Source organism: Agelaius phoeniceus, chromosome 9 (assembly GCF_051311805.1).
Source record: "Agelaius phoeniceus isolate bAgePho1 chromosome 9, bAgePho1.hap1, whole genome shotgun sequence".
Lineage (NCBI taxonomy): Eukaryota > Metazoa > Chordata > Aves > Passeriformes > Icteridae > Agelaius > Agelaius phoeniceus.
The window spans coordinates 34,732,321-35,885,753 of NC_135273.1; the positions used below are offsets into that span (position 1 = coordinate 34,732,321).

Here is a 1,153,433-nt window from a genome sequence, read left to right on the forward strand (position 1 = left end):
AAGCCTTGGCACGACTCCTAGGGCTTTGAAATTGTTCCTCCTTCGAATTACAAAGGGGTCATTTTGATATGAAAACACAGCCAGGGTATGATCCCTGTGAAATACAAAGCTGTGTTTGGTGTCAGGTACATGCAGGCAATGTGTGTATTTGTGATTGTAATATGTGTGGAAACCACCATGGGACACTTATAAAGATGAATTCTAATAATAACTGAGGAAAGTAAAGCATGGAAGAAGGCCTTTGAACCTATCTTTTGTTTGCAATTAACCTTAGTTGATTTAGAAGCATTTGAATTAAAGTGTTAAGGATGTTGCTCTTTGCTTGTAGTTAAGCCTTAGAGAGTTTTGCAATAATAACCTTTTGAAGTATAATTTTATAATATTGCTTGTATCCTTGAAACTATAGCTTTGGAATATATATAAAGGAAACATGCTTATCTCACGCCTTAACAAAACAGTGAAAAGCAGCTTGAGAAAGGAAGGTGAACATCAACTCAAGGTCTGAGAGGTTCCACCAGGGGAAGCTGGACATCACTGTTATGAGATTTATAGTCTCTGCAATTAAAAGTTGGACCCACATCTGGAAACTGGACTCCACCAGATGGGATTCATCTTTTTTCTTTTGGAAACCGGAGCACCACCATCTGGGGATACTCCTTTTGGGATGTACATCCTGAGAAAAACTAAATCACAACAGTGTATAGAATTGTGACATAAAAATTGGGAATAGAAACTGCTGATGAGTAAAAATTGGGAATAGAAACTGCTGAGAAAGCTGATGAGTACCCCTATAAATATCTCTAAGCCCCAACTATGGGTGTGCAGTTGGAGGGAAAACTTCCCCCACTGTACCCAGCGCTGTATTGCTCATACTTTACCATATGAATTAATAAATTGATTGCTGCTTGACTATTGGCCCAGTCAAGCTTCTTATTTATACCATCCCCACAGTGACTCCCGTTACATGGCTGGAGCTGCAGTGTTCCCAGCGCTCCAGTGTCACCTTTCTGTGCTCGCTCCAGATCGGTTCCCGGCCCCTCCCGGTGGCTCTGGCTCTGTCCCCGGCGCGGCCTCATCTGTCTGGAACGCCTTCCCTCGGGCCACTGAGTCACCTCCCCACTTTAAATGCCGCATTGTAACACTAAACTGACTCGCATTATAACGTAAACTGTAAAAATGTGGATGACGATGCGCTGCAAAATGTTATCTATAGATACCGATGAAGCTTCAGAACACCAGGGGGGTTTAGGGATATAACTCTACTGACAGATTTGATAGATTTCATTTTAAAAAAATGAAATGTCTTTCATGTCAAAACACATGCAAACTTTCAGAAGCAACAGAGAGGAGAATTAAAGAAAATTCTTATTACCAGCTTAGGAAGCACCATCAGTATCAGAATCATTCTGTTTAGCTGAAGAACAAATGGCATTCAGGTAAGGTAAGCTCTCTTACACCATCATGACCCAGAAAATTCCCTCAGAGCAGCAATAGTGTGAGGTACTGGCCATGCCAACTAGCCAAGCTTTGGCTGGCTGTGCCAAAGGTGACTTTCACAAATACAGAAGACAGAGAAAGAGTGAGGATAAGTAAAAGAAAGGAGGCTATGCCTTTTCTTTTAGGAGCTTAAATAAGATCTCTAATTTATTTCAAATAAGTCACCTTGCAATCAGAAATATCACTGACTACTTTCCCAGGCCAGTGGTTCTGCTTACTTAGCTGACAGTCTCCAGAACCATCTAATTTCATACCAATCAAAACATTATTTACTCAACAGAAGGAGTCAAAAGATCTATCACAGGACTTAAAATACATTGTGATCTGATAAACCATGCATATAACAAGCCAAGTTTAGATCAACTGGTACATCAGTGATATATATTAATGCCTTGTGCTATGCCACCAGTTATAGAAAGGAATTCTCTTTCTGGCTAGGGTGCCTTTAGAAATCCTTTTTTAAGTGTCTCACTTTTTTCTTTTGCTTTAGTAAAGGAAGAATATTGGAAGACTTCAAACTGTGATACTTAAAAAGAAAATGAAGATATGGTAAGTGCTTTTCATTTAATCTGATTAGCAAACGCTTTTTAAAGCACAACAAAACCTTTCTGCCATGCTTAATTGGTGATTGGGGCTGTGGAAATTCAACACTTGAACTAAAGTTTAGATGTAATGCTCTTAATGTTAAATCAGGACAACATGGTAAATCACGAAAACCTCTATTTTATGAAGAAATATTTACTAGTTTGGAAAGTCAAAGTATGAAGACCAAGACTATGTTTTCTTTAAATAGTTAAAAAGATAGGCTTTAAATTTTATTATATTTTTGTTGAAAATCTAAGGACTTGCCTGTGTAGTTCTACTTGTATATTCCCATTTGAGGTGTTGACCTTCATACTGGCCAAGAGTTTGATGTTAAAATGACCAGAGGCAGTCACCTAAATCTTTAGTCACCATGTTTTCAAAATGACAATACCCATTTTGAAGGCACAGAGCTCAGAAAGTCTCAATCACAATGTTTATAACCTGTGGGTATGAAAGCTATTCCTCCTGTGTGGAGTGGATTTGTTTTGGCACTGAATAGGATTTAAAGTGTTGGAGGGAATGGGGAAGTGTCAGTGGGGCTGGAGTGGAGGGGAGCAGAACTGCTGCTCTCCTGCAGTGCTGCACAGAGTTCATGTGAAATGCAAGGAGGATAAACCTGGGGTTTCACTGACACACTCAGCTGTGGGGCTCTGAGCTGTCATATAAAACCATCCAGACTCAGCTACTTTAACCATTGACTTCCACAGAGAAATAACAAACCTGTCTCAGGGTTTGACTTGGAGGAAAGAGAAGCAGGGAAAATGAAATGATGGCTTTGAGTGGCTGGGGCAGGTGAAGAGAAGGGACTCAGCAGGGAGAACTTCCAGAGTTTTCCCAGCTGTAATCAAGATAATGAAGTTGAAAATCCAAGATCCAATGGATAATCTGTTCCCAAAAGAGCACTCTGAGAGCAGATGTAGTGACTTTGTGTGCTCTCACAGGCTCCTTGCAGCTGTGGCATGGAAGTACTAAGGAGGAAATAGGAAACAGGATTGTTTCCTGGGCTTGGAACACCAAGGAAAGAAACTGCACACATACTGAATGCTTCCTGATCCTGAGATACTTGGTGTCTCTTTCTGAGGCACAAGAGAAAACCTTTGGATCTTTTGCAGAGACATGAAGATCTCTCTGGTCTAGATCCTAAGATGCAGGATTTGAGGAAGCCAAAGGTTTACATCAGAAAATATTTGATGAGGAATATATTACTAGTGTCTAACTTTATTCTCTTTATATTGATCAATATATGTCCAAAGGAGTTACAGCAGAGTCAAGCATGCTATTTGAATCTTTAATTTGTCAAAAATTAATTTTAAAAATTTTTAAGTTTCTTGAAATACAGCTGAAAACATAAATTTATTTGATAATCCTTGAGCTTTTAAATTTAACTTCAAAATATGAATACTTAAATTATATTTTAAAATCCATTTAATTCCAGTTTTCAAATGGTATTTCTTTTAAAACCACCTGCTGTGTTTTTTTTAAGAAAACATCAGAAATCATTATAATAACAGTATCTGTTTTGTTGTTACTTGGGCAAATAGTTCTGTGTCCAGTCAAAATTAGCTGTAAAACTACTGGTGTGGGAAGTTTCAAAAATGAAGATTTTATAACTTCATTGCTGTATGTGCTGTTATTAACTATCCTAAACTAAAACTTTGCCAAAAGATAACAGTGTTCATAAATTTGATTTGAAAATGTCCAGACACTTTAATCCCAAATACTGGATTCTTGAGGGGTCATTTCTGATACAACACACTGGAAATTACAAGTGTTTGTAATGGCTATAAATGGAACATTTCTAGGTTCCTGCCTATTATAATTCTGCAGGACTATTATAGTTATGAACAGACTATTTTAATGCTTGTGGTTATTATAAACACAGAAGACAACACAAACAGGTTTATAATGGTGAGGAACTATTTAGAAACTCAAACTTGAACAAGAGGTCAGGGAAAATTATAAAGACCACATCATTTGCCTCTCAGAAAAGTGATTTTTAATCCTAGTGCTACTTGCTACAAAGCAACCACTTGTTCATGAGACAAATAAGCATTCCTTTCCTTCATTTTATTAAAAAAAAAAAAAAAGAAATGAAGCTATAATCAAAGGAATTTAATTTGTAATATTGATACTGTCTGTTAAAAAGCCAGTTTGCCTGGCTGAGTTTGCTACAAGCTAGAAGCACCTTATAGTGTTTGTATTGAATTTTTGGTATTTGCAGAAGTTATATCACATTTGGACACAATCTTTTTTGACAAGTCTATTGGCTAAAATAGGATGTGTAGCTGTTTTCTGAGGAGATTGGTGTTTCAGGCTGGCTCTCCTGCAATCTGTCTGGTTTTGGAGGTCCCCACTGGGCCATGGGGTGAACAGAAACTGCTGTGCCAGCTGGATGCTCTTGAAATGCTCTGCCTTTTCCTGAGACAGTCTCAGGAACAATCTCACTTACACCTCCAGGGTCCTGAGCTCTAGGACTCCTCTCAAATTCATTCTGGGTATTCTAGGAGTAATTTTGCTGCTCTAGAACCTTGACCAGGAGCTGAAAAGATCTCTGTACTATTTTCTATGCAAGTAAGTTTGTATATGTAAAGTGGGGAGTGTCCAGTGCCCTGAAATGATAATTTCTGACTGGGACCAGTGATCATATTTAGTGGTGTGCTGGTGACTTGCTGACATGAATGACAAGAAAGCCTTCATCAGGCAGACAGAGGTGATGAATCACTGCTACCTCCTTCCCTGTCCAAGAAAAAGGCACAGCTAAATGCAATGGAGGCTTGGCACAAGTGGCTGCTCTACTGTTTCTGCTTCCAAAAGATATTCAGTTGCTTTGGCTTCCCCTTGCAAGCTTGAAGTTCTAAATGGAAGCAGTTTGTTCTGTGCTGGTAGACCAAATAAACAAAGAAACATTATCCCCAAAACACTGACCCAAAGTCTTCTGCAGTGAAATAGGAGCATCCAAATCACTCATACTAAAAAATCAACCACAAAATTGGCAGCACTTTGCACCACTCCAGTGTCAGTAAACAGAAACAAAAGATTACTAATTGTGGCAATTTTTCTTTCCTAAATAAAGTAAATATTGACTTAGGAGATCTCTGGGAACACAAGGAGTCACTGGGTTTCTCTACATAGGAATTGTGTGTAGGGAGCAGCAGTGATTCCATTTTTCAGACAGTTATAAGAATTTGATTGCTCAGCTCATACAGCTCACCTTCTATCTCCAGAATTGTTTTTATTCTAATGCCAAGATTGAGGCTTACATTATAGCAAATTAAGAGTTACAGTCCTCCAAGGACTCCAAACTCTGCTCATATACAATTTCTGTGGAACTCCTTAAGAACATCTGCAAGAGAAATTTAGTTTTCAATCTGTCCTAGGCTCTTTGACCACTGTGAATATTTAATCCCCTTTATGAACAGAGAAGTCCTGTACTGTAGTTGATACAAATGTCATAGATTCACTCCCACTTTGACACATTTCAGTCCTTGCTTCACCAAATATTTGTTGGTTGCTAACAGCACAAAAAAGATCTTATAGAATCATGCTTCTCTGGGTTTTGGTAATACATGTGAAATCATAAATATTGTCCTGAATTAAATTATAAAAGCTCCAGAGTACTGTCCAATCATCTTTACTGAACAAAAATACCTGTGTTGCAAAACAGTCCCATATTTCTGAGCCATAACTAATAGCAGAAACAGCTGTATGTAGTTTGGATGTACCAGGCACAGTTTATGCCCCAGTGTTATTTTCTTCCCAGCTATTCTTGCAGAGTGCTAGCACAGGAATAGAGAAAACAGCATGCACTGACAATTGTTGAGGCACAGGGCCACAGGATGTCCCACCCAGCTGCTGGGGAGTGCTCTGCTTCCCAGAGAGGTGTGGGGTGCCCCTTCCCTCCCACAGCCAGTGCTCACATCCCTGCCATGGCAGGCTGCTCGTGCCCTCTGAAATAGTCAAATGTTTCCTCTCCTCAAATGTTTCTTTTCTCTCCCCATCAGCAAGCGTTACTCTGGTCTGGGATCTTTTCCTCCACTGTTTCTGTTCCTGTACACTAACACATCTATCTTCCTACTTCCCTTCCTTCCAACACCCCTATCTTCCTCCTGCCTGAAAGGTGGATTTTTTTTTTTTTTGCTCTCAAGTCCCACTCCTTGTAAAGCAAAGGACTTCAACATGCAGTAAGTGGGGTAGAGATAGAACAGAATATTAGGACAAAATCAGTCTGGCTCAATAGAAAGGGACTTTATCATTCTGTTTCTGATTTTCATATCAGCCCATTTTTTTCTTCCAGTCACAGTTGTATTCCAGTAACAACAAACTTAGTACTGTGAATTTAATGCCAGCTCCCACCACACCCCTAGAAGAGACCATCCATGTAATTTTCACAGTTAGTTTTCCCTTCTGCTGAATCCAAATCCCCCTGAGAGAACAGGTCCCTCCTCCCCACCTCTGTTTACACGAGCACCTTTCTTTCCTCACAATCAGGTCAGCCTGTGCTTGGGATAAGACATTACCCTAAACAATCCCACATGGAAATTTGCAAAGAAGCCAAGAGTGCTCACCATGAAGTGTTGTGACCAGGCTGGGTGTGAGCCTCAGTTCTGGTCCTCTCCTGTGCTCTTTGTTCTCCTCAGTGCAGGCTGCTACCTTTCTGCCTGCTCTTTACGAAATAGTAAGAAGGCTAATTTTAGGGTGCTTCATCATGCTGCCTTGCAAAGACACAGTGTCATGTCAGAACCAGCAGCATGTGGCACCACTTGCAGCTATTTTATAAGCTGAGGTTCAGCCTGTTACCAAATCGGTCTCTGCAGGGCACAGCCCGCTCAATTATTGATATTGTGTTCCTGAAGGATTGCATCTCAAAAATCAAAGGTCACTTTTGGCCTGACCAAAACCCAGTTCCCAATGACATGGGAACTGGTGTCTCAGCATCCACCTCTTAAACCAAAAAAGCTCCAAAGATTACATGGGAATTTTTGTGCTCAGTTAGCACCTGGCCTGCTGATCTATTTATAACAGAAAAATACATGTAATAATGTGAAACATCACTGCAATAGGAAGAAAATATGCCACATGTGGGAAGGGGCTGCACTCCCAACACTCTGTGTAGGATGCTCAAAAATGTTCAGCATCTTCAGCCCCAAGCTGCAGGTGCCTCAGCACTTGTGTGGCTGCTGCCATACTGCCAGGGCACAGGGGAGGCACTCAGTGCCAGCTTGTGTGGGCTTGGGGACACTGGATCCACACAAGGGTTTGTGAATGCAGGAGCTTCATCCCTAACACAAAGGTCAGCTTGTTTCCTTCATTATAGACTTCATGTCCAGGGCTCATCCTCACCCTTCACTGCTTTTTCATTTTCTTTGCATTCATCATCCTATGAATAGCTTGCCTTTGGCTCTATAGTTTGTGGCCTGAGAGGATGAGGGGAGTGGGGGGCTTGCAGGTTTTTGGTTTTGCTTATCTTAATTTGAAGGTGTCTCCTCAGTTTTCCTTTAACCAGCTCCCTTTATCAGATGCCTTGAGTTAACCACAGAAATTGCAATGTTGTCAGTTTAGTGTTTTTATAGTAATTATGTTCACAAACAGGTAAAAAATTCAGTTTGTTTCAGCATGTTGCCATCAATTAATAAATGATTGGTCTTACTGGTTAGCACATTTGCATTTGAGCTAACCAGAACTGTTTGTGAGCAGGGTGGGCAGAGAGAGAACTACAACACACTGAGCTATGAAGTGGCAGAGCATATAAAACACATCCTCTGTGTATGTGAGCTCTCTACATGGATACTGTGAAGAATCTAAGGATGAAATGTAAAACTGAAATGCCATTAAAGGGTCTGGCCATCCATTGTTTGTAAGCCTATTTGCATTTTAAAGCCTTTTCTTTGTCTTCATCAAGAATATTCTACACAAAGGCTTCACACAAAGGTGGGTAATTTCTCACAGCAAAATGCTGACATCTCGAATTTCATGTTATCAGCTGTTCTGGACACCCATTTCTATTTTCTGTAGTCTGTGACACATCAAAGTATAAAGCAAAGGGGTTTGAAATCTGGAATTGAAGTTTATAAAGTATGTCCTGGCTGTTGCCAGGAGAAATGGAGGCAGAGAGCAGAGTCTGTCTCTGTTACTAACTACACAGAAAGTTTTATGCCATAATACTGTAGCCTTCAAACTTTATATTAACTGAAAGATGTTTTCTAGTAATTGAGCATGAAGGACATATTAGTTAACCCTAGATATGATTCTTTTCCCATTTTTATATTATCTCAGTGGGGGATTAACTGGGGTACAATTTAAAAGCCACAATTGTGCTGACAGCAATCACCAGGCAGTAGCCAAGCATTGCTATTTTAATAATGGCAGGGGAACTGAAAATAGTTTCCTGCTTGTTGTGACCATCAATAAGAAGACTGTGCAATGGTAATAGGAAACTCTCAGGGCTAAGGCACTTACAAGGAAATAAATTCCTTCCCTGAAGTTAAGCAGATTTACATTTCTTGTTTTCACTGGACTTTGCATCTCTGAGGGTTTTTTGCAGGTACTAGAAGGGACAATGGGAATTCTGAGGTGCAAGCACCCCACAGCTCCCCTGAGCACTGCAAGTGCAGAACCCCACTGAGGCAGGTTCAGTGCTGGTGGTGCAGGGTGGGTTGTACTGAGTGCCAGGGAGCCCAGGCAGGGCTGTGGCACCACAGCACACATCCTCTGCCCCCCACTGCCTGTGTGCCTTCAGCCCCAAGGAGGGCATCCCATAAGGTACTAAGGCATGGTAGGGAGGATATGGCTTCTCGGGCACAAAAAAGCAAATTTGCTAAGATAAATGGTATGTGGAATAAAAATATGGCTCGTACTTTATTTGAAGACACACTTGAATTATTCAATTTACAGTAATCTGATGTTAGGATGAATATAATTCTTTAAAATAAAATAGCTATGTCTGTTGCAGAAGGAAGTTGAGATTTGTGCAACACTGTATGTTGTTTCATGCTTTTATATTTTTTATTTAATCTGTTAAGCCAGTTATACCAAGTGACTTTTCCTTGTATAAAATTGTAGTGGGCATATAATGTTCTCTTCAAGTACTTGGGCATATCCCCACATGCTGGTCAGAGGACACATTGCACAATGAATGCCAATATTTAAAATCCATTTCACCGTGTAGTTATTCACAGTTACTACTCCATTGGGCTCACAAATAAAGGAAAAAGGAAGTTTAGAAGACAAGAAATGAAATGTTTTCCTCCATTTGCTCTGTGTCACAGCTCCTGCTAACCTTTCAGTCTTAGATGCAGGATGGCAAAAGGAAAATCATTCTCATTTCTCCTTTAAATAGCAAAACCAGGCATTTGTTGCCCTGAAAAGTGCTGCATCATTTAGCTTGTGTCAGCTATGCAGCAATCTCATTTTCCCTAGGTATGAATTTCATATTTCTGGTTTGGATCTTTCCTGATGAATCTACAACCACAAATCCTGAGAAGTCCCGTACAATTTTACCTATTTACATATACAAGAGTGTTTAACGGCTGGACCAAGACATCCCATTTACTGGGATTTTGTGAAATGACTTCCGTCTTACAAAACGGCAGAAGGACACCAAACACAGAACTTTCCTCACACACAGTTTGCAAAATCGCTTGCTGTGACGTGTGCCTGGTCCTGGCCTTTTTTCACTTCCCGACCTACATAAAGGTGGATCCTTCTGTAAAGAGGCTGCTAAATAAGGAAATCTCATTTGGATTACCAACCCGGTCCAATTACATAAATTGCAATGGATTTTCCTCTCAGTACCAATCATAATACCAGGGGAAAAAAAAGTTAAGAAATGTATCTGGCGTGTAAACTTCTCCTTTAGCGGCTCCACTAGAGATACGTGTTCAGTGAAAAGAAACGTTTGACTGTGCCCATCTTGGGCATGGACACTGAGAGAAGCTTGTGAGCAGACTGGCACGTTCCGAAAGCTGCATTTCTTTGTGCGGGAGGGGCAGGGCAGAGCCCCAGAGCCAGGCCCCAGAGCCAGGCCGTTCCCGGAGCAGGAGGCCGGGCAGGGCCGGTGCTCACGGCGCTGCAGCGGCGGCACCGATCACCCGCGGGAACCGCTGCGTGCTCCCGCAAGCTAATGACGCGTAATTGGAGTGTGGAGAACAGCGTGTTCCTGCATCCCCCCGGCGGATCCAGTTCCTTCCCACTCACTGATCTCATTCTTCTCGTGCCCTCAGAGATCAAGCAGAGGCTGCCGCAGATCAGGAAAAAGGAACAGCAACACGCGCCCAAGTGTCTGGAGAACTCTGCAAGGCAGACGAAACTCGCCATACGAAGACCTCTCCTGAGGGAGCTATCTGCCCCAGAACCCACTCCAGTTTTTGAATTCTCAGTTTAAAACCTGCGATGTAACACAACGGCGGCTCTGTATTTTCGCGCTCACACGTGTTCCCATGCCAAGAACGCGCACAGCTTCGGTCACGGCCGGAGGGAACAGCCGAGCTCCGCGTCAGCCCCGCGCTCCCCGAGCACACGGGCAGGAGGAGAGCGTCCCTGCGGGGCTGCGCGCCTCACTCCTGCTGTCAGCTCCTCGCCCCGCCTCCTCACAGCCCAACGGCGGGAACCGAGCCACGCGGTGCCTCCGAGCGCACCGTCCCTGTCGGAGCCCGGCCGAGCCCCGGTGACGGCTCCGCGCAGCGTCCCCGCCCCCGACCACGCGGCCGGGCCGGCGGGAGGCGGGCGGTGGAGCGGGCGCTGCGGTCCCGCCCGCCGAGCCGGCGCCTGCGCGGCAGCGGCGGCCGGGCCCTGTCACCGCGCCCGGGGCTGCTCACGCTGCTCACGCCCCGGCCGTGGCCGGCGAGCGCCTGCGGTGGGCGGGCTGCGGAGGGGAGGGGAGCGCTTCGCTACCACCGGTGAGTCCCGCCGGGCCTTGGCGGAGCCGGGCGCTGCCGCCCTCGGGCCCCGCGGGGCGGACGGGAAAGTGGCCGGGGCCGCGCTCGGGCCGTGGGGCCCCAGGGCGGGACGCGGGAGCGGGGCGGGCCGGGCGGCGGCGCCGCGGGGCAGGTGCGGCCCGGGGCGGTTGGGACCGGGCCGGGCGGTGCCGCCGAGCGGCCGCGAGGCACGGAGGGGTCCGGCCGCCGCCCCTCTCCGCCGCCGGGCCGCGCCCGCCGCTCCCTCCACGGCTCAGCGCGGCGGGCCCGTGAAGCCGAGCCCCGCCGAGGGAACGCGGGGCCGCGGCGAGCGCTGGGCCGGGCGGGGTCCCCTCACGGGCACGGCCTGAGCGGCCGCCAGCGGCTCCGGCAGCCGCCGCAGCCCGCGCGAAGCGTCCAGGCGCTTCCCGGCGGCCCGGGGCGAGTGCGGGGCTGCCCCCGGCCGGGCCGGTGCCGACACCGGGCAGCGCCGGCACGAGCGGGGGTACCCAGCCGCTGACCGCGCCAGTTGGCTCTGATGACCAGCACAGGGGTGGAAGAGTGCCGTGATTTGAGATCAAAGTACACAACTTTGGCTACTGGCTCTTAAATGATGCAAAACAAAACAACCCCGCCTTCCGTGGACATACATATATAGTTCAACAGAAAGAAGAACTTTTTTTTTTTTCTCTGCTGGAGATGGAGATAAATCTTGACTATAGAAATATCGAAGAACTATAGTGATACATCTTTTCTGATTTCTTGTGTTGCAGGTTGAAGCAAGTCACCGCTCCAGATGTGTGACGTGTGCTGTTGCGTAGCTATGGCTTAACTGAAGACGTCTTCATTTCGATGTCCCCTTCTGAATGTGGTAGGATATAGCTAGGGAAATATTTGATCATGCCTCACCTCCTGAGATAGGTAAACAGAATGCAATACATTTTAAGCTGTTTGGCTGTTTTGATTTGGTGTTGCCTTTGGGGTTTTTATGCGGTCACAAAAATAAGTGTCTTGTTTATTGCATTTTGTCTTTTGCAGAGAAAAATAGTTTATCCTGTTGTGCTGGCAAGAATTCTGCCCTTTGGTGTATGATGCAACGCTTAGATGTTAAGTGTTGGCTTGCTTCTCCAAGCAGCTTGGAATTTAGGTAGTTTATACATGTTATGACCCTGCAGAATGTCTTCTGAATAGTGGTCACAGATGAAAATTTATAGTAATTTCTCATTAGATTACATTGACTTTTAAATTGCTCTGAAAATGCAGGGAAACTTGCTATTGTGGAAATGGGGTATAAGTAGTAGTGAAAACATTGTCACCGATTTTTTGTTGTATGCACTACTGCAAATGAAAGAGAAGGGCAGCTTTGAATCCTTTCCAAAAAGGTACTGAGTCTGTCAGCACAAATACTGATAATTGTAATTTAGGGATTAGGGGTGTGGACTTGCTTGAGGGAGTTGGTGTACGTGGCCTCCTGCTACTGCAGAGTAACTGAAGCTGTAGCTGGTGTTGATTGCAGTGCAAGACTGGGGACTTGAGTTTCTGCTCTTTATTTTCTTTGATATTGTGAGTTCAGTTGACTCCTAGTTGTTTAAATGCAATGACTGACACAGCATATTGTACTTTGTGTTGCATAACTGGATTGATCAGAGCTGACCACTTTTTTCCAAGCCATGAGTCAAGTGTTGTTTTTGGTGATGATCTTGAGGCCATACACAGTCCCTGCTGGAGTCATGCAACTCCTCAAGTAAAGAAAGTAGCCTGGACTGTCCCCTTGGAAGATAGTTGGAGTCATTTCCACAGGCTGGAATTGGTTGCAACTGCAAGTTTGTATAAATTTGGATTAGGAATTAAAAAAGTTTTACGAAGAATGGTATTTTAAGTTTTTGAAACAAAGTTATGCAAAACCAGTGACCTGCACATCTTAAAAGTTGTATCTGAAATGGGAAAGAAAGCATTTTATTGCAGAGCTAATGGAAATCCTGTCCAAGAAAGCAAATCACACTCTTAAAAATTGTTCAGGGTTTGAATACATTGGTATAGAGAAAGTGAGCTCATGGATTACATGCTGTGTAGAAAGTAATGCAAATGTTGGGGACAATACTCAAAAATGTACATTTTCCTTTTGTCTCAACAGCTACGCAGAAGGAATATTCTAGAAAAGTAAAGCTGGAAGATCTCTGATAAAAAGAAGTGTAAACATGTTGTGCTGGGGCAATGCATCTTTTGGACAGCTTGGATTGGGTGGAATTGATGAAGAGATTGTTTTAGAACCCAGAAAAAGTGACTTTTTCCTAAATAAAAGGGTCAGAGATGTAGGATGTGGACTGAGACACACTGTTTTTGTCCTGGATGATGGGACAGTTTATACATGTGGATGCAATGATCTGGGACAACTAGGGCATGACAAAGCCAGGAAAAGACCTGGTAAGTTTAGAAGTGATGAATTGTGGGGATTCTGTGGGGTAGTGGGTGTGGCTTTCGTTTTGTTGTGCTTCATCAAAGCCAAGATTGCCAGTGTCTTCATGGGGCAAACTCATGCACAGCAGTTCTTCCAAGAATGGACATCTTTTTGACTGGAAAAGCATTGCTGTGCTGGGATGGGTTCTTGTGAAGCTGGAAACAAACAGCTATGAAACATGGCAGTCCCCCCATATTTTTGCATGCTGTGCAGGTGGACACTGCCACTAGTTTTTATTTCAAGCATGGCTGTGGGAGACTCAGTGACTGTTTTTCCTCTCAAGGGGAGCTGACCTGCTGCAATCCATGGGTTGGTATTGTACTTCATGTGTGGGTTTGGCTGTTGGAATAAGGTGGAAATGAGTATTTGGCACATCACTGCAGGGAAACATGCAGTTTTTAATTGTCTAATATGTGGTGTACAGCAGGTCTGATTGAAGCAATGTTCTCTTTTTGTAAGAACTAAAAATAAAACTTTTGATAAAAGACTTATCAGCATAAGCAGCACTACGGGGAGAGGATTTGGAAAAGCCTAAAGGATGCTGTGTAACACTTCTTTGGGCTTTTTTTCTTCCCACCTATGTTTGGTGTGTGTTTCTGCTCCCTCCTAGTGCAGTTCTGGAGCAGAACTGGGTAAACATCTTGCAGGGACTGCAGAGGAGTGTGCACATGGGCTCCCTTCAGAGCTTGCATGTGAGTCATAGCTGGTGCTGAGAGCCAGGAACAGTGCTGCTCACTCACTCACTCACTCAACACAGCAGACTGGAAAGGCTTACTGAGACTTGGTTCTAATCACTCCTAGAGCACTTTCACAACTTGCTTGGCTCAATATTTGCCACAAAATTTTCAAATGGAAATGAGGTGTCATGGGGTATTTTAGTAGTTCTCCTTTACACAGTTTCAGTTTTTGTGCCAATTAAAGATTTTCTTGATTTTTTTTTTAACTAATGTGGACTTCTATTGGGAAACAGTATGTGGATATTAAAACTGATAAACTTTAATCCTGTGCAAACATCTGCTTCACGAACATGAAGAGAAACTCAGCATATCAAACTTACTCTGACTGCTTGTTGCCCACTTCAGAAATTTTGCTGAATTGTTTTTTAGTCTAAAGGTTACAATGAAAATATCTGACATGTAATTTGCATGACTTTTCATATGTAATGGACCTACTCTAATTTTTTAACATGCTCAGACACATGAGGATTGTAATGTCCTCCCTAATCCTCCTTTCACCCAGAGGTTACTGATAATACTGCTGAGTGTTGTATGAAGTCAGAGCATTGGGATGACTTCAGTTGCACAGCCCAAAGAGACTTGGTATCTTTATAGATGGGTGGATGCTCTCTTTTAAATGTGTTCCTGCTAACTGAAGATAATTTTGTTGCTGACTGTGTGTCTTTGCTACCTCCTTGTCCCACTGCCTTTCTTCTTTCCTCCTTGTAGAGCTCTACTTGCCGTGGGCACTGCATGGCTGTTCCTTAATCCATTTTAGGCAGTCAGGCTGGCTGGTTCAGCAGCTGGGGGAGATTGCCTGAGCTAATCTGTGTGCTGGTGCCCGAGCTGGAGAGTGCTTCCATGACCTCTCCCACTGGCAGGGCTGTGGGAGGCTCTGATGGGTGAATTGGGGTGGCAACCTCTTTAGTCAGACCAGCTGGATGTAATAAAAAGAACTTATATCTGCTGCCTGTGTTAGTTTATTTTGGAAGCTGAGTGCCTGTCATGCTGCAGATAATGTGAGCTACTGTTGTGAAGCTGACTTGGGCTGGGCTGTGTTTAGAGTGCCCATAACATTGACAATACACAGGCTTTTCCAGTGCTGTGCCATTCTTAGGCTGGAATAGAATTTGTGTTTGAAAACTGGGAGTAAAAAGTCCAAGCAGTCCCTTATTTAAGGGAACTATTAAAAATTCCAGCCTTAATGACAGGCCCTGATGATATTTCTCTGCTTATTGCTGGAATTGAAATGTTATTCTGATCACAAATCATAAGCCCAAAACCAAGCTTTGAGTGTTTCCAAATGCATTGGTGCGGGCTACTGGAAAAAAATCAGAGATATTTTAATGTGTGCTTTTCAGAGGTGTCACTGTATGTCTAGAAAAATTAGTCTTTAGGATCTGTTTCTACAGTATTTTGCATTATAAAGAAGACATTGTGTAGCTCATTGCAAAATCAGTAGCTTTAGTCTGTAATTTGCCCTGCCTTGTTTTGCAGGCTCTTTCTTAATAATGAATAGGTGAATTTAATTTGCTGTGGTGGAATGTTTTCCTCTTACATAATGTCTACACGTGTAGTCATTTGACAATAATCTATTTGACCTTTCTGTTAATTGAGTTTCTGCACTCATTTTCAGATGGCAAGATTAGAAGGACCCGTTAGGATCGAGGTGCAGGTTTTGTGCACTTTGTGCATTGCTCCAGAAACAGTCATTACTTGGTTACTTCAGGCTGTCAAATTTAACTCATTTCTCCTAGAATTGCATGTTTATAATTTTAAATAAAGGGTGTTGCAGTAGAACTTACGGCTTTGTTGATGTCTTAGTACTGTGTAAACTCTTTGGAACAAGCCTAGCTTGTTAGTAGCTTTTTTTTTTTTTAACCAACTAATTTTATTTATTCCTTTTTTTAGAGCATGTTGGTGCATTGGATGCCCAAAATATTGTAGCTGTGTCATGTGGAGAAGCCCACACTCTTGCATTAAATGACAAAGGTCAGGTATATGCTTGGGGTCTGGCTACTGATGGACAGCTTGGCTTGCCAGGAACAGAGGAATGCGTCAGAGTGCCCAGGTTAAAAATAATACATAATAAGTTGCCTTTTTTTAAAATGATGTGCTTAAATCACATTGGTTAAGCTATTCTGTTGTTACAGGTAAAGCCATATAAATATAGAAAATGTATATTAGCTATGAGACTTGAAAGCTGTGTGTGGACAGTTTCCTTACTCAGAAAGTCTTGTGAGAAATATATTCAGGTGTGCTTGGTTTGGTTTGTTGCTTTTTGGGGTGTTTTGTTTGTTGGTTTTTTTAATAGTCCTCCCCTAACAATGAGATATTGGAAAAGTAGGATGGGTATTTTAAGAGTATGAATGCCATTTAAGAGAAGTTAAAAGAGAAGCAGAGTGTTAAACTTTCAATTTGAAGAAGGTACATTTGCTGTCCTATCTTTGTACTTCAGTTTTCACCCCAAAGCTTTTCAGCTGTGATTGAATAATACAACTTCTAGTTAAAAAAATTCATGTTGGCCAGGGCTGTTTTCAGAATGCCATAAGCATTCCAGCCACCTGAAGTCCACATACAAAAGTAACAATTCCTTGGAACCTTAGTAATTCATATTAAAAATGTTCTATCTGCATCTAATTTAAAAGCCCACAGGCCCTTTAGAAACTTTTTTCTCATCCCAAGTTGAAAGCATTCTTAGTTTTAGTGCACATGTGCATGTATTTGCAACTTCTTTAGAATATTGTGCAATATGTATTAGGTCTGTAAAGTGAAGTTTTGGAAACTGGAAAGTAAGAATGAGGTTCTTCTTGTATTCTGTATTCATTCCTCCATTCAGCTTGTGAGATCACCTTCCCAGCACATGAACCTCCCTAATTCTTCATTATGGATTTTTACAGACTTGATCTGTTTAAAAATAAGACAGAACCTGACCTTAGAAGGTTTAGAAAAGCAGTTTTGTCTTCAGATTTTACTAAATAGTGTCTAATTAAAGTTGGGATGTTTAATATATTTCAGTAAAAAGGATTCACATTTTGTATATTACCCTTTATTTCATACCATGATCTGGTAGCTTAATTCTTTCTCTGTTTTCTTACTCCAATAGAAATATTAAAAGCTTATCAGAGATCCAGATTGTCCAGGTTGCTTGTGGTTATTATCACTCACTAGCACTCTCAAAAGGTAAGCCAAATCCTCCTGAAGTTTTGTGTAATTTCGTACCAGGGAGTTCAAAAGTTTTCAAGATACATTTTATCTTTTTTTTTTTATTAAACATGCTACCACTTAGCACAGATGGGATTTCAGGTTGGTAGGGGCTGTGTAATTGAATGAGGGAAGCTTGAATTTGAAAAACAAATGTACAACCGGATGTTGAGATGTGCTTTTCTTTCTTCAGGGGGTGTGTTTCTGTGGTTTTTTCTCATTATCTGGCTTTCACATGACTTCCTTTTTATTTTTTTTTTCTTTTCTTGGTCCCAAATCTTTCTCATCCTGCTGGCACACTGCTCTGTTTTAACCTGTTACCTCAAGTTACTGAGGCTGGCAGGAGTGGCTGCCTTGTGTGCTTCATTATGGCAAAGCCTCTGGTTTTTGGTGCTTCCATAGTTAAAGTGCCATGTCACATACAAGCCACCTTTTGAAAGTTTAAATACCTGCCTTCAAATTCCTGCTGGGGCTGTGAGCACATACTTGGTTGGCCTCACTTGTACTGCATGTGTGGTTAGTGCAGCTCTCCAGGAACAAAAATGAATTTAAATCTGCTTCTTGCTTGTCTCATTACGAGACAGGAGAGTTGTGGCCAAAACTTCCACTTGGAAGAAGTGGCTGCTGAAAAGGGTTAATGGGAACTTCCCAGCTCAGAACAAAATTCCAGTAGTTTGTCAATGTTTCTGAACAATGTGTGTTTAAAATATGAACCAAATAACTGTGGGGAGGCAGGTGTTCATTGTACACTGAATAGTTTTTTTCCTTTAAATCCAGTAGTTTATACTGAATGTATGTGCCAGGGTTCTGTATGTGACTCTTCATGGGCTCATATTGAGCATTTCCTGTGCCCTTATATATTCCCAGGTGTAATTATCATTATAACCCAAGGGAATGCCTTTGTTTCAGGGCAGGCAGAGCTTTAGGAGTAACCCTTTGCCTGAGTTAAGATCTGCAGCAGAGTTGTGTTCTCAAGTGTTCTGTTGGTCAAAGGTGCAAGAATGTCACAGGAATTTGTGATTTGAAATTCACTCAGTGTTTTAAATAGTTACAGGCTTCAAGTACAGCATCACTGTTTTATAGCCAGCTCATGGACTTGCAGCTCTGTTTCTGTTCTTGACATGCACTGTAGGGCGTTTTGGGTTTAGTTGTTAATATCAATAAATAAAATCTGAGACCAGTGGTTTCCCCATCTTGATAAAACTGTTACTGGAAAGATGAAGCATTTTGAAGGTAACATTGCTCTTGAAAACATGTCACGTCAGCAAAAGTGAATTATTTTGTGTTTGGGTGTTGATCTTTAGAATCTTTACAGCAAAACATTGGTTGTTCAAGAGAATATTTTATTTTAGAAGCAGTCTTAACATCAATAGGTCTTTGATTGTCATTCTTTAAAATGTCTTTTTTCTTTGTAAATTATCAAATGACATTATAAACTTTGTGCTTCAGTGATCATGTAATGAAGACAGTACTTAAAAATATACATCTCTTAAATTGTCTGTCAAAATTTAAGTATCTTACCTTAGAAAACCTTAAATGAGGCTTTTGATTGGAAGTAGGAAAATTTTCCATGTCCAGGGTGCAGCTTCAGCAGATGTCTACATAAACATCTGTGCAGTAGAGGAACTTGCCGTGGAGCAGTGCCTTGCTTTGTAATAACCAAGCTCAGTAGATCCAGCACTGTGGAAACAGGAATGTTAAGAGCAGTTTGGAAGGGTTTGAATGTGATTTAAATACTTCCAGTCTGATTAAGTGCTTGAGTTGAATGCCTGCAAATTACACAAGAATGCTTAGCTTCAGAAGTCAGTAATTTGTATGCATTTTCAAACTCAAAAGTTTTTGAAGAGTGACAGTCTAACTTTTAGCTTTTCTTACAGTGGATAAACATGGTATTATTAAACTGTATTAATTGTATTTCTTGGTTGTTTATTTTTTCCTTCAAACAGGAAGTGAAGTGTTTTCCTGGGGACAAAACAAATATGGCCAGCTGGGCTTAGGTTATGAGTATAAAAAACAAACCTCACCACAAATGATTAAATCTCTGCTGGGAATCCCTTTTGCACAGATTGCAGCAGGAGGAGCTCACAGTTTTGTACTGACTCTTTCTGGAGCCATCTTCGGATGGGGACGCAACAAATTTGGGCAGCTGGGTCTTAATGATGATACTGGTAAGGAAGCATTGCCTCAGGAGGGTTTGGGTGGTGAATCTGAGGTGAGCAGTGTTCCTGGAAGGGAGCAGACCCAGCAAACCTGGGTCAGTGCTGCTGGGGTGTGCCAGTGCCACGTGGGATGGCAGGGAGCAGGCACGGAGGTGTTTCCTCAGTGCTGGGTAGTGGCAATGCTGACAGTGTTATGTTGAAGCTCTTGCCTGCTTCACTTGCATTCTTTGCCTGTTCCTTAATGGGATTGAATTGTAATACTGTGCAGTAGTCACAGTTTGAACTGAATTTTATGTGGATGAAATTGCTTGGCAAAAGCAGTAATCTGTCACAACTAATTGGTTGTCCTTAGTAGTCACATTTAGGCCATCTTCATATTTTACTGCCATTTACTTTTGCATTCCTTTCTCAGGCCACTTTTGATAATCATTCACAATTTTGGCTAACCATTTCCAAAATTTCCTCTGCTAAGTGGATGACCCTCAATCATTTTTAGCAAGTGGTTAGATTAGACAAAAAATTCTTTCTTTTTTGGTTGTATTGTGTTACATGCACAGTATGTGCTCATAGGGCTCCAGGATGGCAGTGTTTGCTGTCAGAGTCCTTTAATACACAGTTTAGTAGTGGATAATCTATAGATGGTTTCATCAAAGAGTTCAGATTTTCTTACTGATTCATTGTTGTCAACACCATTTAAAATGGGGAGAATGGGTTGTAAATAAAATACTCATCTGAATGCCTTAAAAATTGTCACATTCATATAATAAGAAAATTACAATTATTTTTCAGAAATCATGGGAGACTTCAGTTGCTCCTACATATTCTTTGGAATGTGTGTAACCCTATGTTTTTATGTAGCATCACTTCTCAATGAAATCCCTTTTAAGTGTGTTCATAGGGTTTCTTGCAGACATGTTAGCATGCCTGACAGGTTTTAAGACATTAGCACTGACATTTTAAAGAATTGCCTTTGTGCAAAGCTGACAAAGTTGACTTGTCCTAGTGATGGAGGGAAGTTATGTTTGCTTCCAGTTTGTTCAGAGCTCCATTCTGTCATGCAGTCAGTAACATTAAACTGTGTATAAATGTACTTTCCAAAGAAGCCAAACCGACACTGATGCCAAGATGATTTTTTGCCTTTTTTTTAATATACCTTCTATGTATCCTCAGTGTTCTTAGCATTCTTTAAGCCTGATAACTTGGCATGGTGCTGCTGTTCTGTCAGGCCAGGAGGCTGGAGAACCCTACCCTATCTTGGGAAATCAAGGTCCCCTCTGGAACACACCCTGTGAAATAGAGATTTGGGCCATCCAGGGTAGAATTCCACAGATGGGGGAATATCACAGTATTCATCCAGGCCTCCCATTGGGGCATCCTTGTTAGGTATGCTCATTTGTAAGGTCTGTAAATGCCATAGGGGGTCTGTCATGTGTGAGCATTGCAGCACGTTCTACCTTGGCCAGGTGGAGCACCAGTAAGGATCCTAATTAAACACTGAGGTAAAAACCCCTTATCCCTTAGCTGTGTCTGCCTCTCCACTTTTAGGACCAAGGAAAAGGTATCAATACCAACTTACAGGAACATTTTAAAAGCATGAAAATACATAAACAATTCATTTAAAACACAGAAATAATGATAATTTATTTTCTTTTCTAATGCCAGTGCCAGGTCTAAGGTAATGTTCCATATTTAGTTGTCTATGTATTGACACATGATCCCGTGCTAGTGAAAATGAGGGCATGGGCTACAAACTTTTTCAGTGTCATAGTCCCTGTTTTATTCTGTAGTAACACTTCCATCTCCAAGATCCATAAACTCAGTCCTGGTGATTGTGTTATGCTAACAAATTTAAGCTGCTTGCTTGGCTAGAACCAAATTAGAATAAACAAGCAAAACTACTTGGGTTTTGATTTTTATTGTTGAAATAAGTGACCTTTCTCTATTAAACCTTTCAGACAGGTATGTTCCTACACTGCTGAAGTCCCTGAGAAGTCAGAAGGTTGTTCATATATGTTGTGGAGAGGATCATACTGCTGCCCTTACAAAGGTACAGAACTTAAGGATATGTTTATGCTCCAATTTTTTTAATGTTTCCAGGAGAAGATGCTACCTGAACAGGAAAAAATAAACTAAATTTTAAATAAAATTTCTTGTAAATTTATGGGATTAATTTGAGGGAAGATTAGAGGAATGGTTAAATATTTGAAAAAAATTACCAAATACAAAAGATCTTGGATTCTAAATGCTCATTTTCCTTTTTCATGCATAGAAGTTAACTCCAAACTTACTTTAAAGCTGATAGGCTCAGTTGAGGTACTGAATGTACTGTGAATGTTTGTAGAGATTGCCACCCATGTGCATGGCTCCCCTGTCCCTGCAGAGCCAGGGGCTCACACACCTTTTGTAGGCAGTACTGTGTGTGTGTGTGAGCATTCTCCAAATCCTCCTGAAGCTCAGAAGAACCTGGCACTGTTTGCTATCCTGACTCAGTGACTGAGGCTGTTGGGTTTTCTCTGTGGATGCTGCAATTCTGGTGATGGGTTCCAGCTGAGGGCCTGGCTGATGCAGAGTAGAGTTGAAAGAAACAGAGTCACAATTTCAAAGCATCTGAAAATGGCAAGTTTCAAAGTTGTTGTGAGGTAAGGTGTATAACTTCCGAAAATATTTTTGGTTTAAACATTAAGGGTGTTAGTTAATTTGTTGATTAATCAAAAACTCCTAAAAAATGACTTGCCTTACAACAATGTTGAAATTTCTGGTTTCTTATGCTTTCAAATATTGAGGCTGTTTCAGCCATAGTGTGTATCATCTGCTGAGCAGGGCAGCTTCCTGTTTGCTAATCGCTTCAACATCTGTATTTAGTGTTTCAAAGATGAAGTATAGTTTTAATAGTGGGAGTTTGTACACGGGTGAAGTTCATCAAGAAAACTGGAAAAGAGGGAAACTGAGGATTAGGATCTTTGTGTAAATGACACAAGTTAATGGCAGGACTGTTGTATGATAATAAGTTAATTAGATGAGTCTGATTTAACACAAGTGAGGTAATATTTCATAGCTGTGCCACGTTTTCATAACTCCAGTTAACTTGTGATTCCTCTGTATCTCAGGACCCTGTTGTGCCCTGTATATTTTCTGTCCTTTCCCTGCAATGCCAAAATCACCAGAAAAGATTTATTAAACCCCTATTTCTGTGGAGTTTCTTGTTCTGAGATACGCAATCATCTTAATGTAAAAAATCTATTTGTTTAGGAAGGTGGGGTTTTTACATTTGGAGCTGGAGGCTATGGTCAGCTGGGTCATAATTCCACCAGCCATGAGATAAATCCCAGGAAAGTTTTTGAGCTTATGGGAAGCGTTGTCACACAAATCACCTGTGGCAGGTAAGGTCTATTCTGTGCTAACCCTGTGACTCTTACACATAACTTGTTTTGTATAAAACTTTATATCTGTTGCAATATGAAGTGGGGGTTTTCTTAGCATTTGTGGTCAGGGAAGACAAAATGACCCCTAACAAAAGATATTTGGTGATGTTTTGGGGATTCTAAAACCATTCATGGAAGAGCTAAAGGAAGGTGTGTATTTAAGAGGCTGTGATTTTCTAAACTGGCAGTGTGAACAATAGTGTGAGGTGTGAGAGTTTGTTGCTGTCACTTCATTTCCTGTAGAAGAAAAGTGTATTTGGGAAAGTACAAAATAATTTACACAAATTCCCAGCTGGTTCTTTACAGGCCTGTGATAGGAGAGGGGGAATCTGGAGCTGAGCAGGATGGGAAGGGAAAGGAGGTGCAGGCAGTCTCTAGACATTCATTTCTGATATGCTCTAAAGGTCAGACAGGGGCTAGGCACTGGCAGCTTCATTCTGGGAACCTTTCCATAAAAAAGGAGGGTTGCCTGTTGGAGTGTAAATGGAATATTGCCAGTGGCAGGGCATTGCAGGAGAGCAGTGAGTGTTGGGCGGGACAGGACCTTTCACACACTGCTTAGCACAAGTGCTGGCCAGGCCTGCACAAAGCTTGTTCCAGTGCTTAGGTTTGTGTTACTGAATTCTCTTTGCCCTAGGCAGCACACCACTGCATTTGTCCCTTCTTCTGGAAGAATTTACTCTTTTGGACTGGGAGGCAATGGGCAGCTGGGTACAGGGACCACCAGTAACAGGAAAAGTCCCTTCACAGTGAAAGGAAGCTGGATTCCCTTTAGTACTCAGTGCCCAATGAGCACAGGTAAGCACCAGCTGATGCATTTACTGCTTGGTTGCCTGTTCCTTTGTAGTGGCTTAAAATTCTTGAGATTTGAACTGATTATGGATTGTAATCATTTTTCCCAAACAGTTTGATTGTGCTCTGTGTTCCTGCTGTAGGAATTGCATGCCTGTGGCTGGTGGGTAAGGGCCACTAGACCTAGAACTTACCTCAGAGAAAGATGGTCTTTGATGGTCTTTACCTTTGTATCAGTAACTGGTGTATCAGTGTGTTGTATCAAGGTTCTGCCACAAGGGAACCTTTCTGTAACCCAGTGTTGGTTGCAGTATCTTAATCATTTTCAATTTCACATTTTCACAGTGGCCTGTTTTTTATTCCTATTGCAGACAGTGAGGAGCGCTACTGTGTAAAAAGAATTTTCTCTGGTGGGGACCAAAGTTTTGCACACTACTTTTATCCACAGGTAACAAATTAAGTGTAATTTGGCCAAAGCTTGTGAAAGTTGGGTTGTAGTTTTTTGGATGCATTTTAAACTATTTTGATGTTGAAGGTGCATGTGACTGTATTGTAGAGTTTGTTGGAGCAGTGTGGAAGCAAAGGCACTAAGTCATGGTAGCAGCTGGAGGACTTGGATCCAGTTAGTGTGTGTTAGCTGTCAGAAATCATGTGAGATTGAGACTTTTTTGGCATAAGCTTTTTTCTTGATGGATGAATGCACTTCTTTTCATGTCATAAGGGAAGAATTGATTGAATATTTGAGCTCTTTGCTCCTTGCCCAGTCTTCCTCATACCTCTTCCACAGCAGCAGCTTTGGTGTTTTCTGCTCTGTAGCCATTTTAAAGTACCACAGTGGTAAGGAAACAAATGGAGCTTTTTGCTAAAAATTACTGCTGGTGACATGGTTTGTTTTGTCAGTTTTATCACAGTCTTAAAGCTTACATTTTAAATTAATAAGAATTGATCTGTTTAAATTCTGCTATCTAAAAGAGTCTAGAAGGACTTTACAGTAAAAGTGGCAATGTGGAAGTGTGATGGAAGGAAAATGCTATTGGGGGATGAGTTGGGAGATGAAATAAAAACAAAATGAAGATTCATGGGACTGTTTCCAGTACAGCTCAGCAGATATTAGACCATGGGGATTAATGAAGCATCAAGAGTTGAGTATGTAGGGTGAAAACTAATTTGGACACAAGGGAAAATGGGGTTTAGTGGGGAAGCATGTTTATGAAGAAAAACTGAGTACAGGTCAGACTTGCAGCAGTGCTTTGTGCTCACAGCCCGTTCTGGTTGTACAGAATGAGCAGTTTTTCTAGGATTGACTTGTTGGATTCTCTGTCTAAATTCTGATAGAGTTTAACCATTGCTATATTTGAGAGAAACTTGCTTAGCAGGTGTAAACTGGAAAATTGCTTATAATAGAGATTCAAAACTTGTCTATTAAAGCTTCCTTAATAACTTTATGTGCAATTTTCATAATTACTGGAGTAGTTTCTGACTCACTAATTGAGGTGAACTGGAGACTATGAATGGAGTTATTGTGGCTTGTTCTGTACAAAATATATCAGCAATGGATGAACTTTGATGCTGCAGAAGTATCCCTTTTAGTACTCTTTGGTTTGGTAATTTGTGTTGAATTCTTCCTTAGTTCTGTGTGTACTGTACCCCTGGGGGTTGTGTGTCCCTGCCATTTAAGGGGCCCGGCCAAAATCCATTTTGGGCTGCTCAGTTCCCTGAGTTATTTCCTTTGGCTGGACAGAAGGGAAATGGCAAAAGTGTTCCTCAAGCTGATGCTGTGGGGTGGAATCAGAAGTGCTGATTTTTGGCAGCAGATAGTCATTGTCACACTGAGTCAGCTCAGTGTTGTCAGATGGCACCCTCAGGAGGAATGTTTTCTCTTGGTAGTTTTATCTTGGTTTTGGTGCTATTTGCCATCTCTTTTTGAACCAGTGCTCCTACTGAAAACAATGATCTTGCTTCTCCTTCTCTTTACTATTGCAGCTCTTGGTGGAATTCATTTTATATGAGCAGCATTTCCAAATGCAGCTCCTCTGATGAGGCAGGGCATGTTCACAGAAGCATGATCATTCTCAGAGGAGCCTGGTGGCAGTGGGGTGGAAGAACATCTGTCTGGAAAATGGAATGGCTCCTTTCCTGTGGGCTCACAGCTTGGCAGGGAGCTAAGTGGCTCCTGGTGGCTGGAGGGGAGATGTTTGCTGCTCACATCTGAAGCTCAGTTAGTGTTCATCACTGGGACAGGTGATGTGTAGGGAGTTGCCATTTAGCAAGGTGTGTGAATTAACACCTAATGGAGATGGTTTTAGTGTATGCTCTGCTTTCACAGGGAGTGCAGAACTGTTAAACACAGAGTATTTCACTGCAATAGTCTGGGTAGGCAAATTGTCAGCTAAGACAGCGCAACCTTGGCTGATTTTTCTGGAAATCAATTTTGTGTGCCTGATTTTTTATGTTTTCTTTACAATTTATTTAGAACATGGTGCCACCAGATGATTTTAGGAATCCTGACCTTTTGAAGCAGATCTGGACTGTGAATGAAACGTTTATTCAAAGATTGCTGAGTTTCCCATCTGGAAGACTTCCTTTAGAGATAGCTAAGTAAGTGATGGGACAGGAGTGGTCTTTGGTGATTCTGCTTCTGAATTGAGCATTAGTGGGGCTGTGCATACAGAGCAGAGCTATTTGTAATTACTGATTTTGGGACATGCAGAGCTCTCGCTGTGCTTTCGTTGTCGTGCTTGTTGAGTAGTTTAGATCCTTGAGACTGTGGCATCTCTGCTCCAGTTTGGATGATTATACAAGATGAAATTAAGTATCTAATTGCACATTGAAAAATAGCAATACATCTAAAGGAATATGAGAACAACTCAAAGATTATTGCTTCTATTTTAATAAAAGAGTATGCAAAGCAATTGAGTGCAAGACTGGCTGTGATTTGAGCTGTCCTAAGTGTTGAGTCTTGAATGGGAGTTTAATCTAGAATTGTTTAGTCACATTGGAGTCAGAGTGCCATCCTTTGCACAGTGGAATTCATTAGGGATTGAATACAGGGGGTTTTATTTATTGCAAATGCTAATTTTTAAAAGGCAAACCAAATGTAACATTTCATGTGGCCAATTTCAGTGAAATTGATGGAACGTTCTCCTCTGCTGGGTGCCTGAATGGGAGCTTTTTGGCATTGAGGTAAGAGGTGGGTTTTTAACAGGTGTTCCTGTGGACAGCATTAGTGGTGGCTGCCTTCCTGGTGTCCCTTGTGTCCCTGGGACACCTTCCCAGGGTCTCCTGTCTCATTCCTGTCTCATTCCTCCGTTGAAACTCCTGCTTCTTTCCTGCCCTGTGTTTTGTCAGCTGCCCCAGTGGGAATGGCTCCAGGCTGGCTTGGCTGCTGCCATGTAAGCCAGCAGAGCTCATCACATTTGTCACCCCTGGGTTGTTGGTAACTCCAGGTGATTCCTTGCGTGGGCTGGTTCACATCCAAGGCTTTTTGTGTGATTTTCATGTGGTTAGAGGAGATTTTTTCTGGTTGTTTCTTAGTTGTTTCTAAGGCCATATAAAACATGGAGGTCTGATATATTTTAAATCCTTAGTCAGTAGGTCTAAAAGTCAAGGGGTTAAAGTCTTGAGTTGCTGAGAACACAGGATTGAGTCTTTCTGGTTTTTTCCTTCCTGCAGCAATGATGATCATTACAAAACCAGTGCTAGATTCTCAGGGGTTGACATGAATGCTGCTAGACTGCTCTTCCACAAACTCATACAGCCTGAGCACACTCAGATATCACAACAGGTTTGTGCTGTGTTTTCTTTACATTTGGGATTATCTTTCTGGGTTACAGCTCTCCAGAAATACTACTGTTATGCTTGGTCCAGCTCTGTAAATAGATTTATTTACTCAATAATGTATTGACTGCAAATGTGTGAAACCTTGTTTTGTTGTGACAATTAGGTGATGCATCAGCATATTCTATTTTAATATTTACTGTCATTGTCTAAATGTATGATAGTTTTCACTGAAGCTCTTAATTATTGTTTTCTAGATTAGTTTTCATATACATGGACATTTTGTTTAACATCTCAATTGTATTAAAATAAACAGAATTTTCTGATGTGCTGTAGGTGGCAGCTAGTTTGGAAAAGAACCTTATTCCCAAATTGACCAGCTCCTTACCAGATGTTGAAGCTTTGAGGCTGTATCTCACTCTTCCAGAGTGCCCACTGATGAGTGATGAAAACAATTTCACAACGTTAGCTATTCCTTTTGGAGCAGCTATTCTGAACCTAGAAAAAGCTCCTCTGAAAGTTCTTGGTAAGAAACTGAATTTTTGTTCTTAAAACTAAGGATCTGCAGATGAAAATGTACAGGAATTCCATCAGTGAAGACCTGGCCTTGGCAGCACCTGCTGTGTATTTACAGTTCCCTGCAATTCCCCAGTGAGAAAGTTAAGGCTTAACATTGCTTGGTGTAAGAAAACACTTATTCTCTTGCTTCAGGGTGAGTTAACAGGCCATCCCTGTGAATTCATCTGCTATTGTGGTTTTTGGACTGATGCCATTTGGGAGGAATTAAACTATGTAGTTCAGTGTAATTGATATGTGTCTTTGCTCTTTAAAGTGAAAATTATGTGGTCAGACAGCTAACAAGCTCTAAGCAATTTACAGAAGTGTTGCAGAGCAGATGTTAAATTGTCTTGGTTGTGACTACAGCACCTGTTCTGAGCTTCTGAGGCAGTTGATCTTTTCTTGCTGGTGCCAAGATGTGGTCTTCAAATATGCAGCTCAAACAGAGAATAGCTCTGTTTTTTTAACTCTACTTCTTTGCACTTTCTTGTTGTGACTCGGCTTAAAGAAATTCAGCTTAATGAATTGTTTTCAGAATATTTTGCTATTAATTGATTTATTTTGAGAGGGTTATTTCATTTTCCTCAGTTATGCTTTGCTGTGTAATCTCACTTTGATTTTTTCAGTAGTTTTTGGTGAGAGTAAAGAAAAGCAAACTGACAGTTTTTTGAGCTCTAGATCCTTTTCCATCATTTTCTGTTGCTCTCACTACTGTTCCCTTAAGATTTCAGGTTTTGAGCCATCTTTTCTTATCAAATGTTACATTGTGACACTGTCTGGATGAACAGACTTCAGGGCACTTAGATTTGATGTGTAACAATAGCACATTTGTTGTGCTGCAATTTTTTTTCAGAGTCTGCAGTAACTGATGCTTATGCTTTCTAGCCAAACATGTTTCTTAGTTAAGAGGATAACATAACATAGTATGGCAGTGACAAGTACTAAATTTACATGTTCACCATGTGTTGACAGAAAATTGGTGGTCTGTACTTGAACCTCCCTTGTTCCTGAAGATAGTGGAGCTCTACAAGGATGTTGTAGTGCACCTTTTGAAGGTGTGCAAGATGGGCCTTCCCCCTTCTGACAGAAGAATACTCACCAATTTCCTCCACACAGCCTTCAGAGTTCTGGAAATACTGCACAGAGTACGTTTGTGGTGTTTCTGAACAGTTCCTTGGCTGCTTGGCTTTGTCAGCATCTCTGTGCTGGGCAGTTGGTAGAAGCTAAGTTACTGATCAGTGTGAAAGATCAGAATTGCAGCTACAGAAATATCTGTAGTTGTTCCATCTGGACCTATGAATCACTGGGATTCTGGATTCCAGTCTGACATGATGATGGAATTAACTGTTTTTTGGGAACACAGAGTTACCCAGTCATTTGCTTCTGTATGGATTAAAGTGAGAGGGGGGAAAGGGGATGACAGCTCTGGGATATTTTGCAGATTGAGTATCTGGTGGTTTGGAGGGGGATGTGGGAGGTATTTGTGAAAAGTAGGCTTAGATTATCTGATTATAAAGGCAGGATCTTTATAACTATCTTGCTGCTTTGCCAGTTAGCAGTGCTTGGGACAAGAAGTGTGTATGAGGAAAATGGGGATGCTTCTGGATTAAAATTGTGCTCTAGAGACAAGCCTCTGTATAAAGTTACTTTTCCCACATCTCTCTTTTTTTAAGCTTATTGTTTTTAGATGGAAATTGTCCCTCTGCTCACAGGTAATAGTGTTCATACTATAACTAAGACTAGAGTTATTGAATCATAGTTCTTAAACCTGTGTGAATGCAGGAACAGGTATTTATTCCCTTGTGCACATGAATATGTGTATTATCACTGTTCCTCTGAGGTCACATGATATTTCAGAGTGGCAGCCCAGTTATGCAATAAGTGTAGTGCAGCTAATTGTATTTTCCTTCTCTCTTTGGTGGAATTTTGAATAGTCCATGTATCCATGTTTTTAACATTGTTTTTTGCTTTCTTGTAGGCACTGTTGTTTTTCTAGAATTTTTTTGGTAGCTGGGTATCTGTGGCTGACGTAGGAAATGCTTGAAAAACATGGAAAAATATCCCTTTGAAAGCTAATAAAAAATAAATTGCACTTCCATAGGTAAATGAAAGAGGACAAGTTATACAGTATGACAGATTTTACATTCATGAGATACAAGATTTGATAGATATCAGAAATGACTATGCCAACTGGTTCCAGCAGCAGGTATTGGGAATGGTAAGTTGTAATGATTTTATTTGGGTTTTTGTGGGTGTTTTCCTCCCATGTTTTGTGTTTGTTTTATCCCTGTAAGGAAATCCATAGATTCTCTAAGCCTGGGGATTTTTTTTCATAAAAATTTTCTTTTAATTTTTTTTTTCATACAAATACCTTCAGAGATGAGCAGGGCTGAGCAGACTCATATCAGGTACTGGCTAAGGAGGAATTGTCAAGAAGGTGTTTTTCTCCTAGGGTGTCATTCTTAGGACTGACACTGCTCACTATTTGAATCTGTCAGTTAAAAAGTGATTCAGAATGCTGTCACTGAAGACTTGCTCTGTCAAAAATGTTAGGAATGTAAGAATCCACAGTAGGAAAACATCCAGAATAATCTGAATTTGCCATATGAGACAGGTCCAGTCAGTGAGCAAGCTGTAGCTGTCTTGGGTAATGAGTGCAGCAGGAGCTGCAGGGGCAGATAATTGATGGAATTTTCTACTTTGAGTTTAGCAGCTACAACTGAGATAATTAATTCCTGCAGCTGTAAACAGAAGAGTGATAAGTGGGAGCAAATTAATGACTGTGCAGAGAATTAGTGATAGTTGGATAGGTTTTTGCACAGTTCCTTGACTTTAGCTTTGAAAGAATATTTTAAGTAATTTAATAAGTTTTCTCTAGACACCCATATTTTATTATTTTGCAACAGCACCAGCAGATGTCATTAATTAATGTGTGGAAGTAAACATTTTAAGTGTGTAATTTTGTGCATCCAAGCAAACATGGTATTTTAACAGCCCTGTTTTTAAAGACTGGTAAACAGGGTGTTGAAAGACAAGCTTGTATTTAATAAATGAATTAGAATGTTTATGGTCAATGTTTATTTCTCAGTAAACCTTCTCTTGGGGGGAAGCAGTAAATAAATATTTTTTGAATTCTACATCAGAGATGAATAATTAATGCAGACACTAATGCTGCTTTTTCATCTTAATTGTTGCTACCTTTGTGCAAATGCTGTCATAGGATGTCAACCATGGATTAACTGAGGTAAGATTGGATGCAATCTGATTTCTTTTGAAGAATGTAAGGAAATCAGAAATGTTAAGGATTGTCTGCTGTGTTCTGTTGGGAGTAAAGCTTCAAATTAGCCATGGGTGTAATCTGAAAAAAATCTTTGTGGTGCAAAAATATGTAATTGTCTGTATTGCAAATTTGGAACAGCAGTTGGAAACAAGGGCTACTTCTATACCCACTAGCTGCAATAACAGTTCTGAAATGAAAATGTGCTAAGTGAGAGTGTTGTTTGTGCCTGGCTTGATTGAGTTTTGTTGGGGTTTTTTTGTGTTTGTTTTTGGCTGAAGTACTAAACAATTAAAAATCTACTTAATGTTCCTAAGGTGCTTTGGTTCTGCATTGATAATAAGTCAGGGTTGAGTTCTCTTTCCAGAAAAATAGATCTATTAAATGAGTGCTACTGTAAAGATTTTTTTAACCAGGATTGTGCCTTTTGAATAAGCTGAGCTATGACATGGTTCTTCTCATTGCAGTTAACAGAGATTCCTGTTATAATTTGCACATACCCATTTGTATTTGATGCCCAGGCAAAGACAACTCTCTTGCAAACAGATGCAATCATACAGATGCAGGTAAGTGGCTCCATTTTTAATGCTACAGATTCATTATTTTTTCCCTAAGTTGGGGACCTTGGGGGTTCCTGTTGGTTTTTTTTTTGGTTTGACTGGTTGGTGGTGTTGTTTTGTGGGGTTTTTTTGTTGTTTGTTTGGTTGGGTTTTTTGTTTGTTTGTGGGTTTTTGTTGGGTTTTGTTTGTGTTTTTTTGTTAATTACACAGAGTTAATTTTGAAATGAACTCTGTATAATTTCTCCCCTATAAAAATCAAGGATCTAGTTTTTGTCTCAGGGTATGCACACAATAGAGGGTAGTGGTTTGGGATCACATTGAAATTAGACTGTTTTGTACTTGCCATACATTTCCAAGGAAATTCTTTTCCTTTCAGTAGTGAGATGGTTTTTTATGTGTTATCAACCCATAGTATAGGTACAAAACCCCCAAACAGCAATGAAAAACCCAAACCCACAACCCAAACAAACAAACAAACAAACATAAAACCCCAAGCACCTCCCACAACCAGGGAACCACCCCACCTCCCACATGAGCAGACTTGGAATATTGCCTGGCTCATTGATCTGAGTCTGAAAATAACCAGATGATGTAAGTCATGCTCAGGTAATGGGCTCGTGCAGGAAAATACTACCTTGCTCTTATTTAATAATAAATGTCCTTTATGTGCCTTTAAAAATGAATATGCACAGTTAGTAACCAACATTTGATGGATTCAGGGAAATGTTCACATTAAATGTTTCTATTAACAATATTAAATAGTATTAAAACACACAAACTCTTCAGAGTTCTCTGTCATATTCAGAACATTTGCAACAGCATTTTCTTTTTCAAACAATTTTAATGCAAAAATCATCATGCAAGTTAAATGAATTGCTTTTCATGCATTAGTTTTTAATTTATGTTTGGTTTCATGCCAGATTTATATTAAACAGCTTACTCTTCTTTAGATGAAATGCAAGATCTTTTTGCTTCCTTTTGTTACCCAAGGTATATTGACTGTGAATGTTAAAACCTGAATTCTTACACTTTCCTGAGAGCAATGAGTAAAGGAAAAGTATTTCCTGACATCAAATACTTCCTGAGATAAAAGGAATGCAAAGAAAACTTGTGCAAATTCAGTAGTTATTCCCATCTGCACTTCTGCTGGCCTGGTGATACTGACAGGAGTTTTTCACTTTGTTTTTCTGCAGATGGCTGTGGATCAGGCCCACAGGCAGAATTTGTCTTCTCTCTTCCTGCCAGTGTTTGAGTCTGTCAACCCCTGCCTGATAGTGATGGTGCGGAGGGACAACATTGTGGGGGATGCTGTGGAGGTGCTCAGGAAAACAAAGAACGTGGACTACAAGAAGCCGCTCAAGGTATCACAGGACGCTGCTCAGGGTGCTGCAGGATGGGTTTGGACATCTTTGGACAGTCTCTTTGCAGTTCAGTGCTCACTGAGTTGTGTGTTTCAGGTGATTTTTGTAGGGGAGGAAGCCGTCGATGCTGGAGGTGTTCGCAAAGAATTTTTTTTGCTCATCATGAGGGAGTTGCTAGATCCCAAATACGGAATGTTCAGGTATTACGAGGAGTCCAGGCTGATCTGGTTCTCTGATAAGGTAGGCTGTGGTCTATATTCAGTCATTTTAACTTACAGGATTTAAATTAATAATATATGAACATTATAATTTGTGGTAGTTTTATTTCAAGAGGAGGAGCTGAAGCAAGTATTCTCAAAAAAAATTGGGTTTTTTTGGCCATTGCTAGATCAAAACTTCCCCCATTCTTTGTTTACTCCTTGCTGGTTGTCCCCAAGCCCACCAGGTTTTTTAGGAAGAAGTAGCCAGAACAAACTGATTCCAAGGGCAGAATCAGGAAATCAAGGTGCAGAGACAAATTCTGGAGGTGGCCTGTTGAACAGGGCTCCCTGTGTGCAGTTGCATTTATGGGTGATGGGTGCTCATGGAGTTGCACTTTCTTGGAAGGTTTGATCCCTGACTTTTGAGTCATCTTTCAAAGAACACTGACTGGGGTGGCTGGATCCCAAATACCTGAATATTTACATTTCCACAGGTGTGTTTAAAGCCTTGGTAATTAATTCTGGGGGTTTCAATAGTGAACTCTTCCCTCTTTCTCCCCAAAATAATTTTTTTTTTAAATTGACATCTTAAATCACTGAGTAGTGCCATAGGAAGTCAGTGACAAAACCAGAACCTTAGTGCAGTATGGGTCCCCTGTAACACAGGATATGTTGCAGCTCAGCCTTTTTAATTTTAAGTAGAAAGGATTCTATTCCCTTGGATTTCAGTCTCAGCTGGTTAAACTTTATTCTGTTTTCCTTGGTACTTACAGATACATACATATTTAAAGAAAATATTAATTAAATTCACTCAGATTATACTGTACTGTACATTTCTTCCTGCACTCTGCAAGGTTAAAATAACTTCTTTATTTTAAACCATTTTGTCTGTTTTCTGTTCTTAGACCTTTGAAGACAGTGACTTGTTTCATTTGATTGGTGTTGTCTGTGGGCTAGCAATATATAATTTTACTATTGTAGACCTTCATTTTCCTCTGGCTTTGTACAAAAAGCTATTGAATAAGAAACCATCCCTGGATGACTTAAAAGAATTGATGCCAGATGTTGGCAGGTAAGCAAGAAAGAAAAACGGGTGTTGGTAGAAATTAATTTTGAAATCAACATTTTCCTCTAAGAGCATTACATTTGTAAAAACCTGTGTCTCAGTGCTTGGTGTTAGTGATTGTCTCTTCTATTTTATGATCCTACAAGAATTTTAGGGGGAAAAGACCCTTGAAATTCAAACCCTCCGAGCTTTAGCCACTAATTTTATAAGGCTAAGTGTGAACATAGTTTCAGTCCTAAATTAAATCCATCAAGAAAATATTTTTGCTTATTTCAGGAACAAATACATGCTAAATATTTCCTTTTGACCAGGGATTTGAATAGGACTGACTAGCAGGTAGGAGGTTCACATGAACAGAAAAGGATGCTTGGTTGCCTCAGTGTTGGGGATGCCAAAGTTTTCATAGATTCAAGGAGAAATCAAAGGTGTTAGTGGAAGAGCCATTCAGTGGTTTTTAAGTACCAACTGCCTCTGCTTTGGGAACCCCTTAGCTGAGGTCTTAAGACAGGAGTGTTCTCTCTTCACCCCATGGGATAACCAAAAGGAAATGATTGCTTGGAATTTCCCAGCACTACACAAGGTGCAAGTCAATAAGATAATGAATGAAATAACAGTAGAAAGATACTTCTTAAATTTGAATTATCAAAGCATAAAGAACACTTCAGCAAAATTCATTTTTCTTTCCCCTGGTGTAAGTATTTTGTAACTTATTTTGCAGGGGAATGCAACAGCTACTGGACTATCCAGAGGATGACATAGAAGAAGCATTTTGTCTTAATTTTACTGTAAGTTTTATGTAGTGTTTGAAGTATGTCTTGCCAAGCTCACACCATCTGTTTTAATTGCCTCTGATGGAGTGTTTGAACAAAAGCATCAGCAGCTGATTCCATGAGGTTTAGCCCCTATGTCTGCCATTCATGTTGCTGTTCACTAAGTGGTGGGAAGAAGTATTTATGCAATAAATAAGATTTGCACTATTTTTGTTTGTTTCAAATAGATCACTGTGGAAAATTTTGGTACAACAGAAATTAAGGAGCTTGTTCCTAAAGGTGCTGACATTCCTGTAGTCAAACAGAATAGGTGAGTTCTGTGGGTTAGTGTTGCTGGCTGCCTTGGGAGGGTTTCTGGGCTGCTGTAAATTCCCTTTGCTGGGCTCTGACACTGCTGTTGGAGGCAAAACTGCTTTGGCTGTTTTCCCAAGCTCTTCTCTCCTGTGCTGCTGTTCTGTATTGACACAGACAGGCTGTGCCCCATCCCTGGGAGTGCTCTGGGCTGGGCTGGACAGGGCTTGGACCAGCCTGGTCTGCTTGAAGAGGTCCCTGCCCATGGCAGGAGGTTGGACTGGATCTTCAGAGGTCCCTTTCAAGCCCAGTCATAAGCATTTTACAAGATTAAAAATGTTTGAGGTGCTGCTGATGCCTTGGAGTGCCTGCCTAGGACAGAGGCTAGAGAGAGTTAATAATGTGGGTATTTATTCAGGGCCTTCAGTAGTTACACTCTGGGCAGCCAGAAGCCTTCCAGAGGCTCCTCCCAAGCTGGACAGTGGTCACCAGTTTTTGAGACAGATATCAGTTTGGTTTGTTTGCATATCAGGGCTTAATCCTCCAATTCCAGCCTCAGGTAATGAGGTCATGTTCCCCCAGTTTGCTGCCCCCCAGTTCACTGTTGTTTATACTTTTTGGGGCCTGAGGCTGTCTTTGGGGTCACAGGCCCAGAGGGATTGTTTTGTCTGAATAAATGTGGAGTTAACTAATACTTTGTATGGAGTTCAGTTGTGCAGTAATGCAGTATGGGATGTGAAAAAATAAAAGCTGAAGTCTTAAGGCATCACTGCAGGAAGCTGCAGTCATTGCAATTCAGTGAGTAATGATGAGAACTCTGACTTAAGGGCCATTATTACAACTCCTCATTCATACATGAATAAGATTTCAGTGAAGTCTTCCCTTTGCAGAGTAGATAACATTAAATAAGTTAATCCAGTGTTGTTGTCAGAGGAATGACAGGAGGGTTTTTTCCTCAGTCAAGGATTCTGTTACTTTTATTTATAAAAACAGTCTTTCCTCCCCTTTGTTCCCTTTCTGCTCCTGGAAGATAGGCAGAACATACCTGCTGGTGCTTTTGTCCCCTTTTTGCAGAATTTTCCAGTCTGTTCTTTAATCTTTATGAATTCTCTGTGCTTGTACTTCTCCAGGGTAAAGGGAGAATTGAATGGAAAGAGCACACTCCATGAGAACTGAATGCATATGGAAAACACTCTAGCTTTGCAGTTCTCTTGATGTTCTGTCACTAAGTGACTGTAAAATTGGAGTTGAATTATGGGAAAAGTTTCAAGGAGTCTATGGAATGCCTGCTGCATTGTTACCACACATTGTCTTGCAGTAATGAAGAATTCCTCTTTCTCAAGCTCTGAATATTCCATGATGCTTCAGTTAATTTTACAGTATAAATCAGTTTATCACTGTGACTTTTCCCTGGAGCAGCCTTGCACTGTCAGTGTTACACAAGTTACCTGCCCTCCATGGATAAGGAGGAGATCTCATGGAGTGCTGAAGGGGAGGGGTGTGGATTACCACTTTGGTCATCTCCAGCATTTTCAGTGCAGCAGCTTGAATAAACACATCATCTAAATGTGTTTATATGATTCTGTAAACTGCTGGTGATATTACTCAAGGACTGGGGGTGGTGTTGAAATGCATTCTCTCTCTGCACAGTGAACATGTGTTGGTGGGGTAGCTGTAATGTGCAGCTGAGGTCACTGCCAGTGCAGAAACTAAACAGTGTGCACTGGCATTGATTTCAGAAATTATCATAAATGCTGTATCACATCGAGAAGTTTTAGATCTTCCTTCAGTGCTGCTGGAGATGTTTCCAGCAGGATCTGAGAACTCCTTGTACCAAGCACAGATAACAGGCCATCTGTTCCTCAGTATCCCAGCTCCTTGGCACTGGTCTTTTTACTGTGCAAGACTCAAATGTCCTTTTGAAGTTGATTTGCATTTTTAGTGCAAATATGGTAATCTTTTTAATTTAAAAAAATGGAGCAGTGAGTTTGATTAGTGGCTTTCAGGACACTCCCTGGAATTCAGACCTTTCAGCTTGTTGCCAGTGAGTCCAGTTCACTGCAATGCACACAAATAAGGGAGGTGTTTGTATTCCCTGAAGTATATAACATTAATGTTCCTGCTTTTCTGTTGCAGGCTGCCTTTGGGGGTGTGCTGGGGAAATACATTCATGTGCCATTTTATCTTCACTGTGTTTGTAACATAAAGCAGACAATACAATGTATTAGGCTCCTTGTTGCTTCATTGTCTATGCTCTGTTCTGTACAGAAATGGCCACTGGTTTATTGGTGGAAGGATGACCTGTACTACTTCCTCTTTATTTCCTTAACATAATTCTTTCTTTCTCTTTGTACAGGCAAGATTTTGTAGATGCATATGTGGATTACATCTTCAATAGATCTGTGGCTTCCCTATACAGTGCATTCCATGAAGGCTTCCACAAAGTGTGTGGAGGTAAAGTTCTTCAGCTCTTCCAGCCCAGTGAGCTGCAGGCAATGGTGATTGGGAACACAAATTATGACTGGAAGGAGCTGGAGAAGGTAAGAACCATAGTTAGCTTTTGCTTTTGTATAATTCTAATTTCAGGGTGCAAAAGCAGCTAGGTGTCCTCTTGAGCTCTGTTTTAATTAATGTGATTCCTGTTATTTATTGACACCTTAAAACATCAGTGAATGGAGATCCTAAAATATTATTTACCTTCCTGCTTTAACTTTTTCCATCTAATTTCTGAAGGAAGTCAGACTTAGAGAAGAGGCCGAAAAATCCACAGACCCCTGAGGCAGCCATACAATCTTTCATACTAGACATGAGAAAGTGAAGTGATTGCACACAGTTATTAAAAGTAAATATTCTCGATTGTCAGAGCTCAGTGAGACTTGGTCTCTGGGATTGAAAATGCTTTGCAGTACAGGCATCTGTCCCTATATTGAATTCAGACTGAGCAGCTGAAGGAAATGGAGTGAGGAATGGAGTAGTAGTGTGTCACTTGCTGTGTGCCTGTACACAAACTGCATTCATTCTGCTGCACTGTCAGCTTATCCAACTGTTCTGTGAGCAAGCAATAACCCCATTTCCTGCTCATTTTAGAATACAGAATACAAAGGAGAATACTGGGAAAACCATCCTACAATTAAAATATTCTGGGAGGTTTTTCACGAGTTGTCTTTGGAGAAGAAAAAACAGTTTTTGTGTAAGTATTTGAAATTATTTTACATAAGTTTCTAACTGAACAGGATCACTGGGATTTCAGGCTCTTGCTATAAGTGTGCAGGTGTAAGTATTTGTCTGTAATGATGTGATTAACTATTTGGGAAAAAAAAAGCAGAATAGAAAAAATTGATTGTAAGCTTTTCTCTGATTTTCTTGGGGGTGTCCTGAGTCATTCTGGGTGATGGGTAGTTACAGATCACAGTAGCTCAGAGCAGCATTAAAGAAAAGAAAAGCCAACCCCCCCCCAAACACCAACAACCTAATCTGCTGGTGACATTTATTTGGTAACTAGGATATCTTTTCCTGTGCTTTGACATATAGTCCACATCCTCCAGGTTTTTCACTGCACAGAGATGGAAATTTGGAGTAGTAACTGATTGTAAATCTGTGATAAAGTAATTAAAGCTTGCTGTGAGTGAGGATTTGCTTGGAATAGATCACAGATTAGTTTCCAATTCAGATAAATTACTTACTGAATAAACTAATTCTGTGTTTACAAGATTCTTGGAAATGCTCAGTAAAGATTCAGCCAGTGGATTTTAAGTTAGAAGGTTCTGTGGCATGAAAAACTTTATAGTATTTTAAGGACTGTTTGGTTTCATATGCTAAAATGAAATACTTTTCTTTATGGATCACTTGCTGTATTACAGTTATGAGCTCAGATGTAGAAGGTAGAGACAGGGTGGAGTCATTATTCCCTGTTTTCCAGACTTCACAGGACTTTGGTGTGAAAAGCTGGCCATGGCTGGAATGATTACAAAAGGCCAGCAATGATTAGAGCAGCACATGTGACACAGTCCTTCAGCTAGCTCCAATTTCAAGCCTTTGTTTTTTCTTGGCAGTGTTTCTGACAGGCAGCGACCGGATTCCAATCCTTGGGATGAAGTGTCTCAAACTGGTCATCCAGCCAACAGGAGGGGGAGAAGATTACCTGCCCGTAGCTCACACGTGCTTTAATCTTCTTGATCTTCCAAAATACACTGATAAAGAAACCCTGAAATCTAAGTTGATCCAGGCTATAGACCACTATGAAGGTTTCAGTTTAGTATAACTTGAGAAATGAAAGTTCCGTGTACCGTGGGATCATTGAGTTTTCGTGTCTTTCTTGTGGTGGTAAATTCAGTGGATTAAGTGATGCAGTTGATAATATAACTGATTATTTGCAAAAAATGTTCAGTGGTATGGATATTCATGAGAGCCAAAAAAATCATTTCCAAAACTAAGGAGCTGTCTTAATACATACCTTCCTGTACAGAGCCATGTGGATTTTGCCATCTTACAATAAAAATGAGAGTATTGTGAATGGGAGTCAAGTTTCACTAACAAGAATTAACATTTCACCTTATGCAAACAATTTGGCGTGTGAGTGCATGAGAGACTTGCTTCAGTTTTTCAAATCATTTAGAATATTTAACTTCTTCCCTGATAAATTCACTTGGTAACTTTTCATTTTGTAAATAATAAATTTTTGTGATAAAATAGTTCTGTTCCAATACCAGTATGGTTTCTATTGCTTGTAATTGAATATGAGCTTATTTTATGGCTTTTAACAAAAAAAAAAGTGATTACTCTGATTTCTGAAGATATCTATTTTTCTGGTTTGTTTTAAGAACCTTAATAATGAAAGTGATTGTTCAAGAGACATTCATCTTCACAATGTACAATCCATGAAGCAGTCACTTAGTGCCGATACAAAACCGCAGCCAATGGCATTTTTAATATGTGGATGGACAAGCTGACTTAAGACACTGTTTTCTTTTTAAGGACTGATTCTGTAATTAAGTGGACACAGTTATAAAAGAGGTTAATTTATGATTTGAAACCTCTGCAGTCATGTGTCAAGAATACAGCTGAAAAGAAAAAGGTGCACCAGCCAATTGTTGCTGTCAAGAGGTTAAAACGTTTATTTTTAAATGCTGAAAGCGTAGTTTATGGTTTCTAATAGAATTTTCACTTTTTTCCAGATAAATGCATTTGAAATAACCTTTAACACCCCTCTCCCTTTTTTCTTAAGATTTTATTTTTAGTATAATTGCCCTGAGACGATTGTGCTTAGCTGGACACTTTTGGATTTGACTTTTCCTTCTCTGGTTAAATTCCAGATTTTGTGGTGTTAATGCATATGTGACTTGCAGCTGTGAAACAAATATTTATTTTTTTTAGATTTTTAAATGCAGTGAAAAAATTCAAGCTATAATAAAAGACTTGAATGAAAACCTTTGTTGGTTGATGTGTACGGATGCTTGCAGCAAGCAGAGTTCTTCAGGTGGAGAGGAACTTCCAGTGCATTAAATTGGAGAGTACAACTAGGAAAAGCAGGGAAATGCAGTCATTGCAATAAAAACTATATAATATCCAGTTTCTGTGCTGGCAGTACATAACATTTGTATTTGATAGAATACAAAAAAAAAGGTCAGTACAGTTAAAATCAGTCTTTTTCCTTAACACTGTTTTTTACAGCTTTCTCACACAGTGTAACCTCTTAGTAATTTCTTTGTATGCAGCCCATATTCCATCTTTTCCAACATTTGTTACCTGGCTTGGAAATCCTCCCTCTTGCAAAAAACAAGAAACCAACAAATACTAAAGCAGCTTAATCTTACTGTACATGGAAGAAAGAAAAGGAGACAAAGAGGAGAGAAAAGGTATTATGCAGGTAATACTAAAACACCATTTTTGATTATGAAACACCAGAATTGCAAAGGTAGATATTCAAAAATTAGGAAGTGGCTAATGTAAAGTTATCTTCTTCCTTTCTCCCCTGTGTATAATTGGAGGTCCAAGTGCTGTTTTTTTTGCAAGGGAGCCTTGTTTCATTTGGTGCACAGAGTTGTTGTTTACTCAATAAGAAGGGCTTTATGTGCAGTTGTGCACATAAAGTGTGATTTGGTCTATATCATGCAAATCCAGTAGTGCAGGTATGTGTTTCATTTCCCTGTGAGATATTCTCTGGTTTTTGCTGTACTGGATTTCTAGTCAATGTCAATGTTAACCTGAAGGGTGACTAAAGAACCTCATTCTGTAGGTGAGGGCTCAGAGGCAGAATCCAAGCTGTAATTCACTTGCCCATTTTTGGTGCCCAGTTTAGGATGCACTGAACATCATAGGTGTCCTTCATTTTTGATGTGCAGCTCTTGCTGACTACACTGCTGTGGCAGGTGCTTCACGTGGCTGCAGCATGAGGCAGACGCATTTCCTACTCTCTAGGAACACGAATGGACATGAGTTTGGGAGGAGGGTGCTGGAATGGTTGGTTTAACATCACCTTGAGAGCCCACTGGCACAGCAGGGCTGGAGCCATTTCCCTCAGGACAGCATTCACCTGAGAATTCTCTGCAGCTCTGGCCTTGGTTTTACTCACTTCTGCAGGAAATGCTGAATGCTCCTGATTATCTTACAGGTGTCAGTTCACTCTGCAGGAAGACAGTGCCCAGTGGAAACAGTTGTCTGGGTAACAAGGTAAAGGACTTTGTGTGATACCAGAACAATTAATAGTGGTGGCATCACTTGTGTCAGGCTGTTCAAGGCTTTCTGCAGTGCTTGTGCTGCCCTCAGTTCCCTTGGAAGTCACAGCAGCCCTGGGAAACACAGCTCTGCTGAAGGTGTGCCCTGAGGCAGCAGGAAGTGCTGGATCAAGTATCATTTTGTATACAATATTTGATGCTGTGCAACATGTAAGAAAGAGGGAAAAACCCCATTTTATGTGTAGCTGAAATAGCCATGATGTTAGTGAAGAAAGCCTAGAACTTTCCTTTCCCTCAAACCTTCAGTTACTCAGGAAACCTTGGGTACCACTGCTTAAAAGGGTAAAGCAAACTGGGGAATGACAGTAGGTTGGGCTTCAGTGGGAGCATTTTACAATAATTAATTTTTAAAGTATTTTTATTTGATGATTAGATTAGCATTTGATAAAGATTCAGAATTCTCACTGGAGAAGACCAGTTGCATGTCAGACTTGTCATCGTCACTGCTGAAGGAGATTTGCTATTGGCAGAGCAGTGCAGCCATGGACTGGATTTATTGCACCTGTCACATGAGTAAGGGATGAAGGTTGAATTTGCATGGCAGAACTACCCAGGCTTTTTGAACTAAAGGTACAGCAGATGTTTGTCCCTCATTTTCCAGGGCAAAGGTAAGAACCCAGTGTAAACTGTTAAAGCATTGAGCCCTGCTTAAGCAGAATGGTTTGTCTCCTTTGGCACTTTATGGGAGTTGCTATTAATGAGGCTGTTACTCATCATAAAGCTTTGAGCCATGGTATTCCCTTTAAGAATGTTTATAAACAACTCTGAAGAGGGTTTTAATTCATTGCACTGCTCTCTGCTGCAATAAACTTGATAATAAATGAAGCTTAATGTAATCAAATGTAAACCACTATAAAGGAGAGCTCCTTAAAGGCACATGAGGTTCTGCAGTTAAGATAAATGTAGATAAAGGTTTCATTTAATAGTACAGTGTTTAGCACTGGTAGAGTTGAACCCCTCAAGAGTGGCTGTGTTGACTTTCTGTGAGCAGCCAGAACTATGCACTTGTATGTACTGTGAGGAGTTGCCTTACTCAGTTTCTGAAGGGGAGAAGATAAAAAAGCAAAAACAAAGTATTTGTTTCCCCTGACAAGAGTCAGGGTCCCATTGCTTACCAGGTGGATATTTCCAACTTGCCAGGTCAGACTGTAGTCTGGGTGCACTGATTATCAGCTTACTGGTTTGGTCCTTCAGTCTACTGTTTGTGTTTGTGTTTGTGTTGGTCAAGTCTGGAACAATGACCTCAGTAACCCTAGCTAGACCCTGAAAGGCACACAGAGCATCTTCTGTCACCTGCTATCACCAGATTAATGCAGCTCCTTAAAGCCCCAGGAAATGCCCCTGAGTGTTTGCCTGCTCTGTGTGCACAGTTAATCCATGCAGGAACTCCACCAGGCATCATTTCTGTGCACTTGAGCTCCCTCACCATGTGACTGAGTCCTCAATTTTTTTATTTTCCTGAGAAAGGGAACCGGTTTGTGCCTATACCCATAATTTTTCTCTGTGCTGCTACCTCTTACACTGAGTGCCTTTCTGTGAGAATGTTCAAACTTGGTAACTGCAAACCTTTTCCTGTCCCTGCTGCAAAGTGTTGAATGAGAAAGATGTGTTACCTTCTAACCATAAGGCAGCTGGGGGTGGGGGAAGCACTGGCCATGGCAGGCACACTGGAACTGTGCTGAAATGCTTTATCTGCAGCCCCGCTGGTCTGAACAGTCTGAGCTCCTGCATATCCCCTGGGTTTGCACATAACTATTGACTCTACAAAACAACAAAATAAGGGGGGCAGGTGCCACAAGTGCCATCAGAGCCCCCTTACATTAGCCAGGACAGCACTGGGCATCATTGTTGTTCTCCAGCCAAAGGCACATCAGTTTCAGATTAGGCAAATGAGGTTTGGGAATCTCATTCCACATAGGAGGTACCAAATTGGTAACTTCAGAGTAGCTGGTGTGTACAGTGCTGGTCTCACCAGTGCTCCAGGCTGGTCTTGGCAGCAGGTGATGAATCCTCACCTGTGCAGTGAATGTCTGCAGGTGCTCACTGCCTCCCTTCATGAGCCTCATTACAGGAGGGAACTAAGGATGAATGTTACACAGAGACTTCACTTTGAGTAAAGTGCACAAGTCAAGGTTCCTTCCCTCTTCTGAGCAGATACAGCAGCGTGGCTGGGAGGAGGAACACACTTGGCAGATTGGAGCTGAGCCAGCTTCCAGTGGGAGTTGTACCTGCCATGTCTTTGAAGAATTTCAAAAGTAATCAGTGTCATTTTTGGTGGCCTGATCCTGCACAGAGGCTCTGTGGGAGCCCTGCCAGCAGCAGTGTTTGAGGTGCAGCATCTCCAGAGTCAGAGGCTGTGCACCCGCAGGGGATCCTGACCAGGTGCCAGTATGATATCAGGAGTAAGCAGAGGGGGAGGCTAATTGAGATAAGGAAGCCCTGCAGTGTTTTTAGAGGAGGAAGTGGCAGGAATAGCCCTGCAGGCTGAGGTGTTAATGCAGAGGTCAGGCCCTGCAGGGATTTCTGCCTGTGCCCAAAAGGGAATGCTCAGTTTTAGTCTGGAGAGTGGTGATGCTCCACGGGGCCTAAGGCCAGTTCTCCATAGCATTCAGCATTCCTGGGTGGTCTCTGTGGAGCCCAGTGTTGGGAGCTTCTCTGAGATCCAGGGCTCCCTGTAGGCTCCCTCCTGCTGGGGGAAGGAGGGTCCCCCTCAGCCAAGGCTTGGACTTGGGAGCAGGGCTCTGCCATTGGAAAAGGTGGTGGATAATAATTGTACAGAGCTAAAAAACCCATGGCCAAACAACCAAATCCCACCCAAAGGTGTTTGTGGTTTGTTTCTAAGGACTTTCAGTTTGTGTTTCTTTGTGACTTTCGAAATAACTGAGTCTGTAGTTGGTTCATGTTTGCTTTGTGCAGGGCTCTGTCCCTGGTGATCCTGGTGCGGGAGCTGCTCCCAGGGAGTCTGGGCTGCCACTCCAGGGCACATGGCAGGGGGCTTTGCAGGGAAACAGTTTCTCTGCTCTGTGAGTCAAAGTAACAGTGCCATGGTCAGAGCCATGGTCAGAGAGCACCTGGGGGTGTGTCCCTTAAGAAACAATCCTTGAAGGACCTGTGGTGGTGTCCCTGCCTCCACCTGCATCCCCCAGGCAGGTCAGGGGAGGCTCTGGGCGTGCCTGGCTGGGGTTTTGTGGGCTGTTGGTTCCAGGGCTGCTGTGAGCAGCTGCAGCTCAGCTCCTGGAGCTGCTGTGACTGTGCTGCTCCTGAGAACTGCTGTGCTGGTTCATCTGAGGCACAGACCCTCTCCACCTGCAGCTACAGGTGCTTCCAGAAGGGTATAAGGAGAGGGAAATGGGCCTCCAGGAGCTCTGGGAGCCCTGTCCCAGCTGAATTTGCCCAGCTCCTTTCCAAGGTCCCAAGGCAGAGAGCTGCACAGTTGGTGAATGGTTCAGACTTTACTGCAGTGCCTCTGCTTTTCTGAGCCCTGGGCTCCTGCTGGGGCAGAACCAGCAGCCCTTTTCCCTCGGTGCACCATTATCAGGATCATTAATACTGTTATTTTCCTACTGAGTCCTAACAGTCTGTGTCTTCTTGAAAGTGCCTAGCAGAGAGTAACTCAGGGTCCAACTCCATGACTTCTTGAGAATTTACAGCTAGCTTGGTGCACCATTGTCACCTAGACATGGCCAGTTGTTTTAGCCTGAAATTCAGCCTTTTGCACTGGGTTTTATTCTCCAGTCACTTTGTAGATAAGTGTATCATGCAAATAAAATGCAGCTGCTTTTCCATTTGGCTGTTCTGGTTCAGTATTTAAGCATAGATTATTAAGCTTGAGGTACTCCCCTGGGTCTTCTTTTCTCACTTTTTTCAGTTTGATTCTGGGTGCTGGTTTCATTAGAATGTTGTGCTCCTGTACTGAATTCAAGCCAGATTCATAGAAAATACATGGCCATTAAGAAGAAATTATGAGAAGATGTTTAAATATGTGCTTCTTTAAATACTTTTGCAAGGTCATTATTGTGTCTAATGTACCAGAATACGCTGGAAGGTGGCTGGGGAATGGCAAACAAATACTTGTCTTTGCTTTTTTTTCAGGGCATCTATTCAATATAAATACTAAGGGCTAAGATGCTTTCATAGGGTAGTTGTGTAAATTATCAGAAAAAATAAGTGATCTCCTCTTCTGAGATTGTACAGAGTACAGCTGGACCTGGACATGCTCTGCCATGCTTCCAGATTTCCTGCAAGGTGCTGACTACTTTGGAACAACAAAAAGTTGTGACAACAAATGTTTTCTCAAGCCCACCATTGGGCTCCTCACCATGTTAAATACAGCACCTTGCTGAGGGGAAAGGGCAGGGTGTGAAATGGAGGAGTGAGAGATAGTTTGGCGTTCCTCTTCTGTTCAAATAATATTATCAAAGACACAAGAAAGAACAAAATGCAGAACTTCATCTAAGTGCAGAAAAAGGTGCAGCTGGTTCTATTCAAGAGGAAAATGTTTTCAAGTCATTCAGAGTAATAAGTAATTGATAGAAAAACATCTTGTGTGTTGAGTCTGTTTTTAATACTTTGTGCCTCAAGTGTGTGAGTTTGTGTGTGAGTTTTATCACCTCTGGGTTTTTTTCTGCCAATACAAATCAATTTCTGTTTGAGAGGTGGTGGTTCAGAAGTGCAGAGGAATCATCCAGCAGTGAGGTGTTACACAGTGGGAAGCTGATTAAACTGGCCCTGAGGGCCACTGGAAGGGATCTGTTGCTGTCTGGGGTGTGCTCAGCACAGCTGCAGCCCCCAGGGAGCCACAGGACAAACCCAGAACAGACCAGGGCAGCTGCATGCAGGCTTTGCCAGGGGCAGGTGGAAAAAAGCCATTCCAAGTGTGATGCCTTCCATTAGCCAGGGTACACCTTGACTTTATAGGGCATCTTTGGTAAGTTTGTAAGGTATAGCTAGAAATTAATGGAAACCAGAAATCAAATGACAATTTTAATAGACTTTAGAACAGAGTGTACGAGTATAAAACACTGGTTTTGTATTTCAAAAGTTGCAGGAAGATAGCCAGTCATTTTAAACAGTCTTCTACAAAACATATGCCAGTAGATTACATAAAAGACACTATATACAATATAAAAGAGCAGAAACCAATCCTCACTGTAAAAATAATTTAAAACAAAGTATTTCAATTTAAAATATCTCCTATAGCACAAACTAATACATTGTGACATGCAAGTGAAAACTAAACATATTGCATTCTTTAATGTAGCCAAATAAGAGCTGTGTTAAATTTGGACAATGAGACGACATGCCAACATTTCCCGATGAATACAGGAGGCTGTTCTTAAATATTTATTAACTGTTGGTTTATGTTCAAAGAACAGCTACTATACATCTTCCAAAATGTAATAAATATTAAAGCAAAATATATGAATAATCTACATCGTTGAGTTCATTTGGGCCAATGTTGAAAAAGTGGTTTATAGAAAAATGCTGTTTCACTGACTACTGCACTGTGCAATTGTACAAAATAGTTCTAAAGGCTTGGAAACAATCTGCACTTGAACATTTGCAACATCCAGTTTTAAGGCAGCCTCGCACTTGAGAGAGCAGAGTGGGAGAAGCCGCTTTGCTGTCGTGTCCAGGGTGGAGCTGGCAGCTGGAGGAGATTTCCCAGCTCAGTCAGGAGCTCAGGCCAGCAGGGATTAATCCACGTGGAGCTCCTTGGCAGCATAAACAGAGACTCCCACCACTGGAGTCAGTCTCTCCTGGGCTTGGTGCATCCGTGAGCAGAGGAAGAGCTTCATTGCTGCGCCTTCTCACACTGGGAGGAACACTCTTCTCAACTCTGTTCCACACTGGAGCCTTGGCAATTCCTCAAATGCTATTTATAAAGCAATCTGCTCTAGATGTGGCCGCTGGGTCCAGCGTGACAGCCTCTGACTGGGGGGATCCTTTCTGTTTAAAATGCTGGATTCTCACTGCTAGGGAGCCAATGTCAACAACGTTTCATGTCCACAGGAAGTCAAACACTCAGCAACCTCAGCATTTTCACAGCACTTCTTGATCAATCAAAAAACCATTGGATTCCTCAAGTGCTGCTGTCTTGTTTCCATCTCGCTATCTGCTTGCAATTAGGTTTGTCTCAAACATACAAAGGAACTGTTAAAGCAAAAAAAAATTAGCTGCCACAGTAGGTCTTAGAAAATGCCAGTGTTTAATGACAGACTAGGCGTGAATGAAAGGTTTAGCAGAAGCGTAAGAAGATTTTAAATAAACCAAAGTGTTACAAAGCAAGAGGTGTGAAAATACCATTCTTTGGTCTAAATTAGCTGTTCCCTTTATATTAGTTTAACATTCCAATGGCTTTTTCAAAACTGTTTAAAAATAATATAAGCTGAAATTTATTAAGCAAAAATATGTATTATATACATGGATGCCTGATCAGACAGATGAACTTAAAAGTGAACATAGTGACAGTTGTTTAGATAATCCTAGTACCTTAAAAAAAAGATGAGTTAGTGTTGAGTGCGCAGTAATAGATTTTTATTGAAAAAGGTAAAAAACTAAGCATGAAAATCTGTTTTAGTTATTTATAAACACTACATCCTTATGGTTTTGTTGCTCTAAATTCAGACGTAAACATTCATTCTGACATGCCAAAGCTCCTATTGCTGGTGGGAAGTTCCTGTAACCAGTCAGCGATCACTTCACAGCGCGTTGCTCGGATGCTCCATCCCTGCAGCTTCGCTGGTCTCAGCTGATTCCTCAGCTGTCAACTCCTCCTGCTCGGCTCCATCCTCCCCGAATCCAGGCTCCTCTTCCCGCTCGGGAGCATCCTCATCCTCTATGCCATTGTAAAACTCCTCCATCTCACTCTCATCCTCCACGTCCAAGCTCTGGCTGCGGCACGAGCCGCTCTCGCTGCTGCTGCCGCAGGAGCTGGAGGAGATGATGTCGTCCTCGGAATCCGAGTACACCTCAGCACCGTGGAAGATGTAGCGGTTGGGTGGCAGGAACAGATACTGGGAACCTGCAACAGAATGTGAACACTCAGGGACATGCTGGATACAAAAGCTTGTGGCTAAAAGGTGCCTGCATAGATCTGTTTTCAACAGTGACAACTGACAAAGCAGATGACATGAAAAGGCATTTATGCCCATGTGTGTGTATTTATTACGAAGGACAGAAGAAATGCTTCACTGGAAACTCAGTGTTCCTCCTCCCCCTCCCTCTGGCACCAAAGAGAATTTATGCTGATTGTACAGCAGCTGTTTTACGGGAACACATTCCCAGCTAGACTTCCTCTACCTACGACAGAACAGGAGCCCCTGCATGGAGTATCAAAGTCTAAACCCAGCCTTTCCTCTAGAAAATTGCACTTTAATTCTTGACTCCTTACATCAGTTACAAGACTGCACACTGGAGGGCTTCCTTGGAAAGTCTAAACTTTCCTTAAAAACGTGCCTCACTCCAGCTGTGAGATTTTTAAGTCCTGTCATTACTTTGTCTTCCAGCTCTACTGCAATACCAAATCATGCTCTACTGTGACCAGCTTCTGAACACCTCAGGACCAAACCAACTTTTCTGAAAATGCATTTGAAAATGTTACGAAGGGATTTATTTTTTGATACCTACCTTCAACCTCCTAAACTTTAATCTTTTAGGTGAGTATGTAATCACTGATTTTTAAACCTATTATGAAATACAAAAAGTATTTCCTACTGGCTTCTCCAAAAGGAATAAATGGTTCAATGAGAGTTATGTAGACCCTTGTCTGAACAAAAATAGCCACCAAACCCACTGTCTCAAGAGTAACTTTTTATCACTTTAAAGTAAGTCTAGCATAAATGTATCAGCCAAAAGGAAGTAAAATACTGAAAAGCATTAACACTTACCATCCAGCCTTTTGCTAATCTGTTCTTTTGCAGACCTGTTTACCCAACACTTCTTCAATATTTCACTCTTTTCTTTATTTTCTCCATCATTAGATCCATTTTCCTTCATTGTTTCAGAGTTCATTAGCTCACTAGCAGGATTTTCAGGGTTTTCTGATGACACCTGTGTGTCCTGAAGTGTCTCCTCTGAGCAGGTCCCTTTAGTTTCAGAGGCAGGCTCACAGTTTTCTAGCTTACATTCAGGTGGGTGTTGTGACACCACGGCAGTATCGGGTGGGCTCATCCTTCCTGGTGAGCTGGAGCCTTCTGAAATGTTCAGAGGGGTTGGTGGGAGCTCAGCCGAGAGCGCTTCCAGCTCCTTGTGCGGCCGTGGAGGCTTCTCTGTGATTTCCGAGAGTTTGACCGAGTTGTAGCAAAGTTTTGTGTATTCACTACCCAACCTCTGACACAATTCATTAATAATAACATCACAGTCTCCGAGAAGCTCCACGTCAAAGTGTAGATGAGGCAAAGGTTCCCTATTAATTAAGATCTGAGGCACTTCATGGGGGATGGAACCTATAGATGGAAAAGAGAATTCAAAGGTAGTCACTGGGGTTTGACTTCCAGCACAGACCGACTGAGAAAGTTCAGGCTTCTCTTCATGCCTTCACTTGAACCAAGACAAAAAAACAGCCAGGTCAGGAAGAAGGCAAGCCAGTCCCAAATTTAACAACGGTAGTTTGAGATGCTGTGCCTACTGTAGCCTGCTTAGATGGGATTTTCCCCCCCATTTTTTCCAGTTAAAAGCATTTCTCAATCACTGAGAAACATATGCACAGAAATACTGGCTACAGTAATATTAAAGACTAAAATTAGTACTATAATATCTTCAAATTATGTTGATTTTGTGCATCTGTTTTATGTACCTAAGTGCACATGAGGAATTACTGCTTTTGAGATGCTTCCTTTCTAAAGCCTTGAAGCGTTTCTCAAGCATTTCGCAAGCACGGAGAGAAATGAATCTTAGAATGGAGTCATTCAGCTTTGAGAGAGCAGTTTTTCAGATAATAATTTAATTACCTTGAGATCTACCTGGAGTGTAGAAAAAGCATTTAGAATTTGTTACCTTCTCAATTTTGCATTTCAGCTTTATATAGGTAAGCTTTCGTCTTACAATTTAGTGGTGCTCACTGAATTGAGCCAAAGATGTTTCTAAGAGCTTGGAGTTGGTTAACTGAGAATCCCACTTCTGATCCAAAATTTGTAAAGAAAATATTACCAGAGACAGTCACTTACTTGGGATCAATGCTACTGGTCTTACTTTGAGTGAAGACCCAATGACAATGAGGAGATCCACTTCATTTTTGTCGTACTTCATGGCACGGTGGAACTGCTCAGGCAGGTTCTCCCCAAAGAACACAATGTCCGGCTTCATGATGGCCAGCGGCTCCTCGGGGGGACAGCGGGGACAGCGGGGCACCACCTGCACACAGCAGCCAGTTACTGCCTGCAGGGCTGCCCTCTGAAACACCCACGTGTGCCACAGCCCCTGTTACTGCCTGCAGGGCTGCCCTCTGAAACACCCACGTGTGCCACAGCCCCTGTTACTGCCTGCAGGGCTGCCCTCTGAAACACTCACATGTGCCACAGCCCCTGTTACTGCCTGCAGGGCTGCCCTCTGAAACACTGACACCTCCCAGCCCCTGTTACTGCCTGCAGGGCTGCCCTCTGAAACACTCACATGTGCCACAACCCCTGTTACTGCAGGGCTGCCCTCTGAAACACTGACACCTCCCAGCCCCTGTACTGCCTGCAGGGCTGCCCTCTGAAACACCCACGTGTGCCACAACCCCTGTTACTGCAGGGCTGCCCTCTGAAACACCACATGTGCCACAGCAGGAGTTTCTCCTCCAAAAGGTTACAGGTGTTGCACCCACAAAGGTACAGGGCACTGTGGCAGGCAGCTGGCTAAGAGAATCCAGGACAAGAACAGAGGCCAGAACTTGCTTGGTCTCCATTTTAAACTTTTCTAATTCCTCAGAAACAGAGGAGAATCCTGCTTCACTAACCAAAGTGGCCACTAGTTAGATTTGTGGAGAAGTAGATTCCCTTTTTTCCTGAGCCAGGGAGTTTTCTGATCTTTGGGACCTCTTTCAATTCTTCCCTATCTAAAGACTTTTTAAGAGAGAAGAAAAGCAAGAAGGTGAGTGAAAGATCTACAGACAATACTGAGCAATTTCCTTCTAATAGTACAAGTTTTTTCAGCTGTAGTGCTAAAATATAAGACTTCACAATAAATCCAAGGAGCTGCAATCATACAGAAACCATCACAAGCTACAAATTAGAGCTAGAAAGGTGAAAAGATATGTACATTACTTATTGGAATAGAAAAATACCTGAAAACTGACATTTAAATGCATAACAAGTCCCTACTAAACAGAGAACAGCTGCAGAAAAAATAATATAGAATGTTGAAAGTTTAAATGAAAGAATTAATTTTATGGATGCCTGCAGTGGGACAGAAGACAATACTCTCCAAATTAGAAAATATCACAAGTAGAAGGTCTTCCTCTAGTGTCAAATGATCTTTCCCAAAAATTCAAGTGTTTGAACAAAAAAAAGCCTTTTGGGATGGATGCCTTGTGGGATAAGAAGAATTTGGCACAAGAGCTAGGAACTGGTGTGGTGGAAACCTTCACCCTGCACCCAAGCAAAAAAGCACTCAATAATCCCACAGTCAAGGGAAACCACCTACAGGACTCCCCAAAAAGGAGCAGATGGCTAAAATGAGTCTTGAACTTTCCCCTCAGATCTTTATATATTAGAAAGAGAAAATCTAACTCCAGCCAGCTGGCTCTGGAGGTAAAGGAGCAAAAAATATCTGTAGGATGTTCTTAAAAATACTATTCTTAATAGCAGAGTAAACCAAATTTCACATTCAGTAATTCAGTGTTACAAGGCTTCAGGCTTATGAGATTCACATTTCTTAAAGCTTTAACTCAAACATCTCTTCTGAAAGGCTTTCAATGAATTCCATTTCAAATGTAATGCCTGAAGGATTTACATCCCTTCCATATTTCTCATCTAAAGTTGCAACTGTGGACTCTGAAGCATTTATCAAAAAAACCAATGAGCCTGTGGAGAGTCCCCTTTCATTTGCATAAACAAGATCATTTTGATCACAGAATCATCTCCTCTGTTCCTTCAAAAGAAGGGGAAGAAGAGCAAAGGCAGAGAGGGTCTCTCCAGGTCAAAGGTTCCTCTGCTCTGACAGAGCAGAACCAACTCCTGCCTTGCTCCCAGGTCACTTGACACCCAGACATGGGGAGTTTGGAACATGGAATAGTTCAGGAGTCCTAGGAACACCAACACCCCATTTGATCCTTGCTCTAGCCTGCTCTGTGGTTAGCAATTTCTCCATGTATCAGCTGCTGTTTGAAACACATTTTTAATAAAGGAAAATGCTCAAAGAGCATCCAGTGTTATAAAAGGCTTTCTCAGTGTGACTATAAGTTCAGATCAACACAAACTAGGTATAAATCCAGCTTTTTGCTTACCATTAAACCTCTACTTTTTATCAGAGGAGCCATTACAAATGGACTCAAGGTTTTGTTCTGATTTTTGCCATTACCGAATTTTTGCAGTAGGGTATTTGAGTATACTTCTAAATACCAGAGGAAATACTAAAATACAGAGAGGCACTTCTTTGAAATACATGCAGAGATATGGAGGCTTTTAAAAGCAGATCTTGTAAGCAATCCCAGTATGATGGTTCAGGGTTTGGTGTGGGGTGTTTTTGAGTTAATTACTTATTAGAAAGCTGCAGTGAGTTAAAGTAGATTTTTTACCTGATTGAAAATATCTCCTCGAACAACTTCACAATCAACTTTGTATTTACAGATCAGGCAGGAAGCTGTTGCAAAGGAACCTGAGGGGAAAAACCCGAATGGTAGCATCAGGATTTTTAGTGATTCAGATTTGGTCTTAAGCCCAAGCTGTTTTGACAAAAAGGCTGTTATGTTGCAGTGCTACAGAAATCAGGCATTAAAAAAGGTAATGTAAAATTAAGAGGAGATCCTTGTAATACTAGAAGTTGTTGCTGTTCTAGGTGTTAGTCAGCAGAAATCTTGTTTTAGGAGTAGCCATGTACCACATGCATGCCAACACAAATGATTCTGTGTCCTCTCTTTCCCCTGAGCTGTGCAAGCACAGACAAGGAGCAGAGAACAGAAATTGCCCTTCTTGTTACACAGCAGTGGTGCTGCACAGCATCAGCAGCACAGGAACCCACAGAGCACAGAATAACTGAGGAAATGCATTAGAAAAGACAATATGCTTTCAGGGTATTGTATCTGGGTAAGACAAAGAGAGTGAAAGCACAGAAAAACCTGGAGCAGATCATTTATGAGCAACTGGCAGCTCAGCTCTGCTGATCACTGCAGGCCTGCAAACAGCACAGCTTCTGAAACCTTGCTCAGCACTGCAGCTCCCCAGAGTGAGGGATTCCAAGGACTATGGGAGGTGTGACAGTTATTGGCTCATTCTAATTAGCTGATTGTAATAATTCAGAGCTTCTTACAGCACGTTAGGGATGTCTGCCAGGCTCACAGACCCAACTCAGAGGCATCTGCTGCACTTCTCTGCAACTCCATAATGTGAATTATTGTTCACCAGCAGAAGTTTGGTGCCATGCATGAGCCATTCCCAGGCCACAGCCTCTGCTCACTCAGCTCCAGCAATGGCAAGGAATACAATCTAATTTCAGATGTATGGGTTGAATGCAAGAGCCATTTTAAATACAGCAGAATGCATCTCAGACACCACAGTTCTCATAGGAGGAACTGTACTGTAGGTGTGCAGTGACAGATGGGGCTGAAGGTTCACATAAGAACTCCCCAAATCACTGCAAGGTTCTTTTTTAACTCCTCATGATTAACTTGCCATTGCCCCAGCCACAGGAAAAAGTAGAATAAGTAGAGCAGTGTGAGCCCCCACAGAAGAGTTTTGGTTTCTCTCCAGCCACCATCATTAGGCAACAACCATTTGTTAAAGAGCAGCAGCTGTAGGTCAGATAAAGCTTGGTGGGCTCAAAACAACCTTTGCTAATTTTCAAAGGCCTCAAAATCTCCAAGTGCAGATGCTTTTAAAGCATCTGTGTCATTCAGAATCACCTTATACAGGACAGACACTAAAGATGGTCTGTGATCCATCCCTGCAGTGTGCAACTGGAAAAATGGGGAGCTTGAGCACAGCAGTGATGTGCAAAAACCCAGCCAGGTAAGGGGTTTGTGATAAATGCCTCAGATGAAATGGCAGCCAAAAGAAAACGTGTGACACACTGAGCACAGATGGAAACCAGCCCTGGGGCTGGGAGCTGACTGGCAGAGTGCTGTGTGCTGCCTGGGCTCTGTTCAGAGCACTGTGCTTGCTCTGCCTGGAGAATCCCACCCCACAGATCTGCACTGAGCTGAGCCTTGTAGGTATGGAAACCACGAGAGTCTGGCCCCTGGCAAAGGTGCAATTAGATGGATGGGCTTTACAAACATGCCAGTGCTGCTTTTAGATGATTTATGTGTCTGAAGTTCACGAAATGATCCAAAGATGCATTTAAGAACTAATTTTCTGAATACTTTTCTTGAAAATTAATCCTTGGACTTTCAGCTTGACATATGCAAGCCCTTGAAAACAGAAAGTGTATCAAGCAATTAAAGCAATTCCACTTAATTAGGCTTCATAATTACAGAATCTGTATGACACTGAAGGTGTAACAAGATGATCTTCAGTTCAACTGAACTGGTGATTAATGCTCAATGTTTTATACATGAGGTGGAGTCACTGAAGTGTCAGGATATTTTCAGATTTCAGTGGAATATAACCTAATTAAAGAATCAGGTAACACTCAGACTCCCATTTCATAGGAGGAATGAAATGGAATGGGCAGTGAGAGGGACCTATGGCAAGACTGGTTTCCATGTCATGTTGTCAGAGAGATCAAGAAGCACCAAATGCATTTTAGAAGTTACAGTCTAAGCTTGTGCCAACAGGGTGTGGATCTTCACTGACACACAGACCCTTCATCAAGCTCAATTCCCGAAAGGAGTTATTTCTACTTGAAACACTTCTGATTTAAATATGTAAGCTGCCTAAAACAAAACTTCAGCATTTAAAAATCAGAATATTTGTTGGCAAGAGACAGGAATTCGAGGAAAGAAAGTTTAATTCCAACAGTGATTACCCTGTCACATGCACCAGTAAGAATTCCCACAGGGAACATAAGTGAAAGTAAACACACTAACCATGGCACTGGATTATCCTTTGGATCCCTGCCACCTGCTCCAGTGTGTCTATGTTCTGAGTGTAGTTGCGAAGGAGTTTTCCTTCTTTATCCATCAAAGCGATGAACTTGTGACAGAGAGATGGCTGGAACTGTCCTGGGTAGATTTCCTGGGGAATTCAGCAGCACATTAGACACTGGATGTGGATACAGAGTTTACCTGAGCTGGGCACTGTCCCAGCCATCCCAGAGCCCTTCCCCTGCTCCCTCCCTGTGCCCTTGGCCACTGCCCTGGATCCAGCTCCTCACCCACTGCTCAGCTCCTCAGCCTGGCAGGAGGAACTGCTCCCTGCAAGCTGGGACTTTGGTTCTACACAGCATAAAATCAATGTTCAGATCTTTTTCTGGTTTTGAGAATTATGAAATAGGAAAGCTTTCTCTCCTTTGTTAAGTGTCGAGTGACCTCAATATTTGTTACTAGAAACATGTATTCTGATAGAAAAGGAAGAGGAGGAGTGGAAAAGCAGAAAAGTAAAAAGTATCAGCTAAGTTAGATTTGGACTTTTCTGGTAAAAGCTGTGTGTAGACAGGTTTCAAGTAAGTTGATTTTTTTGCTTGCTGTGGTGTTTTTTGGTTTGGGGTGGGTTTTTGTTTGTGGGGGTGGTGTTTTTTTTAATATTAAAACCCAAAGGAACCAAGTATACAATGAGCATCAAAATTTGTTAGTATCTGGATAGAAGGCTTTCAGAGAAAGCCAAGCAGAGAAAGAATGCACTGGGTTTTCTTTTCCAATCTTTGTAACAGGACAGACCAGTAGTATGAACTGTTAGCAAATGGAAGAAAGAATGAGCACAACCAGTGGTGATTGATTTTCACAAGTTCTCACTGGTCCTATAGAAATTCTTATGTCTTGGGTTTGATTTCTTTTTGGTCCCAAGGAAAGTAAAGACTAAATGCAATTTGGTTTGGTTTTTTTTTTTTGTTTCTCCATATGTCTACAGTTTCTACAATTCCTTCTTATCTAAGAGACATAATCTCTGCTTTTGATACTGTTTAATATCACTGAGATCTTTTCAACCATCTGAAATGGTTGTTTATATCATGAACTTACAACAGGAACAGTAAAATAAGCTTTAAAAAGAGAGAGAATGTTGCTGAGCAGTTTCTAGTTTTTATCAGAGTTATGCATTTTAATATTGTCATCTGCCTTTACTGACCAAGACAAGAACTGCTGGAAAACCATACCTTTGCAAACTTAAAAAACGGCCTGGGGTCCTTTCTGAAGTATTCTATATCAAACATTGCTTGAGGATCTGGAAGGTCTGGGAAGTCCACAGCAAGGCGTGCATAGATGCCATCTCTGGATCTAAAGTCAGGTATTCCACAAGACACTGACACCTGAAATATATTTTTGCAATCTGAAATAAGTGAAACTACATATTGGACCATAAAGTGTTGTTCTGGGAAACCACATTTCTGTATGCTCAGTGCTCAGAAACATTAAGAACAAAACCAGCCTGGGTTCTCTGTATTTATTTTTCTTTTCTTCTTTTTTTTTTTTTGGTCCAATATAACAATTCCCAAATCACAATCAGGAGAAATGGCACAGAAACAAAATTTGACAAGTGGACAAAAATCCCTTTAGTACAGTCTGCACAGGTAGTAACAGGATACCAGAACTTGCTTTTACCACTGGAAGTTTTGTAAGATGTGAACAAAAATTTAGAGCATTATTGCATTAAATTTAATTATTAATTGTTCACTGATCTGCCAACTCAGGCTTAGATATGGTAGTTGATATTTTAAATTTTTTTTACATGCTAACACAGTAACAGAATAGTCTTGCTTTTAAAAAATATATATTCTTACTTCTGAAGAATAAACCCCTTTTGATAGAAGTTGTTTATTGATAAACATTGCTTATCAAAGCATTGTAATAGTCATTAAGGACTGAAACCAGTCTCAGACTACCCCAAAATAGCATGGGAAGAGGAGGAGAAACAGGTGTATGCAAGTATGGAGAGAGCAGGATGGGGAGTAGCAGCGCTCTTGTAAAAGTTGATTTGAATTACTCATCTGCTGTGAGTCGTGTCACACCATCTGTGCGTGAACAACAGAAGCAAGAAATGATCTGGTGCACAGGTACTGAGCTGCAAATGTGCAGCCGTGCAGAAATGTTCTTTAGTCAGTGAGTAACTTTATCACCATCACAAAGCACCATGTGCTGAAAGTAACATTCAGTCTGCAGAAATCCGATCAAACTGTCCCTATGATTGATCATACTCCTCCTCAGCCCCCCAACTCTTTCCTAATCCTATTCTTCCAGTCCCTCAAGCTCCATCTGGGATTTTAAGAGATCCACTGGGATTTTGTTTACAAAAGCCATCCCCTTTGTCTGAAGACTAGGATAGAAAAAGTTCTGGACAGGTAAAGTGTTCTCATTCTGTAACTGTTTTGCATGGGAGCAGCTGTTTACAAGTTTCTATGTCTAAGAATATTTTGTTCTGAGAAGAGAGATGGAGTTATTTCCAGTGAAGCTGCAGTCCCTGCAGTGGGCTGGACTCTCCCCCCAGCACAGTGACTTGGCTCCCACCCCTGCATGCTGCACTGAACCAACCTGGTTTCACATTTGCACACCAACGCTGCAGCAATACCTACCCCAGCTCCAGTCAAGACCATGATCTTCTTGCACTCCTGCAGAAGTTTCACAGCATCATCAATGGTGTTAATATCTTTCCTCTTCTTCCTCTTTGGTGGCTCTGAAAGGATGTTTATCACAATTTGCCACAGAGTCATGTCGTCCAGTTCAGGTGGAGGGATGGTTTCTGGTAGCAGGTCCTTCAGAATCGTCCGTGGGTCTGTACCCAACATAAGATGCTGCTGAACAAAAGTGTAGGGACCTAAGAAAATTAAAAAACACAGATATTTAAAACAGAGTCAGGTACTGCAGATGATCATGGTTATTGTTCCATTTACTAATGCTTGCTAGTACAGTTTCATTAATCCAATTTAATGCTCCATTCATCAAACCCCCCGTATTTTGGTCAAAACTCTGAAGTGAGAGCTGGGCATTTTATTTATTTTATCATTATTTTATGTTAACCCATGAATGATTTCATAGAAAGTCAAGTAAAAATCCCAGTTTCCAGCAAAGTTAACCTCTTTTAGAGGTGCAACGGGATTTTCACAATGTGTCTCCATCTGTACTTTCCCAACATTTGGTATTTACAGGAATAAGCTGAAAACAAACAAAACCAAACAAACAACAAACATGCATATACTTTCCAGTGGTATTATAAACCATCACTCTAAACAGACACATAGAGCCCAGAAATCCATGGATTTTTGTTGGTTTTTTGGTCATCTAACATGAATTATTTCAGACATTACCTCCTCAAGCCATTAGATCAATCTTTCCAAAAACACTCGAGATGAGGGCTCACTGTCCTAAAATCATACAGGGATCATCTTCTTGTCCCTTAAAGAGTTAACACTAAGTAGGCAGGCTATAGAAATATGCCATAAATTAGTCTAATTTAGTGAACCTGTGTGTATGCTTTTAATAGGGATTGTGGCAGGATTTCTATTCAAGAAAAAAATAAGACATTGACAATTTAAATCAAAATACAGCAAGTTTCAAGGGGTTCATTTTTAAACTCCTTAAATAACATACAGAATACAGCCAACACCTCTAAACTGTTCAGAAGCACTAATTGCCAATATGTTTGCAATAGGAAAAATAATTTGAATACTGGGGAGGATTAAGTGACTGTTCAAAGGCAAAGAGCATCCAAGAACATGCTCCAGGCTTCTACCTATACGTGGTCTTGGGGTCCAGTCACTGGAGCTTGCATGTGAGGCTCTGTCTTCTTCATCACTGTCACAGGAGTGGAAGCCATTGGCTATGATTTCATCGCTGAGGAGGAAGTTATCTGCAAGACAGCACGAGCAGGGGGTTACACTCCAGCCCAAGGGCATGGGGTATCTTCAAACAGATCACAAAAACAAAAATCTCACTCTCAATTGGCAGTTTTGTCACTTAGGCACAGAAAATGTCTATTTTTCTCCACATTTATAGATATACTTCCAAGCTGTTGGTAGATTTACTGCAGGGTTTGCTACCTCAATGCTGGGCTTCAGGGGACTGCATGATGACCTTGTTGAAAGCTCATTCTCTGAAGTGTTGGGCATTATGGATATTTCACCATAGAAAAAATCCAAACCTTTTAAAAGTATAATTAAAAATGTCTTTCCCCTACAATTCTCACTGCAGTCAGCTCATTGAAAAACTGGGTGAAATGAAAACAGGTCGCCATTGCAGACAGATCTTTGACTAGGTTTTAAGAGCATTTTAACAGCATTTTGAAAGAAACCCACAAGTGCTCATTTGCTACAACAAATTCACAGGATTTGGTGAGGGTGTTACCTTGCAGCTCAGCTGTATTTGCTGACCACATACACAATTTGTGGTATTTCACTTGTGACACAGAACATGCTCCCCTGAACCACCTTCACTCAGTTTCTCTCATCCATTTGCCCCTGCAGCTGGGTCTGCTGCCAGTCACCTCAGCTGAGCCCATGGCCTTAAGCCAGAGAAACTCAATCTAACTCCATCTCAGACCTTGATGAACCAGCCCAGGGCAGAACAAGGCACTTGTGTTACTGAGCTCACACTGAAGGGGAAATCTACATTCCAACCTGAGCAGCTTATTAGAACTTAGACAACTCAACCTTTTTTACTGGCTTTAGTAGAAATAGCCTCAGCACCTGTAGATTCAGTTGTTGAAAATCTAAGATATGAACAAAGAACAAATTTCAGTCATGCTCTGTAAAGCAGAGTCCCTAATGTAGTTCTCAGTCTCTTATCTGAAGAACTGAAGAAGCCCCTGCACTATTTTAGCTGTTATTCCACTTGATTCTTAAATAAAGAACATCACAAAACGCCACCATTTTTTATTCAGAGGTTGTGTTCTTCTTCAAGTCCTTCTCCTTGTTGGCATAAATACTTTATTTTTGATTAGACAAGAAAGAGGTCAGTGACAGATATTTGTTGTTGGTTCTGGCTGTCTTGTTCTTCTGAGGCCACAGGAGCTCACAGACACTACTATTATTAATCTATTTATTTACAGCATTTCAGTTCCACCTCGTTATGCATGAAGTCAGTGAAGATATTGAAAATTTTGAAGAAGGAAAAAGTGCATTAGCAGACATCAGTAACTGCGAGGTGAAAGTTTAACTTAAGAAACCTTCATGGCTTCTGTATCAAGCAGCAAAGCTTACATTGTGAAAGGCTCCTCACACACAGGCCACAGAGCCTGGGATTTAGGAAACAGAGACAGATACAAGCAGGATAAAGTAACAGTTTAAACTGTAACACTCCCTGAGTATTTCTCAAAGGACAGCAGGCGTAATGCTGGCCAGGACTAAACCAGGCACAGCAAAACACGCCTGAGGCTCGGGGGGGACCTGAGCAAAAGGCTTCGTGTAAGGAAGGCACTGGTTAGAGATCACTGGCTTAGCTCTGAGCTGCTCCAATGGAGGATTTCAATACTGAGGTTGTTCCAGGTTTATTCTGTACCTGTTCCTTTTGGACTGCTTTTGCACAGACAAAAAGTTTCAGTAGAGTTTTACTATAAAGTCTCTTTAACTACATTCCAAGAGAAAATGTAAAGACTGTACTGGCAGAATGCAGCATCTGATACATTTTAATAAATCTTTCCAAAACACTGCTTTAAAAAAACCCCACAATTACCAAGTCCAACAAAACACAACTCAAACCTGAACAGTTTGTACTGGGAGGTACTTTCACAGTGATGCTGCCCACCAGTACACTTCAAATATGGTCTGAAAGAATTTAGAAAGATTATAGTTTAGTTTTGTGCTGCAGTCACTCAAACCTTAGCCAAGACTGTCACTCGCAGTTCTTTAAAGAACCAGTCAAGGCTGCTGCTCCTGAGCCTGCGTGCAAGTTTCTAAGGATCAAAAATACAATAATTAACACGGCAGAGATTAGGAAAAGGAAACCGGGCTTATCATTTCTCATTTTAATAACTTGTTGCCAGCACCACAGCAGAATAACCGTTTCCAGGGCTGAAGCCGAGCCGCTGTCCCCGTGCGGCACAAGCCGTGCCGTACCGGGCCGGGCCCGGCGCTGCCCCGGCCGGCGGAGCCGCAGGGCCCCGGGGTTCGCTCCGTGTGCGGGGCCGGGCCCGCGGCGCTCCCCGCGCCCGGCCGTGACACCGCGCCCCGTGCGACACCCGGGGCCGGCGCCGTGCGGGGAGGAGGGAGCCGCGGAGGAGCGGAGGGAGGGAGGGGAGAAGGGAGGGGTCGGTCCTCACCGGGATGCGGGGCCGGCACCGCGGCCGCCCCGTTCGAACACTGCGCCCGCCCGCAGCCCGGGGCCGCCTCCGCCGCGTCTTCGCCGGGCGCCGCCTCCGCGCCCTCCCCCTGGTCCCGCCGCGGAGGCGGCTCCGCCCGGGGCAGGCCCCGCAGCCCGGCCCCACCGTCCGCGCCGCTCCGCGGCGCCGCCGCCGCCTCGCCGCCGTCCTCCCGCGGCGCCCGGCCGCCATCGGCCGCCGCGGCCGCCACCTCCCCCGGCGGCTCCGCGGGCACGGCGGCGGCGGCGGCGGGCGCGGGCGGCGGCCCCGCGGCGCGGTCAGGGCGCGGAGCGAGCGCGGCGCTCCCCGATCCGCGGCGGTGCCGTTTGGCCGCAGGCTCGGCGCTGTCGCTGCCGGGGCCGGCGGGGCCGCGCGGGCGGAGCGGCGCAGCGTCCCCGTCCGCCATCTTGGCGCCGCCGCAGCCGCCGCCCCCCTCGCGCCCGGCCCCCCCCGCCCGCCGCGGGCAGCGCCGCCGCACGTGATCGCGGCACGTGACCGGGCAACAGCAAACCAGAGCACGTGACCGGGGGCGCTGCCGGCATCACGTGGCGCTCGTGCCGCCTCACGCCCTCTCCCTCCGCCGGCCCCGCCATGGCGGCGCCAAGAGCCCGAGGAAGCCTGCGGGGGCCTGAGGGGCGCCATCGGCCCGGCCCCGTGCCCTGTCTTCCCTTCCCTTCCGTTCCCGTCTCTGCCTGTGTCCCTCACAGCCCCTCCCTGCCGAGCAATGACAGCGCGCGGTTCCTCTACACTCCCCGGTCGGCGGCTCCCGGCAAATGGCGGCTCCGCTGTTCGCTCCTCGCCAGCGGCGTGAGAAGCCCTCGGGGCTCACTCTCCGTCAGGGTATCGGACAGACCGTGCCCCTTCCCGAGGGCGGGCTCCCCGCTGCAGAGCCCTGTGCTGGGCTGTGCGGTACCTGGCCAGGGGAACCCGCCCGCCGGGGCTGCCCCTGAGCCCGGTGGCGGACGCAGACGCAGAGCGGCGCCGGGGGCTCGGAGCGGCCTCTGAGCGCACGGAGCTGAGGGTGAGGGTGAGCCCTGGGCACGGCCGCTGCCTGCCTGCCTGGGCAGCGCACCGGCACCGCGGGCAGGGCTGCTGTAAGGGATCGCCCCGTGTGCTCCGGGATAACACCTTGGCCCCACCTGGGGTTCTGCATCGCGGTACTTGAGTTCCAGGATGCAGGAGCTTTTTTGGGGGGGTCAGCACCTGTCTAAACCGATGCTGCTTTAGGAATGGAGCCTGCGTGGTGTAGGAGTGACCTGATGGTCAGCGGCGAGAGTTGGGATTTGTTCGAACACGCCCAAACCCATTGTGTTTCCCGAGCTCCGCAGGGCTGCGCACGTTGGTCTCCCTGCTTTCCCAGGGATCTCCCGTTCTGTGGAGGGTAGGAGCAGTCCTTAGTGCCCCAGCTGGGCGCTGCAGCGGGGCCATCCCAGCACAGCAAACAGGAGGTGCCGCGCCTGGGCTTTCCATGGCTTAGTTTCTTTCCACCTGGGAGTTTGGACTGGATAGAACTCGGCCTTTTTCCCAGGACTGCCACCAACCTGGAATTTTGGTCTAAACTTCGTGGATAGAAATTTAAATACTGGTTTGTTGTTACTGTTCAACATCACGAGCTATTTGCAGAATAGTATTAGTGGATTTAATACAATGGAACTCCTGAATTTAGTGGCAAGACCCAGGTTCGACAGGTAGAATTTCCCCCTTGCAGTCCTTGATAACAAACAGCTTTTTTAAAAAAACTTGGGATTAAAAATTTTGATACATATGGCTTCAAAGGGATTACTTTATGGATAATTAACTTTATAGGTGGTCTTTGTAGGGGGAAGGAGGTTAGGAATTTTTTTCTGGTTCTTTCCGGTACTAACAACCCTGAAAAATACATACATACTGATTTTTCTCACTACTTGCTTCTCAAAGCAAGCTGCAGAGTAATCAGATCAGAAAGTCTTTGTTATTCTGTGCAACTTTGTATGGAAGCGTTCTTTTTCCTGCTTGCCTCTGGAAGCTGAGGCAAGATCCATATTTCTTAAAAAACACATGCAAGATGCTTTTGTCAGCATATAAAGGGGAGGTGGGGCTTTAAGATTGTTTTGGTGGTTATTTTTGTGAAGACAGTTCTAAGGAAGAAATAATCCAAGTGCTGCAGATGTAGGATCTGAGGCTTTCCATGGAGGTATTGGAGAGGGGGTGACTCAGGGATCCCAGAGCCTCCTCTGATCCTGCAGACATTTCCCCACATTAGTGATGGCTTTGCAGGAGTTGCCTTCTTGTGGGAGGCAGTTTGGCAGTGCTTGGGTCCTCTCCTGTTTCTGCAGCTCTGAGCTTGTGTGAGGACAAGGATGGGGGCACACCATGCAAAACTCAAACGAGTTGTCTTGTGCCTTGGACTTCTCATAAATGTGTTCTCTGCCCTCAGGAAGCAAAACCCTGAAGTCAATTGAGAACAGGTCCTGTAATATTTGATGTATTTTACAGGAATGAATTCAAATAGAGATTTATTTAAAGGGCTATTTATGATTTTTCCAAGTTGTTGGTAAATGTCCTGTTACATTGAAGTAGAATTTAGATTCACTCTGAGCTCTAAACAAATAGAATTGTCAATATGTGTTAGGACTGAGAGACACCTTTTGTTGGTGGCTGGGTACAGAGAACAAATATGAGATTTCCTCACTTCCAGAACAGTTTGTACATCCTGAGCAACCCAATATGTAGGCAATAGTCTGTGCCATCTCCTGTGCTGCAATTCCCTTTTAAATGAACTTTATGTCCTGGAGCCAATCTCTGTAGTTTTTTTGTGTAACAGGTATGGCTGCCCCTGCTGTCCTTTTTGATGATCCTTTGGGAGCTGTCCCTCAGAAGTCAACAGGAGCAGTGAAAGGCTGAGTTCCCGCTCAGTGCATTTTGTGTTCTCCAGGCTGCAGCTGTGCTGTGGAGCCCCAAGCACCGGAGGGGCAGAGCCCTGCTGAGTGTGGCCTGGCCAGAGGGGCACAGGCGGGGCTGAGGCTCCGGGAGCCCATCCCCTGCCAGCTGCCAGCTCCCACTTTGTCACTGCAGTGCAGCCCTGGGACCTGCAGCTGCCTGGCAGCACAGAAAGAGCCACTGAAAGCTGCCGGGGAAAAGGGTTAAAGGGCTTCCCTTTCACCTTACGCAAATACACAAGGAATACTTGGAAAAGAAAGGGATGTCAGGAATGCTGTTGGGAGGAGGGACAGCTGTTTGTTTTTTGTCCTCCCACAGAGTACAACCTATTTAAATATTTACGTGTTCTGTTATTAAAAGACTTTCTTTTCTGTACTTTTCTGGATATTAAGTTCTGAATGGTGGAGATGGAGAGATTTGTAATTGCTAATTCTTCCACTTGTAGTGACATTGAAAAAAGAATTCTGTTGTTTTATTTACTCAGATAAATATGTTGGTAGAGTTCTCTATCAGATTTAAATGGTTTCACCAAAGATTGTGCTTTTTCTTTTAATATTATTGCTTTTAGTTACTTTGTATATTTTATAATCTTAGTAGGCTATCTGAACATGCAGTAAAAGTAGAAAATTTTAGATGATGCAACCTTGAAGAGAAAATGGTGGAAGATTAATATTAAATGCAGAACATTAACAATACAGATATTAAAGCTCTTGTGGATGCAAAAATTTTGTATTTGTTATTCATAAATAGCTCTGAATGGTCACTGGGCCCTTCATTGTTTCACACATGGCCTGTTCCAGCCTTGGTCACATCCTGGGCATCTGTTCTCCTACAAGGTCACTGCATCTAGAACTGTATAACCACTCAGCATCTATTTGCAGCTGCTAAGGAAACATCAGGAGTTAGTGACATGAAACATCTTGGGTTGCAGAGCTCTTGCCAGGGGTGGGAAATGTAATACCAGAGCTCTGGAGGCTCCAGGGCAAAGACATCAGCATGTGGTTAGGTTAGGAAGTAATCTTTTGAAACCAACAGATCATGGGTGACACCAAATGTGTCCGGAGTCGCTGTTGGGCTGAGACTTTGGTTATTAATCGTAGTTGAAAATTAAGATATTTCACCTCAATGTAAAATGAGTTTCACGAGGAACGTGTTTTGCACACAGAACAGACCTTCAATATGCAGTCTGAAAGTAATTTGGCATGAGAAAGAGTATTTTCATTTGATAGTAGACAGTGAGTGAGCGTTTCATGTCCTCAGGTAGTTTCAATTGGTCAGAGTGAGTGGTGTACCATTGCTGTTTGGTTTTCAGGAGCAGTGTCTGTGTACCAAGGAAACCTTCAGAGAGTGAAGGTTGCTCCCTTTGTGTTGAGCTGACTGGCAGACTTTGGCAAGGTTGGTGCTTTCTTCTCCAAAGTTTGCACCCTGTAATTGTTATTTTGGAAGTAATCCTTACTCTCATCTGTAATTACCCATCTAATGATCTGGTCAAAGATGGTGGCAAAAGTTGTAAATAAAAATTGAACAGGTGATGGCCCAGGTGTGGGGCAGCCTCTCGGTGTGTGCTTGGTTTGCAGTGGCTGCACGGGTGATGGTGAGAGAAATCTCCGGCCCGTTTCAGTGCCCGGAACCCTGCGGTCTGAGCGGGAGCCACGGTTTAACGCTGGAGTGACTGTGGCAACTACAAATCCCAGGGAGCAGTGCCAGAGCAGCTCCGTGCGGGCGGGCTGGCAGCGAGCGGGGCCAATGGCAGCGGGGAACTCCCCGCTCCGTGCGGGTCAGCTGCCAGCGCTCAAAAGCGCCGCACGGAGCGGAGCGGAGCGGAGCTGGCTCCGGACTGCCAGCGCCTGTCGCCCTGGGCTGCTCCAGATCCCCGAGTGAGCTCTGCCTGCACGCTGTGCCCTGCAGCCTCCCTGCCGGCTGCTCCAGATCCCCGAGTGAGCTCTGCCTGCACGCTGTGCCCTGCAGCCTCCCTGCCGGCTGCTCCAGATCCCCGAGTGAGCTCTGCCTGCACGCTGTGCCCTGCAGCCTCCCTGCCGGCTGTCCCTGGGCTGCTCCGGGTTCCTGTGTGAGCTCTGCCTGCGCGCTGTGCCCCGCAGCCTCCCTGCCGGCTGTCCCTGGGCTGCTCCAGGTCCCCGAGTGAGCTCTGCCTGCACGCTGTGTTCTGCAGCCTCACTGCCGGCTGTCCCTGGGCTGCTCCAGGTTCCTGTGCGAGCTCTGCCTGCACGCTGTGCCCTGCAGCCTCACTGCCGGCTGTCCCTGGGCTGCTCCAGGTTCCTGGGTGAGCTCTGCCTGCACGCTGTGCTCTGCAGCCTCCCTGCCGCCTGGGGAAGCCCGCTGGACCTGTGCCGATGGATGCGATCCTGAACTGCAAGCCGGAGGACCTGGAGGATTACTACAACTTGCTGGGATGCGATGAACTATCGACGGTAAGAGCCTCTCCCTCTTCGCCAGCTATTCACAGTTTGAACGTGCTCCTGTGTCTGCAGGGAAACTGCGGGCAGGAATATTTGAAATGCCTTGTGCACCTTCTTTCTTGCAACTGATAGGATCTCCCTTGGAAAGCTCAGTTTTATCTCCTTCGTTTTCTCCGACATTTAGAGCCTGGAGTAAGGCTTAGGTTGAAAATGCCATGCAGAACAGGACTGGATTATGGAGAGAGCCAACTGCATGTGTTTGACAGCATCCAAATAATAGTTTATAATATATATTATTGGTTTTGAAAACTGAAAAAGAGCTATTTATGTACAAGTAATACAGTGAAAGTTCATAGCTTTAGGGCACTGATAACGCTGATGAGTTTCTTGGGCTTTATACATAGTATAATATTTTTTAAAATGTATTCACTTGTTCAGATGAAAACAAAACCAATATCTCTTTATAATTTACCATATTAATATTTTTAAATGCTGTTTTTAATTAAATTCAAATACTAAAGTTACTAACTTGTTTTGATAGCAGATACATGCTTTATAGTGAGATTTAGCTAAGCTATTTTTGAGTGATTTGCAGCTATAACAAGTGTGCATCATGTTAAAGGTGTCCATACAACTTTTTGTCGGCTAATCTAGTAAGCTGATTTTCTCTCTTTTTTTTTTTTTTTTTAATTTAGCTGTTACATTAACTGGAATTGTGTTTCTGATTTGGAAAAGGAGTTTTGATTACTCTGCTGTAATGAGGGATGTAGTCAGTGGAGATAAAAGCTGTCTGTCTTTTGCTCAGTAAATTTAATCAGTAAATTTGCTCTCACCTGTCCTAGTGGTGAAGTATAAAGATCGGGAGTAAACATCTTCAGTGTGTCCCGGAGGGAAATGTAAAGCTTTTCCCGAGGGCACTCCCAGAAGAGATCCCAGCAGAGGGCAGTGCTCAGGGCTCCACGCAGCCTTGTTTCACAGATGCTTTTTCTCACTTTCTACCTCACGCTAATTCCTTAAGGGCTTAGCAATTAATGAACAATTCAAGTGCATGCAATAATAATTTCTCAAGTTGCTTGAAAATGAAATGTAAAAGCTGGAATAAATGCTAATGGGTCCTGAAAAACAAGCTCTCGAGTACTGTTTGTTGGGAGAAGCAGCAGATATTGCTGCACTGCTTTTGACACGGGAGGAAGAACTTGGAGATCCCAGGCTGAGTGAGCTCCAGGATCACCTCCCTTCAGGAGCCTGCACAGCCCTTCGGGGATTTTGCAGTCTCACGACCTTGTCCAGGAGTGGAGCATTTGGCACAGCATGCACAGCACACTCCCAGCTGCAGCACTTTCATCATGAGCTGCTGAATATCCCGCTCTTGGTTGGACCTGGTTAAATTTAAGCAGAAATACTCTCAGTTTCTACAGACTTTTTGCTATATTCAAGTAAACACAGACCAAGTTCATTTGTGGCTTCTGGTAGAATTGAGCTCACAGACACCTAATTCATCCTCAGATGTGACAGGAAGAGGGGAGATTTAATCTCCATCCTTCTTCAAGAGCAATGCTGGTTTTGTATAGTGGGTATTGGATGTCTTTCTGTGTGAAACACCTCACTATATATTTTATATTAATTTGTGTATGTTCTATAAACTTCCTATCAAGTTTTCTTTCTACTGATGTTTTTTTAAGCTGAAAACTTCCATGCTGCCCTTCTGCTAAATTTTAACCTCTGTACACATTTTAACTTTAAAGTTCCCCTTTAAGTAACTAAGTGTTTGAGATGATAGCTGGCTATACAGTAACCAGTCTCACCAAGTTCTCTGTACACTGTGTGTGTTTTAAAGTGTCTTACTGACTGCAGATACACCACATTACATCTGTCCCTCTGGAAGGAGCTTCTGAGCAGAGTGAAAAGTGTAGAATTCTTAAGACACTACCGTAGATCACATTTTTTCCCAGAATATGCCAACAAGATTTGCCCAGCTAGTTGAGCGAACTGTAATTTTATTCTAAATAAAAAATGCTATGAGACTTAATTTTGAAATAAATAATTTAAATTGTATGTGGCTCTTATGGTTGGACAAATGATGAATTTGTATAAACAGCCTTTGTAGTATGGGAAAGAATGGTAATTTTTGATTCCTTAGGGTGAATTGTGAAAGCTTAAGCTGAACTGGAGTGATATAAAGAAGTTTTGGCTTCTGAATTATAAGAACCAGCAAGATACTTGGAAAAGCACTAAATATTTGAAAATCTAAGCTGATGCCCACTCCAGTGGCTTCATGGCTCCACATGTGTTAGTTTTTCCAGTGGTTGTAATACTTTATGGTATAACAAACGGTGGGAATTTGCAATTAACTGATCAACTAATACATGCCAATATTCTCACATTGATTATAAATCTATTCTACTCCAAGCCAACCTTTTTGCAAGGAAAATTAACTTGAAGAAAGAATATGTACTACAGGTTATGGAGTGAATTATCTTGTGGTGTCCAAGATAAAAACCTCATGGGGTGCTGGCTGAATTTCCTGTGAAGAGGATGTGGAGGAAGCCACCCAAATACACAAATTGATCTTCAGCAATGCAGAGAGCCTTTGCTTCCTGCTATGAGACTCTATTGAAAGCTGGAGTTGATTAAACAAAGTAAAGAGCAACTGAAGGGATGCATTTTGCCTCTGTGGTCAAATGTCTTTGCACATTTTTCTCGAGCCATGCTGGCTGACTGAGCCTCACAAAAACAAGACTAAGGATGAGTGCATGGAAATGAGATGAAATTAGCAGTGTCACTGGCAGATGGTTGTTGGTACCTACTTTCCTTGTACTAAAGCTTGTAAAATTGAATGGGACAAAATCTTTCAGCATTCCTTGGTGTTCCTCCCAGCCTCTTTCAAAAAAAATTTGCAAATTTTTTTTGTGTTTACTTATTTTGTCTCAATATTTTGTTTAGGTTGAACAGATTCTTGCTGAATATAAGATTAAAGCCCTTGAATGCCATCCTGACAAGCATCCTGGAAACCCAAAAGCAGGTATGTATTCTTTCCTGTGTAAAAACAATCATTTTTTTTTCTTCTATTATCGTGGCAAGATAGTAAACTCAGCCTTAAAACTTTGTTTCCCCTCAGTATATTTTAATCAGGGTGTGCATTGAGCACATTCTATTAAAATAGCAAGCTTGTGATATTCTTTCTAAGACTTGCACACTCCTTTGTGATAGTGAAGGAAGACACTTGTTGGATTTTTTTTTATTTCTAGGACCTTGAATCTTTTTTCTTTCTACAGTAGATCATCTTTTGATACAGAATTTATTTCTGGAGTCTGTCCCTTCCTAGGCCTGAGGAGCTGGTGTACTTCCATGCTCAGTGGCCCTCAAGTGCCACACTTGCATCAATCAGTTAATTTACTGGCAGGAACAAGCCTGTGAGGAACACATAAATGTGCTTTATTTTCTTTTAATGTAATTTAATGACTGGAAGGGAAGAGAAGGCAGCCCCACGAGGAGCCTCTGCAGAACAGCAGCTGATGTTTGTGTTGATGAGAGGGAGCAGCTCCTCAGAGCTGGGAGGACTGAGCAGCACCTGAGTAATTTGGAGCCAATCTTTACCCATTCAAAGCCACAGAGAGTCCTGGGCAGAGCTCACCAAGGCTGAGGTACAAAAAAGAGCAGCCAAGTGCCAAATATCAGAGCAGCTTTGTTTGGCACAAAGAAATGTTATACTCTCTCTTTACCTGAACATGCCTTATTTACTTAAATACCTTTTCACAGTACTAGTGAGAGTTTACTTTGAGTTTTATTTCATCAGCCTAAGGTTAATAAAGAATAATTAAAGTAGACCTTTTATTTGTTGAAAACTAATGACACTAGAATAAGAAAACCTAGTAATATTAGAATAAGAAAACCTAGCACAATTGTTCCCTCAGCCTGTTGTCTCTTGTTTGATTTATTGTTATCAATTTTGATTAGTGTTTGGGTGTAGTGTATTTCAAAAGAACTCTCTCTAATTTATAAACTGAATAAATGAATAATAGTAATAATAATAGATCACTGTTACATAGGTGAGTCATAGATAAAGTCTAAATCTTTATAACCCTTCCACAAATAGTAACATGCAGCTGCATCCTTAGTAACCATTCCATAAAAAATTACCCTGTAGGGAAAAATGAGAGTTCTTACTCGTTCAGTCTGGATAACATTTTAGCATACGTGGAAAATATACCTAATAAAATGCACAAGTTAATTAATCTGAACTATATTTAGATTATTATTCTTGTCAGTTCCTGTTCACCATTTTTTCTTGCTGCTCATGGTTCTTGTTGCTGTGCTCTGCTCTGACCCCTGTGCTGCTGCAGATCTCAGTGTGTTCCTTCTAAGCAGTGTTGCTCTAATTTCCCTTTTTAAGGTGGTCTGCGGGGGCTGACTTGTGCCTTTTACCTGTGCACTCTGCAAGTTTCTCTCAACTTACGTTTAGGAGCTTTTGAAGCTGGTAGACAAAGGAACATTTCAGTCCTGATTTGCAGGGGTATCAGTCCACCAAAGGGGCTGTGATCCTAAAGCCAGCCAGAGCTGTGCAAGCTGGACCCAGAACCACATCCCTTGGCCACTTGCTTCTCCTTTGGTCTGAGCCATTGCCGGCAGGTTCCCTTTTGCATCTGAATTCATATATTTGCCAAGCAAAGCTTGTCCTTGCTGTGGTTTTTGTGTGTGTCGCAGTGGAGGATTTCCAGCGGCTGCAGCAGGCCAAGGAGACGCTGACCAACGCGGAGCGGCGGGCGCGCTACGATCACTGGCGCCGGAGCAGAGTCCCCGTCCCGTTCCGGCACTGGGAGGCGCTGAGCAGCTCCGTCAGGACGGTCCGTGCTGCGGGGATGAGTTACAGCTCTGCCTTCTGCCGAGTGCCAGGCTCTGGCCGTGGGCATGGTGCAGACACGTTCCTCACTGTGCATGTGTCCTGGTTCAGGGCAAATTTGGGAGAGAATCTCCAAAGGGGCTCCTCTAGGAAAGCAGATTCAATCGGCCCCTCCCCCAGCCGGTCCGGGAGAAAATACCTCCTTGGAGAAAAGTGGAGAAAACCTGTCTATTAAACAATAAAACCTAAACAATATTAAACAATAAACCCCTTGTTGCTCCGAAAGAGATGACAACCTCAGAAAGTCCCTCCCCGGGTTGCAGTTCAGCTCACTCAGTCTCTGATCAGTCCCTCAGTGCTGGAAATGTCGCAGGCCAGGCCCGGCCCGGTGGGGCACAGGTGCAGCTGCCGGTGCTCCCCTGGGTGTTCAGTCCAGAGCAGGTTAAACAGGGCCAAAGAAAAGGAAAAAACCCCACAGTCCAGGGAACTTTGCCTCAGCAAGCTAAAACTAACTAAAAGCAAAGGAGAGCTCTGTCCCACTGTCTGTCCATCCACAGACAACACAGTCCAGGAGCAGGAATGTGGAGGAGTGAGTGCAGTGTCTGAAAACAAACTGCTGCTGCTTCTTCTCTGCCCCCTTCACTCTCTGCAACAAGGCTTAAAGGTGCAAAACTTATTATGCAGCATAAACAGAACAAGACAACTGGGGATAAAAGCATCATATGGTCAACCTAGGACAGGATGTTAAGAAAATTCAGGGAAAATTGGAGCACTTCAGGAGCCCATTCACAGAAGGGCGTTAGGCCAGTAGTTTTAGAGTGAATTTATCAAGTTGCTGCTTTTATAGGAAGTTTAAGTAACTTGAGGGTTGTTTTCAAATGCTTCAGCTCACTTTGTTTTTGTAGGAAATTTTTATTTATTTTTGAATTTAGGTTAAAGCTGGGATCTTTTTATAATATATTCTCCTCTTGGTATATTGCTTATTAGATAGGTTTTCATGTTGTCTGATTAAATAAAGATGTCATTGAAAAAATCCAGGGGGTAATTCCTTGGAACCCTGAGCTTCCCTCCTAGCTTTGGAGAGACTCTGAGGGGCTGGTGGGGTGATCTGGGACAGAGGCTGGAGCTTTTTGGGTGATTTCTTTCCTGAATTTGCTATTGAGAAGATTTGAAGCATGCCCTTAGTAGAGCTCAATTCCATAATATTGGATTGGGCTACATGGTCATATTTTAAGGCAGGTGAATAAAAGTTTCCTATGTGAATTCTGCTCATCTCAATTCTGCTTAGGAGAAAAGATTGACACTTCAACTATGGCATTATGCCTGAGCTTGAATGTTTGGTGGAAATATCCAATTAAGCCTAGTTCAATTCCAAACATGTTATTCCACAGACTTTAATATTAAATATTTTCAAATTGCCTTGCCTTCAAAAGGTACTCTGAAGTCAAAGACAGCTTTGAAAATGAACATTTCTGAAGTCACTCAAGCCTTCTTAATAAAAGTCTGAATTCATGACAGAAGAAACTGGAGAAAAGGGCCTTAAAATTCTGATATACATTTTGTTCTTCACCCCCACCTGCCATAAAGTGTCCTCTCCAATGCTGTTTATGACATGTAACCATACTTTCCCTATCCCATTGACCTGCAGGCTTCTCAATGTGCTTTGTTTAACCATTTATTGCTGCAATATAAAAAAGAAAAAGTCATTTAAAACCCTTAAAGCATAGGGCTTAGTTCTTTGTTCTGTTTGCATTCCTTTAGTCAATGCACTGGGCTGTCCAAAGTAAGAAGGACCAAATGCTGGAAGCTCCTGATGACTTTGGTAATACCAACAACATAACTAACGAGATGTGGGCCCAACAGACGGAAAGCAGTGGAGAGGGATTGTTGGAAGGGAGCAGGGAACAAGAAGATGTTGCAATCCCTGATGTGCAACCACAGTCTTCAAAGAATCCAGACTCCCCAAGTAAGTGAAAACAGCAGTTACAGAAAATTGCAGTATCCAGGGATTGGCCTGAAATGGGGGCTTCAGTCATGAGAAAGTCTTCTCCAGAACAGTGTGTTGAACTTTTAGCTTTTTAAATGTGGTTTTGGGTTGGGATTTTGGTTTGGGTTTTATGCTTTTGATTACTTATTTAATTTTGAAGTTTTCAGATGCTCCTTCCTCCCTATCCCAAGTTTCCTTCTTTGTTTGCTAGTAAAAGCTGCAACTGGAGAAGGAGAAAAAAAAATGATTCAGCTAAATGGAAAGTTTAGTTTTTCTTATGTATAAAAATGCAAAGTAAAAAGAGAAGGCAGTTATTTTCAGTGACTTAAAAATAAATTTTAGAACTGTTAAGTAAAATATTTAAGCTTGGGGTTTTTTTAATCCATTATTCAGTGCTTTTGCACAGTTTTATCTGATGAATTAATGAGGTCTAAAATTTGAGACTTGAAGGCTTCTTTTGTATTCAAACAGTTTTGTTTTTTCTAAGTAGTGATGCACCAGAATAAATGTGTGTTTCAAAAGTGTCCCCTGGCAGTCAGCATTTCCTGGCTGTGGTTGAGGTCATTGTACCTGACCAAAGCCTCCTCAGCACCACAGGCACCCTCTGTGCTGCCTGATCCTTCAGCAGTTTCATAATCCCAGCCCATGGTAGCACAGAGCTATTGTTAAACAAAATCCTGCCATTTCTCCCCAGTTTGATCAAACGGCAAATTAGGGTCAACTGTGAGGGTAGCAAAACCTAATGCAATCCCAAACATTTGTGGAATGCATAAAATTGATAAGAAAATTCTACAAGGAAGTGTATACCAGGCCTAACTGAAAACTTGATTTTGAAAAATTATGCTCTATAACTTCATACTATTTGCACTTTTTTTTTTTGGTAATTAAATCATCACTGTATCCTTTGTAGAACAGGAAAATTCTGAAGTAAACATCATCTTGTTCCTTGTAATGGTGAATTTTCTTTTCAGGCCTCTTCTTTCTCAAGTTTTTTATTTTTTTAAGTTTTAATTTAATTTCCAGATATTTGAATGGAAAAAAATCAAACTCATCAAGTGCCTACTTAATTTATCCAGTAGCATATATTCACATGAATAAATGTTAATGTTATAATATATTTGACAGGGTGTGTATGCACTTCAGTGTTTATACCCCATGTTAGGGTGTTGATAATGTTTTTGGTTTGATCCAGCAAAAATTGCTATATTGGGTTCCACTTTGAATCCATGGCATTGTCTGTTCCTGTTACTTGTGGTATTTTCGGGTCCCCAGACAGAGGAGGAAGGAAATGATTTATCTGACTCCATGTTCTTAGAAGACTAATTTATTATTTTATGGTATTATATTATATTAAAGAATGCTATACTAAAACTATACTAAAGAATAGAGAAAGGATACAGACAGAAGGCTTAACAAGATAATAATGAAAAACTCCTGACTCTCCAGAGTCCAGACACAGCCAGACTGTGATTGGTCATTAAGTCAAAACAATTCACATGAAACCAATCAAACAATGACCAGTGTGTAAACAATGTCCAGACCACATTCCAAAGCAGCCAAACAGAGAGAAACAATCAGATCAATATTGTTTTCATTTTTCTCTGAGGCTTCTCAGCTTCCCAGGAGAAGAAATCCTGGTGAAGGGATTTTTCCAGAAAATATGACAGTGACAGTCACTGGCCTGGATGAATTCTGGACTGCCACCTACATGGCTATTTCAGCTCAAACAACAGATTTGAACACTAATTCTGCTCACAGGATTCAGTTTGCTGTAAAAGGAAGGTCACATTTTGGTATGAAAAGGCCTCAGATCACACTTGCAGATTTATCCCATCACCAACTCCCTCTCCTTCCCTAGATCAGGCCACTGGAATTTGTCAGCTTTGCTTTGTGAGTCCCCTGCAGGACTGCCAGGGTCCTTGCTGTTCTCCTTTGGGACCTTCCCAGCTGAGCTCTGGTGAGGGTTGGTGTTTGATTCTTGTTCCAGCCTGCCAAGAACTCAGTGCTCTGTTTGTCCCTGCTAGTCAAGAGCGCTGGAAGTGACCACTTTTCTGTTTACTTCTTTCTGGGAAGACCATCAAGTACTATTTCAGAAAATTAAATTTTATGCATGCTTATAATAATTTAATTGACTTTCTCTTTTTTCCCCTCAGGATTTTCAGAGGGGAATTACTGGCACTTGTGTTTCCGCTGGTCAGGCGATGCTCCATCAGACCTTCTGAGGAAATTCAGAAACTATGAGATCTAAAATGAGAAACACACAGGAGCATGAGATCATCTGTTCAGCATTCCCTTTGTTTTTTTTAACAGCAGTTATAAGTTATTTGTATTTTGTATTCTTTATTGAAATGTGTTGTTCTGGTCAATGTCGAAATACTGATTTATCACACATGCTGTGAGCATTACAGATGGAGACTTTTCTGTTCCATAACCTTTTCAGTATTAATAGAAAGTGATGTTGTGAAGTTATCTAACATCTTGTACATTGTTTCTTATATTCTCAAATATTGTGTAGTGATTAATATTTCTTTCAATAGTGTGATGTTATAGAAAACATACTCTTAGTAGAACCCTGGGCTCCAGGGTATCCTACTCAGAGAGGATCTTCCGAAAGCTTTATGACAATGAACTATAAACAGAGCTGTGCTTATCTCTGTGCTCTGCTTCACTTCTCCATTGCATTGTACTCGCTGCAGTGATTTATAATGTACTCATTACAAACTTAACTTGTAGGAGAGTTGTGATCTTATGTTATAGATGAAATAAGAAGGTTCTTGTTATCCAAGGTCTCTGTGACAGATCAAGCACTCCTAAAAATCACTTGTCTTCTCTACCTTAACGAGAACACTTTTTGCATCAGCAATATGTTAGTTTTGGAAGGCAGTTTCAGAACTTTACTTCTCCAGATAGCAATTTTTGTCTTAAGAGGTATTAGTGGAAGACTGATTCCCTGTGTATATGTGCCAACATTGTCCTGTGGCTTCAGAGCAATTCCCCTCCCTGCTCAGGTGTGCTAGACTTGGTTTTACCAGGGTTTTGTGCAGTGAGGAATGAAACATCAGACTAGTCAGCACTAATGTGTACAAAATCTCACATGAAAGTTTTTTATACTTTGGGCAACTTTTCAAATTCTGCATTGTTGTTTATTTATTTTGTGTTTGTTTTCTTCTTTGCAAACTTGGCTAATATGTCAGGTATTGACATTGTGGTTTTGTGCAGGCAGATAATTCCATCAGCAGCAAATAAAATTTCATGCATACAGAAAAGGGGTTTCTTTCATCTTTTTAATTAAATCCTTCTCCCACCACAGAGATTCCTTTGGAATTTCTTATTATTTGTCATCTTAGTGGGTAAAAGCTTAAGGAGTCCAGTAAGGAATCCCAGGCAGTGCAATGGAAAGTGCAACCAGGCGAGTGCAGTGTTGTGCCCACATGGGAACAATCTGCTGTCTGTCTGTCTGTCTGTCCCTGGAGGGGTGTGTGTGGCTGGGCCGTGCTGTGCTGCCTGAGTTACTGAGCCCCTCCTGCCTGGGGCCTGTTTGCCACCTGCTGTGCCCCGGGTGCTGTTACTGGAACCCAGGAACGGGGGGATCTCACTGACCCGGTGGGCACCTGTGCCCTGCAGCCAGCGCTCCCCTGGGGCTGCCCCCTGCCGCTGCTGCTGCTGCTGCTGCTGCTGCTCCCAGCTGCTGGAAGCTGAGTGCTGGGGCTCTGCTGCTGCAGCCACGCTGGCCTAGTGGCCTAGAGTGGATGGCATTGGTACCCAGAGCCACTTCTGTAGCACATCATCTTTCATTTTACATGCTTTTCCCTTGCATATTCTGCAGCTGCAAACATTATGAGATTAATAATTCTCTGTAACATGTGTTAAATATATCTGGTTTGGTTTTTTCTGGTGCGTTTGTTGCTTTACTTCATACAAAGGTATTTGCTCAAGAAGGACTTTGGTCCATTTTATATAATGTCTGTCAAACAATTGTAACAGAAGAAACTCTTACTGTATGTGAAGGAAACTAATGGGGAACAATTTTCCCTCCAACAAAAAGATGGGAGTGCAACCATCTGGAGCACTTTGAATCAGATGGCAGCCCAGATTCTCCTCTGCCCATTTCACTTACCACTAAAGGTAAAAAGGGGTAGTTGGATGGATGATTTAGCACCTAATGAGCTGGTTCCTTTGAGAAGTGAACACACAATAGACCTTTGAACAGCAAACTAATAGTTTGTGTCATTAAAACTGATGTCATTATTAGCCAATTATTGCGTGGTTGGTTTTGGCAAAGAACCTTTGGATGTTTGTTCTAGATGAATAACTGCAGACATTTGGAAGGCTCTTAGCCCAGTAAAAGCTCATGGCAAAAGTTGTGTTTTGCAACAACCTGCTCAAGATCAGCCCTGTAATTTGTACTTGTCCTCATGAGGAGGGCAGGTTCTAACTGGTGTTCCAGTATGCCAGTGCCACCAATACAGACTTCTTTTTTTCCATTTCTGTACATGTTAAACTTGAAATGGTCCATTTTCTGTATTTCCTGAGTTGAATGAATCTATTCCTAGCAGAGCAAACTCAGATGGATTGGAAAACAAGAGGAGCCTGTGCACCCTGTTCTGCTTTTCATTCCCCAGAACCAGGTGGGGCCTGGCCTGTTGGCCAGTAACAAGAGTTAACTGGAATGAGTGGGCAGCCCAGTTCTCCCTCATGTTAGAAAGTAAAGAAAGCACCTGACAGCTTAGTCAGTGTTAGATCATTCAGGGTCTACACCCCAAGCAGAAACTGCTTATCTGCTTCTTTAAAGAAACAGCGCTTTTAGAAGCTTTTTGCTAGTGGTGTGAAAAGATCCAGTGAATGTCCCAGCTGACATTCCAGCAGCAGTTCTGGGGTGCTTTGTCCCCTGCACTGGTGAGCACCAAACGTAATTCACACGCTGGAGCTTTAACTGGGGCAGGGGTTGTGGTGGATCTCAGGCTCTGTGAAGGTGTGATTGAGGCAGCAGAGTCAGAGGTTCATGGTTTTCAGGGACCCACTGAGATCTTTAACTCTCTTTGCAAAGTGGAGACAGCAGCAAAGGGGGTGGGGAACAGCAAACCCAGACACTATTAGATTAGGGCCTAGGAGTCTCAAGCTGGAGGAGTGCAGCCCTCTGGAGCCATGGTAAGCTCCTCTTTTCTTCTTGAACTCCCCTTGGAAGTACCTTAGGTGGGCAGTAAAGGGTCCTGATTGTTTGGGGTACGTGAGGGCTCTGATTTACTGTGCTGTGTCACAGCTCTGAATGATTCGGTATGAAAATAAACAGAGTTTTGAGGTGAGCCCAGATCCTCTGGAGTCCAGACAAAAATGTTGATAAAACCCAGCCCTCACTGGACTTGTGAAGGCTGAGGAGTTTTCATCTGGAAGTTACGAGACAGCAGACAGGGTGCAAGTGTATGATGATAAAATACAGAGTATAGGGAACGTCGTTTAATGCTGTGTTGCCAGGCCTTTGAACTATTTTTAAACAGAAATTAAGCAACTACTTAGCCAGTTATTTACAGTGAAACTGAATAGCATGGGGGGATTCTAGAATTATATAAAATGAATTTATCTTTATTTGCTGCTGTTGTGCTTGTGCAAGTGCTCAATATATAAGATTATCAAGAACTAAAGCATCCTCAACCTTTTTGTTTTGCCAATATTTGAGAAGTTGCTTTGCCAACATTTGCCAAGTGACAGTGTAAGAGTTAGTTTGGATGATAAACACAGACAGTACATGACTTAAAATCTCAGGCTGAGTAATGTTGAATGATAGGCAAGGTCGTTTCTTGACTGTTTGTTTTCCTCTTTAAATGAGATTTTTAACAAAGGCAGTTTATATGTTCTATAATAGAAGCAAGTATCCTGATTATTAAAAGAGATACTGTGTATCTTTAATTTCCTGAGCATCAACATTGCTATCTTACCTTTCCAGCAGGCTCATCTCTCATTTCAGGATATGAAAGTGTAAGCAGTGAGGCTGTTGTAAAGCTGATGAAATTACACAGCAGAAGATAAAGCCACTCCGCAGGTCGCTGGGCTGTATCACTGTCAGACGGGCAGATGATGATTATCAGCTCCTTCGTGCGGGGGTTTGGTTGCAGCCCGGTGCAGACGCTCCCCCTGCTGCCGGCAGGGTTTGCAGCCCTTCCTTGGTGCTGGGGCCACACGTGGAGGAGAGTGACACACCTGGGTGGTGAGAGCTCAGTTTAAGCCAATCGTGGATGGTTGGGGAGTGCTGCCTTGGTTTGTTTTCCCTGGTTATTAATGGCATAATAACTTCTGTCGTTTTTTTCCCCATCAACACCATACTGTGTGTGTATGTGCATCATGCATGTGCAGAAGGTCATAAAAAGCAGGAAAAGGGGATTGAGGGCCCCTCTCACTGGAGGTCCAGGAGGAATCAGACCAGCTTCCTTCAGGAAAGGCAAGGTTTGACGGAGCAACTCTATTCCTTATAGAGAAGCCTTCTGCTGGCAAGATTTAATTTATTTTGTATCAGCTGTAGGACGTGGGGGCAGAGCAATAGACCTTTGGGTGAATCAGGACACTGTTTGTGTGTTAGGCATTGGATGAATGCTGAGCTTTGCAGCTGGATGCTGTCTGTCCTGCCTGCAGGGCCTGGAAGCTGAGCTGTTGAAAGAGCACCAACCCCAGGTGCTGTTCTCTCCCCTCCATCCAGGGCTCTCGTCACTGCTTGGAGGTGCAACACCAGCACCTTGCCCTGGGTCCTGCTGCAGCTTTGGCACTGCTGTTCCTTCTGGCAGAGCCAGGGGAGGAGCGGGTGGGCACGGCCTGAAGAGCTGCGGTAGGATAAAGATCACAGGCAGCAAGGATGATGGGGGCACTGGAGCACCTTTCATCAGGAAAGGCTGAGGGAGCTGGGCCTATTCAGCGTCACAAAGAGATGACTGAGAGGGGACCTCCTTACTGTGTACAAATATCCAAAGGGGATATCAGGAATGTGGAGCCAGACTGTACTCGGTGGTGCCCCGCAATGGGACAAGAGGCAGTGACCAGGAACTGCCATCTGAACGCGCTTCTCTCCCCTGCAGCGCCCGAACAGCGGCCCGGCCTGCCCGGGGAAGCTGTGCAGGCCCTCAGGCCGATGTTCCCGAGCCGGCTGATGCGGCCCTCCGGGAGCACCGGCAGCAGCGGATGATGGCTGTGCGGGGCCTGCCCCGCTCTGTGCCCTTATCCCAGCCCATCGCTCTGGGCGCTGCTGGTGCCGGAGAGGAGCCGTGAGCAGTAAAAGTGCAACCGGCAGGGAATAGGAGGAACCAAAAAAGCGAAGCCCCTCCGGGCCGCAGCGAGCAGGGTTCGAACCTGCGCGGGGAGACCCCATTGGATTTCAAGTCCAACGCCTTAACCACTCGGCCATCGCTGCTGATGCTGCTCACGCTCTTGGGCTGAACCCTTATAGGACATTCCGCCCGCCGCAGGCCCCGCCCCCAACCTGCGCAGCCAATGGGCGCTGTCGGCCCCGGCCCCGCCCCCTCAGCAATGGCGGCCGCAGCTCGGCAGGAGCGGCGCAGGAGGAGCAAATGCCAATGAGCACCGGAGAGTCTCGGCCTGAGGGACAGGGGCCGCGCCCGCTCCAGCGAATGGAACCTGAGCCTGGCAGGGAGGCGGCAGCCAGGAGCTCCTGCATAGACAGCAGCCATTAGGCGCTGCATTAGCTTTCTGCGGCGTTAATGTTTTTCCTGGTTGTACTATTTCTTTCAATTATTGCAAAATCTCTATTACAAAATCTCGAAAGGTCTCTGTCATACAACCTTTATATGTAAATTAATTCACTGTAGATAATTTTTTTTTTACTCTAGCAACAGTTAATTATGCCAGCAGTAGTACAATGGAAATTAAATTTCATTTTACTTTCTACCTGTGTTGCAATGGGTAAAAATAATAGTTTTTCCTGATTTTTAATCTATACTTTGAACAATGTGGAAAATGCGTATTTTATGATTGGCTTTTCGCAAATATTCAAATTATTATTATGTGTGTTATGTTAGAATGTTATGCTGTATTCTCTTAAGCAGTGTGTTAAATATAGTTTTATGTTATAACAAAATGTTAAAATAGAAACTATGCTATGTAGGAAACTTTTTTTCTAAAGAAAGGACTCGCACTGAGATAGCAGCCACAGGACACCCAAATCTTTCAGAGAAAGAGAATTCATTGCTCCATTATCAGGAGAAACGAACTTCTTCCCGCCTCGCTTGGGCAGAACGACGCTGTTAGGATTAGGAGGAAGAAGCTGACACTGCCCAGACAGAATCCTGTGTTTGAATGGAATTTATGCATCATGCATGAGGTGGATGAATATGCAACAGGCTGTTGCTTTTAAGGGTTCATCCTTTGATAACGGGTGTCCTTTTTCGGGCTTATTTTGCCCAGAAAAAGGTACCCGGATGTCCGTAACTCTTTGTTTTTATTGTCTTATATTGTCCTAATTCAAATTGTCCAAATTATTATTACTCCAATTGTATTACTATTTTCATAACCGTTTTATTACTATTAAACTTTTACAATTTTAAAAACAAGTGATTGGCGTTTTTCACAAACACCAACTGCTTTGTGTTCACGCACAGGACTGAGATGAGATGCGCAATTTCAGTCAGACAGGATGCATCGGAGGCGGCCGAGCGCTGTTCGGACACGCCGTGAGCTCTTTGAGCAGCTCGCCTGGGTGTTTCGGGAGGATCTCTGGTTCCCAGCAGAGCTGCAGTGACCTCCAGCGCTCCCAGCCACAGCTGCAGCCGCAGAGCAGGGAGCGCCCAGAGCAGCCTTCAGCTCCTCGGGGTGCCCATCCCTGCCCGGCAGCACTGACAGAAGGGTTAGGGACACAAGCAGAGTGCCACTGGAGTAAGCGGACTTTGAACATGAATTTATCTCCCCAAGGAATCTCAGAAGTTTTATTTCTTAATCGCCCAAAGGTAGCAAGGTCTTGACATTAGACCAGGTAACGGAGAAAAGTCTGTTTTGGGTCTGTTATATAAAATAATGGTGCTAGGATAGAATTGCCTATATATTTCTCATGTTTTTAATTTCTTCAAGTAACAAGGACAGATACTGAAAAATCTTCGATAGGACATGGACAGATTAACCAACCACTATCAAAAATGCACAAGTGGATTCTTAAGAAATACAGGGACTGAGCCCCAAGCACTTCAATCCTCCAGGTTTCTCGTCTTAGTTGACCTCAAGTGCAATGTCAGTTTTGTAATGCTCATTCCATCCCTTCTCCATCATCTGCTCCGGGGCCTTTTATTTAATCAATCTCTGTCAGTTTTACAAATTCAATAGTTTGAACATTTCTTCCTGTTAGAAGTCCATGATGCTTGCAACAGAAAAAAATAGATTAGATTCTGCCTAAACTAACAAGTATTTACAGCAATGTTGGCAGAACAACAACTTTGTGCTTATGTGTAACTTTGAATATTCAAGAGTAAATTTTACATCTCCCTTGAAGAATTTGAACAAAATAATGACTCCAATATAAACTGTGTTTTACAACAGATAATGCTTGCACCACAAGACTACAGAATTTTGTGTTTTCTCCCTGAAGAAACACATAACAGTAGGAAAACTAATGCTGCATACTGAAGAGTATTTCTTCTGTATTCCTCCTGTTCTGTCTGTTAGACAGAAATTTGTAGATCATTTGACAAAGCTGAAACCATACAGACCATACATGAAAATAAGAATTTACTCTGGAAAATTCTGTATGGCTAAAATTTCACATTCTGTGAATGCCTAAGAATGGCTCTGGGGACAAGTTTAAGGTAGAGAATCAAAAGTGGCTTCACTTCTTTAGTTAGGACACGTCGAACTTTCCCTTGTTTGTTTGCCAACGATGACAAAATTTGGTGAGATATAATGGCTGCTGGGCAGCTTCCATGGAATTGGTATCCCAATTAATATTGGTATTTTTTATAAACATTATCTAGAAGAATAAGAAGAAATTTATTCTGGTAATTTAGGTAAACCAAAGTGTCTTGGTGCTGGTCCGTTCTGCTCAAGGATTTGAGGCTGCTGGCAAGGGAGTGCCGAGGAGGTGCTGCTGCTCCTGACTGAGTGTTCAGGGGAGGCAAACTGGGCTGCAGCTCCCTGTACCTCTGGCTCTGCTCACAGGGCACTTCCAGCAGCATCAGAAATGAAGGCAGCAGGACATCTGTCACCACAAGTGTGTGAATAGACACGGAGAGTTTGCTAATCCTGCTCACGCAGCTAAATATTAATTAAGGTGTCTGAACATCCATGCATATGCAAAAAGAGCCATACCATTTTATCCCAAAGCTTTCATTTTACTATTGAAAATGTGGCTCTTAAAGCTGACAGACTGTAGAATCTGCTTTTGCCTCTAATCCTCTCAAATGTTCAGTAATAGATAATTTTTGGAAAAATGCTATTAGTTCTACTTAAATTTTAATGAAATTACAGGCTCAGTGTCACAAGATTATCAAATTATATCACTGAATGTTGTTGTAGGTGTCAATACAGCCAAATGTTTTGTTGCATTCTTATTTTTAATAAATCATCTTAGCAAATTTGGGCATGTGTGTGCCACTGGATTGGAACCTTTTTCTTTAATACATCTTTACCAGATTTACTGGGTTTTAAACAAAAAGAATGTTCCTGTTTGCAACTGGTTTATCCACACATGTCCTACATTTTTATGAAAACAGAAATGGATATGCATTCAAAATCCAACTATGCTGAATATCATAGGAAAATGCTACTCTGGGCCAAAACCACCCTCATGGTAGGTTTATTAATGAGATTTGGCTTTTATAATGCATCTGCAGCACTACAAAGAGTAATATTCTTTCCACCTGCCTGAAAGTAAAATAGACTTCTGGCTCCCATTCTGTATTGCTTGGTTTTTGTCCCCATTCTGAGCACAGATGTTGGTATGGAGACCCTGATTTACTCACCTTTTGTATGCTTCAAATCTTAAATTACACGACCTTTTGTTTGATTTATTTTTCATTTAATCATTCTTTTCCAGTTTGTTGGAGGTTTTTCCCTCCATAAAAACAATATCTGCAGTCTGTTTTAAATAGTTGTGATTAAAACCTGTTGTTTTGCTGAGTTTTACAGGCTATTTTTCACATTGTCACTACAGAGAGGAATTATGACATTGGGTAGCATCAGCAGGTGCACCTTGTGTTGGTACCTCCAGATCAGCAGAAGCTTTAGAAATGAAATCAGATCGTGGTCACTTATGAAAAAACCCTTCATCAGAAAATCTACCTCTTGGTTAGTCACATTTGTGCCTAAACTTTAAATCTGTTTGCAGTATTGGCTGGTTGCAACTGTCCTGGGTAAATGACCACTTTAATTGCTATTATGCCTCAGAGACAGATCACAGTAATAAACCTTCCCAATTCTTCAAAATCAAATACTTTGTGCATTTTGAATTGCAAGACCTTGAATGAAGGAAAGCTAAAACTTAGTAACAAATAGAATAAAACCAACTTTAATTATGCTTTAGAGGCAATTCCCCACGGGTCTTTCAGCTCAATGTCCCATTTTTTCAAATCAAGCTGCTACAGGTAGGTTATGTTCCACTATTCCAGATGTGCTAATTACACCCCTCCTGTTAGCATTGTACTTGTGCAGAAATCTGTGGTGTGCACTATTGGCACTCATGGCTGAAAGTCTGATTTTCGTAAGTCTGTATTGCTGCTGGTTTCTGTCACTGATGGTCTTGCAAGTGGAGAAACACAGTGATCATGTGCTTTTGCTGAATTGCCTGAGAACCTTGGGATCTTCAGGAATAATCCTTTTTAGTCTTTGGTTATTCTCACCTGAATAGCCTACATTTCTCACGCAAGAAAAATCTGCCTGGTGAAAATTCCAAAAGATAGTTTGAAGCAAAATCTGGAGCAATGGAGGTCTTGAGATTTGTGTAAATCTCAAGAACTAAGTTTAGGAATTTCAGTCATTGCTATTTCATTTCTGACACTTACGGTGATATGATTAATTTTGCAATTCAAACTCCCAAACTACTAATTTCATACTGCACAGTTTCTCAGTGGAAATGAGAATTAATGCCTTGTAAGCAGGCTGTTTTTAAGAGTCAGCTTTTTAGATAAAATGATTTATCATTTGTATAAAATTATGTCTTAGGGATTCAGTATCATTCTGACAAGGCTGATTAAATAATAATGTACAAATATGAAATACATTATCTCAGTGCTTCCATTAGAAGTAAATAGATGTGTAAACAACTGAAAATAGAAAGAAATTACTAATTACTAGGCTTACTTACAGATAATAACTGAAACCAAATGGAGAGTCAGAATATTGGAATGTGCCCTCCTAAAAAATAGATTTATTTCTGAACTGTTTCAAGTGAGGGCTAACATCAAAAGTTATCGCAGGAGGGTAAAATTTTGTTAAAGAATCTGATTATAAAATTTTCTTTTGCCTAGCTGAATTGAAATAATTTTAGAAAAGATGATGACATCTCTACTGGTGGGCACAGGGTTGTGTCTGAGGTCCTGTGTCTGGTCAGACAGTCTATCCAGGCCCTTCTGCCATTCTGGGGGTACATTTAGCCACTCCCCAGTTGGGAATTTTTCACTTGCCTTCTGGGAATGAAATCCAGGTACATGAGATGCAGGTATGTGAGAAAGGTGAATCGGCCAGGTTCCTTGCCTGGATGATCACTGGCCAAGACTGGGATTGTCTTCACCTGACACAGATACAGATGCTTTGTTTTCATGGGTACCTTATTGATTAATTTTAAATGTGTTTGCCAGAAGTGCAGTGTCTCAATAGGTCTAGCTCTCATTCACAGCTGTGTATCCTACCCAAAGTCCTACAGCAGAAGATAAAGAAGCAGAACCTCGTCTGGTGAATCAAACTGGAGGGGCAATCATGGGAGACCGGAACAACCTAGTACCTAAAAAAACAGTGTACGTCGGGAGTGAGGATACGTGAACACTGACATAAAATGATTTTAAATCAACCCGAACGAATAGGCTTAGTGCACAGGTTCCCTCTGTGAGCTAATTACCCGTCACGGGGCGAAGGAAGAGCGGCGGGACCGCCCCGCGGGGCAGGAGCAGGAGCAGGGACGGGGGGGCCGGGCCGTCGAGTCAGATCCCCCTCGGGCTCCCGCAGGCCAGACCCCCGCTCTGTTCCGCCCCTCAGGTCAGCGCCTCCCGTCGGGTCCCCTCAGGTCAGGTCAGACACATCCCCCGCTCAGGTTCCCGCCCTTTTCCCCTCAGGTCAGACCCCCTCCATCCCCTCAGGTTCCCGCCCTTTCCCCCTCAGGTCAGACCACCTCCACCCCTCAGGTTCCGCCCTTTCCCCCTCAGGTCCGACCCCCTCCATCCCCTCAGGTCAGACCCCCTCCATCCCCTCAGGTTCCGCCTCTTTCCCCTCAGGTCAGCCCTGGCCCGGGTGCGTTGCCATGGCTGGCTCCAGGGACGAGGGAAGAGCGCCTGTCCTGTGGGAGGGGAAGGGGCGAAGGGAAGCGGGGAGCTGGGCGTGTTGGGAAGCAGGTGTGCGTGTGTTCAGGATGCTGACGAGGCAGACGGCCTCTTCATTGTAGAAACTGGGGAGGATTTCGGGCCAAAGAGGGATATGGACGTCCCCCCTTACTGAGGAGAGAATGTGGCTCAGACAGGTGTTTCTGGATACTCTAGTGTACCCTGGACCTGGTCGCCTTTTGCTCAGAACTTTCAGCATCTCAGACTGACTTCTGTGGCATGAATGGTATGAGCATGTAAGTGGGCAAAAATATATTTTATACAGGGGTTTTGGGAGGTCTCTTTTAGTGTAGTGGCTTTTCTGCTTTCGTCCATCTTGCCAGGGAAATGAACACAGTTGCCCGTACTGCCCCATATTTGGTGTATTAGTACAAACACTCCTCTCAGCATTGCCAGCGGCTGCCTCAGCAACATCTGAAAATGCTTTCAGGGTCTTTTGTAAGAAGGTGCTTATTTTTATTGGGATGGCAAGAACCTCGTCCAAACCCTGCTAATTCTGACTGCTGCCATGAAGTTACCACAGCTTTTGAAGTAATCCCTCTTAGTAAGCGCCCAGAATTCGAACCAGTTGCCTCTCCAGTTGTGAGAGGTGTCTGAACATTGGGGTCTAGCACCATTCTAGACACTTTTAGCCTTTTAAAGCATCCCCACATCCAGCCCTTGCATAGGTGGTTGAAGTCTGCAGGAGACCTGGGGTGTCTAAGAGGTTTTTCTGATGGATTCTACAGTATATAAATTAGTTTTAGGTGTTTACCTTAAGCAGCTGAATCCCATTCCTCATTTGATAACTCAAAATGATGGGTCAAAAAACTTCAAATAAAATGAGCATTTTTAACACCTCTTATTAGTGAGTTTGTCAAAACAAAGAGGGTTGCTGCTCGCCTCTAGAGCAATTTGCTTCATAAATAAAACACTGATGCAGTTACAAAGATCTAATGGTTAGAAAAATGCAATAGGGATCATTTACATAAATCCACTTGTCTATATTGATCTTTGCAGTGAAGTGAATTGTGTTTTTGTTCTTAACTTTTAAATAATGTTCATGAAGTAAATGAGAGAACTAAGGAATGCTGAGAAATACTAACTGGTGAGATTTATACTTGCATTGCATGATATAGTTTTAATACAGTACTCAGAAAATTAAATCTTATTCCAGCAGCTTTCTTAACTGTCTCTTGTTGTTCATATCTTCTAAATTCATGAGTTGCAGGTGAGAAAAGAAGGATTTTTTCAGGGTTTAAGCTTCAAATATGATCATGAGAGGAATGAATTATGAATAAAATTGTAAGCTTAATATGGCAATACCACGTACATTTCTCCATAATAAATTATTATATAATCTAGGAAAGTCTGCTTAGTTTATATTAATAATATTTGATGCTTTTGCATCCATAATCCTTTTTGCTGCATTCTTTCTCTGCATCTCTAAGTGCAGAAGACACTTTTGAAATCAGTTGGCCATTGCATGACAGGGCTTAAATGTGATTGATTTTTTTTCCTGTTCCTTGCAACTGATTCAGTACTGTCTATTATGTATGTTCAGGCATTTTTATTTCTTTTTTTCCCTCCTCTCTTCTGTGTAGTCACAATATGTGTTCCTTCCTTAGGTTTGGGTATTTTTCCCCTCATTCCTTGTCGAGTCTCCCCAGTGCTGTTAGGCAGTGCCAGGTTACTCAACCTTGAGGCCGTCTGTGCCCTTTTTACCTCTAAATCAACTACAAACAGCCAAAGTGCTTTGATTGAAATTTTCCAAAATGAAAATTCAGCCCAATGTTGTGCAAATGTTCAGACTGAATGATTTAAGACTTCCAGTCTCCAGCAGAATAGATGCAAATATTGAGCAGCCTCTGCCTTTTGGGAGTTTTAGGAGGATTTTCTTGTTCTATGTGTATTGTAAACTGCACTTCAGGGTACTCTAATTTGCTCTGTTAGCAGATTAGCAAAACTTAACTCATATCCATTTTTTAAATGGCTGCCTTGGTGGAAAATCTTACAAATGGGGGATTATCAATCTGGAAGTGTGTTTTGAGTGTTTTATGAAGGTGAATGGAGGAGAGGTACATTGCATCTATATTTGAGTGTGGATTTAAGATAGTGGCCTTTGCTTTCCTTCTTCCCCTTTCCCTTCTAATGTTCAGCCTAAACCTCATGGATTTCTGAGCAATTGCCTTCCCTGGTGTTGATGTAGGTTCTAGAAGCTCTGTGTCAAACCTGGTTTGCCAGGCTGGCAATGGCCTTGGCTGTCTCCAGGTGTTCCTTTCAGCAGCAGGCGCTGCCATTTTGGGAGGAGCTCCAGGCGAGTGCTGCCCTCCCATTTTGTTTCTTACAACTGGGACTGACAGGCGACCCTGTGCAGCCTCGCTGTCACTGCCCCTGGAGTCCTGCACAGAGGTGGAGTTCTTCACAGAGCTGTTCTAGGAGCTCCTTTCCTTGGACTCGTGATTCAAAAGGTAAGATTGAAGAAGAGTGTAAGCAATTTTCCTCTTAGTGGTGGAAGTACACAAAGCTATAAATGGAACTGTAGCTGCTTGATAAAACAATCTCTCCAAAAGTTAAAAAAAATTAAAAGGCTGGATTTCTTAGCCAGCTTTCCAAAAAAAAACAAAAAACAAAAAACAAAACAAACTTTTAAACATGATTAAAAAAAATTCTGAATATTCTAAATATTTTAATCATTGTGGTCTTATCACTTCAAGCCAGTAGCTGAAGTTGTGCAGCACGTTTGCATATTTTCCAAATATGGGAAGCCATTTTGGAATATTGGAAAAGGAAGAATAAAATCTTGTATGGATGCTATTATTTAAAAAAGTTTAGCTTACTTCCTGGTACTTTGCTGGTTGTTGCACCTAGTAAAGGAAGATTTGTGTAAATGTGTGTTTATCACACCTCAGCGAGAAAATAATGAGTTACTGCACAATTTTATACCATTTTTTAAAAATTTCAAAATATATAAACAAAGTTATTACGAGAGAGGGCTAAAGGAGGGCTGTTATATTCAGTGTAACATTGTGCATATTTCAAAACACTTATGTGCACGCTTTTCGGTAAAATTGAAGACAAGAGCTGTGTTCAGACCTAGTGAAGCCCCAGAGATAACCAACAGCAAAGAATTAGGCCTCGTGACAGGCATTTAGGAGGAAACCATCATGAACTTACTATTTTCTCCTGGTTCAAATCTGTTGATCAGTATTGGGAAATTAATTCACCTTGGAACAAAGTTTGGCTATTTTTTTCTTTATGGCTGCACTTCAGCCAGGTGGTCCTGAGTTGAGCTGTGGGCAGAGGTCAGAAGGGGCTGGAATGTCCTCAGGCTTTATTTCTGAAGCTGTTTCACCAGAAGTGCTCTGCCAGCTCTGCAGGGGTTTCTGCTGAGCCAGGGTGTGATTTGAAACTGGTTGAAAGAGTTGATGAAGGAAGTGGGGCGCTGTGCAGCAATGGGAACCCCATTGGAAGAGTTCATCTGCATCTCGGGGTCTGTCCCTGTTTGCAGGCATGCTGTGGAGGGATTGTGGCTTTGCTTAAGTACTGCTTTCTGTCCCTTCTCATTAGATTGTGCTTTTGTATGTGCTGAGGGTGCTTGCCAGCATCCAGAGTGAGGCAGCTCCTAAGAATCACTTCTCTCTTATTTTCATGCATTTCTCAGAGTCAATATGTTATATATATAAAGTATCAGTCACATTTGCTACCCTTAATTTTGGGGTTGTTTTGGGCATGTCTGTAAGCAGTGGGGAAGAAGAATACTGTTCTAGAATGCTAAAACACTCTTTAGGTCACTGCACAAAACAAATAATGCAAACATTTATATCAATTAGTTACATAAAATGGTGCATGGTGGTGAAGCATCCTGGGGTAGGCCATGAGTAGGAAACAACCACATCTCTTGGCAAAATCAGTAGCAGCTCTAGAAAGAGAAGAAACCCTGGTTTTTTATCTCTTTGCAGCTGAGACACATTTTTTAAGGCAAAACAGCAGAGTGTAGTGTTGTAATAGATGACTGTCAGCAGATAGCAATAAGGGGAAATGGGGAGCTGTATTTAAAAGAAATAAAATTTGAAATCTTTTAGTAGCACCTCATGGAATTTCTGTTATTGTCTATTATTTTAATGAGTTGAACAATACCCTATTTTTAGTGGAAGGTCAACTTGAACTTTATTTGAGCCGGGTCTCTGGTTTGGAACACAGATAGGAACACTTTTAGTGTGATAACAAAAAGGAGGGCTTGGAGCCAGACCTCCTTAACCTATCATTAGGGGCTCAGATAGCCATCCATGTAAGAACTGTGTGCCACTTCAATAGAGAGGAGTCCTTGTTCTGGGCTCAAACTACATGCAGTGAAAATAGCTCTGACACTCATGTGGAAGGATTTTGGGGTGGAAGGATTTTGGGGTTTTATTTAAAAATTTAAAATAGGTTAAAAAATATGAATGATTTTTTTAAAAAATGTAATGCTGCCATCTGATGTCACACCACTTTCTTTTGTGTGTTTTTTTTTTTAAGTAAATGCTTTTTCAGTTTCTTAAATATTAGAACTCTAATTTTCAGACCAATAACTCCAGTACCTGCAAAAATATACTTGGAAGAAATGTTACAAAGATTAGTTTATTAAAGAATTTTTCTGGCCTAAGCAATATTACTTTAATTCTGCTGTCACCCACAATGGTGCATATCCAGTGGAACTCCACTGAAGAGGGAAATGATTTAGGTTACTGGTGGTGAGATGGTGTCAGGTTCCCAGGTTCCATGTCAGGCTCCAGTGGGGAGATGTTTCTTGCAGTGGCTGTAGCTTGAGGGCAGTCACACATTTTCTGGATGCTGCTGGTTGAGGAACAGTCCAGCGTGCCAGTACAAAGCCAAAGGCTGGAGCTGCCCGGGCTGTGGCATTCCCACTGCTGCTGGAATATCTCCTGGAATTTGTTGGTGCTGCCGCTGGCTGAAGTGTGTGCATCCACCAGAGCTGGGATGCTGATAGGACATTGAAGGGAGATGATTTCTGACCTTCCTAGGAATAAGCAATACTAGTGTCAGAGTAACCCTAACACAGGAGTAAGGAATAAAGATGATGTTCTGTAGATTTATAGTGTAAATTGTTTCACTCTCCTCAGCCTGCTTTTTGGCCTCAGTTAAAGAAAGTGAGGGTAAGGTGCTTCAGTTCTGTTATGGTTTTAGTCCAGTGCTCTGCCACTGGCATTCTCTCTGATCTTGAGTAATTAATTTTTCCTCTGGGATTCTGTTTCCTTATGTGATAGTGGAACACCACCTCTGCTTGAAACAGTGCTTTGACAGACAGCACTGTAGGGAAAATAAACATGATTACTAAACAAGGAAAAGAGAGCTTGTTCTGAATGTTATAAACCTGGGAAAAATCTTAAATTTTCATCTCACTAGATATAAGAAAGTATTCATATAAATTTTCATCTCACTAGATATAAGAAAGTTTGTTGAGGTGTGATGCTTTATCCCACCTCAAAAGTTTGGTTTTTTTTTTCATTAACCTTAATTAAATCTTTTAATGCCACTAGGTTAATCAGAAACCATTGCTTGCCATGGGGATTCTCCAATATTCATAAAGAACTAGGCTTATGCTGTTTTCTTCTTTCTTGGTAGATTGCTTGTAAGGTTTGATGTATCACATTATTTATGCTGAGAACTGTGTTGAAGAACTTGTTGGAAATCTTATGTTCTTGTGAATTTTAACTGCTCTTCAGATGTGGATTGAAAAAGTGCTCTAGGGAGATAGTAAACACAGGCAGGATTGAAAGGAAATGCAAAAAGAAGTGCTGTGTTTTTTCTGGTTTCAGTTTTTGGGGCTAAGATTAAAAAAATCTTCCAGTTACTTCATTGCCAACCTTTACCTAAATGCAAAGCCTGTTTAAATAAAGGGGCTTTCAGTGAATAAATGTTATTAATGGATCTGAATCTTGCCACCTTCTCCAGCTCCCCCTTTTTGGTGTCTGTGCATTAATAATGTTTCTTGTTGCTACTGGTAAGAAATGATGAAATCTGAGATGGTTATAGAGTAGCCTAACAGCTTTGTCTGGAAGTTTAAATAATTTAGCAGGTGCTTTATAGACTTTACCTGGTGTTAAATGGGCCAGGTCCCTCCCAGGTGTTGGAGATACTGCTCCATTCCAGAGCATGATCTGGCCTACAGAGTACAAGAGGTCTCTCTGCAGTACAACAGCCTGGCCTTCTCTTTGCCTGAACTAGAAGATTGTCTTATTTTGTGTGTCAGCTGGAGAATGAAAGGAAAATGCAGGAATTGTTTTTTGTGGCTTCTGTGAAGTCTGATTTGCACTTGCTGTACCGACTGTAGCAAAAATGCTGACAAATTTTATTCCCAGAGTGCTGTTGGTAACAGCTAATAAAGCTGTACAGGAAATACTGAAATTAAGAACAAATAGTAAAAAAATTCTGTTACGTATTCTCAGCAATGTTTCATATCTTGGAAATCCTCAGGTGCCCTGTCTATATATATCTTGTTAAAAAATACAAATCCTGATTACTTTGTTTTAACTTTTCTTAATTTTTTAGAAGGCAATAGGTCTTTGCATTTTCTGAAACTGCTAGGATAATAGATTGTGTGTCATTGTAGGGTACCATACAATAGAAAAAAAACAACAGGGAAAACAAATTTGGTGCCAAGTTCCTGGGTGAGAGCTTTATGAATCCCTTTGCTGTCCAGTTCAGAGTCTGAGAGTGAGTCATTGCCTCCAGACTGAAGCTGGCATACAGTCAGAATGCATGGCACAACGGTTGCTGGGAATTCCAAGAATAATCACTGGAAGTGTAAGTAATTTCATGCTTTGTGCCATCTAATTGTTGAAAACCTTTTCAAGCCTAAACTTTCCTGCCAGGCTGGTGCTCTACTATACAGCTTTAAGGATGCCCATCCCCCTGCCAGCCGTCCAGCAGCCGCTGTGTCCTGTCAGTCATCCTGAAATACACTGGGAGCTTGTCAGGCAGTGCCTTGCAGATGCCTCAGGAGCCCCATAGGGAGCCAGGGCACTTGCACTGAAGTTCCTTACACAAGGAAATTACATAGACAGTTGCTTTAGTGCTGCATTTGGACCATATGTTTTCTAGCATAGGTGAGTGATGCACTGTTGACTTTCTAACAATCTAGCAGGAAATGGATTCTAAAGTAAAGATTTCTAATTTATGCAGAATGTCTTTGGCTCTGCTTTCTGACACTTGGTAGTTTATGTCTGTATGCAGTGTACTTATAGATTCTAAAAAAAGCTGCAGGTGCTGTGTTCACGTTGCATTGCAGATGGATATAGACTTTGGTTGTTTTTCCAGTGTCTTTCCTTACTACACCAAAAGACTCAATATCTGATGAAAAGACAGAATTTTCATTATCTGGAGGTGGGTAGCATTTGGTAGGAGTGTGCAGGTGGTTGGTTTTCTGGCTGTTCTGGGACACAACTGTATCTTGTGACACATGCTTAACATCCTAAGTGTTGTAAGAGCTGCTGGTGTACAGGGCTGAGATTGCCTCCTGTAGAGGTTAATCGAACTGAGTGTGAGGTTATACAGCCTTTTACCAAAATATCTCAGTTAGAGGGATGTTGTACTGCAGTAGACAAATGCATAAAAAAAAAAGGAAGGTGGAATGTTGATTTTCACTTTTTTCCTGAGGCAAACATCAGGTTTTGTCATCCTAATGAATATGATCTAGAAGGACAGAGGTTCACTTAGTAAGTGGAAATGCCAGAGAAAATCCCAGGATGATCTTTGCTGGCTGTTTATTTTTCTTTCTATCACCTCTTATCCTTGCCTTAGTTAAATAATTAAAGAACCCAATTTAAATATTTTTTAGCCTATATGGTATATAACAGTAAGGAGAGCCTGGTAAGCTAAAAATATGCAGTCAGATTATCAAAATAATTTAAGATCTTGTGGTTTTCGCTGCATTGGCTTGCAAAACTGTTTATATCTTTTTAGAAACAAAAGGAAGATTCAGGAAGCATTAGAATTTTACCTGAAAAATATTGCTGGAATCAGCAAGTGAGCCCTTAAGTGGGTTATTTATATCTTAGAATAGAATTGAAATTTTCAGAGACAATAGTTTTTGCAATTGACTTTCAGCTGATGATTCGTTAAGGGCCCGACTCAAGGCTAAAAGCTATTATTGGCTTAACTGGCTTTTGAACTCAGGGCTCAAGCAAAGAATAAAAATGCTGATGTTGGACAGTATGCTAAGGGCAAGAAACAAACAAGCAAAACCCACAGAACAACCCAGAATAGGGAAAGTCATGACACATGGATTCACATTTTTTTCTGACCTGCAAAAATGTGGTTGGATTTGTAATACTTTCCAAGTTTGGGAGTGCTCTGTGGTGGGATTCTGGAGCACAGTAGTCCTTTAGTAACAGGAATTGACTTTAATTACCATACATATTTATCTGCCAAAATTTAGAAAAGACCTGATGATTGCAGATAGCGTGTAGCAGAGGAGATAGTGCTGTGAGAATGGAGAGCAAGCAACAAAAAGGTTTAATTTCTCCATTTTGAGTAAAGCAGGTGCTGACACCCTCCTGTCAGGGAATTGTGGGGAAGGCACTGCAAGGTTTCAAGTGAGAGTGTATTTGCAGAAGAATAACCTGAGTCAGCTCGTGGCTCCTTTAGGGCTCAGTAGGAGCACGAAGTGCAGTCCCCATCCAGTTTAATTTACCTGTCCCCTTGTCACTGATGTGTGTCTGACCAGAAAAAAATGCACAGCACTGTCAATACCATCTGTTTGCAACTGTTGTGATGGATTTCAAGAAGTGCCCATATTTTGGGAGACTTGTGAAAATATTGAAGATAAGGGTTGGTAACCAGCGCCATCATAAAGATTTATTATTTTTCCTAATGTGAATAAAAAGCAGATTCGCTGAAATATTGGCCAAAGATTTAGAAAATCAGTGAATTACACATGGCAGAAAAGGATCTGTCTTAGCCAGAGTGTGTAATGGTGTAGTTTGATGCAATCCCAGTGAAGCTGGAGGACAGTATCTTGTTGAACTAAAAGGCTTTTTGGTGAAGGGGTGGGCACAAGGGCAGCGGCTCAGGAGCTTCTGTGCCGCGTGCTCAGAGCTGCGGCTCCGGGCCCCGCAGAGCCGGGGCGGGCAGCGCTGCGGGGCGGGCGGGCGGTTCCACAGCGGCGCTTTGGGGCTGGCAGTGGGGGCCTTCAGACCGAGTTGTTAGTGTTGGACACAAAGACACCGCTGGCAATTCCAGTTTTGGAACTCTCAAAGTTTGTTTCCTTGGTGTTTGTTGAAAGTATCTAAATGTTAAATGTGTAAAATATGGGCAGTTAATTTGCTTTGACATTCCTAGAGTTCTCTTTCCATTCATATCTGTGGAAGGATAAGCGTTTTTTTTCTGGTCAGTCTTATCTCGGGTTTCTTTGTCTTTTGGCTCAGAATTAAAACTGAAAAATCAGTTCATTCTATATGCTATTGCCTGCCTGGATGCAGCTGAATTTGTGGGAACTTAGCTCTGCCACAAGTATAGTTTGTAATTAAAGAAAAACTTGGCACTTGTCTAACCTTAAAAACCCCTAAATTGCTTTATACCTTAATCTTTAATTATTGCTCATATTATCTTTGCTTGTAAGTGAAATGTGGATAACTCTCCAGATCCATTTCTACACCTCTTGCTACAGGAACCCAGAAGTTACTGTGTTTTGTTAAATCACTGCTAAGTTCACTGGAAGGTGACAATATATCTCTTCAGCCTGCAAAATTGCAGTACCTTATTACTTCATTATACAGCAGCAGTGGTTGTAATAAGTCTTGCTTAAAAAGGACAGATATCCATTATTTGTGTATTTGAAGTCTTTATTGGCTGAAAAGGCTTTGCCAAGCTTTGTTTTGTAAGAAGTTAAGTTACTGCAAAATTTAAAGTGTCTTTTATTTTGGGACAATAATCGGTTGCAATCCAGCTAAAGCAGTTATAATTCTTTGTTGACACACACACATTTCAGGCTAATGGCCTGAGCCATGGCCCAGTGAACTTGGTGGAAACTATTAATTCACATCAGTAGATTCTGCATCAAGTTCCTAATGAATGATTTATTCACTTTAAAGAACTTACTTGGCTTTACTTCCATCTTATTGACTTCAGTAATAGGCTTTCTCAACTTAATCTGTCCTGACACTTAAAAAGTATTTGTTCTTGCATGGTATAAAATAACAAAATGTTTCCCTTTTTCTGCTGTTAATTTCCAGAAATTTTAAGGACTGCTGTAAATGCTTTTTGTTCTTAATGTGCTTATTATAGAACCCCTGTAATTTGGCACATGGAATAAGATAACAGATATTGTGCACATAGCATTAATATTTTTGTTTTGTGATAAATTCGGTAATGGAATTTGATGTTTTTGCTTTAAAGATCCTTTCTGGACTAGTAGAGGATTTTATTTAATGGTATTCTATTTGAATTATCCTTGTATTTTTTTAACATGTCAGTGTAGAAATCTGTGCATGAATATAAGGAGTTATATCTACTTTAAGTCTATGGTTTTACAGTTTATGTAAGTATCAGTGTATTTTTTTTAACGGTTTAGAAATGGGGAATTGGAAAAGTTTATTGTATTTCTTGAGATCAGGCTCTGTTATGAAACAAGTTTATCCTCACATAGTTGGTCTCTGTGCTGTGACAGAAGGCAATGAGGCTTGTAGTCATGGTTAATATTGGCTTATTGCACTTCTCTTGTTTTGTACCCAGGTGAAATGTCAACAAAAGTGCCAAACATTAAACTGAAAATTGATCCCCGGAATCTGCAGATCCAGACATTTACAGTGGAGAAATTACTGGAACCACTGATAATTCAGGTATTTTAGAGTTGCAGAAAGTAAGCTGGATAACCATAGAGGGAGGGGAATAAGGCTGAAGAACTTTTGACTAAAGGCATTATTCTGAAAGTCACACCCCCAGCTCCTCTGCACTTGCACTTTACTCTGGCTCAGGAGCTCTCCAGGGATTTGCCTTCCAGGTTTGCTCATTCATTTGGTCACCTCCAACTTTGTCACCCAGTCTGTCCTAGTAAATGCTGCATGTTGTAGCTGGTCTCTTGCACAGTGTTATCCAGGAGATGCTTAAATGTAGAATACACTGCAAATGGATTTCCAATGTGTGAAGCAATTCTTTAAAAATAAAGTTGTATTTTCCCCATTTGAAGCTTTGCCTCTCCCAATTTTTTTTTTTTTTTGGTCTTTTCTTCCTTTACTCATTTTTCCTGTCTGGAAGGTTACTTTCCTCAGAGAGTGACCTTTTCTTTTCTATCATGACTTCATTTCCAGCTACTATTAACTGAACTGCCTCTTTCTTATTTTGTCTGCCTTTCTTTATTTATTTTTGCCTTGATGTGATTGATGGTGTAAAAACCCTCAGTTAACAGGTTAGTGGTTTGTGGTAGTTGTTGAAGATATGTGGATGGGTTATAAAATTAGTTTCAAAGTAGTAAGAATAGATGTCTTGATAGACTGAATTTAAAAATCTCCTATAGACCAGTAGGTCAGACTGTGCTGAGGCAGCTGCAACACTGTGGGTGTTTTTAGAGGAGGTAAAGAAAAGTAAATTTTGGTTTGAGTTTGGCAGGATCAAAGAAACCTGACAAAACAGAGGAAGTGCAGATCCAGAATAAAACAAAGAAACCATCTAAGCTTTGTGGGTTTTTTTCCCTCCCAGCTCTTCTCAACCATTGAAAAGCTTGAGCCTTTTCAATTGGAAATGTTTTGGCTCTAAGAGAGTATTTTGACTGTCTTTTCCCTCTCTTAAGCCTAATGCTTTGCTTGTTTCATACCTGGGTAAGGAAAACTTATGTTTTGAGTGGATCCTTCAAAAGAAAATATTGAAATTATAAGAACAGGGATTAAAGCTCATACTCAAGGGTGATTGAAAGACTGGAAAGATAATCAAATGAGAATTAGTCTGTGATTAGAGAATCAGACCAGTCACAGATAAAAATGATGTTCTTGCCAGATTCACTTTAGCAATGCTGCTTGGAATGCAATTTAACTTTATTTTGAGATTTCTGTTGTAATTTATTTATTTAATAGTCTTGTAATGCTGTGGCTGGAAAGAAACAATGGAAGTGCTTGAGGTTCTCTGAAGTCTGTCCTAGCCAGTTATGCCCAGTGTTAGGGCAGTCCTTAGATTAACAGCATCAATACAGGAAAAAATTGAGGCACAGCCAGCTTGGGAAGCACCTAGGAAGTCGTTGTGGAAATAGCTGCAGATCACTTGCTGAATTGACCCTCTTCCCTGCCATGTGCAATTGGTAGTGGTGATTACTGTGAAACTCTGAAAATAGTGTAGCAGCTGGTTTGTGTAAAACCCTCTCTGAGTTGGCAACTTCTCTCTCCTTGGAATAAAACACTGTCCCTAAATTGCCCTGGGTGTTTCCCTCTGTCTGTGGCCTTTATTGTATTCCAGGTGTTTTGAGGATGTTAGTTGTGAAAGGAAGGCTTCTCAGTCTAGTTCTGAGTCAGTGCATCTGGCACATCAAAAAAGGCAGTTGTCAAAGTTAGCATGGTTCAGCTGAAACAATGTGTAGAAAATTCCCTGCATTTTGGGGTCCCTTGGATCACTGATGAAAAACAGGCAAGTTGAAAGGCTTGTGTTCCCACCTGTCATCCACACCACAGATGTTTGTTCACAGGGAAAGCACACACTGTTGGTTTTAGTTCTACATATGGTGAGTTTACCTTCTGCTCACTGGGTGGGATTAGCCAGTGTTTATTTGTATATAATACAAATTCACTGGATTTGAAACCATGGACAGGGGTTCTGCTGTTGTCATTAGATCAGAGTTCATGTCTCGTTTTTCCTAAATGTCTAGGGATTGACATCAAGTTACATTGTTAACAAAAAAGAATGTTTTATGATTGATGCTTAAAAATACTTTTTATATTACAAAGAAGTGAACCAAATACTATGATACTCAAGGTATCAAGACATTGCTTCCTGAGCTACTGCAGTAGTGAGAGATTGTCTCAAAGTGCTGCCAGTAACTGAGTATAGCATTGGAAGAACTGCTTCAGAGTTTCCTAGAAACTTAGTGTTTGACATAACCAAATACCCACCTCTTCAGCCTAATAACCAATGACAATAACAGGCAGCAGTGGCACAATTCAGCTCTGTAAATGTGGAGGCACATGGCCTGGAAAATGGCTTAGAGACTCCTTGTGCCTTTAGCATAACTGTGCTGTTCCTACCAGAGCTTGGCTGGGGATGTGCTGTGCAGGGTAACAATGGCACACTGTGTTAGTCTGTGCTTCTGTTCTTTCTGGGTAGGATTGTATAAAGTTTTTACATTCCTTGTTGGGGTTCTGTGTTAGAGAATTCAGAGTAGTTTTTCTGTTTTCCATAATCTCCATGAGCAAAGAGCTATCTAACAAATTTTGACTTGTATTTGAGATCAGCTGCCACCTCCAATATTTCCTGAGAGTGATGCTGAAGATGCAGGGTCTTACAGTCAAGAGTTTTCACCTGCAGGAATCGTTGTTTTTTTACACTTTTTCATTTGTTTTATTTCCTTTCCTCCTCAACATATCAATGAACAGGATATAGAATGATATTTAACATTTAAAAAACTGCAGTAAATATCTGCAAAGTAGAATACATTAATTTCTAGTGGAATAGTGATTAAATACTTAAAATTTTAAAAAACCCTTCTATTTGATAGATTTTTTTGGGCTGCTTCTAATTTTTGATGGTGTTTTATGCCTTTCTTATTGGAAGTATTAGCCTATAATCTGTAACTCATTCTTAAAAATATGGACATTGAAACTGTCTTAAATGTTCTAAAACTAACATTGAAGTGTTTGTAACAATAAAAGATAAAGATTTTTATTTCCAGTCCATTCTCTACCAGCTGGCTGATTTATGTGCAATAAATAATTCCATTTTCTTCCTTTGAGCTAGAGTCAGAAAAATACCCAAGCCTTCTTTAACAATCTGAGCCAGAGTTATTTATGTTGCTCTCTCCCTTGTGATATGCCAAAGCAGTTGATGTCAAGTGGATATTCCTTCTCCCCCCCTGAATTGCATGAATGGTGCAGGGGTCAGGGCTTTTGTGTTTGTAGATGTGTTTATAGAAATGTTACCCGCAGGATATTTGTCAGTTATGTTTACAAGTAATGATTCATAAAAAGCACTCAAGTGCATGAATTCGTGGATGAGATCTGGAGGTGAGCTAAGGCACCTGTAGCACTGTACTACCCGTGCTCTGGCACAGGGAACGGGAGCATTAAAAACAGATCAGTGAACTTTATGACAATAAGGTGTGCTTTAAAATATCTGTACAACACTTAAAAAAACAAGTTTTTGGAGTCTTTCCTTAGTGTTGCAGCTCAAGGAATGCCTTAGAGAATAGTCTTTCAGAAACATTCTGTTGGAGTGTGGAGGCTGTATTCAGATGATGAGGAATGTGGAGTGGGATGGTCTATAAAAACAAGTTCTTTATGGGTGTCGAAGTGCATTGGTAAAATAAAATTTGGTCTAAGCTGCAGTAAATATAAATTCTGGGCAAATTGGTGTATAATTTTAATGTTGAGGGCATCCTGAAGAATTTGGAGGTGTTGAGCTCTGGCCACAGAGATAGCCCTTTGGTAAGAAGAGAAAGCATTGTGAAAGGTGTTTGTACTCATTTTGGGTATTTGTTCTGGGATACCTTGCAAGTCTTAGGCTGGAGGTATGGGAAGACCCAGCACTTCTGGGGAGAGAGAACCTGACCACGAAGCAGCGTGTGCCCAGCTGGCCAAGGAGGCCAGTGGGAGCCTGGCTTGTGTCAGAAATGGTGTGGCCAGCAGGACCAGGGCAGTGATTGTGCAATGCTGAGGCCACACCTTGAGTCCTGTGCTCAGTCTTGGGCCCCTCATGACAAGAAGGACATTGATGTCACCATATTTTCTGAAAAATCCCTTTGCCAGGATTTTTCTCCTGAGAAGCCTCAGAAAAGAAATGTAAACAATAATTATCTGATTGCTTGGAATGTGGTTTGGAGGTTGCTTGTCAACAGGTGCATCTTTGACTGGTTCCATGTGAATTGCTTCTACTTAATAACCAATCCCAGCCCAGCTGTGTCGGGACTCTAGTCAGTCATGGGTTTTTATTATTCATTCTTTTCTAGCCTTCTGATGGCTCTTTTCTCTTTCTTTAGTATAGTTTTAGTAAATAATTTTCTTTTAATATAATGTAATATCATAAAATAATAAATCAGCCTTCTGGGAACTTGGAATCAATTTTCATCTCTCACCTCATCCTGGGGACCCTCACAACAGCACTGCAACACATCAAGGTGTTGGAGCCTGTCCAGAGGAAGGCCAAGGTGCTGGGGAAAGGGCTGGAGCACAGGTCCAGCAGCAGCAGCTGAGAGGGCTCAGCCTGGAGAGGAGGAGGCTCAGGGACCCTTCTGGCTCTCCACCACTCCCTGACAGGAGGCTGTGACCGGGTGGTCTCTTCTCCCAGGTAATGAGTGCTAGGAGAGGAGGCAATGGCCTCAGGTTGCCCCAAGGAAAGTTTAGATTGGATGCTAAGAAACATTCTTTCCCTGAAAGGCGTGTCCAGCATTGGAACAGGCTGCCGAGGGACACGGTGGAGTCACCCTCCCTGGAAGCATGCAGAATGCACTGGGTGCAGTGGTTTTGGGACATGGTTTAGTGGTGCACTTGGCAATGTTAGCTTGACAGCTGGACTTGATGCTTTTGGAGGTCTTTTCCTACCTTAATGGTTCCATGATTCCTGCCTTGCTGAACCCTCCTTGGATAGCACTGGTATTTTTTTGTTTATTATGAGTAGGTTTTAAAACAAGCAGTGGCAGAAGTCGGCATCAGGATTAATAGAACGTAATAGCGACATTTCTGTTAACTTTGCTTTGATCCTGCAGAAGGAGGAGCACAAAGATGACGCATACTGAGTAAAATTGCATTAGATTGAATTCAGTACTTTTGCCCATTTTTGGTATTTATGCTGAGCTTTGCCTGTCTGTCTCTAAAGCAGAGGGAATCTCTTTGATTATTCATAATTATATATTTTTTTATTTTAATAACAATATAAATTCACTTGTAGAATTTAAACCATTATTGTCTCTTTTATTTCTTTTAAATGTAGGTTACAACATTAGTGAACTGTCCACAGAATCCTTCTAGTAAGAAAAAGGGCCGTTCCAAAAGAGCTCGTGTCTTGCTTGCTTCTGTGGAGGAAGCCACTTGGAATCTGTTGGACAAGGGAGAAAAGATTGCCAAGGAAGCAGTTGTGTTCAAAGAGGAGCTTCATGCAGCGCTCGCGGATGTGCGGAAGGAGAGTAAGTACATGGCAAACAAGGCACCACGAGGAGCTGGCTTAACCATGCCTGGTGTGACAGTGAAGCCAGGATATCTGTGGGAAACGTGTTGTGATGTGCAAATGTCTGAACTTGGAGTTGTCTAATTATCTATTCTGGGATAACACCTATTAGGAGGTAAAGTGTGCAAGCTGGGCCCCATTGGGAAAAAATACATATATCAGTGGAAGTTTTGTTGTTTAGAATGTAGGTGTTTTTTCTTTTCATGAGGAGAGGATGCCTCTTGATCATTTTAGTGGCTGTTAAGCATGACTAAAAGTTAATGTATATTTTAACTTCTTGAAAAGAACTGTTTACCTGAATCTCAGATTAAGGCCTCTTAAATCTTCCCTCTTTTGTGCACTAGTAAGGATTTCATTTGGGGAGGTACAATAGTCCAGTGTGGAGGTATGTTTTGAGAGTAGGAGGAGGATGGATCCTTTAACCTTCCCTAAGAGTCATCCCCTCGTGATAGAGCAGCTCCTCTCAGGTGAGTTTTGTCATGTTCTGTGTCCTCCTGACTTAATCTCTCAATTTTGAACCTGATTCCCAGAACTAGGCTAGTTTTTGTGATCTGCAGAGAATGTTGTAGCCATTTTCTTCCAGGCTTGTTGTTTTCTTGAGTTTTACTTTTCCCCATGGAAACTGGGAATATTTGGGTGAGCACGAAGGCCATGAGTTGCATGACCAACATCCTGAATGTGTTCCTGCAGAAATCACAAGCTAAAGTTCATTTATGTTTTAATTATATCATCCTGCCCTTACTAAAGATGGAACTTAATCAGGTTTTTCCTTTAAATTTAAATTTATTTTATTTGTTCATCTTGCACATGCAGCTGGGATGGTTTCTGAGTCTCTGCTGCTGTTCAGGGCAGTGATTACTTGCTTTGGCTTCCTCTGAATCTAGAGATGGCTGTGGTTTAGAGTTTGATCTATGCAGATGGTGTCTGAGATACTTTAAGGTCCTTTGTGATTAAAAGCGTTATGACCAGCAAGTATCACTGTTATCTGTCACACTGAGCAGCTGAGGCTCTTGCAAAATCATTCATTTTGGAGTACTCTTAAAATGTTAGCCCATCCATTACTGGCTGATAACACAAGGTAAGAATGAAATATATAGTTTTATATTGATTTTTATACATAGAGAAATTGAAAGTGTGAAATATTTTTTTTATTACTTATTGATTTTCAGCCAAGACCAGAGGTAACTACAAAAATAAATAATACATAAAGTAGATTATATATACCTCATACATTTTAAAAGAAAGTTAACTCCATTTTATCACCTATCATTATGCAATGATGAAGTGAGTGGTTGCAGCCGATCTCCCTTCAAGGATTTGCCAAACTGCTCAGGTTAATTTTAAGAAATTGTTGAAACAATTGTAAAAAAGGTAGCAGTTTCTTAATTTTGCAGATATTTTTAACCTTTGAAGCTGTGTGCTATTTTTAATTTGTGGTATGCCACATCATATGGAACTGAAGTGCCTGTTACTCAGGCCACATTGTGCTGCTGTTAAATGTCTCCTGTTATTTACTTGAAGCTCTTGGAGGGGATGTGGGTCATCAGCCACGGCTGCATGCAGTCACCTGCCATGCATGTCACAGCATACATATTTAATTGTGTGACTGTGCTGACTGGCAGGGACTTTTATTAATGCAGTCTTAAATTAATTAGGAAGTTTTGCACATGGCTACAGCTTGTGTTTCCTGGATAATGGAATTTTGAAGAAATGCCTTAGATAATTTCTCTCACATCAACCAAACTCAGATTTGCACATTGAGATCTGGAAAGAATAAATTCTGTCTCACCTCCTCTTGTGTTTTACCTTATGTCACTGAACTTGTTCAGTTGGGGATGCATCATGAGCATTAAACACTTATTCCTTTGGAGTGTCAATTGCCAGTGTGAAAACTCCTTCATTACTTTTGGAGCTCATTAATTTGGGGCTCCTTTTAAAGGAGTGATTGACTTTTTTCAATCTGCTTCTGATATTCCTATTTACAATAATGCTTTGGAGAATAAAGGAGCAAATGAATGGGATAAAAATGAAGAGTGGGGGTGTATCTAATTCATCTGTGCGTAATTCATGGCCTTCAGAAATCATGATGGCATGGATATGGCTTCACTGACTACAGCTTGCTCTTGGCACTGTCAGTAGATGAGATTTTGGAGTCTCAAATTCAGTTGAATTCTGTAAGTGACCTCTGAAAGGAGGTGTTACTATAATGGATGACAGACATGTTACCTGGATAAATGCAGTGTTTGCTTCCTTTGACATCTGTGAAGTTTTATCAAAGATTTATAGGCTTGGAGCCAGTAATTTAAATAGATGTTCTCTGCATTTTTCTTTGTTTTCTCTCAAGAAAGGACTTTTTAAGGCCTGCCCACATCTTGATAACATCTTCTGGAACTCTGCTAAATGGGTCAGCAGCAAGGTTTATGGGTGGTGGACTGTATGCATCATCCAGAAATCCACTGGCCTAGTAACTGAAGAACTGCCATGATTTTTGTTGATCTGATTTAGTGAAGCTTTGTTAGAGGCTACTTATGTCCACAGTTTTATTCTAAAATAGTGTAATAAACCCCAAAGTGTACTGAAAAACTTTTGCTGAGAGATTTCATGTGCGTGCAGCATTTCAAGATTGTCTTCCAATTCAATGTTCTGTGGAGTACCTGAGCCCTATGCAAAGAGTGTAAGGAACATTGTTCAACCCTGAATGCTTCTGGCACTAAATATCAGTCTCAAATTCATGTCCTGATTCTGAGATTTAATCAATTTGAAGGCAAGCAGTGACGCTGTTCATGTGGTAAAATGTTGCTGTAGAAGTCTGAATTGAAGTCTAATGTTATCCTTAGGATGATGAGTTTCTGCATTTATGTGAAGGTGTGATGCCTTACAGTTCTCAAACAGTTGCATGGGCATAACTGAAATGTTTGGTATTTACTGCCATTGCTGACTGACTATATATAGTCAGAAACACAACAGTTGTTGTCTGCCTTGTTTCTATCTATTGCAGTGTCAGTGTTTCTTGTGTTTAGCTGTTATCATGCTCAAGTGTGTTCCCAGATTAAACTGTCATCACACAGAGCAGTGAATTGAAAGCAAGTTACTTGCTGGAGTTACATTTTGAGCCTTAAGTTACTCTTTAAAAGGAAATTCTAACAAATACTTTGATGTTTTGAATGGCCATATTTAATGTCTTTTGATACTAAACAGGGGAGGCAAGAGTTTGATGGCATGGAAAACATTCCCATTTCCTGGCAAGAAGTGGGTGCTTACTTAGAAGGGCATTTACTAAAGGAAGGGTATAGGGATCTTTTGTATTATACTATGTTCTTCTTTGTTCCTCCTCTCATCTTAAAAGTAAACTTAACTTTCTCATTCTACATGAAGAGGTAAGTGCCTGTATTCTGCATCTATGGGATTTCTGTTCTGGGAGGCAGAACTTAGATGGCTTAAAATGATCTGTGCTGTACACTCCTTTCATCAAACCCAGAACAGATCCTCTGCAAGAATAGCTTTTGACATCAGCATCACTGGATCAGGTGCCCCTGAGTGGGAAAGGGAGAATGAAGAGGTGGGTGTGAGGCATGATGGGGATGTGTGGTGGCTCTCATTACATGATAGGAAGAAATGGATGAGATGTGGAAGTGGAACTTCCTGATACGCAGTGGTGAAATAGTTGCTATGCAACAGAATCCAGCGGTATCTGAGTGGGATAAGAGACTGTGTGGCGGGAGAGAAATGTCCTGTAACAGCTCCAGAAAGCTATTGTGAGAATCTGAGTTATCACAGTGTTGAGCATTAGGAACATGCAGGAGGTATCGATCTGCTGTGCCCTGACACTGATAGTGTCACTTCAGCTGGCTGGCTGGAGCAGAATCCTTTTATTTGCTGTAGCAGATGGGGATGGTATTTGTAGGAACAGAACAGGTGATTGTACTGGTGACTTGTATTGTTTAATCTTTTTAGAAATGATAGGTTGTTCTGTGCTGTGATGTGACCTTGACTCCCAAGCTTCTCTGGTCCTCATTCTGCTTAATGTGTTAGTTCATGCCTGCAGGATTTGAGGCTGCACATACTAGTGTCAGTAAGAGCCGATAAGTGTTCTGTTACTGGTGAGACCAGTGGAATACTGTGTTCAGCTCTGGGGCCCTCAGCATGAGGACATGGAGCTGTGGGAGCCAGTCCAGAGGAGGCTGTGAAGATGCTCAGCAGAATTGAGCACCTCTCCTGTTAAGGCAGGCTGAGAGCTGAGCTTGTTCAGGCTGAGGAGAAGCTCTGGAGAGACATTACTGGAGCCTCTCAGAACCCAGCAGGGACCTACAAGAGGTCTGGAGAGGGACTTCCTACAGTGGGAAAGGCTTTAAATTGACAGAGGGTGTTTTAGATTAGATGCTAGAAAGAAATTCTTCGTCATGAAAATGCTGAGGCACTGGCACAGTGTGCCCAGAGGAGCTGTGGCTGCCCCATCCCTGGAAGTGTCCAAGGCCAGCTTGGATGGGGCTTGCAGCAACCTGGGCTAGTGGAAGGTGTCCCTGCCCATGGCAGGGAGATTGGAACTAGATAATCTTTTAGGTCCCTTCCAGCCCAAAGCACTTTAGGATTCTGTATTATAAACCATTGTGGGTATTTTCTTGTTTGTAGTTCTGTTCTCTCAAGTTTGAGGCTGAAATGTTGGAAATTCTTTCTACTAACTTTGGTATGTCTGTTCCCCCCTTAGTAAATGGGCTCCTATTGTCAGCAGTGTTTCTCTGGAGCTGTAAAGCCATCAGCCTCTAACTGTGCAGTTCAGGAGTGGGTGACAGGACTTTCTTGGCAATAGTACCTCCTTGTGGGAGGACACAAGAATGGCATAAAATTCACTGCATTCCATGTGCATTTCACACTGCTGCAGTTAAAATTAAAAAATGAGATGAGAAAGCCAGTTGTAAATACAAATAGAAGAGAGGAAAATGTGATACTTGGATGGGATTTCAATAGGAGAATGAAAATCTATTCAAATAAATAAAAGAAGAAAGCATAACTTTGTTGATCTCTCCTAAGCCAGTGAAGAGCCCCTGGCTGTTGTCAGAGTGATGCTGAGCAGTGTCTCTGAGGGTGCTCGCTGCCTGCACTTGGTGGCGTTGTTGCAGTGTCTGTACAGACACAGCCTGGCACGAGCTGTCGGCTAATTGCCAACAGGCTCACAGTTCACTTGTTTTTAAAGGAATTTTCATGTCAGTTTTTAGATATTTTTGGTGCTGGAGAAAGTGTGTGAATCCTCTAACTGTTTAAAAAATTACCTGTGGCTGAACAGTGTGTTTTACATTTGCCTGTGCCTGAGCAGATTTTTGCAGGCACGTATAAGTAACAGTCATTTGCCACAGAGGTAGCTGTCAGTAGCTGATCAGCTGATGGTAGAGCAGCATTTACTTTGGGAGTCATCATATCTGGGTGTGTTGAACAGAGTCTTGGAAATATCTGCCTGACAGTAATTGTGCAGTTATGATAGATCCTGGCTTTGGTTCTTTGAGTTGCTTTTGGTTTGGTTGTCTAAAAGAATTGAAATACTTTGAATGCTGCTGTTTGTCTGAATTTCTATTTGTGCCACTAAAAGGACATTTTTTGCGTTTCATTGTTTGTGACAAATGTAATTATGGAAAAATATCCAGTTGATGGGAATTAAAATAAAAATAGATTAAATGGAATCAGATTGTCATGCTGTCTACTGCAATTTAAGGAAGTTTCAACATCATGTTGTTGTTGGAGCTGTCATTTTCTGCTGTTTGTATTTGCAGCTCCTATCTGTCTAGCCTGCATCTCATGGATCTATTTTAGGGTTATGATTTTATGTGTTCATCTGGCCATCCCAGTTTATGCTCATTTCTAAGGGCTTGGTCGTATTCAGACCCTTCTGATTTGTGTTTGCTCACAGAATTGCAGAATGTTGAGGGGTATAAGGGACCTCTGAGGGTCATCTGGTCCAGTGCCCCAGGTCAGGCAGGCCAGCAGTCTGCGCAGGACCATGTCCAGTCAGGTTTTTAACATCTCCCAGGATGGAGTCTTCACAGCCTTCCTGGTTGGCCTGTGTACTGCTGAGTCACTCCTGCAGTGAAAAAATATTTTCTGATGCTTACATGGAATCTCCTGTGTCAGTTTGTGCCCATTGCTTCTCCCCCTGTTGCTGGGCACCACTGTGAGCAGTCTGGCTCCATCTCCTTTTCACCTCCCTTCAGGAATTTATGGTGTTTGTCGCTGTGGTCCGTATTGTTGAATTTCATTTACCAAACTTCTCATTGGAGAGCAGTATATTGTGACTGGCAGTCACTAGCTCCATGGCACAGATTTCCCTTTATGTCAGTCAGATGTTTGAGTGTATGAGGTTTTCATTCCATTAACTTATATTTGTAATGAGAAGAGCAATATTTGATTCCTTTCTGTGACCAGGAATTGTTTAATAGCAAGGACACCAAAGTACACAGTAATATAACAAGTAGTGACTAGGAAAGTTTAACAAAGCTGCTGGCTTTGTTGTGTATGGTTAAAAGTAGTAGTGTGAAGGCCAAGGGAATTATTTTAGAGTTAAATGATGCTGTAGAAGAGAAAGGGAAAGAATGGAAGATGTGGAACATTACCCTGCGTGATCTGTAATCATTGACCTTCATTTCAAGGCATTAGGGCAAGAAAGAGATAGCAGATTTATTGGCAATACTTGTGACTCGCCAGATAACTGAGGGAACTTGAGTGACTTCCTTTCCTCTGGGTGTTGTGATGCAGCCTCAGGCAGTGTGTCTCGTTCTGCAGGTCAGGCCCTGCAGGTGTCAGCAGAGGCGTTCACCAGCGATCCCTGCTCCCTGCCCCGGAGGCAGGCTGTGGTCCCAGCCGCTCGCGCCCTGCTGGCCGCGGTCACCAGGCTCCTCGTTCTGGCCGACATGGTGGACGTGGCCTATCTGCTGCAGCACCTGACTGTGGTGAGTACTGCTCTGCTCTCCTCAGGCTCCTGGGAGCCACAGCTGGGGCTGCTCAGGGCTCTGCGGGCATGGAAAACTCTTCGTGTACTTGAGCCTTGTAGGTCTCATGCATGGAGCACCTGGGCAGCTGGGGCAAGTGTGGATTCTAGATGAGATTTGTGAATGGACCAGAAAAACTCATCTACTTGCAGCTCAGCATATTTCATCTATTTTTGGTTCCTTTTTTTCCACTAATACTTTCAGTAATTTATAAGAGACTGATAAAACCACAAATTTCTGTTGACTTCCTGATATTTCAGGGCAGAGGTGAATAATCAGTGCCACCTGTCATAATGCCTCATGCCACAAGAGACTCAGTGGCTTAGAGGACCATGTTGAAACAAGTTCAGTTTGATGAAGATGAGAGAATGAAAATTGCTCCAAATCAGACTAGGAAAAGTATTTAATAATAAAAAAATGTTGTGTGGGCTTCAATACTGGGCTTGAAAAATCTCCACTGCTGGAGATGCACTCAGGCTAAATTAACACTGACTTGCAGAAGCTTCTGTGTTGTTCTGTATGTTTAAATTTGTCAGCTGTAATAGGAATGGCCTATGTCTTTTGCACTGCTTATGGAAAATGTTCTTAAATTATGATATTTTTCATGGTAGTCTATTACATTTTTAATGTTTATTTTCATTATCCCAGATGCTATCTTCTGAGATGTATTTGAGTATGTTTTACATGAGAGAGCTAAAATTAGATGGTTTTCCTTACTAGAGTTTCAGTATTTCTAAATGGTTGTCTAATTGACTTCATGTTTTCCATCTGAAAATCAAAACAAAAAATAACTGAAAATGGTGAAAGAATGCTGAGTATCATTCAGGAACAACTCCAGCACTGCAGAGGGCCATTAAATTGTCATCTTCTTCCATATTTCCTCTTAATAGGAGGGAGAACTGAATTTGTAAATGAACCCTTAGAATAAATGAGTGTGGTAAAACACTCTCAGTAAAGCCAGTGCAAAAAGATTCACCCTAGTTGTTAGAGGAGAGTGTGTTACATTTTGCATATCTATTTAGTCTCTGCTCTGGCTGTTGAACTTGCCAACAGTGGTATTAGCTGTAATGGTGTCTTTTATGTTGACATCTAATTAGGAAATTGACTTAATGTAATTTCAGCATATGCTATTGAACACCCCTCAGTTTCTAACAACTTTTGGTCACAGCTAACTGAGCCAGATTTAAAGGCAATTAAATATTTTAATGAATTTCAACATGGCTCTATTCTAAGTGTTTAACTGTAATCATTATACTTTAAAACTCCCTTAGGAATTCAGTTTTTCTTCAACATGATCTTGCTCCCACAAAAAGACATTGTATTCACACAGTGTCAAAGTAGACCTTGTCTTTGCTGTATCAGCTGTAATATTCTTGGGTTTTTCAAGTTCATATGCCTTGAAAATCAACACCTTAAAAATCTTCAGATGCTTTTCTTTGCACTTGCTCTAAAGCCTTAATACCTCTACCATATTACCCTGTTCTTCAGACATGGGTGTTACAGCTGTTATCATTTAAGAGATGGGAAATTTCATTGCTCTTTATTTCCATGTCTCTGAGCACTGCAATTTTTATGGGGTAGACAAAATTGATTTGAAAAATTAAAAAAAAAAAGTAATAGTAGAATAAAAGACATAAAAATTCTAATCAAGGCCCTTTTCTTTATTTGCATGTATAAAATGAAAGAAGTTGGTTCAGCATCATGAAAGAACTCCCTACAGTATTAGTGAGATCTTGCTCAGGATGAAAGTTTTTAATGGGGAATTACCTATTCAAGTATCTAATATTTTTCAAACCCATTTATCAAAGAGTGCTGAAAATTTTTAGTCTTGGTCACTCAATAAAATGAGTTAATTCCAACAGTGATGTTTAAAACTATAGCTTTTTCTACTGACAGAATACAGGCTGGATCATTAAACTTTAATTTCCTCAGTAACCTGGGAATAAAAATAGAAGGAAAACAAAGACAATGTGACTGGCTGTCATAGAAAGCCTCATCTGCTTTTACCTGTCACATCTGCCTGTTGATGTATATCTAGGAAAAAAGGATGAACCTCAGCTGTCTCCTTCCAGTTTATGTAGTCTCTAAAAATATTGATTTCTGTACATATGTAACTTTTCAAAACTAGAAATAACAGGTAAGTGAGTTTGAAAGGATTTGATAATCCTGGGAGGAATTTCAAACTGAATGTTCAAAACCACAGCTTTGTGAACAGGAAATTAGCTATTTTAGAAGTTTTGCTAAGAAAGTGGAGCGAATTTTGGCTGTTTAATGAATTCTATCAGATCGGCACCGAGCAAAAAGTGAATAAATGTGCGTGTAAGTAATGCTTACTAAATGCCAGTACAAACCCTCAGTGACTGGTCACATTCTGGCACAGAACACTTCTGGCCACTTGTTGAATTCACAATCCTGTAAGACTCTGAGGGTGCAAGTGCAAACAGGAAGATCCTTTTAGAGTTCACTGAAACAATAAAGTACATCACACCATAAAGAAGGGTTTCCTTCCTCAAATATATTTTTTTTAAACAGGGAGCAGTTTAAATAATTGCCTATCTCTGTCTGAATTTCCATGCTTAAAGAGTTTGGAGTTTCTAAAGTAACAACTGAGTTCTGAAAAATGTGATCAGACAAAGGACTGTCTTCTGTATTGCACTCTGATTCAGAGCTGTGTTAGCAGCTCATCCATTATGGTTAGTAATGCTCGATATTATTTAATTAAGTGAATTAACAGACTAATGGTATTGCTTAAATTTATTGATCAGAAGAGGACAGCAGGAAAGTAACAAGTTTGGAGAATTTCATTCAAAGAGCATTGGCAGTCTGTCTGTCTCTAATCAGTTTAGATCATGCTGAGCCAACATGTTTTAGCTGCCTTTTTCCTCTTCATGTCATGCTTGTAGATTTACTGTGCAAGTCTTTGTATTTTTCATGAATGCCTCAGACAGCATGATCTTTACAAAATGCTTGCTTACAGTTCTTTAAAACTCCTGTTGGGGAAAAAAAAGAGAGAATGGCTACAGATAAGAAGCAACATGTGAAGCTGGGCCCTGTAAGTGTAGTGCTGTCTGTTCCTCCCTTTTCTGAAGAGTATTCAGCAGCATTAAAAATGTTCTGAGCAAGAACTCAGTAGGGTTACATAGAATGAAAGAGGAAAGTGACCTTGGGCTGCCCTGTGCTTCAGGTGTAGGGGCTTGGTTCAGCTCCCAGAACTCTGTTAATTGATCAGATCCCTGTGTGGAGCCTTCCTTCCCTCCAGCAGATCACTTTGGCACGTGGACTGGTGTGAGTGTTAGATGGTGTAGCTGGTCACTAAACATTTCATTTTGGACTGGGGGGATTCATTTTGCTCCCCATCCCTGTGCTCAGCTTCAGGGGCTTGGCTACCTGGAAAACAAGAGGTCCTGCTGCTGAAGACTCAGAGAGAAGTACCTCAGACTTTTCCTCTTTGTCACTCTGTTTCCCCCTGTGTCCAGTGAAGGATGGTGATTGTCCTTAGCCCTCCTTTTGTTCCTGATGTGTTTATAGAAACCTTGTTTTTTACAGCAGTAGCCAGATTAAATTCTAACTTCTTGCCACCTTCCTTAGTTGGGCATGGGTCACTCCTGTGGCAGGGAGACTTCTGGAGCATAAGGAGTATTAAGAAGGTGACAGGAGTCTTTGAGAGAACATTTGGCTTCTCCTTTGGTTCACACTCCTATTTATTTTCTCATCAAACAGACATTCCTGCTACCAATGAGAGGTTTGTCTGTGATGCGTGGGATGCAGTTGTTTGGAATCAGGGCTACAGTGCTAATCATCTCACTCTGCAAATTCTGTGGCACTCTGTATGCGCAGTAAATAACAGAGGAAAAGCAGCTTCCAAAGAATTGCTTTTGGAACTGCTTTTTCAAAGTGAGCATCCTTTTGAGTGAGTAGGAATCTGGATCCACTTCTGTGCTTGGTATATGAGCCTCTTGACTGCTCCTTTGTAACTTGTAAAAATAAATAATAGTCAAGCTGTGGGATGATAAATTCTGACTGGAATGTTAAGTTGTAAACATAAAGCTTGGGGAGATCTGTAACATAAAGGTGGTTTGTAGAGAGGTTAATACAATGCTTGAAGTCATCAGAAGTACAGGTGAGTGTGAGAAGTCCATATTGTGTCTGGTGATGAAGCTGGAAGGTATTAGAAAAGCAGAGGCCTGTTTGGAATAATTGTTTGGACTGTGCAGATGCCTGCATGCTGCGCTCAGTGGCCAGTGCTCCACTGCAGTCGACTCTGTTTGAAGCTGTCAGGGAAAGAAGCTGAAGGCTTCCCTTGGGAGTGTCTGTGACTGTGTTTGGCCTCTGCAGCAGCAGGCATCACCACTGAAGTGCTGTGCTTAGAAGAGAATAATATGGAAGTGATATTCTGAAATTTCCTTCTCTAGAGTGCTAATATGGGAAGGCACATCCTAGGCTGGGAAAATCTTGGGAAGTTATCTTCTCCTGGCAGGTTATTTATTGGTAGTATAGCAACAAAGTTGGTGTAATGTAGAATGGCTTGTCTGATCAACAATTCAAGCATGCAGAGATCATTCTGATCTAGAGAAATGCATTTTATAACTAATTTGTGCTTTGAGAGGCAGAAATGAGGAAATGCATGCAAAACAAACAGTCTCTGCTTTATCATCAGAGTGTATGTCTTCAGACGTTTTTAAAATGACAGCAAAATTATCTGATATTTTCTGAATGGAAAAAGCTGTGAGCTGCTTTCTGTAAACCTCTCCAAAGAAGGCACATTGCCCATTCCATTACAGCAAAATAGGAGAAGTGCAGCTTTTTTCTCATAAGTATGTGTGTTCAGTAATTGGAATTTAAGAGGGGTTGTGAATGGCTTTTTTCCAACCATATCTCTGGGTAATTTAAATAGTACATTTAGTTATAATTTAGTCTTTTAAAGAACCAGTACCTTCTCAAAACAGAAAGGTATATTTTTTCAATGGACAGCTTCCTTATGTCAAAATGGAAGTAAAATTTGCTTCTTGTCCTTAATTCAGTTCTTACTAATCCATATGAAAATAAAGAGAAATGTTTTACCAATGGAGAAAGTAGCTCAGTGCTACTGTGCTGCCCTGTGCAGTGGAGGATGGTAATATTGATACTCTGAAATAGAAATACTCTGATTTGTGCAGCTCTAGATGAACAGAAAAGAGCCATATCTCCTAATAACAGAGTGACTTTGCAGCAGCCCTGGCCCTAAATCCAAACCTGCTGTGTAGAGGGAAACTACGTACAGGAAGTGCAGCAGGCCCTTTGACTGCATCATCTTTGTAAAGGCAGACTCCCAGGGAGTGACATTGCAGGTGTGTGCAGTAGCATCATGCACAGAGTGGACAGGCAGGATGGGCTGCCCCCATCCCTCTTCCTGTTTGTATGGGGATTGTAAGGTGCTTACCAGGAATATGGCTTTGTGCTCTGTATCCAGTGATGTTACTTCCCCCATTTCTGAATTATAAGCAATGAAGCACTTTGCACTGCATGTTTATAATCTCATAATTCTGTGTCCTGGCCTCCTGTTTAGCTGGTAAGCCATTAATTTTCATGGCTCATATTGAAGATGAAACCTAGTAAATTTTGGCTTAAGCAGTATCAAAATTTTAGTATGATTAGTTAATTTAATATGATTTCATTTTGAAATGTGCAGCCACTTTTTTCTTTGATCTCATTGCCTCATTTTTGTTACACATGACAGCAGAGCAAAAGTTCCAAGGCTCCTGAATGTAGGTGGAAGGATAGTGGAGAAAACCCTCAAAAATGCTGTCAGGAGCTCATAAAGACAGCAGAGGATTCTCAGCTGTTAATCTGCTTTACTGCAGGAGAAGCTTCAGCCAGAGCTCACCTCTCATCTTTGACATTGCATTGTGTAAGATGTGAGACCATAGGACTTGCAGTCCTGATGCTTACAGTCACACTTACTAATTGGATGAACCATGTCAGTATCTGAGGGGAGCCTGCAGGACTCTGCCTTACCCTAATCAGGCACATCACACTTCCAAGCAAGGAGGCTGTGTTGTAGCACTCTTCTGGCCCATCCACATCCTCTGAAAGTGTGATCCTCATCACTTGCACAGTTCTGATGGTATTACTTACTTTGTGGTACCTAAAATGGCACGGTGAGATTGCTTCACTTGCGTGGAGCATTCACTGTGTGCTGGTTTCCAGTCAGATGAGTACGGAGCCTTCATTCAGCCATGTGTTGATGGTGCCTGCTCAGGACACTGGGGCTGCTGTGTCATCCACCCTGATTTACAGGGCCAGGGTGCTGGGCTCTGCTTCTGCATTTGGTAGGTTTGGGTTTCCTGTGAAAGGAATGCTGTGATATTAATGAATATAAAGTCATGCTCTTCTCTTTAAGGTACAAAGTTGTGTGTGCACTATCTATCTGTGCTGGGAAATTACCTGTGGTAACTTGACAAACAGAAGCAGCTCTGATAAATCATAGAGATATGATTTTAGCACAGAGGGAAAATGAGTCCAGGTAGCTACCTAGTAGTGCCACTGAGAGCAAAAGTAGTAAAGGAATGCTACTTCTCAGCTTCCAGAAACTGTTCAAAGCACTTTGAAAATGTAACAGGCAGAAAAGAGCTTCTGTGAATCTTTTAGGATTATTTATATGTGGTTATTGGTAAGAGAAAAAAAGTCAGGAAGTCTGATATTTCTTTTCACCTCTAGACAGGGGAGATGAGAGAGGTTTTTTTACCACTCACCCCAAAATGCTGGTTCACACTGATAGAAGTATGATGCAGAAAGATCCACATGTAGTTTTAACATATGTGCTGATAACCTTTGAATGTCCAAGGCACAATTTTCTGATTTCCTGCTGATGACAGTGGAAAGAGCATATCTATGTTTTCTTAAAATTGCTTGGTTGATATTTTATTTACTTTTGAGTTAAATTTTTAAAAAGTGTTTCTCCCTTAGATCTAAAGACAGATGTGGATGTTCTGGCCGTTACCCATCAATTTTATTGAAGCATGTTGCCCTTGTAGTTACACATTTGATTTGTATTTGATCGTGCTCTCATGCTGCTTCTTATATCTCTTTCCAGAGAGCCAAATGTATTATTAATGCTTAGGTTGCTGCAGGACATAAGGAAGTGAGTGATCTTGCTAGCAGAGCTCCTGTTAATGAAGAATTGAAGCTGTGGGATTAAGTACACCCTTAAAAGGATGATGATGATTCTACAACTGTATTGTAGTCTAACATGTTGAAGATTATCTTAAAAAAAAAAACAAAAGATCCCTCAAGAAAAGACTGTACCTTATGTTTATTTAGTGAGTTTGGGAATCATTGAAGACTTTTTCCCTGTATTATTCAATCCCACAACAGGGTGCAACAGCTTTGGGCTAAATTCTGGAGAAATATGTCAAGGTTTGAAGCAGAAGGTGCATGATGAACCTGCCAGAGACATAATGAGCAGTTTCTTACACACTTGAAAAAAAGCAAAGACTGTGGAGTGCTTTTGGTCACCTTAAGCTGAACTCAGGTCACGCTTGCAAATGTTGCAATTAAGTTGCTTCCAGCTAAGGGGTTAGCCAGGAGTGGGAATTGATGAAAGCAAACATTGCAAATGCAAGGCTTTCAGATCAGCTCTGGAGCAGAGATAAAATCTGAAAACAACAAATCGTATAAAAATTGGAAGATAATGAAGTCAAACAGAAAAGAATAGAGAGTATTGCAGTTTTGTCTTAGCATGTGTGCTCTGTCAGCCATGTCAGTACAGAATTCAGGAACATATACTTTGGGTGAGAAAGTCTCCAGTTACTTTACCTCATTCAGCACTGCCAGAGGTTAAGATAAATTAGAAATAGATGGAAACACTGCCTTAACTTGCCTTTTGGTTATGAGAGCAGTGAAACTGAAATAAAGGCTGCAGAGCAGCAAACAGGACATGCTAACTTCCCTGAAGGTTCCAGGCAAGTTGTAAATTGTCAGTGGAAATCCACTGCAGCTGCTTATTATCCCCAAGGAGAAGTACCTGGGGCTGTTCAGCATCAGCTGCAGCTTGGGCTTGAGCTGAGTCACCTGCTCAGGGATGAGGGGCTCTGGAGCACTCCACATCCATGATCAGCATGGGCTGTCAGTTATGTTGTCAGCTTCTTAAAGAGGGACAGAAGATGAGTGAAGGTTTGGCTTTGTTTTCTTTTTTTTTTTTTTCTTCTCCTTCTCCTCTTGTGGTTTATTATTCAAATTCAGTGTCTGTAGTTTAAGCAAAAGTATAGAGCAGTGTGGGCTGTAGGTACTACAGAAGTGCCTGGTTGTCCAGAACTGAGTGGAAAGCAGCCCATTGCCTCATTGCCTGGGCACTGGTACCACGGGTGAGCTTCACCTACAGGCCCTGGAACTGCAGGAGGCTCAGTCAATATTTTGGAGGGATTTACAAGTGTGTAGTTCTTCCTGATTATGTCAGTGTAAATATACGTTTATAGACTTGATGGTAATCACAGTGATAACAAAATATTCCTGAGCTGCCTGCAGCTTTGCATCCATCACATGCTCATGAGGTGAAGAAGGGAATTTACAGCTGGGAAAACAGCAAGAGGAGAAGGCTCATGATTTCCTGAAGGTAGCAAGGAAGCTGGACCTCCAGTTCTCTTCTGATACAAGTCTTAACCTTTCTGTTACAGTTCCTACAGCTGGGCTGGTGTGGTGCATCTCTGAAAAATACCAGTCCTCTTAATAATAGTGTATGCATGAAAGAAGTTTTAAATTTAAAAGTAAGGTCTACAGTGAAGCATAATTGGAGTTGTCACAGTTCTCATGCAGAATGTGGGCACGTTGCCTGAGGTGATTATCCAGTATTAAATTACTCTTAAGTAAATTAACTTGATAAGAAGCACCCTGTGATTTCTAAGTTCTACTGTTATGCTTGATAGAATGAGTTCATGGCCTGTATAAAGTTGCATACACTTTTCTTAGTTGAAAAGAAAGTATTTAAATCTGTGTGAATTTATTACTTCCTGGAACTTGGCATAGAAAAAGAACTCACCTTTAGAGATTGATTGCTTGTGTTTGGTCTGACCTATGAAATGAGAGGATTTCATTTTATTGAGGAGGGCATATGTACAATGCTTTGAATCCTGTGATTGGTTTCAAAACAAAACTGCAGGAATATGTGGAAGGTTAGAGGTGATAAAGCTCAATAGCCTTAGTATTTAGAAGAAAATAATTGTAATACAGAATGAAACACAGCAACTGTATGAATGATAATTTTTTGTTGTCTTTGTTTTTTTATTTTCCCTCACAGTTTCAAAGAACATTTGAATCTTTAAAAAATGTATCCAGTAAATCTGATCTACAGAAAACCTACCAAAAGTTTCAAAAAGATCTGGAAAACCTTGATTACTTGGCATACAAACGTCAGCAGGTAAGACCACGGAGGCTTGTAAGAAGACAGAATGCTGGGCATGAACAGGGTGGGTGGTAAACCTGCTGTGTTTGATGCAGTTACTGCTCTGTCATTGGGTTTTTGCTTTGTGCAGTGCCAGGTAAGGCAGCAGGGGGTGGGAGGGGCAAGCCTACCTAATGCATATGGTGCTGGACTGCTGGGTTTTGGGTTTTCAGCAGAGAGAAGCACAGGTTAAACAAGTCAGTGGGACTTAGCAGACATTAAAAATTGCATAAACATGTAATTTTCTAAATGGAAGTGTATAAAAGTACTATTTGCAATCTTTTACTGGAAAAATTAACCAAATTCACCTAGTCACTGGAATCCAATACTTTCTATACATGCAAACCACTATTTTTTTTCTCCTTTAGAAGTGAATTTGTGAGGTTAGCATGCATCAAACTTTGAAGTGTACATGGTCTTTGATTTGAGTCTGCAAGATCAAAGTTGAATTGTTAACATGTGTTTCATGTTGGATGTTCTGACACTTATACATAGCTGATGTGAAAATATCAGCTCTTGTTATGGGTATTCACTAATTTTCTTCTCTTGATGGTAAGATTTACCTCTGCCGCACGAGGGTAAAAGCTGTGACATTTCTATGTGGGGGTCGTTGTGGTTTGTGTTTTCCTGAATTCTGTCACTTGGTGTCAGTGTTGCTAAACAGTTCATGTGCTTGGGGCAGATCGCTTGCAGCTATTTATGTCAGGTAATTGATTAGATTACCTGTGTCTTAGTTAATTTGCATTGTTTATCTGAGCAGTAGTTACCTGGTTATGGGGAGGAGTGTTTTATCTGCTTGTTGATACCAAGATTTTCATTTCAGTAGAACTTGCTGGAGAACCTGCAGTGAGGGATTTGAAAAGTGGATGTATGTTTGTATTTAGTGTAAAAGATGCTTTGAATTTTGTCCTGCTTTAAAGAGAAAGTAGTCTTTTTGTGAAAAGATTGAGAATTGGTTGGATTACTGTGCAAAAATCAGTGACCTGCTTTGGGACCAAAGCTGTTGCAAATTTGGGACATATTTATGGAGTGTTTAATTGATATTACATTTAATTGATAACAATTTATATACACTTGTATTAGGTTAAGGGTATATTCATAGTCCCTCTGGCAAAATGCTGTCTAACTGCATCTGTTTGGAAACAAATGTTTGTATATGGTGTGAGTGTGAATCTATTGGTGGTAAAATAATGGGTTTATATGCTGAAAACAATGAATGTTGCCTTTGAAAGAAATAATTATCTGCTTCTGTACCTTTTCTTCAGACATGAGCCTTGAAGTGCAACATAGCAAGGTACTTCTTCAGTGGGAAGCTTTATAGGACAGATGGGGAATCAGAGCTGGCCTTTTTAAAGGGTGTTCAAAATGTCCCACTTCGACTCAGATTAATAAATATAGACCAAACTTCTATGAGTGGCAGCAGTATGCAAGTGGCAGACTTGTTTGGGGTGATGGTTGGGCAGCACCCACTAGAGAAATTCCTTTGGGTTGGGAATATCTGTTTATAGCCAGGCTGCCATTTTGAAATGTGCCAGGAGGTGCCTACGTCTGAGAAATCTAGATTTTTGTTTTTGTCCAGGAGATAGTCTGGCAATTCCTTTGAATTAAAGCAACCTTTTAATTTCCTTGATACTTTCTCATTCTGAAATTTGACAAAAAAGAATAGCTACATGCCACAATGAGTACCAGAACTGATTCTCTTGCACTGTGACTTTGTGGAATGTTTCCAGTAAAAGCTAAGTAAAGTTTACATTGGTTTGTATCAACCTAAATATTATTACCTTTGCAATATGTATGTTTTCAGGGGAAGTGAGAGGACAAAATGTTAAAGCACTTGGGGAAAAGATGGGACTTAGTGATATGTCCCAGCTCTGCTCTTGGGATGCTGTGGTAGGTGCACACTTCCTCTTCTCTTCTGTGGGTCTTTGTTGCTCTTGGAGGGAAATTGTCCATATAGCGTTCAGCTGGAATGGCACTGGTTTGAGGTTTATTATAATTACCTTACTGTAAGGTCATTTAAGGAGAGTTGGGCAATAGCTGCAATAAAAATGGACTTACAGTGAAGTTCAGTGGTATTTAGCACCTGTCAAACTGAAAAATTGCCACCGTTGCTGCTGTTCTCAGTGCTAACAGTGCCTTTAGGATGCCTGTAGCAGTGCTGGCTGTAATCCAAAGACATTCAGTTTTTGACTAGAAGCCTCCATCAATGTGTCATCTTATAGCTGACAACAGGACTTCAGTATGTGCACACACACTAAAGCAGTATCCTGTTGTAAAGTGTTCTGATTTAAGGTTTGCTTGTTTGATGTTGATTTTATGCCCTCAAGGAAATTGTTTGTAAAGGACGGAATCTATGGGAAATAATTCTGGTTAATCCATTTTAAAAATCATTTTAGGATTTCTTTCTGATGTTTGTTATATTTATAAATGTTTTAAAAAGTTGTGTTGGAAACTGAAGGAGATAAGGGCTGTATCAGAGACATTTATGGGGCACACAGTGATTTATTCTGCTCATGGGAAATAGTGCTTGCAGAAGGTGCAGCAGAGCCATTCCCTGTTCTGGTTTCACAGTCCCTTGTTGTCAGTACTGCAGCTGCCTTCATGATCATACAGGTCATATTTGCATTTTGAAAGGTTTAGTTTTGAATGAAGGCTTGCTTCTTCAGTCAAATGGTACTTCTTTTTGTTAAAATGGATTAAATGCACTTTTAATCTTCAGCTTTGATTGTTCACTTTGGTGGGAGAGAATCAGAAGAGTGAAAGTGAGAACTTGTGGGTTGATAAAGTCATTTGAACAGATAAAGCAATAGCCATGCACACAAGGAAAGCAGAACAAGGAACTGATTTCCCACTTCCCATGGCTGGGCAGGTGTTTATCCACCCCCAGGAGAGCAGGGCCCCATCACGTGTGACAGTGACTGGGGAGGACAAACTCCATCACCCTGAATGTCCTCCTTCCTTCTTCTCCTCCCCCAGCTCTGTGTGCTGAGCACGGCCCCACATGGGCTGGGACATCCCTTGGGTCACTTGGGCTCAGCTGTCCTGGCTCTGTCCCCTCCCAGCCCCTCACTGGTGGGGCTGGGTGAGGGCCAGAGGAGGCCTTGGCTCTGTGTGAGCTCTGCTCAGCAATGCCCAAAACATCCCTGAGCTACCAACACCCAACAAACACCCTGAGCTACCAATGCCCAAAACATCCCTGTGCTACCAACACCCAACAAACACCCTGAGCTACCAATGCCCAAAACATCCCTGTGCTACCAATGCCCAAAACATCCCTGTGCTACCAACACCCAACAAACACCCTGAGCTACCAATGCCCAAAACATCCCTGTGCTACCAACACCCAACACATCCCTGTGCTGCCAATGCCCAAAACATCCCTGTGCTACCAACACCCAACAAACACCCTGAGCTACCAACACCCAACACATCCCTGTGCTACCAACACCCTGAGCTACCAATGCCCAAAACATCCCTGTGCTACCAACACCCAACACCCTGAGCTACCAATGCCCAAAACATCCCTGTGCTACCAACACCCAACAAACACCCTGAGCTACCAATGTTCAAAACATCCCTGTGCTACCAATGCCCAAAACATCCCTGTGCTACCAACAGCCAACAAACACCCTGAGCTACCAATGCCCAAAACATCCCTGTGCTACCAACACCCAGCACCCTGAGCTACCAATGCCCAAAACATCCCTGTGCTACCAACACCCAACACATCCCTGTGCTACCAACACCCAACAAACACCCTGAGCTACCAATGCCCAAAACATCCCTGTGCTACCAACACCCAGCACCCTGAGCTACCAATGCCCAAAACATCCCTGTGCTACCAACACTGCTTCCAGCACAAATCCAAAGCACAGCTACTGTGGAAAACACCTTAACTGTACCCCAGCAAAAACCAGCACAGTATGAGATGTGTTCACTGAAGTGCTCCACTCCAGCAGCTGGAGACAAGTTTTTGAAAGAGATTATCACTTATCAACTGGCAGGTTTATTTTGTGGCAAACCCTTTGAAAGTATGCTGGAAATTGGAGGGAGTTCAGGGTGAATTATTTATTGTCAAGAAAATAAGCATGATGATAGAAAGCTGACTGAGCTCCTTAAGTTATCTGGAAAAGGTTATGACTTAGAAATGTCAGGAATAGAGGTACTTAACTAAATCTTTATTCTAGTACAGGGAAATATGAGAAGAGCCAATGGATGGAAGTCAGACAAGTTCAAACCAGAAAACAAATGAACTTTTTTGACTATTAGGTACTGAGAGGACTTAGTTAAGAGGTGCAGTACATTAATCACTGCTTGTAGCCTTTCTGTCCATTGTCCATGCCTTTTGAAAAGATGTGAAATAACTGAGATGCAAATTAAAGGGCAAGAATTATGGATCTTTGTGTGGCTTGTGCTCTTGGGGGAATTTGAATGGGAATTTACTGTTTTTCCTCTCCAGACTTAAGAATGACACTACATTTGGTTGCTTGTTGGAGGGTAAGGGCAGAATTATGTCTTCTGAATTGCCATCCTGGATTAACAAATGGATGAATTTGTTCTATTTTGTATTTACCACTCTACCACTGTCTAATCTTTTAGATTTTAGGATTGGATGTGTTGAGATCTTGTTTAGGAATTTTCAAAGAAGCCTTGTACTTTACTCCAGAGTAATCTCCAGAGTAATTTTAAGGACATTATAAGCATTTGATTCCTATTAGATTTCTGAAAATGCCTTCTTTTGTTTTCTCCTTTAATATGTAGTCACACACTATTGATTATAAAATGAGGCTATAGGTTCTATTTCCAGTATTGTAGCTGCTTATCTCCCCTTGACATAGGAACAACATCTATCATGCTGTTGTGTAATTAAAAGAGTTGATTCATGCATTCATTTTTTAAAAAAGCAAACAACAAATTAGTCTCGGTAGCTAAGATAGTGAAAAATTATGACAATTCTGTTCTCAGCCACCTGACTTGTTTTAGTAATTCCATGATTATAGCTCTGTCATTTGGTCCTTGCTTCTGTCTGTCCTGTGTATCTCTGTGGCTTGCTTAACGGGTGAAGAGGTTTTCGTTTTCCCTGCTCACCTGAAAGTGCTCATATTCCCTGTGCTTATATTTTTTTATATGTATTTAGAGTTGTAGGGGGAAGACTTTCATATCAACACTTCCCCAGCCTTTGCCAGGGGAAACTGCTAAAGGGAAACTTCCCCAGCAGCTCCCTTGTTCAGCTGGATTTGTGTCTGTCAGTTCCAGCCTGAATGATTTTCATTTGTGTCTCCATGTGTGCAATTTTTCTCTCTTTGCATGGATGCTGAACCTCTGAGGAAAAAAGTCATGCCTCCCCTCATCTTTCCAAAGCTCAGACTGTTGCTGTTTCTATGAAACTGAATTCGTTTTGGCTGCGCCCAAGATGTCTTCAGTTTGGATAAAAGATTTCAGTCTAGTCTTGTCTCTCATAAATGTAGCTGAAATGTCGTGGGGGCCAAGGATGGATGATGCTTTACGTTCAACCAAGAAGTCACCAGGTAATTTAACAACAAGAAAACAATACAAAATTGAATGTTACAGTGGGAAGGAAATGAGATCTTCAGCTAGAAATTAAATTACAGAGACAACTAAGTAATGTTATAAGGGCATGACTTAAAAAGCTGTAGAGATTTTTGTGTGCATTCCATGGGGGACTTGGATACACCACTGTATTGGCTCATGAACATTTGCTATGGTACCATGAATGTCTCCTGTGAGACATAATGGTACCAATAGGAATATGGTACCATTATGAAATATGAAATTTTGACATGCGAAATTTGATGTGTTGGGTGGTTTATCTCAGTGGGAGGTAGCGGCTAAGATTAAAAATCTATTTTTTCAGTTGACTAGGAATCAATTTATTTTTTTGTCCTAATGAAATAGAATGATACTTCAGGTGATATGTTTATGCTAATGTGTGTACCAGAATTTGGGGGTGTAAATGGGGTCAGAGTCTACGAAGAATGGTTCTTAATGAGGCAGTGATAACTGATTTTATGACAATTGCAGTGTTCTGTTAGGCAGCAGTGTCTCAAGGGGAAAAACAAAACTGCAGTTTTATACAGCAGGAGTGAGGTGAGCTTTTTCACTTTCCTGTGAGGCGTTGCCTGTTTGGTTGTTTCAAATCATACATTGTGCAGCTGACTCTTCCTGCCTACATGTGATGACTTGTGCTCATCCTTAATGTGTCCTGTCTGAGAAAAGCACACCTATTTTTGAACATTGCTGTGAGTTCAGATTCTGCCCTACAGTGACTAATGGTTCCTTGTCTTCCCTCCCCCTCAGGAAATAATTTTCCTTTTCCTTTTCCTTTTCCTTTTCCTTTTCCTTTTCCTTTTCCTTTTCCTTTTCCTTCTTTTTTTCTTATCCAAGTTATGCTCAGTAGTGAGGCAACCAAAGCAGACCCCTGTAGGAAATTATTTAATTAATTTCTGTAGCTGCTGAGACTCACTGGTAAGTGTTCTGAAATCTGCATTGATTCCAGAGAAATTGAATAAATTTTTCCCATTTATTTATGTCAAAATCCTGTGAAGGATGTCAGAATCTAGTTATATAATGAGATACTTGCTACTAATCCTATGACTACAAGCCCAGACTAATTTGGCAAGACTTGATCTGGACAAAACTGTGGTGGCTGTTACTCATTCCTGGATTTATTTCTAGGTGAATAAAACAGTGTCTTTCCTTATTTGCTGTAATTGTTTTTCCTCAGGAATGGAAGTGTAGCTGACTGAATGAACTGCTCAGTTTCTGTCCTTGACAGAGGAGGGGTCAGGTTTGTTTCCTTGCAGTGCCCTGTTGTCGTGCAGATCTGCATTGTCTCACACTGGATGTTGGAGCAAGGAGTGTTCAGAGCGTTGTCATCGGCCCTGATGGTTCATTCAGCCCACTCCATGTGGAACACATGGCTGTTTATTTGGCAGGGTTTTGTCATGCCTCTCCAAGAGAGCCAGCATTAAACTGCAGTGGCTTTCAGAATTTCACATAGTTCCTCCTCCTTTGTCACAATCAAATCTTATAAATGTTATAAAACATAATGCTTTCATAGTTGTGCATGAGAAGCAGTATTTATGTTTGTTCGAGATCTAAGTGCTGACTTCCTCTCTCTGGAAATAATTAAGGAATATTATTTTCAAAGACTGTGCTGAGTTCTTTGGCCTTCTCCTAGATCTACAGCTTTGTATGTTTTTATGGGTCGAAATCATCACCTAGTAAAGTGATATACGATTCTTGGCTATAATTGAAGGAGAAAATGCATTCCCTAATTTTCTGGAAGTAACATATCTGCATATTCTACAGAAAAAGCAAGATTTAGAGAGGATGCTTCCTTTGTTGAACACTATAAAAACGATGTATGTGCTATTTTGATTTGACATTCTTTTCTTTCCTTCTTTAAAATTAAATGGCCTGGAGCAGTAGGGAGTGGTGACTATAAAAAAAATTCTTTACTGAATCGTAAAGGAAAACAGAGAAGTGGGAGATACATATATAGATGTCTTGTAAACATTTTCACATTTGCTTTCTCACAGCTATCTTGTGTGACCTTCAGCAAGCCTCTTAGTACCAGATCTACTGGAGGACATCACTAAATGCCTTCATCCAAGAGTTAAAGATTTATTGCTGTATAAGGACTTGCCAGTAAGGTTCTGTGGATATTTGAAGTTCCTTTTTTCAGGCTTTAACAGATTTATGTCAGTTTAGGTAAAAAGTTCAGTCTGAGGACAACTGACATTTTTACAGGCTCAGAGACAGTATGTACCATATAGTCTGAGCTACTGTTTTTGTTTGTGATGAGAGGTTTTTTTTGTTAGGGGATTGGGTTATTTTTTTTGTGCTTTTTTTCTTAGTATGAGAAAAACTGCTATTTAGATGCTGAAAGGATGCAAGTTAGAAGTGCAATAACAGTTTGGAATGCAGAGCTCTGATTACTAAAGAGTGGCTAATGAGTGATGTTATGTCCTGGTGAAAATGACAGTAATAGTAGTTTGTGAAAGAGTTATCTGAGGGGAATGTTATATTGTATTGATCCCAGCCTGACAGACATACACCAGCTTCTCACAGAAAAATAAATTCCATATAAAATGTTTCGCTACCTTGGCACTTCGTAAAAAACAGATTAGATGAAATGCAAAGCCTTGCAAAATAACTGAGCTGTAAATGGAAAATGGTTTGAGAACATAAAGCTTGGGAATGGTGGACAAATCCTGCAGGAGAACTGCTCCTGATGTGTTTGCTCCAGGAACTCGTGGCAGGCAGCAGCTAAAGCAGACTCTGCCAGGAGCAGTTGGGTCTTGCTGTCTTTATCTGAAGGCTCAGCTTGTGGTGCAGTTACTGTGGCCATAGCACTTGGGTATTCCTCAGTGCTTTAGTAGATAGAACATCAACATAGGAAATAAAAAACTTGAATTTTGTGCAGGGTGTAGGAGTACTTATGTGGTAGCAGGTTATGAGGTAGAGGTGGGGATGTCTGTTCCTGTGAAACTCAAGTTCTGTAACCAGTTAGGATTAAGTACCAGGGGAGCTTCTTAGCTTTTCCCTGGCTCACAACCTTGTTTTGAGGGAAGAATTTGTTAGCATTGTTTATGAGGTTTCTGATCCTTGATAATCACACAGCCTTTGGATTCCAGCTGTTCTGGGTAAGCTGGAACAATGCTACACAGAGCTGAAAAAACAACCTAAAGAGAGAAATGACTGTTACATACCCTGGCAAATTTTTATTACTCTTGTCTCAAGTCCAAGTCAATATTCCCGCTTTGAAGTGTGTGTGACCTTGTCAAGTTGGCCACTTAGTCCTTCTTTCTGTATTGTCTCTCCTGTACACATCCCTGCCCCTTGTCCTGCATGTTCTGCATCAAGTTGCATTCTGTAGTTTGCATTTGCATAATCCCATGTTCAGTTTCCCTCTAAAACTCACTCTTGTCATTAGCACTTAAACTTCTTATCCAGTCACTCTGCATCACTTTTTGCTTGCTTTGTCTCCTTCTTCCTCCAAGCCTTTGTCATCTGTCATCCACACCTCATTTCTGTTGGTGCATTCTAGAGGTATTGACTCATTCATTTTGCTCCCAGCAAGGTGCTTTTCACAATGGGTTCAAGCAAACCTAGCAGTGCCACCCCCAGAGATGCTGTCTGCTGTTTGTCTGTCTGTCCCTGCACAAACAGCACCGTGCTGCTGGGGAGGTGCTTCCACAGGGTCTGGAGGATCACCAGGAGGAGCTGGAGCACATGCGTGTTTGGACAGACACTCACAGGGATATTGGGCATGCAGGAAGGAGGGCAGAGGATGGGTCAGGACAGGGGGCACTGCCCCAACCTAATTTTGCCCTTCCTGACCTTGACTTCCTCATTTCAATCCCTCTGGAATTTCAGGTTGTGTCACAGCCCAGCCAAAATGCATCTGATTGTCTGTGATATATAGGCCTGTCATCACTGGCTCTTTTTCTCATCAGAGTTTGGGAGAGCAGTCTGACCTTGGCCATGCTCGATGGGCCTCATCAAGCTCTAATATTTTCCTTTATTTGCTATCTAGCATTTTTTAGAACATGAGTCTGTATTGTAAGTTCTTCATGGTTTGAGAGTGCTGCAGCTGGTTACTTTTCAGCTATCCGTGGCTATTACTCAGCTGATCTATCTTGAAGTTTGCCTTTATGTGATTTAGTGAAGTTGGGCCTTTATAGATTGTCATTATGGAACAGAAGTTTCTTTGTAGGTAAGATTTTGACACTTGTAACAGTGCTTTTATAGTTCATACCAATAAATTCTGCTGGCAGTGGGACAGTGAAAGCTTTCCTATGTCCAGTTTAAATTTGTTTGTTTCCTTGAGTAAGTACATTTGGGTTTTTTCTGCATTAATTTAACCATGGAGCTAACTTTGTAAGAACAAGAGATAGTATGTAATAAAGTCTTATTTCAGCCAAGATTTATATATAAAACAACAATTATATTAATTTTAGATGTAACTTGGTTGGTTAGCCCTGGAGGAAGGATGATCCTTTTTGATTTGTGGGAGAGAGAAGTATAAACTGTACCACAGGACAATATTATGTCGTTTATTTTAGCTAGATCACAAATGGTTGCAAAAAAAAAAAAAAAGGTGCATTTATCAGCTTATGTGATCTGCAGTTATGAAATTCAGCATTGGATTCACTAAGGTGGAAGAGGTTAAGAGACCACATAGTCAAAGAGTACAGTTATGTATCTTTTGGGTAAAGAGAACTGGAGGCTACGATCTCCCAGTGATGATTCCCTCTTTTGTTTCTGGGAGCTGGGAAGGAGGTGTCTGAGCAGTTCCTGCAGAAGATGTGTCTGAAGTGCAGAGGCTTTTTGGTCATCTTAAGAAAATACTGCAGCTTTTCACCTCTTCTGCTAAGTTAGTAGAGGTCAATAAATTATTTCAGGATCTGGAAAGATTATGCAGCCTTTCTTTAAAGTTTCTTACTGATGATTAATTTGTAGACAAATAACAGATGTGCCTGGTCTCTGGGTAAAATCCCTGGCAAAAGTGACGTTTTCACTAAAAGCCAGCATTCTTAGAGCAGTACTTTGTATGTCAAAGATATGAACCTAAATGGAGAGCTAAATTCCCTGTAACTAAAATTTGATTGCAGACCAAAATCTTGGAGATGCTGATGATATTTTATTGCTAAAATAATAGAGAGGATTGGTACAGAGACAGTACAAGGAAGACTATTACTTCTCTATTTCCTGCCCCCTGCAATTATATGGGTAGGTTATACTTTTTAAACACAAGTAAAATGCTAGCCAAGTGTCCTTCTCCATTTGAGCCTTTCCCCTGTGAAATCACTGGGAGTGTCTGTGGGAGAAGTGAAGTTTCCATCAGGAAGGGTGGGTGTATTCCCTGCTGTGGTGTGAAGAGAGTTGAACCTGGGCGCTCAGGGAAGGGAGTTAGTGAGAACAATAATTGAAGGCATGCTAAAGAGCTCTTGATCCTGGCCTTGGCCGCTTTCTTGACTTAGTGAAAATGAAATAGGAAAGTTTTTATTTGCTTTGGAAAATGGTTCATTAGAATTGCAAAGAGCTAGCTGAGAAGCTGTTAAGAATCTTGAAAAGGTTAGAACAAATGAAGATGAATTTAAAGAAGTGTGTGTACCTGTGCCTGCATGCTATATGAATCTTGCCTCAGTAGTAAGAATAGTCTAAAAAGGCAGTGTGTTCTCATCCTAAGTGTCTGTAATAGTTTAGGGGAGAAATGATAGATACTTCTGACATAGTTACAAAATTAAAGCAGTTATCAAGGGAGGGAGAAAAAACTATTCTGAAAATAAAAGACAGTAATAATGTAAAAAAAGATGTGAACAATACTGAAGTCCTCTAAAGAAGATGCAGAAGTATTTTAAGATAATTCAATGTAACTTGAATAAATTCTCTCTGTATCCTTCATTCACTGCCTTTAGTAGCTCATTTTAATACTGCTTTTAGTAGTGTCAGTAAAACAGCTCCTAAAGTCTTTGTAAGCAGAGATAAGCCTTAACCCATTTTACAGGAGTCTTGCAAGGGTGTTACTAGGAATGAGATTCTAACAAATGTTGTTAGAGTTGGCACTTGGAGCATTTCTGCAGGGAGCTGTCACCTTTCCAGGGAGCGCTGGTACCCTCCCTCCCTGTGTGAGGCACGGAGGGAACAGAGCTGAGCCACCATCCCCACAGAGCTGGGCAGTGCATGCTCTTGGGCAGGGGGTGTGTGTGTGCGCTCCTGGGCAGGCAGGGTGTGTGGGGGTGTGTGTGTGTGTGTGTGTGTGTGTGTGTGTGTGTGTGTGTGCGCTCCTGGGCAGGGTGTGTGTGTGTGTGTGTGTGTGTGCGTGCGCTCCTGGGCAGGGTGTGTGTGTGTGTGTGTGTGTGTGTGCGCTCCTGGGCAGGGTGTGTGTGTGTGTGTGTGTGTGTCTGTGTGTGTGTGTGTGTGTGTGCTCCTGGGCAGGCAGGGAGTGTGGGTGGGTGTGTGTGTGTGTGTGTGTGTGCTCCTGGGCAGGCAGGGTGTGTGTGTGTGTGTGCTCCTGGGCAGGCAGGGAGTGTGTGTGTGTGTGTGTGTGTGTGTGTGTGTGTGTGTGTGTGTGTGCTCCTGGGCAATGTGTGTGTGTGTGCGCTCCTGGGCAGTGTGTGTGTGTGTGTGTGTGTGCTCCTGGGCAGGCAGGGTGTGTGTGTGTGTGTGTGTGCTCCTGGGCAGTGTGTGTGTGTGTGTGTGTGCTCCTGGGCAGGGGGTTGTGTGTGTGTGTGTGTGTGTGTGTGTGTGTGTGTGTGTGTGTGCTCCTGGGCAGGCAGGGAGTGTGTGTGTGTGTGGGTGTGTGTGTGTGCGCTCCTGGGCAGGCAGGGGGTGTGTGTGTGTGCTCCTGGGCAGTGTGTGTGTGTGTGTGTGTGTGTGTGTGTGTGTGTGTGTGTGTTCCTGGGCAGGGTGTGTGTGTGTGTGTGTGTGTGTGTGTGTGTGTGTGTGTGTGTGTGTGTGTGCTCCTGGGCAGGCAGTGTGTGTGTGTGTGTGTGGTGTGTGTGTGTGCTCCTGGGCAGTGTGTGTGTATGTGTGTGTGTGTGTGTGTGTGTGTGTGTGTATGCTCCTGGGCAGGGGGGGTGTGTGTGTGTGTGTGTGCTCCTGGGCAGTGTGTGTGTGTGTGTGTGTGTGTGTGTTCCTGGGCAGGGGGTGTGTGTGTGTGGTGTGTGTGTGTGCTCCTGGGCAGTGTGTGTGTATGTGTGTGTGTGTGTGTGTATGCTCCTGGGCAGGGGGGGGGTGTGTGTGTGTGTGCTCCTGGGCAGTGTGTGTGTGTGTGTGTGTGTGTGTGTGCGCTCCTGGGCAGGCAGGGTGTGTGTGCTCCTGGGCAGGGTGTGTGTGTGTGTGCTCCTGGGCAGGGTGAGTGTGTGTGTGTGTGTGCTCCTGGGCAGTGTGTGTGTGTGTGTGCTCCTGGGCAGGCAGGGTGTGTGCCTGGGTGCCCCTGTGGGAGCTGCAGGGTCACTGCTCACCCACTGCTGCTGCAGGGTCACTGTTCACACACCTGCTCCTCCAGCCTGGATCCTTGAGTGCCCAAGTTCTACAGCAGCAAATCCTCTAAAGCGCCAGGCAGAGAAGGCTGAGCCTGGTGCATTCAGCACTGCTCTTGGAGGCAGCTGTGGCTGGCCTGCTCCTGTTCACGTGTGAGGGGCCATGGAATCACAGAAGGCTCTGGCTCGGAAGGGACCTGTAAAGGCCATCCAGTCCAACTCCCCTGCAGTGAGCAGGGACATCTTCAGCTACATCGAGTTGCTCAGCGCCCTGGCCAGCCTTGCCATGAATGTTTCCAGGGCTTGCCATCTGCTGCCTCTCTGGGCAACCTATGCTGGTGTTTCACCCTCTCTGTACAAAATTTCATCCTTCAATCTACTCTTAAATTGACCTCTTTTAGTTTGAAGGCATTACCCATTGTCTTATTGCAACATGCTCTGCTAAAATGTTGGTCTTTCTTGTTGGGCCTTTAGGAGGTGTTCCATCCTTCAAGGATGCTTTACTAAATATCCATTTAGTCTGATCCATATTGGTTATTCTTTTTTTTTCCTTTATGGCTATTGCATAGTGCACGTGTCCTGTGAAACTGAAGTGCTCTGCCAAGATGGTGTTGTTTCCCGGCTTTCTGGTACAGATTTGCCAGCTGTAGGAAATACATGTGCAAACACAACTGCGTGTTCTCTAAAAGCTGCCTCGGGGATAGATCTGACCATGTTCTGGGTAGTCAGGTATAAAAACACTTAAGGCACATCTCACACCATTTAATAAAACAAAAACAGAATCAAAACAAAGAATCCAAACCACAAAAATCACACAACAAAATATCCCTCTTCTGGTGGGTGAATTGAGGTTAGCTGTAAATTAATCAAGGCTTCAGGTTGTTGCAGCACGTTTGCTGTTCTGGTCGTTAAATTAGAACGATGGACATAGGGAGCAAAATGGAAAGTGCTCCTAGTCAAAGAATGTGGTTTGACATAGAGCTTCCTTTCAGATTGATAATGTGAGTTCTGTAGGGGCAGTGCTAGTGCTAGCACTGGTGGGAATTGTTCTGTAAAATCCTTGGGCATATACAAAATTTATTTAGTTAGAAAATCAAAGTTAAAAGCTGAAGCATGTTCATCACTTAAATAATAAAATGCATAGTTGCCTCTTAGCAAGATGTACTTAATTGTAATACTTAATCATCCTTTTTTGGAAAGAGGTAATGCTAATAAAATGTAACTAGTTAAATTTTATAAAAGTTTTAAATTAGACTTTTTACCATCCACCTAAATTTTACTGTGTTTATGCATACTGTAAGAATGGTTTATGGACCTTCATGTAAAGACTTTATACCCTTGCATAATAATTTTGCAGCAATATTATTTTATATGTCACAAAAATGTCACAATGATTTATTTATGACTGTCAGTTCCTCTGCTTTCTGTTGTAATTAGAGAATTACAGAATAATTTTGTTAGGAAGAGACCTCATGAGGGTCCTGGTACAGCCTCCTGCTCAGCTTGGATCAGCTCAGGGGTCAGGTGAGGTTACTCAGAGCTTTATCCAGGCGTGCCATGAAATTTTATGAGGATCAGACTGTTTAGCCCCTTTGGGCAGCCTGCTCTCCTGCTGGGGCGTCCTTCCAGGGAAAAAGATTTTGCTTTTATCTACGCTGTAGCTTTCTTTTTCATATCATGCCTGTTGTGTCTCATTCTGCTCCTATGCAGTGCTGTGCAGGCCTTGACTCTGCCTTATAGCACATCTCTCCTGTGCAAGATACTTCTAAATAAAGTACAGTGCATAGACTTTATAAATTCTGTTCTCTATATGTGTTTATGGTTCAGGGCTTGTTAAAGGCAGTATCATAAAGCTGCTTTTTCTGTCTTTTTACACCTGAAGAAACTTTCTCCTGCAGCCCTGTACACTGCTTTCTTTTTGTAATGTGCAGCAGTGGCACACCAAGTGACTTAAAATTTAGTAGTTTGGTAGAATCCATTGTCAGTCCAGCATGTTTTGAGTGGAAGGGCTTTAATCCTTTTCCACAATTGTTTTGCAGTTGTCTTGGAAGATGAATTCTTTCCCAGTATGTCTAATCCATAAGTTTTTTGAATATAGAGTAGATTAGTATAGTTTGAAAAAGCTGTAGAACTCACAGCTATGTAGTTGTAGATCTGTTCATGCTGCACTAATAAGTACCTTATGGCAGTCATGGAGTTGTCATAAGACAGAATTTCTGCCACCTCCACGACTAAATTTCTGTAGATGGTGAGTAGAGACTTGGAGAAGTTTTTTAATTGACAGGGTTTTACCTGTATGCTGTAATTCATTTAGACATTGATTCTATGTGGCACAGTAGAAAAGTTATTTTTGTAGTAGAAAATGTAAAATTGTATTTTCATATCATGTCCATTCAGTGCAATGCTGTCATGACAGGAACAGACAAATGCAGCTCCTGCACTGTAATGGAAGAATGAATGGCAGTAATTCCCTGCTACAGAGAATCATTCACTGTTCTTATTTCAGTGCAGTTTCTAAAGAAGAAACCAGAAATTTTAGATGTGGTTCATGAACAGGATTTTAGGATTTTTATGGACATCACACCTGTTTCCTGTAAGCTTTGTACTCCATGAAGTGGACAGTGGCTTAGTGAAATGGTGTTGTTGAGTGCATTTTTACAATTACTTCTTTTTGTGAGAGATGAGTGCTTTATGATATACACATGCTGCTAATTCTGCATTTAAAGACAGAGACAGTGGAAAGAAATGTGTACGTTTTCTGTTTTGTCTTACACTGCCTGTCATGTAAATTCCCTATTAGGTTTGTTTTTGTGGTATTGAATAATTCTGATCCCATAGAAAGGTCTCTTCAAGTGCAAGCTATTAAAAAGGATATGTAACTGTGTAACTATTAAGTAACTGTGTAACCAAGTTAAGACTTCTAATCTAAGGATTCCAGTTCAGCCCCAGTTTGCTTCTATGAGCAGAATGCTCATACTTTGAATCAGGCAGCCTGGGGAAGTAATCCCCCATCTTTGTCATTTTCCTTTTAATGAAATTGTCACTCCTGTGTTTGCCTCTCCTGTCTGATGCTGTTGATGTGAGTATTTGTGATGCTGGGGTGGAGCTGTGTGAGTGGTACCAGGGCCTGCTCTGCTGGTGCTTGGTGGGTGCAAACACCCCTTGTTTCCAGAGGGCCTGAGGAGGCTGCTGGACCAAGCTGGGGATGGTTTAACAAACTTCCCTGGCTGCTTCATTTTAGCAGCCTCGGTTTGCTGTTGTAATGGTGCTGAAGTGCAAGGGCTGGAAGTACAACAGGGAATAGTAAAACTGCTTGAATTTCCTGCAGAGCCTGGTCTTGAAAGCTCCTTGGGTGATATATTGGGTGTCACTGTTGAAAACCAGCATGCACATCCCCTCCCCAACCCTACAAAAGATTCTATTATGTTAACTTGTTGTCAAATACTGTGCATAGTCATGATTAGATTTAATGATATTGCATAAATGCTAAGCCTATGCTGTTCCTTTAATTTTTCATCTATTTGCCTTGTGGCACACAGTATTTTAACTGTTTGCCTGTAAGGCTTTTTCCTTAAGATTAGGGTCTTTCTTCCCTGTGAATGGTTAGAAAATACTTCATTTTCATGGCAAACACCTAAGCCACATGTCAGCTTTATTGAAGATAGAATGCTGTTACAGATGCATTTCTATCTGGAAAGAACTAATTTGTTGTATGGAATAATTTGAATAGGATAAACTTGGTTCAAGTCACCTTTTAATGACTTGTCTCTTTTTGCGATACTGGTAAAACTCAACAGAATTTACTGTAACTATTTAGCATGTTACAAATTCTTGTAATCATATTTTAATGGTTTATATGTTCTTGGGAATTTAATTATATGGACTGTGCTGTTGTAAGAAATTCAGAAAGGAATTAGAAGATACAGGCAGAATAAATCTTAGATGGTAAGTGTTCTGTATTTTCAGATTATGTCCTCTGCTTCTGGGAAATAAGTTGTTTCAGTGGCCCCTAATTGCATTAAACAATATTAATAAACAAAACCCCAGTGTTTCAAGAGGATGATGTGGAGCAGTTTTTCAGGTACTACAAAATCCATAATTGAAAAAAAAGGCATTTTGCTGGGTTTAACAATTTTTCATCATTTGACTCTACAAAGATTTTATTAAGGAGTTGTAGGAGAGATCAAAATGTGAAGAAGCAGTACATTTTGAAGGTAAAATATGAGCAGATGCTCTGGGCAATAGGGGAGCTGCATAAGGCAGGTGTAAAGAGCAGCAGGAGGTTTACACAAGTCAACATTCATCTTCATTTTAAGAAATTCAGTGATGAAAACTGGAAGAACTACACTGTTGTAACAGGGCAGTCATACCAGCACTGAGTTACAGTGCACTGGGGAGGGCTGGTGTAGTAGTGAATTGTGGCCTTTTATAAAGTTGAATATTAGTGGGGATATAAATGATTTAGACTTATTTATGACAGATGTAAGATCACCAGCTTAGAAATATGAACTGTTACTTCCATTCCTCTCTGTCTGTGAAGCCTATGGGCTGTTAATGGTTTGCTAATTTAAGCTTTACTCACACAATTGGGGTCCTGTGTTAATCCACCTCAGCATCATGGAACAGCTGACCTCCAAACTGGGAACTTGAAGCAAGAGGTCCTTTTCATGTCCCTGTCCAGATTTGTTGGTGTTGGTGTTGAGTTGGAGTTTGATGGTCCTTGTGGGTCCCTTCCAACATGGGACATTCTGTGATAAGGAACACAAACCAAACTGGTATAACTACATTGTATATTGATATTGTAAATTATTTCACCATTCTTAACAGTTTTTACTGTTGGACTGAAGTCCAGTGCTTTACTTCAGGAAACTCTTGTGAAAGAACAGACTTTGTGCTTTTAAAAAGCTGCCTTGTGCTTTTGGGCACAAATATTTCCTTAGGGTCATATTCCATGTCTATGTTAATTCACACTTAGTGAGAGAGTAAAAAGACAATATTCTTATGATTCTGTAATCCAAACCAAGAGACCATATGGCTTTGGTTCTGCAGTTTTTAGTGGGTAAATATCCTGTTGAGTCAAATGAGACTTCTGTATACAGAGACTTAAGGCATCACTCTTCATGGCCATAATCCAGTAAAACTGTTTAAATGTCTAAGTAGATTCACATGCATGGAGTGGTGCACGAGCTCTCTAGAAGATTATTAATTGTTTTTACCTTGAAAAGACCTGGAAAATAATTTTGTTTTTAAAATTTTGTTTCCATTGAAAGTAGCTTGCACAACATTATTTTAATTTTGTTAACAGTTTGTCTCTGAGAAACTTGTTAGAAAAAGGAAAAAAAAAAAAAAGGCAGGGGAGGAGAAGGGAAGAGTTTTGACCAGGTGGAATTGCTGCATTTTGATGCTGGTTGTAAAGGTAATGTTAATCAACTGCAGCAAGTTTGAAAGTTCTGTTGGGCACAGCTCACTTACTGAACAAGACCATAGTCAGCTGTTCAAAACAAGATTCCTTCCTAAGTCCTTCCTGATATCCACAGGAGTGCTGTGATCTTAAATGCTCCTGATTTTTTAAATTTTATGCACTGGAAGCAGATATGGACTTGTGTGGACTTAGGGATTCTCTGGGTCACTTCATGATCTGTCTTGATATATCTGCTTTGAAACAAAGGGGAACAGAAAGAATGGAGGTTGTGGTACTTAAATACATGATAAATAATAAAATGACAATAATAAAAAGTAAATACTAGCAACATGTTGACTGATCAAAAAGATAATTAGTCTGTAAGATGAAAACAAGTCTTAACTAACCCTTCCAATGGTAGCAACAATTTGTGGAAGTTAGGTTCACAACAGAGCTTGAGATTCTAGACCTGTTTTATTAGAACACAAGTCAAAGCATTTTGGACCTTCATTTTCAACAGTGTTTTTGTTCAAAGCATCCTAATTCTTTATGTAAAGATTAACAATAAAAGAAAACAGTAAATTTAAGAATTATTTCTAGGGGGTAAGACAAGAAAGAGATTTTTGAAATGCATTGCATAGTAATATTTCTTCCATGATACTTCTGGCAACAAGGACTAGTGACACAGTTGATATTCTTGCATCTCCTACCTTGTATGTGCTGTGCTCAAAGCATTTTCCTCCTCTGGTAATGTCCAGCAAGTGACAAATAAACAAAAGAGTCTGCCTCTTATCCCCAGGTACCTGTCAGCTGACAGTTGAACCCTGCTGCAAAGTCCTTCCAGTGACCCTGCCTCAATAGACCCATCAAAGTATCTCAGTTATATGGTCCTAAAGAACTCCTGTAGGATTAGTAAGTTTAGTAGGAAATTACTACTGTCAGTACACATGCATGCACAGAGTGACAACTGAGAAAATTCTTTTTAACTATTACAATCTTCCATTGTAGGAAAGAGGGAATTACTGTGCACTTCTGTATTTAATCAAACAAAACCCTGACACTTGGTTAGATAGAGTAAAAGAGGTTAAACAGCTGTCAGATTTGCTAGACTTGCTTCTAACAAATTAAAGCATTTAAGGTTGAAGGTGATAGAAATGCAATGATACTGTTAGCATTTTTTATTGTTAAAGCAAATTATTGTAGCAGTAGTTCATAGTGTGTAGTGCTTGTAGGTTTTGTGCATGGTTTTTGTTGGGTGTTTTTTTCTTAAAGTTCATAAACTGTGACAAGTACCTGATGTTCTTTAGTGCATTTGTGGGATTTTATCACAGGATGCCACTTTGATCTGAGCTGTCAAGCTACTCTGGAAAGAAGCTAAATCATACACTGTGGTTCTGTGAAAAATGATTTAATAACAATGAAACAGTACAGGTGTACATTTGTTCTCTGGCTTCTGCATTGAATATTCCTACTGCAGAAGTAGAAAATTCACCAAAATAATCTCCAGTCTTAAAACTGGCATGTGGTTGGAACTTGATCCTTTAGATGTTCACACAGTAATAAATTGCACCACAGTGAAACCAACCAGTTTTAATCTGTAGAAATGACCTATCATTGTAAAGGCAATGAATAATGAGTCAGTAAGCAGAAAAACCAAAACCCTCTAAACTTGTATCTCAAGAATCAGGTTGGTTTTGTTTTAGTACCTGTAACTATACCATGAATACAGTGAGGAGAACAACTTACACAGAGGTGTTGGTTCTTTACAACAAGGAGAACAACTTACACAGAGGTGTTGGTTCTTTACAACAAGGAGAACAACTTGCACAGAGGTGTTGGTTCTTTACAACAAGGAGAACAACTTGCACAGAGGTGTTGGTTCTTTACAACAAGGAGAGCAACTTGCACAGAGGTGTTGGTTCTTTACAACAAGGAGAACAACTTGCACAGAGGTGTTGGTTCTTTACAACAAGGAGAACAACTTGCACAGAGGTGTTGGTTCTTTGTCTTTTTCTTCCTCCTCTGCTGCAAAGGGCTCTGAAAAGCCTTTGGGGCCACTGTTCATTGGGTCCAGAGGAATTCCAGAAGGAGCAGTTCGTGTCCAGCTCTGGAATTGAAGGCTGTCTCTGACAGCTCTTCTTGCAAGAAGACTCTTCAGGGAAAGGTGTTTTTCCCTCCAGCCAGGGCAGGGTGGCTGCAGCAGAGGCTGCACTCAGTGCTGAAGGCTGGCTTGTGTTGAAACTATTCCTGAGGATACAAGGTACAAGGTACAGTAAAGACCTGTGTTTAATAAAATCTATCCACACATTTGATTACATAGGAATTTCTGTAAGGACCATGTGGGTTAGCACTTGTCAGTGCAAGCAGTGGAGCAAATGGGTTATTTAAAATGCACATTGAAATGAAACATATTTCAGCTTTTTTTGATCTTCTCTTCCTGCAGATTGTTCCTGAAAGGGCCTGAGCAGAAAGAGTTTTTACCATGTTTCTGGTTTTGATGTACATATTGTGCTTGTGTTTTATTTACCACCAGCAGTGACACTGAAAAAATATATAAGAAAAATACAGGAAAATGTACTTAGGTTACTGTGTATACTGACTTAGTAGTTGAGAAACTACAGCTTTAATTAGTCTTGGTTGGGAGATTTTGGTTCATTTAATTGCAACATTGGAATGGGAGATAGTAATCCTGAAACTGTATTAAAAGGTTTTAACTAAATAGATAAATTAAAATATACGTGAGTTTTTTCAGTTTATTTCCTCATACAGAGTGAAATTTCAGGCTATAATCTTTAGAATGGAAAGTATGAGAGAAAGATTTCCTGGTCTTTGCTGGGGATCATTAAAAGAAAGTGCAAAACAGACAAGGATATAACTCATTAGAATTCTCTATGGGGGGAAAGAGCTACCTACAGGCTATTAATATTACTTCTATAAACAAATTCAGTAATAAGTGTACATTTTTTCCCCTTTATTGCATGCATTTTATCTATAAGAGGGGAATTAATATGTCCTTGATACAATTATTTAAAATAAAATATTGTATTTTCCAAAATGAATGGCTTTTCAAGAGAATTTATTGTCAGTCACTATTTTTAGTAGGGGAAGAGAAAATTGCAGTAGCAGTAGAAGAAATTTCTCCTTCAAAGCTTGCTGGTTCAAGATGCAGTCCATGGTTTGAGTTGAAGCACTATTTTTCTTTTGGCATTCTATTTTATATGCTCAGAGCTTTCAAAATATTCATCTTTAAGACTCAAATTTTTCATGGATGACCTATTCTCAAAGGTGAACTTATTTTTGAATGCTGAAAAAAACCACTGTCTAGTCCCTTTATTCATAAAGTTATGGGGAAGACAGAAGTTTAATCTACTCTGTGAGATTGTTAAAAGTTAGCTCTGAGTATGCCTGACACTCGGTATAGTCTTGATATGTGCTTTGGTGCTTTTAGGATTAAAGTCTTCTTAAAATGGCAGACAGTACCTACCTTGCAAGTCTGTATTACTCCTTCTGATACTATTTTAACCAATCCCTGAATTCTTAAGGAACCATAACATCCACATTCAGGCATCATTTTAAGGTAACTTTTGAAAAGAATTGCCTGCTCCAGTTTTCGCTCTTGGCTGATAGATGTAATGCTGGTGTTTTTATCTCAGCTGCTGCTGCAGACAGGCAGATACAGCTTCCCTTTTGAGTAAACTTCCCCAAGGCTAAATGAGGTCTCGTTATTTATCTTTCCACCCAGAATTGTGGAGGCTCTTGTTAATGTTCATTTGTTTTTTGAAACTGCTGGAGTCCTGAATGAGCCTGTCATCTGGGTACCTTTTTAACTACAACCAGCCAGGTATTCCAGCTGATTCCTGAATCATGCCCTTCACAGCTTCGCTGTTGCAGGCCATGTCTGCACAGGGCAGGAGGTGCAGAAGGAACAAAAAACTCTTTTTTCCCCCTCCTTTCCACAGAACTGAAAGGATGGGAAAGGATGATGAAGTAATGAGGAAAAATTAGTGGTAAAAGAAGAACATTTGATCAAAACATACTTACAGAACTTAAAGCTGTGCTGTGGAAGGCTGTTTTTTTTTTTTAAAGTGGCTTTTAAAAAGCAGTGCTGAGTTACACCTCCATGGAGATAACTGTGTTGTAAGGAGTTATCCATGATGCTAATTGTAGTGCTTTGCTGCACAGGTTTGCAATAAGATGATTTTTCATCCTTGGGAACCTGTCATGCAGCCCTTTTTTTGTGCAGGGCAGCAATGCTGGGTGCTACATCAACACATTGTGTGGCTGGTCCTCCTACTTTTGATGTGCTGGCCTACTTGCAATTACTGAAAAATTACAGCAAGGAATCTGGATGTTTCAAATAGATGCAAATTTAAAACAGCCTGCGGGCTGTACAAAGCTTTAATTTTCCATGGTTCTTTAGCTTCTGGCTTGTTAGTGAAATCAGAAGAAACTTTATTAGCAATGTTAAAGCTGCACCAAATGTACGAAGTTTGACTGCTGGTTAGACTTGTGAACTGAATTTATATTTTGCATATAAGGGATTGTTACCTTCTGTAGAATAAAACCCACACATTGCTTAACCATTTCTGCTTTAGACAAAAGAACACCATTCAAGTTTCAGCTTTAGCATCATGTCACAATGAAATGATATTATCCTGCAAGTCCATTCCCATGTAGCTGTGCCAGCTTGGGACTAGCAATGTGGAGAAGCAATCAGTTGAGACAGATTTTTTTTTCCCTTACATCCTACTTCTTCTGTTACTTGAACATTTCTGGTCAACGTAGACTTCAGATATTGTAGCAGTTCTCTTTAATACTCCATCACACACTATACCCATCATTGCTGCCTGATCCTGGGCTGCTGCTCAGATAGCTCCTGATGCTTCTCACACCAGAATCACTTGTCACTGTGATCTGGGAGGATGAGACATCCCTGAGGAGTTGTGGCATTGCCCATCTGCCATTCTCTCTTGGGAGTGGTGTGGAGACAAAATGAGTGCTCACGTACAAATGAAAGGGAATTGCTGAATAATCCTCCTGCAGAATATTGAGTGGTGCCTATCTCGAGTCACTTCATGTCTGAAAATAGGTAACAGCAGCTGTGGGAGAGCAAACCAACTGCTGCAGATTCTACTTCATCACTCCCAATTAAAGAATAAACAATCAGGTGAAAATAATGCAGCTCTACTCTGTCAGTACCTACCTTTTGCATCAACAAATCAGATTGAAAGATTCCTTCAGGTGCTGTAACCCAAAGCTTTTGCAACAGCACATGAAATGTAAGTAATCCAGAGATTGTATCTACAGGTATGTTTGAAACATATGAATAAATATTTCCTTTACTTGTTCAGTTTTACTCAGGTAAAACTGAATGTGTTTGGTAACTTCTCTAATTATAGTAATTTATGTTTTCTGGTCGAAGTGATCATTGTCTCTTATCACACACATTCAGCTGTTCTTGTTCTCCTGGTTTTTTGTTTCCTAAAACAGTAGTCAGAAGAGAATATATATGAAATTTCCTGTGATTTTGGTTTGTAGCCCTCCAGGGCCTTGATAAATCAGTACAACTGGAACAAATTTTAGAGCCACTGCGTTGGTGTGATCTTGAGACATCCAGATCTTGTGCTTCCCTGCAGCAATTGAAGCTTTCTGGGTCTGTGCTTCAGGCAGAGTTATTTCAGCCACCCCAGTAACTACAAGAGATCTTTGGCTGAGCTCTCACTGTTGCAGGAATTGGACAGGGTTTTGCTGCAGCTCCACTGTGTTCTCTGTGGGTGAATGTGCCTCTCCTTGAAGCCTTAACTGTCTTCTTTTGTTGGTGATACCCATTGAAAACATGAGGGCAGAAAGCTTGGTTGTCTCTAGATAAAATAGATAGAGGAGTTTAGATAATGCCACTTCCACTTTACTTTTGTACTTGAAGTGTTTTATTTAGGAAAGTAGTTTAGACTGAGAATCAGAGCAGTGTTCTTTCAGTGACATTTAGTGTAAGTATATTTCTACATCTGCATAAATTCTCTTCATTGTTTTTGCAGCATTCCTCCAGGGGTAGGTCCTCAGCTAGTGAGGAGAGAATCTTTGAATCACAGAATAGTTTGGGTTGGAAGGCATCTTTTGCATTTAAAATAGATGTGACAGCTGGGGTCAGATTGAAATAGGATTCTAGATCTAGGAACATGGATTCTGTTCAGTGCTAGCACTAACTGTTTCAATGGTTTGAAAGATGTGCTGGCTTGTGGTAACAATTTTGAAGAAGAAATTGGAACTGTTCTTGCTTATGGAAGTATTTCAGAGCTTCATAGGAGTTTACTCAGGAATTGCAGTGGTGCCCAGTACCCATTAATAAAGCTAAACCTGTTTGGAATCACAGAGTGTAGAAGAAGTGTGGAAGAGGGCAGGCATCTGTGATGAAAAAGTTAAAACCACACTCAGTCTTTTGAAGAACTGATTCTAATGCTTTTGGTGGTCATATGATGATGAAAAATGAAAGCAGTGGCATAACCTGGCAAGAATTCAGTAATCAGTGAAGAGAGAGCTCAGTATGATGCTGTATTGGTTTTGGTTTAGGGCAAATTTTGGGAGTGGTTTTTTTTTTAGAAAGCAAATTCAAGCAGCCCCTCCCCCAAGCAGTTTTTTTAGGAGAAAAGTGGAAAAAACATGTTTATTTTACAAGCAAAGTATTCACAAGCATAAGAATGAATAATATTAAAGAATGGAACTTTGTGTTGTTCTGAAGAGATGGCAGATTTGGAGAGGGTCCTTTTTGTGGAGTGTAGCTGGGCTTGCTCAGTCTGTCATCAGTCACATCCTGGCCCTGGTGGGTCTCAGGTGTGAGCTCCTGATGGTTTTCTGGTTTTCAGTCCAGAGCAGGCTGATCAGTTCCAAGAAGAAGAAGAAGAGTCATAGTTCAGGGAGCTTCTCTGCCTCAGCTAGCTAAAACATGAACTGAAAGTAAAGGAGAGCTCTCTGCTGCTGTGTGTGCTGCAGACAGCACTGTCCATGAGAGAGAGTGAGAGCTGAAGCTTTTATGTTTTTGAGCTGCCTCAGACATTGCAGTGCTTCTCCTTCTCCCCCCCTTTGCTCTCAGACCTAGTTTGAAAAGCACAGAACTCAATGTGCAGCATAAGCAGAACAGACTGGGGATTTGAGCATCATAAAGTCACCCTAGGACAGATGCCAAATGATGTAGTGACATGATTGTCTTCTACAGAAAAGATTTGAGAGATTTATAAACTTTAGGACTTTTGACCTTCCCTGAAAAACCTATTCACTGTTAAATGACTGCATGTGCTTGAAAAATGCAAAAATAAGGGCAGCTATGTACCCATGGGACTAATGCAGAATTTGATGCTCTTAGAGGAGGCTCTGTCTGTTGGGCTTTGGCTCAAACTGGGTTTAGCAGGAAGTTGTCAGCATTCCTGTTTGTTCTGGCCTAAATCCTCATGGGTGGCATTTCAGAAGCTTGTGAGAAGAAGAGCTGGAACAGAACCTGTTCTTTCCAAAGCATTCTCAAAAAGTAAATGAGAGCCATTCAGTCAATACCTGATGTGCAGTGGGTATAAATCTTCCAGGGCTTCAGGTGAAATTCAGGGTGAAAAAATCTGAGAGTTGAGCTACACCATATCTGGTTCTGTGTGAATAGAAGTCTGACTGTTCCTGGGTGCCATTGGATGGGGCTGTCTTCCATTTTGTTAGGGAGAAATTATTTTGGAATTTTCAGTGTTTAATTTTTAAATGAATAAATTTTATCAAAATGAAACTGCTTCAGTATTGTTGCAATAATACAGAAGTCACAAGGTTTCTGTTCATTCTAGGGTGTCAGAGAAATTGTAGGATTTTTGACATTACCCAGCTCCCTGGTGCATGAGAGGTGTTCGTTTCCCTTCTAGCTCGTGACCTATTTAAAACTGAGCAGTATGATGTGCTTTACATATCCCTTCTGGTACAACCACAATTAATCTTCTTTTTTTCCAATTTCAACATTTGCTGCAATAATTTTCACATGGTTGATCACAGCAGCCGTTAGGGAGATAAGGTTATAGGATCTGGGAACAAAAAGCTGGTGAGACAATATTATACCAGGTTGTTTTCAATGACAAACTGAAAATAAAAAGGATGATGAGCAGTGATGTTCTGGGTGTTAACATCTTTGACCTGCAGATTCAGCTGAAGTCTAAACACCAGAAGACTAGAGCATAGTTAAAATTTTTTGCTCCAAATTTATTATGTAGCTTAGTGTTGGTAGTTTTTGGGTGTATTTATAGATCTCTTTTGGGGTCCTGTATTTTTGCAGTTTCAGAAGCATTTCCAATATCATAGATGATTTTATGACTCAAATGGAAACATGGATTTAAATTCTGGTGAATAAGCTCTCACGTTTTTCCTTGGCTTTGTGAAATAACACAGCTCTTTTTAGTGTGTTATTATATACATTTCTATTTCTTTTGTTAAATTAGTATGACCATAAGAGATAATACACATTGATGAAATCTTTTCTGTCCTTTTTGTGTGCATAATTTATTCAGAAAAAGTGGTGCAACCATGCCTTTCCTGGAGTTACTTCTACATAAATAAACTTGGATTTTTTTAATGTAAATAGATAAATATTTGAATCTTAAATGCCTAATTATTTCTTCCACTCAGACAGGAGCACTGGGTGTTTATACAGGCATGCTCCCTGGGTGCTCTGTTCTTTGGGGTGGGCAGGGTTGTGCTGACCCTGCTGCCTCCCTTTGTGCTGGCTGCAGGCTGGGGAGCTGCACACAGGAGATGTGGAAACCTTCCCTTCTTCCTGTGCACCTCTCAGCAGGACTAGAAAAGAAAGTTGGTGTGTGTAGCCTGTAGCCCCCATTGCATTTTTAATCCTGGGTGCAGTAGCTGGCAGACAGTGTTGGACAGGCTCGGTGGCTGTGGAGGGAAAGCTCAGTTAGTGTTTGTGTGTGAGTGTGTGTGTGTTTATTTGCTTGCTGAGGGACTCCTGGTGCCCTCCCAGCTGGGACTGTGTGTGTGTGTGTGTGTGTCTGTGTGTCTGTGTGTGTGTCTGTGTGTCTGTGTGTGTGTCTGTGTGTGTGTGAGTGTGTGTGTCTGTGTGTGTGTGAGTGTGTGTGTGTGTTTATTTGCTTGCTGAGGGACTCCTGGTGCCCTCCCGGCTGGGACTGTGTGTGTGTCTGTGTGTCTGTGTGTCTGTGTCTGTGTGTGTCTGTGTGTGTGTGTGTCTGTGTGTGTGTCTGTGTGTGTCTATGTGTGTGTGTGTGTGTCTGTGTGTGTGTGTGTCTGTGTGTGTGTGTGTCTGTGTGTGTGTCTGTGTGTGTGTGTGTGTGTCTGTGTCTGTGTGTGTGTGTGTTTGAGTGTGTGTGTGTGTTTATTTGCTTGCTGAGGGACTCCTGGTGCCCTCCCAGCTGGGACTGTGTGTGTGTGTGTGTCTGTGTGTGTGTGTCTGTGTGTGTGTGTGTGTCCGTGTGTGTGTGTGTGTCTGTGTCTGTGTCTGTGTGTGTATCTGTGTGTGTGTCTGTGTGCGTCTCTGTGTGTGTGTGTGTTTATTTGCTTGCTGAGGGACTCCTGGTGCCCTCCTAGCTGGGACTGTGTCTGTGTGTGTGTGTGTCTGTGTGTCTGTGTGTCTGTGTGTCTGTGTGTGTCTGTGTCTGTGTGTGTCTGTGTCTGTGTGTGTGTGTGTGTCTGTGTGTGTGTCTGTGTGTGTGTCTGTGTCTGTGTGTGTGTGTGTGTGTGTGTGTTTATTTGCTTGCTGAGGGACTCCTGGTGCCCTCCTAGCTGGGACTGTGTCTGTGTGTGTGTGTCTGTGTGTCTGTGTGTCTGTGTGTGTCTGTGTCTGTGTGTGTGTGTCTGTGTCTGTCTGTGTCTGTCTGTGTCTGTCTGTGTCTGTCTGTGTGTGTGTGTCTGTGTGTTTATTTGCTTGCTGAGGGACCCCTGGTGCCCTCCCAGCTGGGACTGTGTGTGTCTGTGTGTCTGTGTGTGTGTGTGTCTGTGTGTTTATTTGCTTGCTGAGGTACCCCTGCTGCCCTCCCAGCTGGGACTGCCAGCGCTGGTCTTTGGCCCTCCCCATCTCATACTAAAAACCACAGCCACTTCCCTCTTTTTTCCGCTCAGAGTTGCTGAATGGTCCATTGAGGGTAGAGGAGGAGAAACAGGGCTCCAGGAGAAGAAGATTGCACTTACATTGCACCATGAAGAAACTGCTTGGTGTGTAGGAATGGCTTTCAGGTGTGTGGGAGCATGGATCTCCTGGAGAATTCTGGCATGTCTGATTCAAGGTGTTGGTAAATTCCAGAGCTGGAGTTTGGACTCCTTCTTAAACCTTCCAACTGTTTCCTAAAGAACAGCCATACTATCTGCTGACAGGGTGTGTTCCTGACACAGAATCCCTTGTGCAATGGTTATTATCTATCCCTCGCTGGATTTCATAAATACTTGCTTGTCTGGATATTCAGTAAGACATATTTTAACCTTAATAGTTTTATGATGTTCAAAAATTGCTTAGCTTTGCAGCTTATCAAAGAATGTGTACTTACTAAGTTGACTTTTCTGGTTACCTTATTGAACATATATTTTTATCATATTCATGAAGTTTCCAAGGAATTTAACATTCATTAAACTAATTAGGAGGTATATTTTCCATTATTTACTGAAAGATTTCCAAAACAATGTCAAAACCCTTCTATTTCTGTTCCTAACTCTTGATCTTAGCACTCAAGATGGAATGTGGTTTTTATTCTGCTGCTGTAACATACTGATTTAAGCTTGAGGTGTAGTATCAAAGTAAAGCTGTTGGAGGGATTTGAAATTGTGTTGTGTCATAATTGTAGGGGTTGGGCTGAAACTGTGTGTAGGTTAACTGGAATCACTATTTTCTAGAGAGTTTTTTGATTTGTATAATATTTGTAGGAGTAATTTATTAATTGAAATGCCAGCTCAGTAGTGCTGCAGATATTTCTGCTTTTTGTTTGATTGGGCAGGCTTCACACATGCTGGAATTTCTTACAGTCAGGCAGAAGAAAGCAGTCTTGGCCTTTTTCTTTTCTTTTGCAAAATGTCCTTGTGACCAACAAGTATTTTCCTTCATAAATGATATTTAAAGTACATTTTTTTTTTCAGTCAGTGCTGAAGCTCTGGGGCGAGGTAGCCAGCACAAGTATTTTAAATGTGTTCCTTTAAAGCTGTTCCTTACCTCTGTAGGGAGATGTTGAGGAAATTAAGGAAATATTTTTAAAATAATTATAAAAAAAAGAAAAAAGGAAGGAAGACTGCAAGTGACAGACTGCTGAGCAGTGACTGTTGTTTATGAAATGTGTAGAGATGTGTGAAAGCTTGTTCTTTCTCAGCTCAAAATTTGTATCAGAATTTTCACAATTGCAACAATAACTTATTTGAAGCTTTAATGTTAGGATTTTCAGCTCTCAGTCTTTGCAACCAGTCTTGCCTTTTCTGAAGAGTTAATTCCTACTTTCTGGTAGGCTGGGGGTTGTGTGCAAAAGTGAGGATAGCTTCAGGGCCTTTATATGAGCTCTGATTTTGTGTGGAAGGCAGGGCTGGGGTACTGAAGAGTTGGGTGTTCACCCAGGCTGGCTTTGGTGTTTCTCTCTTCACAGGGTGCTCAGCACATTTGGTGAGTGCTGCAGTGAAACCTGGCTGTCCCCCATGGTCAGCCTGCTTCATGTGAGCTCAGCAGGCACCTGCTGTGCTGCCCTGCTCTGGGGAACTGAGAAAACTGAATTCAATGGGCTAGAGAGAGGCTGTGCCATGCAGATGTGGGCCTGGGGACTCCCAAACTGGGAAAAGCTGGTGGAAAATCAGTTCAGGAATCTGAGATGCTCAAATTAGGAACACAGGTTTTCACATTTGGCATAGGATTTACAAAATCAACTGTTATACAACCAAATAAGGAGAAAAAGAGCTTAAGAGCTATTCAGATCTTAGTGCAAACAGTATGTCAGTATTTATGTCAATTTAGTAATCTACCCAGAGTTTCCAAAAAACGAAATGGAAGGCGACTCTTTCATTGTAAACATGAAATAGAAAACAAGATATATTAAATGCTCTGAGCCTTAGCCCTCTATCCTTCCACATGTAATTTTGAAAAAGCAGTCATTTTTATATTCTCATGCTGATTTATTCAGACACATTGTGAAGAAATGCATGTTAAGTGATTTAACTGTCCTCCCCTTTGTCTTCTTTCGAGTTGCTGTGGTGATGGAAAATGGGAGACACATGGATTGATCTGGCTTTATGGATGGGTGTGAAATTGGGGAGCAGGAAGATGCTTGAAAAATGTTGTATTTGAGCATTAGAAGGTGTCATGAATTATGTCTAGGGGTAAGCAAAAATGTGTTTTACAATAGAGCCGGTATAGACTGAGGTGAGTTGTTGTGTAAAACAAAGCATGATTCTCTAGTTCCCTTGTGTGCTGGAGTGTGAATGGAAGGAGTTGATCAGGACATTGCTTTGTGGAGGGGCTCCTTCTCTCCTCAGCCATGAGCACTGACTGCTGGACCTGTCTGGGCTGTGCTGTCCATGCCTCTGGGTGTGCTGCAAGCACAGACCTGAGGTCAGTCACTCCTGCCAGGCAGGCCCTGCTCATCCCTGCTGGGTACCTACAGGGCTTGGGGGTCCTCAGTGTCAGTAAAGCAGCCCCTGAGCCTAAACCCTGTTGAATGACTCCGCAAGACAGTAATTGTGAGAGGTCTCACAATCAATAATGCAAAGCTGCCCTGGCTATGATCCAGGTATGCTGTCAGGGGAGATATTTCAGGGTGATTACTGGTTTGGTGTTGTTAAAAAGGACCCAGAGTGGTCTAAGCATAATAACAAGTTATTGTAAACATTGTGTGTTAGAGGCTTGCAGGGAGAGGGTTGTGAGACCTGTGTTGCCCTTCAAACAGATTAATGCAGTGTCTGTGATTTGCCTGCTCACTCACAAGACCAATAAAGCAAGCAAAGAAAGTGCTCTTAGATGAGGAAATTGGAGAGGAGGGATGATGGCGGATGATGGCAGAGGCTCATCAGAGGCACATCATTTTAATCAGTGAGGGAGAAAAGGCACCACTTGATGGGGATGGATGCCTGTTGAATTCTATGCAACCTTTAACATTTAGCAAAATAATTTCCCTGCTGATGTTTAGCTAGGTCTCTCTGCTGCTTTTCAGTTTGTAGAGCACTAATTACAGCACTCTTGTGATGTGTAAAGATGCTGTGGATTAGTGGTGTGCAAAGCTGTGCCAGGATATGCACCTGATTCGTGGAACTGTTGGAAGCAGTGTTTTCCAAGAGATTTTTCAGTCATAAGTTTTGAGATGTGTTCAGGAATGTTTGAGAAGCTCTTAGGCCTGATAGAGTGTTTGGAGCTAAGCTTGAGAATTGTAATATTACAGATTCCAGAATATGAGTAATAGCTTTTGAACAGGTTATCTGAATGGTTGGAAGATACATCACTAAATTATTACTATTAATAAAAAAATGAATACCACTATGAGTCATTATTTTTCACAGGTTCTGTGAAAAAAATAAATATACCTCTAAGCAAACACTGCTGCATATCTTATATTTTGGTAAAAATTCTGGAATTCATATTTCGGGGACACAAAGTGTATAGAATGGTTTTCACATGTAGGAGGAAATCAAGAGATTTAACCACAACTAAGCAAAGTGGTTGGCACACCTCCCAAGAGTGATGATTCAAACTGTCACATGTGTGTGCACTTGTACAGAGATGGTCAGGAATCCCTGAGCTGTCCAGCTGCATCAGCACAAGGCTGATCCAATTGGATTTCCTGTCCTGCCCTGCTGATGTTGGTGAGACTGCCCAAAGTGTGGATGCTCAGGGTCTGCAGGGGCTGTTCTGGCCAGGCACTGGCACAGCACTGTGCTGGGTGTGCTGCTGGAGTTCACTCTGCAGGGAGATTCTTTCCCTGCCTGTGTCTCTGCTGTGCACTGGATTTCCCCAGGCCATCTCTGCACTGTTGCCCTGCACAGGAGGAGTGTTCAGGCTTTTCAGTAACACCTTCCAGTGCACTCAGAATCATTGCAGGTGCCCTCTGGAATAATTCCAAATTTACCTGGTCAACAGATTTGAGATGTGAACACTGCTGAAATGAGGATGCCTAAAGCCTGGACTCAAACACAGGCACTGCAATCTGTGTTAGTTTGTACTGTAGTTTAGGAGCTTGCTCAGGCACAGTGAATGAAAAGAACATACATGTTTAGTGAGTGATTGTTTTTAATGTCTTCTTTTGAGATTATTGTACTTCACCTGCAGCTTACTCGTGAGATTAGTTTTAATTGCTGTGTTTTGCAGCATTTCATTTAGTGCTGTGTAAGTTGCTGCATTGAGCAAAACTCACGTGCTGGGGTCTTTTTAGCCTCGAAGCTGTCTGTGTGTCTGCACAGCAGAGCAGAAGCACAAAGCACAGACCCTGTGTGCTTCTGGCTTGTTCTGACAACGAGCCTGATATTTTTACACAAGTCTCTACAAGGCTTGCTTTGGTCACAACCAAAATAACTGAGATTGGTTTACTGACCTATAATGAAAACCTCTTTATGCCTTTGTGACTCTCTTCTGTTAGTCAGACACATTTCCTTCTGTACTAGTTGTGAAATCTCTTTTTGCTTAGTCTGGTGGAGAGTTGTGATATTTGTTATGTTTCAAAATGTGTGTTCGTAGAATCAGAAAAGTAGATGTGAAAGGAGCACAGGAAGTGTTCCAGAATCCATGCTTCCCAAACCAGAACTATATATGAGAGAGCAATCCCAGCAGTTGGGTTTTTTTCTGTTGAATGTCTATCCCTATGTGTGCTGCAACTTCTCAGTGCAATCTGAGTATTTCACTAGCCTTCTTGTTAAAAATATTTCCCCTTTATTTGTTTTGCTTCCTTCCATTTAAATATTTGTGGTTTTCTTTTCTCCTGCAGATGATTCAATTCCTTTTTATATACTCAAAAATGATCCACAATTTTTGTAAATTTTTTTCTTTGCAGCCTCAGTTTCTTCATTTCTCTAAATCCAAGTGCTCATTTTTGAGGACTCTCGTGCATGTCCAGTGCTCTCCTCCCCTCTTGTTTTGGAAAGAGTTTTTCACAGCAGCAAAGAGCAGGGTTTGTAGTGCCCACAACTGTTGCACATCACTGCAGCTGTGGATTTATCTTTGTTAAAGATGATGAAAGGTAACCAGATGTTTCTACAGGCTGCAATCTATTAATTCACTTCTCTTCAATGTTTGTTTCAGGCAGAATTGGAGATGGATTTAAAACAGAGCACCACGTTTCCATTAAGATGTGAATTCTCTGTTGTGGTTCTTTTGTAGGACTGCAATATAGCTGGCAGTTTGTTTTTTCCAATTTGAGTATAGACATTTGTGCATGTTGGAATGTTTGTTTTTGATTTGCTTTTAGGTGCAGGTTTGTTTATGCTAGTTATTGAGACTGTTGCAGTTTTCATCTTGCCCTTTGTAATCTTCTTCTCTTTCAGCTTCCTCTCTTTTTCATAACCTTGTTTGAGAATATTTAGGATATTTTCCAGTTGCAGAAAAAAGTTCTGACGAGCCTTAATTTAATACATATTTCTATTTGATTGTGGTCCTTCATTGTCTATTCCAGGATGTTTTCCCTGCTGATGTTTTTGTACAATCCTTACACTAATTTCATTTCGAGCATGTTCTTTGAACCTGCTTCCTGAGCCTCGCTTGTCATGGGGTTAAAAGCCATGCTAGGGCAATGACATACATTATTGCCATCTCCTTGTAGTCACACTCCCTGGTCCTGTTAGAGACAGAAAGGAGATTCCTTGAGCCAGCCCAAATTAGTGAAACTTACTTTCAGTTTCCTTTTTCTGTGATTGCAGTGGATTTTTCTTTTTAGAGTTATAGTTAGACTTCTATTCCATTCCTCTTCCTTGTTTCCCTCTTTTTGTGGAATCTTCACTTTTAGGATAAATTATTTTTCCCTAGTTTTTTAATTACCTATCAGTATTCCAGCAGGTCTCAGGTGAATCACTTGTGTCTCTCAGGCTTGATCAGGGTAAGATGGGATGAAACAAACAGGTTTATGCAATTTGAAACATACCAGATTGTCTTAAGTATTTGTCAATGTGTTCTATTCCAGTATTAATCTCAACTCTTATATTCTTTCTTGTTTTTAAGTTATGATTGCAACTGATCTTTGAAGTAATGGCTGGAAAAAAAAATGCAGTGAACTTCTTATCTTTCAAAGAAGACTCTGACTCTAGAGATTTCCCTTTAGTGCTGCAGCATTTGCTTCAACTTCTTCCTATTCTATCAATGTTTCCAGAACTTTTCTTGCAGTGTTTGGTATCTGTGGTTAATTCAATTTTTAAAAAATGTTTTGCTAGAATTGATTTTTGTTCTTTATGTGTTTGACTTGCTCTTTTATATTTAGTTCTAATATCTGACAGAGTTTCTGTTTTGAGTAGGGTAGCTTCATTCTCCTGAGAAGGGAAGGAAATTTTTGATGATGGATCCATTTGGTCTTTTTCTCTCAATTTCCCCCAGTGTGACTGTTTGTCATAGGTTACTCCATGTTTGCCCAAGTCATCTTTCTCCAGGGACATCCTTTTTATTTTGCTGAAGGACAAAACTAAGCAAACCTGTACCATGGCAGAGTGAAATGCGTGAGTCCAAAGGTATCCTGTGTGCACGGGGTGGTGTAGCCTGAAAAAGCAGCAGCAGCTGTAACCCACAGGCTTTTTTTGCTCCATGGGGGCAGCAGCTAGAGCAGGATGGGGCTGCAGGAGGAGCAGCAGTCCCTGGTGGAGAAGCAGAGCTTGTCCTTTGGAGAGGGCACACGGAGCTGTGGGCCTGATCTGCCCAGGGAAGGCGAGCGGGGCAGCAGCGGGTGAGAGCTGTGCTGAGTTGGTTTGGAGGTGAAAACCTGGGGGTGTCCAACGTGCCACACTGGTGCTGAACTGAGGTGGCCCCGAGGCGTTTCCAGAGGGATTGGTTAGTGCAGATTAAACAGCTCCAAGGTCCAGCACACCCAGCTCTCAGTGTGATTGGTACTGGCTGGTGTGCATCCCCCTGGGAATCACTTTGTGCAGAGCTGCAGCTCCTCCTGAACAACAAGGAGCTTGGGGGGTGGTGAGCAGGGCAGGGCTGGGGCATGTGCTGCTTCTGCTGCTCAGCAGACAACTCCTGCTTTTCAGTACAATCCCATCGTTGTGATTTATGAAAAAATATGGATATTGATCTAGTGCCGATATCCAACTGTGACAGACAAAAACTCTCTGACAGTTTAAAGTTAGAAAGTGGGTGTTTATTGTGGGATAGTTCCCAAATACACACCACAATTTACAGATGATACAGAGTCTTTTTATCTATACAAGTATTGAATATCCAAAATACAAATGCATATTCATCACTTTGGTACATCCCATTCCATGGTAATTAGTTCAAAAGCTATTAACCATGTGCAGTTTGTTCCTTGAAATGGGTTGGTGGTCTCTTTCATGGGGAGGGGTCCCAAAATGAGGAAGTAAATGAAGTCTTCCTTGTTCTGACCTTTCTACCTTTTCAATGCAAACATGACAAATGAACCCTTGGTAGAACTCCCATTCCCCATCTTCAATTGGTTTCAAAACAGAGGTGGCCAACAATTGTCTTATGTTCCTAAAAGCTATTTATCAGTTTCTGTATTTCATTATAAACCCAGCTAACCAAACATTGTGCTGACAAGCAATCAATTATTAGTTAACTACTAACTCTTAACTTCATCAAGGCCTACCCGTTTATTTTAATTAACTCCAATAAGGCTTATTTCTAACTAAAATCTTAGCTCCTCTAAAATCCCTAAAATCCTTAAAGTTTATGTCTCAATTGTACAGCAGCAGCAGTATGGGAGAGTTCTGTATCTTTGTATAACCAAGTGTTGGTGTCTCCTGCATGTAGTAGCTTCATTATTTGTACTTAGCCTGATTTATAATGGCACTCCTCCCCTGTGGACTTCACCTGTTTATTCATTCATATCAGGTTTTGCTTGGCACTGAAGCTGCTGCAACAAATTAGATGTTTTTACTGGCTGTCCTTAGCAAGTATTTTTGATAGTGAAACTGAGAAAATGGAACTGTTCGGAAATTCTCTGACTTAAAATGGAGATGAAATGAGTTATTAAATGTGTGTTGTTCAGCTTGTTACCCACTGGAATATGTCTGAGTATAGTAAGGGTTTTTTTTTCTTTAATGATTTAATATTGTGAGTAATTCATTAAAACATGGCTGTGCATCAGACTTCTTAATGAAGCAGTAGCATAATGTAATTTAGTCAACTGTAGCTTCTCCATTTGACCTTTACTGTGATAGTGAACTGCAAATACTAAAGTATAATATTCTTCAAAGCATACATCCATGTGATTTAGAGAACTGTGGGTGACATAAACAGAGAAGTAGTTATGTATAGCTATTATCCTAACACTCTTCTCCTCCTTTAACTGCAAGCAAAGAGTATCAGAAAGGTTTACAGAGTTAGAGTAGTGAGTCCTACAGAAGTTAATCATACTGGTGCAAGTGTATGCAACCATAATCCTGACAAAAAGGTATCTCTGGCTGTAAGAACTGGAGATCCAGAGCACTCATGTGGAAAGTGGAAAATAAGGCAGTTTAATTTTGACTATTTCTGTTTTTGTTTTTTTTTTTTTTAAATATACAAGACAGGTTGCTTTGAGTTGTTGGCTGTGTTAACTACACCATATTGTGATCATTTGGTTCTTGGCTTTCTCATAACTGGGAATCATGAATTGTGTACTCATGAAAAGCTAATGCCTTCTATTCATTTCAGTTAAATGTCTGTTTCTCTTTATTGACTGAACAGCAGAAAGATGATAAACTTGTTACCTGTGGTATTTCTAATGAGCTGTTTGCTTTGTGGTTTGTGCCAGCTATGAATTTGAAGCCCTGCATTCCTTTAAAAAAATAAATTAACCTTTTCTAAAATAGAAGAATGTGGACATTTCTGAGGAATCCATCTAAGTGATAGAATGACTTTTCTTTTAGGATTCATTACTGACTAGGAAGACTTTATTAGAGTATTTGACTTTTGGCATATGGTATTTGATGAACTGTACAGTCCAAGGGTTTGATGGCAGTGTATGGCTTGTTTGAAGTCCAGAGGTTCAAATCTTCCTTTTTTCTGATGATTAGAGATGACACATAACAGCTGTTCCCTGTACTATGACAGTCTGCCCATTTATTAGTCTGCCAACTCCCACAGCAGAATTCTTTTGAATGAAGCAGCAGGTGTGTCTGTGGTCCCACCGAGGCTGCTGGTGCCACTGATGTTTTCAGAGTGGGCCTGTGCTGAATCAGAGCCTGAGTAAGAGCTGATCTCAGTAGTGAGTAGGCACAAAGTACCTCATGAATCAGGCCCCTTTGTTATCTTAGAGAAGTTATTTCTAAAAAATGCTCCTTGCAGAAAGAAAAGAACGAGTTTTAATGGCTTTGGAAGAGTTTTCCCCAGTCTTAATGGATAGATAGATAGATAGATAGTCTGTGGGAAAATTCTGTACCTTTCCCTGGAGAGGAGCTGCCAAATAAATTATTACTTAACCTAATGGTAAAGTTTGGGTCAGTTCTTTGAAGAGAAATGAATCCTGGTTTGAAGGTCATGCTGTGGCTGGTATTGTTTCCAGCTCAGTGATGAAAAGCTTAGTCACCCTCTTCAGTTTCTCCTGGACTGGTGCCCTGGGTGTGGGAACTGAGTCTGAGCTTGACAGGGACTAATAGGCCAGGACATTGGTCTGTGTATTGATAAGGAGCTCTTACAAAGAGCAAGACAGCAGTCACATTCATCTTTTGGGTTTGTTCTCTTTAAGAGGTGAATTAATGCATTTTTGAAGCAGGTTTTTTTCACATCAAAAGTAGCTAAAACTTATTTTACTGACTTGTCCTCTGAAATGCTCATTTTCTCCCGTTTTATAACAGTGAAGAACATTGAGAAGTGAAAGCCTGGGGAAACATGGAAACGGTAAAGAACATTGAGAAGTGAAAGCCTGGGGAAACAATGTTTCTACCTCCCAGAAGCGTTCTGGGTGGTTCCCTCACTCTAGGACCTCTTCTAATCAGCAGAGAAATGACTTCAGGTGTTGGAGGTCAGAGCTCTCCCTGGTTCTCCAGCATTGACCTCTCCCATGTCCCACTTGAAGCAAGCTGCAGTTTAGGGAGCCATCATTCCAGATGATTTTTTGGTGGGAGAACAACAGGCATATTTTAGACAGAATACAGGGCTTTTTGGAGCTGCTCCTCTGCAAAGCTTTCCAGAACCTTCTAATTAGTCCCTGTAGGTTTCACTGAAGGGCTGATGTTGATAGCAAGGTTTGCACTGTAGCGCTCTCAGGGGAAGGAGGAGGAGATCTGCAGTCCCTGTTGGGGAAGTTAAGCAGCCTCATTTGGGAGTAAGGATCATTGTCCCATTATTTCCAGAGGGCAGCAGGGAGTGTTGCAGTTCTTCCAAGCTGACAGCACGGCTGAGGTCTCTGCACAGCCAGTGTGACCCAGAGGTTTCTCTGCTGGGGCCTCTCTGTCCAGGCACTCTGCAGAGCTCCACACTGGTGCAGCAGCCAGTGAGGGACGGGTGCCTGCACCCACTGCAGGTGGGCAGATAAGGAGCCTTGTTCCCTCTATCATATAGCATGTTGCTAGTTTGCTATGGAGTTTTCCCATGCTGATTGCCTTTTCTCTGGCATGTAGATGCACTTACACCACTGTTCTTGTAACTTACTGAAGCTGCCAGTTTAGCCAGGTCAGATAAAATGTGTATTTTTGTTTTGCTGCTCATTGTGTAATTACTGTAAATGGTCATGAATGATCAGGAAGTTTCTTGCAATGTAGCACCCATTGAATGCAACATCCAAGTGCTATATGGAAATAATTTTGTTATGTTAGGAAAAAATCATCTTATAGAGATTGTAAATTGCTTTTTACTTGATTATCTGAGAAGACTGTAATTACCAAAATTGTTTTCCAGGGCAACTGTTATTATGTGGTTGGCTTTTTGGCAGTTTTCTATTACTGTGGCATTAACAGGCTGAATCAGCAGCAGATGTGAACACACTTCAGTGACTTTCACAAACCTGAGTTTTCAGGGCTAGCTATTTAATACACTGCTCAATAGAATTTCAAATGTTTTGAATTTGGGGCATTTTTCTGTGCTGAAGTGATTGATGAGACTAATTTTAAATCTAGAAGTTGTCATTCTGTGACTGCTTAACAAGGACAAATTATTTTTGTCTAAGTTGGAAGAAGAGTGTCTAAGAAGCAGGAAAAAATAGTTAATAACAGACATGCCACAGCTGCTGTGTGGGTGCTGTAAGAAGAGTAAGTATACAGAATGCAGGTGTATGCACTTGTTAAATTGCTTTTTTGGGTGGTTTTTTCCTCGTTGTTGCTGTTAGTGTATGACTGCCACTTTAACAGGAGAATGTTTTCCATGCTACACTTAACTAATAAAGTTTACAGTTTGGTGATGATTCTGTAGAGAGAATGTATGATGAAGAACATTAAAATGATATTGAAGACTTGGGCAATTTTGAAACAAATTTATTTGGTTTCAGAGGATGATTTCTAAAACACCCAAGCAACCCAAGCTAAAATGACAGAAAAGCCTCAAGTAGAATAAAAAAACTCTCTAAAAAAACCTGAGACCAATGGCAGGAAGTACCTATGGCTTAGAATGAGATAGGAGTAGTGTTACTGGTGTTTGCTTAGGGTGAGAAGTGCTTGGAGGGAAGGGCTGTGCAGCTTGGCAGGGGGGTGGCTGTGGGGTGGCAGGGGGGTGGCTGTGGGGTGGCAGGACAGTGGCTGTGACGTGGCAGGGGGGTGGCTGTGAGGTGGCAGGAGGGTGGCTGGGGGGTGGCAGGAGGGTGGCTGTGCAGCTTGGCAGGAGGGCTGTGGAGTGGCAGGGGGGTGGCTGTGGGGTGGCAGGAGGATGGCTGTGGGGTGGCTGTGGAGTGGCTGTGGGGTGGCAGGAGGATGGCTGTGGGGTGGCAGGAGGGTGGCTGTGGGGTGGCAGGAGGGTGGCTGTGGGGTGGCAGGAGGATGGCTGTGGAGTGGCAGGAGGGTGGCTGTGGGGTGGCAGGACAGTGGCTGTGGGGTGGCAGGAGGGTGGCTGTGGAGTGGCAGGGGGGTGGCAGGGAGGTGGCTGTGGGGTGGCAGGAGGGTGGCTGTGGGGTGGCAGGAGGATGGCTGTGGGGTGGCAGGACAGTGGCTGTGGGGTGGCAGGAGGGTGGCTGTGGGGTGGCAGGAGGATGGCTGTGGGGTGGCAGGAGGATGGCTGCAGGGTGTTGTGGGGGTCCAGGTGCAGCCCTTTCCCCAGTCCTGTCCCAGGCTGGGGGTGAGTGCTCCGTGCCCAGGGGAGGCTCCAGGCAGGCTGGGGGCTGGCAGAGCCTGCCTGGCTGCCCTTCTCTTTGGGTCTTTCCTTCTCTATTGGGTGCTCCTGTGCCAGCTGCTCTTCTTCCATTTCTGTAATGTTGAAAGGAGTGTTACATTTATTTTTGTTACCATCATTGACATGCTGAGAATGTCACATGTGTTTAGCAAGCTTTCTTTAGCAAAGATTGCTGCAGTCCCAGCCACTTCCTGCTCGCTCCTATTCCATTCCTTTCTCCCCCTGGCCTGATGCTGAATGTGTGCCTGGGGTGATGGTTCCCCTGCTGCCATGTTGATGTGCTCCTTGCCCTGTTTCCTTCCCTGGTGAGGACATGAGCTGCTGCAGATCCCTGTGTCCCTTCTGCTGGGTTCCCAGTGCCTGTGTGCTGGGGCTCTGGCTCTGGCTGCTGCTCTGTCCCACAGCTGGAGGAGGGACATCCTTCACCTCTGCTCTCCCTCTGATTCTGCAACATTAGCTCTGAGGGGGCCACAAACTTCAAATCTGCTGTGAGAGGACATCCAAGAAACTTACTTTTAAAATATACAGATACACAGCTCATCTCACATTGCTGCTGAAAGAAATTTATATTAGAAATGATGGAACTTTTTCCCTGAGCAAGAATAATGTCTTCAATATTGTGCAAAAATTGACTATTATAATGAAATACAAAAGATTTGTTCCCTTTCAGGTGGCAGTTATGCTTCTTAGTTTTGAAGATCAGGTCTCTGAAGGATTGCACTTTTTAAAAATTCTGTTCACTTTTCAGAAACGATGTTCTAATAATAATCTAAAAACTAAATTGATTAGGTAGTCATTGAGTGTGATTTATCATTTTAACAGTGAGGTATTGTCTTATGAAAAAAGTTTTAATGCTGCATTAATATGTCACAAGAATGATCTAGAAGAAAGGAAACATTTCAGAAAGGGTATTTTCATGTTAAATAAACTTTGCAAGACAAAAGAACTCTACTGCAGTTTCTATATAAATTGAATTCACAGTCCTAAAACTATAAGATGATATGTCTCAACAAGCCGAGAAGTTACAGCACTTGTCCAGAATTGTAAGTGAAAAGCAGTGTAGATACTTATAAACCTTGGAATTTGTGGGTGTGCTGCTAACTAAAGACTTGATACTGTAATGAGAGGAAAGTAATTACATTTAAACTAATTGAGCAATACTTAGCTAGTCAATGAAAGAAATGTCTAAGTCAACTCTTAAAAGAGCAGATCCAGAAATACAGAAGAAGACTTGTGATGTTTATGTTGTGGTCGTTTATTCACATTTTTTGCAAAGGCTCATATAGTACTTCCCACTTGGCTTGAGAAGCTTTTTGATTTAATCTGTGTTTAACCAGATTGTGACACTGGAAAACGATGGCATCATTGGTAACATGGGATTCATCTCAGAGGAGTGGCTGCCCGTGAGAAGCTCCCAGTAGCACAAAGTCCTGATGCTTGAGCATCCAGCCCTTGCTGGACACATTAAGTTAATTTTTCCCATTATGAAATGGGAAAAAATGAAGTATTTAAGTCCTGCATGTGAGAAATTATTTGTTCTTGGGAAATGTGGTACTGCACAGGCTGATTTTCTTAGGCTTGTTTTGCTAATGGGGCCTTCCTAGGTGAAATCTAAACCACAAGGTTATCCTCTGGGAGTAGTTTCAGTGCTGGGTGCTCACCTCTGTTCCTGTCTGCCAAATGTTGTTTTCTTCTTTGACACACAGCTGGAGAGACAAAGAGAGTCTTGTGCAGAGGGAGTGGGGCACAGAAACTGAGCTCTGTTCTGTGACTTGGGGATGTTGGAATGCCTTTCTCCTCCTGGGCAGGAGAGGGGGGCTGCTGTGCTGCCCATGCCCCAGAGCATCTCGGGCTGCCCAGGACATGGTGACCACGTGTGCTGCTCTGCCATACCTGCTCTTCCTTCTGCTTGGTGCCTTTAAGGGGTCCCCAGCCTCCTTCCTTCATTTAGCATTCCTGCTCTGTAACTTACCTTTCATCCATGTTCTCTTCCTCCTTAGTCTCTTCTCTACAAGTGTTTTTCCCCTCAATTTTTGCTTCCTCTGATATGATTTGGATGCAAGGTCTGATACCAGTCTCTTATTCTCGAGAGCATGTGGAGAATCTGGGAGGACTGGAGGAAATTGGTTTTTTAGGCAGTGTCTGGTGAGAGTGAAGAAGCTGCTGCTGTGTATGTGTGTATGCTGCTGCATCAGTGTGCAGCCTCTCCTCCCCAGGCTCAGCAGGAGGAGCAGCACAGGGGCTCTTTGCAGGCACTCCTCAGCACTGGCCAGCGTTTGCCAGGACTGTAAATCATCAGGTGAGGGGTAAGAAATGTGCCTGCTGGTGGTGAATAGGCTTTGGTGGCATGCAGACAGAAGAAATAGAAGAGCTTGCAGACTGCAAACCATCAGGCCTCCAAAGACTTTAATGTGGCAATTAAAGAGAATTGCTTTAATTCTGTACAATTTTGCTTTAATTCTGTGTAAAATAGCCAAGCTTAGCACTGAGTGAGTAATTGGAAGAATAGTATGTGATTGCTTCAATACCAAGGCTTATAATTAGTAGGGAGGAATAACTTACTTTCTTTAAGAAGAGTTTTAAAAACCAATTTAGAGAAAATTGCTTTTTCACATTGAGTTTCTGACACAGAGTTAAAGTTAAGAAGTATTCTCAGTTGGACAAAACAAACAGGGAAGAGCTGGGGATACTGTTTCTGCTCCTTCACCTTATCCTGTCAGAGCAGTTCCCCAGGGCCACGGATCCTGAGTTTTCTTCTCTCTGACCATTACTCTGTAGTGTTTTGTGCTTTATATTTATTGTTACTATTTCAACTTCACATGATATCAAAGGAAGCAAATCTTAATTCAGTTGTTCCAAAAAGCCTGCAAATAGTGTATTTTCTCCAGAAAATGCTGCTCAGGCTTCATTAACACGGGGAGAACGCTTTGCTTAGCCTTTAACCTGGAAGTGCTTGAACCCGTGTTTTCTCTGAACAAACAACCCATCAAGTAAGGAAGAATCAACAGTCCTCTTCAAAGATCTGATGTGAGAAGTTTTAGCCTAACCTATTAATTTGTCAAAATTAGGAACAGGTGAAAGTAGGGGTTTTGTAATGGAAAATGTTACACAAGTCAGTGCCAAGTAAGCCAGGTTTTTTTTCAGCCTTAATTTCTCACCTGCAATTTTTTCTTTATTAAGTTTCTCCAAACTTTACTGATTTGAAGTTCTGTGTGGAGAGGGGATGGAGGAGAGATCTATGAAAATAATGCCATGTGAGATAATACTTACAAACAGGCTTTGTTTTTAGTGTTGTGTGTCTGACACAGGGGTAAGGCTGAGTTCTGACCAGTTTGAAGGGCTTTCATGAGACTGAACCTCTAATAGGGCATTCAGTTTAGGAAAATGGAAATTATGTATTGAAACTTCTGACTTTCTGCAGAAAAATTGTAATGAAATGCCTTATTTCAGACCAGTATACTTCAGCTGGATTTTTTCATGGGACTTGAACACCTTATTTCTTACCTATTTAGAGATCAAGAAAACAGCCTTTACCAACTTTACTGCTACATAAAAAATGCACTTTGGGGAGACCTGGAAGTCATTGACTCAAACTGTAAAAGTTGGGTCAGTTCAACTATAAAAGTTTAAAGCCGACTTATAATTTAAATTGGAGGTTTAAACCACTGTTAACAGACAGTAGTCTCTTAAGGTAATAAATGTACCAGGCAATGCAGTCCCATACTGATCTCAGTCCTGGAGCTGTTTGCAATGTCTTCAGCAAAACAGAATTGTTGTGGTCCATGGATTTTGAAATTACTTGTGTTAATAAGGATGTTAATTTTGGTGTGTGTGTGTGTTTGTTTTAATAAAAACAACTGTTACAGTGTCTGTTGACTGGAAAATGTCAGAAGTTTTTTCCCTTTGCTGATTTGCATGCACAAGCTGATGGAAGGTACTTCCTTAGTGAAAAATTCAGATCTGGTTCATCCCTTAATCCCTTGTTTGGTGTCCACAAATTAGCAACCATTTATAGCTCTTGAGTGGATATGTGAATTTGGGACCAAGAACTTAGAAGTGTTTCCATAAAACGAACATTGTGCAGTTTGTAGGTGCTGGTTACAGTTGATTCCATTTTATGGCTACTGTTCTGTATTTACAGTACATTGGGTCAAACTCTCAGGCTGGTCACTGTGCTGTGGAGGGGATGCAAAATCCTCTGAAGCATCAGGAGGAATGGGACTGTGGGACATGGTGCCTGTCAGTACTGTTGGTCAGGATGCAGCTTGAGAAGAATCCAGCTGTGCACACCTTTGCCCCTGAGATTTGCTGCTGTGGCTTTGTGTGCACATGCCTGCTGTGCAGTATAAACAGTCTCATCAGAGTGCTGCCCTTTCCTCATCTTCCCAAAGCATTTGCTATGTAAAACACAAGCTAATCCTTAGCTTGTTACCTGTTTATTTTATCAAACTCTTTTGGTGTTTGTTTTTTGAATTGAGTTTAACAGTGGTAAGAATTAAATGGTGTTCTGCATTGATGTGCCACCAGGGAAGATGAATAAAATTTCTAATCTAAATGGAATCTATGTAAGGATAATGTCTAATTTTAATAGGAATGTTAAAAGGAAGAAATCAAGTTCTGTATTTGCAGCATTTCTTGACAGATACTGATGCTGTAAATTATACAGTTGTTCTTCCTCTGTATGGATTTTGTAGTACTCACAGCAATTTATAGGTCTAGAGTGCAGCTGCTGGAAGTCATTTATTCTCAGTTCTGTATTAAATCTATCACATATAATGCATTAACATTCAGTTCAGAGCTCAAGGGCTTAATGGCTGCTTCTTTCTTGCTCTGAGTTTCTGTTCTGGAAGTGTTTGCAAGGTATGCAGAAAACAAAATTAAAAAACTTAAATTGATATACAGAAAAAAAAAAGGGGGGATTGTCCATGATAAATACTTGAAACCAGCTCATTTTGCAGTTTCAGCTGAGCAGTGAAAACAAACCCTGCTGCTAACATTGCTGAAATTGGTAATGCTAATAAGCTTGTTTTGATGGATTAGCACTTCAGTGCTGTTTGCTTGAGTGACGCTCGTTCCCCACGTCAGTCGGACGTGTCTGCGAGTTGGAGACACTTCAAATTCCCTGCTCTTTGGGATGGGTGTGTCACAGACATCGTTTTATGAAAATCCTTTTCTTGGGATTTTTTCTTCCTGGGAAGCTGAGAGGCCTCAGGAACAAAATGTAACCAATGGTTATCTGCTGCTGTGGAATGCAACAGGGGGATCTGGGATTGGCCCATCTTGGATGTTTGCAATTAATGGCCAATCACAGCCCAGTTAGCTTGGACTCTCTGTCCGAGACACAAACCTTTATTATTCATTCCTTTCTATTCTTAGCTTAGCCAGCCTTCTGAGATGAAACTTTTCCTTCTATTCTTTTTAGTGTAGTTTTAATGTAATGTATATCATAAGATAATAAATCAGGCCTTCTGAACATGGAGTCAACATTCTTGTCTCTTCCTCACCTGAAAACCCCTGTGAACACCATCACAGTGGGTGCATCTTGGGCTGCAGGAGGCTGCCACTGAGTCACTTGATTCAGCTTGCTTTAGTTGTGGGGTTTTTTAATTAGAAAAAACAAAAGTACATTATTTTAAATATTTGAGAAGTATTTATAATTAATATTAAAAAGAGTTTACCTGGAGTTTGACAGAAGAACAGGGGCAAAGGCCATGAAGATTTATTGAATATATAATCTGTGAGGAAGGAGCAGGTAGAACAGACTGCCTTATATGAGTCCTGTACCTCTTTATTGTTGATGATTTCCCATCTTTCATAATAAGATAATAAATCTAGGAAAACTGAACTGTGTTCTGCTTGAAATGAAGAGAAACTTGTACCTGAGGAACTTTAGCTGATCCTGGAGAAGAGTTCCTGAACTCTTGTGGCAGATGTAATATGTTCTGGCATGATCACTTATATAAAAAGATGACTCAAACAGGCTAAATGTGAAAGAGTTGTTTGTTGTCTGTTAAACTGTATCAGTGAAATTGGTTGTGGACCCTGTATGAAGTGATCTGCCAGCAGTAATAATTTACTTAGGCTGTTTGTAAGTAGCCTACTACCACTAAGGCAGAGAATGAAACAAGTTTTCAATCCAATAAACATCCCCAAATCCGTTCTAATTTTAAAACCTCAGAAAAGAAGCAAGTAAAATAGTCACATATGGTATTATGACAGTTTAATAAAACCATGGGAAAAAAAATGGTTGTGGATGAAGGCCATTCTGCTGCATTTTTCAGTGAGTCATCTTCCATTGAAAAGAGTCCAGGCCAGAACATTTCCTGAAAGCTTTAACAGCTTAGTTAAAGCTTCCAGATGTGATAGACCTTCTGGAGGTTCCTACCCTCTGAGCCCTCTCCTTGATGAATGCTTCCTGCTCTAGCTCTAGGCAAGCTCACTGGTGACTAATGTGACTGTAGCTGTACTAGTGAAAACCTTTGCGAGCTATATATCAATTCTTACAGGGAAAAAATTGCTTTGCTACCTTCCCAAATCAGCTACTTCATCTAGGAGATAACAGCAGGGTGTTGGAGTGCAGGGCCAGGTCCTGAAGTAGCAGATAGAGAAGTGACAGCAAGGATTGCTCCATCATCAATAAATGGGCTGGGAGTTCCTGGAGCACGGGGGACTCAGAACATTGTGCAATAGTTACAATCTGATGCAACCAAATCATGCAGTTTCAAAAGAAACTGCATCCTTCCCTGTCTGAACAACAAATTCCTGGAAAACATCAGTAAATTGCAAGAGCAGGGGTGTAATCCAGTCATGGCTTTGTATGAGGTAACTTTGCTGCTCTGTGGTATTTATTATATATCACTTCTGTATGATGAATTGCAAAGGTATTTATACAGAGAGTACAAAGGTATTTATACAGAGAGTACAAAGGGATTTATACAGAGAGCAAGTTCTGCTGGGAACCTCAGTTCTGGGAGTCCCTTCCCTGCCTGCTCTCAGCTATGGTTTCATTAAGACTGCTGAGTTGCCTAGAGACAGAGGCTATTACTGAAGGCTTAGGCTTATGGTAACATTGATATGCATTTGTTATGCATGTAACACTTGATATTTTGTGTATTCACCCATGTGATGCAAACTGTCTACAGTTCTGGCCATACAGAGTCTGTATCTTGTATGTGTATCTGGTGTTTCTGTGCCCTGTATGTGGTGTAGTATAGTGATACCATGAGACACTTATGAACTGCTGATGTTTTCTCAGTTCAGAAAAAATGAGTTTAGAGACCAGGTAAGACTTTATTATTAAAAAGTTAGCTTGGAATTCCTCACAGTCAAGCACGTACTACGATCATGCTTGGTAAGGATAGGCTGAGTGGTGTTAACTTGCTGTGAATGCACATAAGGGAGCCTTTGGTCAGTGCAGCACAGCTCTATCATCTAGTGGTGTTTCATTTGTGCTAATGAAGCCTTTATCCTGCCAGGTATTTTTCCCAGTGTTTATTTGTGTCTCCTTTTTGTGCGGTTACAGTCACTTGTATACATCATCAGTTCAGATGTATTGAAAGCCTTGTGTGGAAGAAAGGAGCCACCAGGTCATGCTGTTTGCAACTTGGCAAATTGAGTGTTTTGTAGAGCAGGCAGGGCCAGGTTTATAATGGAGCTGATAGCAGGTGATCCCTGCTGATGGTAAATGCTTATGTGAAAAGGTCCTGTGGGATGCAGCCAGGGCTGGCTGCTCCCTGAGGCAGGGCTTCAGCAGCTGGTCATGGGCAGCAGCTGGGTGTGCCAGCTGGGACAGCCAGGCCCAGCCACAGCCGGCTCCTCAGGGAGGTTTGGGGTGATGAGGCAGCCCCCAGGACAAGCTGGGAGGTCAGGCTGTGGCTCAGGTGAGAGCCCTGGGTGTCTCAGAGGTGCCCTGGGGACGGGGCTGGCTGGAGCTCAGGAGGCCAGACTGGCAGGGGCAGCTGTGCCTGAGCTGGAGCCTGGCACCCCTGTAGCATGGCTTGGAGAGGGACTGGAGGTCCCAGGAGCCTGGCACCCCTGTAGCATGGCTTGGAGAGGCACTGAAGGTCCCAGGAGCCTGGCACCCCTGTGGCATGGCTTGGAGAGTGAATGAAGGTCCCAGGAGCCTGGCACCCCTGTGGCATGGCTTGGAGAGAGGCACTGAAGGTCCCAGGAGCCTGGCACCCCTGTGGCATGACTTGGAGAGAGGGACTGGAGGTCCCAGGAGCCTGGCACCCCTGTGACATGGCTTGGAGAGGCACTGAAGGTCCCAGGAGCCTGGCACCCCTGTGACATGGCTTGGAGAGGCACTGAAGGTCCCAGGAGCCTGGCACCCCTGTGGCATGGCTTGGAGAGTGAATGAAGGTCCCAGGAGCCTGGCACCCCTGTGGCATGGCTTGGAGAGAGGCACTGAAGGTCCCAGGAGCCTGGCACCCCTGTGGCATGACTTGGAGAGGGACTGGAGGTCCCAGGAGCCTGGCACCCCTGTGGCATGGCTTGGAGAGTGAATGAAGGTCCCAGGAGCCTGGCACCCCTGTGGCATGGCTTGGAGAGTGAATGAAGGTCCCAGGAGCCTGGCACCCCTGTGGCATGGCTTGGAGAGTGAATGAAGGTCCCAGGAGCCTGGCACCCCTGTGGCATGGCTTGGAGAGTGAATGAAGGTCCCAGGAGCCTGGCACCCCTGTGGCATGGCTTGGAGAGGCACTGAAGGTCCCAGGAGCCTGGCACCCCTGTGGCATGGCTTGGAGAGGCACTGAAGGTCCCAGGAGCCTGGCACCCCTGTGGCATGGCTTGGAGAGGCACTGAAGGTCCCAGGAGCCTGGCACCCATGTGGCATGGCTTGGAGAGGCACTGAAGGTCCCAGGAGCCTGGCACCCCTGTGACATGGCTTGGAGAGTGAATGAAGGTCCCAGGAGCCTGGCACCCCTGTGACATGGCTTGGAGAGGGACTGGAGGTCCCAGGAGCCTGGCACCCCTGTGGCATGGCTTGGAGAGTGAATGAAGGTCCCAGGAGCCTGGCACCCCTGTAGCATGGCTTGGAGAGGCACTGAAGGTCCCAGGAGCCTGGCACCCCTGTAGCATGGCTTGGAGAGAGGGACTGGAGGTCCCAGGAGCCTGGCACCCCTGTGACATGGCTTGGAGAGAGGCACTGAAGATCCAGGAGCCTGGCACCCCTGTGGCATGGCTTGGAGAGAGGCACTGAAGGTCCCAGGAGCCTGGCACCCCTGTGGCATGGCTTGGAGAGGCACTGAAGGTCCCAGGAGCCTGGCACCCCTGTGGCATGGCTTGGAGAGGCACTGAAGGTCCCAGGAGCCTGGCACCCCTGTGGCATGGTTTGGAGAGTGAATGAAGGTCCCAGGAGCCTGGCACCCCTGTGGCATGGCTTGGAGAGGCACTGAAGGTCCCAGGAGCCTGGCACCCCTGTGGCATGGTTTGGAGAGTGAATGAAGGTCCCAGGAGCCTGGCACCCCTGTGGCATGGCTTGGAGAGGCACTGAAGGTCCCAGGCTGTGTGGAAGTGGGGCTGCAGGGCCCGCGCTGGGTGTGGGTGCAGCTCCCAGCTGAGGCTGGGCAGAGCCCTGAGGGCTGGGAGCTCTCACACTGTGTAAAGCAGCGTTCCCTCGGCAGAACTGACAGAGCTGAGGGACATCTACTGTCAGTGTCACCCCCAGGTGTTTTTCACTTGCTTTTGTTGGTGAGATACTTCCTTCCACTGGAAAGGGCGACACAATACTTATGAAATTTATCATCTGGAGCCTTGCCCAGATGAACAGTGCATTAATGCACTTGGAAGAATTTGAGCTTCATTATGGTCTTTGAATCAGCAGCTATGCACAATTTGGCAGTCACTCTGACTGAAAGCTGAATGCTAAAGCCCAGGTTTAAGCTGTGATGAAAAACGAATGCTTTTGTCCCTTATTTCTATAGTAGCATGAAATTGTGGAGTTTGTATGCCTGTGTTTTTCCTGGCTACAGAACTAGGTTCAGTGACATCTCTCTCTGCAGAGACAGGCTGGGTACTGCAGTGCACAGTGAAGCTGCAGCTGGTGCAGAATCCAGCAGGGTGATTTGTACCCATGGTGATCCCAGTCCCCGTGAGCTGTGCTGATGGGAATGCTCAGTGAGCAGGAGCTGCCTTCCCAGTGTATTGAGCTGTCAAACCTTAGATGTATTATTTGGGATAAAGAACAATTCTTTTTCTCTTTTTTTTTTTTCTCATTATTGAAGTAGTTCAGTCAAAGCTTAATAATGAAGATAGTTTTCAAGTTCTTAAAAGTCTTCTTGTCCATTCACTGGGTTTAGCTGGAGCAATCCACAGCTGGAAATTGCTGATTATCCATTCATTTTCCATTCTTGTCATGGATGACCAGACATAAGGAAGACACAGAAATATGTCCTGGAAGGACTGGGACAGCAGCCTGGGGAAATGTCTATAGTGGGCCTCTTGGATTGGCAGTGCCTGGAAATGGGATTATCTTTAATGTCAGCTGGTCTCACGTGACATAACTGATGTAGTGTGGAAAAATGTATAGTTTATGTCTGTATAGTATAGACATAGTCCACTAGTCTAAAAAGAAGTTGGAATAAGATGAAAGTGCTAAACCATGAAGAAAAAATAAAATAGCCTGAAGTGGAGTAAAGTAGTTGGGTGAACTGCAGATACTGGTAGAGACTAACTTCCTCCTTCAAAGAACTAGTTCATTATTCTGGTAATCCACGTGTGCAGAGCTTTGATAGCAAATTCACTCAATCTTAGGGGGGTTTTTTGGTCCATTTATGCAAAAGCTCAGACTAAGATTATCAGATGTTTCTTCTTTTTATCATGAAAATATCAAGGCATAATTGTTTCCTCAATATGGAAAGGAATAATGGTTCTACAGCTTCTTTGGGGGCTCTCCAAGTTCACAGCTAAACAACAAAGTAGTGATGAATTTCAGGGGTCTGAGCATTTTTTTTTTTTTAATTTAACATGTTACTGAACAAAACTGGGGCTCTTTGTAGGAGAATTTATCAATGCCATGACTCTGAATCTCTCTACAGTATTGTGTGAAACAAAAACATTAATTTACTGAACCTTTCCAGACGTTGTTACTGACTGCTGGCTTTGTGCTACTGGTTTACCAGTTTTGGTTTTCTTATGATCATCTCACTCCTGGTTAGACGGGGCTGTTTTAGAGGGAAAAAGTAATTTTTAAAGGCTTTTGGGTTTGATTGTTTGCATATGATGTGGCAAAGTAAGAAATGGTTAATAATAGAAGCCAGTTAGGCTGAAGTGCTGCATTGACTTTCCAGCATATCTCTGTCTGTGGCTTCCTTGTAGCACAGGAGAAAAGAGGGCAGTCTGCTGTCTTGTAATAATTGCAGGAAAGATAAATTCACTAATTAGAGCCAGAGTCAGTGTTTAAATAACATTTCTTTTCTGAGCAAGTCCAGCGCACTGGACAAATTGCAGCTGCTTTTCTGAGGTTGGAGATGCATTTGGATTTGGATTTGGATTTGAACACAGTGGGCAATAAAATCGTTCTTGCACAGTGGTGATTCATTTATATATTTGCGTATTAAAAATTTAAAAATACACGATGTGTTAATACACTAAAGAAAACACAGTTTTCTGATTCAGATGATCAGTTGGTTAAACTGTTGTCTGCTCCTGCTTAAGACTACATCTCTTTCATTTTGTTTGCTTTTGGTTTGTTTTTTTTTTTTTTTTTTTTTGTTACTTATAACCCTGAGATTTCTAAGTTAGCCTGAGGAAGTAAGATGCAATCCTGTGTCCTATGCATATCTTGGAGTAAATGAGATTTTAAAAATACAGGACTGGTTCATTTAATATCAAATGCTCTACAGCCATAGACTTAAAAACTCCATGCAGTGAAAAGTGGATACTGTGATGCGTTTGTAAATAATGCATATAGAGCCTGATGCAATGCAAAGGAAAATAATTAGACTTCAGATTGCCTGTGGGCAGGCTGTGAGAAGTTTTGTATGCATTTACTTGTTCATTCTTCATTGTGCCTCTTCTCATCATTTGAATCTGGTGCCACAGGCTCAGATGTGCTATTTTCTCTTTTTTATTTTCCCCCTGAATTTAGCTGTCTCCTTCACCAAGCCATTTCACAAATATCTATTAGTTTTCTCTTCAAAGAGACATGATGAAGAAGAAGCAGGGGAAAATGTCTGTAGTAAAACAGGATGAGGCAGGAGGCTCTGTACAGCCCGATGTTGACTCTGTGGTTGTTCCAAAGTCTGTAACTTTCAGCTGTCCAAATAACAGTGCCCATGATTGATTCCTGGAACCAGTTCAGTTGGACTGGGAGCTCTGGGTGTCCCTTGTTTCTGTTGGTGGGAGGCTGTAGGGTTTCAAGGAGGTCTGGGTGGAGAAGGGAGGAACAAGATGGCTGTGGTAAGATCCCAGAGTGCTTTGACAGCAGGGTCAGAGGGGAAGCAGCCCCCTCAGGCACCTCAAGGTGGCTTCTCTCAAGCAGGTTTTTTATTTCCACACCTTCCATGCTTCCCCTTTCTCGGGAGTGCAGGATTGGTATCCCTGACCAATCCTTTCTGCAGTGTGCTCAAGACAGAAGCTGCTGGGGCAGGGAAACAAATACGGGGAATTTGTCCAGATGCAACAATTACAGAGTGCCTTAACTCTGTGTGCACCTCTGTCCTTCTCCATTGCCACTGAGGAAAGACATGGCTAGGAGGAAAGACAGCTAATTTCCAGGGCAGTTTCCTCGGAGGAAAACTGCTTAAAAACAAACAAATCACAGTTCGTGGTGCTGGTTGTAAGACACACTAAAAACGGTGGTTGTTTTACACACACTTTGTTCATTTCTCATGAGGTAATGATGATTCAGTTGTAACTATCGGTACAGTCTGTTTTCACAAACTTTGATGAATTTAACTTGATGTTTCCTTAAGCACAGTAGAGATAGAAATGAAAAAATGTTTATACGTGTCAGTTTTGGAGTGCTTTTGGAAATAAACAGCATGTTCTTCTGCTGGCAGGATTTGAAATCTAGCAATCAGAGAGATGAAATTGCTGCAGCACGTGTATCCCTGAAGGAAAATTCTGCATTCCTACATTCAATATGTTCAGCTTGTTTGGAACATTCAGATGTTGCATCCCTTACAGCCAGCAAGGATTCAATTTGCAATGAAATACAGAATGCTCTCAATGTAATTTCTAATGCTTCCCAAGGAGTTGGAAATAAAGTGGAGCAACCTGCATCTCGCACAGCTACTCTTGGAAGTGCACTTGATGAGCTTGAGGTACGTAAACGTGTGAGATTACAGTATTTTTGGAAAAAGTTTTTAAATTTTTAATAACTATTGGTATCATAAATGATGAGCCTAAAGGCATTAAAGATTGTTGCTCTGCTTAGTCCTAGTCTAAATAGTATCACTTGAAATGATTTCATTGAGATGGTTCATTGAAATGAAATTTTCTTCAGAGGAGTTTGGAATTAAGGCTTCATGTGTGTTCAGTGTTTGGCTCCCTTCGAACAGAGGGCAGAGTCAGCTCCAGTTGTGTCCCTGCTGCTGGAGGCAGACCCATCCTGCAGGAAGTGGGCAGAACCCAGGAGTTCAGTGTGCCCAGAAGGGATTCTCAGCTGACAATGCCCACTGCTGCCTTGGCTGCGTTTGAGCTGCTGCCATGCAAGCTGAGTCCTTGTCTCCAGAATGTGTCAGTGGGATCATTGTGTAATTTGTATAATCAAGCAATTCAGAAACCTCATTATATTTGCTGCTTATCATGAAATAAAGTGACATAGCTAATATGCTTTCACCACCTCTGCATTTCTGCTTCCATTACTGAAGCAAATATCTGGGGGAAGGCAGCACTTTCTCTATTCCTGACCTCATCTGAAGCTTTTCTATGGAATTTTTCCTTTTTCTCATGGCTGCTCTGGCTCTCACCAGTGTGATTTTCCATTGTCCTGCCACAAATGGTGAAAGATCTCCTATAGGTGAGGCTACACTCCATGATCTTCATGGGGTGTAACTGATGTAGGCCCAGATCAACACAAGGAATGTATGTTTCTAAGCACATTTGCAAATATGGGTGCCTTTGATTGTGAATTCTTCGACTTAGCAGATCTCAGCATCCCAGTGCTAAGATTGTGATACATTTTCAGGAAAACTGATGTTAGGACTGATGGTAGTAGATTTTTATCTAAAATTTTCAAAGGAAGATTAAAGAAATACATTGAAATATGACACAGATTTTGTAGTGGCAGTTTATTGATCAAAAAAGGCCTCTCTGACATGCTCAAAGTCAAAGCAGACAGGTTTTTCCCCGCAGAGGAGCAGGCTACAATTGCACATTATGGCTTTTGAAATTACAGTTCCTAATCTATATTCCTAATAAATGGAAGTAAAAAGAAACATGTAAGTGTAATATGTAACATGTTACAGTGTAGCTGTGAATGACAAATGAGATTTCCTATATGAGACCCTGGATTTAACTAGATTGCTTAAAAATTAAAAAAAAAAAAAAGAAATGTCAGAAGGAGTGCATTTTATTACTGCAGATGAATTAATCTTGACTCTGTGTAAGCAGTACTATTTAAAAATCGAGTAACATTTGTTATTGTTCTAAAATTTGAAATTTTTGATAATCACGAAATGGGAAAAAAAGTATTTTGAATTGAATTTGTTTTTACTTGGAAATGTAAGAACATAGAAGTCTGATGGTTGTAAAAAGCTGTTTGTTTATCAAGTTGTAAATATATTTTTACCTGGGTAGCACAAATGGGAATTGAAGCTGTGTGAGTTAGATAAAGCACAATTTATAGAGCATTTAACTTCAGAAATGATTTTATGAGTTAGATGGTTATACTTCTCTCGCTTTACAGAAAGTTCTATTGGCTAAGGACCTGAAATAACCTTTGCTCTATCTTCTTCTTGCAAATACAGTGCCATGAAATAGATTGATGCAGTAAATAGTCTGGTGGGAACAAATCTCATTAAATGTTTATAGTGTGGAAATGTATCTCAGAGCTTACCCAACAATCTAGTATCTAGATGTTTTGCAATATCATTCTTCCTTTGCCAGTGCTGGCACTGTGAAAGTTATTAGAGATTTATAGGTGAGGAAACCACCAGTAAAATTAGAGCAGCTAACTCTTAAATCAGTAGATTCTCAACAATTTCTCTTAAAGGCTCTCTATAACTACTGTGTCATTTGTAAATAAACACAAAATTGTAACTTTAAAATTTAATTGCATATTAAGATCTGTGAAAAGAGCATATTGGGTGCAGGTTATCTAATGTCTTTCCTGGTCTTCCATCTTGGGAGTGCAAAGAGGTTTCTCACAAAATGATGCAGGTCCTGCATGCTGAGTCTCTGTGGGTGTGTTCAGCTGCTCTGTGGTCCTTGGGTGACCGTGGCCATCCAGCTGAGCAGTTACAGTGAGATGCCAAAAGGCTGTAAGTCACTCCAGAGCTTCACCAAACACAACCAAGTTTCTGCATACCCATGGGCCCTCTTTTTTTCCTGGATCACACCAGAGAGGGAGAAAACAGGGATCTAATCACTCCTCTTGAATGCTCCCTTATGCTTGAGCTGCTTCAGAGTAGCTGACCACTGTTCAGCCTGTTAAATCAAACCCACCAGAAACTGCTTCTTGTGTGTCTGGTGTCTTCTCATTGTGTCTTCTCTTTCCTGTGTAGATGTACTGATTATGAATAAGTAATGAAATTATTTGAAGAATTTTATCTGTAGGGCAGAGTCTGAAATCATGTTTTCCTGGCTGTTACTGCCTAGATTATTTTTAATTCAGAGATGAACCATAGTAGCTTTTTGGCCAGTGCTATTTGTCCATGTTGGTGAGAACTTTCTCCTAATTGTCTCCCAAAAGAGGACATTTCTGTTTTGGGTCAGCTGAGATTTGAAGGCAGTAATTTTTCCAGCTGATTGTATAATTGGCTGTGGCCACCACGTGTGTCTTAGTCTTCCCCAGACAATGAAGCTGTTTTTTCTGCAGCAGCACTTCAGTGTTCTGCCTGCCAGGTGTGTTTTGCATTACGATGGACACTGCATGTGCAGCTTGGCATTGAGGGGCTGCTTGAGATACAGGAGCTTGCAGGAAGCTGCTGCTGCAGTGAAGGGTGGCCCTGTGGCACAGCTTGAGCAGATGTGAGGGACCCCAGAGCACCTTGGTGTTAAGGGCTCTAACAGGAATGAGGGAGGCAGAGTTTCGAATCTCTCACACAAGCTTGTGACTCAAGTCTCCTTGCCTCACTGTTTAAGCTTTTATCTTATGGTGTTCTGATATAACACTTTCATTTCTAGCTTAAGCTAGATAGTCCCAGAAATCGTCTTGTTAAATCTAAACTGAAAAAAATAATTCAAATTCTCCAGTTTGCAATTATTCTGGCACTTAGTGGATAAGCGCAGATAAGTTCTGATTTACCTAGATTCCCTGTCATGGTGTCTGGCATAGTTTTCTTGTTTAATATTTCTTCTGAAAGCTTGGAACCACCTATGCATGTGATGTAAGAGGTGAATAGGTGTATGTGGAATCCAGGTTTGGAGATTAGGATTATAATGACATAGTTTCAGATGTTCAGTTATATTAACAATTACTGGTATAAATTTCTTCAAATGCTGAAGCTCAAATATACTTACTTTGCCATTTTATGAAAATCTCATAGTCTCCTTTTGTCTCTCTTTAGAATATTTGCTTGCCACACAAATGTAATTAATTTTATCAAGCCAAAAGAGTTGTCTGCTTTTGTTTACCCTACCTACTGAAAAGCAAAAGGACACTTATATCTATGTCCTTTGAAAAAATAATCGTTAAACGAAAGCTGCAGTTTTTATCTTTGCTCATATTAAGCCTGTTAAAAGTGGCAGCAGTGACTTTCTGCCACAGTGTGGGATTGATTAGACTAAAAATCAGCAGAACTAGACTCCTTGTGTAATCCGACTCAGCTTTCTCAGCTGTGAGCTAGCACTGCTGGCTCTGAGTTCAATCCAGAGGTTCTCTAAAAGACTAAAGTTTAGAGGCATTGAACCCCTCTTTGAAACAAAGCTTAAGCTCTGGTCTGAGACTCTGAATGGCAGAGAGAGCCTGGGTTTATCTGCAAATGACCTCTGTGTGTACCCCACTAGGGAAAAGAGAATCTGCCATGGTCAAAAGTATTTTGGATGCTTCCAGTGGAAAGGGCCAGCTGCACATCTGGGAAGCATAATGTCACTGCAGTTCCTGCAAGTACAAAATAAAGCAGCAGCTTCATTGAGCTGACTTTTCTTACCTGTGCTCCTTGTTTCTTCCAGAATTTAATAGTCCTGGATCCTCTGGTGGTGAACGAGGAGAAGGTGAGGCCGTCCCTGGAGCAGCGGCTGGAGGCGATCATCAGCGGGGCGGCGCTGCTGGCCGATTCCTCGTGCACGCGGGACTCGCACCGCGAGCGCATCATTGCTGAGTGCAGCGCCATCCGCCAGGCCCTGCAGGAGCTGCTGGACGAGTACCTGCGCTCCGTGAGTAACCAACGCGGGGGAATGGAGTAACCAACATGGGGGAGCTGAGCAATGAACATGGGGGAGGCGAGTAACCAACACGGGGGAACTGAGTAATGAACACGGGGGAACTGAGTAATGAACGCAGGGGCACTGAGTAACAGACATGGGGGAGCTGAGTAATGACCACGGGGGAGCCAAGTAACGAACACGGGGGAGCTGAGTAATGACCACGGGGGAGCCGAGTAACGAACATGGGAGAACTGAGTAATGAACATGGGGGAGCGGAGTAATGAACATGGGGGAGCCGAGTAATGAACACAGGGGAACTGAATAACGAACACAGGGGAACTGAGTAACGAACACGGGGGAGCCGAGTAACGAACATAGGGGAGCCGAGTAACGAACATGGGGGAGCTGAGTAACGAACATGGGAGAACTGAGTAATGAACACGGGGGAGCGGAGTAATGAACATAGGGGAGCCGAGTAACGAACATGGGGGAGCCGAGTAATGAACACGGGGGAACTGAGTAACGAACACAGGGGAGCTGAGTAACGAACATGGGGGAGCCGAGTAATGAACATGGGGGAGCCGAGTAATGAACACAGGGGAGCCGAGTAATGAACACGGGGGAACTGAGTAACGAACACAGGGGAACTGAGTAACGAACACGGGGGAGCCGAGTAACGAACATAGGGGAGCCGAGTAACGAACATAGGGGAGCCGAGTAACGAACACGGGGGAGCTGAGTAATGAACACGGGGGAGCCGAGTAATGAACACGGGGGAGCCGAGTAATGAACACGGGGGAGCGGAGTAATGAACACGGGGGAGCGGAGTAATGAACACGGGGGAGCGGAGTAACGAACATGGGGGAACTGAGTAACGAACACGGGGTAACAGAGTAATGAACGCGGGGGCACTGAGTAACAGACATGGGGGAGCTGAGTAATGAACATGGAGGAACTGAGTAACGAACGTGGGGGTACTGAGTAACACACACAGGAGAACTGAGTAACATACGCGAGGGAACTGAGTAACGAATGTGGGGGAACTGAGTAACACACGTGGGGGGGCTGAGTAATGAATGTGGGGGAATTGAGTAATGACCGCGGGGGCACTGAGTAACGAATGCGGGGGAACTGAGTAATGAACACGGGGGAACTGAGTAACAGACATGGGGGAGCCGAGTAATGAACTGGGGCACTGAGTAATGAACACTGGGTACTGAGTAATGAACTGGGGCACTGAGTAATGAACACTGGGTACTGAGTAATGAACTGGGGCACTGAGTAAGGAATGCGGGAGAACTGAGTGACATTAAACACAGGGGACTGAGTAAGAGACACAGGGCAACTGAGTAACAAACATGGGGCCACTGAGTAACAAACATGAGGCCACTGAGTAACACAGGGCCCAGCTCGGGCCTGCCTCAGCGCCTCCTGCTCCGGGAGCTTAGCATTTAATGAAGCATTAAAGTGCAGTTTAACCTGAATTTCACAAAATTATCTTTAAAAGGTTGAAAGGGACATTTTTCTCCAGAAATCTAAGCAAAAACTAAATGCACATCCCCAGCATGAGTATGAATTGTATTAATTGTGTTGTGTATATAAAGTCTGTGGAAAATGCCATACCACAGATGAAATGTACGTTTCAGTTATTTTATGCTTGTTATGAACTGTCACTGATTCAGAACAGACAATCTTTCATATGCCAGAAACAGAATTTTTTTGGTAATACCACTTCCTAGACTAGAGTTTGGAAATGTAATCTCTGCTCCTGTAGAATGCAATAAATTAAATAATAATTTCTTAAGAGGTAAGCAGTCTGTTAGTGTTGTTTTCGAGTAGGATGTTGGATGTTGTCACCAGAAGAGGAGAAGAGCACCAATTTACAAGTGTTAAAATGACTAAATTGCTATATTGGGAAGACAGGAGTGTTGGGTAAATCCAGAAATCTCATTGTCTGACATGCTTGTAGCTGTGAATTAGAAAAGGAACGTAGTTTGCGTTTTAAAAGTGATTTTTCTTTTAGATTTGAAGAATGGGTTTGACACTTGTTACATCTGGCAGGTAAATGTTGAAACAGTGGAGACTCAATACTGTTAATATGGGTACACAATGTTAATCTCATGCTTTTCATCTGTAAACATTATCTGTAGGCATAATGTTCTTTTCTAAATATACCTCAGGATGATTCACTGAGCATATTGAGGGAACAATTGTGTGATACAGATATTTATTCCCTTTTTGGGAACCTGAAATTCCTTTTTGTTCCGTAAGTCATAGCAGTTAACACAATCGAAAGCTGTTCTAATGAGACTGTTTACTTTGTCTTATTCTGTTGCCCTTAGGATAATGTAGTGTAGGGACTAAAATAATTATGCATGTCAGATTTTTTTTTCATCTGACAGATATTGTACTTTTTGATATTTCTCTTTGTTTATTAGAAGTTTACAGATGCTTTATTAAAGTTAAATTGTGTTTCAGGCCTTACACCACTGAAAGGTGCTATGAAAGTTTTAATCAAAATGCTGTGGGATGCAGCCTTAATTCTTGAACCTGTCTAGAAGTGCTTTACACATGGGTTAGATAGTGAGATTTCTTCAGCTCTGGTTAGCTTGGAATGTAAATCTTTGGTACATTGTTGTAGCAGATTTCTCTTGCAATGTCTGTTCTAGGGTGGGTCAGGGTTTGCTGTTAAGTGGCTGAAAGTTTATACAGGAAAGCATCCACCTTTAATGGTTGGACTTAATGATCTTGAAGGGCTTTTCCAACATAAATGACACTCTGATGCTATCCAGAGCACGTGGCAGGATGCAGATGTGGTGAACAGCATCCCATATTAGTCCAAAAGGTTTCTATGGGTTTGTCCCAAGAATGCTTTCCGATGAATCTCTGGTGTGAAACTACAAGATTTTAAGTCAAATGGTCTTAAATTTTTAGACTCTTGAAACAAAATTGTGATGGTCGTTTCTACTTCAGAAATAATCATGGTTTTAGGGGTATATAATGTACAATAGGTGGAAAAGAATAATACATAACCCACCCCACTGACTTGAGAAAGTCAGAAAGCAGCTATTGAAATATGACAGTAAGGGAAAGTGCCATATAATTTGCTGCAGAACACAGTGAATGCACAAGGTGGTGAAGACAAGGAAGCAGAATAGAGAAAATACAAATGATTTAAAGGCATGAGGTTACATAACAGGAGGGAATGACGAGTTTTTAGTTTCTTTTAGAGCTCTTCTTATATGAATAGAAGCACTCTCACTGAGAACAGTTTATGGCTATTACTGAGACTGTGTTAAATAAGTTTTTCAATGAGAGGATTACCAGATGTCAGTTACTTTATTTCATAGCTCTAACTTGCTGAAGAAAAGATGATGGATCCAGGAAACAGTGCCGATTTATCAGTGTCTTTTTGGCTCTTCTATTAGTAGTTTCAACAAGGCAGGTCTGGGAATTGGATGAGCTGTGAAGATGATGACAGCCATTTGTAATCATAGCACAATTTAAGCACAATTTACTTTTCCTCTCCTTGGGAACACTGTTGTACTCCACAGGCAAGTGCTCTGTCTGTGGAATACTTCATGGGTGTTTGTGTGTCTGCCCTTCTGGCTTGTGCCTGTGCTGAGTGGGCTCCAGAGCCTCTGTGCCACAGCTTGTATGTGAGAATGGAAACTTTTCCTTGCCCACAATCCACACAGGGTGTGCTTTGCTCTGGCTTTGTGCTCCTGGTGTGTGGCTCCCAAGCTCGGCCTCCCCGCTGCCATTTCAGCCCTCTGCACTCCCTCACAAGCTGTGCTGCTCAGCTGCTCCAAAGGCTTTGTTTTCCTGGAGATCTCCTGGTTCTTGCTGGCACATTGGCTTGATCACTTGCCTTAAAGCTTCTTCCTGTCTGAGTGTTGCCAGTGGAGCTGCATTGCCCCAGAGACACCTCACCCAGTAAGTGCCCCCTCCACAGATCCTCCTCTGGCAGCTGCTTTGATGATGGCATCCGGCCTCTCTTTGGCTCTGGTGCTGATGGTGGATGTGCCCTGCCTGGTAAATGTTGAGCTTAAACAGGGCCATTGCCAAGGACTGGGTGCCTGAATTCTGTGTAGGTTCTGCATTGTCTGTTCTTTTGAAGCTGGGCCTCAGTGCTTGAACATGAATGAGGGACTTGTCTTTACAAACTGTGGGTCTGCTGGTAGGTAAAACTAGCAGTGAGAGAGAAAAGAAACAAGGGGAGGGATTCCACTGACTGATGAATGGAATGAGAGAGACTTGTCCTTACAAACTCTAGGTCTGTTGATAAATAAAACTGGATACTGAGAGATGAAAGAAACAATGGGAAGAACCATAAATTCCATAGGAATTCCATGGATTGAAACAAAGAAAGCAAAAGGGGAGGATTATACATTAGAAGGGGGTCTCAGGTATGAGACATTTTGGGAAGTCTGTACCTCTGAAGTACCTCAGGCAATGGGGAAGAGAGACAGACATGTGGCCAGGAAATGAGGATAGAAAGGAGGCTGCGTCCTCCAAAATTTTGAGAGACACCAGGGGAAATGCCCCATGGCCTCTCCCTGTATTTGAATAAAGTTACAGGACTCCTCTGTCTCTTTTTTGGACATAAACCTCTGGTGTTTGTGGATTAATTTTCCTGACAAACTGTACAGGCACTTAGGATTTATTAGCACTAACATTTGAAAGAGGATAAGGAGTATAGCTTTTGTGGTTCCTAAATTTGTTTCTTTTATTTTCCTCAATTATTTAAAGTGTCTAATAAGCCTCAAGGGCATCAAAGATTAAGAGCTTCTTGGTGTCAGTGAGATTTTTTTTTTTTTAAAGAGTTTTTAATGCAAGCTTGGAGAAACATCTTTTCAGAAGATACTTGCTTTTACATGAGTGTCTGTTATTCACAGAGGTTTTATCACAGTGAATGGTACAATGCAAAGTGAAGCAAAATGCTCTCCACAAGAACCTAAACGTTTTTCTGTTCACAGAGTAATTCAGACACACAGTAAATTGCCAACACATTTATAATTCTTCTGAAAGGCAGCAGGTTTTTTTCTGAATTGTTCCAAAAATTCTTCAAAATTATTTATGTACTGTTGTTAACCTTTCTGAATTTTACTCATAGACACAGGTTGTTAGGAGATAGATTTGTGTTTTAGAACATCCAGTAACAGGAATTGCTACTGTGGGTTTGGATATCTTATCAATGGCAGAATCACACTGTCCTATGGACAATAATGGAATAATGTATCCACTGGAGCAATCATATTGTTCTGCTAATAGGCACTTGCTTTTTCCTAGTGACAAGCTCTTGTCTCTCCTCCTTTGCAATGAAGAGTTGCTGACCTCAGTGGAGTGCAGCAATACGAGCACCTTGTTCCATGAGTTGTGGTTTTACTCAGTCACAGTGAGGACATTCCCTTCCCTGGGGGGCACAAGGGATGATGGAGCTGTGCTGAGCCTGGGTGGAAGTGGCTGTTGTGAGCAGCACTCAGTGCTTGCAGCTGCTGCTGTGTCTGCCATCATTAAATAGGGAGGTGTGCCTGAACAATTATTTTGCATCCTCCTCTGGCTTTCAGTAAAGATTGCTCCTGGATTGCTAGGGCAGGTCAGAAGCACTGCTATGAGAGCTGCTTTCTGGAACTGAAATCCCCTTACTGTTTGAATGTTCCATGATATTTGAGCTTCATTAGTTTTAGCTGAATGTTTCTCACCTTATTATGGCTATAGGTTGGAGATACATATGTGTGTGTATATATATGTGGGTCAGTGTATTTTTCTGATTTTTCAGTTCTGATTTCACTTCCTTCTTGTGTATTCTAAAAATGTTTGTTTCTTAACTGAGTTTTTGTGTCATGATTCCCTACATGTTTGGGTCAGACTTGGGTAATGTAGTCTGGATGTGCCTGTGGCTCTTGTGCCACAGGTGGTGGCAGCTGCTGTGTCCTGCTGTCCCACAGCTGTGCTGTGTGTGTGGCAGGGAGCAGAGCCAAACCAGCCCTTCTTCTGGCACCAGCCGTGCTTCCATTAAAAAATGTGAGGAGAACAGTGATACATTTTACCTTGAGGCAGATGAGGAAGGGAACTAAAGTTGCCCACCTAGTGCACATTTATATTACTGCTAATCAAGCCCTGGCCGTCCATCCAGCCTGAGCAGGAATGTTGTGTGCTGTGTGGCAGAGCTCAGGAATGGTCAGGTGTGCCCTGTATTGCATGTAGGGCATACCTGAACCTTGCTGGGAATGCAGGTCCTGGAGCTTTATGAAACTGGCTTCCCTCAAGGCTCCCAAGCCTTGTCCTTCACCACCAGAGTGTGTCCACAGCTTCTGGGAATGAGACCTGTTTGGATCTGAGCACATCACTGAAGTGCAGTGAGGGTGAGATGAGGAGCCAGGATCCCTGGAAGCAGAGGGGCAGCTGGGACAGGGAGGGAGCTGAGCTGGACTGGGTGAGCCCCTGAGGGAAAGGTGGGCAGTGCAGAGCCTGGATAGCCATGGGGAAGGTCCATTGTGGGAAGGGGGACACAGTGGGTAGCTGGCACTTGGGCTGCTGTGTCCCTAGGTTTCAGACTCTGATCACTTACTGGAACGTGACCATTGCAAATTCAAACCAGAAAATGGGTAGAAAAACAGGAGGTTTTTTTTATTGGTAGTGTAGTTCTGGGCCTTGCTCTTGGTCTCAGCTCTTAAATTTGGTTGCTGTGGAGCACTAATGCCTTGCTCTACCTCTGTATTGAGTAGTCTTCAAGAACAGCTTAAGGTCTGACCCACTGGATGTGGAGACTGTGATTGATAATGGTTTTTTGTGCTATTTTATCACCATTCTTACTCTTGGAGAGTGGAGGGATGTAGAGATGCCTCAAGCATACTGATATCTCAGCTTGGCCTTACCTGTACTTCATGGTTTCCCCATGAAGAATTTTAACACTTTCCTGGTTGCCAGTGACACCTGAGGAAGTAAAAATAGGGACTGTTTGACTTGTGCTTTATGGTTACTTCCACTTTCTTTGACAAGTGTGCAACTTGCAAAGTTCTGTGTAGCTGCTCTCTGGAGAACTGACCCCAGACTTGGTAGACTCGACTACAGGGAGTTTGAGGAAATTCCTTGTGAAAGTCTTCAAGAACAGAATGGCTTCTGGTTATTCATGGAAGGGGTTGAAATAACTGACTTCTTGAAATCCTTGTTTTTAACTCTGTTTTTATTTCTGAGCAGATAAAAACCACTTTTATTTCTGCCTTTTTACAAAAAGAGTGGATTTGAATGTGCTTACTTTACTGTCCTCTTCATACTTAAACATCTTAAGAAAATTGGAGTTCCAGAGAAGTTTGAAATTGAGGTATGTCAAAATGTAAACTAGAAGAATTTCCATGTGTGGGTGGGAAGTGTCACTCAGTTCTTTTCTTATTCACGGCTGGGTTTTTTTTATGACTTTATTGAGTGTTATGTTTTTCAAAAAAGGATGTATTGCAGTAAAATTGGTATGCCTATAGGGTATATTATGCTGGCATTTATGCAAGAAAATATGTAGTTTTCATTATTTTGTTGTTCACATTGTCTGAGTAGTTGATTGAGTTGACTTTGAACACTCCTACAGAGGATTTTCTTCTGTTTTGTATGCAGTATGTGTAATTGAAAATCATTTTTAAATGTTAACTTTCAGTGAACATTTTGTTTTATGGGGAAATTAGATATGAATTGTTAAGGAGGAGGATCTTAAGTGTACTTAAAAGAGAGAAGTAGTCTAGTGAATTCCCCAAATAGATTTACAGCTGAAAAATAAGCTGCAGTTACATGTACCTGATTATAGATGCTCTTACAGACCCTGCAGTAATCTGGGATCTGTGCACATGAGCTGGAGAAGGATAATGGAAGCTTTTCTGTCCTTCAGCCCTGCTTTTCCTGGAATGGTTCTGAGCTGAGCTGTGTCAGGATTGATCAGCCCTGACTGGAGGCTTGCAGTGGAGTAACAAAGTGTGAGGAGCAGCTCGTGGCTCTGCGGGGGTGACTCACTGCAAGAGTCAGGAGTTTGTATTTAGTATACCTGGCAGCACTGAAAATATATTGGGCTCAAGACTAAATTCTTTTCAAGAAACCTTCAATACAGCAGCATTTGCTCTCCCCAAGATGAAATAAATCCTTGATTATGGTAATAAGCAAGCATTAAAAATAATCAAGTATTTGTTAGCTCAGCATCTGCCTAGCTGTTTAGTTGACGAGAATTTTCCTATTTTTAGAATTTGTTGGAAATGGTTGTTATTACATAAGATTTTTCTCAACCCATTTCCTGTTTTTTAGAGGATGTTAGACTGATCATTTTCTGAAATGTCAGGGTGCCATTTCTAGGAATGCTACTGAAGTCTGCTGTTTCAGATGCATTTGTCATGGTTTTTATCCTCTGGTATAATGAAGCTGATTTTTTTCATCCAGAAATATTTCTAAATTTCATTCTGTTTCAGGTTGAAAGTTACTTTTTGTTTATGTATCAGTTCTAATTAAAAAGATCAATCATAACTGGATAGTTCAGGGAACTCTTCATGGAATGTTGGTGTTGTAGGCCCATGGAAAACCCAAACCAGCCTGGCTGGAGTTGACTCTGCTTTAAGCAGTAGGTTGGACTGGATAATGTCCAGACATTGCTGCTGTCTTCAATCTGTGGAGTCTGATGCCAAACATTTGAATAAATTCCAGTGTTTGTGCAATGTCCTGGATGACCCAGCCAGCTCCTTTTAATATACAGTAAATCCCATTATTTACTAATGGAAGATTGAAAGATATTCAGGTAATGAAGCCAGGACAAGAAATTACATAAAGTAGTAAAAGGAAAGTTTCTTTCATTTCAGTAATCTCTGGTAATTTTGAGATGATGAAAGAAGAGAGTTACTGGGTTAAATTCTGTTGTAATGAATCCTCTCTATAAAACAATACCTTGTAGAAGTCATTTGGGAAGTGGTTGATTAAAAGCCCTCCCAAAGAATTTCATCACGTGAAATTCTGCAGAGATCTATTGCATGGCTGAAACCAAATGCTTTGCCTGTAGTTCCTTGGATCCAGGATATTGTGTGCCAGCAGCCTATGAGATGCTGCATTTCTTGCTTTATAGTACCAGGAGGGACTTCTCTTTGATAGAAGTGGAGACACCTGCAGAGTTGTCAGCTGACTTCTGGACTTAATTTCTTGCCTAGCTTCTCTTGATATTTTTTATGAAGAATGAACAATGGAGCTTTATGTGAAATAGCTTATGGACACTTTTCAGGAAATCAGTACTGTATTATATTGCAGAAAATTGTAATTCTTGGTCTCAATTGTTCAGCCAGGTCTTAAAACAGTGAGTTAAAGGAGATCAGGAACTTGAAGATCTAAATCCCAATTCCACATTTCCATCTTCTTTCTGAAAAGAAAACCAAAACAAGACTTAAAAAACAAAACCACATCTTTGTCTTTGGTCACAAACAGCATTTATTGGCACTTCCCTCCTATTTTAACTTTCCTTTTAGTGAATTCTTTTCCAGTTGTTGCTTGTTGTTCCTGCCTGATATGCTACTCTTCTTCCTTAATTAAGTAAAATAAAAAGGAAGATTATAATTTTGAATAATTGCATTTGTGACTATTGTGTATGATCAGAAGGCTGGCTAAGTAAACAATGGAACCATCCCCCCATCACATTAATAAAAAAGATGTGCTTTAGTCCTTTCAAGATTACCTCTTCTCAAGAACTGCTTTTCATGCTTGTTTTCTAAGCCAGTGTAGCCAATTGGCAAATATTCTTTCTCCTTGAATATGCAAAGAAAATAAATGTCTGAAGTCAGAGAGCTGCAGTGCTTAGTAGAACACATTAAATAAATGATTCTAATTGCTATATTTACTGGAAAATCCTTACTATCTTAGGTTATTCTAATTGTCCTTAACCATTGTTTTATTATCAGGAGAAAAAACAAAGGAAATTTATACAAAGATGGAAAGAAATGATAAGTCAACTACTTGACTAGGAGCTGTACTCAGGAATAATCTAGGATTATCTTTTCTATCAAGGAGTGATGATTCTAATTTTTTCTAAACCCTAATATTGTAGGGGAGGAATTATCAGTCTGTAAAAGAAGATAAGTGGTGAAGGAATCCCTCCCTTCATTTTCTTGAATATATTTAGCTTTTTGCAGGAGAAATGAAGAATAATAATAATTTTTTATTCCATGTAAATAAGAGAAAATAAGAAATAAAATAATTACATACATCCTGGCAGCAGATAATGGAAAAAAAACCTGGAGCCCAAGGTAAATCTCTTCTCTGGGAACTTGGTTAGTGCTTCTTTTCTGCTTAATTCAGCAAAAGATCACTGTACTATTAATGTGCCTTTACTGCCTGTGCTCCTGCACACATGGACAGTGCACACAGGAGAGAGCAGATGCACATGAGCCAGAACCATTTTGGTTTTACAGTGCTATTTCCAGTCTACTGCTTGCAGTAATAAGGAAGTGAAATTGGGGAAAACTTTGCCAAATTCCTGTAGAAAGTGTGAACTGAAGGAGTCCAAACAGTGAGTGGGTGGAGGAAAGGGGGAATGCTGTGTGACTGCTCGTAGCTGTTTGCTAAGGAGGTAAGGTCAGAGTGGTATTTGGGATGTGTCCCACAGCTGGCAAGGAAATGGAGGTTTTATTGCTTAGCTTTCAAGTCATCAGAAAAACTTGTTTCTAATTTGAAAAACAAGAGGCCTGATAATCTTTTGAATTCTGTCAGCCACCTCCTGTGTGACATTAAAGCAGGACTTTGAAATGCAGTGCCCTGGGATGCTGTGGGTGATGCTGGCAGCAGTTTCCACCTGTCCTCTCGTGAGCAGCTGGGAGCAGCTGAGCAGATTGTTGAGGTGAACAATTATCCTGGATCCCAGGGGAAAGCAGAGTGCTGCTGCATGTGAGTGAGCATGCGATATCTGAGCAAAGCCTGGGTAAGGCTGCCAGCTCCTCAGGCTGTTTGGCTCCTGCTTTATTGTGATCCTTGGAACACCTGCCTCTCTCAGCTCTAAGAATGGAGATTTTGTAGAGCAAGACTGCTCAGCCACTGGCACCTCCACGTTCTTCCCAGAAAGACTGGGAACAGCAGATCTGAAACTTTCAGTTTGGTCCCAAGGCTGTCTTACAGAGCTGGCAGGGCATATGCCTGTATTTTGTCAGATCTGTTGTGCTTTCTCTGTTTCCATGGAAGATTCTGCTTTTGATAAATTGGTAAAATTTAATAGAAGAAAGATTCCTCTGGAGAATCTCCAGCTATATTCCTGATTTCTGATGTTGTGCTTCAGTTCTTGCTCTGTTTTTCAGTTTGTCTGTAGCATTGTCAATGCCATTTTAAATGTCTGATAGAATTATAAGCAAATAGTAAGCTTTTTGTTTCTCATTCCATGTCTGGATGAGATGTGATTGGCAAAAGTTAGATATTAAAATTACTTGTTTGGCATTTATTCAGATGCAGATCTGGTAAAGTACTATTGCAGATCTATTACAACAATAGCTATTATAACTTAAGTAAAATAGGGAGGCTGAAAAAATGATCAGGAGGAATGGGTTTAGATTTTTGTTTAGACCACTAATTAAGGAAGGAAAGAAGTTTGGGTTTTTTTTTTTGTCCTCTAGCTTATTCTTGTAGTGAAGAGTCTTTGTATGTCTGTGATACAGATCTGTGGGCCAGTCTGTAAATCTGGAATCATCCATTGCTTGCAAACAGCTGGAATATGACACTGTCCTCATATTCCCTGTTGGTGAGGAGGTGAATGAGGTGGAGTAAATGAGCAGTGTCCTGGGATTGCTCTGTAACACAGAGCTGCTGTGGGACTGCTGGGAATGCCCCTGCTGGGAATGCCCCTGCTGGGAATGCCCCCGGCTGCTGCAGGGCCCCAGATTGCTTTGGGTGGTTTCCAGGCCGGAATGGCTCTTTGCTCCTTTGCCCAAATAACACATTCTGAGGCGAGAGCAATGCAGCAAGGCATGGTCTGATCAGTCTGATCAGCACCAAAGGCTTCTTTGCTCAGTTAGAAGAAGGAAGTAACCTGCACATTTAATAATGAAGAAAAGGGTGGAAATCTGAGCACTGGAAGAATTTAGAAGGAAATAATAGGAGGGAAAGTAAAGACCTTTCTAAATAGGGGAGAGGAAGTCAAAAATACTCTTTCCTGCCTGCTTCAGGCTTCCTGTAAATAGTTAGCTGGAAAAATTAATGCAGTCAATAAGGGAAAGTGAATATATGCCAGGAAAAGTCCAGGAATATTTAAGAAAGGAGTCTGTGAACTATTTGCCTTGATTGTAAAAATCTGTGAGAGATGAGTATTTCCAGGTAACAAAAAAGCCATTTTTTATCTTAACAGATAAATTCATTTATGTAGGGAATTAATAGGTCAGTCCCTCTAACTTGGATGACCGTGAAGAAGCTGCAGGAAATCCTTATGTATTCATTTCCTAAAACTGCTCAGGATATGAAAGTGATGCTGAGCCACAAGCATCTATTTTGAAAGTATGTTTTGTCACATACATGTAGTTCTTTGACAGAATAGCTGGCTGGGGATTAAAAGGGAAATTGGAAGCTGCTGTAATGTTGTACACAGCAATGCACACTGAGAGGATGTTTTCATAGGCAAACTTGAGAAGCACAGTTGTTGTATAATGAGGGAAAATACAGGCCACTGAAAAACAGTGTTCCTAGTGAATTGGTATTTAATCCATTGCAGGTCAACTTGGGATGGCTTAATGAAGGGGGATTCTGCAAGGACTGGCCTGGCACCCATGTGTATGGTGTGCTTTCATTAGTAATGAATGAAACTTCAAAGGATTTTATAGGTCAGTAAAAACATCACCTCTCTTTTCTTCTTTTTTTCTTTTGTTTGGTGAAATGGTCTGAAATCTGCAGATTGAAATGATAAGTGCAAAAAATTACTCTTGGGAAGAAGTTATAGATAGTTCACTGTATAGATAAAAATGCAGGATTTGTGGCTTAACAGTGGTACTGCTCTACAGCTCCCAATGCCATATGAAAATCAGAAATGAAATGAACTGTCAGTAGGGCTCAGTAGGAAATTTTAGGCATCACAGTTTAAGAATAACAAGGACTGATAAAAGGAACAAAATGGAGCAAGGATTTTCGAACTTATAAAAAGTAGGAAGCAGCTGACTTAACTGAGTCTGTGTAACTTAGGAAGAGGTGGAGGAGAAGAGGAACATGCTGATATTTTCAGATATGGAAGAGGCTTTTATAAGGTTTATGCTGTTAAGTTATTCTCTGTATCCATTCAGAGGAAGACAAATGTAACTGGCAAAATGGAAAATCTGCAGTATTGAGTATAAACCCCAGCCATGTAGATGGGTGAGCACTGGAGCAGGTCCCTTGGGAGGCCCTGGGGAGTTGCAGGTGCACTCAGGTGGGACTGGTTGGGAGCTCGAGGAGCACCTGGGCTGTTCCAGAGTGCTCAGGATGCAAAGTGACCCTGAGCTCCCCCTTAGCCCCACTGATCATTGGTTTACAGTTTTAGAAAAGTAATATTCCCAGTCTTCATACTGTGTTTCCTTACTACAAATTGCTTTTTTCCACAGGTTAGTGTAGGTTTGTAACAGTGAATGCTTTTTCTATGCAGTGGTCAAAACTAGAGTGAAATTTGGTGGGGTTTTTAGCTTTCCAGGCCATATACAGATAATAATTTGTCCTTTCTACAATTTTGTGTTCAAGCATCTGGGGAAGGCTGGTTAATAAAAGAAGCTATTAATAGTTGTAGGCATACTAGGAGTTTATTTTCTTAGGAGCTATTTGCATGAAAACAGTACATTTAACAACGATTCAGCTTATCATATCAGCAGGAGTTTTTGTATCCTGACAAATTTATAAGTATATTGGAAAGATTTATCTAAATTTAATATTTCAGGATCTACCTAACCATTTTACATCCTATAATCTGTTCATAAACTGGAACTTAAGTACAAGAAATAGAAAATAGGAATTTTACTCTACAAGATTAAAACTTTAGCAACCAAATTGCATTTTTGTAATGTAATATGTGAGCTGTTCTCTCATACTAACATGTTTTTCTGAGGAGAATTAATATGAACTATAAAACAAAACCCAACCGACCAACTCTTTCTGTGATTAGGGTGTATGGCAGAAATCCCCAGTAATTTCCTGGTGTCAGAATAAATCAGCAGCACATTGTGGCTGGGGGACACCTGGGGGGCAGGAGGCTGCCCCAGGCTGGCTTGTCCCCAGGGACTGCACCTTGCCTAAAACTTGAAGGGAGGAAATTTCCCCAGGGTTCTAGAGGAGGCTCTCCAGGGCTGATGGAAACCTGGGTGCTGCTGCAAGGCCCTGGGCTGGGAGGCAAGGAAAGAGAAACTGCTCATGGCAGGAGAGAGGTGAGGATAGAGGTGACTGCAGTCACTGCAGTCACTTGGCCACCTGAGTTCTCTTTCTCAGAAGGTGCCATGGTCCATAGTCTGCCTGTTCTAATAGGCAGAAAGCTGCAGCACACCCAGGGGTGGAGCTGGAGATGTCTCTGCTGCACACAGCCCAAAGGAGAAGCTGCTCCTGTGCCTCCCCAGGCCCCGCTCATGCTGTGCCTTGTCCTGAGCACAGGAGTGTGGGTGGTGATGGGGTTTGGTGTGGCTGCCTGCAGTGCTGCACTCCTCAGGAGCTCCTGCCAAAAGCAGGGAGAGTTCTGTTTGTCTGCAGAAACCTGCACCAGGCAAACTGAGGAGCTGTGTCTCCTGGAAGGTCCTTTGGCACTCAGGGGTTGGTTTCAATAGCTGGAATTCAAGAACAACCTAGAATGTGTCTGTGTAAATAGAAGACACAAGACAGCTTTGCAGTTCTTCCAGAATTTTTACTGGTACTTTAGGTACAAAATAATGGATTTATTCTGGAATAGATGGTAGTTTGTTTGCCTGATGTAGATGAAGCAGGTTTTTTTTTTTCCAGGTTTTTTTGGGTTTGCTGGTTATAAAGGAGGAATGACTTCATTATGTGTTGAACTGACTTTTTTGCAATAAACTTGAGAATCTAAAAGCATACTGTCAAATGTCACTGTTTTATGTGATGTATTTCACAGTTTAAAACACAGTTTTTTTCCAAAGTTGAAATTAGAATTGTTGACATTAAGGAAATGAAAATGATTGATGGAGTGGTTTTACTTGACCAGCTGCTAATGATTTCTCACTCAATATCTCGTTAGCTTGTGCTGAAGTCATACATATGGCAACCTAGAAAACAGCCTGAAGTTCCTGAAACTACAAAGAAGAAAAATATAAGTTATTGTGGTGCTTTTGATCTATGAACTGTGATATAAAATGTGACTTTTGATGTTCTGGGATGGTGTGATCACTAGCATAATTTTGTTATTAAATTGTTTACTCTTTACTGAATGTTACAGTGCATTATATTGTGGCTCAGAAGCAGGGAGAAAGGTCACTTAATTTCCTTGTTGGGCTGCAGCCCTTGCTCAGGTGGAGCTGTCTGGGAGGAAGGGAGAAGGCATTTGCATAGGGAACAGCTGAAAATGCTCATCTGAGAGAAATGTTTGGAACTTCCTAGGCTGGGGACAGCTCTGTCTTGCAGGAGACTCTAGAGAGAGGGCTTGTTCCTGTGGCTGCTGGGGGAGCTTTACAAAGTTACAGTGTCACAAAAGCCTTGCTGAGAATTCTTAGCCTGAGAACAGGTTTGTAGGAAGGGACGGGTCTGTGATGAGCAAGAGAGGTTGGCTGAGCAGCACTTGGATTTCAGTTTCTCCTGCCCATCAGGACAGCTGTGCTGCTCTCTCAGAGCTGCTGCAGTGAAGCACAGCTCTGACTCGGGGGCTTTTTGTAAAAGTCTCTCAAGGACGAGGTGGAGGAGGCTGTGGTCAAGAGAGGGGCAGTCACTGGGAGGCTCCCAGGAGCCCCTTCTCAGTGACACAACATTTAAATCCCTAAATCACTACATGGATCAGTTGGTTTCTCCAGTGTGAGAAGGCAGGAGAACCCCTCTAAGGGAGTACTCACTGAGTATAGGGAATACCTGGAAAAGCTGCAGGTGAGCATTTAATTATGGGAGCAGCTAATGTTTTGTGGCCATTGCCTGTGTCCTGATGTGCTGCAGAAAACTCTCATTCTTATCTCCAGTGCTGACTCCTGATTATCTCCTGTACAAATGCAAAAAAACCCAATGCTTGAAAGTAGCAAAGCCTCTAAAGCCAGTGGTGGAGCTGCAGCTGGCTTTGATGGAGCCAGAGCATCACCTAGTTTGAAGGAGTTAAGCTCAGCTCTTGGGGCTCTTACTACTTTTTTAAAAGACTGTGGACTGTATTGAATATTTCATGCTGTTCTTTTTGGTTTTGCCTATGGTGCCTGACACTCTGGTTTACTGTAGTGTCTTACAAACTTCATTTGAAAAATATGCTTGGTATTTTTGTTAAAATACAGTCCTGGTTATATATCCCCTGTTTTTCTTTCTTTGAGTGGTGCTGTGGTTTTGATGTTTCTGCTGACATCTATGATGCAAAATGGAAGAATTTCTGCAAAGCAGAAAGGTGACATTATGGTTTGACCTAGTGTTGAAGCTGAGCAAATTAGCAAAAGAAAAACTGTTGATAACCAGTGAGAATTCATCATATTTTCCTCACACATTTTTTACAAGTATTTTGTGTCAGCTGAAATTTCTGACCAGGGCTAGACTCTGTCTCTTTTGGCCTCAGACTTCATGTAATTATTCAGAGTATGCCATTTCTTCTTATAGGAAGCCTTATTACCCACAGGCAGATGTGATATATCATTTTTTCCTTCAACAGTTCCCTTTTCCCTCTACCCTGAAATAAATCAGAAAAGATTTATAATATTCTGCAGCCCATAAAACCTGCTTCATTATCCTTAAATCATATATATCTGATTGCAAAGCTCTTATTTTTGTAAAAATTTGGGGAGCAGAATATTTTATGGAGTTTGCTGTGCTTTTACTGGAGGCAAAAAAATCCATTTTTTAAACCTAATTTTTTTGCAAGTTTTTGCTGCGAATTAAAAGCTCTTTTAGACAGAAGGAAAAGAATGGATCTACCTTGAGAAGTGCAAACAGAAGGAAGTATTCAAGCTGAAGGGATAACACCAATTGGAATGGTGCTGTCTGTCTCTATTGTCACTGTGCTGTCCTGGTGTAACAAACACCTTTTTTACAGCCCTGGCTTCCTTGGATCCAGATGTTGTTTGTTCACTCCCCTGCCCCAGGGGATTCCATTTGACCAACCATGGTGAAGGAGCAGCTGGATTTGTGCCCTCCCATTTTCATTCCTTCCTGTTTCCTTCCTTAATCCATTAGCACGATGAGCAGTTCCAGTTCTGGCAAGTCTTTCTTCACTGCCCGTTGGATCTTCCTTTGTTAGCGTTCAGAAACACATAGTCACATAAGTGATTATATGCAGGTGCTTTTATGAAGAGCTCTGGGTGTCAGGAGTATTCAACTCAAATCTGACTCCGACCATACATTCGAGATGATCGTGGTTTTATATTCTATCGTTATACAACTTTCATGTTAATTATTAAACTTATATTGTTCTATTGTATACCTAGATTTCAGTCAAGCATGGCTTCTCATGGTTCCCCCTTAAATTTCTAACATAGTTTCTCATGATTCTTCTTATGATTATACAATAATTATATTTAGTTACTAAACAATCATCACATCTAACAATTATATCATTTATCATACTGCTTACACAGGTGCAGTGATCTGAGAAAACACAAAGCCTAACATTTTCAAAGTCTATCTTTAACATTTTCCAAGGCTCCACTATCACCTTTTCCATCAGCATCTCTGTAATTTTCCCTCCTTTCGTTCCATTTTACTCATCTATCCCTTCTCCTGTTTAGACAGAAGGAATTTGTTTTCCTTCTTGGGTGTGAGATGTTTTTCAGTGAAAATCTGATTTATTTTTGGACAGCCCTAATGGAGATGCTAGCTTTGGGTGAGAAGTAACTGTAAGGTTGCCAAGGGTTGTTATGGGGAGTTCCCCCATTTCCCCTCATTGCTGATGTATTCAATCCCTTCAGTCAGACACTTCTTACAAAGCAGCTCCTGCTCTTCCAGCTTAGCTAGCCATTGATGCTGCAATATCTGTAATAAAGATTTTGTATTTATAATGCTTTCTTAGTTTTTAAAAGATTTTCCAATGTTGACTTTATTAACTGATAGTCCACAAAGCTGTGATGTTAATGGAAAAAGACACCACTGCAGCAGAGCAATGATCAGCTCTTGATGGGCAGCATTGTATGTCTTTACATCTAATTGAATTAATATTCATATGGGCAGTACTTTGGTGTCTTTACATATATTGTTATTTATTAATAGTTCTGCCTTTGATTTACTTTTCCACTTCCCTTGGTTTCTCTGAAGTCCTTCTAGGTGAAAGAGGCCAGTAGCAATGTTATTTTTAACATAAAAGCACTTGATTGAGGGTCTGGTATAGGTCTGTTAGAGCCTCATTGTATTCATCTGCCTCCCTGAGAAGTTTTGCAGGTCTGGGTCTGTCTTTTTTTTTTTTTTCTGGGGTCATTTACTTTTAGTTCATGTTTGTAAGGCCAACTTTTTAATCCCTGTTACTGATTTGCATTCAGATACTATGCTGCTGATTACTGACATGTACAGGAGATACTTGGTACTAAAGAAAATGGAAATCGTTTTCACATTCAGAAAGGCAGATCCCATTCTCTAATGGTTTGCCTGTGTATATCCAGTCCAGACTTAAATTTAATCCTTCTCATCTTCTGTTTTATGTTGTTCCTTATTAGCCTGTACCTCCTTTTAAAAACCAGCCTTAAATATCTTCTCTTCAATGTCCCTATAAATTTTGAAAATACATTTTTTTTCATTCCTGAAGCATAACTTAGTTGCATTTATAGCTCCTTTCTTTACATCCTCTCTCAGGAGTAATGCTAAATTATTTCTGCATTTAAATCTTCAAATTTTAGGTAGCAGTGTGAGTCTTTTTTTTGGTAACTGTTGTATTTCTGTGGCATTAACAATGCCCCTGCATAAATTCCTCTCCTCCCTCCTTATTTTGTAAAAGAAAAACTTACACACAAACTCTCAAAACAGGTCATTAATGCTTATTTCTGGGAACCAAAAAGCAAACCAAACAACACCAAACAAAAAACCAACAACTTTTTTCAAAGAATAATTTTAGTTTATAGTAAGGTGCTTGCATATTACAGGAAGGAATCTTAGAGTGTAATTTAGCAGTATAAATTATCGGAGTTAATGTCTTTATGTCGGTGGGTATTTTAATTTCTTTGCTAAAGGGCCTCAAGATGCAGGTAGGTAGGGAAGGAAGGAGTGCAGGAGTGCCAGGCCTGTGAATGTGGCAGAGGCAGGCAGCTCCTCACCTCTGAGCCACAAGATGGGCTCTGCAGCGCAGAGCACACGCAGCTCTTCTGCCCCTGTGGGATCCAGGGTCTTCAGTGACGCTGTTTGTGGATTCCAGGAGTCATTCAGAGAAATAAAGAAATGGAAGAAAGTTTCAGGAAGAAGGTAGCATTGAAGTGACTATTTAAGCCAGGCAGGAGACAGGATTCCAAAGCAAATTTTATCAATAATGGTTATTCGCACTCAGGTTCAGGAATTCCATTCCATTGATGTAGATGCTGTGTTCCGCAGAGACTGAAGGGCTTCTATGAAGTTAGAGAAGCACCTTGAGAGGAACCATCTGGTTTTTATTTATGCCTCAATGTATATTACACATCAGCTGGAAGGTTCCTGTACAGAACCTGTACAGACTGTGCTGGCATCCTTGTCCCGGGAGAGGCTTCACGAGGTTGGGCAGGGCAGAGAGAGCTCCAGGGTCGGGCTGTGAGTGCCCCCACATGCAACAGGAGTCACCTCAAGTGAGATTAGATAAAGCTGTTTATGTGTTAAACTTTTTGCGTCCCCTACCTGATTCACAGTTATCTCCAATCTTTTACCATTTTTCTTCTTTGAATTCTAAGCAACCAGATTTCCGTAGAAATGTTAAGGTATGGGTTAAGGATTTGATTACTGGTATATGGTCTGGCCCAGTGGAACTGATAACCTGGGGGAGGGGTTATGCTTGTGTTTTGACAGATAATGGTCCTCGATGGGTTCCTGCTCGCTGTGTTAAACCTTACCTAGATCGTGCAGGAAAGGACAGGATGGATGGTTCCGCAGTTGAAGCAGAACGTGCGGATGACACCAGCTAAGACCATATATCAGTACTCAAAGATGGATGAAGGACAGGAATGATTGTATTAAGAGTGGGAATTTTGTTGATGGTTGTGATTGTGGGTTTTGTATGTCCCCTCTCTGCTGGGATTTTTGCAAAGGGCCCTGCAAAAATCCATAGCAGCTGTATTTACAGTCCAAAAACAAAAAGGGGGAATTGTGGAAGGGGCTAACAGCGGGCCTGTTAGCTAAAGGAGCGAGAAGAAGCTGAGAAGTAAGAAGAAACTGATAAGGAGCTCTCTCCAAGGCTGTAACCAAGGAGACTGAGAGAGGAGGGACAGAAGAACTTTGCAGCTGGATGAAACATTTTTAGAAAGTTAATTAAGTCACCATAACTTTTTCACCAATAGTATTATGTTGATCTATTGTGGCCAATAGTAAAGATAGAAGAAGGATAAACAACTGGAAAGTGTATAAAAATCAGCCATATTCAATAATAAAGTGTTGCCAACTGAGACTGCTTGTGGTCTCTGCTTTATGTCGTGACCGCCTCGACAGCGACACCCACACACACACCCACATGCACACCCGCACAGACACACACACAACCCCACGCGCACACACACCCGCGCACACACACAACCCCACACACCCCCACACACCTGCACACACACAACCCCGCACACCCACACCTGCACACGCACACACACCTGCACACACCCACACACCTGCACACACACAACCCCGCACACACCCACACACCTGCACACACCTGCACACACCCACACACCTGCACACACACAACCCCGCACACCCACACCTGCACACGCACACACACCCACACACCCACATACCTGCACACTTGCACACCCTGCACACCCACACACCTGCACACTCGCACACACACCCACACACCTGCACACACACACCCAAACACCCACACACCTGCACACACACAACCCCACACACCCGCACACACACAACCCCGCACACCCACAAACCTGCGCACACGCACGCCCACACACACACACCCAAACGCACGCACCCGCACACACACCCGCACATGCACACACACACCCGCACATGCACACACACACACACACAGGGCTCACACACACACACACCCGCACACACACACCCACACACACCCGCACACACACCCTCACCCGCACACACACACTGGCTGGTGGGGCGGGTGTCCGGGAGATGTCCCCGGGGAGGAGCCTCAGCGCATGGAACCGGCGAACCGCGGCCCTGCGGATCCTGGGGGGAGCGGGGGCTCATCTGGGGGCTCCGCTCGCCTTTCTTCCCGTGCTCCTGCTCCCTGCCCGCTCCTGCGGGACGGCCTCGTGCTCCGCCACGGCCTCGTGCTCCGCCGTGCCTCCCGGGCACCGCAGCCTGTCCCTGCCTGTCCCTGCCTGTCCCCCTGTGCCTCCCGGGCACTGCCGCCTGTCCCCACTCCGCCTGCTAAGCTGATGCTGACAGAGAGCCGGGGTTCTTGTGGTAATGCTGTCCCTGTCTTCTGTTTCTTTCCCCCCTCTCTGTGCCTTGTCCTTTCCCCCTTTAGTAGAAACACTCACCTTTTTTCAATCAAGAAATGCTTCTCAGATATAATATTGCTGCATTTGCACTTTATTTATGTCCGATAAATCTATCAAAAGAATCCTTCCCAACTCTGGCTTGGTGGAACGGGACACACCTGTACAGTTGTTTTTGCTTTGAGATGGGCAGGGCAACATGTTCATTCTTTCCAGAAACTTGGAAAGTTTCTATTATGATCACTTGATGAAGGTGGGGTTAAGTGCAGTTCATACTGACAGTTGTTAACCATATCTCTTCACAGTTTAGTGTGCAAAGAGGTTGTAAAACCCAAAACCTTTACATCACCTTGTGTAGTGGGAGAAGGAAAAAAGAAAAGGTTGATTTTTATTAGCATATTCTAGCATTATTATATTTATGAATCTATATTTGCAAGAGGTAGTGATGAAGAAAAGGAGTGAGAGAAGCTTCAGCATGTGCTTGGTTGGCAGCAAAGCTGCTCAGCTCTGGAGGTGATACCTGAGAGGCATTTCCCTCCAGGATCTCAGTCTGAATAGTTCTGTTTTACTGCTGGCGCTCTCAGTTGTGACAGGTAGATTTTGGAGAGAGCTAAACTGCAGAAGGCAAAGAGAAGTATGAACTGTCTAGATAATGCTGAAGCAGAAGACAAAAATACATCTTTTTCATGAATCCTATTTGCATATTCAGATGCACCATTGATAGCTGTATTTTTTCCTTTCCTGACAATGAGAATAAGGCTTTTGGGCAGTGGAGGCTGGACTAATTGTGCAAGTTTACAGGTTCTTTAAAAATGAAGTTACCAACAGCAAGACATAAAAGGGAGGTGCATCATTATTACTAGGAAAATAAATAACTTTCATTATTTCTTTTGAAAGCATAAATTACAACAAACTATTCAATATGAATTGTTCAGTTAATGGCTTTCCATGCCTCATTTATGACACACTCTTGTATGAAACTACTGAAATTATTGAAGTGCACAGTGCTGCAGAGACACATCATTTTCTTTTAATGAGTATTCTCAGCAAAAGTTGATGAGGTTTTGTTCTCTAAGAAACACAGAATTAGTGTATAAGAATGTTTAAATTACTGGGCTTTGAAATATGTTTCACTGAAGCACTCACTTTATGATTAGATTGTAGGTAGAACCAATGCTGAAATGCAGTCACCTTAAAAGTCTGTTTCTTAGGGAATACAAGGTGGGAAATACTCTCTATGAAAGCAGGAAAAAACACACTCTTGTATAACTGCACACTGATTTCTTCTGCTGTTTATTAGGAGACCATCCATCCTGTTCATGTCAGCTGACCTAAGGCAATTAATAAGGCAATCGTCACACGTTATGGTTAATCCAAACCAGTGCTGTATTAATGCAGCACTAATTAATGCTCATTTGTATATTCTGAGTGTCACGTCTGTCAGGTGGGACTTTGGAGTGTCCCTGTCAGGGATGTGTGGGAGCTTTGCTGGCAGAGGCCAGGGCTGTGAGCTGTGTCACCGGCTCGTTTGCTGTCCCCAGCAGGAGCTCCTCTGAGGTTGCCACTAACGAGGCAGTTCTCAGAGTGGCTTATTTACATACCAGATTGATGGTGAGCAAGGAGAATGGAAGCTCCGTGCCATGTGGGATTTTTACACTTGCACACACTGCACTTCAGCTTACATAAAAATTCTTGGCAAAGTTCTACTGGTAAAATGTTAATTTCTTGGGGGTTCATTAGAATAACATTAATCATGAACTCTGATTATGTTCACCTTATTCTGAAACTTTATAACTGAAATTAATCAAGTTCTGTAATTAGGTAGAACAATAAAATGGAACCAGGCTTTGTTATTTTATAATAGAGCTGTTAATTCACTCAAATGTTAGACTTTGTTTGAGGAATTTAAGGAACATCTGCTTTTAAGTATGGATCATTATGGTCAAACTTGTACCTATTAGAGCTTCATAAGTGTCTTTCTGTGTTGAAAAGTGTTTGCAGTACTTCTGACAACCAGGTTTATTGTTTGTTTACTGTTGTGATGGACTTGAGAAACCTGGGAAAAGCATTTTTCCTTTCTGGTTAGCTGAATCCTGATTATAAGATACACAGTCCCCCACCCTCCCTAAGAGAAATCTCAGGGTTTTGGATGGAGCCTGCCCTTTGGGTGGCTGAGGGGATGTTACCCTGGCTCCCTGGAAGCTGGCAGTGTGTCACTGGTAATTCTGTAGGGTCGTGTTTCTGTGTTGAACATGGAGATGATTCATTCCTCCCAGCACAAGGAGAACAGGCAGCTTTCCTTGCTGCAGCAGCTGTAAATGTTACCAGGTGCTGTGGCTTCAGAGAAGCTGTGTGCCCACTCAGAGGGGGACTGCTGTGGGGCCACGTTTGCTCAGGAAGTGCCTGATCTACAGAGGCTTGGGATCTGTGGGGCTTTCCAGGGAAAGGCGGCTGTGTGCCTGCCCCAGTCCTTAGTTCTTCTTTGGCTTTCATCTCTCAGCTGCTGTGCCAGGCAGGTTATTGAGGCTGGCTGTATCTCTGATGTGACCAGCTAAAGCCTTTCTTAAACTCAGCCTTTACTGCTTGGATTTGCCTTTAGGAAGCCCAGGCCCCGAGACCTGTACAAAACGTACAGAGCAGAAAGACCTTTCCCTCAAGAGAAGAGGATCAGGCTGCAGGACATGAGTTAAGCTGTTCACTTCTTCACCTGTTCAGCAGACCATTTTTGCTACCCCAGCTGGGAGCTGAATCCAGCTGCTTGTGTATGACACTGTAAATGATCATATCATGAATTAACATTCACCATCTTTGAGGGCTTTCATTGCTAGTGTAGCAACATCAAGAATTAATTACAGTTCAGTGACACTGGAATCCTGGCTTATTTCTTAGGTCATAGTGGTGCCCTTGCACTCCTGTTTTGGTTTTTTCAGCCTTCATGTTACGGTTTTTGCACAATTTCTGTTCTCATGTGCAGTCTGAGGATTGGAAATAATAAGAGATAAAACATGCCTTGAGAGAGAAAGACAGAAATGGAGGGACTCTGAGTAGAGCAAGCCTAGTACACAGCTTCTGAGGCTGGCATGTTCCATTGGTTGTGGGCTGCCAAAAGAGGTCTGATACTTATGATGTATGTCTGAAAATTGTGTATATTTTGGGAATTTTTATGTTAGTGGTAGTTCTCAGATCCCTTCAGAGTAGTTTGTACTGCAAATTTTCATAAATTTTTAATTGAAGCAGTCATTTGCTTTCTTGTATAGATGGTGTTTAGTTTTTTTTTGTTTTTGTGGGGGTTTTTTTTTGGTTGTTGTTTTGGGTTTTTTTTTTTTTTTTTTTTTACTGTCTTGAGATAGATGCAGGAATTTGTGAATTTAGTCATTAATCTTTCCATCCTCCCCCTTCCCTAGGGAGGAGCTCCAGTCAGCTACTTGGGCTTTCTTTGCTGGTGGGTGTTTCGGCCCTGTGCATTGCTGCACCAGCACGATCCACTGATGGATGATGGTGGGAATTGTTGCTTGGAGCTAGGTTTATTTTTAACATTGTCTCGGGTTTTCATTGCTAGAGGTTATATTGTCTCTCAGTCTGTATTTTGCAAGTTTAATGACTTCCCTCAGCCTTTTCTTGGTAAAAGGACCTGCCAGGGTCTGGTGGTGTCACTGAACTGAGGTGGAGACAGAGGTGGGTGCCATTGGCTGCCTCTGTTTCTGGGGTGTGGCTCTTGCTGCAAAGGGAAATGATACATGGGAGTGACCCCCTCTTGTTAAATACTTGAACCCACAGACTCCTTTCTTCTTGCTAACTTAGCTAGGAGGCTGGGGCTTTATTGGGGATACTGTTCTGTTTTATCCATGGAGCAAAAGCATTTCCTGTTGCTGTGCAGCCAGAATCAGAGCCCAGCTGGCAGCAATCTGCTGGCACGCAGCTGTGCACAGGCTGAGGTGAGGATTCAGGAGTGGCTCTTTTTCTGAGCTGGCCTTACTTAGGTTTCTTCATCATGAGGATCTTTTAGAGAAGGTACCTACCTGCCATCTAGCTTTCTTGAAGACATCTGTCTTACTGAGAATAGCAAGTTTCAGGCTGATGTAGTCCATGTTAAACAAGGGTATCCACTGAGTATGTTTTAGCAGTCTGGGATTGGGGTGAGCACACACCCCACACACCCCCTGCTGCTCTGGGCCCTGGGTGCTGGATCCATCTTGCAGAGCACTGGAGGGGCCTGCTGGGGTTGCAGAGAGCCTGGTGTTTCAGATGTCTGGGAAATGACTGGGAGAGTATGAGGGATCTGTCAGGGGCTGATTCTGTAACTCTGCTTCTGCCATTTGTCCTGTGACATCTGGAACTGGCAGTCTTTGGTTCATGATTGAGGAAGAGAAAAGGGAAAATGTTGGTGTGTATGTGAATATCTGCCCAGCTGTGCCTCTTTAAACATTCATCCAAACCTTCTTGTGTCTCTGCATAAGAGAACCTTTTCTCATGTTCCCCAGTCTAAGCTCACCAGTGTCCCGTGCTGGGGCTGGAACCTGGGCATTTGGAGGAGCTCCCTTAGTGCCAGGCCCTTGTTCACACACTGTCAATGCTCCAGGGCAGCAGGTCCAAGCACAGGGGAGGAAGCACAGAGCAGAACAACTGAAAGCACCTTTTGGGAGGGTGGTGTTTGCTCCTTCCAGCTCAGGCCTGCTCCAGTAGCCAGAATGCCAAAACATTGCACCTCAAAACCAGCTGTGGAGTGAGTCAGGTAATTCTTCCTGCAGCCTGAGCAGCTCTGGGCTCCAGAGTGACTCCTGCATGTTTGTTAGCAGTGGGCAATTAGCAAAATGTATTTTCAAACTTACATGTAGGAAAATTCCCGCACTGTGGAAGGTAACAGATTCAAGAACCAGGGTAGTGAAGAAATACAGAACTCAAGTGTGCAGGTGTAAGATGTGTCTTAAAAAGACAATTAATGTTTTGAAGAGGAAATAATTTATGCAAAATATGTTACAAAATCGAAGTGCTAATAAATAAGCAGTATAATGTATTTTCTTTTGACACTTTGTTTCTACTTAACAGGTACTGAATGCAGATTGAATTGTTACCAATTTTTGAAGCTGATTTTCATTCTATTCACCTTGTTTTGTACAAACAGTTGCCCTGTAATTTTAAAATTCAGTCTTCTGCTTTGAAACTACATGAAAATATGGTAGGATAAAGATCCAGAAAAATAGATTTGAGGTTATATAATTTCTCTTTATTATAAAAAAGTTGCTTCACCATATGAAACTTTTTTTCCCCTATATTTTGGAAGGCTTGTGTTCCCATTTTGTTTTTCACAGAGTCAGCATGATATAATGTCTTCCTAGTTTCTGTAATCTTTTATGATTACAGGGTAGTGTGTAGTGGTATAAAAAGTTACTCTCATACAGTGTTGAGAAGACTTGAAGATTTAAAACAAAAGAATGGGGTATAAGAATGCTTCAATCCAGATATTAAATGACAGACAAATAAGCAATGTAGTAATTGTTAAAGACTTAATACTACATTAAGTTTTTTTTTCTTTAAAAGTTTTGGGCTTTTTCTTTGTCTGCTTTATCATAATGTTAAAGGACTGTAAACTTTTAGCATTTTTTCCAAATTACTAGATTTTTCAGCAAGTGGATGTTTCTTTTGAGTGACATTTTACATTCTAGGAGTAGTATAAGGATTTGTTTCTGTTGCCACTTCTGTCAGCAGCTGCCTGTGACAGAAGTAGGTTTTCGACCCCTTTGTCTTTAAGCAGAAATACAAATGCCTGATTTGGCAGACTCACAGCAGATTTTGTAGCTGCCTCTTGAAGTCTCCTGTCCTGTATTGTCTTGCAGAACAGTGAGAGTTAATAAAATATTATCAGCCTTGACTAACAGTTGCATAACCAAGCTTTCTTGTTAAAAACCAGGCTATATTTCAAGGCAACAGGTAAGTTTGAGAAGAATTAATTTTTTTTTTTAGTTTTCATTTCTAGGAAATATATATATATATTTCAGGAATTTCTTAGAAGTTTGAATAGTTAAGCCCTCCCTCTGGAACCAGTAGATAAAATTCTACACATTAAACACAGTAAAAATGGTGCATATTCTGCAAAGGACAGAATTTTAGATTAAAGTTGTCTGGGCACAAAAGCAGTAACAAAATGATCCCTACAAAACAGAGTAACTTAATAACACGAGGAATAACTTTTGTTAATTTGAAGCTTTAGAAACTGAAGCTTGTAAAGTAAGATGAAATTAAATTATGGCACTGTACATACCAGTTGTTCTTGGTAATTGAAACTTTACAATATGAAAAATACATTACATCTGTACAGTTTATACAGGTAGGTAGGATGAGTTTTGAAAAAGATTCACTTCCAAGGGTCATACTCTGAAGTCAAAAAAATACTGCACAACTGAACTAATTACAAAGTGTAGACTGGAAACAATTAATCTTTGTGATTGACTTTTAATTTGCACAGGGTCCTACACTCCACAGAACTGCCTGCTCATTGGTGTCCATAGCTTCCCCCAGGGTTTGGGTGCAACCCCTGTTCCAGGATTCCCTAGGGCAGCTGCTGCCCCTGTTCCAGGATTCCCTAGGGCAGCTGCTGCCCCTGTTCCAGGATTCCCTAGGGCAGCTGCTGCCCGTGCTCTCCCTGTTCCAGGATTCCCTAGGGAAGCTGCTGTCTGTGTCTTTGCTCCAGGATTCCCTAGGGAAGCTGCTGCCCGTGCTCCTTGCTCCAGGATTCCCTAGGGCAGCTGCTGCCCGTGCTCTCCCTGTTCCAGGATTCCATAGGGCAGCTGCTGCCCCTGCTCTCCTTGCTCCAGGATTCCCTAGGGCAGCTGCTGCCCCTGCTCTCCCTGTTCCAGGATTCCCTAGGGCAGCTGCTGCCCCTGCTCTCCCTGTTCCAGGATTCCCTAGGGCAGCTGCTGCCCGTGCTCCTTGCTCCAGGATTCCCTAGGGCAGCTGCTGCCCCTGCTCTCCCTGTTCCAGGATTCCCTAGGGCAGCTGCTGCCCCTGCTCTCCCTGTTCCAGGATTCCCTAGGGCAGCTGCTGCCCCTGCTCTCCCTGCTCCAGGATTCCCTAGGGCAGCTGCTGCCCGTGCTCTCCCTGTTCCAGGATTCCCTAGGGCAGCTGCTGCCCGTGCTCCCTGTTCCAGGATTCCCTAGGGCAGCTGCTGCCCCTGCTCCCTGTTCCAGGATTCCCTAGGGCAGCTGCTGCCCCTGCTCTCCCTGCTCCAGGATTCCCTAGGGCAGCTGCTGCCCCTGCTCTCCCTGCTCCAGGATTCCCTAGGGCAGCTGCTGCCCGTGCTCCAAGATTCTCTAGGGCAGCTGCTGCCCGTGCTCTCCTTGTTCCAGGATTCCCTAGGGCAGCTGCTGCCCGTGCTCCAGGATTCCCTAGGGCAGCTGCTGCCCGTGCTCTCCCTGTTCCAGGATTCCCTAGGGAAGCTGCTGCCCCTGCTCCAGGATTCCCTAGGGCAGCTGCTGCCCGTGCTCTCCCTGTTCCAGGATTCCCTAGGGCAGCTGCTGCCCCTGCTCTCCCTGTTCCAGGATTCCCTAGGGCAGCTGCTGCCCCTGCTCTCCCTGTTCCAGGATTCCCTAGGGCAGCTGCTGCCCCTGCTCTCCCTGCTCCAGGATTCCCTAGGGCAGCTGCTGCCCCTGCTCTCCCTGTTCCAGGATTCCCTAGGGCAGCTGCTGCCCGTGCTCCTTGCTCCAGGATTCCCTAGGGCAGCTGCTGCCCCTGCTCTCCTTGTTCCAGGATTCCCTAGGGCAGCTGCTGCCCGTGCTCCCTGTTCCAGGATTCCCTAGGGCAGCTGCTGCCCGTGCTCCTTGCTCCAGGATTCCCTAGGGCAGCTGCTGCCCGTGCTCTCCCTGTTCCAGGATTCCCTAGGGCAGCTGCTGCCCGTGCTCCTTGCTCCAGGATTCCCTAGGGCAGCTGCTGCCCGTGCTCCTTGCTCCAGGATTCCCTAGGGCAGCTGCTGCCCGTGCTCTCCCTGCTCCAGGATTCCATAGGGCAGCTGCTGCCCATGCTCTCCTTGCTCCAGGATTCCCTAGGGCAGCTGCTGCCCGTGCTCCAGGATTCCCTAGGGCAGCTGCTGCCCCTGCTCTCCCTGTTCCAGGATTCCCTAGGGCAGCTGCTGCCCCTGCTCTCCCTGTTCCAGGATTCCCTAGGGCAGCTGCTGCCCGTGCTCCTTGCTCCAGGATTCCCTAGGGCAGCTGCTGCCCCTGTTCCAGGATTCCCTAGGGCAGCTGCTGCTCCTGCTCCCTGTTCCAGGATTCCCTAGGGCAGCTGCTGCTCCTGCTCCCTGTTCCAGGATTCCCTAGGGCAGCTGCTGCCCCTGCTCTCCCTGCTCCAGGATTCCCTAGGGCAGCTGCTGCACCTGCTCTCCCTGTTCCAGGATTCCCTAGGGCAGCTGCTGCCCGTGCTCCTTGCTCCAGGATTCCCTAGGGTAGCTGCTGCCCATGCTCCTTGCTCCAGGATTCCCTAGGGCAGCTGCTGCCCGTGCTCCTTGCTCCGTGCTGCCGTGGTGATGGTGCTCAGGTCCAGCTCAGCCTCCAGGCCTGTGTCCATGGCCTCCTCCTGCCTGCTGCCCTCGTAGGCCTTGTGGGCCAGCAGCTCGTGGTGCACCCCGCAGTAGCTCAGCGTGGGCTGCTCGTAGGCCAGGAACGTTGACATGTTCATGGACAGTGGGATCTGGGCAAAAACAGAGGGGAAAAACAGCAGTTACCAAATGACATTGCCAAATGGTACTTGCCTGAATTGCATGTTGGAAAACCAGGCTGTCTGCTCTCTGTGTTCCTCTGCCACTCCTCTCCACCCCAACCCTGCTCTTTTCCAGGATGTTTTAACCCTCACTTCCACTACCTTGGATCTCGAGGCCAAGGGCTATGGACATGCTTGAATGTGTTTGAGAAGATTAAGATGTGATTCAAGTTAAATTATCTTTAGAATGTAATTAACCTCAGGTATAATCACTGTGACAGGGAATATTGCACATAAATGTAAATGCTTTTTCAAGTGAGTGGCTTGAATTTGTCAGTGAGTGTGATACCTTTGGTCTGCTTGGAAATACAGGTGAGAGGGTTCCTACTATTGAAGTGCTTGGGGAAGGAGACCTCAGCCCTCCTGGCATTGTAACTAAACAGGGAACATCCCTATTTGTATCTCCTCCTTTGCAGCTTTCCTTCATGTTTTCATTCCTTCTGGGGTGTGCCTCAATTTCTAGTTATGAAGAACCTCCTTTGAAATTCTTTGAAATCAATAAATAATCTAATAATATCACAGCAATTGTAATAATTCTTATCTCTGACAGCGATTCTGGAGTAAAACCCACAACAGTGTTTAATTATCAGTGATATGTGAGCTTCATATTGTCTGGAGTTCAGGTTCAGATGAGCATCAGGATGTCCCAGCTTATCTTAGATTTACTTATCTTAGATTTACAGTTCAGAAGCCTTCCCATTGCAGTTTCTATTCAAGGAGGCATCTGTTCTGCAGGCTGAATTTCATTGCATAGTATTACATTTCTGTGCAGTGAGGGGGAAGTTCTGGCAACCCTCTATCTTTTCAGTCAGGAAGTATAAAACTCTAGACTTACTTTACACAGAAAGTGCAGCTAAAAATTTGTACTTACAAAACTGTATGGCAAACCAGAATATTTTTATAAATAATTCTGTTCAGTTCTGAAAAGAATGTAGTCCAGTTTGGAATGTTGATTTTTTTTTTTCTTCATTTTTCTTTTGATCATCACTGGCAGTTGAAAGGTTACCACAGACTAAAAGGAAAGCTTTTTTTTTTTTTTTTTTTTTTTTTTTAAAAAGGAGGCAAATAATTTGAGTCTGGTCTCTGTAGCAATTACAGGGATCTGCAGGAAATGTTTTTTTTTCTCTAGCCTGCAGAAGTGTATTTACTTCTCAACAGATGTGAACTGGCTGGGGAGGAATGCTTGTAGCTCCAGATGAATATCTCAGCAGTTGGCAGAGGTGGGAAAGGTTCTTGCAAAGGCCTTACAGCATTTATTAAGCTTCTGCTGTTGTGCCTGTATTGCTACCTGATTGTTTGACCTTGACTGCCCTTTCATAAGACACAAAATTGCATTTTTTTCTGAATGTATTGTATTTAGAATTAGTGGCAATATTTTCAGCCTAAGGATTTTGGTATATTGTTAAATTTCATGGACGAGGGGTATTCAAACCTCTCGGGGCGATTTCAAGACTCAGTCATAGAATCCTGAGACTGAAAACTTGGAAAACAAAGGCATAGGGGGACTGCCACAGTTCTGGGTGGCTTGAGAATGTTGTGATGGGAAGTTACAATAGGGCAATGGAATATTTTCCATGAAGATGGCAGAGCTGAAAAACAGATGATCATGAAGAGGAGGGATGAGCATAAACCTCACTGAAACAGGAGAATAAAATGAGCTGAAGGATGGAAGCAATAGAAGTGAGAGCACTGTGATGTGTCATTCTGAAAATGTACAGAATTCCAGTGTAATGAGAGTGTCACAAGAATAGGCATGGGAATGTGGTATATCAGCATATGGTCAATATGTGAGAATTTCATCTGTTTCATATTCAAGTTCTGCTGTTGCCTTCAATTAAAAAAAGGAGCAAGCCCTTAAAATACATACCAGGGAACTATACAGCTTTTATGGACACAATTCAAAATGTAATGCTTTATGTGAGGCCATGGGAAGAGTCTTGTTATTTCAAATTAACTTCAAAACAAACCTAATGCTTCACCATCTGTCAGTTTGTCTCTGTGACTTTTTTTTCCTTAAGGAGTCTCAATGTTTTGTACCTATATTTACAAAATATTTTGTACCTACATTTATGTCTCCTGCCTCTGTACCCCTGCATTTGAGTTCTCCCTGTAACTTAGGCAGCTCTTGCATGTAACAAGTCCCTTAATTTCTCTCTAGAATGCCCTAGAGCTGTCTGATAGCCAGTTATGGAAAGAAAATACCTATCTGATTATCATCCTGTCCCTTTTCTTTCATTGTCTGCTTTTTCAAGCACTTACTTAAAACTGTTCTGCTGTGAAACAAGGGAGATACTGAAACTTCTGTTAAAGGAACAGATAAATGTGTTACAGCCAATTTGTGATGGTTGTGGATTTAGAGTTCAGATCCTTCTGGCTCCCCTACCAAGAATTAATTCAGCTGTGGGGGTAAAGTTACCAGAAGTTACTTATTGTGGTAATTTGCATACACTCTGAGGAGGCCACACTAAGGCAGTGAGTTCTTTGGACTGAATTGTTGTCCCTTGAAAGTGCTGGTAAGAGAGGGCTGCAGGAATCTCTAGTCACTCCTAAGGACTTCTGTTTTCCTTCAAATTTCTCAGTTCTTAGGTAGTGCTTTCATGTTTACACATTTCAGCCTTTCCCAGTCCCAGTTCTGAAGGCCTGGGAAAGGGCAGTGGATTGTTGGATCAGCTGCTGAGAGCTTTGGCACGAGATGTCCCAAGGACATCAGCTCCACCAGTTTTCCTGTCAGTGCCATGGAGGAGTTCAGTGCCATGGAGGAGTTGAATGCAAAAGGAAGGATTTCTTCCCTGCTTCTCTCAAACTCATTTTCTACTCAGTTCAGGCTGTAATTAAAAACCTACCAAAAGTATAAGCAGCAAGAATAGCTTTCACTGACCAGTAAAATTGTTCTTCACACAAATGTTAATGGCCTCTTGGTGAGGGAGAATTGTGATTTTTCTTCAAAGGGCACACCTGTCCAGATGTATGATTTTCAAATACTGAGGAACTCTTGCTTTTTTTTCTGCTACATAGTTGTGGGATGTTTCACGTGTCCTGCTTGGCTTTGGCAATTTTTCTATTCTGACATGTTCATCTGTGGTTAACTTGGGGTCCCACATAGTAAGAAACAATGCAACTGGATCCAAACAAGTGCTTTGTGCCCAGCCTGCACTGCTGTGCCAGACTAAATGGAACATTCCTGGCAGAGGGAGACCAGAGTGAGGAAGCAAAGGGCAGATGAGGAACCTGAAATCCTTTTAAGTCTTTTAAACCATCCCTTGAGTGACTCTCAAGGGGAGGACCCATTGTCTCCATGGCAGTACAAACAGAATCTTTTACTGAAGTAGCTGCTGTGTCTAGACTTCAGTTGTTTCAGTGACTGAATGCCCTGGGCTTATATTGATACTAAAAAAATCTTTACTAAGTGCATGATTAGAATTATAGTCCATCTGTAACAGTAATCTTTCCTGTGCTGTGTTCAATATGACTTTTCAGTAATTTATGATGCAGCACATTCCCTGGGAAAGGGAGGGTGATGTTAAAAAGTAAAAATCACTTTGACAAGCAAAGACCAGAACTTCTGAAACTTTGTTTTGAATGTTGGACACTTGAACAGTAAAGTGGTATTTTCTGAGGATTGGAAGAGAGTGTAGAGAGCATTCAACCAACCACAGATAGGTTCCAAGGGAAAACAAGGCTATTTTTTTTGTTATGTCAGTGTAGACTTAATATCTTAAAATAGAAGGAATTGAAAAAAATTCTCAGCAATTTGCACATACTAATTTTGACAGTCACCTTTACCAGTTTTTGAAATGCTGGAGGGAACAGCTGCCAACAGCTGCTGAACCCTTTCTTCTTAATTTTAAGAAGATGATAATGAAGAGGAGAAATCAGAAGGAAAAGGTTTTGTATTCCACTGATTCAGTTCACTGGGTTCAGGCTAAGACATAATGAGCCATGGTTTCCTAATTGCTGGACATTTTGTCTTCCATGTTGTTAATTTTCCTAAATTTGTACAGGGTGATATTTACTTAAGATCTTTCCTTCCTGCAAAGAATGTGACATTTGTGAGATGAGAACAACTTGTGTCTTGATTAGCTCTGATTGCCTGCTTGACTCTGAAAGGAGTATGTATTACATTTTTTCAGTTAGACACTTATGCTTGCTAATAATGTTAGAAAAATGAACAAGTTATAAATACTCTTCTGCCTGACAAAGTAAATATCTCCTTGCTTCTTTTTTTTTTTAATTTGTCTGTGTGGATTCCTTTGGTTGCATGGATTTTTATTTGTTGGTTTGGTTTTGTTTTGTTTTTAATTTGAACAACCTGTGGTTTTGGATTTTTGTTTCTTTTTAATAGCAGTCCTTCAAGTTCTAATGTAGTGAAGTGAATTAAGGAAGTAGGTGTGAGAGTGTGTGACTAAATAAAGATTAATCCATTCAGTTGCTTAAAATATGGTTCATAATATTTAATAGAGGTGTACATTATCCTAAAGTAGCTCTAAAATGTTATTACAATTAGATCCATATCTAACTGAGCACTAACCTTTTTAGGCTTCTCATTTGTTTTTAATTTGTATGCAAAATTTGATGTTTATCAGATAGGCTCTGCGGGCATAATTACCGAGGTATCATTTAAAACCAACAGCGCTGAACTTTGTGAGACTAAAAGTGAATCAACACAGATAAAGCTTTTACTTTAGGTTCTGGATGAATAATGGACTCAAAGAGAAGTATTGCCTAGCAAGCTTTTGCTGCAGGTAGAAGGGAGCTGTCTTTTGTCCTTGTAAAGCTTGCTGCAGCTTGGAGAACCTGAGCATCGTGCTGTATCTTAGTTATAATTCTCTATTTAGCAATCAGTAGATTATCTTGAAATATGAGGGAATTGTATGAATAAAAGCACATTAAAAAAGACACCTTTGAAAAGTGAATTTGTAGAGATGTCTCAGAGAATGTGTGTTTAAGCCAAATATGTAGGTACTGTGTGCACATTGTACATGCACACATGTGGACAAGCCCTGGGAGAGGTCAGTGCACCACCTTCCCTTCTCCTCTGAAAGTTCTAGAATTCTAAGAAGAAAACCACTGAAATTAATTGGATTTACATTATAGGTATGTTTCATAGTTAGGGGAGGTCTGTCTCCCTTAAATCAAAATCTCTTGTATCACGAAGTAGAACAAACAGTGATTTAAAGTTCCTCAAAAGCTGTCCAAGCCAGGCTTAGTTGGACATCAGGGTGCCTTGTTCAGTTCAGAGCCTTGTTCAGAGCCTGGGGCCTGCTTGTGCAGCAAGGCTTCCCCACACCCAAGGGCACACTTGGTGCTGTGGAGAGCAAGAGCTGTACATGGCAATCAGGGTATTTCTCATAATGAGCAAAACCCACTGCAGACTCCCAGCTGCGATATCCACTCTTTTACAGCACCAACTGCAGTTATCTTCACAGATTTTTATTAATCGTTCCTGTTTTGGTTGATAGTTGAACTTTTTGGGCCATCAGTGGGCTCTAAGAATTTTTTGTGATCCTCAGAGGATGGGTTTGCATACCTTGGGTAAGCTTCTGTAGAGTGCGATTAATATGATCTTATTTCCTTCTCTAATTATTTTAATGTAACAGGCAATTTTCATATCCCCTAAGTACTATAACAGGCAATCTCATTACTTTTCATCAGGCTTGTTTACAGAGAAATAAAACAGCAGCAGAATAAACAACACTGAATGAACCAGAAGCTGAAGTGTTAGCTACTCTGAGTATTCAGAACCACAACTCAGACTCCACAGGTCATGAGTTTACCTTAAGAAGAGGAAAGTATTTTTATTGATACAATCTTTAGCTGGTTCTTTGCTTTTCAGTGTGTGAACAGTTGGGAAATTTGATATAGTTTTTACGTTTAATTATGAAGGCTAAGTTCTAAATTTAGTGAAAGCTGAAGTTATTAAAACCCCAGTAAGAGGGGGTTTAGGAAATACCAAGGAACTTGATAAACTGATGTCAACATTGTCCTTTTTATGCTTTGCCCTTTCTCTTTCTTACCTTCCAAATCTTAACCTTTCTTACATGCTTTGTTTTATGGTTTTCGCCCTATTTCTGTCTTAGGGAGGAAGAATCCTTCTTACTACTGACCATATTAATAATTTGTGTAAGCTGTCCATCTCCCAGTTATATTGATGTTGGCTGCCATTGGTCTATTATCTCATTCACCTTTGCTTTCCTTGCAGTCTGCACTGTCTCTTTGGCTGCTTTACACTGAGGTGCCCTGATGCTCTCTTCCCTTAAGTGCTATATCCCAAAAGAGGCTTTCAGGTACAGGAGAGTCTGGTGGTGCTGAGACAAGCAGGGAAACCACTGTGGGATCCCAGGGAAGCCCACTTTATCCAAGCACATGCAGTGTCATCAGCTCTGAAGGGAAGAGGGACTGAGAGCAAGGAGGAGGCCTTATTTACTCTGCTAGCTTGATTTTCCCAAAATTTAGTGTGTAGAAACTGAGTTGAAGACAAACTATGTATTTCATTTGTATTCTGTATTACAGGTATCTTGAGATTAAAATGGGGTACCAATTAAAAAAACACAAACCCAAGCAAAAGCTGATGTTTTCAATGCTTTTCTCCTGACATTTCTGGAGGACAGATTTTCCTGTCACAGCTGACAGAATCCTGTCCACAGTGTTCTGGTAGCTGAAGCCACAACACTGGCTCAGCAGAGGTGTGCTGGCAAAGCCCTTCCTGCAGATGCAGCCATGCTTCATTTTATTAGCTTGGTGTGTGCCAGGCAGGATGTTCTTCAGCTGGTGCAGTCACATTGTTCTGCTGCTATTGCAGCACTCCCAGCTGGGTGCCAGGGAATTTGGGGCATTCAGTGGTCACTGATACAGCATCAGGGATATTCCCATGAAATCTCAAGTCCCAGAGCCATAGGAAGTGTGTAAAAATACACATAGGAAGGGTTTAAAACCACAAACAGTAACTCCCCCCATCCCTCAGTTCCCCTGCCCTGGTACCTGTGTGTCCTGCTGCATTTGTGGTGCTGTGCTGAGCCCAAGCTCACCTCGAGCTGTCTGCTGTGTGCAGATCATTTAAAGGCAGAACACCCAAGGGCCTCTTTGGGCACAGGAAACTACTCCTGAACAATGAGAGTGTTAATCATGGGGTTTTGATTTCAGTCCCAGGCGTGCTGCAATAGAAATTCCTCTTTACATTTCAAACAATTTGTTTCTGTGGAGTGGTGTTGCTTTGTGCACAGTGTTCTCAAATTATTTAAAAATCTAACAGTCACAGCTTACATCAGCTTAAACTATGAGTAATATTATTCCAGTGACTAATCCAGGCATACCTATCAGAGATGGAAAGCCTGTACTGAGTCTGCTTTAATCCATTTGCTGATTTTTATGGTCTTAAAGTACCTGACTCAAATCCAAATGTGCCCCACATGCTGAGTTTTGCATGCAAATCTTTAAATTAGTTCAAGGATACGGACAGATTCCCTTGGGATTTAATAATTTGCTAAAACTAAAATGGTTTGTTTATTGCAGGAAGTGTTTTCTATTTGAAGTCTATTTTGCACTGTGTGATGCAGCTGTTCTCATTGAAAATATAATGCATGCTGCACAGAATTCCAGATTTTCTTCTCTTATCCTTCCTTTGTTCTGTGGGGTGGGTTTGTGTTGTTCAAAGAGGAGCGGATGAGAATCTTTTCTAAGAATAATTTAAATAGGCAAAAGACCAATTTGTCATATAGCTACCATTGCTCTTCAGTTGAATAACTAGCGTATTGTTATTTTCTAATTGTTGGAACAAGAGCATTTTCATATAACTTAAAAAACCCCTTTGAATGATGCCAAAATGCTACTGCAGTTTTGGCAGAGGCTCTCCTGGAATGAAGTCCTTGTTCATTGTTAGTGGTAGGAGAAATGATATGTTCATACAGAGAGAAGAGACTTCCTAATGGATATTGGGAGAAACAACTCTAAACACAGAAGAATTTAAACAAAAAATTTCTAACTGAAAATTTAAAAAATTAATAGAAGAATATATCTAAAAGAAAAGCAAACTTTACATTTAATGTTTAAATAAAATACTGCTTTGTCAGACTTGGTTCTTGGACTTTACCATGGAATGGGCAGTGTTTGTTTTGTTTATTTCTGCAGAATAGTATAATTTCATAAAACTCGTCTGAGTGAAGTATTTCCGATTACATTACTGAATGGGCTCTGTGTAATTATTTAAGTAAATTAAAAAAAGATGTTGGTTAAAAGATGAATGATATTACAACAGAAGAGTAATACCAGATACAACTTGAAAAGCAAGAGCAGGACTTAATATAATTTATAAATTTCATGGATGGGGAGTGTGGGATATATTGATCATTCAGTTCTCAATAAAGGTTCTTATTAAGGTTACCTGACTGATAAAAAATTGTTATTTTCTGATGTGATGGAAGTAATAATAGATTGTTTCTTTTCCTTAACCATCACATCCTGTACATACATTGTTTGATATTTATACTAATGAAAATGTTTTCTTTTTTTTTAAACCTATTTCCCTCTTAGAGTGGCCTTCATGCTATATTTTATCACTGTGCAGTTCTTGAGGGAAAAAGCTCTGTTACATTCCCAAGCAGTATATCAGTATATGCTAGATTTCTTTATTTCTAAGATATGTTACTATTTGCACTTGTTAAGAAAATATTTCTGTTGTGCATATTAGTTGCACTGCTGCTATGACATTTGTGTGGCACTCAGGCTGGCTGTTCGTGTATTGAATTGTCCAAAACGAAACAATTCCTCCCTTTAGGACGACAAATTTCTCAGGGCTGGAAAGCATTACTTGGTCAATTTAATATTAACTCCTCTAAAATTTAGGCCAGCCATTCCAAATATGAAGTGACAGTTTGTTGATAGCCAGGCTGTCCTTTGCACTCTTAAATGCTGCACTAATGAGTTACTTTGGGGAGTTTCAGGAAAATTGGACTGAACAAGGTCATAGTAAGCAAGGGGGCAGAGGCCATTCCGTGTGTCCGGGGTGTGCGGCAGGGTTCCGGGCAGAGCGGAGCAGTTTGCACAGCCGGGTCCTGGAGGAGTTGTTGGGGAGCCGCTGTGGCTGCTTGGAGGTGAGCTGGGTGCTGGTGGCTGCTGCCCTGCCTGGCCCTGCCCTGCCCCTGCCCCTGCCTGTGCCCGGTCCGGCTCGACCTCTGCCCCTGCCCGGCCCTGCCCCTGCCTCTGCCCGGCCCTGCCCTGCCCTGCCTGGCCCTGCCCTGCCCGGCCCTGCCCCTGCCCCTGCCTCTGCCCGGTCCGGCTCGACCTCTGCCCCTGCCCGGCCCTGCCTCTGCCCGGCCCTGCCTCTGCCCTGCCCTGGCGGCCGTGCCGGGGCTCGGGGCTCGGGGTGTGGGCTCGGCCCGGCGGGCCCTGGGCGCAGCTCCGTCCTGTCCTGCACGGCCCTCGGGGCACCGAGGCACAGGGCTGGCCAGGCTCTCTGGGCTGGCCAGGCTCTCTGGGCTGTCCTCTCTGCCTCTCTGGGCTGGCCAGGCTCTCTGGGCTGTCCTCTCTGCCTCTCTGGGCTGTCCTCTCTGCCTCTCTGGGCTGTCCTGGCTCTCTGGGCTGTCCTCTCTGCCTCTCTGGGCTGCCCTGACTCTTTGTGGCCTTTTTGACAAGGGGTGCTTTAAGCCCCATCCTGCTCACCACTTGGTGCCAGTGGTATTCCTTTCAGATTTGTACAGGTAAAGTTCATTTCCTCTTCAAAGACATCCTGAGCAGTGAGGGAAGGGCAGACTGGTCGGGATATTTCTTTAGAGCCAGCCAGTTGCACCCAGTCCCTTTGATCCTCGCTAGAACCCATACAAATATGTTTATTTTCTTACTTCAGCTGTGGAGAGAGCAATCTATGGCCCTGGCTGTACAGCTCTTCTGGGTCACCATGTGTCCTTCAGGTCAAAATGGGGTCAGCTTGCTGTGTGATAAAAGAAGCAGCTTGCAGTGTTTTTGGTCCTGTGAGTAGGCAGAGGATGGTTCTTTTCATGCAGCCTGAGATGTTAAGCAGTATTAAACCCCCCATGTCTAGCAAGAGCCCCCAGGCTGTGGGGGAACACACCAAATGGGAACAGCACTGGCAGTGCTTCTAGCAGGTCTGGTCCGGAGAAGGAGAATGGAGTCTGAATTGTTCTGAAACAAATGATAATAGTACAGGCAGAGTAGTAAATACATTTGTTTATGTAATTCTGTAGGGAAACTTTCACAGAATTTCCAAGGCAGGATGTGTTTCTGTTCAGAGGTCTCACTTGCTCTGTGAACAAGTGAGGGAATTCTGTGGCAAACAGGACAAGCTTGGAGGGCTCAGGGCTCGGCCCAGCTGGAGCAGGGAAGTGCAGGTGCTCTCAGGGATGCTCCTGGGCTGCATGGCTGGGTTGGTGTTTCCTGCCTGCAGGTGCAAGGTGGGCAAAGCTGCACTGGTAATAAAGGATTTCCCTCTGTGCTTGAGAAGGATGAGATTATGTGTGAGCCACCTGTGTTAATGGGTCTGTGCCTGTTAAAGATAATAAGATAGGGCTGCTTTGCAAAACGAGAAATTTGCACTCTGAGGCCTCATGCTCTACCTTAACTAGCTCTAGGCAGATCCTGGTGATGGAACATGAACTTCCACTTAGATGGAAATTCAAGAATCTAAGAAATGTTGGTGTGAATTTGAATGAAAAAAACAATTAAGGACTTTTGACATTTTTGACATATTTTCATTTTGAATTAGAGTATTTGGTTCTAAGTGGTTTTTGTCACATGCTGTCTTAGTAATTAAACCTTCAACAATATGTATTATCAAAATTGATTTTTGAAATGTTGATTAAATCTGTAAAATGGCAATGGTGTATTAAAATTGTAATGAGAAATTGTAGTCTAATCCAACTGTTCCAGACTTCTTAGTGAGATATTGTGTATATCTTCTTCTTTTTCTTTTTAAAATTAATTTTTTTAATTGCAATTTTCTGTTGCAAAAAATCCATCCATGTCTTTTTGACCAATTCTGAGTACCTTGAGAATAATTTCAAGGATTGGTTCCTTTGCCCAGGCCAAGCCCTGCCATTAGCAGGATGGTAGTCACAAAGTATCATCACATCTCATCTCAGACATTTAGCACAGGCAAAAAAGGTAAACCAGCCACAATAGATGGAGTTAGTAACAGTTCCAGTGGAATACTTGGTGGCTGTTACTAATTAAATGACTTAATTAAGTTGTCAGGACAGAATGTAGATAATCCCTGTGTCAGTTGTTTGTTATCATCTGGCTGCTTGGGCAGATCAGTGTCTGGTGTGTGTCATGCATGGACCCCATTTTTTCCCTTTCAAGTTCCTTAGGCATTTCTGCATTTTCTCTGAACACAGCAATCAAAAACCAGGTGCAGGCTCTGGCTTGTCCCATGTGTAGGGCTCTGATGGCACCTACAGAGTGTCAGGGGTCTGAAGGCAGAAGTGGTTCTGAGCAGTGTGACTGTGCAGTCATAAACTCTGTTTTGGTGTTTGGTATCCACAGAGCACCCAAAGGTGTCACTGGTGAGGAGTGCTGCTCTGTTCAGGCCTGCTGGCAAAGGAGCACTGACAGCCTGCTGACACACGGCTGGGCTGGCGTTCCCAGCTCCAGAGCCTTCTGTTGCTGAGGAGCAGCTGGGTTTCTGCATTTGCTGGGTCACCACGGAGGGCTCCTGTGCTTCTGCAGCTCTGGGCTACGAGAGAGATCCCTGCTGAGCCCCTGCCCTGCAGCCATGGGGCTGAGTCTCTGCCCTGCAGCCATGGGGGCTGAGCCCCTGCCCTGCAGCCATGGGGCTGAGCCTGGCTCTGCAGCCATGGGGCTGAGTCTCTGCCCTGCAGCCATGGGGCTGAGCCCCTGCCCTGCAGCCATGGGGCTGAGTCTCTGCCCTGCAGCCATGGGGCTGAGCCCCTGCTCTGCAGCCAGGGGGGCTGAGCCTGGCTCTGCAGCCATGGGGCTGAGTCCCTGCCCTGCAGCCATGGGGCTGAGCCCCTGCCCTGCAGCCATGGGGCTGAGCCTGGCTCTGCAGCCATGGGGCTGAGTTCCTGCTCTGCAGCCATGGGGCTGAGCCCCTGCCCTGCAGCCATGGGGCTGAGTCTCTGCCCTGCAGCCATGGGGCTGAGCCTGGCTCTGCAGCCATGGGGCTGAGCCTGGCCCTGCAGCCATGGGGCTGAGTCTCTGCCCTGCAGCCATGGGGCTGAGTCTCTGCCCTGCAGCCATGGGGCTGAGCCTGGCCCTGCAGCCATGGGGCTGAGTCTCTGCCCTGCAGCCATGGGGCTGAGTCTCTGCCCTGCAGCCATGGGGCTGAGCCTGGCTCTGCAGCCATGGGGCTGAGTCTCTGCTCTGCAGCCATGGGGCTGAGTCTCTGCCCTGCAGCCATGGGGCTGAGCCTGGCCCTGCAGCCATGGGGCTGAGTCTCTGCCCTGCAGCCATGGGGCTGAGCCTGGCTCTGCAGCCATGGGGCTGAGTCTCTGCCCTGCAGCCATGGGGCTGAGCCTGGCTCTGCAGCCATGGGGCTGAGTCTCTGCCCTGCAGCCATGGGGCTGAGTCCCTGCCCTGCAGCCATGGGGCTGAGTCTCTGCCCTGCAGCCATAGGGCTGATCTCCTGCCCTGCAGCCATGGGGCTGAGCCTGGCTCTGCAGCCATGGGGCTGAGTCTCTGCCCTGCAGCCATGGGGCTGAGTCTCTGCTCTGCAGCCATGGGGGCTGAGCTCCTGCCCTGCAGCCAGGGGGGCTGAGCCTGGCTCTGCAGCCATGGGGCTGAGTCTCTGCCCTGCAGCCATAGGGCTGATCTCCTGCCCTGCAGCCATGGGGCTGAGTCTCTGCCCTGCAGCCATAGGGCTGATCTCCTGCCCTGCAGCCATAGGGCTGAGTCTCTGCCCTGCAGCCATGGGGGCTGAGCTCCTGCCCTTCAGCCAGGGGGCCTGGCAGGCCTTGGGGCTGTTCCTGGGAACTGCTGCAGCTCCAGTGCTCTCACACACTGCAGCCCTGCAGGGGGGGCAGGCAGGGTTTGCCTGCAGCTCTGGTTCTGAGTTCTGGGCAGACCTGTACAAGGCCAGCACAGCTGCTGCATGGGCCGAGGGCTTTGGAGACAGCACAGAGAACTGTCTTAGCTAACTTTACCTCACACAAACCCCTCTCTAAAGCCATTTGCTTTGGAAACCTTTGTCTAAAACTTTGGCTGCGAGAATTTGCATGAGAATGACTAAAGCAAAATTAATTTCTAGTACTGCTTTTTCAAAATCTGGGTTTGTGTTGTTTAATATGCGCAGCAGGTGGGCTGGTAATCTGACCAAATTTCATAATCAGATGTCAAACAGAGGTCACGTCTAATTACAAACCTTCTTTTTAAGTATTTGGGCAGAAGTTCTTTAGGGGAATTTTAGAATAATAGAGAAATATTTGATAGAACTTTATGTGACTGAGATGTTTTCTGCCTTTTTAAAGACTAGTTTGCTATTTATCATTTTGTTCCTTTTGGTAATGTGCTTTGCACATTAAAAATAGATGAACAGAGAACTATTCAGCTGAGCTACCCAAAGATGCAGGTGGCTGGTGCAGAAATCTGCCAGTCTCAAACGTATACTGGAAAATTCCCTATGAAAGACCTCTTAGCCCAGAGCTGGTGAAGCTAACTGGAATGGGTCATGTTTGTTTTCTAGCAATGGATTTTACAGTTGTACAGAAAAAAATTCTCAACCTCATGAACATTAGCAACACATTTTTAAACTCCTATTTGATTTTACAAGCACAAAGATTTATAAAAGGGAAGTTTATGAAGATTTTAGTGCTGCTCACTTCTCCCTGTTATGCACTGAGTCTGTGGCACTGCTCCTGAGTCAGGCAGCTGCCTTTGGTCACCCAGGAGTTTATTAGAAGAGACCGTGCCTCTGCAGGCACTTTGTGTCCCAGCCACACAGGCTGGGCATCACTTGGAATTTGCCTTCCACAAAGTTTTTGCTGGTATCTGCGCTGTGCATCTGGCATTGGCAGGAAATGGGTCTGGGGAAGGCCAAGTGCTGCCCAGAAAATACTGCTTTTTCCTAGGATTATTTGAGGACTTAGTGGAAATGTGGATTTTGGCAGTGTGTTGGAAGAGAAAGGCAATAAAATAATTATTTGAGCATCATGATTTAGGAAAGACAGCCAAATTGCTGATTGTTGAAGCACTTATTTCACTTCTATGAATTTCTGTGGCAAGCGAAGGCTGGCTTGAGAGTGAAGTGACTTTAAAGGAAATTGGTGTGTAGATTGATTAATGCTGCAGTGGTTGCCCCAGAAAATGCTCTTGCTTCAGAGCACAGAGCAGTCCTTTGTAGCTTTCCTGCCTTGCGTTTTCTGTGTTTGTGTTTGTGCCTCCCTGAGGTGTCACAGACGGGTCACCTCTCAAGGTGGTGTGGTGGCCCCAGTGGAGTGCCCAGCTTGGCTCTGGTGTCTGAGGACACTCAGTGGCTCTGTGCAGAAGTCGCTGTCCTGCTGCAGGGCAGGGACGGGGCTGCAGGCAGCTCCTGCTCTGCTGCCTGTGCTGTGCTCTCAGGGGCTGTGTGCCAGGCTGGCACTGCCAGCCCACTGCCTTGGCTCAGGCAGGCCTGCATTTGCTCTCTCTGCTTCTACAGTGCAGATTGGCTGTCAAATCTCAAAATGGGGATGGCTGAAAGTTGGCTTATATAAAAGTAATAACTGAGGGTTTAAAAGAAAGTAAAATTATGGAGAACACCATATTCAGAGATAACCTTTTCTTGATGTTACTGAGAAAAGGGATGAAAAGAATTATCTTAGAAACTACTCCAGAGATAAGGTGGCAACTTGAGAAGAGTGCAGCGAGGAAAGGAGGAATAATTAATTTTAAGCTTGGTTTGTATCTCTAAGACAAACCACTTAGCATCCTAGATAGCCAACTTTTTCAGTACATGCCATCATTCACTTTCTGGAGTAAATGTAAAAATTGCAGTAGAGCTTTCAAAACACTCTAATAAATTCATTTTTCTGAGAAGTAGATATGTAATTTGAATAAATAACATGTTTTGTCTTTTTTTTTAATGTTGTTTAAATGGAAAAGCTTTAAAGAGCAAAAATGAGGAGAATAAAAGTTATTTGCCATTCAGAGAAGCTAATGCAATTGCTTGGGCTGATGATTTGTATTGAATTGTTGATATGTTCATTTCTTCTTCATTAACAGATTATCTTTTATTCTTTAAGAGCAATACATGCAGCCTAATGGATTTTCAGTTTCTGAGATTCTTTATTTTCTGTTTTTTAATCAATTAGTATGTGGTATTTTCACATATGTTGTTTGACTAAAAGCAGGTGAGGCAGACAAACAAACAAACAAATCCTGAAATCATTCTAGGCTCAATCCTTAATCTACCTGTCCTTTCTGTTCCTTTCCACTCCTGAAAAGGATTGAGCAATGTGCTGCTGTTTTGTATCACCTCTTGGCTTCCCTGCAGCAGTCAGTCTCTGCACTGTGCATTTTTATTGCACCTGAGCAGCCAGCTTGTCCTTGGTGCTGCATTTGCTGTGCCTCGTGCACTGGCACTGCTGTGCTGCCCCAGCTCTCAGGGCATTCCTGCTGCCCACAGCCCAGGAGTGAAGCCTGGCTGAGCTGTGCAGAGATCTCAGGGCGAGGGCAAGGCAAGCTTTAGCTCCTGCAGCTTGTTTGGATAAATTGAGGAAGGGAAGGGAATTGCAGCTCAGCCAAAAGATGAGAAGCACGATGGTATTGCTGGGATGGGACCTCCACTGAAAAACAGCACAAGTGCACATGTTGTAAGAAGGTTTTAAAAAGCTCAGCTTGTCTAGGTGTCTGATTGGAAAAAATGAATGCAGTGAGAGAGCAGAGTGTTTGGGAGCCTCAGTGCTGGGTGTCAGAGCTGTGCCAGTCTTTGCCACAGTTTAATTTACTGATGGATCTCTCTGGTGTTGTTCCCCTGGGCCAGGGCTCCTTTTCAGTCTGCCTGCTGTGCTGGGACTGGAAGTCACTGAGTTGTGTGCAGCATCAGGGAGCTGGTGGGACAGCTGCTGGCTCATTTCCTTGTGTCCTTTGGCTGGGTGGCTCAGGCAGCCCTGCTGCTGGCCCTGCTGTGTGTGTTGGTGCTGTCTGGGCGTCCCTCTGGACGTGTGGCTCAGCTCAGCACCGACTCCTGAGAGCTCTGTTGTATGCATGTGGTAGAATGAGGATTGGCAGAGTCTTATCTGCTTTCATTTCATTCTGTAATCAGGAATGTGCCTGCTCAGTGGGTTTTCTAACATCTAAAATACATTCAACAAATGTGGTTTATACTGATTTTATGGAAACTGCTGCTTTGATGGATAGAACTGTATGTCCTTTTAAACTTTTTATTTTTCTTCAGTGTTGGAGAGTTATGAATACTTCTCAGCTTAGTCTCTAAATTTTTTTCTTCCATCAGAGCCAACTCTAACTTGATGGAACAGGTGGTTGCTTAAACAGCAAATTGTTTAACATAAAGCCCTGGCCAGGACATAGCTTCTTTTAATTAAACAACTCACAGTGCCCCTGCCAGCTATCTTTTCCCTTGCTCAGCATTGCAGCACTGCTTTGGACAGAATGTGCAACAGTAAAATCTCCAGTGTGAGCCCTGTTTCATCCATATCACCCAAACTTTTCTTGTGTGTGTTGTGATATTAAGGTGCCCTAAGTCTGTATGGGACCTCCTTTTCCTGGTTTTCCTACGTGTCTTTTCATGATACCAATCTCTTCTTGTTTCAAGGGGAAAAACCCCAAATCAATCATGTGGTTCCACCTTTCCATTGCAAAACACTCTCACTCAGGGTGTTCAAAGCCAGGGCATGAAGGATTGCTTGGCTTGGGTGTTACTGAAACACCAAGTGAAGAGGCAGAGAGGGGCACAGAGAGAGGCTCTTGGTGCTGTCCCCCCTCATGTTCTGACTCCTCAAAGACTGGCCCTGGCTGGCAGGGAAGGGAAATGCTCAGCTGCAGGGGCAAGAGGTCCAGTGTGCACACAAAGTCCATTTTTTCCCTCAGTAATTCAGGATGTATTCAGAACCTCTGGGATACTTCCTCTTGGCAGGTACTTGTCAAACCAGCCAGCCCAGGGGCTCATTTTTAGGAGGTTTTTAACCTGTAAGCCATCACTGAGCTCCTGGATGATAGAGTCAGGATTAGTTTCCAGTGAAACAGGTGGACTCCTCCATCACCTAAGCAGACAGTGCTGATAGCCCTGTTAATCACGAAGATGTCATAACTCTGGGGTATTACAGGCTCTGGAAACCAGTTGGTTTGTAGGTTATGTTAAAATCCCTAGTTTTGACTCTTTCATATTTGCAGAAGTGTCTGCTGCAAGTCTAAGGTACATGTGCCAAGAGGCACAACTGGCAGGATGAGGTCCTAGTTTTCAGGTTTGAGAAATGTAATATAATTCCAAGTATTTATGGTGACCTACTTACAAAAATGCCATGCTACCATTACCATACTGTTTTACAGATGTGACAAATATAAAAGAAGTCTGATACACTTATACTATAAAATACCATCTCTGTTTTTCTGAACTATAAAGTACTTTTCTCATGTACTGGATAATAGGGTATGCAAAGAGATTTTTTTACCAGATGTCAGAAAAGGGATCCCAAAGTGCTTTGTTCCGAGCAAATCTAATGTTGATTGCTACCAAAGGGGGAATTGGGTCCTCCATTAGAGTTCAGCCTTTGTAGCCTCAACTAAGGAGCTGGCAGCTTGTTGACAGAGAAATCTGGACTGAATAACAGGAATTCAATTTAATTTACATTTTTTTAAAAGTGAAAATCTTTTTGCAGAAAGATTTTAGCATAACACTTTTCCTGCTACACTTTTCTTGGTTTTTTGCCTGAAGCTTAAACAGTTGCTTGTGTTTTCTGTTCACACAAGTAGACTTTGGACTGAAAAGAATGTTTAGACTAGAGAATTATATACATATTTATCCCTAATGTTATTGGCTGCTTATTGCCAAATTATCTTGCTGTAAGTATAGGATGGGGATCTTTAAACTAGTCACTGTAAAACATTCCTTTATTCTTTTGATTGCTAGTATTTTACCAGTTTCATAGGTATTCCCCATTTTTGTGGCACCTACTTAAATGTGATGCATTGTTGGATCTCTGTTCAAATCCATGGTAAGAACTGAAGGTTGATGTCTCATCTCAGTATTGGATCTGATCTGTTACAGGCCTTTAAAGCATTATGGATACTTTGATAAAATAATATTTTCAACTGACTCCTGAATTAACAGTGAGAGACTGACAGATATATTCACTCTCATTGACAAAGATACTGTTAGTCCTTGGATAATCCCCCAAATCCAGGCTTTGGATCATCACTCAGTTATTGTAAATCAGGGTGAGAGGATTTACTAGATCAAGATTTCAGAGTACTGGGAAGGTATGTAATTTGGTGTGCTCTCAGGGGTGTCCCAGTTAATTGTGCCATTGGGGCTTAGTACGTGACCGTGGGGTACAGAGCTCACTTGGGTACATGGTGCTGCTGGGCATCTGCTCATTGGCAGGGGACTTTAAAAGCCACAGCCAGCCTGTGCACTGGCTGCCATTCCTAACATCCCATGGGGCTCCTGCACAGCTGCAGTCCCAGCTCCTGAGGAGGAGTATGGTGAGTTACACTGTGGTTTGGGGTGTATAGCAGCCTGTGAAGTGGTTGTTAATCAGCGGTGATGATGTTACAAAAACATCTGCTCCTGTCATAACTGATGCCATGTTTCATCAAGATCAGCACTTTAAGCTGAATAAGACATTAATTAATATAGGAATTGGTCCAGTTGTGAAGAACTTTTCCTCTGGAAAAGTCCATTTGGCCAGGATAGCAGTATTAAAGGAGATTTCAAACTTGTCTAGGTGAAAGGTCCTTACGCTTTTTCTGACTTTCAAGGAAATCCTTTGTGTGTCTGGACCCGTGTCTCAGTTCTTTTGGGGTCTGCTGTTTCTCCAGGTGGGGAGGGAAACAAGTCTCTTTAATGCTGCCCCTGAAGAAGTACTGTGCTGTTACACTCTTCCATGGCAGTTATTTAAGTCTCTCCATTGTGCATATCTATATTTTAATTTTTCACTTCAATACACATGTACAATTTGACAGACTTCTAGTTGCTTTGGGAACTTTGATTTCCAATGTTCTTGCTTATTTTTAAAATCAAAGTGTTTTGTTAATGCCTATTTCTTCTGATAAACTTTCAGAAGATGTATTTCATTCTCAGCCCACAGCTAGGACTGGTTAAAGCAATTTTCACAGCAGCTCTAGACAATTGCATGGTAAGTAAATTAGCTTTTATTATGATCACAGTGGCTTTTCTTGTCTATTTGATTTTTGCATGTTCTTGTGTGGCTTCTCAAACTTCAGTACATCAGAATGAGAGAGAGAGGGTTTGCAAGGTGCCTGTGTGAACGTTTGCTGCAAGGTGCCTCTGTGCTGCTGAGCTGCACCCAGAGCAGCAGAGCACAGCTGTGCAGGGGCTGCAGAGCAGGGCCAGGAGCTGTTGGGAGAGCTCTGGGACATCCCTGAGCTGGGAGCTCTGCCAGGGCAAGTGCCAGGACGCCAGAATGTCCTGCTGCTTCAGGCTGCTTGTGGCACTTGTGGTACACAGGGTCAGCATCATGGTTTTCTTCCTAGGAGCCAGAGAAGCTGCAAACACTATGGAAGAAATCTGAATGCTTGTTTTGTGTATTTTGTAGTGTGTTTAGAAGGCAGGGATCGGATGTGTTTGTAACATTGTCTGTCTTTCTACCTACTGTGTTGACCTAAATTGAAAAACAGTGATAAAATGGGTACTGTACATGGACCTGTTCATGTGTGCTGATTTGACTGAGGTACTAGAGCATAGTGAATGAGAGCATGGTAGGGAATGTGAACTGCATGGTGAACTTATTTACTACATGCTGAAATGAGGGTGAGGGCATGGGGGGAGCTTTGTAACAGCTGAGCTGTGTGGTTTCACTCTCAGGTCAGGAGAACAGCAAATGAAGGCCTGCAGAGACTTCTGGATGTGTCATAGGGGGCAGCACCTTGTGGAGCTGAGGATTGGAACTGCAGGAGGAGACTGCAGGCATGTCGTAGGACAGAACTGGACTTCAGATTGGCAGCTGGGAGAGGAGATTTGCAAAAATGAGGTGCCTGGCTCTGCCCTCATGAGGGACTGGCCAGGTGTGTCCCCATATGGGGAAACAGCTGGAGGAGGGGCAGTTCAGCACAGGCTGTGTGGGCACCACCAGCAGGCTGATACAAAAAAGGAGTGGCACAGGAGCTACTTCAGTGCCAGGGCATGTCTTGAAATTGTTTTACACTGGCCAGCACTGGGGAGGCCTTGGCTGGAGAGGAATAATATCCACTATTGAGATATGTCATTAAAGCTACAAATTAATCAGAGATTTCCTGAAGGACAGCATTGGGAGAAATCGGAATCTAGAAATGACAACTTACAAGAATGATTTGGAGTCTTCAGTCAAGAGAGCATGAAGTAACATGTGATAAACCCCTTCAGATATTATACAGTTCTGATGCAAAGAAGGGAAGATCTGTTCTCCATCATAGTGGTGGGTAAAACAAGAAGCAGGTCTCAAATAGGATTCAATTGGATTAAACTTCTCCTGTTAGGAGCAATTAAGTACTGTAATAGCTGCCAGAGGAAATAGAGAAGTGTACTTCACAGGAAGCAAGCCAGAAACAGATGAGCCAGACTCCTGTCAGGAATGCATTGTGGCCATTGCTGCTGGGGCAATGATGGAAAAGGTGATCTCCTCAACTCCTCTCAGCCCCCCTCTAAAATACCAATTTTCAAAGATACTTTGAATTGGAACCAAACTAATTCTCTTATGTGTTTCTCAAGGCTGATTTGGATTAAACATTTTCTCAGTAGGTTTCTGGATAGAAGGCTTTTTGTTGTTGGAATTTAGCATTGGCATTCCATGCCCTCTGCTCCCCAACCCTCCAAAAAAGAAAAAAAACCCACTTTTTAGTCTTGAAAAGTTCCTAGCTTAGTAAGAGATATTGATTGTTCCCAGAATTAAGAAGGTGTAGATCAAAGAAATACACTTCTGAGTGAGGATAGAACTTGTAAGAGAAATAGAGCAACAAGTAGGTTAAAAGAGAATTTGGAGATAGCTGTGTTTTGTGTGGGATCAGAGACATTCTTGCCAAAGTCCCATCTGTTCAGTCTTTCTTCAGCTCTGTTTTCTTCTCACCTCTCTGTTGTGCTTGCACTCCAGAAGGAGACATCACTGTCTGACTGAAGTGCTGAAGTCCTGCTGGTTGTCTTTCCAAATGCAGGGATCACAAAGAGCAACTGAGTTTTCACTTTCTGAGAGGTTTCACTGGTGGCAAAATCACCAGGAATTATCTGATTCAGGAAAGCCTAAGATACTGTCTTCAGCAAATGGGGATCAAGTAAAGGAACAATCTCTGTTCTGGACAGAGATAACAACCCTGTGTATTCAGGACTCTTGGCAAAATCTCTCTCTTGGTGTGTTTTAATCACACCTGTGATGTTTCTCCTTGAGTTTAACTGTGAAAAATTAGAGTTCCGCATGAGCAGAACTTGGGGGAAAAGGTGTGCCTGAAAACTGAGGGCTGAATCCTCTGTTGCCAGCATGTGGCTTACAGTGCATGGCACAGCTGTGTCAGAAGGAAAGCCTGGCTAGCCTGGAGCCTGGGAATGTCTTCAGAGGCTGAGTGGCTGAGAGGTGGCACATGGAGCAAGCTTCTAACACTGGAAATTCTGCATTTGCATCTGACCCAGCACCCTTGTGCATGGCCCTGAGGAAATTTCTGTGTGTTGGTTGTTGGTGGCTCACTGGAGCAGTGGGAGAATATTGCCTCTTGAGAGAGGCACTCCTGGTGGAAGAAGTTATTTCTCTTTTATCTTGAACTGGTTTGGATGAGTAATATTTTGCTCAGAATACATGTCTGCCATTTCTGTGTGCTCTCTGTAGAAGTTTTAATAGAGTTTCTCTCTTCCCCTATCCTGGAGAAAGAGGATGAAAGTGATAGCAGTAATTGGGAGAGACAGTCACGTAGGATGGACAGCACAGGGGCTTTCATGTTTAAATTACAAAAGATTTGGGCTAGATGGAATCTTTTCCTCCTCATCAAACCACTTAGAATGCTATATATCAGGTTTATTTCTGGGAGAGTGGGTTAATGGATTTAATTATTCTCCTACTTTCAGTATCATAAATCAAAACTGATCTAACTGGGCTTATGCCAATAGCACAGTAAATGTAATAGGAAATCAGGGGGTTAATCTGTTGATATATTTCATTGGGGCTTAAGAAATCCAACACAATTGCCAAAATAACTTTTGGGTAATTTGCAAAACTAAATGTGCACCTCTAGGGCACTGAGTTGTTCCTTGGAAGTGGGCATCTCCTGGCTGGTGCATCTTTCAGAAACCTCAGTTCCTGCACCGTGCTCTCAGCCAGGTCCTGTTTTCTTCTGCAAGTGGCAATGGGCACAATGTGCTGCACCACGGGGCAGAATGAGTGTGGAAGCAGTGTAGAGCTGGCACAGGCTACTTGCTTAAGGACAAATTCAAAAAGGATTAAAAAGTTCTCACTGTCAGATTTATTTGTAAAGAAAATTATTCAGTTGCTGGGGGATATCTGTAATTGCATATAAAGCAGTGGGAGGTGTCTGTAATTGCTGTCTATTCTATGTACTTTCTCCTGACAGCTCAGGTCCATACAATTGTGAAAATTCAGCTTGAAATTCAGGAGCTGTTAATTGGCCTCAAGATTTATCTTCATCTCTCTGTAACAGTTTTGCCCAGGCTTTTAGAGAGCCAAGTTATTGGCAAAGTCAGCGGAGTTTTATTGGGAAAGATTTATTGGTTTTTTGTAATCCAGCTAATGAAATGAAGCAGATTCACAGTTTTGGCCTCAGCAGTGTGACTAAATGGCAGAGCACAGTGTGCAAGGGGATCAGTGTGGAGGTGCAGCCTGTGTGCAGCTCAGCTACCTTGAGCTCCCTTCCCAAGCACAGCATGTAGGGAGTTCCCATCTCTGCTTCTCCTATCAGCACCGCTCTTAACTGAAACTGTAGTAATCTGATAGCAGTCCTGGGGTATACCATGCCAGGGGCTTCAAAGCAGCTTTGGGGGAAGGGGCCTGCTCTCCTGGGCTCAGATTGCTAGGGCAGCTTCATTTGCTTTAATCCTGACAGTAACAACATGTGGGAGCAGTTTGTGTAGGGCAGGTGAGGATTTCTGTCAAGGGGGCACCTTCTGGATGTGCCAGAGGGGTTAGGAACAGTCAGCTGTGTGCTGAGGATGTGGGTACACCAGAGGGGTTAGGAACAGTCAGCTGTGTGCTGAGGCTGTGGGTACACCAGAGGGATTAGGAACAGTCAGCTGTGTGCTGAGGCTGTGGGTGCAGCAGAGGGATTAGGAACAGTCAGCTGTGTGCTGAGGCTGTGGGTGCAGCAGAGGGATTAGGAACAGTCAGCTGTGTGCTGAGGCTGTGCGTACACCAGAGGGATTAGGAACAGTCAGCTGTGTGCTGAGGCTGGGGGTGCAGCAGAGGGATTAGGAACAGTCAGCTGTGTGCTGAGGCTGTGGGTACACCAGAGGGATTAGGAACAGTCAGCTGTGTGCTGAGGCTGGGGGTGCACCAGAGGGATTAGGAACAGTCAGCTGTGTGCTGAGGCCGGGGGTGCAGCAGAGGGATTAGGAACAGTCAGCTGTGTGCTGAGGCCGGGGGTGCAGCAGAGGGATTAGGAACAGTCAGCTGTGTGCTGAGGCCGGGGGTGCAGCAGAGGGATTAGGAACAGTCAGCTGTGTGCTGAGGCTGGGGGTACACCAGAGGGATTAGGAACAGTCAGCTGCGTGCTGAGGCTGTGGGTGCACCAGAGGGATTAGGAACAGTCAGCTGTGTGCTGAGGCTGGGGGTACACCAGAGGGATTAGGAACAGTCAGCTGTGTGCTGAGCTGTGGGTACACCAGAGGGGTTAGGAACAGTCAGCTGTGTGCTGAGGCTGGGGGTGCAGCAGAGGGATTAGGAACAGTCAGCTGTGTGCTGAGGCTGGGGGTACACCAGAGGGATTAGGAACAGTCAGCTGTGTGCTGAGGCTGGGGGTGCACCAGAGGGATTAGGAACAGTCAGCTATGTGCTGAGGCTGGGGGTGCAGCAGAGGGATTAGGAACAGTCAGCTGTGTGCTGAGGCTGGGGGTACACCAGAGGGATTAGGAACAGTCAGCTGCGTGCTGAGGCTGGGGCTGCACCGGGTGGTTTGGCAGCAGCGCTGTGGGTGCAGTAGGAGGGGGTTTTGCCCTCTTGGCCCCCAGCAGAGCAAACTGGGGTTTGTGGTGGGATTGCAGAGGTGTCAGAAGCCAGCCCTGCAGGTGCTGTGCTTGGCACTGCCTCCCCTCCCGGTGCTGTGCTCAGCTGTGCCGTGCCCTGAGGCTGCAGCGGGCTCTCCATGCTGGCTGTGCCCACCAGCGATTAGGGCAGGTGCCACCCCTGCCCTCAGACACAGCTCAGCCATGGACTCTGGCTTTTTTCTCAAGGAGTTTCCTCCCACAATTGGCTGCCCACATACCTCTGGCCTAGAAGGTTACAACAAGGCATTTTATTGCTGAAGGAGGTGATTTTCCTACAAGATTTCAGGGAGAACTAAACTGATCATTGTACAAAACTTGGGAGGTATGTTTTCAGTTTTTCATATATGAAAAGAATGGAGTTATTTTAAATGTTGAAATCATCTTTACTGGAGCAAAGACTACCAGAAAGCTTTGTGGATAAATACTTTGTTAACTCCAGTCTATAACTTTCCTAGGGAAGCTGATCATACCTGACAAGGGAAATAGGATTCCACAGGAGTTTATATGAAATTATGAGATGCTGCAAATGGAAATATACTTTCTTAGGCAGAGGAGAGAGAACAACTTCTCCGTAATTGAGTTGCAGATAAAATTGAATTTAAAGGGTCCAGCAAGCTCGTTTGAAGTTCAAAGAAGCTGGTGCATAAATTTGGCCTGCCTGGAGTTACTGCATCTTTACACATATAGCTTGATCAAAAGAAAAGCAGAAATGGAGTAGTTCCAGAAATCCAGATTGATTAAGTCAATCTTTCTTACCCAGTGATGGAATTCAGAAAAATATCATTTGGTCTTCTCTAAAGTATTATCCTGCTGGATCAAAGGATTTCACTTCCAGCCTTTCTATACTAATGGTACAGTGAAAAAAAATGAACTTGTACAGCAAAAAGATTATGCTCTTTATCATCTATTCAAGTTAGCAGTTCATGGAGGCTGCTGTCCTGCAGAGTAAGCTACAGAAATGCTAAGTCAGTAAAAACATTACTTAATAACTTACATTTACCTTTGTGACTGACTTGGGGAATGAAATAGTGAAATGTAGTGTGATCTGTAAAAGTCTCCCTATTTCATATTATGATTTATTACTTTTTTCTGTGAAATGGAGGGCTATTATTTGTGGAGCCTCTGGAGGATCCTGCCAGCAGGGCTCTGCAGCAGGAGGAGCCCAGGAGCAGCACAGTGTTTGTGGGCTGAGATCTGAGTACCAAGAGTGCACAGGCTGCCAGTTCTTGGGGAGGTACACAGTACAGCTGGCAGGAATAGATGCTTCTAATTAGCTAGTCTGAAAAATCTGCATAGAGGCAAATGCCCTGGTACCACTCTTAGAATATATTGTTTCTGGAGGCCTTAATTCAAGGAATTAAGGCTTGAAAGTATAATTTAGGCCCCAGAGTGGGACAGGGCTGGATGAAGATTGATGAGGACAGACAAAATCTTTGGGACTATGACCTTTAGCATAGCAAATTCTGTTCTGTGATCCTGATAATTTCACAGTCTTTTAAAAATCTAACAGAAGCCAATTGAAGTACAAATGTTTTCCATGTATGTATTTCCATCTATGCCTTATATACTGGAAGTGCAGGCGAGGAAATTAGAAAATGTCCTATTTAATGAATGTTGATCTGCTAGACCCAGAGTCATTTTGGAGCTTAACTGCCTGAGAGAGGTCTCTGCAGGCCTGCTGCTGCAGCAGTGGGAAGCTGATGGCAGTGCTGGAGCCTGCCCTGTTCCACACAGGCCCTTGGGCTGTGCTGCTGCTCAGGGCAGGCAGTGCCTCAGAATACCCTTCCACAGTGCTTAGGGTACATATAGGGAAATGCATTTAGGTGAGGTAGTTTTAGTGCAATGAGTCATTTCTCCTCCTTTCCCAGCAAGGTTTTGTGCAGTCCTAGAGGCCTGGGAGGAAGCTGACTTTTGTGAAATGTGAGAAATGTCGTAATTCATTTTAAGTACGTGTCTAATAGTCCTACATGCCTAGTACCTTAAAATCTGGCCTCTCTTGGAGGTGGCACAACTCTTTAATTCTGTTAGGCTGTTAATACCAATCTGTTCAGTCATTGACAGCAGGTTTTTTATTGTGTGGTGATTTGGGATTATGAGAGTTATGGGGGAAGGTGACCTTGATGCAGGTTTAAGTGCAGCACTTCTTGACACAAGGCAGCAGAGAACAGCACTAGTGTTAACTTAATTATATTGTTAAATCCACTAGGGCTGAATTACTTGAAACAAATTAAACAAGGGACGTTCTTATTTCATAAACTGCATTTAATCTCATGCATGGCTGTGTTTATGATAGAGTCACAGCAATACAGTAAATTAAATGTGAATAGAAGTCACACCAATATCTTCATAAGCAGATGTTTTGTATGTGAGCTAAAGTAGAAATAAGATAAATCTAAAGTCATTCAGGGCAAGAAGATTGAAGTCTCATGCATTTACTAAAAAAAGATAAATTTGTGATTTTGAATAGTTAACATTTGTTCTCTTCTTCAGTCTGAGGCACACAGAAGGCTGGTCATTATGTCATGCAGTAAAATTACACTTATCAGAATTTGCAATGGAATTTTGCAAAGAAATAAGCAGAAGTAATGGTACAATCAACATCAAGGCTGCTGCTACTTATTCAGTATGGATCTTGACATTTTGGGCCACTTGTAGGGGTACAGTTTTTCAGTGGTGGTAATTAGAACACCTGATGTATGAATAAGTTGTAAATGTATTAAATTGCTACCTGTCAGTACAATTTCACTTTGCTTACTGAAATCTCCCCTTAACCTTTTCTCAGCAATTCCAGCTAACTATGGGAATAAGGGAAAAAAGGTTTGAGTTACATTAGTATTGTTAATAACCCCCCCACCCCCCTTTTTTTGTGTTGTGGCCCAAAAAAAGATAGATTCAAGTTTTATTTGTCAAATAATTTTAGGAAATTTTGGTGACTTTTTGTGGTGAATAAACAGTTTGGAAGGAAAAATCATTTAGCTCTGCTCCTTAATAATCCTGGTGCAGAAATATACTCTTATAATACTGTAAAACTTTATGTACCCATTCACATGTGGGTGGAATTTGTAATTCAATAGTTTATCTAATGATTGCATTCCATTTTCTAGTGACAGTTTTCATTAAGACTCCATTTATTCAGAGAATAGCGAATCTAATAACAGTAGCCTTGAGTTAAGGGATTTATCACTCTTTTTTTAATATTTTCCATATTCTGAAATATGTATCATTTAGGCATAACAGAAAGGTTTGTGCTTCTTTAAATTGTGCCACATTTTTCCAGTTGTTTAATGTGTATTACTCGGAGAATGTGCAGTAGGTATTTGAAAAATTGCTTTTTTCAGATACTAAGGTAGTAGTGAAATGACTGTAAAAAAAAGGGGGAGAAAAGGGGGAGAGATAGTCACAACTATGGTCACAAATTTCATTTGAAATTCATATGGACTTCCATAAGTTTACCTTCTGCATGGTGTTTTTAATTTTTTTTGTTTGTTTGTTTCAGTGTTAAAAGGAAGGTTTACATGAGGGGGGAAGGGGGCTTTTCCAAGTTATTGGCTTAAACACACAATGGAAAATATTTGTTTTTATTATAAAGTTAGTATTTAGCATAACTTTTTATTGTATGTCTCATCTAACACAGTAACCGTTCAATAAATTTTGAGGTAAAATCTAATCAACCCACATAAAAGAAATTCTGAGCCAGGAACCATCTGAGTACAGGAGTGACAGGCCCAGCAAATCTCAGTTTCACTGCAGTTTGTATTGCAGCAAGATGGAGAGGGTTGATTTGAGTCCCACAGCTGGGGAATTGCTGGTTTTGAGAGGCACTGGTGGTGCAGGGGCTGTGTGCAGGGGCTGTGGGACAGACGGACAGAGGGATGGACGGAGGGAGCTTTGCCTTGCCCGGCTGCTGCTTTCAGGGCTGCTTCCTCAGGAGGGGCTGCTTCTTTCTTTGCAAAATTCCATTGCAAATTCTGATAAGTGTAATTTTACTGCATGGCATAATGACCAACCTTCTGTGTGCCTCAGACTGAAGAAGAGAACAAATGTTAACTATTCAAAATCACATATTTATCTTTTTTTTAGTAAATGCATGAGACTTCAATCTTCTTGCCCTGAATGACTTTAGATTTATCTTATTTCTACTTTAGCTCAGCCCCTCCTCTGCTCTGCTCTCAATCCTCCTCCCCAGGAGCCTGTGCTGGCTATGCAGGTCTCGGGGCTGCCGGCCTGGCCTCTGCTCGATCCTGGCACTCTGGGCTCGGTCCCGGCACACGGGGCTCGGTCCCGGCACTCTGGGCTCGGTCCCGGCACTCTGGGCTCGGTCCCTGCACACGGGGCTCGGTCCCGGCACTCTGGGCTCGGTCCCGGCACTCTGGGCTCGGTCCCGGCACTCTGGGCTCGGTCCCTGCACACGGGGCTCGGTCCCTGCACTCTGGGCTCGGTCCCGGTACTCTGGGCTCCGTCCCTGCACTCTGGGCTCGGTCCTGGCACACGGGGCTCGATCCCAGCACTCTGGGCTCGGTCCCGGTACTCTGGGCTCGGTCCCTGCACACGGGGCTCGGTCCCTGCATACGGGGCTCGGTCCCTGCACTCTGGGCTCGGTCCCGGCTCTCTGGGCTCGGTCCCGGCACACGGGGCTCGGTCCCTGCACTCTGGGCTCGATCCCGGCACACGGAGCTCGGGGGCAGAGACAGCTGCAATGAGATCAGGGACAGGCACAGCTGCAGTGGGATCAGGGGGATCAGGGACAGGCACAGCTGCAGTGGGATCAGGGGATCAGGGACAGGCACAGCTGCAGTGGGATCGGGGATCAGGGACAGGCACAGCTGCAGTGGGATCAGGGGATCAGGGACAGGCACAGCTGCAGTGGGATCGGGGATCAGGGACAGGCACAGCTGCAGTGGATCAGGGACAGGGCACAGCTGCAGTGGATCAGGGACAGGCACAGCTGCAGTGGATCAGGGACAGGGCACAGCTGCAGTGGATCAGGGACAGGCACAGCTGCAGTGGATCAGGGACAGGGCACAGCTGCAGTGGATCAGGGACAGGCACAGCTGCAGTGGATCAGGGACAGGGCACAGCTGCAGTGGGATCGGGGATCAGGGACAGGCACAGCTGCAGTGGATCAGGGACAGGGCACAGCTGCAGTGGGATCAGGGGATCAGGGACAGGCACAGCTGCAGTGGGATCAGGGGATCAGGGACAGGGCACAGCTGCAGTGGGATCAGGGACAGGGCACAGCTGCCACAGCAGCTCGGGGTCGTGCACAGCACAGCTGCCCTGCCCCTGTAACAATGTCCCAATGGTTCCAGGACCATCATTCTCCTGCCTGAAATCGTTTGGTTTTCCTCTCCTCTACTAAAGCCCTCATTCTTGTCATACATTTCTTATAAAACTAGAGCTGCACACTCGTGGCTGAGCATTTATGTTCTGAGTATGTGCTCATATAAGCACAGAGTCTTAAGGATTTTGCATTTCTGTGTTTTAAAGGAGGGAAGAACCAACCCTGTGAAGTCTCACACGAATAAAGCAACAACAAAATCTAGAAAAAAAGTCTTCAAATAATTACCTAATGAGCTTTTAGGACTGAAACAGACCATGCCTTATGGGGAGAGTGTGAGTTTGAAAGGCTCCAGCAATATGAGTTATCACACATCCCTGGATAGTACATCACACCAAAATCCTGTTTATTTAGGCTGTTGCTGTTGGCAGTGAATCTCAAGCAAGGACATGCAGCATACTGAGAAAGGCGAAATGGCAAAGCAGAAGGGTTGTCCATACCTGGTCTCAGATCTGTAATAGCCTCAGACAGAGATCCAGAGGAGATTTCTCCTCTGCCCACTGTCTCTGTTCATTAAATCCTGTATGGTACTTGCAAAACATCTTGGTGCTGGAGTGTTTTTCCTAGTCTCACAAATACATAAAAATGTACTCTGTACTGCTGTCGCTAGAAGGGTTGGAAAACAAAATTTATGCATTGTCTAAGTAAGAACAAGGTAAATCCTGACTTGAATAGTTTTGTATTAGTTAATAGTATTTTAGAAGGTAAATATTATCTCCACTTTTTTTCATTCTTTCTTTCTTACTTCTCCTGCGCCCCATTAGATGTGTACCTGGATATTTTGCTTTCAGGAAATTTGAAGATTTATTTAATATTAGTAGAAATAGACTTGATTTGAAAAATTTGCATCTAGATCCTAATGTCTTACTTCTCGGAGTTCTGGGAGACATAATTTGTATTGTAGTGCTTGGGATCTGCATATGAGTTTATAATTCAAATGCCACCAAAATAAACCTGTTTTTTGGCTTGTGCCTGTTTGTAATTGTGATGAATGCAGAATCTGTTGGTTAGGGAGGTCTTTCCCAGCAGTTGTGTACAAAGTAATTTGCTCATTACCCTTCCCTTCTTCTCACACCTCATCTTCTTTGAAAGTCGCTGTTTATCATTTTATGGCACTGGTGAGTAAGTGCTGCTGAGTCAATGCTCGATCACTTTCCGGCTGGGCCTGTGTGAGTAATTCCCTGAGATGCCAGGCAATGCAATTAAATGTGCAGAGCATTATGACTTCAGCATGACTGCAGCGTGGTGCTGTGGTCACCGTGCCATCCCCCAGGCTCAGGCTGGCAGGGATACCAGCTGGCCACAGGGCAGTGCTCCCTCTGGGTTCTCATTGCCCCCTGCAGCAGTACCACCAATGGCTCCCACTCTCATCACCTGCAGCTGTTTTGACAAGAAATGTTGCAGAGGAATTTTTTGCTCAAGAGCATATGAAATGTTTTCTTTTACTGGAGAGGCGGTGTTTTACAAAGAAAATGACCAGTGAAATAATTCTTTTTGGAAATTTCTACAGTGGTGGTAGATAGTCTGTGCATCTGTGTATTGATGTATATTTAATTTTTGTTACTAAAAAAAAAATCGATGTGACATGAAGGACAAAGCATTCCTTACTCTATCAGATGAAAGTTTTGGAAATTGCAATTAGCTATTTTTTATGCACCTTTGTTAATCCTATGACTCATTCAATGTGGTTGATTCAAATGTCAAATTTTACTACAAGATTAATGTGGCCTGGTTTTGTAGCCTCTCATACTTTGTAGTCATTGCAGCTGCTCTGGAACAGGTTAAAGAATTGAAAATAGGAATGTTGCTTATATAAGATGGCCTGTAGGGCAGAGGGTAGTCTGAACCTTTAGAGCTGTTTTGTGGGGACAGTGGCTCTGAGTTTCATGATGGTGCTCTGAGAGAAAATGACCTCTTTCTTTCTACTCTTTAATCTTGTTTTAGGGTCTCCTCTGCTGTACAGCCACTTGTGATATGGTACCAGATTAAATTACTATTACTTCTTCCTTTCATTAGGCAGAAAGACACAGGGCTGATTACTGACTTTCCTCAGCTTCCAGTGTTCCAGGCTGTGCCAGAGCTCCTGGGCAAAGCTCTGGGTCTGTGTTGCTGTTGTTGGAGGAGCTCTGGGGGCACACCTGGGCTGGCCAGAGCAGCCACTGAGGGACAGCAGCAGCCTGCCCTGCCTGGCTCACACCTTGGCTGATCTTGTGCAGGGAGTGCTCCCAAGCACTGGAACATTCCTGGAGGACATGCTCTGGCTCAGCTGGCTGCAGAGGGAATGTGGTTTGCCTGGAGACCCTGCGGGAATCCAGCCCAGAAGTGCAAAGCTCCTGGAGCGCCTGGCTGAGTGCTCTGGGACACGTGTGTGGGTTCAGATGGGGAAGGTGGAAATTCCCAACCATTCAAACTATGCTTTGGTCACATGGACTAAAATCATATTTCCTCAGCCAGTGCAGTAGTCCACAGCCACAGTTAATGGCCAGTGCCTCTCAGCAGGTGTAGGTCAGCACAGATGAGAGGTGGTAAGGGACTTTGTTCCTGGTAATGAACTCCCTGATTCCTATGGCTCCTGGATTGCCATTGGTTTTTTCAAATGCAAATACTTCAAGTGCCTTGAGCATTTACTAGGATCTGTCTAAAACTAGAACACCTTCTGTAAACAAGAGAATTTAAAAGTCAGTGAATTCAGGAAAGGCATCAGTTCCCCTGCTTTCAGGTTTTATTATAGCCCTGAAGTTCTCTGGAGAAGTATTAAAGCATTACAGAGTGGGATATTTGGCATCCGCATTGCCTCAGGAATATTTAAAGGCTAAGGCTTGTCATTCATCATCTCGAATCACTGAGAGTAAAACCAGATTTTATACTAGTAAAACTTCTGGAGCAACACAGTCAAGCAAGCACCTAGGGCAAATTTCACCTGTAAGGAGTTTGGTAAATGAATGAAGTAGTACCATAAAAACCTGTTCTGACTCTGCTCATAATTGAGGATTCACTGTAGAAACCATAATGATGTTAAGCATTCTGTGTGCAAAGGGGAATGTATAACACGTGTGTCAAAAGGTCCTGCATCGCTGGAGGATGTTCTCCAGGCTCTATAGTTAGCTGTGCTCCTTTTGCTATAGTAATCTTCATTTGTGTTTAAAGGGGACCTCTTAGGGACTAGAGAAAGGTCTGTGTTGTTGGTACTTGTTGGATAAATCTTGTGATGGCCAAAGAACCCTGCATCTGAAATCCTAGGAGAGATGCCTTAAAACTAGCTCTGTAATCATTCCTTGTGTGATGGAAGCCCAGTTTGGCACAGATCTGTCAGAGCTTGGAGCTCCCCCAGAATGCAGAGCATGGAGCCAGGGATGCTGTTGGGATGAAGTTCCTCAGGAGAACCTAGGGTTAGCCTGAAATCCTGTGTGGTCAATCCAAGTGCAAGATACTGTCACACATAGCCTGGGGGGAAAACTGCTTTATCTGAGGAGGAAGACTCTCAGAATGTCACTTCACTGAATCCAGCTTTTGACTCCCACACAAAGGGCTCTGGAACTGCTTCCTACCAACTCAGGGACTGACACTGACAATTTCTAGGGGTTCCTTCAGCCTAGCAGAGTGTTGGAATGAGTTGGTATTCCTGAGATGTCCTCCTCATCTGCTGCCTGACTCCCCTGTGTTCCCTGCATACCAAAGGTGCAGCAGTTGCTGACAGAGGAGTCTCCATTCCTGCCATAGCTCTGAGCAGGGCGTCCAGCCAGCGTGGGGCTTTGGGATAAACACACCATAATCTGGGGTTCCTCTCTTTTCCTGCTTTACCTTATTCTTGAAACTCCTCTTTCTTACCTTCCCCGTTCTTTTGCTAATTTTGTTGTAGGACCTCATCTTCCTGCTTTAGAAATTCTGCAGTTTCTGATTACATTGTGATAGGGTCAATATAAAGACATTTCACTGGCTTCCAGTTTAAACTAATCTGCCTTTGCTCTGGGGTTTATTTACTGAGATATACCAAATTTTCTCCTTTGTCCTTAATTTTTGTATGATAAATTTCCAAGCTGTTAATTCCCTTTCATCCATCCTAGTGATTGTCATAAAGGTTGTTCTCTCCATCAGAAATTCATTTTGAATCCCTTTCTCGAATACAGCTGAACAGCCTGACGTATTATCCAGGAGAAATTACTTGTATGTCTCATAATAATGTTAACAAATCTCTTTCTTTACTGAAAATTACTCAATTGATGTGTTTAGAATCAGGTTCACCTTTTTCCAAGCCATATTGCATTACTCCTTCATATTGAGGTTGGAATTGATGAATTCATATTTTTCTTTCCCTGCTGTTATCTCCGGTGAATAAGCCCAATGTTTATGGGAAAAAAATTGTTTTTAAATGCATAACTGTATTATTTCCCATCAATTTTAATATTTTTCTTTCTACTGCACTGTTCTGTGTCATGTCCCTCTTTCAGCATAATAGTTCAGTTCCCCTGTGTTGATGATACTGCATAACTTTGTGTATCATCAAATTTCATTAGTATAAATTTACTCTTTTTGTTAAATTATTTTGCTCATTAATGACCTTACAGTCTCTCATCAGGCCCTTGCTTTTTTTATTCAAACGTTGAATTTTTGCTTATTTTTAAACTTTATCTTTAAAGTTTATCCACCATTTATTCTCATTGCTAATTGCCATCTTTTCATCAAAGCTAGCAGGTTTTTTTAGTTTCTTGCTTTATCAAAGTGGTGTGTCTTTGAGGGGAAGAAGTTTCAGAGGTGGAATGTAGAATTGGTGAGTGAGTAGCAGTCCTTCACGGGGATGAGGGTCAGAAATGGGATGTTAATTGTGGCACATGACAAGGCAGCAGGGTTGTCAGAGCGAGCTGATAACGTGGTCAGTTTGATAGACTCAGGTGAGGTTTTAGAAGAAATTATAGATGCATAGGGAATGAGTTTGGGGCAAGGGCAGTAATAGAGTCCCTTGGAAAGGGAATCAGCTGGCACACAGGGAATGTACTTTTCATACAAAACTGATTTCCATTTTCTTTGGTTCAGGAGCCAGCATTGCATCTTTAGACTAACTGATGAAGTTTGGTGATGAATACTGCTTTGGTAATTGTACTTTGCTAAATCCTTCACCCTTAACTGATACCTCCTGTAGGAAATCAAACTAAAAATACATCATTTGTCCTAAAGTGGCAGAATTCAGGAATCAGAGCTGCTTCTTTTCTTGAAAAATGCAATGAGTTTATTGCTGCTGACTGGCACTGCTCTCTGCCTTGGACGTTGTAACGTTAAACCAAGTGCTAGAACTGTATTCACTGGGAAAATGATGACTCTCTTAGACTCTCAGTACTTAGGTAATTAGAAGTAGTTGGATTATAACTATTAACATAGCATCAAGAAGTGATGCATTTTTTATTCCTGAAGCTGCCTCAGTCTGGAAGCTCATGCAGTCCTCAGATCACACCAAGTGGCCATGAGCTTTTTGTCTTCTGCTCTTCCTATTCCTACACAGGTGGTGAGAAACTTCCATATTGGAAGTCTGAGCTTATTCCACAGCATTTATTACAAAAATGAATGGATAGAGTGTAAATCTGATTACTTCTATTAAATAGAGCCAGTGCAGTTTAGATGTGAATAGGATAGTGAGAATCTGAAAGAAAACTACAAATACTGTAATTTGTCCTTTTAGAAGTTCACTTTAAATGAACTTCAGTGGGAACACAGACAAGCTGTATAACACTGTGACATATCAAACCTATCCTTCCTCTGTAACTATTGTGACATTAGTGAGAAATGTATCATAAGGCTGAGCTTTTAACACATTGTCATGTGCTAAATGAATCCTGGCTGGCTTAGCCATTCCCTTGTTCCCCTGGTTTCTGGGTCCCGCACGAAAAGCGTGACTTCCAGCAGCTGGGGGAGAAAGCAACACACTAAGAATTCATGGAGGGGATGAATAAAGTTAATTTTCAAATACTCCTGATGAGTTCCTTGGCTGTCAGCTACTTCCATTAGGCAGAAACCGGGTGAGTTCCAATTTGTGCCTCCAAAAAATGCTGAAAAGTGTCTGCTGATGCATTATTAAATCTGTAGGGCCAAATTTTCTGCCAGTATAAAAATTCCACTGATGACATTTAGAGCATCCAAAGATTTGGCCCATTATTAAAGCGTTCATTAGGATTAATTCCTTGTATTGACACTATAATTTATTTGGGAGAGTAAGACACCCAATTGCAATATTTTATTTTAAGAAAATGCTGGTAGATGCCTATTCAATCACAGAATTATTTAAAAATCACTGAAAACTAGTGATTGCTGTATGAGAGAAGCATTGGGTGAGAAGACAGAGGAGTGAGTGGTAAAATCCAGTCAGGAGCCTGAAGGAGGTGGAACTCACCAATGCTTTCAGTGTCTGATGTTCTCAGGCCATAAAGAAGACAGACCAGTGGGAATGTAGAGTACTAATGGACTACTGCCCTAATCCAGACAGCTTCCTAAACACCTGAAATAGAGCAGTGCTGAAGGTTGTGGCATGCTGGATACAATGGATGACTTTGAAAACGATGCTAATTCTGCTTACCGTATAGCAAGTAAAGTGGTTTACCTGGTATTTTCTTTAGGCAGCAAAGACTTTCTGTCTTTTGAGCTTGTAGCATTTCTGCCTCACATTTTTTGCATTCAGTGGGGTTACACTGCACTTGTTTTGCAGTGGTGAAGGAAAGAATAATTCTAAATGCAAGTAACTGTTTTGGAAAGGAAAAAAAGCCATTACAGAAACTGCATTTTTTAAAAACCATCACTTAATCTTAGAGTTTGCTGCAAGGACTTGCTTGGCTCTAGTCATAGATTATTTACTGGAGAGCTGGGTTGTGGAATTATCTGGTAAAGATAGAGAGCAGCACCTTTTTATCTGTCTCTTGCTGTATTCATAAATCTAACACCTTTTAAACCTGTGATTGTCAGCAAGGCACTGATTGCTTTAACTGCAGGCAGACTGGGCTGAGACCAGTGGGTTCTTCCCTTCATTGAGTCTCCAAGTGTAAAGGTTGCTTCAGCTGTTGAAACATCCTCAATTTCAGGTGCTTTTTGAGAGGGAGAAAAAGCAGTGTTGCCAGATGGTACTTTCTGGACTAAATGAACAGAGAGGTTTAATCAGAGTTAATGCTGCTGACATGCACGTCCTCCTGCTGGCCCTACAATTTACCTGCCCGGGAAAGGTGCTCACCAAAGTCTGGCTGCTCTGCTGGGGCTGAAATGGTTTCCTGTCATTTTCTTGCATTTTAACTTTGCTAGGTCAGCAGCAGTCTTAAGAAACTTCATGAAGAGTAAGAATTTATTAATGAATGGTGAAACCTTTAAGATCCACTGGAGAAGCACTCTTGGAAAGCACATGCCACAACATCAGATGCTGGGGCTCCTGAGTATTCCCAGAGCTTTATGGGGACATGTGAACGAGACCTGCCTGGCCTTGTTCTTTAGTATCAGTGCTTGAGTTTCCTACAGAACATGGTTTATATCCACATTTGCACCAGAGCTGTGCTTGTACTAGAGTTAGGATTCAGTACTGAGGCTTTTAAACTCCACTTCAAAGGTGGCATTATTGCAATAAGCTGGTTTTGTGTTTAATGATTGAGATGACATACTATGCTATACCTGAAATCCTGAAATTTAGCCATAAAATCTCAACTAACTGCTCAAAGAAAGCAGCAGTATGAGGGACTATTTTTAGTCAATTATCCTGAGCAGTGACCAATTTGCTTGAATTGACACATTTCCTTTTTAACACCATTGCCTGGGTTTACAAAGGGTCAGCAAACCTGGGGGTTTCTGAGTTTTGTGCAGTGCAGAGGGTGTGAGGTGCAGGAAGCCTGGCTCCTGTCACCTGCCTCTGCCAATGGCTTGGGCATCTCTGGGACTTCCCTTTCTGGGACTCAGGTCACCCATCTCTGGATTACAGATGTTAACACTGACCTCTGGACAGGGCTGATCCACTGATCAGCTGGGGCTTGGTGCAACTCATTAGTTATTCATGCCCAACCACATCTTTATTAAACTGCTCTGGAGCTTAGTACTGGCAGGGGCTTTTGGGCTGCTGTGTTCTCATGCACTGAGACCCCAGAGCTGATGTGGACAGCACAGGGGGAAGGGCCAGGAACAGAATGGGAACATTGGAAGAGGCACTGCAGAAGGGCAGGACGTGCTGAGCTGGCTCTCCTGCTCCAATAAAACAAAGAGCCAGCTGGAATGAGAGCAACTGGGCACATATCCCAAGTGCAGGTGTGTCCAAGGTGTGATGTAGGACAGTGGTGCTTGGACCCAGCTGTCCGTGGCCTGGGGTGGTGTGGGAGTGTTTGAGTTGAGCTCTTGCAGCACAGGAACAGCCTGGCAGGGCAGGTTCTGTGCATCTCCAGTGTGAGCTGTGCTAGGCTTATGTGACAAACACCAAAATCTCTCTTCTGGCAAGAGAAGCTGCATGGGAAGGAGGGCCTGGCAACTCAAGGCTCCCTCCAAAGGGTTTGGAGGGCTTGCAATGGATACACACTGGATACTGGTGAACATAAAAGGTGAATGGGTACTTTACCATTTCTTCAGCAACATTTTATTTTTTTTTTTTCCTGATAGAAATAAAACTTATGCTTGCCTGTGACAGGTTGAGAATTAAGCTGTTCCTCACCTTTTTTGCAGTCTTTTTATGCTGTGTTGCTGCTTGGTTTAAAATATATTTGCTTTTTCTCGCCTGTGGAAACAAGCACAACTGAAGAAGAAAGCTTGCTAGGAATAAATTGGCACCTCTTCCTATGCAGTGTTAAGATGAATAGAAAGGTTTTCTTAACCTTGTGCTCTTGAGAAGTGTTTTGAGCCTTTAACTTCTTCTGATTCTATCTGTTTCTGCTTTCTTACATTACTTTTCTCATGTCACCCCTAAAATTGTCAAGTGAAAATCAATGTTAAATTGAAGAATTGCATCTGCTGAAGACAGAACTTCACATGTCTTTTGTGCACAGTGAAAATACTTGTGGAAATTGCTTTCTCTGGCCTTAAACCATTTTTCATTTTTAGAGATTGTATGGAAGAACTTAATCCAAATGAGATTTTCAGCTTCAGTTTTTCCAGAGTATTCTTCCCAACATCAATCATGGTGTGTAAAGTGCCCTAGCACACTTCTTAATGGGCCGTGTGTGACAGCGTTCATTTGTCTTTGGAAAAGGAAATGCAAAGTGATGTTAAGAACCAAGTTATAAAATTCATAATAAGGATTGAGTTGCTTATGATTTGCATTACTCCAGTGCTGGGAGAACACCAGCTCAGTAGACATCTTGTTATTCTAAATGCAGCAGAGAAAAGAATTTTCTGGGATGCCTATTGCTTGATTCTTATATGAAGCTCTGGCAATTTTTCAGAAATGGTCAAAAGTCATGAACAGGACTGTCCAAAATCAGAGTATAAGGCTTGGAAAATGGAGATGAGGAATTTTAAAGTAATTAAATGTATTTAAAAGTTATTTTTATTTTTCACCTCAATTTTGGAGTCTTCAGTGTCTGCTCATTTCAAATTTTCAGACTTTTCCTCAGAGCCAAGAGAGCAAGATTTGGGTTTTTTTTTTACGTAGTAACATATAATTCACTTTTCTCACCATTGTGTGCTGGGAGAATACACACACAACAAAATCTCAGGAGATGGGAGGCTCGTATCTGTTTTTACAAAGGTAACAGAGATTGCTGAAAAATTTAGAATAATCCTGCTTAGGACAAGGTCAGTTTGGTTATTCTTTAGTTATGGAAAGGAAATACATTGTGTTGGGCTTGGGCATCACTGTTAGGACGTGAACACACAGGAGAAATAAGAGGCCTGGATGATAATTCATGTGAGGAAGGATTGAAAGGGTTGGGCTTGCTAAGTCTAGAAGCCATAACATGAAAAGTGAAGAAACCAGTTTTGCAGCACTGTTGAACTTGCTCAGTGCCTTCAGAAGAGGATGTATCCTGGCAGTTCAAATTTAACCCTTGAAGTCAAAGTGCCAGACTTAAAGTCTAAAACCAAAATCTGAGGCACTTTGCAGCCTTATGAGGTGAGGTAAGAAAAAACATTCTGGATTTCGTTGTTTCCTTTTTAGTATTCTGTTCTTGAGATGCATATGAGCACATTTTGAGGTTGGGACACACATATATTTTTAACTAAAGGTCCTTGGTCTTTGGGCAAACCCTTGAATGTCTCATGGTGTTTTCCAGAGTAATGAATGAGAGTTTGGGCACACAGGGTGGGTGTCAAGATAGCTCAAGGATGCTGATGTAGTTTTCTAAAGTTAACAAACCTGCTGACACTGCTCTATAGAATGTCACTCAATATTATTTCACTTACACAAGATCAAACCCAAAGGGCTCAAGCATTTCACTGTGGCTGTGACAGAGTTAACAGAGGGAAGCTGCTTCCTGCAAAGACTAACAGATACAGACCCCCAAAAGATGAAGCTATGAAAGAAATTTCAGTGCAGTTTTGTCTACAGATATCTCAGTTGTTGCTTTAGTTATTTCTTAGAGCTTAAATCACTGACCTTCATCCCCTGTTTAGCAGCAGAGCTCCCCTAACATCAAGGAAACGACCTTAATTCAAACTTGCTGAGAATATTTAAACTTGCTGTGAATTGTTGGAAAGAGTCAGAAATAGTTCTTATTCTAAAGTTGCTTTTTGATTAAAATCTCTTTTGTCTGGGCAGTTCCCCACCTGATATGTTACAGTACCTTCAACAGAAGTTGTGTTTCTTGACTGTTTTTTTCCCCACCAGGGCGTGCAGAGGTAATGATGTCCATGGGGAAAAGAGGAGTGGAGAGATGCAGCAGCACAGTGGAACAGATCTGATCTGAGGTCTGGACCCAGCTGTGCTGGTGCTGCAGGTGCTGTAATCAGCACAGCTTCTGTCTGATGTGATCTGGAATACATCTTTTGGGATGGGCACCCTGAAACACAGCCAGCAGCTCTTCCATTGCTGGGAGGTTTGCCCCAGGTGCTTTGTGTACTCCAGGTCATCTGCAGGAGCAGTTTCCCTCACAAACATCCCCAGAATCAGTGTCTGACAATTGGCTTGAGCCGATACAGTCTCACTGAGGGAAGAACTGTAATACCTTGAAGTGACTCATGCACCATAATTTAGAGGGTGGCTGCCTACAATTTCCAGGTGCCATCAATCTCCTTGGTAAGATAATTTCCTGCCTTCATATATACGGAGGAGGAAAGGATACACCATGAATTTCTGATGATGGGGATGATACTTAGCCTTTAGATAGTGTTTTCAGCCTTCAAGCAGTGTACAAGTGGGCCTTAATATTCATCATATCCCTCCAAGTCATTAAATGTTAATATTCCCTTTCTATAGAGGGGGAAGTCGAAGGAGAGGAGTTGGCTAACTTTCTCAGGACTTTGGAAAGAGTCATGGGAGTACATTTCAAGCCTGTGCCTACGTTATGTGTCCCTTCTTTCCCTCCAAGGCTCCTGTGTTTGTGTAAAGGCCTTTACCAGCACTGGACAGGATGCAGTGTCAGCCACAGGGGATGCTGACTTACAATAAGCAATGACTGCTCTGGGACATTATTGAGAAATTTGTCAGCTAAGAGTGAAAACTTAGGAGAAATCTTCCTAAAAGGTGCTTAATGTAAACATGAGCTGTTGAAGTGGCTCTGAGAGATGTCAGGTGGTTCTCTAAGAGACACAAAGTCTTCAAAAAGCTTTCAGCCACAGCATCCAGTGGTGTGACCATGTGGGTGGAATCCTACTTGATTCAATGCTGTTGGTTTTTTCCATTCACTTCAGTGAACTTAAATGAAAATCTTGGAGGTAGCCTTTGTCCATTTTTTATTTTGAAGTACATATTTATTTTATTTCTGTCTGTGTCTGCCATAGCTTCTAGCTTTCATATATCCTGAAACTAAAATACAACTGAAGGCTACAGATGCAGGAGGTTTCTTTTGAAGCAGTGGGGAGTCTGCATGAGGAATCTTCACAGGAGTTGAAAACACTGATATTTGTTTAGAAAACCCTGGTGTCTATCAGAAAGATGTTTTATTCATGGAAGACAACTCATAAAAGGTCAAAAGAATAGGGGAAAGCTTATTTACTCCATTCAGTTAAACAGAGCATTGGCACTGTGGAATGGAAGTGCTGTCTAGTTACACGACCCTTTTTTAATGTGTTGATTTAAAAGTTATATTTTAATCAGCATATTTTCTTAAAAAAAAAGTTCTCATTAACCTCTTTGTTCAATGCAAAAAAGTTAATTATAAGAATGTTTTTAAAATTGGGAAATACTGAATAATATTTTAAGTTTTTTCCCTTTTAGCCTACTTCTAGTCAACTTCTGAAATTTTCAGGGATCTAAAAAAGAGTGAAATTATTTTTGCAACTCAATTTTTTGATCAATTTAGTTTAATTTAATTTCTAAGTGCTTTAATGGCAAGCATTGTAAAAATTCAGTTTTTAAATTTCATGTTCATTTGCTTATCCTGTAGAACTTTCAGTTTTAATGACACAAATTGTGCCACCTTCTATCATTCCAGAATAAAAATCAGATAAAAGATACTGGGCCAGAACAAGCCAAAACAGTTTAAGCAGGTTTTAAACTGGTTAAAAGTGACAGGAAAGGACAGGAAAGGTTAAAAGTGACAAGAGGACATGGAAGGATCACTGCTGAAGTGCGTGTGGGGAAGAAAGCATTACCAGATGTTTGGTGTTTATGGGAATGTTCATAGAGGTGCTCTCTTAAATTCTGTTCACAGAATTCGTAAGAATTTTGTATTTTTAAGAGCTTTGCCTTCCACTAAATTAGGCCAAAATAGGCTAGTTGGCTGAAAACCAATGAGAAAGGAGACAAATGGACACTTGCACACAGGCATGCTTGGCAAAGCATGATTTCCAAAGGAAATGAGGCTGAAGAGATGGATTACAAGTGGCAGTAACCTTCAGAGCCCAAACACAGCTCTGCCCCTCTAAACGATCTCCCCTTCCCCCTCCTGTTTGGAAGCATTACAGGAGATGTGATAAGTAAATACAAGCTTAATATAGCTGTTTACTAAAGCTCTTGGGGAAAGTCTAGCAAAATATGCTTTCATAAATAAGCCAGAGCTAATTAAGAACCACTTGAAAAGCTAGCACAGGGGAAGGATGCAAGAAAATTACCATGTAACGTGTGTGTGGTTAGCAAAGGCATAATTCCAGCTGAGACCAGGCAGAAACCTGACTGGGAGCTGGATTTATCCATTCTTTCTCATCTTGGGCAGCATCCTATTAAACAAATCATGCCATTAAATGTGATTGAATTACCTGACAATAATAATGGCAGCAGAATAAGACCTTTCCTAAGTAACCTGCAGCTAAAAATCTGATAAATGTCTGATAAAGTTAGAAAGAGGGCTGGTGTGTAATTACAAGGAAGATCAATCTTAATGCATGTGTTTATTTTTCAAGTCCAAAGCAATGAATTGTATGCAAAATAGAAGGGGATGGTGGCTCCCTGTAATGTACTGGGAAATGCTGTACCTGTCCTGAGCTGGCCTTCCTGGGGCACGGCTAGGGAAGGAAGGCAAAGCTCTCTGCACAGTCAGTGGGTGGCTGTGCAGTCTGTGCCAAGGGCTGGCCACACACACCTGGCAGCTCTTGCTGCTGCTCCCATCTGCTCTGGGATTGCCTCTGGGAAGGCACTTGGGTGGGAATCAGCCCCTGGGAGGGCACAGCCCTTGGGAAGGGGTGTGAGCACTGGGTGTGAGCCCTGTGTGTGTATGAGAACTGTGTGTGTGTGAGCATTGTGTGTGTGTGCGAGCACTGTGTGTGTGTGAGCCCTGTGTGTGTGTGTGAGCATTGTGTGTGTGTGTGTGAGAGCCCTGTGTGTGTGTGTGAGCACTGTGTGTGTGAGCCCTGTGTGTGTGTGTGTGTGAGAGCCCTGTGTGTGTGTGTGAGCACTGTGTGTGTGTGTGAGCCGTGTGTGTGTGAGCAGTGTGTGTGTGAGCATTGTGTGTGTGTGTGTGTGTGAGCATTGTGTGTCTGTGTGTGTGTGTGTGTGTGTGAGAGCCCTGTGTGTGTGTGTATGTGTGTGAGAGAGCCCTGTGTGTGCGAGCATTGTGTGTGTGTGAGCCCTGTGTGTGTGTGTGTATGTGTGTGAGAGAGCCCTGTGTGTGCGAGCATTGTGTGTGTGTGAGCCCTGTGTGTGTATGTGAGCATTGTGTGTGCAAGCATTGTGTGTGTGTGTGTGTGTGTGAGCCCTGTGTGTGTGTGTGAGCCATGTGTGTGTGAGCACTGTGTGTGTGTGAGCCCTGTGTGTGTGTGTGAGCAGTGTGTATGTGTGAGCCCTGTGTGTGTGTGTGTGTGTGAGCATTGTGTGTGTGTGTGTGAGCCCTGTGTGCTTTGTGTGAGCCCAGCACGTTGAGGCTCAGGGGAGATGCACCTGTCACAAGCAGGGGTGCTTTCAGCATGGTTCTACATTGCATGTGGGGAGAAGGGAACACCTTTGGGGGCTGTGGAGCAGTTTTGTTTGGGGCTCTCAGTGTTTGAAGTCCCAGGGTATGTCAGGCACAGGGAAAAGGCTCTCAGGACATTGTGTCTCTGCTGTTCTCTGTCTGTGTACATTCCATTCACATGGAACACTCCTGGCTGACACTGCTTGCTTTTCTGGCCTGTGAGATCTGTGCCATCACTCTTTGGTTGAGATCTGCTCACAGATTGCCTTAATGTGCAGTTCTGCAAAGACCCATTATCATACCTGTCATATCTGTCTCTCTCACCTGTTGGGAGAAGACCCTGAGAACATCTGGAAACAAATGTAAGGAGCTGCTGCAGACACTTTGTCTCTTGCAGAAAACCTTTGTACCCATGGTGCTGTGCAAACACCTCATTTGTCAGTCCCCTTTGGTACACGGGCACACAGCTATTCCCTCCCCCTGACAAAATCCCTCCTGATGGGGCTGCCTTTGCCTCCCCATGGGATGCATTACTCTGGCCCAGCTTGCATCCTAGCAGCCTTCTAAGCAGAGGGAGATCACAGAGCTTGCAGCATATTTCTTAGGGGAGCTGTCCAGCACTGAGACATTGCAAAGTTCGAGCTGCTGGTCAGGTCTAGGGTTTTGATCCAAGAGCTGCTCTGGCTTGCATTTAGGTGTGCTGCTGCTGCTGCTGCTGCTGCTTTAATGTGCAGTGCTTTATTCAGGCCTAGCCTGGCTGCTCCATGGACTGTGCTCTGGGTGGGAAGCCTGCACAGACACAGTGCCCTTCTGTGGGATGTGAGCTTCCAGTGGCAGCTTCTCCTGGAGACTGGGCAGTCTCAGCAGCAGCTGAGCTGGGATTAGCCAGGCCTACCTTTTTCTCCTGGTTTAGGTACAGGAGAGAGACCTGCAGGACTGACAAAGGTCAGTTCTCTGCTTCAGTTTATTTTCTCTATTACATGAAATGGAGTTTAGTTGTAGCCAGACCTATGGCAGTTGGTGTGTGAAGTGAGAATTTAGGTAAGGACTGAGAAGCAGAACTATTCAGTCATTGTAGATAAGACATTTATAACAGTTTTAGTGCCTCATGATATGGGCAAATGGAGAACTGGAGTTTCTTCTCGATACAGGAGAACCCCAAATTGCCTGATTTGCCTAATCCAGGCAAAGAGCAGCTGTTAGGCATTGTAGGATCTACATACATGCACTACAACAAAGGCTGCTCTTCTCAGAGCATTTCTTACACCTTTGGGCTCTGGAAGAGCAACATGGCATGCTGCTGGAATGACCTAAGAACTGTCCAAGTCCCATGGATGAGATGGGCTGTCCTGTGCTGCAGGGCCATGTTTGATTCAGACAAATCCTGTCTGTTCACATTTCCTTTAATCAGACTTGTCTAAGTCTCCTGTTCTGGAAATCCATCTGTATTTTCTTTCACAGTTTCGATATTTCTAATCATATTTTATATTCATGTTCTGCAGCTTTTGAATTCCAAAGTGCTGTCAAGTTCCATGATTTCACCAGGACTGCCTAGGTGGCATTTCCAACCAGCTGGTAGCAGAAATAGTACATGGCACAGGGGAGGAAAACTAAACTCATATAATCTGTTGCCTTTACACAATCTGCTTGCTGAATTAATTTCACTGGCAGCAGGTGGAAGGAAGGTGAGAACATCAGAAAGGTTTTGTTAAATGGCAATCCTTAACTGCATTTTCATTGGAAGGATCAGGTTTTGGATCTGCCCATTATGTCTGGAGCCTGTGCTGTATGTTGGGGACATGAGATGCAAGTCTGGTTCCAGTTGCTCTTGGGATTTGAGGGGCAGATATGCTAAAAAGGCAAGGTTATTGTAAGTTTTAGTCCCTTCATGCAAAGGTTGTTTTATACCTCAGAACTCCCTGATGGGGTAGCACTTTTTTTTTAACTTTGACACATGAGGTATCAAAGTGGACTCCACAACTCAGTGCCATGCACATCACTTGTTCTAAATGTTATCCTTTTGTAGCCTCTAGAAGCTAAATACCTTCCAACTATGTGTATTTACACATGACAAAAGGTCACAGTCATCTCTAAACAGCTCTGCATGCCTAAAATACTTGGAACTGTGTGTTCACTCACTGCTGCCCAATTCCATGCCACAGCAGCAGCCTCCTAACTGAGCTGCCTTGGAATACAACTGTGCCATTTCTGTAGAGAAGGATGTGCCTTGAAAAGCTGAATTTATTCCCAGTTAAGGGATCTGCCTGGAATTGGGAATCTGTGTTATCCCTTCACCATGTTTCCTTACCCTGCAGTGAGCAGATAGACTTGATTTATCCTGAAAGGTGCTTGAGCCTGGCCTGTTGCAATTAGCCTTAGGTAGATTTTAAATGAGTTCCATGACATCATATCTGGCTACTTCGGTTTTTCCTGTATTTCTGAGGCATCTTTATTACTCATTGTGCTGAATCTGTGATTTGTAGTTTCTATATTTAGTGGTTTAGAATCTCTCTTTACTGGAATGAGTGTTGATTTCACTGTTTGATCCAGGGGAGAGAAACTTCTAGGGCATTTTGTCATTCCTTGGTCCTGGAACCTCATTGTTCACCTCATCTGCTAATCTGTTGGCAATCCTCCACCTTCCTCTGTATGTATCATTTGTACACATGCAAATCTTTTTTTAAAGCCTGGTTTTCTACTTACACTGACAAATTTGTAATCCATTGCATTGCTTTAGCCTGAGACTACTTTTATATTTTATATTTTTGATAGCCTCATGTCAGAAGTAATAAAGTTGCATAGAACCTCAGATAAACTGTGGGGTTTATTTGTGGCTGGTAAGAAGCTTATGTATTCTCTGCCAACATCTGGCAGCTCAGAAGCTGGGGTGGAACTGACTGGGAGCTGCTCTGAGTGCAGACTGTGCTTGCTCCAGTGCCCAGCACTGTGCTTCTCCACAGGGTCTGTTACACACCAGCCTGTCTTGTCTTCCCTGGGGAGGGGAGGCACTGAGGGCTGAAGAGAAAACTGCAGATGGAGTTTGAAAAAGACCTTTTTGTCACCCAGCCTAATCTTGATTGCAAAGAACTGGATTTTTTCCCCTTGTTTGTTCCCCCCCCCACCCCAGTTTGTTAATGATAATGTCAAGTGGGGAAATGCTGTGTAGTTTCTATCAGTCTTTTCTGAATGCAACTGCTTCTACACATCATAGGTAACTTTAAAAGAATATTTATTCTAATTTTCTTTTCTCTAGATTATTTTACCTTTTTCTTTCTTTTCTCTAAAATACAGTATCTGCAGCTGAGTGCAGTGTGTTAGCTCACAACAGTTGGGTGAAATAATTCTGCTAGACCTCCTGTGCTTTACAGAAAATATCCTGGAGCCAATATTAATTGCTTATCCAACTTGAAGGTAACTCTGGTCTCTGTTCTTTCCTCCCCCAATTCCATTTTTAATATAATCATTCCCATCAGCATTATTTTCAGGTTTTCTTGATTTTTTCCCTCCTAAATTTAAGTGTGCCGGGCTAATTAGAATGGTGGGGCAGAATTTTAAAGATGCTCCCATTCATCCACAGTTCTACTGAAATGTAATTAAGTAGCAAAGATTACAATGTCTCATGCACATAAATTTTAATGACCCGTATCCATAATAGTCATGCACCATGGATTAGGTAGTTTTAATATCTCTAACCCTTATTCTGACCTGTTCTCAGATATTTTTTAAATCCTTCAGGGTGAATCTTAGAGGGGATCATAGAATTTCTGAGATATTTGTTATGGGAATCAGCTTCTCAGAGGGTTGTTTTCTTTGTTAATCAGAATCCCTCTCTCCTTTGCCCGCTGCCTTCCCTGGTGCATTAGAAAACACAGGGAGAGGGACTGATGGCCTCTGGCAGTGGAATAGAGCTCAGGCACTGTCCAATTCCCATGGCAGAACACTGGCAAATCTTCTATTAACTTTCATGGAAGTTATTTCAGAGTGAGACCAGTTTTCCCATTTAAATAGCAGGAAGACTATTTCTTTAGGCTTACAGCTTGAGCTATGTCCTGTATTAGATTTTATCCAGCATTCCCACTGAAGGCAGTTCTATTTATGTAGTATGCTGCGGGCTCAGGGATTTTTTCTGGTTGATTTTTTTCTGGTTGATGGTTAATCAGCATATTAGCAATAAATACCTCAACATTATGCTGGCTTGCACTGCTTAAACTTAGTATTCATTTAAAATTAAGAAGTCTTATTTCTTTTTGTATGAACCAAAGGCCTGCTTGCATGGCAAATCCAAACCACTTTGCAAACATGTTTCTGAAGTTACTGTGCTTGCCTTTCCCTTGTGCTGGTGGAAGGATTGTGGATTGTGGATTGTGTGGTCTTTGGGCAGCAGGGTGGGTGTGTGCCTGCCCTCCATGCAGACAGGTGCTGCTGCTCTGCTCTCACCTCTGCATGGGAGATTACACTGTGTGCTCATTTACTTCCTAATTGGGCAGATGTGACAGCAGAGCATTTTTGAGCATGGCAAGTGTGAGTGTGCCCATGCCTGCTCCTGTGTGTGGGTATCCAGCCCCTGGCAGCAGCACAGCCAATTCCAGGCTCCCAGGGGGGCCTTTAGCTGCCAAGAGCTCTGCTGGGAATGCACTGTTTACAGGCACTCCAGGCCTTCTCAGAAGCTCTGGGTTCTGTGAAGCTTAAGATTTGTAAGAATCCTACCTAAGCTGCTTTTTGGCAGAAATTATTGGAATTAACTGTTCTGCTTTATTTTTGTAAATTAGGCCTCTATACATCCTCATTTGCAAAGCTGTTTCCCTGCTTTTCTCTTCATTTCCCACTGAAGAAAACAATGGCTTTGTCCTCAGGGAGAAGGAACAAATGAATTTTTCACTCATCTTAGTCCAATTGTCTCTTTAAACTCAGTGACATTTAAAAAGTTCTCTTTTCTCTAAACGTGCTGCTAGGGTATTCCATGCTGCATGTTAGCCTGGGTAATGAAATGTTGCAGCAAATACATGTTCACTGTGGTTACGTTGCATAAAGAAACAGAAAGAAATTATCTTTTCATTTTTCATCAAGTGTGAAAGACACTCTGGGATAAATTGAGTTTCATACTGAAAAGGCAGAGAGTTCTAACTTTAATTCATGGCTAAGTAATCATGTTAAATGAAGATCAGTCAGCTCAGTGCAAGCTACTTTTGAATAGAACTGGGTTGTTGTAAATCACTTCTGTCTATACTGTCAGGCAGATATTTAAGACTTCACAAGACTTCACTTTCACACCACTAGAAAATTCTACAGTAGTGTAGAAAACTTTTCCACTTACTTCTTCCAACCATGTTTCAAGGATTCAGTGGTACCAGCCATCATTTCAGACCTATGGAGGTCAATAATTTACAGCATTAGTTTTCTTTGCGTCACTAACTTCACCTTTATTTTAATAGGAAATGAAAAGGGGAAGGATATTTCCTGGTGTTTAAGAAATATGGGAAAATACTACTTTTTCTTCTCTTAAGAGTAATCTGATTCCACTTTTCAGTAAAGCAGCTATGTTAGGGACTGTATGTTGACAATCTCAAAAACCACTTTGTTAAATGATCTCCTATAACCTTTTCATTTTTTCTCTGTGAAGCCCAAGAAGCTGGTTTAGATGGGATTAAGACATGTGCTATAATTACTTCTATTATTCATCATCCTACAACAGATTGTACTGGAATGCACAAAGTGAAGAATCATCTTTCATGCAAGCCTTGTTTGTAAGTGTTCTGTGCCTGCAGGATAAAGAACTTTCTCTGCTGCCTAATAAATTGTGAGAGTTCTGAGGAGCCCAGGCTAGACTGGAGTGTACTTGAGTAGTGTGGTGTATTCATGGCAACAATGATCCAAGAAAATGCTGGGTATTTCCAGTTATTTCAGTGTTCTTGGCAAATGCAGGTAAGGTAAGAAGCTGTCAGAATTATGGCTCAGGAAATGACCAGAGAAATTCTGCAAAATTGGACTTCCTAAACCTTTCTCTGCAGGGGTGAGCTCTCAGTATTCAGTGGCACATCCATAGGGACACCTCCCACTGTCCCAGCCTGGCCTTGGACAGGATCCTTGCCCCAGGGATCCAGGGATGCCCAGCTGCTCTGGGCACCCTGGGCCCGGGCCTCAGCTCCCTCCCAGGGAAGGATTTCTTCCCAAAGAAGGAGTGGCTTTTGAGCAGCTGAGCAAGGACAAGGGCCTAGAGAATTGCCAAAAGGCAATTCTTGGAACCATTTACTGTCACTGAGAAACACCAAGGAGAAAATTCAAAGATGGCTTGTCTGAGCAGGTGCTGATAATAAATAAATTGCTTATTTACAAACAAGTGAAGACGGCAATTCTGCTTATAAATATATTCTCACTTAATTTTTTGAATGATTACTAATTGATTTGCAGACCTGGAGCTGCTGCCATTTGATTCCTCTTTTCATTCATCACACAGATTAGTTTCTGACCATTTGTATCTCTGAAGCATGTGGTCTTCCAGCCCAAAACCACAAAGACATCCATTTTAGATCTTAGAAGTATGAAGTCTGTTCTGAACATTTATATGAAACAATGAGAAAAAACCCCTGAAAATAGAAAAGTGATGGATTTCTAGAACTTGAACAGCTTTTTTCAAATTGGCTATTTATGGAATACTGATAGCCAAATGTTCTTTGCTGACATCTTGCTAAGCTGTGTCATGTTTCTGGAAGCCTGAGATCTGTCATCCCTGCACACTGCTATGTTGGAACTGCTTATTTGCAGTTGGTAGCACACAGGGCCTCTCTGCCTTGGAGCCTCCTGTGTGGGAAAGAGCTGAGCAGGATGAAGTGCCTGGAAAGCAGCTTGGAAAGGCTGGGACTCCATCAGAACCAGGGGATTGCTGTGGGGGTGGAGGCCTGCCCAGGACCCAGGGTGTTTCTGTCTCTCTAGGTGGAGCTGAGTTCTCTCCAGATGGGGTTTCATACTTCATTTAATCTAATGTTCCCTTGAGGTGCTTGGGCTGAGCCAAGGGAGGGAGCTGATCCAGCCTAGCAGTAACTTGTTAAGAATTTGAAAATGCTCAACAATTACTTTTCTAGTGAATCACAGCCCTGTGTGAAACCCCAAATCCTGCTCAGTGTGCTCAGTACCAGGTCTAGCAAGGGAGAGAGAAAATCAGACAGTTGTCTTCAACAGTCTGTAATTAGGTCAGTCTGAAGTAACTGTGAAGCTGCAGCCTGGAGTGGAAATGATCAGTAAATTCTCCTCCTTGATAAGAGTTTCCCTCTCATTATCTACTCTGCTAATTTTCCTGAAGGCTTTGGGACAGTACATAAACTTTGGATTGCCTTGTCAGCAGCAGGGCTGCCTGAAGGCTCCGTTCTCTTTCCCTGGAAGTTGCCCTGGTGCCCTGGGCCTCCAGCCCTGCTCCTTCCACCTCTCTGCTCCCTTGCTGACCCCTGCAGCTCCCCTTGTGCTCCTTGGTGCCTGCTCTCAGTGCTGCTGTGGTTTGCAGCCAGAAGGGTTATCAGGAGCCTTGGACAGGAGCTTTGCACTGCAGTTGCTCTGGAAAGCTGACATCGTTAAAAAGGGAACCAAAAGCACAGAGAAATGTGGTTACTTTTTGTTATGTGGTTACTTTTTGTTATGTGGTTATTTTTTGTTAAGCTGAAAATGAAACAACATCAGCTGGATGAAAGGGACCAAGTTATTTGAGAGAGTGGGTAACTGAATAGTTAAGACACTTGGAACACGGTGATAAACTTGAAATCATAGCTCTACCTGCTCTGAAAAGAACAGATTTAATAAAAAACACCACACCAAAGCCACCCAACACACCCCATCTGTCTCTCTCTAGTTGCCTATCACAGGCACAGCCCAGGGCTTAAGAGCTGTTTTTCTAAAAAATGTTTCTGAAACAGTGTCCCAGGGAAAATAGATAAATTATCTGTCTTCATCTTTTCCTGGAACAAAAAGGGCATGGAAACCTCACTGATGCTTTGTCAGACTAAGTACAGATTCCCCCTGGAGAAGGGAATCTTTAGCAGTGCTCACAGGGACATGACAGACCCGAGTGTTACCTGAGGGTGCCCCTTTAAAGTGAGAACTCTGCATCTCCTGGGGGTCTCTGCTGTCCCAGCACAGCTGCTGCTGCTTCCCCTCCCTGAAATGCTCTTCCTTAGCCTGTGTTCTCCAGGCTGGAGGAGACACTCAAATGTGCAGGAGCTCGGTTTCTCCTAAAAGGTCATTTTTTCTATTCTGTTCCCAGCCTGCTGTGTTTTCAGATCAGACAATGGTGTCCTTAGCTCCTGTGGACACAAGTGCTCATAGGAGTTTCAGGAAACACCACTGGTCATCATTAGCCAGTATAAGTAAGGGCATCACAGTCTGGCACTGCAGCTTTTTCTTCTTTATAACAACTTACAGCACGTTGGAAGGAGACATGAGCCCAACTCTGGATGTGGGAAAACTCTTCACAACAAATCATCTGCTCTGTACTGTAATTGCTGATCTTGCAATGTTGGGAGGGTGGATTGTAACGCCAAATAAATAAAATTTTCATTTGTATTATTGTTTTCAGTATTGATGATCAATAAAATAATTGCTCTGTCTTGATGTTTAATTCCAAATATTAAAAAAAAAGGTTATTATAGTAGTATTATCTGGGTGAGTCATGTGGGAGGACTCAAGTTTCCTGACTGCTCAAGAAGATAGCCAGTTTGGCTTGCATACAGATGTAAAACGTTTTAAAAGAATAAGTTTGTGACTCAGGCCAGGAAAGCATTATCACTCATAAATGTATGGGAAGCTGACAGTAGAGGGGTTGGTAATAAGGAATCAGTTTTAAGAGGCTGTTCTGGAAGATGTGCATGATTTGGGCAATCCTAATTGTGACAAGAAAATGCAGGTTGTGTCTGTGTGCAGAGCTCCTGTCCAGCAGGTTTGTTCTGCAAGCAGGATGGATTTCTATTGCACTGCTGACAGGGAACACATTCCTTGAGCTAATCTTCATATTTCATGGATCCTTGAATTTGCATTTGTATAATGAGGCAATACAGATCTTGTAAGCATCTTTCTGAGCAAAACTCTCCCTCGGATTTTTTTTTTAACTTAATGGTTTGGCTTTCTCAGACACTCTGAACATGGGGCCCTTTTGGTAGCTGACTAATATCATGATGTCACTAATGTCATTATTCCTTTCTGCTTTAAAGGAAACACTGCATCATTCCTTTTTACATTCTAAGTAATTCTTAAAGCATAAAAAATAGATGGGTTACAATCATGTCATCCCTGGTTTTGAAAGACTTGTTTTCACATAGAAATTGCTCCATGTTCTACTCTTGCTTCTCTGAACAGTAATGTTGGGTCACTGAATGAATGTTGGAAAGATCATCTGCTTCTGATTAGGAACAAGTGTCATGTGTTCAAGCTCCTCTGAAGCTGCATTTGGAGCTGCCTCTGCTGTATTTCCCTGAAGCTGATGGGACAAACCAGTGACACCAAGGGAATGTTCTCCCCATGAGCCAGCTGAGGCAGCAACTGGAGCTGCACTAGAGTACTTAGTGAAATGAAAGCACTGCTGCCTTATGAGCTGTGCATTAATGCAGATAGATTAAAAGCCTTCTGAAGATGTTGGCAGAATTCTCATATTGCTAAATGAAATACAAATGAAGGTTTAATTGCTAAATCCAGATCTCTTCTGCATTATAAAGCTTTTTCTTTGCTCTCTTGCTGTTGTAAGGGAAGTACTAGCATAGCATATTAAATTAATGTTTCTGCTGGAAGTCACAGTGGTAGTCTGTAAGTAGATCTGCTCAAAAACTGTCTGCTAGAATTTAATAGAAAAATATTCATAAGCTTTGCAGCAGAAGGTTTAACTGTGAGCTGCCCAACATGCCTGGGCAGAAAATGGATCCCTGCCTGCCTTCAGTGTCCTGAGCAGCCTCTCAGCAGTGGAGGGATTTCTTGTCCCAGGGCTGTGTTTAATGCGAAGGGTGGGCAGGCAGGAAGAGCAGGAGTGTTGGGGTGCCCAGCTGCAGCCTGCTGAGGCCATGAAGAGCCTGCTCACAGGGCATGTGCTCACCCAGGGGCAGTGGTACCCATGGACTGAGGTGTTCTCCAAGGCAGGGCACCCAGTACAGCTTTAGGCATTGAGGGTGTAGCTTTAAAAGCAGCCTAAATCAGTTTGTTCCATTTCCCCTAAGGGTCTGGTTAAGGAAATAGTGATTGAAGTGGAGATGGGGCTGTGAAGGGTTGGTTTTGGAAAGAGTGGCTGTATGACTTGTTTTCTACACTCCTGGTTTTTAGCACAGGTTTAAAGATCCGTTTGTAATTTCTTTTTCCTTTGGAGTGTATGCAGGACACACCATGCACTTTTGTTTAGATTTATAAAACTGCAGGGCTTTAGTGAGTCTCTAAGGCTTTTGTGCCTGATCTCGATGAAGGCAGTGCCCTTCCAAAGGAGAAACTGCTGCAAGGAGAGGCAGAGAGCAGCCCCATGCCTGTGTCTCAGTGCAGCACTCAGTGCTGTGTTCACCTGCTCAGCTGCAGTCACCTGCTTCTTCCAGCTCCCTTGTGTCTCCACAAGTGCTTGGATTCCCTCTTCATTGTCCTACTTCTCCACTTAATCCCTGCTCTCTCCCCACACTCTTAACTTCATTCTTCCCTTCCTTTCTGCTCTCAAAGCTCCCAGGGCTGCACAGCTCCCAGGGTTACAGCTCCCAGGGTTACAGCTCTCAGGGTTACAGCTCCCAGGGCTGCACAGCTCCCAGGGTTACAGCTCCCAGGGTTACAGCTCCCAGGGCTACAGCTCCCAGGGTTACAGCTCCCAGGGTTACAGCTCCCAGGGTTACAGCTCCCAGGGCTTACAGCTCTCAGGGTTACAGCTCCCAGGGTTACAGCTCCCAGGGCTGCACAGCTCCCAGGGTAACAGCTCTCAGGGTTACAGCTCCCAGGGTTACAGCTCCCAGGGCTGCACAGCTCCGTGGGTTACAGCTCCCAGGGTTACAGCTCCCAGGGTTACAGCTCTCAGGGTTACAGCTCCCAGGGCTGCACAGCTCCCAGGGTTACAGCTCCCAGGGCTGCACAGCTCCCATGGTTACAGCTCCCAGGGTTACAGCTCTCAGGGTTACAGCTCCCAGGGTTACAGCTCCCAGGGTTACAGCTCCCAGGGTTACAGCTCTCAGGGCTGCACAGCTCCCATGGTTACAGCTCTCAGGGTTACAGCTCCCAGGGTTACAGCTCTCAGGGCTGCACAGCTCCCATGGTTACAGCTCTCAGGGTTACAGCTCCCAGGGTTACAGCTCCCAGGGTTACAGCTCCCAGGGCTGCACAGCTCCCAGGGTTACAGCTCCCAGGGTTACAGCTCCCAGGGCTGCACAGCTCCCAGGGTTACAGCTCCCAGGGTTACAGCTCCCAGGGCTGCACAGCTCTCAGGGTTACAGCTCCCAGGGTTACAGCTCCCAGGGCTGCACAGCTCTCAGGGCTGCACAGCTCCCAGGGTTACAGCTCCCAGGGCTGCAGAGACCAGGGTTACAGCTCTCAGGGTTACAGCTCCCAGGGTTACAGCTCCCAGCGTTACAGCTCCCAGGGTTACAGCTCCCAGGGTTACAGCTCCCAGGGCTGCACAGCTCCCATGGTTACAGCTCTCAGGGTTACAGCTCCCAGGGCTGCACAGCTCTCAGGGTTACAGCTCCCAGGGTTACAGCTCCCAGGGCTGCACAGCTCCCAGGGCTGCACAGCTCCCAGGGTTACAGCTCCCAGGGTTACAGCTCCCATGGTTACAGCTCCCATGGTTACAGCTCCCAGGGTTACAGCTCCCAGGGCTTACAGCTCCCATGGTTACAGCTCTCAGGGTTACAGCTCCCAGGGCTGCACAGCTCTCAGGGTTACAGCTCCCAGGGTTACAGCTCCCAGGGCTGCACAGCTCTCAGGGTTACAGCTCCCAGGGTTACAGCTCCCAGGGCTGCACAGCTCCCAGGGTTACAGCTCCCAGGGTTACAGCTCCCAGGGTTACAGCTCCCAGGGTTACAGCTCCCCGAGCTGCACAGCTCCCATGGTTACAGCTCCCATGGTTACAGCTCCCAGGGCTGCACAGCTCTCAGGGTTACAGCTCCCAGGGCTTACAGCTCCCAGGGTTACAGCTCCCAGGGTTACAGCTCCCTGGGCTTACACCTCCCTGGGCCATGCTGTGCAGGCCTTGTGTGGCTTCATGGGGACACCTTAAGGGGAGAAGGACAAGAGCTGCCCCCTGAATGGGGCACAGGCAGCTTGGCTGTGGAGGAGAGGGGCACTGAGAAGTAGAAGCAGAGCTTCCAAGGGGGCTTTGTAACATGGGGTCCCCCACCTATCTCCTTCTACCTTTGGTGAGCTCCTGCTTCAGCCTCTCTTGGGGTACAGCTCTCATACAGGCTTCCCTTTGCTTGGGGAAAGGGAGAGGTCACAGACCTTCCCTGCCTGGAGACTTTTATCATCCTGTAGACTTTAAAAGGATCTTTGTGTGAGGTGTCTGTCATGGTGTGGAATACCTGGGAATGGGGTAAATCAGGGCTGGAGAGATTTTGAAGGTAGAGAAACAGTGATGGCAAAAGAAAAACAATGTGTCTATTTTAAACATGAATAGCTTGGATTATTAAACTTGGATTTGGGTAATTACAATGTTCAAGCAGAAAAGTGACACCACTCCAGGAATCAATTTACCTTGAAATAGCACTTGGAGGAAGTTGTTAGTGGAATGGCTGGAGCTCACTTTGTCACAGAACAACGTCAGAAAATGTTCAATTCCAATATTTAAAGAACTACCCATTGGTGCCCAGTTCTGTTAACCTCTGAAAATCCCAGGTGAGACAGCTGGGATTGGAAGCTGGATTTTATTCTTTGTGTGTGCCAATTTTGATTTTACATTTTACAAGTCAGTCTCTCCATGGACATAATTTTAATAGGTTTCTAGATCTTTTAATTAAGAACTAGTTGTAAAGCTCTCCCAGCTGTTATTTGAGTCCTACATAAAGTTTCAATAGCTTTGTGAGGTATGAATTTTCTTTTAAAAGCTCTCCCTAACCCTTTGTCCAGTATAATTGACACAGGATTTGTCCATTTGCCTCCTGCTTTGGTCCTTTCTTGTTTCTCCTGCCTACAATCCCTATTGGATGGATGTTATCTGTGCTGGTCCTTGTGGTCAGAGCTTCATAATAAGACACTGTCATTTGTGCTGTCTTGCGTTCTTTTGATGCTGATGAGGTTCTAAAGTACTAGAATGTATATTATAGTGAGTGGGTTATTATTTTATCTGTGAATTGCTTGGTGAATTATGGCTGGTCCTAGTGAGTTCTTACAGTTTACTATTGCAGTTTATTGTGCACTAAAATGTCAGTTCATTTTTGGTCACATTTTCAGCTGCCTCACTCTTTCATCTATGGAAACCTCCCAGCGATTTTCTGTACTAAAAGTGCACAAGGATCCATCTGGTTTTTGTGCAGTCCCTGTGTTTTCTGTGGGCAGCCCAGCTTGATCCCACAGACTCTGGCAGCCATCCTATCCTGCTCCTGACGTAGTGATGGTGTGTTAAAGGTTCTTGTAGTGTTGCAATTCTGTCTACCTAAAGTCTTCTGTGGCCTGTCAGACTGTGTTTTTTACAGCTAACCTGCCATGGTTTATATTCCTTTCTGCTATGTGCATATGCCATGATCTTTTCTGGTGCTGTTGTTGTTACACCCTCTCCTAAGCTGCCTTTCCAGCACGGTGGCTGCTTTGCTGTTAGCCTTTCAGCAGGGCTCTTTGAGGGGACTGGGATAGGCTCACCTCCTAGTAGCTGTGCTTGCATAACCTTCACATACTTGCCAATACTTCACATTTGAAATTTCATTTATTTTAACAAGCTTTCACTTTTAGTTACATTACCTTTTTAAAATCAATTGGAATTTTTTTAAACTTTTGTCTACTTTAGAGATACTGAATCTTACTGTGTCAGGGTCTCTCTTACAGACTGCCTTTTGGTAGTAATAATATTCTTGATGAGGACCTTGACACTGCTGTGGCTGTGTCACAAGGTGGCTGTTTTTAGTGGGTCCCCTGTTTGTCACTCCCTGAAGTACAATCTACAGATCAGAATTGTCACACAGCATGTCTGAAATAACGAAACCCTACCATTACTGCTGTTTTCCTGTGCTAGCAATCATTCCAGTTTCTCTGCACACAACAGGGTTGCTCTTCTCAAATGAAAAAGATTAGATTGTCGAGTGTCCTTAATAATGTATTTTTCCTGTATTTGAGCATGGACATGGAGTTTTGTAGAGATTCTGTGTTTCTTGTTGGTACATTTCACCAAGCTCTGATGTGATTCTAAGATATTTGTGATATGATTTCTTGACATGATTCCTGTACTGACATGAGTTATTGCATTTTAAAAATCCTTTATCTAGATACTAAAGTACCAATAATTATCTCTTTCCTCCAAGTGTTTGATATTATTCAAAACATACTTACAGGTAGGCATTGTAGTCTAGCCATCTCTTTTTTAACCTTCTCAGCATTTGTATAGAAACACATACATATTTGGTTAGGGGTTTTTTGTCTTCTGCCTCTTTTGGGAAACAGCTTCACCTTTGACTTTGGCCAGTGCATTTTCTACCCATGGGCCTGTAGGCAGATGGGAAAAAGGAGACAGAAAGTCTGCCCATGTGTGTCTCTTTCTCTGGGGGTTCTCAGCTTGTTTTGCAAGTGTTGATACTCAGATGAATTTTGCAGTCAGACTGGGGAGTGTCTGTGCTTTATTATGGATTTATGTTATGGGAGTGGGTGACTCCAATGAATTTTGTTTCACTTGGCAGCTTAAATCTGCTCTTGGGTCAGTATTAGTTAATATTTTTTTGTGATGGATTTTGAGCTTAGCTGCAGACACAGAGGCTGAAGACTTGCCCTGAACCTCATAAAAACTTGCCCTGAACCTTGTGAGAAATGCTGTTTGTTGACAGCATTTGATACATTTTTGGTACTGTTTTGGTTTCACTGTAGAAATGCAAGGCAAGTGATACAAGGACAAGTGGGAACTGCAGTGCTTTTTGTGAGGAAAGAGAATGCTTTACTGGCTAGTGAAGGATAAGCCCCAAACAATTAGGATAAAATGTTTCTCCATGCTTCTTTCCTCTGGAGGCTTGTCCAAATCACTTCCCCAAATAATGGTAGCTGTTACTGTCAATAATGTATCATGGAGAGAATAATGCAAGCAAATCTTCAGTCTTGCTTTTGCAGTGGATGCCTAAAGCTGTATAATAAAATGGGATTTTGAGCAACAGCAGATTTTGGACTCCTATGTCAATCACATCCCCTCCTTTCTCTCTCCACCAGATGCTGTTTTACAAGTATGTAACATTTTATGTGCAAGAAGAGAACAGCTGATTTATTACAGAAATGAAAGAATATTAAACCTTCCACAGGGCTGTAAGGACAGCCTTAGCACAAATACACCTGATCTGATAATAGCAGGCAATGAACTCACAATATTCCATATTACGTTAAAATTTCTGTAACCTAGTTGCAAATGGTTTTTCATTTAGATTTTGTTTGCTTAAGTTTATTACAGAAAGTAAAAATAACCCCTTCTGTGATAGCACCTGCAAGATAGATATTGCTCTATTTCTTTGTAAATAAAGGCCTGCATTTTATTACTGTGAAAATTGCTCTACTTCTGCCTTTGCACATCAGGCAATTTTCTGAAGCTTTTCCCAATAGGTATGTTGTAATGGCTTGGTGTGCTGGAAGGGTAGGCCTTTCCCAAGTACACATCTACACATAATGGAGAACATTAAGAATGAAAGTACATGGAACTGTGAAGGGAAAATAAATATGGACAATGTTCAAACCAGAGCTAAACTTCTAAACCCCTGTTTTGGCCACCTAAAGGGAAATTGCCAATGGAAACCTGAATCTTTAAATAAACCCCTAATGAAGTAGTCATCTAAATTTTACTTCAAGAACATCCATCACCTCATTCAGCTTGATGAAGCAGGACTGTTCATGCCACTAGGATGATACTGTGTCTCATTTGTGGATTTGGATGAGTGGATGACAGTGGAACATTCATCATTTAGGGAAGAGTTTGCTCCCATGAAGGTCAGGGTGGCTGCCAGTCCCTCTCCCCCTCAGCCCCTGTGCCAGTACCACACCTCTGGAACAGCAGGGACAGTGCCCAGGGTTTGGTACCCAGCTGCTGTGTGAGCACACAGGCCTGGGTCTCTTTATGTGGAGCAGCATTCCAAAGAAGTTCTGTTTGGATTGTCGTGCCAGGAAAACATCTGGGGATACCATTTAATGGTATTTCATTATTGTGGTTAATAAGCAGTGGCTCCTGGGTTTATATGTCTAGGGTGTCTAAGAATATGTTTACTTAGTGTATGTTGTGTATGTTCATCTGTGGTGTATTTATTTGTGGGATAAAGAGGCCATTTTTCTTTTTAGGGAAAAATAGCTCAGATAAGACAGTATTAGTTTTCATAAGACGGTGTTTTAATAAGATAAACAAAAAATGTGACAGATTTCATATGTGTTTTATAACCAAATATTTTACATGTTATTTTTCTTCTCTTTTGTGTATACTCTGGAGGCAGTCATGCATGGATTGTTAGAATAATAAAAATTACTTGAAGTAACTCTGCCTTTATCTGAGCATTTGCTATGCTTGTAAACTTGCATGCTGTTTGTGTCTAGTATTACATGCACTTCCATTTGCCAGCCACAAACAAATAGATTTTAATTTGTGCAATTTACACACTTCTGCATTGTACAACAGTAAGACCCTAATCAAATTTGATTCTACACCCCTTACTGAAGGGTATTTTTAGCATGATAAATCTCAATTTTCATATTCACCTCAGTGCTTTCTGAGGGCAGGTGAAGGAAGTGCTGCTGCCTGTGCTGTGCCTGCGCAGTGACAGCTCTGGGAGAGCCCCACAGCTCAGTCCGTGCGTGTGGCTGGAGGAGCAGCTGGAGCTTTGCACCCTGCAGAGCCTCAGTGCTGTGCAGTTCCAGAAGCGTGGCCTGTTGTAAACTAGCACTAAGCAGAGTTAAATCAGAAAACACTAAATGGAGGATAACATCACAGGCACCCCCTGAGCTCGGCATAGAGAGGAATTCCCAACTGCTGCTGGAAGCTCAGCTGTGTTCCCTGGGAGATGGTGCAGCAGATCCTGGACCTACTGCACAAAGCTGCAGTTTATCAGTCTGCTAAATGGCATTTAAGGGGCTGGGGTAAATGGGGAGAGGTAATTACTGCTGCCTTAGGTGCTTTCAAGTAGCAGCAGCCCAGAGAATATTTTCTTTCTAGGGCAGCTCTACCCCAACAGCTCATCAGTGCTGTCTGCCAGGTAAAGGAGAGCACATTGACAGAATTTATTGGGCTCAGACAGCCTTTGCTAGCATTCATCATAAGAGGCTGTTTGGGAAGCTAAACATTGCTGAAGTGAAAGGGGAGCTACTCTTCTGTGGTAGGAACTGTCTGGAGACAGAAAACAGAGAAGGAATGAGGTGTCAATTTTCCACATGGCAAAAGGTTAACAGCAGGGAGCCCTCAGGTATTCAGGGTAGATTCATATGCTGCAAGTTGAAGTCTCTGGGAAAGGGAAAATGGCAAAATGTGCAGGTAATATAAATTGTTTGGGTCAGTCAGGTCTAGGAATGCAAGCAGGACCTTCCAGAACTCTGCAAAGCTACGAGAACGAGCAAGAGTTTACCAAGCAGAATCAATTCACAAATGTGAAGTATTCCCTGTTGGCAATGATAGGAATGATTTTGATGCCAGACCTCTGCTGTTAGTATTTAACAAAGCATTACCAGTGAAAAAAGACTATGTTGTGTCCTTCTGGACACAGTTCAAAAGGCTTGTTAAGAGTACATTAATAATGCCTTTGTGTAAATATTTTGCCTTTTATTCTTGAGTTTGTGGTCAATTCTAATTATCTATTACCAAGGAAGATTAGTTGAAAGAGAAATGGTTTGGAGTTTGCTGAGGAAAATGTTTAGGAGCAGTGGATTCAAGGGACAGGGAATTGATTTTAAAATGGCTTATTAAAATATTTTCATTCACAGTCCATAATTCATCTGTAGAACTTGCTGCCAGACCTCAATGATGGTAAGGTTTTAGTGGAAATTTTGTATAAAAAGATTTCATTTCTATGTGTATAATGAGAACACTTACAGGTGTGTTATTTGAAGTATAGTACTTGATCCACATTCCTGCATGGCTGTGTTAAGGGCTAAGACATCATTTTCTAACTATCATAAGCTTTTTTCTTCTGGGTTTTTGTTGTTTTTCTTTTTTTTTTGGTATGTGTTTGTTTGTACTTGTTATACACAGGTTGCACCCAGTCAGAAAGCCTGCTAGGCATGTCTGATATGACATTTCCTACTGTGATTGTGATATCCTTGGTTCAGGAGAGAGCACAAACAGTTCAATGCTCTGTGTATGAATTGCTTCCTTTGTGAGGTGTTGCTGTTGTCTGTGCTGATGCAAATACATCCTCACAGTCAAGGTAGGTTATTGTATTGTGTATCATCACAATCTGAGCTTTTTAAACAGAGGCACAATGGAATGAAAACAGTTTTCCTGTTGGCATCTGTTCTGGTTTGATTCTGAGTTTCTCCAGGGCCACCTCTCATCCTTTGCGATGCAGAAGTTGATCAGAATTTTCAGCCTGTAAAACACAGGGAGGTTTATACCTCCCCATCCTGGGGAAAAGCAGCCTTTGGCAGTTTGGCCCCATGTGGGAATGTAGAACTCTCCTGAGCTGCTGCTGCTCTGGAGGATGTGGGGTAGCACATTCCTAGGTGTGCTCCAGTTTTGGACACATCTTTCATTTCCACACGTGTCATTGGTGGTGATGTGCTCATTACCAGGTGGGCACTGCTTGTTTTCATTTCAGCTGGATTTCAGCACTTTATCATGGACAGGCGTGGCCAGTGCTGCCTCCTGGTGCTGATACAAACACTGGGATAAAAGTGGGCTTTTTTTAAGGCTGGGGTCTTTTTGAATGAATAGCACAGCATCAATATGCTTTTGCTAAGTCATCTTGGGAAGGACAAATATGGTTAAGCAATGGAACAGAATTTTGTCTGGCACTGTGAATACAAAGTTAATATTTCCACTGACATCAATTAAAAAGCTTATTAATAATAGATTGTTAAATGAGAGGTATAAAATCTGATTTTAGTCCCTATCTCAATTTTCAGAAAGTTCTCATCTGAATAGACATTCCCAATAACAATTTCCCAACCTTGTGACCGTACATAAATCTCTGAGCAATCAGATTAGGAGCCACTTTAGAAAAAACAGCCATAATTCACCAAGTGGAATAAGCCTTTTAAAACAAGTAAAATGAAACCCTCTATTTATTCTGGTGGTGATGATTGCTGGTATGAATCTTGTGAGAGTTCTGGCTTGTTTATTTTGTTGGAGGTGATACAGTGCTTTTCCATGCAGTGTTGCTCTGCTGTCAGGCATTATGTTTCCCCTAAGTTCTGTAGGCCACCATCATCTGTTTTATATTTGACACTGGAGGAGGAGAGCCTGCCAAACCACAACAGGCTACAACAGTGGTGATTATCAGCACTGAGTAATTGTATTTTATGGCTTGACAGGCTATAGGTTTCAAGCAACATTTGTGGAAGTGTGCTGTTATGGGATTAAGGTTATGTTTTAGTGTAGGAAATTCTGTACCTTTGTAAATGTGGGTGGAGGTGTCTGGGGTTGCTCCCTTGCTGCTGCACGATGCTGTGCTCTCACTTCACATGACTCATGTCTCCCCCCAGCTTCCACTTTGTGAGTAAGAAAACAATCACTAAAATAATGGCTGTGGGAGGCTGAGCATCTGCTCCCAGTGCTGCCATGGCCTGAAAAGAACCTCATTTCTGTACAAATGGCGTTGATAATGTCTTGCAAAGTGTTTAGAGACTCTCTAATGAAAGGTGCTTCAACATTTTTGATGTTGAAGTACTTCAAGGACTGACATTTATTTCTAATTAGAACTAATTAATTCTATTGTTGAAGCAGTTGAGGAGAAATGTTATAATCTTTAATTTATTAATTGATAGATTACTGACTTGATGAGCTGTTTATTTCCAGTTTGGAATTACTGGAAAATTACTTTTTTCCCCATATTTGATACTAAAACTCCAAATAAGGAAAATATTTTCCAAGTTGATGGGTTTGATTTCTGCATTCACCAAGCAAAGCAATGAAAGAGAAGAGATGTAGAGTTCCTATAGAGGATATAATCTGGAAGAAATCTTTATGTCCCTATGTACTAAGTTCTGAGAACATAAGCAAGTTGAAGGTTAGCAAAGTTCACTACAGATACTCGGCTCACTGGGGGACTGACTTGACTTGGAAAAATGAAAATAATTTGGTGGTTTCTGGCCTGCTTTGGTTTGGGAGGAAGTGGTGAGCAGTGCCCTGCTGAGCAGCAGCACAGGTGGGAACAGTGCATCCTGTGCCAGGCCTTCCCTGGAGCAGGAACAGGGAATGGCAGTGGAGTGCATTCAGAATTCATTACTGGGAGCCAGCAGCCTGCAGCACTCAGGAAAACCCAAGCCTTCTGACACTGTGTGTTGGCTCAAGGCTCTTTTCCCTGAGCAGAATGTGGGACAAGACACAAAGTGTATTATTATCTGGTTTTCACCTGCAGTCAAGATGGCTGAACTCCCTGACCCTGATTTGTAGGAGATGTAAAGAACCAGTGGTGCCACCTTCCTTCCACTGCAGAGTGGCCTGCTGGCTCTGCTGCAGTTTGCTGTGTAATAGGAACTAATGGCTCCTATTTAATCAGTCAGGCCTTTGATAAACAGAATGCAGAAAGGGCTGTTGATGATGAAACCATCCTTCTCTGCACTGCTGCCTTACCTTGCCCCTTGTCCAGTCTTTAAGTTTTATAAATCTTAAATGAAATGATTCTGTAAGCTGAATAAAGGACCCCAGTTTTCACAGAGTAATGCTGCATGCCTGCCTGGTGTGCTGCATGGCAGGGAGGGTGCAGCTGAAGTGCAGCTGCTGGTGTTCCTGCTGTGTCCCCTCCTGCAGCCAGGCCCTGGTGCTGTGGAGGGGCACTCTCAGCTGCCCTGTGCTGCCAAGGCAAGGCTGTGCTGCAAAGGGCTGTGATGCTGGGGGAGTGGATTTGTTGCAGTCACCACAAGTCAAGCTTATTTACTGAGGAAATTCTGAAATGCTAAGGCCTCTTGTCAGCATGACACTACTGTCCTACTTTCATGGCAGTGATTTACAAAGTGCAGCACATGGGAGTCTGTGGAATTCACCTCACCTTTGGGAATGCTCTGCTGTGTGAATGATGTATGAAGGGTAAACGTCCTGAAACAGCCTCATGACTTTATGGTAACCATACCCTCAAAGTCCTCAGGCCAGTGGGTTCTCACTAAGCTTTGTCCTGGGATTTTGTGGCACACTTACCCTTTGGGAGGTGTTTTTGTCTTGAGTTTCAGTGGGCCAGTCTGAGTCAAAGAAAAGGGGAGCATGAAGGTACAAGAGGGATTTCCTGATTTTAATAGCAATAGGGTTTTCAGCTGGGTTCATATGGGTGGTGGAAACAAAGATATGAATGTGCTGTCCTGGCCATCCCTCCAGCCTTGATTCATCTTGTCCATTGACAAGAAATTCAGGATTTGAAAGACAGTCAGGTGTTGCCTACTCAGTGTGACTTCTTGGGGACTTAGTGAACTGGCCACTGTCAATCCAGGAGCTATTTCTTTGTTAAAACGCAGAAAGCATCTCTGGTGCATTTACTTCAATTTGAGAAAAAATTGTTAAATCCCTTGAAACAAAGTTTGCATTAGAGCTGGGAGAAATGACATGGGGACTCAGGAAAAGCTCTTCCTTCTAACTTATGCCAAACATTTGCTGCTTTGCAGTATTTTACTCCAGTCTCAACTTTGCAGCCCTGAAGGCTGCAAGCCTGAAACTAAATTCCTGAAATTATAAAAGCATAAAATAAAGTGAAGGTTAATGGTCACTGGCTTCTTTCCCACAGGCTCTGCAAGCTCTGATGTGTGGAACACTAACAGAAAGGGAAGGCAGAAGGCAGTTATATATTGTTGTTCTTGCAGTCAGTGTTAGTGCTGTCAAGCAAAACAACAATTGCTAAAAAATAACACACCTGCCCTGACAGTTATCCTGGGAAAGCTGCTCTTGGAGACCTTGGGACAAGCCCTGCTTTGTGCATTACACACTCTGTAACAGAGTGAAACTAGCAGAAGGAGCATGTGCCCTGATCTTCCCTGACCTGTGCTGCTTCAGGGGCTTACAGAGAGGGTAAAGGTGTTTGCTGAGGTTGTCAGGCTGCCCAAAACTTCCTTTCAGTAGGATTCTGCCAGTACCCTTTTGCAAGAGGAGATCTAATGAATTTGCCCATTGGATAGAAAAATATGGTTTTAGACAACAGCTTCTTGTCAGTATTTTGGGAGGAGGCTCATTGGAAAGGTAAATGTAAAGCAGATGAGACCTTTTCCAGAAGGATGCAGGAGTTACCAGCTTGCTGGAGACCTCCAATACTACTTGGAAAAGAAGCACAGGCCAGCCTGGTGAAGGTGTTTGACTAGAGCTTTTGAGTTAGGGGTGTGACTCAGAGAACCATAGAATGGCTTGGGTTGGAAAGGCCTAGAAAACCATTTCTTTCACCCCCTGCCATGGGCAGGGACACCTTCCACTGAACCAGGTTGCTCACAGCCCTGTCCAGCCTGGCCTTGAAATGGAGGATCATTTTAGAGTGCTGCCAGAAATTATCTGGGGGAATGACCAACTGCTCCAAAATGGGAAGGAACTGACTCAGACACAGACAGAGCTGAAACTGAACTGAAGGGGATGAAGTTTCAGGTGTCTGTCCACATTTTTTCCATTATTGGCTGAATGAGCTTTGTAATTATCACAGCAGTTTTTATGAGGTGTAACAGAAATAGGGAGGAGCTGTGTTTTCAGGGAATTTTGACTGGTTGACTTGGAGGCATTCCTTTCTTCCAGGCTGTTTTCCAAACAGTTTAATGGCAGTACAGCTTCACAGATTTGCAAACCCCCTCTTTCTCTCACTGGCATTAGCATGCAGCACCACTGCAGTGTGTTAGCAAATGCCACATAGCAGCTGGATTTCCACAGAATTTCAGTCCTGCTTCATCTACTGCCTGGCACAGGTTCCCATCAGCTCCTGCACTTCACTGTTTACTCCTTCCCTTCAAAGCTGTTAATTCATTCAGTAAAATTGGACATACAGATTTATGCTGGAAAGAACATGTGACAGTCTCTGTGTTTTCTTTGTGTTGGGGATGCAGAGAAGTGGAAGAGGAAGCATTAAATTGTATAAAACACGTATTAAATTGTAAGAAGGTGCAGGTAAGGGGCATAGGCTACAGATATTCAGGAAAAATCTCTACAAAAAAAGTGTTTTATTTGAAACCTTTTAAAGAGGGGAAGACTCCTTGTTCCAGGGTGTAGAATGTAAATTTTTGATTAAACCCTGAAACAGCCCTATTAAACAGACACGAAGTGCTCTGTGGTCCCAAGGAAAGGGATCAAGGGTTATCCAGCTGCAGCTCTCCGAGCCTGTTAGAACCATGCATTTTAATGAACCCTCAGCCCAAGGAGTGCAGGCTGCACCCTGCAGCATCCCTGCCTGCCTGCAGAACTGGCCTATCCATACACAGAGCACTTCTATTTGCACAGCCCTTTTCAAGTACATTTAAAAAATCCATTTGGGAGAGATTAATTAATAATTAAGCTAGTGTGGAATTAATCTTAGGCAAATCTGCTTCGTTTTTGCAGTGTAAGGAGGTGTCTTGACTGTCAAATCCATATAGTGACCCAATAAAGCACTGATACCAGAAATTCAATTCTCTGTAGCTAATCAGCATCCTCTGACAGCAGGGAATCATTTGAGATAGCTTTTGTTTTCTCATGCATAATAATTTTTCAACATTATGTTAATTTTCACTAAAAGTTGATGGGACAGGGTTCCTGCAGAGGGTACAAATATTCCAGACTGCTTTACTTCATTTTTTTTTTTCATCATGATTGAGCATGAATCACTTTACTGTACCTCACTTTGTTTACTTGATCAGTGAGTCTTCTCTACTGGGGGAAGCAATTTAAAACTATTGTGAAAATGCCTCTAACATTTCTTTGTTCCTGGAAGCTCACTTGCTGCTGGAGCTGAAGCTGTAAACAAGGCTTTACAGGGGCACAACTCGGTAGAAATTCAAGGGCATCTGGTACATTTAAATGTAGCTCTTGGATTTTCTTTTTCCTTCTGTGAAATAGCTAATCAAGAGAGGAGAGGAGCTCAGATTGAAGGAAAGAAAGGGACTAGACTGGGAGAGAGAAATCTAAGAAAGAAATCAAATAATGATATTTTTCCTTTCAGTGAGAACTAAGCCTGATGTAGGGGTTTTCTGGAATTGGGAATTTCCCTTAATAACCTTCCTTAAGGTTATAGGCAGAGACAGGAAATCCTGCAGTTGGTGAAAAGGATGAAAATTCATAAATCCTGATGTTACTAAATTGAAATTAACTTTGCAAGTTTTGGATAACAGGGATATATTCCTTTAACTCTCATGTTCTCCCCCATCCTGCTGTAGTACATCCATAGTTCTGTAAATCTCTTTCCAGTGCTCTTCTGAGCTAATTCTAATAGGGGATCAATCAAAATTCATTATAAAAATACATAAGCCCAGGCATGCTGTGCAGTCAGCCATTAGTGTTCACACTGTTTGATGAATTTAAATGCCAGGAAGTTAAGCTAAGATGCCATTCTGACAGCAAGCCCTGCTTCAGGATGGAGGAGCTCCTCTGCCTCAGGGAAGGAGGGCACCCATCTCTGGCAGGTGCCTGTCAAGCCCCACTTACATACACGAGCCCATTTGCAAGCAAAGCAGATTATTTTGGTATCTCTCTCTGTTGATACTGGGGTGTTGGCATAAATGTGGGACACTTTCAGAATCTGCACTGGTTGGAAGTAATGAGTCCTTGTAATAAATTCTCACTACAGAGTCTGCAGGAGCATTTTCTTTTCATCATCTCATTAACGACTTAGAGCCATTAACAGCTTAAAGTGCTGAGTAAGGATTTACATTTAATTTAAGTCTTCTGTTCTTAGCTGACAAAATGTATTTTACACACTTGATGGATGTAATTAGTGTGATGAGGCTTTAAAAGAAATTGGCTTGGTTAAATTTAGAATTTGCCATGTCAGTTTATACATGAAGCCAAAGCATACATATCAGTAGTTCCATGGCTTTGGAAAATGCATTCTATTCATATTACTGATACATTCTATTCATATTACTGATGTATAGATGTTTTTAATTTATGATACCAATACAGTCCAAATCCAACATGCTTTCACATTTGACAGTGCAATCCCTTATGTTACAATTTCAAATCCTTTTCTACTGCTCTTGCACATCAGAACTTGCCCTTATGTGCTATGGCTGCAGACCAGCTGTCCTTTGGATAGCAGGGAATTGTGCATGGCTGCCTAAGCTCCTGTGCTTTTCTAAACTTCCATAAAAACAGACCTCCATGGAAACTGCTGGACTTCAGAACCTGCAGACTGAGGCAGCTGCACTGTCCTCCCAGCCCCTTTTCCCTGCACTGCTGCTGCTTTCTGCTCAGCCTGACTCAGTGCTCAGGATTCCCTTGTGGAATGTTTTCCCTCATACCTTCTGTGCTTGTTGCTTGCTCACTAGAAAAATGAAACTCTTGTTTGTGCTGCCAGCAGCAGCAGGGGTGGGTAGAAGGTGTTGTCCAGTGTACTTGGAGTAAATCTGTTCTTTAATGAAGGATGAGTTTCTGTCTGGTAATTGGAGCTTCTGAACTCATGTCATAATATTGCTGGGCTTTGCTGCAGGCCTGCATTTTGTGTCAGTAGTGTAACCTGGGAACTGCTGTTGAAGATAAATCAAAGTAGAGACAAACGTTTAGTCCCCAAAGCAGAGAGGCTGTTGGAGCCAGGTACAAGTAGCCTTAGGAGGAGTTCCAGAGCTGGGTTTCCATCCCTCCTGCAGGGATCCTGTGTTGGAAGGAGGATGGTGAGGGTATCACACTGTGAGTCACAGCTCTGGGAGCACAGGGGATGAGTGTCCTAGTTGGAAATGGCTGGGATGTGCACAGTGGATGTGTCTGGAGCACAGGGGATGAGTGTCCCAGTTGGAAATGGCTGGGATGTGCACAGTGGATGTGTCTGCAGCACAGGGGATGAGTGTCCCAGTTGGAAATGGCTGGGATGTGCACAGTGGTTGTGTCTGCAGCACAGGGGATGAGTGTCCCAGTTGGAAAGGGCTGGGATGTGCACAGTGGATGTGTCTGCAGCACAGGGGATGAGTGTCCCAGTTGGAAATGGCTGGGATGTGCACAGTGGATGTGTCTGGAGCACAGGGGATGAGTGTCCCAGTTGGAAATGGCTGGGATGTGCACAGTGGATGTGTCTGGAGCACAGGGGATGAGTGTCCCAGTTGGAAAGGGCTGGGATGTGCACAGTGGATGTGTCTGCAGCACAGGGGATGAGTGTCCCAGTTGGAAAGGGCTGGGATGTGCACAGTGGATGTGTCTGCAGCACAGGGGATGAGTGTCCCAGTTGGAAAGGGCTGGGATGTGCACACTGGATGTGTCTGCAGCACAGGGGATGAGTGTCCCAGTTGGAAAGGGCTGGGATGTGCACAGTGGATGTGTCTGCAGCACAGGGGATGAGTGTCCCAGTTGGAAAGGGCTGGGATGTGCACAGTGGATGTGTCTGGAGCACAGGGCATGAGTGTCCCAGTTGGAAAGGGCTGGGATGTGCACAGTGGATGTGTCTGCAGCACAGGGGATGAGTGTCCCAGTTGGAAAGGGCTGGGATGTGCACAGTGGATGTGTCTGGCTGGCTCGGGGTGTTCAGAGAAGCTGGCTGCTCTGGGCAGGGCAGGATGAAGCTGACTGCTCTGAGGATGTGACTCATGTCACAGATGGCTGCAAGGCAGTGCTGCCATCTGAGAGTGTCACATTACAAGATACAGTGCACTGCTGACAAAACTCTGATGTGCTGGCATGTTATTTGATGTTACTCTTTTTTTGAAGAGGAAAAGATGACCCTTTTGTCATACTTTGACTGTTTTTGTATAAGATTACTATGATTGTTATTAGTGAGAAATTGAGGAATAAACTCTTCTGGATAAAAGAAGCCAGACTTGAGAATCTGTAGCTGTTTTTTAAGGTGAACCATAATTGATTATTTTCTGAGGTGAGTTCACTGTAACTGTGTGCCAGGAATTAGTGCCAGTCCTTTTTGCAGCAGGTCAGAAGGCAGTTCCCCAGCTAACAACAGCCTTTTTCAACGTGCAGCCCTGCCACTGTTACTGAGGTGGGTCTGCCCCTTCTGCACCTCACTGAGGCACAGCTGCTCCCTTTCCCTTGCAAGAGGATTTGCCACCATCTCTGGGGAAGTAACTTTTCAAAATAGCTTCATGGAGCTGGCCAGAGCACTTTGTTATGAAACATTATCTCCCCTGCATTTCTCTCCAGAACTGGACATTTGAACAAGACTCAAGGGTCACAAAGGTTGAGTGCTCAACTGGTACAACAAATGGGTGAGATTGGGTGTTTAAATTCCCATTTGCAGGTTTGAAAACCTTTGCTGCAGTCTGTTTTAAAATAAACAGGATAATCTATAGGAGACTGAAAAAAAGAGTTACAGCACACTAAGATTGTCTGAAGTGTTTTTCTGTTTGACTCCAGCCTGCTTTTTGTAAACTGTGTTCCCTTTCCCTGCTTTTATCACCTGCAGCTTTTGCACAACTCACCACAGGCTGAATAATGCTTGTGCAGTGCTAAATAATGCATTTTAACAAATTAAAATCAAATGAGACAGCGTGTATGCTAGAATATACATTATGAAGTCTGTATTTTTGGAACAAAGAATCCATTTCTGATGCTTGTGTATTCAGTGGATTTGTATTACTAATGTGCTACTATTGCTCATTATCTCCCCTGGGCTGTTCAGGGTTCCCAGCTCCTCCCTCTGCAGCTCTTTGTGATCCCGAGGGCAGCGCAGGGAGCAGCCACCAGGGCACCTTGGGGTGCCCACCAGGGCCTTGGGATGCCCACCAGGGCCTTGGGGTACCCACCAGGGCTCTTGGGATGCCCACCAGGGCACCTTGGGATGCCCACCAGGACTCCTGGGATGCCCACCAGGGCACCTTGGGGTGCCCACCAGGGCCTTGGGGTACCCACCAGGGCTCTTGGGATGCCCACCAGGGCACTCTTGGGATGCTCACCAGGGCACTCTTGGGATGCCCACCAGGGCTCCTGGGATGCCCACCAGGGCACCTTGGGGTGCCCACCAGGGCCTTGGGATGCCCACCAGGGCTCCTGGGATGCCCACCAGGGCACTCTTGGGATGCCCACCAGGGCACTCTTGGGATGCCCACCAGGGCACCTTGGGGTGCCCATCAGGGCTCCTGGGATGCCCACCAGGGCACTCTTGGGATGCCCAGCTTTCACTGGGATCCTGGCTTGTACCTTTGAATGTTTGGGGCCCCTTTTCTCCCCTGACTCAGAGCTGAACCAGGAAGGGGATGATAATCTCATTACATTAGTTTGGAGTCTATTTGTGAGCTTTGCAGCCTTTAGGGAACTAGAAAATATGAATGCCCAAAAAATCAGAACCATGAGTTCTACAGTGCCAACTGCTGTAGACATTAGGTGAAGAACTGGCCTGCCAACATTCAGTAAGTTGTTCCTGACCATAAAGGGCACATGGAAGAGCCAACAGCACAACCTAGGATTTGCCATGAAGATCAAAATAAAGGCCAGGAGGATGTGCTCAGCTAGAATAATGTACATGAATAAGATACACCTGTGAGCTGTATCTTCTCAGTTCTGCAGCTGTTGGAAATAATCACATCAGAAATAACAACAGTAAGATGGAATATGTTTAGACTTTTTCCAACACCAGCTCAGTCCCACAGCTTTGGAAAGAATGTCTTACATTATAGGAAGGTATTTTCTTCCTGTCACTTAGTAAGGTATGAAAGAAAAGAGAAGTTTTTGTTTGATGTCTAAAGATGCCAAGAACCTGACAGTAGCAACTTTAAAAAGAAAAAAAAAAGTTTAAAATACTTCCAAGAGATGCAGAAATGTTTATTTTATTTGACATTCCATTTTTATCTATCTATCTATCTATCTATCTATCTATCTATCTATCTATCTATCTATCTATGTATCTATCTATCTATCTATCATTCATCTATCTATCTATCTATCTATCTATCTATCATTTTGTATCTTTTACTTCCATTTTTTTAAGTTCTGGAAAAGCTGAGTGACCCTTCTGACTTTTTACTAGTGCTGTAAGCCACATGCAGACCTTTCCCTGAGTTTTCTTCTATCTCTCAGTATAATTATGGACATGAACAGAGGTGCCCATGAGAATGCAGTGTTTTCCTATCAGTACCCCAGCCTAGGGGTAGAGTGCCACTATAGCCCTTGGCAAGTACAGGGGGTACTGCTGGATTTAGTGAGAATAACTCATAAAGGCTGAGTTCATGGTGGCAGCTTCTGCAGGCTGCTGCCACTGTCCCTGCACTTAGGTTTGCTTTCTTCTTAATTCTTGCAAAGGAATCAAGGAATTAGGGTCCTGAGAGACTGACCTAGCTAGGTAGTGGCTGTGTTAGTTTGGGGAGGAAATGGATTTGCACACAGAACTGAGCAGGTGATTTCCCCTCAGTGGTGCAGGGAAGCACTGAACCTTGTAATGCATTTCTGTCCTGGTTTGGGGGTAAGTAGGTGAGTAATTAAAATGTTTTGTTTGTCACATGTCCCTGTGATATATTAGTAGAGTTTGGCTGTCACAAAATGCTGGGAAAATTAGCAAGGTTAAAGTGTAATTATGAATTCATACATGGTGTCAATGCTGGTGTTGGAAAATTCAGCCTTCAGGCAGGAGTGCAAACTGATACACAGGCAGTGTGTTGGTCATGAACACAGGAAGGGAATGGCTTTACTGGTTAAGAGGACATGTGAGGGGTTTTTGGAGGACTTTTTTTCAAGATTACACCTCCAGTCATTCAGTTGCTTTTTGGCAAACAAAAGAGTTTGTGGGAAACATTAACAAACAGCAAGTAAAGAATTAAATATTTTGTTTTGTTAAAGAGTTTGGTTGATTTTAGTGATGAAGAATCTTAAATGTGTGAGTTTTCACATGAATATCTAATACTTCCTGTAATAACATCAGTAGGTCGTTAAGCCCTTTAGGAAGAAGTTAATAAATAGGAATTAACTAGCCTTTTGCCCCTTCTCAGTAAACAATGCTTATTCTTACATTACAGTGCCAGTGCTGTGGTCATTATGGTGTCACAGCCTGAGCAGGACAAGACTTGCAGGGAGATGTAATTTCTGTGATGGACTGGTGGAATAAGAAGACAGTGCCTACTTGCAAATCTTTTTTCATTCTTGCTTTTATGATGTTGTGCTCGTTCCAAATGAGATTTGCAGGTTCTCTGGTAGGTAAAACGTTGGCCATCAGCTCACAGCTAATTGTCCCAGAGGGCCTTGGATAAAACCCTTCTTATTCTGTTATGACCTCCTGTTGAGCTCTGTCATGTTTTACTGCTTGTGTGCCCTGCTGTGCTCTCTGGGTGGTGATGCCAGGGAAGAGTTTGGCTGTAACCCTGAGAAATAACACCACAATCAAAACTTTTATCCTACTGTGATGGTACCCACTCTCAAAGGCCTTGCTAGGGATGAAAAGCAAAGCACTGGAGCATGGACTGATAGGTGACCTCCCAGTGCACCTGAAGCCATCAAAAGTTAGAATTACAACTGTATTTCCTCCAGTGTGGAGGGAAATGAGTGCCTGTGCACCTTCTTAGGGGCAGTGAAATCTGAATCTTATCAACAGAGCTGTAATCCTGAGTTCATTGTCTTCTGTCCCTCACTGTGGTTTAGGATCATAGCAGGAACATTGGCACAGAGTCACTGAGACCCAGTGTAGTTACAGCAAAATGTTCCAGAGGTTTTGCCCAAGCAAATATGCTGCACATTCATGTCATATTTGCCACTGTAGGACTTTGCTATTGTTTGTGAATTTGATCTTGCATCATTTGCTTCTTGTCTCTTTGGACAGTGTGTGTTTTTGAGAAGAAGTTCTTACTTTGGCTTGTTCCCAGGTATTGAATTGTCCTTCTTTTAATGTTTAATAATATCTTTCTCTCATTATTATAAATTTATAGAAAAAAAAATTTAGTCTTATGTTATTAGGAGATTGAATGAGTTGTTTGTGGCCTGAGTTTATTTTCTAGTCTATTAAAGTGGTGTTTTCTAAATAATAAGTTCTAAACCAGAGGCCACAAACTTGTTAGAGTTCCTTGTATACTCCTTGCCTTCTCCTGGCAGTAGTGACTTCCACACTGGATAGACCATTTCCTGCAGCTTTCATCTGCTCTTATTTCCTCCATGTATTCAGTACATGCAGGTTGTGGCTGCTGTTCTCACATCCAGTTGAGTACTCACTATGCTGCAAGGGTTTGATGCTTCTCCTGTGTGACAGAGAAGGATGCAAAGGGAAGAGGCAAACACATCTCAGTGGGAATTGATTTATGCAGGAGATACCTGTGATTAAGCTCCCTACCCACTGGATGTCACTATTGTTCCACAGAAATTCACCCATGGAATATTTATCTAGCACTGAGGGCTGACAGCAAAGACCATTTGCCTGCAGCAAACTGAAAATTTCTAATTGTATTTGCAGGCATATTGTATATTTATGTTCATTTTGCAATTGAATTTTATATGAAGTTTCACCATTTTATACTAATAAGAAAAGAGAGCTTTGCCAAATCTTCAGCTGTGATGACTCTGGAGGTGCAGATAGTGAGTCATGAAACCCATGAAGCAGAGGAGCTTGCAGTCATTATACTCAAGCCACTTGTTCTCATTATTATTCTCTTACTCTGCAGTTGCTGGAGGTGATCTCAACATGGTGAATGAACATTACCAGTCTCCTCAAATTTGTTTCGTGCATTAGTTATTTTCTTTTCCCAAAGATGTGCATTCTGTGTGGTGTGTTACCCTGAAATGGCTCTTGAATATTCCATGAGCTGGGTCTCTGAGAGGCCAAGCAGTGCCTTGGCAAGGAGGAGATCTGGGTGCAAGGGCTGGGTTACACTCCCAGCACTCAGCCCCTGTGTGATCCAGCAAATCACCTCAAATCTCTCATGTCTGCTTGCCATGGTCTCTCTGTGTCTCACAGAAAGTCCTGACTGCCCTTAACGTGTTTGGGGTGTTACAATGAAATGAATCAGTCTGGTGATTCCATCTAACATTCGTCTCAACATTGTCTAAATACACGTAGCTGCCAACCCAGTGACAATGACACTGGGCATGGAAGAGTCCTGCACTTTGTCTGCAGCTTGAAAAGCCCTGGTCTTCAGTGGTAGCCCCAGAACACCATACATGTCCCAGGAAAAGGAATAGTAAATGACTAAAAAATCCCAAAAATGAACAGAAAAAAAAAAGAAAAATACACACATCTTCAAGACCCATTGCTGCTCTCCTAAAATTGGAATATGTAGGTGGTATCAGCTCCATTAAAGAGGAACCAGGTCATTGGAGACATTTGGTCACACCTCCTTCCTCAACTTAGTGCCTAAAATGCTTGTGTGAAAGCTCCCAGGTTTGTGAGAGCCATGGTAGCTGCTGTGGCTCTTTGACATCCTCTGAGGATTGCTTGGCATCACCTCAGTGAGGTTTTGACAGTTTTGTGAGAGACTGGCACCAAACTATCCAAAAACCAAGACAAAGTGGGATCAAGATTTTAGATCCTGGAGAGAAGCAAAGGAGAAATTTCTTTGCTGGAACCTTTGAGGCTTCAGCACTTCATTTGTATTCAGGAGAGGGGCAGCCTTTCATGGGGACTAAAAGTTGCTTAGGCAAGACCAAGTCATTCCCACAAGATTATTAGAATTGGTGACTCTGGTGGCCTTGCCACCCAAACCAAGTCACTTCTGGAGTGTTTCATTTGACAATGGTGAGGCTCAGGTTAGCTGAGTTCATGTGGGTTTTGCCCACATGAGAACATGGAGTTCATAATGTGCTTTAAGGGCTGTGGAGCTGGTTCAAAATGTTTTCTAAGCCATAGGCACTAGAGTGGGATTTAAAACCTTGGCTCACAGGCCTTGGGCTGTGCTCAAGGTTCAGAGAGTTCCACTGGGTGTGTTTTGTGCGTGGTCAGCCAGTGGCTGCATTGCCAATGACCATGGCAGCAATCACACACTGGCCCTGACGTGTTTGGAGACACCTGCAGCTGCAGTTCCCAGGCTGGCAGGGAACTGGTGATCTGAGCATGTGTGTGCATGAATACACGTGCTGGATTTCTGTTACCCATCCATGATTAATGGCAGACCGGCCTAATTTTCTTTTTCATGCCTATAATTGATTATTCAAAGGGAGCTACTGGTGGTTTTACAGGTATCACTTTCTGAAGGAGGCTGTGGATTGGTTCTTTCTGAGTAATGTTTAGAACAAGGTATTAAAGAAACACAAAGCCTAATAAGTCCAATTCAATTATAGACAACTCTCACAATCACAGTCCATTAAGAGGTTTTAGAAGATGCATTGAATATTTCTGAATAACAAAAATTCTTAAGTAATAGTATGAAATTATTTTCTGATTGCAGTTAGCAGTCCTAAAATGAAATATAAAAAATAATTTTATTTTTATGTGTATTTATATTTGTACACACACACACACATGTGTGTGTGTGTATGTATGTATATATGAACATCCATATGTTTTGGGGCAAATCTCTTGTGTTTTGGCAGTGCCTAATGTTAGTCACCACTGCAGAGATGAAAGCCTCTGAAGTACTGGGATGGTTGTTAACATGAAGTTTATAGCAAACTCTAATGCTTCAGTACAGAGGTAACCAGGATGTGCTGGTAGAAAACTGAATCCTGCAGTAGCTTGGATAATTAAATGTGTATTGACTTTTTAATAGCAGCTTCCAAGGTACAATTGAGGTGCAGCTCTGCTGTGCTGCTGAAGTGTCTCAAACACTTGCACTGTTAATGGTGTGGGGTCCTGGTACTCAGGGAAATGGGGTCTCTCTTGCAGGGCTCAGTACAGCTCCAGCTTCCACCCTCAGCTATTTCCTCACTACAGTCCTTGAAAAAGAGAATGGTTTCATTCCATGAAAAAAACCCCAGCCCAAACCCTTTCAAGGGTATTAGTTCTTTTAAGAGATGTTTCTGTCTTTGTTTTCATTGTATTGAGCATGTTTCAAGGTGATTTTCTATAATTGGGTTTTTTCAGTAACAATTCAGGAGAACCTTCTGTTAAGGTTTTGCTTTTTCTAATCTGCTGCAGTGAGACTGCCTTGTAGAAATGTTCCTTCCCAAGTGATTGAAGATGTGCAGTTTACAAAGCCAAATCAAGTTGCAAAATGGAGATAATTAAATTACTGACTTCTATAAAGGTGCTGCTGTATTATTTCATACCCTCCCTTCCTGATAATCAAAATAAGAGGTATGATTTATTTGCAAATATGGGGGATATTCTATTCTTCTGCAGCCAACAAAATACATGCTTTTGGGAGAAGGAAGGCAGGGAATAGCTGGGATACAAATCTGTATTTTGCCCACAAGCACTGGTGTATGACTAGACATTAAAACTGAATATGTGTGAATTCTGTAATGTCATTTGGGTTTTGGTAAGAGAGGAAAATGATTTGTCACTGATTTGTGTAAAAGGATTTTTGAGTGTTCTCCTCTCACATCAGTGAGTAACCAGTTTTCTCTGAAAGGTCTTTGCAGCTGTAGTATGTCTAAAATGCACAGTGTTTAGCATTTTAAGTGATGAAGCTTTATTTAGTTATTAGAGGGACACTGTGCAAAACATAACACACAACCTTAGCAAGCCTAGCCCAGCCAATAAACAGAAACAGAAGAAAATGATGGATTTTAATGGCTTCCTCAGCTACATAAATGCCTTTGACAGTCCTGAAAAGAGAATTCCTAATGAGAGCTGAAACAAATGTGTGCAGGAAGTGGTCTTGCTTTTGCTGCTGCACATTTGAGTTCCTCTAATTGCATCAATAAGGAATTTCTGCTCCTCATCTAATGAATGCCTTTTGACTATTTTCTGAAAGGCAACTGGATGTAGGGATAAACACTGGCACCTTTTGTATGAAGTCACATAAACAGGTTTCAATTGCTAGCTATTGGCCCTAGAAACACTGTGGTATAATGCAGTACAGTAAATACCACTGTACCTTTTTATTTTTAATTTTTTACTAAGCCTAGGTTTCCCTATGCTTTGCCTCTGGTGTGATACTTAAAGGGTGCTTTTTAGTCTCTCTTGTGTTGAGCAGCAATCAGGCATTTTTTCAGAGCTGTTCCTGCACCATCTCTATCCTCAGACAACTCAGAATTCATATGATACTACAGTACCTGGATCTTTACTTCGTTCTGGGCTCAAAAAGTGAGTTTTAGAGCAAGGACTGGGTTTGGGGAGGCAGAGGGGGATACCCTGAGTTTGATTTTTTTTTTTCATTGTTGTCATTTTTCTCCCTAAACAGAGGCACAGTTGGTGCAGGTGCAGTGGATTACTTATGAAAGAAGTTTTCTATTTAAAAACAAGAGAGACTTTAATGAGATCAGTAGAGGGTTTGTACAATAGGTATTGTATTAAACCAGAGCTCAGGCTTCACATTGATTGCGGTATTTAAATTTCAATGAGTTGATTATGTATGAGAGTAAAATGACCCGTATTATGAATGTACAAAAAAGGGACATGGAAGAGCTGTGCCAGAAAAGTGAGAAAAACGTTCCCTTTATAGTCCCTAGAGTTCAATAAAGCACCACTATTTCCCAGCTTTTAAAAGCTCTTTTATCACAATGGTTCATACCTCGCATTCCCTGGAGCCTGATTTGTTATACGTGCAGGGTCCCGTTCCATTCAGCAGCATCTCACTGGTCTCAGTGTTGGTGGGTTTGTAATCTACATAAAATTCCTGTGTGCTTGGAGTCATTTGCTTCAGTGACTGTCTTTTCTTTTTCCTGTGCCTTCGCATGAGAGAGCGCTGCTGCAGCTGCTTCATGCTGGCAGGGTAGCGCTTCCATGACACATAGATCACCAGCAGGATCACCAGCACCGACAGGAAGAGAGCCACGCTGCCTGCTATGATTTTGTGGAAGGAGATGTGCTCTGTGTCGTGCTCGGGCTCAGAGCTGGCTTCGGTGGCTCCCATAGTTGGGGGCACAGGGGGCTTGCTGTCGTGTTTAGGCCTGGTGAGTTTTGGTTTAAATGTTGGCTTTGGGAGAGCTCGTGCTAGTTCGAACCTTTCCGTGGTACTCTTGCCACAGATGCTGTAGTTTTTCACTGCATCAATAACATTCACCCCTTGCAGCTCTTTGGGGCTGGCACAAATAATTGTATTTTCCCTCAGCCCTTTAAAACTTTTAAGCCAGTTTACCAGAGAACAAATGTTTCTGCTGCATTCCCATATATTCCCGGCAAGGCTGATGTCATTGAGAGATATCCAAGAATCCAAAATTTCTTGACCAATAAATGTGAGCTTGTTTGAATCCAGGTTGAGGCGCTGTAAATTGGGCACACACTGAAAAACACTAGGTCCACTGAAAGCTTCTATTTCATTGCCAGATAAATCAAGTCTTTGTAATGAGCTCCAGGTCCAAGACATAGTTTGTCCTATCACACTGATTTTATTCCACTGTAAATAAAGGTTTTGAAGGCTGACTAGCCTTGGAAAAAGTGCCAGGTTGAGCTTAGAAAATTGATTGTGCTCCAGATGAAGCTCTTTCAGTCTGATCATACCTGCAAAGACATTCCTTGCTAAACTCCGGATGCGATTATAACCCAGGTCCAACAGTTCAAGGTTCCTGCAATCTTGAAATATTCGAACAGGGATGGTTCTTAGGGAATTGGAGCGCAAATGTAAACTCAGCAGCTTCCTTAAGCCCCTGAACTGTTCAGATCCCAGAGACTGCAGCTGATTGTATGACAGATCCAAATTCCGGAGATTTGTCACAGGTCTGAAGGTATTATTAAGAAAATAGGAGATTCTGTTGGAACTCAAGATCAACTCTTTTAGTCTGCGTATTCCACTGAAAGCATTTTCGTCAATATTGCTGATGTGGTTATGGTCTAAATAGAGCCAGGTGAGTTGATTAAGACCTTTAAATTGATTGTATTTTAGTTTTTGGAGGCTGTTATATCGAAGGGACAAACCTAAACAACCAGCAGATATACTTGAGGGAATCTCCTGCAATTTCTGAGATTCACAATATACCATTTTGCCTTCACACCTACAGCCCTTAGGGCATCCTCGTTCAGCAGAAGAAAGCATTGTCAGTAATACAGTAGGGGCTATTACCAGAGCTACAGCTGATCCGCTCAGTAGCCTAATTACATTGAAACCTGGAAATAAAAACAACTTAGAAAAGTTATCCCCCCACACATCAGTCATTTTTTTCAATCATGCTAATATCTTTTACTTCAGCAATCATTTACAAAGCCCTAGCTTGACTCGACTACTTTTCACATTGGGTTTTTTTTTTAAACTCAGCTTTTTTTTTTTTTGTTTGTTTTGTTTAAGAATACCTCAATATAACTACTGACAAATAGTTGGGTAAAAGGTGTAATCCCTAAGCTATTTAAGTATAATAACAAATCACATCAAGGTAAGTTTATGGAGTAATTAAAGCACAGGCTATGCAATAACTATGAACTATAAATTAAAAAGGTAACATGAAAAACATACCCATCCTTTGTGTTGTTCAAAGGTCGTCCTTAGGTCTTTTGTTTTTTGCTTAGTGTGCCACAAGCATGGCAGCCCCTGTCAGCTGCACTGTAGTGAGTCAGGGCTCGCTGACACCCAGGAAGAAAAATTGGACCCCTTGGGAGATGGACCGATTTTGGAACATTATTCTTTGCCAGCCGTGCAGAGCACTCCAAGAATAAATCAATCCCAACACAGCATTCGCAGCAAAACGTCAAATTCTTCCTAGGTAATAGGATCTTCACGGATATTACGGTTTTGCATCTTTCTAGTTAGGAACCTGGCTTTTAAAGCGTTGCTTCATAGGAGCGGCCGTCGGTGGGCGCAGCCCGCGGCGCTGCGCTCCGGGCGCTGCCGCCCCCGTGCCCCGGGCCCGCGGCTCGCTGCCGGCCGGGCGCGCCAGCTGCGGGGAGCCCGGCCCGGGACGCGGCTCCGCCGCTGCCGCGCTCGCATGCCGAGAGCTCCGGCCGACTGTGCGGGCTGGCGCCGGGCGCAGCCTTATGTAAAGCTGCCCCCAGCGGCAGCGGCACCGCGGGCATGTGCAGTGCCTGCCTTCCCTTGCAAATGAGCGAGCTCTCCCGGGAGAGCGGGCGCTGCTCGCTGCGCGGTGTGCACGGCTCCGTGTGCGCTGCCCGGGGTGCCGGGCTGCCCCGACCCTCTCTGCGTGCTCCTGAGTGCTGCCCTGCATCCCTGAGCTTAGAGCTCAGCGGCAGCTGCTGAGACTTTCGTCTTAAGGGCTGACGTGACGTTTGTAGGACATAGATACAAATTTTTAGTTGGAAAGATTTTTTTTTTTATTACATTAGATGTGTTCACATAACCTTTTTGTTCCACTCACTATTTTTCAGTGAAGTATCAGACCCCTCAGTGTGTCTCTTATCAAGTGCTTTAGAGTGGACTCTATTTTTTACAATGTGAAAAATGTTTTTGGGGTTGACATTTTCCATTTTTGCTTTTTTCTTCTCTGTTAAAAGGCTCAGTGCCAGGAGGTTAGAAGAGAGTACTGTGCTCATTTATTTCCCAACTTGCTGTCACTTTGTTCCACAACACTAACACTTCAACCACAGGCTTCCAGAGCCTTTACAGCACAGCGACTACGCAGCTTGGTGTAGTACCTTAATGAGGTGAATTGTTTTTACTGTTGTTCAGGACAGGGACAGGGTTTTATGTGAAGGTACAGTAATGCTGAGCTTTTTATATGTGTGATGCTCTACAGTCATCAAATACCACCAAGAGAGCCACCTTGTCTTTCCTGAGTTTTCCCTTCTTCCCTGCGTGCCGTGGGGAAAGAACACATGCTCTCATCTGGGCAGAGCAAGGGTAAGATGGTGTTACAGCAAATCCACCATGCTGGCAGCCTTCCTTCACTGCGAAATATGTGATCACAGATGATGGCGGGCAAGTGGAAAATCCTGGCTCTTTTTCGTGCAAGAATGGGCAGGGGGCTGGGAAGAATTGTGCTGCTCCTTAGAAGAGGAGTGCAGAGTGCAGTCTTCAAATGCAGCCAGACAGTGCTGAGAACCACTTTGCCTTTCTGGGGGAGAAACTGTAGCCTTGGAATAATGTGCTCTGGCTTTTCCCTCATTATTCACTGCTATGAGAATAGAATAACTGAAAAATCTAAAATTTTCCAGGCATTAAAATGCCACCTTTGCTAGTATTTAGGCTGTGAATGACCTCAGGTTTACAGTAATCCCACAAGTATTAATGAACCAAACCAGAGCTCCCAACTGAGGAGTGCAGTCCTTCCTGGCTAACACCTACTAACATCTTTCATGTCAGAAATATATTCCTGTGTCACGGCACGTTCTGTGAGAGTTCTTCTCTTTGGGGCAGATTGGTGGAGAGGGAAAGGGTTAATTGCTCCATTAATCCCTGTCAGCTCACCATCTCCCATGCTCTGCTGCAGCTTGTTTGGGGCTCTGCAGTCTGCTCTGTAGGGTCAAGGAGCAGTGACAAACTGCAGAGTGCAGTGGGAACTGAGCTCTTCTGCTGACAGCGGTGTCACGTGCCAGCCTGGTGTCCTGGTATAGGCTTTCCATCACTGCCTTGGGGTGTCTCTGTTCTTGATGGAGCAGGAAGAAGACAGCTCAGACCTTTGGTAAGTCAATTTGTCTTTTGGAACTGCTGCTCTTCCTCCGTTGACAGTAGATGTCTGTGAGAGGTAAACTCTTTATTTAAATGACTCTTTTAGGTTCCTAAACTTAAATGGGCTGAAATTAGGTTTGTCTCTTCACCTGGTTCAAACACAGCATGTTAAATTTCCAATAACATCCACATCCTTTCTCCTGAAGAATTGATGAAACTTAGTGTATGGCTGGCACACAGCCTTCTTCCCAAACTTTGCCTGTTCTCTGGCTTTTCTTTTTTTTTTCTTTTTCTCCCTCCTCCACCTTCGTTATGGAGTTAACAAATAAGTTCTTGGCCACCATGAGTCAGCAGAGCTTCAGCAGCTTTCCTAGGGTTTTAATAATTGCCAATATACTGGACTAATAAGAGGGAACAGCCACTCTTTACCAAGAGTTATTTTCATTTTTCTGAAAGGGGTGAGACATCAAGATATGAACAGAGAGAGCATCAAATCTATGTTAATGGATTGCCAAATTGAATTTTCTTTACTGAGATCCTTTTTGAATTACACAAGCAGGAAAAGTGCCAGAGTTTTTTAAGATTACATTTCTGTGTCTTTATACAGCAGAATAAGTTCTTCTCCAGTTGTGGAAATAAAGCTCCCAGTATGAAACAAATCCCAGTATGAAACATTTCTTATAAAATTTTAGGCCAATCTGCCCATATAAACTATGACAAATAAAGAATTAAATTAAAAGCTGTGTTTTACATCAGAAGATACTTTTGCCTTGTATCAGCTACACCTTGTCTATCAGTGCACCCCCATGGGGTAACCATTCAACTCATGGAACTGGGCAACGAGACCTCGAGGCCCAAGTGGTTGCATTCTCTTATGGGTGAGCTGTGGAGAGCTTCCATTAGAACTAATCCTGTAACTCCTGAGTGCCCAAACCCAGGAGTCTGCTGCTGCCTGGTGTGGTTTTAGCTCGTGCTCTGTGTCAGTTCCTGTGCATCCATTCTGCAGGACAGTTGCTGTAGGCTCCCCTCTGTATCACTGCCAGGCAGCCCTGCCTCCTGTCCAGTCCTGGAGCAGCAGTTCCCAGGCAGGGGCAGGAGCCAGAAGGTGCAAGTGACCGAGGTCCCAGGGGCTTCGTGCTGACTGAACTTTAGTGCTCAGCAACAACGTTATTCCATCTGCCTGAGAGAAAAGTATTTTAGCCTATTCTGCAAAGAAAAACCTCTTAAGAAAAATACTATATTTATTTGTGTAGTCTTGAACACAAAGCTCAAGTCTGTGTTTTGGGGTTTCAGCCCTAAACATAAACTGAGACACCACAGAACCTGAGATGCTTCCAAGTTTTGAGTTTTATGACTCCATGACCACTCTTAATTTTTTCCTGGGCTTTTTCTGAGGGGAAAATGGCATAGATCAGGAAATACAGTGGCAAATGTTCTACTGGATAAGTCTTAACATCCATTCAGATGACAAGAGATGTGTTGGACAGAGCCTGTGATGAACACATAGTTTTCTTTGTCTACATAACAGAGAAGTTCACAGTTATTTGGAAATTATGCACTATGCTAAGGTAGTCATCGCTCTTGGTGTTAAACTTTCAGTAGTTTTTTTTATCTGTGTATTGTTCTAGATTTATTTCACTGCTATCTGATTTTGCACTAATTTGCTTCAGTTTAATTTCATGTTTGGTTTTGGGTTTTCTTACGTGGTTAAATTATAGTGTGTTTTCTTTTTCCATTCATTCTGGCTGAGTTCTCTGTACCTAATGAAACTTCCCTATGGAAAGCTTAGTATGAACTGCAGCCAAAATTGTAAGTTGTGAAAGAAAAAGTGGCATTCACTGTGAAAGCCTGTTCATCTACAGAGCTGGTTTGGAATTGAAACTTTGCACAGAGAAAAGGGGAATCAGCAAATTGTGCATTTTTTAGGGTTATGAGAAGGCACCTGTAATAGCCAGGTACATCTGTTCGCTAAGTACATTTCAAAAAGGGAGGATGACAATTATCAGGCATCAGTAGAACGGGAGTGAGGGGGCAGGGAAGTGATGTAAACTTCCCAGAGTGTAAGAAACCAGGTGCTAGTAGGATTCCATGCAAATCAATCAAAAGCCTTCCTCTGTTCTGTCACATGGTTCACCTTAGCCTTCCTCAGGATATTCTGTGCTTACTCTTTAAAATCCATTTAATGATGATGTTACAGAGAAGAAAAAAGAAAAAAAATTAAAAAGTTTCTGTTACTCCCATGAGAAGTACATTCAGGAACTCAGTCTTAGCTTTTCTAGACACAGGGCATTATGTTCATAGTGCACAAACTTTGGAATTCAGACTAGAACAGAATACAGCTTTTTTCTGCTCACAGACAGAGCTCTCGGGTCTGGGAGTGCCTTTATGTGTGAATCACACATCCCTTTGGGGAGCTGTAGTTAGCAAGTGCCGCGCTGTGTTCTGTTTGGGTTTATGAAGTGACACCATGTGTCCTTCCCTTGGCTTTATTCCCCTATAAAGGAGCCAGGAGTCAGCTGGGTTAGCAGTTGTAGCTTGCTCTCAATGGTACTGTGGTGTGCTATCACTGTATCGTTAGGAGAGATAAGTCTAATAAAATGTGTCTGCAATTTTTGAGCCAGTGATTAAATGAACCTGCTGTTCCATGAGGATCAGATTAGAGCTGGGGGCGTGCAACTCCCAGGGTAAATATCAGAGCGTGGGAGGGCACAGGGAAACTCAGGATGCAGCGCTGGCTGAAGGCAGACAGAGGGAGAGGGAAGTGTGAGAAAGCCAGGTTCAAGGAAGAAGCAGGCAAGGGAAGTCGAGGCAACAGAACATTTTCTGAAGAAATAGGGAAAGAGGATTGAGACTAGAGAGGATCTTATCCCAGGAGTTGAATTACACTGCCCTAAAGGAGCGTGGTGGTCAATGGTAGGTGAGGGTAAATGGAAATACTCTCTTGCCCTTCTGCTAGGATGTATTATTTTGCAAGGTCTCCCCCACCTCTGTGAGGGTGAAGGGATCCCCTGTTACACTCACCAGGAAGCTGAGGAGTGTAGGAGCCGTGCTCTGGGAGGCAGTGTGCCCTGTAATGTGGGACAGCTTGCAGAGGACACCAGGGACACATCTGTCAGTGTGTGTGCCCAGCGGGTCCCTCAGGGCCTTGGCACAGGGCCACGCGGGCTATTGCTTCCCTCATGCACACTTACACACTGTTGGAGAAGGAAGCTTTTCCAGATGGGCACTTGTGCTTAAGCCTTACCATTGTGGACAGGTCACAGCCTCTGGCTGCCCTGGGGGAGGGAAGGCTGCACACAAACCTTTGTTCACAGCATCCACAGCCTGGATGTTTTGTGACCAGTCAAAAGTGCTTTAGCCTTAATGAGGCACTGGACACATAACTGTGCCCAGGCTGGCTTTTTGTCCTGTGATTTTGAAGCTGTTTTGAGGGTGAAAGGAATGAGGGATTTGTCTTTACAAACTGTGAGCCTGCTGGTAGGTAAAACTAGCAGTGAGAGATAAAAGAAACAATGGGAAGAACCATAAATTCCATAGGAATTCCACGGATTGACACAAAGAAAACAAAGGGGGGGGAGGGTTATACATTAGAAGGGGGTCTCAGGTATGAGACATTTTGGGAAGTCTGTACCTCTGAAGTACCTCAGGCAATGGGGAAGAGAGACAGACATGTGGCCAGGAAATAAGGATAGAAAGGAGGCTGCGTCCTCCAAAATTTTGAGAGACACCAGGGGAAATGCCCCATGGCCTCTCCCTGTATTTGAATAAAGTTACAGGACTCCTCTGTCTCTTTTTTGGACATAAACCTCTGGTGTTTGTGGATAAATTTTCCTGTCAAGGGCAAGCAGACTGCGTTTCAGTCTCATCCTCCAGAGACAGCACATGAGATGCAAAGCTATCGTTTTACTTACTCTCTGCAATTCATATGACCACTTCTGTTTCAGTGGATTTAGTGTTGTTCCGTTCAGGCTTATCCTCCAGCATCTTCCTGAAAAGTTAGTATGAATAGAAGCAGCAGAAGGTGCTGGAGGATGAATGATCATGGAAGTAAAAATTAATTACGTCTTCCACATAGTGCTTCAACCTGCAGAGCATGAATGATTCCCACCATAAGTGCCCTGGAGATGTGTAGGGGTGATATGGAAGGCCATGTTGGTGGCCTCTGCTTGTGATTGTGCCTGCAGTCTGTGTGAAGGTGCCAGAGAGATCAGGTTAGAATAAACCCAGGCTCGTTGTGAATGCTTCCCACTCTTCCATGGGCTGGGATGTGATTGCTGGAAGAACGCCTACTGTCTGATTGTCCAGCACCAGGAACCAACCGAAGTGCTCCGCTCCCCGCACAGCAGCCGTGTCCCCCTCAGCTAAGAGGGGGACATTGCCCAATGCCCCTTTCCCCCTCCCTGGGAGATTTCGGTGGAGTGCTAGAGCCACTGGCCAGTTCTTTTGTATCGCAGTTGCCGACTGTTCATCCCCCGGGCGTCAGCTTCCTCTCTTCACAGCGTGAGGTAACAGATTTTTTCAGGTAACAGATGGGACGGGATTCACTGAAAAACCCAAAGCAACAAATCTCCTGAGGGATTTGACTTGTACCTTGCTAGAACAGTTCTGCATGTGCCTCAGGGGCGGCCTGTGAGGGATGGCAAAGGGAATGAACTTCCCGGGCAGCCAGATTTACATGGACATCTCATAGAACAGTTCTGTTCAAAAAGTCTTCAAGGGCTGGGAGATCAGTGTAGTGGCATTGCACAACTGAATCCAAGCAGGACTGTAGCCTGGTCCCAGGGAAAACCAGTAATGCTGACAGTGTCCAGTTCTGGCCAAGGGAAAGGAGCATGTGCTGTCGTGTTGGTAAGAACAGGAACAGTAACGTTTGACTGAAGACGAGCTGGTGGTAGTGCCAGCCGTGTGGCCGTTTGCACAGTTTTGATGTTCACCAAACTTTAGACCTTTTCAGTGTTCCATGTATATGTGTAGTTAAATCCTTCCGGGCTGGCCTTGCCTCCTCAGCTGTTCCCTCTGCCCTCATGCCTTTGCTTGTAGCTGCCCCTTTTACACTCCTAGCCTTTGCCTACATCTCTGTGATTAGTATTTGTCATTTGCACAGCACGGAGCACACATAGGTGATTCATGTTCACACATTTCTTAGGAGTTTCAGACGTGTACCCTGCCATGCATTTAGCTCTCTGGGGCCCCAGATGAAGCTGCCTTCATGTCTCGCTATGTGCTGAGGCTGTAGAATTAATTATTCTGTCAGGTCAGCCCTGTTTGCTGCAGTGGCTCCTTGACTGCTGAAGAAGAAGCTGGCAAGAACTTCCATTACAGGAAACCCATGACATCCACATAATATCAGGAACCATTATAATTTGTCCAAATCTGAGCTTTTATTCTAATTTTTTGGTGTCTCAGTGTCTTCACTTATGAGAGAGGAATAGTAGCATGTAATTATTCTATAAGCTTATCAGCATAATAGATGATTTGCTTGACTTTTTGTCTGACACTAGTTATATTCAAACATATACCCTTGCCATCAGTTAAGCTGTCTGTTCCTTTTTGGAATTCCAGCACAGGTTCTTCTGTATTTGTATTTTTATGGATATCATTTATTTTGATGCCTTTTTTTGAGCTTGAGTGCCCAAATAGCAGAATTCCATGTGATGATGGTGTACTTGTCAAATACAGAAATACAGACTTCTATTTAAAATGCAGAATTATCTTTTATTTGTGATTAATAAGTTTGCCAATATCTGTTCACTTACAGAACCTTTCTAATGTTACAAGAATACCGTTTTGAAAATGACTGCAATATTCACTGAATATTACCTTTAGTTTTCCGTATAAAAACTGCAACTGACATATTTTTAGCTTCTTGAAACAAAAGGTATATGTAATATTTCTTAGGATCAGACCTGAATTAGTTGAAGATGTTTGTTGGTGTACTTCCTAGTCTTACTGCTCTTCAGCATAAACAGGCATGCAGGGGGCAGGAGGGCAGAGTAGAATGATTTCATTTGACATGCTGAAATATTCTAAAGTATTTTCCAGTCGCTCCTTTCACTTGCTTATGCATGAAAAACTCCACAGAGAAAAAAGCATTCCAGCTTTCCTTTGCTAGGACTCCTGTTCGGGCTTCAGTGCGGTGTTCTGAGGCTGTGATTTCCAGTCTGAGACAGAGTGATGTGTTATTAGACAGCATTAGTAACATTTTGAAGAGAAAACTAAATATGACAGTTGAGCAGATTTGCAACTGAAAGAGGAAAACATGAACAAAGTTAAGAAGCATATAATTGTGCTCATTCCCACCGTGACTAGCATAGAAATTATTTACTCCAAGTGGCTGCAGTTGCATGCTTAGTCACTTCCTTCCCTGGCTTCAGCCTAATACTGTTTTCTGTCATTTTCTTGCAAAAAGAAGTTTGTTCTTTTTGCATCAAAAGTTTCAGATTTTTTAGCTTTTAGTAATTCAGTCAAGTCTTTTTCAATTAAGCAAGCTGTGGCAGCTTGTAGATATTCCAGCTTTGGTAGCCTGGTGTTCCTGAGAAGGCTCAGAATGTTAATTATGCTGACAGTCTTAGTTAACCAGCCTGTAATCAGCTGCTGCTTAGGCATGGGTCACTCATCCATGCCAGTAATGGTGGACTAGAACTTCATGATTTAAAAGAAAATAAAATACATACAGGTATGTTTTAACTGTTCCAGTCTGTATTTGCCATCCTTCTTTGTCTTTTCCTATTGGGGTGGCTGGCAGACAGAGCTCTGAAGAAACAAAATGTGATTTAAATGACCTATAAGCTCCTCTTCTCATGTCTACCCAAGATAATTGTCTCAAATTAAATGTGATTAATAACAGAAAAAAATAAAAAAAACCCCCATACAACCAAACCCCAGCCTGTTTGGATGATTTTAAAAAAGTGCAACAGACGTCTATGTAATTAATTAATTAATTCAAAAAAATAATTCTGGGTTCCTGCAGATTTATTTTGGGTTCTGTGACAATGTACTCTACTGTTTATTAAAACTAAGTGTCTTTCAGCCAGTGGACAGGACAGCAAACAAATGACAAGCCAACTCAAAATGACTCAATACATGTGTAAAACAGTAAATATCTGCGAGCTGCTAATTGCTGATGGACAAAGTGCTGAAGGGTAGAGGAGAGGAAGCTGACATGAAAAGAAGAATTGGAGTTTTCACTCTTACTTCTCCTTCTTGCAAGAATATTAGGATCGGCATGTTGTATTTTTGTGTTTTGTAAATCCTTCTACCCAGCATTCTTTATCTCCTAAGGAGGTAAGAGGCTTAAAAGCACCTTTTCCTCTTGCAGCTTAGTTGCATACAGTAGTGGCTAGAAAGCAAGAAATGCTGCAGTTGATAACCTGCTACAGACTGTGGCCTGCCCATGTGGTGGAGACACAGGAGAGCTGAGCCTGAGCTGAGCTTCATTTTGTGTCCCTGGATGGTAACAGGAACTGAGAGGAAAAAGAAACACTCACAAACATGGACTGGAACTCGGTTTTGAAACCACTTTGACTCCAGGCAGATGGAAAGCAGGGGCACCTCCATCCATCCATGTGCTCTTACAGGAAACCTCTTCTGTCACAGATAGGTGACAGGAAGATCTTCTGTGCGTGTCACAGGGAAATGGAGTGGCTGCTTGCTTTGGTCTTCCAGCATAAGTCTGTGTCATCATTTATTTGTGATTTAGACAGATTGACCGGTTGAAATGCAGAGCAGGAATAGACACGTGCCAATATAATTAACACAACAAAAATGCTTCCTGTGGCCATTTCTGCTGCTCTGGGTTGAGCAGTTTCCTATGTAAGCAGTTTCCTATGTTTCCTTCCTTCTTTGTAAGTCTGTAAACTTCTAGGAAATGAATGTGCTTTATTCTATTCAGTGCAGGACTAAAAAGAACCCAAATCTTAAAATAACTGTGCACAAATCTAATATACAGATCAGCTCTAAATAGAGTGGTGCTGCAATGTTATTTAGTTTGAAATACAAAAGAAAACTAGGAAAGAAGAACTTTTAAGGGAAAGCCAAATATACCTTTGTTTTTTTCTTTGCATCACCAGTATGTCCCATTTCAGTTGTAGAGTTTAGTTCATACTATGATAATTGAACCCCACAATACAGTTCTCGAGGGACTTGTAAGGTGATGTGCCTTGGTGCTGTTCAAGTGCTTAAAGAGTTCACAGGGGTATTTAGTAAAAGCTAAAAGACATAAAAGTCTCTTGTTTCAATGTAAAAGCCATGAAGTAACTAATGGGTTGTAGGAAAAAAAAACCAACAAGGTACTGTATGAGCACGTTACTGAATAAGAGCTGTCTCCTATGGAGATCTTTGCAGTTTCCTTTAAAATACCCAGGACTTGCTGCTCCGAGACAGAAAGCTGGAAGAGATCCAGTGCTCTTATCTGACATAGCAATTTCAGTGTTCTTCTCAGTGTGATTTAAAGTCAAGTAGAAATACGCTTGGAATTGAGATATTTGTAAATGGATAAAAGTCTTTGAGTTGTATCAGAACACACTGCCTCACAGCATTTCCAAAAAGAAAACTGTAAGTGTCCTTGAGTGCATTTGCTCCTTATATAAATACCATGGTATTTGGAATTCTGTATCAGATACTTCCTGATCAAAAGATTAATATTTTAAAGAAGACAGTAATTCTTATGTTCATGTAAAAGCCAGGATTTAATATTTCACCCTTTCATAAACACAGAAACATGAAAGAAAACAGTGAGTGCCAGCCTCTGTAACAATTGAGCTGCAGACTTCTTATTTTTGATAAAACAAAGTTTTACCCAAATCCAGCTTTAGAAAAGGTTACCAATAACTGTTACTACTGGGGTTATTCACAAAATCCAGATCTGCTTGTGATGGTTTTTGTACCATTAGTGAGAAGTGTAGCAGCCTCTTTCTGTCATTGCCCATTCCTAATGTGGTGGGAATTACTCTAGTACTGAGAAACTTCAAACTTGGATCTTCTGCTTAAAAAAGGTTGTTGTAAATTGCATCAGGGATGCTGAGAACAAGAAAATTCCTACTCTTTGTAGGGTTTTTTCCCATCAAATGACCTAACTGCTGACAGAATTAATTATCATGTGAGTGTGATTCAGTTTTAGAATTTCACAATGGGAGAGGATTCTCAATTGGTGTATTTCTCTCTCTTTTTGAATTTTAAATCTCAGCTCATATAATGAACTAATACAATATTTTACATGCAAAAATCAAGAGCTGGAGAGTTGCTGATATTCTTAAGTATGTCAAAACTAGCCTCTTAAATGTTCATCATCTAATTTGATAGGTATGCCAGTGACCTTTCTTCTGTTGCTGTTCTTTTTCTCAGCTACTGGAAGTACTTTATTACTATGTTTTTGTTTTGTTTTCAAATGCTTTTCTAGGACATTTGTATTCTTTGCTTAGGTTGCCACTTACCTGGTATATTTTACTTTAGGCCACTTGCAGCAAAAATGTATGAAATGCCTTACATCCCACTGTGCCTCAAATGTATTTGAAAAAGAGTAAATGTTTTTAGTGCTTTACAAGTTTGCAGCCTCTGCCATGTTTTGCTGCTGTTTGTCTTTTGCTTTCTGCACTGTTTGCTTGGCGCCACGCGCTGCTGCCTTGTCAGAGCCTGGCTCCAAGTGTCGGGTGTGTTCGTGCTGCCTTATTTTACTTGCCAGTTTAATGCAAAAGCAGCCAGCAGCAGCAGCAAAGGAATCTGCTCTGTTTCAGTTCCCATTCTTTCCATTGTTATCATTCAGGAAAGGCAGAAACCACAAAGGAAAGCATTTATGAATTCATCAGAGCGTGTCACATGTTCTCAAACACAAACGAATTAAAAAAACTGTGGAGAGCTTTACACATCATTATAAGGAGAGATGCACTATTTCCCCACTTTCCAGGAGTGCTGATGAACAGGAATAGCAGTGGGTTGGATAGGAATGTGTATGGCAGAGCAGCAGTGTCCTCCCACACCTACGGATATGTCTGTCAGAGGACATTAGTAGGAACATACTGACCAAGTTTCATGCTTTAATAGAACACTTACTGGGCGTCTGTTTCACTGATTTTTGTTCCTTATGGAATTAATTGCTGCCTCTGCTTGTCTCTAATTTGTACTTCACATGATTAATACAGAGGTCAGAGGTAAATCTTCCATGTAGTCACTGTTTGGGTAGGTTTACTGCTGAGATTCAGGGTGATTATTCTATCTTATTTTATACTGATTCCATTAATGCATTTTGAATTTGAGCATAATGATTCCCTAAGAGCTTGTGAGTATGCATTAGACATGCTTGTGTGTGCTGTAGGTAGTGTCTTTAGAAGTCTGATAAAATCTGAAATGCAAATACTCTCTTTTCTTGGAGTCTAAGACTATAGGAGTTGTTGTTGGCTTTGAAACAAAATGAATAAATGGGAACTCACTATAAAGTGCTGCTGCCTCTCCTGAGTTTTGCCATTACCTTTATTTAATGGAATAGGTTTTGACATCCATCAGGCTTCTCATTCTCTTTACTTCCCCATGAAAGGGGATTATTTTATGTGATGAAAAAGCAGTATGACTCTTCTGTTAAATGCAGTCTGCCTGCTGAAGTCAGGAGCCATGAAAGCACCATACAGCTGAAATGTTCTTGGCTCTGGTAGCACAAGGGCTGTAAACTGTTTAGTCTAAACATACTGGCATGAAAGATGTTCTCTTGTAGGTAGCTATCCCTCACACTGTTGAATGTCTTTGTGTAGGCTTAGGGAGATGGGCTCTAACATTGTGGCTCCAATTTGCATCTCAATTAGCTTGGAAGTGCAGCAGGTAGTTAATGTGACATTCCAAAGGGGAGCTTTTGTGTCCTGTTATTCTGGACTAGTACTCCATGGGGAAAGAGACTGAGATGCCAGATTATCCCCACCTGTGAAAGTCCCCCCCAGACCGGTAAAGCCTCTCGTGTGCGAGGTCCATTTGTGCCACGCAGATGAGAACCCAGGAGGGCAGTTTGACCTTCGTCAGCCCCTTCAGTCCCATAGTTAAAGGTCAGAGTTGTGCATTTTCACCCACATTGCACCACTGTGTGAGCAGTTCCTGTGTGTGTCTCCGTGTCCCAGTACCACTTGTCAGGTACCAGCCTTCAGGTTCCTCACAGCCTCATGTCAGTGATATTCTGGGATTTGAGGTGTTTTCTTTCTCCCTGCTATGTCTGCTAATCTATATATAAATCCAGGTTGAATCACTGTGTAATGCACAAAGAAGTAATTAAACATCCACATGATCTTTTATACAGGAGTTTTACTATAGCAGACAAGAGACATGTTTTGATATTTGGAAGGTTGTTGCAAAATGTTATTGCTCTGGAAAAAGATTACAAGGGAAACGCAATAGTCCTTTTATCCAGGTCCTTGACATTCCCATTTAGTTATAGCTGAAACAGTAATGGATGCTTCTGACCCAAGTCCATGGGGGTCAGAAGCATCAGGTGGGACCCACCCAGGGGTACTGAGGGAGCCGGCGGGGGCGCTGCCCAAGGCCCTTTCCATCATTTCCCAGCAGTTCTGGCTGACTGGGGAGGTGCAGCTGACTGGGGCTTGGCTGTGGGACACCTGTCTAGAGAAGGGCTGGAAGGAGCATCCAGGGAGCTGCAGGCCTGGTAGGGTGAGGTTCTGCAGAACCCAGTGCTGGGTCCTGCCCTTGTGTTATAACAGCCCCCTGCTTTCATATCTGGGATCTCCCACAGTTTATAATCAGACAAGCATGTTTGGAATAAACTAAGGAAAAAACAAGTTAACAGCTTTGATTTAAGGCACTGAATGGTTAACCTTCCTTCCCTTATTTCTTCTGTGCCAGATAAAACTCCCACCACTTCAGTGTTGCCATGCAATAAATTTGTTTTGTTGGGTTTTTTCCCTCCTTTGACTTGATGATTCATTGAGATCAAACATTTGTTAAACTGCACATTTAAAATTTCTGGTTTTTTATTTTTCTGTGCTTGATATTTTGAGGGCTGCTTGAAAAAATTGACTTTTTTTTTTTCACCAGGCTAATCCTAACTTGTATTTTCTACAATTATTTTATTGAAAGAAATGTAAGTTTCAAAAAAAGTTGTGTTTTGTGGGGTTTTGTTTGTTTGTTTGTTTGTTTGTTTGTTTTGTAGGCAACAGGCAAAGGAATCTATTTGCTCTTGAGCTTGCATGAATACTCAGGACACCTACCATGCAATACTCCTCTCCTCAGTTGGTTTTTTTTTTTTTTCTTTTCTGTCTTGGGTAGAGTTTTTTTAAAGCTGTTGTTTCATTTTGCTCCTTTTCCATGCCTGCACCCAGACAACCTCACCCTAAGAGCCCTAATTAGCTCTGTTGGGGTGAAGAACAGGCACAGAGCAGGGAAAGAACAGCTGGACTGAGAAGGATCAAAGGAGGGTGGCTGGCATAAAGGAGTTCTGGATTGTAGGCATTGTGGAATTAGGTTAGAGGAACATCAATCCAGATAGTACAAAGGCAAAAGCATAGGAGAAAGGAAAGAGAAGATGACTGCTGGATCTAGAAGAGTAGTTTTGGAAGAAAGCTGAAGCAGGACCTCTGATAGTAAAAACAGAAATCCATTTCTTTAGCACCAAGAAGTCATGATTTTTAAAAAATGTTAAAATTTTCTTAATCATAATCAGCTTTAATAAAAAGGCCTGGTTCTTGTAAATGAGAAACTGAGGCAGTTTAGGGCAGAAGATTAGGAGGGAGCTCTGTCAGACAGGGTTTGTAGTATAAGAGGAAAATTCTTGCACGGATTAGAATTGTAGTAACTTTGGAATAGACACCTCCAGGAATGGATGAGAGCTGTGGAGAAGGTTGTGGTATTGAATTGAAGCAAAGAGTTTGTACAGAACAAGGGGGTTTGGGACAAGGGACAGATCTCAGAAAATACTGTCTGGTCAGCTTACACTGAGACCCTGTTTTCAGGTAATGACACAAACAAAAGGCTGTTTGCACACTGCAGAAAGGCTCGAGGCCATTCCTCATTCTCTTTTTGTTTTACGTGTCCACAGCATCTCTGATATTTCACTGGAAGGACTCCCCACTTACTAGACCAGAGCCAGGATCCAGGATCAAGCATGTTTCTTCAGGACCAAAGTGGGTTCCAGCACAGAATGTAAAACCATATCAAACACAGAAACACACTGACAGCTCTGAGAGCAGAAAAGCTCACAAACATGAACTGCACAGAGACTACAGCTGAAAACTAACACCTCTTACTTCACATACAAGAACTGGGAACACCGAGTTCAATTTGATGTCATGTTTATGCCTTTTTGTTTTGTTTGTCTTCAGCAATACAACTTTACCCATTAATCAACCAAAACCCAATGTCTGAGTAACCTTACCCAATGCATCAGACTTAGATACCATATGCTTAACTCATTCAAACCCTGAAAAACCATTTTCAACTTGTTTAGTCAGTTTACCAGTAGATACTTAGCCAATACCAAAAACCATTCCTCCACATCTTTCCCAATTGGTTTCCCAATAAATCCCTCTGGTAGACAGAGTGTTTACACCAAATTCCTTCCAGAAGCATCCTTTAAACCCCAAGAATTAGAAAGCCTTAGTTCTGTGAAAATAGATTTTTGCATCAAATTCAGTGTTTTTGGGCTTGAACAAAACAAAACCAAAACTTCAAATATTGCTCCCTATCACTCTGTGTATAAAAATACAGATTCCTAATACAATTATAGCTCAGTTCTGTTCTCAACACCAAATCATACCCCTTTACAATTACCACAGGAAATGTTTTTCATTTACAGAGATAGAGCTTAACCAGCCATTCCATCAAACACCATAACTAGTCCATGTAGCATTAGAAGGCTTACTTTACTGACTCTCAGTATAAATAGGATTAAAGACCATAGACACAGGGAAAAAAGTTTGTCCAGCAATATAAATCAGACTATAAATATAATTTTAAACCTTAGAACTTTTAGAAAAAGATTTTCAACATCTGTATTTTTGCCCCAGCTTATCTCAACAGTAACCCTAAAACAATTAAATCAATTAAAGTACTAGTTAAATAAACAAACCAATACTACTTCTCTTACATTAGTTTGTTAACCAGTGCCAAAAATATGAAACACAACTCCACAAAACAAAACAACCATAGATTGTCTTTTACTAATACATAGACATAAGTGTAAAAATTTTAATAAAATGTGTTACATAAACCTATCTAATAATTCAGAAACTATTAATAAAAACATACAACAATTTAAAAAAGTATAACTAAGATCAATGTTAATAATAAAACATAGTTAAAAATATACTCAAATTAAACCTCACACTGTAGTAAAAAGAGATTTTAAAGATAAGCATGTGTATATATTAATTATCATCATAATTATTCTTATAACGATACCTTACCTGCTGCAGTTCATACAAAAAATAATTAACAAAACCATCAAAAGGTATTCTTAATACAAAATGAAGGGGGAGATGTTGGAATCTGAAATGGAAGGAACTCCTGGAACTTTGGGCTTGTAAGCTAAAGTTTAGAATTAAATACAGGATTTGATTTGAGACCTTGGAAAAATCTTCCAAACTTAGGTGCTAGATGCAAGAATGCAGATTTATAGTTTAAAGCAGAAACACCTTAAGTAAAGGAAAGTTTAGAGTTTTAGAGTTTAAGATACAGAAAAAAAAAGTATTTAGGTTAACAAGGAGTTTAGAATGCAGTACTGTAAGTTTATGTGTCATAACATGATTAACTAAGAAAGCTTACACTGTAGCATGAGTCCATAAGATGAAATATTTAAAGATTAGGTCCAAACCATAAATATCCTTGTTAGCAGTGTTTTATTAGTCAATAAATCCTTAAAAGTCTTGTAAGTAAGATTCTTGTGACCTTCTGAACCATTCAGTAAAGATGTGAGCTGAACTCGCCCTTCCTACCTATGTAGAAGATAAATAAATCCCATCATCAAAACCAACTCAGAGCTCCCATCTGTAACTCATTCAAAGCTCCTTCCAAAATGCCCAATAGGTGGTACAAGGGTATCAGTGCCAGGTGCTGTCCTTGGGACACAGTGAGCCCGGGCACCACCACAGGTGAGGGCAGAGTGCCTGGAAAGCTGCCTGCTGGAAGGGACCTGGGATTTATCCTTTGGACCTCACCACCTCTTAGGAGTAAAGCATTTCCTAGCTGATGGGGACAAATAGGCACAACATGCTTACCTTGCTTAATGTAGCTTAAAAGTGCACTGGGGGAAGTTATCACTTCCCAGGGAGTTGGTGTATGGGAGTCCTTGGATGCATTTGACTGAGGAAATGTTCTCACATCCTTGCTACAATGAACTGGCAGTGGCTGATGTTGCACTCTTGTGCAGCCCAAATCCAGCTGTGTTCTGCTGCCATATGTTTAACCAAGTCTAAAAATTTGATAGTTTAATATTCTGGTTGTAACTTCCTCTGAACACCACTGCTGGTATGATTGTTGTATAAAAATTGAGGTGGATGTGTTTGGTATTCTCAGATACTCACTGGTTGTTATTAGGGCTTTTATATAACACAGACTAGAGAATAGGTTCTGGTGGCCTTTCCCTGTTGGGAGGTCATGTAATCTTTCAGTTCAATGAAACTATTTAGGTATACTGAATAAGAGAAAAATCAATTTTTGAGGTATTGATTGGAACAAAATTTAAAAGGTCAAGTATTATGCTTGATCTTGGAGTCTCTGGCTTAATACTCTCTTCAGGTAGGTATTAAGTATTAGGCTTGGCTGCTCATCATGGATCAGGATCATGAAATAGAGAATGAAATGCTGTTGAAGGCAAGAGTAGATGGCTCTCTGTATTTAGGACCACTGAATGGGGAGTGTTCAAGGATGAAATGGTTCTGGTTTTATCAATCTTCAACACATGCAAGCATACCGTTAAATTATAACACAAGTTCTGTTTTGGTCTTCAGTGCATAAATTATTAGGTGCAGCAGAGTCAGTGGACAGTATACAGAAAGGGTTAATCACAGCCCTATGAGTTCATGGTATCACTGATAAAAAGACATGACAGATGTTATCAAAAGATAACACACAAAGAGTGACAGAAATGGTAGTTCTTTTCAGAGCTGCTCATAGCCTGACCTTCTGTACAGCTTGATGGTTTGATCCATATTGATTTCATTGGGAAGTTCAGAATAGTTGCTGCCATTATTTAATTAGTGCTTTGAAGCTATTACAGCAGACAGAAAGCATATACAGCAGCTTCAGTGTTGTTAGAAATGTAATACTGATAAATCTGGGGAACCTGCCAGCTCTACCTAAAGGTTGGCCTTGGCACAGATAGGAGAAGAATATTTGACAGCAGACAGACAATTAGAGGAAGAGGAAAACCTTACTGTACTTTGGATCTCAGTTCTTGGTGTGTTTACATTTTTGATTCAAAATATTGTCCCACATTCTGTGATGATAGATTTTTGAGAGATTTCTTTGGAATCACTAAATATTTAGTAGTGTTTTATTACTGCTTCTCTTTTCAGAGCTATAGCTATTTATGGAATGAAGCGAGCATTTCTCAGTCCATCTTCTCTATTTTACTTCATGATAGCACATAAGGATGTGAGCCTATTTCCTGGACCAATGCACAGTGCTCATCTCTAGGAGTGCACATCTCATAGGGTCCTACCCTACATCACAGTGGCTTTCTTCTCCCCTGGTTTGGGGTATGGCAATAGACAACTTGGAGACAGAAAGGTGTGCTGAATAGGCTCCAGCAGGAGAAAATGTCTGGCTGCAGTGTAACGTTGGACCTGCATGGAACGAGTTAAACTTCAGTCCTGAATCTTTAAAATTCTGTTTATCTTGCAGCGAGAGAAGGTTCTTCTCTTTAAGGGAAGTTAAAATTGTTCAATGGGAATAAAACTTTTATGGCAGAAATTGTTCCCTGAGGAAGAATGGAATTATAAGAACACAGACTTGCCTGCCAGTCTGGTCTCTATGGGAATGACACTTTTTATAAACAGCATTTGTTCCTTTCTGAGTGTGTATTAAAGTGATATCTTTGGACATTTGTGGTGATAGAGCTCTCAGACCACAGCCAAATTGCCTCCCACAGTGGAAGGTATTTGAATTGAAATAATTAGAAAAGTTCTGTTACAAACATTTTAGTCACGGGGTTTTGCTATTGCAACAAAAGGCAATTCACTCCTCGGGACTATAGAAAGGTATTTATTTTAAAATCAGTTGGAAAACTGGATTTAACTAACACCTAATAGACACAGAATTAATAAAAACTAATGCATATACAGAACATTCTTAATTGATGACACATGTTGCACTAGCACTTTTAGATGACAGTGAATTTTAAAATGTATAAAGTTTGCATATATACATGCCCTTAGATTGCAAGCAGCTCAGTATTATTGCAAAATAAGACATGCTGGTAGCAAAATAAGAAACCAGCAATTTGTTTTGTTTAGATTCCAAAAATCAGAGGTGAGGAGCAAGGTAACTGTGTTCCTGGATTTTACTGGTAAATTCCTCATTGGTCTTACTGTGACTGAGTTAATCACAGCTAAATGGTTTGATGCTGAAGTGAGGGAGGATGCTTTAGAAGAGGTTCTCTACTGAGAGGTTTATTTTTCTTTCAAGGAAGATGGTATAAATATAAATCATATTAACTTACTGATGATAAAAAAATATAGCTTTAAATGCCACCAGTGCTAGCATAATTTTTCAGGTTGGTTGACCGGAATTTAACTGGCAGCAATCGCCCCAGCACACTCGTGTCTGCTGCTGAGGCCCAGTTTTTAATCCAGTGTGCCTGGAGGGCTGGACAAACTCCCTTTCCCTGAAGGTACACTGCATTTTTGGGGTATTTATAAAAGTCAATTAGGGGAAGGAGGTAAGCTGAGCTTGAGGGTTCTTCCTCTGTTCTAAAATCCCAGCTCCTCTTGCAGCTGGTAAATACCAGAGTAGTTCAGGGCTGTGAACAGACTGCTCTCTTCAACTAATACAGGGTCTATGCTGTTGTCTTTAGGTAGACTCTAAAGGAAATTAAATAATGTATGGTTTTTTCTGCTGTAATAGAAATGCATTTTTGTTTACTGGTTTGTCAAATTAACATGATTGAATAACTAACCATCTGATTTCCTCTAAGAGCCAGAGAAATGAAACTCTTTATTTTGTATCTTCCACATAAGCCAAGATGCTGTGAGAAACCTGTGGCACGTCAGTGAGCTGCATTCCTTAAATTCTCGGGGGGCCCGAGGGCATTGGCTGTGATCCATTGGTTGGCCAACCCAGCTCTCCAGTGCTGATTCCCCACTCGCGGCCAAAGTCAGATTTTAGTAGAAATAGTTGCAGTTCTCTACAGTGTAGAGGAGCTTAATGAGGTTTAGGATGCCAGATTTCAAGTCTCCATTCCTTAGTTACTTCCATAGATGTTATAACTGTATTCAGCTATCCAGCTCTGTCATTGTGTAGTCTGGAAACTTTGGTCTAAAGCTAAAGTAGCCAGAGTTTTTTTGAACATGTGATTCTTACCACAGAGGCTGGAAGCTAAATAGCTGGGAAGAAATCCAGTCATTTAAATACAAATAAGCTTGTAATTGCATTTTATAAAGTATTTGAAACATTTGAAAATATTAGCTTTGGTGTTTAGCATTAACTTTGATGGGCCCAAAAAAAGCACCAAAAAGCCCAAATATTGCAAGTCTTCCAAATTTCCATCCCAGAGTCATAACCTGAAATCTAAGTTGCAGAAATGTTACTAATAGTTTGATCTGAGATGCTGAGCTTCAAAAACAGCCTGTAAGAGTATAAAAGGTTCTTTGTAGGGAGGCTTAGATTTCTGGATTAAAACATAATTAGCAATTCTTTCATTTTTTCCCAGTCAGAAATAGGTTTGAGACACTGTATGTGTGTGATGACTAAAGTTACCTCTGTAGACATGTGCAGATTTCAAGTGAGGTCAGATCTTTGTCATACCTGTTGTGAGAGGCAGAAACAAAAGTGAAAGTATTGATACTTTGAGATGCCCTTGGAGAGCTGTGATACTGGGTGAAAGGGAGTGAAGTGCTTTGGATGAAGGGTCAATACCTGGGCTTGTGGATTTGTGACTGGGAACCACAGCTGGCTGAAGGCACAGGCATGAGGGATCAAGCTCTGAGGGAGGAGATCTGAGGAGTGCATCTGTAAGGCAGGATGGGAGACAGTGGGGACATCAAAGTATAACTTAGAGGGGACATTTCTGTGGCATTGGGGAAGGCTGGCACTTGAGGATGACTGCCCAGCACCCTCAGGACAGCAGGAGTGTGTCTGCCCCTCCTCTGTTCTCTGCAGCACAGGGCTGCTGGCTAAGGCCCTGCCTTGCTGCTCAGGGCCCTCCCAGGGCTGTTCTCTGCTGCCTCACATCCCCACATCTCGATTTGCTTATAGTGCAGTATCTGGTAAGGCCAGTATTGGCTATATTGAGGACTTCTCTTTGTCAGGAAATGGATTCAGCAGCACGACAAACTGCACGTGCATCTCTTCATAGGCACATCCCTGCTTGGGTTACAGAAACATTTAGATTCACAGGTAGGTATTTCAGTTGTTAATGAAAAGTATAACATTTTTAAGGTGCTTGTTTCACACATATTTTGTAATTGCACTTGGAAGACCAAGGCAAATGTATTTTTCAGAGTGCCTGGCATAATGGGGTTGGTGTGATGGCAAAATCTTTAACACTGGTAGATTTTGTCTTCATTGCTGTTCAAAACAGTGAGGAATTCTGATGTGTGAGAGTATTTGTTATTTAACTAAGACATACATAAGTGGCATCTAGAAACATGTGCTTTCTGCTGACACTTATGAATTCACATGGAAAAGATTGAAAATAGTAGTGGTGTGTACAGTGAATAATTCTACAGTGGCAAATGCATTTTATGAACTGTGAAGTGAAGAGGATAAACCTAAGTTTATTTTGGTGGAAAAGATCCAGAAGAATGATAATAATATAATTTCTGTGTAATTTCTTTAGTGATTGGCATAGCTGTTGGAAATACGCTGTTTCTCTTGCTTCATTTACTATGGATTATTTTAGTTCAGTATATATTTTAGTTTGTGTTCCTTGTTATTGTTTAGTTTAAAAGAGAAGGAGACTTCTGTAGGAATCTTCAGTATTTCAACATGAACGTCTCAAAGCAGTGCAAGTGATTTAGAAACCTAATTTATGGACTGTGATGGCAAATCTAGTAGCTAAGGCTTGTTATCATCACAGAGTTTATTTGGTTAACTGGAATAGTATTGGATCAATCCTTCCTCCTCTTGTATTTTAATCATTTAACAGCATATGTGACACCTCCAACAAATATAACCAACAAAAGGGAGTTTTTAGCTTTGTTTTGGGATGAAACAAAGCCCTACCTGACCTATTCTGTCTGGAAGTGAGACCTGAAAGCAAGAGGCACAGGCTGAAACCATATCAGGCTGAGTGGTGTGATATCCTGAGACAGGTGTCTGATCTCTGAGTGAGGAGGGGAATTGGATGCACTCTTACTTTCTGCTAACAACCTCTTCAGCTGTTCTTTTTGTGTATCATTTTCTGAATTGCCCTCTGGGAACTGGCTGTCTTCTCCCTATTGATTGATTAGAGAGGGAATGTGGAGTGCTATCTCTAGATGGCCTCCAGTTTTGTTCATTGAAGTTACTTGGAGAAATGCACATGAGTGCCTGGATCCAGCCTGAAATTTCCAGTACAGGAGAGGGTACTGCATTTAAGGATTAATTCAGTTGTGCCTCCACCCAGTACAAAGTCTCAGTTTAAAGCCTCTAGCTGTTTTGAAATGTAGTTTGAAAATGATGCAGATGGAGGGGGATGAACAAGATGTACATGGAATTTGGGACAAACATTCAGAAGGGGCTTCTGCTGTTTGGAACATAATCAGCATCAGTGTGTGCTGTAGGTAGTGTGTTTTTCAGCAGGCAGTTCCTGGTAGTCTGCTTTTCTTTCATATAGTAGCACTGAGATGTGATTAGGAATTCCAGGAGACTGACATGTGTTCTTGCTGCTCGTGTTAGGTAGTACCTTGAACCAGAGGGAAGGGAAGGAGGGGAAAGAGAAGCATCCTTGCCATAGTTACAGTTCATGGAAAACACTGCAGCTGTGGTCCCAGCTGGTTTCTGTTTGCCTCATGCTGGGGGAAGTAAAGGAGCAGAAGAGATGGAGCTCAGGCAACCTTGCAGTGCCCATTCCTTCATTGCTGATGAGACCTGGAGAGGGGAGGAGAAGGGGAGAACACCAGAAATTAGCAGCTCTCCAAGCACGGGATTTGGCCAAACATTTTGTCACAAACAAATTATCTGGCTAAAGCAGCACTTGTTTGTGAATCATTCATGAGCAAGCATTCCTCTTCCCTTATATATTATTAACTTTGACGTAGTTTGTGAACAAATGTTAGCCCTTGGGCATAAACTGTTTGCTTGAATTATTTGCAGTTTATTGTTGATGGCCTGCAGTTGCTCACCTGGATCACAGAGTATTGTTTCTCCTTTGAGGTTCAGTGACTGTAGAGTAATGAATTACGTGTAGGTAGCAGTGAGACAGTTCTACTCACTGCAGCTGTGGATTTGTACTGAGAGCTGGATGCCAGCCCTGGCTCTCCAAGGCCCAAGGTCAGCAAGTTGTGCTGCACATTGCCAGTAGGTGGGAGCACATAATTTAGAAATTACCAGTATGTATTTTTTCTGTCCTACATACTTTTCCTAACGCTTCTGGCTGATTACTGTCAGAGACAGGATCCTGAGCAGTGGGGACCTTTGGCTTGATTTCTTACACTTGTTCTTGTATTTGTAGGAAATCCCCAAACACTTACATGTGTCTTTTTTGGATGTGGTTGGGTGTAACATAGCACTAAATTAACTGGGACTGGTCTTTAGGAGATCTGAAAAAGCTTTGCATGTGAGCACAAACATCATGCATGGGTCATTTTATGGTTTGCTTTTGTGTCAGGTGGATTGTTCTGCTGAATTATGGCAAAGATTTTTTTTTTCACTTTACCATTGTAAGCTAAGTGAATGGTTCTTTTTGGACCTGTATGGTAGCAGAGAGAAATTAATATGAAAATTCAATGACTTGGAAGTTTGGAAAATAGGGAATAAAAATAATTTTTATTTTTAAGTGATTTTAGTATCATTAGGAGTAGCTGAATAGAAAGAAAAAAACTTATGAACAACATACTAAAGATATGGCATTTATTAATTTGAATATTTCATATTTATTCTTGGAAGACATTCCTCCCTCTTCTCAAGGGCTTCCTCACACCAGTCTATTTTTGCAGTCCATTTTTAATGCAGGATGTATGTATATATGTATATAATGCAGTCCTGTACACAAATGGTAAACTCCTCTGCATGACAGTAGATTTTCTGTTATTGTTTAAAACTGTGAGGAAAAAAAGGAAAAATATAGTAAACATCATTTTAATGGAACATTGAATTTGTTTATCTATTCATATGTGTTATAAGTAATTGGTTTTTTTTATATGCTACTATTTGCATTTTATAGTGTATTCTTGTAGGCAATACTATTAACACAACTCTTGCTACTATTACAGTATTTTAGTGGTTATATCTTCAGTAGAAAAGCTCTTTCAAAACCAGTTTTTCCACATCTTGAAATTTTGTTTGAACTTCAGATGAAAATTATATGTATATAAATTAGAATGAATGCTACAACAACACAGTATATATTGTTTTGGCTATAAAACATCTGTATTTAAAAACAAAACCAAGGGAAACCTTCTAAAGACAAGGAGATGAGTACAAAATCAGTGCAGGAGCTGGCATGAGGTCAGTGGTTCTGCCCCAGTGGTTTCCAGTGCTGGCTTCTCTTGGTGCTGGGAGAGGGTGAGACCAGCGTGAGGAATCTCTCTTCTTTGGTGTGCAAAGTTTCACTGCACTCAAACTTCTCCCTATGCTATGCTACTGCTTATTTGATTGGAGACTTAAAATTGGCAACTTATTTGATGTGTTTTCCTGGCTTGAGGCTTTCACAAAATAATTGCTATTTAGCTTGGGTTCTTAGGAAAATGAGGCTTAAATGATGACATTGCTGACTGTGGGCCCCCTTGGATACACATCCCCAGCAAGTCCCACTGTGGGCAGGCTCTGCTCAGTTCTCAGAGGCCTGCACAGTCTTACACATTGTTCTAAGAACAGTCATGATTGTGTGTACTAAATATGAGTTGGTTTCACTCCTGGTTGGTTTTGAATTTCACATTGTGTTCCGTTGTCTCCTGGGGCTTTATTCATCTATTATTCTGTAAAATGCTATGATAAGAAAAAAACCTCTGAAGATAATGTGAAGAATATTCTTGAAATTCTCAATCTACTAAAGGGTGTTCATGGAGGATTAGGAGATGAGTCTTGAGGACATTCCAGAAACTTCACAGAATAGATGTGCTCTCCCAGGCATTTAGCACTGCTGTGGTGGTGAGTTGGTTTGCCTGCAGCACAGGATCCTTGTCCATTAACTGCAGCAATGTCAGTGTTGTTAGAGCACCAGTCAGGGGAGTTGTAATCCCAAAGGTAAGGGTATGGATTTGAGAGCACATTGCACCTGGAGGAGTGTGCTGCTCTCCTCCTGTCACATACTCTGAATCTCTTCCTATGACCTTAAATGCAGTGAGTGGGTAAGCAGCAGACACCCTCTGCCCTCACCTCAGTGACATGACAGGACGGTTGTGAGGCTTGGCCATGGTCCTTCCACTGCAGGGACACAGCTTTTGGCTTCAAGGGAGGGGAAGTGGAGCAAGGGAGGGGTGAGTGTTTTTGGGGTGCTGTTTGTAGTGTTATGTAATTTGGCTGGCTTTTGTGGATACAGAACTATTAAAACCTGATAGCCTACTTAATTCTCATCCTTAATGGCATGCCAGAGGTCCATCTGAGACCCTCTGCAGTACACAGCAATGACAGTGATGCATCTAGAATGGCTTTGCTTGAGCAGAGTTGGTCACATACCCCGAGGCATTTTGGGGGACAGGAGACTACTACTGTCTCCTGGAAGTCACCATCATCATCAGGATCCCCAGGTTTGTAGGGCTCGTTTAGCTTCTTCACAGAGGATACGCAGGGACTGCTCTGGTTGCAGACCTCCCAAAATGAGGGATGAAGGCAGGACAGTAAACTTTTGTTGTCCTTTCTCACATGTGACAATCTTAAGGCAGTGGAATGGCCCCAAACTCTGTGCTCTGAGATCTTCTGCAGTTCCTGAGATGAAGGGATGCAGATTCACATTTAAAGGGGGAAAACCTGACATGAAGGACCTCGAGGGTGGGCTCTTGGCTCTTCAAAGATACAAAGTCTGTGAACAGGGGATTAATAATCAGAGGAATTCAGGGACAAAGAAAGCTTAGGGATGAAATGAAAAGAGAGAATTGTAATTTCATAGCAGATGCAATGAAGGTAGCAAAAGAGAGGCTGTGCTAAATGTAATCAGGCATTGATTCCCTTTGGGGAGTGACAGAAGCGGCAGCGCTGCTGGGGCTCTGTGCCAGTTCCATCCATTGCCAAAGTACCCATACAGCTGTTGTTTGGAGATAGCATTTCTCTGGAATGTGCCATTTCCTTTTATTCCTGGGAGGGGGAAGTGATAGCTAGTTTATTTGAAATCCATCAATGTAAAATGCATTGTAAACAAAGGCTGCACATGCTGTCGTGGTACACTTTCCCCCCTTTTATAGACCCTGCATAAATATGTACACCCTCCTTCAAGTTGTTCAGTGGAGGGGCTGTACATGAGTGACTTGTGGCATACACCAGCCTCTTGCTCTGAATAATAAGCAAAATTAACTTAATTGTGTAGAAAAACGTGTTATTTATGCTGCTTAGAATGAACCAGCTCAGGCCTTAAGGGAAATGTCCTGCTGTATCTTGTTGGCTGTGTGTGTGCTAGTGATGGCTTGGTGATTGCATTTCTGCCATGTCCTGAGCACTGAGCTCTGTCTGTCTGTCTGTCTGTCTGTCTGTCTTCAGCTCTGGGGAAAGGCCTTTCACTCCCCTGTATCCTCAGACCTATAGCTGGGGATGCAAGTGGAGCTTCCTCTGTGATGTGAAGAGGGTATTTGGGCAGTCAGGCCCTTCTGTCTCCCAGACATTTAATCTGAAACAGCTGAAGAGCCAAATCTAGGACAGGCAAAAAGAAGTTTTAGACCAGGAGTTTAATCTTCAAAAATCAGAATATAGAACCAGACTGATTCTGAACAGTAGGGTAAATAATTTGTCATAATACTAAGATATATTTTAATTCCATATTTTTAATTGTAGTGAAAATCCAAGCTCTTTAGCATGTTTTTTCTGGGGCAAAACAAAACTAGGAGCAGTGAAAACCAGGAGATGAAAATTTGGATGTATTTGTAGGCACAGAGATGCAGTTTCTGTCATTCAGTGGATCAGTTCGCTCTAATCATCTAGGCCAACTGCTCTGCATTAAGCTACACTAATCAGGGTAATGTCTATTAAAAATACTATAAGATCTATTGTAGAGAATTTAGCTGTAACTATAAACATTAAATTAGGTCTTTGAATGAAGTTAAACCCAAACTTCCCCCAGTTTTTTTGCACTAAAATAGCAAATGTTCTTAAAATGCATGCATGTAATTGATACCTGTAGATTTCTAGTTTAGACTTGGTTCAGTGTATAACATGGGGTTTTCTTTGGCTTAACAAATGTTTGTTTCTCTGAAACTAATGTCAGGCAGTACTGGAGATTTAAAGCTAATGTATTTATGATAAAATAATAATAGAATTAGAATTAGCTTTGTGAGCAGAATTTAATCATTAGGTGAAGCATCAGCCTCTGTCCTGTTTACCCCTCTTTGGCTTTTTATCAGGTAGATGTTATTTTCTATTTTCCCTGAGCTAATACTTGCTTTCTGTTGTCCTGTTCTTTTTTGGCTGAGGTTACACACTGTACCTGTGGTTGCCATTCTTGCTCTGAAAAGGAGCTGCCTGTACAGCAGCGGTGACTGCAGCAGTGCAAACATGGCCTTTTGTTGTAGCATTTCTGGCTGGGATGGAAGGAGGCTCCTTTTGGGAATGAAAAGAGCACATTTCAGTCCGTGTGAGTGAGCTGATGGATGGAGCTCGGCTGAGGGGGCTGCTGTGGGAAGAGGGAGGGGCCGTGGCTCAGCAGCTCACCCTCAGCACTGCACAGCTTCTCCTCCTGGCAGCTGCAGTTCTCCTTATTGAGTGCACTGGAAGGAAAGGAAATGCTGGGCTTGTGTGCTAACCTCAACTAGAACTCTCCATAGCACTCTACCACCATCAAATCCTCCTATTTGGCTTGGACTGCTGAGAAAGAATATGTCAGTGTGACTTTTTATAGGGAAAATTCAGTGGCATTTTTGCTTTATAAATTTTTTGGAGTTTTTGAAATGAAAAACATCTCAGCAAAATGTAGTTAATTTGAGTGTATAATTCCACAAAATACATGTTTTTTGAAAATAGATGTTTTAGTTTCCAGTACTTCAACACTTTCCTGTGGAAAAAAATCTTCAGTTCTGCTTCCATTTGGACAGCTGGTAGAATTCCTGCTGCATTCAGTGGATGCAGCATTGTCTTCTACTGTTTTCTATCTATGTTTTCATCCAACTCTCCCAATAGCCAATTTCAGGTGTTTTAATTTAATGGCTAAAGAAGTTGTAAAACTTTTGCCTGACCCAGTGAACATGCCTTTTATGGTTGGTGTTTGGGTTATTCGTTTTTGCTTTGGTTTGGTTTGGTTTTTTTTTGGTTTTTTTCCTCCCCCAAAAACCACCAAAACACCAAAACAGAAAATACCCAGGCATTTAATTTACAGTTTTGCAGTGAAAAAAACTGTCATAGTGACATCATCAAACCCTTATCAAAAATAAAGAGGCCTGTGCATTTTTGGACACTGAGAGTGGAACTCCTGTTGCTTAAATTTCTGTTTCTGCAGGGCAGTGCCCTGCACCCAGCCCAGCTGAGGTTCCCATCCAGCCCTGCAGGACGAGGCAGTGCAGTCAGTGGGGCCACAGCCTGAGCAGCTATAAAGGCCAAGTTAGGCTGAGTTCAGAATCACAGAATCTCCTGAGCTGGACCTGACTCCATTGTCTGTGGTGGTTCTCTCTCCACTGGCACAGAGTTCAGAGCAGCTCAGGTGTGGGTGTCAGTAGTGGAGATCCCAGAAGTTGGATGGTGTGAGGGCAGTGAGAAGGGTGATTTTGCTGCATTCAGTGTGTGCCTTTCCTCACTGTTGTGTTGCCAAGCATTGACAAATCAATGGACCCAGATATTAAAAACAGAGACTTGAAATTTAAAGTAGCAAACATTTGATACACTAGGGCCTTTCAGATATTGACTAATGGTAACTAGAAAATAGATCAGTACTTTCATTAGATTTGTACTGTTAAAGATCAGTGAGCTTCATCAAATTACAAGAGGCTGGAACAGAATTCAGAGGACAACTGATCTTTAAGATCAGAAGCATACATTCTTATACATTCCTCCCTCTTCTCCTCCAGCTGCCAGACATGTCTTGTCAACATAATGCAAACAGGAAATCCTGAGATCTCATAAACTAGCTGGGGAGTAGGTGTGAGATGTTTGAGACTATCCTAAGCAATATAGGTGGTTTTAGAAAGCTGAATTTGCAGTTCTGAATGTGATGCTAGATGTCCAGCCAGCATATATTCCCCTTCTGTTTTACATTCAATGCAGCTTTTAAGCTGTTCAGAGGGAATTGATATTTCCAAGATCTATGACTGTATCAGTGAGCTAGGTCCATTTGGGTGTAAATTCCAAACACTTACACAAATAATTTTAAAGTAAAAAGAAAACAAATCTAAGTTTTGTGGTAGTCAAATGCAGAATTGGGAAAGCTTGGGGTTTTCTCCTTCATCCAAATGGAAGTGACTCTGTGGAGAAAAATGAATACTGGGTTAGAAACAGAACAAATAAAAGAAATAAATAACCACAATGCAGCACTATAAGATTGGCGTCTTAAAGGCTGGGAAAATTAAAGGGAATTTGGCTATAATAAGGGTACTATATCATAGTGAAGTGTAATGCAATTGTAATGTTGAGTCCATTTTGTAGGAACAATAAAATAGACCCTAAAAAGAATTTTTAAAAAAAACCCCTATTCCATGTGATACTGCATGTCAACTATACAAATATTTCTCATTCTTAATAATTACTTACTTTAGCAAATCTACTCAACATGCACACCAGTAAATTCCCACTAACCTTATATCAGTACTGAACTGGTCCTGTACTTCCTGTCAATCTGTACAGTTTGATAGTACTTATTTTTACATTTTCATAGCTACTGCTTCTGAAGTAATTGATTCTAGGTGTCTGAGAATCTTTTTTCTGTGCTGAAGCCAGTAAAAATCTTGCCCACAGATATTTCTCTCTATATAGCAAATAGTTGTGTTCCTGTAATGGTGGTAAACAGTATTTCATGTGCGTGTCTCATGAAAAGAATGCAGAAGCAAAATATGAATAGCACTGAGACTGTGCCTTTCCCATTATATGAGGTGCTACATTACAGGATCATCCTGCTGAGTTATTAACAAAGGCTTGGCTGGTCGTAAACATTTCATAACTGCAAAGTACACTTTGCAAACTGGGTAATACTAACGGCCTTTTAGCCCAGAGTATTTATCATGGCTAAATGCAGTAGAAGGTGGCTTATTATCTCTGTGATTGCAGTCTTGTGTGGCAAAGGCACTGTTTGAAATAGTGGAGCTGGAGAGCCATTCAGGTGGAATGGCATCCCTGTTGTCAGGCCTGTAAAGCAGCTCTGGCTGTTTCTCGTGCAGTTTTGAGGTGAGTGCAGGTGATACAGCCTGCATGCTCAGCCTCCTCCCTGGAAGATGAGGACATGGCAGGCTCTTGGCTCCACCTCTGGGTCCCCATGGCCCCCTGGGCATGCAGACATTCCCTAAGCCACTCTATACTCTCAAGTTGCAAACCCCAGTTTTGGTCCCATAATGGATTTGTACTTTTGCTTGTGCCAGGTGATCTGTAGCAGCAGAGGAGGTGTCACTGTGCTGGATATTCTGCCTAATCAAATGTTTTCAGTAAGGGAACGGATTGACAGTACAGTTATTAGGCATTTTTTTCCACTTTGTTCTCGATGTAGCTCGAATCTCAAGTTATTAAGTGACCAAAAATGCCTGCTGTGTGAAGGTTCAACACTGGTCCGTGTGCAGCAATGATCTTTGTTTGGAGCTCATAAAACATTGGTTCACAATCTATCCAAATCGGCTGTTGTGATAGGTAAAAGACGTGCACAAGTGGCTGCTGTCTCAGCCTGGGCTGGTTGTTTCTGGCTCTTCCATCCTTCATCTTTTGACTTGATACTTTTTTATACTTAATGCATCCTGTGTTAACTTCTCATCAGTCACTCAAAGGTACAAAGTGCCTCACTATTCCCTGTCAGACAGCTGCTGTATTGATGGTGTACTGTTGATTTCTAAACCCTCTGAGTGGAGAGTTTTAAAGTTCCATTGTTACCTTTTCCCCAAGAGACTACGGGGAGACCTCTGCCCACTCCCCTCCAACCACACAGTTTGTTATCTGTGACTGCTGTGAGTGTCAGTCCTGCCTGTTCCCTGCAGGATGGAGGCTGGTGCTGGGGCAGCTCTGTGGGTCTCAGTTCCTGTGGGGAATTGCCCATCATGGCTTATAAAGCTCCTCTGTGCCCCTCCATGTGGGGAGAGCTCAGAAGGACAGAGCCACTTTGTCCTTGGCTGTGCTCTGGGAAGCATGGGCATCCTTTGTCCTTTTGGAGAGACAGACCTCAGCATACACATGGACATTCAGCAGTGCTCTGTAGATGCACCAGAACAGTACCTGAGAATGTGAGGGATAAAGGAAAGGGCTTCTGGGGTTGTGTTCTGTGTCCTTAAAAAATAGGAGGCAAACTTAAACTTCAAAATATGCAGTTGTGCTTGTTCTGCTGAAAAAGGGTCAATCAACTGCAGTCAGAAGGGCAGTGCTTACTTTCATTTATTGGCATCTTTGTTTATTATCTTAACCCTGAAAGTGAGCATGGTGTGGACGTGTAAAATGAATTAATTTCATTCTGAGAGTTATTTCCTAATGTGAGGGAAGAAGAAATCATGAATGATAGCTTGCTTTGCTCTGACCTGCCTTTTGACTGTAGTTTCATAGCTAAACAAAGAACTGTTTGTCCAAAATACTCTCAACTGTCACTGTAGAGAACTTAAATAAGATTCATCCATCCCTAAATCCATGCAACAGAACAATAAAACAAAGTGCTTTTCACTGCTGCTTGTTTAATGATGACCAAGACAGAGGGATGACACTGCCTGTAAGGTTATGTTATGTACACAGAAACCACTTACAGGGACTCCTTTATCTTGAAAGTGATTGATTTTAGCTTTTGCTGTAATATTTAATTTGTGTCTTTGTAACGTGCATCAGTAGTCTGGCAAACTCAGGTTCTTTCTATAGTCCCAACTCTGTAACATTTGCAGAATACATTTCTGGAATTTGTAGGAATTTATTCAGGCATATGCATCTAATTTCTGTGTCCTTCTTAGGGTGAATGCTGCACAGAGTAAGATCCAGGTTAAGCAAAATAAATGGATTCTAATTGTTCTAGTTTGCGTGACCTGCAGATGATTTTGTTCTTCAACAAGTTAATTCTTACCACAATTATCCTGCTGTTGCCATGTTTTTTTCTTTGAAATTTTTTATTGCTGCCACAAACTATGATAGATTTGTTCTGGTTATTGTCCTAGATTGATTTTTACTGGAAAAACCCAGGGAAGTTGGCATTCCCATTAAACTTGTCTTGGACTGATGGCTGACTTTTCCATTACTTAGCAAGTCAGACTGGCAAAAATAGAAGATGGACCCATCTGTTGTTTGAAAGGGTAAAAATGTGTAAAAAAGGTGAAGCCATGGCTTTGTAAACACAGAACAGGGAGACTGAAAGGTGAAATGATTCAGCTGTTGTTAAATGGATGCTGTCTATCCAGTTTGCCATGCCTGCCTTGTCAGTGTGGGGTTGTTAGCTGGGTAATGGCAGATGTTTATGTGATACTGCATTTCCCCACCACAGTAAGTTACAGTCACAGCTGGTGTCAGTGGATACTGAGTTTGTGTTGTGAAATCCCACCTTGTACTGGGAGTCTTGTCTCAGCAAACCCAGATTATTTTCTCTAGTTTGTTGCATTGGCTGTCCTGCTATTTACCCCATCTATGTGTCCAAGTGTGTTTTCATGTGTGACCCCTTTGAGTACAACTCCTTTTTTTAGTTTTATTTTCTATCTCTGGCTTTGCTATTGGCCTGAAGTTGGCAATGGCCACATAACATCACCATTCTGTGCCTCAGTTTTCTCATGGGGAAATCAGGGAGGAGGACTTGCTTTCCTTGAACAACACTTGGAGAAAAGCTTAGTGCAAGAGCTGACTCTTGCTGTTGTTTTTATAATTCTGCAGTGGTTTCCATTGCACTGTGGATGATAGGTGACATTAGACTCATCCTATTGACATAACAACCAAGTACACATACTGATGGGTCAGTGTGTGTCCCTCAAGTCACAGAAGAACTTTTGGCTGTATATCTGATTCTTTTGCAGGAAGAGTAAATAAAACAACAGGGGAACAGTTGGCTGAGTGTCTCTGCATTTTGTAAATCTTGAGCTGTGGACTCTTGGTGCTGGGTTCACTGAGAAATTCAGGGCACTGCTCATTCGCTCTGTAAAAAGGCAAGTGCTTAAAATTGTCTCAATTCAGTATTTAACGGATCAGAAGACACAGCTGGAGAAAAGCTACTGTGGATCTCATGCTACTGAACACCTCTTTACTGTCATTATGCTCAAGTTGATTATTTGCTTTGGAGAAGCAGGAGCAGGGCAGGTAATAAGATTTTATTCTTTTTGGTGAATACAGAGGTTTTAATGAGTGGATTTTAACAGCACCATTAAAATTTGATGTGTGTCTCCCTGCCATATTTCTGAGGTGGCGTGCTGTACATTTGAGCTTACCTTTCTGATCATAGACTTCATAGCTCCAGTGGTGTGCTGTTATATGAGACTAAGCTGCTTTAAATTTCAGATTGCATGGTTGATACAGCTAGGCAGTTACACAGCAAGTGGTACCCGTGTGTTTTGTCATCTCTGAGCAAGCTTATGTTGTGTGTATCCATCTCAAAGAGAGGTTTGTCTTTGAGTAATAGCATACACTTACATCTTTAATTTTTTCTCCTTGTAAAGAATGGCCTAGTCAAAATCAGGAAGTTGGTAGAATTTTCTCTGAATCTCAAAGAACCTAGGATTTTTGCTTTTTGCCTTTTAAAGTATTTATCTTTTAAATTAATGTTGCAAAATTGTCTATAACCAATATGCTGAAAAAGCCATTGATAGCTTTAAAATGGAATTAGCTGTTGGTAACTGTAACACCCTTCTATGTGTGTATGGTTTTCTGTTAATTAAGTGTTCAATGATCAGAAATCAGCACCAATACTCACATTAGAAAACTTTTAAGTTAGACACTGATAGACAAATTTCAAAAAACAAGCCACATGATAAAAGTCTATGAGCAGAAGTTGAATTACTCCTTCATGAACAACTTCCACTGGCTTCCTCTAACAGAGAGTTCATTAATGAACTGTGAACATTTGGCATGTGATTAATGGAGAAGTGCTACTATATGAATGAGTCCTGGGAACACTTACTTTGGAAAAATAAAAAAGGAAAAGAAAATGGAAGAGAACAGCCTATTTCAGCTTCAACATGCACAGTACACACATTTTCCACAATGGCTGCAAAAATGAAGTGCCAAAGAGGACAGGTAGAGATGTAACTTGAGAGCTTACCAGATTTTCAGAACAGCAAAAGTAAAAACATCTGGGGTGCTAGAGCTTGATTTGGAGCAGAGGAATTAAAATAAACAAGAGAAAGACATGAAAAAAGTCAGTCACTGTTTAAGTGAACTGTTTAAGATGTGGAGAAGGTTTGAGGCCCAGAGCACCTTCATAGCACCAGTCAGAGAAGACTTTGAAATAGCCTCAGAAAGTTTAAATCACTGAACAGTAGTGTGAATGTGAATACAAAATAATAAAGTTAAATCACAGTGACTTGAAACTAAGACATGCATAAGGGCTTGCAATAATTGCATATAAGGTGAACCAGAAATGACGGAAATATTTTCAAGATTGATCACTGAATGCAAATTCATCTGTGTTCATTATGAAAGTAGTTGGTAGGATTCCACTGTAAAAGTGCTTCCACTTTTACAGTGAGCATCAGAGGTCATCCTCATGAAGCACAGGCAAGGAAATCACAGAAAAACTGGCAGAATGAAAAGCAATAACTCTTCAAACCCCTGTAATCTTCCTTCTGCTAAAGGTGATTGCCAGAGTACAGCTGAGCTGTGCCTCTGTGCTAGAGCAGTGCTGCTGCTGTCTGTTCCTGTGGCTGTCAGTGAACTTCTAGTGCCAGGTGATAAACAGCATCGAGGCAGCAGAGATGTTTATCTGGAGAGCTTTAGTGACAGTCTTGTTCACTGGTAAACAAGGATGTGAGGCACAAAACAGGCAAGCTCAATCCACTGCATAGTGCTTTATATGATTAGACAGACTTTTTCATGTGATGTGGCTTCAAATCTTGTTAGCTCTTCTGCCCTCAGAAACTCCTGTATTATCAAAATTGTTGAGACCAAATCTATGAATGCATTTATAGTTGTATCACAACCTTATCTGCCATCACAGGAAGCTGTTGCTGCTCTTGTTGTTGTTATTACTATTTTTGGTATTATGATTGTCACATTTTGTTCCTGTGTTCAACAGTCTGGCCCACTGGGTTTTGGCAGCCTGACTGCTCCTTCCAATATTCCCAGGCAAGTTTTCAAGGATGTAAAAGAGCTTGGTAAATACAGTTTGAATATATAAATGTTCTTTTCTACCAGTTAACATAAAGCCAATTCTAGTGTAGCATGTGAAACCATTTCAATGTACAGCTGTGAATAAATACCTGACTGTGATGTTGAAGTGTAAATATTTCAAAGTAAGCCTGGTACTTAGGCTACAGTCTTACTCATGTGATTACAACATATTTGGTATGTCAGTGAAGAACTGCTTTTTGAAGGTAATGCAAGTTGTAGATGTACGTTTTCTTGTCTAGTCTTTGCTGTTTTCAAGTAAGTATTATAATTCTTATTTTACAATAGACTAAAGATGAATGTGTGAGAATCTCAGAGCATTAGCCACTGTGATAAAGGCTGAGGAGGAGGTTGATACCAGTCCTCCATTACTGTAATGAGTGTTGTCTTCAGCGCACTTACTTGTTTCCAGCAGGGACCTCATCCTAGTGCATTGCAGATGAGGAGGGTTTTCAGAGTTCATCGTGCACCCAGATGGACATTAGAGACACGGTGTCATGGCATGATTGATGTGACAGCTGATCGGTCCTACCAGAACAGGGCCAGCTCTTCATTGCATCGGCTGTGACTCTGCTTTATCATCAGGCCTGATAACACTCTGCAGCAACATTTGCTTGCCACAATAGCACAGAAGCTTCAGAGAGGATGTGGTCCTGCAGATCAAAGCAGGCTGGTAATTGCACTTGTCTGTTCTGTGTTTACCTGTGTCAGCTCCAAATTACTTCCAGTCTTACATCTGAATGGTGGGGGTTTTTTGTGATTGTATCTGTGGCTTGACCTTGCTTTTATTTCCTGGCAGACACATTTCCCTGGCCCTAGAAGTAATATTCGTTGATATCAACTGTTTTCCACCCAAGGTGAACTTGTAAGAGTCTTCTGTCTCCATATATTGCATTTTTCCTATGAATATATGCCCAGTTAATACCTGCTGGTGAATAGTGTACAGGGAATCATGTGTTAAAATTATTTCTTATTTTTCTTTGAGCAATAGAGATGAAAATATTTTCCCCTGTTTTCCAACTGGCCAGCACATTTTGTCCAATTTCCCTTTCAAAAGAGAAATAGTGTTTTAATCTAATACAAAATAAATTACAAAAATACCTACTTTAAAAGGGACAGATATTTCAAGTTTTTTCATTGATGTGACACTAAGGTCAGGGGGAGACTTTTTCTGCCTGGGGCTCTCAAACCTCTTTCTCCTTTATTTCAGGTAAATGGAGAGTATATGTTTGATTTCTTTCTCTTATCTGTTTTTGCCGTTGCAGCTTGTGTGCTTTAAATTTCCTGCCACATGAATATTCTTTATGCCGATTTTTTTCTTAGCTTCTTTGTAAAGATTGTTTTCCTAGTCCCGCATCCCTCTTTTGATGGATCTAGAGTGTATTATGCATATTTGAAAGTAACTGTGGGACTTGAGTAAAGAGCCCATAGAATAGTCAGAAAGCCCCAGGTAAAAACACCTCCAAATAGTCTGTGTTGCTGGTACTAAATGATCCATCAGGGGTGCCTTCTCATGGACAGCGTTCAGCTGGACTGACCTCATGCTGTGTGTTCACTCATGGGCGACAGATCAGGAAGATTGCTGCTTGCTGTAGGCATTTTTGATTTTCTGGTGAAGAACATTCTTGCACTACCAAAGAGTCATGTTAATTTTTTCCATCTATGTGAAAAGAGGACAACCAGAGGATCAGGCCAGCCTGGGTTTATGAAAGGCAGGTCCTGCTTGAGCAGCCTGAGCTCCTCCTGTGCCCAGGTGACCACCCTAGTGCATAGGGGAAAGGCTGTGGGTGCTGTCTGCCTGGACATGGATTCCCAGGGTGTTTTGTGGCAGCAGTGGCTGCTCACGCCTTGGGTGGGCACTCTGTTTGCTGGGCTGGCACCTGCCCGATGGCCAGGGAGCACTGTGGGTGCAGCCACATCCCGCTGGGGCTGGCACCAGTGCTGCTCCCAGGGCTCAGTGGTCATTGTCCTCAGTGGGGATCTGGGCAGGGCATCGAGGCCACCCTCTCGCGTTGGCAGGTGACAGCAGCCTGGGTCAGGAAGGCGCTGCACAGGGATCTGCACAGGCTGGATCCATGGGCCGAGGGTGTGAGGTTCAACCAGGCCAAATGTCAGCTCCTCCTCTTGGGTCACAACACCCCCCTGCAGCTCCAGGCTGGGCAGGGCAGCTGGGAGGCAGCAGGAAAGGCCCTGGGGGTGCTGGTGACAGAGGCTGAGCATGAGTCCAGGTGTGCCCTGAGGCCACGGGCACCTGGGCTGTCACTGTCCCTGAAGGTGTTTGAAAGACGTGTGTATATGTGACACTTGAGGACATGGCTTAGTGGTGAGCTTGGTAGTGTTGATTGAATGTTTGGACTTGATGCTCTTAAAGGTGATTTCCGTGTTTCACATTACAGTGGTTCCATATTTCTCCTGTGCCAGGCTCTAGGTCTGCCTGATGTTATCTGGGACTCTGCCAGCCGCAGTCTGAGCACACTGATGTCCCCTCTCTTGCACTGCATGGCTTGGAGGATTCCTGAGAAGGATCTGTTTGCAGTTCTGTGTGGCAGGAGGCAGAGCAGTGATTTAAATTGGGCTTTAACTCTTTAGATGACAGTTTATTAGTGTATGAAGCTGTAGTTCTGACTGGGGTGTAACGATGGGACACAAACCTATTCACAAAGCTCTTCCCGGTAAAATTATTTGCAATGCAAATATATTTTTGGGTACTGAGTACTGTCTTTGCACAGTGTGTGCTCTGTGTCTGGCAACAAGCTCACTCAGAAAAATAAGAAATGGCTGTAAACAAAGAAGGACTTTGAAGTTCGACTCCCGCCTCTCACTAGGGGTAGCTGTTCTTCGGCATTCCAGTATCAGAGCTGCCTTAATCTCCGGGAGAATGTGGCAAAGAATCATTAGTGGCATGGCACAGATAACAGGCATCACTGTACTTCTAGGGCCATGTCATGTGAGATAGATATTAATGAGACACTCAGTAATGGATGACAAGGTGTAGTTTTCAAAAGCATTTGACTTGTCCAAGTTGTATTTAAGATATAAAGAATAAAAGAGACTACAGAATCTATAGACTTGAGCAGAATCTGCAAATGTTTATAGATTTTGTATTGTTAAACTAAAGTGGGGCTTAGGTATTCTTTAGCACAGTGTTTTGTAGTCTGCAGATAGGAAATGTATTTTACAAAACAGACACTGATATTGATCTGTAATTGAATCAAGTTGTCTTCATTGAGCCTTAGGTGAATGAGACTCTTGTTAGCAAAATAAAGTAAGAAAAGTTTGAATATTGTTCTGGCATGTATCCAGAAACACAAGAGCTTTTTAGAGTGTGTTAGAAATGTGAATAGTCTCAAAACATGTGGAGGTGAATTCTTCATGAGGTCACAGATGGTACTTAGCATCCTTTGTAGGAACCATCAGCTTTTAGAGTTTCAGTCTGAGTTTTCTGTGCTGGCTCCTGTCACTTTACAGTACATGGTGCTAAGGAGGGTAGTTAAATTAGAACCATTTTTCTGTTTAGCAACATTTCCTATTCATTTAAATACAAATTCCAGGAGTGGTGCCAGTGTTGTTTGTGCTCTAAATAGGTGCATGTTGTGCACACATATAATTCAGGGTATTTTTGGCTTATTAATAAATACGTTGAATCAGAAATTGGTCTCATTTAAGTATGGAATAAAAATTGGATCAGTCTTTTCTTACACCTTATGTGTTTCAACAGTGTATGTATCATTATGCAGCAAGGAGTGTGACCCATGTTTTGTGGAAGCTGTGTTGTAGGGGGTGGGAGTCACAGGACACCAATGGCTAATGAGAGAGCACTAACTGTTGCTAACTATAGAGGATGCTCACTGCTTCTGTAACAGCTGAAACATATTTTTAACACAGATTTTGTTTCTTGAACTTCAGTTTTTTTTCCAAAAGATTGGAGAGAAACTTCTTGGTAAAGCCCTGCTTTGCAAGTCCACATTGCTCTCTAATAAGTTAACAAGTAAACCCATTGACAATTACTGTCTTCAGAGCTCCTTTTCGAGATGCTATTCTGTCATCTGGCTCATTCCTGCTCAACTCTCCCTCTTCCCTTACTAAACTTATTCCCAAGGTGGGAAGCTGTTCATTTTCTGCCACAGCCTCAGTCAGCTGGTGCCTCATTGCATGGCAGTGTCTCTTCATAGTAGGTTTGAAACGGACAAGGCACTTGCTTCTCTGTGAAGATGTGGGTTTTAATTCTCATTAGTCCTTTATAAGTTCAGAAATTGCAGTGTTGTGTGAAACAGCCTCCAAAATTTAAAGGTAGCAAGAACTGACATTTCCTGTCGTTCTCTGCCCCATGTTGAATGTTCACTGATGCTGGAATTGAGGTCTTTGATTTTTGTTTCATCACTGATTTCCATCGTATATAATTTAGAGCCCCTGAGTATGCTTCTCTTTGATATTTCAATTATATATGAAAATGAAAGCAAAGTGTTGTTCATGCTGCTTAAAAGCTTGTCCTTATTTTCTTTTTTTTAGCTTTGTCAGCAAAGTTTTGTACAGTGTATTGAGGTTTACCAGCTGTTTCAACTGGCATTGAATGCATTGAACCTTTCAGTTTTGTTGTCTTGGTTTTATTTAGGCTCAGGTTACAAATAAAATTTGAGTGTATTTATCTTTCAGAATGATACTGGATGGCATTAGGTTGGATCATTTTTTAGTGGATGAAATTTGTTAAAAGCATAGTACTTACTTGTATACTGCACATTTCCCAACCTTGTGATTGCTACCAAACTACTTGTAAAACTGTTCAGAATGCAAAAGTAAAAGTGCAACATTTTCAGTAAATGCCATATTTAATATAGTGTGATAAGTAGTTAAAGGTGTTTTATACACCATGGGATCTTTATCTTTTTATTACATGAGGACTAAGTGGATATTATAGTGTATTTCCTTCAGCCTGTTTGATCTCCCCCATGTGCACCATTTCTGCTGGCACTCGGGTAGTGTTGGCTGCTTGCTGCAGAAACAGCCACAATGTGAACAGAGCTAGAAGCATCTTTTTTGAGCTTCTGCAGAGTATGTATGCACTCATGTCTTCTGAACAAAACCTGTGCCTAAAGTTTTCGCAGGTGTGCAGTAACCTTCTTCCCTCTCCAAATTTCTTGAGACATGGATCAGAATACCCAGAAGCTTCCAGTGCACATTGCCCATACATTGTCAGGGACTTCTCAGAGCACTTCTGTTGTGCTGCTTCTGGTGGATTTCACTGACATGTTTTAAGAGTTGGTTTGTCCTGGTCCCTGTACCTCTATCTACCAGTATTGCTTAAAATTTGACTAATTTAAGAGAGACAATGTTTTTTTTTTTTTTACATGCTTGCAAGTGCCATGGGATTACCATAATGGTTTAATGAAGGCACATTCTGTTGGACATCTGTCAGCTTTTGGCTTTGGACTTGGCCAGGATGGGCTACATGAAGTCATCCTGTTGGACTGTGTAATTTGCAACACAAAGTTCCTTTCTGCTTTTTCTCAGGGTGGTGTAAATCGGACAAAGGTCCAGAGCCCTGCAGCTCTGTCTGCTGTTCTCTTCTGATCACTTGGGGCACAAGTGGTTGTACTAGAGATTTGATGGGATTCCCTCAAAGCCAATCTTTTAGCTGGCACCTGCTCTGCTAACACAATGTCTTTAGGCAAGGAGTACAGGGCGGGCATCGGCAAATCCAGTGATTGGATCTTCTGCCTTCAGTGGTGTGCTTCTCTCTGGCTTTGTTCACCTGCTGGAGGTCCATTGGATGCTGTGTGAGGAGCCAGGTGTGTCTGAGGCTGGATTAGCAGAAGGACCATCTGGAGGCACCGAGGCTGAATTCTCAGCTGAATGATGCCCCAGGATCCATGAGCCTTCAGCTTTGTGGCTGTCAGGCCTGAGTGCTTGATTTGGTTTCCTAAGCTCAGGATCTGTGTGCTTGTATGTGTTAGTGCCCACCTGAGGTTTCCTGAGTGGAGCCAAAATGTGTATTATATTTAATTTGCTGTTGTTATGGATGAGTGTAGAAGTGTATCAGTAACCTTAAAAAAATAATGAGCTGGAGTCTGACAGTCTTAAGCAAGCAAAACTAATCCCTGGTTCTGCAAACTCATTTCATTTCCAAGTATCCTTCTCTCTCATGCTGTCTGAGTAGGAAACAACTCTTCCATAATTCATAATTTAATTTCTTTTTTGTAATTACAGAAGAAACTTGCCTGAAATACTGGCTTTGCCTTTTCTGCTTAGCTTTCCCATTCTCACTCTTTTATTATTTTGATTTTGGTCTTATTACATTCTTTGCAGATGCAGTGTCACATCAGCTTTGTGCTTTAAGTAATATGGTTTACTACAGCATCCATTTTCACTTAGGCTATAAGCACAATCTGATATAAAGCCTTTTCATGTACAATTGCTCTAGAGTTTTCTTGAATCCCATTTATGTGGTTTTATTCAATGATTATTTTTACTTGTTTTTAATATATAATGTTGTCATGTGATTCAAAGGTATTTTACCTACTTTGGAAGATACACTGTAATTAAAAATGAACATATGGCATCCTTGAATATCCCTGAAAATGAGGTGTTTAAATGTATATTTTCCCTGTGAAAATTTTAGTAAGTTAATAAAGGAGGATTCCAGCCTTTGTTTTTAGGCAATGCTTGTTGTGACAGTCTGGAAGCATGGCTCCCTGAAGTTTATTACATACAGCAAGTGTATTTGAAAGTGTATTTATTTACATACAAAAGATGATGCCAAATTGAAGATACAGTTTCAGCACTGGGCCTTTTAATGTGTTTTATACTTTTGTCAAAGATTAATATTTTAAGTGATTCCACTTTTTTCTTCTCCACAAAGAGACATACAATTCTCCTTGTAATTTTAGAATACAGAGGTCAGGATATCTTTTGGTGCAACAGGAGTGGAGGGGAGGGGTTACAGAAGAGGGCTTCATTCTGCTATACTGATCCTAAAATAATAAGAAGTATATTAAGTATTTTATTCATGGAAGTCTGAAGTAAAATAAATATATCTAGTAAGTATCACGTTATCTTCATTCTCAGAATCATGCTCCCAGTTTTACTAAGTTATTAAGTCTCTTTTCATGGAACTTACTAACAGTATTTATATATCAAATTAATATAAAATTGGCTTTTCTTTGATTTGGAATGCTTAAACGTGGCTCTCAAACATGGTAAATTGAGAGGTTTGCACACTTGCTGTTTTGAGCCTCTCATCAGATCAGCCTGAAGTTTTGGCAGCTCTTTCAGTCCAAAGTGGGTTTACAATGTAAGCTAAATCCAGTCTGACACGTTCATCTGTATTTAATTTTGCATACTCTGTGAGAGGATTGTGATGTGTGTGAAGAACGTATCTGTGTGTGCTGAACTGCCCAGATGCACGCCCAGCAATAGGGTAAATGATAAGTGAGGAGGGTTCTTGCAGCGCTGGTGCCCGCACGGGACACGCAGTGAGCTCTCCCCGGAGAGCTGCAGGGTCAGTGGGCGCTGCACTCCGAGCTTCCCGGGCTGCTGGCTGCCCCAGCCTGTCCAGGCTCCCCAGAGCACTCTGAGCTGCTGCCAGGGGCTGTCCTGCGGCAGCCACAGCCTGGCACAGTCCTCCCTGGGCTCCGGGGCTGCAGCTCTGCAGGGCTGCGGGTGCCCTGGCACTGCATGAAATGCTGCGGGCTCTGGAGGAACCAGGGGGCGGCTGACTTTGGGAGGGTGGCGCTTCAGTGGTTCCATGGGAAACTCCAAAACTATCTGCCAGCTAACAAATGACGGTGGCAGCTGGCTGCCCCTGCTAGAACAAACACAAGCACTTGCAAAGAGTAAAGGAGACCTCCTTAGCAGTAACTGTTGTTGAAGGGACAGTGTGGGTGGGCTTCGGCCCTGGCTGCCCTTGGCTGCTCCTGTTCAGCGCCCGTGGGGAGGTGAGAGTCCCTGCGGGGCTGAGCCCTGCTGAGGAGTAGCGAGGGAGAGCCCAGGGCAGGCGCTCGCTGGTTTCCTGTGGAAACGTTTGACATCTTACACGCTGGGCTATGGAATGTGCCACTTCTAGGTTATGCAAACAACAGATCTTTTTAAGGCCTTGATTACGGGTCCACACAACCTGAATATTTCTTTAGTATAAATAGATCTTACATGCATTTATGTAGAAAAGCAAACTATGAATGTTTGAATTTTCATGTACCACGAGGGAACCATATTCATGAAGATCCTACTTAACCTTTTGCTTTTAATCTTCTGGCTGTATTTTTAACATTTCTTAAACTTCACATAAAATTCAGTAGCACACATTTACAGCAAGAACAGGTTACTCATTAGATTTCACCTAAGTATTTAATTTATTCCATTGAAAGTTGAAGGATTTAGTATAAATCTTAACGGAAAAAGGTCTTTGAGCTCTGTATTTTTGCTTTACCTAACATAATTCCTAATGACTTTCCTACTGATTCTGTTCTAGTTATGTCTAGGAGTCTATATTTCTCCTTTCCTTTTTTTGCTATATTCTTTCATGGAGCTGATGACAATTATATGAAAATTTAAGTTCATTTACAATAAATTAATTCCTTGGCTAATTGGAGATTTAAATAGTTTAAAAAATTAAACACGAAACTTTGCATTTTCAATTTAGACAAAAGTTCTCTACAAAGTTTAAGGTAAAAGTCCTCAGAAAATGAACTTCAAGCATGAACTATGATTGCTATGTTAGAATGTCAGAAATGTTGCATGATGAGTTTGAATGTTTCCACAGGTATATTTGGGGTTTTTTTCGGTGTAAAAATAAATTGGGAAAAATCTCAGGGAATTTCTGCATAGGACTGCAGAGGAATATGCCCTGAATAGCAGACTCTCCTCATCTCATGCACGACTCTGCAGATCCCAGCCCTGCAGGAGACTGTAATTTTCAGTTGTCTTCCCTGCATGCCATCACATACAGCCTCCCTTGTTCCATTTGGTAGCTGCTGCTTTTAACAAATTGGGGCTTTTTTCTCTCATCTAGCACAGGAACCCAGGATCTCCAAGCTTGTGCTGTGACTCTAATCACACAGCCCAAGTAATGCACTGATTTCTCACTCTGCAGATCCATCTGTGGAGTAAATGGCTCTGCAAGGGCCCCTTTTGGCAGCCCTCAGTGTGATAGCATCATTCAGGCACTCTTCTCTTTTGTGTGCCTTCCCCCACAGTGCTAACAACAGAAACTTTCTGAACTAGAGTAGATCTCCAGCTAGCAATAGAGAATTTTTAAATAGCAGTTGAGTGTTTGAAACATTTAGTTATTCTGGGAATACCACCTTGGAGCAGTTGGATGCTGTTGGTATGTTTTGTTCAGGAGTGACTGAATTCACCCAGTGAGGTGTTGGCATCAGCTGCCATTTGCTGTGATGATCCCCTGAACCTCCTGTGTTCCTCCCTCTTACCTTCTAGTCCTTGTACAGAGTGAACAAGTATCATTCACACAGTCTGAACTCATGACACACACAGGATGCTGGAGAGTGTTCAGTGGAAGTATTTGTAAATTTGAGAACTTAACTTAGACCTTTCCCTAAAAGCTGGACTGTCATTCACTGCATATGTTGAAGTGCCTCCCAGCCTCCTAGATTCACATATTGCATCACAGCGTAGTGTTAAATTAAATTAATTACTCTGGATTACAAAGGGATTAACTAATACAATTAATACATGATTAAATGGAATTACATTTTTTGGTCTGTTTGGGGTTTCAGCGTTTAACTTCTATTTAGAAGTACAGTTTTGAGCAGAGCCACATCCATAGCATGTGTGTTATTTGAAATTACCAAGCTCTGCCTGGTTCAGAGCTGAAGTCTTGGATAAGTAGCTGTTTTCTAAGGTTTCTGTCTGTAGGCCAAATTCTGTCCTGGGTCCACCCATATTTATCTCAAGCTGCTTCCTTGTGGGGAGCTACACAGAAATGTTAAAGTTATGTGGGAGTGAAAATCAGGGAACTCAATCTTCATTGCCCATCCAGTGTGATACAAGAGTGTGCTTGGTTTTCTGTTAGAAGAAACATCACAGCATGTCTGTTCTATGAGAGATCATGAAAAGTATCATAGAAGTTTTCCCAGAGAGTGTGTCAACACAGCAAGCTTAATTTTCCTGTTCTACCTCCCTTATCTCTCCATGGTACAGCAGAAATACAAGGAGAAAGCATGAGGGTACTGGGTGGCATGGAGAGGCTATGAGGACTTGGAAGACTTCTTTATAGAAATACAATTCTTTAGTCGCCCTATATATTTTTAAATATATTCTGTATGTATGTGTATTTATAATGCTGTTTGATTTGAGTGCTGTTACACTCCTCTTAAGTGTACAGGAATCTGTTTGTGTAGCATGTTGTGCATTAAAACACCACCTCAAAAGCCACAGTAAGCTTGTGTTTTGTTCCTTGAAAAATGCAGGATGTGCCTTTGCTGTGCCACTTTGGAACCTGCACTAACTCAGTCTGTCCCTCGGTATGGCAGAATGTGGGTGGCTTGGTGCTGGACATTTTTCCCTATTTATGGCTGCTGTTTAAGACTGTACCTTTCAGATTTGAAGTACAGCTAAGAGTTTTAGAATCTGAATGAGAAGGACTGTTTCAGCAACTGTACTATATTTTATTTTGAATTTTCTTCTCCCTCCATCTCCTTCCTCTTTCTCATAACAGCATATAATCTCCAAGCAATTTACATGATAGTTCAGCATAGGAAAGTCTTGTGCTGCTGCTGTAGAATGAGGTTTTCTCCAACTAATTTTCTACTTTCCTGCTGTAAAACTGCCAGAACACTTTGGTGAAAGGTAGATGGATATTCAATTAAAAGCTAATACGGACTAGAAACTTAGAAATTCTTCTTAGTAAAAGGCAGATTAACCTCAAGTATACTTCTTGCTGTCAGTTCAATAGTATTGCTCTATTTGTACTTATGTTTGCCTTTTCTTCCTGCATCATCTGTGAATGACAGTAACATCTGATTAAAAGAAATTTAATGTTGTTTTTACTCCCTGCTGATTCCTCTGATAGTTGAAACACAAACCAAAGTAAAGTACTACCGCCTTTAAGGTTTCTCTATCAAGTTTTAAGACTGTCATATTTCAGTTATGAAGTGCCTGTGGTGTTTGGATTTTGCATTAGAAGTAGTAAGTGATGGTTGTTAGTTAATGATGGTTGTACTTGCTCTCCAACATGCTGGGTATGACATGCACTTCCCAGGACACTTCTCCCCAAATAAGTACTAGAAAAGTATGGGTGTTTTTTCAGGATCACCTTGGAGTCATGCTGGACTTTTCTAATATTCCCAATGTGAAAGAGTAGGAGAAAAGCTGATATAAGGAGATACTTGTCTTACCTATCAGAAAGAACCATTAAAAATTTAGAATAGTGTAGGTTGCTCGTCTTCTCTCATGACTGGATTCCAGTCACTTTCAAGAGAATTTATTATCCCAGGGATAAGGATTCCAGCTCTTTCCTTTGAGACAACCTGGCCATCCTCCACACCTTCAGCTGACTGGCACCAGTGTTTTGGAGAGTGGATTAAAATGTGCAATATTGTGATGCAGGGACGTGGGTTGGAGACAGCCCCATGACACAGCCCACGGAGCAGCCTCAGCAAACAGCCATGAGTTTGTTCTGGTTGTTTTTCATTGGCATCTCCTGGCTCAGAGAGCTGAGGGGATGGGAGCTCTCCCTGCCCAGCTCTCCAGCCACCGGTGATTCTGCATCCATCTTGAGCAGGGTTCCTGAGGTCTCTGCTGCCTCCCCTCCAGAATGAGCCAGGCCAGCCAGGCTGGATTTGTCCTGGCCAGATTTATCTTGTTCAGCTAGAGACCAGCTGTACCGTGACAATACAATCTGCATATTCCAGCAACATCGTTCTTCCTGAGATTTTAGGGTTATTGGGATCTGCACGTTTCAGTGTTTCAGTGTTTTTTCTAATTATTAAAGGGTTATGCATTCTAAATTCTGGGTTTTTTAGACTGTTTGATGTATGCCTGTCTAGAATGAAATTGAAAATTTGGTTTGCAGTATTACAAACTATACGTAACTGAATGCCAAAAAAGAGTTGTGCTGAGAGGCTTTAAATTCTAGGCTGTTCCTGCATATTGATTGGAAAAGGGTAATTGACACAGGAAGGAGAGCCCTTAGTACTCAAGTTGTAGCAGTGGAGGTTGAGGTAATTAATTTCTTATGAGGCACTTCACATCTCACAGCATTAGATCCATAGGGAGAACTCCATGAGGGCTTGAAGAGGAGGAAAATGACAATCTCATATTGAAGCTGTTGAGGAAAAAACCTTCTCTATAATGAGAAACAGTTCCACATGAAAGAGTCCCTATTCGCTCACTTGCATATGATTTTCTGTACCCCTTTTAAAAAAATATGCTTACCTGTTTATCACAGAAATAGGTTTTCTTGAGCCAGGTGTCTTTAAAAAAATCACACTGGGGTGGGTGTGTTAAGAGTAGGGAATCTGTGTCTCTGAGTGGAGGTAGTGATTTTCAACTTAAAAGTCTTTGTGGGTTATTAATATGTGTTTCCCATATTAAAAAAAGAAAGGTAATAAATATACTTCTAAATTATTTTCCCTTTTGAGCCTTTTGCTGTACAGTAAAAATAGGCTTTGAAATGCTGCATGAAAAGGCCTGGGAGCTTTTACCTTTTCACAGGAAAAATGTCAGAAATGTCAGGTACTGGCTTAACTGCCTTGTCAGAGGATTCCTTGGATAACTTCTGAAATGTTCATGTGAGAGATTTCTCAGGCAGTGAATGCTGTGCATATAATTGTTCATGCATCTAAATAGTTCCATGTTTCAATGAAGTTGCTTGTGCTCAAGGAGTTATTCCTATCCACTTCCAGGATGGGGAAGCAGGAGGTCTTTAAAACATTTTGTTTGAAGGCATGACACATCCATGAGAAGAAGAACTGTAAACAACCAGTTCATTTCTGAGTTCCAGCCTGATCCAGGCTTCTCCTCTGAGTCCTGCAGGTTTGGAGAAGGTCATTGTTTTGTTCTGGTGTATTTAACCAGACATGGCACCTCCAACAAGCACTCTTGGTTTTTACTTGGACATTGCACTTTGAGGAACAAGCTGAAAATTTGAAGGGTAAAATAATATTGAAATTACTTCTGCCTTTAAGGGACAAATCCCAGGGCCTAGTGGTATCCAGAATGGTACAAGGGAATGCTAGGAGATTCTGCCCCATGCTTGGCATTTCTCACACAGCCAAACAGTCATATTGGAATTTTTTCTCTCTGTGTGACCTTCAAGGTAAGAAATCCTTTCTCCCCTCCTAGCAAAGAATGGAGGAAGTGGTATTAGTTTCATTTAGTGACTGGTGGCTGAAGCGTGGTGTTAACCAGTTCTTGCAGCCATGAAGCAGTGGGGATAAATGAGGACTGCAACAGGATGGAACTGGATCTTCCCTTATAAAGGCTTATGGGCTTCTTTGGGGCTTTTCTGAGACAGATGCTTGTAGATGTCTTTACTTTGTTGAGTTCCACAACAGGACTTGAAAGATGAGGGTTTCTATAAGGCTATGTATGAAAAAAAAAAATCCTGTCATTGCACAAAAAATTGAGGTATGGAAATTCCCCCAAGTAATGACAAGATTGTTTCATCATGCAGAATAAATTGTAACATTGTTTTTTATACAATGTTGTTATAATCTCATGGTTTTGATTAGAATTCACAGTGACTTTATAAATGAAAAGAAGAACCATTTATAAATTCCATATACAAAAAAAAAATTATGATATGTTACATGCTCATTCGTTACAAGAGACATAAAATGTTTGGTGTCTGTAGAGAGGCTGTGACTTCACTTTAATGTCCTACCTAAGTTGTGTGAGAGTTTGTTTTTTGTTTTCTGGTTTTTTTTAAATTAAGGTGCAAGGTACAGGGCTCTCTAATTGCTGAGTGTAGGATTATTTGCAGTCAACACAGAGGCTGAAACAGTCAATCATTTAATTAGAGCTCTGACATTTCTTAAGTTATTGTAGTATTGATTGGTGTTTACCTTTTAGCTTGGCTTCTTTTTTTAATATTTCTCTAGAGAACTGATTTTGATAAATGTGCTAGTCTTTTTTAAACTAAAACTGTTCTTGGCTACATAGAACTATATCAAAAGCTGTTTAGCACAGAGTCATGGTACAGCTGCTGGAGACAATTGACAGAGGGCAGGTTTAGCCCAGATATGGGGAAGAAATTCTTCCCTGTGAGGGAGATGAGGCCCTGGCAGAGGGTGCCCAGAGAAGGTGTGGCTGCCCCAGGATCCCTGGAAGTGTCAAGGGCCAGGCTGGATGGGGCTTGGAGCAGCCTGGGATAGTGGGAGGTGTCCCTGCCCAGGGCAGGGGCTTGGAATGAGACGGGCTTTAAAATCCCTTCCAACCCAAACCATTCTGTCATTGTGGGATATACAAAGAAAATCATGCTAGAAGATTGGATATTTTATTCTATTTTTTCCTCCCAGGATTGTTCAATGACTATTTTGGAACAAACAGATACCATGAAACAAAATATATACTTAGCTTCTGGCCACAGACCTTTAAATATGGGAATATTGGCCTAAGTACTAGAAGAGATTAGATGATCACTCAAGTAGTTCTGCCCATATCTTTGTTATACTACTGATCAGTGCAACTATCAGGTAAACATTTGTGGCCCTTCAGAAGTATCAAGAAAGTGAAAATCAAACCCTTCCCAGAGTATCTGTATTGTCCTTTAAGATCAGCTCGACAGAGTCCGGAGCTTATGGGATCCCTGCAGTCTTTGTTGCTGCTGGCAGCTGTTGGCATGGACCCACAGGGGTTTGCCTCAGGCAGGTTCCTGAGCCCTGCAGGGCTGGGCAGATGTTGTGGTTTGCACCTGTGTACCTTGGGGTGCAGAAGGGTCTGTGCAGTGCCTGGCAATGTCACAGTCCCCTGCTGCTGTAAATGAGCTCCATCAAAGCCAGCGGTGATAGGGCCACGTGTTTCAGGATCTGCCTGTACCTGTGTCCTGGTTTCAATGGAAATCCAGCAGGAAAGATTTTCTGCACATGTAGTTTTTGAGACATTCAACTAATGCTGTTTGTCAGTGTGTGAAATAGATGGGCCTGTATTATTTGCAGTACCCAGCATTTATCTTCATGCTATCCAGTGTTAATTAAAAATACTTATTTTCACTCAGTGGAATATTATTAAAACTGTGACTTAGTGCTTGTAAAATGTTCCAAATATTAAAAATGCATTGAAATAGGAACTGGATATTGCTTTTAGGATCTTCACAAGGGAGCCATGTAGCTTCTAGTTATTACATATATTTTACAGGAAAAAGCAGTAGGTGAGTGCAGATAACTGAAAGGCTCAACTGCCTGATTATTAAAATCCAGACCCAGAATAATGTGCATAATTTTCCTAGCCCTTTTCCTAATTCGGTCACTCTGTACACAAAGGAACTGTCTCAGAATAGGTGTGTTTGTCTGAAGTACAGCCATCACCAGAAGGATTTAATTGCCAAGCAGATGCAGAGTGTTTCAAGTCCAGACGTGTGGGGGTTCCATCCCTGGGGAGTGGGACAGCTGCACTCTGCTGAGTGTGGAGGTGCTCAGGTCACCTGTGCCAGCATTTCAATGGACACTTGGCAAATGTTACATCTGCTGGTTTTGGTTATTCAGGAGTGGAACCATCTCGTGTAGCTCTGGGGCTGTGCTGTCAGACCCAGGCGGAGTCTGAGTCTGCAGGGGAGCACCCACCCACAGGGGGACTTCAGCTCCCCAGGGGCCGGGGGCTTTACCCGGGAGAGGCAGGAGAAGGCAGCCTGAGGCCACTGGGGTTTGAGAGTGTTCCCACAGGAGACTTTGTAGCCCTGTATTCCCCGACTGCAAAAGAGTGCACATGGTTTAGAGGTCTTTGTAAGTAGGATTTATCCAAACAGTACTGTAGGGTTTTTGATGTTTAAGTTTCTTTAGGGAAGAATGAGAGTGTGCAGTAATGAGGTTACCTGCAGTCTGGACTTGTCCATATTCTACAGCCTGAAGCTGCATTTACAGTGCATTTGTAGTGTATTTTATTTCTAAGGGAAAACAGGAGGTGAAGAATAACTTCATGTATAGTTAGATTTGCTTTCTAGACATTATGTTAAGAATTTGAAAATAAAGTATTTTTGTCTTGTTCACTGTTCAATATTTTATGCCACTTGCTGCCTGAGGTTATTTCAGAATAGCTGCTTCAAAGGTTTAGGTTAGCTGAAAGCCAGTTGTATCATTAGTGGCCACCTTTGAAGTTACAGATTACCAGGGAATTTGAAAAATATCCCAGTATTTTACAATGATTTTGTCTTTATAGAAAAATAGGCTCTAAATATAAAACTTTCAAAGGATATGCCAGTGCATTTTGAGGTCTGAAAATGCACAGGCATAAACTGAGTTGTATCCATTGAGTTTTTCCTGGCCCTGTTTACCTGGCAGTTCAGAAGGGATCATTTTGTTGTCAAGGTTGACAAGAGCTTGCAAAGCGTAATAGAGGAGTCATTATTTACTTTGGTTCCTGTGCAAGCCTTGGTACAAGAAATGATGGCATTGCTGTGGAACAAAAGTGAGTATCCACCTCCAGGGATTCCTTGAAGGCTTTAAGGTGAAGTTCAGACCTTTCTCCAAGACCTGGTTTTGATCATCTATTCCCTGCAAAGACTATAGCCAGTTTCAGAGACAGGAGTCATAGGAGATTTTCTAAATCTCCCTGAAAATACTAGTTCAGGTTTTAAAGTAGTTTTCCCTTGCAGTTGATACAGAATGTGCAAATAATTTCAAGGCATTTATGACATTGCACATTCCATTTTAATGTAAGAGTTCTTTTCTTGACACCTCTAGTCTTAGTTTTCATGTTAAGCATATTGTCCTGTTGACAGGTTTCTTTAGTAAGGCAATAACTCTGATTGAAGTATGATACATAGATAATAAGCTTATACTCTTGGGTGCCTACCATGATATTACTACTTCCATATTAATTTTGTTGTTATTTATAAAATAACACAGGCATGTCCATAATAAAGACTTCCTGGTGTTTGGTAGATGCTGTGGTCATTGTTCATAGCTATTGCTTAGCATCTATGAGAGCCTGGTTCTTTGTGCTGTAAATGTCATGTGTGCTGGCTTTGTGTAAAACACCACTATTTGTGGTTCCTTCCTTTAGGCCAGGGCAGTCCAAGGCAGTCAGAAATGATAGCTTGCTTTAGGCAAACAAAGTTCATCACACATTTTGTATTTTTGTGTTGTTTCTGTACTAACAGGAAAACAAAATCCAAACCAGCTAGTAGGCACAGAAGTATTATGGTGATATTGTAGGGAAAAGAGGCTGAGTGAAGGGTGAAGTACACTTTTCAAGTAGGTAATCATGAAAGAAGCACTTTGCTTATAGGTGGAAATAAAAAAAATTAAAATTGTTTACAAAGTAAACTGATTCTCTTCAGACCTCTCAAATATTTCAAGAGCTCAATCTTCTAGATGCTGAGGATGAATGTGCTGTGGAATGAAGAGGTTGCCCTTTCATGGACAGTGTTTGCATTGCACCAACTTGGACATTTTGAAACTCACCCATTCTGTTTTACAGAAGGAGAATGAACAGTACAGACAAAAGCATAACCACACTGCATTGTGGGCACCTGAATTTATCCACTGTTTGTAGAGAGAAAGAGCATTATTTTTCACATGAATAGGGTATTAATGGATTGCCATAAATATTACTGTTGCCATTGTTGTTATTACTGTTATTAATCATTATCATCACCATCGTCACTTTCATCATAATTCTGTTCATCTTGTTGATTACACTGGGAGTATTACAGCAATTCAGAAGTTAAGAAGTGTTTATTTTGTTCCTGTATACTGCTTCTAAAGCAGATGTTTTGATTCAGCAAATTATGCTTAACATCATAAATTGGCATTCTGTGAACATTGTGGTACTGGCTCTTGAAATGTATGAAAAATTTGAAAAATCCTCCAGCATGTATGATTTTCCAAATGCTCTGATGCACTGGGGACACAAAGGAGGTGCTTGCTGAAGGGTCCCAGAGAGCCACTGATTGTTTTCTGTCCCTTGATTGCAGACTGACAAGACAGAGAGAAGCAATGCCCTGAATGTTGCCATAGACAGTATGTGCAAGAAGACCAGAGACCTCCGCAGACAGGTGAGACCTGGGCAAATGAAAGGTACAAAAAGGTCTTGAGGGATTCTTTTCCAATTTGCTGTTTTCAGTTTATGTGTTTTGAAAATAATATTTTATTTTCCATAATAAAAATATATTGAAGACAATTGCACATTCCACATAATATTTATGTACCAATTTTCAAAACTCTGGGAGAAAACCCTGCCAAATGATCCTGGCTGAATATATCTGTATGTATGCATGTCTAAATATATTTGCTGTAGATATATATCAGTAATGTACTCTAGCCATCAAGATTTGTTTAATTTTCAATAAGCTTGAATTATTACTGGTTGTTGGAACAGACACCTTGAAGGAACTACTGAGTCACTATGTGTGGGTCTTTACAGCTGTGAGAACTCTTACCACACAGGAGGGTCTTGGAATGCCCAGTCCACAGTCTACCCCCATTTTACATCCCAGTGTCCTAAAACCAGTGTGAGACGTGGACCAGAATCCACCACTTCAGTGAAGGGCAGAAGGCTAGCAGTAGACATCAGCTGTGTTTATACCTTTTCTCTGTGATAAATATCTTTGAGAAAAACTGCAGAATATGCTGGATGTGTATAATGTGCCCTTTCAAAAAGATAACCCCTAGAAAGTCAGTAGTTCTTTCAGCCAGGCTGCCCCAACCAAGTGCATGAAAGTTTACAGCTACAAGGAACATGAGCACAACTCTTTCATCCTGTCTGCAGCTTGGGCTGTTTGTAGAGAGACAACTCCCTGGTGGAAGACTATCCCTCCCAGCTTTGTGTTCAGTCTTGCAAGCCAGCCTGTGCTTCAAGATGAGGAATAAATTCCTTCCTGCTCCCATAATCAGCCAGGGGAGGCCTTGAAACATGAGAAGAGTATAATATAAATACAGTGTTTACAACCAAGTAGCTATCCAGTTTCTGCTTACATTCTGTCCAAGATATGTTCAGTGCAGAGACCTGCATCACCAGCTCAGTGTGTCTAGGAACCCTTCCATTCATTTCCTTCCATCAGTTAATTAAACTCCAGCTTAAAACACTTTATTGACTCTGTTACAGTGGTTAAAAGCTGTTAACTGATTCAATTTGTGTCTTTCTGTAAACCTTTGGAAAATGTTCAGGCTGAATGTAATCATGCCCAATTTATAGTCAATCTAGAACCAGTAATTTCCTCTTACCAGAGCAGCTCTGTGCTGCTTGACATTTTTTCCACTGGAAGGCATTTATGAGAAATATTTTATATCTTTCCTCCAATTCTATGTTCATACATATGAATTGCATAAGAATTGTTTTAGGAAGAATGTTTACTGCATGCCTAATTCCTGTTCTGGGAGACGTGAAATTGTGAGTTTTGTGCTTGCAGATATTGCAGTAGAGTCTTATTTGCTTTCACATACAAACATTCATTACTCTGTCTCCCAGCAATTTTACAAGAAACATGAAAAGTTTGTTTGCTCTACTCTTGCAGCTTTCCTAATACTGTATTTTTAATGGTACTGTGTACCTTTGCTGGCACTCTCAGTGCTTTCAGGGCTGTGCTTTGAAGTGTACTCTGCTTTCAGTCCTCACTGGGACTGCCTCTGCAAAATTTGGGTTAAAGATGAAACCTTATAAAGCTGTATTTTTAAAATCTCTTCAGTAGTGCCCCATCAGAGAGGTGCTGTCCCAGCCAGCAGCCTGGCTGTGGGTTATGCCATGGGCCCCTTTGGAGCACCTTTGCACATCACAGCAAGGGGAGTGAAGGAAGGCTTGTGTCTGGCAAGACTGAAGGCAAAAGTAGCTGTCCCCAAAACAGGATCTTCTGGGAGCTGTAGAAACTCTCCAGCTTTTCAAGGGAACTTACTTGCATTCATGTCAGGAGCTTGGCCAGTACTTCTGGGGATTCTAAGCTGTTCAGCTTTGTTTTGATTTGTACTTGTGCTGGAGATGTGTGTGTCATTTCTGCATGTGCAGCTTTACCTGGATCACTGCTTCTCTGCTGAGGAGAGCTTACAAATATTTAGGAAGGAATTGCCTATTCATTCCAATTTGTAATTATGTGAAATTACCATACTCAGTTTTTGCCTCCCAGTTCTTTCCCAGTGTAGCATGAATGGACTGCACAGATGTTTCTCCTGTGGTTGTTCTGCAGTTCTGGCTGGCTGGTTGTTTAATAAATGTTGTTCCTGGTGATATTCTTATATTTTTATGTAACTTCTTCAACATGGGTAGCTGTTTCTGGACACAAAAGACATGGCCTTCCTGGCTCCCCTTTGAAAGGGGAAAGGGAGATCCCTCAGCAGTAACTGCTCTGAGCTTTGCCCAGGACTTTTGCCAGGGTAGCCTAGGAAGGCAAGAGGTGAGTAGAGGCAAACTGAGATTTCTGTGCTCATCAGTACTGATGCTGAATAGTGTTGCAAACAGCTGCTGGCATTTTTTTCTCTACCCTCCACTGTTTTTGACAACCTTATGTCCCATGTTTTATAAATGACATGTTCCTGTGTTATTTTTTAATGCATTTTGATTGACAAAACCAAAAATTGTCCATGCTTCTGTAACAGTCAGCTCAAAGGGTAAGACCTTGCATCTTAAGAAGAAAACAGTTTGTCAGACATCATCCTCCCCCTCCTTTCCCTCTTCTACTGGTGTCTCTTTCACTTAAAAATACGAGAAGAAGTTTAATTATAGCACAATAACTTCCCTAGCATTGCGTGCTGGCACTACTGGTGCTGTCCTTTGCTCATATGCCTCCCTTCTGCCTACTCAGCTTTTAGCATTTTGCCCTACAGGTGGCCAGAGTCAGAAACAGACTTACTGAGTCATGGAAGAAATGCTCGTTAGAATTAGCATGAAAAGAAATAGATATTGCCTCAGATATTCCTTTTTTATTTTGTCTTTTCCTTTTTTCTTCTATGTTGTATTTCTTTGTTCTTTAATGCTACACAAGCCATCCTTTGCAACTCTCAGCTTCGTGTGAAGAATGTGGTTCTTCCTTTGCAGAACCACAACAGGAACATAATTTCAGACTTGTTTGTGTTCAGCAAAGACACAACATTATCTTTGTTTTCTTGAAGAAGATGCAATTTGCTGTGTAATTGCAGGGTAGAGCATTTCTTAGAATGAAACAGTAATGATAATTTCTGTGTGAAAGGTTAATTAAGCCAAGAAAACCAGTGAAAAGCTGTAGCAAAGAATTATGCAATGAGAGATAAAATTCGGCTGCTGGTTTGAAATTGGGTATCTCAAGCTCAGCACAAATGTGCCTGAGGTTGTTGTAGTGCCAGTGTGCTAAGGCTGTGGAAGTCCTGCAGTCTGGGCTGTACAGGACTCCAGAATATTTCTGCTGGAGATAATCAACCATTGGCCATGGATATGATGGTTCCACTTGTTTTTTGTAAATTGAAATCTCAATTTTTAAGTTGTGACTCTTCAAGGTCACATTTATGTACCTAATTTTAAACAGGTAAGAATATCTGTTTTCTTCAGTGGAGCCTTTACAACAGAGAAGTCTTAGTAGGTAACTTGGCAGGACTGGAGGTTCAATGTATTTTATTTCTGGTAGTGAAACTTTCTAATAGTTTTTATTTTTTAATTTCAGCTTGAATGAAGCTGAGAATGTAAGAAATCCTATTTAGTATTGGAATCCCACAGCCTCTGTATTTGTAAATTACTTTGGAGAACATACAGTGTATCCAGACAGTATATCCTAATGTGATGGGCTGCAGTAGGTTAGACAAAGAAACCATTCCAAATTTGAGCTGCCTGTGTTTGTTTGGAAGGTTTGTGTCCCTCTGGTGAGTCAAGGAGAGCTGACTTTTGGTGAGGCTATCCAAAAGCCAGTGGTGGAATTCATATTCAGATCTTGTCTGAAAATCAGCAGATTTCTCCACTGTTCTTTCTTGCTCTGCGTGGTCATGCTCTACCTACAAACACTGCAGCAGCATCAAAAAGATTGTGGGTTTTTTTCTATTTTTCTCGTGGTGGGAGTTTTTCTTCTACCGAGTTTTCACAGAGATACATTGGAGCAAAACACCAAGTGAAAACAGTACACTGACAACAGTGTGATGAGCTTAAAAACATTTAGTGTCCTTTTCTGTTCCAATCAATATCTTTTCTATATATTGTAAAAATACTGGATTTGGAGTAGGAAATTCAGTGCATTTGATGATTAAGCTGCATTTCATGTATTGTTCCAGTTGGTATGTTTGCTGTACTGCTGCATGATCTAAATGAACAGCTGTCATGTGTAGGTAACATGCAAAATAACCTCTTAAGTAAGTAATGTCCCAGTGATTGGTTACAAGCTTCTGTGAAGCTAATTTAAGACACGTAATTTATAGCAGAATGTTATACTTCTTTAATAATTTAAGTTAGAAGTTCAAGAACAATTAATTTAAGCAGAGAAAATTGAACTCCTGCCTCATTTATAGATCTTCTTGCTCTATTAATACATTATCAGGTGGCACAATCAGTAATCTCATTGACATAATTACCATGAAGGCTGCCATTCTGCAAACCAGACTGTGTTTCCCACAAAGAAAATACCTGGGTAATTTTGCAATTATGAAATCATGGGACGTAGCTATTTTGTGAGTACAAACATGATTGAATTAATATTTTCTTTGTAAAATTAAATAGCCTTCTCCCTTGGCATCTGAGTTACAAGGGAGAATACCCAGGAGATATGAGGTCTGGGCTAACTAATTTTTCACATGTGCAATCACTTAAGTAGCCTATTCATCAGGGAAGGGGAATATTTGTTTGGCTCCCTTGATTTCATGAGAACCAGTATATGATGTAGTGTTTTATGTATCTGTACAAACACAAACGGGCATATTTACCTAGTGGAATATTAAAGTTTTCCTTAAAATTAAATACAGTTTTCTGTATTTAATACATGAATTGTAGCTGCCATAGGTTTCAGCCCTCTGGTGTAAATAATGCATGAATACAGCGTGTGTATGTTTGTGTTACAAATAGCAATGGACAATAATTCCAGCAGACTTTAATGGATACTCCAGTTAGCAGGTACTGATGTACTGCTTTCTTTTGCAGCTCCGGAAAGCCATTATAGATCACATCTCAGACTCCTTCTTAGACACCACTGTTCCTCTCCTAGTTCTCATTGAAGCTGCTAAAAATGGAAGAGAGAAAGAAATAAAGGAATATGCTGCTATATTTCGAGAACATACCAGCAGGCTTGTGGAGGTATGTTTGATGGAATTGCACTTGTTTGGAATATATGGTGTAAGTGCCTTGCCACTGAACACTCCCTTTGCTGGCAGATATCAAAAAATGTTTAAGGCTGGCATTTCAGGAAAGAATAAATAAGTGGCCTTGGGTAATAGTAAATGTACTCCATTTTCTTATAATGATATGTAGTAAGACAGAGTGCTTTGTCCTTGCGTAGCATTTCATTGCACAGAAATTAGATGGTGTGGAATTGTAATTTGAGAAATCAGTGTAAGCCTTTCCACCAAGGTGTTCAGTGGGAATTTGACTAAATGTGTGTTTCTGGGAGTATTAGCTCACAGTGTTCAGGATCCTGCTGCCCAAAGTACAGGAGGCACTGTGTTAGTGCCAGTCGTTTGCCAGCTTTCTCCCTTGGAAAGTCTGTGACCTGTGATCTGCTGAAGGGGAAATGGGGCTCTGACCCAGCTTAGAGGCAGGAGCTCGCTGCCACAATCATTGAATATTCTGGGTTGGAAAGGACCCCCAGGAATCACCGAGCCCAGCTCCTGCCTGCGTGCTAAATGAATCCCCTGCATACGTTGGAGACTCAGCATTCATTTCTGAAGGATCTACTTCCTTATTGCTTAGAAATGATACTTCTTCAGCACTAAGAGATTTGCAGATACAACTGGGAGGAGATTTTCGTTTGTTGGACAATCAGTCCTGCAAATGTGACTAAATGTACACTGACCTAAACTCATTTGAACTGGAGCTTGGAACACTGCTGGAATACTAAAGTCAAAAATTCAGAGCAACATCATCTCAAGTGCCTGGAAGGAATGCATTAGTAATTTTTGTGGGGTTTTTTAGCTTTTGGTGCTTTCGTGTGCAGTAATGCAAAGATGGGAAAAAATCAATGAATTCACTCTGCAGCTGAAAATTTACTTAGGAAAACTATTTGGCTCAGAATTAATAATTAATCTTGTGTGACCTAGAGATAGTGAAAGAAGAATAGGTAAAGAGCTAAAGTAAAAATAGTGTATTGCATTTACGTTTCTCTTCATGGCCACGTGATTACAGAATAAGTTGTTATTTTTGACTTACAAGAGTATCTGATTTTGACTATGCTGCTAAATCAAATGACAGCTGAAACACAAACTCAAAGTTGCAGGCTTTTCCAATTTTTAATACTGAAGCTAAACCAACCTGAAGTGACTTTATTTTCAGAAAGAACAGGTGATCACTGATGACCAAATAACTTGTTCAGCTGGAATACCCAAATCATGATTCATTTTAGAAGACCTAAGCGTAAAATCCAGTATTCGTTTTCTTTCATGGGTTTGAATTTGTGTCCCAAATGCAAGAGCTAGCTGGCCATGAGTGTGGGTGTGTGATTAGAGAGACTGATGGCTGCACAGATTCACTGCCTGGAAAATCCACAGCCTGATCTTGCTGCATGTGTGAATACCCAGGGTGTGTGTACGTATTTATATTTATGCTGTGACTCAGTGTGCTGCCTACAGTGAAGAAAACTTACTTCTAAAGAGAGACCTTACACAGTGCCACCTCCTATTGTTGAATTAGTTGTTCCAAATGTCACTTTACTGGGGATTATATTGTGGGCTGCTATTCAAATTAACTTCAATTTTACTTTATGTTATCTTCTGGATATCTTAGTAGATATCCAGTGTCTAGGATATCTACTATCCAGTTCTAGTAGTAGAACTAAGTATCTTACTTAAAAGTTGCTCACATTGGTTTAATGCCCTTACCAGTATCTCTAAGCAAGAGCTTGATTGATGGCTTTTTGATAAACTGTATTTATCATCTGCTAAATTCTCCAGCAAATTAATTGGGTGGTAGTTGTACTTCATGCATCAACTGTGAGCCTATCTGAGGTAAAACAGAACAAAAATGAAAAAAACCTATCAGCTAAGCAAGTGGCCACAAAAGGGCTTTGTGGAGATAAACAGATTGATCTCATTTTTAAGAAAAATGCAGTAATTCTGACAGCATCACGTAACTGAGAGAAATCTGGCAGTTCTTTTGGGGAATTGAAGCGGTCCAGCTGGATAAAGATTGTCCTTCTGGGATGTCCCGGCCGGCTGTCCAGCACCGCTAGCAGTACGGGGGCACTATCCCGATCTCCGTGGTTCAGGACAGCACCTAAGGCAAACGCTCTGTGCCATGACAGCAGTGTTACCTTGTGGCAGGACGTGGCTTGGCTTATGGCTACAGTCAGCAGAAATCAGAGAGCGCTCTCCAGCTGTGGTGAATCCAGGTTTATTGGGCCCCAGGGAAACCAACAACCAAAGAGAGCGAGGGGGAGGCTGCAACAACTTCTAAGGAGGGAGGGACACAGGGGAGGAGTCAGTCCTTGGACCAATAGGGTTTCAGAGGGGAGTGGGATACAAAAGATTGACTTAGGGAGAACACCAATGGGGATAACCTGAGGGTGGGGCCCCGGCCCCTGAGCCAATCACTCGACGCTCTAGCTGGAAGTTTCTAGAGAGTTCTAGGGAGAAGGGTGGGAGCGCCAAGTGACGGACAGGGCACTGGGGAAGGGTTTGAGAAAGGGTACATTGATCTCCAAGGCAACTGGGGAGGAGTTGGGATAACTGGCAGCATAAAGGAGGGAAGGGAGAACCAGGGCAGAGACATTGCATGATAGGGGAAACAGAACAGTCCAACTTATACAGACACAACACAACAGGGAATGTGTAATACCAATTAAATTCATGTAAATGTAATAACTTTTAAATACATTAGAGCACCTACTATAGCAGTTCCAACTTGGAAGCATATTTGGATTTTAGTGGCCACTACAGTGGCCTAAACTATGTTAAGCTGAGAACATATGTATTTTTAAATTGATATAGTGGAGCACTGCAGTCTTGCTTTCTCAAGGCAAATAGTATAGATAGAGTTGGATCTGAGTAGTTGTGGTTTTCAGAAGCATGTATACCTAAACATGCACATACTTCAGAGCTGAGACTGGCCAAGGTGCTTGGAGCTTGGTTCCCAGCTGGACACAGAGCCATGGGTAATGCACGTGCTGGAGAAGCCAGGTCTGGCTAAGAGTGCTCCCCAAAGCAGGGAGCCTGATGCTGCCAGAAGGGCAGGACTGATCAAGAGGAGATGAGTTGATTTGGATCCTTGCTATTTCTATTATCCCTTTATTTAAATCAGAAACGATGCTTCTTGGTGAAAATTGTAATGTATAAACATCACTTGTGCCCTTTGGGACAGGTGCCCAGGCTTCAGCCAGGGAAGTGTTCCATAGCCTGGTGCTCTCTGCTCTCTGTAAGATTTGGAGTTGGATGACAGGTGAATTCAAGACCCAATCCAGTACAAAATTCCCATAACTTTGGAGGAAATTGCCAAGCATTATTGTATTTTATTAGGGGGTTCTTAAATGAGAGGTATGAGCTGCACGTTTGCAGGGGAGGCCTCACATTCTATCCTTGCTTGTTTATTTCCTGCACTGGTACAAGAGCCAACAAACAAATTCCCTTACAACTTGGATGTTCTGGAAGACAACTCCAAAAGCCAGTCAGTTGTGCTATTGCAGAAATGGGCTTCATCTCTGCTACTGAAAATAAATTTAAGTATTGAAATATCAGATCTTGGGTGGCATGTACCTGGCTATGGAATACTAAGAGACAATAGATGTAGTTGAAACATTTAAAAAGCTAAACAACTAAGAAAAATGTTGCAAAAAAGGCATAGAACAGTAACTGTACCAGAGAAGGCTGGTGGTGAGGGAGATGAGACATCAGGCTTTTGAAATACAACTATGAGAGCAGTTTTACCATCTAGGTGTAGTTGTGACATCCAAGGAGCTGGGTGGCTTGTGGGCACCAGCTGACAGAGCAAAGGCCAGTGATGCAGACAAGACTGTGCATATTGTTAAATACACAATACTTTGTTTAGCAGATTAAAAAAGGTGCTTTTTTTTTTGTCAGGTACAAGTAGCCTTTGTGGGGCATGCCCAACACAGCGGAGCTGTTGCAAGCTTTGAGAGGTGGAAACCAGCTCAGATGCTGGCAATCCCTAGGTTTTGTCTAGGGGAACAAAAGCTGAGGAAAAAACCTATTTGCATTCTCAGTGTGCTTCGTTTCTGCCTGTAAAGCACTCCAGGTGTGGGTCTGAGCCCACTGTAAACCTCTGACATCTCAGCATCCTGTGCTAAAGACTTTCATACCCTGACTACCCCCACATATGATCTTTTCTTTTGCTGTCTATGAATTCTGGTATCAGAAGGGAAAATGAACACCAGTCCCTTTTTTTCCTTCTCCATGCCACTTATTCTTTCATTTTTTATTGTTTTCAAAGTATTTCTGGTCTTTTAAAAATGTCCTTATTTGGAAGCCACAAAAAGATCCACTTGCTCCTTTCCCTATACCTTTTTCAGCACCTTTCTGCCCATGAGGTGGAAGGGCAGAACTGTGCCTGCTAATCAATAGAGTCAAGATCTTTTATAGAATCACAGGAACTGTTGATTATTTCCTCACAAAATTACTCACTTTTGATCTCTCTAGACTGAATTTCATCACTGCTACCGTTTAGTCATCTAGTACCATTGCTTCCTTTTGCAAATCTTCATTAGTTATTTTATTTACTGCTTCAAATAACTTGTTAAAATATGTGTAAACAAAATATGTAAAAAGTTAATGCAGATACCACAGAAATTGCTGGCTCACAGCTTTCTGCCAATTTCCTGCTGATTTGTTCCTGGGGCTGAAACAAGTGATGCTAATCTGTCTGAATCACCTGGGCATTTGCTGGTTATTCAGCCACCCTAATTCTTGGAGGAGTCTGGCATCCACATGCCTGGATCTCATACACAGTACAATCAGTAGTCCAGATCTTTCGTTCTTCCATTGCTTTCATGTATGAAAACAGGGGTGTCCGTTCCTGTTTATTTTAACATTGCTCTTCTAAAAGATATTTATAGCATAAGGAAGATTGACGACTATTTCCTTTTCATTTAAAAAAGGTAACTTCTTGCACTCAAAGATACATGCTATGAAATTACCTGTGTAATGAAAAGTTTAATTCTCTCCAAATTAGGGAAAAAGTGTTTTTAAAAAAATGTAGGTTTTCCTGAATCCAGTCATGAGCTCAACTTCAGTGAGTCTCCTCTTACAAAAAGCAGCATCTCAGCTCTATCCTGTCAGGCAGTGTTCCAGCTGAACATGTTCCACACATTTGTCAGGCTTCAGAGCAGTTGTTCAGCTGGACTGATGATGTTAGTGTTGCACCAAAGTTGAATTTGATAATAGTAATTTGAAAGTGAAGGCAGAACAACATGTCAAAAGAGAGGATATTGCATTCTCAAAATAATCAGTGAGCAATAATTTGAATCAGCACAGTGGTATTGCTTACTCTCATATATCCTTTGTTAATGTTGTTCTGTGGCTCAGTTTTAAATATTCTGTTGTGGCCATATTGATTAAACCATCAGTGTTTAATTTTCCTGTCACAATATTTCACTTGATTGCAGGAATTTATGAAATAAGTTTCTGAATCTGGACCACAAAGACCTGTGTATCTGTGTCACCAGCTCTCCAGTCACATGAGAATGGATTTTATTATTGCAGCCAGCCAGTCCAGTGGTGATAGTAACAAAATTATTTTGATGTCACAGTGTCACATCTAATACCCACACTGGGGACAAGGACAGCACACAGCCGATATCCCTGTAGCAAAGGAAGGAGTTTCATGGACCCCTGTTGGGTGGGGGGTCAAAAGCCCAGTTACCTCTGCTCTGCTCCTTGAGCCCGCCCAGCTGCGAGCAGTGAGGTGTCTGCAGCTTGGGGAGAAAGGGAAGGAGTGGGCTGAGATTCCTTCTGTCAGCCCAGGGGCTGCTTTTCTGGAGCCAGCTGGGTTTCTTATTTATAGCAAAGTTAACTGCCCTGTACGAGCCAGCTTGTACAGCAACATCACACGACTAGGCTGTAAGTCCATTTTAAAATAAAACAAGCCATTGATATTTGTGTTATTTCCAGTTTAAGTGTTTCCTTCTGTGCTCAGTTTAAATCCTGTACTAATAATATGGGCCTGTACTCCCCACCCACCAGTGTCACTCCTCTCAGTGCTTTGCTTGTTTTGTCTGCTTTCAAAGTTAACAAATTCAAGCAGGTATTCTGAGATTTTATTGTGTTGGGCTTTTCTCAATTTAAAACCTTATTTACCCCATTGACTGTTAACTCAAGATAAAGATTTTCTGAAGATTTCTCGTGATTACATAAAGTGCCTGTTTCTTCGATGACTAAGTGATTAGTTTAGTATGGATGCCTAATTTTAGACAACAGAAGTGAGGTAAGATGATTTGAACCTAGAGAGCTGACTGTTGGTCTGTTTTGAGACAGGCATTATGTTGCATTTTCTTACACTTTGTATGGCAGTTTTAATCAGGCATATCCTCTATGAGGGCAGTTTTTAAATCTGTTTTTGAAAGATAAGGATGCTTGAAGAGTAGATTATGAAATGTTTTGTATGTAAACACAATAGACTGAGTTGGATATTATAAAAACAAAAGTTCATCTTCTCACAAAGGTTAATCCAACAGTGAATTTGGTATGGAAATTAGAAGGACTGCTTAAAATATCAAGAGAGATTTTCTGTGGTTTCTGTTTTAATCTGAGAAGGAAGAATTCTCTAACAGAAGCAAGATGTCTTGAGAAAGAAGATACTTTTCCCCCTCTCTGAATAGGAAATGTTAATTGAGCTAAGCTAAATTGCTGCTACACTGGCTCACTGCTCATACTGTCATTTAAGAAACAAACAGTATCCTCATAGGCCAGTGACCTTTGTAAATTAGCCTTAGCAGTGAGATCTCCTACAAATCTCCCTTCTGAATTAGCATTTGGAAGTTAGGGCCTTCCTTCAAAAATTGATTTATAACATAGCAAAGTAATACAATTCAGAAGCATGGATATAAATTCAGTGAGGTACAAAACATCAGTGAGATGGAAAGACTGAACACCATACCAGCTCTGGGGTGATAATATTTCCAGACACAGTAGTAACTAAATATCTTCTTTCTTGTGTTCTTAGGTTTTCTCTGCTGAGTTTATTAACTGCTCTGTGCTCATGGCCTGGAGGTTCCACCTGCTGTCAAAAGGTGCACAGGCTTGGGGTGTCAGCCACACTTCCCACGAGCATCAGCTGGGGCTTTGTGGCCAGCACTAGTGTTGGAAAACTCAGGCAGTGGCAAAGGATTTGAGATACCATGGTTAACATCTTTGCACTGCCATAGCTGCACAATCATTGCACACACCAGAGTGTCTCAGTTCTGAATGTGAATAGGGTATTCAGGTATGTGGAGGAAGCAGAATAGTCCTAGTTACACAGTAAAAAAACCCAAAACCACATTAAACTGCCCACTTGGGCCATGATATTGGACACTTCCCACATATGAAACAAACACTCAGCTGCTGAAGTATTTTGGTGAGCACCAAGGGTCACATTAAACATTCTTCTGAGGGAGGTTATTTTAGGCTGCAGTGCCTTACATTCCTCATCTACTGCATCAAATACTTCTAAGTCTGAATATTGATTATGTTATATTGAAAAAACATCCTAGAATATATTGCAGGATGAAAAAATATTTGGGTAAAGAGTCTCTCTGTAGTCTAAGTCTTTGTTTGTGAGCCTTGGCTAAAGAAAAATTCTTCAAAGATTTGGGATATTTTAGAAAAGACTTGTTATTAATGGGAATTCCATACTAAAATGCAGCAAATTTGAAAAAATATTTCAAAATACCAAGATTTAGTACTTTCTGATTTGACACATTTAGGTTTTGCTTTGAAATACCTTTTAGTTTTAAATATTGCAATTAAATTACAAGTCTAGTTGAAATATTTGATTTTATGGAAACATTTTCAAAGAGTCTTCTGGGACATTTCAAAATTATCTCTGAATATACACACCATTTTGAATTATGAAAATTAAGGCAAAATAATAATGAAAAGCTTTAAGGGACCCAGGTGTTCTTTCTAGCCCCCTTTAAGACAGAGCTGTTTTTAGTGACCTGGAGTGTTTTGGCCTCTGGTTCAATTCTACCAAAGACAAAAGCAAATTCTGCTGTTGAGATAACAAGTATATAACAGTGAACAAAAACTAGGTAACAAGAAGACTGAAATGTCACATCTACAGGAGGAGAAAAGCAAGCCCTGTGTAAGTGGCAATTTCTTGTTTGGGGAAGCTGACAGACTGTTCTCCTGAGCTGATCCATCATGGAGATGTAATGCGTTCTGAGAGGAGGAGTGATAGGCTGGCTGAACTTGAGATTAAAAAAGGAATTTGATGGGAGCAGGGAAGAATGCTCTGATTATCTTTTCTTTTGGCACAGATGCAGATCTCCCACTGTGGTGTTTAAAGGTCAGCCATACCAGGCAGAGGCAGAGAGATTTAATAGAAGTGGAGGCGATGATGAAGTGAACTTTGTGTTCTTCGTCCCTTCTCTCAGCACATGAATATACCTTTGTCTCTGTCCCTTGATCTAATAATACTGACTTCAGATCTGCTGATACATAAATGTGACACTTTAGCCTGTGGCCTCATTCTTGCCAGTGTGTTTTTCAGTTTTGCCTGTATTGCAATATGACAGGGCTGGCTGCTGGGACTACAAACAAGGGGCAGTAACAAGCAGCACACATATTTAAGTGCATCAGGGTTGTGATGTGTTGATACAGAGCAGCAGAGGCATGCTCAAAAAACAAGTTTGCAAGTTAGTGCAAAGATTTCCAGTGCAGAAAATGCACATCTATTGAAGGTGAATTCTTCTTAAGAGAGCATTTTAAAAATAAATTAAAAGCTGTAAAGGAGAAAAACCCTTGAGTTATAAAAATGCATATTGTTTCTATTTCTATAAGGAAATGGAAGTTTTATATATACATAGATTAAAAATTATTTTTTGTTTAATGCTATTAGAATTACAATGCCATTTTGGCAAACAATATGGAAGAACTTACATGTGGTACAATGAAACGTTTTCAGCATTTGCAGTTCATTTCCAGAATGTTTGCAAAATGAGGACAGTGGAAATAATAGTAAGTATCTGGTAACCAAAAGTAACATTAACAATTAATTAATAAGCATGCTCAAGAAAAGGCTTCCTTTCTCCTAAAAGGCAAAACACAGCCCCTGGCTCTTGAACTAAAGCTGTCTATGGCTGCTTCTTGTGGAAATCAGCTCTGCCAGAAGTCACTGTTAACATGGAATCTGCAAAAACTAACAGGTTGTAAATCATTTTCTATGCAAACAGCAAATATTTAAGTACAGTGGGAAGACTCTCACACTTCAGTCTGTTTTATTGGCATTCATCTAAGAAATGATAGGTCTTTTTTACCACCATGTCTGATTTTGTATGTAATTTGCTACATCTTTCTATGTCAAATTTTAAATATAGTGACCCAGAAAATTGGGTTGAGAACAACTTTCCATAGGTGTGGAAGATGCAACAAAAACATCCTAAACAAATAATTTCCCTTTTGTTCTTTCCTAAGTGTACAACTTTCAAGCCGCCTGTGACAGCTGTTACTTTTACCTCTGAACATCCAGTACTTAAGGACTGCATTCTTTTACCTTATTCAGCTTTTACTTGGAGCTAAGGTCCATGGAATAAAACTGCTTGAACTCTGAAAACCAACAATTCCCCCTGATTTGATATCCAATATGCACTTGCATAGTTTCCTGTCAGATAGCAGCTTAACCTAAAATGGATTTAACAGTCCTTTAATTTTGCCTTATATATCAAAGTACTGCATGTACAAAGTCCTGTCAATTGGGAGACTCTGATTTCTTTCTACCACCTTCAAAGACAATTGGGAATTGAGTATTCTCAGCACTATTCCTATTTCTATCAGTTTTAATCCCAGACTGGCAAACACAAAATAAAAATAACATTTTAGTCCTTCATTGCCCCTTTTTTTAAAACTGATTTTACTGAGCTATTGAAAAACAAAACTACTTCTGACAATGGCAGCACGTCAAAACTGCATGTGCAGAGGTCAAACTGACAGATTACTGGAACATCTTTATTAACTTTCAGAATATCAGAAGAGAGAAGACTCTTTTATCATTCTCCTTTGGAGTATAATCAGAAGACAAGAAGCATGAATCCTATTAAGTGGAAGTTTTTAGTTTCAGGCTGTTCAGTGCTAAGGGTTTTCATCCCCAGATGTAAGATCCAAGTCAAGGGCTTGTCATTTTTTTGCTGTTGCTTTTGCTCTCACTATTCTTCTTTAACCCTTACTATACTTTGAGTGGTATGATCATATATGTCAAAATAGCATTGAAGACTGCAAGCTGTAGAATATATCCTTGTGTATATTTTGTGGTACACTTTGTGTGTTAGTCATGTACAGAAGTGTGCACAGCAGCTGTCCTGAGGATACAGGGTCCCTTGGCACAATGGGATCTGCAGGTACAGAACTCCAGTGTGGCTTTCTGCTTCAGAGAGCATCAAACTGTGGAGTAGTTAGCATATGGAGGTGTGGATGCAGAACAGTGGTCAGCATTTTGGGAATAAAATGTATCTGTCAGCAGATTAGGATGTCATTTTTCAAATAAGATAAGCTCTTTTAAGCGTGATCAATATTTAAAAATGGGAAGTGAATTTTCATTACATGACCATTCTAATTAACCCTCCTCTCTAATCACACATTCTTTCTTTCTTTTTTTTTTCCTCTCAGTAAGCTAATGCTCTGTTTTTGAGACAAAACCACCTAATTTTAGTTTGCTGATTTCTGTGCATGCTGAGTTTGTGTGATTGGGAATTCCCATTTGGGCTGCCCTTGTTGCTGTGGGATTTTCCCTTTCAGGAGAGCCCCTGTGCTGCCTCAGGCAGGGTCCAGGTAGCAGCTTGCTGGGGACATGTGGGCAGGGCAGGTTCCTTTCTTGTCCCTTCTTCATTGTTCACTTAAATCTAAAGAGCTCAGGGAACCCATTTGAGTGACCTGACTGCTGTCACTGCTAATTTTAGCAAGCCTGTGATTAGCAATATTAATCTAACCACAAAATTAAAAAAAAAAAAGGCACTATCTCATTTTACTTAGAGATACTTTTTTTTTCTGCAGCTGTGTAAAAATCCAACTTTTGATGTCTGAAACACAAATGCAGTGCCAATGAGCCCAAGAGTCATGTGTAAACCCCAGCTTTCCCATTTCAGTGAGTTTGCAGAGTCCCTCAGCAAACTGAGCTGCTTGGCAGGAGGGTGTGAGGGCCCTGGGGGCAGCCTACAAACCCTCTGCTGCCAGGCCTTGCTCCAGTTGGGTGGCTGTTTGCAGAGAGCCTGCAACAGGTAAAGGTGCTTTACCTAAAGGTGGTAATGGATTTGAGGGAGAGGGCTGTGTGGAATTACTTCTAAAATTAAAGGCAGCACAGGAATGATGCACAAATTCTTTAAATGCAAAACAATGTATTATGTTCTAGTAGAAGCAGTCTGGCCATAGTAATTGAGAGGTGGTAGGCAGGTGGAAGGAGGCCTTTAAAGATGGGTAACTTGTTCCTGGATGTTTTGGAGCTGGTAGATGGATGCTTAATGGAAAGCTAATGTGGTCAAGACAGTGAATTAAGAAAAGTAATTCGATAAAGTTTGGTTAAAGTCAGGCATGTGCTTCCAAGTGTATGTAAGCTTTAAGACTTTGAACCTTGCTGTTTAGGGCCTCACAGAGTTCTAGCATTTTGCAGCAAGTCCTGAATTAATAATGCAAGTGTTTTTGTACCTCTGTATAATTAATCAAATAAGATTCAACTTTCCTATTACTGATTGAACTTCAGGTGATAAATGGTGACATTTTCATTAATCCTCTTAATCACAGCCTTTATTGCATAAGTGTGAAGCAAAGGAACAAAAGATAAACAACCCAAAGATTTATCAGAGTTTCTGTGTCTGAGGGGTGTATTTCAGCAGCTGGCAATGCCAGGCACCTCGTTCAGTGTGCTGGGAGTTACAGGAGCTCCAGGGGAAGTGGAGTCCCTAGCAGGACCCCATCTGTGGTGATACTGTACAGAGAGCTGCACAAGTGTATTGGCACTGACTTCTTGCCTCTTATTACTGCAGAAACCGGATTTAGAAGTTCCTCAGAGTATTAGAAATTGTGATAATTGTGATTCCATTATATCCCCAGAAGTCTCATCATTTTGATACATTGATCTGTAATGAGCCAGTCAGCTGTAACAGAATAATTCCAAAGGTGCCAAAAAAAGCACTCATCATCTAAATATTAACATCATTTTACTAAAGCTTGTGCTTCTCAAATACCAAACAAGTCTCTCTGTTATTTGTTGGGGTTTGCTGGTTTGTTTTTATTTTTTCCCCTTGGAGTATGAATGCTGTGACAGTTGTTAAAGGAGGAGATTTACTCTACATAGTTTTAAACTGAAAGAGGGTAGGTTTAGTTTAAGTAGGGGGAAGACATTCTTCCCTGTGGGGCTGGTGATGCACTGGCACAGGTTGTCCAGAGAAGTTGCCCCATCCTGGAAGTGCTCAAGACCAGGCTGCACAGGGCTTGGAGCAAGCTTGTAGATGTGAGGTGTCCCTGCCCAGGGCAGGGGGCGATCATCCCTTTCAACCCAAAGCATTCTATGATTTATGAGTATTTTCCTGTTGATTGGGCCACAACTTTGCTTGCTTAATCACTGCTCTAGGAGTCTTTCTGGTTATTTTACCACTGGCAAATGGCTTTTGAACCAGTATTTTTCTGCCAGTGCCTGGGTGATACTTTTTATAAGACTGTACTTTATAACATGCATTTTTAGATATATTGAAATGACTGATAAATATCTTTGTTCTGAAATGCAGTTTGTACACAATAACTAGAGGAGCTATGTCATATCTTGTATTTGAGACAAGAAAGCAAAAAGTAGGGCAAATTCCTTTGTAACACAGGAGTAACAGCATAAATGAAATTAAAAAAAAAAGAATGGCTGGGGGCAGAAAAAGTAAGATAATTATCAGAAAACACTGTGGGAAGCCATGGACTAGAATTTCTGATTACAAGGAAGGCAAATGATCATTGTTTATCAGGGAAGTTGGATATGTTTTTGTTTATGACAGCTTGGCTGAGACAAAAGGAATATCCTGCTAGGTATTTCCCTTTGGTTGTCTTCTTCTTCTGCTGAAGTTTTTAAAAAGAATCTGAACATCAAACTTGAGCAGTGTGCAATAATGTCTGTGTAGTCACTGCCAAGGAATCACATGGCTTACATTTAAACATCATTGTAATAAATTCCTTTTTCATAACTGTTAGCCTAGTATTCAAAACACTGAGTTCATGACAAATTTCTAAAAGCTTCTGAAAAGCGCAGGCTAGTCCTGCTAGGTGTAAGGAACCTCCTTGCTAGGCTCAGCAGGACAGTCATGTTTCCCTATTGGAGCTGTCCTCAGTCACTATCACAGTTGAGGCAGTGGGGGGACAGAGGACAGTAGTAGCCATATCCCAAGAACTTTTGTGATGGGAAGTTCAGATCAGTATATTCTGAGATTTAGCTTAATTATCCAGAAGTCATTTGTAGATTTAAATTCTAGACTTCCTTGCACAGAGGTTTATTTCCTTTGAAATGTGACTGCTGCAAGTCTTTGTATTGCTGTTGGACAGGTGTCTGCTGTGCCTGAGGATCGTTTCTCATCAGGGCATCGCTTTGCAGTCAACAACAGTCAATTCATTTGCCTCTTTTCAAGGCCAGTGTACTGTAAACAAGATAGAATCTCTTAGGAGTTTTTCAGTGAACTTAGTATGATCACATTTCAGCAGTTTGAATTCTGTGCACACGCTTTGGGTGAGCCCACACTGATGCTGCAAACCGCACTGCAATCTGAGGTGTGCAATCTGGACAATTTTCTAAATGAGTATGGGCTGCAGCTTATGAACAGTTTTAAATGTTTTCTTTGTGATCAGTTTCACATTTCCTAGATCAGAGATCACACGGCAAAAATTAGTCAAGGGTTTCTTATAAAATGTTTATGAACCTTTATTAACAGAAACAGAGACTTCCACTGCCACAGAAACATTTTACGTTAGTACAGTGTTTGTTCCTTATAAACTACAGGAGCTGTGAGCTTATGTCCAGCTCCACTGGCAATTGGAATTGGCTGTCTATACAGGGCTTTCATGGCACCATTTACAAAGAGGAGAATAAAAAACTAATAAACCTGAGAGAATCACTGATTCATTTAAGGGATTAAGGAAGGGTGAAAATGAATGAGAGGACTAATTACATTTTTACAAGATATTTGAAACGTAGGCTATAGTGAATGCACAGGAACGTACTGTAATGCAGTAATGAAGTAATGTGATGCATAAGAATGCACTGTGTGTGCCTCTGGCTGGGCACGGGCAGGTGGTGGCTCCTGTGGCTCCTCACGGTGCTGGGGGCAGAGCTGTGTGAGATGGGACCCTGAAACACACCCCCACAGCCCTACACCCCCACAGCGCTGTGTGAGATGGGACCCTGACACACCCACACACACCCACACCCACACCCAGAGCTGTGTGAGATGGGACCCTGACACACACACACCCACACCCACACCCACCCCCCCCCCCCCCCCCCACACACACACACCCACACAGAGCTGTGTGAGATGGGACCCTGACACGCACATACACCCACACACAGGGCTGTGTGAGATGGGACCCTGAAACACACACACACCCACCCACACACACCCACACACAGAGCTGTGTGAGATGGGACCCTGACACACACCCCCACAGCCCTACACCCCCACAGGGCTGTGTGAGATGGGACCCTGACACGCACACACACCCACACACAGGGCTTTGTGAGATGGGACCCTGAAACACACACACACCCACACCCACACACAGAGCTGTGTGAGATGGGACCCTGACACACCCACCCACCCACACACCCACACAGAGCTGTGTGAGATGGGACCCTGACACACCCACCCACCCACACACCCACCCACACCCACACAGAGCTGTGTGAGATGGGACCCTGACGCACCCACACACACCCACACCCAGAGCTGTGTGAGATGGGACCCTGACACACCCACACCCACACACACAGAGCTGTGTGAGATGGGACCCTGACACACCCACACCCACACACCCACACAGAGCTGTGTGAGATGGGACCCTGACACACCCACCCACCCACACACCCACCCACACCCACACAGAGCTGTGTGAGATGGGACCCTGACGCACCCACACACACCCACACCCAGAGCTGTGTGAGATGGGACCCTGACACACCCACACACACACACACAGAGCTGTGTGAGATGGGACCCTGACACACCCACCCACCCACCCACACACACACACACACACACACACACACACCCACACACACACAGAGCTGTGTGAGATGGGACCCTGACACACCCACACCCACACACACACACAGAGCTGTGTGAGATGGGACCCTTACACACCCACACACACCCACACCCACACCCACACACAGAGCTGTGTGAGATGGGACCCTGACACACCCACACACACACACAGAGCTGTGTGAGATGGGACCCTGACACACCCACACCCACACACACAGAGCTGTGTGAGATGGGACCCTGACACACCCACCCACCCACCCACACACACACACACACACACACACACACCCACACACACACAGAGCTGTGTGAGATGGGACCCTGACACACCCACACCCACACACACACACAGAGCTGTGTGAGATGGGACCCTTACACACCCACACACACCCACACCCACACCCACACACAGAGCTGTGTGAGATGGGACCCTGACACACCCACACACACACACAGAGCTGTGTGAGATGGGACCCTTACACACCCACACACACACACCTACTCCCCTCAGTGCAGTAGGGCCCTATTTGCAGCTGCTCCGGCCGCGCCCACCCCGCGCACTCCGGGGAGCTTTGGAGCGGGCAGCGAGTGCTGCCGCGGGCGGCTTTGGCTGCCCGTCCCCACTTGGAGCTTTTACCGTGAGTGCTGCAGGCGCCTTTCGGTGAGCTGGCGGTGGAATCCCGGTGGAATCCCGTGCCGCTGCCGTTCCGCCCTTCTGGCCATTGGAATTCCACCTTTTGGCCGCTGGAGCCCCGCCGCGCTGGCCGCTGGCGCTGAGGGGAAGCGGCACGGGCAGGGCGGGGGCGCCTAAAACCACCCATAGCCCTGAGTTTTCTGCTTTATCGACTACTTCGAGTTGTTCTTTCTCTTTTGAAACTGGGGAGCTTTGCTGGCCTTGCTGCTTTAAAGACTAACTTCGTGCAGCATAAGTTCTAAAACAGCAATCTGTGTTATAAATAAGAAGCTTGACTAGGCCAATAGTCAAGCAGCAATCAATTTATTAATTCATATGGTAAAGTTTGAGCAATACAGCGCTGGGTACAGTGGGGGAAGTTTTCCCTCCAACTGCACACTGATAGTTGAGGCTTACAGGTATTTATAGGGGTACTCATCAGCTTTCTCAGCAGTTTCTATTCCAATTTTTACTCATCAGCAGTTTCTATTCCAAATTTTTATGTCACAATTCTATACACTGTTGTGATTTAGTTTTTCTCAGGATGTACATCCCAAAAGAAGTATCCCCTGGTGGTGGTCCAGTTTCTGAAAGAAGGAAGGAGTATTTCATCTGGTGAAGTCCAGTTTCCAGATGTGGGTCCAACTTTTAATTGCAGAGACTATAAATCTCATAACAGTGATGTCCAGCTTCCCTTGGTTGAACCTATCAGTCCTTGAGTTGATGTTCATCTTCCTTTCTCAAGCTGCTTTTCACTGTTTTGTTAAGGCGTGAGATAAGCATGTTTCCTTTTTATATATTCTAAAGCTATAGTTTCGAAAGATCCTTACTACAAGCAATATTCTAAAATTATACTTCAAAAGGTTATTATTGCAAAACTCTTTAAGGCTTACAAGCAGAAAGTTCCTGTCAAAAAGCAACATCCTTAAAGCTTTCATTCAAATGCTCCTAAATCAACTTAAGACTTATAAAGGTTAATTGCAAACAAAGGATAGGTTCAGAGGCCTTCTTCCATGCTTTACTTTCCTCAGTTATTATCAGAATTCATCTTTATAAGTGTCCCATGGTTGGTTTCCACACATACCACAATCACAAATACACACATTTCCTGTATGTACCTGACACCAAACACAGCTTTGTATTTCACACCTGTGAGGCAACAACAGCAGACAATATGTTTGGAGGTTTTTCTCTCTTACAAGATTTTCAGTGTCAGTTCTTGGGGACAGAATGGCCCTGGTTGAGGGGAAGGGGTGCGGCTCAGCAGTGCTGAGGGACGGACAGACAGCCTGCTCTGGGCTGCTGTTTGGGTCACTGCTGGGCCTTAGCTGTTACTCGTTGTCCTTGAGTTTGAAGCTGTCTGGGATGGATTGTTACACTAATCCTCTGCTTGTCCCTTTTTCAAGTCCTGTTGAGTGGAAGCAGGACAACAATACGCTAAAGTTCTTCTCCAAAGTTTGGAGGGAGCCACTTGGGTTGGAGAGAGATTTCAAGAGTACTGCAAGAGAGAATTCACTTCTGGGAAGCTTTGGAAGTGGGATTGGTTTTCGTTCTGAAAAGCCACTGCTTTAAAGTAATTCTTAAAACACACATGATGTGTTCTTGTGTGAAGTGGGAGGGCTTGCTGGTTCTATACTACATAAGCTGCCCTAGGCTCTGACTTGCTTTCTTAAATAAATTTCTTCTTTTAAACTAGGAGATGGACTTGTACTTGCTCTGGGAAGGCTTTCAGAGTGCTGGGTTACAGATATTGCCACTGGCAGAATATTGAAAGCTGGATGACCTTTACTTTTTTTATTTTTCCTTTTTTTGTGAAATATTTGACTAACAAGTAATAAGAAAACATATAAGGATATATCCATGTGTATGTTCGAATCTTGCCTGTGCTTTATAGACAAAAAAGACGTGAAATTTTGAGTACCCTATTGACAGTTTATTCTGTGTGTTGTATTTTTCTCTTTATTGCTGAAGTGCAGGAAATTGAGGGTTTCATGCAGTTTTGAGAACTGTTTGATCCATCCTGATCCTTACTGAGTTCCACTGGTGATAGATTTTGATCAAATCTTGCTACTGCCAGACAGTTAGGGGCAGTTAATTAATTTGTTTATCAGCACTTGTATGTACCTCATTCCTTCAAGAGCTGTGTATTCTAGCAGGGAGTTGTGATTCTGGCAGGGAGTAATCCTTCTCCTGGTTGTTGTAAGGAATTGGCCAGTTGTGCATGGGTGGTGTCCTCTTGCTGCATGGGTAACTGCTCTCTGATTTGCCATGTTTTGAGGCTGAGATAAGGAAAAGGAGAGGGTTATGTGATTACAGAATTGGAGTAGCCACTTTATCCTTTTGAAAACCCTACTTTCTTCTGGTTTAATATACAGCATGCTTCTGGAAAGCCCCTGTGGCTAACACTCCAGTAAATGGTGCTGAGGGGGAGTATCATCACATAGTTCAGCTTTAGAGCTTTCACTTGCTGTTATGTTCAGCCTGTGGAAGGAGCTTTCTTCAGGGATCAGGGGCCACTTCACAGTCACTGCAGTGGATTGAGGCTGGTGCTGGTGCAGATGGGACATTGTTTGGAGAGACTGTTAGTGAGACACAGGTCACAGCTACAGGCACTATCTGTTTTACTGGAGTCTTTGGCTAGCTTGCCAGAGCTTGACTGTAATACAAATACAGTATTTGTTCTTGGATGTACATAGAGCTCAGAGTCTAGAGAGGGAATCCTTACCTGAATTCTTCAAATGTAACTGTGACCTAAAGCAGTGAGAGAGAGCTTTGTGGGGATCTGCATCAGGCCTGACACCTTTATTGAAAAGGAAATAGATTCTGGAATTTTACTGGGCAGAATTCTCACTTGCATGTGTGCTGTGTTTGTCCCACAGTGTATGTATTATCTATTTTCATTTTGGTTGAGGCCCAATTCATAAAGGCACTCTCCTAGATGAACTTGAATGAGATAAGACTTGTCTGAGCACATGGAACTAGAAATAAACCAGTTGCAGTTATTATATTGTTAGGAAACAAAACCAACCCTACAACAAAACTCAACAATCCAGTCCATGGGTATTTATATAAGCTTTATTAATTACACCAGCAGAGTATTGGGCATGCTTGGTAGGAAACAGTTGAAGTTGCATAATACTCTGAGGAGTTTGAGCCATCTTAACCAGGTGGTTGGTAACACCTGCAGGGGCAGTGATAAGCCTCAGGTGTAGCATGTTGAGCTAATTTTGTCAAATTAGCAGTGGGTTAGGCAGCAATGTAGTACTGCCTAATTCAGCTCTGCAGAAAATGGAGGGAGATGGAGACAGGTGAAATGAAGAACAGTGCAAAAGAAACTGAAAGGAGAGTGAGGAAGCTTTCAGTTGCCTACTGTACTTTAGCAGATTCAAGAGTCTTTCTGAAAAAGGAGAAGGTGGAAAGCTAAAGGAGGCAGGGAAAGCAGCACAATACTTGTTAAATGCATGTTTGAGTAGAGTTTGTAAGTTTTTCTCCACAAAAGTAAAAGTTAATAAAAGGTAAGAGTGTAACTTTTGACCTGAGGTATAACTATTTGACTTGATCTGGAAAGAAATTAAATTTTATGGTAGAAAATGGATTGGAGAACAAGCAATGTTTTGATACTACTTTATTGCTCACTGGAGGTAAGTTTTAAGTCCACAGGAATGTGTTTTTTCACTATAAACAAATACTGTAGTCTATGTAAGTTTTATTAAGCCCATAAAAATGCACATAGTAATCATAAATGCATATAAAATGCAGCAATGACTGGAAGATATACATACATCAGTGTAGCCTTTTCCTTGAAAAAGTATAGAATCATTATTTAATGTTGACCTTTGTAGTTTTTTTATGGCTCTTTTTGGTATGAACAGTCATTTTCCTCAAAAGACTTCTTAAGGCTTCATGAATAAAGCTAGTGGTGGAAACTGAGAACACATAACAAACCTGTAGAAGATACTTCTGTATACCACAAAATTAGAAGCAGAAAATACATAAGTACATTTTTTTCATTTATGGTTTGAAGAGAGCACTTACAATCAGTTTACACTGTATATAATTTATATTGAAAGCTGTATTGACTGCTGTAATGCTGGAATTCAAATGTTATTCCTCAGCTCAGTGTTCAGTTGCTCTCCTACAAATGAAATATCATCTGAATTGTGATTATTCAGGATTAACCTCTACCTCAGTGGATTGATTACTGGGCTTTTTTTGTGTCCATTTGTGCACTGCCCTCCTTGGGCCTTTTTGATTCCTTGCCAGGGAGAATGTTACACATGTTGCAATGACACTCTGTCTGGTTAGGGTTCCTTAGAGGTGTGTATAAGAAATACTCTTGCTTGCTTTTGTGGAAAACCAGTAAGTTTTTCTGATATTTACTATGTGTTTAAAAAGAGTTAAAATGATAAGATTAGTACTTTAAACTTCCTAAAACTGTATTTGAAGTTTTGTGACACACAAGTTCATTTTTTGTGAAATCTGAAGCATGCTAGTTTTTATTTTGGTAACGCTTTCCCAGTGTGGTACTAAGAATTTCTGTAGGGTTATCAGTGGGAGGGATTGGGTTGTATCAGAGGGTTCTTCACACTAGGCTAAAAAAATCTTAAAGTACAGACTTGGGGCTTACCCTGCAGTGTAGTGAAGGACCTGGGTCACTTCAGGCTAGGCAGAGCTTTGGGAGCTCCTTCCTCAGTGAGACAGTTTCTTAACAGGAGGTGTTTAATTAAAACCAGGAAATCTTCACCAAGAAGAGGAAACAAACTTTTATGGAATTAATGACTTAGTTATCCTTAGTGATTTACAGTAAAAGTGCTTTGGGACTTTGGGTACAATAATGAAAAGAATCTGAGCTTCTATTGGTGGAGCAGAAGGGATCACATCTAGAGAACATGCTGCTTCATTTTGTACAATTTATAGAAGAAGAATTTAGCTAGTTAGCAGACAATCTGTTCCTGAGCAAATACTTATTTTTGGGAGTTAATGGAGTGAATTTGACTGAAAAAAATCCTTGGGGGTACATCTAATTCTTGCTGTGCAGTGTGGACAATATATCAGCAAAGCTGTTCTCAACTGCAAATGAAACAGGTGGTGAGGCAGTGCAGTGATTATTTACTCCTCTACTACTTAAAACATCTCACTTTTGCATTTGACTTTCCATTTTGTTCTCAGCCTGGAGTTAAGTCTGAGCCAGGATTCATTCCTGAACCACTGTATTGCATCCTGAAGTCATGGCTGCAATGTCTCTCCCAAGGATTTCTGTCCCTTTCCAGCAGAATGAACACAAGAGCCCTCCCAGGGAAGAGGCAATCTTACTTTGCACATGAGCTTCCACTTGCCCTGAGGCTGTTAAGGGATTGGGGACAGGTCCCTTTTGTCTACAGAAAGCATGTTAGGCTATCTCTGTTACTTTCAGCAATAGATAGCTTCATGCATTTGGCTGCTAAGAATTACCACACCTTTTGGAAATCCACTGGAGGTAATTAGTGGCTCTCCAGGGTGTTTTGCCTAAATGTGTTTTCTGTTTTGCATTAATACCCAGTGGAAATCTGAGGTTGGATGAAGCTTGAGCCTTCATCTTCACTTAAAGCCTTCATCCTCTGCCTGGGGAGAGAACACTGGGGGATGCAAAGTGTGAATGCACTTGTGTGAGCATAGGCAAGGGAAGAAGTCTTGCACCCCAAGGAAGTTTGGACAACAGAGTGAACTTGTTCATGTATAGTGTATCTCTCATGGCCTTTAAGTGCATCTTTCTTTGCCTTTCAGTTTGGTAAAAAGTAGGAACTGAAAAAATCTGGACACGCATTTCCAGTTGTGCTCTCTCCTCGATGCACCAGTCCCATTTAATGTATAAATCAAGGAGAGGAATATGATTTGTTGAATTATTTTTTAACAGAATATATCTGCAGTACCCAAATCTTTCTCTTCAGCAATTTCTAGCCTGAAAACTTGTTGGGTCATGATTTTGTAAAGAGAGGAACCCCCTCCCCAATACAGAAAGGTAGACTCTCACCCAATAGTAAAAGCACCAGGCTAAGTGCCTGTAAGAAATTTAATAACTGCAGGAATAAAAGAAAGGTCCATTGGCATATCTTCTGTGTAGAGATAATGGGCATCATAAAATGCACTCTTTGCTGCCTTCAGAATCTAAAAATCCATCCAGCTAAGGAAATATTTTATCTACTGCCAGTGCTGCACTTACATGCTCAGTTCAAAGTCTTATTTTCCCACTGCACCTTAATTAGTGTATTAATTGATGTTGTTAAACCTCATCAAGGATGGTTTATTCTCTGTTTGTTATGTTTTCAAGCAAAAGCTCTATAACTGCTTTCTTAGTGTCTTTAAAATGTCTGGAGAAAATGATAATTTTTTTTTCTTTGGTAGAGTTCTGATTTCAATCTGACCAGCCTACAAGAAAGCTTTTTGTTTGTCCTGACAAACTTTGCTCTTCAGAAGGACAATTATTTTCTGACTGAGAGCAGTCTTGGATTTTCATTTTGCAGTTTTGTTTTTGAAGTTGCAGTGTACTTGGGTTTGAAGTCCCCTAGGGGAAGCTAGTTTCTTCCAGAGAATACAAAAGAAATGTGGTGTATTTGTGTAGTTTATACTGCTTAGGGGACAGACTGCGGTGTAATGAAGATTTCTCAGATTGCAAAAACCTTTTGAGATGTGTATGATAGATGACAGTAAGGTCTTATCTGAGCTAGGGCTTGATTTTTTTTTCTTATAGACTATAGACATTTACTATTGCTGAAACAGCTTGCCCTCCTTATTAGCAACATTATAGCCTCAAAAGAGACTTCAGGTTCACACATGCCCTTGCTCCTGCTTGGAAAAATTACACACAAGTGTTTGCCTCCTTCTGTGTGATTTATTTGAATTATTGTGGTTTGGATTTGTGTTGAGATGATCTCTTCAGGAGCTGCTGAGGGAAGTACCAACAGTGAATGTGCTGATGGCTGAAACCATGTTAATGACTTCAGGGATCTGAATTGTCTTTGGGTGGCATAGCTGTGAGCCTCACCACCTGCTGCTGAGACTGACTGAAAGCCCTTTTACTTATGCATAAGGTACATGTGGACAAGTGCTGCTTCAATGCCAGGAGAAGAAAATTCTACCCATTTTCTCATGAAAACAAAAGCCTTATTAACATTGCTGAAAATGAAAGGCAAAGGTCTAAATTTGCTGCTGGCAATGCACTGTAGTATGAACTCCAAATACTCATCCAAAATACAGCATATGTTTATTCCAAAGTAGCCAATGCTACTTTGTTTAACTTAATAGATATTTTTATGTGAATATTACAGACCTCTGTTTGCTGTTGTAAAATGGCCTAATGTAAATTCCTAGTGCTTATACCCTACCCTAGGATTGCTGTTTGTGCTTTGAGAATACTATTCTGGAATGGGCCATGAGCAAGGAATGCTTAGAGCTGAAGGATCAGGAGGGGAAGCATAAGATCAGAAAGTTTTTCCTCTTTATATTCAAAAAACTCTAATTGCTGTTGACTTCAAATAAAAAGGAATACTTGTGCATTAAGAGCTCCTTCCCAACCTGAGCATGCTTTGCCAGAGAAGAGCCACACTTTTTAACCCTTCTGATCTCCCATATGATCTGGAAACACTCACAGAACTTGTCCCCAGTGCGGATGTGTTACATTGAGCACCAGGTGGTGTCAAGTTCATTCTCATATTTTGAACGGGGGTTGGAGTACATGATCTCTGGGAACCTCTTTCATCCTAATTTATTATTCTGTGACTGTGACACAATTTACATCAAGGACTGTATTTGCACTGAAATGTTGGAGCCAGTGTAACTAGGAAACAGGATAAAAAGTTGCTGTGAACTGTCTGTATCTGCCTTGCTCATCATGGCAGGGAGAAAACTGCTTAGAGCAGTTCCTCACTGATAAACAGGAGCTCCATATTGCACACGTTTGTTCTGGATTCCAAGAAATGAAAGTAAAGTTTTTCTTGAAACTGCCAAATGAATTTGAAAAACCTGGTTACCTTATGGTAAAGAAAAAAAAAAAAGCTGCTGAGAGTTTTTGTCCTGGAGGAATGGCTGGCATTGCCTTTTTATTTTACCCTTGAAATGTTGCTGCTTTAGACATAGAAGAGTTCTTTAAATCAATAATGTTTGCACTGAGTCCTGTAGAGTGCTTTATTTTACATAGGTGGTGTAGGAACAAAGTATGAGTGAACACAGATTTAAATTAGGGATACACAAGTGCCTCAGAGACTGAGGCAAAGGAATTAAAATACTGAAGCCAGTATGAATGAATTGTTGGGACCAGTAGTGAAAACTCCTGACCTGCACTCCAAAGAAAAACAGCTAGTTTTATTTCTTTTTTTGAGGGGAGGGAATAGCATCTTTTAGGACTGTATTGTGATGATACAAAGTCATCTGTGGGTAGTTTAAGTTGAAGAGTCAGGAAGGAAAGCATAGAATCAAACCCCTTTTTTTTTCAGATACTGCGTTAACAAACCAACCTATGCCAGTTTACTTCAAATAAAAGAGAATACAGTGTTAGTGCATTGATGAAAACTGGATTTCTTCAGTTTTAGCCATTTTTTTTAATGTGGAAAAGGTAATACATCACATGGGTAGGGAACCGTTGGTATTTCCCTTGGAATACCAGGGAAAGTTGTACAAAGTATTTTTGTGTAGGTACAGGCGTATGTGGAAGGCCCTGCATTCCAAATCTCATCCCCTTCAGAAAGTGATTCTTAATCTCTTCTGAATTTTCAATAGGAAAAGTAATTTATTTGTCTTTGCACTGACTAATGCCTTGTAATTACTTCTATCAATTAAGTAAGAATAATAAAAGCCTTTGGTGTAGTAGATTATTCTTCAACTAGTAGTGATGGTGTCCTAAAATGTTGATAAAGGAAGATTTGCTTTTATTTCATGGCAGCTGAACTGTAGAAGTTGTTGTTTGAGTTTTGGGTAACTCCACAATGACTGTGGCTGTGTGTGTTGATATTTGCAGCACTGCAGAGGTCTGGCTCTCAGGCACTGTTTGGGCTGCATGAACATTAAGTGGTTGTAGGCAGTGCAGCTACTTCGGGTAAGGCTGTGATGGTTGACAAGTGTGGAGTAGTTTACAGAAGGACTCGATATTACTACAGCAGGATATAAAGATCTTCTGGATCCCAGCCTCTCCTGAACCTTTGTCAGACCTGTCTCTTTCAGCCTGTTGATACTCATTTGCAGTGAGATACTTTCTCCTTCATCCATTTCAACTTGTGGAGCATTGTGGAAGAGATTTTTACTTTAAAGGAAGCTGTATCTCTATGGTATATGTTATAATAGAAGATAGATTTGTTCTTTCACAGATTTCAAGTTTCCATATACCTTGTCACTGTTGGTTGCACTGTATATGCTGTATGATATGATTATTTCAGTTGAAAACCATGCCACTAAAAGAATAATTTGTTGATAGCTCAGGGCAGAAATTATTTTGTGTTTAATTAAAACAAGATAAATTTTATTTGAGCTTTAAGGTTTTAAAAGTAAGTTTAAAAGAACAGTGTAAAAGCTGGTTATGGTTTGAAGGGCTCTGAAAAATTAAGGGACAAGATCACAGACAATCTGCTGAAACCTTAGGCTCTTACTTTGAAATGTCCTCCTATTTTCTAAACACCACTCTGCAGCTGTTACCTGCTGAGCCTAAACTGGGGTGAGGTGGTAAGATTTCTCATCACTGTCACCTCTTTCCACAGCTCTTTTTCCCTCCTGCAGTGTTTCCCTGTTCAAAAGCATTCTTTGACAAAATATTTCTCCCCCAAAATGAAGGCTTTCTAGCAGAGATGTTTTTTGGCAGGTTTGAAGTCTGAGCAGGAATACTTGCTTACAAGGCTGATTGCTAATTTAAATTTGTCTATTTTATTTAAGGTTGCTAATCTTGCTTGTTCATTGTCAACAAATGAAGATGGAACGAAAATTGTCCAAATGGCAGCAAATCACATTGAGACTTTGTGCCCACAGGTAGGAGGTGTTCACTTCATTCCCACTGTCACAAACACTAGGGTGTTGTCACACAATGCAGATGTTTCCTTGTGTTCCTTTTGTCTAACTTCACATTCCATTTACACAGCTCAGCGTAGCAAATGGAGGTCAAATGATAAATGCAAATACTTAGGTAATCTGTTCATTTGCTCTGTGGTTAACATAGAAATGGTTAATAGCCTCTATTGGTTGGGGGTTCTTAAAAACTGCAATTGCAAAAATATGCTGCTCTGTTTCTGAAACACCTGATTGAATGAGCAATTTCATGAGTAACGTGAAAAATTTGGGATCATTTACTCTGAAATAGTACTTATTTTGACCTTCAACTTGAAAGACTCACCACTTGTTTTGGGTTTTGTGTAAGGGAACAGTAAAGTATGAATTCTTCTGATTATCACCAATTTAAAAACTTGAACTTTCATCTTAAGGAAGTGAATGGGAAAAAAGCACAGCTACAGATACACTTTTTCTAAGATATTAAGTACCAAAAAATGTGTTCACTTTGTCATGTTCAGAGTTACAGAAATATAAAAATTTCAGCATAGATCTTTTAGAGCAAAGATTTCACTGATTCCTGTGAATCTGATCTGTGTTGCAGCCTTGAGGCTGCATAATTTCAAGATCATTAGTTCTTTGAAGAACACTGCAGTTTACACAGTGGCATAAGTATTCGTACCCTTTTGTGGTAATGTAGTTGAAATAAAAGTTGAAGAGCAAATATTAATATGTTCAATAGCAAGCTTGAGAAGTTCATTTTTATGCCTGTTGAATAAATGCAGGTCTTGGAGAAATGAAAAATTTCTGTCAAGGAAGTATGGTGTTCTGAAAATGTCACAAACCAATGTTTTCTCTTGAATAATTCAGTTTCAATGTCTGTTTTTAAAACTTGGAGAGTTCTGTGTTTCAGATCACTCTTGTATGTGATTTAATGTGTTCCTGGATTTATAAGAAGGCTTCTTCCTGCTTCTTTGTTTTTCCAGGGGTCAGGTGCACTTTTATAATGGATTATTATGCATCCCAATACAGCTTTTTAATTGAAATTGAAACCTCCATATCTGATACCAGAAACTCTTAAAATCTAATTTTGACTAAAATATTAATTTTTCTTCATTTAAGTTTCTAGGCTTTTAATTTCCTATACTAAAATTAAAGTTTCTTGGGTTTATTTCTTTCCTTTTGTTTAACCTCAAGGTAAACTGGGGTGAATTAGTTGATGATTACAGATTTGACTAAAAAGAGAATGTGGAATACACAGAAGATTATATTACTACAAACAGGATGTTCATTGTGCAGGATTTGCTGCTTTCTTAATAAGTACCATGCCTCATGAAAGCAATTTGCTTTTTACCTAGGTAAGAAATAGCAGATTAAGGCTCCTGCATTTTTTCAGTACACCAGATTATGCCATATCATTTAAAAACTTTCCATAGGGAAAATAATTATATCTTAAGTTCCCTGTGAGGCATATCAGAGTTCAGAGTGGGGAAATTCACATGCAGAACTCCCCAATGCTCTTAAATCTTCAGAATGAAAAGAAAGGTACTTTATGTGCTCTACAAAATATTTATTAAAGGAAAGTATGGATTGAAATCTGATATAGTAGAAATAGAAGAGCCTCCTGACCCCAAATGCCCCAAAAAGTACCAACTAAAAGCCCCCTAGCAATTACAGCAAACACTTTGGAGTTTTGCAGATTTGACAGCATAACTTCCTATGGAGCACAGAGGAAAAGGCAGCTACAGAATTGGCAAGCACTGGAGGAAAGCCTTTTGGCTTTTGTTACATTAATCATGCATCATACATCTCATCTGCTGTAGGTAAAATGGAGAGGGTGGATTTGGAGCCCTTGTTGCTGTTGAGTAAGAAAGACCCAGACTCACCAGAAGGCTTTGCACAGCATCCACCTGACTTTGGATTCTCTCTTTATTCACTGTTCTGATACACACAGACCAGACTGGCCAGTTAATCAGTACATTTCACCTGGTTGCCTGATTAACAAAACCCCTTTCCTATAAACAATCTTTGAGAAAACCAGGAAAACACAGAGTAGGAAAACAACACCTGCAGCTTGTTTATAATAACAAGCAATCATTGTTTACTTTCAACTCCCTAATGTCTCACAAGCTGATTCTGGGAAAACTTATCTGGTTTTCTTGCTCTCTGACCAGGCCATCACATCCATACACCTTTTTTTTGTTTTGTCAAGTGAAATTATTAGCAAATATTTTGACTGTTCAACAAATGAAATAAGCTGGGCATTTACATTGGAGCCAATGCAAAACACATAATGATTCTGTAATGTTATGAATTTTTAAGAGAAATTAATTTAGTGTTAAATCAGCAATAAAAATAAAAAAAAGAACAGCTGGTTGCATATGATTTGGTGAAGAATGATTTCTGTTCCTATAACTCACTTTTGCCTGGGAGAATTGATTGTTGTCAGGTAAGTAAGATCTCCAGTGTCACTTGTATTGGGAATCCATGTTACTGTCCTGGTGTGTCAGCAGAATCTTGACTTCAGCTGAGTGCATGGGAAAGAAAGGGAATGGAAAGGACCAACAGAAGCTAACAAGCTTTTGTTTTTAAAAGCAAGGCTATATAAGTCTGTAAAGCTGTTTTGCTAATACCCATTTTGGGTTTGTTACTCCTGTGCTTGATTTCAGTGGTGTGTTTGGGGAAGACTGTGGTTGCTCTAACAGTCCTCTGGAATACCTGGTAATAATGGTAAACCTGTTAACATAGAGAGGGAGAACTATCCTGTGGGAAACCAGAGATGAGCAGATGAGAATCTGGTTTCTCTATCTGAATTCTTCATAGGTTTTTACATTTTTATGGTCTAATCAGCTTTCACATCCTGAGCTGCTGCTTTTGAGAAGAATGTCCTGGAGCCTAAAACTGGAACAGTTGTGTCCAAGTGGAGATCAGAGGTGGGTGGTTGTAAGGCAACAGCTAAGATGATCTTCAGTGTGTCAGAGGGCTCTGCCTGGAGCCTTTTTATTAGCACAAAGATCCCTGGAGAGTTGTAAGGAGCAGGGAGTTTGGGATATTTTAGAAGAGCTGGATCTGAAACAGTGAATTTTTGGCTCACTTCCTTTGAAAGGGAGCTCTCACTGGAGCTTGTTGCGAGTTACCAGAGTGGTACAGGGTAATTACTGGAACATCATGAAAGGAAGGAAAATGCAAGAAAAACACACAAATGTTCATGGTTTAGCTTAATCTTCAGATGGTGATAAAAAAAATTTTGGAAAGTAATTTGATCCTATGGAAGACTTTACCAGATATTTTAAAGAAGAGGTGTAAGCACTGGTATAAGCAGAACCTTGGATCTTAGTATTTTGGTGAGCTCTGTTTTTCTCTTAAGTATTGAGAGATAGATAGAAACCATCTGGTTATAAAGTGAGGTGAGAAGCAATTCTATGTAATTAATGAAAAGTGTATAACACTTGGCACAGTTGTGAAGGATTCAGCTGTGATTTTGAATGCTGTCTTTTCTTGCTGCTTAGAACTTAATATGCTGCTAGTAGCTTTTAATACTGCCTGCCTACTTAATAGTAGCTTTTAATACTGCCTGCTCTGTGATAAACCAGTGTGTAGCAGCATGGTGTTTAGGTGGTGGATGCTTCTACCTAATTCCCAATGAGCATCTCCTGTGGAAAAGCCACTTGGGTGAGCATTCAGGCAAGTCCACACGCCCCACTCAGCATAGCTAGCTCAGCCAAGAGGGGCAAAAGGGCCTTTATATGGTCAGTACCAGCGAGGTTTATTGCAGCACCCCAAAGGGAATCCAGGCAAGAGACCTGGTCATGGCGTGCACAGGGTTAAGTGTGGGGTCAGCAGCCAGTGGTCTGAGGGCACGGGGTGCTGCAAAGGGCATTGTCCTGCAGGGGAGATGGGGCTGGCCACCAGGGGTACCACAACCAATGAGGAAACAGGGAAAGGAGAGACCACAAGAATTAGGAACATATGGGAAATGAAAACTGGGACGAATCAGTGTTGAGAGGCTCCATGGGGAAGTCTTCTCTTTCAGCCTAGCTGGACTCTGTGGTGTGTCCTTCCAGGGCAAGGCCCTGGGGATTTCCCTGAGGGGTTCAAAGGATTCCACACTAGTAAATATAGGAGGTGATTTTTTGGCTATGGTGGTTTGGTAAATAAGTCACTGTGGCAGTTCAGGTAACATGGAGAGAGAATTGGAGTAAGGAAGATGCTGAGCTGATCAGTGGGAATATATTCATACACGTTTACAGACCATTGAAATACTGATCTGACAGCTGTCTTGAACATTTTGTATTTGGCTTGTCCAGCAAAATTCATCTGTTTCTTCAATGCCAACGTGACAGTCTGGAACTGACTGCTGTATTTTGGTATTATAGAGCTGTTTCTCTATTGACACGTGTACCTACAGTGAGAAGGGCAAAAACCCCCAAGCCTTGCAAGAAACCAGCCCCTGCAGCCTTCCTTTCTTTGAATTTTAATTTCAGCCCTGTTGTTGTGATGCTTTCTTTCCTATCTTGCTAGCAGAGAATATTAAGCCTGTCATGTGTCTTTCAGGGTCATGTGAAATCGTCTGCATTTATCAGTGTATTCAGAAATACCACAGAACCAAGAGTTGAGGGATTGAGGGGTTTTTTGGAGAGCGTGTGTGTGTGTGTGTGTGCAGAAAGGGATCCAGGCAAAGCATCTCCATGCCAGTGCAGCAGCCACTTGCATTCTCTGCTCTTCCAAGTACAGCCATAGCCTCCAGTTTGGTTCAAAGTGCCTTGGAAGCCTTCAGCAGCCCAACAGTGACAGCTCTGTGTCCCATACACAAAAACCCAACTTGAGAAACTCTACTTCCCAAGCAGGGCTTGTGTGCTCTCTGCTTGCTTTCTTAGAAACTGACTGTGACTTTGTTATGCTTTATAAGTTTTGATCAAGCTTTCATGGGAATGTCCTACAATTTTTTTCTCAAAATTAAATATTGTGTTTTTCTGTTATGAAAATGGATGGAGGAATTCAGCTCTTCCTTTGAGAAGAGCTAAAGAATTCTTTCCATGGATTTACACTTTAATTGTCTTGCCTTTTTTTTGTTGATACAGACAAATGGATATTATTTCCTTCTGTGTAATTTTCTAGGAAATAGGTAATAGCAAACATGAAAATTCTTGCTCACAAAAATGAGACTTGATAGCTAATCAGTGGGCAGGACTTCTCATATGTTGCATTTTTCAGGTATTGGAGTGCAAGTATTTATTTTATGATGCTGTGGATTTTTGAAGCTAGTACTTTGCATTTCGTGTATATTTACTCTTTCATGAGAGAAAAATAAAACATCCATTTTTTTATTTGCTCTGGCACGTTAAATAGTGGGGAATATTGAAGAAGATTTTTTCTTAGCCTCATAAAGACTCTTCACCAGCATCACTTTATTAACCACAGTTCATCTTCTTGCTTGAACCACCTTTGTGGTATCTCTTTTTATCTGTATTAATACAATTTCCTTCAGATACAGGGCAGAAGTAATGGGGGAGAACATGGTAAATCAGTGAGTTCTCTACCATCTGCTTAAAAGACAGACAATAGATGTTAGTATCCAACAGTATTGGACTTCTTGGGTATCATCTCTTAGAGATCTCTGTCTTAGAGACTTCTTGTGGTAAAGCCTTTCAGTGGAGAATTCAGTTAAAAGTATGGATTGTGCCTTAGTAGTACTATTTCTGAAAGGAGTCTGGTGAAGCGATGGTTTTCATGTACGTTTTCACCATGTTGCAAAGTTCACTCACAATGCTGCTGAAGATGAGGATTTCATCATTAACCTTGGTATTTATGGTAGACTTCTTGAGCACTCCTATGTTTAGTTCCTTCTCATGCATCCTGGTTCCACAACCACTTGGTCTGGTTTACAGCATCAGTGCTGCAGGAGACTTCCCTCTCTCCCTGCTCCCAAGCCTCATTCTGCCCCTTCCCGCAGGAGCAGTCCCAAAGCTGCTCAGCAGTCTGGGTCAGGAAACTGCTGAGAGTCCCCCTGGGAAGCAGGAAGGTTGAGTTTGCCTTCAGGCCAGCTGCCCAGTGCAGTTTGCTGTGTCTGAACTCGGGGGAAGGGAGTGAGGGCAGTCTGGGGGAGCAGTCGCTGCTTTTGGTGGCACTGCAGAGCCATTGACTGACGCCAGCTTGCGCTGGCAGTGGCACAGCTTTGGTGACAGAAGGCAGTGTCCAGGATTGGTGGAGAGCTGTTGTTGCCGGTTCCCAGGAGACATGGTGTGGGAGAAGTTGCTAGTGCAGTTCCCAGTGGGAGCAGTGGTGTGTGACCCTGTTGGGATGGAGGGAGCCTGTACCATCAGAGCCGTGCAGTGTTCATGTCAAGGGCAGTCTGCACTGAAGGGACGTGTACAAAACCAGGTGTCTGCCTATGACAAAGACTGAAAGGAAAAGTCTTTCTTATATCCCCTAGCATAATGTACTGGCACTAGTATATGCAGGACATTATCTTGCTCAGTTTATGGAAACTGAGGTTTGTCATTTTCAAAACCTTGTAGCAAGCTTATTGGGGTACTATGAATCCTAAAGCTGTGGAACACCAACATGTGTTGGAAGGCACAGTACTTTATGCTTCTGTACAAATAGATGTTTGTTTTGGCTTGAACTTCTCTAATAAACAGTTTGAAAGGGGGGAACATCTCCCCCACTGTTACTCTTAGGTTCCCCTGAAAGTCTCATGCTGGCTTGGACTGCTTGGCTCACTTATGATAGTACTTGGAGAGAGAATAATTAACTACAAAATGCCTTGAGGTTGTTTTCAGTCTTCACTTTCATCTTCCAGCATCTCTTGTGTTAGACTAGAATCCTCAACAAATTCTCACCTTGTAATATTAAACAAAAATACAAACCCTGAATAGCCTCAGCTTCTGTAGCAATACAGAAGCTGTCCTGTTTTATCCTTTTCTTGCCTCACCTGCAGTCAGTGTACATAAGACATGAGACTGATTGAGATTTTAAAGTTGTTGGAGGGCATTTGCTGTATTGCACCATAGTGCTATGAATGTTTTATAAACAATTTGTTTTTCCCTTTGCCTTTAACACTTGAAAGTATTTTTCCTAGAAAGGTTTTTTTTTTTTTTTTAAATCTCCTCAACTTCATCCTTTTTTTCTGGATTTATAAGTTAGAGATGCTACATTTAGTTGGTGACAGTCCTACAGCAAAATGCTAGAAAGGGAAAGAATGGCAATAAAGTATCATTATTAGAGACTTGTGGTAAAGAACCTACTGAGTCTGGGGAGCAGGGTAGGTAAGCTTAGAGTAGTGCAAGACAGCAAAACAATACCAGTGTTAAGAGATGGAATCTCACATGGTTTTTGGAAGACAGGGATGGGCAGCAATAAAGAGCCAAAAATGTAAATGGCTGTAGCATGCAGTAATAGAGAGGTGTAAACAGCACAGGCTGACAAGGGAATTCATTGCTCTTGTTGAAACAAGGAGCTGAAATCACTAATCCATGAATTCATCTGACATGGCTTTTGTGGGGGCATTGTGCATCTCTGTTACCAGCTTTACATCTAACCAGGAGATGTTTTCCAGCTGGAATACTGGCAGTGTGAGGGGGATTCTTGTGGGTGCTCAGCACCCTGCAGTCACCTGGGGATGTAGATGAGGAGCAGATGGAAGCACTGAGCCTGGCAAGCACTTAGGGAAGTGGGTGAGGTGCACATGAGTCTGGTGTAGCTGCACTGATGCCAGGATGTGCTGTGTGCTCCATGTCCTGTGTGTGCCTCTGTGTCCCAGGAGCTGCAGCTGCTGAACAAGCCTTCTGGAGATTGCTGCTGCCTTCTGCGTGAGCTTGACAGCAAAGGCACAGCAATTCATTTTTATTCCCTGCACAGTATTCCACTGCCCTTTGTGCAGGGTCAGACTTCAGTGATTTGGGGAAATTCTGGCACAGCTCTGAGGGAGGATGTTAAAGGAATCGTGGGTGTGGTGCTGCCTGGGCCAGGCTGACCCCAGCACTCCCTTCCAGCCACTACCATTCCATCAGTCTGTGGAGTGTCTGACCTGCAGAGGGGTGAAAGGGCAAATCTTACAAATGTAGGTTGATTCACCTCTCTGAGCTTCCAGGATTTTAAAAAGAGCTTTTAAATGGTTTTGCAGGAGTGTAATCAAATTCAAGGCAATGGATGACTACCCTTCTTGTGTTTTCATGATTTTTGAGTGCAAACTACAATGCTATAATGTCAATAAATGGGGCAAAGAGAGGTAACGTGATCTGCAAGGGGATTTTCTGTGTTCTATTTTGCATTCATATTTGCAAAAATATCTAGCAATTTGACTGCCTGCTTTACTAAATTCCTAATTAAAAGTAATAAGGAAAAGTTACAGCAGCTTTGAAAGTAATAATAAAAGTAGCAAGTACAGCAGCAGTTGGTTTCCTTCCTGTATCTCTCAGAAGATGGTGTGTTATTTAACAAGGAGGCAGAGTCTTAATTTGCTACTCTGAGTTAGAAAAGCTTTTTTTTATGTCATAAAGCTTTTGCTACTATTGCAAACAGAGTAATTTCAGGTGTTGTTTACCAAGCTAATTCCCCCCCAGTATATCTTTACGTGATGAATAGTTGGGAATTAAATTTCAGTTTTCAGATAAGGTCATGCCATTATGTGTATCATGGGATTGTAGTAGTTTCAAGACTGTTCTTAGGATTTTGTAGGCTACACAGGCAACTTGATGTGTACTTGTAGATAATTTCACATTTGCTAAGAGCTCTATAAAAGTCTTTGGTGGTGTTGGTTTTCACATTTTATTTCCCAAGCATGCTGGTATTGACATCCTAGCAGGAAAAGATGTGGACAATATGTTTGGCTAGGATGCCATTACCTTACTCTGGATTTTGACTGTCCCTTTCTGTAACTTCCTGGAATATGGAGCTGTTATCCCATGTAGCTCTGACACCCAGGAGCTGAAATGAGACCTGGCTAACAGGATGGTGGTTGTCCTGTGCAGGAGAGTTGGCTGTAATTGACCTCTGACAGGAAGAGGATGTACAGTGGAGAGTGTTCTGACCACAGGGCTGTAAGTAGAACATCAGAACAAGCACACATGACATTGGATGTAAAACCAGCAATGGAGCCCTGTTTTGCTGGGGTTGGCTGAATGTGTGCCTGAAGATGGGAATTCCTTGTTTTCCTTTGTTTGCATGTATGGCTTCAAGTGTGGTTCTTAATTGCTGGCTGTGGTTAAACCACAAGCACTGAATGTTCTTAATGCAAGCAGGCCCTTCCCATTGCTGGTCCTGCTCTAAGTGAAGACAAAGACATCACCTGAGTGTTGTTCTGGCACTAATCCTGCTAGAGGAAGAATGTGGTCTGCATGGGCTCTTGGCTTATTTGTCTGTTCACAGTTGTGTTGAGCTGGGAGAGAGTGTAGGTGTAGAAGAAGGGATTCCAAGTGACCTCACCTCTGATAAGTCACAGCTGTACTAATTACCAAAGAAGAACAGCCTTGCCCTTGATGGGTTGCAGTTGTGACTAAAAAAAACATACATATGATAAAAGGGGTGGGTTGGCAGGTCAGGGAGAGCCTAGAGGAAGTACACCTTGAGGAGGTAGAGGAGCCCTGAGGAAGAAGGAAACAAGGTAGAGAGCTGCTGCAGAAGATCTGCTGGGAGGTCAGTCTGGATCTGATAGACTTAGGGCCTGCTGTTAGAGCCTGCAGCCATAGCTGAGCTAGGTAAAAGCCTGTGGTCAGAGACAGCAAGGAAATACTTGCAGTCATATTCCAACAGGAAATAGCCAGCAGTTGGAGTCTGTCAGAAAAGCCAACAGAAGGAGTTTGCTGTAGTCAGAGTCAGGATGGCTAGGCTGTAAAGAAGAATAAACCAGGACCCTTTTCACATTGTTAAATGAGAGTCTGTGTCTTGGCTCATTTCTACCCCTAATGACAGGTCTGCCACAGCAGAAGAGGAGCAGCTCAGGAAGATTGAGGTGTTTGTAGCCTGCAGCAAGGAAAGCCTTAGCAAGGTCCTTGAAGCTGCAGTGGGAGCCAGGAGCATGGAGTGAGGCCTTGGGAGGACAGGAAAAACATCCAGGACCACAGAGGGCGTGATAGTGTTTGCTGCTGGTTAGATTTCGACTGTGGCAGAAAGAGGTGAAGAACTGGAGTTTGTCTGACTGTGTGAGTGACATGGAATGCACTTGAGGATGCCTGTGCATCCTGATTTTCACCAGACTATTTCTACCTGTTCTTTCCAGAGGCACATTATAGATTTTCAACTTCCATATCCCTGTCTCTGTGTTGCTCTCCTAAAGCTTTCTGCTCTCTGTCTGTTCAGTAACTTGTTGTGTGAGATTGAAAGCTTGCTGTTGGCTTCAGCTCAGACCATACCATAGCTTATAGATGTTATAGGAAATGAAGGGCATTGGCATTAAAATATTTACTAAAGAAGAGTTTTGTTTGTAATGGTGATGGTTTTGTTAGAAATCCCAGGAGGGAAGGAGGAACTAATTTATACTAATGTAGTAAGTTGTTTGTATTTTCCTTTTGCTGTTGTGGTTGGGATTTTGGATAATGTACTTTAAAATGTACAAGAAGCAATAGTTGTCTCATACATGTTGAGCTTTACTGCTGTCCTTCCCCCCTGCCAGTTTATAAATGTAATCCATATGTGTGTTCATCTTAACAAATATTCAAGCACTGTGGCTGTAGTGTAGTTACAGTGCAATTGTTCCAGTTTCATTACAGTTTTATTTCATCTCTCCCAAGTTTGGTACATGAATGAATAGTCCATAAGGATCTTTCTGTTTTATATGCATTACATTATAAATTGGACTAAAGATTTGCTTGGGTATAAAATCCAATAAACAGACGGTTAATGATATAAACTTCAGTTTTATACTGTAATTTTAGTATGCAGCTAATTTGATTGATAATTATGGGGATTGTATTGAGACACAGGGGCTTTTTACGCTGAACACCTTTTGAGATCAAGTCCTTAGACTCTGTAATTCCCTGGGGAGTTTTCTCTCTGCCTGCGTGTGCTGGGAAGCTGTGCCATGGTGTGATGTGTGCTGGTGGCTGCATGGCTTGTCCCAGTTTGATCAGCAAACCCAGCTGTGCCCAGTGGGAAGAAGTTTTATCCCCATGTAGCTGGTACTGCTGGTGTGCTTTGATAGAGCATTTACGCAGCCTGAGAAAATGTAGAAGAGGTTTACATCTCCGAAAAGCTTTGCTGCATGAAGAGGCTTGGAACACAAAGGTAAATACACTTATAGTGAACTGCAGGTAGCTGAGCTCCAGATCTGGATGGAGCACTGTTGAAGATAAGACTTCCACTATGTTTTGTTTTGTTATTTTATACTCAAAACCATGATAAGCAGAACTCAGATTTTTTAAAATTTCCTCTTTTGTGTATCAGTAAGTCTTGAGGATTATTTTAAGTTTCCATTTTAAGAATGTGCTTATCTTGAAATCAAGATTTTGAGGCTGCATTGCTCAAGGCTTGATAAACTTGGGTGAAGTGTTCTGTGGCTTTCTGAGCAGAATCTAATTGTCCCCATGTATACAAACTGTGGCTACAAGAAAGTAATTGTTTAGTTAGAACATTCAAACTGTAGCTAAAATTAAAGTAGTTGCCCAGTGTTATGATTTGCTGGATCCTAGGAGAGATCCTGGATAATGGGTGTATAGCTAATACAAAAAATACAGTTGGAGGAACAGTGATTTTATAATGAGTCAAAAAAAGCAATTTTGGTTCTTGAAATAAATTAGGGAACTTGTGCAATCCACCCCCATACCTTTGAATATCCTATCCAAAACATTCCCTGGGTCACTTACAGACACTGTATTCAGAAAGGCAGAAATAGGAATGCTTGTTCTCCTTACTTGAGTTTCAGTACTGCAAAACAAAAGTGACTGAAATTATGGTTCCATGCAAATCAGACACCTGAAATCTGACCTGCAAAAAAAGCCCAACGTGTTTGGGGATCTGCTCTCTGCTACACTTGTCAGGTCAAGTGAAGTAAGTTCTGGAAGGAAAGTGCTGTTGCATGCACTTAAGAATCAGTCTGTAGGTGTTCAGCCTATTCTGATGTCTGTCTCCAAAAAATAGAGTGACTATCCACCCAAATGTAAATACTGAATATTTAACTACATTGTCAGTTCTTTTGTGCTTTTGTGACATTTTAAACTAAAATAATGGAAATCTTTGTTTTGTTAAAGATAACTTTGTGTGCCTTTTCTGTAGAAGGGTTTCAAATTTATTCAGAAATGTGCATGTAGTCCTTAAGTAAAGCCAAAACACAGATATGTACAGGGGTAGGAAAGAGCTTTAGAGGACTGCTTGGTGTGTGTGGGTTTGGTTTTGTTCCTGAGGAGTTCATCATGCCTCTCAGCAGGGCTAGACTATGTTGGAAGGTTTGCTTTTGAATGAAATTACACAATTTGTTTTCATAAAATACAAAAATCTTATCCCAGTGTAATAATACATTTCTGGTATTACTGGCTGCCACTGCCCAGACACCAGGAGACAAAACTGTGCAGAATTTTGTCTGAATTTCTTGCCTGCTGTATCAGATCCATCATGTTTATAGAATTGCTGGGTTACCCCCTTGCCCACAGTTCTGTTAGCTCTTGAGGGATTGCTTAGTCTGTGTGCTCTTAATTTAGTCACAAGTTCCAGTAGCTTTTAATGACCATGTAGAAGTTTAATCTTCGTTTAATTGTTGGTATCAAGAAGGCTTTTGCTAGATTTTAAGGTGAGGTAATATAACTCTTTGTTCTTTGAGGTTTTTTGCAGAGCTTCAAGTTGCCTCATATTCTCAGAACAACTCATATATAACTCATATATAACTTATCAAACTTATTACCAAACACAGTCAAGTATGTTCAGTGTTAAACCACATGCCCTGAGTGATATCCCTCCTTCCTGCTTTTTAAATTGTGGGAAGGGAGAAAGAATGGAGGAAGTTCTTTAAAAACTAGTTCTGCTAAAGTAGAGGTTGTAAATAGGACTTCAGAATTTTATCTTGGGTCATAATTTGTCTTACTTGTTTTCACCACTGCATGTAGTATTTTAGGGATTGCTGAGTTCTTATTGCATCATTGTTGCTTGTTGGATTTTTTAGTCTCTTTCTGAAACAGTAGATGTCTTAACCTTGAACATAATGTAAAACTTTATCGTCATGTACCACCTGTACACTTACCTCCTCATAACTATCAGGACTAGATGATGCTGCTGAGGTGGCATTTTCTGGGATGTTGTGAGGGGAGGAGAGGGCTGTGGATGAAGTTCTCTGATGTTCAGAAATGGATGAAAGCTTCTTGTGGAAGTACAATCTTGCTTTGTCTTCATATGTCACTTTTAATGTAATGATTAAATAATCTCCCTTTACTCTGCATCTACTTTCAGCTGTTTCCAGTGGGGTTTTTGAATTTACCAAGCAATTCAAGTCAGTTTTATTGACAAATACAGCCAGTAATTTATTTACTCTTGGAATGCACTTAGCCCTTGGGTAGACTGTGTCTGTATTGTCTAGAACTGTTATCAACACGACCTCAATTTTATTTATTTATATTGACTGAAATGCATTTTATGATTAAATATGTTGTATACAAGATATTCAGCTTTCAAAGCTTTAAATTGTTATGGGGTTTTCATATCTGTGTTACTGCAATTGCTTTATAGGCCAGATGCCAAAGCAACAGTGTCACATATCCTTTTACCTTCTTTACCATTATAGTGGGAGGTTTTGCTTCCAAGTTTGTTTTTTGACTTAGTAGTAAATAGACACTCTTTTTTGCAGAGCTTGGCTATATCTGGATATTTAAGCTCCCCATCTGTGTTAAGAGAAATGCCAGGCACAGCTTCGCAGAAGTTCCCCACAATTTTGTGTTAAAAGAGCAAGAATAGCAGAGTGCCAGCATGTTTCTGTGGTTTCTTTAGTAGAACCACTGTGTCCTATTAGTGACCTAGGAAATCCTGTCATGGGTTCATTGCATGGTTTACATTTCTGTTTCCTAGATTACCCTGGGGAAGTGTATCATTCTTGCCCCAGAAGGAATGGTGTCAGTATTTATAGAGTTACAGAGTAACTGCATTTCAGAACAACAGTAGTTCAGGTTGGAAGGGACCTTAGGATGTCTACAGCCTTTTGCTCACAGCTGTTTGTTTCAATGCTCAATTTCAAACTGAACTCTGACCTTTCTCTAAACTTTGACTGGTCAAGTGTTGAAAGTCGAAGGGCACAGACTGCACAAACTGTTTGGGCAACTTGTTCCACAGCTTGACTAACCTTGGTGTGAAAATTCTCCTGTGTGCATCTGTGCCATCTCTCTTCAGCTCCTCCCTCTGCCTGCTGTCAGAATACCCTTCCACCATGCATGGCTGTGAAGAGCCTGTCTGTGCTGGTTTTGTCATCTCCTATGTGTTGAAGGGCTGCACTTGGGGCCCTCTGAAGCCGCCTTTTCCTCGGGCTGAAAAAGCTCAGATCTCTGTCCCTCCTTGCAGGGTGAGAGCTCCAGCCCATAACCCTCTAGGTGGCCTTGTGCTGAGCTTGCCTTACTCATTGTTGTCTCTGTTGTATCCGAGAGCCCCAGACTGGACACGGTTTGATCCAGGTGTGATCCAGCAGGTGTCACCTCCTCTCTGCACCGTGGCCATGCCCCTTGAGCTGGCTGTGCTGTCAGCTGTCACTGGGGCGTGCTGCTGACACGAGCAGGGTGTCACGTCCTTTTCCAGCAGAGCCAGCCAGACTGTGTCATGATGAGTATGTTCCTCCACCCCAGCTGCAGGACTGGATTTTAGATGTTCAGGTGATCATTTTTGAAAGAAGGAAGAAAAACCTCAGGCTCTCTTCATCAAAACCAGCTGGACATGAGTTTTCTTCCTTACAGTCCCAAGTAGTGCAATTTCTTTTGTGATGTAACATGAGGTACTTACTAACAGCTTGGAAAAAAATCCACCTTCTAAAAGCTCAGAAACCAGTTTTCTGTGTTCTGTTGTGTTATCCATGTCTATACCTCGATTAACTTTGTTCAGAAACTGGTCACATTACATAAATTAATTGGGGTCAGTGTAAGATGCACAGGATAGTTTTGATTTTAAACAAAGGCATGGATTCTGGTCTCTAGAAATGACAGACTCAAATGACAAATTGATGTACTGCTCACCTTGAATATGACCATCCTGTTATACTTTCTTTAGCAAGAAAATATGGAGCTGCAATGTCTCACCTTACTGTAGCAAAACTCTGGTGAAGTTCCACAAGGGGTTTGTCCTGGGGGGAGCTCTTTCAGCTTTGCTGTAGTAGCTTACACTAGGGCAGAACTGACCCTTCTGTTCTTGGAGGTAAATTTCTCAAGCATATTGGAAAAATATTTGACTGAACTTGGCTCTGCTGTTACTATGTCAAGTTGATGTATTTGCCCACCTAATTTAGTTGGAAATTAGTCTGCTGGATGTGCAAGTGAATGTAAAGCTGGGTGGCCAGCTCCTGTTCAGCTGGAAAGAAAGATAATCGCCAAACAAACCCCAAACTATTAATTAAGGTATTTTCCATGTTTTGTTTAGAGGGGCTAACAGTTTTTGGTATTCAGAATATCCCTGTATTTAATTTCTAATAAATGTCTAGTTTTCTTCTGCTGTAGTCACTGCCGTAACAGACGTTTGCCATTGCTTCTTACCTTGTTTTTTTAATTGAAAGACTGTAAAAGCATTCTCTGGTAATGTTAATCCAACCCTGCCTATGTACTTTTTTACTCTTGGGTTGTTTCCTTTTGCCTGACCTTGGGCTGGATTTATGATTTATCCTTCCCTCAAGGCACCATCTCAGCATTGCTTCCCTGCCTTCTGTGGCAGGATGGATGTCTGCTGTCCCCAAATTGTGACTTCTGCAATAAAGGAGTAACTGTGCCAGTCTGGAGCTGGCTGTGTGAACAGTGTCCAGGTTTGGGCTTGTGGGCCTGTCGTGGTCTTGGTGTTTTGTTTTTCTGCCCCGCCATGCACCCTGTTTTAGCCTATTGTGCACAGGAGTATGTCCCTGAAAGCTTCCTGTCCTGTGCATGCCTCAGATTCCATTTTAGTGTAACAGTATTTTGATGTAACAAGTGGCTGTTCAGAAGTTAGTAGAAGGTAGGATCTTATTACTGTCATCATTTTGCTGTGTCCTCAAGCTTCTCACAACTTGTGTAATCCCTGTGCTGTTAAACTTCAGACTGGTTCTCATTTGATGGAATGTATAGAGTATGATGTGTCCTGTACTTGATGAGGACATATGGCTATTACTGCAGGGGAGCTAATAATAGCACATGCTGTCCTCGCCTAGGTTCTGCTCACAAGCCCAAGGATTTATTTGAAAACTGGCAATTTAGCTCCTAGTGAAATGCCCCAGCAGTCAGCAGGAGTAGTAGCAGCTTTCTGGTAACCTGAACTGTGATATTTGTGTGCAGGAATACAAATGGGGGAAAAGTAATAATGGAATTTGAACAGCCTAGTATGCTGTAATAAGGTAGAATAAGGCTATATTTAATTAGCCAGTAACAAATGTTAACCTTATTTTAGATCAGGAAGCAGTGGTGGAACAGAGACTTCTGATGAGTTTTGCTCTCATTGTTTCTTGAGGCCAATTCAAATAAATCTACACCATGAACAATAGTTGGAGTGAAGTAGAAAAGCGAATAAACCTCATGAAGCCTAAGAAAGTGACATTTTCAACTTGGTCTCTTGTTGGTGAGTCTGAGTATGTCCCAGTCTGAAGTTTTCTTTTCCTTTTTTTGTTTTTTCTTCTTTTTACAGGAGAAGAGGGTTTAAAGTCTCCATTTTACTTGTGTGATAATGTATTCAAGTTTGTTGGACTAGATTGTGAGTACACAGCCTGAACCGTGCATGTGGATCATGGCTTTGGGGCAGTTCCAGACAGAACAAAGCTCACTGTAGATCTGTGCTTAGCCAAAAGTCTCGTACCTTGATGTGGTTCCCTGGCAGGATGAAGACATATGGGGTCTTTTGTGTGCTCTGCAATTTAGATATGACAGGATTTTGTTTTCATTACTATCAGTCTCAATTGTTCTATGGGATGTTTTTTCTGAGTCGTTTCCACACTTCTGGAAGCCATGTTTATCCAGAGTGAAATTCTTTTCTTAATAGGACATTGAACATTAAGGGTTAGAGCAGTTTACCAGGGGAACCATAAGGAACAGTGTCACCTTTAATGTTTAATTCAGGATTAGCTGCCTTTGTGTGGGATGGACCTGATTTCACTTGTAGCTGTAAATTTCCTGAGGGAAGCCTTAGGTAAATGCTCTGGTTGGTGTTGTTGAGGTGGTTAGAGGTGATAATTTGCAGCCCTTGTGCAGCCTCAGCCCATAAGATGTGCCAGTGCAGTCTCTGTGCTGTTAGATGTTTTGATGATCTTCCCAAAAGCTCACCTCTTTATTGCATGTGGTGAGACAAAAGTTGGTTCTTTCTATCTTTGGTGAGATAAAGGATGCTGGCTCTAATAGTGGAACAGCTTTTTGCACTGTCTCATTGTTACTTTTGGCAGAGCCAACCTGGTAAATCTGCCAAAACAAAGAAGAAAATGCAGTAAGAAAAAGACTATAGTATTTGAGCAGAAATAGAGTTTGACTTTCAGTTAATGTCTAATTAGGGGCTTAAACAGAAAAGTTAGAAACTACCTGTTCAGTATTTCAGTCTTGATGGACACATTTTAAAACCTAAACTAGTCAGTGTGGTAAGTCAAAACAGGACCAATGTGACCTAAGAATTATTGAGGGGAAATTTTGAGCCCCTGGCTTAGAAAATTGATCCTGTGAAAATGAATCAAGCGTGATAGGAATGAAAACAGTTAAAGCCTCAACTCCTACAAATTTCTTAATTTTAGAGGTGTTGGAGAAGCTGCTGTAGAGCTAAACAGAAATGGGCTTTTATATTTGCATTGCCTGTGGAAAGTTATGTATCTTGGGTATTGCTATTGAAATAGAGAAACTGGAGGTGATACCTTGTATGCAGCTGTACAGGGTAGGCACTGAATATTTGGGTGTGCTGTGCATCCTAACAAAAAGTATAATTTGGACAAAAATACATGTGCTGACTGCTTGAAACCTCCTTTCCACTGTTTTCAAATGTTTAGAGTTAGAATTGGAAAAATTATTGTAGTGGTTTTGGTTCGCCAATTCGAGATTTCCCAGCCAATGCAGCAAATAATGTGGTGGGCTGAGTGCTGGCTGAATGCCAGTGCGCTCCCTAGAATCTACTTACTCATTTCCTGCTGTGAGGTAGGACCAGGAGGAAGGCAAAGCAGGCTCAAAACTTTAAAAGGGTATAAAGAAAACTTTATTAGCAGTAACTAAAATGAAGCATAATAAGAATCAAAATAAGACTTTCAGAACATTTCTCCTCCCCCCTACAACCTTTTCTTTCCCACTAACAATGTACAGAAACAATTCAGTCAGTTTATCACCTCTAGAATAACCTTTCTTCAGTTCACTTAGGGAGAAGAGTGTCCCTTGCCATGCCATGGAGACTTCTCCACAAGAAAGAGTTCTGTTGTAGTGTTTAATTTTCACAAATAGCAGCTGCCTGGAAAATCTGCAGTCGTGAAGTCCCTCCCATCTTTCTGCAGCCTTCTCACACTTGTGTTTATGGGCAAAGTCAACTTACAGGGTACTATTTTAAGGATGAGCTGTTTAAAAGTTCTCTTTATCTATCTTTGAAATAATCTCTGGGAACAGAGGTCTTTTTCTTTCCCTGGGGGCACAGGCTTTTCATCACTCTTCTCTCTCTCTGTTCAAACTTCTCATGGGATCACAGCTACTTCAACATCTGTTTACTTTAGCATAGATGCCTTTGCTCGTATTTTCAATTTGAATGCTTCATCCTGCATACTTTTCAATGAGTTACAGAGAAAAAGAGTCTGATGTGTCAATTATATTCTTCTTCATAGCTTGACAAGAGGATTTCAGCTTAAACTTAAGGCATCTCCCCATTCTCCTGCCATATGGGACTTGATTCTTTCTTTACTGACCTTGGTGTCTTCATGTTATTCCTCTATGTGTCCTCACTCTGTCCTTTTCTCTCACTCGAGGGAGGATTGAAGGTCTACAAGCCTTATTTGGACCCTGAAAGAATTAAGATCTCACCTGGGACTTGCAGATGATGATCCCTGCAGGGACTTGATCCCTGCCGGCCGGAGCACTCCTGGTGATGGCTCTTCAGGCCAGAGCACTCCTGGTGATGGCTCTTCAGGAGGTGCTGGGGCTGTGTCAGAATCTCAGGGGCCCAGGCTAGAACGGGGCAGCCACTCTGGGCATGGCTGTTTGCCAGCCCCTGCTGTATTCAGCTCCAGCCAGGGGCTGCTTTCTGCCCATGCTGCAGAGCTGCCTTGGTTTCTTTGGTGGCCGTGCTGTGAGGAGGGCTGGGATCTCAGCAGCCAGGTGTTGAGTTTGTGAGGGTCCCCAGGATGAGGTGAGAGATGAGGAATCTGACTCCATGTTCTCAGAAGGCTGATTTATTATTTTATCATATCATATATCATAATCATATCAATCATGCTATACTAAAACTATACTAAAGAGAAGGATACAGACAGAAGGCTAGAAAAGAATGAATAATAAAAACTTGTGACTGACTCCTCAGAGTCTGACACAGCTGATGGTGATTGGTCATTAAGTAAAAACAATTCACATGTTGAATAAAACAATCTCCAGACCTTGTTCCAAAGCAGCAAAACACAGAGAAGCTGAGGTTTCTCAGCTTCGCAGGAGAAAATCCTGGGCAAGGGGATTTTTCCAGAAAATATGACAGTGACAGCCAGGGTTGGTCTCAGTGGCCGGTGAGACCTGGACTCTCCCCTCCCCCTGCCCTGCAGCGGCTGGAGCCCTGCCCGGCCCTACCTGGGCCGGGGCCCCAGGGCCTCCCCTGCCCGGCCCTACCTGGGCCGGGGCCCCAGGGCCTCCCCTGCCCGGCCCTACCTGGGCCGGGGCCCCAGGGCCTCCCCTGCCCGGCCCTACCTGGGCCGGGGCCCCAGGGCCTCCCCTGCCCGGCCCTACCTGGGCCGGGGCCCCAGGGCCTCCCCTGCCCGGCCCTACCTGGGCCGGGGCCCCAGGGCCTCCCCTGCCCGGCCCTACCTGGGCCGGGGCCCCAGGGCCTCCCCTGCCCGGCCCTACCTGGGCCGGGGCCCCAGGGCCTCCCCTGCCCGGCCCTACCTGGGCCGGGGCCCCAGGGCCTCCCCTGCCCGGCCCTACCTGGGCCGGGGCCCCAGGGCCTCCCCTGCCCGGCCCTACCTGGGCCGGGGCCCCAGGGCCTCCCCTGCCCGGCCCTACCTGGGCCGGGGCCCCAGGGCCTCCCCTGCCCGGCCCTACCTCGGCCGGGGCCCCAGGGCCTCCCCTGCCCGGCCACCGGGCCAGGAGGGGAAGGGAAGTGTTGAACTTCAGGGAGTCCCTTTGAGTGACCTGCGCTTTTGGGGCCTGGAGCCGCTGGCTAAAACGGAGCTAACAAACAGGGCAAGGATAGGTCTTTGTTGGGAGATCCAAAGGCTGTTTATTCTAAGAGGGTACAGGGACAAAGACAAAAACAGGCTCGAGGTAAAATAAGGGGAAGAAGGGGTGGATCTGAGGGACAAGGGCCAGTGGAAACAGGGGAAAGTGGTGCAGGGGAGGAGCAGTAAACCAGGGGAACCAATAAGGCAACAGGGGTGGAGAGATGTGGCAAATGAGAGCCAAAGGGGAGAACATTGGAGGGAGAATGCTAATATGGAAAAGGGGGCTGAACAGGGGTGACATCAACTGGGGGAGCTAATAAGACTTAAAACATTAATGTTTGCAGAGGCTTATGGGTGGGAGGCTTTCCTCACCCTAGCCCCAGAGGGGTGTTTCTCCTTGCCTGTTTCTTCAAGCTTGAAGTGCTGTAGTCTCTGTGGCAGGCCTCCCAGCCTCAGCAGGGAAGAACTTCTCTCTCCAGACACCAGGATAGAGAGCTTTTCCTGGAGTTTGTTCATTTTTAACATGTGTGTTCACAGGGGCGTGTTCAGCTTTCTAGTGGTTTAAACACATGTCAGTCTTCAAAACCAGTTGCTGATTGGTGTTTTTAGATGCGGAGGAAGCTCTTAGCAGCTCCTCTCAGAAAAATAATTTCCGTCGGTGGCATCTTCCCTCCTCACCAAATGTCAATTAATGCAAAAGCAGCACAATTATTGATTACAACTTGCATCCCTACTTTTATAAACGTGTCCCTCAGCACATAGGCGCTGCTTGTTTGATTCCAGCCTTGATGCCTTCTGCTCCTGGCAGTATCAGAGCTTCTGCTCTTTTCCTGTACTGTAACAAATGTTTCTTACCGAGTCAGGAACCCAACAGACCAAATGCAGAATTCTCACTGTTACTGCACCAGCATATTCTAGTCTATTAAAGTATCTTGCAAGATCTTTTTATGACTCTTTCCAGGGCCAGTGTGCAATTTGAACAGTTTCTTCCTTTTTCAGAAAGCAAAAGATAACTCGTAATATATTTCATTTGGGATGTTGGGGTTTTTTTCTTCTTTTCCTGTTGCTCTTCCTGTGCTTTTTAATTCTCTGCCATGCTCAGCAACAAGGGTGTGTTGTTTTTGTTCTCCCCATGTTTTGCATCGTGTTTGGTTGTCTTAAAATACTGCTTGATAAATAAGCAGTATTCAGAAGGAAAAAAAAGGGAAATGCAAGGTTAATGTTGAGCTTCTACCCGGCATATGTGTTAGTTTAATTTAAAAATGTTTATGTATATAACATCAATAAACGTCCATATTAGGAAAAAGCCTCTCTAGCTAATTGACTGAAGAAGTATCTGTAGAAATAATCACTTTGGGATCCAGTGTTTGCACCTTCAGTTAGTCTTTTCTGAAAGAGATGAAATCTACTCTCTTCATGTGGGTATAATTTCTGGTTTTGGTCTGAACTGACTGAGCACAACCAGACTGCTGCTTTTATCTAGCTGTAATATGTGTTGTGTCCCGTACCTCTGATCCTAAAAGACACAGCTGTTGTTCTGGAAAAACCTCCCACTTTTGTGTGACAGAGGCTGGTATTCTCTCTCTCAGTGGAGATACTCCATAGCAAGCTCTTGATGTTAAACTCAGAACTGAAATGATGTTGCTGTTCTGAAAAGTGTGTGAGTGAAAACCTCCTTGTATTTGATATCCTGCAAAGTGGAAGAGTGTGATTTTCCAACAAAACCCAGAATGTTGGGATTTTTCTGTCCTCTTCCATCAGTTTCTTAATTTATGAAGCTGAAATGGAAGTTGGCCTAAGCAACATCTGACTGATACTTCTGCTTGAGAAGAGAACCAAAAACTGAGTAAACTTTTTTTTTGGAGAACAGGAATGCTGCTTTGCTATGTTAAGTAAAACATAAGATTTGATTTCTGAAGAAATAATTATTTCATTGGTTTTGTCTGTTTTTGGTACAGGTTATTAATGCTGCTTTAGCTCTTGCTGCCAGACCAAAAAGTCAAGTTGTGAAAAACAACATGGAGATGTATAGGAGTACGTGGGAGAATCACATCCGTGTTCTTACTGAGGCTGTGGATGATATAACAAGTATTGATGATTTCCTTGCTGTGTCAGGTATGATAATTTTCAGAATCCAATTGTTCTTTTATATGCTTTGAAAATTTTTCATCACTTTTCAATAGGAAACCAGTGAAAGATGAGATTGTATAGTGATTTGTGAAACCATTGCTGTTGTTTCAAATGTCCCCTCCCAGTGGATGTTCCTGCTGTGCATGGTGTAGAGCTGGGCAGAAGTCCCTGGGGCTGACAGGGGGGTGTGACAGGGGTGCCTTTCTCCATCCCCACACCTTCATTTACCTGTGCAGCTCCAAATCCTCTCTGCAGCTGTGAGAAGTCTCGAGGGAAGGAAGTGCATAACCTTAAACAAGAGGTTCTTGTGATACCCTGTGTTCCAGTTCCTGTGCAATGCACAGTAGAATTTCTGGAATTTTCAGTGTCACCGATATTTGTCACACAAAATATACTTTAACAGATCTCTTCAATGAAAAGGCCTTGGGTAGTAAACTGTATTTACTGAAGCAGAGTGTCTTCATCATTTAAAGAGAAGAGTGAAAACAGTTGTTTCACTTTTTGCAGTTTAAAGACCTCAGTTCTGAAGTAAGGTTCTGCCCTCACTGTCTCACTTTCCTTAGTGAGGAAAACAAAAGCATTTAATTTGCTTAGTGCCTGTTTTTTTCTGTTGATCCTGCTAAAATACACCTTCATATGCATAGTTTAGAAATCCTTGTATTGTGAAGCACATGTAAATTTGTGCAATTCTACTTTTCTGTTTCTCTTAAAGTAGCAAAACATGGAAAGGAAGGAAAAGTTTGTCTCATGTGCCTTAAATGTGGTTTAATTTCTGTGTGTCCATGATCAGTGGGCCCTGTGCTTGCCCATTTCTCTTTGGGCATGTCCTTTGGCTTTAGTTCCATTAGTTAGGACTATTTGGTTTATGCAGCAGTAGGAAACATGAGTAGTTCTGCAGGTGTCAGGAGTTTAAAACCCTTGTATGTGAAGTCACAGCTGAGTTCACATTGCCAAGTTCTGCTTTGCTCATTAAATGTGAGGGTAGACCCTGCCTGAAAGGGGCGGATTTTGGGTATTCATTGCTCTAAAGCTTGCTTGGTGTCATCACTGTGGGGCCTGGAAGCTGCTGAGTGGAGTCCCAATGAGTGAGTGGTGTTGGTGTTTTTCTTACCATCAGGGTGTGGATATTCCAGTGCAACCAGCATGGGCAGACATGGCTGCTCAGGCCCTTTGTGGTCTGCTGATGTGGGATACAGACTTTTCCTCAGGGTGGGGAAATTCTCCTTGCTGTACAAGGTCAGCTGATGTACCTGGCATGGACTTTAGGTCTGAGTGTAGAAGAATTTACTGCAAATAGTGTGGCTTAGTTATTCTCCTTTGTGTATCTCAGCATCTTCATACAGACTAGCAGAACCTGAGAATTATTTTCTCCCTGTGTAAGTTAGCCTTTGATGGAAGTGCTTTATGAACCTGCCTCTTGCTTATAGTGCAAATCTTGCCTGTTCCTGAGATTTCCTGAAATTTATGCAGGTATTGCTAAAGCTGTTAATAAAGAGATTAAACAAGTCAATTTCTAATGAGTAAAATACATCAATCTCTTTAAAACTCAGGAGATTTCATAGTAGGTTAAAAATCTTCTGTCAGATTTATTGAGCTAAATTATTATCTATACAGCTGTGATTCATTAAAATAGCACATTTCAGTTTGTTTTTTTTTCCAAAATTTCTTGGATTTGAATAAAATTAAGCATTCCAGTAATAATTGTGTAGAAGAAAAATCTGTCATTGGGCAGCTGCTCATTTCAGAGAAGACTCCTGGCTTTTTAGTGTATTTACATTCTTTGGTTGCACACATTGAAATGATTGACTATTTCACAGTAAGTAAAAGCAGAAACTAATTCAGGTAGCACTGATGTGTAGGCCTATATGCCATGAGGTCCAAGAAAGGTAAACATTGCTGTATTTCCTTTAAATTGTGTGCAGAACATCTTCTGTAAGCTTTGGCACATGTTAATTTAATTTGTTTCAACTTCAAGTGTCATGCTTGTTCTTAAGGGCTCTGTTGAGTAGATGTTTCTCTATGGCAATGTCACCTCTTTGCTTTGGGAAGGTTTTATTTTACTGGTTCATGTACAAAGAAGTAATTATTAGGAGTAACTGTAAGGAGCAGTGCAAACCACACTTGGTTTACTCTTCAGGGTATTAGCACCATTGCTGTGTTCTGAGGGATTAAAACATTCACACACTGCTCTGTCTAAACAGAAAGGTCAGAAGTGGAATAGGAGATGGTATCTGCCCTTTTTTTGGAAATTACTCAGTAATTAGGGAAGGTGACATGCATTGAGGATTTTGCATTGTGTTAGAGACAAGAGAATTCCAGAACTGGTATTTAACAGTCCTGGTTTTTCTACAGGAGTTAGTATTGCACATCTCATGCCAACGTGGGCATTCTGGGCAAGAAATGCCTTTTTAAATAGCAGATGTCTTTCAGAACAGGTTCTGTGCTGTGCTGGCATGTCAGCTCCTCACTCACGAGAGTTGGAGCTGCTGAGTTTGCAGGTGGGGGGGAAAGGATGCATCCTGGAGTCAGAATTGCATGCAGAGTTACAGGACACTTTTTAGGAAATACAGTAAACACACCTTCCCTGGTGGTTCTGGTGATTCAGAACTCTGCATCATACAAGAGAATTGCCTACTTTAAAGTTCATTTTAAATTTCTTCTCAGACTGGTTGAGAGGTCAGTTATTTCTGACAATCCTGCCTGTCCCACTGGCACTCAGGGAAGGAGAATTGTGAGCATTTGTAAGGTTGGTTGTTTTTTTCTTTGTTGCTTTTTTTTGGTTGGTTTTTTTTGGTTAGTTTTTTGTTTTGTTGTTGTTTGTTTTTAATGTTTGTCGAAATGACATCTAATAATAAACAAAATGCTGCTCTTCTTTTCCTGTGTATTGGTCTTTGCTTTTCAGATTCATGCATCTTCTTGAAATTGGATTTTTTTCAGTTGTGTTTTACTGTTGCCAGTTATATGGTACTATAATCAAAGGAAAACAGCACTGCAGAACAAAAAAGATGAAATCAGGTTTTTCCAAGTGAAAAAGAGGTCTTATTGCTAAGAGTTGTAGTGGAGGTCTGTTCCTTATAAAGGAAAGCAAGAGTTAATGACTTGTGCAAAAAAAAAAAAAGTCATTGGAATTATGAAACATTATAAATTATGATACTGTTGTTCATAGATTTGTTACACCTTGTAGGAACAGAGAATCAGTCTCAGCCTACCGGTTTTGGATAGTTAATTTATGCAGGGAAGAATGTGGGTGTTAATCTTTACAACCCACTGACATTAAGTTAAAAAATTACTGTCATCCATTTATCATGATGATGTGAAGTTACAGATTCATAAATTAAAATGTGCTGTTGCATTTGATGCATGAATTTCTAGGAAACCGGTTTTGTTCTGCTTGTAATTGCATTAATGGTGGTAAATCTGAAGTTTTATCCTCAACCCTCTGCTCTTGTAAGCTGACTCTTAGTGTCTTCTCTCTCATACAATTAGCCTGAAACAGACTTTGAGGCTCATTTTCTAATGTTGATTCTTCTGTGTTATTTTAATACTCTTTAATTCAAAACTACCTTAGTAAACCTAGTGGGTGTAGGTAGAAAATCTGAAATGTCAGTATTTCCTTCCTTTGTGTGTATGTTTTCTGCTCCTGATGATGGTGTGTAATTGCAATGACAGGCTAATTGCAATTATTAAGTATTTCAATTTTGTCATGTGTTAGAAAAATGGTAAGAAAAGGCTTGGATCTTTTATTCCCAGAATTAACTTTTTCAAGGACCATATAGGTAAGATCTGAAGTGTGTTTATATATACAAAATTCTCAGGACCTGTGAATTTTTTTTTCCTTTCTGTTGTCTTCTTGAAGAGCTTGCTTGACAGACCCCTGCACTGCTTCTGTGTCCTTCTCTTAAAGTCCTTGCCCAAACTAAGATTATTTCATCAGCTGGGCCTTCTCTTTAGCCTTCCTAATGCTGTCTGGAATTCTGCTAACTGTGATATTTATAATACCACAATGCTTAAATGCCTTTAATAGTAGCTGCTCTTTTGCCAAAATTAAGTCCCATGTTTTCATAAAAACATTTCCTTGTTCGTCTCTTTTCTCATTCCTCTTCACGTATGAGTAAATCTGTCTTCAGGTACAGTCCACAAATGACCCAGAGCCTTTTCAGTTGTGTAAAATGAAGTCTGTGCTCTCTGCCCTTTTATATACCTTCTTAAAATACAATTTGTCAAAGTGCATTTTGTCCCTTGTAATTGCATCAGCTCTTTTAATTGAATTAATTTTTTCTACGGTAAATCCATTCCAAATAATGGGCAATAAGTCATTAGACAGTGAGAGGCTTTTGTCTGATGTCCAGCTTCTTGCTTCCCTGCCAGAAGTTCTGTTTGCTGCTCTGTACCTGACGAAGGCTGTGACTGACATGTCTGCCTCAGGTGAGGGTTTGTGCAGTTCCCCCATGCAGTTTGCAATGCTAAACTGATATTGGCAAGTGTGCACCCAGGCAAATCAATCTGCAGTAGAATCTGGAGTCTGCCCCTGTTAGTCCTGAGAGCAGAACAGTATTTTATAATGTATCCACAGGTGCCCCACAAATTCAGCTCCTTACAGGAACTGGCCTGAGGGCTCTTAAATAGGTAAAGACTTCAGAGACTGCTGGGGACATTCTGTGATGGGATAAAGGATCATTCAAGATAACCTGAGTAGGCAAAAGAGGGTAACATTTATGCTGAAGAATTGGGACCAGTCAGTGACTCCTGACAAGAAGGACAAGAGCCATAGTTCACTTTCCTATGGTACTCTTGTTCTGGGGCGATGGGCAGGCTTTCAGAGCAGATCCTGGGAAATCTTGCACATGTCTCCCACCAAATGGAGTAGAGAAGATTACATTCCAAATGTGAAGTGTGCAGGGAATTCTTGAAAAGTCTGAAATCATGCAAGCTAGATATTTTTTTCCAATATCGTAGTCTTTCCCTTGGAATCGAAAAGTTATTTTTTCCAAGCATGGTGGCAAACAGTATGATGCCATCATGTTAGAACAAAAGTTGCCTTTTAATGTAAACCTGTGCCATCAGAAACTTTTAATTCAAGGAAAGCAGGAAAGACTGGGTGTTACAGTAAAGCTGTTGGAGAAAATCCTTTTTGTGGGTGCAAACAGTCTTATGGCCATCCACAACAGCTAAGAGACCATATTTTTGACTGCTTTTTGTTTGATTTCAGTGAAGATTTCTCAGTTAAACACCAGCAAAAATAATCAGGAAAAAGAACCTACTCTGTATTTTATCCACAGGCCTGTTTTTGAAGATGTAATTTACCGATCACAGAGAGGGAGCAAATACCCAGCTTCACTTCCTTCCCCAACATTTACAGCTCCACATCTGGAGCCCCAGCTGCTGCTGCTGCAGTTTCTACTGCTGGGAGAGGTCTGCAGTAGTTGATTAGGAAAGAGTGGGTCAGGGGGACTTTGTGACCCTGTGGGATAGCATGTACCAAATAGCAGAATAAAGAAGCAGAATTGAAGAATAACAAGGATTAGAAGAGAGGTCTGAAGATTCTCTACTAAAGCATCTTGTGCAGAGCAGGGCAAACTTCCAATTTCCTGCAGAAATTCAGTTTGAGACTTCTTCAGTTATATGTGGTCCATATCTTGGTTTGAATTTGGTCTTAGCTATTATTGTACAACAAATCTTAAGGAATGCAACACAACTAGTATTAATCTGCAATAAAATGTAAAAAATGTCTGCTTGACAAATCCCTTCTCCTGCCTGAATCACTGAGAGAAGAATGAAATTCATCTGAATCACACCAATTAAGAGTAGATTCATGTAAGTGTATTTCCATAAGATTTTGTTTTTTTGGAGGATGGAGAATGGGGACTAGAGAAGGAAGTACTGGCCCGGTGCTTCATTATTTCTGTGTAGTACTAAACCAGTTGAGCGCTTTTAGAAAAGATCCTGACAGAAACCTCTTGGGTTTTTTGTACTAATTCTTGGCTGGATTGCACAGAAGTCAGTTTCTGTTCAGTAATGTTCTTCAGCTTGTTCCAGGCTTTAAGGGTTACTTTTGGTTTTTGTTGAATTCTTTGGAAGAGCTACACGAGATGGACTTCTGTGTCTCAACTGTTTTCCTGTGTATATTGTTGTTGTTCTTTGTAGGCTTTATGTTAATGTCTGGTTGTGATTGATGGCATGAAACAGCTGAGTGGAGCTCATGCAGTTCTTCACTCGTGTTCTCCTGGGCTTGGGTACCATTGATTGCACTGAGCACTCATCAGTCTTACCACACTTTATCCTTTCATATCATTGTCTCTGCACTAGTATCAAGCCAGTGTTTGTTACAAATCATAACTTTTTAAAGTAGTTGTTAAATAGGTGATTTATTGTTTTTTTTACCAAGTCTGATGAGCATTTCTTGCTCCATCTCCAGCTGAATACATTTCCTCAGCTCAGTCTCCCTTGTTGTTCTTTGGTACTCAGTGGACAGAGAAGCTCGTTTTGGGAGAGTGTGACTGCTTGTTCTGGATGATGCAGTCATTCTGTCATAAATACTGAAAACACTTGCTGAGATTAGACTGATAGAAAATGTTATTAATTCTCCCCTTGGGCTTCCTGTCTGATGTATTTCCTGTTGGTAGCTAGGTTTTGTCAAATATGTAGCAGATCTGTAGCATTATCCAATTTTGTGCAATAGAGGCAGACCTTTCCTCTATTTCTTTGAAATTACTTTGCATCAGTCATTTTAAAAAAACTCCTCATGTCTGTTTAGTTCCTCTGCCTTTTCACATCCCTAAATGCAATTACGTGGAAGTACTCTTCCAGGTTTTATAATGTTCCTGAATATCACACAGCCTTCCTTATCTCTGCCCTCTGGTAGTCACTCTGCTGTTGAGCTGTTCTTCATTATTCAGTGTCACATTCTGTATAAAGGTATTCTTTAGAAATAACTTTCTTGATGCTGCCTGTCGTGTTAATGGCATCATACTCATTTATCCATGATTCTGTCATAGTCTACCCAGCGCTGTTTTTTTTTTTTCCCAGAACCTCAGGTTATCTGAAAGAATAATTTATAGTTGCCATAGGAGGCAGACAGGCAGGATGGAAACAGGCCAAGATATGAAGGGGGTGTTAATATCTTTTTGTTCCAGTTGAAGGGAGGAAAAAGCTCTGGGGTTTTAGTATAAAACCCCCTTTTTCTTGTTAGCAACAAAACCAGCAAACTTCAAGCTAAAAATAGCTTAATTTTACTTAGTTTGTGACGGTTTGAGAGAGGAAGGTGCAGAGCAGCAGAGGTGGTTAGCATATCCTCCTCTGTTCATTGTGTCTGCTGACCAGTGGTTCTGCTTTTTTTAGGAGCTGTGATGGCTCCCACTGATGGTCATGCATCAGCAAACTGTGTCCAAACTGAAGTGGTAGTTACTCTGGAAAAACCTGTCCATCCCTAATAACTCTTATCATACTCCATTGGAAGTTTAAGATATGCTTAGAAATTTATTTAAAGCCAACTGCTGAAGTTCAGGTTAAAAGTTCTGAAAGGTTGTATCCAGTGTTGAAGCATTTGGAAGTTTAGAAACCATTTTACAAGTGATTTCTCCTCGTTTTATTCCTTAATTTGCTCGGTTCTTTAGTAGTGTGCATTTCCATTGAAAATGTCTCATTTCCTTCCTCTCCCACCCCAAAATCTTCTCATTTCTTTACTTTGAAGTTTATATTCTAAAACTTCAAGTGTCCTTCCTTCCTCCTTTTCTCATTAAAACCAGCAGAAAAAGCCTTCTGCAGGATGCCAGTACGTGTGGGTGAGGCTGTAAAACTTTAATGCTTTGTCTGCTAATTTAGGGTAGCCACTTGCAAACAGTGTATGACATCTCTGCCTGTTTTCTTCTTTTGATGCACTTTATTGTGTTGTGGTTTTATTCAGTGATTCAGGAATGCATGTTAGTGCTCATCATGCTGAACAGCTACACTGAGCCTGCATTATGGAAGGTGGTGGGCTGAGGTTACTGCAGTTTGCACTTCTGCAGGCACAGCTTTATGTGCTTTACTGGTCACTTGTTTTTTGTCAAAATACACAGTTCTGCTCAAGTCAAATACAAAGTGTTGGGTGTAATCAGGGCTAATCAGATTAGATAATGTAATAATGCAGTAATTTTCATCTTTGTGGCTACTGAAATGCTCTTAGTCTGGACTTTGAGATTGAGACATCTAAGGGGCTCCCTAGTAGGGCTTGTTTGTAGAGCCAAGATCACTCTTTTAACATTGTGACATTGCTACACCTTTTATTATGTTAAAAAACCACCACTTGATGAGCAGCACTTCCGTGTATGGAAAGGCCAGGTCTCAGCATGGAACTATTAATAGCATTAAGTTTTGGATTTTGACCAGGCTCTGTTTCACATCACTTTGGACAATTGTAGTCACTAAGATGGCAATCTGGACAGTTGAAGTCACTCAAACTGCAAAATACACTGTAAATACTTGGGCAAGGAGTAAGGGAATCATTCAGATTTCTGTCTTGCTTATCTCTCTTGATATAATTTGTTTTCCATCGATGGTTTAAAGTTCTGGTTTAGTTCATTACCACTTTTCCAGTCCATGTAGCATGTTTACAGATGAATACATCACAAAAATTGCCAGTTACAGATTTGCCCTTATCATAGCTATGGAGATCATGAGGAAAAAACCCAAAGCAACAAGATGCCATTCAGAGACTTAAGATGAAATTCTGTGTTGTCATGCTGGCCTTCTGGTGCCTGCACTAACAAAATACCATGCTTTGCTTTTTGTAGGAGAATAAACATAAGAATCTGAGTAGAGATGTATGCACTTAATTACAGTTCCAATAGGAAACTGTGGGTTTCAATAACTTCTATATCAGGTTTGTTCAGCCTGACTGTAATGTGCTTCAGGATAAATATGAATTTGCTAAACTTAAAATGGTCGAGCTCCCTCTTCACTGTTCTCACCTTGCTTGTAAGAAAATGGCCTTGGATTTTTTCTCTTTTTTATCAATACTAAGAGCTGGATCTGTGTGTCACTGAGCATGCAGTTTGTTTTTGCTGGTGCAGCTCTTAGCCCTTAATGACCCACCTGGACATTCTGCCAAAACCATCATAATGCTTTGCCTTTGCTGGGAATATCCTCTACTTTTCCCTGCTCTTTCTTTTAAACTCCTTTTCTTCCATAACATTATAATAGCTGTCATTTCAACAATGTAGGGATGTATCTTGTGGAGGAGTAGGAGGTTTAGTTGTGCTGCTTACTAAAATGGATATTTTTAAATGGAAGTAAGGACAAGAACTATTTGCAGCATCTTAGATCTATCTTTACTATCAGGTATTCTTTGGGAAATCACAGCACTATTTGCCTTTAATTACTGTTGAGCTAGCATGCTTCTAGAGTTTTCTTAATTTACTTCAGAAATTTCTAGGCTCAACTGTAGTAACTAATTTATAGGTCAGTATCTTGTATAGGTTTAGGGGTTTTTTCACTACACATTTGAATTCATTGACATTGAACTGGTTTGCTTAAATCACTGATCACTTGGTGCTGTGATACCATCTTCAGTTCTTTGTTGTCAGCTTTGACTGCCTGGAATGAGAAAAGACAAGAAAAATTCCCTCCTTCATTACTTCAGTACTCTCCTTTTATATTGCTTTTGAAAGCACTGAATTACACTATTTCAGAGCCAATCCCTGTGGAAATGCTGGCTTACAGAGTTGGGAAGACTGTCTGCTTGTTTCTGCCCCTTCTTTTGTCTTTTGTAAGAAGTAACACCAGTAAATCTGTCATTTATCCTGTGCCATCTCAGAGCTCTCTGGAATAGCAGTTGAAAGCCGTTTAGAAATCCAGTGTACAGTTACCAGCTGCAGTGCTTATCTCCCTCTGCACTGGTGCCTCCAGTTTGTGATGCACAGCTTCCTACTCTAGGGGGCTGCTTGGACTCTTAATTATGCAGTGTTCCTGTCTCTCTGTTCTCTTTTATACAGTGGTTACTACCAGTTTGCCAGCAGAAATACTACATACAGCTTTCTGATTGCCCTGATTCCTCCCAACCACCTCACAAGTTACCACCACAGTCATCCATTTTCCTTACTCTGTATTAAGATAAATAGAATTTGAAATGCTGCATGTCTCAATGGATAGTTGGAGTAATTTTGAGTTTTTTTCAGAGGAATGTCTTCTTCTTGGAGATTTGTTGATGTCATGGTAACCTTTTCTTTTTTTAAATTGAAAATCTTGCATTGTTTCCTGCCTCCCTTCAGTATCCATATTCCATATCCTTGCCTCAGAAGTAGCTTACAGTCCTGATACACTGATTTAAATGCAGATTGCTCTTGCAGCACTCCTGGCCTAGACTCAAGGGCAAACATTACAGTGTGTTACACTTCTTTGGCAGAGGGTGTGTTCTTTGGGACTGCTTGGTTAGGTATGTCATGTCCTGCCACTGAATCTGACCATGTGTCACAGGCTCATTTTGGGAACCATTCTGGCAAGCCTTGTCCCATGAAAACCTGCAATTCAAATTTAGTATTTACTAAATCAAGGTTTTCTGCACTTGTTAGTGAGGTTATGGGAACATTTTAGTGGTGAACTTTTGGAGAGCTGTAGAGAGGTAAGAGTGAATGGGATGCATGAAGTCACTGAGCAAGTAGGCAGGACTAAGGAGCTGGGTCATGCAGTTCAACACTGGACTTGGAATTTTGATTACTTGATGTTTTGATTCAGAAGCTGAAATTTCATATTGAATTCCTGTTCTTATTGAATTTCAGTAATTTGTAGATGAGACTTTGTTAGCTGCGAGATTTATTTCTCATCACGAGCTTTGCAAATTACTGGTATCTTCCTCAAAAGTTTTGAAGGCTGATGCATTTGGAATTCACTTTGTATGGGATTTGGATAAGTTGGGATTTGGCAGCCTTTGAAGCATGGTCTAAGATGCATGGGTTTGATGCAGATTTGGATTAATTTTTGTGTGTTTATTTCCCAACAGGCTGCTTGCTAATGGCTTTCCAGCTGCAGCTGTGGCAGTAGCTTTTCATGGTTTTGTGCAGCTTTGCAGGAATTGATTTGCTTGCTTTTGGTAATGAGGCCTACTGGAAACATACACAAGTGTTCCCAAGAACTAGTATGAAAAAAAGCACAACCAAATGGTAAGGGAAGATTTTGGTCAATGATGTTAAGAGTTCAAAGTGACAGTGCAGCTGTGGTGCAGAATGTGGGACTCTGTTTCAAGAATAAGACACAAAATCCTTATCTGGGAGAGCAGGTTCCAGTTGTGCTGCAGTTCTGAAACTGGAGTGTGCTTTATTACTGGAAGCAGCATGTCCAATCTGTCTGTTCTTTCAAAACAAAACATGAGAAAACAGATTTGCACATGTGCACAAGATGAGCAAAAGCTAAGTCCCCTCTTGTGAGCCTGTTATCAAGCAGTAGTATACAAATGAGGTTTTCTTGATAACCCAAAGGCAGCCTAGCTTTGGAACCTCCAGCAGCTGGACAGGACATGTGCTTGTTTGCTGCAAAGCTGGGACCTGGGGGAGAAAAGAACAAATCAGAAATCAGAGAGAGTATGTGGGGTGCACCAAGTGTGACTTAGGTCCTGACTTCTGTTGCCCATAAGTTTAGCAGATAGCTCAGGTTTTGTCCCAGTCTCTCTGCAAGCCTCTCAAGTCCCTGGGCCTTACCCGGGTCGGCAGAGAGTGGGGGGAGTAGCCCCACCATGGCCGACTGCGGGGAGACACTCTCTGTGCCCCGAGGGTGCTGAGGGCACTCAGGCTGGTTGCCTTCGCTGCAGCAGAGACGACCGAGACGTCGGTGGAAGAGGAAAGGGGCCGACTCCCAGCAGGGGGTATTCCAAGGTTTTATTAAGGAGTCCCGAGGGAGCTCCTATACCTCAGGGGGTTCCTGCCGAGAGCACTGGGGGACGTTTGGAGCTTACATTTAAAGGGGGGAGGAAACTAACATAGATAAAATCCTACTGACCAATAGGTATCTCTGGGGGATGGGTGCTGGGGGGACAGACATACAAAACAGCGTATGGGGCAGGACTTGGGGGGTTGACCCTTGGCCCCTGGCTAATCACTCGACAACTTGGACCGAAACTTCTAGGTAGGGGGCTGGGATGTCGAGGTGACTGGCAGAGAGCCAGGGTGGGGGTTTTGAAGATCTTATCCCGGGAAAGGGATAACACAAGTAGAGGGAAAAGGAGGGGGGGGGGGGGTTCAGTCTGGGATAAGCCATTTGGGAAAAACATGGGAATACAAAACAAACTACTTCAAAGTATTACAAAATATAAGAACGCACTACAACATCTCCCTCTTTTCGTTTAAATAAAAAAGGGAGAGGCACCTAAACATTAAATTTCAGCTCGGAGTGCTATCAATCATCAGCAAACCAAGGCTGTTTTGTAAATTCTGCAGAGGTTTCTGTCCCTGAAACAGGTGACAGAACCTGATTGACCTCTAAAGGGGAAATAGCCTTCGAGATCAGTTTGGTCACAATGCTCTTGATGATCCCAAAACTGATCAAAATAACAAGAAGAACAAGCAAAACTAAAAATACAGATTTCAAAATGGATTTGACACAGCCCGAGAGTCCCCATCCCTGAAAGAGTCCATCCATCCAGTCTGCTGTCTCTTGCTTGATGTCTTGGACCATTTGTTGCATCTTCCCGATGATTTTGTGGACATTTTCAGCTTTGGATGACAGATTCAGGCAACAGAGACCTTCAAACTCCTCACAACGATGATTATGTAGCAAGAGAAGAAAATCAATTGCAGCCTGATTTTGTAGGGTGGCTTGCCTTGTTGTTTCATCGTCTGCCAGGAGGTCTGAAAGTGCAGCTGATGTAATATTGGCCTGTTTAGCAACCCAACACTCTAGATGTGATAATTCGCCTAGAGCTTTGGCCGCAGACACCCATGGCAAAAACACGGTGATCGCAACTCCTTTTGGTTTGGACCAATGTACAATTTCAGAATCGCAATTTGGGTCCAGATTCCTTAAATCTCTCTTTTTGCGGGCCGAATTGCGGGTGCTGGTTTTGGTTCGCCAATCCATAATTTGGGTTTTGTTGGGTGTAAACAGGCTCAGCTTTCCAATGGTGCATGGACCTCCGATTAGACGAGAGGGGATGCCTGCCCATGCCCTGTCACCACAAATGAGGAAAAACCCCTTAGGAAGGGCACGGGGCTTATTATCAGGGGTAGAAGGTATCCCTACTTGGGAAATTTTCTTACACCAAATTTTTGCTGTGTAATTCACCTTAAACTGTTTGACTTCATGGTACAAATCTACTCGATCTTTTGGTGTAAACGTAAACTGAACACAATAGAATGCCTTGGCAGAACCAAGGAGTTCAAATTCTTGGGGTTCTTTTTCTGCTACTGCTTGTCTATCAATTAATTTTGACCAAGGGGATAACGGATTATATACTGGGGGAAGGGGAGCAGCTAATGTTGGCGGAAATTCATCATATTTAGATGGGATCCCCACAAGGCAAGTGGACATCGGGTCAGACACAGAAGAGGCTGACAGACAAATGTGGTCTTGGTTGAGGACTCTGGCGAGGGTGGTCCACACATTTGCTTGGGGTTGTGGAACAATCCACATCTGACCTGGATGGACGGCTGTCAACAGAAGCAACGGAAGGATGGGGCTCATTCTGATGACACCAGGGCTGAGTTCAGATCAAAGGAAAACACTAAAACTGAAAATAAAAAATGTTAGGGATGAGGTCCAGGTAACAACAATTTGACTTTAAAGAGTCTGACGGCGCTTCCTCCTCCAGCAGGCACTGGCTACCTGTGTTGCAGCTTTGTCCTTTGACACCTTAGGAATGTACGGTCTCACCCACCTGGAGGGGATCCATCTCAAGCCTGAGGGAGTGGATACGCACGCATACCCCCTACCCCAGACTACGAGCTCATGGGGCCCCTCTATTTTCCAAGTTTCAGGGTCCTTTATGAGGACTGGCGGACGCACTTTTAATTTGTGCTGACTGTTCTCGTTAAAATGTCTTACAATAGGTGGGTTAAGGTTTTCAAAGGTACAGTTCAAAAAGTTCAGTGTGAACAGCGCTTTGGACAGCTGGATTTGAGGGGTCTCTGTTTTCATCACTTCACGTTGCCGGTGAAGAACCTTCTTTAGATTCTGATGGGCTCTCTCCACCACAGCTTGGCCTGTCGGGGAATAGGGGATGCCTGTTTTGTGTTCTATTCCCCATTGCTGCAGGAAGCTCTGAAGGTCTTTGGACTTGTACGCTGGGCCATTGTCTGTTTTGATGACCTTAGGGATTCCTAATGTGGAAAAGGCTTGCATGAAATGCTTCTTTACCTCACTGGCTTTCTCCCCTGTGTGGGCAGAAGCATAGATGGCACCAGAAAAGGTATCCACGGAGACATGGACATATTTAAATCTGCCAAATGATGGGATGTGGGTTACATCTGTCTGCCACACTTCGCAGCTCTGCAAGCCCCTAGGGTTTGCACCTGCACTTAAGGTAGGTAGTGACTGATTTTGACAAGAAGGGCACGTGGCTACGATGGCTTGGGCTTGTTTGTGCTTCAGATGGAATTGTCGGACCAAGGCAGGTGCATTCTGATGAAAAAATTGATGACTGATCTTTGCTTGTTGGAATACCTCTGGGAGCGGGGCCATCTTGGCTGTAGCCGCAAGGGCATCAGCTTTCCGGTTACCTTCTGCAATGAACCCCGGCAGGTCTGTGTGTGACCTAACATGCATCACATAAAATGGGTGTTCTCGGCCAGAAATAATTCTTACTAACTTAGAAAGTAATTCATATAAAGGAATGTTGGAAACTTCTTGCAACACAGCATTCTCTGCTCTAGACACTACACCTGCAACATAAGCTGAATCAGTAACTACATTTAAAGGCTCAGGAAACTTCTCAAAAGCTCTGACTACAGCGGCCAACTCAGCAATTTGGGGTGATCCTTCCACCTTAGCAATATCTGCTTCCCACTGTTGAGTTTGGGGATCTTTCCAAGTTACCACTGACTTGTGAGATGCACCAGACGCGTCAGTAAAAACTGTCAGTGCTTTTAGAGGTGTCCTGCTCTGAATACTTGTCAGTGATAATGAAAACTGAACATCTGAGTTGAAAATTTTGTGGGCCGGTCTGTGAATTGAAATTTGGCCTGTGTAGCTATCTAGGGCTAATTGCAAGGCTTCATTCTCTTGATAAAATTGCTCTAGCATTGCTTGAGACAAATGGCCTGATTTCAGGTTTAAGGAAATGTAAATGCAGTCAAAGTCACACCCTGCCAATTCTCTGATCCGTATCCTTGCTTTCCGGATCAATTCTGCCATCAGCTCTTGTGGCATTGTCATCCTTTTTGACCTGTTGTGACTGAGAAAAATCCACTCTATAATTAAGAGGGGATCTTTCTTGACCTGGTCCTTTTTCTTTGCCTGGACAGTTTCCCACTGAAAAATCATACCATGGAGGTGTGGCAGCTTGCCTAGAATGATAAATTTGAAGGGGAGACCCTGCTGGCACCTGTGGGCCTGTCTAGTAGACATGATTTCCTGAACTTTCTCCAGTGCGGTTTTCGCTTCCTGGGTGAGGGTCCTAGGAGCACTAAGGTCATCTCCCCCTTTTAACAAATTGAAAAGGGGGGCTAGGTCTTCGGTGGAAATGCCTAGCCAAGGTCTCACCCAATTTAAGGATCCACAAAGTTGATGGAGATCCGCTAAGGTTTTGATATCATGTTTGATAGTCAATTTTTGCGGCACAATGGTCCGCTTTCCAATCTCAAGGCCCAGGTACTTCCAAGGTGGCATCTTTTGAATCTTTTCTTCTTGGAGCTCGAACCCTGCAGCAACCAATGCATTGATTGTCAGGTCAAGTGTGTGAGTAAGCATGTCATCACTTGGGGCACACACCAGGATGTCATCCATGTAGTGCAGGATGATGGAATCTCCTGCAGCTTCACGGACTGGAGACAACAAGGAAGAGACATACCTCTGGCAAATCACAGGACTGACTTTAAGTCCCTGAGGGAGGACGGTCCAATGGTATCTCTTCATTGGGGCCTCCAGGTTAATGGTGGGAACCAAGAAGGCAAAACGCGGAGCATCGTCAGGATGTAGGGGAATGTGAAAAAAACAATCTTTGATGTCAATTACAGCTAAAGACCAATTTTGTGGAAGCATGCTTGGTGAGGGCATTCCTGGTTGTAGGGACCCCATGTCCTCAATAACGTTGTTGATTTGACGGAGGTCATGGAGTAGTCTCCACTTGTCTTTGTTTGGTTTTTTAATGACAAAGACAGGCGAATTCCACGGCGACGTGGTCTCCACAATGTGACCTTTTTCTAACTGCTCTTGTACAAGTTCTTCAAGCGCCTTTAATTTGGTTTTATTGAGCGGCCACTGAACTACCCTTATTGGAGTATCAGTTTTCCAAATCAATTTTTGGGCATGGCGCACCTCAGCGACCGCTCCCCGAAAAACCTGCGGGTTTTCTGGGATGTCAATTGTGGTTCCCCATTGAACCATTAAATCTCTGCCCCAGAGGGGCTCTGTGTAGTCTAAAACAAATGGGCGAATGGAAGCTATTTTGCCATTGGGTCCCTCAATTTGAACAACGTTTTTTGACTGTCTTGCCAATTGAATTCCCCCTACACCTTGCACGTGTCCTGCTACGTTTTGCAATTCCCAGTGTGATGGCCACTCTTTAGATGGAATAATCGTGACATCTGCTCCAGTATCTAAAAGTCCTTGTATGGACTTGTACTCACCACCACGGTGCAACCCACATGATAGCTTGGGTTTTTCTTTTCCCAATACCTGAGTCCAGCAGACATTGGGAAGGAGTTTACCTCTGAGGGTGTTTGCTTGCTCCTGGTCCCATGGAGGCTCAGGTACTGGGATGGCTTGGGCTATGATTTGGCCTTTGGGCAAGTACACGGGTGGATGAGTACAGTGAAGCCATATGACAAATTGTTTCGGGTCTGATGATATGAGACCCGGAGGAATAATAATTTCTTGGGGTGTGTGTTTTGTGTCCCCAAGGACGACATACTTACTGTGACGCTTCTGGCAAAGCTGTGTCCAAGTACCTGGTTGTTCAGGGTTAACAGATATGAAATGCCAGTTAGTGTCTCTGAGATGGAGAGGTTCGGTCAACGCCAGCCTGTAAGGGTTATGTGAAGAGTCAGTGGTTAAAATTGGTCTGGGATTATTCCAATGAAATGAATGTTCTGTTTTGTTTAAAGCCAGTGCCTCGCTTGGCACCGATACATCTTTTACACTAGATTTCTTTTCCCTCCCCCGTACTTGAATTGAGCCCACCCTATTTTTGTCATAGCGCTGGGGAAAGGAGCGCTCTTTACTCAGTTTTTTGAGAGGTGGTCCTTTGGGGAATTCTGGTTTTTAAGCATATTGTATTTAAAATCTAAACACTGCTTTTTCAGAGGGCAGCCAGGCATCCAATGCCCCAACTTCCCACAAAGATGGCAAGGTCTGTTAGAGCTGGAGATTCTCTCTTGTGGCATCGTGACATGCTGGAGCTGGCTGGTGAATGATGGCTCAGGGCCTTCCACTGCAGCAATCCTCCTCTGTGGTTTTGGTCTCTCGTCGTGGTCAGCGAGGGTGATAGTAACTTTCTTCTCACACACTTCAAGCATGGCCTGCAGCGTAGGCGTTGGGTCAAGAGGCAGGCTGAGAATAGCAGCTTTGCACTTCTCATTGGCATTTTCTTTAGCAATCTCGGTGAGGATTTCCATCCTGGCTCCTTCATTCTGAACTTGCAATTCAACAGCTTTTCTCAACCTTTCCACAAAACTCAAAAAGGACTCAAATGGAGATTGTGTTATTTTCAAATAATTCTCAATTGGAATACTAGGATGGAGCCCAAAGAAAGCTTTCTCAGCTGCTCTAGCACCTTCTCTGAAAGCCCTTGTGGGAATGCTTTCTGCCTGGGTCACGGCGTTTTCCCAACCTCCCTGTCCACAGAGGTGATCGAGGGATAACATATTACCATAAACATCACGAGCAGTAGCTTCATCAGCCCACAGAGCTGGTAAAATTGCTCTCAATCCTTTTTGCCATGCAACTTCCCACAAGAGATATTCAGAAGAGGATAACAGGCAGGAAAAAAGGTGTCTTATATCAGCAGGGGTTAGAATGTGAGCGAATAATGTAGCTTTAAGGAGCCCTCTAAAATATTCACTTGATCTCCCAAAATCTTTTTGGGCTTTGGCTAGTTCTTTAACAGAAGCAACAGAAAGGGGGCTATAATTTGGCTGGAATGCCCCGTTTAAATCAGGGATATATGAGACAGGGGCAGCAGAAAAGGACTGTCCTGTTTCCGGGTTGGGTCTCCCAGCAACAGCGTCTCTTGTTACACTGTCCTGAGCGCCAGGGGGCGGGCCGTGGGGGGGGCGGAGGGAGCCCGCGGCGGGCGGGCAGAGCTCTGAGGGGGCGGGGGCGGCCAGGGCCAGGGCAGGAGGGGCGGCCGGGGCCGGGGCAGGAGGAGCCGGAGGAGGGGCCGGAGGAGGAGACGGGGGAAGGGCGGGAGGGCGGGTTTCGGGGGCGGGGTGCTCCGAGCAGAATGGGTTGTTGGGAGAGCGAAAGGGATTATGGGAAGGCGAGGAAACTACCATTGCCATGTGGTGTCCGCCATTATGGTCCTGAGAAGTTACCGGACGCGGCTGGGGGGTACCAAGGCGGGCACTAAGGTTGTGAGACACGGTATTACAACTTGGGGAAGCAGGGGGGAGGGTGGGATTTCGGGAATTCAGGGCAGAAGTGTCCGGGTTGGAGACAGGGAACCTCGGGGGGGGAGCAGGGGTTTGTGCAGGGGCTGGGAGTGGGGGAAGGGGGGTGGGGGACGGAGAACCGAACTCGGAGGGGGGTAGATCGGGTTTTTGGGAAACAGAGATATTGAAACTGTTGCCGGATGGCTGTTCTTGCATCTTTAAATTAAATTTTACAACATTTCTTATCTGCAGGGCTAAAAAAGCAAATTTTGACGGAGAGGTGTCTCCTGCTTTCCCTGCCTTCAATAATTCACTACCAATTTTGTCCCAAAAAGCCAAATCACTGAGATTTTCAGTGGACACGTCGGGGAAGTGAAGGAAAAGCCATCTGACGAACTGTTTAACATCTGTTTTTGAAAATCGGATTTTTTCACTCTTAAGAATGTTTAAAAGATGATAATAGACACCCTTGTGAGATACAGAAAGCCTAGCACCCATTTTGGCTCTGATTTTAAATTTGTATCTCAAATTTCAGCAACCCAGGTGGGGGGGGGAGGAGAAAAAAGCCTACAGCTGGCAGTCTGCCCACAATAGAGAGAAAAAAAAACTTCAGCCCTCCGCGGCGGGGCTGAGAACAAAGGGCAGGGAAACACCCCCTCCCAAAGAGGGGAAAAACAAGAGAAGGGTAAAACTTACCAATCCAGCTGCAGGACAGGGGAAGGAAAAAGCCTGGGATGTTGATTTCCACCTAAAGCTGACTTCTTAGGGTACATAAGAAGCTCCCAGCTTCGTCCACAGGAGAGCAACTCACTAAAACGGAGTTTTTTCTTTCCTGAGGTAGCTTGCCGGCCGAAGGCTTATCGAACAGACTGAAAGTATGTCCGAGCCCCTTTCCGTGGGCTCCTGGAATGGTTCCAGAGCCCCACGGCTGGGCGCCAAGCTGTCCCAGTCTCTCTGCAAGCCTCTCAAGTCCCTGGGCCTTACCCGGGTCGGCAGAGAGTGGGGGGGTAGCCCCACCACGGCCGACTGCGGGGAGACACTCTCTGTGCCCCGAGGGTGCTGAGGGCACTCAGGCTGGTTGCCTTCGTTGCAGCAGAGACGACCGAGACGTCGGTGGAAGAGGAAAGGGGCCGGCTCCCAGCAGGGGATATTCCAAGGTTTTATTAAGGAGTCCCGAGGGAGCTCCTATACCTCAGGGGGTTCCTCCTGCCGAGAGCGCTGGGGGACGTTTGGAGCTTACATTTAAAGGGGGGAGGAAACTAACATAGATAAAATCCTACTGACCAATAGGTATCTCTGGGGGATGGGTGCTGGGGGGACAGACATACAAAACAGCGTATGGGGCAGGACTTGGGGGGTTGACCCTTGGCCCCTGGCTAATCACTCGACAACTTGGACCGAAACTTCTAGGTAGGGGGCTGGGATGTCGAGGTGACTGGCAGAGAGCCAGGGTGGGGGTTTTGGAGATCTTATCCCGGGAAAGGGATAACACAAGTAGAGGGAAAAGGAGGGGGGGGGGGGTTCAGTCTGGGATAAGCCATTTGGGAAAAACATGGGAATACAAAACAAACTACTTCAAAGTATTACAAAATATAAGAACGCACTACAACAAGGTTTGGTCTCAGAAATTTGGTGGATGGCAGTGTAACAAAACTTCAAACACACCTCCCAGACTTAGGTCCTCTGAAACCCAAACAAGTTGGAAACAAACCAGCAGCACCTGTCCTCCACCAAGAGCAAAAATGGTACCAGCTTAGACTTCAGTGGGAAAGCTGATCTAATGAAGAGGCAGCTTTTCTCTGCAAGTGAGAGGTGACTTTTCAACAGCCAACAACCAAATGTGCAGAGGAGAATCCACCAGGAAAACTGACAAGTTTGTCACAGTTTAGAAGTTACCATTTTTGTAAGGGAGACTTGCGAGTTTTCAGTTGTCTCTTGTCAGTGAAATGTTTTTTTTCTGTGTCCACTTGTTCCTCTGTGTCCTGGTGGTATCAAAAAATATTTATAGGTGTTGATCACCTGCTTACTATAGCAGGTACAAAGCTGTAACAAGAGAATATTACCATAAAGTCAGAATTTTGACCTGAGCAATTACCTAGGAGTGGCAGATGGCTGGGATCTTTTAACACTATTTTATAGACCAATGAAATAGCCATCATTTAACAGAATAGTCTGCTTTGTTGCACACACTGCGAAACAGGTAACACAAAGCTCTCCAGTTTTACACCCCTGATCTTGCAGAAGGAAATAGATGATTTATTATCATGTCTGTTAATTCTCCCCTCTCCCCACCCGAGGAAATGAAATCTTTTGAAGGTAACAAATTGTCCAAACCTTCCAGCTGATGCAAAGACAGACATTGAATATTCTCTAGTAATTGCAAATTTCTTCTTAGGCTGTTGAGTCCAAACTGGGAAGATTGCCAGCTCTTCATTCTGTAGCATGTGCTGTGAAATGATGAACTAGGTTATCAGCTATGCATTGATTTGTAAAATAGGTGCTATGAACTATTTCCCTGTAATCTGGCTAGTTATTTCCCTGCTCCAAAGACGACTTCTTTCCAGTGAGGTAAGTCTCAGTGTAATTCCTTCAGATAATCCTTTACTCAGAGGTCATTGCTTTTGCCATTTTAGACCTAAAGATTTTTGATTTATCAAGGCCTTTCTGAGTTTTTAAGAGATATTTTCATGAAGTTAGGCAATATTTTAGCTAGATTTGGATTCTGAATGCAGAATTTAGAAAGCAAAATAAATTTTCCATTTCCTAGTCACAGAAGGGCAGAAAACAAATTTATTTATGCCCTGTTTAGGGCCAGCTCATATTTCACCTAGGGCAATAAAAGTGCAGATTTCTGTTCTCCTCTTCTGGCAGAGCAAATGATATGAAAAATTGAATCTAAACTTTCATAGCACTGAGAATACAACTTTTTTTTGTTGGTTGGTTGGTTGGTTTTGGTTTTTTTGTAGCTTCTATCGGCTTTAGTTAATTGGGTTTTTAAGTAACTGCATTGAAACTGGGCAGGCAGGTGAGGCACAAAAGACAAAGCCAGGGCTTGTGGAGCATTTTTGTGGGACACAGTCCTCTGCTTATATGCTGAAGGAGAATGCTCTCCTGTAGTTCAGAATTCTCCTGCAGACAGTTCCAGCAGGCTGGTGCAAAACTAATGGCAATGAAGAAACAAAGGATCAAATTGCCAGAAAAAGTCTCTCCCGTTCTTAGTTCATCTCCTGCAAAAAGAAGCCTCCCAGAGTTTTTACCTGAGGCTTATAAAAGGGACAGAAAAAGAAACTGTCTCCTGTATTTTTTGAGAGGGAATGTTTTGAGGAGGATAATGAATGCTCTGGCTGTGCAGTGTGATGGAAATGAAGGGAACAGGCCCAGACTGAGTATAAAGAAAATGGTTATCCTGTGTATTTTTTGAGCTGGCTGGCACATACTAAGGGAAAATGTGACAGAATTTTGTAAGGCAAATAATTCTCCATTATCCAGTAGCTAAAATGAAGAGTGAAAAGTAATTATTACGTCTAAGATAACAAGCTCAAAAGCAAAGTCTAAGTAAAGGCTGCCAGTCAGTGACGAGTGTTCTGAACAATTGTATGTCAGAGTCTGTAAAAGGCCTTGCTGATGTGGAAGAGGCGTGTTCCAGTCATCTGGGGAGTCTGGTGTGCCCCTGCTCTCTTTGGCTGGCAGTTCTCACTGTTCTTCCCTCTCTATCACAGAATCCTAAAACCATTGTGGTTGGAAGGGATATGCAGGTCTAGTCCTTCCTGCTGCTCACAGCTTCGTCTGTATTGTATTCAGACCAAGAACAACCTCTCTGAGTTCTTTATTCTGGTGAATCCCATTATCCTTGCAGTGATTCCTCATCTCTCCCACCCCAGTCCTCAGCAGCTTCATTTTGACTGTTACTGCTCACTTGCCAGCCTCTCACTGAAGTGAAAAGTCAGAGACAATTAACCTGTTTAAGCAGAATTAGGGTTATGTGGCAATGTTTTTCTAGTATTCTGCATTCACTAAAATTTAAATACCTAAAAAGATTGTCAGAGGAGAAGGATGTATGCTGATTACCTCAGAGCTTCTTGAGTCTGTCTGGAAGCACTTTAAATAAAATACTTACTCCTAATACAGTATTGGCTACTTTTTGGAGCAATTAAGCAAAGCTGAGTGTATAAAGCAGGTTAGTTGAAGTAGGCCTTGCTATGGAAGAGGAGATGGGGACTATTTGTCAGTCCCCACATTTGTGAGCAGATTTAGGAGATTGTAGAATTGTTGAGTGGTCTGGGCTGGAAGGGACCTTGAAACGCATCTAGTTCCAGACCCCTGCCTTGGGCAGGGAAAGCATCAGCTAGACCAGGTTGCACATGTAGCATGAGAATTCTGATGTAAATAACTGCACACTGGAGTATCAGTCTCTCTGCTGTAGTTGAGATACAAAAAGGTTTCCTAGTTTTCCTAGAGGAAGGTTTGCTGCCTCTTGTTGGCCCAGTGGCTTTCTGCTCATTGTTACCAGGGTTAATGTGGTCAAATTAAGGTTGAAGGGTTTATTCCATTGTACTTCAAGAAGCTGAAGTTGATGCATTTGTTAAGAAGGTAAATGACTCTCTTGGAAGAAATTCACTGGTTTTGGTTATAGCTACTTTGGTGAAGAGAATGCTCTTCTAGGAGAGAGTAGTTATTAAGATCATGATTACCTGGGTTATCAACATTACAATTGCCTAGGTTCGTAGCTGAGACATGGCTAGTCTGAGTAAAATTTACTATGTTCATTCTGGAATTTAGTAGCAGTTGAAAAGGAGCAGGAGGGCTTATTGCAAACACAGCTTGTGGTTAGAGTGATTTCTAAGGATTAAACAAGAATGCTCTATTTTATTTACTCTCCATTGTCTCCTCTTTTCCTGTCCATTTCCAATTCCTTGTTTTTCCCTTCTGCTCCTACAGAGCCAGCAGCATGTTACAGAGTATTAATACATTAAAAATTCTATGTTCTGTGTACATTGTTGAGGGGAAGTATGAACCATCTCCTGTAAGTTTAGAGTAAAAACTGAGCTAAGATTCTTAGGTGACTGTAGCCAGAGAAGAGAAATGGGCACCACTGAGGCGCAGGTCCTTGCAGACCTTCTCATGTGTATGTGGAGGATGAGGTGGATTGTCCTAAAATCAGTAATGTTATGTTTGCCCAATTATCCCATCATAAAAAAACCAAACAATATTAGAGGTAGCAGCAATTGAATTGAATAGTTTAGAAAATATATAAAATCAGATACACTTGAAATATTGACAATATAATTTGATTAAAAATAAGGGATAATTTGGTTCCAATAATAGCACATAAGCAAAAGATAACCGTGGGGTAGGGAGTGCAGGGCTCTTGGACCCTTGCCACCTCACGTACGAGCTTGCCAAGTGAAGATTCCCCCCTTTTATGCCATGTGTCAATGTCATCTCCTCCCATTTTCAATTCATCACACTTCTACCTCCGCCCTCATCACCACCTTTACTGCGCATGCGCCACCACTCGTTTTGGTGGTCTCACAAGTCTTTGGGGGTTGTCACTGATGAAGGCCTCTACTCTTCCTCTTTGTCCTTTAATTCACCTTTGGGTTACACATGTGCACCAAGCCAGTACAATGTAAGCCAAACTAACATATTACTACATTTTAGCATCAAAGCAATAAATCTCTTATAGCTGGCGTTGTCCTGGGACCCAACCAGGTTTTCCCTTCTTTTTGTTAATTTTTAGTAACTGTTATCTCTTGCTTTTCCTCCTGTCCTTGAACATCTGCAGGGGAGGGAGAGGGGTGGAGCCCCTCCTCTCCCTTTCTTCTTGGCATTTCAACTTTTAACTGTTTTATTGTCTCCAAGTATTAATTACTGTATCAATATTGATTACTGTTTCAATTTTGTCAGCACCAATCATACCTATTTACAACAGTAATTTCTTCAGCTGACACAAGGAGGGTGTGTTTGAGAGGACTGGGCCAAGTGAAGGGGCTGGGGCCAAGCTCCATGAGCTCATGTCATCCCTGCAAGATTCTGGGGGGAGGTGCCCAGGGGACAGCTGAAGTCTGGACATGGAGAAGTGGCCCCTGCCCAATTGGATATGTTGACATTTTCACTTTTTCTGGCTTCCCTTTATCTCTGTCCTATCCCAGTGTCCTCATGCTTCTGGTCTGCTTCTTGTCTGCCTGTGCTCTGTCCAGATCCTTACCTGGATCCAGGTTGGCCTGTGTGCTTCTGCAGGGAACTTCTCTGTTTGCAGAGCTCTCTGAGCTTGCCTTGTGTAAAGCTTTAGGAGAGGAGAGGCACTGAAACATGCTGAGAGTCTAAGCTGGTGCTTCCTTCATTTCCCCAAGGTCCTGGATGCTGAATGGGGAAGCTGACAATGCAGAAACCTGTCTGGAAGCTGAATTTTGTGCCCATGAAATGGAGAGCAAGGAATGAAGCAGATGCACTTAGCATCTCAAGTCAAATCTTATTGTAGTCATGTGAAAAGAAATGAGAGAAAGACATCAAACTCTGGAAAGGATTAATATTACTGTAAGATTCTCACTCATGCAGGGAGAGAAATTTTCTGTAATCTGAAACCTTTATCAGCTAGTTAAACTGATAATTTTTGGCTGCCAACTCTGTAATTAGTAGATACTTATTTAAGACATTTTTGTACTTCTGTTTTAGTGATGTGGCACAGAATTTTGGGTGGGTTTGGTTTTACTGTGTAGGTTGGGTTGTTTTGTTGATGGGGTTTTTCTGTGAGGTTTTTTGTGCTTTTTTTTTAGAATTCATGAGATTAGATACTGACAATTTTAGATTCATTCATGCACATGTAAATGAAAGTGAACCTTAAGGAGAAGCTGCCAACTCAATCAGTGCTTTGTTCGCCCCCAGGTAAAATTTGGAAGAAATACACACTTCAGTTAGTATTTTCTGGGAACAGAAATGAAGCTGGTGTTTCAGACTGCAGGTTGAAGTTTCTAAAAACCTGAAGTATTGTGTCTCTTTTCCCTGAAAAATAATCTGGAGGGACTTACACAGATAATGATAGATCCTGAAGAACATTGCCTAGGGGGGTACCTTTGTGCTATTCTCTCTTTTCTCTCCTCAGTCATCTTCCATCCTTTTTCTTCTGTTGTCTTCTGGCTTTGGGCTTGCAGCCTCCAGCTCACTGTTAGAGACAGACACCATATTTCTGTCTTATGTCCCATGGTGTACTGGATACTCTAAGATTTTAGCTTTTTTTCCAAGTTAGCCTACTGTTTCCTGGAGCACTCTGGCAAATTTTGTAGACCTATTCCTTCAGGAAAATCTGTCCCATTTAAAATCTGTCCCTGAGTTAACATGAGGCATGCATGTTAACTCAGGAGCCTTCTCATGTATGTGCTTGATCTTTCTTGGCATCACAATTCCCCTTGCAGAGGGAGGTTATGTTTAAATAGTGCTGAAAAAGTCTGCCACAAAGGGAATAATAAATTCATTTTCTCTAGCACCTACAAACAACAGCATTTGTGCAACCACTTGTCTGCATCAGTTGCTTTTTGGTCTTCACAGGTTATTTGTTCAAATGTTTCCCTATGCTCATAATGAAGAAACTATTCTTTTCCTTTCTATCAAGTCCCAAGTTTCCTTTGCTTTCCCTTTATTTGTTCAAATGTTTCCCCATGCTCATAATGGAGAAACTATTCTTTTCCCTTCTATCAAGTCCCAAGTTTCCTTTGCTTTCCCTGTTGGTGCATCTGTCCAGCTTGTCAGGGTGGGTCTGGGTGTCAGTCTGTCCTGCTCTGGAGTGTGCCTGGTCCGTGTCACCTCCAGAGCTGCTCAGGGTGTGCTCTGTGTCTGGCCTGAAATGCTCCCCCCTCCTGGTGCCCCTTCCTGAGGAGCAGCTGTCCAGCTTTGTCCTGCTCCTCAGTGAGCTGCAGGGCCGTTCACCTGCCAGCTACTGCCCCCCTCATTTCCCTGGGGGGAGGCTGGGGACACTGGCACAAGTGTCCTTCAAGTCAGGGACAACCAGAGCGCTGCCCCATGCACAGAGCCAGTCCTTCATCACTGGAAGCTGTCAGTGTGTCCATGCTTGATTGGCCCCGGTAGCAGATCAGTACTGCTTGTCCCTAATAATCTTCTTGTTCTTCTGGTGCCTGGAAATGTTTTCTTGAGGTCTTGTGCCATAATTTTTACAGGCACTGAGGTGTAGCTTTAGCCCATAGCTTTCTGGATGCTCTTGTCTTTTAAGCCAGAGAAAAAACATTTCAAGCCTTCTTATGGTAGGGCTCTGTGTGTCTAAAACAGGAGCATTTTGGAAGTGTGAATGCAGTTGGCTAAATCCCAGAGAATTGGGAACCCTGCCTGTCAATACCACCCTTGGTCTGAGACAGAATGACAGAGTTGTCAGATGGAGCATCAACAAAAAATATTAGAAATTATCATTTAGTTTCTTAGATTTGGCAGATGAAGAATGTTTAGCTAATACAATTAGAGAAGAAAGGATATGTGTTTTCCTTGTTCTAAGTAATAATTTTTCTGTCCTTTTCTATTAATTTAAAAATTCTTCTCTTGAAATTGCCAGGAACTTTGGACATTAAGTGATTACCAGTGATTTTATTTCTGAGTAGTGACTAAGACAGTGTCTTGCTTGTAGAATATAGGTATTTTATTAAGAGAGCTGCAAGTGCCAAGAAAATCTATTTCATAAGGTTGCTGATGGAAATTTAGCCTTGAGCATTGTCTGAACTTCAGTATGTAGCAAAAAGGTGGGAATTAGATTAACTTGGGCTTTTTTTTGTTTGTTTGTTTGTTTTGGGTTTTTTTTTTTTTTTTCTGTCTGAATGCAGGAAAGGTGGTAACAGGGCGTTGTAGGCTGGGACTTGGCACTTTCCATTTAATGACTTTAAGTTCTCTTAACTTTGGTACTAAAACTTGCTAAATCTGATATGGATGTTCTTGCCATTTATTTGATGTCAGATATCTTTCTGGAGTTCATCAAAGCATTATGAGTCTGTGGGAGTATGTCTTTTGCTGTACTGGATAGTGACTTTATTGGAAAACTTGGAATCCTTTTCTTATGAGCACTCTAAGGTACCATGCCTGGGGAATAGGAGTTATCTGAAAGGAAGCTGACTTTTTGTACAAAGTTTCTGTGCTTCCCATTTTATCTGTCAACAGATGGGAAAAGATAGAAATCATTTTTTGGCTAGACTATCTCTGCAAAGTTTTCTAATTTTATGGTTTAGGTCTTGCAGAAAAGGAATGTTGTATTTTCTGTCTTGTCTTCAGGAGACCAAATTGAGTTTTATAATGCTTCTTTATGTACTAAATTTTTAAAATTTCTAGGACTTATTTTTCTTTTCTTTTTTCATAGTGTCTCCATTTAGCTTACAATTTAATTTTTTTAACTGAGCAGAAAAACTTTAACTCAAGTGCTTCAACTGAGGCCTTATCAGTGCCAAGTGGAGTGGAAGGGCATCACCTGTCTTTTTCTTGGATGACATGCAGAGGAAGAGCTATTGATTTTGTCCCAGAGACAGTCTGAGTCATGGCTTTGTCAGACAGCTTTATTAGCCATTGGTTAGCTCAGCTGAGATATGATTTGGGCCATTTTTGACTAACACCAAAATCCCAGTGGGAAATCAGAAGGTGCAGTGCACTTGCTCATGATAATTGCTCTGGCAACCATGGCAATCTGACAATTTCCTTAAACATCTATCAATCCACTGTTACAATTAACTCTGCTGCTAGACATTGACTCATGACAAAGAGATGGTCCATCATCCTAATCTTCCTTTTCTGCTTTGGGGAAAGTAAGCTACTTGGCTGAAAATCAAAAGTTGACCTAATGCATTTGTTATAGGAGGAGGAAGTAAGAAAGATAGAGGCTGAAACAATCTTAGCTGGACTCTGATCAGGGGTGTTCCTTTTCTATTAGATCTCCTAAGGGAAATGTATCATCTTACTTGAGCCTTGGGAAAATGAACTTAAGCAAAGTTTTATTGATTGTGAAGTAGCTCATCTGGGAAGAGCTTCAGAACAAGTGCAAGGCTGTGGTTATTGAGCACGTGCTGCTGGGCAGTGCCCGTGCTGGGGAGAAGCTCCCTGTGGTTTCTGTGGGTGCACTTGCACACGGTGCTGGGCTGCCAAGGCCTTGGCAGGGCCTGATGCACAGATGGATGGCACTGGGCAGGCTCCCTGGCACCCTGACGTGTGGCCATGGATGGATGGAGCAAGAGAACCTTGCACTGCTTTTCTGGTATGAGCTGGATGGACAAGACAAAATTAATAAAATCTGTATCCCTCTTTGTTGTCCTTAAACACAGTATCTGAGAGCATGCATCACAGTCTCATTTATATTCAGTTCTAAAATGACTTAAAAGGAGTCTTGCCATACATACAGGTCTAGTTCCATTTCTGTTGAGCATCTGCTCTCAAGTTTGCTGTTCCATAAAAGTGCTCTTTGTGCCATCCCTTAGAAAGGTTGGGAAACTGGGAACTTTGCCCCATGTGTTCCATTCATACAGTATATCTGTGAGACCATGGGCAATTTTATTTTTTTAATGCCCCTGAGGTTCATATCACATGAAATAGCCAGGTAACTGTGATCTTCCATTATGGAGGCTTTGCTTGGTAGGTCCTGAAGAGCCCTGCCTTTGTTTACACAGGATTAAGCCCTTTAATTGCTGTTTTTGCTGGCCAGTAAAAAGCAGTGTATTCTTCACAGCAAGGCCCCTAAAGTGGTGGCTGTACTCTCCATTCTGTCCTTGTCTGTACTAACACATGGACAGTATTAAAACTAATACAAGGGGGGGCCATACTGCTTCATTTTGGATGTAACTGTGGCTTTTTTAGTCATTTCTCCTGCATTCTGTGTGTCAGACCTCTCTCTCCATTGTTGTGCACATAGACAGACTGGTTTGTTTGGAAGCCTCCCCCTGTGGAAGCACACAGGAAGAGATGCCTGGGAAAGGAAAGGTGAGCTATAACCTGTACAAGTTGGAGCCTGGAACATCTCTCTGCACCTGCTCATTTGGCCCCTTCTTTCCAGCTGGACGTGTTGTGTTTGCCCCTGGAGGAGCTGAGGTAGCTGCCAGTGCTCTGAGTGCCCTCTTTGCATGGAGCTGTCAGTCTGTGGGTGCAGCTACCAAATCTGCACATGCTGAACACAGTGCTGACAAAGGCAGCGTTGCTAAACTCCTCTTTTTCTGCGCTCTGTGGAGGTGGTGACATGCATCTGAAAAGGATAAGGACATTCTGTGTTTACAGAGACATTCTGTGATGCAGCCATTTCATAAACTGAACTGGAATTCCTAAGTTTTTGCATAGGCAGAATCCCAAGGTAGTCATGCCAGACCCAGTTAGTAGTTTGGGATTACCTAATGGTGTGTTTTATCTGTCCAAGTTACTGTGATTGTCTAATTTATTGGATAACATAAAACGTAATTTAATACTCATGTACAAAATGGCAGTCATGTGAATTGACAAGAAACCTGTAAGCTCTGAATTAATTCATGGCTTAGTGCAAGGGAAGTTTCACTGATGCTTCTGAGGATGGAACAGAGCTATTGCCTTCACAAAATGCACTTCTGATGTTCTTGTCATACACTGTCTTGTGAGACAAAGCAGATTGCAGATCTGTGTAGGAAAGGAAATTCAAAACCAGCACTAATGGGAAAGTTTTTAGGAGGTAGGTAAGCTTTAAAGCAGTAAATATATTATCATTTAAAGACATATTTTATGATACTACCTTTGTATCATGAGTTCAATTTTATATTTGCATTACTTTGCTTGAAAAAAAAGGAGTATGTCCTTAAATATTGGTTGTATAGATGGAAATATTTATGTACCACATAACTGTTCTCTCTGCAGTTCTTGACATTATTGTCTTCTAGTTTGATTTGAATCCTTACTCGTGCTTGTTATGCTCTGGATAAGGACCAGTCTGTAGTATCAATATTTTTTCCTTTGTCCTTCCTGCTGATGTTTTTTCCCCCATTTCTACATACTTGAGTATCAAAGTAATGGTGTGGTAAGTACATATTGCCAGTTGAAAAATTTATATCTAGAAAGATAGAAGGGTGACAATTTACTTCAGAGCTTGATTTAGCATGAGCATCCTAAGGCATCGATGTAAAAGAAGGTAGTTTAGTTGTTGGGCAGTTGTTTGTCATTGGAGACTCATCTCATTATAGAAGACGTTGTCACAGTGCCTTAAGAAGGTTTCAGCAATAAAGTAGCAGCTTTAATAATTTTTTCTTCATTTTGTAAATATTTAATGTGTATGTAAGGTTTTGTGGTTTTCATATTTTTATAGCACTTTCTGACTCGGTATTTTATTGGTGCTCTTGCTTATAGGAGAGTATTACAGTGCCTTTGAATTCTAGGCATCAGTAAATGGTAGGAGAAGTTTCAGGCAGCTCAGTGTGGGCTTGCCAGGGTAAGTTTTGCAGCCTGCTGAGCTGTGTGAGCAGTGTGCGAGTGCCGGAGTGCTGGGTGCTAACGCGGTGTCCTTGTGCTTGCAGAGAGCCACATCCTGGAGGACGTGAACCGCTGCATCGTGGCGCTGCGGGAGCAGGACGCCGAGGGCCTGGACCGCGCTGCCGGCGCCATCCGCGGCCGCGCCGCGCGGGTCGCGCACGTCGTGGCGGGGGAGATGGACAACTACGAGCCCGGAGCCTACACCCAGGGGGTCCTGAGGCACGTGCAGCAGCTCTCCGGGGCTGGTAAGGCCGAGCACGGAGCTTTTATCTCCTGTCACCTTCCCTTGGTGCGCTGCCTTCAACGGGAATCCTGCGGGCCGCTGCTGTAATGCACGGGGGCTGCATTGATGGCTCCCTCCGACGTGTCTCCTTCTAGCCAGCTGTTGAGTTAGGACGAGACCACGCGGTTCAAAAGTAATTTTTAACATATTATTTGAATTACAGGGTCTCTGTAAGCTTTCTTGAGTTATGGTACCCCCCTGTTACTGGCGTCCTTAATGCATGTAGCATTGTTTGGATACTTGGAACTAATGAGGTAGCAGCTTCCCACTTCATTGCACTGGCCTCACCACGCCTGCTCGAAGCACATGAAAGGCAAGCTCAGAGAAGGAGGTGCATGATTTGTGTGTGCTTCCACTTTAAAGACTGTTAAGCAGTAATCAGGTGTCCCAAAAAGTCTTCAGTTTTACAAAAGAAATTTGAAACTTTCTAAAATATTAAGCAGTCTCCTTTCCATTTCCATAATATTAAAAAAGAGGGCATCCTATATTGGAAAATGCCTGTACTGGCCACAGGGGGTGTAGCTGCACTGTTCTATAAATGGTTTCTGTATTTTCCATAAATGAATCTCTGGCTTTTCATAATGTGTAATTAATTAAAAAAAATAAAATCTGTGTTGCTCCCAGTACTTCCATGTTTTACATGGTTGCAAGTCTCATAGTGGGGAGTTAAACTGCTCCTAAGAGATTTTCTGGCAAGTCTGTACATCCCTGGAATATAGGATTTGGCTTCCTGAACTCAGAGATCTAATTCCTTGCTCTTTCAATCTAAACAAATGTCGAGTGCCTTACATTTAACTGACATTTTACCACAAGAAAAGGCAGGAATTTTGTTTGAGCTCTTTCCTAGTAAGTTCAAATATGTCCAGGGCAGAACTGCCCTCATGTGAACAGGAGTAAACTGACATTGCAGTGAAGTGGCAAAAGAGAACAATGGGAAGAGTTTGAAAAAGGCTCATCTGTGTTTTATCCTTTTTTCTGATATTTTGATAGGAAAATTCAAAAATTTTCACCATTGCACTCCTTTCTTCAAGATTTCTGGAAGTACTGTGACTAATACTGAGAGTGAAGCAGCATAGAAAAGCATAATTTAGATTCTCATGTAAAAGCTGAGCCTGTTTTTCTTGAAACTAATAGTGTTTAAAGACATTGGGAGTTGACATTGATTTCTGTTCTGCTGCCTTGCTTTGACAGTAATATATATATAATATACCTGAACCTGTCCATCTGCAGAAGACAGGGAGGCATAAAACTGGTTGTGGTTGGAATGTTTGCTTGTTTCAAGGGACATCAAGCATGGTCACATCTCAAATGACTTTTCAGTACTTCAAAGAATTCACTGTTTATGTTGTTCAGCAGGAGGGCAAAAAAAGACACACTTACTTTTCATTTTCACCTGTATTTATGTGATCTGCAGTGAACACATGTTGAACTGTGAGAGGGCTGCTTGGTTTTGTTTTATTTAACTTTTTCAGCTTACAGGTAAAATGCAGGTAGGTTGCAGCCCACAGGTGTAACCTAAACCATTCTATCCCAGCTGGGTCTTGCAGCTGATTGCAAGGGGAAAGTTCACCAGGAGAGAGCTCTGTATTTGTGCTGCTATAAACTCCTCAGTTAACTTCCACAATAACCTCAGGCAGTGAAGGGTATCCTTTATGCCTAAGGAAGAGGTAAAGTGTTACTCATGAGAAATTACTGCAGGCAGAGTATAGAATTAGTGAAAACAAAATTAAAGATAAAGAGTATACATGGAAATAGCAGAGAACTAAAAATAAAAATGGACGAGTGAATGGGAGAAGAAATAGGAAAGATGCAAATTGGAGGTAACAGAAGGGAGAAAATGTGCATAAAGAGGAGCAGATATATTTACTGTTTGTTTTAACAAAGATCAAGGTTAAATTGTAGAATATATGATGAGGTAATGTATAAGAAAAGAAAGATATTTAATTCTCTGCATTGCAGTATGCAAGGAAAGAGCAAAGATCACTGTCTGTCTCTTCAGCTGGAAGGCATCAGAGGTATTTAGGATAAAGTGAGCTGTTCAACAGTTGTATCTTAATACTGCCACTAAATGAGTATTAAAAACTGGAGCTTAATTTCTCAGCTCAGGTGTAGTCTGGTGTACAGAGGAGCTGTGGGCAGCCAAGTGCGTCTCTACAGCACCACACAATGGAGGGTCCTCTTTCTCAGGCATATTTGTCCTGTTCCTCTGTTTACCCCTTCCCTTTCCCTGAACAAGAAGGAAAACCCTGAGAAGACTGACGACAAGGCCTTGTAAAAGCCCCATCTATGGTGTTCTAGAAGTTCAATAATACCAGAGCTGAAGTTGTCTTTGCAGCCCTGCCATCCCTTGGTTTGCCCTCTGTGTGTGGGTGACATGCCTTAGGACACTGTGGCTATGTGATCATAGCCAGCTGTGTTACCAAACAGCTGCTTTGTGCACATCACTGCCTGGGCCACAGACTGGGTCAGGGGGGGCTCCTGTCCACAGGCTCCATTTAGAACATAATGAGGCACAAGGCTGTGGGACAGAGTGTGTGAGCTCATGTTGGATGTAGTTACAGAGGCACTTGATGTTCTTGCTCTTCTGGACCGATCTGTGGTTGCACTGGCAGGGCCTGTGCAGGGTTCCTGCTGATAGCCAGTCCTTGGGGCTGCAGTGTGGGGGTGCAGGGTGGCTCCCCAGCTCCTGCTGTCTGCCTGGGCTGGTTCCACACTTCAGTGTCCCCAGGCTGTGGCCCTGGGCTGTGCCTGGGCCGTTCTCTGTCCCCTGCTCCCAGTTTCTGGGGAGCAGCTGTGTGGGTAGGGAGGAGCTGCAGAGCGTTCCAAGGCCCAGGGCAGGGGGCTGTAAGTCAGCATTGAGCCTCATGGCCCAAGTCTGTGTGGAACCTAGGGACCCTGGAGATGATTTCAGCCATGGGGGTGTTCTGGGGAGGCATGGCTCTAGCCCAGCAGCGCCTGTTTGACTGAACAAGGGTAAAGTAGTTGAGCTTGAGGCTGTGTTCTGGTGTGGTTAAGGCTGGGAAAACTTCACTACTGGTGCCTCTGTCATTCCTAATGTCTGGCACTGTTTGTTAGATTGAAATACACAGATTATTGCATTTTGGTAGAGTTTGTGTACTGTTGTATCAAAGCAAAATGAAACTTTTAGGAACTCTGTTTATACAATCCTAAGGTATTTCTTCTTCAGAACTGGAAGGGTGATCTTGTTCTGTTCTTTTAAATACCAGTCTCCTCTGTTATTTTATTGCCTGCCAGAGTCTGCAGCAGTTAAATTTAAGTCAACAATTTATATTATGGCATATATCTGTTGGTAGAGTAAAAGGTTTGTATTGTAAATTTGGTCTGCAGTTCTGCTTTAATGCCGAACTCTAATGATATACATATAAGTATAAAAACATAAATTCTTTAGTTACTTCAATGTCTACAGATCTTGTAAGAAAAACAAGGGAAAAGGTGGAGACAAAGATGACAAGTATTTTAACTGCCTCAAGTCTGCAGTGGGCCAAAGACATGTAGCTTTTAGGCTTTTTTGGAGCACTTGGGTTTGTGTTCAGTGATTTTCTTTAAAACCTTCACAGCCTTCAGTTACATTTTGGCAGCATATTTTAACATATTATGTGCCAGTATGAATTAATTTATTTAGTTACACTAATGTGTGTATTTATTTCCTGGTCCCAGGACTGCTATTTTGATCACCTTCCAGTCTCCCCTTTCCCTTCATAGCCCTTTCAGTGTGGGTGCTTCTACAGCCCTGGATTAATACTGACCTACTACACCTGAACCAGGGCTTTCTTGTACAGTAATTTATTAATTGATTCTCCAGGAGGGATTAAATCTACTGCATTGCTTTTCTCTCGGAAAAGGTAATTTACCTTAGCCATAAAAAGACAGTGGTATTTTCATAATACAAGCCTCCTTCCATCTTGGCTTTTTATGCAGCTTTTCCATTTCTTGCAAGCCTGTATGCACCAAGCTAATGGCTTGTATTTTCCTGGCTGCTTCACTTGCCTTTTTTAATTCCAGTTTACAGGTTTGTCACAGCACTTATGTGAAATGACTGGCAGTTTCCTTCGTCCCCTGCCTCGAGTCTTCTGCAGTAGGGATTGTCCTTTCTTCTTTGGAAATGTGGCTCTTTCACCCAAAAGGCACCCTCCAGAGAGGGAATGCAAGAGGGGTTGTCTGTATTCTCCTGCCCACTCTGACATTTAATACTTATTTTGTCATCTTCTGGTAAATTCATCTGAGCCAGCATGGGGAGAGAGGAGCACTTCAGAGACTTCACTGGCTTTTCCTAAGGGGTGTCTTCAGATGGGATCCTGAGATGGGATGAACGGGCAGTTGAAGGTCCTTGCCTCTTGTTGTAGAACAAAAGATATCAATATGACTGACTTTATTCTAAATTATTTATTTGGGGGTGGCTAAAATGAGGTGAATGGACCTTACTCATTCTGTGGGGCACACAAAAAATCATAAATTTTTTATTAATTAAAAAAGATTAATTTAGAATTTTATTATGTCAGAAAGTTTTTAATGAAAAAGTATTTTTCACTAGTTGTTCATCGCTGTCAGAATAAGATCTAAAGAGAATACTTGCTGTTCAAGTCTGTTTAGTGTTCAGTGATTTTTACTATTGCTTATAAAACCCAAAGACTGCTGAAGAAGAGGATTGACTCCTATCACTTCAAAATACATAAAAAAAAGAAAATCCCCAAAGCATTTGAAGAAGGAGAGAGGCCTGAGCATACAAGCTTATGGGATTGGTTAACTTTGAAATTGGTGCTCAAACCAGACAAGGAATGTTTTATAAGCAACTATTCAGTGGAATTATTGTAAGAGCTAAAAGGAAAAAAAATGGGCCAAGAAAAACACTGAGGGTATTTGCATGGCTTAGCCTAAAATATGCTTTTTGATGAGTTCCATGGTGATTGTAAGATAATAACTTAAGAAATAGCCCTTGATTCTTGTGGTTTTTACTCTGTTACAGAGTCAATATCCTCCATTTGGTGGAGAATGCAGTGAGGCTTTTTTTTTTAGGGCTCTGTTTGGATCCTTCTGTGAAATTCTGTTAAAAACGCTGGCTTTAGAAACTTGATTTTGCTTCTTATCCAAGAATGTTCTGAAAAATAGGGGGAAAGATCAACTTTTTTTGGGTTCCAGGTGATCAAAAAATGACCCTGAACACTGAAGTTTCTTTTTGCCAATCTTTTCTTCCTTTCCTCTAGCTCAGAACTATTTTTGCTTCACTGTTAATAACAGTGTAATGCCCATGTTGATTATAGGCACTGTGTGGGCATTAAGGTGCCTGTAACTCCACATCTGCTTCTTTGAAATGCTGTTGCACTTAGTGATCATTTAAAGCACTGAGAAGAAACTGCTCCCCAGTGCACTGCTCCCCCAGGCCTTGCTCAGTGCCCAGCACAGATGCACTGTTCAGAGCAGTCCTTGAACACACACTCAGTCTCCAGGAACTCTCCTCCTCAAGAGAAATCTTAGAGCAGCCTTGAAAATGCAGCGTTGTTATGAAGTAAATACATGTTTCTGAAGGTAAGAAATTTGGGTTTGTGGTGTTCAGTTGAGTTTTGATGCTTTTTTGGTTGTTAGGTCATTTTCCTGGATTAGGATTATAAATACCCTTCTGCTGCCTGTCATGGATGTGGCACACGTGGTCTTGCTCCATCTAAGCTCCATGGGGAGTGGGAGGAAGGCTGGGGAAGGGTCTCTTGGTTTGAGTGACATTGGTGGAAGAACTGGAAAAGTGAGGCTGTTGTGTGAATTCTAAATCTTGCTCCCCTGGTAATGAATTTGCCACTTTGGTGAAGCCTGGTTTACCTGCAGCCTGATTTTGGAGCAGAGGACACTTGGGAAGCCTTCCTTAAAGTCAGAATGCCACTGAGCACCAGTGTGGTCTTTGCTTCTGCAGTTTCCACAGGCCCTACAGGGAAACTGAGGATGGCACTATACTAATGGGCAGTAATGGCCTTTTTGTTTTCTCTCTCCAGTGTTTTGTGGGCTGGGGTTTTTGTTGGTCGGTTGGTTGGTTTGTTGGATTTTTTCAAGTAGAATTGCCCTTCTGTAGTCATTGTGTGTGACATTTTGTGATAATCTTCCCTCACCTGGAGCTACATTAAGAAGTGACTCATTACTTTCCAATGTCTCTATAACTTGAATTTATACCTTTTAATATATCTTTGTCTTTTAGATCTTAAGGACCACTAGACTGGTCTGGTTCAGTAGAGTCCCTTCATTAATGACAGCCCTTCCCTAAGCTGATAACAAGATCAGGGACTCTGCTCTTCCTTTAACTGTGTTTTTTTAACTGGAGCAAGCTCTTGAACTTGCACAAGGTTTTCTCTATGCCCATATCAAAGCCATTTATTTCATTTCAGCTGTGACTTCCTTGCACAAGCTCTTAAGTGCCTTGACCTCTGTAATTTTAAGGACATTTCATTCTCTTCCAGCTCTGTAACCTTTCCAGTTACTTGGAATGTGTTTTCCAGAGCCTCTGGGACACAGTTTTATCTCATTACTGTTATCATAATGTTTATCTTGCAGTCTTGATCCTACAAGCCCTGATGCTATTGTTCCTTTGCATTTCTGGGGAGTTGCAAGCATGCTGTGTCTGTTGCACTTGCCCATGGTTAACTTGCTGTGTCTCAGGCACTCGTTGATTATTTATTTCCTTTGCCAGTCCACATTCAAAGTATCCTTTCATCCTCTTGCCTTTTAGAACAGTGTAATATGTTGGAGATGGCATCTTTCTTACAGAAGCTGAACTTTTTGTCTATTTTACAAGTTTTTTGCAGTAGGAACATTTTAATTCTTAATGAGCAGTTTTAGCTTCATGTGATGTGTCCTGGAGCCAGCTGGTCAGATCTGCCTGCTGGGTTATCCCAGTACATACTAGAGTCTTTGGAATACTTTGGAATTTACCACTCTTCTGACCATTTGCTTTTGTAACATTTACATATCAGAGCATGATTTGCCTCCTAAGCAGGATTGTGAACTGAGTAACTGGATTTCATAGATTATCAGTGCTTAAGAGTTCATTTCCTATTTCATAGTATCTACGAGGACTGTTTTGGTTTAAATTGTGAATTTGAATCCAGTTTCAGTAAGGATTTCCTTAGACCTGAAAAACTGCAGTATGTTTTTGTTCTGCAGCTGTAGCTCATTTTTAAGTTCTTCATAGAAATAATTTCCTAACTGGAATTTACAAAAAGCACCTTTCACAGTTTTCATTTTTGCATGTAATACACTATGTTTTACTATAAAAGTCATAATTTTGTGACATGTCCTATCATAATCAAAAGTAAATTATTGCTCCACCTTCCTCCAATAATACTTTCAACTGCATACATCTAACTCTGTTTAAGATATTTTTAGTGATTCCTTTCTGGCAGCATGCCCTCAGCCCTTTGTGCTTCCTTCTGTAGAAACCATGAACTTTCAGATCTGGAAATGATGCAGTAGCTCTTGATGGGGGGAGCATATGCATAATTCAGTAGTATTTATATATGTCTGTATATGAATGCTTGGATTATAAATCTGTTAATGTAGTAAAATTGATTTTTGCTGAAATCATAAACGATAAGCTTGTCTTCATTTTGTTCACCTTGTCTCAGTAAGTCTGTCACCACCATTCATTGCACTATTGGGAGAAGTAGCATTGAATTCATTCTATACTAAATAAATTTCTGTAACTAGGGCTTCTCCTCACTTTCTGGGGGCTCTATTCTGTTTTCTACCAGAATGCCCACCTCTGAAGCTGGTTGTGTTTGCTGCAGGCTTTTTGTGTCACAGTTGATGAGAACACAGACCATGTCCCCAGTTTAGCCAGTGCTGTTAGCCAGCTGCAGTGGATTGGAACGATGCAGTGGGCAGCAGACAAAGTGCAAGGAACGCGTCCATCAGAACTGAAGCGTTTGCCATGGAGTTTCATGCAGGAACGTACAACTGTCTGTCGCTCACACACCTTTCTGATTGTTGTCAGGCATTAAAAAGTCAAAGGTAGGCAGCTTCAGTCGGCAGATGGAAAGGCCTGTATCTTGGTATTGTGCAAAAAAGTTGTTGCAGAATTCCTGATCTTTCCCAAGCACTATAAAACAGCAGCCATGCTTTGCTCATGGAATACAGGGCCTTAGCAGCCAGGCTAGGCAGTGAACTGTTGATGGCCCTCCTAATCAACAGGAATGTTTAGGGAAGACCCATAGATGTTTCAACAGCTTGTTTAGTTGAGGGGTTTGTGGGTTTTTTGCTTAGGGTTCAGTTTTACAATTTCTTTTCTGACCTGAGGCTTCAAGTAGCATTCCCTGCACCAGAATGTGTTATCCCAGGAACCTTATTTTTGGTGTTGAGGGAGGCTTAAAATGATTGCCTGATACTGATTCCTTGATCTGAAGTCAGAAGTGTTTAGTGAGCAGTTCTGGGTGATATCAGCACACTGTTGGTTTTGATATGCTTAGTTTTAGGAAGGGGAGGCTAGATTTCAGGAGATACTGTGAAGCAGATCTCTGAGGGAGCATTCATGGTAAAATAAACAATATTTGATGATAGTATGCCAAACCTCAAAGTCAATACATGGATTATAACAGGAGTGCCAGAATAAGATGGGAAAGATGTAAGGATGTGACCCTGGGTAAGGGGATGGCACTCACTGTACACTTTCCAGAGTAGGCCTTGTCAAACTCCAAGTGTTGGGGAAAGCTTTCTGGAGAATAGAGGGTGCTGAGGATGAGCTGGGCCTTAGTGCAGGTGACTTGTGAGAAGGGGGAGGTGGCAGCCAAGGGACAATGGATGGAGACCTGCAGCTTCCCCAGAGAGTTGCAGTGACTCTGCTGCCACTCACTCTTGGTGGAGGCAGGTGGCACAGCTAAGGGCAGTGGCCACAAGCTGCAGCAGAGAAAATCAGGGAGAGTGTGAGCAGAGCAGGGGATTTATTCATTGTAGTGCAGCACTAGAGCAAAGCTGCAGTGACATTTCTGTCTTTAAAGGTTTTCATAACTTAGCTGGACAAAGCTGTGCCTGGCCTGATGTTGTGTTGGCCTTATGTCTAAGGAGCTGATACGCAGAATCCTTTTCAAATTGTGTGTGAAGGGTGTTTTGCTTGTGTTAGATGCCAGCTCCATTCACTTAAGAACCATCTTTTCTGAGTAATTAAATGTTTTAATGTGGGCATTCATACTCTGCTGTAGTAATGTCAAATTCTTAGAGAAGAGTTCTTTATCTGTTTAGTGACTTGCTTGTTACTAGAAATACATACTGTTACTATTAAGGAAGGACTTTGAGTGTAAAAATGCTTGCATATACTTCATTCAAAATCTGCAAATTTCTCCAGAATGTTGATACAGACCTCTTATATGAAGTGTTGTGTATTAAATGGTGGTCAAGCATAGAAACATTGCAAATGGATGCAGTCCATCTGTGTGGTTTAGACTGATATGTTTCCAAATAGGCAAAGAAGTATTTAGAACCTGTAGGTGCTCTGTTTTTCAAAGTGTTTGTTTACTCTTCAAGAGCACTCTTTGTGCTCTTTTCAAACCATGGCAATTACTTTCTTTTCCTGAGAGATAATAGTAAAATTTTCAGCACTGCTCTAGTTTTCTTTCCAGTAATAACATATTCCTCTTGTGTTTATTTAATTTGTCCACTTCTCTTGCTTGTCTTTTATTCTGTGGGATAGGTAAGTAAGAACCTGTACCTAAAAACACATTTAGAGTTTGTATCTCAATAGTATTAGAAGCAAAGCTAGTTTTATTCAGTATAGTTTTGTTCAGTTTTTAACCATTGTTTGTGAGCTGATAACTGGCTTTTTTGAATCTTCAGTACTCTATATGTTGGAGGAAAATCATTATGTCTGCATTGTAGGTTTGGAGGAGGCTTTCTTGTAGTCCATCTTCGTAAACTCTAAACCCCAAGTAAAGAACAAAAACACCTTGGGAACCTTTTCAGCCTTTCCATAGTCTCTCCAGAGAATTGGATGTAGCAGGAAATGTAATTGGCAGTCCCTCTCTTGTCTGTCAGCAGTCCCCTGCAGCTGGAGTTGTCCCTCAGTGTCTGTGCAGAGCAGTCAGTACCTGTTACAAGTGATTCTCCAGCTGTTCCTTTGCTTTCTTGTACAGAGCTTTCTTTAGCTGAACAACTTTCCCCTACCGATGACAGTGGCATTAGCACTAATAACCATAAATGTTGCTAATCTATTTAAACATTAGTTGATGGAGAGATTTCAGGGAAATACTGGAGAAGGTTCTTTAAATGTAACTGATAAGCAGTTGGGTAAGATGGGATTTCTTTGTAGGGCAGAATGTGTAATACAGGATGCAGTTATGTTGGCATACTGAGTGCCAGCAGCCCCTTCAGGTTCCTGCTTTGGACCCTTAGAGAGTGCCACTTGAGTTTGTCACCTTGGCCACAAAGAAGCTGCCCATTGGTATTTCACCTTCTGCAGCTAGCAGGTTTATTGCTCTCAAATGATTATGTGCTATAGTTGAACATTCTCATTAAAAATGTGGCAGCATCCCTTTATCACTGTTGATTTTAATCCATTTCAGTATACCATGTTCTAATAATGAAGCTTCCACGTGGGCTTCAGCAATTAGAACCTAATTCCAAATCCACTGCAGCAATTGCCACTGACTCTCTGGTTGTCGTGCAGCCCTTGGATCCCTGTTCCTTCTGACTGGTGCCAGTGTTTGTGACCCCACTGAACAGAGTCCCACTGCTCTGAGGGGCTGCAGCAAAGGCAGGAAGCACACACAGACTTACTCTGTCACGAGTCACTGCTTTCTGACTCATTCTCAGGCTAGCTCTGAATATTAAATTTAGAGGCAGTATTTTTCTGGCACCATTCAGAAAAATATCTTTTCTGTGCTTGACAGCATTTATTGGTATTTCACTGTAATTAAGTGTTTGAGGATTTTGGCTACCAAAATGTATTTTTCTTGTGCTTACTTTTAAAATGTCAGCAGTCTTCCATGAAAAATAATTCTTCTTGACGAAATTATTTCAGTTATGTTGAAGTAGACATAAGACTAAAATGTAGTGACCCTTTTCTCAATACATTTTGTCCAAGGAGCTTTTGTGTTGTATGTTTTTGTTGTTTGCTAACATATGTCAAAACCACGGTATCTGACTCTGCCTAAAAAGCTGTATTGATTTTTCTGATATTTCCCAGGGGGATATGCATTTTTTTTTGTCTTTGGGCCAAAAAAAGCTTGGAATCTTGTGCAGTTTTATTCTTTGTGGCTAATTCAATTAATTTCAGGTTTTCTAGGTTGATGCTACACCCACTGGGAACCAGATTTCTAAAAAGACAATATTTCTAGTAATCTACCAAAATAGGTGGCTGCATTTCAAAATTAAATGTTTAAATTGTTGTCTGCTGTTAATGTTTTGAAGACCAACTCATTGTTGGCATAGTTATATTTGAAATATGGAAATATGGCTCAGGTACATGTTCTGAGCTTCTGAAAGGACACTGGTGTCTCCCAAGATAAAGTTACTGTAGTACATGAGGAGCAGCTGGTACCAAGCAGTTGTAAATTCAGCAGCACTGCCATGCCCCCTCCATAAGGACTGGCTGGGGATCACAGACAGGTTGGTGCGTTGGTAACTGCTGTGCTCAGTTGTTTCTTCCCACTTTTCTCCTTTAAAGGGTGACTGTAAGGTTTTTGTGAATTACCCCATTCTCTAGCTTTGGTTTATAGCACAATGCATGTGCAATGCAACCAAAGAAGGTTCACAGAGAGGGGTTCAGGGTGGTTGTAATTTTATTTTTTATTAAACTCTCAGGACTTTTCTTTCCCACTTAAATTGCTGAAAAGCTGTTCTCTGTTCAGATAGTCTCTCTTACGTAGAATGAAGTCACTTGCTCCCCACAAGGACTTAAATTTCCTCTTAATTTCCTTTTTATGGCATTTCCTGTGTCCTGCTCAGTCAATTTGGAAAATCCCAATTTGGGAATATTTGGTCAGCAGCCTGTAGAAATTGCCTGATACATGAATTGCCTCTTTGCTCTTGCTGGCTGAGCTTTGGCTGTGTTTGGGGTGGTTTTTAGGTAGACTTTGGGTATTTACTAGTCGTAGTTTCTGTGTAGCTGTATGGCATTCCATGTAGTGCAGATTCCTCTAAATGAAACCCAGAGGCTGCACTTGAAGGAAGGGCAGGCATGTTCTGGGCTGAGGAGTAGTTCCTGTTTCCACAGCTTGTGGATGTCAGGCTGTAGCAGGGGACTGATGAGACAAGACAGGCCCACATGGTCCACACTGTCTGCTAAGGAATGAGAAATAAATTCTGAAATTCTTCTCATCTGTCCTCGGGGGGAAGTGTCATTCTCATCTGGGATCTCATGGTCAGTCTGTCCTTGAGCATGGCAGCAAAATGTATTAGGTAGAGGGTTTCAAAAAAAGGAGGATTATGTAAATTATTGAAATTATCTCTCTGCTCTTTTGGATGCTGTGACCTGTCTCTAATGAGTTCCTTATGCAGGGGAGCTCATGTTCTCCCTCCAAAGCATGGCCACAAAGAAACCCTTTGAAGATGGCTGAGAGGGATCCCACTGAAGCCTCGGACTGTGATGTTCAGATGCAGGGCACTGCTTCAATTCCCAGCTGCAGTGTTCCGTGCCTTTGCAGGCTGTGGTCCAGGGATTCCTAAATCCCAAGCAATCCCCTGTGCCCATGTTACAGAGAGCAGGGACTGGTGTGTATATCTGAACTGTCCAGGTGCAAAACAAAACAACTCTTGTTCCAGGTAGGAAGCTGAATCACTGTCATGGGTGTGTTTAGGGGAGAAATAAATTAGGAACTTCCAAAATTAAAAGCAGCAATTTACTGGATTGTTACTCATTAATTACACACATTGCCAATAATTAGGTCTCACTTGCTATCAATATTTTCTCACATTCAGGACAGTTAGCTCCTAAAAATCTTACCCTTGTTAGCTGTGAAGATCTGGTACCACAAAACTGTGGTCGTGTTCAGCATAGTTTCTGTATAAATATGTCTGTAAACATACACATACAAAAATATTCATGATGTCCATTTGTACATAGCTAGGTAATTATATACTTATGTCTACGTGTAGATACACACTCAGCTGTGCTTTGTGGGTCTGCCAGCAGTCTGCCAGCTTTGCAAGCTGCAAAATGCACAGCTGCAGCTGGCACAGGTCTGAGTTAGAGAAGCAGATAAGCTTGCTTTTTGTTGGGAAACTTTTTACGTGCATCAGGCCTCTCCCTGGACTACTTCATGTTCTATTACACTGTTATTATGCAGAAACTTTGGCATGAAATACTAAATTCCATTAGAATAATTTGTAGATCTTTATGCTCTAAATAGTCAAGGAGGGGACAATGGGGGATTCTGAGATCGTGCCTCTCATACATTGGCCTAGGATTGAAGCTGCCAGAGGAATATGAGCTCTTTCAGGTGTTGTAAGTTCCACAAATAGTTAATCTCTTCTCCTGCATAAAACCTGTAAACTCGTTACCAAATAAGGTGAATGCTAATATAAAGGGTATATCAAATACCTATATCACAAAGCTCTTCTGCTTCATTCATATACATATATATGTAGATATATGTAAATGTATTCCTTAGAAAGCCATTGGATACAGTGGCATAGTAAGAAGTTACCAATTTAACACTGTATCACAGAAATAGAGGCTTGAATTAAGAGTTTGTAATATAGTGAAATTAGCTTCAGGAGCAGCTTCATCTTCACATTAGGATTGCATTATGTGGATTTGTAAGAGTCACAAGTCATTGGAGTTTCAAAACCTACTTGTGTTATTCAGCTCAACCTTTTGCAGTGAGTGCACAGTACTCTTTTTTGCAGTAATTCCTTTATTATTTCAGTGTATTTTGGAACACCTCTAATAAAGCTATCTCCATCAGTCACTGAAACAATCTGTTCCATTCTGAATTTTATGTTAGGTGCTGTGACTCAGGCTGCTGCCAGCAGATCCCTTTTATTCCACATGGTGTCCCTTAGCCAGCACAGTTGTCTCAGCTTAGATGGGTTTTATTTTTTAATTCTTTCTGTACCATTCTGGATTGCAGTGACAAGAAGAGTAGACATAATACTTAGCAGTAAAATTGGCTTACTGGAATAGGCAGTGTTCTTACCATCTGAAATTCTTATACACCTTTCGAGAAGAAATGTACAAATGCTTATTTTTAAATCACAGGAAGTGCAAACTATTGTTTGCTCTCAAAGAGTGTAATTAAATCAAGAAGCACTGAATAAAGGCTGTATGGCTATTAACTAGGTTTCTTACCTTTCTCTAGTACTACCTTGCATTTAACAGGAGGCTGTGTTTTTAATCTTTACAACCATACTTTTCTTTACTTCCACTGCATTTTTGCAGCTGGAAAGCTGCTTAAATTCTCTGTAAGCAACCTGTATATACCCACCACACTGACTTTCATGCTAGGTGATCAGGTTATGGGGGAATAATGAAGTATTTGAGATACATACCTCTTGTGTTAAGTCACTTCTGCTGCTGCCACCACCTGTGCCTTGGTGTGGGTCTGGGCTGCTCACACCTCTGTTACCTTGCCTGCTGCACATCTGCTTTATTTCAGTGCTCTGCTATCATGCTAGTTTCATATGAAACTCATCCAGTAGCTTTTTAGGCCTTACTTGACTGTACTTCAGGTGGGTTTTTGCAAGTTTTCCTCCTCTTAGAGTCCGAATTCATAACTAGTAACTTACCCTGATTTTCTTACCTTCAGAAGGAAAACCATTTTTTCACTCCAGCTTGCCCAGATTCATTTTTTTTGAATGGTCTTTTTTTAATGAGTTTTCTTTGGGCACAGAAGATGTCTGCAGGTGCCTGAATCCCCAAGAGAGTTGTCTCCTGTGTTGAAAGGCCACTGGAGTTAAGCCAAAGCTGTGGCAGGGTTGCAGTGTGTGTAGCTGGGCTCTGAAGCTGTGCCACAGAGAGCTTCAGTCACTGCCTGTGCTCTCACTTCCATTTCAAAGCTGCCTTTGAAGGAGTAGCTCTTCAGTCTTTGTTCCAGTGGGAGCTCTGCAGCCTTTCCCCACTCTGCTGGCACCACTGGGTGAGTTGCTCAGAGTCTTTGTACATGCAGATAAACACTGAAGGGAAACTTTGGTTATTTACCACTAATTCTTTTTCTTGAGATAAATTGTGGGTTTGCTAGTTTCTTCCCTTTTTCCCTGAGTGAAGAACTGTAAAGATTTTGAATTTTAAAAAAAGTAAATTTTTTTCAGGTCAGTTCTAGGAGGTGGTGACTGTTCATGTCTGGTAGGTGTGTTTGTTCTGTTAAGACACTCTTTAGGTGAGTGTTGGACACGTGGATGGTTTGGCTTTGCAGCCTCTTGGTTTCTCACTGTAAGCTGCTTTGGTGGTGGCTGAAGTGGTGACAATCACATAACCCAGCTGAAGTAAAAGGTGCAAGCACAGTGGCTCCTGCTTCACCTGTTGGCAGTGGCTTCTGCAAAGCTGAGAATCTGTTTTCCTGATTGTTTTATTGTTAAAAATAACAGGCACAGAGTTGCTAATTGGAAAAAGGGATTAGTGAAGTTTAGTTTTCTATGTGAAGAGCTGGGCTCTGACAGCTATTAAACAACAAACTGGGTTCATTAGTTGGTTTTGATTGAAGATTACAAAATCAAGCAAAAACATTAGAGGACTAAGAAGACATGCCTACAAGGAAATATGAAAAGTATTATTTAGAAAAACAGTGGAATTAGGAAACACTTGGTGAATTTTAAAGCAAATTAGGTTAATTTCAAGAATGTATTTTTGATAGTGTGAAATCTTTAATTACTTTAGGGACTTTGAACATTATGCTTATGAACATATTGGTATTTTCCAAACATCTTCCTTTCTGCACCTTCCCTCTCAGGGAAAGCAGAATTACAGATGCTCGTATTGAAATTTGCTTTTAGTTTTTGTTGCAGGAGAAACAGAATGGAACACAAAGAAAACAGAAATAAAATGTGCAAATAAAACAAACAAATCCCCATAAAAATTTAGTACTTCTCAGTTGTCTAACACTTGATATTTTTAATTTTACTTGTTTGATTTTGCTTTTGAAAGACTGAAAAAATAAGTAATTTCCTCCTATTCTCAGTTGCATCCACTTCTCTACTATATTTAGGCTGCCTAGAAAAATAAAGCCAAGTACAGGAAATATGCACATTATTGGGGTAATTCAGTCCACTTAATGCAGTATTTAAGAGGGTTGCCTGACTATTTGAGGTCTATAAAGTATTTTGGATGTTAGTTATCCATGAGTAGGAGCTCATATATGCACCAAAATGCTCTTTTTTTTAGCCATTGGTTGGGAGCTCAAAACTGAAACAAATCCCAGTAGTCTTGGATTTGAGGGAGTTGTCCTATCACTTACAGGGAAAATGAGCAGGAAATAAGGCCTGTTTGATAGCCCAAGTGTATTTTCACACTTCATTAGCAGTTGGTGTGTACATGTTTTAGAACTGCAGTATAGTCTTGTGTTTTAATTGTCTGTGTAAAAGTGCTGTTGCTGCAAAGCCCCATCTGAAATGCTGCTGGAGGAGGGCCCTGAGGTGGTGGTTCTGTACTCAAGTGCAGCCTGGGTTGCTCCACTTAGAATTATTTTGATAGTCTAGAGGCCAAAATCTTTAACTAGAAAGAAAACCATTTCAAAATGATGAAAAGTTCTCATTCAGTGGTGGGTCTTTGATTTATTTTTTTAAGCAATAAATAGGCACTTGTTCTCCATAATTATTTTATGTGATTGCAAATGAAAAATGTCTTGTATTTTTTCTGTACTATTATAAATCTTTCCACTGACCTTTTTGAAGGTGTGACAATTCCAGTGATATTCTGAAGAGGCACTGATTTTAAATACCCTCTTTTTCAAATTAAGTGGCAACTACTTGTTGGCTCAAAGACAGTGAAGTTACTGTAATTTGAGAATGAATTTAACTGTCTCCAAGGGCTATGTGGGTCTCCTCATCAAAGTTAGGGAGGAAAGCATTATTGGGGCACTGAAGTTGCCAGGTTTTCTAATTCAGAAATCATCATGTCTTAAGCTGAAGCTTTGTCTGCCTACAGATTTATTGTATACTTCAAGATTTGCCTGAAATGTTCCACATCAATTGTATTAGCAGTAGTGCTTTCATGTGTTAGGGATTTGTGAATTGCTCAGTGTGGAATTGGGGAGTGGAGGGTGGAACACAAACAATGTTAGTGTTTGAAATCAACACATTGCCAGAGAGAGCTTTAGTACCATGAGGTTTGTTGCTGATATTGAATATTACACAAGTTCAGTTTTATCCTTTTGCATTTGTTTCTTCTATGTCCTCAGACTCCAAGTGATAGGAAATGAGTTTGGTCTGGGCTTGTTTGAGGTCCTTCTGTGTGTGTGATGGATTTTCCATCTGCATTCCTTCCGTATTCTGTGCCGGGTTTCCTTTGCTTCAGGGTGGTGTGAAGGCTTGAGGGAGATGCAGTGCTGCCAGGTCACCATGCAGAACAAGGCCCTGGGGCAGCAGCAGCAAACCCCCAGGCCTTCTGGATAAAGCACAGGTTAAAATCTAACTGGCTCAAAATGCACAGTTTGTTTGATTCAAACAAGATAAATTGCCCTGGTAAATTCGGGTTGCAGTTGTGGGACTTGCTCAGCTGAAGAATAAACATCAGTGTTCTGCTAGTTACATCTCCATTCAGACTGAAAGCAGATTAGGAAATAGTGGAAGTCTGTTCAGCAGTGGTTCCAACTTTAAGCCACGTTGTTCGTCCTGATTTTCTGGGTAAAATTGCTATTGAAATCAACAACAAATTTTTACAATTGCTTCCACAGCTCCTCTTTTAAAACTTCTTTCTTCTTTTAGTACTGTATGACCACCCACAGCTTATGTGCTTACCATGGGCATTTTTATAACTGTGATAAAAACTACAAATGTATTCTCACTTAAAAGTATTTGCACTATTATTGTAATGCTTTTTAGAAAATAAAGTTTTTATCAATGTCAGGTGTTTTTCCAAAAAGAAAAAAAACCTACATGTTCTTTTATGCTCACTGAATTTTGTTCTTTTTGGTGTTTTTTTTAATAGTGATTCCAGAATTTATTAGCCAAGTAAATATTGCATTGGAGAGCTTAAGCAAGAACACAGTGCATCTGTTTGATGACAACCAGTTTGTTGACATTTCCAAGAAGGTGTATGATACGATTCACAACATCAGGTGCTCCGTCATGATGATTCGGGTAAGTCTGGAATTTATTCTTTTCATACTGATGGCTGAGATGGGTCAGGATGTCAGGACATTTTTGGGAGCACTCAGAACTGTGTGTGTGATAAATGCCCCCAAGCTCATATTCAGGTTGAACTGGGCTGGGAAGCTTGGGTTACAGTGAAACGTGTGATTGTAACTCCACAAGGCTAGAACTGCATTGAGTACCACGTCAGAATGTTGCACAAAAATGTCTTTACTTCTTTAAAAATACATAGTTTTGTTTGGTTGGTAAAGATCTTTGTTCACTTCATTAGCTACTAACTTGCAGCTACCAAACCAAATCTTGTAGTTCTTCAGCTTTAACCTGTGGAATGTAGGAGAGAGAGTATTTCCAGGTGATTCTGATATTTCCATATCAAGTTCTTCCAGCCTTACACCAGAAGACTCAACCTGATTTCTTTGTCTCACACAATTACGATCACTGCGCTTACATTTGTGTTTTTCCTGAAGTTCAGAAACTGAATCAGAGCAGCTTATTTTTAAAATTCAAGCCAGAATTTTGTCAGATGCAGAATTTCCCCCAAATATCTTCATAAAGAATGATAAACAACTGAGCTGCAATGTCTGTATGTTCAGCAATTTCATTTTACTATTAAGATTAAACATTAATAATATAGATAGATTTTTCAAAGAAAGTTTATCTTCTGCACTGACTTTGCAGTTGGGAACATGGTAGGAAACAGATTTCTTGTGAATACAAACCCATGACAGCCCAGCCTGACCAGCAGCTCATGGGAGGTGGGCGTGCTGCTCTACTCCATTTCAGTGAGACCCCTCCTGCAGAGCTCCTCCAGCTCTGGGGTCCCAGCACAGGAAGGACAGGGGGTGTTGGAGTGGGTGCAGAGGTGGCACAGGAGTGATCAGAGGGATGGAGCACCCCTCCCACAAGGAACAGCTGGGGCTGGAGAAGTCTCTGTGGAGGCCATACTGCAGCCCTTGGGTACTTACAGGGGCTTATAAATAAGATGAGAACAGACTTTTTTGTAGGGCCTGTTGTGATTGGGCAAGGGGTAATGATTTTAAATGAAAGAGGAGAGATTTAGCTAGATAAAAGGAAGAAATTTATTGCAATGTGAGTGCCAGTGAAACACTGGCACAGGCTGCCCAGCAAGGTGGTAGAGGCCCCATCCCTGGAAGCATTCCAGGCCAGGCTGCAGGGGCTCTGAGCAAACTGACCTGCTCATTGCAGGGGGTGTTGGACTTGGTGGCCTTTAAAGGTCCCTTCCAACCAAAACCATTCTAATGTGAAGAACATTAGTCTTAACATATTGCAGTGTGTAAGGTAAAGTAGGAATTCAAATGAGCAGAATGATTACAATGTCTCATCCTTATTGCAGTTTTCAGTTGGGAAACTGTTTGTATACTGAGGAGAGACCCTGAAACATCCAGCATGTGTCCCATAGCAGTAAGAGTTTGTGAGCTGGATGTAGGTCCAAACCAAACAAACCAGATTGTGGGTGATGCTCTCTTAGGTCTTCAGATCAGCTCGTGTGTCAGTGAGCACAGGCTAAGAAGTTTTCATTAGGACATCTCATTTTTTTCCAGGTAAGCTTAATTTAATGCCTGTGTTGCTCATCCCTCCCTTACTGACTCGGGGGCTCTTGGGTCTTTTAGAATTACAAAGTTGCTTCTGTTTCTCAGTGAGTTAAGAGTCTTCTTTATGTCCAGTTGTCTTATGTTGAATTCCATGATCATGACTGTGTATTTCTTTCTGGAGTTTCGCATTTCTGGGGCATTGGGAAATGCACTGAGGAGTGTAACACAGCTTCAGTCAGTTTCTGTGAAGAGGCAGACTCAGCTCTGCAGTATTTCCTTAGAGTGCTCTGTAGGGTGTGTGTGTTGGACAGTCACTCAGGTAATGTGAGGGGAAAAGCCTCAGGTGTGCCGAGGCTGTGACAGGCCCAAGGCCCAGGGGGTGCCCAGTGGGCAGTACCTGGGCTGTGCACCCATGAAATCCTGAGCCACTGCCCAGCACCTGAGGCCACAGCAGCCATGGAATGGCTTCTCTCAGGGCCATCTTCCACTGCTGCTTTGCAAGTCCTGACAAGAGCTCAGGAGAGTTAAAAAAATGGTTAGAAAGGATGTGAGCTCTCTCCTTAATGAATCCCATTGTTCAGCCACAGCCATGGGAAGGTTTTTTTGAGGTTTGGTGAAATGTTAGTCAACTACTCCAGCATCCCTTAGAGACAGTGATTACCAGCACAGAGAGTGCTGAGAAAAGCCTGGCATTCATTTTCTGAGTCAGGATGTGTTTGCATTCCTGGTTAGGTATCTTCCAGACAATGCCAGCTCCCTGGAAGAAGCTTTAGTGGATCTGGGGGTTACTCAGACATGCACTGTTAGTGTAGCAGCCAAGGTGAGGAAATGAGATGTTCTGTGGCCAGCGTGCTGCTGGTGCCAGAGAATGGCCCCGTGCTGCTTACGGGGGATTGATTGCCAGACTGAATCAGGGCAAGAACTCATTGACAAAAAATAATTGGGAGATGTAAATAGATGAGGCCACTCATTCACAAGGGGCAATTTTTCAACATGGCAGTAAAAGCAGAAATTCTCCAGTTTCTCAGGAAGCATTTCAAACATGTAATTACACAGAAAGAATGATTTTAAAAATAGAGTTCTTAAATGTAAAATGCTGCCCTATGCTATTGTTAATGCAAATTACCAGCTATGCATTTCAATGTCCAAGCTTAACCAAAGATATGTGAAACGTTCACTGCAGTCCTGCAAGGTATGAGGCAACACTTGAGAGCAGCTACACAGTGGCTGGTGTGTGGTACTGCTGAGCTGTAATAGAAATGCCTCTGGGCATCAGGGGGCTGCTCCCCTCAAGATGCTTTTCATTGTTTACTTGCAAGGACTGCTTGATGCAGAGGCAGCTGTCAATGAGAAATAACTGGATAGTTGATCCAGGGTGTATCCACAGTTCTCAGTCATTTTTTGACTCTAAGGATCCCATTTTTGTTGTGTTTTAGAGATTTTTGTGGGCTTGATCTTGAAAAGGAGCATTTGTACATTATCTGGATAACATTTTAATCAGGATATTGATGCTACAGAAATAGATTAGATTAAATAGTACAATTAAAGGCAATTCTTCCATGTAAAATATGTAGAAAAGTCAAAGGAAACAGGTTGGTGGTTTTTGAGACAATACACATTAAATGCTGCAGAATGTTAAGATTATAGGTAGAACTTTTTAAAAAGCTTCTGTATGAAGGTGCTTTTAGTTGAAAAATATGAGACAGCTGGATTGAAATAACAGTTACCAATACCCCATTAGGGTATAAACTAGTGGAAAGGAATGACTTCAAAAGAATAATAACTGCTGGTAACTAGAGCACTAATAGTCATGCTAGCAATTATCCCAAGAACAGTGGAAACAAAGTCACCAAGTTAAAAGTTTCACAGAATTCTTTGTTCTTTTTGGAGGATAAACAATTGAGCAGATGTTCAGGTTTTACAGAGACAAAGAAGGGGGCAAAGGGTTCATATGCTCTATGCAAGATGCTTTTACTATACTTATATTCATGGAAGCAGTGACTGAGGACCCAAGTTCTCTAATTTTGTGAGAAGTGGAGAGTGTGTATTGAAATTGCTATTCTTACCACATTCAAACATTTATTAAAAATCCTTTCTGCTGAATGGCTATTCTCTGTGCTGTTTCTCTCAGAATTCTGGCATGGAGACCATAGGTTTCCTCAAGAGTTTATGGTATTAGGCTTTTTGAGTTTGTTTTGCATGTTGTTCCTTGATTTCCCTGCACCATGATGTATGGCATATCCATCCCCCAGCCCCCCTGAAAACTGTGAAAACTGAAGCAAAGCATTCATTTTTCTTTTCTGTCTTACCTAGATACTTTTATTCAACTAGATCCTCCCTACACCTCCAATCAATTCCTAATATTCCTGTTTCTTTAGCCAACAGTATTTTACTGTGTGTTTTAATTTCCTTTGGAAAGTCAGACTCAGTTTAGGTACACATTCAAAAGTCTGCAGCATAAATGCTTTTTCATATGTTTTGGCTTTCTCAGAATACCCTTGGATGGGTTCCCTTTTTAACTTCTTTTGTTGGTTGCAAATCTGGCATGGTTTTTCGTTCTGTTTTAAAGAAATGTAACAATTCATCTTCAACAGAGCTTGAGTTCTTCAGTACACTCAATTTCTCTCAGTAAGAGACATCACAGCAGAATTCATTATCTTACACCCAGCAGAGTTACAGGAAATTGTAGAACATGGACCTCTAGGACAGGAAGGTAGCAAGTGGTGAAAACCTTTCAGCCAGTTACTGAGTGTCTAGTTTAAATTCTACCATGGCTTTTACTAATGACAGGATTATCCTACACCTGCAGGGTTTTCTGCCTGTTTTTACTTCTGTAGTCCAAGTGAGTTAGATCCTGTCCAGTGTAGGCAAGAACAGGCATGAATTGAACGTCTGTTTAAAAGTTAAAGAAAATAAAGCAAAACAGAGAATCATGCGAGAATGGCAGACATGTACTGCAGTCCTATTGTTTGTTTTTCCAAAAGGGCCTTGAGACCTCATGGAACAGACAGACAAGGAACTGTTCATACAGTCTTGTTAAACTTCATTGTTGGTCTGAAATACAGAAGTGATGCTAATCCATTACAAACTCATATTGAGAAGTTTGATAAAAACCTTTTTCTTCATCTTTTTCTATCCTTCACCAACTGCACAAGAGGCAGAACCTTTGCAGCAGTAGTTAGCCACTTGGTCCTGCACCTCTCAGCACTTTCTCATTGTTTCTGACCCAAGCAGGACAGGACCTTTCCTTCTTCAGCTCCATGGAAGCTTCAGTCCTGTCACCCAAGGATTGATATGTCTGGATGTAGTGTGACTGCAGAAGAATGTGTTCATGTGATGTCTTTAAAAAAGAGTGCAGAACAAATACCTGTTGTCTGGCAGGGATAGTGGCACACCTCCTCCTTTTACAGGTTGTTATCCTGAGTCCCATAAAAGGAGAATGTCAGTTTGTGCTACAGAACCCAAATAAGAGGGGAGATAAGTGTTTAGTGCTGCAATCAGCTGCACATCCCTGCAGGTAGAAACTTCTGACAGCTGCTTGTCCCTGCCACGTTATTTGGTTTTTTGTGGGTTTTCGGGGCCCAGCCAGCTGCGGGTGACCCCGATACTGGGTGGGTGTGGCAGACCTTGTCCTTGGTGTGTCCCACCGCTGAGCGCCTCTGCCGCGAGCACGCGCCGTCCCAGGTGGCTAAAGATGGCACAGCCAGGAGGACTCAGAGGCTCCAGTGTTGTTCCAACAGGCTTTAATGTCGGGAGGTCTGAGGGCACAGGCGGGGAGGGAACACGGGTTACAGCCTCCATTGAAGGGCACCGGAGCCGGGGTGCCGAGCCCCGAGCCTGGGCAGGAGCGGGGTTTTTAAGGGGGAAGGGGTAGGAGGGATCGGGGTACACTTCAGACCACTAAGGAGGGGGTACAGAGGAGGGCTTAGAGTGGGGTGATAGGAAAATGGGGAGAGGGTGTTCTTAGGGGGAGATCCAATGAAAAAGTGGGGAGCAGGGAACTTTCTGGAATAAAGGGTGTGGGTTACATATGATTGATTGATTCATCCCAGGGTGTCCCAACCCCATCTTCTCTGCCCTCTCCTCCCACAGTTTTTATCATCTCAAGTCACAATCAGCAACCTTGAAGTACCATTATGAGAAAACTTAAAGCACTATCCCACATAGATTACATTTCATATCATAATTCACCTACAGACATATTTTCTAAAAATGTCTATGTTCTTTACAGTATACCTGGGAAGCCTTCTCATAATGTACAAATACTTGTTATAATTTATATCAGTATTAGCATCATAGAGTCAGTCATTATTATTATGACTCTGCCTTGCAGATATCTTACCAAAATGCTCTGTACTGAACAGTTTTGGGACACACTCAGCATACATTTCAATTTAACATGCAGACATTTTCAAAAATGCTAATCTCCATTTAGTACCAGGAGAGTTTGTCTTCCTAAATAAATAAAGCAAATCCCTCTTTTCTGGCAAACTGCTATACATGTCAATTTGCTTCTATTTCATGTTTATGTACAATGTAACAAACTCTCAAAGGTCTCAGTTTCATTACTTTAGGGCCTTTAATATCTTCAGCAAATCAGATGACTTCTGGTTCTCAGTGTGATAGTGTTGCTGACTTTGTTGCTTTACAGAGTAAAAAGCTGCTCAGTAGTGTATGTGTTAATAATACCCAGCTCTTGTTTTGTACTTGAAAGTTGCATCCACTTGTCTTAACATGTGGGCAGGATGTTACCCTAAGAAATAGCTTTAGTTTGGAGTTGCCCCATTTGCCATAACAAGCACCTGTTCTGAAAAGCTGAGGTGTTTCCACAAGGGAAAAAAAATTGTTAGTAAAAATACAGATGGTTTATTGATTTTAAAAACAGATAGTGTATTCCCATCTCAGGTAGAGGGGAGAGAGACAGAAGAGTTAAAAAAGCACATGCTTTAGCCTTCCCATCTCAGACACAGGAGTGGAAGGGAAGCCAGAGCACAGATAAAATTCTATTTCACTCAGGGATGGGTGGCCCCCTCTCCTCCCCCTTCTTCAGGTCCCCTTTGCTTAAACAGAGTAGAAGCAGAGTCCATCCACAGGGTAGTTGGAAAATGGTGAATTTTTTTTTAAATTTTTTTTTTTGCTAACAAAAGACAAGAGAAATTATCTGCTTTTGTGTGCTTCTGCATTTCTGCACTTTGAGATTAACAGGTCTTAACTTCTTGGTTCTTTGTACAACTTTCTGACTGCTGCCCCATTCCCATGCTCCAGGCATTTGCTCAGGCTGTACAGGGAGATGGCTGATTTTAGATTCCGGTTCTTTTTTACAAACCAAATGAACAGTGACTAGAAAAATAAGTGTCCCCTTCATCCTCCTCTGTGTAATTCCAAAATGGTCCTTTCACATCTATGTGTTCTGTTATTTCTGTACAGAGAAATCATGCAGTGGTAGAGGAGTGCCAAAAGCAGCTGCCCTCCTTCTGAGGAACAGTGTGTAGAACTCCTGTGCTGTTTTATGGATGTGCTGGAGGAGCAGACTCCCTCTAATTGCAGCTATAATAAGCTTGTGAGAAAGCACTTGGATGTTGTCAGGCCAGTCTTGTGTACAGGAGTGGTGGGGAAGATTTTTTCCTCTCCAAAGCAGCAGCTCACATGCACCCCCTTGGTGACTCTGCAGAGCAGGAAATGGGAATGGGTATTTGGAGTAGTACCAGGAACTCACTGCTTGGGCAGTGCCATGTTCAAACCTGTCCTTCCTGTATCTTAACACATACTACTTTTCCCTCCATTGCTTTAAATTCTTTTAATACTATTTGGTTGTTTTTCATTTTTGTCAAAATATTATGGTTAATGGAGCCTTCTTTTAAAGGCAGAAATACTGCAGTATCTTTGGAACCCCATCTTACTTTTCACTGTCACATATTCCACTTGTCTCACCCTCTTCTCAGTTAGGGTAGGGTGCACAGAGGGCTCACTCAGGGAAAGGACCTCAGGAGATCAGCTGGTCCAACCTGCTGTTGAAAGCAGAGTGTTATCCAGGGCCCCTTTCAAGACATGTCTGACTTCACTGTTTGCTTTTTAATTTTATCTATTAGAATTACAACAGTAATGGGGAATTGATGGGTCAAATACAGCAATTGTGTGTTAAATTTAGGTATCAAAGGAAGCTGCTTGCTACACCTCATGCTGCTGCTAGTCTGTAATGCTTTCTCTATTGTTGGCTGTGTTTATGCCTCATTGTTTACATTCAGCACAGGAATGTATGGCCTATCTTTTGCAGTAAAAAATGGAATTTTCTTTAGCCTGGCTTAGGTTTCCAGTTTAGATGTCAGCTAATGGTAAGGATGTTGTGTTGTGTTTTGTTTAAGAAAAGAAAGGAAAAAATCAAAACATTATGGGTACATACAGACAAAAATAAGAAATTATTTCAGAAATGCTAATGCAGATATAGTGGTGGTGGTGTCCACTGCCTACTGCATCCATTGTAAGAGCCACATGCAGTTACCTGTCCTGGCAAATCTGGGCTGTCTTCTGCCCAGACTGCACAGCTGTCGGCATCATGCAGGGCTGGGAAATAAGAGCTCCTCAGCAGCAAATGGCTTCATGGCTTTCCATGGGAATCTCCTCCTGCTGGGATTACTGGGTCACACACAGGAGTCAATATTCTTATGGATGGCATAAACAGTTTTGACTCACATACTACTTTAAATGTCAGTTCTTCCCAGTCTAGGGATTAAATTACATTGCAAGTGTCACACATGATTATGCTTTTAATTGTTCACAGAATTACTCTTCTCGTTCAGAAAGACAGAACCTTCCAGAATTATTTGATAGCTCTGGTTTAGTGGCTCATTGGAAGCTTAAGCACATAACAGTATTTTTTCTGGAACATTAAAATCTTTGCTAAGGGTTTTTTTTTTTTTTTCTTAGAGCAAGAAAAAGTGATGTGTATTCCTTCCTTGCCATTTGGTGCTTACTATCTAATATAAATTATATTCCCAGAGAAATGGAATGAATATTATGCTGTTAAAATGGAAGTACTGAATTACTGGAACCAAAACTGGGAAGCACAGTAAAGTGTTACAAATCATAGACACTCTATTACAATATGCCTCCTGCCACGGGGCTCACTGGAGCAGGAGCAAGGCAAGCCAGGAGTGGGGACTGCAGCTCTCAGAGCACAGAGTGCTCACTCAGGCTGTGGCTGTGATGCTGCAGTCAGCACTGGCAGTGCTGGTGCTGTTCTGCCCCTGAGGTCTTCCTTGGCCAGGCCTGGCTGTGTTTCCCTTCACTGCTGGGCACAGTGATCTGTAAGGTCCATGGCTCAGCTGAAATTTCTCAATTGCCATTATCACTGTGGAACCTTTTATCTGGTAGGATGGATCTTTTTAGTGTGGTGCAGAAAAGCAGTGAGGTACATCACAAATGTGTTCAGAATGGCACTGGGCTTCAAAATCTAATGGGAATGATATGTGTTAGGCTGTGATCTGGGGTCTGCATCATTCTGTGCTTTCATGTTGGTGTAGCAGGGTCTGATCTGGTCCTCTTGTCATGCATGTCCTTGCTGATAAACTAGTGTGATAGTGGACAAGGTTTGGGATTAATTGGTTCTTTATTGCTTCCCTGAGTTCTTTTGGTTTCTGTTCTTAGAATTCCTTAGTATTCCATGAGCATATTTGAGTTCAGGTTCTGCTTTTAATGACAGCTTCCTTCCATTTTTTAAAATTACCATTGCTTGCCAGCTTGAATCACTTGTTTCCTTGAAAGTGTGCTCAGGGCTGGAATGCAGTTGATGAAGGGAGGTGGACATAAGGAGACATAGTGACAACAAGGAAACTGACTCACAAAAAAAGAAAGCTTGGAAAAAAATTCTTCAGAGAATTGAAAAAAAAAATCCTCCACTGAGCCTGGCAAGTTGAAGATGGTATTTGTGAGTGTTTTTTATCTGAAAAGATTCTGTAGAGGTTTATAAAACTGATGGTGCCTAATTTCCTGAGAAACCCTGGCACTTATAGCCTATACTTAAAATAGAGGCAGAGGAGTCCCTTCATTGTATTATCAACAAAATCAGTGTATATGAATACTGAAGGGAAGTGTGTTGCAGCAGAGGAGTGCTGTGCATCCTCTAGCACATGGACTGGGTTGAAATTGCTGTTTTACTGCACCAATCCTCCAGTGTAGCCTAGCAAACAGCAGCACAGCCTCCAAGGTAATTGCTATAACAGGTACTTCAATTATTAGGAAAGTGGAGCAGTAATATTAATTTAAAATTAGTTTATTACTCTGGGTGCCTTGTGATCTTGGTCTTCATGAAGTAGTCATCATAGAATTACAGGAAACAGGAGAAAACCAGATTATTTAGCAAGTTGAACATAATTCCTTTCAAAAGTAGAAGCCTTCCTTCTTGCTGAACATGGTCCAGCATGAAATAGTACATAAGAAATGATCATATGGGCCAGTGTGATTGGGCCTTTGAAATCTCCTGCAATCTGCTACAGTGTTGAATCCACCCACAGCAAAGTCACAGTTCCATGTTAGGATACAGCAGAGCATGTCCATGGGAGGTACAAAGAGCTGCTGGGAAGCATCCAGAGTGAGGCCATGGCAGCCTAAGGGTGCACACAGGTCCAGCTGCGTGTCCCTGAGAATGGCTTTGTCACCTGACACCTGCCCCAGGCAGCCCCTGCGCCCAGGGCAGCTGCAGGGCCCCAGCCTGGTCCTTGCTGTGCTTTCTGGGTTCTGTGCTGGCTCATGGGCAGCCCCCCTGGGGGAGTACCCTGCCCTCACTGTTGTGCAGACACTGAAGCTCACTGCCTGGCTCTGTAGGCTGGCAGGGCAGCCACAGGCTTGGCCACAGTAATTGGTGTGGAGGGCTGGCATCCATATTTCTTCTGCCTATGTATATTGTATTCATCACAGCTCTGCCTGCCTTTTGCCTCCTTTATGATCAGTGAGTGGTTTGTGATGGAGGAAATCAGATCAGCAGGTGTCAGCTGTATGTTGGTTGCTGTTGTCTCCTCAGAATGGGAATTGGACCCTTCTGCCCTAGTGAGGAACCAGTCTGGCATCCCACCTGAGGAGGGCATGCCTGGCTGGGAGCCTGGCTGGCCCCACAGAGGGGCCGTGTCAGATGCACTCTGGAATGCTGTGGGTTTGGGAAAGCTGCATTCCAAATGCATAAAGAAACAAACATGAGACTTAAGTAACATTCTGCAAATGAAGAACAGACATGAAGAATTGTGTGATGTTTTAGTGAGGGAATGGTGAATGCAGCACACAAAGGCAGAGCCATTGAAGTACCTGGGTTATGTGCTTGAAGAGGTCACACTGGTGCCCTGGATGTGTGGGAGTGTGGAGCTCAGTCTGGCTGCTCAGAGGGAACCAATAAAACATCTGCTTGTCACCTTGGTAAGTGGAGCCAGAAGCAGAACTTCCCCAGATTTGAAGCACAGCAACATCAGTGGAATTAATTTACCAATGCTGGGGTTTGCAGCTAATCACTTATTGCTGAAATGGAGCCAGTCCCCAAGAGAGATGAAGTCTGAAATTCTGTCTGCCTAAACTTAGGCTTTTCTTGGTGGTTCCATTCCATTAATACAGCCTTAAACCTTGCATCTTCCAGCTTCCTCCATCTCAGACTGGGCTGCTTGATTTGCTCATGCAGTTTACAGGAAACTCACAGGTCAGAAATGAGGTGACTCACCCTGGTTGTCCTTTAACTGCAGAAAGGGAGTTATTTTTTCCTGAATGAAAAGATCATCCTGTCTGATAGTGTTGCTGCTATATTGTTGGTCTTGTTTCCATGTTTGGGTTATTAAATAGCATATTAAATTGCACCATGAATTTGTAGGACATACTAAATTTATAACTCACAGGACTATTTTCTCCCTCTAAAATTCTCACATTTCTCACCTGGTAGAGTAAAATTAATATGAAATTTTAGGTTGTGTTTAGTTCATTAGTAAAAAGCTTCTTTTTCTCCTGATATTTTTCTTCCAGAAAGCTCAGGAGGAAGTACTACGTGCAGCCTGGCTCTTTAGAGATGGCATGGTTCAGTCCTACTCAGCCAGTGGGACTGCCAGATAGCTCAGGGCTTTGGCAGGCAGCCTTTACCTGGCAGAGCTTGGGCTGAGGCTGTGATACATTTCCGCTCCTTTTTTGTTTATTCTTGGCTATGTTGATGAGCTCTGAGATTTATCTACTGCCTGGGGAAGAAAAAAGGTTGAGCAGTATTAATTGCTAAAAACTACCATCCTCCACAAAGAGAAGGCAAGAGGAACGATTGAAATTCCTGTCAGGGACCATTCAGCAGCCCACACAAGCAGCTTACCACAAAGATGTAGCACAGCATTCTTTGAGGACTCGTGGTGCTGCATCACAGGCATAGCTGTGTGTGCATTGTCCTGCCTCACACAGTGGTGTTTCTTTTTATCCTCTTCATTTCTTTTCCTTCCCCTTCTTTTTTCATTTCTTTTTCATTTTCTCTCCTTTTACCTTACAGTTTGTCTTGTGTTGTTTATATGCAGATTCTCTTCTCATGCCTCATGCTAAGATAGTGTTTACTAGTAAAACTTTTACTTAGTAAAAGACAACTACAAAGAATTGTCTTTTGTGAAGCCCTGGCCTCCCCACAGGGTGCCAGTCTTTTTGGAAAAGGGTAACTAATGCATAAATTCTGATTTTTATCTGACCTAAAATAAATGCAGCAATCAAAACTCTAAAGATACTGACCTAACTCTATCAATACTGTCTCCTGTGCAGCTCAGGATTAACTTGAAATAATTCCCAGTGTTCATTTGTCTGACCTGTTCTTAGAGATATCCACAGCTGGCAACTGGAGGGTGCCTTCAAGCAGTCAATCCCAGTCCATTCCCTTTAGAAAGTTCATCCTTAAATCCACCCCATACATCTCCTTATGGCACCTTAAAGCACTTCATGGCCATCAGGATGGGTGATCTCCTTCTGCTTATTTCCTGTACACCTGAAGTTTGGGTTTCTTTTGGTTTTTTTCCACGTCGTGCTGATGCTTGTAGGGTCCTGCTCTCTCTCCAGTGTGTCCTTCCTCTGGGAAGTGCAGTGCCCAGCACTCGATACAGTACCTGCAGTGGAGGCTCAGGTCTCAGTTGAAGGGGGGACACGTTTCAGAAGATTTGCTGTCCTTGTGTCTGCAGGTACTTACAAAAGTCTGGTTGCCCTTGTTCTCAGGAATGTGATGCTGCTGCGTCCTCTTTAGCCTGTGCTCCCCTGTAATTCTTTTCTAGTGCTTTTCTAGCAAGTATGTTTCATGTGTGTTTTTCTCTTTGCATCAAAAAGAAACTACCCATATTCTGTTCTGTTGTACATTTTTAAAAATCTATTGCTGTGGGATAAAAATATTTCTATTCATGCCAGTTACTGATTAAATTTATGCTTATGGTTAATTTGTGTTTAGATTTATTAGTTCTTTGCTGTTCACTTACTGTTCAAGTCAGATAATACTGGAGATGTCTGAAAGACTAATTTCAGCCCATGCAACCAAGCAAGGTTTTACTGAGTTACAGTTGGTTGCAGTAATTCAGCTTTGTAAGTACCATAGTTAAAAATGAGAGAAGTAGGGGTTTATGTCCCAAAATGAATAGTGAGAACCTCCAAAATTCCCTAGTTGTTCAAGCAAGTGCACTCTGATTTATTGCAGCTGCAATGACCAGAGCATTAGGAATTGTGACGTGTGAAAAAAACCCCAGATGTGTTAGTCCTACTTAGCCCAGGGAACAGAGAACCAAAGGGGAGAGCAGAGAAAGTGGGATAGCTGTTTTCACTGATGTAAAATGTTGTTGCACAGGACTGGAGAAAAGCTCTGTTATGTATTCATAATGGATAGAAACAGAATAAACTCTGATTACAAGGGGAAGATTCAGTTTGGACATAATGAAAACCAAATTTCATACATAAGATTTTGGTGAATTTTCATGTATATTAAGGCTCTTGTGTTTGACTTTGTGCCAGTTTTATATCTGTCAGTCTGTTAGCAGATGACAGAGTTGTGTTGAGTCTCTCCTGTTTCACTGGCCAGAAGAGGCTGTCAAAGCTGCATATTGTGAAAAATGTGCAAAGTACTGATCTGAATAACTTTCTCATTTGATGTCTTAGAGGGGAGGATTCTGACTTTCACAGAACTTGTTCACAAAACCTTCCCAGATGGAAGAAGTAATTTCACATACAAACAGGAATTTTAGCATCTACAAAAATTCTGAGAAAATTATGTAATAACTAATTTGTTCAGAAGCTAGACCCAAACTAGTGTTCTTTGAGGGGCAGCTGTGGGGGATTGTGTGTGTTTAATTCTGCTTTGCTTGGAGAGCCTGCTTGGTAATGAAGGCTCTCAGCTTCCCAAAGCAGAATGAAATTAGTGATTTGGGACATAGGAAGGCTGGTTTGCACAGTGATGGCCTTAATGGGTTCCTTAATTCCATGTCAGCTGGCACTGATCATTCACCTGGACATTATTGGTTACTGAATGGCTGAGGGTGGGTGGATGTGTGTTCTGGGCCTCTGAAGCCTCTTGAGAATTAAAAGCAGGAATGAAAGCAATGGATACAGAATTCATGGCTGGGGTGGTTTTATTTCCATTGTCTGAGTGTCTGGGTGGAATAGCTTCTAAACCTGAACTTTGTGCTTAACAATTGTCAAGTTCTGGGTGGGAATGTGTGGGAAGGATGACAGCAGTGGTACCTGCACTTTGAGAAGCAGACTGTGCATTACAGTGTGCATTCTCAGTGAGGCATGGCTTTGTGATGGACAGGCTTACTCTGTGTGTCTTTTCTGAAGATGATCTGTTTTACTTGAGCTCAGGGGGTCGTTGGGACTGAAGAGGCTTGAGCAGGTGTTGAGGTTGTAGTTAGTAATTTCATCTATTTCAGTTTGAGAAATGCACTTATCATTGGCAACCTTTTGCTGAGGAATATATTGATCTATCCAAGGGAATTTTTTTAGTGTGATCATTTAGAATAATTCATGTAACAGAAACAGCTTGATTTGGCATGTTAGAGATCTTTGCTGAGGGGGCCACCATTGCTCAGGCTTTCTTCATCTGATAAACCTCCATTTCTTGTGGATTTCTGAATTGTCTTGTCCTTTCTGAGCCCTGAAATGTTTTTAACACAGTCAAAATGAGATATTCACTGCACTTTTTGACTTTTAATATATTGATGCATTCCTAAAGCAGTTTCTTTCCTGTATTTCATCTGCCTGGAAACAATGGTTTTGTTTTGGCTTTGGTATATACTCTCCTCCACAAAAGTTGGAGGCTTCTGGAGAGGAAAGGGAGATTCTGCAGGAAGGCAGACTCTATTACATGGTTTTAAAGTATAATTTCAGCCCTCTGGTTCTCAGAAGTGGATTATCTTGCCACACCTCACTCCATCCCAGGATGGTGTGTGTTGCTGCCAAGGAGCACTGTTGGCTGTTCCCAGTGTTCTTTGTGCCAAGAGCCCAAGGTCCTTTTCAGCTGGTCTGCTCCAGGCAGCCCCTGTTTGCAGCTGCTGCCTTCCTAGGTGCCATATTTGCATTTTCCCTGGGTGAGTTTTAGAAGGTTGCTGTCAGCCCGTTCCTGCAGAGTGCATCAGTCCAGCTGGGTGCAGCCCTGCTGCTGGGCCCAGTCAGGTCCCTGCTGGTGTCCCATGGAAATGTGTTGGCTGTAGCTCCAGCAGCTCCAGGGCCTGGCAGGGATGTCCTGCAGCCCTGGCCCTCAGACACACACCTGGGATGCTCCTGTTGTTCCCAGCTCAGCAGAGCCTGGGCAGCACTGCCCTGTGACAGCCTAAGGCAATGGCCCAGCTTGGCTCCAGCACCTGGGAGATGGGTGAAGAGCCTTCCTCTTCAGTGACAGTCAGGCTGTGACCCTCCAGGGACTGATGGGAGGGTGAGCAGCCTGTACCTGGCCAGTTTGTTCCTCTGGCCTGTATTAAAAATGGGAACCATTTTGAATTTTCACAGAGCAAAATGCAGGCACCTCTCTGGTAGCCTTTGAGGTTAGCCAGGCTGACAATAAAGATGTTTTTGTTTATCTTTCATACATACAGTTGAGAGAGAGAGAAAACAAGGTCTAATCTCATTTTCAAAGGTTGAGGTGATGTTAGAAATCTGTTTCAAACACAGTTAGAAGCTGCTTATATATAAACCCATATATAATTTGCTTTATGAAGATTACTAGCAAAAGAACAATGACTTAATTTGTCACAGACATGTTTTATGAAAAATCCTTTCCTTAGGATTTTTCCTCCTGAGAAGCTGAGAGGCCTCAGGAACAAAACATAACCAATGGTTATCTGCTGCTGTGGAATGCAACAGGGGGATCTGTGATTGGTCTCATGTGGTTGTTTCTAATGAATGGCCAATCACAGTCCAGCTGTCTGGACTGTCTCAGTCAGTCACAAGTCTTTGTTATTCATTCCATTCCTTTTCTATTCTTAGCCAGCCTTCTGATGAAATCCTTTCTTCTATTCATTTAGTATAGTTTTAATATAATATATATCATAAAATAATAAATCAAGCCTTCTGAAACATGGAGTAAAAATTCTTGTCTCTTCCCTCATCCTGGGACCCCTGCAAGCACCACCACAATAATTCATTTTTCACAATCCATTTTTAAACAGCTTAGCAAGTATTTCCATTATAAATGAAATGTCTTAATTAGCTTCCCACTAGATGGAGCAAATGTATGTCAACCCAGCAGAGGAAACAGGGAATACATTTTAGATAGCTGAAGAACAAATCACTTTACTGTTCTATTCTTGTTAATTATTAGTTTTCTGAGTTTAAAATGGAAGCTTCTAAGCCATATGGTGATTTTTCTTACTTATTAAACATAAGCAAAGGCTGTGCTTTGTGTGAAGCTGTGTATCAGTTGTCATGGTTCTCTTGGAATCAAGGCAGGGGCTTGGGTTACAGCAGAGTTGTGTGATTGTAATACCTATGTTTGATCTTATTTTATTTGTAGGGATTTGAAAGTCTTCTTTAAAAGTTATACCCAAAAAAGTGCTTCCTTGAAATAAAATAACTGGAAAAAAGTAAAGAAGCTTCCAGGTTCCTAAGTGACTCCTCAGGTAACCTAGTGAAGGATTTGCAGCCCTGAAATCTGAGCATCCTTTCTGGTCATGCTGTAGGTTTATACAGCTGTCACCTGCAGCTTTGGAGAGGGGCTCATGGCAGAGCCTGCCAAGGGTCACAGAGGCAGCAGGCAACTTCCACTGGGTGCTGCTCTCCTGACACTGCTCTGGGAGCCCACGGGCTTTGGGATCATTGCTGACACTGCTCTGGGAGCCCACGGGCTTTGGGATCATTGCTGACCCTGCTCTGGGAGCCCACGGGCTTTGGGATCATTGCTGACACTGCTCTGGGAGCCCACAGGGTTGGGGATCATTGCTGACATTGCTCTGGGAGCCCACGGGCTTTGGGATCATTGCTGACACTGCTCTGGGAGCCCACGGGCTTTGGGATCATTGCTGACACTGCTCTGGGAGCCCACGGGCTTTGGGATCATTGCTGACACTGCTCTGGGAGCCCACAGGGATTGGGATCATTGCTGACACTGCTCTGGGAGCCCATGGGCTTTGGGATCATTGCTGACACTGCTCTGGGAGCCCACAGGGATTGGGATCATTGCTGACACTGCTCTGGGAGCCCACGGGCTTTGGGATCATTGCTGACACTGCTCTGGGAGCCCACGGGCTTTGGGATCATTGCTGACCCTGCTCTGGGAGCCCATGGGCTTTGGGATCATTGCTGACACTGCTCGGGGAGCCCATGGGGTTTGGGATCATTGCTGACACTGCTCTGGGAGCCCATGGGCTTTGGGATCATTGCTGACACTGCTCTGGGAGCCCACGGGCTTTGGGGTCATTGCTGACACTGCTCTGGGAGCCCACAGGGATTGGGATCATTGCTGACACTGCTCTGGGAGCCCATGGGCTTTGGGATCATTGCTGACACTGCTCTGGGAGCCCATGGGCTTTGGGGTCACTGCTGATGGGCTGAACCAGTTGCCACCTGGCTAAAGTGGCCAATAGCTGCCTGTGTCCCCAACAGCCCAGACTGGCTCGCCAATGGCCCAGACTGGCTGAGTTATAGAATTACTACATTTGTAATTAGTCACAGAATTATAATTAGGATTATTTATAACCATGAGGCCTCCAGGCCAGCTGTTAGCCACCACAGTTTGTACATGTCGCTCTGCTTGTACCTTTGGACCCTTTTGGCTACAATACCATTACTAGATGAGATTTTCAGGCAGCTGTCAAGTTTCCCCCAACTTTTTCGAGTTAAAGATGTGTGCAGAGCTTTTTGCAGCATAACTAGGTCAGTATTTCCTGGAGTAAATCTCTCTTTGAATTGCTGTAGGCATTATGTGAGAGTGGCATACATACAAAGTACTGTCGGGGAAAGGAAAGAGGAAGCAATGAAAATAGGGCTGAAATGCACGTTCCCAGCACAAAAATGTAGCTTAGGATAGGAAACAGGTGCTAAAACTCTGTATGCCAATTTCCTTAGATGTGCCAACTTCACAGTTTTTCTTTAAAAGGATTTTCCGAGGGAAGTACTCAGAATTTGCACTTCAAACTTTTCAGTTATGCTCTGCAGCTCAGATCCTCCCTGTGTCCTGGCTGCTTGTTGGGAAGATGGTTATCCTCATGTGTGCCCAGTGAGACCTGGAAGCACATGGAGTCAGGCTGTTGATCTGCCTTGCTGTCTCCAATGGTGATTAATGTTAGCTTTTTTGATCTTAATCTCCTGGAGCAGAATGTTCTGAGATGACTTGTGGAACAAGCAAACAAAACCTCCAAGCATCCAGTAACAATGCGGCAACTTTTGCCCCATGCTGTGGGTTCACACCATTTCTGACATTTAAAACATGTACTCTTTATCCTGTAACATCTTTTATTATTGAAAATAGTTTCACCTTTCAGTGTCCACTTATTCTCATAATTAAATTCTTCGTTTTCACCAAAGTTTATATTTTCACCAATTTTAACGGGAATTCAACTTTAATATCTAAAAAAGAGTTTTGCAGAATTTCCTCTGTTAGTAACCAGAAACGTTTAGTACCTACATTTGAAAATGAAAATGTGTACAGGCTGTGGCAGGATAATGATTTTACTATTGTTTGATGACAAATTCCTTGCCAGTGCTTGGTGACATTACTGCTATCAAAGACAGAATTCTGCTCTCTGGCTTAATTAGCATTTGTTGTTTTTTTGTTAAAAATATCCCCAATAATGTGTTATGCTAAAGATACCATTTTAAGGGAGCTGCTAAGAATAGATTTCAAGAATAGGCAGGTGATCATCTTTAACAGAGGGGATGGTATTTACCATAGTATTGATATGTCACAATATTGACAGATTAAGAATGTATTATTTTAATTTGACTTTTATGATGTAGGGTTTATTGTTCTCAACACTCAACTGCTTTTAGCAAAAACTTGGTAAGCACTGTAAATGATTAGATAGCAACAATTATGTAAGGCTCTTACTCAGCTGCTCAGAAAAGATAAACAATGCTTGTGGTTTCTTGTTCTCTTTCTGGTGCATCAAAACTCTTGCTCTGGCAGTGTGTCATCTGGCAGAATTAAGTGTGAGATAATGGTTGTGTTGTGACTAATACACAGAAATATCACTCAGTAGCTAAAAATTTGCAGAGTATGATATGTTTGCATTTGTGACACGTGTACTGTGGTTTGTTACACTGAGTGACATGCAGCCTGACAGGATGAGATGCTCAAAATCTGGGCGTTAGGCAAATGTCCACAGTAGAATAGATAATCTCTGTAAACCATTGTGTGCTCACTGAAGGACATAATAGACAAACTCTCATCCTCCTGGACTGCATGCAAGCATTTCTGCTGCTGCTGTGGGATTTACATAGCACAAATAACTGCATTTGCAGTGATAAAATAAAGACATCACTTACCAGCTTAGCTCCTGTTAAGGTGTTAGTCTGCTCTGCATTTTAGTATTGATCTGTGGAAAAGAATGACTGATGGGACTGTTGAAACCAAGATAAAGCAGAAGAGCATATAATGACAGTGTGAAGGTCAGCATTTAATTGAATGTTAGATAAGAGGAGATAGCTTCCTTTCACACTATGATGCCTGTTTGTCCATTTACATTGTGTTTTTTGAGATTTTAGACCTGGCTCTGCATTATGTTCTAGCAGCTGAAACCTTTTATTGGCAAGATTGACAGTTCCATGGGTTGTATGTGACCTTTGCAAGCAAATGATATAAATAAAGTTCTTTGGATAATCACTTTTGTGGGGGTTTTCATAAAAAACTTTGTGTGGGAGAAGATGCTGTGAAACAATTTAGTCAAACAAATTGTTCTACAAAGCTTGGATTAAAAAACAGAGAAATCAAAAAGCCCATTTCCAACCAGTTTAGAAAAACTGGCAGAGATCTAAAGATGAGGGGCAAGCCCTTGGTTTTATTAATTATTCTCTTTAAAATCCTCATGGAAAAGCAAATTAAAAGGTTTGTCATCAGAGAGTGGTTTTCATTTCATAGATGAAAAGGTAATTCATATCCTGAAATCACCTGGGTGCAATAGTAATGACTTGCTGTTGTGGCTTGGAGTTGAGTACCAGCAAGATGTCAAATTTATCAATATTAGACTTTGCTATAAATATGACTTTGAGTCCTCAGCCTGAGTCTTCAGTAGCATACCCACTGAGAATGCAGATTTATTACAATCATTGAAATGTGAGAAGGAGTACATGCTACTTGTGTAGCTTGTCAGCCACAGTAATGGAATTACAGCCTAGAATGGATGTGTAGGAATGTACTTGAATGTGTCTTTGTCAGGATCACCAAAGGTTTTTCATAAAGGACTGAAATCTCTTGCAGCCCTGGGCCAGGTGTCCTGCCCACCCTTGTATCTCACTTCTGCTGCCAGCTGCTCCATCACCTTGTTTGTAGTGTAGGCTGCTCAGATGTCATCTTGGAATGAATTTCTCCCCTCCTCCAGCACTTCCAAGGGAGACTATTCAAGAGTTCTGCTCCTGTAGCCTCTGGAAACCTAATTTTTCTCTGTTCAAATTTGTTTCTAAACTCCATTTACCACTGTGTTACAGGAGTCTGTAGGTTGTTGCTGACTGGAGTCTTGTGCTTCATTTTACCCCTCAGCATTCTTCCTTACATTTATTGGAAATTCCACGCTTTGTATGTCTCACAGTGAATTTGCCATTTATGTCTTGTATTCATTGTGTCACTGGGTACAGTACTCAGATCTCTCCCTCTTCTGTCACTTGCAGTTGATAAGATGCCTGATAGGAGTCTTAAACAATACTCTCTGCTTCCTTCCATGCTTCTCACTCCAGTCCTCCAGCTGTGCTATTCTCCCTGTGCACAATTTCTGTTTATTGATGCTAGCACACTATTTTGTGTTGCAGGCCTTCGTGTTCATGCCAATTTAACCATGCAGTCATCAGGCATCCTTTTGAATGGCCATGTGTTGGCACATGGAATATTCATATAAGCAGATACAGGTGTGTCTCAGGTATTTAATGAACAGTGGATCATGAGAGCAACATGAAAAAAATCACAGATTTTGCTTTGAGTTGCATAAAAGAACTTCCAAGGAGAGAAAACAATTAACTGCTTCTGTGGTTCTCATTATTACAGTGGGGAGTTTTTTCAGTTTTTGATGTGTCTGAAAATGACAGTAGTTTATGGTTTGTGATTTAAGGTTTGGTAAATCAACAGCTTCCCTCTGCTTGAAATGTCCTTAGCCTTTAATAACTGGAGAGGCTTGTTTTGTTTTTCTGAATTCTGTGGTACCAACAGTCCAAGACGTGGCAGATATGTGGGCTTTGGAGAGAGTGACTTGGGAAGAGCTCGATGGCAGTGCAGTCCTCTGGCTGGGAGAGCAGGCTTTGTGCAGGAAACTCCTCAGCCCAGCCACAAACAGGGTTTGCTGACAGGAAAAGGGCATAGGCAATTTAAAACCAACAAAGTTTCTGTCAGCATTTAGCCCACGAGGGGTTCGGGTGAGCAGCACTTAGACCCTGAGTCAATGTTCTGTGTATGATAAAGAATTGGAGAGGGAATCCCTGTGCCAGTGCAGCTGGAAGGAGATCTCTGCTCTATGATTTGCAGTTTGTAAAGTGCCAGATCAGATTAATACAGTGATGATTTCATCTTTGGAGATGGCCATTGAGAGGTGTCTTCTCCTACTGTCCTTTTGCTGACCTCTTTGCTAATATTTCCATGTGGAGGCTGGTAACATTTCCATAACTTGACTTCACAGAAAAACGGTGTCAGTGGAATTCTACAAAATTCTCTTGATGGCCCTAAAATAACCATTTTGTAAATATATACAGTTTGTTGTGGGGTAACAATGGCATGAAGTTCTTAAACACATTACCTAAAATTCACCTATGTATAATGTGACTGTCTTAAAGATATTAACTATTCTGCTCTGTCACAACATCTTTAATTCCATGTTTCATAGAAGAAGGAAACCCTGTATTGGAAGTGTGGCATTCTCAGGTACTTGTTCACCCAGGGAGAAATGGTGCTCTGCTCCATGAATCCAGCTTTATGATCACTGGGGGAAAAAATTACAAACTAGTTTTATTGAAACCCAAGAATTGCAATGTGGTATTTAAAATTGTAATTGTAACCCAAGTATAGTTTAAATTTAAAAGGAATTATTTTTTCTGTAAACTTAATCAAGGCTCTTACCTGCCTGAGGGAATCAGGGCAATCCTGAGAAGCTGAAGTTACTGTGTTTTAATATCCTTTGGTATTGGCCCTCTAATAAGAGTGTCTCTTAGTGTTTCAATTAAAGGGAGTTTGTGATAGTTTTTTTTATTGTGGGGATATCCATCACCACCAAAATTTCATTTTGCTTCCATGCTGCAGCTTTTTCCAACAACTTTTGTATGGTAGCCTTTGGCTACTGTGGAATTCTTACTAGGTCTAATTCCAGCATTAAAACTGAGACTTCAGAACAGTGTTAGTCTTTGCCTGAAAATAAGATGCTCCTTTCCCCACTTCGGCAGTGTAGCTTTATGCTTATCTTTGTGCCAGAAATTGATTGCCTGTTTTCTTGAGGAAGTTTAGCTGCATTTGTCACCCCCAGCATTCTATTTCTGCCAACTTGTGCACCAACACGGAGTTATTTCTTGCAGTGTTATCTCATAGAAATGATGATTTTCATTAGTGAGTGAAATTGTCTGTGTGCTGCTGAAGCAGTGGAGTGCTATTTGAGCCTTGTTTCAAGGCTGCTCTTGAGCTCTGTGGTTTATGTACCACCCTCTGACCACAGAGGTTCTTTCCCAAAGGACACAGATGCACGCAGGTGGATTTACTCAGGTTAGTGCAGTGCCATTACAGTGCCATGGACCTAGAAATAAATGACAGAACCCTGCAGTGTCCCTCTTAACAGATCTTCTTTGTATATGCCTTGAGAGTAAAAACATGAAGGTGAGAATATACAGCAATTCTGGATTAAAAATTATATTCGACTTGATTGAAAATTGGGTAAAAGTAATGGATGGGTTTCTTTCTGCCTGTCTTTTTCTAAGGTTATCTGATAGTCCTGGTCTTGACATGTTTCTCTTGCAATGTCAGGCTTTTGGGGGACTCATAACATCAGGATTTCCCTCTAATTGGAACTCTGGATGTCAAGGTGGTGGTAGATCTGTCACGAGCTTTGTAGAGCTTGGTTCTGTGTATTTTTGCTTTTTATTTTTGTGAATTTACTTGATAAAGGAAAGTTTCTTGAGTGCCCTATTGCATTGGCAGGAGCAATAGTATTTTTTAAGGGGTTCGTAATCCCAAAAACCTTGTATGCTTCATTGTGCAGTTTTGCTGATAGAAGAAACTTACTTTTAATGTTTTATATAGTATCCTTTATAAAGTCATGTTCAGCGTGGGTGTTTTGCTATGTTATTTATTATAAAATTCAGAACTTCTGCATGAAAACCCTTTTCTTTTAATAATATTTTGGTAAAAGGGAAGCAGTAAATAAACCTGAAGATCTGGATTATATAGAAAATTTCTTGTCGTAAATGAAACAGAATCACAGAATCAACTGGCAGTTCGTGTGACTAGAAGGAACAGGCAGTGGCATATTAAATAATGCCACGTATAAAAATAGCAAGTTAAGGACGCTTATTTTTTCTGGTTGCGCAGGAACTTGTGCTGCTCAGTAGAGCTGGTAAGTGACACACTCACAATCCGTTCTTGTCATGTAAAGGTTTCTTGTGAGACACCTTTGCTAGCAGCCCCAGCACCAGTTTAAACACAGAGTTTGGTAAGGGCTCCAACGGGGCTGCTTGGTGTTTGTCAGACCTTACCTCAGACCAAAGAGGAGATGTTTGACATGAGCACTGGGCATTAACCCTTTGCTGCCTTTCCCCAGACGCCCGAGGAGCTGGAGGACGTGTCTGACCTGGAGGAGGAGCAGGACGCGCGCAGCCGAACCAGCGTCCAGACCGAGGGCAAGACGGACCGGGTACGTGGGGCCAGGGCTGGAGGAGCTCTGGGAGCAGGGAAATGCTGCTGTGCTCTCTGCCTGGGAAGTCACTTCACAGTTGGAGGGCTCTTGCTGGCAAAACACAAGTAGTAGTTTGTAGATTCTTAGTATCAAAATGTAATAAGATCCACTAAAGCTTTCAAAGATCACATGTTCATGCATGGCCGTCTACTTCTCAGCTAAACCAGAGTACTTCTTTAAAGGGAATGCTTCTCTTTGAAAAGAAAACTAAATAACACATACTTGGGAGGGCACAAAGCAAGAAGTAGATGCTGAAGACTGGCAGGTGGGGAGCTGGCTGTCAGCAATCAGATGCACAGACTGGTGCTTTGGGGAGATGTCTCTGGGATGTGCTTCTCCTTGTGAGGTGGAAGGGACTGTTACAGTTAATACAGCTAAAACCCCTAGTACTTTAACATTAGAGTATGGGCATTTCTGGTTTTCCCCCATTTCTCCCTAAAATAATACAGCTACTGTAAATGTTCCTTTTTGTGGCATCTAGATAGAGGTCATGGCTTAAAGCCCAATTCTATAGTTTAGGAACAATTTTCCTAGATTTCAGGTCCTGCTATTGGGCCTATAAATGGCACATCACCCCCTGAAAGCAGTGGAAAATCATAGCTTTGACTAAATTATATACATATGCACTCAGGCTGGAGTACCATATTGACAGACACCTGCACACTTTTTTTAAAAAAAAGATGTCTTAACAAATCTTTTTGCTGCTGCAGCAGTAAACAAGAACAGTGATTTTAGGCCTCTTTGTTTGGAGTGCTCTTTGATATTGATATTTGAAGATTTATACCCAGAAGCTGCTTAGCAATATGAGGGATGTGTGTGGGGAAGATAGATGTTAAGCTTTGGGCAGTGTGTGGTTTTGTGGGGTGCAGCAGCTTTGTGTCCTGTTGGAAGGCTGTTGTGTGCAGTGTTGACACCAGGAATGACTGTGTTCCAGAAGTCCTTTGGCAAGATTGCAGAGCAGCCTTTTTTCCTCCTTGAGTTCTTTCTCTTGGGCATTTCAGCTATAATAATTTGGTTTTATTTATACATATCTGGCTCCATATTCATTCTGCATAGGAGCACTCTTGATTCTTCTTGCTTTGTCAAGAGTGTTGTAATTTCTTCCATGTCACATCTCTCACTGCTCCAATGGGGAGCTGAAGCCTTTTTTCTTTGTTTTTATCACAACATATAAAACCAGATGTGATGTGTGTATGCCACTTGTAACAAAGGCTACATCTTAACTAGCAAATCTTGTTTCCCTTATGTATGAAAAAGTCATGTATTATTAATCACACCTTCAGACTCTATCTCCATAAAGAGAGAGAGCAGAAATTAGGGGTGAGATAGTAAGACTGAGATTTGACCTCATATTGATCTTCCTCACTCATCTTGCAAATGTTACTCCATTGTTCTTTTCCCTCAGATAATTTCCTATTTCTGAGATGAATATAATAGTGCCTGTGGCACCATCCCATGCTGGGGGATACAGGTCAGCGTGGGCAGTGTGCTGTGAGATCTCTGGGTACTTCAACTGGATAAAAATACTGATGATTATTTGTAGGGTGCTTTTACATCCTTGAAGAAGAGGCTCCTTAGGATCAATCCCTTACTACTATAGGAACAGGCACTGCTCATGGATCCAAGGACTAATGCAGTTTTTCCCAGCTGAAAGTTAGCTGTTCCTCTGGTGGTTGTGTGTAATTTGTGTAGTCAGCTCTGGAAGCTTATCACAGACTTATTTATGCTGCCTTGATCAGTGTAATTCCACTGAGGGAGGTAGTGGCTTGTTATTGTGGCATTCTGTGTTGAAGAGAGGGATGAGTAAGATTTTGCCCAGTTAATTTTCAGCTTAGAGGACAATGTACATGTTAATGATCAGGAAAAATTACTTAAAGTGTTTGAAGTTACTAAATTAGTGATAAGAACAACTTAGCTTAATTTCAAAGTTGCTGCTGCAGGTTAAGGTGATCATATTGAGGAAGAGGCAAAATGTTTTACCTCACAACTTAATCCACTTAAGGGTGGCAAGAGCAGAACTCTTTCAGGCAGCCACACACCCACATCTTGTGTGTCAGAGTTCTGCATACAGAACTTTTTTTACAGAACTTCTGTGAATGCATGGACAAAAATGTCTGGGATTAAGATCATTTTTTATACAGTTTTGTTGCACACTGTGTATGTGCAACAATTCTGGGCTGAAAAAGAGTTGATACAGTGTGTTCTGTGAATGAGAAAATCCAGGCTAAATTATTTCATTGTTTTATTTGTATTGCATTTTAAATACAACGATTAATTATATAGCTCTAAAAATCTACTAAACTCTAAGAGGGAAGCCTGGATAAAACAGCAAAGACCAAGAAGAACTGTTGATACTTGCATAAAAAGTAGTTAGAAGGGAAGCTAGGTTTGCCATCAGATTAATTAGCAATTTTTATTCAAGTGGCAAATACTGTACATCTAAGTTCCTACATTTAGTGAAATGCTGACGTGCATTAACAGGAAGTGTGTGCTGTTTTGTTAATGAAAAAGCCAATTTCGGAATATTTTTAAAATTTTTATCAGAGCCCTACACAAGCATGAAATACTGGTAAGAATTCAAGCATAATGAAGATAACTACTGTAATTTTGAGTAGGTTCTATGAATAGTAATTTTGACACTTGATACATAGCAAAAGATTCCCTGTCAGGAGTCATGATCTATCAAAAGCATTTAATTTTCTTGCCAATTTTTAACCCAATTTCCGTAAAGAGATTAAGTTACTGAAATACTCAAGGTTGCAGCAGTATATTATATACTTCTACAAAGCAGAGCTGGAAAGAACCTCAAGAACTTGGCTAATCCAGCCATTTGGCCCAGGGCAGAATAAATACACTTCTTCTTGACACACACATATATATGAACAATTCTATTGCTCTCTCTACTGAGCTCATTACTGGAATTGATGGTTTATTGGAAAGTTTTTGTCCTTATACCGCATATGTTGCGATTAACATGCTAGTACTCATCTGGAATGGACACAGAGAGTGAGGTTCCCTTCTGTATGTATTTTTTTTATGTACTTGTGCATCCTTTCTCTATGGCCTCTTTTGGAGACTCCAGGCTGAATAGCTCCAGTAACCTTGATTTACTCTTCAGGGTGGAGTTTCCTGTATGTTCTTTTAGTCTCTGTCTCCTCTGGGTGCTCTGCAGCTGGTTAATGAATTGAAAAATGTGTGAAGCTGCCTGTGATCTCAGCAGCACAAGTGAGACGTTTGCACTATTTTCTGCTGTGTGCATAGTTCACAAGGAGCTTTGTATGAGGTTTGCCTTTCTGCCATGAGCACAGCCTTTTATCAACCACAAATTCCCACCCACACAGCTGCCCATGGCTGCTTCTGTCTCAGTTCTGTGTGTATGCTGGTGATTTTTCTTAGGGGTAAACTCTGTCATTGTCTCAGCTGCACTACACCCTGTGATGTTTCCAGATCTCAAGGGCACTTGGAGTTGTAAACCAGGCCTCTTCCACTGCCACTGTGCAGTGTGGACTCTTGGTTCTGTGGAAACACTGATTAATGCAGCTCCCTTCACAGCTTTTCCTGATGGATCCCTTGGCTCAGTGTGTGTTCTTGATAAGTGCTCTGCAAGCAGTTTTCTAACCAATATTACATCCACCCACTGGAGATTACATCTAGACCTCATTTCTCCAGGTGATTTGTAAGGATGACATGAGAGCCAGTGGCAAAGCTCTGGTGAAGCCCAGATTTAGGGCATGATGCTTTTTTATCTATGGGCCTATGGCCCTGGGACAAAGAGAAATTGCATTGAATATGCCATACTTGCATCATCTAAGCCAACCTTCTTAATGAAGGCTGATGCAAAAATGGCATTAAACGCTTTGTTTGCTATCTCCCAGTACTTTCACCTCTTCATCTGGTTTATCCAATTATATTGCATCTAAAAGTACAGCAGAACTGTCATGGCAGAACAAATGAGGCACTCTCTGAACTTGTTTAAGGAATGCTGCACTTCAGCAGGCTTGCTGCAATTCTTGAAACAGGGAGAAGGCAGCTGGTGACAGCAGGTAGTAAAGTATTGACAGAAACACAGCTTCTCCCCTCTGTCAGCATCACACACCCACACAGTTCATCTCTGGGGGCGAGTATTCACTTAGCTGTGAATGCTGAATATCCAACATATCTCTGTCACCTCTTCATCCAAACTCACAAACTGATTCCCTCAGTAGGAAAAGTAGCAGTAAAAGGTCGTGGACATGTCTCGCTCATTTTGACAGTCCCTTTGACTCAGTGGTGTCTCCATGAATTCACTTAGGAACACACTGGCACTCAAACAGAATCAGACTCAGGAATGGTTTAGCCTAGAATGGACCTCAGAGGTCCCCTCATGCCACAGCAGGGATGCCACTCACCAGCTCAGGGCTCAGCTCACATGTGTGGTGTATGACAGTGGTCTACAAAGTTTGTCCAAGAAAAAGCCAGTTAAAAGCCATGATTGGAGCTGTTGTGAAACAGCATGATTGAAATATATTGCTGTATTTCAAGTGATCTACAGGGGTCCTGTTCTTTTTCACCAAATGTTCAGCTGACTGCAGCAGGAGAGCAGGAACAGACCAGAGGGCTTCTTCTGGCTGCTGAGGCTCTGGTGGAATGAAAACCTCAGCTCCCAAGACAAAGTAGGGACACAAATCTGTTCTTCTGAGATCTCTGACATTTTCTTATATCTACAGTATATGGAGAGCAGGTTATTTTGTGTTCCTGCATGTAAAAGCTCTGAGAAGTTTTCCATGTGCTCATTTGGGAAGCTGGGGTTTGTTTCCTTGCAGCCTACAAAAGTGCAGAAAAACAGTGTTTTCCTCTTTTCTTCTCTATAGTTACATGACATTTTGCAGCCTACATAGCTGGAAGTGTTAAATAATTTTCAAGGGAGATTCTTTGATTTTGCTTGAATGTATTGTGCTGTTGCCTTTCTTTCCTTCCTGGTCCCTGTAAGTGGTAAGAATGGTGCTGGTGCGTGTCTGGCCTGTCACATGGTTTTAGGGGTCAGGAAAGAAAAAACATATGTCAGTCTGAGATTTTAAGAGCATAATCAAAGTTTATGTGAGAGTCAAATCCTTGGAGAGCAGCCCGAGATAAAGGTAGCAAAAGGCCAGTTCTTAGGGTTGGGATGTCATTGGCCAGCAGTGTACCAGGGAGAGAAGAATCAAAATCATCACCACTTAGTTACCCCCCCATGTGTCCTTACATGGCCTTAAAAGTTCAGTTCATTGATGGAGAACCGACTGAAACATGGAAAGGTAATGAAAGGAAACACCAGAACTGACTAAAACATGGAAGGTAATGAAAGGAAAACACCAGAACTGACTGAAACATGGAAAGGTAATGAAAGGAAACACCAGAACTGACTAAAACATGGAAGGTAATGAAAGGAAACACCAGAACTGACTGAAGCATGGAAAGGTAATGAAAGGAAACACCAGAACTGACTGAAGCATTGAAAGGTAATGAAAGGAAACACCAGAACTGACTGAAACATGGAAAGGTAATGAAAGGAAACACCAGAACTGACTGAAACATGGAAAGGTAATGAAAGGAAACACCAGAACTGACTGAAGCATGGAAAGGTAATGAAAGGAAACACCAGTCTCACAGGGTCAGTCAGGTTGCAAATGGGACAACTCAAATGATGCAAACTCCAGTGTTGGAGACTCCAGCTACCAGGGAGAAACAGCCTTCAGAAAAGTCAGGGAAATTTAAGAAAAAGTCCTTACTTTTTTTTTAATAATAGAAGGAAAGAAATATCACAGATATAACTTCTCCTCTGACCTAGTCCTAAATCTGTTACCTGCTACTGTAATAATAACATTTTGTCTTAGAAGTAGTAAAAAAATAATTTTCTCTTGCTTGACAGAATAAACCTGCACTCATGTAATAGTCATTCAATTTAGATCTTTATTTCACAATTACTGTTGTGTTGTGTATTTTCATACAGAGTTAAATCTGTGCTTAAAAGGCTCTGTATACACTTGCTTATTGGTCATGATTTTAAACCAGTATGAGGGAAAGGAGAGACAAGACAAGGTCAGAATTATAATTTCCTTTGCCCTTTGTTCCAGTGGATAATGTCTCTTCCACCTGAAGCTCATTATTGTTGGCAGATAGCAGGATACTGTATGTCACAATTCCCTCATTAAAATGCCATCTTTCTTGTGGTTTTGAGATCCAGGCCTGTGATCTTGAACTCAAAACAGTGTTGAAGCTGGGGGCTAGGAAATACCACAGACATCCACCCATCAGCAAACATTTATGAGATCATAAAAGTTCTCTTCCCTCTGTAGGGCATTTTGGGGGTTTTTTAACAACATGGGACAAATGGCCTCCAAATAGTTGTGCTTTCTAGTTCAGTGACTGTAGGGTAATTCTGACCACTGTCAGATGGTTCCTTCCACCCTTAACCATTCTGTGATTCTGTGTGTGACTGCAATTACAGGTACATGCTGGGAAACCTGTAATTTTCAGTAATTTGTCTAAGTGAGAAAGCTAACCCTGTGACAGTGCTTCTAGCATAAATAAAATCTCTGAAAACACATGGCTTGGAAAACATACACATTATGTATGGAACTGATTGCCCATTTTATTAATTAGAAGCAATTCATCCATTGCCTTAACTTTCCATTTTACTGGTGGTAGACAATGTTTTCTAAACAAGAATAAGTCACAAAATATTTATTGTGTAATTATAGAGTAATGACAGTGTGTTAATAATTGCTGTGTGTAGGTGTGGGTTCCTGGCAGCCTGAAGGGAAGGTGTGAGATAAGCAGCATGGCAGCAGAGCCACCAGGACCAGTGTGGCCCCTCTCTCTGGGGTAGGAGGGATGATGGAGGGCCAGGATCTTCATGTGGCCGTGTAATATCCCCACCCCTGGCTGCTCCCTGGCCTGGTTCTGACACAGGAGGGGTGTCTGACCCGTGACTGCAGCAGGCTGTTCATCTTGCTCATGGAGAGCATTAAGCAAAGACGTTTCTCTGACCGTGCCACATTTTTAGAGGCTTTCGGTAATCTTGTGCACATCCTGATTTCTGTCTCCTGTTTGTCTTCTGCAAAGACAGAAGATGCATATTTGAACAATTAAATATTTTTCAGTTCCTAGAATGATAATATAGAACCTTCTCAGAAGAGAGAAGAAGCATACCTGAGTGTTTCAGGACAATTAACCCTTTTCATTGACTATTTTGTACCTGAATAAATACTGCATTTTGTAATTTTTACATGTATCATACTTAAAACTGCTCCTTAGCCATAGGAAACAGGAAAATTTTTCAGTCATATTTCATAAAGGCTGTTTGGAAGAATTTAATAATCTCTCTCTTGCTATGTTAAAATGAATGATTTCAGGAACATCACTTCCCCTATTACACTGAGGTTATTTATTTGGCCCCATCCAGTGACAACATACAAGTTCTGAAATTTAGAAGTGCTCAAACTCAAGCAGTTGGCTCAGGCCATAATGTGTTTAAACTGTGTATTTATTAATGTGCAGTGGTTTTGTTTAAAAAATAAAATACTCTGACATAGATGTTTTACAAATCAAATGATTCTGTTTTAGGCCAAGATGACTCAATTGCCAGAAGCTGAAAAGGAAAAGATAGCTGAGCAAGTGGCTGACTTCAAAAAAGTCAAGAGTAAGCTTGATGCAGAGATTGAAATCTGGGATGATACCAGCAATGACATAATTGTTCTCGCCAAGAGGATGTGTGTGATTATGATGGAGATGACTGACTTCACAAGGTAATTACATTAAAAAAAGGTTCTTGGATATTTAGAAATGCTGGAGGCCATTGTCACACTGTTAGAGCAGCAAATACAGAGTCAGCTCACAGCATCTCTGCAAAGTTGAGTGGCTCAGCTAATGCAATACATCAGGTAGGAGCACTGAAGTGTTGGGGGATTTGATGTTTTAAATTATGCTTATCTCTAATTTTTTGCCTTTGTCCTCTCTTATTAATTTGTTGGTAGGGTTTTTGCACATGTTTTAGCACTTTTATTTCTGCTCTCAGTGAAAGGGGAAAAGTAACAAAATAATCTTGATTTTAAGCTGTAGATTTCTCATCTGTTGTTCTGTCTACTTGTATCAGAGCATGCTGTCAAGCATGAAACACTCTGTACAGAGCCCATGTGTGACAGTACACATTCAAATTCATACATATTTTAGATCCCATTATTGCTGTTGCTTTCATGAGAACTCTTGTGCTGCTAGATGTAGTTTAAAAAATGAAGAGTACCCGAGCAGATAGCTCTCAAAGCTGGTATTTCTTTCTGCTGCCATTGTGTGTTTGATGATGGCCTTACAACAGGAAACAAGTTTAAGTGCAGGAGCTTTTTCTGCCGTGCTCTGAATTAAATGATGTGTAAATCTCATCAAAATGATGATAACAAAGGAAGATACTCGTGGTGGTGTCTGTATTTCCTTTCCCCCCCAGTCTAGCTAGCAGTAAAATAGTTGCTGACAAGTGAAGCTGTTACACACAGCCACTCTTGCAGGACACTTACTGCCTCCTGAAATCAGTCCTTTAATGCAAGAGACAAAGAACATTCTCTTTGTGTCTTGGTGGGTGTCAGTGAACAGGGTTGCATCGAGCTGAACCAGCTGGGACAGAGCTGGGCTCTGCTGCAGGCTCTTTCTGGGGAAGGCAGCTGTTGCATTTTATCAGACTGGCACTTTCAAATCCACTGCAAGTGAGAGGGGGGTAAAGACCTGCATGGAGAAGTCTGCAATCCATTATAAAATTGGTTTTAAATATCTCCTTCAGTAAGAAGTTCTGTTTCTTCTTTAATGATGCCAGATGAAGTCTGGCAAAAGGAAGATTTGTATCTGTCTGAGTAATAGGTGAACTCTTGTGGCTCTTCCTCTTATTGTTGCTTTTCAAAGGTAGCAGTTGTATGTGCTGAGAAGCACAGCTGGCTCTTCATTTCCTGCTCTGTGGAAATCTGGGAACAGGTGGTAGAATTGTTTAGGTTGGAAAAGATCCTTAAGGTCGTTGAGTCCATCCATTTACCCAGCACCACCACGTTCATTTGCTAAACCATGTCCCAAAGTGCCACATCCATAGGTTTTTGAACTCTTCCAAGGATGATGCTTCCACCACTTCCCTGGACAGCCTCTTTCACTGCTGGACTACCTTTTCAGTGGAGAAATTTTCCTTGATATCTAACAGAAACCTCCCCTTGGTGCAACTTGAAGCCATTCCTCATTCTGTCACTTGTCCCCTGGGAGCAGAGCCCTATCCCCCCTGGCTGTACCCTCCTGTCAGGGAGTTGTGCAGAGCCAGAGAATTCCCCCTGAGCCTCCTTTTCCCCAGGCTGAGCCCCCCCAGCTCCCTGAGCTGCTCCAGAACCTTTCCCAGCTCTTTTGCCCTTCTCTGGACACCCAGGGCATGAATATTGCAGAAGGCACAGCAAGCACCAGCTCACCTTAGGGTCTGAGCTCACCACTCTGTAACTCCCAAGTTCTTGAACATGGAAGAAATAAAAGATCCTGACATTTTGTATTTGTTACATCAGAAGCTACTCAAACAAATAGTAAATTTGTGTATTTGAGTCACTTGTTACATAAGCTGATTGCTGCTGTTCTTCATATGGTATTACCTTGCATTCATTGTTATTTAATCTCAGTGAGTGAATTTCAAAGTTTTGGGTTTTTTGCTCTGTCTTCTGTATAAGTAAATAGCAAGAAATGGCCTGACCTGCTGTAACAGTTTTCATAATATTTTAGTGGAACTACTCTAATTTCTCTCCTGATTGGCTAAAAATGTACAAGAAAATCCCAGGGTTGCATTTGGTTTGTTCCGTTTTTCCCTAAGCTTTATGTTTAAATGGAGCAGGATCCTTGTTTTCCATTGCCAAAGCAGACCTACGATTAAAAAGATATTTGCCAATAAGCATACCTAAGTCCCTTTTGCTCATATAAGGGAATGTGTATCTAATTCAAGCGGTGCTTTGGATCACAACACTGGAACTTGTAAGTCCTGTTGAGAAAGGAGCAAGGAAGGGTCAGTGGTGTAAGCATAAAGGAAGCTCTGGTATCAAGCTTTGAGAATAGTTTTGCTGTTTGAGCCCTGTGCACCAGGGGAAAGTTCCTTCAAACAGAGAACTGCAGGATGTTTCTGCAGGATTTTCACAGCACTTTGATGATAGGAACGTTCCAACCAGGGCTCAGGTAAGATTGGGACACCAGGCAGAGCTGGCTGCTGTGTCAGAGGTGATTCTGACAGAGGTAGATGCACCACAGAGACACCAGTGCTGGTAACTGGCCTGGCTGGGATGTTCCACAGCCTGCCCTGACAGCATGCAGCCCATGGATTCAGGATTCACAGTGCCTTTTGAAGGCTCTGGAACAATCCCTGTCACTTTTCTGTAGTGTAAAGACTAAATGAGAATCACTGGGCTTTTACCCTTACCCATTCTGTAGATTGTTCAATTCCAAATGGGGCCATATGAACACTTTCTTTAAACAAAAGAGTGCAGCTCTTAGCAAACTGTTCAGAAAGTGTCTCATATTTGTTCTTGCTACTTGACATTTGTTTCTAAAATGGCATCAATATTGGAGTTAATATGAGAAATATAGGGAAAATAGCAACACAAATTAACAAGACAAGAAAAAAGTAGATCTAGCAAAGTCATCCTCCAAAAGCTGTCCCCTGTTATCCTTGCAGTAAGACTAAATGTAATTCTCTAGTACTTCAAGGATTGCAGCTTGCCTAAACTTTTCTCTCTGTAGTACTCCTGGTTACCACCAAGTGCAGCTGCCTTTTTGGGCAGGGCTCCTCACCTGGTAATAGCCAGAGTCTTAATTCACAGCCTTAATTCATCTGGGCTTCTAGTCTTTGCTTGGGAAAGCAAATTGAGATGGCAGTTCTGTAGTTACTGCATTCAAAGAGGCCATGAGACACACAGATGACAGAGGACAGAAAAGAGTTCTATTCCTAGTCAAGTTCCTCACCATAACTCACTATTTGATTTACTTTTCCTGGTGCCCCTTCCCACTTCAGAGTTACCTGTGATCCTCCTGTGATTTCCCATCCAGCAGCCAGATGCTTTTGAAATTCTGTGGAGCTTTTTCATTGCATCCTGAAATCTGCTGCCTTCCTTGCCTTTTTCTGACCCTCCTAGCCCTCAGATTTGTATCAGCTCCACCCAGCTCCTCTCACCCACGTGGAAGTCCCATATCCCAGCTCTCCTGCTCAGTCTTATTCCCGTCACCAACCTGGTCTGTCAGTGCCACAAAAGGCAATGGTACCTTTGTTAGTAACCCCCTGAACCAAGTGTCATTGCAGTCACAGTTCAGCTTGAGATACATGTAGGAATTGCCCTTTTCCCTTCCCTTCCTGCTCGTCTCTGGACATTCACTGCTCAGCACTGTTTCATTAAGCATCTGGGATGCTTTTGAGAGTCCATAGCTGCTCAGTGTTTGCATCATAAGCCTTAGGATGAGAACAAACAACTTCCACTTTAAATGATTTCATCAAAAATCACTTAAAGATTGAAGGTTGTAAATGTTTGCTAACAGAGGTGCTTTCCAGCTGAGTTATCAGAAAGGACAGTTGTTTTGGAGACAGTGGCTTTGGGCAAAGAACGTGAACCTCTCCTTTGGGTTCTGTGTTAAGAGCAGCTTCTGCTTGTGTTACTCACATGAAGGTGTTCTGTAAGGTCAGCTTGTTTCCTGGGTGAGGGCAGTTCAGTTGTGTGTGCATGCTTGCATGTGATTATCCCCATGCCTTGTCAGACAGAGCCAGCAGGATTCCCTTGCTCCAGCAGGGCAGGCTAAGCAGGTACATCCTGCTGTTAAAACGAGCAGCAGAACTGCATTAGTGCAGTGGTGCCAGGGCAGTGAAAGGGTTTGCAGTGCTCAGGATCCTGACTGTCCTGCCAGGGCTGTGTGCAATGGCCTCGGGCAGGTGTTGCTCTCAAATAAACAGGAGCTCTCAGCTTTGTGATGGATTCTTGAGGGTGTCAAGTTAAACAGTGTAGCAAAATCAGCTGATATGGCTCCTTCTCCCTGAATGTCACAGAGCTTCTAATATTTACACAAATAAGTCAGGATTTTGAAGGCAGATCCAGTATCTGTGTCTTCCTGTCCATCCCAAAAACTGAGTCTGAATTTCCTTTACACTACTACTGTGTCTTTATTAATGATACTTGCATAGAATGTGATATTTCATATGATACTTTTGTAGATGCTTCTGCCATTTTTATAGTAGAAATCATTTCAGCTGATTCTTAAATATGTACATCAGCAAGTATTTAATCTGATTTGGCAGTTGTTACTCAATATAGTTCTAATAGTTAGTGCTAAATATTCATCCTTCAATAGTTACATTTCTAAAACAATTATAAAATCCAAATATATTACTTATTTTATACAACCCTTATTCCAAAGGGAAAATCACCTGGTGGATGGAAGTCTTAGAAGCAAAAGAGAAACATTCAAAGAAATAAAAATAATTTAACAGTTTGGCTCTGTGACAGTGTTACTCCAAGTATTTATATATATCCAGTTTGCCTGCAAGCTAAGTGGATTAATTTTTCCTGTAGTAGACACAATTACCATCAATATTAATATTATTAAACAAACACAGTAGCTCATGAATGCACAGTCTGATTTAGATCCTTCTGCTAGGGATTAAACATTAGAATTCCCTCAGTGCTTTTCTGGTGGTGGCAGTGTGCAGCTGCAGAGGGTGTTGGAGCAGAGGCACACCCTTCACATGGCTGCTCTTTGCAGCTTAACAAAGCATGGTGAATACTTGTAAACCAATACAGTGAGCAGCTAATGGCCAAAATAATGAGCACAACATTTCTTCCTTTCCTCTGCAGCATTTCTGTGGTAAAGTACAGCTGACTCATGTACAGCTGCAGTCAGGAAACAGGTTTTGCTACTACTCATAACTGGAGTAGAAATACTAAAGGGAAAGGATAAACTGGAGCTGCCTGTCAGCCTCAACAGTAGGAAGAGGACAGGTACATACACAGGCCTGCATCAGCTTTGTTTTTGCAGTCTTCTGTTCTTTTTGTGTCACCTGTTGTTCCTTAACCACAACCGTTTTAGGCTCTTCTGTTCTCTGCCTGCGCTGTCAGAGCCAAAACACACATTTCTCTCATCTCCGAGTGCTGCTGCTGACTGCAGGCAGTACATGACATTCAGAATGCTCTGGTACAGGCAGGAGAGACTCCTAAGTCCCTGAAATTGTTCTTGGAATTTCTGGGAAAATAAAAGCTCTTTAGCAAATGTCAGGACAGAAAGATGTTCTGTTATTATTTCTTCCCTCTCTCAGTGAGATAATTATATAGATAATTATGGATATCTTTCTATAAGACAAGCATGTGTAATTATTTCACAGTTTATCTATTGCCTCTTTCCTTGGAAGGGTGAGGCATTCACAGTTTGTTCTTTCGTTTAAAAACTGTTTTTAAAAAAGGTACTTTACTAGTGCAACTTCCATTTCCTTGGAACAGAAATGAAAATGAACATAACACTGTCTTTTTATTGAGTTTAACAGTTGCAGTCAGTCTCTTGAAAGAAAGGTGACAAAAAATTATTTTTGCTTGACATTTGACCTTTCTATGTTTCAACTTTTTATATTGCCAATGCTTGCAAACCATTTTTTAAATATTCTTACTTTCCTGCAAGAAAACCAGATTGTGATAAAAGTAGCAGGGCTCAGAAATTGAACCTTTTTTATGAATGGCACTTTTTTCATATGGACATGAAAGTTAATTTAAGATAATGTTTTAATTGATTTTAAACAAACAGTCATTTGCAGCTGGAATGGGAAATGACTCCTAAATTTCATGTATACGGGTAGAAATCAAGACACAAAGAGAATTCTCCCAGTCATCTGGTTAAAAGTCTTGTGTAAAACTCTTCAGCTTAAAAATTCTGGTGGTGATTTACTTGTGTGATGTGCTTAGTTGACTTACTGCTGGACTGTGTGAAGCCACTTCTGAATCATTTCTTGCTTGCTGTAGGATGCCTTGTAGTCATGGAAGCTGTGAAGATTAATTCCTCTGATTAGAGCAATTACATGCTCCACATCCTAAAGGAATTTTATAAATTGAAGTCCAAAAAATGTGCTCCATTTTAAACAGTAAGGCTTAGTTGTGCTGTTTGTGCAGAAGTCCTTAGTTTGTGCTGATGTGTGTCATACCTCATGCGTGGATAAGCACAGGGCAAAGCAATACTGACACAACCTCCCTGTCCCGGTGTCCAAACGTGACTGGTATTTACCTGAACACAGGAGATCCTCAGAACAATCAGAGAGAACAGCTGGTGCTTGTTTTTTATTTTTCCTGTAGTCCTGTGTGAGATTTTAGTGAATTCCTTGCATTTTTAGCAATATTACAATTAGTGTAACAGTTATTTCAGAGTATCTAGTACTACAATCCTTAGCATAAAAGTTGAGGCAAAAAAAGAGAAGAGATTGAGATGTTTGTTGGTTGGCAGAGAGGATCATGAGGACCTATTGTCCACGCATATGCATAGTCAACAAATTAATAAATGGAGACATACTCAAATATAGCTAAATCACAAATAAGGCAGACAAACAGATCTATGTAGCCTCTGGCAGAAGTCTGTTCAGGACCAGAAGCAAATCAAGTACAAATCAGAGTGTACATTACAGCAAATGCAACCCTATTTTAGCGACAAGCTGTAAGTCTTGTGCTGGAAAGAGCCATCTTCTGCCTTTCATCTTTAGGGTCTGCTATAGTCAGAGGACAAAGGGATTTCGGAGCTCTCAAGTATCAGCTCCTATCAGCGGAGGCATCAGGAGTGTAAAGAGGAGTTCAGGCAGTAATTGCACAGCTTCCAGGGCAGATTTCCGGGGAGCTGGGAGGGCTGTGGTGGGACATGTCCTTTGGGTCCAGCAGAGCAGGTCCGAGCCGTGCCCGTGTGAGCGGCACCGGGCCCGAGCCGGGGCTGCCCTGCACCAGTTCCGGGGCGCTCAGCACTTCGCACGGCGGGCACAGCTGGCTCAGCCCCCCAGCAGGGGCAGCGGGAACCTCGGAGCTCTGGGTTCTGCAGGGCAGCCACACTGCCTGGGCAAATCTGGCAGCCACACTCCACTGCCGTCGCTCAGCGCCTTCCTTCTTGTCCCGGGGAAGCAGGAGAGGTGCCGAGACTGTGAGGGCGTAGCCGGCTGCTCCCTGAGGGAGGAGGCCGGGGCGGTGCAGACACGGCGGGCGCTGAGCACCGCACCGGGGTGTGGCAGCAGCCCAGGCTGCTGGGAATCACTGCCAGTCCCAGCCAGGCGGAGCAGGGAGCAGCTCCATGGTCCCTTGACGTGTGCAGAGCTGGGCTGGGGCATGTCCCCGAGCCTGCCCGGGGGAAAAGCTGCTGGCGAGGCAGGGTCAGCCCCAGGCAGAGGGCAGGGCTGGGGCAGCTGTAGCTGTGAGCCAGGGCTGGGCTGGGGTGCAGGGCAGAGCTTAACTGGGGCTCTGGGCTGTGCGAGGGGCCCAGTGAGCCTGGGCCTGCAGCGCTGAGAGCTCTGGGCTTTGTGAGGGGCCCAGTGAGCCTGGGCCTGCAGCGCTGAGGGCTCTGGGCTGTGCGAGGGGCCCAGTGAGCCTGGGCTGCAGCGCTGAGGGCTCTGGGCTGTGCGAGGGGCCCAGTGAGCCTGGGCTGCGGTGCTGAGAGCTCTGGGCTTTGTGAGGGGCCCAGTGAGCCTGGGCTGCCGCGCTGAGGGCTCTGGGCGGCGGCAGCGCTGAGGGCTCTGGGCGGCGGCAGCGCTGAGGGCTCTGGGCGGCGGCAGCGCTGAGGGCTCTGGGCGGCGGCAGCGCTGAGGGCTCTGGGCCGTAGCACCGCTGAGGGGTCCGGGCCGCAGCAGGGCTGAGGGTTCCGGGCAGTAGCAGCGCTGAGGGGTCCGGGCAGCAGTGCTGAGGGTCACCGGTGCCCTGGGGCTGTGGCACCGGGCACAGCAGGGCTGGAAGCCGGGATCCCCTGGGATACTTGGGTATGAATGAGGTGGTGATCGGTGATGAGCTGGCATTCTGTCCTCAGGACAGTGTTCAGGGAACTCATAACAATGCCAATTTTGTAGCATTCTCCAAAGGCACGGCATGGAACCTGCCTTTGATCTTCAGTGTCTTGCACAAGTCTCGTTTTTATGTTTATTTTGCTCAAGCTGTTGTTGGGTGAGAGCACCCAGCAATGCCTCCTAGGAAAATAAAGAAGCAGTCATTAAAAAAGCAAAACACCTCTCCCAGCTTTTTACCCTTTAAAATATAGGCCTATTTTTATGGGATTTATTTGCTATATTTTGTATATGCTATATATTTTTGGCTATAACACCATATGTTCAGGTTCCTCCTGAATTAATTAACAGAAGTTAGAAGCTTAAACCTTTGGAGGGCTTCCAAGAAATAAGACTGGAACTTTTGCAGTTATCAGCCCCTTCATTGGAAGGGTAGGCACAGCAGTGAATTAATTACAACCAGAAATTTGACATAAAATATTAGTTACTTTTTTTTCCCTGTGAGTTTAATGCTGATTCAAATGGAAGTTTTGCTTCCAGGAGATCAGTCATGTTCAGAGTATGATGTACACCCACATTTCTCTTGACAATTTATTATCTAAGAATGGATGCATGGCAGTTACTGCACTGTTGACCTGGCTGGTGAAACAGAAGTCTGGAGTTGTCACTGCAGAGTTTGTGAACTTGATAATACAGATAGCACCTAATGGGGGTACATAAAAATGAGTGGTAGTTGCAGATAGTGAAATAGAAAGGAAGCAGATCAGTGGGAATTGCTTTTGAGGCTGAATAGGCTTTGCAGAGCTGGTGATGCCTCAGGGGGCTGCTCGTGGCTACCAGCATGAGATGACTGCAGTGAAGGGGTGCTGCTGTCTTGACTGGCACTCTGATCTCAGTGGGGAGGCAAGTGGGCAGTCCAGAGAAAGGAATGAGGGACAGGCACTTCCCTGCCATCTTCTCCAGCTTCTTTTTGCCTTAGCAATACTATCAACTTTGTATATCAAGGTTTCTCTATCAGAATATAAAATGGGAAAAAATTGATGCCTTTTAAGTCATGTTTTCCAAAACAAAGAGATTTTATAACACAAACGATTTTCTTTTATATTCACATATACAATAAGTTCGTATGCACTGGAGAAGAACCAGGTTTTGTCTCTTTGTGTTCTGGATGTGACTGCTGTCATTGTGTAGGTGAGGTGAGGGCACAGCATACCCTGAAAACCAGGTGGATGTGGTACCTAGCTGTACCCAAATCAGCTGCAGGCTCCCCAGATTGTGTGTCTGGCTTTGGTTGTTTTGGATGCCAGCAGTACAGTCTAGGCTGGGGAGAAGAAGTATAGCTAGAATTTTCTCTACTGAAATATATTACTTCAGTTGTTCTGAAATAATTATTTTATTATTGCTTTCCCCTCCTCCCTAGACCGAGAACTGCAGCACTTGCTGTAGTCACCCTTTTCTGTGCAGATGAAGGGATGGTTATTTCAGAGAGCTAAGGCTTTTGTTTTTCCAAAATCACTTCTCCTGCATTAGTTCTCATCCCTCTCTTCACCCTAATAAATGTCCGACTTGCTTCTCTCTGAGTGATCAACCCACAGGAAATAATTTCCACAGAGAGAGAACCTTTGGTTTCTTTATGGCCAAGAGTCAGGCCATGGAGTTGCCATCAAATAAAATATAACTGTTCCCAGAAGCTGCAGGGTTGCAAACACTCTTACTGTATTTCCTATATAATTAATTTTATTTAGTAATATTTTAGTTTAGTTTTCTTCCTGGAGTATACATACTTCTGAGAAAAACTATGCACAAATGCTCACCTTGGGAGCACAGTGAACAACAGAAACAGTGGTGAACTGCTTTTTTCTGCTGAAATTATGACTAGAGTCTGTTCCAAACTTTTTTAATTAAACCAGGACCTTTCACAGTTTGCATAGCCTGCCAATGGTTTTCACACTTCCTTCTTCCAAAACTATATAGGACGTTTTTCAATTCAGTACCTTTGGCAGCTGCTGTTTTGCTGCTTTTGAGAATGAAAACTCTGTCTTTCTCCTTAAGGGGGCACTGGCAGTGTCATTCAGCATCCCTCAGTGCACCTCACACTGAGCTGGCTGCTTGTAAAGGTTAGTAAATAGTTTTGCCTCTCCATCCTCCTGCCTTGTTGCCAGGCTGAGGCACAGGACTGGAGGGCAGAAGGAGGATGCCTGTAGTGAGTCTCTAGCCCAACCCCTGAGCTGGTAAGAAGATGGCTAAAGGCAGAAGTGTGGAGGGATCTGCATGGCAGATTGCAAACATAAGGTGCTCTTGTGCAGTATTTTCTCAAAGCTGTCTCAATCCCGCACTGTTAAGATCATCCAAGAGCTATTCTTGCTGCTAGGAAGCATGGACCCCATAACCTCACTGCTTGGGGGTGCTCTGTGGTGGCAGAGGGAAGGAGTGATACTGTTCAGTGTGTCTGGGGTGGGTGAGAGCTAGTGAAGGAGCTTGAGAGTTCAGTAGAGTCACTTCATCTCATGGTAAACCTATTGAAAAGCTAGTTTAAAGATCTCTGCTGTAGTCCTAGGTCTACCACAGAGATCATCCCTACACAGGCACCTCTATTCCTGCCTTAAAAGAAGTAGCTGACACTGTCATTGAAGTTATTTAGGCTGATGGAAAGGCCACAGGTCCTCAATATACCAAGAAGGAAAATAAATAAAATAACCAGACCTGTGAAGGAGGAGGGGAGAGGTGTTGTGAACATACTTCTTCCTCTAGGCCTGCCCCAGGAATGAGTGTTCTTGTGGAGAAAATGTGCTTCTGATCTGTGCATTGTCAGAGAAGGAGGAAACAGAAATGTAGTTCCTGCTTTTCAACATTCTGATCAGCTTCCCACTCCCACCTGGATGACTTGATCACTAGTTCTGTTGCTGTACTGACAGGAGTCTGTCTGTCCCTGGAGCTGAAGGCAAACTGTGGAAGCTAGGTGTAAAATTAAGAGAAGACTTGGCCGTTTACACTAACAGCTTTGACTTACTTTTAGCATTAAGCAGTGGTTTATTTTTGTTTTTGTTCATTGGTTTAAACATCTTTTTCCTGTTGACCAAATCATCTATGCAGAGCAGCATATTCAGTGGGTAATGGCTGAGAAGCCTCTTTGGTATGTATGGGCCTGTGGTAATTGCTAGACATATGGTAATGCTCTGCTCTTAAGTAACTTTTTTTTGCTGAGTGGTTATAAACAGATCATAGATCCCAGTTAATTTAGTGCTTCAAGGTTTCTGTACTGGAATATGCATGATTTTCTCTCTCTGGAATGTCTTCATTACTGCTGCCTGCTCTGTTGATACTGCTTTGAAGTAGGCCAGTCAGAGGTAGCAGATGAGGATAACATGAATATTCTAGAAGTGATTTCCTTAAAGGGTTCTCAGTGCTTGTACAGGAAGGCAGGAGCTGCAGACACCAGATGCTGGACATCTGTTAGCAGGAACTGTGAGAGCTCAGTGCTGCGTTCCACCAAGGGTTTGGCATGGTGTGGGAAGCACAGGATATGGCAGGAAGGAGCTGCTGCCAAGGGAGTTACTGCTGCTGGAAGGGGCATTGCAAGCTTCCAGTCAGTATTGCCTTTCATTTTGCATGGATGCCTGAAACATGTTCTTTGCATTTCCAAGTATTCAGGGCTATGCATGGGCAGGTCCTGTCCAGAGTGATTGTTGCACTCTACCCATATCAAGAATGTTCTGTTTCCCACACAGGGTTGCAGCTTTCCTCTGCACAAGCCATAACTTTCCTTTTGGAACCAGCAGTTCAGAATGGATTAATAAGAGAGTCAATGAGTTACTTCTCCATCATTTCCTATACCTTTTTAAACTAGCTGTGGGATTTTTTTTTTCGCTTTTTTTTCTCAAAGGGCACTTCCAGACCTGTCCATCAGATTCTCTGCAAAAGCAGTTGTTGTCCAGGCTGAACCCCCAGGATGGCAAGGCTCTCTGGTGGCATGTGGCTGGTGTTTGAGCAACAGCCCATTGTGGGGTTGGGAATGCACATCCCACATTCCCAAGGGAGAAGCACTCAGATGAGGTCTCCCCCAGCTTCTGACTGTAGGCAAACCAAACAGAAGGAGGGTGGGAGGAGGAATGATGATGGGGATGTTGTAGAGGGAAGTCCTCACTAAGTTACTCAGGGCCATTCTTCACATCTTTGCTGTCTCAGCAGCAGAAACCCTCAGGTTTTTGTCAGGATCTCAGTGAACAAGCAGCTGTTGTACTGCATTCCTTGCCAAGGCAATAACTTATTCCAGAAGTTCTCTTCAACTTTAAATCCTGTAGGTCTGAGGAAACAAGCTGCTGCTATAATTTTAGGCCTTAAAAAAAAGTGTGGTTTAATACTGATGGAAAAATCAGATGAAGTGGTGTTTTTGTTCAAGACTGCCACATTATTTTTTGGGCATGTTTTATTCAACTTAAATGCTCCCTTCCCCCTTTCCATCCTAGGAAATTTTGCCTACCATAATACAAGAAAAAATGTTTTATTCACTGGAGAGCCTGTGCCAAACATGTTTTCAAATGCTTTGTCTTGACTCAGCAAAGTGGCAGGGACACAGATGCTGATGCCAAGTAGCTTGCCTGGCTGAACTGTGTCAGTTGTGTTAATGCAATCTTCTTCAGAAGCTGTGTGTCCCTTCAGAAGAGTCTCCCGCCGCCTTTGTTGACCTCAAAGTACCTAATTAGTGGAATCAGGAGTGGCCTGTCTTGCTGAGATTGCACCAGGCAGTCCAAAACAGTAAGGAATGATCTCTGTAAGCCCCAAATTCTGGCTGCAGTGGGCAGTCTCTCAGTCAGGCCTTTCAGCAGGTGAGTTCTTGCATCACTGTGGGGAAGGAAATCCCTTCCTCACCCCAGTGTTCTGCAGCAGGAACGATGGATGCTCTCTAATTGCCAGTCAGTAGCAAATTCCTTATTCTTAAAATGCTGGCGAGGAAAGCAGAGTGGTGTAAGCTTTGAACAGCACTGTAAGAGACAGGACTGCCTGCCAAAGGCTTATTCTAGCAAACAGCACCCATGTTAATTTTTCTGAAGTCTTTGCTCTGGTTTTTTTTTTTTGTTTGTTTGTTTGTTTTGTTTTCTTTTGGGGTGTTTTTTTTTACATCAGTGGTAGATTCTAGCCAATGCCAATATTCTCCTGCCATATTGCCACTTACCTCTCACCACTGTGTGACTGCAAGAGAGCTTCCTCACTGCCATTTGATGAGCAGACAGAAATTAAGACCTTGCATGTTTTAACTGCTCTTTTTTTTGACTCATATAATACATCAGCACTTCTAACTCAGAACATTATTAAAAAATCTTTGTATGTGTATTATTTCTTGTCTTGGCACTGGAGATATGTTATTGTAGGAGAAACTCACCTACCCCCAGCATTTTTTAATTAAGTTTCATGGTTGCTGAGCAAATCTGAAAATGGGACCCCTGAAGGCTTGGAAAAGAAAAAGGAAATACAAAGAACTGCAGATGTATTATTTCAATTCTCCTGATGTTTATTCCAGTTCTGTGGTATTTTGGAGCCTGACTCATGATATTTGAGTGCTTGGGGCTGACAATACAGATTTCATTCACACAGTCTCTACGTAACACTGTGTTTATGTAAGCAGAGCCCACCATGAAAAAAGGGGAGATGTGGGGATGGGAACATCGTAACCCTTTTCCTTTGGTGCTGCAGGGCTGTTGGTAACTCCGAGTCAACCATATCAATGAGAATTTGTTTGCCTACTGTTTTTCCCAAAGTGCGAGCAAGGCACATATCAAATTGATGAAGTACAAAGAAAATGCATTTCAGTCTAAGGCTGTTCTTTGTCATTATGCAAAGTAGATATTCTTATTCTGAAAGTAGTTTCCTCTTTGCATTTTACAGCCAGGTGCTTTTTCCTCTTTAGTGAACTTGCACTGAAGTAAACTTCATCCGTACCTTCGAGAGGGCTTAGAAGTGAGAAGAGTTGGTGAGAGGATATGTCCACAGTGAGGGTGAGGCATCAGTAGTTAAGTGCTGGCATATTAGAAAAGGATATTCAGATCTTTAATTTAGTAAACCATCATTATTTGTACAGTTTGAGAAATCTTAAAACAGTGATGCTCAGATGAAGCCAAACATTTCCATAATTAACTGAATTGTCTAATTGTCTACCTAAACTCTCTCACTAGAAGCCAGTAATTCAGGTAAGGGCATGGTCTGTAGTACTATGACAAGAAGAGGGGAGATTTTCTAATCCTGAGAGTTTGAAGTTTTGTTTAAGTTGCTATATTAGAGGGAGTGTCTCTAAGTCTTTCATACAACATACTTATTATGAACACAACATGTTGTAATCACTGTACCCCGTTGTTGAAACCAAACTGTAAGTTAACGGTGCTTTTCACAGGCCATAGCAGTAAAGCAGGATGTTTTGGAAATATTTTGATAATTGGTTCTGCATATATTCAGAAACTTGTGTGGTATTTAGAAGATAGATTACTGAGCCATTAGCAGTCTAGCAATATGATCTGATATCCATATTAATAAACATCTGTCCCAGTGGCATAGCAGATGTGCTAGGTGCATATATAACATAGCATGTACATTTTTTATGAGTACTTTGTTCTTTTTTTACTACAAAATGTTTTAATTATATTATAGATAATGCTATTAGTTTCAGTTAGTGACACTGAAAGTGTGTTTATAAAAAAAAAAGAACAAATGGGGTGAGGACAATTTTCTGAGAAATTCTAAAATACTACTCTGCTAGTGGAATGAACTAATTTTGAAAGGTGAGTTTTACTGTCTTCCACTACCAGCTTCGAGCCTATCATTACAGGCTTGGGGCAGCATTTTGGTTCTGGTGGTCCTGTTTTGGTTCCTCTCTAGGTTCAGTAGGCCCCTTAAATTCCAATTGCTACTGAGTTTATAATGAATGGCATACAGAGGGCTTAGCTTTGTGACTCCCCCTGGGAAATGTCCCAGTCTGGCAAAAATTGCCATTGTTTCCTGGAGATGAAACTTGAAAACTTGATAAATGCAGCTATCATAGTTGTATAAGATACAGTAGTTTAACTACCAGAAACTTCCCTAACTCCAAAAAATTCTTCCATTCCCATGTTATGCATCCTAAACTTCATCCAATTTAAAAAGCATTTATCATAGTTACAAAATCTTTTATAATTGTGATTTTTTTTCTTTGCAAAACACAAGATGGACACTCCGAAAAGCAGTTTTGCCATAATGTAATATCCCTTTAGCCAAATACATCTTTTAAAGCAAAAATGTTAATGGTTTACTGGTAGCCCAGGTGTGGTTTTTTTAATCAGACTTTAGTATTAACTTGTATTTTTCCTGGGGTTTTTGGAAGACCGATTCCTTTGTTGTGACATTCTGGTAGTTAAATTATAATTATACCACTGGGAGGTCTTGTTCTTCAGGTAGCATTGAGAAGCTGTTAGTGAGCAGCTTGTGGGCACCAGTGTTGGCAGATAGGGTTGTTAATAGCCTATGTTCACTGCACAGGGAGCTGGCAATGGCAGCCAGGAGTACACACAGGCTGTGCCAGGACTTCCAGCCTTGGGGAAGCGTCCTTGGGATTGTTCCACAGCTGTGACCAGCCCTGCAGGGCAGGGTGCTGCAAACAGCAAGGGCTGCCCTGCAGAGGGGAAGGTGTGACCAGCCCTGCAGGGCAGGGTGCTGCAAACAGCAAGGGCTGCCCTGCAGAGGGGAAGGTGTGACCAGCCCTGCAGGGCAGGGTGCTGCAAACAGCAAGGGCTGCCCTGCAGAGGGGAAGGCAGGGTTTGCAGAGGCTCCCTGGCACCACTGCAGGTTCCTGAGACAGATGTGGCCACAGCCTGGCCTCCCTTCCAGCCTGTGACACTGCTGCTATTCAGCACTTCTGCCAGTTCTTCTGCCATTTTCTGCCCCATCTAGGAATACAAGTTTCTTTTTCCCTAAAATGACTGCTTCTGAGGACCTGTGGGAAGAGGAGCCTCTCAGACCTCTGCTTCACCTGGGAAGATACTTTTGTTGTCAGTTCTTGCAGAGGTGACCCCAGTGACTTCATTCTGGCAGTTCAATCACCTTGATTGGAGGGTAGAATGGCTTGGGCTTTCATGATTAGATATTAAATGCCTGGAGACATGACCGGTGTGGAGTCTTGAGCCTCAAAAATACCTCCCTTCCCCTCAAGTAATCCAAACAGCACAACTTTTTGAGCAGTTTTGTGGTTTTTGAGATCTGGATGAGACTTTTTTTTTTATAACTGTGGTTGAAGAGATAGCCAAGGGGAATGAAAAAATTTGAGATAAGAAGGGTTCAGTGTTAAAACTGCATTGTTGATCCAGCTCTTAGCTTAGTTGTGTTAAAAGCCCTCTCAGCAGCTGTGTTCACACCCCCAGTGCTGTGCCTGTGTCAGGTTTCCCAGAGTTTCCATTTTGCTTGGCTGGCACTGAAATCTAGATAGGGGTCTTCTTGCAGGGTGGGCTCCATAGAGAGAGTTGCTCCACAAGGTGTGCTATTCTCTAGCTGCAAAACACATGTGGTGGTTAATGATGTGGCATCTGAGAGCAAACTGAAAAGAATGAATCTGCTTTCATTTGCAGTTTCTCCTGTCAGATGATCAGTGGGATTGTGGTCAGTTGGATTAGAGGAAAAAACAGATCAAAAGTGTAAACTGCAAAAAGACAGCTTGGTCATAGAACACATAAAATGCACAGTTACAGCTTTTTGGGTGTGTCCAACAGCTGACCCTGCATTACTGAACCAGAGCTCTCCTGCTGTGACTCTTGTTCATGGCAGTCTTTCTGTCTTTCTGGAGTTTATGAAAATGAACTCTCTGAATTCTGAGTTTGGGTTATCCAATGTTTATTTTTGGATAATCAGTTTATTGTCTTCTTTGTTAGTTGTTGAAAAATCTAAAAATCCTTTGGAAGTCAGTTCTTCAATGTCTATGTTTTCTTTTGCTACCATCCATTTTTTTTCCATGGGTAAGTAAAGTGCACCATTGTGTATTCATCTGGGTTTGTGATGATATAATTAGAATTCTTTAAAACTCCTTGTCCAGAGGGTAGGTGGCACCTTAAACCTCTAGCTTGGACTTTCTGAATTCAGATGTTTATGCATCTGCCAGAGTACCTAATGGTCTTCAAGTAGCTTGTGTTTTTAAATTGTGTGGATATATTTTGTGTTAGTTCATTTTCTACATCCAGCAATGTTCTCACCTGCTTGAGGCTGGAGAAAGGTACTCTCTGCTCAGTCGTACATGCCTTTAGACAAGGGAGGGCAGGTCCTACCACGTGCTCCATCCCTGCTTTGTTCTCAGGGAGAATCTGATGTTTCAAGGGATGTTTCAAAGAACGGGTTGCTCCATTAATTTGATTTCAGGTGTTGTCCTCTGTGGCCTTTGCATCCCTGAGGCAAGGGATGGCCTTGGGACAGTGGCTGCAAGTGCAGGGACAGAGCTGCTGGCTGAGGACAGCCCCAGTGCCTCTCTGCAGCCAGGGGATCCATCACTTTGGTTCCTGAGCAGCAGTGCAGGGGGTAGGCACAGGCTGTGGGGGACCACGGGCCAGCTGAGGGACACAGGGATGTCCTGAGAGGTCTCACATCCACCTGAGGATGCTGCTGGCACTGGAGAGGCCCGAGACTGGTTTAGAGGTTTCCCCCAAGAGCACGGTCCTGGGCCAGGCTCCTGTAACTCACTTTTGCTGCTCAGCTCATGAGTGTCTGTGCTCTGATGAGAAATTCCAAAAGGTAATCGTTGGGGAAGATGAAACAGGAAAGCCTTGTAAATATGATTGTCTAGCAAAAGATTTTGAGAATATAGAAACTATAAGTGAGATGGAAATGAAAGCAAGCTTTGAGATACCTCAGTTACTGAACAACTGGAAAACAATGGTGTGGCCACTGAAGGATATCCCCTTCTGGTGAAACAACACCCTCTGCTTGCAGACAGGCCGAAGGCTCAGAGCAGACCCTACTAGCTTAACAGAAGGGGCCCAAAGAGGAGTTTTCAGGGTTTAAAATGTAACACAGTATGGTAATGTAGTGATTCTTATAGGCTGTATGTAAATGCTCTAGGATTTGTATATTGTACTAGATTGGTCAGTGAGAATTAGAATACTCAATGCAGAAGATGATTTATTGTATTGTAACGGGAACCTCACTCTCTTACCTGTTTTACTCCCTTACTCTCTTACCCTCTTACTCTCCTACCCTCTGATCCTCTCTGCCCCTCTCTTCTCTTGGTCCTACTCTGAGCTGTGCCTGGCAGCTCCCAGCAGGGCCCTGCCCCCAGGCCCTTTGCAATAAACCCCAAGTTCCACAACCTGGCTGCAGAGATCTCTGGTCTCCGTCCGTCCCGACTGTCCTACCCCCCGATGCTCCTACAGTAATGTCTTCTGTTAATGTAATTTTTTAAAATGACGTAATTGAGGAATAAATACCTTAAAAATGATAGTACAGCAGTCATAAAGCCATAAACTCTACCTTTTGGGATTCACTTAGTTTAAGTTGCTGAACAGGCCTTGCTGCAGGGCATGCTCTGAAAGGATAAGGAAGTAGTCTGGATGTAGATGTGGCTGGATTTTTTAAAGAAAATACATTGTTTGTGATATTCAGGACAATCTATTTGCTTCTTGTTATTGGAGAACTGAAAAGATAAACTGTTAAAAGCAAGGAGAATGTTTCATTTCGTAAAGGTTACAGCATAGCCAGAGGATTTCAGAAGACAGTATTGACCTCTTTTAGAGGCATTGCTCTATTTTTGCCCTGTACCACTCACACCCCTACTTCGTCTCATTAGTATCCCTCCCATGGCGTTTTTTCTCCTTCCAGGCCCTAAAGACTTGCTTTTTTTAGAGCAGGTTATAACTCCTGTTGAAAATTCAGCACGTGGCCCACAGGAGTGAGAAGCAGGTGGGGCTCTCTGCAGATTCCTTAGAGCTGGCTGGGCTGTAGTTCACTTGTGTGCTTTGGAAGGATGCAGATGTGTGCAGCTGCAGTTGGTCAACTGGAGACATCCTGCACACAGCCAAACACCTCTGTGCCTGCTTTGCCAGCCTTGCAGGAGACAGCTGGGAGTGCCCCTGCTGCCAGGCTGGCAGTGCCCAGGGTACCATGGGCAGTCCTGGCCTGCTGGACAAGGATGAGCCTTGATGTGTCCTTTGCACTGTCCCCTCTTGGCCCAGCTCAGAGTGCAGGGGGCCCTGCATTCAAAGCCTAATGTGTGCTCACAAGTTTAATGTTACTTGTTCAGAACCCAGTTGCTGCTGCTGAGAGTGCAGAATCCCTGAAACACAGTCTGTGAGGCCCTTGGGTGGTTTCCTGTATTAGGTTAAAATCTCCAGGTAATTTATGTTCATGACAGAAAAAAAAATGGGAGAATGCAGATTGATGAGGCAAATAGCAGAGACTTCTCCTGCAGTCACTGAAACAGTAACTGTGGGTATGTAACATAGTGATTAAAATGACAGGCATCCAAATGAAAGTCCCTGACTGGAAATGAAAGTGTGCTTTGAAAAGCTGGATCTGGAAGCAGAAGGAGATGGAGAAGCATCTGAGGGATAATGAGAATAAAAAGAGGTGAGAGGCATACACAGCTAATGCCTGGTTGAGGTGGCAGAACACTTGAGATGTGGTGTTCCCTCACTTTGTACTGATGGTGTTTGTGTATGGCTGTGAGAAGCAGATCATAGGAAATCTGGGGATACATTTCTGGTGGCACAGGAAATAGTGGCTGGGAAATTGCAAACTGGGGAAACCAGTTTACAGTTTCTACAGCTGTAAATAATGTCCTCTGGAATTAAACTTGAGCTTCATGGATGCTATCTACCTACAAAAGGCATAATCAGATTTATCCAGGTGCATTATCTTGTATAAACCACTGCTTTTATTATCATTTAATTTCTTTTTAGCAAACTAGTGCCAAATGTAGAAGTATTTCTATGTTTATATGTGCTTACAGAGCTGAAAATCCAAGACATGCCATACTTTGACTTGTGCACACTTGATGTTTGGAATTCTCTTGCAGTCTTTGGTAAGATGCATCATCAAAGTCCAATTTATACCCAGCTGAGACCAGCTGCAGGACAGCAGCTTCCTCTCTTTCCACTTTTTTCATCACTACAGGCTTTTGACTGTTTTTTTAGTTCAGTGTAAAATCCACTGATTAAATAGTTTAGCAATAACAGTGAGCTTTGTAAAGTGCTTTTTATCTTTAGATCACAATGACAATTTGATAATGTTATTTTTTATATATAGATAAAAGTATTTCATTATATGGTGTTCTGTTCTTTAATATATGTGGCTGGTCTCAACTGGACAGAAATTACACATTTTCATTAACACATTTCATCATGGTGGCAAGAGAGCTGCAAGTGTCTTAGAGAAGACGTGGACTTAGGGATCTAGAAGTGAGGAGAAAGGTCTGTGTGTGTGCACAAGTGTAAGTGTGGGAAGATGGCACAATTCTTTGATTTTCATCTCTATAACTAGTGTATGTAAACATCCAGGCACTGCTGTGTGTGGTTGCTGCACACATGAATATTCAGTGCATCAGAGTCAGACCTGTAACCCTTTGATGCTTTGCTTCCCACATTCTGTTGTTTCTGTGATGAGTTTTGTCAGAATTGTGATTTAACAACTTACAGTGAAAATTTCAGCTGCTTTTCTGCCTCCCAGGCTGCAGGTACAGCTTCTCTCTAGACATACCTTCCTCTGTTCCACCTGACTGCTGCTTTGTGTTCTCTTCCATATTATTTTAAGAGACAGTTCAAATTGTGAAGCATCCGTGATATGTAACATTATTATCAGCAACTACTCAAGTAGTATCAGCATTTTTCCCTCTGAATGATATCAGGGTTTCTCAGTTCCACAAGTGATATGATCAGGATGGTACAGCAATGCTCTGCTATATGGGACTACATTCTGAAGCAGGAATTCCCTTCTGGTTTTATGCTTTTTAAAATGGTGGACCAGAAATACTTCTAGTGACAGTTGTTTTGCAGTGCTCACCTTTGACCGTGCAGCCAAGTTCGCAGTGCCTGGATTGCTCTAACAAAGTTTATTCAGCTGACAAAATATGGGAGTGTAGAAATACTCCTGTTTATCCTTGTCATGTTTAAATAGCTGGATTGTGACTTCATTTATCCAAGCAGAGAGGAAGAAAACTCTGGGATCATTAGGAAAAGGTTCCTTCTGCGTTTATGTAGCCTCAAATACATTGTCCAAGCAGTGCTACAGACGAAGGGCATTGTGTTTGTCGTGGCGCAGTCCTGCTGCCTGTTACAGGTGAGAGATGGCCAGCTCTGGGAAAAGCATGGGGAGGTCAGGAGCAGAACTAGTGAGGATGGACCTGAGGGCTGCACAGACGGACAGCCAGGGACCATGTCCTTGGAAGCAGCTGGGGGGGATGGGGAGGCAGGGCTCTGCTGCTCGGTGGCCCACAAATCCCTGCCACATGGGTGTGGCACTGGACATGAGCTACAGATGTACCACAGGGTTTGTGAAATCACCACAGCACTCAGGCTTTCCTCAGAGACCAGAAGTGGTCTTGGTTTTAGTGAGATTCAGGGAATTTTGGATATGGCCATCAGAACTGAAATTGATAATCACTGATGGTCTTTGAAAAATCTGCTTCTGCATTGTATGAAGCACTGAGAAAAATTTTGGTAGCTGTATTTTGGTCTTGGATTGCACAATACAGCAAGTAAGAGAAACAAAAACAAATTACTAGGTCCCTCGTAGAGCAAAGCCTTCTAAATAATAGCTTGGCTTTATTTTGTAGAGCTGGTGAAAGGACAGGGGGCTTGGGGAGAGAAGGATGACCCAGATAAGAAAACTACCAATGTGAGATCAACAATGAGTATCTAGATAGCAGAGCAGAAAAAGAAAGATTCATAGGACTGATGGAAAGTTGTATTGATCTAAAAAAAAATGCTGTAAATAACAGTAATTTTCAATTCCCATTTCACTGCCACAGAGGTGTAAAACCTTTAACTAATCCCATGGTTTTTTGCACTGGTCTTCATTTTCACTATTTCTTTAGCCAGAGTTGTATTATCATTCTGCCTTGGAGAAGGGGAGAGTCTGGACGTACAGCTCCCAGGAACAGGCTGGCCCCTTGGACAGGACAGGTGCCTGTGGGACAGGACAGGTGCCTGTGGGACAGGACCTGGAGGTGGGCAGGGTGTCACTGCTGCCAGACCTTGTTCTGTGTGAGTGCCACAAGAACAGCACAGCCCTCAGTGGCCAGCACCAGTGACTGCCGCTGGCCAGGAGGAGCCTTAGTGCCTGCTCCTGGAATAAGCTGGAGCGTAGAAGCAAACCCAAACCTCATCCATTCTGTTGGCACTCAGTCTTCTCTTTCCTAAACAAAGTTTACATCTTTGCAGGAATTCTCCTACAGAGACCTCGTTGCTGTAAAAAAAGATGAGAAGTGTTTATTTCTCCTCTGTACTGTCATTTGTCTATATTTCCCTTTACCTCTTCTTCTGCAGCATGCTAGTGCTGATTCCTGATGGATTTGTGATCTGCTGAAACTCAGTGCTCCTTACTGTCCTGTTGTGTAGGGACTGACTCTCCATGTGTATCTCTGTGTTTGATTTTCCTACCTGAGGGTATCTTTTTTTTTATTGCATCTACCTTTTCTTCCAGCTCTCCTCAGGTAATTCGTAATTCCAAATCTGGCCTCCTAGCCTATTTCCTTCTTCTTTGACATCAGTATCAAATGTAAGTTCATTAAGCATTCTCTTTATTCCCTTCACTCAAGCCATAAATAAAGAACTGAGCAGCTCCAACACCAAGGCAGATTCCAGAGAAACCAGGTTGCTTCTCTTCTGCCCTCTGCTGTGGCAGTGGCCCTTTGATTACCAGTCCCTCTGCAGTGTGCTCTTGCAAGTTTGGCATCTCCTTAGCAATGACTTCATCTATTTTCCATATATTGTTTAGGCAGATCATAAAAATGCAACGGGACAAGGTTTCAGACCCTGCCTGAAGAGACATGGTAGTTACAGCTTCTTATCTTTCCAGAAGCCATAAACGTTTGTTTTCCATTAGTTGGGCAATATTTATGCTTGAAAAATCATCTGGGCTGTTTCTCATATCTGTTACATTCTGCCTGCTTTTTTTTTGTTTTATTTCAAATTGATAGGATTTATTTGCCCTCGGCAAACATCATTTGGAGCTGACAGACAACTGGGGCAGCTGCTCTGCTGCCCTTGCTGCCAAGAGGTTTGGAAGGGCACCAGGTCAGGGGCTGGCTTCTGCACTGTCAAAAAGGTACCAACCCAGAACAGCCTTTACAAACTTTTTTACTTTACAAAATACTCAGGTTGGGTTTGTGTGTATCACCCTGCTCTTGCTGTACAAAGCCAGTGCTTTCAGACCTCCTGTCCCTTACTCCTCTTGAATGGAGATGCAGACTCCATGTGTTACCAGTGCAGGAAGGCAGCAAGGAAGAGAAACTCCTGTATTAAACCCATTTTCACTTCCAGAATAGACAGATACATATATATGTTGTGTTCACATTGCCCAGAACTCCACTGTCCCATTCTTGGGTCCTTAGAAACCAGATATTTTTGTAAGTCTTAAATTCCTTTACTCACAAAAGCTATTCCTACCTAAAAAATACTATTTATTACAATGAGTTTATGGTTGTTTACTTCATGCCTTTGAATGTTTTTTTCACTGTGCGCTTTTCTCATCTGACCACGCTTTCATTTTTATTACATTAATTTTGTTTGGGAATAGACCTGCTTCAGCCATTGCACCTGTAAATGTCGAGTGGGGGTTTGGCCTTAATTCAGTTACTTAGTTTTACCAGCGTTAAGAGTTCTTATCTTGTAATTTCCAAACCTGTACAGCCAGACAGCAACGGAAAATGCATGATATGAAAATCTTTCTTGCTCTTGTGTCTACAGCTGTAACAAACTGGCAGAGGCCAGCTCTGGGATCCACCTGTACAATCTTCAATTACCTTTTACCCATGTGGATTTCCTGAGGAGCTCTGCTGCCTTCTGTTTGTGTAGATGTAACTGATAGACATGTGCAACCACGTGTAATCAAAGGGATTTTTTATTATAGCCACAAGTCTAAAAAGTGTAATTTTTCTTCCTTGAACACCAAGCCCTTCACAGATTTCTTCTAAAACTCTGCATGTTCAGCTAGGAGGGGCAGGCAAAGTGATCTGCAGGAGAAAATGATTGACTCAGTAAGTTTACAGCATTTGTAATGAGTGAGGTGTGAATCCTGCTTCCTTGTCCCTGCTCTCAGGACTGCACACAATCACTGGGTTAATAAAACAAAAAACAAACTTCAGAACAGCTCACAGAATAGAGATCAGAATGTGAGACTGGAATCCAGATTTCCTATCATGCCAGTACTAAAACGCTTTGCAGAGCAGCAGTGGGAGGCAGAAGAAAGAAGAAACACACAGTGTGTTTGGGGAGGAACTGCAGGAGGTACAAATGATCCCTTGGACTGTGTGGACAGCTGAATTTACTAACCACAATAGTGTCTATAAAAGGTAATTATTATTTGTAGGAGTATCTTTCTATGAGTAAATAAGTGGCTGTACCTTATACAATTGCACAGTAAGTAATGCACTTTCCTCAGGACAAACACGTACCTGATGTAACACTTCCATCACCTGGATAGGAGCTCTGACCTTCCTCACCTCCAGGAAATGTCTCAGTCCACTCCCCCCTCTGAGGAGCCCTTGCCAGCACTTGGCTTCCTTCAGCCCTAACAGATGGAGCAGACTGGGGCTGCTCAGGCTGGCCTGGCTTTGGCCAGGATTGCCAGACCTGATCCTGCTTTGAGCAGGTTTGCTCTGGTTTGAACAGCGAGAGGGGGACAATGCTGGGTTAGGACTGGTTTGCAGTTGTGCCTCCTGTGCAGTGCCCTGGCAAACTTGCAGTTAGAGTGGCAGTGTCAGGACCTGCTGATGGCAGCATGGCCAGAGCCTGGAGCTCAGGCCCAGAGAGTGGCCGTGAGCACGGGGGCTGTGGCTGGAGCTGAAGCTTTCAGCTCACACTGTGGAGTGCTGTGAAATGTGTCCCTGTGCTGAGGTGTGAGTTCCTCAGCCACTGCTGAGTGCAGCTCCCTCTGCCTGCTTCTGCTGCAGGGCAAGTGTGGAGCATTTGCTGAGGGGAGCACAGCATGAAGGGGGAAGCCACCAGCTTTGCTTGCAGACAGAAGAATTTCTCTTCCTGGAGAAGGTGATGGCAAAAATGTTTTGGAGTTGAAATAGAAGTTTTCATTACTGTAAGAGTTAAGAGTATCACTGCTTTTCAGAGTGAAATACCAGAGTGAAGGAAAACAGAAACTAATACTGATGTCTAATACTGATGTCTGCAGATTGCTGTGGTTAAGTTTAGGCAGACAGGGATGAAGTTGCTCTTGGTTCATCCTGGCTTGGAGCAAGAACAATGAGATTTGAGAGGTTTCATGCTCTCTTTCACAATTACCCAAAACCCTTGGTGTTGTACTAATTAACACAGTCTAACTTCTTTCCTCCAGTGATTGTACCTTTCAAGAAACATTGAGGTGAAGTGTTGGGTTTTTTCCTCCTACACCTTTGTGGAGATACTCCAAATAGCTTTCTTTGTATGAAAGAAATAAGGAAATTATTTCCTTCTTTGTACAAAGGAAATAATCCATTTTCTTTCGTGTCAGACTTAGCTGGATGTCTCTCTATATATTATTTATGGTGTACTCCTGGTTTTGTTGTTGGATAGAGTAGCTGATTTGAGCTCTAGTAACAATCCATCACTACCTTGGGGAGATATAATTGCTTGTAAGTATAGTAGTTAATGTCTTGTCTTTGTTTTTCATTGCCTTGAATGTGTTATCAGCTTACTCAACCTGTAAGGCCTTATGCTTGGAAATAGTGAGGTGTGAGGAAAATAGATGCATTAGATCCTCCATGCAATGAATCCAGGGTCTGCTGTTGCAGGTTTTGAACTCAATGAATTCACTGGGGATGAACATCAGTAACTGAGTGTGTGAGGTGAAGTCTAGCCTTAAACATTAGAGACTGGAAGCAGGGAAGGAACAGTAAGATTAAAGCTGACTTGAAAAAAAAATTAAATATTACACAGTTTCCATAGCCAAGAAATTAGAATTTCTTTTGGGGAAGAGGTGGAAGACTGCACAGTGGAGAAATTTTGTGATGTTGTTGACCAGCAGATGGTAGTTGGTGGAAAGGTTTTTATATTTGTTTCTTGAACAGCTGTTAGGTGCATGAGCTATTGCATGTAGGTGTGCACTATCCACCGTGATTTGGGATGCTTCAGCATGTAGTGGAGGAGGATCAGGGAGTAGATCTGTAGGAGGAAAGGGATGCTGTTACAGTGATACAGAGAAAGACCTAAATATCTGGAAAAACATTCCAGAGAGTGAGATAGATAGCTCAGGGAAACATTGCCTCTCAAGCAAAGTGTTTTTTCATACTTCAGACTTATGAGAAAAAAATCCAAGTGCATATAAAACTGGTAGGAAGCTGTGCAGTGTCTGGGGAAAACAACCTAGATGATTTAATAGACTTTATGTGTCTCTAACATCTGGATTCAGGGAGTTAATCTGAGTTAGTGGCATTCTGAATCTATTGAGTTTGTGCTAAATCAGGGGAAGTGGGAATTCTCAAAGTGCACAGCTGCACTGGTGTCATTTGAAGGCAGCATGTATTGAACCTGGTAGTTATTCACCAAAACCCCTGGAGCTCCTTTGTTGAATTTCAAACAATAAAATCCCAGAACTGCAGAGCCCTCAGCAGAGGATGGAGCGATCCCACCCTCAGAACAGGCATGGCTGCTTTGGCCCCTTGGCAGGGGTGCCACAGCCTGAGGCTGCTCCTCCAGAAGGGCAGCTCTGAACCTCAGTCCTGCACCCCTCAAGGGCTCTTTGTGTGTCCCACAGCCTCTCTTGCTCAGCATTCCTCCTTTTCCCCACTCCAAAGTTCCAGGTTGTTGTGGGTGTAAACCCTTCTGTCTCTCCTTATGTTTATGACATGTAATCATCCTTTTTGCACAGCTTCCCAGTGTGTCCAAGCTTCCTTCATGGAAACCCTCACAGAGCTGCAGCCTTACCAAAACAGGGAAGTCTGCAGGAAGGCTTTGTGTAGGCTTTTACTGGGGTGTGTACCTCAGTGTGCTGTCTGCTGTTCTCCCAGCAGCTCTGCCTCAGGGACTCCTGTTCAGACTGATGGCTGCAGCAACCCCTCTGGCTTTGTACAGGAACGCTATAGGGACTCTCTTTCTAATCAGTAGATTACTTAGGTCAAAATTTAGTGCTTGCACTTGAGCTAGCATCCTGTTCTGGTGGGTTTTTTGTTTTGGTGTTTTTTTTTTTTTTGTTTTGGTTTTGGGGTTTTTTTTTGTTTTGTTTTTGTTTGTTTGGGGTTTTTTTTTTTGTTATTGTTGTTTTTTGTTTTTTCTCTGTTTCTTCCGTTTTGCCAGTGATTCAGCAGATCTGGTGTACTTTCCCAAATATTCTTTTCAGAATACTCAGAATTTCCCAGCATCATAAACTGGGACTAATGGCTTATTATGCTATACTGTAAGGCAGCTAAGCCTGTGCTTTATATCAAAGCTCTGGATTTTACATGAAGGTTAAAAAAGGAGCACAGACAGTCCTTGGTTGTGTAGCAAAGGAGCTTTCTTTTTGTCTTCTTAATGTGCTGGGGATTCAGCCCATTTCAACACAAGGCTGAGGCATTCCTGGGTATTTAACGTTTATGTCAAGACTGAGCTGTGGCTGAAAGCTCAGAGGCATCACACCCCGCATTTCTTAGGGGCTGTAGAGGAGAACTTCAATCATTGGTACATTAGGTGCCCCGTGGGGCAGAAATCTCCAGAACAGTCATTGCTGAGTGCACCTCCAGTGGCTTTGAGGGTGGCCATGTCTGTGGTGAAAAGTAACACTTCATTTTAATTTCTCTGAAGTAATTTTTTGGGGTGGAATTGTTTCATTCTCATTAGATCCCTGAGGGTACAAGGAAATTCCTGGTTTAATTGGAGAACTTTACCCTCAAAGCCAGCTTCAAATGTCAGCAAAGCTGCTGCAGGTTCGAGAATTACCTAAGCAGCAATGGCTTGAACTGTTCATGCCATCTCTTCTTTGCTGGCTGTTTTAATCCTGGATTGTGTTCACCTTTGGTATTGTTTGGCTGGTCCTGGGTTGGACCTTGCCAGGAGGGTGCTGGGCTGCTGGTAGTTTGTGGAGCAGCTAAAGGATGTGCTGTGGATGCCTGACAAACCTCTGGCCTTTGAAACTGTTGCAGTGCAAATAACAATAAACCAGTGGCCCGGAATGGAGGGAAGGGTCAGTAGGCACACAAAAGAATTGGGCCTAAGGATTCAACAACTAGGGATTCAAAGGGAAAAGACCAGGAAAGGCAAATGGAAGATATGGCTGAGGGCTCAAGTACTCAATCCTAGATTCAGGGGATTGCATTTGCAAATTCACTCCCCACATACTTTGCCATCACAAGAAGGTGCCTTTCTGTGGAACAGTGATGTGTAAAATACTGGATTCTAGGTTGTTCCAATTGTGGGCTTCCAAAGTTGAGAATAAGGAACTGTAATTAGTAAAGTATGCTTTCCCCCAAGAACTAATAGTTCTTTGCTGAGCAATATGATTAATCAAGAAGAGATTAAACATTATCTGTCATCTTGTGTTGTCACCACTGTCATTTCTGGACTGCAGTGCTGGTACAGGTCCATACTATAATATTTTTAGGTTAAATGAGTTTTTTTAGTGGAATGCTCCTTACACATAAATGCATACTGACTTGGAGGAGAAGGATCTTCTCATTTGAACAGAGTTACATCAATTTTTTTCATGTTGTCTACTTCCTTTGTCCAGTGCAGAACTTGTAAATTGATTTAGGGCCTTTGGAAATTAAATGCTTAGTGAAACTAGAAGTATTTCTGTCAAAGATGTTGGAAGGCAAAGCTGAGTTCAGCAGCATTGCTCCCTTTATACATGCATGAAGTACAATTAAGTGTTGATTTTAGTTCAGGTGAAGTGTTTCAGCATTAAAGAGGCTGAGGCTCAAGGAAATGTGAAGAGAAGGGTGGTCATACTTCTGCCTCAAGTAGTCACATTTTACTTCTTAGCTCTTAGAAACATTCTCCTGTAATTAAAGCAGCTTTTTGGGCTTGGGAGGGGGCATACAAAAAGTGTCTGACTTTCTGGCAGACTGTTCACAAGAATTTGGCTGTTTTCCTAGACTGAAATTCTGAGGAAATTCTCTAATTGTTTGGGGAATATTTTTCTGATACAGCATATCTGTGTTCTGAGTGGCACATGTAAGCTGATGTGCAGCCCTGTTCATACATCTCTGTTTGGATGTGGGTGCACCAATTACATTTTTAAAACCCCAACTAAACCAACCCTGCTATTTTTCTGACCAGATATCCATAATGGCTCTCAGAATACACTGAGCTGAACTTCCTTGGAACATATTACTAGAAAATGGAATGGAAAGGAACTTCATATAACTCTGGGAATAGCAAACTGCCCAAGAAATTTCTTAAAATCGGGATTTGGCATGGGTTGTACTTTCAATATGAAGAAACTGTAACATCTTTCTGGTGCTTCTGCATCCTGTTGATGCCAAACAGTACAAATTTGTGGGACATGAAAACACTTGGGGGAGGATTTAATTACTGTCACTTGTGTATGGATTATTGCTTTGTTTAATTGAGTTGTTCTGCACCTAGTTTGCAGGGCTGTGATTTATTCTGAGTGTCTGTGCTTCTCTGAAGGGGAAGAGGCCCTCTGAAGCACACGGCCGATGTCATCAACGCCGCCAAGGTGATCTCGGAGTCGGGCTCGCGCATGGACGTCCTGGCGCGGCTCATCGCTGACCAGGTGAGCTGGCACTGCAGGAGCCTGCCCTGCTCAGCCACACGCCCCAGCACCTCCCAGGGGCTGCTGCAGGAGTGCCTGGGACACAGCTCCTGTCTCAGCCTCCCTGTGCATCCTCCTCTCTGTGTGTGCCAGTGGTCTGTTCATGTACACCTGAAAGGGATGTGTATGTACATCACACGTGTCCAGGTACACACATCCATCTGCACGTGTGTTTGTACATGTGTGTGACTATTTGTGAGCTCCCTTAAGCTCTGAATGCAACATTTTAGACATAAAGTATATATGAACATGTATATAGATACACATTTAAAATATATATATTCATGGCTGCTTTAATTAATTAATTAATTTATTTATTAATTGTTAACATATTAAGGCATATGTATATAAATGGTTGTATAAAAAGATGTTGTCCTGCTTTAACCCCAACTGGCAACTGAGTACAATGCAGCTGCTCGGTCACCTACTCCTGGATCTGGAAAAAAAGGAAACCTCATGGGTTGTTATAAAAAGTTTACTAATTTAAAATATAACAGTAGTAGTAGTAGTACTAACATTGATACTGAAAGAGAGGGGGAGAGAGGACTGAGACCAGAGAGAAAGAAGGGATGCCCAGCACAATTCCCCATCATGTGCTGACTGATGCCCAGCTTATCCCTGAACAGCAATGAGCCCCTTCCATGTGAGTCCCCCATCCTGGCCATGACACTCCATGGAATTGGTATGGAAGAGCCTTTGGCCAGTTCACATCACCTGTCCTGGCCGTGCTCCCCCCCAGCTGCCTGCAAACTGCTCACTGGCAGAGGGTGGGACACTGAAAGGCCCTTGTGTGCCACCTTCCTTCCCATTCTTAATCCAGCAGAGCAGGGGGCCAACCCCTGTGGAGAGCATGAGCTCTGTGCCAGGCAAAGGCAGCCAGCTGTGCGGGCAGCAGTGCAGAGCTGCAGGCTCATCCTCTCCTGACTGACCTGGGGAAATTACCCAGCAGCAATGCAGCTGCTCCAGGGGAGCTGTGGGAGCACAGCATGGAGGCACTGGCACAGAGCTCTGCTGCTCTGGGCAGTGCTTACTCTGAGCACCAGCTTAGGAAGGACAGACTTGTCTGGCTCCAAAATGGTTTGTTCTCCACCCTCTGCAGAGTCACAGAATCCACAGTTTTCCTGTACTTTCCTTCCCTTCCCCCAACCCCTAACACTGGCTGTTTTGGCCCCTGCAAATCTGCAGCTTGAAGGTGATTTTTGGTTTTGCATTACGCTTTTATTTATAGTTATTTTAAGTAACTCTTATGAGTTACTAATCACCATGAAATGCCAAGTGTTAGAGCTGGAAGGTGTGCTTTATTTCTGTTGGATTTTTAGATGGCTCAGCCTCCCCTAGAAAAGCCCAGCAGGAGCAGGGTAACTCAGCAGCCTGCCTAGGGGAGCTGCAGTGGCACATGAGCACCCCTGCAGCCTCCTCACCAGGCTGGCTGGGTCTCTTTAGGGCTGTACAACACCAACAGGGGAGTGCAGGTGTCACACCTGAAGCATTTCTTCCTTTGTGGCTGCCTTTTTGCTTTCCTACCCTCTAGGAAGCAAAACCAGTTTGTTAGTGGTTGCCCTGTGTCTCTCTAAATTCCAGATAACAAAGAATTTCTATTTTGCATCTATACAGTTGTGATCAGATTTGTGGAAAAAACAGGTAAAATGTTTGAATTCCCCAATTCCTGATCTTAACACACTTTCTTCCAGCACTGGACCACAGCTGCTTTCAAGATTTTATCTATTACTGATTAAAATTCAAACCTGTCACTGATACACTGCAGAAAATGATGAGATAGCAAAGCCAAAGCTGAGTAAGGATCATAAATTCTTGTTGGTTTTAGGACAGGGAATCCACTCTCACTGAAATATTTCTTCTATGAAAGAAAGATTTCAGCTGTATTAGTACAACGACTCCAGCCTGGAAATATGAGCAAATCAGTGTGAGGAGAAAGTATTCATGAACCACTAGTGGTGATAATTCGTGTGTCCCCTCAGAGCTGCTGGGAAATGTGACATCATTGAGGTTTTGTAACCCATTTACTGAGTTCACTCCAGCTCCTGGCCTTGGTCCTCGCTCAGAGCTTGCACATTGCTGGCACCCAACAGCCACCTGACCCCTGGGATTTGTTCTGTGCATCTGAAGGACACTCCTTACTTACAGGTGTTGCTTGGATTTCAGATGTGGTTTTACATTACATTATATGCATTAAAACCAGAAAAATCCTAACACAAATCAAAAGATGAGCCAAGGCAGCCCTTCCAGTTATGGTGAACACAATAGCAAATATTGCTAGGTAGGTGTGAAATTTAGTAAAGAGAATCTTGCTTTGTTCCTCCTATTACAGATATTCTTAGTATGATCCTCTCACTCCTTGCATGGCTAGAAAGCTTTTAACTTCTGTTAAAAGAAGGTTTAAAAGGCGTTTTTCTGGCTGTGCAAGTTATCCTTTAACTTAGAAAGCTCTTTTCTCATTGTGATTTTTTTTTAATCTTGAAGGTATTTTCAAATTCCTTTTCTCAGCTGTTGTTTTGCCAGGTTTCCTATGCCCTGCACTCCTGGGGTCTTAAAATAAACTTTACATTCCTCTGGGCTACCAAATAACTGTTCTCTGAATTTGGGCCAAACTGGATAAGCCCTTCAGGAATTTGGTACCCAGTCAAACATGAGTGCCAGTATTGCTTTCCTGAGCAGCATTTGGACTTTTTAGTAGAGTATTTCACATGTTGCCTTTTACTAACAACTAAATTCTGTAGCATTTGTATTATGTGAAAAAAAAAGGATTTCTATGATTTTTATAGCTCCCTGTTGCTGTGTTTGAAGGGAAGGCATACAGTGTGGTACAATCAGCAGAACTCAGCTGTATTTCAGTCCACAGTCACAAGCACTTCTAGGATGGCTCAGAGTAACAAGGGTCCAAATCTTCACAGTTACAGCATCAACAGCAACTTACACACATGAATCACAAGTGCATTATAAATTCATTATCAGGAGACCTTCTCTTTTGTCAGAAGATTTTTGTTCTTTGTTCCTTCTGTCACAAGATTTTTGCTGGCTAATGAGACCTGGAAGCCCTAAGATAATGAAGGCAGTGAGTGCCTCCCCCTGGGTTGATGAAATGTGCTGAAGAGTGAGGTCTGTATTAAGAGCCTGCTCTGTGTTGCACCCACTTGGCTCCCAGTCAGGCAGGCCCTGGCTGGGCTCATTCAGAGTGCTGTTTGTCAGAGCTAATTGCAGTGGTCAGGGAAGCACTGTGTAAATAATCCCTTTGGGTGACAGAATCCCACTGGTGGAGCAGCAAAGCTGCCTCCTGTCTGTGCCCAGCACACATTTATAGTAGGTGGTGTGTGATTATCCCCAATATTGATCCCCATGAAGACAGGTTTGGATTCTATAGAGAAATGCTTTGGCCTTGGTTGGCAAGTGGATGAAGTGAGAACAAAGCAAACCCAGAATGGTCTGTGGGCAGAAGCTCCTGTGCATTGTTCATTCACACCCCCTGTGCAACTGCTGTGCCACTGGCTTTTTCACTTGGATGGTGAGTGCTGGTTTCAGTCTGGTTTTAATTACTGCATTATTTTAATTTCTCACATTGTTTGGTTGTTTTGGTGGATATTCTCTTGGGTAAAATAGCACTGCATCTTTGGGATGCAGGTCAGTTCTGATGCTGCTCTTACAGAAAGCCCTTGTCAGCAACAGCCACTGCCCGCAGGATGTGTGGGGAAAAACCTCTCAGAATCTGATGTGGGCTCTCCAGTCAGGAAAGTGCAGCAGTAAACTAGTAACCATCAATTACTGTGGGACGGTGAAACTCAGAATTTATTGACTGTCCTTCTGTTGCAGCCTAGTGTTTGGTTTTGCTGGTGAGCAAGTGCTGCTTGTACCAGCCTCTTCTGAGCAGTAGGTAGATGATTCCTTATGCAGTGTCCTCCCTGCAGAACATTTGTTCCTAGCATCTGTTGATGGCTGATCTGACGTGCTACAAGGCATGAGGTTTCATTTTCTGGCCAACCTGTCCCTCTGCTGCAGTGCTGAGCCAGAGCTCAGGCATGGATCCACTGGTCCCTGCTGCTGCCAGGAGGTAACCTGGCTATTGACACAGCTCAGGAGAGTGTGGCCTGACTTCATGGAGCTCCAGCCTCCAGCAGCCATGCCAGAATTTACACAACCAAACATATGGTTATGATACACTTGACATGGGAAATAGTCCTTGATAATTTTCCATTTGTTTGTCCAGTAATTTCTTCTGCTTATATGTAAAATTTTAATATCACCATTCTGTAACAAAGATTTCTGCAATTTAACAACCTCATGTTAAAAACATTTCCTTTGTTTTGTGCTCCTGGGAGTCACTGTTAATGACCCCTGGGGTCTGTAATGGAGGAAGAATTAAAGGATTCAGTACAATCTTCCTCCTTCCATCTGGGCCTTGGCTGTGCCAGGGCAGGGCAAGGATGCACATGATCTACTCAGGTAGCGCAGCTGTGAATATGCCACTGCATAATTACATTTCAGGAGAATTTTCTTATCCAATGCCCTGCATTTGCTTTTTTGAATCCTTCTGGTACTGAAAGTGTTGGCACAGAACCTCAAGGTCTTGTTCTTGAGTGCAGTTTCCTGGCCTTTGATGTGTATCATCTGTAGCATTCCTAAAGTGGTACCCATTTCTTCTGTAATGCTGTGTAAGGGAGACAGCACCTGTGACTAGCCTGACACGAGAATATAAAAGAGTACTATATAATAATCATTCTTGTCTCTGAACTTCTGTGATTGGTATTGTCACGGTTTGAAGTGGATGAGGCACTATATTGGCACCTTTCTCTTGAGTTTTTCTGGCCAGAGGGATAAAATCAAAGTGTAACTAAGGAGAAAGAAAAAAAACAGAGGAGGAAGAATGTCATTCCAGGAATACACACCATCTTGGTATTATGAGTTGTGATGCTCTAAGGGATTGTATTGTACTTTACTTGAAGTATATTTTTTATTAATTAAATTAAATAAACAGTGAGTATTCCAGCTTTCTAAACACTGATATACTATTATATAAATACTGATTTGGGCAGTTCTTAAAGCAGTGCTTAATAAGGAAGAAATAAAAACATATTTTAGGTTAGTTTTCCATCAGATAGAAAGAGAACATGTCAAGGAAGTGTTCTGGTTTTGCTGTAAACTGTGCCCAAATACAGGAAACAATAATGGACATAGCAGAACATGAGGCAAGGACTGATGTTAAGTTATATTAATTAATTTAAAATTGTACACTCTGACCTTCCTTGTTTACTGTTACCTTTTGCTAAGTCTAAAGCATGAACTTGCTATTATTGCATAGCCATGAAGAACAGCATTATCACACCAGCCTTTTGAACACATACTGTTGCTTCAGCAAAGCCAGGAGCTGAAATACTTTTGGAGTTAAGTAGAATTGGTGCTTTTTCTGGCTCCTGGTGGGTTTGGATTTAAATCCACTGACCACAATTCAATAAAACCACAGGTGATTGTTGACAGTGTGCAGTTGGTGGGGATGTATCTTTGCTTTTCCAGTATGCAAAGCTGAGCAGAGTTTCCTGTCGAAAGGAAGGGCCAACACCATGTCTGCAAACCTGCAGGGATCTTGTGCTTATTTATGCTCTTACTCTTTGCAGCTGTGGGAGCACAGCAGGGGCTCACCATTCCCCTTAAGATCCCTTTATTCTGCCAGAGCAATGAGAATCAGCCTTAGAACAAATTCATACCCAGCCTTTCATGGCTGGCCTGGTACCCACAGAGCAACATTGCACTCCAAGTACTCCATGTATTTTGGGAAAAAATTAGGTTACAGCAATCCTGGTTTTATTTCTGTAATATAAATCTGTATTGTTAAAATATTGACAATTTTTATTGTGACTTTTCCATAAGACATTCTAATTTTGGTGTTCCCACAATGAGAGAGGATCTGCAGATTGAGTTCAGTACAGTCTGGATGGAACACAAAAAAACCCCATAGATCTGGTTACAAGATAAAGCATAACATACAGATGTTAACAGGTCTCTGCATGTGTGGTTTCATAGCCCATGAAATCTGTTTGGATTGCTCTCATCACTGTTTATAAAGGTATTTTCTTAGAGATCATCTAAGGACTGGAATTACTCTATACACTAAAGATTTGTTTAGGAATACTGCTAAGGCAAGCACAGCAATGTTAAATACAGAATGCATGTGGGGAATCTTAGGCTTCATCTGAGCTTCCAACTATAGATTAAAAGACTTCCCAAGAGGAATGAACTTAGCAGCCTGATAAACTGCAGTGAAAAGCAAGGCTCCAGTAGTCTGCAACTGGAATACTCCCCAGTGAAGTTTCAGTGATTCCTGAGATATCATTCTGAATCAGCAGTTACTGAAGTGCTTTATTTATTGTTCTTTTCAGTGCCCAGACCAGTCGTGCAAACAGGATTTGCTAGCTTACCTAGAACAGATCAAGCTGTACTCCCACCAGCTCAAGATCTGCAGCCAGGTTAAAGCAGAAATCCAGCATCTTGGTGGAGAGCTCATCATGTCTGCAGTAAGTAGAAAAATGGCACCACGTACTCTGTTAGTCAGACTAGGTGTTACATTTGAGTTGGGCTTTCCTGTGCTTGCAGCATGTTCCACTGTCACTCCAAATCCTGTTTTCTTTTCTAATACCCACTTAACAGCAAGAATCTATGACAGTGACACATAGGACTTCTGGCTTTAAAGGAATAATAATCACCTTTTCTTTTAAAATTCTCACAGCACATTATCACTGTTATTCTTAAGTAGTCTGGTTTGAAGAACTCTAAGGTGCATTAGCTTACATATGTGGAATATGCTCATGTGTGTGTCTGAACACAATGAAAACAGTCCAGGGGTGGAGTTCCAGGCCAGAAAAAAATGCTGCCAGACATTCTACAGGTCTACAGAAATAAATAACAGGAAGGGCAAAGTGACTTGATTCCTGAGTGAATTTATTGATTTTGCTTAAATTTGCTTTAAGAGTTATTAGCTCCTTTACAGCCAAGTATCATTAGCTATGGAAAAGACATTTTGTGCTTTTATGGAACTTTTATGCACTTGGCCTCAGCATAGCCATCCATAAAATGCCTTCGCATTCCCATGTTCTGTGACATGTTTCTGCCTGGAGCACATAGGGTTGTGATTTCAAGGTATAAATCTGCCAAACAGCACCAAACCCAGGTAAGACACTGGGCACATTCCTACACTCCATATACTTGGCACTGTGTTCAAGGGAACTTCACTCACATAGTTTGGAATGTTCGCTCTCTGTATCTCTCCCCCCAGCTGTTCCTCTGTGTCTGTACCTATCCCTGGCTATCTGTGTTCATCTGTCTCTGTGTATCCTGATCTGTATCTGTCCGTATCTCTCTATACCTATCTACCCCCAGTGATACCTGTCTTTATGTCCCTCCATCTGTCTGTACATATCTGTATTAATCTCTGCCTGTCTCTGTCTTTATCCACCTATACCTGTCTCAGGTTACCCATTTCTGTCTGTCCCTATCTACAGCTCTCTGTATTTATCTATACCTGTCTGTACTTACCTCTGCCTATCTGTACCTATACCTGTTGGTACTTATCTCTGTATGTCTCTGTCAAACCATACCTATCTCTGCCTGTCTGCACCTGCTGATACTTACCTGTGCCTGTCCATACCTGTCAGTACCTATCTACACCTGTCAATATTTAGCTCTGCCTGTCTAAACCTATCTCTATGTATCTATATATATATATCTATATGTATCTACACCTCTCTATATATACATCTATATACATCTCTACCTATATATCTATATGTATCACTAGTCATCTATACATGCCTCTATCCATCTATACTTACTCCACCTGTCAGTACTTGTCACTCTCTGTCCTTATGTATATCTCCCTCTCTGTACCTGTCAATATCTGACAAATCTCTGTCAAAGATCTGTCTCCAGCCCTGCCAATATCTCTGTCAGAACCCGTCAGAATACAAGAGAATTTGTCAAAATGTGTCAGAATCTGCCAAAATCTAACAGAATCTGCTAAAATCTTAGAGAATGTCAGGATCTAACAGAATCTGTCAGGATCTGTCTGTACCTGTCTCTGTCAATGTCTATGTGTACCTGTCACTTCCTCTCCCTGTCAAAAATTTCTTTTATCTAGATAGTCAATAGATATCTACTAGATATCTACCTCTGCTTGACAAAATCTTTCAGCACCTCTGTCTGTCCATATCTGTCAGCCTGTCTCTCTACCTGTTCCTGTCTGTCTGTACCTATCTGCACCTGTCTGTACCCACAGCTCTCTCTAGAGCAGCCTCTACCTTTGTTAACCTCTCTGTACCTATCTCTGCCTCTCCCTGTGCCTGTCTAGCCCTGTCTCTAGCCATCAATATCTGTACATTCCTACTTCTGTCTCTAGGCCTGCCTATCCCTATTTATCTTTCACTAAAACTATTATTACATTTTATGTGGTTTATAAATAATTGGAAATGAGCCTTTGTTGCTGAGGTGAGATTTGAAACACTCATTTCTATAGGATACTTGTGCTGGCTAATTTAAATGGTAATTTAGACACCACATTTGAACCTCTGGAACATACAGTTACATAATTTTAATTGCATGTATAATTTCTGAAGCCAATGGTTGTTTTCACTTGGACAGCACATTAACAAAGTTTATCTTCCTTACCTATTTCTTTTCACAAGCAGTTCTGTGACCAATGTGGGTTACAGTAAAGCCAAATGTTGGAACCAAGTTTGGTTCTTGCTATTTCTGCCTCCTGCTGTAGAAAACTCACATTGTTTTCTGTACCTTTTTTGTTGTGTCACTCCTGTCAACTGTGCATAATCTGTCTGCTGCAAAAATTTTAAGTTCTAAAAATGAAACCCCAAATTTAACTTCTTGATAATCCCGAAGACATGACTATAGATCCTAGCCCTGCTTCAGGGAAGAAGGGTGAGAATTTGTCCTGTGTGCATCCAAAAACTTGAGAAAGCCAACTGCGGGTTTGTGGCAGTGGGGAGTGAAGCGACACGGACCCCCTGATGCATCCCAAGGAGATCCTGTTATTGTAGAAATCGGCCCCTTTTCATACCTTTAATTCTAACCCAACAGAACTGAAACCAACCTGAGACTTCACAGAATTTAACAGAAGAAGGGCACCCATTGGCTGCCTCAGCTGCCATGCTGCTGCCCACGCATCCTGCTGTCCAATCAGCTTCCTGCTCGCACTCTGCCCACGCATCCTGCTGTCCAATCAGCTTCCTGCTTGCACTCTGCCCACGCATCCTGCTGTCCAATCAGCTTCCTGCTTGCACTCTGCCCACGCATCCTGCTGTCCAATCAGCTTCCTGCTTGCATGCTCCTGCAGCCAATCACAGTCTTGCTCCCACTGCCTCTCTGCCCCAGCCCCTCCCACACGGTGCTGTCCCTGGCGCTGTGCTGAGCACAGGCCTCACCAGGGCAGAGATTATTGCCCCGTGTGCTGAGCACAGGCCTCACCAGGGCAGAGATTATTGCCCCGTGTGCTGAGCACAGGCCTCACCAGGGCAGGAATTATTGCCCCGTGTGCTGAGCACAGGCCTCACCAGGGCAGTAATTATTGCCCTGTGTGCTGAGCACAGGCCTCACCAGGCAGTAATTATTGCCCCGTGTGCTGAGCACAGGCCTCACCAGGGCAGTAATTATTGCCCTGTGTGCTGAGTGCAGCCTCACCAGGGCAGAGATTATTGTCCCGTGTGCTGAGTGCAGCCTCACCAGGGCAGTAATTATTGCCCTGTGTGCTGAGCACAGGCCTCACCAGGGCAGTAATTATTGCCCTGTGTGCTGAGCACAGGCCTCACCAGGGCAGTAATTATTGCCCTGTGTGCTGAGCACAGGCCTCACCAGGGCAGTAATTATTGTCCCGTGTGCTGAGCACAGGCCTCACCAGGGCAGAGATTATTGCCCCTTGTACTGAGCACAGGCCTCACCAGGGCAGAGATTATTGCCCCTTGTGCTGAGCACAGGCCTCACCAGGGCAGAGATTATTGTCCCGTGTGCTGAGCACAGGCCTCACCAGGGCAGGAATTATTGCCCTGTGTGCTGAGTGCAGCCTCACCAGGGCAGAGATTATTGTCCTGTGTGCTGAGTGCAGCCTCACCAGGGCAGTAATTATTGCCCCTTGTGCTGAGCACAGGCCTCACCAGGGCAGTAATTATTGCCCCGTGTGCTGAGCACAGGCCTCACCAGGGCAGTAATTATTGCCCCTTGTGCTGAGCACAGGCCTCACCAGGGCAGAGATTATTGCCCTGTGTGCTGAGTGCAGCCTCACAGAGCAGTAATTATTGTCCTGTGTGCTGAGCACAGGCCTCACCAGGGCAGTGATTATTGTCCCGTGTGCTGAGCACAGGCCTCACCAGGGCAGTAATTATTGCCCTGTGTGCTGAGTGCAGCCTTACCAGGGCAGAGATTATTGTCCCGTGTGCTGAGTGCAGCCTCACCAGGGCAGTAATTATTGTCCTGTGTGCTGAGCACAGGCCTCACCAGGGCAGTAATTATTGCCCCGTGTGCTGAGCACAGGCCTCACCAGGGCAGTAATTATTGCCCCGTGTGCTGAGCACAGGCCTCACCAGGGCAGTAATTATTGCCCTGTGTGCTGAGCACAGGCCTCACCAGGGCAGTAATTATTGTCCTGTGTGCTGAGCACAGGCCTCACCAGGGCAGTAATTATTGCCCTGTGTGCTGAGCACAGGCCTCACCAGGGCAGTAATTATTGCCCTGTGTGCTGAGCACAGGCCTCACCAGGCAGTAATTATTGCCCCGTGTGCTGAGCACAGGCCTCACCAGGGCAGTAATTATTGCCCTGTGTGCTGAGTGCAGCCTCACCAGGGCAGGAATTATTGTCCCGTGTGCTGAGCACAGGCCTCACCAGGGCAGGAATTATTGTCCCGTGTGCTGAGCACAGGCCTCACCAGGGCAGTAATTATTGCCCCTTGTGCTGAGCACAGGCCTCACCAGGGCAGAGATTATTGTCCTGTGTGCTGAGTGCAGCCTCACCAGGGCAGGAATTATTGTCCCGTGTGCTGAGCACACACCTCACCAGGGCAGTAATTATTGCCCCGTGTGCTGAGCACAGGCCTCACCAGGGCAGGAATTATTGTCCTGTGTGCTGAGCACAGGCCTCACCAGGGCAGTAATTATTGTCCTGTGTGCTGAGCACAGGCCTCACCAGGGCAGAGATTATTGTCCTGTGTGCTGAGTGCAGCCTCACCAGGGCAGTAATTATTGCCCTGTGTGCTGAGCACAGGCCTCACCAGGGCAGTAATTATTGCCCTGTGTGCTGAGTGCAGCCTCACCAGGGCAGAGATTATTGCCCTGTGTGCTGAGCACAGGCCTCACCAGGGCAGTAATTATTGCCCTGTGTGCTGAGCACAGGCCTCACCAGGGCAGTAATTATTGCCCTGTGTGCTGAGCACAGGCCTCACCAGGGCAGTAATTATTGCCCTGTGTGCTGAGTGCAGCCTCACCAGGGCAGGAATTATTGTCCCGTGTGCTGAGCACAGGCCTCACCAGGGCAGGAATTATTGTCCCGTGTGCTGAGCACAGGCCTCACCAGGGCAGTAATTATTGCCCTGTGTGCTGAGTGCAGCCTCACCAGGGCAGAGATTATTGCCCTGTGTGCTGAGTGCAGCCTCACCAGGGCAGGAATTATTGTCCCGTGTGCTGAGCACAGGCCTCACCAGGGCAGAGATTATTGCCCTGTGTGCTGAGTGCAGCCTCACCAGGGCAGTAATTATTGTCCTGTGTGCTGAGCACAGGCCTCACCAGGGCAGAGATTATTGTCCCGTGTGCTGAGTGCAGCCTCACCAGGGCAGTAATTATTGCCCTGTGTGCTGAGCACAGGCCTCACCAGGGCAGTAATTATTGCCCCATGTGCTGCACCAGTCCCCTCTAGCTCAGTAAACAGGCAGGGAGGTGCTTATTTTGGGAGCCAGTGAAATGGAGAGTGTGCTTAGAGGCCTGAATGGCTTTGGGGGTTTTCTGTGAAATCAAGGTGAGATGCTGCAAGGTTGCTACTCTCTCAAATAATCTTAGAAAATGCTCCAACAAGGACTGTTTTTTTTTTTTTAAAAAAAATAATATAGGTGCTACATAGAAAAGAGTCAGATTGCTAGCCATTGTCAAAAGAGACATGTGCTCTCACTCCAGGCCTTTTAAAGACAGTGGAGACATGGTTGGTGTCACTGGTTATGAAAAATTTCTAGAAAATGGAAAAAAATCTCCTCAGTCTCTGTTTTGGGAAGGGGATGCCATTTGTGACTGACTGTGCTCAACTGCCCCCCTGCAATTAAAATTGTGGTTATCTGAAACTGCAGCCCAACCAACTAGTGATGGCCTTTTGTATTAATTTAACTCTTTATGTTTTAATTGCTTTAGTGTGAGAAGAATAGTGGGATTTACATTGTGCAGATAAATTGCTCAGTCAAGAAGGAGAGAAATGCACTAGTGGTATAAAATGGCTGGTTACTGAATTGCTTTTCTTAAAAACTGGAGCAAGTTCCAGTTTTCAAAGTCCATGTGGGGACTTTAGAAGTTGATAGTATTCCTAGGTTAGGTGGCCTTGAAATAAGTTACAAACCCAAGTTCTGTGTGAGACAGCAGAGGGGTTCTTCTCCCCTTCCCACCTTCTCCCTGCCCAGAAAATAATATTAGAACTCCATTAGAAAATACAGGAATCAGAACTGTGGCTGGAATAGGATTATATTTTATATTCTCCCCAGTCCTGATCTTGTCTGAATGAGAATCAGAAAATGAGACAGCAAGCCCTTGCAGATAGTAAAGGTTTTATTGTGTATTAAGTAAAAAATGTGTGAGTCTCCAAATACCTGAAACTGAATCCATCCTCTGGTTCGTGAAGATCTGCTACAGGAAAAGAAATCTACCAGAAAGAGCATTAGGAAATAATCATACAGGTTTCTCCATCGTTTGCTCCCCCCTGCATCCGTGTAGGTGTGTGCAGGAATGACCTCCCTGGTTCTTGGGCATCCTCCCCTCCTCTGGCTGGCACTGGCTCCTCACAGTCCCTCCCTGATCTCCCACCTCCTTCAGGAGCTGGGAGAGGCATCTGGCAGCACAAAAGCTGAGGGGGGAAGCTCCTCTCCTGTGAGAAATGACACATTTCCATGTTCTGATGGGTCAGTACCAACTTCCACAGTGACAAATCCACTTTGAGTACCAGCTGGTGGAATCCACACATAAAAGCACTGTTTTGAGATGGCTCTTACATTCACCCCACACCTCTCTTCTCCAACCATTAGAACAAGGATCTTGGGCTTAAATCACCTTCTAGGAAAATTCCTTCTCACAAGAGTAGCAGTTCATTAAAAAAATGACCCAAACCAGCCTCTCTTGAAGCCTAAGGAGCAATAGAGAGGAAGAGAGGGATGAAAAGCAGAGGATGTAGTGTCACATATTTGCAGACCTGCAAAAGAAGGAAGTGTCTTCTTGAAACAGAGCAGCCACAGTCACTGTCTTACCAGTTCTGGATGATTCTGTGCTGGAGCAAGGAGCCCTAAACCAAAGGAGCCCTAAACTGGTGCTCCAGGTTAACCTTGGGTGGTACTGTGGAGCAGTGGGTGGCACTGCCATGGCACAAGGGCAGCTGTGTCTCTGTCAGCAGCAAACTCTGTTTTCACCTACATGATCTGCACTGGAGGAGGTGCTGCTGGCTGCCAGCATGGAATGACAACAAAGAGCATATGATGCATATGAAAAACTGTTGAAATCCATAAACACAGCTCAGTCCTCTTCAGCTGTTTGTGCCCTGTGCCCGTGTCCGCCCTGCTGCAGTGCTCAGGCCCCCCCACGCTGGGGGTTTTCTTCCTACAGTTCATACCTGGCTGTAGCACCAGTGGAGGTTATTTAGGCCACTTTCCCTGGGCACCTGGGATGCTTTGTGGACTTCCCAGCTGGCAGCTCTTCTCACTGCTCTCCTTGTTTAGTGGCTTTTGGACTTCAGGCTACACACGCTTGTAGTCTGCCTTTCTCACTGTCCATTCCCAAGCTCTGGTACTTTCTCTCTAGTCAGCCCCTCATTACAGAGGTTAGAGGGGGTCCTGTACAGAAAAAGAGAGGAAGAGCTGTGTATCATCACCTTCTCAGTCTCCATTCATTGCAGTTTTGTTATTTTCATTCATTAAAAATTCCTTGCTCACTATTTAGTCCTTCATAGGCCCACCCAATATTGGGAGTACTGCATTGTCAGGTTCTAAGCTGCACAAGTCCAAATGGTAAGGATTCACTAAGTATTCATTAGGAGTGATTAAATAGGAAATGGACATTTCCTCCTATTAATTAAACTGGTGCCTCTTCAGGCACAAAATAATGGGGTAACATTTGCAGATTGATAGTAATTGCATTAATTTATGCAGATAAGCTGATACTTCACTTACAAGCACTGCACAGCAATAGGCTTGCACCTTACCTTGCCAGTTTGCTCTTTTTCCAGCAATGGCTTTAACTAGAGAGAATTATTTCACAGGGCAGAAAATGAACGTATCTTACATATTAATATTGTGCTCCATTACTTTCATCAGGCAATTCTGTTTTATGCTATTTACAGTCATTATCTGCTTATGTTTCATTTTATATTGTACTTGGCAAGAGAGACAAAGCCTTTTGGCCTTAAAAAGGAAGGGTCTTGAAGAGCAAACTCACAAGAGTCCCAGTATCCCAGAATTTGCTAACTGGCACAGAAGCTTCCCCCTCTACCCCAGGTTGGCTAGCCTTACCTGTGCACTAAGGGCTGTTTCCCTTTGCTGTTCCTGCAAATGTCTCATTTATCTTCAGCTCTTCCCCCTAGTATCTCAAGAGCCAGACTTTAAGTTAAACACTGACATCAGGCTGCTTTTGTGCCAAATGGAGGTGCTTTAATGTGTCTAACTTCATGCTCCAAGGCTGTACTGAAATCTCTGTTTCCCTTGCTAAGTTCCTGGGCTTGTTAAATCATAAGTTTCCAGCATGACACTGCAATGAATGTGTTCCAGCTTTGAGGGCTGAACCACAGGTGAAAACACAGAGGCAAAGCTGTAAGCCAGAAGTTAGAAAAATGCAAGGGAGAGTCTCTGCCCCCAGGCCTTTGGCTGACACAGTCCCAATCCCTGGCTATCCACACCGCAGGAAAAGGCTGTCCTGGCCAACGTGCACTGCTGTGGCAGCTGGTAAACAGCCCCATGCCTTCACCACTGGAAGGGGTTCAGCTGCTGCTGGAGAGGAGCTGCCCCTCAGGCAGGGCAGGAGATGGGAGCAGGGCTTTTCAGCTCCTTTTAGGGTCTGGCTGTGCTTTCCCCAGGAAGAGAAGTGAGATAGGCAGAACAGCCTTGCTGCAGCCCTGACAGGACTGGATGGAAGGAACCAAAGGCTTAAAGTAGCAAGCTGGGAATCACACTGGAGCAGGGGCTGCCCTGCCAGCCCTCGAGTCACTGCAGGACCTGGGTCATTCCTGTGCCGTCGGTGCCGCTGTCCTGCTCCCACTGCGCTGTGACTCTGGGGGATCACATCCCTTTTCCCTTGATGCACACCCACAGTGGCTGCTCTGACACAGCCGTGTCCCCAAGCACCAGGGCACAGCTCCTGCTCTGTGCTCAGCCACTTTGCCTCTCCTGGCTGCTGCTTCTCCTTGGTGCTTGTTGAGAACTCTTAGTTCACCTGTTTGAGTGGGAGGGAGGTTACTTGTAGGGCTTCACACCATGCATGAAATGACTTATTTCAGTATTTGACTCTGAAAATACTGAACCGCTCAATTTCTAAAAGCTGACATTAACCCCCAAGAGCTGACACAAGTTTTCTTCTGCTGAGACTTGACAAAAATATGTCACTCTGAGGTTTTTTTTTAGTTAGTAACACTATACCTCTCTAGCTTTTGCCTAGTGTACGCTGGCAGGTGTGTGGATATAGAAATCCTGGCCTTTGGAAGCAAAGCAAGGGATAGATTTTCCTGTCAATCACTTACAGACAGCTCAGTAACTACTACATTCTAAACTGCATCTACTGAGAAAAACTAATTTAAAGGAGGAGGAAATAATGGTAATGTACACTAAAGGACAGCTAACTTTTCCCAGTAATAATTACTCTGGCAGTTAGCAAAATCAGGATGTGTCATATAGTTCTTAGCCTCAGTGTATGTAAAATATTGTTGCAACAAACACTCAATTTCTTCCTCAACAGTAAGGAAAAGATTTATATTAAGCCACTGTTCTTTTCCTCAAGGGCCTGTTTTTTAAAATAGATTTTTAAAATCCTCCCTGGAAGTGAAAGCAGCAGTAGTGGGGAGGGGCTGATCTATCTGCCTGGCTAAGCATCTGCTCCATTATGGTGCCGCACAGGAACAATTCCGCAGCCCTTAATGTAAGTTGTTTATCATTTAACTTGGACATAGGCCTGGCCTAATTATAGAACTCAGCTTCAGCCCTTTGAATCCTGCTTAGCCTGAAGCAGGCTCTGGTAATGGTTAGTTTTCAGTCCATTAGATTCAATTTCCCCACCTGAAAAATGGGTAAAACATGGAACAGACCCCAGACACCCCTGAGGTGTTTAGTGCAGTCACTGGATGGACACACAAACACAGATAACCAATGGAACAGCCACGTTTCTAGGAAAACTCAGTTCCTTGGAAAGAATCTCAAGCAGTGAAGCTGTTTTCCTTAGGCCACATCCATGGGGATGAAACCTCTCCAGTATCCCAGAGTGAGAGCATGGTGAAGCAGAGGTGAGCAAAACATTGACAGAAAACAGCTTCACAGAAAAGAATCACAATGGCAAGGCTCCCTTTGGCTCATTCCCCATCTAAACTGTACTGGGGTTGAATCTGTGACAGGTTCTGCATGTCATCTGTCAGCTGCATGAGCACACATGGCAGGTAACCAAGTGCTTCCAGTTCCAGCTTTGCTGTGCTTTTCTTGGACACCTGACTTTTCTGTCTTCTGGTGCCAAGGATAGATCCCTTAAGATCTCCATTTCCACTTAAAGGAAATTAACACTACTCTGAGTGGGAAAAAAGGGAGGCTCAGAAAAGCAGGCAAGTAAGTGGTGTTCAAATCCTGGCCAAGGCTCAGTAAAAACTCCAGTGCCTTCAACAATGGAGATTTCACTATTTTTGAATTGTTTGGCTTCTTTTAATCTTAAGGGATTAAATGACTATTTTATGTAACAACCTTAGTGAAAGAACCATAAAATAATTCAAAACAGCAATTAGCTACACCTAGTAAAAAAGCAGGATTAAAATCAAAAGCTCAATATAGTAAGGACTCCTTCCCTGAAATGCAGCATTGCTCAGACACACTGCTCTCCACAAAAATGTAGAACTCATGTAACTTTCAGATGTAGCTGTCAAAGAAATATAAATTCAGTCTTAGGCTTTCAGTATAGTGTACCAAAGGAAATGTGCTTCTAGGAATTTACATAATGAACCTTGTGTTTCAATTAAAATCAATTTTTAATAACTGACCTTGTTTCCAAAAGAATTTTAAGTTCAGACTTCAAACACTGATAAAAAAGTTTGGTATTTGGTGTTCAGTTCTCAGCTTCCACCTATATGGAAAACCTAAATCTGGGTGAACTGTAAATACGACTTGGAATACTGTAAACAGCCAACTAACACATCTGTTCTCAAACAGCACCACCTTACAGTTCCCTGCACAACTCCAAGAGCACTCCCAGCAGAGCAGTCCAGGTGTCCCAGCTGGGGCTGCAGGCACTGCAGGTTACACAGAACACTTTGGGAGAGCTGCAGGCCCACACAGCTTTGTCCCTGAGCACAAAGTCTCTGTCCCTGCCTTAGGACAGAGGGGCAACACCTGCACATCACAGCAACAATGAGAGCAGGAGGGAGCCTGGCCTCTCTGCCTGCCCTGCAGTCAGCAGAGTTTGTATTCCACTGCTGCACCACTTACAGCTACTGCTGGCATGGGACAATGGGAGCATTTCTTACTGCACTGAACAAAAAATACTTTGACAGCAAAACAGTTTCTCCAGTTTCTAAGTCACGACTGTCTTTGTTATTCTGAATATTAAAAATAACTGCCCATATCAGTTATCATATTGTTCAGCATTTCATAGCAATGGATTGCCACTACTGCCAAGACATGAAATAACTTTACCAAAATGAGAAAAATACAATGCATGTAAGCAAACTGGAAAAAAAGTTTCAAAATTCATTTCTTGTCTAACATTTTCCTTCAGCTTTGCTATGCAGAGGAGAGTTTGCTTTCTTGCTCTCAGGACTTGCTATAGAGGAGGAATAAAAGTGCTGGAGAAGGGAGAGTGGATTTCAGCACGAGTGCTGCCAGCCTGATTTGGGGTGGGAATTTTTTTCTAAAAAATACTGTCATTTGCTCTGTATCATGTGTGTTCCACCACAGTGGTGAGAATAATTCTGAATTCCTTTTGCAATGGCAGCCAAATACTACTGCTCACAGGACAGGTGAGGAAAGAAATGTCAAAGGATGTTTTTCCTAAAGCCTTTCATGAATTCTTGTCTTAACTTACACAGACCTGTAAAATCTGAAGGCTAAGATATTGCATCTCCATGGAAAATGCTGAAAGGGCAAAAGTGAAGTTAGGCAAAAATAAAACAGGTTTTAGTTTGGGGTTGGTTGGTTTGTTTGTTTTACCAGTGAATCTTTATGTACCGCTTGCTGTGCATTGAAGAGTTTGCAGCTACATCTCTTGAAGTGAAATGGACTTAAACACTCAATGAATATTTTATCAGGCTTTTATTTATGCCATGTTCCATTTCTTCAGTTTTCCTAGATATGAGACCTTGAAGAGCCTGCTGAATATCTGAGATAAAAGCATTCAAGTGAAGACAGTTCTCAAGTACATCAGTTTTATAGAACAGATTTCCAGCAAACTGTACAGTGTTACTGGTATTGAGGTAGAAAAACAACAAAAGCCAGAGAAAGAGGAAATGAAATGTATGGCCAGATTGTAGTACACATCTAAGAACATCTAAAAGCTTCTCCAAAATTCTGAGTGCAGTTAATACCCCACCCCTACACAAACTTCCTCTTTAGAAGACAAATGTGAGATGCATCAGAAAGGCGAAGGGCCACGTAGACACAAGGACACAGCCAACGCTGTGGGCAGCCAGCCTAAAGGGCAGCATTAACTGAGTGTCCCTGCACCTCAGTGCCTGTTCTGACTCAGCCCAGTGTTATAAATGCTCAAATCGTGAGCCAAAATTATCAAAATTTTAGCAAAGATTTATTAATTTGTCTGCAAGACCGAAGTTCAGTCTTCAAAACCACCACAGCCAAAGAGACAGCGTTGAGCCAGGGATCGATGCTGGGTGAACCTGGATCTGACCTCCCGAGTGTCAGAGTCTCCCCCGTTCATGCTCGCTGCTTCTTGCAGCGGGGTTTTATACAGTTTATTCTGCCCGAGGCAAAGATGACCAAATTTCCTTTGTATCTCTTCACATGCATCACTGTTTCTTTCCATGTGCAGAGCTGGACAAAGGCCAAGTCCAGGTGTGCCATTGGTGTCAATCGGCTCCAGCTCCAGGAGAAGCCATGTATGCAGATGTATCAGTTTGGCGCAGCTGACTTTCCTGATAGATGCAATTGGCAAGGCGATAATCGCTCTTGGGTGGCTCCTGATGACTCGGGAAACCGGTGATCATCGCCCTGGAAGCTGCTATTCTTACATTAAGGCATCGATTGTTAACGTGTGTCCGGGAACTAGTTGAATCTGAATAGACAGCTGCTCCCAGATGGGATGATCAAAGACATGCTTTTGGATTTCACAATATTTTATACCATACATTAATAGCATGAATTATCCCTACCATATATTACACCAGCCCCAGGTAATGCAGCAAAAGCCCAGGTCAAACACCCTTGGTGGGCCCTAGGTCACTGCCTTGCAGCAGGGGACACACAGAGCTGTTTCTCACAGCGCGGGGCCAGGTCCTGCACAGCTCTTTGTGGTTCAGTGCTATGGCAGTGGTTCAGTTCCTCTGGTGTTGCAAGGGGCAGGGGAATTCTGCCTCGTGGTACAGCTCTGCAGTTGGGCTTGGAGTCAGGCCGTGGCTCTCCAGCATTTAAAGTGCTGGAGTTGGCAGGTGTCCCCTGCCAGAGCCCCTGTGTCAACCACAAGGCTGACACAGCTGCACGCTGGGGTTCAGTTACAGCCTCATCAAAACTGGGCACCCCTGAAGTTTGTTGCTGCTTATAGTAGATACCTATGATTACAGTTTAGAAAACAATAAAAATGCAGTTTTTGTGATCTCAGGGGTGGGGTGAAGGAGCCCTCGACTGTTCCACAGCCGATTTGTGGAAAAGCCACAGGGGGCAGAAGGAGGAGGTAACTGTTCAGTTTCCACAGGAGAGTAAAGGCCAGCTAAGTTCTACTGCTCACTTCAGCACTCTCCATGTTCCACACTACACACATTGAAGTTACAATAAAGTTACAGCTGAAGCTTTGTAGCATTCTGCCTGGATGCTACCAGTTTCTTCAATAAGCCTTTTCCCTGCCATGCAAACAAGAATTTATTTGCTCCCCAACCTGCCACGCCTCCTCACATGCCTCTGTCAGCCAGCAGCTTCAAAATGGTGGAGCAGTTACACACACTGCAGTCACTGGGAGACTTCAGGGAAGAAGCTTCCTCTGAAGCCCATTACCATCTGCCAGAGAACAAAAACCATCTTTTTTTTTGTCCTAGCAGCTTCATAGCAGTGTTACTATGCCAGTGCTGGACTGTTAGGGTAGGGGAAAAAAAAAAAAGTTATTTCAATAAGATGTCAGAATTATGGTGTTGTCAGCTGTTCTAGATGGCAACAGATAATTGAAATTTCGTGTGTCTGTGTGTGTCTGTGTGTGTGCATGCAGAGGTGTGTCTCACTGTGTGACAGCATCCAGCAGTGAGCTGTGGCCAGGGCCCCCCTCCATCTCCCCTGAGCTAGGGCTGCACCTCAGGGCAGCCTCCCTGGGGAAAGGGAGTGTGGGACAGGAACTCTGAGCAAAACCTTCCCCACAGCCTGCAGCCTTGGGAAATTGTTTGTTTCACATGTGTTAGATGTATAAAGAAGTGTTTGAAATTTGGGGGTCAGCACATGCACTGAAGTTCACATCAAAGTGTGTGACAGCAGCTGTGCTGCAGGGCCAAGGCTGCTGAGGGGCTGGGCAGCCCAGCTCAGTCATCCAGCTCATAGATCCCAGTCCCAAACACACCCACCTGCCCTCTGATGGCAGCAGTGCCCTGCAAACACCACAGGGCTGCTAGAGACTGGCAGCCCTTTCTAGAAAGTTCACATGCTGCAGCATGGAATGAACTTCAGAGGCCATCTGGTAGATTTTACACCTTTTCTTGGGGAATTGAGATCATTTCAGTTTGCCATCATATGTGTGAATTCAACCAGATATCGTAACTTTTTAAAAATTTTTGGTTTTTTGCATTTCCAGAGAGCAGCAGTATGTGTTGTATTAACTGGAAGATTTTTCTGTCAGTTCAGAGGTGTTTCCAAATTGCAACTAAATCCAGCCTTTTGGCTGCATTTTTTATTTCTGCCTTATTTGTATTTGTGCTACACAATCAGAATGAAGACAGACAATAATAATACACCTCTCTCACCTGATCAATTTGTTTGATCTGGCAAAGGGAGAAGTCCTCAAACCTCTCCTAATAACCCCATTTGTAAATCTGTACCTTGCCCAAGGCTTTGGGGTTGGGCTGCATGGCAAAGGACAGGATCACTCTGCCACTAAACCCACAGAGAGCCTTTCAGAGAACTGGCTTCAGTGCTTTTACACAAATGTTTCAGCAGTGGGGATATTTAGAAGGTGAAGTGTGAAGGCTCTCCTGTTTTGAAGAGTAATCCTATTATTTGTCCATCCCAGCCATGGAGAGCTTCCTCAGTGCTCCTGTTCGCTGTCCATGAGCAGTGACAGAAGACACCCCTGCTGTGGCACTGGTGTGGCTGTGCTGGATGCTGGGGAAGATGATGGGCTTTGTTTGTTCTGCATTCTGCCCTTTGGTGACACTCCCCAAGCAGCTGGGGAGGCCATACAGTCATAGGGATTTCTGTGGGTTATCCCACTTTTAATATCCCATACAAATCTTGGCTGCTGAGAACAGGTTCAGCAGCTCTGCCAGAGCCAGAGGCAGACACTTCAGAGTATCCCAGCACTGCTCCTGAGCACTTGTGGGAGCCTGGAATGGGACAGGAGCAGCTGGAGGCCTTACCTAGTGCTAAAACAAAGGAAACAAGTGGTCACATTTTCACAGCTCTTCTTCAAGTTGGTTTCATTACCCATCAGTAGTAATTGCAATAGGATCCTGCAGACAAGCATCCTGAATTCCTGTTACAGAAAAAAACCAATTAGCATTATCTTCCAAAGCATTTATTGATTCCACCAGCATGAATTTCCATACATCACAATAAATCTGAGCAGCAGAGCATGAGCAAAGTGATCAAACACACAAAAGGAAAATGTGGGAATTATGGTTTAGTCTCTGGTAGTCTTAATTTTAACTGGTGTTTATTCCTGTGCCTACTGTGGTTAAAAGCACACCGATTTCTAGGCTGGTGTTTCTGTTTCCTATTACAGCTGGACAGTGTCACTTCACTAATTCAGGCCGCCAAAAACTTAATGAATTCTGTGGTGCAGACAGTGAAGATGTCCTATATTGCATCCACAAAGATTATCAAGATTCAGAGTCCTACTGGCCCACGCCATCCAGTTGTGATGTGGAGAATGAAGGCTCCAGAGAAAAAGCCCCTGATTAAAAGGGAGAAGCCAGAAGAAATCTATGCTGCTGTCAGAAAAGGTTCTGCAAAGAAGAGAATCCATCCTGTGCAAGTCATGAGTGAATTCAGAGGCAGAGAAATAGTCTAATATTCTGCCACTATGTTTTCTTATCTTGAATTTCCCATGATTTTTCATCTTTTCCCCTGCTTACTTAATAATTATATATGTCAACGTTTTGCTCTAAATCTGTAAGATAACACTTGCTTAAATGATTTGAAAATGCTGTTGGATTACTTAAAAGCACACAGTTGAAAATAATACTGGTTCTCCTGCAGTGAGGAGCTCTGGTGTCTGTCCAGCTGGGCCCACAGTGCAGCTGGGAAGGAGCAATGAGCCAAGAGGCCAAAGGCAGCCTGCACTCAGCAGGTCTGCAGTGGGTCTGTGTGTGACACAGGCATTTCTGACTGCTGGGCCAGGTCCTGATGGGCACCCTGTGACCAGCTCAGCTGGGCTGCCCAAACCTGGGTCCAGACTGCAGCATCCAAAGACTTCTCCTTGGCCAAGACCATGTCTTGGAAATGTAAGCTTGAAAATGTTTGATGAAACACACAAAGTGTTGGAACAACATGGATGTAACAATGTAATAAAGAAAGCACTGACTGCAGGCCGGCAGGGGTGACAGCTCTTTAGAAGGCCTTTGGAAACATGAACAGGAATCTGTGTTCTGCTCCCTGCTCTCTTCTGTGAGCCCCAATAAATCTGCTGGCTGTTGTATTTGGCAGTTCAGATAAATCAGACATTAACAATAAAAAAACTTTCCTATTGCTGCATGAAAGAAGAACTTTGAAATAAATCATTATTCTGAGTGTGTGAAATACACATATATCTTGAATCTTAGGAATGGAGTGACTTTTCCAAAGCAACTGTAGGGAATTAAGTTACTTCTGACAGACTTCCTAAATGCAGGACTCTGCTGGTGAGTGCTGAATGGCTGCACTCAAAGTGTGTCATGAAGGTAAATCCTGCTAGTCCAGACCTCTGCAACGTACTTAAGAAAAACTAGTTTTTTCTAAATACTTTTTAATCTGAAATCCACTTGGACTAATTTTTTTAGAAGGCTCTAACTTGCCTTTTTGCCATGTCATGAATTCTTCCCAGACTACATTTGTTACTCAAGATGTCTTTGCTTGGCCATTCCATAGATCCTTCAGCATGGCCTTCTACATTTGCCAGGGTGAAAGGGCTCCCTCAAAAGCCAGAGCTTCCTGTGTCACTGACTGCCATTATGGGATGGCTCCACATTCTGGGCCGCTGCTCCAGGTCATTTATTACCATGCTTGCCCAGCCGTCCCTGACCTAGCCCAGTGTGGGCAGCAGGAATAACCCTCAACTGTGCCTTTTCTCTTGGGGCTGCCATGTTTGTAAGCTCAGCACGCTGGGGCAGGGTAATTTCTGGGCTGCTGGTTATAAAACCCTGTGAAACTATAGTGCTCATGAATTAAAAATTCTACTGATCATTCTTCCACCTTCCCTAACCTTGTAATCACTTAAATGGAACAAAAGGAGAAGTTTGGAAGAAAATCACCTTTTTCCAACTCCAGTTCCCTCCAGCATGTTTGCAGCAAGATGTCAGTAATGTCTCCTGGCTTTGCTGCTCCTCCCAGGGCTCCAGAGGCAGCAGGTAAGCTGACACAGCCTTGTGGGCTGCTCTGGGGCTGTGACTGTCCTGAAACCCTCCTGTCTCCAGGTTACACCTTTGATCCTGGTCACCTTGATGTCAAACGTTTGTAACTAATGCCTTGGTACCACATTGTTAATAAAAAAGCACGTACACCCCGAGAAGCTGCTGTCAGTGTTGTGGGATTTTTTCAGTGTGTCTGAAGTTCAAGGCCTGCCAGGTGTACTCACAGAAGCCTTCCTTCCAGCACACTGTGTGTGCTCCATTAGCCGCTCTACAGGAGAGGTTTTCCAGCACCAGTATCACTAAAGCACATTTTACTGCTTCATTTCATGCTCCTTCCTGCACTGCCAGTCTGTGCTCCTTCCCTGGCCATGCTCAGTCACCAGTTTGATCTCAACACAGCAATTTATTACACAAAAACCACCCTCTAAATGAACAAGGAATTTAAAACTCACTGTAGGCTGTTGAGCCAAAGAAAAAAAATCAAATTTAGACTAAATTTATCTTGGCTTAAATTCAATCCCAAGAGAAAAAGTTTATTCCTGGCTAAGGAGGCAAAGGGTAAGAAGTCCTGGAGCTGTAAAAAGCCCAGCTCATCACCCTTCAGCCAGTCTGGGAAGCAGGGAACCACCACTTCCCTGCCACCAGGGAGAATTCTGAAGGAGGATGAACTGCTCAGTGTTATTCCAAGCAGCTCCTCATTCCCTGCTAGCCCAGCTTGCAGAGCATAACTTCTCCCCCAGTTTCTGCCTGCCCCTCACACTGTGCCCTCAGCTGCTCTCAGGCTGGCAGAGCTGCAGCTTTCTCACCTCAGCAGCTCAGATTATTTCATTAGCCTGCCTTGGCCTCTCCCCATTACCACATCATGGAGCACAGTGTGATGGATGACTGAAGGCAATTTTATATTAAAAATTTTCACTAGAGCACTAGAAAGTGGGAGTCCCATTGCTGAATCCCATTAGTTTGAGAGGACAGGTCTGCATCATTTCCGTAAATCCCAAAGCTGTTGAATTTTTATTTTTTTAAAATAAACAGCCAATATGCTTTTTCTCCCAACATAGCCTGGTACCACTAGGGAAGCTCTGTAGCTGCATCTCTACTAAAGAACACAACTAAGCAGCTTGACATTGGGCCAGGCATGGTGTTTTAAAGGTCCTGCAGTGATTTTTAAAAGGATTGTGTCCTTTATTCTCTGTGAGCCCACAGCTGGAGCATTTGAGAAAAGTATGTTGATACAGAAAGTTCTTTCATGGGCCTTTAAAAGTTTTCTTTTTGACAAAAAAAAAAAAACAACAAAACCCATAAGTCTTTATCAGCAGTAGATAATAAAATTCTATGTAAAGCCTATTTCTCTTTCTAGATATTACTTATCCCTTGTGTGTTGCACCCAGTTGAACTCTGGGGACTTGCCAGCATGTTAGGCTCAGGAGATGAGAGAAATAAACCCCTGTGCCTCAGCTGTGGCTGCAGCCAGGGTGGTGCCTGGTCCTGCATCCCAACAGCTGGAAAGCAGCACCCACCTCCCCCTCCCGGACACGTGGGGACCCTCCCCAGCCCTCTGCTGCTCCCAGCTCCTGTCCTCCCCCACAGAACCCTGTGCATCCCACGGGCCTGGAACACCGAGGGAGCTCTGCCAGCTTACAACAGGCACTGAACCCTCTAGAGCCCCTGGGGGCTGGGAAGAGAGACAACAGAACAAAAACACTCATCTGATATTGTCCAGTAGAGGCAATTTAGCATATGAAGAGTAATTAAATAATAATTAAAGATCAAGCAAATCAGTCTCTCTCTCTCCCCAAGGTCATCAGTGGGCTTGGTTTTTGCACAACAGCTTCTTAAAGGGAAGAAATGCATGGGCAGTGTTAATTACAAAGCCATGGATTTGGTGTTGCACACTGGAAGTGGTGTTGCTGCACTGAAAAATGCCACCTTTCACACAATAAACCACAACTCACTGGAAACTTTCTTGGCATAAAGAAAATCTACACCCAAAGCAGAAATGGCAAACAAACCATGAAAATACTTTAAAGCCCCTGATGTCTCTCATCAACAGGAGGAATGTGCTGCTATGGTCCAAGGAACTGGAAGCTGAGGAACTAATTTTTGGCTCCACCCTAAAAGCAATAGTTAAGATGAAAGTTTGCACTGCAAGAGGTAGATCTAACAGTTTTAAGGAGCTTTTTATATACTTCCTGATGGTGAAAATGACTATGTTAAAGCAGGCTGGAGACCACAGAGATGCCCTGTACAGGATGATGTTTCCTCTCAATCCTCAGATCTTTTATCAGACTGGTCATTTTAGAGCCATTGGCTTTTCTGCTGCAGTTTTCAGTTTCCTTCACAGAAGGCAGCACATGACTCGAGCAGCTGCCAACACCCCCGAGCTCAGCATCTGTGGGTGGGGCACTGCTCTTTCCAGGGGGTGGAGGGTTAAAGGAGCTCCCTGCTCCAGCAAGCCTCTGTCCCTGGGCTGCTTCGTGCCCAGAGCTCCCTCACTGGATGGAAACAGGATAGGATATTGCTCCCACACTTTGTGCCATTCTTAACCAGCCAGCATGGCTGAGAGAATGGGAGAAACTTTCCTGCTGGGTTTTTAGCTTCTCTGGTGGAGGAAGAGACATTTAAAGCAATGATTTCTCCAGGAAAGCAGAATCTCCCTGGAGTAAAGGCTTTCCAAAAAGGACAAAACAGCAAAAGACTCTTTTCTGCCTTCCACTCCCTCTACAAACCCAGTCTAGTCCTCTCAGACATCACTGAGGGTTGGGGCTTTGTAGCTTGCTGGGGATGTGATCCTTAGAACCACAAATGAAAATAAGCAAATCAAACAACCAGTGCAAGTTGCTGTCAGGAAGGTTTGCATTTGTTTCTCTAAGAGAACATCTGGGTGCATATTGCACAATTTATATTTAGTTCATCTGCACTTAGGAGCAAGAAAAGAAGACGAGAGCTCTGCTACTTTATGTCTTAAGTACAAATTCAGAGGGGAAACACAGGTTAGATATGGGGAGGGAATTCTTTACTGTGAGTGGGTGGTGAGGCACTGGCACAGGGTGCCCAGGGAGATTGTGATGCCCCTTGATCCCTGGAGGTGTCCAAGGCCAGGCTGGATGGGGCTTGGAGTAGCCTGGGACAGTGACAAGTGTTGGACAAGATGGTTTTCAAGGTCCACTCCAACCTCTCAACATTCTGTGATTCTGTGTGGATTATACAGGTGCCACAGACTTCATACAGAAACAGCAAACACAGACAGGCAGACCCCAAGCACACACTGCAAACCACCTGCCCTTAACGTGCAAACCTCAGTGCTTGGGGGACCTTTGCCCTTGGTCGACATAAAATAACCCTCTCTTACTTATCTATTGATATAATTATATAATTTACCTATTATGTATTTTATATCTATTACAACACACATTAGTAATGAATGTGTTATAATAGTCGCAAAATACAAATAACATAAATCAATGCAATTATTTTAATAGAATAAATATACAGATATATTTATAGTTAAATGTATTTCTATAATTACATAATATTTAGTAACTGATAAACTGAAGTTGTTAGAATTCAGAGCAAGTACACAGAAGTACATGGATGTTTCACTTTATAAAGGTGCAGCATCTCAGACACTCAGCCTCAATTTTCTGCTGTTGAATTACTTTGACAGGGAAAAAATGGCTGCATCTTATGGCAAAAGTATAGCAACTGCATCTAGTCACTCAGAAAGCAAACTGGAACTTAAGCCCCCAGCAGTTAAAAATAAGCACAGAATAATTACGTCTGCAAACCTTTGAAGAGTTTGAATAGGATATTCATACCTATTGTAGTATAAAAAGAAAGGGAAATGAGGTAACTTTTTGGCTCAGGATGAGCTCTATTATCACTGAAATAATTTCTGTCTAGCTGCAAGCATTACACAAGCCAATATAATTTCAAGACAAGTACTTGTTATGTTAACAAGAATGACTAAGATGCTTCACTTCCCCAGCATCCTGTCCTTCACCTACTCTTCCTAATTTCCCCCCAGAAGAACCTCTTGTTCTCAGGGCTCTGGAATGAATGCAGCATATACAAATGTACTAACATTCCAGCAACTGTATCCATCCTGGAGATTCCATCTCCAGCAGTTACTGTGAATTAAGCTCATAATCTTAGCTAAAAATAAACAGAGAGACAACCCTGTCACTGGAATGAAATTCAAGACTCAAACCTGCCAAACTATTCCGTGTTCATTCCTCTTGTCCCAGGCCGTCTCTATTCAGTTTTGCTTTTTTAGCTTGTATGTAAGACACTGTCTGCACTAGATATTCCCAGAGGCACATCTCACAATGAAATGGGTTCAGTCTGTCATCAAAACAGAAGTTTGGTTTTTTGAAATCTAGTCACAAGCCAAACTCTGTTATAACTCCCTGGAGCTGGGTATCAAATGGAGGCAAAACTTTAGGGTGCCAGTCTCCTCTGCCCCTGTTCCAGTACCTCTAACAATTCCAGCTGCTGTGCCACTGGGCACAGCTCCACCTTCCCACTGCTCACAGCAGTCCCCTTGGGCCTTCCCGGCTGTGCCCACTCCCTCTTTGGCACCTTCACCTGGAGTGTGGAGCCTGTGGGCTGGCAGAACACTGTGTGTGGGTGCCAGTGGCCATCCTGGCTCTCCTTTGTGCTGCTGCAGGAGAGAAAGTGTGCCCTTTTCTGAGCACAGGGGGAAGGGGGAGAAAAGGAAAAGTGACATTTACAGAACATGGAAAACTTCTGGTTTGTAATTCCATTGTTAAGGCAGCATTTCCCAAGGGGGCAGAAGTGCTGCTTTCCTCCAGAAATGCCTCTGGGGGTGTTTCTTTGTATGGAGTTCATCGAGGAAAAAGGCAGTGCTAGGACTGACACATCCCCAAGCACTGGATAACAAACTCTCATAGGCCAATCTGCTGGAAGCAGATGGGCTGGAATAGCACTCAGATCGCTTTGCAATGCTTTTAATATTTCTGTTACTTATACATGACCAACATTTACTTGAATTGCATCCTTGCTTCTTGAATGAAAGGTTTTCTTTTGTCCTGTGAAATCAATATGAACCCAACCTGCTCAAGCCCTCCTGCTTATCTAACCTAAGGGACACAGAGGGAGATAAACTCCCCATATTCCTTCAACATACTTCTTTTTCCCTTCTAGACAGATTTTCCCTTGTAGTTAGCTCTCCTTAAATGAATGAAAGATCCACTGACCAGTGTCAGCCTAATTATCATCATTCCCACACTGCCTCCCTGGCAGTAAGACTCCAACCTTTTTTACTCAAGTGCCAAGCTGTTTTGGCAAGCTGTGTTAATTGCCCACTGTAATGCCTAAAGATTCTGATACCCTAAAGGGAGGATAAAACAAGGATTAGTAGCAAAATGCTAAAGAATTAAAGCAGCACATACAGAAGAGCTTACAAAGCACTCAAAACCTTAGACTGCAAAGAGAGCAGGTTCCACCTACGAAATCAACAACATTAACTGCAGTGGCAAAGGCTTCTCCCCCAAGTCTGTGCTTTGACAACAGCAATAGTATTTCCTTGTTTAGAACAAGGTTATATTTTCAAAATTTCCATCCTTAAACTTGTGTGCTCTGAGAACAGAGAGCAAACCATGTGTCATAAAAGAAAACAAGACTTTTGGACAGAGATTAGAAAACAAGATTTCTCCTTTAAAACCAGGAATCATTCACTGGACTCCTGAAGCCACTGCACTGCAATCTCTGTAAAAATCCCTGTAAAAATACAGGGGCCTCAAGGAAACCAGTTCTCTCCTGTGAGCTACAGTAACAAAGGGGACAATCAGAAGTATTTTAAAGACCTCAGCCACCTCTCTGTCACTGCTTACTACTTCTGTACTGCTGTCTCTGAGTTTTGGAGACACTGCTTTCAATACTCTGAGCTCTGAAGTTAACTCTCCCCAGAAGTACAGCAACCATCAGATTTGTACTTGTATTTTAGTTCAAAATCTCTGAGGGAGCTATTTTATTTCTCTCTCAGCCAGGTAGGTAAGGACATAACAGACAAACAGCACAGAAGGGAAGTTCCAAGGAGCAGTGCCTGCTGCTGTCCATCAGAACGGCTCCAGGATGCCGGCAGTCCTGCCAGGATGTCCCATGCAAGGAAGGCGCTGTGAGAGCCCAGGCTGGGCATGCAGAGGGAGCCCCATCCACGGAGCCCCCCCATGCACGGAGCCCCCAGCCCTGCCCCAGCAGCGGGAGGCGCCCGGGCTCTGTTCACACAGCCCCGGCTGAGCCGGTGTCCCCTCCACCAACAGAGCCCTTGGATGTGCACGGACAGCCGTGGGCACGGCACTGCAGGAGAGCAGACAACAAGGACTGGTATTAAATACACAGCAGCAACACGCTGGTAGCACATTATACCTCTGTGCACTCCTGCTAACATGTAAATTGCTGTGGTTTGGGGATGATGAATTAGTTCAGTATGAATTTATCAGAAGTACAGACCAGATTCACTTATTTGAATAAATCTTTTGTGCATGAGACTGTATCTGGACCGATAAAATGAGCTTCTGTAATTTTGTTATATCTGATTGAAAAAAACCCAGCAACATTTTAAGACTTTGATAAATTAATTATCTAATCCAGTTGAAATTTCTTCTTTCAATGATTTCCTATATTGAGAGAGTGGATTTTTATAATAGAATTAGATGTAATGAAGTTTGTAAAATGAGAAATTGAAATGATTTAAAAACATTGATTTTTTCCTCTACAGATGGATTTTCTCTTGACATCCCTTTCACTTTTTCCACTATCTTTGCAGGATCACTAAATACCACATGCAGAAGGTACCTGGCATCTCCAAAACAAAATAAATTTATTTTTGTCCTAACACTGCAGCACAGTAGCAAAATGACCACTTTTATTCACCCTGTTGTGTTTCATACTGTTGGAGGAGGGAGACTGGACATGAATGCAGCAGATGAGTCTGTGTCCATGTGTTCTGGCCACATCCACTTATTTTCATGTTAATTAGATATGCAAAGAATAACCACATCTATGGTACATCTTATAATTAAAATATGGGTATGACTTTATGGTTTTTAATACACACACATTTTAACTATGTTTTATTCTATACCAAAATTTTGTGCTAAAGCTTATTTGTTGTCCAGAAAATGAGGTACAATTTAAGACTCTTCTCTCAGCTTTATAATGTATTATCTTGAGAAAGTCACATGGCCTGAGACTTATATTTAAAGCAACATAAGTGAAGTAATTAAAGAATGTCTGTAATTCACTTCTGTGGAGCCATTCAAAATTGATGTAAAGGCTAAGGCAAAACTGATTTTGCCACTGCAACCAGTTTTTATTTTACTCCATATGTCAGCACCTTGAAAGGCAAGTTTCATTTTTTCTGCCTTTTTGTACAAGAAGCTGTTTTGCTCTCCATAGTTCCTTGTGAGAGTTTGCATTCACCCCACCATTGCTGAGATGACTGAACTGTTCCCTGCTGTAACTAAGCACCAGGAAATTTCATCATCACCATGCTCATTTTTCCAATTCTCCCATAATGAAGTTTATTCGGTGCCCTGTTTCACATGCACACAAACAACAGAAGAGAAGAAAGCCACAGAGAACTTATTCCAGCTGAAGAACAGCAGCATATAAACCAAAACTCTTAGATTAAATCCCTCACAAGATGAGACAAAGGCACAAAGAATGACTGACGAGCTTAATGTGATGTGGCACTGGTGATTCACTGATGGCTGGAGAACAAGGGAAATGCTCTTACAGTTAGCAGTAAGTTCTCAGCAAGACAGGAGAATAGACAGAAATAAAAAAATTAAACTTTGGCCTGTTTTGGAGAGAAGAAGAGAGAGCAGAGAGAGATGGCAGGAAGTCAAAGTACTTGGTGTTTAGAAAGAGATTGAAATTCCTTCAATATTTAACAAGTAAATGTCATATTTGTTAAAGATACCAGACAATCAACACTCCAGTTAGTTACTTTTATTTTCTTTAGCCAAATAAGGCACAAGAAAGGCCATGGGCTGTGCCACCTCTTGAAAAGCAAACTAGGACACAATGCACTGGAGTAAATTTTACAGGTAACCTGTGTCACTCATGTGACACACGCTACACCTGGCAGCCCACATTCCAGCTCCAAGGCACTATTCTCTACCTGTTATCTCAACCTAAATTACAGGAGAAGTTGAATAACATTCAGCAGAAGAGATAAATTACATTACTGGGAAGGTTGACAGTACAGCTATAGGAAGTACTCCAGGAAAAACTACTCCGCCCAAACACCACTGCACATTGACCCAATATTTTACCCTGTTCTAATAAATGCTTCTGATCTGCCCATAGAGATTCAGCACCTAAGCACTAACAATAGCACTAAAACAATGTTAAGCTGATCATCCAGAGCAGCATAACCTGAAAAACCCATTGTCAGGGCTGTGAAGATGAAGTACTTCCACCGAGGAGGAATTTCAGTGCAAAGGGCTGGGTGCTTCTGCCAGAGAGGATAAATTAACCTTCTACCTTGGACAGCTCCTGGCCCTCCCAGAGCAATTGAAAGGTTTCTTGGTATGAATAAGAATCAGAACCTGCATCTGATAGAGATTCTGCTAGAAAATCATGTTCTGCTGTCCTAGGTGCTTGGACACACTATTTTCACATTTGCTGCTCCTGGTATGTCAGGACAGTCTAGCGTGAATATGAGACACACACTGGCTTCTTCACAGTACAGAAGAAAAAACTTAATTTTCTGCTTCAGAAAACAGAATTGCTGGTTCAGAAGGCCATATAATACCAGTCTTCTCTATGGAGGGAAACACTGAGACAGAATCTTGTAAAGGAAAGCTCTCATATGCCAGCAGTCCTTAACAAGCTGAATTTGGGTGGTGAAGGTAGAGAAAGTACTGAAGGCAGATTTATAATTCTACAGAAAGACTTGGTTTTTTTCAGAAATATTTATGTATTTATTTATTGTGTCCTGCATTGATACAGCACTTGCAGCTAAGAAATATTCCTCAGAAGTTTATGACTGACTATAAGAAATATTTAATAAGGCAATTTTTATGGTGAAGCTATGATTAAAAAAACACAGATTATTGCAATGTTTTGAATTATTATGAAAAACCCCTATTTTTCTTGCACTATTTTACACACTGAAAGTGCAAGGCAATTAACTTCAAACTGTCTTTATAAGCACAGAATTTTAATGAGAAATCTAATGTAAACCAATAATCTATGCAAGTACAGGAACCAACACTACAAATTCTGTTCATGCCAGTCTAAAAAAAAAACCCCAAAAATCTTTATCTCAATATGAACTAAAAAAGATGGGTATGAAGCACACCAGACTGATTTACCCAACTTCCAGCCAAGACCTGCCCATGGGTACCACTGAAATACCAGGGGCTTTCACAGCCTCAAGACTGTCCAGAATACAGCTCTCCTCTGCTTGCTCTGCACTGACAACCACACTAGTCTGCTTTCTCAAAGCTCTCCCACAGTGAGTTAAATCAAACAAACCAACTAAACACCATGAGAGGGGCATGACTTTTAATTTTTATATCTATGAAGAGTGCTCTTATTTAAATTATCTTCCTCTGTGAGCCTGTAAATATATACATTTTATCCATTGGAAAGTGGAGCAGCTTCCACAGATAAGCATATTAGATGGAAGGCTCAGACAATGAAAGCATAGGTTGCGTGGATTGTAAAACAGTGATTTTTGCAAGGCTTGTAAATGGACTATTCTTAGGAGATTTGCATAACAAAAAAAAGTATTATTCTAGAACTACCTCACTACAGACAGCCTGTACCTACCATCTACTAAAACCCATGTCCTATGCCCAATATTTTTATGTTATTTATTGAATAAAGACTGAATATAGAAATAGCAGCACAAGCAGAGTTTGGTAAAATCAAAGGTGACCTTCAGATTTCAGAAGGTGACTTCAGACAGCAGAAGAAAAGACCTTGCACTCAAGTGTCCTGACACCCAGTGGGAAAATAACCCTTATCTAGCCTTGTGTGCTCCCTGTGGATGAGGTTTGAGCTGTCTTGTGGATCCTCACACATCAGCATCTCTTCAGAAACACTCCAGAGAAAACAAGTTTTTTTTTTTATATCTTCCTGATCAATTACCCTTTAAGTTTAATTTAAAGAAACTCAGCAGGTCAAATAACAATGTTTCAACCTCACCTCTTTTACTGAGATCTCATTTAAAAAAGGAAATGGAATTAATTTGCCCCTGGTTACATACTTCCATGACCACAGCTCCTTATATATACACTACTTATTTCCTTAATAAAGCAAATCTTAGCAGAGGCATTTTCCCCCAAGTATTCACAGTGGAATACTTCAGCACTACTGATGTTCTACTGTGACCTTATGTAATTACAAATTGGAATGGCCAGCTACTCAGCTACATCAAACTGAGAAAGATTTCTGTGTTCTTTAGAAATGAAAGGAGATATTCAAGATGTTGCTGAATTTTTAGTGTGTAGTTAAGAACGAATTTTCCTGACCGTAAGTGTAACTGAAATTTCTTCTAAGGTGATAAAGCAGCACAGAAATCAGAGCCTCTTAATGCATATTCAGATCAGCTAATTGGGAAAACTTCATTTTTAAGTGTTTAAACCCAAAGAAATCATAAAGACAAATTACCTTGGAAAGCTTGTAGTGCCTATAGAACAGATTAATACACCTCAGAATTAATATATTAGCAATGAAGTCACAGAATGCTTGCATCAGGTTTTCCTGCAACATTTCATGGTATATTAAATAATTGGTAGCACAGAGCAAAGCAGAAATGTATTTGCAGAAAGCCAGGAATAATGCACATAATTACATGTGCATTTTAAAAGTTCAATGGATTGTGGAAGCACCACCCACTAAACACAGCACATTCAATACAGGAAATAAAAATAGAAATCAAAGGCATGAGGTGAAAACCATGACTCATAAACCCCCAAGAGCAGCCTGTATGGTTTGAGTCCTCACAAAACTTAGAGTTAGAAAAGGGAAACATTGGGAACAAAACAAACAAAAACCTCAAACACAATCCCCCCTCACTCCCCAGCAAACCACAGGGAACTCAAGAGCTGGACTGCACATAATAATGGAGGGAAGCTCTGCAGGGAATGGCTGGGCAGCTGCCAGGGAAGGCAGGAACACACACAGTAAGCCATGAAGCTGCAGGGAGAAGAGTGAAAAGGAACTGCAGGAAAAAAGATTAGAAAGAGGACAGACAGACTGACTTCTGCACCACTGGTTAAAGACCTAAATAGGAAGATGAGTAACAGAAGATGAACATCAGGGATATGATTCAGGAAAATAATTCCATTTATTCTCAAGCCATTACGGAAAGCAGCACTTTCAAAGAAAGCACATAAGGAATTGAAAAGATAAAATAAAACACTACTATCTGGGATGAGAAGGAACAATTACTCAAGTGTTAACCCTGAGCAGATTGCTAATCTAAAATTTCAGCCTGTAGGCTCTAGTACATAAAGAATACTCCTGTAGTGGAACAGCATCTCCCTGCAGTACCTGACTGCTTCCTTCTCTGCCTCAGGAATGAATCCCCTGTCGGGGCTGGAGCAGAGAGGATCAGGAAATGGCAGAGGATCAGGTGCTGGCCTTGGCTCCTGCCCTTCCTGCACCACCCTGCTGGAAGCTCTCTCCTCTCTTCTGCAGCTCCCAGGGAAGGTGAGGGTCCTTTAGGGTCCTCTAATCAGAACACAGTTCAGCTGGAAGGCAGCATCCCAAACAACACGGACAGTAAGTGGCAGAGGTAATTTTGGAGAAATGGTCTCTGTACCATGCTGGCAATTAGGATCTCACCTGTAGCCACCTTTGCTTTAAATGCTTCTATGGTTCTGCCATTAATTGTCCAGCCTGAATTTAATGCAACTACAGAATTTAATCTGAATTTTAAACCCCCACATGCAGACACAGTGTTAGCTGTTACTCTGGCATCCAACAAAGGGTTGTAATTAATCATTTTGCTAGCATGAAATGCGTTATATAATTGCTTAAAAATCAAGTTTCATTAACACTGGCATTAATTATTGAAAATTGGCAGAAATACCATTAGAAAATGAAGCGTCATTTAAATTAGATGCTTCATTTGTATTTTTTCCCATCAAAATCAATGCATAGGAAATGGGCATACCGAACTTCAGAAATAATCTTGTTGGTGAGGAAGAGAGTGAAAATGAATTTTCTTCTGAATAAAACTCAAATTAGGTTCATTTTGTTACATGTAATCTTAGAAGTGGAAATAAACACTTGACTCACTAGTTTTCAACATAAATGTAGGCACTTCTGAAAGAAATTTCAGTTGTTTTCAAGATTAAATTAGATACCAAACTTTGGATATCTCTATTTGAAATGCTCTACTTGCATTTATTGTAGCACGATAGAATATTTAGAAAAATACTTTGCTGTAACTTTGCCAAGTGACAGGTCCAAAATAGAGAAAGTGAAAAGTTCTTTTTCAGCATATAATGTTGGAATCACTGCCTCAAATTGTAGTAGCAAAAAATGTAAGTGGGTTAAAAAGGACAAATTCTAGTGGAGAATGGATTGTCTCACAGATTAAAGGAGTGGGCGTGCAAATCCCTCAGAACTAACTTCTTTCTGGGATATCTTCCCACTTTCCAGCAAAGAATCCCATTACATGTGTCCTGCTCCTACACAGATTCCCCCTGAATTTGCTGCTGCAAGTTTCACAAGCAGTGAGCCAGATAAACCTCTCTGAAGTCAGAGCCAAATGTGGAAGTTTTCAGGATTAAACACCAATGTCCAGCAACTACAGTAAGGCTAAGCTGTGCTGGGAGAAGGCAAAACCAGTGGGAATTGCATCCCCCAAAACCTTCTGACCTTCTCATGCTCGTAAAGGCCGTGCCGTGTGCGCCAGCGGCTCCCAGGCTGTCCCCGGGCCGGGCCCTGCAGGAGCTCTGCTCTGCTCTGCTCTCCTGCCTGAGCAGCAGCCAAGGAACTGAGGTGTTGCTCTGTAGCTGCACTGGCTCCCCCGGCTTGCTTTGCTGTGGTTTTTCCTATAGAAGGAGAAAGGGAAGGATTTACTGTAGGAAACTACCTACCCTATTCCTAGGCAATGCATGTGAAAGCAAATAGATGCAATGTCAGTAAATGCTAATTATACTGGAGGCTCTTAAAATCTTCATAAAAAATTCAGTATCCAAATCAAATAATGGTTAAATTAATATGTTATTAATACTTGTTAATAATAATGTTAGCCTCGGTATTGTTTGAATTAAATTAATTAGATCAAAGGATTAATACCGTGACTAATCAAGCTTTAAACACAAATGGTAACAATAAGCTAACATTGTTGGCAGGTTATATATTCAGCTGAAGAATTTAATTTGTCTTGGTCATAACTCAAGTTAGAGGCTCATTAAATATCCTAAAACTGAAGGCAAAGTCTAAGCCACAATATCAAAAGCAGTTCCTCTCACATAACTTAGACTTTTCTCTCTGGCCTAACATTCTTTCTCCCCCAGCAGAAGCCAAAATGTATTAAAAGTAATCCCTAAAAAGCAAAATTGTTATAACCCTTGTAATTCTAATGGCAGGACATACCTTAATGGGAACTTCTGTGGTATATTTTCAATGGGCACTTTCCCTTATTTTTCCTCATCGGTCTGAAGCCAGTTTTAACTCTTGTAACTCCTGCATTTCCCCCACACTCAAGTGCTGCTGCTCACATGCACATGACGATGGATTCCCACGATAAAGCTGGTAACTAAAAAAGGGCTGCACTCGCTCTCATTGTTCAGATTTCTAAAGTTAAAGAAATAACTATGAAATATAAACAGCACAAAACCTCTTCCTGAACCACTGACCTCTCAGAGGCTTCTTGCCTGGGAACACAAACTAGGGTTATAAAACATTTCCTCCTGGCAGAGAGCTTTCTGATCAAAGCGTTTTTCCCATGAGGACGCAGGTCAAATGCTCAGGAAGAAAATGCCTAAAAATCACCACTACTTCCACTAAGCCTGCTGTGTTTTGAAAGAGTATGACATTTACCACTGTCCCTTAAGACTTTTCACTACTAGAGAAGGCAACAGGAGAGTTTTTCTGGTGTCAAAGTCAGCTTACTCTCAATGATATCAAGGGCTTCAGGGAAATCTGGCAAAATGCTGCTCTAGAACCACAGAACTTGGTACAAAGTTGGACAAGTGTCCAGGCTGGCTACTCTATTTCTCAGCTGTCTCCAAAGCACATTCAGCAGCATCACTTTCTTCTTCCCAGTTAATTTTTGGCTGTTGTACAGAAGAAAGTGGAGAGCTCACAGTGTTCAACTATTTGTTGAAAAAGCTATCAAAATGAAAATAACATGGAAAATACAACCAGTGGGTCAAATTACAGAAATTCAGGTGCAACTTCTCCCTTAGAATCTCTAGCCATTAGTAGAGACATTAATAAAAATCATTCCTGTCACTGCCATTTTAAAGCAAAATCCAAAACCATAAACTATTTTCAACAAGATTCCCAAAAGGTCTGAATAGGTATGGTACAAAATGAGCATTTAAAAAAATCCTCTAACCATTTTTTATGTCATGGAAGCTATTCTTCTTTATGTCACATTAAATAAAGAAAGAAATGCCAGATAATTAAAGCAGTTTCCTCTAGTGATTCGAAGTTGGCAGCTGTATGAGTAGAAAAAAATCACCACTGGTATTCTTTCTGTAACACTGGAATACTGTTTGCAGGGTGTCTTGTTTCATATCACCAAAACCACTAACAATGGACTAATATTTGAATAATTACCTCCCTTCCTACCAACCCAGAGAATGGGGAAGCTTCAACATCAACAACTAACTTCAACGTTAGCTTCACAGAAAGGCAAACAGATCACTGACGCTCAGCCAAGCCAAAACTGTAACACTGTGGCTTTGTCTGTTTGTATAAAAATATACCATCAGCGAGAATGGAGGGAAAAAACGGACAAAGAAAAGGCAATTTTGGAACTAACATCCAGTATTAAATATCAGCTATAGAAGCTCCGTTTCATGTATCTCTCCTTGAACTGAGTACATGAAGTGTAACATTCTAACTCAGTAGTTTTCAGGTGGATTTCAGGAGAGCACTTCAAAGCTCACAAGACACAGCTGGGTTCTCAGGCTCAGTCACTGAGGTTTCTGGTCCCAGCTCCATGTTCTGCTGACAGATGTCACTGTCATTACCATACCACAGATCAATGACTGCCAAGTTCCAAAGGACACAAGCCAGATGAGAAACATTTACAGAAAAAAGGTGAAACCATGGTGATGCATTTCTGTGCCCTTAATACACTATAAATATCAGAACCAAACTCCAAAGTCTAATACACAGTCCCATGGCAAAGGGAGAAGTAAAAATGATAGCTACAGGACAGGAAAGAGTGAAGTGGGAGTGACTGGTCAAGCAGATCTAGGAGGCTGGAATTCTGGAGGGTTTAAGTTAGTTAAAAAATATAAGGACACAATAACAATTATAAACTACCCTGGTCCCCTCTTTTCTACCAGTTCTGAACAGAAAAGTGCCCTGGATCCATGCATATTTCACTAACTGCTCTATAAAGCAATGATATGTACTTATTAAGTAGGAAAGCATTTACTTGAAATTTATGTTTGACAGTGTGATCTGGATCTGAACTTTCTATGAAACATGCCAAAGGACATTGGAACCATATGGTAACAAATTGGGTTTGCACATCTGCTGGCTTCTGCATGTCAAGTGTTCCAAATAATTTTCTTTGTGTCTCTTCAACACACAAAAAATTAAGGTAAACAAACAATTCAACTGGTGTAACACCACCTATGATAGATGCAAAGCTGCCCAATGGAGAGTTGGTACATTGCTTCTATTTTTCATTGTGTATCACCGCTGCAAGGACTCATTTACATATTACTTTATAAATATATATGCAGTGCCTAATTTAATATAATGATCTTGCAGTCTCTTAAAACTGACACGGGTCAGGATGGGATAATAAACTCAGGTTTTCAGATTCATATGCAGCCAGAGGTAAAGGACTTCCTGGGATAGTAAAGGTCACAGGCCAAACCAATCAGTTGTTTGAAAACTGCATAATAAAACAAGCCAAGAAAGAATCACCAAACACAAACAGATTTTTCATATATGTGGCTTAGCATCCAAAACCGAACAAAAATCTGTATTTCACAAGACATTTTCCTCTTCTTAGAAGGCCACACACAAGTTACCAGCTGTAACTCACTAATGTCACCTATTGTCTAAACAATGGCATCAGTTGTATGAGCCAGTAGGACTGGCTGTGTAACCATCTTAACAAGGGAATAAGGAGATTGGAGGTACAGGAATTCTTATTTCATAAAGCTGCTTATCTACATCAGGGAAAGTCTTCATGCCCTCTCATCTTATGCCTGTAAGAACTGAAGCTTGTCAAAGCAAGGACAAAAAGGCAGGACCCTGAGTCGGTAACATTTTTTTTTTATATATAGAGATTAAAACCATGCAGTTGTAAACATCCTACAGGTTACAAGAGACAAACAATCTCTTTTTTGAAAAGAGGAATTTTTGGATGAAAACTGCTACCGTAAACATCAGGTTTTTCACATAAAAATGTCTCCAATGTTTTCCCATTTTCTGTTCTTCCTAGAAAAACTTTAAAAGTTCCTTTTGAGTTTTAGGACTTGAGTGTTTTAGCACTAAGCCTCCTGTAGGAGACTCTCACAAAAGCATTCCCTCTAACAGGCACAGGTAAAGACTCAGAAGCAACAGAATAAAGGGCTGGGAGCAGGGTATTTTTAATAATAAAAAGGTTAAAGTAAACTAACTAACTTGTTAGTTTACAAGTGTGCAAAATCCAATGTATTGTTTTAAACTGTAGGCTGCCAAATCTGATTAAAAAAACTTTGCATCCCATTTGTGAAAATGCACGTGTTTGTAAACCCCTGTGCAATTTCCCTGGGGGTTCTGTCCCAGGCTCAAGGGCTGCAGAGATCAATGTCCCAGCTGCAGGGCTTGCCCTCAGCAGAGGCACCTCGGCTGCCCAGGGCACCCTCTGGGGCAGCTCACTGAGCTCCAGCAGGGCCAGTGCCACACTGAGCACACCGGGACACCTGGCCTCCCCACAGGAATAAAGCCCAGGAAACTGCCTGTAATTGCAACCTGAATGCAAGCACAGCAATTGCACTCAGCTGCAAGGAGAGAGAAAAGCCCCAAACAAACCAAGCTGCAGCTCAAACAGCAGCTGACATGAAGGCGTGGGGTGCTCTCTGCCCATTTGAGGATCAAATGCTGCACACGGGGGGAGGCACAGTAGCAATGCTGAGCATCCAGGTGAAGTGAAAAATTCTGGAATCAACAGTTCTGGCAGGCATGTTCCCAAAGTGGGACACACATACTAACAAGAACTGGAAAGAAAATTTCTGAGGACAATGAGAGTGATGGTGGGATGCCTCCAGGTTTCGCCCCAGGCTGACTGAAGGCAAATGCATGCTTCTCCCTCCAGACTGCAATGCTACCTCAGAACTGCCATCAGGATCCCTCTACTGCTGAAATTAAATTTATTTGAACTTCAAAAGCTGGTGTGAATCCTGTCCCAGTTTGATTTCTGTTACAGAACAGAATCACGGGGTAGATAAAAAGCATCAGTTAGTGATATGTAATTATTTAAGCACCACTTTTTCAACTTTCTACCTGAATATGGATTTTGTTTTTTCTGTTGTAGGCAGAGCACGTTCTGATGTACAATGAATTCTGCATAATGCACACAGCTTCCTCCTCAACCAGAACAAGTATTTTTTGCTGAGTAATACCAATTTCAGTCCTTAGATCCTGGTTTACACTAATTATTATACTGACATCAATTATTCAGCCAACACCTCTGTTGTAAATACTCTCTAAAATTAAAGCACATTGTTAAGATAGTGGTTTAGTACCAACAGAGTTTTCAGTTCTGTGGACAGACTGCTGTCGTAAAAAAAAAAGCATTCAAAAGCCTTTACCCAAACACTTTGCACATGTAATAAAAAGGCATCAACATTTTTGTCGTATTTGACATTTCAAGGATATTCCCAAGATTTGTAATAACAGCAATCCAGGTGGAACAAATCTCTGAAGAGTATAAAACAGAATATCCAATCTTTTCTAATTACTTTCCAAATCTTTATGTCTACTTCACATCTGCCTCTTCCCTGCAAGCTGAATTTCCCCCCAAGTAAACCTTGAAACAGTTGTTGCATTCTCTGACTACTAAGGAATGTGACATCTGGATCCCAAGGCAGCCAGATGGCAGCTCCTCATTGAGGGCACACAATTTCCCTTCTCCCTTGACCTGCTGCAGTCCCTGATGCCAGCACCAGGGAGAAGGGATGCTCTGCTCTTCCATCTCTTTCAGTCCTTATACTTGAGGAAAGCCAAATCCTACACTGCTGCTCTGCTCCACACACAGGTCTACTGCTCAGAATACTGGATAAATTCTAATGCACAACAGTGGTAATTCAGAAATAGAAAACCCAGGAAATAAGACCAGATTTCTGGTCCTATTAAAGACCTAAAGACCTAAAACCTTTCATCCCTCACATTCACATGAGAAGTAAGTATTTTTCAAGAGAAAATAATTATACTCATTAAAGGACATTTTCTTTTAGAGAAACAAGACCACCCATGACTGCAAGTCTGCAGAATGAAAACTAGAAAAGACTGTCAAGTCAACAAGCACGTACACCTATTTGTACACACATACTAATTCCAGCAAAGCTATCAATATGGCTTGAAAATATTTTCCATCATCTCTTCCATTTCAAGTTGGTCTCAAAATAATTTCTTTTAAACTTAATCTTTCATATACACAGCCCCAAACCAAAATATTTCCTCTCAGAATGCCTGATATTTAATTCAGCTGGTTTAAAGAAATCTGAGACTTTTAGAATGTATTTTCCATTTTCATACACTAAGGGCATAATTTTATGCCACTGTTGCTATTAGAAAAGCTACTGCTTAAAACTTCAGTTTATGTAACCTCCATGCAGAATATTCTGGTGTTAAACTGAGAAAAAGAAACAGAAGATAAAGAAAGTACCACCATGCTTAACATGTGCAGTAAGTTTTGGTGAGACCATCAGCACAATCACTTATGACATCATGGAGACAATTGCATTCTTTCAAGTATTTACAACACATCTTGCTTCCAAAATCTGAAAAAAACCCCAAAAACCTCCATCCCATTCTAAAATACAATGGTGCTGGGTACATCCTCTTAATGGAGGAAAAATCCTGCAAACCAAACAGACCTATGAACAGAAAAAATAATTTCTGATTCCTCAACAGAAACAGAAGGTCTTCACCTTTTCCAATGCGAGGGCAATTAATTTTCTGTTAGGCCAGGTTGAACTGCTTTACCTGATAGACTCAACTAAGTGCAGAAATCACCAAGACTTCCCTCAATCCTCTCCTGCTCTCATTAAAGTAGAAAATCAGTAGCTTTATAATGGAAGATAAGGGTCAGACTTTGAGAAACCGTTTTTATGATGCAGCAACCTGGTCAAATTCAGATATAGTGGCTACTGAGTGCAAAAATCAAAATTAAAAAAATCCAAGAAAACACATTTGTTGGTGTAATTTTTATGCACCTTGCACTGCAATAACTGCATTAACTGTTAATGAATTAAAATTAAAACCAGAAGATATGTTGGAAAATTTGGCCACATCAAAATAATTTAAACACTTCAGCAAAGAACATAGTGGTCTTTTATACCACAGCAGGGAATCATAGCCTGCATGGCTACTCCTACATTAGGAATGAATGAATGAATGAATGAATGAATGAGTTAAACAGTTATATTTTCAAAGGCTTTAATATTTTACCTTGGTGGATACTAAAGGTGGGAAAGTAGAAGGAAAAAAGTCAAGAATAAAGGAAAACTAAAATGAAATGCTAGTAACTAATGGAATTCTGTACTGAAAGTCTATCCAAGCAAAACACGCACACCCTGACATTTCCAAACCTGGTGCAGGTTGTGACTCATTAGCTGTACTCAAGAGTCAGAAGGTAACAGGAAAAGAAGTTTTTGATGTTGAGTTTCACCTTTGTGTATGTAACAGAACACATACTGCAGATACTGGAACTTGTTTTCAAGCATTGTTAAAACTGAAAGCAAGATCCAAACTGAAAGTAGCAGAACCGATTTTAGGAAGACATATTACTAAATTTTCTTGAAAAACATTACATTGGAACATTACTAAGAAAGAGGGCTGCCTCCTAGACAAGCTACTAAGTGTTTTGAGGATACAGATATATATATAATTAGAGAATAATTCAGCCAAAAAAATTTGAAAAAAACCTGCAATGATGAGATCAAAATATGTACCAATAATGAGAAGCTGACATAACATTTGACTCAAGGTATTTTTAACAGTGTCATTGCAGTGTTACTGAAAAGCTCCTGTCATGGGTGCCCAATGAGAGGTGATAGAATCTGGGGAGAAGAGAAGTGAGCCATGCCAGACAGAAAGAACACTGGCAGAGACTACCAAGGGTGAGGAACAGATGAATGGCATCCCCCAAGCAGGTAACACAGAACCACCACTGTTACACTGCAAAGCAGCACAAGCTGCTAGAAGAATGAAGAGAGGACTTCAAAGACAGGATGAAGCAGCAATGTGGCTTCCTGAACAGCAACAGTGGCAAAGTTGATTTCTATGGTCATGAAACTTTGAGAAACTGGAGGGCAGCCAGGTTCCTGGAAAAGATCGATGTACATTCCAGGATCTGAGAAAGAGTACTGAAAGAAACTTATGACTACAAGTACATCTCACTGATACTGCATGAAAGCAAGGTCATTATTCTGAAAAGGATGCAAAGATGAAAAAACAACTCAGCATATCAATGTGGATTGATATGACATACACTTGGACAAGGCACAAGGACAAACCTCAAGAGCTCGATCAGTCATGTTCAAATATTTCCGTAATCATCTCTTGTTTGACTTCACTAAAGCCTTTGACTCATGATTGGCTACGGCTGAAAATGCTTGAAAGGGGTTTTCTGTCACTCTTAGACAAGCTATGGTGTAGAACTTAATCAAAGTGTCTATGCTACTTTGTGAAGAAGTGAGAACAACCTAAGAGTGGCTCTCCAACAGGAAAAGTATACCAGGAAAGCGGAGATGGTACATCCTGTGCCCTGTGCTGGTGGGGACAGCACAGATAAGAACATCAAAAGGCCCGAGAGGAGGCCTGTGACCTTACACACCCAGAGTGTGCAACACTGCTGTCCAGGCTCCTGAGGACCACGGAACACATCAACATGGAACATGCACTGCCTATGCAGATTCCCAGAGCAGCCCTTGGGAGGCTGGGGGGGCACAAGCAGTTGGGAGGGGACACAGCAGGACAGCTGACCCCAAGAGAGCCATGGGATATCCCAGACCCATCCATATTTCCTTCATTACAAGTAGCACTTCCAAGGTGTTTTTTAATTCATTGCATCCATCCATATCATGATTGTATGTATTTAGAAAAAGCACAGTCCCAACTGTACTATAGACAGAATTCCTGTTAATGTTTATGGACAACCTTGTAATTTGGCTGAGTTTTAGTGATTCTTAGCATGGCTTTCTATTTACTTACACTGGACAGATAAGTTCTAACCTCATTTCCATCAGGATCTGGCACAGCTCCAATGAAGCCAAATTAAACACCCTGTTTTACATGCCAGTGTAACAATGGAGGCATAAGAAGACATCAAATACAGCAAGAGTCCCAAGAGAAGCTACAAGGTAATTAATAACATGCTGTCACAATCACAAGTCTCAAGGTGAGAAGAAAAAACAGTAAGTTAATTGCTTCTTAATGATCTATTAATACAGTCCTTTATTTGTTAGGTACACCCAGAAATGTATTTAAGCAATTATCTACATTCAAGTTGCTCAATAGCCTCATTAAATTCTGTGGGCCTCCTCTCTTACAGTCATTGAAACCTACTCTTCATTTGGGACTGGGGACAAGCAGAGGTGAAGGAGTCAGCAGAGAGGTGGTTATGAAACTGCAACACTTGAAGAAGAATGCTTTTATGATGTGTTGAATGCAAAACATTCTGCAATGTAAGTCAGGGATGCAGAGTGAAGCTCTGGTGGACCCCAAGTACATTCTAGGAAGCACAGCTGTATCAAAGTTATAACAAAATATCTAAGACAGGGAGTATTCAGTAAAGACATCTTTGCACTACAAAAAATTGTGTAATATAAACATGCATGACTTCCTTTCTCCCTCAACCACGAATTGATGCAATCTGCCAACTATTGCAGATGAAAGTCTCATTCTTTAAGTATCCTGCAGCAACAATCTGAGAAGCTGATCTGATAAGAAAGCAGACAATAAAAAGAGCATCTTCAACACCTAAAATTAAAATGAGCAAGTGTGACAATGCAAGTGAGAGACATAAGAGCAAACCTTAAGAAAATGAAAAAAATTATGAGTAAAAAGCAACAAAACTGAACAAAGCAAGAAGGATGATTTAATTACATTTTAGAATGAATGAGGGGATAAATGTGTGATAGTAACCCACTGAATGAATTGTTGGTATTTTTACCTATTCTTCTAAAATAAAATCACCCTCCTCTCTCTTACTGGAACACCCCTACTTCTGAGAATGCAGAAATTTTACATAATATTTTGCAGGAAATGCTTAATTTGGTCCTGCAGTTCAGTGCAGCAGCCTGGTGGCCTTTCTGCCCTGGAAACAAAGAGGTTGAGCCTCTCCCAAAATGGCTTTGTCCTACAGAGATGGGAATGGAAAACACTACCAAACACACTGGATTCTATGGTTTTTTGAAACTCAAATGGCCCAAGGTTTAGGGATACAGTAAACTGAAGAGATTTTTTTACTTACATTGAGTGAGAGTTCAAGAAATGATCTGAGGATAGGAGAAAAAGAACAGGCAAAGATGATGCCTTGTTAAGACGTCCTTCAGCATCCCCTACCTCCAATGTCTGGGGACAGCAAACTACAGGGGATGGAAAGATCTCTGCTGGAGCTGCCCCAGAAGGGCTGACTCCATGACCTGTTTAACCTCCGTGCCCTTACAGCCAGGGCTCCTGGCACAGCTCAGCTGTGTGGGGAGAAGGATTTCATCAACCTTTAAGGGAAGCACTCCATTACCCCGGAAAGAGAACCAGTGATGTTCCTGACCAACCCCAGGGTGAAAGCAGGACAGGCTCTGTTCAGGCACCAAGCACAAAGGCCCTGACCTGAATGCTCACCCTCTAAACCAAATATGCACAGACCACCAAAGCCTTCCAACTCCTAAAGCAAATTGTTTGTAAGACACAAACCAAACTCAGACCTGGTGGATATCAGAGCACCTATGAGTGACTTCCTGATCTCATAAATTGATTATTTCACTCTCTTAAAAAAGGGGCCGAGGGGACAGAAATAAAGCAGTGAAAGCAATGCCTAAGAAAAACTACAGATTCTGAGGCATATTCTTGTGAAAAACGTTCAGGTCATGGACGCAGCTTGACCCTTGAAGAAAAGGCATAATATAGTTCTGCAATTCAGAACAACTTTTTCAGTACAAAACTACAGATTTCCAATTTCCACTTAACTGTGTAAAAATATTGTGAGTTCTGTCAAGATATTCCAAGTTCCTACAGTTCAACAGGAATTCAGTGTGTATTTTAATAGGTCAGTTGAGTGAGTAAGGCTGCAAGATGCCAAGAAATCACAGTTAGAAAATAAGCAAGATCACAACATGTCTGTTTAAAAAAAAAACATCATAGTGAATTCCCTTCTTTTTGCACTGGAATTTCAAGCCCTGGGGCCCATAAGTGAATTGCTTTTGTAATAAATCTTACATAAGCTGGGCTACAGAAGGGACTCAAAACTCCTCTGACAGTACAAGCTGCAAAACGAGAATAGAACTTTACTATCAGAAAAGCAGTACTCTATCAGATGAAGGTCATCCTGCCTCCAAGAGGGGCAATAAGCACTTCTAAGGTAAAACTATACTGTCAAGTATTTTTGGGCTAGGGATGTCATGACTTGGATGATATTTCTATAAATTTAGCATCCCTTCACAGCCATCTCTTGCATTAACTAATTTCTTTAATTTATCCCAACTGCAGCATGCACAGCTGCTTTGATGCTGCTCACTGACTTGCTGCATAGGAGACCCTGGCCACCTCTTTGCGCTGAAGCTGGCTCTCACCACCTTCACTGGATCTACCTCCTCCTCCCTCAATGAGAGCACACACACCTGATCCCAGTTTCCTCCCTTCTCTTGGTTTCATGCCTCAGCACCAACCCCCCCGAGTACTCTCAGTTTAAGGCCCTTAACTCAGGAGCCAAAGCCAGGGACACACAATTCACCGCTGGACTGCGAGGGAGGAGGCCCTGCTGAGTCAGGGATGCACACCAGCCCCTGTCCACGTGCTACAGCCCCAGCACAGTCATTGCTTTCACAGCCCTTGGGAGTCACCCTTCCTTCACCAGAAGCTCTGATTGTTCAATGTATTTGGAATTAACTTCTGGCCCATTATTGTATTTGTGGGGTTCCCAGATGAAGGAAGGTATGATGAATCTGACTCCATGTTCTTGGAAGGCTAATTTATTATTTTATGATACTATATTATATAAAAGAATACTATACTAAATTATACTAACTATAGTAAAGAATACAGAAAGGATACTTACAGAAGGCTAAAAGGATAATAATGAAAACTCATGACTCCTTCCAGAGCCCAACGCAGCTTGGCCATGATTGGCCAGTAAGTCAAAACAATTCACATGAAACCAATGAAACAATCACCAGTTGGATAAACAATCTCCAAACACATTCCACATGTGAGCACAACACACAAGAAGCAAATGAGATAAGAATTGTTTTCCTTTTTCTCTGAGGCTTCTCAGCTTCCCAGGAGAAAATCCTGGGCAAAGAGATTTTTCAGAAAATGTGACTGTGACAACCCATTACTCTTGATTTTGGTTTTCCAAGTGCTTTCTGACTGATGAAATACAAATAAACCTTGGCTGCTTATCGCAGAAGTCAACCATTTTTCTAATTATAAGACAGATGTTAATCATGCATTTGCTTAAGCTGCATATCTGCATCCCTTTGTGTATTTGGGAGCTTTGATTTAAAGAGGAATTTAGACCAAAGTAAGTATGCAAGTAATTCAGTCTTTTATCATTTACCGGGAAAAGACTGAGCCCCCTCCATGCAAAATAACAAAATGCACTGAATTTTTGGTGTTTGCTTTGTAACACAAATGAGTTTTGTAACACAAATGAGACAAGAGCATACTAGCCAGTTCCTCAAGTGCTGATTAGAAGACTGCTTTTTAGGCTGTTTAAGGCAAAGCTCTCATGTATGTCAGCCACTGTCTGTAAGAGCATCACAGCTCTTCTGAGCTGATGATGTGGAAAAAGGCTTCCTGTAAGGGCAACTTCCTGGAATTCCTAATGTCAGAGTTATGCCTATGCACTAAGTGGTTTTTTACCAATACACATCAGTCAATGATACTGCTCCTAGCCAAGTTTAAAATATCTGGTTTGATTACAGTAAATTCTCCAATTCTGCAAGGTAACACATCCCATAACTGAAAATAGAGATTAAAAAAAAATCAATAAAGATTGGCACTGTATTTCCATTTAAAATGCTCTCATATATAATTCCCCAATAAATAACTGATGAATTCAGAACTAGCTGATGGGGAAATAAGTTTTACATACCTGCTAGTGGCCTTGCAAGTACACATGAGCTATTTTTTCTTATTCATGTATACCATTCAAACGGCTACAAGTCACTTCACTGCTTACTCAGAAAAAATGAGCCCTGCCCACCCACGGCACTTACAAGCCAAATATATTTCATTATACAAAAGTGTAATTTTAACAATTATTGTTAATGGGGAGCAAGAAAAATAAATCTAAAAGTGGGCCGTGTACCCACAGAAATAACCTGTCCCCCTGCAGTCTGTCTCTTCCTTAAGTTCATACCATGATTAAAAACCAGCCTTACACTTTCCAAGAGGAGGCTATTCATTGTCTTCCATTTGTAATTCCAGTGGATGGTTTGTTGTTAAGCAATAAAATACCATGATAACATGATCCCAGCAGATACAATTATTGTTATCTATAATTAAGAGATAAGTACTGGTGAGTGAAAATGAAAAACTTCATGAACAATTCACCCTAACTAATTTCCTGCTTTTCTCAGCTGTCTCTGCTCATCACTGCAGCTACTAGAACTCAAATTTCTCATGACTTCTTGGCAGGAACCATAGTGACAGGCCAGTATCTAAAAATTTCCTTGATTTCAGGACCCATGAGGAAGTCCCAGATTCCTACAGGCTAAAAATAACTGAAAGAACACTGAAAACATTTGCTCACTCAAATGATCATTTGCTTGTCTCAAGCACTGTAAGTGAAAATGAAAATTGCCATGTGGCTAAAGCTATGAAATAAAACAAATGCACCATGAACACTTTCAAGCTTTCAAAGTTCAGCTTCAGACTACCAGATTTTAGGGATACCTAAGAAAATGGATAAGAACAGGAAAGACTGGGAATAAAACTGAAAGGACAGAGTGGTAGGTACAGTAAAGGCTGTTTTAATACACAGGGTATTCTCTCTGTTAGATATAATTTAGAAGGCACTAATAGAATCCTTCTGATTCGTGCCTGCATTTTTGTACTAATTATGAAGGAGAGGAGGAATTAGTAATTTGGTAGAAGTGTGGCAGGTGGTACTTATGCACCAGCTGAATACTTCTTCCTGTTAAGGAGAAAGCTTCTTTTACTGTCTTTCATCAAAAGACTGGCTGGGAAAGGGCAGTCAACACTCCAGCTAAATAATTCCCAGCAGTCCTGCCCAGTACCAAAGAAAGGACTGAGAAATGGCACACGGGACAACTGCTATCCTCTATTATTTAATGTTAATATGTTTGACCCTAACTACTGAAGTAGCTGAAGGCAACTTATGTTACACTGAAGAATAAAATATATCTGGAAATCTAGCATGTTCTAGCAATGATCAGTACTGTAGAAATTCTTGCATAAAACAGAGTTAGATGGATACAATGTCTCATTATGAAGGCACACTGCTAATGAAACAAATGTTTCTTAAAAAAAACCCATAAACCAATAATCTTTTACTCAACAATAAGACACCCACATGCATTATTAAGAAGTTATAAAATTATGATGTCCTGTTGTCTCTGAAATTTACACAAACCAGTAAATCCTTTAATACATCTCTTAGAGATGATGAAAAAGAGGCTGAGGGTTTCTCCAAAACAAAATTACACAACACTTTATCTGTTGCAAGAAGTCTTGATATAATCCCTCAATAGCAACTGAGAAAATGAAAACACTTTGTATAAAACATTAACTTACTCATTCTAAGCTGTTAAGACTTTTAAACCCATTCCCCCTTCCACCCCACCCCCCCCCAGTTATTCCCAGGCCAAGATATTTTCTTGACTGTAATGCTTCAATTCTCAGCTGTCATCTTCACATTTTATTTTTATTGAGAAAAATATGAAAGCATTTCCATACTGCCTGTTTTTTTTAAATGACTCTTCCTGAAGTAGCTTCTCTCCTCACCAACCTTACTTGGTTTCAATGTGGGAAAATATTACCTCTCCTGATGACTTCTTCCCCTCTTCCAGTGCCAGCATTATTAATACGAGCCTTGAAATTTTAGTTGTCACATGTGCCACAAGGCCACATAAACTATGACAAATCTGTGTCTCCAAAAGCATTTTCTTTGCCCTACCTGGCTGATACACCTCAATACTGACAGTAACAAGGAGCTATTGTGGAACATGCATTTATTTCTAAAGTGCAAGAGGCACTTTTATTGAGGTAACCTATATAAAAATTACTTTGACCTGTATTGTGCCCATAATTAAGATAATTTCAGTTAGCATTTGAGCTCTACATTAACTGGCAGTTCTAGAAACATAAAAATTTGAAACTACCTATACTCAGAACATCAAAAAGACAAAGTCTTATAAAATTCAAAGTTTGAAAATAGATGGGGAGCAGGTATATAAATACACAGAGCAGCAGCTTTTACAGCAGAAATAGCTACTTCAAAGTCAAAACATGCTTCTGATTGTAGCATTACTGCAACTCTGACTTACTATTTCAACACAAATGCTTTGTAAAGTCTATTCACCAATCCAGGAATCTGCTTTCAGAGTTTTACCCATGCTTCTCTACTCAAATTTCAAATCAGTCCCCACCTTTCTCCATAGGATGTGGCTTTCAGGGAGCAAGCACAAGGCAGTTTGAGGGGCACCTTTTCTGCACACAGAGCTGACTGGTGCTGCACTAACATCAGAAGCACTTAGAGGGCAAGGTCCTTCAAGAGCAAGTAGGATGAACAGTCCCAGCTAGAGAGGGCAGAACAACAGCACCCATGCATAGTCATGGCCATACGCATTTTGTTCTCAACCCAAGTGTCCTGAACAGACACACCACATCCCCAACTCCCTGCTGCAGGGTGTATGTGCTCAGTGCAGCAGAAATGAGGCCTTTCCACCCTGACTCACCATGAGCTTACTCTAGGAGACAGCAGGCCTTTGTCACCCTCTGCCAGGTACCAACAAGTACTAAAGCTAGAAGTTTGTGCTAGTCAGATCAGATTTGCAATGAGGCATGGTATGTACCTGCCACAGCAGGATCAGCAAAAATCCTCACTGTAAATAGTTACAGGAACAAAACTGGTTTTACTACGATGACTACTATGGGTTCATTTTGATCCTGGATAATCCTACACCTGTAAAGAAGCACTAGAACTTTCCAACATGTCTTCACCAAAATTCAAAGAAGTGTTGTGCTACTTTGTACCCCTGTGCCCATCTATTTGCATAATTTTATTTCTGGTTACCTTACCTTGTTCTTCCAAGGCTTGCAGCTGCTCTTCCAGGTCTCAATCCAAAACACCTGTACTTACAACAGGTAAGTAGAGGTAAGCACTCCTTCCCCTCCCTCACTCTGAGTGACTGCTACAGGCAGCCCAAGCAGAATTTTGAAGCAGTGTTCTCATAGCTCTTCTCATCTTCTACACCAGCCTTTCAAAGGCAGCACCTAAACCAAAGCTTTACCTTGTCCTCTTCCTTCTCTCTGTGCTCCTTGTGCTTTGTTCCTCCTTTGCTCTCAGTCTAGTTCCTCTGAAACACTGCCAGCTGTGGCTGTGTATGTTCCACAGGGGGATCTCATTTGCTACTCAGACACAGGTGAGAGGAATAATAAGGTCACACCAGGCTTTGGGCCAGGGAGGCTGCCTGTCCTTCCTCAGGTGTTCCACATTAGCTGCTCCCCATAGTGGGATCTCAACAGCTGCAGGTTTTGCAATATGCAGACAAATATCTGATCCCTCAAACAGCACTGTGTAGCCATTTGCCTTTAAAAAGTCACATTAAAAAAAAGCAAGCTACATTAAATAGTGTTGGCATGTTTTTGTTTTGCTTCAGTATTCATTTCTATTGTTCAGAAGCTTGATATGAAACAACTAAGAAGCACTTCTTGTGTCTGTAGCTGAAGTGGAGGAACCCCTGTTTACTCTAAGTGGGCAAGCACCAGGTCCAGGAAGGGCAACTCCCCTTCTCTTGCAGCCCAGGGAGAACCAAGGCACAGTCAGATTCTGAGGTAAACCAGAGAAACTTCACTAAAGCCATCCAGGTAGAGGACATGACTCACCGGATTCTCTGAAGAGGACTTTGGCTGTTCAGAGTTGGTTTTTTGATGGCTCTTTGAGGGACACACTTTTACATCTGATGAGCTCTTGTATTGTTGTAGAATACCGAGAAATTTCAATCCAGTAACATTTCCTAGAAAAAGAGAAAGAAAAATACATCAGCTAGGATCTAAAGAACTCTACATTATGTGCTCTTACTCAGAGCTGTTTGGGGTTTTTTATAGGCTATATGGTCATATGGCACACTCCTCACTGAAGAGAACACTGCAAAATTCTGCGTTTAGCAGTTTGCAAAACACCCCAACGTGGTTTAATCCAACTATAGCACATAAGTAATAACCATTTCAATTTCACAACCATTTACATGATATGTATCAAGTAAACCAGCCTGGCTTTCCATTGTTGTTCCTAGTAACTCACACCATGAATAAGAAGTTGTATTGCAGTGACCAAGCTCTACAGCTCTCAGTCCCCAGCCACAACTCACCACAATGTTCTCCACAGCAGTTTATACCCATTCTCTCCTTGGCTACTGAAATGCCCCTGCATATCCTTTGGTGAGCAAGTAATTTGAGGTGGCTGAAAGGACTGCTTGAGAAAGCTGTCTTCATCACCAAAATCTAGAGCTTCTTACTAATTCCTGTCCTGCACATGCATTTCTAACCTCTGAAATCTCATCTGCTTGTATTGCTGGTATTTCTCTCAAACTGCTACGTTCAGCACTTTTTCTGCCAAACTTACATAGGTCAGGCTTTTACACTATTAACAGCTTTAAGTATTATCTAGACAAATTTTTAATACAATAAATGCTTATGATCTCTCTGGTTCCAGTTCCCCTGGTTCTGCACACTTGTACAGAGCATTTTAGAAGCGAAATATTCCTGTGATATGTCTTGATACAAGACCACCACCAATACTAGACACAACAGGAATGTTAAATCAGTTCTTTTCCATCTAACCTTGCCTCAGATTTCTTGGAGCTGGGGCAGTGGTAAGGCATTAACATTATAACCATGCTGGAGTAGGTCTGCTGGCAGCACTCATGACCCTGTGGGGGACCCACACTGGAGCAGGCTGTTCCTGAAGGACTGCACCCCGTGGGAGGGACCCAGGATGTGGGAAGAATGTGAGGAATTCCCCCCCTGAGGAGGAAGGAGCAGCAGAAACATTAGAAGAAGTGACCATGTCTCCATTCCCATCCCCTTGTGGGGAGGCAGGTAGAGAACTCAGAAGTGAAGCTGAGCCTGGGAAGAAGGGTGGGGTGAATGAAAGGTATTTTAAGACTTCATTTTACTTCTCATTCCTACTCTAATTTAAGCTAATTGCCCCAAGTCGAGTCTGTTTTGCACAGGATGGTAGCAGGAGCCTTTGGTTGCATTTTCTTACGCTGTCCAGCTGAGGAGGGCAGTGACAGAGGAGCTCTGGGACCACCTGGTGTCCAGTCTGGATCGACTCCCCACAACTGGATACACTGAGTTACTGCATCCTAGATGAAAGAAAGGTAAATGTATTGCTGCAGTTAAGTTCACATGATATAGGAAGCTTGCCAGAAGTGAAAACATTATTTATGTAATCTTTCCCTTCAATTCTGATTCAAGAAAAAAAGGAAAGTCTATTTAAGGCCAACAACTAGATGATGAAATACATCCTTCCACAGAATCCATTAAAGAGAGATTAACATCAGAAAAATTAAGAAGTAACTGTTTTATATGGCCAGAAAATAATTTTCAATTGGTTTAAAAGACTATTAAGCTTACTGATAACATACTGCAAACAAGGAGCATGAAATACATCCTAGTTATCAAATTAATTACCAATATAGCCTTCAATATGGAGCCTTGACAGTGATTTACCAAATCTTCCAATCAAAGTGGAGTTCTGTATTGGTATTTAACACTGGAGACAAACTCCATTTCTGCATATGTCTTATCTGTATCTGTTCATTTTCTAGTCATAGTGTTCTCCCAGAGTGTTTTTTGGTGTCAGTCTGACCAAAAAAATAAAAAAAAAAAAAGGCAGTGTCAGGTATTTGAATCAGCAATGTGCTCTGGATAGTTTTAGTTGAGCTTTTCTATGTGTGGTCTGACAGTCCCCACTCGGGGAGCCCTGCAGAACTTCCCAACTTTGTTCTCAGGGGAAGCCCAGGACTTCAGCTGTGCTCCTGCTGGCCTCAGATGTGGTGCAGGGCTGTGCAGTGTGTGCTCACAGAGGGACAGGGGACACAGAGGGACAGGGCACACAGAGGGGCAGGGCACACAGAGGGGCAGGGCACACAGGGCACACAGGGCACACAGAGCACACAGGGCACACAGGGCACACAGAGGGGCAGGGCACACAGGGCACACAGGGCACACAGTGCACACAGGGCACACAGGGCACACAGGGCACACAGAGGGGCAGGGCACACAGAGCACACAGGGCACACAGAGCACACAGAGGGGCAGGGCACACAGGGCACACAGGGCACACAGAGCACGCAGGGGACACAGGGCACACAGGGCACACAGGGCACACAGAGGGACAGGGCACACAGGGCACACAGGGCACACAGGGCACACAGAGCACACAGGGCACACAGAGCACGCAGGGGACACAGAGGGGCAGTGCACACAGAGCACGCAGGGGACACAGAGGGGCAGTGCACACAGGGCACACAGAGCACACAGAGCACACAGGGCACACAGGGCACACAGAGGGGCAGGGCACACAGGGCACACAGGGCACACAGGGCACACAGAGCACACAGAGGGGCAGGGCACACAGGGCACACAGGGCACACAGAGCACACAGGGCACACAGGGCACACAGAGCACACAGAGGGGCAGGGCACACAGGGCACACAGGGCACACAGGGAACACAGGGCACACAGAGGGGCAGGGCACACAGAGCACACAGAGGGGCAGTGCACACAGGGCACACAGGGCACACAGAGCACACAGGGCACACAGGGCACACAGGGCACACAGGGCACACAGGGCACACAGGGCACCTGGCAGCTCTACCTTGCCCAAGGCAACACCACAAACATCCCACTGCCCTTTCAGGCTGCTTTCAGTTCCTGCTCACATAAAACTCCATTAAATAGCACATTCTAAGAATAAAGTAACTGACTTTAAAAAAGAAAAAACCAACAAACCACAACCCTTTAAAACTGCAGAATCCTAGAATACCTTTATCTTTGTGTTCCAACCATTCTGTGTTCTTCCCAGCCTGGAGAAGGCATATGCAGGAGCCACAGTGACATCCAAGAGCTACTGACTGTGTGTGAAACATGCCACATAGAGATTCCTCACAGGACAAACAAACAACTGAAACTGCATGGAACCAAGCTGGAATTGCTGGTTTTGGGTTGAAAAGCATGTTCAGCATGTGGCTACTAAATTTTTTCCAGGACAATCTCAATGTAAAGGATGAGAACAGTAATTATCACCAGGAAACAAGTTAAATAGCAGTAAAATGTGTGACAATTTTTAGTAAGAAATGGAACTGAGACACTCAAGTTTCAAAGTTTGCTGATTAAGTATATACTTTTTGTAAAAGCAGTGAATTCAAGCAAAAATGCATACCCAGCATCAGCACAACACTATATCTGTTATCTCAAATCCCAACAGCTGTTTGGATATTCAAATACCAAACTGGAAGCCAGCTAGCAAGTCTGTGATAAAGAGGAAAGTACTGGCATCCATATAAATAAGAACACAAACCAGCACAACAAAACAAAGCTGTGCTAGCACAAAAGAGTAAGGCTGGATGAGGCAGTTCCCACAGCACACAACATAAGGCAGCCTGATACACAGACAGCAAGCCTATTTACCATGCTGCTTCCTAAGTCTACTTACATTTAAACACCACTCCTTTGAATCTATTTTTTTCCATTTATAGATGCACCTGCAGCAAAATTAGAGGTACTAAAAATTAGTTTCTAAGAGCATATTTTTAACTGTTTATTTATTTCCATTTGAATTTTGATTTGAAGAGGTAAATTACAGACTTTAAGTGAAAACAAACCCAAAAAGCTCTTTATGAAATCCTTAAAAATAAATCCTTAATGATTGCTCTTAGCCAGCTAACTCCTACTGCTGTGCTTTTAACCAGTCAGAAAAGGAACAGAGTTAGGTTTTGCAGTTCTTTTTTTTACACCTCCAAGGTTCTGCATATAAAAAATATATTTCTAGATGCTGATGTAAGGCAGAAGAGATATTAAACTCCACAGAGTAGAACTCTGGAATAAATACTTTTGTGTAAAAAATATGAGAGACATTTAGAAGGAGAAAGAAGAAAGGGGAAGAAATGTCAGCTAAATATTCTATGAAAATATTCCAGTGTTTTTATACTAGTATCAGCTGTGAGGTAGTGATTGACACAGATGCTGGTGCACTGGATCTTTCCTGATGGATTGCTGAACTTGTATCAGGTCTCTGAATTTGCTCCTCCTGAATTCCACAAGACTTCCAGCAGCCCACCTGTGACTTCAGCACAGCTCAAGCTACAGTTCCTAAATTCCATATATACATGAGACACCAAGAAGTTGTTTCATGGAATTTTTCTTCATCACAAAACTTCATAAGGTGACCACAGCAAGCTGTGCACAGCCAGAGCTGTTATGGGGACATGAGACAGTAGAAGAGCAAAAAGCTCATGAAAAAGTTAGAGCTTAGCTTAAAAGTTAGAAGCAGTTTATCTGCTGGTGGGGGTAAAACTCTGGCAGTGCCACAAATAACACTTACAGATCTGGCCTCAAAACTCTAGTGTTTACCCCCTGCAAGTCTTGCTCTGTACTGATGGACATGCATTAAAATGTTATCCCTATGTTATATGCATATATAGTTGCATGTACTCATTATTTTCTTTATCACTGACTCTTTCTACCATACTTCAAAGGCAAATGTTTTTCTTAACTCTAAATTATAATAAATTTTGTAATTTACTGCTACAGTGAACATGCTGGGTGCATTAACACAATTTTGAATTTTAGAAGCAAAGTGTTTTCCTTTAAGTAGCAGCTTCCTGAACAAAAGGAAAAAATCACTTTTGTTGAGGGTGTTTTCTTCAACAATTCACCTCGAGCATGCTTTATGTATTTTTACAGAATTGTAGGTAATTTCCTTAAAATTATTAATCCTATTTCATGTAATGGTGTATAAAAAACCCCTGTATGTCTCATGACACCTCATTAAATTCTCATTTCTTACAGAAATTTTGTATGTCATGTACCAAACAGTTTTCTCTTTTGGATTGAAGTCAAAGAATATTTCAGTGGAACAGATCAGATGGTTACTAAGAAAAGTCCTTTCTAATGAAATTAGTGGTCAGCTTAACACTGCTCAAGTACATAATAATAATAAAATTATTATTTTATTGAAAACCATACAACTCTAAGTATATATTAAAGCCCTTTTAAAAATTATTTGAGAGGTTAGATAATCTAAATTTCCATTGACTTTTTAATAGGGTTCCACATTCTTAAATGTGAAGATGTGTTGAGAAAGCATCTACTATAAATTACACTATTTTCACTAGTTCTGGGGAAATAGTTTATTCATATTTTAGAATGTTGATGTTTAAAATGTTCTTTTGTTCTCAAGTGATAACAAGAATTATATGGAAAACAGAGGTATTGTGCTATGCACTTAATGAACACAGAATAAAAGAATGGCCCTGATCTGAGGACTATAACACAGCTTGTAAAGTCAGTGTTACACAGGGGAGACTCAGGGCTGGGTTCAGATCTATGGCCTTAGCAGTAAATTTTGTTAATGTAGTTCCAAGTCTTACTGGAACTGTTAGAAACTCAAAGGAGTAGTTTCATAAATGTGGTGAAATTCACATCTAGTAAAAAACGATTGAATAGATTTATTAATCGACATTAATTTGCCTAACACATTCAGAAATTATCTTCACAAACAGATTCTTTAAAATCACTTGTGAAATTAAATGGTAATTTGTTCCTCACTGAATAGTTTAGATAACAAGAACAGTGGGAATTTTGATACAACTATTTTGCAGTTCAGTCAGATCCTGCTCAGGCTACTTGTGAGAATTCACATGAGAGAAAAAGATTCCCCAGATACAAATGAACAGTAAATACAGAATTATTTCAAAGCACTTCATATTAATTAGTTTAAAAATCAAAATGAATATTCACAGAAATAAACTGAGTGATTGGCTGAATGCTTTGTTCCCAAAGACTTTGCACACAATAACTCTGGCTAATATCTCTGTGTACTGGCAGGGGAAAGTCAGGGCTTTTCTGCATGGCCCAAGGGGGGCTTGGCAGGCTGAGCCATGTTTCCATCTTACACAATGCCTGCAGGTGTGATCTTAAGGGAGTTTTCATTGGTGTTTGGTGGCAAAATTACCTGTAGAACTTGGGGAGGCCTGGAAATGACACTGGGAAGTGAATACTGCTGTAAGCTACGGATACAGTATAACTTTAGTGTATTATGCAAAGATCCAACCATCTTCCTTTACCTATACCACCCTGAGCTCACTGCAAAGGCAGAGGCAATGCTCTACTCCTCAGCACTTGTGCAGGTAAAGAAGGTCGTGTTTCACCCCTATGCAAGGTGTCAGCTGGCTGGCAGCACAATCTTTACAGGTGGGCTACAGGAAACATCACCAGCAGGCCTTGGAACTGACTGGTTCTCATATGCTGAAGCTGATGCAGTGATCTGGTGCACACGTAGGTGTCTGTATCCTACAGCCTGAGAAGTGAAAATTGCTCCCTTTTTCAGCAGAATACTGCCCAGAGAGGCACCATTCCAAAGAAGTAGTTTTGGATTAAAAAATCAAAAATATTTTCTAGTGTTCATTCTTTTGAATGGGGAGAAGTTTCTGAAAAACTCATTTGCATCAAAGTATATGGGAGATTCATTTTACAGCACCTGGATAAAATAATGATAGGATTTCAAGAAACCTTGTGATGGTTTCTTAGATAGGGGATGAGGAAGGAAGAATAGATTGAATATTCTCAAGAATTAGAAAGTATAGCCATAGACTAGGATATTAAAAGCCTGTCTTGCAGAATTTATAGACTGCCATTAGGATTTAAATCTGTCAGTCTATCCTTGAAAAGACATTTGACTGAAATTATGGGTGGTGGGTCTGTGTGTAGGATTAAAAGCTTTCAGCTCTCTGGCAGCTCTGTCTCACTGCTGAGGTATTTGATGCTGAGGACTGATGACAGCAGACCATTATTTACTCTGACAATTCCTGGAGCACATGCTAAGAAAGTGGTAGGCAGAGAAACAGAATAGTTTGAAAGAAAGCAAAACTGTAGGGAGGCTTCTCCCCTGGAAATCTCTCGGAATATTGCTGATGGTCTCAGCACAGGTAGAGAATGCTCTGCAGAGCACAATGCTTCAAGCACTTGGGAAAAAAAAAAATGGGGGCTCCCCCCCAAGGGGGGCACTGCTCCACCTGCTTTTTCAAGGCAAAAGCACCCTCTGGAATGCAGGAGCTGTGAATCTTGCTGTGATTTCAGATCCATATCCACTTTGAAGAGTAACCCTGAATGTGTATGTTAAGCTGTCTGATGCTGGAGACCTTTCTTATTCCTGCTGGAATTAGGTTTGAATGGGTCTTTAGCATTAAAAACATTGGTGGCCAGCATGAACATTAGTGATGAAGTGGGAAGTAGTAGGAGACAGTAAAGGATTTCACCAGGAGGTGACTGAAAAGCTCCATGCTGCTCATGCTGCTTGGCTTCTTTCTGTAACAAAAGCTGACACTACTAAAGGAGTCAGGATAGCTGAAGAAAATCTCTGTGTACCCTCAGAGGCAGTAATTCCTATCAAAACTTTAAGAGAAGGAGCCTCAAGATGCCATGTTTAATCAGAACATGCAAGCAGGCACAGGCTGGTAATACACAGCCATTAGAAATGAAAATTTTTCAGAGGACATCCTCTGAGTTTGCTTGTCTTTCTGATAATTATAGGAAGAATGTTCTGACGATACCCTCCTGCAGTCAAGGCAGCACACGCTGTCAGTGCTAAACAACACAGTCTGAAGAAGTGCCCTTTTAACCAAGAGCAGTTAGGGATTTATGAGGAGAAAGAAGATGTAAAATAAGATGAGAATGGCTTGAGATCACCCGTAAACACAGATTTGTCTTTGCACTGATTTGGAACATGCACGTTGAAGATGTATTGTAGTGTTATTTTCAACCAGCAGATCCAAGGAGACTCATCACGGACTTGGTGACTAAAATTTCCTGCTGCATGTTACTCCTGAATAAGTAACTCAGACTAGCTCCTGGGCCTTCTTTCCTGGTACACTGGTTTCAGCTAGTTTTCTTCTGAGCAGCTTGTCTAGCACTATGCTTTGGATTTGTGCTGGGTGTTGGTAGCACAGGGATATTTTGGGCATTGGTAGCTCAGGGTGCTGGGTGTTGGTAGCACAGGGATATTTTGGGCATTGGTAGCTCAGGGTGTTTGTTGGCTGTTGGTAGCACAGGGATGTTTTGGGCATTGGTAGCTCAGGGTGTTGGTAGCACAGGGATGTTTTGGGCATTGGTAGCTCAGGGTGTTTGTTGGGTGTTGGTAGCACAGGGATGTTTTGGGCATTGGTAGCTCAGGGTGTTTGTTGGGTGTTGGTAGCTCAGGGATGTTTTGGGCATTGGTAGCTCAGGGTGTTTGTTGGGTGTTGGTAGCACAGGGATGTTTTGGGCACTGGTAGCTCAGGGTGTTTGTTGGGTGTTGGTAGCTCAGGGATGTTTTGGGCATTGCTGAGCAGAGCTCACACAGAGCCAAGGCCTCCTCTGGGCCTCACCCAGCCCCACCAGTGAGGGGCTGGGAGGGGACAGAGCCAGGACAGCTGAGCCCAAGTGACCCAAGGGATGTCCCAGCCCATGTGGGGCCCTGCTTGTTATAAAATTGACTCAAAACAAGCAATTTCCAATCAAAGAATTTATTAATTATTGAAGCAGTTATACTACGTAAGCAAAGGCTCAGCGCTGGGCGACAGGGGAGTCTCAGCTCCACCTACTGCCGCCCCAACTAGTTTCTGATTCAGTCCTTTTATCCTCTCCATCCTTCAGGAGTCCATGTTATCTCGGAGTTCTCTGCGCCTGCGCTGGTTGTTGCTAGGGGTTCATCCTTCTGTCTCCTGGTGGTCGGTGATAAAAGGCTGCGGAGTCTTCCTCAGCTGTGTCTTCTTCACCCTATGTCCTTATTTGGTGACTTCTCCGTGGAAAATTACCAAAATCTTATGATTAACGCAATATGTGCCCTATCAAGTTTCAGCAAGCAAATATCCTGCCTTGCAGACTGTTTATCTGCCCCTGCCCCTTCCCCAGCTTTTCCCTGGTCGTTATCTCTGTGAGTTATCTGCTTGTACCATTTGTCAGCGGGAAAGGTTTCCCTGCTGGGTGTTAATCTGCCCCTGCCCTTTCCCCAGCCTTTCCCTGGTCGTTATTTCTGTTAGTTATCTGTTTGTACCATTTGCTGGGTGGGACTATGTGTGGGCTCCTGCAACCCCTTCCCTGGTATCCTTGTAGCTCATATCTCATGAAGTAGTACAGAAATAGTCAGCAGACAACTCTTGTAACACACTGGTCTCTTTTTCTTGATGAACAAAATGTAGTCCTTCATCTCACTGCTCAGCACACAGAGCTGGGGGAGGAGAAGAAGGAAGGAGGACATTCAGGGTGATGGAGTTTGTCCTCCCCAGTCACTGTCACACGTGATGGGGCCCTGCTCTCCTGGGGGTGGATGAACACCTGCCCAGCCATGGGAAGTGGGAAATCAGTTCCTTGTTCTGCTTTCCTATTGCTTTATCTGTTAAAATGACTTTATCAACCCACAAGTTTTCTCCCTTCTGCCCTTCCAATTCCCACCCCCATCCCACTGGGGGCAAGTGAGTAAGAGGCCATGGGAGGCTCAGCTGCCTCCTGGATTTTGCCCCTAACACTTGGAAAGCTTCTGTCTTTGAGCTGTAAACCTCCTGTCCAAGAAGCTCCACACTGGCTTTTGTCCACAATGCATTTGGGCATCTTACATGACTGAATGAAAACTTGCATTCTTGTGCTGCTATCAGTATTTACATATTTAGATCCTAAAAGCTGCAAATGGCTCAGAAGCTGAGAAACACACTCCTTGTCACTCCTCATGTCACATACAGGGTACACAGGCTGATACTGCAGAGGTCTCGCTAGTGCTGTCATTTACCCCCTGATATTCCAGATGTTACTGTCAGCTCTGTACTGACATGAAAGCAGCTCCAGGGGCCAAGACTGAGTCCACCACAGCTAATCACAGAAGGATGATATGGCTGATTTTAAGAAAATACATTATGATGTAAATGAGCAGAAAAAACAGGAAAAAACCCAACTAGTTTCCAAGATCTGAGCAGATAGTTCCAAGGGAAGACAGATATTTTACTTTTCAGACATGCAACTGACAATCCCTCTCCCTCCTTCTTTTCATTGACTCCTGTCCCTGTGTCCCAGTTTCTATGAAAATGACCTAGTTTTCAGTAACAATCAGTATGTCACGATGACTTTGGAGATCCCCTAATGTCCACACCTATGTATCACTGATAGCTTCTCAGTGACACCTCTGTAACACCTAACTTGTGCAAACACACTTCCAGCAGACAGACTTTAGATTTTAATATAAAACAAGTCACAAATCACAGTTTCAAAGCAAACTAGGTCTTATGTGAAGATTCCCAGGTATCTCAGTATCTTGCTATATGCATAAAATACAGAGCAAAGGCAGATTCAAATAAAACATCCTGATGAAAGGCTTACCCAAAGTAAAAATGAACAAATCTCATCCTTCCCCAAGACACCACGGATGCATGTGTACAGATATGGCTTAAGCCTCACAATAATAAATGAAGCATTGACAACAGGTGTCAACATCACCAATCACAGAAAGCATGGAAAGTCATAAGCCTCTAATCCTGAACTAGATGGTGATCTTTGGGTTCAACACACCAGCTTTACTACTTTTTCCTCTTTCACTTAAGATACTTCAGGAGACACTAAATATACCCAGGCTAAGGTCACTGCAGAAGTACCTGCAAGGGCAATTGAAATGGTGACTGCTCAGCAGTGCTAATGGGTGCCCAAAGAAACCACCTGGCATGGAAGGCAGAGAGGCCCAGCTGCAGCAGGGAGAGCTGGCTGCAGGCTGCAATGGAGGGGCCCAAGGACTCCCTGTAACAGACTGAAGTTTCCCTTGCTGCTGAGATAAGGAAAACCCACAGCATTGTTTTGTAGAAATCCTGGAAAGCCAAGCCCAGGGACCACCTCTGGGCAGCAGAGCTGGCACTGGGGATGGAAGCCACTCTGGGCTGGGGCACTCCATGCCAGTGGTCCCTGCGCTGGCACTGCTCCAAGTCTTTACAAGAAATCAAACTGTGATGCGTTTTGGCAGACTCTGTGTAGAACCACTAATGGTGATAGGACCCTGTCCAATGCACTTTAAAAACATATTTTAACACAAATACACACTTAATTTGACTCAAGGAGTACAATAAAAGTTCTCTATCATATTATTGAAATTAGGTTCCCACTGTGAGGGATTATTTTCAGATTGAAAATCTATTTGAACATAGCTTGGTCTAACAAGAGCTCTTAAATGACACAAAATATTTTTTAAAACTCTAATTACTGTCCCCTTCTCCACCCCACAAACTCACTCTCACCTGAGGCTGAATTGCTGCATATACAAACTGACAGTAAAATGGGAGCCAGATCTCTGTGATACAAAGCATTTATCCTTCATTACACTCTGGAATAAATGATGATAGACAGTTTTTAGTTATTAATATCTGCTTTTAAATTATGCTGTAATAGCATGTACCATATTTCCTGGATGTGGAACAAATGTTTCTGTGTGATTTGTTTACACCACTGAAAGCCTGGCATCAGTAAGCTCCATTCCCCCAGGGACAGCTCAAGTTGAAACATGAGTGCTATGTAGGGAGCACAATAAAGTACTGGACTGACTTTGCAAACCTTCAGGAAAATGAAATTACTATAAAATAAGCTCTGGTCTCTATCTATATTATCCTCCTAAAACATCACCTTTTAATCTATTAAAACCACTCCTGATCATGTCACCCCAAAGGAATGTGCAGAGGCAGAGGCTGCATGAACAAATTCTCTCTGCTATAGCACAGCCAGGCCTGTTTCTCAAGGACTGTGAGCTATGGCAGCAGGCATCACCTCCCATCCTCCTCCCCAGTTTGATTTATACTGACACTCCTTCTCCCCCATAATGTCAGTGATTTCGTTTTGAACAATCCTTTCTTTTCCCTAAAGTTCTAGCTCTCCTATGTTTTACTGTTGTGAGAGTCTCACTGGTAGAAGTCTCGTTAGAAAGCTCCACAGAATTTTTCTACCTTTATTTTATTATGACTAATAAATTATAGATTCTGATCTTGAGGAGAATAAACAAAGATTAAGTCCCTTCGTTTCCTTTTCCCTCACACAACACTTCTAAAGACTATCATTTCTCCTTGGATTATCATGAATCTCAGTGCTCCTCAAAGAGAGAGATTCAGACTGAAGCTGAGGGGGTTTTCAACAAGTTGTTATCAGCAGCTTCATTTAAACTCGGCACAGGTGACACACCTTGCATAACAACCTCTACATCACACCTGATACCTGCTAGATAAAGCAGATCTGATAAAGAGCTACAACCTGGACTCAAGCACTGCAGCTGGGGGGGGATTTGCCTCTTTTCTGGATTCTCCAGCTCATTCTATGTTTGGCACTGAGTAACAAGAGCAGGCAGTAACTGTGTTCAGCAACTGTCCTTTTGCATGGTCAAACAGGTCTAACTTCCCAAGTCTGGGAACATTATTTATTTAATTTTATATGCAGAAATGACATCTCACATACAGAAAAAGAGTGTGGCAGTGTAAGTCACCTCCAAAGGGGAAGTGTTTGCTAGCAGCCCTATGTAATTCTCATTAAGAATGATAATGCAGGCAGTGAAAGACTATACAAAGCGATTTTCTATATGCCAAACTTTCTAATTAATCCTGCATTGTGTCTACTGACATAATTTTATCAATGTCAATGCTGATTTTATGTCTGCTGACAGTCATTTAGCAAACACAATATTCTGAAGAGGTGGAAGGCCACCAGCACAAAAACTGCTCGAATTTAAAAACGAAAAGAGAAATAAAGGCATTCCTGATAATAACTAAAATTTGGAAGTCTTATTTGATTAATAAGAAGTAGGAGAGCAGTTTCCTTCCTGGAATACTACTGTGTGAAATAAAAAATAATGCAGATGGAACAAATGCTGAGTACAGGGAATTCCATGTTATTTCAGCCACGGAAACATAGAATAGTACAGAATCCATCTGTCCATCAGTCATATAAAGACCATATATACTATACAGCCAGCAAGGCATTTCCACAATTCAAGCTTTATTTCCCTTAAGGAAGTGCGGGGAGATACAAAAGAATGATGTTCCCAGCAAGTCAGTGTCATCTGTTTCCTTAGCTGACGCTGCCAAGTTCATCAGCAACGCCATCCTGTGTGGCTGCTGGAAGGTGTGTGCTGTTAGCATGGAGGTTTGGTCTGCTGCAGCCACAGTAAGATAAATGACTCTTCCTCAACCAAAATTGGCTTGCCCTGCATAGGAGATTTTAAGAGCCAGAACTTGTTTTCCAAGAATTCACAGTACAGAAATTATTTGGCATATTATCTGTCATAACAAACCTTGAGAGTGGCATACATTTTTTAAAGCCTTCAGCAGGTACTTGAATAATTTACTTTAACAGTCAGACTTTTTGCTTCCTATCATTAGACTTTGGTCAGAACCAGCCACAGTAAGTCATTCACCATTCCCTAGTTTTTCCACCTTTTCCAACACAGAATGAGTGAGCACAAATCTAACAACCAAATTACTACTCCACAGGCCATGGAGGAACTGGAACGTGTTGTTTTGACAGGGCAAAGCCCTGCCCTATAAACACAACTCCTTTTTTTGGGACAAAGTAAGATGTGTCAATGTGGAGCATTACCTGTCCAAGCTGTAAGACTCTGTGGCTCTGACAGCAACACTTCCTCTCCAGGGAAAAGGACTCAACAGCACTGTGGGCTTGGAGGGTGACACTGAGCAAGGCCCTGTTACCTTTTTCTCCTTACCTTCACAAAGAAAAACCCTCCACACTCATTCCAGTAAGACTCTCTAAAATGTGTAAGTAAAAACAATGCTGTGATTTTGTTTATTTATAAGCACCTTTTACACTTAAAACACGGGGAAGCTCTATGAGAAACACATAAAATCATCACACCAAAAGACAGGTTTACTGCCACAGACTAAGTTTGAACAAGTTTAGGAAGACAATTGTGAGGATTCACAGTAGATATTTTTCCTCTGCATAATGAGATTTTTTGATTGGCTACTTATTTTTAAACAGCCATAGCTAAATAGCAAATATCTTTATTTCAATCAGTTTCTAAATAATATCTATAGTATTTTCCTCCTCTGAAATTATGCTTTCTTTGTAGAAATAAATGATAGACAAAACCAAGGCAACCCTTGGCAGTCCTTTTTTCACCTGCATCCTCACCTTCAAAACACTTCAATCAGGTAAGGATGAACAATATGAATCAAACTGCATTTGTAATAAATTCAATTGGGTTATACATCTGGAAGACCCTGGAAAGTACTAATATATTGATCAAATCGTTGGAGGCAGTGACATAGAAATTCTCTTGGCACCCATGGCACTAGCAAAATCTTTAGATAATGTAATTTAGTTCTCAATAAAACTTCACAACCCAAGACAAAAAGAGACTGAGAAAAGAAAAAGAGAAGAGAAGAAGGAGACTATTTGCATTAATAACAGCATAAGGATATTAACATTCTTGAGGCATTTCCTCCCCATAAGAAGCACCTTCATAAACACAAAGACATTCAGAAAGCACTTGTGCCTTGCAAACTTCACAGCTCATTTTCTAAGTTACTTGGAAATTCTTTATTTATTATTTTTAACACTAAAATTATCCAGAGGAATACAACCTGCCTTTTTCCCCTCTCACCAACAGCATTTTGGATATAAGAAGCAGTAACAAGTCAGCACTTTTTGTCCGATCACAGGCACTTAAATCCCAACCAAGAACAAAATGCTGGAAGAGGCCCTGGTGTCTCACAGGTGGTGTGCACAGGAAACACTTAGGAAAACCCATTTCTGCACCAATAGCAGCTCTAAGCTGGGTGTTTTACCTTGGCAGCTCAGCTAAGCAGGTAGGGAGGTACTTTTTCATTTTCTTAGAAGGTTTCCTGGTCTCATTCCTTAGCACTTTAAAAAGATGCTTCAAATCTCCTGTGTTGACACATGTGACTTCTGAGATGTGTCTGATCTGTGCAACGTTACACCGTAACCAATGTACAAATATCATGCCATTGATGCCAATAAATACCCCTCCATCACTTCTAGGGGCTTTTTTATGTTTTGTTCTTTTTTTCCTTGGTTCACTGTTTTTAAAGTTGCCTTTAATGTCCCAACCCATATCGCTTAGCAATGCTATTGCTTAGCAGAGGTTTATTGCTAAGTATTTTTAGCAAGCATCTATCATTAAACAGGTGTTAAGATAGACTTGAACTTGTTGTAATTAGCTGCTGGATAAATACTGAGGCAACATAACTAAATCCATAAGAAACTGCTCTTCAGTACCTTACATGAACGACATCAAACCACAGGCACCTTCTGTTAACTCAGAAATCATATAGCATCTTGAGTTATCTACATTTCATTGATTCATGGCCACAGATCACACTAAAGGCAAAAAACCTAGGAAAGCATGAAAATGCAACACAGCACAAGAAACCTGAACCCCTAAAAAAACAGCTTGAGCAGTCACTTGATGTATAATATAAACCAACACACAAGGCTTGAGGTGGGAATGAAAGGTGAGAGAACATTATTGAGTTATTACAGGCACACAGCTTGAGCTATGCAATCTGGAATCCAAACAGCAGCATCCTCCTTCCTGCAAGAACCCAGGAAGGTCTAGAAGACACTCTATAAAGGATAGGAATCCATGTACCACTCTGGTTTTGCAAAATCTCAATGAGTATTTCAAACAGTCAGCTTCCTTTAACAAAAGAATGATATCCAGGACAGCCTTAGAAAATTAATCCATCCCCTGGTTTCTAATGCCCTTTCCACAACCAGTCCTTACAACTCTTACTGTACAGATTACAAACAAACGAGATATTTTCTGATTTCATATGCAGACAGGCTTAGAACACACTATGAACCTAATAAAGCCAACTAAAAATGGAAACAAAAAGGGGAAATGTCTTCTAAACACTTGACTGCAACCCTCTTAGAGCCTTCTCCCGAGACTCACACCAAGTGTTACTGTTGGGTCTAAAAAGGTCAAGGTTTAGATATCCCAGCAGGTACCAACACGGATTTAGGCGCTTCTGTTTCTGACAGGAAGCAGAAACCAAACCATCCGGGGACCTGTAAAAAGTTAGAGACTTCCTAGTTTATGCACCACCAAAATGTGGTGTTTGGAAGTCTCAGTGATGGGCTTAGGTACTTAATGACTTTTACATGACTGACTCTTCACTTATTTAAAGCTAAACTAATGAAAAAATATCAAATAAGTTAGCTCAGGCTTAATCTTCAGGTATTTGCACAAGGAAATCTTTAAGGAGTACCATCAACAACTGTGAGACTTGTGTCTCATGCTGAACATCAGTCTGACAGAGCACGCTTTGAAGTCAGTAAAAAACCCTGTGTCTTTGAAGGATCAAGAATTTTGCTTACTTGGGGCTGCCTGAGTTTTCTACTTGGTTTTTCATCTCTTTCCTCTACTGTGAACAACCCAGAAGAAAGAAAAACATTAAATTTCCCTCATATGTTCAGTTTCTCAAACCTGTGATTTATACTGGAGATGAAGGCTAGGAACCAAAAAGCAAACACAAAATGAAGTAAATATCCAGAATGCATATGCTATGAGAAGAGGGGAGCTCTTCCCTTGCTGGATGCTGCCATTTAATGTAGTTTTAAATTAACAGTCTGTTATTTAAGTAATTTAAAGCTACAAGTTGATCCCTTCTATTATTTTTCTCCAAGGATTTAAAGTATTGGAAGAAAGCTCTTCCACAGTTTCTGAAGTTACAGAGAAAAGATGTACCTACTAGCAGAGGAAAGGAGACATGGTGATTTCATAACCAGGCTATGTCAGTGCAATAGCAGTTAATTTCACTTGAAACATCTTTCTCACCTTTCTGCTTCCACTGTACTCCTGTCCTTGCAGCACCAAAAATTAGAACAGTGAATGAAATGCAAAGCTCCTTCTGCCCTGGCAACACACTCTAGCTGACCTCAAAAGATTCATGATGAGAAGCAGTAAACACAGGGTCACACCCCAGAGAAGAGGCCATCATATGAACTAAGGAGAAACCTGAGGTAGTTGCCAACACGGTAAAGAAAGCCATTTTATATTCTCAGATAGGCAGCCAGGCTGAACTGAGCCGATCTGGTGTGTGCTCTGGTGTTATCATTCCCGACAGCCCACAGGTGCCAGCACCTGACAGAAGCAAGTTCTAAGCCCTTGGGATGCTCAGGGCTAGAGCACTTGTCCTGTCTGGGTTTGTTCTCTGGGACAAGAGGTGACTTCAGCCTCCCAGCAGCTCCCAGCAGCCCCTGCAGTTTAGAGCAAAGGGGGAAAACACCTGCAGGAACAGCAGCAGGAAGGGGCATGAAAATGTGGTGGGCTGAACCTGAGCCTGGGGAGAGGGGAGGGGTAATATTTCTCTAAGGGATAAATTGCTTGGCTTTTCTTCTCAATATATGGATCACTAATTAAATTTGTGTTACTTGCCAATAAATTAAGGAAAATTCCCTAAGTCAAGCCAGCTTTGCCCCGACAAATATGCTATTTGATTAACTACATGCTTCTCCTTATATTAAATTCAGATTAATTTTACAAGAACCAGTCCTGCATGAAAACAATTTCTCTCAATGCCAAGGTGCATTTCCTCCTGAGCTAAGAAAAAAAGGGTGTAATAGAAACCACAGCTTAGATGTCTGAGGGTACCAACAAATTCCCTCATGCCAGTAAAATGACAAGAAATTATTCTTATAAACTATTACCAAGCTCACACTTACAAGAAATGAAACAATGCTCTACACAGCACTGTCAAACAGTGGCAGCCAGAATAAAGGGTTTCAGCCATACTGTGCCCATTTCAGACAGCAATCAAGGCAAGTCTCACATTTCATCTTATTCTGATGGGTTTTGAGAATTTCAGTTTCTACCTTTTAGTAACAAAATTTGGGTTTCAGGTGGACCCCCACCTGCCTGATGCAGTATTTCTGATCACTTGTGTCCAGACCCAGGCTTGGCAGTCCTGTGATGCTGAGCCATGATGAGCAGAGCAGGCTCCAGCTCACACACAGTTCCTGAAGCTGAACCTTTGTCCCTGGGAAGGGATCCCAAAGCCTGTCTGGGAACCTGTCCATGTTTAGCTGTCATTGCATGAGAGGCCTTCTCTGGGTATCTATGGCAGAACTTTTGTCTTCTCAGCACCAAATGGCCATTCCTGTTCAAGATGCATTGTTAATGCAGATTTCCCACTCAAGCCACTTCTGAAAAATGAGATTGTTGTAGTTTGTTTCATGTTTGTTCGGTTTTCCCCCCGTTGTTCGAGTTGATGGTCTTGCCCAGTTCCCAGTTTCTGTCAATCGTCAAACCCCTCCCCAGTTACCATAGTTACAAAATGTATCATCTCGTTCTCCACCCCTGGCTGCCTGCCTGTCACTCGGCACCCCTGCCTCTCTTTCCAGAATCTTCTGGCCAGGGTGTCGGGTGATTGGTTACGGGGCCAGGGCCCCTCCCGCAACTGTGTTCGATTGGTTTCCCTGTTATGTCCATCCCAAATGTATCTTTTATTCCCCTCTTCTGATTTGTCAACCCTTACCCCTCCTAGTCCCTTTATAATCCGAGGTTTTCCCCACCGCGGTGCTCTCTCGGTCTCTTCTCCCTGGCTCTTCCTCCTCTCACCCAATAAACCCTCCTACCCCGAAGAACCTGAGAGTCGCCTCTTCCTTCTCTCCTGCAGCATTGGAAATCTCTGTGGCCAACGTCCGCAAGGCACAACATCGCCTTAGGCACACGACCTGACTTCGGGTTGGGGAAGTGCCCCACTGGCTGGAGGTGGGCTGGACAGTTCCTAGTCTGGGCGTTCTCATTCTACCGGCCACACCCCGCTCCATGAGACATCTTCTGGGATGACTGACAAAAACCAGCCAAATCAATCCTTATGGGTATCACATTTAGACACACTCTGCATATTGTAAAAAAATGCAAAATCCATGACATCTAATTGCAAAATAATGAGCTTTCCAGTTTAGACCAGGTCCATGTGGTTGCTGTGCTGTACAATCTATATCTGGGGGCAGGTACAGGCACACGGAGGAGTGCAAGGAGAGAGAAAGCAAGCAGCCTCACACACTCTTCTACTCTGACACTTTGCAATCAGGAATTAATTAAAAGAATCCATGCAGTTTATTAGCTGTTCTCCAGTTTATGGTTATTGACATGCTCTCCTTCAATAAGTAAACTGCAAATCTTAGGGCTTCTTCAATTAAAAAGAAAAAAGAAAGGAGAAATATTTTCTAGAGAACTATCAGACATATTGTTTAACCAACATTCTTTAATCACTGTCTTTGTTTAAAAACAGTCCTAGAAAATCATTATTAACACAAGTACTGGTGATCTACATTCCATTAGTCCATAAAACTTGATAAACTATCTATAGTTCAACTGCCATCAGCATTTTTGACTGCTTTATGATACAGATAAATCGAGTAGGTTGAGCTTTAATCCCAGTTTTATAATAATGCCCCTGGTAAACTTGATCTGGCTTTCAAATCACTGCAGCAATGCAGCTGAAAAAAATTAAAACATATTTTACTGTGAAAGAGCATAAACAAATCATTTTCATTACAAGCTACTAGCATTCATTTTATTTTTTTATGCAGGTACTCCTTCTGTATCTTTAAATATTTCACTGATGATCTGCCTGCCAGAAACCAGGAGTGAGTAGAAAGTTAGGTCAGAAATCACTGTCTATGAACTTGCACAACTGACAGTCTAAGGACTGCCTGCATGCTAAGGACAAATCCATCTCTGTGTACTTTTTATGGGGGGAGCTCTAAGCACCTTCCCTTTCTCTGGTTCTGAAAATTAACAACATTAAATATTCCCCTGAAAAAGTGCCATCCATTTCCCAGGGGACAAATGCTGGGGAAGGGGAAAGAATGGAATAATTCAGGAGACAATAAACTCAACTGAGCAATGGCAGGTTGATTTATATACAAAATCGCTAAGTCTTGTCAGCTAATATAAGCTCCAACTCAAATAAAAGCCCAATGTAGTAGTTGTGGGAAAGAGATCTTCACAATGAGCAGAACAGTCATGAAAAAACGTCTAAAGGGGTTTATTAAAAACACATTGAAGAGAATCACCTTCCTAACAACGAGCAGCAAACACAGGAGCTGAAGAACTGAGAGATAATTTGTTCACAGGGTCAGTGTAACAGTAGCACTCAAGGATTCCACACTGCTGAACAAGCAAACACAGGGGAGAGAGACTCAGAGCCCCAACTTTAGGCTTTACACCAAAGAGAAAACAAAAGGGCAAATGGAGGGAGTTACTGCCCTTATTTTAATGCTGGAGAACTGAGGCATGGAGCATAAGTGCAGTCCAGGGGTAATGCTTTAACACCACCATAAGCCATTAGAAATTATTAATTGAAGACATTCCAGTGAACACACCAGCCGGACAAATGTACTCATCATTTGTATTTTCACACGATCTAAACTGCACCTATATTGATGTAATATTGGATCTAATGCTTCCTATTTGTGCAGCTAGATATTTCATTGAAACACATAAAAAATAACCAAAACAATAAAGCAAAAAAGCATATTCTTCTTTCCTTGATTTTAATTAAGAAACTGTAGAGAACATCTCCCTTCAAAAATAGCACTAACTGGTATGTGGGTGTGACAGAAGGCTAATTTAAGTAAAAACAATAATGTGAGACAACTATGTAAATGCAATGCCCATAAAATGCCTCTTCTTTATCATTTAAGTAAGAACTGAGTCTCACTAAAAAAACCACCATTTTTCTCTGCAGAAAAAAAAGGTTTATTAGAAAATCAGAAGCTTATGCTTTTTTCTTTTCATCACTGCTTCCCAGCCCAGTATTATTAAAGACTTCATGAATTCAGATTAGAAATTGAGTAGTTCATGGAAGGTACTTAAGGTCAATTATTAACAATAACCTAAACCGCTCAAATATTAGTGACATTAAAACTTAAGAAGTAATTTCAAAGTACACCACCCAGTTGCATTTAAAGAAATCATGTTATTACAAGTTTCTTCCCTTTTTCAAACTTCTCTTGTTTGGCAGAGCAGACTAGAAACACAAATCATCATTCCAATCCTCCAGGAAGTCTTTTACTCTAAGGATTTAAAATATTAATACATGACTAAATGAAGTGCATAAAAAGCCTGTCTCCTGTATCATTCTGAAGGGGAAAACACAGGAGTTAATTCAGGTGTCTATTAGTATTCATTTTAAATCACATAGCTCCACTGCAGACAATGGAATCATGGCACTGTAACAGCAGTTACACAGCAGGCAGCTCTTTGGGCTGAGCAGCACCAAACTCTGTTAGCACAATGATCAGAGAGAAGAATCTTTATAAAACACTCAGCTGGGAGCAGTGGTGCCAATTGACTGCACCCAAGGATCGTGTCCTGAGTGTGACTGGAGGCAAGGTCCTGTTCCACGCTTCTCACAAACTGACAGTGTACAGGAACAGCTTCCTTCTACTTCACCTTACTCATGGCTTGTAAAACCCACCACGCCCCCAGGTTCTGTCAAACCCTGGTACCAAAACCTCAGAGAATCCCAGTGTGCATAAAATATCCCACTCCTAGGACAGATTCTGCACCATGCTTTTAACAGCACATCTCACTGCCAGCCTGTCTTAAGCTCTGCTGGCTTGCAAGGCCCCACTGCCTCTGCCCTTAGCTCTCAGTGTTTTAGAAAGGCAATTGTTTTTGTAGGCTGGTTGTGAGCTAGCAAAAATACATTTAAATATGTTTAATAGAAAACCCTAACAGATCCAAGCATCATATCAGTGACACCTTCTGGACTTCTTCCTTGACCAAAGTCCAACTTTTTAGATCAACTGTAGAAATCTTAAAGGTGTCCAGTTCATTTTGTATCTGCCTTTCTTTGCAAACACTTTAAAAAGACAATTTCTATCACAAAGTCCTATGAAAGTATTGACTGAAGCTCATTAGTACAAAGAATACCAGTTTTCTTGAGGTTAGTTCTCATACCTTGTTTTTCAAAAGGAATTTTTAAAACATATCTAACTTTTAAGAGGGAGAACCACACAATTGGCTTCTCTAAGAAAGTACTAAAAATAAAACTGACTAAAACCTCTTTTCTGAGACAGCAGTGCCACATCAGTGCTACAAAATAACTTTCACCATGATATTATTCCTAGGAGAAAAGGAAATTTCAACACACTGCTGGACTGTTTTTCTACTATGTAATTGCAGACTATAGCTTCCATCTCTTTCTATTACAATTTTCCCTATCCAACAGCCAACTGTCTGTGGGTGCAGAAACTTCTAATGCTCTAAACTAATGCCTTGAAAATCTAGAAAAGAAATTTGAATAAGCTGTTATTGACATCTGGGGGGAAAGAATAATGTATGTTTAACCAGTGTTTCTCCTTCCTCCTCCTCTCTCTCACTCTCCTGGCAACTCTTCATTTTCAGGGTGCTAAAATTGAACAAGGATTAGTTGCAAGTAATTTGTTTTCCCATTTCTTCACAGAATTATCTAACTGCAATGACTACTCTTAATAAGCAATTAAAACTTAAATTGTGTACTCTAAGGACACAGTCACATTAAAATGGAATAGAAAATAATGCCTAGTTGCAAATCCTTTGTTTACAGTGCAGCTAATCATCCTGCAGAGCTGGGAAAAGAAGGGTCTGCATATTCTCCTGCAATGAGAAAATAAGTTCAAGAACAAAGAGGGCTGAGTACTCAGAGTTCTTGCTGACACCAAAGAAGTCTCATTCCAATAGAATATTGGTCTGAGAGCAAGAGAATCAACTTTGAATAATACTACCTCACCCTGTGCCACACTGTCAAACTGCAGACAAACGTGAGCCAACCTGCACATCCCTCATGGCCCTCACACAAGAGGAGGTCTGACTTTGAGTCTGATCTAACACTGCCTAGGCATTGAAAGATTTAGGGGATTTTTGCTGCTGTCTGAGCAAGAGATCCATTTCTGGATGACCATGCTGTTGAGAAGACAGTGTCTTGAGGGATGTGTTGAAGATCTCTCGACAATTGCAATCCTAGAAGTCAAATTCCCCAAGACATTCTTTTCCCCATGCACATTCCATGGGCCCGGATGCATAAATGACTGGCAGATGCTCCATGTAAAAATTATCTCTCATGTGGGAGGAGAATTCCACAAGTGTAGATTAAAAATATTTCATAAGAATATAAGAAAGTCATTGTACAAGAACAGGGGGATATTTATTCTAATTTACTTTCTCACAGGACCAGATGCTACAGGCACAAAAATAATCTTAGTTCTGGCATTTGGTATCTCTGCAAACATAATCCATTCCCTTGTGCTTGAGCTATAATCATCTTTCATTACATAATCACAACTCTTTTTCCCAAAGAACTTCAGCCTCAGTTATGGCTCAAAGTGAATGCTGGTCAATTAAGCACCCAGCAGGTATTGTTTTGTTTAATTCTAGTTGTTCCTTATAATGCACACTAACATGTCAAAGTATTTATTGCATGCTATTCAACCCTTTGTTTAAAAACAGATTAATCCTGGATAAACTCTTCCACATCTCTCATCCTGAGGTCCTGGTTATGTCAGGAAGATGAAGTAAAAAATAATAAACTGTCCATGTGAGATGTTTTTCCTGGAAATCTTGAAGATTTTCTTTTATTCTTTCAGCTAAATTTTAGTTTGCTCCTTGCCAGATAGAGGAGAGAAAGCCTGACCTCTGGTGCCAGAGCTTCTGGCCCTCTTACCGTGGTCCCATTGTTTTCTATGCACACACTGTGTTCCAACTTGACCTGTCTTGCTTTGAACCTGCTCTTGTGTCTGTGATCCCAGTGCTCAGGGAGGCTCCCCTGGCCACACAGTGCCAGCAGTCCCAGCGCCGTGATAGGGAATTTATATCACTTGGTGTGTGTGAAACACACCTGCCTTCTGCAAGGAGAGCAGATGGAGATCAGGCAATAAGGATTGCTGTATCACATACACCGGTCCTGATCCACTAAAATACCATCTCTCCCAGTGATATTGCACAGGCAAAATATCACTTCAACCCCCTCCTCCTCCTCCCAACCACTTCACTGAAGGTCACTCTTACACAGCTCAAGCATCACCAAGTTTAGCTCTAAACAAACAAAACCTGCTGCTGGTGAGCATCATGAACTGGAGACAGAAAGGAGAACTTAAAAGTCAGTAATTTCCCAACAAAGATTCTGTTTCTTCACATTTGCAGGCTCTGAAATAAATCCAGTATTCCCATAAAACATAGCTGACACCTTCCCAGGTCTAGCTTTGGGCCCCTGCAATGATGCACTTGGATCTAGGAAAGGAATGCTTAAAAGACAATTCCACAGGAGTGTGTCACAGTGCTGTTTTCTCCCCTGGCAATCTCCATTATCCCATCAAGTCGTGCAGGTAACTCCTGCAGCACCTCTGCACTTTATGTGAAAGCAGCTCCTTCTAGGAAGATATACTGATGTTCTATAAGCAAACACCTGGGTGAATTAAAACAACAAAAAAACCCCTATTCATTTAATTTCCACTGCCTTTACTGCCTTTATGCATTTCACAAGACTCCTTGTGATGTAAGCTCAAGGTAAGAAAAATTCCAATTCTTCCTGAAGCTGAGAAATAATAAATGGTTCATGAAATTTCCGGTAATATCTTTTATTAAAAAAAAACAAATTGCATAGTATTGGTAATTACAGGAGGCTTTACCTTACAAAGTTACAGTATTTTGCTAGTCACCCACAGTACCCAAAGCACAGAAACAGCCAAAAGGCTTCTTCTGTGCATTTGTCTTGAAAAGATGTTCATCTTCAGTAAGAAGTGTTTTTCATTTACTGGCAATATGTCTTATAACTCTGTTTTGCTCTCCTCCTCTTTTAAAAAAGAATGGATGAATTAAGAAACATCTGCTGTTCACATGCATAATCCCTGCCTAAATTTGGTGTTTGGTTCATGACTCCGAAATAACTGAGATCTTTATTTTGAAAGTCTTATGCCTTGAGATATTTTGTTCAAACTTAAAAAAGCAAAGAAACGGGAAACCACTTTCAGAGGGATTTTTGTAGGGCAAGTCAGACCAGTTTACTGTTTCAGAGTACAAATCACAATCATATTCATAGTTCAGACTAGTCTGTGAGACCTCCAATAAGGGAGACAAAAAAGAAAATGTACCCGTCTCCAAATCCTTTAATTCCTGCTGCCTTTAATTCCACCTTTCCTCACGGCTGCTGCTGGCAGCTATGCTGCACATACCTGGGCTAAGGTGACTTTCCACTCCTGGGAACTGATGGAGGTTGATGGCAGGTGGACATGGAGTGCTGGGGTCCCTCTCCAGTCAGCAGCCACAGACCCCTGCAGGGAGAGCTCCAAACCTCCTGCTCCAACTCCCTGTGTGCATTTGAAGATGACCTGAATTACCCAACAGAAATTTCCATTTCCTGTGTTAACAGGAAGGGAATTCTAATCAACAACCTATAACTTGCACTGCAACTTTCACAGGGTTCATGTTATTATGTCACAGTTAAGTCCATAGTGAGGCCATAAAAGAAAAAAGGCTTTGGGATTTGTTGTGCTCCCCCCTGACTGCACTACGCCTAGAATCAGAGAAATTACATAGCACATAAGGAGCAAGGGGAGACAGCTAAGAAAGAAGCTTTCCAGATGGGCTCAGACCGTGCTATTTTCAAGAATAACACAACAATTACACACAATTTGATTTCAAACACATTAAACCTGTGGCATAGAAGAAAATTAACTGGCAGGAAAGATAACAGGGCAATACCTGTAAATAAACAAAAAAGAAGGGGGTGTAGAAGCCAGGAAATGCGTTGTGCAGACCAAAAAGAAAAAACTGCCTTTAGGACAATTTGTTTAGACTAAAGAGAATAAAAACAAACCCAAAGAGATGAAAGGGAAAAAAAAAAAAGTTTAGTGAGAGAAAACACAAAGATCTAGAAGAGAAAAGGTACAGCAGAGTCAGGCAGCTATTTGGTGTGATCTTACACTTTCTGTGGATCAAAGGGTGGATTTCAGATGAGAGAGCTTCTAAGGCAGATTGCAGAGCAGAACAGCACAAATGCCAGAGAATGGAGAACACAGTGACACAGGGCAGAGAATGAAAAGGAACACCTCAAAATGAGGGCTCAAACAAGCACAGGGAGTTCTGGATGCAGCAGGATAGTGCAAAAAGCTGGAAAATTTGCTAGTGCTGATTTTGCTAGATGCTGTCAATTTAATCTTAAGAAAACATGAGACAAACATGAGCTCTGAGGTAAGACTTTTAATTTGCTCATTCTCTTTAAGAAGCAAGAGATTTCCTGCACTCAGATCTCACTCTACTTATCAAAATGCAATCTAGGGTAGCAATGTCTCAAATATAAACACAGAGGTTGTCTCCCCTTGTTTCTGAGTGCCTCATTTTTGTCAGCTATATTTGTTGTTTTAATGCAACTCACTATCTCTACAGTTAAATTTAAATTTTAAAAATAACTTGCAAATTTAAAACTTCAAAAAATGCAAATGCACACTTCAAAATGCATTTTCAGCTAGAATAAACAGTCATTCAAGGCCAAGCGGGTAAATTCCGCTTCTAAGGTCCCTTTCTACTACAACTGTGTATTTGCTGCTAAGAGCTGGGCCAAGCTAGTACAACAGTAACTTGAAAAGTCATGTTCCACATATAATTCCTCATTACACCTCTTGCCATGTTTTAATTTAAACATTATAATTGGAACTGTGACTTTTTTATAGCTCCAATTTGTAGCCTTACATTCTTCCTACTAGCTCATGTTCAAATACAGTACTACTCCAAACCAGCACTCTTCAAATTTGTTTTTCTTACTTTTTAGAGTGATTAGTTATTATGAGATTATTTATTATCATAGAGTATTCTTTAGAATCACATTACAACAACTACCACTGTTACTAGACCTTTACAGCAGTGTTAAACAAGCACCAATGCCTCCTTCATCAGCACTCTGTTTTAATGAAGACTTCCAACTAATTGTTTTTTAAAAATAACATGGTATAGCAATTTATAAGCTTACAGAAAAGAACTGCATACATTTTTCTTCTCTTAAAGACATTTACAGCCTTCTGCACTAAAATGGTTTAAAGCCCAATAAACTAACAACTGCAAGATATATATGTGTGTGTGTGTGTGTATATATATATATATATATTTGCATTATTATTGAGAGAACGATTTTTAAGTACAATCCAGTAGAAGCATTCAATAGGTGCAATTTAGACTGGAAATAACTTATAATTGCCAACATGATCTTCTTACACTGTTTTTTTCTAGACAAACTGTGCTTTGCTGAGATGTGCAAGTATAGAAACCCATTTTAGATAATAATGAACTGAGAAGGAAAACTGCAGATCATTAAACCAAGGTAATTTAGGAATTTTTGTAAAATGTCCTCGGAAACATGGTACTCTTCTGTTCTTAAGCTGCAGAGAGCAAGAGGCAATGGGGATTGGCTGTAGGAGGGCAGTGCCACGCTGCTTTATGTGCAGCCTGAGTTGGTGCCTTGTGGCCTTCAGGATGACCAAAGCCCCACTTTAAAGACCCTGCAGTAGTAAAGCAGTGAAGCCCCCTCTGGTACCCAGAGCAGGAGCCAGCCCGCTCCAAACACTTCACAGCCTGAGTGGGAAACGTATGTGAAGCAAACAAAGTACATGGAGTGAATTGTCCAGTGTCACACACCACATCTCTCCCAAACCCAAGCATAAACAAGGACATTTTTGGTATTTTGTTCCCATTTCTGTGACTCCTATTCAGTGTTTCACTACAGAAGTGTGGATTTGACTTCCCCTGAGGTCACTGGCAAGTCCCCCAACACACACCACGTTGTTCATGCTTAAGTGTCTTCAGCACTCTGTCTTGTGTGAGCTCTATGGTTACAGACCTACCCCTGCAGAATCATCATTAAATGAAAAGATCAAAATATCCCCGTTTCTATAAACTAAGCAAACTGATCTACTGTAAATGTGACTTTTTTTTTTCCTTCCAAATAATATATTTCCTGATCTCTTATTATTTCTTGGTGATTCAGTTTAAAACTATGTGAATTACAGTTTAATGGAAGAAGCTGCTCTATCTGTAAATGATACAGCCAAGGCCATGAGGAAGAAGTCAATTTATTTATCACAGTCTCTTTACAGCTAAATTTCCAGAGGGCAAATCTCACTATACAACATTAATTGTTCTGAAAATAAGTGAAATAAGATCCTTACAGCTTTGTTATAGAATAAAAGAAACCAAATTGTTACATGAGTTTCTTGTTCCCCCCCTTTGACAAACTTATTGATGTCCCTTGTCCATTTTCCTTTGCTCAGCTCAAACACAAAGAACTGGATGCCCCCCAGCAGAAAATACACTTGCACATCCCTGACAAGACATTTGCTGTGGACTGTGCTCTGGCACAAGTGCAGCTGTCTTTGTCAGCTATTCAAGGACTATGTGATGTCGCTGAGAGACTCCTCCAGACTTGTCTCTGATTCGAACATTTTGAAAAATCTTTCTTAATTTCCGTGACCACAGCTGTATTCAGTAAGAACAGTTACTTCTGATTTATCTGTCCTTTTCTTCTCAGCAGTTCTATCTAACATCAGCTGTTACCCCAGAGGCTTACCATGTGTCTGAGGGATTTGCAGAGAAAATACAACCTTACCTATTTTTCATTACTTCAGAAGTAAGAACTTCAAAATTCTTTTCAAGGTAACTAAACTAATCTCACCCTAAAACAGCCTAGATAATGTTCAAGTAGAATTGAATATGGTATTGCATACAGACATAATTTTAGAAGTAATTAAAAGTAAAATAACAGCTTTGTTTCTTTTGAACAGTAACATCATCAGCCTGCCATAGAACTCCTGTGCCACCTGTATTAGGAATTGCTAATAAGAATGTTCAGTGAAATATATGGTACTCAGTCAGGACAATGCATGCTATGATCAGACAGCTTCACAGGAAGAACAGCCACTGCTTCAAACAGAGCAATTGTTCAGGTGGTGAAGAATTTTATGTGTCTAGTTCATAACTCTGAAGCTAAAATTGCATATGGCTTTGCATTATTAGACCAAAAGGGAATAATATGAAAGTGCAATCCAGAATATACAACAGTAGAGCAAATGTACAATGTGAAACTAACAGCTATAGCTTGCAGCAAGTTAAAACCAGAAGCATCTGTCAAAAGCCATATAAAGTAGGATTCAGATGGCAAGAGAGGAAATAAATCAACAGAATGCTAAGAAGAAAATTAAGCAAAGAAGCCTCTGAAAGATCTCTGCAAGGGACCATTTACAAAGCATGAGTCAGATGAAAGTTGTTGGAAATAGAAATAAGTGTAATAGAAGTAAAAACAACCAGCTTTTTCCTCCTTTGGATTCCAATTTATACAGCCTTTCATAACTGGCTTTATTTTAATTTTGTGGTAATGGAAAAGCTTACGATTAACCTAAGGAGAGCACAAAAACCTTTGTTTTAAAAAATGTTCTCCTGTATTCCTTGTAGCATAATTTGTTTTCAGCTGCAAAGACTATGCACAAAAGGTCAGCTGAACACAGCAAGAAGCACAGAGAAGTACTGGAAAAACAGCTGCTGGAGGAGTACTTGTTCTAGGATGCTCCTTAGGTGGAAGTTGAAAACTCAGTGGGGAGATGCAACAATAAACAGGTTACACAGAATAAAGCAGCAATTTTAACTGTTCTCTGCATAAGAGGAGTACTGCTCTGCCAGCAGGACAAAGACAGAAAGGCTGTAAGGGGCAATTTCTCTAATGCCATGAGGGAATGATCATAATTTCATCTACAAAGCCTTTTGAAAAGCCAGTTCTGAAGACAGAAAGATTTAATGGAGCACGTCAGTGTCAGTTTGAAGCAGTCACCCAGCAGAACATTTTCTCTAACAATTCTGATGATGCTGCTTCAGCCAGAGAATGTTCTTCAAAAAACTCATTCTTCTTAGTCCAAAGCAAGAGAAGTCCCCTTTCAGTTGTATCCTCCATTTGCATTTTTGTAGCAGCACCATACTGCATGCTTATGTTCAGTTTAGCACTCCCATGATCCTACTTCTCTAATACTGTTTCTTAGTCAGCATTTCCATGTTTTATGTTTTCATTGTTGGCTTTTACAGTGAGAACCTCTTTGTATTTATTTTGATTACATTTTACTCTGTTAACATCTGCCTCTCTGTTAACTGCTGTACTTTCCACAGCCTTTTATGTCCAACTTCACAAAAGCTAGCAAGCCCTGCTAAATTCGTTTTTGTCAACAAATATGATTGCTGCAGTATTCATCATTCCTCCTTTTGCTTTCTTTTCTCCAGACAATTTTCTTGCTGAGTTTTTTAATACACAGATTGCTTCAAAACCCTGTGAAAGTAACGTAACCCACTGAATTTTAATCTATTAAATGTCCTGTTTTCACTAATTTTTATTTGAAAACATTCAGATAAGCAGGGGTGCACAAAACTAGATTTCACTAAGTGAGCTCTATCACAATCAGTGTACTCCAACACTGAGGCAGGTAAATGCTACACAGCATGTCCTGAAATGTATTTTTACATCTATTTTATCAGTAATTTGAGGTCTCTTTTTTTATCCCACCTTAAAAAAGGGAGAGCTTAATTTGCACAACATATTTTACAAGCTGTACACAGCTGTGACTGCAGAGTATCAAAGAGGTCCATTAGGCACATGTCCTCTTCCATTCCTCTGCACATCTTGATGTTCTCTCTTAACATAGAAGTTGACTGCCAACAATTCTGAACTCTTTTTGCTAGCTCTTTATGAGTTTTACTATCTCATACTGTGCCTTTACACATTAAAACTACAAAAGGCAGTGAAACAACAAAGTCATACCTGCCTAAAGTGAGTCACTTACAAGCTGAGCTCACTGCCAGAGGTTTAGGCAATGTTTTGGAAAAGGTACTTACTTAAGGGAAGTCTCTTTTGCAAGCTCTCTGCAAACATGGTCTTCATGTAAGTAACTAAAAAAATTCAAAAGCAAAAGGTACTAAGGTACTACAAAGATTGTCACATCAGTCTGTGGGCTTCTGGAGGAAAGTTGCATCTTTATGGAGGAAAGTGAATTATCAGAATGAAAGAAAGGAAAGAGTAACATTTTCCTTTTACTATATCATCCTTTGGTATCTACAAAAAAAAATCATGGACAAGGGAAGCAAAAGATTTAGGAAAAGGAACCTATTAAAGACTGAGTTTAAGCTTCAGAAATTTTTATTGTCTTCTACTGTTGGTGAGGGTCTGTAGTGATGTAGGGTCCCCAGGCAGATGCAAAGGAGAGCAGCTTTATTGTAAAAACCCAGCCTTGTTAAACAGCCCTTTATCAGTCACAGTTTTAAATCATAACAAAAAAATTCAACAAACCACCACACACCACAATGTGAACACAAAAGGGTTATATAACTTGTTTTCCCACTCATAATTCAGCTGAGTCTCTTTCCCACAGTCCATTTCTACTTAGCCCAAGTAACAGGCCTGAGCCATGATTTTACAAGGCCTTCCTTCTGTAAAGTTTTACGTATCCATAACATTCTATCTCCTTAATGAATTGTGTTTTCCTCTTCTATCTAAGTGAAGCATAGGAAGGGCCCAAGTGACAGCTGGCTGGACCAGAATCCACAGAAGTGCAGCCTGAGCTGCATGAAGTACTGGGCTGAAAACACCCCCTGCGGAAAGGAGCACTTCAATACTCTTCCAGCCATATTCTGCTGGCTGGGAAATTAATAAACATATTGATCAGAAGTGCAGAGGCTGTTCTTTACTCCTAATGCACACTGCCCAAGAGAATTCATTCCTGGTACTCAACAATGTCAAGCAGCCTCCCCAGCCAATCACACCAAAAATATGGGCTAGAACGTGCAGATTGATTATCTTCACTTTCATTGCCTGGATGGCTATATATTTAACATAATTTGCACTATTTCCTTACAAGGAGTCGGAGCTAATGTTCTTTTCACAAATAAATTCTTTCAAACCTTAGGAAAACTTTAAAAGTGCAAATTTAGATGACCTACTTCCTCCCCTCCCCTTCCTTCCCCTCCCCTTCAGCCAAGGTAGTGGCTGCTGACTTTCACAGGCTCACATCAGCCCAATGGCTCCAGGCAATGGAGCACCCCCAAACTGAGCAGCTTTTCTGGAGTCCTACACCAGTGTCTGCACATTGGTCTGTCCAAGCTCCCTGCCTGTTCATCCTTCCTCTTGCAAGACTTGTAACAGACAAAATTCTTCATAAAACCGTGTCCGAATAGAACAGCAGAAACTCAAAAAGTAGCAACAGGCTACACTTGACAGGGTCCTGAAACTCCAGTTAAGAGCAGTGGCACTTGTATTTGAATCACCACATCTAAACCTTTTGTAGTTTACAAACCTCTATATAAATGTTACAACACAATTCCAGTTCTAGGCATTGCTTTTTCGCTTTTTTACTACTAAAGTCTCCTGCTACGGGTAAGAATACCAGAAGGCTCAGTCAAAAAAATCAAAGAGAGAATCTTAAGTGTATCTTACTGTTACTTTAATTCTCATAATTTCTCTCTTTTTTTTTTTTTTTTTGGTCTTTCCAGACAAGAATGCAAAATGTAGAAAAATAACTAGAATCAAGCAGCTCCTGGGATTACTTATTAAGAAGCATGCTAGAAACATATCCTTGAAAGCACACACTTTCATGGTTGGGCTAGGCTGTTGCCCAAATTGAAAAGTATTTAAAGTACAATGAAATTTCAAGACAGTATTTAGAGGTATACAGCTTTTACATTCTCTGGCTTAACCTCTATTTAATTTGCACTGTGATTTTCTCAGGGAGATATTCTAACACAAAAGCAAGTCTGATTTAAATTGCTTTGACTATAGCTTTTATCCATTTACTGATAAATTGAATTTCACACAGGTTTACACAAAAGCCACAAAATAGTATCAAGTGAAACAAGTCTTTGGATTTTCTCAAACTGTTATAACAACTTGAAGTGTAACTGCCCTACAAAAAAACATTTAATTCAACAGTTAATGGAAGACTGAAATCAATATTTAGGGTAATTTTTTTATAAATCAGTAAAAGCCTGCAGCATCAATTACTTCTCGCTGGGACAAGCTTTCAGTGGGAATTGTAGCAGGTCTCACCAGGGCTCATTTCAATCCTACACAGGTGTGTATATTTAGAGCAGAGAAGCAGCAGAAAATAGCCTTTGCTCACAGAGGGCAGATGACAGACAAGCAGTACCAGTAGGCAATCTGAAATAAAGCTGATGCCAACAGACTGCTTTACTAGAATTATCCTAATGCCCTGTGCAGATTTGTATCAAAATCCTTAGTTTACAAAGAATTAAGCTGGATATACCTAATCCCATGCATCCCCTTCCTTAAAATGCTATGAAATCATACTCCTCCACTCAGGAGTCGCTTCCTCCTTTGCTTGATATCCCTTTCCTCCTCTCTCTGTTCCCATGCCATTCTATGAGAAAAGGACACAGCACAGCTATCTTTTTCCAAATGTGGAATGAAGTAATGGCTACATTGAATGAGAAAGAAAAGACGTGAACGTTATCTCAGTATTCCATTGTTTGCTGTTCCTTAAAATAGCTTTTTCAATTTTGAACACCGATAAGGAACATTTGAACATTGATGCCATTTGGCTGAGAGCAAGTGGCTATCATATATATAGTTTTATTTATTTATTTAGTTAGTTATATAATGCATTGCATAAGTAAGACAACAGTGATAAACTGGCCCCTGACCATGCAGAGCAAAATGTGGTGAGGCCATGGAGTTCCTAAATGAGTATTTATTTGCATTGTAAGATTGCCTCAGTTGTACTGTAAACTAAGGACCATCCACTGCTGGCATGAAGTGTTCTCAGACCTTTAAGCTCATTCTTCCCAATTTCTAAGCACTGAAGACAAAAACATACAGAATATATTATTTCTTTGACTTCTCTGGGACATGTAACATGTACAGGTCTCACACATTTTTTTCAGGACAATGGAAATGACACTGCAAAGCAAGTGGATCAGGAATTTCCCAGAGCAGGCAGGACACCTGGCCTGAAGCAGCTGCAAAGTGTTAATAGAGAGAGCAGATGAGAGAGGATAAGATGAGGCCATCCTGTGCCATTCAACTTCTGCTTTTCTGGAACTCTTTCTCTTCTGTCTGTGTAAATTACATTATACAATTTGTACTACATTTTAATGTAATCCTTAAAATTGCCTCTTGAGAACAGGGGGAAAAATGCTAACTGATAAGAAATAACACATAAAAATTCCATAGTCATATCATTTATTGGCAGAAGAGGGATTTGAATCAGAAACTCCCACAATGTTAATAAATGCCACCACACAACCAGCCTTTGAATTAGTTTGACATAGGCTTATCCCAATTTTTCCTGCTGGAGCTGTCCTACTGTATAATTTGAATAATAATTAGAGCAGAATTTGAACAATGGTTTGTCAGGGGAACTCCAAAATCACAACTTCTGAGTCCACCTCTATCCTTACCAGCTGAGAAACATTTCATCTCTAACAGCTGTATTCGTACACAATGCCTAATGTTTAATGAATCAGAGTTCCGATAAAGCCAGTTAAACCGGATTCATTACCAGATCCGACACACAGCCTTTATTTCTCTAGGGACTGAAATATCCAGTACAATCTTTCTTGTGATCCCTCATACAATTTCCAAGAGTTACATTAAATGAGGCAGAAACTAGACACACAACTGATTTAAAGTTTCCAGACTACATTTCAGCAAGACCTCACACAATTCTATTTTAACAAGCTAATTCATTTCCACCAAATAAATTATTATAAAAATACAGGGTTCTGAGGAGGAACTGTAAGAAAGTTTCTTTTCAATAGGCAAATGTGCAGATTATTGAGCAAAGGAATCAATTTACCATAACAGACAACTCAGGGAACCCATCATCAGGTAAGGGGAAGATAGAAGTGGCTTAAAACCTGTTCTCTGCTGAAAAAAGAGTGACTTTTAATAGAAATTGCTATGAAAGTAGAGAACAGACAGATTGAAAACCACTGTTGCTAGGGCCAATGCAAATGGGCTTTGTTTTCCCTTCCAACACACGCATTCCAACTTTCAGTTATTATCTCTCTGGATGTTTGGAGATGCTTATCAGATCTAAATACTCTAATTAAATTATATTATAATAATACCTTATTAATGTGCAATATGCAGTTGTTAATATATATTACACATAAAATATTTACATATACCTATTTATGAAATCTAAACACTCCTGTATGTTTACAGCTGTTAATTAGAGCTAACTAAATACACTGGGCAATGCTCTTAAGTAGCCACAGAACAAAACAATTCCTGCTTGATGCAAGAGCAGTTGTGATAAAATGCTATATCTGTCTCTTTTCCTAAAGCCCAGAAATGGAGAGGAAAAGACTGAAATCAAAGCACAGTCATAAAAGCCTCTAGAGGGGAGAACACAAGGCTGAAAAAGCCTCACAGCAGTGATTCAGTCTCTGCTTTCAAGACATCTGGCTAGGAACCCCCAGATACTTACTGCTGAATTATTAAGATCTAACACACTGCTTTAGGAACACTGGAGCTGTCTTTCCCTTGCCATCTCCAGCACAGAGCCACCACCACTGCTCTTTATGGAAGGACATGCTCGTGCTGGGCTGGCCTTTCTGAGAGAGAGAAGAGCTGGACTATTTCCCACAGCCCTTGGTGGTTCTGCTCAGAGACACTGCAGTGCTGCAGCCTGTGAGGTGCCCACAGATCAGCACTGACCATTTCCCACAGCCCTTGGTGGTTCTGCTCAGAGACACTGCAGTGCTGCAGCCTGTGAGGTGCCCACAGATCAGCACTGACCATTTCCCACAGCCCCTGGTGGTTCTGCTCAGAGACACTGCAGTGCTGCAGCCTGTGAGGTGTCCACAGATCAGCACTGACCATTTCCCACAGCCCTTGGTGGTTCTGCTCAGAGACACTGCAGTGCTGCAGCCTGTGAGGTGTCCACAGATCAGCACTGACCATTTCCCACAGCCCTTGGTGGTTCTGCTCAGAGACACTGCAGTGCTGCAGCCTGTGAGGTGCCCACAGATCAGCACTGACCATTTCCCACAGCCCTTGGTGGTTCTGCTCAGAGACACTGCAGTGCTGCAGCCTGTGAGGTGTCCACAGATCAGCACTGACCATTTCCCACAGCCCTTGGTGGTCCTGCTCAGAGACACTGCAGTGCTGCAGCCTGTGAGGTGCCCACAGATCAGCACGGGAGGGGCGCCAGGGCAGAGCTGGGTGACTGAGCCATCTGGTGATGGCAGCACCACAAACAACGCAGGAGCCCCGGGGCTTGCTCCTGTCTGCCACTGAGGGGACTCAGAGCACACACTGGTAATTGCTGGACATTTAGTACCTGGCTGGCCTCAGTTACACACACTGGAGACACCTCTGTGCTACCCTGCCATCATCTGCAGCCAGTGAAGATGGATTCTACCTCTTGTACAACCCTGTCAGCAATTAGTTGTGATAGGCTTCAATATCATCTTTCCATGCAATTCCCTATCTCTGTTCATCTTGCTGACTCTCCTCTATCTTTTGTTTGTTTGTTTGAAGGGCTCTCTGGCATTTTTCTCTGATGGAAAAAAATAATTACATCTACCACAGTTTTTATGAACAATTCTGCTTATTTAATCCTAACAGAGCTGTGGGGCTTCACAAAGTCTATCAGCTGTGGTCAACTTCTTCAAAGGCAAAAAAGCCTTTAGAAATTAAAACATCATTTGAATATATGCCCTACCTTGTAATTAAAGTTTTTCTGAATGTAGAAGAATAGCTGGGAGTCTGATCACAACTGTCTCAGAATGCCTATGATACACTGCTGGGAGAGTTCTCAGATCTTGCATCTCTGAATGCCTTATTGTCAGGCTGGATATAAAAACTCCTGAGAGGAGTCCATGAACACATCTAATTCTTCTTCTTTCTCTCCATCTAGTTCAGTGCTCAGACCACTTCCTTCTATTTGTCCAAGACAGTAAAAATGAGCTAATCCAAAAACCTCTATAAATGTGAACATTTCTTTCTGGATAGGCTCACAAAATTATCTGTCTAGTTCAGTCAAATGAAAGACAACATTGTCTGATAATGGCTGCCAGTGGTGTAGATTTTTCAGAAGAAAGACACTGCCAAAGCAAAAACGAGATACTGAATTTGAAGACAACATTTGTTTTATCAAACTATCCATCCTATACGGACTAACAGTAAAGCTGAGCTGTAAGCATACCCTAATAATGTTATTTATTTTTGAGAACACAATCTGAATATTTGGACTGTTCCTCTTAGAAATACAAGCTTTTTTCCGCCTTGATATTTGTGTGCAGAAACCACGAGGGAAAATTAATAGATTTTGGGTAGCTAAATGGGAAGCTAAATTATATGCACAGTTATTTTTCATTAAATGTCTTGTTTTAGTCCTCAGTTTTCAAGAAAAAAACCCTTCAGAAACCCCTCCTTGATATGATTTTGAGATCTGAACCTGACCTACGGCTTAACACCATACAGACAAGAAACATATTAGTAATACCAGCACAACTAACATAGATACTAAGGTAAATATTTCAGTATTTTATCTCAGGGTGATTATACTGGAAGCATCTTCTGATATTTTTTTTTTTTCCAAAAAATGCTCTGGCAATTTTACTGACTTTCTTTATTCCATATTCACAGAATTGTCTGTTACATTTGTTGATTTGCTTTTTTGTGTGTATGTTGGGGCTTTTCCCCCTCATAGTTATTGCCCAATATTTTCCTCTATATATTTTATATAAATTCTAATAAATTGTTATTTCTGCAGATCATTCATTAAAGTATTTTTTTTAATGTAATGTCTTAAAAGATAAATATCATTATTATCTTTCATCTGATAGGTGGCATTTTGTCATTCAGTCTTAAATGATGCCTGTGGGATAAGTTGATTCCTCACTTCTGACATTGTTAGATTGGATTGTGAAGTGTAGGTACAGAATAATTCACTGAGATGTTCTGCTCACTTGCCCAAGTCAAAGGATGTCAGCAGAAAAGCTCCTCTGCACATGGCTTGGCAGAGCCTGTTTTTCCTTAGCCATATCAAGCTGTGTCATCTGAGCCACAATAAAGCTTCCACTAAAGATAAAATCCCTTAGTCTGTGTTGTATTGCAAAGACCTTGCTTTCTTTGCTTGCTCATCTAAACTGCAGCCACAGAAATTGGCTTTTTTGGCATGGCTATCCCTCAACAATGATGGAAGTAGAATTCTGAGGTTCTGTATTTGGGAAAGTGCTGCAAAGTGGGTCTCACTGTACATTTCTTCCCTTCCTGTGTTTATTATCCTTCCCTTTTTATGTCATTTGGCTGCAGTATAATTGTGTGACCTATAAAGTGAGCAAACTGCTGTTACTATCAGTGTAAGCCCACCTTTGTATATTTAGGTTCTCTTGCCACCTGATGCTGTACTGCAGCTGTTTGTGGATTCTCCATGGATTTAGATGTCCTATCTGCTTGTTTTGCTTTTATTTGATGCAATTGTAAGGCCCATTGTCTTTATGTCCCCCGTTTTCACATATTTTTTCATATTTGATAGCTCTTAATCTAATATCTGAAAAATTGTGAATGAACTCTAGACAACCCTTGCTTTCAGTTTTTACCAGCTGTAAATCTGTTGCTTTACCACCTTGCCACATTTCCCCTAAAAATAACTTTCACAGTAAGAAATCTTACAATCAGTAAGCTTACAATCAGTACATCACCGCCTGCCCGGACAGTGGAAGGCAGAGAGAAATTAATGTCTGGTGTAGTTGTACTGAGAGCACAACATTGGTTTTGCCCTTTCATCTTAGATGGGTTATGTCTGTGATTAATAGGCTAACTTATGACTTGCATTAATGTTTCACTAAGCAAATGGTTTCTTGTATTGAAGCAAATGGTTTCTTGTATTGTCCCTTGAAGATTCAAAAACCCCCAGCATTTTGAACAGCAAATGGATTTCTGTCAGGTCAGTTTTCAAGAAGCAACTTCGTGTTTATAGGTTCTGTTTGTCTGGGTCTTTTTAATTGTTTATCAATCCCAGCAAAAGTACCACAGGCAATGAGGAGAATGACTGTGTCTTCCTCATTGCCAGGAGATCCAGTGTTTCCAGAGTCAATGGTTATACTCCTCACTAACACAGGGCACTGAGTATGTGCTGTCCTAAAGCACTTACAAGCTGAACAAAATTGATTTGACCCACTGCTTGAGGCCTGAAGGACAATGCAATTCACTGAACTCAGCAGGCTATTTACAGAAAATGTGATAACAACCTCTCTTGCTGAACCCATAGAAAACTCCTGTACTTAGGCCAGTGACCAAATGACAAAATAGGACTGTGTTTTTTGGCACTCTGATGCCAAAGCAATGTCCCTGTAATCCTGATATCATCAGTAGCACAGTTTAGAGATTGTTAAATAAATAAATACGTAAGGGAAATGAAGAAGTGGTGATAAACAGCTAACCTTTGTACTTGTGAATGCAAGCTAAAGACACAGACACTACATTCCCCCACAGGTCTCTGCATCCACCTAAGATGGGGAGATGACATTTCTGTCAGAGGTTTCCCCCTCTAAAAGATACACAGTCAGTCTCTGGCTTGAGCTGGGCCTTTAGGAAGCCCTTGAGCTGGGCCTAAAGGAAGCTCAGCTGAGTTCTGCTGGTTCTTGCATGGATCAAACTCAACCAGACCCTGAGACGGCACTTTGGGCAGAGAGAACTAGGCCACATTGATTTAGAAGGACACAACAACCTGAAAGGATGCACATGCACAAATTTAAAGAGATCTTGTAAGAAAGAACCCCCTTTGCCACAAAGGATGATTTATATTCCTATGGAAGAGAATGGAAACTTTGTGAGTGACTTCCTTTGGGCAAAAACAGCTTAGATGTTTTTCACAGACTGGTAGACTTACGCCCTGTTCTGCTATTTCTCTTCCTCTTTTTCTCCAGTTGTGAAGAAATAAACAGAGAATGGGAGTTGGACGATGTATGTCATGTTGTGCTTTGAAACCAATAAGCATTACACTTTGAACTGCTTCACACTGCTTAGGCGCATCCTCTAGGATGGTTTCACAAAGAAATTGTGAATTTCATCACTGCAGAAATTGTAATCCTTCCAAAACCCTTAATAGTGTGAAACTCCCATTTCATTTCAAAGACAGGCATAATTCTATCTTTTCCCTGCCTCCCACAAGATACTGTAGACGTATTCAAAACCAAAACAGAAGGAAAAATTGTATTAACCAACATGTTGCCTACTTGAAATGCTGAATCAATCTGACTGTCCACCCAACTCTTCCAAAAGCCAGGAAGTGACTGGAGATGAGATTTGCTTGTTTGTGAGGTGATTTAGCATATTAAAAAACAACTCATCACTGAGAGCTTGACAAAGCCCCACACTTTAACTCTGGCAGGCCGAGGCTTGCTCTGTGAATCCTGGAAGAAGGGTGGCAAAAAAAGCTGAGAGGACCTCAGGAATATAAATCAGTAGGGAAGTGGAAATGCAAGGCTGAGTATGAAAAAGGCAAGAGAAGAGAACTGAACTTGGGAGGTAGAAGGGCAAAGATTATCTGTGTATAATCTGAAGACTTAAGTCTGCTCCAAACCCACAACATTAAACACAGTGCCTGGTGTGTAGCCACAGCTGTTGGCTTTCATTCCTTAAAAACAAATGTTTGTGTCTGACAAAGAATAAACCCCAATAGAGATGAAAGCTTTAACAACACTGGTTATAGTATCAATAGGTTATAAAGTGATGAGCAGCAAAAAACCATATTCTTCAAAATATGCATGACATAAAGTTCTGCAGAATCTTTAGCATGCAAGGTCTCAAAGACTCCATCTGAGAGAAAGTAAAGATTTTAGTGCTTCCATATTCTTTTCCAGCACTATGCTACATATAATCATTTCTGGAAAAAACAGTCCTTAAGCATGTGATGAAAGTGATGAAATCCCTCAACAGAAAAGCTGATCATATAAACATATGGAAAACACAATTAGTAAACAACCCACAAGATGAAGATATTCCTCATTAAGCATTTGCAAAATAACTCACAAGAACAAAACTGTAAAATTTGAAGTCTGTTGTAAAACAGTATGCAAACAAAACAAAAAGATAAGCCAGTGCAGCAAATGGTTTGCAAGGAACTGTTTGTTTCCAGAATATTTGCAAAATCAACTTCCTGTTTTACCCTTCTTGAAAGTTATTTCTGAACAGTATTTGAAAGTAACAATTTGTTCTCCCTGCCTATCAGAACTTGCTTTGAACACCTTTTCTATGCTTCTGAAGGGGACATGCCTTTCCTCATTGACATAACAGCTGCACTTCTGATTTTGTAGCTCCCACAGAAGAATGCAAACACACACTTAATGAACTCCACTGAAATCAACCCAAGAACTTAAAACGAAGCATTTGCGCAGTATTGACATAATCCTGTACATCCATGTTAACCAGAACTGCCATCTAAAGCCTTCTCATTAGATAAACACTACCTACAAATCCACTAACTCTTGTAAAGAGATTTTATGAAAACAAGCAAACGGCCAAATCTTTTCTACACAGGTTAAATTGGGGAGAGTCTTTACTCTTCCATACATTTTATATTTGGAAGGAGAGGGTAGGTAATGTTACGTTTTTTGTATTTTGTCAAAGCTTCAAGCAATTTTCTGAAAAGCATTCCCTTGAGATTTGCTCAAAGTGATCCATGCTGCAATTTCCATCTTTTGCTGAAGTGTAATCAGCAGAAGAATTCAGTAAAGCATTTAAACATGCATCTCTGTGAAAATGTATGATACTGTGTATGTTGCCTGTACTACTCAGTGAAGACAGACTATGGTCAGTAATTTGAGAAAAAAGAGTAAGATTATGAAAGGAGAAGACAGGAATATGAAAGGTGTGGAAGTAAATAAAAAGCATAAGGAGCACAGTAGCAGCTAGAGTAGCTGACAAAGTAAGTTGAGGGAGTTACACTTCAAGGAAGGAGGTAAGGACAGCAAAAATAATGAAATAAGAAAAGGTAGTGCAGGGCTATGAAAGAGAGAGTAGGAATGGGTTAGTAAAGGAAAAGTGTCATCATCAGCAAACCCTGAAAAAATTAAATCAGGGCCACAAAAGTAATTGAAAATACCTTTGTTGTCTATTATGTAGAAGGAGTGGTAAGCAGTGAGCCTGTGCAAATGGAGTGCCCCTCTGCTGCTGTAGTTTTGTAAACAAAATTCCAAAATTAAGACTCTAACAGTTAAAGGCTGACACTTCACTGGCCTCTAGCAGGCTGAGGGAAATAAAGCTGCTGTTCCCTGCCATAAGCAGTTCACCATTTCTAGATGGGTTCAAGCCATGATGCACGTGTGCGTTCATCTACAACCAACGTGACCCACGGCTTGTACCAAGTAAAAATATGACCATCACCTTTGATTTGGATGTAGCACAGCCACTAAAGGACTTTAAAACTGATGACAGTGAGCAGTTTCATGGTGAGAACCTGAATCAAGTCATTACAGAAACAGCTTACCAAAGCATAACTCAGTGCAGTCCTCTCTTCTCTCCCCCCTTTCTTTACATGGAGATATAAACCATCAGAACAGAAGAACAAAAGGCAATGACAAAAAAATTGGAACCATATTTCATAGCAAAACACTTCATTATTAGATGAAGCATCACACTCCAGACAAGGACAATTCTGAATCCTCCAAAAGATGAAATGCTTTTTGGGAACATACAGCATTGTTTTCCTTTAAAGTGATATTTAAAACAAGGAAATTAGATTTTTACAGGAGAGGTTCTTACTTCAGTTGAAAGAGATTCTTTTGAGATATGTGTATTGAGACCAGTTCACCCACTTTCTAAACCCCCAATTTCTCATACTTGGCAAAACATCCAAGCTCCAGATCACTCAAATCTAAGATTCGAGACTTTTTCTCCAACCTCTTGGGAACAATGACCATGGCACAACAACAGATGTGGAAGAAGTGAAGATCTATGAGATGGAATTCTCAGCAAGAACATCTCTTAATCAAATTTAACACACAAGCAAGCCAAGTCCAAGAGCTGAAAACATGAACACAGGATACTCCATCAACATCCTTCACTTGTTTGAGTTCTTTAGGACTTCTTACCCACACTCCAGCCCCAGCAAGCTCTGTCTCATCAGGGCATTGTTATAGTGCATTACCATACACTTTGTCTCCAGATGCTCCACAGAGAATAGGTGTCTGCTAGATCTACCAGCTCAAGGTATCCAGATGCCTCAATATATATCCAGGTACCTTGCTAGAATTTCTAATGCACTTGGTTGCAACTTCAGGTGAGTAACTACCCTTAAAAACTGTGACAATTTACTTAAAGAGAGTTTTGAGCCTTGATGCATTCCTGCCACAAGCTCAGTTTCTGCTAAGGGGAACCTGCCCTCGGGTTGTTCAAATGCAAGTTGTTCATGTTGTATTTTGACCAAGGCAGATAACAAAAGGAAATAGGAATTTTTAAAGTAAGTACTTTTTTATCTAGTGAGCATCACAGAAGACAAACTTTGGAATGTTGTTTACGCACATGCATTCTGTAACAGCACACCTGATGGTTTTTGTTAGTTCCTCTGCATTTTCTCTCCTAGCAAAAAGAAAGGGAGAGACAGTGGGCAGGGTCATTCAGTGTGACCTTCATTACAAACCCCTAACAGAGTTACCAAAAATCAGGCCTTTGTATTTAGTTCTAACTATCAGCAACTGCTATGACAGAGTTACCACATCTGCAGTGCTTCTCTGAACAAACTGCACCATCTCTCTACACATCCATGCTTTCAATCTCAGCTAGCAGATATTGTTTGAAACCTGTGAGTTCTGGCTTTTCCAATAAGGCCTTGTACCCAGCAGCATTTGTATTTCATGACATGTTTATGGCATTTAGTAGTGATACTGTGCAAGCAGACCTCTCAGAAACAGTGACATCTAAATTAAGACATAAAGTAATAATTAATAAAGTTAAAAAAGAAGGAAATAAATTGAAACAAACAATATTGTTATATTGTTTTTGCCACTTTACAGAAACAGAAATGGCTAAAGCAATAGAACAGCTTTATGAAGTCATCTGGCTGGAAGTACTGGGCCCATGTGTTTGAGATCTGCATTACACCAGAGCATGAAATGCTGGAGCAGCAACCTGGGAGTTTGCATTCACCTGCTCATTTGTGAATTATTAAACTGAACTTCTGAAACATCCTCAATTAGAAATGCCTGTCCCTTGGAGCCACTTAAGGATTCAGAGAAAATGAGTTATGATTATGAGTAGCACAGGAAAGAAAGCAGGGAAGAACACTGATTTGAAACAAAGGAATGGGTAAACACTGAGGGGAAAAAATTATTAATATTGGAATTAACAACTTAAAGAAGAAAAAAATACTAAATGTGAAAAAGTTGTAAGCAGGTCAAGAACAGAAGAAAGTAACGCTGGTGTCAATTAACAGAGCTGCCCCAACAATGACCAACACTGAGTCTGGGAAACTGTTTCAGAATGAGGAATATCCTCCAGGACACTGAACTAATCAAAGGGCAAATCAAAGGACACTGTATTAGACTCAGCCATGCTACACTCAGATCTTTAACTCAATGACTAATGTTAACACAGCTTTGAAATATAAAATCTGCCCTAACAAAACCAGATATACTCAAGCTAATATAGCACTGTCTCACTCCTCAAGAACTCTGTAACTACAATTACCTCTTAGTTGCTGTTCTTAAGGAGAAGCATTTTGCATTTCAGCTAAATTTTCTTATCCTCTTGCTCCTTCTAATAGCAGAAGTCCCTTACAGCACAGAAAAACATTAGAGAACTGCAGAAAGATTTCTCTGGCAAGTTCTTTTCTCTTATAAACATCACACAATTCTCTAGTTTAATCTTTTGTTAGCATTCTTTATGTAGGATTTTTTAACATGCTGCATTTGAGTAGAGGCCTTGTCAGATGAAGAACATTTTATCAGATCAAAGGAATTCTCTCCCTTCTGCTAAAAATGACACTGCTAAATTTAGATTATGCTGTAGCAAGAATGAGGTATCTTGGAGCTGAAATTCTGAAGTGACTAATCACTGACATTGCTTTATTGACTTATTGTGGCACACCATTTTCTAACCAAATTCAACTTAGAGAAAAATAAGTATCACAAAAACTTACACCAGAAAAAAGTTCCTCACTACACTGGATCTAAATTTTTTTTGTCTATTAGTGTACCTAGGACAGATTCTACTAAGTATTTATACACCATTGCCTTTAAAGTTTGTGGGTTTGGATTATGTCTAGACTTTAAATCAGAAAACACCTTCTAAGACAGGCGTTCAAATAAGTACTTCTAGGACTTTGAAGGAAAATTTTATTGTCTAATTTTGTATTTGTTCTGATTTTTGCTCCTGTCAACATCCCTTCCCTGAATATTCCTCTTTGTAGAGTTTGTCCCTTCCGTGTGCTTTATTAGCTTCCCTTCCTGTGTGTATAATTTCTGCACTGTACATTATGTGATTCTTCAAGGATCAGAGTATTTGTAAGGTTTTTCATTCCTAATACATCTTCCTGTCCCTTCACTTTTCTAGGCCTGGACTTACTATCTAGTATACTTGCTCTTTGCTGATTATAGAACTATGCAATTCTAAATTAACCTACCTTACAAACTCAGTACTTTTAAGATTCACTTTGCTCAATATAAATTTTAATAACTTTAATAAAAGTGTTACTTTTTGATAATGAGCTTTTAAGGTCTCGAAACCCACTTTCTATTCATGTGGATTTTACACTGCAATCACAAACTACCAAATATTCATTTCATTTTCTACAGCCAGATGGAGTTGTTTCCCCTGTACTTATTTAATGAATTTCACTCTTAATTAGAATAGTTTGCCAGTGGTAATCAATAAACATTTTGGATATTTACAGAGTAAGTATCAAGAAGAACAGCCACAAACTAAAAGGACAGAGTGGGAGAAAAATCTATAAGATTTTATTTGTTTAATTAGCAATGGTGTCATAATCATCACAGAACATGAATGTTTCTAGTACCTAGTAGTTTACTCCCCCTCACCCCTCCCAGTCACTATCTCAGTCTCATAAACAAAGACCACTTCAGGTAAAATCCCAGTCAAAGAAAGTTTTTAAAAAATTTTTAAACTAGAGATGTGGATGGACTTGTGTTTTGGGAGGAGCTCAGAAACCAAATCAAGGTTAAAGACAAATATAAACCCTACGTTTGTGGTAAGAAACCTCTCAATTCAAAAGGCTCCAGATGTAGTATGCGATCAGAAATGTGCCTGGCATCCAGATTTCAGGCATTCAGATTTAATATTTCCTTTCTTATGGAACAATCAAAACTCTGAAGGAACAATGAGGCAGGGAGTGTAACAGGTGCCTGGATAAACAGGATGTAAAGTGCAAGGGATCCAGGAGCGTTGATGTGCTTGGGGAGGAACTTGGTGAGCACACACAGATGGAGTGCACTGCACTGGCTGAGGGGACTGGGCAGCACTGCACATGTCCTGTCCCACAGCCTGTCCCACTGACACACCTGGGATTGTCCCTGCTGACACACCTGGCACTGTCCCACTGACACACCTGGGATTGTCCCTGCTGACACACCTGGCACTGTCCCACTGACACACCTGGCACTGTCCCACTGACACACCTGGGATTGTCCCACTGACACACCTGGGATTGTCCCTGCTGACACACCTGGCACTGTCCCACTGACACACCTGGGATTGTCCCTGCTGACACACCTGGGATTGTCCCACTGACACACCTGGCACTGTCCCACTGACACACCTGGCACTGTCCCACTGACACACCTGGGATTGTCCCTGCTGACACACCTGGCACTGTCCCACTGACAGGCCTGGGATTGTCCCTGCTGACACACCTGGCACTGTCCCACTGACACACCTGGGATTGTCCCTGCTGACACACCTGGCACTGTCCCACTGACACACCTGGCACTGTCCCACTGACACACCTGGGGCTGTCCCACTGACACACCTGGCACTGTCCCACTGACACACCTGGGATTGTCCCTGCTGACACACCTGGCACTGTCCCACTGACAGGCCTGGGATTGTCCCTGCTGACACACCTGGCACTGTCCCACTGACACACCTGGGATTGTCCCTGCTGACACACCTGGCACTGTCCCACTGACACACCTGTCACTGTCCCTGCTGACACACCTGGCACTGTCCCACTGACACACCTGGCACTGTCCCACTGACACACCTGGGGCTGTCCCACTGACACACCTGGGATTGTCCCACTGACACACCTGGCACTTTCCCACTGACACACCTGGGATTGTCCCTGCTGACACACCTGGGGCTGTCCCACTGACACACCTGTCACTGTCCCTGCTGACACACCTGGCACTGTCCCACTGACACACCTGGGGCTGTCCCACTGACACACCTGGGATTGTCCCACTGACACACCTGGCACTGTCCCACTGACACACCTGGGGCTGTCCCTGTTAACCACTTCCACAGATCGTGACCCAGCCCAAGCACACGGCCAGCACAGCAACCATTGTTCTGGCCAGCACAGCAAACATAGGGAAACTCCCAAGTGGGACAAGGACAAGACCAGTCCTTACTGTAGCTGTCAAAGAACTTTGGGTGGATTTAAAATTATTGGTGTCAGTAAATGGTCCAATCCCTAATTCCTGTTTGCTTAAGTGCCTTATATAAATGATCAGTTGTTTTACTACTAATGACTGAAGCCCCTGGAAAAATGTTATGCCTCTGAATGCCTCTGAATGTGACAGAAAACTGCAGGATTAGACACCACAAATAAATGTAATACCTACAAACATTATGAACTGAGAATTTTCTGCACTGGCAGTGCTCAAGGCACAGGACATATAACGAGTAGGTCTGGTTTTGTCCTTGAAGAAGAAACCCACAAAACCACTGAAATTTCAGAGGAATTATCCAATAGGAAATTTTTTATTCTAATAAACAATAGGCTAATTCATAGAGGAAAAGTTATTTCATTTCTTCAGCCACTCAAAATAATACATGTGGAGGTTTTTTCTCATGAGCAGCTCAGGAAGACTGAGCTATTAACAACATTGAGACTCAATATGCTTAAAGTTATCACCCACAGTTTAGAATCATGTCCTTATGCTCAATTAGCAATCCATAATTCCTAAATAAAGATAAGCAATTTAATCCTGTGTGACATTCCTGGATTTTCATATCCATTCTGATTGATACTTCTTGTAAATGCTTTGTCCCCAATTTATACATCCCCTTTAACCTGGCTTTTTATATGTTGTTTCATACGAAAATAAATCATCAGTGCAATTAGCTATCTAGTATCACAATGGCAATAAAATCACAAAAGAAATGAGGAACTCTGGGAAAGCAGAAGAAAAGAAAAAAACATACTTCCACACTTTCTCCCTCTTCTCAAAATTAACACGAAACTTCACTTTGAAAAAAAGCCGCCACTCACAGACATGAAACTTGTGAGTTCATTAAGTGTGGCATAATTGTTCATTCCCTCAATGCACTTGGTTGCCTGAAGCCCATTTCTTTGCAAAAGATGCAAGAAAAGAATTGCATTAATTTCAAGAAATCAGCAGAGAATTGGACACATTTGTATTTTTGCACATGAATTTCAGTCATGTCCAACAAGATGAAAGAAACAGGTATTTTGAGAAAAAAGGGATTAAAGGAGTAACTTATAAATAATAATATAATTAAGTCACCAAGCAAACTACTTAGAAAATAGTAATTCTGTAGCTAAAGCTCTTCCTTCTCAAACCATTTATGTGGTTCTGTGCTGCTCACACCAGGCTTTGGTTCCTCTCCAAGTGTCCCAGTGAGCAGGAAGAGCAGAGCAGTGCTGCAGGGACCTTCCCTGCCCACCGCTGGGGCCATGGCACTGCACCTGTGGGGGACACCTGGGAGCTCACCAGCACAGAGCAGCAAAAGGAAGCTGAAACCTGCTTTAGCTCAAGGAACACAGATCTGATTTCCAAAGCACTGGTTCTACCAAGGGATTTCCTACCTTACAGCACATAAACCTTCAACCAAGCACTTGACTTTTTTCTTCCACTAAAACTCAGTGTACTGAAATTCAATCCATGTGGAGTACAAAGTAAGTAGTTTTTACTCACTATTGTAAATAATAAAATTTACTAGCTATTTCAATACACATTTTTAATACAAATAATTCTAATCACTGCTGTAATAATCTAAAACTGAAACAACTACATCAGCAGTTCAATCATCCCACACTCTTCTGAGATAAGCCTTAGAGTCTGTGGCAACTTAAAGCTGTAAATCTGAGCTGTCACTACGATAGCTGCTGGCCTTGAGACCTCAAATATTCAGTGGCACCTGCTATGCATTATCCCTTCACACTGCAGGTGAGGGACTCAGGAAGGGACAGCATTCGTGACTCTAATCCCCACCTAGATTTGTTTCTTCAACAACAGCTATTTCATTTAGCATTGGCACCACAATCATCTTTCATTGCAGAACAGTAACTTGAATAAGTTTTATAAATTAGAACATGAAATGAAATAACAACTCTTTGAAAATGCCATGTCCCCTCAGAAATCAGGAAATGTTAACACAGGGCATACAAAGCAGATTTGAAGGAAACTGTTTTTGGTAAATGAACAGACATGAACAGTAAATACCACTGTAGTTATTTGGGCCATGTTCCTCTTGGCTAAATTTAAAGAGGCAGCTATAAAGATCTGAGAGTGTCACACTCATTGACAACCAACTTGATTCTAGTAAGAATTACAGGGCTAGATAGTAACAAAGGAGGTGTCTGTTCCGGTCTCAAATGCAAGTAGCATTCTGTAAACAAGTAAAAAAGCTTTCCCCTTCCTTTTTCATGCATTTGAAAGCTATAATAATTTAGCTCTTTTAAAGTTCCTTCTACAGTCACTTTAATTTCTCCCACTCAATTATCTCTAATTTCAGAAATTTGAATGTAATTTAATTATCATTAATAGTATTTTCAAATTAACATAATTCTTTTCCAATCCTAAGTAATGAGACACAGCTATTTCCTCCTAAGTCATCCATAATGGTGTCTGAAATGTTCTTCATATCTTTCCTCCCTGTCAGTATTAAAGGGGACATTGGCATCTCTCTTCCTCAATGCTGCAGTATCTTAAAACCCTATTTACAAGTAAAATTCTTAAAACTGGGGTTTTTGCCCCAAAATAAGGTCAGTGATACCAAACAAGCATTGTAAATTTTTGGGATAGTATCTTAACTTAAAATAGAAGAACATCTTTCCCATAATATCTTTCCCAGTTTCCACATAAAATTCACTTTCTCCTATCCATCCAAATAAATAATTTTACAATGGTCTATGACGTTCTTGTTTTATCCCAATATACCCCAAGATTCACAACTCTAAATGACTGTGGGTTTCCCAAGACCTTTCTTGGCAGTACCTCATCCTCAGGACAACTTTCCTTTCTTCCAGTAAATTCAAAAAACCTCATCAAAGTCAGATTAATATTTCCAGATTTTCAGTCTTGTTTTGCTTTGCTTTCTAAAGTATTTTTTCCTTAGACACCTTTACCTCTATGACTAAAGTAACCTCTTTGATTTTTTTTTTCACAAGAAGAATGTTAGCTTCTCAAATACTATAACAGCACATAGTACATAATACTGTAACATTATACAGCATTCCTCCTGGATTTATTGCAGAAATAGCACCTGCAAGCCTTGCTGGGTATGTTTAGGGTGTTTTCTGGACTACACAAATCTTGAGTAGTCACAATTTGAGTGATGCTTCCCAGGAGCTCAATGTCTAACTACACCATGGCTCTCCATAAGCAGGTAAGATGACACAGATCTGGGGCTCCCTTTGAAAAGCGCAATTCAGAGTACCTTAAATGATAGTATCATGACACAATCTATGTGAAAGTGTCCAAATCTTTCCTGTAGAAAGATATGACAGGGGATAATTAAGAGCCTTCACTGACTGTCTGGGTTTTGTTTGGCTGCGTGTTTTTGCTGTTGTTTTTGTAGGCGCTTGTTTGTTTATTGTTGTGGTGGTGGGTTGGCTTTATTTTAGAGTTTTAAGCCTTTTCCTGAAATTATTTTAAACACACTCCAAGGACTTACTCACAGAGTGTGTATAAATTTCTCAACCAGCTCCCAGAGTCTGCCCTTTGCAGAGTTGACACATTCTGTGATCATAGCAGGTCCTCATTTCACATTTATTCACATTTGTACCAGTTTTGCAAAAATGCACTGCCAGACCAAATTAATTTAATGTCATTACTTTACATACTGCCTAGGAAATGATGGTAACCTTTTAGAACACAATTCAAGTCTATTTTCATTAAGAGACAATGCTCTATATTCAGAAATACAGTCAAAAGAATCCAGTTGAGAACTCCAAAATAAGAGTGCAAAAGGGTACTGTATTTCTAGCTCAAACATAGGAAATAGTGTAAAAAAACCCAAAATGCTATGATCCATCAGAATTCTCTGTAGTGATTACCAGGAAATTAAGCAAATACTAACTAATAGGAGCTGGACACAATGATCCTTGTGGGTCCCTTCCAACTCAGCATATTCTGGGATTCTGTGTTTCCATAAACTAAAAGCTGCAGTTTTCTCCTTCACAACACACAGTATCTTACATCTTAAAAATAAATGGCATTATTGTAAATTTAAAAGTCTGATCTATTTAAGCGGACAGATAAAGAAAAAAAACCCAGGAAGAAATTTCCATAAAACTTACTGGGAAACTTTAAAAATATTTTTTAAATGACACCTGGGCCAAAGGGAAAAAAAAAGCAGCAAATCTTACTCTGAAGATGAAGGCATGAAGAAGAAACTCTTAATTAGGTATCTAAGCTCCTTCTGCAGTTCTGATATTGTGCAGCACCGCAGAGGGAGAAAGCATGCCAGACAGAGCTGTGTGAGCTACAGGTTTCTGTAATTACAGCCCTAGAGAGAACTGTGGCTGGCTCAGAACTCCCAGCTGACAAACACTCCTCTGGAGGCCTCTCCTGTAGCACAGCACTGGAAGCTACGGATGTGGAGGCAAAGAACCCTTCAGTAGAGTCCACTGTTGGGCTGCTCCTATTCCCATTACCTTGAAGAGCATTAGCATTTTGTTAAAGAGCATCAGCACAGCTGAGGTCAAGCACTTTCCAAACCCCAGCTTTACAGGGTACTTCTTTGAAGACATATTTTTGAAAGCACAGCTTCTGTTTGCAATACACCTTCAGAGAAAAAAACACTCCAGTTTACACTTCATGATGGCCCTCCACTGGTACAGAGCAGAATTCAGAACTGCTTTCAGCACAGTAGCAGTCTACTTATGCTTTGATAATTCCTCTTCAAAGATTTTCCTTTACAAAGCGTGTCATACAAACATAGACAGCCAGTACTCATTTCTCAAGCTGAGTAACTGAGAGCTGAGGTAAATCCCCCAGCAGAATGTCACTACAAGTTATTATGTTGTAGGTGCTTTATTTTTTGAGAGCTGTGCTTGACTGAAACAGAGCTGAAAACAATCAGGGATCCATATATTACACTGCAGTCTGAAAGCCTCTTTGGGGCACGTGAGAACTTGAAACAACTTTCGGTTGCCCTGACATACATTCTGATTCAAGGGGCTCCAGGCAGTAACCAGGAAGCAGAAAATTTTGGGGGAATATAGCATGCCCAAAGTAGTGCTTCCTTCAGCATTGCACTACTGTGCAGGCATTCACACTTTGCACACAGTCAAGACTACTGATGTATGTCATAAATAATCCCCAGTTGAAGGGTCACCTGTGCCAAGCAATCTTGGAACTGTGGCAATATTGCTTCCTAGAAGGATATACCCTGTAAATAATCAGTTCACAACCTACCTTTCTTTTTTTAAAAGGATTTTTCAAATTAGAGCAGCATAGCTGGTCTTTATGCTCACACAGTTATTCTGGCATAATATCTTCTTCCTTTTGTATTTTACTGAAACTAATAAAATGATGGAAAATAAACAAACTCTGCCAGACAGATCCAACCATGTTTTTGTCCACTTGAAATCTGCATTCCCCAAGGATGCAGAACCAGAGCACCAGGGTGCAAGGAATGGACTAGTGTCCATGTGCGAGGTGCGCCACTCTCAGAAGTGGAAGTAGACTGAAGTAGACTTACCTAGACTTTGATATTTGTGTAAGAGAATTTTTGCACATAATGACTGGATGAGGTCCACAAGATTTAACATAAAGTTCCTCTGAAATAGGAAATTTCACAATCCCATTATTACAGATCCTACCAATATTCTTAACCCTGTCCATGACTGCTGTGATGTTCCCCTGCCTCTGGCTGCCATCTCACTGCTATGCTGGTTCTAAAGAACACACTGCTTACCTGGACAGCTGAATCTTTTTTGTTCAATGTTATCCTTTGGCTATTTTGCACCTCCTGCTCATCAGCTGTGCCACAATTTGATTTGTCTGCCTTTGAGCTGCACCCTGCTATGAGCACACCTCAGGTGACTGCTCTGCAGCACCTGGGCAGGTTCCTCTCTCCATTTGCCCTCATTTCCTTTGACATGAAGAGCCCTCGTTACCACAGGCCAACTTACCAAAACACAAGCTGCTTTTCAGGCCTAAGGAAAGTGGTTAAGGTGCTGTACAACAAACCCACCATGACCAAAACTTCATCTGGCTTTACACGCTTATTTTAAAATTGTCTATGATACTTGAACTGCAAAACATAGTATATGCTCCCACACTTCAGTAATAAAATATACAGCAGCCTATAAAGAGAATTCTACTAATTGATAAGCATGCATTAGAATGAAAAACAAAGCTCAATTTGCATTTACCAGCTTCTAACATCTGAAAATTTCAGCACAGCTAGCAAGCCAAATTTCTCTCTCTGTTGAAGAGATTTGCATATACATTGTTTTCTGGAAGTCCACCTTTTTGCAATTAAATTTCCAGCATACACTGGATAACTAGTGTCATGTTCATAGAGCATAGACACATATTCTGCAGTGGGGCTCCTAATCACTGTGTTTCCTTCACCCACTCAACCCAGTTGGAAAAATGGTTGTCAAATGCACACAGTTATATCACAACTAGACGCTGATGGATTGATACGCATTACATATAATGCCTCCTTAATTTTTACCACCTCCATAAAATGTTCCAGACTCCTGTGTTGATTTGAGGACCATTATCCAAAAGGATTTATACCTCATCCTCTGCATGAAAGATTTATTTCATTCATCCATTAACAAAGGTGGCAATTGTATCATGTTTTCACCATTAATGAAACTGTTTTCTTGGCTTCCAGGTCAGTACCTGCATACCAGTACTTGCTTCCAAATTCAAGTTTTGTAAAAAAATTATTTTCTACTATTCTGTTAATTCCAGGCTTATTTGGAGAGGTTTAAACACTAGAAAAGGAGAGGTCACTAGTACCCAAGCAGAGTGCACATTACTTGCTTTGAAATAACTTCTGTCAGTGCTATGTAGGTCTTTACACCTGCAATCAACAGAATGAGAAACAGAAATCCTTGAAGTTCTCCTAAAGCTCAGACTCTCCACATGTAGTAGATTTTTGAAGGTAACCAGACTGTTCACATTCACTTGCATGTTCATAGGCACATATTTTTCTCTACTAGAGCTCCCTTTTTGGCACTCCTGCTACTTCTGTAGAATGGATTTTGAGCCAGTTCAACAATCTGCACCCCTTTGTTCCCAAAGGAAATACTCCATTATCATTTCCCTGGCATAAGTTACGACAAATAAGGAACCTGTTGAAGGGTGGCCACAATACATGGTTTTGTTATTAAGAGTCAGCACACCCCTACAAACATGTTGGGAAGAGCAGAGATGTAATGGAGCTGCTTATGCTGCTGAAGAATCTCACAGCAATTTTCAGCCCACCACTTATTTCCCACTTTCTTGTCTTCAACAGAAGAAAAAACACCCTGGTCACAGGACTCAAGCAGCAGATTAACAGGGTCTCATTTCAAGGTTCAAAAAACCTTTTCTATGCTTAACATACACAATGCCCTCTGCTTCCTAGTAACTGGGAAACAATAAAGGTTTTCCTTTTAATAAAGAAAAACAAAACAAAACAAAATAAAACAAAAAAACCCCCCAAAACAAATCAAGAGCCCAACAGCAAGAGAAACACAAGACTGAACATTAAAGTATTAAATATCTCTTAAAGCCTTTGGAACAAACCTGAAAGGCAACAATTATTTTGACCTACACAGACAGATATGTGCACAATTCTATTTTATTTAGTTTCTACTATTTTCTATTTCTATTTCATTTTCTATTTTATTCTATTTACACCCAGGAAACTGGTGCTTCAATGGCAGTGGCTCTGATTACCTGCTCTGCTCCTTTGCGTCACAGGCCATCATCTGACATGGGAGAAAGGTCACAATTCTCTACTAAAACAGTATTTTTGCAGATCACTGGAGCCAGGTCTGTGGTATTCAGAGATGTTATAAAAATGAATGCACTCATACCAAGAAAGTCATTCTTGCTTCAAGGCACTTCAGATCCTGCAGACTTCATGCAGTGCTCAAGTCTCAATTCCTAGCAGCGACTGCAGCATAGCTAAAGCACCAGGCCCTTCTGTCAGAGACACCACACATGGAAGGGAGTGGGAGATCTGGGAGAGCTGGCAGGGGACAGAAATCCCCAGCTGCCAGAGACTGAGCCACCAAAGGCACTTGTCACCACAGCTGCATCTAAACCACAAGTCTGCTGCTGGCATGCAGTTTGTTCCCAATTCCTCAAGGATGTTACTATGGGAAGTTTCGTAGTGGGAGTTCGTTATATCTGATGCATATTTCAGAAAGACAAAGTAGGAACAAAGCAAAGAGACTGACAAGAATTATAGGAAACCATATCATCACATTGTGCCCCATTTACTGTCCTACTGGAGAATCCCAATAGAGATGAGGCACTTCTTATAGACAGCAACCAGGCAAGATTAGCAGCACATCACTGATTTACACTGTGCTTCATGTTCTTAACTATTTAACTATTGAACATTTTTTCCATTAAATAAAATATACTAAAGCTTTACCCAACTGCAGTGACATAAGAAAAATGTCTGCTAGTCAAAATATTTGCAAATGCTTCTGAAATACAACTTAGACATACATGATACAGCTCTAAATCCTACAGTTAAAAGTTCAGCAACAAAAATGTATGTTTGCCTCAAAAGCCCACTGCCCTACCCCAAATACACAGGAGCTGCTGGCTTGCTGCCAGAGAGAATACAGTAGCAATAGTGACATAGATTGGATTACCCTACACAGAGAGGGAGATAACTAAATGCAGAAATTTGTGTAAAGCTTAATATGTACACTGACTGCTTCTGCTTTCACACACACCACAAAACCTGTGTAGGCTGTAACACAGCCTCCAAGTTTTCACAAAAATATTTTAGTATAATGGTAGCTAGGAAAATTGACCCAATTATGGAGTAGTCCTTGTCTGAAATGCAACAGTGTTACTGGAATCACCATTTGTCTCAAGGAAATGAAATGGTAGGGACTGACACAAAACACTAAGCATATGAGAAGTTGTAGTCAATATTAATCATTTTGCCACTATTAATGATGGCAAAGAAGAGTGCTCAGCCTCTCTTCCTCTCCAGTGTATTTCTGTTTCAATATACATATCAATATTAATTTCCCCTGCAGAGTTACTGTCATATCTAATGAGCAAATACATGCTATGTCTTTTTATGCCCTTGATTTTTCAAATTAATTAATTCAGATCACTAATAATATATTTTAAAGTCATCACAATTAAAAAGATGTTCTGTAAGTCCACACAAAGTTAAAATAATGCACAAACTCACATACCGGGTATATGTTCCTGTTCCCTCCCACAAGAGTTTTCCAGTTTTTCCTTTCAGATTTTCCATTTAAAAACCCATCAAAGACTAAACATTGAAGCTTCACAAGGTACTGTTACAGTACTAGAAAGAATGCAAATACTATTTTCCCAGCTATTTCACTCTAAACAGTATGTAATTCATGGTGATAAGTTGGTTCTGCAGATGGGCATCCTAAAAATGTCATCTTCTTCAAGACAGGTATGCTTTAGACCAGTCAAGCACATTGACAGTACCTCTGTAACAACAATTCCATACAAGCAAACCTATTTTTAAACTCAGGGGATGAATCACAGTTTCAAATTAATTTCAGATATCTCTTTTCTTCTCACAATTTTGATTTCATATTGGATCTCAATTGAAACACTCATGATTTCCGTAAGCCATTGCATCAGCCAACACATTTTAAGGAAGCTATTACCACCCCAAGAAGTACAGTGCCTTTTAAAACAAAGACCACACAGAGCAATCACTGCTCATGTCTGTATTTGCAAATCCTGTGGCCTAGCAGTAGCAGACTTACAAAATGAAACAGCAGCACCCAGAACTTAATGTCCATGTTAGATCCATTTGAGAGCACCTTTACTTAGATTAGCCCTTCTCTCCTGCCATGGTCTGACTGTTCCTTTGAGTGTGTGAGCTGTGCTGCTGGAGTACATCCTCAAGCTCAGTCTAATTCAAAAGGAACTCAGTTTGTCTCTACAAACACTACAGAATGTGAGCCAAAGCACAGTAAGTGATGATGATCTGCTTCAAAAGCACACTTCTGAATCAAAGAAAAGCACTAAAGGAGATATGGCCATTGAAGTCAATGGGACCTCTGCCATTCCTTTCAGTGAGATAAAACTTACTTGATCCTTCCCTCCCTTTGTGTATTTTTATCTCTGATCTTTCAATTTAGGTTTAGTAAGAGGTGAAGAGTAAAACAGAATTGATAAATACAGTGGAAGAATAGCATGTTAAATAAAAGGGAATTTTGCTGGTGCAGTTATTCAGATTGCTTTCATTTTACTCTGGCTTTTCTCACTCTCACACCATGCATGTAGAACCAAATCAAAGGGGTAAAGCTGGTGATAATTCCATGGCTGTGCTTAGAAACTCACTATAGGATCATACTGCTGAATACTCCTGGAGGCACTGGGGTTCTCCAGAGGCTGAACAGCCAGCTCCCATTCAGCTAATTTCAAGCATTAAAGAAAATGCCTATGATGGCAAAGGTAACATCTGTCAGCTCTTTAAGATCCTTTGGTCCCAAGTACTTTCCTCAAAAACGCCTCCCTCCACTCTTGCTGATACAGAGGGGAAATAAAAGTAAGTGCAGGTGAGGTACCATCAAAGGTACTACAGGGCCCTGAATCAATATGAAAATCTAGTCATCCTAGAAGTGCTGTTTAAAAACATCACACCCAGAAATGAAAAGAGTTTTTTATTTTGTATTCTGCCTTTCCATAATCTCCTGTAGAAGAACTTCTTTCTTAAATTACATATTTTTCTTTTTCTTGAAACTGTTGGAGCCATTTATCTTGTGATTTATCACTTACATAGAAATTATGAGATGATTAGGCATACTTATAGTCCACCACAGAAATAACACACCAAATCCAAACATCTATTAGGAAGATGGTGTGTATGACATCAAGCTAAGACACTTAATAACCCTTAATAAGCCATAAAGCAAGCAACAAGATGCTGAGCAGACTATAAACACAAACCCAATCTTTGAGCCTAGTAGTTCCTTACACATCTTTTCCATGAGTCAGATACCACCTCCCCCATATGAAGTCCTAGAACTGCTACCACTTTGTTATAAGAGGAAGATGAATCCTGCATGTCTACCCTTTCTGAAAGCATACTCAGTACAAACTGCACTCCCAGACACTGTCAGGTATGGGAGAACAAAGTGAAGTGAGCTGCCTTTTTTTTCCCTGGTCTTTAATAAAAGTGTCATGACTTTACAATGTCTACATAGGCTTGTAGGTTTTGCTTCTGGGGATAAGGTGTCTGCAGCCTTGAAAATCGGGAAGATTTTGTTTTGAAGAAGTAAAATATTTGTTTTCCAAGAAAGAGGAACCTCTAACAGTGTAAAGACCATGCCTAACAAAGCTGAAAGTGTCAGAGCTCTGTAGTACTCATCCAGCCAGGATTGACTGCTGAGAATAGATTACTGATGTTTACAAGAACATTTGAACAACTCTAATCCAGATTACATACCAGCCAGTATGTGTTTCTGACAGCTTTTTCTAGACTGCCTGTGGAGCTGAGAGTTTTTTTACATTTTCAACAAATGGGGAAGAGTTAGCAGCACTCCTAAGACTATCGAGGACTCTCACATCTCAAGACTTCTTAAGACACTCATGATTTCAAGAGCCCTTTGGAAGCAGCATTTAACAGCCACAAGGTCTTCAGTTTCTTTGCCATTTCCAGCAGTGCAGATGTAGAAATGCTGACAGGACCTAGCACTTGCAGAACATCCCTGTGTTACCAGAACTACTTGGGCAGCACCTCAGGGCTCCCTGCAGAAGGTGTGATGTGGGCCAGCCTACACAGAACCATCCAACACTGCCATTTTAACCCACGTGCCACTGTCCTGGAGTAGTCAGCTGATGTAACGAGACATCTGGAGTCACATCTGCCTCTTACTTCTTATTTATCCAGCAGGCCCAAAGGAGGGCCTTCCTTCTGCTCCCTGCTGCACACCTTGTATTGCACACAGCAAAGCAGTCCTGAGGGCAGAGTACTCACAACCAGCCTGCCTGAGGGTAAAGAGCAGCAGGAGGTACACAGATCCTGTAATGCCTCTGGTGCATTCCTACTCAGTTTTGTTGGAAATGGCAGTGGATGGCAGGAGTATTAAAGCTGCACAGAGCTGCAAAACTGCAGTATATCATTGACAAATTGACCCTCTGAAAAGCAAGAAGTACAGTATACAGTAAAAAACAGATTTCTGTTTTGAGACCAAGGAAATGTCATCCTACAATGAAGAGTCTTTAAAACAAAACAACAAAAAAGACACTACCTATGAACTTCTGACACATGAAAATTTTCATCTGAAACCACAATGCCCCTAAAGAGTTTTGTATTCATTACAGGACTTACTTAATCTTACTCTCTTTCAGAAAATTGTGCAAACCACAGACAACATTGTTCAGACAGCAACATATACATTCTGCAGAATCTGAGTCCAAACAATTTTAAATATTGGAATGGAGGGTACACAGGCAGGACTGGGGCAGCCACACAAACTCCTGTGGAACCCTATAAGGAGCCAGGTGTTTCATTTCCTTAGGAGCTGCAAGGCCTGGATGCCAAGGCCAGCAGAGAAACCATAGTCCCTGTTCAGTTGTTTAATACATGAAGGGGATGACACAACTTTCAGCTGCTGGCTTGTGCTTCTCATTGTACCTAACAGAGCCCTGCCTACACACTTAGTGTCGAAATGTAACTAAAATGTACTCTAACATTAATATGCTGTTATATCATTCTTTTAAGACCACTGTATTGATTAAATACACTAACTGACTTTCCAGATTCAAAATATGTGGAGTAAGCAACACTTAGAATATGACTATAAAGAATTCACAAATACCTGTACCTATTTATGCTCTTTAAATGTTGGTATAAAACTGACCAGCTATTCCAATATTACCTGTGGTAGCTGTAGGCTTTTTCTGACATAACTTTTTGCTGTTTGAAATTCTAACCTGTCCCATTTGAAAATTTAACCTAAAAATGTCCCAAAGGATTTGGGATTGAAACAGCTTATGATATCTTTAAGTGCCTCTCGCCCTTTCTCTATTTGCTGCACCCTCAGGCTCCTGCCAGGGCTAGAGGTTATTACATGGTGCTGTAGGTAATGTACTGAACACATGACCAGCTGAGCTACAGAGCTCACAACAAGGGCCCCTCCTGCACCTTAGGAGAGCCAAGCAGAAAAATTCCACCATCTATCTTACTGTGTAGAGCATCTAATTACTCTGAAATGGTAAACTAAGATAAGGTTTGACCAAATATAGATTATACATTCACAAAGGAATGTGGAATTCTTAGTTGCTGATAATTTTTGAGTACAAATATCTGTAGAAGAGCTAAAGGAAAAGACCGAAGAAGATTACTAAAATTTAATTCTTTCAGCTGGAAAAAAAGAAAATTCCAAAGTCACTGAATGAATAAGACAGTCAAAGAATATAAGACCTAAACTACCCTGTCAACCTAGATCTACAAATCCCAAGAGCTGAGATTCTGGCTCACTGAAACTTTAGAGGTCAGTAACTGCTGACTTGCAACAGGACAGGGCTCCTCCTGATGTACTGGCATCACTTCCACCCTGTTTGCAGTTTGGAACGGTCATGTACCATTCCTGCAGGTGTACAGGATGGGCTTCAGGAAATGCACCTGTAAGGATCTGTGGGGATGATGTACGGATGCCCCACACACTTGTTTCACTTTCCATGGTAGCTCAGCAGGCACTGATTGCATCGTCCCTGTGCCTGAGCCCTCTGCCAGCGGCTCATCCATCTCACTCCTGCTATGCTCAACATGGAGCACAGGTAATTACAGCAACAACTAGAGTCATAAGGAAGACAGTAATGCTACATATGGACTCTTCATTATATTATCACATCCCATTTCCTTCTAATATTTCACAGCCATCAAGCACATAATAAAAATAAAGGAGAATGGGCCAGATCCCCACAAGGATTTAGATAGGATTTAAGGGTTTCTCTGATCAAAAGCAGAAATTAGTTGTCTCTTCCCCCTTTTCTCAGATCCAAAGAAGTAGCTTCATGCTTTCAGGATGTCTAAATTCAAATGTTGCCACTCCCTTTAAGGGTTTTGCACGTGCATTAAAAGCTCCCTGGACAGTTCTGCTCTCACCCAAGCTTGGAAGCCTCAACACCCTGAGCGCTGAGCAGTTCCCACTGATTTTATGGAAGACTGATATAGCAGACCCTGTAGCAAAGCACTGACCACCCCATTGTTTTTCTTTTCTAACAAGCTGAGAGGAATCCTGCACCATCTCAGGCTTTTACCCCAGCCAAACACAACTTTAAAATAAACAGATGCTTTCTTTGGCTTCCTCAAAGCACGTAGAGACTTTTTCCTATTCCACATTAGTTTTCAGGTTAATTGTTCAGGCTTCCCCTAGTAGGTACCTTGACATAATTTCCCACGGAGAAAGGAAATGCAAATGTCTCTTTTCAGCCCTGCTGTGACTTACAAAGCTATATAAAAGGGAGTTCCATGCTAACTAATTCAACATTATCTGCATTGTTCTACTCTTTATAAAATGTAAGGAAGGGAATTTTATTTACACATTTCTGTGCTAGAAGATTCTCAGAGGTATTTCTCTTTGTGGTCTGAACTACTGCACTTCCAAGGAGGGTTAAATCCACCCCTGAGTCCCAGGCACTCCCTGAAGCTCAGCTCCTGACATTTTGCGATGCCCAAGCAGCTCCATACTGAGCCTGCTCACCATGTGCAGCCTCTGTACAGCTCATGAGTCCCTGGAGGTTGTGGCCCTGCCCAGGGAATTGATATGTGTGCTGCAGATCCTGGACTTTACACCCCAAGGACCAGGAGCCTCAAATGAAGACACCACAGTACTCCAGACCTTTTGTCGTGGTTTGAGAGGAAATGAGAATTTTTGGGATGCTGTGGTCAAACCAGTAGGTGCTCAGATTTGAATATTGGCAACTGGTGTGGCCACCGAGGACATGGATATGCCTCTGAGAACACAGGGGGTTAAAAGCAGAGAACTTCCAGGGGGAAGCTCTCTTGGGTTCCGTCTGTGAAAGAGGTCAGAGCTCCCCTGCCCGGCTGCGGGTTGGCAGGGGAAGGGAAGCCATGCGGCCGGGTGAGAGAGAGGGGAGGTGAAGGCCCCTGAGGATGGAAGGGTGGAGGAGCACTGAGAGGCATTGGGCAGCCACTCCCCCCCCAGGAGAGAGAGAGAACGAGCTGGTGTCTGTGCCTGTGCCACCTTGAAATTTGATAGCAGGGCCGGCAGAGAAGGAGAAGGGGGGGTGCGGCGAGAAGGTGCCTAGCAGGGCAGCGTGGGAGTTCTGGACAGGCAGAGCCTGAGATTTTTAACCCTTTTCTTGGATGATGGAGACCTTACAAATACTGATCGTCCTGGAGTTGAATGAGAAGAGAGATAGAGATGAGATAAGAGGAAATGGGCCACAAGAGAAGTGGAGAAGAATCTTAGATGGGAGGAGATGATGGAGTGGCCTTTGGCTGGACTTTTCTTGTATAACTATGGACAGAATCATTTTTTTCTTGTGACACAGAAACTGCATTTAGGGGGAGGCAATGGCTCGGAGCCAAGGGAGTGCAGTAGTGATGTTATGTGAAAGAGTGGAGGAGAAGATCTTCAGTGGAGGAGAAGATCCCTGTTCTTGAGACCCCTCAGCCCCAGGGGGTGAAACCTGGGGTGGACAAATGTCCTGAAGGTGAGAGACTGTGCTCTTTTTGGAACTGGACAAAGCACCCTTGAAAGGAAAACCCTAGAAGCAGCTCTGGTCCATGTGCAGTGGTGAGAGCACTGGGCATGGAAGGAAGATGTCACATCGGCAAATGATCTCCAGCCAGTGCCACGTGTGACAGGAAACACAAGAGGTCTCAACTGTGTTTCCAGGGGAAGCCTATGGTACAAGAGGGACTCCTCTCTCCTTGATGAACTGAGAATTGATTATCTAAAGGGTGGTGATGGACTGAGAGTTGATGATCTGAGGGATGGATGTATTGGAAATTTGGTGGGGGGGGGGAGGAGGAATGTTTTTGGAAGGTTTTCATTCTTTCTGTGTGTTTCTTTTTACATATAGTTGTAGGTTAATAAAGTTTTCTTTATTCCTAAGTTGGAGCCTGTTTTGCTCTATTCCTGGTCACATCTCACAGCAGACACCAGGGAGAATGTATTTTCATGGGGGCACTGGCATTGCACCAGCGTCAAACCATGACACAGAGGCTTTCTCATTTCACAAAAAAATACTTTGCTATGCTAAACCAGCACAGTACCCCACACATCATGGGATTTCCATACTAACCACAGGACAAAGCCATGGAAAAAATTCCCTAAGGATAAGAGGTAAAGCAAGCACAAATGAAAGTTATGTACAAAGACAGACTAAATGATCTTACATATTTTCAACTCTGAACACAGATTTATAGTGCTCTTTACGACAAACTCAACCACATAACCAGAAAAATACAATTCTATACCTGTAAGACAAATCAACCCAACACACAAGTAAATCTTATTTCAGTTGTAATTTCTTGCTAGTTGTTTATATTATGGAGCCACTGTGATCTGTCTTCAAATTTTATATCACATAAACTATTAGATAGTATTAGAAAGTTATGAAATAGCCAACTGCTAATGATCACTTTGGAATGCTTTATCATGTGCTAAAATGTCAAATTAGCAAACAATTGCTCTCTTTGTCTCATTATAGAAACAAGCTTTGCTGTTCACAGAGTTCATGTGGATTACAAGGAGAAGGAAGAGGGTATAATTTCCAGGTATCCTCTACATAATGAAAAATAATTTTGCAGTACTAAGTAAACAACCAAGCCACACATTAACAATATGTTAAAGTGCCAAAAACTGTCAGTGTGCAAACAGTACAGTAGAACTGAACAACAAAAGGTTTCTGAAATCCTGGGATACTTCCTAAAGGATGTGAGAATTAATATTTTCAAAATGCTCAGTGAATCATCACCTCTGATTCCATGAGATGAATCACAAGACACATCTAAACAGACTGCATTACAATTTATAACTTAGACTTTTTGCGATTTAAATTTTCAACACACTGAAAAGAAAACCTTTAAAACAAAGCAGTTCTGCAAAATCCCCAAATACAGGGAGTCTGTTTTGCTGCTGTGCCAAGTAGCTTGCTTGTCCTTCAGTAACCAAAACCAGGAACAGCACAGAGACCAGAGACAGGGAAGACAGGATTTATATCTAGTTCTGACTGAATGCTCATATGGTCTTCTTCTGTTTAACAATGGGAGGAGGCAGAAACAGAACCCACAACACATTGAAGCACTTGCACAAGTGTAACTTGTACAAACACAACCTAGAAACCCCTTGATATCTATGAATTATTATTAATAGACATTTCTTACTCATCCTTTATTATTGCTTTATAGCTCTGAATCTCTTCTGGACATCTAAACCAGAAATGAAGCCTTTAAAATGAAAGACACTGATGTCAGGAAAACAGCCCCAAAGCCAGGGTCAGATCCTTAGCTGGAATAAACTAAAGTCTCTTACCTTTGCAGCACTACCTATGTATTTACATCTGCTGAGATGCTACTGTAGAACTCTCCCCTCATCCTTCTCTGCTGTGAAAATGCACAGTGCCTTCCGTGTGGCCAGAGTGACAATTCACACCTTCTCCTTTGCAGCCAGAAACCAGACCCTCACTAGAATTCTTGAAACCAACTCCTTTGGTTTGATCCAGGTTCCTGGCAGCAGAAATAGCAGCTGGATTGAACAACTGGGCAAGCTGGCAGCAGAGGGTGTGAGATTCAGGTCTCCAAAAAAGAGTGAGGTGAATACAGGCTGAAATGGGATGTACCAAAGTTCTGATATACACTCGACAGGAATCTTTAGCCTGTGTGCTTTCCTCTTCTGTTCTGGACTTGGTATAAAGAAACATAAATGTTCACAATGGCTATGAAGGATCTCCCTGGGAGGGATCAGAGCTTGCTGAGTCTGGGGGGAGCCAAGTGGTCCCTGTTCCTGCCCCTCTGTGTGGCTGAGAGCTCTGGGCTCTGGACCCTGCTGACCTGCAGTGCCCTCACCTGTCTTCACTCACCTCCTTCTTGTCCCAGCTCCTGGGCTAGCCCTGGTTGTTTGTCCCATAGACCCCAGCAGCCCCGGCACTCCCTGGTGCATGCTCAGCACTGTGTCCATCCCTGGGCACTGCCTCCTTGCTCACTCCTTCTCCTCTCACCTTCCACTCCACACATTTTCCCACAGTCCCTCTCCAGCCTCCTGGAGGGGGACAGACCCATCATTTCTCCTGCTGGCATTAAAAATCTGGCCCATTATAACTGAACTGACCATTGTCATGTTTGACCCACTCTGTCACCCCTGGGGACAGCAGCAACACAGTGCCAGGGAAACTGTTCCTGCCTCAGAGCAGAGTGACACCCACAGCCTGTCCTGTGGGCTGCAGAGCCACCACCAGCTGAACCTTGCCATGCCAAAACTTGAAATAGAAAGGCCTTGGTGTGAGCAGGGGGGTCACATCTTCCCAGTGCCCATGGGGCAAACCATAACACAAGACCCCAACCCAAGCCAACTCCCCAGCTCCAAAGTTCCTTTGGGATTTGCTCCCATCTCCTCCTTCCTAAAGGACCCTGTTCCTCCTGGCTGGCTGCCCTCCCACACAGCATCCTTTATAAGGGATGCAAGAGCCCCTAAGGTGTCAGCCCTCACCCTCTTCTGCTGTGCCCTGCTGCTGTGGTGGGACTCCTCTGGATCCCTGTTTCTCCTGGCAACACCATCAGCTCCCTGCCATGGAGACAGCCTGATCACACCCTCTGTCTGCTCTGCTCTGCTATGTACTAACCACCAGGCTGAAAAACCAATTGCTGTGTCTCAGTAATTGCCTGCAAGTTACTCTCCAGCATCAAGAGCCCACTATATTTTGTTTTAATTAATTTCTTCCTCTTACTATTACTTTTACCTCCTCAAATCACTTTCTGTAATTTCTTCTATCAGTTTATGATGACGTTTTTAATAGACATTGCATTGGTGTGCCATAACAGACCTCCAGAACACAGATATGTTTGCCAAGCTTCATTGCTTCTGCCTATATGCTGCACTGCTGCTGCTCAGGCACACTCTCCTCTGAAGCCTAACAGGAGCTTTTCCCATGTAAGACATTCTTAAGCAGGCCATTTGTGAATTAAAATGGTCAGTAGTAAACCTTTTAAGTTCCCACTTATAATAATTGCTTCTTGCTACTAGCCCAATTGAAATCAATATGATAATAACTAATTTAATTTGTATTGAAGTAGAAGCTGCCTTTCATTCATCTGTAATGAAAATATGGGGGGGAGGGCAGACACAGGGGAAGGAATTCTTTGAATAGATCACATTTCTTTTCATGAAAATATCCCACCTCTGTTGTGACCAGGACCATGATCATGTAATGAAAGCCATGACATATTGCAGGCTCATTTGACAGTCATTACTGCAGCCTTTGCACAAAGAAAATGATGTCTTAATGGGAAGTTACAGGCCAAAACTGCCCCAGAACCACACTCTGAACTAGGTGACAATGCCTCTCAAGGTCCTTCAAGGACATGCTGCAAAAGGGAGCTTCAGAGCAGGAAAGGAAAGTTCCTTTCCAGGTAACAAAGGTTCCTCAAGTTCTCATGAGCACAATGGTCCTGACATACATTTTCATGAGAAAACACCACTTTCAATAATGCCATAAAGGCCTTTGCCAAACTTAAGCTAAGGTTGATTTTTTGACTTTTGATTAAGTATAATCAAACAATTTACATTCAAAGAACTGAAATGCTGATGATAATCTCAGCAGAACATCAAAATAGCAACCCCTGAGGTTGCTGCAGCCAGTGGAAATGTAATTAGCAGTCTCCAAACACCATACAGTCTGTATAGCAGCTTCTTTACCACTTTGTTTGGTATGTTCAGTTCTGAGAGGGGAAAAATTAACCAGCAGATCACTTCCAGTTGGTAGCAGCTTGTTTTCAGGAAACCCATACCAGAGCAGTATTAACTGCTTTGAGGCTTGCACATCAATCACTGGCAATATTTCTATTTAAAATAATATGCAACAGATAATCTACTTTTCATAGCTTGGCACCAGTAGCACTTTGTCTTTCAGACTGAAATAACATTCTTGGAGTTATTTAAAGCACACATTTTGGGGACAACCACAAACAGTTGCTAGGGAAACAGCAAGGTAAGAAACTGGATTGCTATCATGAGGCTAATAAGTCACATCCACATTTATTTCCTTTCCTTTCTGTCCCCAAAGGAAAATTGTGTTCCTATGTAGAGTTTTGAACATGTGCTTCTAATAAACTTAAGTCTCAGAACTGCTGGGAAGCATCTTTAGGTTTTAAGGCATTATGAGGTGTCAGAGAGAAGGTGGTGAGGAGAAGGTTTGGCTGTGAATCTGAACTGTGCTGTGACCCTGCACAGCAAAGAAAATTACAGCTTAACTTGCTGATGGCGTATTTAAACTTGCACCAACTGCACAAGAATGTTATGGAACAGTGCCAGGAACTGAGATTTTCAATGGAGCGGGGCAGTTAAGTGAGTAAAAAGTGGATTTTGAGTTTTGAAGAGAACCTACATTTCATTACTGTTTTTTCAATTTACTTCTATTCTTACCCATTACTGAGCACCCCAAATTAATCTGTAAACTTGTAGTATTACTGAGGAATGGAATCAGCACAGTAAAAATCTTGGAACTGCACAGAAACGCCCAATCACCTGCTGCATTAATATTTGCCTGTATTTCTGTACGTGAAACTAAAAATATTACATATTATTTATTTTACTTTTTCAGTGCATTCATACTTTTCAGTAACAAAGAGCAGGGGTTATGTAGCCTATGCCCTCACCAGTTGTCTGAATCTATTAAAGTAATTCTGACACATCTGTGTCTAATGTGTTCTTAAATATTTCCATCACAATGGACAGCTTGTCCAAGCAACCTATTTTCATGATTTCTGCTACAAATAGTTAATAATACATCACTTTTTATTTTTCCCAGTGAAACTCAAGCTTATTTCTACTTACCAGTTAATCATGGATAAAGAAAATAGGCTAAATTATATGAAATTATAACACAGGTTACTGATTCCAGACTTTCTTTGGCACATATCTCTTTGTCATAACTTTTTGTCCTGTAATTTCAATGCAAAACTCTTTTCTTTTTGCATTGCCAATTTTAACATGACAATGTACAGCTTCAGATTCAAAAATTCTCCTAAGCACTAAGGGAAACAATATCAACTTTGCTCTGTGTAAAGACAGATGCTTTAAAGTAAAAGAACATTAGACTAAAGCTGAAAGTAGCAAGTAAATTAAAATCTGTATGTCAGAGTCAGAAACATGTCTGAAGAAGCTTGTAAGACATTCTTTCAAAATAGCTGTGCTCTAATGTGATGCCATCCCTTTAAGGGGGCTCTGCCCCTCCATGTGCCATACATGTCACTGTCACCTTCCAGCATGGGACAGACCATGAGTGTTCCTCACTGGGGGTGAACACATCCCCAGGAAATTCAGCACTGTGCATGCTGCAGACATAACTGCACATCACAGCACATCCTGCAACAGCACAGAAACACATCTTACACTGACACTATTGTATCCTTGGTGCTCTTCTCAGCATTAAAAAAAAAAAAAAAAAAAAAATTTATTTGGAACCCATTTAGAACTATTCAATGTTTCCCAAAAATGTAGGGATTCTGAATAAAGCCCAAGTCATGAATCTGTCCCAGACTGCCTTTTTAAAACTCAGGCAATATTACTCAGGTGTCTTATAAGATAGCTGAGGAAAGTAATTGCTGCCTCCACCCATGCATCTCAAATAAAAAAAAAGTTGCTGACTGCATATGAAATTCCCTCTTATTCTTACTTTGTTGAAGACAGATCTGAAAGCTTGTCCTTTCTGTCACAGACATTTTTTGCCATCTTCTTCAATATGACAGTGTCAACAAATCTCTGTTAGGACAGAAAAAGAGCAAATATACAGTCTGGACAAAAACCTTAGAAAACTATTTGTAGGCTACAGTTCAAAGGGCAGGAAGAGTAGAAGTGTCTTTAAAAATCCTCTGCGGGGCTGGCTTGCACAGTCCTCTGGAGGAAGAAGGGAATAGTATGAGGAGTATGCCAAAAGGATTTACTGTGAGGCAGGATGGAAGAGGATGGTGCAGAAGAAATGTAAAGCTTGAAAGATACAAGCAGAGCATTTTTTATTCAGTGTACAAATTCTCTTCTCAGCTTGTAATTTAGCCCAACTTCCAGCAGCAATTACCTGTGAAACCTAAGAATCAAGTGTCCTCTGTAGTCCTAGAACTGCTGCAGGCAAAGAGTAATCCCCAACACCACCATCTCAGCATGCAAAGAACACAGGCCTGTTAGAGAGAGCCAAAGCTTTGCCCTTGGGCACTGCTGGGACCACAGGGGTCTGAAAAATTCAACCCTGGTGTGGTGGGCTTTTTTCAGTTTTTCTTGAAAAAGTTATAAGAAACCCAAGAAATATTTTAATAAAAGTTATTACAGTTACAACAGTGAATGCTAAACCAGTAGGAGCCATTAAGATCAAGGCTGCCTATAATATTTGTGCCTCGTATCCACTGTGAGACTGCATATTTATTGAGGGTTGGATATCTCCATGTCTGTCCCAGGTTCTGTCACACACAGCCACCAGCACTGATCTCCTGAGCAAGGAACGGGGCACCTGCGCTGCAGAAATAACCTGCTGTGACGGGGCTGAGTGCAGGGATCAGACTGCAAATGGAGAAGGGCAGAAATCGTTATCCTCATTATGGAAGTTTCTTGCTTCTGAGTATTTGGAGAGACAGGAAAGGTACCTAGGAGAGAGAGAGAAAAATCTGCAAGTCAGAAAAGCCCTAGGTGTTCAACGAACCTTTTCTATGGCTCTCAATTCTGGTATCAGTCAAAAACAGCTGCCACAGGGGGTTGACTTGACCAATGTTTAGTTCAATAGGTGTCGCTTTAGCTATATTTCACACCAATATCTTTTACATTCACTTCTGTCAAGATTCCAATAAACTGATTTAAAGGATTCTCAGTGGTGTCTTCACGCTAAGCTTCTCTCCTGTATTTCTTAGAATATTAATTAGCAGCTGCATGCACTGGTAAGACTGAAAACAACTTTGGAACTAGTAGACAGAAGGAGCAACTGTTTTGAATTACTTGCTTGAGTTTTACAAATCAGCTTTTATCCACTGCAATCAATTGTCCACTCAATGTGATCCATGCCCACTGTACAGTATGAAGTGCTTTTATTGCAATTCACTGTATTCCCCCAAGTTTGAATTTTATGGGAGGCTCAGCTGGAAGATTTGGAAGAAGAGTATTCTGCAGTCAAAATACATCGCTCTAAATACTAGTGATCCTTTAAACCATACATGACCAATTTTGCAAATCCCTTAATCCCCTCCTCTGTACTAGGTTAGTACATGCTGTCTGACACTGTCCCGCTGTTTGCAAAAATGAGTATGGATGAATGTGAGCACTAACTCTATCCATTACCACTTCTGGGTCAGAAAGATTTATACACAAACACCAGTGAGAAATTCTATTATTCCACAAATTTGAAACAGAAATAAATCATAAGCTTAGACACAAGGAAGCAGACATAATTCAGACCACTAGCCATGATGTGGGAACAAGATCTTGGAGTAAGATTACAATCCAAGAAAGATCTATTCTACCTGATTCACAGGAGAATGCTATAGAATGTATTTATGCTCTATTTTAAGAGATTTGGATCAAGCCAGTAAGCCTCCGTTCTGTTTTGGTTTTAACTTCACCAAAAATAAAGGCATTGAAAATCAGACTTTAGAGCATAGTAGGTTTTCAAAACTGAGATTTTTTTTTTTTATGTGGGGGGGAATCAATAGGTGGTTGTTTGGGGTTTATTGTTTTTGGTTTTTTTTAAGAAATGAAAGTCTAAATCTAAACCATTCCAAGAAATACTTGGCTGGCCAACAGTTGCACTTCCATAGGTGGACAATAATTTTCTGATAACCATAAACTGGAGGGTACTGAGAAACTAATACTCAGGTCCTTTAAAGAATACAGGAGTACTTGAAACACAAAGAAAATAATGCAGAACTAAATACAACTCAGGTCTTGCAAGTCTAAGGAAAATTTCAAAGTATGGAGAAGCAGCCCTAAGAAAATCAAAAACTGCATTATGAAGAAAATGCTGAAAATCAGCTCTGTGGAAAAGGAGAAAAAAAAGGAAAGGTATTTTACAGGGAAGAGTAGTAAAAAGCCATGTGAGAAGGAAGTGTGGCACATGCAATAGATCCCCTTGAGATGTCTGTGATTTGTTTAATGGTGTGCTCTGTGGGCTTCCCTCCCTCCCTGATTCCACTCACAGAACCAGGGTCATTTCCTGCTGGGGCTGGTGCAACCCAGCCTCTGCCCCAGCCTTTGGCAGCTCCAGCACTGCTTTTCAGTGGTGAGTGGCTTTCTATTCTTCTATTCTTATTTGTGCATTAAATTGAAAGAAAGCTCTGAGGGTATTTTAGAGTAAGAGGCACTGTTATTTAAGTCTAGTGTTTTAATGTCAATTTTATGTTTGCTCTGCTGTCATTTTCCTAAGTTATTCATATTTTTATACCAGATGGACTCCATGTTTGTAACCTCTGGATGTCTCTGGGCTTTGCTACATCAGGCTGCAGACAAATATAGCAGAAATTTAGTCTTTGATACACAGATTGTATCAAATCAGATGCTATGAAGTATCACATAAATACCCAACATTCATTGAGTTCTCGTGTCTATAAGAAAAAAATGACCACAGAAAAACACAACAAAACACAAAAAACCCTCCAAAAATCCAACACCACACCAACCCCCAAAATAACTGGAGTTAAAAATAAAAAGTGAAAAATTAAAGTGGATGAAAACATTTCAAAGGAAATTATTCCACACATAGGGAGTTTTGCCAGCTATTTTAAGAATTAAAAAGACACAAGTTTCTCTGCTTATAAACAGAAAATATGAAAAAAAAATTTTTGTATCTCACAGAAAAGGAATTTCTGATCTTATTAGCTATAGAAATATTATTTTGAAGATCATAACTTATTTACAAGTACAGCAGAGTGGAAACAGTAAAGATGTATACATGCAAAAATATTTTTTTTTCCAGAACAGGTGGGAAAAAAACCTACTAGAAAGCCTTGTATTTTCTTCTTGCAGCTAGAAATGTAAGAATTTATCTATAGTGCATATACAAGAAAAACTTAGCAAAAGAAAATCACAATACATGGATATTAAATAGACATGGATAAATCATAATGACATGGATATTAAAAAAAAAGGAATGTTAATCTATTAAACATGGAAAATAAATTCTTATTAATTTGCCTCAGCTTTAAGCCCTATTAGGATTTTTGACAATGTTCTGACATTTATGTTCAAGAACTGCCAATATCCCAGTATCCACTCCAATGAGCCTGAGGAGCCACTTCAGAAGAAGACTTCCACAGCATTATGAGAGACTTCATTCACCTGGAGCCACTCTCACCTCCTGATCCACACCCTGGGCCTTTGATCAGCCACGGAAGATCACTGAGAAATCCCAAACCCTACTTGTAAATACTGAGCAATGAGGGCAAAATGAGAACTTCCCACTTCCCTGCAAGTAGGTCAGCACCAAACAGCAGTGAAGGAATTGTAGATAGAGCTCTCTTGAAACAGCCACTGCCACTCACTTTTGTCATGTAAAATATCTGCAGCAGGCTTCAAGCCTCTTAAATTATTTTACACTCAGTTGAGAGCCTGGGAATTTTGATAATGCTTTAAAGAGCACAAAAGGTTCCTCGTTTCTCTCTTCAGTGCCTCAGTTCTACAGATACAGAGTGGGTTGAGAGTATTTAAGCATTTAGCACTAGCTTAGGGCTTTCAAGAGAGGAATACTAATTAAAATACAGCTAATAAAGCTATCTCAGGTTTGGCTTTTAAGCAGGTCCACTTTTCAAAGTGTCCTAAGTCTGGCCCAAAAGCCTGTTGGACACACAAACCTCTGACTGCTTAGGCTTTAATCAGAGAATGGACTTCTTATGGAGATACTGCTAAGTGCATCTGATGCTTTAATTTCCAATTTTTCCTCCCTTCATTACCTTTAGACTGGTTTTGCATTTGAAAAGCCCAAGCATAGCTTTAAAGAGTAAGGACAAATGCCCTGTAAAGTTTCAAGACAACTGATCAAGGGTCCTCAAAATGTTAACTATTTTTTTCCATTTTGAAAATTTTTGTCTGTAATGGACTTGTGTATCTTCTTTATTGCAGAAAAGCTTTGATTGAGCATTGTGAGACAAATGGGAGAAAACTTCACCATAACAGGTAAATACAGAGGGACCCAAATCAAGCATGTGAAGACATTTGCATGACACTCTAATTTCAGCTGATTGCATGCCATGAAAGGCTTCTGCACAGGAAACAATGTGAGAGGGGATTTTTTTCCTCCAGTGTATGTGCACCTTTTCATGCATACCAGGATAGGCACAAAAGGTGGACGGGCTGTGAAAACTTCTACTGTTTATTTTCTTTCCTTGTCCAAAACATCATTAAAAATACAAAGAGTTTTTCCCTTCTTTTTGTATGTATTGTTATGGGACATCAATTTAGTAGGCTGTTTGCACACAAAGATAGGAACTGTTGGAAAAAATAAAGCAGCACTACCATTCTGGACCTCTGCATGATATTCACACAGAGGGATCAAAATAGTATAGAACAGAATGAAACATCCCATAAAACTGTATAGTTCAATAATAATATGCCTGGAATTTCTTTCATGGAATAGCACTTACTAAAAGCAAAACAGAAGCAGAATCTGAAACTGGATGCATGTATACAGAACAAAATCCAGTGTAAGGATTTTTTAATTATATGTATTTTCAACCGGATTTAATATCTAGACATATGAAATAACAATGTTCTTGGTGTTTAAATGCATCTTGCTGCTTAGTTAGTGACAGGGAACAGTATAATACTCCTCCTGCTTGTCTGCCATAGAAACCAACTTCTTAAGTGCAAATGCTTTTCCAGAAAATCAAATTACTACAATGATGCATTTCCTGAACTATAATATATAATCTATTTTCATTATCATTTTACAAGTTACTAATACTAATTTTAAAAAACAACTTTTGCTTTTTAGCTTATAATAACAATTTATTCTGATGCATTTTCATTTCAATAGAAAGATTTGAAAACAAGATAGAAATTGAGTCTTCCTACCTAAAACATTATCTAGCTAGTAGTGAAAAATTTTCTGCTCTTACTTGTGTCTATAAAACCATTTAAAAATATATTTTCCCCAGAAGCAGGTAGCTAACAAGTGCAAGAGAAACACACTTTGTTATAAATAATTTTATTTCAAAATGAAAATAGTCTGCTGTTCCCACTTACAATTTTTCTCTTGTAATTTCACCTAATAAACCTCCTCCATTACAATGACTTTCACTTCTACTACTGAAGTAATTTCTCCAAGTAATTCTATGACTATAATTATATTTTATCCCAAGATAATGCTAGCATAAGGAATGCAACCTCCTTTAATAACCATTTCCAATAATTACACCGTATGCTTTAAGAATACTGAAACACACACTTCATTCTCACTGAAATGAATGGAACAGAAAGCTCATGAAGAAGGGCTGGTTTAAAACATGCATAAAAAGCCTGGAGCACACTCTTATTCCAGTGGCTGCTGAGTGTACTGGGTAAGAAGGTTAAATAAATAACCCAGGAGCACAGCTCCATGTCAGCCCTGCAGCTCAGCACCAGCATTCCAGCATCCCTGGGGATGGCTGATTCTCAGAGCACCTGTGCTCTCTGTTTCTCAGCCCAGCGGGGGCTCACTAAACCTGGTGGCATTCCTATCGTTACCTCCTAGGGAGAATACTGGAGAGAAACAGTTAAATATTCACTAAACCACCCATAAGTAGCTGCTCCTTACTCTTTTTCTAGAAAGAGTAAAAAGGCAGATTTCTGAAGGTATTGGTATTTTACCTAAGAGGTCAATTTTTAAAGTCCCATGTCAAGTATTAAAACCCAAGCACAGAGCACAGGCTTACCAAGCAATCCCACAGAAAGCACAGGTCTTCAAAAAAGTAGTAGCTTCTGAACTTTCCACTCAAGCAATAAGAATAAAAAGAAGCTACACCATCTGCTCCCATAACATGCTTCTTCTCTATTAACAGAGTCAACATTAAACCTTTTTAGAGGAAATCTGTATTTAGTAGAATTGCCATCACCCCAAATATGTTCGCCATGAAATGTGAGCTGTTATGATCATAAATATATCACTCCTACGACTGTAGAAGAACATTTTCACTTAAAGCAACAAAGAGCACTGGGGATCATGCTCTGAATATTCCTGTGGTCCCTTTCATTCCTGCAGTAACAGGAGGGTGAGAACACTGAAAACCTGCGTAAGTTGCAGTACAGTGATTTTCTCCACTGCTTCAATTCCTCTGCAAGGCACATACCTGGATGCATGTTAAAATTCTGGAAAATATTGATCGTTTTGGTGAACTGTCAAAAATCAGGAGAAATTCCTGTAAGATGTAGGACATACAAAGAATCTCTATTATTTTAATTCTTAACTGACAGAAGCATGACTCACTTTATGGGGTTGTGGCCTTTTTCCCACCCCAAACCACAGGTCCATTAATGTATTACCATTCATTGAAAGTACAGAGGTGTTAAATGGAAGGAGAATCACCTTTGGACCATGTGAAAATGAATACAGGTAGTCATAAGTCAGGAAGAGCTGGCATCAACCTTCTAGATGCTGTTTTATTTGGTTACTGAATAGAGCACAGGAGATGGCTTTTTAGTATCATCTCCCCTCTCAGGGTAGCACCAACCAGTCTCTTTCTTAGGGGTCAGTAAGGAAATGAAAAGTCTCTAGTCATGCCTACAGACTCTATCTGTGGTTCCTGAGGTAGTTTTTTCTCAGTCCTTTGCTGCTTCTTGTCTTGTCTTCTTAGCTCTCCTAAAGCTTCCCCTATTTCTCTGTGAAGGCAGGCCCTCATAACTGCATCCCCTCCTGCTGCCAGTCCCCAAGGACACTTAGGTTTGGCTCCTCTGGTAGGTGCTCCCCTTTGCAGGCAGCTCCTCCTGCAGCACCCTGCCTGTTCTGGGAGAATATCCCATCTCTGCCTCTTCCCACCAACATGGAGCTCAGCTACGCAGCTCAGAATCACAGAACAGCCTGGGTTGGAAGGAACCATGACAAATCAACTGGCAAAGGGCAGCCTAGGTAAGGTTATCTAGCAACCAGTCAGTCTTGCTGTCCTCAGTCTATCAGTCAGCACATGCAGGACTGCTCCTACCTGGATGCATCATTAACATGTACAAGGTTAAACTCCACACAAGCATGCCCAATACTGAAGGCTCCTGTCCCCATAACACCCCTTAAAGTCCTTTTGAACTACTGGGTCTGTTCCGATTCATTCCGCATTTTTAAAGTTTTTTAGTCAATGAACATGTTCCCTGAACATTTCATTAGGCCACAAATCAAGCTCTCCTTTGCTGCCTGATCACAGCTGCTACTTCTGTTCTGTTTCCACTGAATTCCTTTGGGACAGCACTTTGGCTCTACTTCAGGCCCACACTCCCTGGTTTTCATCAGTTTGTGGATCAGGACACCTCCAGCTCACTGCCCCCCCCCACCACTGCTCCTTACACCTCATATTTCTTCTCTTTCCTGATACAGCTGCTGTTCCAGCCTTCTCTTACCAGCAGTTTTCTGTCTTGGGGCTTGACATTCATTCACCTCTTGTTCAGCTCCTCATATAAGACAGTCATAAAGCATCTTCTCTGTCCTTCTCAACAGCTCACTGGATGTTTTTTTAAATCCTCCAGACACCTTCTGGTTTGAGTGTGTGCGGTGAGAAGTTCTGGAATGATGGTATCCCAGACTGTGCATGTCCTTCCCTCATCCCTTTCTCCTCTTTGCCATATTTTTTTTCCTTTGTATCAAGAACTGAGGGCTCCAGTATGCACTGTGTTTCCACTTCTGAATGTTGAATAAGATCTTTTACTCTTGAATGCAATGAGAATTGCTTGGAAAATGTCTGAGTGTCACAGTGAGAGTCAACATGGGTTGACTGTCTGCCTACAAGCGAAGGTGAAAAGGCCGCACCAATAAGAGAGAGTTTATCTTTTTTTGCAGAATGGCTGAAGACTTACAGTTGTGACATCCCACTCCATCACTCATAGTCTTCCATCTCTGCAGGCTCTTATTAAATAATAAATTAATAATTAGGTTTCTTCAATTGCTCTTTCTTTAGCTGCAGTTTTATTAGGATGAAAACAGATCCTCTTATTTTGGGTCCCTAAGAACTCACATTCCCTACCATTATTCCTCAACCTGGTCCTAAAACATTAAGGCTGCCTTTTTGCAGATGATTACTCCATCTCTGACACTCTTTTGTTATATACATGACTTGATATAAATGATGGCATTTCTATCTGGATACCGAGATTTCTGGGACAATGGGCACATACTAATTCACAGACAGGAACTCACTGCAAATCATACTTTTTTTTTTACCAGTTGAGAAAACAGCCTTATATATTTGCAATTTCTCCAGTTTATAAACTATGATGTGTGTACTTGCAAAGATAAAATTATTTAATTACTAGGTTATCAAGCTGACTCTCATGTAGGAAAATCTTTGCCTACTCTTCAATGCTACGTAAAAGAAATACATACTTTGTTCAATATATACAGAGTTTTGTTTTGGCTTAAATCTTGAAATGACTGCTGTGAATGGATAATCGTTCTGTAATATGTGAAAGCTACATGAAATAAACTGCATTAAATTACTGAAGTGCTTTAATTTGATACCTTGTCATATCATGGCTGTAAAACCCATTTTAAGAAGCTGCTGATTACACTCAGAAACATTTCCTCCTGCACATCAGGAAACACCACTTATGTCCCACTGACATCTTCCCACACCAATCTGCTAATTATGAGAAAAACAGAAAAATAGAACTATTTCTCTACTATCTGCAAAAATCCTCCCTTGTAATCGACATGAGAACAAGACAGTGAAAGGCATCTGGCAACCTTTAATACACCTCCCAGGCCACTGATAGGCTTTCACACTAATAACCACTTAAACACTTGGAAACTGCTTCTGAAGACTCCCACCACTTTTCATCAATCAGTTACCACTAAGCAGTGATCACTGTAGCCCTACATAGCTAATTATCTTCTTTTTGCATCTAAGACTAAACTTTAAAAACAATTTATTAGACTGATTATGTAACAGATAGTGACCTTATAAATACTGCCCAAATGAAGATTTGTCCCCATTAATTCTACCACAGGAAACAAACAAGCAAGCAAAGCCCAAGACTCTTCTAAGCAGACAGACACGCTCATTAACTCTCACCTATTACTGTGACTGCAGCAGTTTCCTGCAGTGGTGAGCAGTACAGCCAGCCCCAACTTGTTACTGGTCAGGCAGGCAGCAGGTCCTGCCTTGACACTGTCAGCCAAATGCAGTAGTTACCACAAGGAATGTAAATCAGCATAAAATGCTACTAATGGCAGGAATGAGCCATCACAGCTTTTCCTTCTGGATGAGAAGCAGATTCTCCTGACTTTGCTCAATGTGAAAAATAAAGATGGATCCCCAAATCACAAAAGATTTATGGAACAGTTATTTATAAGGGGAAAAATAATCTATTCCCCAGAGAACAGATCCAGAACAGCTTTATAAACACCAAGTCAAAAAACTTTTCAATATAAGGACATACTAGAAATATATTTGAATACAAGATTCTGAGAAAATAAAGACCTGAATCAAAGAGATCTGGGTTGCAGGCATTGGGAAAAGGAAGGATAAGACCATGCTACCTGTGAGAGGATCCTTTCAAGGATTTGTAATCATCTAGTGCTATGGTTGGTTATGACAGCAATGGTTCTACACAAATGCTGAAATCCATCAACTGCAAAAAAACGTACAAACTCTGACTGGCAGAACTATAATGCAGGATGAGGTATTCAAAACATGAAGAAGAGATTTCTAACAGCAATTTTCTGGGCTTTTTTTCCAACAGTTTGTAGTAAGCCCTGAGTTCCAGTTTGTTTTTATTTACTTAGTAAAAAAAGGTTTATAAGATGTTACCAGGGGTATGGGGGGGTCAGAGAAAAAGGATACCACACACAGAACATAAAAAGATTAATTTAAAATTCCTGTATGAAAATTAGGTACCTGTAACAGACTTCAGTTCTCAGGTCACTGACATTGACAGGATACCCCTGATGAACAACAGGTTATGAAGATCACATTCATTTTTGCTAGGCATGCTTACAGCAACATCAACTGCCATGGCACCAGTGGAGCCTGGAGAGCAGAGCACAGGCTGATTGAAAGAAAGGGTGGCTTTACATGTAGAACACATAGTTCTCTGTTGCAGTGTGTTTTTTAATTGTAATGCATTTCTAGCAGTTAGTTTTATAATCTTTCCTATTTTGTACTGTTATAGCATATTTTATTACTGTCAATCCTTCCCCAAGCCTGTCCCTTTCTCTAGAAATTTCTCTATCAATTTTGTATCCTTCGAAACCCCACTGGTTTGTTTAAGTTATTCTCCTCCCCTGCAGTCTCCTATTGGTTCAAACATTGTATTCCCCGCCTTCAGTTCCACCCCCAATTTCTCTCAATTGGTCAAAGATTGTATCCTTCCCTGGGATCTCCTCCCCCTTATAAGCTGATGTATGCCGTTGAGTTTGCTTTTTCTGTTACTGAACTTCTGGAGATGAACTCATTTGGAAGCCATCTAGAAGGCCTCTCCCTGATCCTTGTCCCTGCCCTCGGCACAGTCTGCAGTGCCCCTGAGCCGTGCAGCGGCACCCCGGACAGGACAGCCTTCTGCGGGCAGCCCAGCCCTGCTGTCGGTGCCGGGAGCTGGCCGGGCTGAAGAAACCCGGCACCGTGGCGGTTCTCATTACGTCTCATCTACCGCTTGCAGTTAGAATGGGATTGAAATACAAAAGAACAGTGATTCTTGGTCCATAATAGTTGTAAGAAAGCAAAAAAAGTCACACAATCTTGAGATATTATATGCAGACCTCAGAGTGACAAAGTCAGTATTGATGTAGTCTGTGGCTGAAGGAATTACAGATTTGCAACAGCACATACAGATAAAAGAATGGTAAAGGAGAAAGCAATAGGACTTTCAAGACATGCCTGAGTCTGTGAACATGGCCCATGGTTCCAAACATAACTTCTCCAGATGTCCCCTAGATATGGGGACTCTCCTCCGCAATGGTATCTTAAACCGCATCTCTTCTGCTTCCAGAGGGAGGGAGGTTTTGCCAAAATGGAAACAGACTGAGCAAGTGACTTTTACTATAAAACTGCAGTTTACAAGATCGATTTAAAAGTTAGATTTAAAAGCCAGGATGTCTTTACAAGATACCCAAAAGCAGCTGAGTGTTCCTGGAAAGCTGCTCAGTAGATCAACTACATGTATTTGGAGTGGTGTTGTAACAATTTGTGAAAAAAAAATTAATTGTTAAGAATTGACTGGAATAGAACAGTGGTAAGTGCATTACGCCTCTGTTTTTACCATGCATAACAACTCGACAGCATAAAGCTTTGTGCTGCTGAGCAGGTGGCACTTTGACAGTGCCCTTATTACAAACTAAAATGCTGTTTTAAAGAGCAGACATTTATTGTGTTGTCTTCACAGGCTACTATGAAAATCCACAAACACCCTCTCTGTGCCAGAGCCACAGCCCTTCCTGTAACCCTGATTCAGAACAACCACAGCCTTGTAAGGCAACGCTGAGGAACAAACAGTGAAGCAATTGCTCCAAGTGATCTAAGTGCTATGTACTGTAGTAAGAACTGCATCAATTCAGCCTAGTTAAAACCACCAAATATCTAAGGATCCTCATCTTAAACTTACTTCATCTAACTTCTTTTATGTATTATTGCTGGTTTCCAAGGCAAGTGTGGCATTACTGTTCCATCATTTAAACCCAGGTCCAAAGAAAAACCTTGTGACCTTTATAATTTGGTACTAGTACCACAGCAGTTTTATTTCCAGCAGAAATTCTAGACTGAGATTGCCCTCTTTTCATGATGAATCTTCTCATTTTTTAAATTTTGTTTTTCTTTTCTAGAATATTTAAGGATATGCTGACAGTGCCTGTACATTTCCCTAAAGGTTTGGCTTGAAACGTTTTGCATTCCATCTCTATTGAAATGATTTACTGTCAAAATCAAAACAACCACAGCCCAAATGTGGTGCTGCAGCCTAATAATTCTTTCACAAAGAAAATGCAATGTCTCTCTGCTTATATCCAATATGACACTCAAAATACTTTGAAGATGATTTATGTATATAATATACATCAATATGTAGAATGTCTCTTTAAATTAATTTCTTGTGACTCAATATTCTGTTCTAAATATTTTAATTTGGAGAACATTTTTTAGTTGGTTCAGTAGAAGTCAAGATACGATTTAGCACTGGTCTGCATGTTTATAATGCAAACATAAGTGCACTGATACATCCTGAAACTCTGAATGCCTGTTATAACTTGGGTGATTGCAACGCTTTTTCTAGGGCGCTTGGTATCCAGCAGTTGTTGATGGACTACATTTGGACAGCTCTCACTGTATTATTTTAAGACTATTCAACTGTCAATTTTTAGAGTGTCACAGAGTCAAGCTTTATTGCAAATTGTTAAAGAGAGTCTCTTCTAGCAGAGGGTTTGGGGTTTTTTAGCTGTCTTGCTATTTTACACAGTTTTACATTTACTTCCTAGTGAAATAATAATCCATTCTATTTTTCATGTTGTTGTAATCAAAAATATTTTAAATTAATGTTGACTTAAAGTGCTGTCAAATTACCAAGTCCATAGCTAGTCAGAATATAGATTGGCTTTTCTAATGTGCTGTGCTGATACTCCATTACTTGATGAAATGCAAATAGAACCAGGAAAAGAGGCAGCCAAGGCTTATTATTCCATGCTGAAATTTTTCTCAGCTCTGCAAAAATCAACAGAGATGCTGATATTGATACTGATTTCACTGGGACCAATGTTTTTCTCCTAGGAAGCAACTGTGATGACTACTTGGGTATCTTGTAGTCATATTTTTCTCACTTTGTATTTCACACTCCATAAAACCTCATTTAAGAGCTCTCCATCCTTGCAGCAGTAAGGAACTAGGAAAGGATACTGGTTGAAGTCCATTCCTGCTATCAGAGCCTCTGTGACCGGGGGGAGGCTGGGGACAGCCTGCCAAGGCAGGAGGGCAGGAGGTGCCCCAGAGCCCCACCCTGAGCACAGACAGGGCACAGACAGGGTATGCAGCAGCACCAGGATAAAGCCACTGCTCTTTGCCTTCTGAGGGGCAATAACATCCCTGGGCAATAACAGAACTAAGCAGAGGCGAGATTCTGCCATGGGTAACGCAAGGAAAAGGCAAAGTTGTTTGGCATAAAGGCACCATGGCAGAAGAATTTTTGCATAAACAGGAAGCACAATAAGGAAGAGGCTTTACCTAACACTAACATATTCCTAAAATTGCAAGTTTCTGGAAAGGAGAACTCTGCAGCAGTGCCATAGGTTTAGATCGGAGAGCAGGAAGAAGTCTCCAGGTTTCTGTGTCTTGCAGTGTGTTCTGAGAGTCCCCTTGCTGGCCTGAGTTCACACAGGCACAAGGGACACCTTCTTCAGAATTTAGAATGCTGCACTGGATTAAGGACATGATACATCTTGTCAAATCCTTTGGAATGCTGGGAAGGTCAGGGCAAGAAATGCCTTTTAATTGCATATCTCTAATATAAGGACAATCACAGTGCATGGAAAAATAAGTTGTTAGAAGTCAGTTCTAGGTACATCATGAAACTGTATTTTTTTTTAATTATAAAAATTATTTTAAAATAAGAAATTATATTTCACATAGGCCTCAGAGTCTGTCAGAACATGATGCTGACCAAAACACTACAATGCAGACCTCTAAAAACAGAAATAATTTTGTTTTCTTTTTCTCTCACGTCATTTTTCTGTGTTCTGGAAATCTCTCTCTCTAATTGGAGCATTTGTAGCTAATATATGATTCTCTAGGTCAAATATTTTCAAGATTAATGCATTACATACTTAAATCTGTATTACTAAATCAAAACAAAAATGCCTTGACTTCAAAAGGAGCTGAAAATGCAAACTTGTAGTTCCCTTTATTTCCAGAAATGGGTCTGCTTTTCTGTCTTACCTGGGATTTAGAATCTCAGATTCAGGTACTTACAAGGCATAATTTGACACACCAGAGATTTCTTCAGTGAATATGAAGCCTGAAGTCCCAAATAAAACTGCTGCCTTGATTCACAATAAAATAGGCTAATTTGCCAAGAGATAGACTACAGCTATTCTTTCGTTCTGATAAAATCAGAAGTATGTAACTTTTAGCAAAGTTGGAAAATACACTGGCACGAAAACAGTTCTTGCTACAGGCAAAAATAATTTTACTTTTGGCAGGTTTACAGCGAAGCAAGTCAGTTACATTTTCACCTCAGGTGGTTTGTGGTATCAAAAAGGCAGTTCTTGCAGATGGAAAACTGTCATTACATGAGGACAAGCTGTTTGCTGGGGGAAATGGAAATATTTTGCTCTCTGTCAAACCTGTGAATATTGGCGAGAAAATCTGTTTTCATGTAGGAATACTCAAACCAGAAGCTGATAGTTTAATGGAATTCTACTTGACTGATAGAGCGGCTCACCAGAGTGGAGACTGGCCAGCTTGTGCTTCAGTTACAACACCAGGTTACCCTAAAATTTCAGCAAGGAGTTGCATATGCATAAGAACAGTCATGTGGTCTGAGAGATTGTTCCAGATCACCTCAAACAGATCTGGTGAGCCCAGCATGGGCAGGTGCCTCTGAAAATGATGAGTCACCAAGTCAAAGACCTCACACCATATCTCCTGCAGGAAATGCACCCAGTTGTCCACTCTCCTGCAGGAAATGCACTTGGTTGTCCAGGATGCTTGGAGGGACTTCACTCCTGCTGCAAGCTGCCCATTATTAATGCCCACTGATGCTGAAAGAACTCAAAAGAGGGCACATGAACAGGTGGAGAGCTGCTAGAGAAGGTGGTGCAGCTCTGAGCTTTCCCCAGGCTTTCCATGTGGCTGCAAAGCCAAGGTGTGGAAGCACTGCCTGCTGCCACTGTACGATAGCTATGAGTTCATTCATTTGGAATTCAGCTGTGGGTGGAAAGAATCAGAAGCAGTAAGACTTCAGAGGTGGATCTGGGAGCATCTTTGAAAGGACTCACTAATACTACTTTTAACAGGGCAGTCATCACACCCAAGATTTACACAGACAAAGGTTGCAAAGACCAGAGCTGTAGCACTGTTTTACATAAATCAGACAATTTTTCATGGGAAATCTTTATCTTCTTAGTAGAAATTCAGACTTGAAGGTAAACAAAATGCAAGAGATGTAGCCTGAGATACAGTAGTAAAAGGGATAGATTTACATTTGGCTGATTCAATATTTATGATGTTTTCAAAACTCAGCTGTGTCTATGCTATTACTTAATTCAATCTTACTCTTTGCTCCCAGATTCTGGTCTTATTATCCACACTCCCCACAGTCCCTTGTGTAAAACTCACAGGGCAGTGAGTTTATGCAGGGGTGGTAGGGATAAAGCTTCTGTGCCTGCCATGCTGAACAACTCCCCAGCATTATTCAAACAATTCCTACATTTCTCTATGTCCACACATATCCTCCTGCACCAGCAAGTGAAACATGTTGACAAAGCTAACAGACCACTTCTGCTGATGCACAGCAGCATACTCATTACTGTACATGATGGACAAGAACATCAAAAAGCAAATTGAATTGACCTTCCCACAAGGCACTAATGTGCAGGCCCACAGGGTCTCACAGGAACCCCAGACAAGACGAGTGGGGTCCCCCCTCTACCTGTCTGGAGCAAGGCCAGCAGCACTGTGGCCTCTCTGGGCCAGCACAGGCTGCCTGGCTATTCCAGCAGAGATGTATGGATATCCAAGAGTATTCCTTCAGGCACTCACTGCACACAGAAATGTGTTACCACAATGCCCTGGTCACCAGGTAGGTATAGTACCCTTCTGGGGGAGAGGTGGGCAAAGCAGTCTGGCATCCACCACAGCTTCTTCATCTGCCTCTTCCTAGGATGGGAAGAGGCAAGTACAGAAAGGATGCAGTTGCTTCTGATAAGGTCTCTCCAAGAAACACTCACCATGGGAAATGAGATGAAATTCCAGCCTTCTGGTCAGGTTCTGGTCATCCTTGCTGCAAAGGAAGTGTGTATGAAAACGTGTGCAAGTCAGAGCACTGCACAGCAAAGGCAGAGGCACCTCTGTTCCTGCCAGCCTCCCACAGCCTCTCAGTGCCAATGAAGGGCATCCATCTCAAAGAACAAGCAGCCAGCCCACAGCTCACAGCCACCCACTGCCTGCCCAGCACACACCTGCAGTGGGTGCACAAACCTCACAGCACACACTGCCCAGTAAGCTGGCCCTTTATTTCCACCTTTCAGCATCAGCGAAATACTGAAAGCATGAGAAAAATCACAAAGATGATGAATTTGGAAGGTCTAGCCCTTGTTGGTAAGTACCAAGGTATTTCTCAGAAAGAAATATGACTACAGAAATTCAGTTTCAGCAAGGAGGCAAGGTAATACAAATTAAAAATGAAAGGAAAGACTGAATGGACTGTGATGGTAAAGAGAGCTTAGAATTTAAAATCAAATATACAGTGAATGAAGAATATAAACCCCACATAAACCCACAGGCCTTGATCAGAATACTTTCACCTTGGGTTTATTTTACTCACAGGCCATGCCAGATGGGGTGACTGATCTTGACACTGGGATGGCAATGCTAGTAGCCAGCAAAGACTGCTCTAATGAGATGACGGCCTCGACTAGGTCTCAAGGAGTATGCAGGAGGTGAGTGAGAATCACACAACAAAGAGCACTGTGAGCACTCTAAAGGCCAAGGGATCTAGAGACCAGCCTGGCAGTGGAAGGCAAAGCCTGTCACCTATAAAGAAACACCTAAGGAATTAGTGTACATTCTTCCTATTTCCTGAAAAAGGGGCAGAGCTGGCTCAAATAAGCAAGCAGTCAATAAGCACTGCATCTGTGTTTACCTCTCTTCTACAGGCCAAGGAATCTCTTATAACTTAGAAAGTTTGGCAACACAATTATTTCCAGCCCTTATGAGACTCAAAAGCATTTTTTCATCACACTTAAAATCCATATGCACAATTCCCTCCCCAAGTATTCTTCTCTCTCCAGAAGGGTCGATTCCCATCACACCTAACTCATTGGTTTCTATCTGAAGGTTCAGATTTGTAAAGCTTCTGAGGAGCTGGACTCCAGTGTGGAATTTTGCTTTAGGTTCCATCTCACACACCCAAGTATCTAAGGAATGAAGTCCATGTCCAACATTTTACAGTTTTAACAGAGTCCACTGTAGTGACTGCTTTCCTTCAAATCTCAAAAGTTCTTTTTACTCATATTTTTAAACGTTATGAACTATAAACTGTTCTTACTCTAAATTTTCTTTGATAGCTAGTGCTGAAGTACATTTTTAAAACAAGTTTCCCACCACAACAAATACCTCTGTCTTCATAAAAGAAATCTTCCTCTTCTTAATTGCTCTACTGTGATTTTCATTTTGCTGTGGGGTATTCCCAGTAGACTTTCAGAGGCACTTTGCATGATCTGCTGGCAGTGCTCTAATGCTCTTTATCACAGAAACACAGTAGTTTTTATCATCTTTTTGGCAATTTAAGAAATTCTACAAGCCTACTGTGTGACAATTTAAAATACTGTTCTACAAGATTAATCTACAAAAGTGTGAAAAGTACAGTATGTGCTTGGAAAAGGTCACAGAGACGTGTTCCATAAGAAGGAATCAATATGATCACAAACAGATTCTGAAGTCATATTACCATTTTAATTGGCTGGCACAGCCTTTTCACAATTCCACCTCAGTGGTAACATTAATTCCAAGTGTGGCAGTACAAGGCTTTGCTAACACAAAGAGGAAAATAATTATTATGCACTGACTGGCTACCTTTTGCTACTACCCAAATGTATCCAAATTATTACATTAAATATCTATCCTTGTTTTTCACTCAAGAGATTAATCTCTTTCTTGGAGTGATTTTGAATGTTCTTCAGAATATGATATTAAAAACATTAAACTCAAGCACTCCAAGCTGGAGTTAAGAAAAAAATTTAAAAATTTAAAGGAAAAAAACCCAACCAAGCAACCTTCTAAGCCACAGTCCTCAGCAGTATTAGGAGTGGCTAAAGGCAATGAAGTGCTCTGCCAGGGAAAGAAGAGCTTCCAGGCAGCTGCTGTCCTGTCCCAGTGGCCTCCAGAGGCTGTGCAGGGTGGATTAGGAAGGCTGCCTGACCCCACTCTTCTTTCTTGACTCCTGTAAAAAGCCAACCACATCCCTTCTACTCTGGCTCCTACTGACAATTATTTTTCAACTCCTTATCACAGTATTTTTCCCAGACTCTTGTCTGCAATGATCTGTTTGTTTTCCTTTTTAGGCTTTACACATTGCTGACCAAGTGAAAGCTGCCTCCCACTGTCCTGCCTAGCTTGTGTGCCCCCACTAAACATCACTGGCCCCTGTTCTGTCCTTCCTCCGTGGTTACCACATCCCAAGCTCCTCACACACACTAAAAGCTCCCCTTCTTTGTCTGCCACTCCTGTATCCTCAGCTCAAAGTATATATAAATGTATACCATGCACACTGTCTTGTACCTTAATTTGAAATAACAATCTTCTGCATATTCTTGGGGGACAGGCGGTGTAGGATTTGCTTCTACAGAGAAAAGTTTTAGTGATATTTAGTGATTATGTAAAAAATATTTTTAAGCCCATGTACAGTTTCTTAATGTTAACTGACACTATGAACATAAACACAAACAGATTAAAGGTAGGATTTGGATAATATCTTCTATCTGGAGGCTCTGTGCTGGAGACAGCCAAGTATAAATAGGAGAAGGAACTGTGATACATTAAAATTCATTTTAGAAATGAATCTGATGATCTGTAGCTGACATTTGAGATAGCAAAAAGCTTCATACAGGAGAAATCTTTCAAAGAATAACTCCAGCATGTGAAAAAAATGTCAGCATGTTCTATGAATAATCAGGCATAAGGAGACAAAGACCACGTTTTAACCCAGGGATGCAGAGTGACTTTCATCCCTGATGAGACCTTTGGACATTATGAACACAGCTCCAGGTTCTGCTGTAGCAAGGTACCTCTGACACATGTAAATGCAGTTCGGTCAATTAGCAAGAGAGCTTTGCTATGTAGTGATAACTCAATAAATATTTAGAAGACAAGCTTACTTTTCCAAGAGAAACTTGGTTTTTTTCTCCCCCATTAAGACATTCCAATGCATGTTTTACTTCAAGGATATTAATACCCTTTCTAGGAGGAATCTGGGCCCAGCCAAGGCTCCATGCCAATCTGCTGCCAGCTGGGATTTGTTTTGGTGTAGGCAGATAAACAAATAAAGGACTGCCTGGTGGTACTTGGGAATTGCACTGTGTTTTCCCTGTTGTCAGAGAAGGGCTGCCAAATCAGAAAACTTAGCTGCTTTCCAAACAAGGCCAAGCATGGGCACAATCAGGACATTTTAGGAACAAAAAAAGATCAGGTATTTCTGTAGTTAAGCTGAACAAAACGTAGACATCTGTACCTCCTCTTCCCAAGAGACACTGAACTCCTTACATCCAAGGCAGGAACTCAGGAGAACAGGAGTCAAATTAGTTCCAGTTACACAATTTTTCATGGTTAACCTAGTTTTGATTTGGGCTGTTTCTGGGAATACTCTCTCATTAATGTGACTGGTGTTCCACCAATGGTCTGCAGTGGTGAAAGATTTTTTTGTTTAACCATTACTCTCTTATTTGAAATAAAGCCCAATCAAGCAGATACACTGATTCATGAAGTTGACATTTTTAGTGTAGACTAGGCAAAATTAATTTAACTTTACCAACGCCTATTTTTATTTAATAGACCAATTTCTAAAAACTGGATTTCAAAGGCTAAACAAAAATTTTCTTAGTGAATTAGTCCCCAGAGATGGTAACCTAGCTCAGAGCACATAGAAAAATACTGACATTGGCAGAAAAGCTAACCAGCTAATTAAAATTTACAGGGTATTCAGAAAACCTCTCAAATGCTGCATGCATTGCTGAACACACCTAATATATCAAGACTTTAAAAAAAGAAGATAGCCAAATGAAAGGGAAAGTAATGGAAACAAAAATAACTGGAATAAAATAAAACTGAATTTGCCAATCTTAAATTCTTAATGCAAGCCACCCTTCCTTGGTTGGTTTTGATTGGTCAGTTGGATTTTTTTAAATCTTGCAATATTCTTAAACTATCAAACAAAATTCTGGAGTCTAAGGCTGACAGAGATAAAAATATCAGCACCAATATTACATGGAGGAGAAAAACTGCAAGGGAACATTGTGAATAAAAATATCACTTTTGTAGAGGTGGAACTTTCATCCATTCAGCTATATCCTCTCAGTGGTAGCCAAGTAATACGGAAGTTTTTAATTAACTATTGGCAGAGGAAAGCAGAACTGAAATCCCAGTAACTAGTAAATGAACCAAACTGAAGTGCATCCTAGTGCCTACATAGGACTTACAGAAGTTTTTGTCACCAGAATTCAAAGAGCATTATATAATATATTATTAATAAATTATTATAGAACTATTAACAACATTTTTTTTACAAAGGTATGGAGACTAGTAGTTTGCCTTTACATAATATAATGTGTGTATCATTTTCAGGGTGCCTTCACCAATTTATACAGATCCTCAGAAGCCCTTCAGAAGTGTCTTTTTCCCTGTACCATGTTTACATATATATTTCAGCATAAATTGGTTGCATAAGCAAAGTTAAATTCAGTTTCATGTGGAAAAATTCAAGTTAATCTTAGAAGACTTCTTTTTGGTACAGGAAGCAGTATCCAGAGATGGGTTGATACTTCACAGGCTGGAGTTTTCAGAGTTTGCTACGCAGAAACTCTGCTGATGTTTTTACTGAAATTCTGTTTGTAAAGATCAGATCATGCCCATGGCCCAGAGGAAAACTCACTCAAAACCAGAAGGTGCCATTCAGATTTCTCCTCAACAGAGAGGAGCTGAGGCTGGAACAGATGAAGTGAATTATCACCAGGATGATGTGGGAAGGGAGAGCCTGTCTTATGAGACAATGTAGTGTGGAGCAGAATAGTAAATCACATGAATAAGCATCATGGGGCTTTGCCCCAAGGAGAGAGAACAGCCATTTACCTGAAAGGACCATCCACTGCTTATTCCAGGGAACATTTTGTATTTCACTCCTCCATCTCTTGAGTACATGAAAAGCTCAATCAATCAATCAATCAATCAAACCTGTGCAGAGGTGTATTATTGATTAAACCTTGCTTCTTGCTTCTAGTATTGAACTTGACCTTAAGAAACCTGACCTCCTAATGAAGTTTAGCAATATCCTGAAACAAAAACCCCCTTATTCTCTGTTTTTATTGCTTTAAAGCAGTGTTGAACTGCACACATGAAGAACACAGACACACCTTGCTTCTTAGCTTGTTTGCAAGCTGTACTAATGCAGGCCTCTACTTGTGGCTGGAATGTCCTGCTTAAAACCCAGCGAGGGAAAGGCTGTGCAGTGTTCATTCATCAGTGGCTGTGCAGTCAGTGGGGCCAGTGCAAGGGCTCAGCAAGCACTGTGCACACAGGGCTGCGTGGAGACACTGCAGAACACAAACCCTCCTGACAGGTCCGGCCATTTCCGAACTTTGCAAAAACTCTTGAGAATGTCTGCATTGATTCAGCACTGGAAGGACCAGGAATATTTTGACAGAAAAGCTGCTTCAGCATACAGGCCCAGTTTGCTCTGAGCCAGGGATACTGTAGGATAAGGGCACGGGTTCTGTGAAGCTGGGGGAAAGCCTCTGCTTGCAGAGCTTGCTCCAACAGGCTGGAGATGGAAGAACCTGCCCAGAGGGAGACAAACACCACTAAATACCAGAAAGAAAAATGTGATGACTTGTTCTCTGGGAATTTTGATGACTTGCTCTTCTCCAACCACCTTGCTGTCTGGAATTATACCAACACTAGAGTAGCTCCATTTTACCCTGAGAAAAATAGAAAGAGTTGGCTGAAAACACTTTTTCCTCTGTGGCCAACCCTGCTCTAAACAAATACCAAAATGTTTCTGATAGCTGTTCATTGCCATTCACACGAAAGAATGATCACCACCTTTCTTATGACTTGCAAAACAGAAATGAAGCTGCATAAAGAACCTTTGAAAATACATTAAAAACACAAATGTTTTAAAAAATATGCATAAAACTAAAATTGCTTGAATTCTGATATGTATTCTTTTGCATAATGCTACCACCAATCCAGAAGATTCCTTTCTGCCAAGAATCAAGTCGAAAAGGAGCCTCTGCTTCCACCTACTTATACAGTTAATATACTGCTAAAGAAACCTACAGTTGAGTCTTCATTTCATCTTCTATAAAAACTTTGAGATAAGTTTTCCTATTCTCCCAATAGTGTTTCAAAATTACAGAGATATTTTAAATGGTCTTCAAAGTCAATTATATGGAAATGTTAAGCAATGTCCCCAAAAATGGTTATCTCTATGTTCTTCAGCTGTAAATAAATATTTTCTGCCTATGAAAAATCAATCTTTTCCTCAATTGAGGACAATCCAGTGGCTATTTTAAAGTTCAGTGGGGGTTGAAAGGGATTAAGGATGATGCAAAAATACTTCTAATGGCTGAAAACTGAATACATTTCTATCAGAGATCAAAAATTAGAAGAAATCAAGCTAGTATATATTGATTTATAGGATGTAAGCATATGCTTTCGTGTCACTTGAGACCAATAATTGGCAGTTTAATTCTTTAGTGATAAATGTAATTCCTATAAATACAGAACACAGCAAAGCAAACAATGCAATCAGATTTAATTTGGTCATAACACCAGCTGTCCAACACCTAACGTATTTTTTTTTTCCTTCAAGAAAAATATTACTTTAATCTAGATCAATTACTTTTTCTTTGAAAAGAAGAGAAATCTTAAAGAATACCTAAGCTCTAAGCAATTTGACAGATGCTTAGTTATGGGCTATTAATGTGAGAGACCATTTTCTCAGTGGCTCAACAAAGTATAGTTGCCCGTGCATCCGGAAACAATCTGATACTCTATCATTAAATTCTTTTTCTCTTATGAAGAATGAAGTTTCTGCAAATTATTACCTTGAATATAGTAATTAATCATATTTAAGCAGTTTTCTGAATAAGCCCTTGATTTAAAATTTGAGGGGTCTCTGGATCTGGAGGAAATAAATTTGGTTCTTTCTTTAGATATTGTTGAGCTGCATCTTGTAGATCTGTTTCTTCTGTCCGTGTTTCCTTACAAAACTGTAATATTGTTTCTTCTCCCCCCTCCTTGTAATAGAAGCAGTGGTGTTGTAGTGGGAGGTTTGCCAGTCTCATTGGTTATAAAATTGTGTTTGTGGGAATGTGTATGTTCACTATAGGGGGTTGTTATCTTGTTGTATGGAAAGTTTTTGTAGGGTGTAATTATTTTGTGGTACAGAAATTTTTTGTAGGGTGTTACTGTCTTGTTGTATGGAAGTGAGTGTGTATGTTTTGTATTGATGTAACGAATACATCCTCACACCTTGAAATCAGGTTTTCTTTGTGACAGCAGATCTGCAAAATCCATTTACCAGGCCCTGATTCAGTAAAGCTAAACTCCAAATGAACATTGATTTTATTAACATTGCATGTCTGAAGTATTTTACTGATGTTTTAAAAGAGATGCATTTCTTAGTTAGCTTGTGGAAAGTATCTCACTTGTCTGTCTCTCACAACAAGGAAGCTGTCTTGATATTTATTCCTTTTAGTCTGAGATTTCTATGAATTATGAATTTCAGCAACAGTCCCTGCACAGGGATTGCCTACAATTATTTCATAAGAAATGGATACTAATCCAATTGAAGTCAAAGGAATTATTTCCAGAGACTCCCACTGACATTCATCCATGCCCTAAATTCTTAATAACCAATGGAGAAGTCTTTTGTATAGCACTGTAGGAATAGATACAAAGAGTAAAATAATCTGCTTTCAGTATTTATTATATTAACCATTTGGCTCTGGCTTTCCTCAGTGGATTAGTTTAAACTACTGGCATGCTAAACTGCCTTGAAACATGAGGGCATCATTAATAAAGAATCTAAAAGAAATTAGTTTAGGAGGCTTCCTTTCCTCAGACCATTTTCTTAAGACTTGTTCATAAATGCCAATGTCTATCAATTAGATCTATACTGTAAACAAACAGTCTAATTTAGATAAGCAAGTTGTATTTTTCTTAGAAAGGGATCACTACAGCAGCTGGACTGAGATTTTCTGGACTCTGTGTGAATCACTGCTGTGGTCGAAACTCTCCAACACTAACACTGTGTCTCAGAGATGCAAAGAAAGTCAATGAGATGATCACAGAGAGTGTAACCCTGAAACATGTTCAGAAAGAACAAAAAATCCACAAGATGCATTTAAAGATTTGGTGCATGAGCAAGGCAGACAATGTTTTTATAATAACATTGTATTTTTTTAGGATACTTGCCAACCTACTCATGACTGTTTTCTTGCAGGCATTCTGGCTAGAATAAGCAACCTTTCAGATGGGAATTACATGTAAGCCAGCTAAGACAAATGCACACGCCACATGAAACACCAGCCCAGAAAAAAATCCCTCCCTCCTCTGTGGTAGATGAAAACCCTCGGCAGCTGAGGAGACCACAGGAGCAGGGCAGGTGTAGCAGGACACTGTTCAACTCTTAGGGCAGAACTAGACAGGCTCAAACGTGCAAGAGGCCCATGAAGAATCAAATGCAGAAAAAGCAGGGGAAGAGGGTGTCCTGCCCTAAGCACAGCTGGTACAGGTAGGAGGTGTGGATGGGGAAAGAAAAGTTATCACATGAGGATAAAAAGGGAAGGAAGTTTATCCCCACTCTTAGCTCTGGTTCAAAAGGGGAAGCTCTAAAGTCTCGGCTTGTCCTACCTCAGCATGTACTGCTTTTCCCTACAAACAAACCCACACATTGATAAAGGAAACACGGTCATCATCAAAGGCACAGAGCCTGGAGTGTCAGGGTCCTTCAGAGGTCATTCAGTCCCTCCCTGAGCAGAAAGGCAGGAAAAAACTGCTCCTTAGAGGGGCTTGTCTCACCTGTTCTTCCTGACTTCCACAGGACCCAGCCAGCTCAGGGCAGATTACTCCAGTGCTCATTCTTCCCTGCTGAACAGCCTAATCTCACACTCAAGGGAGAGTAGAACTGGTTTTTACTCCATGAAAACCAATTTGCACATTATATATTTGCATGAATTACGGACTGGAGGGTGCCATAGCAAAATTACAAAACTAGTGGTTGTGGATCAAGCAGAAGTTCCCATACTATTGCTGGAAGGAAAAGATATCGTCAAAACAGGGAAATAAATGAGTGCATGAGGAATTTAGAGCAGGGCTATGGAGATTGGGAAGAGGCCTACTCTCAAAGAGCAGATGAGAAAGCCTGGCTTTTCACACCCCAGGAACTGGTGTCTAGTACACAGAAACATCTATCAACTTGCATGACAGAGATGACCTAGACAAAATTAATAAAATCTCCTTTCCAGACTTTCAGAGCTCAGAGCTGTAGCAACTTTACCAATGGAAGTTACTTAAAATACAAACACTTTTGTCCCAGCTTTTCCAGCTCAGCACACCTGAATAAAAATTCATCCAGTCCCAGAGCAAAAAAGTGAGCAAAGATTTTAATGGGCCTTTCAAATGAAACAGCTGCATATGCATCCTCATATAAGGAATCACCTTGAAGAAATGATCAAACACTTATATCACTATAGAGTAATTCCACACAAAAGGTTTTGTTGTTTCTGATTAAAGTGTAAAGCGTTAGCAATGCAGGGTGAAAAAATGTTCTCCTGGAAGAGAGCGTTATTGTCTTAGGTTAATTACAAGAGATACAAAATACTGGCAGAGATTTCAGAAGATACCCTTCATCTGTGCACTATTTGCACAGCAGCTTCTGCCAAAGTGGAGAAAGAAGAGACAGAAAACAAGAGAAACCTGTGTTCTCAGAACAACAGAGGAGACATCCCTGGAGTTCTAAAGCACTTTGCTAGAACCTAGAGGCAATGGCAGAGTGATAATGTCACGTTCGCATAAACAGTCCCAAAGCAAAGTTTGTCACCAGCCTCTGAAAAAAAACAACTGTAGATAACATAAAGCCAAGCCACCCCTCTGCCTAGGAAAAAAATATTTAGACCATCTGGATTTTTCAAATAATCTGACTTGCAAATTTCAAATTCAATTCAAGAAAAAGTTTAAGCTGGAGTTTCAATTCCTAAATTAAATCCCACAGAGTTGGTATCTGGGATTGGGCTGTTTTTTCTCATTTGCATTCAGTTCTCCTGCCACAAAGAAGCAGAGGATATAAAACAACAAAGCCAAGAACAAAAATTGTTTTCTGAAGCAATTCTGCTGAGGATTTTCTTTTCTATTCCCTCCTGAAATAACAAAATGTATGTGATACATGTAGAATTCTTGTAGAGGCATTTTGGTCTGAATAAACTCAGCTGTTTTAAGAAGAGCAGCATTAAAATCAGTAAAAAATAGTAGACTCTACTAAGACAAAGCAAGAAGCTGCTACCTCCATTGACGAAGGCTATACTCCAAAAAAAAATGCTGACAGTTAGGAAGTAAATATGTTATCTTTTAGAAGGTTAGGTACTATTTTGCTTTTTGTTGTTGAGGGTAGGACAGTACAAGCAAATAGCCTGACAAGTAACTTTGTTCCACACTGGATGGGTGGATCATTCCCTGCCTGTAGCCTGCATGTGACCAGTTCATTATCAGGAAGTATTTGGGGTTTAAACCTCAGACTTCTCTGCTACCACTGAAGCCATGAACTGCATGATTTGCTAGGAAGAATTTCTGCAGATTTTTTGTATGAACGGTCATAAGTTTAAAACCTGTTTCCAGGACCATATTCCAACATTTACTCAGCTGTGTTTCCATGGACAGACATCCCTGGTCACCGACAGGCCTGAACCAGAATATTCAGGAAGAGCTATTGCAGAAATGAGTTAGTGCAGCCTAGTGCATGGTCTAATCCAAGTGAATATTCTTTGAAAACACGCTCAGCAGGATTGACCATATCATAAAGGCCCTGATCCTGCATGATTAAAGGTAATAGGATCTTTGTCACTGACTTTTAATGACCATTGGAATGAGTCCCAAGGTACTAGCTATCAGAAAGGGCAGCTGCTTAAAATTTTTATTGCTCTTTTACTTGAGAGCTATCAGAATAAAACATACAGTGCATATATATGTGCATACGGAGATGCAAAAGTGCCCACACACAAAGTGTTAATTTTTCTGAGGCTTTTGTAGCTGCAAACATCTACAGATTCAACAGATTGTCTAGGAAGAACTGCCAGAATTTTACATTACCAATTAGTCGGCTTCAAGGACAGTGGTTTTGCTGCTAGCACCATAAAAGGCTGGCAATTTCACAGACTTGGATCAAACCCCTGATATTAGCTTCACTGTGCATTCATTAAGGATACCTGGAAGCTGCCTGACTCTCCTTTTAGTTCAGCACACCTGTGGATTTGCCTCTTCTTAATAGCAAGCAACCTGAACCTAAGAGATCGGGACCAAATGAGTCTTGCAGCTGATTACTTTTGTCAGCAACTACTTTAATACAGGCCATGCATTCAGGCTGAGAGCTGGGCTCTCAAGTGTGCAATTGCAAAAGCGAGCAATCCAACACCTGAAAGTTCTGGCTCCTTCAGGAGACCTCTGCTTACAAGGTAAGGAAGAACAGCTGGGTTCCCAGCTCAGCACTACAAGGAAAGGTGAATGGATTTGAGCCTGTTTGCAAGGGAAGCCAGAAACACTGTTTTAAGATTTAGTAAAGTAAACTTTTGTTAACGGAATGTTTGTTAATGGCCAATAGACACAGTATTTTAAGTAGATGACAAAAGAAGTGAAGGGACAAGAGACAGGTTTTTCCTCACCCACTTTCTTCGTGTGTTTAGAACATGTTTAACCATCCTGTTCATTACCCAGCCCTAGCTACCTATCAAGGATCAAACTAACAGTTTAGCTTTCTCCTCCTATCCCATCAGTCACTCCTTCCACCTGAGCTTTTTTGTTTGGTTAGTTTTTAGGCTCAGGCTTCCCAGTTCATTTCTTTTGTCTTTGAAAAACTGAAATAAACAGGGATAGAGATACTTTATGGCGATTGATGAAGTATTCCCAACAGGAAGCCCCCAGTTCTCATCTGGAAACTGAGGGATGGTGAAAACAGTATTCATAACTTAACAATGGCAGACTGGATGACTTGAACATCATATGAAATACTGGAATGTATTCAACTCTCAGCCCTGTTGTCCCCTTTTGATCTACCATATAGCTATATATTGCTACATTAATAGGATGGTATATAGTAATGTAGACTATTTAAGTATGGTCTTACTGTAAAACTTTTGTTTTGATGCCTTTTGTGTTCCACTGTATTAATGAAACATTAGTTCTAGATTCCTTGCCAGGAAACTAGCAAAACCAGCCCATTTCGCTCTAAAAGACATCACTAAAATGATGGATACTATGGTTTTAAAGCATGTTTAAATCCCCTGACTTTTATAACATTCTTTTCCAGTTTTGTTTACATTTCAAGGGATGAGGATATGTAGTTTTCCCAACCACTTCAGCTTATTATTCCTTCCTTTCCCCCTCTCATCCATTGTTTCTTCCATGAGATACCTTTTTGTGGTATTTGTATTTATATTCATAACAACCTCTTATTCATTAAAACACATCCCCACCGTCCTGCTGCCTTTGCTGTCCCCTCAGACTTGCTGTTTTGGGATGCAAAGCAGTCGCTGTCTTTTTTCACCATCTCAAACACTAAGTGTACAAATTAATACACATGGAGGAACTCTGGAAGGGTGCTGATGGGTGCTGGAACTGTCCCACACCCAGAAAATGCATACACCATCACTAGCCAAGGGAAGGCAGAGACACTCAGATTGCTGAGGATCCCACTTATGCAGGATGATGATGAACACAAATTACCTAGAAATTCATGCTTTGCTCATGGAATCTGACCAGAGAGAGACCATGCTATTTCTGAAATGTATTTTGAATGGGTTTTTTATTTCTGAGTGAGTAGGGAGTTGTGAGCAATTTATGATGTACCTTTTTCTTATGAACAGCAGGAATGTATTACCCATAGGTTATTACTTCAAAATATGAAACAGAGCTCTGTAATCCTCCTCAGTCACTCTCCTTCATCCATGGCAATTTGCATTAACTGTGCATTTTTATTTTGATTTTTAGATACACAGTTGTTTACCATTTGCATTATATTTTATTTCTAATACCTATTGATGGGGTCTTGATCGTAGTGTTGCATGAAATTTTGACTTACAAGCAATTTAGTATACATTTTCATGGTAGCAATTACAATATGTTATTGAGGCTGACATGTTTTTAGTGACAACTACTGAAGAAATCTCTCCTCCAGACATCTTCAAAGCAAATCCCTAGTTCAATGTGAAAACCAAAGCTAGTGGATTTCAGTATAGACTTTCAGAGATAAGCTAATATAAGTTTTATAACTGCTCTCAGTGAATTTTTCTTACATTAACTTACCTATATACTCTTTTAAATCTATATGTAATTTTGGAATCTGCAAGGATGTAAATAGTCTTATTGGCCTTGACTTTTCAAAAGATTGCATCTGTATGCATGTTTTAAGGCAACTTCTAAAATCTCAGTGCTCAATACTACGAGGTTCACACAGTACAAGGCACTGCTTCTTTCCTCTAGGTACTGGAGACTCATCTGCTGACAGTGACAACCTAATTTCTCAGAATATAGGAAGAGGGCAGAAATAAGATGCCTGGAACACACTGTACAAACCATACTGAAAGGCAGAGTGACTGACATGGCTCACGACTACATTTCATCAAAATCTCAATTTCCTATGTATTTTATATATCTAGTGAACATGGGGAAAAACTCAGCATTTCTTGCTCTTCCTGTAGTCACCTGGTTGGCCTGGCTGGATTTTATGCGAACTGTGCATCTCAGATCATCTTGCCAAAACTCCCTATCAGATCCTGTTAACAAATTAATATGCAGCCTTGTGTTACAGAACCAGAGAAAAATATATATAAAGAACCCAACATCCACAATTTGTATATTTTCATAAAATATCCATTCTCAATTTAAGGAATTTAACTCCTTATTTTTATTTCTGACATTCATAATATCCCAAATAAATCTCTGAAGGATTTGACCTCCCACTGCACCACTGTTTATGCTGGACTCAGATGGATAAGCAGAAGAACTGTGGTTTTGCTAAAAATTAGGTATATGTACAAAATCCAAACCCAAATCTGTGCCTATAAATAAGACTGTAAACAAAACCCTGCAAAACAAACTCCCACAGCATGAGCAGAGATTGCATACACTAAGCAGAATATTCTGCCCCATTTCAAGAGCCATGAGCACTGCTGGGTCATCCCCTTCTGAATGATAACTGCGGACTCCAAAGAGAGCTCTGCACTTGTCCCTGTGCCAAAGCTGTGCACCTGTGCTGCACACACATTCCATTTGGATCTGCGAGCACTGCAGCTGCAGTAAGAGGCACATGATGCTTAACAAGAACTCAGGATGTTTATTTAAAGAGTAAAAAACTCATCCATTTTCATTATTCTGTGAAACACGGAGAAGATGAGAAATAGAGAGGTTGGCTCAGGTCTAATATACCCATATGCTGCAGAGCGAGGCTCAGGCTGGTATCCCTGAAAGGCAGTGACAAAGGAGGAATGCTTATTCAAGAAGACACAGCAGCAAGATAAACTATCAAAATTGCAACAATGAGGATGAATTGCAGGGAACTCAGATATATGAGGGAATGAGAAACAACTAACTTGGCTAAAGTGGGATTACAGAGAGTGCAATGCATTCTATGCAGCTGCTCAAGAATCGATTAACTCCTCATGGGTTTGAGCAGCACCTCTCCAGTGCTGCCAATGCTCAGGTGTCCCTGCACCAGCATCCACCAACAGGAGAAACTGTGGTGGAATGCTGCTGTCAGCTCTGGAGCAGAGATACATTTAATCTGGATTTTGTCCTAAACCTGCTGTCATTCTTTGAATAATGACATCCTTTGAATATTAGTATTGAATACTAAGAGTTTTTGCAGTAGCTGAACTATAATACAGATAATGAGCTGCAAAGTCTGGTATGCCAATTGCCAGCTTCAATATTTTTTTATTCTCTCGAGAATTTTCTAAGTGAAAACCAAGTTGAAAATACCGAACTATGTTTTCACATTTGCTGCCAATGAAAGAGCACCAGAAGAGTTTCATCTTTGAGGATGTTAACTGTTTTTTTTTAATGAGATGTTCAATGATAAAGTTAATGGTCATCATTACAATTTTTATAGCATTTGAGACATTAGTTATAGATGAAGATTTGCTCGGGGAGGAAGAACAGAGTATCCTTCTGTGGGTTTTATTTCTCTGGGGACAATAGATTCTGCTTAATGAAACTATGGAAGGGTCCTGAGTCTAAAGGCAAGGAGTAAACAAAATTTTTAAAAATTGTTTTCAGAGCAAAGTCAAAATTGATAAATTGCTTCCTCTCAGATATTTTGCTTCACAAAATTTTAAAAATTTTAAAAATTTCCCCAATGCCCTGGTAGCTGACATTCAAAACAAAACGAAAAGAAATCAGTTTCTTGGCCTCTAGAGACTTCTAAAAGCTCTGTCACCCCCACAACCCCTTTGCCCTGCCCTCTGCCTTAGGGAAGAGTTTGTAAGTTGTCAGCTTACCCCCTGAAAAGAGCACTCTAGGACTCTACTATAAGACTGCCCCTTTTTAGGGGTCCCTCAGTATTCTGCTCCATACCTTAATGGTTAACAACATCATTTTCTGTAAAAAAGCATCTTCCAGCTACAATACTGGGATTTCTTCTGAGCACTCTCATCCTCTTTTTCCTTATCTTCAGTTTCATTTGCTGCAACAAAGACTGTGCTGAAGCCTCACTCTCTCTCACTGAAGAATTTCAAGGCTTTTATCCTAACCTACCATGACACTGAATTTTGGCATTTCTAAAATGTCCAGTTCATCCACAGAACATCCTTCTGAGGCTGACTTCACTGCATTACCCATGCTCTAAGGATGAGATGCCTCAAAGCAAATAAATCAGAAATTGTCATCAGGCTGCAGGGTTAAATCAATCTGAAATGCACAGAATGAGACTGTGACTAGCAGGGTGCAATCAGCTGGGAACTGGAGCCAGGCAGCAGCTCAGTGGCCATCCTGCTACCCCAGCTGTACACCAGTCCACTGAAGCCATTTTATTCAGTTTACTGGGTACCACTCAGGCTGATTTGGGCTTTAGAACAGCAAGAGCTGTTTTGATGACAACAGAGCTGGAGAGTGACCTTTGAAGCCTACGCAGAACTCCACTTTACCTATTGGGATTGTACCCACATCAGTCTTTCTTACATTTAAGTGATAAAATTACTGCTGAATTTTGTATTTTCTTGATAAATGTACAGAAAATGATTTAGTATCTTTTGAAACGCTGGTGGCTTCTTAAGGGAGTACAATATCTCCTTTAAGAAATTACATTATGATTTTCCAAAGAGGACCTAGAAATACTGTGACAGTTGTACCATCTACTACTGTGCTGAGAGGCAAAAAATCATGCAGAAGCTTGTAACTCTTGAGTAACTGATCAACAAATCATATTAAAACTGTTCCACAGACTGACCTGCAACCTCACAGTTAATAAATATATTTTCACTGATTTCAACAGGTTGTACTTTGGGGCATTACTTACTGGAAAAGAATGTCACCAGTAAATACTTAACAAATTAACTTGTTATTCCACTTGGACTTTTTGTAGAAAGTAACCAGGTAAGTTTCAATACTTTCTGCTTTATAACTGATAAGAGTATTCAAAGATAAGTATTTGCAGTAAGAATTTATTATCCTTTCAAATCCTTACTCTCTTATTTATATCCATTTCCAGCTTTCTTAGTTTGAGTTTACAGGCCTTCCACATCCTATCTGAACTAAACAAGAACACAGAATGGAGCAAAACCAATTCGCTGTGTGCTACCTACAAACATGGTTTGTACATGTTATGCTTCTTGATTGAATCAGACTCTTTACCATTTAACAGCACTCCAGTGTCTACATGAATGTTGGTAAGAACTTCCCTTGAGTCTTTGCCTTTAAAATTTGTATGTTTCATCATGTCCTCACAAAGAAAGGCTCATAGGGAGCAGTCAAAGAAAATAAGTACATTTTGCAAAATACCTGCTAATCACTAATCAGCTGGCAGCTCCTCAGTACTGGGGAATCTTCTGAATGACACATATACAGGAAACGACTCTACAATGAGTCTACAAAGTCATGGCTTTGGGCAAAGCTGTGAAGCAGATTTGAGAATAGTGAAAACAAAATGGTACAGTTTAAATTAAGTGGGTGAACCCACACCCACACAGATAGATTCCCATCCTAAGAAATCAGTGACAAGACCTCAGGAGAAGGGGACCATGAATGCTCAGAACAGGAACTACTTCGGAAATTACATCATTTGTACACTACGTGCTGACTGACCAAAACCTTAAGATAAAAGCTGTTGAAATTTTTTACAGTATTTTCTTGTTACTATTCTAATAGCTTCCTATGTGCAAAAGTTTCAGTATATAAAGAAAAGGTGTTGCAGTATATAAAGAAAAAAAAATTCAGTTTTTCTCATTATTTTTATAATTCTCCAGCAATGATAAAAAACAAATCTAAAAATTTTGATATATAATTAGCTGAAAATGCAATTGCACTTTCAAAACCACTGTGGAAACTACCAGTGCAATATTCAAGACATAAAGGTCTATGACTAAAAAAATTAAAGCAAAAACAAAATGAAAGATCCCAAAATAAACCAGCGAGGTCAGGAATCATTACTGCAATTCATTAGCTAAGCTACACTCTTTTTTAAAAAGAGTGTACTAGCACATTGGCTCTGATGTATTAATTTCAAATTCTTTCTTTTCTGAAAAAGACAGATAAGTTACATGATCATTATAGCCACTGTGTAAATAAGGCTTTATTTCACCGTGAATCTACATAAATCGCTGTAACAATATATTGATCTTACCTTTTAACATCCACTTTGAATTGTCTGACCAGAAGAGGGAAAAGTAATCTCCCTGCCAGCCTAGTCAATCACGGCCTCCACTGCCCATCCAGTAGAAACTCTTTGTCATTAAAAAGCCAATATCCCATGCATTTTAGGATATTTTTTTTAAAAATCACCTCAGGAACTAGTGCAAAAACTAGAGAGGGAGATACTAAACAACAACTTATCTAAAGATAAAAGCCCTAATAATATAAATAAATAAATAAATAAATAAATTTAGAAACGGTAATACAAATGAAAAAAATTGTGCCATATTTCAAACTTCTTTACAGTTGTTTGATATTTATTTTACCAGTTCTTGTTTCATAATGCATTTTAAATTTCTTTATAATGAATTTTTAACTGAGAAACATCTTTTCTGTAATTTAGCCCACAGACATTTGAATCATCAATTTCCACTAGTACATTTGCATAAAACCACTTCACCTCTAAAATTCATCTGCTTCAATGACTGCTTTCTCACCTGAAGTCATACAGCTCTGTATGGGATGTAGGCACCTTTCTGCTGCTTGGGGCCAACATTGGAGGGCTTGCAGGAACATATTCTTTCTCTATCCAAGAGACTCAGCTGATGGATGGATGGTATGGAACATGGTGCAAAAAACTGTCAGAGAAAAACAAGAGTTAGCACCATTAGGTGGAAAAAAAATGTCTGAAAAACAGTGCATATATGTGTCAGGGAAAGACAAAAATAGGTGACAAAATGCAGGAATTTTGCATACTGCATATTTATTTACATATTATAACAAAATACTGCCTTCCCCAATTCTCCTCAACACAGTGGGAGAGATCTTCATACTTGAACCTCTTTTAAAATAAATTTTCATCATGCTTGTTAAATGTCTTTTACTATACTGGCATAGGACTGTCATCAACTGGGGTATATTGAGAAGAAATTTATAAATTTTAAAGAATAATATAAATAATATTAACATATATTAATACATTATTTATATTAATATATATTAATATTAACATTTGGTTGATGTTTTTTAAAATGCGTCTTTAAAAAATAATAGTATTGGCCTTCAAAAGGCCAAAGACAAAATATAGGGCACTTTTCTGGGATTTCTACTGATCCTAATATTACTTACCCAATAGTTAAAAAAAAGGTTGTATTTTTAAACCATTACTTGCTTCATTATTTTCAGAAGTCGCTTTCAGTGTAGAGAGCTGTTTTTCAGAACTTTGCCTATACTGAGACTATTAATTATAAATCAAGACAATATGATTTTGGTAAGGTTGCTTGTATGGACTAGTTTATCCTTACTAATAATTCCATTAAAAGACTCAGTTCAGCTTCCATTCCAGTCAATGAAATAATGTGTGAAGTGACTACGGAAACTTGAGACTAAACAAGTGAGTAAATCTGGAAGCCAGCCAGGGGTGTTGTGACAGCATTCGGACCCACAGCCCCGGCCTTGTTGAGGGCAGAGGCGCTGCCTTGGCACCTGCATTAACGCCCAGAGCGGTGCAAACCGCGGGGCCTGCGCGAAGCCATCTGAGCTGAGACAAACGCCAGCGGCTGCGATGGGACACAGAGATTCTCAGAACGGTGCTGGGAACCCACAAGGGCTCTTCCAAAACTGTAAGAGCAGAACCAGCAGGAGTCTGAGAACAATACAATGAGCATTGTTAGGGAAACAGAGTCTTGTGCAAGCAAATATTAAATGACGCAGTTCCCCTCAGTGATTAATTAATTTGGGATATGCCAGAAGAACCCAAAGCAATGGAGTGTATAGGCAGAATAAATCAAGTGCTCTCTCACAATACAGACAAGAGGCATTTAATGAAATCACAAGGCTGCACATAAATACATTAAAAACTGATTAAGTGGATGTTTTAACACAACACAAAATTAACCAGAACAATTCACTGGAGGAGAAGAGTAAGAGATTAGAAAATGGATACATGCACTGACTGCACTCACACAAAGTGTGTCTGATCTCATGTTTGAGGAAGCAGTCAGCCGCTGCTGAACACAAATGGTGATTTTTCCCTCTTTCTCTGAGCTGTTCATTGACCTGTGAGCAGTAAGACCTAGAACAGTCCTACTGGCAGGGGAAACTCTAAAAAATGGCCAGCATACTATGCTGCAAATAAGAGTTACCCTGTGTGAAGTGAGCTGTAACAGCTGGCCATGTGTCTCCTCTTAGACACAGCACTCCCTTAAGTATTTAGGCTTAGCTTACTGCTCTTTCAAGAGAAAGGGCAATGATGATCACTGAAGAATGACTAAAGGGAACAGTTAAAATTGGTAATTCTATGAAAAGCCAAAATGCAGGGACATAAAAAATTAAACCTGCTTCCCTACACACATTAACATGACAGTAACGTTGTTCTCAGAGAAAAGCTAGGAAGTTAGGCCACAGGACGATAGTGAAAACTGCATATGGAAAATTTTCCAGCTGGATCCTGAATTAGGTCTCAGACAAATGCTGCCATGGGCCAGGGATGTGCCAGCTCCAGGCTGTTAGAGAAGGGCTTACTTCCACGCACTGTGAATACATGAACAAATCCTGACACAAAACCAGCCTGAACTGCACGGGTCCCGCTCCTGGGTGACTGTTCAAACCTCACAGGAATTTTAGTTTGCTGTTTCACAAGTCTTCAACAGCTCCCAGAGACCACAGGAGGGATCTACATTCAATCACTGGAGGCTGGGCCTAGTTTGTTTAATTTGCAAAGTTAATGGAAGTTTTAGGAGTAGTTGCTTTCAACAGTATCTTGAGTATGCTCCCACCTTGACCCCACCTTACACTCCTCACCTTACACTGCTCGGTAATGGGAACAGAGAGCGCTCTTACTGCTGCTGTCGCTCCTGGGCCTGATCTTTCCTGCTTTTCAAGACAAAGCTGACATGCCATGAGACACAGCTAATGCCACAGGGTAAATCAATTTTGAGGCACTAGGTCAAGAAACTCCAGAGAACAGTCCTACAAACATGAGCATGGAGGCCTCTGCCCAAGAATAACACCATGTTAGCCCCAGGCAGCTAACACATGAGGAAACTCTGGTATCAGTCATGAAATAAATATATTTCCACTCGCAAAACCAGGAGATACTTACGTCGAGACAGACAATCAAAATGACAGTGCTCCCACTGGATTTTTGAAATAAAGATATGTATAGTGCCACTGTAGCTCATCGGATGGAGCTCTACACAAAAGTTAGAAGAAGCTGCATTTATAAATCAAACCTGGATTTCTCTAAATGCCTCTCACAGCTCAGCTGAAATGCATCCAAGTGTAAGTGTCTGGTTTTATCTTCCTAATCTGACAGGTAGGAAGAGCTAACATCAGGAAACGGGAACCTCACTCCCACCAACCGGACTCATGCCTGATATCCAGTTCAAGAGAAAGATAGACAGGTAGATGACTATCTACCACATGACTCCACTCACACTTGTCAGACAAGGCTTAGCCAACTAACAGTGGCTTGAACTTTCAAAAATAAAATAAAATTAAATTAAAAAAAAAAAAAAGGAAAACCCACCAAAACAACAACCTCAAACAAAAACAAAGAACTCCCAAAAAGCCGAACAAAAAGCCCAGCAAATCCTCATTTCGAAAAGGCTATAATCGGGGGTCTTTTTGTACACACTCTTTTTCCCACTCAGGACTGTGAATACAAATGTTAACAGGAGTATTAAGAAGTTTTCCTTCAAATTGTGACTGTCATAAGCAATGAGAAATCATCTTCAGTCCACAGAGATTTCTTTTATTTTAAAGGAAACAGAATAAAGGCAAGCTCACTGGGATGCGACACAACATATTGATGTTTTATTAACACCACAGAAACTCAGAAAACAAAATGGCTGTAGTAGAAAACAAAATGGCTGCTCTAATGAGAGAGGCCCTTCCTGGAACATAGTCATATATATGATATTTCATAATCACATATGCCACAAAAAACCTAAGTTTTCTTGCATGATTTATAATAGAGGATATATTCTGCACTATTCTGCATTTTCCTCCCTGCAATAACCTATAAACTTCCTGAGTTCGATGCTATCCCTCCCAGCCAGGCAATGCTGCCACTGCTGGCACCAGCTATGATGCAGACCATCATATCTATAGCTGAGCTTTCTGATGCTCTACTACCAGTGTTGTTTACGTCTTTTTTCTCTTTCAAAACAACCTTTTGTCAACAGATTTGTCTTTTCTCTCTCCTTCTCTCTCTGCCTGGAACTATTTGCTGTCACTGCTGTTCAACAAGGACTCTGCATTGTCAGGGTTAACATCGAGGCACCTGATTTTATCGGAGTTTTTCCACAAAATCCTGTCACAATGCTCGATCATGGGGGCCCAAAATTGGAAAAGTATTATTTATTCCCCCCAAAACATACAGAGCAGACAGAAGAAGGATTAAAGAAAGAAAAAAAAAATCGCCTCACATAAATAGTAATCTTTTCCTGCCACAGCTGGAGGTGCGTTCAGGCCGCCCAGCTACAGCCGCTCTGCAATTGCCGACATTATTTTTTTTTTTTTAATGTGTGTGTATGTGTGTGGCCTTCTTTAAGTCAGACTTGTTAAGAATTACGTCTGAATGTTTATTTTCCACCTGAGGACCCAACTGGTGCTCTCAGAGCAGCCATGGAAGCGCCTCTCCCGGGCCCGGCTCTCCGTGCCCCGCCCGCTCCCGCTCTGCGCAGCCAGCGCCTTCCACTCACACAAAGCAGTGTACAGCTCCACCAGCTACATGGAGCTCAACCCTCATCAAAGACAGCTTCTTCATTTTCAAAAATACAGACTTGGCTTTGATTTGCATTTGGGTTCTTTGTTTCAAAATCTTTTTGTTGTTCTGGCTGCTAGAGTAAATTTTAAATTAAAAAACCCCCATGTAATGCTACAGAGTTCTGAAATGTAGCACTTCTGTCAGAACTAGGACATACATCTCACCAGTGACATTAAACAACAAAAGCACTATTTTTCTCCCTTACCCAAATATGCTCTTTGAGTATGTGAGTATGGACTGTCATTCTTTGAACAAATATCGGAGTGTCTTAAAGATATCTAGAACTCTAGCAATATGAAATATAGAACATACCAAAGAAAGACTTGCTTCTTATTAATTTTAATTAAAGCATTTGTTCACTACACTCAGATATTCAGACTTTTAACTTATTACATTAATGAATATAGATCTTCCTAGTTTTGTACATTGTAATGGAATGCATCTAGTGATCAATATGAAACAGAGACCAATCTTAACAATTTTGCAAATAATTTTAATAGTTCAGGTGTTGTTTTAATATAGCTATAATTTCTTTTAATGTTCATATGAGTTTGCTTTATTTTATAAAGGGATTGGAACTTGCATTTCACCTTTTGTGACAAGTCATATGACCATTTAGAGCCTTCCACATATGTGCCATTCTTGGAATAAATGAAGCTTTATGAATTTGTAATCCACAAACATGGTCCCCTTGGGTATTAAAATGTTTCTGAGAGTTAATGTTAACGAAATAGACCAAAGAACTTGTAATTAGGACAATATTCTTCTGTTTCTGAACTGCAATAAGAATTAATATAGCAGGCATGCACTAAAGAAAGGTAAAAGTGGTAAGAGTTGTCAAAACAAGCTGCATAAAGTCTTCAGAGTCTCATATTCTCAGATATGGTATTTCCTTATCTGTCTTCTTCCATCTACCAAATGAAACTCTGAACCGCAATTCCTTGGCTTTGTTTTGACATAAATTAAGTATGAGGCTTGCTATTTTTGAAACAGTTGACAGAGACCCTAAGTTAAATTTGTGCTTAACTGAAGACAGCGGGTCACTTTGCATTTTCCTGCTGTTTGCCTCCTATTTTGGGGACATAAGACCATGAACAGTTTGATGGACTTCAGGAGGACAAAGGCTATAGTGCAGTTTTGACCTTGCTGTTGCTAAAGAGGAAGGCAACATCTGCTTCTTGCTTCCCCTGTGCTAGCTTTGTAGCATCTGTACTGGAAACTGCAGAAGTTCTATTAACTACCATACTTTATTTACTCACTGGTTTCAAACACACTGGTGGGCTCACTTTCTGGTGGGCCAGAAAGACTGGACAAAGAACAAAAGAATTTTTGCAAAGTGTTTTTAAAAAATCAAGCCAGTACAATTTATAAAACATGATCACAATGATTTCAGCAACTGGCACACTGAGGAAATGGTAAACCATCTATGTACCATCTATGTACCATCTATGGGCATAACTAACATTTTAAAACAAACTACTCTGTGAGCTCTGCCCATGAGAAAAAGGTTCAGAACTTCTGAAACTACTGGAAACTCTACTGATGGTTCATTCTGCCTGGACTGTCCATGGCACTCTGTGGCCTTTCCACCAGAGATGAAGACCTTTGTGCCTGTTTACGAGATCAGCTCCAAACAGATAATCTGGTATAACTCCCTGCCTTCCTTTGATCATTATTCACTACAGTGTTATGGAGTCACCAAATATATTCTTGGTATAAAAAAACCCCAAAACATAACTTCTGAACAAAAGGGAAGTCAATATTCAAGGCACAGATTCCCTTTAGACTCTAACACAGAAAGCCTGTCTTCCCTACTTATTTCAGCAGCGCAGCATTTCCATTTATGTGTTGCCTCTTGCTTTCTAAAACTTGGCAGTGTAAATCCACAGTGTAACACAACCTCTCTGTATCAATGAACACAGCAGATCAGATGTGAATTATGGGTTGAATATCTAGTTGCAGGGGTTGCTGCTAACAAAACACTAACGGTTTTATCTTTGAGATGAAAGAGATTTAAGCAATTCCAAGTCCCTGAATAAACACCTCCGCCCAGACATATTATACTGCTTTATCAAACTCATGTATTTCATTAAATCTAGTAAAATACTTTTCTGCAGCTTGCAGAGATCTCTTCCTGCATATCTTCTACAGACGTTTCATGGCTGAGTCTGCACATAGACTACTCGCTAGCTTGAGAGGAACTGTACACAAAGGCTGGAAGAGTGCACCCTGGGTTTGGAGGTGTATTTTCCTGCATTAAAAAAATTGGCAATTCTGTTATTAGAGGCTTTTCCTGAGCAATTTAAATTCCAAATAAATACTGACAAGCAGAAAGCTGATAAAATGTCCAGCTCATTATAAAAGCACAACTGAAATACAGTAAACATAAAAAACCATGAACAGAAATCTGCATCATCCTTTATTCCCTGCCTCTTTCAACCTTCCCAAGTGTTTTTCATCTTTCCAAGATACATTATCAGATTTCAAACTGGGATAACAGCCCTCTGAAAGGGTTTCATTTGCTGAATAATAATTCTTCCAAACATATTCAGCTGAGTTCTCTCACCAGGTATCTACTAAACAAACAGGATGTTGAAAATACTCTCCTCTGGCAAGCTCTCACATTTTCTTTCAAAAAATGCTCATGCCCTCTCTCAAACAATTTTTCGAAAGATAATTCTCGACATGTGGGATTAATCATAGCCCAAAGGTTGCTTCTGCCATGTGATTAATTATTTCTACCTGACTCAAAGGACGCAGGCCAAAACATTCCAGCCTTGATGCTCTTCGCTCACACCCTGTCCCTAAAGCTGTGCAGGATGTGAAAAGGAGAAGGACTGCATCATTCATACTTTATAAGCCAAAGGCCAAAAAGTAGTATGAGGAGCAATTTTTATACAATTTGGTGATCTATTTTGTTTAAGAACTGTCCCGGAATCAAATTTCTCTGCATTTATCATGTCCCAAAGATACAATGATTTATTAAGTGTATCACATGGTTTCTAGCATTGTAAACATAGCTTACTATGCATCTCAAGCATGATACGCACCACTAACTATTTCACTTGATGAAAGCTATCCTTATGCCTTTTACCATTATGTTAGTGAGTTCCCCCAAAAGATTATTGAGGAGTCTAATAGACTAAAAACCTATTTCAACAATTCTTTTACAGTCTTTCAATTAAGCAGTGTGAAATTCTGCATCTAAATGATCCTTCCCTTAATAACTCAGGAATAATCACACCCTCTTGCCCTTGTGCCAGGCCATTAGGGTATTTTAAGAAATTAATGAATTAATAATTTCATGAGAAGCTGTACCAGGAGAGAAATTATCCTTTGGAAAAAACCCATCTACCTTGTATGAAAGATGTTTGCATTGAAGGGCTTAGACCCTCTTCTTCCAACAAGGAGGCATAAATGAGGAGTTTAACAAAAAAAAATAGTATTGTTAACAAGAAATACCACAAACCATTGCAATCAACTTCTCTTTGACCTTAAGGTCATTTTCTAACAGAGTACCCAATGTCACTCGAAACATTCAGTTACTCAGAGGCTTTCCTTACAGTTAGTTATTTGAATATGACTCTACACCTCTTAAGTTCCAGGGAATGAGACGGTTTTACTCTGCTACCTAATGGATAATGTTTAATATCCCAGCAGAAATCCTTTCCTCAAGAGTTGGAGAGACAAAAGCCTCACACAGATATTCTGGACCTACAAGCTGGGTGTGAAACGCAGCAGCTCCCCATAACTGGCAGAGAACCTAATTCAGTAGAACAGTGTATCAGAAACTGCTCCCCATCGCCTTCACCAGGCCTCACAATCACCACCATGAGCTACAGCACTCCCTCAGCTATTCTGCTGAAGATTTTGGAGGCTACACATGGATTGACAAAGAGCTGCAGGCAATGCCAGGCCCACCCAAGGTGCCCGCAGAGCAGAGTCCCTCCCTGCAGAGCTCCCCCAGCCGAGCCCTGCCCGGGCTGGCAGCTCCTTGCCCCTGCTCCTCACACGGCTCTACCTAAAGCAGGCACCTGCATCTCTTCCAGCTCAGCGCTGGTTTGCACCGGCACCACCAAGTCTCCTTTCCCTACATGAGGCTCCAGGTTCCAGCTGAGACAGGGAGGTTGTTCACAGGCTGGTGCTCTTTGGGCCCACCTTCCTGGCCTGTGACTGTGTGAAGTCGTGCACATGGCTTTGCTCTTCTTTCCAGCATAAGCACATTGAGTCTGAAAAACTCTTTAATAAGGAGCTGTACTTTTTAAGCTGAATGATTTTCTGCCCTTCCACTAGTTCAGTGGCTTTCCTCTCTTGCCTGAATGTACTAAGGAAGATTTAAGTGATGATAAAAATTACAGTAAATTACATTAAATTCTTAAAAGAACTTTGTATTCTTAAACTATTTTTCTCCATACCATCATTTCCATCAGCTTATTTTAAATAACCAAATTATTTTCTTAAGAATAAAATGTTTAGCAATGCTCAGCAAGAGTTCCTTTGCCCTTGTCTAGGCTGCCACGAGACTACTTCTTTGTCTTCACACTTCCTTTATTCTGTAATAGACCTTGCATTTCAAATACTTCAGTACTCTTTTTGTGTTCTGCTTTAAAGATCAAACTGCAAATTTGTTTTATAATATAAAACAAGTTCTTGCCACAAACCCAATATTATGTTTCCTTTTTCCAGTTACATTCCTAATTCTTTAGTAGTGTAATTTGCCCAAACCATTATCTTGTATTGACATAGTTGGGAAGCTGCACAATGCAAAAATCATTCTATTACTGCACAATATTTAATAAGCAAGCTTTGCTACATTGAATTTTACATAGTCTGCTTGAGCAAGGTCAAACCTGCGTTTCCAGTTATTTCCTACATCAGTTGGTGTGATTAAATTGAATATATAAATCACTGAATTGTTCAGTCTTGAACTATAAATAAAGGCACTAATAAGCCATTTCCTGTTAATTTTCCGCCAGTACAGTGGGACTACTTGCCCAGGAACAGATTTGAAAAATACTGTAAAGATTTTAGATTATGTCGAAGATTTTTCTTGACTCACTAATATTTTATTTCTCGATGACAACAATCTAGAAAGAGTTCATATCCACAGAGTTCTTTTTGCTTAGTTCTTTGAAACTACTCAGTGAAAGAAGTCCTTGCAAGCCCCGTAGAGTCTTGCCTTTTCTGGATGTCCCTATTAGAGATTTCAAGTGTCTTACAAGAGAGAGGAACTACAACAGCCTCTTATTATAAAACTGCCTACACTAATACACTTCTCAGGTATTTCATGTGTGACTATTGCCATTGGTATTGGAAATCTGAAGAGGGAAACTTTCCAGTTCAATAAATAATGAAATGTAAAAAGAAATCAAATTACTATCATTATGCCTACCTTTACCTGAAAAGACAGGACAAAAAGTTAAGCTGTGATCTAAAACCCAGGAAATCAAAAGCAAGGACACGCAGTGCAGTGCAACTTTCAGACAGCTCTCAAGGAGTCACCAGTGCTGCAGTGAATTTCCCTTCCAAAATAAATGGCAGCAGCTTGCTCACTGCTGACAGTGTTTTTCAATACTTTATTGCTGTATTTCATCAGCTTCACAAGTCTTCCTTTGTTTGTAAATGTATTTCCTTTCGGGAAACTTCATGAGGTTTCTGCTGAGGCAGTTCACCCCCCCAGTGTGATCCCCCCTAGTGGCAGCACAGCCAGTCCTCCCGGTCCTTCACCTGCCCCTTGCCATGGGGACATTCTGTGTCACCGCCCAGGCCATTAATGAAGGCAGCTGACAGTGCTGCCCCAGAATCTGGAGTGTACAGTCCATCTGATCCATTCTCTGCGTGGTGCTCCCAAAAGTAACCCAAGTTTAAACGTCATCACCTGAGAAGTCAATAACATGCAGTCAAGAAAATTACAGCTCAGACTACTTTCTTGGATTTTGCAGGAAATCTGTGGCATAGGCTGGGATGATACATAGCCAGACTCCATTTCTCTGGAGCGGCTTTCTACTGAAGAGAAACTATGAAGATATGCTTTTTTATCTTCCTGAAACTCTCACCCTGCAGATTCAGCTGGAGTCTAGGCAGGAGGAGTGATAACATCAGTCTTTCTTATCACATGACACTGATTTATCCCCCATGCTCTACAGGACACACAAACCGAATGTAAAACATCATGAAAAATCATGCAATTTAAAAGAATTTTATCACAATGAAAGCATTTCAGAGGGGTATTTGTATCTCATTATACAACTAACTGCTGGGGAAGACAAGCTCCTCTCAGCTGAAGGAAGTAAGCAATTGCAAGAAATGTGGCTACACACCTAAAAAGATCAGCCTTCCTTCTAAACCAGAGCATTATTTCACCTGGGTGTATTTAAGCAGCCTACAAATCAGCTGTACAAGCTTTCTCCCAGCTCCAGTGGTTAGATGGATTTTCTCAGATTATCTGTTAAAATTTAAAATAAGGAATCTCTCAGATTCCTTCTCTTTCTCAAAGGCACTCCTAAAAGCAGATTGAAGGATGAGAGATCCACTTTATGGTAATTTTAAAATTCTTCCACCTTGACTAGAGAGACATTTAAAAAGCTTTCTCTGAAATTATAATAAAATCACAGATAGGAGACTTCCTTTTCTCTTTTAAAAGGTAGCTTCTGTGTATTTTTCCTCATGGTGGAAGTGTTAGCTTGGCATAAAAGCACTAAGAGCCCAAGTCTTTGCACTAGAATATACGAATAGGAATTCTCCTTGCATTTTTGCCTTCTTCCTTTTTTCCACTGTTCACAGAAAAAGAGGAAAAAACCTGACCAAATCCAATGTCAGTACTGTCAAAAAGTCTATTTCTGAAATACTCTAATCTGTAATTACCCAGAAATTTATTATTTCCTTTATTTTGTTTTCAAAGTGTTTGCACTCTCACTATCTTTGGTCACCTAGTCTATGAGCTCCAGAATTATTTACTGTGTCCTTTAAAATGAAACATACCTAAGTTTCTCCAGAATAATTCACTTTCGAAGTATGCAGCCCTACTATAAAATATCTCACAAGTACCTAAACTACCCTCAGTCAATAGGACTACAGAAATTTGTTTCCTTAGAGACAGTTGCACGATGAGATGCAACACAATGTGATGATGACAATCACTGAAGGGGAAAATAGCATCTTTTACAAAAGATGAGGTCCAGAAAGGATTTATAAGCCAGGTGTTTCTGCAAGAAAGCCCAGCACACTCAGTAATGAGTTAAACAGACACTAATTTGTCTTGTGCTTGTGCTATTCCTTTCAAATGAAGCCAGGCAGAAACACCTGTCAGATTAGGGTATGAAAAGAGATACAGATATTTTTCAACTGTCTGAAACTGGCAAACTTCGCCTCTAACTAATGTACATACATGAACACTACAGACACCTGGAGACCTGCAAGGCAGAGGCCTCACAAGCATCCTGAGCTCTACTACAATCTAAACATAAAGAACAAGTCATTTGAGCAAATTCTTCAGGACTAAGTTTTTTTGTGTGTCTCTGGAGATTACTCTGCAAAGATCAAGACACAAATGCAGCTTCTTCAAAGAAAGAAGTGAGAAGAGAACGTGTTCTTGTTGCTGAGCAATGTAAATAATGATGCCCTGGAATTAAACCTGGGCTGAACTTCCCCAATCTAAATTGATTCTTGTATGATCTGCCATTCCATTGCTTTTGAGAAGCCAAATATAATATATTTATGAATCAGACAGATGTCTTCAGTATTACAGTGCTGTCAGTAATCCTGCCTCATGTTTAATATTTCATACCATAACACAGAGTATTTTCAGAGAGCCACTATGGGTTGAGAAACCTTCGAGGAGGAATCTGGGGCCACTGATGTCAATGACCACTCACACTGTGCTCTAAAGAACACTGGAGTGGCCATTTCATGTAATACTGGCTACAGAATGCAAACTGGATTAAACAGAATTTGAAACACATTGCCTTTTGATGGAGCTGGATCAAATCTCACTGTAAGACCACTGAATCTTTTTTGCTTTCAAATGGAAAAGTCCTTCCCTGTTCAGACCAAAGGGATTCTGGCACCTACTTTGAAGGGATCATGCTGTCAACATTAATGAGTGTTAGGTCAACCACATTTCTCTTTATGCAGTATTGCTAAATAAAAGTTTGAACATCTGTGTTTAATTTCACATTCCCCATGGATTAGCTGTTAAACATAAAAAAGGATTAGGTTGTGAATCAACAGTTAGATCTCAACCACCTTAATGCTATTTCCTCAAAATAAACCCCCAAAAACAAACCAACACCAAGTCAACCAGGTGAAACAGAAATCAATGATTGTGTTTACCTGCAATGAGCTCTCAGACAGATTCCTCCTCTCACAGCTGAGTTACTTGCCAATGGATTGCCACAAAAGACAGGAATTAAGCTCTTGCTCTTGCTCTTCCTGGCACCATCAGACTTGATCACAACATCAATAATTAAAACTTTTTTTGCTCAACTAATACCATCACAATAATAAGCTACAGAATGAAAAGAGAGAAGCCTGTTGAGCTGTAGATTTTCCTGACATAAACTGGTGTTGATCCAGTTACTGAAGTTTAATGTAGTTCTAGGCTAAACTAAAGATATTGCAAGAGGAAAGAAATTCCTCTTGTGTAAATAAATTCTGACACAGCTGTAAATCTGATACACAGATCTGCCAAATGAGTTTTTTGATACCTTTAGAGGAAGAAGTTGAAAGATACCTTATGGACTTATGTCAGGTTAGGAATGCAGCTGGCGAAATGAGGAGTGGGATTGAAATAATTTTAATTGCTACCCTGTAATTCAGGAAAATTTGTAAGTGTCCTTTCAGCCTTCAAAGACAGTAGAAACATTATTTCATCAGCTCTGTATGGTAAATTAAGTTTATTTTAGAGAATTTCCAACAATTTTATGGAAACATGAAAGCTGTTTTGGTACAGTTCCTTTTGCACACGGCATTAATTATGCATTTATGCTGGCCAGCCATTTATTGTTTGATTTGTTCCTATGGCCACGCAACATAACTTCCATACTTTAATCTAAATATCTCTTCTAAGACCAATTCTAATTTTGGAAACTCGTCACCCTTAATGTCTATTTTCTGTTTATAAAAAAGTATTTATTAATTTGCTATGGTTATTAATGCCCTGTATTATGCTGAACTACACTATACTGTATATATTTTGTATATACATACACCCATACACACTAAACTATGCTTTTTTTTTTTTTGCTTTTCCCTACAAAAATATCACAGATCAGTTTATTTTCACATCTGTGTTTCTTTACTATTCTGTTAAATCCTTGAAAGCTGCAGGCTTGTTAATAGGTGCTACATGGATATTCATAGCAACTGATATCAAAGCCACCAGGTCAAATGAATGCTTACTTAAGATAGTACTGTTTGTCACCAAGATAAAATGCCTTGTTAATGTTATGCATAAAATCAATTGATTTTAATTTTCTGGCATCTGTTTCAGTTCTTCTCACTTATTAGTGACTAGCATTCATGGCTCTAAGAGAAAATTACTCAGAAAAGATGTGCTTCATCTCCAGCTAAGCAGCTGGTAAAATTTTCAGAGGTGCAACGGTCGCCAAAAGATTGGAAAGTTAGACAAGTTCAGGTGCAGCACTGGAAATCCCCGTGACACATGAACGGTAGCACTTGCAGGATTCCGTATGCTCCACGTACACAGTACAAAGTTCCAGCCCCAGTCAAAAGACCTGGAAACACCCTCAGATTCTCTATCATATCCAAAAATACACCACAGATGTCCAGTTATACTTTCTGAAATTGCAGCACTGCAGTGTCAGAGCCTCCACAGAGCACATGGTTCAGCCTACACAAATGTGGCACCTGCCATAGCCAGGCTTCCTCTGGGAACCTCTGCTGGAACCACTGAGAAGTCCAGCCAGAACTCATGTTCTGGAATAGCCTGAAGCAGAACAAATATGATGAGAAAGGTAAGTATGATCTCCTGAAATGTAAATTACATAAGCTTCAATAAAATGTTATCTCATTCATCCTGGGTCTCAGGGAGTAAGAGGCAGCTGGGAAGCACAGGCATCAGAAAACTGACTCTGCTGATTAGAGCAAACCAGGAAGTCAGAGCAAGGAAGATGTTTTCAGCCAGTCACATGCAGATGGACCAGCAGCTATGAAGGAGATGACAAAAGACTGCTGCTCCCTACAGCAAATTCCTGGGAGTCTCCAAACTGAGGAACACATTCACATTCCAAGGGGAGAGCAGTAGAAGGACTATCTCAGATGCTGTACTTAAAAAAAAAATAAAAATTATAATTTCATAAAAGAGAAAGACTCTTGAGGAACGAATAGTGAATAAATACGGCAAAGATGCATAGTGGACAAAAAAACCAGAGAAGTGATGTAAACCCAGAGAATTACAACCTACCTTGGACAGGATATCAACCATGGTGAAGTCTCAGTAGAAAACGCAGACTGTCTTTGATAGATATTGAGGAAAGTAAGTCTGGAAGTTCATGGTGTATCAGAAGGGCCAATACGGCTAATAGTGAACAGATTTATAAAGGCATGGATGAGGCAGTGATTATCTATAAAGATCCTCAGTAAATAAGGAAGTTGATTCTAGTAAGTACCCAAAAGCTATTATTATTATATTAAAAGGATTTCAGAAATATTTTGCCTGTGCCAAAATTTTGTTTTTCATGGGAAGATTCAGAATGTAGGAGGAGAACATTTCAATTCTGCTTTTTAAAGAGAGAGAGATGCTGTAATAAATCCTGTGCCTGAGGCTAACCACAGACAACTCCAAGGCTGACAAGAAGGTTTTGTGATGCCTTCTGCTCCTGGTGTCTGAGGACAGGCCTGATTTCAGGAAACAATCAGGCTGGGATGCACTCCAGGCTTTCCACATGACTAACTCCACCAAAAAGCAATTGCAAAGAGGTGAAATCCCAGTCAATGGTGAGCTAATGAGTCCTGCAGTGAGAGACAGGCAGCATCACCCACCAGCCTCCTCATGACCAGGGCTGGCAGTCCTGCAGTGAGGGCACTCTGCTGGGGGGGCAGGTCCCTGTCACAGGGACCTCCTGCACCTGCAGCCAGCAAAGCCTCCCACAAGGACCACGAGCAAACTGCTTGGAAGGATCTGAAGGTGATATACAGGACACAAAACACTCAGGATCCTCAATATGAATGTTTGACATCATTTTGATCAGGATAACTGTAACATCAACCCTGATTCTCTAAAGAAGGCCTTTAGCAAATATCTGCCACTCTTGGAAACAAGGTGCTTGTGGTAAACTGACATGACCAGGTCAGATGGAGATGAAGACAAAATGTAGCCACGTTAAAGACACTGGGACTCAGGAGAGGACCCAGCTGATCCAGCTGGTCAGATCCCAACCAGCCATGGGCAGGACTCTGCTGCTCTCCTCTGGATAGGGGGAAGTTTATCAGAGGCAGAGCAGAAGGGGCAGCTGCCCCCCAAGGAGCTCCTCACAGTCAGGTTACAGCAGCAGTGCTGCCTCTTCCGCCCCTGAAGAGAAAAACCAACAGGACTGGAGACAAGGTCCTTACCTGGCCTGCAAGCTGTGTAAAACCTAAATTTGGTACCTTTTCATCTGATACTAAATAATGAAAATATGCAACTGAAATTCTCCAATCAGAATATGTGTACAGAAAAGTACCTGTGGTGACTTCAAGTCACCACAAGTGACCTCAAGTGAAGAAATGAATCATTTTTCACTATGTGGAACTTAAAATACTCTAAGTTATTCTACCTATAATACTTTGTGTTTTCTTCTGGATTCTGAGCATAGGTGCTGCCATGGAAAACATCTGAAAGCAAACTCTTCTTTTCAATAACAGCACAGAAGTATTAAGCTGAAAGAACAGACTAAGGAGGATGGCAGTGTGAACAGTGAGTGCTAGAAAAAAAGGGGAAACACCAAGTGGCTAACATTATACATACTAATCAGATTTTTCAAGAATATATTACTTTTGCACTTCAGGATTAGGTTTCAATTTATTTTGGAATGTACAGAGACTACAAAAGGGTAAAGTGATTTATAGAACACATATACCCAGAATGTAGAGAAATGATAACATGTGATGAGTTATGGAGGTGTGCTTTGTAAAGACCACCATAAAGTCATAGCTTTCACACCAAGAGAGTGCTGTACAATGCAATTCAAACCTCATATTTTACACAAACTTAAATTGACTCCTTGTTCCTCAGGCAAAGCTAAAGAGGGAGGCATGGTTTGCTGAAGGGAGCTGTTAGTTTGGAGTGCCACTCAGCAGGCCACAAAGACATGTGAGGAAAAGGGAGAACAGGATAAGTGACCACCAAGGACGAGCCATTCAAATGGCATTCCTGATACTGTAAGAACTGTAGGGTCAAGGGGACCCAACAACAGGAAATAAAAAGTTAACTGGTGCTTGGGAAGGGGAATTCTGGTTTGATTTGTTACTTAATGGAAAGCACTACTGGGAGGAGGGAATACCATTTCTATTTATATACAAGTCATCAATTTTTTAAGTGTTGCTGTACCTACCTGTTAGACTCTTTTCCAGTAAAACCATTACTATAATTGTATACTACTTCTTGTAAGGTGCATTTTTAGGCAAGACATCATGATTCATTTTAGGGCCATGTAGAGTTAAAATTTTCAGTTTCATCCAGAAAAATATATACCCGATCATTATCAAGATCAGATTGATTTAATTATCTTATTCAAATTAATTTCTCTTCAATGATCACTAGAATATACTGTGTGCAAGGGCAAAAGCTTCCCTAGCATCCATTTCAGAAGCTTGGTGTAACTTGTGGGACCTTGGTTACAGCTACTGAAGAAGGCCTCGAACACATTTAAATTAAAATTACATATCCAGACAGAGGCAAAATGGATCCCCTGATGTAACAATTCCCTTCCACACAGATGCAGGAAAGAAGAATTACAGGGACAGATTTGATTTTAGACCACATCATACCTGTCCAGTATATTTGTTTAAAGGTTCCTCAGTTACTGACAGCTCAGTGTCTTACTGAGCTAAGCTTTTTTAAAGCTGCATTTAAAATTAACACCATTCTCTCAGCAGCTCAGAGAACCCTGAGTACAGCTCTGCAACACTGTCGGCTGTGTGACACACACCAGTGTTTCCTAAGCCCAACCCCAATGTTAAGAGGGTTGTTTTATACTCCACTCTTAAAAAACTACTACTTTTTCAAGTAGATATTTAATTTTATAAAAAAATGAGGCATTTTTTATATGATGGATCCTTTTACATATGGAAGTTTATAAATATTCTTCTCAGATTTGCTGTTTTCTCTCTAAGTTTTACCCCATGGAGTAAGAAAGATATCAATTAAAAATTGTCCACTGCTATCCCACTTATTAGCTTAGAAGAAACAAACATTAAAGATTAATTTACCTGAATTAGGGAAAGATTCCCTTTATTAGGACACTATCTGATACACTGTAGACAATTAGTTAGTGCCAACTACCCTAAAATTCTATTTTGCATAAACATGGCATTCAACTACAGGTTACATGAGTTGCTCAATTTTTTGGTTTTCTTGCATCCAAAGTTTTGAATATGAACATCAGTTTAAATTTGTTTTAAATCAGTTTAAATCATTGTTTGGAATGAAAATAACAGATAAGAGGAAATGAGTGAAACAGCTATTATGAGGAAGTTTCAGATCATTAATTTACTACAGAGAAGACCAAACCTACCCAGAACCTGTGGCAGCAATGGACATCCATGCACACATTGTGTGCATGGGGTAGATCCTCTCCAGGAAAGAGAATCACCAAGACCAATTGCAAGGGAGTTCCGCAGCTGTTCTGCACTATTTGATTCAAGGTTTAAACCATTAGCTCCAGATTTATTGTTTTGGCTGCTTTGGAGGCAAGAGAATGCCTTACTCAGTAGAGAAGAGCCAGAGTTACAAGCAAAATAGCTTCTAGATGGTAGGATTAGTATCTGCACATAGCTGTGCAGGAAAGAGCTATGTGACAAGTGCTGTCTACAGCCATGCTCTACATTTTAACATCAAGCTCTGATGAAGTATCCCCAAGTCACTCATAAGATATCCAAAACTTCCCCCAAAGTTATTGACAGTCATGAGATGATGGCAGAGACCTTCCCATAAAAGCAGAGGATGGTACCAGAGGCCCCAGGGATATAATCACTATTAGTTAATTACTGTCCCAGAAGGAATGTGACCGTGAAACTGGCTTAAGAGACAGCAACATGAACAAAGAGCACAGACAAAGAAGTGTGCATGAGGTGAGCCTGTGAACCCACAAAGAAAGAAAAATAAAGCAATCCTCATCATTCATGAATATTACAGAGCAGGAGCACTGCTCTGTTCCTTCTATTTTTGCCTCCCTGTGAAAAGGTGGTAAAAAGGGGTTAACTATGCATGTCCATACAAAACTTAAATTATTTCATTACTGTCTCTCTGACATCCTTCCAGTAAAACATCAGCTAGATTTTCTTACATCCTCTCAGATATTTTATTTCCTAGATTAACTGAACCTGAGAGATGTTAAATGTAAATGTAGCTTTTTTGGAATTCAGAATTAAGTGAACAGGCTAATGCTATTCAATAGAATTCAACAAACCAGCTGCCTAGACAGTAATTAAAGTTAAAGCAGTGATTTACAATGGCTACCAGAAGAGATTTAAAACAAATCTCTGTAATCAATATACAAAACAGGTCTTGAGAGCAATGGCCTGTGCTGGCAATACACACCCCCTGAAGGCTACAAGAGATCTTTATTTTGGGCTCTGCATATCCACTGTCCTTATTGCCAGCAGTTGTTACCCTCCCTGGCAGCTCCCAGGGCAATGCCCCCATCTCAACACTGTAAAGGTGTCCAGCTCCCTCTGGCAGGCTCAGGCTGACGCTACACCTGAAAGGTGCCAACCTTGTACCAACATCACACTAGGGAAGAGGGTACAAAACATACTTAAAGATTAAGAAATGCAATAAAAATTTTAAAGTGGTGACAAACATTTGTTCTGAAAAGCTCTCACTTTTATGACATCACTTTTCCAAGTCCCTTTCAGCTCCCACTCATCCACGCTGGGTTTGGTAACTTTTACAGTTTTCTGTACACTCAATATTCTTTGCTTAACAAACCTTCACAGTTCATCTGTGTAGAAAAATGCATCACTGCAGCTGGTACTGGCTCATCCCTGAATAAATTACCATTTTTTCTCATAAGAACTGTGCTTATTCCAGGGCCAGAGCCCATGCCATTTTTTTATCAGTTATATTACTGCTGATCCTATTCAAAGAACAGAAAGAAGAAAATCTGTCTCAATTCTTACACAATTAAGACAGATCAGGAAGAACAAGGAAGTATAATCCCTAAAAATGACATTTCCATTCCACTCTTCTACTCTAAATGGAGTCAAAAGCAAAGAGAAACAAAGCTTTTGAAAAGTGGAGAGCTTCAGATACTCATGAACTCTGAACTCATTTCTAATTGCTAAAGTTAATACATGACGTGGGGGGAAACAATTTCTCCACATGAATGCTGCTTTCCTTTTTCCCTAGGGCTCTTGGAGAGATAAAAACAGGAGGCTGTTTTCAGCCATGATTCACCATCAGTAAGCAAGAATTCCAAGTAAGCCCTAAGTATACCTTTTAGAGTAATCAACCTCCAGCCAAACAGCAGTATAATTTTCAACCTGCTGGATTTGGCATCCTAAGAAAAAGCAGTTATATCATATTCACATGTTGTACCTGAATACATCTAATCTTCATTTAAGCAATCCAAGAGACTGTTTCCAGTATGGAACCAACTGTGTAGACTCAAGTCATGTCTAATGCTTTTTGGAAAATTTTGCACATCTTCATTGGTCGGTTTCTCTCTAGTTCTTAGCCAAGAGCTAATTCCATTACTGGGGAACTGCATTCAATATTCTACCAGAAGAACAACATTTTAATTTTACGGAAATGTGTGCACATGTGAGTTGGGAAAATCTACATCACACGGGAAGCCAAGGAGGATTGCTACTAATTCCAGGACTGTGGTCATCTTCTTGTCTTGGAAGAACCTCAATACCCACAGTGATCTGGCTGAAGACAGTCCTCTCTAGAGCAGTAAATATTATTTCCAGCCTGTAGAATCTGGACAGTTTTCTAGAACAAGGAACAATTTCTGCACTATTTTTATTTTATAGGCTCAGCCTCTTTCCATCATAAAAGATTAAACTTGACCATGAAATGTACAAGTGGCAAGTGCATTTTCATTGCTCCTTACATGCCTAAAGATCACGAAGGAGCATTAAATGTGGGTAACTGTTAGAACATACAGGCGCACTGCTGGAATACACACATCGAGGAAGATTTACATTTATTAACAAGCAAATGTAAAAAAGGCTGAATTGATGACTACAAGATTAGACATGGTGTGGGTTCTGGTAAAGTATCTGTCAAGATATGTCATGAACTATAGATTGGATGCAGATGTCATGAACAGCTGCACAGCTTATGGTATGAGATAATGATGTATATGAATGACCATTAATTTAAGCTGATATAACTTGACTTCCTGATGTTCAACACAGTATTTTTAGTCTAAGAAATACTTCTTCTTAGTTACTGAAGGAGCAGAACTTCAGTTCAGAGTGAAGAACATAAATTTTAGCAGCATTAGGTTGTGGAACTTCTAGCTTTGGTCTTAAGTTTTAAGTTTAAACTGTAATAGTGAGAAGCCCCTAGCACTGCAATATTTAACTTACCAGTTCGCTGGTATTTTCAAATGTTCATCAAGGCTATGTTCAGTGGCAGCAGCATGTCTCCATAAAACTTACAGACACTTCTTTTTCGTCAAAAACCCCCATTTATGTAAGAGAACAAAAACTCCCCTGCCCCCAACTTGTAAAGATTATTCTGTTACATGGCCAGCAAAGCACTGATCCCAACCTTTAGAGAGCAGGAAGGACAGCTGTAATGTTATTATCCGAGGCCTCAAAATAAGAACCAAGTTATCCTCCTGATCTTGAAGGGCTGCAGTTGTGAACTGGAATAACTGAGGCTCTTCCACTGCTGCATTTACTGAGTCCCTGAAGGGCAGCTAGCAATGATTACCAAGCCCCCATTATCTCCCTGCTGAAATAAGGAAATAAATAAACTAGGAAGGAAGGCAGCACCTCTGTAACAGACATTATGAGGATCAGCTGGATCCCCTAAATGAGGCATTCAGTGTTGGATAGCTCATCTCAGCTGATGGCTCCTTGTGCTGGTTCCAGGCCCCATGCAGGGCGCTGCTTGCCAAGGTGCAGGAGCTGCCAAGCCTTGCCCCGGGCTTGCCCAGCCCTCCCCAAGGCACAGCAGGGCCACAGGACACTGCCCCAGTGTGGGAACTCAGCACATCGTTCCCGATGTCCAGAGATGCCAGGAGAACCCTTGGGGGTCTCGGAAATCCTGGAATGTTGCCAAGAGTGCTTGGTGGCTTGATTTTGATCCATCCACAGAAGTGACAGCAGTTTGGGGACATGAGAATCACTTTAGAGTGAAGGGTGTAAAAGGGACACATTTAGAGGGTGAAATATAAACTTTAAGGTTTTTGGTACAGGGGGGTTATGGAGACAAGATGGAGGGATCAGGGCATGTCTCGTCCTTCTTCTTTCTTCTTCTTGTCTTCCATCTCCTGTGGTGATGTTGGTACTTGGGGATTGGTTTATGGTGAAAGTGCACTTGCCAACATGGGTGAAAAGTATTGGGAAATAAAGGTAAATATCATGTACGTAGATTTTAGTATAAAAAGACATGACCGCCCCGTGGGTGGTCAGAGTGCCCTTGGCTGCCTTGCAGATCAGACCTCTGTTGGGCAGACAGAAAATTCTGTAGATAAGAAACAATAAACAATCCGAAGATCGAAAAGCTGAAGAGTCCAGACTCGTCCTTTGAAACGCGTGCCACCCTAGAACCACCCTACCCGTGTCGGGGCACAGACAGACAGACGGACCCAACACCCCAGCAGCACAGAAACCTCTCCCAGCCACCTCCCCTTCTGGGGCTCCCTCCTCCAACCCTCCCAGTCTGTGTCTTGCTCTGAGCACCACAAGTGAGTTCAGTGCAAATCTTGGGGATGTTGATAAGAGGAAAAACAAGACATGAAAGTATTGACGACACATTTTAGTAATGCTAATGACCACTTAAGTGTTCTCTTCCTACAGTGGACTCCCGTAAGTCAAGACTAATGCAGAATACATTCTCATTTATTTTTTATTCCTGCAGACTGTTATTTTTTCCTACCTTAATTTGCCAGTGAACTGCCTACCATCCAATTAAAAATTACAATTTGCTCCTCCTCCAAGAATTAAACTCAAATCCAGGTATTGCATTTTTCTAGGAGTTGCACCTCTTGCAAGGTATTGCTCACATCTCAAGGTTTTGCTGTATCCAAGCCCTCCTGCTACCAGATCCTGAAGTGCCTTCCTTCCCTTAAAACTTTGTTCAAGGGCCTGGAAGCTGTTGAGAACCAGCTACCTCCCCTAAGTAACATCAAACTACCCAGAATTTCTATCCCTGATCTTCCATTCAGGCTCTGCTTCTGTTACAAATCTTATCCTCCCTGGAAGGCAAACTTGGCTGCTTTCAAAAGCCCATCTCCAGCTCACAGCTCTGCTGGGCAATCCCTGAGCCCTCATTTCCTCCACCAGCAGAAGCAGTTGCGGCAGGCAGAGGTGAATCTGAGCAGCCAATTCCCTTACAGTTCCATGCAGCTGCAGAAAAACACTTTACTGCTAAAAAAATGCTACAGTTCTAGGCAATGTTCAAGGGGGGTAATGGGGGCCCTAACACTGACAGGAACTGTAACTGAAATACTGTATCTGAAATCCCTGTGAGGAGAGAATTCCTCACATGTCCTTAGCAATTATTTACAGCTCTAACTAGGGCTTTTAGCAACTCCTGCTGCATTGCTCCCTCACATTCCAGGGAGACCTTTGGGAGTCAGAAATCTACAGCTGGAAGGGGATGCTGGGGCACTCGCTCCTTCCACTTGCTCATATGAACTGCATGGAAGAAAAAATAAATGCAGTCTGACACTTTCTCCAGTTTTCCACTTTCCCATGCCGTGGGATTTATGTGTCTGCCACAGGGGGATGTTTTAGAGAAGGAGTCCTATCACTGTGCTCCCACTACAGTTACAGCATCCAAGACCTGAAGTAATACACTCATCACAGGGCATCTTTTCATGCTTGGATGTGGCTTTTTAAAAAACTTTATACTATCATCAGAGAATAAAGCAAGCTTCTGGTTATACCATACCCCAAGCTCCACTTCCAAAAGCAGTAACTTTGGGACAAGCAATGCAATAAATTTCCCTCTCCTCAAAGAGCCTTGTACCTCCTGTTCTTACCAACCACAACAGCAGTGGTTCAAACACAGAGATGTACAGATGACCTTGCATGTGCAACACCAGTATAATGCCTCACTTTTACTGACAACCCTTCCCCCAGCTGACAGAACAACAATTTAGAATAATATAATTTTCAAGCAACAAAAGTACTGAAGAAAGTAAAAAAAAAGGTTTTCATTGTGTTGAATAAACTGATAATAACAAGAGCTATTAAGTACAAATTTTCTTACTAGAATAGATGTGACTAGATCTAAAGGAATATTTCACTTTGAGTAACTTTTTCTTTAAAGGGAAGTAATCTAAAATCTATGCATGCCTAGAGAAAGAGAACAAAACCCCACAACTGAACATCTACACAAGGAAAGCTTTTGAAATTATATCCCTGACAGAGTTGTGGAAGGGAACAAGTATAAATGTAGCCAATCTTGTGTTTCTCTTAAATAATGGTTGAACACACCTTTGTGCTTACTGGTAACAACACTTTTTTAATTTTAGGGTCAGATTGATATATACCTCCTCAGTATTAAATTGGCATTATTCTTAAAAGCCGTAGTGTGGGAGTCAAAGAATAATTTTTATCAGCTTGGTTTTAATTTCTCAAGTCCAAAATACCTTGTGAATCTATAACACTAGAGAGGTAATTCTGAGTCCATTCACCAGCTTGACATATTGCAGAGAAAGAATCTGGATAAATTCCACAGGTGCAATGAAACACACAAAGCTTCATGGATTTACAACAAAGGAGAGTTTGATTCAGAGACAGTTACGTGACTTACCCATAGAAATAAGTTCAGTCATCAGTGGACATGACATCAGTTGAAACATCAGTGGACAAAGATCTCAAAGTCTTTAAGGTCCCTTCCAACCCAAACCATTCCATGATTCCACAATTAAGAATATGCAGAGTTTTGATCCTCACATGTAAGGTAACTGCATTTAAACAGTCATGTGCAGCGGAAGACAGCTGGGGAAGAGAAAGGCACTGACAGCAGGGCATTTCATCCCAGAACTCACAGAGTACTCTGAGCTGGAAGGGACCTGCAAGCATCATCAAGTCCAGCTCTTAAGTGAATGGTCCACAGAGGGACTGAACCTGCAACTGTGGCATTTTTACCACCATGCTCTGACCCACTGAGCTTATCTCTAGCTACTGTCTACCACCAGTTTTGCAAGACTAGGACTTAAGAGAAGAAAATATTTCTGCCCATAAACACTCCACAGTGAGCGTGAGGGAGGGAAAAGCACTGCTGCCTCAGGACCAGAGAACAGCTCCTCCAAGGACAGATGTGTGTGAATTGATCATGCATATATTAGGGCTACACCAGCAAAGATGTTTTTAGCTATTTCATCATTACATTCCTGGGGCACATTTTCAAGAGAGATGGTGGAACATGAAATTCACTTTTATTTACAGTTGTGTAGATTAAGTTCATAAAAGCAACTGCATGATGTTGTCGTGATGAAGCAGGGGATCATAATTAACCACATAGTATTTTCCAATCCTCTGTTCTTATTTTCTTTTATGATGAAGTTGCAGAGAACATAAGAATGAGAGAATTCATTAAAAAAGCTAAGAACATATGGGGATCCTCATGTCCACCACCAAAGTCCACTTACTGTTCATAATATCATACAAAAAATATCCCTTATTCCAATCTTGCATAGCAACAATACCATGCAGTTTTCCAACCTCAGACCAGAAGAGATTTTGAGCTAGAGACCTGACAGCAGTAACCTTTCAGCTGATTTGAAACTGCAGAGAATGGGAAGTGTCAGTGCAGACTGATGCCTTGGTGTCCTCAGTATTTGTTACAAGGCAGCACATTCAACATCTGCATGTGAGGATTTTCAGATCTTAGTGTCTCTGTGTGCAACTGGAGCACAACTGGAAAGGAGGTAGCGAGACATGAAACACATTCTGGTGATGCAGAACATTCAAGTTTCATTTGATGCTGTAGACTGTATAATTTAAATTGTTGATGCTGCGCCTTAAAATTTTACAGCTGCAGTTATTTATTCAGCAAACTTCCATGATATTTCTGATATAAACTACTATAGCTTTAAAGAAAAAGGTATTTTGAAATTTATGCTGCTATGTGAAGATGAGCAAAAATTTTTACACTCAAAACTTTCTGTGAAAAGGAATGCTTTAATGTATTATACCTAAAAAAGTAGCTAGTTCAGCAGCATCTGGATAGCATTTAGACAGATGTATGATGAATGATGATTTGACAATATCTGAAGATAGATGACTAGTTAAAACAACATTTGAAAAGCAAGTATTTATTTAAAACATAGTAACTATGTGGGCTTTCAGGTGTGTACTGAATATTCATAGTCAGTCTTAATGAATATTTCCTGCAAAAGTTCTCTGCCCCTTCACAGTGGCATATTTATCACATTTTCCCAAAGACAGAAACATTTTGCCATTAAAATTTGATTGCTTCACTTCCAAGTTATAAAGATTTATAGCATCTCTCAGGTGGTCTGAGAAGCATCACTAACTCAGAGGTATTGCTCTCGGGGACAATTGAGAAACTTTTAGATTTTGTTTAGATTAGAAAACATGTGCAGAGACCAGTTTTGGTTTTAACCTTTGCTAAAATCCCTGGATCTGCCATTGCAATTGGTCTGCACAGGTAGCCTTTGCTTTGCAAGAATCCTGTGTACTGAAGAAAAAATTGTTCAGCTTGGATACAGCAAAACTATCCAAGCTGAACAATAATGATCCCACAAAACACCTCAGAAGGTTTGCTCCCTACCTGCAAACCCAGCTGTTTAGACCAGGGACCTAATTTTCAGAATCAACTGATACTGTGATTTCCATGGGAGTCATTAGGAACACTGCACTTCAAAACATCAGACACCCTCTGCATTCTGAACAGCATTCCAAGAAAGTTCCCTTAATCCAAACCCATGGAAAGCTGCTGCAGCTGCTACTCAGTACTGAAGATGTCTAAAGTCATGAGGGGTTTCTAACTGTGGAGTGCTGCCAGGGCTGCTTCAGCTCTAGCCAGGACCTGGATTCACTGCTCCCTTTGCCATAGAAAATCCAATATTCCCTATCCAAGGGGAGCTTCTTACCTGGCCAGTGCTGGGTTTCCCTGGAGATGAGAACAGAATAGCCATACCAACTTCTCTTTCTAAACCTGGGGCACTGAGAATTGAGGATGAGACAAGGACCATCAGGATATCATTTAAGAAGGAGAGAAACCCTGGAGGTAGGCTGGCATTGCCTTCCTAGCCTTGTGTAGCTGTCAAGCTGATGCAGGGCAAGATTTTGCATATAAATAAATGCCGCAGGGTGATTTTCCCAGAATAATTATGGCTTGTATCCAAATCTCATTTACCTCCTCCCCAAAGAGACAAGAAAAAAGACAGTATCTGTATATGGGGGGGGGGGGGGGTGGAATAAAGATACTAAATGCAAGGATTTAAACAAATGAAGATAAGCTGATAATAGGATTTACAGAGTGAATTAACCTGCCCACCACCAGAACTTCACTGCCACCAGCGCCTGCTGACAGCACCTCAGGGGAATCCCCTGGGAATGCAGTCACTGCGGTTTGCCTCAGGTAATACTTGGTGTGGTCAAAATTTGCCAGTTGCTCTGAGCAACTGGGTGTAAAGAGATCATTTCTCTGTCCTAATTTGATTATGTGAATTTCTTAAGGAGGAAAACTAGTTTTCACATTTTGCCATTATTTTATTGCCAATTTTCCTAATGAATTACAAAGACCAAGAACCATGCTGAAAGCCAATTCTCACATAGTAAGAGTGAAGAAGAAAAAAAGCTCAGTAAAATCTGATTTTCCTCATCATTGGCTCTTTCATATCCCAATAATCCATTTTTGAAACACATTCTAATCTCAGGCACAGTGTGGGCATCCCAGCATACCTAGGAAAAATCTGTTACTGTGCACCAGGCGTGATATTAGAATCTGGCCCTTCCACTGTAGATGGAACATTTGCATAAAGTTCTTACAACTTTTTATAATAGCCATATTTTCTAATATTTGCAACTGTGCACATTTTAGCCTGGACTGCCTTTCATTCCACAGATGGCAATTATGAAAAGCCCTCACATATGGCAACTACAAAAATAAATTTGTCTGAGACTGCAAATGTGCAAATTCCTCACAGAGCTCAGCCCCCTGAACATGGTCCCTTTTCTGAAAACTTGGGCCAGCCTTAGGCCCTACCCCCACAGTGAAGTCAGCTAGCAACGTCAGAAAGTCACTCAGACGCAAGAGATGTCAATTTTTATGATTTTACACTCATTTATTTCTCCAGCTTGAGAGTGGATGAACTTTCTGAATATATTCAGGAAACCCTCTAGGCATATATTTAACTTCATACACAGAATTAGCCCTGGGGAGATCAGTCACATCTCTACTTGGACAGATTACCAACATTTTGTTCAGATTTTTCTTTTCTTCCCTCCAACCAAGTCTGTACTTGAGTTCACAAGGTACAATACAGGCTGTATCCAGTGGCCTTTCTGAGCAGCTTTCACTGCTCTTGCAGGAAGGCTGAGGAGGGGGCCAGGTTTAGCCCTGTCCCTGGGCTGGCACGGGAGGGCCCTGGCAGGAAGGGGCTGGTATCCAAACACACACTGGGTATCTTAGGATGTTGGATGCTCTTCACCAGTGGAGCTCCTTAAATGTCTTTAAAATGATTTTCAATAGCACAGGTAATTTTTATTCAGAAAGACATAATCTGTTGTTTGCCAGTTCATTCTCTTAAAACATTCCAGTCAACTCCACTGCAATCTCAAACACCAACTACTTTGTTTTCAAAGGGCTGCTTAACTTAACATCTAAGTACGTGTTATTTTTATTAAACCTAGATAGAAAGTATGCATTATCTTGCTTTTTTTAAACATTACCTATAATTCCTTAGTCCAAACCCTCCATTCTAACATCAACTTGTTCAATAGCTACAGAGGCTCTAGAAATATGGTATGGTCTTTCTTTCCATGCATCTGAGATCAGTGCAACTTTCTGCATGATTGATTGGCCATACAATCTGGAAATGTTAAGTGCTAGATAAATGTATTTTATTATTTTGCCTTACTGAGATGCTCACAGCACTTTCATTTTGATTTTTCACCTGTTGTTGACTAAACTGTCAACCAATACTGGCCTCAAGATTTACACTAATGTCTGCATAATAATTTTCAGAGCTTCAGATCAAGCTCCAGAACATCTCTGATCTTTGGTAGGAATCCAGTTCCAGGTTTTTTGGAGCCTGCTGTTTTTTAATAATACAGTAATAACTTCATTTTTTTTCATTTACCGCATTTTCCTCCTAAATCTCTCTGAGAGGCAAAATACATATCATTCCTACAAGGGCATTAATAACCTGGCGTGTTTTCCTGACTTATCTTTCCAAGTCTGTTGTCTAACTACATACTATTTATTTGACAAAAATATGTAGAGAAAAGGCTGAGTTCCAGACCCACACTGGCATAAATCTGCACCATTTCCTTGGAAGCAGCAACATTCTGCTGATCTCAATTACATCTACAGCAGGTGATGATTTGGTGTGAACATGTTAACCCTTGTGCCTGCCTTCAGCACACATATACATAAAAAGAATAAAAGCTGAAGTCTTCTCTAGTTTGGCAGTAAATACTTGACTCCTCCAAGTACTCATCAGCAAAGTGCAACCATCTCTACTGTTTCTGGCTCTAGTAAGTCCTGACTTGAGGAATACCTTGTTTGCTTTCATCCAGCCACTGCAACAGGTTCTCAACATGGAGCTTTTGAACTGTGCTATTGCTGTCCTGTTAACTCAACATCCCTCTGCACCTTCAAACCACCTCTAGTCCTGCTCAAGGCTAGCAGCCCATTTTCAGTTGCTGTTCTCATCAAGGATAGTAAAAGCCTTCAAATCTCAAACAAAACTAACTTGTCTCAGTAACATCAGGACATAGTATTTGGTCTAATTTACACCCACTGAAATCCTAGTAAGGCACACAGGATACAAATCAACTCACAGCGTAGAGTGATAGTTTTCATTACATGCCAATGAAATTGACTTTTCCAATTAAATAAACTGTGCAACTCTTTTCTTCTGATAGTACTTTTCTTTAAGCCTTCAGATGTTCAGTTCCTCTAGCTCCTCAGCATTTTTCCTCTGAAAATAAAGCTTTTGTTCGTAACAAAGATACTGCAAATCAGTGTTTCCCAGCACCCTTCTCAACTTCTTTCCCCTTATCTTTCCAATAATTTTCATGGTATTGAAAGCTAACAGCTTTGTTTGCCATCCTGCCTTCTTGTGCTATTATACATCAAAGCCTTAACAACAGCTGCTTTGAAACACTGTACATCATCACTGAGCCACTTTGCTCATTGAAGAAACAATAATTAAGAACAGTTTGTTTGTTTTCAAGTAAACAAAAACTTCAACACTAAAAATTCAACTGAGAGACTCATCTGGCTCTATTAATTCATCTCACCTGGCTTCCTTGAAACAAAATAATCCATACACAGCAGCTGTTCCAAAAGGATAGGCCTCTCCTATAAACCAGACCCAAATATAAACTCGCAATAGCTGTGCTTTAAGTACTGCAGGAGTTAACCAGGACAGAATGCTCAGTCAGAATGGCATTTCCTGTCTCCTCAAGGTTTTCCACAAATCCAGGCAGCAGTACCCAGCTCATGTACACTGGGGAAAACTTAAATCAGGAGCCTTTGCAGACAAGTGTATGCACAGTGGCAGCAGCATTTTACAGCATTGGTCTGTATAATGTTTAAATCAGACCATGAGCACTCATGGGGAGGAACCGTATTTTACTCTGGTCCTGAGTGACAGGTAAGGAACAACAGAGTTTTGATTCTATCTAGACTGGGTGTGTAGTGCAAACAACATTGATGAATGTTGTTCTAACACCCTGGTTTAAAAACCTGTCTTCTGAAAGAGTAAAGATCTCCTGTCTAGACAGAAACTCTAATTTTTCTGTCTGGTCAGGAAACCAAATCATACAGCACTGAAGATTACACAATAGAAATGAGGGGAAAAGGAAAAAAGCAGAGAGGACTAGCAAACTTACTAATTTACTTTTTCCCAAGACTGGGGAAAGGTAAAGATTTTCTAAACACATTTCGAGCATCAAGCACAGAAAAATCAGATCCTGTTGTAACCACAAGGCAGTGTCTAGATTTGTGTTCATCACTATCTGTATGTGTGAACCAAAATCCAACCGTTCGTCAGAGTACCCACCTTTCTCCTCATCATCCCAGAAAAAGAAATTTTCATGACAGGGTTATTGTATTTCTACAAGATGCAAGTCCATGAGCCCACTTCCATGAAACACTTCATTTATCTATTTGCAATTAGGAGTGAGCTCACATTTATATTAGAGGAATTTAATGACTGATAAGTGACAAAAACACTTTTCTTGTCAAGTGACCTACTGCAGTTGTTCCAGCAATGCTGGTAGTGTTGTGTTTGCACAGCTTTCTCTGTACCTGACACCAGGCAGGAGACTGTCCCAAGTCATTCACATCACAGACTGTCCTATTCGGATTCCTCAGCAGATTCTTCTGGCTGCAATACCTTTTGGGACTGTATAAAGTAAACATTGCTAAAATGGTTCTGTCATTGTGCAGTTCTCAGCTGAAGTTGCCAGGACAGTGTATGGATATGGCACAATTCTTCCCTAAAGGATGTGTGCTGTGTGTGTAGCTTGCTGCTCATTCCATCTACCAGTGAAATGAGCAGGGTATTACAGAAGAGCACAGTTGAAACAAGGTCAGGAGGTCAGTTTTCTCCAGGATGCTGCAGTGAAATGGACTGTGAAAAGCTCCTGCTGCGTATGAGAGCAGGAAGAAAGGATATTATAACAGCCATGCTTAATACAAGGTAGAACCAGAATTTTAAACACAGGCTGATGATTGCATTTCTCTATTGGAATTCAGTATAACTGCATCTAAACATGCATAGCAAAACAACTCCTAGAGCATTTTTCCTGACCTGTAAAGAGTGAAGAGGTTGCCCAAGAGTCTCCCTCCAGAAGTCAAGGAGATGAAGGTGTGCATATAAATGCAGCACCCTCAGAACTGTGAAGGGTGAAGGGCACAGGGTGAAGGTGGCAGCAGTTCAAGTCCCAGCATCTCCATGTCTCCATTTTGCAGTTGTGTGATGCCCTCTTCGTGCAGTTTTATCCCAGAGCAGGACAGGCTGCTAGTGCAGCCCTACACTGTATTGGCACTTCTGCATGAACAGAAAATTGCCACTGTCCTGTACCTCCATTAACACACATCTGCCTCACACATTTCAGTGTCTGTGCAAAGGGCACAGCAGCAAAGAGTAAATATACAGTATACCTAGGGCAACTGGGATGTGGGAGACAAGGACTAAGGACATCTTTCTGACTAATTAGGATGATAGATTTCAGTCCTTGGCTTTTTTTTTTGAGGATGCTTTCATGCCAGCTAGCTCTCTGTCCTTAAGAAGTACAGGGAAAGATCGGCCACATCTAACTCTGATATTACCCTTTAATTCCATGTTGGAGGTTTTGTCTCCTGCAAACTCTTGAAGAAGAAATATTTGACCCTAAACAAAAAGTTCCAACAGATTGGATGGCATTTTTTGTGCTAAAAATAGATTTGGAAAAATTCCCGAACTGGGCCCCTTGCCTAACAATTTAGCTCTTTTTTTTTTTTTTTGAGTGAAGGTATTTTTGTACACAGTGTAACAGAATTCTTCACAGTCCTTCCAGGACAGATCAATGTCTAATAATTTGGTCAAACAAGCAGTAATACATGACCAATAGATTAATCATTTGTCCTTTAGAAGTTCTGCTACAAAATAGGAATGTTTGTTTCCTCTTTGGGTGGGAGGGACAGATAGCAGACTTCCAGACAAACAGGAAACATTTGCTCAAACCTAAGGTCTTTGTTCTCTCCTCATTACAGAGTATGCTCTCCCCTGGCTTTTCCAAGGCTCCTCTGGCTGGCTGTGCTGGCAAGAGCCCAGCTACAGTAGCACAGCATTGAGAAGACAGAAATGATGGTATTTAGACAGGGAGGGGTGCTTCAAAAGCACTTCCATGACATCTCCATCTGTGTAGGACACCTGCAAGAGAATCGGGATGAGTTGGAGTTCTGGACTCCAGCTGGACTCTTTGAGGCTATTGGATGTCCAAACAGGAAGATCTGTACAAACAGAAAATCCACTCACCACCTCAATAGCCACACTTGCCTACAGCACCTGGTCACAGTAAACTATCTCTTTGTGTGCTGCAGCCTTAAAGTTGACAGATTAATACTTGGGAATGAAGCCACCATCGACTGAAGTAGTTCAATTAGTATGAGAAGCAGCAGCCCATCTGCTCACTAGCAGGGGCCATGGAAACACATCCCTTTGCATACCTCACTGCTCCCAGGGAAATCAACAGCTCTGGCCTGAGCGTCAGAGCACCACAACCTGCTGCAGTGCTTGGCAAAGGAAAGAGCACAGCCAATGGCAGCGAGCTCATTGCAGTATTGCCACAAAACTAAAAGACGCTCCATGGAGAAGAATAACTATTTCATTTCCATTCCAGGCAGAAAGGTCTCTGCTAGAGCAGCAAAGCTCCTGCAGAGGCAGAGGAGCTAGAGTGAGGGCAGGAGCTGTTTAGCCACATTGTGCAGGCTGCCAGTTGCAGGTCATGCAGCTTTCCACAGCTCACCAGATTCAAGACAGAAGAGAGCCCATTGTTCTATACAGAGGATCTCCAGGGGAACCTGAACTGTGACTGAGTTCACAGGCCACTGGGCTTTAGAGAAAGGCAGTGCAATAATCCTACACCTACAAAAGAGAATGAGATGGCTCAAACAAGTCAGGCAATTCAGAACAGCACTGCTGCTCTCGTCAGCCAAACACTCCAATTATGCAAAAGGTCACAGCAAAAATATAATTCTGATTTTAATCTGTGTACAGCAGGAGCATTTGGGCAACCTAAGCCAGATGTGGTATCTTCATATTTTACAGCCTCTTACAGGATTTCCTTTCATGAACTTGTCTTTATAATACTGTATTTAATCCAGCTATACTTTTGGTATCCACAACATTTTTGAGCAACAAGTCACACAATTTAATAATGAGTCTGGGGAAAAAAGACTACTTCTGTTTTAGAACCTGGTTCCCAGTATTATCCCCACTACAAAAAACATTTACTAATCCTTCCCTTCTCACTATTTCCTACTTACTATTGTAGTATATGGTAGAGATAATTCATGCTATTAATGTATAAAATATTGTAAGATCCAAACTATGTCTTTTGACCACCCTGGCCGGGAGCAGTGTCTTATTCATATACATCTAGTTCCCAGGACTACATTGAGATAACATCGAGTTCTTTAACGTAAGAATGGAAGCTTCCAGGGTGATAATAACCAGCTTCCCTGGGTCACCGGGACCACTCCAAAGTGATTATCCCCTCGAAGATTACATCTACCACCTACCAGGATGATTGACCACGGCCACCCTGATGCATGTGAATTCTGACTTCCCCGAAGTTCTCTGACAACATCGAGACACCTGGACGGGATCTTTGTCTACCTCTGCACATGTAAAACCCCGGTTCTGCATGTGAAGAGACACAAAGAACATTCGGTCATCTCTGCCTCAGGCAGAATAAACCGTATATGAACTTGCTGCGCGAAACAGCATTCGTGAACAGGGGGAGACTCTGACATTCGCAGGTCAGATCCGTGTCTTCACCCAGTGCCAAACCCAGACTCGACGCTGCCCTTGGCTGTGGTGGTTTTTGATGACCGAAATTCGGTCTCGCAGACAAATTAATCAATCTTCACTAAATTGTCTTATAAGTTTGGCTCTTGATTTGATCATTTATAACACTATTTTACAGGCTCTTTATTTCATACCACTACAGTTTTCTCTTCTCTAAGATGAAGACTTGTCTTTGTCATTCCTTGTATGGAACAGCTTCAAAAATGCAATAAACCTCGTTGGGCTCCTCATCTATCTTTCTGAGGGGAGAGGTGCCAGAATTGCATCTGAGATGTGGACTCTGAGCACTGGAGTGATGCAGTCACACAATTATCCAAAACTACCTGGAAGTAATAACTACCACTTCAGTGCCCTTTGTGTTACATGTACAGATCAGGAGTGGCGTCTACAATGCAGAGTAATTTCCATTTTCAACACTTCATTTATCATTTGATCCCTTAATCACCTGTTATTTTGAGATCCCCCTATACCTCTTCACAGCCACTTTAACTTTTATTACCACAAACAATGCCATGACTTAAGCAAATACCTCCTCATTCCTGATACACTTGCCTGAGACTATGAGTAGGTGATGAGCTCTCCCTGGGACATGCCAGTGATCTCGTCCTCAGTGAAAATTAACTCTTTAGTCCTTCTTTTTTGTTGTTTTTGTATCTTTTATCAGACTTCAAGTCACGTTTTCTTTGTATCCTTTGACTGTTTTGTTCTTGTAAAGGCATTCAGCGAAGAGACCTCATTTGAACTTTGTGGAAATCACACAGTTCCTACCTTAAGGCATTTTTCAACATTTTGTGCATTTAGGCACCAGATTTTCTCTTAGATAATCTCACATTAGACTTATGTATAAGATACAGGTTGAAAACACCAACTGTGGACATACTTTAAGGAAAGAAGAAGTACTAGGCCTAATTTTCATCAATTGCACTGTAATATGACACATCTACACAAGGTAGACAGAAAAAGAAATCAGCTACTTACCTGGTCACCTTGAGAGAAAATACAGCTCTTTTTACTGAAAAATAATCTGTAGTGCACCTTTCAAAGAGGAGCATGACTAGGTTTCCTTAGTGTGACATGTATCCACCTATAATGTCAATTAAGACCTGATGAGGTTCTTGAACAGAAAATAATTTACTTCCTTGAATGCTCACAGCAAAACACTCTCTCCCTCAAGTAAGTTCAGTTTTCCTTCATTTTCATCCCTCCCTAACAACAAAAAAACCAAAACAGACAAACCCTTTAAAACCTCCCACAACAGGAAAGAAAACACAGAAATTAAATGGCAGCCATAGCTTCTGGGAGCTCTTGAGACAGAACCTTCTTTCAAAAAGAAGGGAAATTACACAGTAATACAGAAAAATATGAGAAAGAAATATCCTCAAACTCTCTGGAAAAAAGAAGTATTTTCCACTTAAAAAGCAAGGGAGATGAAATAGGCACAATCTCAAGAGAAAGCAAAAAACCTACAGGAGCAAAATATATAAGATCTGTCAATCTTCAAACGAATCATGAGTAGATAGTAAGACACGATGGAAATACTATCTAAAACACTCCTACCTACGGCCAGTGTGAGCCAGTTTCCAGACACAGATGAAAGAGCTGGAGTCTAATTCTGGCAACACTTCCCTGCTTTGTCATGCCAACAGTATAATGGGAAAGGAAACATTGATGGGTGGAGGTGCACATGACTTGCCATGAGATATGAACGGTATTACAGGATGTGAAGGGCTTCTTAGTAGCTCTGCTTTGTAAGTAGCCTCAGTGTCATTTTGAACCACTCTGAGCTGCAGTGTGCAGATGAAAGTGGCTCTCACAGCCCTGCTTTGCTTTACCTTGTGCCACAGACACTGCTGTGCCATGGCACAATGTCTATCCAGGGGACTGCAAAAAACCCAGTGAAATTCCCATGCAATAAAGTCCCCCTTCAGCTTTAGTTGTGTAAATGCTATATTCCACTCTGCATGGCAGTCCCCACAGGCAGGCAAATTTTACTAAGCTGGGCTCTCCGTGAAGCCAAGTCAGGGCCCAGTAAAATGTTGTAAGGTCCTTATTCAGCTATCATGAGTGGTGTCCTCGGAGTGTCCCTTGGAATTACAGGACAGTGCTTTCCCTAGACAAAAACTGCAATCACTTTGACACTTGCTGCCAAGGTTGTAAGAGGCAGCAAGCAATTGCTGCTAAAATGCCCAGATCCTGAGAAGTGTGCAGTGCTGCTTAAAGCCATTGACTGTGTGCAACTTCCCTGATATTAGCCAAGATTACCAAGTCACTTGGCAGATCCCAGCACCTTTTTGATATTAAAGTGATGGGAAACTACTTAAATACCCATGCATTCATTAAAAAAACATCTTTTTTGGCATTTACTTCCAATTAACGCTTGTGCCTTAGCACAGCCAATTTTCCTCATTATATTCAAACGTTATGGTTGTGTGAACGACCAAACATGATTATGGAAATATTGGCTCCCATCCCCTGAAATGGGTATTTGTAAGGAGGCTGTCAATTGGAAATATTTGGAAATCTATCAGGAGTTTAAGCACATTTTAAAAGGCCATCTGTGTACAAGAGGCATGGCAGCAGAGGTGCAGTTGGTGACACTGGGCTGCAATCAGAGCATCTCCTTCAGCTGTGCTGAGCCACTGCCAGGCCTCGCTGTGCAGGCAGAAAAGACATGAAAAGCCAGGGACAACTACAAACTGAAAGCTAAATCATGAAGCTGCATCACCATCAGCTGCATATCAAGAAGGGAGTAATTTGCTTTCAGAAGCCAAAAGGCTAAATACAAGACCTGTTATTAAAGAGTGTTCACAGTACAAAACCAAAAGCTTTCCTGGCACTGGCACAACTGGAATCACAGCCATGTCTATCATCCAAGTGGTTTGATTTAGAAATGAATTCCATAAATTTTCAAACAGCTGCACAAGACTTAGCCTCAAAAATCTATTAAGGTAAATAAAGCATGAACCCTGCCTGTCTCCTCATCTAGTTGGACTTCACTGTTTTAAGCTAGCTGCTGGATTTATTTGAACTGCTGGATTAGATTTTTAGTGTGAGGGAATTATTCCCATTACACATGTGGGTTACAAACATTTCACTGTAAGAGACAGAAGGCTGGGTTCAAGCTTTCTGATGCGTTTTAGGCAGCATTCCACTCGGCTCAGCAGCAGCATCCTTCCAGCCACTCTCCCAGCCAACTGCCACAGGCTGAGTGCCCACAGGGCCTGGGGGGTTTGGGAACAGAGCTCCCCGTGCCCGGAGCATCTCTGTCTGCAGCACGGCAGGGGAGCTGTAAAGGAAAGAAGGGTATACGGGAGAGAGAGAGACAGGGGGAAAAGAGGGGTGATAGAGAGAGGAGCCCTCTGGAATCAGAGATCAATCCTCATGGAAGTAATGATCTATGCTCGATTTATTTCAAATCTGAGGGTACATTTATATGTTAATACAAGGTTCTGCGACGTGAGAATGCATAAAACTAGTTACGAAGTATTGTGTATAAGACAAAAGAGCTAACATATCTTCGGTCATGTAGCATAGCTTGGCAGAACTGTTAGCAGAACGTTCTGCCCCATATCTTCTCTTTACATCCTTAGAACGTCCTGCTTCACATCTCTCTTCCTGGGGTACATCTTGGCAAATCTTCTTTATATTGTTTGCCCAAGAGCAGCATGTCCCTGCTATCAAGCACGTATGCAGGGTTGTGCAGCTTGCTTCTATGCAGTGTCTGCTCAAAATGCTCTCTGCAGAGCGGCCCTGCTGTGCCCCGGTGGGAGCACTTCCCCTGCTGGCTGCAGGGCAACACCTTGCTACTCCAGCCACAGTAAACCCATACGTGGAATTAAGCAGCACTAGATAAATCTTGAGACCTGAGCATTTGAGCTTTTTCTTATGGGATTTGTTCTGTGCTCAACCTCTAATAGGAGGAATGCTGCCTGTAAGGCTGTGAACAACAGTAACAAGAGGAAAAATAAACAGGGAGAAAATAAACCTATTTTAAGTTTGCTGAGTGCTTTTTATGGTGACTTTTAAAATGTTATTTGTAACTATCTTCAAAGTCTGCTTAATTACAACATACAACAACATTAGCTTGCAAAAATAATACCTGAAATCTCACTCTAAAACGTTAGAAGATTTTTGACTCTCAGACAATGAAAAATCCAACTGCTCAAATTTTAAAGCTATTTTTACAATATTGAAAACTGCAACTATTTTTAACATTCATTTCAAACAGATCAAGTATTTTGAGTTCCAAATGTGCAATTAAAGCAGTCAAAATCAAAGCTAAAATCCAAGAAATACCACAGGGCATTTTATGGGGTCTCAGTGCAGCCAGTTTGGTACCCAATGTTTGAGAAATCTTCATGATTTCTCAATAATTTTATATTCATAACTTAGTTTCAAGTTTTAATGTTTGTGAGAGCAGACATTTTTCTGAAATGCCTTAAGAAAGCATAAAAAAATTAAATTCAAAAGAACAGAAGTAGGAAATCAGACTGATTTGTATATCCAAACAAACTGTAAGACTTGAAACACGTGAAGGGAACAGAGGGATTCCTTCCAGACGTTCATCGAGCAGATATTAATTTAGAAATATGTATACAGCTGTATGTGGCTGTACATGCCCTGGCCAACTGCTTCACACTTAACAAGAAAAAAGGAAACACAAAACTCCAGTTTGTGTGGTCTAAGACAGATGGGTAGAAACAAACAAGAGACAGATGCATAAACACAGAGGCCATGTTTGTAAGAACTCATTAATGCCAAATTAGAGGGAGGAACATGAGAAAGTCTGTACCAGCAACAACAGTGAGACTTTACCACTGAACTGTATTTTGTGTGAATCCAACTGGTTTCTTTCCACTCACAAACTCCTACTGAACCAACCACCAGGCTGTTCTCAGGTATTTTTGGTTGACTGAGTGCCAGAAATTATTTTTTAATGGGAGAGTTACTGATTGTGAGAGGCAGATGTTCAACCCTGTGTATTAAAATACATGTCCCTACAAGCTGTTTCCTGATGTACTTGTATGACCCACAATCCACTCAGGCAAGCAGGAGGGCACACAGGTGGCAAACCTCACCAGTAATCCCAGACTGAACTCTATTTTAATGAACCACATTCTGCACGATTTTATTATTTATCATCAAGACCAAAGTTACTTCTTCTGAAAATAGAAAATTGGTGCTTTCTGTCTGATAGTACAAACCTCCTGTTACTGACAATGACTTTAAGACTCTGGAATTAACCCCTCTTCCATGGTTTCCATCCAGCAGAGTGACCCTCAGTACAAATATGCAGGCAATAAGCTCTGCTCAGCACACCCAAGCTCTGCTCTGTCACATCAGGAAGCCATACCCAGAGTCACAGAGCTGATGCAATCCCAAGGGTTTTGCAAAGAAGCTGCTTAACACCACAACATAAGAGAAAACATAGGAGAGCCACTTGCTGAGGTGCCCTTCTGTGTAACAGGCAGATAACCAAAGACACTATGAAAGTCAAGAACATATCGAACACATCAGTGTGTGTGAAGAGATCTGCCTGGGATTCTTCAGCCCCGCTTCTGCCATAAAAATTAGCATTGTTTTGTGGAAAATGAATCTAGCAGATACATGCTTTCAGCCTGCAAAGGAACTGCTAGAAATAGGGGGGGAATGTTTGCTGTTTTGGTCAATCTGAACTCCAATAAGGAAACAAGCAGCAGCCCACAAGCCAGCATTGACAGGATGAATTGAGAAAGGCTGCCCATCTGACTGGGAAACTAAAAACTCAAAAGCATGAAGAATATCCTGCACTGCTCAACAGATGCAACAACAGCAGCCCCCTGGGGGCTGATGCTGTCAGCACAATGCCCAGCAGCCAACATTTCCAGATCAGCAGCCCCTCTTGGGTGAAAGGAAGGTCCTGACCCCAGCTGGAAATGGTGTTCATGAGAAATTCTCCCCACAACAGGTAACGACACTCTCGGGTCAGGAACCTTAGTTACAAGTTGCAGCCTAAAGTGCTGGATAATTCACCTCCCAGAAACAGGGTCAGCTTTGTGCAAAGTTGCTGAAACAGAGAAGGAGAATGCTGATGGGTGCAGAAAAGCTCTCTGGGGAAGTCAAAAGGATTTATACAAAAGATAGGATAGAAGCTAGAAATAATCAAATAGGAAACAGCAAAGAAAAACAACAGTTCTGCATAAAAGAAATTGCTCAACAGAGATTGAAAATAACTTATACATGTTTTTCTGCAGCCATGTAAGCAGTAAGATGGGGAAACTGCTTGCCTGCCTTGCTGCCCTACACACTTTGAACTGACAACATGAAATATGGGAATAATAAACATACAGGATGCCTAGTGGAAAAGAGTACAATCAGAGCCCCAAGAACATGAAAATCAAAGAATATATCAAAAGTGCAGTAAGCTGTACCAAGCAGTAAGTGGAATCATGTGTTAAAGAGTAGTTTAAAACTAACTGGCCAAGCCCTCTAGTCAGTTTAATAAGCTGTGATCCTATGAAACTGATATTTTGGACAAGAAGAAGTAAAATACTATTAGTGTTGTATTTCAACTGTGCAACAACATGGTGATGGGAGAGCTTCACTTATGCACAGTGCAGAATGGCAAACATACTGGGACATGTTGCCTGGAACCAGAATTTAATGGACAGCCAGGAAACTCAGAAAGGAGGAAGCAACTCTTGGCTTCACTGGAAGCAGTGCCCAGATCAGGTTTTCCTTCTTTTGTTTTTAAACAAGTAAAATTCTTGAAGGCAGCAGGAAGGGTGTTCAGAGACAACTTTGTTTGCAAATAAATCTTGCCTACTAGAAACTTAGGAGAAGCCTGAAGAACCCAGTGTTGCTGAACAGCAAAGTGGTTCCATGTCCAGATGGATAAACCAGAAGGGGCCATAAGCTCAGGCAGATACAATATTAATGACATAATGTCCTGGAGTGACTTTATGATGCTGAATTCTATCCCCACTTGCCTGTTTAGCCCAGAATTACGTTTTGCACCTTTAAGACTGGTTCTGAGAGCAAAGGTGGGGGGAGACCACAAGCACACAGTTTGTTTTCAGAAACTTCACTCGCTCCCCTGCATCCTTCTCCTGGACAGTGCTGTCTGCAGCATGGACAGACAGCAGGACAGAGCTTTCCTTTGCTTTTAGTTAGTTTTTCACAAGCTGAGGCAGAGAAGTTCTCTGGACTGTGGGTTTTCTTTTTCTTGGAACTGTTTGAACCTGCTCTGGACTGAACACCCAGAAAAGCACCAGCAGCTCTCACCCGTGGCCCACCAGGCTGGGCCTGGGCTGCGGCATTTCCAGCACCCGAGGGACTGATAAGAGACTGATAAGGGACTGAGTGAGCCAAGCTACAGCCCACAGAGGGACTTTGTGAGTGTGTCATCTCTTAGGAGTGGCAAGAGGTTTTATTGTTTAATATTGTTCATTTTTTGTCCTTGTTCCAGGTTGCAAGGCAAGAGTATTCTATTCCCATCTGTATGGCAGATTATCTTTTGTCAAATGGGCAGTTTGCCTTATCTCTCTCTGAGTAATCACAATCACTCCTCCCTTGGGATGGGACATCTGCTGATAACAGGCTATGGAATGTCACTGCATGACTGATAAGAACTACAGCATCCCAGTGTGAGATGTGAGCCCAGAGGGAGGAGCCAAGCATTCCTACCTGGATATAATCTGGAGATTCTGGAACACCAGCACAGCTTTCTCCACGGGATTCCCCAGAGGAACAGCAGCTGCCTCTTCTTCCACTGGATCTTCAGAGGAAAAGACTGCACCCTTTTCTACAGGATCACTGCTCCAACAGAACCAACCTGACACTCCAGGAGGGCTGCAGCCACGTCTCCAATTGGACTGCTTCCAACACCCTGACCCACAGGGTGTTAGGCTGTGTTCTGACTCTGTCAGTATTGTTTTAGTTTACTGAATTGTTTATTTTATCCTTTATTTTCTTTCCTATTAAAGAACTATTATATCCTTCTCCCATAATTTTTGTTGTCTGAGAACCCTTTAATTTAAAATTTATAGCAATTCGGGGGGGGGGGGGGGGGGGTAATTTTCTCCATTTCAGGGGAGGCTCCTGAAGCAGACACCTGTCTTTCCAAACCAAGACAGTGCTGGTGAATGCTTTTCCTGTTAAATAAACAGGTTTTTTCCACTTTCCTCCAAGGAAATCTTTTCCCAAACCAACTGCAGGAGGGGCCACTTGGATTTGCTTTCTAGAGGAACCCCAGTTTGGAGGTTTCCTCCAAAATTTGCCCTAAACCAGGACATATAAAAAAACCCCAAAAACACTTGAGGAACAGCTTTCAAAAGACACAAAAAACACAGATGAAAGAATTCTGATAAGAATCTGTAGGTCATAAAATGATGAAGATGTAGAAGAAGGACTTAATGACCATAAAGCTATAGATGGGAAGAAAAAAACCAAACCACTGTGCATTTCTGGTAGAGGAGATTGGATAGACTCCAACTCTGGAATCTCCTCTCTTTCCAGCAGTACACAAGAGAGTCTATGTCAAATCAAACTTAATGACAGAAGACACTCAAAAAGAATTGTCTGATGAGCAAATGAGCAGCAACAAGTCACCAGGACCATATGATAACTGCCTACAGCAGAAGAAACTGAAGACTTAACTACCAATGGTGCTGTTTAACTTCTGGCTTAAATTTGCTTTGATCCCAAAGGAGTTCTGGGCAATCATGGACTAGAAAGCCAAGTAAATTGGTGAAAACTGTTTTAAAAGAACAGAATGAGTCCCTTTATAGCCAAATTGGCATTGCCAGAAACAGATTTTGTGAAGGAAATTTTGCCTCATTATCTACCAAAGTATTTTCTACAGCTATCAATAGGTATACTGACAACAGAAATCCAGGCTATATTTGTATACTCAAAGGCATCTGACAAGGCCTTAGCCAAAAAACCTTTAAAAAAACCAGCTGGTATAGAGCAAGAAAGTCCTCACATTAATAAAGAAATGTTTAAAAGCAGTAAAGAGAAGTACATCTTTAAAGAACAAGGAGGTGATGAAGGTGACTGATGTGATTTTAGGCAAAACAAATGAGCAGAGAAACAGAGGGGGCATGTTTTGCTGTTTGTACCCTTGGGGTCCCAGGTAGAGTGACCTCTGCACTGCTGTGTCCATAACCAGCCCACAGGGTATGCTCTCAGCAGGAAATACATACACCCAAACAGATGGCTCCCCCACCTGCCAAAGCAGAATCTATTACATGGAAGATGGCATTTATCAAAAGAGTTTTCCTGGCAAAAGGCAAAGATTTAAATACCTGGTAGCTAGTGGCAAAAGAACCTTTGGAAATTTATTTTTTTCATCATAAAGACTTGTCAGGTATTCCTGTAAAAAGTTTTGGATGAAGAACCTGAAATACTAAAGAAAGAGTGGGTTTATATTTCACTTCAACTGTCATGTTATCTTATGCACTTTTACTAAAATCAAATAAAATCAAGAGAGGCCCTCCATCCACAAAGACATGCTCTCAATTTAGGCCTAAACTAGCTTTCAGTTTTTCCACAGCTAATATTCACAGCAGCTTTTAGAGAACTTAAAGTGGGGAAAACCATCCCCTTTTGACTCCTGTCATGGACTCTGCTCATCCTTCTCCACCCCAGTTAGTTTCCTTAGTTCGTTACTTTCATTTCCCAAGCTGTGCTTTGTGGATGTGCAGATTTGAGCTGCCTGAGAGCTTCTGGAGTGAAACTGCTGGAACGGAGCTGCATTTCTGCTGATGCTGCTCAGAGCAGCAGGGATGACACAGGACGGGGTCCTTGCGGCTCTCTGGCCTCTGCTGCCCATGAGATGTTACTGCCCGTGGGCTCTCACTGCCCCCTGGGCTCTCAGTGCCCCTGTGCTCTCACTGCCCGTGGGCTGTCACTGCCCGTGGGCTCTCACTGCCCGTGGGCTCTCACTGCCCCCTGGGCTCTCACTGCCCCCTGTGCTCTCACTGCCCGTGGGCTGTCACTGCCCGTGGGCTCTCACTGCCCGTGGGCTGTCACTGCCCCCTGAGCTCTCACTGCCCCCTGTGCTCTCACTGCCCCCTGGGCTCTCAGTGCCCCTGGGCTCTCAGTGCCCCCTGTGCTCTCACTGTCCCCTGGGCTCTCACTGCCCGTGGGCTCTCACTGCCCCCTGTGCTCTCACTGCCCCTGTGCTCTCACTGCCCGTGGGCTGTCACTGCCCCCTGAGCTCTCACTGCCCCCTGGGCTCTCACTGCCCCTGGGCTCTCAGTGCCCCCTGGGCTCTCACTGCCCCCTGGGCTCTCAGTGCCCCTGTGCTCTCACTGCCCCCTGTGCTCTCAGTGCCCCTGTGCTCTCACTGCCCATGGGCTCTCACTGCCCCCTGTGCTCTCAGTGCCCCTGTGCTCTCACTGCCCCCTGTGCTCTCACTGCCCCCTGGGCTCTCACTGCCCATGGGCTCTCACTGCCCGTGGGCTCTCACTGCCCCTGTGCTCTCACTGCCCCTGGGCTCTCAGTGCCCCCTGGGCTCTCAGTGCCCCTGTGCTCTCAGTGCCCGTGGGCTCTCACTGCCCCCTGGGCTCTCAGTGCCCCTGTGCTCTCAGTGCCCGTGGGCTCTCACTGCCCCCTGTGCTCTCAGTGCCCCTGTGCTCTCACTGCCCATGGGCTCTCACTGCCCCCTGTGCTCTCAGTGCCCCTGTGCTCTCACTGCCCCCTGTGCTCTCAGTGCCCCTGTGCTCTCACTGCCCATGGGCTCTCACTGCCCCCTGTGCTCTCAGTGCCCCTGTGCTCTCACTGCCCGTGGGCTCTCACTGCCCCTGTGCTCTCACTGCCCCTGGGCTCTCAGTGCCCCCTGGGCTCTCACTGCCCCTGTGCTCTCAGTGCCCCTGTGCTCTCACTGCCCATGGGCTCTCACTGCCCCCTGTGCTCTCAGTGCCCCTGGGCTCTCACTGCCCCCTGTGCTCTCAGTGCCCCTGTGCTCTCACTGCCCCCTGTGCTCTCAGTGCCCCCTGGGCTCTCACTGCCCGTGGGCTCTCACTGCCCCTGGGCTCTCAGTGCCCCCTGGGCTCTCAGTGCCCCTGTGCTCTCAGTGCCCGTGGGCTCTCACTGCCCCCTGTGCTCTCACTGCCCCTGTGCTCTCACTGCCCCTGGGCTGTCACCAGGCTGTGGCACACAGCACAGGAAGGGCTGCGCCCGCTCCTGGGGCTCTCCCTGCTGTGAAACCTGGTTCTGCCCCTGACAGCAGCGGTAGCAGCAGCTTCCAGACTGTTCCAGACAGAAACATCTATTTTAACCCCTTCAGCTGAAAAACCTCAAGCTGCCTATTCTGAAAAATTGTCATGGAAATTGCATGAAATATTGTTGGCCCTGAAAGGAGAATGGTGCTTCCAAGTGCCACTGCTGGAAAAGCAGAAAGAGCCTCACTGGAGACAATCAGAACCGAGGCAGAGCTCTGTTAGCTTCCACTGAAATGACATGAAAAATTATCCACAACAATAGAGTGAGTTCCTCCAAAAAGGTAATGAGAGAAACAACTGCTCACTTTTTAAAATCTTAAAGGTTTACTAAACCTTAACAAAAATTACAACAAAAGGACTAAATAAGGAGAAATTCTCGGGCTGGGAGCCCCCTCTGTGGCTGCCAGCCACATGGCTCATCTACAAAATGGATGCTCTGCCTTTTATATCCTTAGCCCCTCTGAAAGTTTTGTCAGTCAACTCTTTCTCTGTCATCCATTGGTGGACATTACTTTTTTACATCTTGATTGGAGGTCTGGTGTTTTGCTGCTCCTCCTTGTACCAACCCAGCCTCCTCTAAATGCCTTGACTACTAAGGCTATTACAAGGGGGGTAGGGAAAGAGGACTATGGAATCACATCTTACAATAACATTACTATACATCTATATAATATCTATCTCTTAATTGTGAGAGCCAACTATTACATTACTTACCTATAACAGTAATATATTTTCTATTATGAATATAATAGGAGAAAAACCCCAAAATATCTAGTTCATATGAAAAATGTTAAAAGACTTTAAATACTGAATATAAGATAGCAAAATTGACTAAGTTCAGTTCTCTTTCAAAAATAATTTTTATCCTGCATAAAAAAAGAGCTATATCCCTCTCTGACTTTTCCTTGAAACAGTCCATGTGAAAACAAAATAAAAAATATTGTTTTCTGACATTCTGAGAGCCAGTAGAGTGGGATCTCTCTACTGCTATTTGTAGAGGTATCCTAGGTATTCAGATAATTTATTTTTATCATGTTCCTTGATCCTCAAAGTGTTATTAAATTTTAGAAAATATACTGAGAATTTAAAGCAGATGTGTCCCAGTCAACATTTCACACACCTTATGGAATTTGCTTGCCTGGAGCTCCGCTCATGCAAGTCCATCGGTGGGTCTCCAACCCACTCACCAAACACAAAGCTGCAGAAAAACTGAAATACTCAGGAACTGTTATCAGGAAATTTGCTTTCCAACACTACTCAGAAGATACCCATGAACATTGAATAAAATTACATCTATTCCAAGGAGATTTTGATGCAGTTCTCTATCTGTATAAAATGACAACAGAAAAACAGAATTCAAGAATTCCTATATTGGTAAAGGAAATAGATAAGGAAGTACCTAGCCTACAAACTATGACAAGACACTCAATTTGCAGCATGTTTTTTTTCCACTCCACACTTCAGGCCCATCAACATTTGTTTCACACCAGCAGATTCTATGAAAAAGATTCCCATTTAAAATAGCATAAACCCCTGTGTCTGGTCCTTCCTGCTATTCATACCACTTATGTTTTTACTGATGTATAGTAAAAATCAGGTAAATATTATTTTTATTTGGCAGTGGCTAGGAAGATGTTTAGTGAACATAGCAACAAAAAAAATTAAATAAAAAACCCAGAAGTAACTTTAAGAAATATAAGCTCTTCAGAGTAATATAGTGTTCTATCATTCTAGCATTAGTATAGGTATGTTCCATCTGATTTCTTTGAGCTTGAAAATAGCAAGGTTAATTATGTGAAGAACTGTAACAAAAGTAATTAGATTATAATGTAATTATATTTAGGGGAAATAAAATCTTTATAAAAATCCTAGAGGCTAAGAAAGGCCTCAGGAGATGGGAGTGGAACTGTTAAGAGGCCCTAACTATTACGTCAAGTTATTTGAATCCAGCTGTGCTCATTGAACAATAATTAAAAAGGAAAATTGCCTTATTTTAAAATACAAGATATTTACTGGGTATGGAAATCAATATTCTGCCTACCAGGAAGCTGGCAGCCTGTTAGCCACAAACCAGAAGATTCAAGGCATCCTGAACAGAGTGGTGATGGGAACAGAGAGTTTCTGTGGTTAATGAGCTTTTTTAGCACCCTGAGCAGTGCACCTGTAACAGACATGGGAATTATCCAGGGGCAGGGAGGGGAGGAAGTACTGCAGTCTACAGCTGCCAGAAAGAAACGAAGAATTCTCCAGTTTTGCCTAAAAATGATGAAGAAGTGTGAAGACAGCAGACACCACCCTGGAAAGGAAATGAAAGAAAGGTCCTACTAGGATTGGACTAATTTGAGTGCAGCAGCTGGCACCTGAAACAGAGGGTGCCCCAATTCCAGCTCTGAGGCCCTGGGTGTGTGCCACACACAGCAGCTATGCTCACAGCACTCTTTAAAAGCTTCACCTTGGCACCCTTTGGGCTCCTCACCACACTTCAGAACTGCTTTAGTTTTCAAATAATCCTTATTTCTGTGACATCCCATTTGGGAGCTGGAGTTTGAAGTGGAGTTTGCCCTGCTGTGGAATTTCTACAGCCTGGTAGAAGTCAGCACAAATCACAGCTGGCCAGAGGCTTCACTCACATGCAGCTTACACTAAGTCCTCCAGCAACACTAAACTACACAACTTTACAAGGCATTTTGTCCAATATATTCTTGTAGCAGGCACTGAAATAATACATCTCTAGGCTGCATATCAGCAGTTCAGGAGCCTGGCTGCTCTAATCCCCTGAAGGCCACTTTATCCTGGGAAAACAAGCCTTGCAACATGCTATCCACAGCACCCCTTGCACCTTCCAAGAGGGACAGAGTGCTAAGGACAGACACTTCTCACTCAAATACTATGCTTCATTTCATTTAAAGCCTTTTATGTGACAATCCAGTCTGACTGAAGCAGGTAATTATTTTAAGCTATTCATGATGTCACTTGAATCTGAGCTCTGAATGTAGGACTTTTAACTGTCTCAAACTTGACCAAACCTGGAGCACCCATTTTAGGCACCCATGCTTTCAAAGAGTTTGGGGGAGAAAAAAAAGCTCTAAACTTTGCTGATCAGTGTGATATGTGTGGCTGGTTCACTCAATGACAGCAATCAAGTTGTTTATGGGAATTTTTAAACATTAGGCCTCTTTTGGTTTTTTCCCAATTCTCTTATGAGGAAGAAGTGCTTTGGAGAAAAGGATTTGAAGATCCTAACTGCTGCAGTCTTAGTAAAGTTTAATTCAATCTTATACTGTTAATACTCTTGGCATGAACAAAGGAAAGTACACAGCTACAGCTAAGTACACTCTTTGGGAGCTGTATGCTGTGAAAGAAAAGTTTCAGCCTGGCAAAATAGAAAGGCCAATCTCAGAGGCCCTAAAAGACATAAGAGCCACTCCAGAGGGAGTTATGAGTTAATGACAGTTCTGACAGTTTTTACGAGATCACCTGAAATGCCAGAATTTTTGTCTATTGTCAATCGTATCCTACTGGATCAATTTACTGAAGCTTAAGAGTTTTTCTACAGAATTAGCTAGAAATCATGACAACTGGGATAGCAATGCAACCTAGGCTTTTCCAAATGAAAGCATTGAATATGAAGAAACACTTTTTGCCTCATGAGGCTATAAAAAGTAGTGGAAAACCCAAATCCTTGAAGTGTTTAAAAACTGGTAATGGATGGTAGTGGCAATACCCACCTAAGCAGTAAACAAGTCAGGATATTAACAGATCAACTCCCAGACAAAAAGAGGAGCACATGTGCAAGCAGGTGTGCTTCTATCTGAGGTCTAAGGGAAGTTGTGTATGGCTATGCAAACCGAAGTACAACACAGAAGCAGTACGATTTATGTATCCTGTAGTAACAGTAATAACACCTGTATCAATGGCTGATTTTTAGTTAATGCAGCCAAACGACTTCTATCACTCTCAGTTAGGAAAATCCTGCAAGTATTTTTAAATTGCCTGACTATTAATCCCACCTTCACTGCTGGGTAAAAACATCACAAATAACAACCCTGAGACGAATTTTTTCATCCAAAGTTCTTAACACTGTAATTTCCATTTTACAGATAGAAGAAACAGAAGAGTTATTTGTCTATTCCTGTTTAATGAGCCAGGAATCAGCTACACTGATTTCTGTCACTATAGGACATGAAATAACATGACGTGCACACACAGCTCTCCCAAGGTAAAAAGAGAACTTTTAATTTCTGACTCCAACATTTACAGATTTCCAAAAGTGACAGTGGATTGGAGGGTGACAGTGCCACTTCTCCAATGACACTGGACAAACCAACAGTCCATCAAATTTCTCCTCCTCCATAAAAGAATGTAAAACAATAAGTTATTTACAGAAAATGTGTGAGAAAGTTCATTACAAGAATGTAAACATCAGAAGGCTTAGAAAAACTTAAAAAACCAGGGTGACAGATTTCAGCCTCTAAAAGCCTTTAAGACACTACCCAGCTGAGCATGGGGTCAGGATGCAGCTGAGGCAGACTCAAAGGAAGGTGCTGTGCCCTGAGAGCAGGTAGAGCTGAGTGTTCCCTTCGGCTGCTCTGGCCAGCCAGCACAGGCACGGAGCACAGCCCCAGCCCCACCCCACTGCATTCTGCCTTCAGCAGCCTCTGCAGTTTGCCTGCTTTTCCCTCAACTGCTGGGCCTTGCAGGGTGTGTAACAAAGCACTGCAAGGGGTGAAGGCCAGCACAGAGGGGAGCCTTGCAGAGATGGTTTCCCTAAGAGAAGAAAGCCAGCACCACCGGCTGAGGAGGTTCCACTGTCATACCTTGTTTTCTGTTTGACAGGATTTCTTCGAGATTAGGAAGAAATTACTGTAACTGCTATTTTTTATAATCATAATTCCACTGCTATGCTTATACAATCTCTAAAATCTTTCAAATTTCTATAAAGATGATCCAGTGTATGACTAAATGTTTTATATTTTGAGCCTGGTATATTATTATCATTAGATGACATTCAAATTTGGACTGTCTTTTTCTGTAACTGAGTGTGATTGCTCTCACTCACCAGCATGTTCACACTACTTTATTTTTACTGGATAACGGAATTATTAATTTATAAGATGTACAGAATGTGCCACAGCCCCTATCATGCTAGAGAGACAGAGAAGGACAATGTAGAGCATGAGCACATGTTACTATTATAAAAGCAAATGCCATTTGCAGGCACTAAATTAGGTTTAAAAAAGATACATTAAGTGTTAGAGAAAGCAAATTTGGCAGTGTTCATTGTGTATTACTTTGATATCACAAGAAGAGTGGCTAATGCTAAGTGGTGTATTTGGCAGCTGCTAAGCCTTGAGGTCATTATAGGATTTCTTGGCACAACTGGATTATTTATGTGATGAAATTTCACTAAGACAGTTTTTTTTCTCCAGAATTCATCATCATGTCACTCAGGAAAAAAAAAATGTTGACATTAAGTAGTGTTTAGATAACATTCAAAAATTCATTGCTTCAGTGACAAACGCATTCCTTGTAGGAACATGAAAAACAACAATATTGTTCAATCTCTGAATTTCCAATATCAGCTGTCTGATGAATATTCTACATAGAAGGAAGCAAACTAAAAAAACCCCAAGCAATTAGTAGTTAAGCTCTAATTGTATAAATAAGGCTAATTATACAGATGGGAAATCTTTTCAGTTCAGAAAATCAGATGCTAAACATTCCTCCCATTGACAGAAAAAGCCTTCATACAAGCAAACAAGTGCATGAAAACCAGTGAGCTAATCATGCTGATCCTTCTATAAAGAACCGCCTTGCTCTTCAAAGGAAGAAAAAAACCTTAATTCTGTTTCTGTACTGGAGACCCACACAGATGCTACTACACTGAGGGCCTGTGTTTTGCAATGAAGGATATGGCAGAAGCAGAAAAGAAGGTAAATTGCAAATTACTGTTATACTCAGGATGCTGCAGGCAGAGGCAGCAAAAACAACCAGATGATGCTTCAGGTCATGCTGGCTGCACAGAAGAGGGGATTTCAGGAAGACTGGGCAAGTTACTTATACTGAAGGCCTGAAAATCACAGAATGCTTGAATGGTTTGGCTTTGCTTCAAAAAGACCTTGAAGCTCATTTAGTTTCAAAACCTCTGCCATGGGCAGGGACACCTTCCACTATCCCAGGCTGCTCCAAGCCCCATCCAGCCTGATCCTGAAAATTTCAGGGACTGGGCAGCCCCAGCTTCTCTGGGCAGCCTACGGCAGGGCCTCAGCACCCTCACAGAGAAGAATTTCTGTTATCTAAACAAAACCTACCCTCTTTCAGTTTGAAGTCATTACTCCTTGTCCTATCACTACATCCTTGTAAAAAATCCCTCTCCAGCTCTCTGTCTTGTAGGGTCCTTTTGGTACTGCAATGCGATGGAAGTAAAAGTAAATGCAAGTTCCATTATACACAGAGCCCTGAGCTCTGCAGTGGCTGACTGCTCTCAAAAGCAATTCCCCACACCACCATCCCCAGACAGCCAGCCTACACCTTGAGTACTACCATGGAACTCCAGCATACAGCTGAGAGAAAACCTGGCATCCTACAAGAGCCAGGGCCCTGCCCCCATCAGAGGCACACCTAGCAGTGAGCTGAGACCCCACAGCACTGACACAAACATTTGGGAGTCCAATTTCAGCCTAAGAGACCAATTAAGGGACTAAAATTAAACAGTACTTTCTGCAGCATCACATCTAACATGTACTTTTCATTTGCTAACCTGAATTGTGCATGTGTATATGAACTACAACATTCACTTTATTTCATTGGCTGTGACACCAGAGCTGCATGAGTGCAAATACTGGACAATTAGAGAAAGAGTTTAATAATAATATTATTCAACTATAAAAAAATTGTTCAATATAAAAATAATATTATTCCAATAATTACATTTGATTTCCACAAATGCTACCAAAACATGTAATACTTGAAAACCTCTTTCATGATACTTGCATTCTAAGTGGTAAGTGCAGGATACAGCTAGTATTTCTGTTCTATGTAATAAACTAGAAATGTTGGTAACATTCTCATAAGAGCATTGAAAAAAATTATATTACTTGAATACCACATTTCTAGTATTTGTACTTAATAAGAGGAGCCGACGTTATCTCAGTACTGAGGGAACCTCTTGGCTTTGAAAATTCCAATTTTGAAATTCCACTAAATTTAAGGCTGGTTTCAGCTTGTACCTCCAGACTGGCAGCAATGCTGTAAGGCAGTATGAACCATGGATTTTTAGGGAGGACTGCCAGCTGCAGGAATTCCTGAGGGCTGTGACTGAGCTGTGACAAGCAGGGGCTGCCACAGGAGGTTTGCAGAGGCACACTGCAACTCAGACTTACAGCATGGAAAACAGTAACAACTCTTATAAAGAGAGGGCATGTGCACAGTCCAGTCAGTGGCAAAATTCTGTTCTCATCACTCACTCCAATGAACAGAGTACACACTTTGTACCCTGATTTTCTAGATTTCAGCAGCACATTGTCCCAAGCACACTCTATGTGGACCAAGTGTTCCTACACACATGGAGCTTCACCAGCTGGACAGAGGCAGACAAGAACCATGTGTTTGTTTTCCATAATGCTATTTCCTTGTCCACAGTCTGACTGATGGACCAGACAGATTCCACAGGATGCATCAAGCCTTGAAAATTGCTTTGAAAATAGACAGCTACTCCTGGATGCTTGTCTAACAATATAAACATGTACCAAAAATGACATATGACAGGCTATAGAAGTGTCTGAGAGCATGAATCTGTGAAAGCAGCAACATGCTTTCTCAGAGTGCAGGTGAGCACAGCTGCTCCCAGTGTGTCATCTGGCAAATTCTCCTTTCCTACTGCACCATGTGCATCAGGAGGAAACCAGAACTATAATCCTCCATCCTCGTTCCTTCTCACTGTACATTTCATTCCCCCTTTTTCTTCCCTAAGCAATTGCAGGACTTGTTGTACTTCAGTCAGGTAATGGTAACTCACAACAAAGAAAAAAGTATTGTTTGCAGATGCCAAACAACCTATTTTTTTTTTCCCTCAGCCTCACACACTCTGCTGAGATATCCTGAGGCTGCCCTTCAGAGACTGTCATGGCTTAACCCCGGCCAGCAGCTCAGCCCCACACTGCCACTAACTCATTTGCCCCTGGTGGGATGGGGAGAGAATTGTAAGAGTAACAGTGTGAAAACTCAGGGGCTGAGATATAGACAGTTTAATAAGTACAGCAACAGCTGCACATGCAGGAAAACTGAACAAGGAATTCATCCCCTACTGCCCATGGACTGGCAGGTGTCCAAACATCCCCACTTCCCTCTCCTCCCCCAGCTCTGTGTGCTGAGCACGGCCCCACATGGGCTGGGACATCCCTTGGGTCACTTGGGCTCAGCTGTCCTGGCTCTGTCCCCTCCCAGCCCCTCACTGGTGGGGCTGGGTGAGGGCCAGAGGAGGCCTTGGCTCTGTGTGAGCTCTGCTCAGCAATGCCCAAAACATCCCTGTGCTACCAACACCCAGCACCCTGAGCTACCAATGCCCAAAACATCCCTGTGCTACCAATGCCCAAAACATCCCTGTGCTACCAACACCCAACACCCTGAGCTACCAATGCCCAAAACATCCCTGTGCTACCAACACCCAACAAACACCCTGAGCTACCAACACCCAACACATCCCTGTGCTACCACCACCCAGCACCCTGAGCTACCAATGCCCAAAACATCCCTGTGCTACCAACACCCAACAAACACCCTGAGCTACCAATGCCCAAAACATCCCTGTGCTACCAACACCCAACACCCTGAGCTACCAACGCCCAAAACATCCCTGTGCTACCAACACCCAACAAACACCCTGAGCTACCAATGCCCAAAACAATCCCTGTGCTACCAACACCCAACAAACACCCTGAGCTACCAATGCCCAAAACATCCCTGTGCTACCAACACCCAACAAACACCCTGAGCTACCAATGCCCAAAACATCCCTGTGCTACCAACACCCAACACATCCCTGAGCTACCAATGCCCAAAACATCCCTGTGCTACCAACACCCAAAACATCCCTGTGCTACCAACACTGCTTCCAGCACAAATCCAAAACACAGCACACAATAACTGCTGTGAAGAAAACTAACTCTTCACCAGCCCAAACCAGCACAACAGAGACACAGCCCGAACATCAACAGCATAATGGTACAGATATCCCTCTACTACCTGACCAAAAATAATGAGCAGATTTCTTCCCTCTGGCTCAGGTTTGGCAGAAATCATCGCCTCACCCTCTTGTGTAGATTGAGATTTCCAGGGAAATCCATGCAGAGTCAAGCACTGCTCATGTGACCACAAATGACTGAACTGTTACTGCTCTCTCTGTACAGACTTGTCCCATTGTTTAGGGAGCTGAAGACAGTAATGATAAAGGTTTATGTAGCACACAATAGTCAAGAATAATTTTAAGACTTGGTGTAGCAGCACTTTTTTCAAACTACTTAACCCAAGCAACGCCTGAAAACGATAAACTATAAAACTAAACCAGCTTTAGAGCTCCTAAATCAGGTGAAAAATGTGGAAGACACTTCCTAAGTCAAAATACTGATTCAATATAAATTTGCACAGTAATTCAAATGTGATCATCTACTTTTTTATTTTCCCTAAAGAGTTACCTTTGTACCACAGTTTCTCTCAATGGCTCATCCAACCTTCCTATTATGCTTGATTGAGTATCAGTTGCTGTTCTACATTTGATGTGAAAACTTCAAACTCCTTAGACTCGCTCCAGCACACAATGGGTGGTTTCAAAGAACTGGATCCTATGCTGCATGTCAGGTAACTTGGCCTGTCAAGCTGCATGTGCCTAGGAACATCATGGAAGCAAAGCCTGCTTCCAGCTGCTCTTGCTGCTCTTCTGTGTTGGTTTGGTACTGAAGAGAGGGCTGTGGTTTTAGTTACTGACACTCATCTGCTGTTTACATACAGAGCCTTGAATTTGTCTGTATTCTGCACTGCCCGACTGAGAGCAACAGCTTTGCTTAAATGCATTCAGAATTTAGCAGGTATACTGCAGAGGCAACTAATGATTTCTTGCAACCTGCTGATGCTTCCTTAGCCTCACAATTAGCTCACCCAGCTGCTTCCAGAGATGATGAGGGGATCCTTACTGGGCACCCAAGAGGAGCTGGCAGAATGTCTGTTCTGTTACATACTGTCCTTGAGCACCTTAATTTATGGGGCTCTGGTTTAGCTCAGGGTCACTTAAGAGACACAGAGGAAACCGGTAACAGCTTTTACCTGGGACTTTACAAGACCCGGTTTTCTCTCAGGACATTGTTTTCTACTGGTGACAATGACTTCCTCAATCAAGCCTCTCTCTGCTACTTGCTTATGATGATAAATATTCACAAACCTGGCAACATAAAGAGACTGGGTTTTTATTAGATTGCAACCTGCATGCATAAACTATATACTTATGCATCCTTTTCTGTTGGCATCTCTGAGTGCACTTATTTTAACAGGTATGTAAACTCCTTCTTGATGACCAAGTAATTTAATGACCACAGGAAGTTATACAATACATTATTCAAAAAAAGCCCACCAACAAAACCACCAAACAAAAAAACCTGGACATTTTCAGAGTCTGTCAAAAGCAAAGACTTCTGCAGATGAGTTTTACTTGAAAGTTGCTAAGAGCTTGACTGTCAGTGTAGGCTGTAAACAAGAGAAGTGAGAGAAGATGTTAATGTAGTCAACATCTGATTTATTTACAACAAATAAAGGAACATTCAGCTGAAACCATCCTCCTTCTTTGGTAAACTTGGCAAACATTTTCAAGAAGGCTGGGATTTGGGGTTTGCAGTTTGTTTGTGGGCTTTTTGGAATGGAAACATTTGAAAACTGTTTTGAAAAAAGAGATACCTAGTAGATAAAGCTGTTAGGGTGTCTTGGCAAGGCACTAAGACCACATCTGAGAGAACAGCCTGGAAGAACCTCGACTGTGCCTCTCCTTTTCCCATGAGAACCCTACAGCCTGTAAGGTGAACCAGTTGCTGTGGGCTGTCAATTGCATACACACACAGACTTTGTCCACTCCACTACATCAATACTGCATGGTACAGCTGAGCCAACTTCTAAAACCTGAATCTAATTATGCCACTGTGCTGGTCCCAGAAGGGGAAGGAAGGGAGGGAAAGAAGTAAAGTTCAAATGTCTTCAGCACTCTTTAGTGAAAGGGGGTGTGTGCATGTGTGCAGATCTCAGCAGCAGACACAGATTTGCATTCAAAACATGCTGCTGCACCCAACACTTCCTCCTGAACACTCACTTGGGGCTGAGCCCTGCAGATCAGTGCAAAGTACCTGATCAAACACCTCTGTTCTCTTGCAAGGCAATCAGGAAGGCTGAGTCTGTCCTCAGCAGTAAAAGTGGAAATAGCTATATGCTAATAGTCTGCTCTCTTTCCTTGATTCCTCAGAAGAGTCCTCACAAGCTGAATCCCAGCACAACAACATTGCAGGAGACAAATCTATCTTGTGTGGTCTGGCAAAGGAGGGGAAGAAATAATCTCTGCATTTACAGCAAAAGGCCAGGTAGCTCTGGCAAAGATGGCCACGCGGGGCCCAGGCACTCAGAGGCTGCTGTGCACAGCCCCATCACTCATCTGACATTGTCAAGAGAAAAGGGAGAGAACTGTTGTGTGCTTTACAGGATAGAGCTGAATCAAGATTGGCCATCTGTTTGTGCTGATATTCCCCACTGGTTTACAGACAAGCTACTCCCTGGCAACATGCTCAGCAATTCAAGGAGTCCCATAAATGCTCTTCCTTTATTGTTTATGAGTCTGCTGAAGAGAGCAAGTAGCACCCTTTCCTACCTCTAGAAAAAGCAAAGAGCCTGGGATGCTGATGGTGTTAGCGTTCAGAAACACATAATCACATAAGTGATTATATGCAGGTGCTTTTATTAAGAACTCTGGGTGTCAGGAGTATTCAACTCAAATCTGACTCCGACCATACATTCGAGATGATCGTGTTTTTATATTCTATCGTTATATACCTTTCATGTTAATTATTAAACTTATATTGTTCTATTGTATACCTAGATTTCAGTCAAGCATGGCTTCTCATGGTTCCCCCTTAAATTTCTAACATAGTTTCTCATGATTCTTCTTATGATTATACAATAATTATATTTAGTTACTAAACAATCATCACATCTAACAATTATATCATTTATCATACTGCTTACGCAGGTGCAGTGATCTGAGAAAACACAAAGCCTAACATTTTCAAAGTCTATCTTTAACATTTTCCAGGGCTCCACTATAATTCTCCCCCCTTTGAAAGCATTTTCACTTCACTATAGGTGTAAATGTTTTCACTTGATACAGTCCTTTATTCCTCAATTTATACTTGATATTCTTCAAATCCAGGGTTGATGTGGATGCTATCACGAACTGAAGAACCAGAAGATGGTGGGCGTGGATCTCGTGTCATTGCCTTTATTATTTTCTGGTTCCGGGATGTTTTCTTCTGTATCTCTCCCTTTAAGATGCTGTAAACTAACCAAAATGCTAAGAATACAATTAGTAAGATTATCACACTCTCAATGATAGATTTAATCCATGAACTCACATTCCACCCTAAGCCTTTAAAGATTTTTCCTAACCAGCTTGTAGTCAAGTCCTTTTGTTCTTCTTGTGCTTCATGCTCTATTTGTTTCAACTGATTGATGTCATATTCTACATCTGCAGTTACATTTGGGATGTGAACACAGCAATGACCAACCTGTCCCTTTAAAAATCCACATACTCCATGCTCTTTCAGGAGTAACAAATCTAAGGCTAATCGATTTTGTAAAGTCATTTTTGTGGTGGCTTGTAATTGTACGTTTAATTCTTTAAATCCCTCCCGGGTGACGCTTGCCAGTCTATCTACCTGACCTGTAAGTTTGTACAGCATCTCCCTACTCTGATAGTTTGCTGTAGGACCAAGTAATGACTCTAGGGCCCACCCAAATTTCACTCTACTAGAGGGTTCTTGCCAAGCGTCATCTGGATTTTCATTGTCTAGAACTTCTCGTCTTGCTCTTATCTGCACAAGTTCATGTTTTCTGTTAAATGGGGACTTTTTCCAAATTGGACATAAGGTTGGGAGGCCTAAAGCAATCTCCTTTACTTTCCCATCTACAGGCAGATGTGTTGTCCAGGTGCCATCACTTGCTGCCCATACAAATTGTCCTGGACCTCGGACTGTACTCCTGGTACATCCTACAACTGCTTTATAATTCACTCTGCCTTGTTTATGTTTGATCCCTCTGCAAGCACAATCAATTTGTAGGGCTATTGCCAGGGGAGGCATCTGTTTTATCTCTGCATCATCAGAAGTGCAGTCATAAGTTTTATTACATGCCCACCAACTTACTTTGTCTGCCCTCGTTCTGCTACTGGTGGCAGTGTTTGTTACTGTTAGATCTGCTTCATTCTCGGGGCCTTCCCACTTAATACAAGGGGTGTTTGCCATATATTGGAATCTTTGAAGAATACTCACAGACCACACACTGTCCCAAGGCTCTGCCTGATCTTTCTGATCCTTGGCCTCACACTTCCATACCAGAGTGGTTTCTGTAACATTTTCTATAATCTTTTTATAGTGTGGTAAATAGCACTGCCATTGTGTGATGCCTCCTGATTCTCCCATAGGGGTTCCTAGTGTGCCATCACTTAGAATACAGTCTTTCTGGCTCATGGGTTTCATCCATGTTCCTATTTTCTCTCAAGTTTCCTTGATTACTTGCCTTGATTCAGGTACCTGTTTACATGCAATTGTTTTTGTTATTTTGTATTTCAGGTAGTTTTCATGTTATGATTCCCCAATTTACTGGGTCTCCTGCTGCCTTTGGTATTGGCAGACAGGCAGTTATTCTACAGGTGTTTTGCATTTTAGCAAAATCTTTGACTAATCCAATCATTACATTCTCAGCCCGAACTGCATTAGAAACTTTTATCACCTGTGTTTCTGCTTGTACCTCTCTCTTCATTCTAGAATGAAGAGTAGTTAGTTGATCATTTTGCATTCCACATCCCAAAGACATTAATGACCATAATGTTAGCACAATTACTGATAACATTCTCAAAGTAATTAAACACATCTTATCTGCAGCCTTGTTGGCTCCACAGTTTACACAGTCTGTGATCCAGGATGGATTTTCTTCACTCGGGTGTAGTGAATCCAGGGGTCCACGCTGGCTACTTTGACTGCTGTAAAGGTGGTCAGCAGTACCTGATGGGGTCCACTCCACTTTTCTTTCAGCAGTTCTTCGTTCCAGTTTTTGATGTACACCTCATCTCCTGGATGTATGTTATGAACTGGATTCTCGAGAGTCAGCAGTCTATTCCACACGAGGATGCTCCGGAGCCAAGCTAAAGTTTTCCTGAGAGACAGAACATAATTATACACTTCCTGCTTTCCTGTGACGTGCACATTAGGGTTAGGCTCAGGAGATTCATATGGTTTCCCATGCAATATCTCATAAGGACTGACTGACATCCTACTCCTAGGCTTTATCCAAATTCTCAACAGTGCTATTGGCAAAGCCTGGGGGCACTACAATTTGGCTTCTGGGCATATTTTACTGATTTGCCTCTTTAGTGTCTGATTCATCCTCTCTACCTGTCCACTTGACTGGGGTCTCCATGGTGTGTGGAGGTCCCAAGTTATCCCCAGCAATCTACTTACCTTTCTTACTACTGTAGCTATGAAATGGGGCCCCCTATCTGATGATACCCCTAGGGGTACCCCGAACCTGGGAATAATCTCACTTAACTGTTTCCTTTACTTGGTTCGTGTGACAGGGAAGGGCTTCTGGCCATCCAGAAAATGTGTCAACCCCCACTAACAGGTATTTGTATCCTCGAGTTCTTGGCAGTTCTACAGAATCTACCTGCCAATAGTCTCCTGGCTCTATTCCTATCCGAATTCTTCCTAGCTGTGCCTGTCGCCTAGCCACTGAGTTGTTTTTCAAGCAGATATCACATTTTGACATTGATTTTGCCATTGTTAACATCCATACCGAAATTAAACTCTGCTTTAGCAATTTTACCAATGCCTCTGCTCCCCAGTGACATTCATTATGCTTAATTTGTAGAACTTCTCTCATTATCAAGGGGGGTACCACTATTTGTCCTTGTGCAGTCACATACCATCCCTCTGAATTCTTTTGTGCATTTAGCAAACGTGCCAGTCTCTCATCTTCTACGGAATATTTTGGTTTTGGAGGCAAATTGAATTGGGATACATTAAGCTTTAAAGGTATCAATGCCATTGTTGTTTGCACCTCTCGAGCAACCTGTCGGGCTGTCCAGTCTGTCTTTCGATTTCCCTCACAGATTTTGGAGTTTCCTGATTGGTGTGCTTTACAGTGTATGATTGCCACTCATTCACGTTTTTTGTACTGCTTTTATCAATTGCAGGACTGCATCCTGATGTTTAATGTGGGTACCCCGAGAAGACAATAGTTCCCTTTCTTTCCACAGTGCTCCGTTTACATGCACCACTCCAAAAGCATATTTTGAGTCAGTCGAGATATTTACCTTTTTCCCTTCACTTAATTCTAGTGCCCTGGTTAAGGCAACCAGTTCTGCCTTCTGGGCAGATGTATTTGGTGGTAATGCCTTTGCCTCCACTGCTGTACTGACTGTTGTTACCGCACATCCAGAGTATCTGGTTCTGTTTTCCATGAAGCTGCTCCCATCTGTAAACAGCTCCCACTCTGGCTGCTCTAGTGGGACGTCTTTCAGGTCTTCTCTTGCTGAATAGGTGTACTCTATTACCTCTACACAGTCATGCTCTAATGGGCCTTCTTCAGTTGTGGTACCTAGGAGCAAAGCTGGATTCAAAAGGTTAGTTGTTTTTAATGTGACATCATCCTGCTCAGTCAGGACTACCTGGAATTTCATCATCCTGCTTGGGGATAGCCAATGCCCCCCTTCTGCTCTAAGACAGTGGTTACCATGTGTGGTACATAGACATCTATGTGCCTTCCCATAGTGAGCTTCCAGGCTTCTTGTATCAGCATCACAGTGGCTGCAACTGCCCACAGACATGAAGGCCACCCGGCACTTATGTTGTCAAGTTGTTTGGAAAAGTAGCCCACCGGCCTTTTCCAGCTTCCCAGACATTGGGTCAGGACTCCTAGTGCTAGGCGCAGCCTTTCATGGACAAACAGCTGAAAATCTTTAGACAGATCAGGTAACCCTAATGCTGGAGCAGTTGTCAGTGCTTCCTTTAATTTTAGGAAGGCTTCTTTCTGTGGTTTGCCCCAAGTGAATGGCTGCGTCTTCTGAGCTTCATACAGGGGCTTCGCAATCAGTCCATAGTCCATGATCCACAGGCGACACCATCCTGACATCCCAAGGAAGACTCACAGCTCATGTAAATTCTGGGGCTCTGGAATAGCACAAATAGCTTGGATACAGTTAGTACCTAGTTTGCATTGTCCTGGTGAAATTTCACATCCCAGGTAGATCACAGTCTGTTGGGCAATTTGTGCCTTTCCTCTGGATACTTTATAACCTCCCATTCCCAGTGAATTTAAAATCTCAATGGTTATCTTTATACAGGTTGCTTTTTCTTCTGTAGCTATTAGTATATCCTCAACATACTGCAACAACAGGTATTGGTCTCTTGGTACTTGCCCATTCTCGGTCCAAATCTCCAGCTCCTTTGCCAGTTGGTTTCCAAATAGGGTCGGCCAGTTCTTATATCGTGTCTAGGTGACCTGGGTCTTTCTCCCATTCCCTGGGTTTTCCCACTCACAGGCAAACAGTTTCCTACTTTCTTTGTCAAGGGGGATGCAGAAAAAGGCATCTTTTAAATCAATTACAGAAAACCATCTATATATCTCCTTTATGGATGTCAGCAACGTGTAGGGATTTGTTACCACTGGATAAATGTCCTTTGTTATTTTATTTATTGCTCTCAAATCCTGCACTAATCTATATTCACCATTTGGCTTCTTTACTGGAAATATTGGTGTATTAAATTCTGATTCACATTCTTCTAAAATTCGGCATTTCAAGAATTTCTCAATAATCCTTACTATTCCTTGCCATGCTTCTGGTTTTATGGATACTGTTTGACTTGTACAGCCCTCGCCCCTTCTTTTAACTCTACATGCACTGGTTGTGCCAATTTAGATTTCCCTGATATATCTGTCTCCCATACAGAGGGAATCACTGCATCTTCTACCTCCCTAGGGATAAAGGGAACAGGTTTTTCTTTGATCATTAATATCTGTCCTTTCTTTGATTCAGGTATTTTCATTATAAGCTCTCCATTTTCAAAGGTTATTACCGCATCAAGTTTTGCTAGCAAATCTCTCCCTAAAAGCGGAATTGGACACTCAGGTACATATAAGAATTTGTGTGTTATAACCTTGTTTCCAAAACACAAATCTAGGGGTTGCAAGAATGGCCATTTTTCCTCTTTCCCTGTAGCCCTGACTATTGTTGTTTCCTTGTCCCCAATTTGTCCTTGCAAATCATTCAATACCGAGTAAGCAGCTCCTGTATCTATTAGAAATCTGACCTCCTTATACCCTAACTGTATATTTATAACAGGCTCTTGAACTTGTTTAACCGGTTCTATGTCTAGTCAGCTGGTATACTCCCCCAAAACCATCTCCTTGGTAACCTGCTGGAACTGATTGCCCTGGTGAAACTGGTTGTTCAAGTCTGGACATTGTCTCTTCCAATGGCCCTCCCACTTGCAATACGCACATTGATTTAGGCTTAACCCCTGCATAACTGATCCCCTACCTCGACCATTCCTGTTACGTCTTCTGAAATTTGGGTTCCCTTTTCCTTGTGTTACTGCCAAAAGATTCTGCTGCTGCCTTTTACTAGCTACTCTTTCGCGATTGTTATATACCTTTCAGGCTACCTCAAGTAGCTTATCCAAATTCCTTAGTTCTTCCCCTTCTAATTTTTGCAATTTTCTACGAATATCATCCTGTGACTGGCCCAAGAATACAAGAGCGAGCTGAACCTTAGCTTGTTTTGTGTCCATTTGGAGATCTGTATATTTTCTTGTTACCTCCTTAAGCCTCTCCAAAAACGCAGTGGGAGATTCCTTCTTTTCCTGCTGAACTTCATATAGTTTAGACCAATTTATAGTTTTGGGCACACCATTCTGAACTCCTATTTGGATCCACTCCTGATATTTTCGTAACTTCCTCATATTGCAAAATAAATTAGGGTCCCATTTTGGATCCTCAGTTGGGAAATTTTCATCTAAATTCCCTGTTACGAGTCCGTTTCTGATGTCCTCTCTTACCCTTTCTTTGGCTGCCTTAAGTACTATCTCCTTCTCAGTAGAATCCATCAAAGTATCTAATATTACTTGTATGTCATCCCAGTCAGGATTTTGAGTTTTTATAACCATTTTTACTACTCATGCCATTTTATCAGGATTTTCTCTGTAAGTTCTGGCTGTTTGTTTCCAAATAACTAAATCTGTAGGAGAGAAAGGCATTTTTACAAATACTGGCCCTTCCACTCCTATACCTTGTTGCAAGGGGGCAATTACAGTCCGTTTTTGTCTGTTTATGTCTTTTCTATCCACAACTGGGGCAAGCTTGCTGGCTTTCCCTGTAAATAGAAAAACAAATCAACATACAGAACCTCATCTCATTTCCTTCTTGTTTACAAAACGACATTAACTGTGAGATACTGTTATATTGCAGAGTCCCATATTTTGGCCATTTTTTGCCATTCTCCAAGGCATATTCTGGCCACCATGAATAACAATAATCAATCAACTTAGCCTTACGTAATTCTTCCCTAAAATTACCCTGTTTCCAATGTGCTAATAAGCACCCCAAAGGAGAACTTTATGGAATAGAGGTGTTGCTGCCCAAAATCCCTTTAAGTTTCTCGATTCCAAATACACCACAAATTGCCAAACCCGCAACGCTTTCGTGATTGCCTTATGGAACGGTGCCTAGGCGATACCACTAGGAATTCCTTTAAGCCCAACCAAGCGTAACTTTCGCTGTGTCTTACTGGCAGGCACCCAAACCAAAGTAAAAAGCACCTTACCTTTCTCCTGGGGACATTGTGAGTGGCAGAAGCGGTCGTGGCCGATGGGCTCCCCGAGAATCCCTCGGTGCCGGCTGGAGCGTGGTCAAGTTGCGAAACTCGCTTCAGCAGAACCCGTAGGGTCCCATCTGGGTCGCCAAAATATTAGCGTTCAAAAACACATAGTCACATAAGCGATTATATGTGGTGCTTTTATTAAGAGCTCTGGGTGTCAGGAGTATTCAACTCAAATCTGACCCCAGCCATACATTCGAGATGATCGTGTTTTTATATTCTATCATTATATACCTTTCATGTTAATTATTAAACTTATATTGTTCTATTGTATACCTAGATTTCAGTCAAGCATGGCTTCTCATGGTTCCCCCTTAAATTTCTAACATAGTTTCTCATGATTCTTCTTATGATTATACAATAATTATATTTAGTTACTAAACAATCATCACATCTAACAATTATATCATTTATCATACTGCTTACGCAGGTGCAGTGATCTGAGAAAACACAAAGCCTAACATTTTCAAAGTCTATCTTTAACATTTTCCAGGGCTCCACTATCAATGGTAATGGTCAAACATTTCTGGATTTAAGGCTCCTACAGAAGCTTTGCCATTCCTCAGTGTGAGCAAAAGCACATGGTATGGTTCACTGGAGTCCCTGTAAGTTATAAATCCAACATTAAAACCTAAAAATAAAGGTATTGCATCTAGCATGGCACTTGTGAAGAAGGAAAATAACGCTGCTTCATTGATCTAAAATAGTTTCAGCTTTCTGTGAGTCTTCTACCCTCCTGTAACTCTTGTAGTACTGCTATAGAACAATGGTGAGACCAGAATAAATCATGCTCTGTGCAGTATCTGTTCCACACAGATAGATAGTGCCTCTGTCTGTAGAATACGCAGTAATAAACTACAGGGATTACCTAGCAGCAGTTTGGCTTGGAATTTGTTTAATCCACTGGACATCCTGAACTTCATTCTCTTCAAGCTACGTTCTGTAACTTGCAGAGAACTTTTACAGCCTGTGGAGTTGAAGCCTAATTGTTGTTCCAAACCTGTGTGGTATCTACAACGGCAGCCTGAACAGCAGCCTAAACAGTGATACACAAATAGTACCAGTCTCCATCTTCTGAGAGCAAAGATGTGAGCACTGCCCACAAGGTGAGCTTCTACAGTGGGTCTTCATGTTCACATGTACCTCAAAATAGAGGAAAGCTGGCTGGAGTTCAGGCTCATTCTAACGCCATGATCAAAAGGGGAGTAAGAGCTTATGTAAGGTCCTTCTCACTCAGTGAAACTGAACAGAATGTGCTGACTTCAGAATTGCAATTGTCCAAAAGTTATATTTCTTTCTTATACATCAGCTTCTTAGGCAGAAATAAGATGCTAAAAGAAGCCAGTGAAAGCATCTCTTGAAAATTTTCACTGGAGACAATATTAAAAAAGTTATAGCAAAGACTAATATTTTTTTATGTTGCTTTAGAAAGATTTTTTCTATCTGGTAGATATGCACTGCAAAAGTTTCTAAAAGAAGTTCCATCCTCCTGCTCTTTTGAAGCAGCTTCTGATACCACACTTGAGAAGTGAATGAGAATGTAAAAAGTGCATTTGATCATCACCTGTAACTGCTGCTATGACCTTATTTGATCAGTCTCTAGTGGTTTCAACTTCCTACAACCTCCACAAAGAGATTTCTGAAGCAGTGACATACTCCATATCATAACAAACATATCAAAAGAATTTGATGGGGAAAAGAGTTAATGAAAAAGAGATAAAATCACAGTATTGCCAAATTAGTAAAGCATATTTCAAGGCAATTTACTAAAGATGGAGATACAATATACATTCCATAGAATGATGAAATACCCTGACTGGGAAGGGACCTATCGAGATATTAAGTCCAGCCCCTGGCCTTGCCTAGGACACTCCAAAAATCCCAGCCTGTGCCTGAGAGCATTGTCCGAGTGCTCCTTGAGCTCTGTCAGGCTTGGGGCTGTGAGCACAGCCCTGCGGAGCCTGTTCAGTGCCTGGCCACCCTCTGGGGGAAAAACATTCTCCTGCTATCCAGCCTCAACTTCCCTGACACAGCTTCAAGGATGTTCCCTTGGTTCCTGTCACTTTTTCAGGTGTAGTTTATCGGGGTAAATAAAGGCTATTTCACCTTCCTTTGGAGGGAATAGGTGGCCTTGGCCTTTTAAGTATCTTGATTACTTGTTTTTCCTTACATTTCCCTAAAAACCTTTTTGGATGGTCTATCATTACCCTCTCTGGAATAGCCAACTACGAATAGGAAGCTACACCTTGAGCAGCATAACAATATTTCTTATAGTTTTGTTTAAACAAAAGCCATTGCAAAACTCAAAAGCAGGCTCAGACCTAATTACATGAGGATTTTCTAATGCTCACCACCAAAAGGAGATTTGTGTTTGCCTTTATTTTCCTAAATGTTTATTCCTCCAACTTCTCTTGCCTGTGCTTTGATAAACATACTCTACACACACATCTAGCTGGAAATCCAGATAAACATTGCTCCTCCTCATTGTGAGTGACAAAATTCCCTTCAAAGGGTTCAATTGGAAGCTTTTCTTGTGCTTTCCAGAGAGCATTTCAGGATTCCTGCTCTTCAGGACCAGCAGGATGAAGTGAAGTTAGCAGCCCACTAGGTGTTTCTACAGCAGGTTCTTGGTGCCCATTAAGCTCTCCGTGGTGCTGCAGGGACCCTTTGTATGGCAGGAGCCATTCCCTGCTGGCAGGAGCAGTGTTCCCAGGGCCATTCCCTGCTGGCAGGAGCAGTGTTCCCAGGGCCATTCCCTGCTGGCAGGAGCAGTGTCCCCACGGCCAGCCGTGTCTCAGCAGAGCCATGCACACCCAGCAGCCGCTGCTGCCCCTTTGGAGTCTCCCTCCTGCTGGAACAGCTCTCACCCAGCCTCAGCAGAGCCAGGACATGGGTACAGGTACATTGGTACCTCCTGCAAACCCACAGAGAGGGGTACCTCCAAAATTGAAACAAAATGTAGGCAATTAAAGGAGTTTCTATCTAAAGGCATTTTAAACTAAACCAGATGCTCTGCAGTCTGTAATGCCAAATAACTTCAAGAAGAGTGTCATTTGAAAGATGTTCCTTTTTCCTATCATTTTTGCTATTCAGAAATACATATATTTGGATGAGTTATTTCAGTAAACCTCTCTTCTAAACTCTGTATCAAGAATTAACACATGCTCATTGCCAAGTTTTGTGCAGTTTATCTGGAATACTACAGATATCCAGGTCAATCTGATAGCATTATAATTAAAAGGCATATTTTATCAAAAAATTTAGAATACCTCTTTACTACAGAAATCTGAGAGCTTTCATAATTTCCTTTTTTTTCCCCCTCCAGCAGTATCCAGAGTGGTCTTCAAAAAACATGGATTCATGGGCAACTGAATGAGACTTGATAAGCTGGACAGAGCTGCAGGTTTTTCATTTGTCTGTGAAAATGTTACTTGAGTTTATGAACACATTTCACAGCATGTTCTTACAGCAGAAATAGAGACTCTTTAAAAGCACTATTTCCCTGAAGTTTCAGATGCTCTTTAATAGCATATTCATTCTTTTACAATAATGTGTTTTTTCTTCCTGAGCCTATCTCTGACCAAACATCAAATATGGGGGTTTGGGTTGTTTTTTTTTTGTTTTGTTTTGGGTGTTTCATTCATTTGGGGGTTTTTTGAGGGGGTTGTATTTGGTTTCTAATTTTTTATTCTTTGCCTTTTTTTTTTTTTTTTTGCAAAGATTTAGCATTAAACTGTAATAATGACTTACACCTGATCAGCTCAACATTATCTCAAGGTCCCCTTCAGACATTCTGCTCCTCCTCGTCTATTTTTCACCCTACTTCTCCAAAATGCTGCAATTTCAATCATTACGCAATTTTTCAGCTTCATCCCTGGTTCAAGTGTTTTATATCTTTTATGATCTGTGCCTGTTGTTTTATTATCTCAACTTTTTATGTCAGATGCTTTGTTTGAGGACAAAACTTCTAGCTATCAATAGTTATTTGATGATTAGTGCTTATACATATATGTCTGAAACATTTTCATTATCTCTGAAAAGAATTTACAATAATATAAAACCTGTGCATTTTACAAATAATATTGCATTAGTTTTTTATCTACCTCTGAATTTGTATATTTTTATGTGATGGATATTTACATATATAATACCTCCTTCTCAGGCAGAAATAGCTGGTTTTTCTAACATTCATATACCGACTTTATACCGACTGCAACTCCAATCCAATGTGTGTTGTGTTTTAGTGACCCACAAGCACAACAACACAGAAGAAAATCAGTGCTACTGATTCTGAAACTGCATTTCTGAAACTGGCAAGAGTCACAGTTTATTCTGCACATTTATCAACAGTTCTCTAATCTCTAATTGTCATTAACTGGAAGGTACATACAGTGATGAGTGGTTGTATTTTATGATTTCTAGCTATCCCTTTATGTTATAAATTCTTATAACACTTAAATATGCTGTTAAATGCTGTATAAATTTGATATTGCACTTCTGTAACTAACTAAAATATTGCTGTTGACTTCAGTCAGCAAGATGTGAGGCTCCAGGGAGAAAGATCCCTGTGAGCACTTTGAGCACAGGTATCACTCCAGGATGTCATCCCTTCAGTATAAAAGCTGATCATACACCATGTCCATGGTTAAAATTACCATCTCTACGGTGTATGTTTTTAGAACATCCACAGAAGTCTCCTTAATTCCCATTTTCAACAACACTTATAGCTTTACAGTATAAAGCTCTTTACTGCCACCTGAGTGAACATTTTGATCCACAAAAACTGGAAAACATTGGCTAGTTAAATTAGTTTAGTTACAACTGGAAACATGTACTGGCTTTCTCTTTGGCTGGGATGCTTTTGCCCATGTCCTTCAAAACAAATTTTCATAACCACAGAGAAAATACAAAAGAACGCTGGAAATACAGCAAAATATAAATTGCCTTTTCTGGTTTTCGCTTGTGTGCCTCACAAACATCTCCAGTAGAGCAGCCTATGGAACATTCCTGTTGCACAGCCAGGAAAGATTCTGGTTTCTGTATGCTGAGGAACAGGAAGGCTCCACCACAGCAATGTCCATGTCCTGTCAACAAGCCACGATGGCCATTGTGTATCAGTCTTTGAATATTCATGAATAAACACAGCTGAACTGAATTTCACTGTCTTTCTCTTTTTCAGATTCCATCATGTTCAGGTCCTGGTCTCACCTACGTCTGAATCTTTCTGCAGTGTTTTCCTATGTCCTTTCCTGAAGGTTATAGACCAGTGGAAAGTTCCTACAGATATTACATTATTTATCCTCTCCATTGCATCATCTCTTTTGAGATGATCACTTACTCTTTAATTCCTGAAAGAACTGCTACATAGTCTTAATTTCTGGGATAAACCCTCTCTTTCTATGAATCAATGCCACAAAATAACCTCATGATCTTCATTTCAGGGCCATTCCTTCTGCAGAAAGATTTATCCCAGTGCCTGTAATATTTTTACCATATGCCTGACAAATCATGAAGGAAATGAGGATCAATCCAAACTCAATGTGAACTACCCTAAAACATCTGGGAATCTTCTGTAATAGTATTATTTAACTGCACATCTCTTTGCATTTAAAAAATATTTGTTATTGAGGTAGCCTAGTTCTTTATAACAAGCCAACTTCATTCCTGTGCTAGCATTTAGAAAAGGAAGCATTGCCTCTGCTAGACTTTTGGGTAGTTTAATTTCCAGTCCATTTGACCATCAATTAAAATTACAGTGCCAGGCTCTGTGGTAAAAGCCCCTTTAAAAAGTATCTCCAGTCTTCCTTGTTATTCTCAAAAATGTACGTAAAGAGAAAATCACTGAAGCACTTGCAAATTGGATCACTGAAAATCTGAAAAGCAATATATGCTGCTGTCTACAAGGATGGAGAAACAGTAGAACTGATAAAATTTTAGAATTAATTTTAATTTCTAGAATTACATGAACCAAAGAAAACTCCTTCATTTGTCATTTATATAAAGATGAAACTGAACAACAAAGGAAAAATGCTAAAAGGAAATGTGAAATGGGACAGAGAAGGGACATGTTAAACCCAGAAAGTTTTGTGTAACAATCACAGAAGGATAGAATTAGGAAAACAGTAGATTTGTTGGGTTTCTTTCATGTTCTTTTCTTTTTTTGAGACATGAAGAAATCTTTATTCGTGTGTAATTTTTGTTAATAATATATTGAACATTGTAAGAGAACAAAGAGAACATCTGATTCAAGTGAGCAATGAAGCTAGATTTCCTGAGAAGAAGTATTAAATGGAAAATCATAATGAGAAAAAAGTGAACAAAGATCCTCTTTCCTCTGTGAGAGCTTGCATTTCCACAGGCTCAAAGCCAAGTCAGAGGTGCAGCACTGTACAGATTACCACCAGGGACACAGCAGCTCCAAGGAAGGACCCCGAGGTCCAGCCTTGGTGCTCAATGTGCTTCTAACACAACACAACACAACACAACAGTAATCCTTACACAGTGTTAGGAAATGAAGAAATATGTACAGCTGTCAACAGCTGGAAGGTTCATAGAAACTCTGGCTCTGATTCTTGAGACAAATAAAACCCCAGTAAGTCATGGAGTTTCCTGGCTGTCAGATGAGGCTCCAGGCATTCAGATATGATGTGTGGAACATCTGAGGGATGTTCTCAGTCTTGCATCTTGGGCTGGATACCTGGGTGAAACTCCCACCAGCTCCTGGGACAGCTTAGCCCGGGTGAGAGTAAATAATGACTGCAGGCTTGAGCACAGCCCTGACACGAGGAAGGCAGGCACCCCTCAGATACCATCTCCTAGCTTCCAATCTAGCTATCAAATCTCTCTCTTTGCCACTGGCCATGCACTTGCACTTACCAACATCTGCTCTAAAGCTGAAAGTGTGAGAGCAAATGTAAATATACTAAATGTACAAGAAAAAAACCTTGGACTGAAGCTACACGGACGTACTTCCATATCACAACCAAGAGAGGAGAATCAGTGACATGTCATTTTATTGAAACTGCAAAGCTGCACAGTATTTGTTCAGCTGCACATTTCAAAAACTTTAACTCCTTTTACTACAGATTAGCTATGATGCTTCCACCATGAATAACTCACAACTGGCAATAGTTAGCAGACGAGTACAGATCCAAACCTCCTTTTTCATCATAGAAATATTAGAAATATTACTTCCACCTCCAAATATCCTAGGCACTGTAAGCAGCAACTAAAAGCAACTAGCATTTCATTATGAAGTAATCATAAAACAGCACAACTGTTCTTTTCCTGATCCTAACAGACAGAGATAGATCTGTTATGCCATGCAGAAACGATTGGCAGTGGATCCTCAGGTTTAGAAAGCAGCCGGGTAACACACACCTCTCTTCCCCACAGCAGCACAGCCTCTGCTATAATCTAAAGTTAAACATGCCTTAGCTATGGGGCACTGCTCTGCATCCCCAAGTTAAGTCCACTTATACAGGAAAACCAAGAGCCCCCATCCCAGCCTGATGGTACAGAAACCGGGCTGGTCCTGCACAGTCACTTGTCTCTCCTCTCCTAGAGGCACATTCCAAGCTGCAAGGGTAAGAGGGATCTACTGTTTGCATTGCTCCTGAAATGTGGATGTCTGCATTATACAGGAAATATGAATAGACTGTTGAGCACTTCAGCTTGAAAATAAATTAACAGCTCTGCACCCTTTGTTCTCAGTCTCCAAGGTTACCAGTTGTGCTTTTCACGAGTTCTGTTTACTTCCTTCCTTTCCTTCTTGTTTACTTGTTTAGAGCATGGAAAAATACAGACACTAAAACTCCCTGCATTACAGACAGCTGCCATTTCCAGATGAGGACAGAAGTTGGACAGGGGTGCCAGTGACAAATTTGGCATGTTCCATCACAGCAGTCTGTGAAAAGGGCTCAGATAAAGCTATCTGGCTCAAGGCAGCTGATGTTTATGGCTCTAATACAGTCCTGGATCACAAAACCCTGCCTACAGCAGCTTTTCACACACAACCTAGAGGAGCAAGCACCAAGAGATATTTGGGGCATGCAGAAAGAGAAACAGAACTCCCATGCTTTGGAAAATGTAAGATCCACAATTAAAACTATGCCCCAGATAACATTTGGCTTCAAGTGAGCTAGAGGGTAGGCCTCACTTTGGAAGCTCCACGGGGCCAAGCTTGTCTTTCCAATAAGCTTGCAAAATACCTTGCAAAAAGGATCTTAGTCTAGGACTGTAGCTATATGCGTACATCAAAAAAAATGAAGGGTTGCTGTAAGAACTTAGAATATAATTTAAAATGCTTGTATTTACATTGACAGTATTAAATGAGGCATCCAAAACTTTTCTACTGCTGGAGAAAAATCCCATTTCGGACATAAAAATCCATTAAATCCTAAAAAATCTTTTTCAGTAATGGCTTTAATATTTTTGAATCACAGGAACATGAATTTACTCTACCTGTGTTTTGGGCCAAAAGTACAACTAATGAGACCTGCAATTCCATTGATTTTAACTCAGCTACAGTTTTATTCACATACCTGCTGAGCTATTTGGCATGTGGAACCCAAATCACACAAAGGAGATGTGTTTCAAACCACAAGATACACTCAAGCATTCCAGAGAGCTTCTTGTAGGACAGCACAAGCATTTAAAATATTTGAAGCTAGATTCAAAAGAGGGTGCCTTGCAAAAACATTATAAATATCGAGTCTCCTGTCTATAATTTAGAAATATTAATAATTTCTCATCTATCAGAACAATGAAATGGAGAAACTGTGAACAAATCTTTCAAGAGGGTAAGTAAAACACACTTTATTATAACATATGACTCATAAAAATGGTATAAATACTATTGAAAACATTGTGGTTTGAGGTGAAGACACTTCAGGAAAAAAGGTATTAGTTAAGGAACAAAATATGACTCAGAGGAGCCAGCTAGGAAAAGAGACTGGAAAGCACAGGCAGGACTACAATCACCAGTTTTCCCAGGTGCACTGAAAAACAGAGAAGGCTGCTAAAGAGAAATTTCACACTAACCAGAACTTGGTTTACTCTTCTTTTTCCTAATACAAACCCTACCCCTTTGCCTTGCTGGATCCCATCTGTTGTCATCCTTGACAGTGCTCTCAGGTGACCATGAAGAGACATAAGGCACAGGGGCAAATGAAGCAACAGTAAAAATGTGCACACACCCTTCAGGCCCATGCTGCTCAGGCAGGCTAATGAGCTCCTGGATTTCCCATTTATTTTTCACCAGTCTGAAGTCTTATGAGGACTGGCACAGCCCAGGTGTCCCAAAGAGCTGTTTCCTGTATGTAAGGTAGAACCTTTACAGTAAAGAAAGGACAGCCAGCAGGGAACAGCTTGATACCCCAAGTGACTCTAAACTGTCATACCTTGTAGTGGGGCAGGTCTCCAAAATCCCTCATGGACCTCCCATGTTTTCAAAGAAAGGAAGGGTGTTACCAAGATAAAAGTTCATATTCTTCATGACCCTCATTTTGAAGCTCACCAGGTAAATGTGGAAACTTCCCTTTACCTAATGGATAGTATTTTTCAGAATTCAATGCCATAAATTTTATATATGCTATCAATTACATCAAGCACCAGGAAAAACGCTTTACACAAATGTGCAGGAGGGCAGGAAGTCTGACATAGCTATTCTTTAAAGAAAAGAAAAATTACACATGAAGATGATGGAGAAATTCCATTTTTCTGAAAGCACAGGGAAAGAAAGGCCCTGGTAGGGACCTTTCTCAGAAGAAGGGTACCTTTTTCACTCAACCATGTCTGAAAACACATGTAAAAGACACTAGAGCCATTGTCTATTTATATATAACACATGTACAATACTGCTAAGGCCTCCTCTTAAAAATGTCTATGCCAGTAAACTGGTGGCAATTAAGCTAATTAATTACATTAGTTATCACAGATCTTAGTTACCATAGTAAACAGGCTGTAGAAGTACCACTAAAACATCATCTGACAGTACTGGAACTAAACGAACACAAACTGAAGTGGTTACCTTTTGTTGAGCATTTACTAAATTTTATGTTAGGTATTTTGTAAAGATTTTATTCACATGGATGTCTAGGAAAACCAAAGGGTTTTCAAATCAACATGCACATCTAAACTAAATGTAAACACATGATCCATTATTTAAATGCTTGGGTCTGTCTCAGAAAGGCAAGGAAGCACATACACTCCTCTAAACAGATCCAAGTGGATTTTGTTAACTCAAAAGATGCTTAAGAAATACAACTACAACCACATACATACTTCACTGACTAGGGATTGGGGCTCAATTCAATTTCAAGGGCAAAGAAAGAATGTATCATCTGTTCAGTGTAGAGAAAAGATGCAACATTCCAAGTTCAGCATAAAATTTTTAAATTTCATAATTTGTGGTTCTAACTTGAATATAAAAGTAGTCTATTTTTATTGGTCAAGAATGCCAGTAAATCTTTCTTCAGCTTTTTGACAATAGTAGTGGCTTTTTGCCAAGCTAAATTGGTGTTTCCCCCTCTCCCTTTCTGAGCTCCCTAACACCACCATATGTCCATGCAGGGATATCAAATTCCTCCTCATTTCCCAAAGGATACCCTGGCAGGGAAGTGGAACAGCAGCCCTACAGAATGCCTCTGTACTTGGTGTGACATTGCTTTCCAAAAAATTTGATTCTGGAAAATTAAATGAAAAACCATGGAAAACCAAGCATTTGACCAGATTCCCTGAGAGGTACTAATGTCTCTCACATGGATTTTATAATATTTTTGGCACTTTCTTTCATGTGCTCTGTGAATCTCAGATATTAACAGAATGGCTCCATTGCTAGAGAAAGTTTACAAAAAAAGGACCAGCATGCTTCATGTCATTCCAGGAGGCAAAAATTATCACAAACATTTGTATAAAATACTTTCAGAGTGAAAACTGCTGTATTACATGATATTTGATCATAATAATAAAAAAAAAGAAGAACCAGAGTTTTGTCTGATTTGTGTCTTGGTTCAGGAAAAGGATGCCGTGAGTTTTTTAGAATTCTCATCAACATGGTGGCATCTATCTCAGTTATAAGAAATTCTCATAATTGGCTCCTCATGGACTTCTCCCCTTCCAAAGGCAACCTCAATAACCCATGACTGACTCACTAAGATCTAACCCACCATAATTATTGGTATTTCTACATTTGATGTTATCAGAGGCTGAAAAAATAAGCCATAATGGAATGATACCACAGAGCAGAATCTATATTTTATGCTGTTGGCATGCTCGGAATTTAGCAGGACACGGATCATTTCTTCTGTTTATTCATTTATCCTGAATTCATGTTATACCAAATGTAATTTCTACTTATCCTCACCTGCACTCAATATTGTTTTATTAAAAAATTTGCATATTGTTACGACGAGTTAATAAGTTACTTTTGGTCAGTATGCATGACTTTCTTACACACACACTTAAAATTCCAGTTATCCAAAGCTAAGCTTTACTCACATTACACTCTAAAAACAGTTGGGACAGATTTTTCACTCTTAGGAAAGCCAATTTCAAATGAGAATCACAAATACAGAACAAATAATTCCAAATAATTCCAAAGAGCAAAATGTCCTCTTACACAAAGTAATGCTGCTTCACAGCGTCCTTGCTACATTTAGATACCTGGAGATTCTCATTTCACTTTATGATTCCTCCCTCAGAAATGTTCATAATGCATGAGATTGACTTTACACAGGTTCACATATACAGGAAGTGATTGCCTGTGTAAGTGGCTTTTCTTTGAAGAGTTGTTTAATAATTTAAGCCTTAACTTTTGCAGTCACACAGCTCATAATTCACTTCAAAATTTTATGCATAAACATTTCTTCTTGCTCCTTGCTCAGCTCAAAACCAATGTCCCTGCATGCCAGAACAGGGTGCTTAACCACATCAGTCTGGGACACATTTACAGCTGAGGGAAATCAGTCTTTCAATACAGGGAACGTGTATCACTGTCATCACTTCTTCTACAGATCTTATGTGGACATTTTAAAATACAAAGGTAAGAAATTTTCTCCAACTCACTGTGCCAAGCCTCAGACCCCCTTCAAACACAAAAGGCTGGACTTCTGTTTTCTCTTTTTTTTTAATGCCATGAAATTACAGCTGCCCATACTGACTTGTCATACAGGTAATACCTGTAATTATCTAAAGCATGTTAGGAAATAATTGCACAGAATTAAAAAAAGGTAATACAAGAGAAGAAAATCTGGAACCACTATTTTCATTACATATAGAATTAATTTTAAAACATGTAAATAACCTTATTAAAATTTTAACTAGCACAGAAAATGTAATTTTTCTTTTCAGCAGTCTTTGTCATGAAGTTATTAAATCTCTGAAACTATATCAAAAAAAGTTGATATTAATAAACTAAATAATTCAGTGTCAGGAAACAGAGAAAATTCAAAAGCAAACATCAAACTAACTCTGAAAAATCACATATCCATGCAAATTACAGATGGTTTAAGTTTTTGATGAAACTAAAAAGAAAAGAAAAATAAAGTCTATGCTTGTGTTATCTGTTTTACTGAGAAAAACAAAAACTATTTGATTCTTTCTAAGCCATACAAAACATCTTGAGCAACAGGAGCTTTATTAGGCACAAACTGTCCCATAGATCAGAGAAACAACTTGTTATAGTTCATAATTGAATAACACAATTATAATTCATTACTTTCAAATATTATACCCTTACAGCCACATTATTTTTCATATTTGTAAAGCCCTCATTTTCTGGTCTTTGTATTGATGGCCAAAATTTTAATATCTGTAAAATAAAATAGAATTTCTTTTCCTAAGTCAGGAAATTGCTACAGGTTGATTTCCTACAATTAACAAATCTGGATTCAACCAGCTGGAAGGGTTAATTGTACAGAGGTCCATTTCTAATAAGATACCAGGACTCACCTCCATTGAGTAGACAGACTGAAGACATCAGAACTCCCAGTAAGCCCATTGCTCATAAAGAAGTGAGTGGCATCCCTCAGGAAGCAGCCCACACTCTACCTGGGCTCCTCCCAGTTCACACTCACAACCCCAACAGCAAAGACACTGCCCAAGTGATGCAGGAGTTTCTCAGGATGCACTGAACCCTCTTCAGGATAGAGAGGAAGGCGAAACACCAACACTTAGTCTGACTCCACACACAGCCACTTCCTGGTAACCTAAGCAGAGACAAAGCAAGCGCCACGTTTGCCATGTCCAGCCCCCATCTCTCACCCCAGACAGGGCTCCTGCACTCACAGTTCTTTGTGTGAGAGCACATCCAAATGGCTCGGCATTTGCAGGAGGCCATGCCTGCAGAGCCTCGGCAGGGCAGATCAGATCCCTTGCCCAGAGAGGTTATGGCCCCCTCATCCCTGGGAATGTCCAAGACAAGGCTGGATGGGGCTCTGAGTAACATGGTCTAAAGAAAAGAAGTCCCTGTCAATGGAACAGGATGTCAGAAAAGGATGATTTTAAAAATCTATTCCAACCCAAACTATTCCATTACTCTTGTTCTGTGAAAGACCTGCACAGCCTCTCCCAGCATTTGAGGCTATGCACTAGTAGAAAAGAACTTGGAATTTGATAGACTGGGCTGAGCCACACATCCTGCTGCTCTATTAGCAGGAAGAGGCTGAATGAGGTAAATCCAGGCTTGCTGGTTGATGAGGCAGGTAACCAAGAGCAGACAAATGGAGTGAGCTATTCAACACTACCTCTGTCTTGGCCTTCTCCAAAAATGCCTCTGTACTTGGTTTCAAGAGGTTCAAAGAGAAGCTGAATTATCAGTAACATACAAGAAACTATTTGAGATTGATCTTACAAGGCATTGGAATCCAACAAGTCTCATTTGAGCGTACGGAGGAAACTGGGTAGGTCCCTTAAACACCATTTTCTGTCACTGTTAGAAATTCATGGAGACCAGAAGAAACACAACAATGGAGAAAGTGTATTAAAAAATGTCAAAAGGCCTGTGTGGGGAACAGGCCGACAACTTAGTAGCTCAGAAAATTGCATGAGTCCTCTTGGAACACATTTTTGGGCATACAGTGGATAAGGTGACTGGGAACAGTCAGTATAGATTTATTGAGGATAAATCAAACCTAACCAACATCATGATCCTCTATGATAAAACCCCACATCTGTGGATGAGGAAAGAGCATCAAATATCACTTTTTTTGATAAGGCTTTCAACACCATCTCCCATGATTCTTGTCAGGTCATTACAGACTGGAAAGATGAACTGAAAAGATCAGGATCAGAGGGTGATGGTAATTAGGCTGCACTCTATCTCAATGCCTGTGACAAGTAAAGTACCGCACACATGGATCAATCCTGAGATTTCTCCTTAATATCTTTATTGATGCCATGGAAGAGGTGACAGAACACACAGTTTTCAAATCTGCCAAACACCAAAATGAGGGCAGCTGTCAATACACATGAAGGCTGGGCTGCCATCAGTCAGAATCTGTATAGGCTTGAGGAACAGGCAGACAGAAGACCTTTCCCTCCATGAGAAAGCCCAGCAGTGCGCCAGGTTTCCCAGAGAGGTGGTTCCACCTCCCTTCTTGCAGTTTCCAAGATGTGACTGAATAAAGCCTCGAGCAGCCTGGTCTGACCCCAGAGGCAGCTGCCTCAAGCAGAGGGTTGGGCTCCAGCCCTCTTGAGGTCTCTTCCGAGCTGAACCATGCTGGGACCCTATCGCTGCCTGCAACCTCTTGCAATCTGAAATGGTGAGAGTATTTCAGGAGCTGTCTTCACACACAGGAGAGAAAGCTTTAGGCAAGATTTAAATAAATGGTTTGGCTTTGGTAGTCAACTGCACCAGGCACTTGTCTTTTGCCAATGTCCACAAATTTGTCCGCACCCAATGAAACTGTTCTCTGGAGTCTCTGTCTTGCTTTAGAAAAAACCAACAAAATCTCAAATCAAGACCAAGTGCCACCAACAAACAACAATACTGACAATTCCAGATGCAGTAACACTGGATTGCCCTGCACAGGGGGGTCCGGGACAATACCCCTTTTCGTACTGCAGCAGAGCTTAAGTCTGGGGGGAAAAAGAAAGCCCGGACAAATCCCTAATTAAATGAAAGCTATATGAAACTGGAAGCTGTCATCTTTTCAAACTCAGATGAGCTAATGACCTTCTTCTCCCCCATACAGATGTCCTTTGTCTGCCAGGACCACATAGTGACTTAAATTTAATAGGCTCCTAAAAGGCTATGTAAATCCCACAGCATAAATCAGCATATAAAAAGCATATGCTTTTTTCTCCTCTTATTCCATAGTAATATTCTCTTTTACCTAATCTTCCTCTACTCTAATAGTCTTCTCTCACCACTCCTTATCTCCTGTTTCACTCCCCTTCCTGAAACCATCTGTTGTATACGTAAGAAACTTATTCCTGCTGAAGGCTCTCTTCCTTTTTAACAGTATGATGAGCCAAGAGACTTACTGTCACACAGCTTTCACATGACTTCAATGTTCTGGACCTAGCTCTCTGCACACTGACATTTCCTGTGTAGCAAAATGTTATTTGAAAGTTTGGTCCAAGTCTCTTTGGATTTATCAGAATTATGTTAAGACTGATAAGATAAAAACAGATACCTTATATGTATCAGGTAAAAAAAAAAAACTTATTTTTTTTCTTTTTTGTTGCTGCAAAGAACAGACTCCTGCTTTTTCATCTGACAAGTAAAAAGAGCTCTTAACATCCTTGTGGGAAAGGAGAAAGTAAATTGATGGTCACATCTAAAAAGTGTCATTGAAAATATAGGCATAAGGCAATAAACTTAAAATAACTGAAGTACATCAATAATTTTCTGGTAAATTATGAAAATGTGATATAAACTTGCAAAATTTTTATTGGAATTAAATCTGTTTTCTAGCATTTATGACTGGGGGGAAATGTTACAAAAGGGAAAGTATTTTTAGTAAAAACTGGCCAGCAAAGAAAAAAGTCAATGTTCATTTTTTGGGTTTTGTTCGGTTGTTTTGGGGTTTTGCTCTGGAATTTAAATAATAGTTTGAATAACATCAGAAAAATGCTGAAAAGCAACTGCAGATATATGGGCTGTGATAGAAATACCCACAATAAATTAACTGAACAACTGAAACCATTTACATGTCATTAGACAACTTTTAAACCTTCTAAAATCATGCTACTTTACATTTGAAAAGAGTATTAAAATTAGACAATTTTAAAATGGAGAAAATGAGGGCAACATTAAAACTTTATGCAAATGTAGACAACCAATAATTCCAAATTTCTGTCCCCCTTTTCAGAGGAAATAAAGCCAGTGCTCTGAACAGTGCATGATGGATTCCGAGCTACTTGAATATTTAAAATCACAGAGTCATTAAGGTTGGAAGAGCCCTCTAAGATGATCAAGTCCAACCACAAACCCAGCAGCACCACCATATTCACCACTAAACCATGTCCTCAAGTGCCACAGTGACATACATTTTTGGTATTTCCAGGGATGGTGACTCTCCAGCTTCCCTGTGCAGTCTGTTTCAGTGCTTGACAACCCTCTCCATGAAGAATTTTTTCCTGATATCAAACCTAAACCTCCCCTGGTGCAACTTGAGGCCATTTAGGCTCATCCTGTCACTTGCTACCTGGCAGAAGGGACTGACTGACACTCACCTCACTACAACCTCCTTTGAAATACTTGACCATGAGTGGAGTCCACTACTGTATTGTACTCCTTTAGGAATGCAGTTTCCTGCTGAAGGGTGACCACGGCTTGAGGTGCTCTTGCTCTCAGTTTCAAGGAGAGCAATGGAGCCTCTTGCAGCAAGAGCTTTGTGTATATGTCAGTGATGTCCAGGCCTAATTTGAATTTTTCTTCTTCCCTAATGATAAGGTCAGTGAACAACTCCTCATTACAGTCATTTGTTCTTTGTGTACTACACTCAGGCCTGCTTACTCAGAGGCTGAATAAATGACAGAAATTTTCTATGCCTCACATTTAAGAATGCCTCAGCAGTATTTCAGCAAGACCTTAAAATATGGGAATGATTTTTGAATTGGAATCTTGAAATAGTATTAATGTATCTGAAATATAAACTTTTAATGATTTTTAAATTTGTTTGAACTAACATTAACACAGCCAGCAATACAACATCAGGGATCTATTTCCTTTATATGGCATGAACCAGCAAAGCACTTTAAAACATATTTGCGTACAAAACCCCAGCTATTTAATTCACTACTAAATTTAATTAAGTAAGTTTAAATGAAAACCAGAAAGTTTGTCCTGAGAAGTTTAATGGCTGTTTTTAACTGACACCTTTCAGCAGCATCCCCAGCTATTGACCTCAGCATTAAAACATTCAGCACTAGCACCTGTGATCTTCCTTATAAAACAGCAAGGAGCGGATGAGTCAAAAGGACAACTGACAGTGGATCAACTGCTTGTGTGGGCTGTGCAGGTGTTCAGCAGGCTTGGAAGGTTATGGTAAGTAAGTAAGGCCATTCTTTTTGCATAAGGAAAACTCAGCTGGGGAGTACAGAGAGGGGACAGTCAATGCTATTATACAGGCAAAGTATTTGCTCTCTTTCACTGGGAGTTCCCTTACTGGAATTACTGCAAAAAAGTGGATAAACTGAAGGCCATGGGGAGATACAGACTGTCTAGAAAAGAGCAAATGAAGAGAGATTGGAAGAACTGGAACGATTTAGTTCTAAGAGGAATACATGAAAGACAGAAGGTTTATATTGAAATATGGCTTTTAGCAAAAAGTTCACTTTTGAGTGTTATTGTATTTTGAACCTTTATTTAGGCATAAATATTTGAATAAAGTAAAAAAGTAGGTATTTTAAAATTTCTAATTATATTATGAACATTTGTCCATAATTTATGTATTATCTGAAATGGAATGTGCTCTAAATATTATAATTCCAATTTACTGTAATTTCTTGAACCCTGAGTGAGAGATTTTTATCAACTCTGTGCATCATCTTTATTCCTTTCCAAAAAAATCTGCCTATGTATGGTTTAGAAAGAGAACAAGAAAATTATATTCCTCTTGCCCTGTACAATTCTGATTATTTTCTAGTAGAAAAAAATTAATCCTTCTCCCTTTTTGCCATGTAAAGTTCCAATTTTGACACTTTATATTATTGAACCAATTTCAATAAAGAACAAGAATTACATGAAGGAAAAAGGAAACCTCTCTGAAGCTAAATGCAGCTGGTCTGACAGACAGAAAATGGGCAGAGACAACTGAATCCCACAGTTACTGAAGTCATCACCAGCAACCAAAAACTGGATTGTCCAATAAAAAGGTCCGTAAAGATAGTGATTACATCTGGGACTGGAGTATCTCCTTGGTGCAGCTCACTGCGAGAGTAACATACTAAAAGCAATTCTTGGGCCTAAGGAGCCATCCAACTGTTTAAGACTATGAAATTCCTTACTTGCTCAGCAGCACTTTCACATTTCAGGATTCATCCAAATATTAGCAGCTAATGAATGCATTTGTCTTCCCTCATTGATTCAGATATGACTATTTACACTGCACAAGAGAGTTATTTGAGTAATCTGAGAGAAACACTCACATTCAGACCCCTTTCTGGACAAAAAAATTAAATTCTTATTGTTAGACCTTCAGCATATAGTTCCAACTCTAAAAATGCAGGAAAGCTAAATCAACACTTCTACCATCCTGAGAGCAAGATGGCATCTTAAAAAGAAGAGACTCCACCTGACCACCTGCTGTAAAAGATGGTATCATTCACATCTCCATAAACATCTGGTGAAATGGAAAAAACCCGAGCACTTAGTGTTGAAATATTCAACAGAGAAACCTTATTGTTTATTTAAAATGTAATTCACAGTTTGGTCTTCAAGTTATGGGTTTGCTAGAATACTGGGAACATAAGGATCTCATAAATTCAGATTTCTGAAAAAGCATTGAATGGTTGGAAAGACACAAACCGCAGAATTAAACCTATCCTAAATATCTCTAAGATGCCGTTTCCTAGTAATAATAATAATAATAATAATAATAATAATAATAATAATAATAATAATAGAGTTCATTAATGTTAGAGCCACCCAGGCAAAACAGGTTTCAGACTGTTAAACTTGCTTGTAAATCCATGACATGGATTGAATCTGTAATCCTCATGGGGCAGTAACCGCTGGTTGAGAGGCGCCTGCACCAGGCACTGCCGGGACCCGCACCGTGCACAGCAGGACCGCACCGGACACAGCCGGGCTCTCACCGAGCACTGCCGAGCTCTCACCGGGCACTGCCTGCCCCGCACCGGACACAGCCGGGCTCACACCGGGCACTGCCGGGCTCACACCGGGCACTGCCTGCCCCACACCAGACACAGCCGGGCTCACACCGGGCACTGCCAGGCTCACACCGGGCACTGCCTGCCCCACACCGGACACAGCCGGGCTCACACCGGGCACTGCCGGGCTCACACCGGGCACTGCCTGCCCCACACCGGACACAGCCGGGCTCACACGGGGCACTGCCGGGCTCACACCGGGCACTGCCTGCCCCACACCGGACACAGCCGGGCTCACACCGGGCACTGCCGGGCTCACACCGGGCACTGCCTGCCCCACACCGGGCACTGCCTGCCCCACACCGGACACAGCCGGGCTCTCACCGGGCACTGCCGGGCTCACACCAGGCACTGCCGGGCTCACACCAGGCACTGCCCGGGCTCTCACCGGGCACTGCCGGGCTCACACCGGGCACTGCCTGCCCCGCACCGGACACAGCCGGGCTCACACCGGGCACTGCCGGGCTCACACCGGGCACTGCCTGCCCCGCACCGGACACAGCCGGGCTCACACCGGGCACTGCCGGGCTCACATGGGGCACTGCCCGGGCTCTCACCGGGCACTGCTGGGCTCACACCGGGCACTGCCGGGCTCACACCGGGCACTGCCTGCCCCACACCAGACACAGCCGGGCTCTCACCGGGCACTGCCAGGCTCACACCGGGCACTGCCGGGCTCACACCGGGCACTGCCTGCCCCACACCGGACACAGCCGGGCTCACACCGGGCACTGCCGGGCTCACACCGGGCACTGCCTGCCCCACACCGGACACAGCCGGGCTCTCACCGGGCACTGCCGGGCTCACACCGGGCACTGCCTGCCCCACACCGGACACAGCCGGGCTCACACCGGACACAGCCGGGCTCACACCGGGCACTGCCTGCCCCACACCGGACACAGCCGGGCTCTCACCGAGCACTGCCGAGCTCTCACCGGGCACTGCCTGCCCCGCACCGGACACAGCCGGGCTCTCACTGGGCACTGCCAGGCTCACACCAGGCACTGCCGGGCTCACACCGGGCACTGCCTGCCCCACACCGGACACAGCCGGGCTCACACCGGGCACTGCCGGGCTCACACCGGGCACTGCCTGCCCCACACCGGACACAGCCGGGCTCACACCGGACACAGCCGGGCTCACACCGGGCACTGCCTGCCCCACACCGGACACAGCCGGGCTCTCACCGAGCACTGCCGAGCTCTCACCGGGCACTGCCTGCCCCGCACCGGACACAGCCGGGCTCTCACTGGGCACTGCCAGGCTCACACGGGGCACTGCCCGGGCTCTCACCGGGCACTGCCAGGCTCACACCGGGCACTGCCGGGCTCACACCGGGCACTGCCTGCCCCACACCGGACACAGCCGGGCTCTCACCGGGCACTGCCGGGCTCACACGGGGCACTGCCCGGGCTCTCACCGGGCACTGCCTGCTCCGCACCGGACACAGCTGGGCCCACAGCCGCCACCCCCACGGCACCTGCCGGGCCCGGGGATACACGCGGGCTCCCGTCCCGTGCCTGGGTCCAGCAGGAGTGCGCTCCGATGTCCCCAGGTGGCTGGGAGTGCTCTGATGTTCCACCGCTCCTCCTCTCTTCATTCCCGCCCCCCACCCCAGTTTGCTATCAGAACCCGTTTTAAAGGTGCAAAACTTATTTCTGGGCTAAACAGATGAATGGGGATACAATTCAGCATGATAAAGTCACCCCAGGACACTCAGGTTGGCTTTGCAGACACCCAGCTGATTTCTGGCATCGAGCAGGATGCCTGAGGTTGAACAGCAGAATACTTCACACTGCACCTACTCTTAACATCAGCTGAGATCATAACTCCCTTGCTGAGCATGGAGTATGAAGCTACAGAATATATCACCATATGCTTCTGAGTTTCTGTGTTCATCTCAGAAAAGGGGAAAGATGTTTTGAATCTTATACCTATGCTTCCAACTCATGGATAAGCATTAAAATGAATAGCAATTCTGTGCCTTACTTTACTCTACACTGTCCTGTATGTTTCCTATAAACTTCAGAATACTTTGCATGTACTGAGTATTTCTACTTACAGAAATACTCCATCTGTGAGTCAATGACACATACTATCAAGCACCATCTTTAAATTTTTATTTTACTATTGGTCATAGTAAACCAATAAAAACTACAACTAGTCTTAATACTCACCACACCTAATTCTCTAGGAGAAAATTGAAAAGTCCAGCTCAAGCAAAACAGTTTCCATAAAGGTTATGGCATAATGCTCTATTATTTTTCAGGGATTTCATTATGAGGTAAGTAATGAGTTTTTCTGGAATAGCAAATACAGTTTGCAAGCAAGTCAGTCCATATGACATCAGGAAAAATTGGGATCAGATTTTAAAACCTAAAAGCACTGCTCTTTACATGTGGCCATACACAGGACAACTAAGAGGAAAAGCTACTCCCTTTTTCCCAAGCTGAACTGTTTCACTGCATTACAGCCCACAGTGACACAGCAATTGGTGTCTCAAATGTGACTTGGCCACATGCTGGTTGGCACTAACAGTCTTCACACACACACACACACACACACAGAGACTCTACCTTCTCTACTCCAAAACTATTAAAATTCAGCTAGAATTCATGGTATCCCATTCAAAATTCTTTGGTAGCTTATACATGGGATCTAGTATAATCACCAGCCTTTACAGATAAGGTTGCCAACAGGGAACATTGACACAACTCTGAATTCTCTAGCAGTGGAAAAATAAAGCTTCCAGCTTCTCTGGAGATATTTCTGGAATCCATCTGATGCTGCAGAAGAGCAAGAGGGATCACATCTATACTCACTCTACTTCCTACTGTCGGCCCCCTTCTCCATATGCTGGTATAACCAGATTGACATGGGCTTGAGTGTCTCAGAATATATCCTGGATCAGAACATTGTGCCACGTTATTTTGAAGATAAACATCTTGGTAAACAGCACAGATCATGCCCAGTCCTCCTGGCATTTTCTGTACTCCTCCAAGTATAGCAAGATTTATGGGGGTTATAAGACCAGTTCAACATAATTAGTAGGTAAAGGCAAAACCCAATACAGATACAGGTTTACTGTTCTAATAATAACTTGGCAATGACATCTAATTTCATGCTTCCCAGATGGGATTCATGGATTTTTGTATATTTTCTGTAGCCAAATAACCACAAGTACAGTTTGCCCTGTGGCAGCTGCCTTTTTCATACAAAGGTAGTACATGGCAGAAGACAACAGTTTCTAAAAAACCTCCTAGTGCAAATATATTTCAGTTGTGTGTGATTTCACTATTCACTACTACAGGTTTTTCATGCATTTCCATGTTTGTGTTCATGACAGGTTAGATGTCTGTGCTCAGTGAACATCAGACTGCCTGAGACTTGCTGGCTAGCATGCTGGTTTTGCTCAAATTGTTTTTTAAGGCCCTTACTGGGATGAGCTCCCTGCCCAGCATGTGGTATGCACAGATGAAACCCTCCCATTAACAGCCAGTCTTTGCTCTGTGAATGATGTGAGGTGTGGGGCAGCAGGAAGGAACAGACCAACAGGGCAGTGCAGTCTGACACTGATGCTCAGTGCTGAGACAGCTTCCCCAGAGCTTCAGCAGCCTCGGCACAGTCAGGTTCCTTTCATGACTTTCATCAAGGAGAAAAGAAGAAGAGCACTTTCTCCAGAGAGCAAGGAGTAGCAGGACGGAAGGAACAAAGGTGCGTCTTCAAAACACAACACTTAGATGGGGGCTTGGCATGAAAGGCTTTATCCCACTTAGGAACCAGCATTTTGTATGTGAGAGAATGGTATCATTTAATGAAGCAAAAAGTGTAACTGACACAATAAAACCACCAAGAGAAGTAGTTTGACCAATGCAGATAGAAAAAATGAGCTAAGCAGCAGTAACCTAGGCACTAGACAGACATGTCCCAATTTGTTAAAACCTTAGAGAGAAAGCCTAAAAAATTCTTTCCCTAAAAGTAGCAGGAAATCAGCTGTGAAAACTCTGTGTCTATATGTGCTGCACAGCCAGGATTTCTGCACGTCAGGACTAAGCTTTGGTACAAGAACAGAAAAAGAATGACACAAACAGGTGACAGCTTCGTTTCCTTCCCATAGTGGCAACATGAACTTGCCAGTTCAGTACATCTCAGCTGCAGCCATGTTCTTCACTATTCCTCTTTCAAGGAGAAATCAAATGATACAAGATGCACTCGTGCACCCCAAGCAAGCACAAAAGGTCATTGCTTGCTTTAAATGACATAGAAGTCAGGCTTACATCTCTGTTATGAAAAGAAAAAGCTTCATACTGAGAAAGGAAAATTCACATGTTTTTCCCCTAAACTTCATTTTCAACTTTAGTAGGCACAGGAAGGCAGAACACAAAACCATTTTATTCAGCTCTATTGTTACTGGGTTGAACCTTTCTTTCCTCTGCACAGAAAAGCAGCAGAATCAGAGCCACACCAAGACTCATGCGCTGAGGGGAAACTTGCTTCTTCCCACTGGGGGACTTCCAAACAAGACTGCGTGGAATTACATATACTCCTGGGAAAGCAGATGAGGCTTGGCTTGTGCAAGTCATATTTAATATATCTTCAGTGTCCTTCAATCATTTGTAAAATTCCATGTCTTTTAAAAAGCACTGGCACAGCTGCTCCACTTCCTGAAGCCCACACTGCCACCTCACACCCCAGAGCACTTGCCTGGGATCGTATGGGGAGATGAAGGACTTACTCCGAGCACCCAAAGCACATTGATTTGCTCTTTTGTTCATTCTAAAGATGAGCCCATGTTGCAAGTGCTTCAGGTATACAGATGTATCCTCCTGCTGATCATTTCAAACAACTAAAACAGTTGTTCATGAAAGTCTGGAGACATTTTCCACTTGTTCAGTCACTCTTTGACCACTACTCCCTTCTTTCCACTTCTGACACTTCTCTACCTCCCCTCAGCATGTAACAGCACTTTGCAAAGCTCTCTCTCAAAGGTAGCACAGAACAGAGTGGGCAGGTTTCCTGCTATTCCCCTTCTCTCAGTCTGGATTTGTAGGTACACTGCCTTCAACAAGTTCAGGAATCACCTGAGGGAGAGGTTTCCCCTACTACATCTCAAACTACTCATCAGCTACAAAACAAAAGCTCTTCGCCAGGCTGAGGAGTCAATTTAGTAATTTTCCATACAAATTATACTCCATCTTTGATCACACTTGCTACTTCCAGCTGTACTGCCTCATTTTACTACATCTTTTTGACTCTAAGTTTCATCAGAACTGTGCATTGTAGGCCATGGCTGCGTATCCTAAGTAAATATAAGGACACATTGACATCTTTTCTTTCTGTTTTCTATTCCCACCATATTCTTTAACACTCCTCTTTACTGAGATCATTACTGAGCAAAACTCTAGAAATTTTTCGAACTGCCATTATAAACTTCCTTGTTAGTGTTTGTGTCCAGATCAGAACCAAGGACTTATAAGGAATTATTATTTCTCATGTGTATTATTTTGCATTTTATTTACATTAGTTTTCATTTGACATTTTATCACCCAGTCACTCAGTATCATGACAGATTTCATCTCATATTCATATCCAGGTCCACTTCACTGTCTTCCTGAATAACTTTTTGTCACATGCAAAACCATCACACTGGTTTATCTCCTGACCATTTCTTTGGATGCCTGACTGACTCTTTAGTTCTTGAACAAATACAATTTGGCTAAGTTTTTTAAAAATTACTGGAATGGTACCTTGTTAAATGCCTTTTCAAAAGTCTAAATTGGTTTTATATCATCAGGCTTTATCTTATCTACCTGCTTAGCTACTCCTTCAGGGAACTGCCATGAATTTGTGGTGTTTGACTTGTCTTCTGAACTACGCTGACTTTTCCCCAAGATATTGTATTCATCTCTGTGTCCATTCATTCTATTTCTTACTATGGTTTCTATCTCTTTTCCCCACAACAGACATTGGTGTTAATTTCTAACATCCTCACCTACCCCGTCACTTGGGAAAGCTGACTTTCCTTGGATTTTCCTGAGTTTTTTTTGACTGGTGACAGACCTTTGCTCTGCCCATTACCACCCCTACTAGAGCCAAGACATAACATCCATGGTGTGAGGAGATTCTGACAGCCTCACATCAAGGAGATCATCTGTCTCAACCCACTGCCTCATTCCTGGGATTTCCTTGGTGGAACACCACATGCCTCCGATGTCTCCTTTGGGGACAGGGTATTGCCTTTTGGTAGCACCATTATTCTTCATTACTGTGGGTATTTGGCAAATCAACCTTGCAAGCCTGCAGGGCCATCCAAGGGGACCCGAGTATTGAGTTTTTCAGCAACAGACTGCCACAGGGATGGACAGTTCCTGCACCTCTAGTCTCATATGCAATGTTTTGTTTTGCACAGCCTTTTTACTTCTGCGGAACCCTGGCTATGTTTCCAACACTGTAGGCATCCTGGTTCTGTTTTCTGCTAAATGAAATACTGTGTGATGAAAGGCTGCATTTCACTACTGCTATCCTGTAATTAAGAAAGCTAAACATAGATCAGATACTGTTTCTCAAGGTTTTTTGTTCATTGAATGCTTCATTATTCTGACCTCGTTTTCCATTAGCATATTGAACAGAGTAATGGATACGTATTGCCACCTATTTAAATCCAAACTACCCTGCAATCTGCTTTAACTTAAGTTCATAAGTAAGTAATTGCTTTTGGATTTATAATCAATTTTAAAGTCAATATGTTACTGAAAAAATAACTCTTTTCTTGGAGGATGGCTGTATTTTCTGGTCAGCTTAGTGTTTCTTCTGTGTTTCAAGCAATGGTGTCCCCAACAGACGGAGATATAAATCCTTGAAACTAGGACAAGAAAAACTTCTTCTAGTACAGGATATTGATGTTTCTATAAGAAGCTGCAGCCTTTTAAGTCAGTTTGTATCATATCCATGAGGGGGCTGTGCCATTAAGGGCAATGCCCTTAATGAAGGGCAGTATAAAAACTTCAGTTTCATGGTAATTTCCTTGGTGGCACAAGGACTTATACCATGTCAACTTTCCATTTTTGAAAGCTTTTTTAAAAAAAGGAAAGAATATTATCCTATGTTTATTTCACAACTTGTATTAAATAGCTTTGTGATACACATTTCTGTATACTAGAGAATCATGAAGAATCTGTATACTTCCTCCTCATGTAAACTCAGCATTACAAGCATTTTGTAGTAGCTCCCAATGGATCAAAAGAAAAATCTTTAGCAGTTCTAGAGGCAGCAAGATAATAAAGTTGTCCCTGATGCAAGCAATGACGTTCACTCATAAGTGGTTTGAGCTGGTGATTAAGTAATGGCTGCAAACAAAACTTTTCATTTCACTGCAGTGACCCAGTTTAGCAAACATTTCCCAGTATTACATAATGTCCTTTGTTCCTACTGTCCTCTGTATGTTTCAATATGCTTTATACCATAAGGGAAGCCTTTCAATGTTACTCTGAAATGGCACCAATATATACAACAACCTCCTCAGGAAAGTTAGAGGAGTCCTTCTTGAGCCTCCACATGAAGCTCCAAGCATCTTAAGTAGTACCGTTAGGCTGGTATAGGCTAAAATCCAGATCTGAATGATATTAGTTTGAAAAAATAATCTCCAAGTCCTATACCATTCATTGATTCAGGTGGCTATTTCAATTCCCCCAGAGAGGAGGAGAGAAATATGAAATAGTGAACAGTTTTTGATTATTTAAAACCCAAATATTTCTTTCAGAAGTGCTAACTTGTTTTGCTCAGAGAAAAGTGAGTTTAAAAATCCCAAAATATTACAGAATTTATATCAGATTAATAAGTAGGTCTGATTAGTCCAATCTCAAAGTTGAGATCTGGCATTGGGTCAGTACTTCAGGGAAGGCAGAAGCCTATCTGTGGCAGTACCCCTCTCCAGCACACAGCAGGACCAGTCTGAGTCCTGGGATAGCCTCCCTCCACAGCACAGACTTGACCCTCTTTGCAAAGGGATTCCCACCAACAGGTGTCCACCTCCCCCAAAAGCCAGACCCTTGACACGAGCAAAAAAGCACCACACAGCTAAGAAAACCATCTCAATCTCCTCAGACAAGGATGTAAAGAGATGGCATGCCAGCCACACAGAGACTGTATGTGAGGGCTGCACTGCAAAGAGGTTACCAGACTGACCAAGGCTCACACACAGCTGTAAATGTATGTGCCCACAGACACAGGCACACACGGACACACTGAGGTTTTTTTAAAAAGTGCTTGCAAAAGATTATGGTAAAGATATGCTGCCCTCATTCAAAAGCAGGGACAAGCATCTTCTCCCACCCATGAATACAAGAGAGAGCCCTGTGCCAGTATGATAGGAGCTGTTACATCAAAGCTACAGGCTTGAGGGGGTTTTACTTATTTTGCTCTTTTTAGTCTCCAGGCAAGCACTAAAACCCACTGAAAACATCAGTGCAAATGGAAAAAATATTCCTATATGAGCATAAGCTTCAGAATTTTAGCAACTCCTCTTAAAAAGCCAGGAAAACTACAGCTGTGCTGTTCCTGCAGCCTCCTGGCTCCTGGAGCTGTGCCTCCAGTGCAAAGCAGGGACCAAGGCAGGCCCAGGCTGAGCCCGGAGCGCCCAGGCTCTCCTGGCCAGGCAATCCTCACTCCCTTGCTTTTCTCTCTAGGAAACACAGGCTTTCTTGAAGGTCACTGTGAAAAGGATTCTGTCTTTGTACAGCTGTCTTCATGACTAGTTTTCCCAATTCAAACTGCTCCACCAGCAAAATAGTATTTCACTGGAAAAATATTTCTTTGTAATTTTCTCAGCAAACCATAAGGATTAAGAATATATTTTCATATAAAATAGATAATTTGCCCTGAAATAAGTAGTTTCACTTTATTTAAAAAGTACTAAGCCTTTTAAACAGTCTAGAATAGCTTTTAATGATATTCAAAATTAGCGCTCTAAAACTGGAGAAGACTTGAGAAACACTCCCACAAAGTAAATAGTAAAAATTTATTTTGAACTTCCCAATTAAGCATTTAGTCTAATAATCAAACATTTTAAAAAAATTCCCTACACCTGTAATAGATTCTCAAACATCTTCTGGTATATATCCTACAATTGTTAGTAGATGAGCATTAAAGACATGGGTCTATTCAGAAGTTAGGAAGAGGTGGTGGCTTTTAAAAACACAGTGGGAGTTGTTTTTTTTTGTACAGGGTCTGATCCAGTGTTTCCAAAATGATGAGATGAAATAGGATATAATTTTTAATTATGCGCATTTCAGTATTATTTTATTCTTTTTCAACTTCTATTTTTGCATGTGCTTTATACTATACATAATTATGAGTACTGTAGTATAATAAATACATAAATGTATTGAGGAGGTGTGCTCAAACAGATTTTGAACTAATAGGGGTGTTCAATTGTAAAAAGTTTGAAAAGCACTGATCTGAACGTGAAATTAAATCATTAAATCTGATCTCATGATGATGACTGACCTCTGCATTATGCAGCTCCTCCAGAAAATACCAAATGAGTGAAGACCTGAAGTGATGGAATAGAAAAATGGAAGAACTCTGAGCTGTTTGCTGTGTTCTTGTTCACATAGACAGCAGAGAAACTCTGTCACAATGGGGAGTGTATCTACAGCAGGAATACACAGCAACCCGTGTGCTGGCACTACACCCTGCAGAAAACACCCCTCACAAACACAGCAAGACACATTCTTTTGTCCTTTACAGGCACACTTTCTTGAGCAACAACTTGAAGTGCTGCAATTTGACTTCTCTAAATGTCAATAGTGATAATGGGGTTTTTCCCCCACTAGCTGCCTTAATAAATTGCTCCTAGAATTACTGAAGGTGTGAATGGAAGGAGAACAGCTGAAGAGTAACACTCAACTCAGAGTGCAAATGTAAATTCACTGACGACTACCTTGCTCTGTAAGTTCTGTCATTGATCTATATTCAATTTTTACTCACCTTTTGCTGAAGACAGAAGAAATTCCATGCTTTACAGTGATTTGCTTGAACTAGACCTACAATTCTGACTTTCTTTTAATACAATAAACTTCAATATTCCCTGGCTCCACAACAATTCTTTCAGTAAATCTTGAATGTCAACAGTGAGAACATGGGCTTTTCTTTCTAGAAACAATAGTACAGTCAGCAAAGAACAAAGGTAAAACACAATTTTAGCATTTCTAGTGGGGGTAATAAAAATTCCAGATTCTTCTCAAAAACATCAGTCATGTCCAGCCACTTCCAGTTATGCTACTGAGTGCTTTTCATAGCACCTAAATGGCAAATTTTAAATAAGGCAGAACATTTAATTGTTATCCTTGAAAGCACCCATAAGGAGGTTCTGCTAGGTGGTGCTGTACTGTCAGCTAAAGACCATCTTGGGAATAATTTTTTAACCTTAACCTTCCGCAGCCCTGTGGAGGATAAGGAGATGATAAAAATATATTATAAAGCAAAGCCCTTCTCCTATTGCCTTCTGTTTGTTTTAAACAGACATATTTTATGCACACTGTCATTATACTCATTTTCTAAAGGGCAATTATAAAATTCCTTTTAAAGAAAATCAATTTCTTAGACTCCTATACGGGTCGTGCTGACATCTGATGTCATTTGACTTTCTGTTTGTCACATTGTATAATTTCCCCCACTAGGCCCTTCAATAAATTTTTCTGGACATGCCTTCAAGGTATAATTCGTATCTTAGTACCTTGATCATTAGCTCCTGTTTCTACAAGAAGCCTTGTAGGAGACATTATGAAATGTATTTGCAATCACCCAGTGCCCTATGCAGAAATTCAGGCGAGCAATCTGAATATATTGCTTGAGTGCAAACCCCTGATTTATGTTTTCATTATGTTTTCAGCCCTTCAATTACTAGAAATTCTTTCATCTATGTATCCCAGGACTGCTATAAAGTGTATAAACCTTCCAAGCAGCATTTTTGTCGGAAATCACATGAGGTAATGATTGACTTGACGGGACATTTGAGACTAATGGCCGTACTTCAGCAATTACCAAGCTGCTGGATCCACTCTATACATAGGAGGGCTATAAACTCGTGGAAACATGCTTTTGTCACATAAATATAAGAAAGCCACCTCTACCCTGAATTTGTACAGAAGCAGTAGGAACTGCTTCTAAAATGACACAGCTGGTTGCACACACACAGCTGGGGGACACCCCCTGCTGCTGATCCCTGCAGAGGAAGCAGGTTCTTAGCAAGGTCCATTTCTGTGTGCCCTGTAACCAGCACACTGTGGGATATGGTCACTGGCCAGGACACTGCAGAGCCCCCCTGAGACCTGCCAGACTCATCTCAACAGAAATGTAAAGCAAACCAAATCTTTCCCTGTTCAAACATTGGCTGATAAGAATAAAATCCTTCCTCCTGTTTTTCTCTCTCAGAGCATATCTTGCTTTACATAAGTGCCTAGAGCCTGCATAGCAACCCAGGCATTTATACATAACTTCAATACTGGCAAATTCTGGTTTCCAGATGATTTTTAATTTGAATATGGTATTATTAGCAGGTAGAAAGACAGCTTTTTCTTAGCACTACTGACCTAATAAGGTCCTCACAGACAGAAAAATGATGGCCTCATGTCACATCCAGGTGGCAGTCACATGCCTGAGTAAGACTTAAAGAACAATGACCCTGAAAAACCGATTGCTGAAGATCCTCAGGAACAAGTATGGCATCACCTTGGACACAGTCTACAGTCTAGTAAATGCTTGTTCCTTCAAGATGTGCTGCTTCTTGTCAGCTCTTGATCACGAAATACTGTTTTCCTTGCCTTCTCTCCTCAGGTGGTATGTAAATTACATGCCAGATTAACAGTCAGCATTAAGCTCCTGTGACCGACTCTTACAAGGCCATTTTGGTTATAAAAAAGGGTGGTCCCCTAAGCTCACACCTTTCTTTGGCAGGAATTTATGAACTAGCTTTAAGCACCATTGACAGCCTGATACATGGGTCACTTGCAAATCAGTTTTTCTTGCTGAATTATTACACTATTAACTCTACAGCTTTCTCAGCTTTACGAAGTGCACTTCTGCAGTGTTTGTGAAGGATGAATAGCCTCAATAAATTCCTCTACAGAAAGGAACAATGAGGAGAGCATATTGCTGACTTTAGGATAATGAAAGCAACGCAGGATTTCAGATTATTTTGATGTGATTAACATTGTGTTCTCAGAGGTGAATGATTTTTAAAGTTTTCATTTTCTAGAAGCACATATGAGAAGTGGATGCAGGAGATAAGACAGGATTTTATGATTTTTTTATCCCAGGATTATTGTTCCAGGAGCATTCCTCTGAACCACCCAACCAAAGGGCTCACAATGTTTTCTAGTTGGTGTGTGTGGACACGATGCAAGATCCCTCTGCCCCTGAGAGCCAGGTTAGAGCACACACAGAGCAGGCAGGATGAAGGTCACAGCTGCAGTCAAGACACAAAGTTGGGGATCGAGTCACAAAGCCCCTCTTTGCCAAACTTCAACCACTTGCCTGAGAGGCCACAAGATGTGGCAAGATCAAGAATGTCTCTTATGCTACATTTCTTGGCAGTAGTCTACTCCAGACTGCATGGGCCAATGTCAGACCTAGGTATCATTAATGATACCCCAAATATTGGCTGTTGGAGAAATCACTGCAGTGATTAGATATAGGTACAGGAGTAGATATAGGTACAGGACTTCACCAGTCCAGTACAAATTTAGCAGTTGCCAAATCACTGCTATCACAGAGCCTGGATAATAAATGCCTCAAAGGAGAGCCTTTCATTCCCCATAGTACCTACTTCAGATTGCCTTTCATGGTGTCAGTCAAATGTTAGATGTCAACATTTACAGGCTCATAATATGTGCTGAGGAAAAAAAAAAAAGCAACCAGAAATTATTGTTTGATTATGAGCCTCAATAGAAAATCCAGAAAAAACTCCTATCTGTAACCCATAGTCTGACAACCATTTTAAACTGACCTTTTCAACTTCAGATCCCACAAGGAGCAATGAGCTACTGACATGGAAGCTGTTTAATAGACATGAGCTGCTCCTATTCTTTGACCAACACAACTAAGACTCATTATTTTAACCACCTCTGTAATTGTCTCAGACATACATGCCCTCAGCAACAGAGAGAGGCAAAACTCTCTAAAACCAAACCAGCAGTTTTTTCTTATAGGCTGGAATTTAAGAAACTGAGAATACAATACCTGGAAAACCTCAGGCACTATGTAACTGTGTTCACACTGCAAAGTACTGTAAGTGAAGAAAAATTAAGTCCCCAAGGAAAAAGACCTTGAAATATAGAAGTCATTTTCTTTGCAAATCTTCTGTCAAGATCTGTCCTATGATTAACTGGCCATAATCATCATATGGGCATCTAAGCTAAATAAGAAAACAAGGACATAACAGCTTATAAGAGACTTTAAGGTTTATCATGAAATAAGATAGTACCTAAGCACCTGACAGAAAAATGAAGAAAACCAGTATCTTTTCCCTGATCGCTGCTAATAGCCAAAGGAGCGGCACAAGCAGGGAGAGCAATGCTGGAAGTCAGTTTGTGGTGCTGCAGTTCCACGTTGTCCTGGTCTCTGTCTGACTGTTCTATTCTCTGTTCAGCATGCATGGTAACTGGATACTAGCAAGTGTTAGGGAGAAACAAAAGTCATTTTAAGAGAAGATGGGGTTATTCTCATCTCTACCGTCAGAGATTAATGGCCTCAGAGAGCTTGCAGCATACCCCAATGACAAGCTGTTGTGGTTTTCCAAGTAGAGAATGGATCCACTCACATCCACATTAAAAACTACCATCCATTTTCAGCAGAAACTAAAGAGAACAGACCTTGAATTTTCAGTACTCATTCAAGCATTCACACATGTAATGATTTTCCCTAAAATACCATCTCTAGGAAAGCACATGGAAATTAATTTACTTTGTTTATCAACTTACTAAAATACCCCTTTGTTACACTGAATACAATGTTATAGATGGATAATGAGATTATTGGCTCTCGCAATTCAAAGATAACTGTTGTGTGAATATTAATAAAAGCTTTAGTGATGTATAGTTATGTTATTGTAGTTTAGGTGTCCTCTGTTCTCCCCATAGTTCCCTTTTCCCTCCTGTATTGTGACCATCAGACAGGCAGGGTTGTCTAGGACAGGTACAAAGAAGGCTGCACGTGTCCCTTGCATGGAGCAGCTGGGAATGGAAAAGCTTGGTGCTCAGGGGGTGCAGCATGGCAACACCTCATCTCCAATCAAGTCACAAGAAAGCAGTTTCCACTGATAAATGACAATGAAGAGCTGACTGACAGACTTTGGGAGGGGCCAGGGCTGGCTAATGCAACCCCCAGGGGTATAAAAGACAGAGCATCCATCTTGAAGAGGAACCAGCCACATGGTATCCACAAGGGCAGTTCCCAGTGCTGCGAATTTTTCCTTTTATAGTCCTTTTGTTATATTTTTGTCAAGGTCTAATAAATCTTTTTAAATTTTCAAAGTGAGCAGATGTTTCTCACAACAATAAAGAAGTAATCCCAGCAGGAAAAGCAGATCCTCCCCTTTCCTCAGTGAACTTAACTTACTATGTTGTACCTTATGTATAGGTGCAATATTGAGATACCATGAACTATCAATTACACACTTTTGTTTGGAAAAAAATCATCCTAAATGTTCCATTTCTAACCATTTCATTTTACATGAGAATAAGTCATTTTAGTAAGTCCACCTGCAATGGTTCACTGAGAATTACGGAAAAAGTTCTACATCTGTATCTCCCAAGCCCACTGCCCTATGGCAACAGTATCTGAGAATTCCCCTTCTCCAGTCCAATGAGTTCCATCAGCAGGGGAGGGGAGTTCCATGCTCAGTGTCATTCCTGAGCACAGGACACATGCAGGAAATGTGCCCTGACAGGAGCATGTGAAGAATTTGTTTCACATGGTATTTTGGACCAGCTTTTAACACCAAAGGGATCTCAGCAGGGGATATTAGATGTTAATTAATATGGATAAAGAATAATAATGATGTTTATCAAAGCGATGAGGCTTTCAGATGAAATGCACTACATCAGTGCAATCTATTAAAATAATTAAGTTTTTCCTATGGGCGAATTTGCAAGCTACCACTTAAGAAACCTGACAAATGATGCAGCTCCTGCAGATGGAATGCATCTTGCTTTACCATGAAAGTATCCTATTATTGGAAAATATTAACAGCCATATGATAATTAGACTCTAAAAACTATTTTTCATAACTAAGTTTCTTAATCCATTTGGTATATGAATAGAAAAAAATTGCTTGTGGAATATTTATGATAATCCTTAAACTGGGCATAAATAGCACAGAAATTATTAACTCTTAGGAACACATCAAATTATGAGAGGGCAGCAGAATGCTTAGTAAAATACACAGTCGAATACTTTAAACTACATTGACACAGCTGCACATGACACACAACTTCAATACTAATCAATCAAAGCATTAAAGAAGGTCATGTTGTGTGGTGTGTTTGGATTTTTGTAAAGCAAAACAAAGGGCATTCCCCTGCTTCCCCACCCCCACCAAAAATCCTCTTTGGGGCTGATTACATAACCAAGCCTAAAGTAATGTTTCTCTAGTGCTTCCTGAACTTCAGCAAAAGCATCTCATGGAGAAATTCAACCCACCTTCCATGTCCAGAACATTTCAAGCTCCATTTGCTGCAGAATGCTGATACCCACCATTACCTGACCTAATTGAGAATCATTATGTGCAGCTGGAACTAAAGTTCCCCTGTGATCTCTAAAGCTCTTCTAACGTCTCCAGGAGAAGCAGCACCCAGAGAGAGTATTCTGCTGTACAGACATCTCTACTAAAATGCAGGCCCAGGAGAGATTCCAATGTATTGTTTTGAAAGAGTGTGAATGGACATTTAATGACCCTGCTTTGAACATATTCAGGGACTACTGATACAAAAATGGGTAAGACATTTTTTTCCATGAATATTTATAATTGACATTTAAACATTTTACCTTTTGTTCTACTTTTGATTGATTACTCATACAGTAATTTGAGCTCTCTTGATTTTAATGCCCAAGAACAAGTTTACGTAGTTGAAACCTACAGAATGCATGAGGCTGAACTATGTTGGCTCATGAACTATGAATTTTAGGCTATTAAATAAAACACTTGCAAGAAAATTTAAAATAATGATCTCTAATTTCAATAAGAACTCCATTAATAAACAAATTTTAAGAGGAATAAACAGTACTATAGTATATTACGGTCTTACTTAAAATATAAACCAAGTTGAGAAAACTATGAGCAAGAAATAGCAAGGTTTTCTTCCTATCAATACTATCAGGTATTACAGAATAACACAAAACCTAAGTGTTTTGTTTTCAAAGATTATAAAACTGCTCTAGAACAAATAGAAGGCATTTTAATCACATTTAATAGACAGAAAAGCTTCTCTAGTTTTGATATGCTTTTGACAGAACTTGGTATTCAAATTCAGATACAGTCAAACAAGGTTGAAAACACTGGATTTAAGTAACAGAAACAATAGGATTAAGGCCCTTAAAAGAGAAAGGTATCTAAATAAATCAGCTGTTTCATAGGCAGCCAGCAATAGGATTTAAGTTGTGCATAATGTGCCCTTTTCAAAACCCCCTAATATCAACTGAAAGGCTCCCCCTGACAAAAGAGGTCAAATCAGCCAGCAATCATGGTACTTCACTCAGCATTAGCAGCAAATAACAGAGTAGCCCAACTGAGATAAAAACATAATAACTAAAAACTCCATTTTCAACTAAATCAAACATATTGAGGCACTGAAAGAAAAGATTGAGTCAAAAAGCAGTGCTGATACTTGCAGTCTCATTCAACACTTCAAAACAAATCCCCTCCCTTCAGTGAGGGAACATAGAGACAGCTTCCATGAGCCACCCAGGCTTTTCATATCACTCAGATTAAGGTTTCACTCAGGGCCAGTGAAAATCAACCTAACTTTTGTTTTTCCTCCCAAACAGAGTGAAATTGATGTGGTTGTAATCAGTAGTGCTTGTCCAGCCTGGAGTACAAACCTGTCTCAAATCCTACAACCCCTTTGTGAGAAATTGCTACTCACTTTTCATAGTTTAGGAAGGTTTATTAAACCTTATCAAAAATACAGCAGAAGACTGAATAAAGAAAAAAAAGTTATAGCACCGGGAGCAAAAGATTTTCCCTGCCATGTGCTCAGCCCCTTCACAATGGAGGTTTTCCCTTTTAACCCTTTAACCCCTTTTCCCCTTTTAACCCTTTAACCCCTCCAAAAGTTCTGTCCATCGACCCCTTCTTTGCTGTCCAGTGGTGGAGATATCTTCCTCAAATCCCGGTTGGAGGTCAGATGTCACCACAGTGACAAGCCAGCCCTCCCAGATGTCCTAATTCCCATTGTCCCTTGATAACCACACAAGGGGGTACAACATAACTCTAAATCTATGAAACTTTTCTTAACCTATATACATTATATTTGTCTATTAATTGTGAGAGTCAACCATCGCATTACTCATCCATCACACCTTTAACCCCAGGGTGCTGAAACAGCAGTACCAGCCTACGACTCATCCACAAGGACTGCACAGCCCCAGTGTCACTGGGCTGGTGGCTGTGCTTGATGGCATCCAAGCTGATGATGCCCTGTGTGCCCTGGCACAGGAACTACCCCATTGCCACGTCTGGCACAAGGCAGAGCTTTGCACACCCAGAACAGCAAGCAGCCCTATCCTGTAAGGAGACCTTACCTCCTCAGCAAGGACTTCACTTTAAGAGCTGCTTTTCCTGCTATTGTTTGCTTGGTTTTTTCACAGCATATAAAGGGTAATAGATCTGCATCTCTGTTATTCATGCTGTAAAAATGAAGTAGAACCAGCACAACAAAAGTGAACCACTGACAACAGAAACACACAAATATCTGTACTGGAGACAAAATTAGGAGTCTCTTGTTGTCAAAGTGAAAAAGCACAGATCAACTGAAAAAACATCACAAGTTTATCATTGCAAATTGTTCAGCATCCCCATGAAGAAGCTACCTAGACTCTGTGACTGTTATAAAAATAGAAAAAATAATACTCACCTTTGCCCTATTACTGAAAAGAGGAAAATGAGGAAGTGAATTACAGATCATAGTTGTTAAAAATGGGACCAGACTCCTGGTACTAAAAGTGATTTCAGCATTTATTATGAGAAAAAGGAAAGGCCTAAAGCAGGGGGCCCCAGGCCGAGTAGGAGTGTTCCCGTCAAGGATGCTGCAGCGCCTGCGGCGCTGGGGCTGCTCAGCAGCGATGGCCCCAATGTTCCACATGGAGTGGCACGCCTTCCCTGGGTCAGATGCCCCTTTTTATCCTGTTTTTTGTGCCTCTGGATTGGTTTCTTTTTGTATCCTTCATTTGCATGAAGGCTTTAGGCACTTGATTGGCCCATTACAGTTCTGTCCAGGTTGGCTCATTTTGTTTGGGGAGTGGTTCACTTTACTGAGGTGTGTTATGGTACACTGAATACTGTATTTCTTATAACTCCCCTTTTAACCTCTTTTACAGTATAACAACCAAACTAACAGTACATGCTTAACAATTATCAACTATTTTACAACAGTTTCTAACCTATTTTTAACAATATTGAAAGCCGTTTAACTCATTATGCCAGCAAATAACTTCCCTCAAGCTTTGCCTACGTGTTATGGGACAGAGGAGCATTGTCACAAATGACAGGGAGAACAACAGAGAGAAGGTTTCTGGAACTTTACCTGCTGCAACTGGCATTAGCTCTACTGGAAGAAATACAAAGATATTTCAAAGCACTGGTAAGTAGGAGGATAGAAGATGTCATGATGAGCAGTTAAGCAGAAGAAATCACATCTATACTGAATAAGAAGGTCAATCCTACAAACAAGATGGGAAAGCAAAGAAGTTTTATTTAATATCACGTGGGAAAGAGCACACTTAGAATGAACTTAAAATATTGCTCTGAATACAAAAGTAGAGATGGTCTGTTTCAAATAAGAGAAATACTGACTGTCCTGCTCCTAGCCACTGACAGAGCAAATGGCAATGACAGAGACATAAATCTGACACCAAAGTCTTCAGCCATCCCACATCTGAACTGAAAAACAATCTATCTACTTCTAGAGGAGAAGTACTCAAACTCTGTGGGCATACTTGAGAAGAGTTAGGACATGAGTCTATTTCCAGCTTGCCAGCACTGGTTGTGCTGTAGTCCTCAACCTTCCTAGGCTCTCCGGGGGCTGCAGAAGCAGAAACACAAAGCCAGTCACAGTGTAGTTTCCTGGATGCCTTCTGAAAGGAGGCTGCAGTAAGCTGGGAGGTTGGTTTCTTCTCCCTAGTAACAAGCAATAGGTCAAGAGGAAATGGCCTCAAGTTGCACAAGGGGAGGTTTAGTTTAACATTAGAAAAACAAAAACAATTCCTAAGTGGAAAGGGCTGTCCAGGGAAATGCTGCATCACCATCCCTGCAGGTCTTTGTATGATGTGTAGGTGTGGCTCTTAGGGACGTGGGTTAGTGGTGCACTTGGCAGTGTCAGATTTATGTTTGCACTCTATCTTAAAGGTCTTTTCTGATCTAAATGAGTCTATGAATCTAATTCCAGACCTTGCTGATTTTTTTCTTCCATTAAGCCTCAATGTAGAGTTAAAAAACAAAGAGCTTTGTGCAGCACAACAGAAATTATAATGCTCTTGCACCTGACCATAGAGCACCTTCAAAGGAAAAGGTACAGGGGTTTTCCACAAGTACTAAGTACCATGGATAAAACCTGTGCTAGGTGACTATACTTGTAATTTTCATGAGCAGTTATTTGAATGCAGCAAGGCACAGGGTTGACTAAGTATGCTGCTTTTGCTTCTTACTTTTCCAAGAATTTTAAAACAAAGAAAGAAAAATGAAAATAAAACACCATCATATACCCAACTATAGAAAAGGTGCAAGGAAAAAGTTATTTACTTTTCCTAAAGGGTTTTGACCCCCACAATTTACAGTTTGTTTATGTCCTGTTCTTCTACCTTCAAGAAAGCGAAGCCACGTGACTCAGCACATTACACTCCTCTACAACCCTCAGTTCACCTAATCTACTGGGACACAATTTGCAGTTCTGTTAGATGAAAGTGGAGTTCAGAAGAAAAAGGATGGAGTTGTTAGCAAAAACTGCTAAGCTAATTTTTGCCAGCAGCAACGTTCATAAATCTGCTGCAGGCAAAGTCTTAACTCTTTAACCTGCAAAACTAAGACAAGAAAACTGTTTTCAAATCCCATTCAAAACAAATGAATCATGTTCACTTTCAAGTTCCTTAGAAGTGCAGTTCATGAGAAATAATTCTGTGACTGCAAATGAAATTCAGCAAAGGTTCTACATAAATACACATCTCTATACTTTTAACTAACATGACAATACTTCTGCAAAATGAAAGAAAAAGAGCTGTTGAAATGTAAAGTAACTTATAATCAAATTACTTGCTTCTCTAATACAGTGAACATGCTATATTTAATAAAAAGTAAAATGCTAAATGAAAAGCAATTCACTAGAAGTCTTGGTCTTTACTGATAGGCAGACAGCCTGTGGGTTGTTTGATCCAGTTCTCTTCATCCCACATAGAATCATATCAAGGCACAGCCTTTTTTCCAATGCTCATTCATCCCTAAAATCTGTTGCTTTGTTTCACTGTTCTTTTGGCTAGAAAGGAATTGGCAAGAACCGCCTTAACCACACATTCTAAAATAGTTTCAGTAAGGCCTTTCAGTCTTGCTTTTTGAGAAACGCTTCATTTTGATTCTTAGCTTAAGCAAGTCAGTGGTGATTACACACCAGTAACTGCTCAGAAGTACTGTCAGATAAGAAAATCTTGCTCTCAGAGAAGACTGATAATGTACAGGTTTGTACAGGTTTGACAGTTCACACATCCTGAACTAAGGATCCCACGGCTATAATAAGCAGTTGATATTTTGGAGATATTCTAGTTTAAAGATATTTTTTTTATAATCCGTATCCTCAGAAAAATCTGAAATCTTGACAAGGCAACCACGCTTTGTTAAGATGATGAAGATTTTATTAGAGAGGCACTGTGAAAGGAAACCACTGCATCCCAGTTGTGTCTCTGTAACAGTACTGGGAACAAGCAGGTTACTATGCAGTTACTCCTCACTTTTGGAAGAATGAAGGCCAAGGAGTAAAGCCCTTTATAAGAGCAGGAATTTTACTACAGATTTTCACCGTTTCTAGTTACCTTCATTATCTGAAGGAAAAGGAAATCAAGAGGAACAACAACTTTATCAGAACAGAAACTTCACAGGTGCTTCTACTGGCATGGAGGAAAACAGCCCAGTTCCTCTTCCTCCCTGGGCTCTCACTGTTAAACAGCAGAGGAAACAACCAGAGGTGCTTGTGTTCTCAGTAATAATACTGACCCAACAAGCTACCAGGAACCAGCATTGTCTGCTCAGCTTTCTGTGACAAACTTTATGCACTTCCTTCTGTATTTTTTGGAATCCTTAATTTCCAGAATAAGACTGTCAAAACCCAGCAAGAACACACAAGAATTTCCTTCCTGGGAAGAGCAGCCGTGCTCAACAGAAGGCACTAGAAGCCAGCACACTCTAGCTGAGCTGCAGATAAACTTTGTGTTTCTGTTCCCTAGTTACAACATCAAATGAATGTATCTTGTTGTTGCTCACTGCTGAGACTAAGCCCTTGGCTGACTCTCAGTGCTTGTGGAGCAGTTCTGGGGATTGATGCAGACTGCAGAAAACTACTACAAGAGAAAATGATGGCAGAAGTAGCACTGATCTGTATGTCTCTTTTGCTGGTCTTAAGATGTAGCTGCCTCTGCAGAAACAGCACAGATCACTCAGCTGTTGCCACCTTGGCTTCCAGGTCATCACTTCTTTTCTCCCAAGTTGTAAGTACATCCTCCAAGAAATGCCACCATCTTTTGTGCATTGCCCCTTTGGATTCTGGCAAAAACAACCCAAACTGAAGCTATAGCAAATGTCCTTTTATGCAAACACAAAACTGAAAAGGTTGGGGAAAGAAAAACCAGAACGTTGCGACAGAGCCACAGAAGGAGCATTGCTTGTGCTTTCCTGCTCCAAATATACAGGATATTATTCAAGTTATGGAAAACCGAGCTTCTAAGTCTTTCCCACTAACCTTTCTACCATCTGTTTCTTGATTCCTTCTGTGTTTTACAGGTCACAAGTGTATTGGTTACTGTCATCCATGGCAGTCTGACTACTCTAAACTGACTGTTAAAATCACATGGGATCCAAAACAAGACCTTCCTCGAGGTTACCCAGTATATTTTCCTCTAGTTCTTCCCCTCTACAGTACTTCTTTCTATATTCACCTGTACCACCTCAGTTGCTAACACATGAGCATTTCAAACAGGCTACAAAGATGCCTCAAATTTTCTGTCATACAATTTCGCATTGCAGCTGATTTGAAGCTGCCCCCTAAACTCTACCAGTCTAGAAGAAAACAAGTCCCTGGATAAGGTAGGAATAGGTTGGATTCAAACCCAAGCAAAGACCTCAGCCAACCCTGTTCTAGCTGAGATGAAGATACACCACTGGCCAGGGAGCTGGGCAGAGCGAGGTCCCATCCCATCAGCTCTCTGAGCCCAGGAAATTCAAAGTCCTATAAAAGGGCAGCCATACTAAACTCATGGCTGTTTGCCAAGGACTCACGGTGTTGTGTCATGTGTCTGTCTCCAACCCACAACTTGATGTAACAATAAAAATGTAGGAGAAATATTACCATCTTCACAACAGTATAGGCTTTAGTTTATACCTTGACAAAATACACACCAATCAAAACAAAGACTGACATTTTGAAGTTAAATTCACAAATTCTTTCTAAGTACACTTATCCTTCTGTGCCAGCCTTTCTTCCTATGCCCTCCTTGTTGCCAAGTATGAAAAGCACTTTGGTCAGACTCTGCCTCTTATCACCAAATTGTCCTTTACTATCATCTACTCAGGAACAGTCCCAAGAGTTATAAATGGCCTCACACTGTTGTAAGAAGCTGAGATGTAGCTTAGAGTTGGAGTCTTGAATTTTCTTTTGTTTCCAGTTTTAAGGAGAAAGACAAACTCATTTTCTGTGACCTGCCAAGACAACTTGGGACATGAAAACTGACCTTGATTCCCCTCCTATCTTATTTTCTTCAAAGGAGCAGCACTTCTAAAACCTCTGCTAGTGTGGGTTTTGCGAAGGAACGGGAGTGTTCCAGTGGTAGGTGGATACTGATCCTGAGCAGGGCTGAGGCAGTAGGGCCAGCAGCCCCCAGCTGCCAGGAGCACGACGGAGCTGTGCTGCCTTTGCACGCTGTCCTTGGGCACACACACCCACCAAGACAAACCAATTCTGAATCGACTGCCACCCTCACTCAGCTATTCGCCTCGAGTCATTGAACTGCCTTTGGCTTGGCCATTCACTCCAAGGGAAGGAATTTAGCTGCACTGGCTTTCTTGGTACCAGCTGCTTTGTCAGGGAAGAAAAAATTTACTGCTTTTGTTCTGGGTGGCAAACAATAATTACACCTATTGTTTGAACAGCAGGAACAAAATGCATCTTATCAGTATTTGCAGATGGAGTGGTTTGTAAGATTTTGATCTCTAGCTTAGTTTTAATGAATTTCTTTATCTATCTCAAAGCTACCCAGGTAGCTACAACTTTCAGGTTGGCTGGATAGAAGGAAGTGTAATTACTGAATATATAAATATTTTTGATTTTTGCAATTGTATTTTCATCCTCTAACTATAAATGAGGAGCATGCAAGCAAACTGTTTTGAGTTTGCAGCTGCAGGCCAGATATATTGTAATAAGAAACTGACCTAATTCCACTAATCTCAAAGGAAAGGCCCTTATTAACCTTCATGGGCTTCCACTGGCACAATGGAAGCAATTGTTTTTAGATGAATAGAACAAGGTTTTCCTTTTCATTCCTGTCTAAATCATGCTTTTCATAAACTATAGATATATTTTGTGTTAAAAATTAGACAAGGTTGAAGAACAGGATACTTTTACTGGAAAATCTAAACAAGGCTTGCCCAGTTGTACCTTAGAAACCACTCTTTCCTGTGATTGTAGGTAACCATTACTCAGTGAAAAAATATCATTGAAGTCAATTTCTATCTAGGTGTCAAGTTCAGGATTCTGCACAAATTCTTTGTGGGCATTTCTCCTCTTTCACTGAAATAAATTTGTACTGACACTTAAAAAAGCCTACCATCTGCTGGGAGCAGGTGAACTCTTATTATTCCTTACCTGAGATGAGCAGGCATTTAAAATTCATTTCTCCCTGAACTGTTCCTTTGGTTAGCGAGCAAAGCAAAGCCCATGTCACTGAGAAGGTCAAGAGTTGTCTAGTGAATACTCTTAACATTAGCAGAATAATTGGGCCTAGAATATTATTAAAAGTCTGGCACAGAGAAGAAAAAAAAAAGCTAAGAAAATATCACTCTTCTTTGCCACCTGTGGAAGTCTCAAAGGTGTCAGAAATTACATCGTTGAATACACCAAAAAGTTAGATTTTCAGCTTTCAGTTTAGAGCTATCACTTGTGAGCCAACAAACTGTTTGGTTTGGGTCTTGATCTTCTTAATGAGCCCAAACCTACCAGAGATTCTTATTTGAAAGTCTTTTCCTGTACAAAGCGTTGATAGCTCCTGCCTTAGCAAGGATCAAGTAGGTGTAGTCTCTATCAGCCTCCACTTCCTTATTCTGAATATCCTCAGTTCCCATCAATAATGCAGTTCCATCTGCTTTCACTCACTCTGTCTTTATTTAGGAGAGTGACATTACTATTGTCTTACACAAGCTGTATCCTGAGGAAGTGTAACTTGTCATCAAGGAAAAAAAAAAAAATTCAAAGTCAATCCAGCATCAAAGCATCTCCAAAACTGCACTGAGTTATGCCACCTGTGCAGAAGTGACTCAGAGCAGACAGCCACAAAAGCTTTATTGCTTTGCCACAGCACAGAGTCTAAAAGGCAGCACATGCCTGGTGGTGAGCAAGGAACCTAAAGAGGAAGCACTACCAAAAGCACATGGGAGTGCCACAGAAATGTCTTCTCAGGAAACACCAAAACATGGAACCTTTCTCAGGGGCTGCCTGAAGGAACCATATCAGAGTGTTATTGTGAAGGGTTTGGTCCCTTCTGCAGTCATTGCTGAAAGCTGAAGTGCAGAGTGTTCTTCAAGAAATTTAGCAATATTTTGAGTTACTGACACCAGTTCCCTTAAAAATCAGCCACCCTGGCCAGTCTGAAAATGCATGAGGAAGTCTTTCCATTTAGACAACCTGAATCAATCCTGCTCTAGGTAGGATCTTTCCCACATTCTATTAAGGCAGGTAATATTTCCTAATTACTCTTGCTGATCTGAATAATTAGGACTTCATTCTTTTCATGAAAAGTTCCCTAACATGTGTGAGCAAAGTGAGTTAATGCCAATTAACCTGCCTTTGAAGTGCTCTATTATCAAAGCACATGCTTTCAACACATCTTGAGATGCAGCCCCTTCCTTCGTACAGTTATTGGCTTCAATGCCATGAAAAGGTTCCATTCCACAACAGGGAGCGGCTCAGACAGCATTAGCTGGCAGCAATCACTGAACCCTGTTCTGAACTGTATTTGGGTTTCTTATCTGTTACACAGTCTCACTGGTTTGTAATCCTCTCTAGGCCCTTCTGTTCAACATGCAGCTGAAAAGAATCTCTCCCTCTCCTGGAATGTAAATGGTTCACTGTGGCACAGCTCCCCTCCCCACATTCCAGCCATGTGCATTAGTTATCATTTTCTATTCCAGCACAACGGGGCAAGAACAGCCTTTATTAGTACATGGCAGTTCACCACACAGCACACCTGTGCTTGATTGCCAAGTGAGAATTTGTGTCAGGTCACTATCCCACACTCATAAATTCTGGGAGGAGATACTATACCAAACCTGGCCATTCATTTTTCATGGAAATAGTTTTTAATTTCTATTTTCTCATATATCTCTACCCAGAGTGAGAAAACACGTGAGTCTCACAGCCCATCCTGACCTCACCACAGCTAAAGGATGCTGTGACACAGTTCTGCTGAAGAGAAGGGCTTCACTATTCCTAGCAATTAAGCACCAGAAAAGAGAAGTACATGAAAGTAGATATGGAAGGCTATAAAGAAGCCCTATGGATTTCCAGAAGTTTTATTTTTCTGTGGTGCTGATGATACTATGCAAGGAGTCACACTTTTTCACTAAATGTCAGCTTTACCTCTCTCAGGCTACACATAATACTAGAAATCCCCAGGAGCACTGGAAATTGAGGCTTAAAATCCTGTTCATCACACTAAGACAGAAAATGCCCCCACATACATTTACCAGGCTCTGCCCTGCACTCTGCCCAGGAACTATCTGAGCTACAGCCCCCAAAGCCAGCAGGGCCAGCTGAGTCCTAATATATTTTTGTCTTTTAAAAGATTACTCCTGGTGATCAAACTGATCAAACTGGTGCTCTCAAAATATTTCAGAAGAGACAAGATAAATGTTTATGCCATTCTGAAGTCCCCAGTGCAGGATGCTGGCTGTAGATGACACTACCAGGTGCTGAAAATGCTCTGCCAGTTTCTCCAGTTGTTTCTAGACCTGCTCTGGATCATGTGCCAGCTGCCTTACACTGAATCCTCAATTTTGATTTCCTGCCTAATTGCTCAATTCAGCATTCATTTGCTACCAGAGTCTGCCCTTTGCCAGGCAGACTCTGGTAGCAAATGAATGCTGAATTCATGCAATTCTGCTTCACTGGTAGAACTGGTTGAACAAACAATCCATAACTCACATTTCCACATCTAAAATGCCCAGTTTGATCCAGAGAAATATGTAAAGATCCTATAATACTAATTTTTGGTACATGTTTGTATTTGATTAAGTACACTTAAATATCTTCTCTTGTGCACTTATTTCAGAAGGTGCTTAATTATTGTTCTCTAATTGATGCTGTTGAGTCAGGGACAGACAAAATGACTCAATGGTTCAGAAGGTGAAAAAGAGAGAATACTTTATTAAGAGGTAGTGTCCTTTTATAACCAGGATCACTAAGGTGAAATCTGATTGGTCTCAAAGTAAAAACCTTTCACACTATTGGTAAACTATGAATAGCACACTCTGAAGGTACATATCTACAAACAACATGAATAGAAAGAAAGATAATAATTGTTTTCATTCTTCTCTCTAAGTTTCCCAGGCCTGAAGTCTGGGAGAATGCTCTATGACTGAACTGTGAATCTCCACATCTAATCACCTCCAGTGCTTCTATCCACATATGCAACGATGGGCATTAGAAGCTGAGTCTGGCCATGAAAGGTCCATCGATTTCAAGTGGAAACATACTTTTATTGAGAAAAATTCTTGGTTCATCAAGTTCAAGCCCTTATTCCTGAAATTAGATGATCTGAAAATAGCACCAAGTAAATACAGAAAAGGAGTTCCCATGTGCAGAGTGATCAGCTCAAGAATAAGTCTCAGGGAAAGTCCTTCAGGCTGAACCATGATGCCACAGATAGAAGCAATCTACAGTTCAGATTACAAACTAACCCTTCCTGCCCTAAATTCCAGAGCCCTTCCATGCTGCAGCCAGAATAGCTGACAGTAAAGTCCAGGGTAAGGAAACAAAAAGGGCCTTTGCATAGTGTCCACAGATGTTTAATTCAGCTGTGCAGTGAGATGTTCAAGGTCCAAAGGGGGGACTCATGGGGGTGCTCAGGTTTCTGTGACTCCAGCTGTAGGGCTGCCCAGTGGTCTCGGGGAAGTACAAAGATGAGGGGCAATGGGGGAATAGGGAGGGACATAGGAACAAGGGAAGGAGCCAATGGGGTCTTAACAGCTTTTGAGGGAAGCTTCTTGTGTCTCTCTGACTCAGGGGATGCCTCTCAGGGTCTCCACACTTCCAAAAGAAAATCTGGGTGTGTGCAGATGGAGAAAGCCATGCCAGAATTGCCTACACACCAAGGCCAACTGAGGCACCACGACTCCAGAGAGCCATGCTCAGGGTCCCTCCTAGTTAGTTTCCTGTGAGCCTATAAATAACGTGTTCCACAGTTTTATTAATTATGTCAGCCTTCAACCAAGCCTCTTGAATCCATCTTTCTTGGAATGCCTAAATTTACAGAAACTGCTTTGAATAAAGGTGTATTTGACCATTTACTACTGGTAATCAGGGAGAAAATTGTGAGAGAGAAAGCACGTGCAAACTGATATATCTCAATTAACCTTGAGAATAATCTCTCTCAATGAGTTTGCATATATTCAGCCCTTCTCTTTGTATAATGAATATAAACTTTCTCCTATATAGTTTGAAGACAGAAAGAATTCTTACCTCGGTAGTCATTTAGCCAGTGTCACTATGAACACCTTAATGCATAAAATGCTATGTATTGTACTAAAAGAACTAACTAAAACAACCATAAAACATTAATTTCCTATCTTGATGTCAGAAAACCCAGTTCATTCACTTTACCACTGTTTCTTCTATTTTTTCCATCTTTATTCCATAGTGCCGAGGGAACTGGCTGAGATCATTGCAGGCCAGTCTGCATTACCTTTGAGAAAGATAATGGTCACTGGGAGAGGACTGGAAGAAAGAGAAACACCGCTCCTTTTTTCCAGGCAAGAAGCAAGAGCCAGGAGCTACAGGCTGACCTGCTTCACCTCACTCACAGGGAAGGTGGTGCAGCAAATAATCCTGAAAACCACTTCCAAACAGTAAGAACAAAAAGGTGATCCGCAGTAGTTAGCACAAATTTACAGAGGGGGAATTACATTTGCACAGAGTGATGACCTTCTGTGACAAGAAGGATGGCTGGTGGATGAGGAGAGCCAGCAGATATGGTGAGACATGGGCAAGCCTTTCAGCACAGTGCCCTATAACATCCTCATGGGCAAAGTGAGCAGCTTCGGAGGGGGGAAGCAGACAGTGTGCTGCATTGGCTGAAGTGTCAGGCTCAAAGTCCAGCTGGACAGCAATCACTAACAGAGTACCCCAGAGTACTGGGACCAATACAGTGGATGATGGGACAGCACCTCTTTGAGCCTGCAGGTGCTATGGGGGGAGGAATGGCCCATGGACCAGATGGACCTGGAGGGGCCTATCCTTAGAGATATTCAGAACCTGAGTGCCCTGGTTGAGCAGGGTGGTGGGACATAAATCTCCAGAGGTCTCTTCTGGCCCCCTTGACTCTGGGAAAAACAATGCAATGGACAGCAGCTTTGTCCACTCAAAGAATTGTTGGTAAAGGAGACAGACCTGAACACAGCAACAGGAAAGTGATTTACAAAATAACATTTGCTCTGGCTGACACATCAAGCCTGATATAGCTGTACTGCAGCCTCATAGCAGAAGCACCAGCCAAACCTCCCTCTCCTTCTGGCTGCTCTGTCAAAAGCAGGGAAGTTTCCAGCTAACTGTAAATACATCAGTGAACTGAATTTCCTTCCTTCCAAACACAGAAGGTTATTGTAAAAATAGGTGCTAAGGGAATATTTTATCTTTATGAAACATCTCCATTAGCTTTCAGTGAAATGTCCAAATGAACAACAAGTCTCAAAATATATATTCTCAGGGGCATCCTAAATCATAAAAAACTATCTTCTTGCATGAAATTTTCAGTGTGCCTTCATGGTCAATTCACCAGCATTCAAAGTCTGATACCTCATGTAAACTTTAGTGCTACTCAGAACTGATTGTTCAACTGTTCCTTAATTCTTTGTACACACATGTGCACTATATAAACAAAATACATTAAATAATAATAAACACAGCTCCCCCTCCACAGAGTGCTGCTGAAGATGAGGAGACTGATCCTTTCATAAAGCTCTACCAAGAGCACAATCTGCAGCCTAGGACACAGGCTGCAGACAGGGAAAAGCTCAGATTAAGATTTTGAAACTTATCAAATATTAAAACTGCCTAAAATCAAAGGCCTAATTAGAGGATATAATATCAAATATTCAGACAACTTGGCACTATTACGCAAAGAAAATTAGAAAGGTTAAAAAAATATTTTGTCATTTTAATCTGAACTTAAAGAGGTTGGGATTTTTTTTCTCTCTTACAGATCAGCTAAAAGCCTGCCAGAAAAGCCAGTAAAGAACAAGGTAAGAAGGAAATAAATTGAAGAAAGACTTGAAATATATCTGAAGAATTTATTTGCCCCTTATTATTTCAATTAAGTTAACAACTTATTCAGTTGCGTGTTGGTTGCTTTTTAAAGTTCATTGCTTTTAAGTACTAGTCCGTTTCTTCATGTGATTCCAAAATTATGAAATCTCCAGATTTAGATCTCCACATTTTGCTTAAAAATGTATGAAGCAGTAGGTCACTGCAATTACTGTGAGTTTTCCAACCCAGAATAAGGAAATGTGTGAATCTACCTGGTGACAAGTGACAGGTTAGAATGAAAAAGCCACTATTTTTCAGAAGAATTCATACAAATGTCGCATGCCATTCTATGACTATTCTGACAGATTTTTCTAAATTGGCATGTCATTTGGGACCATCCCTCAAGGAGATTTAGGCTCCTAAATCCAAACAGACATAATTTTACATCCCACTTCTTTCCCACAAAAGTAAGTTTGGGTGAAGTGGTAACCTTTAGTGAAACAGCCATCTTTTCAAAAGTCATCACAAGAGTCAGTTAAATTTACAGTTGGCCCTGACTTAATCCTGACATTGTTAGTATGTCATTAAAATGGGGAGACCTATATGGAGATTTACTCCAACAGGTGAAAGCAAATGACACAATTGACTATGCATTTGACAACAGGCAGTGCCTTGGGATAAATGTCAGGATGTCTATGGAGACAGGCAGTGGGATAACCATCTGTGATGGCTGCATACGAGGGAGAGCACAGCAGCACCCGGTCACCCAGGTTACCCCAGGCCAGCAGAGGGGAGCAGCACTGCACTCCCAGAGGTGCTGGTGGGACACAGCATGGCCTCAGACCTCGTGCCTGCTCCAGAGGCAGTGCTCAGGTGCTGCTGCCCTCACCGCTCTCTGCCCTCGCACTCCTGACTGCACAGGGCAGAGGTGCTGCCTGCTCACAGCTGCCCGGTCCCATGCGCCCTCAGGGCTCCCTTATGGTGCTGTGGACAGGCACAGCCCAAACAGCACAACTCAGCAGCTACAAAAGTGACCGGGGATATTGCAGTGCACAGTGCACCTGCATGCCTGAGCTGGGAGTACCCTGAGAAATAAGCCCTTATATGACTAATGCTATAAAATTTAAAATCCTTTGGGTTGTTGCAGTTCATCAGAATGTGCACATCTTCCTACACTTACACCACAGAACACCTCCAAAACCCAGAGAAGAAGGTGACCTAGTCCTGGGGTAGGCACAGCTCTGCACAAATGCCTAATATGACATGAAACTAATGCCAAATTACACCTAACAAATTCAACTGGTGTTCAGCTAATAGTGTAAACATATTAAACTTAGATAGTTTAGTTCTTTATGTTTCCACCACCTGAAGTATAACTAATGACACTGCCTAGCTCTGGTGAAAGTGGGTTTAATTCTGACAGACTCCTTGGGGCAGGCTGCAAACCATGCAGAAGTGAGTAAAACGCCTTGACTGTCAAAGAGCAGAGCTCAGTGTTCCTGGTGCCCGGCTGCTGCGGTGCCTCGGAGTCATCAGGCTGGCACACCACCCCTAGGATGGCACTGAGTCCCTCAGCTGCAGCAGGGGATCTGCACAGTCCACACAAACTGCTCATTGAGAGATAAATGTTGAGTGCACTGCCCAGAAGTACAGAGTACTTCACCACAGGCAGCTCACAGAGACTTCAGCGTAATGCTGACAAGAGAAGCCCCTGCTTTTCTGCAGTACAGCTTAGGAACAGATACACAATTTCACAAGGGTAGCATCTGCTCCGCTCACAGCGTAACTTTGTTGTCACTCCTAAATACTGCGTGGGTGTCACAAGGCTTCTGCACACACAATGTAGTACTGTGCTGAAGCTGCAGAAATGCTCACTGGCAAATCAAATGATACACACCCTTACACACTGTTGTGTTTTGTGATTTTGTCTCTTTTGCTCTGGCCACCCCCCTGCCCGTGCTCTCTCTGGCCATACAATCACAGACGGTGTCAATAACAGCAGTGAGTGTTTTACACTGGTTCCATCTATTCCATACAGACTGAGCTTCAGCACATCCCAGGATAGCAGTGCTACTGTTAAAAGGGTTTCTGTCTTCCTTCCTAACTCATTAGAATTAATTATGATTTTAGAGCAGGAAAGCTCCCTGTACAAAAGACTGTATTTAGGATTGGCACTGAAAAGTCTAAATAGACATATTACAGAAGCTATTTATTAGGTAATAAATATTAGAAGTATAAAAACCGATATAAAACCCTGAAGAAAAAGCAGATTTTGACAGTTGTTTAACCGATAAAAATGTTTTGGTAGAGAAGACTCTCACTGTCTACCCACTGAAGCATAAATAACTCTTTTTTTAATATCTTGACAAAAGTGGAATATAAAGATCATTATTTACATTAGGAGGCCTGATGCCTTATGCTTCATTGAATTTGAAGAACTGAATTGCCCACTTGAATGATCTCTACTAAAAAAAAGATCACTATAAAACTTTCTAATAGATTAATAATGCTAAAAAACTAATAATTTTCCAGTACTATTCAAGAAAAATAAATTGGGTTCAAATCAGAAATTGCAAAGGCAAATCCTGACACATGAAAGGGTGAGGGGAAGAAATGTAGGCCTGCAGAATTCAAATACACTATCACAAGACTCATTTTGCCCCTTTCAACAAAGGTGACAAGGACAGAAGTTTCAGAAATTCCCGCAAAAACAGGTGCCTTGAAAACCACAAGCTATCAATCCTTCAACTTCTGCGGGCTGCTGAAGATACAATCCAGGTAATACTCCTACTCACTGTCATGTTTCTACAAAGCCATGAAAAAAAAGAAATTAAAGTCTACATATCTTCAACAAACCCCACAATAAAACACAATAAAATTCATCTCAAGTTTAATGGAGGGCTTCAAACATTATGTTAAGCCAAAAAGTTATCACCCCATAGTACCACACTAGCAGTCACAAGTCTCATGTATTTGGCAGAGTCCATTCAACACAAGGAACTCATCTATAGAATACTGACCTTATATTATGCAAGTAAACCAAAAGATAACAAATATTTTAAATTTAAATAAATTTGAGCCAGGAAATACAGATTTGAAATAAAGATATGACAAGCACTGGTCATATTCTAGAAACATACCTTTTCATTACATGGAGATTCCCACACACACTCATTCTTATTTTCCTGTATTTATGGTTTAAAATTGGGTTGCCCTCTCAAATAGCTGAGCTATAGTAACAAACAGCTGCCAACCCTACCACCTCCATATGGAGAACAGGAAGGGCTCAGACACCTGAGAATGGTCCCCCCTGAGGGCCCAAGGAATTTAGCCAAGTTCCTGCCTTGCTGCAGACAAGCGCCAGCCTCACCCAGAGCAAAGGGGCTGTTCAGGTCCCAAGCATCAGCTTGGTGCTTATCTGAAACCCCAGAGAGCCTAAGAAACAACCTTAGAATGCAGCCACCCCAAGCATTCCCATTTCATTATTTTGTTTGGATTCCGGAAACCAAATACTGGCTTTATTCCCAAAATGCCCAGTTGGAAGAATACAAGGAGCAGCGCCTTAAAGCCAGCAAAAATAGCATGATGGACTGGAGAACACTGACTTCTTTCCCCAGATGAGAACAGTTTCTTGAAAAGACACTGCTGCATGTTCACAAACTCCCCTTCTCTAGACCATTTCCCTTCCTCCTGAAAGTCATATTTAAAAAAAAGAAGATTTTACTGGGATTTTTATGGTCTATGTTCTCATTATTATCAAATTTATTAGATTTTCTAGAATACCTTTTATTGCCACTGTGAGAAGGCAACTCAGCTCACATTACTAGGCATCTTATAGTGGGAAATATACTGGGCATTTTATATTCTCTCTTGGGAAAACACAAGGTTTCAGACAAAACTACTGTACTTACTTATGCAGAAACTTGATATTTTGGATGAGGCCCTTTTATCATGGTAACACATTGAGGCCTTGGGAAGTGAAATTTATATAGAAAACTATTTTATAGTTTTTTAAAAATCTGTCTTTTTTGATGCAGCTGTATATCACTGTTGTTCACAAACTAATGAAAATCACTAATTGTCCTTAATAATAGATTTCTATGAATTACTCTATTTATATGGTGTACTGAGACCTATCTTTAAAGCCATTTCTAAGTTGCTAATATTTTTAAACATTGATCTAAAAGTTTCAATAATAAACTGAGAGATTGGTATAAACAAGCCAGAGAAAACGTACAATAGAACAAATATCAATCAGAATTCTAGAGTATTTTGACACTTAAAAGAATTAAAAACACACTGTATCCAGAAATTGGTTTTCTATGCTTTGATTCCTTTTAGATGGTTTTCTATAGTCTCTTAATTTTTTTTCTCTACTATTCTCTAAAAATGAAACCCATTCTAAAAATAATAGCTGTATTTAGCAGCTTCACTTTCTAGAAGAGCTACAAGTTAAGGACTAAAGTTCATTATGAATTGAATGCTAAGGTGTTAATTGTCATCCTTTCATTCAAATATTCTACAGTGCTGTGAAATTATACAGCCAACTACAGCTGCAGCCCAAATCCGTGAGACATCCCCCTCCCTAGTTGATAGGAAAGGCTGGAGGCAGGGCCAGAACTCTTGAAAGCAACACTCCAGCTGGATTTTTACTTCCTTTACTTGGTTCTCAATTCCCCCAGCCTTCATGATCCTCTCCCTGATAACCCATGTGGGCAATTAGAACAATCTTAATTCAATGTAGATAAAACACTTCCTGCCCTACCAGTCACTCAAGCATAAACGTTTAATAGAATTTGGATATATGGAGAACAATTCCAATTCAGTACTATAAGCTCTGAAGAGAATCTCCCGTCCTAAGTACCTCAGGATTCTAAAAAGGCCTGATCAGATTGGCTGACCTCCAGCCACCTCAATTAACTGTAAAAGTGAAGTACGCATAGTGCAGTACTCAGGGAATAAATATACTGCAAGAAACCAGAGACCAAGAGTTGTTCCAAGAAACCTGAAAGTATTGAAAAGGCAAGTTCAGTTTACACCAGTCAAAAGCCAACATTGAACAACCTGTTGTTTCCAAATATGGTTTTTTTGGATGCTGTCTATAGCACCTGTTCAAAAGATTTTATATAAAGACCAAACTTTAATCAGCAGCACACAGATAACTCAGATAGAGTCATTATTAGTCAGCTTTATTGTAAATGCAAATGCTTGACACAAATCCTTGACACCTGCAAGGAAGTGCAGCCACGATCTGGGAGGATTTCTGCATCCCTTGCAGCAGGCTGTCAGTTACTCAGGTAACATGCTTGTGCTTGCCATGTAAATTGGCATCGCAGCACTTGCAGTCCCTTGGAATACATGTGACAATCCTGGAACATCACTGCTCATGAATGGAATGCTATTTGGGATTTTACACCCGTTAAAGGTCACAAGAGAAAATGTAAACAGGGAGGACATTATAGCTGATGATATGCTAAGGCAGACAGTCAAAGATTGTCGAGAGCCACAATTAGTCACAAAAGCAATCACAAGAGAAAATCTCTTTCCAAGAGCTAAATGATGTAAAATTCCATACCATGACCATGCTCCTGTGATATTCGTGCTGCAAGCGATGTCTGCATTATATTAGCTACAGCATTTTCAAAGCCCACCCATAAGCAAGATTTCAAATACAGGATGCCTAAAATGCCTAAGGAGGCAAGTTGGATGATTCTTAAAATCACAGAATAACCTCAAGTTTTCTCCAGAGAAGCTATGAGGAAACCAGGAGACAGCACATAAACTTCACGGCCAGTGAATGTTTTGCAAAGCTAAGTCCATTGTATCATAAAGGGGTCCTGTGCTCAATCAGATCATGCACATGGGGCATGGGGTGACAAATGTCGGTATCTGTTTTTTTCCAGTTTTCAAGTATAATTGAAAGGCAGAAATAATGCCTTGAGCTTCCTCGAAGTACAGTGCAAGCCCATGGACAGAAAGGTACCACTGTGCCACTGTGAAAGACTCCCTGCCCTTCTGAACTCAGGTCACCATGGTCTGAATCACTTAAGTTGATACTGAAGAGCTCTACTCAATCAAGGGCACAGGTCTGAGAGCCAGGAATTCATATCTACTAATTTCTGAGCAAATGTCTCACAGAAATCCATTGGGCTAAGTCTGCAGGAGGTACTGGGTGAGCATCACAAGCTCAGCACTTTCAGCACTCCAACAGTCTTGCTCTACAGAGTAGCCCAATACTTGTGGTGTAAGAGCTTCTAATTACAGAAAATGACAAAGCTACCCAGCTCGAGGAGTTTGCCTTCTCTGTGTAACTGACCTGAGTCAAAAACATTCTGAGACACAAAAAAAGCTGTGGCACAGCTTCTGTCCCAGGGGACAAGGGAAAGCAGATGGCAGAATCTATCTCTATGGTACGCAATCCACAAGCAGGGCTGGTACAGCTCTACAAATTCCAGGTGCTATGTGCACTGCCTCCATATTGGCCTGTAGCCTGTTGCACTGATGAACTAGGCCTTCTTTGGCATATAATGTTTCATATACGTACTATACCCTGATATTTAACAGATACACATAGAAATCTATATAAAATATGAAAATCTTGTTGTGCTTTTATCAACTTTAAATTTCACAAATGAGTCCTTTTTAAGAAATGTAGGAAGGATGAGATGTTACCAAATGTGGAGAACAGTTCAATTACTGCAGTACTCATTGATGTGTTCACTTCAAAAAGAACAAACAGATGCTCAATTCCTTACCTTTAGCCTCAATGTAAATAAATATTACAACATACAATTTGATATGTACTTTCACAATGTATTTGGGGACACAGAAATGACGTACCTGTTGATGACATGGATTCAATCCATCTCATCAAATAATCAAATAATAGTGGGGTGAACCAGTTCTGTACCAGAAAAGCTCTCACATTTTGGTTTGTTAACATATAATGATTTCACAATCAAGATTGCTCTTAATCAACAAAGACGTAACTACTTGAAAGATTATTCTACTAATTGCTCAGCTACTCAATAGAAAGGGAAGTAATTACTAAAATAACTCAACCATCACCAAAGGAATGATGGGCATGCAGAGGTTGGAAATACAAAACATAATTTGTAAAATTATATGCTTATTGAAGAATGAATATTTAAGATATGCTTCAAATTCCATGCTATTTAGTTCCATCTAGAATGACTGCTCTCAAAAATGCAACACTAACTCTATCAAAAAGGAGAATCCAATATGCGCAATTTAGCAGTGGGAACTGATATTTATTTCCACTGTAGGAAGTACCAGCAACTAGAAACAAAAATGAATTTTTATGATGGAAATTTAGACAGATAAAGCACACTTCTGAGGCCCTCTGCAGATCACTCTATAACAGTGAATCTAGAGAGATACACACAGCCAAGGAAAAAAGTAATACCAAGGTTAGAAAGAAATTAACAAACCCCCACACAAATAAAAGAAACCCTGGATGTGATCAGTTCAATTTCTTTTTTCTTGATGAATACAAGACAGCCTAAAAGAATGAAGAATAGAATTCACAGTGATGTTCGAGAGGGAACTGCTGTAACAACAGATTTGCAGTAGTGTAAGGATTGGTTTTGTTTGGGGGTGTTTTGGTCAAGTTTTTAAATTAGTATTTCCCCAGCACTGAAACTATGGATTTTGGGTGAAGTAGACAAATCTCAGGACACTGTATCAAGTATGAAAAGAATGTGCACCATTTCTGAAGGCAGCATGGTAGAAAGCCCTAGCACCCCAGCCTGGCAGCTGCAGCCCGGCTGATTTGTTCCCTGAGGGGCAGTGGACGGCAGCCCCTTGGCAGAAGCCTCTGCTGGGTGCCCTCTCTCTGTAGGCAATCCACCCACTCCCAGGGTCCAGGATTAGTGAAACCAGGCCATCACAGCCAAACCTCACCAAAGTGGAGGTCTCTCCAAAGGCACAGCTTGCACTGCAGACACTGCTAGAACAGCACCTGAAGAGGTCTCACACAGGGAGACAGGGAGCTCTGACTTGGCAACGCCCCTAAGTAGGAACATCAGAACAATCAAAGAATGGCTTTGGTTTTGGTGAGCAGCAGAAGTCAGCAAACCAAGCTTCTCTGTTCTTCATCAATTCAAGCTGCCACCAATCAAAAGAAGAGGCTAACAAGGCATTAAAATGCTCCCAAATTACTTCCTGGGCCAAGCATGATCCTTTATATCCTCAGTTTCCCCATTATCATTTAATATCATTAAAATGGGGAATCTTTCCATTTTACATCATATTTAATGCCCTTTTTTTTTAACTTATCACATGCTAGGTTTCAGTTTGAGTGCAGAGACTTTTTAAAGCAATTTATTACACTTTGTTCTAGGACTTCTACATACACATTAGAAAAAAGGAAGAGATGAGTAGCTTTTCCCAAGGACCCCCTTATTTAGTTCAGCAGAATGTTTACATAAAACAATCTTCAAGGAAGGTAGAGAAAGAATATTTGAAGAGCTGCTCTGGGACAATGATATTAAAGAGTTCCCTTCCTCCTCTTGACTTTTCACTCTCTCTTTAACAAGTTAGGTCAGATTAGAGTCCTCAGAAGGACTTGTACAGCTGCCCCTCACTGTTAGGCCTTCCATGGATTGCTCCGCTGTGGAGCTGCCAGGTTTTGAATGGGCAACCTGGTCATCAAGAGAAAGATTTCCTTCTAAGAGCTCCTCCAAACTCAGAGGCTGATTGATTTCTTCCTCTGTGATGTCCTGAAGGCCATCAGCAGAGAGTACTCACAAGGCATTAGTGTCTGAAGAAAGCATACTGACTAAAGGCTGAGTTCTATTGCGCCATCAGCTGCAAATCCTTGTCCTCTCCCTCACATTTTCCGGAAAAAACAGGAAAGCCACAAAATCCAGAGTTCCACCTAACCATGAGCTGGTGAGATAAATCGTTGCTCACATGGGAAAATCAAGAAATTGAAATGAATTATATAAAATGTGCAACTCAAGGCAGTTCTTCATCAATGATTTTTGTCAAGTTCTAACAGAATAAAATAAATAACAGACTTCTCTACAGCTGACAGAGGCAGTTACACAACTATTATGCAGGAGATTTTATTTTCTAGTATGCAATTGTAAATGTAGATTTAAAGCAAGATCTGAAGGTTACATGGGATTCTCTTGATTTCCCATATTTGGGAAAAGGTATGTAAAAACTAGGATACTCTCAAGCTTCCAAATTTTTCACTCGTTAAATTGTTCTTTGATAATAATTTCCTATTTCAGCCAGGTGCTGCCCTTTGTCCCTCCCTTCTTCCTCTCATCAGACCCATCTCTAAAGCCTCATTCAGCTGCAGCACCTCTGGGAGCAATTAATGAACTTCCATCCACTGGAAACTTCCCATCCTTCTGCCCATCGTTCTGCATCTCCTTGAGAACAACTGGGTACCCCCTCCACTCAGAGTGGTAAATCCTCAGCTCCTGCCCCTCTGTGCCAGGCTGTCCTCCCAGCTCCTTAACACATCTGACAACAGGACCAGCCTGCCTGTGATTACAGTGGCAAAACCTGTGCTACAGGTAACCCTACATGGAAATACAGGAGTATGGAAGTAGCATCATAGTCTCCAACAAATAAAGGTTTTCAACGCAAGCAAGGAGCCACTTTATTTATAAACACAACCACTGCTCTGAAAACTGTAAACTTGTTTCCTAAGATGGCAAATTTGGACTACACGGCACTTCAGCAAGCCTATCACTTCACAGCAGCACATGATTCATTAATGGGTTCATCTCCATCTATAAAATTCTAAGACAACTAAATAGGAATTGGTGTTTCTCCAGAGAGGCTTGTCCAGCTATAACTGAAATAGAAGTGTGACAGTGGCTGGCATTATTTATGCCAACAATTCTACTGCAATGATAATACAGCAGCTTTCACATGCAAATATGCATACATTTAAATGATTTAGGGTGGATTAAAATAAGGAGCTTAATAGATTTCTTTGCTTGTGCTCAATCTTTTCATTTGATTAAGAATCTTATGAAAGCTGCCTCTCAAAGCAATTCTTTTGGACTGTGAAATGTCATTATACTACACTAAAATATTCTTGCCACATATGAAAGAAACTTCAAGTGGTTATAAAGACACACAAATAGCTTGTTATGAAAAAATTTACTCAAATCAGCATTAAACAGTGCACTAAATCTAAAGGAATAACCAAGATGTTTGTTTGAACGTGTAAATGTCATGAAGATACTAAAACTTTCAACAGAGCACAGGATCATTTCCACAAGATCTATTCTTTAAAGGCTGACCTCATGAATAAATAGGAATTCCCAGTAACATGGTTCTTAGCACACTTTAAATAACAAAGCACCATCAAAATGGGCTAGGTCCCATTGCTGGTATCTCAACCTAGGCAGTAATGGCTCCTGTCCAGGGTTAGAGAAACAAAAACAGGGTCATGTCTGGAAACTTCTATTTGTGTTTTCTGTGTAGCATACATGGGAGGAATACTGAAAAAAAAAGTTAATTTACACTGAATTTTCACAAGCATATTTTGTCCACCAATTTTAACCCTGTTTAGTAACTGTAACACAATGCTGCAGAAAAACACTAAATCAGAGTTCAACAACTTGAAGAACAATACCTTGTTTGCGAATAAACACAATACAGGGATTTTCATATCATGAGGTATAACTACAGAAATAGCACATATTTCTCTGAAGAGCCATGAAAAGCCTCTGAAACACGAGGTTTTCCCTCCTAGTTTATGCTAAATTCTTTACCTTCGCTTTAGCAGCATTAGCAGTAACTAAACAACTGCACACAGCTCAAATTTTTCTCTTAATATTTCTGATCCTCATATCCCTATGTTCAATACTGAATTAGCACAGACACTGATGGGAGATGCCCATTCCAAAAGGCTAAAAAGGAAAACCAGAGTAAACTTTAATATGCCTACACAGACATGAAACACAAACAGATGTTAGTTAATAAAAGAGAAAACCCTCATGCCTCCAGCCAGTAATAATTTTTAACACTTCAGACCAGCAACTGCAATGCAAAGTATGATTTTTAGCTTTATCTGTAGAGTTAACCTATTATTAATTAGGATTCTTTTTGAGGTCAAAATTTGCTTGTTGTTACACAGTCTCCATATGTTTGGGTGGACTTATTTTAATGAAATCCCACGTTGCCTCCAGTGTTTGTGCAGGGGACAGCATTTGTATAATCAAATGGAGAAACATTTTTTTCTTCATGTTAAGGTCTCAAATTTAATGACTTTCATTTTGAAGCTTTTAGAAGAAAAAATTTAACAGTTTTCCAAGTAAATAGAATTTAAGTGCCCTGTGAGATTTCTTAGTTATATTTTAAAAGGCTTACACAGAAGCAGACTTCTTCAGTGAGCAAAAATATCTTCAAAACTATGACTTCTTCCTGAGCTGTTTATCAGATTCTCCCTTGTACTCATGAACAATGTCTCTCCCTACATTTACTCTCTAACCAGCATTACAAGAGCTCTTCTGTAAAATCACTGGCGGTACTTTTCAGGCTTTCCTAGGAAGAAGGTCAGTAGTTCCACGACTGACCCTGCTATTAAACAATGGCTGGCCCCAGGTTTCCACCTGCTGGAGCACAGAGGGGCTGAAGCTTTGCAGTGGAGCCACTGAGGCACTGAAGGCTGACTGGCTCTGCAGGAAGGCCCAGAAGCCAAGGGACGGTTCTCCAAAACTCACTTCTGGCTGCCACAGCACACTTCCTTCAGTAGACTGAGGCACATATGCCACCAATAAAAATAGACAATTTTCAGAGCAGCAAGAAAAAGGGGCCCTTCTGATCCCTACAAAAGCTACGGAAGAGACAAAGAACAATGGCTGGAGTAAGTACTTCATTAACAAAGATACTCTGCTTCTAACTCTAACATATCATTACACAAGAATTGGCAAATAATGCCAAGCTATCCACTCTGCCTCGCTGGAATTGTCCTTCAAACATGAGGATAAAATGTGGGGACAAGAGTCAGAATCCACATCTGTTCTTTGGAAGGAAATGCAAACAGCTATGAAATTCAATTTGCATGTTACCATATCAAAAAGATAAGCATGATGCATTAAAGACACGAACTGACCCCTTATTGTATTTGCAGGGTGCCCTGACAAAGGAAGGAATGATGCGTCTGACTCCATGCTCTCAGAAGGCTAATTTATAACTTTATTATACTATATTATATTAAAGAATGCTGTACTAAACTATACTAAATACAGAAAGGATACTTACAGAATGCTAAAAAGTTAATAATGAAAACTCATGACTCTTTCCAGAGTCCCGACACAACTTGGCACTGATTGGCCAATGAGTGAAAACAACTCACCAGAATCCAATGAACCAATCACCTGTGAGTAAACAATCTCCAAACACATTCCACATATAAGCACAACACAGGAGAAGCAGATGAGATAATAATTATTTTCCTTCTTCTCTGAGGTTTCTCAGCTTCCCAGGAGAAAAATCCTGGGCGAAGGGATTTTTCAGAAAATGTGAATGCCACAACCCCTCTCCTATTTTTTTTCTCAGTTCACTCTTACATACTCTGTATATAGATTAGAATTCCCTTTTTGTGTCCAAATGAACCTGATGCCCCCAAAACCTAGAAAAAAGTGCTGAATTGCATGGTAGTACAAACAAGAGGTAAACTTCAAGCAGGTTTTCAAAAAGCTCTGCAAATAGTTGATCATATTTCCCTAATTTACAGACATTTTACACTGAAAGAGCACCAGGATTTTGCTTTACTAGCAGTGATGACATGTGACCTGGATTAGCTCTGAAGTGCTTATTGTCACCAATGACGGCAGCCCAACAGGCCAGGATATTACTGTGCCTCTAAACCCAAAGTCACAGACAACACTTTGCCCTGATCCTTCCAGGTGTTTCATCTGAGATCTTTATTAAAAGCCTGCTGAGTCAAATCAGATCCGTTTTACTACTTTCCAGAAATACATACCATAGCAGATACTGAAAATTTGACAGAATTTCAAAAATCACTATCAAAATGTGGATGTACTTTAACTAATTGATTTAATTTACTTCAAGAGTACCTTATTACATTTGTTTTACTTTAAGTAATAAACACAATCTCAAGTGATAAATTACAAGTGTTCCAGGGAGACTACTGTGAGGCTTTCTCACTTTTTCACCTGTATTGAAATTGTTAATATTGTGCCCTTGGCCAGAGGAGTCTATGATGCTTCCTGGAATTTTTTCCCTTGTGAAAAGAAAAGAGTAATGGTGTTCGTTCAGACCTATATTTTATTTGCTTTACTCATCCACCTCTACCAGTGTTTAAATCTTTCACATTCCCTCAACAGCAAGTGTGAACTTCACCCTATCACATTTACTTTTACTTACTGAATTATTTCTTGCTGTATTATTACATAATAAGAAGTTACACTAAGCTTGGTCATAAAACCTGAAAAACAACATTTGTCCTGGACATGGTACTGTCCAGGACTACTGTTTCATTTGTGTCAAAACAGATTTTTGACAAAATGTACTGGGTTTCTTTATTCCACATCTGTATACTTTTTTTCAATGTAACTTTTTTTAAAAAAAATTAAAATAATATTAAAATCTGCTCTCTAATGAAATGGATCTTCTCCCTAGAAAGAGTGAAAAAATATTTCAACTTCTCAATTATTTCTCATTTCATACTTGAAATAACTTAAAAATTGCACTCACACCCCCTCCCCATCTGGTTATAAATATGAATTAAGAAAGCAACCAAAAAAACCCCCATAGTTTGTTTTCCAGAAAAAGAACAGTAGAGAGCAACTCTGAAACCCAGGAGATGTGCTGGGAGACAGATTAGCAGCCAAGGCAGTTCTATCAGCCACTCTCACTGAGAAAGGAGACAGTAGCTCCACACATGAAGAACAGGAAAGATGGTTTGGATATAAAAATAAATTGACTCTAAAAATTAGTAAATCTGTATAAGCTGTACAATAGTTTACATTTCAGAAATGCAGAAAATCTGAGTGGTGAGCCAGACCAGATGCCATCCATACGTCCTTCTCAAACAGTGCTATTTTCTAAATTCTATAGAAGTTTCAGAACAGCCTATTCCCCAGACACTCTCCTCTATACCTTCTAAAAGTTAGTCCATGTTTTGATTTCAAAATCTCAGATACATTCTGATTTTAAGCACTGGTAAGAAACAAACAAAAAACTTACCCCAACAAAAATGCTTTCAGTTTAGGTCAAAAATATCCATATTTGGTTTTTTTTTCTGCAGTTCTCCCAACTGATAGGTGCATAATCACACAGCTATTCATAAAACTGGTTTACTGATCAGATTTCAAACTTCTGAATGAAAAGAGAAAACAAATTATTCTCATTACCAAAAATAAGATTTCTCCAAGAAAGCAAAGAAGTAATCAAGGGGCAACATATGCAACATACTTTTTATTTTCACTTGGGTCAGTACAGCAATCTTTACAAGCACCTGAAATAAATGGTATAAAACTTGGTATCTAATACAAATACTTGCTAACAAAATTTTAAGAAGTCAGTGGAAGCCTTTATGGGAATTTTTTGCTGGCAACAGATTCTGACAACTTGCAGGTATATACTTCACTCATTTTCTTCTCAGAGAAAAACCTGTTGGGCTTTCTAGGATGATGGAAGTCTTCATTGCTGTCTGCATTTAGTTTTAACTATTTCAGTTAACCCTCTTCCCAGACTTACAAGGCTTCCAAGCTGACAGTTCCATTATATGAAGAATTGAAACATCAGCTGTGGTGACTTTGAATGATGCTACTGCTCAGTGCCCTCAAGAAATCACATCTACAAGACTCAGGTGGCCAAATTTGCAATATAAATGGAGTAAGGTGTCAAGCTACTCTTTTCAGTAATGAGGGATTCATTTCTCCTCAAAAGAACTGGAAAAATTGGATAGATACAAACCCAAATTCAGTGCCAAGATCACAGACTCCCAGCTGTTGGAGTTTACAGGAGGGCTGGTATCTTCAAAACCTGTAACAGTGCATCTTGAGTTTGCCAGGGAGAGTTCATCTTTAAGGCAGGTATTTCAAATGGCAACAGACTGACCTCAGCTTGCTGAAATAATCCTTAAATATAACCTTACAAAGCTGTTGCAGAGCTTGTTACCTAATATGGATGACACACTTTGCATGGCTTAAACAACACTCTGTAGAAGGACAAAGTATAAAATCAGTTGTAAATTCTGCAGTACTGGAAAGGAGAGAATTGTAAATCCCAACCAACAGGATTTCAGCTTATTTTCTCCATGCATGTAAGGAAAATGTCAGCTACCTTATAAAATGCATAGAGGGTAAACAGTTACTTTTCATTACTGCTCTCAAAAAGATAAAAACCCATGGTTATCTTGGACACTTGGTACAATACACTGAAGGCCAAGAACTAACAAAGTCCAAGCTTCCTTTTCTAGAGCTGGGAATGTTACCACAAAGTAGCCCTGTCTTGCAAAAAAGTACTCCAAAAGCCTCTGAAAGCTCCCATTAGTAAACAAAGCCACAAGGCTCAGGGCGCAGACAGAGCTGAACACAAGACCAAATTCAAAGCCATGTCTGAATCCAGAGTGGCTCTTTCCAGCTTTCTTTCAAAACCCAGAACCTGCAGACCCTGAGGTGAGGTAAACCCCTTGACTGTCCTCTTTCCAGGTGCACCTTCCTGTCAGAACAGTTCTGATTCCCAGAAAGGACCCCTTTCCCTTCCCAAGGCTTAAACTTTGGTCCAATGACCTACACACAGGCTTCTTTGCTTTGTTCAGGCATCTGACAGCCAAATTACAAGTTTCTTTTCAACACTGCTGCTCCCCACACACACACAAATGCTTCAAAGCCCAGAACACAAGAGCCAAGATAAGGTGAAAAGGAGCCTTCCCTTCTGGGGCCTACCAAGTCAGTCTCCTACTCAGAGCATCCAAAATACAGCTCTTGCATATTCAATTCAGAGAGCCTGAACCATCTATGGCACACATACTTTGGGTGAGATGCTGAGGACTGAAGTCAAGAGCCAAAGGATGCCTCTTCTCATGATGAGCTCATCCAGCTCCATCTGTATGCTGAACAGGTCAGTTCTCTGGCCCTACACAACCAAACCATGTTCAGCTGAGGCCGTCCTGCTCCCTGCTGCCATCCCGTACAAACCTCAGAGGGCAACCCAAACTACTCAGATGATCTGCCAGAAACTTCTGTGCTTTTTGATCACTGAAATGATCTGATTGTGAAATTGCTGAATCCCTACACGTGGGAAGGGGACTTGCTGGGAAGGCCAAGCACTAGGTTAGGACTCCACATTTCTTCTATGGCCCTAAGTCAGGCTAAATTTGGTGCAGAAATGTGCAGAGGTCCCCTATGTACTGAAGGGAAATAAGTCTTCCAGAGACCCACCTAAAGCATTTCAGAAGGAGGATAACAACCCCTAATAAACTTTTTAGCTATTCAAAGTAATCTGACAGGAGGAAAACATTTCTCAGGGCTGTGATTTTTCTCATTTTGGTCAAATACACAGCCCTCAGGAAATGCCTATTTCTATTTATTGCCTAGAAGTAGGAGATTATGACCTTACCTCCTCATTTCCATATTCTGAATATCTGAAGATAGGTAGGATGATTTCTCATTGAACATTTTTAACTGAATTCCAACAGGCTGATAAAGGATAATGACCTATCTAAGGGAGAAGATGGACAGAAGCAGAAGAGCATTTCAAGCTTTGTCTTCTTCTTTCTTTCTTTCTAAACTGAAATCCTTGCTCTCAGCTATCTCCCTCTACTTGTGTACTTGGTTTATCAATCTTTCTACTTCACAGAAACTGAACCACCATTATTACTATTATTACTACATGGAAGACAAATACTACTTAGAGATCTGTAAAGTATTTTTTAGAAAAACTCTTACTCAAGGACTTCTAATTAAAAGGACATTCTTAGACAGGTGTTGCTATCTATAAATACTGCCAGGCTGCCATGAGCCAGTTGGGAGTAAAAACTTTTAAACTGGCTTAATCTAGAGATAGCGATCAATGTTGGTTTATTCCAACATTCCATACTGCTTATTCCAATAGCAATATGCATGGAACCAAATCATTAATATTTGGATTTTGCAAACTTTATCAGCCCAGTCGCAGCCTTCGTTTAATTAGAAAGGTGCCAAACGTTGATACCTGTGTGCAACCAGTGCAGAGTAAAGCCAAAGGCTCTCACTATTATAAAGCACATTAGGGAGTGTGTGAGGGATCTAGAGGCTGTGTGACACATGAAGAGCTTCAATCATTTAAAAGCAACAGTCCATTAATAATTTCTAACATTCCACTATACTGCACAAGCACTTAGAGGCATTCACAGAATCACAGAATGGCCTCGGAAGACACTTCAAGATGGTCATCTAGTTTCACCCCCACTGCCATGGGCAGGGACACCTTACACTATCCCAGGCTGCCCAGAGATCCAGCCTGGCCCTTAATGCTTCCAGGGATGGGACAGCCACAGCTTCTCTGGGCACCTTGTGCCAGTGCCCCACCACTCTCACAGGGAAGAATTCCTTCCTAATCTAAACCTGCTCTGTTTCATCTGAATCCATTCCCCCTTGTCCTGTCACCACATGTTCCTGTAAAAAGTCTCTCTCCATCTATTTGAAGGGCTTCCTTCAGGTACTGGAAGGCCACAATTAGGTGACCCCTCAGCGATCCTTTCTCCAAGCTGAACAAACACAATTCTCTCAGCATTTCCTCACAGGAGAGTTGCTCCATCCCTCCCATCATCTTGGTGGCCTCCTCTGTACACGCTCTAACAGGCCAATATCCTGCTTTGCATTGTGCAGTAAAAATACTGTATTGTTAAAAGTACTGAACTCATACACAGAGCAGGGCACCAGCTCTGTTACCTGACAGTGATACATCACTTTGGGGAGTTCTGCTGGGTTTTGGATTAATTGCCTGGGGGCTTTTTAATAGCATGATTAGACTACGTGGAACCTTCAATGTACAAGAAATAATTGTCTGCAACAGATAACTAACTCATTAGACAAGATAGAACATTGAAATGTAGGCAGCTAGGAACCCTTCCAACCACAAAACTGGGTTAATCAGATAGGGTTTTCTAACTGTAAACAAAAAGCAGTAACCTTTCTGTTGGGCTATGAGTTCTTTTCACACACCTGCTCAACCACTCAAGTTTCCTACAAACTGTTATTTGAAAATTAAATTTCATTTCAATATTTTAAGAAACAGAAATGCAGCAGAAACTTCAGCAAAATAAAAAAAATCACTTTGAAACAGGAATTATTTTAAAAAATGCAATGAATTAAACTGTATGTGGTTTCCACTGCAAATGCCAAACACTACTTTTTGGGAGCCTTTGACTGGAAGGAAAGTCAACAGCCCAAATGTGTCACTTAAAGCCTGAAAGATTCTTAACTAATATGTACCAGCAATGCAAGGAAGTGAGCACTGCCCAACCAAGTGACCTTTTTGCTCTGTCTGTTCACAGCCAGCAGCTATAGTGTCATCAACTAAAACCTGATCCACAGTGCTCTCCAGCATTTTGGCAACTTTTGCCTTAAATCTTCTGATTTAGTTGTGTTCAGGAATCCTTGTTTCCACATAAAAACATTTGCCAGAGGATACCATGTTAAACGCTATTTGAAACACAGAAGGGTAGTATTTAATTAATACTCAACAGATTCTGAAACATTTCTTCACAGGAGAGCCTGAATAATCAATCATATATAGCAACAAATCATCTTTGCATTTGAAAATTACACAGAATTCATGTGGAAGAGAAAAATGGGTTATTTCACCAGATGAATAATAATGAACTGTTCTATCTTTGATATGTAAACTGTAAGCACTGAGTAACCACCTAATTTTTTAACACAGCAGCAGCTCTCTGATGGCACTAAGGCATGGATTCAAACCACAAGGTTACATATTTAGCTACAAGCTTTCCTCTGACCACCTACACTGCAGTTCAGCAGAGGACAGTCACAGAGGAAGATCCCGTGAATACAAATTCCTTCACTCTTCCACCAACAGAGCTCTCTTCCACTGGGCCACATAAGAAACCTTCAAATAATTGCATTATAAATAAGTGAAACAACTTCAGTGTGAAATCCAACAGCTGTTCTGTTTGCTGCTTCATTCTAAGGCTCAGCAAACTTTGAGTATTCCAGAGTCAGGTCTGAAAACAAAATTCATCAAGAACAACAAAAAAACTGTAAACACACAATCTCTTCTTAAGCTCCCTTCTGCTGCTGAGTCTGACTGAGAGCTCACTGCATTCCTGTAAGCTTTGCCTTACCAATTTTGTTTTTCCATGCCATTAGTATGTGAATCATGGAGAGAAATGGAGTCTTAGTAGCCATGAAATCTGGATTCTGGAAATCAATGTAGTTTGACACAGTAAGTACTGCAGACAATTCCATATGTCTCTAAGGAGAAGGATGGGCAGTACCAACTTCCCCTGGTTAGTTTTGGGTATCAAATCAGAATATCCAGTTAGGCATCCATCTCTCCTTGACTTTTACAAATGGGAGGTGTTGGAAGGGATGAAGCTATGGAAGGTTTCTTTATCTTACAGAAAGATAAATGAATGGATGAAACATTCATTCCACAACTGTGCATAGCAAAAACTTACAAACTCAATAGATTGCGATCAAAGAGAGGAGTTTAAAATTAAGTTTAAAATTAGGGCAAATTAAAAGATGACAGAAAAGAAAATACTTTCCCCTAGTGATTATTATGCTGTTAAATCTTCATAAAGGCTGTCCCATTCCTAGCCCCCAGAGCTTTTTTTCTCTCAATGACATTCTGATTACAGAAAAATCTCTATTAAGACAGACTTCAAAATTCAAAATTGCTGCTAGTTCTTCATTCTTCAATGACTATTATCAATTAATTTCATATCTCTCTGATCAAAGAACCATACATTTACTTCCAACATTGTGAGAATATATGTGACTGCCTATCAACACTAAGATCTGAAGAACAGACACAATGTACTGAGGAAATTTCACCACAGTAATCAACAACAAAATCAAAAATTATGGAATCACATCAACGATAAACAAACTTGAAATTCTGATCAACCACAGGGCTTAACATAATTGCAAGCAAGCAATTGTCAGACACCACCAAGTCTGAGTTTAGGAATTAACAGTCTAATAGGGAATGCCAAAAGTAGGTATTTTTGACAATTACGAACATAAGTGCAGGTCTTATTATTACGATTTGGTATCTCTTACAAAAAATGAAATGCAGCACCAACACCCAGCAAAAATACACCCAAACTGTTGCCTGTAGAGTTCCTGAGCTGATGTGCTTGTATCAAAGGAGCACTGACAACCAGGGGAAGTGAAGCAGTTCAAAGTGCTAGGTTTGTGACTTTATAGGCCACAGGACACACCTACCCTCTGCCTGAAAACCACAGAAATGAGTGTCTCACAAATTCTGTGGAAATGCAGCACATGGTGATCTGGGGAGCAATGTCAAGAGAGATGCAAGTTTGGCTCTCCAAGTTTATACTGACACATCCAGCCAGCCTGTGCCCAAAACCAGCCCATAGCCTAGAGGAAGTATAAGATTAGGACACACTTTATTCTCATCCTCTGGCCTCAAGTCCAGTTGTTCAAGCACTGGAAATACACACAACCACTATGGGATTTAACAAAATTAGATTGCAAGTACTTTTATTCATGCCTTTGGCAACTATCATCATATGAGAAAGATTCTAAGGCTGTTCCTTTCACAGCGCTGTTCTGCCAGTCTAAAGGAAAAGCCAACACTTCTGAAGGAGCAAAAACTAGCAGATATTACCAGAGGAAAATCTTTACCATCCTTACCACTGGTCCTCTGTTGCATCATGTGTGAAGTACACTCAGACCAAAACCTAAATGCTGCTCACAGAAAATTCATCAGCTTTTTCAAACTTGTGTCCTTATTAGAAAGGCTTGTAACTACCCAGGGAGAAAGTATCAGATCTGCAGTGGCACTCCAGAATTAGTAGCTTGGCTTCACAGAATAGAGGCTTAAGGGAAGAGCACTAAATCTCTCAAAATCCTCCAAAATTCAACAGCCTTTCATAATGACATTGTTTCTTATTTCTTGATAAAGATTTACACAAATAGGTTTTAGTCTGAAAGCTGATTGACACTCGTGTTTCCAATCAACCTATTCAAGATGAATACCTAAGTACATTGGAATCCTCATGCACAGTCTTCTTGTTAAGAGATTATTCAAACTGCCTTTCAGGCTGTACTCCCACAACAATCCTGTTTACTGACTCTATGCTACTGGATGAAAAATTTTGAAATAAAGAACATGTTAAAAACCACTAGTGCCAGACAAGTTGCTCTAAGTGTTTTTGTAGTGATCAATCATTTTTCACATACTGATTTTTTTAACATTTACCATTAACTTCCTGCCTCATTCACAAAATTCTATGTTCAGATTTGAGAAACTACAGGGGAAAGAGAAATTGCATGTGTGTATATATAAAAAAAAAGTAAGTATGTATCCATATATGCATGTCCTAGTAGCTCTGAAGAATCCTTTTAGTGTCAAGCATTCCTTGCAGGTTCTATTGGACAAACACTCCCAGAAGAAAAAAAATAAAAATGCAGGTCATTTTGTTTCACTTCTCTGGAAGCATACACTTATTCATTACACAATCAGTTTATTGAGTGCTTTGGGAGGTCCAAGATTCATAAACAAGCAGCTCCACAGTATGTTTGCTATTTGTCCTCTATCTCTTCAGTGTGACTTAGTGATAAATTAAAAAAAAAAAATCATGCAAAGGAAAAACATAGTCTGTATTTTCATTCAGCTTTTAGCTTTTCTGCTGAAAAAGATGACAGTTGGGGAAATTGCTTCTCTTATGTGGATTTTTATCCACTGTATGCTACACAGCTAAGAAGTAAATCTACACTGGTAGAGCAGCATGGTGTTTAGATGTTGGATGCCGCTACCTAATTCCCAATGAGCATCTCCTGTGGAAAAGCCACTTGGGTGAGCATTCAGGCAAGTCCACACACCCCACTCAGCACAGCTAGCTCAGCCAAGAGAGGCAGAAGGGCCTTTATATGGTCAGTACCAGCGAGGTTTATTGCAGCACCCCAAAGGGAAAACAGAGACAAAAGAAGGACCGTGTGCTCTGGACAAGGTTTAAGTAAGGGAGGGCATGGGGCAGCACAAAGGGCAGGGCAAAGGGCATTGCCCTACAGGGGAGATGGGGATGGCCACCAGGGGTACCACAACCAATGAGGAAACAAGGAAAGGAGAAACCACAAGAATTAGGAACATATGGGGAAAGGAACTGGAGTGGTTCATTGTTAAGCAAAAGTCCATGAGGAAGTCCTTTCTGTCTGCCCAGGTGGGGAAAGACCCCATGATAAGTCTCTCCAAGGCAAGGCTCTGGGGATTTCCCTGAAAGGGAAGGAATCAGAGGATTCCATACATTGGCTTCTCTGGTCTGTCCAACTCAACCTGAGCTGCTGAGGAAGTTCTCCTACAACCAGAATCAAGAACCCTTTATTGTGCCTTAACTGTCTCAGCCCTCCAGGACTTCATAGCTGCTAAAAAATCTTGTTATTTGACTCTAGAACTACTCGGGAACTGGAGATATTAGGATTTCATATACATTAAAGTTGATATCTGATAAGGAAATCAGCTGAGTTATTAAAAGATGCAAATGAGAAGTCAGTGACAGCTGATTCTGTTAATATCCCATGTGAATGATTTCTTTGTTTTAGTTTGTAGAAGTCATCTGAGTGCCCTCAGTGGAGGCAAGGAATCTTTTTTATGGCAGAAGATTAATAGTGAAACATTTAACCAGTAAATCATATCATTAGCGGAAATAATTAACACTTCACAGACATGACAAGATACATATCAAAAGGCAGTTTATGAACTATTTTACAGCATTTTGTTTGAATGAATGGGATGTACCAGAATAAAGACAGTAATCACATTTTATTTCCTTGCTTAGGAAAAGCTTAAAAAGACCATGAGGCTTCACTGAGGGTCAAACATTGGAGGACTTACCTCTGCTTTATCCAGCACAAACAGTCTATTAAATGTGACTGATAAATGATCTTCTGAAATGGTTTGAGGGTTCAACCAGTGGACAAAATATACTGTTTCACATGTGGATTATTTTTCAGTGATGCGAATGCAGTTCTAAACAGTGAAGAAATGTTACCACATCAAAAACCCAAGCAGTGAGGAGAAGGAGGAGGGCAGAGCTCTGTGCTCACATGTCGAAGTCCTGCACAGAAAGGTAACATTTATACAGATCATGGCAGCACTCAGAGACACAGCAGGAGCCCGAGGGAGTTCGTATTCTTGCCTGGCAAGCTGCCCCACCAGGCCCAATGCAGGCTCCTTTCCCCAAGTTACCACCTTTAAATACATTTGTTACTCAGGCCCTATATGCCACACGGGGGATCAAGCATCCTAAATGGGCCACCATCTCTAGGAAAGCCAGGAAATACATTGCAGGACAGGCTGACAATGTTCTTACACACACACACCAAAATATCTGGGCAATCCATAATTAAAATAACATCCAGATTGTGGCATTTTTCCAACTTACACTCTGTAAAACCAATTTTAATTCTGCAACAACATACAAAATGAATTTGAATTTAGGTCTTACCTATCTTCAAGTATTGAAGAAACTCCCCCCAAAAATTAACAGAGGCTTGCAATTTTCAAGCTCTTTCTCTCAGTATTTGTAAACAATTGAAAAGATGTTTAACGCCACTTTCCCCTCAAACTTACATCCATGTGCCGGGTTGCAACACCTTTCATTTATATTTTTGTTACTCTACTTTTACTGTATTTTGTTATTGTGAGAGTTTTTCACTATATTTTTTGTGCACTGCAAAATCTTTTCTCTTGGCTTCTTGCAATGTCTTTGTCAAAATTCTATGTTGCCACTCACCCAGAATCATTATATCTACCTAAGTTTTAATGAAAAATCAGGCCTGCTTGTAGGAAATCATTCATCTTTATCCCTAAAATTGTATCTGGCTGTCATCTCCAAAAATTTCCATGCAGCATTTAAAATAATGCAGTAGCACAGTAACAGGGAAATTAGTTTTTTCCTAAATGCCTCATTACTGATATTGCTAGTATTGTATATCTGCATCTGATATAAAAGGTATCTCAAGGGCAGTTTTAGGAACACAAGCGATAAATAATTATGCCCTCATTTATCTAACAAGAAACTCATACAGATTTCCATATTCATAAGCCATTAAAAGTATTATCAAATGCCATATTCTTTGATTGCTTCATGGTAAGATAGAAGTCATCACCGGAGGTGTCCAGAAACTTCAATTATCAAAGGCAGTAAGAACGCTTCCCATCTCCCCAGCCACCAGAAGCATTGCAGCAGCAAGTTTACTTCCTGTAAGGCAGGGCCTGTGAAAGCAGAATGAAATCCCTTCAGATGTACCAAATGCCACCTTTATTTAATAATCACTAAAATAATAATAAGCTAAACAATGAAGTGCTGGTAACTATTTGTGTATCAGTAGCAACAATACTGTAAAGGGAAAGACTGGAGATTTTGTCTTGAATTTCACACCACAATTTCCTGCTTTCAGAAGGAGAACTGATCCTCCCAATCCACTGTTTATTATCTCAGCACATAAAGCTGAGCAGCAGAACGGATTCTCGACGTTTACTCTGCTGCACTCCTTTTACAACCTATTCCCCCACATGCACAGGTATGAAGACAGACACAGCCTTCACCCTGTGTTTGAACAGCACAGCTCTGACAGGGTGATTACCCTGCACAGCCACATGCAAGGAGATTTTTCTTTCATGACTCTGCTGAGCAGTGCCCTGGTAATAGAAGATGGCAATACCTGCATCCGTCCTCTGCACTCCAGCCTATGGCTCTTGGGAGATCTCAGACCTAACAGTCCAGTTTAAACTACGAGAATACATTTAACAGCAGCAAACACTTTCCTATGAAAAGTTCATTAAGCAAAATTTGAAAGACTAAGATTGGAAATTAATACCACAAATTCTTTTAATCAAGCACTTAAAGGAAATCTGGGCACATCTGAAGGATCTTCCAATGGAGACAGTCCTTTTTCACATATCACAGGCCTTTGCTTACATCAGATGTCCAAGACAATTATTCCTTTCTTGAAACACACCAAAATAGAATAAAATAACTGCTTAAGATACTTCAAAATTATCTATCCTACTCATGTACTCTATTACAGATATACTACAGTGCAGCATAACCTACTGGAAAGTCCCATGACTATAGTAAAATTGTGAAAATACAAAAGGTGCACAGGTACATACCAACACAAATAAATCTTCAGTAGTATATAATCATCATTTAAACACCACAGGGCTAATCCTTTTCCTTTAAATAAAAAAACATCATTTTATTTCACCAAAACTACTTGAAGAAAATTTAGAATACTCCAAGTTAATGTACCCTAGCACTATATTTCTTTCAGAATTTCTATTGCACACTTAATAAACAACACATAAACATCATCTGTATAGAGCAAACAATATATTTCCATTACAGAAAAGAAGTAACAGAGAAAGGAAAGACTGAGTGGTGTGTTAAAGCGTGTGACAATGGATTTAAAAACTATCTGGATAATTTAACTACTTATTTCTCAAACTGCAAAAAGAGGCTTGTACTCTCTTATGGGGAATAGACTTTATAGTATTAGGAAAAATGCATACTTTGTAAGTATTAGCTAACCCTGGTATGTATTCAGTCAATGGATCCATCGTTTTTCAGAGAAATCACCTCAACAATTACACTAAGTTAAAAAACCTGACCAAACAGAAACTGGACTGGGCAATATGGTACCAATTCTGTACCTCAGAATAGAGAGAATCTGTCAAAGACTTAAAACTATTTGAATCCCACAAAGAGACCAATTTTTGAGAGCCCTGATATGAGGCAACATAAGAAAGCAATCACCAAAGCCTTGAATTGCCAGCAAAGGCAGAGCAAGGCTAAGGGAAGAAGAGAGCTCACGAGAATGTCTCAGTATCTTATGTGATGGCTGTTTCCTCCACATCACTGCTACTGCTGTATGTTATGGGCCACAACAGAAACATAAAAATAAACCTTTTAATTGCCTATTCATTTCACAGTTGGCAGCTTGCACACAGTCAATAGATGTCCTTAAAATTCTAAATTCAGACAGTAGAACTCTTAGTTCAATATAACCTGTTAAAAAATGTTACAACTAAAATTAGGCTGGTAAATCTACATATGGTTCTCAGAGCATGACACTCCCTAATTTACCAATTTGGAATGAGAGCCATGAGGTGCTGTCAGTGGCAATTGCCAAGTGCTCATTATTTCTCAAAATACCTGTCTGAGGTATCTCAAGAGGATCTTAGGGATGGGCCTTTCAAGTGCATTTCAAATTCTGTGCCTTTTCTCACTTCCACCTTAGTTGCTTTACAATATAACCACAGGACAGGTTCTGTAAGTACTTTCTTTACTCTCTCCTTTGGTTAATTTTCCCCAACTCCACTCTAAGAAGTTGACCCTGTAAAACTTAAGATCTTCCCTCCTAAATCCTAATGCTCTAGTATAAACTGATCCAAATTGTGATTAGAATCCAAGTTCTGGAAACAGCCTAAACTTCCAAGTTCAAGTTACAATGCCCTGAATTCTGCTTCTTTATTCCATCAGGTAACAGAAGTCATTAGCTAGGGTCACAAGAAGGTCCTCAAACATTTTTCCATGCTGGGCTCCAAGTATAAAAAAACCAAAGAAAATGTAAGATCAGATTCAAAACATCTATGATGAGAAGATTTTAACAATACAAGGTATTTTATTATTTCATTTAGAACCATTATACTGCCCTTATTGATAAGAAAAGGTATAGTATATTTGAAACTCCCTAAAAAGCTGTATTATCCTTTAAATAAGTATTTTATCTTATTGATTCATCAGCTCTCAGGAGCACTATATCACTGAAGTACTGCTGCTTTTCAGACATTCACTCAGTAAGGATGACTTTAATTCACAGAAACATTTTCACATTTATGCTTGGGGGTGGAGGAGAGAAAGCCAGATGATGGGGAGGCACAGTGATTATCTGAGCAATACCACAGGCAAGGGGCAACCCCACTACTCACACTCTTTTCATCTGTTTGCCTTTGGTACCACATCAGCAAGGCCACAGCCTAAGTTAGGGATGGTTTTTTGTTAAGCTTTACAGTTAAGGACCACACAATAACAAAACACCTTTCCTCAGACTTCACAAAAAATACATTGGATAATTTTCCTAAATAATCTTTCTTACTTTTTTGGATGTATCTTGTCATTTTCTTAGCACACAGATTCACGGGAATGCCAGCTTTTTAAAGGGAAGGGGGAGCGGAAGGAAAATTTTGATTAGGAAAAGTCTTAACATTGTACATCACGAACAGTATTTCAGGACTCCATGTTCCCACTCTGCCCTTGAAGCTGAGTACCTGAAAAAATCCCATCTCCCTTTATGAATAACATTGCATACACAACCCCCTGAGCAGCCACTGACTCAGTCATTCTGAGCACCCTTTTCCCTTGGTCTCTGCAGTAAGACCATCGACTTGGAACCCTTCCCCTGAGCTCCCAGTACTCATCCCTCCAAACATGCCTGTATGTCTATCACTACAACACATGGGGAAACCAGAGCCTAAGAAACATCACAGCTAAACTCCTGGTAGAATAAGAGACTTTTGGAGCAGGATTTCTGCTAAGAAAGAAGGTTACTGAACTGTTTTCTCATATTAAAAAAAAAAAAAAAGGAAAACAGCCTTATGATTTAATGTATATCCAAGAAGAAAGCTGGAACTACCTTTATGGTGTTTTGCTCTAAGTAGTAATGGCTGTTGTGAAAACCTGGCTCTGGGAGGGGCCAGTACAGAGCTGTAGAGCGCTACTGAATTAAGTTTTATGCCTGAATATTGATGCACATTATGGAGTCATCTGGCTGTCTGGCGTGTGTGGAAGAAGCAGGTTAAGCTATTGGACACAAACATCTATGCAGTGCTGGAATGCTCTACACAGAAAAGCACTTGGGAACAGAAGCACTTGATATTCAAGAGACTGAGCTCATATACAGGAGGAACCGGGAAGAATAAGCATGAGTCAAGCTGTTAAGCTTTGAATTTGCCCTTAAGGTAAAACAGCACCAAAACTATAATATAATCAATTATATAATAAATATAAATATTTACCCTGAAATTTACTATTTAATATTTCAATCATCTAAAAAGCATTTTGACAACTAAAATACACCAGATTCCTGCAATTCTGGTTAACTATTAGCAAAAATTAGATGATGCAGCCAGCACTATCCCAGGCATGCACAATCCAGAGGACAAGATCTGAGGATGTCTAGTGCTACTACATTTATCCAAAGATAATTCATACCTAATATGGCCAGGGATTTCACACCATTTGAGCAGACATTCTGGCATTCATCCTTATGATACACATTGCTGTAGCAGCACAACCCAGGCTTCAAACATTTCTTTTTGCAACTACTGCACTTGTCTGCTTTTCCACCAGGAGCTTTCTGTGCTGGACTTTGGAGAAAACTCATTAGAATGAAAGAAATGGATGAACTTTTTGATGTTGATGCAACAGTAATCTTCAGACACACCCGACCCCTGCCCCCCCCGACCCCTGCCCCCCCAACCGAAAACAACCCAACGAAAAATCTAAAAACCACCCAAAAACAAAAACAAAAAAACCCAAACCCACAAAATCACCAGACTCTAAGCTGTCCTTCAAACCTTGTCCCAGAATACAGCATCATGCACAAGAAGCAGGGAAAAACAAGATGAACAGCTCTGTTTTAAGATGATTTTCATATACTTTCTCAGTAAGTGTGACTCATTTACTTGGAATGCTTAGATTTTCTGGACTGTTAGCAACCAAACAGAATGAAATGTCTTGAATTTATTCCTAAACCCACTGTTTATTTCATTTTTTGTTAATCTGTAACCCCATTTTGAATACAATACTGGCTGTTAATGAAAATGCTGGGTTTTGGTCACCTGAAGCATGACAAAAAAAAGCAAGCTGGTTCTCAGGGTCATGCATAAGAAAGGGGAAGATCGAATCTTGTCCAGCAAGAAAACTGTTTCCTGAATGCACCAATATATCCAATTATGCACACATATCAATTATATGGATTTTACTCTGCCCCAATTACAGTTTTTACCTGTAAGAAACCAAGCAACAGCCCTGAGAGAAAAAAAACCAAACAAGGGGTGAGGGGGGAGATGAATTGTTTCATCTAAAAGAAAATTTTGGTACAGCTAGATGTTGCTGAGAAATCCTAAGACCATTAAGAACATGTTTTTTTCCACTGAGATTTTGTGATCTTACTGTTAACATTATGAAAATAAAGTATCACTAATGGCATAAAACTGGCTGCACCAATTATTAAAATTAATGACAGCATAATTACTCAAATAAATCACAAGGTGAATGAGAACAGAACACAGTATTAACAAAAAACCCCACCGCTGACTCTCCACATCCTAGGTGAGACAGAATCACCCACCAAATGTCAAACACATATAGATCTTAGGAAAGTGGAGATCTACATCCAAGTTTTCTGATTAGTCATTCAGCCTTAAGAGAAATTTCACATAAATCTGTACTTATTCCAAAGATACAGTTCCAGAACTTCAACCTGCACCTTTTGCCTTCATATGCTGTAAAAGCTACCCAGCTATATAGAAGAAAAATAGAAGCACTTTCACATGCTTTTGGTTTTCCTCTATACTAGCAGGTTTCTCTCAATGAATTGCATTCCAAGCTGTCTGTAAACTGTGATTCTCTACTTATTTTGATATGCAAAGAGACATCTTTGCATGTCTGTGCAAGAGATATGTGGGGAGAAGTGTATCAAATGCTTTTCTGACCCCCATTCAATTGCCCCAAATTACAGAATGCATGCAGTCATATGTCATGCAATGTGTTACAAGATAATGGGCAGTCAGTTCAATTTTTAAAAACAGCACAGGAAAGCAAAGAGAATGCCATTTTAAAGGTTCCATGCTAATCACAACTGAACGAATGAAGGATTTGTGTACCAAGACACCCAGTGAACCTGTTAGTGTTCAAAAACACATAATCACATAAGCGATTATATGCCGTGCTTTTTATTGAAGAGCTCTGGGAATCGGGGTGATTGCCACCCAAATCTGATTCCGACCATACATTCAAGGTGAACGTGTTTTATACTCTATCGTTATATAGCTTTCATGATAATTATCAAACTTATATTGTTCTATTGTATACACAGATTTCAGCTAAACATAGCCCCCTTTAAATTTCCAACATAGTTTCTCACAATTCTTCTTATGGTTATATAATAATTACATTTAACTACTAAACAATCATCACATCTAACAATTATATCATTTATCATACTGCTTACGCAGATGCAGTGATCTGAGAAAACACAAGGCCTATTATTTTCAAAGACTATTTTAACATTTTCCAGGGCTCCACTATCAAACCCCTCTGAACTGGGAGAGTTCCAGTCTAGTTCTTCCTAGGGTCATCCTTAACAAACAACATTTGGCTACCATAGTTCAAGCCAATTCTACAGATTTTCTTTAAATATCAGACAGACAGAAACAAAAACTGCAGTTATCCTTCATCTTAAACAGGTTTGAAAACAAGCAAACATACAAGTTTTACACAGTTCCTTGCAGTACCCTCCTGAACAACTTCCACAGCAACTGTTCTTGTACTCACCAGCTGAGATGGGTGGGAGAAAGCATCACCTGTTTGGGTGGAGACACAAATCCCAGTTAGCTTCTTTCCTGACTCCTTGGAAGTAGCTACCTTATGCCTCTTGTCTTGTCTCTGCAAGCTCAACCATGCAACTTTCCAGAACTCAGGGCCAGCAGATTCAGTTAAATATTTCCCCATAGGCCTGTGCATTCTGCAACAGAAAAACCTTTTCAAAACCAACAAAACTTTACTTTTGTACTTGAAGGAAAGCCTTCTCACATAACTACAGACTATTTTCTTTGAGGTGAAGGATTGACTGCTGGTGTTTTTTTTTTCCTCAGGATAAGTCAGGCAAGTCAGAAAATGCCTGTTGTCTACTGCACTAGGAGAAACTCTCCAAAGCATTTGGGTTTGCTGTGTATTTTTGGGAAATTTCTTGTATTGGCATTATCTATTAAAGGTACTCAAGTACTTACTAGACAGCAGCTTACATTGAACTTTATTTCCTCCTGCCTTACTTTGTACTTAACTGCCAACTAGTAATACCAACTCATGAAGTAGGACAGTACAAAATTTTCTTGAATTATAGAATAGTTCCCAGTACTACAGTGAATTTTGAGATTTTCTGCTGAGCAGAGCATAGATTAAAGAACATATGCACACACAGAGGAGGTTTCAAGAGGAGTGGTGTATCATATACACCAGTTTATATGATAAATATACCAGCAGCAAATGAACATGCATGCTGTTAAAGAGAAGTTTAACACTACATTATTACTCTGGATAGCTATTGTATTAGAGCAATCAGAGTCTTAAAAGCATTCACATGACAAATACACTGAGAGGCCTCTGATACCCTAGACAATGATCGATACTTTTAATATTTAGTATAGGAAGGATTACAGTCATCGGTACTTGTGCTCAAAGTTAATTCTCTGTGCAAACTGCAGTCTGAGGGGAAAGGAGTAGCTAATTAATATAAACTACAGAAGCAAGTGACAAGACTGTTCGGTTCTTTCTCCTGCAAGGGGACACACATCCTTGACCAGAGAAAGTCAATTAAACACAAAAACCAATCTGAATTAATGGCTACTAGCCCTGATGATGCTTACTGAGTCAAAAAAAAAAAAAAAAAAAAAAAAAAAAAAAAAAAAAAAAAAAAGGACAAACCAATAGACTGGTCTATCCAGGGATGACTTTGTTTTGTGCTTTGTAAGCAATTACAAGTAAACCTTATCAATGCTCCATGTCAGGAGAAAGCCATGTGTGACCACAGTAGGGTCAGTCTCCTTCAGGATGAATGGACCATGTCTCTCACTCAGTCCTGCACTGGGGCCATTTGTTCAGTTTCAGAAACAATAATTTTTCCACTTGGACCAGGTGGGGAACGAGCTGTTGTTTGTCTGTGGTGCACATCCTACACCTGTGCACATGGTAGGACTCTGCAGGGAGTGGGGAACCACCACCACAGGAGAGCTGCTTATTGACTCAACACTCATCAGCTCCACACTGCTGGCTGCTGTAAATAAAGACCACATCTTGGGAAAGGTGGTTCATTAACTCTGTCATTATCCCCAACTTCTTCCAGAACTCAAGATACTGACTACGGCTGTACCAAAGCTGTTACTTGGCTGTAAAGGGGCGCAAGAGGACAGTCACAGTGTGAAAGCAGTGATAAAGGCTACTGCCCCAAAAGGAGGAAATCCCCTAACCCCCAGCCATCTCCTAAACATGACACCATCACGCAATGCTTTCACAGTAAGAGACCAGCCACACCCTCGTGGAGTTCCACTGATTAATTTAAACATTGTTGACATTTGTAAAGTAAAGGAGTAATTTCCTGTAGCAAGATCACTTTTCTTGAACCACCCAGATCTCAACACACTAATTCTGCATTCCTTCCTAGGTATTTGTAACATATGCCACTATAGAAAGCAAGTATTCTCTTTTTCATTACTTAAATCAGAAAGTAAAAGGATATCTCAAAAGAGGAGGAAAATTTATATAAAATAGTAATCAGAATGGTAAAGCTGGAGATTTGTTTAAAAAAATTATTCTTCCTGTTCTGGTTTTGAATCTTTTAGATAACAAAATGAAAAAAATATCACTGTTTTTTCTTTTTTCATGCTTATTGAATGTTCTATAAACAGTCATACTTGAATTTCCATTGGCAATCAAATTATTCCTATTAAATACTGAAGCCACACACTGACATTATTATCCCCAATGTTATTTTTACACATTCACCACAGAGTTCTATTTGCTAAGATATTGATAGCATGGTCCATACATGAGTATGCATACAAATCTTACTATGGACCAGTAAGCCAAGAAGATGATTCCTGGAGGCCCCAAGTCCTGGTTCAGAGAAGCAGAATGCAGATTCCTGATGCCAGGAAGTCTCATCTGCTGGACAGAGCGCTGCACTGCTCCAACTCACACTCCTGGTTTGCAGGTTTGGCTGTGCCTTGCTACACAACACAAGAAATACGGATCTAGAAAGCCTCCAGAGCAGTGGTGGGAAGCTCAGAAATATTTTGCCAAGTCCACTCCTTGAGGCATGAGGCGGGCTTTGAGCACAGCCTGAATTAACCCTATCAGCCCTTCCAACCCTTGCCCTGCTGCAGCACACTCCAGCCTGGCAGCAGCACACACCCACAGCTCCTGCTGCAGCTCAGGGGAACATCGTGGCTTTGCCTCAGCAGGAAAGGAGAGACAGAGGAGTGAGAACCCCCTGAAAGGGCAAGCAGGGACAGGCAACTGCAGAGGAACACGTCTTTCTCAGCAGAGCTACAGGATGTTTTTCTTCCTCTTGTTGCTGTGCTGACTAAGCATGCTGATCTAACTGCACTTCAACTCATGCAATGGTTGACAGGCAAATTATTATAAAGACAGCACAGGTGAGCTTTGCTTGAAAGAAGCAAAGCTCCTGTAGGAATCCTACAGACTGCAAGTAAGAAAATCAATATCTCTCTTTAAAAACCCTCCAAAAATAAACCAAAAAAAACACCAAACCCCAGAGAACAAAATAAAGCATCTCACACAGAACCAAAGGAAAAAAACCCAAGTGAGTCAGGTAAAAAATGCAGATGAACGATTCACTGGTTCAGTGTCCGTCACACCTGCTGTAATTCCCAAGGTAAATCTCAAGGTCCCATTACTGCACTGCATTAGAGCAGTACAAAGTCTCGTGTATCAAGGGGATGCTGTATTAATCCAGAAGTGTAACAACATTATTGTAAAAAGTCTCTATATTTCCAACTGATAGTGGTCAATACATTTCCAATTCACAATGCCACATTTTAATTACATTATCTTACAGTAAATACACTAAAACCTCCATTACTTTATGGTATTTCAATTTCAGCTTTCAAATTCTCAGACATGCTTGTGAAAGGAAAAGCTTGGAAAACAGTGCCACCTAATGCTAAGGAGCATAAAAAATAGCATACAAACCCCCAATAAATGTAAAAAATAATGTTGCAAATTTGTTTTACACTGATTTTCCACACCATTCTGTAATACTCAAAAATAGCTTAAATAGAAGTTTAAAACACATCTGGCAAATGACATAACAGATTTGGCAAACAGCATTGCTAGTTCAAAAATATATTTTATGGTAGCAGGAACACCTAATTCAGGTGAGGGAGAAGTACCTGTACTTGAAAAGCAAATTCCCAAACTACTGCATTCACCTCACATTGCTTGAGAGCACCAAGGAATCTGAGGATGTGTTCTAACTGGATTTATTTCTATCAGTAAAAAATAAATTACAACAAATAGGATTACTTGCAAGTCATGATACTGAACAGCTCCAAAGAAGATGCAAAACAGTGCTGTCATTAGCCACAGCTCATAAAAAAGATAATTTACAGTGAAAGAGTAAACACTATTCTATGGTATTCTTGGTCAGCTTAGTACTATATGCGTTTTTAAATGTTCTTTTGCCAAATTTTTATGCAGGGGAAGCAAAATTAGCAGGATCCTAATTTTTTACAGAGAAAGAAACACAATGAACATGCCTCTTGTAGGACAAATCTCCAGACATCCATCAGCTTCAAGCGGTCTGGAGTGAGAGCTTTCCTCACAAAGCATTCTGGCAAGCAGCTTCGTGAGGCTGGTTCTTACACAGTAGCGAGGTCTGTGCACAACTGCCAACACTAGATTTGTTTTCCAGAATCTGAACTATGTATTTAAGAACTGACAGGCGCACAAACATTACTCTGAATGGATCAAAGACAGTGCAGCAAGACGTAACTACAAAGTTCATGGCAAGTTAATGAACATGGGAAACCAAGGAAAAGCTGCCTCTTTATAGTTCAAGTAATTTACATACTAAAATCCAGCTCTGACCATTAGAGAAATTCACAATGAACTGAATTCATGTATTAATGCTGCAATGTATTTATTCAAATTACATGAGCAAAGAGAATCTGCATGAATTTTCAGCTGCTGGACTTTTAACTCATCCCATTACAGATTGTGAGGAAAATCCCATTTTCACTTAAATATACAAGCACTTTTTAAAACTGCCTTCAAATAAAGCAAGTGTAGTAGATGACTCTCCTGCCAAGTCATTAAAAAATTTCATGTTGTCTCCAAAGATACCATAACTTTTGATTTTAATCCTTCAATTCCTTATTGTATACAACAATATTCTTCTGCAAGCTGATCTGTTGAGAGGCTACATGAAGGATTTTTCCCAGCCATCCTTCGCTAAAATCCCAGAACCAAAATTTCTGGGTTTTTTCAGTACTGATTACAGGACTAACCAAACATTAAAAAAATGAAGGTATCTTACCATGACCACAGCCACTGTATCCTAGCCCTGTTATGTTCAATTCTTTCACACCAAAAGGCCAATAGTTCCACACAACATTAATTTTATGTCACTTGAGAATTAGTCCTGTAATCTTCAGCAGGCCTGCTAGGGAGATCAGGAATGGATGTGTATCGAGTTCTTTGTGGGTCTTGGATCTTCAAAAAGACAAGAGCAGTTGCTGGTTGCTGTAAAGTTGTTTATTGCATGAATGCATCAGTCTCAAAGGCAAAGAGTTCAGAGTATTGAAGTCCGTGCTAAGAGCTTTCTGGCACAGAGTCCCAATGTTCCGAGCAGCATCTCTCATACCTTTTTTCTTCTTCCCTCCTTCTTTCACCCCAGTACAGGGGGGATTTTATTCATAAATCCTCCAATCAGATAAAGCCACAATTTTAAAGCATTCTTCCTGCACCTATCTGAGCTTGATTCTAATGTGCAAAAGCAGTGTCAGTTCTCACCCAAAATCTACGCATATAGTTCTATCCATTCAAGCAAATTGATCTATCTGTCTGATTTAGAAATGTAAGCAATGTTCTGCTATGATTTCGTTATGTCTGGAACTAAGTTAATTTTGTGAAAGGTAACACTTCTGAACTTTATACTAGGCTTTAGGGCTTTTACTAGCTAACACAGTCTCTTAAGACACTTAAAATATATTTCTACTTACTTAAAACTAAAACTTACAGTCCTACTTCATGTCTGTATGGCTTAATGTATTTTAGTTCCTCTAAAGGTTCCAATTCAATTCCTGAATTCCTTTCTCTCTCTCAGGGACTCAGAGAGGCTTTTATTTCATGCATTCCAACAGATGTGGATCAAGAAGTTTCATTCTTCATTTCTTTTAACTATCATGGAATGCGGTGGTACATTAATTGTGTGGGGCTTGAATGACATAAATTTTCTTTATTGAGGCAAATACCAGTCTGGATTTAATCCTCTTTATTTATTTTCTTTTGTTCTGTTAGTACACTATAAATATCATGTTGCACTAGACCCTTATTATCACAACATCAAAGCTTTTTGCTTTGGTTCTAACACACTTTCATTAAATTCTCACACATGCACACAAAACCAGAAAGCACTTTTCAGTAAAAGAGCGTGGTGAGGGACATTTCACAAGGGCTGGAAGTGACAGGACACGGGGAAGGGCATTAAACTGAAGGAGGGATGATCTAGATTAGTTATTAACAAAAAGTTCTTCCCTTTGAGGGCGGTGAGGCACTAGCACAGGCTGCCCAGAGAAGTTGCCCCATTACCCTGGAAGTGTCCAAGGCCAGGCTGGATGAGGCTTGGAGCAACCTGGTCTGGTGGAAGGTGTCCCTGCCCATAGCAGCAGGAGTGGAACTGGATGATTTTTAAAGTCCCTTCCAATCCAAACCATTTTATGAATAAAGACAGGCACTAATTTGGAGGCTCAAGGTAAGTGCATGTCTTCAAAACCAAACCAGCATTACAAACATCAAACAAAAAACAGATGTGGCTAAACAGTGGCTAAAATACCAAGAAGTCATCTCTAGTAAAACTGAAGGTTTGTCTAAAGGAAATACAAAGGATCACAAATACTGGTAGAGTAGATATCAGAACGTGGTCAAAGATAAAGAACACAGAGTGGTTTAACATCAGCTTATAAGACTCTGAGCCTAGTAATACATCCTTCAAGAGGAACAGAATACGTGTCTAAAAATCTGCAGAAACAGTTGCTGTTATAGATATAAAAGGAGTACTCAGGGAACGCAATGCTATTGCATAAAAAAAAACAGGTTTTGGTTAATCTTGAACTAATTTTTACAATAAGACAGCTTAAAGGTATTTCCTTACAGGATTCCCTTACAGCATAAAGCATATGATAGCATTTTTCTACCACCTTCTAATCAAAGGGAAGACACTGTAATAAGAGATGAGAACTATTATTCTGAACACTGAAAAATAACAAGCCACTGGCACAGATGGTACTCATCTGTGACCTTCTGGGCAAATCCATGGGGAAAGAACTGCACTGTCAACTATGCTGGAAAACCTCTGGCTTAAAAGTGCCCAAATACAAGAAGTCTGGGTTACACGTAAGGTTCCCATTTTGAAAACCAGTTCCAGGACAGAGAGGCAAGAACACACCAACAGATCTGACACCTGTAGGTGGAGAACTTCCAGAAACTGCCCATTCTAAGGGTAATCTGTGAGCTCATAGATAGGTGTGATATACTGGGGAAAGGTCAGTGTGGATTTTATAGAAGTCATCACATGGCACCAATCCATGGGAATTCTCTAGTAGCCATACAGTTAAGGACTACTCAGTTGGCATGCCATTTCAAAGAAGCTATAAGGAATTAAATTGGCATAACTGGAAGGAAGAACTTGCATGACTAAATGGCTAGTTTTCATTTATAAGTAGCTGTAAGTAAAAGACCCAGAGTAAATAAGTAAAATGGATCCCAGTTTCCTTTTTTTTTTCCTTACGCGGCTTAGCAATTTACAAGTGATTTTACACAGAATTCTTATCTTTCCAATTCCATTGTTGTAGCTATGTGGATTTTCTTTGCTAAAACCTCAGATACCTTCAGAGTAAGCTTCCTTTACCTTCTTTCAACCATGCCATTCCTTTATGATATTCAAAGATTTAATCCTCAAACCTACATGCCTAATGCTCAGATAGGTTTCCAAGTAACTGCACCAAAGCTAGTGTTTGCAAAAGAAGTTGTTTTGTTTGTGGGAAAAATCTACCTTTGCCCACAATTCTGAATACAGCTGTCTACATTCCTATGTTATTTTTCCAGAACATGTCTTAAACAAAACATGCTACATAAGATGCAATTCTGCTCTAAGCTCCCTCAGTAGCCTGTTTACCTGGGTAGACATAGAAACATCTCTCTGCAAGTCAGCAGAATTCACCCAGCTTTCTCCTTGCAAGATAATGAACTGGTCACAGGACAGGGATTTTCAGCAAACAATGTGACCACAGTGAAACACAAGATAAAAGAGGGGAGAGGGAAAACTATTTGGTCCCTCTTTCAAGTATTCTGTGATAGCACGGCTGCACAAATTAGTAATAGTGTTAATCAAAGTGTGTTTATTTTCCTCTCTATCATATACGAAGTGGATACCCCTGGGTATAATGTTTGGTTTAGTTTCCATGCCATATCTGCCTAAATGAATATGAGGAAACAGCTTTAACAATTCTGCAGCAAAGGCAGCTTTACACTACTCACTTCTGGTACAATGTGTACTTAACACATGAATAGATTTTGCAATATAAAAATACACATTTATCATTGTGAACTTTGGTGTAAGTACTATATACTAGAGAATGTATGCAGGTTTGCTCTTCTTTGTACAGAAAAAAAAAAGTAGTATAAATTATTCTGGTGGTTCACAGCCATTTTAAAATGTATTACCTCTAATACACCGTGTGTCATTATGAATCATCAGAGGAAGAATGTTTTGATGATGTATGTCACAATTTACAGGCTCTCCTGATGAGGCAGATAATACACTAATGTAATGCATTCCAGGGATTTAGCAGGAAAAAAAAATCTCTTTTGTTCTCTTTAGATGATTATACAAAGACATATGCTATGCTCAGTCACCCCCACTGACATCAGAATTTATAAAAGCAGATAACCATAACACCCAACAATGTCATGGTGTCAGGAAAGGATAAGGCCCATGTCTAGAAAATACATGACCAGCATGTTTAGTTGCCTTGCATCTTTCTGTGACCTGTGAATGATGAGAGCCTTGATTCCCTCCATTTAGCAACAGTATGATTGTTACAGCTCAACATGCACATGACACCAAACTGATTCACATATTCCATGTTACAGTCACTTGAGGAGAGAGCCAAGGAAATACAGCATTATGATACTGCAATCTGAATGATAGGAAATCATAAACTGTTCTATCAACCTGCCTCTCTAACACTTCCTGTAAGATCTGTTCTGAATAGGTGAAATTAACTTCAGGTTGGGGGGGGGGGGGGAGGGGGGGGGCAGCAGAAGATGGAATTTTAGACTTTGCTCTGTTGCCTTCCCAGCTAAAAGGAAAATAGACTTTCAAATTTTACTGCATTTCAATTTCCTGATGCAAATCTCTTACAACCTGGCAAATATTAGAATAAATATTGTTCCAGATAAGTATAATTGACATTACTCTGCAGTCAAAAGTGAGGCTGTAGCTCCTTCAGAACACAAAAGTTCTCTGTAAAGGATTTGAACATTCCAATTTAGTTTGGTCTGATTAACAGCATGTGTGACAGTCTCATGATATTCAGGATATCCACACATCTGCATTCCATTCTTTGCTCTATTATTCCTTTGCTGCACCTCCATGCCCAACTCCAGAGACTTCTATGGGAAGCCACACTGCTTGTGCCACCCAGGGATGGCTGTCCCACATGGCTGTAGATACACAGTAGGCTCAGAACAATGATGGCTTAAAAGCATTGAGGAAGATGCATCTCACTTGTAAAACAGAAGTTTCCAACTATTGTGCCAGTGCCACTGATGTGACCAGGCAAAATCAGACACACATTGAACATGGGAGGCACAGGGGATGAGGATCATTAGGCTGCATCTTCCACTGTGCCTCAGCACTACCACACATTGCCAAAGGCAGCTTTCCTCCAATTCCCTAACACAGTTTATGGGATGCCAATGTTAGTCCTGCGTACCAGTCCCACAGCAGATGAAAGCTGAAGCACAGCTTGGGGCTGGGAAATGTGCTGTGTCCTCAGTGCTCCACTGAGCTGTGGATGTGCCACAAGAGCCCAACATGCCCCATCTCACCATGCATACAGGCAGTGTCCCTTCATTTGTGTCACGGCAGCCTCTGTCTTCAATTCTCTCCCAAGGCCATCAGACTAATTTTTGGAATTATATGAATGTTAACAGAAACATAACCCTACAGAAGTTACATTTTGGTTCACAGTACATTTGATCTTTCTGTTTGCAAGTCCCTTTGTCTGGTATGGCCAGCTAAAGCATAAACACTGACACATTTTGACAGCATGAGGCATTAAAAACAGATTCTTCTTTTTGACCATTACATTTAATCTTTCAAATTTGCGTTATTAAGCAACAATAATATGACAGACAATAATTCTAAATACCAATCTAGCACACTGTTCTCACTATCTAATGCAATTATAAGTATAAACTAAAAATGGCCATTATAAATTCGTCATGGAGCAATTAACATGCAGCATGGATTTCCTACCCAGAGTACATGGCTTTTTGAGAAGATAATTCTCTAAGTCTTGTCAAGACTGCAATGCCTTCGAGAACTGTAATGAAAAGCAGTTCCTGTGCTGTGCTCCTTTGCACACAAAACTAACAAGAGAACAGCACAGCTGCTGTTGATAACTAAGAAGAATTTTGACTCCAAAGCTGAATGGGAAAGTGTTTATGACTACTTAGGGTTTCAGACACCTACAGAGGAAAAACAAAATAAAAGCAAAATGCAAAAGGGAGATGATCCCATAGTGTTCAGCTAAAATAATGCTAGGATTATACATTTGTTATTCTGTTCTAGTAAAACTACTTCCATACGATTCGTCATCTTCCCTTTCAGTTGAACAGAGATCCTACTGTAGAAATGCACAAAGACTCCCAGAATGACCCCAGACAATTGTCTCCCTCAGATTAAGTATTCCCAGTATCCAGGCTCTACTGTGAGTTTGTGTTCCACATCTCCACTGTCCTAACCTTGCCCAGTTTCTTAGGGTGTCTTTCATTTTTGGGGAAAGAAATCCCTATTCTTTTTAATGAGCTACATATCCAACCACAACAATCATGTGTACTCTGTGTACACTTTCAAAGCAAATTATTTCTAGGATCAACATGTCATCTTAGATCTACCTAGCAGAGAGAGAAAAATACTCTTGGTCATTTTACATACTGATTAGGTTTTATCTCAAATAATTTTATCACTAATAATTCACTTCTAGTCAGAAAGGCAGGAACTTCTACAGGAATTCAGCTCAGTGTTAACAGAAGAAAGCTGGCTTGAAATTTTTCATGCCTTGTTTTTATGAACCCATTGATTTAAACCTTGATGGGTCTCACAGAAGTTCTGTGAGAGAAGGGACAGACAGAAATAACCAACTCAGCTTCACAGAACTACCTCCAGCTTACCTGCTCTTCTTTCTCATCAGAATACTCATCAGAATCCTTAAATGGAAGTCCATCTGTGAATTAAATTAGTTCCACAGCAACAGGTATCCACAAACAAAACTGAGTTTTGTGTTAGTATTGTCTCTGTCACAGTCTCGGAAAATAAACTGCTTAGTGTAATCATGAAAACTCCACTGGAGTCAGCTCCTCTTTCAAAGGGTGCATTTATGCCTAAAACCCACGTCAATAAAAACTGGCCAGCCTGCCAGTCTGAGCTATTCTCTGCACTCAGTTTTATCTTGCACATTACACATTTCACTCCTCTCAAAGGCTGGTTTTTTTCTGTAGTCTTTACACATCTCCACTCTGTAGTTAGAGTTCCTTCCAACCTTATACTGATAGCAAAACCAATTTAGAGTTCTTTTTCTGCTGCATCCTCATGTTGCTAGCTACAGAACAAAATGATCAGTAGTGAAATACTTCCCTATTTCCAAATTGGGACAGTTCACTGATATAATTTCTAAGACACACTCATCAATTTATGTGAACTTTCCAGAAGGAAAGCAGGACAACAACTCCTAACCACAACACCAGATGGGTTTTAACAGTCACCTGCTTTGTGGCAGTGAGAACCAACTGTAAACACTGAGCGAGCCCACCCTATGCTGTTGGCATCCCCAGCCTCCAAAGTCAGAACAAACATGGCATCATATTTCCAGGACACGTCCCCAGGATAACTTGCGAAAACAAGCAGCACGTTTAAGAGGGAGGTATTTTATTATGTCACACAGTACAGAGTTTAAGACTTCCCACACATCCAGCCAAGTATGGCAACAGGTTACCCAGGGAGGTTCTGCAGTCTCCATACCACTTTCAGCAGAAGGTTGAACTAGAGCCATCCAGAAATCGTTTCCAAAATGAGTCATACAATGAACTTATGATCCAACAAAACAATTTTTTTCTTTTTTATTTTGTGAAAAGTTTTTTCACCATTCTTTATATGTACAATGAAACTTTATTTGGCATTAGCCATTGAAGTTTTGATTCTGTTGCCATAAATAAAACAAGCATTCACAAAAAACCAAATGGAATCACAGAAGGTTGGAACACAGCTTTTGGGGACAAATATGTCACTTACAATAACAGGAAGAAACCAAGAAACAGTCTGCACTAGCAATGTATTCAGAGAAATATATCTGAAATCTAAATATCTATGCGCAATTGTTACACAGCATTTATAGATTGGCAGAAAGAACAGAAGTCTTGATTTTCCACCAAAGTAACATTGCCAGCCGAGGGGAGAATCTCAGATAAATCTGATGGAAATATATGCGCAGGCTTCATACGGAACTGAGGTTTTGTTTTTTTTTTTTTTGTAAACAACAGTAGAAGTGAAAAAGAAAGCAAAGGAATAGTTTCTTTTTCATTATTTTGACAGAAGCAGTTAAGGGAAGGAAGAAAGGAAGACAGGTCTTTACTCAATGTTTCCTCTCTCTCAATTGCAAGTAGAATTAATGAAGGACAATCCTGCCAGTAGACTTCTATTTTCCTTCCTCAATACCGTAGTCTTTCTCCAGACTGGTATGCTGCTCTTGCCAGTTTTAGGGTATGTTTTGCAAGAAACTATTACTCAGAATAAAAGGCTTTCCACATTCTCTGAAAGGACGTGGACAAACCTAAAACTACAGAACAAGCTGTGCTGAAGAAGCACCCTGAGACATTTTCAGCAAAGCCAGGAATGGGGCTGTGACAAGCAGTAAACAACCCAACACCCTCCTCCAGATACCAAGAAGAAAATGAGTAAGTAGTAAGTCTTACATTAGAAGCACCCCTCTGCTACTGCAAAGACAGCTGTTTCTACTGCCTCCAGATGGAAGGGGGCAAGAAAGAATCTGCATTTCTGGCAAACAGAGGTGCTACATCCTTGACACCGAAAGTCAGGAGTTTACCTACTTGCTTTTGGCACAGAAGGACATACAGGATTCACCTATAGTTAGCCTAGAGTTAAACCCAGAGTAGGAAGGTTGCCTTGTTCCCTGATACTTCTCCTTCAATTCTGTGATTAGGGTGAGGTATTTCACTCATCCAGATTTCTGGATGGGGTGAAAATAGAAAAAAAAATATTCCCATCTCAGAATTGGATTAGTCAAACAGAGTTTTAAGGCTAATTCACAGATTCTGGAAAAGAACTGTCTGAGGCTGTGACAGCTCAAAAGCAACATCCTCTATACAGCAGTTAGTGGAGATCCAGTAATCTCTGTTTTCACTGGTATCACCACCTAAAGTGACCGAGCATGCCCTCAGATCCTTTGGACAAGACTGCTTGCCTCAGGCAAAATCCCATTTACTATTTCTCCTGCTTTTGCTGCATTCAACCTTACACAGCTACGCTAGCACCAAGGTCTGCAAGGTCAAGGAAAAAAATACTCAACTCTGCTGTTATTCTGGAAACACACATTTCAAAAGTTGTTTCTTACGTCTCTTTGAAACAGTCTACTTTGCTCCAGATCTGTAAGCAGTCTCAGTCTCTGGCAGATACTTACAAAGAAAGACAGACTGAAGGATGATATCAGGAAACTAATCACCAAACCAAAAGGATGCTCAGTGCAATGAACATAGCTTAAAACACCTTTCAGGTGACTCACTATTTTTTCAGTAAGCTCACTGAAACTGATACAGATTTACCATTTAGAATCTTGATATAGGATTCAGGTTTATAGTATGCCAGATTCTTTCTGAAAAAGATACCAATTGAAAAAACAACAGCAAATCATGTGGCTGGTTTTGTAAACTAATTCTAGTAGCAACGGCACCAAAAATATTTTGCTGCAGTATATTTTGTAACAGCTATAATAAACACGAGCAAAGTGTCTTACCTAGAAGCAGCACCTTTCACCAGCCCAACCAGCAGTGCTGGAAAAGAAGGAGCAGTTTCCGAGGTACACAAGTGGAGCAGCACTGATCAAAGTTCAATTATCAAGTGAGTAAACTATTTTTTTAAAGAAAGGAGAATTTAAGACAAAAAAAAATCCTAAAATCCTATCACAAATACAACTTAAGACCACTGACAACACAAATGCAACCCTCCTGAAGGAGTATTTACTGAAGAGAAAAATAATGCAGATAAACATAAGGGAGTAAAGATTCAAGCATATACCAGGTTATCTTGCTTTTCAGCACAGAACAGACAAAGGTGAATGTGTTCTCAGTAGGGAGCACATAAGATTTTCCTTTAGGAAGGAACAACATTTCCTAAACCCTTCCAAAATTCTACATAAATAGTTCACCCTTGTACAACCTTTGCAGCTACGGGTAAACAGAAAACTCATTCTAATTTGAGAAAGACAATTTTACATTTTTGCCTATTCCAAACAGGTCAATGCACTAACTTTTTAATTTGCCATTAAAACATTACTGGTTTTTAAGCTCTGCTCAAGAGCCTATGCTTTTCTCCTTATCTACATAAACTGCACTTAACATCTCGCTGCAAACGAGTGAGTTTGATACCAATAGAAACCCAGTACTCCAGGGTAACATAGTCCCTGATTTATTTAAGAGAATACATTACAAAAGAGAAAGTAAGGTATATATAGATTTTAGCTTCATTATATAAGAATTTACAAACTCTTGGCTGCATTAGGGAAATATCAATACCTTTCTATAATTTTAATGATGTCACAGGGTCAGCTGAAGCTAAGGGAGTTGCACTGTGGATTATTTTAGACCAATTAGGATGGTAGATTAATTGAAGGTTTGTGACTCTTGCAGAACAACAACAACACAACCAAACCCTTGTGGAAATTTTAACTGCTGCTGCTCCATCTCTCTGCTCAAACTGGAGCCCCTTAGAAGTGCTGGTTGAAGAAAACATGTGTGTGTGTCTGAGCTACTGCTGAAGGGCCTGAGAGTTCACAGGATCCTGAGGGAATCCAGGCTGGAATGCAACTCCCACCTCCAGTCTCTGCAGGGGGAGCAGCACCCCTGTGCACAAGGGTGCAGTAGCACAGACAGTATCTGAGGCAGCAATTTAAGCTGTAACTACTGGATCCATCAGGGCTGCCTGTGGACACCTCCACAAGGGTCAAAAAGCAATGCAGGTGGATCCTGCCCTCCATTCTCTGTCACAGAGAGTGCTGCTGTCACAGATCATCCATTCCTCTCTGATCCCTTGACATCAGCTTTTACCCAGCTGAACTAACTCGTTCACATCAAGGAGACTTTGACACTGTAAATGCTGATGGACTTACACTCCTTTACCCGTAACAGCATTTGGTCAGAGGTACTACCCTAGTGCCTGGAACCTGGAGCACTGCAGGGTGTATCCTCTACAGCCTTTGCTTCTCCCTGCACTTCATGTTTCTGACCAGGTGTGCAACACAAAGTCCCCAGCCCTGCCCTGCCTGCTCCACTTCAGACACCCTCCACCCACCAGCGTGAAGCATGGCTACCTCTGCATAAGCACAAACCCACCCACACACACACCATGGGTTGCAGAACTTTGTCTTAATTCATGTATGTTTTAGCTGATTTATATTTTCATGTTAGCAAGAGACAATTGAAGCTGTTCACAGAGACAAAGAAGCCACTAAGTCAGATCAGAATGTCAAAACAGGCAGGATTTTAAAAGACTAATTTTGAAAAGCTGCATAACACACTCACCCTTCATAATGACCGCTTTTAGTTTAACCGTTTCAAGTCAATTTTCACCAAATTCTGTTTTTCATTACCAGATGTTTTTGACCCAGGATATTCTAGGATTGGGTAAGGCTTTTCTTTTTTTCTTTCTTTTCCTCCTGATGGACACCACCATGAGAACTACAGTGAAATGCATCCCTCCTACTCTGGTAATAAGGTATACATTCAGTTTTAAATTATAGAAGGCAATTGTTTTTTTGGTGTTGTTACTTCCAGTAACTCAAATCAGGCTGGCTGGAGATGTTATTTCTACCCTGGAGAGTCTTATGCAATGTTTTAAATTGTAAAGGGAAATAAGTGATACTGGCTTTTATGGCAACACAATTCTCAGTGACTTCTCCTGGTATTATTTTTCTGGGAATTGCTGCACAATGCAGGATAACATAAACTTCTATGAGCACCTTGAGAGAAACACGCATTTAAAAGTTTATTTAGGCAAGGTAAAAGATTACACTGAGAAGACTACATTAGCACATGCTAAGCAGAATAGAGCCTGATCTCCACTCTGCCTACATTTTCCTCATACGTAAGTGGACAATTTAGTTTAAAATTCCTACTTCCACTTGGATACAAAGTCCTAACCTTCACATTCCAGCCAAGCTAAACAGACAGATTATTTTGTGAGAATAACTGGAAACAGTTCTTCCCAGACAACAAACAGTGACAATCTAAATGATGTAAGTGAATTGAACAAAATGTTTCCATAAGTAATTTAAGAATACTGATACTGAAAAATTAATTTCTCAAGCCAAAAGGGAGTAAGCATCATGAGGAGTTCTGTGTTTTTATTCAGCATTAGCTCAGTTTAGATCCTGGGGTAGATGTCACAACCTGAAAACAAGTAACTACAAGGCAGGTTGGTAAGCCTGAAGGAAAAGTGCTGACACCTTGCAGAACTCTTGTGTCCTATGGGCAGTTTTTTCACTCTAAATAGCTTCGGTAATGCCACTCTGCCCACCTTCCACATCACATGAAAACGTAGCTCTCTCCTAAATAACTGTTTGCAGACAATTATACTGATTGCCAAACCCACGTGGAAATCAAATTGTCCCACCCCCCGCACTCCGATACAGCAGTTTTGAAAGGATAACCACTAATTCCCCTTTCTACTAATAAGCTTTAAAAACATGTCTGTAGATACTAGTAGAGAGGGACAAGAAGACCAATTTAGAAACAGCAGTCCATAGTACCAGGTGACTGAACACAGAAATATATTCTGGTTTAGATTTTTAACAGGTTCTAATTCTTTCCTCACCCAATACATCCATCTTTCTAAAGTACTAAGATTAACTCAAATAAACACCCTTAAACAAATGAAATTTGAAGTCAATAGCATCTTATAAGGACATAAAGTGGTTTTTTTCTACCTGTTCACTTCTCTGGCTGTATTTTCCGAACACTGAAAATAACGTTAACTGTAAGGACAAACAGCTAAGATAAAGTTATCTTCTGGCACAGCTGGCCAGAAGCAATGCCCAAAAAGAATGAACTAAGACTTCATTCTGCAATAGGAGTTGGTATTTTGGTATAAAGTGTAAATGAAAAAATTACTCCAATATATTTTCTTCACTCAGGAGACATATCAGCCTAATAGATCGATAGAAATGGCAGGAAACTGCCGCAAAAGAAACTTGTTTCCGTGGGGAATATGGAAAGGATTGGACTAGTGTACTGTAGACATTTGAATTTATCCCTGTTTCTAACTTGAATGATACATATTTAAATATAAGATTTGTAGATAAAAGTAGTCAGCCTTCTCCCAAATGTGTTCCCAACTCCACGGAAACATACACAGCTATTCCATTAAGAGCTAAGCGAACTGGAAAATGATTTTAGCCTTCTCACAAAATTACAGGGATTCCTCAGAAAAACATATGAACTGGATTTCCAGTTTGCTGGTTTTGTTACCAAGTCCAGTTCTCAGAAAATGTATTTTCATGCAGTGCTCTCTATCCTAAAATGATGACTAATTATTCTGTGTTTTCCCTTCAGTGAAGTTCAGAATAAGAAGTTCTAAAAAGTTCATGTGTATAAACATTTGCACAAACAAATGCTACAACAGAAACACAGTGGGAGTGAAAGAGTTTGGGTCACAACATGGTTGGTGTGCTTTGTTACCCTCCTAAATGGAGGGGACAAGAGATCTATGCCCCAATTTACTTACAGTTTATATACAAAGAGCCAAGGTTAAAGCATCACTTAAAAGGTAGCTTTCCACACAGGAGACAGAAATATTCTGAGGAGTTACATCTGCTTAGTTTTGTTGGGTTTTGTTTGATCAGGATTTGGCAAAGATTTTAATATGCTTTAGTTGATTTCTTCTGAAGGGGTCTGGCTGGAACCAATCCCTATTTTGTATAAATGTAACATGCATAAGATTTTTAGTTGTTTTTCTGAATGAAACCCCAAACTGGTGAATATGAAACAGTTTATTCCCAATATGTATTTAATAGCTGCATTCTTCTGAGACACTGGAATGTGGAGAATACTGACAGAAATTAGTATGGGAGAGTTGTACTGTGCAAAGGATTCAATAGGAAAGGTGCACAAGGAGCTCAAAGTTTTAATAGGACAACACAGATGATATGCAAAAAGAAGGTATGAAAAAACTCTGCAGAAAGAGAATGGTGCAAATCTCCAACATCTGCAAGGAGCTTGGAAAAAGCAACCTCTCAGCACCCTGTTCTGTCCCCCTGCACTTCAATTCCCTAATTTATTCTAGTCTAACACAACTGCAACTTCAGTCTTCTTGAAGCAATCAACAAGTCTTGTTCAGAACAAACATCAAACTGATCATTAAAGCTAAAAGGTGCTTTATCAGGCTGCCAGAAGACTCTTTAAAAGAAATACATTATTACAATTTTAGGAAGTGCATTAATGTTACAAGTACAACCGGCCTTCATTTTCCCATGTCAGGATGAAGGGCAAACTACTGCTGCAGCTATTCTGTGACAGTGTTCACAGGGGTTCTTGGATGAGGCAAGAGATGAGAATGTTGACTCCATGTTCAGAAGGCTTGATTTATTATTTTATGATATATATATTACATTATAACTATACTAAAAAGAAATAGAAGGAAAGGTTTTGTCTCTCAGAAGGCCAGCTAAGAATAAACTAGAAAAGAATGATAACAAAGGCAGCCAGCCATCCAGCTGGCTTGGACAGAGAGTCCAAGCTATCTGGTCTGTGGTTGGCCATTAATTGTAAACATTCAAAATGGCCCAATCACAGACACACCTGATGCATTCCACAGCAGCAGATAACCATTGTTTACATTTTGTTTCTGAGGCCTCAGCTTCTCAGAAGAGAAAAAATCCTAAGAAAAGATTTTCACAAAAAGATGTCTGCGACACTATTCTATTTATTTCTCTCAGCTTCCAAACTGTGCTAGTTCTTCCTTGCTTTGCAGTCATATGCCAAAGCCTCAACTAAGAACAGGGCTCCTGTGGCAAGACACAATCCTTGCCTCAGAGAGATTATGGGTTAAATAGCCAAGACTAGCAAATGGTAGGAGAAATAATGGACGAAGCTGGAGACAAAGTTACTTGCCCAAGGTCACAGAGCAGGACACAAACACAACTCCTATCTACACTTTCCTTCCTAACAGGTTGCTGAACTTTGGCTGAACTTTCTTTTTTGCTGCTTCTCCTCAGTGCTGAATAATTCATTCTCCAGCTCTTGGGTCAAGATTTCTGGTCACACATGATAATGTTAACCAGGCAAGAAGTCTTATGCTGCCATATTAAAAGCACTGGCAAGATCAAAAATTTTTAGCCAAGAATTTTGCTGCTGGTTTCTTTATTAATATACATTTTAAGTTGATTCTTTTATTCATATACATTTAAAGCTGTTTCTTCTTTACTGATACTGGTGTAACTAATTGTGTCTCTGTCTACCCATGGCAAGGTCTTAATTTTTGCAATTCATAGCTCAAGACATGAAGTCTGCATTCAGATTAGCTGCAGCATTTCTTCTGCCCCAAAAGTATTTTGATTTTGTAGAATTTACTGCAAATATGGCAACAAAACTTAGTAGCATAAAGGCAAACTGTGAGATCTGCTACTAATAAAAAATCATTACTTTTACATGCAAGACTAGATCACTCATCCAAATGACTAGGAGCCAGAAAAAAATTCTAACCAGCAACTTGTTCTAGATAAACAAAATTGTTGCCTTGACATTAGCAAGACAAAGTTACTGCATTGAATAATGTTGACAGATGTGATTTCTGGAAGTGCTAAATACAGATCCTATTGACCCTTACTGTGGTAATAAACTGACATTTTTAAAACTGAGATTGTCCATTGTTCCATTACCCTGAATCAGTTTGTCTAAGACAGTGTCCTTTGGCTACCTTCTATTAATTACAGCATAGCAACCAAAGCAGTTTTAAGTGCCTTAAGCCTTTAAACAGAATGTTGGTCACATCATCTTCTGTCATTCTCCTTGAATTCCACACCTAGAGTCTGTACCTTACTGGTTACATTTTCTTTGAGGAGTACAATACAAACTACTGTGTAATTCTAAACTACCCAGAAAAAAAAGGAAACCATGTGATGATTACTAGGGAAACTGGAAGTGTACAGTAGACAGTGAGGATGAGTAACAGCAACAGTAGATTTCCTTCTGTTGTCCATACTGATTGTGCACATCTCCCACAGTGGCCCTTAACCAGCCATCAGCTTCCAGTAAAAACTGCAGGATACTGGGAGTACTTTATCTAAATGTCATGAAGCATTGTTTGAACACAGGACAGTGTGAGTAAATATCATCTAGAATTATTCTCTAACACATAAATTACATCACCTAACTTTAGATGCTGAAATACACCATTAACAAGTATTTAATAGTACACTTTATATAATAAAAATTCAATGGAGCAGAAAGTGGTTACTATAGCAACTGGATGAAATAGCTCCACGTGAACTAGATGGGAGTGAGAAAAATGCATGAGATGTCCTGGTAAGAAATCTGGATGCTGATGTCTGATTACAATGCACTAACTTAGAGCTTGCTCAGTACTCTTCAGACTCTATGGGTGATGAAAAAGGAGGCAAACTCCAAACAAAGGGCTGGCTGTCCCTTGGTCAGGATAGCAAATGGGATAGCACAGCTCTCTTAGGCTGTAGTTGAGTATTGTGACAAAAGCTGGATGATAAATTCTTTGGTTCCAAAAAATTGGTAGGTTTCCCTGAGTAAAGTGTAATTCTTGTCCCCAAACAATTTTATTTATAACAAATTCCATGTCAAAAAAGTGAAGAGAAACAGAAACAACAAAGCCACAAAACCAAAGAAATATAAATCTTCAAGCTGAACAGTGACTTTACTGAGCAGCGTTGTTAACTGGCTTACATGTGAGTACAGAATTAGACACAATGACTTCTGGAGATGCTTTAGAGCCTACACACCATTCTGTGGCTCTATTTAAGCTTCATGTTTGGCCTCTCATTTCAAATTTTGTCCTGCCCTTAATTCAGGCCCACATAATGTTTCTCTTGAACAGAAAATGAATGGAAAAGGGTTTTGAAGGCAGAAAACTCTCACTACTTACTCATGTTTAAATGAAGTGAATTTTCAAAAAGGATGAAGAAATAGAACAGAATTAATGTTTTAGAACAATTTCTAAAAAAGCTCCTGTCATTTAAAAAAAAAATAAATTCAGAAATAGTAGGGGCTGCTTCAGTTCCAACCAAATAAATGCCTAAGACCTCAGGACTAAAAGCACTGAAGAGAGGGTGCTCCTATGAGGGGAGAGGGGGGAAGAACATATGGTTAACTTGGTCACTTCACACATACTGGACACAGAACTTAAATGAATACAAAAAAAGTCCATATAGAATTAATTATGTATCCTTAATCTAAAAGCCTCACATTTCCTACCATTTTCATTTAATTCAAAACAAAAATGTTTTATTTTCTCAGTAGTTTTCCCTGCTATGGTGTCCTTTGAAATCCAATAGCAGTGGGAGCAAATAGTAAATCAGTCTGCAGTCACTCAAAAGAGAGGCTGAAAGATGGACTAGGAATAAAATCAAAACACAGGACCATATTACTGTGGTAAGTATTTGAGCTAATACTATATATAATTGCATTGCTAACGCCAGCTTCAGCTTATAGAATCTCAGGTGCCCACATTAACATTGTAACACAAAAAATATCAGAAATTAGATAATAAAGAACTGGTGCCAAAGTTGACTTTAAACCTCTGGTAAGATAAAAGTTGTGAAAAAATCTTCTCAGAGGGAGAAACCACATGGTACACAGTGCATGGCAGCTTGTTCCTCACCATTTCCAGCACTGTGTGCTACCACAGGCTGCATGGGAGGATGTGCAGCAACCCTTTGCTGTGAGCTGATCCTTAGCCATAAATACAGTTTAAGAAAGACATCCTAAGCAAAACAGATCTCCTCCTGCTGGTGGGGGAATCTCAATATCTCAATGTTCCCTTCCACTGTTGGACATTAGCCTAAGTGGCAACAGTTACAGTCAACTCTGCAGGGAAATTAACGTCTTGGAAACACACCACAGTGAAGAGAAACAACAATTACACACAGGAAAGACTTTCTAAATATGAGCTGATACTAAATTTCACACTGAAAGCTCTGTGTTCACATCACTTTCTGTCAAAGTACTATTCACATATCCGAAACAAACGGGATTCACCTTCCCTTTCAACTAACGCAAAGCACAGTGGCATCACACCTTTAGGTTCCTTAAAAATGTTACAAGGAAACCAATGTGAAATGGTTCAAATGTGAAGCTGGCCCATGAGCCTCCAAGAGACAGTTTTTCCTGAAAGCATTTTAAGGAGCATCCAGGCTCTCTTTCCACTGACTTAATTTATGCCATCCAAGCAGATTCGAATCTTCCACTGGCTGAAGTGCCTTCAAAATCTGGCTACTGCTTTACACAGTTCACCACTTTTCACTAGGGTTCTCTACCTAATTTTGATCCAAGTAGTGCTTTACACTCAAAAATTCAGATCAGTTTTAATGCACTGATTAATCTAAAAAGTCATGTCATATCAGAGAGTCTCAGTTTTGAAACAAATTTGGAGGAAACATTCTGAAAAGGGTGTCTCCTCTAAAAGAAATATCACAGTCTTTGTTGAATACCACAGTCTACAATCAAAGCTTGTTTTTGAACATAGGGCTGCAAAAGAATTCTACCACCTTCCTTCTCCTTTGAGCTTAGAGGTACATGACTCACGTCTGGGCATAAAGAAGATGATAGGGGATACAGCTCCATAACATCACCCCAGGACACAGAGACATAAAACCATTTCTTACTAGTTTTAGAGTAGGTAAGCAAAAACTCATAAACATACATTTTTGGGGTGGGTAGGTGCAGTAATCCATGGTTCTCTGGGCTTTATATAAGTCCAACCCGGCTAGTTCGATCCCTTAGCTCACATGGACCTGCATGGACTGTGAAGATTAAAGATGAGAAGCGCTCTTCCACCACATGGGGACGAGTATCCTGTTTATTGGCTTGTGATGGGACACTGCTGGCCACAGCAACCACCCAGGTGGCAAAAGAGCCCAAACCTTTACCTGCAGTGGGGTTTTATCCCCCAGGGGAAAAGGGGTGGGGAAAGAGGACCATGGCCAATGGGATGCCATTGGGGAGGAGCGAGGGGAGGGGTATCCATGGGGCAGACCACCAGGTGTGTAGAAAGGAGTGCATGGGGAGAAACCATGTGATGAGGAAGGGGGAATAATCTACATGACATACCACACTCAGTACAAAATTCCTGTTACCCAGTGCAGAACAACTACTAAATAAACTATTTAGTGCAATACAACAGGTAGGGGGCCTCAGGGGGACAGAAATATTTTGGATAACCAGAAGCTATATGCAAATTTTTAGTTCAGTTTATTCAGTGCTATAAGAGAGGATAAATATCTGGGAATTAAGTTTATCTTTTTCAAACCTGCTGTCACGGAACTTGGGGGAAAAAAGTAAACATCTCTCAGTTTAGTACTACCACAAGGAAACCATACATACATTTTTGTCTAAACAAACATATCACATCTACAGTACCAAAAAGGAAGGAGAGACAAGGCTCTTACCTCAGTCATAAATGTTCCAACAGCGGCCAATTGTTCCTGTGAACAATTTTCCATCACCTGTAAAAAACCAAAAAATTTTACTATTCACAAAAAAAGTCCCATTTATGCCCTTTGCTAATCCCAATCCCACATAATACTAAGTATGCTATTCCAAGTGTGACAGTGCTAGCACCTTTAGTAGGACATTTGATTCAGTGACAGAAGATGCAATAAAAAGAAAGAAAAAACAAAACCAAAACAAACATGTGAACAAAACAAAAAAACCCCAAAAAACACCAAAGAAAAAAGAAACCAACAAAATACCCATACCCTCAAACTGAATCAGTTTGAAAACAAACTGAAAAAGGAATTATTTCCAGAAATCTTAACTTTATTATTTTCCACTCTACAAAACAGTTTACACAAATAAACTGCAATCTAGTTACATCTTCATAAACAAAGAATTAAAGTATGGTAAAATAATTAATGCCAACCAGGATGTATCTAAGGGAAAAGCATCTCAACTAACTTGATGAAAATAAAAGTTCATATTAAAAAGAAAATTGCTTGATGTAGTTAGCATTTTATGTGGATAAATTAGACCTTGTACTTACTGAAATGTTGACTGAGATCTTGAAATGAAAAAAACACATATCACATGCTAAGCAAATTAAAAACTGATTTAGTGACAAATCTCAGTTGAAAGTTGTAGCAGAAAATCCTCATCAGGGAGCAAGGCTTTTAATGGGTTCCTATAGGCTCCACAGGCTTTTAATAATTCACTTCTTACAATTAGTTACCCAATGGGAAAAAATAACAATAAAATCTGGAGATGAGAGAGAGGAAAAAGCAAGAAATAGGGTGTGCCATAAATGTACAAGGACAAATACCAGCTAGAGCAGCTTGCACTTTAATACTTCTAACCATAAACATAAGCAAAATATTTTGGCACACTTAACACTGGGAGAAAGAATCTTTCTGAATCCCTGTGTCACAGGATACCAGTAGGAGCTCTGAAGTGTTTCAATCTTGCTTGTTCTTCTTACAGGGTAACTTTACCGCTTTAACATTTTTCATTTCCAATTGCTACCCTGTATGTGTGTGTGCATGTGTGCACTCATCTCAACACACATGCACGACTATAGAACAGTGCCTTCTTCCTTGGTGTAACAAAGAAGGGGAACACATGCTATTTACACAAGAGAATGAACATGTTGCCATGGAGATAGGATGCATTTTTTGATGGACACAAGTTCCTCACTAAGGTGAGGGTTGAAATCAAATATCCCCATGTCATTACACTCCAAACAGTGTGCTAGAATCAGTGACAACCAGCAACTCCTCCTCTCCAACATGCTCTTGAGGAATGGGAAATTTATTTACGAAATAGATACAACAAAAACTCAGCTGAAGATAACTAAAACTCCCCATAAGTCAAAATTCTGCTATTGCTCAAGCTATTACTGTAACTCCAATTTTCTCTTTTACTATCAAACTTTTCTTTAAAATCTCTAGTTTGAAGGTGGCCATGATCAGCATTTTAAGCATCTCCAAAACAACCATTTGCAAAAACACAGCCTATGTGCAACCTTGAGATCAAGGGCCATGTCTTGGTTTGAAAAAGACAGGTGTCTGCTAAGGAATGCAGGAGCCTCCCTTAAAATGGAAAATGTAACTGCCCTCCCTCAGAATTATTATAATTTTGAAATTAAGGAGCTCTCAGGCAAAGATATGGGAATAGGAGCAACAGCTCTTTACTAGGAAAAATAAAATACAAATCAGTAGTACAAAAAAAACCCCTACTGACAGAATATGACCGGACACCCTGTGTGTCAGGGTGTTGGTAGCAGTCCCATTAAATGGTGGCTGCAGTCCTCCTGCAGTGACAAGTGTGGTTCTGTTGCAACAGTGATCCTGTAGAAGGGTGTAGTTTTCCCATGAAGGTCGAGTGGTGGTGTAGATGGGCCTGGTTTCCTCTGGGAATCCAGTGGAGAAGAAAACTGCTCCTCTGGGAATCCAGTGGTGTGGTGGTTTGACAGGAAATATGTTTTCTGGGATGCTGTGGTCAGGCCAATTGGTGCTCAGATTTTAATATTGGCACCTAATGTGGCATTGGGACATTGGATCCGCCTCTGAGAACACGGGGTTAAAAGCAGAGCTCTCCCCTGGGAGGGTCCTCTTGGGTTTCCGGTGGGAAAGAGTTCGGGTCTCTCCCCCGGCCCAGCTGCTGGCTGGGCAGGGGGAGGGGAAAGCCATGTGGCCGGGAGAGGTAGGCCTGAGCCCGAGGGTGGAAGGGTGGAAGAGAGAGAGAGAGAGAGACACCAGGAGCCATTGGGCAGCCCCCCCGGGAGACAGAGAGAGAGAGAGAGAGAGCCGGTGCCTGGGACCGGCTTGAAACTTGATAAACATGGGCCTGTGCCGGCAGCACGGCTGAGAAGGAGAAGAAGGGGGGAGTTCAGCCGGCCACTTGTAGGAGCTCTTAACCCCTTTTCGGAGAATGAGAACTTTACAGAACACTAACCTTTCCTAGAAGAGAGATAGAGTGGAAGATGAAGAAGGAAATGGGCAAGTGTGAGAGAAGTCTGGGCAAGTGGGAGATGTTGGAAGAATAGAGAAGAATCTTAGTGGGAAGAGATGATAGAGTGGCTTTTGCTGGACTCTTTTTATAGAGCCATGGACAGAACCATGTTCCTTGTGATACAGGGACTGCATTCTAGGGGGAGGCAATGCCTCAGGACCAAGAGGGTTCAGTGTTGGTACCCCTCGGCCCCAGCGGGTGAAATATGAGGGGGACAGATGTCCCAAAGTTGAGACTGTGCCTTTTTGGAGTGGGACGAAGCATCCTTAAAAGTCAACCCTAGAAGAAGCTCTGGTACATGTTCAGTGGTGAGAGGGCTGGACATGAAAGGAAGAGGTCCCCATTGGCACAAGAAGGACTCCTTCTCCTCTTGATGAACTGAGGATTGAGTATTCTGAAGGGTGGTGCCAGACTGAGAGTCGATGATTTGGGGGATGTATTGTATTGGGAATTTGGTGGGGAGGATGAGGAGATGTATTTGTGAAGTTTTCATTTTCCTTTTTTTTTTTTGTGTTTCTTTTTTTTTTTCTCCCTTTTCCTTGTAGTTTAGTTAGTAAATTTTTTTTTCCTAAGTGGGAGCCTGCTTTGGTTATTCCTGGTCACATCTCACAGCAGAAACCAGGGAGAGGGTATTCTCATGGAGGCACTGGCATTGTGCCAGTGTCAAACCATGACAAGTGGGAAAAGGCTGCCTGTCGTGTTCCAGATCTCAGATTATATCCAGGTAGCAATGTTTGGCTCTTCCCCCTGGGTGGAGCATCTCCCAATAGGATGATGGAATTTTATCAGTCCTGCAGTGACACTCAATGGCCCATGAACAGAAGATTATCTCCCTGGAGGGAGGACTGGTCATGGAAGAGATAAAGAAACTGCACCACCTAAATTTGTAGGTCTAAACAATTTTTCTTTTCATGATCAAAACTCTGGAATAAAAACTGTTCTGAAAGGTAATGATTGTCCTTTATTCAAACAGGACAGTTTCATAAATAATAAATCATATCATATTCACTGCCACAGTGAAGTTGAGGCTGCCCCATTCCTGGAAGTGTCCAAAACCAGGTAGAATGGGGCTTGGAGCAACCTGGGATAGCAGAAAGTGTCCCTGGCCATAGCAGGGGCTTGGAACTGGATGATCTTCCAACCCAAACCATTCTGTGATTCTATTAGTTTCAGAGCATAATCCAGTATTTGTTTCACAGGCACAGTTTCAAGGAATCAGTTTGTTCAGCTACAGAGGTTAAATAAATGAAAGTGAGGCATGCATCTCAAAAGTTAGTTACAGCTGTAAGTCACTTTTCAGAACTGAAATGTGGTACAATTTCATGTTGGCTATAAACCTGTGCCCTTGCTAATTGCCCTCAGAAAAGTAAACTATCACTCTCATCCTCTGCTCTCAAGCACTTATTCACAATCCCCCCGCCCTACTGCACATGCTGATCTGACAAAAAAGCCAACTCAAAAATCAGAACAACCCACATTATCCTGCTATTCAATTAGACAAGAAATTTATATTTCTCAAGTTTTTAATGGAGCCAAAGACCCATACATATGTGTAACTACCTTTTCAAATACAGGCCTTGCTTGTCAAAAATCTACCATGTTCAAATGAATGATGGGATTCAAACTTGCTATTAAATGGCACATACGCCTCAGATGTGACTACAGCTATTAAGGTTCATATATTGTTTTTCAGCATCTCCTGTGGTAAATTATTTCTTGTAACTGAAAAGTAATTATCACAGAGTTATTGGTTTATCAGACTTCTAATGATGTTATAATTGCTTTCATTATACAACTGATTTGTCACAAATGTTCATATTACAAATATTATTGACCTCTTGCCACTCCTATAGCATAATTACAGTTTCAGTTCAGTTTAACACGTTGCCCTTCTGTGCTGCTGAAGACATATCACAGAAGCCACAAGATACCTGCAGTCACTCTGCAGTTCCGCAGCTCTTTGAGAACCTGGCCAGATGTTATTTTGCCATCTATTTTCCAAATTCTTACTTTCTTCATACTTTACCTTGATGTTTCAACACCTTAACTTCTCATCCTTATTTCACTGTGCTTCATTTATCCCCATTGCATCATATTTCTCCATGTACAGAATTTATTTCCTGTTCTGGGCTTTTCCTTTGGACACTCACTACAGTCGCACCAAAACCAAATTAGTTTCTGCTTCCCTTTGCCTGGTATTTTTCTTTTTGATAAAGTAATAGCCCAATTAATTCACTTTCTATTTTTTTCAACTTCCGCCTCTTTGCACAATTATTTTTCTCATTCATTTATTTCTGGAGATTTTCTGAATCTCTCTGAAAGTTAAGAACAGACCTAAAGAATTTGCAAATACACCAGTTTCATATCGTCTTGTTTTAGCAGCCCCTTCAATCCACGCCTGTTTAGATAGATTTGCTATGGAACTCTTACCTTCCACAAGCTATTGTTCTGAAATAACATCAGAACTCTGTGAGTAATCTTTTGAAAATGAGAGCCCTAAAATCGAATATAATTGACACCTTTATTCAACATTACTACCTTCACACAAACCTAAGCAAGACCCATCTTTCCCTTGTTTTTCTTGCCTGGCTGATGTTCAGTTCAGTTGAAAGATGAAAGTTCAGATGAAAGTTCAGCTGATGGAGGCTCATCAGCCTGCCAGCACCAGGGAGTTCACATACTTTGCACAGTGACTTCTGCAAGTCTATGAGGTCATTAAACCATGCATCTGCCTACACATTTTTTCCTGCATCTCAGAGACATCCACACTTTCAAAGCCATAGAGGATTAAAAACTTAACAGGAGGGGGAAAAAAATCACAGTTAGTATTATTCTGTCCTCTAGAATCAAGCCAACATGATTGGGAATAAGGGAACTACATAAACATAGTACTATAAAAAACCTGATGGCTGTTAACAGTAGAAATTCTGCAGTGTGAGAGTTAAAGTATATCCTTTAGGTGGTAAAAAGGGAAGCTAATACCAAGAACAAATAATACTGAAAAAAATCTAAAATACATGAACCATTAAAAACTCTAGAGAAAAATCTTTGTCAAATAAAGTAAAAAAAAAAATAGGTGTCTTGGCATTGTTGGTGTTCAAATTACTGCATTACTAAATGAAAAGGAAGAAAAATACCCCCAAAAGTTATGTAACACGTATATGAATCACTGTTGTCTGCAGTGCGAAACAAATATCCAGTAACTCTTCTAAAATGTCCATATATAGACAGAATTCTTGCCTGTGTAGGAATCTCAAATGCTGTGACAGAAGTAGGCTACAACTGGCTCCAGGAGTAGAATAACTACCTGATTTGTACCAAAGATACACCAGTGTAGATCAGGAGCAACTTCACTGAAGTCAAGGAATTGAGAACAAACCTGGCCCATCATTGAGTAGCCACATATCCATCCTCCGATAGGCAAAAAGAACATTCAGCAGCAAACATATATATGAATTTTAAAGGGTAAATTGCAAAATCCATACTGTTGCTCTATAATGCCCTTCACATTATCACCCCGTTTAAATGCTTGTGAGGATCTCCAAATTCTGAATATTACACTCTAAGAACCTATGGCCAGCTGTGTGATTGTTTGTATCAGGAGATGAGGTCTGTTAAGATGTGGGAATCACCTGTCTCATTTAGATCACAAAAATGCTAGAAACAAGAGGAGAAACACCCTTCTGAAGCCAGAGTTACAATCTCTGCCGTATAACTGCCTTAATTGCTATGGACATTTGCATCTCCCAAAATAGCATTAATCTGCCTATGAGAACTACCAATGCTAGAATATATGTATTAGCCTTATGGACTTGGAAAGAACAGGAAGTATCTTACATCACACAAGGCTTTTGCAGAAAACCTTCCAAACAGACCTGACCACCAGGCAGCTTCAGTTATGGAATTCAGAACAAACAACACAAATTTGGGGGTAGGAGAGGCTGGCTAAAAAATACAAAACTCTCACACAAAAAATAAAGCCAAACTGCGACTGTACTACCAGTTGCTTAGCAATATCCTCTCCTCTAACAAAAGCTGTCTTTTGTTCCTAACAAGTTCTAACACCAGAGAGAGCAATCCTGGTACTCAGGCTTTAAAAACACTTCAGAGGACAGCAAAGCTGATCCTGAGGCATCACTGCACACCAAGTGTCTGCTTGCACTGTTCATCTCCCTCCAACTTGCTTGGTGCCTGGCTCCCTGCCGCAGCCGTATTGACTGTAGTATATCTACTTCGACCCAGTGACACAGCAGCAAACTGTTCACACTTTCCACTTGTGTCACCTCCCTGCAGCTTAGGGAGCTGCAGCAGTTCCCTGAGGGGTCAGAGGGCCACACAGGCAGAAGTGTAGAAGGAGTGAGATATCATCTCTTACTTGGCACAAGCTGTTCCACCAATTTAGACCATCTCCTCCAGCTTCCACTGTAAGGAAGCATGACTGGAGACTTGATTCAACTTTCTATTTAAAGCCAAAAAGTTCTGTTACAATGGTATAGGAGAAAGACAATACTGCCAGTCTAACAGTGCCTAAGAGCTCTTTACAGGAATTTCACTCTTCTCAACAATATCTCTTTTCAGAAGAACTAATCTCTAGCATGCTGATGATGCTCCATGTAGAGAGGTGGAAGAGATCAGAGAGAGCCAAAGAAATTCATCAGGCATTTTTTTTGCCAGTCTGGAGGCAGACTTTAGAAAAAAGAACTTACTTTTCATATACTCCCTGACATATTGTGTTCTGCCCATAAGTGCACAAATAAATTTGAACCCCATTTCTGAGACATTAAATCTCTCGAGCATGCTCCATTTGGACTTCAGGGAATACAGTGCTAAAATAAGACACACAAAGTTACAGCAGTAAGACCAAAATTAGAGACCTAGTTAAAAAATATCCAGAGCAAATTTCTTTCAGAGCATTCATTATTCACATAGCAAGGCATGATCTGATGGTGCAAATGTCCATTTGTGGTTTGTGGGTTTCTTAATGCAGAGTACAATACTTAAAATATTAATTTACTTCTTTTTTCTAGAATTCTCAAATACTGAAACATTTTTCCCCCAGAATCCCACCAAAATAACTCAGTTTTATATGATGTAACAATAACTGTGAATTGTTGATGCCAAGATTTGAAACTAGTTATTATTATGTATACCCTCCTTTGTTTTAATCAGTTATCTGTCAGTTAAAGTATTTGATTCTATTTTTAATTAATTATGCTACTTTCAAAAAAAAAAGAGCAAGAACACAGATGATTATTGCAGTTATTTTCTAGCTATTCTGAGCTTAAATAATGTCTTTTGGGAACACAGTCCTTTATTTTCTGGCAAGTGATGCAATTAACATTCACTAGCATGATTAAGTAACAGTTAATGATACAGTCAATTGCTTCAGGACTTTTTTCACACAACATTCACACACACGTACCTCTTTCCACTTCTACACATAATCTAATGACCACTGTGGATGATACTGTGGATACTGTAGATACATCATTTCAAAGAGGATGTATAGAGAAACTGACATCTCATTATTGAATCTTATCAGATGTAATTAATCACTCTGTCAAGTACACTGCCTTATTCCTGTACTAAATTCAGGCTCAACTGGCAATACCATTCATGACCAGACTCCCATCAAACCCTTGATGTGTCACTGAGCCATCCATCAATTCCATATATAATGTAAAGACGTATAAGAACATTCATGTTGGAATTCATGGTTCATACAAAGCAATCCTCTAAAATATCTAAACATATCAGAACAGCAAACTGCAATGATGACTGCAGGCCTTGTAATCCACCGAGTTTTTGTGTTCTTTCCCATGGCATCTTAAAACGGGTTCTGTCATGTTCACTGGGGAATTGTCATCATTATCAGCAGCCTAATGATTCTATAGGGGAAGGTGCCATCAGTGCATCTCAGGATCCAAAGGCAATCCTAAGATTTCCATAAAACTTGCAGAGGTGAATGTCCAGCTGCAGCTCCCGAGCTATTTGCTGCAAGCAGCATCCTGCCAGCCCTCAGAACACCAAGTCTGGCCGTGTTACAGTCATGTGGAGAGTGCCCTTTACAACATCCTCTAACTTCTGATCAGCCTCAAAGTGCTCCAGTACTTGGACTGAGGGATCATTGTAGGGCTACCAGAGAAAATCAGTCCAACTAGAGTCACCATCAGCCTCTCAGAGAGGTCACAACATTCTGGCAGAGTAGGCAAAATCTCAGAGGTTTATCACAGTAAATATTATTAGTGCTGCCCAGTCAGTTGGTGGCTCTATTCCTGTCATATGAAGCTGTTTAATTTGAAATAGAAAAGTCCCTCCTAGATTACCAGGAACGCATGACAGATATTAGCAGCCCGGTACTGCAAAATGAAGAGGCAAATTAGGAAGTTTCCTGACACAAGACAGAGTTAGGCCTGTGCATTTAAAAGGTAAAACATGAAAGAAGGGAACAACATTTATACAACTTACCTAGCCCTTGTACCAGACAGAAATGGGAAAAATATTGAGACTTGAAAGCTGAGTTTCTCTAGGAAGCTCATAAGCACACACCATTCATGCACATTAAACGACTACAATGAGCTCCAGGAAAGTCCTCAAGGCACTTTCAGGGCTTTACACTCTTTGAAATCCTCAGGAACTTGCTAAAAGAAGGTGGGTGTTTTGTTTTACAGGATTTTGTACATTTGTTTCTTGATTTATATGACAGTCAAAATATTTCACAAAACAGGAGATTTCTAAGACAACTTTCTAACTTCAAAACAAGTTTAAAAGCACTGAAGTGCTGGTAAGGAACAGCAAGGTATCAGTCCTGGATTTCAAATGCTAGGTTTCAGCTGGACTGAAATTATTTAGGAAAAAAAAAATCTTATTAGGAAAAAAAAATTCAGAAAGCTAAAATAGTTGGCTAAAGACTGCTGTCAAATAGGTACTTCATCCTCCATCCCTACCAATGGGCTCGTCTTTGTGCAAGATCTGTTTTAATGGATTTCCCGCAGTCTCCACAGTAATATACATGAAAGACCATCTCCAGGACATGACCAGTATCAAGTAAGAAACTCCCACACAGTCAGCAAAAGGACAGGAGGAAATGCAAACCAGTTTCAGTGAAGTCATGCACTGAGCTGATTCTCATTGTGAAATATTTTGACTTTATTTCAAATATGAAGATAATTTTTTTTTTTTGCAACCAGGTTTACTTTATAAGAAAAATATCTTTTAATGAAACAATTTTCCTTTGAAAAGATGTTTCAAAAGTAATCTTCTCTCCCAGACTGTAATTTACAAACTATTAGGTTTGTTCATGACAGACAAGAACACTTCTGGTGATGAATTCTATCAAAGTACATTGGCCAAATAATGTTTTCCAGATGATTTCAGAGGTGAAGGCATGAGGAAAGTTGTCATCACTGCAGAAGGAATGAATTTCCAAGCAGTTTTTACTTTCCTAGTTTTCTTTGCAGGTATAGTTACTCCGCATAAGTCCAAGTGGGAAGGTCCCTCACAATGAGCATTACCACGAATTCAAAGGAGCTTTCACTCAGTGCAGGACTGAGCAGCCGAGGATCACTACACAGAAACACTCAGGGCTGTATTTCCACTGCACAGCACTGCCTTTGCCCAGACAAATGTGTCACTTAGATCACTAAGCAATAACTCAACTATTTTGAAATTATTGGTCTAAGCTCATTAAAAAAACCAAAAAACAAAGTCCTTTCATTTTTTTCCCCCATACAACAACTTGGTGTTGGTAAATTCCTTCCTGGAAAATCTAAAATGTCAAACCTAGATGAATGGCTTGAGAGACTAGGGCAGAGCCACAAGGGCCAGGCCCTTGTGGCCTGTGGCACTCAGCCCTTGATGGAGACTCACAAGACCCACAAATGTCACTGCTCACTAAACACAGTGCTTATTACTACATCACAGCTTTGTGAATTCTGCAGTTTCATGAAGAAGAAACAGTAAGTTCCAGGGAAAAAAAAAAAAAGCTACAACTATCTCAGGAAAGAAAATAAACCAGTGGAAATGCCTTCACATTTTGACATAATTACTTTCAAAGTAACTATTGTACTTTGTCTTTTGACTTTCAAAAGCACAAACAGGAATTACTCCAGGTCTCATTGTTACTCAGAATAATCTTTTATCACATTTCATATTATCATGTCTTTTAAAGCTTTACAAGTATTACACAGTTGTGCTATCTTACATTAAAAGGGATGAGTGACTCTATCTGTCCCTAAACATCACCTGCATTTGTTAAAGTCCTTCCTTTGTTCTTTTCAATTTAGTAACTACCATCACTGCAGGACGCTGCCATTTTTCTTCCCTCATACTTTGAAAATAAATCCTACAAGTTTTAAGACCATATTTAACTCCTATTTTCTTATTAATTAGCAGATTTATGATGCTGACAACCACAACACAGACACAGGATCTGTGCTTTGCAGCTCCCAGTAACTGTTCTAGCAGAAAAAAGCAAGTCATCTCTTAGCTCCTTTCACCTTGCAGCTCACTCTCCAAGATGCAAATTGTATACACAGGGAGGGGTTGACAGTCTATCATCACACAATGAAAAGACTTTTGAGGATCTTCCCACTCCAACTAACAAACATGCATGGTAGCTGTACCCCATAGTACATACACTGGAGTATCTGTATAGCTCTACAATTTGCATTTTTCATATAGATCTAAAGGAATAATCTCAAATGACTGCCCAATATGGTTTAAAATGGTAAGTATGAGCAATTAACTGAAAGATATAAATCTTCCACTACTGAAAAAATGAGTAATGTATCTTCTAACTAATGGACTGTGAATGTTACAAAAACCTCAGGTTTATAGAAGTGTTCTTCTCCCCAGCCCTTAGTGCTTTCCAGATAAATATCTAATTATTTTAAAGTATAATTTCAATACATGAATAATCTCAGCAGAATACTGAAAGTAGATATTGATGTATTCCTACGAAGATTTCTTCACTGGCTGTAGAGCCCATTTAGACTTGTTATGCTTTTTGTGTATTTTAAAATGTTGGGGTTTTTTATCTGCTATCAAAGAATAAATAGATTATTAGATAATAGATTAAATTAGTAATTATAATATAATTAATATATTAAATTTAATATGTTTCTAATATACAATTTAAAATTAATTAGAAATCAGTCTGGAATTGACATAAGGTCAGTAGAACCTATGGGAACCTGGCTTAGATACAACAAATCCATAATAAATCTCATCTGAAAGCCTAAGAAAATACTTTCAGATTGAGCAGCATTTTAACTATTTTATTAAATATGAGATATTGCTTAGAAAAAAAATTTATACTTAGTAACATCAATAAGAAAAACTCCTAGCAATTGAAGATGTAAGAGCATTAAAAAATCCTAAAATTAAAGATTATTTAGTAACTTCTGTAATTTCCATCACCCTATCATCTACTTCTTACATATCCCTGCATAAGAAAGGCTCATCAGTTTTGTAAATTAAAAAAAAAAAAAGTAAACCTAAAAGAAGTCTGTTGATATACTGAATCCATTGGGTCAAAAAGGTTACAGTAACCTTTTTGGTTAAAAGTGAAAAATCAATATTCTCTGTTCTAAGTGGTCTCTCCAAGGGAACCCAGTCGGATTGTTACGAGCGTGTTTTGGTTAAGAATGAGCTAAGCAACAGAAGTCTGGGCAAATGTCTAACAGTAAAAACATTCCAAGCAAAAGGGAAATTTCTATTGCTACATGAAATAGAATATCTATATATTTAGAGATAAGAAGTACAAAAAAAAATGGTGCCTCAAGAATGCTTAAAGAAAGGAGAGATCTCTTTGCTTGTCCCTTCGGCCCCACGGACTGTGCCAGGCTCCTATTATAACCAGAATGTACTGCTACATTTCTGCTGAAATTAACCTGTGCTTTTCTCTAACAATTTTACAATGACATGTCAGAAGAAAACTCAGCAAAAAGGCAAAGAAAATTGGGCAGTCTGGTTTTAGTCCAATCTGACCGACAACCAAAAGTGACCTGTTTTTATATACAGTACACTGTATGCCCTTTGATACTGGAATCGAGCCCCATCTCTCCAGACTGATTCTTAAGACCTTCCATAAGATCCAAGAGGAAGCACCTCTGAAATAATTTTATTAATGAAGATGCTGCTGATCTGAATATAATGAAGAAGGTAAAATAAAATACAGCAGAAAGTGGTTCTAAAAGAAGGACTCAATACTTTAGAAATTACACTAACACCGCAATTAAAAACTGGTAGCAACATGAAGCTTAATTGCTGGGCAAAATCAGAATTTAGAGCTGATCAGTACATAATTGAATGCGATACACTGTGATACAAGAAAGACTTAGCAATAAAGATGGCTGTTCAGTCCCTAGAGCAGTTTTGCAAGAGGTTTATCACCCTAAACACGTGGCTCATGGCTAGAACTGTGTATGTAGTTCCTTTCCCTAGACAAGGATTTCGTTTTTGAAGCAAAAAGCAGCACTTCAGTTACAGTGTTAGCAAAGAGCACGAGTACAATATTGTTTGCACACACACACAACATCACACCCAGTACGGACAGATGCAATTTGGGAAGAAGTATTTTGCTACACAAAGTGCTTGGTTAATGAGCACATTTGAAAGAAGTAGTAGCTTAGCAATTCATGCTTTGCCTTCATGTAAGCTATCCAAGAACACTGTCAAGAGAACCATCATTTTATAAGCTGACATTACACTGACCCACTTTCAAAAGCAGTTACAACCATTTATCAGCTCAGGAAACTTAATTGTCTGTAACTGTTTTACTTGCACAGTGAAGTGAGCTTAAAATCTAGCTTATTTTGCTTTTGCAAGGAAACATGATCAGCATCAGAAGAAAACTGGAATATTTTACTAGTTATAACTTCTATGAAGTTTGACTGCTTGACTCGGCATTACAGCTCCTACAGTCTTTCCAAACTAATTAGAGATAAACTAATTATGACATTCACAAGAAATGCACTATGTGAATGTATGAGTTTTAATAAATTAACCATGTCATTTTTCAGTGCTTTCTTTCTCTATTGCATGTGACATACATCACATCAATTACTGGGTTTTCAACTACATCTGCCACAGGTCAAAATAAAGCAAAAAAAATGACTGCATTTTTCATAATAAGATGCCTTATTTTATAATAAAGATATTTCTACTGCATACCAAGCTAAGGTCAAGGTCAAGAAATGCCTTCTGAAACTCATTTAAATGTAGTTATGTGAACAGAACATCCAGATTTGACTTCCACACAACTCTTACAACAGTCAAGCCTCCTAAAGGGCCAACAAAATTAGGCAAGAGGGAATGCCTGCTTTTCTAAACTAATACTAGGAATGTTGGTGGTTACAACCTAAAGTTGACTGAAGTAAATGGGAAGCTTTCTACTGATTTCTTTATTCTCATCCAAGCTAATCGTAACATCTGTGTTCTGCATAGATAGCTCAGTTAAAAAAAAGGAGAAGAAAAACCAAACAAGGGATTCAGAAGGCAACAGAAATGGGACTAACTGAACAGCTCCAAAACACAAGGAGAAGCTCCTTCCAGAAAAAAAATGTCATCTACATCTGTACAGCAGTAGAGAATCTTGGCAACAAATGCTGCAAGATGGGGGCTATTCCATTTCACCTCCAGGTCAAAAGAAGGAGCTAGTTGGACACATACAAAAGGTCTCCAATGCCCTCTGCCTTACTTTACACAATTATTTCCATGGAACCTCCCAAATCTCCATAGCATGACATAGCATGAGGAAATTTATTTATTTACTACCCTAAGTTGAATTTCATGTCAATAAAGACAGAGTATTCACATTAGAATTCACTAGATTCACTAGAATCATGTTCAATTCTGACTCAAATTTAGTTTAGGTTATTGAGTTGTTTCAGCAGGGAGGTTTTTCATTTAACTGGCTTTTTGGTTGGCAGGTAGTTTTTTTGGGGGACAAAGGGGTGTGAGGAAAGGTGCCTTAATACTTCATGTTACAGATCCAACAAAGTGAGAGGATGAGCTTGAAGGTCCTCCAAAAGGGTGGCAGAACACACAGGAGATGGTTCTGAAGATTTGAAACTGGTGAGATTGTATACAACACAATATCATTAGCCTACTAATCTTACAAGGGTAAAAAAAGTCAACTTTGTGCTGGCAGGGAAGAGAGTGGGTAGGATCAAGGTAGGCAAAACATTTGCTCTTCTGTTGGAGAAAAAGGTCAGAAGCAGAGCTCTCCATTTCAGATGGGCAGGAGAAAGGCACTGAAATCACATCATTCACATCTTCCATATACCCACACTGGGCAGAAAGAAGCAACAAAGACACTGTGGAAAAACTTTCTAGTCTGAAGTAATTAGGCACAGATACAGACATCATTAGCGTGAATGCGTGGACAGCAAGGAAATTTGTACTTAAAGCAGCATGCCGGCACCATGAAATGAATTCAGCACTCCAAAGAAACATTGCTCCAGCCCCCTGGTTAACAAACACGGACCGCTGCTGAGACACATCATTTAGCTCTCTCTTTGAGCAGCGTTACCTTGGGTGGTTAATTGGATACTGCCATGGTGTAATTGCATACAACTGTTTCAGTGTAAAATCCTCAGTTACCGGAATCAAAAAGTTAAGAAAAATAGAGAAAAACTCCAATAATTGTTTTAAAGTAAGTTGACAAGATGTGTTTGTTTTCACTGAGCAGATTTCTGCCTTTCTTGTCTGCTATAAACTTATGCTACTAGCATGTCAGTTCCGTGAAAAAAGACAACCTTAGCAATGCGAGGAGGCAGTGTCAGATTCTAATTGCTGATGTTTCAAACTATCTTTGTTGAGACTCAGTCACTGTCTCCTATATCTATTTTAATAAACCACAACTGCCTACCTAGTTTCAATTTTTAAATCAGTCTAGTAGTTGTTACATGGTTTTGAGGGATGGTTCCAATGCACCAAGACCTCACATGAAGAAAAACATTTAAAATACACATGCACTAAGTAATTAAGTGCTAAAGTAGATCTAAAGCCACAGCAAATTGTATGCGTTTGAGTGCAGAGAAGAACAAGAGTCAGAATTACTCAGCAGGGGACCACCTTGGAACAACTGCTCTTTGCTAGCCAGCAGCGAGGGGAGCACACCAGGACAGCAGCACTGCAGTCCACTCAGCAGCTCTACTGCCCAGATCTGTGCATGGGCCTATTTTCAATAAGGTTTCAGAAAGTCAAATGCACAGAAAGCTGTGGAAATTGTCAAAAAATTGGAGCAAATCTTCACCATCTGACCTTTACGGCATTACAATCCCTTCAATACCATAATGCACACTTAGTTCATCTCAATCTGTTAAATTCTTTTTGCTGCTGATATTAACAGCCCTAACAATCAGACACTGCCTAAGTGAATCACTGCATCTGTTGGCTGGAGTCAATCATGCTCCATTTATCAGTTCTAGGACTTTTAGATCATAAAGATCACCAGATCAAAACAACATTTAATGGCATTGAGGGAACTATTTAAAAGATACATATACAATTACTCTAAACAAAGGTGCCATTTTTCTGGTGATAAACCCACTCTCCTGAACTTGGCCAGCTGAGAGAAAATTCAATCTCTTAGAATTTTCCTACAGCTCTAAACCTCATTGGCACCCTTCTGTATTTCTTGTGCACTTCTAATAAGTGGTGCAATCTCTTTAACTTCTTCCAATTAAGGAAATGGTTTACAACACTCAGCCATCACTCCTGATATTAATAAATGAAGTTTTGCAAAGACACAGTACAGTCAAAATACTGTGCACCTGTAAAGGCAAGACACGGGCACATGCACTGGCAAGAGCATACTTAACAAGAAACAAATAAAAGCAAATTAACTTTATGGATTATCAGGTCATTTCAAGAATGAGTGACTTCAGACCTGTATTCCCTCCAAAATCTGGCCTATATTTTGGCCTTATTTTTTGGGAATTTCCATTCCTGTTAGAATGAGCCTGGGCCACTACAAATGAATTGACACTCAGTGACCTTTGAAAATGTGATTGATATTACTACATAACTAAAAGGCAGTAAAGAATATTCAGTTCCCCATCTGTATTACAGTCATTGTTGCTGGTTTACATTTGCTGGAATTTAAGCACAAAGATAGACTTGATGATTTCTGGTACAGCAATTTTTTTTCCCCCAAAAACATTGCTACACCATCTGATTTTAGAGAGGAAGAGGTGGCAGCAACTTCTGCAGTTAAAGCATAGAGTTACAAATATGAATGCAGTAATACTTAATTAGATAGTCTATATACAGTTTTTCTTCATCAACTATTTTATACACAGATTAAGGCTGGTTTATCATGCTATTAGATATTTTAGATATGCAAAAATATATTCAATCTGAAAGAAGACAACTTGCAGTTAAAAGAAAAATATTAATCTGATTAACTTCAAGTTATTTAGGTAAATAAAAACGCAGCTAAAAAAAAAATCATGCCAGGATTATTAGCCAGTAGTGATCCTGCTACAGCAATGGCGGTAAAACATTTCAGCAGTGTAGTATGTAGCCATGGAGTCCTGAGCATCTTTAGCTCTTACACAGTTCATCTGCTTTTTTTTCCTTTTTTTTTTGCTAATTCCATGCACATGTCAATGCTTTGCATTATTGGATTCAGAGAGAGTTTCCACAACATGTTAATGTGTATTTTTAGAGAAAATCTGTTTATTATATGGATACTGAGAACAAACTAAACTGTGTTCAACTTGAGAAGAAATCCCTTCTGTCACGTGATGTGCAGCCACTCATAAACCACCCAACACACATGTCTCCTATGGAGTATCCAGATTGTTTGGAAAAAACAAGAAGAATTTAACAATTTAAAGAAAAGGAAGAATTTAAATTTTAATCACTTTTGCTGACAAAAGAGTCCAATTTGAGCCCATGGGGAGCTCAGGGAAGGGGATTCCCCCTCAGATGCCCATTCCCCCACACCAACCCTTGCAGCATGGCTCCTACCTCCTCCTCACTGCCCAGAACCACCTTTTCCGGGCCACAACCTTCCCTGCTCCTGGGCACTCCTGCCAAAAGCACTGAAACTCATTTAACTGAGTTTCAGTGTCTTTAGCAGGAAATCTGCAGAGCTAACCACAGCTTCATACCAATTGTAGTAGAATCCACCCCACTCGCTAACTTTGAAAGCTGATCCTCTCTAATCTCATCCTCATCATTAAGAAGCTATGAACCAGCTTTAGCCTTTTAAGCTAAAGAAAGAGGGCTTCCCCCCCTCCTTAATGGTAAGCCTCAACTAAACCCTAGCCCCTGAGAGGAAACTCCAACAGAATGGCTGGAAAGATTGAGGAAAACTATGAAGTAATATTCAGGTATCAACCTGGAAACAGTAGCCTGACAGATCTTACTAAAAACATATTTTGTCACCCATGCATGGCTAGATACTCAGAGAAAATTAGAGAAATTAGACAATTGGCAAGAAAGGGAACTGGAGGATCTCTTAAGAGAAGCACAGAAAGTATACATCAGGAGAGATGAAGAGAAAGCAAAGGAAAAGGACAGAGTAATGTTAAATGCCACTAGAAAAGGACAAATTTGTTTTTATTGTAAAGAAAATGGACACTTCAAGAGAAATTGCCCCCAAAGGGAAGGGGACCTGAAGGTTTTTAAGAATGAGCAAAGAGGGGTGGTAGAGGACTGGAGATGTCAAGGTCTTTACCTCCTGGGGACAAAATATCATCAGAAACCCTTAACAAAATAAGTCCCTGAGACAAGAATTAAATTTTTTTGGTGAGCACGGGAATTAAGAACAAACAACTTGTGTTTATAGAATTGAAAGGGGGCATGGGAAGAGTCAAAATATGTACAGGCAGCGGGTGCAAAAGGGGAAGGGCTTAAAAGCATTACTTTATAATATTAATCATAGAGATTAAGTACTTATCAAATCATGGAAAGACCAGCTTCCAACCCCTCAGTGGGGCAGTCCCTTCCAGGGACTGCCAACCATTGAATTGGCAGTGTGACTCTCGAGCAGAGATGGAGAGATAACCAAAGAAGCACCAAGAAGTCTGAAGAAGAAAAAAATAGAATCAACCTCCCACCAGACAGCTGGAGGACTGTTTTAAGTAATACTTTGGACAGGGAGTTTGAACTGTACCTGTAATTGATGTAATTGTCCTTCTTTAATAGATGGAGATTGCAAGCATCTGTTATGGGGAGGTACAGAGGTACACAGAGAACCTTAAGAGGTGCTTAGGAAGACAAGAAATAGAGGGCAAGACCAGGTTGGTCCCTGTGTTCACCACCAAGAAGATTCCATAGCCATTCCATTGCTGCAGGCAGCAATCCCCATAGGCATGGTAAGGTGGGGGCAAAAAGGCCATACCAGACCTCTATCATTCCTCAGCTGTCTTTTCTCTTCAACACACAATACAGGTGCAATTAACAAGGACTAGAGGGCAAAACCAAATTGGCCTCCCTACTCACCACTAAGATATACCTGCTATGGATAGCAACCCCATAGGAATGGTAGATGGAAGTAAAAAGCCATACTGGAACCTCTATGATTCCTTTCTTTGTCTGTCCAACCAATTCATCAATAAGTGGACCTAAGGAGAAATTGAGATTTTTTTTCTGTTCCCTCTGTCCCCACCCATATCAACAGATCACTCCTAGCATGCATGACTCCTAGCTAGCATGACTCCTTCAAAATTTATTATATTAAGTCTTATTGAAAATAAGAGTTAATTGTTTGAGCCAAATGACTTATAAAAAGAAAAAGAGAGGGTTGTTATAGATGAGTAATGAGATGGTTGGCTCTCACAATTAAGGGATGAACATTATGTATAGGTTAAGAGAAGTTTTATAGATGTATAGTTACATTACTGCAACACATCCTCCCATTGCATTGTTATCATGGGATGGCCTTGGTAGTCGAGGCATTAGGGAGGGTTGGCTTGTTATTACAGTAGCACCTGACCTCCAAGCAAGGTGTAAGAAAGTGATCTCCACCACTGGACAGCAAGGAAGGAGTCAACTGACAGGACTCTAGGAGGGGCTAGAGATACAAAAGGGGGAGCATCCATTTTGAAGATGAGCCACATGGCTGGTAGTGATGGGGGGCTCCCAGTGCTGTAATTTTTCCTTATTTAGTCCTTTGTTGTAGTTTTGTTAAAGTTTAATAAAATTTTAAAAAGTGAGCAGTCATTTCTCACACCTCTACTGATGCTATTTTAATGATTAAAACATGTCCTCTCTTGCCTTCCCTGACAGACTTTTTTCTCTTAGAGTTGCAGGAAATTCCCATTCTAACAGCAGCAGACAGACAGCCTGACATCTGGGACCAGCCAGTGCTTCAAGATTCACAGACTCTCCAGAACCATGAAGAGGTGGCACCCAATGCTCACAACTCTGCTGATACTCTTTCAATCAACAAAAGGAAGTGTTCCACAATAAAAAAATTGTCACTAGAAAAATTAAAATACAGTCTCATCATAAGCTTTCTTCCTAAGTTTTCTTGTATAAGTATCAAGGAAAGTTACAGCACATAAATCTCTCTGCTCTTGGAGGCTTCTGATCTACTTACCATTGACATTTGCCCCTGACACAGAAGGGGAATCTATTCCAAGCAAGAAAGTCATTGAAAAATCCCAACATGACACAGTCTCTGATTTCCCAGGAAGAAAATAAAGCATGTTTGTTTGAAGAGGAAGTAAGAAATCCAGCAGGCAGAAAAGTTAACAGATGAAGGGATCTGCTTTAAAAACTCTTATTTTATACCCCATATGTTGTTTTCCTATCATGTAAATTAAAAGGGACAACAAAGCAAAAAGAGAAAGAATGCCATCAACATAATATACTCCAGGGCAAAGGGGTACATCATCCCTACCCTCAAATATCTGACCGAAGCTTTTTATTTTAGTATTCAAAGGAGCAAGGAATGTTGAGAATAACACCAGGAAAAGAGATTGAAACTCGTTAGTACTGTGTGTATGCAACAGTATCCTAGTTTAGGGCAAATTTGGGAGAAAACCTCCAAAAGGGGGCCCCCCACAAAGCAAACCCACACAGCATCTCTCCAGAACTGGTTCAGGAAAAATTTCCTGGGAGAGAAGTGGAAAAAACCTGTTTATTTAATGGGCAAAGCACTCCCCAGCACAAAAAATGAACAATACCAGATGACAAAACTCAATCGCCGCTCTGAAGAGACACGACAAATTCAGAAAGTCTCTCCTGTGGATGCTTGCTCTGTTATCAATCCCTCCGGCACTGGGAAAGGCTGCTGCCCAGAGTAGGCCCCCATAGGCCACAAAGTGCAAGCTCTCAGTGCTCTCCAGGTCCCAGTCTGGAGCAGGTTTGAACAGTTCCAAGAAAAGGGAAAGAAAAAAAGACAGTCCAGGGAAAACTCTGCCTCAGCCAGCTAAACCAACTGAAAAGCAAAGGAGGGCCCTCTTCTGCCCCATTCAGGCCCAGACAACACAGTGGAGTTCTGTGTTCCAGCAGCCTGTGGAGGAGTGAGTGCAGCCTCTGATAACAAACTCCATGCTTCTTCTCCCCGCTTTCGCTCCCAGAACCAGTTTTCAAGGCAGAGAATATCCAGCAGTAACAGAACTGACAGCTGGAGATACAAGCATCATAACGCCACCCTAGTGCTGTGTGTATGCAACAGTTTTACCTGTGTTATTAATTACTGGGATATAGTTCTGTATGCAGCATTGATTTCCTCCGTTTTTCCTGCAGTAAATGGATGTGGACTAATAATGATTTCTTTGATTAGACTGTGAAGGTTTCTATTACACAAACAATAAATTATTTTATAATAATAAGTTGTGTTTCATTTTTGTCAACAAGACTTGGGGCATATCAATGCAATCTGGACACAACATTAGAGTTAAATCAAATCAAACATTCTACTTGAGATTTTTACCTCATTCCTTGCACACAGCAGGGCCAAGACACAAGAATATTCAAAAGACTAAGCCTTCACACTTGTCTAAATTACCTGGTCAGCTTTCCAATACTGGAGTAAGGACTTCCGGACGGAGTCAAAATACAGCTTTTACTCCATTCATGATACCTTGGGCTCTAATCAACATGAAGAAGCTGGTTGTAACAAACTTGATATATTCCAGGAGTATATTATCTCTATCTCTGTACATGCGTTTGAGGGTATTTTTCTATCAGTTTTTTTGGTTTTGTTTCTCATGAATTGGTTTATCTCTTAAGAAATTTTAATTATGTAACAAAATTGCATCACCTTTGAAAATAGATTTCTCACCCTTAAGACTTTTCCCTCTAAGGCATATATTACCAGCAATAACAGACTAAAAATATACAAGAACATTTTTGAGTGAACTTCCTTGCCCTAGTTTTTTGAAATGGGTAAATCCCACGCCAGCAACCTCAATACACATTTGGCAATATGCCTATACTCTATATCATTGTGAACAGAACTTCTCCCAGCGTTGCTGCCATATAGAATTAAATAGGAGATTTTTCAGAAGCCAAGCAAAAATATTTGTTTGGTCTATGAAAATGGAGGGGAGTAAATCAAAGAGCAGCAATTCACCCCTGTCTAGCAAATGCTAGATGAGCCTTATGGTTAAATATCACTTTGTTATCTTCCATCTTTAGAAGCACATAAAAGCTGAACATTAACAAGAAGGTGTGTAACAAACTGAGTAGATAACATAAGGCATGGCTTATTACATTAATACTACTATTATAAAGGGACCTGATTTTAAGCACGTTCTGAGTAAGTCCTGCCATAAATTCCCCTATTAACAAAGAGCTCCTCTTCCCCTACTGATCATACTTAATAAAACAGTAGTGAAAATCAGGAAGATCACAAGACAAAACTGGGAGCTCACCTAGTAATTACATCTCCTGGGACTCCTTTATGTTTTACCTTAGGAAACTACAGGTCATCACCATCCCCTTTATTTGCCTTTTACTTGTTTGAGCAAACATTTCTGCCTACCAATTTGTAAACACAGTGATTCCCATAGTTACAGTTTTCTGTAAATGTAATGGCTAAAAATCAATAGTCACTGTAATTCTTTTGAAGTTCATTATAAATTTCAATGCAAACAGAACAAGTTAAGATCCCCTGGCTACAATGACTCAACTACATGAATAAATCTACACAAATGAATAACTATTTTGGGGTCAATGCAATTTTTCACCAGTGTGAAGAAAGTTTCAAAGATCTTTTTATAAACCAAAGATTAGGAACAAGGCAAAAATCCTCCTGCGAGAATTAACACTTTCGTATATTTACTGCTGTAGTTTTGCTCTGACCCATTTTCTGGGAACAACTGTTTAGTCTGTCATAGATTTCTATAATATTCCCTATGTGACTGCATGCTCAAGAATGCCTCCTATCCATCACTTTGGAAATAGCCATAGTGAGGACAGGGCAGGAATGCCATGGGAAGATACTGTTATTGAGACAGAGTGAGAAGCTGGCACAGCTTCCCATGATTCCTTATTTGGCAATGCAAATGTTCTGTTGTCAACCGACTGCTGTTCATTCCCCCGTTCCAGAAGGTTCTATGCTTTCTGTTCCCCTGTTGGTTCTCCTCTAAAGACCGCCCTCATTCCACTCCCTCATTGGTGTAGCCCATGTCACCCCACCTCAACTGCTCCCCTGACTCCCTTCTCCATTGGATAGTTTGTATCCTGACCCCTCCTACCTTCCCCTGGTTATTTACCCTGGCCCCCCGCTTGTGGTCTGGGCTCTGCCACTGATCTCCTGCAGCAGTGGTTGTGTTCCTGCGTGCCTGCCCTGTTCTTCTCCTTACCCTCACCTGATCTGGACCCTCAGACCTACCCTCAGTAAACCCTGCTGGATCCACTCCGTGTCAAGAGCCCTCCTTCGGCTCCTGGTCGTGCACGCTCTACTACACCTGGGCCTGAGTGCAAGGTGGGCTGGGGGCACTGGTCTCTGTGCCGGGAGGGGATGGCTCTTGGTAGGGTTACCACCCCAACAGCACCTGCATGGGGACTGCCCCCCATACATCACTACTTTATTCAAAACTCCAACGCTCTTAACATTCAAGTAGTATCTTTTCAGTTGCACTGAGGAGACTCAGTTATCCCATTACACTGTAGAAATAGCATGCCCCTGTGTTACCTGGAAACATTAAACTAAATGAAGTTGTTTTCCTTATCTCTAAATCTTTGTTTTCAAACGGGCCACGGGGAATCCACTGCCCTGGTCACCAACAGCAGAGGGGAAGGGTAATACACCAACTTCTGCAGCACAAATCCCAAAGGTTTTCTAAGCTCATGCTGGTCTTAGATCTAAAATCTCTCCCCAAAATGTAGTGCAGAATCTTTCAGGAAAGCAAGCCTCCAGCATATACAAAGAAAATGGCTTGTGTTTCTGCTGCATTTGACAGATCTGCTGAGCAGCAGCAAAAAGCATTTGGCAGCACTAATCAGGTCGTCTCTGGAGCCCAGGAGCCGGCAGGGAAACTGAAGAATTTGTGTAGGTGTCTCCAGAAACCATCAGGTAGTTCTGCTCAATGACTCTGGCGCATGCCATCATTGTCTTCCTGGCAACATTGTTCTCTTGCAGAAGTCTGCCAATTAGATAAAGATTTTGTGGAAAAGCTGAAACAGCAAAGCCCGTTTCTTCAGAACGCTGAAGGCTGCTAAAAATCAATGGATGCCCAACATGTAGGCTGTTGTCTCCCAAAGCTTTGCATATCCTATGTCTGGCTGAAAACTCAGTAATACAAATACTTTATTGGCAGAGTCAATGAACACTTCTTATGCTCTATAATTTTAATTTAAGTGCCTTCTCAAACTCATGTGTTTAACACTACTGTATTTTATGTCAAATATTTTACTACATATCTTTTTTTTTACAGTTCACTAGAACAAATTGGGAAACACCAGACATCCCTTCTATCACAAATGACATTTTACCATCTTTGCTTCCTTTTATTATCCTTTCAGTTTAGACACAGCACATCATCTCATATGTGCTCATATGGCCAGCCCAAAATTCAGTAGGGTTACTCACATATCATATTTCTGTAAGGTTCCACAAAACAGATCTGTCCACAGGGAAGAGGGAAACATTCAAGCTACCACAGGAGATAATGTTCAGTCTTTTCCACTGGTAGACAATTAAAATTTTTAAGATTCTAGTTTGCAAGGCAGCATCAGTTTAACAGGAGTCAGGATGAAAGCTCTCCTTTGCAAGGTTTTCAGTAATTCTCCATTTCATGACTGTTGATTTCCCCTTGGAGGTCAAGTCCCACACAGAACACAGCAAGCCACGTAGACCTCCAGCCAGAGTTATGTCACCCTGTCACACACCACTCAACTCCAAGCAAATGAGAAAAGAATAAACAGACCAATTGTCACATAGGGTTGTTTTTCTCCCCCCTCCAGCACAGCAGCACTGATGGAGTTGCCCTAAGTAGGCTAGCATGGCGTGAAGCCAGCTTACATAACCTAATGGAAATTACATGCCAGGAGATCAGGGGCTCCTGAGTGATGGGAGCATTCCTTGAGGGCCCTGTAAACAAAGCACTTCCTTGTGTAGTGAGGCATTGTGCTACGTTGATCCATTTTCACTGCTTTGAAATTGTATATAATCAATACAAGAGTATAACAAGGACTGAAAGAGTGGCTGCAAATGTCGTACTGGTGCCATATACACCATTATACACATGCCACTGCAGACCCAGGCTTTTAGATTGCCTCAGAATGTTGTTGTAAAGTTATTTTTTTAAATTATTAAAGAACATAATCTACAAAGAATCTTACAATTAGAGACGTAAATTATTATGTTTCTGAAATAAGAATAAAAGCCTTTTAAGGCTGAGAGAAGAAAGAAAAAAACATACAAGAAGCAATTCCAAGGTCAAGGTTTCTGTTTCAAAAAACCAACAAGTATTTAAAATCTATGGCCCTATTGTCTTCAACCACATTTAAACTCTAAACTACTTATCAGTTTTCAGATAGCAACCCTGGATTATAATTTTCAAAACTTCTGGTCAACCCACTGCAAGAGATCATTATCTTTTACTACCAGAAGCAATTTAATACTACCCCATTACAGTGTCTGAAAGTCCAAAGATCCTCTGAGTTTTACCACAAGACAGGTGGATCACATTTCAGTGATCAGGACAATGTGCTTCCCCTCCCTCAATATGGTCTTACTGCAGAAGACCTACTGCAGTAGATACTTCAATAATATTGCTCCAGAAATTCCCAATAAACCCATAAGCCTTGCTTAAAGCTCAGTTTTACACTGACTCCTGCTATGATTTGTTGTGTATTTATAGCTCAGATGATGGTATTAATGCAATGAGGCTCACTCTTACTGTCATGACAATGAAAAAAAAATTTTTGCACATGATTGAAGGAAAAATGGAACAGAAAGAAAGAACTTGAGACAAAACTGATGACAACCTTATAGCACAATATATACACACTGTCACTTACTATGTGTTCTTCTACAGCATTTTACCTTATATCCACTTGAAAGTCCTCAAAGTCAGTCTTTGATGGGTTTTTCCTTGTAAACTATTTCTATAATAAACTAGTTGATTCTCACATACCTGTATGCAATCCAAAATTATAGAGAAATTTACAATAATAGAAACTATAATTTGTACTGCAGTTATTTCCTTATAATTAACTTTGCTATGCATTTTGACAGGCATTCTTTAAGATTGAAACTATGACATTTATGAACACAATTTTAAATTAAGCTTACTCTTGCTGATGAAAAATGGCTCCCTATTGCATAGCCTTCAGTTCTCGCTGTCAAAATAATATAAAACCTGCATGTTCTTCTGTCAGAAACTCATCCTGCAGATTTCTTTAGTGTTTCTCCTGGTAAAAAAACTTTTGGGTTTATACCTAATTCTGAAATCCTTGACATTACACAGAAGACTTTTCTTTACACCCTACTGAAATACAGGAAAGACTTCTGCTCTCATAAAGCTTTAACTATTTTCAGTGCTATGCTATTTCCACAAACTTAGGCTTAGTGATAGCAAAGGGCCTGCAGGCAAGGGCTAGAAGAGGCATCAAATCACCTGAAATACTCTCTAAGAAATATGAAGTGCAAAAGCAACGTGGTCTAAAATGCAGTGGCTTGTGTGGGCTGTTAGGACACAGCCTGAGCTGACCCTTTGTTGTCTGAGTGCCAGCAATACCATTCCCTCTGTGCATCTCCATGAGGAAGGCTGAAGGGAACAGATTTACAGGTACCCTTCGGAGGCCTTGTACAGCACCAAGGATGGCTCCACAGCAGCTGAGAGCATTTTGGCTTCCATGTCACACCTCAGAAACTGCTCTGTAGGCTGGGAGAGATATCAGGAGTGATCCATCAGCAGCTTTCTGTAATGCAAAATAAAGCTGATAAAAGCAGGGTGTAGTATGCAAACTTGAAGGCACATTGAGGTTCAGAAAGTTTATGTGCCTTTAGCTTAGAGTTACAGCTGGGTGATAATGCCTCCTTTGTTTCTCACATGTCCACGAGAAAGTCATAACAGTAGTAGCTTCAGATATCCTATATTCTATCTGATATTTTTCAGTTTTCACCTCCTTCAAGGCTACCATGTTAGAAATACCAGATACAGGTCTGTGAAAAGTTCAGTAGATTTGTTTAGGGATATTGTGATCCAAAGATTTAAATGCTGTGATCATACTGAAGCGAGCCATGAAGCAATCTCCTTTTCTGTTGTCATCTTAGTGATGAGATGCGTACTTTAATACCAAGATAAATCCCTTAGTACCATGATGCCCAGACTGCCATGTGCAAAATAAGGGCCATAGTACCAAACTCCAAAACCCAACAGTGCTTTGAAGTGGTACCTAATGAGGGGTTCAAAGTCCAGTGCACTCAGGGTATCACAGCCAGCAGCAAGACCCAGCTCTGTGGAAGGCAAGGCACAGCTCAGGAGGAGCTGGGCTCTCACACCCACCAGAGCCACACACAGAATCTCCCACACACAGTGAGTTAGGTGACACTGCAAGACATGGTCTCATGAGGGGGGCAGACTAAAAGACTTCACACAAAAGCTAGGGGTAAACATGTTTAATGATATTTAATGACATTCAAAGAACTGAGTTATTATGGTGACATCAGTCTCTCCACACCAGGGAGGCCTCAGGCTGTGGCAAGCAACTACAGTCCAGCAGAGCAATGCCAAGGTTGTTTAAAATGCTACATTTATATTCTAGCCCTGCCTACAGAATTTGAGTAGCTCAAAAGAGCAACATTTCAAATGCACTGACATAGTATTTGGCTTTTAGGAAGGAAGTTTTAAAAAATTCCAAACATCCTTCAGATGCTGTGCTGAAGTCTCTTTTAAGCTTTCCACAGCAAGGTCACCTCAGCTTTGCTGATTTGCAGTAATGAACTTACTTCTTCCTTCCATGATTGTGCATTGTTGAGTGGCTTTCCTTACAACACTGACCATTATGAACCACTCATGCTTCATGGCACCTTGGCACAGTAATTCATTATACAATAAACCATTTCAAAATACCCCCCTGTGATAATGTGATAATCTGTGGTCTAGCATTCATTTGACTCTTAAACTTCAGATTTCCAGTTACAGTTCCCACTTGTGGAAGCTACAAGGTTTGGGTTCCACTTGGATCTCATCAGAAGAAACCTCAGGTATTTTTCCTGAAGAACTAGAAAATGAGGAAGCAGGATTTCCATGGTAGTTACAGAGTAGCTGAGAATGCTGCTAAGCAATAAGGATTAAACACTCAAAAAGTCTGGGCAATTAAGGTGTCTCAACAGCAACAATTGCTTTTAAATGGAATTCTCTGAAATCTCTTGTCTATATTAACAAATTCATGAAAAGGCTACAATACGAACATTTAGATGCTACTCAAAATTAAGCAGTTCAGTGAATCTTTGTTAAATCATTTTGATTTTATGCTGTTCCCTTCCAGATCAAACCTGGCTGAGCTGTTTTTAAAAGTAGTTTGAATTTATAACTAGCTAGGAACTCACAGGTATTTTCATAAAGTATTTTACTTGAATCTCAAGAGATGCTCCAACAACAATGAAATAGGAAACAAAAAAGCAAGATTCAATGTTCCTGTTTACATTTGCAAACTAGACTAGATGAAATATGAAACAGTCCTCAATGTAAACAACTCTTTCATACATTTTAATAAAGAAATTACATTATCCAAGGAACTGCCCTTAGATAGCAAGGGAAAATTGGAAAGTAAAATGCATGACATTTCAAGCAAGTAAAAATGCATTGACATTTTATTCAAAGCTCTATCAAAATAAATAAGGAAAACCTTCTCAATCTGTCAATTATTTTGGGTATTAAAGGGGGCTGGGGGGAAAGGCCAGTCTTTGGTTTACACCATATCATTTCTACATACAGAAGGCTCCATGTGAGAGTTTTATGCTGAGTCCAGCTTAACATCCATTTGAAATATAAAGAGGGAGCTATTACACAAAATATTATAACAAGGTCCTGGCCTCTTTTCCTCTTTTCTTGCGTACCTTCTCTCATCTCTCATACTTCTCAAAGTGAAACAGACTGTCCCATCAGCTTTGTTGTGCACAACCTGCTTCATAAAAAATCTATTTCTTCATGTCACACAATTGTTCTTCTTGAACAACTTATGTTCTTATGAAAAGAAGAACATTTTTATTAATACTGAATATGTAGAAATATCTCTTATTAATATTACTTGTTGAAAGAGACAATATTGCTGTGTTTTTTAATATATTCTGTTCCATAAAATATTCAAGACTTTGCACAGGTTCCTGTGAAAATTCATACATCTGCTACAAAATATTCACATGTTTAGATACACTACTGCAATATAAATATCACAAGATAATACCCCAGGTAATCTATAGTACTATCCCCAGATATGGTATCAAAACACGAGCCAATTTACATTTACAGCTCTGGAATCGTATTCCAGGTTTGATGAGTAGTCACACAAAGGCTGTGAGACTAATCTATCTGTTGGAAGACATTTAAATTCCCTCTTTCACATGCTATTCAAACAAAAGTGAAAATCCTGTGACACCTAAATTGCCTTTTAATTCCCTACTACTGGATTTTCATCAGTTTTTCTCCTTTTTTTAAATTAAAAACAAGTACACACTGTTATATTACTATCCCTATACTATTACTATTTACAGACAGCCTTGTAATAGTGTGCTCTGTGCAGCAAGAATCTCACCTAATGCCTCTCCTCACTCCAGGTGTTTCTGACTGACTCAGCCTCTAAATGTTATAGCTGACCCCTCACCTTTCCTTTTTCCCCTAGGTTGCAATGCTGAGCCCCTGCCATGTGCTCCTCCAAGCACCAGCAGTGTCCCTTCCTCCTGCTGAGTGCCAGAGAAGTCTGGCTCGCTTCCTCAGCTCCTCCTCCACACCCATGGGGCCCAAAGAGGGCTCTTCCAAGCAGCCAAGTTCACACTCCCAGCATCACTGACACCTGCATATGTTCTGCCAGAAGTGTCTATGATGCTGTCAGCAAGTCAGCTCCCCTGTGCTTTCTGTTGCTACAAAAAGACTTTTAGCAGTTCAACTCTATTACAGCCACACTTACTGCTGAAAGCCATAACCTGTATATTGGACAGGAACAAGAACTAGGCTAAGACACAGAAAAGACAGCTGTCTGCAGCCTGTGTTTTATCAAGATGGCAACAGAGACCAATTCTGAAAGTCATCAGTGAAACTGTACCTGAGTCAGTTCCCTCCTGCTAAGAGGGAATTTATCTCAGGTGCCCGTGAGTTCAAAATCTTTGTGCTGTTTAAGTGTTCATACATGCACATACAAAGGACACAGAAGAGTAGCAAGACAAATCCTTTATGAAGCATCATACCAGGGCCAGCCAAGTCTTGTCCATCACACTATCAACTTCCAAAACACAATTTCCACTGGGGCCACAAGAGCACAAACAGGAGAACTCAGAAGCTCTCTATGAAAAATCACCCATATCTAAGAAAACAAAGACAGAACAAGCATCTCTCTGTAACACAAAGATGGGCTATGCTTTTTTTATACATAGTTTAAATGTTTTAGTCTCTTATCTCAGGCATCCTTATGAAACAGGAATTGTGGTACACTCTCAAGAATCTAGAAAATTACCGTATTTTGTATCCACGCTGTGTTCTCTCCAGAGAAGTCCTTTACAGGACAGAAAACACCACTGAGCATTCAGTGATTTAACAGCCTTCCTGCCACATAGTCACTGTCCTTAGATGTCATAAGCACTCCACAACAGTTCAGGAAAAAGCAAGATGGAAGAGCATCATCCATAATAGCAAGGGTTTGCACTGGTGACAGCAGGCAAGGTCAAAGCCTCAGTGAAGTCTGGTTTGTTTGAAAGACACAAGGTTATTTTAACAAAGTTATTGTACCACCTAAAAATAACTGAATAATATAATCAAATTCCAAAAATCCAACTGCACAAATCCAATATCTCTAACCATTCTTTTCATTTAATGCATTAAAAATGCCTGATTTCATTGCAATATTTTTGCACTAAAGCAGAAAGCCATAAACTCTCCAGCAAATGAAAACAAATTTAAAATTTAAATGAGAACTAAGTCAACAATTTGGTGATACAATCATGTATTTTCAATTAGATATTCAGAGTCTGCAAGTGAATTTGTTTAGGCCAATGTATCAGCATCATCAACAAAAAAAAAATTCATCATAATTACCACTTTCATCTGGCAGAAATTAGTAGCAGATGTTACAGAACTTTTCCACATTTATATTCATAGAAGCTTGACATTCCCCCATTGAGTTCAAAATACGAAAGCACAGTGAATAATAGCCCTATGTTTTGAATCATAATCTGCACTTACTTTCAAGTCCCATCCTGGACTGCAGCAGCCACTGCTTTTCAGACTCAGTCTTAGCAAGACAATTTGCTCCACACAGAGGACATGAAACACTGAAATGGAACATTGGCTTGCAGGTGAATTACTGCCCAAGCACTGTAAATGTTCCCTGGCCACTCTGATTTCTGTGGACACCACACACTTACTTCACATCATCAGTAAGAAGTCTCAATCCTACTCTGTAGCCCCCTGGTAACCAGAATATTAAATTTTACTTGTAGAATTGGACATGTTTCTAAATTATGTTCAGCAAACTCTTCTACATTAGCCCAACCAGACTTACAAATACAAATTTTACTGAGTGATGATAAGTTTTGTGAATCCGGGTTGAAATAAACTCAAAAAACAATGCATGGAGGAAAACAAACAAATACTACTACAAAAAACCCCACAATAACAACTCATTAGCTGTCCAAGCAAAAATATCCAGATTATCCCCCTTCTTTCTGCTGGTTAGGAATCACATAGCTCAGAGTGGTGACAAAGTTTGGGAAGGGCAGAAAGGAAGCGGCTCTTATGTACCTGCATTGCAAATAGAGAAATCTAGGGAAATCATGAATCAAATGATGAAACTCAAATTTCTTAACAAACCTACAAATTTTTTTTCCTTTCACATGTCTACATCATCCAGGAACTATGTGTACTGAAGGTAGCTTTTTTTTTTTCCTTTTCTTCTTCAAAGAATTAATTTTTCAATAAATTTATTTACTGCATTAACATGAGCACTCAGACAAGAGACGTGGCAGGGACCTGTGGCAAGGAGCACACAAAGAAGAGACAGCTGCCTTTTTCTTGGATGCTGCATGTGTTTCCACTGCCTCCTGAGATACAGCAACCAGGGATTAAAATGCAAAGGACCCACCCTATAGAGATGTAACAGGAACAGATTTGTTCCCACATCTTTTTAAATCTCCTTGCTCTCCCAGATGATATGAATTCTCCAAGACTACCCTGCTGTGTTTTCCTAGTTTGCTGTTTTGCACTCTGTCCCGGTCTGGCCCCAGACTGGGCAGTGTGAGGACTCCCAGCACACCCACAGAAGAAGCTGGGGAATGCTCCAGGGAGAAGGCAAGAGGAGTGGGGAGAGGAAAATGAACCCCACATCTTAGATTTTATTTTCCTTCTAATCAGACGGGTACACCTTCCAGCATCCTAAAAGATACCTCAGGACACAGAGAAAAACCTAGGGAAGGCGGCAGTAAGGACAAGAGAAATTACAAGATCAATCGTGGCACTCTAGCAAGAAGTAAAAAGAAAGTTATGGTGCCTTAGATAAAATACTAACAACTCATAGCTAGAAAGGTAGAGAAAAAGTCCTGATGTGCCCTTAATTCCTATTTTACAGTACACAACACAAGGAAAAGACTGCATTGTAGAAAAAATATACAGACCATACAAACTGGTAATAAACCTGAAATATTCATGCAATGTCACTCTGTCAAAGCATGTTTAGTCTACCAGCTAAAATACTAGCAAGAAAAATTCCACGGCACTGCAGTTCTCCCATTTATGACTGAAAAAACCCCAGAAATACAAGTTTTGTCTCACCAAAACCCTGTATTTCCTTAAAATTACAGATTATTATACTTCAATTATAATGTAGGGAGGGAAGTTATATTAATTTGCATCTGATTGCAATTAGAAATAGCTACGAATCTATACTTGGGAGTTAAATATTGCTGCAAACAGGTGTACAATGTCACATTGAACTAGATAAAGATATGTTATTTGATGTTAAAGTAACTGGATATCAAGATTGAAAATGAAAAAAAATTGCTGTATATATATCTTTAAATATGTTTGATTAGTTTAAATGTAGTTACATTTATAATTTTGAGTTAATGATGAATAGCAATGTTTTTAATGCAATATAAATTGTTACTGAGAACTGGGAATACATGGAGCTTTGTATTGTTGGTTTATTTGGGGGTCTTTGTTTCTTTTGGTTTTAATACGGTAAAAAAAAAATAGCCCTCCTTGCAAGCATCTGTAAAGCAGAGAGACTCTGCTCCCATCCCCAACAACTCTTGCTATTTTCAAGATACAAATGCAAGAAAGCACTTCAAAACTGCACAGCATAGCCATAAGGCTTTTATCACCTACAATTCTTGTAGGTCTCCTGTTTAATGAAATACCAATAAGAGTGGAAGGAGGTAATTATAAACAGTAACCTGGAGGGCATGAGAGCAGGAACTAGTTATACTTTTCCCAGAGCTGGCTCAGACATCTAAGAGAAAGATAAATCTGACAGAGTGTGAGCATTGTAATATTCACTATTAATGCATTTTAATCAATGTTTTCTAGATTGTTCTGGGAAATGTAATGTAGTAAGCACTCCCATACCCACTGAACTCCCCTTTACCTTTCATAAAATACTCCTGAACATTTGTCTATAAACAGTATTTTTTACAAACACAAAAGTAAAGGTGTCTTATGTCTATCAGCTGCAGTATCCATGGGATACCTCTACAGCCTCTGGAACTCATTCCTGATTCACAAGGCAAGAATCTCTTCCTTCTTCAACTATGTGCTATTCGTATTCATTTTTCCTTTAGTGTTCTTGATATTTTCAAACCCTTACGCTACCCACAGATAAACATACCCAGCAGAATGCAGGAAGATCCACAAATTTTCAAATAATTAATCTCTCCTTTCAATCAAACAGTTTTATTTTACAAGTAAAGAGTTTCTTCTTCTATCAAGTGAAATTTTGAAGAAGTTCTTTGTTAGAAAGCTTGACACAGAAGAGATCCATGAATTGCCTGGCCTCCCTAAAGACAAGCAGGAATATTACTTTGTGACTTGTGGGTTACATTCCATGGCTGTAGAGATTCCAAGGATTTCATTACTATGAAAGAACCAAGTACCACATAAACAGAAGTTGTCTATCAAATACAAGGAACATGGCTGTTCCTCTCAAAATTGGTGTTACAGGGTAACAGACAAACCAATCACATGCATTTCATATTACATCAGGTCAGGGAAAAGCACAACACAGCTACTATGAAAATGAAAAATGGAGGAGTTGTATCTTAGGGTATGTTTTACACAAAATTCCAGTTCCCATTCCCATTTAAAAAAGGGGGGTATGGAGAGTGGAAAAAAAAATCCTCTATTTTAACTTATCACTACTCAAATACACGTTCACCTCATTTTTTGACAGCAGTTTCCTCTTGGAAGCAACTATTTGCATTTCCAACTGTTTTTTGTCTTTTCCGCTGGACAGATCTTTAGACAGTGTTAATCAGGCTGAGGATTTGCATAGTTCCATTTGTCTGAAGCATAGCTGTTCCAGCTTGCACAGGTACCTGCCCACACAGGCAGAGCAGGCAGAGCATTTCAGAACAACAAACATTCCCCCCTCCCCAGAGAATCCAGGAGTGAGGGCCAGTGTACTCTATGGACAAACAACACACCTCAAAGCACAGTCATGTGTCATGTCTACCCTTGACAAGTCCAGGCAAAAAGGTGGGACATACATTTACTCTAGGAAGGGATTTTCCACTGTCATACACAGCACATGGCATGGGAAGACGACAAGGAGCCAAGGAAATGTGTCTGTGTGAGCGCAGGCTCCCCTGTGCAGATCCATCAGTCCAACACCACAGAGCAAAGAGAGGCTCCTGTCCCTGCCGAGTGGCACTGCCCCACAGCACACCAGCACACAGCTGCCCAGGGACAGCACATGCTCACGCTGTGCCACACCAAAATCTACCTCAGGGAAAGCCAAACAAAAGCTTCCTGTGTTTGCCCAAGGTGCTCAGTGCCATGCAGGGACACTTCCTTGGGTTCTGGCTCTCGTGACTGTGTGCACAGTCGTTGTTATGTCACAGAGAGTTCAGAGATCTGAGAGCCTTCATTTCCCTGCTCAGAGCTCCATGTAATCCCTCCAAGAGTTACTCTCTGTGTTTCAGCATTCCATAATAAGTCTTTCCATATCTGAGTTTTCCCTTCACTGCTTGCAAACTGACATTGTTTAAAGTCAGTGAAGCAGAGAATGCAAAAGACTGAAGTAAATATAGCTAGAGCTAGACTGCCTGATTTAGCTTCAGAAACGGGGGTGGAGAGACAAAAAACTGTGAAAATTACACACATTACAATGCTAATTAAACCTTGTCTCTTCCATCTCACTAGAATATTTCAAGTTTTCTACAAACTGTAGCTCAATACCAACTTCAGAGCAATCTGTCACTTCAAAGCTTCTCAAATACCCAAGTATAGACTTCTAAGCCTAAATTTAGTCACCTATTTTGAAAATTTTTATCCTGAAAGGGGTTCTGGAGGAAGCTTCTCAATTGTAAATTAGGGTTTGGGTGCATGTTCAGACTGAAGCAAAAGACATCATTCAGGAGCAGAGCTTGTTTACTTTAAAATGTCTGTACATCAGACCTATGCTTTTAATCACACATTCTCACATATTTTTAAAGGGATGTAAGATTTGGGATTAATGGGGTAGGAAATGCAGAAAAGTGCATTTTGGGAACCTCTCCCACACAAGAATAAAAAGATTGCACTGTTTGGTTTTGAAATACTAGTAAAAAGACAAATCCAATCCCATAGAGAGAAGTTATCCTTAATTAAGCAGTACAAAACCGTTTGTGACAGCCTGGTTGATAAATCACAGCAGAGTGGCTGACAACAACTACAGCAGTAGAACAAAAAAGCCCTAAGTGGCTGGATGTGATCAACATTCAGAGATAGATAAAACATCTTGCACATGTAAAAAAATGCCTTGGTTTTGCTGCTTTTTAGGACCAGAGTTGGTCAGGAAGAACCAACTGGGCTCTCAGTAAACATTAGAAACAACCCATGCATCCTGTGAGTTGCATATTAAATAATACTGAAAGCTCACATTGGAACTTAAACTATTAGGAGAAAATAATGGAAACTATGCATGGAGAGGGGCCAGTAAGGATTGGCTTGCAAAAGAAATTATCTGAATCAATGAAACTGTAAATGGAACATACTAAAAGGAGATCCAGTTGCTGAAGCAAATTTATTTCCACTGAGAAAACTAACCTTTACTTTTAAAGTTATTTTCTACTTCTTCCTGAGTTTTGCAAGATTCTTCATTTTTGGCCGGATACCTTTTGCTAATTCAGCATTGTTAGTGCAACTGTTGGATTTGTGGAAAGTTCTAAACTTGAGCAGAATACAAGATGCAAGCCCAGAGGAAGAGCTGAGGGCTGTCTGCTATGCCAGATCCTGTGGTTGGTACACCTGAATTAAAGATCTCACTCCCATTCACTGCCTTTGTCACTGAACATAAGCATTGCTGAATGCTTGCACAGCAGATAAGCCCTAGAATTTGGGTTGTTTATAGAAAACACTTTTACAAACCTTCATTAGACTGAGGATGACTGAGTTTATTTGATTTTAGTAAACAACATTACACTTTTAACTGTTTTATTATTTTAAAATAACAGACGTTTAGGACATTTTAAATCATGAAGTGCATAGAAATTTCAAATTGAACATCAGGCATTAGAATTCTTTTTCTCATTTTCCAAGGAAAACAACTGGGCACCTACAGAACCATTTCAAGATGCTCTTTAAATTATTGTCATATTTTATACAGTGAGTAAAGCTGTCAATTCCTGACCTCACAGAGCAGACAGCCAGACAACTAACTAAGGCTTCTGCCTATAATGAATTGCAAAAGATGGATTTAAAAACTAAATTGTTTAGGCCTAGCTTTAAAATTAACTGAACTAAGGTTTAACTTGCATTATCAAATGTGAATCAAATTATTTTGTGGGTTTCACAGCTTGTTTCAATACTCTTTCATCACAGTATGTTCAGACTATTCTAGTCAACATCATGAAAGCCGGACAATGTTCCTCCTTGCTGCCACATTCCTGCTCATGACTCTGCAATGGAGAACACAACAGAAGGAGAATTTAGGAGCATTGTGGTGGAGAATAAAACCTGGCTTCCAGTTTCCAAGTCACCATAGACCATGAAGCACTGACAGATACAAAAACTGCAAACAAACCAGCTTTTAGGGCCTGTCCCCTCAATCTTTTCCACCCACATAGAACCTCATGTGCATGTGGGACATCGTTCAACTCCAAGTCAGTCGTGCTGTACAGGGATTTTTACTGACCAGAACAAGCTTTTGGTCATTTAAGTTCACATTTTCTTCATGTGAAAATCACAGAGTCCACTTTAAATGTCTGGGGAAATTGCAAGGGGTTGCTACAGCTAAAAGATCACCCATCTGAGAACGAAAAATCTCAAGATGCAAAGAGCAGACTTAATTTAGTTTGCAGTGGAGTTATCCAATCACATCCATATGAATAATAAAAGCAAGCACAGACTGGGGCAGGTGAGACACTGTGGCCAGTGCCCAGCTCCCCCACATCCACATTATGCCAGAAGGGAGGACACACACAAGAGACTGTCATCACCCCTTCCTCTCCTGAAGAAAGAGGATGAGGAGCTCACATTGATCTTAACATAGACCAGGACCAAGATGTATTTAATGGTTACCAACTTGTTTAAAGCAGTAGCAAATTGCTGATTTACAGAACCCCATGATTGTTGTTGACCTTAGAAACCCACAAACAAGACAGGGACCATCGCGATTCCAGTGTCAGGTTTACAATTACTCACATGAATATATAGATGGGGTACTCCAGACAGCATTAGAATAAGAACAACATTCTCAGTTGGTGCTTTTTCCCTGCCGGAAGTGAAATATATCTTCGTGATTGCAGACATAAGCACACTGGCTCAGACCTTCAACTGGCCTGATAAATGGTATGGTGGTTTTCCAAATCTACTGGGACAAGTCAGGTGACAAACGATTTCCATTAGCTTCAGCAGAATGGAAACAAAACAGATCAATACAAATGATTTGCAGCAAGTTCAGATCATAAATTTCCTTTTGCCCAGTTCCATCATTTTAAAATAGAAGCATTCTCCCCACACAATATGAAAAAAGGCAGTAGTGATCCAAAGACTCGATCACTGCAGTTACAGCAAACTGTTCATGATTTCAGCTTGGAGTGTTTTTTAATCAAATGGTAATTTTACTCAGTGATACATAATGGTATTTTTTTTAATTATGTCAAACAATAAAAATTGTAATTACCATATTATTTTTGGAAACGGAATTGGATCCTACTGTTATGTAAAGCCGTAACAGTCCTAAATTCTACTTTTACTTTTCTAAAATTACCTGTTAATTTTACTCTTCCCCATCTTTTGTCTATAACCATTTCTAACCCCTGTTTGTGAAGGACATTTTGGGAGTCACCAATTCTTGTATCTTTGAGATCAAACAACAGATTATGAGCCAGTACTGCAAAGTACAGCTTGCACATAGCTCCTTGTTCTACATAGCTGGCTGTACTAACTATTTAACAAACTAGGATCCCAAAATATACTCATCCTCTGTATTGTAGAGGAGATACACTGATTTATGAGTCCAATGTTATGAGTAAATCATCTGTACTAATGAAAAAGACATTCATAAACAAAAAAAACATTCAGTGAGGCAGGAAAACCATTAATTCCTTCAGGGCAGGCTCAGTGTACCGTACACTCAGAGGTACATAATACACTTGTACAAGAACATGTTGTGAGGAAAATTGCCTTGTAAATAGTTAATGTAGTGACAAACAAATACAGATGTTTGTTATATGCAGTCATATTGTCTTGATATTTCTATACAGTTATCAATATCGATGATGTCTCCTTAACTACCTCTAACTCTGGGTTCACTTTCATGCCATAGCTTGTTCCACAGGTTCATTCTTAGTCACAAAGAGAAAACTAAGTAGTCTCCCTTTCAGATTCAGTGCATTTCCTTTACCTCTTTTATCACAAAAAAAAAAAGAGGGAGAAAGTTGTCTTTTTTCTATATTAATACATTAGTAGGATATTTTCAAAACGTTTCTCCTCTTGACACAAGGGAAGAAGGTAGGTGCAATTTTCTCCTCAGGACTGCTGCACAACACCCTGCATGGGGGCACATCCCCACCTGCCTTGTCACAACACTTGTCCTTATCTCTTGCCTCTCTCCAGTCAGAAGTCATGCAAATAGGCCGCCGGGAGAAAACAAATCTTTCCCTGATATAAAGCAATCCTGCCTTTTCATTTTTGTACTTGACAACATAAACCAAAGAATTGCTATAAATCACAAGTGGATTCAGTCAAGTGGTAGGATCCTATCTAGAAACAAAGCTTAAGAAATCTGAACTGAATCAAAACAGTATCAGGGGTTAGAAGATGTATATCAAGTACTGTCATCTATTGGTACATACTAAATATTTATCTGGAGGAAAAAAGTTCAGCAAAATGTGATTTTAGAATTTATTTAAATAAACTAGAGCAGTCTTAGCTGAAAGCTGTCTAATTATATGGAAGCTAGTTAGAATCAAGTTGCCTCCCCTTCAAAAGGTAGAATAAAAAGCTAAGAAAAAATACATTTTACTTGAGACAGAATTTCACCAATATTGCACAATTCTCTGTGCTGTAAATTACTTCAAATACAAAGAACCATTAATCCATGAACACTAAGAAACCCAAAGATACAGTACCTGATGAAGAGCGACCTGCTGTTGCATTTTTAAATGGGATAGGACAGGCAATAGAATGATTTTATTTAATGTGGAGAAAACAGAATGGATTTGAACACAAATTTCTTTGTCATTATGAGATTTACTGTTGGACTTAGATTTTACCTCCCTCTCTTCCCCCTTGCCCCCCAAGGCTTCTCAGCAAAGTTGGCTTTTTTGCATGCACAGCTTTTCCCATGTCTCAGCTGAACACAGAAGTGCAGGTCCTGTACCTCCATTTCAGAACAGGTTACACAAACCCCTCTGCTGTAACCTGCTGAATACTGGAGCATGACATTGGCTTTGTGTGACACAGGTACTGCCTTGACAAACCCTGTGACAGCTCTGCTCTGTAGGACACTTTAGGACATTTGCTGAGGAGTTTCTCTTAAGAGTCATCTTCTGGGCACTATCCTGTCCAATACTAAAAAAATCAAGCAACACAATGCAGACAGGTGGGTCTAATTTCACTATTTCAATCTGTCAGGAAGCACAAAATACACTGGAGGGTGGGGACCATGTATGTGTTGTCCATCAGTATTATTCTGGATCTCCCCATCGCCATTCCCCCCTGGTCCTCTTCTTTGTTCAATCCAATTCAAGTAATTTTACTATTTTAAGTCAAAAGCTCAGATTTTTTTAATTCCTAAATTGATCTAGATCACAAAAATTAACTTCCTCCCCCAGCAAATATGCAGTGAAAAAGCAGTTAATCCAGTTCACAGTATATTTCATCAGTTGCTTTAACATCCAGGAAAAAGGTTTTTCAATCAGTTCAGCAAATGTCAGTTCACTGTAATGCACTACAAGACTGAGTGAAATGCAGCCATTTTGAGCCTTTGAGAGGCAGTGCTCAGGAAAACAATAATGAATTGCAATGTGTATTCTTATGCCCATATAGAAGTAAATGCAATGCCTATAGCACTAATGCTGATAATTCATGTTTTAACTATGGTCTTTTTCAGCTTTGCAGGTGTGTGGGGGAGATATGACAAAACCACCAACAGGAGGAACTGCAAGAGGCTTTGTTTAAAATAGCTTTTCTAAAAGCCTCCATTAGGGTTCCAGCTTCTCAGGAGGGAAAAAAAAGAAAAACAGAAAGAAGAGATGTGCCTCTAAAATGGTGAGCAAATGGTCACTTTAGGACTGCAGCTGTTTCTCTCTGCAGGAGGTACAGACAAGACACCAGAAGAATATTTGGCAAAGACATTCAATACGTAGAGAAATACATAATGTGTGATCTATGGTGCTATGCTTTTCCCTTAAACAAATCCCATTCCCAGATGGCCTGCAAGATATTAAACTATTGCTTATGTTTGCAGTTCCAGCTGGAGACCGTATATAAACAAAACTACTTCTGTAAGTCTCCTTGCAGTACAGTAGAATGTTTATTCTTACTTATAAATAAATCCCTTGAACAACATTAGATACAGATAAATATAAAATACATCCAATTTCAACACTAACTTATTATTTCACTGCAGTAATTAAAAAAAATAAAGCAAAGAAAACTTCCATTGATCCAGCCTACTAAAAAGAAAAATCAGGGATTCTAACTAGGTGCTAACTACCCTCCAGGCTTTAGAAGACTTCTCCAAACACCAATCCCTAAATGAAAGCAGAAACAAAAATCCAGTGAACCCAGGAAACTTCTCAATTTGTAACAATTTAATTAATAACTTTACTAAATACACTACAAAGCATACAGCGTTTGGTACTCTAATTGGTTGCATAATCTTTAATTAAACAGTTGCACCTAAAACAAAAACGAGGTCGGAAATGAGTGAGGGAAACCACACTCTGCAAGAAGAATTCCCTGGGTACAACAGATTTTTGGAATTGTTGAGCTCCTAATTAAGTTTCCAGTAAGGTACATAAGGGGAAAAAAGTGATGTCAGAAGACAATATTGAGAGCATAGACTAGATCTAGAGACGGCCAAGTATTTTAAAGGAATTAAAAGACAGAAGAATGCTAAAAATTTCCTTGAGATAGCAAAACCTAGACTCAGAGAGTAGGAGCAGCAATGAGCTCTCCCATCAGTGCCATATCAGCACCCAGTGACAGAGGCAGCTGCCAAGCACTTGACAGCTCTCCACTCTGGGGACTGCAGGAGAGGAAAAACAGTTTAGACCGTGCAACTTAAGAGAAATCATTCTCCATGGCTTTGTTTAGGGTTGAGACCTGATTAAAAAAAGGAAAGCCCTTCCTCCTAAGTGGTATGGAAAGTCAGCCCTATTAAGCAAAATGCTTCTTCTCTCTTCTAATCTGTTATGAAACTCAGCTGCATCCCCCAGGCCTTTCAGAAAGCAAACATCCCCCAGGCCTTTCAGAAGCATTAACATTTCTGTGTTGGGATTTTTGAAGGTCTTTTACTTTCTGTAAACTTCCAATCCTGCTTTTACTTTCTGCCTTTCTGGATTCTGGTAATCCATCTGCTTGTTCTCTGCTGCTTTCCTTCATTTCTCCTCAGAGCTCTCCAAATTAAAGACAACATCAAAGCATGGAATTTCACACACACAGTGCTTCTGCGCCAACTTGTTTGTTGACAGGACTTCAAAGCCCATTCCAGAGTCTGGAATTGTAAATGGATGTTAGTAACACATACATGGTGCAAATGATGGGCAGGAAGAGCCACACAGTTGCTACACCAGCTGTGGGACAGAACCCATTCTATCAGCCTGGGCTTAGGGGAACACACCAGGGCAACACACAGGAGGATATTGAGTGTTCTGCTAAGTTGCTCCTCTATTTGTTCCCATCCCTTTTTGGTACTTCTCTCTCCTCCTCTTTATTTTGTTCCTGAAGGTTAGTGTCTAACAGCCATTCTTAGAACTCACAGCTCATGCAACTCAGTGTTTGTTTTAGCTTTACAGACAGGCACTTTTTACATTTTTTTTCCTGATGCTAGCCTCTTCCTGCTCATTTTACTTATGCTGTTCAACAAATTAGTATAACAAATCACTATAGGTATGGTAAATAGATAACAAAGCTTAAAAAAATGCAGGGATTATTCTACACATGTTCTGCTTAAAGCAGGAAATCAAATGAAGGCCTCCATCGACAGAAAAACCTTAACACTATTGTGGTAAATAGGTATGATTCATGCTGATAAAATTGAGACAGTAATCAATATTGATATAGTAATTAATATTTGGAAATAATAAACCAGTTAAAAGTTGAAATGCCAAAAAGACAGGGAGAGGAGGGGCTCCACCCCTCTCCCTTCCCTGCAGATGTTCAAGGACAGGAGGAAAAGCAAGAGATAACAGTTACTAAAAATTAACAAAAAGAAGGGAAAATCTGGTTGGGTCCCAGGACAATGCCAGCTATAAGAGATTTATTGCTTTGATGCTAAAATGTAGTAATATGTTAGTTTGGCTTACATTGTACTGGCTTGGTGCACATGTGTAACCCAAAGGTAAATTAAAGGACAAAGAGGAAGAGTAGATCCTTCATCAGTGACAACCCCCAAAGACTTGTGAGACCACCAAAACGAGTGGTGGCGCATGCGCAGTAAAGGTGGTGATGAGGACGGAGGTAGAAGTGCGATGAATCAAAAATGGGAGGAGATGACATTGACACATGGCATAAAAGGGGGGAATCTTCACTTGGCAAGCTCGTACGTGAGGTGGCAAGGGTCCAAGAGCCCTGCACTCCCTACCCCACGGTTATCTTTTGCTTATGCGCTATTATTGGAACCAAATTATCCCTTATTTTTAATCAAATTATATTGTCAATATATATTTTCTAGACTATTCAATCAAAATTGCTGCTATCTCAAATATTGTTTGTTTTTTTTTACGAAGGGATAATTGGGCAAACATAACACTATGAACAGCATTTAGCAGAACAGATAGCATCCATCCTCTTTCTTTACTTTTTTTTGAGCAGAAGAGTGACTTTTAATTTACATGTATAACAAGCATTAGCATACTGACACAGCCCATGCTTCCATTTGTCTAAATACAATTCCACAATACTGGATGTAAGTACCACTCCAGGCAACTGATTGTCTCTATTTTCCTTACACCTGTTATATGAAACTCTTTTGGCATTTGCTGCACTGCTAAGATGATTGGGATCAAATACTCTAAAATCTAAGACTGATATTGCAAGAGCACTTTTAGTCATTATTTAAAATGTTCTCATAACCTTACTGCACTCAACAATACATTCCAAATTCATTCATTTATCTAGACTGCAGCATCTTCTCATTCTTTGCCTGAATCTGTACATCTCTCCTGATAGACAAGGTCTGAGCTGCAGACAGTCCAAGGACTTCAAGAATCTGGGAAGTATGTGGAGCTTCATGCCTTGGCATTCCTGGTAGCTCTAGTGCAAGACACCAAACTTCAGATGGACACTTAGAAAAACAACAACAAAATCAAACAAATAAAACCTCTAAACCCAACAGCCACAATCAAACAAATCACCCAAAAAACCCAACCTCACAATTTGCCATCTTACTTAAACACAAAAGCCTTTGAAAATCTTGTTAATTAGCTGATGCCAACCCCGAAACTGCCGTTTCGCAATTTCAGGTTTCATTTGCAGACAGAACAAGTTCCAGTGCATGTTTTACCTCTTTATTTCACTGCTGCAGCTTTAAATAATCTCTAGGAAGATGCCAGGATCCCTAAGTTGCCATTTTCCACACATTAGTTGCTACTGTTCACTCCCCTCCTGGGCCTCAGGTACCCGCCAGTCCTGACAGCACCACAGGATCTCTCAGTTGGCAGAGAGCAAAAACCCTGACTCCATACTCAGCTTCTTTAGGCCAAAGACCTTCTTAAGTTTAACAGGGATATGAGCTTTGCTCTGGAGTAAGGAGTTGCAGCAGGCACTTGCCAGCAGCTAAAAGGAAACAAGACCACAGCCCCATCCCAGCTGAACCCAAAGTAACAGGGAAGAGATGAAAACAAACAAACACCCAAAAAAGCCCACATAGATGGATGTGACAGTGTGGTCAGAGAGAAAGAAAACTAGGTAAATTTTCCCATGAATTGGTCTGGGAAGCTTTAGGGAGCCGGAGAGAAATAATGATAATCAAATATTAAACAATCCGCAGGTGGTGTTTTTTAACAAGTTGTTTTTCTCACACAGTTGTTTACAGATGTGTGTCTGCTTAATTAGCCAATCATGTGAAATGTGTTGATTAAATGACCAATCAGGTCCACCTGTAGTGAACCAAGGTATAAAAAGGAGAGGATTGAATAAACAGGCTGCTTTTGCCCTTTGCCTTCCAATCTGACTCTATGGTGACACACACAGAAAACCAACAGAGTAATGAAATACCCACAAACAACTTCAAAGCATAAACCCCCATAATTTAATGCCACACCTCAAGACAGTATCATCCCCACCTGTGCAGGCAACGCTCTCTTTCCCAAGCCTCAGTGGTGAAATTGCCATTAAAATGAGGGTACCAGAGCTGCAAGGGTTTTAACTCCTGCCCTTCCCCTCGCAGACACAGAGGCCATCCCCACAACCTTCCCCACCAGCTCTGCCTGTGAGCCCACAGGTCCTTCTGTAGCCCAAACAACTGAAATTCAGTCAGCATTCAAAACCTAGCCTGCTGGAATTTACTTATTTAGCTCTCGGTGACCTGAGCATTTCACAGTGCTGTTCTCCTGCCTTTTTCCCCCTCTAGCTTTACCAAAAAACCACTTTTCAATTCAGTTCTTTCAGCTTCATTGCCACTTTCTCTTTCCTAGGAAGCCACTACCTTTTTGACCATCTATCCTAAACTAAAACAAACCCCCACAAATCAACCAAAAAATTCCACCCAGCTCAAAACCAGCTTTGCCTTTGTCTTCTTTAAACCAGGGATGTGCATCACTTGGATTAAACAAAAGCCTTTTGTTTTATTAACTATAAAGGCATTTCAGTTTAAGACATCTCATGCTTCTGGAAGGAAGCCATGTTAGTATAATTCTGCTCTAAATCAGTCCTGTTTCGTTAACACAACAATTGGCTTAAGGGGTAGATAACAGCAGAATTAGTGGCTGATCATTTGCCAAAGTCACAGCATCACAGGTAACATCCTACTGATCACAAAAAGACATAGAAAAGTCAAGCAGCTCTATTGATCTGTGTGACATCTTGCTGCCAGCAGAGTACTGCAATCATCCCACACTGAATTCTTAAACACATTCCATAGATACACTTTAGCTGCTGTCAGCTGTGTAACTTACACCAGCCCGAGTCAGTCCCCACAACACACACCAACATCCAGAAATAACAGGAGTTGTGAAAGTCCACTTTAATCTCTCCATGGATTTAGGATTTCTTTGTTAATAGTACTTGCAATTAGGATTAAGTACAAATTCTGCTTTGACAGCCTATCAAATGATAACCAGCATGAAGCACAACAATGAGAAGATGGAGAAGGGCGTGGGTCAAACTGCTGCTGCATTAAATTGGCTGGATTCCCACACGGCACACGCCCAGCATGAGCCACAGCCTTAGCTAAAGCCAGAGCTGCCAGCATTATTCCTAGCATAAAAAGCAGTCAGCCTGATCACTGAACACATATTGGTCATTTCAACAATGTGAAGCAGCAAAGTTGGGCACTGAAGAATTCTAATCTGCAGAGCAGTACTAAATTTTTTTAATAAAATAATAAATAAATCTGCAATGAAGCCTTTGGCTGGGGAAAAGGCTGCTGGAAAACACAGCCAACCCAACTGCACCAAGACCATCAGCAGAACACTCCCTTCTCCACAGAGAACACAAAGGCCTTTCCCTGGCAGAGACCTGCAGCTCCACTTCCTTGGCTCCTGCTAATCCCACAGCCTAGCCAGAGGCCAGAGCCCGTGCTGGTGACGCTGCTGTGGCAGGGAAGAGCCACTGCTGAGGCGCTGACACCACTTGTGACAGAGGCGCTTTGTCACATGTGCCATGCTCTGGCCAGGATGCACGAGATGCAGTCCATACTTGCTGGCAATAAAGCTGTTTGAGCTGGATCATTTGCTTTCTGGCTGCTTCATTCCCTGCACACACAGTTTCATGAGTACAGCAACACTCCTCAGTCAGCTTTCCCATCAGTGAGCCCAGCTGTGGAAATTGCACTGCTACCCAGAGATGCTATCAGGATATTATGGCCTTTCAAAGCACAGCTGACAAACACTCTCCTGCTTCATTCTCCTCTCATTGGCATCATGAATGAGGAATAAACTGGCTATGCCAGAGAACTGGTATTAAATTTCAAAACAAAAAACCTCACCATTCTCTGCCCCCTAAAAAGCAGACAAAAACACAAACTAAGACATCAGTTACACATAAGTTGGTAAAAACACTCATGTGAAAGCAGGCAATGGAAATACAGAACCACAACAACTTACTTGAGGTCAAAATAAAACCCACCATTTCTGGTCACTCCAGAAGTCTCCATCTTGCCACAAATAAATATTTTAAATAGAAATGCTTGTGGAAGGTTCCCAAAATTTAGCTCACATTAATATGCCTTTTGTTTGATGTTTGCCCTGTTGAGAGACTAAAATCTTAGAATAACTGTGATGTTATCTTTCTTTAATGCCTATTGAGAGTAAAGCAGCTAATACATGTAAACAGAACTAAATATATACTCATTCTTATTATAAATTGATTTGGAGTCTGAGTGCAAAGGAAAACAAACTATATTCCCTCAACAAATAGATACTTGGTTAATTCCTACCAACTCCCAGAGCTCTGTGGAAGAAACCGTGTAAGGCCAAACAATGCAAAGTCAGTGGATTCCTTGCATTCCCCCCCACCATAAAAAGGGAGAATGAGATACCTACTGCATCATAATATCCCATCTTCTTTAGAAAGTGATTATCAAAATACAGAAATCTGCATCCTGGGAGGAGGGGAGGGAATCATATTTGAACAGTTGTGTTATTTTATCAGGTAAAAAGTGTGAGAACCTTACCTGGCTTTTTTCACTGCTGATTCTTCAGCACCAGGATTGAAGTTCAGCCCTTGGCCTTGTGTCATTCTCAGCCACAGCCTCCAGCACAGAGACTTCGGACACAGAAAAGAACACCTGAATTTCCCTACACTTGAGCTTTTCTAAGACAAACATTGGCACTATGTTGAAGCATATCAACATTTTCCAGAACATTCCAAGGTGTCAGATACAATTTCTAGAATTTGTTTTTAAAAGTCACAGATGTGCCCAACAGATCTCAGTTGCCTTGCTATTTCACATTAGATAAATATCAGTCAAAAATTTCCAGCACTTTAAACATACCAAGTGTTTCCTACATTTGCACACTGACGTTTGCACATATTTAGAAATAGACAGCATTTTAAACAAGCAAAAAAGCAATATTAAAACAGAGCCAAGTGCTTTGAGGAAAAAAAAAATCTTTTCAACTTTCAACAAGGTCTACAGATGAGAAATCAGTCTTTTTAGATGCAGCTTCTTAGATAGCATTTTCATGTAATATTCTTAAAGTAGAAGCCAACTTTTCTTTTTATTAGCAGAAGAAAAGCCAAAAGCAGAGTATGGTCTGCTGAGATTCTCCTTTTGGGCTCATATGAACAAACTAAGGTCTCCTTCAAGGTAAAAATCACTAATATTTTGAGAAATAAATGTTATACCCATCTCACAGAGGATCATAATTAAAATAGAAAATTCATCATTCTAGTCTATTAATATTCACAGAATCAGAATCCAGTTCACAACATGCCTTCAAGCCTCAGTCTGTAGAATGCTGAACCTAATTTGTTTGAGGTGCAGTAGTTAAGTTCTTGTAGAATTGCTACAGGATATTTGAAGGTTAAACCAAAAGAATTATAATTTATGTGATTTGGCACATAACCACTAACTCATTGCTGCAGAATTTGATAAGGCTCTTATCTTTCAAGCAAAACACACTATGGGATGTGCAAATCACAAGCTGCTACCCTTTTAGCTTCCCCTTCTTCCAGGGTAAAGGCCAGAGTGCCCATGTTCAATATGGATGAGGGCAGTTCATGATGTCATCCCCATTCCAAATTCCAGATGAAGCAGATTCGACATGCAGCATGCTAAACCTGAACGTGTGGAGGGTTTTTGTTTGGGTTTTTTTTTCCCTTCCTTTAACAGGGTGGACAAACTATTGTGGAAAAACTGCCCATTTCCTCTGGAGGTAGAAAGCAGAGAGCACCTCAGAGCAAACACACTTCCTCCATTCCTAACACTTCCCACAACCTCGCCTCAAGCTCATAGGAGGAGCATCCTAAGCCAGAATGACTGGTTCATATGATATTTCAAGTCCCTTCAATTCCTTTCCTTTCTGTCAAAAAATTCAAGTTCAAGCTGTCCCCTGCCCAGCACCCTCTACCTCCCTACAGATGCCTATTGCCGGCCAGGGCTGAATGTACAAATCACAAACAGGACAGGACTGCTGGGAACGTGCTTTGAGCTGTTTGATTTCCAGCATCGGTCTCATTACATGGTTATGACAATGGGAAGATGACATCAGCTCACATCCCAGGCAGCAGACCAAGAACTCAATGTTACAACTTACTTTAAAACTCTTTTGACCAATCACACAAAGCAAAAGCATAATGACAGTAGTTCTATCCAATCACTATAAGCACATGTACCTTTTGTTAAAACAATGCCTTCTTACTTCAAATACAATACCTACTTGTAAGCCTTCAAACACAATGCACAGAGCTCCATTATTAATCTTAGAACTTCCTAACATCTGGCTAGATATACTTTTCTGTAGCTTAGGGAGTTATTCTACACAAGCATTAATACACAGACCATTGTTCTACTTGTCCTTACTTTTCTGCTTCTTACATAATTTTTCTGCTGACCAATCTTATGGCTACTGCTTAGCTCCAATCACAGTTCTGCTGTCTCTGAGGCCTGCCTTCTGCAGCTTTCCCAAATCCCTCTGATTTTATGGATTCCTACAGATGCCCCCTTCATACTCTGCTGGGCACAGCTCATTGTCTAAGCCATGGGGCTGCACAGCATCTCTTGGACAGAGCTGTTCTGCCCTGAAGTAGGGTCCCCACTCCAGAAAACAACGACTCCCCCTCAACTGACTCCATTACTTTGCAGCAAAGTACTGAATTTGTTTTACTCCTGCTTAAAATAAGTTCCTCTTGTATATCATTAACGATATTCAGTACATTCACTGCTTTGTAACAGCATAATGGACTAAAAACCATTTTCACAACCCGCAATGCTCTGGGCTCCACTCATTGCTACTTGAAGAATAAATCAACATGTCTGGAATATTTCACATTCTCTGTGGTGAGATAAATGACTGAGCACACAGAGCAAGAGAGATGCAATTCTAATGTGCTTAGTGCACTCTTTTCTAAGAGCGTATCTCCTACTACACACCCTACAGAAAACAGATCTGTATTAAAAGAGACTGAATTTTGTTAGCCACCAAGACAAAATACTAAACAGAAATGTAAAGATGCTCAAATAGAAATTAATCAATCTGATACTCCAAACTCCCTCTAGTGACCTAAGAACATAAAACTATTTCCCTTTAGCTCTCTATGGAAATTTAATTTACCTCAGTAGCCACCTGCACCCAAAATGTTAATATTCTTCAATATACAAATTCTTCTTTCCCTTCTCCACCTGTTTACACAGGCCCTGCACAGGAAATGCTCCCATACACCTCAGAGAGCATTAATCATGGCTACATTCCAGTAATGGATACACCATGGCCTTCGCAATTAAACAGCAGACAGCAACTGTAGCATAGCGCAGATAAGTAGCAAGTAAGTACAAATATTTACTTAATCAAAAAGCCTTTCTGTATCTATATAAAATACACACACAAGCTCCTAAATAGGTTTTCAGTGTTGTCCTTAGATGTTCCTTTTATTTGTGCTTTACATGACTTGTAGTTTTTCACAATTAATATAAACCCCAGATACCCAGCAAGGGTGTTGTTACATTCCAGCTATTGAGATGATTCTATAATTCCATCTGTGATCCAATACAAACCTGCTGTAGTGCTGGGCCTCTCTTCATGTACCTGAAAGCTCTGCATCACAAAAGCACCTATCTCTTTATTCCTGGTCTGCATTTCACCTTTCCTAACCTTTTCCAATTTACCTTTGTTTCAAGGAGATGAATCTGACACACCAAGCCCACAATTCAGAGAGCACAGGTCAGCTGACAGGGCAATCAAACGAGCACAGACTCAAGGACACAACACAGGACACGAACTCCAGATCAGTAATGAAACCATCACAGCCTCGTTCCAAACCTCCCGAGCCCTCTCCTGCCAGGTGTAGTAGCTCAAGATCAGCAGCACCGTGACAATGTTATTTTGCTCTCCACTCTGCAGCAAGCCTGGTGCCTGCCAGCTTGTCCAGTACTCCAGTACATAGTAAAAATACACATACTCTTTGCTTAAATTCCACAGCTTATGCTAAACTTTGCATTGTCAAAGCATCTGGAAGACAAGTAGTAATGTGACTGACACACGGGAGGAGGAAAAAATTATTTTGTCCTCTTTCTAATAGAGATCTACCACTAATGCTGCCAAATATTTCCTCCTGCAACTCAGCACCATCTCTCTTCTCCTCACCACCCTGCCACTGCCCCTACATCTACTCTTATAAAAGTACTTTATCATGGTTTGCTCTAAAGATTTTTCCCCATGAAAAATCTCAGTCTAATGGAGCATTCCATCAAGAGGCCCACAGCACACAGCCAGGACTCTGAAAGGGGGTTTGGTGATAGATAAAGGTAATTATACTGTAACATTGCCATACCACAATTTAAGTCTATGTCAGCACTTCCCCCCCTTTAAGAGGCTTATAAGTCTGAAAGTCTCTGGCCTGAAACTTGATAAATATATCCAGTGAAAAATAATCTGAATTGTAGAGTCAATGAGATGCCTTGAATTGAAAAGCAGTCACACCAAAAGTAGTCTTGAACTCATAGTGGATGGAAGATTAGATATGAGTTGCAAAGAGATCTAAAAATAAATCACTTCATGCATATTTTGAAGAACTGCCAGTGGACAAAGTTTTTAGAATACATACTACAAGTTTCTTGGTATAATTATAACCAAGAATGAAAAGTATGCCTGAACGCATGTTCCAGACCTCAGCAACTGCTGACCAAAAGTTCTAGCAAACCAACAAGGTATGTCCTTTCTCCAGGGCAGCCTTCCTACTGCATACTACTATTCTTCCCCCATCCAAGTGTTTTAAGGAACCCACTGGAACTGTACAATATACATTTTTGCATTAATACTCCATACATAAGCCCTGAAATCACAACTGTACTTTACAGACACCACTCAGGGCCTGGCCATACAGTTAGGTACAGGCCAGGTGAGCATGGCCTGCTGGCCACGTACACAGCACTAACCCAAGCCAGCTCTGGTCCAGGAGTGCTGTAGACATATCAGCTGGGTGATGCACCTGAGCCAGGGCTTCACTAGTGAATACCTCAGAGACAAGGGAAAAAAATTAAAAAAAAAAAAAAAGAAAACAACAGAAAAAGGAAAAAGGAAAAAAGAAGAGTAAATGAAACAAAACGGGGAGGAGAGGGTGCCATGGTCCAGCTGCCATGACCTCAGGATGGGACCAGCTGGGGGTTGTGGGAAAGAAATAATAGGGAGGGTTTGACAAAGTAGTCCGGAATAAATCTTTAATAATAGAGCAACGAAAACACAAGCAGCCTGTACTACAGGGTGTCCTCTGAAGACCTGACAATGGGGCTAACTCAACAATATATAGGTTTTCATCTGAGGGCAGTGAATCAATCATCAGAGAACTAAGAACATTGTCTTATATGTAACATGTTACAAACCAATCAAGAACAGGAACTAGAAACATAACCTTATGTTATGGAACAACAACATTAACATAACCATTCCCATTACCCCATTCTTCTCACCATAACTTGGCCAGGCATTTTCCTTCCTAACATCTCATTTCCCACGGCCTTAAGTTGAGGCCTTTGTTGTCAATGAAGGCCAGCTCACCACCCATTCCAACCAGCTGAACTCCCACAAGGGAGGAACTCCCAACCCACACACAGTAAACGTAAACCACAGCCTTCTGCAGTTGCCACAGTCTAAGGGTAGTTCAGTTTGTGCCAATACAGTTTAATTACAAATTCAGAAATATTGAACTGGACTATCTGTAATTTGGCTGCACACTCCCATAAACAGGCCCTAGTAGCTGAATTCAAGCATCCTGAACCAGAGCTGTGTCCAGGCTCCAACTCATTTGGCAAAGCACCTTAGCCAGTGTGAAGATACTGATTTGCCCCAGTTTCCATCAAAGCACAGGGCCTGTGATGGCTGGCACAGATCAGGACACGGCTGTGGAATTGAAGTTCAACTTGAGCTATAAAAGAACTCAACAGCGGCACCACAGACATTTTGGATTGTGCCTTGCAAAGTTGTAACAATGAGCTGCACTACATTTCTGAAGTCCCCGAATTCATTTGTTTTACCATCAAGCTCCTATCAATTTTACAGCGCCTTCTGGAGCAGGACAGAAAACAGGAGCCATGACAGGCCTGTCTTCCCCTCCCAGGCTGTAATTTCTACATTGTGTCTTTTACAATAACAGCAAGAAATATCACTATTTGTGTCCTCAATGCAAATAAGAAAGAAATTTAATGTAGTCATAAATCATTGCCTATAGTTGCAATCTGTCCTCATTAGCTATGAAACAGAATCTCTCCATTTCACAGGTATCTCTCATACACTGGGAAAAATAACACTCAAGTCAGTAAAGTTACACATTTTTTGATTTTTAAAAACTAAAAAAGAAAACAAATATTCAGCATTTCTTCTGGAAAATCACCCCGAACAGCAGGAACAGTTCCACCTCACAACCGACCTCATAAAACAACACACCAAAAAAAACACAACCCATTCTGATAATCCCATCACCACTTCAGAGCCAGTCCTTGAAGGAGCAGAGATCTACCTGTTATTTATCAGACACCATAAAAATACAACCTAGCATCAGCTGTGTTAATAAAAATGTTGTCAGTGGGCAGAACTCCCTCTTTGGTGGAAATCTGCAGGATACAGACAGAGAAAGTTACTCTACATTATTTCTCTTAGAGTAAACTTCTGGGGAATGGTGACCTTAGATTAGGTGTGGTTCCAGGTGTACAGGCAAAGGAAAGAATGAACACACCTCTTACCACTAGTCCATGGCTGATAAAAATCCAAGCACAGTCAACACAGAGGTTGGGACCTTTGGCTGATCTAACTGATCCTGGAGAGGTTTTATGTGCTGCCAAGAGTCTTCCTGCCGTTCACACGGGAGCAGGGAGAATTGCTCCCTCAAGAGGCTTTAGGAGAAGGAGGGCAATACACACATTAAATTGTACTGGACTTGAAACACTGAGATTGCAAAGGAGAAACCACAGAGGCAATGATCCCAGTAAGGATTCTGGAGGAATGAGATACTTATCCAGCTCTGCAGATTTAGAGAGGATGGAACCAAAAGGACATGGGAATATCACTAAGAGCATTTCAGAAGAACTTTTTGATATGGGTGGTTGGAAAATAACACAAACTCACTCTGGCCATTGTCATTTGCAATCACAGAGTAAGAAAAGGATGAAGTAAAAAGAGAGCAAATGGTTTCTTTATAAGGAAATAGGGACATAATTTTTTTCTTATCTCCACATTCCATGGAGAGTCTATGAACAAGGTGATCTTATTAACTCCCTGTATAATTATATTGTAGAAGAAGGTGACACCAAGTACACGTGTCAAGCAGGAGGAATAAAATTGAGGAAAGTCTCACAGACTGAAAACAAGGACAATGTACAAAGATAAAGTAACAGTGGAAAAAAGGAATATACTAACCAAGCTTATATATTAAACAAAAATGAGAGAAAGTTTAAGTGAAAATACATTACAGTAGTAAGAATCAAGTTATTCTTCAATTCCCTTCTTTCCACTTCCTGTTTAAGATAGTCCACAAGTAGCCACAATGAGACTGGAGAATGTAAAAGGCACCTGTTGACAAATGGTCTTTATTTTACAGAGTTAAAAGAAGACAGCACTCAGTAGTTAAAGAAAGTCCCATTAAAATTCACATAGCTATTGATCTTAGCCCTGCTCCAGTGAACCCTCTTTTTGCTTCTAGCTCATAAACAAGATGACATAGAAAAGAACTACTGATTTTTGTATGATATCTTTTGGAGAAATTTTCTTAGAATCTTAAAATTGCATCAAGTGTTCATAGAACAAATAGACTTAATGTGGTCATGTCTGGCAGATGGCATAACCCATTTGCCAACTATTTTACATGAGGGAGATAAACCAGACAGATGGGTTCTACTTAACACAAACTCAAGTTTTCCACCTGGAAACCAACACGCATCATCATTCTATATCTACCTGTCTTGTATGTGACAGAGCAATAACTTTGTACTCCAGATTAGCATAGCCAATCAAAACACTCCCAGCTGGCACTTCTTGCAACCCTGAGGGGGCTGAACCTCTCTGAACACATCCAGGGCTGCAGAGAAATGCTCCCCAGACACTGGAGTGTCTTCCCCTGGGACACCTGCAAGGCTGCCAGGCTAAAGCCTCACTTTCTTGATCACCAATATAAAATTGCAAAATAAACTATAAAATTGGGCCCCAACTTGCAACACTTTTAGGCAGCAAATTATGAAACAGTTGAGCTAAAGTTTAACATTTGAGTGGGAAAAAGGCTGTTAAAACACAAGCACCAGAGAAAATGGAAATATCAGGTGCCTCTGTTAAAGAGCTTAGACAACAACTGACTGTGCCCAGAGAGTTTTGGATGAGGTCAAAGCCCAGCCCGTTTCCCTGACATTGTCTCCCAACAAATTTCAGGTCACAGTGCCCACAGTGGTAATACCAGGAATTATATTTGTCAGCATTAGAAGAGGTAGGAATACTCTCCCCTCCCTCCTTAGCCCACCAGCCTTTTCTGTCAGGCTGGGTCACAACGATTCACTGACTTGCCATTCTTAAACTATACCTGCAGGAGAGAAGCACATCTGTGTGGGATAAACATTATCCCACCTGGGATTATCACTTGCTCACCTGGGAAAGGGCAGGAGCTGAGGTTGCTCAGATGGGAGGCACTAAAAATGCTGCTTCTACTACTGCCCTCTCAGTCAAGAAACTCATTACATAAACCAAGCAGCCAAAAATCAGTAATTGTGCAAAAACTTGGCTTTCTTATCTACTTATTTACAACCTGATGCAAAACTGATAACACCTAAATACAAGCGTCACTCTATATACAAGCATGCCAAAACTAGGATATTTGATAAACTCAAATATTATGTACCTTTCATTGGACTAAATTTTGAATATTACCAACACACTGGTAATATTAAGTTTAAGAGAGCAACAAAGACCATTCAGGGTATATAACTAATGTTCTTCTTGCACGAATAAAAAATAGAAATATAGTTCAAGGAGTCCTTTTATCTGTTAATAGTTTGTTCTATTAAAACAGGGAGAAAAACCCACACAAGCAATGGCAGAACACTTTGACAGAATTATTTTATGATCTCCTCTTTTTCAGCAGAGACCACTTCAAAACATTAATTTGCTTCAGGGATTTGTTTAAAGCTGAGCAGGTTCCTACTCAGTTTCTTTTCAAGACAGAGACTAGGTTGTGGACCATTTCGATTCCCTTTTCCTAGTCATCTCGCTCCATAAAGTATAAATAATTACAGAACTTGCCTATAAACAAATAAAAAAAGACTCCTAAGCCTTTCCTTTCTGCTGTACTAGTGATTTCCCTAGAAGGCAGTATATCGCCTGATTTCTACCACCAAAATTCAGTTAAAAGGGATGTCCTTACTGACAGGTTTTTATCTAGCCTTGAGCCAGCACCCTCCCAGGCACCCCATCCTTGCGGCTCTCTGACTGCCAGAAGTTCCCAATCTGTTACCTCGCATCTTGTCAAAATAGGACTTTTTAACTTTTTGTTTGAGCCAGTGCAGACAGAGGGAGGAACACATGGACTGTTCACTTTTTAGAATCCATTTTAGGCCTTCTCATCCAAACACTCTACCACCTTGAGGTTTCATCTCTGGACAGTTTTTCTCAGCCACACTCACAACTCATCTGCTCTATTGCTCTACTGACTTTCTAGATGGGTAATTTACTGCTCTTCAGGTAAAACTGTACCTAGCTGTAGTTATTTCATGAGTGTTTCCATTGTTGGTTCTAGGGAATCTTTCATGAGATATCCAAAGCTGTATTAAAATTACTGCCACTGTTTCTCCTGTCCTATTTTTCTCCTTAGAAGGAAGTCAAGCGTGTTGACCAATGACAAATTGTGTCCTTGTCAGTGTGGGCTACTGACAGAGCTACTGAGGACTGGGCAAGCTCTTAGAACTCCAGCACCATGCCAGGAGTGGGGAACTGCTGAGGTTTGGATTTTACCTGCAGCTGAACCTGAGGAGCAGCTTGTTCCACAGAGAACAATGTCACAGCCATGCCTAGGATCAGGCAAAGGAGGAGGAGGAGGCACTCTAGTCTTGAGGTTCCAACAGGGAAAAGCTTACTCCAAGTGAAGAGACCAGAAAACTAAGTGCCCCAGGCACTCCTGTGCAAGGGGTTTTATACAGATACAAACCAGGGGGCAGATACAAACAGCTAACCAATCCTCAGGGGAGCACTGAGGTGATTTCATCCAGTTTCTGGGGCCAAATGGGGTAGGAGGGTGGAGAGGATGGCTCACATGGGCCAATGGGGCCTCCAGGAATTGGGGAATTCCAAAGGGGTGTTGCAGTCAGGGATTGGCCCAAGGTTAATATGGCAGAGAAGGTTTGGGAACAAAAGGGACTAGGTTGCCTTGACAAGCAGGAAAAGAGCTGGAACAAGGGGTGGGGAATGGCATGAGGGATGGCTTTGAGGGCAGGTAAAACCCACGGGTAAACCAACTCGGGGAGAGCATTGGGGTACAACAGAACAAACCACTTAACAAGGAATCAATAAAATAAAGTCAAACTGCAACAAGCTACTACTTCCTTGTCCGATCAGTGCTGACAGGAAGATTAATTCTTAAGTTCTTTTGTTTTATTTATACTTACAGTTAGATTTTATATAATATAGTTGTACTTCATCTGTACATATCCCCCGCAACCCAGGAACAATAAGAAGATGTAATGCCTGTGCACTGACAAAACAGTTTATTGACTTCAACTAAGATGGAAACCAGGAACCCTAGACCTTACACCTTTAAAACTTTCTGATTATGGAAGTACTTAAGTTGAAATCAGAAGGGCAGCTCCTAGCACAGGAACAGCTTAGGACGGCCGCATTTCCTGCAAGAAAACAACCAAAAACCTATAAGCCATTAAATCTTCAGGCCCAACAGTTCAGTTCAGCATTAACCCTATTCATACTGCAAACCAGTGCCACCTGTCAGGACCCCACCTTGCAAACAGCATCAAGAATGACTATCCTTTCTCTTTAAACTCACAGTTGAAGTCATGATAGGGGACAAAAGGAGGGCAAGTTCTGACAATAGGGGAAAAGGGGAAAAACTATTTTTTATTGTCTGGTAAAGGTCTAACTACAGAATGCCAGATGCAGCTAAGAGAGCAGAAAAGGTGTAACAGGCACTATTAAATTCTGTCAGTTGAGAAGTACACACAGTTTACACAGACATCCACCAATTTCACATTGCAACTTTTAGGCTCTATTTTGATTCGTGGACTAATACTTTCTGCAGATTGAAACTTTAAAACATATTTTAAGTTTTTTTAAAAATGTACTCAACAGCAAACTCTCCGAAACAAAAGTTATGTAACTCAATGGTTATTTCCTTAATGTAGTTTGTGCTGGTATCTCTTATCAATATATAAGTAAAAACTGTGTTTAATGAAACAAATGCAAGATTTGCTGATTTTTCAGACTAGAAAAAAGGAGTTTAACACAAATAAAAAAGGCAAAAATCTCAGCCCAGGAACTCAGTAACAAATCCCTGAGATTTCCACTCTCACTGTGATGGAGAAGATGTGGACAAAACCCTGTGTGGGTAGGAATCCTAAATTGCAAAAAAGGTGTGAAGAAGGACCACATGCTATGTGAAGTCAACTGCTTTCCAACCTTGTCTTTTTCTTTCAGTAACTGAGGAATATATTACAGTGTAGAGACTCTAGAACATTTGCCATTCCTTTATTCAAGCCATAATATAAGCAAAAATCCCCAACAACCTGAAGCAATGCTTACAAGTGGCTTTGGAATGCCATTAACTCCTCCTGAACTCAAACATGGCCCCACTCATCTTGCTTTTGCTGAAGCCAGCAGGGTTTTATCTGCCTGAAGAGCAGCTGTGATGACAGCACCATTGAAAACACACCTCAGGGTGTCAGAGCCTACCTTTGTGGATGAAGCTCATGGCTGCAGGTCCCATGCCTCACCTCTTTGGCAATGCTGGGACATATCCCAGCAGGAAGGTTTGCTCTTCAGATTGTGTGGGAGTATGGATGGTCAGCAAATTTTCTGCTGTCCTGGTTCTGTGTAACACTGGTTATAGCTCTTGTTACAGCTGCTGTGTGAGCCCCAGGACTGTAACACTGATATTCACAGACCAACTCACATTCACACAGTGCAACAATATTAAAGAACTTCGCCATTTCTATGCCTGTTGTTCATAATCAACCCTTACCCATCACTTCTACATCTCAAGGTGCTCTCCCTCCCTCACAGTTTGTGCCCAAAAAACAAAAAATCACAGCACAGACTGCAAAGATTCAGCTCCAGAGCCAAGAAATGTATTTTTCTATCATTAATATTTGTTTAACAAAACACTTTATAGGGAATTCAGCACTTGATTCTCTCTTTCAAATACAGATTTCTCCAGCCATTCCTCCTTAAAGCAGAGAAATGGAATAATGTTAAGCTCCTCTTGATACACCAAAGTGAAGACTTCAGGTATATAAAGTAAATGGCTATAACATCACGATAGAGCTAGTACCTGCTGCATTCAGAAATAAACTAGGTATTAAAAACTACACATGCAGAAAGATTCAGCAAAGACTGATAATATAAGGTACAAGTCTGATTTTAAGAACCAGAACAGCAGTGTCATCCAGTATGAGCTGGCACAGCTCAGCTGGCTTCCAAACTCCTCTACATTTCAACTGAAATGCAGTGAAATGCAACAGCGAGACACAAATGCAAAAATAATAGTATTAGCAATGCTCAGATATAGCCAAGTCTTATCCTTTCTACTCTCTTAGCTACAAATCTCACCTTTTTTAGGCATTCTCTCAAGATAAGCATAAAAATATATCACCTTCCTCATTCCAGCTATGCAGCTTGAAAGAGAAAAAATGAGGATGGCATGGAATACAATGTGCATAAACTTCTTACACTTCACTGCATGATCCAGATTTGTCAGATGTGAAAGACCACTGCCACCATCTGGCGCCTTCTCAAGTCTTGTATCTTCCTTTCTAATCAAAAAGCAATTCACCCTTTATCAAATTCAATACAGAAAAGAGGGAAGTGGAAGAAAAGCACTACTGAACAATAGCTCAGGAGGCTTAAAAAGCCCTTACAGCACAGATGTTGCAAAAGGAGGCCAATATTTTGATGGAGCAAAACACAAGTATTGAAGGATTAAGAAAATAAAATAAACAAGCAAGGTCTTGTCAAAGAAAAAAGGCTAAGATTTAGAAAAAGACTAAGACCAGGATTCAAATCAGATCCATAAACATCTAAGGAGTTATGAATTTTTAAAAATATTTTTCCAAGTATTGCTCACAAGAAGGTTGGGAATCATCCAAACAAAGCATTAGCTATTCTTATGAGGTTCACACATGAGAAAAAAAAATCACAGTTCAGAAGTTCTTATTTTCCTTCAGTTATTACTCTCAGAAAACAAAATCAGTTCCTGGTACTGTACTCAATTTAAGAATTTTTCCCAAAAATCAGGTAAGCATCTTGCTTTTAAAACTGTTTTATATGTATTTCAACTGATTTTACATTGTATTTGAGGATGTTTGGGAATTCTCTGGGATAATCCCATCTATACCATTCTTGAGGTCAGGGAACATGACAGCATTCATTAATATTTCCTCCCTCCCTTCTTTGAGTGGATCCTTTAAGTGGCAGCTACTTAATTTCTGTTCTTTGCTGTGGTCAGATGAGCCTTTTCCATCCCGTTGGTGGCAAGTGCAATCACAGCCCTGCTCAAGGTGCAGAACCCACTGTGGAAATTCCTCCCCTGCCCATTTCTGGACACCAACACGGTGAAACAGCCCTTGTGGCCTACCTGTGCTCAAGGAGAAGGAGCACTTTGTGACACGTGGGAAACTAAAGAGCAAAAACACAAGTTAGGCAGCACCACAGCATTGAGCGTGTGCAGCCAAGGCAGGATGTGCAGTGCCCCAAAGCAAGGGAAGTGCATGGGGACTGGTAGGTCCTGGCCTCTGCTTGATCAGGGTCTGACATCATGCTCCACCCTGACACTCAATACTACTCAATAAAGTGCTGGCCTGGCTTGTAGCATGCTGGTGTAACAAAAGGCACACAGTGATGCTGTTGGCGACAGCGGTGCAAAGGGAGCATCATGTGCCCAGGAATGTCTCTGCAGAGCCCCAGCTCCACTCAGGCACGGCACACATTAAGAAGTAATGTGTAACCCTCACCAGCCCCCATGCACAGCCACACCATGGGACTTCAGGCTGCTTTCAGCCTGCTCCCAACCTGGACACACTGCTTGGAAACATGCACAGATGTCCCAATTCCCTCTTACACAGATCCCGCATTTCTATCTCCAAATGCCTTCCCCTCTCCTGCCTTCTGTGGCTCACCCTGCCAAAACAGCTGTAAAGGGTACAGCAAGAACCAGTGGTTGTGCTCCCTGACAAACAACAGAAATACACTCTAATTCTTTGCAAGTGGGAAATGGAAGCTGTACATATGAATAAAGTTAGCAGGCAAGGAAAACTGAGAACAGCCAATTTTATTCAACCCTGGTTAATCAAAATCCAGGCACCTTAACATTCAAAGCACAGACACATTCACTTTTCCATCTTCCTTGAAGTGATAACTGCACAAGCTGCAAGCTTGCAAGCCCCCAGCAGGACATACAACTCGTGCTGCACCAAAAGTCCTCGCAGCTTCTAGAGATGCACCCCTTGCCCAATTAACCAGCAGTTCATTTGCAAAGCAATCAATCCACGGGATCTCCTTATGGTTGTGGGTTTTGTCATCCTTCAGATTCCGTCCTGGAGGCAGCCTGCAACATTCTGTCACCAAGCTATAGGGATGAATTATTGGGTGGATGTTGCCAATACAGCTTTGCATTAATTATTCATAATCATGGTTAAATATTTTCCATATTCATAACTTAGTAAATTAATAATTTAGGTGCATGTTAATCCAAAGATGATGATTCACACAGCAGCCCACATGATGTAGCATTTTATCACACCTTGAAAGTTGACACCTGTCCCATGAAGTTTACAAGAGCAATATCTAAACTGCAACAAGTTTATAGCAAAGTAACACAATAAATTTATATTCATATCAGAACAGTTGGATCCATCTTTGTCATCACTGCCCAGCAGCATCATTTAATTGCTTTCCACTGTTCACTTCTCATCAGGCCAGCTTCAATGAAAGAGTGGTTTATGTAAGTAGCTTTTTTAAAACATTAACTTCTAAAAAGCCTGAAGCTGGATAATGGTAAATGGAGATGCACATATGTGGTGGGTCCAGCACTGGCTAAACGTCTATGTACCCTATGTACCCTTTAGAATTATTTATTCATTTTCTTGCTATGAGATAGAGTTAGGAGGAAGGCAAAGAAGGCTCAAAACTTTAAAAGAGTGTTAAAAAGAAAGATTCATTAACAGTAACTGAAAGAAAGAATAATAAGAATCAGAACAAAACCTATAGAACATTTCTGTTCCCTTTACAACTTTTTCTTTCCCACTAACAACATACAGAAACAATTCAGGCAGTTTATCAATTCTAGAACAGTCTTTCTTCCATTCACTTAGGGGAAGGAGTCCCTCATGTCAATTTATGGAGACTTCTCCACAAGAAAACAGTTCTCTCATGGCTTTTAATTTTCACAAATAGCAGCTGCCTGGAAAATCTGAAGTTGTGAAGTCTCTCCCATTTTTCACAGCTCTTCCCACAGTTGCGTTTATGGGCCATGTTAACTTAAGGGGTACTATTTTAAAGATTAACTGTTTAAGAGTAAAGCTTCTCTTTATCTATCTTTGAAGTCATCTCTGGGAACAGAGGTCTTCTTCTCTCCCTGGGGGCACAGGGTCTTCATCACTCTTCTCTCTCTCTCTTTCTGTTCAAACTTCTCATGGCATCACAGCTACCTTAACATCCGCTTGCTTTAGCTTTGCTTATATCTACAATTTGAGCAATTCATCTCCCCATAATTCTCAATGTGTTACATACAACCAAGATGGGGGCTGGGCTGGTCCTGTTACCTGTTTGCCAGCCAGAAGGGAAAGAAAGAATTCCTGGGGTCTGTTCATTTTTACATGTGTATTCACAGAGGTGTGTCAGCTTTCTCTGTGGTTTAACAGATTGTCACTTCTCACAACTAATTACTGATTGGTTTTTTTTTGTCAGACACAGAGGAATCTGCTGGCAGCTTCTCTTGGAACCTCACTACCTCACTTCCGTGATGCAAAACCAGCACAACATATATTATGCATGCTATAATTGATATGCCAGAGTAACAAAGCGGTATTTCTTTATATACAGATTTGAAAGGTGCAAATAAGCAGTAATTATTTAGATCATCTGTTAGTAGGTATTGGTATTCTCAAAAACACCTGGTGAAAATCTAAACTACTGTTGAGGTAAAGGGAAACATTCTGAGTCTACCCAAGTAAGATCTGAAGCCCAAAGCAGTAACCTGTTGATACTTTCCCTCTCAATGCCATGTAAGGGTTTTTTTCTATATTAGCTCCTAGAAAAGTCTGCTCTGTGAGACAGCAAAGTTTGCTCTTTGTGCAAAAGGCAAATAATTCCAAGACTTTACTACAAAAGATGTATTTTATAATAATATGATTTTTCCTTTCCACAAAACTAAAAAACACTTTCTTTTTTAATACATGTCATTCAGTTTTTTGCTATTTCAGAGACAGGGTTAGGCAAGTCCTAGGTCCATAACACTATGGATGTACACCATGTATTTCATGATTGTAATATGACTCATGGTGGGGAGTGGGCAGGAGAAAAAGACCACTCACCTCAGTGTTCATGGGGCAACCCAGAGAATTTATTTCCCAAGCCCATCCTTATATAGGGCATTTGAAAAACCTGGTCTGGATACTTTCATTGGATACAGTCTGGATACTTTCTGAATACTTTCATCTCTACGCCCCTTCAGGTTCTGGCCAGTGATATGCTTGCAGCCTCAGGAGAGATGGGACTGGGCGAGGCCCCTGTCAGTCAACCCAGGGGCTGGTTATTTTGCCTAGCACAAACCAGCCAGGATATGGCAGCACATGATAATATAAGAAGCAAGTTTTTTTACAGTCTGAAAAATTATTCACATGAACAACTTTCCTAAGGAGGTGGCAGAGACACCACCACTGGCAGTTTTTAAGACATGACTGGACAAAGGGCTAGATAATGTCACCTAGGCTCCATTTCCCACAAAAGCTGAGGCAGATGATCTCCAAGGTTCCTTCAAATTTGGGTTTCTCTATGATGATTCTGTGACTTCTGGTCCAGTGCCCATAGCACAGCCCAAGAGCTAAAAACTATTATTTTTTATAAAAAAGGGCTTATCACTAGCATACTTTCCCTGCTGTGTGGCTAAGACTTTCATGCAGGAGCTCCAGCACATTATTCCTTGTCCCTAACCATAAGGAGGGAAGCAGATCATTACTGGGGGCTCCAGAGATCTCTTTTGCATCTGAGAGCTGATGTCTTCACCAAACCTTCCTGTTTTGTTTTATATTTGCAAACCTATGCATACATAGTTTTTCCAAGATCATATTTCATGTATCTCTCACCACTTTTCTCTTTCCTCCAGGCTACTTTTACCTGGCTTATAAGCTGCTGTTAGACCAGAGCCTGAACTCCAGGTTCCATCTGGCAGCATGACAAGCAGAGTGGGCAGATGACTACCCCTTTCCTGCAGAAATATAAATCTCCCTCAGACATCTTAGCAATGTTAATACTTTTCATAAAAGCTTGACCTTACTGGCATTGGGATTCAGGTGAACAGAGCATGGTAACTCCCAGCATTCTCTTCTGATGGGGTATCCTGTGTCTGTGCAGATACTGTTCTTACACTTCTCCCTGTCCAACTGCTGAATTTACTGTGCCAGTAAAACTAGATGCTTTGGCAGGGGGATGTTGATTTTGAATTCTATTCCTTCCAAGTTTTGTATTGTGCCAATTTGCTAAGTGTACTCTCCATCTCTTCCCTCAATTCATTCACAAGTAAAAGCCATACTTGAGCAGTACCAGGCCCAGGCCAGCCTGCTGAGGAACACCCATCCTCCTTCACAGTTGCCACTTACAACTATTCCCCAAATGCAGTTTTCATACACTCACGCACCACCAGTAGCTGTTCTCACTGACAAAGTCCCTCATAAACCCCCAACTACAGCTGGCAGTCTCCCATTTGTCATTCTGTAGAAGTCAGAGCTGCCTCCATCACAGCTGGCTTCAGCCCATGGCAGTGCAGTTTACCCGTGCAAGGGGAAGGGGTAGAGGAAGTGCAGCAGCCTGGTAAGAGCACACACTGACTCCACCAGGCAGAACACTTTTACAGCTGCAGTAATTGATTGTCTTTGCAACAATCACACTCTGCCAGCTTCATTTTTCAGGAAAAAGCATCAGATTGGAACAGATGGGGGCAGATCAAAACAGATTGCACAGAACAGGCACAGTCTAATGGTGGATCGGGAATACTGAGCAAATATAAGAAGCCCATGTGCTTTGTGTCTGAATTGGAAGCAGAGCTCTTCAATTGCAGCTTTCAAATGCTGGTGTAAACACTCTTCTATCTGTTCTGACAGCTAATGGCAAACAATCACATTTGCAGTAGCTTTACTTGGGGCTCAATGCTGCAGTTATGACCAGGATCAAAGATCTGCATAAAGATGGGCACAGACTTCTCTTGCTTACGGAAAGCAAGGAGATGCAAACACAGAGGGTGTCCTCAAGCCACAGCTGCTCCATCAATCCACAGCTCATCCCTCACCTGGTCACCAACACTGTATCCACAAAGTCAACTATGCTCAACAATGCCGTTCCATCCACAACCATCTTTTGATGAACATAGAATCAATCTTCCACTTGGGAGATAATGATACAGAAAGCGGTTCTGGTAAAGAAAAAGTTAACTTTTTGAATTAAGTTTTCTACATCAATGAAAATATTTTCTGGTACAGTGAGGCAAAACAGGAATCCAGATAAAAACGTAAGTAGCCTGTCATCAGTTCATTTGTATTCTTCCCTCTGCATGATTGTTAAATGCCAGCTCTACCCCCTTTGCCTTGTATTTCTAAGGTGCAAGGAAAATTTCCATCTTAAATCTTCTTTCTTGGTTTAATTATATTGGTGGAGCATTGCAGTGAAATGAACATCCATCAAATTGTTCTGTATTTTCTCTCTGAGTGATCCTACTTAAGGTTGGTGCAGGGAGACTTAGACTCATAACACAAACTTTTCTTTTTGTGACTTAATCTAATCAATCAATCTTTTCTTTACATGGCAGGCTAAACATAGTGTTTTCATCCTACTTCTGTACAGCTAAAAAAATGTAATAGCTCTTTGCCAAAAATTTTATCAGCTATAGCATTTGGACCCACCTTTTTCAAAAAGGAATGCACCAAGGACATGGAATTTCATCACCAGATATAACAAAAGCAAATGAAAACTTCCAGGAATTCATGTGGGAAAAAAAAAAAATTACAACAGCAGGCTATCACTGAATGCACCAAGCAGAAATAATTGAGATTTGTTTCTCTTTGTGAATAACGCATAGTGTTGTTGATGGTGGAGACAGGAATACAACACATACACACCAAGGGGCATGCAGCAACAGCGAGCATTTATTGAAGGGCAGCCCCTTCTATAGGGGCTTGAAATTTCCTGGTCATACAGAGTTGATTGGACACCCAGCTCCCTGGCCAATGATGTGGGTGCATCCTTGGCTCCAAGGAATTGGCTGGGGTCCACTTGCTGAGCTTGAATTCAGCCAATCACTTTCATATGTGGGGACTTGTTTATGTCAATGAGCTAACTGGCTGAGTCAGTGTCTGTCAAGACCGAATTGTTTGTGCAGCTATAGACCAGCTATAGCTGTCATGGCATAGCTGCAGTACCAGCTTTGCTTTCAAGCAACCACTATGCCATGTAGCCAGGAGATACAGCCAGAAAGTAAAGCACACTTCAACAGTTATGTTCTCCTCATGCTCTTCCCAACAGGACTGATATAGGCACTGAGGAAAACACAGACTCCCCTCAGTCCTTCTGACAGGTTTTTAATATAGCTTTCTTCAGGCCAGTGCACAAAAATCCCACAAGTAGTACTTCATGATGAAAAGGAAGCTTACACTTCCTTTTACACTTCCTTGGAAATTTATTTTTATTGTCCTACTGACTGGGTTTTTGGTGCTTTTCCTTGCATTATGAGTGCCTCTGCCAAGTATGCAATACAGCTTGCTAATGGAAAGCTTGAGGATAACCCAAGTTCTGCTAAAGGTTTTGCTCACAGTGTTGCTGCTTCTATTCCAGCTTCTTAGTCTGTGTCTCCAGTCACCACAATCACCTAGTAGGAACACAGAAGAATATTCAATGCCATTTGGGAAGTGTGACCCTCACAGAAGGCCTGATGGCAATCCTTGGTGTACTTCAACTATTTATTTGGGCCTACTCAATTTAAACAAGTCTGCCAGGCTAGTAAGCTGGGACACTACTGGTGCTCTGACCCATCACGTGTGTCCTTACCACAAGCAGTGACAATAGCCATGGTACGGTGAAGGTAACAATTAATTACAAACCCACCTGCCCAAAACCTGCAGATGCTGACACCTTTCACAGGCTGCAGGGACAGAGACCTCCCAGGCCCAGGACAATATAGGCAAGATCTAGCACCACCTTCCCTTGTACCACAGAGGCAGACAATAGCCTAGCTGGCATGTCTGCTATGGGCAAGTGTCTTCAGAGGGTTTCCAACACCAGAAAACCACCAAGTTTGCTTCCAGGATCACTCATCTCAAAAGTGCCCCAGAAGGCCCTGTTTCTGCAGGGCCTGGAGACGCAGCTGCACACGTATCCCACAGGCACCAGTGGTGTGGATGGGGCCAGAGCCACCCCTGCTGCCCGGGCACAGGAGCCAAGCAGGCTCCACAGCACTGTTGCTGCTACAGCACAGCTGCAGAGATTGTGCTCATGTAGCACAACTGTGAGCTGTGCACAAGCACTGCCTGTCCCTCAGCTACTTTTCTCTTTGAAGAAGAGAATTTTCATATAAAAAGGTAAAAGAAAATCCTCAAAATTTGTTTTGCTTCCAGGGCACACTATTAAAAAAAAAAATAGTACAGCAATACCTCAGACCAAACGTTTGAATCCAAACATCTTCTAAGAGCAAGGCTAACAGCACTTCTTTCATTCTTTTTCATTTAAATTGAACTAAATGGTTTACTGCATACATGCTGTTCACTTCAAAAGACCATTCTTAATCCCTTAATAAATAGCAGCCTAGAAGGAATCACAAAACTAAGTTTTTAATGCATTAGCCAAAACAGCAGCCAGCAGATAGGCAGGACTGAATTAACTGTGTGACTCCTTCTCACAGGTATCTTTGCAAAGTGAAAAATTAACAGTAGGAAAGTACTATTAGAAGGCAGAAAGTTTTTTAGGGTTTTTTGTTTTCAATTAATGAAATAGGTTTCATTGCACTGCAGGTTAGGTGATATAAAACATGAATCTATTTTTAAAAACACAATGCAACAATACAAATCAAACTGTACCTATCAATTATATCCAAAGAGTGATGATGACATGAAAATGGTAATTAAAAGAAAGTAAAGAGCCCCAATCTTGTCACATAATTGCTCCCTGGTTTCAGTGACTACTTCTGGCAGATTTGAACTAGACTAGTTTGAGTGTTACACTTAACAATAATCTGAAGAAAAATATCTGTATGAAGACTAGCTGAGCAGGTTCATAAGCTGATAATTAAATAGAAAAAAAATTAATACTTTTTTTCTATTTAATTTAATAATTATATAGGAAAAAAAAGTCCACTTTTGGTATAACTCTTCTTGATTCATCCTTGGTTCTGAGAACTTTTGGCACTGCCTTGTCTCCAATCACCCACGGGATAACTGAAATCTGAGTTTAAAAGGAAGGTTCCCTTCAATAGAAAGGATGAAGATTTCCTTTTCTTCAGGAAAACTTTATCCTTCTCTACACCTAAGCATGTTTATTTACAAGCAACTCATTGGCTTTCCAGCACATCTACCCTAATCACTCACTTCAGCAAAGCCCTGGCAATCAATTGACAGCTATCAAACCCCAGCCACACTCTGCAGAGTAAAAAGAACAGTTTTGGAAGGACTCCTTCCAAACCTAACCCTAACCCAACCCTAACCCTAACCCTAACTGACGTACTGATACGTCAGTATCAGTTAATCTCTCACTTTTCAACCCTTTTTGGAGCTACTAGCTTTTGAGGGATCACCACTGAATCTTTATTCTGATAGAAAGATGTCTGAGCTGTGATCCCTCATCCTCTGAATTTTAAGAGCTATGGTGACCTTCAGCGATTTTGGTATTTATCACAAAACCAAACACAATTCCATGAGCCTTGTTTCTGTCATGGAAGTAGCATGCACCTGCAATACCTAATCCTACATGTCCCACTCCAATTTAAGGCCAAAAAGAAGTCACCCTAGCTGGATACAAAATCCAAGGAGTGTGGAGGGATAGAATGTAAGAAAATAGTGCAGAAGGTAGTCTCACACCTGAGGAGTTGCAGCTGCACTAATCACCAAAGATTAGGAACAGGCTTGTCCTTAATAGGCCACAGCTGTGTCCAATAAGAAAACAAGTGCTACAAAAGAGTGAGTTTGTTGGCTGTGCTGTGCAGAAGAAGTTGTCAGTGCTGTGAGGAGCTGTACATGAGAAATCACCCAGAAGGTATGGGACTTTTGGAATAAGGTGACAACAAAGGAGCACCACTGTGCATACTCAAAAGGCTGCATACGTCAGTATCAGTTAATCTCTCACTTTTGGTCAAAAAAAGAAAAAAAAGAAAAAAAAAGCTTGTGAGTTCAAAGAGAGAGCCACATATATGACCATGTTGGTGCTCAGCTCAGCCTCCTTCTGGGTACTTTGTACAGATCCAGCCTCTGAGAACAAGCATACTGTGTGTTTTAGAAAGCAGAAGGGTAGAGTAGATGATCAGAGCTCCTTCTGTGGAAGGAACAATTAGGCAGATTAAGACTCTCCCTTGCAAGACTTGTGACTAAGCAACAATACAACAAGGTTCTGCTAACTCATCAGTGACACAGGAAGGTAAATAAGAAATGACCATTAACCAACTCACATTTGCTATAAGAAACAGGGGACATCAAATGAAATTATCTGCAATAGAGCCAAACCAAACAATTACAAAGACTTCAAAAAACTGACTAGATTGGAGAGCTCATTTCCCTGGTGGCTGCAATGAGAACATTTAAAAGGGGTCAGTAAGCAATCAGTTACATGAATAGATTTTTTTTAAACTTCATTTGGCCTTAAGTGCAAAGGTGCCATCACCTCTCCCTGAAGATATCTCTGCTCTATTTCAGGAGACAGAATTTTCTGAAGCATTATTCCTATTCATTTTCTCTGCTTCCTCAGGCACCTGCTACCAGCCACTGCCAGACAGAACCACCCTTATGCCTTGGGACAGGTGTTAAAATAGTCTATACCTTAAAAAAATAATGTAATCAAACCTGAAGTGAGTGCTGCAATAGTCCTGATGGCCAGGAGCCTTGTGATCCACACACAAGACAGATTCCTTCTTTTTATTAGGGTGTTCCCTTTTCATGACAAAATTAGGGTTAGCTTTTTTCTTCCCACGGTATCAAGACTTTCCTTATCCTTAAAGCCTTGAGGTAGAAAAATGATTTTCATTTGCAGCAGAGTTAGTTTGTGTTACAGCCCAAGGTGTGAGGAACAGGATATGTTCTTTCCCTAGGACAGGGTCACAAATGAGCTGGGATGGCAGCTGTCCCACACCACCCCGGGCTAGCAGGGGAAACCACAAGCATGCCACAAACAGCTTCAAGTGATTCAGCCAATTCTACAGCAGAGGTGCCAAGAAAGTCCAGCTGCCAGGCTTGGCACAGAGGCAGGACAAGGAGTACTCCTACCATGCATGGGGGTCAACACTACTTGAGTGCTGCAGACACTGCTAAATAAAATGCATCTTGACACCAAAAATCCATCCTTTACACCCCTGTGAAAAGACTGCTCCAAAGTTATGTCCTATTTCACTTGGCAAAAAGCAGCAACTTTCACCTTAATCCTTAAGGACTTTCACTTTAGAAGGGGAAGAGAAACCATCCCCTTCTAATTTGACGTATTAATTTATTTAATTAACCAAGTTGGGTTTTTCCTTCTCCTTCAAGCTGACATGCAATGCCTGTCACATCACTGTGGTGAACACCCCTCTCCCCTCAGGCAAAGCCTTCACTAGGCTCTTGCTTCCCTCCTGCTTGGCATCAGGACCTCTCTGGTGCACAGCTGTCACCTCCGTGATATTGCCACGCTCAGTCAGTCCCAGGCCAGGCGTGACACAGCCACCTGAAGCTCCTCCCTGCAGTGGGGCTGGGGCTGCCAGAACCCTCTCTGCACCCTGCATGACAACACTCAGGCTGCTTCAGGCAGGGAACTCCAGCTGAGAGATTTCCTTTTCCACAGAATAATTAACAGGTTAATCTAGCCAAAATCTTACAATACATACAAAAGCTGTTTGGTTGTCACTTCTTGTGTCTGTTTCTCCTCCAACCCAGTAAACAAAGGACTTGCCTTCTTTTCTTTGTGACCATTATTTGAACTTCATAGTTTCAATGTAGCTTGAATATAATTTAAATTTTGCTTACCTGATTTTCATTCTATTATCTCTTGTTCTCTGGGTAAGCATACATTTGATCTTGAGAGTAAAATTGTTATAATTAAATCTGTGTATTTAAAGGTAATATGAATTAGTAATTGAATTAGAATGAAGTAATATGTAACCACTTGCATGGCATTATATAGATAGAATAATAACTCACTTGTCTGAACAGCACACCAGCACAGATTAGTTGTTACCCAAAGAAGTTTTGTTATTCAGATTTTAAAGCCCATTAAAATACTACATGATGCTTAAATATATTACAAAAGAAATATAAATTTATAATAAAGATGCAATTGGAAGTGTCAGCCTTTCAACTCAGACTGAAGCTTTGAACTCTCACCTCCCAGCCTAAATCCCCAAGATGATGGCCAAGGTGCTGCCTAAGCCAGAGACAATCCTTTAGCCTCTTTTTACCTCACTGTGACACACAAGTTGAATAAACAAAAAAGATGGGTTCAAGGAAGGAAGAATGAAATCTCAATTGAATTACTACAACCCCAAATTTCCTGTGCTTTGTGTTTAGGACATCAGGTCTGAACAACTTAGGTTTGACCTGGAACTGAAAAGACCACTTTTTACTTCAAAACCTGCACCTATTTATTTAAGTATAATTATGTGAACAGCATAAGACTAACAAATGCATAGTAGATTCACTTGCCCTCTTTAATACAAATGGTATTTACTTTTTTAGTTCCTTTCCATATTCTTGACAAGGCAGTGAGAATGAGGCAAGTGCATGGGAAGCCTGCACTACTGTGTCAGGCAATTTAGCTTCTGAAATGCATAATCCTGGTAGTTGTACATGTTTTTCTTTATATAGCACATGTGAATTCCATGTGACTTTTATATTTCACAAGTTAAATTATGCCCCTAATTGGTACTTCATAATAAAATGCCTGAATGAGCCCAGGCTGCTCTGATATGCTGGAGATTTTAGATTTAAATTAAGTTAGGGATTGATTTCCATTTCAAAAGTGTTTTTGAAATTTAACAAGTGAAATACAGATACTGTTTTCAAAAAGGGACACAAAAGATGAGAACAAAAACTGTTTGGTCAGGCAGTTGATGTTTAGACAGCAGAAGTGTTACACATGTGAAAATGTTTTTCTCTGTTACTGTCCTCTTGATTCAAGAGAACAGTAGGGTGGTCATTTCAACAACGCTTCTATATGAGCACATACTGATGGGTGGAGTTAGATTTTCTGCTACATTATCTATATCTGATACTTATTTTATAACTTAGAAATGCATTCTTCCTAAAAAAAAAAAGAAAAAGTTGTAAGTTGTGAAATAAAGATCATAAGGTAGTTTTGTTACTGCTTAGTAGGACATTCTATAATGACTAAGAGATGAGGAAATACTGTTATTCTGAAATTAACAGGAAGACATTAGTTGAATGTCTTTGAAAGCCATTACAAAAGGCAGCTTCCTTTTGGACAGTTTATCCTTGTGTAAATTCTGTTTACACTTCCATAAACTCCATAGCACAACTCCTCTGTTCCCAAACACAACACAAGCCTCAGCTGGATGTTTTTTATTTTCAAGCTCAAGTAGCTCCTAAAAATACTCAAGAAATTTTAATCTAATGCTGCTGAAAATAAAAAGACTTAAAAATGGGAAAGGGAAGGAAGATTTGGCCTATTTTGTTCTGTTCTGCTAGAATTATAAGAAAAAAAGCAAGGTTATCTTTTTGAAGAAAATGCTTTACTGGTAAATAAACCACCTGCCTTCTGATTCTGCCTGCCATGGGCTTACAATTGCTGATCTTTCGTGGCCCCTCCATTCTTCTCAGGAAGATCTCATTTCTTCTCACCTACACAATGTTGCTCTGAGCTGCTGCTGCTGCCTCCACCACTATCTGTTACCTAATCTCAAGAATTTTCCACTCTGATGGAAGCTACAAAAGAGCACAAGTGGGTTCACTGGGGAAATACCACACAAAGCCATGGATGTCTGACACCACTCACAAGAGCTGGGCAAGAACAAAGCCTCTCAGCAGAGACACATCTGGATTAAAATATAGGGGACTGGGGGAGGGAAGGAGGGACAGGCCTTCCTAGGATAAGATTTACAGAGACCAAAGGATATGTGGCGTAACAGAAAGCAAACAAATTCAATTTAATACAACATCCTCATACAAGGTATCATCTAGCAGTTTACAGAGAGATAAGAGACTAAGATAATGCTTTGGAAAATTGGATACTGTGACTCATAAAAGAAAAACAGGAAAATACACAAATAAAGTTGAAGCCATTCAGATAAAGGAAAACTGCTGAATTTAAAAGCATCTAGAATACAAGCATATGTTCTTACAGAAGAGACACAACAAAAGAAAAAAACGAACCTCAAACAATTAAAGGCTCCTTTAAGCATCTAAAGCCTCAGTGTTTATCAAAGCATCCCTGTACAAGAAGTATTAGGTTGATGGAAAACAAGTTTAACCTGGTAGAACTGGAACCACACAAAAATCTTAATTTTTCAAGGTGTCCAACACCTCTCTCTGCCTTAAGTAAAACTTCAAATAGAGATTTTAAAAAAATGGACAAGATTTTCTGAAACATAAAAACCCCTGCCTTGGAATCAGATCGATTTGGATTAAATCTCTTTTTATTTAGACACAATGTCATAAATTCTGTGTTGAAGTAAGGGAGAGGGGAATAAAAAAGGCATGATAAAAGCATGAATCAATCAAGAGCAACAAATGTAATGAGAGAGCTGAAAGCACAACAGAGTCACAATTTCTGGATGCACAGAAGTAATAAAAACCATCTATTTACATGCAAAATTTAAGTTGAAAATTGTGACAACACCACATTTTTAAGAATAACTTCAGAAAAAGGAAGAGGCAGGTCACAAGGTCAAGCACCAGGGGCAGAGCTTGAGAGGACTCCACACATAATCTGTCTGGGCAGCTCAAAAGCCTGGGAAGCAGCAGAGCTGGCAGTGCTGGGATGCTGCCCCTGGATGTAACCAGTACAGAACTGTAGCACACCAGTACTGGGGGAGATTGTTCAAGAGGAAACCAGATGCTCTGAACACTGGGAATCACAAAATTACCAGCAGAAAGAGCATGAAGGATGTTCTCACACACCACTTGGAAGGGCCGATGAGCAGCATTTCAGGGCAGGAGAAACAACCAACACAGCCTTGACCACCTGCAGTTTCTGCTGCTGGCAGCAAACAGCTGCACAGGGACAGCTGAGGGGAAACAGTGGCAGGATCATAAAGGGGAATTACTGATTCTTTCTTTTGGGTGGGAGATTTTATCCTAGAAACAGAAAGTAGTGGACCCACAGAGGCAGCAGAGTCTGGATGGACAGGTCAGTGACTACAAGGTACTAAGACAGTGACTGACAGCATTGCAGAGGGTATCATCTGAACAAGCTCCATTGTCTCTTTCAAAACTAAACTTGTGAGAAGTGCCAGAGTGTTGCAAAAGCTACTGCAATTCTGGAAACCAAATTACAAACTAAGGCTCCCAAAAGGTGGTGACCAGGCTGCTCCCATGCCCAAGTGACAATGGTCACTAGCCTGCCCATATCCATATCCCTCCTGGGCACAGAGGACCCAGCCCTGCTGCAGCTTGCCAAATACCCCACTCCTGCCCCACATCAGGCAGGAGACAGCCACTGCCCAGATTGTCACCTCCACCTTGCAAGAGGCTTCTCACTCATCCCTCTTCTCTCCTGGTGTCAAAAGCTTCCAAACTTCCTTCCAAGATTAATGCCCATGGATTCATTTTCCTACCATGTTTATCTTATTCTAACTCACATTAACACAGCATAGTAAATAGCCCTGCTTTTTTCAGCATACAACACTAGTCAACATCAACTACAGCCACTGGAAAAGACCCTCTCCTCTCACTGGAGCCACTCACTTGCCATCAGGTATTCCCAGGCCCCTTCCCTTTGCACCAAAGTCCTCAGCCTGATTGCATTGGAGCAACAAAAGGTGCAGCTGCATGAACAGCAACTCCCAAGCAATCACTGCCATTTGGTTTTGCCCTAGTTCAATGAAGGAATTAAGCTGAAAGCTAGGAACAGTTAAAGGATCTTTCCAGGATGTTTTTCCCTGAGAGCACTGCACTTCAACATTCACCCTGTGACGCAGAGGTCAGAGTACATGAGGTGCCCACTGGAGTCACAATACTAATAATCCATTCAAAACCACAACATACAACCACTGTTTTCATCAAAAAGAAAATGACATGAAAATTGAGGTGTTTCAGTTCTTATAGAACTGCTACTGTACAAATTATCATTTCAGCTATTCTTCTATGAGCACCTTCAGGAATATCTTTTGCCATTGAATCTTGTAAAAAAAACCACAGCTTAGGAGAAAATATATGTACTGGATCTATTTTTCTTCCAAGAAGGACAGAAAATGTCTCAATTTTGCAAGCACAGTAGTCTTATGACACTAAACATACTTTGCATCAGCTAAAGCTGTTGTGTATACTAAAACGATAGATGTTGAAAGCTTCTGAAATTATTTCCACAGCTAGATACTGCTTTTGCAAGGCTTAAAACTATTTCCTTCTATATTTTTATAGATTGGGAATCCGCCATTAAGATGAATATGTTCAAAATACTAAGTGCTTTTCTGGCATTTTCATTTCTAGAGTATACAAAAATATTCTGAACATGCCAAAATTCACATTTGCAAATAAATTCAAGTACCTAACTAGCTCCAAAATTAGCAGGAAATTTCCTATGATGTAGCACAATAATAATTAAACATATTTGAGAGGTTAGATGATAGATTGAATTCCTCTAGTATTTTATGAAAAAACATAAGTTGACTATATTTATTGAGCAACGGCACCAGCTGTAAGACAATTTCAGATATGGTGAAATTTTGGTCTAACTTGGACTCACCTGTGGTGTGTCCAATTTAGACCAAAACCCCACACAGCTGACCCACAAATAATGAGAACAGGTAACTGCTGTAATACTTCAGCACCTGAACCCTCTAATAAGAAGCATGAAAACAACCTTGCTTTTACAACCTTTTCCTACTCCAGAAACAGAGAATTTCCCAGGACAATTATTAATTGGGATAGATATGTTTTGGAAGTGAAAGAACTGCCATTACTTTCTACATAAAGATGTATTGCAAATTTCAGTTGTAAAGATGACAAATTAGCTATACTGAAATCATACATTTCCTCAAAAGCTCATGCTCTACATTTGTGTTTGTACAGAGCTGGGTTGCTCCCTTATGGATGTAAGCGTACATAAAATTGAAAAATTATGAGTTAAACTGGGACTCTTAAACATCTTCCTGATGTGCTCTAAGGCAGTTGATTTTGGTACAAGGTTTAACTGCATTTCTATTAACCTACTGCAGCCATTAGAGTTTTATTCCATTAATTTACAGTAAATGATTTTGGCTTGATCACTGGTTAAAAATATTTTTGAAAAGCAGAAGCTATGCTGCAGTACTCACTCTTCCAGCAATAAGGTAAATTTATCCCAATTCTGTATATGGGGCAAAAGATAACCAGTCAATACTCAAGACCAGACTACTTAAGAGCCTTGAAATTTAAATTACATTGCAGCTCAATGTAATTTAAAACGTCAGAGAAATCAGAGGTGCTCACAGATTTTAATTAAAGTAATTTCTATATTCAGACCTTGCCTTTTCCTCACCCTGCTGCTACTATTTCCTTTAAAGTTTATTCACTATGGTGCATAAAACCATAAAAACAACTAAATTTATTTCATCTTATTTACAGTAGAATAGTTTTTAAATAAACAAGGACAACATTTCCCATTTTAAATAAAGAACTGTTTTAGACAATGGCATTTCAGAAACTCAAGCACACTCATGGCATAATTTAATTGACAAGTTGCCATAGAAATAGCCGGCTCAAAGGCATGCTACATCTCAATCACGGAACAAAAAGTAGTTCAATATTCTTCAACCAGTTTCAAGGGGGGACATGAAGCAGCAGGAGGTAAAAGCCACAAAAAAAGGCTTTGCAGGGAAGCTGTTGGAGTCAGGAGCCTGCAGCACTGAGGGAAGGCACAGATGTGGGGTCACAGGGCACCCCCAAACCCTCCCTCCCCCAGAACAGCCTCCTGGTACTCCCAGGAACCTGCAGGGAGCAGCTGCAGTGGTGGAGTCACAGGGCCCTGCCGTGAGCAGAGCTTGGCTCCCATACCTGCCAAGGGCTGCCAGGCACCTCAGCAGGCTATTGAGGCTACATGGCTATTGAGGCATGAGAGGCATAGTGCATGTGGCCAAACACACCAGGAAAAGTAAAAACAAACCAAACAAACCCACCAGTGGGTGCAAAGCACCGAAGGGCTCTGCAGAGCTGTGCTGGGCTGCACAGCAGAGCAAACAAACCCTCACAAAGCCCAACGACCTCCAGACTAATACAGCTCCCTTGAACACAGCCAAGATATTCCCTGATGAAAAAGCAAACTCTCCTTGTCAGCCTTCCCTTACCTTTTAATCCCATAAGCAGATGGGGCTCAAGCCAGCTGCCATGCTGGGCCACTCTGGGGGCAAACATGAGGGCACTGGACACTGCCCACACAGACAAGGCAGGGTGGGCTCAGGGGCTGCTCCTCAGGGCAATTGACCTCAGTCAGGGGGCTTGGGGCAGGTACAGGCTCAGGGGCAGCTCCTCAAGGCAATTAACCTCAATCAGGGCCCAAGCAGGAGCTTCCACGGTTTTCTTTCCAGCCAACATCAGTTCCTCCCGCTGGAAATGTGGCAGCAGAATACCATGATCGATAGTGCCAAAGGCGGCTCCCAAAGGCTAGAGTAGCCACTGGTAATTCATTTTCTATGACAAATTCCATATCTTGTTCTATTTTTTAATATGTTCAAAAATTATTTTGTTATTCAGAAGTTGTTTTTCTAGCTTGTTTCAATTCCCCAGGTGAAACAGTCATGATTGCAAACTTTGTATCTGCATCCTGCAAATATATTGAAATACGTATTTTAACAGCTCTTCAAGAGATATTGGATAGCAAGGAAGTTTGCCACCAGAAGCCTTATGGATATCAAATTTAGCTCACAGTCAACAAAATTATGATAAATTAAATTAGGAATTCAATATTTTTCATCGTCTGCAGGCCACTTAATGCTACATATAGCCAGCATTAACATTTATATGCAGAAAGTGCCCAATTGCACTGCTTCCTTAGGAAGTAACTGGATTTCTGCTACAGTGTGTTTAGCCTTTTCTACCTTGCTTGACACATTTGAATCCTTTAAAGTGAGAAGTAATCTATTTTCCTTCCTTGGTGAGGTTTTTCTGGTTACAGCTGGTTGAATGATAATTTTTTGCTGAGTAAAAGTTCTTAGGTTTTCAGTTTCTGACTATGGCAACATATGCAATTAGGAGCTATTGTGTGCCACACCTTAATCAACCTCCCATTAATATTCTTATCACCATAATTTTACCAAAAAAAGAATTCTTTTCATGTGAAATAATCCAAAGGGGAAAAAAACTCAGTCTCAAGACCATTACAGTGCTCTCTTCACCCAGCGTGTTAAGAGGAAAGCATTACTAACTGTTGTAGTAACAAAAATCTTTGTTACCAGCATTATTTACAGTTTTGAGCAGGATGCATCACCACCCGGAACTCATAACCACCTTTGAAACCTTTGATAATTTCTATTTTCATTCTGGATTACTTCTGTCATGAAGAAGTAGACTTTTTCCCTTCACAACCTCCTTTTTATTCCTTTTGGGCTATAGAAAGAGGAGTTCCCACCTCTGTTTCTATGTCTCCATAGCAATCCTTCTGCATCAGAAAGAGCAGGCAGACAGAGAAGGTGCCTGAGCCTTCACCTGAGTCCCACTGCTATGAAACATTTCCAGGTAGCATTCCCAACCCCAGAAGCCTGGAAGCAGTCCCTGCTTAACAAGGTGCCTGTAGTGGCCTCCCCACTGCTCATCTCAGCACTAGGTTTGAGGCAGGCTTGGAGGTGGTTCAGTTTCAGTCCAGACTGTTCCCTTTTCCCCCAGTCCCTTTCCTTCTCCAGCCTCCCCTGCCAGCTCCAGCCCCTGCCATTTGACAGTCAGAGGCAGCTCTGTGCCCTGACACCTCTCCTGCTCAAAACAGAGGCTCATTTATATAAAATCCTGAAGTGGACTAAAACTGAAGGAGTTTGAATAAACCCCCAACCTGCTCACCCATTTCAGCCTTTAAAAGGAGTGGCAGAGATCCAGAGGAAGGAGTCAAGGCCTTCTTCTGCAGAGATAGTACCAGGAGAGCAAGAAAGAAAGGATAAAACAATGAGCACACGGTCCTTGCTCCAAATGCCTGTTGGCCCTTGTAATATAAACTGGAACTGAACTGTGACTCCAGAACAAAGACCTTCACCTTCACCTGGATTACTGATTCCCCTACTCAGGGATCCTCACTTATCAGTTAGTGTTTAGGTTTGTTTTATTTTGTTTTTTTTTTTGTAAGTGCAACAGGAGGTAAAGGGTTATATGAGGTTTAAACGTGAGAAAGGCATTTGTTTACTCACAGCAACATTTTGAGGATTTGGAGAAAAGGAAGGAAAACCCCTGAATCCTCATGCATAGTTACATAAGTGGCATGTTGCCCTCATGTTTCAAAGGAATCTAATTTTCTTTTGTGGTCCTGGAATATATCAGCTGAAAATTCTTGCTGTTATGGACTTTAGTTTAGACTCATGTCTTTATTTAAGCAGTGAATAAGCCAGACACCCGAGTTCTAGAAAATCATATGCCAGTACTGATTTTCTTACTGGTAATAACTTATTACCAGTAGCAGCAGTAGCAATGCTGTGAAAGCTGCTTTCATAATGGTATTTCATTTGGGGATGTTTTTCAATGAAAAATACAGAAACTACAGTCATACATTTACCTGCTTAAAGAGAAGACAAATTAGACTAAATTAGACTAATTAGACTAAATTTCTCTAGTATAGCTTTAGTTCTAAGAATACTACACTGGCACTTTGACTCAGAAGTTCCTCTGCCAGGTGCAAAACAAAAAAACCGTAATTTGAACAAAAGCAAGGAAAAATGTGGCAAGGAAGGCAAACTTTAATTGAATGTATGAGGCTGTGGCTCAAGTGAGAACAGAGTGAGTGTGGGTTTCTGTGCAAAACAGCTTGCTTCTGCAAAACCACTGCCAAGAAGAGATGGTTTATGAAAATAAAATTTTGGTCTAGCAGAGCCTCAAGCAGGAGGCAGACTCAGGGCTGAAGTTCAAGTCTGGACTCAGCTTGTGTTCAAATGTAGAGGAGCACTGCAAACACCCTGCAAATTCACTGGCAGGGTGATTTCTCCACCTGCAGGCAGAACAATACTCCAACAGCACTCGAGCCACTGTGAGACCTGGCTGGGAGCATGCAGGGGTACCTCCCTGGCCTGGGACATGGACCCCCACCTTTCCCTCTGTACAGACCTGAACTCAGGACTTATCCTAGTCAAAAGCACTTGAGAAAAAGCGCATGTTGTGGCAAATAAAGTTTAGTGACCAACTTAAACAGGGGTCCATTATGGTTTTAGTACATTGCTTCATATTTCAGTTCTAGAAAAAGTTCAATTTGAATATTTACTGAAAATTACTGTTTGTTTTTTCTTTTGTAGGTTTTCCCAGAAGCTTCAGGGGATACTGTTTCCTTGAAAGATCACTTTCAATGATACAATAACAATTAATATGTTTGCTAAAGCAGCACCTTCATGTCAGAGTTGTGTGTAGCAGTCTCTGCTGACCCCTGCAAACAGGCTACACTGCAATCCTACAATACAAGGAAAAAAACCATATACATTAGTCCAAAATATTTCTTTCCAGAAGCTGCGTGTTCCTTTACAACTCAGCAAAGGTGGGCAGTAAAAAGTAGGGCTGGGAAAATGAGACCGTCAGTGAAAATAGCAGAGTTGTGGATTAAAGGAATGAGCTGTGGGGAAGACAAGCAGAACATCAGTGGTATTAGTGTGAGGCAAACAGAGAAGATGAAAAAATAAGGAAACATGAGAAGATGGGAAAAAGATAATTGCTTTTGATACAGAATACGGTCAGAGTACACTGCTGAATCTGACAAAAAAAAAAGTTGAAAGAAAACCACCCAACCATTATTTAATAATATTATGGCTTAACACTTGTTTAGTTTTCATTGAAATTTTCTTATCTGACACTAACAATGCCAGACCCTGGAAGTTTCCTGGCAGAAGCTGATGACAGGGGTCTGATTTGGAATTGTGCTGCCAGTGTGCCATAAAGGGCCTCACCTAACATGACAATTATACCCAACTCAAATGTTAGATGCTGGATTTGAGCTTGGACTGAAAAGAAACCCATAGATAGTAAAAGTGGAATTGCATAATTAGGATGTGTATATATCCTTAATTACAGCATGAAGTGGCACAGTGGAGAGGAGGATTAAATTATCATCCAAGACAGATCTGTTTCTTTTTCTCTAGTGTGCAAACACAAATACTGAGAAGCCTTAATTAGAGCCATATGGCCAGTGCATGGGGCCACTGCAGGGTATTGTTAATGCGGTTTGAGTGCCCAACCTATGCCCATTCACATGTTGTTGAATTACTCTGAATAGTTACAGATAATAGCAATCAACTTTGGAAATACTGGTTGCAAAGATCATTGGTTTTTCAATAATGGTAATGCTCCTGTGCTGTGTCTAACCACAAAATTCTAAGCACACCAATTCCACATCACAGAAACATGCATCCACAGAGTGGCTCTGGTCTGGTTACCTTCACAAGAACATGCTAGTTTGGAAAGGAGCCCAGAAAACCCCTCCAGGTATAGGTTAAATTACTGATCCAGGCATTTATCATGTGCCATAGTACCATTTGGAGATAGTGCATAGGGGCACTCACCATCTTATAAAATTAATCCAATATATTTTAGAAGAGTCACAGGTCAACAAATAATGAAGTAAGCAGCACAAAATTTCCACAAACAAATTAGGAAAGTGGTGGAATGGTTCAGTAGAGAGCTAATGCATGTAAACATTGATTTCAGGTGCAAAGACAGATGAAAATAGTTTAGTGCTAGCAGAACTTCATTTCTAGATGATATTCTAATGAAAAATCTTAAAATATAAAATACTTCAAATGTGCTGAATGCTGCTTTGATTGTGTATTACCTCATTACTTGATGCTCCAGAAGACAGATGTTTCTTTAACTGGCAGGTAATGAGGAATAAAGGCAAACTTAACAAGGTGCTCAACTGAAAGTAGGAAAAGCCCGGTGTTATAAGGCAATACTTAATAAATGGTGGAAAAATAGCTAACATGCAAATAAAACCAGTCAGTAAATTACCTGTTGACCATAAACCTATTGGTCATTTTTCCTCTTTCAACCTTTCCCTGGTTCCATATCCATTAGTAGAACCCTGGGGACACCAACACTTCCCACTGAAACCACCTGCAGTGGATGAGGAGTGGTCATTCCCAGCAGCCCAGGAGCTGCCCTGGCCATGCCAATTGGGCTCTGCCTGAAGTCCTCCCATGTACTCAACAGTAATTGTTGCTAAGAGATTTGGGGGGTAGGGAGGGGGAATAGCACAAGTAGGAGTATTTTTACTGTCTATTAAAAAAAAAAAAAGGAAGGAAGAAAAGAATAAAAAGGGCAATCGCTAATCACCAAAAAAACCCCAAAAAAACACCAAAAAAAACCCCAAAACAAAACCAGGGAACACTTTCTTTACAAAATGAAAAGATATGAAAAGATTTATAAGGCCAAAGTGGTATCAAAAGTGAAGATTGATGTAAAGAGATTCCTTATTCCATCATATAGGATATTAAAATATAGGGATAACATTGCAGATACCAGAATTTTTTGTTTTCCATTAGCTTTCATTCAGATTTTAAATTAGGAAAGATTAAAAAACCTTCAAGAGCAGTATCTTCTTTCCATGTTTACTACAAGACACCACAATAAATCAAACACAAGCTGTACATTCAGAGCCTCATTATTATCAAGAATTGTCTGTTATTTCTATCACTGTCCTTCTTTTTATTTCCCTTGTGTGTTTCAGATCTATCTCCCATTAACTAGAGAGAGTAAAAAGCTGAGAAGGGAGACAGCAGAAATAATGAAAAGAATGTTTTCTGCTCTGTGGCTGCCTATAGACTGTGGTGGACTGACCCTGCTCATATGCTTGCTGTTCCTGTAGCTGCTGTCCAAACTCACTAGGCAGGATATTAAGGAACTCCTTTCTTCTGCTTAAAAAAATTTTAAAATAAAAAAAAAAAAAATCAAAGAAACCGAAATCTCACCAAAAGCTCCTGCTCAGCAAAATATTCTGGTTTGCACTATTTTCTTATCCTTATGAATAAATTTAATAAACCAAACAATCTTGTTAGCACACTTTGATGTACTCTGGAACTGTGCATATGGGGTCATTATGACATTGATAAAGTGAATAGTGTATGAAGAAACACAGTGTTTCTGAAACCTGCTCCAAAACTCAGATATATTTGTAACAAGAATTCCTGATTTAATTCTCCAGTAATTCAATATCCATGAAGTAAACAAGGTTTCCCTTCCAAAGAATTTCTCCCTATATTATTTTTTAATATTATTTCTTCTATATATGCAAAGTAAATGTCTAGAAACAGCATTAGTTTAAAAGTCAGTTTGAAAACTATGTTAAATTTGTTTCACAAGTTTTCAAATATTTTAAGTTTGCATTTCTTGACACCATTTACAACTGTAATAAATACAAAAAATCAGCCTTGCTAGAAAGTTCTTATTAGTACGGATATTTGAGAATATTTTCTCTTATAATAACTTATGGCAAACAAAGAGCAGAAGACATGGCCTGGATGCCCACCCAGTTAGTACTTTTTGAAGGCTCATTACTTAAAAAGGCCTCCCAAAAATTGTGTCACAGGAGGACAGTGGGAATTGTTTGCTACCTGCAGTCCTGGCAACAGGAGGGAAAGTTTGGTAAAAGTGCTCCTGTGCAAGCAGTGAACTCTCCACTGTGCTGTGCAGGACACCCCTGGCAGCAGCATCTTCTCCTCTCTGAGTTAAAACCCAGCTGAATAAATCTGATGACAGTTAAGCCACCCAAAGCCCTGCTGGACGCTCGAACAAAACATCCTGTCTGTTTTCTAGTAAAGTTGCTCTGGTAACTTACAAGTAATTTTCAAAGGATGATTTCTTCTAAACATTGAAAATATTTAAATGATTGTAATTTGAAAAACATAATAAACTATAAAAGTAGTATTTCAGTCCCAATAATTGTAATTCAGTATGCAGTAAAAGGGCTTCACTGGGAGTGTCTCTGAGCTATAATCTCCACTGGAAGACAAAGTATCCAATAATAAACATCACTAAGACCCAACTAACATGCAGAAAGAGACTAAACCCTTGGACTGCTTTGAAAGATGTGCTAGAAGTATTGTTGACACAATTTAACCATCAACAAAACCTTGCTACATGCAGGTCCAACTAAATTATCTCTCTCAATTGTCAAGGCATAGTAAATGCTGTTGAAGAAAATAATGGGAATGTGCACTCAATAGAAGTTTGTAATACTTACAAAAGAAATTTATATCATTTTTTCCCTATGTATCTTTAAATCAATTTAAAAATTTGTAGAGACTTTTTTTCCTGCTAGCATATAGCTGGCCTCAGAAAAAATGTGCCATCTTCCCTTGAGAATGTCTCTTTGAAAGTCTAGTAACAAGTTAAACAGTATTGCATAGGAAGTTTTTCAGGGAAAAACCCTCATAAGAACAAAATAATAATAATAAAATCCCCCTAGAACTGTCTAAGCATGTTAAAAAAATGAAATCAGCTGTAACTATCATCACACAGAGAGAATCACAGGGAGGTCTCCATGAAAGTACAGAAATGGATGGGGTTCTGCGCAACCTGGTCTCATGGATGGTGTCCCTGCTTATGGCAAGGAGTTGGAATGAGGTAAGCTTTAGGGCCCCATCCAACCCAATCCCATTCTGGGACCCTCTAGTGATGGAAGGGTGAATGGGAAGCTACATAATTAATCTGGCAGAAAAATAAAATACCATGCAGTATGTTGGATGTATTTTAGAAAACAAAATTACTGTAATACCAAATCATTGCTCTTGTGCCTCTCCTGAGAATGTGCCCTCTTGTTCTGAATTATACAGTTCTCCATATGACGAAACCTTCTAATTTGTCAAGCTAACATAAAAACATATAAATTACATATGCCCTGGGGTGATTTTATGATGCTTGTATCCCCATTTGCCTGTTTAGCCCAGAAATAATTTTTGCACCTTTAAGACTGGTTCTGAGAGCAAAGGTGGGGGGAGACAAGAAGCACTCATTTCGTTTTCAGAAACTGCACTTGCTCCCCTGCATCCTTCTCCTGGACAGTGCTGTCTGCAGCATGGACAGACAGCAGGACAGAGCTTTCCTTTGCTTTCAGTTAGTTTTTTGCTAGCTGAGGCAGAGAAGTTCTCTGGACTGTGGGTTTTCTTTTTCTTGGAACTGTTTGAACCTGCTCTGGACTGAACACCCAGAAAAGCACCAGCAGCTCTCACCTGTGGCCCACCAGGCTGGGCCTGAGCTGCGGCATTTCCAGCACCTGAGGGACTGATAAGAGACTGATAAGGGACTGAGTGAGCCAAGCTACAGCCCACGGAGGGACTTTGTGAGTGTGTCATCTCTTAGGAGTGGCAAGAGGTTTTATTGTTTAATATTGTTCATTTTTTGTGCGGGTGAATGCCTTGCCTGTTAAATAAACAGATTTTTCCACTTTCCTCCAAGGAAATCTTTTCCCAAACCAGTTCAGAGAGGGGCCACTTGAATCTGCTTTCTAGAGGAGCCCCTTTGGAAATTTTCTCCCAGATTTGCCCTAAACCAGGACAACATATTAAAAATGTACAAACCCAGTATCACACTTCAAAGTGTGATGTTGTCTTCCAGTAGAAGTTCTAGACATTGGCCCTCCTCACTGTTAGGACAGTCTGCATGACAGAAATCTCCTCTTGATCACATCATCTTTTTACTACTAAAAGAAGATAATTATCAGTAGCACTAGTGTTAAGAATTGCCAAAGTGGGGATAGGCCCTGATATTTTAAAACCTTGGATGCCTTTGTTAATTGAATAGGAGCATTTCTCTTTTGCCACATCTGTTGTGCTCTCCCCACTACACACAGCTCATAGCTTTCACCAAGTTGAGTGATCCCACCTCACAGTAAAATATTATCTCAATAAACTCAATGCACGTACCCAAAACTGAAAATATCAGCCAGAAACTGGCTGTCAAAATTACTCCCTCCCTCTGGCAGCAGGATGTTTTCTGTTATTTATGAATTTTCAGGTGGTTCCATTCAGTGACACTGGTTATCTTAATTTAACCTCTGCTCTCGTTAATTTATTCTCACTTCCTTTTTGCTCTCTTAATTGCAGGTCTTAGGTTACCCATATCTGAAAACAAAGAGAAAAACAATAACAAGTCCAAAAAATGAAACAAGGCATTGGCAAGGCTTCTATGTACTTAGCCTAAATCCTCCTTCTTTGGAGGGATAAAACATCCTTGTTCAGTAGCTGGCATCCATGTTAATTGAATTTTTTAAAACCTAATTTCAAGATACATAGAAATTAGTCATTCTCTCTCTGTATGACAGATCGAAAGCATCCAAGCCCTGGGCCATTCCAGAGATTAAAGCTGATCTACTACACTCTGCCAGGCTCTCAACATTTAAAGTCAGCAAGTACAAGGTCTGGAAGCAGCAACAGTTCAGATTTCAAAGTTTTATCACCTTTTGTAATTCTAACTAGTTCTGTTAATTTGTGTGCAGTTTTCAACCAAAATCTTTTAGGAGATTTATTTATTCAGACTGTTACATTTTTATTTTGGAAATACAGAACTATTAATATTTGAATGCCTAACTCATGCCTACTTTCACTAGACTTATGGATTTTCTCTAATGGGACTTTTGACACAAATAGTTTAGTTTAGGGTTGCTTAGTGTCTGCAGGAATTTTTACCTCAATTAGTCTGTCTTAGTAAACTCTAAGTTCCAATTTCTTGATAATTTATATTATTAAGAAATCCATATTGTTAGAACAATAAATATGTAAAAATAAAAAAAATAAAACCAATTTTATATCATTTAGGTAATTCAGACAGGATTATTTTTCAATTCTTCTCTATGAAAGAAAGTAAAAAATAGTAAATATCTCCCCTTTTACAACGACATGAATGGGATTTACAAACACATATTGCTTTACTTCATGGTCTCAATGAAAAGGCTGAGGGAAGTGAAACTGTACATTTACCATCAGCACTCTGTGGTACAGAACAATATGCAAATACATATTGTCACAGGCTGTCTTTCTGAATGAACACCTTGGGTCTGACACTCAAAGGCCACACAGAGCCTCTGGCACAAATGAGAGAACAGAATGGAAATGGCTTTTTCATATATTTCCCAGTTCCAGGACTCTCTTCATTATATTCTCTTGGAAGTTCGGCAGCAGAAATTTTTAGCTTTGTTCAGAGTTTGAAACTGGGAGGGGAGAGGGCAGAGGAAGAAACACCAAGTCACTTTGTGATCCAGCAAATGAATTACTTACAGAATGCCATACTTGAGAGATGAGACAACTGGGCCATGACAGGAGAACAATGTCCCAGTCAGACTCAGCCTGGACGACGCTGCTCAAGTCTGAGACAAAGAGTGATAGTGACCATTCTGATTGTTATGTTGGCTCCTGTTCCAAAAAAGAAAACTTGGAGCTATTTTAGAATTTGAATAGCATCTGTTTCAAACAGCCAAGCACAAACATTCATTTGGCTCATTCATGAAGATACTGTGGGGAATCTTCCACTCCTCTCTTCTTTAACAAACAAGTCTCTGGGTGAGAAAAACTTACCAAGCAGGATGTACAGCCCTGAGAACAGCACAGAACAAAGACTGATTCAAACACTTTAAAAAACTTTCAAGAGCTGGCTTTTCTCTTTCTCTTGTGATAAGACAGGAACATTTTTATGAACCCTGGAAGGAGGAAACAAACACAAATTACACATTCCCTTCTTCAGGTTCCTTGCTGCTTTCTGTTATGAGCATTTTTGGTGAACTGGTGAAATTAAGACCTGCTGTAAAGAACATAGGTGGCATTAGAGTGCTTGAAAATCTCAAGCAGATGGATACACTTCTTCCAGTTCAGAGGTGAACTCGGTCCCATCCTATGTACCCACCAAATTCCTAAATAAAATTTGTGCTGCTTCAAAGTCTAAGCATTGCCCTGTAACAATACTTGGATTAGAACAAAGGCAGGAGAAAGGAAACTGGTTTTAGCAGTTACTACGAGCATGTTCATGTGACCAGTGCTTAATTAGGTTGTGCCATGGTTCCAATCTGAAACTTCATTACCTGCGAATGTTACCTGATTTTCTGTTGGAAAGCTCAAAGAGCCTTCATGTCTGAAAAAATAACTTTATCATTCTACCTGGTTCATTTGTGCTCTCACTCAGCCGTGCTCTTTGGCAGCTCCGTGTCAGCAACCCTGGGGTATCTGTGTGTACTCCTCCTTTACAATTTTTGTATGCCTGCTAATTCTTCAATTTGAATACTCTTTTGCAAGAGAAATACCACTTCCAGACAAGCGACAAATCTCTTGCCCTGGAGTTGTACCTGTACACATTGACAGATGAGGGCTGGCCCCTCCTGAATGGCCAGTTCAGCAATCCATATGCAGTGACTGTGGTGTGTCCTCTCTCTGAGAGTCCTTAATATTTCACCAGGGTTTCACATTTCACGTAGAATTCAGACTGCAAGAGCTGTCCAAGGGAAACAAACACCCACAACTTATGTTTTCAGGGCACTTTAAAATCCTTCTGGTAACTTTGAAAACATTGGCCTTTGTAGTTACTGTTTCTCTGTACTTAGGAAAACTGAGAGAAGAAATCTTGCTCTGAGTAAAAATCAGCACAAGTTTTGCTGTTAATTTCAATGGCACCAATAATCCACTCAGACCCTGGCTGACTTGGACTACAGGTTTGTAATCATGGGGCAGCATTTCCTACAGACACAGAAACCACTCAAGGCAGTAATGCCCCACCAGGGGGCTGTTCTTTGAGTTCTCCTCATTGAGACAGCTACACTTTTCTGAGTGCTATGACATGCTCAAGTCCATTTTTATCTGCTTTCCAGACAGGGTCTGAATTGAACATCCCACATGGACAGACACCATTACTTAAGCCCAGATTACTCTGTTCTTAGTGTTGCTGTTCTGAAACTCCTTTGCAGGTTATTCCCCCCCATGCAGCCTAGGCACTCATACACAGTGTTCCAGACCCCACCCAAAGTTTGATGCCTTCTTCCATAAATACCAAAATGCACCCAAATTTGCATACCTTTGCATATGTATCTTCATGCATATACTTTTAAGAGAAATAAAATAGAGAAAACACTGCAAATCGTGATTTTCCTGCTTCTTAAAAATATCATCAATTGCAAATACTCTTACTGTATCTTAGAACTGGTCAATTTACTTAGTATTTGTTAATTAAAAGTATTAACAAGAGACAGATGTGGGTTTGAATCTACATTTGAAAAGGTAACAGGCCAAGAGCTTCTCAAATGAGAAATTACTGAACTAGTTTAAACAAAAAAGCACACCCCTGAGACAGTCCAGCTGAAACTTTCCTTTAAAATGTCTGAGAGTGCTCAGTACCTGGCAATTTCCAGTCAATTTGCCAGAAGGAATTAGCAGCTGTGCTTTCACTGTGCATCTCAAATGCATAAAATTCATCCATAAATGGGCATTAAGACAAGTAAAAACATTAAGAGTTGCAGGAGGCAAGAGAACCTGTAAGAGGAACGAAGTTCTATATTGAGCAGTATTGAGAAAATCACAGGGTTTAACAAACTTAATATGATGCATTGGGAAAATAGTCAAGCAAAGCAATATATAGAAAATTTTTAGTACAGTTATCTTTCACTTTCTGCCTTCCTGTACTAACAATGAGCATGAGGAAAGAAGGCTGTGGGATTTGATGCGTCAACCACCTGCAGATAGTCACCCACAGCAACAGACTTTCAGTCCGTTTATCAGGAGCATCTTGCACCACCTATGAACCCACAAAGGCAAACATTTCTTGTGGCAAAAGCATCAAAGCCAAAGAAGTACCAACAGCAAAGCTCACAGAGTCTAAGATAAATGCAGCTTTAGGCTTAGCACAGAATCACTGTCATAAATATCCCATCCTAGTTAAACAAAATGCCTAGTTAAGAGTTCAAACAGGTAAGACAGCTGTCCTTACTGTACTTCCACAATTAGATAAGATAGTTTTATCCTGTTTCCTGTTTTGAAAAGTGCCCATCCTCCACCCTTCTCTTGGCATTAATGAAAAAGTTCTGATCTGCCATGTTAAGCCTATTCCCACTGCCACTTTCTTTAATCCTGTGCATACAGCTCAGCACACGTACCTGCCCACACTATTTTACTGCTTTCCTATTGTTTTATAGGGCCTTGCTGACACACAACAAAGTCAGCTGCAATTTAAAATGCCAGAAGATGTCATTATTCATCAGAAACCTATTTAACCTTTACATTGAAGAAGAGGCTGAGTAAACTACAAATATGTTTTCCATCCTGTACCTGGGACAATTCCAGTTCACTGCTTTAACCTTTCGGAATTGCCTAGTGTATTCTTAAATGTATTTTATAGCAAAAAGAAAATTTCGCAGACAGTAGTACACTTAAATATTTATTCAGGTCACACATCATTCTGCCATTCATTGAACAGTAAATAGCAATGAAAACCACTGCTTACATTATTCATTAGATGCAAGATGAGGAGTGGAGCTTGGGAAATACTACCCTGTGCTAATCTCTGGTTCAGGGAGTTACCAAGCTAGTCACAGTTGAGCAGGTTTTTCTGTTAACAGATGGTTGTATATCAGACCTTCAAGTAACAAATATCAGTCCTGAGTGCACTCCAACACTCCGAATGAGGGCCCTAGTTTCCATAAGTAGTATTTCAAGCTTCCTCAAATTCATAACTTAACTGGTTTATGCTACTTCTTTATCTTGGGGCTACATGGAAACTTGGGAGGGTTAATACAACTCACAGCTTTGTTATACAGGTGTTAGCCAAAAGCAGCTCTTTTGGCCTGTGTACTCTAGGTCTACACAGTATCTACAGATCTTATTCTTAACCTTCAGGAATGGAAATTAGGGGGGAGGTACCTCTCTCACAAGAATGACTAGAAATAATGTGTAGGAAACAGAAAATACCTCTAAGAAAGCACTGAGAAACACATCAACTTGCAGTTTAATGAGGAGGGTCCCTTGAAAGTTCAGTGGACTTCAAACTCCAAAGAATGTCTTCTGTTGCAGCAGTGAGAGGAAACACCTTTCCTCTGGTTACCTTTAGCACTATGACACAGTGTTCACATGGCAACTGAGAGAAAGAGCAGGAGGTGGTGTGTACATGGATGTGAGGCAAATGTGCTACAGCAGTCATCTCCAGACAAGTCTGGTTCATGCTTTAATGCCACCACGTTTAAGACAGAAACCTAGGACTGTAAAAAGTAACACATTTCTTGATCAGTTACAAAAGACACATCCAGTTGCCCTGAAAGACATTTGATTAATAGAAGATTCCTCAGCATTTCAAAGGTTAAAATAACAAACTGAAAAAGCACAAGGTAATTGCTTTGGTGGAAAAAGGTCTTTTTTTTTTTTTTAATCTTTAAAGAGAGAAAAGAATTTCAAAGCTCCATCATGGTTTTCTGCATTAACCTCCAGCTTCTCCCTTGCAATGCTGATAGATAATAAATTACAGTACTTAATGCTTCCAGAACAATGAGAGGGGAAAGTTCATTTGCCCTTTTGAAGCACCATCTTACAGAGACACAGTGATGCATCTGCAGGATCAGGTTGACTTTTACCAAAGTCCCACCACATGGAAGTCTCTGTTGCTCTGGGCCAGCATGGTGCTTGTCACCATCAGAGAATAAATTCACTTCCTTGCATTTATTTTTAAAAATATTTCCAGTCAAAGGCTCTCACACTGTGAACTGCTGAGCTCTCCACTAGAAAAGCAGAAGGAATAACATTCCTGATATTATATTGCTCTCCAAACAAAGAGATAAAACTAAAGCCACTGCTGGCCAATGCCAGTGTTCCACCTGTGATTACATTTTCACTTTTGCTCTTCCTGCACTTTGGAATGTTGTTCCCCAAATGATGCCACTGGAGCGGGGAAATCTCAATAGTAAGGTACAAATCCACAAGAGCAAGGGGATTTGAATCTAATCCAACAGCTCCATAAACCATTTTCAAAGTTTTGGGCAGAGCTTTTGTAGATTTTTTTTTCATTTGCTTCTCTTAGCTTTGTCAAAGTGACAAATTAATTATTTGCATAACTGTCCCCATAGAGCAGGCACGGTATTTTAGCTAACCTGACTAAAGGCACCATCTGGACCAGAGGAATGATTTGTTTCATCACAAGTGTTATGAGAACAGTTGAGAGAAAATCCCAATTTATACACAAGGCAAGTCTAATTTTGAAATAATTTCTCTAGAATTTATCAGATACGAATTTAAAGTAAGGATGGCACAGTTGGTGCAGTCACTTGAATACCAATAACCTGTAACATTTTTCCAGAACCATATTACTTGAAATTAAGGAACAAGTTTTACTAGAATGTTCAGATACATTTATTTCCTGTGAGATTTTAAAGTCATGTAATAGGAGATACTATAAAAGGAAAGGTATCTTAATGAATTAGCTGTTACGTTACCTTTGTTTCAAATAAGTACATTTTTAGGTCTCACAACAATACACAAAAAATAAAACCCAGAAAAAATAGTTCCAGAACATGCCTGGCCAGGAGGCTGTGAGGAGTGTGCTTTCCTTGCTCAGCATCTCCCAAGTATTTCCACACAGCTGTCATACCCTAGCATGCAAGTATCCTAAACTCAAGAATCCTTTGCTCTTCAGAATTACTCAGGAGGACCCTGGTCCCACCTTGGGTCAGATATGGGGTTGATCAGGTTGCTCAGGTCACACTAAGCTCTTAATGCTTTCTGCAGTAAAATCAGTATTGCAAACACATCAGTAACCAGCTAGTTGGCATTTGTAACTTTATTAATCCTTATTTTATTAGAATCAATGAGAACCAGGCAGTCCTAAAGTAACAGGAGGATGAGAGGATTTCAGTTCCACAGCATACCAGAGACTGGATGGTTTGGGTAATGTTACTGAACACTGCATTGTTCCTGCTGTGTCTCAAACTGTAACCAGCAGAACTATTGCTCAATTTTCATTGTTGCCCTGAATCACTTTCAAGTGTGCACAACACAGAGACTTCATATAAATGCACATCCAGCACTTCACCATCCCCTGCCAGAGGTTTTATTATGCTAGTCATAGATCTTATATGTTAGCTAGTACTGTGTGCTAATAGATTTTCCCCTAAAATTATATCTCCCATTCCTTTCCAGATTCTTTTTAATTATTTTCAAGTTAGCATTACTTTCCCTTTCTGATGCAGAGTTCTGCAAGTGAGATTTTAATTTTATTCCTGGGATCAGTCTTCAGAAGACAACTCTTGGAAGGTTTCACTATCAAATGTGAACTTCGTTTTGTTTCATATTACAGGCTTTTAAGATGTAGGTACTGACCCTACAGTTCACACTAAACCTTTTTGCCTCTAAGAAATGAGGACTTTAAAAGTGTATATTTTTCACATGTCTCTGCCACATTCTTTCCTAATTTGTCTTGGTTCCATAGAAACTTGGCCATTCCAGAAAAAGTGAGGTTTGATTACCAATATAAGACATTTCAAATATGTTCACTATGTTCAACTCTGTTCACTGTAGATAAAGCAAAACAGGATGGTAAAACACAGGCTCAACACTCAGAGGAAACTGTCTTGAGTTGGCTGAAGGATCATTTCAAGTTACTTCTAAGTTTACCTTCCCTTGCCTTCAACCAATGTAGCATTAGCCTGTCTAATGATGTGGAAGTAGTTGACAGGAACAGACCAGGTGACAGCCTGCTTTGATCCCCTGCTCTTTGGCAAGCCTCAGAGATGCATTGAACTCAGTGACTTCAGTTTTGCAGGGTTTTCAAAAGTTTGTGTGACAGCACACTCATTGTTTAAATAGTAATATTCTGGCTCAGCATGGAGGAGTGGTATCACCCCTTAATTACTGTTCCAAAATTGAATCAGCATATCAGAAATAGAGTACAATCACCCAAAGGCCCTGTTGCCAGCTTCTGAGCTATATGAAACTACTGAATCTATCTGTAATTCCCAGACAGGCTGTTAAATCCCTGTGGGTTATTTCCTACTTTATGTCTACACAGGAAAACAGCCAAGACCTACTCTGAAACACCACCAAAATTCAGTCTGAAGTGGTTTCTCCTCTATTTCAGAAAAGACTGTATTTTACAATTTGTCAAGCTTGCACATCAGAAAGGATAGTACATCTGCAGGAGCACATCATATGGGTCACTTAATTCAGTCTAATTTGAAATAAGTGATGTCAACTTGCATCATATGCAAATAAAAATAGAAAGATGAAGAACTTAATCTGAAATTTCAAGTATGAATCCAGGAAATAATGAAGCACTCTATATCATAAAGAATTTTCTTTTTCATCTGTATAAATTCCCATTTTTCAAAACTTATCACTTAAAAAAAAAAGAAATAGTCCTTTGTTAACAATGTTATAACATATTCTTAGCTAGTAAGATTAAGAGTACTATCCCCCAGGTAGCGGAATAGTCTCCTGTGAGTCTCCTTCAGGCACCTCCTTGGCCCTAAGAGACACAGTTCCTCTGTTTTTCCATGAAGGGATGGGGCTCCCAATTGTGCTCCCCTTGGCTGAGTGCAGTGAGGTGTCTCATCAAACCTCTGCACTGCCCTTATGGAAGCTCTCAACAGAACACCAGTCCCAAACACATCAGCACATGCACCATCCTCACCTCCCTGGTTTTTCTGTGACAAACATTCAACTGTAACTAATCATCAGGTAAGGCAGGGTTTACCAGGTTGCAATTTTCTAAGTTGCCTCTAACGATGCCCATATCATCTGTCTCAATGTCTAATTATGTTCCTTGACATACACTTAGTCTGATTGGTGATATCAGCAGCTGCGCTGCAAATCCCTCTCAGGATTACAGACTACTCAAAAACAAAAATTGTGAAACAGATTTCCAGATTAAAAAAAATATATATATTAATAAATAAATTTTAGTTTAAAGGTAACTTTTAAGGTGAAGAATATGCTTGTGGGCATTTGTGTCCACCTTCCTGTGATTTGTGTCCACCTTCCTGTGAAACAAAGATTTAAATGCCTTTCATTTTTACCTACCTTCATTCACTTTTAGACAAACTGGTTTTGCTGGTGGCATTTGGAGGACAGTGATTCTGGCACGGTCAGTAAAATAAGCTGAATTTTGAACAATTGAGCAGTGAAGACACTGGAGGCAGTGTGCCTGGAATTCTTCAGTTTCAGTAAACCTCTATCATGGTCTGCCTTAGGAGAGAGGGGAAATCATGGTTTCAGTCAGTTCTGCAATTCCTTCCATAACGGTGGATGCTGCACAGCTGACTGTAGGCAGAACAAAGCTGGCAGCTGCTGAGCTGAAATGGTCACAAAACCTCCTGTGCTGTCCCCAACAGCAGAGTCTGAGGTACTGCTGCCAGATGACAACTGTACTCATCCTTCCCCTGCCAGCCTGCTGTGCCACCAACCACTGCAGAGCAGCATTTGGAAAATACAATGTAGGGTGTGCTTAAGGAGAGACCTGGGGGACTCATCTCCCACCACGATGGTTTCCCTACATGGGCACATAAAACCTTGCCTGTCTGAGGCCAGAGGGAAGCAAGAATCATGTTTGTAAAAAGCACAAGGAGATAAAGGCTTAAGCATCATTTTCTCTGGGAAAATGGGAGAAAAATGGCTTTCTTCCATAGCACCCTCAACAGAGAGAGACATTTCTCTCTGCAGTGGTTTGTCAAATAGATTCAACAAGACCTGCAGAACTGCACTGCCCCAGGCACAAAAATGCTGTTCTGCAATAAGCCACATCATGATGCAATGTGCATATACAGATCCTACCTCCTGTTTCTATAGGAGACAAAATTCATGATTTTTTCTGGTTTACCTACAGAAAAGATGAAGTGAAAATGATCTCCCTCCCTACTTCTCCTCTAGGGAGAAGGTGGCTGCCTCGGAGCATGACATTATCTCATTGGAATATCTGGTAGCTGATGCTATCAGCCTTTATAAAGTAACAAAATTTATTTTTCTGTGATCTAAAGGATCAGGATAGCTGCACTTCTCTGAAAATATTACCTGGCCTTCCTCTGTGATATTCCATCTCTGCTGGATTTGGTAACAGTGTAGGGTTTGGGTCTTTCTTCCATTGAAAGAAATACAGGTTATTAAAATGATGTAAGAGAGGCAAATTAATAAAATAAAATGGCTGAGTCACTGAGACATGCTAACAGTCCTCAAGGTCTGGTGTCATGGTTGCCACATGCAAAGGGAAACACTGAAGTGAAAGGAAATATAATGACAGAAAATAAAGACGTAACTTTTAGCTTCAATTTATGCTTTGAAAATGGAAACCACAGAAGTGTTGCACTTTAGAGAGCAAACATGCTATAACCTCCTACTGACCTCTGTATGGAGGTGCTGAGAAATTCCATACTTAAAAAAGATGTAATTAGCAAGAGTGATTAAGAATCATTCAATAATAAGTACTTGAGAAAAACATTTGTTCTTGAGAGCTTTCAATTAACAACGAGAAAAAGATTAGAGCAAAAATGATTCAGATCAGTAATATGATACTTTGGAACAGAAATGGGATCTGCTTTTATCTGTGGAAAGTCAGGCGTGTCCTAGGTTCTAACTGCAATTCCAGTATTGGAAAAGACAAGAGCAAAAGACAGAGAGCAAAACTCAAGAATATTCTGGACCAAGAAATAAATAGGCAGGTATTGATATGCAAATTTCTGAGAAGAAAATAGCTGTATAGCATTTAGAAACATAACATAATGAACTGTTAATTCTACCAAAACTTAACCACTGCAAGGTTACCCCAGAGAGACCATATCACATTCCTAGGATACTGTGTCCAGATGATCTCAGCTTCCCACCTCTGAATCCTCATACCCAAAGCCTCACTCACTGACTTGGCTCTTGTGCTAGCAGGCACTGCTACAACTCTGGCTCACCAAAATTAACACTTGTCGCAGACATCTTTTTGTGAAAATCTTTTCTTAGGATTTTTTCTCTTCTGAGAAGCTGAGGCCTCAGAAAAAAAAAATGTAAACAATGGTTATCTGCTGCTGTGGAATGCATCAGGTGTGTCTGTGATTGGGCCATTTTGAATGTTTACAATTAATGGCCAACCACAGACCAGATAGCTTGGACTCTCTGTCCAAGCCAGCTGGATGGCTGGATGCCTTTGTTATCATTCTTTTCTAGTTTATTCTTAGCTGGCCTTCTGAGAGACAAAACCTTTCCTTCTATTTCTTTTTAGTATAGTTATAATGTAATATATATATCATAAAATAATAAATCAAGCCTTCTGAACATGGAGTCAACATTCTCATCTCTTGCCTCATCCAAGAACCCCTGTGAACACTGTCACAAACACTCACCAATATCAGTCTCAAACAGAGATCTCCATCTCTTTTTTTCATAAATCGAATCTTTCACCTCTGGTCCTTATACTAACTTCTAATAGCTTTTCACTGACTCCTATCTGCAATTTCTCTGTGTCTCTACTCTGCCCACTTTACTGTGGTGACTCCCAAGCCTTTCTGAAACTCCTCTTTTATTGTTTTATAGCACATGCTATTGCTCTTTGAAAGACCGAGAAGATCTCCTGAACAACTAATAAAGGAACAAGGCTGTTCACCTTCACATAGCCACTCTCTCGCGATGTCTTTTCATATAAAAATGTAAGGCAAAAATCAGAGCAGTGTAGGAAGGGTATCCATCATCAACACTGCTAGGGGTGTGAATCCACACTATTTCATTTTACAAGCTATTGTGAAAACACAAAATTATCAAGACCACTGGGTTTCGGTGCTTTTCTCCACAGATTTTTTTATTATTCTTCTCTTCAGTTAATGCACCCTGCAGGCCAAGACCCATGTGCTTGCCCAAGTGACAGGCTCAGCATTGCCTGGCACATTCAAAATTCACAGACCAAGGAGAGTTTGGAGCACTTCATGTCTGAAGTGATTTCTGGAGTGAGTGTTTCACAAACTGTGCTGAAACTTTTTAATAAAACAGCCAGAGCATTCATATAATTAAGCCAAATGCGACTTCCAGGAGGTTTCCAAGTCAGAGAGATTGGTTTTATAGCAGGCGCTCATGCAATGTTCCCAACCTCATTCTCCCTCATTCAAGATGTGTTCATACCTGTCCAGAAATGCATTGCTTGCTTTTAATCTAAATGCATTTTTCTTCTTCATGTTTTCCAAATCTGTAAATCTGTTCATTACCTTATAAAATTTATTGCCTTCCTTGACTACTGCATTGTTTAGCAGCTTTTTAGTACTCTTTCTGATTTTAGACCCCTTTTTAATATTTCACCTCCTTCTCAGAGCTTCAGAGTCACTGCAGGCAAAACACAGAAACTCCCTCTTCATCCATGATGTGTTGCCCCACACTTCAATCATCTTCACTGTTTCAGAGATGACACTCCCTCCTAACCAACCATCTACTTCCATAGCTGAAAACAGGTCCCCAGTGCTGAACACCACAGTTCCCATCCCAAGGGATTCACACTTTCTCTCTAGCTTTTAATTCCATCTTCAAGGAAAAGAAGACAAGCTTTTCACCTTTGCAGATGTTTGCACTGCCCAACAGGCAGCCAAACATCACATGGCTGGTCAGTCACTCCCCACTGCGACAGGATGGGCGAGAACTGGGGACAAAGCAATTGCTCACCACTAGCCGCTGAGCAGCAGCCCCTGGCCAGCTTTCCCCAGGTTTGCTGGCAATAGCATCCACATTCAGCTGTAAAGATAAAGTACCTCAGAGAGTTTGTTTGGCTGGCTCTGAGGAAAGCTCTGCATGTTCCAGAAGATGAAGTGTACTTGGCTTCAAAGGCTGCCACATGTGACTCTCCCCTTCTTTGATGGAACAGGCTGTTCCACACATTACACTGCTCATCAGTGCCAGTCAGGAATCAGTTTCCTTGCAATTAGTTTTACCCTGATTCAAGCAACAGAATCAGACACATTGGCAAGATTTCTGCATTTGTAGCTGAAGAAAACCTACATACCAAGTTTTCTATTCAGTTGGTTTCTTATATAATACTACTCATTCTTTTTGGAGATGCGGGAACAAGGACACAGAAAAGAGAAGACAAAAGAGCCTCCTGACTATATTCACATAATTTCTTATGCATAATGTAATTAACAAAAGTTACATGGGTCACCAAAGGGCAAAGTTTTTTACCTGTATGACATAAATAGTTTTGTCCTTTCTCCTGCCCTTGTTTCCTAAATTGCTTCCAGCACAGCTCTGATCCACATCCACATCCACTCTGATGCAGGGCACACACACAGACCAGGCTCAGCACAGCAAGAGGGCTGGCTGGCATAGGGGCCATGCAGGAGCAGCTGCCTGAGCTCACAGTTGCCCAGTGTGGCTCCTAATCCTGCAAAGATGTGGGATTGATTGCAAGCCAAAGGAGTCCCTTACAATGGTGCCCTGGGCAGCACCTCAGCAAGAGGGAAGCTGTGTGAACACCTACTCATGTGTGTGTTCATTTGATTCACCAGTGAAAGTGCAAGATCAATTTCATATAAATTGGAACATACATACAAAATCTTACCACTGCCTAAAGATGTATTTCCATTACTATGTTCTCTGTTTCTTTCAATCAGCTTAGTATTTATGGGGTGGTTGGAAAAGAATCCTATACGTTATTTATAAACATTGATTTTAAGCAAGTCATTCAATTCATAACCATGAATTACCTAAGAAAATAGAGTGTTTATCTTATTTTTTCTCTCCAAAGAAAATTAGGTGTTTAATTATTGATGGGATTTTATTGTCAAATTCAGCAAACAGGTCCTAAAAAGTAAGAAAGGGAGACAGAGATAACTACCCATTGTACAGTTAAACAATGTCAATAATAATTCCAGTGTTTTCTGCATTTCTTAATGTAAGGAAGTATTGGTGCTGGTTTAGAAAGACAGCCACATCTAATAAAAGCCAAATAATCCCTCATTCCAGTATTTTCTGTATTTACATTTGAAAAAGGCTCATTTTCACCAGAGGCCTTTATCTTCTGTCTAGACCAGTTCTGTTCTGCAGACCACTCATTATGGCAACAGGCTGCACTGAAAAATTCAGATCAATTACTCAATGGCATTCACTTACTGATATTGATTAGGGCATGCATTGTTTGACTTCCCCTGTGATTCCTTCTGTCACAAGGAAATAGTTACACCCCTTCTGAAGAGCAGAGGGAAACGGGATTCATGAAAATGAAATTACTTTGAGGTTTATAAAAACCCAATGTCACTTGAATGGAAAATGGTCAACAAAATACTTAAAGAGAAAAACATAATAAAACAGCACAGGCCCAGATCTTTGCTCTAACCATGCAACTCTGTGGTAAGATGATTTTGCTCAGTACCTACCATATATGCTAATCATCAGATCAAGAGTATCCGGGGATCCAACTCACCCAAAGTACTGGCTATCAAGCACTCAATTAGAGTATCATAATACTTTTTTTCCCCTTCAGTCTTGATTGCTTACATATTCACACAGCCCCTGTTTCAATTTCTTGGATTTTTGGTTACCCCCATTTTTTTGTTATCCTTAACCTTAAACATTGTAATCTTTTTTTTTTTATATATAGCCAAGAGTATACACTGTTGTTCTGCTAACACATTCTTCAGATGAATCTGTTGCTTTAGCAGTCCTTAAAATGTCAGCTTTTTCATTACTGCAATATTTTTACTCCATTAAAAAAACTTACAACTAACTAATAATTTTTTATGGGTTATCAGTTACAATCCATTTTTATCCAGGCAAAGTGAAACACTTTATAAAGTTGTGTGTTGTATGGTATGGGACTGATGAGATGCTATAACCTATTAAACAAAAAATATTTCCCTTAGTCTGCTCTTCTGAAATTATTCTTACAGCTAAGAAAGTGTCATGGTCAGGCCAAAGCCTGGCTGCCTACAACTGCATTCCTGCTTGTGTTTATTGCTCTGGCTAAGGAAGCCATCAGCAAGGAGATGTAACCTGCCAGAAAAGGATAGCTTGTAGTCTTAGCACTCCTGCTGACTTCCTAAGCCAAGGCAGCCAGGAAAACACATAGGGACAAAAGGCTCTTGGAAGTCCCCAGGGTGACCCCTGTGCAGTGTCTCTCATGCTCTACATCCCAGCATTGTACATCACTTGTTCACTAACACTGCTGGAGACAAAAGGAGTTCTCAGCTGTAGCCTTACTTGCTGTGCTTTTTACCCTAACCCTCACTCATGTGCGTGGAAGTCTGCTTTTCAAGAGCCAAATTCTGCAGCCCAAGTTACACACATAGTGTGGCAAGTATCATCACTGCAGCTCCCTGCTCAGGTCTACTTGTGAATGAATGCTGTTTCCCGGTGCTGCCCTTTTCCATGCCACATTTGACATCAAGCTCCATGCCTCCTGAGCATACAGCAATCTTTCCACCAGCACCCACTTCTCAAAAACATCCCTAGTATCTGCTTGTTTCCCCCCACAGCCCTGCTGTGACCCTCTGCTTGTCCTTCAAGCTCTGTGCCTTCCCAGTGATGCTTCTTGTCCCCATTTCCCTCCCAGGAGAAGGGCACCCTGCCAAGTGCCAGCACTGCACCCTTGCTGTCACTGAGACAGCAGAAGGCAAAGCCAATGCCTGCTTTTTGAGCAGTTCACTTCCCATCTCCCAGCCACATCTCCTCCCCCCTCTCTCATCTTCTGCCATTTCAAGGAGGCCACACCTTCATGTCCTGCGAAAAAAATGCATCTCTATAAAGTAAATGCTTCAAGAGTCAGTATAGTTAATTCTTTTCAGCTGTTTCACTAGAATAAATACAGGCACCAGAGGGACTGAAGTGCACCAGTGGGAAAGGTGTGTGTGTCATCTGCCCACAGAGCTACTTGGAGCTGGCAGGATCACTTTCGCACGGGTAATTCTTCTGGAAAGAGGATCTACATGCTGGTTTTGGAATGGCAGGTATACAAGGGGGAAATGACAGTTAAATCCCAAAGGCAGACTACAATGCAGAAAAAACCCTGGGCATTAATTTGAAGTTTCTAATCCAGTCCTCTGGAGTTTTTAATTTGAATTAAGGGTGCTTTTAGAAGGACATAGTGTAGGTCTGATTCCTTAGCTCAAGGAACACTGAAGATAGAGAGAATAGAAGATGTTGTTCATGTATCATAGAGATTCATGGGTGCTCCAGGATTTAATCCAAAAGGAAAACATCGAGAAATTTACCAATTTCAAGGTGGTCAAAAACCTCTTCATGTTGGCTGGAATCTGCTCTGACTTTGTCTCTGGCCCATTTCACATTTTTGACTCATCTGTGTCTTCACAGTTCTGTAATTTGAAAGGTAAGGCTGATTTTTGATTGGCAAAAGATTCATACAGATATATTTCTTCTTGCTTCAAATTTCTCTTGAAGCAAGCCTAAGACAATCCTAGGGTCATTGGGTGAAGAAGCCTGTCCATGCTGTCTCTGTCAGTGAAATACAAAATCCAAAGAACAGGTATCTCTATGCATTTGCATCAATAACGTTTCTAAATTATTTTTCTTTCTATTAATATCTTGTTAACTGCCACACTTTCACATTGCTTCTGAAAACTACTGCATTGCAAATAACCCAATGCATTCTTAACAAAATTAGAACAAAGATAGTAAAGTTAATTTGTTTGCTTTGTTTCCCACTCTGTTTCATCAATAATTACTACATATTACCTGTAACTCTGTTGCTTTCATAAAAGCTTTTTATTCATTACTTTGGGGATATATTTTGAGAAGTTACTATATTTAGAAACTGACTGTACATGTGATTGTTTAACTTACCAAAACTTCTCTTTCGTTCACACAAAGGGGGAAAAAATAGGAAAAAACCCCCAGTAGGTGTGTAACTGAATTCAAGATATAATATCCTGCAGATTTCAATATCCTACTCAGTCTTCGGTTTTTTAAATTGCATTTTCATTTCCCTTCCAGTCTCTAGCAGAGGCAGACCAGCAGTCCCTTCAGCATCTCAAAGTGACTGTGTGCTCCACACAGCAACTGGGGAAGGATGTTGGTTTAAAAAGCACACGATAACCCCATTAAGAGGTAATGTGCTATCAACAATCCCTGCTCTCTTTGCATTTAGAGAAATGCATAGAGGCATGAAATGCATTTTAATATGTCTATGAACTACTTTTCCATAATTTTAAGTTTTTTATCATTTTAGAGCATAGGTGTTCTTTCCCAGCTAAATAAAAAGGTACATACAACACATGGGCAGATTTACTTAATAGTACAGTAGATATGGGTTCTAACTGTCTTGGTTTGGAAAGACAGGTGTCTGCTAAGGAAGGCAGGAGCCTCCCCTGAAATGGAAAATGTAAACCCCTTCTCTCTGAATTGCTATAAATTTTAAATTAAGGGGCTCTCAGGCAAAAATATGGGAGCAGGAATAACAGTTCTTTATTAGGGAAGAAAAGAAAAAGATAAAATAAACAATGCAGTAAACTAAAACAACACTGACAGAGTCAGAATACAACTTGACAACCTGTGGGTCAGGGTGTTGGTTGCAGTCCAATTGGAAATGTGGCTGCAGTTCTCCTGGAGTTTCAGGTGTGGTTCTGTTGGAGCAGTGATCCTGTGGAAAGGTGGAGTCTTCTTCTGAAGATCCAGGGGAAGAGGCTGCTGCTGTTCCTCTGGGAAATCCAGTGAAGAAGCCGTGCTGGTGTACCAGAATCTCTAGATTATATCCAGGTAGGAATGCTTGACTCCTCCCTCTGGGCAGAGCATCTCACAATGGGATGCTGTAGTTCTTATCAGTCGCACCGTGACATTCAATAGCTGTTATCAGCAGGTAATCTCCCCGGAGGGAGGATTGGTTGTGAAAGAGATAAGGAAAACTGCCCTCTTAACAGAAGGCAACTGCCATACAGATGGCAAATAGAATACAATTTGCTTGGCAATCCAGGACACTAACATACTTTAAATATCACTAAAACTAGAACAGAGCAGTACAGAAGTTTTTCTGCTTAAGTATTGTAACACCATAGGAATGCTCGAGGGGAAAAAGAAGTACAATATTCACACTTGGTATTCACAGCCTGTTCATTACACATTTCTAGAAATGCGTCTCCCCCACCCTTAATTAAAAAGAAAGCTGAAAGAGTAGGAGGAAAAAAATGTTCTCAACTTCAATGACACTATTGGAAAATAATTATTTCCAAACTGCTTATCTGTTAAAAAAAGCTGGCAAGCTACCAGGATCTTGATTGCTGTAAGCAATTTTATAACTGATCTATACAGATAAATTTAACAAAGAAATTAATTTCAGTCTCATAATAAGTCTCATCTCATTACCAAAACATCTGTACTGCAATGGAACCTTGTGCAAAGAACTGCTGGGAGAGGATTTTGTCTGCAGACATTCAACAACTATCTAGAAAAACTCCATCTCAGAATGCTGAATGCCATTTAATACTTCCTTCTAAATATAATTCCTCCTAATTGTAAAATAGAAAGTGAAATATTGTGAAATGAAGTGAGTCTTCCCTGTTTCTCTTGTATTTAGCCCACAGGATTTGAGGAAAGCTCCCTGACTGGGTGGGTTACCTGGAATACCCTGTGGCTGGTACGAACAGGTCCCTGAAGCGCCTGGATAGAAGGACAAGGCGCAGCTATGGAAGGAGCCGACCAGGCAAGGTGCCCTCTGTGACCTGTTGCTTGTTAACAAAGAGCCTCTCATAACTGATGTGGCCATTAGTGGCCATCTTGGCCACAGTGACCATAAAGCAATAGAGTTTAAACTCCCTGGCTACAGGAGGGAAAGTGCCGCCAAGACTCCATCCTGTCATGCGACAGGTGAGCAAGTGGGCCCCAGGGGTTACAGTGAGAGGGTCACATCAGGCTGGTGACCAGTTACTAGTGGGGTTCTGCAGGGCTCCACCCTCAGCCCTGTGCTCTCCAGCATCCTTCTCAGCAATGCAGAACTAGGATATCTTCAAAGTAAGTTTACCAGCACCATCAGACTGGCAGGAGCTGACTCCCTCGAAGGCAGAGGGGTCCTGCAGAGGGACAACAAATCAGGGAGCTGGGCAATCACCAAGTGCAATGTGGGCAATTATAGCACACATGAGCACACAATAATTTCTGCAGGAGTGCCCAATTACTTCATGCATGAGTGCCTTGTGGGTCCCTTTCAAGCCAGGATATTCAATGTTTCCTAAAAGAAAGTGGCCTCCCCCTCCTTTACACCACCATGCTGCCTTTTACTGTGACTCCTCTTCACTCAGAACATTTCTATTACATCCCAAACTCCTCCAACAAGTCTTTGAAAACTGGAAAATACAACATGACCAAGATCCAAAATTGAAACTTGACAGCAGATACAGTGATAAGCTCTGGAAGCTTTGAGCCAATTTATGGTCACTATGCTTTGCAAAGAAAGGCACAAAACAATAACAGGGTGAGTAGGAGCCCATCAATCCTGGCACGGCAGTACTCATGCTTGCTGCTCTGCCTGAGCAGCAGCATTATGAATAGCCTGGCTTTTTTCTTTTACTGTTCTTATTGGTGTTCTTGTTATGGCACATCAACCAGGGTATAAAAAAAATGACGACGTGATATATCCCGATGAAAATCCTGCTGTGGATTTCAGTTTTGTTAACGCGTAACTTGGCTGCACAGAATCTCATCTTTGGGAGCTGCAATGCCATTTTCTGCTCCTAGACATCCCATCCAACAAGCTGCAGGGAGAAGATTTACTGGCACAGAAGGCATTTTGTCATGGGGTACTCCTCACACATTCACTGCTCTACTTGACCATGCAAATCAATATCTCTTCACAGAGCACACGCTGTGAGCAGTTAGAAAACAGAGCATTTTCTCCAATCCAGCACATCATTGCAACTTCAAATTCCTGTCTTTTTTTTTTTTTCAATTACAGAATTATTCTGTTCATCAATTTTGCTTCCTTGGCATATAATTTTACAGATATTTAATACAGCAAATAAACTTTATGGTTTATAGCAAATAAACTTTGGTTCTTGAACTTTTCTACAGAAAATTAAAATTTCCTGTAAGATTTTTTTGGCTGTAACTAAATTTGTCTGATTTTTAACCTAACCTTCCTGACCTATCTCCTCAAATATGTTTTTTTCTTCATTGTTGTTTTTCTTGTTTCCACAGCAACCTTTCCATGACTCTCATTAAGCCTTTTTTCCTGTTTTTTTCAAATTCTCTAAAGAAATCATGACTTTAGAGTTTTGTTTTATTCTGCTCTTTATGTTGTAACAAATGCAGAGATCTTTTTTTTTAATGTCTTAAAACAGAACAAGGATTGCAGTACAATGATCATCTCCATCTCTCTTGCAATAATTAGTTAATTCGGTAAAATTTCATTTAAATCAGTAGTAGTATCATCAGCCTATCATTTCACCAGGTTCCAAAACCATCATAAGCTTTTTACAGTCCTAAGTGGGGCAGGAATCTTCTCTGGGCCCTTTTTAATTACTTCATTTGAGAACATAAATCAGCAGGACTGAAGGATGGTATCCATTTCATTTAAATTTTTTCAATAAATACTAAATAAAGGAAGTCTCCTGTGATTACTATAACCCAGTTCATACCTAGGGGGAAAACACTGAAAAAACATTTTCAACATCACAGTTGAAAATGTTGATGGTAATCCACATAAAGACTGCTTACTCTCATCTAGGTTGTAGAAGGTACTATTTCAAAGGAAAACAGAGACTTAAGCCGCAAGCTTTGTCCATTTATGCTATTATTGCCACCCATTTCTTCCCTTTCCTTGTTTCTTGCTCCCAGTATATTTTCTTAGATGCACTAGAACTTACTGCACATATTGATATATGCTTACATGTCTCTGTGCTGTAACTGCCAGAAGTACATCAAAATATTGGAATAGCTCATTTAAAACAATGGGAAAATCATGTCAGGTTATGTGCAACTGTTTCCAGAAGAGATGAAAATAGACCTTTCCCCCACCTGAGACTGCAACTGAAGTCAAAGACAAGTCTGTTTAGGAGCTGTTGTAGCTCATAAACTAATCCAGATGGACAAGGGGTTGTTTCTCTCTAAGCAAAATGCAGTTGAAATTCAGAGCTACATCTTCTTCTGACGCCAACAGGTAACAAACAAAACTTCAGTTAGACTTCATTGCAAGCACTATTAGATTGAATGTTCTGTTTCATATAAATAAATAATAAAGACAGGAAGTTTGCATCCCAACTGTTTCTGGACATTGTTTACACTTAATCTACTTCAATACTGGTAACAGATGTGGAGTGGAGAAAGGGACTGTCTCTGGCACTGTGCATTTTACACACTGTGACAAGTGGCTTCCAAACCTCAGCTGAGTAGAAAAACATGACTGAGAACATTAAGCTCAAATTCCAGCCCAGACTTTTTCTAATCACAGCTTTTCTTCCTCTCCTCCACTAAAAGCTAATGCAACATTCAATGTCACTTCTCAATTTATTGAAAAACTTATGCCTGAGTCTTCTCAAAATCATTCTCTTTATGGCCTGATTTTTTCTGAACAGCTTGTTAATGGGACCTGTTTGGGGTTTTCCTACCTTAAAGTCAAGTAATTTCTCAGTTTCCAGACCTCCTCATGTTTTATGCCACTTGCATCAAAGGGTAGATTTGCTAGAGCAGCTGTTCTTTCAATATTCAGCAGATTTCAAGCTTTTAAAATGGTTATCAGTAAAACCAGATCAAACCTTAAGGACTGTTAATTTCCCCAGATCAAATAGCTACTTTAAAAGAACATATTCCTATACTATGTGTGAAACAAAAGTACAGCCAAATTAGAAGTTCTCTTGAAAGATTCTTCTTTACAAATACACCTTTCTACTGAGGCCTGACCTTTTAGGAAAGTTACCAATTTTAATTAAAAAAAACAAACAGACAAAGATCCCTCAGCTCCAAATTGAGTTTTCAGTCCAAACCAGATACAAAATTTCTGTGCACCCATTCAGAGCCCACATTGACTCTCCGTGCTGTAACTTGACCAGGGAAGTGAGAGCTACACCTTATGCCAGCTGTCATAGGGACCTGACAGGAACAGAGCTTTTAGTGTTTGCAGGGAGTTCATGCTTCCAGCAGAGTTTTAGTCAGCTCTGGCTTTCTGGTTTGCAGAAAAACACACATTTTACTCTTCTGTGGCCTTTAGGAAGTTTTTCTCTTCAGTATCTATTGAGGTTTGACTGGTCTGCTCCCTGCTCACCTGAGCAGCTTCTCAGTTTCTCTGTGTGAGCTGCAAATTCTCAGAAGGTTTCTACAAGCCTTTTCTTCCTGAATCTCATCTGCCTATCACTCTAAGAACATGGAAAGCTTCCCTCCCCTAACAGGGGCTGCATCCTAAAACATCTCTAGGTGCAGCCCAAACTTTGCTTGAAGGAAAAGAGCAATACACGGTTTTATGTAATTTTAAGCACTGGAGCATGTGAGTACTGCAGAAACACGTGGCAAAGCAAGGGAAATCAAATCTGGCATCAAACCCTACCCACTGGCTGTTACCATAGAACCTCCTGAAGTGGGAGGGACACATCAGGATCCTAGAGTCCAGCTCCCAGCACCGTGTCAAACCCTGTGCCTGCGAACACTGACACAGATACCAGACACACCCTGAGCCCAGAACAGCACGGATCAAAGTACTGCCATGTGCCAAATCAGCTGCATGTCAGCAGAGTCAGACACTCCTGCCTACAGCACGCCTGGACAGAACCAGTGCAGAGCTGCTGGGATTACTACTTTGCCAAGGAACTTTCAGTCTAGATTTAGTATCTCCTAGAGACCAGGAATTACCCACAATCACAGGTTTTCCTCTTTAATGCCACAATTGGTGTTTTTGATCATGGTCTGGTCTTCAAAGTCATGGAAAGTTTGTGGAATTGAGATTTTTGTTTAGCAAGCCAAAATACTTGTGCAACTTTTCAAAATTATATAAAAGTTATGGACAGGAGAAAATTTACTCCTGAGAGATACTGTAGATATTTTCTTCATCTTCATAATAGTAATACCTGTTAAAATACCTTTCATTCTAACTCCAAAGCTTATCTGCTCTTGAAAATTGAATTACAATACCTCAAGTGAGCCCTGAATAATTCTTATGAAAATTAACACTTGTCCATCAAAAATAAAGTACATTTAGACATTTTAGGTTGAATTTCTTGGTACCATCCTTTCCATATAAGCTAATTTTAAAGAATTCTGATTGAATGGTATTGCTGCTTTCCTCAGCTCATGGATTATACTAGAGATAAGTAAGCCATTTCTTTCAACTGTAACTTGCAAACTTTGGGATTAATTGTAAAAAAATATAATTTAATCGTGAGAAGAAAGTAGACATGTAGGCTGCTAAAAGCAAATTAGGTGCTGAACACTAACGCAGTAATTTCCTTACAAGCTGCCAATTAATTCTGAGAGAAATCACGTGCTAAGTAATATCTACTTAACATAGCCCTCTTCAGCCCTCCGATGAGTCAGTGACTGGAGAGGCTCTGACCTCTGCCGCTCTCCCTCAGAGGATGGATCTAAGACTCCACTTCAACCCCACAAAGCTTTGGCCTGTCTGCAGGCAGTCTGCACCTCAGCACTCTGCACATCCTCTTTTATCCTACACTTTTATTGGATTTAGTTCCAATGTTATGGCAGGCCCGCAGCAATCTAAGATATACACATCGCAAAATTACAACTACAACAAATTCACTGGACTTCTTCAAGGAATTTTCGTGCCCAGGTTTTCATGGTGTATTCCTCTCTAATTAATGCCATTTGCTCCATACCATTTCCTGGGAAGTCCCTGTTTTACAGATTTACTCAAAGCAGTTTTCACAGTATTGTAAGAAGCTTGGTCATAAACTTTGCAGTTCATTTAAACCAGTGGTGCCTGAGGAGCTGAGCCTACCAAAGACTGAGTAATAAAAGGTTTTTCACCAGCTCCATTAGGGCCAGTAGGTTTTTACTTGTCTTCTTTCAGTGCCTTTTAGGAAATGCTCCAGAAACAGGAGAATTTCGCCTGTTACCTGTTAGCAACTACTGAGGGAGCAGCACAGATCTGCTGCAGCCCATTTAGGACCAGAAGACATTTCTGAAAGGCATTAAACTCAAAAGGTGGTGCTATAAACCAGACTACAGGAGCTACATGTGCAAAAGTCCACATACAGCCCACCTGGAGATTGACCTACAAATAGCTACACATTTTCAACCACCTGCTTTTCCAATTAGCACATTTACACCACCAGCTCAGTGCTTGTTGATTTCCACTAAAACAATCACTTTTTGAACATCCAGATTTACAGAATAAATCCAATTCTTACCTCCAGCTGCACTGTTAAGGCAAGATTAAGCAAAATTTATCTGCTTTCAACATTGTTTACAAGGTGACTCAGCTGTTTGTATGCAGGGAACTTTTGTCAGACTTACACAAGACATGTCTGTTTTCTAGCTTAAGCTTTCAGTTTTATTTTAGCATCAGATCTAGTAATGACTTTAAGGTTAAATCAATTAGTCTTAAAACCATTACTGTCCTTCACTGGTGCCAGATCACTTCAGTACAAGGCACTTAATTTGCTTTGGCTTTCAGTTTTAAATCAATCACTCCAAAAGTTCATACACATTATTCTTGTAACTTTTTTAGTTAATAATGACACAATGACAATTAGATCTAAAATAAAAAAGCTTAAACATTCTAAAGCCATCTGATTTAATTATGCAAATTAGATAACATGTTAATAACAACACATTCCGTTTCAGTAATATGACTTGACTTTGTACTTAAGTCATTTCAACTTCATTAATGATGTAGAAGAGTCAATTTAGGTCATAGTCAGGTAGGACACACATACAGAAATATGCCATAAGGAATACCTGTGATAACAATCAAATAAAACTTTCAATGTATTTATTAGTTGCCCTCTTAGTTTAATGTGTGAAGTGAATGATGTACTAGCAGCTTTATTGTCTGTGTACAACCCAATTTTTTAAAAATCAGCTGTCCTGGCCCCACAAGCTCTTCTGGGGCATTTGAGCTTTTGCACAAAGGAGCTGCTCCCTTCCAGCTGGACAGAGAGACACAGCCCTCCTGTTCCACTCTCAGCTCAGCTTTCTGGCTTGCAACAGCCCGGACACAGGAGACTGATTTTCACCAAGCACACACAAGCCATGTCAGAGGTGCCTGTTTGACTGTCCAGAGCTGCTGAGGAGACAAACCAGGCTGGGATCCAGGGCCAGCAATCCTGGGACTGTGGGGCTGTTCCTCTTTGAAGGGACTGGAGCAGCTGAAGAGCACCTTCGGTTCCTGTGGCACTGCTAATCTGCCTGACGGTGCCTCACATTTGCTCAGCACTCTCCTCAGTCATTAGCACAACCTGCTAAACTCCAACTCTGAGACTGGTCATATTGATTCACAAGCAACTAATTCTGCAACTGCTATCTCAGGCTTCCAGCATGACTTCATAGGGGCTGCTGCTCAGCTTGCTCAAATAATGGAATACCAACAATCAGGATAAGAATCTGGATGCAATTTTTCTAAAGGCTGCCTTGAAAGAAGAATGCTCTCTGATGGGAAAGGAAAAAAAGGTATTTTGATTTAAGGAAACAGATTCTCTGTTAGCTTGTTTTTATACAAATCCAAAAATAGACATTCAAATCAAAGTAGCATTTGAACTTTCACTTAAATAAGCTGCAAAAGCTTTTAATAAACAAGGGCTTTAACTGAAAAGTGTCAATCAGTTTTGCAGTAATATGATACTTTTTTGGGTTGAAATGCAATAAAAAGCTCTTACACTAGCAAAAAATATTTTCAATATAGATATAAGACTAAAGTGTTAAAATATGGGGCTAAAATTGACTTATAATCCTTGACTGTAGACATGCAGCCTTGCTGAAGGCCACACAGATGTAAATCAACTAAATTTTAGTTTTGATCTCATTTTTCAGGTAATATTTCTGAGAGATTTTGAAATGAAAACAATAATGATGGAATGCATGTGATGTACCCTGCATTCAATACATATGCACTTAAAAGTGAGAAACAAAGTCAACGACTTCAATGATCAAAGACACTACACAATGGTCCTGCAAATCTTGTGTCAGCACAAACAATTATAAATCCTGCCTTCCAAAATAGGAAATACAGAAGAAGATGGATGTTTGCCTCATCAAATTGGAAAATATAAAAGCAAAGTGATGAGCAGTGAGCACGTGGGCTTACTGACCTTGCTCAGCACAAACAACTGCCTCCCATGGCAGCACAAGGCAGCAGCACAGGCAAGCCAGGAGCACACACCTGCATGGGTGATAGTTCACGAAGCTCAGGGCAGGGGCACCTGTCCTGGAGATAGAGCTCATCTGCAGCTCATCCTGAGGGGAGCTAGCCAGTTCAGGGGACTCTCTGAAGGTAAGCTAAGAAGGCACATCTCCCACAGAGCCAGTCCATACAGGAACTGAACCCGAGCACACAGCTTGGAAGAGACTCCCAGGTTTTCACACTGACAAGGGTTGTAAGAGCCACAAGTCAGTCCTGAAAACAACATTGTAACTAACACACAGACAAGACCTGCTTCTGGGACCTCAACAACTCATTTGTTACATTGCACCTTTTAGGACCAATTAAAAAGTTATGTCAAGTTACAATGAAAAGCATATTTCAGTATCTGCCAGCTTTATTTATCTTTTCATAATATTCATCTTACTACAACAATTTTGATGCTACCTCAGGAGATTTTCAATTTACTTCCCATTTTATTTAGCATTTACACTTTGCTGGAACCTTAAAATCATAGTCAGGATTAGGTCCCATTCCATGAAACACCACATGTGCTAATCCTTTTTAAAAGCTTGTTATTACTCAGTCTCCATGGGGGCAGCCCTTGTCAGGCTTTTCAAGGACAAAGTACTTCCAACACAGAATTTATAACTGTAACACAGTTATTTGTTTCTTATATTGTAAGAATTACATGTTATAATTGCAGACCCTGCATAAATTCAATATGCATTCAGTCTTCATAGAAGTTTTCCTTTATTGCAATGATTAACAGATTTATACTATGGACCAAATCTGAACAGGTTCAGCTGAGATGAGTGTAAATATCTGTGAATGTTGAACTTCACTGTCATCAAATAAACACCCAATGAAAGTTGGCAATAATTTATCGAGGACAATACCTGTATCATTTCCAAGCACAGGTGTAAATGTGTCTGGGGCAAGAGCTCCTTTCCAAGTGAATTCAAATCCTGAGGAAAGGCTGTACCTGCTGCAGTAAAAGCAGTGAATAGGGTAGCAGTTGTGCAGAACAATGTGCAGGACTGTCCAACCGAGGGGCACAATAAAGAAATTGTGGGCAATTCTCATATTCCATTTCCAAGCATAGCCTGTTTACCAAACAACATCCTGGATTTTGAATTATCTCATTGATAGTTAACTCAGAAGAAAATATGAAAATGTCACACTGAGCGATGCAAAGCTAACTTAAAATTTTAGTGTGAGGACAAATTGCACCTCCACTGGGGAGAAAGCTGGGCAAAGAAATATCACATTTGCCAAAGCTTACAGTCAAGGCAAACAAATGAATGCAGCTGTTGTACGACAGAGCAGATATTGCTCCTTTTGACCAAAATGCTTGCATAAAGGCATAGATATGATTAAATTATAACTCAGTCACCATTAAGAAAATCTCTCTCTAATGTTACTTTTGTTGCACAATAAGAATTCCTGCTTGATGTAGCATCTTACTCTTCCTGCTTAGAGCTTCTGATGCGACTCAGTGTTCCGAGTGAACCTAGGTTTATAGTATCATAAATGTTTTTATAAATAAGAACATCTTTATTATTGCTATTAAAATCTACTCAATAACTCTTAGGTTTCCCAGAGAGGATGGTGTCTTTACTATTGATTGTCAGTGAAAAAGAAATAATGACACTTTCTCAATAAGATCTTCCATAAGTTTATATAACTTCTTAGTGGGACAAATTTGCAAAGTAAAAAAACATTACGAGAGTAAGTGTCCATGAACTTCTTTGTACTAAGTTACTGTGTAATCACACAGTTTGGTCATGCCACCTGAAATTCTTCATTTTCCTTCCCTCTTATTCTACATTTCAGAGTCTGAACTAACACTAGTAACTTCTCCACAAAGCATAGAAACTGGGAATACATATTTAATAGTCAGAGGACCCAAAGACAACATCCTTACAAGCTTTGGAATTTTGTGGAGACTGACAAAATTGTTTAAGGCCACTCCTTGAGCTCTTTCAAATTTCTGTGCAAGTCACTCATCTTTTAAAGGCCATGAACTGTTTACTATTGTTATTTGTGTAAGTCACATACACACAGTCTGCTCCATGCTGTCCATGCTGCAAACAACTATGCCCCCTAAAGAGTCCTTTATTTCAACAACTACTTGACTGAGCCAGTGGAAAGAATAGTCAAAGGGACAAAAGAGAACCATTTCACATAAACTGTTAACAAAAGAAAAGTAATATTCAAGCAGTTGTACCAATTGTTAGGAAATTTTACATGGCTGGAAAATTCCACGAGATTTACAGCTCTTCCTTTATAGGAATAGGCATAATTCCTTTACAGCCTCATGCCCTGTAACTCTTCCCAAATTCATGCTTTAGTGCCTACTGTGCAATGTGTGTAATAATATCACATATGTCCAAATATTTCTACAGAATACACACCAGTTAACATCTATTTTCACACTCTGTGATCAAGGCCTCTGTCCTGGTTTAGGGTAAATTTGGCAGGAATCACTACACCTGGGATATGCAATGCAGAGAAGCACACACATCTGTCTTCCTATTGTGGTTTAGCCATCTCCCTTCTATCCTGCGTGCAGGGCTGGATGGCCTCCCGCTGTGTGCCTGCACTCCCTCGCTGCTCAGTGCCGTGCCTCAGTTCTGCCTCACTTGGCATCTCTGCTCCCACTTGTTAGGATTCCCTTTGATGCTTTGGATTTGCAACCTCCAGCAACAGCCTGGGGAAACACCAGCATTTGAAAAAAATCTCCCTTTTGGAAAGGAGTTGTCAGCTTCCTCAGAGAGGAATCCCTCTGGCTAACAGGCGTTCCTGATGGAGTCCAGCAAGCACACAGTGTTTCCTGGCTGTGAACTGCAATCAAACTGACAATTATGTGTTTGCGCGTGTCCTTGACAAAAGTTCATTCAGCCACAACATTAGGCTGATTGTTTTTTCCTGCCACCTTCCTACATATAATTTTAAGTTAGACATTAAGTCTTTCCCTTCCTTCCCAACAAAATTCGTGCAATAGCTGGGTTTCAGAGAACTTGGCAAGTTTAGCAGATTTGTAAAAGTACCAGTTGGCACAGGCATCTACTTGTTTTCCCCTACACCCAGTGAAGGTTTCAAGGCCCAAATAGAGCTTGGTAGTGGGAGAGGTGATTATTATTCTACACTGCATGTATCTGCAGCACAAATATCCCCTGCAGGGGAACCACCTAACACACAGCAGCAGGCATCACCACCCATCAAGAGCTGGCACTATTAAGCTATGAGCAGCCCCAGCAATGGCAGTACATGCGCACTGACCAGCCTGCCCAAAGACAGCTGCTAACCCTGGGCAAGGCACAGCTTCAGTACATTCCCACAGCTTCTCCCACATGCTCATCCTGTTAGATGCAGCACAGCTCCCTGCCAGAACCAGCCAGGAAAGGTGCCCCTATGCTTTTTTGAACAGAGACTTATAAGAATTGTTACAGGTGGATGTTATAGACATTTGGTGGATGTTTTGCAGGCCTCACAAATTGACCAGGTTTTGGCTGGGATAGAATGAATTTTTTAGCATATGCTCAATATATAAACTGAGGGGGGAGCTACCTGGAAGGGGCTGACTGCTGTTCAGGGATGGGCTGGGCATCAGTCAGCAAGCAGAGAGCACCTGTATTGTGCATTAATTCTTTGGTTTTAGCAGGTTTTTGCCCTGAGTTTTATTAATTTTTGTTACTATTAGTAGCAGCACTATATGTTGTTATTATTATATTTGATCATTAGTATTATTATTTTTCACTTTGTTTCAATTACTAAAATGCTGTTTTCTCAATCCTCAAGTTTTTTCCTTGTTCCCTGTTTCTTCTTCCAGTCCCACAACAGCAGGGATGTGAGTGAGCTGCATGGTACTTAGTTGCTTACCCAAGTGAAATCACAACAGTCCTTTTTTGCTGCCAGTGTAGGGCTTGGAGATTTGCTGTAACAGCAGATGTGAGCAGAGCATGTTAAACCAGATTTGTTATAAGCATCCATTGCATTGGTTTAATACCAGTAACTGGTAACAGTAACTGGTACTACTGTTGATTTATTTGCTCTCCGAGCTGCCGTGCTTGTGGTCAGAGTTGTGCTGTCACACCTTGCTTGCAGTCAGTGTTTCCTGGCGTGATGTTTATCACTGCACTAAGGTTATCATTTTGGGGGTACATTGTAGCATTGTCTTCTGATCCCATTGAACTGCTAGTCGTGACATTACCGTGATATCTGCCCTCAGCACTGCCGTCCCCTCTTTATTCTGGGAGCCATCTATTGGGAACTAGCCACAATTACACTTCGAGCCTTTTCTCCTCAGACAGCCAGCCTGTGGGGGAGCATCTTCCTGAACCTTCCTGTTTGCCTTTCAGAATCTTTATTCTCCTCCAGGTTGATTACAGTAGCACTTGAAAAACTTTAAATACTTTGAATAACCTTTGAATACCCTTTGAATACCCTAGAATCTAGCCTGTTCCTTTTGCTAGGAACCAGCATGCTGCTGAATATGGTTCAGGTCTTGTTTAAGGTAAACAACTGTTTAGGAATGTCACCAAGAGATCTGTCTCAAGGCTGGATAGTTACGAGTGTGTGGGATAATATAGACAATTGCTTAGGACTGTGCTGCTGCTACCATCTCTTCATTTCTCCTTCCTTTTCCCCGAGGTTCTCAAGCATGTCTTCCCCCCGGGATGACTTCTTTGACTGTCTCCTGCTTCTGAGCTGTCGTTGCTGTCTCTTGCTAAATAATAAGAAGCTGTACTTACCTCCTATTTCTTTAGGAGGTAAAGGAGAGAAAGGAACAAGATGCATGTAGAGGAGCAACATGAAGAAGTCAAGATCAGTGAAGAAGAAGTCAAGTCCCGGATAGGAGGGATGAGGAGATGCCTTTAGTTTTAGGCTGAAATCCTCTTGTATAACTACGGAGAAGGAGCTCTTTTTCCGCTATAACACATGAAAGTATGGGGAGAAGAAAGTGTTCAAATTGTAGATATCGAGCAAAGGCCTCCATGCTGAAGTAAGCAGATATTAAAGTAGCTGTGTTCCTATAAGAAGTTTGAACAGAGAGAGAGAAGAGTGATGATCTTGTGCCCCCAGGAAGAAAAGACGAAGATCTCTGTTCTTAGAGATTAGGATGATTTCAAAGATAGATAATGAGAACCTTTGCTTTTGAACAGCTTATTTTTAAGAGTATCTGAGTTGACAGTATAATTTAACATAACCCATAGACAGAACTGTGGGAAAAGATTGTGGAAAATGGGAGGTATTTCATGATTGCTCATTTCCCCAGGCAGCTGCTATGTATGGAAAACTGAGAGCCATGAGAGAACTGTTTTCATGTAGAGAAGTCTCCATAACATTATCAAGATGGACTTCTCTCCCTAAGTGAACTGAAGAAAGACTATTCCACAGGTGGTAAATTGACTGAAAATTTTAGGCTTTGTCTCTTTACACTGTCAGTGGAAAAGAAAGGGTTGTGAGAGGAGGAGAAGTATCCTGAAGGTTTTGTTCTGATTCTTATTACTCTTTCTTTTAGTTACTGTTAATAATTTTTTTTTTATACCCTTTTAAAATTTTGAGCCGGCTTTGCCTTTCTCCTAGTCCTATATCACAGCAGAAATTATTAAGTACATTCTAGTGAGTGCACTGGTGATTGGCCAGCACTGAACCCATCACATAAATGGGTGCATTGCCCAGGAAATCTCAAATTGGTGAGCCAAAACCAGTACATTGTCATTGAAAATTTTAACAGAGGAAGCACTCAAATGACTTTGCAGTGCCACATAGAATTTGTCCAGTGTAGGCAGAAAAGGTGCATGGAGTACATTATACAGATGCGCATGGTAAAAAAATCATTCCTAGGATGCTAAACCCTTATTCAAGCAAAGCATATATCCTTGCAGATTCTTTACCATTGGGATCTTATGGTGACAATAAGTAAAAATTTTCAAAAAAGGAGCATTATAAAACCTTCTTTGGTTGTGTTAAATGCTAGACTTGGAAAGAAATTAAGGTAAGAATGTATGTTAGGAAAAAACCTCAGGACCCAGAGCCCAAATGAAAACATCACTCAACACTGAGGATTGAATTGTTCAAACCTGTAAGCTCACTTTTCTTGCTGCCTCTCTTGCCATACTAGCAAATTCTCAGTGATCATTTGTAAATTATGGAATCTTATTGCTGGAGAAAAAAGCTGGGAACATGAAGTACTGGTGTTTTCCAACTGAATCCTATATTTTTACACCACTCCTTGAACGTGGCTCAGCACTGATGGACACAGGCAGTGCCACTTTAGGGAACCTCTGTCAAACACCATGGAAAAGGCCTGAACTCCTGCTACTTGTAACAGATCTTCCAAAATGAACCTGAATCAAAACATTTCCTCCAAGACTTAACAAAACTCATATGCTATGAAGAGACACAAAAATATTAGGACACAATGTCATCTCACAAGTTACATCCAACCGAAACATTAAGAGCCCATCCCCAAAAGCCTGTGCTCCATCATCCCCAGTCCAGGCAGTATCACCCCACTACAGTTATTCACTATATACTACAGCCATGCATCAATTAACATGCTGCCTCATTCTATCTACTCAAAAAGTCATGGTATATATCATTTCTAGTCCTCTGTACTCACAAAAATCCTTTCAGTTCTTGTTTATGGGCTGGCTTTAAACAATACAGAATATTTATTGTCACAAATAAGTTTTACTGACATTTTTGCTCAGTTCAAGTCGAGCAATCCACAGGCTGCATTATAATTATGTAGAAGTAGAGGGTTAAAAACTACAGATCAGGTTAAAGACACTGCAGGTGTGCAGTTTAATGAGTTCTTAATTGAGTAGTGGGAGAGCATAAAAAGGAAGTGCAAAGAGTGATTACAGGGCTCTTTCTGCAAAGGGACCAGTGCATGCACTGAACTCTATAATCAAGAATAAAAAAAAAAGAAAAGTTTACCTCTAATTTTCTCTGCACTATAGCCTTTGTTCATCATGCTCAGAATGTAAGATTAAAACTTGTACCATCAAGTTAACAGACAAAATTAATCTTTTTTGAGATGTGCTTGTTTTAAGGTTTAGCTTTCAAAAAAAAAAAAATAGAAACTAGATAAAAATTAACTTTGATCTGAAAAATACATTGCCTTCACTCCTGTTTGCAAATCAGTCAGATTCCTCTCTGGCTTCTGCTATTGAATTAACTTCATAGTGTAACTGCAGAGGGAAAAATGGAAGGAGACTCCATATGGAAGGGAAAAGACAACTACTTGGGGTTTATTTTGATTTCCCTCCTCTCTCCAAGAAACAAACACCACAAAACCCCAAAGCCTCTTGTCTCTGTTCAGGGAAGCCACCTACAACATGACAGTGCAGCAATGTTACTGCTTTGCCAGGCACTGGAGGAAAACACACATTTTAATAAATACTCAGGAGAATTTATATATTGCACCTACCTGCAATCCTGGATATCCTCGACATTGACTTCACTCCCACATGTAAATCTGAGAAGTGCTCAGAGCTACTTCCACCTTCATTGGGGCAAAAAAGTCACTGAAAGCCCAGTGCACTAACACTTAGCACAACTCTATTTATTTCCCAAAATAAGATGACTAAAAAAAAAGTAAAAAAATTAAGCATCTTCACTAGTAGTTCACTGCAGTTCAAGTGTTACTTGAAATGTCAGGGGTTTTATACAAATTTAGTATTTAGAACTCTGAAATTAATGAGAAAGGACAATCTGCCTCAACTTCCAAGGAAATAAGAAATTTTTATACATAAAGGTTTCTTCACTATCACCTCAGTTTTATGAGAAAAGTTTTTTATTTGTATAGCTACATCAAACTCCTCTAATCACTTTGTATACTACATGGGCTTTATTTTTTTAATCTAAGGATTTTTTCAAGTTCTTTTACATCAGGCTTTAAAACTTCAAAGTTGTTGTTGTTGTTGTTGTTATTGTTTTCTCCCACAAACAAACTTTTAACTGCATGCTGCTGGCAGGGGGCACATGGGTACTTTTCAGAAAGCCACAGCAGCCTCAAATTCACCAAGCTGGCTGCAGTAACTGATTTTCCCCCAGTACTGTGGGCTCTGTTTCTGACTCCAAGAGTCTTTTCCATGTTCTGTACAAGCAAACAAGCACATTTGTCCAGGAGGTGCCCATTGGCATCACCACTTTACTGGTTTCTGAAATACCCCCACATAAGTACTTAAATGAAAGTCAGGTTCTTTAACCTATTATCCATCATCATTACTTACGATCTCATGTGTAAAGCAACATGTGGTTTTTTAAAGCAATTTGCTGATAGCAAAATCTACGAATGGAAATCTTAAACTGTTTTTCAAAAGATCTTGTCACCCACATCAGGATTGCACTTAAACACTATAGACCAATGCTCAGATCACAGATCAGGGAAATTATTGTTATAAACCCCAGCCAGATAAATGAAAAAAAAGGCAGCTCACAGTAACTTTTCAGGGAGTGAAAGAAATGCATGAGGTCATTTCATGTTGATTGTGCTTTCTGTTTTTTTCCTTGATATTTCACAATTGTTTCAAATTTAGCTCTAGCAAGTGAGTTCTCCCATCCTGGGGATATTGATGCAACTACCTTCAAAAACCACCAGAAGACAAGACTTCAAGGGTTGTGCCTTCCAAAAGGTATTTTTTCTTTAATGAACTTTACTTCCTTATATCCTATCCCATCTCTGAAGTTTTATTGAGCAAGACCTAAAAAACTAGTACTATGCGCAGTCTTTTTAAACTATGAGTTTATATTTTGTTATTAAATCAATATGAAGAGCTGATTTTTTTTCCTTACATCCAATCAATAGATTGTAAAATCCACGTTCATGGACTTCAAGTCTAAAAAAACCCAGTCTGATATATCTAGTTTATGGAACACTGGGAAAATTTGTCCTGCCCTTCCTTCCAGCTAAATAAACACCCTCAACCTGTGTATCTCCAAATTCAGGGCTTCCTGCCAACTTTTCAAATCACTAATACATTGATTGCAAAAAGCATTGTTAACAGTTGCTGAGATTATTTTAGGTTGGAAATCTGCAACATTTGAAGGCTTCAAATCAGGAACATTCAGAGAAAACAGAGCCTGAAACAATAACAGTTTTGGTATTTTGATGTGTTAAATAGTCCAAGGCCAAGGAAGGTTTAGGGTAATAAAGGAAAACTTGCTGTGAAGATAATTACAGGTAACTGGCCAGGGCCCTGGATGGACCAGCTGGCCTCCATCCAGGGATTCCATCAGGATTCATGATGGCAACTAACAGAAAAAAGTTGCTGTAAGGTGACCTGTTACTGCAGTTACAACACCAACAAAACCAAACCCAAACAAGCACCAAAACAGAGATGAGCTCTTAACCACAAACCATTGCTTAACAAAAGAGAGCTGTTCACAAGCTGAAGCAAAGCAATATCTAAGAGAAATCTAAAAGTCTAACTGCAAAGTTGTCCCTCAAAACCAATTAAAACACTTAACAAAACCACTGATCTGCTGAATTCACAAGCATCAATCTGTAGAAATGGCAGTGTTTAGTTACACATCCCAATTAAAAAATTCAACAATTTAATTTTTACTGTGACAACATCTAGATATTTGGAAAATGAGTTATTACCCAATAAATAAACTAAAATCTTGGAGTTAAATATGCCTTACACATTCTTACCACAGATTGATGAGTCTTCTTATACATCCTAACTTCTTTCTCTGGTGGTGTAACTTCATGCGGAAAAAGATAATTCTACATAACACATCAGGTTTTAGATAGCATCTTCTCATTTTTTGCTCTAAGACATTATCACTGCCTATTTCATTACATCATATCAATGGAGGTTCTATGTGGCAATGCCTGATATGGCACACCATTTATAAGGTAAAATTGCAAATAAAGCCCTTTACATGTAATTTAAGCTTAATACCAGAAAAGCTCTATCATCTACTCTGGAATACAGACGCACTTTTGGTTCCGCCTTTGTTTCATTTTATCTTCTCACTATGTACAGAGATACATAAAGATAAAGCAAGGGATATCTATTGATATACAAAAGAGACAAAATTCTATCCTTTCGCCTTTACCATACAGTAGCTGTGCAGAAAACAGCTTCTTAAAGCAAATGCGAATTAATATCCTGAAACTTGTTTTGAAAAGCCGCCCTGTACCAGAAATTCCCAGGGATGGATAAATCAGAGATAGCTATTTTTATAAAGCAATTTTTTAAGAGGAAATAATTAATGGGAATATTAGTCCTCAACTACTTATTGCTGCAAGGACTACAGCTGCCCACACTTCTATGAGTGAGACAAATTGAAGTGGGTAAATATATTAGAAAAAATTGTATAATCAACTAGTGCAAATTTTTCCATATTAACTCCAATTTACAAAAAGGTTACTTTTGTAACATTGTTTTGTGCAGTTACAAAACAGTTTATTTATTTCAATCAGGGATCTTAATTAATTTCAGCCTTAGGCAGTCATGTCACTTAAAAGTTTGTATCATTGGGATATATATCTATTTTTCTGTATCCCATTCATATGAGAAAAATTGACAAAACCACAAAAATGTTGGAATGATAAAGGTTGTCAGGGTAACAAATTATGCACACAGGCAAAAGGGTAAAATATAATTATGCACATGGCAAAATAAAAGAAGGTAATTTACAACTGATGCAGAAAATTACTAGCTTAATAAGCATATCCCATAAATCAGTTAGTTAACAACCTAATTTATAACTTTCTGAAAAAGTGCAAAGACAAAGTAGAGACTAGAAGGAGTTTAAGTGCCTCATGTCTTTCAGCAATGCACAAACTAAGGACAACATTAATACACCAGCAGCTCATTAAGTAATTTGATGCCACATGATTACCCCACTGCCCTCTGCCCTAATGAGCAATTACTTCTTCTGATGACTGATTCTTTTGAACAGGGAAAAAGGAAAAATTTTGCCATGCAGAAATGGCAGAAGTCCATAGGTATGAGGTTATCAGCTGAAAACCTATTATTTTTTACAAACATCAGCAAACACTCCTCAGGCCAGAGTGACTGAGGCCCTTCAGTGCATTCTTACAAGTCCATTGGAAAGCACCATAGGAACTGAAACCTGTCTTCTCCCTGCACACCAAGAGGCACATCTGAGTATGCTTTTTTGAAAAGCTATACAGAATTAACTATTTTAATAAAAAGACACTCAGAGGGATTTAAAAAAATAAAAAAAAAAATTGGTAACTCAGAAGGAATGAGTAAGGTCATGGTAGTTTCTGAGCCCCTAACTTAACAAATTAATCCATCACAACATAAAAGTTAAACATATCTCTAAGTCCTACTGACTTAATGAAGATTCAGTCATAGGTTTAAAGGGGAAAGGGAAAAGACAATGATTTTTGTGCACAAGGATGTTTGAGAAGGAGTATAGGTGTTAGATTTAAAAAAAAAAATGCAAGAACACATGGCACACACAAAAAAGCTATCTGAAATTGAGGTGTTCGGGAAAGGTTTTTAATTTCCAAGGAAAAAAGTGAACACCTGTGTGGCATACTGATAATACCAAACAGTAGAGTGGAATACAGTAGGGTACAGGAGGAGGTACAGCTAGGGATCCAACAGCACTGTGACTGGAGTGGTAGAGCTGCAGCATTTGCTGCAAGGAGGGAAGCAGCAGACTTTGGAGTCTGTATTAAGGTTTCAGAAACAGTCTTGGCAGAAATAAATAACAGGTAACTGCAAGGGCATTTCATTTGTGACATTTAGTCATTAGACTGATTATGTGTCCATCTGCTCTGCTTTGCAAATTGGCCTTCTGTGTGCATTAGCAATCATAAACCAGGATATATTGTGACAGAGGCTAGGAAATACATGTACAAACAGTCATGAGCAGGGCCCTGAGAGCATTACAGCTACTCAGTGTCATAAACACTAATGACTGAATCATGCAATTAGCTGACTGCAAGTAAGCACCCTCAGAGAAAACAGAATACACGACCTACATCGGGGAAATAATGGAATTTTCAATGTAAATATGCATAAAGTCCTTTAGCCTACCAGAGAGAGCTGCCAGTGAGGAGAGGGCTCAGCACTGTAACTGTTTTTCAGCACCACCACCTGGGCATCACTTCTCACTTGCACAGTGGATTCCATTACAGACAAAGGTACCAGTCATTTGGCTCTGCTTCTCCTTCCACTCACAGGTCTGAACTGTGCTTGTCTCTGTGCAGTAAAATGTAGCAAATGTACCAAAGCATTGCAAAGCATGCTCTGACCCTGCCCTGGAACAGGGGCTCCTCTGCTGCAGAGCTACACCCCCTTCGCCTTCTCCTTTCTTTATGCAGGTCCAAGAGTCCTGTTCTATGTTGGCATCACCTCAGGGAGCCAAATCCATTCCTGCTACCCTTACAGGGATAAGCTTGGTGCAGGTGTTTAAGATTCAAATGAAAACCATGTTCAAGGAGTTAGAAATCCTCTGGATGTCAAGGAAGGAGAACCCCTCCAAGAGCCATTTAATGGTTTGTACATGATGACAGCTGATAGTTGAATTGTTTACAGAGTGAGCAGTTGTACTGTAACAGTATTTTTGTTAGCTATGTATTCATGTCAAGGGAAGCAAAAATAGTACAGTTCTAATGGATACATTTCCATTAGTACATTCTATGTTTTTCTCATTCTGCCCTAAGGCTATCATTTACTATGGTAACGAAGGAAATTAAAATGATTCCTGTTGCCTCTCTTCTTTATTAATATTTAATGATTTTTAATTTGAAAGCTTTAATCCATCCTTTCATAAAAAGGATAAAGCAGTAATTCTTAAAAGTCTTTTGCCAATTTTTTTTCAGTCATGCCTTTATGCAACAAATTACCAAAAACCACATAGGAATTTTGTTTCTTGTACGTACTTGCCTGTTTCATCAGTATTCAGAGAACTAACTATGGGCATGAACCTGCACCCATCACCAGCACAAGGAGTGATTCAACAGCACGTATGCATGTTGCTCTATAAGCAAATAATTACGTTGTTTCTTGTTCAACAAAGCATTAAAGCAAAAGCTATTTACTATAAGCTGTGCTCACTGCCAGGGATAATCTTTCTGTTATTTAAATGAGACTAATAAAATTAGAAAACATGCTGCCTATGAGTGGTTTAGGAGGAGAATCCAAGCTTGATGGGCTTTTGTTTTCATCAAGCCAAGAAAAAAGGGGAGGCATTCATGGATTGTGGAAGTCCATCCTCTGCAGCTGGCTTGGGAGCTAAGCCCAGGCTGACCTCAACCCAGACATCACTGCCTGCTCAGGGAGGTCATTGCTGGGTGCCAGAAGCAAAGATTTTGTCACATTGTTCCTTCCCACTCCGGTCTCATCTTTGGGGGGTCAGCACAAGCATCTGCCTTGGTCACTTCAGAGCCACGTGGAAAACAAGTAGAGAATTGAAAAAAATTAATCACTCCCCAGCACCCCAGCTGAGGAGCTGAAGTAGCTCATTTTCACATTTCATTGATCTTTATAAAATACACCGCCCTGAATCCTTCCAAGTACTGACCAGACATGAACTGAAGTTAGAGTGGCACATATAGCCCAAACTACTCTTCTCCTGGAAAGTGGTATTTGAATAACACACAGAGAACATTACAGCATGAGAACCATTAGCTATGCCTGGTCCTTCATGTATACTGAATTTCCTCATGACACCAAAACACAATTAGTCAATATTTTGGATTTTTTTTTTTTCATATATTAAAAATTTTGCATCACAACAAAAGTTTGGAACAATTCTCCTCTGGAGACAAATGAGCAAACTTCCTTTTCCCTAGACACAGCAGCCATAAAGTATGGAAGGCAGGTCTTTCTGAGTCCTAATCAGAGGGGGCAGGGGTAGGACACACCATCTTCCAACTTCAGAGGAGAAGGTATGTGTAACAGAGGCTACAGGGTATGTTTTAACAGGCAGGGTAACTGCCTCCAACAAATATATGTCCGGATATTGATTTGCAAAATTCAGATGTTCTGATTAATCCATCTTTTCCACTGGAACTGTTCCATTATGTATAAACACCCACATATTTTTTTATACACACATCTTCTGCAGACAAAGAGAAGAGGAGCCTGCAGGCTGGGTCTGTTTTTGAAGTAGAGGAAAGCTGAGTCAAGTCTGCACTCTAAGAACAGCAGGATTTTGACCCACACTGGTACTTTACCTCTCCACAGGTCACCCTGTAGACTCAGCTGCTGGGCTATGCTGATAATGGCTGAAGTTACTTCTTTGAACAGAACAGCTAAGAAAAGCTTCAAGTTCAATTAACTAGCTTCCATTTCATTTATCTATCTCGAATGAAAAAAAAAATAATTAAAACCCCTGACCCAATTATTTCATACATAAAAGAAGCCTTTGTAGCAGGTGTAATATTCCTAAGAGGTGATTAATGAGAAATATACATCAGACCTTAACGGGAATGAGGCTTTGATGTTGACTGGATTACCTGGTGTGCCACTGAAGAATAAGATCTCAAGGGAAAGACTGAGCAGGCATTGCATCTCTACTGGGGGATGCTACAATTGGATAGGACACAGGCTCCTGGGCTGTTTTATTCAACCCAACAGGCAAACACACAACAGGACACCCATAACGCACAGAGCCAGGTTCCTCCAGCTCTGCCCAGAGAGGACCCACCTCCTGCTAACTACGGGGAGCTTTGACTCCAGGAGATTTACTTCAGCACCAAACCCTGTCACGTTTCACAGTCCTTAAGATAAACTAAACAACATTCTAAACAACAGCTAAGGTAGAAATAAAATATGTTTTAGAAAGCTAGTGTCTGAAAAATATAAAGTAGGTTTTTAGTTTCTCCAGGACACTGAACCAAGAGAATGCAAACAGATTTCCAAGAAATGTAGCATTCAGAAGAGTTGCTTGGTCAGTCTTTAAAATTCACAGTGACAGGGGATATGTGTGTGAAGGCCATTTGATCAGGATGAGCACAGCACTACTGCACAAAATCATCATGGTTAACCAGAGGACCAACAAAAACTCCCTCTCTTTTCCAAAAGCAGAGGGAACTCCTTTTAACTTGCTTAAACTTAACTTTGTCATCTTTCTTTCTATTACTTGGCTGGCACAGTGAGAGTTCTCCCACTTTGATTTATCGTAGCCACAGGAATGGGAGCAACTATACATTCACATGTCTTTGTGCATATAGCAATAAGCACAGCAGGAAACACATCTTTACAATAAAACCTTTCCAAATTCAAAATATAAAATGGCCACATTTTTTCACATGCAATATCCTGGTAATGAAAGAGGTAAATGACCGAAACTGTAACAGACAGGAAACCATACATCCTTTTTTTCATTTCATGCTATTTAAAAAGCCTACAAAAACCCCTCCAAAATACAGCTGCCTATTGCTGTATCAAAATGAATATTTTTCAAATGCAACAGCATCTGAAAGGCTAAAAGCAGTCTCTTGTTTCAGGCTCAAAAGTGATTTTCATAGTTGAGTATATTACTACTATTTTACAAGGGAATAAAAGCATTTTCTGAGTGAACATCTAATTCCCTGTGTGAGAGCCAGTAAAAATGAACCAAGACACCAGCCCCCAAGGAAAGCAGGTAGGGCTGCCATGCTCCAAGACAGTTCTTGAGCACTTTGCATAAATTACCAACATTGTGCCATGCCTTTATGCACCTACTGCAAAATGATTCAAATCTGTGCATTATTGTACTTGAACCTGGCTTAAGTTCATGTGAATTTGGGAGGGTTGTACTTGCTAAAAACATTAACAAAATATTAACACCCACAGGCCAGCTGAGATTAAATCTTAAACATAAATTGATTGCATGGGGGCAAGGGGCAAGAAGGGAAAAAAAAAAAAGAAGAGGACAAGGAAAAGAAATGAGCTTTGTACAGCAGAACATGATGAAAAACTTGTCACTGAAGCATCAGCTTGAAACACCAACACCTGCCCTGTCAAACCCTGTTTAGGAACTGTACACAGAAGTGACTAATATTGTACTCATTGTGGACAATGCTTTCCAACAAAAATGTGAAATGTGTGTGTTGATTTTTCACTGCAACAGGAATGTGCTTTGATCTGTTTCTCAATGTATTTGAATGATTATTGCATAGAGGTCTCTTTGCAATGTAAGAAAAAGCAGTTTTAAACAGAGAATACCAGAATTAAAATCTCCCTTTACGTACACAGTTTCCAGCAGTATTGCAAACATCCTACACAGTTCAAACCCAGTCGAGACACCAGTGCTCTGCAGAAGCAGGGAATGCCTGTACTGGTTTAAGCTTTGATCCTCCTGACAAATTTGCTAACAAGAGAGTTGATTGCTGCCTGACTGCTTTTATGGATGTTTGTGAACCCCATTGGTTTGCCTAGCTTAAGTAATAAGAGAGATTTTGGCATTTACCTGTCAAGAGACCACAGTGTTTTCATGGGAAGAGAAGAGGCTTTCACCTCAGAGCTCCACATATAAAAGAGCTTTAACAAATTTCCAATTTAATAAATTGGATATACCCAAGCCTAGAATAATACCCCTCCTTGGCAGCAGACACATTAGCACACTGTGTTAACCAAGGAGCTAAGGGACAGATGATACTTCTTGAAGACTGAACACCTGAAATTTTAATGTTGCTTCTACAAAAAGTATCAACTTCATGGCGTAGGTTATCAGCTGTTTTAAAATATCATAAAGGTGCAACCTAAACCCTTTATGAAAGACCAGGAATGAGATTACAAACAACACCAGTTCAGTCCCCTAACGCAGGTGATTTATGGTGCAGTCTTGATCAATACAACTGGGCCATCCTGAGTCTCATCTGAGTCTACTTCATCCTTGACATCCTTTACAGAGATTAAACCGGATTCAACTAATGAGGAATTCAGTCAATTTTTTGTTTGTTTTGCTTACTAATTCTGTACATTTTAAATCTTGCTCTGGAAGTCTTAGTTTCTTCTGTGTGCTTTTCACAGTAGAATTGAAGATAACCATCCAAAATAATTTTTGTAAAGAGTACTCTTTTACACAATTGCTCTTCACCAGCTTCAGTGCAAAGTCATGTGAGTTAATTTGTGGCTCTTTAACATAAAGGCTGTTTAATTTGACTTAGCTGACTTTGCAATGAAGCAGAAAAGATCACTGCATGATCAATTCCACAAGGATGAGATGACACAGCTTTTAGCACATGGAAAATAAGAAGCTGATAAGAAAATGAGGGGAAAGACAGCATTATCTTAAGTACTGCAGCTGTTCCTAGACTGGAAAAAATATATTCCATGCCTACTGCACTTGAGCTTTCTTTTCCAATTGCTCCTCAAATTTACTGTACCTTCATGACAGCAGTCTCAAGAATGGGAATCATCTGAGGCCCATACAATCATTCTCTCCCCAGAGTATCGCTCATTAGAAACTCAGTATTTTTAAAGCAAACATGGCCCTGGTTTGTGTCACGGTTACAAGTGAAATTGGTTTAGCAAAAAGCTTATGAGAAATTTTGGGTCAAGTCACTGATCTCACCATTGTTGAGGAGCTCACCAGAGAAGGCCAGGCAAGGAGCCCATTTCCTGTGCAGAGTCCAGCTGGCTGAGGGCACATCTGCCTTGTCCTGCACCTTCCCACTCAGTATTCACTTTTCACATTCTGCAAGGAACAAGGCAAACATCCTTTTTCAAAATTAAATTACTTGACACACATTATTCTTTCATCCAGTAACAGGTCAGTGCTCCATACACCAAATAAACCATGTGTTATTTGGAAGCTGTAAACTACAACCTTAAGCACTGTCCTAGTTCCCACCTATTTACCTGTTCCTTTCCATCTGCCTTGAAAAAGGTAAAATGGAGTTTACAGAAATTGTTTAGCTGTATCTTTTTCCAGATTTTTAGGTGCTGGACTTCATAACATTAAAGGTGATTCTTTTAATGCCTGTGTTTGCTAGTGCAGGGGGTTGGAGACAAAGAGACCATTCACCTGATGTTCATGCGGCTACAGAGAGCGTTTATTCTCCAACTCTTTCTTATAAAGAGCATTTGAAAAACCCAGTCTGGATAGCCTATTGCTCTGATCTTTATGCCCCTCAAGTCTTGGACCAGTGATATGCCTGCAACCTTAGGAAAGACATGATTGGGCAAAGGCCCTGTCAGTCAACCCAGGGACTGGTTAATTTGCCTAGTACAAACTAGCTTGTACTGTGATATGTGGCAACATCTCACCATTCTGTCTTTATAAAAATTGCAACCTGCTCTCTGTCACCCATTTGCAAGGACCCTTTGCAAACAGGATTACAGAAGGGCAGCATGGGTTTAATTTGCATGAGACTACATATCACTGGAGCTGCAGCATTCATGTCTAGGATCTCTTAGGCAAGAACTGAGGCTAACATGTCACAGGCTTGATGCTTAGATGTTACAAGTTACAACTTATCACTAAAAACCAAGAAACTACTTAACTTTTAAAACTGTTAAAGAAAAACTCAACTACTAGAAAAAAATATCTGTAAACAGAAAAACAGTTTGTAAACACGAAAAATAATTCATAAACAAATCAAGTCCTTATATGAACTGTCACTTCAAGAGTCCCAGATTTCCATGAGGTAGGTCATCATTGTTCTCTGTGATGTCTGTTGAGGAGTTATCAGGCAGATGCTGGCTGTGGTTCCAAACAGGACATAGTGTTAGCCAGACACATCTAGTAGGTATCTAATATGTCCCATTGTCCATTGAAATGTATTTACCTTGGGTTTGGGGAGCTGAACATCATAGGATTACTGTATTGTTATATCATTGATTGAAAGACATGAGAACATTATATTCCCTTAGACTTAAAGGAGGGTGTTCCTTTACACCAACCATTTTTCCCTTTTTCTTTGTATTAATAACTAAAAATAGGAGTAAAACATGGATTTTGAACAGCATTAATAAGGTACTATTATTTAAGGGGTTGCTGAGGGGTTTTTTTTCACTATGAGGACCTGAAGGAACCTCTTCCAGATAAGGCTTTCCTGTTTATCTCAAAGGAAAAAGGATTTAGCTTTTGCAAAGTTTGCATAGAGTCATCTAGGTTTACTAATATATTTTTATTTACCAGCCAGGTTCATGGCTTGATCAGGGCCATGAACTTATTTGGGAGAGGTTTTCTGCATTTATATTTTAAAAACAAGCTTTTATTAATATCTAGTGCAAACACGTCTGTGTTCCATGGAGGTTGGATTGGGGGCAGGGCCATGAACTTGTTTGGGAGAGGTTTTCTGTATTTATATTTTAGAAACAAGCTTTTATTAATATCTAGTGCAAAAATATGTCTGTGTTCCATGGAGGCTGGACTGGGCGCAGGGCTCTGCCCCCTGATGTAGGCTAGATTGGTGATGTGGGTACATCCCCCGACGGAGGCGTGGCTAAGCTCCACAAAACTCGTGGGGGTGTTTCATTGGGGCTGGGCTACCCAGCCTCAGGAGGACGTGGTCCTGGTGTTTCCATGGTTATGGCAGGTGCAGGCAGCTCTGGCAAGGATGGTGGCAGGGCGGTCCCAGTGACAACATAGTGTGGTGCCATGGCTGCAGGATTCTTGCCTATCTTGGCGGCACAGGGAGGGATTGGGATCGCTACCACGTGGTCTGGTCCTCCAGAGCAGGGTGGCATGGTGCCCGGCTGGACTGGCGAAATGATAACCCATGGCAGCTGGATAGTGACTCAGCTTGGCACAGCAGTCTGGAGTGGGCACAGAGAATCTCGGCGCTGCCAGAACTGCACAGATCGCTGGGGCCATGGTGGTTGCCCTGACTCCGCATGCTGGATTGTGTAATCTGTTCTGCTATCTCTCTGGGCATTGTTGGCAGCTGTGGCATGGGCAGCCTTTGAATTGTCTCTGTTTGCTGGGATTCCCCCACTCCCTGGGGCTGCGCTGCTCCCCACGATTGCTCTGCAGCGGTCAGCCGCAGTTCCACTTCAGCAGGGGGCGTTTTCACAGTGGCCGGGGCCAGCCAGCACCAGTGCAGGGAGGCATAGTGAAGTGTCTGTGCTGCCACCCAGTGTAGCTTGGCAATGCAGTGTTTCACTGCCACCTTGCCCTGTGGGGGAATGTCCTGCAAGAAGAGCGTTCTGGCATGTGCTGGCCCTGTGGCTCTGCACAGTGGGAGAATGTCCAGTCAGCATATCATCCCTGTGCAGGCCAGCTTCCTGGCTCTGCACGGAAGTTTCATGGCCCTCTGTGGCTGCTCTGCCCATCCTTTTTTGCTCTCATAATTTATCTGTTTTAACAAATCCAGGACAATTCTCCATGGCTTTATAACAAACAGCGTAGAGCTTGGAACTCAGTGTCAGAACTGGGACAAACAGCATAATAGTTGGGACTTCAGCATAATAGCTGAGACTTTGGTGTCAGAACTGGGACTTTGGTGTTAGAGCAAGAATACATGGCTGTGTATGACACAGCTCGATGGCTGTGTCATCACCAGTGGAGGCTGCTGCAAGTATACATCATCCAGCCCGATGCCAAATCGATAAGTCTAATGATTTTCCTTTGGACACATCAAGTTCATGGCTCTTGCACCACATGAGCAGGGCTTGCAGAGCCCGCTTATCATAATGAGTCCCTCTTTTTTTAAGAAAGGAAGTCCATACCTAAGAATGGGGTCCTGTGGTGCTGAAGTCCAGGTCCCCATAGTCCTGACAGCGATTACAATCAACAAAAACAGGCTTGGAAACTCCACAGCAATCTCTGCTTTCAGCTGAGGGGAATTTCACTGCAGCTTTCCACTGCCCGTAGTAGTTCCACTGCAATACCACTATTTACCCAGCATTTCTGGCTCTGATGCCATGTATTCTTGCTCTAACACCAAAGTCCCAGTTCTGACACCAAAGTCTCAGCTATTATGCTGAAGTCCCAGCTATTACGCTGTTTGTCCCAGTTCTGACACTGAATTCCAAGCTCTACGCTGTTTGTCCTGGTTCTGACACTGAATTCCCAGTTCTAATATTGAATTCCTGTCTCTACACCATTTTTCCTGATTCTGACACCGTATTCCCAGCTATTACACTGATGTCCCATCTATTACGCCATTTGTTTCCCTTGCTCTGTGTGCTAAATTGGATCATGTCGGGGTCACCACAGGTGAGTGCATGGGGGAGTGGGTTGGCGACAGAGACCACTCACCCAATGTTCATGTGGCAACAGATATCATTTATACTCCAACTCTTCCTTATAGAGGGCATTTGAAAATCCCAGTCTGGATAGCCTATTGCTCTGATCTTTATGCCCCCCAAATCTTGTACCAGTGATATGCCTGCAGCCTTAGGAAAGATGTGATTGGGCGAAGCCCCTGCTAGTCAACCTGGTTAATTTGCCTAGTACTAGGGGCGGGTTAATTTGCCTAGTACAAGCCAGCTTGTACTGTAATATGTGGCAACATGTGTTCTTTATGTTGTGTCCACTTACAATTATATATTTAAAGAATTAATTGTTAGAATGTTGCTATTAATACATTAGCTAGTTCCAAACATCTTTTAATAAACCAAAATGTCATTTTATGAGGCACGATTAAAAGTCACCATGTCTGACAAATATTATAAATTTATAATCACAATCTTATTATAATTAAAACAGAAATATTGACATGAAAAACCTATATCCAACATTCTCAATAATCTCCAATTAGTCCATTTGAAGCAGCTTTTTATTGTTGTCTAGTAAAGCTTGCACTTCTGTTTAAAAATGAATTAATTTTGCAATGCGTGCAATAAATTTGAAACTAGAAACCACACACTAATCAGGAACAAAAGGTGATTCAGTGAGTGCAAAGCATCAGGCTACTGCCACGCCTTCTCACCTTTTTCTGAGGTGCTTTTGAAATGAGGGTCCTGCAGCTGCAGGGAGATGCTGCAGGAGCTCCTGGAACACCAAAGCCAGTGCAGGAAGTGACCTGGATGAGCGCTCAGAGACAGGGAGCTGGCACAAATCATCTTGAAGTGCGAGCTGCATCACTAATTATGGAATTACAGTTTTGGTCAGTAATTATAGGATGCAAATTTTTGCTTTTAAGATTATTTCAGTTGCAAAGCCAGGAAAGCCTTAGCACTGTTACACCTTTCATCTGTTAATTGAGGTCATTCTGCTCCTGGACCTCTTCACTGCACATTCTGAGTGGCCTGTTAACAGAGCTAAGTGAGCAATACTGACGAGCTGTCAGTCACCAGGCAATGTTGTCCAGGGGTATAGGGGATCCAGGTCTAGACTCACTATAATTAGGGCATTACAAATAGCCAAGACAATTCATGGATCATCCTGAAGATATTTGTTTTGGTGTCCAACAACCTGTTGAGTCACCAAAGCAGTTTTCTTATCACAGCAGTTTCCTGGTTCCATGGAGTCCGGTGTGCACTCATGGATAACACTTGTTCAGGGGAGATGCACTCAAGTGCATGAATTTCTCTTCTAGAACCTTATTCTATCACGTAAAGCTTCCAAGTGAAACTTCAACTGCAGTGTATTTCCCCATGGCCACTGATAAAATTCTTTGAGGATCTCCAAGCAAAATAAACTGATCAATTGAGGAGCAGTTCAGTATGCTAAGCATGAGCAGTGCAGATTGACTTAAAATACATTTATGATTCCTTCTGGAAAGAAATGGTGTTGTAATTGAAATCTTTTCATTCACTGTCCTGAGAGAGAGTTAACCCTGTATGGGTGACCTACACTGCATACAACAGACTCCAGGTCACACACTGAGCAACCATATATCAATTTGGAAACTCAGATTAATTTTAAATGGGACTCTTACTTGGAGATGAAAACTTTCAGTGGAAATCCTATTAATTCACATACACCTTTCCTGAGAATCCTCGTAACCAATACACAGGAATGCTATCCTAAGGGATTGGGACCCATGCCAGAGAGTTAATTTGCAAGTTGCAGCAGAAATAAAGTCAATCAATTTCTTGTCTACCTCTGCACACAGACCCTTTATACAACCCCCTTTTTTCCCCTCTACTAAGAAAAGTCTAATTTAAGATAATTTGAGTGTATTTCCTATCTATAAGGAAAACATAAGTTCATTGCAACTTCCAATAAGACAAGAACAAGACATGGTCTTGAGCAACAAAAGGAAGGAGACTCCAATAATTTAACTGAATAGCAATATTTTAAGAAGGGAAAACTTCACTGTATACTTAAGATAGCACCATCCATTCGGACCTAGCTGTTTAACAAAGAGTTATTGAGCAGTCTAGACATTTGTCTGAGGCAGTAATTTGCCTTCTACTCCAGGAGACCTACAGGAGTTCTTAAAGATTTTTACCAACATCTTGGTTCCTGTCATCCCTAGAAAATACATTTATCACTTTTCCTGTGCTGCTTTTCAGCTGCAACCTCAAATTTGCACAGCAACAAAGGAGACTGTAAGTAAGAGCTCTGAAGGCCAACCTCAACAGTGCATCTCAGCACACACAGGTGAGAAGAGCAGGGCATCCATCGCATTACCACAGCCATGGCACTCCAAAGGAAGAGGAATGGGAGCCCATGCAGCACCTCTTTCTCTCCCAGGGTCATATGAGTCCACTCTGGCTCAGCAGTGTCCTTGGTCACTGTGTTAGACCATCAAACCCAAAGCACAGAACAGTGTAACTCCAAAGAAATAAACAGAAAATATAATACAAAATACATATATGTATGTATGTGTGTACATCTATCTATCTATCTATCTATCTATCTATCTATCTATCTATCTATGATATAACTATATATGAGGGTAAAAATCAGGATCCCTGAACAAGCAAGGAAATCAAGGAGACAATTTCTCAGGAAGAGAGACTAAAAGTTGGATGAAACTAGTGTTAGGATGTGTTAGGATGAGGAGGAACTGATGGAAAAGAGAGCATGAAATAAAGTTTTTAGTGAGATGACAAACTGAGAGAAATATTTATGATGTGCAATTCATCATGCAGCGAACCCATCTCAGAGGGTCGGAGAATGTGAGGGGACGAAAAAAGCACTGACTGAGGTAGCAGAGTAAGGCAGCAGAGTAGCACTGCAGAGTGGCTACAGCTCCCATGCTGACACTTTCCAAAGTAATTTTAAGAGCAGACAGCTCCTCATGCCACCAGATTCCCTACAGTGTCTTGCTGAAGCAACTGGAGACATACTCACATCACCCTCCTTTAAGCATCCACCTGCGAGAAAAGCTGTGTCAGGTGAGCAACAGGCAGCAGCAGCTCGTGTCCACAGTAACAAGCAGGACACAAACAGCCCTGGCACAGACTAAAAGGCTCTTCATTAGTTCTTCTAGTTGGATTTAGGGAAGGGCTCCTATCTGTTCTTGCACTACAAATCTTCATCAACTCTTGCTGAGCCAGGACACAGCAAATTTACCTCACAATGTCTGAAGGATTAAGGAGCAGGATTTATTTTATGCCTACAGGGGCCAGGAGAGGACCAGAAAAAATAGAAGGAAGATCCTTCATGTTTCAAAAAAAGCCTTTTTGAAGATGTCAAGTGTACAGTGGGCTGTTTTCCTTCATGATCCTGCATGGGAGAGAAGTGCCAAGCACAGCGTGTCTTTTCTGGCTGAGTTTAAGAGCTCACCTCGCCATTTGATTTTCACAAGTGTTAAAACAGAAGACCAGCCCTGATGGTCACAGTGCTTTAGCATCTGCTCCTTTGTTGATCTTGGTGGCTTCTCAAGGACTTTGTTGAGTGAAAACCCTTCCTGAGGGTTTCTCCCAGCCTGAGGAAAGGAGCAGAGGTAACATTCTCAGCTGCTTCATCTCTTCTGCCGTGTAACAGCCAAGGAGAAAGAGACATTTGTGCAGACTTAGTACGGGAAAGTCTTAATACAAAACAAAGGTATCTCAAGGAGAAGTGTGGGAGATTTGGGAACAGGGGAGTCATTTGATCTTCACAGACAATTATTGGCTATGAATCATTTACAAGGAGTATAATGAGACACTGGAGAGTATGATGCTGAATTAAAAATTATAGTCTTGATCTTTATCCTTTTCCATTTTCTACCTTAATAAAATTGCATGGGATTTTCCTAGTTAGGAGAAGCCTTTGCTGCTAATTAAATTATCTTTACACATTTGAATGTAAGACTATAACGTTTGGAGAATTAACACACGGGAGCAGAAGGCAGCAGAATAGCAAGCCTCAACCAAGACACGATTATTTCATGGTTTTGCAACTACCAAATTGATACCTTTGGATTTTAGCTTTTATATTTTTCATATGTTTGTAATCCTGTAATTCTTTAGTGTATAGTTCTAAACTCCACAAACAGTGCTAGTAGCTGCTGCTTTCTCACTTTGGTCAGAAAAAACAATTCCTCTCTATGCCTGGAAATCAACCTCACTGTCTCAGGCCTCAAGAAGTGTAAACAAAAGTGAGTTGGGGGGAGCAAACTTGGGGTAAATTACTTCATTACCTGAAGCTTTAACTGGAAGATTAACCTCCAATACGCAAATGGACCAAACTTATAAAAGTGTGAAAAGTTGTGATCCATTGTCCATTTTTGAGTGTAGCCCCTGAGGGGTCTTGGTCTGCCCTTAATGTACCCGAAGACCTTTCAATAAATATAACCACTTTTTAGCCCCTTAATTTTGTCTGGCCTCTGTTTTTAGGTAGTCCTCAAAAGGCATCAAAATCCATTTCTACATGAAAAATATAGCTTTAGGGAAATACTGGTTTTAATAATGTGTATTTATGGGAGACCAAATTATCTTGTTTCAAGTAGTTTGGATCAAATAAAATTGCTGGGTGGGATGCCAGGAAGAAATTCTGCTTTGAATTCAGCTGTGAACTGCTGCTTTTTACAAGCTGCAGAATGGAACTGCCACGTCCTCCTATCACATACATAGGATCAACTCCTAGAGCTGACCAAAAACTTCCCACAGTACTTCTTCCCTTGCCTAGTCATCACTCTGTGTCATGAGAGATGGGATCAGTCAACAAGCAGGGACAGAGTTCACCCACACTGCTGCTAGCACCGCTGGCAGCTTAGCTGAAGGAGGTCAAATTTAGCCATAAGTGCAGCCAAAGTCAACACTTTCATTTTCCCCAAATCAGGTTATTAAATATTTTAACTAATTGATACTGATAGTGGGGCCCTGGAAAATGTTAAAGATAGACTCTGAAAGTGTTAGGCTTTGTGTTTTGCCAGATCATTGCACCTGCATAAGCAGTGCAGAAATGATATAATTGTTAGATGTGATGATTGTTTAGTAATTAAATATAATTATTGTATAATCATAAGAAGAATCATGAGAAACTATGTTAGAAATTTAAAGGGGAGCCACGAGGAGCCATGCTTGGCTGAAATCTATGTATACAATAGAACAATATAAGTTTAATAATTAACATGAAAGTTATATAACGATAAAATATAAAAACATGTTCATCCTGAATGTATGGTTGGAGTCAGATTTGTGTTGAGTACCCCAGACACCCAGAGCTCTTAATAAAATCACCGACATATAATCATTTTCATGATTATGTGTTTCTGAACACTAACAATACGATTTAGGAAGGAAAAATGCTGAAATATATCATTTTTCTACAAAATAGAAATGCCAAGTGTTGCACAGCTCTGGATTTTGCCGCCAATGGTTTGAATGACAAAATAAAGCACTTCAATCCAGAGCCATCAGTACATGCTTGACCCAACATATTAATCTGCTGCTTTTAATTTTGCTATTCTTACTTGTTGCAATCCAGAATCTTCCAAAGTACTTCTCTGTAAATGTATGCTGAATTGATAATTTCTTTTCCCCTCCATTCTCCATATCCTTTGAGCACTAGAGTCAACTCTTTAAAAACTATTGACATGAAGGCTGGTTTAACAAATACTTTCTTTCTTAATAACTTTACTTTGCCATTGTTTCTATCAGCTTATCACCGGCCAGGGGTGTAGGTACAAATCACAAACAGGACAGGACTGCTGGGAACGTGCCTTGAGCTGTTGTATTTTCCAGCATCAGTCTCATTACATGGTTATGACAATGGGAAGATGCCATCAGCTCACATCCCAGGCAGCAGACCAAGAATTTAATGTTACAACTCACTTTATAAGTTTTTTGCCCAATCACACAAAGCAAGAGCACATTGACAGTAGTTCTATCCAACCACTATAAGCACAGGTACCTTTGGTTAAAACAATGCTTGCTTATTTCGAATACAATACCTACTTGTAAGCCTTAAAACATAATGCACAGAGCTCCACTATTAAGCTTCAAACTTCCTAATATCTTGCTAGATAAACTTTTCTGTAGCTTAGGGAGTTATTCTAGACAAGCATTAATACACAGACCATTGTTCTATTTGTCCTCGCTTTTCTGCTTCTTACATAATTTTTCTGCTGACCAATCTCATGGCTGCTGCTCAGCTCTAATCACAGTTCTGCTGTCTCTGAGACCTGCCTTTTGCAGCTTTCCCAAAACCCTCTGATTTTGTGGATTCCCACATCAGCTTACCCTGGGGCCAGGATGACAAATACCTGCACACTTAAACCTCTTCCCTGGCACACTTAAACTGTCTTTCCCAAAATGCCCCACTTCCAGTAATTGACCAAGTCCTGGGCCCAGCACTGAGATCATGACAGCCATCATGACAGCTGCTGAACACCCCCAGGAGCTCTGTATCAGGCTTTTACTGCAGCTGCCTGCCTACATGTAACACAGGGCATAAATGAGATCCTTACAGACAGTAGAAAATTAACATCATTCCACTTACAGAAGGTGGTGAGATCAATAAGATTTTCTCCCCAAAAATACACTGTGGTTTTCATAATTTCTTTTCACAGAGACTGCAGTAAGGCACACTGCTACAAAGATGCTCTGATGCACAGCTTACCGCAGGCATGTAAGTAAGTAGTGGCGCTGAACTAGTGAGCAAAGGTGAGTCTGCAATGGACAACTCAGCTGCTTTTAGCTGACAGCAAGCACAACAAGACACAACTCATAAAATCTTCATTCTTCTCTAAAAACTTTAGAAAAGATTAATAGAATTTTTTTTTTTTTCAGTTTTGATAAGAGTCCTAGTACACCACGGTTTAGAATATGTGCTAAGTCCCACCTCAGTGTGAATTTTTCTAGGAAGTCCAGAAAATATGGGTTAACTGCCTAAATGGTGACACAGACATAAATGTAATGGAGAGAACAGAACTGCTGTAATTTCTGATACAATCCTATCAATATAGTCAGTAGATAAAGGTTGCCTCATGAGTTTTACTTTTTATTTTCATTGTCCTTTTCTCAGTTAGATTTCTTGGGGGTTCCTGTCATTTCCCTAAGTTTTGTAATGCAGTCCTACAAAATGTACCTCTTTGCTCATGGTGTGCTACTAACACCAGGTGACAGTCATCAGGCAATCTTTGCTGCAGGCAAGTGGTGCAGAACCCAAAATCATTGGCTAACAGTTATTTCAAGGACAGGCTTGCACACAAGCTGAGATGAAAGAGTAAATTTATTCAAAATTGAAAGAAATGTGAACTGAGAAAAGATGCAGGAGATTCCAGCTCAGTTACACATGCATGAGCTACTAGCACAACCTCTGAAGTCTGGTCTGATCTGACCCTTAATTGCAGCATCCTGAAGTTGGCTGAAACATCTGAGAATATCAAATACTTTATCAACAGTCCTATTAACTGGCGTAGTTAGGCTATAAATAACTCACAGTTTGTGCATTCCTTACTTTGCCTGCCACTTTTGAAAGATTGAGATGAAGAGACACATTGCTCCTAGGAAGATTGCTAGCTGGCCAGCTCAAGGCAAAGTCAGCACCAAGAGCTGGCAATACCCCTAAACTGGAACACAGCAGGGGCTGTTTCTTTTCCCTCTCCAGACTCACCAAACCTCCACCCCTTGAAGATAAGGCCATCTGATCTCTAATAGTGCCCAAAATACTCTGCAATATAAGCATCCAGCTACTCTGCAGCAGGCTGAGGCTGGGGACTTATTTCAGATAAGGAAGCAGAAATGAGACGGATAACCAGCAAGTAATGGGCAGAGCCAAAAAGGCAGGCCAGGTTTCTCAAATATATTTTCTGTTGGGCTACACCGACTGCAAGTGAACAATTTGCAGTCTCATAATGCCAATTTTTTAAGCCAATGATGCCTTCTGTGTCTCTTCACCATGAGAGTTATTATCAGGCAAACTACATTTGTCATTACTGTTCCAGTCATTACTTCATTCAACTTTATGGTATACTAGCACATTTCTGATAAAGAAAACATATAACGTTCATTGAAAGGGAGAAGTCAAAGAAAAATCCAGTTTTCAGCAGATCCAGCTACTGATATAAACCAGTTCTGTCAGTCAGTTTACTGCAGTTCCAGCTTTGTCTATTGTTTTCTACAATATACGGCAACATAAAGTGTCCATTACTGTCCTATTGATAGAGTAGACAGATTCATTATTATTCAGCTATGCAGAATTTCATATAAATTACCTGCAATTACCTCTCCATGATGAAAGCCAGTTAGTGGCAAGTAAAACCAAGTCTCAGCAGAGAGGTGAAGACTTCCCAGAGGATGCAACACAACACCCTTTCCTCTCACAGGAAACTTGCAGCAGGATGCCCAAAGCCAAGTGGGTCTGAAATGCTGCTTTTCCTAAGCTGAAGGACTTATTTTGGAACTTTCTAAGTCTACAAACCTGTGTTCCAAAACACAGCATCCATTTAACCAAGGTGGAGCAGGTTCTGTGGAAATATTTTTTTTTGAAAGACTGAGTTTCATAATTTCTAAAATGCTTTTTACTTCCTCTGCCCCAAAAGAATTAAGAAACTTTCTGGCAGTGGTCCAGCTACAAAACAACAAACCACATCTCTGTGCACTGGTATTAATATATTCATCCCAACTAAATTCTCCAGGTTTCACTAGTTTATGTATGATGTTTGCTTCAAAAGCAGTAATTTCTTCTGCCTTCACCTACTCTCACTGCCTAGTAAGAGGAAATAAGGCATCACATCACTCTGCCCTAAGCACTGAGTTTTGGAGAAGCTGACAATGTACCTGAGGGCATTCCTTGCCCTCTCCTAGGTTATGGACAGAGACAGAAATCAAAGCAGTGCTGTTCCTCTACACCTGCACAGGGCCCACCTGAGCTGAATCAGTTCATAGACCACAAACAGCAGCAGTGGGTGAGGGTGATAGGAAGAAGGAGTCAAGACCAATCTAAGATTTTTCTTTTATTTAAGTTTTAAAAAGAAGACATCGCCTGAAAGATCCCTCTAGCATTTAAGTGCTGTGAGCTTCTCTCCCTTTTCTCATATTTGTCTTATGCTGTATTAACTAAGAATTCATATTGTCTTATGCCGTATTAACACCACACTGTGATGCAAATCAAATCAGCTTATCTACTGTGCAAAATGAATACATGTCCTGCAAACAAAAGTCTTTTGAACTGGTTATTGAGGGAATTTTTTGAGACCTTTCTTCATCTTCCTGCTCTTGACTCAGTCTTGAGGTGGCATTTAGAAGCACTGACTGTGACTTATAAGTACTGAGTGGTATTTAGCTTGCCATTACACTCAAGGGCTGATTTGCGTATTTATTTATTTATATTAAACCTTGGAAACCTTTTCCTTTAATTGCTTGTGTAGTGGTTTTGGTTCACCAATTTGAGATTTCCTGGCACTAATTAATGTGGTGGGTCTAGTCCTGGCTAAATGCTAGTGCACTCATTATAATATACTTACATATTTTCTGCAGTGAGATAGGATTAAGAGAAAGGTTAAGCAGGCTCAAAACTTTAAAAGGGTATAAAGAAAGCTTTATTAACAGTAACTAAAAGAAAGAACAAATAAAACCTTTAGAACACTTCTCCTCCCCCCTACAACCTTTTCTTTCCCACGCACAATGTACAGAAACAATTCAGTCAGTTTATCACTTCTAGAATGGTTTGTCTTCATTTAGGGAGAGGAGTCCCTCTTGTCAATTTATGGAGACTTTTCCATAAGAAAACAGTTTTCTCATGGCTTTTAATTTTCACAAATAGCAGCTGTCTGGAAAATCTGCAATCATGAAGTCCTTCCCATTTTTACAGCTTTCCCCACAGCTGTGTTTATGGGCTGTGTTAACTTATGGAGGACTATTTTAAAGATAAACTGTATAAGAGCAAAGGTTCTCTTCATCTGTTTCTGAGATCATATTTATCTTTGAGAACAGAGATCTTCTTCTTTCCCTGGGGCAGAGAGTCTTCATCACTCTTCTCTCTCTGTTCAAACTTCTCATGGGATTATACATCTGTTTACATCTGAAGCAACATCTGTTTACTTTAGCATGGAAGCCTTTGCTGATATTTACAATCTGAACACTTTATCTCCCCATACTTTTTCAATGAGTTATAGGGAAAAAGAGTCTGATGTATCAATTACATCTTTCTCTATATGTTTATAGGAGGATTTCAGCCCTAAGATTAAGGCATCTTTTCATCTTTCCCATCTGAGATTTAATTCTTTTTTTCACTGATTGTTTTTTCATGTGTTTTCTTGTTGTTCTCCACTTGTTCTTACTTTGTCATTTTCTCTCATTCAAGGGAATGAGAGAAAATGACAAAGCTTGAAGATTGAAGGTTTACAAGCTTGATTTGGGCACTGAAAGAGTTCAGATCTTACCCAAGACTTGCAGATAGATGGTGATCCCTGCCGGGCTGTGGCCGGAGGCGTTTGTGGTAGAGGATTTCTTCAGTGGCCGTGCTGGAGGGGGAGTGGCTAAGATCTCAGCAGCCAAGTCAGAACTCGGCAGCATCACGCTGGGGGCTGATGGTTTTTCCTCCCCCTGCCTGGTAGTTGCAGACGAATCTCAACAGTGGTAGGTTATTGGCTGAGCCGGCCCAGCCCGAGAGTGCTCCTGGGCCTGGTAGATCCCGGCTCAGCCTGGACTGGCAACAGGGCAGGGTTAGGGTTAGGGTTAGGGTTAGGGTTAGGGTTAGGGTTAGGGTTAATAACAGCAAGATGTCGGCAGCCATGGCGCAGACTACCCTGGCCTCGGCCCTGCAGCCTCCCCTCCCCTGCCCAGCCACCATGCTGGGAGGGGAGGGGTAACTTCTCTCTCCAAAAGCCAGAAGCAAGTTGGTGATTTCCTGGGCTTCCTTTGTTTTTAAATGTGCTTTTAGGGAGTGTGCTGAACTATTTTAAGTGGTCTAACCGGGTGTCAATCTTAGCTAGCTGAGTGGCCCTTCAGAACTAGCTAGTTCCTTGGTTCCATCAGGTCCCCACAGGAAACCATCCTCCCCCCCTACAACTGAAAACCAGGCTTTCATCAAACCACGACAGCTCCCTGAACCTGAGTGTCTGCCTGGCCTGTTAACTCTGATCCTGTGGCTAAACTGGTTCACTTCCCACCATCCAGTGCTGCCAGCACACATCCACCACACAAAATGACTACACTTTTTCCTACTACGATTTTTAGCTTTCAGGGGTCAGTTCAGTCTACGCAAAGTCACTGGAAGACTAGGCTTGAATTCTCCCCTCCATGGCTTCAACTTCAGGTTTCACATCTATTTAGAGAAATTGATAGTACCAACATTCAAAGCCTAAGGTTTCCACAAATGTTCAAGTTATGCTGCTAGAACAATTCCTTACTCTTATATTTCCTGTATTTTTTGGTATCTGTGGGGTAAATGAGTGGAATCATTAATTTGAATTTCTTCATTTTGGTGTAAACTCTTTTTTAAACAGAACATTCCACCTTTCTGTTTTCCTGCTTTTTTTCTGTCTCCGTTGAGGCTTCTTAAGTGATAAAAAATTGCAGTCTTGTCTCTCTTTACACCAGCTTTAGTCTATTTTTCCCATCAAGGTGATATCATTGCAGACTGTGCAGAGCACAAATAACAAATTTAATTGAGTGCAACAATACTGTCCCATTAAAATTTATGGACTTCTGACAAAGATGAAAGAAGGCATTCCAGGCTCACCTTAAGTGTGTCTAGTCACTAACTTGATCCCACTGAGGACTGTGTTCTTGTTATTCTTTTTGCTCAGAGGGCTGGCATGCCCCTCACAATGGTTTTGCCAGCACTGTCATATTCTAGCATATCCTCCTGCCTCCTGACACCTGTGGAGATGTGGCAGCCTCCCCTTCAATGCTCCATGTGTTTTCCATGCAGTCCACTTCACCTGAAGGTCTATCCTTTGTTTTGTCTCCATATGGAATCTGTGCATCCTTTTGCATGTAGTTATTTGACTCGAGACTTCAGCTAGTTCAGGAGGATGGAAGAGTGGCTGTGAGGAATAATCCAGCCTGTGCTAGAGAGATTTTTGTACTAGAGTTCTCTTTGAAGGGACCGGGATCACCGTTACTCACATCCCTGGCATGGGTTACAGATGTAACTGCCAGGTTTTGTTGCCCCTTTATTGAGCTGGTCCCTGGTGAGCTCTCTATCCCTCCACACTACCTGGCAAACACGCTATTTTCCTGTGGGTGCTAATCTGCTGGCCTTGAGAATACCTTCTTTTTCTGCAGTGGTTTCTCTCCAAGTACAGGCATTATCTTCCAGTTCCTTTATCCCCCACCTTCTGGCCTTCTGATCACTGCATCTGTACAGATTTTATTGATGCTCCTTTTAGATCTCTTCTCAGCTGAGACCATCACAGAAAAAGCATTATATACGTACACACGTGCTCATTTGGCCTGGGGTAAGGTTAGTTTTCGCCACAGTAAGTAGTCTGGGCTGTGCTTTGGATTTGTGCTGGAAGCAGTGTTGGTAGCACAGGGATGTTTTGGGCACTGCTGAGCAGAGCTCACACAGAGCCAAGGCCTCCTCTGGCCCTCACCCAACCCCACCTGGCTAGGAGGGGACAGAGCCAGGACAGCTGACCCCAAGTGATCCAAGGGATATCCCAGCGCAGCACACAGAGTTGCGGGAAGAAGAAAGAAGTGGGGACATTTGGACACCTGCCAGTCCATGGGCAGTAGGGGATGAATTCCTTGTTCTGTGTTCATTGTACATAGAGCTGTTGCTGTACCCATTAAACTGTCTGTATCTCAGCCCTGAGTTTTCTCGCTGTTACTCTTCCAGTTCTCTCCCTCATCCCAGAGGGGAGAAGTGAGCAAGCAGCCATGTGGCCCTGAGCTGCTGGATAGGGGTAAACCACTCAGCACTCCTGGGGCTCTCTGGGATCAAAGACTTCTGGGCCCAGTCTAGAGGGGCCCCACCCACCCCTCCAGAAATAAAATCCACAACAAGGGGTGGTAGCCAGGGAGCCACCCTGGGCATCCTCCCTTTCCTTCCTGGTGGCTTTGCAAAATGCCTCACCCCCAAAGAGCTCTGCCAAGGTGCTGATGCTTTTGTGCCTCTGAGGAAACACAGCGCATCCCCTGCTTGTCCTCCACCAGGGCTGCACCTCTGGGAATGAGCACTTAGATCATAGCCCCATTTTTCACTATGTTTCCATGGAACCTAGACTACAAAAATTCTGTGTTATGCCAGTTTTGACCCTGTCTTAGAGTCTTGTTTACACACAAGTAAAATGAAATTGTTATGGACATGTTATTCTGGTTTCCAATTAGCATACTTCATTCTATTACATCCTTTAGGAGATGTAAAAGGATCACTATTACCAAATTAGATATACCACATCATGGCTAATATCTAGCTGTCCAAAGCAACTTAAGATAATAGGATCACAGCAGAAAGGAAAAACCTTAATATCTTCTGAAAATCTTAAAAGAGAAACTATAAACTATACTTACTTCATAAAACATGTGTTAGGCAGTAAAAACCCTTCTTCACTTAAAAAATTTCAGGCCAAGACTTCGAGACTGTATGTTTGAGTTCAAAACCCTTTGGTTTTTTTGTTCTCCTCTTCCTCCCCTTCCTTTCTTCTCTCCATCTATGAGGTTTGGCAATGCCACGATACCATTTTGCTCAAATAAGTATTGAAGTTTAGAATAATTTTCTAACTAAAATTTGTCAGCATTTTCCGACTTCTATTTATTGCTCAGTAACCTGAAGTTTACTCAAGCATAACTGCAGATGAAATGTGACATAAAGCAAGGAAAGAATGGGACAGAAATCTCCTAACAGTTCCTGACCCTGAGTATAAAATCTATTTCTCAGGATAAACAGAGGACCTAAAGAAACCTATTCCCTAGGTTTTGTCAGAAAACAAAGAGGCTGGTAAAGAACAAGGAAAACCACTGGTGTCTCAGCTTAATTTTTAGTGTCAAGTGGCACCTCTGGCAGCGCCCCGCAGCCTCCCAGGCACCCTGAGCACTATTCCCAAGCCAATGCTAGGCGCGAGCCCAAGGGGACAGCAGGGATGGGAGTGGCCAGGGACTGGCAGCAGCCACACTCCTGGCCTGCTTTTGTGCCGTAGGTATCCTGCTAATGACACTCACCGAACCTGATAAAATCAGGGTTAGGGTTAGGGCGGCTTCCTCTGCTATTTTTTTGTTCCAATTAAATGTTTCATTTTATATTTAACTGTACAGCAAATAACAAACAAGAAGGAAGTGAGAAAATACCGTAAGGTCCTGTCTGTGGACAATAGAGACTTCTTATACAGCTGACCATACTGTCTGTAAACCCGGCTAAGATTTCCATGTGTTTCCTTATCACAGCCATGCAGACAGTTTGCCAAAGGCTACTTTAATTTCAAATACAGAACCATACACTTCTGACATACTTATGAGAAATGTTCTTGTCATAGTGCATCTCTACATTTATATTTTGCATGCCAAACTGTAGAAAATAATTATCAAAAAACTTATGCCTGCATTTCTGCTTGAAATCTAATCTCTGCAATGGAGATAGTTCCTCAACAAGGCAAAGGGAAGGTGGATGTCTTTGATATCCTCTCTCTCCTTTTTTTAGCTCTTTCAGATGAGTTTTTATGGGATTATGGTCAGGAAGATGTGGATACAACTCAAACAGCAGATACTCCATATCTGAAAAACGAGTAAGTAAAATTAGAGAATTCATATAAAAAATGGAACTTGTATTCTGCTAAATATCTATTCCTGTGGAAAAGCCTAATGTTCCCAATCCGTGTCATGGTAACTAGGACTTGTGAGATTTTTTTCCCAACTTGCTTTACTTATACCTACACTAACTGAATAGCAGTACATCAGGATAAATCTCAGGCTCTCTGCCGTGAGTGGATTAACCTTCCTAATTACTGATCAATTTTTTTTTCAGCTCATTTCTCATTCCAGTACCCAGTGATTTCCGTAATTTAGACAATATGGCTTCAAAAGTACATGGGAAAAAAAGGGCATTTGATAAATCTGAAACCTACCTGTAAAAAACACTCGGCAGAAAGTGGCTGACTCACCAAATCACCCTCCTCCTCCTCAACTGCAGGCATGGAACTAGAAGAACCCATGTTGCAGACAAACTGTTCAAGATAAAATGACCCAGGAAAGATAAATCAAAATGAGTCTCATCTCCACGTGGTTGATCATCACAGCTACTGAGGGGACAAACTGGAGGGCACCACTTGACCTGAGCAGCTGTACACGCTGGAGTCATCTCTGTGGCCAGAAATGACTGAAAAGAGAAATACTTTCCTTTTCATTCAGCTTTGGTTATCAACCCAGTGATCTGATTTCAGAGTAGGAATAATTTAGTGCCCACAAATGGGTCCTCTACAAACACAAGGCATTTATTCTTCATGTTTTATTTTGTGTGGACACAATTAACCTCCTCCTGAGGTAGCCAAGTGGGGCAACTTCTCCAGCAACTTACTCTTCTGATCTGATTTATATAAGCTGCTATGGAAAAAAGAAGAAAAAAATCCAAACCTCATATAAAACCCCCATCAACTCACCAAAAAGAAATCCCCCAAACAAAGTCCCCCAGCATGAAGAATGCAGACAATTAGACAACTTTATCACTGTTATATTCCGCATATAATACAGGCTTTCCATAATACTTAAAAATAAATAAATAAGTAAAGCAGCAGCACAAAGCGCATGTCCTCAGCTCAACAAATAAAGCACATATTGTCCATTTTGAAAGGCTACACTAAACATCCACTACCATTACCAAAAATCATTGTCCCAGAACAGTAAATTTTCAGTAGAAAAAAAAACATCTATGTCAGAAATGTTTTAAACTTGCATTAGAGGAAAAGGAGCTACTACATGTTGTCAGTTATTTCTCAGACATTTCCCAAGGTTTTTCTCTGTATTCATTATATATCAGTTTACTCAAACTTGATTGTAACATTTTTCCTTTGTCAGTATGTGTTCTTTTCATATTTGAGGATATTAAGGATCTCTGGGTGGCATTTATTTTGGAACTCTGATTTCTTCTGTTGTTTTTATGAGAAAAATTTCATCAGCATTTTCTGAGACCTGTAAGGTTATTTTGACAGTTTGTGTTTTCCTTAAAATTTTTAAGGAGAGACAAATGATGTGAAAGACACCTATCTATCTGGCTAAGCTCAACCATACAGCACTGTAAGCAAAGATCGCACATGAGGAAAATTAAATTGCTGTATAGGAACTTCCACTTGGTTAATTTAAAGCATGGGTAAAGGTGCCAAGCAGGACTTCCTCTAGGGATAAAAAATAAAATTAAGAATAGGACACAAACTACTGATGGGAAAAAAAACCCCCACAAACCAACAAACCTGCTTAGATACACTATTTGCATGCAGGGAAGCAGGAGCAGATACCCTGTGATTAAAAAGTGCCGTAAGTTACCAGCTCCAGTAAAACTTGCTGCTGGTCAGAGAAGTATTTTGCTCAGCTCCTTTCCATCTGGTTAACATGGGAGTAGCCTGCATGCCCCAGCTCTCAGCAAGCCCCCAGTGCAAGAGGAGACAGGAGCAGCACAGCTGGAGCCTGCAGCACTGACCCTGCACACCCCGCGGGGCAGGAATGCCGGGGCAGCAATGCCGGGCAGGGCTCCACAGCTGGAAGGGCTGGGTGCCTCTGCACAGCAAATGTTAAATACGGTACTGCAAAAAATCAATACGTGGAGAGGTTAAGAGAAAGGATAGAAAATCACTGCTTAGAGCCAGTAAGACATAAAGTCCAAACTCAATTTATTTTTGAAATTAGATTTCTCAAATGCAGCAGGTTTTTCAGCCAGCTCTTATAACCTGGCCTTTTCTTTCCACCTGCAGATCTTGCAGAAGGCAGCCAAAAAAACCAGCAGACAGCAATGCTGCTACCTCAGTTTATAGGCACTATTTCCCAAGAATTCATTTATTGATCACAGAAGTGGTAAATGTCTGTCTATCCTTGAGAAGAGACAACAACAACATAGAAGTCCTCACAAAATGATTAATGAGAAAATACAGTCACCTAGCTAAAGCTATAGAACACAATATTTACATGCAGTCTCACAAGATGAATGGACCCTTCTTTATGACACTCTTTTAGCTTGGCTGTAACACTGCGACCTGTGAATCCCAGTTTTGATAAATTGACATTCAGATCACAATCAACAGCAAAAAGGATTTGAAACAGCAGCATGGGACAGGTACTAAACATAAATCAGCCCAGTTTTTTGGGCATCAGGAGCCAGTAGGTACAAGGCAGAAATCCTGCCGTTATAAATTACTCATGAGTTAAATATAGTGTAAGACACTGCCTGACATCCATGGAACTGTTCACACGTCTGGGTAAAGCACTACTATTGCCACTATGCAGCACTTCACACACACCTTGCATGCATGAAATCCTAAGTCTCAGGGCAGATAACAAAGAGAACAGTGATTGACAAATATGGATTTATCTTTTAGGATGGACAAAGCACTCTAAGGAATATTTCCTTCTCAGTAGAAGAGTGGGGTAATTTCAGAGACAGACAAAGCAGACAGAAGAGACAAAAAAGCTTTTGAAGATAAAGGGGCTGAGAGTTCTCCTTTCTCTAAAAGCAGCAGTGCAGAGGGAGGGAGGCATTGCCTCCTCAGCTGTGAGACACCTGCTGGAACTCCTGAAGGAACTCCCACTTCCTATTTAAATGTTGATGAAGTGAAAGACAAAATAAGGAACTTAAAGAAATGTAACATTACTACTAAACAACACTTTGTCCTTCACAAATTAAACCTTTCCAACATAGTCCATCACTGTACCATATGGACCTTATACATTTGTTTTGGTCTCTGTTACCTACTTTGAATCTACAGTCAAACAGAATTACCTCCCAGGATTTGACATTTGTACTAAGAGATGGTAGGATTTTACTTATAATACTTTAAAGTAATCATCCTTTTTTCCATTTCCTGCTTCTGAAATGCAAAATTGCATCCAGTACACAGTGTCACATTGTTATTGGTAATTTTACATTTTGCTACCTCCACCTCCAGTAAAAACACATTCCCTGAATCGCATTTATATATATCAGTTACAGTGCAATGAAAGAGCATAGTGTGCTTTAAAAATTATCTTTAGGACTTTGTTGAAAAGAATACCCAGACTGTAAAACTCCTCTATACCTCTATGAATCAATAATGTAGCTGGGTCATAAATTAATTCTTAATGGTATTTTGCTAAATTGAAAAAAGACAGTTCCATTACTACAGACAATAACCTAAATTCACTGATACAAAATGACTTCCCATTCAGTTATAAAGAACTGAAAGACAACAATTCAGCTTTAAAATGGGAATATATTTTGAAGATCTCCCATTAAAACAGTAACATGAAAGATGTTGAAAGGAATCAACTTGACAAATCATTCCACAACCAGTGCCACCTATGTATATGGTCTTTGGAATTTTACTCATGGCAAATATCGTTAAATACTTTAAAACATATTTGTACCAAGATATAAAGCACTGAAGAAACTAGATTAGCATAAGAGGGTTTCTATATATATATATCCTTTACCGGAATTAAAAGTGAACAGATAAAATATATGAAAGTGTGTGGTAAGTTACCATTAATGTACCTCTTTTGTACCTTTTGATATTAGATATAAACATATTTCTTGAGGGTTAGAGGGCAGAATAGGGGATAAACTCTGGAGAAAGCATCTGTTTGTGTGGCCTTTCCTGACAGAAGCACAGCACTGGCTGCTGAGAGCTAGTCACTAATGGAAACATGCCAATACTTTTGACATGTCTATGGATTTTAGAGCCCATGACCTCAGGTCTGGGCTCTAAATCTTAAATTTCCACATTATGGAGGGGCTTGAAGATCAGAAAAGATACATGAAAATTTTTGTAAGCTAGACTACGTGCATAAGTAGATGTGTACATGTGCCTTATTAAATTTCTGTAAACTTTTGCCAATTATATTGTTGCTAATTCTTTGTACCAATGAATATAATAAGTTATCGTGATGTAGTTAATGACTTAAGATCGCACTTTGTTAAGAGTATATAAGCTGGAGAACACACAGAACAAAAAACTTTTTTCTTCTTAGACCCTAATCACATGTGTATGTCATGTCCAACCTAACAATAACACCATAGACCAATTAAAATCAAACACAGTATTCTGAAAATTTAGAGAAGTCAAAAAAAAAATCTTTGTGCTCCTTTGAATGCCTGAGTGCAAAGTCAGAAGATAAAAAACGAGCCCAAGTGTCAAATTAAAAGAGCAATAACTATGAACTGCTTTGGAGTTGTAGAGGACACACACTCAGCTTCTGAGTCTATGCAGAAGCAGCACAAATATTTTCAATGCACAATGAAAACAATTCATAACAAATGAACTTACTTTGAGCTGCTTAACAAAATGTCCAATTTAATAAAGATTCTCATATCTTAAATATGCATCTGAGGAATTGCAATGTCTAGTACTAAAGTGAAGGCACTGACAAAGTGTATGAGGAATTTGAGGGAAGGAAGAGAGTAAGTAAGGCATTTTATTATCAGTAATAAAAAAAATTATGAAAGGGAAAAAAAACCCTCCAAACACCCAAAACCAGAGAAGACAGGAAAATGAGTGACCTGTACTGCAATATTGTATGCTAAGGAGATGTAAGGGTGGAAACAGTTCATCAAGCACCACAGAACCCATGACATTTCCAATGTCTTGCTTAAAGCAGCAACAAAGGATTGCTTTATTACCCTTTAGCTGAACAGGAGGACCACACTAACCACAGGATGCCAGGGGAGATCAGAAAGTGTAATAAACAAATAGCCAAGAGGGAGGCTTCAGTTGCTGTTCACAAACTGGGCAAAGATCATTTGCTCAGATGCTACAGTAATGGTGTGAAGCAGGTCCCTGGGAGCTCATGAGCAGGAGGCAAGACCCTAATTTGGTCCTAAGTCAGGACAGGTCAATCAGAATCACAGAACTAGAAACAATCATTGCAGAATTGACCACGAAGTAGCTAGCGATATCTCCTGCAAGACTAACAATAAAAAAAATAATTAAAAGGAAAACCAATCCTTTGGTGGCACCAATTTTCAGGGAGGCAGATTACATAAAAATTAGGAAACTTACTAAAAGGCAGCTAAAAATAACATTTTAAAGATTTGAATACTAAGAGACAGTGGTGAAGACTGCTGAAGGGCAGCTTGCTGGAGCTGCTGGGCCAGTGAAGGCTGCCATGGTGAGGAGCTGGAGAACAAGCAGGAAACCAAAGTAGCTGATCTGCACAGTGTGGGGTTTTTAGAAGCAAGATGACAGACTTAAAAAGCTGAAATTGCATTGAAATGAGGAAAATTAAATGATACATCAAATGCAAAACCACACCAAGACTGGCAAAAGCTCAGCCAGGCCAAATGGAACCAAAACTTAAATGAAATCCTTCTTCATTGGAAGCACCAAAGGCTCATTAGATACTCAACATCCAGGGCACAAAGAACACTCAAAGAACAGGGCTGCCACTGGGGAGATGATCCATTTCTTTTCAATATTGTTCACTGTGAAAGAAATTGGAAAGATATATTTGGAATTCAAGCAACTGCAGGATCAGATGTACAGTAAGTAGACAAAATGAACAACAAACCCACTAGCATTAAACCCACTTCACCTGAGTAGTCAAGTGAAGTAGAAAATTAGATCTGCTGTGTAGGTAGCCACATGCTTTAATCACTCTGGTATGGACCAGAAGGTGGGAGCTGTTTACATTGCATATAAAAATAGGAGCTGGGATAAAACCAAGAGTATTATGATCTTAGCATCTTCTAAAAAAATTAGTAAAAACAGGTAGTGACACAGGTTAGAACTAAGGAGGTCATGGCTGGGCACAACATGCATAAAAATATGCTGCATGCTGAGACAATAGTTGGTAGATGCTAGAAGCTTACAAAGGCTCACATTTATGGAAAATATTCCTGTTATGAGTTAGCAAAGAGGTCGAAATCATATCCAGCTCAGGAGAGCCGCAGAGATGAATGTAGCTGAAGGTGGGAAATAGGTACTTGCTTGCTGTGCTTTCACTCTTTCTTGCATATCTACTTACAGACACTGTGGCCAATAGGACACTGAGCAAAATCGATCTTGTTTTGACCCATTAGGGACAAGCCTTTTCTTCCAGCATTATAAGCGCTGAGCTGGCAATGTACAAGTCCTAACCAGAAAGCTCACCAAGCCCCCAGAATTTCCTTGGGGGATACTGATTGCTGTATTCCTCAGGGCTGTGCTGAGCCCTCACAATCAGCGTGGGACCAGGATCAGCAGTCATCTTGCCAGCATCAAGCCTAAATCACAACAGCCCTAAATCACACTGAGCTAAATTTAAACTGAGATGGCATAAAAGTATTGCTTCCCTGACATTTACACATAAATGAAGCTCTATTTCTTGTTCTCCTCCTGTTGAAAGAACGCCTGTTGAAATGTATTGGAGTCCATCAGAGACCGGACCCTTACTCTCTTGATCCAAATCTTGTAGGGGGAAAAGCATACTGGCATTAAATTTTTAAAATAAACACTATTTTAAAAATGCAGAGTGTGAAAACCTTGCTACTTGTTAGAGTGCAATTTGTACACAAATATGGTAAAGGGATATAGTATCCCTAAACTAGGATTCACAAGTAAAGCTGAGAACATAATTAAAACACAAAGATCACAGACAAAGACGAGAAAGCACAAGTAAACCAATTCTCTTTATTACTAGTCTTTTCTTGTTATTTAGAAGTCTTTATAAAAAGAAATTAAAACAAAGAATAATTGAACATAGAGCTGGCCATATAGCATAGAAAAAAACTTAAAGCAGAAGAAATCAGTACCCTGCTCCTGTGACATTAATGAGAAAAGACACCTTCTCTCTTTCAACAGATTGTGTCTTACACTACCTGGACATCTCGGAGAAGGTGGTGATTGTTTGTTTTGTAGGGTTTGTGAGGGCATGGAAGGGGTAGGGGTTGTGATCAAACTGTTCTACTTTTCTACATCAACTCTAGGCAATCAGCATATTTCAAAAGGTAAAAGTTAATATTGAAAAGACTGGTTCTGCCCCAAACCTTACACTAGACGAGCCATTTGTAGAACTAAATCACAACTAAACCAGGTGCCATTTTATGGAAGGTTTTTGCCTTTTTCAGAAAGACATTGCTATGGTAACACTAAATGATCCCCACCCTCTAACTTTTTTTCTATCTCTACACAAAATTTCTGCCAGTTCAGGATCAGGAAAGAGGTCTTATTTACTGCTCTGGTGCAGAATAGAAAAAAGGTTGCTTCCTTGCCTTGAATTCTTCATATTTACAGGAAGACAGGCTTTTTCTATTTCAAAGTCATTATTAACTAGAACAATCGAACATTACACAATGATTTAATTAACGAATTACACATAATTATATTTCAATTTCTCAGTAAAGTGCAGAGTCAAGCTCAAGGCCAAAAATATAAGAACAAAAAATCAGAAAGCTCAAAAGGAGAAACCATTACCTCTTTCAAACTGTCATGTCCACTTGTGCCCTGATGGCTTTCTCCAGGGCAACAACAAACAATGGCACCATCACATCAGAGAAATAATCACTCTTGATTGTGGTGAAGGACTTGGTGATAAAGAGTCATCTAAAGCATTTAATTGTCAGTGTTTCTGATCAACAAAGAACTTGGAGTTACCTCTGGTATGTCTTTACCTTTCATTTCAATTAAGGCAGGAACAGAGTGCAGGTTCACATGGGGAGTGTCAAAGTGCAGAGACTGAAGAAACACTGCATCCAAAGGTAGAAGTAGTTATATAGAATTGAAAGCAAGTTAGATTTTGAAAGAAGATGCAAAAAAAAGCAAAGGGAAAAAGAATACATTGCTGCTATAGAACAATGACAAGGATTGTTTTTAAAGCAGCATCAAATAAAAAACCTAATAACAAAACAAACCCTTAGAAATCACCTACTTCTTGAGTTAGTACAGTTGATGCTATAAACAACATAATAAACATATATGTATACACACACAGAGATATAAAGACAAACATATATACAAGGTAACCTAGGAAGATATTCTCAAAATTAATCTCAATCAAAATAAAATACATTATCTCCTGCAAGAAGGAAGGAGATGCAACAACTCACTTTGTGTCAGAAAACAGGCACAAATATTTCTTATAATTTCAAAAGTCCCTGTTATAATTATTTTTTTAAAAAATTATTTAGTTTTCTAGAAGCATCAACAGCAAATTTTTTGTGAAGTTGCCGAAATCACCCAGGGATCTTCAGGCACCTCATATAAAGGCACACTTGATCAAGCCCTCACCACAGGCAGTAAAGCAGGCTCTCATTTAACAGGCAAGGGAGCTGATAGAGAAGGCAGCACAGGGCAGCCTTTCTGTGTGAGCCCCTAAATGACTCCTCAAGTCATCCCCCTGGGCACTCCCCTCGCACTGGGGTGGCTGCTCAATGTCTCTGTGGGGCGTGGGTGCAGGGGCTGTCCCAGAGCAGCCAGGGCAGCCTGTGCTGGGAGTGCCCCTTTGAGGGTGCGCAGATCTGGCTCCAGGTGCTGCCTTAGGCACAAGACACATCTTGCTACGCTGTTTGGGACAGAACTTAAATACATGTCAGATACTCTAATGGTTGTACTGGCTGTCTTGCCAAATGCATTAATGGTCATGAAGTTCTAAGGGGGAATTTCTTCTTTTCTGCACAATGGGGATGAATAAAAAACCAAGGAGCTCTATTAATACCAGGAGCTCTATTAATACAGGGATTGATAGAGTGGCCATACACAGAAGCAATATTAGGGCTATCCTAATTACATATAGGACTAAATAAGTAAAGAAAATATTCTGGGGTACAATCTAGAAAGAGAAAAGCTCACAGAAAATATATTACTAGCTACAGGCACCTGTGCTAAATAGCTATGTATATTGATCCCATAAAAATGATCAGAGCATTGTTTTGTTTTTCAGGAGCAGGAGGTGTAAAACTGCCCTACCAAATGTAGTAGATGATTGAAGAACTGTTTACTGCTTTCTTAACTCCCAGCTTCATATTCACAAAGCCAATTTTTAATATTGTCCTGCATAAACAAAAATAAACTCTAAATTAACATTAACAGCTTTTTAAAATGCTTTAGAGAAACCATTTTGGTGAACTGCTTTGCAGCTGCTAGAAGTGGTGTCAAAAATTAAAATGTTAATTGTTTTATTTTTTCTGTAGCTAGAACACTTAGTTCCAGAAACATAATTTTGAAGACACTTGTACTTTATGTGACCTTGTCTTTGAGGCTTTACTGGCAGATAATTTTATGCCACCTTGCTAAGTCTTATTATATCATAATTATGCTGTCACATAGGATCTCAAATGAAATTAATGAAACACTATCAACCCAAGACAAGAGCTATGAGAATCAGTAGAACTTTCTCTGTGATGATTTGCTTTCACTAATATTTATTTCCACCACTTAAACTCCAATATCAGGTATCTAAAGAAATAAATAAAATCAGGGAAATGAAGTTCAATGTACAAATACTTTGATTAAATGCTGTCTTTGGTTTCAGATTTTTCACTGCAAGTTCATCACAGTCCTCTGTAGCCAAGAAAAAAATAAACTGAAACTGGTGAAGATAAAAAATAGAGAAGATAAATTAGGCTGGAAATTAACAAAAGCACAGTTCTATCTGCCTGATTGATTTCAGACAAATAGGAGAAAGAAATAACTCAAATGCAACGAAGTTCTTCCTTAAGGCTTGCATAAATTAAAGATGTTAAATGCAATTATCTGTAGAAACATGAGCACACCAAATACTGATGGTTGGATTTGATTGCTAAGAAGAGGAAGATGCAGGAACTGCAAAGCCTGGATGATGTTTCCAGGATTCTGTCCCCATGAGTCACAGATGTTATTAGGTAATTATTTTTTCTGCTTTTTGTCTTCCCACTGCTTTGCACTCAGATGCCCAAGTCTCAGTAGAAGTACTAACACCCCACCAGGCCTGCCTTGCTGAGAAGCATCTACTGTATTTTCCCGTATTTATTGTAAAAATGAAGTAAATAATCTGAGCAGCAAAAGCTATGAAAACCTTCCACGAAAACAAAATGGAATCTCTGCTGTATGTGCCATTAGTTTGGAGCAAAGGGAAGGATTAAAATTTTTCTATCACACATCACCACTGGCTTCATTTGAAACTCACTAAGCATGTCCACTCAGGGATAAGCATTAAAAGTGGCTCAAACCACAGCTTCTTAAGATGGAATCAGTCCTATCAAGCCAAGGCTGGCAGTGTGTGGCAGCTCCCCACATGACCCGTTTTCCCTGCTGTTTAAGCCCATGCCTGATGGCTCAGTCTCTCGGACACCAGAGGAGAGAGGCAAGCAGAGGGAAGACATTTCCCTATGCATGGATTCAAATACACCCTCAGGTTCAGGCTCAGCTCAGCCAAGTTCCTTATAAGCAGCTGCATGACCCACAGCATCCCAGTAGATGCAGTGCATTGCCCAGTCATGTCATGCAACAGAGTAACTCCGCAGCTGCCCCCAGTCAGGCCAGGATTCCATCTATCTGGGATAAAAGTAACAACATAGGTGAAAGAAAAGGTAGAAAAGATATCAAGTTATTGCAGTCTTACTTGAGTTTAAGTAGCTGCTAAGTCTCAGCAATTCAAGCCACTTCCCTTTGTAATATTACAGCATCTCAGGACACAGGATCTAGGTGAAATAATTCCCTTTGAGTTCACAACCTGAAAATTACTGGAAGAATAGCCTAAAAACATTCCCTGAAGGAAGTGTTTGTAAACTGTACCCCGTGCAAATGTTGGTAAATGTTTTAGCAAATGACTATTCTGGAAAATGTAATTGTTCTCTAATGAGTTGCCTAATTTTAAGATTAAATTAAAGCCACTGAAGTGTGGGACCTGTAAATTTAGCTCAAGTGCTGTCACTCCATAGCATCTTCCCCATGGAAGAGATGCACAAACAGCCACAGTGGCTCTACCTTCCCTAAGAAGATAAAAGGAATAGACCTATTAAGAGGGAGGAAATAATCAAGGCCACCACAGAGGATCTCTCAAGGTCACCATCCTCTCTCTGCTAACGCATCAAGAGCTTACCTTAGGCCTCTCCAGTTGTACCAGATGTTAAGTACTACTGGATCTTTGCTTTGAGAAGATCTGATTTTCAACCTAGACTTTCCAAACACAAACCATATCTGTCCAAACCAAGTGAAACAAACTAATTTCAACCAGTTAAATTCAACCAATTTAACAGCTGTCTACCTAGAAACATACTATTGACCTTAACCATATCTGATGATGCTGGCTTGCAAAACCTGTTTGATTTTGGACATCATTTCTTACAGTGTGTTAGGCATCACTGTTTCTGTGTCAGTTTTATAAACCTCAAATAGGAGTGCACTGCATTTTGTTCTTCAAAATGCTTCAAAGACTTTTAGAGTAGAACACTAACAATTTCTATGTGTCTTTTAGATACTTTCTGAACATTTATTGAACATTTATTGCATTCTGTTTCTGTGTGAAACAGGTATTTCCAGACCAGCCTAAGATTTGTTCTCTAAGTTCAGGGGAAAAAAGTTTGCAGTGGAAGCTTCACTGTATAAATCTTGGTTTTAAAAATGTTATTTAGGAATGTTCTTATCACCACTAGAGAAATCTCTCTAGCTTAGTCATAAAGTGTTCTCCAAGGAGCTGGGAGGGGACAGAGCCAGGATAGCTGACCCCAAGTGATTCAAGGGATATCCCAGCCCATGTGGGGCCATGCTCAGCACACAGAGCTGGGGGGAGGAGAGGGAAGTGGAGACATTGAGACACCTGCCAGTCCATGGGAAGTGGGGAATTAATTTCTTGTTCTATTTTCCTGCATGTGCAGCTGTTGTTTTCCCTATTAAACTGTCTGTATCTCAGCCCCTGAGTTTTCCCACTGTTATGCCTGCAATTCTTCCCCCATCCCACTGGGAAGGAATGAATAAGCAGCCATGTGGGGCTGATCTGCTTGCTGGGCTGAAACCAGGACAAGGAGTAAGTGTTTTTACATCTGAATATGTTAGTTTAGAAAACACAGGTAGCTAATATTTACTGATGTGAACTGCCTTTATCCTAGCAGTTTGCATGAAGATTACACATTCATTTCTGCTGTGCCTGTTGTTCCTTAGATGTAAGTATAAATATATAACATAACAGGGAGACTACATTTTCTGTACTGCAAGGTTTTCTTCTGTATTTTGAAGATAAAATTAATTTTATTTGCTGAATCTAATGAGATCTGGAAAATGCAGTGAGAAGTGAAACTTTACTTGTGTGGTTGCTAAGCAACAGGCTCATACATGAGCTGACTGATCATTCCATATACTACTTTTCCTATCAGCAAATTACCTAGCTGAAGGCAAAAGCCTTCCTGGTTTCTTTTTCCAGTTTTGCAACTAAAAGTATTTAACAATGTTTAGAATACATGAGACATTCCAAAGATTTTTATTATTTCTGTCCCAGCTATTTTAAACAATCTGTCAGCTTTCCCAAGCAGCTGCATCCATTTCAGACTGCAGGGCACATTCACAGGCATCATCTAATAAAGGAGCTCCTCTGAAGCCACTGATCTAGAGTAAACAGACTCTCAGGTAACTCTTGAGGAAATAATATAATAAACATTGCCTGGCCTCCAAAGCACTGATTCACCCTTAGGGCACAACTGTCTCTACAATACCTAAAGCAAAGATTTTGTTTTCAAACCAAAGAAAGACCCTTCACAATTCTAGGACTGTCAGTAGTGTGCAAGGCTTGCAGTCAGCCACATAGTCACCTCTAGCAGGATAAAACGTCTCAAACTTCAGAGATACTCAAGAGGGATAGTAAAAATACTATGCTGGATCAGGGATAAAGACACACAGTAATGGAAGGCCAGAGTCTAATCAGTTTGCTTTATTCACCTGTACAAGAAGAATAAATTGAAGAATACATGCCTAAATAATTTTTGTCTAAGTCACCAGATGGTCCTTCTCTAAGCTACTGTACACCGCATAAAATGCTAAATGAAACTTTCTCTGAATCTTTAATCCCCTAACTTTGCCACCCCAACCCCAAAAGAAATAAAATAAGTAAACTTAACTTTCCAGAGTATTTTGAAGTGGCAGGCATTTGCACAATGCTGTAAGGCAACTACAAATAAGCAGCCATATAGCATCAAATAATTCTTACTTTTCTTCCTGGAAGGAGTTCTCAGTTTTGTGGCACCCAGCCAGAAGTACCCCTCTCCTCCCTGATCCTCAGTGTTACCGTAATACTATGTTCACATAAATGCAGCGGGACATCACCAATGTCACCCTAAGAATGCAGCAGCATACATCCAGTAGGAAGCCTACACTCTTAATCAAGTGTACCTTGGGTGCAGCCCCATCTGCATCCAGTGCTAATTAATATTTCCAGTGGTGATCTGGAAATAGGCATTTTGTGGAAGACATCACATAGAAAGGAGTTGCAGGTATCTGTAGTAGAGTAATAAAGGGGGTGAAAAGCTTTCAGGAACAATAACATGTGAAAACAGAAAAGAACTGAACAAAAGGATTGGCATGGATTATTCAATAAATTTATTTCCACATTTAGTCAGTATTTTAACACAGACAAGGAGCCTGATTTCCTTTCTAGATGGAGACATGGCTCTGCAAGGCAAGATTTTTAAGTATGTATCTAAATTTTGCAGCTAGTATCATTAGTTTTGGGAAGTCAGGAAAAGCATAACTAACATGAGATTGGAATCGGCATTCCGTAGCCCTCTTCTGGTTGAAACCATTCCATGACTTAAAACCCCCAATCTACTCCAAATTGTCTAATTTTGCAAGGATAATTGCATTTGTTGCTGACACTAATTATCCATTTCTGATTCCCAAGATAGTTTCTTTTCTTCATAAACTACAATAGAATAGACTATGTAAAAGCAATAGGATGTGCATAGTTTGCCCACTAGAAAAGCCATAATTATCAGACTACTCACTGCAATATTACTGTTGTGCTGCTCTGATTGGAAAGTGAAAGAGAGCTTTCTTTGTTATTTTAAATAAAAGCTAAATAAATTCACACCAAACTATCTTCTTCCATTTCACCCAGTTTAAGGACAGTTTCAGCTTACTTTAACTTTTTTATTCTCCTGCAGACCATTTTGTCCTTCATCATCTTGTGTTGGATTTCTGCACTCCTAATTTCTTTGAGGAAAGTCAACAGTGTGACACAAGACTCACCTTTTCTCTCATTATATAATGAAAAGACATTATGAGTCCTTTCTGTTTTAGCTCTAAATAGCTGCAGGTAATAGGTGAGTCATCTCACCATTATGTCAAACAGATGACATTACACTGCACTAAAATTGTTGACATTTTTCTACAGTATTAAATCTAGAAGCTTCATTCAAACTAATATTTACTTACTTGAACCAGATAAAGATATTGCACAGTATTATACAGTAATGCTAAATCATTCCAAAAAACTTAACCTGCTAATGCTCACTGCTGTAAATATCCCTTCTAAGATATTCAGCTGACAACAAGGAACTGGCAAAACAGCACAGCTAGGTGCTAATAGTGTTTCCCACACCAGCTATTACAATTAAACAACCACTTAGTAAGACAACATTTGAATACTTACTTAGGCACAGAAAATACAGATTATTGTAAAGCGTTGGGTGGAATGATCATCATCCAATTTTTGGAGGTCTTTTATTGGAAGTGCTACACTAACTGCTTAGGATATATGGGTGTCATGGCTCACTTGTCAGCATGCATGGACTGGAAGAACTACAGGAATATAAGAAGTCACTTTTCTTGCTAGAAATTACAGTTAAAAGTTTAGGACAAAATCTTAACTTGAGTACAGCAACAGCAGGAGAAGTAAATCACATATAAGTAGAAACTTTGTGCTTTCTATTCACGTCAAATTACTTCTAGAGAACAAACTTTCCTTTCATCCATGAAAATGAACACACAAATAGAAGACAGCACACACAATCCCCTGACACCAGGTTGTACATGCTATGACTCATTTCAAGGCTACCGAAAAGAACCACAGAAAAATGTGACTGTCACGAAGGCTTGCAGGGGCTGTAGAGCCAAGGGATTATGTAGGTGCCAGCAGGTGAGTGGTGCAGGTGTCCCTCCAAATTGTGGTCTCAGGAAGATCAGGGATCTGACAGGGGAGCACAGGTTTGCTCCAAATTCAATTTGCTCATTTTCACAGTCTGTATCAGCAAAGATAAAAGGTTCATCATATCACTATATTTACTCAAAGATCTTTATGTGTAATTTATTTACTGCTGGCATTATTTATACTGGCTTAGCAGAGGCAGAACATTTCCACTGTCTAAGAGGCATAAAGAGCAGTACAACCATGTTCATTAATTCTGTCCAATATCCTGCTCAGACCATGCTTTGTGTCCTTGTGTAAAGTATACAAATGAGGCTGGAGACTGGAAGAAGCAAGTACAGAAGTCTGACAGGGAGCCAGAATCATCCTCTGCAACCCAAACTCTTATGTGTTTAATTTACTCTTACATGTAAATCAGGTGCAACCCCGAGTCCACTTGGTAGAGAGGAAGGCTGGGGGGGGGGGGGGGAAGGGGGGATCCAAAGAATTTTGAGCTCATATGTATAAAATAACTGAAGATTTTTTTAATGTACTTAACATTTTCCTCTAACTTCCAAGGACTGGTAGTTACTTCAGTCTAGGCAGTTTGACTTCAAAACTCTTTTCACAAAAATGATTATATGCTGCTACTTTACTGTATTTAAATCCCTATGAATTGAGTTAGGAACATATCCTTAAAATTACAGCATTAAATTTTTATACTTCATATTTTAAGAAAATAAAGACAGCAGGTCCTAAGATCACTTTACTGTGACAAATTGTCTCTTTCTGCTCCCTTGATGAATTTCAAGGCCCGTGAGACTTATCAAATCCCCGGCTTTGTTAGTGCTAGAAGAATTTATTTAAAAGTGCACACTGTCATTATATACTTACAGAGAGGTATATTTTAGGATTATGCAAGTGCTTGATAGATAATTGGTTCTGTCTTTTTGCAGCATCTAAGTTTTCTGAGAAAACAGAAAGATTAAAATTGCACAAAAATCTGAGTAATCTTTATAAAACAACAGTAGAAGGAGTGAATACAACTTCTAATTAAATGAATGTGACCTTCTTAAAATTGTCAATCAAAATTAATTTTCTGCAAGATACAACAGGAATTGTTTTGGTTTTTTTTAAATAATTGGTGTCTATGGGTTTGTAGGGCTCTCAATAAGCACTGTGGACCTCTGCCAGTAAATGGCTCAATCCCAAATTTGGGATTATTACACTTTAGAGTTCTCTGTGATCCCCTTGCTCAGCTTGGCCAGAGGGAACTGGCAAAATAAAGGACAGGAACGATGGTCTAGTCCGGAAAATAAAAACTTTAATAACAAAAATAACATTTGTGGAAGCCCTAGAGTATGGAGACTAGAATCAAAGACCCATGGGCATGGCAAATGCAGCCAGGTATAGGGGCAAAGGTCTAATCATGAACGTGAACTCAGAACATGACCTTATTTGAACTAGGCATGAGCCAACTGAGAACAAGAACTAGGAACTTGACCAAATATGGGATGTTCTATTAGCCTACTACTAATTCCCATGACCCCACTTTTCCCACTGTGGCCTGGTCTGGTCCCCCCTCCCCTCAGCACCCTGCCTCCCATGGTCTGTAGCCAAAGTCTTCTGCAAACTGAGGCAGAAATCTCAGCTGGTGATCCATATGGGATGTCACAGCAATAGGTCCCTGGCTCTCACAAAACAACTACAAAACCACAGCAGTACTAGCATGAGGGTTTCACAAGGTATTACTGCCCTTGTGCCCAAGGGGATGGCAAGCAAGTACTCCCAGAGCCAGCTGCCCTGGCAGCACTGAGGCTCCTTCTGAGAGGTGACACCTTTCAGTTCCATGTCATGGATACATTCCTCAGATACAGCACTACAGCCTGGCCTAAAAGCAAGGCACCAGATCAGACCTCTTCCCCTCCTACAGGTACAGAACACCTGGGAAATTCCCTCCCTGCCTGCTCAGCAGAAATGGGACTCTCAGATTGTCAAGTGCAAAAACCCTGCCTAGAGCACTGGCCTGCTTTGGAGAACGTACCACCTTCATTCCTTGTACAGTTTCTGCAAAAGTGAAGCCCTTGCCTAACAACAAGCCTTTAAGCAAGGAATAAGTGTCCCTTGTTCCTACATAACTCGTCATTCATGCAGTCAGGTGGCTGATCTGTGGGGATAGGGAGGAGTGTGCTAAAACCAACCTGGAACATCAGCTGGTCAGCTCCTGTGGGTTTTTCTGACTGTGCTATTTATGTGCAGCTTCCTACAGAGATGGGAAAAAACCGCATTCCAGCCACTGAGTCCATCTCCACAAAGACACAGATATGCTCTGCTCTCCTGCTCAAACTTCCCCCCCAAAAAAATGAGGAAGTTTAAAATCTTGGGAAATAAGGTAAGATTTGACGAAATTGTAAAATGTGTGTTTGAAAATTATTTTTGTCCAGAAAAAAATTAATCAAAAAAATTCTGTATCAAAAATTACAGTGATTGGATGATGTAATAAGAATGTAATAAGAATACTTCTGTCAAAGTAACTCAATCTGTTTTTTTGGTTTTGTTTTGTTCTTTTTAGAAGTATAAATTATTTACGAAAGATAGTTTTGAACAGAGATCTTGAAAATTTTCTCATTTCAAGAAATGCTACTAGGATTAAGATCAAGTTTCCAGGAGTCAATTTTACTGCATAGAAAGAACTACTCAATTGTAAGCTAACAAACAATTGAAAATACCTCATAGGAAGCAGAATACCCTTACAATTCATAAATGGACTCCATAAGGATTTAGCAAGAGTTTAACATACCTAGATTGTGAAATATAGCAATCAAGAGAGATAAAAAGACATTCTGGTGCATTTAATACTCTTTATGTTACAGATTACAGTTGTGTTACAACTGGGCTCCAAAGGGAATGTCAGAAGGATTGTGCACTCTAAAAATGGAGTAGAAAACAGTTTGCTTGGTGGTCTTAGCACTTTGCATTAAAGCTTCCCAAGAGCTTCCATGTGCTGGAACAGCCATGTAAACTTGATAGATGTGCATTAATTCTGCCTTACCCTGGGCATCCAACTCACCTTGGAGGGCAAGGAAGCCCTTTCACCTCCTGTCCAATTCACCCTCCTGTCCTCATAAGTTGCACACACCAGCCTGGGAACTGGAAGCCTCAGCAGAAAGCAGTCATAAAGGGCAGTACAGAGATGGTGTTTGTGACAGGGGAGTCTGGAGTCTCTAAAACTCCAGAGCTCGCAGGCTGATAGAGAAGGTCTGGAGACCATAGCAGCACGAGCTTTCAAAGACAAGGACTGAGCCCTAGAATTAATTAACTGCAATTAATTATAATATTGTGTCCCAGAAATGTTTAAATAACTAACTACTATAATTAAACATTTTTTAAGTATTTGGTTTTTGACTTTAACTATTATCAATATACAGTAAAATGACATCCCTAATCAGCACTACAGAGGAATAATGATCTGCAGAGGAACATGGATCTGTACTTTCTTCTTCCTGTATTTGACAGACAGCAGAGTAAATAGTCATTTTCCCTGGCACTTCAGCTGCAACAACAATCTATGTAAAAAAATAGTTTAATGGAGTCCTCTTTGTGCCAAAAGAGAGTGCAAACCCAAAGCAATCAGGTTACTGCGATTTGATGGAAGCTGACAGGTTTGCTCAGTATTGTAAGGAATGTGCTTACTAGCCCAGGCTGTGCTGCTACAGAGAGACCTTTCTGCACAGAGAAGCCTAAGGAAAACCCAGTGCAAGAAGGATGTTAGAAGGATGTGAGAAGGATGCCCAGAACAAAGAGCAACTGACAGCTGCTGGAGCCGAGATGCCCCTCTGTACTTTCCCACTTTCCTGCCTGAAAAATGCTGAGTGGTTTCTGCTAAGCTTCCAAGATATCTGATGCAAAATAGACAGTGCATTACCACATGCTTAAAACAATACCTGCCACGGTTAAAAAATAACAGAGACATATTGAATTTTGTAAATAAACACTCCAACAGATTCTCAAAGCTACTGTGTTCAGCAGTACAGTGCACACAAACATGCTTTCCTGGATGCTATCAAACTGCCAGCATCCTGTACAAATTTCATTAAGTTTTACTCTTTTGTATCACCACCAACACCACCTCTATTACATCTTTTTGAACATACTAAGATGTCACTGAGTTTTGTTATCACTTTGAGACATCTGAACACCATTTATGAGCAATGATTAATATCCCCTGCCTACAGCAGTCAGCAATGGTTCAAGTCACACCAGAAGCTCAGAATCAGCTATTGACAGCTATGATTTTTTTTGTTAGTCTGCATACAGATCTTTTTCCAATAGGAACAGCTGGAATCTCACCAGTTGCCAAGTAATGTTGCTCAGTTCCCTCTGTGAAGGCAAAACTTCATTTGCAAGTGTTTGTTAACCTTTTTACCACTCCTCCCTCTAGCACAGAGCTGGGCTACTTAGTTGTGGTAACCTTTGCTTTGCTATTATTCTTGTTTTATATTGGGAGCACATGTTTTACATGTTATAAATCAATTACAGTTTAGTAGAAGTATATGTGAATTTCCCACTTAATATTCCGATTGCAAAAGTCTATTTAAAAAGTCATTTTTTGAAGGAAATCAATCACCTCCAACATGATAACATTTTCAAAAATCCCCTCACTCATTACTTAGGACGTTTTCAATGGTCAGTACGTTTCCTAGCAAGCAAGTAATGAGTCATTAGCAATTTATTAACTTTCATTATCAAAGTAACACTGAAAAGTCTAATATCATTACATTTAATTTGATAAAAATGTCCTACATTTCTGATCCATATAATAAAAGGGATCATAGTTTCTGATGTTGCCCAGATTTCAGTTTAACCCAACTATTTATGTCAGGCTATTTATTTTATTTTATTTTATTTTATTTTATTTTATTTTATTTTATTTTATTTTATTTTATCTTGTTCTTAAAGGCTTTTCATTCTTTTCTCTTTTCTGTTGCCTCCCCACCTCACAGGAAAAGCAGACCTGAAATTTTCTTTCAGGATTAACCTCTGTCAAGTTCTAAACACAAAACACTTCTAAAAAAACCACTAAGCCTTTCAAAGACAAAGTACTATAAAACAAACAAAAAGGCATTCACTGAAGAGGATGTATTAAGGAAATTCTTATGGAGGCAGTTTGTGTCAAGTAAATAGAGAGATTTTTCTTAGACTTACTGTTTCTGTTCCTCTGCAGCAAGATTTCCAAGAACTAGCATTTGCCAAGTGGATGTATTCCCTTTTCAAATCCTGTGCCAAGGGCCCTAAATTAGCATCAATTATGATCCCTTTAAAACAAACAGCAAGTGGGGCAAGAGCAAAGGAGCGCCAACACAGTGTTCCCCACTCAGACCCCTATTCCCTATCATCTTTTATGGACCCCAATACACTCCCAAAGCTATTATTGAATGGATACATCAATTAATGTATCCATTGGAGATGAGAAGAGAGCCTGCAGTGACAAAGAAGGAGCAGGGCTGTCACAGTCCTAGTGTGAAGTGGGAACAGGTGGAAATCACTGTCTGGCTTATGAAACACCTGCTGCACCATGAGGCAATGTGCTGGCACTACAGCAACTGGACAGATTGGCTGAGAATACTGTTGTAAAATGTTTAGAGAAAATAAGAAGTAACTTGATTGAGATGTAGGAGGTTCTTGTCCACATACCTTCATAACCACTAAATTAAATTTCATTTCAGGAAAACTAATACTGAAAATTACCATCAGAGGTAGTAAATACCATTGCCAGCAAAAACAAAAAAAAAAGCATAACTGTTGCATCCTTTTGTTTGTTTTCATTTAAATGAGAAAAGAGATTTTTCAATGTCTTTAAATCAGAAATCACTCAGTTCATCCTCCCTCCCAAAATTAACTACTCACAGAGTACTGCCCCTTCCTCCAGCCAGCCCTCACAGCCAGACCTACTGTTCCCTTATATGCATAACTGGTACCCTAAGCTCAAATAGGAGGCTTTAATGCAGCACATAAACCCTGTGATGGGTCTCCTATCACACGAAAACAAGTGTTTGATTCCATGCATGCAGTTCTGGCAAGCAGGAGAAAGCAAAGGGAAAAGCAATCATTAGAAACCCTTCAGAATATTTCTGTTACCATGCTGCTTGTAATCTTTTAGTTACTGTGTGACTACACAGGTATGCAGAGACAGTTGATCTTCCACATCCGTGGAAGAAAAACACAGGAAAAACATTTTTCCCACAAAGTGCAGGCTGTGCAGATATGGCTCAGGCTGTACCTTTGAGCTCATCAGGTCCCCCATGAAGAAGAATATCTTGCCAGACTGATGTGACATCTAAACCTAGACACAGAACGTGATTTTCAAGTTATGAGTCTGATACTTTCAACAGGGTGAATATTTTCAAAAGCGTAATGATAAAAGTGGGCTAAGGAAGCAGCGTCTCTTCCTTTCATGGATTTGGTATCATTAAAGAAATTTAAATACATTAAAAATAAGGTTATTATTGAGAGAGATAATGAGCTGATCAACAGCATTAAAATAAGATATTACAGCAGAAATGTTCTCTATGCAGGAAGAAAAAAAGGAGGGGAAACCCCTCAACATAGTATAAAGAATATATCAATCAACACAATAAGGGATTAACAGTGGAAGGGGAAAAAAAGGAAATTTGGGACTCCAGCAGAAATAAAAATGTCCATAATGATAAATACTTTGGATACTTACTGTCCCTAATATTCCCACATTGATAAGTTTTGGCAGAATGCAATGCAAGGAAAGCACAATTCAGCACCAAGATCTACACATAAGGAGGAGATTAAAAAAAAAAAAAACAAAACCAGACAGACACAGTAGACACAGTCAGGATGCCAACATAACAAAAGCACTGTTGGTGGGAAGAAATCTTTAAAAATTGTTTTTAAGAAAAGCAAAAATAACCCCTCCCCTTAAAACCTGCATCATGCTGTTTCTGTTGGCACTGCAACAGCAACATTTCAATTATTCACAGAGGGAAAGAGACTACCAGGATAAGGCTGAACTGCAGCCAGCATCTGAAATTTAGTCTCATCCCATGAGAATATATCAATGTGATGTTATTACATATTATATGTTCTATATATCCTCATTCTTCATTAACAAAAATACTTAGGGATGCTACTAGAAGCAAGCGCTGATCATTAAGTGAATCTATTTGGAATTTCCAACCAAAATTCTCAGTGCACCAGCTGGCAACTTATGAACTGCTTTAAATACCTAGCAGGGTGTTGTCTCCATGAGCTTGCCTGTAATGTGACGGGCAATTTTGAGGCACTCAGTTTTCTGAGGGTATTTGTTCCTATCTGAGGGTAGGAACAAATCACAATTCTTCAGAAGATTTACTTTCCTGACCTTGCAGTTGTGTTTTGTCTTAGCCACTGAAAAGCATCAAACCCAACCACTTAGAGTACCAAAGAAACAGCTGCAGAATTAAAATGCTATTTATTCCATGCTAATTTCTCAGTGGATCACCACTTGCAAACACAGTGTATATGAAATAAAGCTCTTCTCCAAACTGTACTGCAACTTTAAAAGGACATAAATTGTCATTTAAAAAAAGGAACAGTGAACATAAGCATGGTCAGATTAAATATTTTATTAGATTTGACAAATTCTTCCCTCACACTCCTATTTCCTACAATTAATGACAAATCTGATAACAAGTGTTGTGACTTTATTGGAAAAAAATAATTTCAATTTTAGTCAAAGCAAGATGCATTACTAACCTAGCAAAACTAATTAATTTTGCTACAAGCATTTTTTACAGAGACGTTTGTGTTGAGCAATTTTCAGTTTAATGAACCAGCTTCAAGCAGGGGAAATGCACCATTAATGAAAGGAAAACTACTTGCTTTTTGTTTTGTTTTGACAAGTTTTTTTTTGCCCTTAAGATGGGTTATTTGAAGGTAATTCAGTTCTGGTGTTTGTGTGCCTCTTGAGCAGTGAAGGCTGCAGCTAGGAGCACCTACTTGGTTTCTCTCCTTCCCCCTACAGGAAAGAGAAACCAACCTTTCTGTTACCTTACAGCCCATAAGACTATCTAATAAATAACTGTATTTATCAGCCCTACAGACTAACAGAATCAGGGAACACAAGCAGAGCATGTGAGAAAAGATACAGAAAGAAAGGGTAGCAACCATTCCTCTTCAAGTACCCCTCTATCAGCTGAACAGCACATTCTCTCTCAAAGCCTCCTCCACTGAAGGAAACAGTACAGAAATTCTGCTCAAAGTGCTAGCAAGATCTACCTTTACACTGAAAATCAACCAGCCACTTTTACCCCTGTCCTCTTAAAAGCGTGACAGCTTTGGACCAAGTCAAACCAACCAAACTCCTACGAATATAGGCCAAGTCTTCCATGAGTCCTGTAAAAAACATTTGAAACTTTAACAGAACTAGATCAACCTACTCATGGTCTGGACTGTGATCTTCCAGTTGACTATGAGGATACTGATACTCCTCATAGGCATTGCTGGGTACTGAATGATATCTTATGATACTGAAAAATAAAGGACTTTGAGATAACCTCTTTGGTATATCTCAGTGTTACCAGGAGAATTTAAAATAGTAGGTGCCATACAGACTCAATCTTCTATGTAGAAATCTGAAGGGTTATGTCTAGTAATGCAAAGGACATAATTTTTATTATGAATGTTTCAGACATCAGAAGATCTGCAGGATTCCAAACTTTAACATCAAACTCTGTGCTCAAGAAAAATCTTCATCTCAAAGAGAAATCCTCAGTTTATACAAATTGAAGTAATTGTAACAAGGAAATAGAGGTCTATAATATACTAAAGTAAAAATTCACAGACTTTCGCCTTCAACAGAGCACTTTCAAAAAGACATTATTACTGATGCTCAAGAAAAGTACTTGCAATTTGATGAAAATGAAAGTACACAAACCCTTTACACCTTTCAACATCTTTGCAGTGGTAGAGTGAATACCAGTGGGTTTAGTGTTCAGCAGTATTGCTGGCTAAAGCTGCACAACAGGCTTATGTAATGAAGAGTTAGCTCCTCAGCAAGCACACTGCAGTGATATAGAGACAGCAACCATGATATAGTGATGTCCTGGTACATACAGAGACTCAACCTTGACCCCTGACTCCACAGTAACTCCTTGGTTATTCTCCCCTTTTCAGCAGAAGTACAAGTATGTCAAAGAGTGATGAAAAAAAGCAGGGGAAACCCACTTGCCTCCCTCACCCTATAAATTACTGCCAGCCCAGTCATAGCCCCCTCTCTTTTAATTCTACTTAGTACAGCTTCCCTGATGGACTGCAGCATCATTATAGCAATAGCCTGTCATTTCTGTTGGAGCAGTAGAGTAACCCATTTCAGAGTCAAACCGAGAAACTATTAATTACTAACTTTAACAAGTAATTTCTCATTAAACAAATGAATAAACATTTTCTCAAGGAAATAAGGATGTGCAATCACTCCATCATATATCATATATCACTCCCTCTTCCTCACTGCATTTTCAGTGAATTTCAACCCACTTGAGATACACTTGGAAGTTTGTATGGATTAAACCCCAACACCACCTGTGCAGCAGCATCTGGGGTTTTGGTGTTGGTTTTTTTTTTGTTTTGGTTTGGTGTTGGTTTTGGGTTTGGTTTGGTTTGGTTTGGTTTTGTTTTTTTTTTTTTTTTCTTTAACTCCAGGGAATCTCCCAATAGTTTCCACATGTTCTTTTACACTGCTGATGCTGGTAAATGTAGTATTTGAGAAAACAAGTTGGACAAGGGAGGTGCCTTAGGTTGGAAATGTAGGATGTGGCTGGGAGTGTGTATTCTATTGCCATCTGATAGAGGTGGGACAGTTATCTTCTGTTAATTGGGCAGTTTTCTTTATCTCTTCCACAACCAATCCTCCCTCCAGAAAATATCTTCTGCTAATGGACCAGTGAGTGCTCCTGCATGGCTGATAAAATTACATCATCCCACTGTGAGAAGCTCTGCCCAGGGGTAGGAGCCAAGCATTCCTACCTGGATATAATCAGAGATTTGGAACACCACAGGCAGCCTTTTGACACTGGATTCCCAGAGGAAGACCAGACCCATCTATACCACCCCCGGACCTTCAGAGGAAAACTACACCTTTCTACAGGATCACTGCTTCAATAGAACCAGACCTGTCACTGCAGGAGGACTGCAGCCACCATTTAATCAGAATGCTACCAACAACATGACCCACAGGGTGTCAGGTCGTTTTCTGACTCTGTCAGTTGTTATTTTGTACTATTGCTTTTGTATTCTTAATTTTCCTATTAAAGAACTGTCACCAGTTGGCTATCTATCAAGACCCAGGACTGACTGACAGGGCCATCTCCCAATCAGATCTCGTATAAAGATGCCAGCATTTCACTGGCCAGATCCGAGGGGGCATGGAGTTCAGACCAATTAGAATATCCAGATCAGGTCTTTCAAAAGTCTTTATAACGGGTAGCCTACAGAATAAACTCCTCTGTTGCCACACGATCATCTGAAGGTGAGTTGCCTTTGTCTCCTTGTCCCTCAACCCCCTCATGAGCAACCTAGCAAAGAACCGCTATTCCTATATCTTTGCCTGAGAGCGCCTCAATTTCAAAATTATAGCAATTTGGAGGGAGAGGTTTTATGTTCTCTATTTCAAGGGAGGCTCCTGCATTCCTTAGCAGACACCTGTCTTTTCAAACCAAGACAGGAGGAAACCTCCTATCTCACACAATATATATTCCAGATGCCCAAGACACCTATCTCACACCCTATCTCTGCATACTGCACCCGCACTCTGCAGGATGGTATATCTCAGTGGTACAGAAATAGCCAGTAGAAGAGCCCATTTAGTTTCTGATTGTTGCTTCAAACTAACACAGATTTACAAGCACTGCTGCTTAGCTTTTGCAGAAGAGGTAGTAGGACACAGCCCCAGCCCATAGCTGCCATGGGGAGGCAGCAGAGAGTGAGGGCAGGAGGGCAAGTAAGTGATTTGGTTTGTTCATGTCTGAGCTGTGCTGCTGATATTCTGCATGGGTGGTCTTACAGGTATGGCTACTAATCTCCCTTACAGTAAGTGCTTGGATCTGTACCCATGCAAATACTTAGTCTGACTTCACTTGAAAATCCTGATGGGAGTGATCTGGAATGGACTCACTAAGTGGCCTTTTTCCAAGTCCTGTTTAATTCCTCTGCATTTAGCAAACAAAGCATAAGGCCACTTTCATCCATGCTTGTCCTGAAGATCCTTCAGCTCTCATTTCATGGCTGAATGGGAAGTTTAACATACTGGTCCCTAGCCCTCACTAAGGTTTGTGAAACTGTTTGCTCTTCCTCTGATTCGTCTGATTTCTTCTAGAAGAAGTTCGCCATGATTATCGTTTAGCTTGCAGCAGCTATGCCAGTTCAGTGCTTTTGAAATTATGGATTCTGTTTATAGATTACCAAAATTCCACTAGGAATACATACAATACTCTAGTTTTTGTAAAATCCTTCTCTACTTATAAGTGTTTACTCAGGGCAGTTCAGGATCTCCCTTCAAACTACAGCAAATGCCTGTTTCTGCAGAAATAAATTACTGTCTAATGATTTCAACATCCATAATGCTACATCTAAATGAGTGGCTATATGTATTCTGAATTCAAATACTTTTCTATATGTAGAGCATTTATTTATGCCTGAGATGCATTTAAATATAAATTGCAGTACTTAATGCCAAGTTTTATAACATGTCATTCACAATCCATTAAGTATTTTATTACATATATTGTAGAAGAAAGAAATTTATAGTCCCCATTTATAGTATTAATAAGGAATGATGAAAACCACAATAAAAATGTCTTACTTTTTGGGTTATGAGGAGGTTTACTGCTAAAGCATAGTTACCAGTCATGTTTTAATGCTTTAGTACAATAAAAGAGATGATCTGAGTGCAGTAATATATAAAATTAAAAGAAGCCCTACTAAAATGACAGAGGCTTTCCTATTCAGACACAAACAATTACAGACTTAGCATATTCTCAGTTGTTTTCTAAGCTGTAGGAGCACGTGGAAATAAATTTTGCTTTGTTAATTTTAAAGCATTTGCCAGGTGCTTCTTCATAGGAGATTTCCAAAACACACTTCACTTTTTTGATAATGTGGAAAAAACACACACACAAAAGCTTTATTCCTTGCATCCATTTTCCTAGGTTATCCCAGACCAACTATGTTTCTTTTCCCTTGCTTTCTGACTGTAAAAGTCAGGAATCAGCAAGGAAATATAAACTTTCCTCTTAATGTTTGGTTTTTTTGTTTTTTTTTTTTTCCAGTTACCTCTCAAAATTTCATTTCCTATTACCGACTAGAAAAAAATAATATTTTTGGGAAAAATTGCTTGTGTTATGATGTCCTCAGAAATGCTATCTTCACAGTTCTTCAGTGTCTTGCCAAATAAGCAAAGAAGAGAAGACAAACCTCTTTGCACATATATGGGGGAATGCTCATTGTTTTAAAAGAAAAAAAATAATTGGAAAGCACCAAAGCCGATAAACACTTTGAAAAAATATTGCCGTATGTTTTGATGATCTCTCCACTAGAACCAAAACTCTGGGCAAAGACAGAGAGTTGAGAATGTGAAAGGATATTTTTTGATCAGTTCAGGTCTTGATCTGACTCCTAGTCTGCCTTGCCGTTTCCAGATGCTTTCACATTGCTAAGTCCTCAGTCAATCTGTGTTCAGCTGCTGTTATTTCAAACCTGAGTGAAATTCAATCATGCACACCTGAGCAGATCTCCATAGAAGTCTCTGACATTATTTACTGTCTCAGCTGGTTGAATGTTTATGGGAAGTGGGAACCAAACCTTAACTCATGGCATTACCTGCATCAGTCTTTCCATTTTCTCTCCCTGGAATATTAGAGTGTCTCTCACTAGGGCAGAAGGTTTGAGGACAGCACAACCCCAAAGACAAATGATCCCATATAACACAGGGAAAAGAGAGGCAGAAGTGACTTTCACAGAGTAAACACTACCTCTGTGATAAAGCACTAAGATAATGCTGATCTGTGGAGTACTATTTTTTAACTAATGCACATAAATCTAAAACTGCTTCCTTGGATACTTCAAAGGAAAGTAAGCAATCCTGGAAGATCATAAGTCCTTGAATTTCTAATGTTATGGTTTTAAGAATCCTCAAAGGTATTAAAACAATTTTCCTAAGAGAAAACACTTTGAAAGTATACCTTTAAGCTAAAACAGACCTTTGTGGCGCAAAACCATCAAAAGTTAAAGCACTCCTGAATTCCATAATCTTTTGTGTTGCTTGGTTTGTTTTCTTTTTTATTTTTTTAAAGCATGAATCTTCCCTTCATTAAGTAAAGGGTAAACAAAGGCACAGAGAAACTAAGCAAGTATACCAATCTTACAGTGAAGTAAATAAAACCACAGAAATACCAAAGTCCCAGTTCTAAGCCATACACACTAACCAGGAATCGAACCCCTAGCCTTGCTCCAACTTACCTACCAGATTTATTTTTACTGGGGTGTACTAGTAATAGTATTGCCTTTTCAATTTTGTAGATAGAATGAGAAGTTGGAGAACTTCATCAAGACCATTTTCTTTTCCAACTTGTCAAGTACATCTTATCTTTATGTAGTAACCGAAAATATTTATATTAAATAAAGACAAAAATTACAGCTTACAAAGAGATTGTTATATGGAAATAAATCAATGTCTTCAGACTGGTATCACTATGATAGCTATTTCAGCTTACCCCATTAATCCTACTTTCTTTAGCAACTTCTTAACAAATTCCATTTGCTATAATGTTTCTTTAATATTTCTCCTGAGTTGGTACTTGAAATTCCTTTGTCCAGTCTGTTTCCTCTCTGTTACAAGATGCCCTTGACCTGTTCCAACTTACTTCCTCTCATCCTAAACTCTCAAAATCCATTGACATCTTAGGCAATCCAATCCATGCTCACACTGATCACCCTCTAAAGTGAGGGCTTAATCACAATTAAATGCTTTTCTGGGATGCATCAAACAAGTAGGCCGCTTCCTAAATAACTTAGCATACTACATGAAAAAGCAATTACAACAGAAGAAGAAGACAAAGAAGATGAAGATAAAAACCGACATCCAAAAAAGCAAAAAGCCCCAATAGCTTGGTTCAGTGGCTGCATCTCAACTTCCTGTGTGCATTCTTCCAAACCTGGATGTTACAAAGCGCTAGAATGAGAGCTGTGGAAGTGAACTGCTTTCCTCTCCAGGTCCATGCAAGGTGCATCATGCTCTGGCAGTGATTTATTTTCTCCCCTTCATTCTCCTCTGCCAGCGAGTATGGGTCTGTGCAGCAAAGATCACACAACCCACATCATCCCAAGCAGCTGCAGCTTTGTTTGTCCTTGAGGGCAGTGCCTATAATCACAAAGGCTTAATTAAACATCACCCCTCTGCACTTCAGTAAATTCATAAAATACAATGTACTACCTACATGCCTCTGGTTAACAGCAGTTGGAAAAGGTAATAAGAAAAAGCCCACATTAATCTCTTTGCCCTCGCTCACTTAGTGGTACTGTACCTTTAAATTTAGCCAAGTCAACCCTCTTTCCTTAAGGAAAGAAGGCTGAAAAGCCTGAACTTCTTCCAAAGACCCCCACAGGAGTCAGTGGTGAAGAATTCTTGAGGCAATGTTTTTATCATCCCTCTGCAGCTAGAAAATGCCAGAAGATAAGCTATTGAAATTCACAGTGCAACTCCTACTTCGTGAAGCCAGTTTCTTTCCGACTCTAAACAAATCATGTCAGGCACAGAAAAGCAAAAGGATCCAAAGGACCAAGCCCTCCAGTGGCAATCCTACTTGAGTAAAAGCTCAAGGAAGAACCAGGCAGGAATGATTTCTCACAAGGTGGGCATTAAACCTGCACAGCAACAACAACACTGAGAGATCATTCAATTATCAGGGGGTGCAGCTAAGTATCTTTCTTCCACAGCTATTGCCTTGGTCCTGCTCAATGCTTTCTCTAGTTAAAGGAGAGAAACAAACAGGGTTGTCAGCGATTACATTAGTAATTTCTTGGGGCGGGGCGGGGGGGGGGGACCTGATTCAGAGAAAAGACAGAAAAACTCAGTAGAGGGAAATGACAGACCTCTCTTGCCACATTCTCATACAAAATCTTCATTCCAGTAGAATTATTATCAAGATACAGAATAAAATAAGTCAGTCAAAAAGTTCTTTTTATTTTTTTCACTACTGGTGTTAGGACAAGAGACAAGTCTTGTACAAATGGTAAATATATTTATTGCACAGGAGCTTCAATATTTTCCATCTGTAAAAGGAAAAAGCATTCATTCATTGCCTTGGGTATATTAGGACAGGGAAGGAACTGTTCATTCTATTCAAGAAATTCAAAATCTTCTTTTATTCTAACTAAGAATTATGCTTCAAAATGTTACTCCTCTAGAATGCTCTAGGAGCACAAACAGTAATGGGGATCACAGAGAACACCCATATCCTATACAACCAATCCCACTGATCTAGAGATGTAACAAGGGATAACAAGAAGAAAGGGAAAAGCTGAAGTTATAACTGCTCTATAGCCATTTTCTGCCTTGATGAGGCAGGGAAAACCAAGAATAAATAACTGCAGAAGGCAGTCTCACCACCATTTCAGATGCAAAATATCCAGGGTTTTGCTTGTAACCCTGCAGGATTTTGTATGTGACCAGTCTCATTACTATGATTATGAAGCATGGACAGACAACTCTTCAACAAATAAGAGTTGAAAAGAGGATGTATTTATTACAGTGCTGGACACATGGAGAGTAACCTCCCAAAGACGTGTAAAAAAGTTACAATCTCCTGCTCTCTATTTATCCAAAAAGATTTTACATATTCAGATGGTTCCCAGGATGGTTTCTACAGCACCTATTACATAAACATTAGCTCTCAACTCGTATAATAATAATAATAAATATAACAATATAACTGAATGTGCCTTACAGCTGCGCAATTGTCCTCTTTAATTGGGTTGGTGGGCTTCTGAAGAGGAAGTAAGACACCTTCCTCATGGTAAACTCTTCAACCATGTCAAGCTGGCAGGGCTTCTTGGCCTGCTGGTCACAGTCCAAACCTCCTTTCATTCTTAGAAGTCTGTGCTATTTATGGTTCCTGCATTCTTACAATACTTCATATATCACCTGTCATTCCCAACCTTGTTTCAGTTATCCCACTTGGAATCAATTAGTTTCCTTGTTAAGCTCTAATCATGGTATATGATCTTTGCTAACTGTATTTCTAACTTCGCCCCTTAATTCATTTAAGCTCTTAATTAAAATATATATAGTATTTACTATCTTAGCTGCATTCCTAGCTCAACTCCTTGACTCAATTAGAAATGCAGACGTAGGCACTAGTCCTATTCCACAGGATAGAAATTCGCAGGACTAGTGTTAAGAGAGCTGGGCACACAAGGCAACACCTGTTTTAACATTAATCTCACATGCATTATTTAAATTATTTCTCCAAACTCCACCACAAGAAGTAGGAATAAGGGCTTCAGGGCTTTTCAGAGCACATCCGACAGGAGCAGTACAAGGTCAGGTGTCCCGTGCTCCCTTTGAGAGAGTTGGCAGGAAGGAATCCCAAATCAACAGCTGGTGGTTCTGCTAACTAGAAGAGACTCTCCCATTTTAACCCCTCTCCTGCATAATTTTGTCCTATTTCTTCCAATTAAACTTTTTAATTTTGGGGCAGTGTTAACGAGATCCTCACCTGAACACCTGCAGTTTTCTCAGGGATCTGTTCTATCCTTTAAAGGTTCCCCTTGTGAGCCATTACCCTCAGAGCTGCACATGAACGACATCCCCTGCACTTACAGAACCCTTCTTGCTCCCTTGAGTGCAATTGGCCCAATTTCTGACTTAAAAAAACAAACAAAATTAAAACAAATGAACACCTAAGCCCAAACACTGCAGAATCTCCTGTCACTCATACACTAGGCAAGCTCCTCCATTCTCCTCATGGGTCACATAATCAGGGGGTGTAAGTCATGTGGGCAGTCCCAAAGTTAGGAGCCATTTGTTGGTCACACCATCATTCATAATACTCAACATTCTTGGCCTTCTTTAATTTATACACTTTAAAATACAAAAGCATTTAAATCCTAGCCTCCTGATTCCCCAGTGTTGTTAAGAGAACTCCTTCAGAACAGACAACAATCTAGTTGGCCAGAAGCCTGGGTCCCTGAGAAAACCATGTTAATAAATATGAAAAGTTGGAGGAAGGAGGAAAAGAAAAGAAAAACAAAAAAAAACAACATTGACTTTTCTTTTGCTGGAGTGTTCAAAATGCTGGCTTTTAAAAAAGGCTACTGAGAAACACCTAAAGGTCTCTCCACTACCTCTCTCCAAAAGAGATTTCAGCTTTGCCCTTGCAGCAAGTATTTTTCATTCTGGTCATACTGCCTTTATAGATGAAAAAAGTACACTCAACTATCAAAAAATTACTACTTGAAGTATATGACTTGTGTCACCAGAGACATGGTTCAGAGCTCTCTCTTATCTCTTGGTTTCATTGCTTTCTGGATGCATATTTAAGCCTCTGTCCAAGTCAGACTACTGACGCTGGTGTTATCTGTACTTTCTGAAGAGTTGCTGTGTTATCTATGCAGACTACATTGATTAAGGGATGTTTGGACTTGAACATGATTACATTAAGGCAGATAATGGTCTTAATGAGGAACAGATTTTATTGCTGTGGACATTTCTTTCCCTTCCCTATCTCCTTACTTACAAGGCAGGATGTGCTTTCCATTTATTTTTTACTGAAAAATAACAGCTTGATTTTGCAACTGAAATATGGTTTAAAGCCATAAAAAAGTCTTAAATGGTTAAAAAGACATTTACTAAAGCTAGATTATTAAGTCTACATTTGAAGTAACACATAATTAGAAGGATATAGCTGACAGATTCGTCTTCTGCCTCTTCAAAAAGCAAACAAAGTGATGGAAAGTACATGAAGAAATTAAGCAAATATGAACACTGGAAATACTGATCTTTTAGTTGACAGTTTAGGAGCCTATGGCACTCATATCTAAGGAGTACACAAAATCACTGGTTTTAGAACATTATCTGAAAAATTACCACTCAACAACCTATTAGCTATTTTGCTCTTTAATCTAGCATTATGCACATAACCTTTTTCTAAGCATCTTGTGCATATCAGATGTTTATGTGCAAAGATGGGAAAAAATGCGTCTCAAATTTTAAAATGTCAGAACTTGTTCACTGGCCATGCAGAGTAGTCATGGACTGAAAGGGATGAACCATGCAATTGCTTCTCAAGCAATACATGCTAAATAGTACAGACTAATAGTATATAGTTAATATAGACTAATAATAAGACTAATAGTGGATCAAACATATAAGCCCAGGGCTTTTAAACTCCCATTTGTTCTATATTTAGTAACAGTTGTGCAAGTGCATACAAAGTTTCCAAAAAATATGTGCTGATCAAATTCCTAATTACAGGACATTAGCAAATACCCTTATAAAACTTTCTCTTTGCATAAAGTAAAAAACATACTATTTCAACTTTGTGGCCCATAAAAAAAAAAATCCCCAAAACATACTTTTTTCAGGCCAAGAGAACTGTTTCTTCATTGACAATAGACTGACAATATAATGTATTTGCAAATTAATGTAACAATGTCCAGAGCTAAAGTACACCAAATTGTGGGGAAAAAAATTGTCTTCTGTTTTGAACTGCAAAGGTGTTGTACAATCTTTATGACAGGCAAATATTCCAAAGAAATAGTTTTAACAAAAGAAATAGTCCTTACATTGCCTAAGAAACTATCAAGCTTCTCAGCTGCTGGTCATATGCAGCTATTTTCATACAACTTGGAGTTCCACATGTTGACACTTCTGTTGAAGAAAAAAAGGAGCACTCTAAGATCATATGAGAGGAATTTTAGTTTGAAAATATTCTTTTAAAGATTCTTTAGAACTTTTCTGCTTCTTGTTTGGAGACCAAGATGATAAATGATGTAGACTACTTTCTACAGCTCCAGTTGCAGACATCCTTGCTCAGTTTCTGCTGAATGCAATTTTTGCACATTTTGAAAAGATTACATCCAGGTTAGATGGAGTTAATCTCATATATTACATGCCAAGCCACTGCACAGAAATCCTGACTTGCAAGTAGAGAGCCAGTGTCTGATACTTGAAACAATAGAGCCAGTGTCTGACACTTGGAACAACTTCTCTATTAAAAATTGCCTACTCTATAAAAATTAAAAAGCACTTTTTTTGACAGTCAAATGTTTGTTTTCTTGAAACTTATTGAAGTTAAGAAATGTGCAAACTTTTTGCCATTTAAGGCAGGGGAATACTGTAAGCTTATGGACTGGCTTGAATTTCTCCTGCACACACTGGTGGTCTGACACAGCTGAGGACCAGTCCCACCAGTGCAACCCTCTCAGTCACCACAGTAGGATGCTGAGGGCTCTGCCAGCAAAGGATCCACTAACCTGTGCAATTCTGGGAAAGACTAAAGGAGACCATGGAGAAGAAACAAAAAGGAAACTGCAAACCTGTAATTAACCTTTCTGATTAAGCACTGGAAATTGTTCCTGCAGAAAGTTGTACTATAGTCACATCATTATTTTTAATCAGTTTTCATAAAACCTTGATTTCTAAGCTTTTCTGCTGGAGCAGGAAAGCCTGTCCAGAACTGTGCACATAAGAATTTGCTGTATAGCACTACAAGGCTTGATTTGATTGGGGTTTTTTACACGCCTTATAATTTGTGAGACTTCACAAATATACCCAGAATTAGTGACTTGATTATTTAAACATCCCTTTTCTCTCCTTCCCAAGTTGAGAACCATAACTTCAAGCCTTGCAGCTCAAGAAGAGAGCTCAGTGCATGCAAACAAAATAAGCTTTTTTGTCTTGACTCTGGTCAAATCATGTCACAGAAATCCCAAGTCTTCTGTAGAGAGCAAGTGATTGTTTTTTTTTGTCAGGCAATGCTCCTTCTGACCAGCTCTCAGCACTCCAGAACAAATCAGCTTCAAGTTACATTATTAAAATTAAGGCACTCTCCTACCACTTCCAGATTCCATAAAGTGGTATCTCAAGGGCACACTCCACACATCACACAATATTAGAACATACTTCTCTTCTTGGACATCTGCTAGAGACATCTTCATCTTGGGAAAAACAGCTTAGCTTGCTGATCAGAACAGCACAAAGGGAATGGTCTGAGGTTTGTTTTACACAAGTTGATGATTACTGTAGAGCAGTCAAATGTCCTTCTACTGCAATGTACTTCAAACACATTCTGAAGTTAGTACCAACCTGGAATTGTTATTTTATGTTTCCAAGATACACTTGCTTAATTAAACTTATTTTCTTGTACCTTACTAGATAATTGCAAAGATGTAAGCTCACATTTCATGTCTAAATTTTTAATAATTAATGAATATATATAATTTACAGCTCTGCAGTTTGCACTGACCAAACCAGAGAATTTGATGGGGTACATTTTATTCTCTAGCCTCAGCCCTAGTAAATCTAAGACCTAGGCAATATAAAGGAAGTGAATTCATAGAGGAAGTTTCTGGACCACAACACAATATACCAAACACAAACCCCCTCCCCCCCACCCGTTCCCAGCACTGTTCTGGTTACTGACACCCCTTGTACACCCTCTTTAAGCAGTTCACTCATATAAGAAAGTTTAGCCCAGGTTTCAGATCCAGCTCCATCCCATGCAAAATTACTAAGGGAAGATGTCTTTCAGGATTCCTTAGGACAATTAAATGGGTAACAATTACAGCACGAGCACCCAAACAATCCCACTGGCATCAAGATAAACTAAAACTACTTGCAGCAGGGCACAAGAGCTTGAGCTTCTCAGTGTCAGATTCTCGTATCGTGTACCTTCTCCACATTTCTGGACGCAGTATTAAAGATCCATCTACCACAAGCCAGTCCTGCAGAACCTGATAATCAGAGTAATTTTCAACAGACATTGGCTCATTCCTTTGAACTATAGCTGCTCATGGCCCTCCAGGGCAGTTTGGAAACCAGCAATTATTTCAGGCATATTTTTATGGCATGACCCACAAGCAATCAACAAAGAGGATTAAATCCTGCAAGCCTCAGCAGAGATCATCTGTTGTCTCTTGTCTGGCAAGCCTGAAGGCAGTAGGGCACAGGACATCCAGCGTATCTGAACCATCACATGGTTGTTTCTCACTCTGAGCTCACTTCCAGTAATTTCTCTCTGCACACGGAAACATGGATGACTGGGATTGAGGTAATCACTGACCTAAACAACCCTGGCTGCACACCTGTAAGCCTTTGTAAGCAGGTGGGTCTGGCAAAAGAAATCTGGTTCATGCCTTACACTCACACCTACAGATTCTAACATTTCATTCATGAGTTCTGGAGCCTTTTCTCTGTCCAGGAGGGAGACAGATTCCTACATATGTGTACATTTAGGACAATGCATTTTTTGAAACCAACCAGACCACATTCCTTTACTGAGAAAAAAGTACATGAAAAAGACAACCATTTTATCCCGTAAAATGCATAAAAAGAACATTTTTTCTTCTACCATCTCAAATTCAAGTCTCAAGATGTGACAAATGGAAAATGCACACAACCTTTATTTTTAATAAAGTACTTTTCACCAAGAAAAAAAGTCTTCAATCACTGAAATATGGAATGACTGGCAAAAGAGCATGAGTCAGCTTGATGTCAAACTTTAGAAAACGTTTATTTTACATTTTAGCAAGAGTAATTAGAATTATATAAGTAACTGGACAGTCAACAACAAAAAGTTACTGTACGAGACCCATCTGAAACACAGTCTACCTTCACATCTCTGAGCTCTCACTCTCATTTCCAGAGGGAATGAAAGGAATCATGACAGATGCAAACTATGGAAGCCTCAAATCCTGGCAATGTGTCAAAAGCAACAGGTACCTGAGCCCTTCAGTTCAGCCTCTGTGCGCAGAGCCTGTGTGAGTAGCTACAGAAAAATGTTTGTTTCTATGGAGAAGAAATAATTAACAGGCAGGTCTTGAAAAACCCCCTGGCTTTCTGAGTAATTCTGTATTCTAGTGTGAAACAGGGACATGAAGGAAGCAATGCAGTACATGAGTGGGACTGTTCTTGCCTGAACAGATACAAGAACACAGAGACTCAACACAAAAACCTGATAAACTTGGGAACTGAAAAAAGCCCTCCAGCAGGGAGCTAACAATACACTCTAAGCTTTGAAAACTGTAAAGAATTACTGGTTTACAGCATTCTTCTGTTTTAAAACAAGTAGGACTGGGATGCAAGTATGACAGTGTGCCTAACAAGATCTCCAGATTCTGGCCTAAAGTCAGGCTTTTGGAGTATAGTTATAGCAAGTTACAAGGCAGCTGTACCCTCACAATCCTGATTTGAAAGAAACATGGCATCTTATGGACACAAAAGACAATGGGTAAATGCTCCTCCTTTGGGGATTGAGAGGTGCAGGTGAGCCTGAAAAGGCCAAAGGCAAGGTAAACCCTGAGCTCTGACTAGACTCATCCACCCTGCTGGTGCAAACAACATTAGACATGACTGTCCTACAGCCTGGCACTGGGGAGCTGCTAGTGGGCTGCTGTCAGACCTGAGCCCCCATGCCCAGGGTGCTTGGCCAGCAGCCACTCTGGGTACCTTTTTCCAATCATCAAGGAGGGAGCAGACAACAGCAGCCCCTCTGAGGCATCACAACCACAGAGGGGACTCTTCCCCACACACTGCCATGCCAGCTAGGCAGGAAGGGTGCTCCTCTGGCACAATGATAAATTAAGCAGCCTCACCAGGCAGAAAGATGAGGCACCACCAAAGCTGTGGTATGGATTAAGCTCTCCAGTAGTGATAATACATTTAGCTGTGTGGGAAATCCATAAATACCTTATGCAGTTTATTTGCAATATTAGCAAATCCTTCAAACAGACATTGAAAACAGATTTTGATTAAGACAGATTTTTAAGGTTGATGGTATCTGTCTTTTTAAGATGGTTTACATTAAATCTTATCTCCACAATTACTCAGATACCTATTTTAAAGCCAGAAGCTAAGCAAAAAAAAAACACCAAAAAAAAAACCTAAAAACAACCATGTACAAAGAACCAACAACAAAACCCCACAAAAAATCAACCAACCAACCAAAAAAACCCCACCACCCCCACCACCAAATTTTTCTTTGTTTCAAATAATGAAGTATAGAGATTCCTAATCTTGTCAGGTCTTCCACCCATGAGGGAAGCCTGGTTCCAGAGACAGAGTGATCAGATTCCTGACCTGATCACCACCTGTTACAAACTTTAAGGATGGTCTAACAGGGAAGAGTACCAGCTGCAGCTCCAGGAGCCAGCTGCATGGGCAACCCAGAGAGACCAAAGTTTGCTGTTCACCAGAACTTCCAATAAACAATGGAGTAGCCTTCTTCAACCAACACTCTGGCTCCCCTCCAGCACAAGTGCACTGAACAGAGAGCACAGTCAGCCTCAGGAGAATCAAAAGATACAGCAAGTTGTAAATGATGTCCAATGTCACATTTTTTTTAGTATTGTCTTGTTCAACAAAGACAGTTGATGGCTGTAGGAATGTGCCCCCTATTGACAGAGTGACAAAGTTATCTTTTGTCTCCTTAAAAAGGAAAAAAGCCCAGAAGTTTCTATCCTCAATTAGGTAAAAAGACACCTCATAGGACCTTGGGGACTTCACCTCAAACTTAAGGACAGCCAATTGGACAGAAGCCAAAAGGTCCTGCCTGAGCAATTTACTAGAAAAAGAAGAGAACAAAAGAAACCATTCGCTTTAATTAGGTGCTTTACCAGAAGCAAGAGCTGAGCCTCTTGCCTCTGGCTCGCTTTTTCTCTGTAAAGAGCTTTGTTATTTTGCCTTTTATTAAAACTTTTCTGTCTCCAACACTGCCACAGAAGTCATCCTGCTGATTTTATGCCATCTGAGGTGGCTGAGCTATCTTGGGTGTAATATAGATCTCCAGGAGCTAATAAGACCTGGCTAGAGGAGACCCTTATATCACCTGGCACCCGAACTGGTGATTTCTCATATTGAGAGACACAGTTTGGGAATTTTTGATTAGCCCTCGATCAAAATAGGCCATTTTTGCCTTGGTCTTGCATTTTTGGAGTGTGCAGGCCTGCGACTGGGTTTTTGTGGCGTCAAAGAAAAAAACCCAGGTAAAGGAGGATCTGAGGCCATTAGAGGGGGGGTTACAGATTGAAGCCCAGGCCAGTGAGAAGGGGCTGAAACTGGGACAGGCTGGAGAATGCGCTGCAAAGTCCAAAGGACCTCTTTAGAGATCTGCAATTAGCTGAGCCAAGGCTGAGGCACCGCTGTGTTTCTAGACCGGGGGAGTCAGACCAAGAAGGATAGCTTCTCTGAAAACCATCATTAGATGAGTTAGAATGGGGAACAAGCTGTCTGTAGCTGAGCAGGATCTTTATTTTTATTTGAATTATAAATTAGAAATTCAAGATGTAAAGTTTGAGAAGAAACAGCTTAAAAAACTAAACAGATGCGTTTTCACAGAATTCCCAACCCTATTACGTCTGAGATGCTTACACTAAAGTTCTGGGATGCTGTGGGACTTAGATTATACAGTATGGAAAAGAATAAGAAGTCCAGCCTAAAGCGGCATCCAATATTCTGGATGGTATTACAGTTTGTAACCTTGCAGAGTGAAAAGCAAGCTAGAGACAGCCACAGAACACCACAGAGCAGAAAGAGACCAGACCGCAGGCTACAGCAGAAAGGAGGGGAAGCAGAGATTCCAAGACCCCAACCCTGTCCCTGACCCGCCTTGAAGCACCCCGACCCCAGGAGAGCAGGCGGGAGTCGGCACGGCCAGCCGCTCCCGATCCTGTTCCTCCTCTGCCTCTGAAGGAAGGGAAACAGACTCATCCTGGACAGACTGTCTGCAACCCAGCTCTCCTACACCACCTACCCCAACAAATTCCCCTTGGTTTCCTCTCAAAAGCAACCTCAGATGCACTAAATCGGTGAATTTTGGCAGCACAATCAAAAAAAAGCCAATCCAAATCTATGCTCTGTGAAGATAATAACACACATGGCCAGTGCTATGTTTCAGAGTTGCTGAGACCCTCCCTTCGTGGGCGTGTTCCATCCTCCTTGGGCTCCCAGGATTCCCTTTCCGATTCATCCCTAAGCTCCTGCCCATCAGATGTGGGACACTCCCCTTTTGTGGGCCGAACCTGGTCGGTCTCCCTGCTCATAATTCCCTCCACACCCCGGGACAGCATGCCTCCATTCTGCCTAGCGGGGGAACTGCATGTGACCTCCCAGAAATGACCCTATTCAAAATGGCGGCACCCAGTTCAGGAGAAGTGCTGATCCAAAACAAAAGATATTCCCACACCCCTCAGAGCAGCCCCCTTAAATCTGAGGATGAGTTTTATACATCAGGAGGCACAGATACCTGGCAAAGGATAAGAAAGGATGCAGCCCAGGAAGGAGAATGGGAAATTGCATTGAAGTTGACAGTATTTCCAGTCCGATATAATGTTGGGGGGGGGGGGGGGGGACGGGACACCTCAGTGGGAACAGATAAGCTTGCAGAAATAAAAGAAATATGCAAAGCATCTCGTTCATATGGAAGAGAATCAGCATATTTCAGAGGTTTATTACAAGCCACGTCTTCAGCAAATGAATTCATGCCTCATGATCTAAGGCAGCTCTGTACATCTTTGCTGTCTCCAACAGAGTATTATCTCTGGGAACTGGCATGGAAACGTTTACTAAATGACCTTTTAATATGTTATGCAAGAACTTCAGCCATTGCAAATGTAACACTAGATCAGCTTGCTGGGGAGGGAGCCTACACAGACCCACAAAGACAGGCAAGGATACTCAATAGATAAATCCTTCAGAATATTAAGGAAGCAGCAAAGACTGCCCTGTTCCAGGTGCCTGACGGGAATAAACCAAAACTAGACTTCACAGAAATTAAACAAGGGATGGATGAGCCATACATTAAGGCATTGGATAAGCAAATTCCTATAGATTGTTCCAGACAACAGTTATTAAAATGGCTTGCAATTTCTAATGCAAATCTAAGATGCAAAAGAATATTACGTGCATTGCCACAAGACCCCAAGCCCACCCTGACACAGCTAGTGGATGCTTGCAATCGCCTGGGTACCTGTAAACACATAGCAGCCATGCAGGCAGAGGTATTAGCTAATGCCATCACAACTGCAAAAACACCCTAAAGCAGAAGGAAAAAGCTGTAGAAATTCAGACACAAACCCTAGCAGAGCCTCTTACAGCATTTAAAGGGGCAATTGAAAACCAACAGATGCCAAAGGATACATGCTATTCCTGTGGTCAAAGAAGGCACTTGAAGAGAAAATGTCCTAAACTTTGAAGGAGACCACCTCCAAAAAACAGTGGATATAGAGGTCTTTGTCAAAATACTAACAGTTTTTACCCAGCACAGGGTTGTCTCTGCCATCTTCCAGGAAACTTGCAGCCAAGCACAGCTCAGTAGCGTGCCATGACAGAAGAACCTCTGTACCAAAGGCCAGAGACCACCACAGGCCACCAAGTACAGAACTGCAGCAGATCTTTGCAGGACTATGGAGCACAATGTCCCCAGGTACCAGACTGGAGCAGTCTACAGCCCAGCCAGTGATGCTAACAAATGCCATTGCTCATTGCTCACACAATATCCACAGGACAGCTGAGCCCTGAACCACAACCAAGTCAGTTTTTAATAGTGGGAGTGAACAGATCTCGTGCAGAAGGTTTGTGTATCATTCCAACTGTGTTATCTATCAGTTGTTCACAAGAAATCATTGTATTAGCTTTATGTCCAGACTCTCCATGTTTCCTGCCTAGAGGACTAACCATAGCACAAGCTTTTCTCCTACCAGAGTTATGGAGCAACACATCCCTCATCGCTTGGACCAGGCACATCAGCTGCGGGTGGCCTCAACTCTCCTTTGTCCTGAAGCATCTTGGGAAAGCCATCACCTTCATTGGCCTGATAGATACCAGAGCAGACATCACTCTGATATGAAAATCAAAATGGCCACAGGACTGGACCATCATACCCATGCTGGACCAACTGGCAGCTATTGGTGGTCACTGTGAAAGCTACCGTAGCTTGCACTTTGTCGTATTTGAGGGACTTCAAGGTCATGTTGCCACCACAAAACCATTTATAGTAGGAGCTGATATGGTTCTTTGGGGAAGGGACATTCTCTCCCAATGGGGACTGAGAATAGAAACCGATTTTTAACAAAAGCTGTTGATGGACATAACACACTAAAACTCATGTGGACATCTAACACATCTGTCTGGGTCAGCCCTTACCAGTAGAGAAACTTGCTGTATTAGAGCAGCTGGTACATAAACAGTTAAAACAAAGGTCACCTAACTCCAACTACCAGCCCCTGGAACACTCCAGTTTTCGTAATTAAAAAGCCAAACAGTGGGAAATGGAGGTTATTGCAGGATATCAGAAGGGTTAATGAAGTGATTCAAGAAATGGGTTTTTTACAACCAGGTTTACCTTCTGTTATGATTCCAAAGGAATGGAAATTAATGGTTATTGATTTAAAAGACTGCTTTTTCAATATTCATTTGCATCCAGATGACGCACCACAATTTGTCTTTTCCATCCCATCAATAAATCAGCAGGCCCTGATAGTATATGGATAAAATGTTTCTAAAATCATGGAATATTCAAGGGAGTTAGAAAGGAAGGATAGGCCTGGTGGGCCCTGGGAAAATGTTAGGCTGTGCCTGTATAATCATTTAATGACTATGATAAATTATATGATTGTTGAATGCGATGGTTGTTTGGTAATTGGATATAATTATTGTTTAATTGTAACAAGAATCATGAGAAACGATGTTGGGGGGTTTGATGGAAATTATAAAAATCCATGCTTGGATGAATTCAATGTATACAATAGAACAATATAAGTTTAATAATTCATATGTGAGTTATATAACAATATTGTATAAAAACATGTTGATCCCGAACCCATGTTGGAGTGAGATTTGGGTCTGTACAACTGACACCCAGAGCTCTTCAATAAAAGCACCTGCATATAATCATTCCGTGATTATGTGTTTCTGAATGCTAACAGCTCCTTTAAAAAAGATACCATTGGCTCACACTTCCTCAAGGTATGTGTAATTCTCCGAGTATATGCCAGTGGTTTGTAGCAAAAGTACTTTCCTCAGTTCGTGTACAGTACCCAGATTCCCTAGATGAGGGATGCATTATACGGACAATATTTTAGTAGCAGCAAAGGACCAAGCATCAATGCAGGAGACAACAGATCAGACCATTCTCACAAGTAGAGAAAGCAGGACTCACAGCAGCAAAGGAAAAAATACAGACACTTCCTCCCTGGAAATATTTAGGATACAGAATCACAGAGCAAACTGTAACTCCACAATCACTCCAACTAAGGAAAAATTCAAAAACACTGAATTAAGTGCAGCAGCTAGTAGGGACTCTGAACTGGCTTCATCCACTTCTAGGCATTTCAAACCAGGACTTAGCCCCTTTGTCTGATCTATTGAAAAGAGACACAGCTTTAAACTCACCATGAGAATTCAACAAAGAAGCCCAAAAAGCTTTAGATAAAGTGATGCGAGCCATCCAATCACTCCAGGCTCATTGATATAATCCTAACTTGTCTTTTTTGTTTGCAGTTTTAGGGGAGAGTCCACAGCTTCACGGTCTAATATTCCAGTGGGATCTAAAGAAGGACCACCTGATAATTTTAGAGTGGGTTTTCCTATCTTGTCAGCTGGGTAAAACTATAAAAACTTCCCCTGAAATTATATTGCAATTGATTATAAAGGCTAAATCCTGAATGTTTTCCCTTTCAGGAAAGGATTTTGCAGAAATCTTTCTGCTTGTCACATTCATCTATTTGGAATGGTTAATACAAAATTCAGAGGTCGTGCAATTTGCCTTAGAAAATTGTACAGGAAAATTTTCAATTTGTACAGGAAAAATTTCAATTGTCCCAAACATGAGCTACTAAATTCATCTTTAAAATTAATTCATAAGCCCTTAAGAAGTCATGCACCCCTAGATGCAATCACATTTTTTACAGACGGTTCAAGGAAGTAAAAAAAAAAAATCTGTGATTGCTCGGCAAAATCCAGAGACCAAAAAATGGAAATCAGATATTGAGGAAGTAGATGGTTCTTCACAAATAACAGAGTTAATGGCAGTCATATGGGTCTTCAAAATTCACGTTTCCTTTTAATTTAGTAACTGATTCATTCTATGTTGTAGGTGTAGTGGAGAGAGCAGAAGGATCTCTGCTAAAAGAGGTTTCCAATGACCAACTATACAGTTGCCTAAAAAAATTAATCTTCATTCTTTCTATTTGACAGGAACCTTCCTTCGTAATGCACATTTGTTCACATTCTTCACTTCCAGGTTTCTTAGCAGAAGGCAATGCCATGGCTGATCTGTTAGCCATGTCAATACAGAATACACTTCTCAATGTTATCAAACAAGCCAGAATGAGCCATGCTTTCTATCATCAAAATGCACCTGCCTTAGTAAGAATGTTTAACATCTCTCAGAATCAGGCAAAAGGAATTGTTCAATCATGTCCAGATTACCAAAAATTAACCATACCAGCAATAGCAACAGGGGTTAACCCTCGAGGCTTAAATAGCCTGCAGATATGGCAAACTGACATAACTCAATATCAATCATTTGCACGGTACAAACATATACATGTATCAATAGATACATTCTCAGGAGCAATTTTTGCTTCTGCACATCAAGGAGAAAAAAAAAATCTCGGAAGTGGATATGGCTCTGAGAACACAGGGGGTTAAAAGCAGAGAACTTCCAGGGGGAAGCTCTCTTGGGTTCCGTCTGTGAAAGAGGTCAGAGCTCCCCTGCCCGGCTGCGGGTTGGCAGGGGAAGGGAAGCCATGCGGCCGTGTGAGAGAGAGGGGAGGTGAAGGCCCCTGAGGATGGAAGGGTGGAGGAGCACTGAGAGGCATTGGGCAGCCACTCCCCCCCCAGGAGAGAGAGAGAACGAGCTGGTGTCTGTGCCTGTGCCACCTTGAAATTTGATAGCAGGGCCGGCAGAGAAGGAGAAGGGGGGGTGCGGCGAGAAGGTGCCTAGCAGGGCAGCGTGGGAGTTCTGGACAGGCAGAGCCTGAGATTTTTAACCCTTTTCTTGGATGATGGAGACCTTACAAATACTGATCCTCCTGGAGTTGAATGAGAAGAGAAATAGAGATGAAATAGGAGGAAATGGGCAAGTGTGATGAAAATCCAAGTGAAAGATATCAGAAGAGTTGAGAAGAATCCTAACTGGGAGGAGATGATGGAGGGACCTTTGGCTGGACTTTTCTTGTATAACTATGGACAGAACCATTTTTCCTGTGACACAGAGACTGCATTTAGGGGGAGGCAATGGTTTGGAGCCAAGAGAGTGCAGTGATGGTCCATGCGCAGTGGTAAGAGCACTGGACATGGAAGGAAGATGTCACGATGGCAAATGTTCTCTGGGCAGTGCCATGTGTGACATGGAAACACAAGAGGTTTCAACTGGTTTCAATTTCCAGGGGAAGCCTATGGTACAAGAGGGACTCCTCTCTTCTTGATGAACTGAGAATTGATTATCTGAAGGGTGGTGGTGGACTGAGAGTTGGTGATCTGAGGGGTGGTAACTGAATTGAGAATCCAAGGTTTTGTCTTACTGTGATGTGTTAGAATTTGGTGGGGGGAGGAGGAATGTTTTTGGAAAGTTTTCATTCTGAGTTCTGTGTGTTTCTTTTTCTCATGTAGTTGATAAAGTTTTTTTTCTTTATTCCTAAGTTGGAGCCTGCTTTGCTCTATTCCTGGTCACATCTCACAGCAGACACTAGGGAAAATATATTTTCATGGGGGCAGTGGCATTGCACCAGCATAAAACCGTAACAACAAGCAATAAAAATTAGAACCAAATTTAAAAATTATTAGCATATCTACAAATTGTCAACAAGAGTGAGAATTTTTCAGATCATGTTCCTGTCTCCTCTTTCCTTTTTTAGATAGTTAGAAAGGGTGAGAGATGGCAGAGAAGTTCAGGCTTTCTCTCCAGTCCTCATGTCATATATGACCAGTGCTGTCACTGGCACCAGTCTCACCAAGCACCAAATAGCACATGGACCTGAACTCGTGTGCACAGTGTTGCTGTGCACCTAGACAGCAATTCTTGCACCTAGCTCTTTTGACACCCATTGTATCCTGTTGCTATCAGCACAACATTAACAGAATAAGAGATGGGTACCAAGTGATATTTTTCCTCCTGCAGAGCATTTTTAACAAAGAAATGCAAAGAGAGCCTTCTATAAGAGGCCCTGAAAAGCATCTAAAATCCAAGGCAATGCTTCCACTAACACTTGATTTATATTATTTAATCCCTTTCAGCAAGAAGGATAAATTGCAACGAAGTCACGCTTCAGTTATTTTCAGGGCTAGTTGTTTAAGATTATTAGAACAGTAAGGTTATAAATATATACCCTATGAAAGTAAGCATCAGAAAGAAAGATGAGCAAGTGTTTTGCTCTAAGGCTTACCAGCTGTTCAAATGCAAAGATCAGTATTTTTTTTCTAAATTCCAAGGTAAGTGCATCTTTGGACACAGCATTTTATTGACAGAGAAAGCTTTGACAAAGACTGCACACTGAAGAGTACATAATTTGCTAACATTTACTGCTTTGCTAATCTCCATCAACTTAATGCTTCAGTATTCAAATTTTCATTTGAAGTGGCAAATTTCAAGTCCTTTTGGTTGAAGAGAAAAGAAAGATGCATTCTTTGCTAAGGAAACAGTGATGCTTATGCAAAACTCCTTTCATAGAATATTCACATCTTTTCCGTGCTTTAAAAAAATGGAAATACTTCATTCACTATGTGGCAATCAGATAGACTGAATGAGTATCAGACTGCCAAAATGTATATGGTAAAAAGCCATATGGGTCAAAGGCTGTCAGATGGCTGATCTCTTTCACCTGTATTTCATGTTATTCTCTCTGGAGGGAAAATATATAAAAGGACATGGTCCAGATTTATTCTCTGAACTTCATTCATTCAGTCCAGTAGTATAAATTTTTTTAAATTTTAAATCAAGGTTTGATTCCATTCTGCATGGGTGAAGTTCACCATCATCTTCTTTCTTTACTTCCTTTCTCAGGTAGAACAGCAGTACCTGGTAATAATCCTCCTAGAGGCTCCACATACTTGCCTTTTCCTAATGCTCTGGCTGAAACAGTCCTACTTCTAGAAGCTGTTGGCACTTACAAAATCCATCAAAGCAAATGAAAAGCAACTGAAGTGCTGCTGCCTTGATGATATCTTTGCTTTTGTCAAGAGCCACAGCAAAATAAAAATGTGTAAGTTGACCAACTTTTATCTCTTGCATCTCAAAAGACATTTTTGACAGCAGAGCATAAAATATATACACCGTAGTTTTTGCAACTAAAAAAATTATATAGGCTAACACAAACTTGTCATGAGGTCACTACTCCTTCCTTTGAAAACCACTGAGATGCACTGGTAGTTAAAACCTAGTGTAGAACAGCAGCACAAACAATTTCTCAGTGAGGACAAGAGAAGTTGTGTATCTTCCCAAAATTCTGAAACAGACCTTCAGGAAACAATGCTCAGCCTCAAAATTTAATATCTATCTCTTCACCCATCTGCTGTTTCCACCTGGAGCACTTCAGATCCATGATCTAACAACACCAGCAGCCCCACTAACCTACCCTTCCAAAGCGCCCTTCTCAAGCACTAGGCATTGTACTAGGCTGCAATGCCTAGGACCTAACTCCATGCTTTAGTGTGTAGTCCAGCTTGTAATTTTAGGGGATCCACAAGCACACTTGTAGAACAAAAATGCAACAGCAGAACCACAACTTCAGACTCTGCAGCCATTAAATTCTCCAAGGAGCAGTAATAGAGTGGGACATTTTCTCTAGTAGATTATGAACAAATACAGACATCCATCACTGGAATAATTACAAGAAATGTCTAAAAATTAATTATAACTGTATCCATCAGCATATTTATGCCAACATATAACCATGCGGTATCTAAGCATCTTACAGAATTTATGACCAGAAGAGAGCATTAGTATCATCTTGTCAGGCTTGCTGAACAAGTCATAAAACTATACAATAATTTCTACAATAAGCCTGATGCAGCTGGAGTCTTTTCTTCCTATTAAAAAAACTAACAGTTTAATGTAGCATTGTGTGTCCTGTATGGGTTTATTGTAAAGTTGGTTATTTTTTATAAGTTAAGAATTTGGTTTGACCCTCGGTTTCCCCCATATTCTCCCTCATAATGGTTCGTTCCTTCCACCAGTTACCTTTCCCTCATTGTAACCAACCCCCTTTCACGTCTAGAAATTTCTACATCAATCTTCCCTTACCTAACATATGATTTGTCCCCTGAGCCTTTTCCCTCCCCTGGGCCATTCCTATTGGTTCAGTTTTGTCCCTCGCTCCTCCCCTGGGCTTCGTTCATTGGTCCCTCGTGTCTCCTTCTGTTACACCCTTCCCCTTTTTAAGTGCCTTCCTAAAGGTTTTTCTTTGACACCGTTACTGGCCCCACGGGGTTCAATAAAGCGCCTTGGTGTCCATACGCGTGTCCACTCCTTCCTTCCTTCACCTCAGTGCTTCGCAGTCCTGCTCTCGCCTGCGTCACCACGCCACAGACGGAGCCACTACCCAGGGGCTCTCGCAGAGGACCTGAGAGTGGCGGGATTCGTAGTCTCCACCGGTCACTCCGGGAGCGGCTAGCCGGCACCCGTCAGCTCCAGTGGCCGTGGGATGGGACTGCAAAGAACTGTTAAAAAGATCCTTAAAAACAGGTTTTGCCTTAACTGGGAAAATGCTCACCCTACTATGTGCCAATTTCAGCAGCTTTAGCACCCAGCTGACAGATTATCGTGAATGCAGTTCAGAAACTTGACAAAGCTCTGAATCTATATATGCACTAAAAGACTAAGGTTGACAAGTGAAGTGAGCATAACAACTGTACTGCATAATGAACACCTTGAGAAGCTCAACATACATTTCTTCAGAAGAAACAAGGTCCCTTCCCAAGCTTTAGCACCAAAGGTAAACAACAACATTTTGTCTTCTCTGTGGCAGCTGAGAAGCATAAAGCAAGAACTACAGAAAAGCACAGGAGATCACAATGCCCTAGTGAAAATGGGAGATGAAACAAAAATAAGGACCTGTCAGTTGATACAATTTTTAGTGCTGTGCTGAAGGGCCTCTAGAACTTGCCTTGCACACAAGGCATCTGGAGTCTTACGAGAAAATGTATCTCAAAAGAGGCATCCCAAATTGTATGAAAGAACAAAACTTACTACTGCTTTTGGCTAGGAATCCAAAATCAGAACTGGGATTTATATTTGTCACTGTGAAGTGTTACATGCCAAGGTGCTACAAAACTGAAACGTACCTGTTATGTGTCTGGACAGATTTTTATATTGCCAAGGAAAGCTCTACTATACTGTAAGTAGAGAGCACACATCCCTGTTACTGTACTGTAAGCAGAGAGCTTATTGGGCTTGTAAGTACCAGTATAAATTGTGAAACTTTCCACTTAAGATCATGCTGGATATGATTTACCAAGTTTATTAATTTAGAGATGGAAGAAACTGCCTTAATTACTGCTCTGAAAAGCAGAATCATTAGCACTTCAGGTGATGACTGCAGTGAGAAAAAGCAGGAATACCTGCATTTCATGCAGAGGGCCTGACCTGGATTTTCCCTCTCAAACGCCCTCTTCCCAATTCCACCTCTGTCATGCAGGGCAGAATTTGTCTGAACCCAAAACAGCTGCCCTCTGTACCTTGTCCCTTCCTTTCACTGAGCATGTCAAGACCTCTGGATGGTGAAGAGCATTGTAACTCCTGATTAGCGAGTTGCTTTTTTAGTGGAACAGAAAAACAGACAATATTTGGGGCTCTTCCACACAATTAGACTTTAGTGAGAGAGGGAGCTGGGATTCATAAATTCATGGATGATTTTCAACTTGCTCAGTGACTTCACCATTTTCTGTTCAAAGTCACTGTACCAAGATCATAAATTTCAGCTTCATCTGCTGCCTTTAAGGATGCCCTTTGAAGACATCCATACCTGTCTGTACCTGACAATAATTTCTGCTGCATACTAGTTGCGGCACCAATAATTATGCTCTTGAGAATGATTTCATTCTCCTCACTTGTCACAGACATCTTTTATGAAAAATCCTTTCCTTGGGATTTTTTCTCCTGAGAAGCTGAGAGGCATCAGGAACAAAATGTAAACAATGGTTATCTGCTGCTGTGGAATGCAACAGGTGGATCTGTGATTGGTCTCAGAGAGTTGTTTCTAATTAATGACCAATCACAGTCAGCTGGCTCAGACTCTCTGAGAGTTATTGTTATCTTTATTTCTTTTCCTATTCTTAGCTAGCTTTCAGATGAAGTCCTTTCTTCTATGCTTTTAGTATAGTTTTAATGTAATATATAACATAAAATAATAAATTCTTTCTTTTTCTTTTCTTAGCTAGCCTTCAGATGAAGTCCTTTCTTCTATGCTTTTAGTATAGTTTTAATATAATATATAACATAAAATAATAAATCTAACCTTTCGAAACATGGAGTCAGATCCTCATCTCTTCCCTTATCCTAAGACCCCTGTGAACATGGTCACACTCACTGATTAATTTTATAAGGAATTATTTGATCCCATTGAGAATATTCTCAACATGAGGTATTAAAGAATTACTGTTTAAATAAACAACATTTTCCAATAATAATTAGTTTTGTCATCAGATAGTGACAAAGCACTGAAAAGTAATGACATTTAAAGTGTTCTGTTCCTCTCCTTCAGGATTTTCTGGAAATGACCTTGTAAGCCAGACTACTTGTTGTGGCAAAACTTGAATGGTACAAGATGGCAGTTTACATCTACCAGTGTGTCCACTGGCAGCTGTTATTAAAGCACACAGAATCGCTGATTGAGCAAGAGCTGGCAGTTGCATTCCATAAGCTCCAAGGTATATTTCATGGGGACAGTTTCCAAGCTCATGTTTCATTACTTGCACATGACACATGCTGAATACACACTGGATGATTGAAGCAGGCTGAGTCAATGGCATCAATTTCAGCAGAAGAGCTGATGACTTTTGTCCCCTTCAGCTAGTGCCCTTAGGAACTTAGGTGCACTTAGGAACATAAAGACAGCCCTTGTGGTTTTTTTACAAAGGGGAATATTGTATAGATATTTAAATTTAAGGTATTCTACTAAACAGGGCAGAGCAGGACTAACTGAGAAAGAAGAGAATTCAAGTCAATGAAATAGTCCTAGACAACAAAAAAGTTAATTCAGGTACTGTAAATGGCATAGCAATGCCCTTCCTCACATCAGTAAAAGCAGTGATAGCAGAAAACAAGCAAACTGACATTACTGCACTGGATGAATATTTCAGTGGCTATCTTGGGAAAAATCCACCTCCATGAAAAGATTTATTTTAAGACTATATTGCACTATACTGATAAGCTAATCTGACTCAAGTTTTGCTGCCCTGGAATAAGAGCAGGTAACACCAGCTCATGAACTACTCCAAGCAGCAGAAGTCTGCAATTGCTGGAAACAAACCTTGGAAAAGTAGCCCTCCCCCCTTCTGTGGCTATGGCCATTTTACACCATTCTCATCTCTGGGAGCGCCAAAACTTGAGCTAAATTAGCAGCACTTTAGCACACAACTTCTAACAGACAGACAAACAAATGTCAGGATAAGATCATGAGGAGCAATGTCTGCAAGGAAGAGGACTCGAACTGATGCCTAGAGAGGCTGATCTGGAACAGAGACTAGACAGAGTTAAGAGAATTAAGTAGGTATTTATTAAAAGGCCTTAAAAGGATACATCTTGGTCAGTACAAGAGTTTGCGCAGGGCTACACCCAGGATGGACCCAAGATGGTCACAAGGTGGACAATGGTCATGAGTTTTCACACTTTTATAAATTTTGGTCCATTTACACATCGGGGTTAATTGTAAAAGTTACAGCTTCAGGTTACTAAGTTCCATGCTCCTGGTTGCTTTCTTCAATTCACCACTGTTTATGCTTTTTGGGCCTGAGGCTGTAATGGTTGTCTGTGGTTCTCAAGCTGGAAAAGGATTGTTTTGTCTAACTACCCTGTGAAGAGAACTTACTACCACTTAATATGAAGTTCAGAGTTACACACTAAAACAGTACAGAATCTGAAAACTATGAAAGCTAAAACTTAAGGCATCAAATCCTCCTTTGTTTTGCAGAAGAGTTTGACTAGGACTGCACAACTGCTCCCCACCCAAATATTTATAGTCAAATAACACTTTGTCATCCTACAACTGCCACATGCTTGCTTGATTCAACCATCCTATGCCTTCTTAGTACCGACTTATTAACAGCAATTAGCCAGATATTTGAAAAAAATTTGCTAGCGATCCTAGTGCAGTTTCTAAATTCATTTTGCAATGCTGGAGCACTAATGTCCTGGATCCTGCTACTTTTCCTATTAAACATTAACAGGGAAAGCTGTGAGACTGGGCACACTCTAACAAAATATGGTTGGCTGGCAATGTGGCACACATCATGTAAATATCCCTTCTCATTGCCTGAAGTGTGATGATGATCTTCCCAAGAACACCTGCCCCAATAAAAAGATAGTCATTTATTACTCTCTGGAGTGCAACAAATCAAACTTCAGATGGCATTAGAAGAACTTGCCCTGACAAAGAGTTTTACACTTCCCTTTTGATAGGTCTAGTACACCATTGTCATACTGAGAGAACATTTTTTGTTGCCATTACTAAAACCCCAACCAAGAATTATTGTAGCTTGTGAAACAAGTAAAATCCACAGGAGCACAGAGCAACTTTGATGTAGGAAAAGAGGATTTTTGATCCTTTGGTCTACTATATAAAAAGAATTAAATATGATCTAATCCCTTCCATGAGTTTTCAAAGTCTGTTTGACCTTTTTTTTTCCCCTCAAGGATTTTAGTGAATTGCTAAATTTTAAAACATGAACAAAATCTTACAAAAGGAGCAAGGGAAGAAAGCAACAGGAAGAAAAGGGAGGAAAAAAGCACGACACATAAGACCTGGCAGGTATATGATTCAACATGATTTCAGACAAGATTTTCCATTGTCCCTATAGTCTTGTCTGCAATCCTTTGAGTATATGAAGCACAGACTGAAAGAAGCCCATGCTTTGGGCACTCTCGCACCAGACACCACAGGGATCATTTGACCTCATATTGCAAAATAAGCCATCTTTATCACATCAAATTTCGTTACAGCTGGAGTCTTAATTCTGGAAAAATGCAGCAGATATTCTCATTAGCCCATAATTTCAGTGCATATTTATTTTGCTTCTCAGCTAGTAAAATCAAGAAGAAAAACAAACAAAACACCTCAAATCTAAAAAGGATATAAAGCATCATCTACTTCCCTAGTGCTCCATCCCCTTTTTACAAAACCATGCTGCTAACAGTAAAGACCTCTACAAAACACAACCAGTATTTTTATCCATGGTAACCAATACTCTCCCGTACAATCAGTAAGCCATTGCCCAAGCTGGGAGTGGAACCATTCCACATAAAGGCAAAAACAGATAATGTAAATCCCAGGATCAGGACAGATGGATCACCACCAGGGTTTCGCAGTGACAGCCCTGAGCCACAACTTGCCAGAGAAAGGCAGACTCCAGCAGAGCCATTCTCCATCCCCATGTCCAATTCCCCAGCACGCCACATGTAAAGGTGTGCAGCTGACTGAGGCTGCTCCTGCACACCCTTGCTGAGGGCAGAGAGCCTTCCCAGGGTAGGCAGGACAAGGGGAAGTGGGGCCACAGAGACAGTTCATATGAGAGCCCAAACTCTCACCTTCTCAACACTCCTCCTGAAAAGATGGATGTGTGCTGGAGCCACTGCATGCAGGTTTACTTGTGTCCTGAAACAAAGCTCCTCTTTCCCTCTCTGGGAAGCTGCAATCACAGACTCACACCTGCCATACCCAGTCTGTATCAGGGTCTCTGAGGTAAAGGATCTCATACTGCATTTTATATTCTTTCTGCTGAATTTGTATAAAGATAAATTTGTCAAAAGTTACTGTTAAACAGACTGAATAAGAAAAGAAACTGAATATAGAAAGCAAATTTAAATTCAAAATCTTTACTAGAGTGACTTAATTAATTCAGAGGGTTTATTGAGCACTCAGATCTCCAACAGGGTTTTACAGTTCAGATAGGCTTTTGTTAAAACAAATTTTCACTCCATCTAAATCAATTTTAGAGAGAGACACTACTAAGTATTAAATTTTAAGTAAATCTTTCTTTAAAAACTCAGACTGTCTTGAAAAAAGGTTTTCACCACAGTATATTATTTAACATTTTCATAAATTGCAATAAATGCAACTCTAGCGCAAATGCCAGGTTAAAAAAAAAATTAACAACTATATTTGCACTGCAGTTTGAATGAAAATACAACCTGCAAAATACTTCTTATATGTTGACTTGTTTCCTCTCACTGAAGTTTCAGAAAAGAAAGAAAATACTGTCTCCCTGATATTCCCCCATTTTTTCTTTACTCAGTGTATGAAAGAAAGAAAAGTAAATATCTCGGTATGTCAAGCAAACATTTTCAAAACTTGCACAGTAGAAAACGTTTATAGGGGTCATCCTCAATTGCTTTAAGTCAATTTTTCCCTTGGTATTTTCACTGGAAAAAAAAGCCGAGGAAGTAAAATGCAAAATACAGGGACTTGCCAAATTTAGCTGTTTGAACTGCAAGGGTTCAGTAACTACAGCTGAAAAGTGAGTAAGAGAACTCCATGGTTCCTTTTTAAATTTCTGGAAACTCATATTGCACTATCCTTGTATATCACGCAACACGGGGCTCTGGCTTACCATGTAAAACAACTGTTCTGTTATAGAGGAAGTTCTCAGTGTCTTTGGCTACATAAAGAGCTGCTCACTATTATCTAAGTTTCTTGAATAAATATTTGTGTTCAGGTTTCTTTTCATGCCCACTTTGAAATGCAAAAGCTAAGCTTTTGTTCGAAGTTCATAGGACAGCTGTTGAGCAAGAGATCAGTGCTTGGTATGAGGACATAGCATTTTTGAATCATCGATGTAAAGTGAAGTTAATCCCCTGTTCACTGGGATAACTGTAGCAATCTCCAATCTGTATGAAAAACAGGAGTCTGTGTTTAGGGTTTGCTTGGAGGGGTGAGGGGTGTCTTCAAGAAAATTAATTACACATTTGTACACTTGAAAAAAAAGTCAGCAGGTGGAACATTATGAGGAAGTTGGATGAAAGAATGCCAAGATGAAATACCAGAATTTTTAAGAATTTTCTTTCTTTGGAAAATTACAGTGTCTTTCCCCTCACTTCTGAAAGAGAACATCCATTCCACACAGAAATTCAGATGTCTTCCCAGTTCTGTGTGGATGCCTTGCTAGAGCCACTCTCACTGGGCTCCCAATTGGATAGCTAGGTAAAGCTGAACCACCTTCACAGGATTACAGAGTTTTGGAATGCGGAATAAATAACTCCCATGACTAAAACAAACTGCTTTTATGAAGAGGTATGGAATATAACAAGGCCCGAACAAGCAAAGACATTTTTAAGGCTTGACATCAAAAACCTTTGATTAGTTGCTTTATTCTGCCAGCAGAGTTTTTCACCTATCATCACCTACACTAAAAATAAGACATCATATTGCCTTTCTCTGATCATACAAAATGTCAGAGGGTGTGGATTACGTGAGACATTAATTCTTCTCTATCAATAGAAAACTTCAGAGTCAACAGTAAAAATATTTTCAGTTCATAAACTGAAGTGTTGAGTAATGCACAGAACGTGAGAGGAAATTATTGTTCTCTGTTCCAAAATAAGAACCAAGAAGTGGTGTAAAATTAACAGGAACAAAGTTATTTCCTGAATATAGAGGTCTACTGTGGAAACGCTTGTAGATGTACAGTGGCTCAAAAAGAACTGGAAAAAATCCAGTGGGAAAAGTCCAAGACAGCACTTGAGGCTCAGAAAGGTCCTAAACCCACAGCACTGGAGTCAGTGTGCACCTAACAAGACAATAGCTGCCTTTCCCTTCTAGCTCTTTACAACTGCGAATGTCTGACTTGGAGAGGAAATTTTACTTTCATCCTTCAAAAACATATTTCCAAGAAGTGAGAATTTTCCTTCGTAAAAAGCAACAAGAATACATGGATCACAGATAAACTGCTGCTTAGTATCATTTTGATTAAAGGTCATTGAAAAGCAAGCTAAGAGCTAATGAAGGACTCACAACTAAATCCAGTGTACTGTCCTGAAGCCTGGATTCAGGCCAGGCTCTGGGCAGACAAAGGATTACCAGATGGCCTCCTCACATCAACAGATGATAAGCAAGCACCACTCTCACCCTCCCAGACCTCTCTAAACCTTTTGACACCATTAATCAAGTTAATGCCCACTCTAAAAGTTTCACAGAAGTCAGGAGTGACTTTCTAAGACAGGTGTAAGTCCATTAGAGAAATATGCCCCATAGGACCATATGTTAACAAGACACTTAACTGTGTGGGCAAGTTTTACCTAACCAACCTAAGAGAAGCTGGATTCAGGTGAAAAAAAAGAAGGTTCTATTAGATAGCAGAACGTGGAATTCACCTCAGCAATGCATTCTGTTTTCATGACACAAATTCATTGAGAAAAGGAGCTCTTGGACTTAGACTTGAAATCAGGGTCTCACATTACAGTAACACTTAAAACCAATATTGACAGTGCACTTGCACAAACTGGAAACATCCTCTTGGTGACCAACAACCCGGCTGCAGCTGTGACCTCTGGTATCAAACATTGCCAAGTACAGAGAGCAGAAAGTGCATCTATCCAGGGCATAGTTTCCTAGAGGTCAGTCCCAAATTGGAACAAATGAACAGTCCCGCCCTTTTCAAAAAGGCTGAAAATATATTTGTCTAAAAGGACAGAAAGTATGAACTAATAAAACCCAAAACCTGACAAGACAGGAATTAGTTAAAATGACATTGAAAAAACTTAGGCATAACACATGACACAAATCCCTCTCTGTTTCAGCATCCCTGTCTTTGTAGTGCAGTTTTCAGGCTCATGTTAGAAGCATCAAGTATAAGATATTATAAGGAGAAGGCAAGATCATGAACAGAGAGGCAAACTTAGACCACTAGCATTATGTTCTTGAAATGCTACATTCCATGAGGAACTTTAGATCTACCACAAATTTTATTTTTAACGCTTATTACCATCTCATCAACATAAGTGTGTAATTTTCCAAGTTCAACCCTATATATAGAGAGAAAGAACTACTATGAATTCACCTAAAAAACAATCGTTAGATTGCCTTAATTTCCCTGGTAAATGCTATGGCCTAATTTAGATTATATTTTAATAAAATTTAAATTCAAAATTAAATTGAATATTTTAAAAATCTAAAAAATTAAATTCAATAAAAATTTTAATATTCCCTTTTACTGGCTGCTCTTAGCATTGACCAGCAATTGAGCACTAAAAAACTTCTGTTTGCCTGTAGATACCCAGTTTCTTTTTCCCCTGATTATTGCTACTCCATACTCACTTGTGCTGACCGGTAATTTGACATTAATTGTACACTTTGAATATCCTCTGAGCTCAGCTGAGATCAAGTTAGGGAGAAAATAATGATATGAACAAACTGAAAAAGACAGCATACCAAAAGAAAAAAGCTAGCAAAATAGTCCTTACTCTCATTTTCTCTAATGGCTGAAGGAAAATATCTGGGATTAGCAAGATGATGGGCATGAAGAAAACATGGTGAGGATAGGAAGGGAAAAAGTTCTAAAACTGATTATCTTAGTGTTCAAGTGATCTGTGTCTATGGTGATAACAGGAAACATTAATTTTACAACAATTCTAATTTTTTAGCTTCTATTTTCTTGTTATAATATTGCAGCCTTCTCGGGAAGCATCCCAATATACCCATGATTGTATAAGATACTACTTTCAGAAAGCACATAGATCTTAAAAATCACATACTTGCGTATCCTCAAGTCTTGCTGGACAGATTCAGTTCAGCCACTTCCACCAGATTGACACTATTGTGTTAATTAACACAACCCTCATTTGGGTTAAAGACTGGCTAAAGACTTCTGCCATTGGGAGAGAAGACACACACACTCCTGTTGGTTGGCTGAAGTGCTTAAATCTCACAAAAAGGGAACCTCTGCTGGCTGTACACACAATTCACTTTTCTGACCAATAAATTTCATCCTTTCATTACAGTCCTATTCACATGTTCACCTGTAACCATTAAAATTTACTTTGCAACCTGTACAACTTTTCCCTCACAGTACTTCTACGGTCTGCAGGCAAGACAGCAAAGCTGTTCTTTAGTTATAGCAGTTGATTACAAATGTCAAAATACAAGCAACATCCATTAAGAGATTTTGCTCTGCACAAATGTTTCACAATGTCAGTTCAATCCAAGTTCCACTGGTGCTATTTTGCAACCAAGTCTCTTTTACTTATTCACCTTTCAACTTTTTCGTTAAGTGCTATGAAGTGCCTTTTTGGGTTCCTGAAAGGAAGTATAAATTAGGTACCTCTTATCCATTGAAACACTGTCTCTCTGCTACAGCACTGGAGTTCAGAGAGCATCTATCCCTCAGGACAGGACCTATTTTTCTTTGATTCATACAATGGTGTTGCTCAGCACATGACAAAATAACCTTTCTTCTGAATACTGTCTCCCAAAAATCTGCTCTTTTGTTGCAAGATTTTCTGCTTTTTGCAGGATGTATCTAATGCATGCAGCTCCACGCTCCAGACTGCTGTGTGTGGGAACACAACTGCCAAGGGTCTGCTCATGTCTCAAGAGGGATTACAGGTAGGAAAAACATAACAACAGAAAATACAGGAGGAGGGGGGAGTTTTTTGGAGAAAGATGAGGAGAGAGCTGGGTTTATACTAAAAAGGATAGAATAATTCCTTTTTTACACAGTATCTCTATCCTAGCTCTGCTTTTTGCTGGCACTGTAACAAGAAGGGAGATAAATTTCACCCTGAGATATCTGACAGCACACTAATAGAGAAAGATGTAGGGCATGCTGGATTTAGATTTAGACACCAGAACTGTAATCAAAAGAAAGGACTGTTCTTGCCTCAGGCTCTGAATTAATTCCCCATTTCTGTCACTTAAATTATTTTTCTTAAACTGTGCATACACATGGCTATTAGCTAAAACTAAACAAATAAGGACTGGCTCCCAAGGCCACTCCTGCAAGATGCCTGTCAATTTCATTTGAAGTAATTCTGATTGCCAATGACTCAAACAAAATATATGTACACTGAGGACATGAAAAAAGAATAAATTACCTTAAACTTGAAAAACGAAGCAGCTGACTCTTCCTCTTCTGTGGAAGTCTGGCAAGATCGACCAGTGGTTTTAAGGTCCAGTCTGGAAACCTGAATAGACAGTGACTTTTCTTACTGGGAAGCATAAAGTCCATTCCTACAATTACTTTTCAAACTATATATTTGTGTATACACACACACTGCATTTTACTTGGGTAGCCTTTAAAATGTTGCCACTCCATTAGTGTCAAATTTCATCAAATGACCAAAGTCTTGTGCCTCTTGGTACCAAGCTTCTCTGAAGCTGGAAACATTATAATGAGGTAAAGCACATCACATCAAAGTCTTACACAGTGCTAAATTGACACAATGTGATAAGATACAATGTGACAAAACATCTCCATAAACTTAAACATGTCAGAAAATAAAAGATCTTTCTATCAGTTATTGTGAATCTAATCCATATTTTATCAGTCCAATCACTAGCCAGCTACTTTGAAAGTTTATTTAATACCATCATCACCAATTGTTTAGTGTCCTAATTAGAACTTCACAAACAATGTTAACAAGACACCAAGATAGAGAATGTATAGGTGTTAAGAAGCTATCTATGAGTGAACTAAAATCCTGTTTTCAGGGCTTGGCATTATTTTTTCATGAACAAAATTAATATTTTGGTGATTATTGTGTGTACAAAAAGTTAAGCAGATTTCTTTTTTAAAAAGACAGCTTTCCTCTGTGTAGACACAATGTAATACACAAAATCAGCACAATAGGAGAATCATCAGGGAACAAATAAAATCATCTGAGCTCACTGAACATCCACAGTAAGGCCAAGATCTGAAAGATATTACTAGAAACTGTGACTTGAATACACTTTTTGTCCAGTTAAAAATATTTTTTCTAAAATAATATTGTTCATGGCGTCTTAGCAATTTTAATCTGAACAAATGCTGGATAGCAGAAAGGCATGAGTATAACCCCTGAAAAGACAGTTGAAAAACCCCAATACATATTTTGCCACTTCTTACAATCAATGCCTTTTAACAGATCTTCACTAGAGAACACCTTTCTAGACTTTAGATATAGTCTGTCAAACCTCCACTCCACCCACCCTACCCACATTTTTTTAAGTATTTATGCTTGGTATCAAGAAAAAACTAATTTTCTATTTGCAAGCCATGGGAAGCAAGGCACTTCACCTAAAACAAGATGCATGCACATTACAATACATTCACACAGCTTTTGCTTCAAATGAATGTTCTTTAAGGTAAAACCCCCAAATTATTTCCTTGTATTGTGTCCCTTTTCTGAAACCCCAAGTCCTCAGCTATATTGAACAGTGCTGCCAGAGTCTACCCAGTAGCCAGCTCAGATCCTATCAGAATTGACAGAGCGTGCAAATTCCAGTGTCAGTGCACCCACCATCTAAAACTCCATAAGCCAGCAACAGCCCAGAAAGATGCTATTTATTATTTGAGACAATAAACAAGATTAAAGAACCTTCAAATACAATAAATTTTACTAAATTAAATTGTGTGGCAGAGGTATTTTCTTGTGTCTTCATGACTGTGCTCATATGCATTGTTAGTAATAGTTTTTGCTTAACTAGTGTATTTTAAAGGGCAGAATAGAGTTCAAAGAACAGCAATCCCAGTAAAACAACAGAGTTCTCCATTTCAGGCGTGGTCTTTTCCATGTTTTTTAATAAGTATGTGGTAACTGCTTCAATCTCTCTCTCCAATCTACAGAGTAAATCAAATTAAAGGGGAAAAATTGGTCCCAGCTCCATGAGGTTCAATTTATATAGAACTTTGTTTAGAACCTGGTTACAAATTAAGTATTGTTATTTGGAGATGGAAGCTGTGTTTGAAACAAAGCAGTTAACAGATACTTCATTGTCATGTTCTTTTTTTTTTCACTCAGATGAGCAGAGCTTGCAGATATACAAATCTTGTTTCATTTCAGAAACAATGAGATTCCCTGATCTTTAGCAGATATATGTAGGGAAATTGCAGGCAAGTGATGAGGGCAAGACAACATGAGATTTTAATTAAACAACCTATTCTTTAAAAATTCAGAATTAAATACAAAAAATGACAATTGGATTTCATAATATTATTTTAAATGACTTCTCAGTGAAAAAGTTTTGAATTAAAGTTTTCTAAGCATTAACTTAAATGTTTCCCCCAGAAAGATTTCCACAAACAAGTTCTACTGAGGGGAAAGGAAGAGTAAAATCTGTAATAAATCATTTTGGCTTTTGACAAACATTCTGTTGACAGAAGAACTTTGCCTCCAGTAAGGAGGTAGAATTGGGGGTTAAATTAAAAGAATTTGGATCCTCCCATTCCTTGATATGTGACAATTAATCTCTCAGGTTACTGCACACCACTGCAGTATTTTTTTCTCTCTACTGACCTCTGCAACACCAGCTTTGAAATCAGCACGTGTGAGTAGTGCAGTAAAACACTGTTACTTCTTGGTATTGTGGGAGTGACAGATTAGAGAACTGTTAAATAACAGTTTAGAGATTAGTTGAATAACTTTTGTGGGTTTAGTCTCACAAATACTTTTGCCAAAGGCACAATGTGATCAAGTAGGTTAGTCTGCACCTTTTTATTGCATTATTCAAAATCATGCATCTTTTACTTATTAGGAATTTTGGCTGTTGTCTCCATACTCCTGGACTATTTGAAAAAGAGATAATAGAACTTGAGCAGCACCTTTCAGAAACATAGGTAATATACAAGCTTCAAGAGGTGATGAGAGAGCACCTCCTGGGAGGAAGAAGGAAATGTCTGAAAGCAAGAAAATTAAGAATTCCAGAACATACGATCAAGTTTTCATGAGGGCAGACCCCTAAATTTGATGGGAAAAAGACTCAAAGACCAATGGTAATTTTGATGAAGGTGGCACCGATGCCTCCTTCCATTTCTCTGATGGTTCCTTCCCTTCTCACCTAAGGCACAGGATTTCTACCTTTTTCTCCAGATGAAGAGGTTCTTCTGGGATATTCCATTCTTTCAGTCAGCCAGCTGTCCCTAGCACTGAACAGCCCCTATTCATGTCTCTGTGCTTCTTGGGGCAGGCTAGGATGTTCCCTTTTACCTTCTGACTGTCAGGGGAGAGCACGTGGTCAGACAGACTGCTCCTGCAAAGCTAGCTCAGGGACAGCTGAAGAAGTTGCAAATATCCCCAGACAAATATCCTCAGACACGCAGGTCTCCTGCCTGCTCTCCTGAGAGGAATGGGTGAGCAGGAGCCGCGAGCAACCTCCTTGGCCAAGCAGCCCACAAGCCTCTGGCACAAACCAAGCTCCCTTCAGTCTGCCAGCTCAGGCAGCTGTTTGGTACCTAGATCCCTTGCAGTGAAATTACTGAGTAGGTGGAGGATGATACAAATCATTCCTGTGACATACAGAACCTGCCTGAAATGGGGTTTTGAAGAACCAAGTAGAGTAGAGAAGTCTTCTACTACTGGATAAACATTAATGGTGTAAGGATTGAGTTGTCCATAAAGCATGCATTCTGATATATCAGAAAATGTTTGAACAGTAAAAAAATAGGGATTACTGGGTTATGTCATTTCCTCTGCCTTTTCAAAGAGGTGACTGTGGTAGTACCCTTCTGTTCTGAGACAATCTGTACCCATACAGCCTAACAATCCTCACCCACAACCTCCTTTGTCCCCCAAGCATGGCAGATTTGGTACAGTTTGCTGAGCACAAAGCCCATTGATACAGCAGGTGATATTCTAGTAACAACTAAGTTAACTTTTGCTAGCACAAACACTGCAGGCCTGAGCCCAGCTTAAATCAAGATGGTCTGTAACTAGCAGCATGAAAAGGTTCTCAAAACTGCTCTGCATTATCAGCCCCTGCAGTCTCTTACGAAACTGATTTTCAGGATTTACATTCAGTAAATCCATATGTAGTCTGTTACTTTGCTATGCCTTGTTATGTGTGGCAGTTTTCTATTCCATTCTTACAGACAAGAGGTACCTTGCTGACAGCTGAGGTGTTGCTTGAGCAGATAATCCGAGAAGTTTATAAGGACAATGAGCTGCGTTTCCCCTGAGATTATTCTACCCAGACTATTCTAGAGGCACACCTAGAAAATATTGTACCATAGTTGGGCCAGGATTGTCCAGTGAAGTCTCTGGCCTTCAAAACTTTTAAAACAAAAGTTACTAAAATTGTTTCAAAAACTCATGAGATTACATTTGCAATTACAGTCCAGAAAAGGAAAAAAAAAAAAAAAAAGGGAAAAAAACTACACCAAAAATTATCCTTTCAGGCATTTCTCTTAGTTCCATGCTTTCAAAGCCCTTAAATCACAAAAGCTAAGGCATCCTTTGCCTGTTAAACCATCATCTCAGTCTACTTTACTTCTGTCCAATATCCAATAATTCTCAGTCTTGGATATCCAACTATGAATTCTCTTCAGATCGTTTCCTTTTACTTTAAAAGCCTTTAAGTAGAGATATAAAATAATTCCTATTTCTAATCTAGTTCCTTTCTATCTCCCAAGTAACATAATTTGTTACCAAGCACAGATTTATTTTTTTAAACAAACCAAAATGAGAAAGTTTCTATGCCAGTAAAAAGGACAGTTTACCTAAAACCATGGAAGAACCAAGGGTGAAATAAACTCAGAAAATTCAAAACAATTATTTCAAAAGTTCTTTATTTCCTGAGGTGGAAGATATGCTTGAAAGTTGTTTTCTTTCATACTGAACTGAATTATCTGTAGCTAAGAATTTCTAAGATAGAGAGTATGATACTAAACGGTATTTTGCATCACAAAGCCTTACTCTTAAACTGTGAAGTACACAAGAGATTGTTTTCTAAAAAAACACTTGATATTATGGTAATTTTTTCCACTAAAGTCATCTAGATAAACAGTTGTTCAACAAGCCTAAATATTTGGAAGGTCAAGGCCCAAACTAAAAAAAAAAAATATATACAAAGCATCCTTTAGAAAATTACTGCAGATGAGAGAAAAATAAAATTACTTCATATGTTGTTTTATCAAGAATGTTGATGTTTTTGCATCACGTACAGGAAATTATTCATGACAGCCTCCACATACGTGATCTCATTTCACATTTGCTTTTGATGCCAGAAATCCAACATTCCTGTTCACAGTATGTGATACTCATATGATGCAGTGGGAATTTTGAGCAAATAACAACAATGTGGAGAGCAGCCAAAGCACAATGGAGCTGACAGTAATGCAGATATTCATTTGGAATGTAGAAGCTGTACTCCTTCTGAGACAAGATTTTTTTGGTTCTCCCTGAATTGCCTTGTAAAAGCAAACACATCCCCAAAGGAATGGACAAAAACCCAGTCTCAGAAGTACAGCTTTCACATTCACCAGCTGATCCTATAAGGATAAAGCTAATTCCCAGCAAATATCTTGTCAAAGATTGAATATACATAGTTCTTACTTCAGTGTGGCTAGAGGAGACCATTGCTTGTATTTCTATAGGAGATTTATCTCATGAAGTTGAGAGCTCTTTCTTTACCTCCACTGGGATTCTATATAGAGTAGATGTTTTTTAAAAACAAAAAAAATATTCACTCATCTTGGGTGTGAAAACTGATACATCCACCCTTGTTTTGGTCGCTTATCTAAAGCCACAGTCCTAAGGGGTCTTACATGACTTGCAGTTTCCTTATCTTAGGGTTGCAAACACAACACACTATTCTTAATACATTTATCACATCTATTTTGCTAATACACACCTAATTCTACTATTAAACACTTTTTTACTATATTAGCTATACTTCATTTATAATTGTTTATTGATTATATTCTTATTTGCCTGTTACATTCTTCTACCCTTTTGTGACAGTTCTTCCATTTGTCATTAGCATGTGTCTTCCTCCTCATCACTTAGCCCATAGGGGCTAGGCCCTTGCTCTGTAGACAAGTGGTTAGCAAAACCCATGAGCTCACATTCCATTCCCTTATCATTCTGGTTCACTTGGATTTGTTCTTTCAAGAGCAGTTAGCATTAGGCATAGCATCTCCATTTATCATCATAGCCCCTTCCAGGGCTAGGCCTTCTTGTCTTGCAAAAGCAGTTGTGGTCAAGCATAGCAGCCAGCACCCAACTTTTATTAGTCTACACTTTTACTAAAGCACTTATGTTAAAGGAGTTCTATGTTTCATATATTAAAGGAGCCCCGAGTATCACTGGAAACGGTATAATTAGGGAATGGATGTGGCTGAATGGCTTTAGTGACAGCCAAGGACCTGAGCAAGAGGTGAAAGTGTGGGTTATGCGTGGAAGGGTAAGAGCCTCATTTAAAAACATAAGAAGCAAGAGCATCCCATCTCTTTGAATATATCTTACTCAGAAAGAGAATGGCTGGAACTGCTGTGTTCTCCAGTCCTGTCAATCACACTGCTGTGTGTGCCCAGGATATGACTGATACACCCTGACACAACATACCAAAATGCCAAAAAAATTGAAACATAGTATTATTTTTTCTCACTGAAGATGTGACCAGATTTTGTTATTTTGAAGAGTGCGGTTGTGCTGGCTTGTCGATGAAAAGAGGGTGCCTGGCGAGCTCACCAGCCCAGCCCGCAGTGGAGGGGCGCTTGCCAGACTCGAAGTCCAGTCCGCGCCTAAGTGGGTTCTTGGCCGCTCCACGGACACAATCACGATGCGCACGAAAGAAGAAGGGAGGACTCCGAAGGTGGTAGAAACTCGACTGGTTTATTCACCAGGAACAGGAGAACTGGGGAGGGGTGGGGGAAGCTTCGGAGCCAAAGGAAAAGGTGGATGTCACAAGCTTATAAAGTCAGGGGGGTGGGTAAGGGTGGGAGCTTACAATGACCAATTAAAATGCAGCGGGGGTGGGTACAGCCTTAGATGACAAGTAAATCCGTCCAATGTAGCAGGTTTGGGGGAGGAGTCCCCGGCCTCTGCCCAATCACCCAACACCCAAGAGAGAAGGTTCTAGAGAGAAGGGATGGGTACCCAGGTGACAGACAGAGAGCTTGGGGCAGGGAAAACTTGGATACATCTACAATGCCATGGAAACGAGGGAGGGGTTAGGGGACTGACAGACTACGAACTGGTATAGGGGATTTCCGGACCGAACCACCAACAAAAGACTGGGGAGGACCTGGGACAAACCAAAACAGGACACCACAGAAGAGCCACGACTTTTTTTTTTTTTTTTTTTTTTTTTTTTTTGAGGGGGTGGGGGGTGTGGAGGATCATTAACAGGACATCATGCCATGACCAATATGATCTCGTGAAGCCAATTTATTACAGAAAGCAAGCCATTTTTAAACTGTTCTCTATTGTTCATGCCTCAAGCTAATACATGATCAGTTAAATCCTTTTTACACACCATTTTAATATTTCAGTTAATTTTAGTCAGTCTTCCTTTTTCATGTGTCTCACTGCGGTTTTCTTGTCTGCCTTTGCATCCTGAACTGTCTGCTTTTGAGTGTGTTCTCTCTCCTTTCGTGTCCTTCAAGGGCATGGTGACCTTAGTTTCTATGAAGGCTGGATTGTGCATACATTGCATATGTCCATTTTCCTGCAAAAAACTCTCAAGCGGGGGGGGGGGGGGAAGTGGGGGAGGAATTGTAACATTCAGAAGAACTTCTAAATATATGAGCAACGGCATGAAAAAGCCATCATCTCACCATCTTTTCATCTGATTACCTCAGCCCTCCAACACAGACCATGAACAATAAAATAAATCTTAACATAATTCGTACCCCCATTTATTGCTGCCACATATCACAGTACAAGCTAGTTTGTACAAGGCAAATTAACCACCCCCTGGGTTGACTGACAGGGGCTTTGCCCAATCACATCTTTCCTAAGCTACAGTCATCTCACTGGTCCAGGATCTGGGGGGCTTAAAGATCAGACCAATAAAATATCTAGACCAGGTTTGTCAAATGCCCTTTATAAAGAAAGGCTTGAGAATAAATGCTCTCTGTTGCCCCATGAACATTGGGTGAGTGGTCTCTGTCTCCAACCCACACTCCCCTGTGCTCACCTATGGTGACCCCAACATGATCCGACTCAGCTATATTCTGCACACAGAGCAAGGGAATCAAATGGCGTAATAGCTGGGACTTCAGTGTAATAGCTGGGAATACAGTGTCAGAACCAGGATAAATAGTGTAGAGCCAGGAATTTGGTATTAGAACTGAGAATTCGGTGTCAGAACTCGGACAAACAGCATAATAGCAGGCACTTCTGTGTAATAGCTGGGAATTCAGTGTCAGAACCAAGGCTTCAGTGTCAGACCAGGATTTCAATGTTAGAGAGGGAATACAGCAATATCAGAGCCAGAAGTGCTGGATAGACAGTGGTATCGCAGTGGAACTACCGTGGGCAGTGGAAAGCTGCAGCAAAATCCCCTTCGGCAGACAGTAGAGAGTGCTGTGTTAATTTCCAACCCTGTTTTTGTTGCTTGGAATCACCATCAGGACTTTGGGAGCCTGGACTTCAGCACCAGAAGACCGCATTCTGAAGGTAAGGACTTTCTTAAAAATATTAAATACAATGAGTGGGCTCTGCATGCCTAACTCACATAGTGTGAGACCCATAAACTGGACGTGTCCAAAGGAACATGCTTAAACTTATCCATTTGGGAGAAGGCTGGACAATGTATACTTGCAGTAGCCTCCACTGGCAATGACACAGTCATCAATATCAACGTTATATGGAGAATAGTCCTGGATTTGTTAAAACAATTAAATTATGAGCAGAGAAAGTGGATGGGGAGAGCAGCCACAGAGGGCCATGAAACCTCCGTGCAGAGCCAGGATGATGCTCCAGGTGGGGATGATATGCTGACTGGGCATTCTCCCACTGCACAGAGCCGCCGGGCCGGCCCACACTAGGACTTGCTGCTGGCACAGCATTCCCCCGCAGGGCAAGGTGGCAGTGAAACACTGCATTGCCAAGCTACACTGGGTGGCAGCACAGACACTTCACTGTGCCCCCCTGCACTGGTGCTGGCCAGCCCCAGCCACTGTGAAAACGCCCCCTGCTGAAGTGGAACTGCGGCTGACCGCTGCAGAGCAATCGTGGGGAGCAGCGCAGCCCCAGGGAGTGGGGGAATCCCAGCAAACAGAGACAATCCAAAGGCTGCCCATGCCACAGCTGCCAACAATGCCCAGAGAGATAGCAGAACAGATTACACAATCCAGCATGCGGAGTCAGGGCGACCACCATGGCCCCAGCGATCTGTGCAGCTCTGGCAGCACCGAGATTCTCTGTGCCCACTCCAGACTGCTGTGCCAGGCTGAGTCACTATCCAGCTGCCATGGGTTATCATATCGCCAGTCCAAGTGGGTACACCATGCCGCCTTGCTCTGGAGGACCAGACCATGTGGAGCAACTCCAATCCCTCCCTGCACCACCAAGCTAGGTGAGAATCCCATGGCCATGGTGCCACGCCATGTGGTTACTGGGACTGCTCCCTTACCTTCCTTGTCAGGGCTTCCCACAGTTCCCATCGCCATGGAAATGCCAAGACCACCTCCTCCTAAGGCTGGGTAGCCCAACCCCACAGATACACCCCCAACTCAGTGGAGCTTAGCCACGCCTGTGTCAGGAGACGTACCTACACCCCCGCTCCAGCCTATGTCAGGGCCCCACGTCCAAGCCAACTTCTGTGAGGTGCAGCCATGCCTCTAAGTGGGCATGGTCCTGCCCCCATGGGCAGATCTGAGGACTACACCACCAAGAGCTCCTACAGACATCAAACCCAGAAGCAGGGTGTGGAAAAAGCCCCTGCAGGGGGTCTACCCAGCAAAAGACAGTAGTAAGAGGTGTGCAGGGGTGTGGTGCCATGAGAGTAATAGCAATCAAGCCATCCCAAAAAGATGGCACCAGCCACATGGCACAGCTGTCTCACAGCAGCTAAGAGCAGGCCACCCTCACACCAAGCCCAGCAGGAAGCCAGCAGCTCCCTTCATATGGGCAGTGAAAAAACAAACTAAAAAACCTAACAACTCCAACCAAAACAATACCAACAAAAACAGCGTCAAGTTCCTACCCCTCAAACCTCAACAAAGCTTCAATGCCACCCCGCCTTCTAATACTTCAACTATACAAAAGTTCTCATATTCCACAAACTAATAAACGAATAATATATGCTAAGAATAAAAATGTAGAAAGGGTGTCACACAAGGGTTCCAAAATTTCACAACTGTTTACTAAATATATCCTAGAAATCTCAGTATATTATTTATTATTGTTGTTTACATTTGCTAAAACCAAAATTAATATGTCTCTGATAGCTGATTCTGTTACAGCTACTAAGAAAGTATTAAGTTTCTGTCTCAAGTATGAGCTACTGTGTATTAAAAATATCCTAGAATGTATGTTACTAAGCTTACTCATAACACTTCTATCATTATTACTTACAATAGTACTAGATCGACCTATACAACTCAAAGACTTTACTCATTTTAACATTCTAGATCTGCTAAAGCATACATAAAAACATTAATTTAGTAATGTCATAAAGAAATTTCAGTTACAAAGTCACTTAACTGGGAATTTACCACCTGTCATCATTTTAAAAACCTAAAAGTCACCTATTAAAATCAATAACAAATTTCTAACTTCTAACAAAAAAGAAAAGTATATTGCTTACACTGTTACCATAATAACTAAAACATTTAAATTTAAATTAAACCTATATTTCTTTAATTATTTGTAAGATTTTCTTGTTAAAAAATTTTTGCACAAAATATTAATAAAAGCTTGTTTTTAAAATATAAATACAGAAAACCTCTCTCAACCAATTTCATGGCCCTGACCAAGCCATGAACCTGGCTGGTAAAGAAAAATATATTAATATACAATCTTTGCAAAAGCTAAGCCCTTTTTCCTTTGAGATAAATGAGAAAGCCTCGTCCAGAAGAGGTTCTTTCAGGTCCTCATAGTGAAAAAGAAACGCCCTAGGTAATAGTACATTATTAATGCTGTTTTGTTCCTATTTTTAGTTATTAATACAGGAAAAAAGGTTGGGGTGAATGAACACTACCCCTTTAAGGTAATATCACATTCTCATGTATTTCAATGAATCATATAGCAGTACAATATTCCTAGGATGTTCAGCTGCCTAAACACAAGGTGTGTTTCAATGGACGCTGGAACATGTTGGAATAATTCATGACCTTCCTCATAGAAATCTAGGGCTCTTGAAGTGACAGTTCATATAAGACCTTGATTTGTTTGCAATTTGCTTTTCCTCTTTATAAACTGTTTTTCTGTTTACAGATTTTTTTTTCTAGTAGTTGAGTTTTTCTTTAACAGTTTTAAAAGTTAAGCAGTTCTTTGTTTTTAAAGATAAGCTGTAACTTGTAACCTCTAAGCATTAAGCCCGTGACATGTTGGCCAAAATTCTCACCTAAGAGATCCTAGATGTGAATGCTGCAGCTCCCGTGATGCAAATTAAACCCATGCTGTCTCCTGTCACCCCATTTTCAAATGGCCTTTGCAGATGGGTGAGAGAGAGAGGGTTGCAAATTTATGAAGACAGAATAGTGAGATGTTGCCACATATCACAGTACAAGCTAGTTTGTACTAGCCAAATTAACCAGTCCCTGGGTTGATTGACAGAGGCTTTGCCCAATCATATATTTCCTAAGCTACAGTCATCTCACTGCCCAGGATCTGGGGGGCTTAAAGAGCAGACCAATGAAATATCTAGACTGGGTTTTTCAAATGCCCTTTATAAAGTAGGGCATGAGAATAAGCACTCCCTCTTGCCTCATGAATATCAGAGTGAGAGGTCTCTTTGTCTCCAACCCACTCCCCTGTGCACTCACAATTTATATTTCAGAAAATGAAGTAGGAAACCTGCCAGAGAACCGGGTACTAGGACAATGGGATTGATAGGGAAGAAAACGGTCTCATGTAGCCAGAAAAAAAACATCTAGGTTACCATTCAAAGCATTATAATATTTGGAGTTTTCTAGAGGGTTAATTTACCAGCACACAACCTGAGAATCTTGATTTGTAAACGCTACTTAACAAGTTACTCTTAAACACATTAACATGGTCAGTCTATAGAACCTTCTGACAATGAAATAGTTTATGAAATGTTTAAACACACATACTGATTTCAAAGACCAAGAAATCAGACATCTAGAATGAATCCTCTGCCAGTAGCTTTGTTCCTCTAGCAGGCAGCTCAGCCTCTGACATTTATAATTGTAATTTTTATGATTCTTATTTGTAAACTAGACAGACAAGCAACCTGGGACCAATACCAACATCATTAACATGAGAAAACACCACTACAAATACTCACAAATAATGATGCAGGCACATTCTCGAAGTTCCTGGTCCTCAGGTGCATTCTCCCCTAGATTAGCACCTTTAGCTCAAGATGACACCCATTCACAGCTTTGGTCTTTAGTAAGGGGACGCCCTTTGACTGCTCAAACTGCAGGCAGCTGGTGACACTCTTTAGGATAGACAGCATTCGCCAAACACTTGAGACAACAACAACATGCCCTCCAGCCACCTAATCCCACGTCCCATGCATCTGCTCTACTCAGAACCAACTGCATCCCTCTGTGAGATGCACTACCCCTCTTCCAGAGCCACTAGCACCACTTTATACTCCCACAGAAGGTCAGGATGAGGCAGGAGAGGCTGCCTGGCCCCTGGATTTTCAGCTATCCCTGCATAAGGGTGCAGACCATCTGACATCCTGCAGATGCTTTCCTTCAGTTGCTCTTCTGTGCCAGGGCTTCACCACAAGGAATTGACAGCAAATGGGCTTGTTTCAGCTTTGCAGGAATGGTTACATACAATCTGAATATCTCAGAATATGCACTGACTTTCCTTTTACACCAGGGAGGGCAGCTGAGTATATGCCCACATGGTCCCAGCAGCAGGTAACAGATACTCCACAAGAGATTTGATCCAGCTGGTTTATTGTCCTCTGTGGAGGGAGGGCAGCGAAGCATCCTTTTCTGCCTTAAACATCGACAAATATCACCTGTATTTATGAGTAATAAAAACGGAGGAAGCTGGGAAGTTTATAGCTAGGAATTTCTAAAGAGTCCCAGGTAACTAAATCTCCATTACCCACTAAGTTTCACTCAGATTTAGACACTTAACTCCCTTAGGTCTGTTTGAAAGTCCATCTAAAACTAATACAACAATGAATAGCAACATAAACTGTTCAAGTAAGTTGAAATCAGTTCAGCCTAAACTATCATATATCCAAAGTTTGCTGTAATAAAAATGTAGTTTAATCAAAGAGAGCATGCTTTTAGCATGGGTATTATTCCCAGTTTCCAAAATAAAGCACTGTCACCGTGGCTTAAAGCAAGTGTGTAGAGATAACAAATTACATTCTGACAATTTTTTCAGTCAGCTGGAATGCCAGACATACTCATAACTAAGTGGAAAAAATACTCTTCAACTCTTTTTTATGTCTTGTGAAATGTTCTGCTTTGTACTTGGTCTTCTTTTATAGGCATTATTCTAAAGCATAGAGTCAAGGTACTGTGATGTTCTGAGGATCTGCTGTAGTTGCACAGTGATTACATCTACTTTCTTCTGCTGCAATAATTAAAAAATGAATAAAGTTTATAATCTCTACCGTTTATCACCTTCTTCAGTACCAATTCACTTCTATCATGCACAGGGTCAGAATTTAAGATTGCTAAGGGAGAAGTGTGAACAGCGCTCTAAAATAAGCTAAATTAATTTTTTTTTTTACATTGTTGCTCCCTTGACAAAATGCCTCAGAAGAAAATTTGATTCAATTACTTTCTTTATGGAGATATCAACGATACTCAGCATAACAGTCAAAACACAGTTTTTCTAATCTTTAGGCTTGCACTCTTCTCTTGTTCTTAAAGTTCACACACACAATGTGGAGTCTAGTAGAAGAGACAAACAGGCAATTTTGTTAATGATGTATCAAGCAAAATAAAATATATTGTAATTTTCTAGAACTGCAGTGTATTTGGTTTTGGAATGCTGACTATTGTGAAAAAATTGGTTTTACAGTGAATTCTAAATTACTTCTGTTTAAACAAACTTTTTACATGAAGATCCACATTACATGAAATAAAATATTTCTGGTTTTCCATTTTAAACAGCCATGAGACATACTATAAATTCCAGTCAGGTTTGCCGTTAGATGATCAAATCTTAATAAGAACATATTTTTCACACAATCTAGTCCATAAAGTTATGGTGGACATATGGACATAGACAGTGGTTATAAGCACTTTGTCAAGTGTTTCAAATAGCCTATGAAGTAGAAAAAAGAGGGCTGTTGGAGAATATTTATTCCTTATATTGACCTAATAAGGTGAAAGGTTTTAGTGTTGCAAGTACTATTCTAAAAAATCTAAAAATATTAAGATGAGATGCTTGAGGCGAAAATGGTAAAGGCCTTTCAATTCCACAAATGAAAAAAGAGCAACCTGTAATAAAATAAATAGTTTGCACAGCCACAAGAGAGAAAAAGAAGGAATTTAATGGACTAGATTTTCTCTTTGGCTCAATATACCCAGTTCCACTGAGGTCACTATGGCTATGCCAGTGTGAACAAGCTGAGGACAATTGGACCCTATAAGAAAAATGTGTAAGAAATTGTATTTAGTCTGGTCTGTATGCTTTCTCTCTTTGTCTACTGTCAGTCAAATGTAAGATAAGGAAACATGATTATATGAGCCTTGACGTAAAATGAATATGACAATCAAAATTATGTTAAATGGAAAAAATATTTCTAGAAAATAGTGGGAGGTGATGTTCATCAATCATTTATGTAAGGCTCAGTCTGTATGCCTTAAAAGTTGAAAATAATTTCAAGTTACTTGGCTAGGAAAGGAACATGCTATTTTCACAAAGCAATTCAACTAGACAACAGAGGCTACATTCACAAAATGTCTTGGGTGTTAAAAATAGAAGATTTTGAAGCTGTGCTTCAAAGCATAAGGTTTCTCATGGAAACTGTGAGTTAAAAAAATCCGTGGTGTAAGGTGAATAAGCCAGTAAAATTCCGTTCTCCAACAAAGTTGCACTTTTTCCATGCATAGACCCCAAACCCTTCAGAAGTACACGTTTGTGTTTTGGAACAACCTACTTAGAGAATCCTATTTTTTTTAGTTCTTCTTTCTTTCCTTTTTCCTTAGAGTGATCTTAAAATCTACCTTTCTATATTTCATAGAATCATAGAATGGTTTGGTTTGAAAAGGACATTAAAGATCATACGGTTCCAATCCTACTGCCATGACAATGGAAAACGTCCACTAGACCCAGGTGCCTCAAAGCCCCATCCAGCCTGGGCTTGAGCACATCCAGGGATGGGGCACCCACAACTTCCCTGGGCGATCTGTGCCAGAGCCTCATCACCCTCACAGTAAGGAGTTTCTTCCCAATATCTAACCTGAACCAGCCCTCTGTCACTTTAAAGCCCTTCCCCTTGTCCTATGCCTATATGTCCAAGTTCCAGGCTGGGTCAGCCCTGGGTAATTTCCTTTAACTGTAGGTGTCATTCTCCTTTAATGCATTAACTTTGACTTCTGTTATTATTTTGCTGTACCAGAACTACTTAGTGATAAGAAATGCCAAGATTTACTTACATAACTAGTCCTGGAATTTTGCAAAGTTTTCTCATAGGGAAGGCTCAGTGCTCTAGCTTTCTATTAATTTCAATTCTTATGTTCACCCCATCAGAGAGCCATTTGGAAGCCCAGTTCTAAATTTAACAAAGCTAAAGTTAATTGAAAATAGCTTTTAGCTAGTAAACTAGTCCTTACAGTCTATCACTTATGCCAGTCATTTTTTATCTAAAAGAAACCACCTATGGCAATCCAAAGCTTTCAGAACCAACAAAACCTTGTTTTCTACACACCTGGATTTCATAGTTCTTAGGCTGTTGTGTAAGCCCTTTCTGAAGCTTTTCTAAGGTTTAGGTGTCAGTGCAACGCCCCCCAGCTGGGATTGGGCAATAAATTTCACAGGCCCCATGCATTTACAGAAGGCTGATCATTACTCTATTTAGAAACCCATTGCTTTTTTTATACCCTAGTTCACTACAGGTGGACTTGATTGGTACTTTACTTAAACACCATCACTATTGGCTAATTAAGAAACCACCCTAAACAAATCTCTATAACACATTCCACATGTTCACAATGCCAGGTGCAGCAAGTTAAGATAAAAATTGTTTCTCATTCTTTTCTCTGATCTTCCCACACACTTTTCCCTGAATGATGCCTGGGAAAGTTGTCTGTTTCTCCCTCTAGCCAGAGAGCTGCTACCAGTTTAGGTAGTCAGCACCTTTCTTTGCAGTGTAATATAGAATATGTTTGTGCTACATCTTCCCCTCCACTCCCAAAAAGAAAGAGATTTTGCTCTCTAGCACTGTCATTCACAGTGATGAAACCTACATGGATTGCATCTGTACACTGTTCAAGTAATTCAACAGTTCTTACAGGGAGAGGGGATGTATGCACATAGTGTGAAAAGATACACCACTTCTCTATGGGAAAACCAGACTAACAATAAACCTGTAAAAATATCCTGAAACAAAAATTCTTTACAAGTCCCTTTTCCTTAGGCTCTTTACAGGTCTTTCTTTCTTCTCTGGATAACAATTTGACCTTTTTCCCTACTTTTTACTCTGCATCTGCTATTTTCCCCTGTGAGTCTGTTCTTCCCTCATTTCTACTTTGTCTCTTTCCCTTCACTTTCAAAGTGGAAGGAAGGACATTTGAGGATCATTTATTTGTGGACACATATCACGTTGTGACAGATATCACAAAGAACCAGCACTTCAGCTACTCCCCAGGACTGGCTGCTGGCACCAGCACCCAGCAGACAAACGCTGGAACTTCCAAAAGCACATTGTCCTGCTGAAGATGCTGACAGCCTGTCAAGCAGAGCACATGGTACTGAGGCAATGCAAGTTATGCCAGTGGTGCAGAGGTCAAGAAAGTAGTTCAAACTTTCTACCCTAGGTTTTATTAGATTTCTTTTTGGGTCTACTGGGAAATGGAACAAAAGTACAATAAATTAGTATCATCTCGGATAGGAGATAAACTGTACTTGCTCAAAATGTAATTTAAAAACTCCTTGTTGTAAGTAATTTCAAAACTATTGTCACTCCAAAAAGAATTCCAAAATTGGGGTTAATTTAGTAAATTCTAATCCAAGCTTGGGGTTAATTTAGTAAATTCAACCTCCTACATTTAGAATATAAATCCCCAGCATTACCACTTTGTTTTTAGAGGGCCAGAGCTAGTAGCTTTTTGTATTTTAATTTTTCACATCTGTGTCATATTCCTACAACATCTGAAAATCTACCACACTCAAGATAAAGCCACCTAATGAAGTCAATGGAGTTCTGCCAGGTGCAAAACAGTGCAGAATCTATCTCCTTGTTCTCATGATGGAGTGCTCCATCAGCAAGAGAAATTGCTGTCTAGCTTTGGCAAGATCACTTGGATGCTACTGCATATATAATATTCCCTTTAAGATGACTGCAGTTCAAGAACCTTCATGGAAGATTACTTTTTTTAATTAACAAAACCACTACATAGGTAGCTATAGCATATCCTGAAAAAGAAACTTAAAATTCAGTTCAAGTAATTTGCTGAAAATAGGTTAAATAGAGGCTTTCCTGTCATTCAAATTTATATAACTTACCATGAGACCTTCCTTACAAGGAGAGAATGGCACCAGAAGGGCAAGTTTTGAGAATCTAAAGAATCAAAGAGTAGCTGACATCAGAAGGCACCCGCAGAAATTGGCAAATCCAGCCACCCTGCTCAAAGCAGGATGCTCAGGGCCATGGCTTAGTCAGATTTTTAAACATCCCCATGTACTTAGCAGGATGGGCCTTCAGGGTAAGCTCAGTGACTCATATTCTGAAGCATAGTTTTAAAACTTTGAAATGCTAGTGTGTCTCATAAATATTATTAGTCTGTGACTTTTGCTAGTGACACATTACATTTACATCTTAACTGAACCTCTATCACATCAGTTACTGATGATCTTTTGTGTAACTGTGAGCAAATAACATCCTTTATGTTAGTATAAAAGAGCAATTACTTATTTTTGGAGGAGTGATTGGGTTGAGTTGTTACAGAAAACATATTGATGAAAATCTTTATTCATCCTATTAAACTCTATCTGGAGAAATAAATCAAAGCTTTTTTGAAAACAATAGTAAATATATATAGTAATGATTCTCTGTAAAATAGAAGAGCTTGACTTGTAACATTTCACGAAACAACTTTCTCTGGCTAGAATCAAGAAAGGTTGAAAAATTTTCCCTTGTTCTGTATGTTACATCACTCTGAACAATGAGAAAGCCTCGAGTGCTTCAAACAAAACTTTTCCTGGGGTTGCTACAGCCCCATAAAGCACCAAGTTTCCAGTTCCAGTGGGTTCTGATGAGTGGAGTCTGATATACTGAGTACCACTGGGGAAACCTCTGCAGATCACTGCAATGAATGAGGTGCAGAATTTAGTGTTACTGTAAAAAGCTGGATGCATACCTTAACTTGAAATATGATTTTATCTGCAAACATACAGCCTGGGAATATTTTTTTTAATAGAGCCACAGATAAAATCAAACCTGATCAGTTTTGTCTGCTCCTACAGTCAGTGCTGTACTGAATGCTTTGGTTGTATGTGTAGAGCAAATAACTGCATACCTAGAGCAATCCAGATCTGACATACACCACACTGATCTGATTTCACATTGCCTAAATGTCTGACAAGTATCATAAATAAATTAGAACACAATTGCTTTTTCAAGTCTCCTAAAATCCATGGAATTTATTCCTGAATGAATTTTGTTCCTATAACTGAAAAGAAAGAAACAGCAGCCAGGACTTCCCAGTAGCCATTTGCAGCCTCCCAGATTCCCAACATATGTGACATCTAATTAGGAGCCTATAAAACTTGTGGTTCATTGTGTAAATAATCTTTGGAAAACTTCGTAAAAAACCTGCAAGCACTAAGCACACTTCCTGAAAACACACCTGGCAGAAAAACATGGATTAATACTTGAAAAGTCTTAAAAATACCTGGAAAGATTAAGCATTCAGGCTTGGGACCATGACAAGTACTACCAAAAATCAGGAGCATTTCAAATTCTCCAGTCAGAAACCCCAGAAATATTAGTACACGGTGTACACCTGGCCATGCATGAAGAAATTATATTTGACAGCATCTTTTGTTAGCAGTACACTTCACTACCTCTTTCAGCTTCGCCTCTGTTACACAAAGTTCTTTGAGGCATGGCCTCTCCTTACTCTCACTATACTTGGGAGAAGCTCAACACAAAAACTGGGCCTTGCCTGTGGAACATCTATCTACATGATGTGGTGATGTGCTCTAATCCAATGCTGGCACTACAGAATTTATAGTGCTGAATTCATGCTCTTCATAAAGTCCTTCTCATTAAATAACATCATTTCTTTTAGTAGTACAATGAAATAAGACATAGTAATCGAATATCATCCTTCTAAAATTTATTACGAGGCTGATACTGGTTTATGATTAAAATTTAGCATCACTCAGTGTCTTGGCATTATTCATATTATTTTCCAATCCAGCAATCACAGGAAGATTTTACAATCCACCCAGACAGAGGATTTATAGCAGGCAGTGGAGAACATTTGTTTAAAATGTCTTTTAAAATATTTCAGATGTGGTTATCCAACACAAAAGGCTTTAATTTCTTCTTCAACTGTTCTTGATTCTTTCTAGATTAAGGAAACTTGATTTTAGCTTTTAGAACTCCATCTCAGTGCTCTCCCAGAATGCTTTCCTTCCAAATCACTAGTATTCCTTCAGACTGAAAAGTCAGAATTCCTATCAAAATGCAGTGGAAAAAATAAAGCAGTACTTTGCTTCCCCCTCTCTACAAAATGTCAGGTATCCAGTATAATGTAAATTTCCAGTTCAGTATAGTGATAATTGTTGGCACATGGTTTTTGCTATGAAATATGATCTTCATCTTCTTGAAGTGCTTAATCATTTTGTACAAAGGGAGGTTTTTCATCTCTCTGAACTTCACAATTCCAGCTTCTTCTTCTACCAAAATATTTTTTATTTAAACATATTTTTCTATCATTCTGTGAAGAAATTTCACAATGCGATCTCACAAGCACCAAGTGCTTTCTTCAACCTGACAGCTCTGCCGTGGTTTGTACAGCTGATGATGGTGCTGTCCTCCCGTGCTGCCAGGGCAAACTGTGTGCTCGTGCCCAGTTTGCTGTCTGCCAGGACCCCCAGGTCTCATGAGCAGAACTTCTACCCAGCGAGGCAGCCCCAGCCTGCATCACTGCTCCAGGTTCTTCCTTCCCAGCTGCGAGTGTCACGTCTTTTCTTCTCCTGTGTGCCCTTATGCTCCTCATTGAAAACCTGTTGAGCCTTCACTCCTGGTGGCCTGCACCAGGGGATTGACAGAGATGCAAAGGACAGGGTCAGCAGGTGCCCCTGTGGTATCCTTGTCATCGGCCTCCAAGCAGAGTACACCCCACTAAAAACCCGCTGAGTGCGCCCATCCAGTCAGTCCTCCACCCACTCTGTAATGGTCTAACTCACACAGAGCAATGCTGGGAAATACTGGGGGAGGGTGTTGGAAGCCTTGCTATTGCCTTTAGAAAAGAGTCTATTTAGCAATTACTGCATTTGGAAAAAAACAGCCTGAAGAGAACCTTTCATGTTTCATAGTTAACTTCACAAAATTATTTTTTACTCCACTATTTGCAGGACAACCTTGTCTTTAGTGGGTTTGATAAACTGTAGAGCTAACTTTGGTACCAGACAAGCTCTTCACCAGAGTAATACCAGTAACTGTCACAAAATCTCTTAAGATCTATGTTAATCTAAGTGATATCAATGTCAAGCTTTAACTCTTTCCCAACTAGGTGTCTTGGGGTAGCAACAGTTTATCATTGCTTTTTTCCAGGCTTGCTGACAGGATTGTGCAGTGTTTTATTTGTGGCAAAATTAAAATATTTGGATGAGATTTGCTGTTGGGTGTGTGTGTGTTTCATCAAGTTAAAAGCTTGGAGTAAGATGCCAGAATGCTTTTGATATGTCATGTGCAAATCAGACCAGATGACAGCTCTGATTGCTGAGCAGTCCTATGGCACTTGCCATTGTTCTGCTTGCTTGGTTTCCATATTGCCAGTGTAGTCAAACCCAATTGTTTCAATTAGCCCTTCAGAGTAAAGCCATGTCAGTGTCTTGCATAAATACAATGATCCCTACAGCAATATGCAAAATGTCTCTTTTCACATCTCACAGCTTCTGTGCGGAGTTCTGCAGCACTGTAATTAAGTCTAAGTAGACTTACAGAGTTACACTAATGGTTATGTATAAGTACATGTCCCTCAGAGCTGTTTGTTCAAGGCATTCTTCATATCATTTAACTTGCTTCAATTATGCAGATTGTATTTTGCCTGCTGATGTTTTTGCATAGTAATTTTATAAAAATAAATGTGACCTACAGGATTTTCAATAATAGTAACTTAAGATCTAAAGAGATTTGACATACAACTTTGTTTCTTTGCACTACTTTTTAAATTCAACTGCTATTACAGTTACTCCCCACACTTAAAACTTAGGTAACTTGTCATTTAATTATACCAGAGTAGACACATAAGAGAGTGAGGAAATAGATGAAGTTCAAATAAACTTTTTTGTAATACAATTTGATATAACTAACCCAAAAGTTTTGAAAATAAGTTTTAGAATGGTCTTTATACAGAAAAAAATTCATTATTAGATTAAAGCATATTTCTTGCCTTAGTCACACAAACTGTATTTTACAGACAATAGATTTACCAAATTGCCTGTCTTTTCTCTTCACAAACTCTGCTTGTACAACATAAAATTGTTAGATGCAAGAAATATTTAGCTGAAACTTGACAGGCTAGCTCAAAGGTATGTGTCTTGTTTGTTTTTGCTCACTTGAAACAGTACATTTTCCCCATTTGAAAATTCATCCAGCATTCATCTGTTAGATGTAAACAAGCCCTGAAAATAAAACAAGCATTGCCCAAAACAACATCCAGATCTACAAATGTAAATTCTCATCTTCATCCCCACTTCAGTGTTAGGAGTATTTAATTTCCTTTAGGCCTGGATTCAGGAACCATCTAAACCAGGGAAAGCAAGTCCAATAAATGTTATCAACTTGTTACTTAAGGTACTCCTGGATTTAGGACTTTCTGAGGATGCAAAACACATAACCCTTCTGTTGGCTGAGAGAAAGCAACATCTCACTATGCCCCAAGGTGTTTACAGTGAGGAAGGAGTTCAGTTATACATTTTGATTTGTAAGACACAACATGTATGAGCAGCATGTGATTTTCAAGAAGCTCAGGCTATATCTGGAAGCAGTATGTCACTTAGGAGGGCTTGATCAAAACAGTAATGATTACATAGATCCACATCAACATTCAGGAGCTCTACACCTACAGAGCTTCCAGACAAAAGGAGACAGAAGATGGACTACAGACTGCTAGATGGTGGCACTGCAGGGGAGTTTCCCAGAGGCAATACATGGACAAAGGACTTCCTCTGGGAGAAAACCACACAGACATATGTGGCACATCTGAACGAACACCTTCTTGTGTGGAAGTGCAGCATCACAACTAGCATAACAGCGGAGAGAAAGAGAGGGGAAAAAGGCTGGCCAGTGCTCTGAGGCAGATCCATCTAGACTTCCTCCATGGGATACCCTCCCAAAAAGAATGAAGGGCTTTTAAATACAAAATAATCCTGAGACTGAGATTCCAGAGGGAACAGAGGGAGAGGTGACACCTAGACTTCCTGGACATTGCCTTAGTCCCTTAGGGCCCACAGTCTCCATATCACTAAACACTCACTAGAAAAATTCAGTCTGAAAAATATATATATATATATATATATATATGAGCAACCTAAAATAGGGGAAGTTAAAATGAACTGAAATTAAGACATTTAAGATATGTGAAGAAATTGAAACAAATTGATAGTATAATGAAATAAAAGGTAGCAGAGGAGAGAAAAAACCCCACAAGAATTGAACTACAAGAAAATTAACTGTGACTTGTTTTTTAGGTATTCAGGTTGGTGTGTGTATATTTCAGAGGTAAACATTTATGCTCCTGAAGTATACAGAGGCTTGTCGCCTTATAGCATTATGAAGTACTTACAGGAATGTTAAGAAATCATTTTGCTGAACTTACTTGAAAACTACTTGAATGTACAACTCTGGATGACGGTTATGTAATGTCCCCTGGCTTACATATGGCCAGCAGTTTTCAAAGTATGCAAATAAATAAGTTTTCCTTTTAATTCAATCCTATGTGCCAGTCATCTATGAAATGTTCTATACCTTAAGGGGAACAGACACTAAAATCTACCACCCTTCATGTGTTCTGCTTTGTTTTGGTTTGTTTACTGCCTTTGCTTTTTGCCTTACAGATGTTATTGTTCATTTTGGTACTTCTAAAGCACTCTTTTTAATATATGGCATGTGACTGCACTGCAGTGAATAGAAGTAAGAAGCTGTCAGTGTGATAGGCTTGCTTAGAGGTTGCTCTTTCTCTCTGCTGTAATTGTATGTGAGATGTACAGACCCACAAGGAAACTATAGAAAAGCCTCCTTAGTGATGAAGCAAGTCCCTCCGTGCCATTATTACCTTTCTTGTGCTACTGTGAAGCTCTATTGTACTGGGTATAGTGCAAATGCAGAACAAAAGTCTATTCCTGCTACAGAGCTGATATGGTGTAAATTATGAAATTAGCTTCAAATCACAGATCCTGCAAGAGCACAGGAAATAATTTATCAGGTGTGGGAGAAAGCTGAAAAGCCTTGCTATTCAACATTAGCTACATGTCAGGCAAAGTCCATGATTTTAATGTAAACCCCAGGCAGAGGCTGACTGTAAATTCTGCTGCAGGCTTCTCTGGGTGACCAACAAATCTCTCCAGGCAGCAAGGCAGGCAATAATCAATGGGAAAGCTGAATTACCTGCCCTTGTGCAGCTCTAATGACTGAGGCACCCCAAATACATGCACATGTCTGTCTTTCTCTACTAACACAGAGTTGGTAGCACAGACTCCAATGAGATCCTTCTCATCTTATGAAATTCATAATGCTATAGACAGTACTGCTGGAACTGACCTCAGGGAGCTCATGTCAGACATTCTCCGGCCAAAAGGTAGGATCACTGATTCCTGAAGCAATTTCTGATGATCTGTTCTGCTGGCTCAAAAAAGGACAACAAGCAGCAACCCCAAAATCCTGCTTTGGCATTTACTCATTCCAGTCATTAGCAAGTTTTCCTGCCTTCTAATCCCATATCCCACCTGCTAAACCTGTTTTACTATATCCCAGTAGCAGAAGAGTTGTAGAATATAGACTTTCTCTTTGCAGCTATCACACAGAGAGCTAAACACTAATTTCATGTCTCCCCTCCATTTTCTCTCCTTCTCTAGCTAAAGCCCCATTCCTCAACTCTGTCCCCACAGGTCATGTTTTTGATATCCTTGGTAGCTCTTGCTGCTGTCACTCTCACTAGGACACTTGCCTTTTTCTTAATGACAGGATATTGTTGAGTCTCATTCAGTTGAACCATTTAACATCTTCAGATCAATGGAATAACAGCTATTTGTGTTATTAATTATTTTGATTTAAGGACTGAAACTTGTTTGAATGTTTCCTATTGCAGCACATCCCATCTCTTTCACCTATTTTTCAAGTTCTCAGTTTTTCTTCACACACTTCCTCCATTCCTTTGTTATATGTTGTACTTCATGTCACAGCCCTGTTCAGGGAGTGATGAACGTTCATCCCTTCTGTGTTAGCACTCAAATCCATTACTACAGGTCTTTAATTCACACTTACCAGAGAGAGTCTGGAGTCTACAAAAAGCATCAGAGCCCAGCAGCAATGCCCCATCCCTGCACTCCCCTCAGGCTCTCCTAGTGATCCCTACTCTGGAGCAGCAGCCTCAGTGAAGTTGTCCTATTAAATGCAACGGGAATGCTACAGACAGTGATTTATAATGACTCTTACACCATGAAAAGGGACAATACAAACTGGGGTAGAGACTTCAGTGTCTCTAAAGCAACAGTCTGTAATTCTGAAGAGGTCTGAAGGGTGAGGTCTCAACAGAAATGCATTAAAAACTTGTTCTTGACAGGAAAGTCAGGGATAGACATGACTGACTAGAGAATGTTGAACCAGAATAGGCACAAATGAGTCCTGCAGACTGGCCTGACTCCCTTGATATTCAATTATTATGTAGACTTCTCTATCTTTCTAAGTGTATCTTTTTAACATAAGAAACCAGTTTAAATAACAAAAATATTAGCACAGTTACTGCTGCTCTTTATGCTATAATAGTCACTTTGTGACTTAGGAAAATTAGTTTTTTAGGAGTTCTACAGGGCTGGGAAGATGAAAAGGTCAAGTTGCATTGCTCTGAACTTGCCCCTTTTAATGCTTTACTGTTGAAATACCATGACTTTTGGTAAGGACCTAGTCCTATGTAAAACCCACAAAGCTAAGAACACTTGATCATTCCTTCAGAATTAATTAACTTCCCAGAAACCAACTAATGCATTTTAGAAATAGCTGCAGGCGAATGTTAATAACAGATTAATCTTTCATGTCTTTGAGAAAATTTTAGACGAAATGAAGATAGGTTCAACTTCCCTTTGAGTTCCAAATGTCTGTAAGATAACTACATATAAACTTTTATGATGAGACATATATTAACATGGAAACAACTTTTGCCCAGAGCAAAAAGATAATACCTTATTGTTAAGCTATTTAACACCAGCAGAAAGATAACGTTCCAGTAACAAAGGAAATAATAATTAAAATAACTGTCTCTTTAGGTAAGATTTTCAGAGAATACTCAAACTTCTCTGAGACCTGCTTTGATCTCAGAAGTTTAGAGGATAGTCCTTTGCACGCAAAACAGGTCACTTTTTATTCGTTTATAGCAATGAGAGAGTCCTGCTCTCATTAAATTAATTTATGACACACTTCATTTCCATGGATGGAGAAAGAGGTCACTTAAAAGGATGACAGCTTGTGCGTAAGGTGAAAATGAGGAGTAACAACTGGTAACCCCAGCTCTGATAAAGATACCATTCTTGCCCATCAAGAAAAAATATTCTCCCCTAACCTGCCAAGTATAGGTATGGTGCAAAATGCACAATGTTTGTGTGATGACATACTGTGAAACCTATTTCATGCACTAAGAGTTCTTTCCACAACACTGGGGCACTGAAACCCCCCACTAACCAGTTCTTGCATTGTAACTAAAACAATAAAGCCTTGGCTTTTTATGAAATACCTGAAGCTTCAACACATGTCACTGAGAGACTTGAGTGCGGGAGATGGTGATAAAGTTGTCAAGCAAAATGGCTGCCTTTGCATTATGACTATTTTATATGTGTGTATATGAGACTATATATTATGAACATCAGCACTGCACCCTAAGGTTTAGCAATCATATTTCTCATTATTCGTGTCTCTTTAGAAGGCTCATCCCACTACAGAAAAATGAACATTTGCATTCAGTCGCAGGCGGAAATAAGATCTCACAAACACCACGATGATGCGGGTGTACAGGATGCTGACATATCATGCAAAAAAAAAAAAAAAAAAAAATTATTTATTCATCAGAAGCAATAAACACAACTTTCTTGATTAGTGCAAGGCTGTGAATGCAACTCTCATGCTACTGCTTGCATTTGGTAGTTTCTATTCTGTGATTAAATGTGTACATGGTGTTCAGTGTTAAGCTCTAGATAACACATTATTCTTAGTGCTATGACAATATTCCCTGTTGACATCTTTTAGCTGTCTACGCTTCTTGCAGCAGACTTGGCAAACATTTCTTGAATATCTAATGTTTGCTCACTCATTCTGAGTCCACATTCTAAGTACAATGTTAAAAATTTAGTTGGATGAGATCTGTAGATCCCATTTCTGTGGCATACTTGCTAAGACTTCTTGAAGAGCCCCATATTATTAATTCAGATTAATTTTATCCACTGGCTGTACACATTTAATGGAAATCCCTGTACAAATACCTCAAGCAAAATGCTGTATTTACAGTACTTTTCAGGCACGTTTGTCTAAACTGACAACAATGAAAAGAAAGCTATTGAAATTTATGCCTTTGTCACTGAAGCACTAAAACATCTTTTAAAAAAATAAAAGAGGAAAGAAGAGTCAAATGTGCATATTGTATTTCTGTCATACAGCTCCTGTTGCAGTGAATGCAGCCAATTAGATTTGCCGCTTACCTAAAGCAGGATTGACTTGTCTGTCTGAAACATCATAACAAACCACCTACTTTTCCATTTATCTTTTAAGCATTTCCCCAGTGTCCAATATCCAAGTACAATAGAACTTATACCACATTCAAAGCAAAAGTTGTTCTGACCTTTCTAGTGCCTCTGGGTTCTTTTCCCCTCTCTACCAAGACAGCTTTACATCAGAGAAACACAGGCTGTCTGGGCAGCTGCTTACACATTCCATGGACACGTCACAGGCTCATAGACTTTCTTTAGATAGATTGTGATTATTGTTTTCTTCAAAGAAAAATAAAGCAGCCCAAGAAACTGTCACCCTGTCATCTGCCCTGCAATAACACAGTGAATGTGCAGGGCACAGCCATTAAAGATTGGGGTCCATGTGAATACCTGGTGTAAACAGAAATGAGATATACTTTGATAAATTACAGCCAAGGACTGGGCTTCCAGCCCTTTTTTCGTAAAAGCTGACAATTTTTTCAGGTTATCTGTTTGACAGGAAAATAATATCTGCCATCTGCTAACATGCTACTTACATCAATCTGGTGGTCAGACGTAATGGCAAAGAAGGGGAAGAGGAAACTACTGTGCCTGAGGGCACTTGCTTAATGCTGTGTGCTAAAACGCAGTGCACAAAGGACAAAGTAACCAAGACAGACGCTATCCAAGACTAACTCTCTTTCCACATGGAGAAGTGGGCCCAAATCTTCACTGTGATAGCAGGATACTGCAGAAGGAGAGATATCACTGATGGGTGACAGAAAAACAGTCAGAAGACTGGCAGTGTCAATAGAATCACAATGGTTTTTTTTACTTTAGAGACATATAAAACAGTACAGTCACTCTGGGGTCTACATGGTCCCTGTGAAACAAAGAGCAAAAGAAGATGGGCATCATCATCCCCTCAACTACTGTACACACTAGGCCCATGTTCCTACACAGGAAAGGGTGTGTATTTTAAAAAAGAACAGGGATTCTTCAGAGATAGAACAAAATATTGGAATATTCTCAGCAGAGAAGACACAGATACCACGTACGTATTCTCCAAGAACATCCAGTTTCCTCAGATATATCAGCAATGAGATAATACACTGAGAACAGCTCCCTTTGGCAGGTTAATATTAATCAGACAATCTTCTAGTTAAATAATTAAAGGGAAAAAGATGAGGAAAATGTATACTTAACAGTAGATGATAAGGTAGCCAACATTTTAATTTTATACTAGGGATTGCACACCTTGCAACTCAAGGAGCTATAAAGTGTGGCAGGAGTCCATCTGCAGAGCAATAAAATTGTGTATTTCACGAACAACTTTGGCTGAAAGGATTTTTTTCTTGATTCCCTACGTTCAGATGGAGAAGAAATTGGCACGTATCAGTTTTTCAGATGCAGGTAAAAGGCTACTCTGGTAATGCTGGATTCTAAAAAAGGACACAGAAGCAAATTGTGAGTGACTACAGTAAAAGGGAAATAGTGAATGTCTGATATAGTCCTGTCTTTCCTCTGTCCTCCAAATAAGTGTTCACTGGACCCAGTTTGTCTTGGTATGCCCTGAGACATCTCCAAGGGAACCTGTTTTGAACAAGGAAGCAATTCTAGGAAAGTAAAACATTTCAGTTATAATTGCCATAAAGAATGTGGCAATTGTAAGTGACAGGCAAGTTAAAAAAGAAATAAATATGTCACTATATGCAAGTAGTCTTACTAGGTAAAGAGAAATAAAAACAGTGAATGGGGCAATTTTGCTTTTGTAAGGCACTGAAAAATTCCACTGGTTACAAAAAATACAAGATAATCTCACAGATTCTATCATTTATGAATGAGGAAACTGGCTTAAGTATTTCCTCTTGACATTGTAATTCTGCTAAGAAATAATATACTAACAGACCGGATTTCATAACACTAAATAAAATTACAAAGATTCAACATTCAGAAAGCTCATTTATAGAAATCAACAGATTTAGTTCTCAGTCCATTTTCTGTTCAGGAACAATTGTTCCCCAGCTTGTATGAAGTTTGTATTCCCCAAGTCAAGAGACAGTAGAGAAAACCTGCAGTTCTCGTTCACACAAATCAACAAGCTCTGAGCTCTATCCTGCTATTCCCAGTATGTAAATCAAACAACAATCACAGGATCTACAGATTCTCTTCACAAGTCTGATGCCCACACAATTTTTGAATTTCTGCCACTTTCATGTAACATATGAAAATTAGAGAAGAACAGCTTGAAGAATAGAAATACAAAGTAGGTGCTAAGCATTTCTATTTATGGAACATTTCAAGATGTTTTCCACCTTAAACCAGGATTAGCATTCAGGGCAGAGAAAGTGAGATACACTTTGAAATTTGACCTGCTTCTTCTCCAGCTTTCTAAATGACTGGAAGACTCTACTCAGGAGCCTGAGACCACCGCCATATGGACAGTAATGACAGTCTGGTCAGTGTCATCCTCTTACGGTATTCTGAAACACATGTGGTTTTTTATAACAAACTATTAGCTGATCATGATCAGTTAGATAATATACATGCCTCATCATTGACAGAGAAATCAGTATCTTTTATATATTAGTTTGCTTCTCTTTTGAATATTGCAAGGTTCAATATTTAAGTATAACTCTGTGGCTACTATTCTTTTCTGACAGTGAAATATGAAGGGGTTTATTTTCCTCCATATGGATGCAGATTTCAAGGGTAGTGAATTTCATGCTTTTCTTTGCCAGAAAATTGTTGTGATCTGAATACGTTTTAAGAAAAATCACCATGCTAGCAGGGGATTAGAAGGAAAACATCATGTATTGGCAGCAAAAAAATGAAAAACAAGTATATAGATGGATAAAAAAGCAGCTTAAACAAGAATTCTAATGCCATTCTAAATTAAATAATTTAAAAAAGGAGATGCCTAGGGGGGAAAAAAAGTGAAATGCAATCTGTTCTGGCCTCTTGCCCCCACTCATAATTCAATTTATTGCCTTGAAGTTACTATGACTGAGTGAGGTACAAACAAAAGGAGCATGAATCTCTGAGCATGTCCCTCAGGAAGAACTCAGTGGCTGAGATAGTATGGACAGGAGCTGCTGCAGTCCTCTATGTACCCTCTGCATCCCAGCACTGCCTAAAGCATTCATGAACCCATCATAACTTATGGGTCAGGGTGGCTCATGGCTGCAGTGCATTGCCAGAGCTTTAGAAGGGAAACAGAGTATTTTGGCAAAAGTGTCCCTCTGTGAAACATGCAAAGGTGAGAAGACCACAGTGACATAATGCAAGCATCCCTACAGGACTCTGAAGAAAAAAAAAAAAATAAAAAGAAAAGAAAGTGAGAGAAGTCATGTCAGTAGAAGCTTGGGGGTTGAGTTAGAACAAGAAAGTGACGTGTAGGTTGTTGTGGTGTGATGTCATGGTTTGCCTCAGATATCCCAGGTTTCTCCCAGATAATTCCCTGCCAGGTGTGTCAATCGTCCCTCCTTTCCCTCACCCTGACTCCTGCTGGGCACTGTCTATCAACCCAGAAATTCCATGTTGGGCACATTCAAAAGATGCTCTTCATCCCTGGGGCCTATTGGCCCATCCAGGTATCCCTTTCACCTGAGACCTGCCCGCTCTGTACCTGATTGGTGGTCCTTGGTTCCCCCTCCCTCCCCCTCTGCCCCGGGTTAAAAGGGCAAGCACACCATCTGGTTGGGAGTTCTGTTGGAGCTATTGCTAGATTCAGGGGTCTGTGGGCCAGAAATAAAGCTCTGGATTGAAACCCTCCAACAGAACATCTCCTTCCCTTCACCACCACCCTAAAGCTTCTCTGCCAAGGTAAACCTGAGCTCCTGCATGTCTGGACTTGCCTCCAAGCGCCCAGCTGCAGCATCCAGCCAGCCAAAGGTGTCTCTGAGGTCAAACCACCACAGCTGCCGCCTTTTGGTCAAGCAGCAAGGGCCAGACAATCCCAGGCACATCCCATCCAGATATATTGGTAGTTATTCCAATAGTAGGTCCTAATGATGAAATCTGGCTTTTAGTCTTCCTTTAGACCACCTGCCATGCCAGACAAGTTCACATCACCAACAGAACCTGAATTGCTATAAGCTTCTTTTCCCAGAAACTGTACCACTGCTCCAGATCCTACTGGGTCTTTAGAGACACTGGTAGCTGCAAGAACCAATTTGAGATCCTGGTCTGCACTGCTTGGAGTGCACAGTGTGGACACATGAGTACAAGACGGATAGACCTAGCTTTGAAATTGACCCTGCTTTGATCTTTGATAGTCAGACCAGATGATGTCACTTCCAACATAAATTATTCTATGACTTTATCAGCTGTATTTTTCTGGGTCACTTCATTGTCTCCTCACACTCACTGTACATGATTGTATGCTTCTAATGCCTTTTATCAATTCATCTTTGCAATTCTATTCTTCATTTTCCTATAAAAACAGAAATAGCTATAGCCACCACATCTCACTGGCTCCTCCTCCTTTTCCAGCCTTTCTCATTGACCTCACAGCCACTGCCATACAGTGTCTGGTAGAGCAATCTCTGGCAGGACATACGCTGTGTCAAACAGGAAAGGTTTTGGACCAAAGAGCTGAGATCATGCTGATAAACAAAATGTTTTCTGAGTCATAAACACTTCCTTGCTCCCATTTGTCTCCCTGATAGAATGCAAAATAGCTAATCTGAATAATATTTCTTCTAAACCCTTTTTACAAGGGTTTAAATTCATCTTTGAAGGGAGTTTTTTGTAAAAGTTCATGATAATTTTTAGAGTGTTGGAACTCTTTTCAAAGACAGTTTTTTGCACAGACCTACCAGTTTCTACAATTTGTTGTGTCACTTGTACAAAGTAGTGACTATGCTCAGAAGTGATCAGAGAGGGAGGAGATCCAATTTGAAGTCTCTGCTCTGTCAGACTATACTGCAAAGGTCAGCCTCAAAAGCTGAGGCACCAGTGCAGCTGCCAGATAGCAAAATTCATCCTGGAGTCCATTTTTGAAAAAAAATAGACATTTTCCTTTTCAAACCTGTGGGTTTTGTATGTGCACACACATTTGGGACTGCACGTGTACACTCAAACTCGTAATTGTGAAGGACACAAGTCAGATCTGCTACGCAACCAGCAGTTTCACTCTACTTCAAAACTATACCTCTCAGCCACACCCTAACTCAGTATGTATCCCAACTGCAATGTTAATAACCATGGAGCTTGGTCTAGCTTATAATCAGTGGAGCACAATCAAATTTAGCCTGATGGCAAAAATTAGAGAGGGGGACTTATAGAGATGATTTTCCATAATATACAGATGAATCTGCATCTGTAACTACCAAACTTGAGCTACCTTGCTGTCATCTTCCAGAAACAATTATTCTAGAAAATGTTATCAAAGTATCAGTCAATTGAGAAGCCTACTCAGAGGCGAGAATGAAGCAAGATTGAAGTAAGCTGAAGATACTAATTAAAGGACTTCTTTAACAGCTGGAAATTCATTTATTAAAGTATGTGTCTGGGGTGACTAGCAGAAGCTCTTATGGAATAACTACTGACTCTCTCCTGTGGAAGAGCTGTAGCAGTTTGGAGCTCCTTAGCAGGTTCAGGAGGACACCAAATGGGTATTCCTGGCTGAAAGGCTCAGCCTTCAAAGGGAAAAACCTCCTGAGAGTCTTTCCCAGGACTGCATTTCCACAGCTCACTCACAGCCCTCTGCACCGACAGAAATCCCTCCAGGTATATATGAAACATTCAGTCACACACTGCAAAATACATCCAGCTCAGAAAGAACATTTCCATCTTCCTTTTACCACAAGTGACCCCAAACATAATCTAGAAGGAAAATATCCTTTTATTTTCAGTTGACTAGCTATTTTATTTGTGGCATTCAACTATTTGTTCCCTATTGATTGAATACTTCCCTGAAGAGAGGTTAGTTTAAGCACTGACTTTCCTAATTCAAGAAACACGGAGTAGGTGGAGGTGGTAAACTGGAATTTCCATTCTAAAGGAATAGTTCTCATTATGAAAAGGTTTTTTATAGTAATGATGTAAACATAAAAATTCATGCTGCACAGAAATACATTGATAATCTTCATTGCTGTGCAGAGAGACAAGAGGAATTGTAAGCGCCCAGGCAAGGAAGGAACCAGAAAGCAAATCTGCCAGACTGGGATTTGCCTACTTATCTCTGGACTGCAGAAAACATAAAACACCCCCCAGGATACCAAAAACTTATAGCTGCTCATGGAAGTCCCAAGCAGACTGCTTACCTTCCAGGCTGCCATTGGACAAGAACCTGCTTAGGTAAACCTGCTTCTTACCTGTGCTCAGTCAAAGGTGTCAACAGCATTCACACAATTCAGTTTAGTCAGATCACCATTTTCTAATTTGGATGGAAAATTCCTAACCATGGCTTTTTACCTGCTTGGAATTATTAGTCTGCAGCTCATGGAGTAGCAGTGTCACAATTAGATCATTTGTAAAATCTTTCGCAAAGAAGGAGCACACCCTTTTCTCACTAGAATGTAATTCCTCAGAATCCAGTTTCACTATCTCAGGCCAGATACATATAAGGGGAAGTCTAAACTGCCCTAAACTTGACTTTTGAAATTACTTTTTAGTCAATTTTCTTTGCAATATTCTAGCAATGAGCTTATTTAAATGGAGTAGCTGATTACACTGCCTAGGACAGAAAAAACATTAAGATGATATAAAGGTGAAATATAAGATGATAATACACCCCAAGTAAGATGCTGCTATTCATTTAAAGTAGGTGTTTTACTTTTTTAATTAATTAAAAAATATTACTTTTACAGCACTAAGTTTTCACTGTGAGTCAAAATGACGGTATGCTAGAACAGGAGTGTGTTTACTAATCAGAGCTAAGGCTAAAATCTACCATCCTCACAGGCAAAACAGCTTGTACACCCAAGAAGCAATGTTTCCCTGTGGAAACAAGCATACCAATTTGGGCAGAAAGTGGTTTTTAAACTACATATGGGAAATAACATGTGAAAAATACTTAAATAACCAGGAGGGCCACAGGATTTAAAGAAATTATTTCAAGAATATTTTAATAGGCCTATTTCACTCACCCACAAAACATATTTATATATTTCTGCTTCAAATAACAGTGATAATTTCATGCCACTTTGGAAACAAAAAGTTACAGCACAGTTTTCACTTTCCCAGAAACAAATACGAATGTTGGTACCAGAAAGTCATGGGCTCAGAAAGGACTGTTGCTTGGGTGATGCCATTTAAAAAACATTTCATTCACTTTTATGTTGCAGAGCTGCAACTGAAACTTATATTCCTGATTTTATTTTCCACAGACAAGAGCAAATACCTTCCTGGAAAATGAACGGACACTTGTCACAGTGTATATTTTAAAATGTTAAATCAAGAAAGGTCTAGGCTGTTTGGCCATGACACAAGTCAGGTGTGAACTTAGATCTGTTTATCTCCAGTTGGGTGGATCCAGGAGACAAGTCACTGAGATCCAACTATGAAAGTTGCTTTTCTCCAGTGGATTCACAGGCCTCCAAGTTGATCTAATGCTGACTTTTAAAAAAATGCATTAAAAACCGGGATGTTTCACAATGGCTGAAAGGTGCTGTGCTTGTCTACTGCTCACTAATCACCTGTTTGAATGCCTAAGGTAGAGCCATGGGTACTTACCTGCATCCATCCCTGTGAACACCACTATTCAAGTGGTGGCCCATGTGGATCAATAGAAACCCCTATTCTTAGTCACTTGTCAGAAGGAAAAAAGAAAAACAGTGGGTGACAACTCTCCCTGTAAAAAGAAATAGCTTATTCTATGTAATACAAGCATCTTCTCACTGAGCGGGAGAAGAAAAGATGTCTGGGAGGTATAATTTCTGCATTAAGTTTTATTATTGCAACTTTTGTCTATCTATAAACAACCTTTTGGTATATTTATTCTTCCCCAATTCTTTACTCTCGACACCCAATGGAACATTTATCTCCATTTCTAATAGCCAAATCAGCTACACATTATTATCTCTAGATTGCAGGTCTGAATTGCTCTGTTTTAGTTGCAACTTGAATGGAAGGGATGGTGGCAAACAATGAGATAGTGCTATTTCTGTGTGAATGATACTACTTGATTAGCTAACAGGCAGCATTCACTGACCATTTATTTGGCAGTGGAGACTTCCGGCACTAATTCAGCGCTATGGTCTGACAAGCATATGATTGATAGCACCTCACAAAGAGCTGCTTTGAGCTTTGTTGCAGACAAGGAACTGTGCAACAAGTTGTCTGCTGATTCTAGACAATGCAAAACTTGAAAGAGGAAAGTAAACATGGTTGTCAGCACAAAGGCCATTTTAAAACAGTTTCCTGCTTTTCAACCCCCCTCCCTGCCCCCCCGCCCCACCCAGCATTTTATCCCTGTGAGTTTATTCTTTAAGCTTTGACAATTTGGCCTCAGTATGGCAAAGGACTTGTAATTCAGTACACATTAAACAGTAACACGTTCTCAGCCATAGTTTTATCTTCTTCATTATCACTTTCATTTCCATAGTTATTTCCTCAATATATGATTATTATTCCAATGGAAATAAAAGTTTAGGTATTTTATTTTATAGGAGCAGCTAAGGACTTTGGGTGGGTCTGGTTTGGAGAAGAGGAGACTGAGGAGCAACCTCATTGTTCTCTGCAGCTCCCTGAGGAGAGCATGTGAAGAGGAAGGTGCTGAGATCTTCTCTCTGGCATGCATGAGATACATGGGAATGGATGTAAACTGTGCCAGAGGAGACTCAAACTGGATATCAGGAAGCATTTCCCTACAGAGAGGGTGGTCAGACACTAGAACAGGCTTCCGTGAGAGGCTGTCAATGCTCCAAGCCTGGCAGTGTTGGAGAATCACTAGGACAAGCCCTTACCAAGATGCTTTATTGTTGGGTCAGCCCTAAAGTGCTCATAATATTTTATCAAATGTCCCAAAAATAACCAGAAGAGTAGCACCTCTTGCAAACAGGGTTTTTTGATCAGTCATCTGTTGATCTAGTATAAAAAAAATCCATTTTTCCTCTGACATTTTAAAATTATACTTATGAGATAATCTACCAACATGAAACTGATTTAAAAGAATTCCTTTGTCAAGGTCCCAGATCCCCTTCAACTCGTGTTCATTGTCCAGATCACTGCCAACAAGACCACAACTGTTTTTCTGAAGCATTAGTTACTTTTTGGAAAATACCTTATTAAAGGAAAACAAACCTTTCCCCGGAGGCAGGTGATAGAGTAGGGGAAACATGTTAGAAATCAAACTTTGCATGGGAAAAAATACCAGGTCCAAAAAGGACCCTTTTTGTGGAAAACACGTTGTTCATCTTTCCCCTTAAGACTTGTTCAGTGTGGGAAGAAAATGTGCTCTGTAAGATGTGCTAAAAAACAGGTTTAACAAATATCCAAACCCAGACTAAGATGGTTATCATTAGCCTTAGACTGGGAAATAACACCTCTACTTACCCTTCTCTAGATTCCTTAGAGCAAATACTGAGAAAACTGGGACTTACATTAGTCCTCCAAACTGAGCTAGGGAAAAAATACTGAGCATATTTTAAAGCAAATACTGCAAATTGATTGATTTGTATATGCAAATATCTCTAACTCAGTACCTGAAGCTATAGCAGGATATATCCAGTTCCAACAGCCAGCATCTGTTCCCCTGTAGAAGATAACTCTATATGCAGAGTATGCAAGATGGCAAACACAGTAACAGTGAAAGTCAGTGGCTTATGGACTAATTCATGCTGTAGCAACTTTCTTTTGCCCTTACATACGCCATAAAGCACCTCTGTATAATGAATACGCAGAAAAAACTATGAGTGCACAAATAACCTGGGGGGTCATAACTACTGTAATAGCAAACAATATTTTCCTTGATTAGGCCATGGTTTTTACTTTTTGACTAAACTGTTTCTTCACCATCTGTTTTGAATGATCCTCACAGGTAACTGGTTTACTGATACCTCCTGCATTTTGTAATAGTTGTTATTTTAAAAGGTTTTATCTCACTTTTTTTTTAAAGTAGGTGATAGTAGTTATCCTCAGAAAAGGAAGACAATAATCTCCATCAGACATCCTAGCAATGGTTTCATAACAAAAAGTAAAAACCAGGCTATAGGTAATGTTTGACATCAATATTAACTTAGGTACAAAAGAAACTTCCAACATGCTTATAATTGGTGATGCACTGAGACCCAGTTAAGCAATGGGCAGGGCTCAGAGAGGTTTTTTATTTATAATAATCTGCTAAGTAAGTCCACAAAGTAATAGGGAGATGCAATCTAATGAACACATACATTTTGTGACTCCTTGTGATACCAGTTAGTTTGTCAGCACTCATTGTCAATGGCAGGCCACGTGTATCCCAGATCAGCAGACACATGGGGCACTCACAACTGAGTCTTTCCAGACCTGGGAGATTCAGGGAAAAGAAACTTTCAAAATTGGAAGGAAAACTCACCTCATTTGATTACACCAGCTGGCTAAATATCAAAGTTCCTTGCTATCAGAATGTGCTTTGTGCCAGTGAAGAGGAGGTACCATCTCTTGTGACACAAAACCTGTCAGCTTCCCTGCATTGGGAGTAGGAGCTGCAGGGTCAGTGGCCCTGCCATGGATGCAGGGGACTCATGCAGTTGGTTCAAGGACCATGCTTTCCTACTTTGGAGGAACAAAAGAACATCACACAGAAAACCACAAAACTCACAAACCCACATCAAATCTTTTCCTTCCGCTTAAAAGTTCCAGGAAACCTTTGGTAAAAGATTAGGGAAAAGAGCAGTTAGTTTATATTCAGAATTCAAACAAAAGAAGATATCCACCTATGAACTTATGAAACGTTTCAGCTGAACCATTCAGCAGCAGCTACTGAAACTCCCCCCTATCCAAACAACACTGGGTACAGGGAAAGTTCTGAAAAGTACTCAGCTTGCCACTCACCAGAGAAAAACAAGCAATGATTTTGTGTAGCTTTGAGAACCTACAGTAAGCTAAATAAAGAAAATAACAGGCTTCATCCTGGAAGTTTGGAGATGAAAAGGAATAAATTTAGTTATTTGTCACCTTGACAGAATGCCCTAGATTGCAAGGCAATGTCCATTCTATTGCCATCTGTTAGAGGTGTAGCAGTTATCTTTATCTCTTCCATAAACTAATCCTCCCTCCATCTTCTGTGAATGGGCCATTGATTCTCACTGCATGACTGATAAAATTACATCATCCCATTGTGAGATGCTCCACCCAGAGGGAGGAGCCAAGCATTCCTAAATGAATATAATCTGAGACTTCCGGACAGCAGAGCAACTTCTCCACTGGATTTCCTAGAGGAACAGCAGTTGCCTCTTCCACTGGACCATCAGAGGAAGACTACACCCTTCTACCAGATCACTGCTCCAACAGAACCACACCTGACACTCCAGGAGGGCTGCAGCCACAATTCCAGTTGGACTGCAACCAACACCCTGACCAACAGGCTGTCAGGCTGTATTCTGACTGTCTGTCTTGTTTTGATTTACTGCATTTTTTTTTGGGGTTTTTTATTTTCTTTCCTAATAAAGAACTGTTATTCCTGCTCCCATATTTTTGCCTGAGTCCCTAAATTTCAAATTTATAGCAATTCAGAGGGAGGGGATTTACATTTTCCATTTCAGGGGAGGCTCCTGCCTTCCTTAGCAGACATCTTCTCTTTCCAAACCAAGACACAGAACAACGTTTCTATTCCCCATATATTTTGCAGTATTTTATCTAGTCTTTTTTTTTTAATCCTGTAGATTGGTACTTCCATGCCTTTCAATAATTCCGTCAGCATATTTCATTGCAGATACCAGGTGATGCTCAGCAAAATGTACACTTCTTCATCTCAGCCATCTTCTGCTACAGCTCATGGCAAAAAACCATTTATTCCAGTTCTGTGCCACTAACATTGGGGATGTTTGTTGTCATGGTTTGAGAGGAAGTGAGTTTTTTGGGATGCTGTGGTCAAACCAATGGGTGCTCAGATTTGAATACTGGCTCCTGGTGTGGCCCCTGAGAACACAGGGGTTAAAAGCAGAGGACTCCCAGGAAACCTTCTCTTGAGTTCTGTTGGGGAAAGAGTTCGGATCTCTCCCATGCCCAGCTGCTGGCAGGGCAGGAGAGGGGAGGCCATGCGGCCAGGTGAGGTAGGCCTGGCCCCGAGGATGGAAGGGTGGAGAAGCACCAGGAGACATCGGGCAGACACCCCCCACCCACCCCACCCCCCCCAGCCCAGGAGACAGAGAGAAAAAGAGAGAGAGAGAGAGAGAGAGCGAGAGCGCCTGTTCCACCTTGGGCCAAGAAGGAGGGAGTGCAGCGGGGGCACGGGCACGGTGAGAAGTCATGGCAGTTCTGGGCAGGCAGAGCCTGAGATTTTAACCCTTTTCTTGAATAATGGAATGAGAATCTGAATGAGAAGAGAGATAGAGATGAAATGGAGGAGGAAATGGGCAAGGGTGATGAAAGTTCGTGCAGGTGAAAGATGTCAGAAGAGTGGAGAAGAATCTTAGGTGGCAGGAGATGATGGAGTGGTCTTTGGCTGGACTTTTCTTGTATAGCCATGGACAGGACCATGTTTCCTGTGACACAGAGACTGCATAAAGGGGGAGGCAATGGCTCAGAGCCAAGAGAGTTCAGTGTTGAGACCCCTCAGCCCCAGGGGGTGGAATCTGGGGTGGACAGATGTCCTGAAGGTGAGAGACTGTGCTCTTTTTGGAACTGGACAAAGCACCCTTGAAAGGAAAACCCTAGAAGCAGCTCTGGTCCATGTGCAGTGGTGAGAGCACTGGGCATGGAAGGAAGATGTCACATCGGCAAATGATCTCCAGCCAGTGCCACGTGTGACAGGAAACACAAGAGGTCTCAACTGTGTTTCCAGGGGAAGCCTGTGGCACAAGAGGGACTCCTCACCCCTTGATGAACTGAGAATTGATTATCGAAAGGCTGGTGATGGACTGAGAGTTGGTGATCTGAGGGATGGATGTAATGGAAATTTGGTGGAGGGAGTAGGAAATGTTCTTGAAAGGTTTTCATTTTTTCTGTGTGTTTCTTTTTACACATAGTTGTAGTTTAGTTAATAAAGTTTTCTCTTCTTGATCTCTAAGTGGGGGCCTGCTTTGCTTATTCCTGGTCACATCTCACAGCAGACACTAGGGAGAATGTATTTTCATGGGGGCACTGGCATTGCGCCAGCGTCAAACCATGACATTTGTGCAGGGGATGGATTATGGCATCTTGAAGACCTCATTAATTGTGTGACAAGTATCACAGAATCACAGAATAATGAGGTTGGAAGAGACCTTTAAGATCATCAAGTCCAAGCTATGTACCAACACCTCAACTAGACTATAGCACCAAGTGCCATGTCCAGTCTTTTTTTAAACACATCCAGAGATGGTGATCCTACCACCTTCCTGGGAAGAGCATTCCAGTACTTTATTATTCTTTCAGTGAAAAATTTCCTCCTAATATCCAACCTATACCTTCCCTGACGTAGCTTGAGACTGTGTCCTCTGTACCAGTACCCAGCTTTTTAGGGGGAACTGCTCTTCCCTGGAGTGTGCAGCATCCTGCGGGAACCTCTCAACCTTCTATAGCCCCCTAGTGACTTCTTGTTACAGAAAGTAGTATGCTGAGAAAACCTGAGGAGGAAAATCTGCCAAAGCTTTCTCCTAAATTCCATGCCGTGCATGCTAAGCAGCTTTTTTTTTCCTTCCTCTTCTTCTTTTTTAATAGTAACACAAGGTTCATGTACTTGCTATTCTATAGTAGTCAGCACTGCTCTGGTGGACACCGTTCCATGATGGTTACAAGACAGTAGTTTATACTTTAAGTACAGAAGCAGAATAAAGAGAAACACATCATGCATGATCTGAGAATATAAGCAGCTGCTTGCTTATACCAAGATCTGGGGGTTTTTTAAGTCAATAAATCATATATTCATTTTGGGGTTTTGTTATGTTTTTTCTTGATTGAAAATTAAATATTAACAAAAAGCAAAAAAACTGTTCATTTATGCATAACCCTGTGAAAAGCTTTTAACACTATTAAGTCCTACCCTACAAACACTGCCTTACATGATTCCTGCTACTGGTTTCCTCTAAGTCAAGGACAAACAGCATGATTTGACTTGAGTAGCCATCCTCACCCGACTTGAACTATAAATACATAGATCCACTCTAGTTCTATGATAAAATTAGGTATATTAAGCTTAACATAACTTAATAACTTAAGCTTAACCCTGTATTTAGCATTTTGCTTGCTGAAGCCCTACAAGTTTCAAAAGCACTTGGCACTCTAGCTAAACCCCATGTGTCATTGATAGGAATGGAGGCAGTTCAAAATCAACAAAATTTCCAGGCAGGAAAAGTCTTATAAACCCATATAATTTGAGCCAATACTCACTTGATCCTATTGCATTTTGCTGAAATGGGAGTTTTGTGGCAGTGCTTTATGCTCTCATTTTCACTTTCATCCTATTGCCTCTCACTAGATAGGTACAGAAAGAGCTGGTCCTGGGTAGCCTTCACAGTCGAGCTGTTTCTCAGCACTAAGTGCCACCTTGTTACATATATGAGACCTCACAGACCCTCAGTGCTGAAGGCCAAGAAGTAGATAAAATCAGTGTGTAAGATTCCTGCTGTATCAGTATTGATTTTCTCTGATCTATTTCTGTTTGGAATTCAAGCCAAGAGAGAAGCACAAATACATGCTTTTCTTATAGTTCTGATAAGTTGCTGCCATGTATTACACCACTAAACATGCTGAACTCTCAGGTGCAACTGTGTTTAAAGATTGCAGAGAATTGACCCACTAATAAGAATCTTGCCATGACCTGGTGTCCTCTGCAGAGGTGAGGAATCTGTCTGACATTTTTCACTGCCTTTAAAAGCTCACCACTATTTATTCTTTACTTTTCTGCAAAAGCCATTTTTCTAATCTCTTGCCAAGCACACAGGCAAATACTTTGCACATCTAAGTGACAGTCAAGAACTAGATCCCACTGCTTACTCATTTGATACATCACTTGCATTATTTACTTAGCCTGACAGAACAGCCTTTCTAGCTCTCAAGTGAAGGCAGCAGGAGAGGATTCTGCTAATGAAGGCTTTAATCCAGTCCTGAAGCAAAGCAGAACATACCAAAGAAGGACTACCTCCTGGTAGTAGTGAATTATGGTGCAGAAAACCCTGAGTTAGTGTGACAGGAGCCAGGGAGTTCATTCAAGCCGAGTGCAGCAGCATCAGCTCAGTATGCGTGTATGAATGCAAGAGGACAACTGCAAATCCTTTCTGGCTCCCCATTTCTCCACTTGCAGTAGGCAAATACAAGAGTCGGGGAGTTCAGGGGGTGAGCCTTGGCCAGACTGAGACCAGATGGTGCTGCAGCATCAGTGCAGACTGTTGTGGTTAGAGAGGGGACACCTTCTCCAGCTTCCCTTCTGCACAGCACCTCTCCACCAGCAGGCACCATCAGGCTGGCAGACACTATCACTCGTGGCCAGGGCAGCTGCTGCAGTTTCAGGTTAGCAAAGCAAAACCAAGCTAGTTTCTGCTATGCCCCACGAATCAAATGAAGATGATCACTACATATGCATTTGCCTAGAGTTCAAAGCTGGAGTAAAAGATGCAGCTATTCTTTTCTAGATGGAAAACTGTGACTCTCTATTATCTTAATATGCTTGACACATGTTTCACTTCTCTGGCCCCTAAGGGACACAGAAATTGCATACAACAACACCAAAAGAAGCCAAGAAAATGTATGTCATGATGACTTGAAGTTGCCCATTGCCTAAAGCAATCTGACATAATTAGCCATCTCACAAGCAAAACCTTTATATTTTATTCTTCTACCAATTTAAAATAAAAACTATACCTTATCATGGGTAGCTTTTTATTTTAATACACTTTGATGTTTGCAAACTTTGAAATACCATGCTCAAATTTATATGCAAATTTGTGCTTCCAATTACATACTCATTAGTTCTTCTGGAACTTCTTCCTAATATTCACAAAATGTTTATAGCTTCTGTTATTTTCTTGAATTGCTTTAGAATGAAACCTGGTGTATAAAAGACAAATGAAGAAATCCATTGACACTCAGGAACTTTCTTAAACATCACATTTAATTTCTAAGGATGTGATAATTTGTCACCTCAAAAAAAGTTCCAAGTGTCCATGCAGATCCTATTTGATAGCACGTTAAAAATTTCAGGCAAATAGTTTTGTTCCTATAGCACTATCAGCCTCCAGAAATGCCCACCTCCCTTACCTACTCTCTGTAAACCCAGTTACCTTTATCACTGTCTTTAAGAATGTTTTGGTGCATATGCAATATTAGTTCATATCCTTAAAAGGAATTAAATTTGGATTATTGTCTAGATTTCAGTGGAAGAAAGCAAATTTACAGCAATCATGCATGTGATTAATATTTTCTTTAGTTATCCACCTCCATTAAAAACATTGCAAACTCAACTGAAGTAAAAGCCACACTTTAAAATAAATGCACAAACCCCACTGCCAGAAAGTTCAACTTTTGGATGAAACCTGAAGCTCGTTAGTGCATAATATGCATAACATGTAGTATGAAAGGAAAGAAGAGCAGGAAAGGAGCATTAGGTCATCTACTAGCTGTCACCACCCCGCCCAGGAGTGATGGCATGGAAATGCTCCCAGACAGATGCTGGTCTAACCTGTTCACACAGATATTCCTTCTTGTAGACTTTACAATTCCCCCAACCTATCTGTCACTAACAGATTTTTCCTAATCTCTACTTATAAACATTACTTCTCTACACAGTATGTCAGAGCCTGAAAGTGCTAAACATAACAGAGGAAATCCCCAATTGATAATGTGGCACTGTCCTGATTAAGAGGAAAAAATCTGGAAAGCAGCCACTATAAATAATGAACAATTAATACTGAAACTGTGCTGTACCTGTGTATGCAGGAGAAACTTGGCAATACAAGCTCAAGAGGCACCACTTTCCCTGATTCTGCATTGAAAGTGAGTATGGGGCTCCACAAAATGCTGACTTTCTCAGCTTTTCTTCCCCTCTCTACATTTTGGATAAAACTTGCAGTCATTAAAACAACAAAGAAACAACAAAGATTGAGGCCAACTCCATCAAAATAAAAGCTGCCCAAGTTTCATATCTTCTACACATTTTTGATGTCACAGGAGCAAACATAACAAAGGTTCAGACGTCACTATTCATGTTTGCAGGCTTGAATGCAAAACAAGCTTTTTAGTATTAATAAACCGACAACAATATATTATGGGAGTTTTAATGACTTTGAATTAATGCAGATCTTCCTAATTAAACTTTTTTCATTAAGAAGCAAATCTGTGCATGAACCAGATCAATTTATTCAAGCATGCCAGTAGCCCACTATTGGATTCAAGCAACCCCTGTGACAGGGAGAAATGATGAGGAGGACTCCATTGATATCAGAAGGCTAATTAATTACTTTATTATACTATATTATCCTATACTATATTACATTACATCTAAAATGAATCTGCACACACATTCAACTCAACTGACCAGAATCTGATCAACAGTCTGCACATGCCCTTGGCCCTGATAGGCCAAGGAAACAAAACACCATTACTTGGGGTAAACAATCTCCATATTGAATTCTACTTTGGCACAAACACAGGCACAGCAAATGAGATAGGAATTGTTTTTTCTTTCTCTAAGGTTCATTGCTGCGATTCCCAGAAAATATCCTTGGGAAGTTGTGCCTTGCTTTTCTCTGTGAAGAGAAATGCGGCCACAGCCTAGAAGTTGGGTATTATAGAAACACCAGCAATTCAGCTCTGCATCTTGCTCCAACGGGGCTGGATCTCACCACAATAATCGCAGTTCAGAGAGTGGGAGTAACTCAGACAATATTTGTAGCATTCTCTCGCAGTTTGACATTTGAAATGTAACAGGCTCAGGAGAAATCTAAGAGTTAATTTTGAAGTATTTAGAAATAAAATACTGTAATTTCTTTCTTTGCTTTACAGCACCATCTTAAGGTAAGAAATTACCTAGAAGAGTGGGAACACAGTGACAATTTTCTCAAGTCATAACCAGAAATATTTAGCAGTGGTAGATCTAAAAAGGAAACTATAAAACTATTTTGAAGTCTTTCTGGATTTTTCTTCAACTTTAGCCTTGTTTCATTCCTGCTCCACATTGCTTTAGGGCTGGCAAAATTATGAGGTAGCTTACTGGACTACATCTCGGTACCTGGAGTCAACTCTCAAGGGAGAAGTTTGGACAGGCAAAGGAAGCATGCTCTGAATTCAGTGTAAATACAGACAAATGCCTGCACATCAAAAACATTACCGGAGCTGGTTCAAAGATGCCCACTTCTCCTGGTTCCGAAGCATAGGCTAGGAGATGGCCCTCCCACAGTCAGTGCTACTGGACTCCTTCATTTATTTCAGCCAGAATTCTACACCAAATAAAGCTCATTCTTAAAACAGGAAATATATATAACTTGTCTTGCCAAAGATGTTTTGGTATTTGAAGGCATAATCAAAATAATTTTGAAGTCTGATTAACATCCATGCAAGCCTTCTACCAGAGTTATAAAGCCAATTATTTTATTAGAAGATATATGCTTGCTACTAATAATAGTCTGGTCATTTTACTGGATGAAAAAATATAAGCCAAATGATCACACAGATTACAGTTTGTGCCAACAGCATTTTATATTGCAACTTCCTCAAAATTAGGCCTTGGAAATGAAAAGGTCATTTAACAAGTCAGCAGAGCATTCTGGAGTTTGGAGTGCTTCCACACATTCTGGGCAAGCAAGCAATTTTGGACAAGGTCCTCCAAGCCTGTCTGCACCTCAAGACTTGGTCCTGCCTTTGAAAATCCAGTCAAGTTCTCATCTACAACTTCATGTACCAAATCATATTCAGGCTCAGTATCAGTATTTACTGATCATTTACAATCATCTAATAGATTGGTAAATAGCTTAAAATAAAAAGCTTCATCTAAAAGAGATGATCTAGTAAATAGCTTAAAAAATAATCTCGGTGAAGAAGGAACTTTTATATGTGTTTGATTATACTAACACAGGATACATAGACACCCAAAGGGCAGAGAAGTGGCAAATTTTATGTGAAGTCAGAAGAAAGAGAAGACGCTTTAGTAAATTTTCATTAAAAAAGAAAGACTTATGGACAAATGTCAATACACAGCACCAACAAAGAATTGGTGTGCTTCTGTAATAATGATGGTGCTAATTGTTCAACTGTACAGCAAGCAAAAAATGCTAAATTTTAATTTTAATTCACTGGTCATCCTTAGTGATTTTCATAAATTTGCAAATCTTAGAGTTGTGTACAAGTGCAATAGCACTCTTTTTCAAAAGAAGACAATTTACAAATAACTCATTTTTAGGATAAATGGAGTATGTTAGATGTCTACCATCTCCGGGGGCAAATCTGACAGGCTGCCAAGCACTTTAAGTACATCCCATGAATGATGAATAACCTATCCACAGTTATCAAGGAAGTGGGAATAATACACCTCAAGAAATTAGGTTAGAGGTCTCTTGGTTAGTAGCACAATTCTGAGAGCAAAAGGAACAGCCACTCCTATTAGGGTATGCCCCCTGTGACCACCAAGAATTTCACCAGGGATCCTTTTGGAGAGGAAGCAAGTGAGTGGGTTATTTGTGAAAAACAGGGCTTTAAACTATTTGCTCTGATTTCATTCTGATTATAAAAGCACAAGTTTTATGGGTTGGTGCTTACAGAGAGGATTTTTCTGATTATATCCAAGTCCCTTGCTTGAAGAGACAATCCCAGCTCTCACAGACTCTCCTCATCTGATCAGTCCTCCAAACTATTAATCATCTCTGTACTCATTTGCTGGATTCTTTGTAGGATAGCGATGAGTCTCTTGTATTGGGGGGCTCAGTAGAATGGAGCACTTCAGATTGGAGCTCACCAAGGCTGAGGAGAGGGGAAGCATCCCCTTCCTCAGCCTGGTGGCTGCTGACTTCCCAATGCAGCCCAGGAGGCTGTTTGGCCTCTTTGTTGTAAGGGCCCATTGCTGGCTCATGGTCAGCATGGTGTCCATCATGACCCACAGGTCCTTTTCCGCAAACCCATTTCCCAAACCTTTTGCCTTTGCTGAACTTCAGAAGGCTTGTGCCAGGTAAAACTGCACCCCGTTCTACTCAAATAGGTAACCGAGGAGCAAAACACTAAGGTCACACTTGTGGTGGAGATGGCATGCCAGAATTCACTGGCATCTCTTAGGTCAGAAAGAAATAGAGGAAATAAATTACTACTTCAAAGCAGCAGCCATCTGGGATTAAAACTGTGGGTGCCAACAGGGCACCTATCTTTCTGATATGTCTTGACTTCACATAATCCAGCAGTGTCTGATTTTCTTATCTTGGATTTTTTGCTAACTTCATGCATATTCTGCTAAATGAAGAAAGTTCATCTATTCACCACTGATTAATGCAGAGAAAATCCAGCGTCTTATTCCTGCAGTACTATCCAACATGTACATGATTCAGATGAGAATATGTTTTGAGAGTGCAGTATGTATATATATATATATATATATATATATATATTTCTTCCCTACTGAAAAGAAATTGGTCAGTAGAGTTAAAATAGCACCTGGTTTTATAATCTGTTCCATAGGACAGTATTACTCAGAATTCTGTTACACCCTTTAGCTCTAAACACACCTAGGGCATCCAAAATAGTGGGCCAAGTCCAGGAGAAGGGAATAATCAACCAAGACATAAGTGGTATCACCCACCAAGAATTCCAAACACCCTCGTTGCTTCGTTGCTCTCTAATGTTCCTGTTCTCACTCATGCATATGCGTTATATCATCATAACCTTCTCGAAGATTGATTTATCTATCCTACGCAAAGTCGCTTTCTTGTCATGATCTTGGCAGATAATCTGCTACTAACCTTGTCTGAAAAGTTATGGTGTCATTCACCCACTGAGTTGCAATTTTTTACACTAAAATAACAATGAGTAGGGAGGTACATCCTTCCTGCTGCAGATATGAGTTACACTTATTCACAAAACAATTCTAAGGAATAATACTGCCAAATCTCCATGAAAACATCAACACCAAGGTCAAAAATACTCTGAAAGTTGTCTAACAATGTCTCTTCTCCTAAGTGCCTTTAACTGGTTCGCAGTGATTTGAGACTTCTTCCCAAACTCAGTGAGCTCTCCCAGATGAATCTCAAACTCCTCCTCTGAGGAGGGTTTCCTTTGGCTTTTAGTATCAGAGGAACGTCATGATGATAAAATCAGTAAGTGAGTCCTACAGCAATGAGCTATTTCCCTATGCCTGATTGATCTTTTCTCTCAGTTCCATTAAGGACATTTCTCCTTTTTTGTAAATTATCTGCCAGACTACAGCCTCTCCTGGATCTCAGCAGACATCCACAGCCACTCCTGCTTTCTATAGCATGATTTATGAAACCCTTATTGGGATAGACTTAATCTATCAGAGGAATTGTTTTTTCCTCTCAGAATCTAGTACAGCAGATGTGATAAAGCACCTGTATAATAGGCTTTCTCCACTGCTGCTGCTGGAGGATGTGGTTTACCACACTAAGTGTGAATTATGGCTTACATTTGGAGCTTAAGTAAGCCTGGGCAGGGAGAATGAATTATAAAAGTGAATTGTGGAGATGACAAACACATGGAATACAGTGGCTCAAACTCTTCCTAAAAAGAAATTAATTGCTTTTTGACAGCAAAAGAAGAAGATAAAACTTGTGGTAGACTGTCTAAAGCAAGTAACCCAGTAAGGTTAAACACGGAGGCAGAAACCAAGTGCCTCGTCATAAAGACTGGCTTGTAATTATTATTTCCTTTTCTACCTTGTCAGGTAGGTCTGAGAATAGTTGCTTCTGGGTTTGTCCAGCTGCAATCCTTTAGTTAGTCTCCAAGCCACTTTGCCCTTAAGACACTATCAAAACTTGCTTATGTGAAAATTCAAGGACAAAATTTGGTCCTGCATTAGACATTACATTGTTTGGCCAAAGACTAAATGTGTGCCACTTGAAATATTTTCAGGTGCTCCCAAAATATTTTAATATTACAAGATTCAGCAGCAAATTATTTTTTTCAACATTCAATTGCCTACATAAATTTAACATCAATAAATGGTTTACACATTGTTTCCATCAATTAGCCTTCATGTTGTACTCTTGGTAAGCAGAGTTCTTTATTCAGGAAGAAGTGTCCCTTTGTCTTGTGTGAAAAGACAGACACAAGAAAAGTTAATTTGTTGATAGTTCATTAGATTAACTCATCTGAAATACTTGATCATTGACATACAACCTACTTCTCTATTAAGTGCTGCTTCTAGTACAGAACAGGAGTTTCAGAGCAATCTTTCAACATATTAAATATCATAATTGGCTTATCATGTTTTCAATTTCAGAATTTATAAATAAGATGGCATGCATGACAGGTTAATCTGCAAATCTGCCTCCAAAGAACTCTTGAAAAGATGCAAAATACATTTGAGAATGCCTCAAATGCTCTATCAAGAGAGAACCGTAGAGTTCTGGAGTTAAAGCAGCATTACTTGGTGTTTGAGAGCTTTCAGTCATCCATAAAGAAATGAAAATCAAGATCTAACAGTTTGAAATGCGTCTGAGTGAGGAATGGGAAACAAACTGTTGCCAATTCATCTGAAATGACACATCACTATGAATCAATTCCTGACTTTGTGGGGAGAGAAGGAAGTTTTGCATTTACTACCTTCTTCCTATATCTTTGGCCTTGTATAAATTCAGGCAATAGTAACAACTTTCATTCACTGAGAAGAATACCACAGATGTCAGCTTCTTCCTCTAATTCGTCATCCATTCAATTCAACTCTTATGGAATAAGATAATCCAGCAGTTTTGAAACCAAATATAGCCTGAAAAAGGCACCTTTTGCAATTGTAGGCTATGTATGCATCTCTCTCTGTAATGATTTCACTGGAAACTTAAGACTCTGCAGAAGATTTACTATTTACTACAACCCTCTCATGAAACTTATATAAATTGATACAAAACTATGTAATCTTTTCTGTGTGGTCCAAAGCACATGAAAATGTGATAAGAGCAGTAAGGACATATTACAATAGGGCTCGTTGGTTGGAGACAGAAATGACACAGACTTACCAAGTGGTCCTCAACAGGACAGCCAAGAGTTTATTATAGCAGCCCCTTTTATAGGGGCTTCAAATGTCTTGTGCTTACACATGATTGGTTGAGGTCTTAACTGCTCAATCCCTGGCCAATGATACATCTGTATTTAGGGCTGAATGAGATTGGTTGAGGGTCTCTGCGTAGGTTTGAATCCAACCTATCTTTGTTTACCCAGGGATTTGTTTACTTATAGGCTGATTGAGTTTAGGGGCTGCAGATCAGTTGCAATGTGGCAAGGAGACATTATATCTTTGGTATAATATAGAAAAACAACCAAAGGGAGGTGGATTTGGTAACTAAAAGCCTAGGGGAAAGTCACATCCATTAACAGCTTCAGTTTATTTGTTTGGAAGGAACGTAATTGGCTTGAATGTGATTCAAATATATCTGATCTTTTTCTTGCTCATTAAAAAACCACAGATGAGCTTAATTGGTAACTTACACATGATTTCACAGCTTATCACATTCAAGGGATAACAGGATTTCTAAAAGCTTAAAACCTCAACTTTAATCAGCTAATTGGTTTTCCAAATGCATACGCTATTTTTAAGAAGCTGTTGCTAAGACAAGTAGCTTTAGAACAAGCTTTCAGAAGTACCAAAATGAGTGTCTAAACATGACACCACTGGTGGTGGATACTTTTCTGGTTTTATTTTGGGATATCCTGAACTTTATTTGATGTGTTTTGTAGTCCTGCTATTGCTCAGTGTTTTGGCATGTTTGAGCACAGGACATGTAACAATGATTTATGTACTAGCAGGTTGTTTCTTGAGATAGAACTCTGTTTACCTTCACTGACAAATCTTTAAATCAATACAAGACTCTTCCATGAAGGCAGAAGAGAAAGCACAAGAAAATCTGCTAGCATCTGTGCTAGGCTAGAAAAAGAAATACAGTGTGCCAGCAAGAAAAGAGAAGAAAGTAGCATTAAAAAAACAAAACCAACAACAAGCAAGTAAACAACAACAACAAAAAAAACCCAACCCCATAATTCTTTGTATTTTTAACCCATTTCTGCAAGCACCACAGGAAATGCCCATTATACTTCACAAGTAGAATCTATTTTTTTCATTTGATTATGATGGTTTTTTTGCTCAGAGGGTTCAAAGGAATTTAGGAATCTGCATCAGCTCTCTAAAAAAAAAACAAAAAGGCAGGCAATGCCTTTCAAAATAAAAACTCCATGAAATTACCCACACCTTTGAAGCTGTTCCTCTGCCCAAGGTGTTCAAAGCCCTTGGTTGTGGAGAAATTTATTGGTCTGAAGGTCTGTGTATCTCCATAATATATACAGAACATTAGACTAAACAAAAACCTAACCTTTGAGACTAAGAAAGAAGACTTTGGCTCTTTGAGGAAATAAAGTGAATCCTTGCTTAGCCAGAGATGAGAGTGTTTATAATCACTTAGGCTTGACAGACCTGAAAGAGAAATACAAACACTGAGGCTTGAAGGAAGGTGTGTCCCTGTTAGCTTTTAGCTCTTTTTCCCTGCATGCTACCTCTCCACAAATAACTAACGCAGTCTTTCGAGGACCACATTTGATAACAGCTTTTTTATTTGCCTGGATTCAGCTTCTAGAGCAAAGTCTCTTACAGAAAACTACAACACAAAGGTTCTTCTGGAGAAAAACACACTAAACTCCCTATCTGAGAATTACAAATTATGACCTGAAGTTTGTGGGAGCAGATGCCCTTTTTGCAAAGGTATTCTTGAGAAAGGCAGAAAAGAGCTGGTCTATCTAAACCTGCTTCCATGTCATTGTTAAAATACATGGAATTTTTCCTTTCATTGTTGCTTAAATCTGGTCTAGATAGCAGAGTAAGTCTATCCAAAAAATATACTTGGTTAGGTTTCATAGTTCAGCAATAGAAGCAATAGAAACTAAGTAATATCTTAAATGGGGATGTTATTCTATGTATACCTACCCTCTGCATGTAAAGGCTGGGTGACCTTACAGACAAAGTACCATTTGGACTCTATCCATCACATTAGTACTCCAGCATTTCACAACACAGGAAACCAAGCAGGCTGCCAATCTAAACTCAGTTGCTCACTGACCTATTCAACAGAAAGGTCATTCATCCTCCTCAAATCATCTTCATTTGCACATCTGGATCACTCTGATCTTTATCAGGAGTTAATCATGTACAAGCAGCTGAGTTATCCTCCATGAGTTATAGCAGCACTTCCTAAGTTTCATGACTTTGATTCCTAACTTCTGCAAACTTTCCAAATTATCAATAAATTAAATAAAAATAAATAACATTCCTAAATGTTCTTTCATACTTTAGACGATCTCTTGGATTTGAAAATATCTATTAAAATGTTTCAGGGAAACATACAGCTTTATTTTCTTAAATAAAAATAAAAACCATCTTTCCACCTTAAAAAAATCTAGCACTTTGTGTACAGATCCTCCATATTAATTGCTCTACTTTTCCTTGGTCTTTTTGGGCTATATTGTACTCGTGGCTCTCCTTGCAGAGATTTGCAAAAGCACACCATGATCCTACATTTTACCATTTCATTTCACTACTTCACTTTTGAGGACTCCTTTGTGTCTGCTAATATTTACTCTTTTTGTATAGTTGTAGATTTTTTAATTCCTCCTGTAAATGTTCATATTTCCTTACCCACTCACAAAGACTTCTAAAAGTTCTCAAAAAATATTGCCAATTGAAAGTTTATGCTATAAGCATGATTTTCAACACATTTTATCTAGCACTGTCTTATTATTTGAAGTAGTCATTTTATCTGCCAGAAATGTCTTGATGTCTCTGTAAAATAAATCAGAGTTTCAAATCATATCCTTTACTCCTTTTTTAAGCAGCTAGAATTCAACTAGATATGAATGTATGCATTCACTTTTCTAAAACCTTCCAAACAACCCAACTTATCTTTAAAGTGTTTAAAAGTGCAGTCTGGAATATGTATAAGAGCATATACACTGTCATTCAGAAACAGAAAATCTACTTTTTTCCTCATACTCACAAGAAAATAATCATGTTCTTTAAGTGAAGAAGAATGATTTAATGATAGTCCCAGCAACCTTTGCATCAAGCAGTGCCCAGTCTTGAGCTGAGCTCCCAAATTAATTACGTGGAAATGGTTGTTATTATTAGCCTTGGTTGATTTGCCTTTGCAAATCTTGTTACGCTTGTACCAACATTTCCATTTTTATTTTTAATGTTCTCTCTGCCTTCAAATCTTTTCCTCAGGTTTTTGTTTTCTTGCGAATTGGGTATTTTTGTTCCACTTAAGCTCTTTAAATATCTTCACAGACTATGCATTTATTTATCTAAAGGTGAATTTTCTTCTAAGACTGCTTTGCTTTTCTGAATAGATAATTTTCTCTGTTTTTTCTATAAAGTAGAACACTATTAATCTGGACAAGAGAATCAATTCCTTTACTACCATAGAAGTGTTGCTGTTATAAAAGAGGCAGTAAATTTGGTGTGGTGTCTAAGTGCATTTCACATTTCATTTAATAGACATCAGCTATGGGCACAGAATTTAAGAGAGTGCTACTATGGTCTGAACTGAACATGAAAGCCAGCCTCAAAGTGTACATCAAGCTAAACACAAGATCAATTTCAGGTTTCATTGACTGTCTTTATTGAAACTATCTTCCCTGCATAAAGTATATCATATGAAGAGATCTGTTTGGTTATTTACTGTCAATATACACCATAATAATTTCCCAGGTAAAGTATTTTGAAAAGCCCTTTAAAAATCCCTCAGTGTACATTCTAATTGGCCTAACAGAACCAAAATGGTCTAATCATATGGCAGAAGGTTCAACATGAATCTTTTTGCAGGATCCAGATTACACAAAATAACACACACCCTCACAAAAGGTACATGTGCCCTCAAACAATCTGGCTTTCTCACAGAAACACTTGGAAGAGCTGTAAGTAGGACAAAAATAGATAGACATTGATGTTATAACTATCACTTCCTTCTAAAGTTCTCTGAAATCATCTTCCCACACACCAATCCTAAAAAGTGTGAATAATGTATTCCATCAATTATTATCTGACTGTAAAAACACCCTTTTGCCTCAGCAGCAAGCTAGATTCACCTCAGTAAAACTTGAATACAGTCCCACAGGTGGTGCTTACTCAATGTCATGGACAATGGTGGTATTGTATCATCATAAATCATTTTAGCCACATTACTAAAGCAAAAAGTGAACAGAAGATATTTTGTAATGCCTCAAGCTTATTTCCTATTGTGTATGTTGCTGCTTGATTTGAACAATTTGGTAATCCATAATTAGTCTTCCAGCCTCAGAGAGATTTTACCCTCCAAAAGGGTGAAAAATGAATAATGTAAGTGGCACAAAATAAATACTGCAGCAGAAGGACATAGAAGTAGCCCTTGTGATATGACTGCTGGAAAGGTTATCTTACTAGATTGGGCTTTTCTTACTTGCTATTTTCTTTAGTTACTTCAAAGTCTGTTGCCAAAATTTGTTTCCTGTAGCCAATCTGTCATCAATAGATGTGAACATCTCCCCTCCTAGAACAAGCCTTCAACTTTCAAGAGTTTAGGTTTATGGTAACATGCACAATAGAAAATTCCAATGTAGGTAAATTATTATTCCAATGTAGCTATATATTAATGCAAACCAATAATGTTTTACAGATCAGTCAGCACCAAATATTTAACAGCAATGCCTGACAGACATTTTGTTTTAGGAAAGCAATTAGTATTTGTACAATGGTTTTACATACAAACATGAAAATATTTCTCAGAAACTTCTGTGAATGGTTATGAATTACCAAACATAACACCGTTCAAATACAGGAAGCAAGTTCAATTGCAAAACATGCCAGCAGCGTAAGTTTATAAGGTACAAGTTTAAAAAAAAAATCCAGACAACTTTTAAAGGTTTATTATTCAACTTCCTTCAACAAAAAGCCTGAAAAGAGAGCTGTCCCACTCTCTTAAGCCAGTTAAGAAAACTGGGGTTTCCATGCAGACAAATCTTGATTTCAGCTATGATGACATTACTTGCAATGGCAGCAGTGCACTTCTAGCAACAATACAGGTCTTCTTGGAGTCCCTGTTGATGAATATGCTGCCAGGAAGGACCTAGGTACCCCTAACAGAGAAAGCACAGAAAGAATTCTCCTTCCCAAAGAGAGGACGTACTGATTTTCAAACAAAATGTCCATATCATATTTCATTGCACTAACTCTTCAGCATTCTCTGTGTATACACTTCTCACATTTTCATTGTCAACAAGATAAACATTTTCTGTAATTTTTTAAAATAGTCAAGTCAAACTAATTTATAAAGTCCTTAACATCAGTATTTTATGAATAAAATGCTCGTGATAGAAACTGTTAGACTTGCTGATTTGTTAGGGTTTTTTGAAAAAGAGAATTAGGTTTTCACTCAATATATACAAGAGAAGACTTCTGTGAATCAGGACTGAATATCATCTCCCCATCTGACCATTCCCAGCAATAAATACTCTGCTCTACAGCAAATGCTGCTCAGATCTGGCCCAAGATCTACTATGTGCAAATACCCAGGTGACGCTTGCACTTAAGGATGGTCCAGCACACACAGTTCTTTCCAAGATGTGAGCTTATGTTAACATGAGAATTCCTACAAGTCCTTGTCTTGACTGGCACATCCAGAGAGGATTTATTACTAAAGTTAAAAAACCCACAGGTGTAGTCTCAATGATCCTTGCTTTGAGAGAATTTGAGCTCAAATACTGGAAATCTGACTATTTTCTCTTCACCCTTTATTTTTTCCCCTCAACTATTTTTTGCATATTTCCAGAAGAACAGCAAGAAGCTGCATCAGTTCAGACATATTTCATTACAACAGTCTGATTTAGCTCTTTGATGTGGCAATGTACTCTGAGTTGAATTTCTTCTGCTGCTTACCTTATTTAAACAGAACTCTTTCTCATCTATATTTATAGAGCAACAGAAAATAATGGTGTAGCTCTCCCACTGAATAAACTAAATAATAGCAAGGATAAAAATATAGATGGTAGATGAATGAGAGACTGTGTGAACCCCTTCATTCTAGCTGAATATTCACCTGATGAGTCACACCACATCCTTCCAAGGAAAACCCCACAACTGGAGAACAATAGACAAGGAGATCATGCAAACAGATACTGCTCTTGGCAGACATTTCTTTCCACTCTCCTCTCTCTGTAATGGGAATGGAACAGGTGTGAATTTTAGATGACTTAGAAATTTGCAGTTTGCATTTTTTTTCTAACAAATAAGGTAAATCATCTTTGCTCAAAAAAAATAACAAGTAATTCCTTTTAGTTTTTTCCCATACCCATTTAAATCTTTGCAGTTCTGGTGTGCCACTCTTGTTCCTTCTTTCTCTGTTCTCCATTTCTCTCTCTTTTGGCATAACAAAATATGGAACAATATCAGCAATTCAATCACATTTTTTTAACCAAATATTATGGCTTAATATTAAAATACTCCTTTAAATAATTTGCAGATTTTACATAATAGCAACAGATTATTTGAAGACTTAAAATCACAAGGATCATACTGAGCTCAACTGTACAGTTCTCCTGAAGCTACAGGGTTTGGCAGATTTAACCTCAGGCCTCAAGGGAAGCAGCATTTTCTTGAATATTTATGGAAGGCTTTGGTTCAGACCTATTGGATGCCCTATTTAAAACATTTATCTCCTGGTCTGTGCTCTGCTAGCATCTGCATTGAAACAGAAAATGACAAACAGCTCCCCACACACAGGAATGTGCTGGAGCATCATCACTTCTGAATTGTTCCCAGTTAAACTAGGTGCATGTCATGGAAACTCCTTATATTCTAGAATAAATTTTGGCAGGTGTGTTGTTTGACATCATCCTGAATAACAGAGCTGAACTACAGGAGGAAAAGTGTGGACATTAATTACATGAGGATATCTTGCTGATTTAAAAACACAGTTTTATCACATCTACACAGAAGAAAGCGTACCAGTGAATCCTGCTAGCTTCTGTAAATACCTCTGATTATGCAGGACTCTCATTTTACCTGTCATTCTACCCCTCAACTTGTTCTTGAGAAATGCTGTCACAACACTGCCTGTTGCTGTGAAAACCAGCTGTGGTATATAGGACACTAATCCCTTCTATCTGCCATTTATTATCTCTGGATTTAAACCCTGAGAGGAGTCATTGTTTCAGAAAGGCATTCTTCCTACATGTAACAGCTGCAGAACTTCAGGAAAGCTCCAGCTTAGCCTGAAGTCCCTGAGGGGCCGCCTGAAGCACCTCACTGTCCCTCTTCACCCCCAGGCTGTCACGGCAGGGCCTGAACAGAAGCTGTGATGCCCTTGGCTGAGCTGCCTTCCCATAGGGAGACTGCTTTGGCCAATTGGTCTCATCAGGTCCCAAAGACCCAGCAATAAGGCACTGGCTCAACATTGTGCTCTGGACACTGTCATGTGAGACATTTGGGAATGGCTCACACCTCTGCTATGGGGCTGTATCCTTCTTATGTCTTTCAAATTTAGAAAACTCCTTACTTTTATCTTTAAAAATAAATTAGTAATAATAAAAACAGAAAAACAAAGAAAACTGTTTTCAAAAAGCTCATGGTCAGAATTGTATTTTCTTTCCCAAATATAAAACACCACAATCTGGGAATTAAACAGTCAGGCTCAACTGAACGGCACAACTGCATTTGAAGTGCACAGATCCATAACTTCATTCATGCTCCTTTGGCCATTTATGTGCACAGTGCAAGTAAGCAAATGACAGGAATTCTTTAGGGAACTAATCAATGCTGCTGCATAATCTTTGTTTCAGTTGAGATAAATCATCCTTCCATTTCCTCCCCTTCTATTGCAGATACATACAGTTTGTTTTGGGGTGTTTTTTTCTCAAACATTTTGAACAAAAGCCTCACATCAAATTGGCTTTCTCAAGTTCTCAGGAGTTTTACCTATTACTGAAAATCCAGAATTCAAAACTGCTTATCCAAGTGTTAACCAAATTCCCTGATCAACCTTCTCTTTTCTCTCAGAATAATTTCTTTCTTTTCCTTATTTTTTTTATCAGAATTCCACTATTGTATCAAAGGAATGTGAAAACAGAGCTCTTATAATCTCTGTCTCGTGCCTTTACAGTAGAACTGCAGATGGCTCTGATTCAGCCCTTGCTAAAATAATAAAAGGTAAATTGCAATATCCACCTAACTCTACACGAGCAGAAAATGTCAGTTTTGTTTGCGTCATCTACAAACCTGCTGGTATTATTTCATATGCACACTGATAATTAGGTAATCCTTTTGGTTTACATCTTTTGTTGCTCTTCATTGTTTCATCATTTTCATTGAAAACATGATAATCTCCATCAATGAATACTGTTTGTTTTATTATTATTATTTTCTGTCCAAGAGGCTTGTTAAGATATGATGTGAATAATTTAAAAGACCTGTATAAAACAAATATATTAACATTAAAGTAAAAGCAAGACCTTTTGCTTGCAGATAGTAAGGTAAAGTATTAAATATTAGTTGATTTACTGAAAGGCTTAGCATTTATGACAGCCCAAATCAGCTAAGAGAATGAAAACAAATTGTATTATGTTGTTTGCAAGGAGAGCTGACAGTTAAAAACACTTTTACATGATGGCTGTTTAAAAAAATAGATTAAAGAAGATTTGGTTAATTAATCTCTGTAGCATTTTGGCTCTTGTTCTAGCAGACACAAATGTAAGGGCAAACAGGGAAGGCCAGAATAAAGGAATGCACTTAGAGGATAGTGGACTCCATTGGCCAGGGGAAGAAGTAAGCCCTTACTGTGGTTAAACTCTCTTAGATTGCTGTTGCTCCTGCCATGATGGACCAACAGTGAGATTTGACATTAAAAATACACTATTTTACTTACTAAATGACATGCACTTCTACGTGCAACTCATAAGGCATGTTCTACACTTTTATGCAGAAGTTTCTATTTAAATTCAGAATGCTACACTTTTTCTTTATTTTATCATACCCAAGTCCTAAACTATCTATTGGCAGAGAGCTTAACAGATTGTTATAAATGGTAATCCAAACTGAACACATATATATCATATATATATATATTTATATATGTAGTTATACACACAGTCCAGATGTAAAATTCTGCCTCCCAGCTAATAACAATGACACTCTTTAAAGGCTTTAATCCCAGAAAGATGTGAGATGTCTGCTGGGAGTTGGCATTCAGAGAGGGGTGAGTATGCACATGCCAATGGGTCCAGCTGCAGCTAAAGCATGTGAAGGGGAGGGAGAGGGAATCTAAGGGACAGGTGGGCTTCTGGTATCACTCCTATCTCAGTCACTACCTAATGGTGTAGGGAATTGTTTGCATAATGCTACAGAGAATTTCCTCTGAAGAGTCTGACTGAGCACTCCAGGCTGCTGACTGATTCACCTACATCACCCCTCTCTCCTGGGAATGAGGAGAGAGGCAGCTGCACTGAAATCACTAAGGAGACAAGGCAGAGGTTGGCCTTTTACAAGCAGGTATGAGGACCCTTCAGTCTCACAGTGAGATAAATGTTCTTCCAGATGATTTGCGAGTCAAGTAATGCTTTTCCTCTCCCTATAATAAAGGGTATAAAATTGATCACACTAAGACTCTGAATTAGGATAGTTAATTTGCAATAAATAATAAACTCACTTTATTTGCTCCTCCTCACTGCTTTATAAGCTTTACTCACATGTTAATTGAAGACAGACTCTGAGTATAGGAGTCAAATGCGATGTACTTACTGGGAGCTGCTCTCAGCAGGTACCAGTAGGAACACCAGATGCAGGCAGCAGAATCAGATCCATGTGCTTTGTGCACCTATTTCTGGCCTGTCCTACTGAGAATATTAACATAAAATTTTTCTTTCTGAAAAGTGAGAATACCAGTTCTTTTGGAGCTTTCTTTTGTATTATTAATCACATTATTACTCCAGGCCAGTGTCTTCTGATATGGATGCTTTAAAAATCTTCAGATTACTGCAGTTCTGCAGAAGAATATAAACCTGCTGATTCTTCTGCAGTTCTGCAGAAGAATATAAACCTGCTGATGAAATTAAATATACCTAAGGATTCTGTATACTTGCTTTTTTCCCTGATTAGTTGATGATTCTTTTTGTTGTTTTCCCCAGTGAGATCTCAACACAACATATTTGAAAGTATTTTTGCTTTGTTCATAGCAGCTAAAAAGTAAATGCATCTGTTTCTATGACTTGTTCAGTGTCCTCCTTCCACTCAGATGTGTTGTAAAAAATATTATTTTTTGCTAGTCTTTCCAGAATCTCACACTCTAGATATTTAAGAGGTAGCCACAATGACTATAGCTTAAGTGCAAAGAACCTGGTGTACAAAACTGCCATGATCCTGCTAGGTATGTCCTCAGAGTAAAACTCCTCTGGCACAAAGCTCATACAGTAGCCCTACTTTATCCCTTCCAGATCTCTGGGCAGGAACAGCAAGTTCCACGGATAGATGATCTGTTTTCCAACTTTCCACATCTCTAGTTTAAAATGCAATTTGTGAGCAAACTCCTTTATTTCAAGGATCTATAGAACCACAGGGGTTGAAAATGCCAGTTCCATTTTTTCTTGGTAATCTGCCACCTAGACTTACTGAGTCATCAGCTATGTGTTGGGTAAACTTCCAACAGGTAGTTGCTCGTTTTCTCCAGCTCAGCTTCTTTCACTGCTCAGCCGAACACTGTTTGCTTTCTCTCTTTTCTGCTTTGGCAAAACGTATAAAACCTTTCATGGTTAATAAAACCCACCAGTGGTCACATACCAGACATTAGCACATCTCCTACTCTTCTTGCATACCTAAACTCAGTATAAATGTTAGATTCATCAGGTATAACCAGCTGTTACTGAGGGACCCCAGCAGCCCTCTCCCACATCAACATCTGCCTGGGCACCTTCACAGCTTGTCAGTGCTAGTGCTGGGCTGCACATGAATCCAGAGCTCTCCTCTGGCCAGAGAAAAGGGCTCAAACATTGGGACACAGCACAGAGAGTAGCAGGAGACAGGGAAGATCGCCCACAAGCAATGGCGTTTATAGGATTAACTTGAAATTTCCCTGGTTTAACTTCTTTCCAACTTCAGACTACATCCACTGTATACTATGAGAATCTTATACTTTGTATAAGATGGGCTTTTGTTGCTCTTTCTCTGGGGTAAAGAAGGGGAGGGAGAGTTATCTTTTCAGCAATACTACTTGTCTCACAAATATATTCAACCACTAATTGTGAAATTGCTTGGAAAAAATGCATTGGAAAGGGAAGGGACACAAGGAAGGACAGCAGCAGAGAGAGAAAAGGGTATAATATTTGGTCCCTGGTTTTTAAATGGCCATAGACTTGTCTGGGCCCTACTGGGGAAAAAAAGGAGAAAGGAAGGAAAAAAATTTAAGTGGATTACTTTGCCTGCAAAATTAATCTAGATTTCATTATGTTTTCAGATTTCTAGGAAGCACTTTGTCCTTCCATTTGATGCAAAAAAGCTAAGCTATAGTGTTATCCCTGTAGCAAGATGGGGACATCATCTGTTTCTCCTTTTCTCCTATAAATACCCGCTCATGGAAATTTCTAAATTCTGAAAAAATTTATAGCAGCAATGGTACAGTATAAATTTATATGCACACACACACATTGTGGGTGGGTAGAGAGAGCATGCAAGCATCTGATGTTCATCTCACAGCTGAAAACCAGAATACCATAAAACTAATATCATTAAGATGCCACATACTTTTTTCAATTGCACTATATCATGAGAAGGGAAAAAAGCTCTGGTGGAAGGAGCCAGACACTAAAGGAGCCAGGAGAAGAGAAGAAGAACTGTGTTCCTCCCTGTTTTGACAGCCCAGTGACATGATGCCAGGCTCTGGTGGCTCATGGCCCAGGACTGTTTGAGAACAGATGCAATATAGCATATGCCTTTCTGAAATTAAGGAAACTAAGGGAAAAGGAAAGCAAAAGGAAATGAATCCTGACCTGCACTTTCTCCATAGTGCTTGATCTTTGAAGTCTATAGACAGAACTCTACTGATTTCAAAAGGATTTGATTCAGAGCTTAAGGAGAAGGAAAAAAACATGTGGCATGGTGCAGAGCTCACTGGCATCACAGCTGTGTGGGAATGCCCAGAGCTACATCTGCTTATCAAATGTTCTCCTTCCTTGGATTGCCCTTGAGACATGTTCTATCTGGCAGGATCCATGAAAATATTTAAAATATGGTTTAATTTACACATATTTGATAAAGAACATACATGTTCTTCCAGATGATTTGTGAGTCAAGTAATGCTTTTCCTCTCCCTATCTGGAACAGAAGAATATTTCCTTTTTTTTCCTGGCAAAATGCTCCTGCAAGAACATTTTACTAACTCTGCATATTACTTAAAAATTTTGTGTGGTCTTTCTTGTTTTACAAACACAATTATTACAATCAAGATTTCTTTCCTCTTTTAAGACTGGTCTTGCTGTGCAACAACCATTCCCAATATCTCCACAATTTATATTCATTTCAGTGTTTCACAGCTGGAAAGCATTTAATTTTTCCTTCTAATAGCAATTTACTTTGATATTAAAATGTCCATCAAAATCTCTGCAACTAAAGTCATTATGAAGTTCTCAATATTTATGTGGCTTGATATCAAAAGAATTTTCACCCAAAAAAAAAAAATCTCATTCAAAGTACCCTCTTAGTCCAGTCTTATGTTATTCATATGTTTAAAATAGCTCTCTGGAGTTTCATACATCATTCTGTCGGGAAAATAACCCAGCAATACTCCCTTTATTCCCTCCCACAGAATAACTGCACAGCCTTTGGGAAATACACTGAAATAATAAATTATGCATAGGACCCAATATGTATTCAAATACCCCAAGTTCTTCCATGAGCAAAGTTGCAAGGGTGTGTGCATCTAGCTTGCAGTGCTTCCAGAGGACTCCATGCTGCCTGCCCTGTCTAACAAAATACAGGCTCAAGGCCAAGAAACAATGAAGAAAATTTATAGGTACAGGGTGCATTTAAGTACTTGCAATGAAAGTTGTAGTAAGGTACTAAAATTTGTAACCTTCAGTTTGACAAAACCATTATACATGGTTTTTACAGTTTTCAGAAACTCCTCCACTGCCTAATCTTAACACCATGTGAGAAACAAACCAAGCAGCAGAACTGTACACAACAAGACATTCAATGGAACAAGAACAGAGCAAACAGTATGGCTCACTCAGCAATCCTGCGTGTACTAACATCTGAAATGGCAGATGGACAGGCAGCATGGGCTTTGGAAGGGTCCAGTAGGCTAAAGAAGAAATTAAATGCTGTATTTTACAAATGTGACAAACAAAAATGCTTGATCAAACCTGCTGGTATGGTCTACTTACAGATGAAGTTGAAGTTTGGGCTAAGGGAAATCAAACGCCTCCAAGGCTACCAGTGAAGCAAAAAATTACATTAGCTGTACCAGCCTGAAGCATATTTTTTAGTATTTAACAAATTATGTGCCTCATTTAAATGCCATTGCTAGTAGCCAAATAAATTAAAATCACCTCATTTGGCTTTACATCAGTTAAAAATTAAAACAAGATTTTCTTACCTTCTGTCTAGGTCTCTTCCTGCTTGTACAGACAAGGCCAGCAGGGACCTGTGTCACAAAGGCCTTTTTCCATATCATTTGTCTCTAGCTGTTCTGAACCTAAAAGGATGCAATGAAAGACAAGGCACACGTGATTTCAGAACATTTCCATGATTCACGTTCAAAATTATGATCACTATAATATCTGAAATGGAACTCACTGGAGCACTTGCAGTTCTGCAGCCCCACATGCTGTACTCTGGTAAGAAATAGGCACAAGCAAACCCCCAGAACTGATTGTATTTCACCAGCAAGCTGCAACAAACACAGGTAAAGCCCTGCATGGGGGAAACAGGGAGAAGCCTGGACAACCCTTCTGCTCTTCACTTCTCCACATCCCTTATGGCATGCCTTTTTGGGCACTGTTTCATTATGTGTGTTGTAACTAATTAGTTTATAACATGGAGATAAAGACACTCTAGGCCCAGATTCAGATCATTTAGTTTTCCCCTAAATTCCACTGTAAAATATTTTTCCTGATACACCTTTCTGAAGATCTGTGGCCATTCACAGATGCACAAAAACTGAAGTAGAAAATTATTGATGCAGGTGATCCCCCAGCCAGAGAATTATGTGCTCTGACTCCATGATTCAGAAGGCTGAACAATTGCTTTATTGAAACTATGCTATATTACACTAATATTATGTTAAATTACATACTAAAGAGATACTATACTACACTAAAGAAAAACCCATGACTGTCTGAGACAGCCAGGACACAGCTTTGACCTGATTGGCCAAGGAATCAAAACAACCTTCACTGGTGTCCAATTAACAAATCACTTTGGGTAAACAATCTCCAAAACACATTCCACATGTGCAAAACAATAGGAGCAGTGACTAGAGATAAGAATTGTTTTCTCTTCTTTTCTCTGTGCTTCTCACTGCCTTCCCAAGAAAAATCCTTGGGAAGCTGTGCCTGCTGCTCTCTGTGAAGAGAGCTGCAGCCACAGAAAATAGGTTATTTGAATTTAAGCCTTTACTATCTTTGGCCAAGTCTTCAATTTATGGAAAAGAAAAAGACAATACAAGTCTCCTGTTACTGTAAGTTTATATGACCAGAGTTAGGGTGTCAGCTTTGTGCATCCCTCCCTAAAGGATAGCCCGTTTCCATCAGGATAGATAGGAAACAAAGACAATTCATAAGTATTTGCAACATTTGACCAATTCAATTGAAGAAATAATGAAAAATCAAGGAAAGACAAATTCTTTTTTTCTTATAAACACTTCATTCTCCCTGTAAGGCACTCTGGAGAAACCAGAGCCTTTGAAACTTGCATCGTGCAAATAGGCATGACAGAAAAAAATATTTGACATTTTCTAAGTTAAGTACTTCAATTTCTAATTTAAAGTGTTATTTTAGGATCAGGTTTAGCTAATTCAATTAAAAATACATAATGATGAATAAAAATTTCTGTTCACTCAAAAATCTTTCTTTGATAACTTCTTAGTATTTATGTTTTAGCACAGAAACAGAAACATTTTCAGGTCACAGAGTAGCAGCATCTGTAGAACGGTTTGGAAAGCCCCGCTTAGGAAATATTTGAAAACTTGCAGAAAAATTCTCTAACTGCACAGCAGAAAGAAAAAGGCCGCATAACTCATAATATATAACTACTACCAATATGTCTCAACATTTGAAAAATATTTTAGATTTTCTATTCCTAAGTGCCTATTTCCTGTTGAAGCTAACAGGACTATTTGCATACTTCTGATTAAATGTCTTCCTAAAGTCTTTGCCAAGTCAAAGTACATGAAATAAAGGATAATGAGAGAAAGCTGTTGAGTAACTTGACAGTTATCAAAAACTTCTCTGAATAAATTACATGAACACTTTTGCCTATTAACACCCTTTTGGCAAGAAAGCCTTTATTTAAAATAGCTCCTCCTCTGTAATGAATTTGACTAGTGATGATGACTGACAGCTCCTTTCCTTGCATTTTAGCCTTCCTCTGAAGTGGCAGTGACCACTTACAAGGTCCTGATCAGTCTGACACCAAGCTAGTCATGAGGAATAAGGAACACAGTCTCCCACCCATCAGCAGCCAAAGCAGTCAGGTAAAACTACACAAAAAAGATGCTTTGCAGTAACAAAAATCAGTAGGAATAAATTAGCTAGTTATACCTCAGTGATTCCAAGTAAGGCAAGGCACCTGTGTTAACTCCTTGCTAGTTTACTGGTCCAGGTGTGTGCAGTTAGTTTTCAGTAGTGGAAGAGCCAGCTGCTGGTTAGAGTGTTGGTGCTCTGCTCCTTCCACCGTGGAAACCTGTTGTAAATGGAAGGCTGCCAAAGGTATCAAAATTTGCATACCACTGTGATGTAGAATTAAATTCATTATGGCTTGAATTAGGCAATTTCTGAAATGCAATACTGGGGTTACCAATAACATGTTATAGATCACTGTTTTTTACACTTCAGACTTTTGAAGTGTAATAGTGATTTTGAAATAGTCACATGTCTATTAAATATAACACCTCCCACAGTATGTTTAATTTTCAGTTGCAATTCTCAACCTTAGCTGCTATTTGGTGAGTCTAAACTCTCCCTGCCCAAAGTATCTATACAGCCAGTCCCATTTCAGCAGAATTCCATTGGTATGTTATACAAATATTGATTTTAGAAATATTATTGATGTTAGTCAGCTCTTAAGAATATTGCGTTCACAACTGAGCATGTATGAAAAACTAAGCATACAGGATCAGTGTGTGCTGTGAAATTAAGTCAATGTTGAAATCTGTTTTCTCTTCACTGCTTCTAAGGCAAAAGGGAAAAAGCCATGGAAGAAGTACTACAGATGCACAGTTTGATAGGAAGTAACTCATCCCCATGTTCTTCGAGGAGCCAAGCTGTCCCCCAGAGATTACCCTTTCATGAAGCTGTTTTAGGCTGCAGCTCAGAGCACAGCTGAGCCTTCTTCTTACCCACCACTCCCACCCTGACTTAGTGACCTGCAGAATTTTGCAACCATGTGTCCAAAAGCCACAAGCCCTCACCCTTCCCTTTGCCAAGGCAAAGTTGGAAAAACATCACAGATTCTGGTGCATTCAGACAGCATATATTGGATGGAATAAATCAGAGTAGTTCCTTCTACATTCACATTGGCAGCACTCCCTTCCCATCTGACAGGGAAACGGCCATTACCTCAACTGTTACCCTGGTTTGGAGCAAGACTGGGATTACAGGAGCACTGATAACCCTAAGAGATGCTACAGGCTCGCCTTTTATCTGTTACCACAAATAAATGTAATTAAGGAACATCATCGTTTTCCCCAGCGGAACAAGTCCTTCCTAAATTCATTGTCTCACTTTCCTGCAGTCACTGCTTCTTTGGTGAAGAGGAGCTTCTCACTGTACACAGCAACAAAATAAGGTGTCAGAGGAAAGGTATATGACTAGTGTATATGACAAAAGAAAAAAGAATTTAATCTGAATCGCATGCTCTCTGCTTAGCTTTACATACAGAAACAGAAATGAAACCAAGAATTCTGGATAAGTTTAGCCAGAGAACTTATGAATGTTACTATAAATAGGTTCAGGGTAGGGAAAGTTTGATCTGCAGTACTCCAACATGGTCTCAGGATCACAATCATGATCTCTACCAAAAAAATCATTATCCCTACCAAGACCTGGCAGTAGAGCTCTGAGACAGGGTCTGTAGGGTGACTTTAGACAGGCTGCCCACCTACAGCCTTGCACAGGACCTGGCACACCACCAGAGCCATGGCAGCTGCCCCAGCCTCCTGTTCTCCATTCATTGGCCACCAGCTGTGCTCCCAGTTTCATGCCAGGACGCAGAAGAATCTTCCAGTGTCTCCACAACAGACCACAGGGTCTCCACCTGGCCAAAGACCGTGAACCACTTACTGAAACCACAATGATGAGAAAAAGGAAAAAAGGTAAAAGGTGGAAAAGAGAAAAGGAAAAAAGAGATAAGAAATTAAAAAATGGAAACAGGCAAAGACATAAGAGAAAATAAAAAAGGGAAAACAAAAGGAAAAACAAGTCAAGGAAAAAAAGATAGAAAAACAGAGGAAGGAAAAAAGAAAGGAAGCAAGAGAAATAGCAATAAAGAAAGGCCAACATCCTTTTAAGCACAGGGAACGAGAGGTTAACTCTGGAGATCAGAAGGGGGGGCTTAGAATGAAAAAGAAAAATTAAAAATGAAATGCAATTTATTTCTAGTAGCATATGCAAAACAAACACCAATTTTGATGCTGATAAAAAGACAGATAAACCCATCCCCAGTGGCTGCTGGAGTGAAAGAAGGGCAGCTGGACAACAGGGTTACTATAGCCAATAGCATTTTTCCTAGTTGATGAGAAAGCATTTCATACCCAAACGTGTATGGTCAGCAGAAGAGAAGCATTAACTTATTGCCTGTCTGATTTTAATCTTTCATTTGAATGTGCTGAATTATTAATGTCATCCTAGTCACTAGCTAAACTTTTTTGGTTTTTAAGTCTCCATATAATGTTGTTACATAACCAAAAGCATTCAGGGCTCTGATGCAGCAGCCTCCTAAGGGGGGCTTACGAAAACAGGGTACCTCAAGTGCAAAATAAACTTTTACCACAGGCAGTTACCATTCAGCACCAGCAGCACTGCAGATCCATTCCTGTAGGAAGACAAACAGCAAAGGCACTGTGGTTCCTCAAGGCAAAAACAGTGCCCTGGGAAGTGTGAAAAGAGGGATGTGTGACACACACTGAGAATAGTGAGGGATTCAGTCTCCTCACAAAGGACTGAGATGCAGATGGAGGCAGTTGCATCTTCAGAAGAACCTTCCTTTGAAGCCATGAGTTTGTACACCAAGGCCAGGTCAAGGCTGTGTGACAGCCACAGCCCCAGGGACAGGCAGCACCGCAGTGCCTGCAGCACGGCTCACTGCACTGGAGGCATTGCAACTGCACCTTCCACTGCCAGCCTGTGCTGTGACTGCAATGCTTCCCTCTGATGCTGGAAGTAATCCCTGCTGATTTAGCAAATGCCTTTCATGGAACCACTCTTGTAAATTTGGCCAAAGGGGCTGGAGAAGACTGTGCAGGGTCAGAGGCTGATCAGACAGTTGCAATTCATGATCTTTATCCATTACAGAGTACAGTGAGGTCTTTGGTTTAGGGAACTAAGACACATGTCTGGGAAGAGTGAAAGCTTAAGCTGTATTCACAGGGTTACTGTTGCCATGTCAACACTTGGAAAAAAACATTGTTTACCCTCAGCACTGCTTTAAAGGTTTGAAAGCATTTAGTGCTGAATAGGACTACCTATTTATTTATTTATTTGTTTGTTTTACAGATTAGCACAAGACAAACCAAATATATAAATTTCATTCCAGATGAAAAAATAGTACATGCTTAGAGGGAAAGAATAAAATGAGTGTGTTTACCTTAATCCTGCAGTTTGAAAAAGCAAACTTGAAAAGAATGATTAAAAGCCTGAAATGGGCTTTTAATTTTTAAAAATTCCCACATGAAATGGGAAGTGTGCCCTTTAAATATCAACATCTAATTGCAGTGATGTAAATATGTAAATCTAATAATGCACATTTAAGGATTAAGTATATTATTAAAACTGCCTTGATTTAAACTGCACAATCAGTGCTTTTATTAAGACTGTTCATCAATTTTCGTTCTGGCATTTGTTAATAAGAACTGACAAAATGCCACACCTACCATGACTAAAGCCATTGCTGCAGTGCTTCTACAGTAGAGCTGGATGAATACCCTAGTGCACAGAACAATACTTAGAATCTTAAGTGCAAGATATAATCTCGCTACATAGGATTTTCAAAAATTTTGCCTTTCTTTTTAAACTGGTGGGCACATCTCACCATTAATTACAGCCCACTGTCCCACTGCCCAAGCTGAGAGCCCCTGTGTGACAGCTGCCGAGAGCAGCACTGGGATTTTGCCTGCACTGCACTCAACATCCCCCAAGCACTAAGCACACAGGTCACCTGCACCCACTGCGTTCCTGGCTCACAGGACAGCTCTTCTGCTGCCTCAAGCAGCTGCCTCATGGAGAGCTCACCACTTGTGCTTCAGCTTCTGGAAAGGCAACTGGACTTCAGTGGACAGAGCAGCTATTCCTCTAACCCAGTGCCCTTGTCCCAGGGCCTAGTCCAGCTCCACTGCTGTGGACAGACTGTAACACGCTTGTCTAATTAATTCTTGGAATTTGACTTCAGCACCCAGTCACTGATCCTTACAGCACCTTCTTCGTAAGATTAAACCACCCTTTATTCTTACTATTCTCTTCTCCGAAGACATTGACGCACAGAACAGTTCCGGCAGAGCAAAGAAGATACCCTATCATTTCAGACAATCAATGCCCATTATTTTGCCTTACAGAAAGAAGCCCAAAGTATCTGGATTAGAATGTGCCCATTACTTCTCATTCTGAACTACTGAAGTACAAGAGATGTGTGCCAAGAAATGTGTAAACAAATTGTTTCTTCCTCAACATTGTGTCTCTCCATATTTAAAATTATTTGAAAACAAATGCTTTTCCTCCATTCTTTCTGTGACTTTTCATTTTCCAGAACAAGACAAACTGAATTGCTCTAATGAGAGCACAACTTTCCCATGCATGCAGACCCAGACAGGCAGTATATTTTTGTAGACTACTGGCAGCATTGTAAGCTTTTGCTGCTTAAAAGGAATGCTGAGTATACTGAAGTGCATGGTAAAGCCCCAGTACAAGAGTTAGGAGATTGCATGAGAATTTGAGCTTTTACAAGAAATTACATGTGGAGAACCTATACCTGCCAGAAGAAACATACTCTAAAGTAACAAGGGAAATGGCAGGGAACATAAATGTGCTATTTATTGTACATAAAATTTCAATTTGTAGGGCGTATTACCATCAGTCAGGATTGGCTTTTGAATTGTCAACATTTTCTGTTCAGCAATACTGAAAAAAGGTAAATTATTCAAACTGAAAAAATATCTCACATGAGACCAAGACTAAGACACGTACTATAATGAGTGGGGGGGAATATAACAGCAAGGTAAAAGCTGGATTGTGTTTATTTCATGTTTGGAAGGAAAAATCTGGTGCATCTTAATTCAATACAAAACCATTTTGCCTCTCTCAGAAGAAAAGGCTTAAGGGCAACCTTTCTGAAAGTTAAAAGAAAGAAGATTTCACAGACTGTTAAATTTCATCTTCTGAACATCTTTTCCAGAACACTACACCAGTAGTACTGAAATCCTCAATTCGCTCTTTCACTGAATTAATTACTAGTCATATTTCAAGAATCTACACACAGTACTTTGAATTAAAGTTGCTCAATAGAGTTCCACAATCATTTACATGAACAATTTATCTTTTGCAGTCACATTCAATTTTATAGAAAGGTTCTCATTCTTACTGTGTTATTTAACTGCCAGAGCCCACATGGAAACAGTAGAGGAAACCTTGAAATAAACCTTATTGTTGACTATTTTTGACAGTTAATGCACAGACACAGCTATCATACACATTTCTAAACTGGGGGGAAATGGTAGTAAGATCACGCACTAAAACTCTTGGTGTGGGATTTTCTCTTCACACCACAGGAACACAGCGATTAAGAGAAATTGAGAAGAGACCAGAATCAAGACTGGAAACATGAAACACACAAAGTCCTAGTTTCTGCTAGGGGACAAAGTTCCACATAAAACCCAGGTTTTACTTCTCAAACTTGAGGAACTCTAGCACTCAGAAACCTATGGGACAGCAAAAGAAAAACACTATGTGCAATGTGCAAGCACAGTAATGAGACACAAATCCCTCCCCAGAAACTTGCACATCCTTTGAAGGGTTTCAGAGACTTTGGCTAAGAACTGGCTGTGGATAAAGAAGCAGAGCAATGCCTGTAAGATTCCATTTCACATTGGCTCCAGTTCTAAGTCAAGGACAGGAAAGCTTTGTTTATATCTCTGTATTATCTTGAAGTCTTTGGAAATTTCCTGGCAGAATGAACATGAGTATTTTCAAGTCTCCTCTCCTGATGTGGCTTCTACTCCCTTCCTGTGCCTATGCATGGGTGTCCATGCCAGGTGACCTGCTGCTAAAGAGGGTCATGATGTCTTGTCCCCATGGACACTAATAGCTACTGGGATAACAATACATGGGAGCAAAATGCCCTTTAAGATCCTCAATTATACAGGAATGCCAAGGTGAAGGATTTTGTAAGGAGATCATTATTTGGAAGTTTTAGTACCTGATCCCCAACCACACTAGTTCTTTCTGGTCTTTCTTAGTTCTTTCTGAACCAAGAAAGACTTGGTTCTTTCTGGTCCTCCTCATAACCCAATCATTCAGGAAAAAAATGATTACTGGAAATTACAGATGTCAGGTCAGAAGTGGAAAATTGACTAGGCCAGAATGCCAGATAAGAAATAATATATATATACTAGAGTTTACCAGCTGAAATACCTGAAGTAAGAAAATACTCCAACAGCCCAGCTTATCTTACACTTTATTTTTAAAACGCTGTATTCTCCAAATTCCTTCCTGAATCATAAGAGGTCAGAAACTATCATATAAATTACCGCAGCACCAAAGAAGCCCATTCATATTGGCTGGACATATCATTTTTGCATGCACATGAACCCACTGCTTGGCCCACTAAGTTCGCATCTTATACCTTCCAAAGATACATCACTGCTGGAGGGCAGCCTTGGGTTTTTTTTAATCCTATAGTCCTATTGCAAGATGGTCTATCTGAATCCAGGTGGCCGATGAGAACTTTGCAGCTCTGCTCCCTGTTCCTGTTGGTGATACTCAGGCTTCTCTGAGACAAAGCTCCCCCTTATCAGGAACAGAGATTTTGTTTGAAAAGGTGTGGACAGTTTGGACTGGGACAAAAACCAGGAATTTAGGATTGAGTTAGATCTGAAACATTAACTGTACTTAGTGGTTCACAAGCAATCTTGATTGCAGAAAACACTGGTTGAGTGGAGAAAAATCTAGCACAGTTTTGCTCCAAACAGAACTGTCAGAGAGAATTGAGTGGAAAGTGTTTTAGGTGCCACATGTAGCCCTTGCCCACAGTGGCTCCAGAAAAAGTGAAAAGTGTGTCCGTACTCGAGGATTAGGGTCAGTACTGTCACATAGCTCCTAATTCCTGCAGCTTCTCTTGCCTTTTTCCCTGACCTTCAGACTGGTGCACAGCCACCATGTTGACATAGTTCTAATTCAAATTTTTACCCAAACTGATTAGGATATTCTCCATTCACTGCCCGTGAATGCAGCTGAATTAAGACACGAGAGTAATAAATGGGCTACCATATTAACAGTGATGTATCTCCCTGTTCCACAGAGTCAACATCACACTAATTTTCATGTGGAAGTCATACTGTCACTATACTTCACTGCCATTAAGAATCAGTTAAACATTCATTAATAGGCATTTAAACTTACTAGGACATGTTTAGTGAAAAATTCACCCTTGGAAGTATAGTAATTGGCTTTCTAAATTTCACAGATCTCTTAAAAATTATTTTTTCTATCTGCACGGCCCATTGCTCCACCATTTTAACGTACTGTTCATTTGGTAATCATGTATAGACAGACAGACAACTAATCTATTTCTTCCAACACTTTGTTTTAAATTTTAATGTGATCTCTTCCTAAGAGAATGAAGAATTTAGCAGGAGAAAAAAAATATAAATGAAAGGATTTATCGTGCTTAAAATAAATTGTTAATTTTCAGAAGCTCACTGACATTCCAATAGTCATAGTCATTTTCAAGCCCTCTCTCCAGGAGTGAAAACATAATGGAAAATTTAAGTCTGCTGTTCCCTGCTTCATGCTACTGTATCTCCTTATTTTAAAAAATCAGTCCAGGCTATTAATCATTTCATTCTATGTGCAAAGATTATGAGTACCATAAAAGGTGAGTTGTAAAGGTCTGGGGAAAAAAAAAAAAAAAACAGAGAAGGAGACAAAGAAAAAAAATCAAACCCACCATAATTGGGAGACAGACATTTCAAACTGATATTTAAATTTTACACGGTCTCCCACCTTCTTTTTTCACATCTCGGCCTCTTCACTCAGTTGAAACACACAGCCACAAACAAGTATGATTATTTCTGTACCCTTGCTGACCAGCCCAGGAGCAAAGGAGAGAAAGACAGGATTTTATTCAACAATCCAGAGCTCTTCCTTGTCCATTTTATCTTAGCTTTCTTTCCCCTTAGCTTTCATGTACAAGATATAAAATTAAACAGAATCATAAAGCACTGAATAAAGTCAGCTTCTTTTTGCCTTCTTGCAGACTCCTTTTTCCAGGCTCACTCACTCAAGACACAAATGTGGCATGTTGGTACCTCTAAGTTTAGTGCAGGGTTGACTAGAGGTGGATGAGTGTGGCAGCAGCTCTCTAGTCACAGAGCAACAGATAACTTTCCCAAGCATCCTTCTAGGAAAGTCTGTGGGAAGATCAGAGAAAAGAAGGAGAAACAATTCATCTTAACTTGCTGCACCTGGTGTTGTGAACATGTGGAATGTGTTATGGAGATGTGTTTACCAAAAAGGTGGTTTCTTAATTAGCCAATGGTGATGGTGTTTAAATTAAAGGACCAATCAGGACCACCTGTAGCAAATTAGGGTATAAAAAGCAATGGGTTTCTTAATAAAGGGAATTTGCCTTCTGTGAATGTCTTGAGAGCCTATGTCACTTATTACCCAGTCCTGACCCATTGCACTAACAGATGAGCAGTTTCAAAAGCCAGGAGAAGTGCCATTCTGCACCATGACAAAGTGCTGCTAATCTCCATTACTTGCAAGCCCTTGTGCATCTCACAAACAGTCTGGGACACCAGGCTGATGCCCACAACAGATCATAGTACATCCTCAGTAATGGCAGACTGTACCAACTCCACTGAGCACAGTGATATTTTCATTACAAATATTGATAACTAAAGACTTTTTAAAATCCTGCTGGCCATCTGTCACTCTGTAAGTGTAGCTATGGAAACACTAACTTGGATCTTGTGGGATTAGATAATGTTATTTCACCTCACAAGTTTTCATCACCAATTGAGACCAGACTCAGTGACCAATACCACTGCTGATGGGACCATCAGAGAGCTCCCAACTAATTTTTTTGCAAGTACTTTTATGAAAGAGCAATGTGTGCTCTTCAAATGTGGTATTCTCTGAAACTGCACCAGGTTCAACAAGAAACCTTAAAAAACTGAATTTCTAGTACAGACCTTTACTCATTTTCAACAAAAAAACTACTCAATACCAATGGAAAGGAAAAGGCCACACCATTAAAAGGTGACTTGCATATTCACAGAGATCACACCATGACCTCTTCAGTGTAGCATCTTTAATGCTGCCTTTACTTCACATATAACACCAGCAAATTGAAGCCTTCACATTTTAAACAATTACTGATTTGTCTGATTTATGAATACAAAGAAAACTAAGTAGTCAAAATGCTATTTGGGCTGACTGAATTTGGTCTTTAGCTGGAAATGCTTCTACCCAATACAGGCAAAGTCTCCCCTCTAGAGCACTCTGTCCCTTGTTGTGAGAAACCAATCTGCACCAACTGACTTGTGAATTTGTGTGATTGCTTTAGTTCCTTCTCAGATGAAAGTGACAGATTTTGCAGTTACGAGTATTTGAGTCTTTGAGCTAGAAAAAAGTTTTCAGGTTCAATCACAAAAAATACCCAGCTGCATGAGAAAGGACATGGGCAAAGTCCAGTGCAGGAATCCAAACATATTGCTTTAGTACCACTGGAGCCGCCTCTGCAAAAGAACAAAAGGAACTTCCTCTCTGAGACTCACCAAAGCTGCCATCTGCTCTCCAGCAGCCAAATGTGTGCAAAAAGGGCATAAAACTCCCAAAGATACAAAACCTGTATACATTCCCAGCTGAACACCGCTGACATTGTCTCAGTGACAGCACTTGCTGCACTTCACAACCGTATAATGGCTCAGGTTGTTATATTGACAGCATACAGGAGTGGCACTCAATCCCATATGGAGCTGCTGGCATTTCCATGGCTCTCTGACAGAATGGCCTTGCACCCAAGTAAATCTGGCAGAGCATACAAGAAGGGAGGGACAGACAGTAATAAAGGTATCCTTCCTATGTCCTTACCCCACTGCACCATCCTTCACCAGAGTAGCAAATTCAGTTATGTCCACATGCTATGAGCAACTCATGGGGAGGAACTGCATAAAGAGAATCTTTCACCCTTTTCATCATATGCTTAGTGATATATAATGTACCTGCTTGGCTAAAGGCACAGTCTGACCCAAGGATGTACCACAGGAGACAGGAGTACACAGATGAAACTCATTGTTTAAGTTCCTGTTGTCTTTGGGGTGGTTTCAGACACCCTTTGAGGATTCTAAGTGGAATACTTAACCAAAAAGTCTAGGTCATGAAGTATTTCACAAAAATAGCAGGCCAGATTCTCAGGTCACTTCAGAAAATGGTATTAGATCTGCCAACAGGAACTTCCTGGCCATGGTTCAAGTCACCTGGATGCTGGTACTTTCTGCACTGGTCCACTTCTACACTTTTCTAGACCTCTCAAGAAATGCCACCGAAAAATATATCATGAATGTGGTGAAAGAAGGGTTTTCTTCAAGTGATTCATATTAACCAGTCTTAGAGAATTTCCACACCTTAAAGAATTTCCACACCTCACCATAAAAGCTATGGAAAATCTTGGATATGGAGAAAGAGTGAAATCTTAAGCCTTATTCTGGGATAGCCCATATAGTAGAAGCAGGAACCTGAGTGCTGCCCAAGGTAGCTTACCTTCTTTCTCTGCTTGGATTCTGTTCTTTACCCTCACTGGCAGCACTGGGAACTAAGCTACAGACTGGTGTGGAAGGGAGCAATGGTTTGGGGTTTCCTTACAGAGAGAGTCTGCATTTCATAGTGATGTGCCAGAATGTGGAAAGAGCAAGTATTTGGCAGAAGGTGAAAGAAAGGTATTTGTGGTAAATGAGAGTGAGGGTTCAGGGCTGGGCAGACAGATGGAGGTTTGCATCAATGAGAATAGGTAGAAAATGAGAGCATCTTAGTGGCATATTTAATTTCTGTAAGCTTGTTCTAGTCAACAACCTGAGCAGCTGCATTCATTTCATGCACAGACATCTCCAAGGATCCTCTCATATATGGAAATAACTGAAATCACAGATGAAATACATCTGTCTCCCTCATGCATTGTAAGAGCCTTTTCACTAGGAGCAGCTACTCAGTGCAGCAAAGTCAGAGAAAAAATAAGCAACAACGCACAGAAAAAATGTTCAGTTGTATTCCTCTGAGGCTCTATGAAACCATAACTAATTATAATTATTTAGAGAGGAAATGTAATTAAACCACTTGGGAGTGGACAGAGCTCTGATCTGATGGGAAGAGGGCTGTGCAGCCACAGCAAAGTGTGGTATGTGAAAATATATGTTCACAGACCAGCTGTTACATATTTTCTCTACCCACTTCCCACTTGTTGGGTGAACATACTCCTGAAACTTGCCACAAATGTCATCATCACTTTCTGTTAATCCTCTCAAAGGTGTGAGGATCTTCTAATGACCAAAGGCATAAAAAATCTCACTTGTATTTTGTGTTCAGTGGAAAGCATGACCGAAGGTTTCCCCCTTCCTGCCACCAGGAACTAGGTGAGGGGAGGCAGCACATCCCACACAGGCAGCATCTCCTGCTCCAATGTGCTTGCACACCCCAGCTGTCAAAAACCAGACAGCACACAGTGCCAGACAATACAGATGCAGCCCACCTGCCTTTTTACTATACTTGCACAGACAGAAATATTAGCTTTTCTAGTTTTATTCCTTGTAACAATTTTTTCCTGCCTGTTTTGGGAGCTGGAAGATTTCAACTGCATTAATATGCTTCAGTCCTCAGTCCCATCAGAAAATGTTTGTTCCTTGGACAGAATGTGAATCACTGTAATGGACTAAGTTAGCTTCCACTTCTACATACTAATGTGAGAATTAATGCATAAAGTACCAACAATCTGAAATGAAAACTTAATTTATGTTTGGACACAAAGAGAATGACATATACAAAGTATTTGCCTTCCTTAAACTGCTTCTGCAATACTTTGAGCATTGTTGATGCCATTTCATGACATTTCCCGTGCTGCTGGAAAGGCCACCTTGAAAATAACAATGATGCTGGACTTTGAAGATCTGAACCATAAGACAATGTCAGGAAAAAAAGACATACTGAGTTTATCTAATACTTGTACTTCCCATCCTACTTGGATTTGGAAATCAGACATTTAGCGGCAGAGGATGACAATTCTGCAGAGGTAAATGTGCATTCAGTTTTATGGTTTACTCATTAAGACCTAATCTTCCATAATGTTTGGATTGTTTGTTTTCCTTTTTTGCCTCTTGACTAACTTGAATGTCTAAGAACATTTCCATACTTATAATAATTGTATGGCATTTTCAAAAATGCTCATAAGTTGAACTGGTAAAATAGCTGAGTGATGAAACCTGAGAACATTCTCACTGGATAATTTCAGATGAACTATCACTTCCATTTTAGTTGCTGAATGTCCGGTTTGGCTGTCTGTCTCTGCCCGGACACAGGTAGGGTGGTTCTAGGGTGGCACGCGTTTCAAAGGACGAGTCTGGACTCTTCAGCTTTTCGATCTTCAGATTATTTATTGTTTCTTATCTACAAAATTTTCTGTCTGCCCAACAGAGGTCTGACCTGCAAGGCAGCCAAGGGCACTCTGACCACCCACGAGGCGGTCATGTCTTTTTATACTAAAATCTACGTACATGATATTTACCTTTATTTTCCAATACTTTTCACCCATGTTAGCAAGTGCACCTTCACCATAAACCAATCCCCAAGTGCCAACATCACCACAGAAGATGGAAGACAAGAAGAAGAAAGAAGGACGAGACATGCCCTGATCCCTCCATCTTGTCTCCATAACCCCCCTGTACCAAAAACCTTAAAGTTTATATTTCACCCTATAAATGTGTCCCTTTTACACCCTTCACTCTAAAGTGATTCTCATGTCCCCAAACTGCTGTCACTTCTGTGGATGGATCAAAATCAAGCCACCAAACACTCCTGGCAACATTCCAGGATTTCCGAGACCCCCAAGGGTTCTCTCGGTAACTCTGGACATCCGGAGTGATGTGCTGAGTTCCCACAGCTGAACATTTTATATGCTCTTGCACTAATTAAAGGGTTAAATAATTACTAGATCTAGATGAAAATGGTTAAATTTGATGGCTGATTTTTCCTGAACATTTTCAGTGACCTGTCATTGGCATTAGCAAGGAATTTCAGGAATCAGCTCCAAAAAATGTACATCTAACATACAATTTTTCTAGGAAAATTTTCCATTGAAGTATGAGTTGCTTTTTGAAACTGGCTTTCCAGAGCAGCTGTTAGTATTTCTCACACATAATAACTAATTAAAAGACTGTCCAGAAGGTCTGGGGCAGACTTGGAAGGTAGAAAATCTCTGATTTTCAACACTACTCTGTTACTATTTATCCTCTACTGTGAAAAATAGCATTTTATTCGAGAACCTGGAATTGTGAGGCAGGCACAATCACCTTCCATGCACCCTACTAGCATCTGCTGCTACCAAATTATTAACAGTAACAAAATAGTGATAAGCCAACAAAAAGCCACATCTTCAAGGAAAATTAATTTAAATTATTCTTCTTTATTCATCTGAGCCCATACCACACTCAAGGGAACACAGTGAGTGAGATATATGCCAATCGGGAAGTTTAAGGAGTTCAACTGGGTAGCTATATTAACAAATATGCTAAATTTAAATTCTGAAATATTATTTTCAATGGAGTAGTTTTTCCTGAATTCAAAGTGTGAAACTTAAAATTTCAGCAGGAATATTTCTCAAGTTATATCTTCTGTATGAAATAACAATGGAAAACATATGGCATGATGCCCAGTTTAATGAAATTTGGACTAAGTCTGAAAACAGATTTCTTCCAACACTGACTCTTATATGCAAATCTAGAGTAAAGGATCTCAGTAACTGTCCCAGTTGACATAGAGTTCAAACTCAGTCATTCCATTCACTTTATTAAAGTGATATTTCACCCTAATTATGCATGGATGACTTACAATGGAGGAATCATGAGCTCTGCTTCAGCACTATGGAAACAGAGTTTGTGGAAAACCAGTAGAAGTTGACTGGAAGGGGATCTTTCAAAATGAATGTCATTCTGCATTTATGGTAGGCTATAACATTACTTCCACCGTTGCTGAAGTTGCAGATGCCTTCTTATCAAAAATCCATATTTTATGTAATATTTGTAATTTTAAAAAAATTTTCTCTGAGACACAGAATATTAACTTGCCAGCTATGTTTTGCCCCTATTTCACACACATCTACAGTAAAAACACAGGTTTAACTCATAAAAAGAAATTGGCTTAGTTAGTAGCTTAGAAATATTTGTCAACATTAAGAAAACACATCTGGCCATTTCTTGTGGTAAGATAAGCGTGAATGTATGGAAAATTATGACATTTGAGACACTTTGTAATGAACCATTTGCTCAAAAGCCAAATCTCAGAACACAACAAAGCCAAAAGCTACTGCCTACTCACTGGCATTTTAAGAAGCCTTAAATTTTGAAGGCACCAACATCCACTATCTTTTTCTCCCACCAAGCCAGGGAAGGCAAAAGAAAAGCTTGCAATCAGGTCAACAACCCCTCCAACCCAGACCTCATCCCTAAGGGACTTTCTCTAACCACCAGCTTTCCAAAAATGGAAGAAGGAAAGAAGATAGCACAGAGGAAGTGCCAAAGCCTCCAGTGGTATACAAATCTTCTTGGCTTTTCATCTGATGCAGCTGGAGTAAACAGAAGGAAAGGCTAATGAATATCAGTCCATACAGCAACAATGCCACTACCCACACTTTCCCTGTACTTCTCTATCTCTCCATGTCTTCCAGTGAAGGAAGACCAGATCTGGGATGTAGCCCCTGGGTAGGATGAACAGTGGACATACTTGTTGCTTTTGTAGTATTTGCCAATTTACCGGTTTCATAAGATGTAACAAGAAGAGCACATGATTAGCCATCAATTTATTAGCAGGGGAAGTGAGCTACCTCCAGAAAAAAACAGGAGAAAGGAAGGAAAATCAGGTCCTATTCACCAACATTTGGTCTCATACTCCATCTAAGACCTAAAAATTCAGGGAATACATAACAGTCTAATTATCAACTCTAAAGCTGATAAAGCTGTGCCTTTTTGCAAGAAAGGAATTCAGAGCCATTGACTTAAAAAGACACCCAGCTACATAAACAAGAAGATTTCTTTCAGAAAGCTCTATTGCCTTTGAGCAAAGTATTTTTTCAACAGAAACTTACGTAGGGGAAAGTGCAGGGGAAGGTGGAGCTGCATTCATTTTCATGTAACCTTGAGGGGAGCAGCTTCAGAACCTCAGCCAGCCTAGGAGAGTTTTTCCAAACCACAGTCAGACACTCCATCCTTATTAAGGGGAGGACTTCACAAAAGGAAGAAGAAGTGGGGGGAGGTGTTGACTTCAAGGCCATTGCACAGGAGCTCTAAGAGGGATTCAGATGAAGGACTGTGCACTTTCCCACAGACCTAAATACTTCCTGGACTCTGTGAGGGGAAAAAAGTGAGTGTGAATTAAAAAGAGAAACAAAAAAATCTTTGCTAAGTTTCCATTTCAGTGTTTGACATCACATGTTGTATGAAACAAAAACAGAGCTTTGCAAGCTGGTGGTGATTGATGTAAGATGCTGTTCCTTGAGCTAAAGAATTCTAAGTCACAGAATCATAGAATATCCTGAGCTGGATGGCACCCATAAGGATCATCGAAGTCCAACTCCTGGCCCAACTTTCACAGCTGAATGTAACATGCAGAATGTAACATAGGGACTGGCTACATGACCAGTCCCTACCCATTTAAGTGGTACTTAGCAGAGCAAGGTACCAGTGGTAGAACCTTCTTGCAACAGGCCAGACCGCAAAACTGATTCACATTTTGACACTAAAATACAGCTTATCTATTCTGTGACTGCAGTGGATAACCCAGGCAGCATTTCACTTCCACTGCTGTGGTAACAGTAACATAATAGAAATTCATTCTGAACACAGTCCTTTCTGCAGGAATACAAAGATATCTAAATTACATGGTGGTACTGTATTTGGATTCTAGCTATCCTAAATTATATTTTTAGATCTAATTCATGTCCTGTTCATGTAAAGTGAGAACACAGTCTTTTGAAGGCACTGTAATTATATCTGGTCAAACTGCTATAACAATAAAATCAAGCCATTATGAGTACAGGCTGGAGCCTGGGTAGACATTCAGCAAGCACAGACCAGAACAGATTCACAGCCCTTCTGTATTTACAAAACAGCAGAGATGATATTGTTAAATTCAAGTGAAGCTAATTCAGAATAGTTAGGAGGTCATATGCTATGCTAGTGCCATTGTCTAGGGGATAAAACTGTAACTGTAAAATTTATTTTTCCAATTCCAAATTGTTAGGGTAAGATTGAAAGAACAGAATAAACATCAATCTACCATCATGCATACCATGTATGACATTCTGTAACTACTGTTATGCTAACAAACTCATGGTATATGTATTCCAGGAAAAAAACATTACATTAATTGTACTATGGCATAATGAAAAATAAAGAGAGTAAGGGATGTTACTGAAAACTATTAAAGCTTCCTTCCAAGTACAAATCTATGGACCTACAAATCTTTCATGTTAGAATAGAGTCTAGATGTGATTCTTCTCTTCCTGAAAATCACTTTACGTGACAGGAATTAGGTAACAGTTACTCCTGTCTCACATGAAAGAGAAGTCAGAGTTTGGACACTTAAGTGAATGCTGTGAGATTCTCTGATCCTCTCAAAGAGTTCACTTGAAGCATTCAGAGAACACACCACCCCCATGTCATGCTATGTGTGGGTGCAAAGGTTCATTCTTACTGCGTGAGTCCCTGTGCGTCCCAGCCCAAAAAGGACACTTCAGAGGCTTCCATCTTAGTGAACTGCTTTTGAAGTACTCCCATAAGAAAACCTTTACTGATTTTAGTGGCTACACTTGGGTAGGCTTTTTAAACAGGAAAAAATGAGTGCTTTTTCTCTATGTTTCCATAAAGAATGAAAACATCCTTTTGCTCTTGTTCCCTTCAGCTACTCAGAATGAGCTTGGTCAGGCCACAGGGATTAAAATAGACAGTATCTAGAAAGATGCTTTTTAGGCAAAGCCAAATAATGAACAATCAAAAAATAAAGTGTCACATTCAAGGCTGAGATTTATTTAAAAATGCAGACTTCTCTTTTAACAGTTCAGTTTCTAAAGCCAAAAGGCACAAATTTCACCACTACAAATAGTAAAGGAGAGGGAGAAGGAGGGCTGTCTGAGCCTCCAAAGGATCCTGCCTGCCCACATTCCTATTTGTTTGGGACACCAGCAGCACCTTGTATGCTCCAGCAAGCCAGAGAAAGTGGCAGGAGATAAGCTTCAAATAAACAGGACTCTGTAGGCCAAGCTTTCTGCATGGAAGAGAGCTGTCCATGGATATTCTGATAAAGGAAGCCTTCAGATTTAAAAATACTCATAGAAGGCACAAACAGACTCAAAAGAGAACAAAACTGATTAGCAATTTTTGTATTTGATTTTAAACCCTTCCTTTAAACTGGAAGTGACATTTTGTCACAAAGCCAGGTTTGCAATTTCTTTTATTTCATTTTTGTGACAAAACCCAGCAGCACGTCTTTTGCAGTTCTCCCTTATTTATTAATTCCATGAATGAAAGATTTTTCTGGTGACTAACTCACCCTGACTTTTTGGCACCAATCCTGCCCTTTTTATTCCTTTAGAGAATTGATTTCCTTGCAAATTTAAATGGCAGGCCTGAAGTACACTTTAATGATGGCGTTCCATATAAGTGGAACCATTCTTTCTTGAGGAGCTGATTTACCTGCCTCAAGAAAAAAAAATAAAACAGTGCTTCAATTAAGGAATTTAAATTATTCATAAAGGGAGAAAATTCCACGTCTCAGTCAAATGTCTGCCCATTTCCTTGGACGATGCACATATGCACAATAAAACAATACTATTTTTTAAACCAGTTAGCACTGAAGATGAGAAGAATCACTAGTCACCTGGAGTAAGCACAATAAGAGTATTTACAGAACTTGGACAAAAGGTACTTGCTTAGCTTGAAACAATAGAAATTCACTTTGTATCACCCTAAGACAGAAAGAGACATCTTTCCATAGATCTCAGCACTCCAAGTTATTTTATTCACATCAAACTTTGTTTCTCATTTTAACAATGTAACTATGTCAAATACCCCTGGCAAAATGAAGAAATCACATCCCCAGTGAAGTCAATGACAAGCCACACATTCAAGAGATCCAAGATCTCAGCCCTGGTTTATTATTCTAAATTGGATAATCAACTTTTCACGTATTATTACTCCATTACAATGCAGAATTTAATTCAAACACCTGTAGAGAGCAGCCAGTGCTCTTCAAATCAATACACAACCCTACAACAGACAATTGTGGAAAAACCCGGCCATGTGAAAATTCTTTAAAATCCAACATTTTCATCAGCCTTAAGCTCCAGAATGAGTTATTATCTATTCTCAAAAGTCGCAGGAACTGATGCCAGAAAACTCAAGCATAAAACATTTTTCTGTGCAATAAAATTTATCACCTTCATTCTCAACTGAAAATCAATGGACTCTCAGAGTATTGTTTAAGAACACATTCCCTCCACGCTGGCTGAGAAAAAGACCACAGAGCTCCTGCATGAGCAAATGAAGAGAACAGTCAAACTTGAATCCCAGAGCTGCTGACACTCCCTATTGAACTCACTGCCAGGGGAGATTTCTGCAGCTGGTTCATAATTGCTCTAAGAAGCATCTCAGCTCAGCTATCTCCTACTTTCCAAATAGTGGGGTTAGCTCTGGACCAGGTGCACATTGATGGAGTAGGGAGAGAGACCAAAGGACAAGGAGTGAGAGTTCTGGCAGTAAGTTTTCATCCAAGTATTTTGCATCTTTTGTGCACTGACGCTTTAAATTTGTGCATCACATAAAACCAGAGGAGGAAAATAAAGTAAAAATGCAAAGTCCATAAAGTAATCTGTGTCCTAAAGTAAATTATACAGTCACTAAAGAAAGAAGTCAAACTAAAAAGAGGAAAACACACTCTAACCATGGCCACTGGACTGAAGTGGAAACGTAACTTTTCACAAGACATACTACGAGAGATGCAAGCAAGCTCTCAGCTTCCAATTGTGGCTTTTGAACTTTATTTCTTTTATATTACCAGTTCAGAGAGAGCACTGAAGCAATCTTAAACGTGATTCTGTGCAGTAACATAATTAAAGGATGCTGTGTGTGCATACTGCAGAAACCAAAGCCAAAAAAAGACCTTTTAGACTTCAGCTTTGACGTGTTCCATTTACACTTGGCATCACAAAATAATGAATGTGTGTGTGTTAACAGCAATAGAAATGAGAGATGTCATTTGCTATAACCTCTGCTGTTGCATGGTGGAAGGCTTAGGTGAGATCCTGGTGAATGCAGCACTTGTTTTAGACAACAGCAACACCAGTCCAGCTTCTCTTCAAAAGTACTCAAAGATCCTCAGAATGCCACATTCCTTCAATAATAGTTCCTCCATGAATGTATCTCTATCACACTCAAGAGCCTTCCAAAACAGTGCATGAGAAGAGCAGAGATGACTCCAAGAACATGGGACACCAAGGAACATGGCCAAGAAAAGAACAAGTTACACTATTTCAGACTTCTTTTCATAGAATCATTTATGTTGGAAAAGAGCCTTAAGATTATTGAGTCCAACTGTAATCTACCACTAAACCACATCCCTAAGCACCCCATTTACATGTCTTTTAAATTCCCCCAGGGATGGTGACTCCACTGCTTTCCTGGGCAGCCTACTCCAGTGCTTGACAACCCTTGGTTGGGTTGGGTGGTGAAGAAATTTTTCCTAATATCGAATCTAAATTTCCACTGGTGCTGTTCTTGTGACCTCATCTTTCTTTAAATCTTAAAGTCAGAATCTCCTATACATACAGAAAGCAGGAGCAAGAGATTGATTTCCACAAGTAGTGAAATTTAGGATTTTATGGTTACAATCAGTTTGAGGCTCAGCTTTCACTAATCTCATGACATCTGTGACTCTTGACAGGAGGTTGCCACAGCCCTTTCACAGGAAGATCTGGTCACTTTTGACTTCAGGTGTACTTTTGCACTGCTACAGAATGCAGATCTAACACCATCAGCTGTGGAGTGGGTATTTTAAGTAGTGTGCCATACTAAGCACCCTACTTTCATTAAGATAAGTGAAAGATATGGCACCACATTTGTCACATCCTGTTTCTACACATGCTACTACAGGACTAGGACGAAGGCCAAAATCAAGTGAATTTGAGATAAATATTCATTGAGAGCACAACTAATAGGGTTTTATAGGGATTAAGTCAGGAAATTAGAAAACAGCACATGAAAGAATATATTATTACATAATGCCTTTCTCTCTGATAATATAAACTGAAATTGATAAACAAAATGCTAGGTACTGCCAGCATTATGAAAAAAAAATTAAGCAATTGTAAACTGCACAATCATTTCGTTAATGATGGTAAAGACATCTTCAACTCAATGCTTTAATTTTAATTTACCTATTGTGTAATCCATAAGTGGAAAAAATACAATTAAATTACACCTCACAAACACTCCTAGAAGATGATGCGTCAGCATAATTTAAAGGATCAGAATTGAAAATTAGCATTTAGTTTTCTATTATCAGAGTTTTGATGGCTTTAGATGAATAAATGTCAGACATTGCAAGAGCATATACTAGTTACCATAGATATCCTTACTGGGCCCAGTCATCAAATTGCTCCCTGTAACATGGATTAACCTCTGCTCCCATGCTTCTAATGGTGCAGGCCAGAAGTGGGTGAAAGTATGAAACTCCATATCAATTAATCCTACATCAGGAGTCATTTTTCCTCCAGAGATTAACTGACGCATAACAAGACAATGAAAAATTAGGTCCTCCAATGTAATGTGAATTCAAAAAAAGATTGTAATAATCTCTCTATCACCTGTAATTAAAAATTATTAAATATTTGCAGTCTTTATTCACCTGTTTTCATTCCTGCAGATATATGGTCAGATGACTTTCAATGGGCCCACAGGGCACATTTTGAACAGTAAGTGTGAAAGAAATGAGTAAGTGTTAATGGATTTTCAGAACCATTTCAAGCTTATTTATTCTGTGACTGCAGTGGATAACACAGTTATCCACTGCAGTCATAGAAAAGATAAGCAGTCTTGTTGGAGTTACATCCAACAAGATTTTGATAAAACTCACTTAGAACCTATCTGGAGTGTTAACTTCTTAAATTTATAAAAAGACCCGTGAGAACAAATTTTATATGATACCTGTGATATACTTAGCACATGTATAAATTCCAGTGGAACCTACAAGAATCAAACTATGTATTACTGATTAATTACAAAAGCCAGTGAACTATAAGCCTGGGCCAAGATGGAAAGGTATCACATGAAAAAGGCTTGTATATTTCTTCACTCAACCGTGGCATTTTAGGCACAACCAACAGAAGATGAGACAGTAATGATTAAAAGACTTCGATCCTGCCATGGCAAATTGATTTTAGGGGTTCAATTTCCAGTTCCAAGGTGAAAATACACTTTTGCAATTTATCAATAATTCCATAATTGAGCTCAAAGTAGCTGTTTCATAATCACAGGTTCTGACTCAAAGCAATGACAAAGCCATCAGCTGCATCATTTCTGGCATTCACCACCTCCTCCGTTTGAAAGGTTTTCTGTAAGGTCCAGGACTCTTCCTAAGCATTTATTTTGCTGCTACTGAAAGGAAATATACAATAGTGTTTTAAGGGAAGATTATCAGTTTAAAGTGTTTGTCTTTAAAACAAACATTTAAGAGCAAAAAAACCTATTGGATTTTTAGGAAACTTCTGACTAACAAAAAAATGTACCCCTTAACTAAGCCCAAGACAGCATCAGCTTCAGGTGTGAGCTCAGACTGCAGCAGGAACTATTCCTGCCTCTCAGTCCCTCTCTCATGTTTTTTATTAGCAAGATCATAAAGCTTTGCCTTCAGCCTACAGATGCCTATGGTCACTATTGCTCTTACCTTATTTAGTCACTGGAGCCACTTCAGAAACACTGCACTTGTCTGAATAGGGACTGAAGTGATGTAAGGAAAAAGGGGTCAAGATGGGATTATATAAGAAAAGTATATAGTAAAGTAATTCCTAAGTCTTTTCACATCTCTTTTATGCTGCTCTGGCAGCCTCAAGCAGCTCCTGACATCTTTAAAGTTACTCTATGCTATTAAGCCATTGAAAAGGAATCTCTAACAGACATCATTAGATGAGATCTACCATTTTCCAAGTTCCTCAAAATAAGCATGATGATAACTGTATTCCTTATTACAGCACTTCAGCAGGAAATTAAGTAGTAACCACAGCACACCTAAACTGTAACACTTATAACTGTCACACTTGTAACTCCCACTTCCAAAAAAAGGGCAAACATATTGATCTATCTACAAAGGAAAAGGAGCTTCAGTTCTGCAAACATTTTCAAAGACCACCTACCTGTGTCACAGAGTGTCCAGTGGCAGCACAAGCCAGCCTTGAGAACTGAGCAATAGCAGAAAGTCAAAGCACTCAGAAACCACAAGTGGCTCTATAGATCTTTGTGATATAAACTTTTCCAATGTCCACAACAGAAGAAAAGAAAATTAAAATGCAAAAAATAGCAAAGAGAGAAGTACTGGGGTCAAGACAACACCAGAAGGCTCAGGGAAGCTCTAAGATGCATCAGAGAGGTAGTGAGAGATCACTTCTCGGCACTTGTTCTGTGCACTACAGGATTTAAATAGCACAAGTCTCTTTATGGGATCTCTGCACTCATCTCCTCTATGACATGGGTTAACAGTGTTCTGAAAAACACACTGTACCACCATGGTAGCAGGGCCAGGGTGCCCTCTGCAACACTCTTTTCAGAGGCAGCAGTAAGACACTCATATTCATGTTTTGTTCAGAATATGCAATACTGAAAATAACTGCAATATGCTTTGGCAGTTATTCCAGAGCAACAAAAACTACAAAGTTCTCCTTTTTCACTCCTAAGAAAACAGATATAAGCACCACATAAGGGTATTGCCAGTTTTCTTGGGCACTTGGAGGAATAAAGAAATGGTACATTGCCTCTTGTTGCACAAACACCAGTCAGTTTTTGACAGAGCTTCTAGCTCTCTAAGGAAGGAGAGGCTTTATCATCTGAAGCATGAGAAGGATGTCAGGATTCTGCTCATGACTAATGATTTCATGCTTCAGCACTACACCTTGAGTTAAATAACTTCAGAAAATTAACTGAAGGATCACCCAAGCAAGGAGAGAGTGAAAAGCTTCAGGACTGCATCCTGCACTTCTAGATAGACATCAATATCTGCCTTAGTATCTCCCTTCAGCTTGTAGCCTCCGGTAATGTGAGGTGTGGACATGGGGGGAGGGAGGGAAGGAAAAAAATTAAGGGGAAAGAAAGGAAAGAGAACCCCCTGAAAAGAGAGATGAGTAACTGGGGAAATTACAAATTTGGCTTGTGCAGTAGAAGCTCAGTATATAGAATTGATTGAAGCTTTCAATGTGAGGGAACAAGGGTCTCATTTCAGCTGCTGATCAGTTTAGATTCACAGCCACAATAGAAAAGGCTATGTTCCATGGCTTCATCTCCTGATTATTAAGAACAGTTTCTACTTATGAGTCTTTGTTTCCTTAAGATAGATTCATACTTAGTGATTTTTCACCTAATGAGCACAATTCAGACAAAATTCACAATCAGAGCTCATAATAGCTTTCATATATTAGTAGACTTTTATGTCAACAATCCCCATGGCTCACAAAACCTAACCCATCCAGGAAAACTTTTCAAAAGCATATGGCCTCAAAAGCAAGTCAAACAGAAGAAAACTCCCAACTAAAAAAAGAACAGGAAAGTTTCAGGAAAGATCTATAGTTAAAAGCACACATAGTTTACAAGACTAGAAAGAAAGAACAGCAAGTGTTGGTATTGTCAGAACTGCAGCTTATCTGTAACTGTCCTAACTCACCGAAAAGCCAAGAGTTGCCCATCTCTGATCCCTGGATACCATCAACAGCTTACATTGCAACATAGCATTACCAAAGACTGCCTGTGTCAGGATAGCTGTCTCCCATTTATCTTCTCTGCCATCATGAACTTGTTTGTGCAGATCCCAAAAGAAAATCTGGCAGAGAAACTGAAGCAGAATTGAAACAGCCAGAGTAATATATTTTTCCCCTTTCTTGTGGACAAAAGCAGGCATTGAATAAGTGCTGAAGTTTTAGGTAATAAAGTTTTGTGTGCAGCCTCCTTCATTCAAAAAACCTAAGTATTAGTTTCAGTTGCTCTTAAGCAAGAACGCAAAATGTGCAAATGCAAAATCTGTGTAGTAAGAATCTATGCCGAAAAGTGCCAAAATGGGCAGTATAGTATTTTTCTCAAACTCCATATGGCCAGCCTATTGTATCAGATCCTCATCTGATTTAAACTGAGCATTGAGAGCAGCATTAAGACATTAAGAGCAGCAGCAATACACATGGGATTATATATATTCCCACATGCTCTTTTCCCAACACATATGGCTTGCTCACTTACATGGAGAAGCAGAAAAAAGGCTGCAGGCATGTGGTTTTGCCAACAGTTAATTATTGAAAGGAGAAATTCTGCTCTTTGGTTTGCAGCAATCACAGTTGCTCTTGATGCTGGTACCAACACAGACATTCTGCTTTGTAGCCATGAAGGAAGCAAAACTAAGTTCTCCTGTACATGGAGAACTCTCCTCATGGCAGTAAATGAACACCATCACTATGCTACTGCCAGTCACTGAAGCTAAAAAGCTGGCCACTGGGCCTGACAAAATTTTTACAGCTCTCTGATCACTGTATGCATGCCTCGGTTGCTTCCTTTTGCTTTGCACTGTTTATAAGGGTCAATGGTGGACTGAATGCTTTGCTTGAGCTCAGAGCTTAGTGCATGTGGGGTGTGTGATAAACCATAAACCATGGGAATGTATGGTGGCCCTTCATGATTAGGAAATATCTTATAGTCTGCCATGATCAGTCAACCCACACTCCTTCCCCTTCTCTTCTGGAAAAAGGAACAAAGGACACGCGCAAAGCATATGCTGCTTTTGAGGATGAAAACAAGAGGACTGATTTCAGCTGTAAAAATGTTACATTGTGGTCTCTTCTCTCAGGGCATGGGCAAAGAGTCCTGAACACCAACCAAAGACACACACCCCTTTGATCATCAAACAGCCAATATGTGCTGCCCTATTTATAGAGAAAAATTACTCATCTAGCTGTAGGTTCCCTGTTGTGACCCCTGATTCTCCTTAAGGGTAAGGGAAACTCACTCACAGTTGATTTAGCTCTTTCTGGTGAAGCCGTGAGAGCAGATTATGGTGAAACAGCAGAACAGCCAGCAGGACTATTAAAAAATGTCCTGACAGCAGAAGAGGGTAATTTACCTTCCAGCAAAAGCCACATAAGGGCACATCTGTGGGTCTTATTGAAAGAGACTTTAGGAGTGGAACTCTGATCAAGAAGTTGATCAAGAAAAAATTTAACATCCCTTCTCATCTTTGCACTCAGACTACATCTAAATATTGCAAGTTCTCCCTGTACAACACCTCTTAAAATATCAACTTGCAAGATCATGTAGTCCCAATCTCCGACCAAGCTCTCATCCAACATTCAGCAGCATACTGGAGACATCCCCTTCCTTGTCTGATACATGCAAAGCCTTGTCCTCACCTATCATTAACTGCCATGGCACTGTTTTTCTACTTGTTCCCACTTCTCTAGCAAAGACATATGTTGCTTGTTTTCACTGTCCAGGTCTTGGTAAAGCTATCCTTTCCCTTGCCATCAACTCTTACACAAACATGCCAGATGTTTGTGTAACCAGCTCTTCAAACCCTCTTCAGGAGCTTGGGGGCACAGCAGGGCCAGGAAGTGAACATCCTGCTGAGACAGGCCAAAGCTAGGACACTTCCACAACCACAGCACTGATGATATCAGCTGCTTCTAATTCCCCAAAAGGTCATTGGGTGATGACTTGCAAATAAAGTGAGAAAATATCAGGTCTGTCATTGCCCTGACCACTAATAAAATCTCTTCTGCTCTGTCTGTAGCACACCCTCAAGTTTTCATCCAATGCAGTCATAAATTCGTCTGATATTCCTCCCTGGGTAAGATATTAATTGCCATGGTATTCTTCCATAATTGACCTTATTTCTTTGAATTTGCAGCAATAGACCATAGAGCAAATTCAGGTGTCACTTCACTGTAACATACAGAGCATTTACAAATATGCAGCTGTTAACTAACAACTAAAGCGACGCAAATGCATTCAGCAATTCTGTGTTTTACCTCTGGGGCAAAGAGGATGAGGGATGGCAAGGCACCTCCGAGTCAAAGAAATTAATATTTAAAATAATTTTCAAAAGTCAGATACAAATTTCTGGGAAAAGTTATAGGTAACAGCAAAGCTGAAGTGTCATTTGAGGCATAAAAGCAGAGAGACTCCATTATGATCTGCAATGATCAAATTATACAAATCCCATCATGTAGCATCACAGCCAGCCAGCCAGCCCAGGGAGTCTGGACATCACCCTCTGTCTCCCCAGACTACATCCCTGTCTGCTGCAAGTTGGCCACAAGCAGCAGCCTCTCCCAGGCACAGACCCACATGAAACAAATGCTCACAGATAACATTATTCCAGCATCTACTTTTCCTTTTGTATGTTGTTCAGGTGCCAAGCAGAAAGGCTGGAGACAAATGTTGACAGGTGACCTTGGGGCGGATTACCAACTCTGAAATACTCAATAATGTGTAGATTATGTACAATTCCCCATGGAAGTGTACATGAAAACTGCTGACTTCTGATACAATCAGGATAAAATGATGGGATAAAAAATTTAGGGATAAAATTAATTTTGAAAAAAGCCCAGCATGTAAAACTGCCAAGTCACAGTCTTTGTTAACATTTGCCATTACAACACAGATAAGCAACTGGTATAACTGGCTTTTTTTATAAAGTTTGGGAATCTAACTTTCCTAGACTGGAAGCTGATCTTGATTGAGACAAAAGAGTTTTTGAGTAATCATTGACTTGGGAGCAAACATCTGGAAAAAGGCAAAATAAATGGGGGGGGGGGGGGGGAAAGTGTTCATTTCCTCACTTGCATCATGGTCTGAGCACCTTAATTTTCAATTTCATCCAAAAATATCAACTTCTGTAACATTCATCTACTTTCATTCATTCAACAACTATCAAACCTTCACATTAAACTCAATGACGCTTCTGAAAAGACATTTACTATTCTTTATTGTTGGAAACTGGGTTTTTTCTTTCCTCTTCTTTCCTTGTCACTTGTGGAATATTTTCCCATTGAGTTGCTAAGAAGCACTAATGACTGGGTGCTTGAGACAACTGAGAGGGAGAACTCGTCTGGTTTTTGGGAGTTTCTCTTAAGGGGGACAGAGATACCACGAGAAGGAGGACAGGTAAAAGTGGGGGTTGGGGGCAGCTGCTCACCCTCGCTCTTTGGCATTGGAGGAGGACGGCCAGGCTGTGGCTTACTGAGGGGAGAATTCATCAGCCACCGCTGGAGCTCAGTCCTGAGGGACCCATCACCATCTGCTCATGCGCCTCGGGAATCCTGAACTTTGCCTCTCCCTGCCCTGCTTGGAGCCGGGCTGCTGTTGCACTGCCCCTGCTGTTTTCTTCGGTATTGCCGTGGATTTCGCCGTACCCCACACCCTGCTGCCTAGCTGGCACATCCCCACAGTTCCACCTCCACGAAACTTCTGGTACATCTCACCCACCAGCCTGGGATTTTTGCTCATTCCTGTTATAGATAGATGAGATTATTGGCTCTCGCAATTCAAAGATAACTGTTGTGTGAATATTAATAAAAGCTTTAGTGATGTATAGTTATGTTATTGTAGTTTAGGTGTCCTCTGTTCTCCCCATAGTTCCCTTTCCCCTCCTGTATTGTGACCATCAGACAGGCAGGGTTGTCTAGGACAGGTACAAAGAAGGCTGCACGTGTCCCTTGCATGGGGCAGCTGGGAATGGAAAAGCTTGGTGCTCAGGGGGTGCAGCATGGCAACACCTCATCTCCAATCAAGTCATAAGAAAGCAGTTTCCACTGATAAATGACAATGAAGAGCTGACTGACAGACTTTAGGAAGTGCCAGGGCTGGCTAATGCAACCCCCAGGGGTATAAAAGACAGAGCATCCATCTTGAAGACGAACTGGCCACATGGTATGTGCAAGGGGCAGTTCCTAGCACTGCAGCTTTTTCCTTATGTAGTTCTTTGTTGTATTTTTGTTAAGGTTTAATAAACCTTTCTAAATTTTCAAAGTGAGCAGTTGTCTCTCACATTCCTGCAGACTGTGACAGTAACTGCACCAAAGGGGAAAGTGCCTGCAGTCAAGAAGACTTTTACTGGGTCCCTGGTTTTGTTTGTTGTTAATGCCATAGTTACTGTTGTTTTGTTTGCCTTGTTGTACATACTAGCAAAGAACTGTTATTCCTATTCCCATATCTTTGCCTGAGATGCCCTTAATTTCAAATTTAGAATAATTCAGAGGGTGGGGGAGAATTTACATTCTCCATTCCAAGGGAGGTTTCTGCCTTCATTAGCAGACACCTGTCTTTTAAACTGAGACAGATTTTGGTGCCCAACAGTGGGGCCCAAGGGTATAGAGAGAAAAAGGGGGGAAGAGTTCTTGAGTAACTTCATTTTTGCGTGTGCTGGATATAGAAACCTTGTTAGGTAGCATCATGTGGCCAAGCTTACGCTGAATCAGGTGGCATGTGGTTGTGGCTATATTTCTCCCATTTGCAGGCCCTTATCTAAACATGGGTCCTATAACTAAGGCTACTGTGGCTGTTATCCAGTTTGCTCTATAAGTTAATGAGGTGAGGAATTAATGGATTTTTAACTTCCTCTGGAAGGCAAGCACATGGATTCAGAGCTACCACACACTAACTGCATGTTTTTGGAGTTACTTTAATAATGGTATTCACTGTGAGGAAATGACACCAGGGGAAATTTTCTCCTTCAACCAGCTCTTTGGGTCTACACCACTAGTTTTCGAAGGGTTCAAATATTCTCTATATGCTATTGATATCATACAATGGCTGGTGTTGCTGATAGGCCTATTCTATTTCACATTCAGAGATAAGGGTAGATTTACCTGGATAACCACCTATCCCAGAGAATCAGGATGCCCCAGATCCTGACCCTGCCCCAGAGACCACCTCAGAAATGAACCACCTGGATTGGGTGGGGGTTCTGGTGAAGGAGATCTGTGAGATGGGCCGGATGCTGAAAGAGTACATTTCCCCAGCTGGTGAGAAACCCTCCCCCTGCTTCAAAGAGGGAGAGCCTAATAGTGCAGCAGCGGAGCCCACAGACATTACAACTGTCCAGGTTCCAGCTAAACTGCAAGGGCACTCACAGCCAGCAGCAGTCACCCCTGTGGAATTGAGGAAGTCTAAGACGAAATCAGAGCACCCAGATAATAGGGATAAGAAAGGATGGCCCTCGCAACCCGCAGGCGAGCCAGAGGTTGAGATCATCACTGAGTCCCTGACATATGAAAGTCTCTGTAATCTGCACAAAGACATTGTATGACAGGGGTATGAGGCTTATATAACCTGGTTACTTTGGGTCTGGGTACAGGCATGCAACTGGATGGCAAGGAATTTGGGACCCTCAACCCAGGATTCAGGTGTGAATCAGATTTTTGTAAGGGAGCCAGGATTCCTTTCCCTTTGGGAGCAGATTTAATGAGTATCAGAGAGAGGTTTGTCCATAGGGAGAGAATGCAGGAGCACCTCCATAGAATGTGCTGGAAGACCCAACAGCTGAGAGAAGTGGCAGTATTGGAGGTACTCTTTGGGAGAGATGGACAGCATGATAATGACCCCGACAAGGTCAGATGCACAGGACAAATGTTGTGGAACCTGGCAAGTCTAGGGCCATCTTAATACATCACCTTCATTGCAATGATTAATGCCGATACCAACTGAGAGACAGCAGGTTCTGTTGCCAACAAGCTTAGAAATTACGAGAGTTTGATCAATGTCCCAATGCAGGCCCATGTCTCTTCTGTGATTAAGGAACATAAAGAGGAGTTGAAAAAGGAGATGAGGGAGATGAGAGAGGAGGTGAGGAAGATCAATGAAGCATCAGTGTGAGTCACAGGCTCCAGAGTCAGAGCCCAACATCCCCCAGCTAGAGAAAGAGGGTACACCCCATAGGCTGACCTGTGGTTCTTCCTGCGCGACCATGGGGAAGACATGGGAAAATGGGATGGGAAACCCACTTCTGTCCTGGCAGCACGGGTGCATCAGCTCAAGGAGGGAAACACTAACCAAGGGAGTTCCACTAAAATGAAGACAGCCTCAGCCTCCCATGACAGAGCTGCCAGATATTACAGAAGGGAGGATCATCTATCAGATCCCCTTGAAGGAACCTCTAGTATGTATGTTCAGAAAGAAATTATAATCAGGGCTAGAAGGACCCTGCCTCTAGCCAGGGAGAGGCATGGGAAAACTGGGTCTTTTGGATGATGTAGATCCAATGGCCTGACACATCAGAGCCACAAAATTATGAAGCATTAATTGATACTGCTGCACAGTGTACCTTAATGCCTTGGGACATGTGGGGGCAGAACCTGTTTCCATTGCCAGGGTGACAGGGGGATCACAGAAATTGACTCTGTTGGAAGTTGAGGTGAGCCTGACTGGGAAGGATTGGCAGAAACGTCTTATTGTGACTGGCCCAGAGGCCTCGTGTATTCTGGGCATAGATTTCCTTCGGAACGGCTATTACAAAGACCCAAAGGGACTCAGGTGGGCTTTCAGAATAGCTGCTGTAGAGGCAAAGTGCCGGTTTTTGGCTTCTTTTTCCTGCCTCTGTCAAGGTCAGGATTGAAAGCACTTGACACAGTATTTCATGTTCAGACTTAGATGTTTATTCTTTCTTATCTATATTATAAATCACGAGTTCTACAGCATTCTACTAACAAGCCACAAAATGTCTCACTATCTTTCGTTACAAGGTCTTTTAAGGCTAAACTATCCAATTAAGAAATGACACATAAATTATTTTTACTTTTAACCCAATAAGTGATCCCTCAAAGTCCACAATGTGGACTTTTCGGTCCAATTACAAAATGCTGCCCAAACCCATAAAGAAGGTGAAGAAGAGCAACCAGCCACAGCCCTAAAACCTCCATCTTGCTCTACATATATTACTATATTCTAAAACCTTAAACCCTAAATTTTTCACCCAGTGATATCACACACTTCTAATCAAACCACACACCTTTAATCCCAGTGCTATTAATCAATTTTGAAGCCATCTCCATGGCCTCAGGTCAAATGCAGTGCTCTCCTGGGAGTCAGAGTCTGTCAGCACAGAAAGTCAAAAATTCTCAGCATCCAAAACTCCAACAGCAGAGGACATGAAGCAATTGAACACCTACCTGGACTATCAGAAAACCCATCTGCAGTAGGACTCCTGAAGGTAGAAGAGCAATGAGTACCAATTGCCACCTTGATGGTGCACTGCTGGCAGTATCGGACAAATTGAGAAGATGTGATCCCCATCCACAAAAATGATCCGTGAGCCGGAGAGCCACGGGGTCGTCAGTGAGGCCCACTCACCAAGTCTGACAGAGAATGGAGATTGACTGTGGACTATCGTGCCTTGAATGAAGTTACTTGCAGGGTGTGGAGGATCAGGAATGGGACATCATGCCATGATCAGTGTGATCAAGTGAAGCCAAATTTATTATCTCTAAAAGGGCTGTGGTCGTCTGGCCCACCCATTGCTTTCTCTTTTTTCTCACTTTCTCAAGCTTGCTGACAAACTTGCTGAGTCCTGATGACTCTTCTTGTATCTTTCTCAAGGATATACCAACCCGATTTCTGAATATGTCCATTATCCATTGTTTGTGAACATGTCCATTGTCCATTATTACCAGCGGCTGGATTGTGCATCAGATGAATATGGCCATTGTCTTGCAAAAACTCCTCAACCTGCAAAAGATCCTCAACAGTTACTCCCTGCTGAGCGCTGCTGTGTCAGACATGCTGGAACTCCAGTATGAGCTGCAGTCCAAGGCAGCAAAGTGGTACTCCACTATTGACATTGCAAATGCATTTTTCTCCATTACTTTGGCAGCAGAATGCAGGCCTCACTTTGCCTTCTCCTGGAGGGGCCTGCAGTACACCGGGAACCAGCTGCCCCAGGGGTGGAAACACAGCCCCACCATCTGCCATGGACTGATCCAGGCTACACTGGAAAAGGGTGAGGCTCCAGAACACCTGCAGTATATTGATGACATCATTGTGTGGGGGAACATGCCAATGGAAGTGCCCTAACCCAGCCCCCCCATGTCCCAGCCCACATTCCCTGTCTCTGTATCAGGTCCCTCTGTTCTTATTTCTGGGTCTCAAACTGATCACATCACTGTCTCTGCATTGGGGCTCTCCTTTCCTGATCCTTCTGCCCAGCTGGGGCAGCCTGACCCTGTCTCTGACCCTGCTGGCACTTCCAAACCCTCCTCATCCACATTTGACACACTCCCTCCTATTCCCCCACAGGTTCCATGAGCCATGGCCCGGGCAGAACCGCCACCATGCCTGTCTGCACCCCCTCCGCCTGCCGCTTTCCAGATCAGCTCACCAGGTGCATGCACAACCCCACAGCCTGGTTCTTTGGGTTTCTCCTCATCCCCCCTCACAATGATGAGACTGGATTCCAGCCAGAGGCTGCAGCATGTCCAGGGCTTCCCACACTGCCTGGGCCATGTTGTGCAGCCAAGGGGGCTTCAGCCACTTTGCCACAGGCAGCAGTGGCCGGCAGACCCTGCCCGGAGATGGGCTTCGGCATGACTTGCCACAGCGCAAGCAGCATCCTACGGTTTGGGCAGCTCCCCTGCCATGAGCGCCCATGTCGGGAGATGCCTGACCTGGGGTGGCAGGTCTCGAGGCAGAGGACACCCCCTGAGCAGCTCACGGCAAGAAGCAATGGACTTTCTACCACTTTTTGCATCCCTTCCTTTGGCGCCATGGCTGCTTCAGATCCCCGAGCTCCCCGTGGCAGTTTGCCGCCACCCAGACATTTTCCCAATCCTCTGCAGTTACCATGGCACCAACACAGCTCCCTACCACCTTCTCCAGCACAGGAGTGGCTTGGAACATTCCCACTCCTGGGCCATGCCCTCCCACTCCCAGAACAGCTGGCACCATTCCCAGAGAGGCTGTCCTTCCTGAATACTGTTTCACTAACACTTCCTACACTGCTGCTTCTCAGAAGGAGGGGGAAGGGGTTTCCACTGATAATATGGAAACTTTTCAAAATTTTTCTAAACCTGAGCTTGCTCAGACAGCCTGCAAATGTTTCAGCCTGCATCCACACCCCAAATGTCTCAGGCTGCACAAATACCACACATAGGAAAAAACTCAGATGGTGGTCTTGTTTTACCTAACTCTGGTCTCCCAAATTTAACACAGAATCCTGATTTGTTTCAACGCAACCCAGAGATTTCCTTGGTTTTTGAAAAAAATGAGAATGCTCCAGGTGCCAAATTGGAAACTAATTCACTATGCTTAACTGATTGGGCTGCTATCACATGGAATTTTAGACAAGAAAAGGATTTTGATTCTTTAAATGGTCAACTCCTGGTCATGTCTGTGAGGTATGGTAGAAATAATCATAAGCCTCAGTATGAGACCCTATCACATCATGATATCAAAGAACTTAGACAAGCAATTAAGGACAGTGGGTTGGCTTCTCCTTATTTTAATAATGTTGTGAAAAGTATTTTAATTCTTATGACCTTGTTCCAGTGGATTGTCGTAACATGGCTTCTCTAATTTTATCAAATTCACAGTTTTATGGGATTTGGAGTGGAAAAAGCTTCTCAACAGGTTAATTGAAAAGTATGTGAATAGTCCTCATGCTCATTTTACTATTGCTCAATCAGCTGGAGAATATCCATATGATAAACCCAAAGACCAGGCAGTTGTACTGCCTACGCCGGTGCTTACAAATATTAAGAATGCTGCAAGAAAAGCATTGTTCACTGTTGAACCAGCAGATACTCATGTGAATGCTTACTCTACAATAATGCAAAGCAAGACTGAGACCTATGGTGCATTTTTAGATTGATTAACACAAGCTGTTGAAACACAGTGCCCAGATGAGCAGGGGCCCCCCTACATTCTTAAAAGCCTTGCTTTTACTAATGCAAATGCGGAATGCAGGAAAGTTATTTTAGCTTTGCCTGACCAGCCTCCGACCATTCGTTAAATGCTTTCATCTTGCAGTAAGATTAACAGCCCGCAGCACCTTGCTATGGTTCAAGCTAATGCTCTTGGGGAGCAGATTGTAAAATCTCAAGATTTGTTGGGGGAAAAGTTGGGAGAAAATCTGGGAGATAAAGTGGGAGATAAGCTGGGAGATAAACTTGAACAGGTCCTTGAGGCACAAAAAAGAATTATGGAAAAAACTCTTGCAGCTGTGCAGTTGGACCCAGCTACAGGGGTATGTCTTAATCATGGAAAGCCTGGTCACATGAAAAAGAATTGTCCAGCAACACAACCTAAGCCATCTACTGTTTGCCCTCGATGTTGGAAAGGGAAACATTTGGTGAAGCATTGTCCTTCTCAGTTTGACATCAATGGTAATCCTTTACCATTAAACTCAACAAAAATCGTGGGCCACCATGTGGCAACACAAGTAACGGCATCCCAGTTGCCAGAAAATTTAGTTACCTTGGCTTTACCTAGAAGGAATCCAAATCAGATATTATTTGTGCCTCAGCCACCCATCCCTCAAGTGGTCCCATTTCACTACCCCCAGGGGCAAGGTTTGAGTTGGCAACTTCAAAATATGCCTTTTAAAGGATTTTTGTTATGAAGGTATCTGTACAGGAATTACTGGCATTTCCCAACAGACAAGACATCTTTATTAGAGGCAAGGACAACAACAGAATTTTTTGGACTTTCAGTTCTTCTAGCTGTTGTTTAGCCGAAGAGCTAGCAATTTTAGCTCTTGCATTTAGTGTTCCTACGGCAATTCAGCCAAAAAGACCTATAGCTATTGCATTTGCTTCACCTTTGGATACACCCAAGCAAAACATATATCAAGAGACTTCATTTCTAACTGTGCTGTTTTGGAACCCTACCCCAGGTTCTGATGGCTTTTGGGTGGAACGTGTAGGCCATAACCGACCAGAGTTGACTTGCAGCCTGACTCACCTTGGTAGAACAGTTTACATCGCAGGCATGCCGGACATTGCTGCAGATGTCACTGTGATTTCTCACATATTTTGGCCGAGTGATTGGAATTTGGTATCACCTGTGAGTGCCCTCACAGGGATCTGAGGTGCCATTTTGTGTCTGCAAAGTGAATCCATTATTACCATTCCAGGACCTGAAGGGAAGACAGTGACAGTACATCCCTTCATTGTTCAGAAGCCTCTCAACGTGTGGGTAAGAGAGGTACTGTCCCACTAGGGAGAAAAACTAGAAGTGGGCCTTTGATGGGGACCACATCAAAACCCACCATTCTAAACGTATCATTAGTACTTGCTCTGATTGTCAGAAAAAGCTCCCTCTGTTTCTAAAGGAGCTGTCTACCCACAGGGTTTGCAAAGCCTGCAATTATGGCAAACACATATCAATAAGTACCCTTCCTTTGGGAAATTTAAAAAATCCATGTGTCAGTGGACATGTTCTCAGGTGTAGTCTTCGCTTCTGTCCACGCAAGAGAAAACAGGTAATCATGCCTGTCAACATTTTTTGCAAGTATTTGCTTCACTGGCTGTGCCCCAAGAAGTAAAAAAAGACAATGGCCCTGCATATATATCCCAAAAAGTCGCCACTTTTTAATGGATTGGGGTGTTTGTCACACCTTTGGTATTCCTCACTCCTCCACAGGTCAAGCAATTATTGAAAGGACATGTCACACAGTAAAATGCATTCTAGATCAACAGAAGGGGGGAGTAGAGGCGACGCCACAGATAAGATTGAGCAAAGCTTTATAATTTCTTAACTTTTTGAACAGCTCTTTTGCAGAATCCAATCCACCAACTTTTACGCATTTTTCAAATAACACACAGGTGAAACTGAAGGAAAATACCTGTTTTAATTAGAAGTCCTGAGACAGGACAAATTGAAGGTCCTTTCCAACTAATAACTTGGGGCAAGAAGTATGCTTGTGTCTCTACAGATCCAGGACCTAAGTGGGCTCCAGCAAAGAAAGTCAAACCATATCGCACAAGAGAACATGCTGATGAGTCCAAAAGCGAAGAAACAATTATGCAGATGTGAGCCAAACAGGACACTGTGGGTCATGCCTTACATACCTTGTTCACTTGTGGAGCCTGCAAACCTTGAATTTATGTCAATGATAAATGTGTGAATTGTTGGTTTCGTAGAGCTCTTCTGGCAAAAGTGTGGTTTCCATTGAGTGGATCCCCTCATTGGATTTTTAAAGGTTAAATTACCCATTTTTAACACAGTTGTTTAGTCTTCAGGAAAGTTTGGGAAGGAAAAAAAGCAGAATTTGTGAGTTGAAATATATGGGAAAATCTTTTGCCAAAAAATAGCTCATGAAAGATATGGTGCTAAATCAAGTGTTACACTGGTGCTGGCTAGCTTTGCTTGCTTCTTTCAGTGCAGATTTGCCTGTGGAACAACCAAAATCAAATGTTTGGGTGACCTTAGCCAAGGCAGCAGGGTCAGACACCATATGCCTGTCCAATTCAAAATCACACAAAAGCTGAAAGATCTAACAGTTCAAATCAAAGAAGACAGTGGATCATGATTAGACGATTTGTTCAAAGTATGGAGCTTTGCACCTTGGCTAAGGGAACTTTGTAAAATAGGTTTGGTTGTAAAATATGTGTTGGTTATTTTAGTGGTGATACTAGTAGTAGTACCTTGTATACTTTAGTGTGTGCAACAAAACTATCAAAGTTTTTATCGTACAAGAGAGATGTAGGAAATAGAATCACAGAAAGTGATTTCTCAAAATCTTACAGAGACAGTGGATGCAAGTATAGACATAGATGAAGGCTTTGAATTAAGACCTTGGAACAGACACGACTTATTAGAACAGTAAATAGTAACTACTACCAGATTTGAATTATATTCTTTGAAGAGACCAGATCTTTCACAGCATTAAAACTGCTGTGGTGTAAAATAGCAATGCTTAAATCAAGCAAGAGAAGTGATTCAAACAAGCAAAAAGAAATATGTATTATAGAAGAACTATGTAACACAAGGTCATCAATAAGTAAGGAAGTTAAGAGAGGTTATTTGTGGCTGTACCAAGAGGGGAAAATGTGGGAAATAGTAAAGGTAAGAAGATTTTCAGAAATCTGTAAAAGCAATAGCTTTAGAAACAGAAAGAACAGAAAACTTAAAAGTAGCTACAGCTTCAAAGTCTGAAAGTAGAAAAAGTTACAATAGTACAGCAAGCAAGGACATGAAACAATAGCTTGAGTTTTAGGCTTCACTAAGATAGACCTTAAGACTGCAGAAAAATATGCTTAGCAAGATAGAAAGAGGTTTTAAGCTTAATAATGAAGTGTTGTGTATTGTTAATAGAAAGCAGACAAGTAAGCATTGTGTGAAGCATGTGTACGTGTGCTTTTAGTGATTGGCTAGAATAATTGTGTGTAAGCTTTAGCAATATGCTATTGGCTAAAAAGTAGCAAAGAAATCTTTGGCTGCTGCTGGCAGGACGTGAGCTATTGCCATCTTTCTATTGCCTCAACATGTAATGAGGCTGATGGTGCAATAAAGCTCAAGGAATGTATCCCAGCAGTCCCATTCCATTTGTGAAAAACTGGAAAATTTTGAACTTCAATGGAAGTATTTGGGAAAGGAGAGAAATCATCCAGATTCTGCTGGCAGCCAGCTTTGCCATCAAGAACAAAGTCAAAGTACCTGCCTGAGAGACCCAGTTCCTGGGAGTAAAGTGGCAAGATGGATGGCATCACATTCCCACTGAGGTCATATATAAAATCACCACAATGTCTCCACTGACCAGCAAGAAGGAAACACAAGCTTTCTTAGGTGCCATAGGTTTTTGGAGAATGCACAGCCCTGATTACAGCCAGATTGTGAGCCCTCTCTACCTGGTTACCCTCAAGAACTATTTCCAGTTGGGCCCTGAGCAGCAACAAGCCTTTGCCCAGATCAAGCAGATCACTTATGTAGTAGCCCTTAGCCCAGTCAGGACAGGACCAGAGGTGAAGAATGTGCTCTACTCTGCAGCCGGAACCATCGCTTCTCCTGGAGCCTGTGGCAGAAGGTGCCTGGGGAGACTCGAGGCTGACCACTCCAGCTGAAGTTACAGAGGGTCTGAAGCCAACTAGACTCCCACAGAGAAGGAAATCTTGGCTGCCTATGAAGGAGTTCAAGCTGCCTTGGAGGTCATTGGCACTGAAAAACAACTCCTTTTCACACCTCGGCTACCGGTGCTGGGGTGGATGTTTAAAGGAAAGGTTCCTTCTACCCACCACACCACTGATGTCACACGGAGCAAGT

At 41.2% G+C, this 1,153,433-nt stretch overlaps 6 protein-coding genes, 1 long non-coding RNA gene and 1 other non-coding gene across 24 annotated transcripts; 4 read left to right on the forward strand and 4 right to left on the reverse strand.

The window, feature by feature from the left end:
* Window positions 1-10,790: 10,790 nt before the first annotated feature.
* HERC4 (HECT and RLD domain containing E3 ubiquitin protein ligase 4) lies at window positions 10,791-41,010 on the forward strand. 3 transcript variants are annotated; one of them, XM_054637058.2, is made up of 26 exons: window positions 10,792-10,976; window positions 11,747-11,894; window positions 13,108-13,397; window positions 16,059-16,218; window positions 17,254-17,330; window positions 19,298-19,519; window positions 21,466-21,557; window positions 22,760-22,890; window positions 23,570-23,730; window positions 24,096-24,172; window positions 26,198-26,322; window positions 26,848-26,907; window positions 27,397-27,508; window positions 27,838-28,027; window positions 29,032-29,204; window positions 30,161-30,277; window positions 31,280-31,303; window positions 31,804-31,902; window positions 33,090-33,257; window positions 33,354-33,497; window positions 34,363-34,529; window positions 35,242-35,308; window positions 35,521-35,603; window positions 37,941-38,124; window positions 38,672-38,774; window positions 39,637-41,010. In XM_054637058.2, exons 3-26 carry the CDS (start codon window positions 13,172-13,174, stop codon window positions 39,843-39,845), a joined length of 3,171 nt encoding a protein of 1,056 aa, XP_054493033.1. In that variant the 5' UTR covers window positions 10,792-10,976; window positions 11,747-11,894; window positions 13,108-13,171; the 3' UTR covers window positions 39,846-41,010. The 3 variants fall into 3 exon arrangements, with proteins under 3 accessions (XP_054493036.1, XP_054493033.1, XP_054493034.1); XM_054637059.2 differs by having other exon boundaries at window positions 11,747-11,844; XM_054637061.2 differs by lacking the exon at window positions 31,280-31,303 and having other exon boundaries at window positions 10,791-10,976.
* A 6,278-nt stretch (window positions 41,011-47,288) lies between these two features.
* On the reverse strand, window positions 47,289-63,268 carry SIRT1 (sirtuin 1). Of its 4 annotated transcripts, XR_008534642.2 has the most exons (10): window positions 62,802-63,268; window positions 60,279-60,395; window positions 59,122-59,363; window positions 57,709-57,861; window positions 56,486-56,633; window positions 54,038-54,117; window positions 51,486-51,672; window positions 50,208-50,765; window positions 48,811-49,342; window positions 47,289-48,471 (listed from the first exon to the last, which is right to left on the reverse strand). XR_008534642.2 is itself a non-coding variant. In XM_054637016.2 (9 exons), exons 1-9 carry the CDS (start codon window positions 63,244-63,246, stop codon window positions 49,020-49,022), a joined length of 2,253 nt encoding a protein of 750 aa, XP_054492991.2. In that variant the 5' UTR covers window positions 63,247-63,268; the 3' UTR covers window positions 47,289-49,019. The 4 variants fall into 4 exon arrangements, 3 of the variants coding, with proteins under 3 accessions (XP_054492991.2, XP_054492994.2, XP_054492993.2); XM_054637016.2 differs by having other exon boundaries at window positions 47,289-49,342; XM_054637019.2 differs by lacking the exon at window positions 62,802-63,268 and adding an exon at window positions 62,242-62,260 and having other exon boundaries at window positions 47,289-49,342.
* Window positions 63,269-63,331: 63 nt separating this feature from the next.
* LOC143694802 (uncharacterized) lies at window positions 63,332-67,640 on the forward strand. The gene is made up of 2 exons (XM_077183544.1): window positions 63,332-63,680; window positions 67,381-67,640. The coding sequence occupies exons 1-2, from the start codon at window positions 63,614-63,616 to the stop codon at window positions 67,638-67,640; spliced, it is 327 nt and encodes a 108-aa protein (XP_077039659.1). The 5' UTR covers window positions 63,332-63,613.
* On the forward strand, window positions 67,551-78,269 carry DNAJC12 (DnaJ heat shock protein family (Hsp40) member C12). Of its 2 annotated transcripts, XM_077183543.1 has the most exons (6): window positions 67,551-67,668; window positions 68,073-68,188; window positions 71,120-71,198; window positions 72,881-73,020; window positions 74,778-74,982; window positions 77,157-78,269. In XM_077183543.1, the coding sequence occupies exons 2-6, from the start codon at window positions 68,111-68,113 to the stop codon at window positions 77,249-77,251; spliced, it is 597 nt and encodes a 198-aa protein (XP_077039658.1). In that variant the 5' UTR covers window positions 67,551-67,668; window positions 68,073-68,110; the 3' UTR covers window positions 77,252-78,269. The 2 variants fall into 2 exon arrangements, with proteins under 2 accessions (XP_077039658.1, XP_054492998.2); XM_054637023.2 differs by lacking the exon at window positions 67,551-67,668 and having other exon boundaries at window positions 67,938-68,188.
* A 4,045-nt stretch (window positions 78,270-82,314) lies between these two features.
* Window positions 82,315-82,396, reverse strand: TRNAS-UGA (transfer RNA serine (anticodon UGA)). The gene has a single exon. It is a non-coding gene; the product is annotated as a tRNA-Ser (tRNA).
* A 12,814-nt stretch (window positions 82,397-95,210) lies between these two features.
* CTNNA3 (catenin alpha 3) lies at window positions 95,211-535,886 on the forward strand. Of its 5 annotated transcripts, none has more exons than XM_077183545.1 (18): window positions 95,211-95,300; window positions 99,228-99,334; window positions 104,616-104,808; window positions 111,618-111,784; window positions 121,095-121,214; window positions 175,047-175,310; window positions 179,323-179,526; window positions 345,881-345,961; window positions 350,986-351,138; window positions 376,995-377,087; window positions 399,504-399,660; window positions 430,886-431,086; window positions 449,192-449,343; window positions 473,303-473,395; window positions 481,022-481,203; window positions 511,193-511,298; window positions 517,724-517,858; window positions 533,904-535,886. In XM_077183545.1, exons 1-18 carry the CDS (start codon window positions 95,252-95,254, stop codon window positions 534,189-534,191), a joined length of 2,745 nt encoding a protein of 914 aa, XP_077039660.1. In that variant the 5' UTR covers window positions 95,211-95,251; the 3' UTR covers window positions 534,192-535,886. The 5 variants fall into 5 exon arrangements, 4 of the variants coding, with proteins under 4 accessions (XP_077039660.1, XP_054493263.2, XP_077039661.1 ...); XM_054637288.2 differs by lacking the exon at window positions 95,211-95,300 and adding an exon at window positions 95,469-95,602; XR_013183524.1 differs by lacking the exons at window positions 449,192-449,343; window positions 473,303-473,395; window positions 481,022-481,203; ... (1 more) ...; window positions 517,724-517,858; window positions 533,904-535,886 and adding an exon at window positions 410,651-410,810 and having other exon boundaries at window positions 430,886-431,008.
* LRRTM3 (leucine rich repeat transmembrane neuronal 3) lies at window positions 206,409-292,336 on the reverse strand. 7 transcript variants are annotated; one of them, XM_077183551.1, is made up of 4 exons: window positions 289,933-291,772; window positions 209,665-209,885; window positions 209,572-209,584; window positions 206,409-207,804 (listed from the first exon to the last, which is right to left on the reverse strand). In XM_077183551.1, the coding sequence occupies exons 1-2, from the start codon at window positions 291,511-291,513 to the stop codon at window positions 209,676-209,678; spliced, it is 1,791 nt and encodes a 596-aa protein (XP_077039666.1). In that variant the 5' UTR covers window positions 291,514-291,772; the 3' UTR covers window positions 206,409-207,804; window positions 209,572-209,584; window positions 209,665-209,675. The 7 variants fall into 7 exon arrangements, with proteins under 7 accessions (XP_077039666.1, XP_077039664.1, XP_054493265.1 ...); XM_077183549.1 differs by having other exon boundaries at window positions 206,409-209,416; XM_077183552.1 differs by lacking the exons at window positions 206,409-207,804; window positions 209,572-209,584 and adding exons at window positions 259,346-259,396; window positions 291,808-292,336 and having other exon boundaries at window positions 209,750-209,885; window positions 289,933-291,464.
* Window positions 529,952-568,658, reverse strand: LOC143694803 (uncharacterized). Its single transcript, XR_013183525.1, has 4 exons — window positions 568,586-568,658; window positions 566,801-566,900; window positions 565,417-565,547; window positions 529,952-533,654 (listed from the first exon to the last, which is right to left on the reverse strand). It is a non-coding gene; the product is annotated as an uncharacterized LOC143694803 (long non-coding RNA).
* Between the last annotated feature and the right edge of the window lie 584,775 nt (window positions 568,659-1,153,433).

Excerpts from the sequence above, each read along its gene's own strand:
- HERC4 (XM_054637058.2), top strand. The coding sequence starts at position 13,172 with ATGTTGTGCTGGGGCAATGCATCTTTTGGACAGCTTGGATTGGGTGGA. Across the intron at positions 21,558-22,759 it reads ATACTGCTGCCCTTACAAAG|GAAGGTGGGGTTTTTACATT; the intron begins GTACAGAACTTA and ends CTATTTGTTTAG. Across the intron at positions 23,731-24,095 it reads TCAGTGCCCAATGAGCACAG|ACAGTGAGGAGCGCTACTGT; the intron begins GTAAGCACCAGC and ends TTCCTATTGCAG.
- SIRT1 (XM_054637016.2), bottom strand. The coding sequence starts at position 63,246 with ATGGCGGACGGGGACGCTGCGCCGCTCCGCCCGCGCGGCCCCGCCGGC. Across the intron at positions 51,673-54,037 it reads GAGGAGATATTTTCAATCAG|GTGGTGCCCCGCTGTCCCCG; the intron begins GTAAAAAATCTA and ends TGCTGTGTGCAG. Across the intron at positions 49,343-50,207 it reads GATTAGCAAAAGGCTGGATG|GTTCCCAGTATCTGTTCCTG; the intron begins GTAAGTGTTAAT and ends ATTCTGTTGCAG.
- LOC143694802 (XM_077183544.1), top strand. The coding sequence starts at position 63,614 with ATGGCGGCTCCGCTGTTCGCTCCTCGCCAGCGGCGTGAGAAGCCCTCG. Across the intron at positions 63,681-67,380 it reads GGGGCTCACTCTCCGTCAGG|TGCCCGGAACCCTGCGGTCT; the intron begins GTATCGGACAGA and ends GGCCCGTTTCAG.
- DNAJC12 (XM_077183543.1), top strand. The coding sequence starts at position 68,111 with ATGGATGCGATCCTGAACTGCAAGCCGGAGGACCTGGAGGATTACTAC. Across the intron at positions 68,189-71,119 it reads GATGCGATGAACTATCGACG|GTTGAACAGATTCTTGCTGA; the intron begins GTAAGAGCCTCT and ends TATTTTGTTTAG. Across the intron at positions 74,983-77,156 it reads AAAGAATCCAGACTCCCCAA|GATTTTCAGAGGGGAATTAC; the intron begins GTAAGTGAAAAC and ends TTTTCCCCTCAG.
- CTNNA3 (XM_077183545.1), top strand. The coding sequence starts at position 95,252 with ATGCATGGCACAACGGTTGCTGGGAATTCCAAGAATAATCACTGGAAG. Across the intron at positions 351,139-376,994 it reads ATACCAGCAGGCTTGTGGAG|GTTGCTAATCTTGCTTGTTC; the intron begins GTATGTTTGATG and ends ATTTTATTTAAG. Across the intron at positions 517,859-533,903 it reads GAGAGCTCATCATGTCTGCA|CTGGACAGTGTCACTTCACT; the intron begins GTAAGTAGAAAA and ends TTCCTATTACAG.
- LRRTM3 (XM_077183550.1), bottom strand. The coding sequence starts at position 291,513 with ATGACTGATGTGTGGGGGGATAACTTTTCTAAGTTGTTTTTATTTCCA. Across the intron at positions 209,886-289,932 it reads CAGGCTCCAGGGAATGCGAG|ATCCCACTGTCCATGAACAT; the intron begins GTATGAACCATT and ends GTTTTTGCCCAG.